This window comes from Callithrix jacchus, chromosome 4, assembly GCF_049354715.1.
Source record: "Callithrix jacchus isolate 240 chromosome 4, calJac240_pri, whole genome shotgun sequence".
NCBI classification, from domain to species: Eukaryota; Metazoa; Chordata; class Mammalia; order Primates; family Cebidae; genus Callithrix; species Callithrix jacchus.
Window position 1 is genome coordinate 153,215,528 of NC_133505.1, and position 1,153,433 is coordinate 154,368,960.

The 1,153,433-nt window shown below is 37.2% G+C and overlaps 5 protein-coding genes, 4 long non-coding RNA genes and 4 pseudogenes across 37 annotated transcripts; 10 read left to right on the forward strand and 3 right to left on the reverse strand.

Moving 5' to 3' along the window:
- Nucleotides 1-27,750: 27,750 nt before the first annotated feature.
- LOC118152713 (uncharacterized) lies at nucleotides 27,751-32,900 on the reverse strand. The gene is made up of 3 exons (XR_004741444.3): nucleotides 32,664-32,900; nucleotides 31,133-31,239; nucleotides 27,751-29,737 (listed from the first exon to the last, which is right to left on the reverse strand). It is a non-coding gene; the product is annotated as an uncharacterized LOC118152713 (long non-coding RNA).
- A 70,749-nt stretch (nucleotides 32,901-103,649) lies between these two features.
- On the forward strand, nucleotides 103,650-149,992 carry RAB32 (RAB32, member RAS oncogene family). 3 transcript variants are annotated; one of them, XM_078370262.1, is made up of 4 exons: nucleotides 103,650-103,965; nucleotides 114,017-114,294; nucleotides 118,703-118,871; nucleotides 146,192-149,992. In XM_078370262.1, the coding sequence occupies exons 1-3, from the start codon at nucleotides 103,716-103,718 to the stop codon at nucleotides 118,850-118,852; spliced, it is 678 nt and encodes a 225-aa protein (XP_078226388.1). In that variant the 5' UTR covers nucleotides 103,650-103,715; the 3' UTR covers nucleotides 118,853-118,871; nucleotides 146,192-149,992. The 3 variants fall into 3 exon arrangements, with proteins under 3 accessions (XP_078226388.1, XP_078226389.1, XP_002747112.1); XM_078370263.1 differs by having other exon boundaries at nucleotides 146,195-149,992; XM_002747066.7 differs by lacking the exon at nucleotides 146,192-149,992 and having other exon boundaries at nucleotides 118,703-119,204.
- Nucleotides 147,708-359,012, forward strand: ADGB (androglobin). Of its 8 annotated transcripts, XM_054254496.2 has the most exons (38): nucleotides 161,871-162,015; nucleotides 192,324-192,414; nucleotides 193,731-193,893; nucleotides 202,870-202,953; nucleotides 204,749-204,841; nucleotides 214,131-214,202; nucleotides 217,395-217,604; nucleotides 224,683-224,822; nucleotides 227,259-227,345; nucleotides 232,685-232,932; nucleotides 236,479-236,607; nucleotides 247,879-247,973; nucleotides 254,078-254,252; nucleotides 255,983-256,073; nucleotides 264,582-264,708; nucleotides 279,997-280,030; nucleotides 280,856-281,039; nucleotides 281,503-281,566; nucleotides 285,070-285,172; nucleotides 287,880-288,021; nucleotides 289,797-289,911; nucleotides 292,024-292,191; nucleotides 293,315-293,450; nucleotides 294,149-294,286; nucleotides 296,746-296,839; nucleotides 300,567-300,701; nucleotides 301,223-301,376; nucleotides 306,001-306,188; nucleotides 310,210-310,394; nucleotides 322,965-323,164; nucleotides 328,269-328,380; nucleotides 341,212-341,384; nucleotides 343,819-343,998; nucleotides 344,742-344,844; nucleotides 347,330-347,536; nucleotides 353,673-353,769; nucleotides 354,451-354,634; nucleotides 358,563-359,012. In XM_054254496.2, exons 7-38 carry the CDS (start codon nucleotides 217,398-217,400, stop codon nucleotides 358,746-358,748), a joined length of 4,581 nt encoding a protein of 1,526 aa, XP_054110471.2. In that variant the 5' UTR covers nucleotides 161,871-162,015; nucleotides 192,324-192,414; nucleotides 193,731-193,893; nucleotides 202,870-202,953; nucleotides 204,749-204,841; nucleotides 214,131-214,202; nucleotides 217,395-217,397; the 3' UTR covers nucleotides 358,749-359,012. The 8 variants fall into 8 exon arrangements, with proteins under 8 accessions (XP_054110469.2, XP_054110471.2, XP_003732799.4 ...); XM_054254494.2 differs by lacking the exons at nucleotides 161,871-162,015; nucleotides 192,324-192,414; nucleotides 202,870-202,953 and adding an exon at nucleotides 147,708-147,819; XM_003732751.7 differs by lacking the exons at nucleotides 192,324-192,414; nucleotides 202,870-202,953.
- Nucleotides 297,804-698,663, reverse strand: LOC118153009 (putative uncharacterized protein CCDC28A-AS1). 8 transcript variants are annotated; one of them, XR_004742138.3, is made up of 10 exons: nucleotides 698,555-698,663; nucleotides 410,179-410,265; nucleotides 402,673-402,797; nucleotides 392,560-393,062; nucleotides 358,537-358,671; nucleotides 309,801-309,866; nucleotides 308,091-308,196; nucleotides 306,050-306,128; nucleotides 305,561-305,632; nucleotides 297,804-303,994 (listed from the first exon to the last, which is right to left on the reverse strand). XR_004742138.3 is itself a non-coding variant. In XM_078370264.1 (9 exons), exons 6-9 carry the CDS (start codon nucleotides 309,834-309,836, stop codon nucleotides 303,888-303,890), a joined length of 321 nt encoding a protein of 106 aa, XP_078226390.1. In that variant the 5' UTR covers nucleotides 309,837-309,866; nucleotides 358,537-358,671; nucleotides 392,560-393,062; nucleotides 402,673-402,797; nucleotides 410,179-410,265; nucleotides 698,555-698,663; the 3' UTR covers nucleotides 297,804-303,887. The 8 variants fall into 8 exon arrangements, 3 of the variants coding, with proteins under 3 accessions (XP_078226390.1, XP_078226392.1, XP_078226391.1); XM_078370264.1 differs by lacking the exon at nucleotides 306,050-306,128; XM_078370266.1 differs by lacking the exons at nucleotides 306,050-306,128; nucleotides 410,179-410,265.
- Nucleotides 588,556-590,388, reverse strand: LOC144582362 (NADH dehydrogenase [ubiquinone] 1 alpha subcomplex subunit 1 pseudogene; annotated as a pseudogene).
- On the forward strand, nucleotides 604,215-625,138 carry LOC144582217 (uncharacterized). Its single transcript, XR_013534615.1, has 4 exons — nucleotides 604,215-604,329; nucleotides 612,230-612,362; nucleotides 621,839-622,006; nucleotides 622,571-625,138. It is a non-coding gene; the product is annotated as an uncharacterized LOC144582217 (long non-coding RNA).
- Nucleotides 698,664-698,748: 85 nt separating the features above from the next.
- On the forward strand, nucleotides 698,749-726,160 carry LOC118153010 (uncharacterized). The gene is made up of 3 exons (XR_004742139.3): nucleotides 698,749-698,821; nucleotides 704,254-704,318; nucleotides 722,301-726,160. It is a non-coding gene; the product is annotated as an uncharacterized LOC118153010 (long non-coding RNA).
- A 46,090-nt stretch (nucleotides 726,161-772,250) lies between these two features.
- STXBP5 (syntaxin binding protein 5) lies at nucleotides 772,251-951,862 on the forward strand. Of its 13 annotated transcripts, XR_013534617.1 has the most exons (31): nucleotides 772,251-773,260; nucleotides 774,536-774,633; nucleotides 803,324-803,405; nucleotides 807,854-807,954; nucleotides 826,467-826,601; nucleotides 828,119-828,182; nucleotides 832,408-832,491; nucleotides 844,577-844,700; nucleotides 856,434-856,512; nucleotides 875,068-875,222; nucleotides 876,354-876,426; nucleotides 878,818-878,965; nucleotides 879,184-879,251; nucleotides 879,520-879,560; nucleotides 880,729-880,949; nucleotides 881,742-881,920; nucleotides 890,906-891,031; nucleotides 893,106-893,257; nucleotides 894,668-894,751; nucleotides 900,515-900,580; nucleotides 905,329-905,388; nucleotides 905,488-905,535; nucleotides 919,482-919,532; nucleotides 924,267-924,506; nucleotides 927,559-927,928; nucleotides 928,227-928,392; nucleotides 935,038-935,149; nucleotides 944,183-944,403; nucleotides 946,140-946,955; nucleotides 949,308-949,454; nucleotides 950,481-951,862. XR_013534617.1 is itself a non-coding variant. In XM_078370267.1 (29 exons), the coding sequence occupies exons 1-29, from the start codon at nucleotides 773,105-773,107 to the stop codon at nucleotides 946,179-946,181; spliced, it is 3,546 nt and encodes a 1,181-aa protein (XP_078226393.1). In that variant the 5' UTR covers nucleotides 772,251-773,104; the 3' UTR covers nucleotides 946,182-947,150. The 13 variants fall into 13 exon arrangements, 8 of the variants coding, with proteins under 8 accessions (XP_078226393.1, XP_078226394.1, XP_002747113.1 ...); XR_013534616.1 differs by lacking the exon at nucleotides 949,308-949,454; XR_004742141.3 differs by lacking the exons at nucleotides 894,668-894,751; nucleotides 949,308-949,454.
- On the forward strand, nucleotides 838,145-839,118 carry LOC144582218 (eukaryotic translation initiation factor 3 subunit C pseudogene; annotated as a pseudogene).
- Nucleotides 951,863-974,299: 22,437 nt separating the features above from the next.
- On the forward strand, nucleotides 974,300-976,405 carry LOC100412696 (heat shock cognate 71 kDa protein pseudogene; annotated as a pseudogene).
- A 1,797-nt stretch (nucleotides 976,406-978,202) lies between these two features.
- LOC100413049 (transcriptional coactivator YAP1 pseudogene) lies at nucleotides 978,203-979,817 on the forward strand (annotated as a pseudogene).
- Nucleotides 979,818-1,003,518: 23,701 nt separating this feature from the next.
- Nucleotides 1,003,519-1,040,924, forward strand: LOC118152714 (uncharacterized). Its single transcript, XR_004741445.3, has 3 exons — nucleotides 1,003,519-1,003,813; nucleotides 1,038,789-1,038,968; nucleotides 1,039,970-1,040,924. It is a non-coding gene; the product is annotated as an uncharacterized LOC118152714 (long non-coding RNA).
- Nucleotides 1,040,925-1,082,419: 41,495 nt separating this feature from the next.
- SAMD5 (sterile alpha motif domain containing 5) lies at nucleotides 1,082,420-1,140,955 on the forward strand. Its single transcript, XM_054254500.2, has 2 exons — nucleotides 1,082,420-1,083,185; nucleotides 1,137,416-1,140,955. The coding sequence occupies exons 1-2, from the start codon at nucleotides 1,082,721-1,082,723 to the stop codon at nucleotides 1,137,476-1,137,478; spliced, it is 528 nt and encodes a 175-aa protein (XP_054110475.1). The 5' UTR covers nucleotides 1,082,420-1,082,720; the 3' UTR covers nucleotides 1,137,479-1,140,955.
- The last annotated feature ends 12,478 nt before the right edge of the window (nucleotides 1,140,956-1,153,433 follow it).

The window sequence follows — 1,153,433 nt, forward strand, 5'->3', positions numbered from 1 at the left end:
CACTTTGGGAGGCTGAAGCGGGAAAAGCATGAGGTCAGGAGTTCGAGACCAGCCTGGCCAGCATGGTGAAACCCCATCTCTACTAAGAAAATACAAAAATTAGCTGGGCATGGTGGTGTGCACCTGTAACCCAGCTACCTGGGAAGCTGAGGCAAGAGAATCGCTTAAACCTGGGAGGCAGAGGTTGCAGTGAGCCGAGATTGTGCCACTGCACTCTAGCCTAGGTAACAGAGTGAGACTCTGTCTCAAAAACAAAAGAGGATAAGTTATAGGAGAGGAGAGAATGAGAAACAAAAACAGGAAAGAAAAAGATGAAGAAAAGTAATAGAGAAGACAAAGAGAAATGTTTAAGATACGTAGCCGAAAGATATATCCAAGTATCAGGGTAGGTCACAAAGGTCTCCATTTGGAGAGAGTCCAGAAGCTTTATTTGGACCATAAGAAAGACATTTAGAGAGGCTAGGATTATGGTCCAGATGCCATAAATGATGTATGAGTAACTGCCCCATGATTTTTACAGAGAATGCCCTGGGAGGGAATCGAAGAGAAGGGAAGCAATACTTTTATAACCTGCTGTGTGCTGGGTTCTTTGAATACATTCTCATTTAATCTTTCCATTACTACTATCATATAGAATGGACACTTTTCATTTCTCAGCTAGGAAGTGGCCCAACAGAGCTTCGATCCTCATTTTCATCCAATATAGGGCCTATGAATTCATGTTCCTCTCCAGAGCCCAGGGAAGTATGAAGGAGGTGGTTCCTTTTTGCTTGGGGTTAATTTTTCTTTCTGATTTCTGAGTTGATGGCAAAGCACATACTCGATAGAGAAAATGAATGTTAGAACACCATATATTTTTCCCAGCTCAATTCCCTCAACATTTATTCCAAGATCCTTATGGGGTCCAGAGCTCTATATTTCCACCTACTAATTCTAACTCTGCCAGCTGGAACAACACATGCTTCCATCATGAAAAGCAAGCTCTCCTTTTGGCATCAGAAAGAGCTGGCCCATGGGCAGCAGGTCTCCCTTTCCTTCAGAGTCCACTGAGCCCAGCCAGAATGCAGTGCTGGCTGTGGAAAACAGCGTCCTCTGCAGAAGAACTGCAAGTAAGACATAAACTACTTAAGTGGGACATCAGTTTAAGTGAGGAAATCACCCATGAGAAAGCAGGGGCAAGTTTTCTTTCTTAAAGAAAATGCATGTCTTCAGGCATAGGCAAAGCAAAATTGGTTGCCAAAAGTTAGAAGAACGTGAGGAAGAGGAAAGGCTTAGGTAGGGAGTTGTACTAATAACACCGGAAACCAGAAACTGGCTTGATTTTCCCAGGGCAGCTTAGGAAGGAAGACTTATTAGTTAATAAATAAGAGAAACAAAACTTAAGAATGAAGATCACAAAAACTGAAGAGGAAAGTAATGACAGAGGCTTAGAGTTGGAAGTAAACTTAGAAGTCATTTAAAATAAACTTTTACCCTGTTTAGGATTCCATTCCCCTGTGTTCTGTTACTCTTCCTAGATGGCAAGAAACCACCACTGATGAGTTGGGCTGGGCACGGGGCCAACTACCTGCAGTTGCTGTGCCAAAGAAGGCAGAGAGCCTTAGATACTGGGAGAACGAGTCCAAAACCACATTGTTAAGCCACAATACTGGTTAGAGAAGATAACTCAGGGCCAAATCCAGAATGGAGGCATGACAGGAACCAGGGAATCTAAAAGGCAACAGGGTGGGAGGCTGGTGACAGAATGAGCCTTTAGTGAGAACTACAAAGGATTACATGTGTAACCAGAGTTTAAGGGTCAGAATAGATTGAGGTGACTTTTTTCCCCTCTGCTGAAGTATTTCCAGAGACTAGAGTCTTATATTTGATAAGGGAAAGCTCTACTTGTTAGAAAATTCTTTCCTGAGCTGAAAATTGCTTTTCTCTAATTTTTCATGAGTTCTGCCTTTTCGAAAAACACTGAACAAATTTAGTTCACTGTGCACATGACTTCCTTTCAGCTACTTGAAGACAGTGATTATGTCATTCTTTAGCGGTTTATTCTCCAAACCAAATAGCTTAACTTCCTTCCATTGTTATATTTATTATTATTTTCCTAACCCCGTAATGAGGCTATAATTATACTCCAATTTTTGAATATCCCTTAAAAACATATTGTATCCAGAACTGGACACAATACCACGCATATACTTTGACTCTCTTTAACCATTGTTCTAATATTTCTGCCTAAATTTCTGTTAACTTTGTTTGCGGTATTGCCTCATTCTGCACTCACACTTAGCTCAGAGCCAGCTCTAACCCTGAAGCCATTTTTATATGAATTGCAAGAAATGGATATGAATGTGAATCTTTTTTGAAGTTGAATTTCTCTAGAAAGAGACCCTGAGAGGAGGACTTGCCCACAAGTTGTGTATTGGGGAAGTGATCCCAGGAAGCTCTGGTAGAAGAGGGTGCAAGAGAGGCAGTAAGCAATACGCAAACAATAAAGGGACATTACCAGGCAGGGTTGCCACTGTGGGAAACAGGGGCTCAGTCCTGCTGAGAACTCTGGGAGACAGTGGAGAACATGCCTCACAAGTGTCCTCACTTCCTGTGAGGCAAGAAAATTGAGGTTAGCAATTGGAGCAATTCCTATCAATCATAGTTGAATGCCACTCGGGAGGGAGGTACATGTCAATTTCTAGTTACTCCCTGTGTGTCCCAAGTGCAAGAGAAAGCACTCAGACAAAGAGTTGAAGATGCTGGAGGATGGATATTTTAATATTGGTTTGTGTGAGGAAGGTAGGCACCAAGTGGATGTGGTCAGAACAACAGAGTACCAGCTACAGATGTGATTATGGTGAGAAAGAATGGTGGAGCGGGGGTGCAGAGAGAGAGAAATGGGAGGATATTTCCACCGACATAGATAACACCACAGATAAAGATGTGAAAACAAAGACCAGAAGAAGTCAAAGCAAAGGTATATCAAAACACTTGTAGTGGGAACAGGCACTTCTAGAATCACCATAGAGAATACTATTTCTTCATAGCAAGGAAAATCACAACGGAAGAAGTGAAAGTTTGCTTTAAATAAGTGTGTTGCTACATTCTGGATTACTTCCATGCAATGATTCCTTAAATTTGGTCATTATTCTACTACAAAAGTAATAATATGCATTGTAGAAAATGGGGAATTAAAGAGAAAACCTATAGTCACATGATCCAAACATTAACATTGTAGATTTTATTTTTTCTTCCAGTGACTTTCACGTAAGTTTTGTTTTAACTGAGTTAGAATCAGCTTTCATTTATATTAGGTTGTTGCAAAAGTAACTGCAGTTTTTGCTGTTACTATTAATGGTAAAACTCACAGTTACCTTGGCACCAACCTGATATTTGTGTTTCCTGCTTTTTTCATTTAGCCTTATGACTGACAGCAGTTTCCACTTGATCAGATCTAAGGAATCACCTTCTTACAGAGTTAGACAAGTCTTCCACTCCCAAATAATCCAGGAAACCTTTGGGAAATAATTTATACCTGGTCCCTAACTGAGGTTCAAATGTATGGCACCATAGCCAATAGGCAGTAGTGTTCTCGGAAAATCAGATTATGGAGAGGGGCAACAGATGGTGTGAAAGAAGGAGAAAAAAAGAGTCATGAGAAATAAGTGAAAGATCCAATTTCTACAAAAAAAAAAAAATTAGCCACGCATAGTGGCACACCTATAGTCCCAGCTACTCTGGAGGCTGATATGGGGGTACCCACTGAGCCCCAGGGGTATGAAGCTGCAGTGAGCTATGATGACACCACTGTACTGCAGCCTAAGTGAAGTGACAGGACAAGACCCTGGAGAGAGAGAGAGAGAGAGAGAGAGAGAGAGAGAGCAGAGAGAGGAAGAAGAAGGAGGAGGAGGAGGAACAATGGAGAGGAGGAAGAAGAGGAGGACTAAGGAGAAGAAGAAAGCATGACATTTGAGTGAAAATCAGCAACAAGGCTTGGGTAGTGGGTGGACAGGAGCAATGATTAAACCCATTAGATCCTGGATCAGGGATTAAACTCATCAGAATCTACTGCACTCAGCAACAGAGAAGGCTGCATAGCTCTACAGTAAGGATGTATCATGGGGCATCAATAACAGAGGTCAGAAGCAGAGGGTGCCTGAATACCTGAGCTCTTAATGACAGCAGGGAAGAGAACCTCATAGGACATAAGATGTCAAGGTGTGTAAGCACTACCACATGGGCAACTCAAGCCAGGAATAGATGGCTAGGGGGGTACGGATAGATGCATGGAACAGCCGTAAGAGCAGTAAAGTATCCACAGGCAACAGCCAAAACAGAGCCAAAACAGAGCATAAAATTAGCAGAAATTATGGATAGATGCATGGAAGGGAGGAAGGAAGGAAGGAGGGAAGGAAGGAAGGAAGGAAGGAAGGAAGGAAGGAAGGAAGGAAGGAAGGAGGGAGGGAGGGAGGGAGGGAGGGAGGGAGAGAGGGAGGGAAGGAAGAGAGGGAGGGAGGGAGGGAGGAAGAAAGGAAGTAAGGGAGGCAGGGAGGGAAAGAGGGAGGAAGGAAAGAAGGAAGGAAGGAAATGAAACCTCAGTGCCTTAATAAAATAACATTTATTTCATGGCTACATAAAGTTACATGAAGGTTGAGCCACTCTCTTTCATGCCAGTAGCAACCCTAGCTGGACTCTGCAGTTCCTAAGTCCACTACACAGGGGAATTTCACAAGCTGGAGGCTTGTGCAGGGTGCTTTTAAAGACCAGAACCAGCAGTGGATGGCTTCACTTCACTTCCACCCACACTCTCTTGAGTGGAGCTCAGTCATGTATCTCCTGAAACTTAATGGTAAGGGAGGCTAAGAAATATAGTCGTCCTAATGTCTAACACCATAAATGGTGAACACAGTTCACTACCTCTGCCATAGTTATTTGACCCAATGTATATATAAAAAGACTGGGGAAGGCCGGGTGCGGTGGCTCACGCCTGTAATCCCAGCACTTTGGGAGGCCGAGGCGGATGGATCACGAGGATCGAGACCATCCTGGTCAACATGGTGAAACCATGTCTCTACTAAAAATACAAAAAATTAGCTGGGCATGGTGGCGCGTGCCTGTAATCCCAGCTACTCAGGAGGCTGAGGCAGGAGAATTGCCTGAACCCGGGAGGCGGAAGTGCGATGAGCCGAGATTGCGCCATTGCAGTCCAGCCTGGGTAAGGAGAGCGAAACTCCGTCTCAAAAAAAAAAAAAGTTATACTAAGTAGTTTGCCTGGGGTTCACACAGCTAATAAGTGATGATTATGAAAGTCAAAGGATCAAAAAAATCCTTACCTTAACTAACCTCTAAATTATGCAAACCTCTAAGTCTCCTTCCATCAGCATTGTCACCACCATGAATGCACCCAGAAAACAGAGTAATTGATAGCAAAAATTCCCTTTTTTTTTTTTTGAGACAGAGTCTCGCTGTGTCACCCAGGCTGGAGTGCAGTGGTGTGATCTCAGCTCACTGCAACCTCTGCCTCCTGGGTTCAAGCGATTCTTGTGCCTTAGCCTCCCTAGTGCTGGGATTACAGGCATGTGCCACCATACCCAGCTTTTTTTTTTTTGTATTTTTAGTAGAGATGGGGTTTCACCAGTATGGTCTCCATCTCCTGGCCTTGTGATCCGCCCACCTCAGCCTTTGGGAAGTACTGGGATTATAGGCATGAGCCACCGTGCCCTGCCAATTCTTTTGATTTTTTTTCTTTTTTCAGTTCTTTGCTGCAATGCATAATCTGTTTCCGTGTAGCCATATAGATGAAACATGACAGACATTTTTAGTACAGACTTTTGTAACCAGTTCTATTTATCAAAATTCAGTCTGATAGTGAAGACTTTCATCAAGTCCACTCCAAGTAACAAGTAAACAGATGTATCTTAAAATAACTTTAATCCTCTCATACTAGAATATTGTATTTAATTTACTGTAAGTAGTGGTAATGGAGAGAAGTGTTTCTTCAATGATTAGTTGAGTTTTTAATTTTTAAAATAATTTAAAATAATTAATACAAATTAATTTTTTCCCAGATTTAAAAATAACTAGTTAAAAATATGGAGTAGTGATCAAATTATTCTCACATCTGCAGAGTTGTAGTAGAACCTTAGTAATAAAATGAAAATACCTTTCTAGGAGAGAGGACTTATAATTAATGAATGGTTTCTGTTCATTCAGGGTGATATTTGGCTTTATGAAATGCAATCTATTTCTCCTGTAGAAATATGTATAATTTACTACCTGATCAGATGCCTTCTATTTCTCCTGTAAAAAGTATACCCCTGTGAGAGAGTGGCTGCAATGCCTGGCAGCAGAGCGCCTCAGAGGTGAGAGGTCTGAGATCTGAGGAGATGTGAGTAATGAAGAAGTTCAGACCAATGACCCACATTAGCAATACCAAGTAACATGCAGACATGTTATTCCCAAGATATGAGCGGGGTGTGATTTATGCCATCATTTACACTTACATCTCTCATCAGATGCTGCAATGGTGTCAAGATATTTTCTACCCATTATAACAGGTTATAAAATACCTGTAGAGCTTCATCCTGTTTAACCTTCAGACAGACTGTTGATCACCATTTCTTCTTTTTTAAATCCCTATGTTTAAATCTCTAAATCTGAGGTCTGAAATCCTAGAGACTGTAAATATTATCCACCTTCTCTTTTCCTATTCAACTATTCTAAATTTACCTGAAATGTAAAGGCTAAGCTAAAAGGAAAATATGTACTCATGAATGATTTAGTTTTCCCTGATTACCATCTTTCTGTTTACCATTTCTGTTGGCATAGGCAGGTAAAATTGAATGACAAACATCATTTTACTCCGCCTCTTGTTTACGTTAGAGTAATGATATTGCAGAGCATTATGCATAATATATAAAGCAGATTCACTTATAAACAAATGTTATCTATATTCCACCTCCTTAAAACCAACACAAATATGTGACAGGTTTTTGTTTTATCTCAAAATGTTTATTCAAAGTTTAAGAAGCACCATCTCTGTATATTTAAATTTTAAAAATATTCTTTAAATTTTATTTTGAAACTGGTTCTTCTTAAGCTTTAGTCAAGAAAGAGTCCTGAATCACATCTGAATCTTAAAAAAACTTTGCCCCCATTGCTAATGTTAAAGGGAGGAGAGGAAAATTTATTTCACATTTTGGAAACCACACATTGCAGCATCACTCAGCATATTGAAAATAAAGCCTAAAATATTGGAGATTAAATTCCTAGCAAACACCATTGTCCCTTATATTCAAAAATAAAATTAGAAAATGATATTTCATCAACACCACTGCCCAATTTTACCATGTAACTGCTCAGGAAGTTATTAAAGTTCCTTCCAAAGATTTTAAATAAAAAGGCCAATAGCCATTTATTGTGTCACCAAATGTGTGTCACCTGGCCAAATGTACTAGAATTGTTTCATTTCCTGACCTTTAAGGCACAGAAATCCACGGTATTTGACACACACTTTATAATTTGTTGGTGAGAGTCACCAGTTAGGATAGGACCCTCATGATCTAATGGTTTGTGACTATGCTTTTTCTGGTAGAAGAAATTCTCATTGTTGGAGACAGCTAGCTAACCAGTATCATAGGAATCTTTTCAGCCCCCAACTTTTCGATAAATCAGCTGACAATAATGACCATTGAATCAGTTAATAACAGTGGAAAATTCAATGGAGTCCTTCTAAGGCCATGGTTCTTAACCTGGACTGTATGTTAGAGCACCTGGGTAGCATAAAAACAAAACTGATACCTGAGTCCAACCTCTCAGACAATTTGTAGCCTTTAGAAATACAGCTTATATATCCATATCCTTCAGAAAGTGTTCCCGGTGTTTCTACTGTGAAGCCAGGAGGAAGAATTATTGTCACAATGGCATGAGTAGAGACATTGAATTAAAAAAAAAAACTCCTTAAGAGTGGTAGAAAAGTCTACTTTTGAAAATGTTTACATTTCTACCTGTAATCATGGCTCACATTTTGTATAGCAAGTTGCTAGCTCACCCATGGCCCTAGAGTTTCCACAGACTCGGCCAAAGGAGAGAAGAAAAGCTACATTAAGCATTAAAAAGCAACTCCTAAGAAGATGAAGAGCTTTCTTTCCTCCTTCTCATTCTCTTCTTCTCCCAACCAGACCAGTATCCTCCAATAAGAGCTTGTTTTGTACTCACTACTAAATAGGGCAGGGTGTGAATGTGGAGGCAATATCTGAGATGAACTCTGTATGCCCCCCACATAAACAACCACAAAACCATTAGTTTTATTCCTTACATTTCTCTCTTCATGTAGACATGGACACACTTTTCTCTTAAATTAATCTCTATTCCATCAAAATCCCCTTTGTTCTTGATGACTCCTGTATTAGTCTGTTTTCACACTGCTGATAAAGACATTCCCAAGACTGGGCAATTTACAAAAGGAAGAGATTTATTGGGCTTACCATTCCACATGGCTGGGGAAGCCTTATAATCATGATGGAAGGCAAGGAGGAGCAAGTCACATCTTACATGGATGGCAACAGGCAAAGAGAGAACTTCTGCAGAGAAACCATCAGATTTCATGAGACCCATTCACTATCATGAGAACAACACAGGAAATATCTGCCCCCGTGATTCACCACACATGGGAATTATGGGAGCTAAAACATGAGATTTGGGTGGGGACACAAAGTCAAACCATATCATTTCACTCTCAGGCCCTCCCAAATCTCATATCTTCACATTTCAAAACCAGTCATGCCTCCCAAAAGTCCTCCAAAGTCTCAACTCATATCAGCATTAACTCAAAAGTCCACAGTGCAAAGTCTCATCTAAGGCAAGGCAAGTTTTTTCTGCCTATCAGCTGTAAAATCAACAGCAAGTTAGTTACTTCATAGATACAATGGAGATACAGGCATTGGATAAATACAGCCATTCAAAATGAGAAACAAAGGAGCTACAGCCCTCATGCAAGTGCAAAATTCAGAAGGGTAGTTAAATCTTAGAGTTCCAAAATGATCTCTTCTGACTCCATGTCTTGTATCCAGGTCACACTGATACAAGAGGTGGGTCCTCATGGTCTTGGGCAGCTCCACCCCTGTGGCTTTGCAGGGTGCAGCTTCTCTCCTGGCTGCTTTCATGGGCTGGTATTAAGTGCCTGCAGCTTTCAGGAGAATGGTGCAAGTTGTCCATGGATCTACCATTCTGGGGTCTGGAGGACAGCAGCCCTCTTCTCACATCTCCACTAGGCATGTCCCAGCAGGGACTCTGTTTTGGGGCTCTGGCCCCACATTTCCCTTCTGCACTGCCCTAGCAGAAGATCTGCATGAGCACCCTGCCCCTGCAGCAAACTTCTGCCTGGGTATCCAGGCATTTCCATAGACTTTCTGAAATCTAGGCAGAAGTTCCAAAACCCCAGTTCTTGACTTCTGTGCACTTTCAGGCTCAACACCACATGGAAGCTGCCAAGGCTTGGGGTTTGCACCCTCTTAAGCCATGGCCAAAGCTCTATGTTGGCCCCTTTCCCATGGCTGGAGCAGCTGGGACACGAGGCATCAAGTCCCTAGGCTGTACACAGCACAGGGCCCCTGGGCCCATCCCATGAAACCATTTCCTACTAGGTCTTGGGGCCTGTGATGGGAGGGACTGCTGTAAGAACCTCTGACATGCCCTGGAGACATTTTCCTCATTGTCTTGGGGATTAACACTTGACTCATTACTTATACAAATTTCTGCAGCCAGCTTGAATTTCTCCTCAGAAAATGGGTTTTTCTTTTCTATCACATAGGCTGCAAATTTTCAGAACTTTTATGCTCTGCTTTCCTTATAAAACTGAAGGCCCTTAAGTCACCTCTTGAATGCTTTGCTGCATAGAAATCTCTTCCATCAGATACCCTAAGTCATTTCTCACAAGTTCAAAGTTCTACAAATTTCTAAGGCAGGAGCAAAATGCTGCTAGTATCTTTGCTAAAACATAACAAGAATCAACTTTGCTCCACTTCCTAACAAGTTCTCATCTCCATCTAAGACCACCTCAACCTGGACCTTATTGTCCATATAACTATCAGGCTTTTGGTCAAAGCTATTAAGCAAGTCTCTAAAAAGTTCCAATCTTTTCCACATTTTCCTGTCTTCTTCTGAGCTGTTACCCATTGCAAAGTTGCTTCCATATTTTGGGATTTTTTTTTCAGCAACACCCCACTTCCAGTATCAATTGACTGTGTTAATCTGTTTTCACAATACTGGTAAAAACATACCTGAGACTGGGCAATTTAAAAAAGAAAGAAGTTTATTGGGCTTACCATTCCACATGGCTGAGGAGGCCTCAGAATCATGGTGGAAGGCAAGGAGGAGCAAATCACATCTTACATGGAAGGCACTGGGCAAAGAGAGACTTTGTGCAGAGAAACTTCCATTTTTAAAACCATCAGATCTTATGATACCCATTCACTATTATGAGAACAGCATGGGAGAGACCTGCCCTAAGATTCAATCATCTCCCACTGGGTCTCTCTCACAACATGTGGGAATTAGGGGAGCTGAAAGATGAGATTTGGGTGGGGACACAGAGCCAAATCACATCAAATCTCATATTTATTTCATTAGGTAGCCAGTTATTAAAGATATGCTAAGGGTCAGGCATTGTCCTCTGCTCTGAGTGCACAGTTGATTCAAAGAACAGACACATACAAAATGCCCAGGAACACAAAGGTGAGAGTGGCCAGCTCTGGTGCTCGTCAGAGCCTTCACTCTGCTCAGCCAGCAGGACAACTCCTGCCAGTGTCTGCTGCATCATGAGCCTCTCTGATAGCTTGGAAATAAGAGAGTTGTGCAACAAGAGGTACCACAGTAAGCACATAAGTAGACCACATCTTATCAATTTTTGTATATCCCAGAGTGCCTTGCACATATTATCAAGCAAATGTCCAATCAATAAATGAATAACCAATGCTCCTGACACCCACTTATGAAATATGGATTTTCTGTTTTGAATGAAAAAAATATTGCCAGTATTATGGTTGTGCATGTGTGTTTAACATAAGGTTTTTAATGAGGATGTTTGAGTCCACAAAGATGAAAAAAATAAAAACAACCCACCAACATTGGAAACTGTATATATGGAATATTATAAAATTATGTCACTTAATTTAAATCGCTAATTATGTTTATTATTTTAATCTCATTTAATTTAATCCTTAACAATACTCTTTAAAGTTTGGTACTATTATTGTTTTTTAATTGACACTAGTAATTATACAAATTTCTCATGTACATATGTTATTTTGTTACATGCATACAACATGTAATAATCAAATCAGGGCATTTGAAATGTTCATTGTTTTGAGCATTTATCATTTCTTTATGTTAGAAACACTCTAAATCTCATGTTCCAGCTATTTTGAAATATGTAATAAATTATTGTTAATTACAGTCACCTACTATGCTGTGGAAAAAAAAATAACTTATTCCTTCAAACTGTATGTCTATATCCAAAGCCAATTTCTCTTTATCTCCCCCATCTTCCTACCCTTCTCAGCCTCTGATAATTATCATTCTACCTTAAACCTCAATGAGATTAATTTTTTTTACTCCCACGTATGAGTAAAGAAATGTGATATTTGTCTTTCTGTACCTGACTTATTTCACATAACATAATAACATCCAGTTTCATCTGTGTTGCTGCAAATGACAGTATTTCATTCTTTTTAGGGCTGAGCAATATTTAATTGTGAATATGTATCATATTTTCATTTCTTTTGATGAAAATTTAGTTTAATTACATATCTTGGCTATTGTGAATTGTACTGCAATAAACATGGGAGTGCAGATATCTCTTCAATATATACTGATTTCCTTTCTTTCGAATACACACCCAAAAGTGGGATTGCTGAATCACACAATGGTTTTGTTTTTAGTTTTGTGAGGAATTTCCATACTATTTTCCATAATGGCTATAACACTTCACATTCCCACCAACAGTGTACAAGATTTTCCCCTTCTCCAAATCTCGGCAAACAATTATCTTTTGTCCTTTCACTAATAGCAACTCTAATTGGGGTTAGATGTGATGTCACATTGTAGTTTTGACTTGCATTTCCCTGATGATTTGTAATATTATGTATAACTGTTGGCCATTTATGTGTCTTCTTTTGAGAATGTCTATACAGATTCTTTGACTGTTTTTTAATTGATTGCTTTTTCCATTGAGTTGTTTGAGTCCCTTACACACTGTGGCTAGTTTCCAATATTTTTGCCGATTCTAGAAGTTATCTCTTCACTTTGTTAATTGTTTGCTGTTAATTGTTAATTATAGCTTGATATGTCTGTATTTGTCTATTTTTAATTTGTTACCTGCTTTAGGAGCCTACCCTAGAAGTAATTGCCCAGACCAATATCCTTAGCATTATTCCTATTTATTATTTGCTTTTATTCTCTTGCTGCTTTTAGGATCCTCTCTTTGTCCTTGACCTTTGGGAAGTTGGGAAAATTATGTGCTTTGGGGTAGTCTTATTTGGATTTAATCTATTTGGTGCTCTTTGACCTTCCTGTGCTTGTTTATATATTTCTCTAGGTCTGAAAACTTTTCAGCAAGTACTTCCTTTAATAAGCTTTCTAATTCTTGCATTTTCTCTTCTCGAAGGTCAATTACTCTTAAATTTGTTCCTGTGAGGTTATTTTCTAGATTTTCTAGGTATTCCTCATTCCTTTTTATTCTTTCCTTTTTTTTCACTGAGTATGTGTTTTCAAAAAGACTGTCTGTGAGCTCATCAATTCTTTCTTCTGCTTGAACAATTCTGCTGTTGAGACCCTTCAATGCATTTTTCAGTTCAGCTAATGTGTTTCTCAGTTTCAGGATTCCTATTTGTTTTTGTTTTTCAATTATTTTAACTTTTTTGCTAAGTTTCTGTGATAATATCTTATTTGATTTTTAGTGTTATCTTGGAGTTCACTGTTTCTTGAAGACTGCTATTTTGTATTCTTGAGGTGAGAGCTCACACACACTGACATCTTTTTTAGGTCTCTCTCTGGCTTCTTGATTTGTGGATTTGAGGAGGTTATGGTTTCCTGTTTGCTTTTGTTACTTGTGGATGTGCGTGTATGTCTTCTTCATGTGGAAGGATTAGTTGTTTATTCCTGTCTTCACTGTCTGGGTTAGTTTGGTCTCTCTAGTGGTTATGTGTTTAGATGTTCTCTGATAATCTCCTATTAATACCCTTAGTCCTAGATTGCTGCCTCCTTTTCAGCACTAGATGATGGCCTAAACCCTGGTTTGCCATGACTGCTTAAAAACTTCAAAGCCTTGCTCATCCACAATGGGGCCTGAGGGTGTCCTGAAGGGGATTTCCCAGTTGTGTGGGTAAGCTGAGTAGGAGTTTTTGCCCAAAGGGCCCGTGAAGCATACCTCCTACAGTGTGGTGCTACCGAATTACCTCTCTGATTTGGCACCTATTTTGTCTGAAATGGAGAGCAGCCCCTGACTTTCCTGTGCTGGGGCTGCTAGTTCCATCTCCACTGTCTCCAGCTGCCTTTCAGGGATCCCTCTCCCTACAGGCCCTCATGAGGAGTTTTTGTTCAAATATTTTTGGAAACCCTCAGTGAGACAAAATTAAAGATGTTTCCTTATTACAAAATACCTCAGAACTTTCAAATGCCATATTTGTTGGAATTCTCAAAGAGAGCAGTATTTACCCAACATTGCCTCAACTGATGTGACAGTGGAAACCTTTGGTGCTATGAGCTTTTCTTAGAACTCTGCCTAGCAACAAACCTTTTGTGTCGTACTGCTTTATACTATACTGCCCTATAGTCTCCAAAGTGACAGGCTACAAAGGGAGCTGAAGAAGACACAAATACCCATCTTAAAGGTGAAATGCAGTCAGTGTTTTCATAGAGGTAGAGATAGAAGGAAGAGCAGCTCAGACAAAGAAGAAAATGCCTCCAGATGACAGAATAAGCTGCTCAGAAAATGTGACATTTGACAACTTCTCATGAGTGGCATCAATTTCCTTCCAGGATTTCACATTTCAAACCCAGTTACTGGCAACCTTATCTGCAATTTTGAATCTCTGGGAAGCTTTAAAAATGCTACTGCCTGTGTCCTGTTCCAAGAAAGTCTGATTTATTTGGTTTGAGGTGTGACCTAAACACCAAGATTTAAAAAATTTCCCCAAGTTACATAATGAGCAGACAAGATTGAAACCATAGCTGTGAACCTTGGCAAAATTTGTGACTTGCCTTATCCAGAATAAAGAACTCATGCTTTCTCTGCAACAATTCTCATGCCACTCTTTTCTGCTCTATCCATGACCAAAAGCTGTAACCCAGGTGTAGATTTTAAACTTATTTACATCTGTGCCAATATTGCAGATGCTTCCAGACTTACTTCCTTCTTTCAGATATTCTCTCCTAGGTATATGCCTAATGTTTAAAATTCAGGCTCAAAATTATTTAAAAACCAGGAGAATAGAAATGTTAACAGCACAAGCTCAGTATCAGGTTGCAAGAATTCAAATACATAAACAGATTTCTAAACTTAAGTAAGATGCCCAGCTTTTCAAGCCTCCATTTTCTTATTTGTAAAGCAAGTTAATAATAATATAAACTTTTAAAAGGCTGTTCTGAGGACTTTAACAAGTTGACCCTGGAAGCCCTCAGCACAGTGCCTGGCACATATATGGGACTCATTAAATGTTAGTTATCATTGGCGTTAACATCATCATTATTTTGCCACTTTTTCAATTACCTTACATCCCTTTCCAGGAGTCACAAGTAAGCTTGTCAGGAGCCTGTTAGGAGTTGGGAGTTACTTATGGATGCAGAATGTCAGTCTCCAGTCCAGGCAGACAGTTTTTCAAGGCAAATTGTATGTATATTAAGCTTAGAGAGACATTAACCTATGGATTAAAAATCACTTGGGGAGATTTTTAAAAGTCTACCCCGAACCAGTTAAATCAGAATTTCTGGGTGTGGAATCCATGCATCAGTATGTTTACAGTTTCATGGGTGATTCCAAAGTGCAGCTAAGGTTGAGAAACTATGGTTTCAATCTAGGGACTACCAATGGCCTCCAAAGTCATTGGAGTCCCAGGCCTGTCTCCTTCTTTGTTTTCCCTATTTCCTTTTCTCTTCTTTCCTTCCCTTTCTCTCTCCCTCTCTCACTTCTCCCATCTCCTCCTCTGCTCTTCTCTCTCCTCTTTTACTGCAGCCAAATTTTATTTTCCTTTTCATCAAATGTATATATATGCTTATTCTTTTCTCAAACTTTCTTACAGATTCTAATCTCTAACTTGATAATTTATAACTCCTTTATTTCATAAAGGTTAAGCCAAGCTAAAGTTCAAAGCTCATTAACCCTTTGCCACTTCCTAGATGAGTCCCCACACCTGTGATCACTCTAATTCAGCATATAGCCTTATCAACACAACCTGCATTTATATCCTTTACATTAAAATCAGCTAAAAAGAAGAGTCTATATCCACTTTAATTTCTAGTAGGTGAATGTTTCTTAACACAAAAACAAACAATAAAATCTATATTAGAAAAAAAAGTTGTTCAAAACATATTACCAAGAAGTTGGATTTTGATTGTTTGCATAGCCTTCAGACTTGTTACTCTCATGATCACGTGGGATTCCCACAAAAGCCCTTACAGTATTTTAAATCCCATTTTGCATCCAATTAAAGTGAAGTTAAGAAAAGTTAAAACAAACAAACAAAAACTCACTGATGCTTGCATAGTTAGTAAGTGGCTTATCCACTTTCCTTCTGATATATTAAAGGCTGTTTCTGTCACACCATGCTCTAAGTCAGAAGGTACAATGTGCGACTGCTCAGATATAGTGTCAGGTAGTGCCAACTAATGAGAATAAAGTGGGGAACTGCACTGTGAACTGCCCTTGTCTCTACCTTTGCCTAATTATGTCAGGATGGCAAGGCAAGGGCTGCTTCTGAAGCCCAGAGTTCCGTGTTAACACAAAATTGAAATCTAGGACTTAAATCTTTCTATTTTTCTTCTTTCTGCACTTTCATTATTCATGAACGAGTTGTCCTTGGTCAGGCTTCTGTGAAAAACCACAACAATGTTTGTCTGGATAATGAGTTTCTGATGATGTCTTTGACTTAACTCGTACCCATTTCCCATAGGACCACTCAACTTGCTACCTCTCACTAAACACGGTTCAAGGATAAGATGTGGTTGAGAGGACGAAAATCTGCATATAATAAAAATGCAAAACAAACAAATATTAAATAGGAATGTGCATCACTCAGCTCTCAAGTGCCTTTTGCTGTGGATGATAAAACACAACTAAAAAAGCAACAATCCATTCCTAATCAAAAAACATGCTCATGAATTCATGATAAATTCTATTTGAATACAAACCAATTGTGACTTTTAAGACATATGAATAAAACACATATCAGTCCAGTTGTTTCTAGTATTATTTTGCCAGCACAATGAGGATTTTAATAACATGAAAATTTCAGAGCCTTTAGTTAGAAACGACCTTGGTCATTCCTTTATATCAATAGAATCTCATCTGTCTTTCAAGTGTAGCACAGCATGGTCCAGAAGGTTGTGGGTATATTTGTCCCAACCACTAAACTAAGATATCAAGAGGGCAGGTGATCTGTCCGACATGTCTTTGTATCACAATAAAGCCTTGTTCATGCTTTGTGTATTTATACACACATACTAAATGAGGAATACTTTTAACTGAATTGGAAAGCATTAAAATTATTATAGAGATTTTTAAAACTCTTTGTTCCAATTTCTAGAATACTGCTAGGCAAGTGGGGATTCACTGATTGTTAATAAATTAATAAATATCTGATTAAATCAATGGAAAATGGAATTTTTTACATTAGTGTACTTTCCAAAGAATCTAATTTATTAAGCAAACCATAGGGAGTGTAAAGCATTAGGACTTTCAAAGGAAAAAATCAGCCAGGCTACAAATAAATATAAAAGTGTTAAGCCTCGTTATTTCTGATAATTTCCTAAAGTTTAATAACTACATATTTAAGTTTAATATCTAATATTTTCTAGGAGTTTAATAACTACTCATGATATCTATCAGACGTAGGGTTTTCAGACCTTCAAAGTCCCCTTACATGTCAAAAACCATCTTTTTGTTGCTGTTAAAGACCAACTGGTAGTATTAAACTTTTTCAAATACTTACATTTATTTGCAAGCAATTTCCTGCAAGAAAAGGAAGTGTTATGGAGGATTTTGCAAATGCTAGGCATTTGTATGCATCTAACAGAACCAGGATCAGAGCGAGACCTTTAATACATCCGTAAGTCTGTTGATTAAATAATATGATTAAAATACCATTCAGTTTCAATGTTAGCAATGACTGTATCTGAATTTAATCAAGATTTAGTCTTTTTTTTCCAGGAATAATGGGGAGGGATAGGCAAACAAATTAAAAAAAACCTTGAAGTAGCCAACAAATATCTAGGTTGTAAGATATTCTTCGGGAAACTGACTTAGTTTTTTCAACAAGTTAATGGCATGAGAAGTAAAAAGATAGAAGGTATTACTCTAAATTAAAATGCCTTAATGATAAAAATGAGTTAATGTTATAGTCATTACAATGTAAAAAGTATTCAAACCCTTTAAAAGACTTTTTTTGATAGTTAAAGACATTGTAAAGTGGGCTGGCTACATCACAAAAATAGAAGTTACTGTTAATTGTTGTTTAGTTCAAACTGCTATAACAATGTACCATAGAATAGGTGGCTTGAACAACAAACATTTATTTCTCACAGTACTGGGAGGCTAAGTAGCTCAAGATCAAGGAGCTGGTATCCAGTGTTTGGTGGTGAAGGCCAACTTCCTGGTTTGCAGATATGCTGGTATCCTCACTTGTTATAAAAAGAGCTAGGTAGCTGGCTTCTTCTTATAAAGATACTAACTTATTCATGAGAACTCCACCTTTATGACCCAATCACCACTCAAAGGCACTACCTTCAAATATCATCACATTGGGTTTAAGATTTCAATATATGAATTTGATGGCAGTGGGTGAAACAAACATTTAGTTCATTGCAATTGTATCAGGGCTGATAATGGTATGGCAGTTATGCAAGCAAACATCTGTATATTTTTAGAGATGGACACTGAAGAAATGATGTCATCTTTAGGGCATGCATTTAAAATACCTCAAAAATAAAATTTAAATAAGAAACAAAACAAGGGGAGACGACTCAAGATGGCACTGTGAGAACAACCCAGGATTGAGGCTCTTGCTGGATGCGTGGAGAAGGTGAGTCAGGGACGCATTTCCAGACGGACCTTTGTTGCCCACAGAACGGGGAAATTCCCAGATATAAAACACATGTGGGACGCCAGCCAGAGATCTTGACTGGTGTAGCCAGCAGCCGGTGCGGCTGCGGCCCGCGCCGGAGTGCAGAGGCGCTCCACAGAGGTCCGCACAAAAGCACACTGTGCCAGGTGCCCTGTTGAACTGGCAACCTGAGACCTGAGAGGGCTGAACTTGAGACTGAATGGGACTTGAACAGTGAGCCAGCCCAGGACAAAGCGTTAGGGGTAGCGCAGTGCGACAAACAAAACGGGATTCCAAACGCTCGCTGCTAGGAGGTTACCTTAAGGCGCAGCTCTGTGCGGGAGGGGCGTCCGCCATTACCGAGGCAATCAGCCCCTACTGAGGTACACACCCATTGCTGACGCAGCCTTCCGTTGCCGAGGCAACCCGGTACAACAGAGAGACTCCGCCACAGGGCGGAGCCCGCGGCTGCAGGGCGGAGACCACAGAAACAGGGTGAACCTCACACCAGCAGGGCGGAGCCTCAGCAGGACAAGACTGCCTCCTAGCTGGGCAGGACAACCCGGCAGACACTAAAAAATAAAGCCCCAACCCCTTCAGAAAGAGCAGCTGAGAAAAAAAGGGCTTTTTTTTGAGTTCTGTTGCAGAAGAATTAAACATAGCAGCCTAACAGCCCTGAATGAACATCAGAGCTCACAGCTCAGCACTTGAGCTCCTATAAAGTACAGACTGTCTCCTCAAGCAGTTCCCTGACCCCTCTATATCCAAAAGACTGACATTTGGCAGGCATCATTCTGAGACAAAGATAGCAGAAAAAGAAACTGGTAGCATCCCTACTGTTCCGCAGCTGCTATAGGTGTACCCCAGACAAGCAGGGCCTAGAGTGGACATCTGCAGTCGTACAGCAAAGGGGCTAGACTGGTAGAAGGAAAACCAAGTAACAGAAATACTTCATCATCAGCAATCTGGGGGTCCACCCAGAGACCCAATAGAAAAGTCAGCAACTACACAGACGACAGGTGGATAAATCCACAAAGATGGGATGAAACCAGCACAAAAAGGAGGAAAACACCCAAAACCAGAACACCTCATCTCCTAGAAAGGACCAAAACTCCTCACCAGCAAAGGAACAAATCTGGACAGAGAATGACTGTGACGAAATGACGGAATTAGACTTCAGAAGGTGGATAATGAGAAACTTTTGTGAGCTAAAAGAACATGTTTCAAATCAATGCAAAGAAACTAAGAACCTTGAAAAAAGATTCGAGGAAATGATAACAAGAATGGATAACTTAGAGAGGAATATGAATGAATTAAAGGAGATGAAAAACACAATACGAGAACTTCGTGAGCATGCACAAGTTTCAATAGCCGAATTGACCAAGCAGAAGAAAGAATTTCAGAAGTCGAAGATCAACTCAATGAAATAAAACGAGAAACCAAGATCAGAGAAAAAAGCGCAAAAAGGAATGAACAAAGTCTCCAAGAAATGTGGGACTATGTGAAAAGACCTAACCTACGTTTGATAGGTGTACCGGAATGTGATGAAGAGAATGAATCCAAGTTAGAAAATACTCTTCAGTACATTATCCAGGAAAATTTCCCCCACCTAGCAAGACAGGCCAACACTCAATTGCAGGAAATACAGAGAACACCACAAAGATATTCCGCAAGAAGAGCAACCCCAAGGCACATAATCGTCAGATTCAACAAGGTTGAAATAAAGGAGAAAATACTAAGGGCAGCCAGAGAGAAAGGTCGGGTCACCCACAAAGGGAAGCCCATCAGACTCACAGCAGATCTCTTGGCAGAAACTCTGCAAGCCAGAAGAGAGTGGGGGCCAATATTCAACATCCTTAAAGAAAAGAACTTTCAACCCAGAATTTCATATCCAGCCAAACTGAGCTTCAGAAGTGAAGGAAAAATAAAATCCTTTGTGAACAAGCAAGTACTCAGAGATTTTGTCACCACCAGGCCTGCTTTACAAGAGCTCCTGAAAGAGGCACTACACATAGAAAGGAACAACCAGTACCATCCATTCCAAAATCACACTAATTGCTAAAGAGCATCAACATAATGAAGAATCTACAACAACTAACGGGCAAAACAGCCTGCTAGCATCAAAATGGCAGTATCAAATTCACACATAACAATACTAACCCTAAATGTAAATGGACTAAATGCACCAATTAAAAGACGCAGACTGACAAATTGGATAAAAATCCAAAACCCATCAGTGTGCTGTATCCAGGAAACCCATCTCACATGCAAGGATACACAAAGGCTCAAAATAAAGGGATGGAGGGAGATTTACCAAGCAAATGGAGAGCAAAAAAAAGCAGGAGTTGCAATTCTCATCTCTGATAAAATAGACTTTAAAGCAACAAAGATCAAAAGAGACAAAGAAGGCCATTACATAATGGTAAAAGGATTGATTCAACAAGAAGAGCTAATGATCCTAAACATATATGGACCCAATACAGGAGCACCCAGATACATAAGGCAAGTTCTTAAAGACTTACAAAGAGACTTAGACTCCCACACAATTATAGTGGGAGACTTTAACACCCCACTGTCAATATTAGACAGATCAACCAGACAGAAAATCAACAAGGATATCCAGGGCTTGAACTCAGACCTGGAGCAAGCAAATCTGAAAGACATCTACAGAACTCTCCTCCCCATATCCACAGAATACACATTCTTCTCAGCACCACATCACACCTACTCTAAAATTGACCACATAATTGGAAGTAAAGCACTGCTCAACAAATGCAAAACAACTGATATCATAACAAACAGCCTCTCAGATCATAGTGCAATCAAGTTAGAACTCAGAATTCAGAAACCAACCCAGAACTGCACAGCTTCATGGAAACTGAACAACTGGCTCTTGAATGTTGACTGGATAAGCAACGAAATGAAGGCAGAATTAAAGAATTTCTTCGAAACCAATGAGAACAAAGACACAACATGCCAGAATCTCTGGGACACATTTAAAGCAGTCTCTAGAGGAAAGTATATAGCAATAAGTGCCCATATGAGGAGAATGGAGAGATCCAAAATTGACACCCTATCGTCAAAATTGAAAGAGCTAGAGGAGCAAGATCAAAAAAACTCAAAACCCAGCAGAAGACAAGAAATAACTAAGATCAGAGCTGAACTGAAGGAGATTGAGACACGAAAAACCCTCCAAAGAATCAATAAATCCAAGAGCTGGTTTTTCGAAAAGATCAACAAAATAGACAGACCACTAGCCAGATTGATTAAAAAGAAAAGAGAGAACAACCAAATAGATGCAATAAAAAATGATAAAGGGGAAATCACCACAGATTCCACAGAAATTCAAACCATCATCAGAGAATATTACAAACAACTCTATGCACATAAACTAGTAAACCTGGAAGAAATGGATAAATTCCTGGACTCCTGCATCCTCCCAAGCCTAAACCAGGAGGAAGCTGAAACTATGAATAGACCAATAACAAGGGCAGAAGTCGAGGCAGCAATTAAGAGCCTACCACACAAAAAAAGCCCAGGTCCAGACGGGTTCACAGCCGAATTCTACCAGACACACAAAGAGGAGCTGGTACCATTCCTTCTAAAACTATTTCAAACAATCCAAAAAGAGGGAATACTTCCCAAATCATTTTATGAGACCAACATCATTCTGATACCAAAACCCGGCAGAGACCCAACTAGAAAAGAAAACTTCAGGCCAATATCCCTGATGAACATAGATGCAAAAATATTCAATAAAATATTGGCAAGCCGAATGCAACAGCAAATCAAAAAACTTATTCACCATGATCAAGTAGGATTCATCCCGGGGATGCAAGGCTGGTTCAACACACGCAAGTCTATAAACGTAATTCACCACATAAACAGAACCAAAAACAAAAACCACATGATTATCTCAATTGACGAAGAGAAGGCATTTGACAAAATTCAACAGCCCTTTATGCTAAAAACCCTCAATAAACTCGGTATCGATGGAACGTATCTCAAAGTAATAAAAGCTATTTATGACAAACCAACAGCCAATATCATACTGAATGGGCAAAAACTGGAAGCATTCCCTTTGAAATCCGGCACTAGACAAGGATGCCCTCTTTCACCACTCCTATTCAATATAGTTCTGGAATTTCTAGCCAGAGCAATCAGGCAAGAAAAAGAAATAAAATGTATTCAAATAGGAAAGGAGGAAGCCAAATTGTCTCTATTTGCAGACGACATGATAGTGTACCTAGAAGACTCCATCGCCTCAGCCCAAAAACTCCTGAAACTGATAAGCAACTTCAGCAAAGTCTCAGGATATAAAATCAATGTGCAAAAATCACAAGCCTTACTCTACACCAATAACAGACTTAAAGAAAGCCAAATCAAGAATGAACTGCCATTCACAATTGCTACAAAAAGAATAAAATACCTTGGAATACAACTCACAAGGAATGTAAGGGACCTCTTCAAGGAAAACTACAAACCACTGCTCAACGAAATCAGAGAGGACACAAACAGATGGAGAAACATTCCATGTTCATGGTTAGGAAGAATTAACATCGTGAAAATGGCTATACTGCCCAAAGTAATTTCCAGAATCAACGCTATCCCCATCAAGCCACCATTGACTTTCTTCACAGAACTGGAAAAAACCACCATGAACTTCATATGGAACCAAAAGAGAGCCCGCATAGCCAAGTCAATTCTAAGCAAAAAGAACACAGCGGGGGGCATCACACTACCGGATTTCAAACTATACTACAAGGCTACAGTAATCAAAACAGCATGGTACTGGTACCAAAACAGAGATATAGACCAATGGAACAAAACAGAGGCACCGGAGGCAACACAACATATCTACAACTATACAATCTTTGATAAACCTGACAAAAACAAGCAAGGGGGAAAGAATTCCCTGTTGACCAAATGGTGTTGGGAAAACTGGCTAGCCATGTGCAGAAAGCAGAAACTGGACCGCTTCCTGACACCTTACACTAAAATTAACTCCAGATGGATTAAAGACTTAAACATAAGACTTGGCACGATAAAAACCCTAGAAGGAAATCTAGGCAAAACTATCCAGGACATAGGAATAGGCAAGGACTTCATGAACAAAACACCAAAAGCATTGGCAACAAAAGCCAAAATAGACAAATAGGACCTAATGAAACTCCACAGCTTCTGCACGGCAAAAGAAACAGTCAGTAGAGTGGATCGACAACCAACAGAATGGGAAAAAATTTTTGCAGTTTGCCCATCTGACAAAGGGCATATCCAGAATTTACAAAGAACTCAAACAGATTTACAGGAAAAAAACAAACAAGCCCATTCAAAAGTGGGCAAAGGATTTGAACAGACACTTTACGAAAGAAGACATATATGAGGCCAACAATCATATGAAAAAATGCTCATCGTCACTGGTCATCAGAGAGATGCAAATCAAAACCACATTGAGATACCATCTCACGCCAGTTAGAATGGTGATCATTAAAAAATCTGTAGACAACAGATGCTAGAGAGGATGTGGAGAAAAAGGAACACTTTTACACTGTTGGTGGGAGTGTAAATTAGTTCAACCATTGTGTAAGACAGTGTGGCGATTCCTCAAGGCCTTAGAAATAGAAATTCCATTTGACCCAGCAATCCCATTACTGGGTATATATCCAAAAGACTATAAGTCGTTCTACTATAAGGACACATGTACACGAATGTTCATTGCAGCACTGTTTACAATAGCAAATACCTGGAATCAACCAAAATGCCCATTGATAATAGACTGGATTGGAAAAATGTGGCACATATACACCATGGAATATTATGCAGCAATCAGAAATGATGAGTTTGTGTCATTTGTAGGGACATGGATGAATCTGGAGAACGTCATCCTCAGCAAACTGACACAAGAACAGAAAATGAAACACCGCATATTCTCACTCATAGGTGGGTGATGAGAAATGAGAAAACATGGACACAGAAAGGGGAGTACTAAACATTGGGGTCTATTGGGGGGAAAGGGGAGGGCCAGTGGGAGGGAGAGGTGGGGAGGGATAGCCTGGGGAGAAATGCCAAATGTGGGTGAAGGGGAGAAGGAAAGAAAAGCACACTGCCATGTGTGTTCCTACACAACTGTCTTGCATGCTCTGCTAATGTACCCCAAAACCTAAAATCCAATAAAAAATTAAAAAAAAAAAGATTAAAATAACTCAAAACCCAGCAGAAGACAAGAAATAACTAAGATCAGAGCTGAACTGAAGGAGATTGAGACACGAAAAACCTCCAAAAAATCAATAAATCCAAGAGCTGGTTTTTCGAAAAGATCAACAAAATAGACAGACCACTAGCTAGATTGATTAAAAAGAAAAGAGAGAACAACCAAATGGATGCAATAAAAAATGATAAAGGGGAAATCACCACAGATTCCACAGAAATTCAAACCATCATCAGAGAATATTACAAACAACTCTACGCACATAAACTAGCAAATCTGGAAGAAATGGATAAATTCCTGGACTCCTGTGTCCTCCCAAGCCTAAACCAGGAGGAAGCTGAAACTATGAATAGACCAATAACAAGGGCAGAAGTCGAGGCAGCAATTAAGAGCCTACCACACAAAAAAAGCCCAGGTCCAGACGGGTTCACAGCCGAATTCTACCAGACACACAAAGAGGAGCTGGTACCATTCCTTCTGAAACTATTCCAAATAATCCAAAAAGAAGGAATCCTTCCCAAATCATTCTATGAGACCAATATCATTCTGATACCAAAACCCGGCAGAGACCCAACAAGAAAAGAAAACTTCAGGCCAATATCCATGATGAACATAGATGCAAAAATATTCAATAAAATATTGGCAAGCCGATTGCAACAGCAAATCAAGAAACTTATCCATCATGATCAAGTAGGATTCATCCCGGGGATGCAAGGCTGGTTCAGCATATGCACGTCTATAAACGTAATTCACCACATAAACAGAACCATAAACAAAAACTACATGATTATCTCAATTGACGAAGAGAAGGCATTTGACAAAATTCAACAGCCCTTTATGCTAAAAACCCTCAATAAACTCGGTATCGATGGAACGTATCTCAAAGTAATAAAAGCTATTTATGACAAACCAACAGCCAATATCATACTGAATGGGCAAAAACTGGAAGCATTCCCTTTGAAATCCGGCACTAGACAAGGATGCCCTCTTTCACCACTCCTATTCAATATAGTACTGGAAGTTCTAGCCATAGCAATCAGGCAAGAAAAAGAAATAAAGGGTATTCAAATAGGAAAGGTGGAAGCCAAATTGTCTCTATTTGCAGACGACATGATAGTGTACCTAGAAGACCCCATCGCCTCAGCCCCAAAACTCCTGAAACTGATAAGCAACTTCAGCAAAGTCTCAGGATATAAAATCAATGTGCAAAAATCACAAGCCTTACTCTACACCAATAACAGACTTAAAGAAAGCCAAATCAAGAATGAACTGCCATTCACAATTGCTACAAAAAGAATAAAATACCTTGGAATACAACTCACAAGGAATGTAAGGGACCTCTTCAAGGAAAACTACAAACCACTGCTCAACGAAATCAGAGAGGACACAAACAGATGGAGAAACATTCCATGTTCATGGTTAGGAAGAATTAATATCGTAAAAATGGCTATACTGCCCAAAGTAATTTACAGAATCAATGCTATACCCATCAAGCTACCATTGACTTTCTTCACAGAACTGGAGAAAACCACCACGAACTTCATATGGAACCAAAAGAGAGCCCGCATAGCCAAGTCAATTCTAAGCAAAAAGAACACAGCGGGGGGCATCACACTACCGGATTTCAACTATACTACAAGGCTACAGTAATCAAAACAGCATGGTACTGGTACCAAAACAGAGATATAGACCAATGGAACAGAACAGAGGCAACAGAGAAAACACAACATATCTACAACCACACAATCTTTGATAAACCTGTCAAAAACAAGCAATGGGGAAAGGATTCCCTGTTCAACAAATGGTGCTGGGAAAACTGGCTAGCCATGTGCAGAAAGCAGAAACTGGACCCCTTCCTGACACTTTACACTAAAATTAACTCCAGATGGATTAAAGACTTAAACATAAGACCTGGCACAATAAAAACCCAGAAGGAAACCTAGGCAAAACTATCCAGGACATAGGAGTAGGCAAGGACTTCATGAACAAAACACCAAAAGCATTGGCAACAAAAGCCAAAATAGACAAATGGGACCTAATGAAACTCCACAGCTTCTGCACGGCAAAAGAAACAGTCGCTAGAGTGGATTGGCAACCAACAGAATGGGAAAAATTTTTGCAGTTTACCCATCTGACAAAGGGCTGATATCCAGAATTTACAAAGAACTCAAACAGATTTACAGGAAAAAAACAAACAAGCCCATTCAAAAGTGGGCAAAGGATATGAACAGACACTTTACGAAAGAAGACATATATGAGGACAACAATCATATGAAAAAATGCTCATCGTCACTGGTCATCAGAGAGATGCAAATCAAAACCACATTGAGATACCATCTCACGCCAGTTAGAATGGCAATCATTAAAAAATCTGGAGACACCAAATGCTGGAGAGGATGTGGAGAAAAAGGAACACTTTTACACTGTTGGTGGGTGTGTAAATTAGTTCAACCACTGTGGAAGACAGTGTGGCGATTCCTCAAGGCCTTAGAAATAGAAATTCCATTTGACCCAGCAATCCCATTACTGGGTATATATCCAAAAGACTATAAGTCGTTCTACTATAAGGACACATGTACACGAATGTTCATTGCAGCACTGTTTACAATAGCAAAGACTTGGAATCAACCCAAATGCCCATTGACGGTAGACTGGATTGGAAAAATGTGGCACATATACACCATGGAATATTATGCAGCAATCAGAAATGATGAGTTTGTGTCATTTGTAGGGACATGGATGAATCTGGAGAACATCATCCTCAGCAAACTGACACAAGAACACAAAACGAAACACCGCATATTCTCACTCATAGGTGGGTGATCAAAAATGAGAACGCATGGACACAGAGAGAAGAGTACTAAACACTGGGGTCTATTGGGGGGAAAAGGGGAGGGCCAGTGGGAGGGAGAGGTGGGGAGGGATAGCCTGGGGAGAAATGCCAAATGTGGGTGAAGGGGAGAAAGGAAGCAAAACACACTGCCATGTTTGTACCTATGCAACTGTCTTGCATGTTCTGCACATGTACCCCCAAACCTAAAATGCAATAAAAAATTAAAAAAAAAAAGAAACAAAACAAGAAGCAAGTGTGGAAAATTCTGAGCACTGTTGAATATGGATGATGACTCTGTGGAGGATTATTATACTATCTCTCTACTTTCGTGTCAGGACATTTTAGCAACAAGAATAAAGGTACACAATAAAACCTAAGTTCAGAGTTACAGTTTTCTCGGAATGCAGTCAATTTTATTGGGGTCTTGTTATGTTTTAAGAGTTATTCTATGTTTAAATAATTTATACATTTTACTTCTGTTACTCTATAGTGTTTCCTTTTTGAACTTTGCTTTTTTTTTTTACTTATCTTGGTGACTTAGGTAATATTATATGCAGAGGTGCATCATACTTCTTAATGTTTAGATGGGATTCCATCTCTTAAATAGTTTGAATGAGCATTGTTTTTTCTGTTTTTTATCATATTCATGATAAAAAAATGGTCTCTGGGTTTAAAAAATGGTTGAACATTTTTTTTCTCTCTTTTCCAGTGATGCGTGAATGATGAAGGCAGCAGGAAAGAAGGCTTTTTAAAGCTATATGCCCAATCATTAATGAGAAAACTGTACACTTTAATACATTCCTGGTCTTCCCTGACCCACGAAGAACACTGAATACATGGGTGTGTCTGCGTATCCGACAAGATATTTCTTTCTTTTCAAAATGAATAAAATGATGTTACCCAGTGACAAGAGGGAAAATGTTTTCCGAGAAGAAAACGTATTTTTCTCAAGTTAAAAAGGATGCAATTCTATATTAAAGATCAATTTAAAAGGAAGGGTTTGTATTATCCAGAAAATTGTAAGTATAAAATTACTTTCCAGAATGAAATTTCAGAGGTCTGAAGCCAAAATAATAAAGATAAAGCTAATATTCTCATTTAACTTTTCTTTTCTTCTGTGTTCTTCTAAGGTAACAAGGACCATTGAATATTAAAAATGTAATTGTTAAGGTTATTTCCAAGAAAAAAGGCTAAAAGTTTAACTGTGATGAAAATTTGCACTGTCTAATTTGCACATATTTACATTCAATCAGGAAAATGATTAAGTGACACTTAGTCATGAAACCAGAAATAATACATATGGAGAAGTCTGTTTTACTATTGCCTAGCACATTGCTATGTGAAATGATAGAATAGAGCTTCATTATAAAGTAATAAAAGAAATTTTAGATTTTCTACCAAAGGCCACAGATGATTCTTTTTGTCATCTCACAGCTTCTCACACAAAAATCAGAAAGAAACATTACATACTTCTTGTATTTTTCTATTATTTGCTTAGCAGTTTAACAGGCACTGTGATGGGTAGAAAAGAAATACAAACACTCAGTGCTTCTCTACTTCCCTAATTATTTCCCCTTCCCAATATTCCCCACCCAAAATAAGAGATGCTTCTTACACTTTACAGTGAAATAATCGTGTTGGTATTTACAACAGAGTTTCATATTAGAATTGCCTTGTCATAACTTTAAGCATGACTTGACTTGCTCCTGGAAGCTTTTGCCATTCTAGGCACATGTCCTGAGTGTAACTGGATTAGATACAACCAGATTTTCTGGAACTCAGGTTCTTGGCTTCTCCAACCCAGACAAATGGGAACAGGGGCTTTGGTTTTGCAGTGAGTATTACAGCTCAAATAGAACTCATGGACCCAAAGAGTGTGTGGTAGTGTGGTTTATCAGGCAGAGCAAAAGGACAACTCCCACACCATGGAAGGGGACCCAGAAAGGGTGCTGCTGCAGGCTTCAGTGACTGGAGCTTACACCCCTGACTTATTCCCTCCGCATTCTTGTTCTCATCCAATAAGAGGGTTTCTACAAACTTTCTTTGAATCTTTTACCAGATTGGTTACTGTTTTAAAACCTGAGTCACTGAACTTCCACCTTCAGGAGTCAGAGGCAGGAAAATTTCTGCACTGGGAATAAAGCCCCTAGTCGACCCTGGAGGTTCCTCTAACACAGTCCCTCAGTATCTACTCTGAACAGGAAAGTCCAGTGCTGTTGGGATACAGGCGAAGACCGCTATAACTACTTCCTGTGTGTGTAGAAGGGGCCCTGCAGTTGAGGTTTCTTCCAGAGCAGAGTCTTCTGGGATTGCAGGTTGATCCAGTGGTTCATGATAGAAATGAGCCATGGACATTTGGATTCCATTTGCAGGATGATTTGTAGCTTCATGGCCTCAATTCTGGAAGAAATGAATTTGGCAAGAAAGTTAAAGATGCAAGGCCCAAAGGCAAGCAGTAATAGGATGGTTATTAAGGGGCTAGAAGAGGGGAGAGCCCAGGATAGCCAGTTCATAAGCAAGCTCCATGACCACAAGGGTCATGGCTTGTGCTGCTGCTTGTCCCGGGCACCCTCAGTCTTGCTGTTGGGTCCGCTGGTTAGCCACCTCAGGCCCTGAGAACCTTCATCCCTCTGGGACAGTGTACTTTCCAGTGATCCCCTTGGCACAGTGGGCAAAAACGAGGAGGTGGTCCATTCCTCTTGAGACAATCTTTCTTAAGGTGTCCCGGTAGGCCGCCGTGGTAGCAAGCTTTGCTAGACTCATGCTAATCCAAGCCTTTCCCTTTTCCGAGCCTCTTAGGTCTGCCTGCCTGAGGGCCATGACTAGGGCTACAGCCTTTTTCTCGTCCTTTCTGTCCCTTTCAGCCTGTTTCTCCTGATCTCTATTACAAAACACAGAGGTTGCTAGATTTAGTAATAATTCTAGACTTTGTTCTGGCCCTAGGACCAGCTTTTGGAGCTTTCCTCTAATGTCTGCTGCTGATTGCATAATAAATTTGTCTTTTGGTATTACCTGATCTTTGATGGAGTCTGTTGACAGGGGAGTATATTTTCTTAAGGCCTCCCATAACCTCTCAAGTAAGGCTGTTGGATTTTCTTCCTTTCCCTGGGTTATGGTGGATAACATTGCGTAGTTCATGGATTTCTTCCTGGTTTGTCTTAATCCCTCGAGTATGCAGGTCAATAGGTGCCTATGGTTCCAGTACCCGTGTTTGGAGTCAGGATTCCAGTGAGGGTCTGTACTAGGGACTGCTTGTTGACCTGTAGGGAATCTTTCCCTTTCCTCTGGCATCATTTTGTCATTCACTTGACTAAGGTACCAAGTGTCCCCAAACTCTTGAGCCACTGTTAGAGTGGCATCTCTCTCACTACTGGTTAAGGTCTAACTAAGCAGTGATATGATATCTTTCCAAGCTAGTTCAAAGGATTGACCCAGACCCTGCAGAATATCTATGTACTTGTCCAGGTCATCTGAAAATTTTCCTAAGTCCACCTTGATTTGCTTTAAGGGAGCATGTACTTTGGTTGGGCCAAATTTCCTTCCTACCATCTGTAGAGGGTAGGGTTGGGGCATCCTGTGGTGCCTTGGTTGTTTTGGTTTTCCCTGATTCCTCTTGTGTCCTAGGAGCTGGGGAGAGCCTGTTGGTATTGGTGGAGGGAGGAGCCATAGGGAATCTTGGGTATGGGGGTAATCCCAGGGAGGGGCCAGAAGGACATAAGTTATAAACTTTACATAATTGAGGATTATCACATAGAGAAAAGAAAGTTTGCACATAGGCGACTTCGCTCCATTTACCTTCCCTCATGCAGAAAAGGTCTAATTGTAGAAGGGTGTTATAATTTATACTTCCCTCAGGTGTCCAGGATTCTCCACTCTGAAGAAGGTATTGTGGCCAGGCCATGCTGCAAAATAAGATAAGCTGCTGCTGTTTCTTCAAAGATTGTGGGTCAAATTGGTCCCAGTTATGCAGGATACACTTAAAGGGTGACTTTGCCTTGGGAAGAGTAGCACCCATCTGAAATTGAACACAGGGATGCCTGCAACCCTGGCTATTTCTGGAAATTGTCAACCCTGGGGTGTCCCCAGTGGTAGAGCACTCTGTAATTTTCCTGCACCTTAGATGTGTGATCATCTCGTGGGCCTTCCCATTTGCTGGGTTTAAGCATGCTTACCAGTGTAATGGGCATATCCTCCCTGTCTAATGCCCTTTATGGCCACCTTAAAGGACATGCAGACTGCTGGATTTGGTGACCCTTTACTGATGTGTCCTTGAGGAACTAGGTCAGTGAGGTTTAGGTGACGGGTGCTATTTATATTCCCTAGCAAGGGTCCGATGAACATAGGCTTGATTATTAAACCACCCCAGGAGGATCAATTCCTTGAGAAGGGTCTCTAAACATAACAATCTTAAAGAAGGTAATTGTTGGCCATGGGGCCAAGCCTGGGACAATACTCTCCAGACCAAAGCCTTTTCTCCTCACTTTTTGTCATAGGAGTATGCCCTATCACTCTGGGCCCTGTAATTAACTATTTGAGTCTCAGACCAGGCTGACTATGGTGCTCTAGATGGAGAAGTTCTGCCATATGGAGGGCCGATCCTAAACATGACAAATCTTAGGCTGTAGGGTCCTGGCACCATTTGGTTGGGTTGGGAAATTGCAAGTAACATAAAATAAAACGTCCTAAGCCTCCAGTACCCACTGACAGACCCTGACTCTGTTAGAACATAGCCTAGAACAGCAGACAAAGGGAACCCATCCTGTGTATTTATACTGTATGTGGTGCTCATAGGTATAGGCCTGAGGGCACATGGACAAGGGTCCCTGGACCACCATGTCAAGATCTCCAAGGTCCTAGAAAGAAGGGTAATGGCATCAGATGTAGAAAACATTTTAGAGGAAAGAGCCAGGAAGAAGTTTTCCTCATGGATATTTGGATCCAGGAAGTTGGCATCTGAAAGGCTAGACAGTGCTCGCATGGGCAGCTGTCTCTTAGAGGATCTAAGCAAGGCCATAACCTCAACAGGATCAAACCAGGAGTTAAGGACTGTTGCTTGTCACCCCTAACCGACCCTCAGCTTGGCCTAGGGAAAGACAGAGTGAAAAGAGAGAGAGAAATGGTTTCAGGCAAATCAATGCTCCCAATTTCACAGAGCCAGGGGTGTCAGAGAGCCCTTTCCCAGAAAGCCTGACACCCATGTCTTTGGGCTGGCAGCTGCACTTGTCACTTTTAACTGGCCAACAGGTGCCTAGTAATTTGTCTCCTGAACAAATTTAGGAGAAGAAGGACAAATTAGTAAGAGTGAAAGTGGTCCAGAGTCACTCACCATACTGAAGTTTGAAGTACCTCCTGGCTGGCTCACCAACGGATGTAACCGAATTAGATACAATTGGATTTTCTGGAACTCAGGTTCTTGGCCTCTCCAAACACAACAAACGGGGAAGGGGCCTCGGTGTTGCAGTGTGTCTTACAGCTCAAATAGAACTCATGGACTCAAAGAGTGTGTGGTACTGCAGTTTATTAGGCAGAGCAAAAGGACAGTGAAGGGGATGCCCCTGCAGGCTTGGGTGGCTGGAGTTTATAACCCTAAGTTATTCCCTCCCCCTTCTTGTTCTCATCCAATGAGAGGGGTTTTCTCAAACTTTCTCTGGATCAGTTGATCTGTGAATCCTTTACCGGATTGGTTACTGTTTTAAAACCCTGAGTCACTGAGCCTCCGACTTCAGGATTTAGAGGTGGGAAAATTCCTGCACTGGGAACAAAGCCCCTAGCTGGCCAGAGGCGGGAAATTCCCGGCTCTGAGAATTCCCACCTCTGAGAACAAAGCCCCTAGCCGACCCTGGAAGTTTCTCTAACATAGTCTCTCAGTAGAATATGGGTTTGGTCTTAGTTTATTCCCTCACATATGAGTTCAGTCACCTAGAATTTGTCACTAAGTTAAAGATTTGTGTGCAAGTAATTTACTAATGATATGCCACAAAGGGAAACTGACTTAAAATAATAAAATGCTTCAGACGAAAGGAACCTTGAGATGATCAAACACAATTCTATCACTAATGTACTAATAACTATAATTTATTAAACAAGTATTGTGCATCAGACAATGTGCTGATAGCTCTTTCTATGTCATGTCATTTTAATCATTATCACAACTCTATACAATAAGGACTATATTTCCAATTGACAGTAAGGATAAATAATTATCTCATTCAAGCCCAATGTATGAGCTAGTTAATTTTGTCTGCTCAACATACATTTATCTTTCTTCTATTACCTTAGTTTTGCTTAAGGAACCTATCACTTCTTCCCCATACTCAGTTAATAAAGTTAAGTTGGGGATTATTCTACCCTGGCTCCAGGGAATGAAATCTGTCCCACCTGGCCAAGCAGAAACAATCATTGGTCCAAGAGCAGGCATGTTTCCTAAAAAGGATCAATCAGAATAAATCTCAGGACTGATTTTGGAGACTAGGTGCCCTCATTCTGTGGAGGTGGCTGAACTACAAACGTTAGGAATTGGAGCTCATGGTGCCCATCTTGCTGCAATGCAAGAAGTCAAAAGGAATGAAACAAATTTCCATTAACATCAATCATGCTGAAAGTCAGAGCTACTCCTGAATTTGGGGTTAGATAAATGAACAAACTTCTTTGTACTTTTTTTTAAGTATGACTGATTAGATTTTCAGTGTTTTGCTTTGGAATGAGTGAAGGATCCAATCACTAAGCTGATACATAGCAGAGCCAGGAATTAAAACCAGGTTTTTTGTTCTTTTCCATCACAGTATTTAGATTTGATTCAATCCTTGGTTTTCTCTAGGGAATGCAATCAAATTAGAAAAAGATTTAGCAATAGAAAGTGTCTTAGGTTGAGTCACCCAGAATTAGTTCCTGAGTCAAAGATTTATGTGCAAGTAATTTATTAAGGATATGTCACAAAGGGAAACTGACGTGGACCAGGGAAGCAGGGCAGGAAAGGAGAAGAAACTAAGCAAGGGTGAAATTTCCAGCAAAGTTCAAGCTTCATTCTGATTCCCAGAGGAATTTCCGAAAGAAATCACACTGCAGAACTTGTCTTCTTGATTATGCTCTAGTCAGCCATTGCCAACTGAGAAACCCTGGGTGGAGGGAACATGCACTCCCAGGTACTCTTACTATCTGTGAGCCCTAGAAAAAATGAGTCCAGTAACCCAAGGCCTGTCCTCTGAAGAAGCCCCATTAAATGCAAAACACTGACAGTTAATTCCGAATTATAGGAGCCTTTTCTGGATACATTATGGCATAATCAGCTTTTCTGGAGTGAGATCCTGGAAAACTAAAAAGTATAGGAAAGGTCTCACTACAATTACGTGAAATTGAAATCCAATCTGTTTCCTTGCTTCATAAAAGGCAAGGATTCATGGACCTGAGGAAAATCATAAACCTGAGGAAGCTTCTGTCCATGAATTGGATGAATCCTAATTCATGGACAGAAGCTTCCTCAGGTTTATGGTTTTCTCACATTTCTTTTGATACAATTTTCCCATTCACAAGACCTCAACTCCACCAACTTATCAACAGCAACCACCTTAACTTCACTTAGTATGAATTTTATCACATCTACAGCAGGGAAAATAATAGAACCTATTTTAATAACTTGCTTTAAAAATTAAAAGACAAAATGCGTTATCACTATACCTAGTACTGAGCTATTTGCATATGTTATGGGCTGAATTGCTTCACCCTCAGAACTCATAGATTTAAGTCCTGGTACCTCAGAATGTGACTGCAGATAGAGATGTGAGTCAGTTAAAATGAGGTCATCAGGGTGGGCCCTAACCCATACTAGCTCATGTTTTTTATGAGAGGAGATTTGAACACACAGAGACATCAGAGATGTGTGTGCACAGAGACCACGTGATGACATGGCCAGAAGACAGCCACCTGCAAGCTGCAAAAGGAACCAAACCTGCTGACATTTTGATCTTGAAATTGCAGTCTCCAGAACCGTGAGAAAATAAATTTCTTTGTTTAAGCCACCAAGTTTGTGGTGTTAGGGTTAGGGTTAGGGTTAGGGTTTAGGGTTAGGGTTAGGGTTAGGGTTAGGATTAGGGTTAGCATCCCTAGCAAGCTAATACACATGCATATGAAAACTCTCTTCCTTAATTTCTCATTCTAATATCCTATCATTCCTGGGTACTTATAAATGGATGGCTATTGTCAGGAAAGAAAATTCATCCTCTGCAGGATATTTCCAACCAGCTGAGTTGGACATTTCAGAAACAAATCTTAGAAGAGCATAAAACGGTTTTCCCAGAAGGAAATACTCAACAGATTCCTATTCCACCTTCTCTGACACTGAGTTCTCAGCAAGTGGGAAATTCTTCTCAAAGCTATGTCCCAGAGACTACAAACATGTTACTAGGAGGACCAGATGGAATAAAGCCAGGGTGCAAGTGCCTTTATTTTCAGAGCTTTAGAAAAGAATGGAATGGAGTGAAGGTTAGATTTTCCTTTTGTCTCTTGGGTCTAAGTTTGGCTCACCAGCTCTATAAAAGCTACCTTAGAAACACTAGGTACTTAGTAGAAGCTAAACAATCTCTCTGTTGTGTCTACGATTGTGAAAAATGAATCTAGAAAGTCAAAGTCATAAATCTCTTTATAACTGCTCTCCAAAGAAAACTATTTCCTAAATGAATTTTATTGAAATAGAAAGTTCAACAAATAAATCCAGAGAGGCAATAAAGCTTTTCAAAATGGAAAGAGAAAAATGAGTTAAAATATTAGAGCTGAGAAAACTGAATTGCTAGGTACTCAAGTCTTTGAATTTCCAGTTGATGTTCCCGGAGCAAAAAGAATGCCTCTCAGTGTGCACAAAGCATCTGCCTATTCCCTAGCCCTCCTGAACCTCACACTAACTCAGAAAATAAACAGGAAGGTGGCTGAAGGTCAGAGAAGTCACCAAGTGTTTTGCCTGAGATCAAAACAATTTAAGTGACTAGAATAGAAAAAAAAATCACATTTCATAGCAGTTCTTACATGTAGGCATCTAAGGCAAATATTCAGATAGACAAAGGTATGTTAGATTGAGGTTGATTAATGTCCTGTCAATCAAGAAGACTATTTAATGCACTGTTCTAGTAAAAATATATTCCTTTTGTTCAATAAAATTTTAAGATTTATTCTTCATAGTTTATGGGTAAAATCAAATACAAGAAGCCAAGGGCAAGAATAGAGGCAGGTTTCCTAAATACACATCACTCTTAAAAATGTCTAAGGACAAAGAGCTGGAGTCTGCACTTCAGATTTACAAGTGATCTAGTTTTGTAATGTCTTAGAGAAATTAGAGAGTTCCTCCCACTGATTCTTGTTTCCTGTTATTTTTTCAGCTAGAAAAAATCCAGCACTCTATATCCAAGTGATGATCTGTACAAGTCGGAGTACAGGAAAGAGACACAAACCACACCAACTGTGAAGATATTTGACTGTGTCAACTTGGCTAGGCTACAGTTCCCACTTATTCAAACACTAATCTAAGTGTTGCTGTGAAGGTATGTTGTAGATATGACTAAAGTCTGTCATCAGTTGATTTTACATACAGAAAATTTCCTAGATAATCTGGGTGGGCCTGATTCAATAAATGGAAAGACATAAAAGCAGAGCTGAGACTTCCCTGATAAAGACAAAATCCCAACTATGGACAGCAGGTTTAGCCCATGCCCAAGAGTTCCAGCCTCCCATTCTGGACAGCCTGCCCTATGGATTTCAGACACACCAAGCCTACCCCACAATCACATATATATAGAGAGAGCCTATTTTCATAACTTGCTTTATATCCATATATATGTGTGTGTGTGTGTGTGTGTGTATATACACACACACATATGGTATATATGTAGATACACATATGTTGGTATACATATACACATAGGCATGCATAGATTAGACAGATAAATAGGTAGAAAGATAGATGATAGATAGATATTCTACTGGTTCTGCTTCTTTGGTTGAATTATGACTCATATATCAGTTATTTGAATAACAAGAATTTAATATAAATAATTGTTAAATAGGTAAAATGTTATTAACTGAGAGTAAATTAGAACTCTGTGGTATATCACAGAGTTAGCAACTGGAGGAAGCAGGTACCACTCCTAATATTTAGGGTGCAAGGAACAGAAAGTGGAATTACTAAAACTTAGAAGTTTACAGGACAGAGCCTGTGGGCCTAGGACAGGCCTCTGAGCAGATAGGAATAGCCAACTGGTGCCGGTGTTTCTGAGTAGCCACTGTAACCCCAGCTCAGAGAAAATGTGGAAAACTGCAAATTGCCTCCTGCTGCTGCTCCTGGAAGGTACTGCTCCGCCAGAGTGAAGAAGCAAAGAAAGGAAGTGCTCACGGGAAGCACAAGCTACCAGGTAGGAAGCAAACAGGAAGGAGAGTGTCATTTCTTTCTCCTGCAGCCCTGCGTTTTCCTTCTAGTGCACCCTGTGGTTGGAAGCTAACAAGGATCCAGCTGGCAAGGCAAAAATAAGGCTTACAAAGCCTCAGTCCCAGCAAAACAAGACAGAGTGTGGAGTACAGAGGAGTGGGCACTTCCCTGAGAGATAATAGCTTGATCTCTAGATTAGGGTTTTGGTTTTGATGAGCATATATAATAATAAATATTCGGGGGAATATTTCCCCAAAGAGGAACCCAAAGAACATGTGATTAGTTATACCTGTAGCACACCAATTCTTAAGTATCCTATGGCTAAATGAAAATCACCTGCCACTAAATGTAATTCTTTTCTTAAAAGCAGCCACTTAACCCTTCTGCTTGTAAACTCACTTCACATTCAGGGCCTTGTAGAATGATTTTCACTTTGATCAATCCACATAAAAGTCAGTAATAACATATTGCCAAAGCAATTACTTCTTAATATATCCAAGCAAAGCAATTACATTCTCTAAACTTGGCTCAGGGGTGGGACGGAATAGAGCAAGTACTGGCTACTTAGCAGTTAGACAATATTTCAGCAGTGAGTCAAACGTGCTAGTGGGAATTGACACAGACATAATAAAGTGGTAGATATTCAAAACCAAAAAATACTAGGACTTGGAGGCCAACTAAGCATAAAGATGAAAATAAGATAAACCACATTGCCATATATGTACCTATGCAACAATCCTGCACGATCTGCCCATGTACCCCAGAACCTAAAGTACTATATATATATACAGACATATATATATAGTACTTTATATATATATATATATATATAATACTTTAAAACTTTGGTTCTCCCAAAACTTAAACTTAATTACTAATAGCCTATTGTTGATTGGAAGTCTAACTGATAACCTAGATTAACACATATTTTGTAGTTATATGTATTATATACTGCATTTCTACAATAAAGCTACAGAAAATAAAATTTTTAAAAATTGTATTACTTCAAGGTTTTTTGTTTGTTTTAAGCAAAACTAGGCAAAGGCCATAACAAAAACAGCAACAGGTAACTCAGCTTTTCTCACCGATGTTTATTGCACAAGTACGCCTATGTGTCTTCTACTCTTACCTTAGACCTTCTTAAATCTGTTTCTTAAGAAGGCCATGTTAATTTCATTGCCTATAACCTTTGGCAAAGTGTATCTTCTACCTGGAATACCCTTATTTCCTTGTCTTTCTATGAATGACTAATTTATACCTCTAGTATCAATTCAAATTTCTACTTGAGAGTAACTACTCCTGTCACCCAGAGCTGCAGCACTGTATGGCTCCAGGGGATGTAATTCAGATTGTGTTTTATGTGGATAAGATCTCTTGTAGTTATGCAGCATGACAGCCTTTCTCTGACGTCCCTGCAAGGCAAAGTCTGGGTAGACCATGTTGTCTGTCTATCTATCCATCCATTCATCCATCCATCCATCCATCCATCCATCCATCCATCCATCCATTTACATCTGTAAAAGGCTAAATACCTGAGACTGGGTGGTTTAAATGACTTCCCCCCCTCCCCACAGTTCTAGAGCCTAGACATCCAAGATCAAGGTGCTATTAGACCTGGTTTCTGGTGAAGCCTCACTTCCTGGCTTGTTACTGAGTTCTCACATGGTCCTTCTGTGCATACAATGGAGAGAGAGAGAGAAAGAGAGAGACAGAGAGAGAGATAGAGAGAGAGAGAGAGATCCTAGAGAGATCCTGTGTCTTTTCTTTTTCTTAGGAAGAACACCAGTTCTATCGGATTGGGACATCACCTTTTTTTAATCTTATTTAACATTAACTACATCCCTAAAGGTCCCATCACAAAATATAGTCACAGTGGGGGTTAGGAATTTAAATATAATTTTTTAGAATCACAATTTACTCCATCACTGTCTCTCTCTCTCACATATATATATATATATATATATATAGCTTTGGTTTCTACTTAGAAACCTGTGACGATTTTGTAGAAGTTCCCTTGTACATGATGAGTTGCTTTTCTCTTGCTGCTTGAACTACAGTTTCTGCTGAGAAACCTGTGATGATTTTATAGAAGTTTCCTTGTAGGTGACAAATTGCTTTTCTCTTGTTGCTTTCAAAATACTCTGTCTTGACTTGAAAATTTGGTTATAGGTCTCAGTGAAGATCTCTTTGTGTTTAATCTATTTGAGGTTCTTTGGGCTTCATACATCTGGACGTTCATTTCCTCCCACAAATTTCAAAAGTTTTCTGTCATTATTTCTTTAAATAAGCTCTCTATTTCTGTTTCTCTGCTCCTTCTGAGTATCCCAGAGTGCACATGTCGATTTGCTTCATGACGTCCTGTAAGTCCCACAGTCCTTCTTCAATCTTTTTAAATTGTTTTCTTTTCTTTTCTCTGACTAGGTAATTTCAAATGACCTGTCTTCCAGCTCATTGAGTTTTTTCTTCTACTTGAGTCTTTTATTAAAGCTTTTTATGAATTTTTTTAGTTCAATCATTTTTTAAAACTCTAGAGTTTTTGTTTGGTTCTTCATTAGGGTTGCTATCTTTTTGTTAAACTTTTAATTTTGTTCATGCATTGTTTTCCTGGTATTAATTGTCTATCTGCTTTGTCTTCACTGAACTTCTTTAAGCTTCCTTGGTTGAGAAGCTTTAGAATTATTTTGCAGGCAGTTCATAGATCTCCGTTTCTCTGGGATCAGTTACTAGTGCTTTATTTTTTCCCTTTGGGGATTTTATATTTTCCTGATTGTTTGTGATCCTTGTGGACTTGTGGTGGTGACTGCACGTTTGAAGCAGTAGATACCTCTTCCAGTCTTTTCAGACTAACCTCAGCAGGAAAAGCTCTTCTGGGCAGGCCAGCGTTTGGGGTCCTTAAGAAGGCTTGTTGCTGGAGTCCTCATGCTGGGCTGTCTTAGGTTTGGTGTCAGTGGGTAGATCGATCTGGTAGTGAGGTCCACTGGGTTGGGCCTGGTGACTATATCCATGGGATAAGCATGGAGGTGGGATGTGCAGAGGTATGTCTGGAGCCTGGGTCCATGAGGGCCAGCCTGGAACCTGGGTTGATCTTGAGCCTGAGTATGCAAGAACAGGCCAGGATCCTGGGTCTGTAGGAATTGTCTTGAAGTCTTGGTGCACGGGCAGCAGCCTGGTGTTGAAGTGAAAATGTAATGTATAAAGAAATTATGGATAAGCAAGGTACTGTGCAAGATAAAATGGATGTTAAAAACATACTCGATGTACAGTTTTGCAAGCTCTGAACTTCTGAACTGATAGGAAATAAGACACATAAGCCATTACAACATAGATTAAAAGATGTGAAATGACAATTGAACCAATAAATTGTATAATGCACTAGAAAGGAAAAACGGGATTGTTTGTGAAAAACAGAAAACTGGACTCAAATTAGTTCAAATAATATAGAAAATTTTTGACTAATATAAATGTAAAATCCAGAAAATGTAGGCCTCTGGTCAGTCATGGTCTAGTGGCTCAACAATGCCACTAAAGACCTAGTTTCTCGTCATTTCCTCTGTTTTCTGCATAAGCCTAAATTTGCTTTACTTGAAGTTACAGATGACAGTGGAGGCTTCAGAAAGATTATAGCCTTGCTTTCTGAAATCCCCCCTCAAAAAGAAACCAGTATCTCCACTGAAGAGTAATGATGCTACTTTTCAAGAAGCAACCAAAAACTCTCTGCTATCATCTCAGTCATGTCCCTAGATATATCAACCAATCTCTATGTCCAACAGATTGAATCTGCTTGTTGGTTTAAGTTAGTCAGGAATTACTCCTGGAAGAATGCTATGGGAATGGTCTGTTGAACTTTCATAAAATATGGACTACATAAGAAAGGGCTAAGTTTCTGATGAAAATAAATGTAATATTATCAGCATAAGGAGGATAATTCTGGATAGTCAAAATCCACCCCTCTCCCAAATGTAGAGATGTGAATATTTGAGATAGGCTTTGAAGAATGTATGTGTGTAGGAGAGTGGGTTTGCTGATGAATGAATCAGCAAAATCAGAGTTCAGGGTGAAGAAAATACAACAAATATGCAGAAAATATTAAATGGCCTAGTTTTACATGAAGAACAAAGGTTAACCTGGAAAATATAATATTTTGCACCAAACTAATACAACTCATAGAGGTTTATTTGTAAGTTGTGAAATATTCTTGAACCCCCTAAAACAGCATAAAGAATGTTGGGTTTATAGATATATGAGTATCTTCCTGTAGAAAAAAATCTATGGACTCTTAAAGGTAATTGTAACAAAAACAAAACAAAATAAACAAAAAAATAATAACAGAAAGTAGAACATAGTAACAGTAGAAAATTGCACTAAAGAAATAGGAATAGGTTAGGTTATAAATGTTGAGGTTCTTAAATGATAGGTTGCAATGTTTGGCTGACATAGATCCTTTAGAAAGTACATTGGGAAAACAAGTTGATCTACACGGAAGGTTAAAAAACTCAACATTAACACTTTGGGAGGCCAAGGCAGGTGGATCACTTGAGGTCAGGAGTTTGAGACCAGCCTGGCCAACATGGTGAAACCCCATGTCTACTAAAAATACAAAAATTAGCCAGGCATGGTGGTGTGTGCCTGTAATCCCAGCTACTTAGGAGGCTGAGACATGAGAATTGCTTGCTTAAACCTGGGAAGCAGAGGTTGCAGTGAGCTGAGATTGTACCACCACACTCCAGCCTGGGCGACAGAGTGAGACTCCATCTGAAAGAAAAAAATTCAACATTAGGTATATTGATTTTAAGATGATGGCAGGGCAATGTCTAAACAGGAAAGTGGAAAAAGGAATTGAAGCCCAGAAACACAACTAGGGTTGAAGACACATTTATGTTAGCTTAGAAGCAGAAGTCAACGCAGTTATTGGCATGTATATACTATCAAAACAACAGACTCTATCACGCTTTACAAATTGTAGCTCATTATGTTGTTTCATTGTTCAATGCTTGAGTTCTCAACTAAAGTAAAGTGCTTTCATCTAGGAAGGCAGTATGCAAATAAATGAAATTGGCTTAGTGGAATTAGTTTTGTATTAGCGGTGTTTTTTTAAATAAAAATTCAGGTTTAATTCCGTATTGCTTTTTGAAATAATACTGTGCAATGAGTCAATAGGCCTTTCCCACGGCATTCTTAACTCCCTAATCGGGCAAACTGTCTTATGTTAATGCCTATTAATTTTATGAGATAGTATGGTTTATTACTTTTTAAAAAAGTAGAATTCAGAATGATTTTATTGTATTGATTTTTTAAAGTTCTTTTACTGTGAAAATACTTCAAATTTTACATTCCATATTTTCTTGTTGATTAGTGGCTAATTAAGTTTTAGTTTAAATTTTTTCTTTTATTTAGTTTCAGGGGTACATGTACAGGTTTGTTATATAGGTAAACTGTGTGTCATGGGGTTTGAGGTACAGATTGTTTTGTCACCCAGGTAAAAAGCATAGTACCCGATAGGTATTTTTCTTGATCCTTTCCCTTCTCCCACTCTCCACTCTCAAGAAGGCCTCAGTGTCTGTTGTTCCCCTCTTTGTGTCCATGCATTCTCATTGTTTAGCTCTGAGTTATAAGTGATAACCTGTGGTATTTGGTTTTCTATACCTGCATTAGTTTGGCTAGCATAATGGCCTCCAGCTCCATCCATGTTGCAGCAAAGGACATGATCTTCTTTTTTTTTTTTTTTTTGAGACGGAGTTTCACTCTTGTTCTTTTATATGACTGCATAGCATTTCATGGTGTATATGTACCACTTTTTCTTTATCCAGTTACTGTTGATGGGCATTTAGGTTGATTCCATGTCTTTGCTATTATAAAAAGGGCTGCAATGAACATACATGTGCATGTATTTTTATGGTAGAATAACTTATATTCCTTTTGATATATATCCACTAGTGGGATTGCTGGGTCAAATGATATTTCTGTTTTAAGTTCTTTGAGGAATTGCCACTTCTTTCCACCATGGCTGAACTAATTTACACTCCTACCAGCAGTGTATCAACATTCCCTTTTCCCCACAACCTCACCAGCACCTGTTATTTTTTTATTCTTTAATGGTAGCCATTCTGACGGGTGTGAGATGGCATCTCATTGTGGTTTTGATTTGCATTTCTCTAATGATTAGTGATATTGATATTGACCATTTTTTTCATATGCTTGTTGGCTGTATGCATGTCTTCTAGTGAAAAGTGCTTGTTCATGTCCTTTGCCCACTTTTTAATGAGGTTATTTGTTTTTTGCTTGCAAATTTAAGTTCCTTTTAGATTCTGATTATTAGACTTTTGTCAGATGCATAGTTTGCAAGTATTTTCTCCTATTCTGTAGGTGGTCTGTTTACTCTGTTGATAGGTTCTTTTGCCTTGCAGAGGCTATTTAATTAGGTCCCATTTGTAAATTTTGGTTTTTGTTGCAATTGTTTTGGGCACCTTTGTCATGGAATCTTTGCCACATCATACATCCAGAATGGTATTTCCTAGGTTATCTTCTAGAGTTTTTATAGATTTATGTTTTATATTTAAATCTTTAATCCATCTTGAGTACATTTTTGTATACAGTGTAAGAACAGGGATCAAGTTTCAATCTTCTGCATATAGCTTGTCAGCTATCCCAGCACCATTTATTGAATAGGGAGTTGATATGGTTTGGCTGTGTCCCCACCCAAATCTCATACAAATCTCATCTTGAATTGTAACTCTCAAAATTTCCACATGTCATGGGAGGAACTCAGTGGGAGGTGATTGAATTATGGGTTGGGTCTTTTCTGCACTGTTCTTATGATAGTGAATGAGTCTCATGAGATCTGATGGTTTTAAAAATGGGAGTTTTCCTGCACAAGCTCTCTCTTTTTGCCTGCCACCATCCATGTAAGACATGACTTGCTCCTCCTTGCCTTTCACTTTCTGCCATGATTGTAAGGCCTCCCCAGCCATGTGGAACTGTAAGTCCAATAAGCCTTTTTCTTTTGTAAATTTCCCAGTCTCAGGTATGTCTTTATCAGCAGAATGAAAATGGACTAATATAGGAGTCTTTTCCCCATTGCTTGATTATGTTAGTTTTGTCCAAGATCAGATGGTTGTAGGTGTGTGGTAGTATTTCTGGCTCTTATTCTGTTCCATTGGTCTATGGGTTTGTTTTTGTACCAGTAACATACTGTTGTGGTTACCGTAGCCTTGTAGCTTGATGTCAGGGAATGTGATGCCTGAAACTTTGTTTCTCTTTGCTTAGGATTGCCTTGGGTATTTGGTATCTTTTTAGTTCTATATGGATTTTAAAGTTTTTTTTCTGATTCTGTGGAGAATAGCATTGGTAGTTTGATAGAAATAGCACTGAATCTGTAAATTGCTTTTAGCAATATGGCCATTTAAATGATATTGATTCTTCTACCCAAGAGCATGTAATGTTTTCTCATTTGTTTTTGTCATCTCTGATTTCTTTGAGCACCGTTTTGTAATTCTCTTTGTAGATGTCTTTTACCTCCTTGGTTATTTGTATTCCTAGGTATTTTATTATTTTTGTGGCAATGGTAAATGGTATGGTATTCTTGATTTGGTTCTTGGCTTAGATGTTGGTGTATAGGAATGCTACTGATTCTTGTACATTGATTTTGTATCCTGAAACTTTGCTAAAGTTGTTTATCAGATCCAGATAGGAAGAGAGAAAGTCAAACTATCCCTATATCTAAAAAACCCCATAGTCTCTGCTCAATAGTTTTAAATTATATTTAGTAATTCCTAAATATTTTTGTACAATAATAAACTCTTCAAATGAATAGGATGCAATGCAGATAAACCACTGACATAAGTTGAAGTAGGAGAAAAAATGAAAAGTATTACATGCTATTCAGTGATATTAAATTACAATCATTCATGTGAAACTGGACATGATTGGTAGGTAATAAATAGATTTGTTTTCTAATACAGCATTTAGGACTTGTCTTTTAAAAGTAATCAGCAGCAAGGCATTGTGTGTTATACTTATAATTCTAGCACTTTGGGAGGCAAAGGCAGGAGGATCACTTGGAGCCTAGAGTTCCATACCATCCTGGGCAACATAGTGAAACTCTATCTCTACAAAAAAATTTAAATGTTAACTGGACATAGTGGAGCACTCCTAAAATTCTTGCTGCTTGAGAGGCTGAGGTGGAAAAATGGCTTGAGCCCAGGAGGTTGAGATTGCAGTGAGATGTGATCATGCCATTGCACTCCAGCCTGGGTGACATAGTGAAATTCTGTTTCTAAAAAATAGAAAAAAAAGAGAAAGTAATTTGCATAAGTAAGAGTAATGAGCATAAGTAATTATCATAAGTAGGCATAATTTCAGAATGTTTACAAGGAAATAGTCATATATTGAGTGCTTACAAAAGGTATATAGTTTGAAGGAAAAAAAGAAAAACAGAGGGGTATTAAATAACTAAATTTTCAAAATTATTTGCATTAAGCACAATTCAACTAGGATCCCAATACCCGAATTTCATCAGTCCCATTTTAAATTTGTATTATATATATCTTTATGATATTACATCTTATCCTTACAATAAAAAAGAAATTTCAAAGCTGTGTTACATATAAAATGTTAAAGTTATCATAATCCTGATACACTTTGTCATCTGGGGATGCCTGTCAATCCCTATTTTAATTTTGGAGAATTTAGATTGGCTTTTATGTTATTGATATTCTATTATAGTAATTAAGATTCATCTGTTTCTTCACTTGGATCTATCTTCTAATGGAAATATTTTTATAGGTGGTTTATTTTGTAGTTCACTAAAAGTATTATTTATCAATTTTTTATCTCTTTTATTTTGTTTTTCATTTACACAGTCATAGCAAGGAATTAATGCTTTGAACCTAGCTTGCAGTATATATCCTTTACAGTAATCTGTTTTTTTTTTTTTGGAGACAGTCTCCCTACTTCATCTAAGCTGGAGCACAGTGGCGTGATCGTGGCTCACTGCAGCCTCGGCTTCTTGGGTTCAAGCAGCTCTCCTGCCTCAGCCTCTTGAGTAGCTGGGACTACAGGCGTGTACCACCATACCCGGATAATTTTTGTATTTTTAGTAAAGACAGATTTCCCCATGTTGGCCAGGACGGTCTCAGTCTCCTGACCTCATGATCCATGCTCCTAGGCCTCCCAAAATGCTGAGATTACAGGCATGAGCACCACTGTGCCCAGCCAGCAATCTTATAAGAAGACTATACTAAACAGAATGGCATCAAGGATACTAGCTACTCAACTTGTTTGTGGTATTTTTCATCTGAGCTTATTGAGACAGCCGCCCAGTTCGGTGTACTGGGAACTTTAGTATGTACTAAGAGGCTGTGGCCAGCTAGCCTTGTGAGAACTGACTGAGTTTTACTCAGCAGATTCTTTGTCTCTAAGAAAGTCACATTGTTTCAGAACACATTTGGTTTTAGTCAATATTAATTTATTTACATTTCTGGACACATCCACAAATATAGAAGCTGGCTCAAGTTGCATTTCTAATATCTCAGAAGACAAACCATACTGGTATTGGCCACGAATGGCATGCACTAACATCAGATAATAACAGAAGAAAGTTTTTATATGGAAAAGATAAATACAACTTAAAATTTATTTACAACCAAGTGTAAAAGCTACTGATAAGGATATCCATCACCAAGTGGCTTTGATTCAAAGGTATAGGTCTTTTAGAATAATGATATATAAAAGTCTATCTACAGACCCACTTGGCTTCACAGGGTTTATAATAGTACACAGTAAAATAAATCAGATAAAAGCAGGATAATACATTTATCATAGATTTATTTCATTCTTTAGTATTAAAATGGTCTTTATTTTATAAAATACCAATAAAACTGGTATGGGTATCATTTGTCTGGTTTTGTTTTTATTTTTGTTTTTCTCTTGGAGATGAAGTCTCACTATGTAGCCCAGGCTAGAGTGCACTGGCTATTTATTCACAAGCACAATCAGTGGACTATAGCCTCAAACTTCTGGTCTCAAGTGATCCTCCTGCCTCAGACTTCTGAGTAGTTGGAAGTATAGCTACACAGCACCATGCCAGGCTGTTTGTGTTTTTAAATTAAATTTTAACTGCTTAAAAATAGGCAATTTATTCTCCTCTACATTTATTCTTCTCTATTTTCTTTGAAATTTTACTTGTCTACGGAATTTTCAACTTTGGAAGCCACTTAGCTCTGGGATCCCTAACAAGTCTTTTGAGATCAGCTGATCCCTTTGCTCTGCGCTGGGGCAGCCCCCTTTCAGTGCATATTCACACATGCTCGCGCGCGCGCACACACACACACACACACACACACGCCCCATGATCTTACAGATCCTTGCAAACAATGGGCTGGAACAAGTTGCCTCTCTCCAACCATTACATCTGCAGTTCTAGCACTGACCATCAAAAGGGTAGCTTGTCATCTAGGGTAGCAGGCCAAAGTGGGAGATGATGACCTTGGTCAGAAAGAGAGAATCTGCCTCTGACTTTATGAAAGGACAGAATTATCTTAATTCTTATTACTTCACTTAATCCCTGCATCCCATAATAGGAATAAATATTTTATGTGGTTCATTTACTATCTCCTAGCTAGGGGTGAACCCAGAATTAATAAATAAAAAGTTTTAACTCTTCTGAGATCCAAGTGACCTCAACTTTTAAGGAAAGATTCTGTGTTAGGTGAGATTCAAGACTGTCGACTGTCATACAGATTACAAGAAATGCAAGTGAATTTGTGACAACATAAATATTATTTGTGAGACATGATCCAGATATAATATTTCATAAAATTAACCTTGGTTCACCCATGCCCTGAAATGTTTTGTGTCTTTTGCAACTTGTTATTCTGCTAAAGATAAACACATTCTAGACTCTCTATTTAGTTTCACATGGTTACACAGAACTTTCAGTTCATAGCTGTATTTTAATTAAAGTGAATGCATGATCTCCTCTTGCTATAATTTTCAACACTGAGAATTCGCCTAAATAAATCAGAGTAAAATTACCCCTCAAAACTAAGAGCTTTGTTATGGCATTTTTTTCCTAAGGATATTACGTTTGGCAGTTCTGTGGGGAATGGATCTGTGCTGGTTTTTCAAGAAAGAGAATGCAGATAGTTTGTAAGAATTCTTTCTGAGTGGAAAAAAACATGGAGAAACACAGACAAATAAGGTAGAATATCTTAATCTCCCTCCCTTAACCCTGTCTGATAATATTTGTACCATGCAAGAATATTATCTGAGTAATATCTGTCAAGAGAATTAAAACTGAAGGCTAATTTAGATAAAATTTTGTTCTATTTATTTTATTTTGCAATTTTTTTTTCTTTCAATTTTTGAGAAGGGGTCTTGTCATGTTGTCCAGGTTCACCTCAAACTCCTGGATTCAGGTGGTACTCCTGCCTCAGCCTCCCAAATAACTGGGATGATAAGCCTTTTAGAGATGAAGTCTCCCTATGTTGTCCAGGCTAGAGTGCAGTGACTATTCACAAGCACAGTCAGTGGACTATAGCCTCAAACTTCTTGTCTCAAGCAATCCTCCTGCCTCTGACTCCTGAGTAGTTGGAAGAAAATAGGTACATAGCACCATGCCTGTATGTTTGTGTTTTCTATTGTGCTTTAAATGTCCCCAAATAGGCAATTTATTCTCCTCTACATTTATTCTCCTCTATTTTCTTTGAAATTTTACTGCACCCAGCCTGCATGGCTTTCTTTCATACACTTAGTTTTCTTTTCTTTTGCAAGATATTCCAGGAATTATTAACTTGTGTTTTTATCACATTTTATCACACTATTGACTGTTACACTTCAAATCTAAATAGGTCTTTATAGAAATCATTTCAATTATCTGCAAAACTTATCTGTCCAGATTTTATCTTGCATCTTATTTCATTTTCTGTTGCTGTAACTGAATACCACCGACTAAGTAATCTATTTTTAAACAAATTTATTTAGCTCATGGTTCTGTAGGCTGGGAAGTCTCTGGGCATGATGCTGGCATCTTGTGAGGGACTTTATGATGCATGATACATGGAAGGGGGCATCACATGGTAGGAGGGCAAAAATAGGCCAGCTGAGTCTCTACCTCATCTTATAAAGCCACAGCTCCCATTGTGGGGATCCCACTCTGAGGACCTTATTTATTCCAAATTACCTCCCAAAGGTGCCCTCTCCATCTATCATCAACATATGAATTTGGGGATTAAGTTTCCAACATATGAAATTTGGGGGAACATTCAAACCATAGAATCTTGGTTACAAATATTTGAAAAATGAGCCTTAATAATAAGGTTTTTCATTTAGATTTGTACTTTTGCCTGCTGATGTGAGGTCTGCTGCAAATTTCTTTTAGTTAACGTGCACTAGTGGAATTCTCATGAGCAACAAGTACAGTATCCAAGCTGCTGAGCTCCAGTGACTTTGCCCTTCAGACACATTTTAGGTTTGTCATTTCTTTTTGTTTTGACTTTGGATCTAAAAGCTGGAAAGAAGGGAATAATGTAGATGTTGTGGAAAAGGTACATGGGAAGGAAGTGGCTGCCATAGAGGTTAATGCTGGCCTCAGGATTATCAGTCAGTTTGTCTCAATGGGAAAGCCCATTAAACAGGATGCATCTGCTTATGAATTGTGAAAAATGAGAATCTTAGAAAGCCCTGAATGCTGCCTTATCTATGAAAACTATTCTTTCTGGGGCAAAAGCAAAATTAGACATTTAGAAGAAAGTAGATGAATGCACTGTATAACAAAATAAGCAATATTTGTTTATAAATAAGCAAAATGCTCTAGGATTTTATTATGGTATCCCTTAGGTCCCAAGAGCAGAAAGGCCAAGAGGATATAGTTCTGTGTACCCAAGACAAATTAGGGGTCCCAGCTGCCCTCACTGGGGGAGTGGATTTTGTAATAAGATGACTGACTGTAAGTCATTTTGTGAGTTAGTCTCAGCTACACTAGTCTGTGCCTTATACAACAACTTGTAGCAAGTAAGCATCCAGATACAGCCTCAAAGCCTCCCAATCCCTGAGCCAATCTTAGAAGAGGGAAGGCATGCAGCAGGCACTTTCATCTTCCCTGTCCACTAGGATGTGTGATTGGGTCATGCCTGATGAGTTCTGTAGGTCCCAGCACAACTGTTGGGCTCCCATATCTTCATATGTCTACATTGCTATCCCCAGTCAGGATACAGATCTGGGTTCCATTTGGTATGGAGTCTGAGTCTTGGCTGTGGCCTTGGGGTCCAGTCAGTACTCTGCCCTGCCTTTCCTGTTTAGAGCTCTGGCCCCTTGGGAAAATGAGAGTTCCTCTTCCCTCTACCTTTGGTTTACCCAGAGGAAGAGGCTAAGAGTAGAGTTTTGTCCTATAAGTAGCCACCTTGTAGGAGGTAAACAATAGATCTCTCACAGTGGCTTCCATCCCTGACACTGTCCCTGCCTTTCAAGAGTTTGACCTTACCTATGAGAAGAGGCATACCAAAGTGGCTAACAGTGTAGGCTCTAGCATCAGACTGCCTGGGTTCAATTCTCTGCTCTATAATTTACTAAAACCCTCACTTAAACCTAGCTGAATTTAGTTTTCTCATTTGGAAAATGAGAATAATAATATTAACTCTTGGGGCTGGTACACAAATTAAATGAAAACACAGTAAATGCTTGAGAAGAATAAGATATTAGTATGTTGATCTATCCACACTTACCATGTCTCATCAAACATCCCATTTCCAATTTCTGTGATGATTTGAAGTGGCATACAACTAAGCAAGTATAGCAAGAATCATGTTACAATACTGCCCAGCTACCTTCTCAGGCACACAAGGAGCTAACCAGAGATAACAGCAATTTGGGTAAAAATGCTTTTTTTTTCACTTTTTAAATTGAGTTTTTTTAATAAGTGTGAAATAGTAGTGAAATATGAAAAGTAACAAGATTAATATACAGGAATACCAATATATCTTTTGCCCAGACATCCCTTTCAAGTTTTGCCAGTTGTTCTAATCATGTCCTTTATCATAAAAGCATCCGTATCGGTATTTCACATTGTACCCATTTGTTATGTCTCTCTAGTTTCCTTCAATCTGGAGCAACTTCTCAATCTCTCCTTGACCTTCACGATCTTGACATTTCCGGAGTTGCAGGACATTCCTTCTGTGGTCTTTCTCCTTGTACGTCTGTCTAATATTTCCTCCCCAAGGCACCCACATTACACATTTTTATCAAGAGTATCATAGCAGTGAGGTGGGGTTCTCCTCATCCCATTCTGTTAGGTGATACATAATGCCAATTTGGTCTATTATTGATGGTGTTTATTTGGTCACTTGATAAAAATGGTATTTATCAGTATTCTCTTCTGTAACATTGCTTTGTAATTAATAAGTAGATTGTGTGGAGAAAATTTCAGACCATTTGAATGTCCCATTCCTCATCCCATTTTCATTTACTAGATTTAGCACTTACTGAATTAATTACTACCATAATGAGTGGTAAGTGGTTATTTTTAAATTATGTCAGCATTTCTACATTTATTATTATATATCCAAGCATAAAAATAGTTTCTAGGATCCATTTATTTGTTTGCATTAGTTTAATGGTTTATATTTAACATAGATATAGTAATATAAGTATTTGTATGCTCAAATTTCCCCAGGTTTGAACAGTTGGCAACTCTTTGTACACTAGAAAAATATCCTTGACATATTTTCTTCATTTTTCCAGCAATTTCTTCCTTTGTGGCACAACAAGATATTTCAGGAATATTTTCTACCTTACTTACTCATCCCTGCATAAAGCATCTCTCTACGAAGCTTTGTTTTTTAAATGAAGAGTAGTATCTAAAAATCAAAGTCTAGGTGCTAGGTATGTTAATTGACACTGGGGTCTTGCTGCTTGACTTATACCTTTCATTTATATTTTCTATTAAGTCTCTTCTTGCAGTCTACACTGCAGAGTGTAAGTTCACTCAGATCTTCCTTTATGCCATACTTATATCCACTCATTCATTGGTGAGAAGCCTCACCCCAACATCTTCAACCTCTTTGCTTATTTTCTCAGTCTCCTATGTTGCCCTTGTCTCAGCTTATCAGACTTCCCTCATCTCCCATCTCTGACCCCCATCCTGGCACCACCCACCAGGTCGCTTTGTTTGTGTCTAGAAAGGAAGCCAGGGAGTTAGAGAGAGGAAAAAAAGGAAGAAAGGAACAACAAACATAAACAGAACAATCTTAACTTGGTCACGGTTTCAATTGCTGCTTATCTAACACTGTTACTATATTCCAAAAATTACTGTTAGGTCTTGCTTTTGTTGAACATGCTGCTTCTATAAAATTGTTGTGGTTTCATCTTTTATTATGTGGATTTTCTCAAATTCTTTGTTATGATTGAGTTCTAGTCCACTGAAACTTGGAGGGATAGGTAACAAAAATGGTCATGGGCTCAGAACTTGGACCCTTCGCTGGGCCAGGAAGACAGCGTACTGTGAGTGATGTTGGCCTGTGTGTATGTGTGTGTTTAGGGGAGGGAAGAAGGGAGAAATTTCAGAAAGGAATGGTGACATCATTTTGAAACAAAAAAGAAAAGAAATGTGTTTCCTCTTCTCAATGACCACATCTCTTCTGATTAATCCTGATGGTATCCTTACTGATATTTCTGCCTTTGATTTCTCTCAATTTAACATTTTCTTTTCTTTACTGGAGATCATGCATTCTCCTCCATCAAGCTGACAGCTCTTCTTTCTCCACTACTACTCTGGGTCCAGCTTAGCCTGCTGGACAACTGTATTTTACTACTAATGGTACTAATTTGAACTGTATCCTTATCAAGAAACTCTGAGGCTCTATAGAGCAGGAACCATTTAAATCCCAGGATTAGAAATAACTGCAATTTACTATGTACTTAATAGAAATTTGCTGAATAAGACCAGTCTAAAAAAGGTTGTGTTAGATATTGTCATCTCTTCCTTTGTAAGTTAGTTTCTGCCATTGAATTCTTTTATGGGGGAGGGGCAAGGCTCAGGAGTCTGCATTTTTAACACAACCCCCAAGGAATTCTATTCAGGTCATACTTCAATAAAACTAAGATTTGTTTCTAGTTTCTTAATTTAAAGTTCAAAGTGAGAATTTCATTCTCTAGAGCAACTAGTAGAGCGTTGAGAGTTAGAGGCAGTAAATGAATTACGTGATTTTATAAGGAGCTGAGATGCAACCTTAATTCCCTATTGATCTTTCTGGGATGAAAATTGGTGCAGCAATATTTTTCTTCTACCCTACCATGCATGCCACTTTAATACTTATTTACATTCTTCCAAAGTACTATTTATTATCTATGCACTTTACAGCTGAGTCTAAAAACAAAACTTCCTGTCTCTAAGAAATATGGAGATTCTGTTTATCTTGATTTACAAGAAGCAATAGGCAAAATTCTAGGATTGCAAGATTGTTAAAGCATGACCCAATGGGTTCTAACAAATTGAGACCCAGAGATTATTTACAGATAATCCAGTCTCCTATACTATATGCAAGACTAGGTAAATGGCAAACATGTTTTTGGTATCATGGCATATTTTTCTCACTCAGGGTGATATTAACAGCTTATGCCCTTTTCTGCACAGCTGGATTGTTTTATGTCTTTTCTGCAGATAAATTCATAAGGAAAATAATCGATTCTTCCTGTTTCACACCATTTATTGAATAAAAAACTGACAGAGTTGTAGTTGTCTTTCGAAAAACTAAGTTTAAAAAAATAGTTTGTGTTTGGCAGTAAAACAGAGCACTAAGGTGTGAGCACTTCCACTGTCGGAGAAAAATCTGCACTCTGTGTGGGAGCACTCACTCCATGAAGGGAGTGACCAGGTCTCACCAGAGGCCAGAGCAGCCAAGCATGTGGCTGGATGGAGTAGGTGAGTTCACAGGCTGGACCCACTATTTTAAAACCCCGTTTCTCTTATTTCCACCTGAATACCAGTAGTTGCCTGCTCCACTTCACCTGTTGGCATTTGTATTTTGTCAATATAGTTTCTACCCTCTAGTCTCTTCTTGAACCTCTTCCTTCTCCATGCCATGGCCTTTGCACATTCAAGTTTATATCAGAGCACCAGGGTCCTGAAAAAATCCAAAATACCCTCAAACTACAATACCCACTTAGGAAAAGGGACTTGGAGAACACTTATTCTCCTACACAGAGTTACAGAAATTAAAGAAAGAAATAATAGATGGAATCTGTGAATCCATCTCTCTCCCTCTGGCTATCTCTGTCTTTTCAGCCTTCTCTCTTTCCTTTCTTCTTTGAGGGGAAGAAAGGCAGGAAAAGGTTAGACCTATATAATTAAAGACCATTTTCTAAAATATATCACAATAGAAAAAGCAGAATCATATATACACCAGAACCAGTTACTCTAAACGTGTTTTATACAATGTAGCTAAATCATTTTCCAAACAATAACAAAAAATATTGACTACATCCACAGTATTGAAACTATTACTTAATGTTAAGTAACTCTAACATGAGAAGTTACTAATCAATAAATATAACTCTGGGTGACCCATTCTCTGAAAGGCTTCTCTGCATTAGTAGCTATGGTTTCAGAGTATAATTATTCCTAAAATTCTCTGCCAGGGTAAATGTGTGTTTATGCCCCGTCATCAATTTATAGAGATTATGGAGGTAAAGATTCTCCAGAGCTGGATATTAAAGGAGGCTTAAAGGTAGGTAAGTGGGGATTCTAGCATGGGAATTCATAGAGAAAGAAATGAGAGAGAGAGAGAGAGAGAGAATGATGTATGAAAGCCACCCTGTTTTCAAAGACCATGACATGTACCAGACAAAACTAGTCATTTGAAGTTACTGGAGACATTTACAATGAGACCACCAAGTGAAGGTATCCAAGTACGCATCCAGAAATAGGGTTGAAACTCAGAAGAAAGATGCAGATTGATTATCAACCTCTGAAGAACAGAGTTTTCTAAATGCAGAATTGGTGGGCTCAGAGTACTATAGGAGTGTACCACTTAAATGCTGAATCTATATCATTTTTTAGGTAATCAGAGGACAAATAGCCTGAACTTAAAAATATAGATTTGCTAGGAGCACCATTCGTCTGGCCAGGCTGATACTGAATGACGGTAAAAATCACTTCTATTATTAGCAATAATGAGTCTTGAAAATATAAAACTAAAATATTCTGGGGGAATTTAGAGGACTACCTCATCCACCTCTTTTATAATAAGAAAACATGAATATCATCTTATCTTAAATATGGCTTTCTTTAAATAAATCATCAATAAGTATATATAAATATACATAAATATTAATATGGCATGCATTTATATAAATTTCCAATAGCATGCACATTATTTAATACTCAAAACTATTTGAATTTTAAGTTCCAGATATAATTTTGAATTATCAAAAGTTCCTTTTATCAATGTGATACAAAAAATGTGTTAGCATTTTTTCCCAATATAGTTTTCCTTTTGGTACTTATAAGGATAGTTTTTGAGGCCAGGATTTGTGTAGAAAGAAAAGTATCTTGTAAATTTTAAGTCTCCTTCATATAATAGGAAGAAATAGTTTCATTGTCAATGGAGTTTTATAAATTATAGACAGAAAAAAAACACAAAATAGAGTGTACAAGAATTCATATCTATCTAGAAAGTAGAGAGTTGGGAATTTGTTTTGTGAAAGATGAAAATTTGGAAAAGGTGAGACTAGGGTTCAAATACCCATGAATCCCAGTTGCCCCCAACTGCCTCACCCTTTGTCAAAACAGAAATGGTGTTAGGACAAATGGGTTCGGTGATTTTAAAAAGGAAAAAGAAATACAGAAAAAGGAAAACCCAAAGCAGAGAAAGGGGGCTGATGTCTTACTCACCATCTGATATTCTGAGAGTACACAGTGAATATCACTGTGTACTGTGGGGTGGCCACAACAGAATAGAATGATACTGTGGTGTGTTTAGCAAGGGCACCTGCCACACATGTCGTGTCTTGCTTTCCCTTCACCTCCTGCCATGATTGTAAGTGTCCTGAGGCCTCCCTAGTCATGCAGAACTGTGAATCGGTTAAATCTCTTTCCTGTATATGTTATCCAGTCACAGGTAGTACTTTATAGCAGTGTGAAAACAGACTAATATTGTGGGAGACCTTTAGCTCTTGCTAGATGGAATGAGGCCTGGATAGAAGAGTGAGTAACAGTGGTCTTACTGGAGGTTCAAGGCACCAAGAGAGGATGGCATTATACAGATCAACTACTCTAACAGCATAAGATAGTATAATCCGTTTTTCCTCAACCCCTGGGGATTTTTGAGAAAAGTAAGAGAAGAAAGTAAGGGTAGGAAATTAGAATTTTTGACTGACTGACTTTTTATTAAAATATCTATTTTTTAAAATAAACTTTATTTTTAGAATGGTTTTAGATTTAGAGAAACGTTGGGAACACAGTACAGAGAATCCCATATATGTCACAGCCAGGTGCCCTTATCGCGAACATCTTGCATTAGTGTGGCACATTCATAACAATTAATAAACCAATACTGATACATTATTATTAACTAAAGATCCATGCTGTTTTTTTCAGATTTTCTTAGTTTTTAACCTAATGTCTTTTTCTGTCCTGGGACAGCATATTGCATTTAGTCATCATGTTTCTACTTAGCTTTTTGAACACAAAGAATGCATTTATAGGCATTGTTTTAATAACCTTGTCTGCCAATTCTATCTTATGCCAATTCTATCTATCAGTTCTTGGCAGATTTTATTAATTTAATCCTTACAATAACCTATGAAGTACGCTGCTAATATCATTCCCATTTCACATATAAAGAAACTGAGGCATATAGATATCAAGCAACCTATCTTATTTCATACAACAATAAGTGATGGAGTCAGGGCATGAACCCAGGCAGCCTTGCTGCATCAAAGTCAACGCCGAGGAAATGATTTTTAGTCAAATTATTTTACGTTTCTCAGTGAGCCTCTGAAATTTCAGGTTCGTATAGTTCAGGGATTCAGAATTTCTTGGACACTATAGGAAAATGGAGGATGAGATTCTTGGCCATTGAATCTGACATGTGAAGCAACCTGGGCTCTATCTTGAGCCTGGCATTCTGCTGTGTGCTCACTGTCTCCACACTTATCTGTCACATGAAGGAAATTAACTTGTGTCTCAAAAAAAGTCACAGCCAGCTACTACTTGTGTAAATCATTATTTCATAAAGGGCCCTATATGCAAAGCAGCCTCCAAAGGCCAAAGGAGCCGAGAAACCGAAGAACGAAGCAGACAAGTCCAGTTTGTCGGTAGAAGGTGATCTGCTGGAGGACCTTACAGACAGGAGCAAGGTCTCCAGTGGCAGCAAGACAGGTAGATCTTCGCCCTGCAACCACTGGACCCAGGGCTTATATTTTGGGATAAAAAGTACCCATGCTTTGAAAGGAAGGTGTAGGTATTTGAGAGAATGCTGCAGACATCACAACCTATGATTTCTGCAATAGCATAAAGGGTTGTTATGGAGGAAAGACAAAACTTATAGTGAATATAGTGTTTCTACATAAAGACTAATAAATCAACCAGATGTCTTGGAGGTATTTCTGGACCTAGGGTTCATCAAGGGTTACATAATGGATTAGCATTTAAAAATGAAGTCTCTCTAAAATAAAGTCACCCTTAAGAATGATAAGATTGGATGTTATTCTGTTGTTTTGGGCACTCTTGGGCATGACTGGCTCAGGCTATGGCAACTCAGACTTGTGTTAGTACCTTTGTTTCTAAAGAATCTTGAGCAAATTACCTAATTTCTCTAAGCTTAATGACTTCCTTTAAAAAATGAGGTGACCATAGGACCATTGATATGGTTGCTGTAAGAACTGAAGGAAGTATCATATTGAGCATCTAGCATATTAGTTTCCTTCTGCTGGTCATCATTATGAATGGAGTAGTGAGAAGACAGAAATGACTTCTACTACCTCTTCAGCCTGAGACTTCATCAAAAGAGAATCAGGAAATGATAGGGATTCCTCTTTTAACTTTGTCATAAAATGCAGTGCTGCATTCTCGAGAAAATGCATGCCTACAAGTGGTTTATTAATTTATATGTCAAGAACCTTATGTGGTATTTAGAGTCAAAAGAAAGTACCAGAGAAGAAACCTTAACTCAGAAACACCACCCTACTTGGGCTTTATTCTGTCTATTGGAAACCCTTTTTGTGGTCATGTTGGGACATAGATGGCCAGTGGATTTACAGTGAAAGTTCAGTTCCTTCCAAGGATGTTCTTGAATATAGCTTTTGATTATAGAAACTCCTCTTTAATGATGCAAAGAAACTTAACGCTGGTTAAATCTTTTACTTAGTGACATATTTGAATAACTGTGTTAATATTATAATAATTATATAATATTATTATAAAACCCAGAGAAGAGGTTTTGACACATGCAGGAAGTGAGGGAGAAAGAGAAATAAGTGGGCTCAAGGATAGTAGGAGGTCAGGCTTCTTCGTCTCCAGTGATTCCTGACTTCACATCCCAAGTGTTGTCCCTTCCTCTTTAATACAGGTGTTTGGAAACTTCTAGAAACTCTTTGCCAATGAATTCTGAAAGACACTAGGATTGGCAAATCTGTTTCATACTGAAAACAAGGATTATAACATAACTCAAGTGTTCTGATATTCATTGTTTGAAGTGAAACAACTTTTTGGTTTTAGTATCTGGATGATAGACAGAAAAAAATTATTTTTGGAGACAAGGTCTCTTTCTGTCAGCCAGGGTGGAGTGCAGTGGCACAATCTCAGCTTGCTGCAAACTCCCCCTCCTAGATTCTAGTGATTTGTGCCTCAGACCTCCTGAGTAGCTGGGACCGCAGGAATGTGCCACCACGACTGGCTAAGTTTTGTATTTTTAGTAGAGATGGGGTTTTACCATGTTGGCTAGGCTGGTCTTGAACTCCTGAACTCAAGTGATCTGCCTGCCTCAACCTTCCAAAGTGCTGGGATTACAGGCATGAACCACCATGCTCAGCCAAATATTTAATTTTCTTTTAAAGATTGGGAATGAAAGAATAGATCTTTCTGAGTATATCCTAATTCTGAGATGGCAGCCATACCCAATCATCTTTGAATACCAATTTCAGCAAATATGAATGATCTGGGTGAGCCTTATAGGAAGTTACACAGTTCTTGATAAATAGTTATTTCCTTCCGGGATGTCAGAAAGGAAAGAAGGAACTTCTAAAAGTGACTCAGCTATAAACAGAATTATTCGAAGAACTTGAGAGAAGAAAAATGTCGCTTTCTACTATCAAAAAAATGTTGATGTTATGTTAAGAGTGAAAGTGATCTTTCTATACAAAGGTTTGTGATTGAAATTTTGCACCATGGTTCATTTATTTCCGATTAATAATTGGGAATAGAAGAAGAGAGGAAGAAAAATATGAGGGACAAAGGGAAAACAGACAATGAAGTTGGTATTTGCTTTTATTCAGGAGAGATTTTCTTTTTTTTTTTTTTTTGAGACGGAGTTTCGCTCTTGTTACCCAGGCTGGAGTGCAATGGCGCGATCTTGGCTCACCACAACCTCTGCCTCCTGGGTTCAGGCAATTCTCCTGCCTCAGCCTCCTGAGTAGCTGGGATTACAGGCACGCACCACCATGCCCAGCTAATTTTTTGTATTTTTAGTAGAGACAGGGTTTCACCATGTTGACCAGGATGGTCTCGATCTCTTGACCTCGTGATTCACCGCCTCGGCCTCCCAAAGTGCTGGGATTACGGGCATGAGTCAGAGATTTTCTAACATGTAAAAAACATCTACTGGTTTAAATGACAAGTGATATGTAGAAGTGAAAGGACCAATCTAATGGCAGAATTTTGCACCGAGTTCATCAGCAGTCATCTTTTCCGAAGTCAAGGTAGTGAGAATTGTAGCACAGGAAGCCGGTAGCATGACATTATCATCCTAAACTCTTTTCACAGTTAGGATATGCATAGAAAAAGAAAAATCCCCAGGCAGAGCAGATGGCTTGTTGCACACTACCAGTGATTTGTGTACACACAGTTTACAATGACAGCCTTTATTGTTCCCTGAACATGGCTTCTGATGACAGAAGCAAAGTCAACAGGCTTAAAAATATGCAGACATGTTAATATAATTTTATAAATGGAGACTGCACTTCTATAAAAAAACTCAAGGTCATTCTTTACCATATGCCATAAAGTTCCTGGTTTTACTGATAAATGAAAAATACAATCTGGAAAGAGCTATGAGACAGCAGTCACTAATTTCCAAAACAGAGTCTTAAAAGAAGAGGATATGGAGGGACATTTATCTTTTAAAAATACTCTGATTACCATTAGAATAAATCAGCCCCAAAAAACTCATTTCAATTTGGAGTAAATAAACCAACAATATTTTTCAAATACATTTTTAAAAATTAGAAAACAAAAACATACTGCATATGTCATGGTTTGCAAAGTATTTGACTATTTTCAAAGCAAATCCCGTAGAAGATTTTGGAAGTATTGAGGAGAAAAGCCAGGTACAAAAATGAAGCAAGTATTTTTAAAAGTTTGTTTACATATTAAAATGACCTAAATTATTAGGGAATAAATAATGTTAGTTTATGTCTGCCTATAAGTTGAAAGCATTCTTTTTAGGGGTGGGTGGACTCAAAGTGAAAGATATAAACATGTCACTATTTAAAATCCCAAATAAGCAATATCAAGTGTATTCTTTAATGATAACAGAAAACCAAAATTACATATCTTTTTCGTATTGTGTTCAGTTAAAGAAAAGAAACACAGTCTTAGGGAAAAGGAGAAAAGAGGAAAAGTGGGAAAAGAAAGATGAGAGGAGAGAGAGAAAATGGAACAGGAAAAGCCAGTGGATTCCCACTGATGGATGAATAGTTGGCTGCTTCTGGTCACCCGAGAGGCTGAAGTCACATCCCAGATGATGCTGGAGTATAAAAAGGCAGTGTGTCCTTTGCCTGGTTACCAACTTTGGCGGCAGGAAAATAAAGGGCAGACACTTTTCATGCCTTGCCTCTTCTGACTCAATAGATGTCCATGGAGAACAAGAGTACCTACTTCTGTCTTAAATCTAAGAGCCCCTAGGGCTGTGCTATAGTCTGCATACCTGGAATAGATTAAAACATAGAACCCAAATCCCAAGAATTACCGAGGCATACACAATCTACATGTCCCCTTCCTTCAGATAATGCTGCAGAGATGAAGTCTCTTTGGAGAAGCCACAAGCTCCTTGAATGATATGCAATGGAAGAAAATCAGTTGCATCCTTTTATTTAATACGATTCCAATATAATTTACTCATAATAAGTTTATCCATTCTTGAATTTATGATGTGTCCATTGAATACAGAGCACTCTGTCAGGCACTGGGATTGTTTTGCATAGTTCATATCAATTTTTCTGGAAAAAGAGAGCACTTGCACAAGGTTTTCAAAAGAGCTCAACCAAAATAAAAAATGTTAAGAATTACTGCTGTGTAAAATAAACCAAACTTTATATATATAGCAGGTGTGAATGGCTATGCACAGACAATAAAGCTAAATACATTGAGTATCTACTGTACATCAGACACTGTGTTATTGCACAGAATCCTCACAAAAATCCTATATTGTATCCCTCAATTTATAAATGATAAAACCTGAGGTTGATGAATATGTGTCAAATGTCACAAAACTGACTAGCTCTCCAGACTCTCACTTTCCATTTTAATTGTTGATGCCCCCTAGAGCTTTGTCCTAAGGCCTGCCTCATTTGCCAATGACTTTGGGCATTCCCTCTCTTTGCTTTGGTTTCAATTCCCATCTACATCTGTCTTGCTTTCAATCCCCATGTTGCTAGGTACTGAGTACCTAGCTCTAGGTCAATGAATATAGATGCATATGAGACTTCTTTCCTTGTCATAGGACTTCAAAGTCTAGGTGCTTCTTATGCAAAATGAGATATTTTCCTCCAGTGTTCCCTTTCAATGCATCTGGCACTGTCATTATCAATGTCCTGGTTGCACAAGCCAGAAACCTGGGAACTATTTTTGATTCCTTATTGTCTTTTACCACACATCAAAACAATCGCTTATTCTGTTCATCCAACTTTCTAAATATTTCTAAAATGTATTGGCTTCTGTTCTTCCCTGCTACTTATATCTATTATGTCAATTTGATCACATGAACTTTTCTACACCTGGTACCTACTGAGTCTTCTGGAGATTCCCATTCCTTTTAGGGTAGCATCCAACTGTCCTGCTTCCAAGACCCTTCACAATCTAGTCATTGCTCCAGATTTATCTTTTGTAAATCCCAAACTGCAATTTAAACTGAAGTCTCAGTGAACTATTTGCATCTCTTTAGTGGTCTGTACTCAATCTCATCCACCTGCTGCTTCTTCTGCAAGTAATGCTCACCCTATTCCTACCTCTGACTAACTCCTATAAATGCTTCAGTTCTTAATAATTGGGAGATGACATTCAATGGTATAAAATTTCAATTATGCCAGATGGGTATGTTCTAGAGATATGGTGTACCACACAGTGCCTAGAATTAACAATAAGATATTGTAAAATTTAAAAATCTGTCAAGAGAATAGATCATGTCAAGTATCCTTACTACAAGAGGCAAAAACAATACCAAAGGGAAAGAAGGAAAGTTTGGGAAGTGCTGGCATATCTATTACCTTGATTGTGGTGATCATATCAGAAGTGTTTGCATATGTCCAAATTCATCAAATTGTACAGATCAAAATTGTACATTTTATATACATTTAACTCAACAAAGCTGTGTACAAAAAGAGCTACAGTCATATCTTCAAAGATTTCCTGATCCTTCTGAAAAGTGTTAGAGACCCTATTATGTGGTTGCATAAGACGCATGCTTCCTCCATTACAGCACCTACAGAATCATCTTTTCTTTCCACTAGAAGTAACATCATGGAACAGAAAGGTCATGGCTTCCTTGTTCACTCTTGTATTCCCAATGTTGAGCACAGCATCTAGCTCATATCAAGTACCTGTAAATACTGATGAATGATTTTAACTTGATCCTATGAATGGATCCCTTTTAAACATCCTGGCTGATGCTACTTTGGTTAAAGTGGCCAGATAAAATACGATTTTCCCGGTTAACTTTGAATTTCAAATGAGCAATAAAGAATATTAGTATATATATGCTCCATGCAATATGTAAAACATACTTATACCAAAAAAGTATTTGTTATTTATCTGAAATTAAAATTTAATGGACTGTTTTACATTTTCGTTTGCTAAATATGGCTACACTATTAATTCTGACATTTGCTTGGCCCTTTGTCAGGGACTTTGCAGGTCCCTTTAGTTCATACTAGGCAGGTATCTCCCACAGGCATAAAAGGTAGCCATGTTTGCCAACAGCCTTCACCATGCACTTCCTGATTCATGTCTGGCTTTATTGATCTGATTTTGCTTCTAGGTTTCCCCTTTATTCCCAGCAACCTTTTGCTACCCCATTACTGACCGTGGCCTGATGTCTACGTTCTGATGAAGCCTTTGGCAGTCATTCCAGTCTCCACTAAACCACTACTAAGTCCATTGCCTTGGGCTCTGACTCTCCTCTGCCGTATCCTGGAGTCACGTACAAACAAAGTGCTCACAAGACACTCTGTTATATTCCTGGAGAGTTCTAATTGTTAGAGCCTCTGTCTTTGTGTTGATCTTAAATTATCTTCCCTGAGGCTTTGACCTATTTGAGTTTCAACAGATAGTTTGCTTCTGGAGAATAGAGAAATGTCTATGCCCTGTGGTATCTCCAGGATTCATGTCAGTGATTGGCACATAGAAGAGTCTTGATAAATGTCTCCTGAATAAAAATGGACATTATTGCCTCTAGAGCTGCACTGTGTAAAATGAATCTCTTATCTACAGTCAGTTTTTCAAATACATGAACGATGTTACATAGCTCTGCATCGATCTGGTCTTTTATAGGCTAGGCATTCCCAATTCCTTAAATCAGTTTTCATTTGGGAAGGGAAGTACCTGGCACAGAAGAGGCACTTGGTAAATGTTTATCCATCAAGAACGTCCTCATGTCTGGTTAAAAATGACAAATATTCATGATAAAACAATGTGAGATATATCTTTAAAGGACATAGACATTATTAGTGAGTAAAAATAAAATTAATGGTGAAAGGATAATTGTATCCCATAGAAGTGTATAACAACAATATAGACTGCCTAGATCTTTTGAAAATGCATACATATATATAGATACTTAGATTTTGAAATATAGCATAATATTTGTGCCAGATTTTGAAAGAAACCTTCAACAAGTCTCCAATCTTATTATTTGCCTATTCCCATGCATACAGTAACTTGTCTAGATATTTTGGGCCTTAACATTGAACATGTGGCAAGAGAGAATTATAAATATCCTTTTTAATGAAATACATTGTTCTATTTTCTGTTGAAATAAGTAGCAAGACAAATGATTGTATTATCTCATTGTTACTGTGAAAAGAGATCTATAAAGAAAGAAATAAAGGAGGAAGAGAAACAAATGATTCAATCTATTAATTTAGAGAGAAAATCATGCTAATAATGGTAAGGTGTGCATCAAGATGTAGATACATCTTTAAAAGAGGGATAATTGTCAATATGTCTTCAAAATTGCATACTTTCCTTCAGGTCACCTACTAAACTGAATAGCTAGCTATGTTTGATCAATTATAACAATTATATGAAAACTAAGATTTTTGTTAGACTTCGTTTTTATAGACAGAAATATTTTATGTGTAATGAGCAACTCAACACTTTATCGCCTTTTATTTATAACCCTTGCTAGATTCTATGATGTTATAGTGACTGTATATTCTATATTCAAAACTAATCTGGGGTTGGATTATAGTCTGTCATTTCTGTGGTTCAATTAACATGAATGAGGTGGGAGAAGGATGAATCTTATTCTCTATTAAAAATTGTACATGGCCGCACAGCAAAATCATCACTAGATTGGTTGCTTCAAAAATTTCAGGCATAATTACATGGATGAAACATAGAGGGCATTCCTCTCAGCAAGATTCACAGTAGGAGGTGTGTCATAAACGGGGAGAAAACTGTTCAGCAAAGCTGGTTGCATCTTCCTTTAAGCAAAGAGTTCACCATTAAAGACAACATTTTCTGGTTAGAAAATCCTGTGGGGAGTGTGTGTGTGTGTGTGTGTGTGTTTTATAAAAGGGAGAGAGAATTTACACACTGCCATATTGGTATCAAGACATGTAACAGCTTCAGGAATAACACTGAGATGTCATAATCCATGAAATTTCTTATTTCCCACAAACTGCCTCATAGCCATTGAGTGTCAGAATGCAGACTGTGTTTATCTTTCTTAAAGAAGTAAGAGGTAGTCGCATTGCTCTTCCCCTCCATCCCCCCTCATCACCTATGCTCCACTTGCTATCCATTTTCTTAAATAGCAGATTCAGGGGGAAATCTCTGGAGTAGGTTATAATAGGTTTCCAGAGGAAATGATTCTATTTTAAAAGAAAAAGCAGTAAGAAAAAGAAGATTTCGTTAGCTGTATGATATTCCTTCTGACAAGCTGCTGTTTAGAAGGCAAATTTACTGCTCCTACCGCCTTCATGTGTTTCTAGGAGATAGTTGGGTGAGAAAACCCTCTCTACTAAAGATTTTTCTGTTCTGGAGACATTTCTCATGAGGAGTGGTCAACCCCCTGTATAGTAAATGAGACAAGGGGCCTGTACTCGAACACTTTTATGGGAAGTGACATTTAAGATCCAGTAAAATAGGAGATAATATAGGGGATATGGAAGCCTCCCTGGTCATGTGCCATACATGGTGATGAGATTTGAAGTGCCTGCATTCTCACCTGCCTCACAGCTGCGGTATTAGAAGCCCAGGATCCTAAGAGACTTAGGGTTTTCTCTATTTGAATTATAGCATATGTTCAAGCTGTATCCCTAAACTCCTGACTGAGCTACTAAAAATAATGACTCCTGAGACAAACAATGAGTAATATACTCTGAACAGTGCTATAGCAGAGGGAGTGGAATGTTTGCAGCTGAGATTTGAAACATAAGAATCAGTGAAGAAGAGAGCTAAAAAATGACTGCAAGAGTTGATATAAAAAACATGCTTCAGTCCAATTGTCTCCCATTTGTCTGTCAAAAAAAATAGACATCAGAAACAAAGATATTGAAAAGATTCTCTTGGAAAATTTAAAATTAAGAAAGCACAATCTAAAATGATTCTTCAAATTAAAAAACAGCATCCAGGGGAATTGCATAAGAGTATATCCTGATTAAATCACAATTTATTCTTGTAAATAGGAAAGACAGATCAATTGGGAAAGGTGTAGTTTCATTATGAACAGTTTGCTAATGAAGTACCATAAGAAGCAAACAAAAAGTTTGCCCTGTGACTTAGCTTCACACCTTCTGAGAAGCAGGAACAACCTAAATATACCCCAGCCGAGGTTAACAGTAAAGAATCATGAAACAAAGCCCTCAGCTTTTCATCACATTAAGGCAGTTGAGAAACTGCAGTATTCCCTTTATGTTTTTTGTGGATAATTCTAAATTAAGTGCTAAATAAAAGCACCATCCATTGTTCATCAGGCTTGGACCAAATCTACAAGATAGTTGAGATTATTTTGGCAAGTGGCATGAGACATTGAAGCCTAGAGTTGGAAGTACCTAGGTGCCAATTTCTGAATTCTCTCAAGGAAACTTATTCAGATGCTATTTATCAAGATAATTTTTAGAGTTAATGCAATTCAGATGATTTTCCAAGTTAAAATAATCTTCACAAAATTAATTTTCACAGTTCAGAAAAGTGCAGAAAAGAGTAGCCTTTTCCATCCAAGTGAACAACATTTGTCTTTAAGGAACAATTGTCTTAGGACTTTAAAAATTAGAAACATAAGCTCCCCCAAATTTGTACATCACTTGCAATCTGTGGTTTGAAACTTTCTAACCAAAAATATACTCTGAATATTGTGGCAGCTGTTCCAAAACTCTTTCAAGTATTTATTATTCATTTTATATTGTCTGAAGATTTAAATTTGATATATAGAAACTCTCCTTAGTATTATTATTATTTTGTACAGGAAGGAAGGGACCCACACTTTCCCAAACACTGAAGATGGATTTTTAAATCATTGACCTGATAGCAAAAAAATGAGTAAGGTGCTCTTTTCTCAAAGCATTGAATCAGAACTTCCAAGATGGTCAGAAAGCAGTAAGTCAATGTCAGAATCTGGTAACCTCGCTCACTAGTCATCCCAACAGTCAGGTTTCAATAGGACAATTATAAGTACAAATGAGTTCAGGAAGAACTATGTGAAGAATTAAGCTTTGGAGACACGGCCATTTTCCACAGAGCCCAAGATGACCTCCTCATGGATTTTGATGCATAGAGAGGGGCTAACTCATACTCAGTCTTGAGCACTTGTCCCAAGAAATGACATCAAATGCTGTTCAATGATGAATCCAGTAACAATTTTGACCATTTAAAATTAACCCAGCTCTTCCTAGAAGTATGGCCCATGAGATAAGAGTAATTTTATTTCACCCAATATCAAGACACTACTAAGGTTTGGAGTGTGGCTACAAGCACGGTTATATCTGCTGTGGAACACAAGGACAAAATCAAAAGGTCATAAGTTGATCAAAATGTTTTGGCAAGAGAATGTGGTTTTCCAGGGAAGAAATAGAATCCATGGCACACATCCTTGGCTTGCTGGGGAACTGGATCTGCAGGGGAAAGAATGAGTTACATTTTGCCTAGGGTATCAAGCAATCACAGTTAAGCTTGTATCTAATGCATTACACATGTTAAAAAAAAAAGATGCATAAAATGTACATGCCAGTAATTAATTTCAGAAGCTCTTCAGAAGATGTTAACTCAATTCTATTTGATAAATATCCTTAAGAACTTGAGCTATGTACTGTGGCAAGCTGAGAAGCAGAGAGAACAAGGGCATGCAAAGATTAATACTTCAATCAATATTCACCAAGTGCCATGTTAGGGGAATGCTGTGGGAAATCCCATACATGAGACCTGAGACCTCTCTTATGGGCCATGTACTAATGTCTCTTCTCACAGCAGCAGGAGGTTAACAGGCTATGCTCATGTGCCCCATTCTACAGCTGAATTGCCTACCTTCAGTGAGGGAAGGAAAAGGAATATTGGCAAAGCTTTTTAAAGACCTTTGTTGAGAAACCATGCTTGCCAGTATTCCACATTTCTATAAATATTGGGGAAAGGCGTATCCCTTTACATTCCAAATAAGGCAATATGAAATTATAACTGGATGCTACCACAGACACCCAGATTCTATCCAGAAGAACATAAATAGAAGTGAGGAGAACATTCTCTCCCTGCTGGAAATACATGTGGAGCCCCCATGGGGTTTGACTGTGGGCTCAGGGCAAAATGACTCTGCCTTTTCTAAGGCAGCTCCTGAGGTGCAGAAGCTTATGAATAGTGAAGAATCTCACCTGCGGCATCGGACTGGAAACATTACAAAGATGGAATATTCAACATTGTCTTTAACCCGCAATAAAGTGAGAGTATAAGCCTTTGGTTTCTCTTTTAATGCCCTGCAATTTCTATCTCATCAAGAACCAAAAGAATCTAAGGATGGCCTTGAGCACAGGTATTGCAAGGGTGAAGCACCTTCTAAGATCAGAGATTTACAAAAATGAATGACAGTCATCTTCCATGGGCAGAGTCAGTAAACATCTAACAATAAGGCCAGAAAGATACATAAGAGTTGATAATCTAGTAAAAGTTATAATAACACAAAGCACAATTTGATTGTTATTTAAGATTAAATAGAAGAAACAAGCCATGCAAGTGGGAAAAAAACAAGGGAGAGATTTCTTCTAAGATATTTGAGGAACAACTTGTGAAAAATCACTGAGTTTGGAATTAAATTTTTTTTCAAATACCTACATATTACCAAGAGTGGTACAAAAACTAGGAATGTAGGTCTAAAAGGGAAATAGAAGCAAAATGGAATAGATGTGTTATTTTCTAGCTATATCATAGTGGATAAGTGAGTAAGCCAGCCCACATTCTGTGCTTTAGTTCTCTCATCTATAAATTCAGCATAAGATGGAATAAAGAATCTTATGAGGATGACTAAATTGATGCCAATATGGTGTTTGGAGATCTTTAGCAGAAAGAGGGATGAAACACATTATTACTGATCTTTTCCTAAACAACTAGCTTAAAAGGAACACTAACATTTAAAAAAAAAGTTCTACTAGTCTGTGTATCTGGGACAGGAAAATGGGTTGCTCTGATGTATCCTGTTTCATTTTATATTTCTAACTTTTATTTTAGGTTCCGGGGTACACATGCGCATTTGTTACATGGGTAAATTGTGTGTCATGGGAGTTTGGGGTACAGATTACTTTGTTACTTAGGTAATAAGCATAGAACCTAATAGGCAATCTTTTAATCACCACTCTCCTCCTACCCTGTACTGTTTCATATGAACAAGTTTGTATTATTTGAGGTCCTAGGATCTTTGGAAGTTTCAGCTACACTTTAGAGAGGGTATAATACTTAAGGCTTTTGTTAATTTCAATAAGTTTTAAATATAAGTACAATTAGAAGAAGACACTTAAGAAGACTTTGGCTTAGGTGCTGGAGGTACAACAATAATTAAGAGATCCCTTCTTCTTAAGGAACCAGCAGAGATTAGGCGGAAAGTCACAAGCAAATCTATACAGTGAGACTCTATAGTATACACATGTACCAATGAATATAGCAGCAGAGGAGAAAAAGCAACTAAATAGATCAAAGAATTCAGGAAAGAATTTACCAAGAGGGTGATATTTGAACTGGACCTTATAGAAAGAATTTGCTATGTATAGGTTATGGGACAAGGACAAACCAAGCAGATAAATGTACACGCAGAACATCGGAGATATCGAAGAAGTCACAGAATGAATGACAAAACATTCCACATGGCTGGAGTTGGGATGGGGGGTGTCAGGCAACAGTAGCTAAATAAGACACCTGTGCTCTTCTTGCATAGATATTCTGTCTTTTATTTAAATTATTACTTTATGCGACACAAGCTATTTTTCTCTGAGAATATTTGTATGTAGACTCTTTTTAGCCATGATTTCTCAACTATTGTAGTTTTACATGATAGTTTGAAAGAGTGCCCTACATAGTTCACTATCTAAGGATTAAAGTACATGTAATTATTTCTCTTATTCATAGCTCACCTGACTTCATAGTGGATCTAAAATGCCTACTTATGAGATGGTTAATTTGACATAGCTGTAAGCCACTAAATGCTAATTATTTACACCACCTCCAAGGGGCTTTGTAACTGTATATTTGTAGCAGGGTTTCTGTGTAATAGTTTAGCAGACATTGAAAACTAGTCACAACAAAGAGATGGGATACTTAATTTTTAGACTTGAACATTCACACTCCTAATTTGGCTAGAATAGAAAGTTGATGAGGTCACAGGGAAGTGGAGTTTCCTTGCTTCAAAGCCATCAATACCACACTTAACTAGAATTAGTTGGCTCACAAATGCAGACCCTTAATCAAAAGGGACTTTGTGTCGACACGTTTATAAGTAACCAAATCATAAACCATAGGAATGAAAACAGTTCAATTAATTTTAATCGAGTGCATATTTTTCAGGCAGTGCTCTAAGAGAAATAGCAGTGAACAAAATGAAATCCTAGCTCTCGAAGGCGCAGATTTTAGATGCAGGAGGCCTCCAGGATTTGCACACACATACATACATGCATGTGTACATACATGCATATATACGTTACATATGTGCATACATTAAATGGGGTAAAGACAACAGAGTGATGAAGGTATGGGACTGGTTTATGTTCAAGATCAGGGAAGGCCTCCTCAGTAAGGTGACATTTTAGGGAAGACCTGAAGTGTAGGAATATATCAAATAGCAAGAGATAAGTTCATGTGCTGTGGACTGTTGCTGGGGAATAGCCAGGAAGCTGGAGTGACTGAAGCAGAATCAGGGAAGGGAAGGTGACAGAGGGGATATCATAGCAACATCAGGGCCCAGGTCATATAGAGCCCTGTGGGCTGTGGTAAGGATTTTGGGTTTGCTCTGAGTGAGACGAGAAGCCTGTGGAGGGTTATGAGCAAGAAAAGGCATGATCGGATTTATGTTTTAAAATGATCACTCTGGCTGGGATGGAGAGAAAAGACTATAGGCAATAAGGGTGGAAGCGAAGGTGCTACTGCAATAATTTAGGTGGTAGCAGTGGGGGTGTGGAGGTGATGAAAGATTGCTTGATTGTGGTTCTGTCTGAAAGTCACAAGAACCTAAGAGTAGGGATTTGATCAGCTTTATTCTCTTCTGTATCTGAAGCTTCCAGAACAGAACCGGGAACATAGTGGGCACTAATAATTATTTTTAAAATACTGAGGGAAGGTAATGGCTGGCAGATTAGATATAGGGAGTAAAAGAAAAAAAATGGAGTCAAGGAGACTTTCAAGATTTTTGGCCTACACAAACGAAAGTGGAGATAACACTTGTTGAGGTGACAAAAATTGAGAAGGAACACGTTTTGGGGTAGGAATGGAGAATTTGGCCTTGGCCATGATAAGCAGGTAGGTAGGGATAAAAGTCTAGAAGTCAGGATTAGAGATGAACATTTGGGAGTCTTCAAAATTCAAATACATCAATATAAAACTGTAAGACTGGATGATTTCACCTAGGGACTAATGTACATAAAGGAGAGAACCAGGATCCCTGAGGAACACCAATGTATCATGGTAGCATGGAAGATGGAGCCCCACACACAAAAAAATCTGAAACAAAAAACAATCAAAGAGGGAGGAGGGGAACCAGAGAAGCATGGCCCAGGAGGAAAAAAAAAGGAATGCTTTAGTCAGGAGGGCTCTCTAGGGGAGCCACGCAGTGAGAGGTGAGATCTCAGACTTGACCAAGAGAAAAGTATCATTACCTTTACAACAGAAAATGGGAGAAGAAAAAAATGGGAGAATTAAGCAGAGAACATATTTTGAAGATTTGTTCTTTGCTAATGGAGTAAAAAAGAAACAAGAGGGTAAATGAATAGGAGTGTGGGTCAAGAGAATCTGACAATAATGAGGGAAAACCTGACAATCTGAGAGATTCAGATAAGACAGCCACAGCTGACAGCACAGTAGTTCATACATAATACAAAACAAATATTGAAATGATAATCCTTCAAATCTCATTATTCTGTTTTACTTACTTATCACTGAAATGAAATTGACTTCAAATACATTTGAGGATTGGCTCCCTCCTGCCATACTTTAGAATCCCCTGATTATAATAATTAGAATCCCCTGATTCTAAAGTATGTTCTTGCCTGTGCAAGCTTAAAACTAACTGCATTATCTTGTCTTTCTCTTTCCTTCTCCTTCTCCTTTTGGACTTTCTCCTCCTCCTCCTTTATTATTACATAGGTCAGAAATGAATGACCCATCTGAGTTCATTTGATAAGGACATTGGCTGCCAGTCTTTCCCTCAGTTCCTCTTTCAGCATTTGTATATCTCTGGAGTAGCTGCCTCCTTCGCAGGGGCAATGGCTTCTTCTCCAGACCTCTGCCTCCAGGTCATTACACTCAAAGAGGCAGAGGAATCTTTCTTTATTACTACTCCTTGACAGAGAGAAACCTCATAATTTTTAGCCAGAATCAAAATCTTGGGAGGCGGTTAAATTCTCACATAGTTTTACTGAATCTAGTAAGATGAATGAATTATTTGAAGGCAACTAAATTACTACAATGACTTAAAAATTCACACTATCATTTCTGAAACTCTAGCAGAAGGACACCTGTCATGTTAATTGGGATGGCTCTATCAAATAAACTCATCATGCAAAGAAAGCAATAAACCTTAGGATATTTGGGAAATTTAAATCTAATGAGAAAGCATCTTCAATTTAATTCGTTTCACTCAAGCTTACCTTGTTCAAGGCACTATGAGGAGTAGTGTGAAATGTACAATTGGATGAGAACTAATTCCTATATGGAAAATCCCATAATGATAATCAAGTATACAATTATTTATAGCAATACTAATACCTAAGACGCCACACACACACACATACACACACACTTTTTTCTCTCTCTCTCTCACATACACACACGCACACACAAAATTATTCTCCAAATGCATTAAGCATTTTTATGTCTATTGTTTCTGCATAGCCATTCTAACTCTCAAAGCACCTTTCCTCCAATTCTCTGCTGTTGAAATGCTACTTATCCTTCAAGATTCAGTTTACTGGGAACTTGTGGGTTTCTCCAATGGGTGTTAATCCCTCCTTCCCTATTTTTACAACTAAACTATTTTACTACTGATATGTACCTGTCTGCTCACCCCATCAGATTGTGAACACTTTGAAGATAAGTATTGTATCTTACAACGCTTTAAATCCCCTCAGTGTCTAGCCAAGTGCCATACCCATAAGAATGTAATATAGGTTTGTAGAACTAAATTGTTTCATTGATCATCAGCCTGAGAAAGCTCAATCAAGGACAAAAAGCCTATATAATTGCTGGGGTCCCAGTAATGCTGGATAGAATTTATTAATCTATGCCAGGAACTAGGCTAAAAGCTACTTATAAAGTACATCTAATCATTACTTTAAACCTTATAACACCCCTTTTGAGATATATTTTACTAAGCCTCTTTTAAAAGTGAGAAAACTGAGGCTCATCAAGATTATCAAGCATTATCAAAACTCTACATTTTTAAAGAGCAGGTCTGAATCTAGTCAAGGTCCAAATCAAACCACAGCTGAGTCTAGTTTTATCTGACCTAAAAGATAAAAGTCTGTCCTTTAATCCACCATGCAAGTTTCCCTAGCACCACCCCACAGCCATCTCTCCCTGCCATTGTGAGAAACAGGAAGAGCTTGTCATTTATTGGGTGCTTACCCTGTGCCAAGCATTGTGCAATTGCTCACCATGTTTTATTTTATTAGATGCTTACAAAACTTCATGGCATAGACTTAATGAGGCTAAGCGTATAAGTTAATTATTCACAATAGCATAGCCAGTAGTGGCAGAGCTGAGCTTTCTGGCCTGGATTGTGCTCCTACCCAGAGTTATAATACACCTTTCAGATATTAAGGTCTGTTTGAGCCAGGTCCCTCAAAGCTCACTGAAGCTCTTTGCCTTCCCAAGTTATTTTTGCTGCTCCTGATGCCACCCCTTCATCTCTTTCCCCTGTTTCTTAGAGAAATGCAGTTTCCTGACCCTTATATCAGTAAAATGTAGCCTGTTCTTTCCACCTTCCTTCCCATAGCCCAAGGTTCCTCTTCTCTGCAACAGGGAAACCTGACTCCTGGGGACATCCCAGGCACCCAAGAGGGAACCTCTGGGGGATTCAACCCAGAGGATGCAGTCCCTCTTGAGCACACATTTCTTACTCCTCCCTTGTCTAAGTCACAAAGAAACTGAGACTTTCTCCCTGCCTCTCTTTCCCCAAATTCTCCACCCTCTGTTTATGTTATTCCTCCAGTTTATCAATTTCCTATATGTTGAGTTTTTAAAATTTGACTCCTGCAATATTTATCAGATCAAGTTGGCAGATGCTCCTCTCCCACTGCATGTTTTCCTTTACGAAGGCAAGTGGACAATAAGAATGTGAAGTGAAGGAAAGTGAGGAATCATTGTCCTTGACCAACACAAGGAGTGCAGTCACTGCCCATAACTGCCCACAGAGGATGGAGAATGTGAGGGCTAATTTTGATGTATCAGATCAGGAAATGTTGGATGAAGGGAAGGTTTGATCGGACAACAAAAGAAGAGGATTTCAGACTGGGTGATGGGGACCTTAGAGGGTATAGTGAGCCTGGAGTAATAAGATAACACAGGCACAGGTAAAGCGATGAGTCTCTCCTTGCTGCTTGTGAAGGCTGATGACATTGGGAATGGCACGATATGAATAAAGCTAAGAGAGAAGTGAAAACACCAATATTAAAGCGCACTGAAGGCCAACATGCTTGTGTTTGAGAGAGTGTTCTCTGCACCCTCTCTAGTGTCCAAACAAAGAATTTAAAATATGTTTTCCCAAAATGATTTACAGCATCACAAGAGGAAGTTCAAAGAGGAAAACACATCTAGAACAGTTTGTGTAGTCCCTAGTCATTTAATCGGTTACCTTATTAAATCATACACTGATAGAGAATCACACTTGCACTAATGAATCTCTATAAAAAATTTTTCTTGAACTGAAAAATAATTGAGGCATTTAAATATTAAGATAGAGTCCAATAAAAAGGCAAAAGGCAAAATAAGTTAGTTCCAAGTGACCCCATTTCAAAACTTGAACAAATGAGCAGCACATTGATCTTCCAGGCAGGCTACATGGTAAGAAGTTGTACTGGTTATCATTTATATGAAAGATGACCTTCTTTACTCCTATTCTTAATTATTTGCTTTGTTCCCGCTGTAGAGACATGCAGTTTGAGCTTTCAAAAAAAATGGTTTTCTTTAGTATGATATCTCCTTTCGGTTAGATGAGCTTCTTTGGAATCAACGTTGTAGAATGACTAGTAAGGGGTGTTTCAGTCACTGGCATCTTTTCAGATAGCACTTGCCTGTATGTTTAAGGCTTAGCGGTGTTTTTCACAATTTTTGCTTCTCGCAGCTCAAAATACAATTCTTCTCTTTCCACTTGATCCTGTAGTTCCCTATATTTCAGTTCCTTTTTTCCTGTGACGACTCAGCAATAAAATTCAGCAGTCTTTGTGCCGCAGCTGCTACCTGTCTTTCTCCCGTTGTATTGTGCTTCTTTTGTGTTGCTGAAAGTTCTATGGTGAAGTCCCTCTCTCTGAAGCATTGTAGGTTTTTCTATAAGAGCACTTAGTTTAATTATCTGCTATGTAATTTTATGTTAATTTGTGTCTTTTATCCACTAGACCAGGAGTCCCCTAAGAGCAGAAACCAGGTGTTTTAATCCTTGTATCCTCTATAACCAGAACAGTGCCTATCTCACAGGAGGTACTCAATAAACACAGAGTAAATGGAAGCATCTGGAGCAAGAGGACTCAGATTGGGTTGATTCTCTGCCATTTCCCCATATGTTGAATATAATAACTTTCCCTTGCCCCCTTGCAATAATTTTATTAATTGAGATGAAGCTGTGTAAAATGCTTTATGTATTATAAGGTATACATGCATACATATGTTACTGTGTTAACTCAAAGGTTTGCTATAGAAAATGATTTAAGGGATGGTTCTCAATCTAGAACAATTTTGCCTCCCGGGAGATACTTGGCAGTGTCAGGAGACATGTCTGGTTGGCACATCTGTTGGAGGAGGGGGTTGGATACCGGCATCTAGTGGGTAGGGACCAGCTATGCTCTATGCATACTATATATCAGGCAATGAACGGCAAAGCACCATACAACAAGGAATGATCCAGCTCAAATTGTCTGGTTCCAAGGTTGAGAAACCCTGGCTCAAACTTAATATGATCAGTAAAACATTTTCATTAGTATATTTGCTAGACAATTATCTAGTATATTTGCTAGTTCACTAGACAATTATCTGAGTTTTAGCTTTTTTGTATGTAAACAGGGGTCATCATATTAATTTACTTGTAATCATTAGAGTAACTCCTTGTCTTTCACAATATAAATGTATATTCTTACTCCCTGTTTAGCCAACAGTAATCCACATATGGAGACTCCTGGTTTCCTCTCCTTCCAGGCCCACAGTGAACTTATACATCCCTATACCCCATATATGCAGACAGATCTTCATGACTAGTTTTAGCTAATGTCTTGCATATAGAGGTCATGTGTATTACTTCTGGGCCAAAGCACTTAAAGGCTGGTGCAACCTGTCCAGTCCTCTTTTGTCCTGGTTTAGTGATTATACACACAGCAGTTGAGACAGTGATACTACAAGATAGAAGTAGCCTGGATTCCAAACTGTCGCATGGTACACAGCTGCCTAGAGATGTGCTCAAACCTATATTAGATTTCACAAGACCAAAAATAAACCTTTTCTAGGTTAAGCAACTGTAATTTGAGGGTTGTTTGTTAATGAAGTTTAATGTAGATTTATCTGATTACTGTATCAGCTTAAAGGGAGAACAATTTTGGTTGTATTGAGCACTTTATACTCTATTTGAACAATACCTGGGATAAAACACGTGTTTGGAAATATTTTAGTACCAAACTGGTAAGAGGAAAAAGGAATTATTAATTCAGTTTCTTTTTTCTCTTCAGAACATATCTGTCCAATGATGATTAGTATGCTAGGTCTGGCCTCCTGGTTTTAAAATTGGTCCGAGTGTCCCATGCAATTGATGTTTATGGTTTCTTTTCAATAAATATAAAAACTGACCCTCCCACTCGTAAAACTTCAGAAAGTTACATTTGTCTTACCTGAATTTCTTTCTCGGAAATCAACCATCAGGCCTCCCAGATAGCATCAAGGAACTGAAACTTACCAGATCACTGCATCTGGACAATGAAATGCCAGGTGCCTTACCCATCATGATTGTCTAACTACTTGTTTCCTGTTAACCAACTCCTATTCCTTACGCCACCCTAATTCCTGTTTTTCCACACACGCTTACATTTCTTCCCTGCAATGTAAACCCCTAATTTTAGTCAGTCAGGGAGATGGATTTGAGACTGATCTCCCATCTCCCTAACTACAGCACGTGATTAAAGCCTTCTTTCCTGGCAACACTTGTCTCAGTGACTGGCTTTCTGTGCAACAAGAAATAGGACCTAGGCCAAATTCCTGGCATGATGGTAACAGTTTTGTTTTCAAAACGTCAGTGTCTGGAAATTTTGACAATGGCATTTTGTGATTTATAATCCTTCAACACACATTTAAATAATGTGTATCAAATCTTGAAACCCCCTTGATCTTCTCACTGACCCAACATGCCATACCTCATACACTGGACAATACACCGTGGACACTTCATGTTCTTTTGCTGCAAGAACATTTGCTGTCACTGCTCAGCAGGGTTGCATTTGCAAAGCTTGCCCTCTTGAGGCCAAACAACTCCAATTTATAAATTGTTATACCTGGATAATAAAGATTAGTCTGATTATCTCTTTTAAGCTACTGACTGATGAGGGCCAGAATCTGCAGCATTGCACCCGGTGAAGAGCAAGGACTCTGGAACCGGATGTCTGGGTTTGTGTCTGGGATTTACCAGCTCTTGTCTGTGTCATCATGAACTTCCTTTCCTTTATCCATAAAATATGCATAATAAAATGCCCATGTCACAGGGCTATTCAATTAAGTGTATTAATACATGTATGGGCTTAAAATAATATTTACCACACAGTGTTTAAAAAATGAATTAATATTATCTACAGTGATACTAAATTAGTATCCAGACATGATTTACTCAGAGTGCTGTATTCATTAACTAGACAAGCAGCTGCTATTCTTAAAGCGGCTATATGCTTTATCAACTAACATTTCAAAACATATTTGAAACAGATAAAATTAAAAGTTTTGAAACATGATTATGCTCTATGTTGAAATGTGCCTTCCAAGTCATATAATTCTATACAAAACTCCATAAAAACCATGAAGACTTTCCAATGAATACATGACATTTAAAGATGTGTAAATATTCACATCTTAAATTATATACTTGAATGATTCAGAGAGAAAATAGGCATTTATTAAATATTCTTTCTCCCATCTTTTCTATTTCCTTTCAAAATTTCCAGACAATAAAAAATGACGAGTTTAGACATGAAAATCATATTGCAGATAAATAAATTTATTCAAAAAGGGCCTTTGGCAGATTCAAAAATTATATTCAATTCAATATAAGAATAAATGATAAAATTTACTTTTGTATATTCTCTGGAAGATTTGGTCAGCTAGCTCTGTGAATAGTCAAAAAATGCAAACTGCCTGCACACCACCCTGGGGCCTCCCCAAAGAGCACGCAATATAAAATATAATATCCTAAACTGAAAAGAGATTATAATTATATTTGGCTCTCTGTTATCATGAATGTAAGATCCTCCTGCACAATGTAGAAACAGAAGACACTAAAAAGAATTGTCCATATTGACTAGAATTTTATTTATATTTTTCCAAGCTTTTCTACATCAAATATTGCTGCAGATTATATAAAATGAAAAGAGAATTAAAATTAAAATAGTTAAATAAGAATACATAACCTATCAAAATTTATTATAAAATGTAACTGCCTGATATGTTTTAAATATTTAAGATATTTATAATAACTTAAAATCATGTTACTAATAGGGGTACTTTTCTGTTCTTGTTCTTAGTCACATTGTTATAGAAGCCTAAGAAAAATGAGAAGTTGAAAATTCAAACAGAAGGTATTGAGAAAACACACACATACACACCAATGAACTCTGCAGGGCACCCAGTAGTAAGTAGCTTCCCAAAGTAAGATTAATTTTAGTATATTTTACACATTTGTAAAACACACTACATGTTTATAAATATTATACATATATCACTTTGTGCTGAAATTAAGACATATATTTTAACTCCATTAAAACGTAGACTCTTTTTAGAAAAAAAAAGATAATGAAGAAAACCCTACCATTTGCAACAACATAGATGAATTTAGAGGACACCATGGTGGGTGACATAACACAGTCACAGAAGGACAAATACTGCATGATTCTACTTATATGAGGTATATGGAAAAATCAAATTAATGGATGCAGAGAGTGAAATGGTGGTTGCTAGGACCTGGGGTATAGAAAAATGAAGAGTCATTGCTCAGTGAGTATAAAGTCTCAGTTGCAGAAGATAAATATGTTTAGAGATCTTCTGCCACTGAGAATATTTAAACAGGGTTGTGGCATTATTTAATTTTAATTTTATAAATATTCTGATTTCCGTTAAACATGGCAAGTTGAACACTTATGTTTATCTTCGTTTGCTTCTAAAATTCCAGTAATATGACAAGAGATTAATTTAAAAAGTTGCAAACTCAAAAGATCAAATTAGATCGGGAGATGGAACAATAGGAAATGAGAAATAGCTACACACATTTTGAAGGTGAAAAGCATACAGATAGTGGTAACTGACATATAGATGACACTGCAGAAATGTAGGCGTTCATTAGGGGGACACTTATAAGAAATAAGGTAATTGGATTTGTCTGTTTTCACACTACTAATAAAGACAAACCCAAGAATGGGCAATTTATAAAGGAAAAAGGTTTAATTGACTCACAATTCCACATGGCTGGGGAGTCCTTGCAATCATGGTGGAAGGCAAAAGAGGAGCAAAGTTCACATCTTCATGGAAGCAGGCAAGAGAGCTTGTGCAGGGGAACTTCCATTTATAAAACCATGAGATCTTGTGAGACTTATCCACTATCAGGAGAACAGCATGGGAAAAACCTGCCCCTATGATTCAATTATCTCCACTTGGCCCCACCCTTGACATGTGTGGATTATTACAGTTCAAGGTGAGATTTGGCTAGGGACACAGCTAAACCATATTCAGAAATTTATAGTGTAAACTAGAAAAGCAAAAGAACTGAATCTACAGATTCTAATGAAGGCAAATGGAGACCATAAGGTGGACTCTCAACATTTTAAAGTCACTATAAGTTTAATTACTTGTCGAGATCTTTTCTGCATTCCTGCACAACAGACTGCTACCCATCTATACTCCTAAAAAGTACATGAGTTTATTATCAGGGGAAATTATACTGGAGAGGACATCAAACAGGGTAGAATGAAGGGCAAAGTGTCATACTGATAAAGGGTGAGTGGGTGAAAGTCTGTGTACTGAACATTGAGAATTCCATGCCCCTTAGCTAAACACCAGGATTATTTCTCTCCTATAAAAGATTGGAAGATTTTTTTCCTGCAGAAATTGAGCAGACAAAGAGAAAAGATCTATAGATAGGGACACAGAGTAGGGCAACAAAGTAGCTGGCTCTCCCTTCCAGTTATCCTACAGTGAAACTTACAGTCAATAATCCCTTGCCATGCTTACAGAACCTTCATTTAATGATAGGGCTTCAATCTTGAATCAATGTAGTATTAGGCATTTAAGGATAGCCTTCCATATCCAAGACAGAGACATAATAAAGAGAGAAAAACTCCAAGAAAGTTTAGAAAGCAGAACACAAAATGTTAAAAAGAGAAAGAAAAAGTGATCAATGGTTTAGTTAGATAGGAGAAAATATTTATTTATTTAAAAAGAAAACACACGATTTGAAAAAAGAACTGTCAAAGAACAAAGAATTCTTAGAAATGGAAAGTATGACTGTGAAAAAAAAAAAAACAACAGAAAATCATCTAGATAGAACCCAAAAATGGAAAAAAAGAAAAAAAGTAACACAGCTGAAATAAACTGCATAATTTTTCAGAAAATATTTATTCCTCTTCCCTGCAAGGTGTATAAAGCATGTTTTCTTGATTCTTTCTTTTTGAAACTTATATTACCTGGTTGTTTCAACTTTTGCGTGGATTCTTTTTCTTTGTTTAGGATTTTAATTTTTTGTCTGAAATCAGTTACTGCTAAATGATTCTGCATAACAAACCTCTTTGGAGCTCAGTGTCCTGCAATAACATGCATTTATTTTCTTGCTCACCAATCTGCACTTGGCTGCAGCTCTACAAAGATTGACTAGAGTCAGCTGAAGTTGGTTGATTGGAGACATGTCCCCCATTGTCTTTGTCATCCTTCTTGGACTACTGGCTTCTTGAATGGCAGATGGGCAGGTGTTCAATAAAGTGAACATAAACTTATGTGCCTCATTTTTTTTTTTTTTTTTTGACACAGAGTCTTACTGTGTCACCGGGCTAGAATACAGTGGTGCATTTTCAGCTCACTGCAACCTCTACCTCCCAGGTTCAAGCAATTCTCCTGCCTCAGCCTCCAGAATAGCTGGGATTACAGGCATGTGCCACCATGCCTGGCTAATATTTTGTATTTTTCTTAGAAATGTGGTGTGACCATGTAGCCAGGCTGGTCTCTTACTGCTAACCTCCGGTGATCCACCTTCCTCAGCCTCCCAAAGTTCTGTGATTACAGGTGTGAGCCACCATACCCGGCCACTCATATGCCTCTTATGACTTTGATTTGGTTTAGAACCAGTACGCTGCCCTTTCTACACCCAGGTAGGGCTTGGTGGCCCTTGCCCATCCTCAATCCAAAAGTTGAAACAACCAGGCAATATAAGTTTCAAAAAGAAAGAATCAAGAAAATTAAGGATGAGAAAATTGAAAATAAATTCTTGAATTTATAAAAGAAATAATACAAGAAAAACTTTCATAATTTAAGGACTCGAAAATCTTTACTTTCAAAGCACATTTTCTTAGGAAGTTATTAAAGAATATTCTCAGTAAGATTAGGTAGACTTGGGACCCAAGAAGTCAGAAATCCAGAAGAGAGGTGAAGAAAAATTTGGAGTGATGTGTAAGAAAAAATCCAGAACAACAGCTGTGTAAACCAGCCTAAGAACTTTCAGCCCCAATTACAGCAGGACACTGAAAGGCCCTAGGGGAGGAATATCTCCATGAAAAATGGTATTTCATTAATTTTCCCTCCTGTATATTATCTCACTATAAAAATAAATCACCGTTTCTTCATTCTTCATGATTGAGAAATGATCAAGTTTCTGCTTTTTCCCTATTACAATCAATAATGGGATATTTAAATACATGACTTCTGTAAACAATAGCAAGAGGTTAATTTTTGTTTCTAGTGTAGATATTGAATTACTGAGTGCGATGGTAATTTTGTGTTTCAACTTGGTTAGTCCAAGGTACTGGGATATTTGGTCAAACATTTTTGGACATTGCTGTCAAGGTATTTTAAGATGAGATTAATATTTGTCTTAGCCCATTTTGTGCTGCCATAATACAGTACTAAAACTGGGTAATTTCTAATGAACAGAAATTTCTCAGCTCACAGTTCTGCAGGCTGAGAAGTCCAATATCAAAGTGCCAGCATCTGGTGAGGGCCTTCTTGCTGCATTATCATTAAGACAAGAGGGGATAATACTTTTCATTCTATAATCACATCAATCCCATCAATGAAGGCAGAACCTTCAAGTCTTAATCACCTCTTAAAGTTCCCACTCCTTAATACTGTCAATGGCAATTAAATTTCAATATGAATTTTTGAGGGGACATTCAAACTATAGCAATATTTAAATCAGTAGACTTTGAGTAAATTACCCTTTATAATGTGGGTGGGCCTCATTTAATCAGTTGAAGGCCATAAGAAAAAGACCAACCTCCCCTGAAGAAGACAGAATTCTGCCAGCCAACTGCCTTCAGCCTTGAGCTATAACATCCATTCTTTTCCTGGTTTCCAACCTGCCAACCTACCTTACAGATTCTGGTCCTGCAGATTTTGGAGTTGCTAGCCTCTATAATTACATGAGCCAATTCCTTAAAATCTCTCTCTCCCTTCCAAAAGAATGTATATATAACCAAGAGGACACACACACACACACACACACACACACACACACACACACACACCTGTCTGTTTTTCCTCTGGATATGCTAATACATCAAATATGTGCACATACAATTTCACTAGATATTAGCAAAATGTATAAAGCATTCTAGGATTTTTATATGCCCATCAACAGTTATGAAAATGTTTATTTCTCCACATTATCACCAGCATGTAATTTTGTAACAGTATAATATTTTCAAGTTACGAGTGTACAACTTGATAAAGTATTACAAAATAAACACCTCCAATATAACTATCATCTAGCACCTAGATCTTACATCCAAAAATCTAACGTTGATGGAAACCTAGAACGTCCAAGCAGGTCCCCTTCTAAATACTACATCCTCTTTTTTTCCAAAAAGATAAACACTATCCTGAATGATAACACCATAGATTATTATTGCCACTTGAAGTAAGTGGAATCAAATTTTATTAAGTATATCATGTCTATTTTATTTTCTTCCATATGTTTGTGACAGTAGTCCATGTTGTAGCATATAGCTGTAGTAATTTTCACTGCTATGTAGTAGTTCATTGCATGACTGTGCAAGAATTTATGTACTTTGTGTTTATTAAAATATGATGCTGTTATAAACTTTTTAATGAATGTTTTTCAGTGTGCATAAGTATATGCCTAGGAGTGTAAATCTGTATCTTAAACTTTGGGGGATAATGACAGTTCTCCAGTTGGGTACGTGGATTTATATCACTATGTGTAGTGGATGTCAGTTCTAATGGCCCCACATCTTTGTCAACAATTGGTATTGTCAGCACTTTTTCATTTTAGCCAATCTAGAAAATGTGAAAAAACACTGATTTGTGGCTTAAATTAGCATTTCTTTGATGACTAATGAGGTCGATCATATTTACATGTTTGTGGGCAATGGGGATATCCTCTTTTGTAAAGCATCTTTCCACAACTTGTTTTCTCATTCCATTTTGTTGTATGTATATTCTTATTGAGTTTTACAAGTTTTTTATATATTCTAAATTTGAGCTTTTTGTTTTTGTATATGTTGAAAATATATTTCCCTAGTCTGTTAACTTGGCTTCTATTCTCTTGACAGCTTTTTTTGAGGGAGAAATGTTTAAGTTGTATTGTCTAATTTTGCATATTTCCTTTATAGCTTATGTTTTTGTGACTGTTTTAAATATTCTAACTTACCCTAAAATCATAAAGATATCCTATGTCATTCTATAACAGCACTCTCTGTTACTAATTTCTGCAATAATAGACATATTTTACGTCTCTGCTAACCTACATAATAGCCACTGGATACAAGTTGCTACTGAATACTTAAAGTATGGCTAGTGTGACTGAGGAAATACTTTAACATTTTTATTTGATTTTCATTAATTTAAATTTAAATTTCTATAGGTGGCAATTGCTAGTGAAAATTTAAATTAATTTAAATCGCTAGTGGCCAACATATTAGATAAAAATCATTCAATTATGTTCTCAAACCACAATATAATATAATTAAACTAGAAATCAGTAACAGAAAGATAGTTGGAAAATTCCAAAATATTTGGGATGCAGCACACTTCCAAATTATCCAGGGTCAAAAAATGTCAAGATAAATTTAAAATTTTTTGAACAAAATAGAAGGAAAAATAAAATGTATCAAAATTTGTGTGATGCAGTGATAGCAGTGCTTAGATGGAAATGTTTAGCATAAAATCCTTATGTTTGAAAAGAAGAAAAATCTAAAACTTCACCTCCATCTTAAGAAACTAGAGTAAGAAATGTCAATCAGGCCTGGCTGAAACAGGTCAGATCCTTAAAAGACAGAAACTGCTGAAACTCACACAAGGAGAAATAGATAAACTGACTATCCATATATTTATCATAGAAATTTGATCACTATCTAATAAACTTACAAAAAGTAAAGCACCAGACTCATATGGTTTCACTAGTAAAGTCACTAAACATTTGAGGAAACACTAATACCAAATCTCCACAATTTCTTCCAGAAAGTGGAAGCAGTGAAAACACGTGTACGTTCTTCTATAAGACCAGCATTACCTTAATATCAATTCCAGAGAAAGACCTTGCAAGAAACAAAAACTACATTCCAATACCTCTCATGAACATAGACACAGTAATCCTTAACAAAATACTAAAAAATTGAACACAACAAGTATAACAGGAATTATACACCATGGCCAAGTGTGATTTATTTCAGGTACTCAAGTCTCGTTCAAAATTTAAAAATCAATCAGTGTAATTCATCACATCAAAACACTAGATAAGAAAAATCATATGATACATAATTGATGCAGAAAAAGCATTTGACAAAATTTAGCGTTCATGCGTGATAAAAGCTCTCATTGAATTAGGAATAAAGGCAAACTCTCAACCTGCTAAATCTGCAGCTAACATAGCATTTAATTTTAAGAAACTGCTAACATAGCATTTAATTTTAATAAAATCTTTTATGAACAAGCAAGTACTCAGAGATTTTATTACCACCAGGCCTGCTTTGCAAGAGCTTCTGAAAGAAGCATTATACATAGAAAGGAACAACCAGTATCAGCCTTTCTAAAAATATACCAAAAAGTAAAGAGCACCAACATAAAGAAGAATTTATATCAACGAATGGATAAAATAGCCAGTTAACATCAAAGGGCAGTAACCCTAAATTTAAGTCAACTAAATCCCCCAAAAGATACAGCCAAAACCTAACAGTATGCTGCATCCAGACCCATTTCACATCCAAAGATACACAAAGACTCAAAACAAAGCGATGGAGAGAGACTTACCAACCAAATGGAGAGCAAAAATAAATAAATAAATAAAAAGCAGGAGTTGCAATTCTTGCCTCTGATAAAATAGATTTCAAAGCAACAAAGATATAGTGGTAAAAGGATCAATGCAACAATAAGAGCTAACAATCCTAACACCCAGATACATAAGACCCATAAAGAGACTTAGACTCAACGAGACAGAAAATTGATGAGGACAACCAGGACTTGAACTCAGATCAGGAACAAGTAAACTTAATAAATACTTATAGAGCTCTCCATTTTAAATACACAAAATATACATTCTCCACTTTAAATACACAAAATATTGATTGGCCATTATTAATACCCATTTTTAGAATAGAATAAAGCAACATTCTCATTCTCTCCCTCTTTTTCTTCCTCTTTCTTCCTCTCCTTCACTTCTTTTTTTCTCTTTCTTTTCTTCTTTCCTTAAAAACAAATCATTCTATTTATCCAATCTCTTGAATTCTTTAATTTTCGTGTAGTTTAATCACATAAAATAAAAAAACTGGAGATAAGGCAAGATTGTCCTCTTGTATTAAAAAGTTTGTTGAAAGTCCCAGATAGTACAATAAAACATAAAAAAGAAAAATTATGGAGACTGTTAAACAAAGAAAAGAATTATAGTCACAGATAACATAATTTTCTATGTAGAATGCTCCAAAATACCTATTTAAAAACTCCTAGAACTAATACACACACACACACACACAGTAATAAACTTACTATAAACTAATATATACTGTAACCTGCTCTCAATATGCAGGGTCAACATGCAAAAATCAATTGCTTTTCTATATCACGGCAATAAATAATGGGAATTTAAATTTTAAAAAGCAATATCATTTACAATAACACTAACAGATTTTAAAGGTGGGGTATACATCTAACAAAATATGTACAGAATCTTTATGTAGATACTGCAAAACACTGATGAAGAAATAAAGGAAGATCTAAACAAAAGGAATGATATTCTGGGTTTATCAATTAGAAGACATGATATTGTTAAACTATCAGTTCTTTCAAAACTAATATATAGACTCAATGCAATCCCAGTGAAAATTTCAGAAAGATATGTTTTTAGATATTGACAAACAGGTTCTACAATTTACAGGGAAAGGCAAAAGACTCAAAATAGCCAACACAATACGAAAGAAAGTCAGAGTGCTGACACTACATAACTTCAATATTTATTATAAAGCTACAGTAATCAAGGTAACATGGTATTAACATAAGAATAAGCATATGGATGAGAAAAGAGAATAGAGTCCATTAATAGACCCACATAAATATAAAAAATAATCTTTCATAAAGAATAAAGGCTATTCAACTGAGTAAAAACAACCTTTTACACAAATGGTACTGAAACAACTGGACATCCCTGCAAAAATGAACCTAAACACAAACATTTTACCTTTCACAAGAAACTCAAAATAAATCATAGACATAAATGAAAATTCAGAAATTATAAAACTTACTGAAGAAAACACAGGAGAAAATCTAGATGCTTTTGGATTTAGAAATGAGTATTTAGGGCCGGGCATGGTGGCTCACGCCTGTAATCCCAGCACTTTGGGAGGCTGAGGTGGGTGGATCACAAGGTCAAATGATCGAGACCATCCTGGTCAACATGGTGAAACCCCATCTCTACTAAAAATACAAAAAATTAGCTGGGCATGGTGGCATGTGCCTGTAATCCCAGCTACTCAAGAGGCTGAGGCAGGAGAATTGCCTGAGCCCAGGAGGTAGAGGTTGTGGTGAGCCAAGATCGCGCCATTGCACTCCAGCCTGGGTAACAAGAGCAAAACTCTGTCTCGAAAGAAAGAAGGAAAGAAAGAAAGAGAGAAAGAGAGAAAGAGAGAAAGAGAGAAAGAAAGAGAGAAAGAGAGAAAGAGAAAGAGAAAGAGAGAAAGAGAGAAAGAGAGAAAGAGAGAGAGAGAAAGGAAAGAAAGAAAGAAAGAAAGAAAGAAAGAAAGAAAGAAAGAAAGAAAGAGAAAGAAAGAAAGAAAGAAGGAAGTATTTAAATGCAACAAGAGAAGCAAAATACATAAAAAATGAATAGGTCGAACTTTACACACATTAAAATCTTTTCTACAAAAGACATTGTTGCAGACTGAAAAGGTAGGTCACAGATTGGAAAAAATATTTGCAAACAAATAGATAAAAAAAGAATTATATCAAAAATATACAAAAAATCCTTAAAAGCCAACAAGAAAACAAAACAAAAAAATAAAAATGAGCAGAAGTTCTGAATAGACACCTCACCAAAGAATATGTCACATAGTGACATCTATTGATATACAAGTGAATATATGTCATGGACGTGACAAAATAAGCATATGAAAAGCTGCTCATTTTTATTTTCTTGTAAGAGAAATATAAATTAAAACAATATTCCATAAAAAAGTCAAAACTATAAAGAGAGTAAACAGATCAGTGGTGGCTAGGGATTCTGGGTGGAGTAGTAAATAGATGAAGCACATGGAATTTTTTAGTGGTAGAACTGTTGGGTATGATACCATACTGGTAGATAAATGATTCTCTGCGTTTTTGAAAAACATAGAACTTTACAGCATAAAGAGTGGTGCTTAATGTTTGCAAATTAAACAAACATTTAGGAGGTAAGAGGATCCTAGGATGAGATGCAGGTTATGACTTTTTAAGAAACAACTGTATTACAAACATATGAAATAATCTTACTAAAGAGGATGGAGAAAAGGTACGTGGTTAGTATTTTTAGAAATAAGTGGAGTCTATAATACTGAAGACCAAAGGTACCTTACAAAAGCTCTGTATTCTAGCTGATAAACTCGTTTCCTACAGGGATATGGGCCAATAATTTTTAAATTACTATACCTGTATATTATAATTACACAATTAAGTAAACAGCTGGCTGATGGCAGAAGCCAGGTTTCTCACTGTTGGGGTGTGAGGTTACATATAAACAGGTGGGGAATGCCAGAAGTATCCATGTGTTCATTGATCAAAATGGGAGACAATGATCAAATAGTATGAACTCATGTTTAGCTTAAAATAAATACTCTTAGATACATATAGAAATATGTATAAATACTCATGGATACATGAATTAGTACACACATATACTTGCTCTTTCAGCTGAGAAGGTCTTGAGGAACAAGACAGTACCAGTGAGCACACCTGGCTCAAAGATATTATTTGATTCCATTCTCCAATGAAAGGATGCCAGACTCATTAGACAAATGACCGATTTGGATCTGTGGCAAGAAACAATGATATTGAAGCGTCTTGTAGTGCCAGAAAGTAAGAAAAAACTCAGATATAAAACCACAGTGATAGGGAAATACCAAAGAGACACTGGAGTCAACTGAAAGAGCTTCCAACGACCAAAGCTGGAACAATATGAGCAACAAAATAAAGCTACATTGGGGTGTAAGCTGAAGCATAAAAGAAGTATCAGTGAGTCCATCAATAAATGTTTGGATGTATAAATGAATAGGGGAGGGGAGATAAATCTACCATGCAGAATTCAAAACACCTTATCAGAGATTCTCTCATAGAGAGTAATTAACCCAATTCCTTGCACAGTGACTTCATTCTAAAGAAAACAATATGGAAGAGGGTAAAACAAGTAACTTTACAGTGCAGAAATCTGACAAATATTACCTTAGTTGAGCAATCAAGATTAACATCAACAATGGTAAGTCCTATTGACAGCACCCACCTATGATGTAATTTATGAGAATGGCACGTCAACTGTGTGGTCTTTCTCCCCAAACTTCAAAGTTCTAGTATAATTCAGAGGAAACCATCAGACAATCCCATCTGAGACACATTCTACAGAATACCTAGGCTGTACTCTGAGAAACTGTTGCAGCCAAAAAGAGCCTAAGGAGACATCCTGGCTAAGTGTAATGAGTGTCCTGAATGGGACCATGGAACAGAAGAAGGTCATTAGGTCAAAACTAAAGATATCTGAATAAAGCATAGACTTTAGTTAATGATATCAATATTAGGTCATTAATTATAACAAATGTCTTATACTAATTTAAGATATCAACAGGAGAATCTAGATGTAAGTACATAGAAACTCTCTGTACTATCTTTGCAACTTTTCTGTAAACCTAATACAATTTTAAAATGAGTTGATTAAAATAAATGAATGGTAATATGTTGAAAATTTTTACCACTAAAATTAGTGTCTTCAGTATCTCCATTTTTATTCAAAATTACATTAGAAGCCCTAGCCAGTGAAATAAGATATGAGAAAGGAATAAAACAAGAATAGAAAAGGTTTTTTAAAAATGTTTGTATGTATATAAAATGTAATTCTATAAATAAATTAACTTTTAGAATTATCAGGCTCATTGAATCAATTCATTACACACAAATTAATTCAATTTTAATTTTACATACCAGCTACAGAAATTTTAAGATCATTGAACTATATTGAGACCTGCATAAATGATGGCTATACCATGTCAATATTTTTGAAGACTCAGTGTATAACTTTCAGTTCTTCTCAAATTGATCTATAGATTCAATGTAATGCCAACAAAAGTGCCGGCAGGTATGTTTCTGAAAATTGAGATGCTGAGACTAAAACTATATGGAAACATAAAGGAACAAGAATGGTTAAGGCGATCTTGAAGAATTATAGAATGAGAAAGTTTTGATTTACCAGAAAACACTTATAACATAGTTACAGTCACTAAATAAGAATCAGTTCAAGTGAAGACCACAGACTAATGAAGGCAAGAGAGAAGAAACAGACCCATTCTTACAGGATCACTTGAATTATGACAAAGATGGCATGTTGAAGGAATAGAAAAAGGATAGTCTTTTCAGTGAACAGTCCTGAGTCAATCAGTTGTCCATCTGGGAAGCAAATGAAACCTGACATTTGCTTTTCATATTTATTTTGGGATAGGTCTGCTGGTTAGAGTAACTTTTATTCTTCATTCAATGATTATCATTAAATACCATTTTCCTATTTTATTTTTCATGAACTGTATAACTATCTCAAATTATCTCATTTATTTGATTGCTTTTTAATTATTTTTCCTGCTCCCACTAGAATATAAAGTCCCTGAGAACAAGAGTTTATCTATGCTGCTAATCATTGTTGCTAAAATATCTAAAATATTTCAAGGTATAATTATAAGCTTTTGAATAAATAAATGAATACATAAATCTGCCAGGAAAATTAGGAGTAAAAATAACATAATCCTTTGATTTAGCACAGGAAGGATGAGGAAGGTTACTTGAAAGCCTGGGATGGAGTGATGGTTTGGAACATTCTAGAAAAAAGGCATAGCAAATGCAGAAAGCATAATAAATGTGTAGGAGAATGTCACAGAGTGACTTTCTGAGTGGGCTATTTTTATATGTAGTAAATGAAAATGTTTGTTTAAAATAAAGGCAGTCTTATTTATTCAGTGACAAGTCTCAAATCACTTGTATTATGTTCTCTTTATTTTATACATGAAAAAAAACATTGTTTTCCATTAAAACACCAGCTCAGGATTCTGACACTTATCTGTTCTCCCCCAACCTTCTCCACTTCAATGCTGCACAAGCAGATACTGTCCAACACTTATAGTACTTGGTATTATGTAAGTCTGGTTTCTTAAGTGGGTACATTGTGCTTATCTAGGTTTTTTTTGTGTTTTAATACAGAGTCCTGGACAGCCCTTCTAGAACATTAAAACAGAAGGTCTGGGTTAATCAGCTAACTAGCTCTCCAGGTGAGTCAGATACACAGGAGATGTGGGAACTATTGAATTGTAATCTGAACCCCTGTGTATTAGTCAGGGACAGGACTAGTAGGATAGACGTGTATATATATATAATATATATATATATATATATATAATATATATATATATATTTATATATTATATAAATATAAAAATATTTATAAAATATATAAATATATTTATATATATATTATATATATATATATGGGGAGTTTATTAAGGAGTATTGATTCACTGAGTCAGTAGATCACAAGGTGAAGTCCCACACTAGGCCATCTGCAAGCTGAGGAGCAAGAAAGCCAGTCTGAGTCCCCAAACCACAAAAGTAGAAAAGCCAACAGTGCAGCCTTCGGTCTGTGGCAGAAGGCCCAAGAGCCCCTGGCAAAGCACTGATGTAAGTCCAATAGTACAAAAGATGAAGAACTTGGAGTCTGATGTTCGAGGGCAGGAAGCATTGCATGGGAGAAAGAAGAAGGCTATAGTCCTTCCACTTTCCTCTGCCTGCTTTAATTCTAGCTGTGCTGGAAGCTGATTAAATGGTGCCCACCAAGATTGAGGGTGGGTCTACCGCTCCCAGTACACTGACATAAATGTTAATCTCCTTTGGCAGCACCCTCACAGACACATTCAAGAACAATACTTTGCATCCTTAAATCCGATCCATTTGACATCCATTTGTAAAAAATTTATTATAAAAATTTATGAAAATAAAAAACACTTTTATCTTTAGATTTTACTTTGTTATATACTTTAAGTTCTGGGGTACATGTGCAGAATGTGCAGGTTTGTTACATAGGTATAAACATGCCATGGTGATTTGCTGTATCCATCAATCCATCATTTACATTAGGTATTTCTCCTAATTCTATCCGTCCCTAGCCCCCCAACCCCCAAATGGGTCCTGTTGTGTGATGTTCCCCTCCTTGTGTTCTCATTGTTCAACCCCGACTTGAGTGAGAACATGTAGTGTTTGGTTTTCTGTTCTTGCGTTAGTTTTCTGAGAAAGATGGTTTCCAGCTTCATCCATAACCCTGCAAAGGACATAAACTCATCCTTTTTTATGGCTGCATAGTTTTCCAGGGTGTATATGTACCACATTTTCTTGATCCAGTCTATCATTGATGGGCATTTTGTTTGGTTCCAAGTCTTTGCTATTGTGAACAGTGCTGAAATAAACATACATGTGCACATGTCTTTGCAGTAGAATGATTTATAATCCTTTGGGTATATACCCAGTAATGGGATTGCTGGGTAAAATGGTATTTCTGGTTCTAGATCCTTGAGGAATTTTCACACTGTCTTCCACAATGATTAAACTAATTTATACTCCACAGTGTAAAAGCATTCCTATTTCTCCACATCCTCTCCAGCATCCATTGTTTCCTCACTTTTTAATGATTGCCATTCTAACTGGCATGAGATGTTATCTCATTATGGTTTTAATTTGCATTTCTCTAATGACCAGCTTTTTTTCATATGTTTGTTGGCTACATAAATGTCTTCTTTTGAGAAATGACTGTTCATATCCTTTTCCCACTTTCTGATGGGGTTGTTTTTTTCTTATAAATTTGTTCTATCCTTTGTCAGATGGATAGATTGCAAAAATTGTCTCCCATTGTGTAGGTTTCCTGTTCACTCTGATGATGGTTTCTTTAGCTATACAGAAGCTCTTTAGTTTAATTAGATCCCATTTGTCTATTTTGTCCTTTGTTGCCATTGCTTCTGGTGTCATGAAGTCTGCCCATGCTGATATCCTGAATGGTATTGCCTAGGTTTTCTTCTAGAGTTTTTATGGTGTTAGAGCTAACATTTAAATCTTTAATCCATCTGGAGTTAATTTTTGTATAAGGTGTAAGGAAAGGGTCCAGTTTTAGTTTTCAGCATATGGCTGGCCAGTTTTCCCAACACCGTTTATTAAATAGGCAATCCTTTCCCCATTGCTTGTTTTGTTGGGTTAAAGATCAGATGGCTGTAGATGTGTGACATTACTTTTGAGGCCTCTGTTCTGTTCCACTGGACTATATATCTGTTTTGGTGCTAGTGCCATGCTGTTTTGGTAACTGTAGTCTTGTAGTATAGTTTGAAGTCAGGTAGTGTGATGGCTCCAGCTTTGTTCTTTTTGCTTAGAATTGTCTGGCCATACAGGCTCTTTTTTGCTTCCATATGAAATTTAAAGTAGTTTTTTCTAATTCCATGAAGGTTGTCAATGGTAGCTTGATGGGAATAACATTGAATCTATAAATTACTTTAGACAGTATGGCCATTTTCATGATTTTGATTCTTCTTAACCATGAGCATGGAATGTTTTTCCATTTGTTTGTGTCTTCTCTTATTTCCTTGAGCAGTGGTTTGTAGTTCTCCTTGAAGAGTTTCTTCATATCCCTTGTAAGTTGTATTCCTATTTTATTCTCTTTGTAGCAGTTGTGCATGGGAATTCACTCATGATTTGACTCTCTATTATTGGTGCACATTGATTTTGTATCCTGAGACTTTGCTGAAGTTGCTTATCAGCTTAAGGTAATTTAAGGCTGAGACAATAGGGTCTTCTAAATATACAATCATGTCATCTGCAAATAGAGACAATTTGACTTCCTATTTGAATACCCTTTGTTTCTTTCTCTTGCCTGATGGCCCTGGCCATAACTTCCAATACTATGTTGAATAGGAGTGGTGAGAGAGGGCTTCCTTGTCTTGTTCCAGTTTTCAAATGGAATGCTTCCAGTTTTTGCCCATTCAGTATAATATTGGTTATGAGCATGTCATAAATAGCTCTTATTATTTTGAGATTTGTTCCATCAATACCTAGTTTATTGAGAGTTTTTAGCATGAAGGGATGTTGCATTTTATCAAAGGCCTTTTCTGCATCTATTGAGATAATCATGTGGTTTCTGTCATTGGTTCTGTTTATGTGATGGGTTACGTTTATTAATTTGCATATGTTGAAACAGCCTTGCATCCCAGGAATGAAACTGACTTGATCGAGGTAGATAAGCTTTTTGATGTGCTGCTGGATTTGGTTTACCAATATTTTATTGAGGATTTTTGCATCAGTGTTGATCAGGGATATTGGCCTGAAGTGTTCCTTTTTTGTTGTGTCTCTGCTGCCAGGTTTTGGTATCAGGATAGTGCTGGCCTCATAAAATAAGTTAGAAAGGAGTCTTTCTCTTTCTACTGTTTAGAATAGTTTCAGAAGGAATGGTACCAGCTCCTCTTTGTACCTCTGGTAGAATTCGGCTGTGAATCTATCTGGTCTGGACTTTTTTGGTTGGTAGGCTATTACTGCCTCAATTTCAGAATTTGTTATTGGTCTATTCTAGGATTTGACTTCTTCGTGGTTTAGATTTGGGAGGGCATATGTGTCCAGGAATTTATCCATTTCTTCTAGATTTCTAGTTTATTTGCATAGAGATTTTTATAGTATTCTCTGACAGTAATTTGTATTTCTGTGGGATCAGTGGTGATGTCCCCTTTATCATTTTTTATTTTGTCTATTTGATTCCTCTCTCTTTTTTTTCTTTATTAATCTGGCTAGTGGTCTATATTGTTGATCTTTTCAAAAAACCAGCTTCTGGATTCATCGATTTTTTGAAGTGTTTTTCATTCTCTATCCCCTTCAGTTCAGCTCTGATCTTGGTTATTTCTGATCTTCTGCTAGCTTTTAAATTTGTTTGCTCTTGCTTCTCTAGTTCTTTTAATTGTGATGTTAAGGTGTCAATTTTAGATCTTTCCTATTTTTTCTTGTGGGAATTTTGTGCTATAAATTTCCCTTTAACCACTGCTTTAGCTGTGTCCCAGAGATACTTGTATGTTGTGTCTTTGTTCTCATTGGTTTCAAATAAGTTATTTATTTCTACCTTCATTTCATTACTTACCCAGTAGTCATTCAAGAGCAGGTTGTTCAGTTTCCATGTAGTTGTGTGGTTTTTGAGTAAATATCTTAATGCTGGTTTTAATTTGATTGCACTGTGGTCCAAGAGACTGTTTTTTATGAAATTCTGTTCTTTTGCATTTGCTAAGGAGTGTTTTATTTCCAGTCATGTGGTTAATTTTAGAACAAGTGCTATGTGGTGCTAAGAAGAATGCATATCTGTGGATTTGGGGTGGAGAGTTTTGTAGATGTCTATTAGATCTGCTTGGTCCAGAGCTGAGTTCAAGTTCTGAATATCTTTGTTAATTTTCTGTCTGATTGATTTGTCTAATATTGACAGTGAGGTGTTAAAGTCTACCACTAGTATTGTGTGTGAGGCTAAGTCTCGTTGTAGGTCTCTGAGAACTTGCTTTATGAATCTGGGTTCTCCTGCATTGCGTGCATATATATTTAGGATAGTTAGCTCTTCTTGTTGCATTGATCCCTTTACAATTATGCAATATCCTTCTTTGTCTCTTTTTATCTTTGTAGGTTTAAAGCCTTTTTTTAATCAGGGGATTGCAACACCTGCTTTTTTATTTTTACTTTTGCTTTCCATTTACTTGGTAAACATTCCTCCATCCCTTTATGTTGAGCCTATGTGTGTCTTTGCATGTGAATTGTGTCTTTGCATGTGAGATGGGTCTCTGAATACAGCACACCAATGGGTCTTGACTCTGTCCAATTTGCCAGTCTGTGTCTTCTAATTGTGAGATTTAGCCCATTTACATTTCAGGTTAATATTATTATGTGTGAATTTGATCCTGTCATTGTGATGCAACCTGGTTATTTTGTCCATTAGTTGATGCAGTTTCTTCATAGTGTCGATGGCCTTTACAATTTGCTATGTTTTTGCAGTGGCTGTTACTGGTTATTCCTTTCCATGTTTAGCACTTCCTTCAGGAGCTCTTGTAAAGCAGGCCTGTTGGTGACAAAATCAGAATTTGCTTGTCTGTAAAGGATTTTATTTCTCCTTTGCTTATGAAGCTTAGTTTGGCTGGATATGAAATTCTAGATTGAAAATTCTTTTTCTTAAGAATGTTGACTATTGGCCCCCACTCTCTTCTGGCTTGTAGGGTTTCTGCAGAAAGATCCACTGTTAGTCTGATGGGTTTCCCTTTGCAGATAACCCAACCTTACTCTCTGGCTGCCCTTAACATTTTTTTCCTTCATTTCAACCTTGGTACATCTTACAATTATGTGTCTTGGGGTTGTTCTTCTCGAGGAGTATATTTCTGGTGTTCTCTGTATTTCCTGAATTTGAGTGTTGGCCTGTCTTGTTAGGTTAGGGAAGTTCTCCTAATATATCATGAAGAGTGTTTTCCAACTTGGTTCCATTCTCCTTGTCACTTTCAGGTACACCAATCAAATGTAGGTTTGGTCTTTTCACATAGTCCCATATTTTTTGGAGGCTTTGTTCATTCCTTTTTATTCTTTTTTTCTCTAATCTTGTCTTCATGTTTTGTTTCATTAAGTTGATGTTCAATCTCTGATATCCTTTCTTCTGCTTGATCAGTCCCTCTATTGATACTTGCGTATGCTTCATAAAGTTCTCATGCTGTTTTTCAGCTCCATCAGGTCATTTACATTCTTCTCTAAACTGATTATTCTAGTTAGTAATTTGTCTAATCTTTTTCAAAGTTCTTAGCTTCCTTGCATTAGTTTAGAACATGCTCCTTTAGCTCAGAGGAGTTTGTTATTACCCACCTTCTGACGCCTACTTCTGTCAGTTTGTCAAACTCATTCTCCATCCAGTTATGTTCACTTACTGGCAAGGAGTTGTGATCCTTTGGAGTTGAAGAGGCATTCTGGTTTTTGAAGTTTTCAGCATTTTTGCACTAGTTTCTCCCTATCTTTGTCATTTATCTATTTTTGGTCTTTAATGTTGATGACTTCTGGATGGGATTTCTGAGTGGACATCTTTTTTGCTGATGTTGATGGTATTTTTCTCTGTTTGTTAATTCTCCTTCTAACAGTCAGGCCCCTCTGCTGCAGGTCTGCTGGAGTTCGCTGGAGTTCCACTTCAGACCCTGTTTGCCTTTGTATACCAGCAGAGGCTGCAGAACAGCAAATATTCCTGCCTGTTCCTTCCTCTGGAAGCTTTGTCCCAGAGGAGCACCCAACAGATGCTAGCTGAAGCTCTCCATTGTGAGGTGTCTGTTGGCCCCTGCTGGTAGGTGTCTCCCAGTCAGAAGGCACAGGGGTCAGTGACCAACTTGAGGAGGAGTGTGACCCTTAACAGAGCTTGAGCACTGTGCTGGGAGATCCCTGCACAGAACCGGTAGGCAGGAATGTTTAAGTCTGCTAAAGTTGTGCCCACAGCTGCCCCTTCCCACCGGTGCTCTTTCCCAGGGAGAAGGGAATTTTATCTATAAGCCCCTGACTCGGGCTGCTGCCCTTTTTTCAGAGATGCCCTGCCCAGACAGGAAGAATCTAGAGGGGCAGTCTGGCTACAGTGACTTTGCTGGGCTGCAGAGGGCTCCACTCAGTTGGAATTTCTCTGGGGCTTTGTTTACTCTGTGAGGGGAAAACCACTTCTCAAGCCTCAATAATGGCAGACGACCCTCCCCACCCACCAAACTCCAGTGTCCCAGGTTAACTTCAGACTGCTGTGCTGGGAGTGAGAATTTCGAGCTAGTTGATCTTAGCTTGCTGGAATCTGCTGAACTAGACCACTCGGTTCCCTGGCTTTAGCCCTCTTTCCAGGGGAATGAAGGGTTCTGTCTTGCTAGGGTTCCAGGTACCACTGGGGTATTGAAAAAGCACTCCTGCAGCTAGCTCGGTGCCTGCCCAAATGGCCACTCCATGTTGTGCTTGAAACCCAGGGCCCTGGTGGCGTAGGCACCCTAGGGAATCTCCTAGTCTGTGGGTTGCAAAGACTGTGGGAAAAGAGTAGTATCTGGGCTGGGGTGTACTGTTCCTCATGGCACAGTCCCACAGGGCTTCTTTCCTTTGGCTAGGGGAGGGAGCTCTCCAACTGCTTGTGCTTCCAGGGTCAGGCGGCACCCCCTCCCCACCCCCTACTCTGCTTTGGCTTGCTCTCCATGGGCTGCACCTACTAACCAGTCCCGATGAAATAAACCAGGTCCCTCAGTTGGAAATGCAGAAATCACCCGCCTTCTGCATTGATCTTGCTGGGAGCTGCAGACTGGAGCTATTCCTATTCGGCCATCTTGCCAAGAAGACACTCGATATTAACCATCACATCTTGATAACCGAAGTGTAGTCTACCAACAGCATTGACATCACCTAGGAACTTGTTAGAAATTTTGAATTTCAGGTCCCATCCCAGATATGCTGAATCAGAATCTAAACTTTTATAAGATCCTACGAAATGTATGTGAACTTTAATGATTATTTTGTTGTAGTAAGAACACAACATACAATTTACTTTCCTAAATGTTTAAGTGTGCAAGACAGTATTGTTAACTGTAGGAACAGTGTGGTACAGCAGATCTCTAGAACTTATTCATCTTGCATAACTGAAACTTGCATCCACTCATTAGCAATTTCCCATTTCTCCCTGACTCCAGACTCCGAAAACCACCATTCTACTTCCTGATTTTCTGAGTTTGGCTATTTTAGATACCTTATATAAGTAGAATTATGCAGTATTTGTCCTATTGTGACTGGCTTATTTCACTTGGCCTAACATCTTCAGGGTTCATCCATGTTGTTGTATATTGTAGGACTCTCTTATTTTTAAGGTGGAATAATATTTTATTGTATGAGGATGGCTATTATATTTTTAAAAAGAAAACAAATGTTGGTGGACATGTAGAAAAATTTGAACACTTGAATATTGGTGATGAGAATGCAAAATGGTGCAGCCACTATAGAAAATCGTATGAAGATTTCTCAAAAAATTAAAAATAGAACCACCATATGATCCAGCAATCCCACTTCCTGGTATTTCTCCAAAAGAATGAAAATCAGAATATTGAAGAGATATTAGCACCCAAATGTTCAATACAGCACAATTCACAATAGTCAAAAGTGTGGAAGCACTCTAAATATCTATGGAAAAAGAAATGGATAAAACAAATGTGGTATGTATTACTATATACATATGAGCCTTTAATCTTAAGAAGCAAATTCTGATCCAAACCGCTGAGCTCCTACAGCTTTAGCCCCAACATCCTGGGAACTTGTTAGAAATGCAAATTATTTGCTTCATCCTAGATGTGAATCAGAACCCCTCTGTTTTAACAAACCCTGAACACTCAAGTTTGAAAACCACTCATTGAAACCATTATTCTGTCTTTGAGAATCATTGATCCACACATTGATCCTGCCTTTAGCAGTGACCATTTCTAATTGTAAGCACCACCAGAATTCTACCTCTAAAGACAGTGGAAATTCAGAAGGGCTAGAGAAGGATGGATAAAAAAAATCCATGGTATTACAAATGCACAGAACAAAATGCTGCACTTTTGCCAAAAGTTGGAGGATTTCCTTTTTTTTTTTTTTTCTTCTTTCCCAAGCTGTAGATGGGTTTGGAAGGGCTCTCTAACTGGGTGGACATAAAAGCCATGTACTGGTTGACCATAATTCCTTAGAGGCACATTCTTGGTTTTCAATAGGTACTCTAGAAAAAAGGTTTTACTCCCACCTTGACTTGCAAATTTTAAAATGCCTCCACCTCTGAAAAACACTTTTAAATAATTGTCAATTAGAGTGAGGATAGCAGGGTAAGCAGCTGCTTTAGTTTATTTAAGGAAGCTGCCAGAGGATGTCAGCTCCAGGTGTTTCTAAATATGAAGGCAATGGGGTGCATCCCTCAACTTTATAAATAGAGAAAGCAAGGGGCTGTCCCTCATGTTTCTTCTATAAAATAAAAACCCACAAGGCTACTACTTTCTAATCAATTTCCTGGGATTCATCTTAGACCATTTACATCTAATCCAAATACTACCAGATGAAGGCTAAAAAGGATTGTTAGGTAAGTAAAATAAGATGGCTTTAGAGTCCCTGTGTCTTCTTTCTCTAACTCTTTCCCCAAATACTAAAGCATGATCAGCTTTTTAATAGACTATTTTGTTACATATATGTACATATATATCTAAAATATACAACATGATATTTTGATATACATAGTGAAATAGTGACTAGACTTAAGCAAATTAATATTTCCATCATTTCACATACATTTTTTCATTTTTCTTTCTTTTTTTTTTTTTCTTTTTCCTGAGATGGTCTCGCTCTGTGTCGCCCACGAGGAGCACAGTGGTGCAATTAAGCTCACTGAAGCCTGGACCTTCCAGGCTCAGGTAATCGTCCCACCTCAGCTTCCTGGGTAGCTGGGACTATAGGTGGATGCTACCACACCTGATCGCAAATATTTTTTAAATGGTAAGAGCACTTATAGTCTACTCTCTTAGCAAATTTCTAGTTTGCATTACAATATTTTTAACATTAGATATTTAGGACTTATTCATCCTATATAACTGCAACTATGTGCACTTTGACCCGCATCTTCTGTTTCTTCCCTGCCCCTGGTAACCACCACTGCTTCCATGAATTCTAATGTGTGTGATGTGTGTGTTTAAGATTCTACATATAAGTAATATTATGCAGATTTTTCTTTTTGTGTCTGACTTATTTCTCGTAGCATAAGGTCCTCCAGGTTTATCCATGTTGTTGCAAATGTCAGGATCTCCTTCTAAAGACTGAATGATGCCCCATTGTGTGTGTGTGTGTGTGTGTGTGTGTGTGTGTGTCCCCGTGTATATAAGCGCGTGCATGCACATGTATGTATCACAATTTCTTTATCCATTTATCGTTAACAGACACTTTGGTTGTTTCCAAATCTTTCCAACTGTGAATAATGCTGCAATGAACTTGAGAGCGATTTCTATGAGATCCTGATTTCATTTCCTTTGAGTATATACCCAGAAGAGGGATGGCTGGGTCCCTGGCTTTACCAATGATGTTTAGGATATCACACCAGAAACCCAGGCAAACCAAAGCAAAACTAGATAAATGGGACTTCATTCAACTAAAAAGCATCTGCACTGCATAGGAAATAATTAAGAAAATGAATATTAAAAAAAACAGCCTATAGATTGGGAGAAAATATTTGTGAGCTATGTATCTGATAAGGGGTTAATATCCAAAATATATAAGGAATTCACACAACGCAGCAAAAAATAAATAAATAAATAATCACCCAATTAACAAATGGGCAAAGGATCTGAATGGACATTTATTTTCAGAAAAAGTATAAATGGCCGGCAGGTATAAGAAAAGATGCTCAAAATCACTAACGAACAGGGAAATGCAAACCAGAGCCGCTAGTATCTCCACACACCTGCTAGGATGGCTATTACCAAAAAGATAAGAGATAACAAGCGTCGGTGATGAGCGGAGCAAAGGGAACCCTGTACACTGATGGTGGGAATGTGCATTGACACAGTAGTTATGAAAAACCCTACGGAGGTTCCTCAGAAAGTTAAAAACGGAACTACCAGTCCAGCGTTACCCGTTCTCTGTTAACTTCAGAGTCACGGTGCCACTTCCTTTCCTGTCTAAAGGGGGCTGCTGGAGACCCAAGGCAAGGCCCGCAGGTGTGGCTCTCCCTCCAGGCAGAGTGGGTCAGGAGGTGGATTTCCAGGCCAGCCCGGACCCCCGACCCCGGCCCTGGCGTCCTCAGCGCCTCCTCAGGCCCCCAGTGAACCTCCGGGGCCCACGAAGCCTCCAGGCCGGCTCCCCCAGGCCCACCAGGGGGCGGCCGGACCTCCCTCCGCGCCGCGCCCGCCGGGAGGCGCCGCCCGACAGAGGAAGTGCCAGCCAGCTGGGCCAGGCTTGGGGGCGCAGGGGGCGGCGGGAGCGGCCTAGCGCAGGGTCCTCCCCAGGCCGGCGCCAGGCCCTGCCCCGTCAGCCCCAACCGGGCCGCGATCGCCGGTGGGTTCCGGGTCCTGTGACCGGTCAGGCGGCGTCGGCGGGCGTGGCGGAGGGCGGGCCGGCCTCGGGGTAGTTTCCGCGGCCGCCGGGGGCGCGGCGAGGGAGCGCGCGGCCGGGCGGGGGCCAGTCCCGGAGCCCAGGCGCGCTCGACAGCTGCGGCGCTCATGGCGGGCGGGGGAACCGGGGACCCCGGCCTGGGGGCGGCTGCCGCCCGGGCGCCCGAGATCCGCGAGCACCTCTTCAAGGTGCTGGTGATCGGCGAGCTCGGCGTTGGCAAGACCAGCATCATCAAGCGCTACGTCCACCAGCTCTTCTCCCAGCACTACCGGGCCACCATCGGGGTAGACTTTGCCCTCAAGGTCCTCAACTGGGACAGCAGGACGCTGGTGCGCCTGCAGCTGTGGGATATCGCGGGTAAGCGCGGCGGCGACTTTCCCACTCCGGAGCCCGCCGGGCCTCCGGGCTCCTCTCTGCCTCTCTTCTTTTTCCTATCCGCCTGAACTCGTCTGCCTGGGTACCTTTAGGAGAAGAGAGAGGCCGAATCCAAGGGCGAGATGCTATGGACGCGGCCGGCTGGACTCGGTGGGGCCCGGAGGACAGGATGGGCAGTAGGAGTTGGAGCAGGTCCTGCACGTCAGGGCTCGCTCTCCTGACGGGAGGCGAGGAGGCCCGGGGGCCTTTTCCAGAAGTTTGAACTCTGAATAATGCACGCGTATCAAACACCAGGACGAGTTGGAAAGGCAGCTTTGGAGCGGGCCAGTGCCTCTCAGTCAGCCTGAGCTCAAATTCAGAGGGATTGGGGGACCTACCCGAAGCTGCACTTCTAGTTAGTGACACCACCAAGACCAAAAGTCAGGTTCCTTTTCAAATCATTTCCACCACCCGCCTTGGCTCTGAGACTGGCCTTTGTGAGGGAAACTCCATTCCTTAAATACTTGCTCTCTTCGGAAGCCCAGAACAGACACCCCGTGAAGATTTGGGAAAGCTTTTCTGAAACTTTACACTGGCTCACTCCTTCCTCTCTTCCTAAACCAACAGCTAGTCCCGTCCCTGGTGCCCTGCCCCTCTCCAACCCAACCCCCGCCCCCCTCGCCTCGCCCGACTCCCCAATGCACTGTTTCTCTGGCATTTGCTTTCACTGGTTCTGTTTGAGGGAGTACATTTCCTCCTGCTCTAATTTATGAACACTTGAACTCTGGCTGGTGTGGTGGTTGGGACTGGGCGTTTTAAGATGTTAACTGTTGGAAAGTTCATAGAAATGGTACAAAGCCAAGCGCCAGTGTCCCACACCTGTAATTCCAGCACTTTGGAGGTCCCAGGCTGGAGAATCGCTTGAGCACAGCAGTTCGAGACCAGCCTGGGCTGTTAGTTAGACCCTGTCTCTACAAATAATAATAATAATAAAACAAAAAATTAGCCAGGCGTGGTCATGCGTGGCTGTGGTCCCAGCTATTCAGGAAGGTGAGGCAGGAAAATCACTTGAGCCTAGGAGAGGTCTAGGTGAGCTGTGTTCTCACCACTGTACTCCAGCCTGGGCAACAGAGCGAGGCCCTATCTCAGGGGAAAAAAAAAGTGCCAAAAGTTACTCTGTTCAATTACTACAGGTGTTAAGAACTCGTCTGCAGTAGAGCATTAGGATGGGAGCGGGTTTGGGATTAGGTCCCAAAACCTGAGGCCACCCTTTAATCCAGAGTCCCTACACTGAAGCCCATAGAGCTGCCTGGCTGGTAGCAGAGTAGGGGGGCAGTGGGCAGAATCACAGGTCTACTGTCTGTCTGCCAGATAATGTTCTTCTCTTTTATAGCTTGTTACATATGAAACAGTATTAAATAACTGAAACCTATAACTCATTCATTTATGAGCAGATTTCTCTCCCTCAGACAGGAGAACAAACGTTGGCAACTCAGTCCCTCATAGAAAAGGAGGGTTCAGCTTTTTTTGTTGTTATTGCCAAAAACCAAAAGTTCGTTTGAAAAGTCATCTTTGAAGCCAGAGGCTTTTTCGAAATGCTTCCTGCTGTTGCACAGAACACTAATGAACAGTATTTCTGCTTCTTGACAAAGTTATGGATTCTAAAGGTTGCCTTACCATGTGACAGTCATTCCAGGGATCTGCAGCATAGCTGAGGATTTTCACAATGATGGTTTTAAAACCTTGCTTGCAAGGGTGCTTGACCTTGCCTTGCTCTTTATGTAAATTATGGTATTTTGTTATTAAATTACATTTGGGTCCTACTACCAATAAATGAATAGGAGTAACTAGATTTTTAAGTGTTTATAGTTAGAGACTTAAGAAAGCAAAAGGAAGAGTAAGATATAAATTTTCTTCTTTTTTTAAAAATCACAGATATCAATAGCCAGGAAGGGTTCATATCCAGTTTTTATCAGACTCTGATACACATTTGCCTAAATGAGATATCCTTGCACTTTTCACTAAATCCAAAGCTTGAGCTTTACCAGGAAGGAAAACAGAATTTTAAGATCTCCAAAAGGGATTTCTGGATGTTAGACATTGTTTCAACAGGGACTCTGTTGTACCATACAGCAAGTACAGGCTAGCAATTTATAAAAATTAGAGGCAAATTTATAGAAATGATTAGGCTTACTTTATAAGTAAGATTTTCAGAGATAGAATTTTAATATAAGGAAAATGACGGAGAAAAATAGCTTAGTGAGAGACCAAAAAACAACAACAATAACAAAAACCTTAGCCTAAAGTTTGGAGAGCCACATTGCTAACTGTTTGGTTTGAATGTTTGAGCTACTAGTAAATCTCAGTTCATACCATTTGAATTAAGTAATGATGATATAATGAAGGCAAACTGAAGGCTGCTCCACAACTTCCCCCATGGCTAAGCATACTTGCCTTATGTAGTAACAAAGTTGGATCATATTTAATTCTCAAATAATAGAAATAGTCTTTGACTGCAAAATAGTAGGCAGAGCCAGCTATTTGGCATAACTAAGTTAAGGTGTCGTGTTTTTATTAGTTAGGTGTTGAAAGCTTTGGCAAGTATCATAGGTTAGAATTATCGAGTGTTTTCTATACAGGTAGCCAAGCAGATTTAGCTAAACTCTTCAAGTTAAGAACCACTGTGATCCTCAGATACACAAATCTTTTCTTATAGCATTGAAGGAATCTGGCTTTAAAATACAGATGCAGTTTAGTGCCGTGTTTGTGTAAGATAATTGTGATCTCTTAACTCACATGTGCTTTGGGACTGCTGCTCAAAACATAACTGAAATATACTCAAATCTTTAAGCGTTTGGTAAGAGTTTACAAAGATCTTAATGCACACTCAAGATAGAGCAAGAGATGTCTCTGATCTTCCTTTTATTGCTCAACATAGGTAAAGTAATATTTGGTTTACTATTTATTGTGACCTTATTGCTTATTAGCAACAATAGAATTTTTCAGGCAAGTTGAACAACTGGTCTAGGTTAAATCTTAAAAAAAACATGTTTGTCCATTTAGATCTAGTCTACTTTAGTCTTCATGTATTGATTGGATGATTTGCTTTTTAGAAACAAAATTTTTTAATAAAAATCTGAATGAGTAACTCTCCTTTGGGCCAAAGGACAAATTAGGAACATTCTGCTCTGAGGTCCATATAAATGATATTTACCCAAGCATAAAATGCATGCTTGGAAGATATAAACTATATAATTTATGCTTGAACTTATTTTACATTGTTTTGGTTCCCATCCGAAATAGAATGTGGATCCTGATTTCCTTGCTCCATCTTACCCTTTGTCAATTAGTATACCTAGCAATCTCCCTCTGCCTTTTCTTCATGACTCTCCTATCATCCTTCATGAGCAGGAATCTGGAATATCTCCTCTGACACTTTCCTGATCTTAAAGGTATTCTTCAGTCAGATTTACACATATCCTAAGTATAAAGAAGCCATGCTTTGAGGAATTAGTCTATGTAGTTATTTGTAGCCTCCATCTTAAACACAGAATACTGCAGTCAAGTTTTCAGTGTTTATTGGTAGCTGATGACATACCAAGTCATTTACAAGGCTTTTTACAGTCTTTGTCACATATGAGTAATACGACTCTTGTACAATATTGCCATCCTCAGCCTTATTCAAGCTCAATTTCTGTGCTGAATTGTAAGCAGACCCTACTGTCTCATTTATATATTTAAATCTTTCACTGTTCCTGAGTCCTGAGACACCTTTGAGTGCCACAGTCTGGGCGATACATTCACAACTGTCCAGACAGGCAGCTGGTCAGCATAGTAATATATTTGTATTACTGCACATGGAATTTCCCTTGATAATGATAGTCCTGCTGCCTTTCCCTTTTGAATATGTTACCATTCTTCATTGCCTCAATTAGCCCTTGTAAGCTAAAAGACGCTCAGGTTAACAGTAGCCATAGTAGAGCACTGATAGGAAGTCCTACAACTTTCCTTTGCTCTCAGCCATTTGCCTCATCATTCTACCTTTTGAGTTGAATGAATTATAGATTTAGTGGCCCTATAATCTCAACATAGAGAGGTATAGTAACTTGACTAAGAAAACACAGATAATCAGTGGTACTGTATGGAGACAGATATGAAAACAATATGCTTTTTAAAAGTCAGCAGAATTTTGGTTTATTGGTATCAAAATAGCAGCACAAATACTTTTCAAATTTTCTTCTTCTTTTTTTTTTTTTTGAGATGGAGTTTTGCTGTTGTTACCCAGACTGGAGTGCAATGGCACAATCTTGGCTCGCCACAACCTCTGCCTTCTGGGTTCAAGCAATTCTCCTGCCTCAGCCTCCCTAGTAGCTGGGACTACAGGCGCACACCACCATGCCCAGCTTTTTTTTTTGTATTTTTAGTAGAGACAGGGTTTCACCTTGTTGACCAGGATGGTCTTGATCTTTTGACCTCATGATCCACCCGCCTCAGCCTCCCAAAGTGCTGGGATTATAGGCATGAGCCACTGCGCCCGGCCACTTTTCAAATTTTCGAATGTTTTGGTTATCATGAAATTAGTCATGTATATGTTATCTTGACCTTCCAATTTTCTTAAGCTTTTGATATGAAATTTTAAATAAGTCTCATTCTGTTTTAAAATGTACCTAGGATTTTATTTTTAGTCAGATATAATGGGGATATCAGATCAGATGATTGCCATTAGAAAGATAGTTATTACTCACAGTTACCAAGAGTGGAGGCACGTTGTGCCACACCACACCACGCCACAGGGAAAAGCAGCAGGGTTGGTCATGAGAAAGAAGGAGCAAGGAAAATGCATGGGCTGGATCTTTGATTGTGGCTTTTGTAGGAAGGAGCCTGTGAGGTAGGGTAGGCAAGCTGAGCAAGTTGAGGCCTGGATAGTTTGAATACTTTTGGTGTACTCTGGGCTATAGGAGTGGTCTGTAGTTGTCCAGTACTGGTCCCTGGGGTGATTTGGGGCTGGGGGATAGTGTCCCAGACTGCAGGAGCCTGGTGCAAGGAGACAGGTGGGAGGGTATAGATTTAGGATTGATTAGTTTGTTGATATGGTATGCATATAAAGGTGTGCTCCAAGATAGCTCCTTTGCTGTCTCTAAAAATTAGCTAACCGTGGGAGGGTTAGTCCCTCCCTGGGCCCACAGCACCCCAAGTTGTCAAAACATCATAAAATATAGAAAAAAAACACAATTAATACATATTTGTAGGCACTTACTAAAATAGAGAGATTAAAGTACTCTTCCAAAGAAAGGAAGATTTAAAGGTCTCACATTTACAGCCCAGGAATAGCATTTTCTTAAAATAATGAGGATTTCACACTAAATCAGCCCTTAAGTAATAGAGAGGGGGCTACATCCACAAGTTTAAGTTGTCTTACGTTTGTAAAGATCTTCTCTTGGATGGCGAAAAAAGTGCATAGATATAAATGTGGGGAGAGTTCTGGAGGGTATGACAAAAGAGCAAGGTAAAGTGTTTTAGAATTATATTATTCCTTTATGTTTTTGAAAGTTTTTTCTACTTCTTAATGGTCGAGTAGGCTACAAACATCTAGTGTCTTCACTGTTCTTTCACTGTCCTTGAGAAAGACCAACATGAAAATAAATGGATGGCAGGGGTTTGGCTTAAGGCTCTGATAGAGTCTTTCTAACAGATGGCTGTGTATTCTCTTTCCCATTATTTCCACTCTCTTCTATCCAGATAGTTTTCTGAAGCATCATCTGCAGTAATATTCCTATTTTTTTTTTCATTCAGTTTTGTTACTCTTTTATTTGACAGATTTATTTAATCTCCGTTTCAAAAGGTGGTAGATGAGCAAAAATGATGCTTTGTACATGATTTACGTTAGTTTTACAACTGGAGAAACTTAGTATATCTATCCATTATAAATCTTTGAAGCAACATAGTTAAATATAGGTTACATCTACTTAGGTTTTTGGAAAGCAACCCTTAATTTTATGTTACAATTATTATTTTAAATTCATCTTATCTTTTTTCACTCACTAATTAAACATAATGTGTTTTGGAAATTTTTACTTTTTACTTACTTTACCATTTGAGAATATCTCTGAAGCATTAATGGATTAAGAATGTCTTAAAAAGAGATTACAAATTCATTAAAATAGTACATTTTACTATTCTTTTAGAAAATAAACTATTTCCCTAAATACATGGTCTTGGCCTTTTGATGCTGGGTCATTTACATTTTATTCCCATTGCTGTCTAGATTCAGTGATTGTAGAATATATAGAAAATCAGTATAACATTCAAGTTATAATACAGGAACCTAAAATAAATGTTAGAGCCAGAAGGATTTAGATGATCCCTAAAGATCCCTGAGACCAACTGGCATAGCTAAGCCACAAAAGTTTCATGCCTAAAGTTGCTTGAGTGTTGGGTGCTGGGCATTTTGAATCCCTGGTATAGTTGAATTTTTATCCAGTTTGTTTTTCCCTGCAAACCATTTTTACCATTACAAGGTATAGCACATAATGAGCTAATATTTTAAAACTTTCACATGGTTAATTGGCACTATTTTTTTTTCTTTTTGAGACAGAATCACACTCTTTCACCCAGGCTGGAGTGCAGTGGCACAATCTTGCCTCACTGCAACCTCCACCTCCTGGGCTCAAGCAATTCTCCTTCCTCAACCTCCCAAGTGGCTGGGACTGCAGGCTCGCACCACCATGCCTGGATAGTTTTTGTGTTTGTAATAGAGATGGAGTTTCACCATATTGATCAGGCTTGTCCTGAACTCCTGACCCTGTGATCTACCTGCCTCGGCTTCCCAAAGTGCTGGGATTACAAGTGTGAGTCACCGAGCCTGGCCAATTGGCACTATTTTTAAAAAGCATACTCATTCTTTCATCATGCAATAAACTTGTTGAGCACTTAATAGCTGACATATATGCAGGGCTTATCTAGTATTTTACACTGTTTTGAATTTGAAATACAACTTAATGTGCACAGACCCTAAGTGGATACCTTCATGAATTTTTATATACCACCTCCAGTTCAAGATACAGAATATTCTTAGCATCCTGAAACAGAAATCACCTATGTTTTCTGTAAAGGGCCTGACAACAAGTATTTTAGGTTTTGTAGGCCATTTCATCCATGTGGCTACTACTCAACTGTGCCATGGTAACATAAAAACAGACATAGACAATATGTAAACAAATAAGGGTAACTGAATTCCAGTAAAACTTTATTTAGCTGGATTAGGCCATTGGCTATAGTTCCTCAAACTGCCCTGGAAGACTTGGGCAGGGACTTTAAGTTTAACCCTCCCAGTTGCCCTCAGAGGTAGGTATTATTTATACTTTATGGAGGTATAATTGGCATACAATAAGCAGTATAATTTGAAAAGTTTTTACATCACTATAGTCAATGCTGCAAATATTTTCATCATCTCAAGAGTGTTTTTCTCTTGCTCATTTGTAATATATACCCCTTCCTTTCCCAAGGCAACCATTTATCTGCTTTCTCTTACTGTATTGTCATAGTTTGCAGTTTTTACAATTTGATATAAATGAACTCGTGCAGTATTACCCACCTGCTCACTGATCTGGCTTCTCTTACAAAGCATGGTGACTTTGAGATACATCCACATTGTTGCTTGTATCCATGGTTTTGTTCTTTTCCTTTCTGTTGTTGAGCTGTATTTTGTTGTATAACCATACAATAGTTTATCCATTAATCTGTTGATTGACATTTGATTTGGCATCTGTGAACATAATGGATGTGACTTTGAGAGTTCCAGTTGTCCACATCCTCAACAACACTTGGTATAATAAGACTTGATATAGTAAGACTTCTTAGTTTTAGCCATTCTTGTGGGTGTGAAGTGTCATGTTGTGATTTAATTTGCATTTCCTCAATGACTAATGATGCTGAACGTCTTTTCCTGTGCTTATTTTTTCATCATATGTATTTCTTAGTAAACTATCTGTTCCGATGTTTTGCTTACATTATTAATTGAGTTTTTTATCTCCTTATTTTGGAGTCTTTGGAGTTTTTATATATTCTGGGTACAAGCCCTTTATACCCAGGTTGCATTTTTATCTAAGTCATTGTCTTTTGTTTTCATTTACTTAACCATCTAATTGACACTTTTGATTTGCCATATAGTGTAGTTGTTTAAAAAGTACACTCTGATGTCAGGACTGCCATGGAATTTTCCCATGAATCCTAATCTTGGGACCTAAAGAAAATTAATTAATATTTTTAAGCCACAGGGTCTTCTTTTAAAATTACTTGTCATAGACATTTCTGATTTTCTTGTGCTTTACCAGAAAGCTTATATGAGTGAATATTTGTATAAGACTCACTAGCAACAGGAAATACTTGAAATTTACAGATGATTCACTAAAAAAAAAAAAAAAAAAAAGCAACAGTCAGTAAAGTTTAACAACTCTTTGTTAACTTCTAGGTTTCTTAATTTTTCAATCTTTCCTAATCTGAGACTGTTGTATCTTGTTACTTAGTCCTTTCATATTAAATAACTAAAATATATAAAAATGGAAGTAGTTGGTAATGTGTGCCCTGCATTCGAAATTGGAGTCTGAATCATTTCAATGCATATAGAGCCTTTCTGTAGAACAGTAATTTGAACAGTTGGCATATCATATAAGTTTTTATACATGTCAGAATTATGAGCCAATTAACTATATAATTGGTCAGATTTGCATTACAATAAGATATGAACATACTAGTGGAGTTCATATGTGACCATTTGTTCCAGTAAAATTTAGATCTTTGGACTCTTAAAATATAGCTTCAGTTAAACCACAAGAGAAGTCATCACAAAACAAGGAAACTTTAAATTTATCCATTCATGTTTGACCATTGTTTTATTCTTCTTGTGTTATTCCCTAAAACAATATATAAAATTATATTGCATTGCAGAGTTCAGAAAAAAAAGAATTTTATATTTTGGGATATCTTTGCATCTCTGCAGATAAAATATATCAATAAAATGTAGATGAAGCCTGTTGCTCAAGTGTTTCAAGAGGAAAGTGTCTATCATAGAACAGAGTGATAAATCTTAGAGGTGCATTGATTGCCAATCATTTTTTTTTCATACTGTAGTCAGTAATTAAGTCAAGCAAACTGCAAGGTAGTTCAGAAAGGCTAACATCCTATTTCTATAGGTGTGTGGGAGTCAGAAGACCTGGATTCTAGTCCTGTCTTCTTTAGTCAGTGCCACTGTAATCTTGGCCAAGCATCCCTTTGCCTGTTGTTACATCTGTCAAATGTAAAGAAGGATCTTTCCTGTACTAAGGATTAGTACGATAGCAGACAGTAAGAGAATGCTTTGTAAAGTCCTATATAATGTACAAAGCAGATTTTTCCCAAGGTGTTCAACATAAGTTAAATTATTTTAAAAGTACAATGATATTTGAAGAACTCTGAAATTGATTCTTCTTATAATAATACAACCAGTTGTGCTTTTTGTTCCGAAATGGATTTTCATGTGTCTATTTCTTACAGGAGTGAAATGTTGCAATCAGAAGTGAGTATGGGCTAGAGATATGAAGGAGAGATTAGTTGAGAACATGAGCTCCTTTATCTTATGTCCAGCCCTAATCTATTTGACTAGCATGTTGCCCTCTGCACTTATCTCCTTCCTGCAGGACTCATTTCTATTCTTGTCTCTTTCTCCTCTACTTCCAGCTTCGTGTTTTCCTTTAGTACCTCTCTTCTCTTAGACTAAGGGGAGAGGAGTAGGAAAAAAATGACAGGCTTTGTAGCTTTAAATAGTCATATTTGTTTTTATGGAGAATATGTTGTACAGAACATGAAACTAGTTCATTATGTACTCAAACCAAATTATGAGACACGTCTGCTGTATGGGTCGTAGTCTATATGGATAGCCTTAATCACACCAGGTCATGTTGCTATGGAATGGGAGGTATTTGCTCATAGTATTGCTCTTCGGGTAAAGGGGGTTATACCTAAATATAGACTCTGTCTGAATTACAAGTTTTTAATGTTTTCCTATATTTACATCTAGGGCAGGAGCGATTTGGCAACATGACCCGAGTATACTACAAGGAAGCTGTTGGTGCTTTTGTAGTCTTTGATATATCAAGAAGTTCCACATTTGAGGCAGTTTTAAAATGGAAAAGTGATCTGGATAGTAAAGTTCATCTTCCAAATGGCAGCCCTATTCCTGCTGTCCTCTTGGCTAACAAATGTGACCAGAACAGGGACACTAGCCAGAGTCCTTCCCAGATGGACCAATTCTGCAAAGAACATGGCTTCACCGGATGGTTTGAAACCTCTGCAAAGGTGAGATCTGCTCTGCATACACACCTTTTGCTTTCTAGCTCATAAATCTGAGCTGTAACTTTAAAGTATTTAGATGTATTTATGTGAGTGGTTTTTGAAAGTCTGGAAAATGAGAAGTGTAGCATGGATGTGTTATAGCTTCTTTCAGTCCACAGCAGGGCTGCTTTCCAGATTGGCTAATGGGAAAGTGAATAGAAGGACAGATTTTCCATCAAAACAAAAAAGAGTTATTTAGAGTAAAAAGCAAGTGACATTTTCTGTGAGTTTGAGTTTTTGACTGAGGTACTTCTCATGCAACTAGAGTGGATGGGGGTATTTTCAAGCTCAAGAATTTTTGGTTTTCACAAAGGGCTGAATGAATATAGGAAGATGCTTCTGGTGAAGATGTGTGTCACATGCAGGACCATGTGAAAAGATCTGAGAGGAGATTCATTCAGATGATGTTTGAAGAGTTTTATATTAACTGTGTACAAAAGATTTTAAACAACAGGAAAGTATGAACAGTTGTGGTATGCTTCATAAATAATAGAATGAGTTTTTTTTTATTTTGTCTGTTATGGAAAGCTGGATAAAATATTTTCTGAAGGAAAAAATAAAACACTAACTTGGCTTTCAAAAATCTTAACAGTCTAGTGGCTGGGCACAGTAGCTCATGCCTGTAATCCTAGCACTTTGGGAGGCCGAGGCAGGCAGATCGCTCGAAGCCAGCCTGGGCAACATGGCAAAACCCCGTCTCTATCAAAAATACAAAAAGTAGCCGGGCATGGTGGCACATGCCTGTGGTCCTAGCTTCTTGGGAGGCTGAGGTGGGAGGATCACTTGAGTATGGGAGTCAGAGATTGCAGTGAGGCGAGATCAAGCCACTGCACTCCCACCTGGATGACAAAGTGAGACCCCCATCTCAAAAAAGAAAAAATCCTTAGTCTAGATATAGAAAAAAAGTGAAATTATACATACACAAAATTTTGAGGGGGAGTTATAAGCATTGGAAGTTTTATATAAGGGGGTTAGTGACAATCAGATTTATGTAAGAATGATGAAATGTTTGAAAAATTCCGTGATGACAGATAAACATTAGACCATAAATATGTTGAAATCTGAGCACAGTTCTAGCTTTTAGTTTGTGTTCTGTGGATTTTGTGTGTGTTTTTATATATGTATGTATGTATCATTGTTCCTCCAAATCACCTACCTCTTTCTGGATATTTACTATCAGATTAGGTTTAGCTCTACTAGAAACTCACCCTTAGCTTGAAAACCTACTTGATGCCAGTGATGATCTGCAGGATAAAAGCAAAGCAATGAGAGAGACTGCACAAAAGGGAGACTGCTCCAAAACTGGGCAATGGCGGAGTCACTAGGAAAAAAAGACTGTCTACTGGAAGCAGAAATGCACACTTGTAAGCTAGAAGCTAATTGTTTGAAAAAATATAGCATCTTAAAATTTCTTTTCATAAATAAAATGTGATATGGTAGAGGAAAGATTAAAGATGAAGCCCAGAGATGCTACGGGAGCACTTAACCTGACATGAAGGAGAAAGTCACAGAAGGACAGGCTTCTTAGAGAGAAGGACTTATTCTTGTCTGCCCTCTGTCTGCTCTGTATGCCTGTTGGGTGATTTGCTCTACTTAACAGCTTTGCTGTTAAAAAAATTAAAAAAAAAAGGCAGTAAATGTAAGTGCTTATGCGAGTATGCATTTTGGTGGAGGAGTTTTACAAGTCATAGACAAAATTCCCCTTTAGGCTTTATTTAATCTTTTTTGGCAATCCAGATTTGCCCTCAGATGTAAGATGTCATGTGACTTGTAGCTTGTGACTGTGTAAGTCATCAGTTTCATCATATGTATGGATAGGATTACATGCAGAGGTGAAAGGTGCAACACTGATTAAGAGTAAAAGTTTCAAGTTTGCCCTGTGCGTCCCTACAAATATAATAGAAGCAGCTGCTACAGAATTTCCTTAGCAGTAAACAAGGAGTGTTCTAAGAGAATAACAGTAATCTTAAAAATTTAGGTTAGAAATCTTAGCATTAAGGCTTAAAGTACTGCCTAAATGTCACTAATAGGTACACTTCTGAGCTGGCCAGCAGCTAACTTCAGATCTGACTTTTGCTTAAATTGAAGTCATCTGAATTTTACTAGAAACATAGGCAACTTTTACAAATAAATTTCCTCATTTCACCTTTATGGCAAATATGAAATATGAAACTTTATGACTAACTATATTAACGTATGGGAATTACACTAACATGTGACTAATTCCAGTAACATACTGGAATTTTAATCAACTGCTTCCAAATGCAGTTAGGGAATTTTATAATTATTTGATATGATGGGGATAGCTGGGACTGAATGTCACTTGGACATTCATGAGATCGATACTTGAATTAATGTTAACACTTACCTTGGGAGTGGAGGTAAAAATAAATAAATAAAAAACTTGTTTCAGTGCTATGAAAGATGCCTGTAAATAGCACAGCTCTTTTAGGTTTCTTGTTGTCTGAGAAATGCTTTACAAATAAGGAAAAAGGCTACGAAGAACCTTGCGGTGTTGGATTGGATTAGACATTAATATGAGCTTCAGGTTTCATGTATGAGTGTGTGTGTGTGTGTGTGAGTATGTGCATATATATGTGTGTGTGTATACATACATGTATGTACACACATGTGTAAACAAAGAGATAAAGAAGTCAATATAGGTGCATGTGTGTATAGACACATATATTTACTAGCCATACCTACTGAGAGGGCTTAAAAGCAATGACACCACAGAAGGAATGAACTTGCCTAGTGCTCAAAATACACAGTTTTAAAATATCATTCATTTAAAAAGAATGGGAATCCCTGGAGAAATGCCTGCTTTTAGGGCAGTTGGGATAAGAAAAGTAAAGATATGCCTGAGGTATTTCGTGGTGCTATAAACTAAGGAAGTGCTCACAAATTGATGGTGATACGTAACAAAGATACAGGATACTAACATACAAGCTCCAAACATGTAAGACAATTCTAGCAACAAACTAAATAATTATTGCAATAGACTAAAGTAATAATCCATGATAAAAATGAACAAATGAATAAATAAATGGGGAAGAAGAGAAGCTCTTTCTCACAATAGAATTCGAGCTAATAAATGTAGAAGGAATAGCAGAAATAAAAAGTCACCATTAAACACCACAGTGATGATTGTTGTAGGGAAGAATTAATTAGTGCTGAAATTAATGGGGAAAAGTGTGGTGAGAAACAGGATATTTACATTCTTGCACTAAGTACAAAGGGAAAAATAACTTTTCTGTGGAGAAACCTGACAGAAACAACTTTAAGCAGTGTGCTTCCTGATAAACTGTGCAGGGCACATCACTTGTGTTTTTTTCCTGCCAAAAAATGCGTAAGTTGAATTTAATGATAAGAAAACATCAAACGTCCCAGATGGAGGTATATTCACTGGCCAGTGCGCTCTGAGAGTGTCAAGGTCGTGAAAAGGAAGGAGACTGAGAAACTGTTCCAGAGTAAAAGAGACCAGGGAGACAACAGCGAAGTACAGCTTGTGATCCTGGGTCTGAAATAGGGTGTTGAGATAATTGATGTAATTTGAGTAAGCTTGTTAGACTAACACTGATACAACACTATTATATAATTTCCTGATTTTCATAGTTGTATTCTAGTTATCTAAGATGTTAACATGGAGAAATAACGTGTGAATGGTAGGAATGTTTACTATTTTTGCAATGTTTTTGTAAATCTGAAATTATTTTTAAAATGAACAGTTAAATATTTTTAAAAATAAGCACAATTTTTGCACCTTACCGCGTATTTAATGATAACTTATAATTCAATCACACAAATGCTGTGACAGCTAATAAATCCTTAGGGTGTCCTTAATGGACATTTGCACTTACAACATTGTTTCAAGCTAATTTATGCATGACAACTAAAATGAATAATTTGTACTTAGAAATTGAGAAGTGACATGATACATTTATCGTATTTTAATGTGGTTTGAGCCCTTTCAATTTTTTTTCACAATGTATCCTGAATACTTTAATTAGATATTCAAGGGCAGGATCTTTTTTTAATTCAGAATGCCTTCATTATATGAATTGCAGCCCATAGCAGAGTAAAGATTCATTTTCAACCATCGGGATAGCTCATTGGACCTCAGTGGCAAAGGTTTAAGATAGGAACATCAGAAAAGGCATCCTTCATAAAAATAAGGGAATTCTTCCCATTGCTGCATTATTCTGGAGCACTCAGCTCTTAATGGGCACATACTTCAGTGTTAGAGGAAAGTAGCTGTTGCACTTACAATGCTACCTCTAACTCATTTTCCTAGTTCCCATTCATACTCTTAATGCCTTATTCTAAGAATCAATCCTAAAAATTAATCCTGCTCTTCATTTCTGCATTACAGGATAACATAAACATAGATGAAGCTTCCCGGTTCCTAGTGGAGAATATTCTTGCAAACCACCAAAGCTTTCCTAATGAAGACAATGATGCTGGCAAAATTAAACTAGATCAAGAGACCTTGAGAGCAGAGAGCAAATCCCAGTGTTGCTGATGCGGCTTCTGCTTCTCTTGTGAGTGCCTCAGCTCTGAATAAGTTCCTGAGAATGGGTTACGGATGTCATGTTAGCTGTGAGTCTTCCCACAGGTGGCACTTCAAAAGGTAGCACCACTGGGCGCCTGCACTTATTTGAAAATGGAACTTATGGAGAATGATCCCTGCTCGTGGCTCTGTAACTTAACAGATGACAATTAGGCTTTTGTCATTGTTGCCATCATATGGATGATAATGTTTACAGCATCCTTTTAAACATCTTTTTATATGACAGTTCCTCAGGATTTCATAAGCCTTCCAAGTTGTAGCTTTTAGTGTAAGTGCTGAGGTGGTAATAAAATGTTACCTCCAATCTTCTGGTCATTTTTAGTCTATATTTTTGCCATCTTATTGCATTCTCACTGTTGAGGGATGATTTTAGATTCTGTTAGCCACAAAGACTTCAGGTTTCTCTTTAGCAATTTTCTATTCAAAACTTTGGAAAGGCCAGGTGTGGTGGCTTATGCCTATAATCCCACCACTTTAAGAGGGTGAGACAGGAGGATCACTTGAACCCAGGAGTTTGAGGTCGCAGTGAGCTGTGATTGCACCTTTGCACTCCAGACTGGGCAACACAGTGAGAACCTCTTTCTTAAAACAAAGCAAAACAAGACCAAAAAAAAAAAAACTTTGAAACTTTGCATAAAATCATTTTCCTTACATATAATTTAACCATTCATACCTGGTGTGGCATGTGGTCACTCCTCTTAAATACATTAAAATGACCTTCTTAATGACTGAAAAAGTACTCACAGCACATCTGTGTTATGGATATTTCCTTCTGGATACGGTTAATACTCTGTGGAAACTGTATAAATGAGCATTTCTTCTTCTTTCTCCCTAGTCCTTTTTCTCTTCTCTTCTTCCTGGGTGTTTATGTTCATAACTGAGGGCCTAAGTGATATGATGGTTGCAATTCTCTCTACTGGAGTTAATCTTCTCAAGTCTGCGATAGCAGTAGTCAGGGAGAGAGTATATTTCAAAGCATATACAATTAAATCTGAGCTTCTATAGTATGAATTGTGAAAGACACTAGGTTGTGTATGGTTTGATATAAGGGTTGGGATATTTAAAGTACAATATCTAGGAAACTTAAGGCAGACTCACAATATTTGCATTACCATTTAAGTCAATTAAGGAACATAATAAATATTTTGACTGAAGTTTTACTTTTGAATTCATATAGTTCTATAATAGAAAGATAATATGAGATGTACTTTTTTGCCTTAGAAAACTTTGTTCACTTCTGCCTTTTATTTTTTAGGGGCTTACTTATATCATGTCCAACTTACTGATTTAGAAAAGATCCAAAGTTATTTCTTTCAAAGAGATTTTAGGGGTTTTGTGACACAATCCAATGCTAATGCAAAATGAGGCATTGGTCAAATTTGTTTTATACTTTAAGTGAACTTGGATGGGAAAGATTCATTAATTTATTGAGAACAGAAAAAAAAAAAGCCAAGGCTTGGCAAAATGTAATTTCAACACTTTGGGAGGTCAAGGTGGGAGGATCTCTTGAGCACGGGAGTTTAAGACTAGCCCTAGCAACATAGAGAGACCCTGTCTCTACAGAAATCAAAAACAAAAGCAAAACACTGAAAACCACAGCAAGAAGTACATTTGCTTTGGCAGCTATGTTCTGGGAATAAATAATAGTTGTCATGATCATAAAATGTAGTTCTTTTTTCATTAAACATAAGTTTTGCCTAGACATAAATACATTTATATGTTACTTAAGTAAGAAAAAAACCCTTTTGACCTAGTACCAGATTTTCTGAGGTGACAAAGTAAAAGACCCTGATTTAAGTAATACCTATCATTTAATGACTATAACATCTGTTTTTTTTAAATGTTGAATTAAATCTTGCTTTCTTAAATACATTTCATACTCTAATTTTTTTTCTACTCTAGATACAAATTTTCAACCTTGTTTTGTATTTCAAAGTCCAATGGTGTTAAACATAAAGCTTATCCTAAGTAGTTCCTGAAAAATATTGCAGTCTGCTTGGAATTTTCTTTTTTACAAGAAATCAATTGTGTTTAAATTCCCTTAACAGTAGATTCGAAATCAGGAGGATCGCACTTTCGTTGCCCATCTTTTCAATTTCGTTAACTTCTCAGGGTTATTTTAAGCATCAGCAATACCTTAAGTAAATTGTTTTTGGTAAACACTTAGGATTCTTTTTCATGTGAGATAGTTCATTATATTTACCATTTCCTACAGTTTAGATATAAAACTATTTCACATTACTTTTAAAGTCTTGCCACAATTTGTTTTTATAACTTGAACATAAAATTTGAATTTAGGGTAAGCGGCATAAATAGCCAAAAGAAAGAAGAGAATACTCTGACGTACTTACTTTGAAAAATCAATTGCATATATATGTGTGTATATGTATATATACACACACAGACACATATAAAAACTCACACACTGGCTAAGACTGGCAAGAAGTACAGAATACCTTATTAATTAAAAGAATGTTTCTTTGCATGAGTCTCAGGCATCATGAAATTACCAATGTTCTACTAATATATATAATTTATATGCATATATGTAAATCGGGTCACATATATATTTTATATGCATATATACATATGTATGCATATATGTATTTTATTACATATTTGTAAATATATGTATGTATATTTATAAGTAATACATATAGGTATATATAAGTATGTATATGTATATATAATTATATACATATAAAATTTATATGTATACATATGTACATATGTGTGTGTGATATGTCTATATACACATGTGATGTTTATATATACATATGTGGTAAACATACACATGTATATGTATTTTTATGTGTATACATATACATACTATATATACATCCATTAAATATGTGTATATATTCTATGTATATATGTGTACACAAATATACACATATGTATGTAACTCAATAATGTTTCTAAAAAAATGTTATCATAAGCTGTGACTTTTCAAAGTGTTGTTTGGTTCCCTGAAATATGTACATAAAAGCACCCAATTTGCTTAATGAAAATTCCTGAGCCTCATTTCAGACTTACTGAGTTAGTTTTGTAGGGATGAGACTCAGAAATCTGCTTTTACAAAATATCTCATGTTCATTTTGGAAAACCTCATAGAGTAAATACCAGTAATTAAAGTGTTATTCAGTTTGAAACCTATCGTATTTTTCAAAACATGAACACTCTTAAATTATAGTACTTTCATTCCCACTTAAGAGCTGGTTTTTTGAAAAGATCAACAAAATAGACAGACCACTAGCCAGATTGATTAAAAATAAAAGAGAGAACAACCAAATAGATGCAATAAAAAATGATAAAGGGGAAATCACCACAGACTCCACAGAAATTCATACCGTCATCAGAGAATATTACAAACAACTCTATGCACATAAACTAGTAAACCTGGAAGAAATGGATAAATTCCTGGACTCCTGCATCCTCCCAAGCCTAAACCAGGAGGAAGCTGAAACTATGAATAGACCAATAACAAGGTCAGAAGTCGAGGCAGCAATTAAGAGCCTACCACACAAAAAAAGCCCAGGTCCAGACGGGTTCACAGCCGAATTCTACCAGACACACAAAGAGGAGCTGGTACCATTTCTTCTAAAACTATTCCAAATAATCCAAAAAGAGGGAATCCTTCCCAAATCATTTTATGAGAAAAAGCCTAAATATCTTAAACCATGGACAGACAGTATAAATTTGCTTCTATCCACTGAAGAAAAGAGAGACTGAAGGATTCTGATGGGCAGGACTAACCTACAAATATTGTTGCTAAAAGTGGCTAGCCATTTGGAATAAAATTCACATTTCATTCTCACTGCTTCCCAATATGGAAATTAGCCTAAATGTAAAAACAAGAAATAAAGCTACAAAATATTAGCATAGATGGGAAAAAAATTGATATTAGGCTAAGAAAATCCCAAATTCTCAAATGCTGAAAACGAAAGAGGAAAAAATAGATATTTGATTACACCAAAATATCTGGTATAGCAAGATCATGTAAAAAAATTGTAAAGAGCAATAGGCAAAATATTTGTAACCTATTTAATTAGGTGAGAGCTATTAAGGGGTATTTTAAAAACTAAGATAAAAGATACATAAAATGTAAAACAAATATTTTATAGAAGAAGCAAGTCTTAGTAAACAGGAAACATTTAAAAAAATCCAATAAACGTGTTATTAGATTCATAAAGTATACACAGTTGATTATATCTGATATTGGTGAACATCTATAGGAAAATGGGTATTCGTAATTTACTATTAGACTAAATTTATTTTAATAATTACTATCAGGATTTCTGCAAAACTGCTATTCAGTTTACACTTTTAATGCATCTCTTGCCTAGAAGAGAAACTGTTACTGTGGTAAGATAGAATTAAAAACAAAATCCCTTTCCGATAAATAAAACTTCCTCACAAAGATAGGATAGGAAGTGGTTTTATTATTGAATAAGTACTAAACCAGAATGTATATGCACTATAGGCGATACTCTAAGATACTGTAAAGACAGAAACCTTATTCTTTAATATGGCCCACAGATTCAATATATTACATACATGTTCTCAAGATAATACCCAGTGCTTAATCAGATAACAGTCATTTTCTATACAGAGTTCATCTTAAATTCACTTGGTAGTTGAGATGATGATCTGTGTTAGCCAACTGGCTTTATCTAAAGGAAAACTCATCTTCTTATCTCTTTATGCCAGGTGGTAGATTTGCAACTTGGTGCCAGATGCCCAGCAAAGTTAGTCTCCTACCCTCTTACAGAAACTGGGAGATAGGGCCACTGTCTTTCTACATTTCTAAGAGATGGTACTCCCAGGTCCCACAGAAAGCTGGAGAGGGGTAATTTAGTTTTTAAAAAGATGTGCACACATTGCAAGGAGACAAAGAACTTACAAGGGTTCTAATGTAGGTATTCTCAGAAAAGGGTAGGTGAGGGTTGGGATGGACTGTTGGGAGAATCTCCTTCCTTATTTTCACCAGAAAGAAATAAGCCTCTTATTTTTTATTTGTATTTGCCCTGGCTGTCAACCTTACATAAATGTTTGTGTGTACAAGAAAGAGGATAGAGAAGTCTGTTCATTGCAACATTGCTTGTATATAACTCATGCAAAATTAAAACCTGAAAAGAACTAAATGCTCATCTATAGCAAAGAAATAAAGTGGACCATTATATATCCATACTAGAGGATACTGTGTAGCAGTACAAACTCCCATTTCTTCTACATAGATTTCTGTTTTGGAAGATGAGCATATAACACCATGATTCTTCTCATTTTAATTCATCAAGTAATGTGTATATGTAGAAGGAGGAGAAGAAAGTAGGAACATGGATGACAGAGTTTAGACTTACATTTAAAGTATTGCTGATACTATTTATATATTAGTTATTCAATCTGCTGCATCTGAAAAATCACTTGAATACCACCTAGTATTATTCCACAAGTCCATCGGCATTTTCCAAACCAAATCCATTATCTTTCAATCTTTTCACTGCTAAATATGCCCTAGAGGATTAAGTGTTTATGTATTATAATTTAAATAAGTTATGATTATATTCACTCCAAGATAACACATAATGCTATATTTAGTGGTTTAAGTATTTTGCTGAATTTTTGAACCACAATAAATTTATAGCTGCCATTTCCCTCCCTTTATAAAAAATTTGCTTTTGAGTCTTTAGTATATCATTAGTCATGCAGTTAAATTGTGACTTGAGAGCCCATAAAACTTTAAAGGAATAAAGCAGGTGTTTTAGATAAAGTCTTATAATAATGTTGGTGGGCTCTTGCTTCAATTTTAATTCAACATACTGTTTCAGTTGTCATCTGGAGTTAAAGAACAATATCTTTGGATTTATTTATTTTATTGATTATAAACTTTTAGATAATCTCCAAAAACTTTTTTCTTATAGAAATTTTGTGCTGTAAGGTACTATAGTACTCTTGTGCTTGTGACACAAAATAATTTTAATAGCTTGGAGTAAAATATAATTTTTCATAGTATAACACCTTTAAGAATTGAATATATACTCTAGGCTGTTTTTGTGGTACCACCTGAGAGTATTTCTATCCAATCCTGTTTAACAGGATGATGATTTAATGATAAATTCATTTCACATTGCTAACAATATAGAATATGTACATTGTTACATATTTTACATATTCTACAATACAGAAAGCAGTTACAGTTAAAATAGAAATTTGATGACAGGATACGTATGTAGGCCACTCCTCAGGTATGGACAATGCTAAAGCATGTGATATTCTCAAGTAATGGTCACTGCTATCCCAAAATCAGCTTATGTTCAAACATTTAAAGAAACATTTCAATATAAAATTAAGGCTGATTGCTAAATCAATGCTGTTTAAAATATTCCAATATTTTTCATGCATTTATATATCAAAACAAGTTTTCCCACCATATTTTTAACTACAAAAGGAATATGAAATAAATACTTCACTCTGTAGCAGACTTTTCAGGTTTTCACAACCTAATGAAAGTCCCCAAAGAAGAATTTACGCTACATATGTTTTAGGATAGGGCTAGATGGAATAAGTTAAGCTGAATGTGGAGTACATGAAATCCACTGCTATACCCAGCTCCTTTAATTCATTGTTATTTATGACTGTCCTGACTTCTGAGTGCAGACAGAATCTGATATGGTAACTTCTATTCAAAGCTGTGGACGTTCATGAACAGAAACTACCACTGAAATATCAGCACCCAAATTCTGTACTTGTAATCAGAGAAGATAACTAAAGGTTTATTTTCTCCTTTAATTCACCATGCAATAAAAGAAGCCAATAGAGAAAGATGAGAAGTTAATACTTTCTTTTTCATTAATGGTTGGACAAGCTTCCAAATGACCACCTCTAGTAGTGATGTTTTTGGAACTGCATATAATGAGAGTCTATCTTTTAACCTTTACCAAATGACACATTTGTAAGTACATGTTTGAAGCCCTCTTTTCTTTTAAAATCAAGGTTAATGATGAACTTGAAGGTAAAAAGAAACATCGTCTGTCAAATGAAGTTGTCTATAAGTGTCACCCACTCAGATTGCTTATATTAGAGAAAAAATTTTAGTCAGCTCCCACTAAGTACTTAGATGCAACTTTTCATTCTCTTCCCAGCCCCCATGTTGTAAATGAAATATCTAATGTCATGACTGGTTAATTCTCTCACCTTTTGTTTTAGGCATCACTTTAAAATGTGGGAACTCATTATTTCTAAAACAGAATTGGTTTATTAGTCCATTTTCTTCTGGCTTATAATGAAATACTCCAAACTGGGTAATTTATAAGAAAAAAATATTTCTTACAATTCTGGAGGCTGGGAAGTCCAGTGTCAAGGGGCTGCATCTGGTTCGGGTCTTCTTGCTAGTGGGGGCTCACTGTGGGTTCCTATGGTAGTGAAGGACATCACATAGCAAGGGAGCTGAGCATGCTAGTCCAGGTCTCTCTTCCTCTTTTTATAAAGCCACCAGTCCCACTCTCGTGATAACTCATTAATACGTGAATCCATGAATCACCTCTTAAAGGCCCATCTCTCAAACTACCACCTTGGGGTTAAGTTTCAACGTGACTTTTGGAAGTGACAAACATTCAAGTTATAGTAATTATTATATACCTTCAATACTGGCCTGTTCAGGATACTTTTAAAAAACACACACAAAAAATACACAGGTTGAAAAGAAAACTGGTTTTTTGAAATAATAAAATTGATAGATCACTAGGCAGATTGAACAAAAAGAGAGAATATTTAAATGAGCAAAATTAGAAATCATAAAGGTGACATTGCAACTGATACTACAGAAATAGAAAAGATCATTAGGGATTACTATGAGTATATCTACACACAAACTAGAAAGCCTAGAGGAAATTGATACATTCCTGGAAACATACAACCTCTCAAGATTTCACAAAATCTTTTTAATGAAACAATTATTTAAAATGAGATTTGTCAGAATCAGGAGCATAAAGCAGATCTACCTTGTTATGGAGTGAACTGTGTTCCCCCAAAAGACATGTTGAAGTCTGATATGGTTTGGCTGTGCGCTCACCCAAATCTCATCTTGATTCGTAGTTCCCATAACTCCTAGGTGTTGTAGAAGGGACCCTGTGGGAGATAATTGAATCATGGGGGTGCTTTCCCCCATACTGTTGTCATGGTAGTGAATAAGTCTCAGGAGATCTGAAGGCTTTTGTAAGGAGAAACCCCTTCATCGATTTTCATTCTGTCTTGCTTGCTGCCATGTAAGAGGTGACTTTTGTCTTTTGCCATGATTGTGAGACCTCCCCAGCCACATGGAACTGAGTCCACTATTTTTTATAAGTCACCCAATCTTGGACATGTCTTTACCAGCAGCATGAAAACAGACAAATACAAGGTCCTAACCCCCAGTATCTCTGAATGTGATTTTATTTGAAAATAGAGTGGTTGCAGATGTAATTAGATAAGATGGGGTCATAGTCATGTAGATTGGTCTGCTAATACAATGTGACTGATGTCCTTATTAAAAGTTGGCTATTTAAAGACATAGGGAGAGCATGTGAAGGCAGAGGATTAGGGCAATTCAGTGACAAACTAACAAACACTGCAGATCACTGACAAACCGTCATAACCTAAAAAAAGCAGGGATAAATTTTTCTGCAGATTTTTGGGGAAGCCTGGTCTTTCTGATATCCTTTATCTTGGACTTCTAGCTTCCAGAGCTATGAGACAATACATTTCTGTTGTAATGCTTTATTGCAGTAGCCCTAGAGAATGAATTACACACCCAACACCAGTTCTGCTTCTTTTATAGATCAAGAAAAATGTTGAAGTGAGAAAATGTATCAGAAAAACTAAGGATAAATTAGAAGCAATAAAAAAGAGACTAGACTATTGAAAACATAGTAAGTGATATAGATAGAATGGTGTTATAGTTTGAATGTCTCCTCCAACATTTACGTAGAAATTTAATTTCCAATGTAACTGTATTGGGAGGTGAGGCCTTTAAGAAGTGATTAGGTCATGAGGGCTTGTCATCATCACAGGATGGGTTAGCTATTGCAACACTAAGTTTCTTATAAAAGAGCGTTTGGCCTGATATCTCTCTCCCTCTCACTCTCACTCTTGCTATCTCGCTTTCTCTCACTCTCTTACACGCACACACACACACACACACACACACTCACTTCTGCCTTCCACCCTTTGGCCATGGGATGATGCTTGCCCTGCTCATAGGCTTTCCAGCCTTTAAAACTCTGACCCAAATAAACATCTATTATTTATAAATTACACAGTCTGTGGTATTCTATTGTAGAGGCAGAAAACAAACTAAAACAAATGAACAAAGACGTAGTAGCACAATGCAAACAAACCAATAAAGGAGGATAGCAAAGACTTGGGACCAACCCAAATGCTCATCAATGATAGACTGGATACAGAAAATGTGGCACATATACACCATAGAATTCTATGCAGCCATAAAAAAGAATGAGTTTGTGACCTCTGCAGGGATGTGGATGAAGCTGAAAACCATCATTCTCAAACTAACGCAGGAACAGAAAACCAAACACTGCATGTTCTCACTTATAAATGGGAGTTGAATAAACATATGGGCACAGGGAGGAGAATGTCACACACTGGGCCTATCAGGGGTAGGGGTCTAGGGGAAGGGATAGCATTAGGAGAAATACCTAATGTAGATGATGGGTTGATGGGTGCAGCACACCACCATGGCACATATATACCTATGTAACAAACCTGCATATTCTGCACATGTATCCCAGAAATTATAGTAAAAAGCAAAAAAATTGAAAAAATTAAAAAAAAATCACGGATAAAAGAAATTTAAAAGAAGTTTAAGCCGGCATCAAAAAATCTCATGTTCATGTAATGAAACAATATTGTTAAGATGTTCATAGTACACAAAGCAATTGGCAGATTCAATGCAATCCCTATCAAAATTACAATGGCTTTTTTTAATAGAAGTAGAAATAATAATCCCAAAATTTACTGGAACTCTGAAATATCCCAAATAGCCAAAGAAACATTGAGAAATAAGAGCAAAGCTGGAGACAGCATCTTTTCTGATTTCAAAATTAAAACAGCATAGTACTGGCATAAAGACAGACACATACACCAATGGAACAGAATCAAGAGCCACTGTGAAGTCAGCAAGATGGCAACCCAGAGTTAGCCAGGACTCATCCTCCTCACATAAAGAAACTGAAATAACAAATAAACAACTATATTTTGATTAGACTGGCTGAAGAAGTATGCTGGAGAGAAACAGGGGAGTGTCAAAATCTCTGTGGAGCAGAGAAGCCCAGGATAGCACCAGAGAGAGGAGAGTGAGGCCTGCTGCTCCTGCCTCACTGTCTCTCCCACCAAAATCAACTTGGAGTCAGGAGGGACTTCTTACTGGGAAAAGTTGAGCTTTAGATATCCAACAGCCCCCATTTCCACCAAATGACAGCTATCCTTGTTAGAGGAAAATCCCCCAGTCTTCACAGGCGCCAAATCCAGTTTACAGAGTAACCAGGAGGTCATGCAGCTACATTATTTCAGAGTAGAAGCCTATATTGAGCACTCATTACCCTTGTGGCTTAAGCTTCTATAGCTTGGTGCCACCTTAGAACTGCACACATCACTGAAGTGCATCCTTTTCTAGGGACTGGTAGCAACTGAATTCCCTCTACCCCTGAGGCCCCACCATCATTCCACTGTGTTCACACAGATGCCTCCAGCACCATGACCGCAGCTGTCCAGAGCCCAGGCCATAAGGAATAATCAAGACCCCAGCATCCAAACCCATGTGATATACCCTGTCTCCAGGGAACAGACAAATCTTCACAGTATGGAAGCCATCAAACAGCAGGTCAGCTACTTTTGCCATACACACCCATGACCCACAGCCAGATGGCCTGCCAGGAATGTGTGCACCTGTACCTGGCCAAAAGCTGTTTCTAAGGTAGACCTGCCCCCCAATAGACTGCCACAGAGCCTCCCAGCACTGCCATGCCTATGCATGCCTAGCCTGACATCCAGTCTAGCTGCAGCCTTATCTCTTTGGAGAAAAAACCACACAGCATTCCAGTTGGCCACACCCAGGTGTCCCAAGCATAGCCCAATAGGCATCTGGCAGCAGCCACCAACTCTCCAGAGAGCCCAATGGAAAGCCAGTCAGTCTTCTGTGCCCACATACAACCAGTCGGCCAATGGGCCCAGAGCCTGTACCCCAGCAAAACCACTCTACTGCCATCAAAAATTCCTACAGCCTATGCCACTGAGGCATTTGCAGACATTCCTGACAGGGATTACAGCTGAAGAAAAATGCATGGAAAACACACCATCCACCCAAAAACAAAGCTATCACACCATATTAAACCAACACTCAAGGTCCCATCTACAGAAAAAAAGTCTCTCCCTACAAAAGCTACTCTATAAAATTAGTAAGAGAGACTGTTCCACTAGATATGAAGATATCTACATAGGGGCATAAGAAACATAAAAAAAAAAAACAAGGAACATGACACCCCCAAAGAAACACATAAGTCTCAAGTTGCAAACCCCAGAGAAAAGAATATTTACCAAATGCCTGAAAAATAATTCTAAATCATAATTTTAAGTAAGCTCAGTCAGCTACAAGAGAACACAAACATGCAATAAAATAAGAAAAAAAATTAGAATCTGAGTGAGAAATTCAACAGAGATAGATATAATAATAACCAGAAATCTTGAGATCAAAGAATTTAATGAATGAAATAAAAAAATGCAATTTAAAACTTCAACAGACTATGTTAAACAAAATAAAGAATTTCCGAACTTGAATACAGTCTTTTGAAACAACTCAGAGGAACAAAAAAAAGTAGAACTAAAAAGAGTAAAGAAAATCTGTGGGACTTATGAGACATCATTATGCAAGTAAATTTTGCATCATAGCATTTCCAGAGGGAGAAAAGATGGGAAAAGATACAGAAGACCTTTTTAATGAAATAATAGCTGAAAACTTTCCAAGTATTAAGAGAGATATGAACATTCATATTCAGAAATCTAAAGGGTCCTCAATTAAATTCAATTTCAAAAAAACCCTTCCAAGGCACATTATAATAAAATTGTCAAAAGTCAAAGACAGAATTTTAAAAGCTATAAAAGTGTCAAGTCACATTTAAGGGAATTTTCATTAGACTATGAGCAGATTTCTCAGCAGAAGAAAGAATAGGATGGTATATTTAAAGTGCTGAAAATTTTTTTTAAACTGTCAGCTAAGATGTTATAGTCAACAAAGTTATCCATCAAAAATGGAGGAAAAATAAACATTCCCAGACAAGCAAATCTGAGGGAATTCATCACCAATAGACTGGCCTTTCAAGAAATACTTAAGGAAGTGCTACAAATGGAAACAAAAGAATGATAATTCCTATTACTAAAGCATGTGAGAGTATGTTACAGGTTACAGAATACAATAAAAATAAAACATGTTACAGTATAAAATTCACCATGAGAGATAAATTAATAAATCAAACTGATAATACATCAGTGATATAATTGTGCTATGTAAATCTCTCGGTCCTCTAGTATGAAGATTACAAATGGTCAAAAATAACACTATCTACATTTAGAGGCTAAGGAATGCATAATAAACAAATTAAGATAACAAAAATATATATTATGGGGCTAGTAAAAACTCTAGAATATTTTTATGATACAAAAATTAAGTACCTACCAGCTTAAAATAGTCTATTATAACTACAGGAGTCTTTATATTAACTACATGGTAAATATAAAGAAAGAAACTGCAGCTACAAACCAGAGAGAAGAAAGAAAGCATAGCAGCACAGAAAACCACCAAACCTCAGAGCTAAACAAGAAAAGAAGGAACAATTGATGTACAAGAAAGCCATGAAGCAATTTTTAAAATGCCAGAAGTAAATCTTTACCTATCAAAAATTACTTTGGGTAAGTAAATTAAATTGTACAATCAAGGGGCATAGAGTGACTTAATGGATTAAAAACAAACAGGACCCAAGTGTATGCTAGCTACAGGAGACTACTTCACCATTAAAGGCAAAAATTAAAGACTTAAAGTAAAGGGATGGAAAAAGATATTCCATGCAAATGTAAACACAAAATGATCAAGGTAGCCATACCTTCACAAGAAAAAATAGACTCGAAGTCAAAAACTGTAAAAAGAGACAAAGTCATTATATAAGGATAGTGACTTTATATAAAGGGATCATTTCAATGAGGATATATCAATTGTAAAATCATATGCACTCAATACTGGAGGACCCAGGTATACAAAGCAAATATTATTAGATCTAAAAGCAGAGATACACTGCAATACAATAATAGCAGGGAACTTTGAGACCCTGCTTTAACAATGTACAGACAGATCACCTAAACAAAAAATCAACTATGAAACATCAGTTAAACTTCACTCTATATTAAATGGACCTAATGGACATTTCCATAAAATTTCCCCCAACAGCTGCAGAATACACATTTTTCTTAACTGCACATCAAATATTCTTCATGTTAGATCATGTGTTAGGCTACAAAGTAAATCTTAACAAGTTTAAGGAAATAGAGATTGTATCAAATATCTTTTATAACCACAATTACATAAAACTAGAAATCAACAACAAAAACAATTTTGGAAATTTTACAAACGTGGCAATTAAAAAACATGGCTACAAGACAACCAATGGATCAATGAAAAAAAAATAGAAATTTCAAATTTTCTGGAGATGAAAAACAATGGAAACGCATTATACCAAAACCTATGAGACACTACAAGAGCAGTTTTCAGAGGAGTTTACAGCAATAAATGCCTACATCTATCTGTCTGTCTATCTATCTATCTATCTATCTATCTGTAAACAACCTAACAATGCATGTCAAGAAACTAGAAAAAAAAGCAAACTAAATCTAACATTGGTAAAAGTAAAAAACAAAACAAGAAAACCTCAGAGAAAAAATAAAATGGAGACAAAAAACAATTCAAAAGATCAATGAAACGAATAGTTAGGTTTTTTTAAAAAGGTAAACCAAATCAACACACATTTACAGAGACTAAGGAAGAAAAAAAAAAGAGAAGACTCAAATAAATAAAATCAAAGATCAAAAGGAGACATTACAACTGATACCACAGAAATACAGAGGATCGTAAGAGACTTACATATGACTATACACCAATGAATTAGGCAACATAGAAGAAATGAATAAATTTCTGGATGCATACAGACTACCAAGATTAAATTATGAAGAAATAGAAAATCTGAACAAAATAATAACAAGTGAGGAAACTGAATCACTAATAAAAAGTCTTCCATCAAAGAAAAATTCAGGACATAATAGCTTCACAGCTGAATTCTATCAAATATTTTTTAAAAATGCTCATTATTCTCAAACTATACGTGATTATTGAAGAGGAGATAATATTTCCAAACTTATTTTATGAGGCCAGAATTACCTTGATTTCAAAACCAGACGAGGGCACAATGAAAAAGAAAAACTATAGGCCAATATCCCTGATGAACATAGATGCAAAAATTCTGGGTAAGACCTAGCAAATTGAATATAACAGTACATTAAAAAGATCATTTACTATGATCAAATGGGATTCATTCCAGAGATGCAAGGATGTTTGAACATATGCAAATCAATAAATGTGATATACCACATTAACAGAAATAAAGACCAAAACCATATGATCAATTCAATACATGAAAAAAGGCATTTGACAAAATTTAACATCTCTTCATTATAAAAACTCTTAACAAATTAGTTATAGGTGGCATGTAACTCAACACAATAAATGCCATATATAACAAACTTGTAACTAACATTACACTGAACAGGAAAAAGCTGAAAGCTTTTCCTTTTGGATCAAAAAAAAAGAATGCCCATTTTTACCACTTTCATTCAACATATTAATGGAAGTCCTAGCCAAAGCAATTAGGCAAGAGAAAGAAATAAAGGCATCCAATTTGAAAATGAGGAAGTCAAATTGTCCCTGTTTGCAGATTACATTATCTTAAATATAGAAAACCCTAAAGAATCCACCAAAAACTGTTAAAACTAATACATGAATTTAGTAAAGCTGTAGCAATACAAATCAGCATTCAAAAATAATTAGCTAGGTGCAGTGACTTATGCTTGTAATTCCAGCCCTTTGTGAGCCCAAGGTGGAAAGATCACTTGAGCCCAGAAAGACCAGCCTGGGCAACATAGCAATACCCCATCTCTACATAATTTTTTTTAATTAAAAAGAATTTTAAAAGTAGTGTTTCTACATGTGAATAGTGAACTATTTGAAAAAGAAATTTAAAAGATAATTACATTCATAAAACCTATGAAAAAGATACCTAGGAATAAACTCAATGAAGGAGGTGAAAACAATAACAATTTGGTGAAAGAAACTAACGAGGACACAAATAAATGGAAGGATATCTCAAATTAATGGATTGAAAGAATTAATATTGTTAATATGGCCATACTATTCAAATCTACATATTTAATGTAATCTTCATGAAAATACCAATGACATTCTTCACAAAAATAGAAAAAAGCAATCCTAGAATTCATATGGAATGATTAAACTCCAAATACCCAAGAAACACTGAGAAAAAAAAGAATAAAGCTGGAGGAATCACACTACCTGACTTCAAAATATATGTCAAAAATATAGTAAATAAAACAGTATGGTACTGGCATAAAAACAGAAAGATAGGCCAATGGTGCAGAATGGACACCCCAGAAATAAGCATATGCCTCTACAGCCAACTCATTTTTGACAAAGATGCCAAGTTCACACAGTGGGGAAAAGGCAGCCTCTTCAATAAATGGTGCTGGTAAAATAGGATATCCACATGCAGAAGAATGAGACTAGATCTCTATCTCTCACCATATACTAAAATCAACTCAAAACTATTTAAAGACTTAAATGAGAAACTTGAAAATATGAAATTACCAGAAGAAAACTAGGTGAAACACTTTATGATATTGGGTTGGTCAAAAAATTCATTTATTTTTGAGACAGGATCTTACTCTTGTTGCCTAGGTTGGAGTGTAGTGGAACAATTATTATTTGCTGCAGCCTCTACTCCTCAGCTCAGATGATCCTCCTGCCTCAGCCTCCCAAGTAGCTGGGACTACAGTTACATGCTACAACTCCTGGTTAATTTTTTGTATTTTTATTAGAGACATGGTTTTGCCATGTTGCTCAGCCTGGTCTGTAACTCCTGTGTTGAAGTAATCTACCTGCCTTGGCATCTCCAAAGTTCTGGGATTACAGGTATGAGCCACCATGCCTAGCCAAGAATTTTAAAGTAGCACATATTCCTGGGCTCTGTATTCTGTTCTACTGTTCTATGTGTCTGTTTTTATGCCAGTTCCATACTATTTTGATTACAAGAGCTTTATAGTGTATTTTGAAGTCAGGTAGTGTAATACCTCCAGCTTTGTTCTTTTTGCTCAGGTTTTTTTGCCATTTGAAGTTTTTAGGAGCTCTATATGAATTAAAATTATTTTTATTTCCATTTCTGTGAAGAATGTCATTGGTATGTTGATAGAGATTGCATTAAATTCTTAGATCCCTTTGTCTAGTATGCCTGTTTTAATAATACTAATTCTTCTAAACCATGTATATGAGGTATCTTTCCACTTATTTGTGCCCTCTTCAATTTCTTATGTCAAAGTTTTATAATGTTCAGAGTACACATCATTCACCTCTTTAGTTATGGTTATTTCTAGCTATCTTATTTTTTGTGCTTACAGGCATCGAAAGCAAAAATAGACAAATTGAATCACGTCAAACTAAAAAGATTTTTCATAGAAAATTAATCCATTAACCAAGTGAAGAGAACTTACAGAATGGGAAAAATATTTGCAAACTATATGTCTGGCAAGGGGTTACTATTCAGAATACATGAAGAACTTAACAACAACAACAACAAAATAAACTGATTTGAGAAATTAATGGACATTTTGAAGATGATATATAAATAGCCAACAGATACATGAAAAAATGTTCAACATCACTAATTATCAGTAAAATGTAAATCAAAATCATGAGGAGATACCATCTCAATCCAATTAGAATAGCTGTTTCAAAAAGACAAACCAAACAATGTTGGTGAAGATGCACAGAAAAAGGAACCATTACACATTGCTATTGAATTGTAAACTAGTACTACCATTATGGAAAACAGTATTGAGGTTTTTTTAAAAAATTAAACAACTTGAGCAGTGGTTTGTAGTTCTCCTTGAAGAAGTCCTTCACATTCTTTGTTAGTTGTATTCCTAAATATTTTATTCTCTTTGTGGCAATTGTGAATGGGTAGAGGACACAAACAGATGGAAAAACCTTCCATGCTCATGGTTAGGAAGAATCAGTATCATGAAAATGGCCATACTGTCCAAAGTAATTTATGGGTTCAATGCTATCCCTATCAAGCTACCATTGACCTTCTTCATAGACCTGGAAAAAAACACCTTAAACTTCATATAGAACCAAAAAAAAAAAAAAAAGCACGCATAGCCAAGACAGTCCTCTAAGCAAAAAGAACAAAGCTGGAGGGATCACCATACCTGACATTAAACTTTATTACAAGGCTACAGTAATCAAAACAGCATGATACTGGTACCAAAATAGATATACAGACCAAAGGAACAGAACAGAGGCCTTGGAAGTAATGCTACACATCTACAACCATTTGATCTTTGTTAAACCTGACAAAAACAAGGAATGGGGAAAGGATTCCCTGTTTAATAAATGCTGTTGGGAAAACTGCCTAGCCATATGCAGAAAGCAGAAACTGGGCCCCTTCCTTACACCTTATACAAAAATTAACTTCAGATGGATTAAAGATTTAAACATAAGACCTAACATCATAAAAACCCTAGAAGAAAACCTAGACATCACCATTCAGGACATAGGCATAGGCAAGGACTTCATGAATAAAACACCAAAAACACTGGCAACAAAAGCCAAAAGAAACAAATGGGATCTAGTTAAACTTAAGAGCTTCTGCACAGCAAAAGGGGAGTACTAAACACTGGGGTCTATTGGGGGGGAAAGGGGAGGGCCAGTGGGAGGGGGAGGTGGGGAGGGATAGCCTGGGGAGAAATGCCAAATGCGGGTGAAGGGGAGAAAGCAAACAAAACACACTGCCATGTGTGTATCTATGCAACTGTACTGCATGCTCTGCACATGTACCCCAAAACCTAAAATGCAATAAAAAATAAAAATAATTAAAAAAAATAAATAAATAAAAAATAAATAAAAGAAACAATCATTAGAGTGAAACACCAACCAACAGAATGGGAAAAAATCTTTGCCAGCTACCCATCCGTCAAAGGGCTAATACCTAGAATCTACAAATAACATAAACAAATTTATAAGAAAAAAATCAACCCCATCAAAAAGTGGGCAAAGGATGTGAACAGACACTTCTCAAAAGAAGACATTTATGCAGCCAACAAATAAATGAAAAAATGCTCATCATCACTGGTCATTAGAGAAATGCACATCAAAACCACATTGAGATACCATCTCATGCCAGTTAGAATGGTAATCATTAAAAAATCTGGAGATAGATGCTGGAGAGGACATGGAGAAATAGGAATGCCTTGACACTGTTAGTGGGAGAGCAAATTAGTTCAACCATTGTGGAAGACAGTGTGGTGATTCCTTAAGGATCTAGAAATAGAAATACCATTTAACCCAGCAATCCCATTACTGGGTATATACCCAAAGGATTATAAATCATTCTATTATAAAGACAAATGCACACATATGTTCATTGTGGTACTGTTTACAATAGCAAAGACTTGGAACCAACCCAAATGCCCATCAATGATAGACTGGATAAAGTAAATGTGGCACATATACACCATGAAATACTATGCAGCCATAAAAAAGGATAAGTTCATGTCCTTTGCAAGGACATGGATGAATCTGGAAACCATCACTCCCAGCAAACTTACACAAGAACAGAATACCAAACACCACATGTTCTCACACGCAGGTGGGTGTTGAACAATGAGAACACATTAACACAGGGAGGGGAACATCACAAACTGGTGTCTGTTGCGGTGTGGGGGGCTAGGAGATGGATAATGGGAGCTCGGGAGATTGGGGAGGGACCACATTGGTAGAAATACATAATGTAGATGATGGGGAGGGTGGAGCCAGCAAACCACCATGGCATGTGTATACCTATGTAACAATCCTGCAAGATCTTCACATGTACCCAAGAACTTAAAGTGTAATCATCATAATAATAACAATAATAATAAAAGACTGTATAATAGTGGAGAATTGCAAAAAAAAATGTAATTCTCTTTATATGGTCTTCATATTTTCTGGAATAAACGTTGAATTAATTATGGAATAAATCCTCACTAATAAATAATATAGCCATAAAATTAAAAAAAATAAAGTTCTACCATATGATCCAGCAATCCTACTGTGTATGTATTTAAAATTAATGAAATCAGTATATAGAAGAGATAACTGCACTCCCATGTTTATTGCAGCACTGTTTACGATAAGCAAGACATGGAATCAACCTGTGTCCAACAACAGATGAACGGTTACAGAAAATGTAGTATATATACACAACGTAATACTATTCAGCTATAAAATAACAAAAGCTCATCATTTGCAATAACATGGATGAACTTGTAGTACTATCACATAGTATCACTCACATGTGGAATTTAAAACATAATACATTGATATAATAGAAGCAGAGAGTAGAACAGTGGTTACTAGAGACTAAAGAGGGGAGGGAGGAGGAGAGAATTGGGAGTCCTGTCAGTTACAATAAGATAGAAATAAATTCTGGGGTTCTAGTGCTCAATAGGGTTACTATAGTTAACAGTAAAATGGTGTGTATTACAAAATATTTAGAAGAGAGGCTTTTGAATATTCTCACCTCAAAGAAATGATAAATGCAGGAGATGATGGCTATACCAACAATCCTGATGTGTTATTATACAGCATTAATATGTACAAAATCATCACATACCCCATAAATATGTGCAGTTACAATATGCCAATTAAAACAATAAATAAATTGATAACTTTTTAGCCCAGAAATCAACCTATGCATATACAGTCAACTGTATATGGTGTCAAAAACACACGATGGAGAAAAAGTAGTGTCTTCAATGCATGGTGTTGGTAAAACCATATATCCACATGTAAAACAATAAAATTGTACCCTTCTCTTACATGATACTAAAAATTTAACTCAAAATTAATTAATTAGAGACTTAAACAGAACTCCCAAAACTGTAAAACTACTCAAAAAATAGGAGAAAAGGTTGTTGACATTAGTGTTGGCAATAATTTCTTGAATTTGACACAAAAGCGCAGGCAACAAAACCCAAATAGACAAGTAGGACCTGTCAAGCTAAACAACATTTTCTGCAAACAACAATTGATTATTAATAAAACTTCCCTTATATAACAATTAAGAATATTTGTGTTTTTTAAATTCAGCTTCCCTTTTTAGTATATACTTGCTTCTATTTTATCTTTTTAAAAATATCTCTTAACTAATTATTGCGAAAACAATTTTATGTACAAAAACAGTTGTTAGTAAATATCTGTTAGTTAAATATAGAAATAGATTGACAGTTAATACAAATATTAGGAGACTAGATATATATAGTCCTTTTAAAAATAATAAGTATTTATAAAATGGCAGAATAATTATTCTGTTCATAAAGCAGAATAATTATTAATATAAAGTTTATCAAAATTAAATGTAAGACCAACCAGATTGTTGGAGGCAAAGGTACAGCTTCTTCCGTAGCCTGTTTTTCAGCCTTAGTGACACTTTATTTCATCCTTGGTCAAATACTCCTTACAACACTAACACAGGAAATTGTTGAGGAGGGCACCTATACCAGATCCAAGATAAGTCAGAATCAGGCTGAGGACTAATGCACTAAACCAAGCAACTATACTTCACTGTCCGTATTCTTCAGGGAATAAGGAACAACAAGCATTGATGTAGCAGCTTCATTCAAGCCTTGGCTAGAGCCTAGGTAAAGTACATAAGGGGGACCACATGACTTGGTGGGAATTAAAACTGAAAGGGCTGTCTGAGGCAAGACGGTGCTTACTCACTCAGCAACCTCTCTTAGGATCTGTGAATACTGAGTGACTATGGTATTGAGAACTGTACCTGGGAATTACAAGACCATTGCAATACTTTTGTAAACAGTCTGTGTTGTTGCTTGTCTTAAAGTTAGATAAGCTTGATGCCAAATAAAACCTATTTTGTCTCATGATTTGTCTATCTGAATCCAAGAACACAGTTAATAGTAGAGGTGATTTTGCAAATGCAAATTTCTAATGATTGCAGAATTATTTCATGAACTAGTTAGGGTTCATAACATTAACCAATTATTTTTGAAGAGCTGCATTGAAATTTTAGTTGTTTGATTCAATTTAGTACTAGCGTCTTTAAAACAAAAGTCTCATTTGGGAAATTGTCAAAATTTTTTTTTTTTTTAGACGGAGTTTCGCTCTTGTTACCCAGGCTGGAGTGCAATGGTGCGATCTGGGCTCACCGCAACCTCCGCCTCCTGGGTTCAGGCAATTCTCCTGCCTCAGCCTCCTGAGTAGCTGGGATTACAGGCACGCGCCACCATGCCCAGCTAATTTTTTGTATTTTTAGTAGAGACGGGGTTTCACCATGTTGACCAGGATGGTCTCGATATCTTGACCTCGTAATCCACCCGCCTCGGCCTCCCAAAGTGCTGGGATTACCGGCTTGAGTCACCGCGCCCAGTTGGAAATGGTCAAATCTTAAGTAAATTAAAATGATAACGCTAATTTTGTCCCTTAAGGGATCAACAAGACAAAAATTCTAACATCTTATAAAACAACATCTGTGATAGATAATCTTCAAACCAGATGTTATAATCTAAATAATAAGAAAAAATGTTTTAGAGAAAAATTAAGTATTCATAACACATTTTTATTAATTAAACTTCTCAACAAAAGACTTAGCTAGAATGCCTTGTTAACATTTCTAACAAGACACTTGGTCTAGTTTTGAGTCTATAGAAACAGCTCTTAAAGGATAATCTGAAGATTGCTATGGCATTCTACCATTTTCAGTAATTCAAGAAGATAAATTTTTAGAGTTTTCAAGCTATGAATTGCAGCAAAAAATTCCTTTTAGAAGACACTACTGAAAAATATTTCTTTTCCTGACTTACATTCTGCCTTGTAAAACTTTAAAAATATTACTGAATTAATAATAAATTTAGTAATCCTTCTGTTTCACTTACTAGCAGAGAGATTTCTGGGTCTCACCAAGTAATCAATATGGTGAAAGGACAGAAGATGTATTTAGAGAACAGAAAACTGTAAAGAAAAGTGTTATGAAATTATCGACAATCAAACAAGTATGTTGGAGGCTATGAAAGGTTCAGCATTTTGTTAACACTTTTCACATGCAGAAAGTAATTATAGCCCTGAGTAAAATAATATGTACTGACTAGAAGCAGAAAAATGGCAAGTAAAGATTTTATCACTTCTCTTTAGTGGAAAACAAACCATATAACTTTAAAGAGATTTTAGGACTGCCGGTTCTGAACAGATGAGAGATGTTTAAGCAAAGTAGGGAAGAAGATACTATGTGTGAAAAGGGAATGTGAATGAAGACAAAAAGTGTCTTAATTATTAAGTAACATGAGTTATGTTAATAATCAATGCTTGCAGATGATACAATTAGTTGGCTGGAAACTGCTGATGAGGTAACTGAGCCTGACAATGCATATATTTTTTACATGATATTTATTGTAACATTATTTGATCAACTCCAGAGAAAATGCTCATTTGGATGAAAAACCAATGTTAACTGAAATGTAGATGAAAATTAAGAGACAATTTTATCTTAAAACATATTACTCATTGCTCCATTTCCAGGTTCATAGTTTAAGGATAATCTTTTTTCAAATAATAATGTGAAATGGGAATGCAAGGAGCTATTAGCAATAAACATTGACTTAATGGCACCAATCAACATCTACTAAAATTCTACTAAAAATATTCTGGAATCATCTTCTCTGAGCAGGATGTGAAATGAACTTTCATAATATGTGAAAAATAAAGTTGGCTCCTCTAGGACTATACCTGCTCTGAGACTTTATCCACTTATATTTATGAAAAAAGCTTATTTTTTTCATAATTTGCAGAGTTCAGTATTAAACTGCAAATATTACATGTAGCTTCTTTCTGTTGCTATGAGTAAGTTTCTTGAATGACTTCAACAGATTCTTGAACTGAGCAGAAATTGCTTCCCACTCAGTTATAATTTTACCATGCAGAGGCTAGAAATTGGGAATAAATAATGGAAGAGGTCATTCTGGTTCACATTTAATGCTCTGTGTGGGATGCAGCTGATGATTGGAGAGGAAAACATGACCTGGTGGTAGAGAGGTGTTGCTTTATGATTTGAAAGAAATTCTGGCAGCTCTGCCTTTGATTTCACATAAGTAAATGGGAAAAAAAAATCCTGTCATGAAGGAACAAATATGGTTGATAAAGTTGTACTTTTAAGGTTGTACCCTACAGAAAGAAGTAAACAGTTACCATTAAAGAAAAGCATAGAAGGTGGATTTCTTACAGTCTAATCATACGTGTGGAATCCTTTGTAATTTGTTGTTGAGATAAACACTAAAGAAATGAAAGACACACAATATATTTTCCCCAAAGCAACTTGTATGAAATCCATAAGTTTATTGATAAAAAAATTTGGTGGGTATATTAGTTTGTTCAAGATATCAAAATACTATAACCTGAATGGCCTAGACATTTATTTCTCACATTTATGGCAGCTGGAAAGTCAAAGATGAGGGTGCCAGCATTATAGGACTCTGGTGAGAGTCCTCTTCTTGGCTTGCAGATGATCATTTTCTTGTTGTGTCCTCACTCTGTCCTCACATGGAGGAGAAAGAGAGAGCACACATTCTGGTGTTTCTTCTTATAAAGGCACTAATTCCACCCTGAGGGCCCCACCCTTAAGACTTCATCTAAACCTAATTACCTCCCAAAGGCACCATCTCCAAATCCCATAACATTAGGAGTTAGGATTTCATATGAATTTTGTGGGGACACGATTAAGTCCATAGCAGTGGATTAAAAATGGCCGCAATTTCTTTTAACTCCCTTTTTTGAGAAGTGACATTTATTTTCCCTCAGCTAGAATCTAATCTGGCCCTGTGAGTGCTTAAGCAATACATTGTAGCAAAAGTGGCAGTGTGCCAGTTCTAGGCTTAGCCTTTTAGAAGACTGACTGGCAGCCTTTGCTTCTGCCCTCTGGAAACTCTGCTGCCAAGCCATGACAGCATGTGTAGGTGTTGTGGACATAAGCCCCACAGACAGCCCCCTGCCTTAGTCCAGTATCAATAGACAGCCATGTGACTGAACCATCTGGGATGTTTCAGCCCCGTAGAGCCCCTAGATGCTCCCAGTTACTTACTGTGGTCCCAGGTGGCATCACAGAACTAAAACTTCCCAGGTGATTTCAGTCAACACACAGAACTGTGAGTAATAATAAAATAATTGTTTTAAGCTATTAACTTTTCGCTGCTTTGTGATAGAGCAACAGCTAATCAAAGTGCACATCTTGCCTAAAGATTATGTTAAGTTTTGTTAAAAGCCAAGTATTATAGATGACAGAATGAATAGAAAATTAGTAAATTTGATCTGTAGCAACGATTGTGCCTGCAATCTAATGGTCTCAGAACTTCCTTGAGGGAGTTTTAACAATTCAATAAACTTCCTTTGGACCCAACCTTCCTAAAATGAAATTTCTATTTCACTGGATCCGATACAAAAAGTATGTAAAAGATCTATAAATATCTTGATTTAAGAAATTGAAATCCTATCTCATTTCTAAACTTCAAACATGAAAACAATACTTTTACTTTTGACCTTTGGTATACATGGGAGATTGGTTAAAGGACCCCCAGTATGGCAAAATCTGCACATACTCAGGTTCTGCAGTGACCCTGTAACCACATCAGGCCAAGCTGCTTTACTTTTTATGTAACAAAGTTGTGAGTTGTTTTTCAGTTGCTGTGGACCCAAGACTGAAGGTCACATAACGTAAGCATGCGCATATGAACCAAGTATGCAACCATACAGGGAGCCTAAGTGCCGGAACTGAATGAATTAATAAGTGGACACCACGTGGCTGGATCCAGGATCCAATCAAATTGAGCTGTAGTGCCACCCCATGACAGGATCCAATCAGAAATCATGCCTCCCTGCATTACCTAATTGTAAGATCCAATCAGACCATGCTTCATTAGCCAAGGCTTATAAAACCTGCCCCAGCCTCTAGCTCAGGGAAATATATTTGAGCATTTTCTCCTGTCTCCTTGCTAGTCAACTTGCAACAAAGCTTCTGTTTTCTAAAAAGTCAGTGCCATTGTATTAGTCTTTATGGACATTGATTGCTCGGTAACAGTCCTGTGGAGCCCACCTATATGGAAACTCGTCCCTTCCTACATGCAGGTTTCACATCTCACAAATACTGGATTTTTGATAAGCAGTTGGTTGAAAACAGTCTGTGTTTAAGTAAGTAGACCTGTGTTCTGTGTTGTTGAAGGATCAACTACATTTAGAACTTTACCTTAGTAAAGATTGTCTATTTTTAATGAGAACAGAAGAATGCCAAGAATTTAAATATCTTGACATTGAACATTTATATTATATACTTTACAAAAATAGATTAAAATAAAAAAAAAGGAAAAAGAAAAACTCCAAAAGATAACAAGCCTAGTCTCCCTAACAAGGTATTTTAGCTTTAATAAAATGTAAACACGAGTCTCTATTTGTTGAATTGTTTTGGGATTTGGTGCCAGAAAATTTCTATCAATATTTGGTCAGAATGAGTCAGTGATATCAAATTGCATTGGTTTGTCACTGTTAGCTTGTTGGATTTTATCTCAGATCTTAGGGTTTAGTTACATGAAAACATGTGCTGCTGTGGATTGATTAAACAAGTTTTTCCATAAAATTCACTGAGAACAGAGTTAAGAAACGTGTCTTCTGAGGGATGCTTTTAGAAAAAAACTACTAGCTATATTATTTTGAGCAAGTTGTCAACACACTTGCCTCAACATATGACTCAAGAAAAAAAGCTATTCTTGTTCTGTTTACATGGAAGGATTGTTCTTCAAAGTAAAATGATCATATATGCAAGGCCTATTTATGGAGAAGGCTTTTAAAGCTAAAATAATTGTATTGTCATTCTTAATAATTTTGCTCTTACCAGTTTTGTGTTTTTTTCTGTCAATTTTTTAAATTATTTATTTATTTATTTTGAGACAGAGTCTCACTCTGTCACCCAGGCTGGAGTGCAGTGGGGCAGTCTCGGTTCACTGCAACCTCCACCTCCCAGGTTCCAGCGATTCTCCTGCCTCAGCCTCCCATATAGCTGGGATTACAGCAGTGTACCACCACGTCCAACTAATTTTTGTATTTTTAGTAGAGACGGAGTTTTACCCTATTGGCCAGGCTGGTCTCGAACTCCTGACCTCATGATCTGCCCGCCTTGGCCTCGCAGTGTGCTGGGATTACAGGCATGAGCCACTGCGCCAGAAAAAAAATTATTTGATTACACTTTTCTGAGGTCCAAAGTTGATCATTTGGTCAATTGTGGTGTCTGCTTGCTTTGTTCATAAGGCCTCCAAAGTTAACTGCTATTTAGTTGGAACATAAACCATGGCAGAACTATTGGGGAAAGACGATAAAAGAAAATTATACAGATGTTAAAATAGAGATCATAAGACTGACAGAAAAGATTCTTTGTGGCAGTAAGATACCAAACTATAAACAAGACCTAAGGTCATACAAGGCAAGGGTTAAGTTACACACCCCTACACTTAAAGAATAAAGTATGTTCTGGCCAGGCTCAGTGGCTCATGCTTGTAATCTCAGCACTTTGGGAAGCTGAGGAGGGTAGATCACAAGGTTAGGAGTTCGAGACCAGCATGGCCAACATGATGAAACTCTGTCTCTACTAAAAATACAAAAATAAGCCAGGTGGCAAGCACCTGTAATCCCAGCTACTCAGGGGGCTGAGACAGGAGAATTGCTTGAATCCAGGAGGTGGAGGTTGCAGCGACCCAAGATCACGCCACTGCACTCCAGCCTGGGTGGCAGAGCAAGACTGTCTCAAAAAGAAGAATGAAGTATGTTCTAACTGCAACACAGTTTTTGTTTGTTTTTCTTTTTTTCTTTTTCTCTAGCAGCTAAACAAGCACTGGCCTCGAGATGAGCAACATTCAAACAATTGCAGCTCACTGACCACCAGATGCTAACTGAGCCACCTGATCCACAAGCCGTAACTACAGCTTGGACTAAACAAGAGATTGATTTCAATAACTTTCTCCTGACAGAAGGCCTCTGACCATGGAGTGGTTCTAACCAGTTTTCAGAGGTTGAACTCAGTGCCTTTGGGTCTTTGGCTCCATCTTTGGACATATAGGGCCTAACTGTAGTGAATTTAATGCTAGGTGTCCACCCCAAGGTGAACATGGGACACGTGTAACATGCACATTTGCACATGTAACATGCACTGCATATTCATGTGTCCCTTCTCTTCGTGAATATTATTTCTCCTATAACTTGTTAAATATGTATACCTCATTAAGTCATAGGGCATACATCTCAGCCTCTTGCTTTTTTCTCTGAAGTGCCTGCTTTCTGTCTCTGCTTCAGGCTATTTCTTCTAAGCCTGTCAGGATGGCCACCCTGAAGGCTGCAACTCTTCATAAGAAACAAAGTTTTCCTCTCCAAATGTACAGATCTTGTGATGCTTCAGTTGATACAAAAAAAAATTGATGACAGTTTCAAGCACTGAAGCCTCTTTTTGTCCTAGCTCTATTTTAATCCATCCAGAACCTGTCATGTGTAGATCTTACCTTCAATTTACCATTCATCCGTTCCTCATGTCCTCAGTTTTTCTCCACATTCAACTTAGATTCCACAGCTTACCCTTTTAACCATACCCTTGCTTATATCATTTCTTCCTTGCTTCTCTTTCCTTACATATTTCCCCTGAGAAAAAGATGTTACTATGTGATGCTATGGTTCATTTTGTATGTCAACTTGACTGGGCTAAAGGATGCCCAGATAGCTGGTAAAACAGTATTTCTGGATGTGTTGTGAGGGAATTTCTGGAAGAGCTTAGTATTTGAATTGTTGGACTGACTGAGGTAGATGGCCATCCCCAATGTAGGTGGGCATCATCCACTCCATTAAGGGCTTGAATAGATAGAACAAAAAGTCAGAGGACACCCATCTTCTCCTAACCCCAGATATTTGAGCTTCTGTTTCTCAGGACTTCAGACTCTGAGGCTTACACAGCATATCCCTGTCTCAGGCCTTCAGACTGACTGAATCACATCACTAGCTTTCCTGGTTCCACAGTTTACAGATTACACATCGTGGGACTTCAAAGTCTCCATAACCCCATAGAAAATTTCCATAGTATATCCCTTCTTATATATCTATATGTGTCTTTTTTTTTTTTTTGAGACAGAGTCTCACTCTGTTGCCAGGCACCAGGCTGGAGTGCAGTGGTGCAATCTCAGCTCACTGCAACCTCCACCTCCCGGGTTCAAGCAATTCTCCTGCCTCAGCCTCCCAGGTAGCTGGGACTACAGGTGCGCACCACCATGCCCAGCTAATTTTTGTATTTTTTAGTAGAGACGGGGTTTCATCATGTTGGCCAGGATGGTCTCAATCTTCTGAACTTGTGATCCACCCACCTTGGCCTCCCGAAGTGCTGGGATTACAGGTGTGAGCCACTGCGCCTGGCCTATATGTGTCTTATTGATTCCGTTTCTTTGGAGAACCCTGACCAACACACAGAGTAAGTATTCTTGTCTTGCTTCATTCACTCCAGCTAATGTTTTTGTAATTTATCCATGTATGTATTCGTAGTTAATTTATTTTCTTCCTGAATGGTAGTACTGAATATGTCACAATTTGTTTATTCTACTGTTTGTTGGTTGACACTTGGGTTATTTCCAATTTTTGCTATAAAGCTGCTGTGAACTGACATACAGATCTTTGTATGAACATATGTTATCAGTTTTCTTAAGTAAATGCCTAAGGCTGGAATTGCTGGATCTTAGGGCAGGTGTGTGCTCAACTTTACAAGTTATTACTAAACACTTTTTCATCACCAGTAGGATAAGAGTTGCAGTTGTTTGGCATCTTCTCCAACATTGACACTTATACTGGTTAGTCTTTGCTTCATAACAAATCTTTTTCACAAAATAACTCTGATCTGAGCCAGTTCATTGGAGCTGGATGGCCAAGAATAGCCTCACTTGTATATTTGATGGTTACCTCATTGTTAACTGAAATGATGGTCAAGGCTTGGCCTTGTGTGTTTCAGAAGCTAGCAGGACTCATCTTCGTGCTAGCTGGGTTACAAAATTAGCAAGAAAAGGCAAGCTCCAGTACATTTTAATGTTTTATATCTCTACTTGGGTGATGTTTGCTAGTGTCTCAGTAGCCAAAGAAAGTCATGTGAGTAAGAACATATTTAGGAGGTAGAGAAACAGAATCCATCTTTAATAGGAGGAAATGTAAAGTCGAATTGGGCAGGGATAAAAAAAATCGCATTGCCACAGGGATAAGTATACGAGACCTTTTGGCAGTCTTCTCATTGACTACAAATTGCCTTTGTTATTCTCACATGAAAAATATGATCACTCTCATTCCAGGTACATAGTAATAATGGCATCAGACCCAAAGTCTAGGGTATAGTTATCTAAATCAGATTCAAGTGCAGACGAGGTGCCAGAAAGTATAGTAATCAAGGCTTGGTCAGGGAGGCAGAGCTTCAATGAGTGTTAATAGAATAACAGATTTATTACATGAATTAGATTTTATACACAAGTGAGAGTAGCTGGAGTAAATAGGAGGGTTGTTAGATCAGTGTCACTAATGAGTTTCCCTGAAATGGTGGTGCAGGTGGACAAGTAAGATACTTCAGGAGGATCTGAGAAACCAAGTACATCCAGCGACTGTAGTAGGACTAAGAAGAGGAGGTTTATGGAGAGGTCTGTGAGCCTCGGGTAGCCATCTGATGGTAGAACTGTGGCTGCTGTTGGTCATCAGGGCCATCAGCCCAGATGATGAGTGGGATGTGTGGCAAATAAGAACATGCTGTAATTCAATGGGCAGTTTGTACCTGTCTGACACTCTCTGACACTGACAAACATTCAAGAGTAGTGGCCACTGCTTCATTTAGGTGCTTTAAATCTTTAAAAAGTTTCTTTTTTTGTCCAAATTTAAGATAGAAAAGGCAATTCTGGGAAATTTAGTTCTCAGTTTAATCAGATTTACATAGAATAATCCATTGCTAGTTTTTAAAAATTTCAGCATTGTAGTACTTCTATAGTGAATTTCATTGGGTTTTAATTTATACTACCCTAATGGCTGTGTTTATTGTCATTCTTTTATCTTATTTTGTGAATGGCCAAGTTTTGTGTTGGTGTTCATTATGTTGTTGTCTTTTTATTATGAAATTTTACAAACTCTTTAAGTGTTCTAAATACAAATCTTTTGTAATATAAATATATTGCAATTATTTTATCCCATGGAGGCTGGCCTTGTCGTTTTCTTAATAATGACTATCTTCGAAAAGTAGTTTTTAAATTTAGTGAAGTTCAATTTATTAAATACCTTATTATGATTAGTGATTTTGTGTTCTAAGAAATATATAAATGTTGTAAGATTAAAAGATATTCTTCTACATTTTTTCTAATTTCTCCTACATTTCTTCCAAATTCTTTTTAGATTAAATTTTTATTTTCAGATTGACTTTCTAATGTATAAGTCTACAATCCATCTTGAGGTAATTTTTGTATATGAAGTGAGGTATTGGTCACAGTACATTTTTTTCCATGCAGATATCTGGTTGTCCTGGTAGGAAAACATGTAATCTGTCTACATTGAAAAACATATAATCTTTGTCTACATTAAATTTCATTGATGCCTTTATTGAAATAAACTTAGCTTATTTCATTATATATCTATTTCTGGACTTCTTATTTTGATGAAATTATCTATTTTTCTATTCAATACCAATAATGGAGGTGGCTTTAGAATATTTCTTGAAATAATGCAAATGTTCGAAATTTGTTCAATTTAAAAATTAAAAATATTCCAGGTCAGTGGCATTCTACATAAATATTAGTACCAGATTGTTAATTTCTACAAAAAAACTCCTTCAATTTTTATTGGAAATACATTGAATCTATAGAAGTTAGGGAAAATCAACTTTTTTATAATATTGATCTTTCTAACCTACGAATGTGACATATTCCATTTATTTAGATCCTCCTCGATTTTAGCAATAAAATTTTCAGGTAAAAGCCCTATACTCTTTTGTTAAATTTATTACTAAGGTTTTCTTGTTTTATTTTGTTTTGCTTTGCTGTTATTGAAAATGGAATTGTTTTTATTTCCCCATCCCACCCCAATCTATTGTCAACATGGCAGCCAGATTCAAACAAAAATTAAATGATGTCACTCCTTATTTTATAACCAAGAAATGACTTCTATTACTCATCACACACATCAAAATCATCTCAATAACCTAAAAACTCCCATGTTATTCTTCCTCACCTCTTACCATTTTCCTTGTTATTTCTCTAGCAACCACACTGACCTCCTTGCCATTTCTCCTAATGCCTCCATGCAGAGACTTGTCGTTGTCACCTCCTTTGCCTACCTTTGGGGTAAAGGTCTACCCCAAACATATACATGTCTCCTTTTATGACTGTTCTCAGGTCTCTCCACAAATGTCACCATAACTTCTTACTTCTGACTGGTTTATATGAAATAAACCTAAGTCATCTCGTCTGTACCCCATCCCACCATCCACTTGATCTGAGTGACCTTACATTTAAGTTTGTACAGGACGTCCCAGCTTATGCCTGCTGACCTGGCATCCCGTCTAGTTTTCAGTTCCTTTTGTTCTAAAAATATGCCCCTATTTGGACAATAAATTACCTATCACCCTACCTTTATCCTGATTCATTTTTCTTCATGACATTTATCAACTAACTGTCATATTGTACATTAGCATGGTTTTTGATTTCTAGTTTCCCCTCTTTTAAAGGGATTGTAAATTCCATGTGGCAGTCTTTATTGTTAACTGCTTTATTTCCAACATTTGGAACATGACCCAGCACACAGTACTCAGTAAATAACTGTTGTAATCAATAATTAATAAGTCCACTAGTTGTATGACTTTCGGCAAGTCACTTCACAGTTTGAACTTCTGCTTTCTTTTCCCCTTCTTTGTAATGAGGTCCTAGATGAAATGAGATTGTAATTCTAAAATCCAATAATTGCTTATGAAACCTTCCTCCTTTCTAGCACAAATTTCATTTAACAGTTGCTCTGTGTAGAGGGAGAATATTAGAGCAATGTTTTTAATAAGCTAGAGTAATCATCAAAAGCAATAAAAGACATTGTTCTGAAGCGTAATTTCATCTAAGCAGCATGGATTAATTTAAAAATAATAATCACAGTGACTTTACTTGCCTGAAAAAATTAAGCATAAATTGTTATTAATCATTTTCTGACTTGAATTTTCCCCCCAGGTTCTTGTGAAATTAACAATATATTTTATGGGGTGGGTAAAATGTATTTATTTAGGGAATTCAATTTAGGATGATAATCCCCCAATTTCCATCTCTAGCTCAGATCTATACCCTGAACTCTAGAGTCATGTATATAACTACTTCCATGAGATCTCTGCTTGGGTTACTAATAGGCATCTCAAAACTAACATGTTTAAATCTAAACTCCACATTTTCTGCTATAGCCTATGCTCTCAAAGTCTTTTTCATTTCAATGGATGGCAATTGCATTCTTTCAGTTGCTCTGGCCAAAATCCTTGCTCTCACTTCTTGACCCCTCTTTTATCTCCTTTTATCTCATGCCTCAGGTCCAATCTATCAGCAAAACCTAATAGTTATACCTTCAAAATACACCAAGAATCAGACCAGTCCTCATTCTTCTATACTTTTACCCTAGCATAGCCAACATTGCATTTCTCTGAATTACTGCAATAGCATTTAACTTGCTTTCTGTAGCTCCTTCCCTTCTCATCCTGAGCAGCCACCTATGTCTATTTTCAACAAATCATCCAGAAAGATCATTTCAAAGCCTAAGTCTGATCATGTCACTTCTTTGCCCCAAATTCTCTAATTGTTTTCATCTGATTAAGAATAAAGGTCATAATAAAGGTCATGTTTAGGGCTGAGTAAGATGGCTTATACCTGTAAAACTCAGAACTTTGGGAGGCCAAGGCGAGCAGATCACAAGGCCAGCAGATCGAGACCATCCTGGACAACATGGTAAAACCTCGTCTCTACTAAAATACAAGAAATTAGCTGGGCGTGGTGGCACATGCCTGTAGTGCCAGCTACTTGGAAGGCTGATGCACCGGAATCACTTAAATCTGGGAGTCAGAGGTAGTAGTGAGCTGAGATCACACCACTGCACTCCAGTCTGATGACACAGCAATACTCAGTCTCAAAAAAAAAAAAAAAAAAAAGTAAAGGCATAGGATCTGCCATCCTGCTGCCTCTTTAAATTCATCTTTTACTACTTTTATCCTTGATCTGTTTGTTCTTCTCATGGAGACATAGAACACACCATGTATCTCCTATCTCAAAATTTCACTCACTACTGATTTTGCCTGGAATGCTCTTACCTTCACAGGCATTGCTCTCTTACACACTTCAAGTTTCTCTTCAAATTTCCCATTATTGGAGTGGCCATTCCCATGCCCTTGATGTAATTAATAGCAATTTCCTCCTCAGTTTTTCCACTTCCTATTTTCTCTACCCTACTTCCCTTTCCTGTTTGTTACCCACTTTTGACATACTATAACAATGTATTTATTACATGTTTATTATCTTTCTCCCTGTACTAGAATGTAAGTTCACAAGGACTAGAGTTCCGTCTGTTTTGAAGCCTTCCAGACCCTGGGATTGGACTTTGAACATAGCAGATGTTCAATAAATATGTGTTAAATCAAAGAATGGATAAGTCTGTTTATTAGATGAAATTTCATTATCCAGTGCTCTTCGTCCTCTTATAGCCTTTAACTTTAGCTCCATTTTTAGACTCCTTGATAAAGCTTATCTTAAATGACAAACTTAAACAAGTTACCTTTAAATTAATGCATATTTTAAAACTGTTTTTTAAACTTGGTTATGAAGCTGAAAATATACTCAAATTAAACCAGTATAAAACACCTAATCATATTTGAAAGCATCATTCTCTGAGTGACCAACACATGCCTCGTGTCCAGAGGGATGACAAGGTTGGATATCAATCCTTTCTAGCCGTCCCCTTTTTAGAGGAGAAAGGATTGGCAATATCAGAGATCCTTTGATGCCTTTCCACTTTTTTTTCCAGGCTTCTGCCACTGCTCACTTCTTGCTTTTTAAATTCCACAAACAACCCACCATGCTTTACACTACTCTCTAATTGTTCAGTTTTCCATAGTGATGCCCTATTCAAGACATTCCTTGCCAAAGTGTTCCTCAATCCTGGAAGTGCTGGTGTCTGTATGCCAGCACTAATGAGGCTCTGGAACATCATCTAGTTCAGCTGACAATTCTCTCCTTTTTTTTAAATTTTTTGAGACAAGGCCTGGCTCTGTCACTCAGATTGGAGTGCCATGGGGCAACCAGAATTCACTGCAGCCTCCACCTCTTGGGCTGAAGTGATCCTCCTGCTTCAGCTCTCAAAGTGCTGGAATTATAGACATGAACCACCATACACAGCTTACCTGAAAATTTTCTGAGTAACGAAACTAGAACTTGGAAAGATAAAATGACTCATACAAAGCCAGTCCAGGCCTTCACTTCCCCATTCCTGTTCATCTGTCCTGTACTGTATTTCCATTCACCTTAGTTAAATATAGGAAATAACCTAAAAGTCCAGTAAGAGGGCAGTGGATAAGCACATTCATGTGATGGTTTACTACACAGCTATTAAAAATTGTATCATGTTGAAAACAATTAAGTGACCTTAGTAAATCTTAACAACAAAAAAAGTTAAGTAAAAAAAGTCAAATAGTATAATCTCAGTTTATAAAATAATTGTGTATATAATAGAAAGCCTCTATAAAATCAAAATATTATCAGTGATTATTTCTGGAAGTTAGGATGAGAGATTTTTTTTCTCTTGTCCTTACACTTGTATATTTCCAAAATCAACACTTGTATAATAAAAAAAATCTAACTTTTCCCCTGCATCATGCTCCTGATTAACGTTGTCTGCATTTTTAAACACTAGAATATATTTTTAATGTTACTTTTTTTGTATAAACAGCATGTGTAAGTTATGAGATATAAATATGTGGAAAATTGAATACACTTTTAAATGTAAAGAATTGCTAGCAATTAAGTCAAAAGACAGAATGACTTCTAACAACCTTCACAAGGTATATAAGGTGAAGATTCTTTGGGGATAATAGCATACCTTATGATAATCATGAAGCTCTATTTTTTCTTTTTAATTCTCATGTTTTAAAATTATACTTCAAATTAATTTTCTATCCTTTTAAAAGTTTTTGGATTTCTTTGAAACCTTTATAGATCATCTCAACACAAAATTATGTTAGTCTCTTCTTTGCAACTTCAGTTTATGCCCAGCAATTTTCAATCCTTCCTATAGACTAAGTAATGGTGTCTCATAGGAGAACGACTGTGCTAAGCTTTGTGTTGTTTCATTTTTGTTTAAAATATGCATCTCGATTGTCACAATAATCAGATGAGGAAGGAAGTTTATAACCATTTTTTAGATGAGCAAAACCAAAGTCAGAGAGCCTAAATAGCTTGCCTATTATCATACATCTTGCAAATGATGGAGCTAGGTTGAAGCCCAAGTCTAAATGCCAGTAAACTCACGGCTACAATTAGAATCTACCTGTATACTGCCTAAAGAGAATCTTGTAAATTAACTTGGTGACATTTTGCATAAGTGAGAAAATAGGGAAGTTTATCTAGTGTTCTTTCATCTGTTCTTGTTCTTGTGCTGAAGCCCTCAAAACATCACCTTTCACTATCTAGAATTTCTCGCTGCAGCAATTCACCCAGGGCTGCTTCATGATCCCGATCTGAAATGTCACTCCCACTCTTTCACCAAGTATCTGTCTTGTGCTTATGCCCACGTGTCTCCTCTCAGCTAGACAGTTCTTTCCAGTCATAATGTGCTATATGACTCCTTCAATGTCCTTCCTCAGGATTGATAGCTATCCTATAGAATTCACTGTGTCATTTTGTAAATATCAGTCCTAGTTTCTTGTAGTTTCACAACTCACAAGATTATGAGTTCTTCGGGGACAGAAACCAAATCTTAGTCATCTTTTTAGAAGTACACAAGACATAAAATTAATCTCCAGATAAACACAATTATGCTCAAGTAAAAAAATATATTAATAGCCATAACAGATGGCACAAGCGCCCAAAAGGTAAAATTCAATATGTCTTGTAGCTAATGAAAAATAGAGCAAATGAGGGAAATATGTCCCATTGGGAAGAAAAACAAATAAACTGAAACTGACCCATAAATGACAGAGATGTTAGTTAATAGATAAGAACAAAAAATCAGTTATTATAACTATGTATCATATCTTTATAGTGGCAACAGCTATCTACTTTCTTAGTCCTCATAATTACTATTTCCCCAAATCTCTCATAGGCTTGAGATATTGTACCTGTTGGTGCACTCTCTTCTGCTATTATTTTGTTGTAATCTGCCACAGGCTAAAGTTTAACAGTTGCACTGCAATCCTGCACCAACGAGGAACTCCTTATTATCTGTTGGTCAGCTCCAAAGCTGACCCATTTTATAATGTTTGCTTTAACTGTGGATTTAATCCATTTGATTGTGATGCCCCTGGTGTAGTTTTATCATGTTTATTCCACTTGAGGTTCATTAAGTTTCTTTGATCTATAGATTTATAGTTTTTATAAAATTTCATATAATTTTTTCTGCATTCGCTGTGACATCATCCCTCACCCCAGCTCTGACTGTTCAGGGACTCCAACTAATCTATGTTAGACAATTTGATTTTCGCAGTATCCAAATGCTCTATTCATTTGTTCCACAGTCTTTTTTCTCTGTATTTCATGCTGGACAATTTCTATTGATGTGTCTTGGAATTGGCTAATCTGGTTTTCTACAGCACCTAATCTACTGTTAATCCCATACAGTGTATTCTCAATGTCGACACTGTACTTTGAAGTTTTAGAAGTTCCTAAAATGAGCTTAGCATATTCTTTCTTCTGGCTCCTCGAACATAAGGAGTTCAGTAACAAAAAAAGTTTTAATGTCCTGTATAATAATTCTCTTATTTTTTTTCTGAGTTACTTTCAATTAGTTTTTCTTTTAATGAGATGTATTTTCTTATTCTTTTTGCAACTGTTAATTTTTACTGGATGGTAGTCATTGAGAATTTTGCCTTGTTGGTAAGTAAACAAAATAAAATTCTTGTTTACCTGAGTATTTTTGTATGCCTATAAATATTCTTTTTTTTTCTGTGATGCTGTCATTTGGAAATAGTTTGATACTTTCAGGTCCTGCTTTTCAAGTCTGTTGGTTGAGACTAGTGGAGCATTTCATCTAGAGTGACTTGTTCACTCTCAAGGGCAAAAAACTCTTCTTAGTATTCTAGTCTGTACCCTGTGAATCATTAGTATTTTGCAGTCGGGCAGGTGGTAAAAGGCACCATTCCCAGCCCTGCGTAAGCTCAAAGAAGATTGCTCCTTCTAAACTTTTTAGGTGTTTTTTTTTTTTTTATTTTTATGTTTTCCCCCCACCTGGCCTCCGAGAAATTTCCTCACGTGAAAGAGCAGATAAGCAGTCATGAATACGGAGGGCTCCTCTCTGAAGATCTCCCCTCTGTGCAGTTCTGTCCTCTCCATACTCTGCTCCGTGGAACTTCTTCTTTCTGGCACTCTGTTCTGTGAGTGCTGGCTGCCTGACCTCCCTAGACCTCAGCTCCGTCTCTCCCAATCAGGGACACCATCAGGCTCTGCCTGGGTTCCTCCTCTCTGTGCCACAACCCAGCAGTAAGATGGGACAGACAGTTAAATGGCTCACCTTTTTTGGTTTCCGTCTCCAGGGATCATTCTCTTTCATTGTCTGGCAGCCAAAATCTTCATATATTTTCTTTAGTTTATTAGTTATTTCATGTGAGAAGGTAAATTCCCTGTTACTTAATCTTGCTTGAAAGTGGAAGTCTTCCCAAATCCCATTTTAGACTCATAGAAAATGAGTCTATTTTAGACTAGGATCATCTCTATTACTAACTGTTCCAAGCTAGTTCCCAGGAAACAGACTCTGACACTCTGAGATTTGCATGTATGATGTTTATTAGTGAATATTCTCAATAACATCTGCAGGGGAAGCAGGATTGAGGAGGAGACGTTAAACTCCAATGCAGTTGTAACAGAGGCCTTCATGGGTCACAAGGGAAGTTCTGGAGAGAGAACCACCTTTTAGAGTTGCCCTAACTACATCCCCTTTCTCACATAAACTAGTGGGATGCAGGTAGCTCTTGTTGCAAGTATGCAGCACTGGATCTGGTGAGGCAGCTTCCTCGGGCAGGCAGGGTGAGTGACTCTGTCCAGAAGAGGAAACAGAACCATCCATCTTCTGCACAGATAATTGCAGCATTGTACAAAAGTAGCTTTGCTTCCATCGATGAAGTGCTTAGTTACAGCCAGTCATTGCTTCTTCTTGAAGCAGCTTATTAAAATGGACTTGTTTTTCAACTAATAACTTATTTCCATATCCCCCATTTTTTAAAGAATCCCTATTCAGAATTTCCTTTCACAGATTTTTAAAACTATAACTTAAATTTTTCCCAGAATAATGAGGCTTTCTAGGGCAGGGCAGCAGATTTCACATCTGCGGGATCCAAATTCCCTTTAATAAATGTAGAGGGTGAATATTACTGGACACAGCTGAATGTCAGTTGTGATTTTTAATACCATTTTCAATGATATGTAGTAAATATGTTTTGAACTCTGTTTGAAGTAGGTGGTGTGTAGCAGAGAGTTTAGGAGCCTGTACTCTGAAACCAAAGTGTTCACCTATATATTTTGACCCCACTCCCCCTGTGCTCTGGACTTTGGGCAAGTTGCTTTGCATTCCTAAAGCTCATTTTCCTTCTCTATGAAATGGTGATATTGTCATACTTCATAGGGTTGTGATCAATGGCGGTGTCAGAGGCAGAATAATGTGATTATAAAGAGCATGGGTCTAGAGCCAGAACTGCAGGAGTTTGAATCAAGCCTGAGCACTTACTAACTTAATTTAACCACTCTTTGCCTATTTTCCTATTTCTAAAAGAGAGATTGTAATAGCAAATTCCTAGGGTGTTTGTAAGGATTAAGTGAGTTAATACAGAAAAAGAGCTTAGAAGAGTGACAAGCACATAGTAAGTGCTCAACAAATGTGAGCTCTTATTATTAACGGTTTAGGGGCTTAAAAAGTTTGAATGAATTTGGTGGAAGAAAAGAAGAGTTTTTTTGCTTTGAGTGACCCGCCAGTCTAGTAAAACAGAGAAAACAGGGCATAAATAATAATAAAAACAAGGCAGAATATTACAGGAATTTTAAAAGACGAACAAATAAAGCTCTGTGGAAAATAAAGGAGAAAGATGTCAATTTCCATGGAAACGTGAAAAGAACAGAATTGAAGTGACAGTTAAATTCAACGTCGCAGGGATCATGTAGAATTCATACTTTCTCATTTGGCTGGTTACATCCAAGTAATTTTATAATTGACCTAATTGCAAAGAGGTAGCTGAGTAGCACCATCTATATAATTCCTATGGCTGTGGAATCAAGTGTCTGAAGATGCCTGGAGTTATGGGTTTAAGAAACAGAAATGCTGCCACTCTGCCTAGTCCTGCTACCTCCAACCCAGTTCCATTCATCTAGGATTCCCAGTGGTGGAGGGAGAAGTGGTTACCAATTCTCACTTCCCTATGTAGGCAGATCGTCAAGCAGAGAGACTCCTGCCTGTTTTGTTTTTGCTGATATGGGGAAGTGTGTACCTCTAACCACTTCTCTAGGGAGCAGGCGGTACCGCTGCCTGAAGCCAAATGTCTCTTCCCCAAAAAGGAAGTATACAGTAGAGAGAGGCCCAACTCTGGGTAGCTTGAATAAAATGTAAGCCCTATTTTTCAGTCTTTGAAAGTTGTTAGATAGCAAGAGTTTGGAAATCCTTAAACTCAGTCCCAGGACAAACATCTCCATGGACAATTAGTCCCAAGAATCGGACAGAGCACAGGCTATGGAGTGGCTAATCTTCCTCTGCCATCTACCACCTGCTCCATGTCAGGCAAGTTCCATTTCCTCTCTGCATTTCAGTTCTTTACCTGTGGAAGAATAACATTAGCTATAATTCTCTGACTGCTTGGGATGTGTCAAGCATATTTGAGGTATTATTCTTCCCTTTTCACAAATAAAGAAAATGGAAGTTAAATAACTTACCCATAATTACCCAATAAGAGTCAGTATTTAAATTCAAGTTTATCTCTAAAGAAGCTAGCACCCTTCCCTAAACCTTGCATGTAGTAGGTACTCAATAAATCTCAGCTATTATTATTCCAAAGTGACATTGACCACAGTTATAAGACCATAGTTATACGAAAAATAAAAACAGCAGTAGGACCAATTGTCCTTTTTGCACTGGCACAATAAATATTATGTCAAGCTTTGTAGCTAGAGCTATCTTACAGAGGAACAGATTTGCTCTTATAATTATAGCCTGACCAGAATCTTAGCTTGAGAAAGAAGAGAAATTCCATTTATGCATGCTGCATTCTTAATATAATAAAGGAGAAAGAACAGTGGACTGGGAATTAATAGGCAATTTATACTTGTCACATTTTTTATGACTATCTTATTCCATTCTGATGACAACCCCCTTACTTTACCCCAATTTAATAGATGTTTAGAAAGCAAGCTCTGAGTGGGTAGTAACACGTTTGGCTTAAACTGGCAATCCTGACTTTGATGTGTTTAGTCCAAATCCTATCAATAAATAATCCAGCAACCTTTGGCAAGACATTTTGCTTCTCTTGGCCTGGAGTTATTTGCCCGCAAAATATGAGTGGGATGTAGATCTTTTGATTTTTAAGGCTTGTCTTCCCTAATTGTTTTGGCCTCTTGCAGTCATTAACAACAGCTGAAGAGATAGCCCTTTTACAAGATGAAACTCACCTGTCTGTGGGGCTGGCTGCTTTAATTTGTGCTGTTTTTAGCCAAGAGTCTTCTTATGTGCTTATAGCTGTAAATTTGATTACTCTGATAAAATTTGGTAGTAAATAATTTTTCTAACCATTTAGTCCTCTACTTTCAGTCAGAGAGTTCTCTGGAAGTTTGAATTATGGTATAAACAAAGCAGAGCCTTCATGATGTGTTCATTGTCTTTACATACACAGGAGACGTTTGCAGGGCAGTCTTGCAGTCATAACGTTAACATAACTGCTGACTTTGAATTTATTTATTTTGCATATAGAAATACAACGAAGCTGCTGTCTGTCATCTAGGTAACCCCCAATAGTAATCCAATAGTAATAAGACTGGGATAGTCTGACAACCCATAGACTATGCTGAGTGGCGAAGGCTGGGCATTCATTTGTCAGAGAATTTGAAAGATTTTCTTTGCAGGAAGCTGCTTCTTGCCTGTAGAGGTGGAACTGTGAGCATGTGCCCAGTCCCATGAGTAGTGGGAATTTGTTTTATTTAAAGATACTTAATTATTTCTTAGCTCATGGAAGACATCAACCAGTAGTAGGGGTCCTAAGCCTAAGAGCTGTTTGTCAGATCTCTCTGAAGTGAGGTTATATTCAACCAACACAATATTCTCTTTTGTTCTGATGAATTTGCAAGCTCTTGCAGTCTAAGCATTTCTTAGTTAAGCATAGTATCCACTACTCTGTATTTAGCTGGCCGACTTTATTCATTCATGTTGTCTGCTGCTCCTTGAAAGCAGGTGATGTGTCATCTCTGAAAAATTGGCTCCTATTTTCTGCGTTTTCAAGGTGTGCTATACACTTTACATACCTTTTATCCTCAAAACAGAACTGTGAGTTAGGTATTAGCATCTCTTATTTATAAGTGGGTAAACCGAGGCCCAAAGGGAAGAACTAGCCCAAGGCAAGATACCTAACAAACACCACCACTGATGACTGAGCCTTAAGCCTGAGCCCTAATAGGTCTCATTTCTGTCTGTGTCATCTGGCCCCTGGATCTTTTCTAGGAAAGTCGATAAAGGACTACTAGAGTCCATGACTTGGACTCACTCTTTCATTAGAACAACAAGACACCCTACTGGTTTGATTATAGGTAGCATCATCATCTAACCTTCAGCGAGTAAGGGTGTCATCCTTTTACCTTCCTTATATCTACTGTGTTAACTTCTAGACCCCAGGTTTTCGAGCCATTGACAAATTCGGCATGTCTATAACGTCTCCTTAGCAATTACTGAAGGAACATGTTATGTTTAGCCAAGAGAATACCTGGAGTGGGACTAAGATAATATCCGCATTCCAACAGCTGAATATTCAGGAGAGAGTTGATATATGTCTACGGTTTCGAAGGGCAAAGCCAGGCAGAACAGACCCGACAGAAGGACGCCAATTAATAAGGGCCGCCCAGTAATCCTAATGTCTAACCCATGCTCCAGAATCTCGATTCCTCTCCAAGATCCTCCACCTGGACGTGGGATTTGAGTTCCGGGCGCTTGCGTCCGACGGCATCCAGGAGGCCCCCAGAGCCCGCCCCCAAGGACCCGCCCCCAAGGACCCGCCCCCGCTCTCCGGGACGCGGGACGCTGCACGCCGTCTCCTGGCAACGCAGACACTTAGCCTGAGCGCGCCCGGCAGGCTCTTTGCTGAGAGCTCAGCCCTACATAGGTCGGCTTCTGCCATGACCTCCAAACAAACCAAAAAGAAAGAGGTGCATCGTATCAACTCGGCGCACGGATCGGATAAATCGAAAGAGTAAGGGACCTCTGCCTGCTCGTCGCTCCCCTGGCCCAGCCCCTCGGCATCACCGCTAGTTGTGGAGCTGCCTCCCTCTAGCAGACTCTGCCAGGGCAGAAATTTAGTCACCTCCTCGCAGCTTCTCTTCCCTGGGAAACCAGATCCTGGAAGTGCTAGCTCTCATCCCTCTCTCTTGCCTGTTTGACTCACTTCCTTTCCCAGCACCTCTCCTTTTCTTGCTTTGGGTGTTCGGCCGCACTTCTGGTTCCTTTGGGTGAATGTCCCACCCCTCCTCTCCTTCACAGCCCTCTCAGGCAGTTAGAAAGCCCATACCTTTCCTAAGAAAGACGCATATCTCAAAGACTCTGAGTCATCTCAGGATTGTACCCACTGCAGGGCCTTTGCACTTGCTGTTTCCTGTATTGGAAAGCTTTTCTGCTCCAATATCCATATGGTTTTCTCTCTCACCTCCTTGAGAAGTTTACCTAAATTTCATTTTCTCCCGTTAGCTTCTTTGGCCACCTGATTTAAAATTACAACCTCTGCTTCTCTGCCCAAAGAAAACAAAACAAAACAAAGAGCTTCCCGTCTTCCTTCACTGCTTTATTTTCCTTCGTTGACTTTCTTTTTGTTTTTCCTCATTTAACATGCTATATATTTCACTTTCTAAAAACTACATTTTTTTTCATTTGTCTTCCATATAGGGAAGGCAGGGATGTTTCCTTTTCTATTTTATATACTGTTGAATTCTTAGTACTTAGAGTAGTTCCCAGGTCATACATACTAGGCACTCAAAATGTTTACTGAATGAACGAATGCCTCTCTTAATTAACAGATATTAAAGGATTGCAAAAGAATTTTGAATACACCCCACCTAGCCTCCCCCACCACGCACACAAATAACTAAGTCAATGTGGTTATAAGTAATGCACATTGAAGGCTCACAACTCTTTAGGAGCTTCAGGAAAACTTTGGACTATAATGATTTTATATCCTGAAAGAAAGGAGACTGTTAACTTCCATAAAAATTATCAAACTAGATACCATAAAACACATTACATGCCCTGATCCTGTGATGGTTGTATTACACAACAGAAACAAATGCCCACTGGTAAGATGCAAGATCTCTCCTAAGACTTCCTATTTCTCTTTGAGATGGTAATAAATGCCTAACATGTTTCTTTTCTAGAAAATATCTGAATTATACCCATTAAAATGTATGTATATATTTATGAAAATAGAAGAGGAAGGGCAAAGAGTTACTTTAAAAAGCTAGGATTTGTTAGAAACTATCTGCTGAATATCAAACACCAAATCATTAGATTTTTCTGTAGCATTAAATGATAGGATGTTAAGTTCGTTATAAATCAAGTCTGTCCTCTAAGTTTAACCGAAGAACTAATCACAGAACCTAAGCTAACCCACAGATGTGAGACAGACAAAGTGTCACTCGGTATGAGTCATAGGGATCAAAGTCTAGGAAGGCCCTAGTATGATTGTCACTTAAAATACACTGGGAGATTTACAGTAAGTTTTTATGTGATTTTGCCACACCTTGTGTTTACACATCCAATAAATGTGACCAACTCTAACATGGTCCTGGATATGGAAATTAAAAAAAAAAAAGTCTTCAGAGCCTTGAAAATGCCTATGCAATAGAATCTTATTCTCCTAGAGATGCCATCTCAGGCCTCTCTTTTTTTGCCCTAAAATTATATGTCAGGCTGGGAATAAGCAGCATGCGTGGCTTTTGCCTCGTGTGGCAACTAGTACATAAAAAGAATTCACCACGTGTTTATTAAATGAGTTCCTAGTTATGTTATCTACCTTGGTTTTCATTAGTTCTGAATTTGATTAAGTCCAACTCTCTGTCTCTTTCCTATTTGATCTGCTATTGGCAAAGTTCAAAAACTGAGATGTTACAACTGATTACAGTAGAATTATCTCTGTTTATATTCATAAGTAAATATAATTTTGAATCACCATGAAAAAGCTATTCCAGGCAACTAAGCTGTAAGTTTTTACATTAGATTAAACAATTGCTATTTTATGTATTTCCTAGTTCTCTGTATCAGTCAGTATGAAACCATTCTTCCAGGGTTCACTCTGGCATCCGTTTTTTTACGTTGGACAAGTCATTTTCTATTCTGACATTTGGTTTTCTCTTCTTTAAAGGGAGGGCCTTTTAATTAAAATTGCCCTGTCCCAAGATACCTTATTTTCCCTTCCCTGCTTTATATTTTCCTCCAGTTCTAAACTTCCATGATTATATCAGATTTTTTTTTTTTACTTCACTTGGTCCATTATAAGTGAGGGAATTTTGTTATAGTAAAATAATTAAAACCACGATTTAATTGATTGCTCTGTTACTATCTTTTAACATAACATTTCTATATGTTACCTACATCTGGCATTTCTCCCCATATTATCTCTCCCCAACCTCCCTACTGGCCGCTGTGCCTCCCCTAGTCCCCACCAACAGACCCCAATGTATGATTCTCCCCTCCCTGTGTCCATGTATTCTCATTGTTCAACACCCACCTATGAGTGAGAACATGCAGTGTTTGATTTTCTGTTCTTGTGTCAGTTTGCTGAGAATGATGGTTTCCAGATTCATCCATGTCCCTACAAAGGACATGAACTCATCGTTTTTTATGGCTGCATAGTATTCCATGGTGTATATATGTGCCACATTTTCTTGTCCAGTCTATCTTCGATGGGCATTTGGGTTGGTTCCAGGTCTTTGCTATTGTAAACAGTGACACAATGAACATACGTGTGCATGTGTCTTTATAGTAGAATGATTCATAATCCTTTGGATGTATATCAGTAATGGGATTGCTGGGTCAAATGGAATTTCTGTTTCTAGATCCTTGAGGAATTGTTACACTGTCTTCCACAATGGTTGAACTAATTTACACTCCCACCAACAGTGTAAAAGTGTTCCTCTTTCTCCACATCCTCTCCAGCATTTGTTATCTCCAGATTTTTTAATGATTACCATTCTAACTGGTGTGAGATGGTATCTCAATGTGGTTTGATTTGCATTTCTCTAGTGACCAGTGATGATGAGCATTTTTTCATATGTTTGTTGGCCTCATATATGTCTTCTTTTGAAAATTGTTTGTTCATGTCCTTCACCCACTTTTAAATGGGTTTGTTTGTTTTTTTCTTGTAAATCTGCTTTAGTTCTTTGTAGATTCTGGATACTAGCCCTTTGTCAGATGGGTAGATTGCAAACATTTTTTCCCATTCTGTCGGTTGCTGGTTCACTCTAATGATTGTTTCTTTTGCTGTACAGAAACTCTGGATCCCATTTGTCTATTTTGGCTTTTGTTGCCAATGCTTTTGGTGTTTTATTCATGAAGTCCTTGCCTATGCCTATGTCCTGAATGGTTTTGCCTAGGTTTTCTTCTAGGGTTTTTATGGTGTGAGGTCTTATGTTTAAGTCTTTAATCCATCTGGAGTTAATTTTAGTGTAAGGTGTCAGGAAGGGGTCCAGTTTCTGCTTTCTGCACATGGCTAGCCAGTTTTCCCAACACAATTTATTAAATAGGGAATCCTTTCCCCATTCCTTGTTTTTGTCAGGTTTCTTAAAGATCAGATGGTTGTAGATGTGTAGGGTTGCCTCCCAGGCCTCTGTTTTGTTCCATTGGTCTATATTTCAGTTTTGGTACCTGTACCATGCTGTTTTGATTACTGTAGCCGTGTAGTATTGTTTGAAGTCAGGTAGCATGATGCCTCCAGCTTTGTTCTTTTTGCTTAGAATTGTCTTGGCTATGTGGGCTCCCTTTGGTTCCATATGAAGTTTCAGGTACTTTTTTTCCAGTTCTGTGAAGAGGGTCATAGGTAGCTTGATGGGGATAGCATTGAATCTATAAATTACTTTGGGCAGTATGGCCATTTTCACAATATTGATTCCATGAGCATGGAATATTTTCCCTCCTGTTTGTGTCCTCCCTTATTTCCTTGAGCAGTGGTTTATAGTTCTCCTTGAAGAGGTCCTTTACATCCTTTGTTAGTTGTATTCCTAGGTTTTTTATTCTCTTTGTAGCAATTGTGAATGGCAGTTCGATCTTGATTTGGCTCTCTCAAAGTCTATTATTGCTGTATAAGAATGCTTTCTCTGCATCCATGGAGATAATCATGTGGTTTTGTCTTTGGTTCTGTTTATGTGGTGGATTACGTTTATAGACTTGTGTGTGTTGAACCAGCCTTGCATCCTTGGGATGAAGCCTACTTGCTTGTGATGGATAAGCTTTTTGATGTGCTGTTGCAATTGGTTTGCTAGTATTGTATTGAAGATTTTTGCATCTATGTTCATCATGGATATTGGCCTGAAGTTTTCTTTTTTTTGCTGAGTCTCTGCCAGGTTTCGGTATCAGGATGATGTTGGTCTCATAAAATGATTTGGGAAGCATTCCCTCTTTTGTATTGTTTGGAATAGTTTCAGAAGGAGTGGTACCAGCTCCTCTTTGTATGTCTGGTAGAATTCGGCTGTGAACTCATCTGGACCTGGGCTTTTTTTGGTTGGTAGGCTGTTAATTGCCGTTTCAACTTCAGCCCTTGTTATCGGTCTATTCAGGGTTTTGATTTCTTCCAGGTTTAAGCTTAGGAGGGTGCAAGTATCCAGGAATTTATCCATTTCTTTTTTTTTTTTTTTTTGAGACAGAGTCTCGCTCCGTCACCAGGTGCCAAGCTGGAGTGCAGTGGTGTGATCTTGGCTCACTACAACCCCCGCATTCCCAGGTTCAAACAATTCTCCTGCCTCAGCCTCCTGAGTAGCTGGGATTACAGGTGTGTGCCATCACGCCCAGCCAATTTTTGTATTTTTAGTAGAGACGGGATTTTACCATGATGGCCAGGATGGTCTCAATCTCTTGACCTCGTGATCCGCCCACCTCTGCCTCCCAAAGTGCTGGGATTACAGGTGTGAGCCACTGCGTCCAGCTGAATTTATCCATTTCTTCCAGGTTTACTTGTTTATGTGCATAGGTTGTCTGCAGTAATCTCTGATGGTGGTTTGTATTTCTGTGGAATTGGTGGTGATATCCCCTTTATCGTTCTTTATTGCATCTATTTGATTCTTCTCTCTTTTCTTTTTTATTAATCTGGCTAGTGGTCTGCCTGTTTTGTTGATCTTTTCAAAAACCCAGGTCCAGGATTTATTGATTTTTTGGGAGGGTTTTTTTTGTGTCTCTGTCTCTTTCAGTTCTGCTGTGATCTTAGTTATCTCTTGTTTTCTGCTAGCTTCTGAGTTTTTCTTATCTTGCTTCTCTAGCTCTTTCAATTTTGATGATAGGGAGTCGATTTTATATCTTTCCTTGCTTCTCATGTGGGCATCTATTGCTATAAATTTCTCTCTAGATACTGCTTTAAATGTGTCCCAGAGATTCTGGTCTGTTGTGTCTTAATTCTTGTTGGTTTTGAAGAGTATCTTTATTTCTGCCTTCATTTCATTGTTTATCCAATCAACATTCAAGAGCCAATTGTTCAGTTTCCATGAAGTTGTAAGGTTTTGAGTTAGTTTCATAATCCTGAGTTGTCATTTGATTGCCCTGTGGTCTGAGAGACTTTTGTTATGATTTCCATTATTTTGCATTAGCTGAGGAGTGATTTACTTCCAATTATGTGGTCAATTTTAGAGTAGGTGTGATGTGGTGCTGAGAAGAATGTATTTTCTGTGGATTTGGGGTGGAGATTTCTGTAGATGTCTATTAGGTCTGCTTGGTCCAGGTCTGAGTTCAGGTCCTAGATATCCTTGTTAATTTTCTGTCTCATTGATCTGTCTAATATTGACAGAGGAGTGTTAAAGTCTCCCACTATTATTGTGTGAGAGTGTAAGTCTTTTTGTAGCTCATTAAGAACTTGCTTTATGTATCTTGGTCTCCTGTATTGTGTGTGTATATATTTAGGATCGTTAGCTCTTCTTGTTGCATTGATCCTTTTACCTTTATGTAATGCCCTTCTTTGTCTCTTTTGATCTTTGTTGGTTTAAAGTCTATTTTATCAGAGACTAGGATTGTAACTCCTACTTTTTTTTTTTTTTTTTTTTTGCTCTCCATTTGCTTGGTAAATCTTCCTCCATTCCTCTATTTTGAGCCTATGTGTATCCTTGCATATGAGGTGAGTTTCCTGGATACAGCACACTGATGAGTTTTGACTTATTACCCAATATGCTGGTCTGTGTCTTTTGATTGGGACATTTAGCCCATTTACATTTAAGGTTAATATTGTTATGTGTGAATTTGATCCTGACATTTTGATGGTAGCTGGTTGTTTTGCCCATTAGCTGATGCAGTTTCTTCATTGTGTCAATGGTCTTTACCATTTGGTACGTTTTTGGAGTGGCTGGTACTGGTTGTTCCTTTCTATGTTTAGTGCTTCTTAAAGAAGCTCTCGTAAGGCATGCCTGGGGGTGATGAAATCTCTCAGCAATTGCTTGTTCGTAAAGGATTTCATTTCTCCTTTTCTTGTGAAGCTTAGTTTGGCTCGATATGAAATTTTAGGATGAAAATTCTTTTCTTTAAGGATGTTGAATATTGGCCCCTACTCTCTTCTGGATTTTAGGGTTTCTGCTGAGAGATCTGCTGTTAGTCTGATGGGCTTCCCTTTGTGGGTAACTCGACCTTTCTCTCTGACTGCCCTTAGCATTTTTTCCTTTATTTCAACCCTGGTGAATCTGAAGGTTATGTGCCTTGGGGTTGCTCTTCTTGAGGAATATCTTTGTGGTGTTCTCTGTATTTCCTGGACTTGAATATTGGCCTGCCTTGCTAGATTGGGGAAGTTCTCCTGGATAATATCCTGAAGAGTGTTTTTCAGCTTGGACTCATTCTCTCCATCACATTCTGGTACACCTATCAAATGTAGATTAGGTCTTTCACATAGTCCCGTATTTCTTTGAGGCTTTATTCATTTCTTTTCACTCTTTTTTCTCTAATCTTGCCTTCTCATTTTATTTCATTGAGTTGATCTTCAATCTCAATATCCTTTCTTCTGCTTGGTGGATTCGGCTATTGAAACTTGTGTATGCTTTGCAAAGTTCTCATGTTGTGATTTTCAGCTCTATCAAGTCATTTATATTCTTCTCTAAGCTGTTTATTCTCATTAGTATTTCGTCAATCCTTTTTTCAAGGTTCTTAGTTTCTTTGCATTGGGTTAGAACATGTTCTTTGAGCTCAGAGGAGTTTGTTATTACCCACCTTCTGAAGCCTGTTTCTGTCAAATAATCAGACTCATTCCCCATCCAGCTTTGTTCACTTGCTGATGAGGAGTTGTGATCCCTTGGAGGAGGAGAGGCATTCTGTTTTTGGGTGGTTTTCATCCTTTTTTTGCTGGTCTTCCCAACTTTGTGGATGTATCTACCTGTGGTCTTTGTAGTTGGTGACTTTTGGATGGGGTCTCTGAGTGGACATCCTTTTCGTTGATGATGAAGTTATTTCTTCCTGTTTTTTAGTTTTCCATCTAACAGTCAGGCCCCTCTGCTGCAGGACTGCTAGAGGTCCACACCAGACCCTGCTTGCCTGGGGATCACCTGTGTTGGCTGCAGAACAGTAAGGGTTGCTGCCAGTTTCTTCTTCTGTTATCTTCGTCCCAGAAGGATACCTGCCAGGTGTCAGCCTGAGCTCTCCTTTATTGGGTGTCTCTTTGGATATACAGGGATTGGGGAGCTGCTTGAGGAGATAGTCTGTCCCTTATAGGAGCTTAAGTGCTGAGCTGTGAGCTTCATAGTTCTGTTCAGAGCTGCTGGGCAGGTATGTTTAAGTCTGCTGCAGTGGAACTCATAACCGCCTTTTTCCCCAGGTGTTCTGTCCTGGCAAGGTAGGGCTTTATTTATAAGTTCCTGATGTGCTGCTATCTTTTTTCAGAGACGCCCTTCCCAGCAAGGAGGTAGCCTAGTCACAGTCTGCCAGCAGAGGCATTGCTGAGCTGCTGTGGGCTCTGCCCAGCTGCTGTGTGAACTTCCTTGTGGTTTGTTTTTAGAGGTATAGTTAGAACTGCCTCGGTAATGGTGGTCTGCTTCAGTAATTGCAGACTGCCTCTGTAATGGCAGACTGCCTCAGTAATGGTGGATTGCCTGGGTAATGGCGGACTGCCTTGATAATAGTGGACTGCCTCAGTTATGGCAGAAGCCCTTTCCCCAACCCAGCTGGACCATCCCGGATCTTACTGTGCTTGCTGTGAAACTCTCAATCCAGAACATTTCAGATTGTTGGTCTTTGTGGGGGTGGTAGCTGCCGAGCTAGATTACCTGGCTCCCTGTCTCAGCCCCCTTTTTTTCCAGTTGAATGGGCGGCTCTGTCTCCTAGGCATTCCAGGCTCCAGTTGAACTGGCCACCCAGATTTGTGTGTTTTTGTGCAGAGATCTGCTGTACCAGCCATCCTGGAAACTCGTGTGCTTTTCAGCCTGGGAATCTCCTGGTCTGTGGGCAGTAATAACTAGTTTGGAAATGCAGTAATCACTCACCCTCTGTGTTGATCTCGCTAGGAACAGTACTCCAGACTGTTCCTATTCGGCCATCTTGGATCCGCCCCTAACATAACAATTTTTAAGACAACATGACTTTAACATAACATCACAATTGTCACAGATTATATCTCGGATTATGTGTATCTTAGTTTGAGCTGCTGTAACAGAATACCATAGACTGTGTAGCTTAAACAACAAACATATGTTCCTCACAATTCTGGAGTGGAGGCTAGAAGTCAATAAGCAGGGTTCCAGCATGGTCAGTTTCGGGGAAGGTTCTCTACTTCAGGGGTCTCCGCTCCCTGGGACTGCACACCAGTACCTGTCCATGGCCTATGAGGAACTGGGCTGAACAGCAGGAGGTGAGAAGCAGGGGAGTCAGCATTACCGCCTGAGCTCCCCCTCCTGTCAGATCAGCAATGGCATTAAATTCTCATAGGTGTGAACCCTATTGTAAATTTGGATGCAAGGGATCTAGGTTGTGTGATCTATAGAAGGATCTAATGCATCCCCCTCTCCATATGTGTAAAAATTGTCTTCTGTGAAACTGGTCCATGTCCCTGGGGACTGCTTCCCTACTCAATTCACAATATCCATCTTTTTGTATCTTCACATGCTAGAGAGAGAAGGCTAGTTAGTTCTGTTACTTTTCTGCTCACTTATGGACCCAGTGAAGGTTAAAAAAAAATGTCTGATAGAATCATGAAAGTTTAGAGCTAGAAGAAAATGTAAAGCAGGGAAAGAAGAATAGGGTATGCTGGGGAAAGGACAATAATCCCATCATGAGATTCCCACCCTCATACCCTAATAACCTCCCAAAGGCCCCATGTCCTAGTACCATTCCATTGAGGATTAAAATTTTAAGATGTATATTTTGGGAGGGGGGGCACAGATATGCAATCTAACATAAACTAGTAACAATTAGCAATTAATAAATTTAAATTAATTGATAGATCTAATTGATTTGAAAACTAATAGGTGCTACAGAGATTCATTCACCAATTAGATGCCCTTGGAAGGATTTGTAGTGATATCAAGACAGAAATTTGATCTTCTTGGAAGTACTAAATGAAATTATTTGTGTATATCATAGATAAGACAACAGAGACAAAAGAAGTCATGCATTTTAAGTATTGACAGTATTAATGCCTACACTTTATACAATAAAATACCTGGGACCTTAATGGGAAGTTTAAGATAGGGACACAATTTGATGTTTATGGTCATAAAACTTTTTTAACTTCCAAAAGGACATTCAAACCAACATTGAAAAACAAGTAATCTGTTAAACTAACAAGAACCATATAGCCTTATAGATTTGTAATTATAAAATATTATTAGACCTCTTTTAAAAACAGAATGAAATGTATTTCATAATCTTCAAGTTAATCTATCTTATGACTAAAATACACATCCAAATTTTTACAGAATTTTCGAAAACAATAAACATCTGTTTATATGAAATTTGAAAATGGTACTATTACAAAAGCTGAATTCAAGGTTTCATACTATGAAAACAACATAAAATAGAGGAATAAATATCTTACTGTATATTAGATTAAGTGAATTCTTGGTTATCTGAGGCCCAAGAGAGAGATGATCCAACGAAACTGCAACAGAGGTTGGTGAGTAATATGTTCCTCTACCTGCAGTGTTCAGAAAAGAAACCTCCCCAAAGTCAGCAGGATGTATTAGGGAGGCGCTCTCTGTAACTCCAGGTCCAGTTCTTATAGTTCACACCAGACGGCAGAGGTAAGAGGTGAAACTATCAACAACCCAGGGGTCAACTGAGTCCTGTAATTTCCCCAGGTGACCTCTGTGGAGCTCAACAATTATAGTCAGTTGACACATTTAAAAAGTCAACTTCAGTGACAGAAACTTTCCCAGAGGATAGCTTATTTCTGATGCTTGTTTCCCAGTTATTTATTGAGCATTGCCCATGTCTAAGTCACTGGTAGGCGGTAGATAATAAGGAATTCTGAAACATGATGCCTTTTGTCAAGGGATTTATACTTTGGGGCCAGGGAAGGGAGGATTCATATAGAAGTAACTAGGAAATACAGATAACGTTACACTTGACAGGAGAAACTTGTTGGAAGTCGTAGAAGGAATCATGCCCTGGTGTGGGGGTAAAGTTAGAGACATCATGAGACTCCTAAATGAGGGCTGTATGAGTTGGAGGAGAGGAAGAACACTTCCAACTGGGGCTGGTTTTTCATTGCCTTCATCTCATAGCCACTCTTCAATTTTGAAAGGCACAGGTTAGTGGGGTGGTTAGTGCAGGCACAAGAATATTTGGGGCACAGGCCATCCAGGTTGGATCACAAAGCATCTGAGATGAGTATCCAGCAGAATGAGAGGGATAAATGAGGGAATTCAAACTTTGTGTAGTGGGGAACACAAATAGTTTCAAATATCATAATGGTGATTTATGATGTATAATTTAACAATTACATGGAATTTATGCTGGATTAAGAATCAAGGTAGTAGCAAGAAACAGTGATAGTTTGAGGTAATGGGGCATGCCTGATTCTTGGTCCTCCTCAGGATAGTGAGGAACATATTAAAAGGGATGTGGGTGTGCACTGTGCACAGCAGGTCTGTAGGGCGATTGTGGTTAAAGAATATACAAGCCAAGTTTCTAGTTTCCAGCTGCAATTTAATAAACGATGATGATATTCAGGCCATGAGGCAATCCTGTCTGAAAAGGAAAAGAAAAATATGTGTAAATAAGATTCAGTGACAGATTTCTGAATGCCCCACCTTACTTATTTTACATTCTCTTCAGGGCCTGATTATATATATTTTATATTACATATTATATATTTCATAAATGCATGTGTAATTTAATTGAGTTGAACTGGAAACTCAGTGCAGGAGCTAAACCATAAACCCCCCGACTCAGAACCGGAGAGGAACTGGGAGAGCCCAGAGGGAAAAGGCCCTGTCATAGTCATCTGCAGCACCCAGGGCAACACTTGGCACAGATTTGGACATTTTATAAATGTCAGTTGTATCTTTTTAAAGTATAAAATCCTCAGCAAAATCCCATGTTTAATGAGGATACCCATTTATTTTTAATAGGGCCTTTAGTTCTCCCTTTGAAATAGTCTCAATCTGAGCATTTGTTTAATAATTTACTAAAATTTGGCACAATTTAAGAATTATCTCTGGTAATGAAATCCTTTTTATAATCACCCAGTTGGTAGTTTGGATAGTTTTGAGGGAGAAACAGTTCTCTCTTAGTTTACTCTGTAGAATTATTATAGAAGTGGAAATTAGATTGAAAAGACATAAATGAACAAAATCATGGAATTAGTACTTCATTGTTCCCTAAAAACATAATCAATTTTATTCTTTGGAACTAATAACACTGTTGCTAATACTTCTAGATTAGTGGCCCCCAACATTTTTGACAACAGGGACCAGGACTGGTTTTATGGGAGACAGTTTTTCACCAACGGGGGTGGGCAGAGGGGAATGCAATAGGTTCTCATAAGGAGTACACAACCTAGACCCCTCACATGTGCAGTTCACGGTAAGGTTCGTGCTCCTATGAGAATCTAATCTGTTCACTGATCTGACAGGAGGCAGAGCTCAGGCTGTAGAGCATGCTTGCCCACTGCCCACTTCCTGCTGTGTGGCCCAGTTCTTAACAAGCCATGGACCTGTACTGCTACTGCAGCAACCTAGGGGTTGGGAAACCCTATTCTAGATGAGCAAAATAATAGTAGCTTAATCAAAAGTGGTTGTATAAATATTTTAATTGACTTTAGTATTACTTTGACATTTCTAGGTCACAAATTATTTAAATCAAGCAATTTGTATAATATAAAAGATTGGATAAAAACATTACTAATATTTTGTATTTTCAGCCTTGATAATGAATATATGCATATGTTGTCAAGACAGAGTACACACTTGTGGGCAAGAAGGTGATTTGAAATTTTGTTGTGAACATTCCTTCCCAGGGTGGCCACAAGTTAATTAAATACAGGTTCTAAGGCTATAGCCATGCTAATTTGCATGGCTGAATTAACACGTAGTAAATTTTTTAAGTAAACAAGCATATATTTTGTTTTTTCTTTTCTTATTTTTAGGGGTCTCTTTTTTAGTTGGTACTAGTGTCCAAATGAAGGCCATAATCAAAATATTTTTTATTTATTTTATTCCATCCTTCTGACCTGGTGAATATCAGAATTTAATATATAACTTCAGTTGGATTCTCAAAAGATTAATATGCCCATTCTACCTGTTTCCTTACCTCACCATCTCCAATCCAGCATACTCTTGGACTGATCTGCCCAGAATTGCTTGCTTTACAGAGATTCTCAGAGGCCAGCTCAGCTTATCTTCAAAGTTTCTGCAGCATTTGTTCCTGAGTGGTACTACTCAGAAACTACTATTTGTGTGTGTGTGTGTGTGTGTGTGTGTGTGTGTGTGTGTCCACTTTCAGGTGAGCTATCTACTAAATCCAAGGGGATGGTATGCATCCAGGTAAATTATTAATTAATAAAAAAGCTACAGGTCATTAAAACCTTACTGGCAAAAGGACAGAAAGTAGGAAGAAATGAGAACTATTTTGCCTGCTTTCATCCCAGGTATGAACCAGAAATACCTGGGAAAAAAACAGTTTAATCAAGTAAGGTTAAGGTCAAGGGTGAAGGCTGTCCTGCACAAACTGGCAATGGGGCCCTTCCAGCATACTGAAAAATGCAAATTAATTAATTAGAAATTTTAGACAAAGCCACATCCTTGCTCTACCCTGAATCAGGGTCTAGAATGAATTGGGACTACTTTGTACCACAAAGAGGTTACGAGGAAAATGGTTGGTACTTCCCTTTTTTCAATTTATTTACTCTTCCCTTTCAACTTTTATTTTAGTTTCAGGGATACATGTGCAGGATTCTTATATGGGTAAATAGCATGTTGTGGGAGTTTGGTGTACAAATCATTTCATCAACCAGGTAGTCAGTACAGCATCAGATAGTTTTTCCATCCTTGTCCTCCTCCAACTTCCATCCTCAAGTAGATGCTGGTATCTACTGTTCCCTTATTGATGTTCTACGTACTTGGTGTTTAGCTACTATTTGTAAGTGAGAACATGTGGTATTTAGTTTTCTGTTCCTGTTAATTCACTTAGGTCATGGCATACAGCTCCATCCATGTTATGGCAAAGGACATAATTTCATTTTGTATGGCTGCATAGTATTCCATGGTGTATATGTACCTCATTTCCTTTATCCATCCACCATTGATGGGAACCTTGGTTGATTCTATGCCTTTGGTATTGTGAACAATGCTACAATGAATATACACAAGCATGTGTCTTTATGGTAGAATGAATTTATATTCCTTTGGATGTATACCCAGGAAAGGGATTTCTGGGTCAAATGGTGGTTCTAAGTTCTTTGAGAAATCTCCAAATTGCTTTCTTGAAAATGGCTGAACCAATTTACACACTCATCAGCAATGTGTGAGCATCCTCTTTGCTCTATATCTCATCTGCATCTGTTACTTTTCCACTTTTTATAATATCCTTTATTACTGGTGTGCGATGGTATTTCACTATGGTTTTGCTTGGCAGTTTTCTGATGATTAGTGGTGTTGAGCATTTTTTCATATGCTTGTTGGCTGTCTGTTTATGTCCTTTGCCCATTTTTAAATGGGGTTGTATGTTTTTTGCTTGTTGATTTAAGTACCTTATAGATTCTGAATATTAAACTATTGTTATATGCATAGCTTGCCAATATTTTCTTCCATTTATAGGTTGCTTACTGTGTTGATAATTTCTTTTGCTGTGGAGAAGCTCTTTAGTTTAATTAAGTCCCACACCCAATTTTTGTTTTTGTTGCAATTGCTTTTGGAGCCTTCATTATAAAATATATACCAGGGACTATGTCCAGAATGGCATTCCCTAGGTTTTCTTCTAGGATGTTTTTTAAAAATAGTTTTTAGTTTTCAATTTAAGTCTTTAATCCATCTTCAGTTGCTTTATGTATATGGTGAAAGGAAGAGGTCCAGTTTCGATCTTCTATATATGGCTTGCCAGTTATCCCAGTACCATTTATTGAATAGAAAGTCCTTTCCCCATTGCTTTTGTTGACTTCGTTGAAAATCAGATGGTTATAGGTAGGTAGCTTGATTTCCATGTGCCATAACCCGTCCCATTGATCTATGTATTTTTGTGTCAGTATCATGCTGCTTTGGTCACTGTATCCTTGTAGTATAGTTTGAAGTTGGCAAACATGATGCCTCCAGCTTTGTTATTTTTGCATAGGATTGTCTTGGCTATTTGGGCTCTTTTTCGGTTCCATACAAATTTTTAGGATAGCTTTTTTTTTCCAATTCTGTGAAAAATGACATTGGTATATTGATACAAATAGCATTAAATTTGTAAATTGCTTTGAGGAGCACTGTCATTTTGACAATATTTGTTTTTCCTATCCATGAGCATGGAGGGTTTTTTTCACTTATTTGTGTCAACTCTGACACAAATTCTTTAAGCAATGTTTTGTAATCCTTGATGTAAAGTTCTTTCTGCTTCTTGGTTAGCTGTATACCTGGGTATTCTATTATTTTAGGGTATTGTGAATGGGATTGGGGATTGCATTTTTAATTTGGATCTCAGCTTGGATTTTTTGGTGTATGGAAATGCTACTGATTTTTGTACATTGGCATTGTATCCTGAAACTTTGATGAAGTTATCAGGTCTAAGAGCCTTTGGGAAGAGACTGTAGAGTTTACTATGTATAGAATTAGATAGTCTACAAAGAGAGATAGTTTAACTTCATTTATTCCTATTTGTATGACTTTCATTTATTTTTCTTGCCTGATTGCTCTGGCTAGGACTTCGAGAGCTATTTAGAATAGGAGTGGTAAGAGTAGGCATCCTTTTTCTATTCTGGTTCTCAAGGGGAATGCTTCCAGCTGTTGCCCATGTAGTAAAATGTTGACTTTTACTTTTATGAAAAATGTAGTTTTTCATAAAGGGTTCTTATTATTTTGATTTCTGTTCTTTCAGTGCCTAGTTGGTTCAGTTTTTAATGTGAAGGGGTAACAAATTTTATCAAAATTGTAGTATATTGAGATGATAATGTGGTTTTGTTTTCAGTTCTGCTTAAGTGATGAATAAAGTTTATTGATTTGCTTTTGTTGAACCTACTTTGCATCCCATGAATAATGCTACTTGATTGTGATGAATTAGCTTTTTAATGTGCTGCTGGATTTGGTTTGTCAATATTTTGTTCAGGATTTTTGCATCTGTGTCCATTGAGGACATTGTCCTCAAGGTTTTGTGTTGGGTTTTTTTTACATTTTGTCTCTACCAGGTTTTGTTATCAGAATGATGCTGTCCTTATAAGAATGAATTAGGGAGGGCCGGGTGCGGTGGCTCAAGCCTGTAATCCCAGCACTTTGGGAGGCCGAGGCAGGTGGATCATGAGGTCAAGAGATCGAGACCATCCTGGTCACCATAGTGAAACCCTGTCTCTACTAAAAATACAAAAAATTAGCTGGGCATGGTGGCGCGTGCCTGTAATCTCAGCTACTCAGGAGGCTGAGGCAGGAGAATTGCCTGAACCCAGGAGGCGGAGGTTGCGGTGAGCCGAGATCGCACCATTGCACTCCAGCCTGGGTAACAAGAGCAAAACTCCGTCTCAAAAAAAAAAAAAAAAGAATGAATTAGGGAGTAGTCTCTCCTCCTCGATTTGTTGGAATTGTTTCAGTAGGATTGGTACTAGCTCTTCTTTGTATGTCTGGTAGAATTCTGCAGTGAATCCATCTGGTCCAGAGCTTTTTCTGGTTGGTAAATTTTTTAAAAATTTATTTATTACTGATTCAATTTTGGAACATGTCTTTTTAGAATTTCAGTTTCTTCCTGGTTCAACTTGGTAGGTTGTATGTTTCCAGGAATTTATCCATTTCTTCTAGGTTTAGTTTCTTTGCATAGAGTTGTATGTAATAGTCTCTGAGGTTTTCTTTTTTTTTTTTTTTTTTCCTGTGGGACCAGTGGTAATGTTTCCTTTGTCATTTCTGATTGTGTTTATTTGGATTGTCTCTTTGTTTTTCATTAGTGTAGCTAATAGTCAATCAATCTTATTTATTTTTTCTAAAAACTAACATTTGGTTTTCTTAATCTTTTGTGTGGCTTTTGTGTTTCAGTTTCTTTCAGCACATCTCTACTTTGGTTATTTCTTCCCCCTGCTAGCTTTGTGGTTGGTTTCCTATTGTTTTTCTAGTTTCTCCTGTTGTGGTCTTAGATTGTTAATTTAAGAAATATCTAACTTTTTGATGTGGACATTCAGCAATATAAAATTCCCTTTTAACACTGCCTTAACAGGGTCCCAGAGAATCTTGTATGTTGTATCTTTGTTTTCACTGGTTTCAAAGAATTTCTTGGTTTCTACCTTAATTTCATTGTTTACCCAAAAGTCATTTCAGGAGCATGTGTTGTTTAATTTTCATTTAATTATATGATGTTTTATACATCTTGGTTTTGATTTCTACTTCTAATGCTATGGTCCAAGAGTGATTGGTATGATTTCAAAACTTTTTCAATGGCTTTGTTGTTGAAGACATGGTTGGTTTTACATTATGTGCCATGTGAAAACATGAAGAATGTGTATGCTGTTTTTATTGGGTGAAGTGTTCTGTAGATGTCTGTCAGGTCCATTTGGTCATTTGTCGAGTTTAGATCCTGAATATCTTTTTTAATTTTCTGCCTTGGTGATCTGTCTAATACTGTCAGTGGGGTGTTAAGTTCACCAGTATTATTGTGTGGCTATCTAAGTCTCTTCATCGTTCTCTAGGAACTTGTTTGATGCATCTGGGTGCTCCAGTTTGGGATGCATATATATATATTTAGGATAGTTAAGTCTGCTTGTTGAAGTGAACCCTTTATCATTATTTAATGGCCTTCTTTTTCCCTTTTGATCATTGTTGACTTAAATTCTGTTTTGTCTGAAATAAGAATAGCAACTTTTGCTCTTTTTATTTTCTATTTGTTTGATAGATCTTTTTTTCATCCTTCACTTTGAGCATATGGTTGTCATTGCATGTGAAATGCGTCTCCTGAAGATAGCATGAGGCTATCCTGAGTCTTGCTTCTTTAGACTTCAGAGTTTCTAAGAAAACCATTTTATCTTCTTTGCAAAGTTTGCAATTAAGTGCTTTTAAGTTTTAAATAATTTATTCCTGTTTTATTAACAGGATTATAAATAATATTTTAATACAATTATAGACTACTTTCATTATGTATAGAGACAGTTTTCACCTTTCCTATACCCAGACTATGTAGGATATTTAATATACCAAGAACAGATATATATAAAAAACAATATGTAGACTAAACAAATTTTATGGCATGACTAGGTAATCAACAATATAATAGAATGTCGATTTAAATTTATGTATTAAAAGTTTAGTAATAGATATTATTGGTATCATGAAGTGATGTTTGTAATTTCCTGAAGTTGCCTTTTAAAATCTTCAGACTTATTTTCTTTCCTTCCCTCTCTTTCTCCCTCCCTCCGTCCCTTTCTCCCTCCCTTCCTCCTTCCCTTCCTCCCTTCCTTCCTTCCTTCCTCCATCCCTCCCTCCCAATGAGGTTGAATTGGCTCACAGTTCTGCAGAATGTACAGGAAGCATGGTGCCAACATATGCTCAACTTCTGATGGGGCCTCGAGAAGCTTAAATCATGGCAGAATGTTTCATGTGCTGTTGAGGAAATGTGTATTCTGCAGCAGATGGATGAAATGTTATGTAAATGTCTGTTAGGTCCATTTCATCTGGAGTGCAGTGTAACTTCGGTGTTTCTTTGTTGCTAGATCATCTGTCCAATGCTGAGAGAGAGGTGTTGAAATTCTCTACTATTCTTGTATTGCAGTCCATTTCTCCCTCTATGTCTATTAATATTTGCTTTATATATCTGAGTTCTCTAGTATTAGGTGCATATATTTTTATAGTTTTTATATCTGCTTACTGTATTTACCCCATATATATGGTTATTTTCATTATGTAATAACCATATATATGTGTGTGTGTGTGTGTACATATATATATATGTGTGTGTGTGTGTGTGTGTGTATATATATATTTTTTTTTTAACCAATCTTGACTTAAAGTTTATTTTATCTGAATAAGTATAGCTATTCCTGCTCTCTTTTTTTGGTTTTTACTTGCGTGGAATATGTTTTTCCATCTCTACACTTTGAGTATGTGTGTATCCTTGTAGGCAAAGTAAGTTTGTTGTAGACAGAATATTTGGATCATTTAATACATTCAACCACCCTATCTTTTAGTAGGATAATTAAATCCATTTACATTTAAGGTTTTTATTGATAGGTAAGGGTTTACTACTGCCATTTTGATACTTGTTTTCTGGATTTTAAAATAGATGCTTTCTTCCTTTTCCCACCCTCTTACTGTCTTTCTTTGAAGCTAAATAAGTTTCACTATCAGTATGTTTTGATTCTCTGCTATTTATTTTTAGTGTATCTATTATAGTTTTTATTTTTATGGTTACCACAAGGCATACAAAAAATATCTTACAGTTACAACATGTTATTTCAAACTGCTAATGACAACAAAAAAACCTACACTTCAGTATCATCCACATCTCAACATTGTGACCTTTTGATATTTTATCTTTTTATATTGCCTATTTACTAATGAATTGTTGTTGTAATTGTTTTTAATACTCTTGTCTTTTAGACATTATATTAAAGATATAGAATATTCTAGATTTGTCTATTTTCTTATTTTACCAGTCAGTTTAATAACTGCGGATGTTTTTGTATTGTGTTAGCATCCAGTTTCTTCTGTATCAAAAAAAAAACCCTTTTAGTATTTCTTGTAAGACAAGTCTGGTGTTAGTGAATTCTCTCAGCCTTCATTTGTCTGAGAAAGTGTTTATCTCTTTTTTGAGTTTGAAAGATAGCCTTGCTAGGTTCAATATTACCGTTTGTCTGTATTTTTCCTTCAGCACTTTGAATATCACATTTTAGTCTCTCCTGACATATAGGATTGCTGCTGAGAAACCCACTGAAAATTATATTGGGGCTCCACTGAATATGGTATTTTTATTTTCTCTTGCTGCTTTGATTATTCTTTCTTTGTCTTTACTTTTTGCTAATTTAATTATGACATGCCTTGGGGAATTCCCCTTTGGGTTGAATTTGATTGGTTGTGTCTGAACTTCTTGTCTTTACCTAAATATTGTCATTTTTCTCCAGATTTGGGAAATTTTCAGACATTATTTCTTTAATTATACTTTCTAGGCAATTTTCTCTCTTGTTTCCTTCAGAAATTCCTATTATGCAGAAATTAGTTCATTTGATTCTTCTGTCCCATAATTCTTGTAGGTTTTCTTCACTCACTTTTATTCTTTTTTTTTTTTCCTTTTTGCTCCTCTGGTTGGATAATTTTATATGTTCCATCTTCAAGCTTGTTTCTGCTTAAGCATGTCTGCTGTTGAAGCTTTCTAATAAGTTGTTTTTTAGTGTAGTTATTTTATTCTTTATTTCTAAGACTTCTATTTTGTTTTTGAAAAATTGTTTCTTTCTTTGTCATTTTCTCATTTTGTTTTTGGATTGTTTTCCAAATTTTATTTAGTTTTCTGTCAGGTATTTTTGTGATTCTCTGAACCCCTTTAAGGTTCAGAGTATTCTAAATACTCTGACAGATGTCATATATCTTCAGTTCTTCTTGGTCAACTACTGGAGCTTTGTTGGTTTCTTTTGGTGCTGTCTTATTTTCCTGAGTTTTCACAACTCTTGCATCTTTATGTTGATTCCTGAGCATTTGATGAGACAGCCACTTCCAGTTTTCGCTGGTGTTGTTTGGTGGTTTTAGACCTTTACTCCTTAGTATCGACTCTTTAACACTGCTCTACTGTTGCTTTCCATCCTGGGGAGAACTTCCACTGAACAGCAGAAGTAAAATACTACACTGTAACTAACATGTTGCCCTGTTATTGTTTCCTGGTCTAGAAAAGACTTACAGTGAGCACCAGAACTTAAGTTTAGACCCATAAATATATTTCATCCCTGCCATTTTTTTTCTAATCTTGGGAAGACTTAAGTTTGCACTAGTATTAATCCTGACCTTTTAGTTTTTTCCAGGCCAAGAGAAGGCTCCACCTGTGTACTTCTGCTTTGTGGAAAATCCAGCTAGGGATTTAGCCATTTCCATGAATAGTGCCCTCTGTGGTACTATGGCATTGGCTAGTCTCTTTCATGTAGCACCACTACTGACTGGAGTACAAAGGAGCTGCCAAAATCCATACATCAGTCACTGTGATTAGTGCCCAGTTCATCACAAGTAGTTCAGCTTTTCTGCTACACCCAATTGTTCCCCTGGAAAGGAGGCAGTATTCCAATAGGTGAGGAGATCAATCATCCACCTCTCATTTCCTCTTCTCACCTTGGAAACCACAGGTCTAGAGAAGTTCTCTTTGAGTGGTTATGCCAGCTTGGGAGAGGGGCTGGCACAGTCTAAAATGACTATTTCTCTTTCTGGTCACAGCTTCCTGCTGCCCTGATGGGTTTGTCTACTTTCCTCCTTTTTTCCCCAGTGAATTCAGGGAGATATTCTTGTCTTCTAATAGTTTCAAGTTGAATTTCCATGGTGGAAGTGATGATGCTTGGGATCTTCTATTCTGTCATCTTGCTGTCACTCACAATTATTTTAATATTCACAGTACATCGAATGGATATTCCATGTTTTTTTAAATTTACCTGCTGATGGACATTTTGAGTTATTTCCAGTTTTTGGCTATTATAAACCAAGCTGCTGTGCATATTCATGTATGAGTTTTCTATGTACATGCACCTTCAGTTTTCTTGAATTATCTAGGAGTAGAATGACTATGTCATACAGTTTTATGTATGTTTAACCTTTTAAGAGGCTATTGGAGCATTTTGCAAAAATTTATATTTTACATGGCCATCAGCAGTATATGTAAGTTCCAGTTGCTCTGTATTCTTTTCAACACTTGACATGGCTTGTCTTTTTAATTTTAGCCATTGTATACAGTAGTAGCTAATTTTGGTTTATTTTTAATTTCCCTAATGATGTTGAGCACTTATTCATGTGTTTATTTGCCATTAGTATTAGTTTTTTATTGCTGTAAAATGTTACCAAGAACTTAGTTACATCAAACATGAGTCATTATCTTCTCTTAATTCCATAGCTCAGAAGTTCTGGTGGGCTTAGCTAGTTTCTCTTTTTAGGATTTTACAAAGCTATATATCAGTGTATCAGCTGGGCTGGGCTCTTACCTGGAGGTTTTGAAAAGAATCCACTTTCAAACTCATTTAAGTTTTTGGTAGGATCTAGTTTCTGCATATAGTTTTAGTTTTCTTGCCTCAAGCCTCATAGTTGAAACCACCAGTAAATATTAAATAATATATATTTAAGAACAAAATGTTTATCTCTGTATAATGAGCAAAGTAAACACGACTAGAAAACAAAGTTCAAACTCCTCAGCAAGGCCCTCAGTGAGGAACTGCTTGCACACCTTTTGTTTTTATTTAACCTTATTTCCTCTTTCCTGCATTATACTATAAGCCTGCACAGTACTGAACAGCTCATAGATCTCTACACCTGTTCTGCTGTTTCTTGCCTCTGCACTATCTCGGATGCTGTTCTTTATCCAATGATGCCCTTTCTTCTTTTTTTAAAACTTAGAAAATTTGTAGTTATCCTTCAAAGCATGTCAGATGCTATTTTCCATAAGAAGTTTCTCCTAATTGCCTCACACTGGGCACAATGTCCCCCCTTTATCACCTGGGAAATCATCCATCTCTCCACACATCATATTATGTTGAAATTACCTGGCTACCTGTTTGCATTCTTAAAAAATTCAAAAGCAGATGATGTATTTATGGGCTGGCAACCTCATCATCCTGCAGAATACTTGTCACAGAACAGGTATTTAGTAAGTGTTGTTACTAAGTAAAGGAACTGTTGGTTGAGTGAGATTTCTTTCTGAACCTGTGTTTTTCTAAAATGTTTTAGAAACATTACTTGGGTGATTTCTTTCTTCTGATATACTTACTGTCTTCCATAGTTTTATGTTTCTTCTTTTGCTTTGTAATTTTATGTTTTTAGGTGTTTTTTGTAGATATTTATAACTTCTGCATAGTATTCTCTGTCATGAGTTTGCATGGCCTTACAGGATAATCAGCTTTCTACCCATTGGTGAAATGCTGTTGGTATGCACTGCTGAAAAGGACAGGCTAGTTGTTAAAGTATTGAAATCCTTCTTTATCGTTTTACAAACAGTGGCTTTTTTAAGCTCTCTTAAAGAATAGTTCTATCCTGAATTCTGGCCTATCACCAGGACCTATACATCATTCAGCTACTAAATAATATTAACTATTTAATAATAGTTAATTATAATTAATAATTATAACGTGTAATATATAATAGGGGGCTTGTTGCACTCTGTCAAAATACAAGAGCAGAGTTCTTTCTCATAACTGCGTACATTTACCATAAAAACTTTAATTTTTTAAAATATTACTTTTGCCCGCACTTAAGTCTTAACATTGAGAGGTTGGACATTTTTCTGCTATGCCAGAAGTACTATCTCTGATGTCACACTTAATGGTGGTAGAGGGCTGCCCTCATCCTCAATCTTTTCTTTTGGCCAGCCTGCATCTTTTACTGGAAAGGGATACATACCATAAACTATAGGGGGAGTTATGCCACTCAGTCCAAAGCTAGGAATTTATGGGTAACTTTAGCCACTTGCTCCTTCATGAAGCCCATTTCTGGTCTCCTAATATTTACAGGGTCATGATAGCTTCTTTTCTAGGATAGACAGATATGTTTAAGCTTGGCCTGGCACTTCTTAAATTCATTTCCCAGTGCCTACTTGGGGATTGCCCTATTTCTGCCCCAACCTGCCCTATAGGCTCTTTCTTTAATTAGTCCATTAATATTTTTCAGTCCTGATTACTTCTTTTTTTGCTCTCTTTCCTCCAGGAGCACCTTTATATTTTATATTTCTACTCTAGAAAGTCATCCCCTTGCTAGCCGTTTGAAAATTTTCCTCCCTTCACACATCAGTTTGCTTTGGAATATCCATATCAATCATTTGGAATATACAGATTTTATGTAAATTACTCACTAACTTTTACTGTTTTGGAAAAAATATAGTAATGACCCACAAGTCTATATTATATACAGATGTGTAACCTCTCCTGAAAGGGTTAGTGAAATTCCTGCTGTCCCAATAACATATTTGAACTCACTGTATGTGGAAGGGCCTTTAACTGTATACTTTTATAATATATTGGTTTTGAACTTTTTAATGCAATTTGCAATTTAATTAATTAAATAATTTACTGGTGTCTGGGCACATTGCTATGGAAATATATTAACTTTGTGAATAACTCTGATTTTTCAGTATGGCAGGTTTTAATTTTTTTAATTTGGTAACATTTATTTCCCAGTATTGGCAATTCCTAAATACTCCTGAATTACTTTCATGTTGAAACATCATCTTATTTTCAGAATTAATGAGACCAGAATAATGCACTTTGAATATTTAAAAGATCCCAACTATTCTAGAGCAGTAGGTATATTCTGCCAGTGGACTTCAAAGGCAATGGTGCTGAGAGTTTCAAAAGCAAGAGTTTACATGGTCATTTGAAGCCTGCAGTATATTTCACCTTGAGCTGCATTTCAGCTATTTTTGTTGTTACTGTTGTTGTGTGTGTATAACTTTAATGAGAGTCTTTTTAAGTAATCTTCAACATAGATGGACACATATTTGATGTGTTACAAGGAAAGTAGGCCAATTAGAGATAAAGCTTAATAGCTTCAAGGAGGAAGCTGGAAGATTTACTGACACTTGACAGAAGAGAGAAGCAAAACATAATCTTAGTGAAGCCCTTATTTTTTAAGAAATTATATCTTCCTTTAAATAAATATTTTCAGATTTTGAGCTTTCTAAATGAAGTAATTTTATCCTGGTTTTGATGAACAAAATCATGAATTTCTTTTTGCTGTAGGCTTGTATCAATATTCTATAAGACAGAGATACTGTAATATGCTAATTAATGCCTTGATGTTTTCATTCATACCATGAAAAAGGCTTCATTTTCCCCTAAAATCTATTCTAGTCATTCTTACTTCTTTATAATATATTCTTACATACTACTTAGGAACTCTCTTTAACAATGTATAAATTTTCAGACTTTTTTTTCTAGGATGATAGTAGATTGATATTTTGAAAGAATAACAAGACATATAAATGTGTGTATAAAGTAAAAAAGCTGGCTGGGCGCAGTGGCTCATGCCTGTAATCCCAGCACTTTGGGAGGTCAAGGCAGGTGGATCACTTGAAGTTAGGAGTTCAAAACAAGCCTGGCCAACATGGTGAAACCCCGTCTCTACTAACAATGCAAAAAATTTGGGTATGGTGGCAGGTGCCTGTAGTCCCAGAGGAGGGGCTGAGGCAGGAGAATTGCTTGAACCCAGGAGGTGGAGATTGCAATGAGTCGAGATTGTGCCATTGCACTCCAACCTGAGGACAAGAGCAAAACTCCAAGAGAAAGAGAGAAAGAAAGAGAGGGAGGGAGAGAGGGAGCTGGGCAAGATGGCTCATGCCTGTAGTCCTAGATACTTGGGAGGCCAAGGTGGAAGGATCATTTGTGCCCAGAAGTTAGAGGCCAGCCTGACAAAATAGTAAGGCCATAAAAAAGAAAAGAATACAAATAATTGTAAATATGTATATACAGAATAAAAGCCAGGCATGTTGGAACTTCCTGCTACTTGGGAGGCCAAGGTAGTAGCATCATTTGTGCTCGGGAGTTAAAGGCCAGCCTGGGCAACACAGCAAGACCCTGCTTCTTGAAAAAATAAACAAACAAAAAGAATAAAGATCTTCAGGACCCCGAATTGAAGAGAAAATTTATGATAAGAGTGCCGTGGCTCTGAAGGAAGTCCTATCAGTCTTAAAAAATTGGAATATTTTGTTTCTATATATGTAGGACATGGTCTTGTACCCAAATGAGGAAAGAAGTTTTCCAACCTTAGATGAAAATATGACCAAGAGTTTAATTATCTTTAAAGAGATGAATGAGAAAAATCCACCCAAGCACAGGAAGATTGTAAGAAAGCTAACTTGTCACTAGACTTGCATAGGTTTGCGGCTTGATTTATATGATCTATCAGTTCCTGGATGGCTTATTCATTTGGAGTTTCTGACGGAAGAAAACTCAACAGAGGCCTCAGAAGTAATACCACACAACTACAACCATCTGATCTTTGACAGACCTGTTCAAAAACAAGTAACAGGGAAAGGATTCCCTATTTGAAAAATACTGTTGAGATACTGGCTAGCCATATACAGAAAGCGAAAACTGGATCCTTTCCTTACACCTTATACAAAAATTAACTCCAGATAGATTAAAGATGTAAGCATAAGATCTAACATCATAAAAACCTAGAAGAAAACCTAGGCAGTATATTCAGGACATAGGCATAGACAAGGACTTCATGACTAAAACACCAAAAGCAATGGCAACAAAAGCCAAAATAGACAAATGGGAACTAATTAAACTTAAGAGATTCTGCACAGCAAAAGAAACAACCATTAGAGTGAACTGGCAACCAACAGAATGGGAAAAAAAATTTTGTCATCTATTCATCTGACAAAGGGCTAATAACCAGAATCTATAAAGAACACAAACAAATTTACAAGAAATAACCCCATCAAAAAGTGGGCAAAGGATATGAACAGACACTTCTCAAAAGAAGACATTTATGCAGCTAACAAACATATGAAAAATAATTCATTATCCCTGATCATATAGAGAAATGCAAATCAAAACCACATTGAGATACTACGCCACACCAGTTAGAATGGCAATCATTAAAATATCAGTAGACAGGGCCGGGTGTGGTGGCTCACACCTGTAATCCCAGCACTTTGGGAGGCCGAGGCGGGTGGATCACGAGGTCAAGAGATCGAGACCATCCTAGTCAACATGGTGAAACCCCGTCTCTACTAAAAATACAAAAAATTGGCTGGGCATGGTGGCACATGCCTGTAATCCCAGCTACTCAGGAGGCTGAGGCAGGAGAATTGCCGGAACCCAGGAGGCGGAGGTTGCAGTGAGCCAAGATCGCCCCGTTGCACTCCAGCCTGGGTAACGAGCGAAACTCTGTCTCAAAAAAAAAAAAAAAAAAAATCAGGAGACAACAGATGCTGGAAAGGATGTGAAGAAATAGGAATGATTTTACACTGTTGGTGGGAGTATAAATTAGTTCAACTATTGTGGAAGACAGTGTGGTGATTCCTCAAGGATCTAGAACCAGAAATACCATTTGACCCAGGAATCTCATTACTGGGTATATACCCAAAAGATTATAAATCATTCTGTTATAAAGACACATGCACATGTATGTTTATTGCAGCACTGTTTACAATAGCAAAGACTTGGAACCAACCCAAATGCCTGTCAATGACAGATTAGATAAAGAAAATGTGGCACATATACACCATGGAGTACTATGCAGCCATAAAAAAGGATGAGTTCATGTCCTTTGCAGGGATATGGATGAAGCTGGAATCCATCATTCTTAGCAAACTGACACAAGAATAGAAGACCAAACACCATATGTTCTCACTCATAAGTGGATGTTGAACAATGAGAACACATGGACACAGTGGGGAGAACATCACAAACCAGGGCCTATTGTGGGGAGGGGGACTAGGTGAGGGATAGAAGGGGATGCGGGATTGGGAAGGGATAACATTAGGAGAAATACCTAATGTAGATGTTGGGGGGATGAATGCAGCAAACCACCATGGCATGTGTATACCTATGCAACAAATCTGCACAATCTACACATGTACCCCAGAAATTAAAGCCAAAAAAAAAAAAAGAAAACTCAATATGATTTTGAAAGAACATCTCAACACAGGATTGCCTTGGAGGAAGAGGATTGGAGGAGAAGAAAGGATGAGCTCATAACAGAGAATATACAAAATATAGGCAGATGTCACAACAAACAAGAGAATCGAATGTTGCAAATTTAAGATAATGGAAGAATAATCTAATATAACATACAAGTGCTTATAGTGATTAAAGATATGAAAGAGGAAATCTTAAGAGTATAATTTCACTCTTTATATGATCCAGTGCTATAGTATCAATAAACCAAATCTCAGTGACTTAACACTACAAAAGTATATTTCTCATTCATACCAGAGTGTGATCAGGTGTGTAGCTCTGGCTTTGTATGTGCTGAATAAGAGTTCTTGAATCCTTTCGAGTTATCACCATTTTGTAAGATGTCCTCATAGGACTCAGACAGACATTAAGCAGGAAGAGAGAGAGAATTATCTCATAGAATGTTTATGAACCCAAAGTTGGAATACAGCATAATGTAGTACTAGCCAAACTACAAAATAAATGGAAACAGGATTGGTAGCCCTCTGGCCAATCTCTACCTACATATAAAAATTTGACACAGTTTCTATTGGATATTATCAGCAATGTAAATTATAGGTATTCATTGTTTCATTTCATATTAATAGATGTTAGAGAGATAGATTTCTTACTTTGTCCAGATACTGTCCAAGTTACTGGAGACGGAGGAAGTGAACAAAAAATCCAGTGTTCATACCACAGTAGAGTTTAAAAATCCTACCTGCAGAAGCATATGATGAGCACATAAAGGATCAGTGACAGTATTGAGTGGTATAAAAATGAAGCAATATGAAAGGATGTAGAGAAGTGTGTCTTACTATAATGGGGTGTTCAGGAAAATCCTCCTCCAACCCCACCTCCAGGAGGTGATATTTGAGAGACGTTTTCTTGTTGCTAAATTCAACCTCTAGTTGTTTTCACTTTATCTTGCTTGATCTGTTAGCTGCATTTATGTCTCCTGCTCATGGCCTCGTTTTTGGAAAAAAGAAAAATGCTTCACTTGATTTCCAAGGTATTTCCTTTGACTATGTTTTCCCTACCTCGCTGTATTAGTTTCTTGTGGAACTTAGCTATACTAAAATATCACAAAATTAGTTGCTTCAAACCACACAAACTCATTGACAAATTTATTTGGAATTCTGGAGGTCACAAATCCAAAATGGTTCTCACTGAGCTATTAACGAGGTTTCAGCAGGGCTGCCTTCCTTTCTGTGGGCTCTAGGAAAATATCCATTTCTTGCCTTTCCAGCTTCTGGAGCCTGACCACATACCTTGGCTTGTGGCCACTTTTCTCTGTCTTCCAAATGCAGCAATTTTCCCTTTTTGCTTTCTTCAGTAGTCACTTTTCTCTTTAACTTCCTCCAACTCCTTCTTCCACTTTTAATCACTCTTTGGGTTACACTGGGACCCCCAGATAATCCAGGATAATCCCCCCATCTCAAGATACTTAATCATATCTAAAAACTTCCTTTTTCCATGGAGGGTAACATCCACAGGTTCCAGGGACTATGATGTGTATGTATTTGACGTAGGGGTTGGTAGTTATTCTGTTTACCACATTCAATGACTGCTTTCTTTTCTCAGTTTTCACAGTTATTTCCTCCTTATCTCTTTGACCCTTACATCTAGAGAACCAGGGCAGAAATACAGCTCTGTTGATTACTAAAGTGTTGAAATATTTTTATATTTCTCAGTAGGTATTCTTAACAATTACCAATAACTGTGAGTTTCAGACATTTCTGCCTTTTGACCTGGATCCCTGACTTGCCCTGAGGAATTTACATCTTTGCTCTTGCTACATAAAATACAAAATAAATGTCTTGCTTAGTTAGAGGCTTTAAAGACACTGACCCAGCATTGTGTTCAGGGTCCATTTAGAATTTGTTCTTGCTTAATCTACACCAGTTGTTATCATCTCTGGGTGTGTCTCTTTCTTAAGGAGTTATTTTCTTGATTATTTCATCCAGTCTTAAGACTTTAAATACCAGCTAGATGCTGATGCCTCTGAGTTTCACTTGTCCAGTTTTTCTCCCAAACTTCAGAATCTGACATCTAATTACCTACTCAGTATCCCCAAGGTTATATTTTTGGCATCTCAAGTACAATCTCATTTATCAGTGTGCTGCTGCTTTATGCCCCTGATTCAGTTTTTCCCCATACCGTGATCTTCTGTCTGTAAGGAAATATCAACTCTATCTGCTTTCTCTATCTTAAAGTATACACAGAATCTATATCTTGCCTTCTCTTCAGTTATGAAGCCAGTCCAAAACCCCATTCGCTCTCTCCTGTTAATTCAAAGCCTTCTATATTGTCTCCCTTGTTTCTTTGGGTTATTTTTCTCTACATAGCAGCAAGAGTGATCATCAAATTCTAATAATATCGTTTTGTGCCCCTGCTCAGAACCCTCCTTGGGCTTCCTATCTCACTCACAGTAACGACCCTTCCCCCTGGCTTAGATCACCTTGACAGTCTTCACATCTAGTACCTCTCTGCGATCATCTTCCTTTACTTTTCCTCCCACTCACACAGCTTAAGGCACACTGACCTCCACATTATTATTAAACTAAGCCAGGATGCTCCCTGCATCTGGAATATTCCTCCTTCCTGTATCCTGTATCTGGAGCATTCTTTGATGGATAGTCACAGTTTGATCCCTCCTTACTATAGACATTTTCCTTAACCACTGTTTTGGAAATTGAGTACCTTAACTCGTCGGTTCCCCTGTACTGTGTTTCATTTCCCCTTCGGAGTTACATGTTTGAATACAGTCACACATCTCATAACAACATTTTGGTCATATATGAGAGGGGTCATCTAGTAAGCTAAGGCTAATTTATTATTGAAGAAGGAAATTGTTTTTACGAATTTAATGTAGCCTAAGTGTACAATATTTATAACATCTGCAGTAGCATAACAGTAATGTCCCAGGCCTTCACAGTCACCGTCCAGTCACTTACTCACTAAAAGCAACTTCCAGTCCTGCAAGCTCCATACATGGTAAGTGTGCTATACAGGTTTACCATTCTGTTGTATCTTTTATAGCATGTTTTTACTGTATTTTTCTATGTTTAGATGTGTTTACATACACAGATGCTTACCATTGTGTTACGATTGTCTGCAGTATTCAGGACAGTAACAGCTGTACAGGTTTATAGCCTAGGAGATACACTGTCCCATAGAGCCTAGCTGTGCAGCACAAGATACCAGCTGTGTAGTGTGCTTACTAGGTTTGCACAGTGTGCTTACTAGGCAACAAAATTGCCTAACAATGGATTTCTTAGAATGTATCCTTGTTGTTAAGCAATGTGTTACTGTAAACTGTATATTTTACTTAATTTATGATATTTAATTTTTATCTAGAACCCACTAGAATATAGGCTGTCTAGAGATTTTAGTCTGGGTTTTATAACTGCCTATCCCATGGTCTATAGGCAGGGTTCTAGCATCACAAGTAGTTAAAAACTTGAAAATTAAATAATATTCCTATTTTAGAGTTTAAAAATCATGAAAATGAACAAAGTCGTATTCAAGGATTAGCAGCATGGTAACTATAACACATTTGCTTAAAGTAGAAAACAAGCTCACTTTTTAAAGTTGAGAATTAGTCGAAATCTATAACAAACCTTAAATATGCATACACTTTGGCATAGTAAGACTTCTCATTAACATCTATTCTAACAAAACAATTGCAAATGTACATAAAGGTTTTGCAGTAAGAACAACCACCATAGACTTGTTTATGAAAGTGAAAAATTTTAAAAATCAACCCCCCCAAATTTCCAAATATGGAAGCTTAGTTAAATGAAATGTGGCATATTCATACAAGGGGATCTTATACAATCCTTAAATTAGCATTTAGATAAATATTTAGAGCATGAGAAATATTAACAATATGCTGATAAGTGGTAAAAAGCAGTCTATACAAAGTATATGCAGAATGATTTAATTTTTGAAAAAATATATGTAGACTGACAGATATATACATGGTAGTCTATATATTAGTCTGAGAAGATAGCTATTTATCAACTGTGTTATTTATGTTTATGATATTTCATAACACATTATATCTTTTTTAAATTCTTGCATCAGTAAGTAGGAACTAAGGCTCCACATTAGCTTTTAAAATAATCTCTTTGGGATTATTTTAACATGTAGAAGCTGTCTAGCCACAAGTATGATTGTATTAAAAATGTAGTTAATATGACTCAGCTGAGAAGACAATTAAATTTATGTTATATAGTTAATTCAATATTTGATCTCAGGTATTTTAATTAAACCTAAACCACCCACTCTCTGTCTCTGTTTCTGTCTAGTGTCTATCCTTTTGGCAGTAACATACACTCTGGTTCTAGTGAACAAAAGAAGGGGAAATTCCCAATCTGGCCAGAGTGGAGTGAAGCTGACATCAATTCAGAAAAGTGGGATGCAGGCAAAGGTGCAAAAGAAAAGGACAAAACAGGAAAAAGCCCAGTATTTGTAAGTAGACGCAAACGTGACAAAGTTTCATTTAGATTTTTAATTTTATAATGGAATAAGATTTGTAAGCATAAGAGGGTATTCATTCTTCTCCACTATCTCTGTTCAAAAGGGAAGTTTTTAATTTGTCTTTCGGCCCCACCTCCCAACACTCTTACTTTGTCTTTCGAAGCCTTAGTCCTGAGCTTTGGTGAATCATATTTGGATAAATTGGAAGAAAGAGGCATGAACAAAGAATCATAATGAAATAAAGGAAAAACTAAGAGAGAGGGCAAGTTAGCCAATGGACTTTGGACAGAGTTTGGAAACAGGCATTTATAAAGAGTGGTTTAGAAAATGAGAATCCACAGTGGACTTGTAAGTTGTGACCTGGAGATAATAGGAAAGATAATTTTTAAAAGAAATGTTATTGTGAGATGAAAACTGGGTTCCTCCTACTATCTCCTCAAGATATGTGAATAAAGATCCTCATTGCTCTTCATTTACTTTTTGTCACATAAACATGGCATGTCCCTAAGATTGGCGCTATGTAGAATTTCTACATTTTCTAATTATATTACTTTAGGTTATTTGCCTATTAAAAATGTTTATTTCTAATGACTTTGAAGTTGAGGCTATGGGTCTGAATTGCATTTAAAATATCACCTGTTTATTTGGTGCAACAATTCATTAACAAATATTTATAGAACACAATATAATTTTCAAAACACAAACATAACTGCCAGAATGGTTTAGTTGAAATTTGCATAAAGCATTCCAAAATAGTAAATCTTATGTAAATTTGGTTCACAAAATATTGATTCATATTGGTCGATTTGTTCACAAAAGATACCTAATGAAGATATTGCTGACTCTTGTTAGTACATGAACAATTTCCAAATTAGTAACAGGTAAGGGAACAAATTATTTGTACCACATCGAATGGAACTTATAGATGCATAAGGCTTTGAATTCTATTGATTCTAATGAAAATTGGCATATTTTATGTTTTTTTTAATCAGTGATTCAAAACTTAAGGAGAGAGAAGTGGGGAGAAAGAGAGAGAGAAAGAGAGAAAAAGAGAGAGAGAGAGCGAGTGTGTCTTTAGTCTTTAGATTTTATATCAGAAGGATAAGGATAGAGTGTGCAAATTGTCAGTTGAGCAGTTGAGCTCTGGAAAAGTTCTAGAGATGAGTCACTCCAAAGTCTGGAGAAACTACACAGAGGGAAAGGGCAAAAGTGCTTGAAATTTTTGAAATATGATGTAAAAATAACTTTTTAGGGAGCTTGGAGTGCAAGGATGCCTTCATCAGATGACTGAAAAAAATGCAAATTTCTGGAAGGTCGGATGCTAAATTCTGGGATTTATCAGAGTTATTAAACCAAGGGCAAGCCAAGCACGGTGGCTCACGCCTGTAATACCAGCACTTTGGGAGGCAGAGGTATGCAGATCACGAGGTTAGGAGTTCAAACCAGCCTGGCCAACATGATGAAACCTCATCTCTACTAAAAATACAAAAGTTAGTTGTGTGTGGTAGCAGGCACCTGTAATCCCAGCTACTTAGGAGGCTGAGGAAGGAGAATCATTTGAACCTGGGAGATAGAGGTTGCAGTGAGCCGAGAATGCGCCATTACACTCCAGCCTGGGCAACAGGGTGAGACTCTGTTAAAAAAACAAACAACAACAACAACAACAAAAAGCAAGGTCAAGTGTATTGGATGATCATCATTTTTTAGAGGGAAATCAGCGACACTGGAGCAGTAGCAAGTGTACTGGTTACCTGATGTCCATTTCTTTTTGGGGCAACATATACAAATGAGACTACCTGACATTGGACTCCAAAGTAGATACTGTGGCCCTTGGACCAAGGAGCTTTATAAAACACAATGGTTAAAAAAAGCACAAGGCCAACTCTTGCTGCGAACAGGGCCTACCCATTGAAATGTGACAACTGAGAACCTTAGCCAACATTCTGCTCTGCCACTATAGCTTTCAAAAGTAGGAAAGCACCAAACCAAAATGTAAAGTGGTCAAATCTAGGATAGAACCTTACTTTCCACTTCCAGTTTTGTCACAATCTCATCCCTGGCTCATGAAGCAGCAGCTCTTCCACTGGAGTGAGTGGTGGACAGTGTCCAAGCCTTGTGATTGCATCTGCGTGACATGGTTGCACGGTAGCTCTTAGCCCTCATTTGCAGCATCCATATTTTACCAAGATCAATTTCCTTAAGCATCCAACTATATAGCAAGTGTCCTTGGAGGTTTGCAGAAGATCACTTCCCTATATGTAAGGCTAGTCATCAGGAAATCAGCCTCAGCTGACTTCACCCTTCCCTTTAAGTCCAGAGAAAGATCTCATTTCTTCAGCTAAGTGATGAGAACTAATGGATGTGATGGGTGAATCAAATTGTGAATGTATTATGCAGTACTGTAAGGTCATTATAAGGCACACAGCTAAAGAAAAATGATGTGGAAAGATTACCCTGAACTTCTTAATGTAGGAGGCCCAAATCTATCAAGGCATGAAGATTAGGAATCAAGAAGAAAGTAGTGTCCTAGGACTAGTGTCAGTTTCTTCAGCTGGAGAGACAGAGGATATTGTCTAGGGCTGCTAAAGCAATCCAAACTTGAACTAAATCCCCAGGGCTAATGGCAGAGAAGCAATTTTGCATATAATTTTAAGATATTTACTCAACTCCTAAACTATGTATGAAGGATAAGCTGTTGAGCAAATGAGTAAACAGCAGCAGCTTGAAGGGGAAATTTTAAAAGATTTCATGGTGCTTTGGAGAAAAATTAGAATTTAGGATACATCAAGGTGAAGGGACCCCAATAAATACTCCAACTTTTTTAGAGCGTGCACCAGACTGACTATAGCATTCTCTATGAAGTAAGGGCAAACCAAAGTTACACCAACCCTACCAAATTCTGAACCCCAGTGTTGACCGAGTTAAGTACATCTTGTACTCTGTCTGCCAAAAAGAAATAAAATTCTCCTCTCCAGAAGAAGACATCATTATCTAGAACCCATATTGATTTTTATACTCAATGTATATCATTCAATCAAAAATTATTAAGCATGTGAATTCTACCAGATGTACAAAGACAAGCTGGTATCATTACTACTGAGACTATTTCAAAAAATTGAGGAAGAGACACTTCTCCACAGCTCATTCCATGAAAACATCAGGAAGAGACACTCCTCCGAAGCTCATTCCATGAGAACATCATTATCTGGATAACAAAACATGGCAGTCACAACAACAACAAAAAACTTCAGGCCAATATCCTTGATGAACATTGATGCAAAAATCCTCAACAAAATACTTGCCAAGGAAATCCAGCAGCACATCAAAAGCTAATCCACCATAATCAAGTAGGCTTCACTCCCAGAAGGCAAGGGTGGTTCAGCAGTTGCCAATCAATAAACATCACTCATCAAATGAACAGAACTAAAGACAGAAACCACATAATTATCTCAATAGATTCAGAAACAACTTTTGATGAATTCAACACCCCTTCATGTTAACCCTTTTCCATTTACAAAAAAGTACAGCTTGTTGCCAATGTTCATTTAATTTTACATAAACATCCTCTTTGAGGTTGAAGCAAATCTGACTGATTTTCAACGTAAAAATAAAACTTAAAACTGTTCTTGGAGTTATTTCTAAACAGAACTTGTCTCAAATCTTAACATAACAGAAATGTATATGATAATCAGTATTTAATAATTTTTTATGTGATGAATTTCAAAGCACAGAACAACACAAATTGGAGCATCACATACTGAACAAAAAGAATGCATTTCTCTTCAGATCCTCTTGCCATTCCTTCTGTTGTGCAGGTAGCAAACTTAGATTTCATTTCCCTGACGTTAGTAGTAGGCTTTTGGGTGAAATGTTTTCCAGACAGGTGAAGAGGTATGGCATCATCAATGCGCATGGGTGACCTTAAAGATGTTCTGCCCTGGCTTGAGATGCTTTTCCAGCATTCTTTCAATCGATGGCAGTCTCAAGTTTACATGGCTAATCTTGTGCTCAGGATTGTCCTTCTTGAACGGGATATAATTCAATGATTTAATAGAGGTGGTGAAAGAATTTCTTTTACCAAACATTGTGTTTTATTTTGGGATATACACTGCATCTGCAACCACTGCTGGTGAATATTCTCAGGAGCAAATGGAAAATGGTTAAAAACTCTCAATAAACTAGATATTGAAGGAACAAACCTCTAAATAAAAAGAGCTGTCTAGGAAAAACCCACAGCCAACTTTATACTGAATAGCAAGAGCTGGAAGCATTCCTTTTGAAAACTGGTAGGTGACAAAGATGCCCTCTCTCACCACTCCTGTTCAATACAGTATTGAAAGTCCTTGCCAGAGAAATCAGGTAAGAAAAAGGAATAAAGGCACCCAAATAGGAAGAGAGGAAGTCAACTATCTCTGTTTGTAGATGGCATCCTATATCTAGAACACCCTATAGTTTCAGACCAAATGCTTCTTCAGATGATAAACAACTGCAGCAAAGTTTCAGGATGCAAAATCAGCATACAGTGCTCACGTCAGCAGCACATATACTAACATTGGAAGGATCCTGCACAGGCATGCCACACAAATCCGTGAAGAGTTCCATATTGTTAATTAATAACCTAACTTCACAATTGAAATAATTAGAGAATCAAGAACAAATTAATCCCAAAGCTAGCAGAAGATGAGAAATAATGAAAATTAGAGCTGAACAGAAGGAAATTGAGACATGAAAAACCATTTAAAAGATCATTTTAATGAAAAAAGATGATTTTTAATTAAATCATTTTAAATGAAAAAAGATTTTTCATTAAAAGATCAATGAATCCAGGAATTATTTTCTTGAAAATTAATAAATAGGCCACTAGCTAGACTAATAATGAAGAAAAGAAAGAAGATCCAAATAAACACAATTAGAAATGATGAAGGGAATGATACTACTGACTCCACAGAAATGAAAGCAACTATTAGAAACAACTGCAAACTCCTCTATGCACACAAACAAGGAAACCTAGAAGATATAGATAAATTCCTGGACACATACACCCTCTTGAGATTGAGCCAGGAGAGAAAACTCTGAAATGGAATCAGTAATAAAGGTCCTACCAACCAAACAAAAGCCCAGGACTTGTTAGATTAACAGCTGAATTCTACCAGATGCAGAAAGATGAGCTGGTACCATTTCTACTGAAACTATTCTAAAAAATTGAGGAGGGACTCCTCCCCAAGTGATTCTATGAGGCCAGCAACATCTTGATAACAAACCTGGCAGAGACGCACACAAAAAAGAAAACCTCAGCCCAATATTCTTGATGAACATCAATGCAAAATTCCTCAACAAAATACTTGCAAACCGAATCCACCAGCACATCAAAAAGCTAATCCACCGTGGTCAAATAGGCTTCATCCCCAGGATGCAAGTTTGGCTCAACATATACAAATCAATAAGTGTCATTCATCACATAAACAAAACTAAAGACAAAACCACATGAATATCTAAATAGATGCAGAAAAGACTTTGGATAAAATCTGACACTGCTTCATCTTAAAAACTGTCAATAAACTAGATATTGAAGGATCATACATCAAAATAATAAGAACCCTCTATGACAGACCAACAGCCAATATTATATTGAATGGGCAAAAGCCAGAAGCATTCCCCTTTGAAAACCACCACAACACAAGGATGTCCTCTCTCACCACTTATATTTAACATAGTATTGGAAGACCAAGCCAGAGCAATTAGGCAAGAGAAAGAAGTAAAGTGCATTAAAATAGGAAGAGAGGAAGTCAAACTATCTCTGTTTGAAGACGACATAATTCTGTATCTAGAAAACCCCATAGTCTTGTCCCAAAAGCTCCTGCAGCTGATAAACAACTTCAGCGAAGTTGCAAGATACAAATTCAATGTATAGAAACCACTAGTATTACTATACCCCAACAATAGCCAAAATGAGAGGCAAATCAGAAAGGCAATTTCATTCACAACTGACACAACAAGAATAAAATACCTAGGAATATAGCTAATGAGGAAGATAAATGATTTTTACAAGGAGAACTACAAAATTGCTCAAACAGAAACAAATGGGAAAACATTCTATGCTCATGGATAGGAAGAATCAATATCATTGAAAAGCTATACTGTCCAAAGCAATTTACAGATTCAATGCTATCCCTATGAAACTCCCAATGACATTCTTCACAAACTAGAAAAAACTATTCTAAAAAATTCATATGGAACCCAAAAAGAGTTTGAATAGAAAGTCAGTCCTAAGCAAAAAAAAAAAAAAAAAAAGAAAAAGAAAGAAAGAAAAAAGAAAAGAAATAAAAGAAAAAGGCATCATGCTACCTGACTTTATACTATTAAACAAGGCTATAGGAACCAAAACATCATGATACTGATACAAAAGCAGGCACATAGAGCAATGAGACACAGTAGAGAGCCATCAATAAGGCCATACATCTGTGCCCATCTGATCTTTCACAAAGCTGACAAAAACAAGCAATGGGGAAAAAACTCCCCATTCAATAAATGGTGCTGAGATAACTGGTTAGCCATATGCAGAAGATTGAAGCTGGACCCTGTTCTTACATCATACACAAAAATCAACTGAAAATGAAACAAAGACTTAAATGTAAAACTCAAAACTATAAAAACCCTGAAAGACAACCTAGGCAATACCATCCTGGACATAGAAATGGGCAAAGATTTCATGACAAAGCCACCAAAAGCAATTGCAACAAAAGCAAAAATTGACAAATGGATGTAATTAAACTTAAGAGCTTCTGCACAGCAAAAGGAACTATCAACAGAGTAAACAGACAAACTACAGAATGGGAGAAAATGTTTGCAAACTGTACATCTGACCCAGATCTAATATCCAGCATCTATAAGGAACTTAAACACATTTGCAAGAGGAAAACAAGCAGCCACATTTAAAAGTGGACAAATGACATGAACAAACATGCACTTCTCAAAAGAAGATATACATGCAGCCAGGAAGCATATGAAAAAAAAGCTCAATATTACTGATTATTAGAGAAATGCAAATGAAAGCCACAGTCACACACCATCTCACACCTGTCAGAATGACTATTATTAAAAATCCAATTGGCCAGGCGCGGTGGCTCAAGCCTGTAATCCCAGCACTTTGGGAGGCCGAGGGGGGTGAATCACGAGGTCAAGAGATCGAGACCATCCTAGTCAACATGGTGAAACCCTGTCTCTACTAAAAATCCAAAAAGCTTAGCTGGGCATGGTGGCGTGTGCCTGTAATCCCAGCTACTCAGGAGGCTGAGGCAGGAGAATTGCCTGAACCCAAGAGGTAGAGGTTGCAATGAGCCGAGATCGCACCATTGCACTCCAGCCTGGGTAACAAGAGCAAAACTCTGTCTCAAAAAAAAAAAAAAAAAAAAAAAAAAAAAAAAAAAATCCAAAAACTAACAGATGCTGGTGAGGTTGCAGAGAAAAGGGAATGCTTATACACCGTGGTGGGAAAGTTCAACCATTGTGGAAAGCACTGTGACGATTCCTTAAAGAGGTATAAGTAGAATTGCCATTAGATCCAACAATCCTATTACTGGCTGTATACCCAGAGGAACATAAATCATTTTGCCATAAAGAAACATGCCAGTGAATGTTCATTGCAGCACTAGTCACAATATCAAAGACATGAAAGCAACCTAAATACCCATCAATGACAGGTTGAATAAAGAAAATGTGGCACATATGCACCATGGATATATATACACCATGTATTACGTATATACTATGCAACCACATAAAAGAACTAGATCATGTTCTTTGCAGGAAAATGGATGGAGCTGGAGGCCATTATCCTTAGTAAACTAATGCAGGAACAATAAACCAAATACCACATGTTCTCATTTCTAAGTGGGAGCTAATCATAACAACTTATAAACACAAAGAAGGAAACAATAGACACTGGGGTCTACTTGATGAGGGAGGCTGGGAAGAAAGAGAGGAGCAGAAAATATAACTATTGGGTACTAGGCTTAATACCTGGGTGATGAAAATCTGTACAACAAACCCCTGTGGCATGAGTTTACCTATGTAACAAACCTTCTCATGTACCCCCACTTCTAAAATAAAAGGTTTTTTTTTTTTGATTACCCGATATGGAAAGAAACAGAACCAAGTGACTGAAAATCAAGATTAAATCAAATAATAGAAATTGATCCATGAACATCTTAGATTTTGGAATTGTTAGATAAGGGACTTTAAAACAACTAAATATTTGCAACAAAGGAGGGGGAAATGATGTGTGGAAACTCCAGAAGTGTAGCAACAGGTCCTGGAAATTCAGTCAATTTTTCGATGACTCACTTTTTGAGAATCTTGCTTGGATGTTAACATACCCTTTGTTTTCATTCAAATTATTCCAATATCTTAAAGCTGACAATAAACTATATCTTTCAGATAAACGTATATACTTAATAGTGTTCAAACTACACTTTACGAAAGAAGACATATATGAGGCCAACAATCATATGAAAAAATTCTCATCGTCACTGGTCATCAGAGAGATGCAAATCAAAACCACATTGAGATACCATCTCACGCCAGTTAGAATGGCGATCATTAAAAAATCTGGAGACAACAAATGCTGGAGAGGATGTGGAGAAAAAGGAACACTTTTATACTGTTGGTGGGAGTGTAAATTAGTTCAACCACTGTAGAAGACAGTGTGGCGATTCCTCAAGGCCTTAGAAATAGAAATTCCATTTGACCCAGCAATCCCATTACTGGGTATATATCCAAAAGACTATAAGTCGTTCTACTATAAGGACACATGTACACGAATGTTCATTGCAGCACTGTTTACAATAGCAAAGACTTGGAATCAACCCAAATGCCCATTGATGATAGACTGGATTGGAAAAATGTGGCACATATACACCATGGAATATTATGCAGCAATCAGAAATGATGAGTTTGTGTCATTTGTAGGGACATGGATGAATCTGGAGAACATCATCCTCAGCAAACTGACACAAGAACAGAAAACGAAACACCGCATATTCTCACTCATAGGTGGGTGATGAAAAATGAGAACACATGGACACAGAGAGAAGAGTACTAAACACTGGGGTCTATTGGGGGGAAATGGGGAGGGCCAGTGGGAGGGGGAGGTGGGGAGGAATAGCCTGGGGAGAAATGCCAAATGTGGTTGAAGGGGAGAAAGGAAGCAAAACACGCTGCCATGTGTGTACCTAATGCAACTGTCTTGCATGTTCTGCACATGTACCCCCAAACCTAAAATGCAATAAAAAATTAAAAATTAAAAAAAAATAGTGTTCAAACTGTGCACATGCCCTCAAATACCATCTGTTTCTCAGGCCACACCAGCCTTGGGGTAAAAACGTGATTACTATGAAAATCACAAAACCATATTTATTTCTTCCTGTCCTTATTAACTCAGGTGAAACTTAGCTGCTCTTTTACCTGTACAGTTAGTTTATATTTCTCAAGCATTTCATTTATAACCTGGCAATTTTAATGTTATTTTTTTGTAAGGATTTTTTTTTCCCAGTGTCCCATAAATTCTGAGAATCTTACATAGCATTCATCTGAAGCATTTCGAACTTCCTAGATTACTAGCATTTGGATATAATTTTTTTATATGCTAGAGTATGCATTTTTTAATGCTAGAGTATGCATTTGGATACAATTTTTTTCTCCAGAGCTCATTAATTGACCTGTAATGAGTTCAAGAATGAATGAATTAATTGCATTCTTGGGCATGTATCCCATATAAATGGAAACTTTGTTATGCAGATGTCCACAGCAGCTTTATTGGTAATAGCCCAACCCTGGAAACATCCCAGATGTTCTTCAATAAACAATTGGTGAACAAACAAATGTCTATATATGAAATATTACTTAGCAATAAACAAGAACAAACTATTGATATGTGAAACAACTTGGATGACTCCTGAGAATTACCCTGACAGAAGAAAAGCCAATCCAAGATATTTCATGCTTCCTTAGAATCATACCACAAATGCTATGATTTACATCTGTGTAACATTGCTGAATGTTGTATAGACATTCAGTATATAATGACAAAATTGTAGAAATAGCGTTGTGGCCAGGTGTTAGGGATTAAGTATAGCATGGGGAGTGGGAGCGTAGGTGTGGCTATGAAAAAGTATAGGAATAGTACTTGTGGTGATAAAACTATTCTGTATCTTGACTGTCAATGTCAATATTCTGGTTACGATACTGTATTACAGTTACACAAGATGTTACAATTGGAGAAATTGGGTAAAGGGAATACAAGAATCCATTGTATTATTTTATACAACTGTATATGGATCTATAATTATTTCAAAGGAAAGAGATTAATTTGAAAAAATTAAATGAAAATCAGGTCAAACATCCAAGTTTATTTAAATATGATCTTGTTTATGATTCTAACCATTGGAAATTAAGTAAATATTTTTAATCTTCTCCATTCAGGTAAAAAAAAAATTTAAATGGAGAATGTGGCCATATCTGGCCGATCGTAAATTGTTTTCCTGTCATAACTAGTTTACTTTCCAAAGTATCTTATGCTTCTTTGGGCTACCTCCCCTACAATCAAAATGCTACTCAACAATCCGTGAGCATATTACATGTAACCAATGAGTATATGTTAATTATATACAGTTTTGTTAAATTCAGTATTTTTTAAGTACTCCATGAATTAGGTCTTGCAACACAAATTGCTTTGTAAAGGCTTATTGATTGACCGAATCTATGTACTTAATTCTTCTTTTATTAAAATTCAGTTGTTTTTATTTTAACAAAAGAATATGAAGAAAAAGCTCAATTTATTTTTACATAGCATTTTTTTGAGGACCCTGAAGGAAAGATTGAGTTGCCACGATCCTTGAAAACGTATTCCTGGAAACGTCCACAGGATATTTTATTTAGTCGGGTAAGATCATTTTTTCTATTAAATAAAATACTTATTATGTGGTTATATTATCCTAGTATAAAAATTTGCATTTTTGTAATGATTTAGGGTAATTTTCTCTTGTGGTATTTAGTAAAAAAAAATTGCTTTTTGGCAACTAATCAAAAATAAGTGTATATCAATATAGTTTAATGTTTCTTGTACTGGTTTCTAAGAGATTGTTGAATTTTTGTTTAGAGCCTTGATTTTTCTTGTCTCCAAAATGTTAAATTAGAACTTAAAGTGCTGTGTGAAGTTATTCCTTAATTTCTGACTGGCACACTTCTTTCCACTTGTTTGCATGAACATTCATAGCATGGAGATCTGTTTTTTCCGGTCTTTATTAGCATTAATTTTCCAGCCCAAGGGTTTTGCACTTTGATATCTCTATTTCAGGGATTCTTGAAGCATTTTTCAGAGAACACTTTTATTTCTGAATGTCATGCCCAACCACCTGAATCATATTGACTGGAACATCACTCAATAAACTTTTATTTTTAAATAGCATTTATAGAGATTAAATCTTTAAACACACTGGTCTGTCTTCATAACAGCTATGTTAATTTGAATATATTTAGATTTCCCAAAGGTCTAATTGCCACTAATGCCTTTTTCCTTCCTTGAATCTGCTATTATTTTTACCTAGTGCATAGGAAACCAGTGGGCTAAATTATTTAGAAGTACTCAAATGGTTGTAATAAAGTTGGTTCTTCTGTACATTTGTGGAATCCATTAAAGCTATATATCTATATAAAGTTATTTTGTTCCTGAAAGTTTTAGCCTCATTTGAACTGAGGCTAAATTCAAGAAAATATAATATATACAACATATTTTTCAAGTACTCTTACTAGTTGAGAAAATCAGATGAATCTTGATTTAAAGATTCACTAAAATTCAAAAATAATATTCTGTCTACCAGAATATTTTTTGAATGCCTACTTATAAAATATTTGAAATAAATCAAATGTGTATGAACCATGGTTTAAGGTACTTATAGTATTAGATAACATTGATGTGAAGAATATAAGTTCTGTGATATTTATATAATGTACTTAATATTTAGGAGTTACTAACAATATTCAGTCTGATCAATATAAGTACATGGTTGGCATTTTATATAAATAAAGGGTATGAATTTCACACGATGGTGATGTTGTAAATTTGGATAAGTAGAAAATTTTTCTCCTGAGACTCCCTTGGTCAAGGAGGTGGATCTGCCCAGTAAGTTGGGGAGGCTTTAGGATTTTAATTTTTAATATATATTCCCTCAGTATCCCCCCATCTCTTTTTGAGTATGATATACCAGAGGCAGTATCAATGGTCAAGGTTTTATTTTGGCTCACGTCAATGTCAGGCTGGTGTGGCTACCTGTGCACCCCTATGGCCAAGAGACTTAGAGTCAAAAGACTCACAGCCAATTAACCATTTTAGGCAAGAAAGGAATGAAGGTGGGCAGGTGTTTGTTAACTATTAGAGCCCTTTTAAGTAATAGAAGAGCCCCACACTAAAAGTCAAAAAGCAAGGTTACAAAATTGACTTGCCTTTAAGTTTTATGTGTTGAGCCATCAGCCGCTAAGGCATTTGTGTGCCCAGGAGTCAAGACTCTGTAACTTTACAGCAGAAGGATTAGTTAATAGCACCTAATAAGAAACCTTTCAGGGGGGTGAAGGTAGTAATACTAGAGTCCATGACCTGACTGGAAATCGTAAAAATATTTCACAACCTTGTAGTTATTAATTTTTATACTTTTGATAAGTTTCAGCAACAAATCAGAGACTTAATTCGGAAGAATTTAACTTCTGATGACATTTGTCAAAGATGTTAAAAGGCTCAAAACATTTGATCATGACAGAATCACAGGCTAGGCACAGTGGCTCATGCTTATAATCCCAGCACTTTGAGTACATGCTTTGGAAGACTGAGGCAGGTGGATCATTTGAGGCCAAGAGTTCAAGACGGGCCTGGCCAACATGGCAAAATTCCATCTCTATTAAAAATACAAAAATTGTCTGGGCATGGTAATGCATATCTGTAATCCCAGCTACCTAAGAGGCTGAGGCATGAAAATCACTTGAACCTGGGAGGCAGAGTTTGCAGTGAGCTGAGATTGCACCACTGCACTCCGGCCTGGGCAACAGAGCTAGACCCTGTTTAAAAACAAAAAGCAAAAAATAAATAAACAAACAACCCCCCCCCCGCCCAGAATCAGGGGTCTGATAGTTAAAAGACTTTTAAGGCAATGAATAAGGTTACATGGATATAAAAACCTTAACTCTTTTTAATCTTAGGGTTTTAAGAAAACAAAAACCTAATAATAATATAGAAATCATTTTGATAAAATATAAAATCTTGTTTTTTCTAAAGTCAGTTGCCACAAAGGCAAAGAAAAATCTTTTTCAGTGTGACTGATTTTCCTTAATGAAAGCCCATTTAGATAACCTGGAAGTTAAACATCATGAAAAAAAGTACTTGAATTGAATCACACACAGGAAGTGTTTTCAAGGTTATGAGTATTGTAGGGGAATACATAATTTTTAGTAAGTGCATGAGAAGTTTTCTGATTTCATTGAAAAATTTAGACATATTAAGAAAAGCCAAGAGTACAGATTCAAGGTATAGTATTGGAAAACATTGCCTTTATTTTATACTTTATTTTATTTTTTTTATTTTATTTTTAAGATAAAACATTTTAGCATCAGGCCACACAATAACAATCAGAACCAGATTTTAAAGAAGCAGCAAAACACAACAAAATTGAATTTTTGAGATATGATTCTGATAAGGTTTTAAAAGAAACAAATAATAGAATTTAAATAAAATCTTACAGTAATTTTATTGAGAGCAAATAAATACCTTAAGAAAACCTTTCTTTCACATAGGATCTAATTTTACAAAGACTCTAGTGAACAATTAAAAAAATATATAATCAACTTTATCACAAAGTTTTTAAAAATAAATTTCTCTTTATGAACATTGCCACAACTTACACAGACAAAATATGATGTTTGGACTTTCTTGTTTTATGTATTTTTTTTTTAAATAACAAGTCATTTTGTTTTAGGCCAGAAATTTACCATCTAAGTTTTTTTAAATATAAAGTTATTATTTTTATAACTTTCTTTAACCAAAAATATATTTTTATATTTATATAAATCTCTCTTTTTATTAACCTTTTAAAACTTTATTTTATTTTACTTTTCTTTTTAGAGATAAGCTCTCACTATGTTCCTTAGGCTAGTATTAAACTCCGGCACTCAAGTGATCCTCCTGCCTTGGCCTCCCAAATTGTTAGAATTACAAACATCAGCCACTCTCTCCAGCCACTATGTTAGTCCCTTCTCACACTATTATAAATACATAGCTGAGACTGGGAGATTTATAGAGAAAAGAGGTTTAATTGACTCAGAGTTCCAGAGGCTGTACAGGAGGCATGGCTGGGAAGTCCTCAGGAAACTTACAATCACGGCAGAAGGTGAAGGGGAAGCAGGCCCTTCTTCACATGGTGACAAGAAAGAGAGAGAAATGCATACACTTTTAAAGCATCAAATATTGGAGAACTCACTCATTATCATGAGAACTACAAGGAAGATCTGCCTCCATGATCCAATCACCTTTCACCAGGCTCCTCTCACAACTTTTGGAATTACAATTCAACATTAGGTTTGGGTGGGGACACAGAGCAAAACCATATATGCCACTTTTTAAAATAAAAGACTTTTAAATAACCCCTAAATTATATAAAATTATTTTTAAATAAGAACACAATTTATAGAATTATATATTAGCTGAAATTTATATTTTTAGTAATGTTAAATTTTCATGAAAACCTAAGCAGCAAGAACTTCTGACCTGTTTATCAGATGTTAGTATTTTATAAATGAAACCATTTTACAAAGTTTAGAAATATGTATTTCTTATATTAAGCACTTTTTTAAGTTGGAAATGACCCAGATAGCCAATGAGCATCCAAAATAATTTTAAGATTTTAAATTACACAAAAAGTCTTCTACAAGCATTTATCTCATTTATATGTGCTCATTTTTTTCTTTTTAACAGTGTATAATAGTTTACTTTTGAAAACTGAGATATTAAACAAAGGTAGTCATTATTTAAAGTTATTTTATTGCTAACCCGTTTATCAAGTCTGTGAACATCAGGTATTCACCTAAGTAAGAATCCTAAAGTGAAATACATGGGCATTTTGCTGATAACTCAAAAGATTCAGCCATTTTTATTGAGACAACAATATTTAGTCTTCTTTGTTAAAAAAAAAGTCACACAATGATTATTTTGTTTTTGGCTGAGTTGATAGTCTCAACAATATTTGTGCCAAACTGACACCTTAAAATAACTAGCAGAGGCAAACATAAAACTTCTCTAGACAAAAATGTATGCTGATGATTCTGAAGACATTTTTACTTTTATTTTACTAATATACATATTTTTGAGAAAGAGTCTCACTCTTGCCCAGGCTGGAGTGCAGTGACATGATCACAGCTCATGGCAGCCTCAACACCTGGGCTCAGATGGTCCTTCTACCTTAGGCTCCCAAGTTGCAGGGACCATAGACACACACCACCATGCCCAGCTAATTTTTCTATTTTTTGTAGAGACAGAGTTTTGCCATGTTGTCCAGGCTGGTCTCTTAACTCCTAGGTTCAAGGGATCTGCCCACCTTGGCCTCCCATGGTGTTGGGATTACATGGTGTAAATTCACCATGCCTGGCTTTATTGTACTAATAAATTTAAAACAGGTTTTATTTACCAGGGATTCACATGAACTTGAAAAGCATTTGGACTTATTTTATGAATACTCATTTACTCATAAGCCAGTCTGGTAGTATGTTAGACAAAACAAATAGCATAATACTTGTGCATGTACATAAACATGTATATAACACATCTAAACATGTATACACACACACACACACACACACACAGACACACACAAAGATCCACTAGTTTTAATCTCAGAACTGTAGCCATGAGACAGCATCAAAAACTTACTATCTTTTATAAAAGATAGCTGGATCCAAGTTATTTTTGAGAAAATTGGAACCTGTCAAGTGGCTAAACTTTGTTTGCCCTGATAGGTAATCCTGTAACAGCTGTGGACCAAAATTTTGGGTAATGCAGTTTTCATTTTTAAAAACATGTTTTATCCTTTTGTCTTTGGTTTTAAATGAGTTTCAGTGTTTACATTTTAGCTGAAACTGGATGAACTGTATAAGAAAAATAAAATGTCCTATTAACTTTGAAATCATAAGTTTTATCTCAACACCAGTAACTTAATAACAGCAGATTCAAAACAGGCAGAAAAGAGAAGAGAGAAACACAGAGAGCTTTAGAAGACTCAACTCTTAATTTGCCCATCAGTTTTAAAATTTTCACACATGCCACAATGTATAACCAGCTGGAGTCCCAGATAGACTGAAAAGTAATTCACATGTTTTTTTCCTGCACAAAGTTTGACACAGATACAATAAATGCTCCTGAGTATCCCCAAAAAAATCAGGGGCCAGGATTTTGGAAACTGTTTCTCCCCTAGTGAGGACAGGAGTAGCCTGTGTTGCTGCATTCTGACAATCAGATGGACCTGGTCTTGGCTGGTGGGATTGAGACCATTCCAAAGCACCCTCACAGATAGGGGTAAGACTAAACAGACACACGCAAACAGGTCTGATGCAGATGGAGCACTCCAAACTGAGCTTTGAAAGGGGATATTGGAGAAATGTCCTGGGACCTTGTCTCAAATGCAGACAGCACTACAGTTTAAGTGACCTGCATTAAGTCCAGATGTCACACAGGCCAAGACAGCAGCGCAGATGACCTATACTAGGTCTAAACAGCTAGAGAACACAGATGGCAGAGACAGGATATCAGGTACTTTCCAGTTGACTTACCCAGTTCTTGAAGCCTGTTGACTTTCCAGATGTTCCTTTCCTCATACCAACAGAGAATGTTACCAAAAGCTGATGCCATGAAAGGAAGGGAAGGGAAATTCCCTGAGATAAAGGCAGTCTTGGTAACTGCTGGTCCCAGGTGTGGGGACAACTAGCCATGAGCAGCTGGCATATGCAAATGGCCCCTACCCTGCCTGGCAGCATTAATAATCCCTGGCACACTGCTGCAGGTAATTGTTCCACTCATTGGAAACCAGGCATACAGGCTGAGTCACTTGAAACACACAGTTTCTCAGAAAAGGCACCAAATTAGTAACTGATTAAAGTTTGACTGCTCACTGCCCAGAGGCCAGAACACCAGAAACAAGATGTGGTGAAAGGAAAGTTACTTTATGCAAATGCTAGAAGTTGGGGAATGGCCAGGCTTATGCCCTTAAAATGCAATTTTTACTTTGGGGGCTAATTAAGGGAGTTTAAGAGGGAAAACTTGGTAGGGAAAACATGCAACACTGGTCCAGGAGGATGCAGGTCTGCAAGTCCCTTCCAATTATCTTGAATATGTGCCCATCTGCAGGTCTGGTTGATATCATTGATGTCATCTTGACTTTGGCCTGATAATGGTAGACTAATTGTTCATAACTCCACTTAAGAGGGAGAATTCTGCACCTGGGTCTCTATGCCTGTTTTACTTCAAAAGTAGCCCCTTGGGATCGGGCGCGGTGGCTCACGCCTGTAATCTCAGCACTTTGGGAGACCGAGGCAGGTAGATCACCTGAGGTCAGGAGTTTCAGACCAGTGTGACCAGCATGGATAAACCCTGTCTCTACTAAAATTACAAAATTAGCTGGGCATGGTGGTGCATATCTGTAATCTCAGCTATTCAGGAGGCTGAGGCAGGAGAAGCACTTGAACCCGGGAGGTAGAGGTTGTGGTGAACTGAGATGGCACCAGTGCACTCCAGTGTAGGCAACAAGAGTGAAACTCCATCTCAAAAAAAAGAAAGAAAGAAAAAAAAAGTAGCCCCTGGGATTTTTATGCAACAACATAATTAGATAAGTGAGCACTGCATGGGGGGGGCTTGTGGGAAAGGAGGGAAACTTAGTTTTAAAGTATATTTTATGACTAACAGCAAGAAAGGCAAAAAAGTTTCAAAATCCATTTTGAAGCTAAGCTACTCAATTATACTATTATCAAATACCTTAAAATCCTGAATTTAGGATATCAGAATAAATATGAGCCCTTCCAAACAAGAAGGTTAACAAGTTCTGATCACAGAGTAACTTATTAGATCTGTTTATTTCTGAGAACCAGACCCTTGATCATTGAATATATTGACTAGATAAGGATATCTGTAGATTTATCCTGCCTCAGGTACAGGTATAGGAAGTAGAAGTGTGAAGATGTCACTGTAGAGACTTCTGCCTTAATATTTGTTGTCTTTTACAAGCTTAAGTTCTACTTTTCACCTGTCAGCAGGAGGTTATCGAGACTGATACTTTAGGTATTTAATACTTATTAATGTATCAACTTTGGTAATTGCTTATCAACTATGGTAACTGCTGAAGTATAGGGGCATTTTAGAAGCATTCCATCACAGTCAGTCGAACACGAAGTAACTATGTTTATAATTTATGATCTGCAGGGTCAATTCAAGCCTTTAAGATAGTTTTAGGTAAATTTTTCTTTAACTTTTTTTATTGACCTTTCAGGATGCTAGTTGTATAGATGATTGAAAGTAATCAATGGCGTTACCTTCCCTAAAACCTGATTCTTGAATTAAAACTGTTTTCATGTTAATTTGATATGTTAAATATGTATACTTGATATGAATTATAGCTCATTTTTTAAAAAGTTACAATTCATATTTCCCTATTAGTTTTATTTTATTATTATATTATTTATTGGTGCCTGATTTAGATGTGTACTAATTAAATAATGACCATTAAATTAATTTTTTGATGTAACAGGTTATTAACTTGAATATGATTTTAAAAAGCTATCACAGTCTCAAAAATTTAACACTAATAAAATAGACAATAATCATTAAATGAAAAAAGCTATCACGACTAATATTTGTCATCAAAGATGAAGATATTTTCCCTGATATCAGATGTTAACTAAGTTTTCAGGTTTAGCTTCAGTGGTTAATTTAAATTTTAAAGCTGTGGTCTCCAACCCTGGGCCATGGACCAGTACTACCCTGTGGCCTGTTAGGAACTAGACCACACAGCAGGAGGTGAGCATTGGTGAGCAAAGCAAGCTTCATCTTTACTCACAGCTGCTCCACATCACTTGCATTATCACCTGAGCTCCGCCTTCTGTCAGATCAGCAGCAGCATTAGATTCTTATAGCAGTGTGAAACCTACTGTAAACTATGCGTGCATTTGAAAAATCTAGGTTGTGCACTCCTTGTGAGAATCTAATGCCTGATGATCTGTCACTGTCTCCCAACACCCCCAGATGGGAGCATCTGGTTACAGGAAAACAAACTCAGGGCTCCCACTGATTCTACATTATGGTGAGTTGTATAATAATTTTATTACATACTACAGTAATAATAGTAGAAAAAAAGTGCACAATACATGTAATCTGCTTGAATCATGCCCAAACCATCCCCCATTCCTTGGTTTGTGGAAAAATTGTCCAAAAAAGTCGGCAGCCACTGTTTTAAAGTACTCTTCAATCTCCCAGTTTGTGTGTCTATTCATGCTGGAACAGAAAACCAAATGTCGCATGTTCTCACTTATAAGTGGGAGCTAAATGATGAGAACACATGGACACATAGAGAGGACCAACACACACTGGGGCCTATTGGAGGGTGGAGAGTGGGAGGAGGGAGAGGATCAAGAAAAATAATTCATGGATACTAGGCTAATTCCTGGGTGATGAAATAATCTGTGCAACAAACCCCCTGACCAAAGTTTACTTATGTAACAAACCTGCACATGTACCCCTGAACTTAAAAGTTAAAAATAAATACAAATTTATCTGTATATATAATATATATTATTCTTATAGTAAAATACTATATCTTATTGGCATTAAATTAAATTACTACCACCTATATAGCTCTAAGAATTATCTTAAGGAATAATGTGTTTATTTCTTATTTCTCTGGTTGTGAGAAATGAAATCAAGATGGCCTATTTCCAGCACCAACCTATTGGTGCCCAGTGTTCCATTATTGGAATGCTAAGCATGTGGGAGTTATTTATATCCTGCTGCTCAAGGTCATCGCTAAGGTCTGATTGCAAAATTTCAAAAAATTGCAACCTCAAGCATAAATGAATTAAACCTGTTTCATTAAATTACTTTTCCATTATTTTTCTTATGAAGTAATATATATGTATATATATATTATTTTCAGACTCCAGTGGTTGTGAAAAATGAAATCACATTTGACTTGTTTTCAGCAAATGAACATTTACTCTGCAGTGAGGTATGTACAGAAGTATGAGCTAAAGTCTCATCATGGAAGGCCTTCCAGGCCTGCTGAAACCGTTCCCAGAGAGTCCACTTCAGCCCTCCCTGGCTCACCTTTAAGTTTAGTATTCTATATTATATAATGGAGGCACTATATATAAAATAGATGTATTATATAATATATATGGAGGCAATGGGAAAAACTGATGAAGGAAGGGAAGTACACCCCTCCACCTCACCACATGGGCAAGGGGGAGCCTCGGCCCTGAGCAGACACAGCTACTGATATCTGGAAGCCAATTTTCATGTTCTCTGTTCTCCACTGGAAAGGTTGTTTATGGAAAACCTCCTTGTCAAAGTGTGGAAAAATAAAGTATTGCTCCATCCTAAAAAAAAATATATATATATTATAATATATATTTCATATATATGTAAAATATATATTATATATTTTACATATATAATATTTTACATATATAATATATAAAATACATTATATATTATATATGTAAAATATATATTATATATTATAAAATATATAGTATATTAGATCATATATAAAAATATAATATAATATATATAATACTATAATATATAATATATATTATTATACAATAATATATATACTATATAATATATATTTGACATATATTGTATAATATATATTATACATATATATTTGACATATATTGTATAATATATATTATACATATATATTTGACATATATTGTATAATATATATTATACATATATAATATATATGTATTATATAAAAATAATATATAATATATATATGAGGGGTGTGAGACAGAGTCTTGCTCTGTTGCTTAGGCTAGAGTGCAGTGGTATCAACACAGCTCAGTGCAGTCTCAACCTTCTGGGCTAAAAATGATCCTCCCATCTCAGACTCCTGAGGTGGTGGGACTATAGGCATGTGCCATCACTCCCAGCTAATTTTAAAATTTTTAATAGAGATGAGATCTCACCACATTGCTCACACTGGTCTTGAACTCCTGGGCTCAAGCAGTCCTCCCACACAGCCTCCCAAAGTGCTGGGATTACAAGCATGAGCCACTGTTCCTGGCCAAAAGTCATATATATTTGAGGTATACAACTTGATGATTTGACATATATTGTTAAATATTCATCACAATTAAGCTAATCAACATATCCATCAATTCAGTTATTATTATGTGTGTCTGTGTTTGGATATGTGTGTTAAGAGCACTAAAGATCTATTCTCTTAGCAAATTTCAGGTATGCAATACAATATTGTTAACTACAGCTGCGTTGTTGCGAGTAGATCTCCAGAACGTATCTTTCAGAACTAAAACTTTGTACTCCTTACCAACATCTCCCCATATCCCCCTTCTTCCAGACCCTGGTAACCACCATTTCTCTAGTTGTTACTAGGACTTTTGTATTTTTAGATTCCACATACACCTGAAATCATGCAGTTATTTGTCTGTCTTTCTTTGGCTTATTTCACTTAAGGTAGCAGTATTTTACACACCAATATTCAAAAGGGAAATGAAGTCTCTTTAACTGAGTTTAGTGAGCACATGGTAGGCATGTTTGCTCATTCCTCTGTTCTCCTGCCCCTGGTTTCAAAGTAGCTGTATTCTCTCCCTCTGGGCTTTTACCCTTGGGATCCACATGACCAGCAATGGACATGAAGTGACTTGCCGTTCTTGTCCTACGTCACGTCAAGAGGAGGGTACAGTGGTATTGTGTGACTTGATAGTGTGGGGGAAATTGGAGTGTACTTGGATTGCAGTACCTTTTCTGAACCAGCAAAGTTTTCAGCACAGCTGTTCTGCTCCCTGTGGGAACTCATCTCCCCACGTCCTACTCCCCACCACCCCTCCCTGTGCTCGGTTGAGTTTTATTCATCACAAACAGGCCTGTTCCACTCCCCTAAGTTAATTCAATCAGAAACAAGAACTTTTAAAAATTATTTTCTCCTAAGGCTTAGAGTAGTGGGGCATAGTTAATATTGATCAAAATACTTTTTCTCATCTTTGATATCTTGACCAATATTAAAATCAAAATATTTATTATATTTCTTCAACCAGATAATACACATTAGTATAAAATTGTCTCAAAATTGTTTTGTGTTTTAGTATAAAGTACACCTATTTTATGAATCCTAAACCCACTTAGATTTTAGCTTTTCATTTTTTAAGGGAAGGAAAATATAAAATATTCTGCAATAAAAGTTCCAGATATACAGGAAGATATCTGCTTTGTCTTTTTCTACTTTACCAAACATTAAGCATTTCCTAGATAACTCAAAGTAAAAGAAACATAAATCTTACAAGGTCAATACTAAATATTTAATTTTCTTATAAACCACACAGTTAAACATGAGGTGACTATTTCAGAAAATCAGATACAACTGAGGTAACAATGGCTTTATTGAACACCCACTATAACCTAGAGATTTCATACATATGATTTCTAGTCCTCCCAAAAAGAAATGCTGAAAAATAGCTACGATTATCTACATTCTACAGATAAGGAACTGCACCTTAGAGAGGTGGAAGCAACTTTTCCAACAGCAGAAGGCTGTGAAGATCTGAAAGAGGATGCAAATCTGGTCTGTTTCCACTCTGAAGCCCACCTTCCTACTGAGCCTTGCTGCCCGTTAAAAACCCTGCAAGGGGACGTTTTACTTGGAGCATTTCACCAGCTACAGATCAACCCATGAAATATGGGATTTGCAGTATATTTACGTGTCTACCCCATTTTAATTCTTTCACATCTCTTTCCTTCTCTAATTGGTCCTGTTGACATACAAGAGATAATAGCCTTCTCAAATGTCTCAACATTTATAAAAGAGTAGCTCACTCATTTGTCACAATTATCCGTGCTCTCAGAAGCTTTCTCTCACACACTACCACTGACATGAAGGTCAGTGTCAAATAGAAGTCAATGCCAGTCACCCACATTTTACTTCAGCAGACGGCTTTCTTAGCTAAAAGTATGTTTAGTATGAGACATTTTAGTTTGACTCATGACTGTATTTCCAGAAAATGAAAGCAAGACCTATAATTTTATTCCATACATCAGAAATCAAAATGTGGAATAAATTACATGTATAATTTAATATTATTCTTAGAAGTGGATTATTTTTTATTGTAGTTGTCCCTAAATTGCATTATCTACAATTGAAAAATAACCAATTAACACTGTTTTTTGTCTCTAGCTGATGAGATGGATTATCACTGAAATCCATGCAGTGTGGAAGATCTTCAATGGAGGAATTTTGAGCAATTATTTTAAGGGGACTTCAGGGGAACCTCCTCTTCTCCCATGGAAGCCCTGGGAACACATATACTCTCTATGCAAGGCTGTGAAGGGTCATATGCCTTTGTTCAATAGCTATGGAAAGTATGTTGTGAAACTTTACTGGATGGTAAGTTCATTTTCATGTGCATGACAACTCATGAGTCTTTTATATTGAAATATACTTGCCTTGGCCAGGCGAGGTAGCTCACAACTGTAATCCCAGCACTTTGGGAGACCAAGGTGAGTGGATCACCCACAGGAAGATGTTACCTCTGCTTAAAAGGAAAGCAAATGGATTAGTAGGAAGTACAAATAGAAGATCCGAAACCCTTATAAATATGGCAAAGGAGACTCACACTACATCAGGATTGCTAGATCATATCAAACTCCTTTGGGTTTTTCTTGGCCCTTGTCGCTGGAGAAGAATGTTCTCCTTGAACATTTAAAGAAATGGGAAAGTATTAAAAGTTAATAATTCCATTATATATTTATAAAAATGTGACTTTTCTTTCATAGACCTAAGCCATCTCTCTTTTTGGGTTGGAGAATGTTGGAGGGCCAATAATTAGAAATTATCAGAATAATTACAATGGGAAGGGAAAAGGAAAAAATGTAAAATAGCTTCTGATATCCAAAATTGGATTTTTGTTTTTTAAACATCCACAGCAAGACAATTGACCTTGAAATTTTGTTAGGAGAGAAAATGACTTTTTAAGTTACTGTATCTTATGTATTTACCAATCAAGAGGACTATTTGGCAGACTAGGTTTTACAGTTTCGAATCTGTGCAGAGGAGCGAGCAGAAGAGTGTGGTATTAAAAAGGTGTAAAACCTAGTGGATAGTGTTGAGGGAGAACAGAAAGAAGGCAGACAGAGGAAACATCAGCAGGTAAAGTGCCTGGGTTCCCGCCCCAAATTTGTCTAAACTTGAGGTGGGAAGAAGGTCAAAACCATTAAGTATTTTCAAACATGGAACCAACCCTGCTGATCTCTTTCTCATTCTCTCTCTCTTTCTGTTTCCTGACATCCCTCCTTGTTTTTCAAATTTCCTCTGTCATAGTGATAAACATTCATTAACATCACTTTCCATTTTGCCAAGAAAATGTGACTTATTTCTCCTTAATTGTACTGATTCTTCACAAACCCAAATCCACTTGATTCAGAAATTTCTCTAAATATGTATTGAGCCCGCTTTGGAAATCTCAGTCTGGTCCAGTGATTTAGCCCATCTCTAAATAATTTAGCCCTTTAGGGAACAGTGTGGTAGAGACTGGACCTCAGCTCCACTGGCTTCCTCTGTTTCCTTGGTGGTCTCATTGGAGGAATGCCTATAAACACTGACATACCTGTTTCCTGTTAATTATTTTGGTAGGCATGTGATAGAGAGGCGGCTGCCTGGTTTTCTGATTAGTAGAATCTATTCTTTCTGGGCTAGGGGCAGAAATTTCCATGTCTTTCTACCTGATCCCCAGCTGGTAGGGCTGAGTCAATACCTGTGTATATATTAACATCAGTAAGAAGTTAGAGTCAGTTCTTTCTTACATGAAAATCTTATGTTGTTGTTTTTTTTTTCATTGTCTTCCCTTTCCAGACACACACAACTTGATTTTGACTTTTTTCTCTTCCAATTCTAGTTCCGTATTTGTACATGTCTGTGATTTGCTTCTCTCTGTGAATATTTGGGAAACAGGTTTATAAAATATGTGTTATTACTTCTCCTCATTTATTCAGTGCAATACACTGCAGATTCATCTTATATCCTACATTTATTTTCCTTCCCATTTCCTATCTTGCGAGACATGATTAGTCTTCTTCTCACTGTTTTTCTTCTTCAGTTTCTTGAGGCTTTCCTGCCTTTCTCTTATTGGAAATTGATTTTTCTTCTCTGCCTTATCACAAATATTCTTCTCCCTCTTTCGCTTTGTTTCTTAAAGCATTTACCGTTATCACTTCTTTGAGCCAAACCAACTACTCAGAGCCTCTCTGCATGACATTTAAAATTCTGATTTTCACACCAGTTTTTCATTTGTTCCATAAAAGTATTTTCATTATTTCCAGTTTGGATGCTAAGTACATTGCATCTAGATTCTTTGACTTCAGCCAGATAGAAATTTATTGAGTAGCATGAAGAACAAGGTTATGACACAGAGCAACTCTCTCCCGTCCTTCACCTGGGAATGATAATACTAATACTGGGACACATATCATCATGTCAAGTGCCTTCCAATGGCAGCATTCCTTTGGCTCTCTAAAAGAAGCAGATTAGCTATTGCTCTCCACTTGAAATATGTATTGCGGTTGGCAGCTTTTCTCTGAGTGTCTCTGTGCTTTCATTTGTCTCTGATAAAAGAGAAAACACACACATTAGGACCAGTAATCTTTCTCAGTTGCCATCAATATATTTATATAAAGATGCATTTGCTTTTATTTCTGATTGAGCCTTCTACTGCTTAACCACAATGTTATTGTAGGATTCAGTTTCCTAACTATGGGGTACAGAAACCCCCCCAACATCAACACCAGCTGTCTTACTTCTTAAATACCTGTTGCCTGTGCCCCACTCCAGACCTCCTGAGTTTGAATTTCCAGGTTAGAGCCTGCAATCCTGCATTAAATTCTCTCATCCAGTGACATTTTTGTTCATTAAATTTAAGGAACAATGTTTTCAAGATACAAACTATGACAAATTATTTTTCTGTTATTCAGTTACTTTGTTCCGAAATGGAAATGATTTATTTTATTATTTGTAATATTATACATGCTTTTAATTAAGAAATTCAACTACTATCAAAATGTTCAAAGTAGCCAATGAAAGTTTCCTGTAATTTTACCCTATTTAATCACCACAAATGTCTTATGTATATCCTTCTAAGCTTTCTTCTATTCTTGTAAACACACATAAAACTATTGTATCTAATTTATAACAATAGGGTCATATAAACATTGTTCTATAAACTATTCCATACACATAGACATTTGCTATGCTAATATATATTGCTCTGCTTTGTACTCCTTGTATGAGATAGGTAAACACATGTACTTTGCTAATTTCATTTTGGTAGACATTTAAGTTAGGGCCAGTGTTTGAAATAATGCTGTAAAATTTCATCTTATGTATATAGTCTTTGCCCATTTGTATGGACTTCTTTTGCTAGGATTTCTACCTTATAGAATTATTCCATCAAAATATTGGCAAATTCTTAATTTTTCATAAGTATATTCAAGTTACCCTTATATTTTCATTTGCTTGTATAGAACATTTATATTTGATGTAATCAGAATTTGAGTCTGTAATTTTATTATTTGTTTATTCTTTGTTATCTTTCTTATTTTTATGTTACTCTGTATTCATTGAATTCTTTATCCCTTTTCCTATACTCCTGCATGTTTCTTGGACATTCCTTAGAATTTCATTTTGATTTCCCTATAGTGCTTTCAAGCAAATCTCTTTGCTCTATGAATTGAAATATACATGCATAGCTTATCATAGTCAACTAGTATCAGCGTTTCACCATTTAAACTGGAATATAAATATTTTACCACCAATTAGTCCCATTTATATTCCTCCTTTTCTAATATAGTTTTCTTTTCTTTCTTTCTTTTTTTTTTTTTTTTTAGAGATAGGGTCTGTCTCTGTTGCTGTCTTGAGTACAATGGCACAATCATAGTTCACTGAAGCCTCAAACTCCTGGGCTCAATTGATCCTCCTGCCTCAGGCTTCTGAGTGGCTAGAATTACAGGCATGCCATCATCATGTCTAATTGTATTTTTTTGTAGAGACAGGGTCTCACTATAGGCTTGTCTTGAACTCCTGGCATCAAGTGATCCTCTTGTCTTGTCCTCCCAAAGTGTTGGGATTACAGGGATGAGACCACATCTGACCACTGATATAGTTTTCTTAAACATTTCCTATGTACATATTGAAAACCTCATCATAATTTTGCTTTTACATTCAAATACAATATAAAAAATTTTGAAGAGAAGATTACCGTATTTAGTCATATGTTCACTTTTTATAAGTTTTTAAGTAAAAATTTTAACTGGCATGTAAAATTTTTCCTTTACTCTTTCTCATTCTTGATGTTTCATTTTTCCTTTTATTCTCCTTTCTCTCTTTTTCTGAAAGATTTTCTTTCACCATTACTTTTGAGTTGGTCTGATGATGACAAATTATCTTATCTTTCTTTTATCTGAGAATGTGTTTATTTTACTCTTATTCCTAAATAATATTTTCCCTCATAATATGATTCTTGGTTAGCAGTAATTTTCTTTCAGCATTTGATATTTAGTGTGCCATTAATTTTCCAGCCTTCTGGAATTATCCTGAAGGCTGGCCAGAATTCTCCTTCTGACCTCCCAGTCTCCTGGGGGGCAGTCTGCCCTTCCCTTCTGATGAGTCTTTTCTTGCTGCTGGCTTTCAAGCCCTTTTTCTTTTGTTTTAACTTTTAAGAAGTTTGAATTTGATATTTCTGGCTGTAGAATTCTTTGAGTTTATCCTATTTGGTTTAGTCTGAGCTCCTGGAATTTGTAGGTTTATGTCTTAAGACAATTTGGGAGAGTTTTCAGCCATTATTCCTTCAAATATATTTTTAGGCCCACACTCTTTTTTTTTTTTTCTTTTTTTCAGTGACTACAGTGACATGAATATCCACACAGGTCCCTGAGCCTTATGTGATTGCTGATACTATATTTTCCTGTTATTCATGATTTCTATTGATCTAATGTCCAGTTCATTAATTTGTATTATCTGCATTCTGCTATTGATCTCATCAACTGAGAGTTGCTTTTTAGTTTAATTTTGTTTAAAATTTCTATTTGTATGCCTTTATGTCTTCTATTTCTTTGCTGGGAGTTTCTATTCTTGAGTTTATTTCAAGAGTTTTCATAGTTGTTTGTTGGAACATTTTTGTTAGAATTGCTATAAATTGCTTATTTAATTATTCTAATCCCTCTGTCATTTCATTTTTGTGGTCTGTTGATTATATTTTCCCATTGAAATTGAGACTTCTGGCTTTTGGTACAACAGGTAATTTTATACAGTTTCCTAAATATTTTTAGTGTTATGTTTTACAACTCTGATTGCTAATTAGTTTTATATTTTAGCAATTAGTCAACTTTTTTAGATTCAGAAGGCACATCCTGGCTCACATTTATGGGCTGTGTCCCAGTTTAGTATAAAGTCTCTGATGTGCTATTCTAGTCTGCCACTTTTGTTTGCTACCCAGGTTGTAAGATTTCATTCCACAATCTTCTTATATGTAATATACATAAAAACTTAATAATATATATTACATATATAAATATGTCATAATGTATATAATATATATTTTAATCTTAATATATCTTGTTAATATTTACATCTTAATATAGAGCATAATAATCATAATATTATTAAGGTTATACATTATATTAAGGCTATATTATATATAATATATTATAAGTATATATAACCTTTTACACTAAATGTATATAAGTATATATAACCTTAATAATAGTCTTGTAACAACTCAGGCTGCTATACCAGAATACCATAGACTGGTGACTTATAAACAACAGAAATTTATTTTTTACACTTCTGGAGGCTGGGAAGTCCAAGATCAAGACATTGGTAGTGTTGGTGCCTAGCAAAGCCCTGCTCCTTGGTTGGTAAGTGGCTGGTCATTTTCTTGCCATAAACTTACATGGTGGAAGAGGAAAACATTTTTTTTTTCTTCAGCTTCTTTAAAGGGCACAAATCCCATTGATGAGGGCTTTACCTTCCTTTTTTATCTAATTCTATCACATTGGATATTAGGATTTCAACACATGAATTTTGAGAAGAAACATTCCGTATGTATCCACAGATATGCACACACACACAAATGTATTTTTTATATGTTTGGGATAGATATGTTCAATATAGATGTAAATGTACTCAGTAATCATACAGATTTATCCTTTTGCATATGGCTTATTTCTCTGTGTTTTCTTGATGATCATTTAACTTGAAATTAGAAGAGGTTATGGCTAAACACCACTGACTGTAACCCTGTCTTGCCCCACGTTATCTGTTATGGGAGAAAGAAAAAAATATATAACCACTAAATAAGGTGATGTGAAGCTTAGGGTTAAAGGTGTCATACAGAGAAAGCATTCTCACCCTATTGCTTCTATGTGCTTGAAAATATTATGCTGTTTCTTGACTCTTCAGTTCAAATGTCACTTTCTTATGAAGAGCTTCTCCAGCACATTTAGTCACACTTTCCTTTCTGGCTCTAGAGCACTTTAAACATATTGTATTTGAAGTTATTTGCGTATTTGCCTTCCCTCAGTAGACTGAGGGAAGTAATTCAATGAATAAGTAATTCAATGGTATAGTACATGTGTTATGCAGATACTTATGTTCACAATACTTGACACCACTGTTGAAAATATTTTTTGGCAAAGGAATGAATTCATAAAAAAACTCAGCATGTAAAACCAAAGTAAAAGAAAAGATGGTTATTTGAGTTCACAAACATTAAGATTATCATTTGCTTCATGCTTTTAATTATAAGTAATGTGCAGACAGAGAAATATATGATGATCTTATTAAACATCAATTCACTTTATGTTAAAAATTAGATCTATAAGTCAGATATGGTGGTGTGTGCCTGTAACCCCAGCTCTTCAGGAGGCAGAGGCAGAAGAATTGCTTGAGCCCAGAAGTTTGAGGCCAGCCCTTTCAACATAAGCAAGACCCTATTAAAAAAATATTTAATTAAGAGTAGGAATGATATGAGAATTGGAAGTGTAAGATCAGTGAGGATATGTCAAGATAAGCAATAATTGCTAAAGTTTTATTTTGAGAATTTGTATTTTGACTATATAAAGTTATTTGATTATGTCCAAGCTTATCCATCGTTGTATAATGTTTTGATTCTGCTACTTGAAACACCTTAATTTACTGCATTATGCAGTAAGGGACTCCCAAGAATTTCCTCACAAGACCTCATAAATAAGGACAATATTGACATAGCCGTTAAGTGTGCTATGATTATGTTAAATAAAGCAGTAAGCTAAAATATTCAACTGGGGTAATATTGAAATCTAGCATCTCAGTCTTTAAGTGTAAGATGCTAAAATAAAATTGGAAAACAGTAAATAATAATGTCAGCCGTGTACAATAATTTATGAGAAAAAAGACTGTAATTGATGGTATTACATTTCTTTCATCTTATTTTTAGGGTTGCTGGAGAAAGATAACAATTGATGACTTTCTGCCTTTTGATGAAGATAACAATCTATTGCTTCCAGCTTCAACTTACGAATTTGAACTGTGGCCAATGCTTTTGTCTAAGGCTATTATCAAGCTGGCAAATATTGAGTATGTAATGAGACATTATCACTCACATGTATAAAAAATGGCAAACAAAAATAGTAACTATATATTCATATTACATGGTTTATTTTTTAAAAATTAGTTAAAAGCTTTTTTCCCTAAACAACATAAATCCTCTTGTATCAAATCAAATGTGCCAAAGATACTGATTTGTCCTATTGGATTAATTAACAATAATACAGAATTTCTTCAAAAAAATACCCAATAATTAGTCTATATTCAACGCTGTCTTACTATGAATGGAAAGCTGATCATGAAAAATGATGTTTTTGTTTAATAGGGGAAAAATTGTTTTGTGGGAGAAAAATGTTGGTTCATCTAAATACTGAATATTATATCCTGAAATCTAATTAAAGTTTTAGGTTCTGTATATGCAGCAATATACTAATCTTGAAAAAGCTGAACTTTTCTGAAAGAAGTCAATGTGTACTTCATGATTTTGGTAACATTGATCACTTTTGATACATGCATGATGAAAACTACTCATATTTTCCGCAATATTCTTGAAAAATCCGCTTCTGTCTTATATTCCTGCATGAATTGTGCACCAGTGTATATGAAGCATGTCTGCTATTGTTCTATTCTCTCAGCTTCCACTTCCAGAGAAAAGGAGTCATACCATTCTGGCCTTAACAATGCTAAACAGCTCTGATGCTTCAGTTGGAAATGCATGGCAATTTTGCCTCATTGCTCACTGGGAGAATTTTCACATACATTGCACAGACTGGGATTGTATATGCTTCCACCTCCTGCAGTTTGTCAAAGATTCTAGATATTTAATAGAACACACCCACATGCTTTAACAGTACAAGTTAGACATTTGCTCACAGCTCAGTCCCCTCCCTTTCTATACACATTGCTATGTCAGTCAGAAGCTAGGTCTGCTTTGTGTGGATTTTCTTTAGGCACAGCTTTTACTCTCCCAAAGCTACAAAACAAAAACAACAACTCCTACTGCCGTCCTCTTCATTTCTGTTTTTTTCTTACCAGCCTGCAGTTTTCCTTTGGGAATTAGTTTCACCCGGCTTTTAGTACTTGATTGCAATGATTTTTAACAAAAACTCAGCCCAGATCTTTTAAGGTAGCTGAATAGCACTAAGTATTCATACTGGTGGCATGTCTGTTTATTTGGAAAAAAGAGTGTTCTGAATGTTTCTAGTTTTCAGATGTAACTTGAAGTTCTGAGAATCAGAGCTGCTAGAGCAGTAAGGCATTGAGTACGTGACCTGGATAATTGGAGTGGCATTTTATCTTTCTTAAAGCTAAAGTTCAGTAGAATTTTATAGCAATATAAGTAATAGGGTTATTATATTCTTTTTAAAATCCAGTTAGTAAATAAAGCAACAAGCTAAGTATAATACATGTCTTGGAATTTCTAGTGGAAAGTTGCTCTACATGGTACAATTTATATTTCTTAATCATTTTTTCTTAGATTTTTATAGTACATAGTGATTATTTTTATATGAGGTTTAGCTTACTACATTTTCAAAATTAACATAGTAATTTCAATGGCAATGTGAGGTATACAAAGAAAAGAGCATTATTTCTATTTGATTTGCAACATCACTTCATACATTTATTCAATGAGGAATTTAGTCTGGGATCTGTCTCAATAGATATTATCTTTGAAATAGGTAGACATATAGAAATTTGTATTCAATAAACAACAAAACAGTGCACATTTTAAAATAATGGCATATGTGACTAAGATAGTAAGATTTCTTTCTGAAGAAAAGAATGTCGATAATGCCATTAACACCACTGTTGACATGTGGTCAGCAGAAGCCTTGAGGGAGATAGGGCATTTTTGTGTGGAGATGTAAATAGATTAATAACCACACGGAAAAAAAATAAGAGGTCTAAATAAGAAGAGCGATATTTGGTTAATCACATCCTTGTTTTACTTTGTGCTATGCTGTCAGATCCTTTCTTCTATACAGGATAGAACAGATGTTTCTGGTTTCTCTATAGTTATCTAAGGATTTCTGATGCCCATCTTGACTTGCCATAGATGAGACTGATCTAATACACAGCTTAAAAGACATCTTAGAATAATGTTACTGAAATCAGAATAGAGACTATTCTATTTTTAAAGGAAGTATATAAAAATGGATTATATATTACTTATATATTTTATAACATATAATGTGAATGTATTTTATGTATATAGCATTAATATTACTTTAGATCTTAAAAATAAAGCATATAAACATGCTTTACAAATACACATAAAATTAATTATATTATAAATCCTATTTCAGTCTTTTAACAAATCATTTGGCTTCTGGGATAGTGTTTTTGAATACAGTCTGTAATGAATAATCAGGATATGTTGCTGTTTATTAATGATTTCTACTCTTTATATATCTTGATGTGTTTTCAAATTTTGATACCTATAACATTTTGCATTTTCTTTTTTAGCATCCATGTAGCAGACAGGAGAGAACTGGGAGAGTTCACAGTTATTCATGCGCTCACAGGGTGGTTACCAGAAGTCATTTCTCTTCAGTACGTTTGACTATTAAAATGCTCATGTCTATTTTTTTCTTTCATCACAAGATTTCTTTAAAATATTCTTAGTCTTTACGAAAATTTCAAGAAAGGTCATGTTTTACAAAATTTGGGGGGAAATACTGTTTTGTAGTATTATATAAAGTTCCTTGGGAATTTCAGTGTGAATTCTGTTTCCTTATGAAGGAGAAGAATGACCCCCATAGGTTCTTTGTTGGAACTGACTCCTGTAACACAAGACACATTAACAAGAGCAAAACATACAGAAGTCTGTTACCATGTAGATTTCCCTGGGAAATCTAAGCCAAGAACAGTCCATTTTTAAAGAAGTGACAGGACAAAAGAAAATGACTATGAGCCTCTACAGGTGGCACTTGTAAGAAGGCAAATAAATGATAGATGAAGGCTGGTTAAGAAAGCTTGTTCATGTACATTCCTCTGGTACCATTTCAGGCCAGTAAGAGTCCAAAGCTGTCTTTAGAGGTTAACATCTGTTCTCTCTGGTACAAGAGAGTAAGGGGGAGGATACTTCTTGGTTTTTGTAAATCTGTGTCTTGCTTTTAGGCACATAGAGGGAAAGCAGAGAGTTTCTGTGTATCTGCTTCTTCATAATTGCCTGTAGCTCAGCAATCCTTCATATTTTGGGGTGGCATGTGCTGGTCTCCCTCACTTATATATATATATATATATATATATATATATATATATACTATGAATTTAATCTGTAAATATCTGATGTCCAAATATGAAAACAATGGTAATTATGTACTATGGTAAAACATTTGCAAACTTCCCTTTACACATATAAACCTACCACACTTATTTCAATTTGGAACCATAAAAACAACTTTTAATTGGCTGCACATATATGGAAATAATCATAAGAAGACAGCTACTATGCATCCGATATCTTGATATATTACTTCTCATTTAAAAATCACAGTCCTGAAAGGATAGTCTCATTTAATCATCCATATCATCCCATCAGCTAGGCCTACATCATTTCAAATGAGTGAACTAAAAGCTTAGAGAGGTTAAATTCCAAACCAGAAATATGTAAGTCTTGCTGGTCCAAAGCCCACAGTCTTTCTTTATGATTCTAGATATATAGAAATTGCTTCTTTATGTCCAAAAATAGCTATTAGGTAAAGAATAGAAAGAGACATCTTTCAATTTAGTGCTGACTTATAATTTCACAATCATTTTATTTAATAAATAAGAAATACACACTACTTTCTCATTTTACCATTGACAGTTGGAAACACATCAAGATAAGATGCATAGAAAAGAATTATAACAGTAGAACTGAGTATACCATTAATTCAGATACTGACTTTTACAAGATGATTAAATCCACAGTGCAGTTATCAACCTGGACCATCTCCCATCTTTGGTGATAGGCAGCTGCAGTACCCCAGGGTCACTAGAGATTAAAGGAGCTTGAAGACAGACCCTAGTAACTTGGATTCTGCCATCTTACCCATATTTTTAGCAGGATAAACTAGGTGTTGTTTTGTTCAAATGAAAGTATTTTCAGGGAAAATAACTGGAGAGTAGGAGCTGGTCTTGTTTTTTCCTTTGGAAAGGCCGAGATAGCACTCTTTTATAAAATCTTCTTTTGGAAAACCTTTTCCTGATATCTCAATGACTTTCTGACTAATGTGGATGTAGAGAGAGAATGATATTTTAAAAGTATGCAGTTCTCTAAATTTTTATACTTAGTGTTGATAGAATGCTCTCAGTTTTTTTCTGTGCAATTTTCTCTGGGCAATAGTCAGTAGAGGTACCAGAGACATGAAATCATCAGAAGTCTGCCAGAGGATGGTAAAGAAACAAGAGATCAGAATAATTCACAACTAGAAAGTTCATAAAATTTTACCTTGGAAAATCAAAAAAGAATCTCTTCTAATTTTCCATGTAATAATGGAAGCAGAGTCAATGGTATGTCTGAGTGGGAATTAGAAACCCAACCACTTCAAAGGACTCTTTTGTTGGCACATGTCTCTGATGCATGGTCCATCTGTGAACATAGCATTCTGCCACCCTGTCTTTAAGCCTGGGGTCCGGGAAGTTATATGGTCTCATTCTGTGGTGTTTGAATAGGTATTTTTCATGGTGTAGCAAGATGGAAAATACAACCTAGGATTCAGAAAGATCTGTTCGAATCCCGACTCAAATATTTGCTGGTTGTGTGATGGCATACAACTTCTTAAACGTCATTTGAGACTGTATTAGCTATGTTGCAGAACTGTTGTGGGATCAAATGAAAATAAAATGTGCTAAAGGCCACTCTGTTGGGTACTGGGGATCCAATGATGAATAGGAGGCAGTTCAGGCAGTCAAGCAGGTCAGAGATGCACAGGGAAACCAATTATTATTTTCAACCATCAGTTCATTTCTCTTGTTTTAGCTCAGAAAAACATCTTAATAAATGAGTGGTTTGTACACATTGTCTTCAGCTCCTTAACTACCCATTTCTTCTCATCTGACTCTTTGACCTTTGCTCTCCACCACACCAGTGAAACGCCTCTTCTTAAGGTCAACAAAGACCTTAACAGTGTCAAATCCAGTGATCACGTCTCTTGCCTCATTTACCGGCATCCCAGTATTTGACCCTTTTAATCCATTATTTCCTTTTACAACACTTGCTTCACTTGGTTTCCACAGAAACACACTCTCTGGGTTTTTCTCCTATCTTATTTTCTGCTCTTTCCCAGCCTTCTTGGATCATTCTTCAACCACTGTACAGCCACTAAGTGCTGGTGTGTAGCAGGGCTCCTGTCCCATAACTTTAAATAACAAACTGACGATGACTTTCAAGATTATATCTGGTCACCATTACCTGAACTCTAGACTGTATTTATTTACAGCTGCCTAAGTTACATAGCTATGCAGGTCAAAAGTGTATCTTAAACTCAGAATCTCCAGAAGGGAACTCTTGATTCTTAACTTCCTAAACTGCACCTTTCCTAGAATGTGAATTTCACTACTATCCATCTGTCTACTCAAGCTAAAGAAAAAACTAGATGTCATCCTTCATTGCTTCTTTTCCTCACCTCACACATATAATCTCTCACTGAGGTCTGTCAACAGTATGTTCTCTACTTATTCTGAACCTACTTTTTCTCTCCGTCTCCATTATTACCTCGTTCAACTTTCAATCACTGCTCACATGTAATAGACTTATAACTGGTCTCCTTGCGTCAGTTTTACCCTCCTCTAGTTAAGTTGGTAATCAGAATAATTTTCTAAAGTATAAATCAGATTACATAGTTCTCCTTGCTTAAAACCTTTCAGTGATTCACCATTACACTTGAATGAAGTTTTACAGTCTTGACCACGGTCCTCAGAGATCTGCACTGTCTGATTCACACACCACATTAGGGTCTTGGCAACCATTTACTGGTCACCCAAGTCTTCTTTCTGTTTCTGAAGTATTTGAAACTTACTCTGCCTTATGGTCCTTACATGGGCTGCTTTTATTTTTGTTCTGCCTGGAATGATCTTCCATCATATTATTCACTTGCCTGGGTATATTACATTTAGGTCTCATGAAGCTTAAACATCAACTCCTTAGGCCTAGTTGAGCATCCAATCTAAGTTATTCCTTCCCCAAATTACACCACATCTCAGCTTCCCTTATTTTATTTTCATCATGGAAGTTATCACTGCTGCTATTCTCTCTCTCTCTCTCTCTCTCTCTCTCTCTCTCTCTCTCTCTCTCTCTCTTGCTCCTCTCGCTCTTTCTCTGTTGTATTTATCCACTGGAGGTTAAATTGTCCATAAGAACAGGGACCCTCTTTTGTATTGCTCAATTTTGTGCCTTTGTGTTTATAACAATGATATGGAATGACTGGGATATAGTATCAATGATATGGAATGACTGGGATATAGTATGTGCTCATGAATTGTGTAAAATGAGGATTTTTTTAAAAAAACGTTATACTAGAATACTAGAAGAGTGTAAAAGACTCTTTGGGAACTCAGAACAGAAACCTATAGCTTAATTCCTGCAGAAAGTAATACTTGAATTGATCTCAAACGATTAGTTGAAATGAATGAAGCTGGTTGAGGCGGGGAATCCAACTCAGAGAATAAAAAATATCAAGGAAGTAGAAGAAAGCGGAGTGCAGTCCCAGAAAACATGTGGATCTGCATGGCTGAATTGTGTGCTATAAAATTCTAGAGGAGGAATAGGGTGTGGTCATGGAAAGAAAAATAGGAGCTGGATAGACAGAGAGGTCTTTTATGCTTTGCTAAGACATTTTTACAACTTCCTTAAAATGATCAGATGTCATTAAGGGATTGTAGACAGCAGGATGACTTTATCAGACTCATGATTTTGAAAGAATGCTCAGAACCTTAGGAGAGCAAATGGCAGAAGTGAAGCAGCGAGACTGGCTTGTGCAGTTTTCTCGAAGGGTCTTCTGAGGGCTTCTGCTGAGGAAGTTGTGTTGAGAATGGAGGAAAGGTGATCCAATGCACAGAGAAAAGGTAGGATCCAAGTGACACCGTGTTTTATTTGAAGGGAATTTTAAAGAGAGTGTCTTAGTCATTCTCAGTTTCCCCCTTTGAGTACTAAGTAGAAGGTGAGGTAGGACATTTTTGTTTACTTACTTTTTTTTAATTATCTGTTTGGGACAGATATCTATTAGGTGGTTGTCTGTGTGAGTCTGGATATCAGGAGAGAGATTTAAGCTGGAGCTAATGATTTAGAGGTTACACGCATTTATGGATAAACCCAAAATATGAGGAAATACTATGAAAATGACAAGAACACCTAGAGGAGAGTTGTGGGAAAAGAAAGGGAGAAAGAAGGGGAGTCTTCAAAGGAGTCTGCAAGTAATTTCTACAGCAGAAATAAAACCAGGAAAGAAGGATGTTATGGAAGCCTCAGGGAAGAGTTACAAGAGGAGCAAGAAACAACACTGTCACATTCCGCAGCGATGCCTAGTAAGATAAGGATGCTCTGCATAAGAGATCATGCATGCAAAAGTGTCTGCCACTTAATAGATGCTCAAGTGCACGCTCTTTCCCTGGCATGGTTGTTAACATGTTTAGCTTCCCTGCTTGGGTGAGTGATCCCTGAGATAACACTATGGTTTTGGTCTCTTTGTATCAGCAAAGCCCAGCACACAGTAGCCACTCAATAAAAGCTTGTTGAATGTACAACATATAATGCTATTTTTTTTAACTAAAAATTTGGGTAACAATTGAAATCAGTTATGAAATAGCAAGTATAGCAAGTTAAATTTTCTCTCAGTAATTTCTTACGAAGTTCAAGGAAAAAATAAAAGCCATCATTTGGAAATTAATGTTGATGTCTTTCCTCTTAGCCCCAGATATATGGACAAAGTTTGGGAGCTCCTGAAAGAAGTACTGCCTGAGTTTAAGCTGTCAGATGAGGCCAGCTCTGAAAGCAAAATAGCAGTGTTAGATTCGAAATTAAAAGAACCAGGGAAAGAAGCGAAGGAGGGAAAAGAAGTAAAGGATGGAAAGGAAGTAAAAGATGCAAAGGAATTCAAACTTGAAAGTTCTTTGACAGCACTAAAGGCTCCTGAGAAAAGTGACAAAGTTCAAAAGGGTAAGATATTTTGTATCAAAATGTGATTCAATATGACATTGCATATAAATGCCTTACAACCATATTTGATCTAATGTATTGCTGGCAAAAAGTGGTCTTGGATCTCACACAGTAAGGAATTCAAGGCAAGTCACACCACGGAGTGCAGTAAGAAGAGATAGTTTATTGAAAACTCCTCAGTTACAGAGTAGGTCGTCCTCAGCAAGCAAAGGAACATGCTGTCTTTGTTTTCAGTTTTTCTTATAAAGGAATCTTATCTATGTAAAAGCCAACCTAAGCTAAGCTATGTCTATGTGCAGGTGTCCTGACGGTGTGACAAAATTTAGTATTTTGTTGATTTAAAAAAGTTTTCCTTGGCATTTTAGTGCATTAAGTACATCAAAGCATACTATAATTATCTTGAAAGTGTACATTGTTATGGGCATCAGATGGACATATTGCTATGGGTATTGGGACATCTGGACATTCTGCTGTTGTAGGAGTGTGTACTTGCAGGTATCTTTAGGCTGTATCTTTAGCTATAAACATGTAATGACTGTGGGGCATGACTGGCAAAAAATGTGCCTTGTTAGTCTTACAATGGAACTGAACTTATAATGAAGTTTCTCAGGGCCTCTGAGGATCCTGCTTCCCTAAGAAATGCAATATTGTTGTCACTATCCTTTCTTAAGTTTTTGTGACAACAGCCATGTAATTAAGATATTTCTTTTCTAGGACGTTAGGACTTATAACAGTGTTTACTGTATGCAAATTATTGTTCCACAGTTTGCTTTCTTTGAAAATCCAAAGCAAGTCTCTACTTTGATGCTATTAAATTAATCTAGTATTGATTTAAGAAGATACAGCTCTCAATTTCCATTAAACACATCTTTCTCCTATTTAAAAAGTATAAAGTGGCAGGACACGACAAAGATGGTTTGTAGAACTCTGAGTTGCAAAGCAGGGTAGATGGTGGTACCATTTTGGATAGATCACAAAATGATTTTGAGTATTTTGAATTTGAGGTGCCTTTAAGACAACCAAGTTGATATTTCATGTCAAGACTCCTAGGCTGGTGATATATGCTTGGGACTCATTAACAAATGCATGCAAAATTAAATCAGGAATGGTATTTCCCAAAGAGACAATATAGAGTGAGCAGATGAGGGAGGTCGAGACTGAGTCTTGGAGAAGCGGAATGTCAAAGAAGAGGTTGGTACAAAATGACGAGCTGCTGAATGAAGACTAAGGACTGGCCAGAGGAGCAAGGACAATATCAGCAGAACATTTGGGCATCAGGGTCAAAGGAAAAAGTGTTCCAAGAACCCAAGATTGTATTAAATATTGTGGGAAGATGAACTACAATGAAAATTTAAATTTCTATGTGTTTCAGTTGTGTTTTGTGATAGGGAGGTCATTGAGCACTTGCAAGTGATGGAAGTAGAAGATACACTGGAGGGGAGTAAGAAGGAAGCGGAAAGTAAAATAATGTATGAACAACCCTGTGAGAAGCTTGGCCTTGAAGAACAGGAAGCTGCAAAGTGAAAGCTGATAGGGAAGAATGTGGGATGCAAACAGGATATATATTTGTGAATCTAGTGAAGGAGAATTGAGTTTTTTAAAGTGATCACTGGGAAGATCCTGCTGAGATGACTGCAATAGTGTAAGTTTTCTGAGAAGAAGGAGCAAGCTCTACACCCCAGCTGGAAGGGAACTGGGCCAACCTGGGGAGACCAATGGCTCCTCCATTGTCATAGGTGGGCACAGGTCATGGGGGAGGATACAGGTATAGGTGGGTAAACGGGTTTGCTAGGAGAAGATGAGGACTTCCAACCAAAGACTTCTACTTTTTGTTTATACACAGCCTAGCTATGAGATGAAAGTGAGGTGGAGGTGGAAGATGTCGATTCTCACAGAGATTTAAAATAGATATGGCAAGGTTTGCAGAACTAGAGGAGGATTATCTCCAGTGGGCCTCAGCTGCCAAGTTAATTCAGAGTGGGGTTTTGCCAGATGGGTAGGATGAAATGACAGAGGAGCAATCTTATTTAGGGTATTGGCAAAAACACATTTTGGTGAGGACTGTTGTATACTATCCAAATTTCTATGTGAAACAGTTTGATTTTTTCTATTTATAATTTGTATTATGTATTATTTTTAAGTCAAAAATGCTGAATAGAAGTTTAAAAGCTTTTAAAGTCTCTTTGAAAATTATACAGGCATTCAAGTATTGCTACCTAAAATTAGTTTTATTGAATTAAGGTTGTATATATATAGAAAATGCACAAAATAAAATTCTGAAAACAAACTTTTTTAAAACCTAAATTTCCTAGTTAAATGTTTCATCCTATGATTAAAGTTATAGTTAAGATATATTTTAAGTTATATATAGTTAAGATAAATTAGTTATATGTTTATATCTAATTTAGTGTTAAGTCTACTGAAAAAGCTAAGATATGGGCTGGGCAGAGTTGCTCATGCCTGTATTCCCAGCACTTTGAGAGGTTGATGCTGGCAGATCACTTGAGCCCAGAGTAAGACCAGCCTGGACAACATGGTGAAACCCTATCTCTATAAAAAAGAAGAAAAATTAGAAGGATGTGGTGGTGGGCACCTGTAGTCCCAGCTACTCAGGAAGCTGAATTGGGAGAATCGCTTGAGTCTGGGAGGTCAAGACTGCAGTCATCTGAGACCTAGCCACTACACTTCAGCCTCAGGGAAAAAATGAAACCCTGTCAAAAAACAATAATAGTAAGCTAAGAAATGAATCATATCTACTTTGGAGACTCAGAAACATTATAAGTAGATGTCACAGTTTTTATTAATGAAAATTTTAAAAATGAGCAACCTGACCAATGATGATTACAAACATTGCAGATGATGCAGAGAATGAAATGGCAGAAATCTATTATTTCTGTCTCAGAATTGAGAGAGATCTGTTAGAAAATAAAAATAAATATTCAGGAAAAGTATTTTAAGTTGAAGAAAAACATGTTTTAGAGATTGAGTATGTGAATGAGAATTCAAATGGTGGGAATAATTCTGGACAGAAGAGTTTTGTTACCCAAGACATGTAGGCAATAAGAGGCTAGTTTGGAACCAATCGCAGTCTGGGTGCCACAGGAAAACATTTTGGAGTCAGAAAACTGTGTTTCCTCTAAGTGGAGGACACAAATAAGGAAAATCTTAGAGGGTTCCCCATTTAGGACTTAACTTTCAGAATGTGTTTTGTTTTGTTTTTAAAATGAGAAAATTACCTTGATACCATAATCTTATATAAATAAAATATATTCAAGTAATTAACTTCATGAAACAATATTATTTGCAGTAGATAATAAGTAATGCTGCATTTATTTCATAATATATCTCAATTTTCAAAGTTCTTCCTGGCTTTATTGTGGTGTTTCTAATTAGAGGGGATTGCATTTTAGAGAAATTATGGCTATCATTTTATATTTAAATAGTACTATTATTTTGGCCTTTTTTTCTTGAAGACAATGACTGAATAAGAAATATAATCTGAGGTTTTCTAGTTAAAATATTTATTGTTTATTTTTCATATGTTAGAGAAAGCAGATGTAAAAGACATTGGAAAGAAGAGAGGTAAAGATGGAGAAAGAGAAAAATTCAAATTCTCACTTCATGCTTCAAGACTTTCATCAGATGTGCAGTACTCTGTACAGTCCCTATCAGATTGTAAGCTCCTAATTTCTTACAATAGTAACTATTTTAGTTGTTTCTTAAAATGCTGGAAAGTGTTGGAACATAGAAATATATTTTCTCTTTTGAAATAACTAAACAAACTTATTCAAGGTTGCTGTAAATGCTGAGTTCTCAGATGGACGGGTGTGTGGGGCTGAAGTCCTACCAATGAGACAGAAGTCTGCTTGTCCAAGTTATGGTGCAGTTGTTACAGGAGAAGTGTCCACATATGGGAGATGCTTCTGCCAGTCACCTTCAGGTGTTTCTCTAAAAAATACTCAGATTAAATTTACCATCCAAATTAAGTAAATTCAACATTACTTGCTTGAGTGGTTAGATGCCAGCCACCAAATGGAACAAAAAGTCTACATCTGGCTCCTTACTCACAGTAAGGAGTGGGCCTCCATATTTTTTACTGTGTTTTAGAAAATAACTGAGGCTAGAGACTTTAAAAGTCATCACTGATATCATGATACTGACAAGCACACATATTGGGTATCGCATTATGACTGTGTGGATGTACAAGATCTATTTATAATAGCCTCATTGTATGAAGGTCAAGTGTTTTGTGAAAATGCTGGGGTTCCTCTGTCTATCACTTAAAATCACATTGGATAGCTTTCATTTTAATTAATATCTTTCCAATTTGGGCTTACAAATTATCTCTAAAGACCCCTGGGCCACTGGACTTTTGTCCTCTGTATCAGCTAAAACAGTCTAAGTATAGTAGCCTTTAAGCAAATTGTATCAGGTTGAAAGAAAACATGCTGTAAAAAAAATGACACCTCAACCTATTCAGGAGGAAGACTAGAATATCCCTTTTGAGGCTTTATAGTCTCAGCTTTGGCTCATCTGTCTTGATGCTTCCAAAGTGCAGGTTATCATTTTCAGCTCATCCTTTATTAACTAGTTAAAAATATGTGATTTTACATCCAGCACTGAGCTTCATTAATAAATGTTTATCTTTTTTCTTAATATATTATGATGATTTATATGAGGACATTTGAATAATTATGGATTTTTATTTTTACTGAAATATGTCTGGTGATGTGGATAGAAAAAGTTCACTATTGTATTTTTAATTATACATTAAAAATCATTTTCTTGAGTTTTTGGGCTAAGGTGATGGGGTCTTCTAGGTATACTATCATGTCGTCTGCAAATAGAGACAATTTGGCTTCCACCTTTCCTATTTGAAACTGATAAGCAACTTCAGCAAAGTCTCAGGATATAAAATCAACGTGCAAAAATCACAAACATTCCTATACACCAATAACAGACTTAAAGAGAGCCAAATCAAGAACGAACTGCCGTTCACAATTGCTACAAAAAGAATAAAATACCTAGGAATACAACTTACAAGGAACATAAGGGACCTCTTCAAGGAAAACTACAAACCACTGTTCAACGAAGTAAGAGAGGACACAAACAGATGGAGAAACATTCCATGTTCATGGTTAGGAAGAATCAATATCATGAAAATGGCTATACTGCCCAAAGTAATTTACAGAATCAACGCTATCCCCATCAAGCTACCATGGACTTTCTTCACAGAACTGGAAAAAACTACCATGAACTTCATATGGAACCAAAAGAGAGCCCACATAGCCAAGTCAATTCTAAGCAAAAAGAACACAACAGGAGGCATCACACTACCAGACTTCAAACTATACTACAAGGCTACAGTAATCAAAACAGCATGGTACTGGTAGCAAAACACAGATATAGACGAATGGAACAGAACAGAGGCATCGGAGGCAACACAACATATCTGCAACCATACAATCTTTGATAAACTTGACAAAAACAAGCAATGGGGAAAGGATTCCCTGTTTAATAAATGGTGTTAGGAAAACTGGCTAGCCATGTGCAGAAAGCAGAAACTGGACCCCTTCCTGACACCTTACACTAAAATTAACTCCAGATGGATTAAAGACTTAAACATAAGACCTGGCACCATAAAAACCCTAGAAGAAAATCTAGGCAAAACCATTCAGGACATAGGAGTAGGCAAGGACCTCATGACCAGAACACCAAAAGCATTGGCAACAAAAGCCAAAATAGACAAATGGGACCTAATGAAATTCCACAGCTTCTGCATGGCAAAAGAAACAGTCAGTAAAGTGAATCGGCAACCAACAGAATGGGAAAAAATTTTTGCAGTTTATCCATCTGACAAAGGGCTGATATCCAGAATTTACACTCAAACAGATTTACAGTAAAAAAAAAAAAAAAAAAAAAAAACATTCAAAAGTGGGCAGAGGATATGAACAGACACTTTACAAAAGAAGACATACATGAGGCCAACAAACATATGAAAAAATGCTCATCATCATTGGTCATAGAGAGAGGCAAATCAAAACCACATTGAGATACCATCTTATGTCAGTTAGAATGGCGATCATTAAAGAATCTGGAGACAACAGATGCTGGAGAGGTTGTGGAGAAATAGCACTTTTACACTGTTGGTGGGAGTGTAAATTAGTTCAACCATTGTGGAAGACAGTGTGGCAATTCCTCAAGGCCTTAGAAATAGAAATTCCATTTGACCCAGCAATGCCATTACTGGGTATATATCCAAAGGACTATAAATCGTTCTACTATAAGGACACATGCACACGAATGTTCATTGCAGCACTGTTTACAATAGCAAAGACCTGGAACCCACCCCAATGCCCATCGATGATAGACTGGACTGGGAAAATGTGGCACATATATACCATGGAATATTATGCAGCAATCAAAAACGATGAGTTCGTGTCGTTTGTAGGGACATGGATGAATCTGGAGAACATCATTCTCAGAAAACTGACACAAGAACAGAAAATGAAATACCACATATTCTCACTCATAGGCAGGTGAGGAAAAATGAGAACACATGGACACAGGGAAGGGGGTAATACACACTGGGGTCTATTGGGGGGAATAGGGGAGGGACAGCAGGGGGGAGCTGGGGAGGGATAGCCTGGAGAAATGCCAATTGTGGGTAAAGGGGAGGAAGGCAGCAAAACACACTGCCATGTGTGTACCTTTGCAACTATCTTGCACGTTCTGCACATGTACCTGAAAACTTAAAATGCAATTAAAAAAAAATTTAAAAATAAAATTAAATTAAAGAAATTTAAAAAATCATTTTCTTATATTGATGCCATAAGCAATCTTTTTTGATAGTGAGAAACATGACATTAACAGATTTACTGATGGTTCTTCATCTTTGTGAAAATGGCTAAAACTCTGAGCTCTTTCTTTGTGATAATAAAAGTAATGATGCCTACCTTCTCCTGCTGAGCTTATAGTTAAGGTTATTCCAACACATAGAATGTGGTTCAGTTTGGACTGTGGAGTCAAACTGCTTGAGTTCAATATCTGCTCCAACAATGAGTGTATGAGTATCAGGCATGTGATAAGAGCCTCTTTTAACTCAGATCTCTGTAAAGCAGCATCATGGTATCGGTGAGGATCCTTGTGAGAATTAGGTGTTGAATCCAGGTAAAGTGCTTAGCACTTGGTGGTAGAGCTACAGTTTACATACTTATTGCAAAAGTCTTTGTTAATTTTTAATTGTGCTAAAGATACCGTGTTAGAATGAATTCTGTAGGAGTACTTTATCTGGTATAAATAAGAGGTGAACTGCCTTCTCCCACAGAGTTAAATTGAAGTGTATTTCTGATGGTGTTGTTATAATTCATTTCCTTCAATCATCCACTTTGGTTTCACTTATAAAGGAGATAACAGATGGACAGTGAGCATTCAAGAGGTAATTTAGTTACAATCAAACTTATATGGAAAAAATAACATGACATTTACATTGTTTATGTTTTGTTTTCTTTTTGACACAGAGTCTTGCTGTGTTGCCCAGGCTGGAGTGCAGTGATGTAATATCTCACTGCAATCTCCACCTCCCAGGTTCAAGCTATTCTTGTGCCTCAGCCTCCCAAGTAGCTGGGACTACAGGCATGTGCCACCACACCCGGCCAATTCTTGTATTTTTAGTAGAGACGGAGCTTCACCATGTTGGCCAGCCTGGTCTTGAATTCCTAACCCTAAGTGATCTGCCCACCTTGACCTCCCAAAGTGCTGGGAGTATAGGCATATGCCACCACGCTTGGCCTGTATTGTTTATGCTTGATTTGATATTAGAAGTATGTGTTGTAGTTAATTCTGCTAACTGGAAATTTTAATGTAAAGAACCCCTATTTTATTATGTTTTCAAAGTAGCATATTTATCACAACAGTCATTAAAATAAAATGGCACTCATCGTTTTAAATGCCATAAAGAAGATAAAGTTTTATAATGGCAGAAGACAAGTAAATTTATATATATTTTTAGGTCATCTAATAATATCAACGTATACCCTAATAATGACTTGATATTTAAGATTTCATTTTGTTATTTTCAAAGTTAGTGTATTCATTTAGGTACACTAGCTGATGTGCCTAACAAATGGTTCCAATGTCATATATATTTATTTCTCAATTAAAATAAAAAGACTAGTGTTAATCACTGGCAGGAAGTTATTTTCTGAATGGTGTTGAAGAGACCCATGCTCCTTCCATTTTCTGCCTCTTATTCCTCTAGCATTCTAACGCTCTATACCAGTGGGAAGAAAAAGCTTGGAGGATTGCAGGTGCAAGGCATCTGAAGTCAAAACAAGCTGTATTGTATATCATTTCTGGTCTCATTCTATTGAAGACATTTCAGTCCAATGACCACACCTAACTTTAAGAGGAGTTAGAAAATATGGAATGTGGAATGCGGTAAAGACTGATCATTTCAGGAGAAAGAGAAACCATTTGGTGAACAATGACCAGTCCTTACCACATTTCACTTCCCTCATCGCCAGACACCCATGTCACTCTTCTTCTCACATATATGTTCAATATTTGCCAAGAGTTTCAATCCAAATTATTATCTTGTGATTGCATTTAGTTGAAATATCCAGGATCTCCATGTCATGTATATGCACAAACATGTTTGCAGATACAGCCATATGTATCCACTCCCGTCTCTCATGAGCTGTTGAAGAGGAACACAGTAACTGCAATATAAACTCCACTCATAAAACAAAGTCGCAGGGGACACATTGCAGTCACTGATCATTCACAATTCTAATATTTGACTGAAAAGGTCCTGTTAAGACCTTTTTCCTGCCATCAAGAGGGACTTCTTTGGCACTGATTCTGCTGTCTTGGAGGAACTCCAAGTGATAAACTGTAAAATGGGTTTGCGAGCCCACACAGTATTACTCCAGACTTCCCACAACTACGATGTTATCTTCCCTCTCAATATCCATGAATACTAGTATTTTAAACTTTAAAACTTATTGAAAAGTTTTATTCTCTAAATAATTTAAAATGTAATTTTAAAAAAAACATGGGTACAAATTATGAAATTAATTACAAATACCCAAGTTCTAGAAGAATGAATAAATTAGATCTTTTCAATATTTGAGAAAAAATGATTATCAAAAATATTAGGGATCTGAGTTTTGCCAGTAACTTGTTAACTACAGGATAACTTAGAATTTGTATAGTAATGTAGTATAGAGTTCAGTATCATAGTAACATTAAAAACCGTTTCAAAAAAGCAAAAATCAATAACAGAATATGACTCAGTGGAATAGTAAGTTGGATATTTTCTGACTGTGAGAACAACTGCTAGCTTTTCACAATTTCCTCCTCTTCCTAGGAACAGAGTTATGCTATATTTTCCCAGCATCTCTTAAGTGAGATGTGGCCTTGTGTCTAATTTCTAGCCCATAGGACATGAAGCAAAATGATACATACCAGGTATAGACTGGCCCATATCATGCTGTCAATTGCAGTTCCCCTTTTGGTAGCTCAGTGCTGTTGAGAGCACAGCATTAAAGACAGAAAAGCCACAAGGAGGGACAGAGCAGGAGTCTGTCAATCACTACCTGGAGAGTTGTCAAAAAGGTTCATTTTGTACTTTATATGAACAAAAAGAAACTATATCATATTTAAGGGATATTTTTGGTGTGTTCATTAGTAGCTAGAATTATCTCATGATAAATTAATTCCTGCCAGAAATAGAGTACTAATGACAAGGTGAAAATTTATGGTGTTTCTTTAATAGTAGAGTACAAGTCAGTGAAGAAATAGTATCTCAAGCTTGAGGAAACCTGGAGTTCTACCTCACACTACAGCAAAATATTTGGTAAAACTGGAACCTGTGACAGCTTAGAAGTGAGCCATGTACTCAGTGGGCCTGGGTCTCTAAAATAAGTAATTGAATGTCTACTATTCTAGGCAGTATTTGTTTGTTTGTAATATCTACTGTTAGCAAGATATTTCAAATAAGAAATGAGTCCAGGGAAGAATTGTCCATTTTTCCAAAATAAATGGGAAAAAATAGAGAAATTTCTAAGATCACAGAACATACAAAAGTGAGAAAGAAGGTGACTTCTTGACCACAATTACTTGGAGATAAGGCTGGTATTTAAGAACCCATGCTCCTTCCATTTTATGTCTCCTATACTCTAACATGTGGATTCTGAAGTTCTACACCAGTGGCAGGTAGAAGAGCTTGGAGGATTTCAGGTGCAAGGTGTTTGAAGTAAAAACAAACTGTATCGTACATCACTTCTTGTCTCATTCTAGTGAAGACAATGCAGTTCCATGGCCACACCTAAGTATTTAACAACAAAGGTCCATGATATATTTTAGATATTTGTCTTGCCCAAATCTCATGTTGAATTGTAACCCCCAGTGCTGGAGGTGGAGCCTGGTAGGAGTTGTTTGGGTCATGGCTTGGTCCTGTCTTCGTGACAGTGTGTTCTCACAAGATCTGGCCATTTAAAACTGTGCAGCATCTCGCCCTACTCTCTTACTTGCTACGATTCTCACCAGGTGAGACACCTGCTCCTCCTTTTGCCTTCTGCCCTGAGTAAAAAGCTCCCTGAGGCCTCTCCAGAAGCAGTTACAAGCACTATGCTTTCTGTACACCCTGCAGAACCGTGAACCAACTAAACCTCTTTTCTTGATAAATTAGCTAGGCTCCAGTATTTATAGCCACTTGCGTAGCTATAAAGAAAATTATTAGACTGTGTTATGGTCTAACACAGTCCAGTAAAACTTCAACAACACACCTTTTTGTGACAAAGACTGTTAAGACTGCAACCTCTTTGTTGCAGCTATCTTCAAAGTAGACTCTATGAAGCAAATAATTAAATTATCCTTGGGAATTATGCCCAAGAAAGAATATGGACATGTGGGACTGCTGAAACAAATAGATTAGAGGCCCATTAATATGTATTTGTAAAAACTTGTACTAAGAAATTATGAATCTGCTATAAAAAGTCTTTTACTTTTCAGCTTTGCATCAAATATTGGACCTGCAAACATTTTCTGGTAGGAAGTAGGCTAGAAAACATTCTAGTCATTGTCCTCTTTAGATATTGCCACACAGAATAATAGACAATAAATAATTGCCAGAAGGACCTTGAATTTTACACTTTACACTTCACACTTCTTAACTGTGCACTTGACATGTTACTTAATCTATAGCTCAGTTCACTTGTCTGAAAAATGTGTTAAAAATAGAATTTATTTCATAGGGTTTATGTGAACTGACTCAAATAAAATATTTAGGTCTTAGCACAGAGTAGGAATTCACTGAAGTTTAGCTATTCTAAATTAACTAATTAACTAAATACCACATCTGAAAAAATCAGATATAATCTTTAAAAAATGCTTGCTATGGATTTGTAGTATTTTGGGGTTTGTCTCACTGGGACTCAATATTTCAGGCTGAAATTTTTATAGGTTCATGCAGTAAATGTTTAACATAAAATTAAACCAATGATAGAAGTGGTATTTAAGTAATCATACATATAGCAGTCTTCTGAAATAGGCTTATAGAAAGTAAAAAGAGCTGTATTACATGTAAAAGAAAACATTTAAATTATACAAATGTAGCAAAAGCTTCTTTTAGACAATAAAATAAAATAATTAGTATGGCAGTTGTAAACCACATAAGACTCATAATTGCTGTACAAAATATTTTAAATCAATTTTAGAGACTGGGATATTAAATTTTATCTCATCATTCAAGAGTATACTTTTTTCTTAAATTTCTTCCTCAATTAGACTTTATTATATTATCCAGCTGTGCTAATTCAATGCAAAGTTACTCCAACTGGAAAGATAAAGAAAGTTCATGGTTTGTATCATTGATAGTTCACTGAAAGAAATTATAGAACCCCTGGATTTAAACATTTGCCTTTAAGATATTCTAAAAGCACTTTTATTCATGTATAATAAAACCAGAAAGCATTATGAGTATTCTAATATTGCAGAATCATACAACATATTTACAGAGAGATAATAGAAGAAATAGGCATTATCTAAGGACCTTTAAACCCTCTACAAATAATTCTTATATTTTCTTAGATAATAAACTGTTTTGAAAATCTTATGAAAATTATGAACCTTCTCTTTTTTCCCCAAATACTTTGTACTCTTGGTTGAACATGTATTCAAAATTCCACGTGCTAGAATTTTGATCCGCAGTGCAACCATGTTGGGAGGTGGGGCCAAATGAGAGATAATCAGGCTGTGAAGACAGAGTGAATGGATTAATGCCATTATCATGGGAGTGGTTAGGTATCCTGCGCATGGGTTTATCATAAAAGGGGAGTTTGGCTATAAGATGACATGCTTATTTGTCCATAGGATGACTCAGCAAATAGTTCTTCACCAGCTGCCAGCAACTTGATCTTGGACTTCCCAGCCTCCAGAACTATGGGGAAATAAACTCGATTCTTTATAAGTTACCCAATCTCAGGTGTTTTGTTTTAGCAATAAAAACAGACAAAAGCAGTTAGCATGCACACAAATCTGCAGTGTTTTACATGATTGTTCACTTAGCTCCTGGGACCCTGAATCTCATTTATAAGATATATAAAACTTAGTTTGAAAATCTCTATTTAATAGCACATTCCTATCCAGATTTTACAGATTGATATTTAGCTAATAGCCCCAGTGTAGTGATACCAGTAGTTATATCAGCTTCTTGTCTAATCAATCTGTGTTCATGCTAAACCATTTAGCCGATATTTAAAATTTCACTCTTGACTAAACACTGGTATTATTTTTAATATTTCAACATTAAATATTACAATCCCATGTAAAATGTGTGAACTGTCCTATAATTTGGAGCAATTTTTTTTGTCATCAACATCATTTCTATAATACGTCAAGACCACATACTTTACTCCAAGTTTCTAATGTTATTTTTTTCTAAGACCCCACCTGGAATGCCCAAGTTTCCATATATTTTATCACATAATGCTATAAAGTAAAGGATAACTTTTTTTCAAAATACTTGTGTCACAAACTTTATTTTTAATATTATAAGGAAAAGTTCAAAAGACTTATTAAAGATCAAGGACAAAGCATTAATGTGATAATATTAAATATTAAGCTTTAGAAAACTTTAGGAAAGACATCAACATTTTGAATGCATAATGTACAAATGTGGGATATAATTTGGACCAAAATACTTTTACACTTTGTGATTTTTAAATGAGTTAGTGAAATGGATCAACTTGAATGAGCCATAGGGTGCCCAGATATTTGATCAAACATTATGTACGGTGTATGTTTAACATCTGGAAACTCAGCTGACTTTTGTAAAGAAGCCCAATCCTGCTCAGTAGCCAGGCTCAGAGAGGAACCCACTCTGCTTTCCTCCATCTCTCATGCTTCATACTTTCCTAAGGTGTAGAGAGCCAGCTGCTTAATCTTGAACCTGGAAAGTACATTTGATCTCACCCTCTTTCTTCTGTAGAAAGTTTTGCAGATAGATAAAACACTGATTTTTAAGATTTTATCCATTTTAACATTTAGCAGTCATCACTGTCAGGAACATCTTCTCCATAACTAGCCTTCAATTCTCAGCTGACACCTAAAGACTTTTCTCAATCTTTCTTTTGATTAGAGGACTTATTGGAAGGCTTTGATTAGATTGATCAGAGAGAAGAGTAACTGGACTGTAAATTACTGGTCACTGCTGAGGACGATTATGATCAATGTGGGTATCTCAAATGGTTTTATCTGATGATAGAAGTGCATGCAAAGTATGTTCATTAACATTTATTTTAAGAAGAGTAATGATTTTGCTGCATCCTTAAACTTAAGATCATTAGGCATATTTAAAAACATACTATTTCATACAAGGTATCACACAATACACAGTACCTTGTATTCCACATGGAGTAAATTGAATTATTAACTCAGCCTCTACAGACAAACACCTTAAAAGTTAGTTGGGGAGACAGCATACGTGGACATTAGATGATAACTAACATCATCAAACAAATGTAGCATAGATAAATGAGTAATGTAGGGAAAAAGCAATCTATGTGTTGGCAAGGTGTATGAGAAATGTACAAATTTCAATTTTGAAATGTAAAAATCTCCTGTAAGTTTGGCAGATTTTCATATCTCCATTCTAGAGATATACTGGGTTGACAACTAATTTATATTTTGTGGTCTTAAAAATATTATTCTGTTGTAAACATAGTATCAAATATAGTTAAATGTCAGTACATAAGTTTGCAAAAATAAAAATAAAATTTTAATTAAAAATAAGAGGCAAAAATAAATGGACTTCTATTTATTTGTCCAAAATATTTGCAGGACCAAAAAATACTGAATAAAATAGTCAAAGTAATTTCAGGGATAAGAAAAACATAACAAACAAATAATCAGTGCTCAAATGCAAATTCTACCAGCATTAAACATTTCAAACTAAATTATTTATGTCTTACATCTTCATGGAAATATTTATTTTACTTATGTCTTCTTTCTTTTTGAAATGACAAAATGACATAGAAACTCCTGAACTTCCTTTAAGTTCAATACAGAATAAAGATTCTATCTATGAAAGCAAAGAAATGGTTCAATTTAAAAATAATTTCTTTTGAATATGCTCATTTGTGGACCAGTCTATGCTACACTAACCAATAACTAGAGTATCTTTATATAATAACTCTTGGTCATGAGGTATAATAAGGCCTTAAATTATTAAATAGTAATATTGTGAACTTAAAATGAATGAGACAGGCTATACAATAGATACATCTTTGAGATTTAACATGTCTTAAGTTCATTTTACATCCTTTATGTATTTTTCACCAGCCAAAGATAAGTTCATTAAGGCAATTGAACAATCTGGAATGAGCAACTGACAGACGGATTTTGACTAAAATTTTCATGACATAATATATGTTTGTTTTCCAGGTTCTTCTGCAGTACAGACCCCTCATATGGTTATATATGCGACATTTACTCCTCTCTATTTGTTTGAAAATAAGATATTTTCATTAGAGAAGATGGTAAGCATTCAAGATTAGGAAACAGTATGATTTTGTGTGTGTGTGTGTGTGTGTGTGTGTGTGTGTGTTTACTTGCTGTGGTAGACGCCACATGAAAATTTAAAATTCTATCCGTGGATGTCAGTTTCCTTATCTTCAAAATTAGATACTCGACCTAAGGGATCTGACACATCCAAAATTATCTTAGATGATTGCAATAGCTTTGGGTAATTATTTTAAAAAAGGAAAAGAAAATAATATATAGTCACATTTAATTTTATAGATCCTTCTATTATATACAAAATGATTATATAGAATTTATGTATTTCAGTGAAAATCATAGAAAACTGAAAACAAGCCAAGGATGCCATTCCTATTTAACATAGTATTGGAATTTCTGGCAAGGACAATCACGCAAGAAAATAAAATAAAGGGTATTCAATTAGGAAAACAGGAAGCCAAATTGTCTCTATTTGCAGATGACATGACTGTATATTGAAAAGACCCCCCACATTGTCTCAGCCCCAAATCCCCTTAAGCTGATAAGCAACTTCAGCAGTCTCAGGATGCAAAATCAATGTGCAAAAATCACAAGCATTCCTATACACCAGTAATAGACAAACAGAATCAAATCATGAGTGAACTCCTATTCACAATTGCTACAAAGAGAATAAAATACCTAGGAATAGAACTAACAAGGGATATGAAGGACCTTTTCAAGGAAAAACACAAACCACTGCTCAGGGAAGTAAGAGAGAACACAACAGATAGGAAAACATTCCATGCTCATGGATAGGAAGAATCAATATCGTGAAAATGGCCATACTGGCCAAAGTAATGAACAGATTCAATACTATCCCCATCAAGCTACCACTTTCTTCACAGAACTGGAAAAAACTACCTTAAATTTCATATCGAACCAAAAAAGAGCCCACATAACCAAGACAGTCCTAAGCTAATTGTTTTCTTATACATTTAATGAATTGTAGAAAATTTAGAAAATGTAGTGAAAGGAAAACAATTAAAATATTGATAGTGTAAACGGTAAGGCGTCGGCCCTGTTAACATTTTGGCATATATACTTTGATTTTTCTCCTATACTATATTCTGTGTTTGTATGTGTGTACTTTTTACTGGAATCATACTTTATGTTACATTTGGAAACCAGCTTTTCACTTAACAAGATCTTGTTAACATTTTTTCATGCTGCTAAATTTTAATCAGTATCTTTAGTGTTTGCCTAGTATTTATGAATTTTCATTATTTTTAAGCTATCTATTGTTCTTGGTCAGAGAAAACTTTTCTCCTTTTCTTGTAATAGTGAAGTCCATCAAGTTATCATACAATTTATTTAAACAAATGTGCTACTGCATTTGGGGTTTTTGAATTCCAGTCCTATCTGGGGACTCTAGACAGCTAACATTTTATTATTAGGATTTCATGATGTGAAGTCACTATATTAAAATATACGACTGCCTTGTGCAGCAATATGATTACATATGAATGTTCATTTAGTTGGTTAGAAAGAGCTAAGTTTTAAAACTTGAATGGAAATTAGCTTGAAATACAAATATTCCAGTTGAATGATTATTATGCTTTACTATGTGCATTACATTTGTCCTTTAGATTATGCCTGGGGGGCATGTTTCTAACATTTTTCCTCTTCTTTTTCTTCACCTTCTTTCTTCTCTACTTTTTTAGATAAAAATAATTCCTTCTAGCAAAATTTTACCATATAACAGTGTTCACATCATAAGAGGATAATGTGCCATCCTGAATATGGCAGTTTCACTATTTTTAATCCAAAGTTAGAAAACATTAGCCTTGGTTAAATAGCAGAAACAGCATTTGGACTGAATATTAATGCCAGCAACATTCAGTAATCTAAATGTACTTTTAAAGCCTCTCACAAGGCAAGTCTCTTGCTAATATTAGGGCTGGCCATCTCATGCCTGGCTTTCTTTTAACCTCTTTGCATGCTACTGGCCTAGGTGCTATCTAAGATATACTAGTGAGTAAATGCTCTAACTCACTGGACTACTACTGAAGCATACCAGCAATGCCCCGTCAATGATAGACTGGATAAAGAAAATGTGGTACATATACACTATGGAATACTATGCAGCCACAAAAAGGAATGAGATCATGTCCTTTGCAGGGACATGGATGAAGCCAGAAGCCGTTATCCTCAGCAAAGTAACACAGGAACAGAAAACCAAACACTGCATGTTCTCACTCATAAGTGAGTTGAACATTGAGGACACATAGACACAGAGAGGGGAACATCACACAGCAGGGCCTGTTGTAGGGTGGGGGTTGAGGGGAGGAAATGTAGAGTATGAGTCAATAGGTGCAACAAACCACTATGGCACACAGATACCTACTAACAAACTTGCACATTCTGCACATGTATCCTGTCTGCTTTTTTAGAAGAAATTAAAAAAGAAAAGAAAAAAGAATACCGGCAATGGTTTATGGCATGCCATAGTCCCATGCCTGAGAAGTACTCAAACCCCTTTTAAAACCACAAAATGTAAGCACAGGATAAAAGCATTATTTAAAAAATGGGACGTAAAATAATCCTTTTGAACTTTTGGTAGTGCTACCAAGAAACTAAAATTTAAGTACTGTTTGTTTTTAATTTAAAAGACTAACATTAAAGACTAAAAACTCATATCTGTTTATTCATTGGTAATTCAACAGATTTTTGAATCATCTATTATATGCTAAACAATATGCTATGTTCTGAAGATACAACGATAAGCAAGATTGACAAGGTTCTCCTCACAAAGCTGAGAGTCTAATAAGGAAGGCTGACAATTGAGTGAATTGCAATAATACAGTTAGAACAGAAGGCATACAAGGTGCTTGCCACATTGTAGGTGTACATGATTTAACATTTGTTGGAGGAGTAACCAAGTGAACATATGGTTAAATGAATGGAAAAAAAAATGAATGAAAGACACATAACAGAAACACATCATTTTTTCTAATGGGTAGGTAGCCAGGGAAGTCCTCCCAAAGGAAGAACTGTTTAAGCTGAGACTGAAGAAGTTAAGCAAACAAATGGGATAAGGTGTGTTCAAAGGAGAGAGAATCTTATGTTGGAAAGTGTGGAGATGAAGGAGATCACTGGGTTCAAGGAACTACTGGATACTGAGATTGTAAGGGGAGAAGACTTAAAGGCAGCTTGAGGTGTGAGTGATGGTCAAGACATAGATTTTTATAAATCCTCCTTTTGGGGAGATTTAAGGTTTAAGGTGCCCAGAGGAAATAGCCCATTGTCTATAACAGTAAATAAGTGACTTCCAAGACTGTAATGAACTGACGAGTGTGTTACCGTCTTCCTGTCTTGCCTGCTGATTATTTTAGATTAACATTCTGTGAGGGTGACCTGGTAAATATCAGAATATAATAGAGATTCAATGTCTTAACAATATACCTATTGGAAAAATTTCTGTCTTAATGAAATTTTGTTAAATGCAGTTCATTGCTAAAAGTTACAGCCTCAAAGACAGTGAGATCAGCTGATAAAATAAAGCCAAGAACTTACATTTATTTAAAGAAGTGGTAAAAAATACAAGAAAATCAAGAACAAAACTTGGGAAGGAGCAAGATGTTATAAATTACCCTACATTATCCAACTTCTTCCTCCTCTGGGGTATTCTAAATGGTTTTAGTTTTAATTAGATATGGGAGTTTTAATAAAGGCTTCTTCACCTACCCAAATCCAATCCTTGCATCTTTTAGAATGTTTGAAATAAGATGGAATGAAAAGAGTGAAAGGGTCTTAGGAAAGGAAACTTCTAATTCAAGTCTTACAATGAATTATGCAGCAAATGTATATTGAGTGTCTATGAAAAACTCAGTGTTTCAGGCACTATTGTAATCTCTCTCTTCCCCTAATTGTCACCCAAGGAACTTTGAAATCCTTTAACAAACTTTCTTAGCATCAAACTATAACTATAATTAATAGCATTACTTTACATGAATCGGAAGTATTGTGTAAATACATTGAAAATAATATGAAGTACAAAGAAGAATTGTTGTATTTAAATTTCTTGTGCTAAAATCATGTTACTACTTTGGCAGGTTATTCAAATTATAAATAGGTGCTAATACTGGAATTTATTATTTGGACCAGTCCTTTACATTTCCAAATGCCTTAAATCATTTTATTTTCTAATGCTCTACAGTTTAAAAGAAAAAGGCTTTCTTTTTTAGACTAAAATTGGTTGAAATGGCAGGGAGAAATTAACATATGCAGAACAAAAATTATGACTACTAAAATATCTGGAACTTATTCAACCTATAAATACCACTTTGAGTGTGACTTCTATTTTGGATATTATTCAACTGTAACTTTTACAGTAATTCACTTTTTATAACTACTATACTAAGGCATTGTCTTTCCATTGAAAGAATTATTTTCAAGTGTTGGCTTGACTCATGGAAACGTTTAAAACCTGACAAGGTTTAAGTTGTAGAAAAAGGTTTAGATTTTAGAACATCTATGGAAAAGTTTCTTTAAAGATCCTCTAAGACATAATTCCAGAGTTTTCTGAATTTTTTTAGTAAGTTGCTAGATATTCAAAAGGGATAAAGAGAAAATGACAGTTTCCTCCACTTCTTAATATGGTGACTTTTAAAACCCATCGCATCCCTTTTCTCTGTATTTTGAATATTTATAATACTTTAAACCACTTTGCTGGATTCACGAGTGCACTGATTAATGCCTTCTTAAAATTATTATCCTGGGCCGGGCGCGGTGGCTCAAGCCTGTAATCCCAGCACTTTGGGAGGCTGAGGCGAGTGGATCACGAGGTCAAGAGATCGAGACCATCCTGGTCACCATAGTGAAACCCCGTCTCTACTAAAAATGCAAAAAATTAGCTGGGCATGGTGGCACGTACCTGTAATCCCAGCTACTTTGGAGACTGAGGCAGGAGAATTGCCTGAACCCAGGAGGCAGAGGTTGCGGTGAGCCAAGATCGTGCCATTGCACTCCAGCCTGGGTAACAAGAGCAAAACTCCGTCTCAAAAAAAAAAATATATATATATATTATCCTGACCTTGGGAAGAACTTTTCTGTCTCATGGATCTCCCACCTCAGCGAAGATGAAGCTCTACAGCAGAGTCATGAGAACAAGGCAGTTTCCACTTGAAGTAATAATTTGAAATAGGCTGCTGAGTGTGTTTCTGTTTCTAATTTAAGTGTCTGTTTTGTAAATTTACATGCTGGATTGTGGCTGTTGCATGGAAATCGTTGAGACAACATAACGAGGAAGAAAAATAATTATTAGTAAAATCAATCAAAATTGATTTTAATGTAGTTACTATTTCATTTTATTTTACTTTAACTGTGAAAGTCAGAATTTCGCTATAGTATATATCACTTTAACATTTACATACTTTTTTATTTCTTTTGCATGGTTCAGGCATAAATCAGTAACATAAGTAGAACTTATTCTGAATTATTCCAAAGCAGATTGGCTTCATGAGACCTAACATTAGAATATGGGAAATATCTGCCTCGGCAACTCCTTTATTTGCAGGACCAAGAACAGCCTCTATTCCCGGTTGTTTTCTGAATTCTCCATTGCCACATGTCATCATGGAAATCTTCTTTGGAGAAACACATTGTTAGGGGAGGAGGGCATAAAGTGTAGACAAGACAGCTGCTTACCACTTTATTTACCTGAACACATTCAAGAAAGGAGCCTTAAAAAAATTAGGTAGCAATGGCTAGTTTATTTTTGTATTTACACATTAAGCACTAGTGTTAAAGCATTAACCTGTAAAAAATAATGGCTGATTAATTTTGGACTAAAACTGATGTGCTAAGATTTTGTATAATCTCATAGAATCTTGAGCTTTTAGAACTGAAAAGTGTCTTCTAGTTCCAGTCTCCCATTTTGTAAATAAAAAAACAGGGCTCCAGAAAATTTAAAAGATGGAAAGAAATAAAAATGATAGTAATGCTTGTATGGAGAGAAGTAGAGATATTGGGTGAGTTTTTTTCTTATTACTACCATATTGATTTGTTGCTGATGGTATTTTTATATTGGGAAAGGTATTACTTTCAGCGGAGGAGAATGCTTTTCAATCTACTTTCCATCTCTTAGGCAGATTCTGCTGAGAAACTTAGAGAATATGGGCTTTCGCACATCTATAGCCATCCTGTGCTGGTGACTAGAAGTAGGTCTTGTCCTCTGGTAGCACCACCAAAACCACCTCCTGTACCTCCCTGGAAACTCATTCGTCCAAAAAAGGCAACTGTTATAACAGATGAAGCTCAAGGTATGTATCATGTTGTCTTCAAATCCTTCTAATTAATGTGTGAAAGCCTAACAGTTTCATTTGTGATGAAAGATGTATGTCAGGGTAAACCACCCAATGTTGCTTCTGAAACCTACCTTTAATTTTATGCCAAAATTTTATGTCTTTAAAAGATTAATTCTTCACATCTCAGAAGATGAGAAGTTTGGTTAATGTCTAAGTTGACCACATATATCAAGCTCATTCTTTGAGTGATGGCATTGTTATTATTAGTGTGATAGAAAAGTAGTTTGTAGCAAAGTGCATCTGCTTTTATGCTTACAAACACTTCCTAATTTTCCTTCCTTCCTTCCCTCCTTCCCTCCTTTCCTCCTTCCTTCCCTCCCTCCCTCCCTCCCTCCCTCCCTCCTTCCTCCCTCATTCCCTCCCCTTCCTTCCTCCCTCATTCCCTCCCTTCTCCCTCCTTCCCTCCCCTTCTTTCCTTCCTTCCTTCCTTCTCTCCCTCCTCCCTCCTTCCCTCCCCTTCCTTCCTTCTTTCCTTCCTCCCTCCCTCCCTCCCTCCCTCCCTCCCTCCCTCCCTCTCTCCCTCCCTTACCTTCTTCTCTCCTTCTCCCTCCCTCCCTTTCCTTCCTTCCTTCCTTCCTCCCTCCCTCACTTCCTTCCTCCCTTCCTTCCTTCCTCTTCCCTCCCCCCTCCCTTCTTTCTTCTCTTCCTCCCTCCTTTCCTTCCAGCCTTTCCTGTATTGTTTCTTGAACCAAAGGCTAGCAACCATTTAATGCTTGAAAAGAAAACAAATCCTTTATTTTTAAATGATATATTTTGGTTAAATTCACAAAGCCTCTTAAAACAGTTATTCATTCAGGGCATCAAGGAATAGTTGAATGAAAAGAAGAATAGTGAACACATAGGTAACTTCTGATTTTGCTACTGATTGCTGTGTGATTCTACATGAGTAAACATTCTTTAATACACTGGGGTTAAAAATCTAACAATTGGTAGGATGCTGTAATATCAGTGTCCTACCTAAAGGCTCCTCATGAAAGTTTCTTTCTAAATTGAAAATTAACAGAAAATGGGCATAGAACAGTCAAAGAAAATTTATGTATTCCATGTCATAGTCTCCTTTTTTTCCTAATAATCACCCCTAATGTTTAATTTCATTGTTCACCATGGTAATGCATGTGCTGTGTCCCTTATTCATTGAGAATTTATTTCCTCTAGATCAGCCTCGGACTTCTTTAGGAATATCTGCAAAACCTCTCTTGACCTGCTGCTTTCTTTTTATCTCATGATCTTTTCTTTGCTATAGTTTTTGCTCTTCCACTGCCGTATTCATACGTTACTTCACATTTCCTCTTCATATCCTAAGCAATTGTGTTACAGAGGTTAACTAAGGGAATGCTTCTTTTAGTAAAAGACTTTTATAGAAACTCATTCCTGTACTTGAAATAGCAGCAAATGCCAAGTAATAATTCTATAAGACATTGCTAACTTTCTCCCTTGAGACTTAATTGTTTTACATACTCTGAAGAAATCGAAGAGTAGACAAAAGAAATTGAATACTCGAAAGATCTATAAATTCTTTGAATAATAACTTTATGTATGTTTGTATATTCCTATTTCACTCTATTGAAGTTGTCTGAGTAAATAGTTAATCTAACCAATACTGTATTAAATGTTAAATTCTGCATGTAATCCTGAAAGATTTTTAAAAATGTACACGATACTTTCTAATTGCTACTACTTTTCAGAGTTAATAGTAAAGAAGCCTGACCAGTTCCTTGAGATTTCAAGTCCGTTTTTTAATTATAGAATGACTCCATTTACAATTCCAACAGAAAAGTAAGTATATAACATTCTTCCTCACCAATGCGTCTTGTTAGTAAATATTTCGTGATGTATCTGGTTAAAAATAACACCAAATGCAAACATTTTGAAGAATATGAATTTAAAAATAAGCCCAAATATATGTAAAAACTTTAAAAGGCTATTATCTTGAATTTTTATAACTTGTAGTTACACTAATCCACTTAATTAACAAATAGTTTTTGCTAATTTTTTGGGTGTGTTATGAACTGAATGTTGTATGAATGTTGTATTCATAGGTTAAAGTTCTGACTCGCCAACGTGGCTACATTTGGAGATAAGGCCTTTAAGAAAGTAATTAAGGTGAAATGAGTGATAAGGCTGGGGTACTGGTCTGAGAGGATTAGTGACCTTGTGAGGAGAGACAACAGAGTTTCTCTCTCTCTCTCTCTCTCGGTACATACACAGTGGAAAGGCCATGTAAGCATGCAGAGAAGGCAGCTGTTTGCAGGCAGGAAAGAGTGTCTTCATAAGAAACACACCCTGTTGGCACCCACCCTGACTGATCTCAGACTTCCAGTCCCCAGAAATGTGAGAGAATAAATTTCTCCTATGGAAGCTGCCTAGCCTGTGGTATTTTGTTTTGGCAGCCTGAGCAAACAGATAGACACCTTGGTACTGAGAAGTAGGGTGCAGCTGTGATAAATAGCTGAAAGTGTGGAAGTGGCTTCCACATCATCCTTGGTTCTCTTTCAAATAGGCTTTCTCATTTTTCCCAACATGGATAGGCTGAGAATTGTCCAAATCTATTTCTCTTTTCTAGCATTTTACTACAAGGAGTCAAGAGAAGCCAAGCCACACTTTCAACACTGGGCTTGGAAATTTCCTCAATCCAATATTTAATTTCACTGCTCACAAGTTCTACCTTCTGCAAAACACTAGAACACAGACAACTCGGCCACATTCTTTGCCTAACAAGGGTGGCTTTTCCCAATAACATGTTCCTTGTTTCCATTTGAGACCTCATCAAAATGGCCTTTACCATCCATATTTCTACTAGAATTCAGTTCACAGACACTTATGTATTTTCTAAGAAGATTGAGGTTTTCTTTATAGCTCTCGTCTTTTCTTTGTGGGCTCTTTCCAGAATTGTCTTTAAAGGTCCGCTCACGGCAATGTAGGTTTTTTTTAGCATGTACCTCGAATCTCTTCCAGCCTTTATTACCCAGTTCCAAAGCTGCATACACTCTTCTAGGTGGTTCTATAGCAGCAATCCCACTTGTTAGTGTCAAGTTTTCATCTTAAACTATTTGAGCTGCTATAACAAAATACCATAGACCAGCGGCTTGTAAGCAACAAAAAATGTATCTCTCATACTTTGAGAGGCTGGGAAGTCCAAGATCTGCATGCCAGCAGAATCAATTTCTGGCAAAGATCTGCTTCCTCATGCACGGCATCTTCTCACTGTGTACTTACATCATGGAAGGGGTGAATGAGCTCTCCTGGGTGCCTTTTACAAGGACACTAATGTTATGCATGCAGGCTTAATTGAGTCACCTCCCAAAGGTCTCACCTTTTAATACCATTATTTCAGGGTTCAAACTTATATCTCAAAATATAAATTTGATGGGGGAGGCGTATGCACACTTTCAGACCATAGCACCTTCCTTACTCTTCCTCTAGCAAGTAGTGTGTTCTATCAATGTGTTTTGTAAATGAATCCAGTTCTTCCCCTAAAAGAAATAATATGTAAAGCTGCTAAAATAGTATGTTTCAGCTTTTTCTATTCCCTATCTACGTGAAAAATCTTCAAATATTTGACAACATTTATATATGCATCACGCGCTCTCTGATCGTTAGGTTTCTCGATGTGTAAAAGAATCCTGTGTAAGTTATTTTCCAGTCCCACTGGATATTTCAGTTTCAAAAGACAATGGAATTTCTATTCCTGGTAAAGCTACTATGAATTAGGCTTCTGTCATTTGGACATAAGCAGTCTTAACTGATACTGCAATATAATAGAAATGAAATGAAATGTTATCAACAGTGTCACTAATTTAGTCAAAATTTGTGCTATATTAACTACTTATAATACACACGTTATTAATATATTAAATAATGCCTTTCCTTCTTAAATAGAACATACTCAAAGATATGCTTGCCTCCCTGATGAATCATACTTAGTATTACTATTCTGTCTTCTTCTAATAGAGGGACCTCAAGGACTTTGAGGAACAATTACCCTAACATTCAATGACCTGAAACTACTGGCTTTTCCAGGGTTTTCTTTCAGTGATTGGCTTAGTTGAAGTTTTAATTTTGCTTTCATAGTACTCATTATTTCTTTTTAATTCTTAATATTGTTAGCTTTCAATAGCCTTCCCTTCTCCAAATTAGTCTCTAATTTTCTGGGTGTAATGAGCAACATCACCAAATTTTTAGAATTAGTTAACCTTGGCTTATATATACTTATAATGAAGACATTAACAGTTAATATATGGGCTTTGTATCCACATTATAACAACTGGATATTTAAAATACTACCTTGGAAGTAATAGGTGTTTAGTAAATATTAACTGAACTGAAAATATTTTGAAGTGCCTAAGTTATTCAGTATTTTAAATTATGTTCTTTCCTGTATGTTAGGCACTAGGCACTTGTGGCTATATACCTTTTTTTAAAGTTAATTAATATTGGCTGGGTGCAGTGACTCATGGTGTAATTTCAGCACTTTGGGAGTCTGAGGCAGGCAGATCATGAGGTCAGGATTTCGTGACAAGCCTAGCCAACATGGTGAAACCCCATCTCTACTAAAAATACAAAAATTAGCTGGGCATGGTGGCAGGCAACTGTAATCCTAGCTATTCTGGAGGCTGAGGCAGGAGAATCACTTGAACTCAGGAGGCAGAGGTATTATATAAAATTACAAATTAATTCCCTTAGTTGAATTAATCACATTTTAAGTTCTCAGTAGTCAAATGTTCTAAGTAAACATTTTCATCATTGCATAAGTTTCTTCTAAATATTAAAGGGAATGAACAAGATGATCTTCCCATAATTGTAGCATTTTTCTATAACAGGATTATATTATTTTTAGTCTTTATTATTTTAGCCTGTATTTCTATTCATAGATTAAAATGAGAAAAGATCATTCATTTATGTAATACAACATAACTAAATGGCATTTTCTTTGCCCTATTAATAAGAACAATTGAATATAATTGTCCTCAAATGATAGTTAAAACATTTCAACCTTTTAAATTAATTTATTTAATAAATAAAAATGTACGCTTTCATGGCCCATGTACTAAAATTTGTATCACTGCAGTGATTGTACAAAAGCAATATTTCTTAAGTTCCCTTTTATAGTAAATTGGTCAAAAGAAGGCCTACTTAAAATGTTCTTTAGCATCATAAAACTTAAAAAAATAAATTAAATGAGCCCTCTTATCCCAAAGATGATTAAATAAAAGATTGAGGGGACATAGAGGATTAACTAGCAAGGGCAGTATTGTTTTTGGGAGGGTAAAATGTATTCATTAATTAATCAATGAAAATTCTGACTTTAAAAATAAAGTGATATTTAAAACAAAGATACAATTGAAAAATGCCTTCACTTTCCTCTTTCATGTCGTCAGTTTTACTGCTGTGGTGAGATGTCACAGCTGCTCAGATTATGTTCCTAAAAGGAGTAGACAGCATAGGAGGGCAAGCTGGTGAGAGATTAATGGTGGTGATAAGAAATTGGGATATTGGACCAAGACAGAAGAGAGCCAGAAAGCCTTGGTGTATTTCATATTTAGAAGTACTCTAATGTTTTTCTTGTTTCTAGTAATTATGCTGATGGGAAAATCTGTCTGGCTTGATAGACGTGGCTACTATTTTAGAAAAACAACAACAAAAGCGTCTTATCTACCTCAATCATTAGTACTGATGAATATTTTTAATTATTACCAGCTAATTACATTACAAGATTAAATGATTGTCATAGAAAGGTGAAAAACCAGGTGTGTCATTCTTAGGGAAAAAAAGAGACTAAATACAACAGCAAAAACAATGAAGAACAATGAAGACAAAGAAGGAAGGAGAAGGAAGAGGAACCCATATTCACTAATATTTGAAAACATGACCATAGGGATAGAAAGAAAGACTGTGAAGTTGGGTCTGAAATTTTTATTGAATTGGAAGTCACCAAGAACTTTACAATAGCAATAACCATTGTATTGGATGATATGAGTGCAGGGTATGATGGCTGCCACTATAATTGTGGTAATTTTTAATGTAGCAATAGGTGGCTAATACTTGGTTATATATCAAAAACTAGAGAATTTACACTTTGAATTCGTGCAGTTAATTGTACTTCAATTATCCTTCAATAGAGTGAAAATACAAAAAAGAAAGTATATAAAGTGGTTTAAAAAATAAAATAGAAATTCTAGAAGCAAGAAGTATAATGACTGAGACCCAGAACTCAACAGATGTGTTAAGAACACATTAGATACAGACTAAAGGAGAATAAGCAAAATTGAAAATAGATTAGAAGATAATATCCAGACTAAAGCAGGGAGACAAAAAAATGGGAAAATAGTACAGTTAGGACGTATGGGACATGCTGAAAATGACCAATGTACGTGCCAGTGGTTCTCAGAAGTAGAAGATAGATTTGAAAATAATTAAAAGATCAAATCTTAATGGCCAAAAGAATCCCATAAGGAAACATTTAGGTCAAGATTCAGGAAGTCCTAAAAACGCTAAGTAATATAAATACAAAGGAAACTGCAGCTAGACACATCATGGTAAAATCAAAGACAAATATAATGCAATAATGTAATGCAATAAAAGTGAAATAGATACTGTTATACAAAGTAATATGGATGAATCTCACACACACACACACACACACACACACAATTTAGACTAAAGAAGTCTGGTACAAAAAGTACATGGTTAGTTTTCAGTTATCCTAATAATATACAGTAAGAAAAGAAAACATTTAAAAAGCAATATATGGTGTTAGAAGTAACCGATGTGGCTATCTGTGGTGAGGAGAGTAGGCTGTGATGAGGACGTGCCTCTGGCAGGGTTTGTGGATTGCTAGTAATAGGAAAAACCTTGATCTGAATGATGGTCATTGTTTAAGAACTTTTAAACATGTATTTTAAGTTTCAACAAAGCTTTACTAAAATTATTGAATGGTACCATTGGTCACATATATGATGCCCATTAGATATGGTTTTAGTCTTCTGTTGGATGTACTATAATCTATGATAGAAATATAAGCTGATGAGAGAAACGCAGTCAAAATTTAGATCTTATCTAGTTCATTGTAATTTCCTACTTTTACTCTTCATATCAAAGGTAGTTAATTTACACTTTATTTATTCTACTTAAGTTTACAGTGCTAGAGTTATTCCTCAAATATTTTACCTTTAAATCTTTGTCAGTTCTATGCATTGACAATTGAACATTGAAAAGTGGGTGGGGAGGGGGCGATATACATAGACAAATAGTGGCAGTTGTCAATGTCAAGCCATTTGGGACAGCATTATAACCAGAAAAGACAATTTTCTGCTACTTTAAAATTTTATTATTGTTAACAAATTAATAAATCTAAAGATGATTTCCTGCTACTTTGGTTTTAAAATTTTGTTATTGTTTCAAAATGATAAATAAATAATTTTATTTAATAAATAAATTTTTTCTCAAACTTTGGGTTTTTGCTTTGATTTGTTTTGTTTTTAGAGATGGGATCTTGTTACTTTACGTGGCTGGTCTTGAACTCCTGGGTTCAACTGGTGCCTCTTGCCTTAGCCTTCTGAGTAGTGGGGACTACAGGCATGTTCCACCAAGTCCAGCATATAATTTGTGTTATAATTTCTAATAAATCAATGTAGTAATCTCAATGAAAACTTAAACTAATTCATTAAATTTATTTAAATATTTTATGTTGCATTTACAACTTTACTGGTTTTTCTCTTCAAGCACTTTAAAAGCCAAAAATGATAGCAGAAAAAGTCTTCTCAAGTATTTAAACAACTACAAAAGTCAAGTAATCAAAATTATGTATTTGTAGAAATTTAAATTTTCCTATACATACTATAAATGTTTACAAACCAAATTTCTCCTATAGCTTTCAACTTAAGCATACAACTAAAATTAAACAGTAAGCTATACATTTAAAGGCCTAATTTGTATATTATGTAACATGCTAAATTCTTTCACATATTATAAAAACCCACACATCATATCTTAGTCTGTTTGAGTTGCTATAACAAAAATACCATAGACCGGGTGACTTATAAACAACAGAAATTCATTTCTCACAGTTCTGAAGTCTGGGAGTCCAAGATCAAGGTACTGGCAGATTTGGTGTCTGGTATGGGCTCACTTTGATAGATGGCTTCATTTTTCTCTATGGCCTCACAGGGTAGAAAGGGCAAAAGATCTCTCTGTGATCTCTTTTATAAGGGTTCTAATGCCAGTCATGAGAGCTCTACCCTCATGACCTAATCAAAGGCTCTACCTCCAAACACCATCACACTGGGGATTACGTTTCAACGTCTGAATTTTGGAGGAACACAAACATTTAGTCACACACAGAATTTTTCTAAACTTAACACAAAAATGTTAATACTTCATGATTTCTGATTAAAGTCATGCTTAAGGCTACTCATTGTTTTAGTCAGTTCTCCAGAGATACCAAATGAATGCGCAATATAGACATTGACATATAGATAAAGATATAAATAAAGACATATGACAGCAGGTGTCATTAGAGGAAGTGGCTCACTAGTTACGGAAGCTGAAAAGACTCAGGATAGGCTGTCTGCAAGCTGGAGGTCAGTAGTGCCTGGTTCAGTCCTAACCTAAGGGCCTTAGAACTAAGGAAGCTGGTAACTCTCAGTCTGAAGACAAAGGTCTGAGAATCCAGGGAGTTGTTGCTGCAAGTCCTAGAGTCCAAAGGTCAGAAGCTCTGGACTTTTGATGGCTAAGGGCAGGTGAAGAAGGGCATCCCAGCGCCAGGAGAGAAAGCCAGTTCACTTTTCCTCTGCATGTTTGTTCTACCCAGGCCCCCAGCTAATTTGATGGCACCCATCTCCATTGAGGGTGGATCTTCTCTCAATCCTCCAAGTCACACGCCAATCTCCTCTGGAAGCACTCTCACAGACACACCCAGAAATAATGTTTTACCAGCCACCTAGGCAGCCCTCAAGCTGGTCAAGATGGCACCTAAAATTAATCACCTAAGATGATGATTTTGCCATTCAAAATAATTATTATATCTCAGCTAATTTATTTGCATATAAATCAGGGATTTTGTGAGTTGTACAAAATAGAACTGCAGACCTCAAGGACTAATTATCTTACAATTTCAATAGTTATAGTCAGCCTTTTAGAATCTCTATGCCAATAGGGACCCCAAATGGGTTAGTTTCATAATGTGAATTCTCTGAGTTACTTACATTTTTCTTTTATCTTTTTTCAGCTGTATTAGTTGATTAAAGTACATGAAATTCTAATACCCAAATACAGGTGGCTTCATCACCTGATTGGATTTGACTAATGTATTCACCACTTGAATGTGTTATGAATTCATTTACATATTCATCTTTTCTGACAGAGACAAATCAGAAATATGTCAATGGCATTTCATCCTATGTGATAGACATGTCTCTTGTCATGCTTTGCTGTGCAGAGTTCTCAGGTCAACGTAAGAGCAAGCCTGTTTTTTAGTGAGCCTTTGCAAGTGACTGCTATCACCACGTTCTACCTTAAGAACCCTGTCATTGTAGCTACACTCCAGGTTTACCCATTCTTGACTCCTGGCCATGTCTGGTAGAATCGGAGACTCACAAGCAAGTTTGTGCTACCCTCTAGTGGCAGTTTTGTGTAAACCAGCAAAGTTTAATAAGAAGTGAATTTTGACAGAACCCTAACTGGAAAAAAAGTCCCAAGTTGATGAAGGGTATCTATGTACATGGAACTTAATTTCATCTTTGAAATACATGTACTTAAAAATGCATATACTATAAGAAATGTCTTTATCATACCTATAAAATTCTAGCTATGGCAAGAGCAATTTGGAGTCATATCAGCAATTACTTGAAAGACTATATGCTTGGGTAGCTGGTATGAATGTAACAGTTATAAACTTAAGTGCTCAGGACTCATAATTAAATTTCTAACTCTTAGTTCTGTTTTACTGATACATCCCCACTCTGATACTTAAATAAATCAATTGCAAATGTCAAATTTCTGTTTTGATCATCAAAATCCAAAGATGAGCACCAAAGCTTTAAAACACATAGTGTTCTAGAATTGTTTTACAACAATTTGTTGGCTGACATACAATATTTTAGTAGCACAGAAAGTTGTTCAATGTTTTAACAGGAAGTAAAAAAAATTACTGGTTGTAAAAGAATGAGAATAACAAATGAAACACAATCAGAACTTTCTATTGTTGACAAAAATGCAGTTATTTAGTAGTCACTTTAAACAAAAGATCAAAATAACGGAAGTTTGGGGGTCTTGTTTTCCTGTTAGGCATGATATGCGCTCCTTAATTAAGAAAGGAATAACCCCAGGATCTGGTTTACCTTCCGTCAGTGAAACTGATGAAACTGCAAATAGCCAGACAGATTTGAGTCAAATAACGAAAGCTACATCTCAGGTAACTATGTTATTCTTACTATTGACCCAACTCTTAATGATACAAGATTTTTTCCCTTAATTGTGAAACATACTATACACACAAAAGAATATACAATGTAGATCTGAACAGTATGAAGAATACTGTTAAAATAAATATCATATGTATCTATCACCTAGGTTAGAAAATGGAATAGTCATCAGCTATAGAAGTTTCCTATGTGTTTCTTCTTGGTTGCATTTTCTATCTGCCACTCAGATTATGGTATTAACTTCATGCTTTTCTCATTTTGCCAATTATAACTTAACTTCTTGCTTGTGAGATTCCTCTTTTGTTTCATGTCTCAGTTCATTTCAGTAACCAATGATATTTATTGTACGAAATTATGCTACAAATGGTTTTTAGTCTACCACAGTGTTAGTGGCTATATTTGTTGCTTCTTGTTTCCTACGATTGCAAGCAAAGGTACCATGATTTTTCTCAAATGTCCCTTGGTATGTCCTCTAGAAATATGTACAAGAGTTTCTTTAGTTTTAGGGTTCATACCCTTTATGTGCTATGGCTCCCCTTAACATTTTTTAAAACTTTAATACTTTGGAAACAACTCGTCTTTTTCTGTGTTTTAATCAACTGAGAATTGTTGATGAGGAACAGTGGAAAGTAATGTAATTAGCACTATGAGAGAACATACAACTTCACTATTTGGTGGTTGAATGACTACTAAGCATAGTTGCTATGGTTGTCATAGGAATATCAGGAATGTAGGACCACATGAAATACAGCAGGTCTAATACCTGCTGTAATTTCAAAGTAGGAATCAGCTTACATACTTTTGTAAGATAGTTAAAACAACTATAGTACAATGTAAAATACTGTGACATTTTGTGGAAAGGGTCACAAGTATTGCTGTCAACATGGTGACCACTTGCCTATATTGACAAATTGAAACTGGAAAAAAAAATGGCGAGTGTCAGTCAAACATGTAATGTCTTTCTAACTATCCACATTAGATATTTAACTATGAGCTTCATTGGATACCAGATTAGGAAGCCCTGTTCTAGGATATGAATCTAGGAGTCTTCGGCTGCTTGACCTTACAGTAAAATGCCAAACCATTTTACTAACGGGTGTAGTAATACCCACGCCTGTCAACACGGAGAGTTTTCATTATGACGGCATTTGGTACTGTATGAGGTTTGCTAATGTGGTGGATATAAAATGTTATTTTATTATAAATGCATAATTTAGGCAGTATAAAGTTGAATCTTTGTTTTTTAAATACATTCTGCCACTTTATGCCTTTTGATTGGAGAATCGAATCCCTTTACATTAAAGGAAAGTTTTGGTAAGTAAGCACTTACTACCGTTATTTCATTCATTTTTTTCTAGTTGTTTTATAAATCCTTTGTTCCTTTATTCTCTCCTGTTTTCCTTTGTGATTAGGTTATGTTTTTAGTGGTTTGCTTTAATTTGTGTGTCTATTATAGCTTGTCACTTTATGGATACCATGAGGCTTACATAAAACGTCTTATGGCTATAACAGCATATTCTAAGCTGAGAGCAACTTAACTTTGATCACATACAAAAACTCTACACTTTTACTCCATCTCTCCTATGATTTATGTTTTTGATATAACAATTTACAATCTCTTATACTGTATAACCCTTGACAAATTATTATAGTTATTATTTTAAATACAACTTTTCTGTTAACCTTCATACTAAAGATATGTGATTTAAACATCGCCACTACAATGTTAGAGTATTCTGAATTTGACTGTGTACTTACTTTTAACAGTGAGCTTTATAGTTTCATTTTTTAATATTACTAATTACCATTATTTTCTTTCAACTTAAAGAATTCCCTTTAGTATTTCTCATAAAACAGGTCCGATGGAGATGAACTCCCTCAGCTTTTGTTTGTTTGGGAAAGTTTTTATCTCCACTTCAGTTTTGAAGGATATCTTTTCTAAGTAGAGTATTCTTGCTTAATATTACTTTTCTTCAGTATTTTGAATATATTATCCCACTATCTCCAGGCCTGTGAGGTTTCTACAAAGAAATTTGCTGAGAAATTAGAACTCCTTATTTGCTTCATTTCTCTTGCTACTTTCATAATCCTCTCTTTGTCTTTGATTTTTAACAGTTTGATTACAGTGTGTCTTGGTGTAGTCTTATTTGGATTATATCTGATTTTGAAGACCTTTGACCTTCCTCTACTTGGATATATATCACTTTCCCTAAATTTGAGAAGTTTTCTGCTATTATTTCTTTATGTAAGTTCTACTCCTTTGTCCCTCTCTTCTCTTTTTTAAACTCCTATCACTTAAATATTTGCTCTTTCGATACTGCCCCACTAACCATATAGTCCTTTTTCCTTTTTTTTCACCTTTGACTGCATATTTTCCAATAGCCTGTCTTCAATTTCATAGTTTATTTTGTTTGTCTGCTTGATTGATTCTGCTGTTGACACTGTCATGCATTTTTAAAATTCTATTTCATTCATTGTAATTTTCATATTTCGAATTTTGGTTTAATTTATTAAGATAATTCCAATCTCTTTGTTAAATTTCTTGTCTTAGTTGTTCACTGTTTTTCAGATATCACTTAATTATTTTTTGGTATTTTTGAAGTTCACTGAGTTTCTTTAATAATCATTTCGCATTATGTGTCAGGCAGATTATAAATCTCTGTTTCATTAGAGATTTATTTTGTTCTTTAGGTGGGGTCATGTTTCTGTTATTGTTCTTGATCCTTGTAACCATGTGTTGGTGTCTGTAAATTTAAAAGAGTAGTAAATTATTCAAATCTTTGCAGACTGGCTTTGTCTGGGAAGTCCTTCACCAGTAAGATCATCTAGAGATTCTTAGTAGGTTGCCGACAGACAGGTTTGTTACTGTATTCCTTGAGCAGGCTAGCCTAGTACCTAGATCAGCAGGTGGGCAACCTGGGCACCTGGGTCTGCAGGATTGGGTCTAGAATGTGTGTCCTTGGAAACCAGCCTGAAGTCTGGGTCTATAGAAGCTATACTGATGCTGGCATAGACCTAGAGTACTAGGTTCTGCAAGGGTTGACCTGGGGACTCAGTTTATAGGGGCCAGACAGACACCAGGGTCTACAGGGGTGGCCTGGTTCCTAGGCTTGCTAGGGATCTACTTTACTGATTCACTAGTCCGGCCTGTGTTTGGGTCCAAGGCAAACTCCAGTGCTTACTTCTTTTTCCTTCTCCTAAGTAAAGGATATCTCTCTTTACCTGGATGGGGAGTGATATGTGTGATGCAAAACTGTCCTTCCTACCCTTTTCAATGTGTCTTATTTCTGTGCTATATCCAGTTGGTATAACCTTTCACCAAGTTTCTTTAGCTCTTATGAAGATATTTTCTTATGTGGATTATTGCTCAAATTGATGTTTCTGCAGAGGGCAAATACAGGAAAATCCTATTCTGCCATATGACGGATAAGAGCTTCTGAATGTTGCATCTTTGTATAAACAAGTCTTTTTTTATTTTTAATGTGGTTGAGTATAAATCTGGTTCCTTAAACCAGATATAGAAATCTCAATCATATATAATCATATACCAATAATCATATTATAATCATATATGATTGAGATTTCTATATCTGGTTTAAGAATTTTCCCTCTTCTTAGGTCATGGAGCTATTTTTCTAATCATCTTCTAAAATGTTATAGTTTTCCTTTCATAAAATCCAATTAATTGGGAGCTGACTTTTGTGTATGACATAAAATGAGGAGTCCAATTTTATTTTTTTCCATATGGATACACAATTAATCTTTTTGGATAAATTCTTATGCAACTTTCAAATTTTATAATAAAATTTCAAGCCATTATGATGTGATAATGTTTGTCAATATATAATTCTAAATTTTAACAATAGTTTCTTGGAGATAGAAGGTATCTACAAACTGATATTCTAAACCATAATGAAACTTTGAAAAACTCCTCTTTAATTGGTTTGGCTTTTATTTGTTGAATGCGATAGCTTATGTGATGGTGTAAGATACGCTGGAGGGCACATCATCATGTACACATCAACAAATCCATTAGTATTAATTGGAAAGCAAAGACTGAGAGGTGATTGAGGAGAATTAATATCTCTTAACAATTTTTAAAGATTTTTTTAAATTATTGATTGTAATAGTTTTAAACAGACAAAAATTATCCAGATCATCATAAAAAAATAGCCATCATGCCCTACACCTCCTCATTTTTCAATCTTGTCCAGAGTCACCCACTTTTATTTTATTTAACTGTTTCTTCTTGTGTGTATCTCCATAATTCTAAATAGTAGGCTTCATGAGAGCAGAGATATTGGTTTTATTGCATATTTTTTCTCTCTCAGCACCTGTGAAAATGCCTAGCATATCTCAAACACCGTGACATATTTCTTGAATGATCACATGCTTTAAATCTTGATTGGTTAATTTAGACGTTATCTCTTGATTTCCTATGATGGAAGATAAGGATTTAGCTCACCTGAACTCACTTACTATCCCATATCTACACTTTCCCCTATCTTCCAGATTTTGTCATTTCATAATTTTTGGTTGAATCAACACTCTTGTTTTGTAAGGATTATTACTTCTGAAGCAAACACATAACATTTCTTACACAAGGTTTTATATAAGCAAATTACTGCACTTTTTTCTTTGCTCACTTTACTATGTGAAGCATGAGTAAGCATTCCCAAACACTAAAAAATTAAAACCTCTCTATATAGCATTTTCTGCATAGACAAACACATCAAATATTTTATAAATGCCAGTTCTTTTTTTTTTTTATTTGGAGACATTACCCCATGGGCTCCTTTGTTCTCTGATTTTAGTGCCAACTGATACAATTTTGCTGCTGTTACCTTTAGACTTCCTTTTGTCTCCTCCTCTGATGGATTTCTTATTTTTAGACTTTCTTCTTTCGTGATTTAAATCCTAATTTTGGTGTAGCACATATTCCAATACTTCCTAAGAAAAGATGTACAGGAAGTAAAATTTATGAGCATTTGCATGCTTGAAGATGCCTACATTCCATTCTCCCACCTAATTTATATTTTGGCAGGATATAAAATTTTAATTTGGAAGTCATTTCTTCAAAATTTTAAAGGTCTTATTTAATCCCCTGTCTTCTAATTTTCAGGATTCCTCTTGATTTAAAGATGGTATTCTGGGTTGGGCATGGTGGCTCACACCTGTAATCCTAGCACTCTGGTAGGCCGAGCTGGGTGGATTGCTTTAGCTCAGGAGTTTGAGACAGCTTGTGCAAGATGGTGAAACCCATCTCTACAAAAACTAACAAAAAAATAACCACAACAAAAACTCCACCAACATTAGCCAGGCATGGTGTTGCCTGCCTGTTGTCCCAGCTATGCGAAAGGCTGAGGCAGCAGGATGGCTTGAGACCAGTGTTGGAGGCTTCAGCTTGGGTAACAGCCAGACTCTGACAGAAAAAAAAAAAAAAAAACATTTGGATATTCTGATTCTTCATCTTTTATATGTGACTTTTGTAGGTCCGTCTTTCCATTCTTGGCATAATGAAATTTCACTATCATTTGCCTTGGTGTGGTTTTTGTTGTTGTTTTTGTTTGTTTGGTTGGTTTTCTGGGACAGAGTTTCACTCTGTCGCCCAGGTGGGAGTGCAGTGGCACAATCTCAGCTCATGACAACCGCCCCTTCCCAGGCTCAAGCAATTCTCCTGCCTCAGCATCCCAAGAAGCTGGGAATACAGGAACGCACCACCATGCCTGGCTTTTTTTTTTTTTTTTTGTATTTTTACAAAAAGGAAAAATGGGGTTTCACCATGTTGGCCATGCAGGTCTTGAACTCCTGACCTCAGTTGATCCACCCACCTTGGCCTCCCAAAGTGTTCGGATGACAGGTGTGAGCCACTGCACCACCCCCAGGTCTTTTTTTTTTTTTTTTACATGAATTGTGCTGCGTACTCCATGAACCACTTTAGTTCTGGAGAATTTTCTTATACAACCGCCTCTAGAATTTTCTCTTCTCATTTTCTCTGCTTTGTGGATCTTCTATTACACTACCTTTCTCCCAGTTTATTCTCTAATGTACTAGATTTTTTTCTCATTTACTTTAATCTATCCTTATTTTAAATATTTTTAAAATGTTTAGTTGTAATAAAATACATACAACATGACATTTGCCATCTTAACTGTTTTTAAGGGTGCAGTTCAGTAGTGTTGAATACATTTTCACTGTCATATGACCAATCTCCAGAATACTTTTCATCTTATAAAAGTAAAACTATATGCATTTAAAAGCTTTTGTGGGCCTGGCATGGTGGCTTATGCCTGTAATCCCAGCACCTTGGGAGGCCAAGGCAGGCAGATCATGAGGTCAAGAGATCAAGATCATCCTGGCCAACATAGTGAAACCCGGTATCTATTAAAATACAAAAACTAGCTGGGCATGGTGGCATACACCTGTAATCCCAGCTACTCAGGAGGTGGAGGCAGGAGAAATGCTTGAACCCGGGAGAAGGAGGTTGCAGTGAATCGAGATCATGCCACTGCACTCCAGCCTGGTGCCTGGCAACAGAGAGAGACTCTGTCTCAAAAAAAAAAAAAAAAAAAAAAAGCGCTTTTAATTTTCCCCTTCCCCCAGCCTATGAAAACCATTGTTTCACTTTCTGTTCTGATAACTTTGACCATGCCAGGTACTTTATGTAAGCGGAATAATAAAGTATTTTGGGTTTTGCGATTGACTTATTTCATTTGGCATAATGTTAATTTTCTCAAGGTTCCCCCATGTTTGTAGCATGTGTAAAGATTTCTTCCCTGTTTATTACTGAATGATATTCCATGGTATATGTATATCACATTCTGTTTATCCAGTCATTCCTCAATAGATATTGGGTTGCAACAACCTTTTAGATATCATGAGTAATACTACTATGATTGTGGGTGTACACATATCTCCTTGAGACTGCTTTCAATGCTTTTGGGAATATACCTACAAGTGGAATTGCTGGCAATGGTGATCATTTGAGGAACCACCACGCTGTTTTCCATAATGACCACACCATTTTATATTCTCAGTAGTGCCTCTCCAATTTCTCTACCTCCTTACCAACATTTATTATTTTCTGTGTGTACTGTTTATGATAGCCACCCTAATGGTCATGAAATGTGCCTCATTGTAATTTGGGTTTGTATTTCTCTAATGATTCATGATATTGAGAATATTTTCATGTACCATTGGCCATTTGTATAACATCTTAGAAGTGTCTATTCAATTCTCTGTTAATTGCATTGTTTGGGTCATTTTGTTGTTTTTGTTCTTTTTAGAAATTCTATGTATATTCTTGTATTTTCCCCTTATAAGATACATAATTTGCAAATATTTTCTACCAATTTATAGGTTGCAGTCTTACTCCGTTGATTGTGTTCTTTGATGTATAGAATTTTTCTTTATTTTTATTGTGGTGCTCAATTTACCTATTTTAGTATTGTTTCCTGTGCTTTTGGAGTGATACCTAAGAAATAACTGCCCAGTCCAGTGTCATGAAGCTTACTTCTATGTTTTCTTCTAAGAGTTTTGTAATTTGTCTCTGTCTTGTATCAACTTCAGTGCTTAAAGCTTTATTGTTTATTACACTTACTCTATTTTTAGTTTCTAAGAGATCTCTCTTGTTCTTTATTATTTTTTGTAGAAGTTTCTTATGATAGATGAGCATTCTCTTATTTTTCCAATATTACTAATCTTTTTAAAATTGCTCCTCAGAATATTTTTTCTGTTTTCTATGAATCTGGTCACCCACAATTGTTAGCTTTTTTCTTTCATGTAAGAATAGCTCCTCAGTTGTTTGCCAATACTTTGTTGTACAAATATATTTAAGAAATTTAAGGTACCAAAGAGGCACTTATTAGAAGCTGCTCAATGACATGGGCAGAGTCTATCAACTGTTGGCTCTAACAGGATAATTGGGGATTGGATGAATTTTATTTGGAGGCGGGGCTGGCTTCCAATGTGCATCTTTCAGAGTTTTTTTCCCTGATCAGTTTCTCCAGTCCTGTAAGGTCGAGCACAGAGAATTGTATATAGTTGTCCATCCACTAAGGCCAAGCGGCACAGAGAAGCTGAGAGTCTCAGCACTTAGCCTGTAGACTTTCACTTAGTTCCTCTGCTGTCTGTATAGTAGACTCTTCTGCTTCCATAGTATCTGCGAATCGGATTAAAAGGCTGATCATTTAATTTCCATTTAAAGTGTCCTGTTTAGGGAGAAGAAGATTGGATGCCAAACCAGAAAGATTAGGGAGAAGAAGGGTAATTCCTTGTTTAGACATTCAACCCATTTACATGTTTTCAGTCTGTATCTCATTCTCTCCTTCTCAGATACCTGCTAATTGCTTCTAAGTTCCTAAGGCCTTGATAGGCTTTTCTTTGAACTTAGTATTTAACTGTCTCTACTTTTCTATCTCTTTGATCCACTTTGCATAATTAAAATAATATTGTTGACATTATCTGTAATTAGCCTGTATAAGTTTATGACATTTTGCTTTTTACATTTATTTTTAATTTTGTTCCAGAACACAATTATTTGATATTAAATAATTAAAAAAATGTATACACATGAATTCAATTTAAATTCCTTGTTAAAATTTTCAGGAGCCATTTTTATAATTGAAATCAGCCTTTTTAGGTTCTGTACATCACTAGCCAGTCATAATCTTATTAATTTCTCTATATTAATGGCCAATATGAGTATTACTGTTTTAACTCTTATTACAAGATTCAATAATTTAATACATTAACATATTATGTGTCTTAATGTGAGAAGCTTACTCAGTCAATTATTTTCTTTTATTTTTATTTTTATTATACTTTAGGTTCTGGTATACATGTGCAGATCATGCAGGATTGTTGCATAGGTACATACATGGCAATGTGGTTTGTTGCCTCCATTCCCCCATCACCTATATCTGGCATTTCTCCCAATGTTATCCCTCCCCAACCTCCCCACCCCTCCACTGTCTCTTCCCTGCCCCCGCCAACAGACCCCAGTGTGTGATGCTCCCCTCTCTGTGTCCATGTGCTCTCATTGTTCATCACCCACCTATAAGTGAGAACATGTGGTGTTTGATTTTCTGTTCTTGTGTCAGGTTGCTGAGAATAATGGTTTCCAGATTCATCCATGTCCCTACAAAGGACACAAACTCATTGTTTTTTATAGCTGCATAGTATTCCATGGTGTATATGTGCCACATTTTCCTTGTCCAGTCTATCATTGATAGGCATTTGGGTTGGTTCCAGGTCTTTGCTATTCTAAGAGTGCCACAGTGAACATACATGTGCATGTGTCTTTATAATAGAATGATTTATAATCCTTTGGGTGTATACCCAATAATGGGATTTCTGGGTCAAATGGAATTTCTATTTCTAGGTCTTTGAGGAAGCATCACACTGTCTTCCACAATGGTTGAACTAATTTACACTCCCACTAACAATGTAAAAGTGTTCCTATTTCTCCACATCCTCTCCAGCATCTGTTGTCTCCAGATTTTTTAATGATTGCCATTCTAACTGGTGTGAGATGTTATCTCAATGTGGTTTTGATTTGCATTTCTCTAATAACCAGTGATGATGAGCATTTTTTTTCATGTGTTTGTTGGCTTTGTATATGTCTTCTTTTGAAAAGTGTCTGTTCATATCCTTTGCCCACTTTTGGATGGTTTTTTTTTTCTTGTAAATGTGTTTAAGTTCTTTGTGGATTCTGGATATTAGCCCTTTGTCAGATGGGTAGATTGAAAACACTTTTTCCCATTCTGTTGGTTGCTGGTTGACTCTAATTATTGTTTCTTTTGCTGTACAGAAGCTCTGGAGTTTAATTAGGTCACATTTGTCTATTTTGGCTTTTGTTGCCAATGCTTCTGGTGTTTTAGTCATGAAGTCCTTGCCTATGCCTATGTCTTGAATGGTTTTGCCCAGGTTTTCTTCTAGGGTTTTTATGGTGTTAGGTCTTATGTTTAAGTCTTTAATCCATCTGGAGTTAATTTTAGTGTAAGGTGTCAGGAAGGGGTCCAGTTTCTGCTCTCTGCACATGACTAGCCAGTTTTCCCAACACCATTTATTAAACAGGGAACCCTTTCCCCATTGCTTGTTTTTGTGAGGTTTGTCAAAGATCAGATGGTTGTAGATGTGTGGCATTGCCTCTGAGGCCTCTGTTCTGTTCCATTGGTCTATATCTGTGTTTTTCTACCAGTACCATGCTGTTTTGATTACTGTAGCCTTGTAGTATTGTTTGAAGTCAGGTAGCATGATGCCTCTGACTTTGTTCTTTTGCTTAGGATTGTCTTGGCTATGTGGGTTCTCTTTTGGTTCCACATGAAGTTTAAAGCGGATTTTTCCAGTTCCATGAAGAAGGTAATTGGTAGCTTGATGGAGATGGCCTTTAATCTATAAATTACTTAGGGCTGTATGGCCATTTTCATGATATTGATTCTTCCTAATGATGAGCTTGGAATGTTTCTCCATTTGTTTGTATCCTCTCTTACTTCCTTTAGCACTGGTTCGTAGTTCTCCTTGAAGAGGTCCTTTAAATCCCTTGTTAGTTGTATTCCTCGGTATTTTATTCTCTTTTAGCAATTGTGAATGGGAGTTCACTCATGATTTGGCTCTCTGTTAGTCTGTTATTGGTGTATAGGAATGCTTGTGATTTTTGCACATTGATTTTGTATCCTGAGACTTTGCTGAAGTTGCTTATCAATTTAAGGAGATTTTGGGCTGAGATGGTAGGGTCTTCTAAATATACAATCATGTCATCTGCAAATAGAGACAATTTGACTTCCTCTTTTCCTAATTGTATACCCTTCTTTTTTTTTTTCTTGCCTAATTGCTCTGGCTAGCACTTCCAATACTATATTGAATAGGAGTGGTGATAGAGGGCATCCTTGTCTAGTGCCAAATTTCAAAGGGAGTGCTTTCAGTTTTTGCCCATTCAGTATGATATTAGCTGTGGGTTTGTCATAAATAGCTTTTATTATTTTGAGCAACGTTCTGTCAATAGCTAGTTTATTCAGAGTTTTTAGCAAAAAGGGCTGTTGAATTTTGTTGAAGGCCATCTCTGCATCTATTGAGATAATCATGTGGTTTTTGTCTTTGGTTCTTTTTATATGGTGGATTATGTTTATAGACTTGTTTATGTTGAACCAGTCTTGCATCCCCGGGATGAAACCTACTTGATCATGTTGGATAAGCTTTTTGATGTGCTGTTGCAATTGATTTGCCAGTATTTTATTGAAAATTTTTGCATCTAAGTTCATCATGGATATTGGCCTGAAGTTTTCTTTTTTTGTTGAGTCTCTGCCAGGTTTTGGTATCAGGATGATGTTGGTCTCATAAAATGATTTGGAAAGGATTCCCTCTTTTTGGATTGTTTGAAATAGTTTCAGAAGGAATGGTACCAGCTCTTCTTTGTACCTCTGTTAGAATTTGGCTGTGAACCCATTTGGACTGGGGCTTTTTTTGGTTGGTAGGCTATTCATCGCTGCCTCAACTTCAGCCCTTGTTATTGGTCTGTTTAAGGTTTCAACTTCTTCCTTATTTAGGCTTGAGAGGGTGCAAGTGTCCAGGAATTTATCCATTTCTTCCTGGTTTACTGATTTACATGCATAGAGCTGTTTGTAGTAGTCTCTGATGCTAGTTTGTATTTCTGTGGAATCGGTAGTGATATCCCCTTTATCGTTTTTAGCTGCATTGATTTGATTCTTCTCCCTTCTCTTTTTTATTAACTGGGCTGCAGTCTGTCTATTTTGTTGATCTTTTTAAAAAAATCAGCTCTTGGATTTATTGATTTTTTGAAGGGTTTTCTGTGTCTCTATCTCCTTCAGTTCTGCTCTGATCTTAGTTATTTCTTGTTTTCTGCTAGCTTTGGAGTTTTTTTTTTATCTTGCTCCTCTAGCTCTTTCTATTTTGATAATAGGGTGTCAATTTTATATCTTTTCTCGTTTCTCATGTGGGCTTTTATTGCTATAAATTTCCCTCTAGACACTGCTTTAAATGGGTCCCAGAGATTCTGGTACATTGTGTATTCGTTCTCATTGGTTTCAAAGAACATATTTATTTCTGTCGTTATTTCATTGTTTATCCAGTTGTCATTCAGGAGCCAGTTGTACAGTTTCCATGAAGTTGTGTGGTTCTGAGTTAGTTTCTTAATCCCAAGTTCTAACTTGATTGCCCTGCGGTCTGAGAAACTGTTTGTTATGATTCCTGTTCTTTTGCATTTGCTAAGGAGTGATTTACTTCCAATTATGTGGTGAGTTTTAGAGTAGGTGCAATGTGGTGCTGAAAAGAATGTGTATTCTGTGGATTTGGGGTAGAGATTTCTGTAGATGTCTATCAGATCCACTTGGTCCAGATCTGAGTTCAAGTCCTGGATATCCTTGTTACATATCTGTCTCATTGATCTGTCTAACATTGACAGTGGAGTTTTAAAGTCTCTCACTATTATTGTATGGGAGTCTAAGTCTCTTTGTAGATCATTAAGAACTTGCTTTATGTATCTGGGTGCTCCTGTATTTGGAGCTCTTCTTCTTGCATTGATCCTTTTACCATTATGTATATGGTTAGCTCTTCTTCTTGCATTGATCCTTTTACCATTATGTAATGCTCTTCTTTGTCTCTTTTGATCTTTGTTGGTTTAAAGTCCATTTTATCAGAGACTAGGATTGCAATTCCTGCTTTTTTTTCCTCTCTATTTGCTTGATAAATCTTCCTCCATACCTTTATTTTTACCCTAAGTGTGTTCTTGCTCGAGAGATGGGTTTCCTAAATACAGTACACTGATGGGCTTGACTTTTTATCCAATTTGCCAGTCTGTGTCTTTTGACTGGGGCTAAATGCCCCAATTTACATTTAGGGTTTATATTGTTATGTGTGAATTAGATCCTGCCATTTTGATGCTAGCTGGATGTTTTGCCCATTAGTTGATGTATTTTCTTCATTGTATTAATGGTCTTTACTATACGGTACATTTTTGGAGTGGCTGGTACTGGTTGTTTCTTTCTACATTTAGTGCTTCTTTCAAGAGCTCATGTAAGGCCGGACTGGTGGTGATGAAATCTCTCAGCAATTTTTTGTCTGTAAAGGATTTTATTTCTCCTTTGCTTATGAAGCTTAGTTTGGCTGGATATGAAATTCTAGGTTAAATGTTCTTTTCTTTAAGGATGTTGAATATTGGCCTCATTCTCTTCTAACTTGTAGGGTTTCTGCCGAGAGATCTGCTGTGAGTCTGATGGGCTTCCCTTTGTGGATAACCCAATCTTTCTCTCTGGCTGCCCTTAACATTTTTTCCTTCATTTCAACCCTGGTGAATCTGATGATTATGTGCCTTGGGGTTGCTCTTCCTGAGGAATATCTTTGTGGTGTTCTCTGTATTGCCTGGGCATGAATATTGGCCTGCCTTGCTAGGTTGGGGAAGTTCTCCTGGATAATATCCTGAAGAGTGTGTTCCAGCTTGGACTCATTCTCTCCACACATCCAGGTACACCTATCAAACATAGATTAGGTCTTTTCACATAATTCCATATTTCTCTGAGGCTTTGTTCTTTTCTTTTCACTCTTTTTTCTCTAATCTTGCCTTCTCGTTTTATTTCATTGAGTTGATCTTCAATCTCTGATAATCTTTCTTCTGCTTGGTCAATTTGGTTATTGAAACTTGTGTGTGCTTCATGATGTTCTTGTGCTGTGGTTTTCAGCTCCATCAAGTTGTTTATATTCTTCTCTAAGCTGTTTATTCCAGTTAGCATTTCATCTAACCTTTTTTCAAGGTTCTTAGTTTCTTTGCATTGGGTTAGCACATATTCTTTTAGCTCAAAAAAGTTTATTACCCACCTTCTGAAGCCTGTTTCTGTCAATTCATCAGATTCATTCTCCATCCAGCTTTGTTCCCTAGCTAGTGAGAAGTTGTGATGCCTTGGAGGATGAGAGGTGTTCCGGTTTTTGGTGTTTTCATCCTTTTTACACTGGTTTATTCCCATCTTCATGGCTTTATCTACCTGTAGTCTTTTTGGTTGGTGACTTTCAGATGGAGTTTCTGAGTGTACTTCCTTTTTGTTGATATTGAAGCTCTTTCTTTCTGTTTCTTAATTTTCCTTCTATTAGTCAAGCCCCTCTGCTGTGGGACAGCTGGAGGTCCACTCCAGACCCTGCTTGCCTGGGGAATCACCCACAGGGGCTGCGGAACAGTAGGGGTTACTGCCAGTTTCTTCTTGTTATCTTCTTCCCAGAAGGGTACCTGCCAGATGTTGGCCTGTCCTCTCCTTTATGAGGTGACTGTTTGGCTGTATGGGGGTCTGGGAGCTGCTTGAGGAGACAGTCTGTTCCTTATAGGAGCTCAAGTGCTGTGCTGGGAGCTCCATTGTTCTGTGCAAAGCTGCTGGGCAGGTACATTTAAATCTGCTGCAGTGGAACTCATAATCGCCTCTTTTCCCAGGTACTCTGTCCTGGGAAGGTCAGGCTTTATTTATAAGTTCCTGATGTGCTGCTGCCTTTTTTCATAGATGCCTTCCCCAGCATGGGGTTAGTCTTGTCATGGTCTTCCAGCAGAGGCATTGCTGAGCTGCTGCAGGCTCTGCCTAGCTGCTGTGTGCACTTCCTTGAGGTATTGTTTACAGAGGTAGTTAGAACTGCCTTGGTAGTGGTGGATGCCCTTCCCCACACTGAGCTGGACCATCCCAGGTTCAGCTGCACTTGCTGCAAAAGTCTCAATCTAGAGCATTTCAGATTGCTTGTTTTGTGGGGGTGCTACCCGCCGAGCCAGATCACCTGGCTCCGTCTCAGCCTCCTCCCTTTCAGTTGAATGGGTGGCTCTGTCTCCCAAGCATTCCAGGTGCCAGTCGAAATGACTGCCCAGATTTGTGTGAGTTTCTGTGTACCAACCCACAGCACAGCTAAAACCGCTGTGCTGGAAACTCATGGCACTTTTTGTCCTGGGAATCTCCTGGTCTGTGGGCCTTCATTTCCAAACAAGTGAAACCTTGTCTGGAAATGCAGTGATCACTCTGTGTTGTTCTTGCTGAAACCACACTCCAGAGCTGTTCCTATTCTGCCATTTTGGATCTTCAATCTCAGTCAATTATTTAATTCCATTCATGTCCTTTGATATTTAAGGTCAAAAACAAATTTTTTGTTAGTATGTTTTAGTAAGTTCTCTTAAAAACCTATTTCTTCAATGTTTAAAAAAACTATATTAGCTCTTTTAGTAACTTTGGTGCTTTGGATAGTTGCAATGTTTTGTTGAATTCAAAATGGTTTTAAAATGTTTTTCTTTTAATTCATAGGGAAATACTGCTTCGCAAGTTATACTTGGAAAAGGTAAATCAATAATCTTCCTGTGACTTTTTTTTCAATGGACATCAAGATACAGAGGGGCATCTCTGCTTCCTAACAACCTCCCTTCTGGCTCTCAGCAGCCTTTCTTTGATTTGCCGAGTCTAGTCTGCTTTGCGCTTTAAAAAAGGAGATATAAATTTCAGTTGTTAAATTGAAGGTAAAGGTAAAAATAAAATAGGTACTGATTAAGGACCCATGAATAAAGTTCATGTATTTTAATGCTGCACCCTGTAATCAAAACGCTGAAACCATTGCAGATTCCTTAGTTTCTAAATAAAATACTTGGCCAAGACTCGAATTCAACATTACATATATAATTTTGGATCTAGAAGTCTATATGAATGGCATCCCACATTACTTGGTAAATATAAATTAAGGCTATAGAATCACTGACTGTGGGGAGAAATTAAATGTCTTACTGAAACACGTTTATCCTACCAGATCTTTCAAGTTTTTATTTCTTTTTCTGTTGTCTGAGCCATCCCCTCCTATAAGATTATGTCCATCTATAGAAGATTTTAAGTAAAGAATCTAGCTAATTTCTGTTGTAACTTCACAATCTCTAAAGAATCTGTGAACAAATTTATCAAAGTAATTTAAAAATTTCTGGACACTAATATGCATAGAAATTATGATTATATTCTCCTATGTGTATGAAATGTGGCTTTGTGTGGATCTCCATAAATGTATTTATCTCAGTAAATATTTTCCCAAAAATAGACTTTGATATTTAAGCTCCCCTTTATCATATTACGTACTTCAATAACTTGTAACAATAACAAGTGTGCTGAAATGTGTGTCTTCTAGGCACAGATGAACAAATGGACTTTGGATTGGGTGATACCCATCAGAGTGATGGGTTAAACTTGGAAAGAGATGTAGTCAGCCAGACTACAGCAACACAGGAAAAGTCACAGGAAGAACTTACAACAAATAATCGTGTTTCTAAAGAAATATGGTTAGATTTTGAAGATTTCTGTATATGCTTTCAGTAAGTATCCCAATGGGATCAATCTGACTATGTCATAGTTAAACCCTGAGCTGCATTAGTACACAAATTCATATTAGCATTTATTTTGTGTATTTAGTATAGTGGTTATATAACCTATTAATTTTTAGCATCATTCAAAATAAGCCAATAACAGCCTAATGTTGGTATAATATCAAATAAAAGTTTTAAAAGGGAAAATAAGTATATTGATTATCCATATACTACAGTAATAGCCAAACCAATCTTAGGCCAGTTTCTGCTTCTCCTCAAAGGCTTGTTTCTTAATTAAAATGAAGAAATTTTATTCACTAGAATTATTCTATTCCCTTTGGCATGACTGACCCAATATTGTTATTATGTTTTTAACTTTCTTCCTACAATTATTTGATTATAAGAAAATGAACATGTAGTACTAGTCTTTGCATATAATGACAATAACCTGTTATAAATGTCTTTTTTTCAGAAATATATATATTTTCCACAAGCCAAGTTCATATTGCCTTAACTTTCAAAAATCAGAATTTAAGGTAAATATATTAGAATCTCTTCCATTCTCTTTAAATTTTTGGTAGAATCACACCAGTAGAAGCATCTTCAAATTTCTGAAATATTTCTAAACTTGTAACATAATTATATTTTTAAAAATTAATTTTTAGAGTCTCCCACTAATCCTTATCCAAGCAATAAGCAAAATTCCACTAGTTCATAATCACAAGTGTGATCCATCTGACTATGTTAAGTCCTGACCTGAATTATTATACAAATCCAGATTAAGAAAAAAAATGATAGATGCACAAATAAATTCACTAGATTTGTTTTCAATTAGTATTTACTGAAGAGTGTGTGATTCCTAAAACATAAGGACAGTCCACCATTATGTCTGGATTTTTTCTCCCATCTCATCCCTCTCCCTGGAGTTTCTTCCCTTTCATCCTCTTTATCCTCATTGCTGTTGTTCAGCCGATGCCTAGAAATCATTCAGAACATCATAAATGCCCTTGACACTGTGAGGCCTCCCTTCCCAGGCCATGGAGTCTGAGTTAAGCGGCTTGGCTTCATGCTCTCTGTTTGCCCAGCATTTGCCTCCCACCCTCCCAACTTTCTGATTGCTTCTCTGTGCCTGGCCTTCCCCCTACTTACTGTTGGCATCATTAGAAGGGCTGTATCCTTTTGTTTACCACTTATAAGAACATTCCTGGGGTGAGGTAGGAACTCAATTTAAAAATTGTCAATTAAGGTAATTAACAAATCACATATTGAGCAGAATTTTAAGAAAAGCTATGACATGTATTTTGGGAAACTGAACTGTGCTAACATTTGCATGTTTTCCTATCTTAGGACAAGGCCACTCAAGCCCCTAATGATAATCTCACACCTCCATGAGCAGTACACAGAGGTGGGGGAAGTAAAAAATCCTTGAAACTTTTCCACTGCCCTTGTAACAGATGAAAACAGCCAGAGGAAACCTTTCAAATAGACCTCAAGAGCTGCTCTGTTTCTGGCTGCCTACTCTGAAAATAAGAATAGTGACTCGGGGAAAGAAATCCTTCACCTAGTTCTGGAGTATGTGAAAACACCTAGAGGAATTCTTTGACTTTATAAGGATAACACAATTAATTGGGAATAGCTGAACCCAGAGTATGCTATCAGCCTAATGTACAGTTTACTGTTTACTTAGGGATATTTCCATATTTTAACCATTGCCAATGATGACAATGGTTTATAAACATTACAGGCCCTAGACTAGGTTCTTTACTGCATTCACTCACGCCTCATTGCAAACCCTGTGAAAGAGATATGATTATCATCATTTTACATCTAAGGAAGATGGAGCAGATCAAATGTGAAATAATGTATATAAAACACTTAGAAGAATGCCTATTAGTAAGTGGTAATAAATGTTGGCTGCCATTTACTAAAGATGTTGCATAAAAGCTTTTGGTAAACATAACTATCGTACTGTAAAAGTGTATGTGATAAATTGGTCAATTGTTCTTTATTCTGATCTTATTCTTACAAAGTGATGATAAGCACAGAATTTTTTTTTCTCTTAAAAGTCTCAGCTTGATGAAATAAAATTATGACATTTATTTCCCTGAATTTTTTTAACATTAACGGTGTGAGAAAATAACATTCTTGAAGGCACTGGAATATAATCTTAATAACATTTAGTATGGCTGGAAACTAAGGATCTGCTGTGTTCTGAGACCAGACACTCCTGATTTTAGTGGCCTGCTGAGCTGGGGCACAGAGCCCCAGGCCCGTCCTCAGCACAATCCACAGATGTTCCCTTGGTGCCCAGTGTGAAGTTGGAGCAGGGACATTTCAAAGGTGCCCTATGCTGGCACCAGGGCATAAGCCCCTGTGAGGCCTTCAGGAACACCCCACCCCTCAATTCTCAGACCCTTGACAATGAGAGCAAATGAGTTCCCTGCAGAAACTCCTCCTCAGGCATTCATGCCAAGCTCACAAGTCCAAAGGTCCTTCACATTTTCAGATAATGAATATTTGAAACAATTCTCTACATCATCAACATGTCACAGCTAATAGGAAACAAAGTGTCAAATGATAACAAATGGAAAATAGGGGGAGGAGTAATCATTTATGTCATGATTACATTGCATCAAACATTTCTAGCAATCTTTGTTATACTTGATTAAATAACAAGGCTTTCTTTTTCATAGCATTACTACATATTTTCCTTTCATATATTAACTTTTTTTATTGTGGTCAAATAATATGAAAAACTTTTGAAGTATAGTATAGTCCAATTAAATTAATTGAGCACATTTACCATGTGCCATCTGTCACAATTCTGTTGAAGCACTGAGAACTTGATAGGTAATAATAATGCATTAGTCAAGAGTACCAGCCTTAGAGCCAGGCTGATGGCTGTACCTACTTTTTCCTTCCATCTTTGCTGCTACAAACTCTGTGACCTTTGGCAAATAGCTTACCCTCTCTGTGTTTCAGTTTCTTCATGTATAATTAGATACATTAATAGTACTCATATAGGATGAACTGAAATTATATACATATAAGGTTTATGTAACTATCCTTTAAGGAAATTTGATTTTACTGAACGCTTTATTCCATCTCCAAAACAAAGACCCACAACCTGCTGTATCAGCAAGCAATGGGTATTAAGTTAGTCCATTCTCACACTGCTATAAAGAACTACCTGAGACTGGGTAATTTATGTAGAAAAGAGGTTTAATTGCCTCACAGTTCTGCAGGCTGTACAGGAAGCATGGCTGGGAGGCCTCAAGATATTGACAGTCATGGCAGAAGGTGATGGCGAAGCAAGCACGTCTTACCGTGACAGAACAGGAGAGAGAAAGAGAGAGAGCAAAGGGGGAAGTGCCACACACTTTCAAACAACCAGGTCTCCTGAGAACTCTATCACTAGAAAAGCAAGGACAAGTCTGCCCTCATGATTCAGTTACCTCCCACCAGGCCCCTCCTTCAACATGCGGGGATTACAATTCGACGTGAGATTTGAATGGAAACACAGAGCTAAACCACCTCAGGTATATATCTGAAGATCCCGTGGAAAGAAGGAAGAGAGAGGTTATTTCACCTACCACCCTGTAAAATAACTTAATACATCCAATTGGCCATTCCCGTTCTCTGCCAAAATTACTTACTTTGTGGCCTTCCTGTCCATCGAAGACCCATGCTTGAGTACTGTTCTGCCCTGGGCTCAGTCTCCTCTCTTTTTCATTGTTGGAACAAGCATATCCCTTTTCTTTGCTTATAGAGAGCTCTGCCTCTCTCTGATATGGTAGCTAGTCTGATACGGTTTCTGCAGACCCAGTTTTTATAGATGGTTGCCAACATTCACCCAGTATAATTTTCTTCATTTAATTAGATTCATCAAGTATTTATTGTGGTGCCTACAAGACAGTAAGTTTCCTGTAAATCTTAAATGTTATACTATAGTCCATTCTATGGGAGTTTTCACTAGAAGTGAAAATAATAGCATTGATCAACTGATATTAAGTATGATAATTGGTCAATTTTCTTGCAGTTCTCAGAAGAACGAGTGTCCTACTATCTATTTGTGGATAGTCTAAAACCTATTGAACTACTGGTTTGCTTTTCTGCATTGGTACGCTGGGGGGAGTATGGAGGTAAGAGGGCTCTGAGGAAATGATAGTCTTAAAGCCCAGATCATGTTCAGGTTGGGGAACTTGCAATAATAAGATTCTTAGAGGTCGGGTGTAGTCGCTCAGAACTGTAATCCTAGCACTTTGGGAGGCTGAGGCAGGTTGATCACCTGAGGTCAGAAGTTCTAGGCCAGCCTTGCCAACATGGTGACACCTGGTCTCTACTAAAAACACAAAAATTAGCCAGGTATGGTGGCAGGCACCTGTAATCCCAGCTTCTAGGGAGGCTGAGACAAGAGAATCACTTGAACCCAGAGGCAGAGGTTGCAGTGAGCTGAGATTACACCATTGCACTCCAGCCCGGGCAACAAAAGCGAAACTCCATCTCAAAAAAACAATTAAAATAAGATCTTTAGAAGACCATGGATGAAAGAACTCCTTCCCTTTCCATAGTTTCTCCAGAGTCCCACAGGACCACCTATATTACCCACTCTTATGCTCTTATTCCACAGACACCAGGGATTATGCTCACTCCTGCCACCTGCACCTCTTCTGGTTGTAGTAATCTGTCTGCCTTGTTTAGTCAATCTGTTGTTGTTGTAGTTGTTGACCTAGAAATGTCATCATTCTCAATTATTTCAACTTCTATTGAAAAACAAACTATTTTTCTTTGATTTGACAATGCCGACCATCTTTCCCTCTGTCCCACCTTGGTCCACCACTTCCATGGTTGTTCTATAGACCTTACGTTTACCAATTTGTGCATCATCTCAGGCATCTCAATTTCAAGCACCCCCCTCTCCAGTTCACTCTCTAGAATTCCCATGCCTACAAGTTTGGACACCACTGGATCTTTTCATTCTTCTCTATCCTCCCACTTTTTTATGTGTCCATCACCCTCCTCATGTCCTTTTACCTCCCATTCCCAAAATACGTTCTATGGTCGCTCACTGTGATTAAATATATCCTTGGATGTGCCCTCCACACATTTGCCCTTTTTACCCTCTCATTTTGCTTTCCTGGAAAAACACCACTATTGTTTAAACCTGATGCTATATCCAACCTGTAGTTTCAAGAGAGCAGCTGAATGTGATTGGAGGGAAGGAAAACAAACATGCTTAAATTTGAGGAGCACAAATCTCAACAAGCCCTTAAGCACTGCCAGCATTTCTCTAGTTCATTTATTCTTCCACTCTTATTTATTCCTATAGATGACTATTGCAAACCCTCAAACATGCTCTCTCTCTTCCAATCCTCAATGCCTAGTCTTACTCTCACTCATGTTCAGCTGATTTCTGCCTTCAGAATTTCTGCCAATCAGAAATTATTTCTGCCTTCAGAATTTCTACCTTCCTTTCCCACAATGAACTCTCTGAAGATCTAGGCCACCTTCCTTCTGTTCCAATGGATAGACTCTCTCTGCTCCTCTGCAAGGCCAAACCCTTGCATACACATGCACACACAGGCACACATTCACAAAATTTTATTCTTTTATTCTTTGGCCTGTTTTGTTAAAGAATTTTTCTTGCGCTTAAATTAACAGTACATGAAACTGTAAATTTACAGTAAGTATTCCCAAATACTTACAACTGAATGTTTTACCAACATGCAGGGCAGGGATTTTTTTTTTAAACTGAAGTATCATCCATGTTTTGAATGGTGTCTAACGTAGAGCAGGTGGCTAGAAAATACTTGTTGTATAATAAACTTTCCAGAATTTAGTGATCTAAGTTTAGTGCTTCTACCAAACCCTGAACATTGTCCTAGAACATTTAAATTCCATAGGCATGAAGGCATTTCAGGTAATGTTGTGAACTTATGTCCTCAACGCCAGTGTTTTCTGGAAGTACAGGGGAAAGTTTTTTGTCCTCAGTCATTGATGAAGAATTAGCCCATATTATGTATCCATTTTTAAAGAAAGACTTGATATTAAAATTAAACTTTGTTAATTGCTTGCTATTTCTACATAATGTCAAAGACTGTGAATCAAAGGTAAAATTTTTGATAAACAGGCTGGGCATGTTGGCTCACTCCTGTAATCCTAGCATTTTGGGAGGCCAAGGTGGGCAGATCACCTGAGGTCAGGAGTTCGAGATCAGCCTGGGCAACGTGGCAAAATTCTGTTTCTACTAAAAATACAAAAATTAGCCAGGGGTGGTGGCAGGCACCTATAATCCTAGCTACTCCAGCGATTGAGGCCGGAGAATTGCTTGAACCAACGAGGCAGAGGTTGCCGTGAACCAAGATCCCGCCACTGCATTCTGGCTTGGGTGATAGCGAGAGTCCATCTTAAAAAAATAAATAAATTTTTAATAAACATTGGGATATTTGGACTTATTTTGACACTATTTTAGAGGAATTTTATTTTCCTAGATGTAATACATTTTCTTCCTCTAAAATTGCAACTGCAAGGATATTGTGGTTACTACCATGGAGATAATAAAAGCAATGCTATACTACAATAAAAAATGTCCTCTTGATTCTAATTTTCCTCTTTCTGGTTTCTTCCCTTGAGAGGATTGTTATGAGGAAGAGCATTGAATAAGGAGGAAGGCATGAGTGCTATTTCTAGTAATTTACCTGGAGTAATTTCCAATGTTTTATGAAAATTTTAATAATATTTCTAATACTTGATTATTATTTAGGTTGTTATTTAATTAAAAAAAAGTATTAGTGAATGCCAACTACACTTTCACAATCAAATTTTAATACCTTTTTACTTATCTTAAAGCCTTAACAAAAGACAGCCCTCCCATAGAGCCTGGACTTCTCACAGCTGAAACGTTTTCTTGGAAATCCCTGAAACCCCTCAATCTCGTTCTGAAGATTCACACATATGCTACCAAGGCTACAATGGTTCGTCTGCCTGTTGGGTATGAAGTGACTTCATTTTTTCCATATTAAAAATGGTTTGAAGGCCTGCAAACTGTTGATTACTAAAGAAGTAAACAATGTGGACTCTAAGATACTATTTCTTAAAGCAATTTCTCAAGGCGCAGGTCTATCAGTACTGTTCTTGAGAAAAATATTTCCAAAAAAATACATTGAGAAATGCTGTACACTGGATACTCCTTTGGGAGATTTATAATTGTCAAAGATTCTGGGAATCTATTTAGTCGACAATATTGTTTAAGGCTGTTTAACCCAGCATTTTCTAAAATTAGTTTATAAATATTATATACATAACATTTATAATATTTTAAGTAGTATAAATTTTCTCATATTTGTTACGTTTTCTCATCAATATTATGATACTTAGCAAAAACCTTGATTTTATGTAAACAAAAATTGAGAAACATGCATTTTCCCCTACCAATCTAGATTTTCTTGTGGCTTATTTTTGTTAGATATTATTTTTATTTCAGATAAAGTCGATTGAACACATTAGCTTCCATTTTAAAGAAAATACATATAATGGAAAAGTTTTTTGATTTTGATGATTAAAATTCAAAATATTATCTCAAATTTCAGATGAAATAAATATATTCACTAGGCTTTGAAATAAACATTTTCACTACCTTTTACTTTTTTCCCCTGAGATCAATCATACTAATTTTATATGATCAATGAAAAGTTATGGCTCATGCAAAAGCAAAGCCTAAGCAACAAATACTAAAATAATTGTGTCAAGCATCTAATATTTCTAGAAAATAAAACATTTCGAAACTTTGACATTTCTCCCATCTCCCATATATACTCCAGCATGGAGAGATTCTCCCGGAAATCAAGTTACTCTGTCTGAGGGCTCATTCACTGAGACAACCAAAGATAGGGAATTTAATAAAGAATCTTCATATACCCACTTTTCCACCCACAGGACCTAAACCATCAGCATGTATGTTTGAACATGCTTTAAATCTGGGGTCCCAAACCCCAGGGCCAAGGACTGGTACTGGTCGGAGGCCTGTCAGGAACCAGGCCACACAGCAGGAGGTGAGCCATGCCTGAGCTCTGCCTCCTGTCAGATCAGCAGAAGCATTAGATTCTCATAGGAACAAGAATCCTATCATGAGCTGCACATACAAGGGATCTAGGTTGCATGCTCCATATAAGAATCTAATGCCTGATGATCTGAAGTGGAACAGTCTCATCCCAAAACCATCCCCAAACCCAGTCCGTGTAAAATTTGTCTTCTGTGAAACTGGTCCTCGGTGCCAAAAAGGTTGAGGACCGCTGCTCTAAATGCTCAATAACTGGATGAAAAGGAATATCCCTGCTCTCGTGATACTATAACCTGGAAGAGAGACACAATGAACATAATGTGAAATGACGCATTTGTGACAAAAAGCCTATGAAGTCTACACAGCCCTATACCCACATACATTTTTCTTGTTATTAGGGAGAAATCAAGACTAGTTTTCACAACGTGACTGCAGTGTGTGGGAGATCACTCCAGCACATACTGGAGAGAAGTTTGGCATTCAGTCTAATGATTTTTGTTCTACATAATTAATAAAATATAGATTTCATGATCCCATAGGGTTCTTATAGAGTTCAAATTCAAAGATCCTTATTTCATGTGTTAAAAATTGAACTCTTCACTAACCTCTGACTTAGTTTGAGTTTCCAAATGTTAACAAGCAACTAGTGGGTCAAATGCTACCACCCAGGGAGCACTCAGTTCTCACCCAGAATCCCTTCTGTTTAGGAGACACATGCTACTGTTCAACGCGTACTCCCCAGTAGGACACTCCATACACATCTGCAGCATGGTGCCGCTTGTCATTGGGGATGAACATGTTGTGTTGCCCAACTTTGAACCAGTAAGTATTTTTGCAACGGCAATTTTTATGTGCTTTATTTTCAAATATTTTGAACTAAACACTATTTTATTTTATATTCAATTTACTCATTTTTTTAACCTTTAAAACTATTAAGTATACTCTGCAGGAAATTCCTACATGCAACCCCAAAGTCTAGAATGAAGTCTGAACCCTGTAGGTAGACAAATGAAATATGTAGACATTCTCCAGCTGCTCTCACCTCTACTCTATTGACTCTCTTTTCATATCTGTTAATATTGGATCCTGTGACATCATTGGTTCTTTGGGGTACAAAGGATCAGTGCAGTCCTTTTCTATGCTGTTTAAAACTTTTATCTCTTTCTTTGCTTTCATCTTTTCCTTTGCCTAAGGAATTTGGAGCGTGTGTCTCTGGGGTTTAGCAGGGAAGGAGTAGCTCAGAAGGTTCTGTCTCTTCTCCTTCATCTCCTCTCGCTCTTCTTGGTCTCTTCTCCTTGGTTTCACTTGTTCCCCTGTTCTGACAACGTCTGAAAAAGAGATGAGGTCAATGGAACCAGTATGCCCCCTGAAATCTCTTGGTTTTAGATGTCCTTTGTGCACGGGCATTTGGGAGAATATTTGCAGACGGCCTTCCCACTGCATAATTCCTGATGCTTCCTCAGCTCTAACCCTTTCCCACCAAAATGCAAAGAAACAACCATTCCAAATAGCACAACCTTTTATTGATGGGGTTCTCTAAGACAGCCAGCAAATTTCATGGCAAGCCAATGGTTCCCACATATGCCACACTCATGTGTTCTTCCTTGCCTGAGCAGTGTCTGTGCAAGAGTTCCCAGGGCTGCCTCCTCTGTTTGCTGTGCCATCATCTCTCACCAGTTCTCTTTCTCTCTTGCTCATTAGGCTCAGCAAGATCACACAGATCAGCAAGTTCACTTTATACATGGATGTTGCTTATTTCCATAACTATGTTTATCTTATTTCAAATTCTTGTCTTTAAAAAAAAATAATTCTGCTTTATATGGCATACATTGTCCAGTTTGGTGTCTTCCTTTAGATAATTTATTTCCCCAGGTGATTATTTATTTTGGTCTGTGAGCTCACATTTCCCTAGAAATATCACTTCCCAATGTTGAAAAGATTGTTGGAGCTCAAGCCCACACCCCATTGTTCTTTGGTCCTAGTAAAGGAGCCAAAGAGAATAGACTGACCCAAGGGCAGAGAGACGATACTTAGAACCATAATTGATTCCTTCTAATATGTCCACTCGACCAGAGAATGTTTCTTTTCACGGTTTCACCTTAGGGAGAAACACCACAAGACGAAGCTTTCCCTAGGCTTTGTGAGGATTCTAAGTAAGTGTGTTCCGGGAGCGAGTCAGTCGCACCTGTTTCCATCAGTTTCTCACCCTCACAAGGCATCTGTGCTTCACACACACTTGTTGGGCCATTCCCCAAAATTTCAGGAGAAAATCAGGACTGATGGATGATTGTACCATGGTGCCCTCTAAGGGGAAAAAGGGTATTTTTTTTTTTTTTACAATTTTACCTTTTTCATGCTGCTGCCAGGCACCACACCAGCTACTCCAGGCAACTCTAGGACCACCCACTGTATACCAATCACAGCAGCTCCAAACACTTCACTGTTTTCTCTGATTTTTAAAAATTAGTTACTTCCTGAAATTCCTGTCTTTTTCTTGCTTTATTATTTCCTTAGAGTTGATAGCAGGGGAGAGCCTCCACCCCATGCTAGGTCACCTTCTGGTCTTTTTTATCTTTATGGCTTTCTCCTTGAAATCTTCTCTGCTCGTCAGTCCTCAAACTCCACAGTTTTTTGTCAGACTAATCCCAAACATCCTCAGAACTAGGTCTCGATATTAATATGGTGGGAAAATTTTCCCTGATCCCCAATATGAGGTGGATATTCCTCCTACACGTTCCCATTCAGATGGGAATTGCATTCCTTGTTTTTTATCTCTGAGACTGCAGCATTTAAACTGCCTTGATATCAAGCCTTCTATATAGAATTATTAAATCAGCCATATAGCAGAGGTTTGATATTATAACAAATTAATTTTTATAAACTAAATGACACTCAAGCATGAGTGAGGATGGCTGCCACGTTTTGTCTTCACAGGAAAGCTGCCGATTTACAGAGCAGTCTCTGTTGATTATGAAAGCGATTGGAAATGTGATTGCTAATTTCAAAGATAAGAGTAAACTCTCTGCAGCTTTGAAGGATCTGCAAACAGCTCACTACCCTGTCCCCTTCCATGATAAAGAGCTAACTGCACAGCACTTCAGGGTAAGCTTGTTTGGGATACGATATTTGGAAGAGGAAACTTTCTTTTTGAAATGGTGTATCTGCCACTAGGTGACCTCCCAAATCAGAGCCAGAGAAAATATTTTGGATGGAGACAATATATTAGGGAAGTGATTTCAGAAAGCAGAAATGAGGGAGTAATAAAAAGAATGAAATGAGAAAGAGAAAGAAATGGCCTAAAGGACACAATAATTGCTGCTGTGGTTTACTGGGAATCAGCTGTGCAGGGGTCCTGAGAAACTGTGTGGGACATCCCTTTAAAAGTTGCCACTCAAGGTTGGTGAGATGGTGGTGCTTTTCCACCAGCTCTTTTCCCCACTGTTAGATGGATTTCGCAGGAGACATTACCATGTCAAAGGACCAGAGTCAGTTTCTGCTGCTGATAGGTTAGATGACTGAGCCTGGATGAAAGAGAGCCCATGTGGGTGGTTCGCCATTTGTGCTACCAAGATTACTCTGCATGAGCCCACCTTAGCTGGCCCTGATTTAATATGTAAGGGGTCTTGGTGAATGAATCACTTATGCAAAAGGGAGATATTTTGGTAAGAAAAAAATATCCATTTTGTACTTTGATAATAACACAACTATGTGACATATGATGAAAAAGCATTGTCTAAATCTAAGAGTTTTTTTTAATATGAAGTTAGTACTTCTAAATGATTAAGAAAACTCTAAGGAACATATTTTCATTTTATGTAGCACATGAAATAATAGTGTGTCTTACAATGGATGGCATCTTAAAATCAATAAAATAAGCTACTTAACTTGCTTAAGCACAAGGATCATGTTTTTTTACCTTATTCTATCCCTCCTCTATTAGTTTAGTGCTGTATTTTAATTGAGTCTATATCATAAACATTGTTGTAGTGATAACATTGTATTAAATTAGGAATAATCAAATGATAATTTTGGTCTCTCACTGGGTGATTGAGACTTCAAAGAATCTTCTGGTAGATGGTGTGTATATCTGAGAAATGGTTTTTATTTTTATTTTTAGAGCATCTAAAAGCTTTTCAGAGCTTTTCTGGGCAGTTATTTTCTTGTTATAAATATACCATGTTATTTTCTTGGTATAAAAAACATTAATGTACTTTATCTGTTTCAGGTTTTTCATCTTTCCTTATGGCGTTTGATGAAAAAAGTTCAAATAACAAAACCTCCTCCGAACTTCAAATTTGCATTCCGGGCTATGGTTTTGGACTTGGATTTACTTGACTCCTCCTTGGAAGAGGTTTCTTTAGGTACTGATTAATTTTATGTATTTAATCAAGGAATTCCTAGTTTTAAGTAACGTAAATAATTTAAGAAAGGTGTTTGTGGAGTAAGTGGAATAGGTCTGCGTGGACTGTCATAGAGCTCAAGCGGTGCTCAAAGGGCTCCAAGGACCTGCTGGGGATCTCTAATCCTAATCTCCACCACACATACTTCAAGAGGAGCCCAGAATTTTCCTGGTTTATTTACTCCTAACCTTAAAAAAATATGGAAGTCTCTAATCTATATGGTGTGATTTGAAGAATTCTGGTAAGATCTTCTGACCCAAGTACCCCTACTTTCCTCTTCCTCCTGTGCTCTGCTCCCACAATTATATATATATAAATTTAATTGTACTTTAGGTTCTGGGGTACATGTGCAGAACATGCAGGATTCTTGCATAGGTACCTACAATTTTAACACATCTTTTATTTTTGAGAGAAACCTCTGGCTATATTCACACAGGAATCAATAGTAGTTCACTAGGATGTCCCTAGTTTGTGTGCTTTCCCTCCTGCAGAATGTTTACTTTCTAACAAGAACCACCTAGACCTGGCAATATTAACTATGATGCTAACTCTTGCAATGTAGTTTTATATGTTGAAGGGCTTTCGCAGCTAAAGGCATTGAAACGTGGGGGAGGGATTAAATATAACTTTCAGTCCAAAGTTGGTTTTTCTCTTTCCAGTGGAATGGCTGGACATTAAATACTGTATGCCCACAAGTGATCAAGAATATTCTCCTGAGGAAGTAGCAGCAGCAATTAAAATTCAAGCTATGTGGAGAGGGACTTACGTTAGATTACTTTTGAAAGCCAGAATACCAGGTATGATTGTTCAAACATTTATAAAATAAACTTGTTCATACAAGAATAAATATTTATGTGTGTTAATGAAAATATTTTAGAGTCACTTTATGGATCAGCTAATTAATTTCAGTCACTAAATAATGAAATTATTTGAAATCAGGAAGCATGTCAATACACTGAGTGTCTTGTTCCCAGGATTGGCACAGTGCCTGGCACATCCTAAGCACACAGTAAATACTTGCTGAAAGAATGAAAAAAATGAATGAATAAGTAAAAGATCAGCTGTGCTTTCCCAATCTATTGCAAGTTCTTTTAAAATAGAGAATTGGTTTTTTTTCGTATATATCCCAAGTGCCTAGTGCTGTGCTACCTCAGTCAGCTTCAGCTAAGTCATAGATAGTTTTACATTTCTAGATCAGTTTTCAAACAAATGAATTAATAATTAAGTGGATGAATAAATTAATGCATAATAAAAGAAGCCCCCATGTATGTCATTAGTGACATACATCTATAAGGCATAAAATGCATTTTAAGTGTATTCTTAAATTTATTAAATCAGATACATCTATGTATATTAACTAAAGTGTTTTTGCCAAAAGGTCTGTTTTATAAGCTTAAAATAAAACATGATAGATGCAAAACTTATATTCAAGCACTTTGGGAGGCTGAGGTGGGCAGGTCACTTGAGCTCTGGAGTTAAAGACCAGCCTGGGCAACATGAAGAAAATACAGCTCTACAAAAAAATATAAAAATTAGCCAGGCATGGTGGCATGTGCCTGTAGTCCCAGCTACTTGGAAGGCAGAGGTGAGAGGATTGCTTAAGCGCAGGAGGTGGTAGTTGCAGTGAACCGAGATCACACCACTACACTCTAGCCTGGGTGACAGGGTGAGATCTTATCTCAAAAAAAATAAAAAATAAAAAAGCCTTATATTCAATTATTTTCATTCTGTGGTTTTTGCTGACATTTTGATAGGAGAAACCTTACCTCCAATAGATTCTTTACATATATTGAAACATTTTTCTTTAAAAAAAAAAAAAGTCTATTTGAAACATTTAATGATAATAGTCAAAACGTTTAAGCAGTAAAACTTCAGAGACACAATGGTTAAAAAATCCTAAATTATACCGTTTAATGATAGTAAAATATCTTAGTTGCCTAATTTAATGGGTTTTTTTCCTATTACAAAACATATGCATTCATCAAACTCAATATAGGACATCTTGGCTTATTTTGTGCCCCTATGATGGAATACCAAAGACTAGGTTATTTATAAAGAACAGAGATTTATTTCTTATAGTTCTGAAGGCTGGAAAATATAAAATCAAGGGGTTTGCATCTGGACAGAGCCTTTATCCCATGTAGAAGATGGCGGGGTGAGAGAGCACACTCATGAAAGAGAGAGAGAGCTAAAGGAGGAATAGAGAGCCAAAACTCAGCCTTGTATTTGGAAGCCACTTCTGAGATAACTAACCTACTCTTGCAATAATCACGTTCATTCATAAGGGCATAGCCCTCATGACCTAATCAACTCTTAAAGGTTCCACCTCTCTCAATGCTGTTTGGGAATTAAATTTCGAACACATAAAATTTCGGAAATACATTCAAATTATGCATATGGTAAAATATGCTTTTATTGTTCATATATGTTGTAAAAATTTTCATACAGTGATTTTACTTCCCTCTTAAGAGAGTGAAAATATGGGCAGTTTTGTAATGTACTTAATAGTTTGTGTACAACTGTTCAAAATGTTTTTTTAAATAGTGTTTGCATTTTTTCACCCAACATATATTTATTGAATAACTTTCTTGATTACACAACACTGTTACATATTTTGGCCTTATAGCAGTCAATAACATAGCCAAGGTTTCTGCTCCGATGAATCCTATATTCTAATGAGAGTAAGCATATAATAGACAAGTAAATAGATTAAGATAGCGATTTCAGATGCTGGTAAACACTATGAAGAAATTAAGATAAGATAATTAGAGAAAGAATGTTAGTTTCTGATATGGTAAATTTGAGGTTCTTAATAAGGCTTCACATTTTCTTGCCAAATTATCTACTTTTAAACCATTTGCAGATAATGCAGTAGATTGAGCTCTAGTAAAAATCCTATTGACCATTGTCCTTTAGAAAAATTGAATGGATCACTTTTTCTGAGATATGACCTGTCATAAAAAAAGTTTTAGTGTAACAGAGATCTCCTCATGTAAACCTTTTGATGACTCTCTTAAATTCGGTCAAGCAATATTTTAAGATTTTAAATTAAAGATGAAGGGGAAAAGCATAATATGGTGACTAGGAGTTTATAGCTCATATCTTAAACCTGATTTTTCTACTAATAAATCCTATGACTTTGGATACCATCTTACTTGTGAGTTTCAACTTCATTTGTGAAAATGAAGGCTTTGGATAAGATGATCTTTCAGGCATCTTACAGCCTAACATTGTTATTATTTATTATTATTTTTAGACACAAAGGAAAATATCAGTGTTGCAGATACTCTTCAAAAAGTTTGGGCTATATTGGAAATGAATTTAGAACAGTATGCACTTTCTCTCCTAAGGTAAAGCAGTAAAATCATATTTTTATTGCAGTATATTGTCCTTTTGTCAAAATCCATTCTGAACACTATCAAATTTGTGGACTGCTCCCCAGTCACTGCAGCTAGAACTGCACCATTACTTCGGATCTTCCACAATCGTTTATCTGAAACATTTCTATGGTACTTGCTACTTTTTGTTTATGTTTTCATTGCACGGAACTAAAATTCTAAGCAGAAAACCTCTAGTAGCAGAACAGTTTCCTTAAATCTTTTATGATGCTGAGAAGACAAAAAGTAAAGTTTAGGACCTGGTAGGGGATGCGATCCCAGTCAGCAAAGTGGTCAGATGAAAGCCTTGAAGGGCAATACTTTCTAAACAGGGGCAAGGCTGAGGTATATCCAACCTGAGGAGAACTGCATTCTAGCCATAACTCATAACTCATGTCCAATAGTCCGGCTAACCTGAACAAAACAGAAAAACTTACACACCCGGCCGGGCGCGGTGGCTCACGCCTGTAATCCCAGCGCTTTGGGAGGCCGAGGCGGGTGGATCATGAGGTCAAGAGATTGAGACCATCCTGGTCAACATGGTGAAACTTCGTCTCTACTAAAAATACAAAAAATTAGCTGGGCATGGTGGTGCACACCTGTAGTCCCAGCTACTCGGGAGGCTGAGGCAGGAGAATTGCTTGAACCCAGGAGGTGGAGGTTGCGGTCAGCCGAGATCACGCCATTGCACTCCAGCCTGGGTAACAAGAAAAAAAAAAAAAATTACCTACCCACTTCTCCCCATATGTAAATATATACACATTGTATATTATGGAAAATATCTGGAACCACACTCTCTGGTGATTTAGATGTCAGAGGTGGCAGAAAAAAATCTAAACTTGAATGTATGAAAATGAGTAAGAAAATAAAGATTAAAAAAAGAGAAAATAGATTAAAAGTTTGAGAATTCAATGAATAAAACACAGCCAAATGGAAATTACATCAATAGACATTTTAATAATCAAAATTAAGAACTCATCAATGCATTTAACCACAGATTAGGCACAGTGGGAGAAGAGATTAGTGAGCTGGGTAATATGGCAATAAAAAGTATCCCAACTGAAGCTAAGAGAAAATGAGTGGAAAACAGTGTAAGGGACAAGTGGCACCTTCTCAGAAAGCGTAGTGTGTAATTGGAGTGACAGAAGGTACAAAGATAACAGGTGAGAACTTTCCAAAACTGATGAAAGACATCAATTTACATTTTCAAGAGACTCTGCAGACCCCACGCAGATTACTTGATTCACCTTTACTCCAGAACCCATTTTCTAAAAGGGTTACACTTTTGCCTAAAGTTTTAGTTCTATGAATGCACATAAGGAGCACAAACCCTCTTTTCCAACTTGCTTTTGTATTTTGGGGCCACATGAGGAGAGCTCTAGATCAGATCCTACACCTAATTTTCATAAAAATGATGTGCTAAAAAGTGGCTGCTCCTATTAGGAAATAGGATCAGTACACCAGGGAGGTGAATTTGAAACACTAGCATAATACCTTCAGTGGGCTTTTGTTCTTCTCCATGTGATCTTTCCACCCTAGCCAAGACCATTTCACAGAATCTCAGCTCATATCCGATACAGCAGCCATGCTCTTTCAATGCTTTGAGTTCTACACATACATTTCTTGGACAGATAAAACCAAAAAGCCTAACTATTATTTAAACTCTAATGTCAGGGGCATCCAAAGCTACCTTATCTTAGCAGGCATTATTCTATGGTTAAGAGCACATAATTTGACACAAGACCTAAAGCTAACCCCAGCTTTACTAATTTGTAGCACAGGGATAATAATATCTACTGTATAATACTGTTGTCTCATAAATCTGTAAAGATAAATGAAGGTAAATGGGAAAAGCACTTAACACAGTGCCACAGATTGAATCATCACAGAAAAGTAGCTATTGTAAATATTGGTATTGTCATTACTGTTACATGTAGCACTTTGAGGTTATGAAGCCCAGACTTTCATCTTTCTCAACTCTAAAGGGGGAGAACTTCCCCCAAGTCAACTTGGGGAAGACTGAGTTTACCAATTTACAGTTTTGTCTTAAGATTTAGTCCAATTTCATCTTAACTATTCAATCCAATTGTATGGACACACACACAAAGAACCCTCTTGTACAAGTTGGTTGTGCATTGTGGGGCCTATCCTAGGAAGATCTGTGGGTAAGATCTTGCACCCAATTTTCTTGCAAATGATGTCTAAAAATGAGCTCCCCTATGAGGAAATCATATCAAACAAAAATCTGACTAGATTGAAACTAATTCTTTATTAAGACTAAATCTTCCAACTCAGTCAGGTATCTCACTCTGGGTCATTCAAAGTATTCGACATAGTTCATCAGGATTTTGATGGCCCTACGTTCATTAGGACTTCCTGAGGTATATGAAAAAGGGTAGAATGTATAAGGGAACAGTGATAGTCTGGGAAGAATAGAAATCTCACCCTCATTTTAGAATGGTAGTGGGTCCTTTTACAGTGAATTCCCACTGCGACCAGCTTAATTCCCATGTTGGTTGAGCCCACATCCTTGTGTAGATTAGGCCAGCCCTGTGTAATTTACAGGGGTGCCTTGCATTGACAGACCTGTGCTGCATAGCTCCTAGTTAAAATTACCATGTCATTAATCATCCAAACTGGGACACTGACAAGAAAAGATGGAGAACTGTTAATAATTAGGCCAATACTGTCAGTATAAACCACAACTATCCCAGGCAAACCAGGATATATGGTCACCCTATTCTCTGTCCTTGCCACCATTTTTAAAAGACTTTTTAAACCTCTTCCAAATATCCTGTTAATTTCCTCCTACCAAAAATTTACGATCAACAAAAACCTAACAGAAATCAATAATGAAATAGAACATGTGACAATCAATAAAAACATCTGCCTTCCGGAAGACAAGAACACATCTAGCTCTATCTAGACCTCTAAAAGAGAACCAGTTGCTATGACCATAATGGCTTCCATCCCAGCTATTACCTGAGACATCCTGTAAATGGTCTTATATTACTGGTGCTACTAAGGGCAGACCCAGTTTCTGGCAAAATGGAAGTGATAAGACCCGGAAGATCTGTCACATCATCACTCCCATTATGTTCTGGAATATATCACAGACATCCAGGGGGAAAGCATGGGGAAATCTCAGCTCCATAATTATTTTAGCAGCGTATTCTCTACTGTCTTATACATCAGGAAATTATGTAGGAGGAAAGCCAGCACCCTCCACTTGCGCATAGCCTTAGATTTTTAAAACCTGTTTTTCCAAACTTATTTCTCACCTTAAACTCCATTTCAGGCTCCATTCTCTACTTTAATTCCAGACCCTTCAGAGTCTCTCACCCAGTTTTGTTGCTGGTTTGCTTGCTTCTAGTTTTTCTATTTGTATAGCTTCAACTTTGGTTCTGGTTTCCCACCTATAAACTTTACTCCTCAATCATGAATCATGTTCTCCTTTGAGAGCCTCAGACAGTCTTGGGCACAAGACAGACATTTTTTGTGACTGACCTAGAATGGGTCTCCTTACCTTGGTACCATGTATCAGGGACTACACAGACCCCCTTTGATCAAGATCTCAGTCTAGCAGACAATGCCTTGGAATAAATATCTTATACTATTTTTTGTCATTTCTTTTTATGAATAGATCTTATTTTTAAAGTGGCTTTTGCCATTGATACATAATTTATTTTTATATTTCTAGGCTAATGTTCAAAAGCAAGTGCAAGTCTATGGAATCTTACCCATGCTATCAAGATGAAGAAACCAAGATTGCTTTTGCGGATTATACTGTCACTTATCAAGAACAGCCACCAAATTCTTGGTTTATAGTATTCAGGTGAGGTTATTATATAATGACAAATAATGTCTTTAAATGGCTTGCAATATTCATATTTGTGAATATTTATTTGTAATAGTAGTAAAGGTATTAGCTTCTGGTTTGCTTTCATAAGTTAGTTAAAATTCTCCCACACTTGGCATCTTAAATGAGATATCATAGAAATTTTTATCTATGCTGTTTTCATCAAAAAATGAAGAATGTTAAGTAATTGTGAGCACCTTTTACATTCATGATAAAAATAATATAACAAATTAATATGCTTTTAGTATAGAAAAAAGATCCTTTAATTTCTAAGCAATAGCATATTTGGTAAAAGTCACAAACTACTTATAAAATGGAATTTTTAAAACAGAGTTTGCATTTATTTGACAAAATAGCACATTAATAGTAATTTTAAAAATAATATGTGTGCCTTGTTTGCAACTTTTGATTTTTAAAAAATTTCTTGGCATTAATGCAAATTTCAAACTTTCTTTAAGATTCATGTCAAGGGAAAGTTCATGCTTTTCTAATTACAGAGAAACATTTTTGGTTCCTCAAGATATGATTTTGGTTCCCAAAGTATACACTACACTTCCAATCTGTATACTTCACGTTGTTAATAATGACACAATGGAACAAGTGCCAAAGGTGTTCCAAAAAGTGGTGCCTTATCTTTATACGAAGAATAAGGTAGGTATAAAATGTATTCTTCCCATATGATAGAATGGCAATGAAAATCCACCAGCTTGTACAGGGTCCTGAAGGGAAGGCGGAGTTGTTTTTAATCTATTTAACAGGCAAATAAGGCCCTGCTATTTCACTATAGAAATCCCATGTATTTAACAGTAGGAGATACGTAATGTAAATGCTAAAGCATTCTTTACCCCTTAACCCTCTTTCTTCTCCCGAAAGAAAATATGGCAAAAGAAAGCATAATAAATTCTAATTATTGAAATTTAAAAAGCATATAAATGCTTAAAATAAAAATGAATCTGAAGAGCTCCTTTAGGCTTATCCCGAAACCAAATCAGATGATTATCTTTGTTTCCCACTGGGTTTTTATTTTACTCCTGTATGTTTCAGAAAGTTGTGGTCACATAGCCACCAATCATCACCACCGCACTTTAAGGGCTACATAAACTCCTTTAGCAGCCAGAGGTACCTGGGTACCTAACTCTGGCTGAGTGATAGACTCTGACCTCTGACCTTCACTCAAACCACATTGCTTCTCTGTTTATTTAAATCTCATATTTATCTTTTCAGTCATTTCCTTTAAGAGGGAATCACAACAAAGGATAGTGTATACCTAGCTGGATATGAAAAGGGTTGTTTTAGCTCTGATCTTCCATTCTCAGCTTTAGTCTTTGAACCTCTTCATTTTTCTTTTTGAGTCACATCTGTGCTTGACTTCTGAGATTCATTTCAGCCTATGATTCTATACATTGTTTTGTATAAATTAGGACATACTTATCTTGTGAATACTGCTTTTGTGTGAATGAAGGTTAAATTTAAGAATGTATTAACTCCATAAAAATCCTAGTAGATCTTTCATGCTGTGTTAGAGATTTTAGGAAACATTTTAAAAATAAGGGCAATTAAATTCTTGACGAAATTACTTAACCCCATTGATACGTGTGTGTGTGTGTGTGTGTGTGTATTATATACATATATAATCTGTTTTTTTGTTTTTTTATAATTTTATTATAGTTTTAAAAGTTGTATATGTTTCATTAAACCCTTAGCATGTTTTTTCTATAATTTTTAATAAGATAGATTTTTTGATTTTACAGTCAGAATTTATTAAATTTGAAGATATCAAATTGTAATGGGCTTAAATTACTTTTATTTTGTATTAAATTTGGCAAGTTTGGCATTTACATTTTATAAGAAAATATGATAAACAAATATATTTGTGTGCAATTATCTATGTTTGTAATTCTCCACCTAAACATAATTTTTAAAAACTCACTTAAAGTCAATGCATCCATATATTATTTTTACATATTATTCATGTTAATTACCTTGAAAGGGCATTTATATATCACTTAAAATCAGAATATTTTCCTAATAAAATTTAATTCCTGTACATCAAACATGTATTGACAAATTTATTTGACCCACACAATTTCCTTTAAACTATATTTATTCTTCCCCATGTACTAATAAATATCTCTAAACCAAGCTTGTCCAACCCACAACCCATAGGCTGCATGCTGTCCAGGATGACTTTAAATATGGCCCACCACAAATTCATAAGTTTTCTTAAAGCACTGTGAGGTTTTTTTTTCCTCATTCTTTATTTTCTTAGCTCACCAGCTGTCATTAGTGTTAGTGTATGTTATGCATGGCCCAAGACAATTATTCCATTGCCGCCCAGGAAAGCCAAAAGATTGGACACCCCTCCTCCAAACCTTACCTTTCTGCAGCAGAATGCCTTGGGTCAAATCAAACTATAGGGCTAGTTCTTCAGGAACAAACTTGTCCAAACGCCAGTGGATTATTTTTTGAATGTTTGTTTTTAATGTTTGAGCTAGACTTCCTTTTGAACAGAAACAGTTTATTTAATTTGTGATTAGAATTCAAAATCCGCAAACATTAAGAGGAGAAAGATGATTTAAAGGGAGACTCTATCAGGGTTATAGATATCATCAAAATCTAGCAGTGAATTCTGTATTACTAGATAGATATACTAATGTTAGTCATGAATACTTCATTTTAGAAGGAATCTATAAAGACTATTTGGTTGAACCAAATACGAATCTGATTGTTACTTGTATCTGGCATACTTCCTTGGGTTTGGTTTTTGTTTTAGAAATGCCATTGTAGACTTCCCTCTCTAGCTTAAGCTTGAATTTTTTGGATAGCTGTAAGTGATACATTTTGAGTCAATGTGCAGAAGAAGAACATTCTCTCTCCAATTAACTATTATTTTTACATTGTAAATTGAGATTGCAGCAAGCATACTTCCTGTCTCATATTTTATCTCTTTTACCCTCTCACTCTAGCCAGCTCTGTTTAGAAAAAAAGTTAAGCCTGGGCATGGTGGCTCACACCTATAATCCCAGCACTTTGAGAGGCCGAGATGGGGAGTCACAAGGTCAGGAGTTCAAGACCAGCCTGGCCAACGTGGCAAAACAGCGTCTCTGCTAATAACACAAAAATTAGCCAGCCATGGTGGTGTGCGTCTGTAGTCCCAGCTATTCAGGAGGCTGAGGCAGGAGAATCGCTTGAACCCGGGAAGTGAAAGTTGCAGTAAGCTGAGATCATGCCATTGCATGCCAGCATGGGTGACAAGAGCAAAACTCCATCTACAAAAAAAAAAAAAAAGTTAAAAGTGGAGAAACTGCAGAGGATAATGTAAAGCTGAGTGAAAAATAGAAAAATAGCTTCAGTGGTCCCTTTCGTGCTACAGTTTTTCTCTCTTCATAATTCTTGATCTTTGAACATTTAAGCAAACAACCTACATCCCTGCTGAAATGTGGTTCCCAGAACTGAATGCTGCCTCTAACAGTAATTCACAAAATGTAAAGAGGATCATTGCTCTATTGTTTCTTACCCTGTGATTGCATCAGTCTTTTGGTACCTACGAGGCATGTTGATAGGGTCGACTCAGGAGTCACCTCAAGAGAAAATATCTTTGGCTGGATACATAACGTCTAAAACTCTATTGAACAGTTACATAACTAGCAATCTTAGGTGGGAATTTTGTGGTTAATTCTGCCTAGCAGGCTCATCAAGAGGTATCCTGACCCATGTGAAATTCACTAGAGCCTTGACATATGCCTGCCTGAAATTAATAAACAACATGTCTGCAACTTTTACCTGATTTTGTGTCTTCTAATCTTATGAAAAAAGTAAATAAGTTTTTGTTCCCAATAAGCCCATGCTGGCTTTAGGAACAGGTTTTTTTCTTTGAGGTTCTCATGAGACATCCTTTTAATGAGCTACGGCAGAACCTTGATAAGCACCATTATTAAACTTACTAGTCTTTGTTTTGCAGAGCACATATTCTTCTTAAGTTTGAAAAATCAGAATTGTTTTCTCTATATTTTCATAAGTACTCAAGGCCATACAGTGTAATTCAGAATACTAGCCTATGGGATCCCTCAATACTCAGTATTCAATGATATAACTCTTACTACTGAATCCATTTAGGATCGCCAATTTCTGTCTTATAATCCTATCACTGATTTAGCTTTAGATTTTCACATTTAATATCTATCTCACCATTTAATAACCTTTTCCTTTTAAAATTATTCTGAATCTAAGTAAAAACAAAAGAATTTTGCTTTGCGTTTTTAATTCATTAGTACTATAATTAAGACTCAAATAATAATAATAAAAATATCAATGCATATGTGCATTATACTTTGCAAGTAAAAATGCTTTATTGTACTTTTTTTTTTTACTTGCCCCAAACAAAATATCAAAAAGTCCTTGTTGACGTTGCAATTCATCTCATTATGGGGATTGGAATTCCAGCTAATACTTCTAGATGTCTATGTGACCTTTAAAAAATTCATTCTGGCTTATATATATATCTAATTTTTACTTCTGGAAATCTAAACATACCAGAGAGCTTTCTGTGACAGAGTACAGCTGAAAGACAAACCTATTTTTTATTCTTTATTGGGACATCTGGAAATACAATCTCAGAATTACTTTGAATATTTGCATCTATTATGATATCATGCTTTTGATTCACTGACTTCTTAGCCAGATATCCAATTATGTTAAACCAAGCTGTTGCCCACCGTAAAGTATGCCATTCCCAGGCTCTTGAGCTTCCGCTTTTCTGCAACCTAAAGAGCTCATTTTAAATCACAAATCTGGGTTCTGTGGGATCAAATCAGCTATTAATTTTATAGCTTTACCTGTCATGTCAACAGAATACATTTCTTTGAACTCGTCTGCTTTTCTTACTTCAGTATTCCAGAAAGTTGGATCTGGGAGACAGGAAAATCAAGTAAGAAATTATTGGGCTACCCTGGGATGGTGCAGTGATAAAAATTTGCAGTGGGAGGCATTAGAAGAACTAGAAAGGACATAGTAATCATCTACTGTAGTTAAGCGCTTTATTGTATAGTTAAGGAACCACAGAAAGGAAAATATCAGAATCTGTTGTTTTCCTGAAAACTTGGTAGGATAGTGCTTTCTAAGAGAAATTCCAAACATAATCCTAGTCATTCTATGTTTATTAATAGATCTTGGGACCTATAAGTATATCATAATAAGACCTTGAGTACTATGAGATATAGTACATTTGGGAGAATAACAATGTAACTCATTTCTGTGTAATTTATCTTTCTTATAGAAGGGATACACTTTTGTGGCAGAAGCATTTACAGGTGACACATTCGTACCAGGCTCACGATGGAAACTGCGCCTCATTGGTTCTTATGCTCCACTGCCGTGTCTCTCTCGAGACCCTCCATGCAGTGCCTTTGCCATAAAGGAAATCCGAGATTACTACATACCCAATGATAAGAACATTTTATTCAGGTACAAGTATATGACAGAGGGGAAATGCATTTGTTTAAAAAGGTTAATATTTTAGGATCAAAATAAATTCTGCAGTAAAATGCCGACTCAGTTTTGATTTCAATTTCTGTATTCTTTTTAGAAACAATTAATTGAGTGTAATGTGATTATGTGTGTGTTATATAAGATTAAGCCTGTGTGGCTGCATATAATGGTGATGACATTTCCTTGGTTTTCATCCTACTCGACTTTGATTAAAGATTCATCATGACATGGCTTCCTCTTACTACTTTCTTCTTCTGCTGCTCCATCTCTGGCTAGTATTTTGTAGGAGTTTCTTTATCAATCAACTCAGCCTTATTTTCATGCTCATCTATATGCAGTGTTCTGCTTAAATAGCCTAATCACAGATTCCACTCTTTCATTAATCTGTCTTCAGTGTCGCTGCACTGCTTCCAGCCCTCATTATCTTCAGTCTATAGAATTGCGTTTCTGGAATCCATGGCTCTATTTAATTCCCTTTTCTGCACTTTATCAGTTTTTTCTCTCTCTCCATATCCATTTTCATACTCATCCTTTACAACCAGGGTAAATGCCTTTCAAGCACACGTATTTAAATATGTGGTTTTCCTGCTTTAAAACCTTTGGTAACTTTCCACTGGCTGCAGATAAACTCTGAACCACATAGCATGCTATTTAGCCTCACACAGTGCATGCTCCTGATGGAACTGACAACCACCTCCTGACATATATGCCCAGCAGTTTTATTTTGCTCATGTCTTCCTCTTTTCTCATGTGTCCTGTCCCCACCTCTCCACTTCAAAAAATCCATCACTTTTAATAATAATTTTCAATAGTAAAATTTTTTGTGCTTAAACCTTCAAATATAATTACTTGGCTCTGGTTATGTTCCTATAGTCCTTTGTTCTCTCTGCGACTGTGACATATCAAATTCTATCTGGTGCATTGCATGTTAGCCATTATGAGAATTAACATTGGTTGAAGGCAAGAATCATTTATTTTCAATACAGGACCTAACACAGTGGCTAATACATAATTGGCCTCTATTAACAATGTGTTTTCTACAAGTTGTTAGAATACTTATCTTCTCTTTTTAATGTACATTTCTCTGCACAGAAAATTTGGAAAATATGTGCATTCCCAAGAAGGAAAAAAAAACAAACCAATAACTAAAAATAGAAATTGTGATAAAATAGTTTAACTACTGTGATAGAAAACCATTGTATCACATGCCAGGGTCACTAATAGACTAAAAGGTGACATTTAACTGTGCCATAGTTAACCCGGAGTTAGAACCTAAACAACACCATCTTAAACCCTGTACGCTGCAAGCACCAAGAAAAACGTTTTTTCCAAAAATAAGTTGTAACTGCTGCCCCATTTCCTTTGTGATAACTGCTTGCTGCCCCGTTTTCCTTGCGATAACTGCTGACCTTGGCTTCTGTAAATAAAAACAGCTGGCTTGCTCTGAAAAATGCTGATTGAAAAGAAAGAGAAGAAAAAGTTTTCTATTGTAATGTTTGACTTGCAACTCTCCAATTCTAAGTGGCAGGGACCACTTAGAATTTCCCCAAATTCCAGGAAGCCCACTGTGTAAAGCTGCTTGCCTTTGCTTATCAGAAGCTGCCAGAAATAGCTTCTGTAAAGTTGCTTGCCCTGCATCCTCTCACCCTCTTGGTCCTAAAACCAGGATGTGGTTTTTCAGCTTAAAAACCCTGCTCCCCCTGAGCTTGGGGCCACGGGTTGGAGAGAGGTGAGTCCTCCATGGCCACAGGCAATAAAGACCCTGCAATTTGGCATACTTGATTGCTTGAGCCCAGGAGTTCAAGAACAGCCTGGGTAACATAGTGAAGTTCTGTCTCTACAAAAAATAAAAACTAAGCTAAGTATGGTGGTGCATACCTGTAGTCCCAGCTCCATTGGGGTCTGAGGCGGGAAGATCACTGGAGCCCAGGAGTTTGAGGTGAAATGAGCCATGATTGTACCACTGCACTCCAGCCTGGGTGACCTTTTCCATATATAGAGAGAAAAACAAGTGTTTTCTTTTAGCATTGTTATATATATATGAGAGACATGATACTCAGAAAAGCAAATTTCTAGAGAAATTAAAAGTTGATAGAGTCCTGAGCATTTGTGAGGAATCACCTAAAATAAGAGCAAAAAGCCAACTCTTTAATTGCATTAAAGGAGGAGTTGGAAATGATGAATTAGACTGCATGTTTCCCGTCTTTTTGCAAGAGATTTCCAAACTATTGGTGAGAGGTGAAGGTGAAGGCTATGGGTACTACTTTAATTTCTCTGTATTTTTGTGAATCACAGAAAATGCTATTATCAGTGTAGTGATTTTTGTGTAACAGAGAGGGTTGATGTGGCAGTGGTTTGCAGATCTATTAAGAGGTTTTTTTTTTTTAAAGATCTATTGGTGGGTTTTAGGGCTATCAAGTTTTATATTTGTTTATTTATTTTTATTAAGTTCTGGTGTACATGTGCAAGATGTGCAGGTTTGTTACATAGGTAAACATGTGCCATGGTGGATTGCTGAACCTATCAACCCATCACCTAGGTATTAAGCCCAGCAGGCATTAGCTCTTTTCCCTAATGCTCTGCCACCTGCATCCTCCCCCAACAGGCCCTAGTAAATGTTTTTCCCTCCCTGTGTCCACATGTTCTCATTGTTCAGCTCCCACTTAAAAGTGAGAACAAGCAGTGTTTGGTTTTCTGTTCCTGTGTTAGTTTGCTGAAGATAATGGCTTCCAGTTCCACCCATATCCCTGCAGGGAACATAATCTCATTCCTTTTTATGGCTGCATAGTATTCCATGGTGCATATGTACCACATTTTCTTTATCCAGTCTATCATTGATGGGCATTTGAGCTGATTCCATGCCTTTGCTATTGTGAATGGTGCTGCAATGAACATATGTGTGCATGTATCTTTATAATAGAATGATTTATATTCCTTTGGGTATAAAATGGGGTATATATGTAATGGGATTGCTGGGTCAAATGGTATTACTAGTTCTAAATCTTTGAGGAGTCACCACACTGCCTTCCACAATGATTGAACTAATTGACATCCCCACCAACAGTGTAAAAGAGTTTCCACTTCTCTGCAACCTCGCCAGCATCTATTGTTTCCTGACTTTTTAATAATCTCCATACTGACTGTGTGAGATGGTATCTTATTGCAGTTTTGATTTGCATTTCTCTAGTGATCAGTGATGTTGAGCTATTTTTTGTGTGTTTTTTTGCCACATGTGTGACATTTTTTGAGAAGTGTCTGTTCACATCCTTTGTAGGCCTATCAAGTTTTATAAGTGACTGCTTACTACATCTAAACAAAAGTTACATTTTTTTAATCTGGGATTTGATGATGATAAAAGTTCTATATTCCTTTTGTTTTGCAGTTACTATACTGGGATCCTTTGCCAAGGTCTATAATAACTCCAGAATTTTCAGGATGTTAGTGGACTTTACAAAGTAGTTTTACTTATAACTTATCATATCAGAAAATTAGACTATTTTCCTTACTGCATTAGTCTGTTCTTGCATTGCTATAAAGAAGTACCTGAGACTGGGTAATTTCTGAAGAAAAGAGGGTTAATTTACTCACAATTCTGCGGCTGTACAGAAAGCATGATGCTGGCATCTGCTCAGCTTCTAGGGAGGCCTCAGGAAGCTTCCAATCATGGAAAAAGGGGAAGGGTGAGCAGGCATATCACATGGCCAGAGCAGGAGTAAGAGAGAGAGAAAGGGAGAGGGAGGTACACATGTTTAAACAACCAGATCTCATGATAACTCACTCACTGTCATGTGAACAGCATCAAGTAGGTGGTGCTAAACCATTTGTGAGAAACCTGTCTCCAAGATCCAGTTACCTCCCACCAGGCCCCACCTCCAACAGTGAGGATCACAATTTGACAGGAGATTTGGTCAGGGACACATATCCAAACTATCTTGCTTACTGAATTGAGAGAAGGATCAACATAGTTGCTTATAATCTTAACTTTTTTTCTTTACAGATATTCTGTTAAAGTTGTAACACCACAACCTGCTACAATACAGGTACGCACATCCAAACTGGATACGTTCATCAAGCTGCAGGTCCTAGAAAATGAAGAAACTATGGTGAGCTCCACTGGAAAAGGCCAAGCTATAATCCCAGTGTTTAACTTCTTGAAGAGTGAGAAAGGTTTGAGCTCCCAGTGTAAGTGTGCCTTTATGAATAGGATATTTAGATTCATAAATGAATACTTATGTTTTCATCATACCTTAAAAATGAAAATAAAGTAGCAAGTAACCACTTAAATTATGAAACTTAATAGTACAGTAAAATATGAAAAGTATAGCATTTGAATGTCAAATTAGGCTCTGAAAATCAATATAGGTTTACTTTAAAGCCTTCTCACCTTTGAGAAAAATTTACTTTCCTGTCACATAAAGCTTCTTGATAAGAAGTCAAATGTTCATTATTTTGAAAGAATATTTTTACTTTTTAAAAATTCCTAATTCATTATTTTTAGAAATTACTCTATTTACTAAAATTAACAAAAATTAAAGTTATTACTTTCAATAGACTGTTCTCAATGATTACTTAAATAAAAAAATTTTGGAAATAATGATTAGCAGTGCTACTCTGAGGTGTATTACTTAATTATGTTAGTAACTTGATTCTGACTGTAAAAATCACACATTACCAATGTAGAACATTTAGAAAAATAGAAAATTACAAACAAGGGAACAAGAAATGTTTTATAATCATGCTGCCCAGAAAAAAACATAGTTTTGCCAAAACACACTGTAAATGTTTTGGCTTTTATGCCTTCATTCTCCATTTTTGCATTTAGATTTTAGCAAAACTGGGTTCTTACCTATTTTGCCCCTTGAGATTTCTTCTTTCTTAAAACCATGACTTTTCAAAATTTTTGTGGCCTTGGCTGGGACCTCCAAACCAAGGTTAAATAAGTGATGCTGATGTATTTCCTGTCCTTAAGTAGGAACACTTGTGGCACTTATCATTTATTATCTTTGTTGGTGGCTTCTAATAATTAGACTTTATGAAACTTGAGAAAACTCCTTCCATTGATAGCTCTGAATTTTAATATTGAATGGGTTTGGAATCTTATTATATTTTATAGTTGCTTATAGAATTCATCAAATTTTACCCCTTTAAGTTTAATAAATTGAGTTTTAATTTTGAATTAATCTTGCATTCTTAGAATAAAATCTATTTGGGCATGATGTTTTAATATACTGCTATGTTTAGAATGTACACTTTTACTAGTTTCTTTGATCATAGTCATAACTTTGTATCTCTATGAGAGTCTTTTTCCTCTCTCTATGTACATGGACATTATTCTTTTCTAGTTCTCAAGCTAAAATTATGGTGAATTCTTGAAATTAATTTGAGAACTTTTTAGTTTTTCTATTTTTGAGTCTTTTAAATTCTCCAGGATTCATTTCTTTTTTAAAAATTTATTAGATTTGTCCTCAAAACTTTCTAAATCTGATGTTTTCAGGAAATAGATTTTTTTTTTTACTATTTAAGAAAATAATTTTCAAGTTTACATTTAACTGTCTTTCATTTGTATAGAATATATTTTTGATGAAAAGTACAGATTCATTTAGTATTTCCAATTTATCTGCATAAATTTGCATATAGGATTAAAAATTTTTTTAATCTCTCAGTAGGTTTGTATAAAGTATTATATTTATTTATTTGTAATTTATTCTTTGTCAGACTTCTTTGAATTTACTCTGTATTATTGGTCTTTTCTTAGAAAGAACCGGATGTATTAATCAAACCCTAGTGGCTCTTTTAGATTTATAATCTACTTCATCACTATTTATATTTATCTTTAAAAATCCTTTCTGTACTTTTAAAATTTAGTCAAATGTTTTTCCTTCTAGCTTTGCCAGTTGCAATTTTAGTTCATGTTTTAAATCTTGTTTTTAAATCAATATATTTAATGCTATACATTTTGCTAACTCTGGCTACATATATATTTTATAACTCAGAATACTATAAAATTTTATATGTAGTGTTTTGTTAGCCATGGGCTATGATTTTTTTATTTTTTTTCTTTAACATTTATAATATTTTTTAGAATTTTTAATAACAAAATTATTTTATTTAGCTTATTGCTGTTAATTTCTAATTGAATTATTTGGAGGTAGAAAGTGCAGATGTATTTTCTACTTTGAGGATTTGATTGGTGTTTTTCCTGTTTCCTGATTCAAATAAAATTTGATTACTGTTCCACTGGGGTTTACAAAGAACTCTATTTTGGAGGTAGTTTGATGTCTAAGTGCACACACACACACTTTCATAAAAGTCAAACTTGCTAATTATGATATTTAAAATGTCAAGATTGTCAGTTATATTTTATCTCATTGGCATGTAAATTTTTTCGTGATGTGTATTAAGATGTTTTATTTTATTTTTAAATGTGTGAAAACATCTCTTACTCTAATATTTTTAGTTTTACATATTTCTCTGCTATGTTGTTAGTTATATAAAGTTTGATATTTGCCTTATACTTTTGATGTATTATATTTTCAAAATAAACATAAAGCAGCTTTCTGTTAACTTTAACAGGATTCCTTATCACTGATTCTTCCTTTTGTTATCATTTGCCTGTTGATGCTGTTCATCTGTTTATTTTTACATCCTCTACATGTTTTTGCTGTCAGTCTTTCTCCTATAAATAGATATTTTCTCTACACAGCGATATACGGTCTGGCTTTGTGCCCGGCCCAAATCCCATCTTGAAATATAATCTGAATTTTAATCTCCACATGTCAGGAGAGAGACCTCATAGAAGATTATTAGATCCTGGAGGATGTTTCCCCCTTGCTATTCTTGTGATAGTAAGGGATTCTCACAAAATCTGATGTTTTTGTAGGATTTTTCCCCCTTCTCTCTGCGCTTCTCTCTCCTATCATTATGTGAAGAATCATATGTTTACTTCCCCTTCCCTTTCTGCCATGATTGTAAGTTTCCTGAGGCCTCTTCAGTGTTTTAGCAGTGTGAAGACAGACTAATAAAAATGTAAGACTCTTGTCTCTAAAATGGGGGAATGCAGTCCATTTACATTTATTTTGATGCATATACATTTTTTGAATTATTCCATCATCACATTATATCTTTGAATGTATTACATCTTCTGGTTGACCTTCGCAAAGCTATTTTATAATCACCCTTTATAAGTTCTTATTTCCAATAATGTTTATTCTGATTGAATGTACAAGCAAATTGCTAGAAATAACTGTCATTTTTCTTTTAAAATTTTTTTATTATACTTTAAGCTCTGGGATACATGTGCAGAACGTGCATGTTACACATGTATACACGTGCCATGGTGGTTTTCTGCACCCATCAACCCATCATCTACATTAGGTATTTCTCCTAATGCTATCCCTCCCCTAGGCTCCTACCACCTGACAGGCCCTGGTGTGTGATGTTCCCTTCCCTGTGTCCATGTATTCTCATGGTTCAACTCCCCCTTATGAGTGAAAACATGTAGTGTTTGGTGCTCTGTTCCTGTGTTAGTTTGCTGAGAATGATGGTTTTCAGCTTCATCTATGTCCCTGCAAAGGACATTAATGCATTATTTTTTATGGCTGCATAGTATTCCATGGTGTATTTGTGCCACATTTTCTTTGTCTACTCTATCATTGATGGGCATTTGGGTTGGATCCAAGTCTTTTCTACTGTGAACAGTGCTGCAATAAACATACATGTGCATGTGTCTTTATAGTAGAATTATTTATAATCCTTTGGGTATATATCCAGTAATGGAATTGCTGTGTCAAATGGTATTTCTGGTTCTAGATCCTTGAGGAATTGCCACATTGTCTTCCACAGTGGTTGAACTATTTTACACTCCCACCAATGGTGTAAAATCATTCCTGTTTCTCCACATTCTCTCCAGCATCTGTTGTTTCCTGACTTTTTAATGATCACCATTCTGACTGGCATGAGATAGTATCTCATTGTGGTTTTGATTTGTATTTCTCTAATGACCCGTGATGATGAGCTTTATTCATAAGTTTCTTGGCCACATAAATGTCTTCTTTTGGGAAGTGTCTGTTTATATCCTTTGCCCACTATTTGATGGGGTTTTTTTTTCTTATAAATTTGTTGAAGTTCTTTGTAGGTTCTGGATATTAGCCCTTTGCCAGATGGATGGATTGCAAAATATTTCTCCCATTCTGTAGTTTGCCTGTTCACTCTGATGATGGTTTCTTTTGCTGTGCAGAAGCACTTTAGTTTAATTAGACCCCATTTGTCAATTTTGGCTTTTGTTGCCATTGCTTTTGGTGTTTTAGTCATGAAGTCTTTGCCCATGCCTTTGTCCTTAATGGTATTGCCTAGGTTTTCTTCTAGGATTTATTGTTTTAGGTCTTACATTTAAGTCTTTAATCTATCTTGAGTTAGTTTTTGTATAAGGTGTAAGGAAGGGGCCCGGTTTCAGTTTTCTGCATATGGCTAGCCAGTTTTCCCAACACCATTTATTAAATAGGAATCCTTTCCCTATTGTTTGTTTCTGTCAGGTTTGCCAAAGATCAGATGGTTGTAGATGTGTGGCATTATTTCTGAGGCCACTGTTCTGTTCCATTGGTCTATATATCTGTTTTGGTACCAGTATCATGCTGTTTTGGTTACTGTAGCCTTGTTGTATAGTTTGAAGTCAGGTAACATGATGCTCTAGCTTTGTTCTTTTTGCTTAGGATTGTCTTGGCTATACGGGCTCTCCATCAAGCTACCACTGAGATTCTTCACAGGATTAGAAAAAACTGCTTTAAATTTCTGATAGAACTATTATTTTTCTGTATGTAAAAATCTGTATACCTCTTTTCTACCTAATATTTATATATTTTTTTCCTTTTTAGTTATATAGGTGGGCATTCCAGAGCAATAAAGATGTTAGTGGTAACACTGACTTTTGACTCCTTGTCCCTTTCTTCTTAAAAACTACTGGCAAGTTAGCGTGTATGAGCTGAGCTACAGGTTACTGCAAATACTTTGATATCCAACCGTCTTACACAGGCTTCAGTAGCGTGATTCTCTATCTTTTCCCAGTCCAGTGTTCTATCCAGGAATTGCTCCTAGCTAGTGGGATGAAGGATACTACTGAAGGATTTATTATTTATACTAACTTGACTGGAGGTACTCAGTGTATAATACAAACCCTATCGATCTCCCCAGAGTTTTTTGCAAGCTAGACCTCGCCACTTGTAGCTCTACTTATCCATATTATTTCCTAAATTAGTTTTTGGTTTTGATCACTAACATTGGGTAAGAAGTCCATTGCCAGGGAGATAAGAAGTATCAGTTTGGTCTGTGGCCTTAATCAAAATTTTATCACTGCTTATTTAATATATCTCTGTGTTTTTTATTTATCTAATTATTCTGATTTATAGAATGTAAAATATTACATATACATAGCTCTGATTATTTTCTCCCTATTTCATTCTTTCCATATTTCTAGTCTGATTGATTTTTCAAGTTTCTTCTGATTTTATTGCATAACTCATTTTAATTGTGCTCATTAAACATAATTTCCATCCTCCCACTGTACCAATATATTTCCCTTCTAAATGGCTTAATAAATAATACTACCACTCAACATCAACATGTTCATCATTATTTATTTTGTTCCTAGAGAGGTTTTTGTTTGTTTGTTTGTTTGTTTGAGATGGCGTTTTACTCTGTCACTCAGGCTGGAGTGAAGTGGCCTGATCTCAGCTCACTGCAACCTCCACCTCCTGGATTCAATCAATTCTCACACCTCAGCCTCCCAAGTAGCTGGGATTACAGGCACATGCCATCACACCTGGCTAATTTTTGTATTTCAGTAGAGATGTGGTTTCACCATATTGGCCAGGCTGGTCTCAAACTCCTGACCTCAAGTGGTCCATCACCTCGGCTTCCCAATGTGCTGGGGTTCCAGGCATGAGCCACTGTTCTTAGATTTATTTTGAATGCCTGTGATGATTTACCCATAATTCATCAACAAATGTGATTGAGGGAATTTGTTAAAAACTCTTTGTATTCTATGTTGAATCATTTACAAAATTAAAGTTATAAAACATATTTAGTTTTATCAAGTGTTTTTTACAATTTTGATTTCCCTATTTGATTATCATTATAATAAATTATATAAATAATATTTTCAATATTCAATAATACTTGTCATTTTAGAATAATGCCTAGTTGATTTTGGTGTGCTATTCTTTTGTTTTTTTTTTTTTAAATAGTGAGTGGTAGATTCAGTTTACAATTATTTTATTGAGAATTTTTTACACATATTCTAATTAATATTTATAGTGAACAAATATGTTAGTAATATATTCATTAAATGCTTATATGGATTGAATTTATCTCTGTTTCTTAACTATTTAATTCTATGTGGATCTTTGAACATTCTTTTTTAAAAATTACATATTATATGCTATCCATTTGGAGAAAAGTCTTTTGTTCCTGTCATTCTTTTAATTACTAGTTACTGTACAATACCGTAAATGGTCCTAGCAGGGAGTTTAACTCCAGCCTTCCATGAATAGTAAATCAAAGCTTACTTGGACGGCAAGTTGCACAAAACAGTAAGGATCCTTCTGTTCTGATCCTTAGAATAATTTTAAATGATTTAAATTTAAAACTTTAAAAATTTATATTTATTTATACCTCAAATTTAAATTTTAATGTTTTAAATAATTTTAAGTGAATAAGAATCCTTGGAATGTTTTCTGTTTGGAAAGAAAAACAGATGCCCCTAAAGGAGGGCTGTCTTTATCCTGTCTTCGTAACCTTGGAAATAATGTGTGAGTTGTTGTCATAACCCAGGAATATGCCTTTCCTATGTGAGTAAGACTTGGAGGAGAATTGAAGAAATACCACGTTGGGATGATATAATTAGGGCATAAGTGTAGTGTTCAAATCACAGGAAAGTGGGAAATGCATGTATTATATTAGTAGGGTTGAGCTTAGATAAAGCTGTAGTACTCTTTCAGTTCTTTTGAGCATGTCTTCTTTTCTCCCATCACTTGTCCTTCACCCCTGAATATCTCCTGGGTTGTTTTCAACACTTAGGTTGCGTTACTCCTTTGTGGATTCTTGTTCAAACTTGCCCACACTCCATTTCTAGTTTTTTCTTTAGCTATGTTAAGACCACTAATCAGATATGTTTTGTTAGTCAGAATGCTGTTTTTGTTTTTAGCTCTTTAAAATGGCGGTTTTCTTTACTCTGATACATTTTACACCAGATTTATAGTTTAGTTGATAGAGGGAACTCAATTCTAAACCCTTAGTGGGCAATTATGTGCAGCTCTCTTATGCTATTTATGACCTCATGCTTTTTCCTTAATTAGCTAATTACCACTACCAATTTTCTCTGAAATATTTAAATCCTTGTAGGTAACACTGTTTATAGTTTGTCATCTAGTTTAGTCATTTTAGCTCAAAATTTACCATTTATAAGAGAAGTGTACATAAATGTTTAAAATCTATTTTTATAAGTTTACTTCTGGCCAAGAATGATACAGAAAAATTGAGCAAAAGAATAATTGGGTCAGAGATCAGAAATTGATTCAAAAGTAGAGCCAAGATCTATAATGGCTCTTATTTTACCTGATATTCCTATTTTTCCATTAGTATTTCCAGATGAACTTTAATACAATTTTCAAGTTTTCCTCAAAACACACAAAAAATCATCATTTTTCTTCTGACTGCCTTGAAAATATCAATACATTAATTTAAGGAGAACTGACATTGTTACAATATCAAATTTGCATGCAAGAAAAGACTATTTCCATTTATTCATTACCTCCTTTGTGTTTCATGGAAAAGATTAAAAAGTTTCTCCATACAGATTGATAGAACTACTATTGTGAATTAGATAATTTCTTCATTTAGACTTCAAACGGGATGTTGTTTTTAAATTGATGCTATTAATTTGTGTTTATATATAAGCAGACATTACATTTAAAAATTATTCTTTTCAGCAGCTTCTCTTGGAAATAAATCTATTTACAACTCCTTTATGTATTTCTGGAGTACCCTCACCAAAAATATTAATACATGCAAAAAATATGTGTGTCTGTCTGTGTTTACAGGATATGACACACTACCTTGAAATGTACTCTGTACACAAACAATCTTACCATGGGCTAAAAAAGAGATAAACTCCATTGCAAGGATGCAGAAGTTCAAAGTGAGCCAGTCACAAATCTTATATACAGATCTTTTTAGGTTTTGTATCATATCATAGGAATTTATGGAATATCTGTATCTCTTACAATTTTTCAAGAATAAAATCTTTTACTAATACTCATGCTAAAATGTTAATATAAATTTTGTGATGTTGAATGTTCTGTAAAATTTCTAATTTTAAAATTTTTACTTTTGGAAATTTATAATTTTCCTTAAAATTTACATTATAAGTAATTGAGTATTTGAGGAAGCCCTATAGACAAGGAATAATACATTATTTTACCTCATATGGCTATATGAGGCTCCTACAAAGAGTGATCTGTGATACACCCAATCTTTAAAATTCAAGGATGAATTTTTACAAATAACCTGCATATATAATTTTCTGAACTTGTACATGCACATATATTTAATAAATGTTTAGAAGTAGAACTATTGGGTCAGTGAATGGATATATGTGTTGTAATTTTCTCATATATTGTCCAGCTGCCCTCTACTGAGTTTGTGTAAATGTATTATCCATACTCCCCCGATTGTATTTCTTGACTTTTGTCACCTGAATGCTAAAAATATTAATTTATATTTAATTTGTCTTTAGTGAGATTTTAGCATGTTTTTATGTCTTAGATTCCCTTTTTGTATTACCTTCTTTGCAAATTTTTAAGTGCTTTAACCATTTTTTTTGAAGTTAGCTACTTTTTTCTAATTGATTTATATAATATCATATATTAGGGAAATTTGCCCTTTTTCCTATGTGTTTCTAATTTTTTTGTAAAAAAATGAGTTATAAATTAATGGCTAGTGGATGGAAGGAAGTAAAGGACAGGGCCTTTTTGTTACACATTTTTAATTTTTTATTAAAGTATAATTTATATACAGTAAAAAGTACAAATCAACGTTTTGATAAGTACATACTTTAGTGTGACCCACACTGCTAACAAGATATAAAACATTTCTGTTACCCAGAAGATACTGCAGGCCATTTCCATTCAATTTCCTCACCCCCAAAGAGGCAATCACTGTTCACATTTCCATCACAGTAGACTAGTTTTGCCTGTTCTAGAACTTCATAAAATTGGAACCATACAGTATTTATCTTTGACATAGGCTTCTTTTGCTCAGCATAATGTTTTCAACTTACAGCTATGTTATTGCATATAATGCTATTCTATTTCTATCCATATTTCTGAGTATTAATTCCATTGCATGGAGATACCACACTTCGTTTATCCATTCTCCTATTGGATATATGGGTTTATTGGAGTTTTAGGATATGGTGACTAAAGCTGATGAGGACATGTTTGTACAAATCCTTTTTTGGACTTTATGTTTTCATTTCACTTGGATCTATATTCAGGAGTTGAATTAATATGTCTGAGTTTGACATATGTATACATTTATTTATAAATGGAAAAAAGTTTATCAAATGGATTGTATCATTTTACATTCCCAACAAGGTATAAAAATTCTGGTATCTCACATTTTTGCTCATTTTACTGTCATCAATATTTTTAATCAATCATTCTAGTGTATATATCATACTATTTCTTTGTAGTCTAATTTGCGTTTCCCTTATTGACATAAAATGTTGAGCATTTTATGTGTGCTTACTGACCGTGTGTATAACTTATTGATCAAAGGATTTATTCACACATTACACCCATATTCTTATCTTATAGTTGTCTTTATTATTATTAACCTGTTCTTCATATATTCTGTATCTTCTGGATACAAGTTCTTCATCAAATATATGCTTTGCCAATATGATCTTTTATTCTAAGCTTTGTCTTCTCACTTCCTTAACAGCAACTTTAAAAGAACAAAAGCTTTTAATTTTTATAAAATTGAAGTTGTTAAAAAAGCGCTATTTGTATTTTATCTAAGAAATCTTTACCTACTCTAGGACCATGAATATTTTATTTCATGTTTTATCCTAGAAATTTTATAATCTTAGCATGAATGTTTAATAAAGCATCTTGAAATAATATTTATGTATGGTTTGAGGTAGGGGGTCAAGATTATTTTTATCCCATGTACATATCCAGTTGTTCTGGCACTGTGTATTGGAAAGATGATATTTTCTTCATTTAATTACCTTGATATTTTAGTCAAAATTTACTGAATCATGTGTGTATGGGTCTATGTTTGGACTCTGAATCAATTTATCTAAATAACTAATATTCCTCCAACACTGCATTTTCTTCAAAATTGTATCTTTTGATTTGGATTTGGATGGCACTGAACTTGAGGAGCACTAACTTCATAACAAAACTGAGCTGTCTAGTCCATGAATACAGTACATACCTCAATTTTAGTCTTCAATTTCTGTCAGCAACTTTTATATTGTAAATCAGCAGATTTTGCATATACAGTATTTTATTTTTAGTGGTGCTCTACCTAGGACTAAAAACACATGCTTTAGGCAATTTGATATCAGTATTCATTCTCCAGAACTGCCATGGCAAGTTAACATAAAGTGGATGACTTAACAAACGAACATTCATTCTTTTACAGTTCTGGAAGACAGAAGTCTGAAATCAAGATGTTGTGTAGGTCATACTGCCATTGAAAGCTCTAGGAGAGAACCTATTCTCCTTTCTTCTAGCTTTCCCCGGTATTCCTTGTATGGAGACAGCTTAACTCTGGCCTATCTCTGCCAACATCTTCACATGACCCTCTTATTTCTGTAGGTCTCTGTGTTTTACCTTTTTCTGGCTCCTTTAAGGACACCCATCATTGGATTTAGGGCTCATCCTAATCCAGGTTGATGTCTTCTTAGGATCTTTTCTTTAATTAGAACTGCAAACACCCTTATGTCAAACAAGATCACATTCTAAGGTATTGGGTGGACATATCTTTTTTTGGGGGGGGGGTCACTATGTCACCTCCCACAGTACCATACCATGAATCACTTATCCTCTGTTCAAGTTTTTTCACTCCATGCTTCTATTTCAATCATTTCTTTTGCTTGTATTCGAGTTTACTAATCTTTGCTTCTGAATTTGACAATCTGTTGTTTAAATCTATCCAGATATTTTTTATTTCATATATAGACAGATCTGAAATTTCATTTTGATTCTTCATATATTTCATTTTTCTGTGATATTCACCATTTGCTCACTCAGTATGTTCATCTTTTTTCATAAATCCTTAAGCACATTTTAAATAGCTATTTTGAAGTCCTTTTTTGGATGAGTTCAACATTTGTATCTATTTCTATTGACTATATTCTCAAGTTATCATTATCTCATTTATTATATATTCTTATATATGTAATATTATTCTCACATTTTCTGCTTCTTATATCAAATTGTGTGCTGTATATTGTGTGTGCTACACTGCTAAGAGTCTAGATTATGCTCTTTTAATTGAAAGAGTGTTGAATCTTGTTCTGGTGGGCAGTTAATTTATTGGCAGCTTAGCTGGTTCTTGGTCCTGAGCTTATTGAGTCAGTTCTAGAGTTACCATGACACTAGTGTTAGAGTAGTTCTACTCTTAAAGCTTGGCCTTTCTTGAATTTCAACTGGATGCTCAGTGTATTCATTGAATTCCCTTCATTTTGACAGGTCAGAATTTCAATGTCTCCCAACACTGTGAAACTACCAGACTCTTCATTAAGCTCACGAACCCCCAGTAGTTACTGTTTGCCTGGTATTGTTGAGTGTTTGTACAAATGAAGTTTGGAATTCAGCTAAAGACTCGAGTGGACCCCATGTCTATTCTAAGCTCCTTTACTGCTCATATGCTCGCTTCTGATATCCTACCTCAGATTTCAGTTGTTGCAGGAGCCCTGCTCACTCATCTCTGTTCCTAAACCTAGCAGCATTGCTGTCCACTACTTTGGTCTATACTTCCCTGTATAAAGTTGGGAAGGTGTTTGCAGGAAGAAGTCTCTGGAAATCAAGAGATCACCCTTGATTGTATGCTTCCCTTGTCTCAAGGATCACAATCCTGCACTGTATATTTTCCAGTGGCTAAAAATAGTTGCTTTATACACTTGGCACATTTTTATCATTTTTTGTGGTGGAAAAATAAGACCAATGTCATGGCTGAAATTAGAATATCCCTGAGTCAATCACTTATGTTCTTTCAATACACATTTCATGAATTAATAACATTCACTACATTTCCATTTTAAAACCTATCAGTGGTACTTATACTATCTGTTAATTATAAAATAATATAAAATTGAAAAGTAAAGAGAAAGTCTTTTAGAAGTATGGTAACATACATATGTGGCATTAAACACTGAGAAAATTAGAGTGTGTGGTGTTAGCTTAGAGTCATTCGAGTGGCACAAAATAAATGAAAAATTGTTGAATTGTTGTATACTCTTTCAGGATTAAGTGGTTACTCAGAATATACATTGCTCTGTGCATGTCACATGTTATTATTATAGATTTCTTTAAGATCAATAAACCAGTCATAATGTTTTTTTATCTCATTAAAGCAAAAAGAATTGACCTATTCCTTTGAGTGTTTTATAAAGATGTAACTAACTTACTCAGTAATAATTATGTATATCACATATTTTAACTTTAACTTAGTATTTCTCCTATTCAGCTAGCAAGCACGTTCTTTCATTTCATTCTGCATCCAAGAAAGAGCAAGAAGTGTATGTTAAGAAGAAATCTGCTCAGGGAAGTCAGAAATCCCCTAAGGGTAGACTCTTAAGTACAATACAAGACACTGGTCTACCTCTTTTGGAGGAGGAAAGTACCAGTACACCCACTGCAGAAGACAGTTCCACCATACCACCACAGGTATAGTAAACACAATTGTTCAGTTGGACTGTTCCTAAAAATCTAACATAAAACAATCTTTTCCCTAAAAATAGTTAACATATAATGTGCAGTGCTCCTAATGTATAGCCACAATTGGAAAATAAGAGAATCTCGAACAGTTTCCTTATGCCAAGATCTTTAAAAACATGGCAAATTTAATCTGTATGTGAACTCTATAATTTGCCTGTAATTACCTGATTTTATAGTTGGGTTATAAGAGGCTATATAACTTTGAAGGTCACATATTAATAAGGGTCACATATTAAAGGTCATATTTAATAAAAATTACTTTGCATGTGCTTAAAATTAAAGGGAAAAAGGACAATGCATATATTTATAAAACATCAGACAAAAGCATGACCTAGACATTGGAAACCAAAAAGTAAAGTGAAATTAAATTAAATTAAAATAATTGAAAAGAAAATAAAATGCCAGAAATAATTGTTAATACCACAGAAATAACAATAAATACAAATCAATCAATCAATTAAAATGCTAAAAATTTAAAGTTATATAAAAATAAGATCTAACTGTAAGTAGACCAAAAGTGACATTTTTAAACAAAATGCTATAAAAAGTTTAATGATAGAAAGATAGGAAAACATACCTGGAAAATATGAACCAAGACAGAGCTGTGATGATAGTTTGCTGTTGTTGTTGTTGGTGGTGGTGGTGGTGGTGGTGTTTTGAGATGGAGTCTTTCTCTGTCACCTGGGCTGGAGTGCAATGCTCTGATCTCAGCTCACTGCACCCTCCACCTCCCTGATTCAAGCGATTCTCCTGCCTCAGTCTCCTGAGTAGCTGGGATTACAGGCACCCGCCACCACACCTGGATAATTTTTTGTATTTTTAGTAGAGACGGGGTTTCACCATGTGGCCAGGCTGGTCTCAAACTCCTGTCCTCATGATCTGCTCATCTCAGCCTCCCAAAGGGCTGGTGAGCCACCATGCCCAGGCTGGTGATAGTTTTAATATCTCAATACATATAGGAACATTATATGAAAATAAAAAGTAGAATAAATCAAGTAGATATGACTATAACTAATACATAGGCACCTAATCATCCAGATACAAGAAATAAAAAGCAGTAACTATTAGAACTACAGAAATAAAAAGGCAAGTAAATTATGAATAATTAAAGATTTTAACCCATGTTTCTTGGAAACTGACAGATCAAGCTACAAAATAAGTAAATATAATTGTGAGAATTTGAAAAAAATCTAAATATAAACTTAATCATAGATATATATATGGAACACTTTACCCAGTAAACAGAGAAGATACTTTTTAAGCACACACAAGATATGTTTAAATATCCCAAAATAGACAATAAATGGAAGCCTCAATAAAATCCAGTTATTCCTGTTGTTTACATTCTTACCTGAACATAAGGCAATAAACTAGAAACTAGTAATTAACAGCAAGTTTTAAATCTTATAAATGTGAAAACTAAATAAAATATACTAAATAATCCTTTAAAAGAATATTAGAAAAGACATTATGAAATAGGATTCAATAATAATTAAAATTTATATGCAACATCTAAAATAGCATTTGTTTACCACTATTTTTAATAGTAAAATATACAATGCTGCTTTTAGACTAATTAGGAAGCAGGAATGATTAAAAATAAATGACCTAAGCTACTGAAATGAAAGGTCAGAAAAAGAACAAAGAAGTAACTCAAAGATAAAAGAAGAAAGGATTTTAATAACTATGAGAGCAGAAATCAATGAAATGTGGAATAAAAAATATTAATAAAGCCCAACCTGCTTTTAAAGATTAATAAAATATACATGTCTAGTAAGACCATTTAAGAAAAGAGAAAAAAAGAGAGAAGATATAAATTAATCAAATACAGAACAAAAATTAGGGTAGAAGTATAACAATGAGTTTTAAAAAAAGTATTAGAAACAGCTCTGTGCTAGCAAATTTAAAATCTAAGGGTTAGTGGGAGTGAGGGGGGGTGGCAAGTAAAGTGGCTCACACCTGTAATCCCAGCATTTTGGGAGGCCGAGGCGGGTGGATCACGAGGTCAAGAGATTGAGACCATCCTGGTCAACATGGTGCAACCCCATCTCTACTAAAAATACAAAAAATTAGCTGGGCATGGTGGTGCGTGCCTGTAATCCCAGCTACTCAGGAGGCTGAGGCAGGAGAATTGCCTGAACCCAGGGGGTGGAGGTTGCGGTGAGCCGAGATCGCGCCATTGCACTCCAGCCTGGGTAACAAGAGCGAAACTCCGTCTCAAAAAACAAAAACAAAAAATTAGCCAGGCGTGGTGGCACGTGCCTGTAATCCCTGCTAGTTGAGAGGCTGAAGCATGATAATTGCTTTAATTCGGGAGGTGGAGGTTACGGTGAGCTGAGATCTCAACACTATACTCCTGGCTGAGCAAGACTGTCTCAAATAAAATAAAATAAAATAAAATAAGCCTGGGGGTGAGGGGGAAGCACATAACTTCCTGAGGGTGGAGAAGAGGAGAAATGGCAAAGTTGACTCACAAGAAAATATAAAATCTGAATAAAACAGTAAAGAATAATAAAGTTGAAATGACAATTCAAAGTCCTCTAAGTCTTCCCTTTCCAAAAAACCATGGGCCCATTTGGCTTAGTAGGATAGACCTAAGAGACTTCTGAAAAGTAATTTGTATTTGAAAACAAAAAAGCAATATAACTTTCCAATCCTTTTTAAGAGGTTAATGTAATCCTGATTCCAAAACCAAATAAAAGTAACACAAAAATGAATAAACTTTATTTGTAAATATAGATGAAAAATTACAAATAACATAATTGGTATCCATTTCTAACAGTATATTAAGCAATCAGAATTCTTCTCAGAAATTCAGAAATCTTTTACCATTAGAAAATCTGTCAGTATTAGTCCCTACAGTAATAGACTAGATGAGAACAATCATAATCCTGAAACAGTTGATAAAGTTTAACACCTATTTATGGATTTCGAAAAAGTACTGTTAGCAAACTAGGCATAGGAGAGAACTTCTTAATCATAAGTGTTACATGCCCAAAATTTTACACTTAATGGACAAATCTCATACACAAAAACATTATAGTAATGTAGAAAGCTTAAGTGTGTTCCTATTTAAATTGGAATAAGAAAAGAATGTTTGCTATCATTGTTAGTATTTATTGATACTGAAATATTATGATAATGGAAAGCCAGACCAATGATACAAGGAACAAAATAACTAAAAGATTATTCTAAATAATCATTGAGTTATTCACAGATAATATGATCATATGCCCAAGAAAAAACAGCAGAATAAGCAATTTTCGGAACTAAGAGATTTTAGCAATTTTCGGAACTAAGAGAATTTAAGATTGTCAAAAATATTAATAGCAATAACTAATATACTGATGTACTTATCAATTACTATGCACCTGATACTATGTACTTCGCACATAGATCTTTACTTCTCCCCATCAACTCTTTTTTCTTTCTTGTTTTCTTTTTTTGGTTTTTGGTTTTTGTTTTTTTTCCGAGATGAAGTCTCACTCTATCTAGGCTGCAGTGCAATGGTGCAATCTCAGCTCACTGCAACCTCTGCCTCTCAGGTTCAAGTGATTCTCCTGCCTCAGCCTCCAGAGTAGCTGGGATTATAGGCACTTGCCCCCGACACTCTGTTAAATTTTTTGTGTTTTTAGTAGAGAAAGGGTTTCTCTACCATGTTGGCCAGGCTGATCTCGAACTCCTGACCTCAGGTGACTCACCCACCTCAGCCTCTTGAAGTAAGTATTCTTATTATCTCAATGTCACAGTCAAGGAACCTTGAGCACAGAAAGCATAAGTGACTTGTTCAAGGCCAAACAGTTGGTTTGTGCTACAGCAAGACATCAACCCAGACAGCTCTAGCTCATGATGTCATGCCCTTAATCACTATGCTGTGCTGCTTCTACAACTTACCGAAATCAGTAGCTTTCCTCTATACCAGTACTATGCATTAGATATCAGAATATGATGCCTTTCATAATAGAAACAAAATCGCAAAATACCCAGGAATTAACCAAAATTATATCACTTTTCCACATAGAAAAGCTTACCACTTGAATAAAGTCTATAGAAAGTGATCCAACCAACTGAAGAATATAGATGACTTGAATACATAGAGAAGCATTTTCATGCTTTTCAGTGAGATGACATAACAGTATAAAGACATGTCATCCTCAGTCTGCCATTAAATTCAATGCAATCCCAATCAAAATCCCCACCGTGTTTTTCCAAAATTTTCTAAAAATACAAAACTTTAGAATTCATAGGGATGAATAATAATTCACAAATAGCTAAGGAAACTTGGGGGGAAAAAAAGAAAAGTACATCTTAATATTTCCAAAGACAAAAAGTTATTGCAGTAAAAATAGTTTTAATTAATGCACACATAGGTAAATGGAGCAATAAGAGAAACTAAGATAGAAACAGATCCATATTTTAATGAAAATTTAATATAGAATAGAGGCAACACCATAAACCAATGAAGAGAAGATAGACTGTTGAGTAGGTTGCACTAGGAAATTTACATCTCCATGGAGAGAAATAAAACTAGATCGCTAGCTAACATCATACCTAAAGGTATTCCAGATATAGTGAAGATTTCATTGTAAAATTTCAATCCATAAAACTGATAATAGATAACATAGAAGACTATTTTTTTGTGCCATGATCACAAAGAAGAGAAACCCTAAAGGCCAACAGCTTTAAAAAATACTCAAACTCTATAGTAATCTTAAAAATGCCAAATACAATAGCAGTGAGATTTCACTTTCTACCCATACTCTATAGTAATCTTAAAAATGCCAAATACAATAGCAGTGAGATTTCACTTTCTACCCACAGCAGTAGCAAAAATTATAAAGATGGGTAGTGGAAAGCATTGTTAGGGATGTGAGGCTATTAAACTTTTAGAAACTCAAGTGTTAAAACAGAATTTTGGAAAATATCCAGCATTAATTAACTAAATTACGACTGATCTAGAAAATTATAAATTTATCATGTACCTAGAATAATGACATTAGGCAAACACCATGTATGTTCTTATCATTTTTAAACACTGCACTTTATTTCACAGAATTACAAGTATATTATACAGTGTTTGGTGTTGTACAACAGTTGGCCTCTCACTGAAAGTCAGCTGACATTTGTTCAAGCACTGAAAGACTTAAAGAAAAATGATGCCAAAGGTATGTCACCCTAAATGTTTATACATGCACTTTACATTTGAATAATAAATTGATATTTAAATATTTAATAATAAATTTAGTCATGAAAATATAATTTTATTGTTTTATTATACATTATAATTTGTACTCTATATCCTGTGACATTTCCTGTTGATTTTCTGTTAATTGATTATATGCTTCAAGGTTTTTACTGTATGTTCATAAGAAAAAAATATTAGTTAGATGTAATTTAAGCACATTTTGTCTAGTTAGTAAAAATTACTAATTGATTATATTTCTGAACATTTTAAAAAATATACGAAATTTTTCTACCTATAAAATTATATTTGTTGAGAATATATAGCATTAAATATAAGCTCTTAAAATAGTTTACAAATTCTTCAATTCTAGAAGAAGAGTTTTCTGGTGAAAGAGTATTCTGGTTTATTTTTTCAAAATATAAACTGCTCTCAATATACCTGACCAGGAAGCTTGTTGCTTTCAAAAAAGAGAATCAAGGGGAAATCTCCAACAGCCTCTATCTGTAAGCTTTATATCCCACTGGGCAATCTAGTAATTGAAATCTGAAAGAATGTGTATTTTCTATTTATATTCTTTGTCAAATTTAAGCTAGATTGCCTAATTGTAAAAATAATATATGCATGTAAAAAAACATGCAATTAAAAAAAAAAAACATGCAATACAAAAGGGCATACATAAAATGTAAAAGCCTCTATTTTTTTCCTGGGCCCCATTATCTGAATTCAAACACTTGATGGTAGCCCCCACCAAAGCAGGCCTTGTCATCATTCAGAATTTTTAGTGGACATACAACACACTTATGATAAGACACAAACTCTTAGGCCTTATCGTCCTCTAAGAAACAAAGTTTTACTTATTTATTGTTTATATTCCTCTATTAGACTGCAAGGCACAGAGTCACTGTCTCTTGCTATTCATGTGTGTTATGTGGGTAACTCCCAGAGGAGACACTGGAGTGTTCAAACATTGTTTTTTGAACAATTGGCTGTGCTACTGCTCCATAGCATAAAAACACTTTCACACATTCCCTGAATAGTCATGGAATATGAATTTTGCCCAAACACCTGTCCATTTTACTTCCACCTCCCCTCCTAAAGCCAACACCCCCACAGCCCAGCACACTGAGAATGTCTGAAATAGCAGACAAGGCTTCGATCTCCTATTTTTGACTACTAGAAGAGAACACAATTGTTCTGTGAGTAAATGTCATATGGAAGCTTTAAAGCTCCTGGCAGGCCACATCTCAAGCTGACTATGCCGTTGATTTTCATGTTGCGGTGGCACAGGTAGAAGAATGAGGAGTTTTGTCCATATTTGCCTGTTTCATCCCTTGCATTATCCCTAGTTAGATCCAATATGCACAATAAGCACCCCACAATGTTTGCTGAATGAGCAAATGAAAGGATATGTACAAGCTACTCCTGTTATTATTACCCTTATTTATTGATTGCCAACAACTCTGTTCAGGTATTTGCTTGCTTCTATTATCTGCCTGGACCTGATCAGGAGAGAGTTTATTGAGGTTTGTGTATACGGAAGTTAAGAGAAAACTGTTATTGCTAGGCTTACTTTATTAGAATGTATAGATTCTAGTATGTGTCTTAAAATTCAAAGAAAAACTATAAAAGTTTATGACACCGAGAGTTCCCATTTCAACCCAAATGTGTTGAGCGTGCTTCCAAAGCAACACATCACACTGCAGAAATTCCAAGGGCATCACACTGTGCAGCCTCTTCTGCTGTTTCTCGCTCATTGGGCAGGGTCAGTGTTCTTTCTCCGTCTCATGCACTAGCGGGAGATGCAATAAGTGTTTATTAAATGAATGCATGAACATGCCACACCAGCGACCTCAGGTATGTGTAAATCCTAATGGCATCCTGGCCTGCTGTGTTGGCAAGATTCTGAGGCTGTGTTCAGGCTCAATGAGAAAGTTTTGTGATCTTTTATCAATGTCCGACATAGGCACAGGAAGTGGTAGTACAGGAGCCACAGAGTTGCCTTCTCTTTGCTGTTTGTGTGTGTTAATGTGGATAACTCCCAGAACAGACACTGGGGTGTTCAAACATTGTTTTTTGAACAAGTGGCTGCACTACCACTCCATAGTGTTTTACATAAAAACACTTTCACACATTCCCTGGATAGTCATGTCAAAATTCAAACATCTGCCCATTATACTTCTGCCTCCCCTCCTAAATCCAACACCCCCACAGCCCAGCATATAGAGAATGTCTGAAATGGCAGACAAGGCTTCAATCTCCTATCCTTGCCTACGAGAAGAGAACACAATTATTCTGTGAGTAAATGTCATACGGAAGCTGAAAACTCCTTGCAGGCCACATCGAAAGCTGAATTCGCCCGTTGATTCCCTTGTGGTTGCACAGGCAGTTGGCTTTGGCAGCCACTTCCTTGCAGCTTGCTCTCTGAGACTGTGTTTCAGGCCCATTTTCCTTCTCTGGTCTTCAGCTGTGAAGGTTTCCTGGCCCCACCTAACATTCCCTAATCGTGTGTTATGGATTATCTACAGCTGAATTTGAGCCTTTTGATTATTTTTCAATTGATCACTCACACCCACCAAGTTCTAATGAAAATAATTGCCGGGCGCGGTGGCTCACGCCTGTAATCCCAGCACTGTGGGAGGCCAAGGCGTGTAGATAACTAGGTCAAGAGATCAAAAACATCCTGGCCAACTTGGTGAAACCCGTCTCGACTAAAAATGCAAAAATTAGCTGGGCGTTTAGCATGCTCCTGTAGTCCCAGCTACTCAGGAGGCCAAGGCAGAAGAATTGCTTGAACCCGGGAGGTGGAGGTTGCAGTGAGCCAAGACTGTGCCACTGCGCTCCAGCCTGGTGACAGAGCAAGACTCTGTCTCAAAAAAAAAAAAAAAAAAAAAAAAAACAAGGAAAAGAAAATAATCTATTAGTTGTTTTTCTTTGCATGTTACCATGTTCTCTTTCTTTCTCTATGTTTTTCCCAACAAGCTGCCACTTTTGTTAGACCTTAAAGTAACCACTACCCTATTCCTACTTCCTCTGTGGTTCAAACAAAAATCTCTTAGCTCATACTGTGCCCCCACTCCTGGCACCCACCAAATTCTCTCTCTCCTTTTTCTCTATCAATCAATAGAAAACTGCTTGAAAAAATGGGTGGTACAAACCATGTAGTAATTTTGTTTTCTCCTACTACAAAGAAGTAGGTAAGAGTATGTGCTTAATATCAGCGGAATTAAAATTTTGTGCTAAAGATTTAAGTGCAAAGAAAATATTCACAATTATTGAAATGAAAGAATAACTAAACAGCACAGTTTTGTATGTGCTTGTGTGTTAACCAAAGGTATTCTCATTTCCACTTTGTTCTTCAAGGATAATTTATAGGACGATTAGATTTTACATTACATTTCTGAGGATTAGGAATTTCAGTGGATCAGAGAATAACTGTTTTGATTTGTTTTTTGTTTTGGCTAATGGGCTTTTTCATGAGTTGCCTGTAACTCTTTATACTTCTGATTTCTCTATTATAGTAGTGTATTACACCTATCTCAACAAGCTCAAAATAGTCATGCTGCTGTTGTTTATAGCAATTATAAATTGTAAACCCAGATGCATTATGACAGGAAACAAATAATCCCATCATAAATAATAAAAGGAAAAATACAGAACCTTGCTGAATTCAATTGAAGATATTGTTCATAAGGAAAACCTACTTCTGAATAATGTTTAAACAAGATTCATAAAAATGTGCAAAAATAAGGAAGAGGTATTTATGAAAAAAGTTTAAGCTTTTCAGGGAAAAATAGCATCATATAGTACAATGCTATTGACTAGAATTGTTTTCTCCCAACTCTCTAAGGTAAACTAATATCTAATATGGTGCAAAAGAAAAATATCTCAAAATACTCTTAAATTTAATAAATATATTATATAAAAATATGAATTATATATATAGATAAATATAATATATAAATATTATATTACATATACACATATACTTATATAATATATATGTATATAAATGTATATATATAATATATGTTTTATACATAATATATATATTATATACATATATATACATAATATATATACATATATATATAACACATATATATATACATATATATAATATATATATATAAAACACAGCTGGTTGCTGGCACAGCTAGGAATTCTAATTGAAATTAAATTCCATCAAGGGCATTTGAATGGGGAAAATAACAAAATACCGTAGCACTGGTTTCACATCTTTACTGTTTCTCTGATAGATGTTTTTATATGACTTTAGCGAACACAGAAGTTTGTATATGGGCTGTATTATTTTTTCCCTATATTAATGTGTAATTATATATAATATATAATAAACATAATATACATCATTTATTATAAAATATATTGTTTATTATATGAAATATTATTTGACTAGATCATATATATAACATATATACATAATGTAAATATCTGTGTATATTTTCTGTGATAGCTAGAAATTTGGTTTCAGTACTTATATATTGGATGTGTTATGTAAAATTTTGTGAATTGGGGATATTTAGACAAAAAGAAATGACACCTTGAAATGTTGTGGAGGAAATGAGGGTAAAATAGCTTGTATCATACAAGGAAGTCTTGAAGGATACCAAGCATGGAAAATAAAGCTTTGCCTTGGATTTAGAAGTAGCAAGAAGGAGAATGTGTCTCAGGCTGTATCCAGGAGCCAGTGCTGGACTCACATCACTCACAGGACCACTTACTGGGCTTCAGAGATGCCTCAAGGGAGACTGAGTCCTGCCAGAGAAGATAGAGAACACGAGGGACAGAGAAACAAGGAGAGCTGTCTGCATGTCGCTCACTATTCAAGGCCATTCCCATTTCCTTCTAGATCAGGAATAGTGGGGAGGAAAGATCAGAAATGTTTTCTCTCACTTTAGTTCACAGATATGCATTATTATTAATATTAGAACTTCATAACATGAGACATTAGTGACCCTAAACTAACACTACTTTTCAAAAATACATTTATGGGTAGGAGAAGGAAAGGCATACACTCAGAAAAAAATAAAGATTGCCTACACCAATATGTTAAAGTAATTAGTTCTGGGTGTGGAAATTATCAGTAATTTTACTTTTTCATTTATATTTTAATATCTAAAAACAAATTTTAATAAAAAATATATAAATGAGAAGTTTTAAATGAGCACGTACAATTTTAATCAGGAAAAAAATGATACTTTTTAATTTTATAAACAAGAAAGAAACTCTGGAGAGATCTAGGAGTTTAATTATTCTAATTATAATTGTTTGAGCACTATTATGTGCATCTTATTCTACCTAGTAGTTTTCATTCATTCTTCTCAATTCTCACAAAAGCTCTGGGGAGTAGTCATTACCATCTCAATTTTACAGATGAAATGAGCCTTAGATGCTATGAATAATTTGCCTGAGTTTGCATAGCTAGGAAGGAGCAGAGTGAAGGTTCTAACATAAGTCTGATTTACCTAAAGCCCAGAATCTTCCACTGTATCATGTAAGCTCTTTAGATACTTTCTAACGATTTGTATTGTCGTAACAGTACTGGTGGTAGTGGTGATACTGTTGGTATACCAAACAGACCGAGAAGGGCTTTACATGTATGACCCAATTAATCCAAGAAGGGCTTTACATATATTGACCCAATTAATCCTCCCAATAAACTTATGAGGTAGGTGTTACTACTACAGTGCTGTCATTTTACAGATGAGGGCATTTGGATACCGACAGTTTAATAAACTTGCCCTCAGTCACACAGCTAGTGGCTAGTACAGTTAGGAATTCTAATGGAAATTAAATTCTGTCCAGGGCTTTTGAATGCGGAAAAATAATAATATACAGTAGTTCTGGTTTCATATCTTTACTGAGCCTCTGATAGATGTCTTTATCTATATTACTTTTGTGTTCACTAAAGTAATATAGATAAAGACATCTATCAGGTATATATGATGCATATTATGTTTTTCCCTATAGTAATGGGTAGCTATTAAGATTCTAGAGGAAAAATAAATAAAAACATTAATATCCAAAATGAACATGGCAGTATAATTCATGAAATAGAATAATGAAAATATGTAGAATGGAGTAATGGTACAAAATTAATAATATGAATGAACACTCAACAAAATGACATTATCATTATTATGTATTCCAAAGAAAAATAAGTCTTCAGAAGTAATTATGTTTTCTTTCCTGATACCACATTTGAAAATTTGATGTGAGAATAAGCAGCTGCTAAAATTAAATTACACCTTGCATTACATAATATGTTTGTTGCTGAAAAGCAGCAAAGAAACTCAGAATTAAATTGTATTTAAAATGAAGTAGGATAATTTTGTTTGAAAGAATATTTTGTTGGGCAATCTTCTTGAAAGTCAAGCAGCTTTCAAATTCAGAATAATAAGGTATTTAATGTCATGTTTATAAATGCTTAGTCAATTTGATTAAATTAAAGCATGTCTATATGTCAGCCGCTATTTATCAATTATATATACCACTCAAAATCTACCTGCTCTCATTTGAAGTGTATGATATATTTCACTTATCAGTTACTGCACACATGGAAAAATTACATACATAGAAAAATTCAGTTACTAATGTCTTTAAGTTATCCACTTAGCTTACTATTTTTTTTTTTTGGCAACTTCCTTCTCCTGGGCTGAAGGGATTCTTATACCTCAGCCTCCCAAGTAGCTGGGATTACAGGTGTGTGCCACCATGCCCAGCTAACGTGTATATTCTCAGTAGAGATGGGGTTTCACCATGTTGGCCAGGCTGTTCTTAAATTCCTGGCTTCAAGCAATCTGCCTGCCTCAGCCTCCCAAATTGCTGGGATTACAGGCATGAACCACCATGCTCAGCCAGCCTACTTTTCAAATATAAATCTTTATATCAAGAAGAAATTGGTCAAGGGTTTGTTTTTTTTCTTTAGTACACTACTGACCTAGGTCAAATTTGATATGCATCCTAAAGTCAGTGTTGCCCCACTTACTCATTTAAATTCAACAATTTATATGAAAAATACAATAAATATTTTTTTTCCAAAATTCATATCTTTGTAACCCATGACAAAAAAGAATAAGGCCTGAAATACAGCTAAGTACAACCTAGGATATTTCTATGATAAATTTTTAGAAAGCTTGGCCTCTGGTTAACATGAGACAACAGTGCCACCTTTAGTATATTTTAATACCTAAGTTTTGGTAAAAATTGCTTACTGAGATGGCTCGTGGTCACTTAAGAAAATAGAAGGCTGGAGAACCTTGAGCAGATAGTACTTAGTGATGTTACCTGCCTTCATGTGTAATTACTGGTGTCGTGATCTTAAATTCCTTTTGCCAGTATGTTACGTTTTTGTGTTGCTCGCCTGGGTTTTTGAAGTTCTAATCTATTTGCAAAAACAAATATAAACTTTGTCATTCTCAAAAATATTTGGTTTCCAGTCTCACTCAATTTTATTAGCAGGATTATAACACTATTCCTTTAACTCTAATTAATATTATACTGAAATTTCTTTTTTTGGCACAGTGAATGCATGGTGTAGCCAATTCAAGTTCTTTGAGGAAACCCAACGTTATTAATTACATGTTATATATATTATTTATATATATAAAGAGACTTTTCTGTTTATATTGACCAAGTATGACTGTAATTGATAAATGTATACTTTGTTCTAAACAAGTATTCTAGCTTGGAAATATGTAATTTTTCAAATCCTAACCTGAGTTTATTTCTGATATGTAAACCTAAGCACTGAATTTTAATTGTAAAAACGAAGCTGAATTTTTACAGTTTGTATGTTTTGTTGTCCACTGAAGTGGACACAGACTTCTTAAAGCAGATTTTCTCAAAGTATAACCTGCAGGCCATTTGTATCAGAATCACTTGAGGTAAATTTTAAACTGCAGATTTCTGTGCACCCCACCCAACTACTGAGCTGGAATCTCTGAGGGGTGGGCCTCAATATATGCATTTTACAGATTACCTGTATGATCTGTACATTCACCAAAATTGTGAATTGTTGTGTTATAATAAGCACAGCATTAGCAGCACTATTTTGTGACAACAAACACAGCATTATTAGTAACCGACTTGTCTGGCAGCCCAAATTGAAAATAATGAGTTATCCTAGCTCAGTTTTTATGAGATTGGCTTATCTAAAGTGGGCCACAAATGGAGCTCTAAAATACAGTGAATCCCATACTTGGTTGGCATTGAGGTCACTAAGACCTGGATTTTCTTGGGCCCCGAAGCTGAAGTGGTAGCTGTGGCCAGTGAGGGTGGTTGAAGCCTGGTTACCTTATCTTTGGGTTAAGATGAAGGGCAGCTTGGAGGCAGGGGAGGCCTGAGGAGACTGAAATGCAGCAGCACTGAGTTTGCATTTCTGTGAAGGCAGTGTTTCTGCCACCCCGAAGTTTATGGCTGACAAAAGATGTGAAAGAATGTACAGGAAAAGGTGTCCTCTGTGGTCTCTCCAACTTTCTATGTTGGGTTTCTGAGAAAAGTTGATTTTACTATGTGTTTTTTAAATAAAAATCATTGCTTTTATTTCTTTTTTTTTTCTTCTCTTGTGGTTGTTTCTAGATCTCTAATTTTAGGCCTTATCTTTCCTCTCATTTAGATAACTTTATTCTCTTGCTGTAAACTTTTTATTCACTTTTTAATCAGTCAATATTCATCTGTCCTACACATTACAAGCAAGAGCTCAGCTGCTTAGAATGTAATCTCACCTTCCTCCACAGAGTGCTCTGTAATTTCATGCACTTGTGACAAGGTCTCCAGGCTATATGAAGTTTTCCACTGTCCCAGGGTCCTATCCTAGAAAAACAGCATGCACAGATCCTCAGAAGGTTTGGACAGAAAATAAATCCTGGAGAATGTCAGTGAAAACGGCAGGGTAAAAACTACAAAAATTAGTAACACCATAAAAGCAATGAAAAACCTGGCAAAAAATTATGACAGTCAACTTTTTCAGAACTCTGGAAACTACAGCAACTGAGGATTGTTTATTCAAGAAAAACTGGATTTCTGTAAGAACAAGAAACTTTATGGCATTTTGACTTGTCCCTGTTCCTCTCAGCTCAGCAGTTTTAAAAAAAAAGAAAACACAGCCAATATTCCTGGCACATACTGGCAGATGCCAGAAGTAAAATGGAGTTGGATTTATTTCCAGGTTTTATTCCCAAACCCTTGTCATTATTTGATTTGTTTGGTAATTGTCAGGGTCACCTCCACTGGGTGCCACTGTCGGGGTCAACACCGGCAGGGCTCTGTCCTGCAGACCCTGACTCAGCTATGAATGAATAAAATACACTGACACACAGATATTATGCTTTGCCAGTTCAGCTGAGGTTCCATGGCTGCTTACAGTCTCCCTGGAGAGCACTGTAAACAGTTGCAACTGCCAGCCCCCACTAGCCAGTGTGATTTGCATTTATTTCATAAAGTTTAATTGACAAAGGCTTGAGTCGACACCACTAGAGGTTAAAGATCAAGGGACAGGTTCCGGATGCCTAAAGCAAACACCATTATTGGGTAATATCCCTGGTTGACCTTCCCACCTGCCAGAGGGCTATCTGGCTCAAAGGTTAGTGTTAAGACCACATGAGTAAACAAGTTAGTTAGGTAAACTCCCACATTCCTTTGTTTCTAATCTAATTTATTTAACTAAGGGGACAAGGCTGCCTTTAGCCAAGAACTATAGAAAAAAACCCTTAGGCCTTCCAAAAGCGTTTGAAACTACATTCTATAACTTTCTCTAATATTTTTCCCTTAATATTTTTGCTACCACCCTGTGTGAATTCCCACAGATAATTTCCTGGAAGACTCCACTTACAAAACTGACTCAAAACTACTGATTGTGCAGAGCTTTCTCCACAAAGTGGTAGATAGTCTGAGATTATGCAGTCTAAGGATAAAAGAATGAGGAAAAAGGAACAGATCTTCAGAGACTTATGGGAGACCATCATATACCAGCATATACATAATGGGAACTCCAGAAGGAGAATAAAAGAGAAAGTGGCAGAAAGGGTATTTGAAGAAATAATGGCTGAAAATGTTCTGATTTGATGAGAAACATTAATTGACACATTCAGGAAGTTAAAGAAATTACAAGTAGCACAAATCAGAGACCCAGAGCTAGACACCTCATAAAAAACTCTGTAAAGAGAAAGACAAGGAATCTTAAAAGCAGCAAGCAAGTGGCTCATCACATACAAAGAATACTCAATAATATTTTAACACCAAATTTTTACATCAAAATCTAGGGACACCAGAAGCCAGTGGGAAGACATATTCAATTAGCAACCAAGAATTTTATACCCAGAAAATCTATCATTCAAAAATAAAGGCGAAATTAAGATATTGCAGAAAAACAACAACTGAAAATACTTTTCAATTTATTTTGAAAACAAACCTGACCTAAAAAGTACTAGAGGAAGTTATTCCAGCTTAAAAAGAAGACACTAGACAGTAACTTGGATCTACATAAAGAAGTTAAGTGCATCAGTAAAACTACATAAATACTAAAGTCAGTATGAATGTATTTTTTGCTTATCACTCTTTGTATTCTCCTATGTGATTTAAGAGACAACAGCTTAAAGCAATGATCATAAGTCTGTGTTGATGGGCTCAATATGTATAAAGATGAAATTTGTGATAATAACAAGAGAAAGGGGACAGAAATATATGAACAAGGTTTTTATATACAATTGAAATTAAATTTGTTTTAATCTAAACTAGATGGTTATAAATTAAGGTTTTAATTATAATCCCCAAGTGACCACTAAGAAACTAACTCAAAAATGTATACAAACAAACAAAAAACAAGGCTATTAAAATGGCACAGCAGTGGAAGAATTGAGAAATAAAAAAGACAGGGTACAGTATATAAGAAATTGTTAAAAAGCAGACATAAATCTAATATTAATAATTATTTTAAATGTAAGTTAACTCTCCAGTTAAAAGGTAGAGAATGGCTAAAAGGCCAACAATCATATGACCTAATTATATGCTCTCTGTAAGCAACGCACTTCAGTTTCAAAAATACAAATAGTTTGAGAGCAAAAAAGTGGAAAAAACAGTACCATGAAAAGAGTAACCAAAAGAGATCTGAGTGGCTATATGAATACCAGACAAATGGGTCTAAGATTAAAAATGTTAATCTGACATTTCCAACCTTTTACCCACGTCAATGGCATATTCCGGAATCACCACCACCACAGAAAGAAGCTGAGGCTCTCCGTACCCTGTTCATTCCTTATGGGCCCTGCTTCCCTTAGTAAGTTGGTCTCCGGTCCTAAGTATGCAAATGAGAGCTGAAGGTTTCTAAGAGGTAGAAAGGAAAAGGGCAGGGGTTTCAACCCCTGCTTTAAAAATATTTACTTATTTATTCTCTGCTTATATATCTTGTGGAGAGAGTAAGGATAGAACCAACAAGGAGCCGAGTAACTGAGAAAGGGACCACCTAAGAGTGAAAATACTGTATACCAGAGGAGCAGGGGAGCCTAATGCAGCATGTTAGCATTTGTTATTTGAGTTTAATAATTTTGAGATTTTTTTCACTGGTACACAAAAAGAACTGGTTTTATTTACTGTTAATTCATCTTCCTGTGGATGAAATAACTGAAGCCTAAAGGAATGACCTAGTGCTACTGAATTCTTTTTGTGTTAATAGTACACTTTGAATATCTTTTTCCACATTAAAAAAAAATAGAGACAAAAAAAGGATATTTTATAATGGTAATTGGGTACTTCATCAAGCAATATACCAATTGTAAACATACATGAACCTAACAACATAATTCAAAATACATGAAGCAAAAACTGACAGAATTGAAAGAAGAAATAGACAATTCAACAATAATAGTTGGAAACTTTAATACCCCAAATTTTAATAATGAGTAGACCAACTAAACAAAAAATTAGTAAGGAAATAGAAGGTTTGAACAACTTAAACCAATTTGAGCTAACAGATACTTTTACAATCCTCTACTCAACAATAGCAGAATGCATACTCTTCTCAAGGGCATGTGGAACATTCTGCAATATAGACCATATATAAATAAATAAAACAAGTCTAAATAAAAGTAAAACTATGGAAATTAATCAAATATATTTTCTGGTTACAATTGAAAGGAAGTAGAAAGCAATAAGAAAAAAATTGGAGAATCTCACAAATATGTGAAAATTAGACAACATACTCTTAATCAATGGATCAAGGAAGAAATCACAAGAGAAACTAAGAAATTCTTGGGAATGAATTTTAGAAAACCAGAGGATTTGGTAAAAGTGGTGTTGAAAGAACTATATAACTACAAATGCTTGCATTACAATGACATAAGATCACAAATCAGTAACTTGTCTTCCATCTTAAAAAACTAGAAAAATAAGAGAAAACTATGTCCAAACCAAGCAGAATTAAGGTAATAATAAAGATTAAAGCACAGGTAAATGAGTTCAATATTGTATTACAAGTATTAGCCAACACAATTATGCAATGAATGAAATAAAAGGCATCCATATTGGAAATAAATTGTATAGTGGTGATGGTTACACAGTCTTATAAATATGCCAAAGCCTACTGATTTATCCATATCAATGGTGAGTGTATGGTACATTAATTATATGTAAATTTTATGAAAAGGAGTCAAACAGACCTTTATAAAAATCTGTTTTTTTAAAAAAATAAAAGTCTGATAGCTTAACCACATTTCCCTGAGTTGATTCCCTTGTCCTTTGTGAAACTATTTTATTGTTATATTATGACTTACCAGTTTTTATTTTTATGCCTTTCTAGTTCATGGTGAAAAACATGAGGAGTTAATTACCTTAGGAAGCCCAGATTCCCACACTATTAGTGAGGGACAAAAATCTTCAGTAACTTCCAAAATAACAAGGAAAGGCAAAGAAAAGTCTTCTGAGAAAGAAAAGGCAGCCAAAGAAAAACAAGCACCTCGCTTTGACCCTCAGGTGGGTGTAAAATTTTTTTATTGGAGTCACTTAATGATTTTACGTTCACCGGATGCCTACTTGCCTATCTCTTCTGAGGACAAAACTGTGTGACACATTCTTTCTCCCTGATTCCAGAAATCATCTAGATACCTTGCAGACATTCCTTGGACACCTTCCCCAAACTCCCTTTTCTAGTTCAGTATCAAAAACCATCAATTAAATATTTAGTATGTAGAACACTATTCATGGCACTTGGGTTTCTAAGATAAATATGTTTAGCACCAACCCTAAAAGAATTCGCAGTCCAATAATGGGGGAGACTGACGGTAAACTGAGAATTACAATGTTGAATGTTGTATGTACAGTGTAGAAAAGATAGGTTGTGATCTAGCCTCTTCCAGGAGGAACTGAGTTCTGAACTCAGTTAAGAAGCAAAGACATGATGAGATGAAAATCAACGCAAAATGGTTTTTTAAAGCATTCAAGTATTAGAGATGAGGCTCCAGGGGCCAGTAAGGGTCAGCTGGAAGAGGGCCTTAAAGCTTCACTGGAAGGCTGGGACTCTATACACAGTCCAGAGGTCATGAGTCTAAACTCCTTCAGGGCCCGTTAGAAAATTGTAGTAATGAAGAATAAGGAAGAGGATGTGGATGGCAAACTTGAGGAGTACAAGCACAGGCCTAAAGAATTCCAAGTTACTTAAAAACACTGCACTCTAAACAAAATGCCTGTGAGAACCAAATCTTCCCACCATTTATGCCTAGGTTAAGCAGGACTGGAACTTGGGGGATTTAAGAAGCACATTAACATGATCAGATTTACATTTCAGATACCCTCATGGCTTTTAAGGGTGTGGACTAAAGGAGGAAAGACTGGAGATGAAGAGAATTCAAGAAAGTACTTCAGTCGTCTAAGCAAAAGAGTCCAAAGTGTGTCAGGAACAGGAAAAAAGAAAGGAAGGGCAGGACAGACCAAGAGCTATCTAGGAAACAAAAGGCAGAGTGTAGTTATCAACCCAAAGTGGGTGTTAAGGAACAAGGAACAAAGTTTCTCTCTCAGGTTTGCAGCAGGAATAGCTAAGGAGGATGTCAGTACCATTAGAAAAACAGACAATAAAGGAAAATTAGCAAATAAGAAGACATGATGACTTGTTGTTTAGACTCCAGGAATGGTTCCTAGAGATTTCAAAGCTTTTATTTCTTACTGAAGTCTACCCTTGGAAGTAAAGTAAGATTAATCCAATCCGTAGATTTCTACAAGAAGACCTCCCTTGGTATCTTCACAGCGCTTCCTTTCCTGATCAAGATTTGATCCCAGAAAAGTTTCTGATAAACTCATTTATTAAGCAATTTTAAAAGTTATAAAAGCTAATGCACTCTGTGTTAAAAGGAGGAAATAAAATAATTTCCACTTGTGAAAGTTGAGTCTTACCAGAATATTAGGGAAATGCTGTAGAAAGCAAGGTCATTTTGGTAACACTGAAACCAAACTGCAGGTGGAAACTGTAGCCAGTGATTATACCAATCCCCTCTTCCCCAACTGCATTATTGATCAGTGATAATTGACAGTCTCAACCTTATGTAAAGTGCTGTGTAACCACATTAGTTTCAAGCCTCTCTTCCTACCCAGTTGCCACCTATGAACCTCACCTATGTAAACGTTGTCTCCCAGCCTATGGTCCATGCAGGTGACCCCATGAGACATTAAAATATTGTTAATGTTCATAATGAATATATAGCAAGTACATACAGACCTGGAAATGATCAACTATCCTGCTCTAATTTTGGTGAAGAGATGCTATGAGTGAACATAAATACAATTTAGAATTTAATGTAGACAGTTTTTAAGGAAAATTTGCATACAGTGAAATGCACAAATTGCAGCTGTAAAATTCAGTGAGTTTTTGACACATGTATTCACCATGTAATCCATGCCCCTATCAAGATATAAATTATAGATTATTTCCATAAGCTCAGGAATTATCTCAAACTTCCTCGCATTCAATTTTCTAATTCTTACATCTCATCTGGTAACAGCTGATCTTTCAGTCACCATAGATTAGTTTTGCCTAAATTGCTCTGGAATTTCATAAAAATGACATGCAAGATGAGGTACCCTTTTGTGCTCAACTTCTTTATCTAAGTATAATATCTTCCTGTGGTATATGTCAGTAGCTTATTACTTTTAAATATTAAGCAGTTCCCAATTATATGGCTATATTACAATTTTCTTATTCATTCCTCGATTGATAGACATGTGTGTTGGTTTCTTGTGTGCATTATTATGAATAAGACTACAATGAACATTTTTGTGCAAGTCTTTTGTGAATATATATTTTTTATTTATCTCTAATAAATACCTAATAGTTGAATTATATATCATAAGGTAAAATCTAGACCCTTTTGAAAGGAGGAAAGCATGCAACCCAAGAGTTTTTATTTTATTTTATCAGATATCATCCACTGTTCATACTCAACAAGAAGACCCAAATAAGCCCTATTGGATTCTGAGGCTGGTCACTGAACACAATGAATCAGAATTATTTGAAGTGAAAAAGGATACAGAACGGGCAGATGAAATCCGAGCCATGAAACAAGCCTGGGAGACAACTGAGCCAGGAAGAGCAATCAAGGTCACCTGACTTCGAAAAGCTGTCATCTTTTACTTTTCCTCCTTAAGTATGCTCCGAAAAAAAATTGTCATGTGGTGAAACCATAGAATCTGTTATTTAGTAATGGTATCTGAAATGTTATCAGACAGACATTGAATAACCATATGTTAAGACCACCTTTGGACACATTATAAAATGTTACCCTCCCACTTGTAGGCCCAAACTATGGATTACCTCATTCTTTCACATAGCCCTGGCTATCTGCACATCTGCCTTCAACAGTCCCAAATAAGAAAGCATCTAAATATTTAGTATTTGTTTTACTACACTTTCCACAGCATTAGATGAATTAATAACCATGTGCTGCCCCCTTGTGGAATACACACACCTAGTCTCTTTCTCCCCTTTCTATTTGCTCTGAGTGATTGCCATAGTGACACTATTACTGTGTAAGTGCTTCATGACACAGTTCAGGGTTATTGGGACAGATGAAAAAGATTCAGGAGCTTCTGCATCTAAGATAGTACACCCAGAAATGTATTCTTTCTACAGCTGCCTATTCATCCATTCTCAAAAATAACTGCCAAAATCATGGATGATTCAGAATTTATCTGATAATGAAGAGCTGGCCTGCTTCATTTAGACTGCCTATTTAATTCACATTTTCCTGTTTCATTTTTGATTGAATGCTATTTATATGTATTACCCGTACTGGTAGTTGCTTTTGAAGAGCTTTTAAAAAGCTGCGCCTGTTTGTTCTTTAGGCTTCTCAGGCTCGTTTGCATTACCTTAGCGGGTTCATTAAGAAAGCATCTGATGCTGAGAGTCCGCCTATATCTGCAAGCCAAACTAAACGGACAGAAGAAGGTCAGTGAATCCTGCCCCAGCCCCCTCAGGGCACAGAGCTGTGACTTGTGCTTCTTAACAAATAATCGGTGGGCTGTGCCTGGCAAAAAGGAGACATTTCAGAATCTCTTTTCTTGGGGATTATAAAAGGTCACACAGTATCAGACAACTATATGAACAGTGCTTCCATTTCAAATCACTTTCACACATTTCCCATTTAAGACCTACATCTCCCCACCCCATACACACTGTGCAAGTAGATATGATTTTCTCCATTTAAGAAATGATAAAACCAGAAAGAATGATGCAACCTAGTTAGAAAGTAGCAGTATAAAACTTGAAGGTAGGTCTACTACTATAAATCTTGTGCTTTCTAATAATAATCATAAATAATAACAAGAAGTCATACTCATATCAACCCATTTAAGTATATATTATATTACTCTAATTTATCAGTAAGGACACAGACACCAGAGACCCTCAGTAATATTCTAAGTTCAGAGCCAGAGACAGAATTAGCCTGCAGACAGCCCCTTCAGGATGCCAGTGTCTTCTCTCAGCTACTTGACTGACTGCATCTCTCAACACACTGGGGTGTCCTTGGAGGCAGAAGGCATTTACATCCTAAATCATGCTTTTACATTTTAATATATTCAGCAATGTAATTAAATAATTGTTATAAACATAATATCTCTTAACTGTTCATATGAACATGTGAATAGCAAATACCATCCTAAGTCTGTTATCCTGGGATAGGCAAAGCATTTTACATTTATTATCTCACTTTAACCTATAGCAACTATGAGACATGTATTACTTACTCTTCCTGTTTTGGAGATAAAGAGACCAGAGCTCAGAGAGCCACCTTATTCTTCCTAAGTCATACATCTCAAAACTGATGAAGTTGGGATTTGAAATATTTCCAACTCTTCAAGTACTCACTCCTCTAATTGATTCTAATGTAATACAAGGAAAACAAAAGTGAATAGGATTCAGTTCTTGTCCTTTAGGCTGTAGATGTATTATTATTTTTTATATTTTGTTTTAATGTATGTGTAAAAAATATTACACTGGATACATTAAAAATGTCCAAAAGACTTAATTCCAGACTATTGAAGTAGGGGAGAGAGATCGAATTCAACTGTAGATGCAACAGGAACATGTGAGGGTTTTAAACCAACAGTCCAGGTGAGGGAGTAGATGGTAAATTACTAAGAGGAACTTGGTTAGGTATCAAGGGTCAGGAAAGAGGAACTTGATTAGATTTCAAGGGTGGAAGGATTCTGGATAAACTGACCTAGCAGGATTTTTTTTTTTACTAAAACTGGGGTCAGCAGGCCAAGGACAAGGCCTAGCTGAGAACAGGGCTCAGAGAGCCTCACCCTATCATAGAACATACACACAATAAAAGGCACAAATTTTAACTGTACGGCTTGATTAATTTTTGCATGTGAATACACTCAGTAGCCAGTATATACATCAAGAGAGAAAACACCACATACTGAAAGTCCTCCTCATTTGTTTCCAAGTCATTTCCTCCCTCAAGGTAACAACTAGCTCGACCTCCATCACCATCAGATAATTTCGCCTATTCTTGAACTTCATTTTAGACTCATCTGTACCCTGTATGTCTCACTATTTAGTTGTTTTATTTCTTACTGTGTCTGGAATAGTAAACTGCATTTTTTAAGAACTGTGTTTATTTTATGTAAGTTCAATTTACCAGAATAAGTTTCCTTTTAACCTCTTTTTTTTTTTTCTCAATCAGTCTTGCTCTAGGGATGCATCAGCTTTAATAATACTTTTAAGGAATCGACTTTTTACTACTGAATGTCTGCCTTGTATTTCAACATTTCTTCACGCTCTTAAGTCCTTTCCTATTGCCACCTTTCATTCAGTGCAGAATATAACATGAATTTGGTCACCTGCAATTGATATATAGGAAAATAATGTCTACATGTAATGTAGAAATTGTGGTAGATTGTACACAGTTTTTCCTAGGCTAGGGATCTGGAGCACTGAATAGAATCAGAGTATCAAGAAAAGACTTGCCAGCTTTATGACTTCACAAGAAAGAGTTCCGTTCAGCTCTATTTTAAGACAATTTTAAGTAAATATTTGCATGCAGGGATCCTCGCGCAGAGAGGATCACCCCGTTTATTATGGACCATTCTCAGCGTAGAGCTGGTTGCAGCTCCTCCAGAGCCCACCTTCACAGCAGCCCCAATAATTTGAATATCCCATTTCCATTTATATCATCCCAACTTCTAAAAGCCTTGATTTTTCTGTGACATTTTGATATATGAGGCAGTTTCCAGACACACTTCCTGCTTGGGTCACCCTTCTAGGGTGACAGTTACTTTGACTGGTACTCTGGTTAGAAGTTACAGAGCTTTTGAGTCATCTGCTCTAAATCTGTGCTCCAATCATCAAGCCCTGTTTCTTCTTGCATGCGATTTCATGGAATGCAAGCTTTTTCAGTAATGCACATGTGATGTTGTAACAGAAATGCCTGCAAGTGGTGTAAAAGAGCCAGACTCAAAGAATTCTGCAGGTTCAGAGCCACAAATAGGATCAGGGAATGCAGTGTGGAAGAAGTGGCACTTGACCAAGGGCTTGAGGGATCTGGCAAAATCCACGAGCAGCGAAAGGGGAGCAGCGTCTTCACCAGGGAAGGAAGAGCGCGAGCAGACCACGCGAAAGGGAAACATTAGTAAGTAATGTTGTCATTCATAAGATAAACATGTATTTTCAAAAAAAAATTGTGGAAAAATTTTAACTTAAACGTGACAGCTAGGGCTATAAAAGTGGAAAAAGATGTCTTTTGGGTTTACAGATTTTCATTTTACTTAACATAGTTGGGAATTTGCTCAAGGACCTGATTACTAAATACTTTAACCAAAAGATAAAAGTGGGCAAAACTCTCCCCACAAATTTTACTTAACATAGTTGGGAATTTGCTCAAGGACCTGATTACTAAAAACTTTAACCAAAAGATAAAAGTGGGCAAAACTCTCCCCACAAATTTGCATTTATATTTTTTCCGTGTATTGGCTTTCTTTGTCTACAAATGCTGAAAAGTAAGAGGCCAGCATTCACACATACACTTGTTGTTAAACAGATTCTTCTGTGTTATCTGTAGCATGCTACATAACAGATTTTCATCTTATCTCTAATAACAAATTTTAATAGCAAATTTTAAACGTTGAAAAAGAGCAGTTTTCAGTGGTGCACAAGTAACCCTGACTTGATTCATTTCCATATGGATTCACATCTGTTCACTAAACTGAACCTAAATCCCTGATCAAAGGAAAATGCCTTTCCACACTCCTGGTTTTTGTGAGGAAGGATAATTCTTAAGTAACTCCTCAACTCCTTCTGTCTTAAAGAGGACTAAATGTGCTCTTAATGCATTTGGAGAGAATAAACTAGGGTACCCATGGAAGCACTGCTCCTCCCCCAGTTGAGAACACTACTAGACTGTTCTGAAGAGTCACTCAGCTCCGGGTGATCATAGCCCATTTGTCTCTCACATCAAGCTACATTCTCTGATTAAACCTGGATCAATAGTATAATCTTACTACTTATTTTTCTACTTATTTTGAACCCAGGGAGCAAAGAAGGATATCTTAGAAAGAAGCAAAATTAGTTCAACAATTTGATCTAACAATCCCATTGCTGGGCATACACCCAGAGGAATATAAATCATTCTACCATGAAGACACATGCATGTGAATGTTCATTGCAACACTACTCATAATAGCAAAGACATGGAAGCAATCTAAATGCCCATCAGTTGCAGACTAGATAAAGAAAATTTTGTATGTGTACCATGAAAGCCAAACTGTCACTGTTTGCCGTCACCCAGAAAACCCTTAAGACTCGTCCAAGAAGCTCACAGATCTGATAAATGAATTCAGTAAAGTTTCGGGATACAAATTAATGTATACAAATGAGTAGCACTTTTATATACCGGTAGCAACCAAGCTGAGAAGCAAATCAAGCACTCAATTCCTTTCACAAGAGCTGCCAGGAAAAGAAAAGAAAAACTTAGGAATATACCTAACCAAGGAGGTGACAGAGCTCTACAAGGAAAACTATAAAACGCTGCTGGAAGAAATCATAGATGTCAGAAAGAAATGGAAACACGTCCCATGCTCATGGATGGGTAGAATCAATATTGTCAAAATGACCATACTGCCTAAAGCGATCTACAAATTCAATGTGATTCCCATCAAAATTCTTCACAGAACTAGAAAAAACACTTCTAAAATTAATTTGGAACCAAAAAAGAGCCTGCATAGCCAAAGCATCACCAATCTGCTTAGCCAAAGCAAAGCTAAGCAGAAAGAACAAATCCGGAGGCATCACATTGCCCAACTTCAAACAATACTATAAGGCTACATTTACCAAAACAGCATGGTACTTGCATAAAAACAGGCATGTAGACAATGGAACACGAAAAGAACCTAGAAATAAAATCAATTACTTATAATCATCTGATCTTCAAAAAGCAAACAAAACAGTAAATGGGTAAAGGACACGCTATTCAACAAATGGTGCTGGGATAATTGGCAAGCCACCTGTAGAAGAAGGAAACTGGATCCTCATCTCTCATCTTATACGAAAATCAACTCAAGATGGATTGAAGACTTAAATCTAAGGCCAGACACCATAAAGATTCCAGAAGATAACATCAGAAAAACCCTTCTAGATATTGGCTTAGGCAAAGACTCATGACCAAGAACCCAAAAGCAAATGTAACAAAAACAAAGATAAATAGATGGGACTTGATTAAACTAAAAAGCTTCTGCACAGCAAAAGAAATAATCAACAGAGTAAACAGACCACCCACAAAGTGGGATAAATTCTTCCCAAACTATGCATTCGATAAAGGACTAATATCGACAATCTACAAGGAACTCAAACAAATCAGCAAGAAAAACAAAAAGAAATAACTCCGTCAAAAAGTGGGCTGAGATCATGAATGACAATTTTCAAAATAAGGTACACTAATGGCCAACAAACATATGAAAAAAATACTCAACATCATTAATTACTAGGTAAATGCAAATTAAAACCACAATGTGATACCACCTTATTCCTGTAAGAATGGCACAATAAAAAAACCAAAACATAATAGATGTGGGTATGGACATGGTGGAAAGGAAGCACTTTTACACTGCTGGTGGGAATGTAAGTTCGTACAACCACCATGGAAAACAGTGTGTGGGGATTTCTTAAAGAACTAAAAGTTGATCTACCATTTAATCCAGCAATCCCACTATTCTACCCAAAGGAAAATAAGTCACTATATGAAAAAGATACTAGCACATGCATGTTTATAGCAGTACAATTCGCAACTGCAAAATATGGAATCAGCCCAAATGCCCATCAACCAACCAACAAGAAGATAAAGAAAATGTGATATACATATATACACACACATATATATATATAGATGTGTGTGTGTATATATATATACATATAAATGTGGTATCTATACACATCGGGTACAGTGTACATAGCTGAGGTGCACCAAAATCTCAGAAATCACCACTAAAGAATTCATCCATGTAAATAAACATTACCTGTTCCCAAAAAACCTACTGAAAATAAATAAATAGCTAAATAGCTGGAGATTCAGCAGTGAAAATAAAAACCAAGTTGGGGAGAAAGTAATAAAGTAGGCCTAAAGAAATAAGGAGGAATAAAAAATTTTTAAAAGAGAAAACAAAGGAAATGAGGAAAATTCATACAAATTAAGGCAAATTTAAACACGTTCACCATAAACAAGCACTGGTTTGTGCTTGCTTGATAGTTTGTTTCCAGATGATCTGCCTTAAAACAAATACTAAAGGAAGTCGTTCCGGCTGAAAGAGAGACAGCCAAAGGCCGCTCACATCCACAAAGAAAAGTAATTATGTAGGTAAATTTTAGAAGACAGCATAAATAGATTTTCCATTTTTTACTTATTTAACAAATAATTATTATAAAACTATATTATTGGGCTTATAATGTCCAAATGTATATGACAATGCACACACAGTAGAAGGAAAAGAAGAAAGAAAACTCACAAACTGGTAATACGAGGGGATTTCCTCAGACTGATAAAGGATAGTTATGAAAAACCTGAAGTAAATATCATATTTGCTGGTGAACAACTGAATAATTTCAGCCTCAGGTCAAGAACAAGGCAGCATGTTTACTGTCACCACTTAACATTCAACATTTTAATGGAGGTTCTTGCTAGTTCAATCAAGAAAGAGAAATAAAACAAATCAATCTTAGAAATGAAGAAGTAAAACTGTATTCTCAGACAACACTATCCTGTATACTAAAATCCTAAGGAATCAGAAAAAAAAAAATGAGTGAGTGAGTTTGGCAGGGTCACATGATGTAAGGTTGGTAAACATAAATCATTTTTATTTCTACATATTACTAATGAACAACCAAAATTGAAACTGAGAAGACAGTTTTATTTACAACAGCATCAATAATAAATACATGGAAATAAATTTAACCAAGTACAGAATTTATGTACTGAAAACTACAAAACATCACTAAAGGACATTTTTAATTATCTAAATAAAGAGATTGTTTATACTTTGGACTAGAAGACCTAATATTGTTCAGATAGTAATACCGCTCAAATTGATCTATAAATTCAGTGTAATCTCTATCAAAATCACAGTAGACATTTTACAGAATTTGACATGCTAATCCCAAAACTTATATAGAAATGCAAAAAAACCAGGAATAGCCAAAATTATTTTGAAAAAGGATATCCAAGTAGGAGGGAAACTTATTCAACCTGATTCTCTACAAAACAAACAAACAAACTATGGCTAACATCTTATTAATGGTGAGGATCAGGGCCTAGCACGGTGGCTCACGCCTCTAATCCCAGCACTCGGGAGGCTGAGACAGGTAGATCAGGAGGTCAAGAGGTGGAGACTATCTTGGCCAACAAGGTGAAGCCCCATCTCTACTAAAAATACAAAAATTAGCTGGGCGTGGTGGCGCGTGCCTGTAGTCTCAGGGTACGGGGGCGGCTGAGGCAGGAGAATTGCTTAAACCCGGGAGGCAGAGGTTGCAGTGAGCCAAGACCACGCCACTGCACTCCAGCCTGGCAATAGAGCAATATTCTGTCTCAAAAATAAAGTGAGGATCTAGAAGCTTTCCCGCTAAGATCAGGAGCAAGCCAAAGATGTCCTCTCTTACTACTCTTTTTCAACATGTATGAGAACTCCTAGAAAGTACAATAAGACAAGAAAATGAACTAAAAAGATGTACTGATTGGGAAGAAAGAAAGAAAACTATTTGTTAGCAGATGGTGTGATTGTGTAATATATGTACCTATCTGGTTGGGGATGTTGATAATCGGGGAAGCTATGTGTGTGTACAAGGAAGGGGGATATGGGATATCTTTGTATGTACTTTCTTCTCAATTTTACTGTGAACCTTGAACCTAAAACTGCATTTTGCTTTTTTTTTTATTTTTATTTTTATATGCAGCCTCACTCTGTCACCCAGGCTGGAGTGCAGTGGCATGATCTCGGCTCACTGCAACCTCTGTCACCCGGGTTCAAGCAATTCTCTGGCCTCAGCCTCCTGAGTAGCTGGGATTACAGGTGTCTGCCATGACACCCAGCTAATTTTTGCATTTCTAGTAGAGATGTGGTTTCACCATCTTGGCCAGGCTGGTCTTGAACTTCTGACCATGTGATCCACCAGCCTCAACCTCCCAAAGTGCTGGGATTACAGGCATGAGCCAATGTGCCTGGCCCTAAAACTGCTTTTAAAAATAAATGTTTTTTAATGAACCAAGTGAAGAGATTTTTACTATGTAATTTCAGAACTGGTCAAAAACTTAAAAATAATGATCAAAACACCATGGTTTGACAGTTTCTCTAAGAGTCAAATAATTTTACCATATGACCCAGTAATTCACTCCTACTGACATGAAATGTCCAGGAAAGAGAAATCTATAGAGACATAAATAGATTAATGATTGCCCAGAGTTTGTGGTGGGAATACAAAGTGACTATTAAAGGACACAAGAGAGATCTTATTTGGATTCTAAAATGTTTTAAAACTCGATTTTGTTGATGGTCACACAACTTGGTAAATTTACAAAGAAGTATTGAATTAGAACCCTAAATGGCTGAATTTTATGTATGTAAATTATACTTCAGTGTGAGTTTAAAAAAAAATCAGTGGTCTAGAAATGCTGAAAAGTTAATAACCTAGACTCTGCAGTCTCTGAAATCTGTTCTTGTGGGCTCACTATTGGTCTGTGGATTAAAAACTGCTGCTAATTTGATTTTCAGTGTTTCTCTTTTATATATTGCCTCCTCTACTGAACTATAAGTTTATTGAAGGTAAAATACTGTTCTCAGTATTTCAGTATAAATATGTAAAAAAATCTGTTTATATCCTAACCCCAGTAGTACTTGGTGTAGCATTCAGGCATAACCCATTTTACTTGTAATGGGCCATTTAACTTGTAATGAAATTTTGTAACTTAACGTAAGAATTGTTCTTATTAATGGAGACGACTCCTCCTTCATCTAACTGTGAATAGAATAGCATTTTGTTAATTTTTTAATTTTGTTATCTCCTTCATTCAACTAAAAGCATAGGAACACCAGCTAGAGGATAAACATAAAATATAAATATATAATTATATATTATTAACATTATATTAAATAAGACAAGTCTAATCAATGGTTGTTTTTCAACAGAAAATATTATTTTCAATTAAAATGAGATATATTCATTTAGTTCATCATTATTGATTATTTTTCTAAGTTCTTTTTGTTGAGTATGTGTGGGTTTTTTTTAAGAAATGGGACCTCGTTCACGATCTCCAACAATTTTGGAAACATCTCCACGACTTATTCGGAAAGCACTAGAATTTACAGATTTAAGCCAATATGTACGGTAAGTTTTCATAAACATGATTGATGCAGACAACTGTGTTCATGGAATTTTGGAAACATTGACAATATGCAGTTGCTAAATGACTGAAAATTTGAAATTAAATGCTTAATATATCCTCAATGTGTCTAAACTTTTAGAAGTACATAATTTTAAATCTCAAATATGCCAATATTTTGTTAAGTCAATTATTAAAATATTTAAATGTTTTCTGTAAAGATTTAATTTGAGGGCTGATTAAGGTGAGATAAGCTACAAAAAAATCCCATCACACCTGCTGCCATTATTTAATCAGATTCAATTTTAATAATTAGATGATAGGATTAATAGAGATATTAGGCATATTTATAAGTCTGAAAACATTGTCAAAATTATTTAGCTACATAAATTCAAAAGGAAAACCTACAAGGTATTCTCATAGTTTTGAACACAAATTCCACAATCACTCCATCAAGCGGTGAATCCAAATTTACTGATATTCTCCAAAATATTTTCCTAAAATATCAGTGACTCAATACACGGAGGATAGCATATCTAGAAAGTAACTGTTTATTTTTTTCTATCCCTAATGTTTTATTTGACTCAGACCACCACACTGTTGATGTGATTTGAAATTATTTGCGGTCTAAGCTTATTCCAGAGTTCCCAAATGAAATTTGTATCTCTTGATAATTTTGTATCAAGGAAAACAGATGCAGATCCTCTGCTGCAAACGGATGAACTGAATCAGCAGCAGGCAATGCAGAAGGCAGAAGAAATTCATCAGTTTCGACAGCATAGGACTCGAGTCCTTAGCATTAGAAACATTGACCAAGAAGAGCGGTTGAAGTTAAAGGATGAAGTCCTGGATATGTATAAGGAAATGCGGGTGAGTCTAAGAGTACATACATAAATTATAGTTGGCAAATTCTTTCATGATATTAAAAAGAAATTATATAATTAAATCATACTTGTATAGAAATAAGTCCTGAAAACACAGGTTTCTGTGATTCACAACATCTAGGAAAACATCACAAATTGATTCTACACATCTCATCACACTCCCTCCCTAAAATTCCCCTAAAATGCAGTATTGCGAGTCTGTTCTCAGAGACGGGAAGCATAGGAGAGAAGACAACACAATTATTTGTTCAAGTTGGAAAATAACTGGATGAAGATCACATTAACCAACTTGAGACTCACAACTGCTAAACTGACAGTGGGAAAATTCTTAACAAGCCACTTGGCTCCATAGAATTCCTACAGAATCCCCAAAAGGCTCAGCAAATGGTGTCACTAGATAATGTTAGGAAGTAAAAGTGAAGTAGGAGGAAGATGAAAATAGTTGGGTTTGTTCACCTTAAGGCCATTTAGGGATCACAAATCAACACTTCAACTTTTTGCCTCCAGATTATTGTCATCCCTTCACCCCAGCAGAAGAATAGATGTCCTTTAGAGATGGCAACAAATAAAAAAGGATTTCTACATTGTGTAAGACACTTCGTTGAAAATGGGAGTATCATACTAGAAAATGGGAAATTCAATAAATGCATATGGAGAACATCCTGCTATGGATAATATGGATAATGAGAATTTTTTTTCTCCCTCTTCCCTTCAACACAAACACACACACACACCCCTACACATTCCAGAACACACTAAAGCCAATAGGACATCCTATTTTAGCTAAGGTGAGACTGTCATTTCTAGTAATGGCCCGTGTGAGGAATGTGCCCATCTGACATCTCTTCTTGTTTGTCCAGCAGGCACCACAAACAGAACCTCTCTAAATCCAAACTCAAGAATGCTTGCCCTCCTTCCCATCTCAGCACAAACATGTCAATCACCACACCAAGATATTCCATCTCAGTCAGTATCATTTGCATTCTTTCAGTTGCTCAAGCAGAGACTGTGGAGACATCCTCGACTTCTGTCTCCACACTGATGATCCTTTGTCAGAACCTCTCAACTTTACCTTGAAAATACATCCAAAATCTGATGATTTCTCACTATCTCTGTTCCCACCACCCTAGCCCAACCTGTCATTCTTATTCAGAGGATTGCTACAGCCCAGTTACTGATCTAACTGCTTCTGTCTTTGCCCCTCCACAAAGTAGTCTCCACTTTGCCACCAAAACAATTGTACCAATCAAGACAAACTAGGTTTATCCTATGCCAACAAAAACCCCAATGTTACAGTGGCCTAACATAGTGTTTGGCAAACTTATTTACTATAAAGGGCCAAACAGTAAGTATTTATGTTGCATTTACTCAACATTGCCATTTTTTACACAAAATCACAGATAATACCTAAATAAATAGGAGAATACTAAAATAAATGAAACTTCACTTAGAAAAACAAGAAATAAGTCAGATTTACTTTACAGGCCTTAGTTTGCCAACTCTGGCTAAAAACAGTAAAACAGTATATGTCATTCTAGCTCTGTGTCCAATGTGGTTCAATAGAGCATCCTTCTATTTATCAAGATAACCAGGCTGAAGGAGCTTTTATAGAGACACTTCTACCATGATTATTACAACACGGGAAGAGAACATTGGGAACTGCACATTGGCTGTGACTACGTCTACCCAGAAATTGCACATTCATTTGCACTCACATTTCACTGACCACGGCAAGTCACATGGTCACGTACAGCTTCAAAAAAGGAACCTTCCTTGCTGACACCTTGATATCAAACTTGTAGCACCAAGCACTGCAAGGCAATGCATTTCTATTTTTTAAACCCAGTTTGTGGTTCTCTGTTACAGCAGCCCCAGCAAACTAATAAAGAGGGAGGCCAGTGCTTCCAGGTATCTGGAAGATAACCAGAAATATTTTTTGGATTACACTAATGGTTATCATAATGCATATTTAAAATGAAGGTGAAATCATTTCACTTCCCTAATGGCTTTACGTTTCATTATGGAAAAAGCCAAAATCTTTTCCTCTCTGATGTTCTTATCGATCGTTCTTGCCTCCTTTGCTCCTTTGGCGTTTGCCAAGCCTTTGCCTTTCCACTAACAGCAAGGCATGTTCCCACCTCTGTGCCTTTGACCTCACTCCTCTCTCTTCCTGGAATATCCTTTCCCCAGAGGCTTTCCTTTTATGAGATCTCTCATCTAGTGTCACGTAGTAGAGAGATTTTCACTAGTGGCTCTTTCAAAATTAGTACCCTCAAAATTTGTGTGACCGCGCCTAGCCTTTTTTCTTTAAAGCACTTATCCTGCATGTGCATTTATGTATTGGTATATGAAAATGTAGATATAAATACTATGCTGTCATTTTTTATTGTTCTCTGCTAGAATATAGACTATATGTGGACAGATACTCTGGTTAGATTCACTATTGTGTCCCCAAAACTTCAGAGGAATGTCTGCTTCCTAAAAGTTTGTTTAACAAATGAATCAGTAAATCAATGAATAAATATTAAAACTGTGTAAGTTCAATTTATCATGTGGGAAATAATTTAAATTAAATTAGAAAACAAAAGGGAATTTCAGGATTGCTATTTGTGGTTTTCGTGTGTAATAGTCAAGTAAATGCAGCAGCTGGAGAGGAAATGGAGAAAAAATACTAACTCAGACAGCTTTGAGTTCTGACCCTTCATTTATGTGTGAGGTACAGAGATAGCCCTAGCTTTGATTGAAGCCATTTTAAGAGAAACATGATCATTAACATATTTCTTAACAGATAGGAGAATGAGTATGTTTTGTCCTCCTTCCTCAAGATGTATATTAAACTTTATAAGATTTATATTAAACTTATTTACACAAACTTCTTAAAATGTCTCTCTCCTGCTCATTCTTTTTCTCTGTCTCTTTCTCTCTCTCTTTAATGTGTTACTACTATCATCATGTACTTATGCATTTGGATTAGTCAATCCAGTTTTATTATGGTAGATACAGTACTGTTTGAGGTAAAAACTTCGGGAAGTCTGATTCTGACATTCAGCTTTTCCAGCATCTGAATAAAATTAAGCTGGTTGCAAAAATCATGGAAAATTTCTTGATTGATTCAAGGATTAAGACAAGGCAGTCATTTCTAGAAGGGTCTTTTTAGGCTAGCATCTGTGCTTTAATCCTTATTCTTTAATTATATTATTGAAACAGTAAACAATGTGGCCACTTCCACTTTATAAGATGAAGGAGAAAAGGAGAAAGCAGCAAAGATGACTGAATAGGAGCAGCTGGTGAGATAGAAGACAATCTAGTAGCTACATGAAGTCAGTTAATCCAGGAGAAGAGAGTGTGGTTAAACAAGAATAAGAACAATAAATGATCTTGGCTTTAGCTACATATAAGTCCTTGATGTCCTTGATGAACACAGTTTGCTGAAGCAGTGAGAATGAAAGTCAACCTGTCAAGAACGAAGTAACCAATGGATTAGGCCATATTCTTTGGAGCTTCCTCAAGTACAGTCCAGATATATTTTGTCAGTGATAGAATACATGTGGGGAACTAGTCATTTCTTGAACACAGTTACTTTGCAAATGAAATTGGGCTTCTTAATATTTTATATAGATTGCATTTGAACTAATTTAGACAGAGAATACCTTTGGCAAACTATGTATGCTTTTCTTTACCTTGGACTATTTTTCCTACAAATGCTTTATTTGCCATACAGTATTAAAATCCCTTTGTTGCTATGTTTTGTGTATTGATAAGCTTTTGAGATCATATACTAATTTTTATCTTCAATAATTTTGCATATGAATATATGGGCATAAGGACAGGGTAAAGGAATTTCATTTTTCCTTTTTGGGAGCATAAGCCTTTATCAGTGGAACTTACTTGTTTGGGGTTTTGCTTTGGAACAGGACTCCTTAGATGAAGCCCGACAGAAGATCTTCAACATCCGGGAAGAGTACAGAAACAAACTGCTGGAAGCTGAGCGTCTAAAGCTGGAAGCTCTGGCTGCTCAGGAAGCTGCCATGTGGGTGGAGACAGAGAAGAAGACCTTAGCTCCCGACAAACAGCAAAAAAAGAAAGGAAAGAAAAAGTAATCAGGAGATGTCCAATCCTACCCTTCTTCTGGATAATACAAAAAAAAATAGATTTTGCATTTCTCTGGAGAGGAAAAAAATATATTTGTAATGATCTCTAACTGCCTGCTGATAAAAGAAGATATTGGGCCAATTGAAAAGAGAAATTTTTCTTTCTTAGAAATGTTTTAATGGCAACTTGTCAGTTTTCCTCAGAAAGCTAGTATTTGAACCCATTCAAGTTTAAAATGGTCTAATTTCAATAAAATATATGTTTGACACTCTAAATTGACTGCATTTTGAATTAGAAGTGAAACAAGATCATAAATTAATCAATAGAATTATCTTTGAAAAATTCAACAATGAGAAAAGTAGCTTTTACTCTTTGAAGAAATTTTGTCTCAAACTTTAACAGTTTTAAAATATTAATAACTATGCTTCAGAATTATACCTTTTTTTTCTTTTCTTGAGACGGAGTCTTGCTCTATTGCCCAGGCTGGAGTACAGTGATGCGATCTCAGCTCACTGCAACCTCTGCCTCCAGGGTTCAAGTGATTCTCATGCCTCAGCCTCCTCAGTTGCTGGGATTACAGGTGCGTGCCTCCACATCTGGCTAGTTTTTTTATTTTTAGTAGAAATGGGGTTTCACCATGTTGGCCAGGCTGTTCACAAACTCCTGATCTCCAGCAATTCACCCGCCTCAGCCTCCCACAGTGCTGGGATTACAGGCATAAGCCACTGCGCCCAGCTGAATCATGCCATTTTTAAAAACTGAACTTGAAGAAACTTGCTTCACTGAGCAAGCACTACCCTGGCTCAACCAACCCAAAGTGTAAATTAGAGACACAGGATTGAGAGATGGATTCAGGTTGTGGGGGCTTCATAGGGGGCAGAATGAAGCTCAGAAAGACCTTGTGGCATCTTCAGTTCAGCATGTTAAGGTGCCATATTATGGGGCATCATTTTCTAAGCCCCAACAATGCAATTATTTCATTTCTGAAATATTCGATGAACATTAAAACTGTACAAAAAATGCTTTGATTTTATATATCTCACAGAATTAGATTGATTACTAACTTGCTTTACAACTATATGAATGGTGGGCCATTCAAGTAAAATAGAAGGTAAAACAATTCTCTGTTGCATGTAACTCACTCAAAAATGACAAGATGTCTAATATTCTTGGTCTTCAACCACTAAATAGCAGCTCTCTCTTAATATTGGGACAACCAAAAATGTCCCCATGTATTTCTTAAATATTCCCAAGAAGGGGCACTGTCTTCACAGAGAACATTATTTCCATGTAAGAGAAAAGTAGATAGCTAGCAAGCTGAGACAGTAATGTCTAAGATCACAGTTCATAAATGACTATTGGGATACATTTCCACTATACACATGTACAGTCATATTGATTGAGTTAACCAGGGTATATCCGTAAAGGATGTACAGTTTCTACAATCCATAGGCCATTGTCTCAGGCAAAATGGCCCAACATTTGGTTTCTTTCTCTTTAGTCTCCTACCATCTACCTCTTTTCAGCCCCTCATGTACGCCACGATCAAGCTGTCCTTCCTCTGGGCTGGTGTAACAGCAGAGAAAACAGTGTTCTTATTCTGCAGACATAGGCCTGCCTTTGAGATTATAGAAATAATCCCTGAGGCAAAATTCTGATGATAATGAAGTACCATTATATGGAGTAATTAACTCCTCATTGCCTCCAAAAACTCCACTAAAGAATAGATTGTAGTTTCCCCTATTCCACAATCAAAGTACCCACTAAAGTGTTTTGGTAATGTAACTGTCTTCATTTAAATGAATCTGAAAACTGCTTATAGCTTTATTAAACTTTTAGCTGGCTTCAAGACATCAAGTTTTCACACAAAATGTTGAATTTTAGTCCTAGTGCCCCGATTATATTTAGTGTGTTTGCACACAAAAAAATTGGTTGTAAACTCTTATCTATTAACTGATATTTATCTTGTGCTCCTGTCTCATTCAAAATAAACACTTGCATTTATTACCTCTTGAAAAACAGGGAAATAAAGGAAGAAGTGGCAAGAAAAAATGTATAATACTAGAACTTTTCTCAGAGAAAAAAAATCATGTGTTACAGATCAGGGAGGTTCTTCTTGCTCACTGCATGGAAAATACCAATACACTGAGACAGTAGGTGTTGTAGCAAAGAAATAATTCTAATAATTCAAAGCAGCTGAGTGGGGAGGATTGGCAATACCTCTCAAATCTGCCATCCCATGAATTTGGAGGTTAGGGTTTTTAAGGATGACTTGATGTTTGAAGGGCTAAAAAATGCAAACTGCTGATTGATTTGGTCAGGGATGAAATCACCAGAGTGTCAAAACTGTCTTCATGTTCTGAGTCACTTCATGGGTGGGGATCACAGAACCAATTGAATCAGTTCTTTGGTATGGGTTATTGGTCTGGATGGCATCAGTTGGTCTACCAGAATACAAAGTCTGAAAAATATTTCAAAGACCAGTCTCAAGTTTCAGAAGTTACATGTAAGAGTAATTGGTGAAGTTATAAAATTTGTGAGCATTGGGTACAGAATCTTGAGCAGTAAGCAATTATAAAAAGGCAAGCTAGAGAACAATGACCAGATATTGTTTACTACGCCTATATTTTAGCCAAGTTCAGACCTCCACCATAATTGTAACCTTGTGGCTGTTAAACACAGTGAGTTCTAAGTTTCTCTTCAAAGAATCAGTGTGTCAGTATGTTCAGTTTTCTTGTTCTTTGTTCTCCATTTTAAAGTTTAACTTTCTCATCTCCTTGCCCCTAGTTTCAGCAAACAACCTTCCCACAAGCTTTAATCAGTAGTTCACATCTGTTTCCCTGGTCACTAGCTCTGTCCTGAGTCACCCCTGGTCACTTGCTTTGTCCTGAGTCACCTCTGTTCACCTGCTCTGACCTGCATCACCTTTAGTCACCTGTTCCATAACCATCTTTCCTGCCAAAATTGTTCACCCCACCACTGGCTCATATCCCACTCTCTTTAAAATAGCCAATTGGAATTAACTTAGACTGTGTGATCCAACCCTAGCCAATTGGGGAATGACACAGGAGTAGGGGTTACCTGTGTCAGGGATAAGAACTCCTTCCCCTTCCTTGTTCAGGTATGCCCTTGCCATTGCTCCATCCAAGAGATACACCTTTCTATAGAAGTAAATTGCCTTGCTGAGAAAATTTATGTTTGAGTGCTATTTCTTTTGCAGCACCAAAAATTTACTTCTAATAAATTCGGGGGCTCATCTGGGATTCTCACTCTCCTCTGGGGAATGGGTCACTTCTTGTGGGGAGACATGTCCTACTGCCTCATTGTGATGGCTTCAGGGTGAGAGACTGAGACCCACCCTGTGCAATGAATAAACCCAGACTCTCAGCAACATGGGAAAAAACAGGTCGGCAGCTTGGGGAAAAGATTCTCACATATCATGGTGACTAGGTAACTCTGTGCCCAGAACAAGGTAAGAAACATCACAGACCAACAAAGTATTTCCTTGGTGGTCGAGATATTCTGGAGGTTGAATGTGTGTGTGAATGAACACAAGCACTACTGCTTGCAGTGCTGCTTGTGTAAATAGTACTAAGCACTACTGCTGTGTGGGATGAGTGGGTCCTATCTGTGGTTCCATGATCACCTCATACGACTTAGGGTGAATCCTAAGCCATGCCATGGGATTTACACTGGCACGCCAATGCCAAGAAGAACCTAAACCTCCTCTTGGGGAGTGACCAGAGTGGACAAAGCACAAGAAGAGTGCAAGGAGCCTCCAGCAGGTGGGGATAAAGGATAGGCGAAACATCTCTCACATGAGAGAGTGAGCCTAACCAGGACCCAACATGGGAAATGCCCCAAGCAAGACAGGGAGCAAGAATGATAAAGATGGTAACAAGGATATTCTCCTTAATAGCCCCCTAGGTCTCCAGTTAAAATACTGGAAGGATAATGAAAGGACTAAACATAAGAAAAAGCAACAAATGTAAAATATTGCTGTTTTATTTGGACTCAGGTACCCATCCTCAAACCCTCAATCTTGGGCCAGTTTCGGTTGAATGAGGATGTAATATGTCAGCTTCTAATTCAATATGTTAATGATAAAAGTTCAGTTTCTCAAGAAGAACTGAACTATGCTCTTTGTTGGAGGCAGGGACCTGTCCTCCTTTTTCCCTTATAAACAAGTAGGGATGAACCCAATCTGCTCACTCAAAATAACAAGTTAGAGGAGCCAGTTTTCATGCCTAAAGACTCCAGCCCCACAGGATCCCACAAGCCATCTCCCCCGCTCAGTGTCCCCAATCCTTCCCCTCAGACAGCCACTGCCACCTCAGATCCTGTTCCAAATCCCTCCTCTGCTCCTGTCATCCCTCCTCCTTACAACCCTGACTCTTGGGAATTACCATCCCAGGAGCCTGTTCCCTGCCAGCCTAAAAACGTCTCTCTAAAGGGACTCCAGCATGAGAATAACAATGTAAAAAAAAGATATTCAGAATTTCCCATTCCCCTCTGCAACTAAGGAGTAGGCTCCAGCTTTCTTTGCATTAAACAAAGTCACATACAGAGCGGAAGCCATCAGCTTTATAAATGCTCCCTTGACCAGTTCAGAAGTCTGGAGTTTTGAAAAGGAGATTAAGCTACTACTAGATGGCCCTTATGGAGTGGCAGATCAAATTGATCATTTTTAGGACCGCAGTTACACGCTTGAGTCGAGTTAATGTTCATCTTGGGCATCCTCTTTTCATGGGAAGAAAGGAGTATGATTCATAGGGCTGCTATGGTAGTTTGGGAAAGTGAGCATCCTCCCAGTCAAAATATTCCTACTGTGGACCAGAAATTCCCTGCCTAAGACCCTCAGTTGGACAGAAACAATGCAGATTGCCAGGAAAACATGCAGGACCTTAGGGAGATGATAATAAAAGGAATTCAGGAATCAGTACCCCAAACCCAAAATCTTTCTAGAGTATTTGATATACAACAGGAAAAGGAAGAAGGGTTTCTGAGATTTCTAGACAGAAGGAGCAAATGAGACAATATGCAGGCCTCAATTTGGATCATCCCCTTGGGCAAGGACTCTATTTTGTCACTAAAACTCTAATTTGTCACTAAAAGTTGGCCAGACATTTCAAAAAAATTACAAGAGATAGAAAATTGGGAAGACCATCTCCTAAGTGAACTTCTCAGGGAAACTCAAAAGGTACACATGAGGAGAGATGAAGAAAAGAAAAGCAGAGACAAAAGACAAAACTTATGCTATCCACTTTCCAACAGATGGCTCCAAACCCATGTACTTCTTAACAGAGCTTCCAGAGAGCCAGAAACTGTAAAGGGTCCAAACCCTCCTTTAAAGGACTCCAGCCTTTAAAGGGGTTTGGAGGACCAAGGCCCTCATTTACCAGGTCTCCTAAAGAGTATGGGGGAGCAAAGTCAAAGAATCCCAGAACTGAGAAGGAGGAAGGGCAAGATAGGTGCTATAGACGTGGAAAAACAGGCCACTTCAAGAGTGTCCTGAATTAAAATGGGAAAAAGAAGCCCTTCCACTCATGACTTTTGAGGGAGAATGGGGGGGTCAGAGGCTCTGTCTCTTTTACTTTGAGTTCCACCAGGAGCCCTTGATATATTTAGAGGTGGGACCTAAATGTGAGCTTCTCACCTTTTCAGTCAATTCAAGAGTGTCTTGCTCCTCTGTTTCCCTCCATCTGATCTTGCCTGCTCTTCAAAAGAACTCTGGTCTCCAAGATAAAAGGAGGAGGATTTAAAGCAAAAATTTTAGAGAACACAGAAGTTAGATTCCAGGATCGATCAATTCATATTCAGTTTGTATTAATCCCTGAAGCAGGTACTAATTTATTGGGGAGGGATTGAATGTTAAAATTAGGCATAGGTCTACAAGTGAGCCCACGAGGATTCCTCACTTCATCAAACCTACTCACCACAGTAGATGAAAAATACATTAATCCTAATGTCTGGTCCAAAGGGGGAACCTGAGTCCCTCCAATCCACATCAAGCTAAAAACCAGCTTTTTAGCTGGGGAAGTAGTAAGGAGGAAGCAACTCCCCCAAGAGGGCAGGAAAGAGTTGAAACCTAGACTTGAAAGTCTTATTAAAGATGGGCTTCTTGAGCCCTGTATGACCCCTTATAACACCCCAATACTGACAGTCAAGAAATCAGATGGGTCACTTGGCTGGTACAGGAACTTATAGCTATCAACAAAATGGTCCAAACTACCCACCCCATTGTTCCCAATTTTTACACCATTCCCAGCAAGATTCCATAGAATCATCAATAGTTTACTGTAATAGATTTGAAAGATGCTATTTGGGCATGTCCCCTGGCTGAAGGTAGTCAAGATATATATTCACTTTTGAGTGGGAAGATCCCCATTCAAGGTGGAAACAACAATATTGATTGCCCCAAGGGTTGACAGACACCACTAAACTTTTTAGTCAAATTTTAGAACAAGTATTAGAAAAAGTTGTGATTTCAAAAAAAAAAATGCCTGCTTCAATATGTTGATGATATTCTTATATCTGGTGAAGATACAGAGAAAGTAGCTGGCTTCTCTACACATATTCTTAACCATCTGCAGTTTGAGGGGTTACAAGTCTCAAAGGGAAATCTTCAGTATGTGGAGCCTGAAGTTAAATATTTAGGCCACTTAATAAGTGCAGGCAAGCAAAGAATAGAGCCTGAACAAATGGAGGGAATTGTGTCCCTACCCTTGCCTCAAATTAAACAAGAACTCAGGAAATTTTTAGGGTTAGTTGGATACTGCTGCTCATGGATTGACTCGTATGCACTAAATAGTAAACTTTCATATCAAAAACTTGCCCAGGGGAAACATGACCAGCTCCTGTGGAATCTGAGGAAATTGATAAAGTCGAAGAGCTAAAAAAAGTCTTATAACCACCCCTGTCTGGGTAATGCCCATTTTCTCTTCCACCGAAAAAGAAAAACTAATAAAACTAGACACTAAAGAGAATCCAGAAGGAAAATGGATATTGAGAGACCAGAGAGAAATGTTATCCAAACTCTTTATAAGGGAAATCTTGTCCCAACTACATCAAGGGACCCACTGGGGGCCCCGGGCCATGTGTGATGTAGTTCTCAGCATTTATGTGTATATAGGAATTTATACCCTGGCCAAACAGGTTACAGATAGTTACTTAGTATATAAGAAAACTAATAAACAAACTATGAAAACATTACCCCTCAGGGGAAGGAATCCTGGCTTAAGGCCATTCCAAAGTATCCAAGTTGATTACACAGAAATGCCTCCAATAGGTCATCTAAAATACTTACTAGTGATAGTAGATTACCTCACACACTGGGTCAAAGCTATCCCCTTTTCAAATGCAACAGCCAATAATACAGTCAAGGCCCTAATTGAAAATATAGTATCCAGGTTTGGATTAATAGAAAATATTGACTCAGGCAATGGAACTCATTTCACCGCATACATCATTAAAAAGCTATCCCAAACATTAGACATTAGATGGGAATACCATAATGGGAATTCCTGGCACCCACCTTCATCAGGGAAAGTAGAAGAATGAATCAGATTTTAAAGAACCACTTAACCAAATTGGTTCTGAAGATTCAGTTACCATGGACCAAGTGCCTCCTATTGCCCTGCTGAGAATCCAAACTGCCCCGTGAAAGATATTGGTCTTTCTCCTTATGAGATGCTCTACAGATTACCTTATTCACACGCCACTGCTGACATTCCTACCTTTGAAGCAAAAGATCAATTTCTTAAAAATTATATACTTGGTCTGTCTTCTACTTTCTCTTCTTTTAAACTAAAGATCTCTTAGCACAGGCACCACCCCCGGAGTTCCCAGTGCATCAACAGCAATCTGGGGATCACGTTCTCACCAAAAGCTGGAAAGAGGAGAAGCTCAAGCTGGCCTGGGAAGGACCTTACCTAGTGCTCCTAACTACTGAAACTGCAATCCGGACAAGAGAGAGAGGATGGACCCATCACACCTGAGTCAAGAAAGCACCGCCCCCTCCAGAGTCATGGGCCACAATCCCAGGGGAAATCCTACCAACCTAAGTGTAAGAAAAGTTTGATCCTCCTTCATTTATTGCATTACTTCTTCTTTCCTTGTTCTACTGCTGCTAACCTGGCTGTTAATGCAGCCAGGTCACCTTTTCCTCAGACAACCACATTTGACGCCTGTCGCATTTTACCTTGCAAGGATCTCCGAAACCAAAGGAAACTGGCCTCCTCAGAAAAATACCTCTGTCCTTCCAAAGTAACTTCTGACCTCTGTGACCCTTGCTTTATGTAAAGAAATCAGACTTTATAGAAACCAAGTCCCCCACACTTCTCAAATCTTGGGAAATGAGGACGAGCTTCCATGACAGCACTGACCCTCCTGGGACGGTGTCCTGTGGACTGCTGAGGAACGAGGGTGGACTTCCCTTAAAGGGCTGCACCTCTCTAAAACCATACCTCCATTTCCTTCTAATCATCAACAGTACCAATGCAACCCAATGCAGCTCTCTATTCTTACCCCTATCTCTACCAATCTTGACCCCACTTTAAGTTGCTTCTATGGCATAGAAGCCAACTTGGTCAGCACAGACCTCATAGGGTCTTTAAAAATGTGTTTTATTACACCCTCATCCTCTTTTCCTCTCTCCTGTCTTCTCCTTTTAAACCTTCTAATCAAACTGTCGTCTCTTCTATACCCAATGATAGGACCAAAGTAGATGTTATAGAAATAAATGATTTAAAACAAACTTTAGCAGCAGAGACAGGATATCAAGATGCAAATGTGTGGTTGGAATGGATCAAATATTCCATGCACATATTCAAGAAAAGCAATTGTTATGCTTGTGTGCACAGCCGGCCAGAGGCCCAGATTATCCCCTTTCTACTAGGATGGTCCTCCTGTCGACCAGGCATGGGCTGTGTGGTAGCTCTTTTCCAGGATCCCACAGCCTGGGATAACAAATCATGTCAAGCTCTCTCTCTGCTATATCCCAAAGTTCAACATCCTGTGGGTCAATCCCCGGGGGCCACCCAGCTTCCATCTTTCGACACTAAGTTCACTTCATGTCTCTCACTACAAGGAGGAAACTTAGCATTCCTTGGAGACCTGAAGGGATGCAGTGAGCTTAAGACTTTTCAAGAGCTTACCAATTAGTCTGCCCTGTTCATCTTGTCTGGTGGTATTGGGGTATTTACTGGACACTCTGCCAAGTAACGGAAGTGGCACTTGTGCTCTAGTCCAGTTGGCTATCCCTTTCACTCTGGCATTTCATCAACCAGAGAGAGAAAAAATACAACATCATAAGACAAGGGAAGCCCCTTATGGGTCTTTCAACTCTCACATTTATTTAGATGCAATTGGAGTCCCACAAGGAGTACCAGACAACTTTAAAGCCCGAGATCAAATAGCTGCAGGATTTGAGTCAATATTTCGGTGGGTGACAATAAAATTGTAGATTGGATAAATCATATTAATTACAACAAACAATGGTTTATTAACTACACTAGAGATGCTGTTAAAATCATAGCTGAATGATTAGGGGCTACTAGCCAGATGGCTTGGGAAAATAGAATAGCCTTGCAATGATATTTGCAGAAAGAGGAGGAGTTCGGATGATGGTTAAAACTCAATGTTATATCTTCATCCCAAACAATACTGCCCCTGATGGAAGTATAACAAAGGCACTGCAAGGTCTAACTGCTCTGTCCAATGAGTTAGCCAAAAACTTAGGGGTAAATGACTCCTTCACAGGGTGGCTAGAAAAATGGTTTGGTAAATGTAAATAAATCATAGCCTCAATTCTTACTTCTCTTGCAGCCGTAGGAGGTGTACTCATTCTTGTTGGGTGTTGTGTCATACCATGCCTCCACGGCTGGTGCAAAGACTCATAGAAACAGCACTTACTAAAACCTCCCTTAACTCTCTTCCACCTTATTCAGAGATGCTGCTGCTTTTAGAGAATCAAGTAGGACAACTAAGCCAAGACAAGTTAAGGAAGTTTGAAGAGAGAGTACTGTAAAATTCAAGAGAGGAAAGTTGCCAAATACAGTGAGTTCTAAGTTTCTCTTCAAACAATCAGTATGTCAGTATGTTCAGTTTTCTTGTTCTCTGTTCTCCATCTTAAGGTTTAACTTCCTTGTTTCCTTGCCCCTAGTTTCAGTAAACAACTTTCCATCAGCCCTAATCAGTAGTTGACATCTGTTCCCCTGGTCACCTGCTCTGTCCTGAGTCACCCTTGGTCACCTGCTCTGACCTGAGTCAGCTTTAGTCACCTGTCCCATAACTGTTGCTCCTGCCAAAACTGCTCACCCCACCACTTTGGCTTCTAGCCCTGCTGTCTTTAAAATAGCCAATTGGAATTAGCTTTGACTGTGTAATCCAACCCTAGCCAACAGGGGAATGACACAGCAGTCGGGGCTACCTGCATCAGGGATAAGAACCCCTTCCTCTCCCTTGTTCATGTGTCCCCTCACTATTGCTCCATCCATAAGACACACCCTTCTATAGAAGAAGTAAATTGCCTTGCTGAGAAAATTTATATTTGAGTGCTATTTCTTTTGCAGCACCAAAAAGTTATTTCTAACGTGGTCTTTCATTAGTTTGACATGGCCACTTTCAGTCCCCAAAGAGGGAGGTGGCTAGTTTTGGCAAGGAACTATTATCATTCTTGCTTTAAACTGTAACCTGAATTCCTCCCATAGCTGGCTTGGCCTATATACAGGAATGAGAAAAGGCAGTTAGCTTGAAGTTGGAAGCAAGGTAGAGTTCGTTATGCTAGATTTCTCTTCCCGTTAAAATTTTGCAAAGGCAGTTTCACATGCATCTTGCCACCTCCATCCCCTGGCTTGGGCCCTACCCTGGGTGGGTTTATTTATTACACCAGATGACTAAAAGCTTTCAGCAACCTTTACAGAATACTTCTGGAAGTAACATTATGGAGAAACTTTTTTTCAAAATGTTATAAAGTATTTTGTCTAATCCATTATAAAACAGATTTTAGTCATTTTAATTTAGATTAAATAGTTTCTAACCACAGATGTGCTTTTATGGAATAGCTTCATTACCTATTGACTGTGCTTAGAACTTTAAGCTAAAGATCCCTGTTTTTTACTTTTTTGGTCAGGCACAGATGGCAGCATTACCACATGTATGATTTATTTTTGAAGTGAACTTACGTAACAAACAACCCTACTATGCATATGTATATTTTCATAACTTTAAACAATTCTAAATTCAAATAAACCAAGCATTTTTAATTCACTTTGCTAATTGTGAAAATTCACTTATCTAATCTGTAAATACCTTTCCCATCTAATATATAACATAATAATACTCATTATTGTTACTGTTAATCAAGCTGTTGATTTCAAAATCATCAATTCAGATAGCATTTGGCCATCTTTCATTCCATTGTAGGTGACTGATAAATTCAGACAGATGCAAAGGAACCTCATAAAAAGCTGTTTGACTTTGTGGAAACACTCTAAATAAATATGTCACATAATAAAGACTCATCAGTTAATATTTAAGTGACTAAATAATGTAAGTCATTATTATGGCTCATTGGTGAAAATGGGCTAACTTTGTTAACAGCACTAAAGTATTTTAAAGAGCTTAGAAAAATGTGCTATTTTACCAAGAAGTTTAAACTTTTGCAGATGTCCAAAACCATATTAGATGCAAGCTGATCAATAACCATTACATTAATAATACAAAATGGTTGCTATGTATTTATTCTAAAGGAACGCTAAAGTATTTGTATATTTCTCCATTAAGTCAGCTAATTTTTAGCTCAGTTACTTCTGGTGTAGCATGTGCCCAAATTCTGCAGGTTTTATAATATAATGTGTGCAAAACAACCTTTGGAAAACAATATTAAAGCTTTTCTAAGAGCCATCATTTCTTCAGCAAATTATCTAAAGCCATTAACTTATTAATAAGAGATACCATGAAAATAGCTCTTAGAATAGTCAACTAGAATTTAAAGATTAATTTCCAATGTATGAATCAGACAGATTATTTATATTTATTTAATTTATCTTTTTTATTTACCAATTTTAAGTTACCTCATTAGTTATTTCTGGTTCCATAAAGACAGAGATGAAGAAAACATGCAAAAATTCAGATTTGAATTTGTAATCTGCAGATATGATACAAACTTTCCTGAAGGAAGTTCACATTCCTAATGAGCTGCTCCTAAGTCATTCGCAGATTTAGTAGCCTTTGGCCTCCAGTACTCTGAATGCTACAATATTGGCTAGTAAGTTTTATTTTTTCAATTTTGTCATTACGTTTAACTAGATTGTCACACTAAAGATCATTTTTATAATACTTCGTATAAGATTTCATTTTAATAGGTTATAATCTCTTTGAGTTTAATAAAGAACTAGATCATAATTGTTAGGTTATTTTTAATCACCCATAGAACCTAGCCCCAAACCTCACAGAATAAGCTTTTAATAGAATATATTTGAATATATTACGCATTTGCATTAACTATTAGGCTGTTGTTTAAAAAGGGCTATATCAAAACTTATCATTTTCAGAAATCCATCAGTCTTTAAGTGAAGATATTGAAAAATACAGTTAACAGGGCTTTAGAAAAAGATTCACATTCTTAAGAGACTGTGATGATACCAGATGGCAGGTTGTCAACAATGATATTTTGCAATGTTTACAGAAGTCATGGATCATATTCTAGTAGAAACAGCCTTATTTTCCAACTGGATTCTAAGGTATACACTACTAAGGCAAACAGGAATTCACTGATCTGGAAGTTCATAATCATGCCATTAAAGTAAGATTGTTCCAGATTTATGACACTTTATATTTTTTACCACTTCCTTTGACCACAATGGTGTCCCTTTGTTTTTTACCTGTTTCCCTCGCACATATCTAATATAGAATGGTGGAACTAAGAATAAACAATACCTTCATTCAGAAAGGGGAATAATGGGAGACACAATTTAGCAGTTCTGAAATCCTTCAGAGTAGACTTTGTGAAGGTCCCATCAAGAGGTGGGGACAGGTGCTTGATCAGGTCTGATCTGTGTTCTAATAACCCCCCTCCGTTCAGCTGCTCTCCATGGCTCCAGTAACACCTTCTGATAATTTCTTCTTGTCTCTTATATATACTCACTGGTTAGTGGCTCTTTGAAAATATGTCCTTGTAGGCTGGCCAGTGCTTGCAACCTGGTTTCTCGGAATTCATATAGGTCTGTTGTATGTAGATATAAAGTAGTAAGAGGTAGGAGAATAACTGTGGTCATAATACAAATAGCAAAGACAGTTAAAATAACAGAAAGCAATGGTTTCCATTCTTGTCTTCTCAGAAGCCTGTGACTATTTTACCAGACATTTTTTTTTTGTTATCCTCTACTTCACATCCCTTCCACTGTTTTCTTAGTAGTAGAATTGAGATGGAATAGAGAGCCCCATTTTAGGGGCCTGCAGGATACCCCAGCATAGTAAAGAAGGAAAATCTTGAGTTCCTTCAAGGGAAATTGCAGGTATCTACTTAGCCCTGAGAAGTAAATAAGTGGCCTGATGAGCAAAATGGCAATAATAGCCTAAAACAATAGCCAAGGAAGTTCGAGTCCACAGATGTTTGTTTCCAATAGAAACTAAATATGGCATTTAACATACATCCTGCAGTTGTCTTTCAGAAAACCAGACTCCCACCAAGGTCCCCGTGAGACCCTAGATGAGGAGGAATTGAAGACTAAACTCTGACCACCGTACTTTGTTCTAAATTTCTTCCTGAGGGGTTTGGAAGGAGCCACAGCCCCAGGCCAATGAATGCTTTTTTTTTCTGCTGACCCCAAATTTTTAAACAAAGCTTCTTTCTTCCTTAACAGTTATAAATCAGAAACTTTTTGAATCTACTTACCACCTATAAGCCCTCCTTCAACATATCCCACCCTTTTAGGCCAAAACCATTGTGTAACCTCCGTATATTGATTTATGATTTGGCCTATAGCTTCTGCTTTCCTGAAATTTTCCCTGCCTTTAAAAGAACCTTACTCCCAAGCCATGCAGGAAGTCAGGATTTGAGCATTAGCTATCTGGTCTTACTTGCTTGGCACCTGCAAATAATAATGCCTTCCTGTCTCTGCAAAAACCTCAGTGTGGATACCTGGTTTTACTATACCTGGCAAGTGGATCCCTGTTTGGTTCCAAAACAGCAACAAAAGAGCCAAAGCTGAGTCATGAGCAGCATTTCAAGGAGTCTGTCCATTGTATTATTGCTTCTAACCTTTCTAGTTTGGTTTTTTGTATTTTTTTTCAAAACTATGATTTACTCAGATATATTTCCAATGCCATTTTTTTTCTTAAACTCAACCAGAGTTTGTTCCTGTTAGATAAAACCAAAGAATCAAAATCGACACACTCAAATCCAACTTTGCATTCTACTTCCTGAAACAGTCCATACTGGAGATTCTGAAACTTAGAAGAGACACCTCAAGAGTTCTGAGAGAAGACATCTGTACTCCAGAGCAAGGGTTCTTAACCTAGGATCTTGGATGAGATTCGGGCAGCCCCTGAAATTCTAACAATTGTACATATTTTCTTTTTATAGAAATTCATAGCTTTCATTAGGTTCTTTTTTTATGAGGGGATGGGGGACAGGATCTCACTCTGTCACCCAGGCTGGAGTGCAGTGGTGCGATCTTGACTCACTGAAGCCTCAACTCCCCAGTCTCAAGTGATCCTCCCACCTTGGCTGCCTGAGTAGCTGGGACCACAGGTGTGCTCCACCACTCCTGGGTAATTTTTGTATTTTGTGTAGAGACAGGATTTCGCCATATTTCCTAGGCTGGTCTCAACTGGAGTCAAGTGGTCTGCACACCTCAGTCTCTCAAAGTGCTGGGATGACAGGTATGAGCCATAGTGCCCAGTCCTCATCAGGTTCTTAAAGAATATGTTACCATAAAATACTACTGTTCTAGAAAATTTTTTAGTTTTCAAATAGCATAAGGAAGTATAATAATAAAATATTTTCATCTAGCGAAATTTTTTTTTGAAGAATGGCTTAATTTGAGAAATTTACTTGGAAATAATTAAAGCTATTTGATATTAGAATCTATCTATAAACCAAAATAAAATTCTAAGCTCCCCAACCAATCGAATAGAACCCTCCTCTCAGCCAGGGGCACTCTTAAGTTAACTTGAAAGGCTAGTTCAGGCCACGAGGGGATGTGGAGGTCAGACATAATTCATGATACTCTCCTCCCATTGGAATTCAGGCACAGCTGGCCAGCACTAACATTAAAACAGAGATCTTAAGACTTACAAAGTCAACTCCTTGTAGCAATAAGGTACCAACATGACAGATAGCAGGCCCTAAAAGAAATCAAAATATTTTACCCCAAAATATATTTCTTTGGCATATTTTGAAATGGCCCTGCAAAGCTGCCTCTTGTGGGAAAAAAAAAATCTAAATTCTATAGTGAATCTTCTTTCCTTTCCAGGTCTTTTTCCAGAAAAGAATTAACTAGGAGTGTGGCACCTTTATAAGTCTGATAAGAAACATTTGCAATCCATTCTCTCTGAAGCCTGCTACCTGGAGATGTCATCTACATAATAAAAGCCTCAGTCTCCACATTTTCTTATCTTAACCCAGACACTCCTTTCTATTGATTACAGGTCTTTAGAGAAACCCTTTCAACCAATAGCCAGTCAGGAAATCTTTGAATTCACCTATGACCTGGAAGCCCGCCAACCAGCCCCTCTTTGAGTCATTCCACCTTTCCAGACTAAACCAACATACCTCTTACATGTATTGATGTCTTGTGTCTTCCTAAAACATAAAAACCAAGCTGTAGCCCAACCCTGGGCACATGTTCTCAGGACTTCCTGAGTCTGTGTCATAGGCACATCCATAACTTTGGCAAAATAAACTTCTAAATTAATTGAGACCTGTCTCAGATACTCTTTGGTTTTCAAATCTATGAAACATATTATGAAATTTATTTCTCTGAAAGTCCTAAAATATAATGTAAATTTATTGGTTTAAATTTGTTCTTTTTGAAAACACTGAGTTGGTTATCTTGGGAATTTTGAATACTTTCCAGTCCTATGCTTCAAGATTTTATATTTTGAACAAAAGTAGGATGACATTTAAATGCAAAATGATTTATGGTGTCAGAGCTCTGGCCCAGTGGGTTTTAAGAAGGGAATAAGAGCAAAGAGATGTTCTACAGTGAGCAGGTCTAGGAAAACCTATCTCCAAGTCTAAGGAAGCTGAGAAGCTGAAGAAAGAGACTGACGTATCCTGTTTCTCAGAAGAAAACATTTAATAAGGATTTACAAACAGAAACCATGTCTGTGTCTCAGACAGCAGCAAGACAGGCTAGTGGATCCCCACGCCATTACCCACAAGACCCAGAGTTTATTCATCATGGAGAAAGGCCATGGGATTCAGAAGGGCTACATAGGGCAACTGAAGTACAGTAAAATCAAGGTTGTTCTGAGGTAAGGACAGTATATTTAGGTAAGTACCACTGGAAATCTTAAAGGCCTTCCCAGAAATGTCATTGATCAGTAGGCAACATGACAGATTAGTATCCAAAATAGAATTGCTTTGGCCTCCACAGGTATTTAACTGGAAAGTTTCAATTGAGAAGTAAATGTGGGGACAATGTCTTTCTGCAGCAGAACTGTTAAGTGGGAGGTTAAAGGACTGAGGCTTGAATTAGTACCCATCCAAATGCTGCATTTATGAATGTCAACATGAGTTTTTGTTTGTTTAGCAAACAAACCTCTTCATGTTTACAAAAGTGTTAAAACAGATCAAAAACTATGGCAAGGAAAATAAGGGTGTTTTGATCAGGGAGAAAAACAGAGTGCTCACTCAAATACATAACTTTGCAGGCTTTGGTGTTCTTGTAAATCTGATGGAATAATTAATTAAAAGGTGTCTTCTCTCCAGGCAGCTTTTGGTAGAACTCAGCATCTATCTCTACGTACACAAATGTTCTGTTCCACAGTTAAAGACAGAACATGAAGAAAGCTGCATGCGATTTCCACTGCCAAGAAAATTTGGAAGATCAGTATACTTATTTTAAATTGGAATTTAGCCCAGACACTATTTTGATAAAGGGAAAAAAGAAAAAAAAATAAACATTTTAATAAAGTACAGGAACACTGGCTAATTGGGGATATAACACACATTTTCCAAGTAAAATTTCTGTTCAATCCTGCATAAAGGGTCAAGTGTGGTTCTCGATATGCCAGTTCATCTTTTATATTTAAATAACAAGTTTCTTATCTTGATGAAAAAAGCCAAAGTCTAAAATGTTTGAAAAGGTTTATTCTGAACATAAGAGTGACCCTGCGCCATAGCACAGCTTCAAGAGGTTTGGAGAACATGTGCCTCAACTGTAATTCATGGTTGAATTACAGAGGTGGTGGGTTTACAGTGATAGCAGAAGTTACACACAAAGACATAAGTCAATTCATGAAAGGTATATTATATTGGTTCAGCTTAGCAAATGAGTCACTGGGACATCTCAAGGGTGAAGGAGCTTACAAGTCATAGGTGGATTCAAAGATTATCTGATTGGCTTTGCCTAAGGAGTTGAAGTCAGTAGAAAGAATTGCCTGAGTTAAGACAAGGGAGTTGTGGAAGCCAGGGCTTTGTTATGTAGATGAAGCCACAGGTAGCAGGCTTCAGAGAAAATGCATGGTAAATGTCTTTTCTTGGACCATAAAAAGTGTTAGATTCTTAGTTAAATTTCTCCTGGATTAGGAAAAGACCTAGAAAGAGAAGAATCTCTACAGTTTTTCTTAAAAGAGATAGCTTTGCAGAGCCTTATCTCTATCTATCTATCTATCTATCTATCTATCTATCTATCTAATCTATCTATATGGGTGAAATATTTTGAATTGCTTCAGGATCTCCTATCTGTCCTGTGATGCCATACCAGAGTCAGGTGGGACTTGGGCATCTTATTGCTGCAGTCTGTTTTGTCAGTCTTATGATCTCTATTTTATTGTTGATGCTGGCCTGTTATGCCTCAACTCCAAATGGAGTTTGGACAGGTTTGTCCAATCACACCGTCTTTCTTGTCATGGCCTGAATTAGTTTTTTCAGGTGTCTGTGGAATCCCTATGGCCAAGGGAAGTCCATTCAATTTGCTGGAGGGGTTAGAATTTACTTTTGGTTTACACTGATTTATTTGCTTTTCCAAAAATGTATTTGATAAACTCTGACTTCCAATATGATTTTTTATCATTCCCCACAAATCGCAATTATAAATTCTGGAAATGACGCAGCAGAAAACCAAAGTCGAAATCTGGAAAGTGGTAAGAAGATGAGCTGATTTTAGACCTCATGACTGGAGGAACAGCACAGCAGCAGGGACACTTGCCTTCCCCCTGCCACCCACCCAACAGACAAATACTACCCAGACCCATTGTTTTCTGACCACCAAAATAGCAAAAGAAGGAAGCCAAGGTGTGTTTCCTCTTCTCCTGCTTAGAATGGGAGCCCTTCTGAGGCCATCAGATGAACAGACACCATTGGTAATGGTGATCAATTGAGAGCCTTGCATAAACAGGCAGCCAACAGAAACATTACCCTTCCCTCCCTATCCTGAGACTCCCTTTATCCACTGAGAGGTACTGAGCAGGTCAACAGAACTGGCAGAAGGAACCCAGCTACGGCTGGTGCCTGCCTGGTCAAGGAAGCCTCTTTGTCCCCATGAACCCAAGATTCTTCTCTCAACTAGAGACAAGGATACCAGGCAGGGAAACAAAGAACTCAGTTTATAGCAAGTGGTCCTATATAGGAAGTCATTTGTGCCTGCAGCAGGAAAGTCTTCTCTTCTGGGTAGAGATAATAGAGAAGTCAGAAGGCACTGGTAGGGAATCTCACCATGCCCCATTCCCATTCAGAGACAACCAGCAGCTGGCCTGAAGAAACCCTATTTGTCCCTTAGGCAGCACCAGTAGAAACCAGTGTGAATTCTGGAAGTACCAGATAAACCAAGTGGATGAAAACAATATCACAAAGGCTCTGAAAATCAGAATGCCATTATAACCACAACCTATGAAAATAAGCAAAGACCTGTACGCTAAAACTAAGCAGTGACACAACCTTCTAACATAAAAGATTCTAACATAATAAGACTCAGTGTTTCCTGACAAAATAGGAGGGAAAGTCCAGAATGAAATTTAAAATAACCTTTCATAACAAGAACCAGAAAATCACAACTTGAATGAGAAAAGGAGTTGATATCAACACTGAGATAAATCAGATGTTGGAATTATCTCACAAATGTTTTATCGTAGTTATCATAAAAATGCTGCAGATATCAATTATAAATTCTCTTAAAACAAATTATAAATAGAAAATATCAGAAAAAAGTTATTAAAAAGAAACAAATGGAAATCATAAAACTGAAAATAAACAATCCGAGGGAAGGGCTCACTGGTAGAGTGGAGATGACAAAGAATAGAATCAATGAATTTGAAGCAGAATAATCAAATTCACTCTTTCATAACAAGAACCATTATGAACAATATGAAGAAAACAGATTTTTTAAAAAGTGAAAGCCTCAAGGACCTGTAATATGATAACAAATCATCCATCGTTCATGTCAGCAGAGTCCCAGAAGAAAACGGGAAAAGGTGGGGCTGAAAGAGTGTTTGAGGAAATAATGGCTGACACAAGACACAAACCTATGGATCCAAGAAGTTGAGTGAACCCCAAACAGGACAAACTCAAAGAAATCTATGTCAAAATACATAAAGTTTTGAATAGTAAAAATATAGAAAATGTCTTTAAACCAACCAGAGAGAAATGATACATTACCTGCATGGGAACACTCACTTAAAGGATAATAGATTTCTCATCTGAAACCACACACAAAAAAATTGTCAACCCAGAGTTCTGGTGAAACTATATCCTTCATAAATGAGAGGAAAATAAAACATTATCACCTGAAGGAAAACTAAAAGCATTATCAGAGCCTGATGTACCCTTAAATAGTGAGTGGTTAAAGGAACTCTCAAAAAGAAAAAAGGGATAAAAGAAGTAATCTCGAAGCATGAGGAAGGAAGAAGGAATAACAGAGCACTTTTTCTCATAAGTTTTATAAACAGATTGAAATAAAAAATTATAACAGCATCTTGTATCCAAGATGATAACATTTAAAGTTGGGAAAGGTAAAGGAACTCAGATGGAAGTGAGGCTTCTGTACTTCACTCGAAGTGGTAAAATGTTAACACCAGTAGACTACTCAGTGGTACCTGTTGAGACCAGCAGTAGACTGCTCAGTGATACCTTGAGCAACCATAACAAATTATACAAATATATACACTCGAAAACTCTAAAACAAATCTAGATAACATCTTAAAAATAGCTCTTCAAATATCTCACAGGAAAGTAAGACAAAAAAACAGAGAAACAAAACCAGAAGAAACCAGTAGTAAGTAAATAACAAGATGGCAGATTTAAGTGCTTATGTATCAATAATTACCAAATGTAAATTATATAATAGACCAATCAAAAAACAGATATCTTGGCAAAGTGGATAGAAAAGCACAGTTCAACTACAGTGATTACAAGGAACTTATTTTAAATTTAGTAACATAGGTAGAAAGATGAAAGTGGACAAAATTGTACAAATATTAATATTTAAAAAGCATAAATGGCTATATTAATATAGCAAAGAAAATTACTAGAGACAAAGAGTGATATTACATAATAATAAAGAGACTAATTCTCCAGGAAGGCATAGCAAACCTAAATGTATATGTACCAACTAACAGAGTCTAAACACACATGAAACAACACTTGATAGAACTGAAAAGAGAAATAGATGCAAACACAGTAGATTTCAATAGCCTACCACCCCAAAATTGATAGAACAATTAAGAAGAAAATTAGCAAGAACATAGGATATCCTAACAACATTCTCAATCAATAGAAGCTAAGTGACACATACAGGTTGAGTACCCTTTATCCAAGATGCTTGGGATGAGATCTACTTTGGATTTTGAATTTTTCTGGATTTTTAAAATATCTGTATTATATTGAGCATCCCTAATCAAAAAACCTGACATTTAAAATGTTCCAATAAGTATCTATTTTGAGCATTATATTGGTGCTCAAAAAGTTTTGGATTGCAGAGCATTTTGGATTTTGGATTTTAGATTACAATTATATAACTTGTATAGAACACTTTTATAATTCTATATATAGAATTATATAACCTGTATAGAACACTCCACCAACCAACAGCAGAACACAAAACTTTTTAAAGTGTTCATTAAAATTCACCAAGATAAATTCTTGGTGAATTCTGGGTTATTAAATAAACCTTGACAAATTTTAAAAACTTGAAATCATGAGTTTTCTCTAACAATAATGGAGTCAAAGTATAAATCAATAACAGAAAGAAAACCAGAAAAGTAAATGGTGAAAATTAAACACACTTTGAAATAATTAAATAATATATAGGTCAAAGAGGACATCTCCACTGAAATCAAATAATATATAGAGCTTAATGAAAATAAAAGTACAATGCATCAAAATTTGTGGAGTGCAATTTAAGCTTTGCTGAGAGGAAAATGTATAGCACTAACATAAATCTCAAATCAATACCCTAAGTTCTTACATCAAGTAACTGGAAAAATAAGAAGAAAAAAAAACAGAGAAAATTAAATTAAAATAATAAATAGAGAAAAAATTAATAAAGTTAAAAATTAAAGAAAATCAATTAAATAACAAGGTTGATCTTCAAAAAATAAGTCAATAAACTTCTAGCAAGACTGACAAAAATAACAGAGAGTGACAAAAATCACCAATATCAGGAATAAAGTAGATCCTGGAAGTATCAAAGAAAAAAGAAAAAGGTAATATTATGAATACTTTATGCTCATATATTTTACAACTTAGAGGAAATGGACTAATCTCTCAACAACCACAACCCCCAAACCCAAAGAAAGCAAGAAAGAAAGCTATCATTATTTGAAGATGATATGATTACCAGTGTAGGAAATCTCAAGAAATCTACCAACCAAACCTTCTAGAAGGAATGCATAAATTGAGAAAAGTCACAAGATACAAAATTAACATGCAAAAATTAACTGCATTTTCATATACTAACAGTGTACCTATAGAAACCTAAATTGACAACACAATACTATTTATAACCATTCCACAGAAGATAAAATACTTAGATATATCTTTAGCAAATTATGCACAGGATCTATATGCTGAAATGTATGAATTGATGATAAAAGAAATTAAAGAAGCTCTAACAAAATGAAAAGACACACTGTTTATAGATTGGAAGACTCAGAAAAAAATGTCAATTCTCTCCAATCTAATTTAGAGTTTTAAAGTAATCACTATTAAAATTTCAACTACTTTTTAAAATAGATATACACAAGCTTATTCTAAAATTCATGTGGGAAGGCACAAACCCTAGAATACCTAAAACAATACTGCCAAAGGACAATAAAGTAGGAGAAAGTACTCTACCCAACATTAAGACTTATCATCTAGCTATTACAATCAAAACAGTGAGCTACTGGCAGAATGATAGACAATGGATCAACAGAGCAGAATAATAAATCCAAAAACAAACCCACACAAATATGCTGAATTAATTTTTGACAAAGATACAAAGCCATTTCAATGGAGGAAAAATAGCCTTTCAGCAAATGGTTCCACAAAAAGTGGACATTCATGGGAGAAAAGAAAAAGAGAAAATAACTTCAACCTAAACCTCACAATTTAGACAACAGTTAACTCAAAATGTAGACTGAACTTGTAAAACTACAAAACTTTTAGAGAAAAACCTTAAATAAAGAATTTGAGATTAGACATAATTCTTAGATTTGACGCCCAAAATCGCAATTCATAAAAGGAACAAAAAAATCAATGAATTGGGTATTATCATAATTAAAACTTTACTCTGTGAAACATGTGGAAAGGATAAAAAGTCAGGTTGCACTAGGAAAAATATTTGCAAACTGCATATCTGACAAAGGACTAGTATCTGGAATACACAAAGAATTCTCAACACTCAACAATAATCAATACAATTTGAAAATTGGCAAATGACATGAACAGACATTACTGAAGAAGATATGGGATGGCAAGTCCAAACAAGATAGTTACCATCATTAGTAATTAGGGAAATGCACATTTAAATCACAATGTTATCTGACTACATAACCTATCAGAAGGTCTAAAATAAAATCTAATGACAACACCAAATGGTGTGAGGACACAAAGAAGCTAAATCATTCATATATTGATGGTGGTAATATGAAAACCACTCTGGAAAATAGTTTGGCAGTTCCTTAAACACACTAAGCCTAAAACTACCATATGCCCCATTAACTGAACGTTTGGGTACTTATCCCAGAGAAATAAAAACCTATGCTCCCACAAAAACTTTTACAAGAATGTTCATAGTTGCTTTATTTGTAATTGCTCAAAATGTATTTCAATAGTTAAATGACTAAACACTATAGTGTATGTACGTGTGTGGATGGATAAATGGTTGGATGAATGGAGACAGATACAGAGACAGACAGACAGACACATAGACACACTACATGGAACAGCACTTAGCAATGAAAAGGGATGAACCATTGATACATACCACAAGTTGGATAAATCTTATAGGAATTATTTTGAGTGAAAAAAGCCAATCCCAAAGAGTTATAGACTGTATTACCCAATTTATACAACATTGTTGAAATGACAAAATTTTAGAAATGGAGGACAGATTAATGATTGCCAAGGTTTGGTGGAAGGAGTGTGGTTTAGTCATAAAGGTCCACACAAGGTATCCTCACGGTGTTGGAAGTGCACAGTATATTGACTGTGCTGGTGGATACTCAAACCTACATAGATGATACAAGTTGTATTGAGCTGAATAAGCTCACACAAATGAGAGCAAGGAAAACTATGGAAATTCCAATAACATTGATGGATTTTACCAATGTCAATATCCTGGTTGCGACATTATTCTATAGCAGAATGCCGACTGGCTCTATTCGTGAGGGGATTGGGCTCTATTGAGATTTGCCCTGACCAGCTATGTTTTGCTTGCTTTATCCCTTGGTATGAATTGAATTATAGCAAGCACAAGGTTGATGTCAGTAGTCTCTGCTGCTCTCACAATGAGAAGTTCAAGGCACAGACAAGAGCATAGGAGGGCGATGATAAACTGAGGATGGTAAAGAAACACTCGGACTGGTGAGATTTTCCTCAAAGCCTCAAAAGCAGCACTGAGTGCTGCTTGAATTCTCAACCCACATACCAAGCATTTGAAACACATTCTCAAGTATTTGAAATCAGTCTATTAGTCCTGGCTTTCAAAGAGAAATTAAAACTACTTAATTAGCGTTCCTTTCCAAGTGACTTTTTCCATCTGTTATACTTTAATTTGGCTGGAATTTTTTGTGTTAAGACACAGAGTGAAGAAAAGTTAATTATGAAAATGCTTGATGCTACATTTAAAGATCTGTTGAGGTGTGAAATGATTCCCAGGCCTCAGATGCAAGACTGAGTAATGGAGCACCCAGAATAATCATAATCTGTAAAGACTTAAAACCAAAGAAACCCAAGAACGAAAAAAGTTTGATGTGGCAAATTAATTTACTTCGATTCCCAGCAAAATTAAAGTTCATTACGTACATTTTTTCATTAACAACACAGAAAATAAAAGCTGTTTGTATAAATCTGCAGTGATTCAATGTCCTTCCCTTAGTTCTCCCATATTCTTCCTTTTAATTGTCACCTTCTATCCGTCTCCTCTTTGCAATTGCTAGAAGACATGCACCTGCTTACATCTCAATGAAGGAAGGTCTCTTGGCTCTGTGCTCTTTGAATACTTAATTAGACGGCACTCTACCAAAGAGTGCTGCCACTGGGTAGTTCATCTAAGTCTATCTTGGTGGGTTTTTTTTTTTTTGAGATGGAGTCTGGCTCTGTCACCCATGTTAGAGTGCAGTGACGCAATCTTGGATCACTGCAATCTCTGCCTCCCGGGTTCAAGCGATTCTTCTGCCTCAGCCTCCTGAGTAGCTGGGACTACAGGCACCCACCACTATGCCTGGCTAATTTTTGTATTTTTAGTAGAGATGGGGTTTCACCATATCGGCCAGGCCGATCTCAAACTCCTGACCTTGTGATCCACTTCCCTCAGCCTCCCAAAGTGGTGGGATTACAGGCGTGAGCCACTACACCTAGTCTCTTGGTGTTATTTTGCTTCCCCTTCACCCCCATTAATTTCCGGATGAGTACCTCCCTGTCTTGGTCGGGCAGTGAACAGAGGCTTGTTTCACATTTTCAGTAACTTCCTGCTTCCCTGCTCAGCCTCATTTACCAGTGTTCCCAGAAGGCAGACGTGTGGAATGAACTCAGGGTTTCCACATTAAAGCATTCCCATGACCCAGTCTCTTTTTGCCTTAAACAATGAAAACAAAAAGCAACATGAGAAGGAAACAAGAATTAATAAATGGTAGCTATCTACATCTTAGATGGAGAAAAGAATAGATTCCATTTGTCATTTTTAATTATGACGCACAAAATGAAAATGCTTACTTTACCTTGGAGTCCAAAACGAGAGAAACACCTCTGTCAGGCTGCAGCAGGAGTATAGAAACAGAGCCAGTGCTAGACCCCCAAATCTATGGTCCTATCAAATGAACATTTATTCAGATTTAATCAAATTTACACATTAATTCAAATTCTCCCACTGGCAGTCATATATAGTATAGGAAGATCTATTCCAAAAGCTCAGCACATCTTATAGTCTTAATTTTTTACAAAGTTAATACCTGTGTATTTTTATAACCAGAACAAGATAGATGATAGATAAAGATAGATGATATATATATATTAATAGATAGATGATAGACGATAAAGGATAGAGATAGAAATAATAGCTGCAAAGTGTAGGCTATCTACTGTACCTGGCACTATTGTCATTGATTACTACATTCAATTATGACAACCACCCTGTGAAGTAGAATATTCCTGATATTCAGATTTTTCTTTTTTAAAGCGAGGTTAAGGAGTAGAGATTACGTTGCTCAAAGTCTTAGAGTTAACAAGTTACAGAGCTGGAATGTGATCCTTTGCATTGTGTCTCAAGATGCGGGTAATGAATGACAACTATGCAATACAAGCCTGACATAATTACTAGTAATAGGGTCATTTCGGAGCAGTCCAGGCCTTTTTTTTTTTTTTTTTTTTTACAAAAATGGGATCATTCTTATACAATACTCAGCAACTTGCTCTTCCTCACTCGGCAGTCATGGATAACCTCACACATCATTCTGCATACATCTCCTTAAGACATTCATGCTCTGCTTAACAACTTTCCTGCTTAACAGCGTTCCTGAAACTGCCACTGTGTAAAATCATTCCATTGAAAACAATATTTACATCAATTTTAGCGGAAAAAAAATATGATTCATTTCAACCCAACCTAAGATACCAAAACTATTTTCATGGAGAAAAATAGATTGACAATAAAACCAAGCTTAAATAAACAATAAAATCAATTTGAAGGAAAATTAAGTAAGTTTTTCATAAATGTAATAATGCAACTAAGGCTTAGTGGACTCACTCAGAAGGAAGAGAGTGTGAGTTGTGTGGCGAAGGAAAGGCACAGGGAGTCACTCATAGAAGACAGAGGAAGTGCAGCAGTCGACTTCCAGCCAGGGGGCAGAATCTCATACCACGTGGAGCGTGCTGCCATGAAGGAGGACAGAACCTTTCATTCCTTTGCCCTCTTCAGTCCTCTTTTATCACACCCATGTTTTGTTTCATTCTTAAAGTTTTTCCTGCTTTTCTTTCTATAACGTTTACTTTTTCACTTTTTGAAACACTTAGGGGCTTGGGATTGTCTTTAATTCAATTCATACTTAAAGTTACAACACAAAGTTTAAGGCACAAAACACAAGAGTAGGTTAAAACATTTGGGGCCGGGTGCGGTGGCTCATTCCTGTAATCCTAGCACTTTGGAAGTACAAGGCAAGGCAAACAGATCGTGAGGTCAGGAGATCAAGACCATCCTGGCCAACATGGTGAAACCTTGCCTCTACTAAAAATACAAAAATTAGCCAGGCATGGTGGCAGGCACCTGTAGTCCCAGCTACTCAGTAGGCTGAGGCAGGAGAATCGCTTGAACCTGGGAGGCGGAGGCTGCAGTGAGCTGAGATTGCGCCACTGCACTCCAGTCTGGCAACAGAGGAAGACTCCATCTCAAAGAAAAAAAAAAAAAGAGAGCTTAGAAATAGTGCATGCACATAAAATGCCAGAGTCATAGAAATTGCTATGTCTTTATCCCTCTTGGTGTTAGAAAATGTCTTGGGTTCATACAAATATGACAGCAATTCAAATCTGTCCCACATCTCTTTGTATAGAAATTGTGTTGAGAAAATTGAGTGTGTGCTTGTCTAAAATAATAAAATAAAATTATTTTTAGAATAAATTTATTTTGTTTGTTTTCAGGTGAAAGCATAAACAAGAAGAGTCATCCAAAAAGTGGCATAAATTACCCAAAAAAGTTGTAATAAAAAGTTATTGACTGGACAATCATTTTAAGATATATCTATGATTTTGATAGCTTATAGAATTATATACAGTGAAGCAAGCATGTCCTTCTTCACATGATGGCAGGAAGGAAAACAATCAGTGCCCAGCAAAGAGGGAAGCCCTTTTAAAACCATCAGATCTTGTAAGAACCAGTTCACTATCACAATAACAGCACGGGGGAAACCATTCCCATGATTCAATTATCTCCACCAAGTCCACCCCATGACCCATGGGGATTATGGGAACTACAATTCAAGATGAGATTTGGGTGGTAGCACAGCCAAACCATAACATTCTGCCCCCAGCCCCTCCCAAATATCATGTTCTCACTATTCAAAACACAATCCCCTGAAGTCTTAACTCACTTCAGCATTAACTCAAAAGTCAAAGTCTAAAGTCTCATCAGAGACAAGGCAAGTCCCTTCTACCTAAGAGCCTGTAAAATCAAAAGCAAGATAGCTACTTCCTAGATACAGTGGAGTTACAGGCATTGGGTAAATACTGAAATTCCAAATGGAATAAATTGACCAAAACAAAGGGGTTATAGGCCCCATGCAAGTCTGAAATCCAATAGTGCAGTCATTAAACCTTGAAATTCTAAAATGATATCCTTTGACTCCAAGTCTTACATCCAAGGCATGCTGATACAAGAGGTGGGCTCCCATGGCCTTGGACAGCTCCATTCCTGTGATTTTGCAGGATATAGCCCCCATCCTGGCTTCTTTCTCAGGCTGGCATTGTCTATGGCTTTTCTACGTGCCTAGTGCAAGCTGTCAATGGATCGACCATTCTGGGGTCTGGAGGACAGTGGCCCTCTTCTCACAGCTCTACTAGGCAGTACTCCAGTGGGGACTCCAACCCCACATCTCTCTTCCATACTGCCCTCACAGAGGTTCTTTATGAGGCCTCTACCCCTGCAGCACACCTCTACCTGGACATCCAGGTGTTTCCATACATCCTCAGAAATCTAGGCCAAGGTTCCCAATCCTTAATTCTCAACTTCTGTGCAGCCACAGGCCCAACATTATGTGTAACCTGCCAAGGCTTGGGGCTTGCGCCCTATGAAGCCATTGCATGAGCTGTACCTTGGCCTCTTTTAGCCACAGCTGGAGCATCTGGGATGCAGGGCACCAAGTTCCCAGGCTGCAAATAGCGAGGGGCCCTGGAACTGGCCCAAGAAACTATTTTTCCCTCCTAGGTTTCTTGGCTTATGATGGAAGGGGCTGCCAGGATGGTCTCTGGCATGCCCTGGAGACATTTTCCCCATTATCCTGGCAATTAGCATTTGGCTTCTCATTACTTATGCAAATTGCTGCTGCTGGCTTGAATTTTCCCCCGAAAATGGATTTTTCTTTTCAACTGCATTGTCAGGCTGTAAATTTTTCAAACTTTTATACTCTGCTTCTTCTTGAATGCTTTGTTGCTTAGAAATTTCTTCTGCCAGATACCCTAAATCATTTCTCTAAAGTTCAAGTTCCATAGCTCTCTAGGGCAGGTGCAAAAAACAGCCAGTCTCTTTGCTAAAGCATAAAAAGCATCACCTTTACTCCAGTTTTCAACAAGTTTCTCATCTCCATCTGAGACCACTTCTACCTGGACTGTATTGTCCATATGACTATCAGCATTTTGGTCAAAGCCATTTACAAGTTTCTAAGAAGTGCCAAACTTTCTTACATTTTCCTATCTTCTTCTGAGCCCTCCAAATTAGTCCAGCCTCTGCCTCTTACATACTTCCCAAATCACTTCCACAATTTAGGGTATCTTTACAACAGCACCTCACTCTACTGGTGCCAATTTACTGTATTAGTCCATTCTCATGCTGCTAATACAGACATACCCAAATGTACATGGGTATATTTATAAAGGAATAAAAATACATGGGTAATTTATAAATGAAAGAGGGTTAAGCCTCTCACAGTTCAGCATAGCTGGGAAGCCTCAGGAAACTTACAATCATGGTGGAAGGGGAAGCAAACAGATTCTTCTTCATATGGCTGCAGGAAAGAGAAGAATAAGTACCCAGAGAACAGGGAAGCTCCTTATAAAACCATCAGATCTCATGAGAACTAACTCATTATCATGAGAACAGCATGGATGAAACTGTCTCCATGATTCAATTATCTCCACCGAGTCTCTCCCACAACATGGAGGGATTACAGGAACTACAATTTAAGATGAGATTTGGGTGGGGACACACTTCTCCATTGGCAGCAAATGTGAAGGCCACAGATTGAAATATCAGAACTATGAGATCCAAGCAGTGTGAATCTCCAAGTCACATTTGGAGGCCAATAGCTATGAAGACTCACGTGCCCTACAGGGATTTTGCATAAATGAAAAATAAACAATATGTGTTTATTCATTGAGCTCTTTCAGGTGTTTTATTAACCTTTTTAAATTAACATAGGCTTCATGTATCCTCGCTCATTTAATAAAATATGACTTTAAAAGAAACAGTTGATAGACAGACACAGAAAGACAGATAGCACTTTCTTCCAAAGATAGTTGAACCCAGACCAAAAACATTAATATCATGAATTTAATGTTGCACAAAATGAAGGCATCACAGAATGCATATTGGATTATTTCATTAATATAAAATTTGAGAACAAAACCACAGTGTTAAAAATTAGAATAGTGGTTACATTTAGGAATGAGAGGGTTTCTCAGGGCATGAACAAGAAATTAGGGATGATGGTATTGACATATTTTTGAGTTAAGTGATTACATGGGTTTTACCTATGTTTACCATGGCTTTAAAGCTAAATATATATGGTGTCATTATTACATAAGCTACAAAATCATTTTTTCACTTAGATGTATGCTGTAAGTATGCTGACACCCAGAGACTTCGTTAGATTAAGTTCATCCAAAATTTTAGTATGCCAAAATTTTAAACTATACTATGACTACTTTTTGACTTAGGCGTTATACAATAAGGCAAGTGAAATTTACTTTCCAAGTTATTTTCTTCATTAAGCTCTTTCACAGTCTAGGATAGATTGGCACTACTGTAGTATAAAACTATTCTCTTTTCCCTTAAAAAAGGTAGCATAAACACACTTGTATTTCTCTGTCACTATCACTCCCAATACAGTTTTTATTGTAAATTTTAACCAAAATAACTTTCATCTCTCAGAAAAACCTGCAGGGATGTATAATTGAAGACTGTTATGGATCAGCATTTTAACAGACTAGCAAAGCTCATTAATACACACAGCTCAGCTTTTCCTGATATGTTTAAACAATTTTCCTGCTTGCTGCATTGTTTGGAATTCTGCCCATTTCCTCTGGGATGAATTTTTCCTTATATTAGTATTTAATAAATACACCCTTCACTAATGATTTTAGTAAGTCCACAGTTGCAAACTTCCTCAAACCTTATATCACCCTTGAAGGAGAGTTCAACCACAAAGGGAGCTGAGGGGAGATGGCTGAATTCCTACGGCCTTTGGAGGATATTACTTCATTGACTCTTGGCATCCACTTTTGCTGATAAGACGCCTGACGTCGGTCTAATCTCGATTGTTTTGTATATAACACGATTTTTTTTTGCTCTCTCGCTGCTTTTAAGATATTATCTTTATCCTTGTTCTGCAATTTCATTCCAATATGTACAGGTGTGAGTACATTTCTGTTGATCCTGATCAGCGCTCAGTTTGTGCTTTTAATCTAAGAAATTAGATCTCTGTTTGCTTTTGGAAATTTCTCAACTGATGCCTCTTCAAATAGTGATTTCTTAGGCATTCTCTCAAGTGTCTAGTGCCTGAATTTCTATGAGATACAATTTGGAGCCTCTCTTTCTATTCACCATGACTGTTAACATACGCTTCATATATTTATCTTGCCACACCAAGGTTTACGTAAATTACCCATTATGACTTCAATAAATCATCCACCTATGTCTGGTTGAAGTTTATCCTCTCCTGAGAATATTTTCCTGACCACCGTTTCAAAAATGTATGTTATTTACAAGGAGTTCTTTTCTGTATGCACCTATTATTCTCCCCTTTAATTTCATACTTTCTTGTTTATAACTTCTTATTCTTGTTGCATATGTTATTTCTGCACTAGGACTCACAGTAACAAGTTGTGAGTCCTACAGTTGTTTCTTAACTACTCTGCCCTGTATCCTCATTTGTGAGATGAAGATACTGGTAACTACTTTATAGTGCTATTGCTTTTATCAAATGATATGATACATGTAAGTTCTTAAAACAGTGTCTAGATATTAAACAGAATTACTATTGTTGTTATTATTTGAGACAGACTCTTGCTCTGTCGCCCAGGCTGGAGTGCAGTGGCACAATCATGGCTCACTGCAACCTCTGCCTCCTGGGTTCAAGCGATTCTCCTGTCTCAGTCTCCTGAGTAGCTGGGATTACAGCCATGCCAAGCTAATTTTTGTATTTTTAGTAGAGATGGGGTTTTTCCATTTTGGCCAGGCTGATCTTGAATTCCTGACCTCAGGTGATTCGCCTCCCTCGGCCTCCCAAAGTTCTGGGATTACAGGCATGAGCCACCGCACCTGGCCCATGAGTATGTTTTAATATTATTCAGTGTGTTCTATTACTTGCATCTCATTGACAATAAATAGTTGGGATTCCATGTTGAATTTGTTGGATCCCTTTCTTAGCAATATTTTTCCTTGATAGCAGTAGAACTTTAGGTTGCAGGCTTAACATGAATGTAAATACTTACCCTCTCTCTCTGCCTTCAGCATTCCTCGTGTGGCATGGCAGTTTTGCAGTTTCCTTCTAACTGGTCCCAGGTCTTATCCTGTCAGCCTAGTGTTTCTACCAGAAACTGCACCAGAGAGATCAGAGGTCTGTGCTTGGAGGGAGCAAGTGGCTTGTCCCAGGTACTGGTTTACCACATTCTTGCTCCATTTCTTTCAAAGAAAATGTAAATTTTGAGTGGGCAACATTCTTTATATTTCAAAATAACTTTCATCTATTTATCTATCATTTCTAATTATTTGATCATAGGGAAGAAATAGTGGTGGGGATGGGTGGGAGCGCAGTAGATTTAGCTTAACGCAGCTAAAAAGTAAATGCTAAACACCATCTTGACTAAAAAATACTCAGAAGCTTGTGACCACGGACTTTGTGTGAAAAAAAAAAGAAATTCGCAGCAAGAAAAGAAATGTTTCATTTCATGAAGCTCAAAAGTCTGACATCATTCCAGAAAAATGAACCAGAGTTCTGCTAACAGCATTAGATGCACAGGTGCATGACTTACACACTTGTTTCCTGTCATGTTAACGACCTTCCCCTTTCAGTTTTTTATAGGACTTGGTTACCCGAGACAGTCAACATGATCTTTTACTAAGGATTACTGAGTTTTCCTTTTATAAACAAAAACTGCTCATTGGCATACATAATGTTCTACAATGAATTTTGTCGGTCATTTGAAATTGCTTCTAAATTAGACTTTTCATTCCTCCTCTGTTTTACATGTACTTGAAGATTTAGGTCACAAATTTAAAAAAGAAAATAAAATGCTGTTCCTTACCTTTCCTGAGTACTAAACCAACTTAAGAAATAGGTAACAATTAGACAAATGGTGCTCAAGACAGCAGTTTATTAGAGAGAGGACTGAATTGAAAAGCATGGATTGATCTATATCCACAGTCAAGTTACATAAAACATCCAACTCCCACTAAGCATGCCAACTGCAAATCTCAGGTCTTCCCCTTGCAAAGGCAGAGTGTACCTTCATAATCATGCTGTTGGATGAGCAGAGCGTAGGGCTTCCTGAAGACAAGGATACATATCAAATCTGAATGCACTTCACTCTGAAGAAAGAGAGCCCAACCTCAGCTGAGTCACATACTCCCAACACAAACTCCTTCACCCAAATTCACCAATCAACTCAATCCATCCTCACCCAGTGAAGCGAGTGTGAGGGGGGAAGAGGGATAATGACTCAGGTTGGGTTTCCTCAGAAACAGACTCAGACAGAATTTGGGAACAGATGATTGATGAGGGAGTTGATTCCAGGAAGCACTGGTGAAGGAGTGGGAAGTGAGGCACAGCAGGGAAGGAAGGCAATGCAGGCAACCATGGGCAAGTTACCACTGTACACAAGTGGTGCTTTATCTTGCTGGGAGCCCTGAGTTACTGTGTGGAGCCTATCTTAACACTGCTCCACATATTAGCAGAGGCAGCTGAAGTAAGTTTCGGCCAGCTCTTTCCTTCACTGGAAGAGAGATGCTCCTGGAAGCTATAACTCACCAGTACTTCTGGGGTGTCTAATTCAGGTAAGCAGGTTCCTGTGGCCAGAGGAAGCTCCCAGGTGGAGAATCACAGTTGTTTGCAGAAAGAAGCAGGATTACTGAGCAGAACGGGAAGTACTGTGTATCAGTGGGGCATGGGCAGCTTCTGCCAGGCATAGGCAGCTCTCCCTGGTGCTTCTCAAAAGATGAAGTTCCTATTTTATGGAATAAGATCTTAACATCAAGAGCTTAACTGTGACCTTTCCTGTATCTCAGTTTCTGTGAGTCAGGTATTTTGGAATAGCTTAACTGAGGGGTTGTAGCTTGGGGTCTCCTGAAGTTGAGTGAAGACATTGGGAAGGGCCACAGTCATCTAAAAGCTTGACTCGCCTGGAAAATCCATTCTCAAGGTGGCTCACTCAGAAGCTATTGCCAGGAGCCCTGGTTCCTTATCACAGGAATCTCTCCAGGGGGTTGACTGTCTGCAAGACATGGCAGCAGGCTTCCCCTGGAGCAAATGATCTAAGAGAGAAAAAAGAGAGCAAGCAGAAAGTCAAAAGCCTTTTACCAGCTAATTTTAGAAGGCTCATACATCATTTCCTTTTTATTCTGTTTGCTAGAAGCAATTTACCAAAACCAGTCTATAATCAAAGTTAAGGGAATTAGACTCCACTTCTTAAAGGGAAGAGTATAAAAAATTTATAGGGCCAGGCATGGTGGGTTATGCCTGCAATCCCAGCACCTTGGGTGGCCGAGGTGGGCAGATCATGAGGTCAGGAGATAGAGATGATCCTAGCCAACATGGTGGAACCACGTCTCTACTAAATATACAAAACTTACCTGGGTATGGTGGCATGCACCTGTAGTCCCAGCTACTTGAGAGGCTGAGGCAGGAGAATCGCTCAAACTCAGGAGGCAGAGGTTGCAGTGAGCCAAGATTGAGCTACTGTACTCTAGCCTGGGTGACAGAGCGAGACTCTGTCTCAAAAAAAAATTGTAGAAATATTTTTAAATTACAGCAGGTGCCAAGCACCCTTTATATTCTAAAGTGAGGTGCTAGACCTCACTCGCAACTTTTATGAGAAATTAAGTGAAAAGGTCCAGAGAACTTATCTGAAGTTAGTTTTTGTGTTGTCTGAATGCTCTCAACATAGGGAAAGCGATAAGTGCATTTGCCCCAGAAGCCCAAGTGAGAGAGGTTTTAAAGAAACTCTTGGAGAGTCTGGCCTGTGTGTTCTGTAATATGGAGAACATATGGACTAAATTCTGAGAGATATTTGAAAAGTCAAAAGGTGAGAGGTCACGTGCATAAGCCCCACATAACAGAACGAGAGGCGTTAAAGAGCTGGCTTCCTGTCACCTCAGCAAGGAAAAGGACTGAGATTTTCAGAAGTGTGAACATAGTGGGGAGTTGACTTGACATAGTCTGGAAAAAAGACTCACTCATGGGAAATGCCTGGAGCCACAATATGACCCTGTCTTAGTCAGCTTGGGCAGCTCTAACAATATACCACATAGACTGTGTGGCGTGAAGCACAGAAATTTATTTCTCCCAGTTCTATGCTGAGAAACCCAAGATGGAGGTGCCTGCAGATCAGATGTCTGGTGAGGACCTGCCTCTGGTTTTCAGATGGCCATCTTCTCATTGCATCCTTGTATGGTGGAGAGCAGAGAGGGAGAGCAAGGAGGCAAGCTCTCTTGTGTCTACCTCTTTTACCTTTCTATTCATTTTACTTCATTCACATTTTATTTTGTCCAGCTTTACTGAGTTATCATTGGAAACAAACATTGTTTATGTTTATGGTATATGACGTGATGTTTTGATATACATGTAAATTGCCAAGTATATTCGTCCATTCTCTCACTGCTATAAAGAAATAACTGAGACTAGGTAATTTATATTTTAAAAAGCTTAATTGGCTCACGGTTCTGCAGGCTGTATAGGAAGCATGGTGGCTTCTGCTGCTGGGGACGCCTCGGGCAATTTCCAGTCATGGTGGAAGGCAAAGGAGGAGCAAGGCACCTCACATAACAGGAGCAGCCGCAAGAAAGAGAGGGAGGCGGGAGGTGGTGCACACTTTTAAACAGCCAGATCTCATGAGAACTCACTCACCATCTTATATGGTTTGACTGTGTCCCCACCCAAATCTCACCTTGAACTGTAATAATCCCCATGTGTCAACGGTGTGACCAGGTGGAGGTAATTGACTCATGGAAGCGGTTTCCCCCATACTGTTCTCATGGTAGTGAATATATCTCATAAGATCTGATGGTTTTATGAAAGATCCCCTGCACAAGCTCTCTGGCCTGCCTCCATGTAAGAGATGACTTTGCTCTTCTGTCATCTTCTGCCATCATTGTGAGATCTCCCCAGCCATGTGGAACTGTGGGTCCATTAAAGTTATTTTCTTTTAATAAATTACCCAGTCTCTGGTATGTCTTTATTAGCATGAGAACGGACTAATACACCACCACAAGAACAGCACCAAGGGGGTAGTGCTAAACCATTCATGAGAATCTGCCCCATGATCCAATTACCCCCCACCAGGCTCCACCTCCAACTACAATTCAACATGAGATTTGGTGGGAACACATATACAAACCATGTCACCAAGAGATTGTCACAATGAAGTGAATTAACATATCCATCTCCTCACTTGGTTACCTTTTTTAAATTTGTGATGAGAATACTTAAGATCTACTCTCCTAGAAAATTTCAGTTATACGTTAACTATAGTCACCACAGTATACATTAGGCCTGTAGAACGTATTCATCTAATGAGTGAAAAAATTTATACCCTTTAAGAGATATCTCCCCATTGCCTCCAGACCCCCAGCATTCCTGGCAACCACCCTTCTGCCCTTCTGCTTTCTGTTTCTGAGTTTGACTTTTTAAGATTAAATGTATGAATGATAGCATACAGTTTTTGTCTTTCTGTATCTTTTACTTAGTATATTTTCCAGGTTCATTGATGACATCACAAATGTCAGGATTTTCTTCTTTTTAAAGGCTGAATAATAGTCTGCTGCATATATATATATATAATGCACTGTATATATATATGTGTGTGTGTGTATAAATATATATACGTACATACATATATATGTGTATGTATATATATGGGGGAGGGAGGAGGGGGGAAGAGAGGGGGGAGGGGGGAAGAGAGAGGGAGAGAGAGGGGGGAGAGAGACAGGGGAGAGAGAGGGAGAGAGGGGGGAGAGAGGGGGTAGAGAGAGAGGGAGGGGGGAGAGGTAGGGAGAGGGGGGGAGGGGGGAGAGAGAGGGGGAAGAGGGGGGAGAGAGGGGGAGAGAGAGGGTGGGAGAGAGAGAGGGAGGGGGGAGAGAGAGGGTGGGAGAGAGAGAGGGAGGGGGGAGAGAGAGGGGGGAGGGGGGGAGAAAGAGAGAGAGGGGGGGAGGGGGGGAGAGAGAGGGGAGGAGAGAGAGGGGAGAGAGAGAGGGGAGGAGAGAGAGGGGAGAGAGAGAGAGGGGAGAAGGGAGAGAGAGCATGCACATTTTCTTGATTCATTCATCCATCTCCTTTATAAGGACACTAATCACAGTCTTGAGGACTCTACCTGCATGACCTAATTACTTCCCAAAAGTGCCATCTGCAGATACCATCATTCTGGGGAGATTTAGGCTTCCATATATGAATTCTAGGGATCATAGACATGTAGCCCATAGCAGCTGCTAAGAGATGAGCGGAATACCGTGAGTTCAGTGGCTGAGCTGGACATCCTAGCTGACTGCCAGATGACGGGCAATGCACCTTTCCTACTCCCAGGGAGCTGTAGGTGAAGGACCACCAAACATTCACAACCAATATTCCACCAGAGAACTTTAACCATCTAGTTGGCCAGAGGGTACCAGCACTGGATGACAAGTGTACCGGCCTCTAACCCTTCATTCTTTTTCCAGATTCTATCACTCTATCACTCTGGACCTAACTCCAGAGAAAGTTTTTAAAGGTAAACAGCAAGTTAGGAAAGATGTGTAGCCAGGAAGTAGGGAGGAAGCCAGCTGTGCTTCCAACCTCCCCCCAGGTCTCTTGGGCCTGGTTAGGCCAATGCTAGGAAAAGGAAGAAGCTTCGCATCCTACGAGCATTCAGAATTTATGTTATAATAATACAGGAATTATGTAATTAGACTGGACCAAGCTAATAATGTATGGCAAATTAAAGGATATGTGTGAGCATCTAAGACCTCACCAAAAGTCCCCTGCCTCCCCCAGGGTAGAAACATCACTTTCTCCCAGAACTTTAGCTTTTATCTGACAACTCAAAAGCAGTCAGCAAATCAGCTGCATTTGAAATGTTAGCTAGGGAGAGGTTTCAATCTTTAGAATTATAAACCAAACCTTTGTGTAGTGGGCAATAAGATGCATTGCTTCATGCCAGCTTTGGAGAGAAACTCCATTATTAATTCTAGTTTGAATATGGAGACTCTAACAGTGAGAAAAGAAACCATATTAGTTGTTTGTGAAAATGGACAAGCTGAAACCCTGGAGACACAATCCCTTGAGAGCCAACCTAGTCCTACCCTGCAACTGATTTTCCTTCTGGGCATGACTCAATTACTTGGCTTCTTTCTGGCCATATCCTGGACCAGATGGTTGCCACCTTTCACTACATGAATCTTATACCGATTTGCAAACTCATGAATTTGCATTCTGTCTGTGATGATTAATACCGAGTGTCAACTTGACTGGATTTAAGGATGCAAAGTATTGTCCCTGGGTGTGTCTGTGAGGGTGTTGCCAAAGGAGATTAACACTGGAGTCAGTGGACTGGGAGAGGCCGACTCACCCTCAGCCTGGGTGTGCACCATCATCCAGTGAGTTGCCAGCACGTCTAGGACAAAAGCAGGCAGAGGAACATAGACGGTCTTGACTTGCTGAGTCTTCAGCCTCCATCTTTCTCCCATGCTGGATGCTTCCTGCCCTCGAACATTGGACTCAAGGTTCTTCAGCTTTTGGACTCTTGGACCTACACTAGGTTTGCCAGGGGCTCTTGGGCCTTCGGCCACAGACTGAAGGCTGCACTGTCGGCTTCCTTACTTTTGTGGTTTTGAGATGTGGACTGGCTTCCTTGCTCCTCTGCTTGCTGACAGCCTATTGTAGGACTTCACCTTGTGATTGTGTGAGTCAATACGCCTTAATAAACTCCTTTTTATATATGCATCTATCCTATTAGTCCCATCCCTCTAGAGAACCCTGATTAATGCACTGTCCTTAATTTTTCTACTGGTTCCCCTCTTGCTCACATTTATTTCAGAAGTCAGTCTCCTCCCATATACTTGGAGAAATAGAAACTTTTCAGAAAAGGTCTGAGGAAGGTATTATTTCCAGTCTCAAAGAGTTCACTTTCTAGTTAGGGTGAGATACTGGACTTGCCTTGACTTCTCACATAGGCATTCTTGTTCCTCAGCCTTTTTGGTGGGTTTTTGTCCTGCCTTCTCCAAGCACGTGGCAACTTGGTCCTCTGCCTCAGTCACCCCAGGGCACTGCAAGTTCTATATGCTCTGTGTGCACAGCAAGGGCCCCTGTGGGCCTGACTCCCTGAAACACAAGCAACTCTGCCATCCTCTTCTGCGACAGTTACATGAGTTCAACTACTTCCGCACTCTCTGCTTCCTCCCTGTCCTGCTGTCTTCCAACAAGAGAATTTTACCAGACCAGTTCCAACAATAAACCCAGGTTCCTTTGAGGCCTTTTCCCATCAATGTTAAATGCCTGGCTCTTCCCCTTCAGCCTGTCCACTGAGTGGTCCACCTCTAGTTTGGTGACTGCTTTTGTTGTATGGCTTTTAGTTAGTAATTCATTCATTAATCACATTTCCCTGCATATTTGTCATAACGGATTATTCATCTGTTTTTGCCCTTCCCAGGCTTCATTCATTCATCAATCCATTAATTCATATATTCACTCACTCATTCATTCATTCATCAAACATTACTTAGTAGTTCCTGCTTTGTTTAAGGTCGCACCCTACAAACTGGAGAGAGAGAGATGAAGGCAATGGTTCTCAATCTTGGCTGATGATTATAGTCATCTGAGATTCTAAAAAAATAAAATAACATAACATAAAAAACAGATGCCCTGGTCCCATCTTCAGAGATTCTGAATGAATGAGTCTGGGGCAGAGCCTGAGCATCAGTGATTTTTAAGAGCTCCCTGGGTGATTTGAAAGTGCAGCTAAGATTGAGAATCATGAGAAGAGGAGAGCATGAATAACATAGACTAAAATGAAAAGGTAAAGCTACTTTGAACACTTCAGAGGGACTGCTTTCAGGAAACCCTCCCAGCAGACCTGCGCCCTTGGCCTACACACGAATGACAGCTGTTCCTTCTCTGCTCAGGCCCACTGACCACAAATTTAGCCACTGCTCAGGTGAGACATGTGGCACATCTGACTCAAACTGAACAAAGGGAAGATGGTAGCATGCCTAATTTTCTCTCAGCTGAACAATAATGGTACCACCTTTCTCTAGGGAGTATGCATGGTGGAATGGGAAACTGCGGCTGCCGCCCACCCAAGCTCAGGAGTTCTAACGCTTGGGCAGAGAAGATTTTGAGGCAGGTCTGAATATCTATAAAATGTGTATGGCTAGGTGAGGCTAACAACTTACACTTCAAGGAGGCTGATGGAATTCTGGAGATGTGACAGGCAGTTTGCTGGATTGTTTAAAGGAGTAAATAGAAAAGAAGGAAATTTAGGACATCTCTGCCATCTCTGGGTCTTTCTGCTTCTATAACAGGATTAGAGTTAAAAGCAAGAGAAGGCTGCAAAGCTTGCCCTTTCACATTCCTCCACACACTGAGAAATCCTGGTCCCTTCTCTGCTTTGTCAGGCTGGGACCTGGCCTCTCTGTCATGCAGGTGCACGGGTATAAGGAAAAGACTGGAGCCCTGGTGAACAAACTGCTGAGATCAGCCCTTCCTCCCAAGGAAATCATGTATTGGCTAGGGCTCCAGGCTATGCTTTGTGCTACGGCGGTAAGGTTCATTTCTTTTCCTTCTCTGTAGAAAATTCCTCTTTGATGGTGGCACAGGGAGAAAATAATGTGGAGACCGCCTGGGGCAAGGAGATGGCCGCAAAGGTGCCATTTCCCTATGGTCCAGCAGGGGGCGCCGATGACAAGCGCGCGGGCTGCGAGGCCGCACAGGCTCTTATGCAATGATGAGGGCGCAGGCTCGGGGGCCAGGGATGCTGACGCAGGCCTGAGTCCGGAAAAGGCCCGCACATCTGGGGCCCAAGTGGCCCATTTCCCCGGAGGGGAGCACGGACTCTCAGGAATCGTCATCCTTCCCATGAAATCCTGGAAACTGCTTAGTTGAGTTTCTGGTTGACTTGCTGCTGCGTGCAGCTGGCAGCTGCCTGTGAACCCAGTGACACTGGTTCACTGCTCCTGTTTGTTTTCCAAAAGAGGCTGCCTGCTTTTTGGTTTAAGACTAAATAATAGTCATCATAGGCACGCTTTCCTGAACAGCCCCTCTGTGCCTTCCCGGTGCTGGAGTTTGATGCGCATTGTGTGTTTCCCTGCTGTGCGTGTTTCATCCTCTCATCCTGCAGCAAGGAGCCCCACCAGTGCCTCCCATCAGACCTCCCTGCTGTGTTCAAGGCAACTTGCTTTTAAAAGGGAGTCAGGGAGAAAGAGGGGGAAGGAGGGAGAAGAGGAGGACACCAGTCCCTTCCCAGATTCATTCTACCTACCAAAGTGAGAGAAAGCTTGTGTTTAGAAAATACCTAGGAAACGATGGTGATTGTCTTAAATCAGTTTCACCTTGCTGTAAATAGTAAAATAACTATTTAAGGTTTCTGTTTGGTTGTTTCGTTTTGTTTTCAGTTTCCCTCAAATGCATCAATGATCTCTAGAATATTTCTGTATTCTAGAAAAGATTTATGCTTAACAGGGAGAGAAAAGGGACAATGGGATTCTTTCTGGTAGGAAGGTAAGGCTGCTTTTTTAATTCTTTTGCTTTCTTAATTTTGTTATAAGGAAAATTATGAAATTATTTTAAAAAGAATTATAAGAATTCAAAACCAGGCTTCCTTCGCTGAAAACATGTTAACTTAAAAATTTGGAAAATACAGATCTAGAAAAAAAGCACAAACTGCACTTACAATCTCTTAACCAAGCTATAATTGTTATCATTTAATTTAGTATATCAAGTAACGGTCTTTTTCTAACATTATACATGCTATACTAGAAAGTGTTATAGAATTATATATAGATTAACAATCTATTGTTTCCTTCACTTAATATTTTGATAATTTTAAATATCTGCATAGTATTTCCATATCTTATGTCATACAAATGTAACAAAATATATTCAGTTAATTCAGTAAGGAAAGATACTAAAGCTACTTTCTATTTTTTCTATTTTAGTCTTGTAAACATCACTAGGTTAACTTTTGCATACATTTCTATTTCCTTGGGAAAAAATACCTAGAAGAAAAATTGAAGATCAACGGATATTTAAAGCTACGCGGCATGTGTTTGCAAATGTTCTTCCAGAAGCACTGTGCCAATTTGTATTTTCACCAATGGTTAGGAGTCAATACCAGTAGAGTTCCTTTTCGTGCGCTTTGACAATTTCATAGGTTACAAATAGTATTTTATTGTTGTTCTAATTTGCATCCCTGTCTTTTTCTCTTGATTTTTTTCAGGCTCGTTTAAGGATCTTTCCAAAGGTCTTCAATTTTGATGTAATCAACAAAGAACAAGAGTGAGTAGCAGTAAAGAAACCAGGGAGCTGTAGTGGTAGAGTGTGGCACTGAAGATATTTAAGACTTGCAACAATGTCCCTTGCATAGATGGACGCTTTTATGGGCACTCTGGACCTGCAGTGGACTGTGTGTTCTCCCAAAATCCATACGTTGAAATCTAAACCTCCATGTGATGGTATCAGGAGGTAAGGCTGTAGGTAATTAGGTCACAAGAGTGGAGCCCCCAAGAATAGGATCCGTGCCTTTCTAAAACAGGCCCCCATGTGCTCCCTTGCCAGCTACTGGCTGAGGACACAGTGAGAAGGCAGCTGTTTATGAACCAGCAAGTGAGCTCTCGCCTGACATCAATTCTGCCAGCACCTTCATTTTAAACTTCCCAACCTCCAGATCAGTGAGAGATAAATTTCTATTGTGTATAAGCCACCCGATGCATGGGTTTTTTGGTTTGTTTGTTTTGTTTTTACAGCAGCCTGAATAGATTTATAGCCAAGAAAATTAGAGAGAGGGGATCCAGGTTGGAATTAGTCTTAAATTTGATTACTCAATTATTATGACTTAAAGACCTACCATGCTCTGAAATTCTGAGCACCAGAATTCTGGTGATGTTTTTCCCAAGGTAGCCTAACATAAGGCAAGACTGTAGCGTGAAGGACGGGGATGAATTCTGAGAAGACTTTCTTCACCTTGTGACAGAAACCCAGGAAGTGGGTTGTGTGCAGATGTGCACATGTAACCTTGTGGGGTGCATATGTGCATGCCCTTGGGAAGGTCATCCCTCCTTATTTTAACTGCATGTGAAAGCAGCAGGAACTTGTGCTAGAAAACAGACACAATGAAAGGATAGCTGTGCTTTGGGAAGCAAGTCAATTTACTGAAAAACAGTTTGCCAAATGCCCAATTTGTGAAATTATAAGGATGTTTAGAAAGTTTTCTTTCCATCTTCACCCTATACTCTCTCTGTCTCTGTCTCTGAAGTTTACCCAGACAATTTTGTTACAGAGGCAGAGTCATGTTCAGAAGTAGGGGTAGGAACTAAACACAAACTTACAAGCAAAATTCCTCAATGAGTTAGTAAATTTGTCATTCATCAAGTTAAATTTTAATAAATTGGCTTTCAACAAATTGGCCTGGAGCCCTACTTTGGCACCTTCTTCTGGAACTGTCTTCTTTTTTTTTTTTTTTCAGTCCTTTCTTGTCCAACATGGTACTTTACCTAGACCTTGAGATTGTGCCATTCACGATTAGAATCTCAACATTCATCACTTGCCATGGGAGGTAGACTTAACTTTTGCCTGGCTAAACGTTTATGTGGAATCTTGGAGGACTTGCAACAATATTTAATAAAACACTGAAAACATTCAAAGTCTAAAGGGGAATGGTGATTTGGAAATAACATCTCTTACCTGTTCCAACCTTCCCTCTGGCTCCATTCATGGTCATAGGGCCTTAGTTTTTGGATGGAGAGCACCACCATTTTTTGCCATGCATTCTCTTTTTTCATAATCTTTTACGCCCATCTGATCACCACCTGCCAATGAAAAGTAAATAACAATCACTGGCCCCTCCACTGGCTTCTGCTCCTGGGGTGAATGGCCAGGAGTTTGAGCCACTGCTGGACAAGAGCTACTGATCACTTAAAGGTTGGCAAAGACAGCAGAGCCCTCATAGTGATCTGGCCTCTGCGGGAGAGACAAAGGGATAAGCAGATGTGTTGCACTGAGATTAGAGTCTGGCCAATTTCTCCTGAATTTTTGTAAAATAAAAATGCATTTCCTTCTCAGCCTGATTGCATTTCAAAAGCCCTCTTCTGCTAGCACAGCCTTGGTAGATGCTGGACTTCAGGGAGGATTAAAGGTGGCAGGAATGGTAAGGATGGTGAATCTAAGATTAAAGTTGCCCTGCCACACATTGCGTCAGAGCAAATATTTGTGAAGCTTGAGTTACTTGCAGTGCATCATTATGGTTTCTGCATCGGAAATGCCAAGTTCAATGTACTATAATGCACAGGGAGGTAAAGATGTATTTACGAAAACTTCAACACAGGGTGTTATGTGTTAAATGATAAGGTGCCAGAATGCTCATAAACTGACCAGTACAAGGATGTTGTCAGCGGTGGTGTGGGAAGCAAAATTGTGAACCAGGTGCTGAAATGATTAAAGAAGTTGGAGGAGTGAGCTGAAGACAGTATGCATTAGTTAATGGAAATATATGGCCTGAAATGTAAAAGAGGAGATGTCATTGAGTAACAAGTACAGTGCCCTTTCTTCCATCACACTGGAAATCCAGCAAAATCTGAGACCAGGTGCCTATTTAAAGTCAACTCTATAGAACTCCAGGGCTGGGGATGATTTATCTTCAGGAAGAAGCCAGATTTGCTCTGGGCCAAGAGTGGAAGCATATTAAATATGTAGCCTTTTGAAGAATCGTATTGCTATATAATCTATACATGTATATATATTTCATATACATTTAATGGATTAAAGCAGATCATAACATAATAAATAAATATCAAATTATTCATGTTTCTCTTTTGCTTGAGCCTCATTCTGCAGAAGGAACACTTTATGCTTTAAAAAAGGCAGCATCACCTCTGATCTATGAACCATTTTATGTCTAATTCATCTTCCTGTTACAATTTGGCCTGCTGCTTGGTGGGGAAAGGCCTTTCCATATTTCACTCACTGCAGAGCAATCCAGCTTTCCTGTAATATTCATCTGGTGTTTATATCCATCTTTTGAAATGTAGGGGCTATTAGATCAGAAATATTCCATGAAGAAGGGAGCAAAGATTCATGTCACTGACAACTGGAGAAGAAAGGGAGAAAGTGTAATAATATCATGGGACAGAATGGAGTCCCTTCCAGATCTTTGGAGGGCTAGCACCATATCCTTCCCAATCATGCATTGCAAGGCTAGCTAAGGTCCTGAAAAGTGGGCACCTTCAGTCTGAGGACATGAGGCCTTTGACCTACATTGGTTATACTGTGCCATTTCAGAATGCTCACCCCAGCCCTCAGATCCATTTGTTTGTTTACACAAGAATTCATTTCTTGAGAAAAATTAATATTTGTACTGCAGTTAGGAATAAAGCTTAAAGAAAAATCACTGGGATTGTTTGCATGTTGCTATAAGTTCAAAAATGACTCTGCAAGGTGGGCATCCAAATCTTTGCAGCTGTTCCATGCAGGAAGAACAACCTGAAGGAAGCATGTCATGAACAGCTCCCAGGAAAGGGAGGAGAGAGGCTGGAGACACCAAACCCATCCAAGCACTCAGCACTTGCACAGGCCCTGGCCTCCTTAGTATCCAAACACCTTACACTTTCTAGGGATTCAGTATATGTGGATTAAAGCCCAACTGACTAAAACTAGTTATTTAGCATTAATAATTTGAATCTTTAAGTTTCTTGTTGGTGAAGGACTATATAAGTTTTTATTTGAAAATCAAGTGTGTTTTTCTTTAAATCAGGTACTCATGATGTGTAAATGGCATGCCTCCTGTAAGAGTTATGAGTTATGTGCCTGAACAGGAAGGATCATCTCATTGCAGAATTAGAGCATCATGCAGTGGGAAGGGAGCTTCAAGGTCGTTTAGTCCAGGCTCCGAGCTGATACAGAAATTCTCTTTGCAGCATCCCTACCCGGTGGCCATCAAACTTCTACCAGTGTATTCATTCACACTTGGTCTGCCTAAAACCTTGAGAAAAGCCCCTTGTATAGCTCCATAGCCCCAATTGAATGGAAAGTTTTTGTTTTCAGTAAACATATACTGTTGTATAACTTTGGTTGACTGGTTCCCCTCTAGAGACCCAGAAAACACTGAGCTCCAATGACACCCCTGCCCTTTGAAAGTCAGCCACAAAACAGAGCTGACTTTCCCAGAGAGTTACCAGAGTAAGTTTCCCGAGTACCAGATTTGCTCCTTCACTCCACTGCAAATCATGTGTGACCTGTGCTTCAATTCAATTAGCCTTTTCCTAAGGGTTTCACTTTTTCTGTTCCTGTGTGTTTCTTTTTTAAAGATCTGCATTTGTATATTTCAAGTGGAACTTTTTTTTTTAGCAAATGACAACATTTTATTTTAAATTGAGAGATATGGTTTGATTTTGATTTCAAATATACAAGAGTAGATATAATACAGTAATGAATGCCTTAGTACTCATTATGCAGCTGTAAATATATCAAATTGTGGTCAGTCTTATTTCATCATTATCCTCACCTCGTCTGTCTCCTCCCTGGTTTGTTTTGAAGCCAATCCCATATACCACACAGCCATACCTTCTCATATGAACCTGGGAGCAAACTCTCCAAACTACAGAATCAATGTGAGACATTTGAGGGGGCCTCACCCTTATAGTTGGTATTGGAGTTACAAGGGTGAATAAACTTACATCACATTTTGGTCTTTTTGGAAAATACTACCCCTCATGTGTAGGTAGAAATGGACTCTTCTTTTTGTGCCGACACTTCCTTTTTTGGCCAAATTCTTTCTAAAAATAGACAGCCAGCCTTCTCCTGCTGCCCGTTTCTTAAACTGTCCTCCTATGAAGGTGATCTAGGATTGTACAATTAGAATGATTTGAGAATTTCGTTCCTTTTGAGCTGTCTTTACTTTTCAAAGCCTGTAGTCCTGCTATTGGACCTATCTTTTCCTCTGATTATTTAAAAAAATCTATATATTGTGTTATTCTCTGTCTTTTTATCAGGTTTATTATGATTATCATGGCTACCTTCTCCCAGGTTCTTCCCATTCATTTACCATTACCATTTCGTTTCACCTTGCATTTCTTTCCAGTTGCTAAGACTTAACCACACAATATTAATTTTATTTTTCTTTTTTCTATGTTTTGCAAGGTGAGTCTAATGACAAAGTCAATCAATAGTTGCTCAGAAGACCTGAATCATTCACCAGAAAGAGTCTTTCTGCCAATATTCAGAAGATAAATTTTGAACTCAGCATGAACCACGATCCAGTTACGCTGTCTGCACACACAAAAACAGAGAAAAACCACCATACTAGACATGAGGGAAAGATCAGACCACACAATCGTTATGTGATAATGATGTATTAATAATAGATGGTGTAATGAACCAAAAATGAGTTTGGCAACACTCCCAGGTACTTTTCATAAAATAATTTCCATAACCCACTTTGCCTATAAAGAAGGGAACACATCATCCCACAATTACTTGGGGGTGGAGCAGTCAGCACGGGTCCAGGACGCAGTTCAAGGATGCTGTGCTTGGCCCTTCACCTCTCCGGACAACACCCTTGGCCTCTCCCCTACCACAGCATGTGGATCTGTGGGATGGAGGCTAAGAACTGGGTACGTGCCACTAAATGAATTCTCATGTCCCTGAGCTCTTCCCAGGACACATGCAGGGAGTCTCTGGCAGCTGCAGAAGCTGAGCTCCTGAGAAGAGGGGATGGATTTCTATGGATTATTTCAATGGTATAGCATTAATGTGCAGAGCCAACAGCATGGGCACTGGTGGTCCTCATGTATCTCTTGGCTACATCATCCTGTGATATGGTCCTGAGGCTGACCAGGGGATGCACCTGACCTTCAGAGGCCCACATTTGACATGAGGCATAGTCAATACATGGGGCCAAGGTCACTATATATGTGGCCTTGGCCACAAAAGGTAACCTGGGACCTGCCTATCCCTGCAGATCCTGCACTCTACAACATAGCAGTGTTTAGTGCCTCCTTAGGTTGTAAGGGTCATCAGGTCTCCAGGTTTTCTAAGGAGTCATAGCATATATAGATAAAACTTCTGAATATGAATTTGTGTTAAACTAAACGACATGGAGAGCATAAAAGAACTGTTTGGAAATTCATAAGTATTCTGGTCTGGGCATTAGAAACTTGATGCAGTTTGCAACACAGCCAGGAGGAAGGATCATTCAGGCATTTGTATTAAGTTCCATTGCTGACATCCGTCTGAAACCCTGCTAACAGCCCTTGGCATGAAAAGCACAGTTAAAGTGAAACAGATCTATTCAATGAGAAGCTCAAAACTTTAGCTGGTTTGCAAAGTGTATTTGTCTAGCCACGTGCATCATCAGTTCAATATTTCAAGTTTATTTCCCTGAATGAGATTTCATTTACTTCCACACATTCACTTAACCTATTGAGTGATTCTAAGTTATGAACAGATACAGTCACCAAAAAAGTAATTACTGAAGAAAGGACAGAGAAAACCTATCAGTTACCCTATCAGTTACCTGTTTAGTTATCTTTCCTTTTCTTTTCTTTTTTTTTTTTTTTTTTTTTTTGGGACGGATTATTGCTCCGTTGCCCAGGCTGGGGTGCAGCTAGCTGCACAATCTCAGCTCACTGCATTCTCTGCCGCCCGGATTCAAGCTAGCCCCCTCCTCAGCCTCCTAGGTCTTTAGTTATCTTTTATGCAGCATCTCCAGAAAGTACCACACACAGGTTTAATATGAGAGTGAAGAAAACCAACTTGTTTGTCTACCTCTAAGTAGCAAAGGCTATTCTACACACAGCTATGAATTTCTGGGAATAGAAAAGCCACTTTGCAAGTTAGCAGGTGAGGTCAGAGTAGATGCATATTCTCTGAGCACATAAATTAGCCAAAGAAGAGACCATGACACCTTAAATCATCTTCATGGGGCCTACACCATAGAGTATAAAAAGCAAATGCATGTTTAGACATAACAAATTTGCCAAAATAATTGAACTTTTATTACATTTCCCCTGTGACCTTAATTACCTTGTATATATTTATCCTCTAACCAGACAACATGATATTTGTGGATACGTGTTACTCACACATAAGTTTCTATTAATATTCAACCTGAACCATCAAAAGAAGTGGCATTTGTGAGGTCCAGAGAAAATCATCATAGAGGCAGCTCTTAACTCCTAGGTCACAGGGAGGCTTATCTCCCCTAAAGAAATGCTCATGTTACAAAGGGGTCCTTTCTGTCATTTTTGTTTGAAAACAGTCTCCTCTAAAATAAGCCAGTATCTGTGGAAAAGGAGCAAGAAGAGTTTCCCTCTAGCGGCTGCTCCCTGGAGAGTCACAAAGCTCCTCGCATGCCCCACTTAGAATTCTTCCCAGGTCGCCCATTTCAGCACAGCATCAACCAACACGTTTCAACCCCATGTGCACCTGCAAATATTGAACTAGAGAATCTCAGAATGTATCCACAGATGAGTCCGACTAATGACATTCACAGGTAACTAAGATGGGTCACATTTTTTAGTGTGTAGTTTAAATAAAATCACGTCTGTTTCTCTGGTATGCCTTCTCCCTCAATTAATTTTTTCAGTTCCCACAATTTGTTTTTTAGAAAAACATCTGGTATAACCTTATTCAGGTTCCCTCTTATTGCCTGGTTTAAGAACAGTATGGACTTATTCGTTCCAAAGGGTTTATTCTATACAAGAACACTTGGAGAGGGAAAAAACTGGAAAGTCTGGTCAGTGCGCTAGTTAGTGATGCTGACACCAGGCTCTGCTGCCAGAAACTGGATCTGCAGAACCTGAACCAGCCCTCCCTGGCTAACACTCAAAGGCTTTTGGCTGCACCACAGTCACCAGGGCAATTGACCCCACTCCTTGTAGGTCTCTCCTTGGGAGACTCAGTTTGCATTCTTGCCAACAGATCTTTAAGTCATCCAGATACAAGTTATCCTCAATTCAAACACAAAGTTTAGTCCTCAGTTTCTTGCTTTCCTGCAGCCGCAAGGATTCCACATCATTTTTTTTTTCTTTTTTCTTTTTTAGGGCACAGAGAGTGAAACCTTCAAGTGGCAAAACATCTTGGTCTATTCTTTTCCCAGAACAGTTAAATGTCTCTTCAACCTACATAGGAATCACCAAGCTTTGGATCCCTCCCAAAGTGCTGGGATTACAGGCGTGAGCTGCCACACCCAGCCAGGTTTGTTATATAGGTAAACTTGTGTCACGGGGGTTTGTTGAACAGATATTTTGTCACCCAGGTACTAAATCCAGTACTCAACAGTTATTTTTTCTGATCCTCTCTCTGCCCATCCCCATTCTGAAGTGGCCCCAGCGTCTGCTGTTCCCCTTTGTGTCTGTGTAGTCTCATCATTTAGTTCCCACTTGTAAGTGAGAACATGCAGTATTGGGTTTTCTGTTCCTGTGTTAGTTTGCTAAGAGTGATGGCCTCCAGCTCCACCCATGTCCCTGTATAGAACATGATCTCATTCTTCCTAAAGCCAAATTTTAATGTATGACGCCGAACTCACACTTTTTCTTAGGTAGAGAACTTAATTCAATCAATCCCATTTAAATCTAATAAAATTTGTTGATGTTTCTATCATGCTGGGTTGAAAAATCAAGCATACTCAAGGCTACTTACCTTTGTCTACTTCTTCATTGAGAGAGAAATTTTGTAAAATTAGAGGCAGTATGTCAGAGAGGAGGTAGGATGCTCTATGATTTCACATTTATATCCCTATTCTAGCAGATGTTCCAGAGTTTGTTTCTAGGACCAGCTTCCCCTCTGCACACAGAGGGCTGCGCTTCACCCACCCTTCCAGTTCCCATCTCATTCATCTGTTGCCACTTTGAATGCTTCTTCTAGAAGACCAATTGCCTAGGCCTGTAGTCCCCATTGGCCCAAGAGTAAAGAGACGTGGGCCTGCTCCACTCACACTTTGTATGGCTTTGGCAATTCATCTGATCTCTTTGATCTTTGGTTTTCTCACTAAGATATGGTCTCAAAGCTCCTCCCACTTTTGGAATTATACGTCTGATGAATTATTAACACTCAGATTCTTGGATTCTTCCAAGTCCTTTAAAGCCAACCCTATCACTCCTTGCGAGTAAATATTACATAACCTCAACCACTATCATTTCTGCAATGTACATGCAGTTCAAGCAGCCCAAGCATACTGCGCTTGCTGCCACTTACCTGTTACGTGATCTTTGGACATCAAAGTTTGTCTGTTTCATTCTGAAATCAACAACATGAGGTACTGCAGAGCCACTGGGTAAGAACCTGGATATGAGAAGAGAACGGCACTGGAAGTCAGCCAAGTACGATGTGTATACCAATTCCAGCTCTGAAACGGACTAAACTCCTGTGCCGCATTCTAATCACCTGCAAAGTAGACGTAACAGTGCACTCACCACCTCCCTCAGAGAATGATTGTGAAATTCTTGATCCCAGATCTGCCACCAGGTGCCAGAGCCAGAAGGTCACCCATGTTTCAGAAAACTCTGTATTCCTGGTAGGGAGTTCTGACATTTCAGAAGACTTTGAAATCCACTTTTTTTTAAACCACAGGTTACTTTGCAGCTTAATCCCTTGCCTACTTTACAACACATTCTCTAACATCCATTTGATGTAAATTATATTTGCACATATATAATATGCATATATTTTACCTAGCACTTACCTATGCTGTGTCCATTTGACCTGATGTATACATATGTTACTTGGCACATCATATGAAATGTCAGTTATTTTTATTATTACTGAAATTATTTTTAGCATCTTTACAGTTTTATTTATGCCATCGGCTCCTCCTTAAAGTCTTTTTCTTCAATGCATAATTATCCAGCAAAATCCACACATCTTTTGTGGATTTTGTGAAAGTATTTGAGAGTGAAAGTATTTGAGCTCCTGTATTTAATTCTTGTAGCAGTTTTCACATTTACTTTTATTGTGGTTATTTTCTCATGTAATATTTTTCTTACTAACTGTATGCTCCTGGGGATCACCACACTGTGTCTTATACATGTTTATACAGTCCCAAAGCAGCCAGCATGTAACATTTCCCATACAGAACTCAATACATTATTGCTAAGGACTTAATGAAAACAGACTTGAGAGCCCGGAAATTATTTATTGGCTGTGTAGCTTGCTTGATTTGGGCTTGCCATGTAGTTTAGACAGGGCAGAGGGTATTTTCAGATCTGCCAAAGTGGGCTTCGTTATGTACCTGATGTTATTACATCCATAGCCCTATCTGTCCCAGAACCCATTCCATTTCTGAGTATATCTATTAGGCTGAAAGCAAAAGTCCTTATAATAGAATTAGACATTTTAATAGCCCCTAGGGAAATAAAAGCACTTCATGAAGGTTATTTTTTTTCTGAATAAAAGCAACCTACCCATATAACAGCGAGAAAATGTGTAGTAATTAGAAAGTATTCTGTTTCCCCGAAATCATAGTACTGATAAATAACATGAGTTTCTATTTTATGCCACATATCAGATGTGTCATCTTGTTTAAGCTTCACTACTGCATGGTAGGAATCATTATTATTCCCATTTTACAGATGAGAAACTGTAACTGAATGGTGGCAAGTTGCTCAAGGTTCACACCTAGCAAGTGATAAAATAATTTGGCCATCACCAGAGCTCTCTATCTAGACAGAAACATTTGGAAAATTTCAGATCAAATGGCGTCCCTATTCTGGGACTCTCCGCCTTTTCTTGCTAGGATTTCTGAATATGAATACAGAAATAGGAGTTTTCATGGTCACTGTGCAACCTCCGTTCAGTTTTGTTTTGTTTTGTTTTTGAGATGGGTCTGACTCTGTTGCCCAGGCTAGAGTGCAGTGGTATGATCATGGCTCACTGCAGTCTCAAACTCCTAGTTTCAAGTAATCCTTCCACCTCAACCTCCCCAGTAGCTGGCACCACAGGTGTGTGCCACCATGCTCAGCTAATTTTTATTTGTATAGATGTGGTCTCACTATGTTGCCCAGGCTGGTCTTAAACTCCTGGGCTCAAGTAATCCTCCTGCTTTGGCCTACCAAAGTGCTGGGATTACAGGTGTGAATCACCACACCCTCTGTTCAGTTCTTGAATCTAGATATCCATTTCTTTGAAAAACAAAACAAAAAAACTTGGCTTCCAACAATTGTCATCAGTGTTTGCTAGAGGGGATTTCCCAATACTCAGAAAAACACATCCCTGTGGTTTTTTCTGTCAGGGACTTTCTATGCATGACTCAGGCTTCATCAGCAGTAAAAGATCTAGCAGCAAGGGTGTCTCCTTCCAGGCTTCAATGTCCCAGGGAGGAGCAGGGGCCGGGCTTGCTGAACGGCCCTGTTCAGTGCTTGAGGTTTTGCTGTCTTTCATGACAACAAAATGTTGTCACTTTCACCTGCCAGTACTGACACCAAAAAACCTATTGGTACAGCCCCTGCCCAACAAGGGAAGCCAAGGGGCAGTGGCTAGTCAAGCCGGGTGCAGAGAGCAGAGAACGAAAGGGGGATGCCTTGGAGGGGGCAGCACCTGGGTGGGTATTGCAGAGAATGGGCCCCTTCTTCCAATCATGGGGTACTTTTTATGAAACGGAATTCAGAATAGGAATTCTTATCAATGACAAGCCCACATATGTGGCACAGAAATCATACTTAGTTGTTGAGCCACTTACATGGCCCAATATGTGACTGAGTGACTTTTTTTTTTTGAGACGGAGTCTCGCTCTGTCACCCAGGCTGGAGCACAGTGGTACAATGTAGGCTCACTGCAACCACCGCCTCCTGGGTTCAAGCGATTTTCCTGCATCAGCCTCCTGAGTAGCTGGGATTATAGGTTCCACTATACCTGGCTAATTTTTTGTATTTTTAGTAGAGACAGCGTTTCACCATGTTGGCCAGGCTGGTCTCAAACTCCTGACTTCAAATGACCCACCTACCTCGGCCACCCAAAGTGCTGGGATACAGGCGTGAGCCACCATACCCTGCTGACTGAATGAATCTTAAACTAGTACAGCATGAAAAGCTGCCCCTTCTCCTGCTATCACCTCCCCTAGCCCTGGGCAGCTGAGGGTTGAATGCAGTGTGTCTACTTTCCAAGTCACTCCAACGTATATCTCTTGGATTACACTTGATTACTTTTTACTATTACCTAACAGCTCCATCTGTTACTAATCCATAACAGATGCAAATTTTTGTACATTTTATGGACATTGGCAGCAAGGGGCATTTTCCGGTTTATGCCACTCTCCATCAGTTGTCATTTTCTGGGTTTTTTCTGCCTTACTCCAGTTCCCAAACAGTGACTCTTTTCTTCTGACCACACAGGCAAAGCACACAGTATTGATCTGATTGCAGCATAAAACCCTCCCGAAACCCTGAAAGCCAATTACCTCATACTGCACAGTACCGTAAATTCTAGGATGGCCTTAGAAAGGGAGTCAGTCAAGTGCTTTATAAGAAAAGAAGCTATAAAAAGAGTGTTCTTCAGATTCTTCCCCTGCTATAATCCAGTCAGGTCATATTTTATTGGTGCTCATTATCCAGGCAGACAGTGATAACTGTGGGAACCATGGAAACATATTATGGCCAAATTGATGCTGCTTTGAAACGCCAGTGACTCATACTGTGGAACACTAACCATGATCCATTAAGGCGCTTCTTGGACTTTTGTCAAGAGGGCCTTCCACTTGTGTGTTCCAGGTGCAAGTGCAGCCACAGCTCAGTTGGAGAGTGAGGAAGCTAAAAAGCAACTCATCAGACTTTTCCCAGGATGAATAAAAAGATATTACAAATTGCACATCATCCTGGATCAGTTTTATTCCAATGAATCCCTTAGGCTAGAAGGCATATTTGAATAACTCTAAGTCTTTAAGACACAGTGCACACTCCCTAACACAAACCCTTCCTCCTTTTCTTCTTTAAACCTAATTATTTACCTCTACTGTTTAAAACTTCAAATAAGAATGTGCATTGTCATTGTAATTATGCTCATGAAAATGTCAGATTTCCATATTCCACATCTGATAAAAATAAATACATCTCAGTGGATCATTACATTTTGTTAAATTCCCTATCAACACTTACATCCCACTTCAGAGAGTGCCACAAAGACAGCTGAGATCAAGGATGCCTCTTTTATTTACAATCTTGAAAACAAATCAATTGCTTTACTAACATATGAGACTAAAGTATAGCATTAAAGAGACAGAAATTTTCATAATATAAACATTAATGATAGTTTTAAATTTTTTATTTCATTTTTAGAATAAATTATGCAGTGTTCTGTAATGTAAGTAGAGTCAAAAGTTTTAAGATCATAATATATCAAAAATTATCAAATATTTATCAGCTGTGGACAAGGTATTTCTTATTCAGATGATGGCATCTCAGTTGATGGCAAGGTTAGACTTGTGAAGTCTTGGCTAAGGCACAAGTCCCTCTGAATCTTTTTTTCCTGTTTTATCCTGTCATCTTCTAAAATGTACCAGTCATTTATGACTGCAGCAAATCAATAATCAGAAGACTGAATTTTCTGACAATGTTAGCCCTGATATGCGGTTGGAATTTAAATCATGCTTGTTTAAGCATAGTTTAAACTTAATAAATTATAACTTTCTAAATTTTTTAGTATAACTCTTGTTGCCCAGCTTGGAGTGCAATGGCGTGATTTCAGCTCACTGCAAACTCTGCCTCCTGGGTTCAATAGATTCTCCTGCCCCAGCCCCCCGAGTAGCTGGGATCACAGGCATAAGCACCATGCCAGGCTAATTTTGTATTTTTAGTAGAGACAGGGTTCTCCATGTTGGTCAGGTTGGTCTTGAACTCCCAACCTCAGGTAATCCGCCCACCTTGGCCTCCCAAAGGGCTGGGATTACAGGCATGAGCCACCTGGCCTGGCCAACTTTTTTACTTTTATATGTTAATAACATCTCTTTAAAATGGTTACAAAAGGAATATATGTTCAGTGCAGGTAATTTTAAAAATAGAAAACTACAGAAGCAGCAAGGGTTACCTATAAGCCAGTACTGATACATAATCATCATTTAGATTTTACTATGTGCTCTTCTATTTTTGTTTGTTGACTTGCATGTTGTTTTAAAGAAAAAAGTATTATACCCTCACAACTTGCATTGTATTATTTGACTCTATATTGTGAATATTGTCTCTTACCAGTATGTGTTTCCTGTAACACTTTCAGTGACTAAATCTGATGCTGTAGAAGATATATAAGAACTTTTAAAAACACATTTAGATTCCTCAAACCTCCCCTCTTATAGATTATGCTGAAAGGAGCATCTTTTTATGTTGAACTCTGGCCCCATCTTTAATTATTTACTTAGGATACATCCCTACAACTGCTAGGTCATAGCATATAGGAATCATAATGGCCTAGGAAATCTGTTTTCAAATTTCCCTTTAGAAGTTTATTTTAATTTATTTAGCACTGTCTGAAAGTTTTCAACAGCCAGGCATGGTGGCTCAAGCCTGTAATCCCAGCACTTTGGGAGACCGAGGTGGGCAGGCCATGAGATCAGGAGTTTGAGACCAGCCTGGCCAACATGGAGAAACCCCATCTCTACTAAAAATGCAAAAATTAGCCAGGTGTAGTAGCACACACCTGTAGTCCTAGCTACTTGGAAGGCTGAGGCTGAAGAATCGCTTGGACATGGGAGGTGGAGGTTGCAGTGAGCAGAGATAGCATCACTGCATTCCCGCTTGGGCAACAGAGACTCTGTCTCACAATTAAAAAAAAAAAAGAAGAAGAAGAAGAAAGTTCTCAATGTCTCATACTCCAGTCAACCTGGGGAATTATGAATCATTTTATCTCTACCTACTTGATACATGATAAGAGAATCTCACTGTTTAAATTTGCCTGTATTTGTTATGAATGATCTTTAACATTTTTCATAAGATTGATAGCTTAAAAAAATCATCTGTGTTAATTGCCTGTTCATGGCCTTTCCCTTTTCAAAATTTGTAGGTATCTATCTTTTCCCTGTAGATTTGTAGAATCTTTCCATTCATTTGACACTTTGCCTGACATGTTTTCCCCATTTGTGACACTTTAGCTCACCAAATCTCTTTTGTTTTTCTTTATAATTTCTAGCTTTCATTTTATTTTTCCCAAGCCTTCCTAGACCCAAGATATTTGTTCTTGAAGTTTCCTTACTGTTTTATTTGTATTTAATTTTTAAATCAATTTCGAATTAATTTTGGTATATAGTAAAAGACAGTGCTCTCTAGCATATTTTGCATCACAGTGCATGTAGAAAAATACATGTTTTCATGGCACTCTGGGGTAAACAAATGAGGCTGCTCACAGCCAGAGATTATCAGCCACCCAGGCAACTGAAATGATCACATCTGAACTCACCTGTAACCCAATACCAGCAAGCCATTGTGCTGTGGCACTTCTGGTATGGGGCAAGTAAAGACATGACCTTTTAAAATGTAAGTAACCAGTCATCTAAGTTATTGAACAATTTCATTCCTTCCCCTACTTATTCGAAATGTCATTTTACTCATGTAATAACAACTTCTATGTATGGGTCTTTTCCTAGTATTTCTACCCTGTTTCATTGATCTGAATGTCCATCCTGACACAAATACCACACCGTTTCATGTTTTATAGCTTTCTTAATATGTTCTAATCTTTGATAATGCATCTTAATTTTTTTAAATGTTAATTCCTATCAGCTTATTCTTTTAGAAAATTTCTCAAAAATTCAAATGTTTGAAGATTTGAGATTGCAGTAAATGTAAACATCGGCTGGGTGCGGTGGCTCAAGCCTGTAATCCCAGCACTTTGGGAGGCCGAGGCAGGTGGATCACGAGGTCAAGAGATTGAGACCATCCTGGTAAACATGGTGAAACTCCGTCTCTACTAAAAATATAAAAAAAATTAGCTGGGCATGGTGGCGTGTGCCTGTAATCCCAGCTACTTTGGAGGCTGAGGCAGGAGAATTGCCTGAACCCAGGAGGCGGAGGTTGTGGTGAGCCGAGATCGCGCCATTGCACTCCAGCCTGGGTAACAAGAGCAAAACTCTGTCTTAAAAAAAAAAAAAAAAAAAGTGAACATTATTTTAAAGGGTATTGACATCAACAGAGTATTTTTGTTTTTCCACTTGGAATCCACTTATTCAATCATCCATGTTCCTCTCAATGAAGTTTAGTATTTTTCTCCATACAGGTAAATACTTCTTTTAAGGTAATTCCTAGGTATTTGTCATATTTGTTGCAATTTTTAATGCTATATTTGTTCTGTATTTTCTATATGATTATTATTTACAATTTTCTATATGATTGTTATTGGCATAAAGAAAAATATAAATATTTTATTTCCAGAAAGCTGTGAGACCATTAAATTTTTTTGTCATATTCTGTCTCTAAATACACTAACTCTGGAGGAAAATATTGCTCTCTTACTGTCTTGGAATATGCAGTATAAACAGAAAGAATAATTCCTAATTATTTGAGTGGCTCCTTATTTTTAGAAACATATTTGTAGAAGGGAATATTTTAGAGTAAGAATCACAGAATATTCTCTTAATTTTCTCAATTTGATTTTAGCTGTTAGATCTAAAAAGGTTACTAAGATGCATTTTTTAAAAACAAAGGTATATAGGCTGAAATATTCCGCATGCTTTTGATTTTATGGGCATTTTGGTTTTTAATACATCACTGTCAAATTTCCCCTAATTATTTCCACATTGAATTGTAATTTTACCGATGATGTTAGCAATGGCAATGAAAAGATATAATTAGAGTCAAATGAATGGCTTTTGTAAGCACATCTTTTCCTACAGTAGTATCAAAAGCTTAAAAAAAGAAATGCTTTAATAAAACATTTTAAAGCATAAAACCAAATCCTCAAATTAGAACACAAATGAGAAGAAATATTTTTTTTTCTCTCAAAAGTGTACCTAAAGAAAGAGGCAGGGATGAGAAGGTTGTGAAATGTTCCCACCATCTTGCAGAGCACTGAATACTTTCCAGGCCTGCAAACAGTATGTTTCAGAGAAGTGGGGATAAATCAGCAGATCTCTGATTTTTTCGGGGACTCAACTAAGCAGATGTCCAAACTCGTAACACTCAGCTGCTTCAGATGTATGCAAACTGTTCTTCAGGTTTACTGAATTGCTGGTTAATACACAGGAACTAAATTAGGTCTATAACTTCAGATGCTCTTTTTTAACGACTCATTTTTCTGTCAATAAAATTGACAACAGTGACCGGCACAGTTACTGTGTCCAACTCTAATCTGCCCTGTTGAGTCGTGAGACACAGTCGAGTGTTGCCAGATACAGGCTGCCACTCTCCCCTGGAGTTTTCATGGAAATAAGATTAGAGAAACGTGGCTAGTGTAAGCCCAGAGGGGTTTTCAACAGACATGAGAGATGGCATCAATCATTCCAGAAGGTCTCCCATAGGGCATTTTCATTGATAGTGCAGACTTTATTTGTGTATTCAAAGATAAAGTCCCTTTTTCCGGTAAAAGTCATCTCCTTCGGCATGAGGCTTGCTTTGCTGACCTCAGAGCCTCCTAAATGATTTAGATAGCTTATCTCACCCTCAATCCTGAAAATAGAGAAGAATTTCTAAGATGAAACAGGGAAGTTAAGTTTGACCGCAAATTTGAGTCACGGAAAGAATTTGCAAAATGCAGAATGTACTCATCACAAGGGAAAATTTTTAAATAATCCCTTTATAATGGTTTTCAAAGGAAAAAAATGAATAAGCCTCATCTTTATCCATTTTGCCTCACTGATGTCAATCTAGTCACTTATTGGCCTATGTGCCCAAACTGTACTCATGAATATTTGGACATTTAATGACATTAACAAGGACAGGTACATTAGCTTGCCAAAGGAATCATGTAAGTGATATGCTGAATAAAAGTCACCTTGATGATAAATCCCCTTCACACACACACACACATGCGTGCGCACACACACACACACACCCCTTCACTTTTAAATGAGAAAAATGAGGAGGCTCAAAGGAAACTATAGGTCAAGTGTGAATGTGTCAACTGGCACTGAGATAGAAATTATTAATGTATTTTACAGCATTGTTTACAATGTTTAATTTAATTACTCATTAAATTAAAATTAAAATTAGAATACTTTTGAAAACTGATTCTGGCTGTTCAATAAAATAAGTACTAGTGACCTTTCAACAGGATAAAATGTTTACTCTCATTCTAAGTAAGAGAGAGAAAAAGTAAAAGATTGCGATAACATTATGCATGGATAAAATTGGCAGTGACTTTTTTATAATGTTAACATGCTTATTGATCAGGGTTTGGAAAAACTGGAAGTCCTATTCGCTGTTGCAGGAATATAAGCTGGCAGAAGTTCTATAGAGAGTGATTGGTCATATCCGTCAAAATAACACATGCACCCTACAAATAACCAGCAAGTTTCACTTTTAGGAATTGATTCTATTATGTACTCACACTCACGCAAAATATATGTGGGCAAAGATATTAATTGAATTACTTCTGGTAATACCAAAAAAAGCCCTAATGTGTATCAGCAGAAGGTTGTTAAATCTATATCTTTAACTTATAAATATGTACAATAAAATACTCAGCATTTAAGAATGATAAGGCAGATAAATACGTGAAAGTTCATATGGTGCAAATTTAATTATAAAACTATATTCAGAATAACTTGCAAAATATAATTCTATTTGCATGTGTAAGTTTATCAGTGCATAGACTAACTCTAGAGGGATACATAAGAAACCAACAGAAATAGTTAATATAGGGATAAAAACAGAAAAACTTTTTAATTTATAACATTTACAGACGTTATTCAGACCAAAAAATAATTAATGAAATAATTCAAGAAAGTAAAAAACCAGAAAAAGAAGGAAAAAGCTTCAAACTATTTCCTGTGTAGTCAATTCGACATCATGAGTAAAGCACTTACCATATAAAAGACACTAGGCCTTTATTGGTCATTATTTTCCCCATCTTTATGGGATTTTAGAGTTTGAAAGCATTTTCCCTGAATCAGTGCCAAGGGATCTCAATTCCAAAACCTGGACCCATGCTGGCTTCTTGTCAACTATGGGAAAGTCACTGTATCTTTTCGAACATTTATATCTTTCTCTTTGTACAGTGACTGTAAGACTTCTATCTTCTTTACAAATCAAATGTAATGCTGAAAGATAAACCACAGAATTGCACTGTTTTTTTTTTAGCAAGCATGTTTCATAATCCTAAAAATTGTTTCCTGATTTGGGATCTTTAGAAACAGAGTTAGAATATCTTAAGGTCAATCATTTTAATTCAAAGAACTAATTTTGTAAATCATTTCTTTCTCTTGTATTTTCTCTAATTTAAGTCAATATACAATATTTTAGCTACTTCTCTTATTTGAGTTTTTGTTGACAAGCTGCACCAACAGCATTTATTTAGTTGTTAAGGCAGTGAGTTGTTTAACTTTGACCTTTACTGACCAAATCCATGTAACTACTGGGCATGCAATTGCCACTCCCTGGGTTACCCTGGGCCCTCTGTCCTCTTACGGTACTACTGTATTTTGCTTTAAGATTTCTACAAAACCAGGTTCTTACTCACACTATATTAGTTTCGCTGAGGCTAGGAGCTGCTGTCAGCTCTGATTAGATTCTATTTCTCACTACAAGCATATTGTGGAATGTGCTTCCATAATAAAATTTAGTCTAAAATAGACTGTGTGCTAAAGGTCAAACTATCACAGCCTTTGACTTCCCTCTAGATTCTGAATTAATGTTCCAGTTCATGAATCTTCTCTTCTATATTTGTTGGCAGGGTGGCATAACCTTCGTGGAAAGAAGTTCTGATCATCTACCCATCTGGTTCCATTGTGTCTTGGTGGTGTTACTTGGAATAGGTTGGATTCTGGGAATCTGAAATACTTGCTACTCGAAAATTAGGTCACTGTATCTCCTTGTCAGTGCCTCCTCTGAGACTTGTCTCTTTATTGGATGTGCTGTTTTCCTTCCCCTTAATACTTCCATAACACTAGTACCACAAGAGAATGGGGAAGCTCTTTAGAGCATTGATTTCCAAAAGATGATCAAGAACCCCATTGAGTTCCCCAAGATTTTAGAATTGACTCTCAATTAATAGGCCTTTATTAAGTACCTATTCTGTAGCCTCAAATCATATATAACGCATTTAAGGAGATGGGACATAGACGTGTGCAGAGGTAATAGAAAGCAGTAAAGAGTGGTACTAAATAAATGATACATGAATTAAAATGCCATGAGAGGGCCGGGCGCGGTGGCTCACGCCTATAATCCCAGCACTTTGGGAGGCCGAGACGGGTGGATCACTTGGTCAAGAGATTGAGACCATCCTTGTCAACATGGTGAAACCCCATCTCTACTAAAAATACAAAAATCAGCTGGGCATGGTGGCACAGCCTATAGTCCCAGCTACTGGGGAGGCTGAGGGAGGAGAATTGCTTGAACCCAGGAGGTGGAGGTTGTGGTGAGCCGAGATTGCACCATTGCACTCCAGCCTGGGTAACAAGAGTGAAACGTCATCTAAAAAAAAAAAAAAAACGCCACAGGAGAACACAATCAGATAGCATTCACCTCCCGTGAGATAAACATGAAAGGCTTCTTGGACAGTTTCAATTGGGTTTTTAGGGTAGGTAGGATTTGAGCAATTAAAGTCAAGGAAGAAACACTGCCAATGGTGGAAAAGGCATAAACCAGAGAATAAAAGCAGTGGCAAAGCACAAAAATGGATTTGGGGGTGCAGTGATTATGCATTGGCTGGGATGGAGGTGTTTGGGATACATAAGTCATAGGGTTGCCACACTTAGCGACAACTCTCTCAGCACTGATTGAGTGGGTGAGTTAAATATTAAAAACAGAAAGAGCCAGTTCCTTTTTACAAAGGCTGGAATGTAACAAAAGCCCACCAAGAGCTTTGCCTAGGCCTTTCCTGGGCCTTGAAGCATGACAAGATAATGAAGGAATTCTTAAAAGGACCAATTTAGGACAAACAATTTTATTGGGGGTCTGCAGGAACTCCGCAAACTTCCATGATTTAGCCCAAGACAAGATAAAAGTAATCATCCCAGCACCAGGACCCATTTAGATGAAGTAAACTTACTGAGACTCCAGAGGAAGGTCTCCAGAACTCAGATCTTAGTTATAGATTAGATGAAATTAATCAGTTATATCTATAGATGAATGAACACTTACACATAGTCATAAAGCGTACAAGGTATATAAGCTCTGGAAAACTTTGTAATTTTGAGTTGGTCTGGTGATAATTTCCAGTTCTTCTCCCTGCACCGATTGTAGAAATAAACTCCCTTCTTCCTCAAGTTCATCTTCTGCATCTTGTTATTAGGACATCAGAATAAGCAGCCTGGGTTTCAGTCTGCTCTGTGAATAGCCATGTGACAGCAAAGGGAAGCAGAGACAAGATGACAGATGGCCATACAAGACGTGGCCTCTTATCCACTGCCACTGCATCTTGAGTCTCTCTTCTTTGTAACCACAAGAAGCCAGTGGTCCCAGGGGTTCACATATGAGATTGGGAGGTTAAAGGTTTGGGGACAGAGCCCTTGACATCTTTTCTTTCCAGAGATTCCATATAAGCACAGTGAGTTCTGTATAATATACAGATTGTTCTTCTAGCCCTGGTCCTTACAGACTTCTATAAACAACTAACAGTCATTTTCATGATTGATATATGATATGGTAGCAAAAGAGTTATGTTCAAGCATCCTGCTCATTTGAGTATTAAAAAAAAGAGAGAACTAGAGTTTGATTTTCTTCCTAAGACACTGAGCAGCAGAGAGGGTAGACTATGGGATCTCGTGTGGGAAGTGGGAGCCCCATGGAGGGACAGAGGCCAGGCAGGTACAGCAACCCTGTTCTCCTTCTCTGTATAAAATTAATATGACTGTGCTACACAACACATTTGGGCTGAGGGAGAACATTGCAGGGGATGCAATTTTTTCTTTGTAAGAAAAGGGCAAGACTTAGCAATTTAGGGATTGCAATAATGATACATTTTTTAATTCACTTGTCATTTGAAATTCTCTAAAATAAAACAACAAAGAAACAACAACAGCAATACCTAAAGTACATGCCTCAGCAAGCTGACAATCACCACCAACACCCTGGCACCGACTCCCTTCCAACCCACAATGGCAGGCCACAAACGGTCACCCAGAGCCCCAGCAGCTCGGAGATGGAAAGAAGATGCTTCCACAGTCTGGGAAGAAGAAGAAAACCTGGAGAATAGACATCAATGATCAGCTGTTTTCCAAAGGTGACTAAAGGTGACAAGCGCTTGAAAGAACACCACTTTGGAATGCTAATCTGGTTTCCAGTCTCACCTAACACCCTTAAAGCTCTAACAGAACTATCTTTCCAGGTAGTGTTTCCTCCATCACATTCTTTCCCCATTGGGAATCTTCTCTGATTTTAGATCATTTTAGCCTTGTTTGGTTACCACGTGGCTAACACCTAGCGAAGCATTCCTTCTGAGACATGTAACCCAGGGATGCTCTCAAAACAGCCATCGTCTTTGTCTTAAACATCACAACCAAAGCAAGGTCTTTTTTCCCTGAATCTGCCCCTATCTTAAAAACCTCCTTCCTCTTCTCATTTCAATTGCTCACAGTCTATTCAAAACACTTGAAAGCATCACTTTGTCATGATATTTCCTTTCTTAGAATCATACAGTTACTCTTTATTACTTCTGAAATCCAACTAAAATCCAAGACCATGTTATTGCTTTCCAGCTAGTGAATTTTCCATCCTCCCGTATTTGTTTGGACCCAACTGCCATATCTCTTATTAATTTATGATTCTGATGCAACCAGGGAGTTTTATTTGTAATCCTTTCTCTCTTATCACACATAATATATTTTCCATCTTAAATCTCAAGATTTACCTACAATGAGTTTTTCCAAAGAGTAAGTCATTGTTCTTCCTTCTCAATCCCTTAGAACTCCACAGTTATAAACATAGAGAATGATGAGGAGGAGGATGATAACTAGGATGAATACAATAATAAGAACAGCTTATATTTGGGCAGAAGTTTATAGTTTGTGTGGCAATTTTACATACACACGAGCACACACACACACACACACACACACACATTATCTTATATTATTTTTACCATTTACTTAGAAGAAACTATGTCCTAAATGCTTTACTTTCCCACATCTTTCTATATGCCACATAATTCTTTGTATACATGGAATGAAAGATTGATTGATAAATTCAGCTTTTGTTACATGATTTTAGAGAATAATTTCCCAATTAGTTCTTCTGTTTTCTTGCCTTACAAGTTGTGAAGATAACTAATTTACCACTCACTGACCTCTACCAGCAGAGCTTTGAGGATTAATGATAAAATTATAAAAGCCTCATTTTGCAAGATCACAAAGAGCAGAAGTGGAGTTTAGGAGAATCATGGTACCCAGAGACATCCAAAGGGAGCATATTCCTTCATCTCTTCCCTATTTCCATTTCAGCTTTAAAGATGTGAAGCAGGCACAGCAAGAGAAAAAGTATCCCAGAACCCTGGAGTGTTTATCCTAAAAATCAAGATAGGTACTGGCCGCCAGTGAAACTGACCAGCAGCTTCAGCAGAAATATCTTTCCATGGTATATTATTAACTGTGGGCACAATTCAGACCCCTGAGGCAACTTCCAAATAAATGCTCGTCATTTCCACAGGCATTAAAACCTATTACCTTGGGGGCAAATGTTCTAAGAAAAGAAAATCGTGGTTTTTCATTACTAAATCAGCACTCTGAAATAAATGTCTGTTCTATGACCATATTTATTGAGAAATAATAATATTCTAGGCATTGTTTTCTCCAAGCTACTAATTTCTTCCTCTTAATTCTACAAAATATCTAATAAGCCACACTATGGGAAGCCCCTCTGTAGAACAGCACAACCTCGCACAGCTGCCATTATTGCGTCTCCTGGCATTTCTACAACACTCTGCCCTTTTGCCCTTTCTGTTTTTTCAGAGTCTACTATTATTGAGGGCAATGTAACTATACCCAAGGTATATTTAAATAACCATTAATGAGTGCTTATAATGACAGAGGAAAAGTGAAAAAATCTAGCACAGCAAAAAGGAAGGAAAAGGAAGAGGTAATGAACGTACAACTAGCACAGCCCTGCCACTAGCATAGCCTGATGTGATGCCAGGTATTCTACTTATCATTTGAAAGAATCATGCAATAAAAATGTACATGCTCTTCACCTATATTCACTGATTGTTACTCTGTTGTTTATTGGCTTTCCCTCTCTGTAGAAATACATAGCACATTTTAAAGTAAGTTGTAAACATCATGATATATCACCTATAAATACTTCAGCGTCTATCTCCTAGAAACAAGGATGCTCGTCCACAAAAACTGGTGTACCATAACCAGTCTCATTACTGATGTTCGGTTTGATCACTCACATTAGGTTGTATCTGCCTAATCTCTCAACTGGAAGAATATAGTTTCTCTTATAATTCGAAAGTAACATGGGGAGTGTTACTTCGAGATTATTCCTTTCCTCAACAATATTTTACCTATTTTGACATCCATTGGTGACCTTGAATCAATTATTACATTGGCAGTTACAGAAATATAATTCCTATCTTACTGATAAGGAAACTTAGGCTTCAGTTTGTAACTTCCCTATATTAATTAGCTAGAGTGTGGCTCAGTCTGGCTTCAAACCTGGTCAGGGTCTCAGAATGATCATCAGCTGCCATTTGGGATCATACTGGGACAGTCAAGTGGGAAGGGCTCCCTGGCAGAGCCTCCAACTGACCTCTGCACTGGGAGGGGTGCACACTGGGGTGGAGCCACAGAAGTTCCTGCCATTTGCAGTGGGGAGGAGCCTGGCCCTTCCTCTTCCTGGGTGGAACTTGAAATTCAAGCTGCAAGGTAGGAAGTCTATACTAGCAGTACTCTCACTCTGGAGAGAGTCCCTATTTCACCCATTTGTTCCCTTTTTACCAAATAATTTCCAGTATTCCCACCCTTCAAATTGTCTGCGAGCCTACATTTTGTGGCCATCTGACAAGGACCCCGTCTTCAGCTGAATTAAGGAGAGGAAGGAGAATACTGTCCTGCTAAGCTCATGGTAAGATGGGCCCTCATTCCTACATCAAGCCCAGAGAGCATCCATTGCCTTCCTTAAGATTTCTGCAACAGCTCCAGATGACATTCTCATAGATCCTCATGGTTCCACCTTCCTGGCCCTGAGAAGTGACTGTTTCCTGTTCTGCACTAATCCAGATGCTTAGCTCAGGCTTTTTCTTTGATTTCTCTATACATAAAAGAGCCTCTATACGGGCAGCAGACTTCACTGAAGGTATAGAGATGTTAAAGAAAGAAAAGCCTTATTGTGCCTCTTCACCAGAAATGTAGAATTGAGTGTTAGCCATTTCGGTTGTTAGTCATTTGTCTTGCCCCATGCTTCCAGCCTCACTCATCCCGGCTCATTCGTATTCATGCTCTTATGAACAAAAAGATGAACTTCCTCACGTATTTTTATAGAAATAAATTCAACACTCCCCATCCCATACATGTAACTCAGCTGTGCCTTCCTATGTGTCTTCCAGACTCGGCCAAAGTTCTAAAATTACACACAGTAAGGGTTTGGTTAGGCCTTCAGTTTCCAATTCCTTCCAAGCCCTTCTGAGGAGGACTGGGGAGGAAATTCTTATTACATAACATCTTAGAGCAGACCCAGAAGAATCAATGAGTTTATCTAAGGCCTTATAATAAGTTCACATCTAGGCTTACCTGTCTTTGAGTTTTCATGGGGGTAAAACATTAACTGGAATTGTTCATTGGGGTGGTGAGAGGCTGACAGTCTCAGTTGGGATGAGGGAAGTGTTGAATTTCAGACTTCAGTTGTTGGTTTGGGACTATATATGGAGTTCTTCCTTTTTATAGAAAAAGTGACCTTTGCATGTCTAAAGAGACTTAGAGAAAGGGCAACTTTTCATAGAGATATTTAGGAATAAATATAGATATTGGTGAAGCAGTATCAAACTAAATGAATTATTTTTTACATGGAAAGAATCAATACACATTCTTGTAAGAAGAGAGAGAACGAATACTCCAAAACCAGACCAAAACCTGATTTAACATAAGAGAAAATACAGCTGTTTAAAATAATAGAAGAATTTGTAATAGCTGCCTTGATATTATAAATGTTTTTAGAATGGTTTACAAGATCAGTTATTTTTTGAGCAGATTTTTTCTTTATCACAAAGACTATAATTCAGATAAAAATAGCAGAACTTTAGGCAACCTCTATGCATGTTTTAAAATTTATATGTTAATCTAAGGAAATGTTTGTGGGTGTTAAATATTAGATCTATTTTATTCAAGTGATATTGCCAAAATGTTCCCCCAAACAGGAGCTGTTCTCCAAACAACCAGCTTTCCCAAAGCAGCCACTTACTTCAGCTTTCTCTTCTATACTGTCCAGCCCTTGGGCATCAGACTATGGGACACCCAGCTCATTTCACACACAACCTTTTACTGCTTTGAAATTGAGAACAGCAATGCCAATCTCTGTATTGTTTCAAAATGGTAGAAAGCATGGGAGATTTTCCAATAGGCTACCCTTGTAGGAACTTCTCCTTTGTTCAGCTAAAACTGGGGTCCTTTCACACTACTCTGTCCCTTGTCACAAAAGAGCAAAACTTCAGAAAAGAAAGAAGGTCTCTAGTTTTGTTTCCACAAACCTGAAAGATGCTACACCAAGATGACCTCATCATTGGTACCTGGAGCCTGTCCATATCTCCTGCCCACTTTCCTCCCTGCTAATTCTCATGTCTGTTCTCTCCAACACTGACTGCTGCCTGGCTGTGAAAGAGTTCCCTGCCCTGTGAACAGGCTGGTGTCAGGGTTAATAAAAGTTTCTCTACTGCTGAGCCTCTCTGTTGACACTGTCTCAAGAGAAACAACTCTAGCAATGACTGCTCCTCAGAGGAAAAGAAGAGCCAAGGAGAAACAAAAGAAATGTGACGGGCTGTTCTTGTGAGGATCTTCTGTTTCTGCCAGGATCAAAATGATCTCTCTCTCTCCTCCATGCCCCTCTTCTTCTCTTCATCATGAGAATCTCTCGTGGATGGACATATTCCATTTTTGTCTATCTCTATATTACAGAAATTATGTTGCCGAAAAGGAAATGGGAGAAAGAAAGTGGTGACAAAGTGCCAGTTGAGCCAGAGGGATGACTGAAAAATTGGAGGAAATGCATAGAAAAATATTGGTAGTTTTTCAAAAGGGAATTTCAGAAAAAGCATAGGCAGATGTAGCACAAAGCTGGAGAGATCCTGTTTTGCTGTTAGTAACAAAACTCAAATGGTTCTAGGAAACCTTCGACAAGCTATTTTTTGTTCTTAGTAAAGGTTATATTCTCTTTACTTTTTTTGAAAAAGTAGAAACTAAAAGAAATTTTGAATATTTTTTCAAAAAAAATCTCAAAGGAATTCATTAGCCTGATGAAAAGATAAAACTTCTTTTAATGTACTTAATTATCAAACTGATTCCTATAAGATAATAAATAATAGTTTACAACCTTGTAATGCTTGTTATGAATGAGGCATTATTTAAGCATTTCACTGGGATCACCCCCATTTTGTAGATGAGAAAACTAAAAGAGACAAAACAATTTGCCCAAGTTTCCAAATTTATATAATAAGAAGTGGAACCAGGCAAGTTTGCACAGACTACAGAAAAATGCCAAACGAAATATTTAGGTCCGAAAGGGATCAAGAGTTACACAATCTTAATATCCTATCTAGGGCTCAATCAGATCCTCCAAAATTAATTTCTGGTTAATTTCATCAGTACTACTTTTAGGGGCACTGTTACCAGAAAGGGGTCCTGATCCAGACCCCAAGAGAGGGTTCTTGAATCTCATTTAAGAAAGAATTCAGGGTGAGTTCATACAGTAAAGTGAAAGCAAGCTTATTAAGAAGTAAAGGACTGTAATCCCAGCACTTTGGGAGGCTGAGGTGGGCAGATCACAAGGTCAAGAAATCGAGACCATCCTGGCCAACATGGTAAAACCCCGTCTCTACTAAAAATACAAAACTTAGTTGAGCGTGGTGGCATGTGCCTGTAGTCCCAGCTACTCGGGAAGCTAAGGCAGGAGAATTACTTGAACCCAGAAGGTGGAGGCTGCAGTGAGCCGAGATCACACCACTGCACTCCAGCCTGGCACCTGGCGATGGAGCGAGACTCTGTCTCAAAAAAATAAAAAAAAGAAAGAAAGTAAAGGAATAAAAGAATGGCTACTCCATGAGCAGAGCAGCCCTAAGGGCTGCTGGTGGCCTATTTTTGTGGTTATTTCTTGATTGCATGCTAAACATGGGGCAGATTATTAATAAGTTTTCCAGGAAAGGGGTGAACAGTAGCTAGAATTGAGGGTTCCTCCCTTTTTTAGACCATATAGGGTAACTTCCTGAGGTTGCCATGGCATTTGTAAGTTGTCATGGCACTGGTGGGAGTGTCTTTTAGCATGCAAATGCATTATATTAGTGCATAATGAGCCGTGAGGACAACCAGAGGTCCCTTTCACTTCCTTTGCCATTTTGGTTTTAGTGGATTTTGGCCAGTTTCTTTACTGTAGCCTGTTTTATCAGCAAGGTGTTTGTGACCTGTATTTTGTGCTGGCCTCGTACTCATCCTGTGACTTAGAATGCCTAACTTCCTGGGAATGCAGCCCAGTAGGTCTCAGCCTTGTTTTACCCAGCCCGTATTCAAAATGGAGTCACTCTGGTTCAAACGCCTCTGACAGAACCAAGTAGTAATTACAAAAAGATTGTGGAAAAAAATGGGCAGTGGAGTTTTCCTGGTCCTAGGACCTTAAGAAGCTAGCCAGCCATTCTCCCTAGCAATGAATACATTTGATCACCAGAAATTCATAAGGGTTGGAGAAAGAATGACTAAAAGTAATTTGCCTGGGAGAGACAGCATTGTAAACCTGCCTGATTGCGCAAATGCTCACTTTGAGAAGGTCCCATTATAACTGCTGCAGAAAGAGAGCACAGAACTCTAAGAAAAGCAAAGCTGCCTCCTTCTCCCTAGAAAGAACCCAAGGCACTCCTTGGCGCTATTGCAGGTAGCAAAAAGTCTGGCATTAAAATTGCAGCATTAAAGTGAAAATGTATATGGGGTTCTTAATTGCTTGCAAAACTCTGCTTCATTTAAGCCTTGCAGGGTAAGTGAATATCAACAACACTTTCCAATTAAACTGGCGAATATTTTATATTTCTGTTGCTTACAGTCAACAGAAAGTTGTCATTGATATTACAGTCTGTCTTCAATATTTCAGCTGCATCAGTGTTCAGAAATGAGACCTGGGAGAATCAAGGCCCTCCACCTTGTGCATTAATTCCTCTGCCTGCCCAAGAGCAGAAATAACACTGCATTCTCTAGGGCCTACTGCGTACATTAGCTCATGTCTAGAATGGATAATGAAGATTAAAATGGTGCATGTAGGATTGTCATGAAGAATGAACACATTAGACATACAGTACTTCCTTACTCCAAACATATGTATTAAAGCTTTTGACTATGAAATCTGTGACATTTTACTTCATGATGGTTCCATTTAAAAGGTCACCCTTTTGGAAAATGGTCTGTTAGCCTTAAATAGAATTTTAAGAGAATTTTAATATTTTAAACGCTGACCTATTGATTTAGGCTTTCTTTTTACATCGTCACTCATGGCCTACCAGGGTCATTCTGACTATTCTACAAAAGGGTTTCAAACAAGATCAGATTTTTTTTTTCAACCCAGCTGGTCATGATCCTTTCTTCTTGAATCAGATTTCAAAAAATTGGAAATATTAAAAAATAAATTTTACAATTGGATTTATGGAGCTCTAACCACTCATCAGACTTTTTACTTCCTCCTGCAGCGGCCATCAAGCCCAGCCAACAGTGTGGCCCACCTGGTATCCTCCTCTCAGCTCAGCCTCCTGGTCAGCTGGTCTCCACATCACTGCCCTAACACACCCCAACGTAAATACCTGTATCTATAATGAATCATTTAAATTGTGCTTTCTGATTTATGTGACTCATGGACTAATCTATACAACTGGATTCTAGAGTCCCTACACCTAGGTCACATCAGCACATTTTTACCATGGACCTCCTGACGGGATTATTGTCTGTGGACATAGATTTTGCAACTGTCTCCCTGGTCTCTCCAGACTGTGGCCCCCTCAGCAATCATCACCCCAGAGCCTACTTTATGCTCATCTCCAATCCCTCCCTTTGGGCTTCTTCAGTCCTTTATTTATTGTGCAAACTGTAAATCTGCTGTGATGCATTCCTTGGCACTGTCACTGGATGAGCTTCTTCACTTTGAGGCTGCTAGTTGGGAATTTTATCATTCTGAGAGACAGTCACAGAGGAGAAAGCAAGTGAGACAGCAAAGCTCCCGCGACTCACTTCTGAACAAAATCCTGAAATAAGCAAGCTTTCCAAATGTGCATAAAATTTCTGCTGCATCTGTATGACCAGCACGCAGCAGTGAGCTGTATGTTCTGCTTATCTCTGGTACAATGCAGCATATTAAAATTGGCTCTAGAAATTCCTTCCACCCTCCAACAAATTTGCAATGCCAGTGCAGTGTGGCAGAACAGGAGTCCTTGGGGAGAAGGACATAGAAGGCCTGTGGAGAGCAAACTAGAGGACCTACCCCTTGGGATCTACCCTTTGAACACCACTGCTGGGCATTTGCAAATTCAGGGCTAAACTGGGGGCAATGGAGGGGAGGGCGAGGAAAATGAAGCTTGACCATTACTTACATTTCATTTATGGAGGACGAAAAAACTTTCCCAAAGAAAGAAAATATCTAGCTGGAAAAGGATAATCTAAAAAAGATGATTCTTCCTCCTTATTGGTAAATGACTCTTCTTAAAGCAGAAATTATTAACCTCAACTCCATGGGACCTCTGAGGATTCATGGACAGAGTCCAAGGGGGATAATTGTGCAATTGGAAGCAGAATCACTATGGTGTGACACACACACATACCTGTATTAGATGAAAAGAATATTTCAGAAATAAGATTCTTAAATGTTATCAGAGTCTCAAAGTATAGTTTATAACCTCAATACATTTATAAACTTGGCTAAAAATTATAGTCTTAAAGAAATCCAAAGAGACACATTCTGAATTACTATCCAGAGGTAGTTTGCCTATGTATTGTCTTACAGAGATATGGCCAATGATGGCCAAGGTAAATGAAATAGATTCTGTATTTTTTCTTACTATTATCTATGCCTCCCTTTCTTATGCACAAACCCAGTGAGAGTGGGGTACCACATGGAAGGCAAGGTGTTGGGCTCCCAGGGAGTCCTGTCAACCTTTGAGTCTCTTTCAACTCTACAAACGAATTAGGTCTGATGATACTTCAGGTGACCTTTCAACTCTAAACTTCTGTGGCAGGATTTTTTTTTCCATATTATGACATAAATGTTTGTTCTCAAATATACATTCAATACAAGACAAGATTTAAAAAATAACAAAAAACAAAATAATTTTTTTGCATTCTAAAACCTCTCCAAAAATTAAGACCTTTGATGTCAAAAAACACTTTAGCATAACTACAGAATTTAGCACTAATTGCTTGTGATTTAGTGCAAGTTATTCTTCAGGTGGGAAAGCGCTATGTGGCCTGAAGGGTCTGTCACTTAAGTAGGACTTGAAGGATGGGTAGGACTCAGGAGGCAGAGGGGATGAAACAAAGGTATCTGAAAAATGTTGGCAATTGCAAAGAGACTGGAAGTTTTTAGAATTGCATGTTTTTTGACAACTAAATACTAGTAGTCATTCTTAAACTTTAGTCTGCACCAGGGTCACCTGGAGGGCTTGTTAAAATACAGGTTACCGGGCCTCACCACCCGAATTTCTGGCTTGGTGAGTTGGCATAGAGCCTGAGAACCTGCAATTCCAACAAGTTCCCAGGCGACACTGATGTTCCTAGTTAACACTGTACACTGCACTGCCTCTACACTAGAGGGTCGTCTGGGCTAAGGAATAATCCATTTGTCACAGAAAAGGCTTCAGTCTATTTGTTTGCTTATCTCTGAAAGCATAAAAATAGTGTTTAGATATTCACGAAAATCTCGCTTCCTATAGGTAGGTAGAGACTCATTCCCTGCTAACTCATCCATTCCATTGACTTAGTTCACCCTCTGAGTGGCAGCAGCTCTAATCTCTCCCATTTCCCCAAAGAGCAGAAAAGGGCCATGGAAATGTGAGAAAAAAAAAAAAAAAAAAAGTGGATCCCACAGAGCTCTAGGTCTTGACCAGACAAAAACAATCCATATCATGGCTTCGGAGGCATGAAATGAATGACACCTAGGGAATACCAAGTGACAGAACAGCACATGCTTTGTGTCATTAATTTGTACCTACTCATTACAACCCATTTAAAATAAATTGGGATTTTTGGGGGCTGGTGCCCTGGGCTTGAACGCTGGGATTTTCGCAGGCTATGTTATTTAGGTCACGAATGGCAGTAAATGGCACACTGAGTGTGGGGGACTGCAGACCCAGATGGAGCTCAGGCCCTTGCTCTGTGACTTCTCTGAGTTTCCATTTCCTTGTTGGTTAAGTGAGAACTACTTTGACTGACATGAGTCCTTGAGGAAAATTTGCAGTTTCCTTCCCTTCCAGTTCCCCATAGCCCCATCTTCATTCACCATGGGCCCTATGACCCCTTTCAAGGGTCCCAAACAGATCAGAACAGCTTGGACAATACTTAAGCATAAATTTGTCAACTTTCAGAGATTATGTAAATTCTAATTCCCCTCCTATTCTAAAATAAAAATCATATTTATGTTCTTCAACATACTGCTAAAAGTCTTAATAAAACACCCTCTAAATTTTCAATCAAAATGTCTGGCTCTTTCACCTACCCAATTACCCAGTATTTGTTGGGTCTTATGCTAGACCAGAGAGGGCAGGGGTTCTATCTGTTTAAGGCATTATGCTAGACCAGAGAGGGCAGGGGTTCTATCTGTTTAAGGCATTATGCTAGACCAGATAGGGCAGGGTTCTCTGAGCAGTAGCAGCAACAATACTTAGGAACTGCTAGAAATGTAAGTTCTTGGGACTCAGCCCCAGAACCACTAAATGAGAAACTCTGGAGTGAGGCTCACCAAATGGTGCTTTAACATGCCTCCTGGTCATTCTGTGCTTGCTAAAGTTTGAAAAACACTGCTGTAGGAGATTAAGAAGGTATCAAATAGCTACCCCACTTTGCAGTAAGTTGCAGCTGTGAGTATGACAGATCCTGGGCGTTCCCTGGAGGGACAGGGTATGTGGGGTTGGACACTTAGGGGATTCATGGAGGGAATGTGTTAGATCAAGGTTGAAAGGGTTGTAGCATACAGAGAGATGAGGAAAGGTGAACAAATTTCAGGAACAGCCTGAGCCAAGCTTTGTCAGAGAAGGTAAGTATCAATTCAGAGAAGCTCTGGTGATGAACCAGGAGAGTCAGAAAAGTGCTACATCATAGAGAATTTAGAACACTGTGCTAGAAATCTACTCCCAAGGAATGTGAAGCCATGTAGGTTTTTGAGGAGGAAAGTTACTCAAGCTGATCTGTCTTTTAAAAAATAACTCTAGCAACAAGATGAGTGATTTGACGTACAGAGTTTAGAGGCAGGTGATGATGTTACAGCCCCTTCCGTGAGTGACTGAGCGTTCTAATTTAAGATCCTCAATATTGTTCTAAAACTCCTGCATCAATATAAGGATTGCATGTTATGATTAAATGAGAAATGTTGGCACTCTCATTGAATTCTGATGCATACTATACATTGTTACATACTTCTAAACCCAAACCACTGGGTTAAATTCACACGTTTGTTGGAATTGGAGTTTTTATTCCTGTTACAAAACAAAATGAATTTTGATAGAATGGTATTTCTCTTCCTAAACTTTAAGCCAAAATATGCTCTGAAGACAGTGGTCTTATGCTTATGAGTCAGCCTAACATCCTCTTTTCTGGTAAGACAACCCAGCCTTCCTGTTTATCATCCCATCTGGCTTGTTGGTCAGCTTCGTCCACCCTTCTTGAGACAGGTCTGGTTTGGAGCTTCCCTAGTGTTTGCAGCAAGCATGCATCTCCAGGCAGCTCATTCCACATACCGCAGGCAGATCGCCCAAGCCCCTGCCTCTCCTTTGCTAAATATCAACCCATCTCAACCCCCCAAAATTATTCTTCAGGTAGGAAAGCTCTATGTGGCATGAAGGGTCTGTCACTTAAGTGGGACTTGAAGGATAAGTAGGACTCAGGAGGCAGAGGGGATGGAACATAGGTATCTGAAAAATGTTGGCAATTGCATTTGGAAGTTTTTAACCTATTTCCTGTGAGTAGAAAGGTTTAGTATTCAGCCCATTTTTAAATCTCAGCCCAACTACTTATTGTGTAATCTTTAGTTTCTTGTGTTCTCTCAGTTCAGTCATCAAAATGGGGGTAATGATGTCTACTCCTTGTGGAGAAACAAGACTAAGATGGTTAGGCCAGGAACTACTATTATCATTTCTGAATTGCTATGAACAAATTGAAGTCCATTAGCTTAAAAAGAAGTATCAATCTTACCATTAAGTCAGTTAATAATGGTGAAGATACTCATTTGTTTTTTTTTAATATTTCAGTGATATGAATTTTATTCCATCTGTTTAAAAGAATGGGATGTAGTTTGTTTAGCAAATGAGAAAAACTTCAACTCTAGTCATGGAGTACAAGAATTCTTAAATAGCACTCTTAATTTTTATTTTAAAATTATTTTATATTTTTATTTTATTTTTAAATTTATTTTATATTTAAATTATTCACTTTAATTTTTATTTTTCAAAAAGAAGGAATACATCAAATTACACAGAAAGTAGATTTTATTATTTATTCTTATAAAATGAATGAGAGTCATAATTTGGTTCTAACAATAAAATTTTTACATTGCTTTCTAGTTAAATTTTACTCTAGAATCAGAAGAACTTAACCAACACTTCTGACTGCAGTAATAACTATTCCACTTCACATTGAAGAGGTATCTAACTTTGAGACAAACTCAGAAAGAGAAGGAACTCACTTAAGTTCACACAGGCCATGAGGGGGATCTCAGTCAAGGATTAAAACTGAGTTTGTCCACAGGACAAAGGTGAAGCTGATTGAACCAAGTAGACCCACAAGCATGGAACAGGAACTTCAAGGAAACTCAAAGTAGACAAAGAAAGAGAGCAGAAAATTCTGTTGGAAGTCAAAGCCCATTGAAGTGACCAACATGGGATTGTAGCACTATTTGTTGATATGTAAGAATATGAATATTAACACCAATTAATAAGTTCCATCATAGTATATGCACGATGGCTCATGTAATTTCTGACACATGATAAAATAGGCAGATGAGAACTACAGAAAATAACTCATGACACTAAATATGAGAAATATGTAATTACAAATCAATCTAATGTATAAAACTATAAATCAATCCATATAAATTCTAGCGGATGTTTCGAAGTCACCTTAATGATCTAGAGTGATTCCCAGGCCCTGGACACTAAAAACAACTGAATCTGAATTCATACTAGACTTAAAGGTGAGACTCCAACCAAGATGGCTGAACAGCTCTGGAGCACAGTTACCAGAGAGAGTGTTGCAGAAGGTGGGTGATCTCCACATTTCTAACCAAGGTACCAGGTTCATCTCAATAAGACTGGTTGTACCATGGATGCAGCCCAAGGAGGGCAAACCAAGGCAAAGTGGGGCACTGCCTCACCTGGGAAGGGCAATGGGCCAGAATACCTCCCCTCCTACCCAACAGAGGTCACTGGGGACTTTTCTAGCCACTCCAGCACTCTGATTCAGATACTGTGCTTCTCCCATTGTCTTTCCTGCCTACAGACCAGGAGATTCCAGCCGGGCCAACAAGTGCCGTGGGTTTCTAGCACAAATCTGGGCAGCTGTTTTAACCGGCACCTGGAATGCCTGCAAGACAGAGCCGCCCATTCCCCTGAAAGAAAGGAGGCTGAAGGCAGGGAGCCAAGTGATCTGGCTTGGCAGTTCTCACCCCCACAAACACCAGGAATCTGCAAACCACTGGCTTGAGAGTTTTGCAGCCAGCACAGCAGTTTGAGTTCTGTGGGAGGAATGGTGTCTGCCATTACTGAGGCAGCCCGCCATTACCGAGGCAGTTCTAAACTTACCTGTATAAACCAAACAGCAAGAAAGTTTAAACAGCAGCTGCTGGGGACTACAGCAGCTCAGCAATGCCTCTGCAGGCAGACTGTGACTAGACTCCCTCCTTGCTGGGTAGGGCATACTGGAAAAAGGCAGCAGCATGTCAGGACTTATAAATAAAGCCCCAACTTCCTGGGGCAGAGCACCTGGGAAACAGGGTGGTTGTGAGTTCTGCTGCAGCAGACTTAAACGTCCCAGCCCAGCAGCTCTGAAGGGAGCAAAGGAGATCCCAGCACAGAACTTGAGCTCTGATAAGGGTCAGACTGCCTCCTCAAGTGGCTCCCTGACCCCTATATATATCCAAAGAGACACCTCATACAGGAAAGCTCTGGCTGACATCTGGTGGGTACCCTTCTGGGAAGCTACCAGAGGAAGAAACAGGCAGCAATATTTGCTGTTATGCAGCCCCGCAGGTGATTCCCAGGCAAGCAGGGTTTGGAGTGGACCTCCAGCAGTCCTGCAGCAGAGGGACCTGACTGTTAGAAGGAAAAGTAAAACACAGAAAGAAATAGCTTCAACATCAACAGAAAGGAGGTCTACTCAGAGACACCAACCGAAAGTCACCAACTTCAAAGACCAAAGGTAGATAAATCCACAAAGATGGTAAGAAACCAGCACAAAGAAAGATAAAATCATCAAAGACCAGAACACCTGTCCTCCTCCAGGGGATCACAACTCCTCACTAGCAAGGGAAGAAAACTGGATGGAGAATGAGTTTGACAAATTGACAGAAGCAGGCTTCAGAAGGTGGGTAATAACAAACTTCTCTGAGCTAAAGGAACATGTTCTAACCCAATGCAAAGAAACTAAGAACCTTGAAAAGAAGTTTAGAGGAATTGCTAACTAGAATAACCAGCTTAGTGAAGAACATAAATGACTTGATGGAGCTGAAAAGCACAGCACAAGAACTTTGCAAAGCATACACAAGTTACAATAGCTGAATTGAACAAGCAGAAGAAAGGATATCAGAGATTGAAGATCAACTCAATGAAATGAAATGAGAAGGCAAGATTAGAGGAAAAAGAGTGAAAAGAAATGAACAAATCCTCCAAGAAACATGAGATTATGTGAAAAGAACTAATCTACATTTGATCAGTGTACCTGAATGTGACAGGGGAATGAATACAAGCTGGAAAACACTCTTTAGGATATTATCCAGGAGAACTTCCCCAACCTAGCAAGGCAAGCCAACATTCAAATCCAGAAAATACGGAAAACACCACAAAGATATTCCTTAAGAAGAGCAACCCCAAGACACATAATTGTCAGATTCACCAGGGTTGAAATAAAGGAAAAACTGCTAAGCGCAGCCAGAGAGAAAGGTTGGGTTACCCACAAAGGGAAGCCCTGATGGGCAGATCTCTTGGCAGAAACCCTACAAGCCAGAAAAGAATGGGGGCCAATATTCAACATCCATAAAGAAAAGAACTTTCTTTTTATTTTATTTTTTATTGCATTTTAGGTTTTGGGGTACATGTGAAGAACATGCAAGATAGTTGCATAGGTACACACATTGCAGTGTGATTTGCTGCCTTCCTCCCCTTCACCTATATCTGGCATTTCTCCCCATGCTATCTTTCCACAACTCCCCACCCGCCACTGTCCCTCCCCTATTCCCCCCAATAGACCCCAGTGTGTAGTGCTCCCCTCCCTGTGTCCATGTGTTCTCATTGTTCAACACCTGCCTATGAGTGAGAACATGCAGTATTTCATGTTCTTTTCTTGTGTCAGTTTGCTGAGAATGATGTTCTCCAGGTTCATCCATGTCCCTACAAAGGACACAAACTCATCGTTTTTGATGGCTGCATAATATTCCATGGTGTATATGTGCCACATTTTCCCAGTCCATCTATCATCGATGGGCATTTGGGTTGATTCCAGGTCTTTGCTATTGTAAACAGTGCTGCAATGAACATTCGTGTGCATGTGTCCTTATAGTAGAATGATTTATAGTCCTTTGGATATATACCCAGTAATGGGATTGCTGGTTTAAATGGAATTTCTATTTCTAAGGCCTTGAGGAATTGCCACACTGTCTTCCACAATGGTTGAACTAATTTACACTCCCACCAGCAGTGTAAAAGTGTTCCTGTTTCTCCACATCCTCTCCAGCATCCGTTGTCTCCAGATTTTTTAATGATCACCATTCTAACTTGCGTGACATGATATCTCAATGTAGTTTTGATTTGCATTTCTCTAATGACCAGTGATGATGAGCATTTTTTCATATGTTTGTTGGCCTCATGTATGTCTTCTTTTTTAAAGTGTCTGTTCATATCCTTTGCCCACTTTTGAATGGGCTTGCTTGTTGTTTTTTTTTTTTTTTTTCTTTTCTAAATCTGTTTGAGTTCTTTGTAAATTCTGGATATCAGCCCTTTGTCAGATGGGTAAACTGCGAAAATTTTTTCCCATTCTGTTGTTTGCCAATTCACTTTAATGACTGTTTCTTTTGCCATGCAGAAGCTGCAGAGTTTGATTAGGTCCCATTTGTCTGTTTTGGCTTTTGTTCCCAATGCTTTTGGTATTTTGGTCATGAAGTCCTTGCCTACTCCTATGTCCTGAATACTTTTGCCTAGATTTTCTTCTAGGGTTTTTATGGTGCCAGGTCTTATGTTTAAGTCTTTAATCCATCTGGAGTTAATTTTAGTGTAAGGTGTCAGGAAGGGGTCCAGTTTCTTCTTTCTGCACATAGCTATACAGTTTTCCCAACACCATTTATTAAACATGGAATCCTTTCCCCATTGCTTGTTTTTGTCAGGGTTGTCAAAGATCAGATGGTTGTAGATATGTTGTGTTGCCTCCGATGCCTCTGTTCTGTTCCATTGGTCTATATTTCTGTTCTGGTACCAGTACCATGCTGTTTTGATTACCGTAGCCTTGTAGTATAGTTAGAAATCTGCTAGTGTGATGCCTCCTGCTGTGTTCTTTTTACTTAGAATTGACTTAGCTATGTGGGTTCTATTTTGGTTCCATATGAAGTATAAGGTGGTGTTTTCCAGTTCTGTGAAGAATGTCATTGGTATCTTGATGGGGATAGCATTGAATCTATAAATTACTTTGGGCAGTATGGCCATTTTCATGATATTGATTCTTCCTAACCATGAACATGGAATGTTGCTCCATCTGTTTGTGTCCTCTCTTATTTCCTTGAGCAGTGGTTTGTAGTTCTCCTTGAAAAGGTCCTTTACGTTCCTTGTTAGTTGTATTCCTAGGCATTTTATTCTCTTTGCAGCAATTGTGAATGGCAGTTCATTCTTTATTTGACTCTAAGTTTGTTATTGGTGTATAGGAATGCTTGTGATTTTTGCACATTGATTTTGTATCCTGAGACTTTGCTGAAGTTGCTTATCAGTTTCAGGAGATTTTGGGCTGAGACGATGGGATCTTCTAGATATACAATCATGTCATCTGCAAATGGAGACAATTTGGCTTCCTCCTTTACTATTTGAATAGAACTGTGAACCCTGAATTTCATATCCAGCCAAACTAAGCTACATAAATGAAGGAGAAATAAAATCCTTTATAGACAAGCAATTGCTGAGAGATTTTGTCACCACCAGGACTGCCTTACAAGAGCCTGTGAAGGAAGCACTAAATGTGAAAAGGAACAACCAGTACCAGCCATGCAAAAATGCACCAAATGGTAAAGACCATCAACACAATGAAGAAACTACAACAACTAATGGGCAAAACAACCAGCTAGCATCAAAATGGCAGGATCAAATTCACACATAACAATATTAACCTTAAATATAAACAGGCTAAATGCCCCAACCAAAAGACAAAGACTGGCGAATTGGATAAAAAGCCAAGACCCATTGGTATGCTGTACTCAGGAGACCCACCTCATGTGCAAACAAACACACAGAGTCAAAAAAAGGGATGGAGGAAGATTTACCAAGGAAATGGAGAGCAAAAAAAAGCAGGGGTTGCAATCCTAGTTGCTGATAGAATGGGCTTTAACCCAACAAAGATCAAAAGAGAAAGATAAGGGCATTACATAACAGTAAAAGGATCAATGCTAAAAGAAGAGCTAACTATCCTAAATATATATGCACCCAATACAGGAGCACCCAGATACATAAAGCAAGTTCTTAATGACCTACAGAGAGACTTAGGCTCCCACACAATAATAGTGGGAGACTTTAACACTCTACTCTCAATAATAGACAGATCAATGAGAGAGAAAATTAACAAGGATATCCAGGACTTGAACTCAGATCTGGACCAAGAAGACCTAAGAGACCTCCACAGAACTCTCCACCCCAAATCAACAGAATATACATTCATCTCAGCACCACATCACACTTACTCTTAAACTGACCACATAATTGGAAGTAAATCACTAGTCATCAAATGCAAAAGAACAGAAATTGTAACAACCAATCTCTCAGATCACAGTGCAATCAAATTAGAACTCAGGATTAAGAAACTCTCTCAAAACCACACAACTACATGGAAACTGAACAACCTGCTCCTGAATGACTACTGGATAAATAATAAAATGTAGGCAGAAATAAAGATGTTCTTTGAAACCAACAAGAAAGAAGACACAATGTACCAGAATCTCTAGGATTTAAAGCACTTAAGGCAGTGTCTAGAGGGAAATTTATAGCACTAAATGCCCACATGGGAAGTGAGGAAATATCTAAAATCAGCACCCTATCATCACAATTAAAAGAGCTAGAGGAGCAAGATCAAACAAATTCAAAAGCTAGCAGAAGACAAGAAGTAACTAAGATTGGAGCAGAACTGAAGGAAATAGAGACATCAAAAAGCCTTCAAAAAAATCAATTAATCCAGGAGCTGGTTTTTTGAGAAGATGAGCAGAATAGATAGACTTTTACCCAGACTCATAAAAAAGAAATGAGAAGAACTGAATAGATGCAATAAAAATGATAAAGGGGATATCATCACTGATTCCAGAGAAATACAAACTACCATCAAAAATTACTACAAAAATCTCTATGCACATATACCAGTAAATCTAGAAGAAATGGATAAATTCCTGGACATTTACACTGTCCCAAGCCTAAACCAGGAAGAAGTCGAATCCCTGAAGAGACCAATAACAAAGTATGAAGTTAGAGGCAGCAAAAACTCCAGGTGCAGAGGGTTCACAGCCAAATTCCACCAGATGTACAAAGAGGAGCTGGTACCATTCCTTCTGAAACTATTCCAAACAATACGAAAAAAGGGAATCATCCCTAACTCATTTTATGAGAACAAAATAATCCTGATACAAAAATCCAGCACAGACTCAACAAAAAAGAAAACTTCAGGCCCATATCCATGATAAAGATTGATGCAAAAACCCTCAATAAAATACTGGCAAACCAAATATAACAGCACATCCAAAAGCTTATCCATCATGATCAAGTAGGTTTCATCCTGGGGAAGCAAAGCTGGTTCAACATATGCAAATCTATAAATGTAATCCATCACATAAACAGAACCAAAGACAAAAACCACATGATTATCTCAATAGATGCAGAGAAGGCCTTCAATAAAATTCAACAGCCTTTATCCTAAAAATTCTTAACAAACTAGATATCAATGGAACATATCTCAAAATAATAAAAGCTATTTATGACAAACCCACAGCCAATATCACACTGAATTGGCAAAACCTGAAAGCAGTCCCTTTGAAAACTGGCACTAGACAAGGGTGCCCTCTCTCCTATTCAACATTCCTATTCAACACAGTTTTGGAAGTTCCAGCCAAAGAATTAAAGACAAGAAAAAAAAGTAAAGGGTATTCAATTAGAAAAAGAGAAGTCAAATTGTCTCTATTTGCAGATGACATGATTGTATATTTAAAAGACCCCATCATCTCAACCCAAAATCTCCTTAAGATGATAAGCAAATTCAGCAGAGTCTCAGGATACAAAATCAATGTGCAATAATCACAAGCATTCCTATACACCAAAACAGACAAACAGAGAGCCAAATCATGAGTGAACTCACATTCACAATTGCTACAAAGACAATAAAATACTTAGGAATACAACGAACAAAGGAGGTGAAGGACCTCTTCAAGGAGAACTACAAACCACTGCTCAATGAAATAAGAGAGGACACAAACTAATGGAAAAACATTCCATGCTCATCATTAGGAAGAAATATCATGAAAATGGCCATACTGCCCTAAGTAATTTATAGATTCAATGCTAGCCCCATCAAGCTACCATTGACCTTCTTCACAGAACTGGAAAAAAACACATTAAACTTCGTTTGGAACCAAAAAAGAGCTGGCATAGCCAAGACGATCCTAAGCAAGAAGAACAAACTGGAGGGATCACACTACCTGACTTCAAACTATTCTACAAGGCTACAGTAATCAAAACAGCATGGTACTTCTACCAAAACAGAGATGTAGACCAATGGAATAGAACAGAGGCCTCAGATATAACACCACACTGCTACAACCATCTGATCTTTGACAAACTTGACAAAAACAAGCAATGGGGGAAAATTTGCTATTAATAAATGGTGTTGGGAAAATTGGCTAGCCATGTGCAGAAAGTTGGAGCCCTTCCTTATACCTTATACAAAACTGGACCCCTTATTAAACCTTATACAAAAATTAACTCCAGATGAATTAAAGAATTAAACATAAGATCGAACACAATAAAAATCCTAGAAGAAAACCTAGGCAATACCATTCAGGACATAGGCATAGGCAAGGACTTCTTGACTAAAACACCAAAGCAATGGCAACAAAAGCCAAAATAGACAAATGGGACCTAATTAACCTTAAGAGCTTCTGCACAGCAAAAGAAACTATCAATATAGTGAACTGGCAATCAATAAAACGGGAAAAAATTTTGCAAGCTACACATTGAAAAATGGTTAATATCCAGAATCTACACAGAACTAAAACAAATATAGAAGAAAAAAACAATAGCTCCATTGAAAAGCAGGTGAAGGATATGAACAGACACTTTTCAAAAGAAGACATTTATATAGCCAAGAAACATATGAAAAAATGCTCATCATCACTGGTCATTTGAGAAATGCAAATCAAAACCATGTTGAGATACTATCTCATGCCAGTTAGAATGGCGATCATTAAAAAATCTGGAGACAATAGATGCTGGAGAGGATGTGGAGAAATAGGAATGCTTTTACACTGTTGGTGGGAGTGTAAATTAGTTCAACCATTGTGGAAGTCAATGTGATGTTTCCTCAAGGATCTAGAAATAAAAATACTATTTGACACAGGAATCCCATTACTGGGTATACACTCAAAGGATTATAAATTGTTCTATTATAAAGACATATGCACATGTATGTTCATTGTGGCACTGTTTACAATATCAAAGGTTTAGAACCAACCCAAATGCCCATCAATGATAGACAGGATAAAGAAAATGTGGCACATATACACCATGAAATACTATGCAGGCATAAAAAAGGATGAGTTCATGTCCTTTGCAGGGACATGGATGAAGCTGGAAACCCTCATTCTCAGCGAACTGACACAAGAACAGAAAACCAAACACCACATTTTCCCACTCATAAATGGGTATTGAACAATGAGAACACATGGACACAGGGAGGGGAACATCACACACTGTGGTGTGTTAGGGGGCCGGGGACTAACGGAAGGATAGCAGGGGGTGGGGAGATAGGGGAGGGGTAACATTAGGAGAAATAATGTAGGTGACAAGGGAGATGGAGGCAGCAAACCACTATGACGTGTATACCTATGTAACAACCTGCACGATCTGTACATGCACCCCAGAACTAAGTAAAAGAAAAAAGAAAAATAAAAGGCTCTATGAAAATCTGGAGTTTTCATAGAATCAGAGAGAAGGGAATTCACATTTAGGAAACACTGAAAAGACAAGAGTGGGTTTGGAGACCATAGAATCTGAATGGCATGAATACACTGGGTTGTCTAATATTCACCAGAATCATTAGTTGTGAGAGGTAGAAACAGATAAGCTCTAAATCTACATCGATCCAAGATCAGGGTTTAGCTGGACAAGTGAAATGAGAAGACAGGCAGGCAAGAACATTGAAAGAGAATGACTGAAGTGCCTGAGGTACCTACCATGGATGTCATGGGATCTAACTATGTAAGAAAGAAGTAAAGAAGGAAGAGTTTGATGAAAAGAAAAACGGAGAACTAGTGGAGGGTCTCAATCTCTTAACAAGGTGGATGAATGCAATCTGTGGACCTCATAGACTAAGAAAGCTAAGAATACAAGACACTGTGATCAGTAAAGGGCCTTGGTGAGGGTGGGACCATGAGAATGAGGAGCTGAAGCAGGGAAAAGTGAAGGTTATTGGAGCCAAGAAGATCATACATTCAATCAGCCAGGGTGGTACATGGGTGATTCATGTGAACAGAAAGGTAGACCCGGCTGGAAATGAGGTGTGGGGAGGAGAGTAAGGCTACAAGCTTACTGCTTCCAAAGCATGAGGAGATCTAGGAATCTGGTAAGGGATTGAGACCAGGAGAGATGTTGGTTTTGTGGGCTATCCCAAGCCTCGAAAGAAAGTGGATGTTTTCATCCATAAGGAGGACTCATGGCCTGGAAGTACCTTTGAAGATGAGAAGTGTGCTGAGCCAAGTTACTGGAGCTGAGGAATTGAGCCACCTCCATGGGGGGAAAACAATGTCCTCAGAGTGAAAGCACCATCAGCAAAAGCAAGAATGTGCAAGGAATGTTCAGTGAAGCAGCTGAGAGCATAGGAGAGTTATAGATACAGGATGAGAAAGGGCATAGAAGAAAAATGTTTTGAGTGAGGGAGTGAAAAGTTGGGCAATAGGAGAAAAAGCAAATAAGTGTTTGCAAGGAAAGGATGGGAGTGGACAGAGGAAGAGGAGTTTCTGTTTTGGACTACCACCAAAGTAGGAGGAGCAGGAGGCATTGGTTTCACGGTGAAGTGAATTAAAGTGAATGGGGAAGGGATATTGTCTGGGTGCAATGGATAAAGCTCCTATGAAAGGAATTACTTATGACCTGTATTGACAGTATGTGCAGGGAACTGGGGAGGTGGTGCTAGATTCACTGAGAAGAAGAGACATAAAAGCAAGAAAAGAAAGTTGAATTGGGACAAGAAACCTACCTTATGTGTGGTCTGACCACAAATAACCTTTAGCCAAAGGCATGCTGAGTTCCATGGTGAGAGAAAGTTTAGCTCCCCTCTTCCCTGAGGTTCACTCAACTCAGAAAATTTCCTCACATGAGTACTATAAGCAACTTAAGTATGAATGAAAATAGATCGAAGAGCCATACAAGAAGCAAAGGAAAGCAGGAAGCTCACAAGGTGTCCACTGTAGAAGGTTGGTCAGGGTGGTGGAAAAAATTATAGGAAAGGCACAAACCTTCTTGGAAAGCCGGGAGGTTTTGCAAAAGCTTGGGGAAAGGGTTATGGCTGAAGGAAGCTGAATCCTCTTACCTTGAGGTAGTGACAAAGGGCAAATAACAAGAGAGTGCAAAGAAATTTATCTAGATGTATGTTTACCTATTTCTCCAGAAACCAACCTTTGATCTTATGCACAGGACTGCCCCCTACTGGGGGGGTGGTCAACAATGCTAATTCCTCACAAATGGTGTTTGCTCCAGGCCTTTGTCAATTAAACCATGCTAGTACTAAATAAATGCGAGTATCTCTGGGTCGGGTTCCCTAGCCATGCTCACAGGCAAAATACCTATGTCTGCGAACTCCTTTCATCTGTTGCTCGGCCAGAGTCTGCAGGACTCGGCAGTCCGTAATGCTGTAAATATTTTAAAGTTCAGCTGCCAGAGTACTCATGTTTTGAATCTGGGGAAAAATACAGTGAGCTGTCATAGTGCCCCCTGGAAGTGCAAAGCAGCACCTCTCTGTAGATTCTGTTTCAGCATGCTTTCAAAAAGGTGGTAGTTCTTGCATATGCTACAGCTTGGTTGCCACTCTGCTTAAAACAATTACCTTGCAAACAGCAGAGTTTCTGAGAAAAGATAAGAGGATTTGAGATTTTCCAAATGCAACTTGTACAGACTCCGGTCTTATCTGTTCAGATTCTCCTTGGCTTCATTAACTATTCAATGCTAAACCTTCCTGTTTAACGAGAGGAGACTCTAATTTCCACAGTCTGATGGGAAAGATGTGGAGGTCTATCAAGGCCATGTCTTTCACCTTTCTGTCTTCTTCGAGGTACCAAAAAAATAAAAAGCTCATTAAACATTTCTGAGCACTGTCAGGACTATATTTGCCCTTCTCTCAACCTAAAGGTGGTTGGCTGAATTTGATGTTCTTTGGATCTGCAGCACCTGGGTCTGCAGTGCTTACGTGAAATGTTGGGAATAGCCTTTGTAAAAGCTCTGGTCACACAGGGCTGGTAAAGTCTTCCAAGGGATAGTTTGTCTTTGCGGGTGTCAGGGTGTTCATTGGCTGTGGCTCAGTCAACTGTCCTTGGTATTTCACTTATGTTTAGGTGTACATGTTTTCCTTTGAATAGTGAATGGTTAAGACAGTCTGAGCCTGGTTATGGAACAGTATAATTCTTGAGGCAAAAATGGGGCAAAATCATTTTAGAGTTAGATCTTTTGAGTGGAAGTATTTCTTTACTTTCCAATATTCTGGTTATAATTTTAATTCTTGCAAATTATGTCTTAAAACCTAGGGCTCACTCAAACAAGAGAACATGTTAATAATCTGTTGTCTCTTCAAACTAATGTTCTAAAAATATTTGCTCAGCATGCGTTAAGGAGAGACATTACACATTCTGCAGGGTGTGGCAGAAAAGAAGAGCTTCTCTTGGCTGTGCTGAACTGTTCTGAGCCATTTAGTCGGGATCTGAAATGTGCCTAACACTCTGCAAAATATGCCTGCCCTTTTCTGATCCACCATCCTCAGAATCAGGTAGGGCATTCCTCATAGTAACCTGAGCATGAGTCTGGGAAGTCTCTTCTCTTATTTGTAGGGTCTTATCAAACGAATTCTTCCAACCACTTTTCCCTAGGGGAATTCTGGTAAATATGATTTCTTCTACTACATATTCTTATTGATGTCTTTGAAAACAGTAACATTTAGTTCCCCTCACAGATTGATGCCAAAGGTTGTCTAACTTTGATTCAGTTCTGTCAGTCACTAAGGTCCCAAAATATATACAAATGGTCAATGTTGATACTACATCAGGGATTAAAATTACAAGGTAGTATTGTTGCAAGTAACAAAGGTACATCCAAGATTAGAAACAAAGCTAAGAGTTCCTGATAAAGTCAGAATGTTCTTATTCATTTCATTTGTTAATGCTTAATTTCAACCTGAGGAATTCTGACAAATTTACCAATTAACTGAGATGAATGTTTTTGAAATCATGTATTTTGATCTAAGGAAAACACAGGGTAAATTTCGTGCCAATTGTGAGATGAGATGGCTAAGGCTAAGTATATGCAAGAAGATAATGCTTAGGTAATTTTTTTGTTTTTACTTTTACTTTGGAAAATTTCAAGCACATACCAAAATAGACAGGACAGTAGAAAGCACCCCTATGGATCTGTCATGTAATTTCAAACGTTTTCACATGACTTGTTTTGTGTCAGCAGCACTGTCACCAACCCCCAATCCCATCAAGATTCAGAAACATCTAGAAAGGCCAGGAAGATAGATTGGTACTAACAAGATGACATGCCATCAGCACAAATAGAGAAGTCTCCTTTTGAGCATTTTTAAATGTATGCCTCTTACATTACATTCAGTTGATTTTAAGGACAGAGAATTGGCTTTAAAAGATTTTGTGAGTAAAAGACCTTGAGCGAACGAGCTCAATATAAAGCAGCCGTGGGAGAGAACTGAGAAGCAATTGGACCCCATCTAAGACAACATGAAAAGTGGTTTTCAGATAAAGGGAGGCCTCCTGAACCCCTGACTCACGAGCACTATCTGAGATAAAATCTTTAATCCTGGATACCACATGATAAGGAAAATGATGTTAGAGCAACCTATTCTGTGGGAGAAAGAGACAGAAAAGGTAAGGAACCTAAAAATCACCTCACCCACCCAAAGAGCAGATGAAGAAGTTCAGGATGTCTCACTAGGATTAAAAACAATTAAAAACTTGCCGGACAAGAAAATCGCCTTCAATAACTTGAATGAGTGTTCACGGAAAAGACACTCAGGTTGCAAACTAAAGATGTGATTTTTTCTGGTGACTTTTTGCAGGCTTCTCCTGGTGTAGTTTGGTAATAAACCTTAGACTCTTTCCAGTGTCATTTATTTTACAGGAAGTTACATATTAGGCATACTACAAGCCATCTCCCAAATGCTTCCTGTTTCCAACAGATAAACAGATAAAATCTAGATTCAAAAATTATAGCTGATAGTGGGTATGGATATGAAAATTGTAAACACTTCAGGTAACTGATGTCATATGATTTTAATGTAGGAAGAGAATTATCCTTAATGAAAAAGAGAGGAACTAGATCCTGGGCACATTGTTCCACAACTTGAACGTTCCAGAGGAGAGGATGGGTTATCAAGGGAAAGAGAAGAGAAGCTTTGCTTATAACAACCATGTTACTTCCAGAGCCAGGCTTCAAGCATGATGGATTTATGTGCTTCATAAATGCCGGCTGAACTGACAAGAGGCTGCCTCAGGGACTTGTCTCAGGGACAAACACTGGGAAGATTCCTAAAACCCAATACTGTTTTACTCCCATCTTCTTCAGCGTCTGGAAGTTTGACCTTGGAACCCATTCCTTTACCTTGTGAATGTTGCTCATGATTAAAATGCAAACAGTTCTAAGCCAGTTCATCTCTCAGGCACGAACTGCTCATGAGATGTATAAGAAAGATGGGTTCAGAATCCATCAGGTTTGGGTTTAATTTCCAGCTCTGCCATTTCGTAGTTGTGTATGCCACATTGGACAAACATCTTCATCTCTCTGCATCTCTTTCATGTGTGTTGAATGTAGGATTTTTATAAGCTCAAACAATAGGAGGCATTGAACTATCACACATACAGAAGTAATGACAACTATTATTGATATTATTTCTTATCTGAACGTTTTGAAAGGGGTGGAAAGGAAAGAATTTGAGGAAAGTAGATTTTAGGGAGTGGGCCAGGAAGGCAGGCCATCTAGGAGGAGAGAGAGAAAAAGCTTCTTCAACTTGGTGCTTGGACCAACAATAGCCTTTATGGATCTCCTAGCTCTGTAACAGCTCATCTTCCTTGTCCCTCACCCCTTCCTTATCATCCATCATTTTCCCTGTATAATCATGGGCCCCTCCCCCACCCCATCCCACTGCTGTCAAAACATCTTCCCTTTCATCACCACCTCTCCATAAAAACCATTTGGCTATAACTACACTCATGGCAGATCTTTCATGCTGAAATTCTGAATAGTCTTTTAAATGAGTAGTGATTCTTTAACGCATCATGGTTTAATTTATAAGAGATAGAAGGAGCCGGGCATGGTGGCTCATGCCTGGTATCCCAGCACTTTGGGAGGCCGAGGTGGGTGGATCACCTGAGGTCAGGAGCTTGAGACCAGCCTGGCCAATATGGCAAAACTCCATCTCTACTAAAAATGCAAAAATTAGCCAGGCATTGTGGTGGGTGCCTGTAATCCCAGCTACTCAGGAGGCTAAGGCAGGAGAATCACTTGAAACCAGGAGGCAGAGGTTGCAGTGAGCTGAGATCAAGCCACTGCACTCCAGCCTGGCAGCAAAAGTGAAACTCCATCTCAAAAAAAAAAAAGACACATTTAACATCTATCACTTTCTAAAACAGAAAGCATAAAATGTGATTTCTAGACCTTAACACGAGGTGTACCAACCTAATATTGGGTGAATGAGTAGATGTGTAATAGCTATGAGGTGAAATCAGATTCTTTAGCACAACTTAATGATTTTCAAGTAATTCATGCATTCACTTCAAAAACTGTAACTGTTCCTTAGCTTTTGAAAATAGAAGAAAAAAATTATAAGGCTGAATGTATTAAAATATGGAAAATCAAAAGAGATACACTGAAATTCTGTATCTGGACTTATGAAAAGAACATAGTCTGTAGGGAAAGTACCAACTGTTCTTTATAAAAAAAAATTTATAAAAATTCTAGGTACATCCAGATCTTCCCCTAACAACATCCTTTCCTTCTGAGCCCACTACACCTCCTCATTCTCCAACCTCTGAAAGATCCATTTGCTCAGCCCCTCAGCTACTAGGCTTAGTGTACAAAAACAGCAAGGCCAGGGCAAGGCCAGGGGCCAAGCTAACTTCACCACTGACCAGTCTGGGCACATTGTTCAGTCCCCTTGTGTGCTTGTTACATGTGCTTCTGGGCATTTGGTTAAAGCGATTTTCTTCTCTATAAAATGGGATTTTAATCAGATTCTCCCTCACTGTGTTGTGAAGAGGTTATAATGAGATTAAATGTGGAAAAGAACCTGAACCAGCGCCTGGTACGTGGAGAGCTGCTTCTTGACGTGCCAGGCACAGGCCTGACTCAGTCTCTGCTTTGCGGATCCTTCTGCCTGGAGTGCTTCTGATCAACAAATTTCCAAAGCTTGGTCTCTTACCTCCTCCAAGTCTTGACTGCAGTTTCACTCCCTCTGGGAGGCCTTCCCTTGCCACCTCATCTAAAATTACAACCTTCTCCCTATTCAAGGGGGGCCTCTCCCATTTCCTATTAATTTTTCTCCACAGTTCTTGTCATTCTACAACAAATATACTATTTACTTATATTTATAAATTATATTTTTATATATACTTATATTTACTTATTGTCTGTATTTCCCTACAAGAACATATGTTCTTCGAGAACAGGGAGTGTTGTCCATTCTTGCCTGTTTGACCTCTTGCATTATCCCTAGTGTGGGTACCATAAAAGCACTCCATAATATTAAGTTGGTGCAAAAGTGATCTTAGTTTCTGCCATTAAAAGTAACCAAGATTACTTTTGCCCCAACCTAATATCTGGTGAATGAATACATGCAAGGATACATGTAAGTATCCTTACATGTATAGTAATGCCCTTTCTTATTCAATTTCAGAAACTCAGACATTGTTAGCTTTTCCATTCCTGTTTGTGAAATAGCTATTAATACACTTCTTCCCCTGTGCTGACTAATGAGCTTCTATTAGTGAATTGTGTTCATGCAATATTTAGCAGAACCCTGTTTTCCCATGGACTCTCACCACCCCTGGAATATGAGCCTCTAACCTTGATGATGTTTGCATTAAGAAGTAAATTCTCCTTCTTGTGTATAGCTACACATAGAGTATGAGCAGGCATTTGTCCATGTGTGCACCTCAGGCAACTGATCCAATGGTGCATTACTACAGCTTCTAGGACAATATGTTTAGAGAGGCTAGTAGATTGGAATGCCAATTTATTGAGTGAAAGTAAAAACACATGCCTTAGGTTCAGCTGAGCTTTTGTGCATGGAGAGTCAGAGTGTGAACAACGTGATGGGATGACATTGTCGGGAGTGGCAGCTGTAACAGCATCAACTGGTCACAAGAAAGAGTGTCAGCACTATAGTGGTGAGTCATTGAGTCTGTTATCATATTTATTATAAATTATAACAAATGTTGAGAGTTTTGCCAGAGCTGGGGTCAGTAATGAATGCATTTTCTAAATCACCAAAACACCCACTCCCATGAACACATTTTATTTCTTAAAGCGTGTCCTGGCACAAAGGAACATGAGAGTGTTTATATAGAGGACACTTATTGTGATTTATGTGAACAATTGGAAAGGCAGAAAGAAAATATTTACTCCAAGGAATATTGGTTAGTCATTAAAAATATGTCTGAAATACAGATAATATGGAAAACTTACTGGTAGTTCTCCTCTCCACGAGATGGCACTCATTGTCTTCCTTCTCTTTTACTTAAAGTTTCAATATATTCATATTTAAGACTGTGTTTATACCCATATGGTGTATACATATGCACATATATGCATAGTATATATATGTAAATGTGTATACATACATACACATGCATATTCATATGTATATCTTAGGTTTTATAATTTACCTAGATCATTCATATTCTTTTAATCATTCAATCGCACTTTTGACAAAATTCTTATTTACTTGGAGCCCTCGGGGACATTGGGACAGACAGTATGTAGGTTGCTGTGTTGGTAGGTGTAGGGGGAGAGTCGCCATCTTCATCTTCTTCACTCCCACCCCATGCTCTGCTTTGCCAAAAGACAAAAATACAAAGTTGCCTTGGAGCCTGGGAATCTACCCACAATAGGCAAGAATAAAGCCAGTAACCACATAAACAGAGAATAAACCAGAATGTAATGGGGTGAGCTACTGATAGAAAGACTACCTGTCTGGGTTGTTAAGGGATTGAGCAGCCTACCAATTTGAAAAGCTGGTAACATTTTAGAAAAAACATTGAGGTTCACTCCCCTCAGGAGAAATCTTGCGCCTGTTAGCATCCAAGGTCTGAGAATAGCTCTTTTCTTTTGTTAGTAAGGTCTAATTTTAATTAAAACAAGATTTCCTTTTCTTGAGTTTCTCTCACCAACCATTCCAGTCTTGGGCTCTAGTTAGAATGCTCCACCAATAACAGGCTTCAGTGTGGATTTGGAGGTCAGAGGCACAATTACGGTAACTGGAGAATCAACTAGGGCTTTGGATCATTATGCAGCAATTCCATTTTTATTACATTAGCACTGAAGTGGGGAAAGATCAGGAACTCAGACTCTATAGAAAGGCATATCAACTAATCTGTAGGGGAAATGCAAGTTTCTCAGCAACAGCAATATCAACACACATTAGCAGACTGGAAATTCAACTCAAATTGACCATGTAAACATTCAAACCAAGTGGGCACTTGGAAGAGGAAGATGAAAACGGCCTTTAGAGAACTCATTCACCCAACATGCTTTACACAATAGCAGCCAGTCCCTCCCTGTTTTGCAGGAGTGCCTTCATCTTGAGGCCTCTTCCTCACCAGAAGGAAGCGCTGTACTTTCTACTTGCATGCACTAGTTTCCCTCTATGTAAATCCCCATAGCCGTATTTATAAAGCACTTTGTTAATTTCAAAATACATTGACATCTAAGATCTTCTTTGTTCTTCTCAACCACAGTGGGGAGGAGGTTGACATGTTCATCCTAATGTTACAGATAAGACTTCTCAATAGGGGAAATGATTTGTCCAAGGTCACCAACTATGTAGAATCAATGACTAAAACAGAGAACTGGTCCCCAGACCCATAGCCCACACTACGTTTTACCTGATGACATAGAAAGCCCAAGACTGATATACCACAGGAAATAAAGAGTTGGTTTTCTTCTCTAGTGTATACAGGAGTATTGTAAATCAAAGTTCTCTTCCCAGTGGATATTTTACACGTGACACTTTCTGCCCCTAAATATTGTTTGCTACAGCCTTTTTGAGAATGGAGTCATGACCTCAGAGAAAAGGCATAGTATATTCCATTTCTCCTAGTCCCCAAACTGGATTTTCATTAAAGCCAGTGCTGGATTCTTTTTTAGTACTGCCTCAGGCATATGAGAAAGAGCTTATTTTCATGACTAGCAAGGGCATCATTCAAAAGACAATTTGAATGTGGCCTTTTATGCATTTTTTCTGCAAAGCTACTATTTGGATAACCTTCAGGGAAATCTTTAAAACGCTGAAAATGAAAACCATTAACAATGTGGTAGACACAAATATGTAGAACAGCTGGTAATACTGAGTGCATGCGTATATTTGTGTATGCGTGTGTGTGTGTGTGTGTGTGTGTGTGTGTGTGTGTGTGTGTGTGTATTGAGGGAAATAGATTTGTCCTCCAGGAAACAGCTGATCCAGAAACCATCATTAATTCATAGGCCAAAAAGCCAACCCCTATTTTGCAGCCCTTTCCCCATGGACCTAAGGAGTCTAAGAATAAAAAGAAAAAAAAAAAAGAAGAGTCTAAGAATAAAAAGAAAAAAAAAAGAAGTATGAGCTATAAATACTATCATAAAGAAACATTTGCTTTCTTCAAAGATTTTGCTCAGCTACCCATGACTGCCTGAGACATGCCAGATCGTCCAGAAGTGGCTAGCTCTACTCTGAGAAGCTTTCTGTTTCTGCTCGCTACCCAGGCAACCAAAATGTCAGTGTGTACATGTGCACGTGTGCGTATAAATACATACACATCTCTCACCTTCTCATTCTTCACATGCTGCCTGTCTGTATACATGCATTTATATACATGTATGTATATAAATGTATGTGTATGTGTCACATGTACATTGAAAGGTATTTGTCTAATTTGAATTCTTGCTTCTCATTTTTGAAGACCAATAGAAAAGTGTTTGAAGACAGTAGATTGCATTAAAAAATCAGACTCATGGATTGGCTCTCAGATACTGTGTATGTGTAATTACATCATATGCATACACAAACCTCTTCTACCCCCTCTGATTAATAGCTGCTTCCTCTTAGGTCCTTTAAAAGAAGTATTCTTGGGCACATTTTTCTGCCAAAATGTAGTAGATTCTGTTTTGAAGCTGTGACCCTATTGATTTTGTTCCTTGCCAAATTTAACATCATGGAAAAAATAGCTTAATATTGGAGTGATTAACTTTCATGAAGAGCTGACAGAATGGAGTTCTTCAAAACCTAAACTCTGCCAATTTTGATGTCCCTAATTTATTCCAACAACCATTTAAGTCTAAATGCCTCCATTTTAATCACATTAACAGTATATTACAAAGAGCCCAAACACCCAGAGGACTCCAGTTGCAAAATGAGTTTGGCTCTTCTTTGTCCGCTTTATGTTTGGAATGATCAAATAGCTGCTGGCAAAAACATTCAGTTAGAGCCAGCCCTCTGGTGATTTCCCGTTGACTCCCTCTGCTGCCTTAGCCAGAGGCCTGGACCTTGGCACTTGCCCAGACATCACAGAGGAAATAAACATACCTACTATCCAAGCAACCACAGAGGTGCCGATCAGACCATTGCTGGTATTAGGTTTACCTGGACAGCTGCATTTGGAGCTAAAGAGAGGTAGCTTTGTGGAACCAATCCACATCAATTCCTACCAACCTGAAGGAATGATTGGCACCAGATCTAACCAGGGAGGCTGCAGCAATGGCCCTGCGGAAACTGGCTGCTCCTGGTACCCCTTCTGGTCCTCACCAGTTGATAATGTATCAGGCCTTCAATGGGGCCAATGCAGAGATTTATTTATACCAAGCCTGAGCCACTGCCAGTTTGCCCATTCCTCTGGTACTGTACTAACATAAAGCTGCAGGAAAGCTTAATATTTAATGCAGGTATTTTATTTGAAACGAAGTGCTTCTTTTCTCCAGTGTCTACTTTCTGCCACCAGCCTATATCTTAGGGAATGGAATAAACATGGTTATGCCCTGCACAAGCCAAGCTATTTTCATATTTAGTTTCTCAACAGCCATCAACTGCATATGTGCACAGACTTTGAAAACTCAAATACTTCCTTATTGTTTTGGCAGTATTGCATGGTGGTTATAAGCTGGGGCGTGCCTGTCAGAGAGACTGTGCTAACTTCTCAGCTCTGCCGCTCACAGTATAACTTGCAGCAAGTCATTTCTACCCTCTGAGATTGTTTTCTCAACTACTAAGATGGGTAAAAGAATTGTATCTACTTTACAGTGCTGCTGGGAGAAACCAGTGAGGTAATGCACAAAATTACTTAAGAATCTGGCCTAGAGTAAGTGCTGAATTATGTACTTCATATAAGTGCGTTATATATACATATATATATATATATATATATATATATATATATATGTTCTTAACCAGTGTTATTGAGATATGCATATTACAAATATTTTCACTTATTAAGTTCTTGAATTCAAGATTTATTGTTACTCAGTTACAACACAGGAAAAGAGATGAGGAAGCTACAAGTTATTTTAGCTTGGGATAGGACTTCTTTAGAGGTTTTTGTTATTACTATTGACATCTATTGGATTAGAAGATGCTAGATTCCAGAATTTCTATTACTGTGTGGGCTCAGGGGCCACAACATGCTGGAAGAAAAGTTGGGGATTGTCTTAAAGTTGCGTTTGTATCCTGAGTCCACTCATTTTCCTTAGATTACGTGATCATTCAAGGTAGCTTAGTGATTACAGGCATTGATGGAATTACAGGACGCCACCTCCTGGTACCTTCACACTCACATCCCTCCTATTTTACCCCTGGGTGTTCCATGTCATCCTTACTCTGGCAATTTCATCTCCTTTGGTCATGAACAATTAAGGATATTTTGAAAAACTTATTTTACAAAGTCCCATATTTCCATTTAAAAATCTTTGAAATAAATACATTATGAAAACAGAATTAAACACTTCAACACAGGTCACTTTTCTCCTCTTTGTTAAGCCAAGGCAGCATCTCCTAAAGCCAGAGCTCTGTTGACAACTTTGGTCCGTTTCATGACACCTTCTATGGTTAGAGTCCCATGTTGAAAGACGAACTGAATGAGACAGACATGAGGTAATTTAATTGTCTGACTCAATCAGACAATTAAAGTGATGGGAAAACAATATATTTTTTAAAGTTTAACTTTTATTATTCAAGACATACTTTTGAGTGATACAGAGATGGCTTTGGCATTGTGAAAGGTGAAATGAAACATTGTTGGTACCTCAAAATAGAGGAAGTATTCAGATTTCTATTCTAGCAGAAAATCTGTTTTCCCTGTAGAAATCAGTAATATTCCCTAATATCTTTGTTTGTATAAGGACTAACGTTCTAGTTCAATGACTGGAGCTAGAATGGGTTCCTTTCTCTCCTAGACAATGGGACCTCCACACAGAGACTCAGATTCAAAGAAAATGGATGAAACACAAGCAAATATTACAGCCAACCCTCAGCATCCCGAAAGGGAAGAATCTGTAACCAAAGAAGAGAGTAAAGCGTTCGAATTTCTTACCTCTCCAAGAAACATTTCAGTGTTAACATCTGAGAATGAAAAGTGGAATTTTTGGGACACTCATGAGTCTTTGAGAAAGCAAAGTTCATTTTCATCTGGCTGGAGAAGGGACAACGCTTTTGTCAGATCTCAGTAGTACTAAGAGTGGTAGCCAGTCATTGGATGTGAGACCTGTTGCCTTCTGCTGCACTGGAGTTACAGACACTGGACTTCCATTTTTGGGGTGACAGAGATGGATATCCTGAGTGTATTAGGTGTAACCAGGCAATCAGAGAACAATCAGCCCAGTCATTCGAAGGGTAACCAGATATCTGGGTCAGGTTGCTGAAAAACATCAACAGTGTTGGCGTATTTCACTGCTGGGGCTCCCTGGGGAAAATGTTACTCAATGGTCATCTTTGAAATATAGCTAAAAGCCAACCATACTTCTATCACAAATAGAGCACTGTCTGTATATTATTTTTAAAAGCAACTTCAGCCAGCTATACCTCTAAGGCCTATAGGAAATAGTTTGGTAACAGACAGAAAAAATGAATGCAGCATTTTCTTGGAGGATCTTGGGCCCAGGGACTGGAAGCCCTGGGGAAATAAAATGTGTCACATGAATAGTATAAAACTACAAACCTCATTATCAAATTTCAGATTCTGAGCACTAACTTTATAATTTTTTTATAGCAATCTCTTTTAGGAAGCTGAGGATATTTGGAGGATTCTATTTCCTGCAGAGTAGCTCAATGAAGCACAAGTAATTTCAGTCTGTGCACAGGAGGACGTGAGTAGTAACTAGTTACCATTTGGTGTTAGGGTATATAGTCCAGCTCCCTTGGGACAATCTATAATAAAAATGCACTAACACCAAAAACAAATAGAAGGGACTTTTCTCATTTACCTTTTATGACACCATTTCTGTCAAGATGGCATCTTCCTGGACATGTCCATGCTGAATTTTTAGTGTTTATTTCCTGACCAATGTTCTTCTACACCCAGACCTGGCTATACATTGCTTCTCTCAATTTTTACTTCCATCTGCTTGGCACCAACTCTCTGAGATATTGAATGATCGCTCGCCATCCTGTCATTCTCCTCGGCTTACGAAGCCTGAGCCATTTATGTGCATTTAGAGATATCTTTGGAGGCAGACCTGATAAATCACAAGGCAGTCTGATGATGAAGTACCTTACCATTTACACTTGTATAGAGGAATATCATCCAATTATCTGCAGTGTACCTTTGAAGTACAGCAAGTTGGGTACTGGTTCCTATGTCGGGTTTGTGTGCAATTCTCTTGTTACTCTTGATCATTCTGGCAGCAAGTGCATTTGACATTATGTGCACTGCATGCTGTGTCTCTGTGCATAGTGTCTCCAAGTATTTGGAAGAATCTCAAAGTCAATGCTAAAAAAATAAATGTTTTAACCAAGTTTTAACAGAACAAATCCAAAAGTAAGTTATTTAGAGGAAAGGATGCCCACTTATAATCTGCACATTATGTGCCATTGTATTTTTAAAATATTTATTTGTAGGAGACAGCATGGTGAGGAAGAAAGGTCACAGTCCTCAGAGTCAGTAGACATCAGTTTTCATTCTGCCTCTACACAGTTAATGTATGACCTTGAACCAGCAGCAACCACCCTGACCACAGTTCTTCCAACTGGAAAATCAAAGGTGCACCTTGATCATTTCTTTAGCGTCTCATAGAGTCATTAGACTGTTCTGAGGGAGCTAAACTATGCATCCTACCATCAAATGGTAATCAGTTACTCCTCATGTCCTCCTATACATAGGCTGAAAATGTTTGTGCTTAATTAAGCTCCTCTTCGGGAAACAGAGTTCTAAAGCTCTACATTCTGAAGATATTGTTAAGTATTTTCCTTTCATGGAATAACCAGAGATAGAAATTCAAAAGATGGGATTTCCAAGTAGTGGTAAGATCCTGTGTCATATCATGGGGTGATCTTGTGAAAGAAGTGGTTAGCTGTCAGTTCACCTCTTCGGATATGCCTGGATGACACACACACCTATTGAAGGCACAAGTGAATAGATTCTGAAGCCATCCAATAGAAGCAAGTTGTTAAGTAGTTATTTTTCAGGCTGGTTAAAATCTACTAAATGCCCATCAAACCACTATAATAAAGGTTTTTAGTATGAACTTGGAGATAAATATGTGCCAGGGCCATTGTCCAAGTAAAGCATTTAAATGGCCAAGTGTGATGGCCGATACAGAATCTAGAATATCAAGTCAGCAATGCCTGTCTACAGGAGAGAAACTAAATAGAGTGGTCTGAGGAGCAAACATAAATAAATGTACGGACTCTGAAGACCTTGGCACAGACAGTACAATAATGAGTTGTTTTGACAAGTCTAAAAATGTTTCTGTCTCTACTCTTTCCTATGATTTGGCGACTATTTTACCTCGTATCAATTTGTTCCTCATTTCCCTTGCAACAAAATTTACTCTCTTGCTTACTTTCAATATGATATTCTTTTCACAAAGACTATTTCTTTTCTTTCTTTCTTTCTTTTTTTTTTTTGAGATGGAGTTTCGCTCTTGTTACCCAGGCTGGAGTGCAATGGCGCGATCTCGGCTCACCACAACCTCCGCCTCCTGTGTTCAGGCAATTTTCCTGCCTCAGCCTCCCGAGTAGCTGGGATTACAGGCACGCGCCACCATGCCCAGCTAATTTTTTGTATTTTTAGTAGAGACGGGGTTTCACCATGTTGACCAGGATGGTCTCGATCTGTTGACCTCGTGATCCACCCGCCTCGGCCTCCCAAAGTGCAGGGATTATAGGCGTGAGCCACCGCGCAAAGACTATTTCTAGCACCAATACCTTCTTCCTAAATGAGCTACTGCATTTCTTTCCTGCCCTCTACTATACCTCCCTCCACTGAAAAGCCTAAACAAATGGGAAAAATTTCACCAGCTCAGAATAAAATCCTGTATTTTCTCATTATGCAAGGAATGAAGGCAAAATGGGGATGGAGTTCTGTGTGGACAGCTGCTTCCCTGTAAAAGGGGAATACTACCAGAGCTCCTTTAGACCTTAAGTCTTTGTGTTGAAGGCTTTGTCTCCAAGCCTGTCTTGTAACTGGAGTGTTAATAATGGCTCCTCCTGCACCTCCTTGTCACTGTGTGTCGATACACCTCTGACTACTGCTTCCCATCTCTGACTCTAGGTACCTGTTCAGCTACAGGAAACAAGAAGTACTTCCAAGGGAAGATGTTGAATTCAGGCCACAGAATGGTAAGGAAAAGGTCCATATCATTATTGATGCTTCATTCATAGCACACACTTTCATTTCTAATGTTTAAATTCTATGCAGTGTTTTCTGACTGGGGATTCTGTGCCTTTTCAAGAATTCTCAGGGATCCTTTTTTAAGTTGATCTTTAGGAAAAGAGCTCATTACCTTCACCAGATTCTTTACAGGTATAGTGTACTGTTTGAATAAAAACATGTGTCTTCTCAGACAAAATGTGTCCTCCCTGTGGCTTGCACAACAGGGTGCCATGTCCCTCTCTGCTTTTCCCTTTCCCCTGGAGGGTCATTTTTCTTATGTGGAAATCATGATTTTTGAGAAGTTGAAGTTGAATTGAACTGTTTTCCCCTGATTCTTATCAAGGCTTAAACTATACTAAAGGAGCCACCATTTGAAAAGGTCTACTCATTACATTTCTTTTAATGTCATAGTTTTACCACTTGTGATGTGTCCCAATCCAAATCCTATGTTTCATAAATAATAAAAATAAGGTCTAAAGGTATAGTGACTTATCCAAGTTTACAGAGCTAATTTGTGGAGTACAGTAGAGAATAGCTCAGGTTTTCTGATTTTACATTCACTACTATGCAAGTGGAAGAATTTCATTATACTTCCACAGATACATATGTGAAGATCACACATAGCCATTGAATCTGTTTCCAACAATCTTGATGTTGGGAATTCTTTCACGTTTGGACCAGGATGGCACTTCCATCAGAGCAGAGTAGTCCACCAAGCCAAGAGGACCTCTTTATCCTCTAGACAGAGAACACAGCAGACCTCAGCCTACAATCTACCTCATAAAAGATGCTCACAGTCATTATGTCATTCCATCCTTGCTAACCATAAGAGGTTGACATTATTCATAGTTGTACCTTATAGACAAGGACCCCAAGCTTCCTCAGTAGAAATCTAGCCATTGTTCAAGTCACATGAATGCATTCAGATAGACCTTTTTCTATCTTGGGATCCATCTGAAGTGCATTCTAAACTAGGGGAAGTATCTGTACTTTCTTAGCTGGAGTATCCTGAGGGAGAAGAGCTCTAAAGGATGAGAAGAGCAAAGACACAATCTGACATCATGTAGCTGCCCCATCCGTCACACCCAACCTCACATATGTGTTCTCAAATAAGTTTTGATGACAAGGTGCCTTCATAGTTAGTTGGTCCCCAAATCCCTAACATTTATGACAATGAATTTTGCATTGTGGTAGCATGATAGCTCACACCAGTAATCCCAGCACTTTAGGATGCTGAGGGGCAGATCATTTGAGGTCAGGAGTTTGAGACCAGCCTGGCCAACATGGCAAAACCCCATCTCAACTGAAAGTAAAAAAATTAGCTGGGCATGGTGGCGGGTGCCTGTAATCCCAGCCATTTCTGACATTTCAAATTGGACTTAAGTAAAAACATATTTCTTATTAAATTCTTTTTGACCAAAACATCTCATAAACAAATAAGCATATAAACAAATATTTCTAATTTCCTCTTGATGAATCACTTAAGGAATGCCCATAAATCATGGCAGTATTTTTTCCTTTGGATGACTTTTATTTATAATTTTCTGTCTTTAAGAAAATTTTCAATAATTTATAATCACATTTTATAAAGTTGCCTTGCACTGAGAGCTAAGATAAAGATACATATGATTTAGCTTCATAATATTTTATCTCTCTCTTCACCCATAAGAGGTCCGGTTTCCCAAGAGAGCTGTGCTCTGTATCAGAGGCTATTCCAATAATTTCATTGATGTATACAAACTATTTTTGTCTAAAATGAAAAAGGAATGTAGCAAAGGTAGTTTTTATTGTACAGATTCATAGTGGTGTACCTCCATGGTCTGTGCTCATCCTGAGAGGAGGCCTGACACATGGCCACCTGATTTGAATACAAATGAAAACTCCTACTGCTCCCTAGAACCTCACGCAGAAATATGTTACACTCAATGCATGAAGAAAATCAATAGTATATTATTAAAAGGAGCATTCTGACTTTGTGTGGAGCCATTAAAATTAATCCCATCAGCATTAAGTCATGGGCATTAGAGAATCACCTGGGAGAGCCATGGAATGATGGCGACCCACACAGACTAGGAAGAGAGGATGAAACAGGCAGAACAAAGAAAGAAGAGTGCTCTGGCCCAAGCATTGCCCATGTCCCTTCCTGGCTGCCCTTGTCAACACCTGAAGGTTCCGCACCTACACACTCCTGGTGCCCAATCCTGAACACCACCGTCTCTGCTCCAGCCCTCCCTGTCTCTTAAAAGTGCTGCTTCTGAAGGCAACTGCTCTCAACCTTCTGCTTCTTTAGAAAGCAGTCTAATAAAATGAAGCTTTCTGCAGGGTTCATGACTGATAATAGGGTCAAATGATCAATTGCCCCTGATCATAGGGGCCGTTTCTGCGAGATGCAACACTGTAGCCCAAAGCCTTCACCCAAAGTCACGATAACTAGGCGAGTTTTTGACTGATAGCCTTGTTCATTGCAGGAAAGGGTGAAAGCCCTGAAAAACCAGGAGATCTGTTTTAAAGACCTACCTCTACTGTCAAGTAACGCCCCTCGCTCTGGATAAGACACTTGACCTGCCTGTGCCTTAGTTTTCTCATCTGATAAATGAAGATGTAAAGAGTGTTTTGTGAGAGCTCAGTAAGATAACGAAAAGGTATTTGCAAAGCAACATGGTTCTTTAAAAATGTAGCCATGACTTCATTTATACATTTTGTGGAATGCACACACACAGAGATGTTGTAGCACAAGGATGTGGGGAAGACAAAAAGACAGCTTTCATTTATTAATCATTTCCTGAGTGTTTACTGCAAGGTGGGCATTGTTTTATGCACAGGAGGTATAGGAGCAAACAAGACAGATTGTGAATTACCTACATTACTGCTAGCATTACGGGAGTTTAAAATTATTTTTCATCTCTTGTATATTTATTGTGCATGGCATGATCAGCCATATTAGTATCTGCATAATACTATTGTTTTCAAATACCAATGATAAAAAATGTCAAAAGCAAATTCGACTATATTAATTTTCTTTTTTTTTGCATTAATTTCTGTTTCTTTCAAATACCAAGATTCATATATAACTTGCCTTTACAGTTGATCAACATTTGTTGAGAGGTCAGGAAAATTTAGATGTGCAAGAATTAGGGCCTCCTTTCATCCTGGGTCTCTCAGCCTTTTCCTTAGCCAGGAGTGGATGCTCTGTACTTGAGGAGGAGGCAAGGGGCAGTCAGGCAGCCTGGAGTTTTCCTGCCTGCTCTGCTGCCTCCCCAGCCTACTCAACCCCAGTCTTGCAAATTCCAAACTGCTGATTCATGCTCATGACGTGAGCCTAATGACCCTGAACACGCTCCTGTTTTTCTTCCCCAGGCACATTTTCTTGGTAACAAGGAGGATGATATGCTAATGCAGGCTGGCAGACTTGGTCTCAAGCTACAAAAATACACTCTGCCATGTGGAGGGGACAAAGGAGGAGAGAGACTTCAAGGCTACCCTTCTGACTCGCGTTTCCGTTTTTGTCGAGAAGGCACACAGTAGGTGCTCAACAAGGAGATTTGGTATTCAGAGGAGACCCATGGTGACCATTAGGATTTTAAACCCCTGTGAGCAATAATTCTTCTCATTTAAAATAAATGTTCTCTAAGCTTTTTTAGTAACACACTTTATGAGACTCTGCTAGTTTCTCGTGTTGTGTCAGATAGCTCCGGGTAAGCAGGAGATGCTGAATCCAGTGAGGCAGAAAAGTCAGAATTTGCCTTTTCTCAAAATCCATCTTGGCCACAACTTGTCTGCATGTTGCCTCTGAGTCATGTAACAAGGGTTCATTGGAGGTCACCGCAGTGCCCTGGACTAGTTTGGAGTTTTACTGTATTGCTGTTGAAATAATTTTTAATCTCTTCTTGTCAGCTGGCTAGATGATACAATAATATTACCCTGTGTTGCCTCACAAGTGATTAAAGAACAAGAGCACAGCAAGTCCTGCTTCCCAGCCTTCTCAGGAAAGCACAGAGGCTTCTGCAGGAAGAATGAGCCTTCTGCAACATACAGATATTCCCAGAAAGACAATTCAGAAAGCAGTTTATTAGTCCCTGTGTTTTCACGGCACTGCTGAGCAGAATGCCAGGGCCATTGGCTCCTGTTTTATAAAGGTTCTTTTCTATCTGACTCAGACTCACAAATTTTCTGGCCAGAGATTTGGAATTTACTGTAAAGTGAGTCATCCAGTATAAGCCAATGAAAATTCTCCAGGCAAATTCAGTTCAGATTCTGAGTTGTTATTTTTATTCCAACATGGTCTTCTTTTTAATTATCTGGGAACTCATCAGTTAGGTGAGTTTGAGTGAGTCAGTGTTAAGGTGTTAAAATTAATAAATCAGTCTGGGTAATTTCATGCCAAAAGCCACAACCTTCGGCTGATAAAAAGGAAGATGTTTTGTTTCAATTGGAAAGGTCACAGTCGGTCTGCTAAGCTGATTTTGAAAACGATATGCTGATAAGCATAGGAAAGGGTAAAGAAATTCCTTACGAAGCAGAATGAAAATGACAGTTTCTTTTTTCATCACACGAGAGTAAGATTCAAATTAAAGTCCTGAAAAAGAGGTCACTAAGATACAGAGACTCAAAGGTTGACTATCATAGACTTAGGTTTTTATAATCTGCTTATAACTAGTCACTTCCTTGATCACTTCAGCACCTAGAACCATCTTGAGACAGTTTTTACCACTTTAAAATAAAAATACTAGAAATGAACATTTTCTTTTATTTTCAGTATTACACAAAGTCAGATTTTATTTGAACCCAAACAACCAAATTCCGACTCCATCTTCTGAAGTGCTCCAGAGCCAACAATTTAAGCCATAGAGACTTACTGTTAAAATCATGGTCATCAGATTACCTGTGGAGCTCTTGATGAATAATGGAGCCAGGAGGGAGCAGCCACCAAAATCTCTTTAAGTGTGGAGGGCTGCCACTGAGCAGTACCACAGGAAGGGTCTAAAGGCCCATCTCCAAGCCTTTCAAATGTGCCAAGTATTCCAAACACCATCTATGAGAAGTCTCCAGAGCCGTGGCATCCCAGGGAGAACGGGTCTTGCATTCAGGCTCCAGTGAAAGTGTCCAGGCAGGAAGTTGAAATGGAGGAAGTTATGTTAGAATGACTACCCCCTTTATACAGATGAGAACAATGAGTCATACAGCAAGTCAAACTCCTTCACCTCCCAACCACCAAGGAAGGTACTAGAATCCATTTGTCTCTGCCCTTGTGTGTTAAGTTAGACATCCATTGGATTATGCCACTTTTAGGGAAGGGAAGAACATAAAATTGGATGATCCAGCATAACAAATGAATTCTGAGGGTGAAGAAGGATTCAACAAGAACAATTTTTCACTGCCCTGTTATTTGAAGGCTGAATAGTAGATATGGATTCCAATGAAGAACCAAGAAGCAGTTCCCCTGAAAAAGTAATACTTGACTCAAAGTAACTATTTTGAACAAAATTCTGAAAAGTCAACCTTAATGTATATTTCCTTCTAGTAAATGACTGAGATAGCAAAGGCATGAAATTGTCTGTTCTTCCCCTACAATAAACAGAGAGGGCTAATTCAGTTCATTGCAAGTATTTACCTGTATTTCAAGTGGGTGAGCAGCAATTGATGATTAGCACCAAAATGGTCAGAATAGCAGAACGTTTCTCACGTGCAAAAAAAAAAAAAGCCAAGAAAAATATCATGAATTGAGAGCATTTTTGTTGTCGGAACGTGCAAAAAGAAAAATAAAGGTGAAGATCGGAAAAATGTGGAAGAGACAGAATTAAGAGAGCACAGGATAGGCCCAGCTTTGTCCTGGAAGCATTGACCTCTCTGACTTTGCCCACCACAATGGTCACCTGTGACCATCTCTGTCCATCTTCAGTGAATATATTGTTCCCAAAAGGCTCTTGTTCCCATCAGAGTACCACACTGGAACTGTGGTCCAGCTCTGCTCATGAACACAGGACCCCAGTCCAGATTTCGAAAGGAAAACCAAATCCAGAAACGTAACAAATAAAATAGCCGGCTCAAAAGGAGTTACTCAAGTTTAACTGGACTACTGACTGAGATAAGGAAAAGAGCAAGTACTTTACTGAGCATTTTATTGAGCAAGTACTAAATGCCAGATAAAGTGCCAAGAACTCTTTATCTGTTTTCTCATGAATGTCCTTAAGAATCACATGAGATGTGGAACTATCCCCATTGTTCTGGACACTAAGAACCAAGGAAGTTCTGTTACTTCCTCTAGTTTGGGATTTCAGTTCCAGGCAGGCTTTAATCCTGTATGTTACTTGCATCATTTCCTATTAATAGAGATGCAAATATAATTTATGCACGTATTGTACTCAAGCATTTCAGGTAGATGCCAATTAATGTCTTTATTTGATATAAAATCATAACAGGTTATCACAGGCAAATTTTCCCATTAATGTATCTGTACTTTTGAATACAGTGAAATATAGACAAGTAATTCTCAATGGGAGGTGTCAGGGAAGAGAAGCACATCAGGATTATGTGGGCAACCTGTTCAAGCTCATCTCCTATTCCCATCTCTTCCCCAACCCACTTCACATGTGTTAGTCAACCTTATCAACAGAATGTGTCTGATTCATAAAAGTACTGGGTTGGGGAAAAACAACAACAATGTTGCGACCTCGTTTTGTGTATTTTCACACCAATAAATGGTTTGTTGTTGTTGTTGTTGTTGTTGTTTTGAGATGGAGTCTTGCTCTGCTGCCCAGGCTGGAGCACAGTGGCATGATCTTGGCTCACTGCAACCTCCAGGTTCAAACGATTCTCCTGCCTTAGCCTCCTGAGTAGCTGGGATTACAGGCGCACATCACCATGCCCAGCTATTTTTTTTGTTTGTTTGTTTTGCTTCTTCATTGTCCTATCTACTTTAAGTAAAAGAATTTCTAGATATTTTTTTCACATTATTTAGGTTGTTAGATGTTTTGATAGCTCCTATTCAACTTCTGCCTCCCACAATTTTACATGTAACCAATACTCTCACAAAAATATAAATGATTGACATCTTCCATTACTTAACATACTTTGTACATATGCATACACATAGCTTCATTAATGTACTGACTTCTGATCAGATTTAAAGTAGAGTAAATTTCTTCATCAGAAAATAAAAATCTCTAAGAACATTAGAGGGAGTGATTTCAATGGGTCAGAATGCTTTATCATCTATTCACTAATGCTGTCAACATCTAGTGACTGCTGAGTGCCTACAGTATTTCAAGCAGTTGCATTTTACCAGCTAAAGTAGAATCTACTCTTGTCGAGTTAGCCATATGCTTATGTTGGAGAAACATCCCTCGGAATAAGGATCCCTGAACTCTTCTGAGGGCATTCAGAAATACCGGAGTCATTGTTAGTTTGCCCTTGAATGACTCTATGTTTATTGGAGATAATGCACTCATGCCTTTCAGGTGACACTTTCTAGACATCAGCAATTAGTTATAATTACTAATTATTTTGGTCACTATAACTATTTTGTTATATAGGCTGAAATTTGGGCTTTGAAGAAAATTGGATTGGCTAAGCCTTCATGAAAATGTAAACACACTGAATGGGTCCTGTACACTATAAATACCTTCATATTATTTGAGAAAATTTATAGTAAAACTTAAACCTGCAAGTGAATCTGTGCTAGTAGCCACTGCTAGACTACTGTACCACCCAGGACACCAGAAAAATGGGAAGGCATGTGAGACTGAGAACCTTAAGGCCTGCATCCAAATCTCAGTTTGCAAGTTTCAGAACCACAGAAAAATCAACTGATGTCTCTGAGTTCCAGTTACTTCATCTGTAGAGCAGAGAAAATAATGGCTCTGCCCACCATCTCTCTAGAATATTACCACATGATCTAAGGTTTGTAAAAATGTTTCAGTAATTATGAAATGATATTTTAATATAAATTATTAGTTTTTTAAAAAGTTCCAGAAAGTGTGAAATACTATATTAATAAAGCATGAGTTTTGCTAGACCCCAGAATTTATACCTTTGATTTTATAATCATGTTGAAGTTTATTTAAGATAATTATTTATTGTAAATACTTGCTCACATAATTTGACCAATATCTGTTGTCTGAGTTGCTTCTCTGAACCTGTTACTTCACCTGTAAAGCCTAATAACAATATCTACCTCATTAAAGGCAATCATATATGCAAAGCACTTGGTCCAGTTGCTTACTAAATACATTCAATTCATAAGAATTTTTTTTGTTACAAAGTTATCATTGATTTTGTTCTCCCCACTAACCATAGTTGCAAATGTTTCTATGCCTCTAGGACTGTGTTAAATTCTGCTAATTCTCCTCTTCATTTTTCTTCTTTTCTCATTTCCTCCCAAAAGCAAAGGATTTACAATGACCATAATTATCGTGACAAATCACTGGCTGTATGATTAACAAGGTAATGTGACAGTTATTCTTTATGTTAAAGGCTCTGTCCCACTGAGACATCTGAACAGTGAGTCTGCTTTAAAAGATGAAGCCAGGGAGGGTTATGTGTGGTCAGACACAGGTTCTTGTCAAGGTGATTCTTGTTAAGGTTATAGTCTCACTTTCATATTTTTATATTTTATATTCTCTTTTTCTTAAAGTGAGTGTTTCAAAAATATTATCTGCAGGAACATGGTGATTGGTAACATGAAGACCTATCTGAGGAACAAAACACGGCTGCAAAGAATCTGAGCATCATGAATTTTATTCATTTTTAGCATAGAATTTCATTGCTCATCCAGGGGTAACCTAATCTGTCATACAGAGTTGTTTTTTTGTTCGTTTTAGAAAGTGCCCTGCTTTTATTATGTGTGTGCCTTTGAAAAAATTAATAGTTTAAAAGGAAGGGGTCTGATACTCTGTTCTCTTTCTCTGCCTTCTGTCCAAGTTCACTAGATTTGCCCTAAAAATTCCTCTCACAATTTTCCCAATTTCATCCTGCAGACTATATTAATGAGTGTCATATCTTAGCAACAATCATCATTTCATATTAAATTTAGAGTTAAGCTAATGTGGTGGAATGATCCCCATGCCAAAACCTCTTAATTTCCTTTCCAATCCTTCACACAACTGCAGACTAGAACCAAATGCTCAAATATTCTTCTTATATAACTAAAGGGAGGTGAGCATTTCCCTGTCTCTTTATCTTCCATCCTTGTTCTCTAACTCCCTTTTTATTTATAGAACCAGCTGGAATTATACTTTACCGGTGTGCTAAGAGCACATCAGTGATTCTCCAGATGGCTCAAACCAACCCATGAGAGTACATTGCTTTTCACATCTGATCTTAGAATAGCCAATATGTTCCTAGCAAGAACTGACTAAGCAGTTGACCCACGTATTGCAATTAGTTTACTTTTACCTGTTTTCTGATAATGAATACTCATATTCCTTGACATTATCTATCCCTGATGCATCTCTGTATATTTTCCTCTTTAGGCTTTTTCTTTAGGTTTAATCTGTGGATTAGTAGGAGGGAAGCATTTAGTTTAAAAAATTATTTGATATTTAAGCCAGCTTCTCCTCCTAGCATATGTTACAGCTTCTGAAATGCAGGTCTGAAATTCATGTTGAGGAATGCAGATATTTATTCTACAAGCATTTCTGAGAAAGTAAAGATATGCCTATAAATAAATGAAGACAAAAGGAAGATGGGGAAGAGAAAGTTGTTATGTTTAAAATGTTCTTCTAAAACCTCTGATCAAATCTCTGCCAGATTGTATAGAATGCAGTTATATAATGTCAGTTTGCTTACTGTTACCAAGTGTTCCCACCATTAGTGCAAATTTACCTTTTATTCAGTTTTAATCATCAGAGAAATGCAAATTAAAAACATAATGCAATACCAACTTACCTAAGCCAGAATATCCATTATTAGAAAGTCAAAAAACAATAGATGTTGGCACAGATGTGCTGAATAGGAAATCCTTATATGCTGCTGGTGGAAATCTAAATTAGTACCATTCCTATGGAAAACAGTTTGGAAATTTCTCTAGGAACTAAAAGTAGATCTATCATTCAATCCAGCAATCCCACTACCGGCTATCTACTCAAAAGAAAGGAAGTCATCATATCAAAAGGACACCTGAACATTTATATTTATCACAGCACAATTCACAATTGCCAATATATAAAATCAACCTAAGTGTCCATCAAAATATAAATATGAGTGAATAAGGAATATCTTGTGTATATGTAGCATGGAGTACTACTCAGTCATAACAATAATGAAATCATGTATTTTTCAGCAAGTTGGATGGAATTGGAGACCATTAACATAAGTGAAGTAACTCGAGAATGGAAAAACAAATACTGCCATGTTCTCACATAGAAGTGGAAGCCAAGCTATGGATATGTAAAGGCATACAGCGTGGCATAATGGACATTGGAAACTCAGAAGCGGGGAGGATAGGAGGGAATTAAGGGATGAAAAATCACCTGTTGGGTACAATGTACATTATTTGGGTAATGGGAACACTCAAAGCCCAAACTTTACCATGATATAATTCATCCAGGTAACCAAAAGCCACTTGTAACCCTAAAGCTATTGAAAAAGATAATTTAAGACATAGACACTTGAAGACACTAAGCCCACTAAATTCAGGCATTACTATGAAATTCACATAATGTAACTGACTAAATTCAAATGTACTTGTTATTCTGTTAAAAAAAGTCAAAAAAATAAATAAAATAATGAAAAGCAAGAGTTCTAAAATGATCCTAAGAACTGTAAATAAATTAGCAATGAAAAACATTCACTAGAAATGATTGTGTATATACATTATATATAATATGTGTGTATATATATGTGTTTTACATATTATATATGCATATAATATATAAAATGAAAAGCCAAAGCAGCAATATATGATAAATACATGATAAATGATTTTTATTCTGGTCTAAAACCAACTAGATGCAGCAAAATAATGTTTATAGTCAATGAAAATATTCTGTTTCAATTATCAAAATGTTTGTATTGGGCCAGCTTGAGAGTAAAGATATAGAACTATTATTAAAATATAAGCAGAATTTAAGAATATTAGGATGTTTATATTCATATAAAATGAATCATAAAAGCTTTTCACTATTCTCAATGTTCACAGTAATTCTACTACAGCATTTATTCACTCATTTGTTCACCTAACATACCCACTGTGTCTATAGTATGCATATTTGTTGAGAGTGAGAGTATAGCAAATACTCTCACATAGAAGTGGAAGCCAAGTTCAAAAACTTAAAGAAATGTTAAGGAAATTTTAGCAAGCTGCCATTCATGGTGATTCCCTTGGTTTCCCTGCGGATCAGGAAGAGGGTCACAGTTACACAGACAGGAGGCAGGATTCAGATGGCTTTCTTTGCTATACTCTGGAACATGGGGTTTACAAGATGGATTTTGTTCTTTATCCATAGGTAAGTGGGAAAACTGATCATTTTGAACAGATGAGAGTCACATATTATCAAACTTCCTCAGAAACTCACAATGGCAGCAATGTGAAGGGTGTCATGGGAGGGTGTAAAACTGTAGACCAATATACATTAGAAGAACATCAGCAGAACAAGATGAGCGATGAGGAAGCCCTGAATCAGGACTAGAGAGGTGGAGTTTAAGAACTCAATGATGTAATTTTCAGGACTTAGTGATGATTAGACAACAGGATTAAAAAAAAAAAGACTGAAGTCTAGTGTGGCTCCTGGAGTTTTGTCATGAACAGTTCGGTGAATTTCTAAAATGAGAACTGCAGAAGGAAAAGTAGGTTTGTGGAAGATGGTGTCAGCTCAGGGTATGGGAAGCATCTGAGATGCATTTCAGTGGTAGACAGTTGAGACAGATAAGTCTTGAGTTCAGGGGAGGCCTGAGCTAGGTAAAAATATTTGTCAGATTTACGAGTCATCTATATAGGTGACTGTTGAAACCCAGAGAGTAATAAGGTTGCCTAGAGACACCTTGCTAGAAGATGGCTTGTTAGGGAAAAAAAAATAATAGCAGACTCCTAGAAAGTGTAAACACCTAAGCTATCATTAGAAGAGAAATTAGCAAAGGAGAATTTTAAATAGGAAGGAGGACTACCAGAAGAGAGTCATGATTCAGAAGGGATGGGAAATGAAAACAATTTCAAAATTAAATAAGATGAGGACTGAATGATAACACTGTCTTTGGCCATAATTATGTCATTGGTAAACTTTGCCAGAGCAAATTAATATGGTAAATTGCAGAGGCTATGACCAGTAAAATTTAATATGCACCAACCTTATCAATGATTATGTCATCAATTCTAAAAATTCCATAGAAATAACTTATTCAATAGAATAAGTTTGTTTTAGAATGAGAAAGTATTAGCATATGCTACATAGAAAATTGATTTAGAAATTATATGTTCTAGAAAAAAATTCCTTCCAGTTAAAAGAAACTTCTGATTAAAGTAATTATATTTTGGGAATCTGAGCCCCCACTTTTGGCCTTCATGGAGCAACTGATACTGGACTAACCCTCCTGTCACATAGAGCTATAAAGCTAGACAAATTTGTAAAATGATGTTTTCAGACATTGAAAAAGGGTCAGCACAAGGCAGTGATCTCTGAAGAAGAATGACAAAGAAAGATGAGCCCTGTGATCACCTAGGCCTTCTGACAGAAGCAGAAGCAGAAGGAGGAACCTAGGAAAAGCATAAATATCTCACTCATTAGTGCTTGAAGAAGGTGAAGTGTTTGGAAGTGCAGAACAGAACATGGAGAGAAGGGAGTTCACGGAGTAAGAGCTCCAGAAACCTTTATAGGGCTAACCTTGAGTCTTTGGTGAAATAAAGCTGTCCATGACGAGGGACACTTAAGACTGAAATAACTGCTAATGAACTATAAATTCAACAATCAATGGAGCTTGCACAGAGCTGGACTGCATTCAAGCTCCAACCAACTGGAATGAAGAGAACTTGATGTACACTCTGAATATTCAGTAGAGATTAGAGAATAGCCATGACTTAGGAGAAGACCTAACCTAGCAAAACAATAAAAGATACTCTAGAACAGCCTTAACTAAACTTAAAAACAAACACTGAAAAGATCAAGCTGATTCCCAAGGAAGTTGCTTTCTGACCAAAATAAACTTAAAAGAAGACAGTAAAACCCAGTCAGCAATAAAACATCAAAAATTCCCAGCATCCAGTAAAAATTTATTAGACATGCAAAGAAGTAGGAAATCATGACCAATAGATACAAGAAAAATCAGTCAATAGAAATAAACCAAGGTAGGCCAGGTGCAGTGACTTACACCTGTAATCCCAGCACTTTAATAGGTTGAGGCAGGCAAATTACTTGAGGTCAGGAGCTTGAGACCAGTCTGGCCAACATGATGAAACTTTGTCTCTACTAAAAATATAAAAATTAGCTGGGTATGGTGGTATGCACCTGTAATTCCAGCTACTTGGGAAGCTGAGGCAGGGGAATTGCTTGAACCCGGGAGGCAAAGGTTGCAGAGAGCCAAGATTGTGCCATTGCAATCCAACCTGGGTGACAGAGTGAGACTCTGTCTCAAAAAAATTAAAAAGAAATTGACCCAGATATTATGAGCAGATGAATCAACAAGCAAGGTTTTTTTTAACAGCAATTAAAAATATGTTCAAGAATTTAAAGAAAATAATGAACAAAACAAGAAGAATATTAAACTTGTAGAAAAGAACCAGATTGAATATCTAGAGCTAATAAATGCAATATTTGAAATTAAAAATTCACTAGATGAGCTTAAAAGCAGATTAGATGCCTCAGAAAAAGAGATCAGTGAACTTAAAGGCATAAAATAGACTTTAAAGAGAAATACACTGATTTAGACTGATATGTTCATTACTTTAGATGAAGTGAGAAAATTCCTTGAAAAACACAAATTGCCAAAGCTGAAGAAAGAAAATAGAAAATCCAAATAGCCCTGTATCTATTAAAGAAATTTAACCTTAATTTAGAATCTTCCCCCTACACACATACTCAAAAATAGGTCTGGATAACTTCACAAGATTGTATCAAATGTTTAAAGATAAAATAATCCATTGTACATAATTTTTTCATAAAATAGAGACGTGAAATAATATTTTTATAAAATAGACACTGCTCAATAATCACAAAATAATAAAAATTATTCCAACAAAGACTCACAAGAGTTGTAGGAGGAAAGACGTTTTTTCTGAATATTATGGTCAATAATAAAGCTATGAAGAATCTGAGAGTTAACTTATAGGTAAAGCGTTTTACTAGGCTCATATATGGAGGAACGAGATGGAATGATATAAAGTAAAGAAGTGAATGTGCATGAAGAATTGGGTACAATTGGACCATCTCTTCAGATTCATTTCAGAAACTTTTAGGGATAGGTTTAGGCTTCAAAAATAGATAATGTCATAGCCATACAACACCTTGCATTCCAAGGAAGGGAGTTTGGATTTTTATTCCGGAAGCAATTAGGGTCAAGGAAAGTTTTTAAGCATGGGAGTGGCACAGTCAAATAGAAATTTTGGAATCTTGGCTGGGCGCGGTGGCTCACACCTATAATCCCAGCACTTTGGGAGGCCAAGGTGGGTGGATCACAAGGTCAGGAGATTGAGACCATCCTGGCCTACATGGTGAAACCCCATCTCTACTAAAAATACAAAAATTTGCTAGGCGTGGCAACCCATGCCTGTAATCCCACCTACTCAGGAAGCAGAGGCAGGAGAATTGCTTGAACCCAGGAGGCAGAGGTTGCAGTGAACCAAGATCATGCCACTACTGCACTCCAGCCTGGGCAGAATCTTCATCTGATAAAAGCTATTTGGCTTATAGAGAGGAAAGTTTAGGACAAACAAGACAGGAAAATCCTGCAGTAGCCTGCTGTTCTTTGGTAATGGAAAGGAAAATGCAGTACTCAGAGAAAGCCTCAGCGTAGATTCAAAGGATATCAGCCCCAAACCTAATCACATTCAAATTCTCTGAGTATCAAGATTTAAAAATGAATTGGCTACTGCAGGATGTCATTTCTAAACCCCAAATTAACCTCATATGGGGTGAAATTTTAGCAGTAACACCTTCCCAGTGAGAAAATAAATATTACTTCAATTTATGCTGTGTTCTTGATGTGTTAAGGCAAACTAAATATGGCCTGAGAACGACTCTGTATTTATGTAGTTGAGTCCTTGCGGATGAACTGTAACCTAACTTAATGGACAAAATTAAAAACCTAACTTAGCAGTATGCACCTGTAACAATAGCTGAGTGTTGGCCAATCCCAGCGGCCATGCTTCAACCACTCATAGACTGTGGAATGTTCAAACCATGTTCAAATAAGGCAAACACTGAGCCGTAACCAATGTCACTGTTTCTGTACCTCATTTCTGATTCCTGCATGTCACTTTTCATTTTTTGTCTATAAATTTGTTCTGACCATGAGACACCCCTGGAGTGTCTGTGAATCTGCTGTGATTCTGGGGGCTGCCCAATTAGTGAATCATTCATTGTTCAATTAAATTTAATTTGGCTGGAGTTTTTCTTACATCAGATGATGTCAGAAGTGAGATCCAAAGTGGAGCTTTTAGTCACTCCCAGGAGTGCTAAATGAACAAGCAAGGTACCAGCAGGATCCACTTGTGTCCATTGATCTCTCAGAGTGGCTGGGGATTGTGGGTGAGCTCCCTTTCAATTTTGGAGCTCGAGATTTGTGTTTTGAGCTCTCCAAGTTTCTTTAAGCAAATTTCTAATCCAAACTGAGTTTGAAGTCATGACTAGAAACTGGACTAGGTCCAGGAACAGATTTGATCTGGGAATTAACTGGCTTGGATCTGGTTAGAGAGGCCTCTGACATCTGACTGGGTTAGAAAGGAACTGGGAGGAAGCAGTAATATTGCATGAGTTATAAAATTTGGCTTTTGAAAATTCACAGGGATTTTTGTGTTATACCCCTTAATCATTGGTTAAGTTAATCAAGAGAACCTGAGAGTAAAGTCAGTGTTTTGGGTTAAAATGATATCCTTAATTTCTGAAAAACTGAGTTCTTTCTGGCTTACACAGTAAGCCAGAGGCAGCAAAGTCTTACAGAAACAGCAATATATTACTAAAGATAACTTACAGTGGAACATTCCAAATGAACAATGACAACACACTGAAGTACATTTAAAAATGAGGGTTCTCAGTAAAGTACCTTTTGGCTAAGAATGGGTTTGGCTCTGTGAGATGTCAAGTGCTATTCTCTTTGGAATAATCTGCCTTTCACTTTTTGCTGATAGCTGTGAGTGACAGGATTAGGCATGTATAGGATTGTAGAACATGGGGAGCTTTTTCCTCCTTCCCAAAAAAGGGAAACTTGAGAGCTGATGGGACTGCTGGAAAAGATCCCTTTGCTACTAATAAGCAGCCTCCTGAATGTTTCAGTGTTGTTGAAATGAATGGTTCTTGCTCTGGCCTCCCTGAGCACTTCACCTTCTGCACCCTGCCATAGGCAATACTTTCCTTTTTCTTCTTTTCCTTTCCTATGTTTTCTGTTACTCAGACAACCATCTTGCCCAGAGACTATGAGTTGAAATTCTTAGTTGGATGTTGGATTAAAGATGATGGGCATCTTCAGTTTGCCCATCTGAGGGCAAATTGAAGCCTTGCTAGTTTGATACTGTGTGCTAAGCAGAGTAGCTAATGTCTATGTTTTATCACACATATTTCACTCTGGCCAGAATGAAAAACGATGATTTTCCTTTTTGATGTGACTTGGCCCCCAGCATAATGGTGTGGCAAGCTGGGTCACTAGAGCTACTCAGGGAAAGGGAATCCAGAAGCCTGGCATGCTGGCAAAAGCATAAGAATTTCTTACCAATCAGATTCCTGGCTTCTCTCTCTCTCTCTCTGTGCAAACAGTTGAATAAATGGTAAAAATCACTGTTTATCTCCATCTTGTTTTATGTCCTTGAGAGCTTGACCCTATAACTATATGGCAGTACTTTCTCTTGGTCTCTGCCTTCCAGGGAATAGGAATTTTAGGGTTTATGTCATATAGTTAGCTCTAAAAATTATCTTGAGTAGTTAAAAGCCTTTGCAAGCTCAAAATTAACTACTCTAGACTCCTTTCGGGAAAGGTAATAGGTGGTGTCCTGTGCTGTTGCTCAATAGCTAAGGTTTTGACCCTTCACACTGGTGGTTCAGGTTTGATTCCCTGCTTAGCACCTAAGTCCTTTCTGGTTTAATATCTGTATGACCTTATCTAGTTTCTTATTCTTCATGGATTGTCTTAAATTTTTCTTTCTCTGAGTATCTGGGAGGTTACCTTTGGTAAAGTTCAAAATCCAGAAATGTCGACCATTTAACCTGGCTAAAATTGAGTAATAAAAAATTTTAAAAGGATTCTAATAAAGATTGACATAGTTAAAAGTCAGTTTAACTAAAAGTGGATATTCAAGCTCTAACAGCCTGGACTCCTTGGGAAAAAAAGGGAGGCACCAGAAATCCCTTTTCTGGCCCCATTCTTCCAAGGACTCCATCAAAAAGCCAATAACCAATTAAGAAACTTAAAAACTGGCAAATGAAAAATCTTACAAATACTGTAGTAATCTTTTGTCTATCTGTGTAATTATATATGTGCTGTACCTAATGTTATATAAAAGAGCTCTAATTAATTGGCTTTTAAAAAGCATTTAAATCCAGTATTTTGAAAGCAAAATAAAAACTAATGCTTTTTAGTTCATGTAACTTTAGTAATCTTTTGGGAAATAAAAACAGCTTTAAAGATCATTACTAAAATAAAGACACTTTGTCTGAATTATGCAGGCCAAATGTTAGCTTTGCTAAATGCTTTAAGGTCATAATCTGCTTTGACTTTTGAAAATAGTTCAATTTATTTTGGAGACAATAAATTCTAAATAAGGTCTGGGGATATATTGAATTAGCCATGCCTCCTATATATGAAAAGAACATTATAAAGAAAAGGGATTTTATGTAAGAAAGGATGTTGTATGGTAAATTCTTGTCCTAAAGTAAAATGACTGGTTGTTTAAAAAGAGGGATGTTTAGGGCAAGTCAGAAAGTCTAAACATGTTGCACATTGTCAGTGTAAGTTGTGAAATAATTCATAAAAAGGAATTTATGCCAGAAATATTATATAATTTAAAAGCAATTAGGTCTCCTAAATGCTTTGTAAAATGCCACTATGACTCTTAAGTGTACAGCTTGCTTGCTTCACAGCTAAATAAGGCTGGGACACATGGAGTTAGATGCTAGAAAGGGTCAGATGTTATCTGCATTTCTGTCTGGGTCCTAAGCTCCACACCTAGTATGAAATTAAAATCCCTTACTTACCAAGGTTTTCACCAAATGTAAAAGTCACTAAGAGTTAACATTGTAATATGTCATTGAGACTACTGAAAAAATAGGCTTACATGCAAGGTGTACAAGGAGAATGAAATGTGTTTTTTTTTTGTAAGAGACAATAAGAATATATGAGAATGTAAATTTTTGCCTAGGTTAGAGATCTAAAGGATTGTTTTAAATTAAATGAAACTAAGAGGTTGAACAAGTTGCGGAAGATTTATAAAAAATTAACTGTAAGAGATTCTATGTGCAAACATATTGGCTAAATAAAATGGCATTATTCAGTGTTTTCCACAAATTGAACATTGGAATAAAAACACAACAGAGTTTTCTTAGAAAGCTGTTCTGCTCTGAGAAAAAAAATCATAAAGGGTTATAGAAGGTTTATAAAAATCTTATCTTATGGTCAAACTCATTAAAACTGAATAGATTTATAAAATGTTATTTAAAACTAGCTTTAACACTAAAATATACTAATGGAAACATAAAACTTAGTTTTCTCTTTTAAAAAGGATTTTTATGTAATATTAAAAAATAAAGATAATGAAAGATTTTTGTTTACATTTTCAGTAAACTACAAAAGAAAAGGGGAAGGAAAGGAAAGAAAGGAGCCAGAGTCAGCGGGCCTCATGGTATCTTCATTGGATCGTACTTGGAAAGCTGAGTCACCATTCTATCAGAATAATGTTTTTTACTTTTAAAAATCCTTGAGTTATCATTTTGGCTAAATGAATAACTAATGGTAACCTAAGCTTCTATTTTGTAATATCCAATATTTTAAACCTTTGATATTTAATAAGCCTTTCAAAATCAGTCTCTAAATTATCATGCTAAATCAGCCAATACTAAAATTGTTTAAATATACAATTGGAATGAATTCCATGGTCTAAGTCAAATTACCTATTATAGCCAAATAGTTATCAGTGCTATGCACGTAAATTGGAGAAACAACTCTTATTCAAGAGGACATAAGTTCAATGCTAAGCATGAATTCATAAAGAACCAGGATGCCTATCTTGTCCTTTCTGAGTCCTTAAGCTTTTGTTATTAAAGGTTCTATATTCTTTAACTCGTCATGAAAAAAGAAAGATAAAATAATACAAATTGAATATATTGATGTGGTAACTAAAAAATTTTGGAAATAATTTAAAACCAATGTTTGGCTTCATATTACTGGAAAGACAATCAAAGCTTCAGGTAAATTTGGCTACCTGATAGTCCATTTAAACATTTTTCAAAGGATTTCACTCAATTGTCATTTTCAATGCATTTTTTTTTTCAGATGGAGTCTTGCTCTGTTTCTTAGGCAGGAGTGTAGTGGTATGATATCAGCTTATCAGGTTCAAGCAATTCTCCTGTCTCAGCCTCCTGAGTAGCTGGGATTAGAGGGATGTGTCATCCCCAGCTAATTTTTGGTATTTTTAGTAGAGATAAATTTCAGCATGTTGGCCAGGCTGGTCTTGAACTCCTGACCTCAAGTGATCCACCCACCACGACCTCCCAAAGTTCTAGGATTCTGGTTTTATAAAAGCTTTCTAATCCAAGAGGGATGATGTTATAACAGTAGATTATTATGTCACAGTGTATTTCTACCAGGTAAAGAAAGCTTTTCATATTCAATGAGAATAATCCCTTCACAATATAGAACCCAAAGATTGGATTTTCTGAGAATGTCAGAAAAAGACTGTCTTTACCATCCATGCTACAGCAAAATTTGAAGCCTTGAATCTTGAGTTCATAATCTCACAACTAAGAAGGGTCCCTCCATGCTCCTGGAACTGTATACTCATTGGAACCCCTAAGGTAAAACTAACCAGGAAACTTTCTCCCCAGAAGAAGATGGTATCCTTGATGTGAACAGCTTTACCCACAATCACAGATCAAAACTTCTACTATCATGAGATTGTTTTCTTTGAATATTTTTTCCTTGTTTATGCCTCTATGGGTAATAGAAATGAAAAGGGGATCTATTATGTGCACTTATAAGGTGTACTTTTATTTGTGAAGGATTTTTCAGCCAGCCTTATACATGAATAACCTTATACTTTAATAGATAAAAGATGAAGGCCCCACGTCGGTGAAAAACTTTACGACACTTATGCTGCCTCATACTCAGTCAAAACCCCTCCTAACCACATCACAGATTAAAGAGAACATTGCCAGGAGGCCTTCACTCTTCTACAAGGATATTATTTGTTAGGTCCTTTTCCCACATTTTACAATAGAAGAGGCAACAAATAGAAATGTCTCCCTCATAATAGGCTCTACAGCAAATCCTACTTTAAAGGCTATTGTTAAACAACAGACTTTAAATTCTCTTGTGAAAGTTTTGCTAAATAACAGAATTGGCTAAGTATAAAGTTACTGGTGCAGCTGCTTTCACTTGTGGCCTATGGAGAAATATATCAAATGTACATTATAAAAATTCAGTTGTAGGGGATTAATGAAAAGACACTTAGTCAAGTGAGTAGACTCTTCATCTAGCTCATTTTTTAATCAATTTAATTTTAGGTGGTTTGGTTGATGGGGACCCTGGGTATGGAGCACATTCCAAACTCTTGGTATTATCCTCCCAATAGTCATAATAATAGTCTCCCTAATGCGCTATATTTTCTCAAAGTTTTTAAATGTTTGTGTGCAGCAATCTCTACAATGTCATATGGTCTCTCTTCAACTAGAATGACAAAAGCTGAAAGCAATGTGTGACCATGAGGACACTGTAACCTATAAATGACATACTGAGAACAGAAACTCAAGATGATTGTAACTGAGAGTGGCGCTAAGGTCCTAAGTTTTGGTCATACTCTCACCTAAGTGAGAACCTGACCCAAAAGGGGGAATTTTTTAAAACAAAATTATGGGAGGCCATTATTTTGGACTGAGCTCATGCACTAGGCCTCAAAAAAACAAATTAAAATGTAGTCAATCATGCTAAATGTGACACAGTCAAGCTCAGCCTTTAAGAAAACACATAGATGCTAGAACAGATCAGGTTTTGTTTTTCTTCTGCAAACAGGATGTTCCAGCATAAGATGGTACCCTCTACTTAGTCCTTATCCCCTCCTTATAAAACTCACTGTGCTACTGTTTCACAGTGGGTTTTGAAACCATATAAGTACGTTTATGATCATTATAATAACATCAATGGCTAAAGTTTTGGTAAATCTCTCAAAATTGAGCAAATGACCAAAAGGGAAAAATTGTCAGAGAAAACTAAATATGGCCTTAGAAGGACTCTGTAATTCTATATTTGAGTCCTGTGGATGATCTGTAATCTAGCTTAATAGATAAAATTAAAAACCTAACTTATTAGCATGCACCTGTAACAATAGCTGAGTGTTGGCCAATCCCAGCGGCCATGCTTCAACCACTCATAGATTGTGGAATGTTCAAACCATGTTCAAATAAGGCAAACGCTGAGCTGTAACCAATGTCACTGTTTCTGTACCTCATTTCTGATTCCTTCATGTCACTTTACATTTTTTGTCTATAAATTTGTTCTGACCATGAGACACCCTTGGGGTGTCTGTAAATCTGCTGTGATTCTGGGTGCTGCCCAATTAGTGAATCATTCATTGTTCAATTAAATTTAATTTGGCTGAAGTTTCTCCTTTATCAGATCTAAAATGACACTTAAATTTAGTTCCAAATGTCTGTGCATGAAATCTATTTTAGGTAAGACCCATGAAGCTCTCTGCCACAATTTGTAAGCACAACACTAAGTTCATGTAAATTTATAATGAGAAGCAATTATCTATATACATTGTACATATATTAGATTTTCTATTGATTTTAGGAAGATGAACTTATCTACTGAATCTGAAAATGATTGATGCTGATTAAATCAGGTATCTTTTATGTCACTCATAGTTTTATTCTTTTGCTTTCAAAATGAAACTTGACTAATGCATTTTTTCTCTCCTCAATTTGTACTCAAAATGAAACTTGACAATTGCATTTTTTTCTCTCCTCAGTTAAACAAGGTCTATGTGCACATATCTCTGAGGTAGCGTCTAATCCTCTACATTTCTCTAGTGAACACTGCCAGGGGACTAAGGCAGACATGAATGTGATATGCTGTGATTTCACAGCAGTGAACAAACTACAGCAGTGAAATTAACATTGTGAATTTGTTAACAGGATAACTGATATAATTTTCATGACAACCACTGTAAAGAAAGACTTCCTCTTTCCATGCTAGTCTACTCCAAGCAAAAAATCAAAACAAACAAAAAACCCTTAGAATATGAATAGTTAGGGTCTCAGGAAAATTATGAATACTTTAAGTTTTGTTCTTTTGGGTGAATATAGAAAATATTCACACACCCATTCATTCATTTGTTCAACTAGCATGTGCTGAGTTTTGCACTCCCTTGGGCACTGGAGTGGTTTGAAGTGAGAGAGCCAGACCCCTCCTCTACAAAGGAAACAGGGACCAGCACTCATGTAACTCCAGGAAATTACTGAGACAATATTGTAAGCAAAAGCTCCTTATAAAACACTTCTCAGGCTTGAAAATAATTTTCAAAAATCATGGAAATCAAAGAATGTATCAAATTCCTCACATTTCTCAGTCATAGCTTCATAAGACTATGAAGTCATAAAATATTATTTTTATTTTACAATAAAATAGTTTTAAGCTTTTAAAATATTGTCCTAGCAATATCTAATGCAAAAATACTCTCCTTAAGAAGTCATTTGCACACAATAGGCACTTACTCTCTGACAGATGCTGTAACAAGAGGTGTTCCTTCACTGAAAAAGCTCACAGTCTAATGGTAGGACTCCTATTTGCATGCACCTTACAATTTACCGAGGGATTGTTTTTTAACCCATTTGATTCTAACAACGCTGTATGAATTAGGGAGGCAGGTAATGTGATATTTTTCTAGAGATCAGCTATAACACTAAGACCTTATGTTTGTACTGCTGGTGAGTGATGGAATAAAGACATGCACATGAAACATCTAACTCCTAATTTAGTGAGCTTTCAAACGCAACACACAAACACACAATGTGTGTATGCATGTATATGTATATATCATGAGAAATGAGATTCATGGAAATGTGTTCCCTTTCAAATTCTCTGTCTCACATGGTCATGAAATTGTGGGTTTACAGCACATGTGAAATCATTGGTTTACATTATCTTAAACAAAATCTCTCACTATATCAGGTTATGACTTCGTCATCAGGTGGCTGATGAACAAGGAAAACAATAGGTTTTATAATTATACAAGGTCAATTACATGGCAGGTCCCATCTTACCACATTACATGTATTAAATCAATTAATCATCAGGATAATCCTAGAAAGTAATCTTCTGTTATTATCCACTCTGTTATTATCCTCATAATAATGGATATCCTCATTATCCATTATCCTCATATCCATTATTATGAGGAAACTTGCTTTATAGAAGAAATGCAAAAGTTAAATAACTTGCCCAAGTTGATACAACTAGAAAGTGACAGGGATTTATTAGGTTGTTGTACAAGTAATAGTGGGTTTTTCCATTCCCCTCAATGGCAAGAACCACAATTATTTTTGCACCAGTGTAATATAATGAGGCAATCTGGCTCCAGAGCTAGCCCTATATCATGATATATAAGAGAGAAAGGATATTTTTCTGCCCCAAAAGACACACATTAGCCAGGTACAATGTCTGATATCTATTTTAGTAGTCACATTTTAAGGCAAATATCAGCATATATCAATATTACATACATTTCATAATAATGGATATCCTGATAACATACATTTCAAGCCATTTCCTGATAACATTTTAGTATGAATTGTTTCACTGGATTAACTAGTTACTAGTTACATAGCTTGGCTGTTAGGATTGGGTCACAGAATAGAAATACGTTGAAGGGAGTGAATGTAGAATGATCTAGAAAACCTTCTAGAAGGGTAGGGCTGGTATAAAGATGCCCTTGGAAGCAAAAGGGGTGCTATGAGGACACCAAATGCTTAATCTGGGGAGGAAGAGGGAATAACGAGCCCAAGGAAAAAAAGTCAATGGTCAACAGACATCCCACAGAGTTCTCACTCTGGGGATGTAGGTAGACATGTCATCTCATTATACTATAATAAAGCATGTGTTCTCATAAAGATGTGTGCACAGTTCAGAGAAGGTCTGGAAAAACCCTGATCGACTTCACCAGGGTAAGGAGAAAGGTCAGAGAGGAGACATATCTGAGGAGGTAGCTCCTAAGGAATGGACAAAAGATCGCCAGGCAGAAAAGAAGTTACAGTAGACAGCTGTTGTGGCGTTTTGATTTCTGGAGCACTCAAATGACAAAATGATTGAAGTATTTTAAATAAGAAACAAAACATTTTATCTCACTATTAAAGATAATATATTTCAAGATGAGGCAGTATAATGGAATAGTCAAAATAACCTATAACAGATTCTTTACTGTGACAAGTTTCAATAGAAAACAAACCAACCAGAAGGCACTAAATATCATGAGAAACACGAAAAGAACCTCACTACAGGAAGTGAAGGGAGGCGCAGCATTTAATGAGCTCCTTCTATGTGGTAGTGTCTTGCTTATATCTTTTCACTGAATTTTTAAAACAAATCTACCTGATGTTATGCCCACTTACAACTGAGAAAGCAGAAGTCGACAGAAGTACCTGCCACCAGTAAGTGGAAGACCTAGAATCTCAGTTCAGACATGTATGATTCTCAAGTTCATGCTCTTTCTAGAGTATCATTTTCTCCATTAACCCTGCCTTTGTCACTCTAACCACCTTAGGAAATACAGATAGGAGAGTTCTAATGAGGATCTAAAAAAGTCTCCTTCAGCAATGCCCCAGCAAACCCTTGTTTAGGGCTAGCTAGTAGAAACTTAGAGGAGGTAGAGTCAGGAGAATTAGCAAAGCTTTCTTCCTTCTTCTGCATGCTCTTTACCTCTGGAAAAGGTGTTCCTTTGCTGCCATTGGTCTTCAGTTCTGGAGATTTGACTGGACTCAGGAAGACCAGAGAAGACAAAGGAAAGAGGGATGCTTAAGACTTGTCTATACATAATAAGGCTTTAAAAGAAAGGAGAAAGGATCTTGAGGTTCCTACATTGCCCAGTGGAGTATTCCAGGACAGAAGAGCAGAAAAATTGTAAAGCAAAAACCCCATGTAGGAAAAAGAGTCCAAATGGATTCATATTAGCACCTAAGCACAAATGCAGGTGGCTGGATAAGGTACAAGTCTTAGAGAGATGAAGTTTCCCTAATGTACATGACCAAAGGAGAGAGCTGCAGCAACAAAGTTACAGGCAGCCAGTCTTCCCAGTTCTTTCTAGCATAATAAAAGGAAATAGAATGGTGTAGAATGTTCTCAGAAAGGTCCTACTCAGCTGTAACATCAGAGGGTAGGAGACAGGGTATGCATAGGAACCATACCAAGTAGAGATCCAAGAAGTTGAATGCCAAGGAAGTTCTCAAGAAGAATGGCAATCCCCAAGTCAAGGGTGAACTGTTGTTATCTCTTATCTAGGATCTTCTTACTGTCCTTTATTCAGCTGAACTCTCTTCCTTCTTCTCATACCAGGATCATGACACTGCTATGAAATCATCAGCACCTTCCTTTTGTTTAGGAAATGATCCACACTTCTCAGGCAGACATTCAAAATACTCTATAATGTGGCCCAACTTCCCTTTCCAACCTGGTCTTCTATTCCTACTGTGTGAATAGAATTCCTTCACCATGTTAAACTGATATATGCCCCATTCCTAAATAAATGCTGTTCTTTCCCACTTTCATGCCTTTTTTTTTCTCTATTACCTCTGCCTCAGTGCCCCTCTCCTTTATTTCCTACTCTTTTGCCCACTCTGAATCTTATAGTATAGAGTGCACAAAAGTGTTCCCATCGTGCCTACATCCAGGTTATATCTGTCTTACCTCCTTTCTATTTTTTAACTTTAGAAGGCCAATGAAACACCTATTTAAATCATTAATCTGGGGCAAAATTCCTTATATGCTACAGTCAACATATAACTGATAGGTGAAGATACTGAAAGGAATAATGACTATATTGACTAAGGAGACACGGAAGGATCATTTGCCAATATTTAGTCTAATGCCTTCATTTTAGAGATGAGGAAATTAAATCCCAAGGAAGTTGACAATGTTGATCTACATAATAACTAGTAGAGCCAGAGCAAGGACTAAGAGGAACAGCTAACATAATTTGACTACCTACCATATACCAGGGACAGTATAAGCCTTCTAGTTTCAACTTAATCTATCCTTTCAATACTTCTATGGGTAGTTCACTGAAAAGAAAAAGAAGGTCACACAGAAAGATTTAGTAATTCCCACCACATCATATTGCTTGTAAATAGCAGGATCAACATTTGAAATATCCTCAAACCAGTGGCAAAGTACCCCTGTTTAATGATGACTCCATTTAGTTAAGGCTTCTTGTAATCTAGCCATCATTTAACTATGCCATTATGTCTCCAGTTTGTTAACTCGGTAGTTTATTTCATCTGCACAAAGAAGGAGACATAAAAGTATGGGCTCACCACAGGTTCTTGCTATAAAATGAAAAGCTTAGAAAAAAATCACACATAGGTAGGCATTCACTGATAGCACTAATAAAGCTAATAAATCAAATGAGATTAGTTCAAGCCAGTAAGTGATTTACGTTAAGAAATGAAGTATAGACCCTACTTAAATCTGCTACTCACAGCAAATAATAAACAGATCCATCTTTTACCAAAACACAACCTTGGTTATTCTGACTCCACAATCTCTTCCATTTTTATTGTCATATATTTGAAAGAAAAAAATATATACCATATTGGTAGTGTTCATAGAGGTTTTGGAGTTTATGTTGTTGTAGATGATGATGGTGTGATGGTAACAGTATCTCCATTCCAAGTTTTTTCCATGTATGAGTAAGCTTATTTTCCAGAGCTTCAGAAACTAAAGCCTATCTCACACAAATGAATTTTGAATTGTTTTATGCTTATCTTTCCCTGCTAATTAAATTCCAGTTATAATTTATAATGGTGTTCCCCTTTATTGTTCATTTTATTTCTGTGTAAGCTACCTCTGGATTAGAATTTTGAGATTTTCTCAAGGAAATGTAAAGCTTTACTTTCCTGTTAATTATAAGAGGAACTGAAAAAGCAAGTGAACTGTACCTTGATTTGCTCCAAAGTTGCATATTTGTAGTTAAAATTACAGTTTTGAAGGTTACCCCAACCAGGCCCTCACCCACTGGGAGCATCCTCTTTACAACATCTTTGGATGGTAGACTCTGCTTTCCCAGGTCAGCCCAATAGATCCTCCCAAAATTCAAGTGTGTCCCTGCTGCTGTGCTACTCTCAGCCCTTCTGGTTTTTTGTTGTCCACCCAACTTAACATGGCTTATCCCTTCATGCCTTGGGCCCTTCCCACCCTCCAGCTTCTTCTCTGACCGCTCAGGTTCCAGCAATCTATTTACCGCCATGTTGAAATTTCCGTCATCGAAAATCTAAAGAACAAACCTAACACTTCTCCCTCATGACTATGTCTCAAATATTTAAGTATAGCTAATGTGTACAACCTAAGTTTTCTACTATTCAGTTTATCTCTTAATTGTTCCAGTTCTGGTCATTCATCAATAATTATGCTGCACTCTGTCCATGTCTTTGGTAAAACCTGATAAAACTGAATACGAGATTTCAATATGGTCTGCTCTGTTCAGAGAATAATGGGCTTTTTGCTTTCTTTGTTCTGGGCACTAAACTTCCATTTATGGAAAAGAAGATTTTTAGAAGCTTTTACATTATTCACATCCACTATGTTGGGCTGGCAAACTAAAACCTTATATTAATTTTCATTAAGTTAAAGTTTCCAAAATCCGTATTTGCATTTAATGTCTTAAACACAGATATGGTTATTTATATTCATTTCTGTTGAAGTGAATTTTGTTAATATTTTATCCACCATTTCACCCTGTTGAAAATATTCACCTTTCAGAATTCTATGTTTGTTATCATTCAGAAATTGGATAAATCAGCCATTATTGTCTTCATTCAAGTTATTGATAAAGTTGAAAAGATCAGGGCCACTTACTTCAGTTGACGGCTGCTGCCATATTATCATCATCAAAATAATATTTCTCCATTTAACTCTTGATGAGATTTAGAGTCTCAAGAGTATCTAAATAATATTACATGTTCTTGATAAATCCATGTTAGCTATATGTGATTTTAAAAATCCTCATATTTCTTTTTGGAAGTGTATTAAGCATTGAAATCACCTTTATAATCTCAGAATTGACCTTTTCTGCTTAGAAGACAGAAAAATATCTTATACACCTCCTCAACTTTTTATATTTTTAAGATAATTTATAACAGTTCTAAAATTGTATTAGCAACTTATTCATTATAAGAATATGCTAGAATCATCTCCTCACCTATATTGGTATTTGACTTTTTCCTTAACCACAGTGACCCTACTTTCCCTAATGTGAAAATCGTTTCTTTTGCTAGAGATGACAGAAAAAAAAAATGAGTTAGATTTCTAAAATGTAAGTTGGTTTTCACGTAATTTAACCCATACTTTTCAAGATCGCACTAAATAAGAGCTGAAGAATGCTCAAAGTTATTGTTTTAAGAAAAAAAACTGGCCAGACATGATGGCTTAAGCCTGTAATCCTAGCTCTTTGGGATGCTGAGGCAGGCGGATCACCTGCGGTCAGGAGTTTGAGACCAGTCTGGCCAACATGTGGTGAAACCCTGTCTCTACTAAAATTATAAAAATTAGCCAGGTATGGTGGTAGATGCCTGTAATCCTAGCTACTTGGGAGGCTAAGACAGGAAAATCACTTGAACCTGGGAGGCAAAAGTTGCAATGAGCCAAGATCACATTATTGCACTCCAGACTGGGCAACAAGAGTGAGACTCTGTTTCCTAAAAAAAAAAAAAAAAAGAAGGAAAAGTATTTTTCTGACTCAGTCACTATCAGTAGAATTTCAGAAAGCTATAACCTATCTTCCATCCACTCCAACTTTTCCCAGATTCATTGAGGAAGCCCTGATGGGCCTTACACTTGGGCTTCTGAATGTATGGGTAAAGGCGCTCCTTCACTTCCTGGTGGGCAATGCTGCTTCTTTGCTGTGGCCAGGGGCACTACTGTCGAAGCTCCTGGTCACAACAAAGGAACAGTATTGCTTGTTATTCTGCTGCTCCCATCTACGGTGCCACAGTCCCGGATTGGCAACCCAACCTCCATTCCCCTGTTGTGGGCACACCACCCAGGGTTCCATGTCAATCCAGGTTCTGCCCACTCTGATGTCACCTGCTGCTTCCCTGCCTGTGTCTCCTTGACATAGAACAGTCATGTTGCTGAAGCAGAGGAAACCCTTTCACCCATGACTAGCTGTGTGGGAGTGTTACTTTCTCCTCTTTTCCAAGTTCTAATACAAATTTCTGTGGTTGAGGGTTTTGATAATCTGAGTAATACACCCAGGCATATCCCAGACTCCCCATGCCTTCTGACAGAGACCCATTGTTTTCAGCATACTCCTGGATCTAATCTCTTTGCTACATTAGGATAAGTTCTTTCCTATAGGAAACTCCTGTTCCTCATGAAAGAAGCATTTCCCCTAAAGCCAAATAGCACCCCTCTGCCTTTTCTTGGATATATTTGACCCTAGAATGCTACAACACAATTAGAAGATTGTATAATATTTCAGATTTGTGATAACTTAACACTTTCACAACACACACACACACACACACACACACACACACACAGATACAGCTGAGTCTTATTTACAGTAGTTATGTTCTAGAAAGTTACCTTAATCACTGAATTAGCAAATACTGAATTATTGCTCCTAGGGGAAATACAGAGTTAGTTTCATGTGAGCCTCTAGTGACATTTTTATCAAGGGATCAATATACAACCTTGTTTTATGTGCATTTCTGTAAAGACACCTTATTTAGTATATATTACTGATTCATTAGCATTGATCTCATTGTCAACAGCACAATAACTCAAGCCTAAACTCATGTATTTCCTCTGGGAGACACACCACAGCTTTCTTGCACTGAGAAATGCTAGACAGCATTTCAGCACTATGCTTGGGGGCCATTTAACAGCAAAATCACCAACAAAAAATACAATCGTGCAAAAAGGTGGCAGTGAACATGCCATCAAGAGAACCCTTATTTACATTGTGAGAAATGAAGCAAGAAGGCAGAGGGCAGAGAGTCACCTTGTTCCACATAAGGTGGGAACATGCACGCAGTGTTTGATTCAGATTTTTCATCACCCTGCATATACCCAAAAATGACCACAAGAGTACCAGAGTATTGATCGAGAGGTTACAGAATTCAGTGAGTAAGCAATTTTGTGAATCCTGAAATAATGAGGCTCCAGTATATACGTACTGGCTATGTGTATATAACCTCCTTTTTTGAGGGTTTCAGTGTGTCGTGCCTGGGAGAAATAGCTTACCTACTGGCAACTTCATCCTCTCCCTTTCTCCCTCTCCCTCCTTTTCCTCTTGCCTTTGAAACTCTGTAACTGGTTTTCCACTTGGTTAAGAGTAACTCTCATCACCACTGGGGAGGGGCCCTCTTCTCTGTACTGTTTTCTTCCTTTCATCTTTCACGTAGCAACTTTCTCTCCAGTTCTGGAACTATTCTTTTACTCCCAAAGTTTTGATCTATTTTAGTTTTTTCAAGAATATTTTTATCTACCTTTTCTCCTCAGCAGGGGCAACCACTCCCACATTTATCTCTCCAGAGATACTCTATTCATATCTAAGTGTAATTGTTTTGTGTAAATAGTAGCCCTCTGCATAAATATAAATGCATGCTTCTTGCTTTTTTCACTTATTGATGAATCTTGGGGACAGTTCACACCAGTATACGTAATCTGCCAACCATTATGTAACCGTCATCCTAGTATTATATTGTGTGGGTAGTTAATATGTTGCACACCATTTATGGATGTCTTTCAACCTTTGATACTTATGCCATGAGGATAATCATCTCCTGCCCCATGTAAGACTGGAACAGAACACATGACTTGATTTATATGCCTATGATCACTTAAGTCTCAATACAGAAATTAGAATGTCCAGTCCAAGTATTATTCAAATGCTTGGATCTCCATTCAAAGGTTAGGCTCTCATGCCAAGGCATGATTTTGGTGGCTGCCTGCCTGCATTGAAGCAGAGGTTACAGTGGGAGTCTCTAGCTGCTCCTTTCCCACTGGGGCAGGGGTACTCTTCCTGCCTATCTGATACTTACAGAAGGATTAAAGCAGACTCTTTGTTTTGATGGATGCTTCCCTGAGTTTCCCAGAGAACCATTGGTAGAAAACTGTTTCTTGCATTTCCCTTGACGCAGGCAGATGTGAGTTCTGGGTACAGCTACTGGCAACAGCTTTTGACTCCTTCCTTGTCCACCTCCCATGCTATCATGTTTCCTAGTCCAGGGCCTGTTTAGAACTCCTGTATTAATTTCCTTGCTGCTATGACAATATGCCCCAAACTCAGTGGCTTGAAACAACATAAATAGATTAACTTACAGTTCTAGAAGTCAGAAGTCTAATATGGGTATCACTGAGCTAAAATCAAGGTGTCTGCAAGCCTGTGTTGCTTCTACAGGCTCTAGTAGAAAATCTATGACCTTGACTTTTCTAGCTTCCAGAGGCTCTCTGCATTCTTTGGCTCATGTCTCCTTCCATCTTTAAAACCAACAATGTCCAATCAAGTCTTTCTCATGCTGCATCGTTCTGACACTAACTCTCTTGCCTCCTTTCATTTACAAGGGCCCTTGTGATTACATGTGGCTGCCCAGGATAATCTCTCCACCTCAAAGTTGGCTGGTTACCAACTTTCATTCTGTCTGCAACTTTAATTCTCATTGCCATGAAACTTACATTCATAGGCTCCAGGACTCAGGATATGGATACTTTTGGGACCCTGTGGTCTTGCCTACTACACCCACTAACCAGCTGGTTATATCTGTGCATAGGAAGCCTACGCCTATCTGTACATAGGTTATTGTTACTTTGGCGATCTGTGCCAAAGTTACTCATAACCTATGTACAGATAGCCAAAAACCATGCCTTGCTTGCTCTCACAAATGTAGTGCCACTGATGTCAATGCAGATACCTTATGGACTGTCACGGGCACTTGAGATTTCTTGAGAATGACTCAGCACTAAGTTCTCAGAAACACTCAACTTTAAGGAACACATTTCTGAGTGAACCTCTCCAGCAACACCCAACCTCAAGTGCTATTATCTCTCTCCTTCTCCCTCTTAGAAATAACCATGACCTTTATAGATCCTCTCTCCAATCTCTCACCCTTCCTTATTATTCTTTATCTGGGCTGATGGATCCGAGAGTTATAAAACCATTTCCATAACAGTTCCCTGTATACCTGAACATGAAGATCTGTGTTACGGTTATTTAGTATCTAAGATCCAGCTTATTAACATCTTAGAAATTTTATTTGTAATAACCAGTTCATGGTATTTTGTTGTTTACCATTACAAATGATTTTGCTGTGAATGTGAATACATACACTATTTCATACATATTCTAGATGTTAGGTAAGATCAAGTAGAATTAATTAATGGCCAAAAGTCCCCATTTTAAAAACTTTTTTATTTTTATTTTATTTTTTGAGACGGAGTCTCACTCTTATTACCCAGGCTGGATTGCAATGGCGTGATCTTGGCTCACTGCAACCTCCACCTCTCAGGTTCAAGTGATTTTCCTGCCTTGGTGTGGTGGCTCATGCCCGTTATCCCAGCACTTTGGGAGGCTGAGGCAGGCAGATCACTTGAGGTCAGGAGTTCGAGACCAGCCTGACCAACATGGTGAAACCCCGTCTCTGCTAAAAATAAAAATAAAAATAAATCAGCCAGGCATGATGATACATGCCTGTAATCCCATTTTTATTTTGTATGGATATTGCCAAATCGATGTTTATACTAGTTTACACTCCTGTACACAAACATATATGACAAATTGTACTCCCAGAAGCAAACAACTGAGGGTGACTGTTTTCTCCCAAAACCATTAACAGGACATAATACCTACCTATTGACTTTGCCTAATTAATTAATGATATATACTTCATCACATTTCTCTTCCTCCAAGTAGAAACAAACACTTGATAAACGTGAACAATTTGCAATTACAGCTGTTTCCTGTGTGTTTTTACATGATTTCTACTAATGTTTAACTGACTTAAAAGTAGCACTAAGGCAAAGCATGGCTGAAACTAATTTTGAGAATCTTCCCAGGGAAAAGAAATCAGGAAAAGAGAATGTCAGGCAACGGGAGCCGTTAATCAGAGCCTTGAAGCCCAGGCCTTATTAACTGTTCTAATTCTTCTAAATTTTGTTTTGACCATATGCAGATTGAAGAATAATCATAAAGACCTTCTTATGATTCTAGTACTATCTAGTTCTCTCCTTCTTAAGGGAGGATACAGAAGCAGTGGCTCCATTCCAGTGAATGTAGCAGAAATAATTCTTTCATTAGAGATTTCTGGAATGAGTACTCTTTCCTCCTAATCTCTTCCCAAGTACTTATTCACAGTGTTATGTCAACAAGCCTGCAGTGAACAAATCAAGTACATTTTTAAAAATTATTAAAGCGGGAGCTTGGCTTTCTGAACTCTTAGACTTCTAGTGAGAAGTTTCATTTATGAAAGATGGTTTTATCTTTGCATAATATTCTCTTAAGGTAACTTTTATCTAGGACTTTACAGATAATTTTCAAAGGATTAAAATTCAGTCTTAGCTCAATTTTATCACAGCAGAGTTAATATCTTCTTTTCCCAAATGAGCAATCATTCCAATGTGAGGAAATTTCTTCTTACATGTTTTCAATTAAAATTTTTATTTAAATATTAGAAATGGATGAGAAACGGGACAAAACTATTTAGGTTTACTTTCAATGTCAAAACATTGAGTCTATAAATATCAAATTGATATTGATATTTACTTTGACATGCCTAAATTGTGTGTTCCTTCTGCTTTTTTTCTTAAAAAAAAACTTAAAGTTCTGGGATACATGAGCAGAACATGCAGGTTGTTACATAGGTACACAAATGCCATGGTGGTTTGCTGCACCCATCAACCCATCATCTACATTAGGTATTTCTGCTAATGCTATCCCTCAGCTTGCTCCCCAATCCCTAACAGTCCCCAGTGTGTGATGTTTCCCTCCCTGTGCCCCTGTGTTCTCATTGCTCAAATCCCACTTATGGCAAGAACATGCATCGTTTGGCTTTCTATTCCTGTGTTAATTTGCTGAGAATGATGGTTTCCAGCTTCATTCATGTCCCTGTAAACGACATGAACTTATTCTTTTTTATAGCTGCATAGTATTCCATGCTGTATATACCATTTTTTTTTTTGTCTAGTCTAATATTTGATGGACATTTGGGTTGGTTCCTGGTCTTTGCTATTGTGAATAGTGCCACAATAAACATATGTGTGCATGTGTCTTTATAGTAGAATGATTTATAATCCTTTGGTTATCTACCCAGTAATGGTATTCCTGGTTCAAATGATATTTCTAGTTCTAGATCCTTGAGGAATCACCACAATGGCTGAACTAATTTACATTCCGACCAAAAGCATAAAAGTGTTCCTATTTCTCCACATCCTCTCCAGCATCTGGTGTTTCCTGACTTTTTAATAATCACCAATCTAACTGGCATGAGATGGTATCTCATTGCAGTTTTGATTTGCATTTCTCTAATAACCAGTAATGATGAGTTTTTCTTTATCTTCACTGGCTGCATAAACATCTTCTTTTGAGAAGTGTCTGTTCATATCCTTCAGACACTTTCTGATGTGGTTTTTCTTGTAAATTTGTTTAAGTTGCTCGTAAATTCTGGATAGTAGCCCTTTGTCAGATGGACAGATTGCAAATATTTTCCCCCATTCTGTAGGTTTCCTGTTTATTCTGATGATGGTTTCTTTTCTGTGCAGAAGCTCTTTAGTTTAATTAGATCCAGTTTGTCAATTTTGGATTTTGTTGTCATTGCTTATAGTGTTTTAGTCATGAAGTCTTTGCCTATGCTTATGTTCTGAATGGTATTGCCTAGGTTTTCTTCTAGGGTTTTTATGGTTTTAGGTCTTACATTTAAATCATTAGTCCATCTTGAGTTAATTTTTGTGTAGGGTGTAAGGAAAGGATCCTGTTTCAGTCTTCTGCATATGGCTAGCCAGTTTTCCCAACACCATTTATTAAATAGGGAATCCTTTCCCCATTGCTTGCTTTTGTCAGGTTCATCAAGGATCAGATGGTTATAGGTGTGTGGTGTTATTTCTGAGTCCTGTTCCATTCTATTGGTCTATATATCTGTTTTGGTACCAGTGCCATGCTGTTTTGGTTACTGTGGCCTTATAGTATAGTTTGAACTCAGGTAGGATGATACTTTCAGCTTTGTTCTTTTTGCTTAGGATTGTCTTGGCTATACAGGCTCTTTTTTGGTTCCATATGAAATTTAAAGTAGTTTTTTCTAATTCTGTGAAGAAAGTCAATGGTAGTTTGATGGGAATAGCATTGAATCTATAAATTACTTTGGGCAGTATGGCCATTTTCTTGATACTGATTATTCCTATCCATGAGTGTGGAATGTTTTTCCATTTGTTTGTGTCCTCTCTTATTTCCTTGAGCAGTGGTTTGTAGTTCCCCTCGAAGAGGTCCTTCACATCCCTTGTAAGTTACATTCCTAGGTATTTTATTCCCTTTGTTGCAGTTGTAAATGGTAGTTCACTCATGATTTGGTTCTCTGTTTATTATTGGTGTATAGGAATGCTTGTGATTTTTGCACATTGATTTTGTAACCTGAGACTTTGCTGAAGTTGCTTATCAACTTAAGGAGTTTTGGGGCTGAGATGACAGGGTTTTCTAAATATACAATCATGTCATCTGGAAACAGAGATAATTTGACTTCCTCTCTTCCAATTTGAATACCATTTATTTCTTTATCTTGCATGATTACTCTGGCCAGAACTTCCAATACTATGTCGAATAGGAGTGGTGAGAGAGGGCATCCTTGTCTTGTGCTGGTTTTCATAGGGAATGCTTTCAGCTTTTGCCCATTCAGTATATTGGCTGTGGGGTTGTCATAAATAGCTCTTAAAATTTTGAGATACATTTTATCAATACCTAGTTTATTGAGTGTTTTTAGCATGAAAGGATGTTGAATTTTATCGATTGCCTTTTCTACATCAATTGAGATAATCATGTGTTTTTTGTCATTGGTTCTATTTATGTGATAAATTACCTTTACTGATTTGCATATGTTGAACCAGGTTTGCATCCTAGGGATGAAGTCAATTTGATCATGGTGGATAAGCTTTTTAATGTGCTGCTGGATTCAGTTTGCCAGTGTTTCATTGAGGATTTTTGCATCAATGTTTATCAGGAATATTGGCCTGAAATGTTATGTTTTTTGTTGTGTCTCTGCCTGTTTTTGGTATCAGGATGATGCTGACCTCATAAAATGAGTTAGGAAGGAGTCTGTATTTTTCTAATGTTTGGAATCGTTTCAAAAGAAATGATTCCAGTTCCTCTTTGTACCTCTGGTAGAATTTGGCTGTAAATACCACTGGTCCTAGACTTTTTTTAGTTGGTAGGCTATTAATTACTGCCTCAATTGCAGAACTTGCTATTGATCTATTCAGGGATTTGACTTCTTCCTGGTTTTGTTTTGGGAGGGTGTATGTGTTTGGGAATTTATCCATTTCTTCTAAGTTTTCTAAGTTTATGTGTATAGAGGTGTTTATAGTATTCTCTGATGGTGGTTTCTATTTCTGTGGGGTCAGTGGTGATATCACCTTTATCTTTTCTAATTGTGTCTATTTGATTCTTCTCTCTTTACTTCTTTATTAGTCTGGCTAGCAGTCTATTTTGTTAATCTTTTCAAAAAACCAGCTTCTGGATTCATTGATTTTTTTGAAAGGTTTTTTGTGTCTCTATCTCTTTCAATTCTGCTCTGATCTTACTTATTTCTTGTCTTCTGCTAGCTTTTGAATTTGTTTGATTTTGCCTTTCTAGTTCTTTTAATTGTGATATTAGGGTGTTGATTTTAGATCTTTCCTACTTTCTCCTGTGGGCATTCAGTGCTATAAATTTCCCTCTAAACACTGTTTTCACTGTGTCCCAGATTCTTTTACATTGTGTCTTTGTTCTCATTTGTTTCAAAGATCTTATTTATTTCTGCCTTAATTTCTTTATTCACCCAGTAGTCATCCAGAAGCAGGTTGTTCAGTTTCCATGTAGTTGTGCAGTTCTGAGTGCATTTCTTAATCCTGAGTTCTAATTTGATTGCACTGTGGTCTGAGAGACTGTTATGAATTCTTTTCTTTTGCATTTGCTGAGGAGTGTTTTACTCCCAATTATGTGGTCAATTTTAGAATAAGCGTGATGTGGCACTGAGAAGAATGTATATTCTGTTGATTTGGGGTGAAGAGTTCTGTAGATACAGAATACTTTAGGTACACTTGGTGCAGAGCTGAATTCAGGTCCTGAATAACCTTGTTAATTTTCTGTATCATTGATCTGTCTAATATTGACAGTGGGGTTTTAAATTCTCCCACTTGTATTGTGTGGGAGTCTTTGTTTTTTGTAGGTCTTTGTAGGTCTCTAAGAACTTGCTTTATGAATCTGGGGGCTCCTGTATTGGGTGCATATATATTTAGGATGGTTAGCTTTTCTTGTTGCATTGATCCCTTTACCATTATGTAATGCCCTTTATCAGAGACTAGAATTGCAACCCTGGCTTTTCTTTGCTTTCCATTTGCTTGGTAATTCTTCTGCCATCCCTTCATTTTGAGTCTATGTGTGTCTTTGCACATGATTTGAGTCCCTGATACAGCTCACTGATAGGTCTTGACTCTTCATCCAGTTTTCCAGTCTGTGCCTTTTAATTGGGGCATTTAGTCTATTTACATTTAAGGTTAATATTGTTATGTGTGAATTTGGTCCTGTATTATGATGCCAGCTGGTTATTTTTATTTCTCCTTCACTTATGAAGCTTAGTTTGGCTGGATATAAAATTCTGGGTTGAGAATTCTTTTCTGTAAGAATGTTGAATATTGGCCCCCACTCTCTTCTGGCTTGTAGAGTTTCTGCAGAGAGATCCACTATTAGTCTGATGGGCTTCCCTTTGTGGGTAACCTGACCATTCTCTCTGGCTGCCCTTAACATTTTTTCCTTCATTTCAACCTTGGTGAATCTGATGATTATGTGTCTTGGTGTTGCTCTTCTCGAGGAGTATCTTTGTGGTATTCTCTGAGTTTCCTGAATTTGAATGTTGGCCTGTCTTTGGGAAGTTCTCCTGGATAATATCCTGAAGTGTATTTTCCAACTTCTTTCCATTCTCCCTGTCACTTTCAGGTACACCAATCAAATGTAGGTTTGGTCTTTACACATAGTTCCGTATTTCTTGGAGGATTTGTTCATTCCTTTTCATTCTTTTTTCTCTAATCTTGGCTTCACACTTTATTTCATTAAATTGATCTTCAATCTGTCATATCCTTTCTTCCTCTTAATCAATTCTGCTATTGATACTTGTGTATGTTTAAAGAAGTTCTCGTGCTATGTCTTTCAGCTCCATCAGCTCATTTCTGTTCTTTAAACTGGTTATTTTACTTAGCAATTCATGTAAGCTTTTTTCAAGATTCTCAGCTTTCTCACATTGGGTTTCAACATGCTATTTTAGCTCAGAGGAGTTTATTATTGCCCACCTTCTGAAGCCTACTTCTGTCAATTTGTCAAACTCATTCTCCATCCAGTTTTGTTTCCTTGCTGGCAAGGAGTTATGATACTTTGAAGAAGAAAAGGCATTCTGGTTTTTGTAATTTTCAGCCTTTTTGCACTGTTTTTTCCTCATCTTTGTGGATTTATCTGCCTTCAGCCTTTGATGTTGGTGACCTTCAGATCGAGTTTTTGCATAGTCATCCTTTTTGTTGATGTTGATGCTATTTCTTTCTGTTTGTTAGTTTTCCTTCTAATAGTCAGGACCCTCTTCTGCAGGTCTGCTGGAGTTTGCTGCAGGTCCACTCCAGACCCTGTTTGCCTGGGTATCACCAGCAGGGGCTGCAGAACAGAAAAGATTGCTGTTTGCCACTTTCTCTGGAAGCTTTGTCCCAGAGGGTCACCACCAGATGCCAGACAGAGCTCTCCTGTGTGAGGTGTCTTCCCATCCATAGGCAGGGGTGTCAGGGACCCACTTGAGGAGGCAGTCTGTCCCTTAGCAGAGCTTAAGTGCTGTGCTGAGTTATCCCCTGCTCTCTTCAGAGCCAGCAGGCAGGAACATTTAAGTCTACTGAAGCTGCACCCATAGCCATCCCTTCCCCCAGGTCCTCCATCCTAGGGAGATGGAAATTTTTATCTCTAAGCTCCTGACTGGGGCTGCTGCCTTTCTTTCAGAGATACCCTTCCCAGAGAGGAGAAATCTAGAGAGGCAGTCTGGCTACAGGAACTTTGCCAAGCTGTGGTGGGCTCAGCCCACTTTGAACTTCCCTGTGGCTTTGTTTACGCTGTGATGGAAAAGCCACCTACTCAAGCCTCAGTAACAGCAGATGTCCCTTCCCCCACCAAGCTCCAGCAACCCAGGTCAACTTCAGACTGTTGTGCTGGCAGTGAGAATTTCAAGCCCGTGGAATTTATCTTCTTGGGCTCCTTGGGGGTGGGATCTGTTGAGCAAGACCACGTGGCTCCCTGGCTTCAGCCCCCTTTCCAGGAGAGTAAATGGTTCTGTCTCACTGGTGTCCCAGGTGCCACAGGCATATGAAAGAAAACCTCCTGCAGCTAGTTTCGAGTCTGTCCAAATGGCCAGTTTTGTGCTTAAAACCAGGGCCCTTGAGATATAAGCATCTGAGGGAATCTCCTTGGCTGTGAGTTGTGAAGACCATGGGAAAAGTGTAGTATCTGGGCCAGATAGCGCCATCCCTTACAGCACAGTCCCTTAAGGCTTCCCTTGGCTAGGTGAGGGATTTCCCCCACCCCTTGCACTTTCTGTGTAGGTGATACACCACCCTGCTTCTGCTCACCTTCCACGGCTACACCCACTGTCTAACCAGTCCCAATGAGACGAACTAGGCATCTCAGTTAGAAATGCAGAAATCACCTGCCTTCTGTGTTGATCTCACTGGGAGCTACAGACTAGAGTTGTTCCTATTTGGCCATCTTGCCTGGAAATCTGTATATTCCTTCTGGAGTTAGGTACAATGATGGTAATATTATCTGTGTTTGTTAAGAGGAAGATTGTCATTCAGTGCCCATTAGCATGGGATTTTACACAATTCAAGTTCTATATTGAGCATATAATTTATGTCTAATAATATGCTCTCTGGAACTGCTGAAGGAAAAAGAAAGACACTTTCTACTTCTTCCCATGAAAAATACAGGATCAGGAAATGAGAATGCTGATTGCAGGTATATTGATCTATGTGGACAATCTGATTTGGGGCAATCCAAATGAATGATGTTTTCTGACATTAGTGATTAAAACTGGCATCAAACTATGTCTCAAGACAGGAAAATTTACTATTTGCTCAAGCAAAACCTTTACTGTTTTCAAGGCAGCACAGCCTTGAACCAGCCAGCCACTTCCCCAACCAGCACAGCTATTTTTTCTCAGATGTCTTTTCCACTCCTCCCATTGGGTTAGCATCACCCATAAAATAGTACAAGTAGTCCTCACTTTTCATGGTTGTGCATGGACACTATAATGATCCTGCAGGCTGAAACCATACTAAGACATCTTAATAATCTATAGAAAAAGCTACAACTGTTCCATGACATTTAGAATTCCTCAAAAATTTAAAAACTCTTACCATAGTTTATAAATGTATGAAAAATGCAATAGTAAAACTAATATTTATTTAATACATCAAAAATATATTGACATTACATTTTAATATTACTTTGATAGATCATTTGATATTATTGACATATATTGATTTGGAAGTATTTTGATATTAATATATTAAAGCCACAGTGAATTGAAATTATTTCTTCATACTTTCATCAAAAGGCATTTAAACAGTGTTTTCCTTCTCTTTCTCATCGATGTGTTAGCTTAAGATACAGAGGGAGCATTGTTCCTGCTTTGGGGAATTACTCGGCTTTCTAAGTTTTGATCAGCTTCAAACATGTCATTCTTTGTGCTTTCAATGTCATGAAATACCTCTGAGAGTTTGTTTAATGTAAAGATGTCATGTCATCTAGAACACCTTTATTCTTTTTGCCACAGACTTTTTCTTCATTTACGAAGATAAATTCACCTTCATTAAGGCCCTCTGGCTGCAAATCTAGAATGTCTCAAATGGGGGTCAATATCAGCTATTTCTTCTCAACTCCATTTATGTCCATTCAATTCACTCCCAAATTTTGTTTTTTGTTGCAGTTTCACTTCTGTGAATTTACTCTGTTGATGACCCATTTGTGTAAAAAGCAAAGCAACACAACTACACATTTTGTTGTCTGTATGTGATCTGAAAATGGATTTTCAGTGATCAATTGCTGACAAAGTTTGAAAGAAGTGACATGATTGGTCAGTGATCATGATGCACATCTGACATTGTATAGTGGGTGTGGACAGAAGAGCTAACCGGAAGTTTGTGTTTTGCATATTTATCCAGTTAATATATCATGGTGACTGTCATTGGAGCCACATCATTGTAGAACTATCTTAACAAACTGTGGCAATGTAAATTCACGTATATGGGAAATGCGCAAAGCAAGGACTGATTTTCTATAAATAGGAATGATGTATGTATTTATTTATTCAGAAAGACTGCCTTTTTGGAAACATTTAAATCGCTCCTTTTTCTAGTTTAAGAAAATAGGAGAGAACAGCGGATAAAACATACTAGTATCTGCTGAGAGATCACTCCCATGTATATCTCTGTGGGTTATTTGATTTAGTAAATCATTTATTTAGTATTTATTATGCCATGCATTTTTCTAAGACCTTTACAGATATCATCTCATTTAATCATCTTAAAACAATAAGGTAGTTATTGTTACTTTCCTTTCTTAAAGATGAAGTCATAGGTACAGAGAAGATAAGTGACTTGCCTAAGGTCACAAGATTCCAACCCAAGCAGTTGGCTTTGAAGGCTGTACTTCCAACTACTGCACAGTGCTGCCATATGTAACGGGCCTGTGTTACTAATTCTATGAAGTTACACAGTGTCCACTTTTGCTCCTCCTGGTAGAGTTAGGTCTACCTTGTTTGTTACTGGCATTATGACCATAGATATATCAGTACACAAAGCTGGCATCATCTGTCACAGAGATTACTAAGGCTCCACAGAGCTTAGGACAGGGGCCATGCCTTTCTTTCAGAATAGCCCTGAATGCAAAGAGGATGTTTTGGAGAAAAGGAAATGCAATTGGTGACATCTATCAGGGTCTAAATCAATTAGTTCAGCGGTCAAAGGTATGAAGCTCTTTATGGAGGTAGACAAAAACACCGGTGATCATGGAATGAGTCAGTTGTTTCTTCAATATTACCTGTATTTCAAAGGTCTCTGGGGACATACTCAAGACAACCCTACTGAAATTTAAATGACATAAATTTGACTTTGTCTTGCAAACAACAGTCTAATCCTCTAACCACTAAACCTAAAAATTATAAATTTCAGTGACTCTGACAAACATATTAGGAGCAAAAAAACTGTACCAATGAATATAACAGACAGAACAGATAGTTCAAAAATAGCATCCCTTTTTTTTTTTTTTTTTTGTTAAAAGTCTGCTTGGGAAATACTGGTAATCAGATAACTTAGTCTGACTCATTGGAGTTGCAGTTAAAGATTAAAATGCTTGTTTATTTTTTAAATCTTCTTGGGTTTCATTTCCACTTCCTGAATGTCAGCTTGGTGCCTAGCAACAGCTAACCCTCCAATTTTCAGTGCTATCCTTTTCTTTGTCAAATCAAAAGAAAAAAAAATCAAAAGGTTATGCAGGTTGTTTCCAGAAATAGCTTATTTCATAAAACAATGTGAATGAACTACAGTGAGCCATTCATGAGTATAAGTTCACAAAGAGCACAGTAGAGATTCTATTTCTCATGGACTCGTTCTAATTCGAGTCCAGTTCAGTTCCAGTAGTTGCAATCTTCTTTAGTCCCTGTAAAGCAGATCTTGGTTCCCAAATGATTTTATTTAAAAAAGGGGGAAAAAAGAGAAAAGAATCAGTATTAAAGAAGAATTAGTGAAACCGAGCTCTTGTGATGAGCAGGCAGCATGATAAAAGCAGCAGCAATTAGAGATACAGATGAAAGAGATTTGTGCCCCACACAAGTCAGTCAACCAAGGTGGGCACCAGTTGCCGTTAAGAAAAAAAGAATGGAGCTAATGATACCTAAATTCGCTTCAAGTTCAAAATTCAAATAATACCATAAAAGCAATTTAAATTATTTAAAGGTCACCCAGTACAGCATAACATCCATTGCATCATGCCTGCATTGCCTTCCCATTTCTCTTAGAATATTTTTTAGTCTTTGTAGGTAAGATTCTTTAACATGGGCTGGAGTGATCTTTCACTAGTCTCTCTATGATTCACACTGCTCCCCTTTCACACTGACCTTCAGTTCTTCATGTTCCCTAAGCTCATGCCCATCTCTAGGCTTTTGCCTTTCCTTTCTTTCCATTAAACCTGGGACATTCCACATCTGAGCCTATTAGGGCTGCCTCCTTCTTGCCCTTCACTTTTTCTCATAGACGCTTTCCCTATGCCGCTGACCTAAGGGAGATTTTCTTCAAATAACCTCTATCTCCTAGCCTGTTGTAATTTTCTCTATGTCACTAAACACAACTTGTAATTATCTTATTCATTCACTTGCTTATTATTTCTTTTCTCCTATACAAGAGCATAAGCTATATAAGGGCAGGAATCTTATCTTTCTTATTTTATCCACATTTCTCCTGGAATAGTACCTTGCAAATGGTAGGCACTTAATAACTAAACTATTTTGAGAATAAAGAAATGTTTGTATGTCATTTGCAGATATATCACCAATGCAGGAGCACAACGCTTGATATGCAGTAATCATTTAGTAAAAAATTCCTTTATGTAACTGAATAACTCAAGCAGATTATCTTTTCATAGTGGTTGCTGTAGTTTGGATGTTTGCCTCCCAAACCTCAGGCTGAAATTAATTCTCAATGTTGGAAGTGGGACTCAAGCGGGGAAGTAGCTGGGTCACGGGAGCAGATCCCTCATGTATAGACTGATGCCCTTCCTCATTGGTAAGTTCTTACTCTGTTAGTTCCTAAAAGAGCTTGTTAGAGTCTGGTACCTCCCATCCAGAGGTGAAGGTGCTTCCTCTCATTATGTAATCTGTGCATACACTGGCCCCCTTCATCTTCTGCCATATGTGGAAGCCGTCTGAGACCCTCACCAGAAGCCAATGCCTCTTGTAAAGTGCCATGCTTCTCATACAGCCTGCAGAGCCATAAGCCAAATAAACCTCTCTTCTTTATAAATTATCCAGCCTCAGGTATTTCTTTATAGCAACACTAAACAAAGTAAGACAGAGGTGATGATAGGAGTTACTTATTATTTTCTGTATTAGTTACAATCCTGCTGTAAAAAAATACAAATTTGGTGGCTTAAAACAACACACTTTTATTATCTTACAGTTCTGATGGTCAGAAGTCTGACATGAGTCTCATTCAGCTAAAATCAAACTGTCAGGCAGGATACATTGTTATGGGCTGCCTACATTCCTTGGGTTGTAGCCTCCTTCCATCTTCAAAGCCAGCAACGGCCATTTGAGTCTCATGCTGCATCACTCTAACACTAACTGGCCTGCCTCCCTCTTCTATTTATAAAGACTCTTATAATTACCCTGGGCTCATGCAGATAATCCAGGATAATCTCTCCATCTCAAGATCCTGAACTTAATAACATCTGCAAAAATGTAACATAACATATTCACAGGTTCCAGGGATTAGGATATGAACATCTTTAGGGGGTCATTATTCTGCCTACCACGTTGTCATTTGGTATGATTCTAAAAAGAATTCACCTTTGTCTTATGAAACCCCATGATAAATCCCTCTCTTATCTTTCAAACATGTGCTATATAATCACATTCTAAAGAAAAATTCCCCATAAGTAATCTTATCTCTCATTTTCCCATATCAGGGATGTGGCCTAAATATGTTGGTCGATGCAATTTTGTATAAATTGAGGAACGGATTTAGACTACCATCTCCTATGCAGACAAACAGCCTGAAAATAAGCAGATGTTGACATAGTCAGACAAGCACAAAATCCACTTTGGTTGCTTGTAGCAGATAATTACAAGAAGAGAAAACGCATTCCATTCTCATCACCAAAATGGGAACAACAGAACTGTATCTTGTAAGAATATAGAATTCAGCAGTAGCCAAGCAAATCGCATCATTATTAGAAGGATCTATCTTAAGCCTGGGGGTAGGGAAGAGAAACAGGATTATGGACTCCCAAATATGCAGTTAGCTAAGGCAATTTTCTTCATTTGCCTATGGTAAATCATCCTATATAATGAAGCAAACCCAGGGGCCTAACACATTAACTTACCATCGATATATTCTATCTGCCTTGGCACCACTAGTGTTTCTGGCATTATTTATGAAGGCACTCTTTTATATCTGCACAGCACGCAGCATTGTCATAACAGGCCATGGATTATTGTCAATGAATAATGCCCTAGAAGCTCCTAACCCTTTGTGCTTATGTCTAATAACTAAATCAGCAATAGCTGTTTCTCTGTGTTCTGCTTAAGAAGATAGCACAGCCATAAATAAGCTACCAGCAGAAGGATTCATTTGGCATCAGTGGATCCCACTGCAAAGCTATAGGTTCACATTGTTCCCTGATAACCTATAAACGGGGTTCACCCCTAAGAGTCTTTTTAAAGGTGGTGAACCTCAAATAGGGACATCAGAATTTTCTGAAATCTCATTTTGCTTGAATTGTTCATCATCCAACATATACATCAGATCTTCTTTGGGAATTCACCTGTAAGAGATGGCAAGAATAATGCCAGAGAAAGGAGAATCCCTCTACAGCCACTCTTCCGTCTAAATTACTAAGAATTGCATGGAAAGTAATCTTTTAACATAGGAAGAGGGAGAGGTTTTTTTCCTCCTAGAAACCTCCACGCCTTGTCAGAGAGCTTCACAAGAGGCCAGTAAATGTCAGACTTGGATTTCACAGCCCAGTTTGGTTAAAAAAAAAAAAAAAAAAAAAAAAAAAATCAAAGGTTTCTGCTTTGCCTTTTCCCACAGGCCACATAAAAGCACTTTACCAACATTCACAGGAGAACTTGTGTTCCTTTTGCTAAAATGCCATGAGGTCACTGTCTGTGCCTAGTGCCTACTTAATGTCTCTAGTGAATATCTTTCAAATTCATTCAAGAAGTAAGCACTCAGAAACATGCATTAACCTCCTTTTCTTTAATGGAGGCACCACTTGATTTAAGACTCATGACTTATGAGGACGATATCCATCACCTGCCACTAGAGAGAAACTCAGAGCAGTGTCCTGGAGAGGGCTGTCCTGAATGTGACCATACTGATGAAGAACCTTGGCATTAAAAAGCACTGGGGAGCCCCTCTGTTTCCCGGACTTTACCCAGCCTTAATATCTCACCAGGCTGTATTAGTGTCTTGGGTGTGTCTAAACAAATTATCACAACATGGGTGACTTTAACAAAACAGAAAGTTATTCTCTCACAGTCTTCAGACTTCTAGAAGTCTGAAATCAAGGTGTTGGCAGGGCCATGTCTCCTCTGAAAGCTCTAGTGCGAATCCTGCCTTTCCTCTTCCAGCTTCGGGTGGCTCCAGGTGTCCCTTAGCTTGAGACAGCACCACTCCAACCTCTGCCACAATCTTCACGTGGCCTTCTATGCTGCATGGCTCTGTGTCCAAACCTTCTTCACTTTCCTCTTACAAAGACATCAGTCTGGTCATTTCAACCCTGCCATCCTTAAATCATCACATCTGCAAAATCCCTATTTCCAAATAAGGTCACATTCTGAGGTTCCAGTTGGACATCAGTTTTGGGGGGATACGGAGGGAGAACACTATTCAACTCCACAGAGAATTGTTCCTCTGCCTGGGCTGGGCTGCTATGTAAATTTGTACTCCCACGGCCCCCTGCATCTCCCTTCTCCTGCAGCTGCCTGCTCCACCTGGTCCTTACAGGAGGTGTAGGGAGCCTGGAGCCTGAATTAAAGCAGAACAGAGCACCACACCAGTAGGATGTCATTTCCAGCCTGCCACGCATGCACCACAGCGACCTGGCTTTCTCCCAGCAGGGCTCCAAGCATGCGGGCTCCATTCCGTCTCCACCTCCTCTGAGGAGACAAGTCTCTCCGTCTCTGCCACTCCTTTCTTCTTTCTGGAAGATTCTTCAGCCTTCCACTGAGCATTTAAACAACCCAGAGGAACTCAATTTTTAATCTGGCTTTCTCCCAGCAGGACTCCAAGCATGCGGGCTCCATTCCGTCTCCACCTCCTCTGGGGAGACAAGTCTCTCTGTCTCTGCCACTCCTTTCTTCTTTCTGGAAGATTCTTCAGCCTTCCACTGAGCATTTAAACAACCCAGAGGAACTCAATTTTTAATTGAAAATATGTTTTTTTCTGAATATAAAGGTAATTCAATCTCATTATAAGATGATTTTTAAAAAATACATCAGAAATTAAATAGATAAAAATTTCCATTGGTCCCCTTCATAAAGGTAACTGCTGTTACTGTGTAGATGTATTCCCAAACACTCTTTTCCTATGAAACATATTTTTAAAATGTACTTTTTAAAAACAGACAGGGCAAGTTTGTACATATAGCTTCTCTTGGATCTCAGATTCACAGAACTGAATTCACTCATAAATTCAATTTTATGATATAGTCAACACAGTGAAAACAACATTCAAGAATTAGAATTTATTTTTAACTTTTTATTTTTGCATTATCTTCCCTAATCATTTCCTCATATCACTAAATAATCTCAAAAACACAATGTTAATGACTGCTTATTTTATTATTCATGCATTGCAATTAATTTAAATAACCCTATAGTATGGACATATAGATCAAGTCCAATTTTCAATAAAATTATAATAAAGCAATGCATATCTTTACTCCCAAACCTTATTGAATAGCTCTAATAATTACATTAAAATACATTTCTTAATCAAAAGATATTTTACAGTTTTTGATATATATACTAAACCTCTTAAAAGCTTTTAATTTATAATTTTGCCATCTGTTTTATCATTCTCTTCAAACACTGAGCATTAACTGTATGAACATTTACTAATTTGAAAGGCAGGCAATGCTAGCTTATTGCATTTTAATTTGCATTTCTTTGATTACTAGTGAGGTTAGAGATTCTTATATTTATGAAGTATTATATTTCTTCCTTTGTAATTGCTCTTCAAACTCTTTTTTTCTAGTGGGATGGTTATCTTTTTCATTAATTCATTTGTTCATTCAACACATTTTTATTAAGTGTTTCTAATGTGCCAGACAGTGGGTTAGATTGAGGAAAAAGAATTCTGTGGGAGTGGGGGAGAACTGAGAGATACCTTATTGGATTCTGCCTTCATAGAAACTAATATTCATTTTCTCACTTTACAAAATCTCTATGTGTTAAAGAGATCTTTTTATTTTATGTATGACTGTTGTATGAAACTTTAGGGAGAAATCATCTATGTTTTTTGGAAGGGGGGAAGGGATTTATAATTTATCCCAAAAATATCTAGCTATTTTTTTTTTTTTTGCTTATATTTTTACTCTTTTTGAGTCAATTTTCCATTTGGATTTTATTTTGATATATGACATGCAGTTTTAGAATTAATTATTTTCCAAATGGTTATTAATTATCCCAATGCCATGTATTAATAATGTGTCATTTTGTCATTGTTTAGCTACTCATATTTATCACACAGTAATGTTTTATAAACATCAGGCTCTGGACTTTCTATTCTGTTCCATTGTTCTGTCTATTCGTGGGTCAATATCACAGTCTTCATTATTAAAATTTTATTATATGTTTTAACATATGGCAGTGCAAATCCTAGCAGTTAAAAAAATTTCTTGGCTGTTTCCACTATCTTCTTCTTCTTCTTCTTTTTTTTTTTTTTTCTTTTTTGATCCAGGATCACTTTAAGACCAAAGAAACCAAAAATTTCCCTTTGGCATTTCGATTGAAATTGTTCTAAGTTCCCTCTAGAATCTGTTAGATGAGATTTCACTCACTTCTATTCCCAGTTGCTAAGTAATTCCTCCTAATTATCCTAATTATATTTTACTCCACAGTCCCTTAACATACCTGACCCCAAATCCCCACCTTACAGGACCACATTAAGTAGACCTGCCATTCAGGTCACCTGTCTGAAACTCTGCCTCATAAACCAGGAGGGATGTGGGCCAAAGAGGGAGTTACTTAGATGTCAAAAAAGATAAAAATGAAGACTGAGTTTCAAGTCAAAATATAAGGTCCAAATTAGCAGTGTGAGTAGGCTAAAATATCAGGGTAAATAAAAATCCACTTAAATTCTTTCCTTTTTATTTGTTAAAATAATACAAAGCATTTTTATATATTTTATTGCAAATACAAAGTGTTTCAGATATTTTATAATTATTAACAGAATTGTTAGCTTGGTCTAATACAGCATTGTTCCAGAGAACAGAAAAAAGTATGTTTTCTAACTTTCTTATTTGAAATTAGTTATAAGAGATGCATTGGGCTCAGGTGGCTGTCTCCTGTGGCTTTTCACTACGAACATCTATATAACCTTTAATTCTTCCTGGATTCTCTGCTAGTCCACACTGCTCTTGTTCTAGCTTTCTCACCTGTAACATTTGCCACTTGCTTTAGTCATCTTCATATACCTGCTTACTAAAGATTAGGCTTAAGTACAAGATCACAAGCAAGTGTATCTACAGCTGCTTTGGAAAAATAAATAATAAAGTGGTTTGACTTTTCCAGAGAGTATCAGCAGATAGGGAATCATCTTCACTTTCTATGAATGTTGATAAAAATGAGAATATTAGATTGCTTATCCAGTTATAACCCATAACAGCTTGCTTAAAACTTTTTTTCAGTTTATTCCAAATAACACAATTCACAGAAAGCCATGGGATTCATTAAGTATTCATCTTTTTCTCTCTTGGCACTTAAAAAAAACAGGTCAAATTTCTCACTCAAAGGTCCAAAGGACCTTTAGTTTTGTTTTGTTTTCAAGAACTGGGTTGAAGCATATCAGGTATCACTTAGGTAAATAATTCAAATTAATTCCAATGAAAAATAAAGGGCTGGACAATCCCTCTGTGGAGTACAGGACAAAGGCCCTGAGACCTGAATGAGAGGCAAAAATCCTGTCTGGTCATGTGAAAAGGCAAACGTTCAATGAGCCCTTCTGTGTGCTGTTTCATCCGTTATATGTACTGATCTCAACTGTATCTCCTTTTAAATGGTTAGTTTCTCAATTCTAGCAATTCTGCCTCTTTGCTCATCAACAATGAGGCCAGCATTTGAAGGGTACTCTGCAAGAGTTGAAGGACTACCCCAGGGTCTCTCTGTATTTCCCTGAAAGCTCTTAGAGTAGCACCAGGAAACCTAGTCCCATCCCAGAAGAATCATCACTAGGGCTTCTCCCATGAGTGTCATGACTTGAATGTGCCCCCCCGCACCCCACCATGGCTCTGAGAGGTCCTTTGCAAACGTCATTGCTGAAAAGATCCAAGAACTGAAGTTTCCCTGGGAATAGTGTACCCACAGACTCACCAGAAGCCAAGTCCAGAAAAGCAGCATGAACCCTGCAGGCCTTGGACCAGGCCTACAGACGCAGCTGGCATTGGTCAAAGGGTTTTCAATTTGGAGTAGATCTTCAAAATTCTCTTTTCCAGAACTTCTGAAGTGTGTTATTTTTCCCCTAATTCCAAGTAGCAATTACTCTATACTGGGTATATTTTCATTTATATGTAAATGTATTCTATTTTCATTTATGTTTCAGTTGAAACTGAAAAAAATTACGTCTGACTGATGAAAAACTAGGAGATTGGTACAGTGAGTCTTCTTTCGTAGATCAAAGATGCAATTCTAAATTATATTTATACTTTACCATTTAACAGCATGATTATATTGAGACATTATTTAAAATGTCTGGAGTTTTCTTGCTTACCAAATTTTTGTCTGTTTTCCTCATTAAAAACTCTTGAACCCATTTTCTCATATTTCCTATTTTCTGATCTCATATTGATACAGTCGCCACATATTCTCTTTGTGATTTCTGGAGATTGCTCTTTTCAAAAGACTTAATTGATATAAACTTTACCTGGACTTCACGGAGGCATTCACCTTTGATATTGCTTTATTTTTGTTAAAAATAATTTTAAAAGTTTTTACTTTTCCCTGGATCTTTTCCATGGAATGTTCTCTTTCCTCTGGTGTGATATTACAGTAGAAACTGGCAAAACCTTAATGACATGGAGACTCCAGTGGTTCTGTGTAGAGTCATACAATTAAAATATATATAGGATGGTTTGATTAAACAGATACTCAGGAACATCTGATTAAGCTCTTTTTATACAATGAATTAATTTAAAATTGGCAACTTGAGTTTAATGTTACATATAAGCAGTCTAAATTTAACTTTTACAATAAGTAAAAATATATCTAGAAGTTGATCTGGATCTAATAAGCAAAAAAAGCTAATATTTATAATTTTTGTAATACTGCCAAGCACTTTATGTGTATTTGTCCATTAATCCTTACGACAACTTTAGGTTAGATACTATTATCCCCATTTCACAGATGAAGCAGCTGAGGTACAGGAAGGTTGAGTAATTGGCCTTAAGTTACATAACCAGCAGTGGCAAAGTCAGGTTTCAAACTCATATCACCTGACTACGAACTCACATTCTTAACATGTGGGCAGTAGTGCCCCTAAAGCTTTTTCCAGGCAGTGTACCATCCAAGTGCTGACTAAGAGCTGCCCTTGATAAACTTGTACTGCCAGATGAGTTATGACAAATTTACAGAGCGATGCAACATGGAATCCGCAGAAAGTCTCACAGTAACATCCTAAGCTTCTTCTTGCTTATAATGTAACTGACAGAAAGTTCTGATTTAAGATTGCCAGATTTAGCAGGATATGCAGGTAAATCTCAATTTCAGGTAATCACACATTGCAGCATAATTTTTAAAAATACATATGTCTGATGCAATATTTTAGACATACTTAGACTAAGAAATTATTTGTTGTTTACCTGAAGTTCATATTTCACTGAGAGTCTTGTATTTTATCTGGCAATGCTATCCCGGGTCAAGTTCATTCTCAAATGTTGTCCACTGAACCAGAAGAGAACACCATATGAAAATTTGGCTTACCCATCTTGAGCCAAATGCCAGGGTGACTCCAAGAATTATTCAGACTCCAAAGTCACCTGTGACTTGTGATGTGGTCACACCCCTAAATCCCTACTTCTCCCCAAGCCAACCTGCTCCTATGTGCTGGCAGCTCCTTAGGCCCAGTGCACTAAGCAGTGTGACTTAATGAGTTGAGTTACCAGAAACCTCTCTTTACAAAAGGTTTAATTAATCTCTTTATATGTCCACTGAAGCCTGACTCACAGAGGATAGAGTATTTGGATGACAAACTATCACCCAACAATGTCACAAACTCCCAATGGTCCTTCTTACTCCCACTGTATCCTGGTCCCTAATCCAGAATTTATTTACAAAAACATTCAAATTTCATGTTGAAAAAGAAATGTACTTCTCATTCTACTGCTTTCTGGGTGTTCAATCTCAGTTATAATATGTAAATACCAGATGCACATGATCTTGAACATCTGAGGACAGAATTTGGTCTTGGATGCTTGGTATCTGATAACCTTAAAGCTTACACTGGGGATGAAGCCAAAATACATGATTCCATGTGAAATTACTGGGTGAGCTTCCCATTACAGAGTTCACAGTGGCCTTGAAAAATATTGTCCTTTGAGGTATGCCAAGTCAAAATCATGCAAAGTGCTATTTAATTGATGCATTGAGTTTAAAAGCAGCCAACTCTATCATATTAGCCCTGTGTTGCTCACATCAGCAAGTGTTCAATAAATAACTTGTTGATTGATTGACTGAGGGGCTATAGGAAAAAAACGTATTGAATAATTCTCTTTGCTACATGACCAGATGTCCTCTGTAAGGGTGAACATAGCAGGGCACAGCAGGGCAAAAAAAAAGAAAAAAGGAATCGGAGGCACTGCTAAAAATTATTCAGTGAGAGAAAAAACAAGAGAAACACATTATCTGCATTCCATGCTTGATGTATAAGCATTTGAAATGGAGTTGTCACAGTAGTAAGAATAGAGGAAGCTGCCCAGGATTGGGAGGTGAGAGACTTGAATTTTGGTCCTTTGCCAATAACCATGTGTGAGGCCTTGGGATAATTTATATTATTTATGGAAGTTTGGCTAAATGTTTTCTAAGGTCACTTTCATTCTGTAATTTTCTAATTTTTCTTCTGACTCAGATTTTTAGGTATTTAAGCATCAGAAAATCTTAGCCTTCTGACTCTTCTCAAGTATTCATTTGTTGCTTTTATTCCTCAGCTTTTCTAAGCAGATTACATGCTTAAAAAATGTACTATCAATTCCTTATGAATATCCTAGCTCTAAGGGAGTTCAGTTAATTACATTGATCATCATAGCCTTAGTTCTGTCATACAATCAACCTTTCTTATATTAATTCATTCTTTTATTCAATTAATACTAAAATTTTAGCCAGTACATATTTAATATTTATTAAGAACCCACTACATACTATGTACGGAGGTAGGCATTTGTGAGAAGATTCCCTACTCTCAAAAAGTTTAGAGTCTAATTAGAAAAACAGGAATGTAATCAGATAATTTCAACCAGTTGTGTTAAGTGCCATAACAGAGAAGTTGGCAAAAAGTTGTGGCAGCCTAGAGGGAAGGCAGCCATGTCCTAATTGAACCAATCAGGGAACTCTTGACACATAAGGTTGCAAGAAGAAATATTCCAAGCAAAAACCATGAGCTTATTCTGCAATAATACGTACAACTGACATAGGCTTCATGGGAAAGGGAAGCTAAAGAAGCCAGGATTGATAGCTTAAAAATCCCAGAAAGCAGAGAGAGATGAGGAATAAAAATAGAAAACAATCATCAAAATTTATAAATATGTATGTTTGTGGGGCAAGTGTTGAGGGGGGTTAAGAACGGAGCACCTGCACTATGGAAAAGCATGGTAAACCTCATAAACAACACCATGCTCTTTCACAGGCAGGTCTCTGGAGCAACACATTTTATTGTAGCATCAACCAAAGGCAATGTATTGAGTTTCTCATTTTCCCTAGTACTAGTTCATCACAGGCTTACTTTTCACTGACTCCAAACTAAAGTGGCCATAGCTTCCCCATTAAGTACTCTACACTGTGTAATCCTGTTGATTACAACTTGAAAGCACCTTGTCTATCTGTTTATTGGCTTCAGATTTAGAAAAAAATATGGTTCCTTCCTGAGATTGTAACATTTCACTGTGTTTCCTACTTTGAGTAAGGGGTTAATTTCTTATGGGCTCCAAACTGTCAGTGCCTATGGACAGTGTCTGGCATATAGAAATCCAAAATCTCACATCAATGTCTTAGAGTAAGAACCATATTTTCTCCATATATGGCACTAACCTTCACAACTTCTTATATTTCCAGTGGCCTGCGACCTTGCAGTCAAAAATGGTAAAATTTATTTCAGATTTGTATTACTTTGTATTTAATACAGTTGTATTAAAAAGCACTAACATTGGCTCCTAAATCCTAAAGAAATGTATTTCTTTCTCTACTAGAATGAGTTAAGGTGCTAGAATAGAAACAGATGGAAAAAAGAGATATAATTAGGAATGAGCAGAAATCCTGGCTTTCTTATTTGTATGGCATGGTTCCTTTCACTGAGTATGAGCCTCGGTGTAATGTGGTCATCAATTTTAATTTTTCCAGCCTTTCATTTGATGGTTGCTGCCATTCCCATCCTAATCTTCAAAGGGCACTGCCAGGATAATTATCACAGCTACCAGATCTTTCTCCTGTAATATCACTGAATCTTATCAACCTGTTTTCCTTGAAAATTGGGATCACAGGTAGAGTTGCTCTGACAGTCACCTTTCCCCAAAAGCACTGATTTTGGAAGGATCAAAATTGCAATCACATAGTCTGTTATATAACTCATTTCAGACCAATATTCTATTCTAGTCCACATTTAAATGGTTACAGCCCATGGGATTGCGTGACCTTGCCTCTGCTTAGTCAAAGCGGGCTTTATATCTTCAATTGAGACATAAGAAGAGAAAACGTTTGCAAACTTGGCCATTGATTTAAAAATTCTCACTGATGCTTGCATGTTTCTCCTTTAAATAACTGTCTCATGTGCATATAAAAGCCAGAAATTTTCTTTTTTCCTTTAATATTGCACTTTTCACATTTTTACTGCAGACAAGTCAGGTTAATGAAGGAATTAGTAGTGATAACATTCATGAATAAATGTGATTCCAGCGGTTTTTTAGTTTAAGAAAGGTGTTTTGAACACAAATTTATATGGGCAGTTTTGCTAAATTACCAGGTTCAGCCAGCGGATGTTTACTGTTTCAGGGTCTACTTGACATTCCCCAAGAAATAAAAACAGGCTTTTCTTTTTAATTGGGCTGGTAGTAATTTCCTTTTCTCTAAAATTTGAAGAAATTTACATAGTGTCTAAATATAACTTTATCATCTGCAAAATGACTTCCCCTTGGGATGTCAAAAGACAAAAGTGACTCCAACAGTTATTCCAATGAAGCTGTGAGGTAAAATTTTGTACAAACTGAGTTCTTGGTTTCTACAACAAAGTTGAAGCTAACTGGACAACATTTCTGTTTTAGCACTCTTGCCGGCTAATTTTCACTTTACTCATCATTTACAAGCCACTGGTTTTCTCAACTAATTATGTCACTCATGTAATTCTTAATGGCTCTCATATATATAAACATACGCATTGCATCATTTACTTCTGAGGTGTACTTCTGAGATGAATTTATTAGCAATTAATAACAGTTCAAAATCCTCACCTAAATTTATACTCCTGTGAATGCAGTTGACAACACATGCCACATAGTTCAGTTCTTTTTAAACACACACAGATACATGCACGCATACACTAGAAGTTTATAAATAAGAATAATTATTACAAATGATGGCATTCGGCATGACAACCAATTTTTTCTGAATAATCAGCATCCATTAATATTCTCAGAGATTACTGTGTTTACAAATCACTGAAGACTAACATTGTCACAATATTCAGAACAATAAGTTCATGGCATGAGTCTCCTACTAAAATGTAAGCCTCACAAGTAAGGAATGGTTATTTCTACTCACCACTGCATCCCCCATAAATAGAACAGTGCCTAGCTTTAGAAGAGGTATCTAAAAAATATGCATTAATTGTTTAAAAAATGAATAAATTATCTATATGTGAAATTATTTTCCTCCTTTTTAAGTTAATAGCAAAGCAATATAAAGATGGATATATTTTGAATGAAGAGAAAACATCCATTAGGCCTACATAGTAGCTAGATGGGCAGGATTTAAAGAAAATATTTCTGAACTCTTTTATACCATTCGTGACAATGTAAATTAGTACAGCCTCTATGCAAAACAGTACAGAGATTTCTCGAATAACTAAAAATAGAAGTACCATTTGATCTAGCAGTTCCACTACTGGATATCTAACCAAAGGAAAAGAAATCAATATATCAAAAAGACACCTACAATTGTATGTGTATCACAGTGTTATTCACAATAGCAAAGATAGAGAATCAACCTAAGTGTTCATCAGTGGATGAATGAATAAACAGAATGTGGTGTATATAAACAATGGAATAGTATTCAGCTATAATTAAATGAAATCATGTCTTTTGCAGCAACATGGATGGAACTGGAGGTCATTATCTTAAATGAAACAAGCCAGGCATAGCAAGACAAACATTGTGTGTTCTCACTCATAAGTAGGAGCTAAAAAAGATTTGTTCATGTGGATGTAGAGAGTGGGATGATAAACATTGGAGACTCAGAAGGGTAAGGGGTTGGGGGAGAGATGAAGATAAGTTGTTAATGGAAACAATGTGTTTTACTCAGGTGAATACCCTAAATACTCTGACTTAACTACTATAAAATCCATGCATGTAATAAAATTGCACATGTACCTCTTTAAGTTGTATAACACAAAAAAATTAAGTGACCACTTCCCCTTTAGAGAAATATGTAATTACCTCAATGTTGAAAAATCCCAGTGATTTACAGTCACTGAAAAACCTTACATACAGCAAGTTGCAGTAACCAAGGAGACCATTGTGTATGAATTTACACAAGGGCAGAAATGAGTCCAGGAAGGACATAAAACTCTGCATCTGAGGACACTATGTTTATCTACTTAGATCTAATGATCGCAGACATCCCTTTAATTGGTAATGGAAAAAAACATGCAGTATGCCTGGTCTATGGGAAAATATATCCTCTAGGCAGTGTTAACATTTGGCCAGCTATGCACTGGATCCATCACCATGGTGACACCCCTTTTTCTCTATTACGCCGAAAACTTCTGAGTGTTACAGTCTGTTGTTGTTGGGTGTGATCAGTGGGGGATGGTCTAATAAGACTTTCTATCCAAGTAATTTATGACATAAAACAAAGAACTAGATGTTCCTGTTATCCTGGCTTACCTATATCCTGGCCTAAGTCAGAAGTTTGGGTAAGGTTGACTCCGGAGGTCTGAGCTCACTCTCTAATACATGGCCCTTGTCACTTTGTTGGCCCTGCTCTAAGACTCTGCTTTAACTTGCCACTAAGTTGTTGTTCTAGATGGGTAAGCTCCACCTTTCCAATTTTTTATTAGATCTGATAGTCTACTTTTGAACTCAAAAAATTATGATCTATCACTACTAAAGATTCCTACTACATCCTGGAACATTGAGGTAAATGGGTAGGAAAGGAAAGAAGAATAATAATAAGCAAAGCTAAATAAAATAGAAAAAAAAGTCAGAGATTTCAGGCCTTTGGGGTTTTTCCATCCTCCAAGCTATTTTTCCTTGCTAACTCTGCTGTCTATTCATGGATGTTGTGTTGCTCTCTGCCTGGGTGATTTACACAGTGCTGGTCACACTGCCAACTCCAGTGTCACCTTCCCTTTGAAGCACAGCCAGAAAGGTGTCACTGGAAATGCTGAATTACTATACATGAAAGACACAAAGGGAAGTATGAAGTGGAACATCCAGTCTAGAAGAAGGAAGGCTGAAGAGATAGCATGTAATCGTATTCAGACAGGTGCAAATGCCTACAAGGCTTGATGAACTTTGTGTTCAGTCAAGACTGAACTACACAGAAACCTGAAGAATTTATTGATGGACATGACTTTAGAATTTAATCTGGCCTAACATCCTTACATTCCAGTGAAGACATTGATGTTTGAGATACAGCCCTAGCGGGGCTAACCTGCAAAGGAAATCAATGCACCGAACAAACCTGATAATCCACAACTAACCTGCAAAGGAGATCGATGCACAGAGGATATGTCCAGACTGACACTCTAGGTATATTTTCCATTATGCAAGATGATTTTAGGTGGTACAAAAGCAGAAGTATATTTTAATAGTTACATATTTCTTTTCATGTATGTTCTTAAAAGTAACATGAGCACATAAATTTAGTGTTAAAAATTTCCTATAAGTAAAAATAAGCAAATGTGGCCTAATGCCTTTGATCTTTATTGCACCATCTCAGCCACCTCCTCAGAAGTACAGTGGGGGTGAGGCGGATGCAACTGGAGCTTTTATGAGAGATCAACAATGGGGAGCTTTTCCTAACATCAGGGATTCTATTTTCAAGAGAAATCAGGTTAGTCACTGAAGTTATGGGAATTTCTCTGGGTATGTCCCTGGAAAGGATTAAATCCAGCCCTCCTTGAAACTATGAGAAATAAGATGAACTCTTCACACAGTATCTATCCAAAAGCATCTGTGACTATTTAGAAAACTCATAATGCCCCCAAAACAATAGCAATATATTTAATACGTAAAATTTATGATGTGGCCAACAAGTCAGGCACAGGTTAAGGTCTCAGATTATCTCAAATTCTTATCATGCTTTGGGGTTGGGTAGCAATGAAACAGGAAAGGAATAAACTTTGAGATAATTCAGGTTGGCTTTAATCTGGTGGGTAATTTTTATTATTATTATTATTATTATTTTTTTTTTGAGATAGAGTTTTGCTCGTTACCCAGGCTGGAGTGCAATGGTATGATCTCAGCTCACCACACCCTCCGCCTCCTGGATTCAGGCAATTCTCCTGCCTCAGCCTCCTGAGTAGCTGGGATTACAGGCACGCACCACCATGCCCAGCTAATTTTTTGTATTTTTAGTAGAGACGGGGTTTCACCATGTTGACCAGGATGGTCTCGATCTCTTGACCTGGTGATCCACCCGCCTCGGCCTCCCAAAGTGCTGAGATTACAGGCTTGAGCCACCGCACCCGGCCATCATTATTATTTCTATAAACCCATGTGGGCCAACATTCTATCTAACCCAATGGAAGTTTTAAATTACTATGTTTCATTATTGAGTCCCCACTGTGTGGTTAGAATTAGGAGAACAACAACTGCATCAGAATTAGGTCTTGTTTCTTTTACCAAAGCTAAACTCAGTCTAGATAGAGGCAGTTGTGTCATATTTAGAGGCATGGCTCTATAAGAAAATCAACTAAATGGGCTGCTTCCTACCACTGAGGGTATAAAGAAACCTAGTAAGTTTGGACCATTCCATTTTATGGCAGCTGTGGTGTCTGTACTACATTCTTAAACCAATCTTCTTCTTCAGATGAAGAGCTGAAATTATGACATTCTGTTTAAGACTCTTCCCTGAGAATTCTTTAAACTTGATCATATTAAGTGGCTACTTCTTATAAAACATTATTTGATAACTGATTTTAATGAATGGATATAGGACTTTGATTTTTGCAAATGGGTCTCAGGAGATTTTTAGTTACTCTCAGAATAAGACTATTGATATGGTTTGGACCTGTTTCCCCACCCCAAACTCATGTCAGGTACTATCCTCACAATAGTGAGTGAGTTCTCCAGAGATCTTGTCATTTAAAAGTGCATAGCACCTCCCTTCTCTCTCTCCCTTGCTCCTACTCCATCCAGATAAGACATGTCTGCTTCCCCTTCACCTTCTGCCATGATTATGATTCCTGAGCTTCCCTTCACTTTCCACAATGATTATAAGTTTCCCAAAGCCTCTTCAGAAGCAGAATCCACTATACTTCCTGTACAGCCTACAGAACTGTGAGACAATTAAACCTCTTTTCTCTATACATTGCCCAGTCTCAGGTATTTCTTTATAGCAGTGTGATTATAGACTAATGCAGTAAATCCGTACCAACGAGTAGGGCATTGCTATAGAGATCCCTGAAAACATGGAAGCAGCTTTGGAATTGGGTAACTGGAAGAGGTTGGAAGAATTTGGAGGGCTGAGAAGAGAGGAAGGTGAGGGAAAGTTTGGAACTTCCTAGAGACTTGTTGAATGGTGATGACCAAAATGGTAATAGTGATATGGAAAATGAAGTCCAGGCTGAGGATGTCTCAGATGGAAATGAGAAACTAATTGGGAACTGGAGTAAAGTTACTCTTGCTATGCTTTAGCAAAAACCTGGCTGCATCATGCCTCTGCTCTAGGGATTTGTGGAACTTTGAACTTGAGAGTGATGATTTAGGGTATCTGGTGGAAAAACTTTCTAAGCAGCAAAGTGTTCAAGTATAGCCTGGCTGCTTCTAACAGTATATGCTCATATGTATGAGCAAAAAAAAAAAAAAAAAAAAAAAACCCAAATCTGAAACATATTTAAAAGGGAAGCAAAGCTTAAATGTTTGGAAAATTTGCAGCCTGGCCGTGTGGTAGGAAAAAAAAAAATAGAAATCCATTTACAGGGGAGGAATTTAAGCAGGCTGCAGAAGTTTGCATAATAAAAAAGAAGTCAAGTGCTAATATTCAAGGCAATGGGGAAAAGGCCTTAAAGACATTTCAGAGACATTTGCTGAAGCCCCTTCCATCACAGGCTGGGAGGCCTAGGAGGACAAAATAGTTTTGTGGGCCAGGCCTAGGCCTCCACTGTCCTCTGAATTCTTGGAACACTGCTTCTTGCATCCTGGATGCTGCAGCTCCAGCTGTGGCTCAAAGGGGCCCTCATATTCAGGCTTCTGCTTCAGAGGGTGCGAGCCATAAGCCTTGGCAGCTTCCATGTGGTGTTAAGCCTGTGGGTGCACAGGATGCAAGAGTTGATACTTGGGAGCCTCTGCCTATATTTCAGAGGAGAATGGAAAAGCTTGGATGTCCAGCCTGCTGCAGGAGCGGAAAGCTCAGAAAGAGCCTCTATTGGGGCAATTCAGAGGAAAATGTGAGGTTGGGGGTCTCACACAGTGTCCCCACTGGGGCACTCCCTAGCGGAGCTGGGTACAAAGGGTCACCATCCTCCAGACCTCAGAATGGTAGATTCACTGGCAGCTTTCACTGTGTCTGAAAAAGCCACAGGCATTCAACACCCCTTAAGAGCAGCTTCGGGTCTGAACCCTGCAAAGCCACAAAGGCCGAGATCCCTAGGCTCTGTGAGCCCACCCCTTTCACCAGTGTGCCCCGGATATGAGACATGGAATCAAAGGAGATTATTTTGAAGCTTTAAAATTCAATGACTGCCATCCTGGGGTTTCAGACTTGCATGGGGCCTGTAATCTCTTTCTTTTGGCTGATTTCTCCCTTTTGGAATGGGGGCATTTAGCAAATACCTGTACCCTCTTTGTATCTTGAAAGTAATTAACTTGCTTTTGATTTTACAGGCTCGTTAGCAGAAGGCACTTGCCTTGTCTCTTCGAACTTTGGAGTTAATGATGAAATGAGCTAAGACTTTGGGGAACTGTTGAGAAGGTATGATTGTATTTTGAAATATGAAAAAGACATGAGATTTGGAAGGGGCCAGAGGTTGAATTACATGGTTTGGGTCTGTGTCTGTGGTCGAATCTCATGTCGAACTGTAATCTTCAATGTTGGAGGTGGGACCTGGTGGAAGGTGATTGGATCATAGGGGCAGATTTCCCCCACAGTATTGTCCTCATGATAGTGAGTGAGTTTGCCTGAAATCTGGTCATTTAAAACTCTCAAACTCTCACACTCTCTTTCTTTCCTTCACTTCCCCCCCTCCCCTCCCCTCCCCTCCCCTCCTCTCCTGTTCTGGCCATGTAAGATGTACCTGCTTCCCCTTTGCCTTCCACCATGAGTGTTTATTTCCTGAGGCCTCCGCAGAGCAAATAGCACTAAGCTTCCTGCATAGCCTGTAGAACCATGAACCAATTACACCTCATTTCTTTATATATTACCCAGTCTCAGGTATTGCTTTATAGTGGTGTGAGAATAAAAACACAACTAGCAAAATCCAAAAGTTTCTATATGGTCAATTCTCAAGAAAAAACAGTTGTTTTTTAAGATTTATTCCAAGTCTCCTGACATAGGATATCCTGTCATATTATTTCTTTTTAATCCTCCCACCTTAGCCTCTCAAGTAGCTGGGATTAGAGGTGTACATCATACCACTATGCATACCTAATTTCTTAATTTTTGGTAGAGACAAGGTTGCAATATGATGCCCAGGCTGGTTGCAAACTCCTGGGCTCAAGCAGTTCTTCTCCCTCAGCCTCACAAAATGCTGGCATTACAGGAATGAGCCACTGTGCTGACCTTGTCTTTTATTTCTTTGCTACTTGACACTAGTTGACATAGTTATGCAAAAAGACTTCAATTCTGCATATGAATTTTATCTGTTGGGATCTTATCTCCACAACTTCTGAAAACTGGAATGCTCTAATTCTTAGTCCTTTGGTAATCTCTTTCCATCCTGTGACTTTAACTACCAAGTACATATTGTCATCTGGCAGTTATTTGCCCAGTCCGTCCTCTTTTTTGAAAAACAGTCCTGTATGCAGCTGCTCATGTCACATCTCTACATGTATGTCAGACATCGCAAATTAACATGGCCAAGAAAATGGCCAATATCCACCATGAAACCTGCTCTGCCTGAAGTCGTCTCGATCACAGTTAGTAGCAACTCCATCCTTCCAAATTCTTAGCCCCAAATCAGTGGTTTTATCTTTGAATCAGTTCTCTCATAGCGTGAATTCAATTTTTCAGCAAATCCTACAGGCTTTGTCTTCAAAATAGATCCCTGAGATCTGAAAACTCTTTATATCTGTTGCTGCTAGCCTAGTCTGTCTCTCTGTTATCCCTTGCCTGGATTCTTCCTATCGCCTCCCATTTAGATCTCTTGCTTTAATCCTTATGCCTTATGATCTCTTCTTACTCTACAGTACTCAGAATAATGCTTTTAGACAGACACTTAGATATACCATGCTCTTTGCCTCAATCTCTTTAATCATTTTCCATGTCATTCAAAGTAATATTCAAAAATCCTGACATGGCCTAGAGTGTTCTACATGATCTATTTACAAACCCTAACCCCAACAGTTCTTCTGTGTCCTATGACTCTAATCATTGCTGGGTTCCAGACATGAGGGAGTATAAGGAAGGGAGGAGAGAGAAAGGGATCAGAATCACAGATAAAGTGTTTAGATTCTGTGAGGTTTCTCCCTCAAGAAAAGGTTTTGGCATGGCTCATTTGTCTTGATGGGGTAAGCTTGGTTGTGAAGAAAGGAACACAGCTTTCAGCCATAGCAACCGTGCACACTTTGCCTCCTACCAGGACAAAGACTGGTCGCTTTCATCTGTTGCACTGCAGAACGCTAATGCAGTACCTAACACATAGTGAGATAATTTTTAAATGTTCATTATGTGCCAAATTGCTAGAGAACATATAGTTCTTTCAATATTATTGACAAATAGTCTTTGAAAAATATCACAAAAGGCATCTTTATCAATTAATAATATACCATACTCAATATTGGCTTCATTACACTCATGCTATATATGAATGCTTCACTAACACCTCAACATTCCCAGTGCTATTAGAAGTTCAAGGTTTCTCTGCAATGACCAATACATTCAAGGCCAAGATAGGTGAGTAGTTTAGTGACCCCATGTGTAGGCTTCAATCTTAGACTTTCTGAATAAGATACATTCTCAATATGGCCCTTATTTGTGTCATACATACACTTTATGTCATTGACTTTATAAGTAGCTTATTGGTAAAACTTTCTAAGCCTGGGCATCTATACCTTAATAGATTTCTAAGAATTTATGTTTCCCGTACTCTACTGACTCAAAAGAGAATTCTTTCCTGCATGTTAAAAATATTTGTGTGAATAGCTCCTCCTTTAATTTCTGTGACATGGAGTTATGCAGGCTTTTGACATGAAACTTCTCCTGAGGCAATTCAAATGTCAGATTGAGGAGCACATTAAGGAGTTTCAGCATGAAATGTCTTATCCAATGTGATCCAGCATCAGGTCATCTAAGAAGTAACAGTAATGAAATGGTATTTGAAAAGGTGGGGCAGTTGTGGAATAGCATAAACATCTATCAGTTATCAGAATATAAAAGTCTCTTTATACATTTTAATCTCCAATCATCTGTGAATGTTAATGGTCAGTAGTGCCTGCAATATGTCAACAGTTTCAGAAAAATAGCCACAGTCTGAGTATGGCCTGTATATGTAAAGACTTTATGATGATATATATTTAGGCCATCAAGACTAACAAGAACGTATGTTCTGTTTATTTTTCTTATTTTTCATGTGCTACTAATGTATTTTCTTTCAGGTAAAATAAATGAATGCTGGGAAGCTAAATGACTAATCTGACACTTTCAAAACGCCCTCAAATTGGCCATTTTCATCACAGCTTCCATCCATAGCATTCCTTGCATATATTATTTTCTCTGTTTCTAATGCTTTTGCATCTGGTCCAAAGAATTTCTATGTGTTCTTCAAGGATTAGTTCAGGTGCCAATCACTCTTACTTTCTCTGAGGAATCACTTATTGCAGCCAGCACTAGGCAATCAATCTGCCTTTTCCTTCTGAACTTAAAGAGCTTCTCATAATTTTTGGTAATATCCACCCATTTCTTTCCTATTTGACTGTGACCCTCTGGATGCCAGAGACTATATCTTACTTACTTCCAAATTCTAAATGCAAAGCAAATCAAATATTAAGCAATATTTGGGATTTGAAGGAGTGAAAGCAGCCAACATTGTAATGTCTTTAGATCAGTTACTTAGACAAAACTTCTCTTTCTACTATAGAATCTCTCCTCTGAATTCCTGAATCTCAAGTAAAATATCATTGCATCCTCAGCTGCAGCCAGAATGTCTCAGCCGATGAGCATATCATGCTCACTGTGTGTTTTCTGGCATTTGGGCTGATGCTGTTGTCCAGAATTCTCTAAGTGTGGATTGCGAAGAGCATTTATAGCAGAAGTTGTTTTATCAACGTTAGTATCCAAGTATCTTTCCTCAAAGATACTTGATAAGAACTAGATCTTTCCTTAAAGATCTAGGTAAGAACAGGTAGGATGATTCTGCTTTCAGAATCTCATCCTCAATGACACATGTTGGGACAGCAGAAAACATAAAAAAATCATTAACAGCCTCTTTCCCACATATTTTAAATGACAAAACTACCTTGAACCAACAGTATTCAAATCACTGCCATCCTCAAGCCAAGGCAATTCTTGAGGTGACTGAACGAGCTTGACCAACCACCATGCTCCCAGCACATACGGCCTCTAAAGCATTTCTTTTATAAGCATTGACCCCAAAGGGCTAAACTACTAAAAGAATGGCAGTGACTTGAAAAGGAGTGAAAATGAGTTTAACAGCTACAAATGCTAATTTCACTAACCTCCAATAAACATGCATAGCGACATGATTCCTTGATTTCGTATCCTCGCTCCAGCTGAATCAGTTGTAAGGGCCATGAAAACATGTATTTTGGCAGTAGAAACGGACAGTAGCAATGGCTTTAAAACTCCTACAGCAGGAAGCAGAGAGGGGATCTCTGGGTCAGGCTTCAAACTTCAGATTCGTTTTGTTGATGTGGCTGTGGTTGTGTTATGTTATGTTGTTGTGTTAGATACTATCAGATTTGCTGAGAAGGAGAATATTGAATTTGAAGGTGGGTCTTCACATGCAGATATTTATCACCATTGACACTTGAGTCATTTAAGACATTGGAAATCAAGTCTGTGTTTCAAACCCTCTACACTGTGGAACTAAGTATTCCCAGCTTGTTCCATTTTTGCCTTTGGACCATTTCATTTTGAAGACACACTTGAGGAAGATGACAACATAAATTTAGCTAACAATATTCATTTTGCTTTCATTAGTTGTTTTTGTAGTTTCATATGCTGATGCTTGATCTGATAAATGCATAATACCCAGAGGGTGCCTCTGTTTGTATTAATAACAGCAACTCATTCGCACCTCATCAGTGATAGAATAGTTGAGCTTCCCTGTCAAAGGAGAATGAATCAGAAACGTTCATGAGAAAAGGGATATTTATAATAAAGATAGAAACTACAGGGAGAGTGGAAATGAAGTGAGCAGGGAGGACAAGTAAATGCTGAAGTGCAAGGCACTGCTTAGGGTTAATAGTTGTGTATTCTCTAAACACCTCAGTGACTTGGGCAAGTTACTAAAGCCCTCTCAATCTCAGTATTATCTTGAACGTGAGTAAGGGTCAGTTTTATTATTTTAAAAAGTCATTATTCAATAATTATATACTTACACACATTGAGATTATAATTTTATAAGCTAATTTGTTGAGCACTGATGATCCTTGTGATTCCTTAACAGAAAGTTTTATAAGGAAGGATTATCTAATACAAGGAATTTTTGGAGTCATTAAGTAATAATAATTACCATTTATTGGATGATTGTGATGGGAATGATGTTTTTCAGATACATGTTATATTATTAAATTATCACCACCATGCTTTTAGCTGTGTGTTTCTCCCTGCTTTAAAAATTAAAACTTTTATTTTCAAATGGTTTCATTTAACCTGTCACATAACTAGTAAATGGAAGAAGCAAAATTCAAATCCAGGACTCTCAGACATTCAAACTAAGTATTTATCTACACCACTTCTAAGTTAAATTCCAAAGCAGCCATATTTATAAAGTTCCATCTTTCAAGTGCACACTGCCATCATATGTTTATCTCTATGCAACAAAAGTCACACACTATTTTGTTGTCAGCATGAGTGTTTATAATATAAAGATTCACCGCTGGCCAGGAACAGTGGCTCGAGCCTGTAATCCCAGTGCTTAGGGAGGCCAAGGTGGGTGGATCACAAGGTCAGGAGTTCAAGACCAGCCTGGCCAAGAGGGTAAAACCCTGTCTCTACTAAAAATACAAAAATTAGCCAGGTGTGGTGGCAGGTGCCTGTAATCACAGCTACTCGGGAGGCTGAGGCAGAGAACTGCTTGAACCCAGGAGGTGGAGGTTGCAGTGAGCCAAGATCATGCCACTGCATTCCAACCTGGGTGACAGAATGAGAAACTGTCTCAAAAGAAATATAAAAATAAAAACAAAGATTCACTGCTATCCTACTCTATACAAATGATAGAACAAGTCAAAAAACATGTAGCATTAGAAATATGCCTTTGTTTGGAAAACATTGTAAGAATAAAAGACTACATATCTGATTTTATTTTGCCAGTAGTTTATGAGTGGGCTCAGAATGCCTGTATCCAGAAAAAATTATTTATATATCTGTTATTATCTTTAGCATATTAAAGGAAATTATCTTTACCTGTTTGTTTTATTAGATTTGATATTTCTGAAAAGGGAGTAAGCCTTATTTATCTTTAAATTCCCAGTACATAGCATAATGTTATATACAGAATACACAAAAAAACATTGACTATATATAATTTAGTTAACAAACTTTATCCCAAATCTAATTTATTCTGAAATTTTGCCTCAGTATCCCTATTTTTATTGGTCTCTGAAATACAAAATTAAAAAGCAGATATTTAATTTTGTTCGAGTGGGAAGGAAAAAGCTGAGGCAGAAAAAAGAACTGAACATTGAAAATACAGTTAAGCATCCACATCAAGGAGGAAAGAGTGTGATCAGCATAAACTAGATTCTACCAATAAGGCAGGTAGCCTGAAAAATACTTCTAAAAACGTATATATTCTTTATCTGATATAATTTGTAGGGGAAAAATTCTAAGAGTGTTTTCTAACAGTGACTTATATTGGCTTCAAGTACTTTACCCAACTATACCAAAGGGGAACTTGAAAAGTTAATATTTTAGACATTGTTAAGATCCAGATGACCCATGGAGAACTGAACCAAGAAACTGCTAAAGGAGTTTGGCGTTAGAAGACAGAATCAAGCAATTTGGTCTTAAATTTTGGCATAAAATCATAAAGATGTGAAAAGACACTAGAACGAAGAATTCTGTGGCCTGAGTAGACTCTCTTTCCTTGGTGGTCCTCAGGGACAGGTACCATCTTGCTCTCATTCTCTCTATCCTCCTTACTTATCAGAAGCCTAGAGTAAATAATATCCCAATGTAGTTATTCATGTGGAAAAGAAATCTATAATTACCCCAGGATAGATGTCTCATATATTTAGAAAATGTTTCCACGTCAGTGGCCATGAGTCATACCAAATCAATGGCCATCACTTTGTAACCATGCTCTTAAAATGATGTACGAAAATAACCGCTTTACTTAAATCCCCATTGAGTCCTTTTGTTGTCTTTGAATGCTGATTCAGAAGGATTATTTAGGGTTTAAAATCTTCAATGCCTTATCTTCTAGTCTTTCTCTTATCGTTTTGGATGGGAGAATAAAGAAATCTAAGTAGTATTGCCAGGGACTCAAATTAACATAAACCATCTTCTTTTCTATGCAAATTAAATGTTTCTTTTATTCAAAAGGAGAATAAATTCAGTCTCTTCTCGGCACAATGGGAATTTTAGGTTGGTGCAAAAGTGATTGCTGTTTTTGCCAATGCTTTTAATGGAAAAATAATGCTTAATAGTGATTTTTGCCTATACTAATCTAATTTCAAGTGATAGTGAAACCTATAGCTAAAGTAACTATATTCCTTCTGCTTTCACTGTCTCGTGAGATAGGCTGTGTACTCTGATGGTGTCTGAGCCTGTGAAAATCAATGAACAGAACTCTTGTGGTTTTCCCTTCAGTTTCTTCCTGCCCCAGATCCTTCCTCTACCTTCTGATGCCTTTCTCTGTGCCTCGGACTGACCCATGTTTACAGAAGGTAAAACCCTGTCTCTACTAAAAATACAAAACTTAGCCAGGTTTGGTGGCAGGTGCCTGTAATCACAGCTACAGCCAGCCAGAGCCCCTTCCAGCTATTTCCTATGAATCCAGCCTTTGAAAGGCTCTGGCATGAGAGGGGATAAAGTAGGGCAGCAAGAGGTTGGGGAATTTTCCCCTTTCCCTTCTCTGCTTTGGGGAAGCACTGCTCCACAACCATAGCTTCTACTTCATAGCTCCTTTGCACCACTCAGCTCTCAGATTCTAGGACCACCGTTTTCCCCTGCGCCCCTTTGGGCTAACGGGTAGTATCAGCAACCTACTATTGCTCCTGAGTGTCCTAATATCCTTTCTGTTTCCTCACTCCATAAGTAATTCCTTCATTAAATTCTCTTCATTGGAGTGGATTCTGTTTCTTACTAGGACCCATGAATAAAATTATGAACTTGAAGAGTAACATAAACCTTTCCATTCCAATCCCTTAACTCTGCGGAAGTGTCTACAAAACATAACCTTTCCTTTTCTTGGTATAATTGAGGCTGAAATGAAACAGTTCAACAATAATGTTGGGTTTCTGTAGCCAGAAGAGATGTTTAACCCTAATAATCAGGAAGCATGGTAATGTTCATGAATTCTGTACATTGAAGAACTGCTTCCCTTGGGACCCACTCTGGAGCCACCCTTCTTGCCAAAAGGAATCCAGTATCATACCTCTTCTTATTGAGAGACAGCAGAGACTAAACAGAGCAGTACTCAGACAGCTCTTAGAGAGCTATATTGGCATTTCAGGCAAAATGAAAAATAAGTAACACTGATCCCATGTTGATTTAAATTTTTAATTTCTTTAAAACAGACTGAGGTTGTTTTGCATTAATTTTAATTGTAAGCATATTACGTTACAACTGATTTATCTTGATTACTGAGATTTGGATGCCCGTCCCCTTCCTTTTGTACCCAAGGTGTCTCATTATCCTCCCCCAGTCAAGTCCCTGTTAGAGGGAGACAGAGTATTTAAACCTTTCTCTAATTAAAAGGGAGCCACAGCTAGGTTATGGTGAGTGATTCAAGATGTGAGTTTGGAATTTAGACAGGCGTAACTTTGAATGTCAATCCCACCCCTTATTGGCTGTTGCCTTGGGCAAGGTTCTTAAGGTCTCTGAGCCTCTGCTTCCTCATTGGAAGATGAAGATGATAACATAGGTCAACAAACGTAATTTGCATTGCAACATCCAAACTGTTCTTAGAAACAAAAGGCTTTTGGCACAAAAGCATTTGGCACATTTGCCATACATTAGACACAAAAGCATCTGGTAGCCGATCCTGATTGAACTAAGGTAAGTCAATGCATAGCCTTTATTTATTTCTCTTATAAAATGATTGTTTACAGCGTGCTGCCTCATATCCCATTGGAGGTGGTACAAATTAAATATATCATATATGCCCTATGCAGCTTGACTGAAATACGAAAGTTCTGAATTGAAAAATTTATATGACCCGAGGGTTTTGGATAATTATTGTGAACCTGTAATAGCTCTTCCCAGGGATTCAGTCAGACAATGCATGAGAGTGAGGGCACCTGGTGAATGGAAAATTGAATCTTTCCCAGGACCCTGAAAATCTGAAAGCAGAGATTTGATTCTGAGACACCCATGCCTTGACACTGCTTATTCCTCTGCTGAAGATGAGAGCTTGCAAACACTGAATTGGGTTCGAGAGGCAAATAGGTTGTTATACAATTCCATCTAGAAAATGAGGGACACCCGAATATTAAAGGGCAGTGCCATGGCAAGAATGACCCTTTGTGTGCCTTGCATGGACAGAGCTTCTGGCAGTTGTAGGCTCCTGTTTGATTTTGGGGGCAGCCCACAAAGCTATGCTGAGATACGCAGCATCTCCTCCTCTTCTGTGTAGCCACCTTCCATCTGATTAGGTTTGCATCCTTGGCTAACCAGATCAGGAACCTAATCTAATCCTGCAGTGTGTGTTGGGGGTGGGTCTCTTCTTGTCAATCTGTAACCTGGCTGGAAGCACTGCAGTGCTCAATAAACACTGTCCATTGATGTCATTTTAATTATTCTGAGTTGCTAACTGGCATTTTTCAGAATTGAAGCTTTCTTAGAAATCAGTTGACTTACAGTATAATCTTTGAGCAATTGCAGATGCAGAGACTAAAAATTTCACAGTAATTATGAATAAAAGCTTGATTGAAGAAAGTGAAGCTGTCATCCTAGTCTGGGGCAAGATATGAACTGTATCAGCAGAACACGAATGATGAAGAGACATCTAGACTGGACCATAACAGGGACAATTCCCTTAATGACACATGACTAAAGACTTTACCAATTTTCAAGAAGAGTCGGAAGTCCATCTCAAAGCCTAATTTATATTCTCCAGAGTTCCTTGTTTTTAATTATGCCTAAATAAATTGAGAGAACAGTATAGAGTTACTCCATAGAATCCAGGTTTAGTCATCTCGTTTCTTTAATTGTCTGTTCATTGTCTTCAGAAATAGTTTTAGATAATTAATCTGATCACAGCCTCCCCCTGTAATTTCAATCAGAACCTGGTGCCTAGAATGGGCAACGCAGATTGGAGCCACTCTTGACTGTAGCTTTGAATCTGGGGAAGCTACCATGGAAGGGGAGCCAATGCCTGAATATACCCGGCATTGGGCTTGCTGATATTAGTGACGAGTGTGTGCACCCGCAGAATTCCCTGACAAGATGGGCAAAGAAGCAAATCACTTGACTTCCTGTGTCTCAGCTTTCTCATTTATAAAGTTAGTAAGTTGCACTGGAATATCTTTTTGCAAACTTTCCTTTTGCAAAAGTCTTCTCTTACATCACTTTTTAAACCAGAAATTCCAAAATATGACACAAAAATAGAGGTTTTCTGTGTGAAGTAAGAGTTGAGATGCAGAGGTCCTGTTTTATTCTGATGTTGTCTATCTTTAGAGAGCACTTAAGACTCTAAAGAATATTATGAAAATCAATGGGCCAGATGGTTTCCAAGAATCCTTTCTACCCTAGCACTCCCTTATTCCAAAAATCTATGATTCTAATGGCTGCAATTTACTACGTGTCTAATTTGTACAAGGCTTGAATTAAGCATTTTGCACATAATATCTTATTTAAGCTTTAGAAAAACTTTACAAGGTGGGGACTATTTATCCTCTTACACAGATTAAGGAACTGAAGCTCTAGAATTTAAATAACTTTCCTAAGGTCACACAACCAATAAATGTGATTCTAGGATTCAAGCTCAGTTCAGCTGACTTCAAAGTCCAGTGTGTCCATCAAAGAATCCAGAGAGAAACACTAGCTTGCTGAAATAAACAGTCTGGCCTGAAACTAAGATTGAAAAGACTTGGGCTTCACACTGGTGTCTTTTCCACACTATATAATAGCTTTCTCCTCTCTCCTATTCTCCCCACACTCTTCTTCTCTTCTCCGTCTCCTCCCTCCAAACCACCTCTCTGGGTCTCCAGACTATGCAGGAAACAAGGCCACTGACAGCTGCCAAGTTTCACAACTTACACCCTTGGAATCCATACAGAAAATCTGCAGAGCATTTCCTAGGACAGGTGCCCATTCTGGACCATTCCGCTGTGGTCCGATTCCAAGGGCAGAGTAAGGGTATAATACAGCTTTTTCCTGCTACAGCAGTGTGGAGAGAGCTGGAGAGGCACAGCCACCCTGAAGAAAATATATTAGAAGCTGGGTTTGTTTCACAGAAAGATGCAACTGACTAGTTAGAAAAAAAAAATCTCTCTTACTTTTATTTTTTCATTAAAGCACCGAATTATTGAGTCCTTGCGTTTATCACGCCACATGCAGATACAAAAATCTGGACGTCCAGGAATGAGTTTTTATCTAGGAGTTTCCACTTACTACATGTACAATGGTGGGAAAATTACTTCTCTCAGTAATTCAGTTTGTTTGTAGGTTGGTAGTGTTATTTGTTGGATTTGGGATTTTTGTTTTTTAGGTACAAAATAAAAGGATAATTTCAAAATGGTTCTCAATTACTAACATTTTCTAGGTCGGCAGATCTGTCCAGAAAATATTTCTAATGCCAAATATAAAATCAAGCATTGGGGAAATCAAAACAGAAACACTAACAACACTAATAACTTCCACGTGTAGTTGCTTGAGGGTTTACATTAAGTCCTCTTTCTATGACTCTGCAGGACAGTTGATGGTCCAGATGTCATTACATCATTATTCGTTTATGCAAGGAGGAAACACATCAAGAGGTTAAATAACTTGTTCATAATCACACGAATGACACCATGGGGACTTGAACTCGGGTCTCCATATTTCAAGTCAATATGCCCTAGACTTTGTAACAATTTCCCTGCTCATCAGAGAGTCTTGCTTTTAGTCATTGTCATTTTTCTGTCTGTTGCTGATTCCTAGTTCTAAGTAAATGAATAGACACTTGATGCTATGGAGGTGTGACAGCCACATTCTTTTAAGCAATTCACTCAGCATTTTCAGGTGCTGGGATCAGTGGCAGCACCTATAGAAGTGTAGCCTGCCTTATGTTAGAGCATCAGTGTACAGCTACAGAACTTCTAGGGCTGGTCTGCCTGGAGGTCTGTAAAGGGAAGCACCTTATCATATTAAGCTCATTGTGGCTCACTGTTTTATAGACTTCGGAGGAGGGAAAAATTAAAAAACCCATAGTAGGCATTGCATCTTATCTGTAATTTGCTGTTTTCTTTTCTTCTAGTCAACTCTTTTAAACTAAACCAACAATGTATTTCTTCTTCTAACCAAGGTTACTTGGTGAGCATACCCAGTGAGATTGCACCTTGTATAATAAATTCTCTGCTCAAAATGGTCCTAATAGTGCAGTCTTTTCAGCTTCCAGGAGAGAAAAATTAGCCTTAGTTAGAAAAGGCATGTTTAAAAATTCATTTTATATCATTTCAGTGTTAATAACTGCATATATATGTAAGTCAATTTTTGATCAGAATTTAGATTGGATTACTAAAAAGGAGCATCAGGACAGTTAAATCATAGAATAAACACAAGAGTAGTTCACATGGATATAGGCCTTTACTTCTCCCTTTTTAAAGCTTTTGTCCCTACCACTGAAAACTAAAATAGCATTATTCAAAGAAACTATTGATCTCTTAATCATTCAAACGAATGGCCCCTTAATCAGTTTTTGTCATCCTTGAACTCTACATAGCATCTGACTCTAGTCATCACCCCTTCTTAAAATGCTTTCTGCCCCTGACTTTGGAGAGTAAGACTGTTGCATTGCAGCTCTTTCACCTTTCAGAAACTGCTGGTATCACCTGCTGCCAATGTGCATTTCCTTTTATCTCTATTTACCTCCTACCTCAGAAAGCATATCCAGTTCACGGTTTCAAATATCATCAATATGAAAGACCTATATGCAAATAACTGCCGGTTTCTTAGCAGAAACAAATCAAATGGGGAAGAAGAGGCACAGGGGCTGACTAATCCACACACACAGATTGTTACTCACTGGAATGAGAGCTCCCGTTTCCTGGGAAAGTGTCAGACGGACTTAGAGTTTATGAACTGTTAAAATTTCTCTTCTTGTTTGTAAAGTTAATAAAAATCCCCTTGTGCTGCTGCATTTGGGAGAAGTTTCTTTAATCCTCTTTACATAAACCTTGCCTCTTTATTTCTCCTCTCCAAAAACTTAGGAATCTGTATCATCTGGATTTGATATCCATATTTATCACTACAGAAGTTACTGGATTTTAAATAATTTCTCTTCCTTTCATGCCATGCTACACAGAAACAGACTGTGCACAAAGCAAAACCTAAGCAAAAAAAAAGCTTGCAACAACTACCTTTTGTGAGAAATAATAAAGTGAACCAGCATGGTAATTCCATGGATATCTTCCTCAAAACCTAAAAACCTGTACTGGCAGAAAGATTCTCCTTTTTATATAAATTGAAATTTCTATGATTACTTTGAATGAAAGAATCCTGAGTCAAGTCTCAGGCTCAGACAGAGGTTCCATGACTTACTAGATAAACCACAATTTCTTTATTTGTGAAACAGAATTAGTATAGATGCCTGCTAGGGTTCTCGGGAGGATTAAAGGTAATAATGTAGAATGCCTAGAAACATAGTATTCTTTCAATAAATAGTACTGACTCTTAGAATAGAGTGGAGGAGAAGAACCCAGAGGCTAAAATATCCAAATGGTACAAAGGAAATCAGTCAGTGACTCTACAAAAACCAGGAACCCTAGTTCAAGACAGACCAAGATACCCTGCCTCATACTTTTATTGAGCAGTAGAATAATCTACATAATTACAATTATTATCTAAGTTTTTCTCATTTGTATGATAAGGGAAAGAGCTAAACAATATAGAACAATCCAGAAGGATGGTTGAGAGAGGAAAACTTCAGGACTCCAAGGACTACCTAGACAGTTTGTTGCTCCATGCAAGGCGATCAGACGGATGTTTGTTTACTTACTTGTTGTAATTTACTTGGATTATTTGGTCTTAGCCTTATGCGGTATATTAGCTTCTGGGATATTAGAAAGAATGTGAAGGTGGATATAGGCAGAGCATTGTCTAGAGGGCCTGATAAACAAGCTTTGCCAGCCTAGATGCGGGAAGTAGGATTAGTTGCTCTGGGTTTGCCATTCCTGGTAGTCTATGGTATTAATATTAAGCTTCATTTGTATTTCTGCCTGGGTAAGCTTTAAAATTTCCCATGTCTCTCTAAAAGAAGCTTTGAGATGAGTACATTGTGCTCCAGTCGTTCCCCGCAGCAGCCTTGCTAGACTCCGGTCTTCATGCAGTGAAAGGATGCCTCTCTGGCTACAAAAACCAATCACCAAAAATAGCAGAGGAAACTTGGGCTGCCTCATATTGGAGTCAAGCTAAAGACAAGAGAAAAGAAATCATCTTACTGTGTGGAGATGAACAATAACATCCTGGCAACTGACCTCTGACTGAGTTGTTATTGAAAAACGCTATTTGTTTCCCTCAGCCAATTGAATCATGACACTTCCTGTACCCTGGAAAAATATCAACTGCAGTTAGAAGGGGGAAAAAAGGAAGAACTGAAATGAATTTTTGAGTAATTAATGAATTCATTTTAATCATATCTTTAGCAGACACCTGAAAGAGTAGGCCAATCACAAAAGTTATAAAACAACTACCATGTTTTAGATTATTATTAGAAAGCCTCGGACAAATCTCCTAGAAAAAAAAAAAAGAAATCATAATACCATTTAATCAGTTTTCAATTATCTGGAGGTTGATTATTGCACTTGTAAATGGTTCATACCTCTATTCTCCTTTTGCTCTCTCAGGCTGAATGTCTTTTAGCTATTATAGTGTCCATGTGCATTTCCAAGAGAGAACTGGCAGAAAGAGACATCAGCAAGCATACAAATGGAAAGACTCATAAATTGAGGAGAGAGTACTTCGCCTAAGCAAGGCTTAGGTATTATCTGTAGATCTAAAAACATCAAGCTCTCTATGAAATCATATTATGATGTCCTGTCAGCTAAGGGCTTTGTATCACTGTCCTTCAATAAATATTGGTAGAAAGAAGGGATAGCATAGCGGTAAAGAGCCCAGGCAGTGGAGTTAGGTCACCTGTGTTCACATTACATCTCTAAACTTGGGGCTGATTGACTGACTTAACATCTCCATGCCTTAGTTTCCTTACCTGAAAAGAGTATTGTGGTACATTGGATTGCTATCAAAATATGTACTAAGGGGCAATGTTTAAAGATAAAGATGAAGCATGAGAGAGAGACTGAATTTCTGACATTCTCACAGCTCCTAATCAATAGCACCAAGGGAGTTATCTATGGTGGAGAAAACATATCCTCTTTCTGAGACAGAAAGTCCATGGACCATGGGACATTTTCCATAAGAGCAGTCAAACTAGTGTGACAAGTTGTCTCTGAAGAAGGTGACTCCACAATGAATGTCTACATCTCTGGGCAGTAAAGAATCATCTCTATCTTCTCAAAGTAGACTCCGTTACCATTTTTCAAACATCAAGAAATGTTTCAAAGAATTTACCTAATTACCCAGTTGTGGTTGACAAGGTACTCAACTTTCTATCATGTTCAGGCTGCTGAATAACTGAAATATGGAAAATCTAATGCATGATATAGCTAAATTGTCCAACATGTACTTTAAAGGAAGGATCTTAATAATTCCCTGGAAAATAGGTAGTGATCCCAAGAATGCAACCAAAGGGAGATTCAAACCTACATAAGCCCATGCTATTGAAATAAAATATAAAAGAAGAGAAGGTGGAAAAACTATGCAAGAAGAATATTTCAAAATGAGAACATAAATGTAGCATATTGAAACTAGATTAAGAAGTTTGACTCTAGAATATTTTTTAGGCAGAAAATGCTTTGTACTTGAGAAAGGTAAAGGAAACATAGACTTTGCAAAGCAACAGATAAGAGATGAGATAAGATTACAGGTTGAAATGAATAAATCGCAGAACCAAAGAAATAATATATAAAAAGATATTCTCTTGAAAATGATCTTTCTTTAAAACCACCAGAGCAGCAAAATAATATGAGAGAGAAAACTCCATGCCCAGTGAAACCAGGAGAGGGCTACAACCCAAACAGTAAGTTTTTAACAAAATTGAGATAGAGCACAGAGTGTCAATATATTGTAATACTTCTAACCCTGAGAGACGATCTAGAGATCAAAAAGGGGAAGGAGATAAAAAAGAAGTTAGTTGTATTGCTTCTAAACAAAGTCAGCTGAGCTGATTAAATAAGCACAAATTGTCAAACAAAAGATCTGAACGCACCGGGCTTCCCTCAGTTCAGCCATAATTAGGTAATATTCTGCGAAACATTTCTTGATGTCTGAAAAATGTAAGAGAGTCTGGTTGGAGAGGATAGAGGTGATCCTGTCTCCCACTCAGCAAAGACCATACTTACTGAAGTAGGGCTTCCCTTTGGATTTCAGATTCACGCAATCGGACTCTTTAGGAATGGGGCCCAGAATCTACTTTCACAGCATTACGGGGCTTTAGAAAAAGGGAATTCAAGGATTACACTGAGTAACATAATAAAGTAAAATACTAATATTTGTTTATATCTGTTAGATGGCAAAAGACAACACATATATGTTATTAGATACTTTGTATATTACCATAAAAACAAGGAATTAACCATAAAGCCCTGTGAATCATCAGATCATTTAGAAAATGTGATCGTATATTAACCCTCAAAGAAGATTAATATATGCCAAAAAGTACAAATAATTTATATCAATTTTCTTCATTTAAAATTCCATAAACTAGCAAGTAATAACAGAATTGAAATGTAACAAAAATAACCCAATCTCTTAAAAATGTAAAACTCCTTCACAGAAAATGTACTATTGAATGAATAAATCAAAAGAATAATTACAAAATAATAAAAATGAAACTATTTCATTTTCAAGAATTAAAACTTGAGAACTAAGACATATGGTCGAAGCTGTACAGAGAGGAAAACTGATAGCCTTAAACACTTACAGCGCTGAGCAATGATGTATTGAATAAAGTATTCATTTCAAGAACAATAGTGACAAGAAAATCCCTAAGAAAGGCAAAATGAAAGAATAAAGATGAACCGGAAATTAATGAATTAGAAAATAGAAATTGGAACAGGTAAATATATGTGAAAGTAAATTGTTTGCAAATGGGTAGAAAAATATCTTAAAAAGACAAACTACTTGTTAACCATTAATAGTTCTCTAGAAAAATATAAATTATCAAAACAAATCCCAGAAAATACAGAAAACCTAAACAGACCAAGAATAACAAATGGAATAAAGTTGCTCCTCAAAACTGCCAGTTTTCATAATATCTGCAAGCCTTTAAAAAATATTCTTATGTTATATAAACATTTCCAGATCATGTAAAGATAAAAATCTTCTTATTATCTTTTTCAAAGCCAAAATAAGACTCATACCATAACCTGACAAAGATGTGTATACACACACACACCACAGACTACTTTTACTAATAGTCATTGATTTGAAAGAAAATTGTTATATTTCTTCCCACATTATACGCACATAAAAATTTCAAATGGATTGGAGACTTAGATATATTTAAAACCATAAAAGTAACGGAAACAAAATTTAGAATTTTTTTGTAGTTTTAAGAAAGGGATATATAAGCATGGACAACATCCAAAAACATTATTTTTTAAAAGCTAGAAGGTTTTTCTGGACAAGAATGAACTTCTTGGAAAATATACAGTAATGAAGAAAAAGACAATAAACTAGGAGAAGATATTTACAACAGATAAAGCATATACAAAAAATCAGTCATCCTATTACAGTACCTAGAAAGCAAATACAACATAGCAAGAAAAAGGCAAACAAGTAGAAAAATAAGTAAAAGGTATAAGCAGACAATTCATTTAAAACCGCAATTAACAAATATGTGGAAAAGGGTCGACCTTACTAAAACTCAAACATTTATCAACTAAAACAAATGTGATATATATTTTTCAAATAGATTGGCAAAATCTTTAAAGATTGCCAAAACCCAAATTTGGAGCAGTTCTAGGACAAAAAGTATATTCATAAATTATTGGTAGGAGAGTCAATTTTATCAATTCTTTCGCAGGATTTTCTTGCCATATGTTTAACAATATAAAGTAAATATGTTTATTCTTCAAAATTTCTCTTACAGAAGTGTCCCCTACAAAGACACTTGGAGGAGTATGCAAAGACATATGTGCAAAGATGATCACTGAAGCATGATTTGTAATATTGAAAATATGGAAACTACCTAAATATCTTGAAGAGGAAGTTCATTAAATACGTTTTGGTAGAACCATGTATTAGAAGCCATTTTGGAAAATGACCTAGATTTATATGTACTGATAAGAAATACTATTAATATATTATTGACTAAAAAAATACTTGGCAATATTTAACAGAAACCTTATGCTAGGAGGTGATTAAGTAATGGTTCATTTTTCTCATGCAACAGACTCACTCCACAATTGCTCAGGAGGCTCAAACAGAATGTCAGGAATGCAGGAGCTATCTTTGTGCTCTACTATAATTAACAAATAGATCCACCCTCGTTTTTGTATATGTCACTTCAGAGGCATAGGATGATGACCACAGCCCCAGACTTCACATGTCTAGTTTGAGCAGAAGAAATATTTTCTCTTTTTGTTTGGGAAGAGATGCCCTGTTCATGCATTTTTACCTATGCTTATCTGGTAAATCAGTTGCATCTAGGGACCCAGTTTCGCATGCCTTTTGTGATTGTGAGTTTGGACATGTGCCTTGATTTGGCCACCAGGACAGCAGCAAACAATACAGCAAAGACTTGAAAATGAACTCGCACATTTCTGCTTTCTTTCTTGGGCTACTGGCACGAGCACGAGAACTCCCTCTTCCTGTCGGTAACCAGCTATACTGATACGAAGGTAACCAGCTATACTGATACGAAAGACGTGGGGAAGAGATGAATGATTCCACTGCAGCCCCCAAGTCCAGCCAATTCCTAGTTAGCCCACCAGATGCCCACAAACACATGAATAAGCCCAGCCATGATCAGCTGAGACATGTCCAGATCAGAAGTGCCCAGAAATTTTAAATATTTATTTAAGTTACTAAATTTGTATGCCCTATAGAAATCAGAAACTGAAGGAACCTCATTGTTCAGAATTATATACCAACAACACTTTTAATTGAAGAAAAGTATAGAAAATTAAGTATTTTTTTTACCTAGTCACATTCCCTCAAACAGCCAAGTTTCTCTAAATAAGAATTAAGGGGGAAAGTGGCATTAGGAAGGCCACTGACAATATTTCCTCCAGACAAGTAGAAAGATAGGTGCCAATATTTTGATATCAAAAATAAGCAGGCTGAGACAGAGAGACCAAAATGTTGTTAGTTTTTCCCAATTCAGGAATCAGAAGAAAAAAAAAATCCGTAAAGGGGCTAGATAGTAAATACTTGGGGCTTTGCAGGCCATCTGGTCCCTCACAACTACTCTGCTCTGACATGGGTAACACAAAAGCAGACATAGATAGTGTGTAAACAAATGGGCGTTGGCTACATTCCAATAAAACTTTTTTAACAAAAACATACAGTGAGCTGGATTTGGCCTGTGAAGTGTAGTTTACAGATCCCTGCTCTATTGCTAAGATTATGAGTGATACTTACTTTCTTATTCATGCCTTTCTGAATTCAGTGAACTTTATTAGTAAAAAAAATACATAAAATCATATTCAACTTTCAAAAAGCTGGTAAGACATAAAATCTTTATTCAGAAAAATTCAAAACCTTACATTTTCAATATTTTGAAAAAACATAAATGAATATTCAACTCAAGTAATTAGAAAAAGAATAACACACAGCATAAAGAAATTAATGGAAATAAATAAAACAGTGTATTAAAAATAAATAATAAATATTTAGGTGAATTTTCACCTCGGATTTTGTTTTCTTGATTTTTAAGTTTGAAGACATTACACCAGATGCTATTATATTTATTGTCCCTAGACCTCATAGAAAAATCCCTACCCTTACAATACCTCATCTAAGTAACTAAATTATGCCATTGCTTTTCATATTTGCACTAAAATATTTCCAGGCTGCATTTGTATATGTAGATTTTTTGGTTAAGCTTTGACACTGGAATGAGTTGGAAAAAAATGTGCCATTTTGCATTTTCATCCACTCATTTAAAGTATTTTATTCTTATTCAAAGAAATATCTGAGCTCTTTGCACTACCTGTTATCAGTAGAGCCTTTATTTCAGGATTGATGATACTTAGGTGTGATTATAAAGTCATGCAGCAGGTAAAGGGAGGAGAAACCCTAAACTGCTGTGGGGACATTTTATAATCTATATGCTGCACCCACTTACTTTACTATGGTGTTTGGTTTATTAGTTTTATGTAATTTCAGCTTCTATATATTATATGTATTTAAAAAAAATCTCTATTTTTGGAAAAAACATACACAATGTGCCTTTCTTTTTGGATATTTACCTTTATGAAAAAGAAAACACTCAAAATGATCATTAGGACATGACAGACCGGAAATAACATCATGTGGCTTTGCAACCATTTTGGTGTGTTTGTTTTCCTTTTATTTCTTTTATTTAAATAACTAAAGGAATTTTCTCCAATTTTTTTTCCTACTTTAGCAGGTATCCCCAGAAGTCAATTAACAATAAGCCACTATAAAATGCCTAAATTAACCAATCAACAATTTCCCTTTACAAGTTTTTTTTTACTGTTTTTCGATGACTATACGATGAGAAATTCAACATTAATAATTTGGGATTTTCTAATCACAGAAAAGAAAATGAAGAACCACAAAGCACCAGAACAGTTTATCAACCAGTTTGAATCTATTTATCTTCATTTGAATGTCTTCTAGAATATGTAAAAAGTAAGAAAATGCATCTTCCATGCTACACATATAATAAGAACTTCTATAATTGTATATATGCCTTTGATGTATTTTCCCCTCAAGATCATCAACTGTGTGCTTGACATTGAATATTAAATCTGTTTTCAGTTGAAATTATTTATTATAAATGCAAAACAAATAATTTCACAAACAGAGAACATGTAAAGCAGTATTAAAATTTGGCCAAGCAAGTGTTCTGTATCTACTTTAATAAATGCTTATTCTTTTTTTAAAAAAACAAATACACCATTTGACTTAACAAGTTAACATGTCAGTGATTTTCTTGAGAATGTAGTAAAAATGTTCATAACATGAAATATATCCCAAGGTCCTCTTGAAAAGACGCTGAAGGATTATTCTCCCTTTTCTTTCTTTCTTTTTTTTATTTCCAGCTTTTATTTTAAGTTCAGGGAGGCGTGCACAGGATGTGCAGGCTTGTTACATAGGTAAACATGTGCCACGGTGGTTTCCTGCACCAGAACATCCCATCACCGAGGTAAAATGCCAACACCCACTAGCTATTCTTTCTGATGCTCTACCTCTTCCTACCCACCACCCTCTGAGAGGCCCCAGTATGTTATTCCCTGCCATGTGGCCATGTTTTTTCATTTTTCAGCTTCCACTTGTAAGTGAGAACATGTGGCATTTGGTTTTTCTGTTCCTGTGTTAGTTTGCTAAGGATAATGGCCTTCAGCTCCATCCATGTCCCAGCAAAGGACATGATTTCATTCCTTTTGAAGGCTGCATAGTATCCCATGGTGTATATATGGCACATTTTCTCTATCCAGTCTATCATTGATGGGCATTTATGTTGAATTCGTGTCTTTGCTATTGTGAATAGTGCTGCAATGAACATACACGTGCATGTGCCTCTGATCATATGTCTAGAAAACTCCACTGTCTCAGGCCAAAAGCTTTCTTTTTTTTGTTTTGAGACGGAATTTTGCTCTGTTGCCAAGGCTAGAGTGCGATGGTGTGATCTCAGCTCACTGCAACCTCTGCTTCCTGGGTTCAAGCAATTCTCCTCACAAGTAGCCAGGATTACAGGTGCCTGCCACCATGCCCAGCTAATTTTTGTATTTTTAGTAGAGACAGGGTTTCACCATCTTGACCAGGCTGGTCTTGAACTCCTAACCTTGTGATCCTACCACCTCGGACTCCCAAAGTGCTGGGATTACAGGCATGAACCACCACTCCCAGCCAAGCTTCTTAAGCTGATAAGCAACTTCAGTAAAGTCTCAGGATAAAAAAAAAAAAAATCAATGTGCAAAACTCACTAGCATTCCTATACCAACAGGTAAGCTGAAAGCCATGTCATGAAATGCCACAAAAAGAATAAAATACCTTAAAAATACAGCTCACAAGGGAAGTGAAGGAACTCTTCAAAGAGAACTACAAACTCCTTAAAGAAATCAGAGATGACACAAACAAATGGAAAAACATTCCATGCTCATAGATAGGAAGAATAGATATTTTGAAAATGGCCATACTGCCCAATGTCATTCCCATTAAACTACCACTGACATTCTTCACAAAATTAGAAAAAAAATTAAATGTATATGGAACCAAAAGAGAGCTCAAAGAGCCAAGGCAATCCTAAATAAAAAGAACAAAACTGGAGGTATCACACTACCTGACTTCAAACTATACTACAGGACTACAGTAACCAAAACAGCATGGCACTGCTATAAGAACAGACATACAGACTAATGGAAAAAATAGAGAACCCAGAAATAAGACCACATGCCTAAAATCATCTGATCTGCAACAAACCTGACAAAAGCAAGCAATGGGGAAAGGATTCCCTATTTAATAAGTGATGCTGGGAGAACCGGCTAGCCATATGTAGAAAATTGAAACTGAATCTCTTTCTTACGCCATACACAAAAGTAAACTCCAGATGGGCTAAATACTTAAATGTAAAACCCAAAACTATAAAAGCCCTAGAAGAAACCTAGGCTATAGTATTTAGGACATAGGAATGGGCAAATATTTCATGACAAAGATGCCAAAAGCAATTGCAACAAAAGAAAAAATTGACAAATGAGATCTAATTAAATTAAAGAGCTCTGTACAGCAAAAGAAACAGTAGAGTAAATAGACAACCTACAGAATAGGGGGATATTTTTGCAATCTATTCATCTGACAAAGGTTTAATATTCAGCATCCATAAGGAACTTAAACAAATTTGCAAGAAAAGAAACCAAGCCTATTAAAAAGTAGGTGAAGGACATGAACAAAGACTTCTCAATAGAATACATACATGCAAGCCAACAATCATATGGATAAAAACTCAATATCACTGATTAGAGCAATTGAAATCAAAACCACAGTGAGATACAATCTCATACCAGTGAGAATAGCTATTATTAAAAAGCCAAAAAACAACAGAGTCCTGGCAAGGTTGTGGGAAGAAAGAAACACTTTTACACTACTGGAAGGAGTGTAAGTTAGTTCAACCATTGTGGAAGACAGTGTGGCAATTTCTGAAAGACCTAGAGGCAGAAATACCAATCCACCCAGCAATCCTGTTTCTGGGTATATATCCAAAGAAATATAAATCATTCTGTTATAAATACATATTTTTCCTTTTCAATCTTCAAGCTTTCTTCTTCCTTCCATTATCACAAAATAATAGATTTTGTTTAGAAATAATACAGCCTGCTCCTAGAATATATTCTTATCCTAAAATGGACAAAGTTTCATGTCAGCTCAGCCCTTTATTCAGGAGACACTTCTCATGTTCAAAGACACATACAGGCTCAAAATAAAGGGATGGAGGAAGATTTACCAAGCAAATGGAGAGCAAAAACGAAAGAAATAAAAAGAAGCAGGAATTAAAATCCCAGTCTCTAATAAAACAGACTTTAAACCAACAAAGATCAAAAGAGACAAAGAAGGGCATTACATAATGGAAAAGGGATCAATGCAACAAGAAAAGCTAACTATTCTACATATATGTGCACCCAATACCCAGATATATAAAGCAACTTCTTAATGACCTACAAAGAGACTTAGATTTCCATACAATAATAATGGGAGACTTTAACATTCCACTGTCAATATTAGACAGATCAATGAGACAGAAAATTAACAAGGATATTCAAGACCTGAACTCATATCTGGACCAAGCCAACCTAATAGATGTCTACAAAACTCTCTGCCCCAAATCCACAGATTATACATTCTTCTCAGCACCACATCACACTTACTCTAAAATTGACCACATAATTGGAAATAAATCACTCCTCAGCAAATGCAAAAGAATGAAAATCATAAGAAACAATGTCTCAGACCACAGTGCAATCAAATTAGAACTCAGGATTAAGAAACTCACTCAAAACCGCAAAACTACATGGAAACTGCACAACCGGCTCCTGAATGACTACTGGATAAATAATGAAATGAAGGCAGAAATAAAGATGTCCTTTGAAACCAATGAGAATGAAGACACAACATACCAGAATCTCTGGGACACAGCTAAAGCAGTGTTTAGAGGGAAAGTTACAGCACTAAATATCCACATAAGAAGTAAGGAAAGATCTAAAATTGACACCCTATCATCACAATTAAAAGAACTACAGGAGCAAGATCAAACAAATTCAAAAGCTAATAGAAGACAAAAAATAACTAAGATCAGAGCAGAACTGCAGGAGACAGAGACACAAAAACCCTTCAAAAAAATGAATAAATCACACCCTGGGGTCTGTTGGAGGGGACAAGGGGAGGGACAGTGGGAAGGTAGGGAGTTGGGGAGGGATAACATGGGGAGAAACGCCAGATGTAGGTGACGGGGACAGAGGCAGCAAACCACATTGCCATGTATTTACCTATGCAACAATCCTGCATGTTCTGCACATGTACCCAAGAACCTAAAGTGCAATAAAAAAATACATATTTTTTAAAAGAATTTGTTAAAGAAATCTAGAACTGACCAAAAATAAATACCCCTATGATTTACAGACTTTTTCATCAATGTCAGATAAATAACATCTAAATGTGTCCCTTGAAATAGAATTTTATGGAAGTTTATTTTAAAATATATTTTATTAAAAATAGAAAAAGTAAAAAAAAATCAATAAATTTACAGGCTGTTTTTTTTTTAAAAAAGATCAACAAAATAAATACACTGCTAGCTGGACTAATAAAAAAGAAAAGAGAAAAATCAAATAGATGCAATAAAAAATGATAAAGCGGATACCACCAATTCCACAGAAATACAAACTATCATCACAGATTACTACAAACACCTCTATGCACATAAACCAGTAAATCTAGAAGAAATAGATAAATTCCCAGATACTTACACCCTCCCAAGACTAAACTAGGAAGAAGCTGAATCCCTGAATAGACCAAGAACAAGGTCTGAAGTTGAGGCAGCAATTAATAGCATACCAATCAAAAAAAGTCCAAGACCAGACAGTTTCACAGCCAAATTCTACCAGAGGTACAAAGAGGAGCTAGTACAATTCCTTCTGAAACTATTCTAAACAATAGAAAAAGAGGGAATTCTTCCTGACCCGTTTTATGAAGCCAACATATCCTTATACCAAAACCTAGCAGAAACACAACTAAAAAAGAAAACTTCAGGTAAATATCCCTGAAGAACATCAATGTGAAAATCCTCAATAAAATACTGCCAAACTGAATCGAACAGCACATCAAGAAGCTTATCCATCATAAACAAGTCGGCTTCATCCCTGGGATGGATGCAAGGTTGGTTTAATAGATGAAAACCTATAAACATAATCCGTCACATAAACAGAACCAAAGATGAAAACCACATAATTATCTCAATAGATGTAGATAAGGCCTTCAACAAAATTCAACAGCCCTTTATGTTAAAAACTCTTAATAAACTAAGTATTAATGAAATGTATGTCAAAATAATAAAAGCTATTTATGACAAACCCACAGCCAATATCATACTGAATGGGCAAAAACGAGAAGCATTCCCTTTGAAATCAGGCACTGGACAATGATGCCCTCTCTCACCACTCCTATTCAACATAGTATTGGAAGTTCTGGCCAGAGCAATCCATCAAGAAAAAGAAACAAAGGGTATTCGATTAGGAAAAGAGGAAGTCAAATTGTCTCTATTTGCAGATGACATGATTGTATTTTTAGAAGACCTCATCATCTCATCCCAAAATCTCCTTAAGATGATAAGCAACTTCAGCAGAGTTTCAGGACACAAAATCAATGTGCAAAAATAACAGGCATTACTGTACACCAATAACAGAAAAACAGAAAGCCAAATCGTGAGTGAATTCCCATTCACAATTGCTACAAAGAGAATAAAATATCTAAGAATACAACTAACAAGGGATGTAAAGGACCTCTTCAAGGAGAACTATAAACCACTGCTCAAGGAAATAAGAGAGGACACAAACAGATGGAAAAACATTCCATGCTCATTGTTAGGAAGACTCAATATCGTGAAAATGGCCATACTGCCCAAAGTAACATAGATTCAATGCTAGCCCCATCAAGCTACCATTGACCTTCTTCACAGAACTGGAAAAAAAAAAACTTAAACTTCATATGGAACCAAAAAAGAGCCTGCATCACCAAGACAGTCTTAACCAAAAAAAAAAAAGCAAAGCTATAGGCATCACGCTACCTGGCTTCAAACTATACTACAAGGCAACAGTAATCAAAACAGCATGATACTACAACCATCTTACCTTTGACAAACCTGACCAAAACAAGCAATGGAAAAAGGATTCCCTATTTAATAAATGGTGTTGGGAAAACTGGCTAGTCATATGCAGAAAGCTGAAACTGGATTCCTTCCTTGCATCTTATACAAAAATTAACTCCAGATAGATTAAAGATTTAAACATAAGACCTAACATTATAAAAACCCTACAAGAAAACCTAGGCAATAACATTTAGGACATCAGCACAGACAAGGACTTCATGACTAAAACACCAAAAGCAGTGGCAACAAAAGCCAAAATAGACAAATGGGACCTAATTAAACTTAAGAGCTTCTGCACAGCAAAAGAAACAATTAATACAGTGAGCCGGCAACCAACAGAATGAGAAAAAATTTTTACAATCTACCCATCTGACAAAGGGCTAATATCCAGAATCTACAAAGAACTTAAACAAATTTACAAGAAAAAAAAAACCCCATCAAAAAGTGGGCAAAGGATATGAACAGACACTTCTCAAAAGAAGACATTATTGCAGCCAACAAACATATGAAAAAATGTTCATTATCCCTGGTCATTAGAGAAATGCAAATCAAAACCATTTTGTGATACCATCTCACACCAGTTAGAATGGTGATCATTAAAAAATCTGGAGACAACAGATGCTAGAGAGAATGTGGAGAAATAAGAAGGTTTTTCACTGTTGGTAGGAGTGTAAATTAGTTCAACCATTGTGAAAGATGGTGTGGCGATTCCTCTAGGATCTAGAAATAGAACCATTTGACCCAGCAACCCCATTACTGGGTATATACTCAAAGAATTATAAATCATTCTATTATAAAGACACATGCACACATATGTTCACTGCGGCACTGTTTACAATAGCAAAGACTTAGAACCAAAGCAAATGCTCATCATTGATAGTCTGGATAAAGAAAATGTGGCACATATACACCATGGAATACTATGCAGGCATAAAAAAGGATGAGTTCATGTCCTTTGCAGGGAAATGGATGAAGCTGGAAACCATTATTCTCAGCAAACCAACACAGGAACAGAAAACCAAACACCACATGTTCTCAGAAGTGGGTGTTGAACAATGAGAACACATGGACACAGGGATGGGAACATCACATACTGGGGCCTATTAGGGGGTGGGAGGGATAGCAGGGGGTGGGGAGTTTGGGAAGGGATAACATTAGGAGAAATACCTAATGTAGATGATGGGGGAATGAAAGCAGCAAACTACCATGGCACGTGTATACTTATGTAAAAATCCTGCAAGATCTGCACATATACCCCAGAACTTACAGAATAATTTTAAAAAATATATATATATATATATATTTAATTATTATAGTCTAGTGCAGGTCTGCTAGTGTGTGTGTGTATGTGTATGATCAGTAATTTCATAATATATATATATTATATATATATATACGTATATATGTATATATATGTATACATATATACGTATATATATACATAATATATATATGTATACATATATACATATATATACATAATATATATATGTATATATATGTATACTACATATATATATACATAATATATATATATATATACACACACATACACACACACACACACACACACACACACACACACACTAGCAGACCTGCACTAGACTATGAGGGCTGGAATTCAAAAAGGAGCTTATCTCTGTTTTCCTGCAGCTCAGTATAGTAGAAAAGACAAACCTGTACAGACATAAATGCACTTTTAGTGTAGTAAACATGAAGTAATGGACTTAAAGAAAAAAACTAATAGTAATTTATTACTTGCTTCCTACTGAACTTTCCAGCTCAAGATACTTTATTGTATGACAAGCTATGATAGGTAAATACAAAATGTAAAATAACATGTTTCGAGTTACAGTTATGTATTATTATTGTAAAACCTTAGACAAATCACTTAATTTCTTGGAGCCTCACTTTCCTCATCTTTGAAACTAGGGTAATGACGATACCTACAGTACTGAGTTCACAGGGGCAAAAGGCTCATGAGATAATGTTCCTGAAAACCCTTTAAATGTGCTATAATGAAAAAGTTATTTCCATTAATACCATTAGCATCAAAGTGTAAATGATTGTGAATTTCATAAGTCTATTTGAATTTTACACTTCTTCTATTTGTTCCAGAAACCATCTTCAGTCACCATTTTTAAAAGTCAACCTGATCTTAAATGAGTAGTATAACAAAGAATCTTGATTCACAAACATAATGGGCTGCTGTTCTTCATCTGAAAATCATAGTCTTACCCTAAAGTTAAGATCAGTATGTGATCATACCGATAGCCATATGCAGAGTGTCAAGTCCTCTGTAGCCTAAATATTGGAGGCTCTTCAGAATATGTTGTATTCAATCTTTTGGAACACATTATTTTATATTATTTGTCAATAATGTAATTATAACTATGAAGTAATAGAAGGTCTCCCAACTGACCTGTAGTAAACAGACTCCTCTTACCCATAGCTATTTATTAAAGAATGAAAGCACATAGCTAATATGCCTGGGATGTTGACACTCTGTTTCTACCACTGAGTTACATGCTTACTAAGAGTCACTCATGCTTGTTCCTACCCCTTGCATCCAGAAGTAATATAAACATCTTCATTTTGGCTCAGCATATATGGGCACTGCACTAAGGGTACCTAACTCAGTATTAAAAAAATATACAATAAGTCTGAGTCACTGATTATTTTTTTTAAACTACTTTTAGGTAACTTTTGAAAATGTAAGATGAAGACTTAAAATTGATATCAATTTTTTTGTGTGTCATTTTCAGGCACTTTCCTAGAGCTGGCTACATTTGCTATTTATCTTTTCTTCTTTCTTTATTTTGGACTCATCAGCCAATTTTCAAAGCAATCTGAGTTCACTTTTTGTACAAGAGTCTTCAGGATAACATTCTGTCAAGAGCCTTGGGACAATCCAGATAAATGATAGCCCCTACATTCCTCTCATACTAATCACCCGTTTATGAATCTGTCTCAAAGAACACATTCCTCTGTGCCAGGCTGCCCTTTGCACACCCCTGAAGCTGCTGCTATGCTTACCGTCCCTGCTCCATGAGTTATCATTTTATTTTGTCTTGTTCCCCTGTCAAGCTGACATTCCTCCTGAGATTCTGTTCTCAGAGCAATTTTGCTCAAAATTTGGGATATTCGGAAGAATGAAAGTACTGATTATTTTTGTTATCATGACTGTCATTCCCAGATATTCATGTTTCTATTTCCCCATTTATAATTTAGATCACCTGTAAAAATATATAAAATGGAGTTTTGACAAATTTCGGCTTACCCTCTGGATTACCTTCTGGTTGCTGCCAGTGTTTTCCAAAACTCACACATAATGTGAAAGGAAAGAAAAAAACTGAGCAGCAATGGTCCAGCCATGAAAGAATGGGTTTTATAGCTTTCTCTCAACTAAACTAGAATAAGAAAAAATCATAAATAAGATCAAAATTTGATGGATTGCTCTGTGCCAGTGATATGGTAGGAAAAAAATACCAAACAGGAAGCTAGAAGCTTTGGTTTTCCATTAGCTTTCTATATTTGCAGGAACATCAAATAATGACTGGTCTGTTGCAAAAATATATATGAGGAAAAAAAAAACGAAGAATCCTTACTAAACTTGTAACAGGCAATCTGGATATCAAAGGAGAGGAAAGATGATCGAGGGTCCAAAGTCATTTTACTAACAACATTAATTAACTTGTCACTCCTTAGATAGGTAATCTCTTGCCAGTATGATGACTCAGCTTCTCTCTGTGTCTCTACTGCTGGATATCCTTCAGTTTCTGCTTAGTCATAATATCCGTACTTTGAACTTGAATGTACTGGCAGCTTCTACATATTTATAGGCTCTCATGACTAATGCCATTAAAGTCTTTGTTACCTTTGTTACCTGTCTTCTGAGTCATTTTCAACATCAACCTTCACCTTTCACTATTAACTGGAACACCTTTATAAGATATCTAACTATATATAAATATACATATATTTATGTATACATATAAGACACACATATATGTATTTTATATATATAATACATATATGTATATGTGTGTGTGTGTGTGTGTGTGTGTGTGTGTGTGTGTGTGTATCTTGCTTGAAATTCCCCAAGGAAGAGAATTTGGTGTGTTAGTCACTATTGTTTAGCTTTGATGGAATTCTTATGCCAGACCGTCTTGGCCTCCTGCTAGCCAGGAGGTGGAGCATCATCAATTTCCCAACCTTAATTTGACCTAATCAGCTGCTGCTACTGGGGCAAATTCATGCAGTAATTGGTTAGTGACCATGAGTGCATTGATTTGTCCAATTTTCTTAAGTTCCTACTCTATTAGGCATTATTCTAGATGTGAGGAAACAGCAGTGAATAAAACAGACCAAGATGATAAAAAGATTCTGTCAGGAATAAAAGTTAATCCCAGATACTGTAATGTTGCTGGTTTTGATGAAAGAGATACTTATATGTGGTGGAAAACGTTTAAGAAATAAACAGGGGAAATGGAGAGACCCCAAGACCAGCAACAGTGAGAAGCTACTACCACATCCAACGTTGAAATGGCAAGGGATACACGTTACAGAACAATGAGACTTTCAGACTTGGAGCAAGAGCTGCCTGGAAGTCATGAGGGGTAGAGATACTGTCCAAAGACAAGAACACTGAGGGAAGACACATCCCAGTATCTCTCTCCTATCTCACTCCATTCTCCAACCAGAGCTTGCCAATGGCCAACTCAGCAAGAAATACGAGAGTAAGAGAACCAAGGTGATGTAGTCTTCAGCCTCTGAGAATATGAGGAGCTAGGAAGTGCAGAGAATGAATCGAATGGCATTTAAAATATCATTTCACATGGACCTTACCATCAAGTGGAGTAAACAGCTAAAAAAATGACACTAAAGTAACAATATAAAACAATACAATTTGGATAAATATAAGCACAATAATGAAAAATTATCTCAGAGTATTGGAAAAACAGGCCAGCCACGGTGGCTTACACCTATAATCACAACACTTTGGGAGGCTGAGGCAAGAGGATTGCTTGAGCCAGGAGTTTAAGACCAGCCTGGGCAATATAGACAAACATTGTCTCTCAAAAAAAAAAAAAAATTAATTAGCTGGCTGTGGTGGCAAGTGGCTGTGTTCCTAGCTACTCAGGAGGCTGAAGTGAGAGGAACACTCCAGACTGGGAGGTCAAGGCTGCAGTGAGCCATGATTGTGCCACTGCACTCCAGCCTGAGTGACAGAGAGTCTATCTTAAAAAAAAGAAAAAAAAAATTGAACATGTTGAAAAATTTGTGTCAATTTAATGAAGATAAAGGATCTGTGTTTCAGAATTTTACATTTTGGAGTATTTGATATGCAAAACGAATATACAAAATATATGCAAACTATGAACCTAAAAATAAAGCAGAGAACTAAATATTTATTATTAGGGCCATTCACCGTTCTTTCCTCCTTCCTCACGCTTTATCAGTAGGACCCATCAGCCTGAGTTTTAGTTTTTAATCACGTCTTCACTTCTCTTAGTTTTGCTTGTTTTTGAAATTTATAAAATTGATATCTTATATTCTTTTGTGTCTTGCTTTTTTCACTCAATATTACTTTTTAATATTCACCCACATTGATGCACATGATTGTAGTTCATCTTCACTGCTGAATAGATGTTCCATTATATGAATATTCTATATGCATTCATCAATTTTCCTAAAAACATTGTGTTGTTGTCAATTGGTTGCTAATATGATGCTGATACATCTATTCCTGTACCTATCTTTTAGATACAAGAGTAAGTATTTCTTTATGATATATAGCACATGCAGGAAGAGAATTGCTGAGTTTTGGGGTACATGCATTTTCAACCTTATAAAATGGTGCCAACTTATTTTTAAAATTAATATTATACCTTGTGTACATTCTCTGCAGCAACAGTTAAGAGTTTCCCTTGATTCCCATACTTGCTATCACTATGTATGGTAAGATTTTGTATATCAGTAGAGCAAATGTGTAATACTAACTGACTGCACCTTTAAGTTGGACTACCATAATGAGGTTTACTTTTGTTGTATATAATTAATGTCCATTGTGTTTCCCCTTCTATGAAGTGGCCATTCATATACTCTGCTCATTTTTCCATTGGATTGTTATTTGAATTTTCTTTTTACTTCATAAGACTTCTTTATATATTCTAAATACTAATTCTTAACTTATTTCTGAGTTGAAAATATCTTAGTTTGGGGCTCTGTATTTTTCTTGATGAAATCTTTTGATAAATAGAGATTCTTCTTTTTAATGATGCTGAATTCACGAATGCTTTATTTTTCAATTGTGAACTGTTTTCTTGCTTTCTCTATGCTGAGATTACAGATATTCTCTTGTATTGTCTTCTAAAATGGGAATAAGCAAACTGCAGCTCACATTTATAAATACATTTTATGGAAACAGAGGCACATTCATTATTTGACATAATATCTATGCCACCTTTACATTACAAGAACAGAGTTGATTGATGGTCGTGACCATATGGCCCACAAAGCCAAAAATTTTACTATCGGGTCAGTTAGGAATAAGTGTGCTGATCTGGTTCTAAAAGATTATTGTTCTCTCTCATTTATCTCAGTTTATTTGGAAACAATGGTACCATTTTCCTTTCTTCCAGATAGATTACAAATGACCACAGCAGCACTTATTGGATAGTCAATCTTCTCCTTGCTGATCTAGTGTGACAAGCACTATGTATCAAGTGTTGATATATGTGTCTCTCTATGGGCTCTCTTCTCTTCCATTGGTCTATTTGCCCATCTCCGTGTCATTTCAACACTGAGTTAATACAGCTTTATAGTAAATCTTGGCATCAGGTAAACCAAATTCTCACATTGTGCTCTTCTTCAATAGTATTTTCCCTTTACTTGGATATTCAAGCCTCTATACAATTTTTGCTTTAGTTCAGTTTCCTGGGAAATACAATAGGTGTTTTGATTAATATAAAGATCAGGTGTATCTGTGGATTAAGATGCTATATGTTTATGTGTTCATTTTTACACACACACATGACGTCTTTAATGTCTTTTAACAAGGTTCAAATTTTTTCAATAGGGTTTGCATATCTTTGATTTATGCTTATATATGTTAATTGTGTAGTACTGAATGTTAGCTCTTTGATTTTAAAACACTATTGCTCCTTTTAGATATTCATCTTACATCAAAGAACCTTGTTAAACTTGCATTATTTCTGATAATTTGCCTGTATATCCTTTTGGGTTTATTATGTACAAAAGTAATGATAGTTTTGTTTTTTCCATTCCAATCATTTTAGATTAGATTTCCTTCTTGAATGCACAACTACAAGAACAAGAATAAATAGAAGCAGTGATGGTGCTCAATTGCCTCATTCATTTTAGTATTTCACTATTGAATGTAAATGCTAACTGTAGATTTTTGATAGATCCATTTGTTTGGTTAGGAAGGATGCCTTCTATTCCAAAATTCCAGTATTTTTTTATTATAAATGAATTTTATCAAATGTTTTGCTGTAAATATTACTATCATTTCCCCCTTAATCTGTTAATATAGTAGTGTCTATTACCTGATGTTATATACATTTGAATGACTGGGATGCATATACAAATCAATAGTGATACCTCATCTTTTTAAATGCACTGTTGGGTTTTATGTGGTAATGCTGCATTTATGATTTTGAGCACGTTTTAATTAATGGAACTTGCCAATAATCACTTTCCTTGCATTGTCTTTATTTGGATTTGTTGCCACAATTAGTCTAGCCTTAGAAAATGTGTTGCAAGTGTGTCCTCCTTTTTACTGTGCACTGGAAGAATTCATATATTATTGCTGGCATTTTATCCTTATTTTCTTTATAGATTTCTCTCAGAAATCATCATGACCTTGCATTTTCTTTTTAGGAAGATTTTTAATTATTAATTCAATTTCTTTTATGATTATAAATCTATTCAATATTTCTATTTCTTCATGAATCAGTTTTACTTTGCATTTTCCTCCTAGATTTGTCTATTTCATCTACAGTTTTAATTTTTGGCATAAAATTTTTTAGCATTTTCACTTACCTTTTAACTCTGTTTTGTCTCTAGTGAGATCTCTTTTTTATTTTTCATATTATTTATTTGAGTCTTTCTTCTTCTTGCACATCAATTATGTCATGGTTGGATGATTTTATTTTTTTCTTTCCAAAGAAGCAGTTTTTACTTTTGTTAATTCTAAGATATGTTTCTTTTTTCATTGGCTTATACTCTTTGCTGTATGTATTATATGCTATCCTCTATTTTGAGTTTATTCAATTGTTCTTTTTCAAACTTCTAACATTGATGCTTAACATTGATTTGGGACCTTTATTCTTTTCTCATAAGTTAATTTAAGCCTATAAGTTTGCTTTTGAGTACTGCTCCACCTGTATTCGACAGATTGACAAGTAGTTTTTAAATTAATTATTCAAAACACACACTAAACTGTTTTATTACATTACCTTTGGCCCAAGTTACTCAATGATATTTTTAAAATTTCTAACAGTGTGAGATTTTTGTAAGTATTCTGCAATTATGGATTTCTTGAGTAATTATATTGTGGTCAGAAATATAGTTTGTATAATTCTGAATTATATATATATAATATATATATATATATATTATATTGAATTATATTATATATAATTCTATATATATATATTATATTGAATTATATTATATATAATTCTATATTTATTAAAATTTGTTGAGATTTACTTGCTCTATGGTGAAAAAACTCTGTATCTCTATCATTCAGATCCCCTGATACTTATTGACGCTTGATTTATGGTTTTAAATATGATTTATTTCCAAAAGTGTTCTTCGTGGTCTTGAAAAACGTGTCAACTTTCCAATACAAAAATATTTTGCATGTCTGCTAGATTATGCTTCTTTATTGTATTATTCAAATTTTTCATATATTTGCATTGTTCAATTATCAGTGACAGGGAATGGTGTTAAAAGCTCCCACTATGATCCTAAATATTTCTATTTGTCCCTGTAATTTTGTCAATTTTTTGCCTCTTATAATCTCTGCTATTATATTCTTAAGAAGTATTATATTCTCCTAGTGATTCAAACTTGCATCAATATATAATGATACGTTTCATCTCAAATGTTTCTGTCTTAAGGTCTATGTTGTCTGATACTGTTACATTAGAACAATATGAAATTGCTAGTTTTGTAGTCTAATAAGTGGAAAATTTATATAGTTCAATAGTCTTGTCAGTTTTCTCTTTGTTTTCTGTGTGCTTTTGTATTAGGTATGTCTTTTATAAACAGTATGTAGCTTGATCTTTTAAAAGCATCTCATAGGACAACCTATACCAGTTCATAGTGTTTCCTGATATATCTGGATTTCTTTCTATTACTTTATTTTGCACTTTCTCAAATTTTGTGATTTTTTTCTTATTAAATTCAAAAAAGCTTTAGACAAAATGAAAACACAGTATATTTGAGTAGAAAATGATTCATGCATGGGGCAACACTCAGAGGCAGAAGGGGTTCAGAGAGCTTGGCTGTGCTGGGCAGCAGGCTTTTACAGGCTGACATGGAAGGAAGGCAAAGAGAACCTATTTGATGGCTTGGAGTGGAAAATCCCCAGTTAGAGGTTAGTTGGTGGTTTCTGATTGGTAAAGTCTCTACTTTTGCAGTACTGCTTACATTGTGCATTGTTTTGATTGCGTAGAAATCTAAAATGCTGAGGCCATCTCAGTTTACTGGCCCTGCAATTAGAATTGTTTCACAAGTGCCTTGTTCTGCATTTTTCCCCCCATTTTCTTTTCTTTTTTTTTTTCTTTTATAATTTTGGAATATAAACATCCAGTTTTGCTTTCTTAATGATATCCTTGAAATTTTAATATGTATACTTAGCAAAGTCTAACAGTGATCAGTATATGTACCCTCACGCCAACAACAAAAGAACCTTCTAAAGCAATCCCAGTCATTCCCTACTGTCTGCTGCTGTTGTTTCCCAATTATTTAGCTCTTTGTTCTGTTGCTTCTACAAGTTAGGCATTATTATTGATTTACATAAACTTTATAAATTTTTTCTTCTAGAATATTGATTAGATACCTATTTGCCACTACTTCAATTTCTATGTTTATCAACCACTCTTATTTTCCAACGATTGGCCTTTGCCTTCTGCATTCCATAGAAATTTTCCAGATCTATATTACAATGCATGAATTCTCCATTTAGATGCTTCTGTTTCACTATGCAATGCTTTAGTTAAGTTTTACATTCATTTTTTATGGTTTTCAATTTTAAAATTTCTAGAGGCAAATGTTTTCTTAATCATTCAGCTTAACCCTTGCAGCCCCAAAATTGGAGTTCCTCCTCCCAGTCTAATAGTGATTTCTACTTAATTTTTATGCTCTGGCCCAGGATGCAATAGGCCTAACACTTTTTACTGCTTTCATTTCCATCTATTCCCCCACCAAAATATGGGTGTGTGGTCTAACAGACAGTCTGTGTTAATCTGATTAAAAGCAACCCTATTTCCAAATAATATTAACATGATAAGCAAAGGAGATAAAAACTTGGCCTAACAGCTACTATGAATAACTATAAGTTTATTGTGCTAAAAAATGGTATGATAGTGATGCAAAAAGCAACAAAACTGACCTACAGACCAGGATTTCTGTCAGGTAGATTTATATCTCAGGATTTCATACATAATAAAGATGGTACCATAAATCAGACAGTTCAGTAAATTATGATAGGAAAATTGCTCATTATGGAGAAAAATTCATACCTATTATAAGGATGGAATTCAGATATATTAAAGAAATAAATCAAGAAAACTGCAAAGATAGAAGGTGATGTGCCCTAGGATAAGGAAGAACTTCTTAAAACTCCAAAAGCATCAACTAATTGATTTAATCAGAGCAAAAAGAAGAATGTATGTGAAAAAAGTTAAGAGAATACTTTCACAGAGATATATTTTCTTTATCTCAAACCACAAGAAAAATAATATGCAGAATATACATATGAGAGTAAACTCGTATTTTTTTAAAAGAAGCATAGGAATCTCAAATTTTAAAAATAGGGAAAAGATGTTATAAATGAGGATTTCAACCAAAACTTTTCTCTCTTATTTTCTTGTATCCTTTTCTCCACTCATTCACTAGGCAGAATTCATTGCCTCAAGGAAGGAATAATGCAGCAGAAAGGCAGTGAAAATACTTGTTGGTGTCAAAACATAACTATGAAATACGTAACTTTTAGAGCATAAAACATTATATTTTGAAAACTCAATGAAAATCCAGGCCTCCGTGTCCTCAAACTACACAAAGATGGCAGGCCTGCAAGGAACAAGGAGAGTCATGGCAGACACAGAGCTTATGTGATGTCAAGCACCCGAGCTGGATGTTCTGTCGGAAAGTCTCACAGAGAATTGGGAACTCAAGACTAGACAAAACTGGGCCTCTATCCCCAGGGGATAGAGTCAGTAAGATCCCAGTGCTCCTGTCCCTCAGCCTGGCTCCCTAGAACAGCACTACAGACAGGCCTAAGGCCACACTGTGTACCTTGTAGCCCTACCAGGAACAGGAGGTTCCCTTGTGTCTGAGAGCAGAGCAGAGACAGCTGCTCCAAGAGCCCTTAGTCAGATCAAGGTAACTGCACCAGGGGCTCAGGGTCACAGTGGAAATGGGAATCTTTTGATGCGTTAGTGTGGAGGCAGAATGATTTCAAGGACCAGCTTCCCTCTTTCCTTAAGTCCCTGCCTTCAATTATAGACAAACCCAGAGAAAAGGAGAGAAACCCACTAGACTAGGTGTTCTCAACAGGGAACTATTTTGCCTCTCAACAGATGTTTGGGAATGTCTGAAGATGTGTCTGGTTGTTACAGCTGGGAGGTGCAGCTGGTATCTGGCAGACATGGGTCAGGGATGCTCCTAAATATTCTACAATACTCACCTTCCCAAAGAATTACCCAGCCTCAAATCTCAAGTGTCAAGGCTGAGAAACTCTGCCTAAACCAAGATTAGGTTTTAATCACATGGCAAAATAAAGATTGAAAATAAAAATTTTGTTCATTTGGTTAAAAATAAAGAAAATGCACCTAGTTCATGAAATAAAATGTGCAACCACTTTTTATGCAAAGGAATGTATTATTTCTCTAATATAAAATAATCAACAGTCATCACTTCTGGATTTAATGAAGTGGTTTTGGGCGCAAGAAAAGCTGAAGTAACTTTAAAGGAAGACAAAGTATTGTATCTGACACATGAGGAGGAAAGAGAAATGGAAGCAGAAAGGCAGGTGCCAGAAGCTTAAAATAATATTCTATGCCAAGGAGAGGAGGGTCGCAGGGGAGAGGGAAGTTTTGTGCAGCTAAGTCATTCATGGAGCATCATTCAGAGAAGCTGTTTCTAATCAATGACAAAGGGGCCATGAGCATTTTTCAGAGAGGTGAGATGGGTTCTCTTCCAAACTCTACACTTAAAGTTTATGAAGAATATGGTATGAGAACCCAAACCAACCAACTGGCTAGGTAGAGTATCAGCAAGGGAAAAAAATGGGAAATGTTTTCCAAGTAGCATGAATGAAAGCAAAGGTCAAAATCAATGAAGAGAACATGGAAAGGAAGAAGGAAAGGAGAAAAAGATCTAGAAACAATTACTATGGGTAATAAGCAAATCAGTCTTATGTTAATGACATGCCCAAGTGTTCCATTTGTATGCGAAAGGAAATAATTGTGAAGTATCACCAACATAAACCCTAATTAAAAAAGATTAAATGTCTTGGGATGAAATGTCGTAACATAACACACTGTCAGTTTGCAGTGTTCTCAAAATGTTAATGACCTCTATCTTCAGCTGTTTCCATTACCCAAGATCTCAAGGGAAAGAAACCTTAGCAGCAGGACTCCCGGGAGGAGCTCAGAGCTTCTCCTCATCTCTCTTTTAGTAGATAAGTTTCATTGAAAATGAGTCGATGACATTTGCCCATAATTCAGAAGGGACCATATTTTCTAAAAAGAATTTTTCTCTTCCCAAAAAGTACTTGAGTTTATCTTGATATTTCAATAATGTTCCACACCTGATTCAGTCAGTCTCAAATACTCTTTGGAATAATAGTCTTCTAGTCTCTAACACTGACATTTCCCCAGCAAAAGTGGCATCTGCAGAAAATTTAGAAAGTCAGAGTTCATCGTTTTATAAATTCATTCTGGGGGGGCGGGGGGAAGCATGAGTCAGGATGAATTTATAACTTTTACCAGGACAGATCCCGGAACTCTTCATGAACTGTTAGAGTATATTCCAAGTGGCCACACCTCCTCATTTACTTTAATAAAAATCATTTATACTTCTGATATCCACGATTATTTTTACCTCCAAGCCAAGTAAATTAGACGAACACCCTGTGGTCATTTCTCGAATTAGTCATCCTCTCCTATCTATTCTACTGACCCAGTTTCTCTCACACATCCACAGCATGTGCCATCCCATCTAACCAGCAACACTTTCGAACATATGAACATCTAGGTGTATGTATGTGTTGTCCAGTAATGAATGTATGTGTCTTTGTGCACCTGCAGTGCATAGTATACACTTTTATGCTTGGTGCAATTTTGCCTGCATTTATTTGACAAATTCTTATTGAGGTTTTATTACACACAAGCCAGCCCTCTATCCAGTTCCTGATTGCAGGAAATTTGTAATATTTGGGGATGCAATAATAGGAAAAGCAATATGGGGTAGTGTCGATAAGTGCCTCATCTATGGTCCAATTAGAGTCCTCAGTAATTAAAAAGGAGTCCTTCAGCTTGAAACATCAAGGAAATCTTCAGAGCAGTGATGTATATGCCATGGACCTTGAAAATTTTAACAGAATGTTGATTGAGAATAAGACATTCTACCCGTTATGCTGAAGTAACCACTAACCCCAGTTGACTATTTAACTTGAGCTGAAATAAAAGTAAAAATTCAGTCACACTATTGAGCATATTTGAAGTGTTCAGTAGCTGCATGTGGCTAATGGCTATCAAATTGCACAGCAAAGAACATTTTTATCATTGCAAAAAAATCTATTGGACTGCTCTGTTCTAACTTGAAAAAAATGTGATAATTACCCATAAGAAACTACAGGTGTTTTAAAGATGCTTGGGCACCAGCAAGCATCCCACATTTGCTAGAGCACAAGGTATGAATAAAACAGCAGTGGAATAAGATTGAAAAGGGAAGCTGAAATCAAATTCAGTGGGTCCTGAATACATTCATTTGAAGTCAGAGGTTTGTTTAGATGAGAGGACTGAGATTTAGAAAGATTAATCTTTGGTTATGTGTAAAGTAATAACTTGAAAAGCAACCAATGGGTGCTCAGTGATGGCTGCAGATGGAAGTCATCTGAAGAACTTTTAAAAAGCTAACTGCCCAGGCCATACCCCAGATGAATTAAATTAAAATCACTGGTGGTCAGATTTGTATATCAGCATTTTTTTCAATCTCCCCAGGTAATTCCAATATACAAAAGTATTTAGACTGGCAAAGCACAATGGCTTACACCTGTAATCCCAATACTTTGGGAGGCTGGGGCAGGTGGATCACCTGAGGTCAGGGGTTCAAGACCAGCCTGTCCAACATGGTGAAACCCCATCTCTACTAAAAGTGCAAAAATTAGCTGGGCATGGTGGTGCACACTTGTAATCCCAGCTACTCAGGAGGCTGAGGCAGGAGAATTGCCTCAACTTGTGAGGCAGAGGTTGCAGGGAGCCAAGATTGAGCCATTGCACTCCAGGCTGGGCAACAAAAGTGAAACTCCATCTCAAAAAAAAAAAGCATTTAGGGACATTTGCTGTTTTTATGTGGACAGCATCTGTTCTCCCACTTCTGTGAAGAATAACCTCTTTCCTTGATGAGTTTCCCCTTCCTCTCCCAATCCTGGTGAACTTTCCAATCATATTAAGCTGATGCCCTGGTCACAAGACACAGCCTTGGAACCAAATCCTGGCAAATCATAATATCCCAGTTATGCTGGCTAGGAGACCATATGCCAGGTTTAGACTATAATCCAAATCAGGCAAATAAGTGCGTGTTCTGAGATTTTGCATATTTCTGATTGGAAAGGCTGTTTCATCTAGGAGTTCACTAAACTAAGATAATGTTAGCCTTAATATTTCTGTGATACATTCTTCTCTATACCTCATTACCACCATCATGCCATTGAATGGTAGAAAGTCATCAACACAAGAAAGTTATAAAATTCATGGACACAAGCACAGCTGAAACATTTTGGGGTAGGAATGTCAGCAAAGAGACAGAAATAAGACCTCATGACATTCCTGGGGCTCTTGGCAAAGCCCCTGAGGGCAGCTCTGTCTCTTGATTTCCCAGTTACCTGAGCCAAAAAACTACCTACTACTATTCTCTGCAGTCTGCTGTTGTTTAAATTTGCTTGAGATAGGTTTTGGTTCTTTTAATAATAAAATATATAGAGAGAGAGATGTAGAATGTAGCTTTGCCAAGCATGCTTGACCATAGACCCCTCTTAGAATACCTATTAAGAATTTATAAAACACTCATCTTTTTTCAAAAGTGCCACAAAGAATTGCTGAAACCTTGAGAATGATGACCATGGCAAGACTGACTGTAAACCTAGTATAAAAGATAATTGACTTAAGCTAATAGAAGCAAAGAGCAACAAAAGGAATGTGTGGGAGCACTGGCATACCTGAAAGGTGGATTGGAAAGAGAAATGAGCCTGAAGGAAGAAACCAGGGAGGGATAGCACAAGGAGTTCCACCATCTCCATCATATTACCTTAGTCCCTTGTATATAAACAGAAACAATCTATGTTGGCTACACAGTTCAACCTTCAGGGTTATGCAAATAGCCTTATTCCTGTGGCATCCAGAAGGAGGAGGTCTGTCTTAAGACAAGACCTACAGTCACCTAGATCACTGTAGTGTAGGGTAAAAGTTTAAAGTGAAGAAAAATGGTCAAAGCTCACGTATACATGTAGTTCATTCTCTTGATTTTTGTTTCAGACTTTGGGTTGCTTTTTCCTTGGTAACCCCACGGAGCACATTTATTAAGATGAACTCAGGGCCATGTCTAATTGAAAAGGGCATTTTCCCACATGACAGGACTCATACAGCCTTGGCTAAGTCATTTGGGCCTGCTAACTAAACCAAAGTATGTATCTAAGGATAAGGAACCCTGAAGACCAACTCTTATGAAAAAATTATCAAGACAAAAAAAAAAATTCCGAAAGCAAATGCATGCTCCAGTAGAGTTCACTACAACTACTCCTATTGAATCTTTGAAGAGTTGATCAGGCTTGGGATTGCATCTAGTTCTTGATCTCTTCTCACCTTGAAAGCACAACCAATGACCTACTCAGCTCTTTTGCCCAGCCATCCCCAGATACGAATTAATGGGGCTTACAGTGTTTGGTGTTAATGATTCCACATAATGACTAGGGGTCAGTGAAGGAGATAAAATATTAGAAGTAGTAAGCATAATTGGCTGGTTGAGAAAACTGGGTGAGGATTAGGTCTACTCACAGGAGGGGAAATAAGGCTTTTTAACAGGAAGAAAATAGCTGGTAGTGTAGGCATTCCTTGCATCCGGCAATCCTTCCCCTGCTGATGCTTCCTGTCAGTTTCACTTGAGGATTCAACCTTTACCCCACACTACCTCAGGCATTGTATGTAACTTAACTCAAGCAAATTGCAGATGCCAGTCTCTATAGGATGTGTTCTGTATTTTAAAGAAATTTTACAATATATTCTTATTTATAGAATTTTAAAATGTAAGATACTATGACAAATGATGAAGAAAAATCTCTTCCCTGGTAGGAGGTTGCTTGAGATTGCCTTTGTAAGATGTCTTTCAGTTCTGATAGTGAATGACAATATTTAAATGTTCAAAGATATGCACATTGTATGAATGCAAAAAAAAAAAAAAAAAAAAAAAGCAGAGGATTGAGGAAATGTAAGGGATTTTGCTATTTTGTTCCTAAAATAAAAAAATAGTTTTATACAAACCCCCTTTGGGTTTGTGGTATAAACACATTTATAAATAGAAAATTTAAAAGACCTTTGACATTTGAGAAATTCAGCTGTTTCAACAGTCACTGTGTCAAGCACACAATGACACTTTGTTTTCACTGAGCCTCATAGGGTTCGATTGCCCAGCAATGATGAGGTGAAGGTGTGTATCGTAAATAGTTAACAGGCTACTTGATTATGAGGATCTTACATGTTATCCCAAATCAGGCAGGTTTAGTCAAAGAAAAGGGATTTGGATGCCCTACTCATAAAAAGTTTTTCCTACGTAGTCTGTCTGTCAATCCATTCATTAAAAAAAAAAAGCAGGGTTTGAAAAAGTGTGCTATCTTAACCCTGTGCATTTCAAACTCTCATTCTCAAGTAGATTTCCAATATAGAAACTGGATTTTCAAAGGCCTACAGGTGGTAGGGGAAAGGAGAAATGAAAGTCCCTTGAGTTTTCTCTCTAGCCCCTCCATAATCTCAGAGGTTCCAGTGAGCAAGGTGTGAAAACCATGATACCAAATTCTTTCTTCATGCATTGCCAAGCATGGCACCCCTTGAAGTTTTGCAATATATCAGCCCTGACTGAATGGTCTGGGAAAGCAATTGATTAATTAGAACTAGGAATTTTTTGTATTTTCCAGAGTCTCCTATAAAAATGTAAATGTTCTTGGAAAGAGAAACATCTTAAGCAATTACAAGAGGTTATTCTGTCAATTCATTTTGCAGCATGGAAGCTTGGCTGTCAGCAAAGCTTTGTAGACTGGGGTACAGAAAATGGAAGTTAAAGAAACTAAACTAGATGTAACCAAGTAAAAATTTCTTTACTTCTTCTGGTTACACAGGGTTCACCTAACAAGATATCAATAGCTTTTTTAAAATATAACAATAAAGATAATTGGTTTATTCTTTCCAACTTTTATTTTAGGTTCAAGGGTACATGTGCAGGTTTATTACATGGGTAAACTGCATCTTGTGAGGGTTTGGTATACAGACTCTTTTGTCACCCAGGTGACATAACACCCAAAAGTAGTACCCAATAAGTAGTTTTTCTATATTCACCCCCCTCTTACAGTCTGCCTTCAAGTAGTCCCCCGTGTCTATTGTTCCTTTGTGTCCGTGTGTACTCAATGTGTAGCTCCACTGATGACCAAGAACATATGTATGCCTGTCTTTATGGTAGAATAATTTATATTTCTTTGAGTATATACTCAGCAACAGGATTGCTGAGTCAAACGGTAGTTCTAAGTTATTTGCGAATCTCCAAACTGCTTTCCACAGTGGCTGAACTAATTTTCCTTTTCACCAGCAGTGTATAATACTACTTTTCTCCACAGCCTCGACAGCATCTGTTATTGTTTTCCTTTTTAATAACACCTAGAGGAATGAGAAAAGAGCAAATCAACCTCAAAGCTAGAAGAAAATAAATAAGCAATATCAAAGCTGAAGTGAATAAAATTGAGATGTGAAACAAAACAAAACAAAACAAAATACACAAAAGATTAATTAAACTAAAAGTTGGTTCTTGGAGAAAAGCAATAAGATTGATAGACTGCCAGCTAGATTAACAAAGAAAGTAAGAGAGAAGATCTGAAGAAACACACTCAGAAATGACAAAGGGGATATTACCACTGACCCCACAGAAATACAGAAAAACCCTCAGACACAATTACAAGCACCTCTCTGCACACATACTAGAAACCTAGAAGAAACTGATAAATTCCTGGAAATATACAACCTCCTAAGACTGAACCAGGAAGAAACTGAAACCCTGAAGAGACGAATAATGAGTTCCATAATTTAATCAGTAATAAAATGTCTACCAACCAGCAAAAGCCTTGGACCAGTTGGATTCATGGCCAAATTCTACCAGACTTATGAAGAAGAGTGGGTACAAATCCTACTGAAACTATTCCCCTCAAAAAAAATCTAGAAAGAGGGACTCTTCTCTAAGTCATTCTATGAGGTCAGCATTATTCCGATACTAAAACTTGGCAGAGATACACACACACACAAAAATCAATAGTTTTAAAATAATTATTAAATGCTGAACATTTGAAATATCCTGTGTACCAGATACTCTTCCAAGTCTTACTTTATGTATTAATTTAGTTTGTGTATTTCTTTAATTCCATTATGTATTAACTTACAAATGTATTCCTTATAACTATGCTATTAACGTTCTGTTTTATATTCATACTACAAATGAAGAAACTGAGGCATAGAGGAGTTAAGATCACATAGCTAAGAAGAGCTAGAGCCAAGATTCAAATCTAGCTCTAGTTCTAAGGCCTGTGATAACCTCATACAATGTTTCATCTTTCAGTGGGGTAGACAATTATTTTATATCTCCCCCAGCCCTCCCAAAGAGTAGCCCCTTCTGAACTTTAACTCTCTCACTTCAGTGATCCTCTTGAGGGTGGTTGATTGCTCCAAAGGAAATTAAAGTGTTGCATTTTAGAGAGCTATGTGCATATTGAGATGAGAGTTTTCCTCCAGTTTTACAGCCTAATCTCTAACCAGCTAAACATTTATTTTGCTTAATTGAAGCAGCATGGTGTTTCTAGGTCTGTCATGTACTACAGCCGGGGTGTGCCACAAAACTCCAGGAAAATGACACACACACAGATGTTGATGTGAATATCATTTTATGGGGCTGAATTATGACAAGTGGTGTCCCTGAGAGTTTGGCCTTTAATTAGATTATTAAAGCAAAAGACTTAATTTTGTGTCCTGCTCTATATATTTTATAGAGATGCCCAACATCAGCCATTATGCAACCTGTCCACTCACACTCTCAGGAGTGTCTTCTAGAGCCCTGTAGCCTTTGCATCCTAAGAATGGGGGCACTGCCTGGGAGAAGCTATAGAACCCCATAGAAGTGATCTAGAAAGGGTTGCACCCAACTCCTTCCTTACATAAAGAGAATACTAAGGTCTTCTTGGGTAAATAAAGAAAGGTGGATTTATTTACACAAGATCACAGATAGATTAGTGAAAAATTCAGAATTTGAATCTAAATACCATGACACTGCGGTTTAGGTTTGTTTGTTTGTTTATTGCTGTGAGTTAATATACTTAGAAAGTAAATATAAAAACTATGTGCTAGGAAATTCCATAGCTGGCCATGTTGAGGTAATAGGGACTAGGTTTACCATCTACATTAAATAACCAGGAAGTTGAAATAAGACAATACTTTTTAGACATCAGAAAAGAGTCAACAGAGGACCACAAAGTAAATACTCTGTAGTCTCACTTATAACCTCAGAAAAATTTCCAAGCCATGGAGGGAAACCCCCAAAAACCTGGCAGTCTTGTAGAATTGAAGTAGAATTTGGAGTTAAGGGAGGCCAGAGAAGCTAGCTTTCGTAGAGCAAAACACTAAAAAGAGGAAACTGCAAGGAGAACACTAGAGATATACAGAGGGGGCTGCCACATCTTTAGCTAAGTACTGATCAGCACACATACTGAGAAAAGGAACCAGAAAAAGAATCACTAGTATGGAACAGGGAAAACAATCCCTGAATCTCACGCAGGCCAAGGAACACTGTGAGATTCCACTAGCCAGAATGGAAAGATCTCCTGGTATAGGGGAGGAGAAGACCAGCGACTGCATTCTTCATATGGATATTGCCTCGGTAGTGGGATCAAATTAATCTGAGAGTAAAACCTGCTCTGAACCCACTACACCAAACCTTAAAGGCCGGCTTGAAATGATCTGATTGCAAGTAAATGTAACTGAATCCCAAAACAAAATCCAACATTATTTAAAGAGATAGAACAAAATTCAGCACCTAATAATGTAAATCACACAAGGGCTAGCATCTAATAAAAAATTGTCAGTCATGCAAAGAAGCGGAAAGATAGTACCCATAATAGGAGAAAATCAATCAATAAAAAGAGACTTCGAAACAAGACACATGATAGAATTAACAGATTAGAATATTAGAGCAACTATTAAAAATATAATCCATATGTTCAAGAATGTACAAGAAACTATACATATGAGGGAAGAAATGGAAGAGAACATTTTGAAAAGACTCAAATCAAATTTCTAAAGATATTTTTAAAAAACTCCTAAACTAAAAAAATACAGTGAATGAATTTGGCAACATATTAGAGACTGATGAAGAAAAGTTCAGTGAACTTGAAGATTTAGTAAGAGGAACTATATGAAATGTAATATAGATTTCTTTCAATGGAAAAATAAATGAGCTTTAGTGACTAGCAGTCTGACATATGTGAACTTAGATTTATTTATAAATAGAAAGTAGAGATAGGTAAGGGAGAAAACTATTTGAGGAAACAGTGACCAATCTTTCTCAAACTGGAGAAAAGTAAAACCTACAGATCCAAAAATTCAAGAAAAGTAAGCCTCAAGCAAAAGCATAAAAGGAACATAAAGAAAATCATATAAAGACACATTATAACTAACTTTTTAAAACTCTGAAAGTATTACAAGTTGCCAGGGGACAAAAAGACATATTAAAAAGAAAAACAAATACAGGAAACTTCTTATCAAAAACTATACATGCCAGAAGAGAATAGAGGACATAGTTACTGTAATAAAAAAATGCCCATACAGAATGTTACACTCAGCATATAAAAGGTTTCAAAGGTGAAACTGAAATAAGAACATTTTCAGATAAACTAAAGCAGAGAGCATTTATCTTTAACAGAATGACACTTTACAAAATGTTAAAGGAAATTCTTCAAACAACAGGAAATGATACCACATGAAAATTTAAATCTACCCAAAGGAATAAATAACAGGGAAAAGAGGTGAATGTAAAAAATCATTTTTTTTCTCAATTTTATTAACCTCTGTCAAGGATAACTGATGATTTAAAGCAAAGATAATTATTTTTGTGGGTTTTATTAGCTATATCTTAGTCAAATGTATAATACTAGCACAAAGTACTGTAGGAATAAAATGAAAGTGCAATATTTTATGTTTCTTATGCAATACAGAAATGTAATAATATTATTTGAAAGTAGACAGTGCTGAGTTGCATAGTAAATTCTAGAGCAACTACTACTTAAAAATGTGTAACTAATGAGAAAACAATGGGGGGAAAAAGATTCATTAGAAATAATCAGTAAGTCCATAAGTAGGTGGGAAAATGGAAAGGGTAGGAACACATGTACCAAATAGAAAATAAACAGCAATATGGTAGATTTAATCAACATTGTATGAACAATCACATTAACTCTAAATAGCCTAAACATTCTAACTGAAAGGCATAAATTTTTATATTTTATGAAAATTTTTAATCTAAGCAAAATTTAACTATGCACCCCTAAAAGAAACTTGTTTTAAATGTAAATTGCACAAAGTAAAATAGAAAAAGATATGTCATGTAAATGTTAATTTAAAAAAAGACAATAAATAACATCAGAGACGCAAACTGAAAAGAATATCACCAAGGTAAAGAGGGATGCTCTGTTACAAAACAAAATTCAATTAATCGAGATGACATAAGATTTCTAAATGTATATGACTTAGTAACAGAGCTACGAAATAAAGAGAAAAAAACAGAAGTGAGAAGTTTCTAATCTATATAGTTGAAGATTTCAAAATCTATATCTCAATACTAGGATGAAACATTAAATTGATAATTTTAAGGACACGAACAACAACATCAAACCACATAAACTGATAATAACAGGGCACTTCAACAAACAGCAGAATATGTATTCATTTCAAATGTACATGGAATAGTTACCAAAATATGCCATGTTATATGCCATAATACAATTCTAAATTCATTTTAAAAGATTGAAACTACATAAAGTATAGTTTCTAATCACAATGGAATTAAATTTTTAAAAATCCAGAAAGATATCTTTTTAAGTTCCCTAAATATTTGGAAGTTAAACAACATATTCATAAATACCTGTAGTCAAAGAACTAAAAGAAAATCTTGAAATGAATAAAAACTAAAATACACAATATCAAAATGTGCGGCATGCAACTAAAGCAGGATTAGAATAAATATTATAGTATTAAGCACTAATATTAAAAAGAAGGTATTAAATTAATAATCAGTTTTTTACATAAAGATGAAAAGCAAATGAAAACCAAAATAAGCCAAAAAAGAAAGAACTGAAAACCAATAGGCCCTCATGGACACAGACATAGAAATCCTTGATGAATTATAAGCCAATTGAATTCAATAATATATTCAAAGGATACTTACTATATCATGACCAAATAGAATTTATTCCAGAAATACAAGACATACTAAATATTCACAGATCACTCAATGTAATTTACTATGTCAAAAGTATAAAAAAGAAACATGCATATCTTAATGAATACTAAAGAATAATTTGATAAAATTTAAAACATATCATGATAAAAACACTTATCAAACTAGGAATTACAGAGAACTCCCTCAGCCTGGAAAGGGCATATGTAAACACTTAACTTTATAATTAATAGCGAAAACCTATAGCTATGGAATGGTTTCTTTTAACATTAAGAATGAGACAAGGATGTTCACTCACACTACACTCATGAAACATCTTACTGGAAGTCCTGGATATTGCAATAAGGTAAGGAGAAGACACAAAAGGAAGACAAATAGGAAAGGAAGAAAAAAATCTGTATTTCAGACAACATGATTGTCTATGTGTACAACCCCAAGTAACCTACAGAAATGCTAGTATATTTAATAAGTTCTACAATGTCTCAAGATTCAATATGAAGTCACGAATATCAGCTGTATGCCTATTAAACTAAGAAACATTGGAAAGCAAATGTTGCAAATATATTATTTACTAGCACACTTCATACCCAGATCTTATTTCTAATACTATTCTTTGATAAAAGGAATTAGGGCCTGGGAGAAAGAGCTTATTCCAAGACAGGTATAAGAAATACACAAGATGAGCTTTGAGTATCTTCGAGTGCCAGAAAGCAAGGAAATGCTCAAAACAAAACAAACAAAAAACCAAAAGACACAATGACAGGATTACGCAAAGGAACATGGAAGTCAAATGGCCGAAGTTAGAACAGCTGGACAACAAAATGAAGTAGTATTGGATTGTAACCCCAAGAACAAAATAAATACCCATGATCCATGCTGATATAAACAAATGACTTAATAAATAATTAAACCAGATAAAAGAGTCAAACCTGTGCAGAATTCCAAATAATTTATGTATATTCTCTGCCCTCAAAAATGTGGAATATAATTCCCTACTCTTTCAGTATGGCCTGTGCCTAGTGACTTCCTCCCAAAAGGAACATTATACAATAAAGGGGGAAAAAGGAACTAACTTTATTCTGGGAAATCTAACACTACCCTAGTCAAGTGATCAAGATAAACGTCAATAATGATAGGTGAAATTGATAGTATGCACCTTTGAAATGTTGTAATGAAAATGAACTTTACTTCTATGATCCTCCTCCCCCAAACCCATAACTCAAAGTTAATTATGGGAAAAACATCATACAAATCTCAAGTAAGGGATATTCTACAAAATATCTGACCAATACTCTTCAAAACTATCAAGGTCATCAAAAACAAAGTCTGAGAAACTATCACAGACAAATGGAGCCTAAGAAGACCTCATGATTAACTAGAATACAATATCCTGGATGGGATTCTGGAATATAAAAAAATTTGGTAAAAACAGGAAATCTGAATAAAGTGTGGGCTTTGGTTAATAATAATAATATATCATTATTGGCCTCGACTGTAATAAATACACCATGTTAATGTAAAATGTTAATACAAGGAAAAATTGGATGCAGATATATGGAAATTGGACTATCTTCATAATTTTTTGGTAGATCTAAAACTGTTTCAAAAATAATGTATTTTAAAATAACATTTACAATAGTATCAATAATATGAAATTTATCAATATATATATAAGAGTTATACACTAAAACAAGAAGGTATAGCATGTTCCTGGATCAGAAGATTCAATATTTTTTAATTTCCCTCAACTAATATAAATTTAATGCAATCCAAATTCTCATTGGACATTGACGATCTGATCACAAAATTTGTATAGACTAACCAAAATAATTTGGGAAAAGAACAAAGTTAGAGGACATACTAAACTGATTTCAAGATTTGCTGATAAAGCAATATTAGCAATTAAAAATAGCATCATATGGTGTGAAAAGAGCCATGCCAAGGAAACAAGTAGAGTTTAGAAATAAACATACACGAGGTGACCAGGTGATTTTCAACAACGGTGCCAAGGTAATTCAGCTGGGAAACAATCTTTTCAACAAATGTTACTTGAACAATTGGACATCCAGTGTAAAAAAAAAATTAACATTGACCTTTACCTCACACAATATACAAAATATAACTAAAAATGAATTACAGGCCTACAAATTTGGCACTAATAACTATAAAACTTCTAGGAGGAAACACAGAAGAAAATCTTTATCAACGTTTTTTTAAAGCCAAGTTTCCTAAACAGGACACAAAAAGCACCAAAAAAAGTGACAAATTGGACTTCATGAAAATGAAAACTTTTGCTTTTGAAAAATATTTTTTTAAAAATTAAAAGATGGCCAGGTGCAGTGGCTCATGCCTGTAATCCCAGCACTTCGTGAGGCAGAGGCAGGTGGATCACGAGGTCAAGAGATGGAGACCATCCTGGCCAACATGGTGAAACCCTGTCTCTACAAAAAATACAAAAAGTAAATTAGCCGGGCGTGGTGGCACGTGCCTGTGGTCCCAGCTACTTGGGGGGCTGAGGCGCTAGAATCGCTTGAACCCAGGAGGAGGAGGTTGCAGTGAGTCGAGATTGCATCACTACTGCACTCCAGCCTGGTAACAGAGCAAGACTCCATCTCAAAAAAAGAAAAAAAAAAAAAATTAAAAGACAATTCACAGACCCACAGAAAATATTTATAAAACATAGATCTATGAAATGACTGGTAACAAGAACATATAAAGAGTTCTTATAATTTAATAAGAAAACAACCCTCTTTTAAAAATGAATAAACTATTTTAATTGAGTACAACAGTAAAGATATAGAGATGGAAAATAAGCACATGTAAAGATATTGAACATAATTAACTATTAGGGAAATGCAAATTAAAACTACAATGAGATACTACACACTCACTAGAATGGATAAAACTTAAAAGGCAGAAATTGCCAGGTATTTGCAAGAATATGAGGCAACCAGAAACCTCATACATTGAACATGGGAATGCATTAATATATCACACTTTGGAAAACAGTGTGGCCACTTCATATAAGATAAATATACACTTACTCTATGACCCAGCAATATCTAAGTACACTTACCCAAGAGAAAAGAAAGTATATGTCTACACAAAGATTTGTGTGCAAATGTTCATAGTAGCTTCCTCCATAAGAGTCAAAAATGGAAAGAATCTAAACACCCATAATTTGATGCAAGGTTAAACAAAATTTGATTTTTCTCCTATAGTAGAAAACTACTCAGCAATAAAAGGAATAAGGTGCAGATACTTGCAACAATATGGATAGCTCTCTAAGTAAAAAAGCCAAACACAAAGACTATGTACTCTATTAATTCATTTTTAATTAAATTATAGAAAAGCAAAATTGTAATGATACTAAGCAAATCAGTTGTTGCCTAGGAACAGGAGGTTAGAAAAGAGAATTTACTGTAAACAAACGGTTGGCAATTTTGGTGTTACAGAAATGTTCTATATGATGTTGGTTGGTTGTGCTACTGTATAAAATTGTTAAAATGTGTTTAATTGGACACAAAATTGAATTTTATTGTATGAAAAGCAATAAGCCTGAAATAAAGATGAAAAAAGAGGAGTTACTTTTCTGCAATTCTTTATAAAAGAATTATATCCTTTCCAGAAATCAGAAGAAAATTAAAAGTTTTTAGTAGAAAAGCAGTGTTTATCAAAAATATTTTCTGTTTATATATGTTTTCATCAGGATTCTCCAGAGAAACAGAAACAACAGGGGAGAGAGATTTAAAAAAAAATAGAGGGTGAAGAAAGTTTAAGGAATTGGTTCATGATATTGTGGAGGCTTGGCAAGTCCAGAACCCACAGGACAGGTCAGCAGGCTGCAGCCCCAGGGAAGAACTGGTATTGCTGTTTGAGCCCCAGAATTCCCTTTTCTCCTGGAGAGATCAGTCTTTTTCCATTAAGGCCTTCAAAAGATTAAATGAGGCCCATCCACCTTATGAAGGGTAATATACTTTACCCAAAAATCTACTCATTTAAATGTGAATCTCACCTAAAATACTGTCCCCAAAGCATCTAGAATAATATTTGACCACATAACTGGATATTATGGTCTGGCCAGGTAGACACATTAAACTACCCATCACAGCATGCCATCTACAAAGTTCTACTATAAAGGTTATATCATTTGTTCCTCATAATAAGCCAACTGAATAGAAGTTACAACTGCAACTATTTGGGGCAAGAAACTGAAATTTCAAGAAGTTAAATTATTCTCAATTTCTCACAGCTGGCAGGAGGGGGCTCTGGAATTTGGGTCAATTATCCAGTTTCCAATTGTGTGCTTTTTTTGACCACAGTGCACTAGAGACAGAAGTAAGATAAGGAATTAACTATACCCTTTGTTTCCTTAGGACCTTTCCCTGGCATTTCTCCAAGCCTGAGACATTTAAGGGCTATGTCATTTTTCATGTTTACTTCTAGACGGAGGTAAAAACAATGATTACTTTACAGACTTACTTCACTTTTATCTCATGGCTAGATGAACTTAACAAACAAGCAAACCACTGATTGAATAAAGACTGAAAGAAAATAACAACTGAAAACAAAATTCCTATTTGCCTTCTTCTGCTATTTATTGCTAAAACAGAAATATAGGGATGTAAGAAAACCATTGACTTCCTAAAAACCTGCTAACATATATTTAAAAAGTAATGTAGAGCCAGGTATGGTGGCCCACACCTGTAATCCCAGCACTTTGGGAGATTGAGGACAGCAGATCACTTGAGGTCAGGAGTTCAAGACCAGCCTGGCCAACATGGTAAAACCCAGTCTCTACTAAAAATAAAAAAATTAGCTGGGCATCGTGGCATGAGCCTGTAATTCCAGCTACTTAGGAGCTGAGGCAGGGGAATCACTTGAACCTGGGAGGTGGAGATTGCAGTGAGCCAAGATTGTGCCACTGCACTCCAGCCTGGGTGACAGAGCAGGACTCTGTCTCAAAAAAAAAAAAAAAGTAAGAAGAGGAAAAATTTTCCAAAGAATAAACTATAGGTCATCCAAACTAATTAAACTGGCATTTCTCTTCATCAGTTAACAAACAGAAATACAAAACTTACATCATAACTCTTTGTCATTTTCTAATTTTCAATTTAAAGAGAGAGAAATTTCTAATTTTCAATTTAAAAAAACAGAAATTCAATTTAATGAGACAACATTTCATTCAAATAAAAGGTTATTCATATCTATGTAATTTTAAATTAATTTTGGAGCTACCTAGAAAGATTCACTTATTTAGGTACCATTAGCAAGGTGCCCTCACGGAGAAATATGAAAGATGCTTTTAAGGTATTATTTTCCCTGCAACTAGCTGCCTGTCTAGCCTTGGAGAGAGCAAGCTCATCACCTTGGGTTTCCATCTGTAAAATTGATACAATAGCCACTTGACAGAAGTTGGGGGCAGGTGACAGATGCATTAATAGGCATCTAAGTAATTGCAGATCTGGCATTAAAGCACTGCTACCCATGTCCTTGTGCTGCTACATGCCAAGGCCTCCTCTACCAGGCCTTCTCATGGCTGCAGCCTCAGTGTCCCTCATCCCAGGCTCAACCCCAGCCTGAGTCCTGATGGCCTGCCAGTGCCATCTCTGCACTCTCGCTTCAACAAGTTCTCCCAGCCAAGCTGGAGACAAAAGGAGCCGTGATACCTTCCACACTTCCAATGTGCCTTTTTCAAGGTGGAGGGAGCCTAAGAAACCTCAGAGAGCAAGAGCAAAATTGTTCACTTGTAGACAAAGATTTCTGTTTCCTGACGCACACATAATAGCAACATTTTTTTTAAAAAGCACCTATGCAAAAACCTGTTCTAGGCAGGATGTGGTGGCTCATGCCTATAATCCCAGCACTTTAGGAGGCTGAGGTGGGCAAATCACAAGGTCAGGAGTTCGAGACCAGCCTGACCAATATGGTAAAACCCCATCTCTACTAAAAATACAAAAATTAGCGGGCTGTGATGGCACACACCTGTAGTCCCAGGTACTCAGGAGGCTGAGGCAGGAGAATCGCTTGAACCTGGGAGGCAGAGGTTGCAGTGAACTGAGATCACACCGCCGCACTCCAGCCTGGGCAACAGAGCAAGACTCTGTCTCAAAAAACAAAAAAAAGCCTGTTCAAAAGCAGAACATTGACAGTCACCTGGAAATGTGCATGGAGCTAAAGTTTATTAACAATATTAATAATAAGCACGGTGAGTGTTCAAGGCCAAGAATGAACACTGTATCATTTACTTCTTCACCAACTTACCAAAGTAGGTGTTATAATTCCTACTTTACAGATACGAAACTGACTGGACTCAAAAAACCTTCATGACTGTGTTTACAGCTAACAGAGTCAGGATTCGAACCCATAACATTAAGGACTTTGTAAATTTATTCATCTCTTAGCACCACCTTGTGCATAGCACAAATGGCTAATATGAATGTCTCAAAAAGGATATTGGGAACAAGTAGTACCCAGAAAAGGACATGAGAAGTACGGAAGCTTGACTACCTTTTTCATTTGGAGGCCATGAGCCCACATCACAACGTTGGATAACAAAATAAAAGCAGAGGGCTGTGCCGTGGGACCTAAGGGGCACTTCCTTCTCAACACCCCACGCTCCTGGGAGACCAGTTGACATCCAGCTTTCTCTCCTGCGTATGTTTCCACCATCTACAATTCTTAATCTTTTTATGAACAGGCACATCCTCTGCACACAGCCTTCTGTTGGAAATTTATTGAGGGTAGGGAGGTGGGTTAGGTAGTAAGGAGAAATCACTGAGAAGAAAAGGTGGAAAGTGGGTGGGTGGATGGGGGTCACTGGAAAGAAATCAGAGATATATTTGTACTTGCTTGGAAGAAATGATGAAGTAAAATAAGCGCGACTGTCTCATTTGAGACAGTCATTCTGACCTTCATAAAACGTGCAGAATGATTCCTCTTTCCTCCCACTCCAAGCCATTTGAAAGCAATTGGAAAGGGTTCACTTCTACTGGAGAACAGTGAGGTAGCATAGAGTTGTTATCTACAAAAAGGGCTTCAGAAGTGTCAGTGTATACTTTTTTTTTTTAAGTATGGGGTGGTGGACTCTAAAGAAAATTGAGGTGCTTATTCTTATTTAACTCATCATATAGTAGAAGCAACTCTGCAGGCCAGGGAGAGATCTTTTTTTTTTAATTACATTTTAGGTTTTGGGGTACATGTTCAGAACATGCAAGATAGTTACATAGGTACACACATGGCAGTATGTTTTGCTGCCTTCCTCCCCTTCACCCACATTTGGCATTTCTCCCCAGGCTATCCCTCCCCAGCTTCCCCCCACCGCTGTCCCTCCCCTATTCCACCCAACAGATCCCAGTGTGTAGTACTCCCTTCCCTGTGTCCATGTGTTCTCATTGTTCATCACCCGCCTATGAGTGAGAATATGCGGTATTTCATTTTCTGTTCTTGTGTCAGTTTGCTGAGAATGATGTTCTCCAGATTCATCCATGTCCCTACAAAGGACACGAACTCATCACTTTTGATTGCTGCATAATATTCCATGGTGTATATGTGCCACATTTTCCCAGTCCAGTCTACCATTAATGGGCATTTGGGTTGGTTCCAGGTCTTTGCTATTGTAAACAGTGCTGCAACAAACATTCGTGTGCATGTGTCCTTATAGTAGAACGATTTATAGTCCTTTGGATATATACCCAGTAATGGGATTGCTGGGTCAAATGGAATTTCTATTTCTAAGGCCTTGAGGAATCGCTATACTGTCTTCCACAATGGTTGAACTAATTTACACTCCCACCAACAGTGTAAGAGTGTTATTTCTCCACATCCTCTCCAGCATCTGTTGTCTCCAGATTTTTTAATGATCACCATTCTAACTGGCATGAGATGGTATCTCAATGTGGTTTTGATTTGCATCTCTCTAATGACCAGTGATGATGAGCATTTTTTCATATGTTTGTTGGCCTTATGTATGTCTTCTTTTGTAACATGTCTCTTCATATCCTTTGTCCATTTTTGAATGGGCTTGTTTGGTTTTTTCTTGTAAATCTGTTTGAGTTCTTTGTAAATTCTGGATATCAGCCCTTTGTCAGATGGGTAAACTGCAAAAATTTTTTCCCATTCTGTTGGTTGCCGATTCACTCTAGTGACTGTTTCTCAAAAGGGAGAGATCTTAAAGCAAAATTCGAAAGGAATGAAATAGCAATCTGCTTCTACCTTTTTTTTTTTAACCATTTCAGCATTTTATTTCATGCTAACCTTTGGGGGTGGAAGGTAGAGTGAAATGGTGAGATAGTCAGGCAGCAGCCTAATGTATCTCCTCAGCAGTGACCCCTTCTGAGTGAAGAAAGCAGGTGTGACTGTCTCGCTTTTTCATGGAAGTAGAAGATTCTCATGTGGTATAATGCAAAGACGATCAGGTATGAGGGAAATGAAAAACAAAAGTGAAGGCTCACACTCATTCACCTTAAAAGGTTTTCATGTCTGAGGTCAGGATTTTGTGATTCTCCCCATATGCAAAGACTTAAAAGACTGCATAACTCATTTCTGAGAAAAACAAAGGCTCCCCCAGAAGGATCATGTATCTGTCTCCTAAGGCTACTCTAACAAATACCACCAACTGGGTGGGTTAAAGCAACAGAAAGGTGTTGTCTCACAGTTCTGGAGGCTACAAGTTCAAAATCAGGGTGGCAGTAGGGCCATGCTGCCTCTAAAGCCCGGAGGGGAGAATCTGTCCTTGCATCCCCCAAGATTCAGGAAAAAGCCATCAGTCCTTGGAGTTCCTTGGCTCACAGCCCTATCTCTCCCATCTCTGCCTCTGTCTTCATATGGCATGCTCCCTGTGTCCCTGTCTTAACATGGTGTCTTCTTGTCACAAAGACAAGCCATATTGGATTAGGTCCTACCCTAATGACCTGGTCTTACCTTGATTATACCTACAAAGACCCTATTTCCAAATAAGGTCACATTTATAGATACTTAGGGGGTTAAAACTTCAACATGCCTTTTGTAGGGAACATAATTCAATGCCGAAGAGAACCCCAGCTGCTCAAGCTCACATCTTCCATTCATTCATTCACTCTCCAAGGGGAAAACAGCTGTGTCTGCTGCTTCCTACAGAAGTAGGATCATATAGTGGGGAGCAGGGAGATGGGAGGCAGGTTGAGGTGTCAGGACAAAAAAGCTGGACAAAGAAAGAACAGCCAAAGTCAGATAGGTGAGAAATAAAGAATAAGATCAAGAAATATTATCAGCGGAGTGTTGCTAGAGAAGTAAAGAGGAAAGGGAGTAAGTAGCAGTGTCAAATTTCCAGTAAAGTCCAATGTGGCAAGATTGAAAAGCAGCAGCAGGATGATAACTTTATCTTCTCCCCCTTTCAGTTTCAAAGTATATATAGTTTTAACCCAAGTTTTACAGCACGTCCTATCAAGGTTCAAATTTTTCCCTTAAAATAAAGCTCTGTGTGTATTACTCTATAGACCTACTCCAAAAATGTTAAACTATATTATTTGTAGAGCAATTGGGTCTGGAAAGATAAACTAGCAAACCAAAAGCATTAAACTGTAAAATATTTGAAAGATCTATTTTTTTTAAGATACATACTAATTAAAGTTAGCCTGATATATACTGTCTCTTCTGGGAGTATGACTGCTTGAGTTGTTGCAGACTCTTCTTTCACTTCAAATATGTAGAAACCCCTGATAAATATAACATTTTTAAAATACAAAACTAATCTTAAATAACAGAATTACAAATAAAGAAGTAAATGTCAGATTTGATGCCTTTAGCTCTGAGAGGGAGAGAACCCATCAGGTTCCAATATAGATCTTGACAGTAAAAGGTTAGGCTTTCAATGGCTACCCGCAAACAGGAGACATGGAAATAAAACACTTAAATAGAGCCAGGACCCTAATAACAACCATATTTTCCATGAAAATTGGACTAGAAGTGGCAAGGAAGTCTGTAGTTGATTCAAAACACTTGGTAGAGAAAAATTAAATTTCCAAAGAAAAACTAAAACAGCACATCCAACTAGGTGTGAGATCTAAATGTGCAGTACCCAACTGGTGCGTGAGACTCAAATCTGGGAAATGAAGTTTGAAAAGAAAATTGATCCTAGATCAATGGAAACTAATATATGTGGCAGAAGTAAACAATAAAAGACACAACTACTTTATAAGAAACCAGATCACATAGGACTCTCACAGATAAATGCTTGTGAGGGTGAGCTAGCTCTGTGAAATTATAAATCATATAAGGAAATAGATCACTATGAGAAACGGTCAGTAGATACCACAGGGTAATTAACATGTTAATTAAAACTTTAGTATATGTTAAAAATATTCCAAATTTGGTATATTTTAGTGATTAAAATTATAAAACCATGAAATAAAGCACTAACAAAACTAATGTCACAATTTTAGATTATGAAAAAGATTAAACATTATTCTAGACTTTTTTTAAAAATTATCACTAAAATCTAAAATGCACAGAATGGGTAAAACAGTGCATTCACACAATTAAAAAGAAGACAGTTTTCTGGAAAATAGTTTGGAAAAACTTATCAAGAGTATAACACAGAGCCATCAAAATAGGAAATATGAATACAAGGTAAAGACACAAAAAATAGAGAAAATCCATCGTATTTCCAAATAAGAGTTTCCAAAAGAAATAATAGAGAAAATGGTGGCAATGAATAAATGGAAAGATAATCACTGATAACTTTTCACAACAGAATATCATTCCACAATTTAAACAAGTACAGCAGATGCTAAGTAGAATTAAAGCATAAATCCACACCAACGCACATCTAAATGAAACTTCAGAATACAAATCAAAAAGAAAATGTTAAAAGCATCTAAGAGAAACAAAGACCACCCATAAAGAAATGACAATTAGAGGGATAGCAGATTTCACAACAGTAAAAATAGGAGGAGAAGACAATGGAAAAATGTATGTTAGACTTTCATTTTATACAAGTGAAATAATTATTCAAAAGTAAGATTTCAAACAAAAACAAAAGTCCATGGTAAATAGAAGAGGTAAACTAAGAAGGCCAAAATTATTCCAAATCAGTAATCAAAAGAATTATATAGATTAAACTTAAGAACACAGAGATTCTAAAATATGATTAAAAAAAATCACAGCTCTTAGCTGTTTTATAAAACATAATACTCAAATTACAGAAGTATGACATTTAAGAAATAGGAAAGAATAAATCAAAATAATACTAAGGAAACAAAAGCTATTTGTGAAAGCTGTTGGCAACATTACTATCAGGCAATAGAGATTTTAAACAAAACCCATGTTAGAGATAAAGAAAACTTACTTTTAATAACATAAAGAACAATTCCCAAGGAGGAAGATCTTAAATGCACCTCATAGCATTACCCTCAAAATAAATAGACAGAAATGTAAAAAGAAATATCCCAGATAAAAGTGAATAAAATATTCTCTTAAAAGCGAGTTAAACTTTCAAAGATATGAGACCTAGTTATGGTTTAAGACCAATTATCTCTACTGTCATCTTATTTATACCACACATTAGCTTCCAACACCAGAGTGTAAAAAATCATTGCCTATCAAATTATAAATTTTCATTTTTATTTTATTTTACTAATTTTTTTGAGATGAAGTCTTGACCTGTTGCCCAGCCTGGAGGGCAGTGGTGCAATCTTCCGCTGGCTGCAACCTCTACCTCCCGGGTTCAAGCAATTCTCCTGCCTCAGCTTCCTGAGTAGTTGGGACTATAGAAACACACCACTATGCCCGGCTAATTGTTGTTGTTTTTTTTTTTTTTTTCACTAGACACAGGGTTTCAGCATGTTGGCCAGGCTGGTCTCCAACTCCTGACCTCAGGTGATCTGCCTACCTCAGCCTCCCAAAGTGCTATGATTACAGGCATGAGCCACTGTGCCTGGCCTAGATTTTTAAATAATGAAGCTTAAGTATAAATTGTTAAGCTCTAACTTCAAACAACTTTTAAAAAAACAATAATCCTCTTTTGTATGGTGACTTTATGTACAAAGAATTTTCATAAACATTGATGGAGTCACACAGAATACCTAATAACTAAAGCTAAGCTTATGCCTTCTAACAATAAAAATCAGTGGGATTTTATTGTCGTTTGTTTTGAGACAAGGTCTCACTCTGTTTCTCAGACTGTCATGCGGGGGAATGATCATAATTGAGTGTACCCTCACATTTCTGGGCTCAAAACATCCTCCTGCCTCAGCCTCCTGAGTAGCTAGGACTACAGGCATATCACTATGCCGGGTAAATTTTTTAAATATATATTTTTGGACACAGAGTCTCACTGTGTTGCTCAGACTGGCCTCAAACTCCTGGCTGCAAGAGATCCTCCTGCTTCTGCCTCCCTCATGGAAAATCAGTGTTCTTTATGGTACCAGACTGCTGTTCAAGCATCTTGGAGTTTGTTAGAAAATATAATCATTCATGTACCTGTTTCACTCAGTATGTATTATGTGTGTATACTGCCTACAAGGTGTATGTGGTGAGGAGTCAGATGCAGAGGCAGCATACACTCAGTGATTCCTTGTCTCTCCATTTGTGGTTTTCCTCTCATTTCCCATGCTTCTTCTTGGTCTCCATTGTGGGTGACTCATTCCCTGCTTGAACCTTACATCATCTCCAGGATTCCATTCTGCCCTGTTGCATTCTTGGTCGACACTGTCTTCCTGGACCATCTCATTTATTACATCTATTTCAGTTATCAAGTATTGGTCAAACCAATGACTATCAAACCATACTTCCAGCCCAGATCTGTGTTTGGAACTCAAGAACAGAAATCCATTGCACATCATAAACTTACTGGGATATTCTCTCTACTTCCTCAACTTCTGGTTACTACTAAAGTTGACTGTGTGGCTCTGCTTCTTGGATCTCTACAAATTTATTCCCCCCTATGGTTTATTTCCTATTCCTTCCCTATTGTCACCTAGTTGTTAATACCACTAAAGGCCTTGACCTTAAAAATTGAATTTTTTACTGTCAAAACAGGAGAATGACCTTAGCTACTACTTCATAGAGAACACAGGAGTGACTGCATAGGAACTTCCTCAGTTTCCCTCTTGTTCTCTCCCAAATTCCTCACTATTCCACCCATTTCCTTTCTTTTTTTCCTGACTCCTGTTTTAGAAATTGATTCTCTTTTCATACAGAGATATTCTAGGAAGGCAGACAGGGAGTGCCAGTGAGGTATTCCTTATAACTTCAAGTTTGCATGCTGAGAATGAAATTGAGAGAATTGTAATTAATGAGATTAGCCATCTGTACAAGTCATGTCTCTCAGTAATGAAAGGCTAAAGTGTTTCAGAATCATCCAGGCTCGGTGCCCTCAGTGTCCTCTTGGAGAATCATTAGCCTATTTAGGACTACGGTCAATCAACTGAATCATAAAGACATAAAATTTGGAGACAGACATTAGTTTTAATCCTAGTAAAACTACTGTTTGTTTAATTCTATTTAATTCATCTAGCTTTCATGCCTTAGTTTTCCCATTTGTAAAATAAGTTTAGTGGTATATATGTCACATAATTGTAAAGTTTAAATTAGAGAATTTACACATAACCTATACACAGTAAGTGTCAATAACAAACACTGATGGCTGTATCTGTAGTTGTAGAAATAGTACTGATTGTGGTCATTGTTGGATTCAACATGTAAATAAGAACGATTAGCATGAATTATAGAAAAATGATGTCAAAGGGGCAGCAGGTATGACTGTGTACTGTGTATGTCAGCTGTCTACTGACCAATGAATCTAAATTAGCTAGTCTCTTAGTAGGTAGATTCTCTTGGACTATCATAGCTCACTGCATTAAAATTATTCCATCAACTCTCATTATTCTGATTCTTTGCCCATCAACCAACCTACTTTTGGTAATCTGACTTCTTAGGTAACTTTTCTCTGGAGAGAGTGATAAACACTCTACTCCTGTTGCCAACTATACCTCTCATTTTAAAAATGGATATTCTGGGTTACAACTCTCTTGTGAGTTGAATTGGTAGAGTTCATCCCTGAGAGACAGGATCTGCAGACATATTGGCATAAAGTTCTGCCTCCAAAGAGCTGATAACCCAGCCACAGCTTAGCCTGGCCTTGCTGAAGTGATATCTGAGCATCTAGCCATCTTCACTGAATGTCAAATCTGTGTCATCATCTTTCAAGTGCAATTGAAGTCCCCTTAGAACTGAGATGCCATCTCCTTTCATCCTTCGGTGATTCTCTCTCTCCCTCTACTTTTGTCAAATTGTCCGTCTCTGGTTCCTTCACTCCTCCTTTCCACAAATAAATTTGTCTCTCTTTCTCTATAAATTCATTTATTTACTAGTTTTCTCCTCAAACTACTAGTCTACTATTCTTTGTTCATACATTCTTCTTCATTGCATATCTTCAAGTAATTTAAGTTAAATATGGCTGATCACACATGTATTGAAACAAGATACTCTCCTCAAAATATTTAAAATAATATAAAAAATAAAATGTGCCTAATTGAGTTCCAAAACCAAAACATAAACAAAGGCAAATTTTGCAGAGGTAGGCAAAAGATAAAATAAAAATCTCATAAAAACTGAGACCACACATGGGCTGTGATCTGGGGGCACAGACAAAAGCAAAAGGCCTGGGAGCTCAGTCTTGTACCCTACACATAGGAGGAGGCTGGAACCTGCATGCATAGTAAGTGCCAGAAGACAAAATTGGGCAAGATTTAGAAAATATAAAAGGCCGTCCAATGCTATCAATGATAATGGACAGATAAATAACTAAAAAAAAAAAAAAACTGTAACTGAAGAAATATAATTAGAGAATAATATAAAGAGAACTTTGACAGTAAAATGTTTAAAATTTTCAGAGGTCAAAGAGAGACCAGAAGCTATAAAAGAAAATCAGCCAATTGTGAAACAAAAGCATATTATTGTAAAATATGAAAATAAAAGTGTCCTTTAAAGTGAAAAATCTCAACAAATGGGGTAAATGATGGACTTAATACAGGTTAAGATAAATGTAATTTAGTTAAAAGATAAATTTGAGAATGTCTTTTGTAACACTGCAAAGATTAAGAAATAAAAAATGTAAAAAGATGTAAAAAACAAGGAGGATAAATAATCATTCATATTTTCCTGATAGATCTTTGTGAAGTAAAGAACAGAGGAAATAAAGAACTGATAATACTGAAATAGACAGTGACTGAGAATGTTACAGAGCTGAAAAAAAGACTTGATTTCTCAGATTTAAAAATCCACTGAATGCCAAGACTCGGTGAAGTTTGTTATACAATATAGCCATCAAAACAAGCTGTAGCAAAACCACAGATTACCATCAAGGAAGAAAAACTACCACAAGCAACCAAAGAGAAAGCAAACCTTAAAAGAAATAACAGTAACACTGAGAGCAGACTCCTACAAGCAACAGTGGATACCCGAAGAGACAATGTCTATACTCATCCAGTCTAGAATTTTAACCCAAATTACAAAGCAAGAATCCTCCTTTAAAAAATAAGTATCTAGAAAGCTTATTATCCACAGTTTCCCATAGATAATACCACTAAAGAGGTCCTTACCAAAAAACAATCAACACAATGGGAAGGAACAAGATGTCAGAAGCAGATGTGACCAAATTAACTGATAGATGATTCATGTGGTGATAAATCTACTATGTTGACAACAAACTATGAAATTAGTATTTTCAAATGTATTTTGAAATAACAAGTATTAAAGAAAAAATGGTGTTATGAGATAATTCTCTATGTCTCTTTCTGTTTCTGTAGGTCTTATAAGCAGAAACACTGACACCTTATACATAGAGTGTCTCTCTCTGGAGTAAAGGGTGGTTTTCCTTACAGCCTTGGAAGACTGAGAGAGCATCTTCTCCCTGGAAATGGGCATCCATGCTTACTGCCCTTTATAAAAGACTCATGCTTTCAAAGTTCAGGGCATTGATCCCTGTAACGAAACCTATTGTGTTTCCAATTATCACCTGGCCCTCCCCTTTGGTATCATTCTTTGGGAACTGGGGCTCCAGGAACTGGAAAAGACAATGCCAATACTCTGGCTATTGCTATTACTTTAAGTAATAAAAGTTCTTATCTCTGTCGCAGGTTGCGTATTCTTGCATCCGTAGAACTGTAGCAAGCTAACTTTTGCAAGTAGAGCAAAATCCCAGGCCCTTCACACGTCTTGATAGATGAGTGTAGCAAAGGGAATTTAGATAAAACTAAGAAGAATGTTTTGGGGGAAGAGGAAGAAGATATTAACTTTAGATTATCTTGGGAAAATATGGGCATTCTTGTGAAAGTAAGTTAAATTTCTAACTTGGAGTGGTATAGGAAATTAGCACAATTTAGTTTTCTAAATTTCTAATAATTTATTATTTCAAAGGCAAGAAATGCGGGATAAAAACAAAGAGAAGGTATAATAGAAATGTGTAAAACAGGTTAACAAAAATACATTCAAACATATAAACAAATAAATAAATGAGTATACCTAAAATAATTCGCTTTGTTCATTAGAAATTTTTTTCACTTGATTTTTATTAAGCCCTACATAACACATTGCTTGCTACATAATATCCTGTATAATCTTCTAGCAGGGGTAGATGACCATAACTGAGTTATTTTTTTCATCAATCAGGAAAATGCTTCTTTAATCAATGTTCTCTAAACCCTTTGACTTACAGTAAAGATCAACTCCAGAGATGTGCCTATTTCTTTCCATCAGATTCCATGGATACAAAACGTGAGCCACCCTTTTTCCTTGCCGACGTTAGTGAACTTGTGGATGTATGCAGTAGACAGTCCTGGAATAAGCAAGCATACGCCCATGGCAGCGCGTCCGGGGAGTATCTCGAACGACATCTCTGCCCGGTTACCTAGGCCAAAACCCTACTTCTGAGAAATTTTATTACAGTGAAGTATTGCTCACAAGTAGATGATGTCACTGTATACATCTAGCTAGCAAAAGACACTGAAGGAGGTAAAGCAAGGAAAAATCACACTCCAGAAGCTCTCAACTATCTTGGATGAGATGTTTGAAGAAAAAAGAAACTTAAAAGTCACGGATAAAAAGATACATATTCTTAGATTGTGTTTTGCATATCTGGTTACATGTTATTTGCAAGAGCTGGGACTGAAACAAAGTGACACAGAATGTTTAAAATTAAAGAGTCAGAAAGAATATGTACCAGGAAATTAGTAACCAAAGAAAGGTTGGGATAATGATATTTATGTTAATAAATACCACAACTGACTGAAAAATAAATAGAAAACCTAACTCTACCAATAACCAGATATATAAATTAAGGCAGTGGCCAAAATGTTCCCTTTCTTCCAGCACCCTACAACCCATATGCCCTCATCAAGGAATCTGGCTCAAAAAATTTTATGGACAAACCCTGAAAGAACAGAGAATCCCTTCAAGGAACAGAGAATTATACTAGCTGTTCCAGAGAAATAAAAATAGTAATAGCCACTCACCTGACTTTATTAAGCCAGTAAAACTCTGATATTGAAACTATCAGACCTCAAGAAAATAAATGCAACCATCAATTTTACTTGTGAAAGAAAATTCTATCAATAAAATTCACAGTATAAATAGATTAAGGGAGAAAAGTCATATTACCACCTAAATTTTTTTCACAAGAGGTCCTTAAGCAATGCCTAAATATATTTTTAAGCACAAACATTTGATAAGATTCAATAATCATTCATGATTTTTTAAAACTGTTAGCTTACAACTAGAAGGAAACAGTCTTACCCGGAGTAAGTATTCTTACAAATATCTTTATAGCAAGGATCACTATTAGGTAGGGAACTTTAGAAACATTCCCTTTAAAGACAGCTATAAAAGAACTAGTTTAATTGTGTTCTATTACTTCTCCCATGCATGTAAATTATTGGATAATCAAGGCAATATAATGATACAATAAAAGTAACAGTATGATAGTAATTGTTCTTCGGTTGTTATTTGCAGGCTGCATGATCACCTACCCAGAAACCTGTATGTATATGTGATTAGATTTTATAGAACTTAAAAGAACATTCAACAAGATTGCTGGATATATAAAACATTTCTGTAAATATATATATACACACACACACATACATATATGTATGAGAGGGAGGAAGAGGGGAGAGAGAAAGAGAGAGAGAGAGAGAGACTGCTTGGGTCCTGCATGCCTATGGATAAGGCCACCTTGAGAGGTAAAAGGTCATCTACCAATGTGCAACTCACTCATCTACTTCCTATTTCCCTCATAGGCTGCTGAGACGGGTCATCTTTCTCTTCTGCCTCCCTAACCAGTGTGCCTAAGTATTTTGGCATCATTTCAGCCCACTTTACAAAACAGCCGGCCTGACTGTAGTGACATTCCCAAATTTGGATTTGTGCTTAGAAAACAGGACAGATTATCACTGCCTTTGCTATAAGCTGCACATTCCAAACAAGTCTCATTAGAAGTCAGCGTAAAGCACAGTGGCAGTAACCCAGCTAATAAACAGTATCTGGCTTTTTATCTGTCCCTTTTGAGATTTCAAGGGAGAAGGTAAATAAATTGAGACAAATGTGGGCATTTCTTGTTATTTATTAATATAGCTTTGTAGTATCCAAATAAAACCTAATGCTCATGCACACTAACTTCCTCATGTGCATTTTCACATTCCAACAATTGTGTTCATACTGTTACCTCGATCGAAACTAACTTTTTCCTTCCTCCATCAAGTTTGCTCCTTCCAGAGATCCTGTTCAAATGTATTCTACTTTCTGAAACTTCCAGGTACTCCCTAGTTTGAGTCAGCTCTGTGTTCTTACGTATTCATGTTTATGTCTATGTCATGTTTACACATCTAGTTCCCCTACTGGACTGTCCGTTTCATGAGCTCGAGAACATGATCTGTTTCTGCATCAGTATGGGGCGTCAAGTGTTCTATATAGGAAGTATTCTAACTATATCTGCATAAAATTTTAAAGTTGATCCCAGTTCTAAGAGCGTTTTTTGTTTTTTTTCAATTAATGGAGGTGTTACATTCAGTGTTTTCTAAAACTATAGCCGCTCTCCACATTTGGCTAATAAGCACTTGTAATGTGGCTAGTGTGACTTAGGAATTTTACATTTTATTTGAACTAATTTAAGTGAAGATAGTGACGTTTGAAAGCTTTCTTGTGACAGAAAATGAAGATTATGTAACTAATGTGACATGCTATTTGCCTGAGCTGACAAATAACTGAAATCAAATTCAAACTGATTTCTAATTGGAGTTTTCATCTTGGGTGCTCAGTAGCATCCACTGACTGCTCTTTTCTGATTGTCTGTGTGGTTCAAGTGAACCTTATTGGACATGATAAACAATGAAGGTTCTGTATGTAAGACTTGTAACCCTTAAACAATGAGTGTTGGAAACATTCCAGGCATACTTTATACTTTAAAAAAATCAATTTATTGAGGGCATCTTTGGAAGATATAGGCAAAGACCTATACTTCCTCTTGAACTTTATACCCAATCTACCCCACCTCCAATAACATATTCAAGGATGTTTTCTAGTGTTTTATTCCTTTCTCTTCAGTATTATCAATTATTTCCTCTTTGTTTATTGATTCCCAGTACAATATAATGAAGCTATTATTTCTCTGATCATAAAAAGAAACAAATCTTCTGGCTCCTTTGCCACCTGCAGCATACATCTCATTTCTCTCATTTTTCAGTGATTGAACATTTGCTTGATGTTTCATCAATTAATGAGGAGCATTTGAGATAATTTTTATAGACCAGATATTAGCATCCTGGAAGTCAGGGTTCAATATTCAACAACCCTCAGGGAGTTCACAGTCCATAAGAAAGCCTTCTGAGACACCATCCCAAGCTCACTTCTTCCTACCCATCTGGCAACTCCTTCTTAGTCCCATTTATTAAATATGTGAGACAATCCACCCAAAGAGGTTAACAGCTTGTCAAAAGACTATCATTAAGAATTGGAAGATTTGGAAACCAAGCTCCAGTCTCCCTGACTTCCAAGCCAGTCATATATTAATAATATTAACTAATTTAATAGGACATTGGATAGGGACGGACCCAGAAACTATCTTCCGAGACTTATTTTCTATTTGATTGTGCTCCAAGGAAGGGAAAGTACAAGGAGATTAAAGATTGTTTCTTAGACAGAGTTGTCTCATCTAAAACATTCATTGGACATATATATTGTGTGAGATACCCTAGCTCAGCAAATGAATAGTATATGGTCCATCCTAGAACACAAAAACTTTATCACTGGGGTCATTTGCAACTGATGTGGTTCACAGCATCAGAAAACGAGGGGCAGGGGAGAGTCAACTTAACAGAAATGATACTTTCAGACAAATGCACAGTGGAACCACGGGATGATTAAGTGCTCATAACAGCAAATGGTTGTTTCTTCTCAGACATAAACAGAGTTGCAATTACCATATGAATTACCTACACAGGATATAAGCCTAATACCCGACATTTGTTCAGTACTGTTTGCTTTGAAAAATCTTGCAAAATCTTTATTCTTTCATTTAGTGTAAATGGCAGTGGAATAAATTTATATGGTAAATATTTACATCTTCCTTGAAATTTATTTTGAAAATTTCCTACTAGTGTATCAGCTTCACACCTGGCTCCTGTGGCCTGTAAAATGATTTTCCTCCAAGTGCACATCAAGATGTTTGTCCTTAATCTGTGTGGTCCTGCTAGGCCTGGAGTCTGCTGACTTTGCTGTTGTTTTTCCTCCTTTCCACTAATAGAAATTTCTAGAATTGGATGTAGTGAGTTATGAAACACAGAGTTTCTTCTGTAAGGGTAGTGGAGCTATGAGATCTTTTCTCTTCTGGTCCAAAGCACACAAATGAGCTGCCATTCCAGAGCATTAGGCAAAGTCCATCTGTTGAGTCAGGCATTTGTCCAAAAAAAGACAAAGATTTTCTTTTTCCTGCATGAATATTTTCTTAAATTGAAGTACTCCGAGTAGAAGAGTTTGAAGCTGAGCTGAAGAATAATGTCTTCTTTCAGTACTTTATTCCTGCATATTCCCATACCCAACCCCAACCACCACCAAGTCTTCTATGACCTTCCAAAGAGCTCAGCCCATTTTAAATCTTTAATCAGAGCTAATACAATTGGCCAGCAAGCTACACTACACATTAAAAAGGCTGGACCAGGCTGTGCCAGCCAAGAGCTCACATAGATGCCTAAGCTTACTCCTTTGTTAGTTGTAAATTAGATGCATATAACAGGTGTCTTAAGAATTACGTTTTAGTTTTTAAGTGTATCTTGGAGTTCACCAAAAAAAGCATGGAATTGGGAGAAGAACTGGGGTAGGCAGTGAAGACAGAAATGGGAGTAGGGAGTAAGTCTTTACAAATAATTTTTTTCCATCGTTCACTCTATAGTTTTCTTTTATTTTACTTTTTTTCCTGTTTTTAGGTTTTGCTGTTTTCAATGATGTAGGATTCCCTATTCAATAAATGGTCCTGCGATAACTGGCTAGACATATGCAGAAAATTGAAACTGGGCTCCTTCCTTACGCCATATACAAAAGTCAACTCAAGATAAATTAAAGATTTAAATGTAAAACCCAAAACTATTAAAAAAAAGGCCATACTATTCCAGACATAGGAATGGGCAAAGATTGCATGACAAAGATACCAAAAGCAATTGCAACAAAAGCAAAAATTGACAAATGGGATCTAATTGAATTAAAGAGTTTCTGCACAGCAAATGAAACTGTCAATAAACAGACAACCTACAGAATGGGAGAAAATGTTTGCAAACTATGCATGTGACAAAGGTCTGATATCCAGCATCTATAAGAAACTTAAATGTATAAGGAAAAAACAACCCTGTTAGAAAGTAAGCAAAGGACACAGACAGTTTTCAAAATTATACGAAAAACAATTATACAAAAAAAGGCTCAACATCACTGATTATTAGAAAAAGACAAATCAAAACTACGGTGAGATACCATCTCACACCAGTCAGAAAGGCTATTACTAAAAAGTAAAAAAAAAAAAAAAAATAGCAGAGGATGGCAAGGTTAAGGAGAAAAAGGACTGCTTTTCACTGTTGGTGTGAGTGTGAATTAGTTCAACCATTGTGGAGAGCAGTGTGGTGATACCTCAAAGATCTAAACACAGAACTATCATTCAACATAGCAATCCCATTACTGGGTACATACACAAAGGAATATAAATAGCTCTATCATAAAGACACATGCACGTGCATGGTCTTTGTAGCACTATTCACAATAGCAGGGACATGGAATCAACCTAAATGCTTACAAATGGTAGACTGGATAAAAAAGTTATGGCACATATACACCATGGAATACTATGCAGCCATAAAAAAGAACAAGATTATGTCTTTTGCAGGAACATGGATGGAGCTGGAGGCCATTATCCTTAGCAATCTATGCAAGAACAGAAAACACTTATAAGTGGGAGCTAAATGATGAGATCACATGGACACCTAGAGGGGAACAACAAATACTGGGGCTTACTGGATGAGGAAGAGTGGGAGGAGGGAGAAGAATCAGAAAAATAACTAATGGGTACTAGGCTCAATACTTGTCAACAAAATAATCTCTGCAACAATCCCCATGACACCAGTTTAGCTATATAACAAATATGCACATGTACCCCTGAACTTAAAAGCTAAATAAAACATAAAGTAAAAAAGGTTAGATTATTACAAAAAAGATACTTTTAGGAGAAGATTGTATTTTGAGTAAAAATAATTTATATTTCAAGGTTTTCTTTATTAAAATATTCTTCATGAAACTGAATGTTTATATTTGCCACTGGATTAATTTCTTACATTGTTTATCTCAAGATTTCACAGTAAGGGGAATAGTTTCCCTTATATCCTCCAACTCTGTGCTCACAAGGCATCCTGTACTTGTAGTTATCTGCTCAATGAATGTCTTTCCTACTGTACTCTAAGCTCCAGGAGTACCAGGGCTGATCTGTTCCCCACTGTATACCTACATCTGGAAAAGTACCTGACACATAGTTGACATTTAATATAGAAACAGTTTCTTTCTGTGCATGAACTTTGCTCATTATTCAATATTGAATGTTTAGTTAACTCAATTCTTCTGTCAAAAAAATTCTAAATTTGTATATAAATATTCACGAATGCCACAATTCTGACTCCTCAAATTTCCCATGCTGATTTTACAACAGAAATGAAGATTAGGTGTAATGTAGCACATCACAATACCAAACATCACAGCTTGAGAAGAGCCTGAAAGCATAATGTCCTGTGGGATTCTGACGATGACGGAAGATGAGGATGGATTCACCTCAACTGGAAAGCAGTATTTATCTACAATAACTAGCAAGGTATACGCAGTATTTTTGGGAGAAGTCGAGTTGTTACCGATTTGAAACACTAATGATACCAGTTACCACTAGATGTTATCCAAAAGTGAAGGGGCACAACAGTGATGCTGTATTTGCAAGTGAGGCAGATGAATTTTGACTTGTACTGAAAGCTCACTCCACTGACAAACAGGAAAACTGAGCTGATAGAGAGGGAGAAAGGGAGAAAAAGAAGGTGGAAGGAAGGGACAGAGGGAGGAAAGCAGAGGAGGAAAAAGGATTAAAGAAAAGGGGACGGGGGGGCGGGGCGCGGAAGGAGAAAGTTATTGCCAAGGCCACGTAATACAAATCTACTTTAGCTTCTTATTACATTAACTAGAACATAATGGCTACTGTATTTCATAAAGTTAGGCACTTTGAGCTAACATATATAGGGCTCAGAAATACTTAGCCAACAATAACCTGTAGAATTAGCTCAGATCTAACTTGGGAATGCATTAAGATTTAGTCATACCCTCAAGACAAAACTGGACTGCGGAACTCTTGTCCAGAGGTTAATTTGCATGACAAACCTAAATCTCTCTTGGGTATGAATCTGCCCTCAGGCTGAAGCAGAGGAAGCAATTTTAAGTATCTCATCCTCTTGTGAGTGCAGCCCAGCAAGAAAAACATATCCCCAGGAGGATAAGCAACTGTTCTGTTGGTCAAATGCTGCTTGAGCTCTATAAAATAATTTACTTAAAGGAAGCAGGTTCTACCTTTCCTCAAATACACAGATATGTCTTCAGCCTCAGAGCCCATGAACTTGGCTCCAAACTAGGATAAATGTCTGTGATAAAAAAGAAGTGTCTGACAGCCATCAGGAACACAAATGGCTCTGAACTGAATCTGGGAAGTATGTCCCCCAGAGAAAGGAGGAAGGCTTTCTGTTTAGTAGGACACCTGGCAGCAGTTGATCTGCCTTCAAAGACCCTGCAGCTGTGGCTTTGGCATCCACAAATATTGCAAAGTAGAGTTTTGGCAATGGCAAGGGGCACATTTGTAGAAGTTTTCCAGAATCATTCTCACCATCAGGGTACCATAACTCAACTGTTCCTCAGCATCCAGAGACACCATTAGAGATTCCTTCAAAGGAGGAAAGAGAGCTGTGTAATCCCAGGGATACGTTGTTGACCAAAAATAGTCAAACTTCATAAAACATTTGAAGCAATTTATTCTGAGTGAAGTGTGAGGACCACTTCCAGAGGTGTTTGAGCCAGAGCAACTCCATCTTGAATAGGGGCCAGGTATAAAATAAGGCTGAGACCTACTGGGCTGCATTTCCAGATGTTTAAGGCATTTTAGACACAGGATGAGATAGGAGGTTGGCACAAGATATAGGTCACGAAGACACTGTTAATAAAATCAGTTGCAGTAAAAAATCTAGCTAAAATCTACCAAAACCAAAATGATGACAATAGTGACCTCGGTTCATCCTCACTGCTATACTTCCGCCAGCGCCATGACACTTTACAAATGCCATGGCAAAATCAGGAAGTTACCCTATATGCTCTAAAAATGGAAGGCATGAATGATCCACTTCTTGTTTAGTGTATAATCAAGAAATAACCATATACGTGGGCAACCAGCAGCCCAGAGGCTGCTCCGACTATGGAGTAGCCATTCTTTTATTCCTTTACTTTCCTAATAAACTTGCTTTTACTCTACAGACTCTCCCCAAATTCTATGTTGCATGAGATCCAAGAACCCTCTCCTGGGGTCTGGATCGAGATCCCTTTCTAGTAACACCATGACCTACGACACAGCCTCAGGAGGTCCTGAGAACATGTACCCAAGGTGGTTGGGTTACAGCTTGGTTTTATGTTTAGGGAGACATAAGATGTCAATCAATACATGTGAGGTATACACGGGTTTGTCCTAGAAAGGCAGGGCATCTCGAAGTAAGGTGGCGGAGGGGGGATCTCTTTCAGATCAAAAGTGGGTTTAAAGGTTTTTTGACTGTCAATCTGTTGAAAGAGTTAATTTATTATCTAAAGACTTGGAATCAATAGACATGAGTGTCTGAGTTAAAATAAGGTGTTGTAGAGACCACGGATCTTATTATATAAAGTCTCATAGGTGGCTGCCCTTAGAGATAATAAATGGCAAATATTTTCTATTTAGCCTTTTAAGAAGTGCCAGACACTCCAGAAAATACCTAGTAAGGGAAAGAGGTGCTCTAGAGAATGCAGATTGCTACTGCAAGAGACAACTTTGCAGGGCCATTTCAAAATATGTCGAGGAAACATATTCTTGGGGAAAATATTTTTATTTTCTTCTTTACCTGTCATGTGATGTTATACTAGAGTCAGGTTGGAATTTGGGATCTTATTGCTGAAGCACTCTGTTCTGTCAGGCCTCAGATCTCTATTTTAACATTAATGCTGATCAGTCCCGTCTAAACTCCGAGAGAGATGGTGGGGGAGAGGGGCAGGGAGGGAGCAGTGGGGGGTGCAAAATGAGACTTGTGGAGACTCACCTGCTTCCTCATGGCCTGAACTAGTTTTTTTTTTTAATTAATTTATTTATTATACTTTAAGTTCTGGGGTACATGTGTAGATCATGCAGGCTTGTTACATAGGTATGTACATGCCATGGTAGTGGTTTGCTGCATCCATCATCCCATCATCTACATGAAGTATTTCTCCTAATGCTATCCCTCCCCAATCCCCCCACCCCCTGCTATTCCTCCCCTAGACCCCCACACCCAGGCCCCAGTGTGTGATGCTTCCCTCCCCGTGTCCGTGTGTTCTCATTGTTCTTCTGATTTCTTTGGAATCCTGTTGGCCTCGAGAAGGGTCTATTCAGTCAGTTGGGGGGCTTCGAATTTTATTTTTCGTTTACAATGTGAAGTCAGAGAACATTATTTCTATACTCCTATTAACTCTTAACCAGTGTTATCTGATGAGAAAAAAATAAACTGCTTATACTATTGAAACAGCTAACCAACTTTAACACTTCCAAAAGACCGGTACAAAACACTTCTTTATTTATATGTTCAATGTTTCTGGTTTTCATCTTCTGAGTCAGGGCCAAGAACAAATCATGCACACATCACATGGGACTATGAAATGAACCACAAATAACACTTGCCAGACAGCAACTGGTTCAACTACGGACCAGCTTCACACATTACATCTTCAACATACACAGCAGCTGCACCACGAAGAACATGTGCCTACAGAAATCCTAAATCAATGAAGAATGATAACAGTCTTACTAGGATTAACTCAGGGAGATAGCCTGAGTTCCACAGTTTCAGTCTGTAATGTACTTAAAAACTAGTAAATCATTTATATCATGAAATTATTTTTATCATTTTTTGAATGGACTTGTTATTTAAGATTGGAAAAGTCAAAAGTAAGGTGAATTCTACAATATTGCACATCCAGCTCACATGAATAGAAATATCTCAAGAACTCAAGCTTAACTGTCTACTGAAAGAATAGCAGGGTTTATGAGATGATTATCCTATACAAGATCTCTGAATTGCTCAAATTCACTTTCCAAGATTGTGTCGACTACATATTAGTACCTTGAAAAACTCAGGATACAATGAATCTGATAGAAGCACAGCATACAAGGCACCAACAAAATGTATGCAAAAGCCTATAGTTTATGTTTTAAAGTCTATAACAAATTTATTCCCACTGATTTCACTAAGTAATATTACTCTAAACTCTGGCTTTGAAATTAGACAGATTTGAGCCTGGTTTCCAGGTCTACAAATAAGATAATAAGTCTCCAGGCAACTTATTATCTTCTTTGAAGAAATTTCCTATCTTACAACAGTGAACAGAAAGAGTTCATAGGGTTCTATGAAGGTCAATGAAATCATCCATGCATCATAGCTAGCACACCGCTTGGATCACAAGCATAAATGGCAGATATTACTGCCTTTTCTACTGATACTCTTAACATCCGCTACTTGGACTATTACTATTATTTACTACTGCTGCTGCTAAGTGATCAAAGACGAGCATTGAAATCACTGGATGTGAGAACAGTAAGTAGAGTTCATTTTCAACTACAGAAATATGAGAATAAAAGTAATGACTATAAAATACTGGATGTTGAATCATTCCTACTAAAATTTTCTCTATAAAGCACGTTGTGGAATTAACATTAGCTCTGCATGCTTGCAGCATACTTTATTAAAATAAAGAGGGAACCCCTTCTTTCTTTAGCCATTATCCTTTGGGAAGCCTGCCCAAAAGATCCTAGAACATAAGGACCACAAAACAGCTGCAAACAACATTAAGTATCTTTTTGAAATTTAAAATATCTGGTGTTTGACAATTAGAAACAAGAGACTGAGTTGTGCCAACAGCATGTTTCTAAGCAGAGGGTATATTTATTAAGCCCACAGAACGTTGTACCTACTCAGACTTGCACCAAAGTGACTACCAGTGACATGGGAGGCCAGGTCTCTAACATCAATGAACTTATAACATATATGACATTATTATATATTATTACAGATGAAATAAAAGGAAACCATACAATTATTGATGAAATATTTCTATGTATTTCATCTATAATTATAAATTATAATTTATAATAATAAATATATTTCTATATATATTTCATCTATAGCTATGTATTATTATAGATGAAATAAAAGGAAACCATATAAAACAACACACCTTCTAAAAGCTGGAGATTAGCCAAGGATGAGCTCAGTGAAGACTGAAAGAGTCTCACCAAAAGTTTACTAAAGGAAACCAGGGGTGGTGATGTATGCCTGTAGTTCCAGCTACTCAGGAGTCTTAAGTCTAGGAGTTTGAAGCTGCATTGCACAATGATGGTGCCTGTGAATAGCCTCTGCACTCTAGCCTGGGTATGGTAGTGAGACCTCCTCACACCCCAAAAAAGAAATAGCTCACTAAGTGGTAAGAGATGTTATCGCTAAGCCCCGACAAGTGGCAGAATATAAAAGGCAAGACTTCCCAGGCAAGAGCTCCGTCATAAACCAAGTCCTGAGAAAAGGACAGAGCTTTACACATTTGCAGGAACAATGGATCCCTCGTTCGCAAAGCATTTTGCAAAATGGCACAACCTAAAATTGCATACAAGCCAGCAAGCTGGTAACTTGAGAAAATCTCTGTAGGGAAAATTTGTCTACATCAAAATGCCAGGTGATTTGTGGATGGCAAAAACTGCAGACAGGAGAAGCTTGTGGGAAGCTGTGATAATCTGCATATGAAGCAAAGAGGGTTTGGGCGGGGGTGATTGCAGAGGAGTTAAAAGGAAGAAGTAGTCATGAGAAAGAGTCTGAAGGAAGATGGGCAGGTCATATGAACTCACTGGATGTGGGAAAATGTACGCCTCTGCTGAGTTTAAAAAATAATAATAATAAAAATAAGGATTCCAAGGTTTTTAAGCCTGGATCCTTGGAAAGAAAAATGAAGCCCATCAAATCACACTGCCATGTGTGTACCTATGCAACTATCTTGCATGTTCTGCACATGTACCCCCAAACCTAAAATGCAATAAAAAAAAAAGAAAGAAAAATGAAACCCAATAGAAACATGGTCCAGGTATGCAGGGAATGGGACAAGAAGAGGAGAGTTGAATGAAAATTACACCAGACTGGTTGAGATATGGCATGTGTCTGTGGGGCACATTTAGGGATGGAGCTGTCGACTGGGCCCCACCAGCCTTGATGAGCATGGGAGCCATCAGAACAGAAGACATCTACACAAAGGAAAGGAACTTGATTTTGGAAATAGATGCTTATAACCAGGAGACATTAAGGTCACACAAGCCAATGGTGAGGCAGGGCAGATACTTTAAAATTAAGACTGTCTCAGAAAGTATCTCTTTGAAACAACAAGTTCTATATGTTTTCTGAACTATATATTTGATGAAAAGGGTAAATTATGATTTATGCAATACATTTCTATAACATGTCTCTGTGTACAAACATGGTCCAGGGAATGGGGACAGAGAGAAGGCCAGTGAATTGGAAATGAGGATATTGGTCTCTGCCTCCTACCTACTCCAGAGTCACTAATGCTGGACCCTGACAGCCCTCAGCCCCTCTCAGTTCCAAAAAGAATACAGATCAATGCAGTTAGTATCAGAATGATGGAACCCAGAATCTGTCTTGCAGTGGGAAAGCTAATACCTGATGTTTAGAAGTTGACACTGAGTTTTAGTCACAGTCAAAACTTTCCCCCGATTTTCTAAGTTTAACCCCATTCTATATTTTGATCATACCAAAAATATTACCTCTGAAGACACCACAATTTCAACTACTGCTGAACTTCTCTGAATTCAACCTTCCTCTAACTGATTTAATGCCAGTTAATCAGGCCCACCTTTTACTACTAGGTCCTTTAATGTCCCTACATAACACCATTCAGAGGCTTCTTTAATGACACTATTTTAAAGGAGATCTGAGGGTAGTGACGTTATTCATATATTTTCTTCTATTTCACATATATCTTAAGAAACATATTCACTAACAATCTCAGAAATAATCTTCACTCTTTCAATGGAAAGGGCATCCTCAGCTTTACCTTTCTTATTGACAGCTGAGCAGGAGAGGTCTTTCCACCTTCAGGGAGGTCCCCAGACACTGGAATCAGTGAACTGCGATCCAGATATCCCTCAAAGAACTACATCTTTCTTCGAACGTGGTTTGATTTCTGTGTATATTAGGACTTACGGTCTTCTGCTCTTAGTAGCAATTGCTCTTTTTAAAATTCCATTCACTCTTTTTCAAAAATAAAATTGGAGCAGAAGTACATAAAAAAAAGATTCAAAAGAGCAAAAAACTTAAATAGTCCCAGAGTATCAAAAACCACATAAGAAAGAAAAATTGCTTGCCCACATTTAGTCAGGATTTTGCCTTGCATTGCATTCCATGATATTCCCTCAAGCTGCAAATCAGATGGCAAAATTCAAATTCCATTTATTTCATCAGTTGCTTATAGTACTATAATAGTAATGAATCTAGTTTCAGAAGACCAAAGATGTAATATATAAAAGAAATTATTTATAGTTGTGGTTTTTGTCAGAAAAACATTAACTTATTCAGTAAATAGCTTTGTTTGATTTTCAGACTGGTTCGAAAGAAATCCAGTTCAATAAATACTTGTGCATTACCAGATACATCGAGATGAGTAAGGCTCCATGGCCCCAATTTTTAGGAGTCCTAATTATTAGGTCTGCATAGAATATTAACAAATCAGGGACCAGGTTTGGCAGGAATTGAGAATAGAGGCAGAGAGAAATGATGGTGCAGAGAGAATGAATTTTATCCTGTCTGGTTGAAGGAAGGGGTAGGCATTGGACTATTTTGAGCTGGAGCCTGATGCAATCCAATTTGCATTTTAGACAGATCACTATGGTGATGATGGGTTGGAAGGATGCTGTTTGGGAAGCAGGGAAAATAAGAAGCTGTCGCATCAGTGGCATAGCAAAGGAGAGGCTGCTTGGTGAGCAGAACACATGGTGAGTAGAACCTGACTGGACATGGGTCGAAAGAAGAGAGACGGAATCTATCATCTCTGTGATTCTTTTATGCTGCCCACAATATATTCTCAACACTGAAGGTCCTGCACACATGAGAGAGGAAAGCTGCTCTCTGTGCAAGGTACCTCCCGTTTGCCCTTGATATTCTAAGTCCTAACGGCAGCAAGTATTTGTCAATGTGAACTGGGATGACCCAAACTTATATTCACATGCATTCCTGTTGAATTTATATTCACTTTTCTTCACTAAGCCTGATGTAAAAAAAAAAAAAAAAAAAGATTAAAAATAACTAGAGAAGTCAGGCCATCTTCGGGTGTCAGTGCTGGCTTTTTTTCATAATGACAGGTGTGACCATGGGCAAATCATTTACCTTCTCTGGATCTGACTTGGTTGGTAAAATGTACGGATTATGCCAGCTATAAATAAAATTCCTTCCAGATATGTGTTACTATCTGGCCCAAATAATTCTGCTCATCTATAAACTAGTTATTGGTATATAAAGAAAATACTGATTAACCTCCAAAGCAGTTCAGGTTCATTATATACTAGATAGCTTCTTGAAAAAGAAATTCCCTGGACCACATAATAGGCAATGAAAAAAGAAAACCTCTTTAAATTAACACAGAGATATAAAGAAAGCAAAACAATTCAATAAGATTTGATTGCTGGAAAAGTACTAATCTTGAATTAGATATCTAAGTATATTGAGAAAATCATCCAATGAGTTTAACTGTCTGAGACTGAAAACAAACGAAAGGTGCATGCCGTTCCTGAATCAGTAAATCTATTCCCTAGTTGCCAAGTTAACCGCCAATTTTTTCAGGCCATCTCGCAAATGGGTTCTTTTAGTAAACACTTGCCGTTTTAAAAATTGTTTTGTTTTTGTTGAGTAGGGTTCTCTTCTGAGAGCAGCATCCTCCGCTCTCTTGGGGAACCACCCCTTTACTTATCTAGTCATGATCTGAGGGCTGCTCACTTCCTATGTAACCTTTGTTGTCTTGTTGCAATGATTTGGTGGCTGCTGGGCCTCTGTCCTAACATCAGCAATCAGTGTTCTTTTTTAGGATTTTTCCATTTGGAGCTGAGACATGGACTCCTTTCGTTTTTGATGCTAACACTGGAAAGATACAGCCTCAAAGCTGTCAGTGGAAGAAGGTGTCCTGCTAAGAGAGAAAAGAAAAAGATGAGAGATGGAGAATGGAAAGCAAAGGAAGATAGGCAGTGTTCAAACATCAGTGCCTGTTCCCGAGACTCCCGAAACCGCTCTGTTCCTTGCCTTGTAAAAATGTCTTTTACTCTTCCTTTGATCTTTATGCCTAGATTTTCTGCCAAAACTAGCTCACGTTGGGTTTCTATAATTTGCAACAATAAGTGTCCGCAGTGATACTGTGATTTTTATCATAAGAAGAAAAGTGCAAAGAAATATTTTAAAAGCTCCCTTCATCATCACTACTAGAAAGATAATTTAAGTGCCCCAATACTAGTGGCATGTCAATGATATCATCTTTAGGTATAGCAATTCTTAACCTCTGAGTTATAGTACTTGCAGAGCCACACAAACACAACAGTGGACCTTGCCCAAAAAAAAAAGAAGTATAATTTATAAGGTTTTGTTTTTGTTGTTGCCACTAAAATGCAACATGGTTTGACTTATTTGCAAGAACTTTATGAACTCCCTTTTTAAATGTTGATGTTCAGTAAAACATGTGAAAAAAAATCCATGTGGTATGCAAAGATCATGGATGTCTAGATAGACTGTAACCTCACAGGACACTTTGAGGGACAGGTAGGAGAGAGGCATGTATCTACCCATCACTGAAGGCCATCTGGACTATGTCAATGGAATGCAATCAGGCTAAACTGAGATGGCTATTGAGGCTAAACTGAGATGGCTATTGTCTCCTTTTAACTTGACTTTGAGAATGAAATAAATTAAAATTATTTTGACCTACAGTAAAAATTAGGCTTTCGCAGCTGGAAAGAAAGGGTAGGAAAAATAAAAATGAACATAACTACCAATCAGTTTTCATGAGAGTCATTTGCTGAACTTGAACAGCTGGGCTTTGAAAGCTCTGGGACATATTCAACAATCTAGTGCTAAATTCATTGTGTTCTCACTTCTGCTGTATGATAAACCAGCTTGACCCAAATCATCTTCACAAATTGTTTTATGTATCATCAGATCAAGTGTGTAGATTGGGAGAAAGTGAGTTACCAAGAAGACGGGAAGGATAAAAGAGAACTCTAAAGAAACATGGAAGAGGAGATTCATGGACAAAGGATTTTAAAGCAGGGTTCTTAACATTTTTGTTCCATAGACCCTTTGGCAGTTTTATGAATCTTATGGGACCCTTCCCCATCTCTGTAAAAGGCATCACAATTTTTTCAGTTTTACATGTCAGACATTCAGAATTCCTTATTTCCCTAAACCACAAGCTGAAGTGTAAGCTGTTAAATTCTGTTGGCTCTACCTCCCTCCCCAGTGGTTTCACCCTTGTCAAACCCACCTGACCTAGTTTACTGTAAAATCCTACTAACTATCCTGCATTTACTCTTCTCCCACTTGTCTATACTCTATACATAGCAGAAGAAAAAAAAACTAATCTGTGAAAATCTAAATCATTTTAGATCACTGCTTGCATAAAACACTTCAATGGCTTTACGGTTTAATTTAAATAAAACTGACACACTTGTTCTATGTGATCCAAGATCCTATGTGATCTGAACTCTGAAGCAGTGATTTAGTAATGATAGCTGACTCCAGAATACTGAGTACCTACAATACTCTTTTTTTTTAAATGTATTTATTATACTTTAAGTTCTGGGTACATGTGCAGATCGTCAGGTTACATAGATATCCACGTGCCATGGTGGTGGTTTGCTGCATTCAACACCCCATACCTACAATATTCTACAACCTGTTCTAATTGTTTATTTTCTTTGTCAATTTTTTTTTTTTTTGAGACTAAGTTTCGCTCTTGTTACCCAGGCTGGAGTGCAATGGCGCAATCCTCAGCTCACCACAACCTCCACCTCCTGGGTTCAGACAATTCTCCTGCCTCAGCCTCCTGAGTAGCTGGGATTACAGGCACACGCCACCCTGCCCAGCTAATTTTTTGTATTTTTAGTAGAGATGGGGTTTCACCATGTTGACCAGGATGGTCTGGATCTCTTGACCTCGTGATCCACCCGCCTGGGCCTCCCAAAGTGCTAGGATTACAGGCGTGAGCCACCATGCCCGGCCCTTTGTCTTTTTTACCTTTCAGCAATTTCATGAGTTTATATTATTATTTATATGTGTTTTAACGATGAAGAAACTGAGACACAGCTAACTTAATTTGTGAAATGACAAATAATAAACACAAGTCTGTTATTTGAACCCAGAAACTATAGCTCCTGAGCCCACATTCAAACACTATACAATTTCGCTTCTCATCTCTTCCTGTTTCCCTGCTTCCTGTGATCCCAGGTGACCACGTGACAAACTAGTTTCTACTCTCAAGGAATTGTACCTGTTTACTTCTCTGAAAATTCTTCCCCCAGATCCTCATATGGTGGACATCTTCTCATTTCTCAGGACGAGGCTCATTACAGGGACTACATTGCCTATCCCAATCTATTCCCTTTTTTGTACCTAATTTTTTAAGTATTTACTCTTCGGTTTGTGCTTGGACTTAGGAAAAGTGATACAAACCCAAGCTCCAGTGACTGACTCAATCAGTCTAACTAAAACTTAGACTCTGCACCAGCCATGGAAATGTCATTCCCCATGCAAGTGACACAATTTTGGCCAATATGGCATAATATGAAGTCTGCTGGGAACAAAGATTTCTGATATAATTTGGCTGTGTCCCCACCCAAATTTCGCCCTGAATTGTAGCTCCCATAATTCCACAGGGTGGGACCCTATGGGAGATAACTTAATCATGGGGGTGGTTTCTCCCTTACTGTTCTCTTGGTAGTGAATAAGTCTCGTGATATCTGATTGTTTTTTAAGGGGAAACCCCTTTTGCTTGAGTCTTATTCTCTCTCTGCCTGTTGCCATGTAAGTCATGCCTTTCACCTGCCACCATGATTGTGAGGTTTCCCCAGCCACGTGGAGCTGTGAATCCATTAAACCTCTTTTTCTTTATAAATTGCCCAGTCTCGGGTATGCTTTTATCAGCAGCATGAAAACAGACTAATACAGTTTCCTTGCTGACAAAAAATAACAGAGATCTGTGAGAATAAACTCTTTCTTTTTACCTATGAACTTTGCCTGAGCTAGATGAGGACAGAATGGCTAGAAGTGTCATTCCATCTTGTGAGCAAGGTGGTAGCCAGTCCACATGCAGAGACAGGCATGGAAGAAGAAGTATTTCCTTACATCCTTACCCTCTGAACTATTCCCAGATCCCAGAAATGGGGTATTTCTTTGTTGCCCAGACTGGCCTCAAACACCTAGGCTCAAACCATCCTCCCACCTCAGCCTCTAAAGTAGATGGAACTACAGGCATGTACCACCATGCCAGGCTTAAGGCATTTTTTATGTAAGATAACAAATTCTCTATTTAAACTATGATGTGTTCAGTTTTCTGTTACACGCTACTGAAAACATCTTGGAGGAAGCACAGTTAAACTGTTACCCCCCCCCAGAGAGCCCTTCCCTGGCCATCAGATAAAAGGTATTTTCTTCTCCAGTTTCCCTCTAGCAAACCCTCATGGTTTTCTTTTCATTGCACATATTCTGTCAAAGTATCTTTTTAAAATTTATTTACCATTTACTTTCCTTGCTGGAATGTAAACTGTCTAAGAAAAGGAATCTTGCCCATGTTATCTATTGCTCGATCACCAGCACCTAGAATACCGTCATATTCCTCCCCTTAAAATGTTAACCTCGGAAAATTATCTCAGCATCTCAGCATCTAAGTTGGATTGTAAAGGTCAAATTAGTTACTTCATATAAATTGCCTTAGAAAGTGCCCAACACATGGTTAATGTTCAATCACAATAGCTTTTCATGTTATTTTTATTCTTACACAGGCACTCAATAAATATTTGTTAAATGAATAAAAATATGAAACAATGAATATCTGAAATGTAATGTGATTGCCCTCTACGTTAGAACATGGTAAGGGAAGAATTTGTCTTATTTTAAAAAAAAGATTTTTAAGAGGAGAAGCAGATTAGTGTTAAAGGTTGAAAAGATTCATGCTGCATAGATATCTCTGTTTCCCAAAGGCAAAACACACTAGAAAACACTAAGTTATAACATCAGTGGCCATACGGCCCCATCATGATGCAGGAATTAGTGGTGAACAAGACAGGCAAGGTTTCTGTTCTTACCAGCAGTGAACCAAGATTTCAACCAGCCATGAATAGGCCAAACATTTTATTTAGCGAAAAGTCAACTATGTAAAAGGTTCTTGAATATCATTAATGACAATTAAATCTCTCAAAAGGCGAGGAAACAACCACTTTGGACCTAGCTGACAACAAGGGGAACTGATTGATGAAGTGGAAGTAATGGAAGTCTAAAAGAAAGTGACCATGCTATCTTGAATTTGTTTTTTTCCCAAGGAAAAGAAAACTGGACATCACGATTTGTACACCCTAGACTAATTTCTGCAAAATGTTTAGAGAAAAGATATGCATTATTCATGGCATGAGACTCCTAAGGAGATTATGACTCAAAAGTGTTATGATGTTCTCAAAAATACAATTTTGAGTGCAATTGCTAAATGATAAAATGAGGAGGAAAGGGGAAAGAACACTAAAAAATGTAGCTTCAGATGTTCTTCAAGAAAAATACAATTGAAAAGTATTCATGTATTTTGTATTCATCATCTTGGTAATACAGCACTAGGAACATAACAAACAGAAGGTATTATCGAATGAGTGCAGGATAAATGAATTGAGTATGAAAGTGCTATGGCCAGTCAGATTCACATCAGAGTCACTGGAGTCCCAAATGAGATGAGATTAGGAGGAGGAAGGATTAAAAATACCAAAGAAACTTAAGGAGCAAAAGGCCTGTGACTTTGAACTAATGACATAATGATGATATAAAAATTATGGTGTTCAACCTTGAAAAACCCAGCTGAACATCATTAGTGAGAAATTGAATCCCAATGAGGGTAAAGACTATTGGTCAGTACGTACATGTTCTAAATGAACTCATATCTCCTTATAACAATGAATTATAAACACAGTATAAAATACTTTGCCACTGAGATATCTGGGTACTAAGAGCAGTATTAGGAGACCAGAAATAGATGAAACTAAATTCAGAAAGCTTCAGGGAGGTATAGTTGTGATGGATTCCCAACAGCATTCTCAGTAGCTAATCACAAAGTAAATATAAACACATTTCTTCCTTTTATACTATTATTAATTTAGTAAGTCATCTGGGTTTATGCAAAAGAATTCACATTGTTGTTTAGCAAATATAAACACATTTCTTCCTTTTATACTATTATTAATTTAGTAAGTCATCTGGGTTTATGCAAAAGAATTCACATTGTTGTTTAGCAAATATAAACACATTTCTTCCTTTTATACTATTATTAATTTAGTAAGTCATCTGGGTTTATGCAAAAGAATTCACATTGTTGTTTATGACTGATATAGTTTGGGTATTTGTCCCCCAAAAATCTCACGTTAAACTGTAATTCCCAGTGTTGGAGGTGGGGCCTAGTGAGAGGTGTTTGCATCATATGGGCGGACCCCTCATGAATGGCTCAGCACTATCCCTTTGCTGATGAGTGAGTTCACGTGAGATCTGGTTGTTTAAAAATGTGTGACACCGGCCGGGCGCGGTGGTTCACGCCTGTAATCCCAGCACTTTGGGAGGCCGAGGCGGGTGGATCACGAGGTCAAGAGATCGAGACCATCCTGGTCAACATGGTGAAACCCCGTCTCTACTAAAAATACAAAAAATTAGCTGGGCATGGTGGCGCGTGCCTGTAATCCCAGCTACTCAGGAGGCTGAGGCAGGAGAATTGCCTGAACCCGGGAGGCGGAGGTTGCGGTGAGCCAAGATTGCGCCATCGCACTCCAGCCTGGGTAACAAGAGCGAAACTCCATCTCAAAAAAATAAATAAATAAATAAATATAAATAAATAAAAAATATGTGACACCTCCGTCCCCCTTGCTCCTGCTCTTGCCATGTGAGATACTGGCTTCCTGTCACCTTCCACCGTGAATAAGAGCTCCCCGAGTCTCCCCAATGCTTCTCTTTCTCCAGAGCCAGAAGCATTACTAGCACCATTCTTCCCATACAGCTTGCAGAATCGTGGGCCAATTAGAACGCTTTTCTTTTTGTTACCCAACCCCAAGCATTTCTTTATGGAAACACATGAACAGACTAATACAATGACCACCTTTGAGACAGTTTGGAATAATAAGGTTTGGATGCCAGTTTAATGTAGCAAATTAGTGATGGACTACATTCGAAGGGTGGCTAATGGATTATGCCTACCTGGAGGAAAGGGTTGAGTGGGTTGCTACAGTGCTTTCTTCTTAGCTTTGTAATATTCTGCATTTTTAATCAATTATTAACAATGTTGAAGTTATCATTATTACATTTTCCAATGATAAATGGCTTGGTAGAATTGCAAAAATACTCTTTCACAGAATCAGATCCAAGGAGATTTTAGTATCTTGGGTTAATGGGCTACATTTAACAAGAATGAGTTGAATAAGGATAAATGGATGATCCCTGAACTCAAGTCCATAATATTAATGACACAAAATCAGGATATAATAATGTATCTAACATCATCTTTTGATAGTTGACTACTGCCATATTTTAACCCTCACCCCTCATTCTTTCCCTTTTGCCCCACCTCTGGGAAAGCTTTTAAAATAGGCTGGGTGTTTCCTTCTTTGGCTCCTGCAGGAGATACAAACCATGCAAGCCCTTCTCCTCACGTGGGTACCTTGATCCAGCTCCAACCTCCTTCCGTGATGTAAATATGGAGTGAGTATCCTTTCCTTGAGAAGCCCATCTTGATCTCTGAGACTTCTATTCTGTAAGTAATAAACCTTTTTATACCTTTGGTGTTAGAGTTTAGCATTATCAATCTTGACATCCAAAGTAAATTTTGGTGGGGGTCCATCAGCCTGTGCACAGTGGATGCAATGCAGAGGTGGTGGGTGGAGGAGGATGCAGATTAGGAGTAGCTCATAGGAGAAAGACTCAGAGGATAGGCTGGGAAAATCAGAAGCAGAAAGCTCCATACAAGTCCACAGTATGGTGGAGCATCCCAGAAGACTGTGATTCCAAGGGGCTTTAGTCCAAGTGGACATATAGGAAGAGAGGAAGCAGTCTGCCCAATTCTGTGTAGGTCAACCACCCAGGAACCCTCACGACTATCTTTTCTTCTTTTATATCTCTCTCTCCCTTTTGGTCATAACCCTCAAACCCTATTTAAATCCCATCTCTATGCAGATGATTCTCACATGTTTATCTCCAACCCAGACCTCCAATCATGGGGTCATGGGCAGCTTGAACTTGATAGATCCAAAGCTGAACTCTATAACCTCCACCAACCTGCTCCTCACTCCCTATCCCCACTTCTCAGCTCAGCGTATGGTGACTCAGGCTGAAAGTCTTGCAGTTATCCTTGACACCACTTTTTTCTTTCACCACCTACTTCTGATTCACTAGCAAATCCTATCAGCTCTGGCTTCAAACTATATCCAGGATTCAACTGTTTCTCGTGGATGTCACTGCTACGCCAGTCCAAATGCCACCATTATGTCTTGCCTGCAATGTTACAGTAGTCTCCTAGCTGGTCCTCCTGATTCACTTTCTATCTAATCAACACCAGCACTAGCAACCAGAGCATTTCTGCTAAAAGTAATATCAAGCCACTCTCTGCTACAAATGTTCCACAGCTCCCCATGGCCCTCAGGTTCAGAGCCAAAGTCCTTAATGATCTAACATCATTGTGACTTCATCTCCTAATTCTGCTCTAGCTTTTCCTTTCCACCACACTGGCCTCCGTGCTGTCTGGTTTTCACTGTCTTAACATACCAGCCTTGCCCCACCTCAAGGCCTCTGAACTTGCTCTTTCACCTGTGTGGGACTCTCTTTCTTCAAATATCTGCAAACTCATCCCTTCATGTTCATAAGTCTTAAGACTTATCTTCTCAGTGAGGGCTTTCTAGGTCACCTTAACCAATGACCCTAACAACTCTCTACCCAATTATGTCTTATATCTCTGTACTGCTTATTTTCATCCTAAATTCTCTTATATATTATATTACATTATAATTATATATCTAATATATTTTCTGTCTCCCTCACTTAAGTTCCACGGGAATGACAATTCTATTCCACTGTGTTCACTGCTTTACCATTCAGCATTGTACTATGACTTAGTGAGTACTCAGTGAATATTTTCTTGAATTAATGAATGAACTTTAAGATACTGTGTCATCGGCCGGGCATGGTGGCTCACGCCTGTAATCCCAGCACTTTGGGAGGCCGAGGTGGGTGGATGGCAAGCTCAAACTTCGAGACCAGCCTGGCCAACATGGTGAAACCCTGTCTCTACTAAAAATACAAAAAGTAGCCAGGCATGGTGGCACATGCCTGTAGTCCCTGCTACTTGGGAGGCTGAGGCAGGAGAATCACTTGAACCCAGGAGGCAGAGTTTTCCAGTGAGCTGAGATCATGTCACTGCACTCCAGCCTGGTGACAGAGCAGGACTCTATCTCAAAAAAAAAAAGATACTGTGTCATCTCTATGATCACCAACAAGAATATGGGCATATTGGATATTTTTAGTTAATGACAGAACTTCAAGTCATACACCACAAAGAAAGGAAGAATGAAATGAGTATGCTCAGCCTGCAGAAGAGGAGATGTGCAGAAGAGGTCCACGGAGATTGGTTTGATACAGTAGGAAGCTTCAAACCTTTCAAAGCTATGTTATGAATAGGGTTATCCTATTTTGTTTGTGTTTCTAAGTTATCAATTGGCATAAATAAATGGAAGCTCCAGGAAGACAAATTTCAGGATCTTTTACATAGTCCAAGCTTTTCAATGATATCCTGGGATCCACTGAAGGAGATCCACTAAAGAGGAAATTTCTCCTTCTTGAAGGTTCAAAATGAGTGAAAAAGTCATAGAGATGATGGTCACACTAGATAACAATCTTATGCCAGTTTATGATACTTTCCTTCTGTGAATGAAGTCATGCAGCTGACCTGTAGTGAATTATCATTTGGGCAAATGGACATTGAGAAAAAAAAATACACAAACACACATACACACACACGTATATATATATATACATATATATAGTTATATATATGCATATATTTATGTGTATAAACACACATACATATGTATATATACATATATAGTTATATATATACATATATTTATGTGTACACACACACACACACACATATATATTTGAGATGGAGTTTCACTCTGTTTGCCCAGGCTGGGGTGCAATCGTGCAATCTTGGCTCATTGCATCCTCCACTTCCCCGGTTCAAATGATTCTCCTGCCTCAGCCTCCCGAGTAGCTCAGATTACAGATGCACACACCCAGTTATTTTCTGTATTTTTAGGAGAGACAGTGTTTTATCACGTTGGCCATGCTGGTCTCAAACTCCTGACCTCAGGTGATCCACCTGCCTTGGTGTCCCAAAGTGCTGGTATTACAGGCATAAGCCACCCCCCCAGCCTAGAATATGTTTTAAAATGAAGTATAGACCAAAACTCAATAGCTTGCAAACCTAAATCTGGTTTAGTAATTTTTCCAGTTTTCTAAATCAGTTTAAAATGTTTTAAGACCTATAAATATTTCATATTTGAAAATCCCAATTGTCACCTCTAAGTTTTCTATACTAATTTTTTATCCCTCCTTCCTCTCTTTCTCCCCTACACACACACACACACACACACACACACACACACACATGTATACATATACATATACATATAGTTATCTATATATACATATATTTATGTATACACACACACACACTCTCTCTCTCTCTCTCTCAAGTTCTAATCACTACAAACACTACTAGCTCTGATTTTTCTAGAATTTCCTCAACCTTTGTTGAGATTCAAGTTAGAAACAGAGGATAAAGGATGCTGTTGGAATATCTCTTGTTTTATTAAAAGAAAGCGTCAGAGACTTGGAAAGAGTGGTGGTATAGTAATTAATTTCCTTTCAAAATCTAAGATTCCAAGTTAATACTTTCTCTGTCAATAGAAAAGGATCACCATGTGTGAAGCAAACACTGGATTTCAAGGGCAGAGACACGATTCTTTTGTGTGTAATGCCTGAATTCTAACTGGTACTCAATAAATGTCAACTGCCAAATATATACTTTCCTCAAAACCTGGCAGAATGTGCATCAGGAAAACTTGAGCTAATCCTAGCTTCTTCACTTTTTAAAGTTTCAAAGGATTTGTTTAAAGGGATATAAAAGATTATTTAAATAAACCAATTTATTAATAATCATGCTATAAATGGATCTCATAGAATTAGAACTGTTCTTCATTTAGATTGCTTTTAATAGATATGACTTTGCTCTCTACTTTTCTTGATTACAGTTCCATAACTAACACATTCATCAGCTGAGATCTTTCTTCTTTTCCTTCCCATTCCACATCCTACTGAAAGTCTAATGCAAACGTTAAGAAGAGCAGGGGTGAGATGGGAGTGTGTGTCTGGGTTGGGAAGGGTAGGTTCTCATGCTCCCACTAGCTGAAAACCCCAGCTAAATTAACTCAGTGTCTCCACAAACTGTTCCTATTCTGCACGATATATATCTACCATAGGAGTAATATAGTCCCTTTCCTTGATTTCCACCAAAAACAAAAATAAAACAAACAAAAAGGAACATTCCCATATCCTTTGTATGTAGAGCAGACTTTACAGAAGATTTGGAAAGACAGAAACAACACGTACACACACATCCTTTCTAAAGAAGAAGATAAAATATTCCCATTCTTCACATGTCCTTTTCCACTAGCAAGTTTCAGCTCCCAGAAAGTTCTATGTATCTTCATGCTTTTTCTTCACCCACAAATCCTTCCTTATATCTTACACAGAGCAGTATGGCAATATTAACATTTCTTAGAAATCCAGTGAAAAAATCTTGAGTCATCTTTGACATTTCCTTTTCTTGCATCCCCTATAACTAAATTGTCCCTAAATCTACTTTTGTCCTTTAGTTGTCACTTGGAATGAACTCCTTGCATTCCCACCATCTCATTCCTAGACCAGCCCTATATCTTCCCAAGTTAATTTCCTAACTCAGACCTCCACAAATCACAGAAAGCCCAACCACTACCTTCACCAGATACGACTTCTGTCTCACCTTTTCCCTTGTTATGTTCTCTCCTGTAAATCCCTTGTTTATTCAAATCCTACCCATATTTGAAGACCAACCTCCCCATCTCATGCCCATGTTGAAGAATCCAAGCCCAAATGTATCTCTTCCTTTGCCAAATTACTGTTTATATAGCAGTCAAAAATCTAATCACTTCAAGTATTTATTTTGTATGTTTGTTTCCTTATGTTTCCCAAATCTGACTTGAACACACCGGAATGCAGAAAACTGTCTTATGTTTAATTGCATCCCCCACAGCCAAGCTCAGGTCTGGGCACACAAGGACTATTTTAGTTTATTGAACAGGATCACACAATGGTTATGAATGCAGTCTGGGGATGACTGCTACTTACTTGCTGTAAGGATCTCAGGGCAGATTTCTTAACTTCTCTAGCCTTTGGTTTCCATGTCTGCAAAATGAGGATAATGTGAGTGACAAGTGTTATGAGGAAATTAAGTGTGCTAATGCACATAAAGCATCATGTCTGTGACATTTCAGTCCGGCTGCTTTTAAGGATCAACCAGGAAGAGCATTTGAGGTCATCTACTCTAACACCTTCGTTTTGAAAATGAAAATATCAAGTCCCAGGGAGATTAATTAAACTGGAAGACTAGAGACTGCTTCTAGGGGAATCTGTTGGTGACTTTCTCAAGGTCCTTCCTGGCTTGGGGCAGATAGAGGACTAGAATCCCTCCAATTCCTCTGGTCTTCCTCGGCCTGATGTCCTTTCTGCAGCATTCTGATGCCACCACAATCAATTTAGAGGTTAGAAAACCTTCAAGTGATTGAAAAAACTCTAAGTCAGCGGTTGTACTTGAGGTATTATTAGACATTCTAGAGGACAGCTTTTAAGATACCTTTAGATTGTTATGATAACAAATTAATTTTAAAATCAATAAAGAATTAAAAGATGTTATCTGTGATTCTAAACAGTAAGAGGATGCTGCTGAATCATTTCTTTCCCTTAGCAGAAAACAAAGTCGATTGTAATATTTATACCTTCAATGCTCTTACACCTAAAAAAACTCTATCATAAATTTTTTAAAGTATACATATGTTTGTGTGTGTGTGAATAAGTTCACACAAGTGTGTGCACATGAGCATATGTATCTGTTGATTGAGTTGGGAAAAGAAATCTACAGGACCTTGGAATTGAAGAGGTAGACTGAAAATCTAGGCAGAATCTCTAGTAGAAGAACCTCCTATAGCTCACCTTTCACCTGAAAGAATTTCAGAGAATGGGTGACTTCAAGAGACCATTGGGGAACAAATTCTCCTATGGTACAACCGGTAATGACTGAGTCCCACCAGTCAGTGCACAATGAATGGGGCTTTTTAGTCTCTGCTTACATTCAGCTCTTGTCCCTGCCATCTGTGACCTCCCTTCCTTCTCCCTACCTGAACACATGCCTTTTCATATACACAAGTACATGCATACACAGTGCTCAGAAACCTTGGGGATATACAATCTCCTTGTAGAAACTGTACAGTGTTTGCTAAAGCATAGTCCCACTGGGAGTTGACTCAATTCCTGGAAAATCCAGGGGATTCTAAACAAAATCAAACCTATTTCTACTAGGCCTGAACTAAGCAAAAAATTTTGGAAGCTAGCATTTGCTGAATCCTTCACATGCTCGTACTCTTGGAAGGATTTTCATGAACAGCATTGTTACTTCTGCCATATTTACAACTTTATGGCCAACTCCTCAAATAAGACCCAGTAGATACTCAAAAAAATTTGGTGAATGAATTCACCCAAGGTCACATAGTTAGTGGCAAAACAAGAAATCAAACTAGGATATAACTGACTCCAAAGACCATACTCTTTAGCCGCTAAATCACATCATCTTCAACCCTACACTACTTCCCCTGAGAAGTGTACTTCTCGTTATGAACTGAATGGTTGTATCACACACACACACACACACACACACACACACACACACACACATATATATAATATATATATAATATATATATATAAGCCTTAACCCTAAGCATGGTTGTATTTGAAGATAGGGCTTCTAAGGAAGTGAGGTTAAATGAGGCCATAAGGGAATCCTTATAAGAAGAGACACCACAGTGTGCCCTCTCTCTCCCAACAAGCATGCACTGAGAAAAGCCATGTGCAGACATATGTAGAGGTGGTTGTATGTAAGCCAGGAAGAGAGCCCTCATCAGAAATGTAATTGGCTAGAACCCTGATCTTGGACTTTCAGCCTCTAGAACTGTGAGAAAACAAATTTCTGTTATTTAAGCCACTTAGTTTATGTATTTCACTGTGGCAGTCTGAGTAGACGAACACACTTTTAAGACCAAAATTTCCCCAGCTCTGGGTTGTATATGATTCTTGCGATTTGAGTTGTTCTTGTGCACACCAGGGTGTGTGCCACAAAAAATAAATATGTATCAAATGATACCCATTTTAATACATAATTGTATGCAGAACCCCAGCATACTTAGGAAAAAAAAACATGTTTTTCTATCCAGTTCTACCCATATCTTCCAAGCTGAAACCTTAAATAGAAAAGAAAGGTGGGGAGATCACAAAGTATGAAGTTATTGTATATTCAAAATAGTTATTAGAACATACTGACGAAGGAATGACTCATAATTCAGATATGTGAAAGCTCAATATCAAAACAGCAGTATTCTTTTTATCTCAAGCATTCTTCTTTATTTCTGCTTTTCTTCATAGTAGATGACAAAATCTACAAAGAAACATTTATAGCCACACAGCAGAGCGTGAAGTTGAGTGAGAGCCCGGAGTCCTATAAAAACGCTGCAGACTTTTCCCTGGAGCCTGGGAATCTTGGGCTGCTCCAGAACCTGCCCAGGGCTCCTGAGCAGTGCTCTCACAGCCGCTCTGATGGTCTCAGTAGGAAATAAGAAGGGGCCAAACCCCTCTGAAACTTTTCAGAATGGCCTCCACCTCAGCAAAAATGTTTGAAGGGCATGTAGCCATAATCTGGCACTCTAGTGGAAAGATTGCCTGTAGTCTGCTGGGGTGAGCCACTGCACAGCCTGCTGTATGGCTATTAGGCTCAAAATTGTTTACCACTATGTCCCTGAAACCTAAGTTACAGTAAAAACCCAGTAAATCCTCCTTTCCTGCATCAGCAACACCAGACTAATTGTATACATCACAAGTAACCTGCACCTGCCTTGAAACTCTTCTCCACATTGAAGAACATGACAGTCTGAAATTAGGACCTCGCTGAAATGTTTCATCAGTCAGACCTAGTTTTGCTATAAAGAAGCTACCACCCACACTTATCTGAAATTTATTTATTCCTCCCCCAAATTGCTGGCTGGCCATATGTAATATAGTCATCACTTGCATGTAGAAGGTTTTCAGCACAATGGAGCTCACTTTTTTTTTTTTTTTGAGACAGAGCTTTGCTCTTATTACCCAGGCTGGGGTGTAACGGCGCGATCTCAGCTCACTGCAACCTCCACCTCCTGGGTTCAAGCAATTCTCCTGCCTCAGCCTCCCGAGTAGCTGGGACTACAGGCACGCACCACCACACCCAGCTAATTTATTTTGCATTTTTAGTAGAGACAGAGTTTCACCATGTTGACCAGGATGGTCTCCATCTCTTGATCTCGTGATCTACCCTCCTCGGCCTCCCAAAGTTCTGGGATTATAGGTGTGAACCACTGCGCCAGGCCTGGAGCTCACTTCTATGCATCATCTAAAGCAATATAAGCTAAATAGCCACAAGATTGCAGAATGTTAGAGGTGAGAAGCAATTCAGTTCAACTCCTTCATTTTAGAGATGAGGCAACTGAAGTCCAGAGAGTCAAAATAACTTAATAAAGTTCACACAGGTGAGTGAATGAATTCCATTTCTCCAGTAATTTTCTTTTTTGTACAAACTGCATTCCTGCCTACCTCCTTTCTCTTCTGTTTCTAGCCGTTGTCTCACTGTAACCGCAGTAGACTACAAAGGAGGTGACTTAACCTAGGCAGCTGGCTTTCTGCAAGCGGATTCTCACCGGAAAACTGGCACTTAGTGCTTTGGCAGAGAATGTGATAAAGCAGGAGCAGAAAAGAGTGCACCATCTGGACAGAAGGACTCTTAGTGCCAAGTGGGCCCCAGCCACATGGAAGGAGAAGGAAAAAGGAAGGGTGTCACCCAACTGCACACATTTATTTTCCCTTTGAGGGGATTTGTTAGTAACCATGCTATTCTGAGTGGAAGCTATTGTAGGTGGTTCTGATGGCTGACGAATGTGTAGGCAAGGAAGAAACAAGGTGAGTAGTAGCCAGGCAATTTGCAAACGATTATGAGCCAGAAATAGCCGGTGGTGTCTGATTACTACATATGAATGAAGGGATATGTCTTTGAAGGGTAAAAGTATGTGTGTGTTTTCCCCCACTTACTCTCCTCTCTCTTTTTAGGAAAGTAGTAAGCACAAGATTTTCCCTGACAGTACTTAGAAAAAAATCTTCTATTTAACACCACCCACTGACATTTCTCTGCTCTTGCTACATTTTAATCATACTAATATTTTCCTATGCTATGGTCACGTGTCCCACCTATGAATACCATACTTGTGTACACAGGGGTTTTCAACAATCAATTGGAGGCATCATGTTGCTTCAGAGGTTCTCCTCTTAATGATTCTAGCTTTCTTTGTACAAATTGCTATTGGCAATAATTTTCAAGTAAAATGCATCTTAATTATGATTTTCTGTTTTTGTTATGAAGATGGTTCTACTGAACTATACCACATTGGAGGAGTGAGTATTTTAAGTTATCTTCCCCAGTTTAACACCAGCCTGACCAACTTGTGAAACTCTACTAAAAATACAAAAAAAAAAAAAAAATTAGCGAGGCTTGGTGGTACCTGTAATCCCAGCTACTTGGGGCGGGGCTGAGGCAGGACAATCACTTGAACCCGGGAGGCAGAGGTTACAGTGAGCTGAGATCCCACCACTACACTTCAGCCTGGGCCACAGAGTGAGACTTTATCTCAAAAAAAAAAAGAATCATGCTAAATTTTCAATAATACATCCGCAATACAGCATCTCCATTGCTTGGCATTTTAGAGTTTAACAAAGCACAACACATATATTGTGATATACAGTTTTAACAATAGCAATCTGATGTTGGTATATTTTCCTACTTTACAGAGGTGCTCACAGGCTCACTCAACAGAACTCAGCCCCTGATGTGCTGTGGCATGTGGAACGAGCACTGACTCTAGATGCTGATTGAGGTGGATGTGGATCCTGACACCTACTATGGCCCAGAGCAAATCAGGGAATACCTCTAAGCTTCAGCGGTAGCAACTCCTGCCCGTAAGACTCACATGCTTTCAAATAAGATAAATGATGGGAAGATGCTTGGCACAGCGTGGGGGCACCTGTCCATTTCTCTTTCCTCTCTCAACTAAATCCAAGTCTCATGCTTTTCTATTACCCTAGGATGCCTTCTTATTCCTCTTTTTGGTCCTCCTATGACCAGTGAGACACACTCTAAGACAGCTGTAAGAGAATAGGATAAAAACTATGGTCAGAACACAGCCATGTGCATAGTAAATAAAAGGGGAAAATCTGTTCTTCAAAATTGAGCTAACTGACCTGATCAACACTGTCATGGATGTAAAAAATGGAGAGTACATATCAATCTTCAATGTATTGCAGTTGTTATCTCCCTAACTACATATGTACACTTTCCTTTAAAAAAATAACAGAGGGAGAGTAGAGGGCTTTTAGTCTTGTACGATAAGTCACCAGAATATTCCTTCTTCATGTTTTACAATGATTTAAATTCATATTTAGTAAAAAGTAGGCTACTCATAACAAAAATGCCAGTCTAATAAGCTTCTTCTGAAATGATTTTTATTTTATTTGTCTCTGCAGTAATATAAAATCTAATGACCAAGCGAAAAACAAATGCATCTGGTACAGCTGATCCATTCAAAGTCTGTTGAAGCTGGAATGACGACCTCCAGGCAAAATTCTCAGTACTCGGAGTATCATATCTGTTCACAGGGATCCAACCTCTGTGAAATAAAATTTGATGTCTTCCATAGGTAATTCTTTTGCAAGGAGAAGTCACTGCATCCTGCTGTTAGGAATCCATTTGTTATGTTGTATCTTTCTTTGAATACCACCAAGGTTTGCATGACCTCATAATTTCATTACTCTTCAGCACAGCCCAAGTATAATTCATAAACTGTAGGCAGAAAGAGTTCCTCCTCTTTCTGGGAGGTGGGAGAGGTTGCTTCTGCCCACCCCTAGTGTTTCCTTCCATACAGAGGGTGCTCTCCTAATGGGACACACCTGGCCTCTCCTCCTCTTCACTCCTTCCCTTCAAGGGAGAAAAATATCAATCCCATGGTTTTCATGGAGAAATTCTAAAAACATAGTCCAGCCCCACTACTCCCATTTTCTCCTCAAGAACTGCCATCTCACTCTGTAGCCTAGACTTTGGCAGCTCTAGACTACAGAGGCACAAGAGCTGGCATTAACCAGGTAACTGCAACATTTATCCAAAGGTTACCAAGAGCTTTAGAGCTGTAGTATTAGCAGTATCTAATTTTTGAAGGGGAAAAACGTACTCATTATTTAATTTATTTCCTTACATGTTTATTTCATTGAATAATGCCTACTATTTCAACATCAAAATATAAAGTCCTGGTAGGGAAAAGGCCACCAATTAGAACAATTTTTAAAACACATTCACAATATAGTTGCCCATATTAAATATAATTATATTTCACTCATCATTATATAGAGATAGATGGAAATTTTGTCTATTGGATTTCAATTTCTACAAATCATGAAGTGAGATTTTTTTATCTTCAATTCTAACTGCCCAGCTGATGTTAATTAAGTATAGAGTGAGAGCATTTAAAAATCAACTATAAGAAATATGGTAGCCGGGTGCAGTGGCTCACACCTGTAATCCCAGTACTTTGGGAGGACGAGGTGGGCAGATGATGAGCTCAGGAGTTTGAGACCAGCCTGGCCAACATGGTGAAACCCCGTCTCTACTAAAAATACAAAAATTAGCTGGGCATGGTGGTGCGTGCCTGCAATCCCAGCTACTCAGGAGGCTGAGGAAAGACAATGGCTTGAATCTGGGAGGCAGAGCTTACAGTGAGCCAAGATTGCACCACTGCACTCCAGCCTGGGCAACAGAGTGACACTCCATCTCAAAAAAAAAGTAAATAAATACATGGTTTATCAATAATCATTTATAAATTTTTGAATAAATATTAAGGATAAGCTTCCAAAGAAGTATTTACAAATGAAAGGAAGTGAGTCACTTTAGAAACTATTTTATCCCCTTCATGCCTAATAATACCCAAAATATCCCAGGCACATGGATATTATGAAATACATTACTTTAAGCCCAGCACATTAGGCAATGAAGAAATAGGCCAGAAGTGTTCTCGTATGTTTAGGCACTAGCTGTTTTTCTTGGGTGTCTGGTGGACATCTCCCTTCCTAGCCCTGGAAAATCACCCTCAATACAGATCATTTGATCAGCTTCTGCCAAGCCCCCTGCAGGACCTTGGAGGCTTTTCCCCACAAGGTCACTCTCCTTAACCTTTAACTGTCTTTTAGACACTATAAGAAACTTCATTTACCTTTCCAAATCTCCACGAATTTCACTTTAGGGTCTCATCTAATTTCCTCCATTTATGCAGAAAATGTGGAACTTTACTATAGTTTAAAGAAAGGGAAAACAATGCCTCCCTTATTCTTTTGGAGTATGTAGTTATGAAGTGTTGTACAGGTGTAAAGAACATAAATGGTTGACTAGCATACATCTCAACACTCTGCAAAGAAATCGATTAAGGAAAATGGCATTAATTCAGACCTTGCTTTGTCAGAAATGTAACAGGGTTTATATCCTAACTTTACTTTATGCTACCTTTTTACACACATACTTTCCATATATTGACAGCAGAACACAGTGGCTCAAGCCTATAATCCCTACACTTTGAGAGGCTGAAGCAGCAGGATCATTGCCAGGAGTTCAAAACTGACCTAGTCAACATAGTGAGACCATGTCTCTACCCCCCAAAAAAAAAAAAAATATCCAGGAGTAATAGTGCTGCCATAGTCCCAGCTACTCAGGAAGCTGAAGTGGAGGGGAGGTTGAGGCTGCAGTGGGCTGTGATGACACCACTGCACTCCAGCCTGGGCAACAGAGTGAGACTCTGTCTCAAAATAAACAAATTAAACAAAATATATTGAAAGGTTAGATAAGACTATTTTCCTAAAGCAACTGGAAAAGCAAGTGCTTTAAGTTTCATTAAGAGACCACATAATTTTGTCTACTTTTACTTGGTGCGTGTTTTAAGCTATTGTATTCTATGTGTTATATTATGCCTCTAATCTTGTCTTCCTGTCTACTTATATAGATAGGTTATATCTTCTATTTTATTTCAGAATAAAAACGTGATTATTACAAAACTTTTGCTATGAAATGGGGCATGGAGACTGAGAAAGTTGAGACTCACTACCCTATAGGAGTGGACCCATGATCCCTCCCTCTGCTTTCATCTCCCCCAACTCTCCTCACTCACTCCAGCCCCCAACCTGACCTTCTTCCTCCTCTGATACACATACCTGCACATACACATTTGCCTGAAATATCCCTCCCCAGTTATCCATCTGGTCCACTTCCTTTGTCTGTGTTTCAGATTGTCTTAGTCTATTTTCATACCGCTATGAAGAAATGCCTGAGATTGGGTAATTTATAAACAAAAAGTGATTTAATGAACTCACAGTTCCACATGGCTGGGGAGGCCTCACAATCATGGCAGAAGGCAAAGGAGTAAAAAAAAGCACACCTTACACGGTGGCAGGCAAGACAGTGTGCAGCAGAACTGCCCTTTATAAAACCGTCAGATTTCATGAGACTTATTCACTATCCCGAGAACAGCATGTGATAGGGAAAAACCTGGCCCCATGATTCAATTATCTCCCACCAGGTCCCTCCCATGACACCTGGGGATGATGGGAGCTACAATTCAGGATTAGATTTGGATGGGGACACAGCCAAACTATATCTCTGCTCAAAGGTCACCTTATCGGAAAAGCACTAGCTGATCATTTTTAGAAAAGAGTTCTCCCCACAGACCAGCATGACATTGACTATCCTCACACTTTAATCTCTTACTCTACCTGTTATGAACTGAATATACTAATATGCGTTTCCCCAAAATTCATATGCTGAAACCCTAACCTCCAGTGTGCCCATATTTGAATAAATGACCTTATAAGCAGAAACACTAGAGAGTTTTCTCTCTCTCTGTCTCTCTGGAAGCACACAAAGAAATGTTTCTCCGAAAATGCAGAGAAAAAGAAGCCACCTGCAAGCCAAAAGAATAAACCTTAGAATAAAACCTACCACGAGAGCACCCTGATCTTGGAACTCTTAGCCTCCAGAACAGGGATAAATAAATTTGTTGTTTAAGCCACTCTATTTATGATATTTTGTTATAGCAGTTCAAGAAGACTAATATGCTACCCTACCTTCATAATTGCAATAAAGAAAAATATACCTGAAAATATTTTAATAAAATATACCTTAATTGCTCATCATGACCCTACGCAGACTGCCTCCAACTTACTATGGCTTAAGATATATTTGACATTACAGTGGGGTAAAAGCCACACACATTCAGTAGAAACTGTATGTCAAGTACTGAGCCAGCCATTGTTTTTCACTTTCAGTAGAGTATTCAATAAATCACATGAGATATTCAATATTTTATAATAACATAGTTTTTGTGTTAGATGATTTTGCCCAACTGTAGGTCAAGGTAAGTGTGAAATGCATTTGTTACTTACGTTTCAACTTACAATGGGTTTACCGGGACACTGTCCCATCTTAAGTTGAGGGGCATCTGGTACATTTCTGCTCTTGGTGTCTTTCCCAACTAGAAAGGAGGGCAAGTGAGAGCAAGGACTTTGTCCTGTGCATCACTGAATCCACAGCATACAGACCAGTGCCTGACACAACGTAAGTACTAAACCGACATTTGCTAAACAAATAAATGTTAGGTAAATGAATTTTAAAGTCATATTAAGCCTGATGTTTTCTGTTATTTGGGTATCTTGTCTGAAATGGCAAGATTTCTCTGAAGCAAGATCAGAGAAAACATATTTTGTGCACTTCCTAGTTTGTAGTCATGAGACACAGCAAAAACACAAAACCTACGTCTCTAGTGTCCAAAATAGAGCATACCATCACCACCTGTGATATTGAAGTGAGAAATAAACAAAGAAAAAAGAAAAGAGCAAAAGGGAAGCATGAAGGCTTCATAAGCAAACAGAGATGCCATTCTACTCTAAAATTATTTTGATAATGTATATAATGTACAGGTTGGCAGGAGAAATTAGAACACAAAAATGCACCATTGCTTGTTATTTTGGAGGGAAGGACAGTTGCATCTGCTCTTATAATTATCAAATGTGTTCTTCTTGTACTGCAAGGATCCAGCTAGAGACTGGGGGCTGGCAGTTCTATTGATAGACTTGAGCACACACTGCAGTCTGTCAAGTCTCACATTTACATCTTAGGATCTAATCTGTTTTTCTTTCCTTCATGAAATCAATTCTGTAGCAATTAAATAACCAGCCCACAAGGCATTTTAATATCCCAAGCATTTATCTATACATAGCCCAGAAAGGAAAAGGTAATTAGAAGTGACCTACTATCACCGGTGCTGGGGGAGACATTAGAAAAATCGGTGTTTCATCATTACATCAAGGAGGTACCTCTAAATCTACTTCATTTATGATTCAATCCTCCTCTTTGACATGCTACTGAGTCTTTTTATTTGATTCCTAGAGGATACAGACTTTTAAATGGTTGTCATTATGTGGGATTTTGTTTCATTTTCTGTGAATTTCAGGAACCACTGAAATAGATGCTGTTTTTAGCTGTGGGACGGTATCATCACATCCACACAGCACTGGTTCAAGTAGGTTTTTAAAGATGTGAAAGAAAATGACTTTCCATGTCCTCATCCATTTGAGTGTTTTAGGCTGAGTCCTTAGTAGGTTAGAATCTCTTGAGGAGTGATTTATGAAAAAAAACACAAGGAATTTCCATAAGATCCAAGCAAATTTTATTGATCTTTTTGAAAACTGAGTTTCCAATTTCAGATCAATAGCCTGAACATATAAGTAAGTTATGGCAGAGTCTAATGAGCATAGAATTCACCTTTGAAAGACCAACTCCAATTCCTGGTACTGCCTCTTCTAGCTACAAGTAAAACCCCTGCACCTAGATTTCCTCATTTACATAATGGTAATAAAATACCCTTGGCGGTTATTAGATGCACATTTCTTTCCACATTAGCAACTGAAATTGAGGTGCATTTCACCATGCATGGTTGCTTTTAATCCCCACATCAGTATTTGGGATCAAGCTGCTGCTTAGGGCTGTCCTGCTATTCCAGAAGTATAAAGTAAGGAACTGCTAAGGTGAGAACCTGGTAATGTCTCTGTCACCACCACCACAATTCTTCCTAGCTATATTCACAGTCTCTCTGCTTCAAGCCATCTCTCTGCTGAACCTGGGTGTGGAAGCCTCCAGACCGAGAACTCAGGAATTTAATGTGGTATATAGCAACAGGGTAAATTTCCTTGATCTACTACCTAGTTCTTTTAGCTATTTGCTATAATAATGCACCTATTACAGGCACTTCAAGTCATAAGTCATGCAGAGAATAATTAGGGAACTCAGCTGTGGCTGAGGGGAAGATTCAAAGCACATTTATGAGAGACATAAAATAAATTTTATAAGTGACTCAGAGTATTTTGTCATGGTTAAGTAGAATTTATTTTTTGCTTTCATAGTGGTACATTTTAAAAGGTACATTTATAAGCTATGGCATGTACGATTCATGAAAGAGTACCTGCGGCAAGGTCAGATGAGACCATGTGGGTAAAATGGTTCATAAATGACCAAAGTCAATACAAATGAAAAATATGATAATAATACTCTGAATCAGTTGAAGATAAGGAAAACCAATCCATACATGCATTTTATTGTTTGTAAATTATGCCTCAATAAAAAATAATAATAAGCCAGGCATGGTAGCACATGCTGATAGTCTCAACTACTTAGGAGCCTGAGGCAGGAGGATCGCCTGAGGCCAAGAGTTTGAGACCAGCCTGGACAACACAGCAAAACTCTAACTCTAAAAATATTCAATAAATAAAAAATAATAGAGATAATCCAGCATATTCAGAACACCCCAAAATGGAATTGTACTTTGCATCCCCTAAGGAAATACACAAAAAAAATTAGAGAAATTCTGTGTAGAATTTAAAGTTCATCTTTCTATAATAGTATATAAATAAGAGTACTAGAGCATGTTTATGAGTTTCCATATATAATAACCTATGTATATTAGAAACATTCACTATGGTAACCATAAAAAGTGGTAGAGGACTACACTGGATATGAGTTTGGTAAACATGGTCACCTGGTGCCATGTGGTCCAGGGCATCACAAGAGGTTTCAAACTCACTAGAATCAACTTAGAGACAAATAAATCCATATAGCCTAGCAACAAACTGCCAAGGCACTCTGAACACCAAGCTTCACCACAGGCATCCACTCCAGAATTTAAATGTGTTATTCACTCAACAGACATCTACTGAGACCCTATTCAATGAAAGCAGAATGTGAGAACCTCTGCTTTCATTCATTGTTACAGCTCAAGGTATTCACTGTTATAGTTCAAGGACATTACTTTGCCTTTTACAATACCAAGATTGAGAGTTCCACACTCTAGGAAAAAGCAAGTGCTTTCCAATGAAGTGTGTAATAACGTGTTCACCCAAAGATAGTGTGGACTGATTCCTTAATGATCTCTCTTAGTACCAACAGAAAAATATCCCAATATGGTGCATTCTATTAAATAACTCCTTAGGTGTTTCAAGTAGCTAAGTGACAAGTCATGGTCATTAGTGCCTGTGTACCTTTACAACTACCATTACTTTTATCTTTTGTATAACTTCTTAACTCTTGTTCTTGTAAGTTTCTACTAAATGACCCATTGCCACTGGGAAGCATTCCGTGAACTTCCTAGAGTTAACAACTTCTCCGTCTATACTAATACAGTGTCCAGTTCCCTTTCCTTGTGGGTTACGTTGGTTGGAGAAAGTGCTGGGGACTGAAGATGCCAGAGAGGTCACCACCCCATGGCTTCCACTGCCACCACTTTAAAATATTCAAAATAGAGCAGGGCCTTGTGTCACTCTGCCTCATATGAAAGTTCAGTTCTCTTCTGATTGGTGCACTCTCTGCAAAAACCCTTCATTGCCTACTAACCATCATACACAATATCCAAACTCTAGAGCACGAGTTAGTAAACTAAGGCCCATTGGCCAAATCTAGCCCATGACCTGTTTGTGTAAGGTGTGCAGCTAGGATGTTCTTCCCATTTTAAAGGATGGAGAAAATAAGATGAATCAGATGGAACAGAAATTATATATGGCCCACAAAGCCACACTTAAAAGAAGATATCTACTGGCAGGGCTTGGTGGCTCATGTCTGTAATCTCAGCACTTTGGGGGGCCAAGGCAGGTGGATCATGAGGTCATGAGGTCGAGATGGAGACCATCCTGGCTAATATGGTAAAAACCTGCCTTTATTAAAAATACAGAAATTAGCTAGGCATGGTGGTGCGTACCTATAGTCCCAGCTACTTGGGAGGCTGAGGCAGGAGAATCACTTGAACCTGGGAGGCGAAGGTTGTAATGAGCCAAGATCATGCCACTGATAGACTGTCTCAAAAAAAGTTTTAAAAAAAAAAAAAACAACCAGGAAACATTTGCTGACCCCCTAATTTAGAGAGTGGCATCAGAGACTTCTTGATTCATTTCCCCAGTGCCTTTCTGGCCTCATTTGCAGAATCCAGTGTCTAGCCATAGACAACTCCCTGAGGTTACCCAAAAACGTGTCTTGATTTTAATACAGCCATAGCTTTTCACCTGCTGTTCTTTTGCCTACCATAATATAATCAAATTCTTATTTTAGAAGATTAATTCTAGTAACCGTTTCAAAGGTGAATTTTTGATGGTAGTAGAGGTAAGGGATGCAGGATTCTGGAAGAAGGCCACAGCAATGGATCAGAAGAAAGATGACAAAAGTCTGAAAAAGTACAGGGGAGGATGTAAAATTAGTAGATATAAAACATATAGTAAGGAAATGGATATAGAAAAAATAGTAAAGATATGGAACATATTTGTTAGTTAAAGAGACCAAGAAGGAGTCTAGGAAGCCAACAGAGCTCGAAATGTAGTAAGAGGAGGATGCTATTTCCATTCTCACACACACACACACACACACACACACACACACACACACACACAAAAGCAGTTCTGGGAAGAAGATAATGGGTTCAATCTCCTAGCTGTTGCATTTTCGGTTTCTGTGTGAAATGTCCATGAGTAAGAATCTCGCAGGCAGCTAGAAAGAATATGATGAAATTGAGGTGAGTGGTCTAAGTGGGTGCCACAGTTCTGCATGTTGGAGTTGGCCCTGTGAGAGCTTATGATATCCTCGTCAAAGCCGGGACCCACGGAACGCTATCATGCATGGAGCAGGAGAAGTAAAACTTGCCAGCAAAGAAGACAGAAGAACTGGTCAAAGAAACAAATAACCAGGACACAACGGTGTTGTGGAAGCCATGAGAAAACAGTGCTTCAGGATGCAAGTGCTACAGAATCATCAAGACCAATAGAGACTGAAGAGTATCCATGGTACTGGCGACTGGATGATGTCACTCTCCTCCCGGGTTCCGGAAAATAGGGGAGTGCAAAGAACAAACATAGGCTTGTCGGAAAGCTATAGTACTGTTGTTTGAAAGGCTTTAGATTCAGACAAATCCGGCTTTAAATCCTGGTTCAGTTATTTTTCTGTGAGATGTAATTAACCTTTCTAGATGACAGCTTCTCCATGTGTAAAATAGAAACTACGCTAATTACAAACTACAACTATTACAACAAATAACTATCAAATAAAATGACAGATGTTAAAATGCAAGCAGTTTACAATTGATTATTACGTAGCCAATACGTAATAATCAACGTAAATTATTTGCATTACCAAAAGCCAGTATGTAATAATCAATGCAAATTATTTGTATTACTAAAGCTGTGGCTTTGCAAGAAGATAGATTAGATTATGGCCATGGGGGCACAAGCTCAAAAGAATAACACTGGTTTTCATTTTGACAAACGAGCTTGTTTACAGATTCTAAACATGGTTTGTATAAATAGAGGTTATAATTGATCACTCATAGTTTGGGAGTGTCTAGAAAAGGATGAAATCAAGAGCAGAGGTGGCAGAATCGACCTTTAAAGAATTCAGTTTCTCAATGTGTATGAGAGAGAGAAAGAGAGATGAGTTGGAAGCAGAGTTGAAAACAAAAAAGAAACAATGGAAGGTGAGGGAGTTCTCTCCTGGTTATTAAAATTATATAGAAAGCCAGCTTCTATGTAAAGCTTCTCAGAGGACCAATCTATATGAGGTATTAGCATGTTACTAGAGAAAATTAGTTTTCTCACAGAGAAACTGCAGTATTCTACATGGTAGGGAGGCAAATACAATTGTTTCTTGAGGTGGAGAAAAGTGAGACACTCTTCTCTCTGCCAAGAAGGCCCATAGTTCCCCCAGTGCATTTCTGACCTCATCTGCAGAACCCAATACCCAGCTGTAGACAACTACTTGGAAGTTACCCAAAACGTGTTTTGATTTTAATACACCCACAGCTTCAAACACGCCATTTCTTTTGCCTACCATAATATGATCAAATTCTTATTTTAGAAAATTAACTCAGGTAACTACTTCAAAGATGAGTTTTTCATGGTTGGTACAGGTAAGAGTCATTAGTAGAGTAATAACAAAAAAAGATTGCTAAACTTCTTTGTACAAGGGGAGGGGAGGCTCTGCTGATTTGCAGAACTGCTCCTTTGCAGAATGTAGTGTGCAAGTGTGGGGCCATAGCTGGATTTCTTAAAATAATGGAGGCAAGGTTCAACAGTACCTCCTTCCCCTTTAATAATTATCTAAGCCAGCAGTCCCCAAACTTTTTGGCACCAGGGACCTGTTTCATGGAAGACAACTTCTCATGGACTGGGTAGGGGAATAGTTTTGGGATGAAACTGTTCCACCTGAGATCATTAGGTATTAGATTCTCATCAGAATTGTGTAACCTCAATCCCTCCTATGTGCAGTTCACAATAGGGTTCATGATGCTTTGGGAATCTAATGCCACAGCTGATCTGACAGGAGGTGGAGCTCAGGCAGTTATGTTTACTCATCCCCCACTTACCACCCGTTGTGTGGCCTGGTTCCTAACAGGCCACAGACCAGTACCACTCTATGGTTTAGGGGCTGGGGACTCCCGATCTAAACACACTGATCTGAAAGGATCCGAGCTACCAGACTGCCTGGGGTCCTCAAACCTTGGCCACCATTAGAAATGAAAATGATCTGGTGAGGATGCTGGTGATGGGGAGTGGGTCAGGATATTTCAAGAGAGTGGAGGGGATGATGACGGATTCTGTGAGAAATCTGAAACTAACAGGTATTGAAGATAGAAACTGTGTAAGGGGCTTATAAATGAGAAAAGAGGAAAAACAATCAAGTGACTAGAACACTCTGCAAGGTCATTTATACTTCCCTCGCTTTTCCCTTAATTTATTCCCTTTTGCCAATTCCTTCTGCTGATTACTTTGAAACTCTGACATTTTCAATTCCTTCTTTATTTCTCCTCTCCCCAGCCCCACATCACCCTTGAACTTTATTTTACCGATTCTATATTCTTTGGGTATCACTGCTTTGCCAAGCTCCACAGGTAAATAGGACTTACTAGATCTTATTTCTAGGGTATTACACTTCTCAAAGTGGTGGGGAAGAAAAGAGAGGATACATAAATTCCAGTTTACATGAAAATAAAATGGAATCTGAAGTACTCAACTATGCTTCCCTTTTTACACATACATAATTTTTTCATATTTTGCTTTACAGAACTATAGTCAGTGCCTCGAATAGACTTTCCCTTATCATAACCTCTTTAGTCCATGCAGTATAAGAAGAATCAAACTGTTTTAAATACGTATATTCAAGCCAGAGAATTAACTTCAAAATAAAGTATTTCCCAGGAATAATTACTGCTGTAGTTAATGACCTGTAGCATAGTTTCATCCATCAACTCCTCCCAGCTGGTTAATACTCCCTTTTAGGAAATGCCCCAGTGTCTCAAGCATTACTGACAAATTAATTGAGCTTTCCTGCACAGGTATGTATTTTTGTGGCATCACATCTCAAGCAGGTATATTTAGTGGTCCACTGACCAAATGCTGTTGTCCAGTTTCAGATTCTTCTAGACTGATATTCTATGATTGTCTAGTTTACATTCAGGAAAGTACCAAAATAAAAATGAAATCAGAATATATACTAATGTGAAACTTCCCATATAATATATGCTTTTTTATTCCCTAAGAGGACTACCTGCTAGCTCTGTGATACTAAGCAAGTTACTTAACCTTTTTTAAGCTTCATCTCCTCATCTCTAAAATGGGAATAATAATAGCAGCTGCTACCATAGGAATCTTGTAAGAATCAAGAGATAATGCAGTGTAAACATATAGGATAATGCATGATATCAGTATTTATGAGATGGTCATTTTTATTTGCTACATTCAGTGCTACAAAAGCAGGGGGTAGATAGAATGAGCATAGAATATTTTGCACCACTTACAAGCTCACCTCAATCTCAATATTTTTGGCTCTTTTTCCTAAAACAAATCCTAAAGAGAAGTATACAGTACTCATGGTTTCTCTAAACTAAGTGGGAATACAAAAAAGGAAGAAAAGAAAATCATGATAGATTTCTTTTCTCGGTCACTCTTTGAATGTGAAAACACTTAGCCACCAAACTCTTGCTCTTTTTTTATTGATACCTCCACCAAACTCTGGATCTTTTTTTCATCAATAGCCATCAAGTATAAGTAGTGACAGGAGGGAGACAAATGCCTACACAGATAGGGGCAGGTTCCTAGAGAAACCCCACCTCCAAGCTGAAGACAGTTTAAAGCCTGAAAGCCAAGCTACAAGTCAAATCCATGGACCAGATTAAAAAATTGTCTTCCTGTCTGGTACACTTTCCTCTGATTGATCTTCACCCTTCACCTATTTTACATATATCTACCCTTTCCTCACTGGTTTTCTACACTGCTATACCCACCTTTGACTGATGCCTTTGCTTTAGCCTTTCTTTGCAAACTCACAAGCCAATCAGCACACACTCTCCATTCTGAGTCCATAAAAAGCCCTGGACCCAGGCGTACAGAGAGAAAAACCACCTCTGCATCCCCTCTTTGCTGAGAGGTATTCTATTGCTCAATAAAATTCTTCTCCACTCATTCTCACACATCTAATTGTCAGCATAACCTCAGTCTTCTTGGATGTGGGACAAGAGCTCAGGAACTACCAAACATGGATACACTATAACACAGGTGGGCCAAGTGGGTGGGGTGCCTCCAGTGGCAGGTCCAGGGCCAAGTGAGGCCCAAGCAGGCACACATTGCCAGCCAGGAAGGTCCAATGGCTGAGAAATACCTTGCATCATTTCAGCCATTGAAAATCATGAGTTACCCAAATAAGAAGGCAAGAGGTCAAGGTTCTGAAGTGCTTTCAAACACCAATTTGTGCACTTGAACCAAAGCATGAAAATTGCCTGGTAAATTTGGGCTTCAGGGCTAACAGGAGGCATAGCAGCTGCTGACTGAGAGCCTCTATGCCAGCTGAGGGCAGGCTTTTACCCATGGATGCCACAAAAGCAATCATTGCCCCATAGGGACTGCAGCCTTGGGAATGGCAGTGACCTTCAGAGGAGGGGCATTATCATCTCTGCAGAAGCTCCCTGTGTCCCTTTCCTTCCTGTCTTCTCACTTACTTTGCCTCCTGAAATCTGGTAGAACAAATAATAGCCTAGAGACTGAAAAGTAAGATTCAAGCATCCTTCATCTAATGTGATCTGTTGTGCAAACCATTATACGTCAATGGCTTGAGCTTTTTTTTCTTTAATTTTCAAAAACTTATTACATCCTCTAATAGGGTTCTTTTGTGGATAAAATGATTCAGTGCTTTAAAGTACAAGATCTTTGCTGCTAATAAATGCCCGCAGGAGTCACATAAGTATGGTAATTTATAAATGTGAAAATGTAAAAGTAACAGACTTCTGATTGAACCACAAGGTTGTTCTACACCATAAGAACAAAAATATATAGCTTTCAATTGTTATAAGTAAAATCACAATAATTTACCTGTATTAGTCCATTTCCACATTGCTAATGAAGGCATACCTGACACTCAGTAATTTACAAAAAAGAGGTTCAATTGATTCACAGTTCTGCAGGGATGAGGAGGCCTCAGAAAACTTACAATCATGGCACAAGGAGAAGCAAACATGTTCTTCTTCACATGGAAGAAGTGCCAAGCAAAGGGGGAAAAGTCTCTCATAAAACCATCAGGTCTCCGGAGAATTCTCTCACTATAATGAGAACAGCATAGGGGAAACCGCCTCCATGACTCAATTATCTCCCACAGAGTCCCTCCCATGACATGAGGGGATTATAGGAACTACAATTCAAGATGAGATCTGAGTGGAGACATAGCCAAAACATATCATTACCCTTAGGTTGTAATTTCAGTATTTTAAGCCAATTCATTAAAGGAAGACATAAGATGAACTTTTTATGCATTAATAATTTAAAAAGTGGCATTATTGTTTTCATTGAAATGTTTGAATATAGTTCTTCATTTAAAATTTACTCCATATCTATATATCAGATAGGGTCTTAGAAGAATTAATCTAATAGCAAGAGCCTTGATTCCCATTTAAATTTCTATGTGGAACTCCTGATGATTTGAAAGAAAGTGAGATCCAAAATAAGGTTTGGTCCTTCTAATGGTAGCAGAGTTATGCAGCATAAAATTTCAAAAAGGGAAACACATGTAATTTACTATTACAAATAATTGGAAAATCAGCATCTAACTTACTTGCTTTAAAAAGAAAGAAGACCTTGGGAAGTTGCGCTTTTATGAAGTTTCCTGCATTGCTTATCAAAATGATTTCATAGTTAGCCTTGCCATGCTAAACATGGCCTTCACTGAGAAATACCAGCCCAGAAACAAACTCATTTCCGATAAAGCTGATGCAGCTGTTTGATGCACAGAATAACTCACAAGGATCCCAGAAGCAGGAGTATTGTTTGTGCACTATGCTGGCAGAAAGGAACTTTTCATTTAGAAGCTCAGAGCACATAATGAGATTTGCCAGAAAGCAATGGTGGCCACAGTAACCGTCAAGATAAATGCAAGGGGTTATGGATTACGATTTGTATTTAGCCGGGCCAACAACCCATGCAAGAGGCCCACAAAACCACACTGGTTGTATATAAGCATTTCCATAATGAATCCATTGAACTCAGCCTTCCCCATCATTAGATATAATGGGAAATAATGGACCAAAAATTTTTGCATGTGAGCAAGTGGTTTGCTTCTCTATCATTAAGGGGGAAAAAAAAAATCTCACGCCTGTAAACCCAGCACTTTGGGAGGCCGAGGTGGGTAAATCACATGAGGTCAGGAGTTCAAGACCAGCCTGACCAACATGGAGAAACCCCATCTCTACTAAAAATACCAAATTAGCCAGGCATGGTGGCACATGCCTGTAATCCCAGCAACTCAGGAGGCTGAAGCAGGAGAATCCCTTGAACCCAGGAGGCATAGGTTGCAGTGAGCCAAGATCGCACTATTGCACTTCAGCCTGGGGAACATGAGAGAAACTCCATCTCAAAAAAAAAAAAAAAGAGGAAAAAAAAAGAAAAAAAAATTGTATTTATTATTCCAACAGTGGTTTTATTCAACTGGCAAAAGTCTTCTTTTTTGCTTCTTTTCTTAAACAAACATATGCACATGAATGGTATTAGAGGGATATGTGGTCTGATTTCCAACAGAGTCCTGGAAATATGTCATGATTGTTCCTGATTTTAGTCACACTGACCAACCTGCTTGGATGACCACACTGTGTCCTCAGGGCCTGGAATTTGGTATCTTTAACCAAATTTCAAACAAATTATTGGGCTCTATTTCCCTAGATAGTGGCATGTTTTGTGGAGAATTTATATTCAAGACTTAGATGAAGAAACAGGAATCTCTCTAAAAAAGTGACTCTTTTCTCTTTATATCAGGATGGCACAATTAAAAGGAGGTCACCAGAGCTCCCTTTCTCGGCCTGTACACAGAACTGTACAGAACCTTTGTGGACAACACTGCTTACTCCTAACCTGTGCCAGGAAGGCCCTGAAACAAAGAGCTGGAAGCTTTCTCAAAGGAAGACTTCTGACTGGCAGAAAGCATGCTGGCAGAGTTGAAGGGCAGAAGCTGCATCTCATCTGCCCTCAAAAGAAATGATTTATTTAAGGGAGACACCCACTAACTCCCTCCCCAGCAAAGTAAGAAGTGAACCAGAACTGCAAAAATGTAAAAAGAGACACAAAGCACATTGTTTGGAAGACATTTGAAGACATTAACCTTTACAAGAAGGAAAAAAAAAAAAAGAAAGAAAGAAAAGAAACGGGAAGAAAGAAAAAGCTTCCTTTACAGGGCTAGAAAATTGTTATAGAAGTGTACCTTGGACAATCAGTCACTGTGAGAAGAAAGTCTCCTTTCTCAAATCAGCTTAAAAATCACCTCTCTGGAGCCAATTTATACTCCATCTTTACCATGACAGAGACCACAATTTTGATTCTGGCTGTGAAAATTTTTCTTAAACCTAATGCAGAGGATGGAAATGGGCACAACAGTAAGAGTTTTATACTAATTAAGACTTTAGACAAAAATTCCTGGCCCATGCAAGGGAAGAAAGTTCTAATTGGCCAATTATTTTGAGAACTCTTCTAAAGTAAAAAGAGAGGAAGAGGGAAAAAAGGGAGAGAGGGCGTGCAATCAACTCAAAAGCAATATTCTGAAATCCTTGGAATAAATATTAGGAAGAAAAAAATATAAAAAGAAATAAAAACAAAAGTAAAAGTAATTTTAATTCAAAAACTTTACACCAAAGAGTCATATTCAACCATCACCTTCATTCATCTTAGTACCTTTCTCACCTGGAGTTCCTCAGTGAATTAAGCCCTCATATTCTAGGGCATCCATTGCATGCTAATTAAGTTATCTGCTTGGCATCTAGAATACTCAGGTATGCAGCACCCTTGGAAGAACCAAGAAAGAGTGACTTAATATTCTACTTTTGTAAAATGAGAAACTCAATCTAAATCTTCAATATAAATAAATTCTTAGAACGAATTCCTCAAAACATATTCTTTCTCCCTCTCCCTCTCCTCTACCACCCGTGTGTGCGTGCGCACGCGCATGCGTGTCTGTCCGACACACACGTACACACACGCACACACGCACACACGCACACACACACACACACACACACCTGGAGCCTAAATAAAGTACACTCTTTCAGTTCAAGGTGTTGGAATTCTGTCTCCACCTATTCTTACTCTTCTTTATAGGCTCAGAAACCTCTCCTGACCTCTCTAGGCCGTTTTATGTGCTCTCAGGGCTCCCCATCTCCAATGGCACCGTTTGCTCACTATTTTTTTGACTCATCATTGCAGTTTAACTAACTTGGACTGTTCCTTTTCCCCTTTCACTGAGTTCAAGAAAAGCACCTTAGTATTTTCAAATTCCCAATGCCTAATTTAGTTTCTAAAATAAGAGGCGTTCTATAAGTGCCGACTGATAGATTTAAAACAATTTTATTTGTATTTTATTTGTATTTTATAGGTAAATATCTTTATTATCTATCAAAATGGCTATCAAACTCTATTCCACACAATGTTGAGATCCCTTAAAGAATCTATTGTCATCTTCTACACATATTTGTTCAATAAATATTGAATGAACAGATGAATGAATGAAGGAGGAGATATGAAAAATAGCTTAATTGATCCTAGGTGTTTAAAATCTTTTTCTGAAAGAATCTGAGAATATAATAAACAAAGAAGCAGTTTTGCTTCATTTTTCACAGTTTAATTCCTTTGTGGTTTTTCATTACAAACTTGCAATTTATAATTCCCTATAATATTTTTGTCTAATAAGACTGTAAGCTTATTCAGAGCTTGGAGCATGTCATAGATCTAATATCCTCAGAGTTCCAAACATAACCCTTACAACAGAGCAGGTGCTTAAGAAATTAAGGCAGAATTACATTGAAATAAATATTAATTCACTTTTAAAATGACATTGAATAGGTTTTGCATATAAAGAGTATTTTGCATAAATTATGCCTTCAAATCATACTTGCCATTTTGGCCATTACAAATCATGCCACATCTAGAAAGTACAGGTACCAGAATTATGAAATTTTTTTATTGTTTCCAATGCATCATATTGTTTAAAATTCTTTCGTTAAACTTTTTAAATAAAGGAGACAAAACTGACTGGAAAAGTAATAAAACTGTAAGGAAGGTAAAATGGCTTTTAATGAGCAACACTTCAAATGTCAGGTTAGGAAATTTTGTTTTAATTGGAAGCAGGGGAGAAATTTTTAAAAGGCTTTTAAATAAGGTTTTGCACAAAATATGTGCTTACATTCAGAAGAACCAGGAAAGTTCATTTGGCACCAGCATTTTACCTAAAATCCATAAAAACGTAGGTTGCCTCTACAGAAATCATAGCACATTTTACTTGTGGGGAACACAGATCCAGCGACACCAAACCGTTGACTAGCCAGCCAACCTTGGGGAGGTACTTCATCTCTGGTGCCTCTATAGTTTCCTTATTTCTAAAATGGGGGACAATAAAGCCTGCCTGCTAGAATTATTGTGAAAATTAACTGGGATAATAGGTTTTAACACACTGAGAAATGATTAGCACATAATATGTGCATGTAGATGTTAGTAATCAATATCATCAAAGGGACATGATATCTAAACATTACTTTTATATCTAACAGAGGATTAATACAGAGGAAAAGAGGATTTTATCATAGGAGTTTCACTGTTATTTTCCCCCAAATGTTGATTTCTCACTTCCTGTCCTTTGAAAGGCTGTGTTATCTATGAACCTTGAAAACTTGAGATTAAACATTGGAATGAAAGATTTTATTTCATAAACCCCACCAAAAAATTATTCATAAGCATTTATAAAGAAGAAAATTATAGGAAAGCAAAACACAACCAAAATCAAAATAGAAGATCTGCTTAGGGTAGAACCAGAAAAAACATCCATGAAGGTCCACCTCTCCTCCCCAGAGCCCTCCCTGCTGCACTCTGATGCTGACCTCAGCATCCAGGCACAGAGCATCCATCTGGAAGCCCACACTTCACAGCCCAGCACTGAGACCAGATGGCACAGCACGAAGGCTCCATTCCTGAGTGCAAAGAATTTTGTAAGTCAGACAATGAAATCTTCTGAGGAAGGACAGCTCCCTACAGAATTCCACACACCCAAGTCTCTGACCCACAGGTCAAAGAAAGTCTCTACAAAACTGCTCTCTTGGTACATGTACTGCACATTTGGTCTCATTCCCAGAACACCCTGGAGAAGCACTGGGCATACAGTTTCTGTAGTAAGAGAAGTTAGCCAAGAAATGGGGAGTAAATATAGAAAGGTTACAGCATGATATCTTACCAGATACTGGAAAGCTCTAGACAAAGGGATTCTTTCATTAAGAAACTATTTTCTGAGAGTTTATGTTTGATGCACAGCATATCCTAGGTAGCATGCAGAGGTGGACAGGCAACCTCTGCCATTGTGGCCCTTAGATTCCAGATGAGGGAAGAAACTAGGCTAATAAGTAAACGCATAATATAGCATCTTAGCACATGGCGGTTGGTTGTGTCATTCTGAAGATTAAGGGAAGACATAATGTGAGAATAATCAGTGTAGCCCCAGCAGTCAGGGTTTACAGCTGAGACCACCTAGTAAGTTGATACAAACACAGCAAAGAAAGGGTGCCAGTGAGCAAGGAGGGAAATCAGCAGAGTATGTGTCTCAAAGGCGAGCAAGTAGCTTTTTGACTAGGGAGAGTCCTATTGATATGGTTTGGCTGTGTCCCCACCCAAAAATCTCATCTTGAATTATAATCCCCATGATCCCCACGTGTCAAAGGCAGGACCAGAGGGAGGTAATCTGATCATGGGGTTGGGTTCCCCCATGCTATTCTTGTGATAGTGAGTCTCACAAGATCTGATGATTTTATCAGCATCAGGCATCTCCCCTGATTGCACTCATGCTCTCTCCTGCCACCCTGTGAAGAGGTGACTTCTGCCATTATTGTAAGTTTTCTGAGGCCTTCCCAGCCAGGTGGAACTGTGAGTTAATTAAACTTCTTTTCTTTATAAATTACCCAATCTCGGGTACTTCTTCATAGCAGCGTGAGAATGGTGTTATACACCTATACTCTTCATGTCTGAGCCAAAGTGCCTGGCCAGCCACGAAGCAGCCCTCAACCCAGGCTTATTGGATGAATCCATTTCATAAACCCAATACAAATCATAAGCTTCTTCAAGATCTTCCTGCCCTCCAAACTCTTAAAAGCACTGAATACAATTTTAATGAATGGCAGCTGGAACACCATTTGGGCATCTCAAATTAGAGTCAAAAAAATGTGCAAAAGTTTTGACTTTTAAAAGTCTAGATACCTCACTGGTATATTCACTGCATTCTGTGTCTTAGGTTTCTGTAGTAAGAAATGAACTGAGATTTCAACCAGGAAGTCAGATATCAAAAGCACGACTGAAAAACATTAGTCAGTAGTAAAATAAGGTATCTGAAGGAATCTCGTGCCTAAAAAAATAATTTTTTTTTTTGAGATGGAGTTTCGCTCTTGTTACCCAGGCTGGAGTGCAATGGCGCGATCTCGGCTCACCGCAACCTCCGCCTCCTGGGCTCAGGAAAAAAATAAATATTTAGCTCCAATAAATCAATCAACTCCTTGAAATGCTATGCCCTTGAACATAATGGTTTTGCAGCAGTAAGTAAACTACAGGTATATTTAATAATTACCTGTAAATATTCTCTACACCTTTAATTAAATGATACTGTGTAGCCATTAGAAGCTTGCTTTGCTAAGAAGAAAAAATAACTTTGAAAGTTAACAACTTTCAAAGTTAGGTTTAAAAGTTAACAGGGCCCGCAGCAGAATCAAAGACAGCATTAATATTTGAGATGCCGCTGGCATGACGGGTAAACACTGGCAACAAACCAAGTCAAAGTAGGTCAAGTGCTCGTGGGGCTGGCCTCGTGCCCCATTGTGAGAGCCTCCAACATGCCCAGCACACACCTGGTAAAGGAACACTGTGTCACTAACAGGCAGGTATAAATCCAAAAGGAGAGAAACAGGGCATCCACACTGCACAGACTCTAGTTACCTCCAAACTTCAGAGGAGAATGGCCGGAAATGAGAATTGAACAAGAGTGTTCAGGAAATCAGATTGATGGGAGTATCTTTACCATCTGTGGTAGGAAAAGCTGGTATAGGCAATGCTTTCTTAGCCTATACCAGTCAGCCTGCCCCAGGGAGACATCTCAAGCAAATGTTCTATTTGAACTAGTATGTTCTGTCCTAATTAAAAGATATTTCCAGAAAATCCCTTTGTGTTTCTTCTCATGTAAATCATAAAACCCAGGGGAACTGCCTGGCTTCCTCTCGTAAGCAAAGGCTGCTTATAAACACTAAGCCTGCCTCCTTTGGACTGTGAAGTAAGTTTCATTCAACATGTTATAGTATACACAGCACTTTCATATACGTTAGGATGTTTCATCTTTCTGATAAGCCGAGAAGTTATTTCTAGTTCCACTTTGTAGATAAAGAAACTGAGGCCCCAAAATGATCTAACGTGGACCAGAACTCAGATCAGATCAACCCTTCCTCTTGACAAAGATAATCCTCATGGCCATGTTGATTAAAAATTATAATACTTTAAACATTCAAACCAGTTTTACTGTCACTATAAATCAGCTGATTACTTTTTCTATCCACAAGTCAGGCTAGAGTGCGCAGGAACCTCAGAGAAGCAATCATGAAGGAGAGAAGAGAAAGACTGGAGATAAAGCTTGACAACCCTACAAAGAACCAGAGCAGAAAACAGAGACAAATTGTGAGCCACGAGAAACTGGAACAAACCTCCCCAACGTGAATTTGATTTGGCATGGGGCCTCTGACCCTCTCAGATTCAATCTCTGAAGATCCTCTTTGTATTATTCCATTTTACTCCCCGCTCACCACTTTTCCATCCAAATGAGTCCCTGGTGTTTGACTTTAGAGATTTACCTCAAACTGGCAATAAAAGGTGTTTATGTGCCATGTCATTTAGTATATAAGAAACAGTCGGTTATTAGAATTACTAAGGGAGTCCTGATTTCTAGAGCAGTGAGGTGTGAATTCTCTGTAGGGAGCTGGGATTACAACTACCCAGGACAATGAAGCGTGATTGGAGGAGGGGAGTGAATATTGCCTCAATAAAGCCATTCACAATTGGAATAAAACTACACAAAGTCAAAGCTGCATCCATGAAACGGAATCAGAGCATATTGCATTTACTTGCTCAGAGAGAACTAATGAATACACAACTGGACTTTCATGGTGTGAAGTTTCATCAGTGCTTTTAAAACAGTAGCAAAACATCTAGTGTATCTCAGAGAAACATCTGGCACAGGATGGGGTGAGAGGGCTGCCACAGCTCATTCTGGAATTCTACCCGAGGTCATGCTGAGCTACAAACAATGAAGTCATGTTCACAGAAAAACTTGGTAAAAGTTAGCAGTGGGCAGATGAAATTGGAGACTTTTTGAAAAGCTGGATAGGTATCTCACTATTGTCATCAATTAGAGGGTCAATGCTAGTATCAATAAGATTTGAATATTGCAACGCAATACTTAACGTCAACCCTAAAATTCAGCAAGGACCCAAGATTTCTACTGTAACAAAAAAAAAGGATCTAATGTGAAAACAAGCCATGGCAACAAAAATAACAGAAATGTTAATAGAAATACAATATAGTTCTCTTCTCAAAAGGTAAGATTCCTAATACTTTTCAATTTTTTTTTTTTTTGAGATGGAGTCTTGCTCTGTGGCCCAGGCTGGAGTACAATGGCACGATCTTGGCTCACTGCAACCTCTGCCTTCTGGGCTCAAGCAAATCTCCTGCCTCAGCCTCCCAAGTAACTGGGACTAAGGTGCACACCACCATGCCCGCTAATTTTTGTATTTTTTGTAGAGATGGGGATTCACCATTTTGGCTAGGCTGGTCTTGATCTCCTGACCTCGTGATCTCACCCACTTGGCTTCCCAAAGTGCTGGGATTACAGGCATCAGCCACTGCGCCCGGCTCTACTTTTAAAAATTTTTCATCAGAAAATAACTAGTATAAAAATGCCACAGTATGCCCTTGTTCAACCCTCTACATGCCCAGCTCCTTAAACTTAGCTCAAACCTTACCTATGCTGCTCCTCCCTGAATTACCTCCTCTAACCCTTATCTCCTCATTCAGCTGGTTGAGTCACTCTTCAAAAAAAAAAAATAATAATAATAATGTCTTACTTAGGACACTCCCAGTCTCTAATGAGCCGAAGCCATGTTTTCTAAGGGCCTGGCAAAATAACCTACATGTGGTTTAGTGTTTGAAATGTATGGACTGTAGATCAAATTGCTTTTATTTTTAACCACAAGGAAATGAAATAAAGATTACAGAGGAAACAGAAGCTTTTTGGGTTTAGGTTCAAACATTGTTAAGTCAAAAAGATGCTTTTTATCCCAAGTCTGCATGTCAGAATGACATTCTCATCTATGATCTATAATTAGAGATGTTTGGAGAAACCAAAGTATGTTATGATTCCTTTTGCCGTTCTTGTTCTTTGCCCTGAAATACATTGAACCAATTTTCAAATGTAGTTTGATGATTATTGAGATCGACATGATTTTTAATGGTTTCAAAAACTTCAGGTGTGTTAGGATCACATTCCATTCACTTTTTGTGTTTGTGACAGGGTCTCACTCTGTCACCCCAACTGGAGTGCAATAGTAGGATCACAGCTCACTCCAGCCTTGAACTTCTGAGTTCAAGGGATGCTCCCATCACAGCCTCCTAAGTGGCAGTGCCCAGCTAATTTTCTTATTTTTATTTTTGTAGAGTCGGGGGGTCTCACTTTTTTACCCCAGCTGGTTTCAAACCCCTAGGGTCAAGCAATCCTTCCACCTCGGCCTCCCAAAGTGCTGGGATTACAGGCATGAGCCACACATCTGACCCATTGACATCACAAGTATTTATTGAGCCTCCACACCTTGTGCAGAAGGCTGGATAGAATGGCTATTATTTGCGCAGCACTGCAGACTGTACAAAGCTCTTCCCCAGACACCCTTTTCTGTGACCCTCATGGCCACTTTGAAAGGTAGGTAAAGCAGGTGTCATCAGTGACATTTTACAGAGTAGGAAAATTAAAAGAGATTCAATAACTTGGCCATTGTCACAGGATCTATTAACAATAGAAAGAGAATCCCAGCCAGGTTGTGGTGGCTCACACTTATAATCCTAGCACTGTGGGAGGCCAAGGTGGGTGGATCACTTAAGCTCAGGAGTTCTAGACCAGCCTGGCCTACATGGCGAAACACTGTCTCTACTAAAAATACAAAAATAAGCCGAGCACCATGGTGCACACCTGTAATCCTAGCTACTCAGGAGGCTGAGGCAGGAGAATCGCTTGAACCTGAGAAGTGGAGGTTGCAGTGAGCCGAGATCATGCCATTGCAGTCTGGCCTGGGCAACAAGAGTGAAACTCCATCTCAAAAAATGAAAAGAAAGAGAATCTAAATCTCCGTCAATAGTGCACTTTCCATTTTGTTGCTGGAGTGTCAAAATTTTCAGGATTTTAAGTGACCGATTTCTAAGAATTCCAGGAATTCATGACTTTATTGTTTTCACCTTGAAGATGTCTTGAGTTGATAATTTATAGTGATGTTACCACTTATTGACGGTTCACTTAGTGCTTCTGAGGCCTGTTGTGCAGCTGTTTGACAACACCGCTTCATCACTTTCCCTGAGCTGTCAAACACCCTGCAAACCTATTTCTTGCCATGCACGTGCATGAATGGTTGACTAGAGTTTATGTACAAAAGAAGCTAAATAATGAAACATGGCATACAAAGAAGGTCAAATATAGCCAAATCAAATTACACCGAATTATTTGCACACTGTTGACTCTGTTCATTTTAATTGTTTTCCAATATTAATGTACAGCATAAAGGTCATTATGGACAGGAGTCATACTTAGCAATCTCTGAAAACTGGTTTGCCTGCATTCCTCGAAAATGATAGCTACATGAAAGTTGTCAGTCTATGGGTGGAGACGGCTTCTGAAAGAACAAGGAGAGAAAGAATGACATGAAGGAGCAGATGATGTTGGAGTGGATATTAACTCCTCATTTTCCAGTTTTCTCTTACAGTTCTGTAACTTAAGGAGCATGGTTGCTGCTTCATCCCAAATAGACAGTAGGTAATTTTTTTGCTTGTATGATCCTCTCCAAAGCTCAAGAATTCTGAATTCCTTCAGTGGGCTTTGGCTTTCAGTTTCTGGATCCAATAATAAACTGTTATAGGTTTAAAGAACTATTTTTAAATTATGTGTTACAAGATTTCTACTGAAAATGGTAATTATCCAATTCTCCTAGCAAGGGATCACTGTTTGATATTAATTAGTACTCTATACATACTAAGGAAAACATTTTTATTTTGAGATAGCTACAAAGTAACTGATTTCCCTCTGATTTGACTTCTTCCAATTAGAAGAGTTTGACTCTATAAGATACATAACATTAAAAACAGTGTATTTAACCATTAATAGCAGGCACTTACCACAGTACCAGAGTATTTTTCTTTGTTTTATACCCTTTGACTTATGCTTAGAAAGGATAATTTATTGTCCATGCAGCAAGTCAATGCCTGGCTCTACTGTAAATAACATCAACATGACACTTACTAAGACAACGAATCATTACAATGTTCTGCCATGGGCTGGGCATAGTGGCTCATGCCTATAATCATAGCACTTTGGGAGGCCAGATCACATGAAGTCAGGAGTTCAAGACAAGGCTGGCCAACATGGCAAAACCCCGTCTCTACTAACAATATAAAAATTAGCTGGGCATGGTGGCAGACACCTATAATCCCAGCTACTTGGGAGGCTAAGGCAAGAGTATCACTTGAACCCAAGAGGCGGAGGTTGCAGTGAGCTGAGATCACACCACTTCTCTCCAGCCTGGGCAAAAGAGTGAAACTCTGTCTCAAAAAAAAAAAAAAAAAGTTCTGCCATGCCATAAAGACAAACTCAAAAGGGCTCATGTTAAATAAATAGCCAAATCATATAGGAGACTTATAAATACCTAAAAACATGAGTTCAGTTCCTCTTACAAGGCCCAGAAGGTGAGTGCATACTCTAGCTACTCATGCAGCTAAGCAGAGACACTGAGCAGAAGAGGAGTTGCCCCATAACCACACATGTGCAGACTTGATGGAGTAAAGCCAGCTAGCAAACCAGAAGAACTGGCTGGCACCTGTGTGTACTGACAGTCCTCCCTCTGAACTCTGGAAACAGTTCTATCCTATGGCACTTTGGCTTTCCACCTCCTACTGAAGTGATTAGCAAGGACATCTTAGATCTTGTGCCAGATTTTAAGAGCCTTGGAGGCAGGATCCACGTCTAATTCATGCCCATGTCCCCAGCACCAAGCCCAATATCTTGCCCCAATTTGTGATGAGCGAATATTTGCTGACCAACTGAACCCTCAAGGGCCTGGTGCTCCTCTTCCAGAGCCTCTCCCTGGTTCTCACTTTTTGGAAGTGAGAAGACTAGAGAATCCCTGTAGTGCTACACAAATTGCGAGCATCTTTCTAAATGAAGCATGCAGTTAGATAAAGGTAAGCTGTGTCTCCGTTTGTTCACTCTTGTCTTCTCTCTTTTCCTTATGAAGAGAAAGTGGAGGGTAAAAGCCCTCTTCTCAAGATCTGGGTTCCTATGGACATCAAGGAAGCCAGAAGTACTGAGTGAACAAAGAAGGATGTTTTTGTGGTTCCCAGGTCTCTAAATGATTATCAGAGTGACTGAGGCAATATCAAGTATAGGGCTCATTTCATTTCTATTATGAATCCTCCTGTCTACTTGTTTCAGAGTTTCATAATTTATCCATGTTGTTTTCTCAAAACTGTAGACATAAATGGCCAAATTCTGGTCTTTAATGCGTACTCACAATTGCTATTACATTAATCAAGAGCTGTGTTCATGCATTTAACTACTGAATTTACTACCATGGAATATTTCTTAACCCGATGCTACACTTGTACCTGACTTTTATTGTTGAAGCAGAACAAATGGTTCCAGTACAGAAAATATCAAGAAAGAAAAACAACTCAAAACCTAAAGCCATGCTCCATTATTTTAAAAACAAATTTACAATTCATCCACAGGCTAAGCTGAAATATCCCTTTTGTATTGTACTTTCCTTAGATCCTAGGAATTAAGAACAAAGATAATTGCTGAGTGTTCTGGAAACACTCACTTTAAGGACAGCAAACACTTGACAGATACTTCTTATCAACCTTTTCAGCTGAACCTCAAAACCATTCTCAACACAGCGCTCCAAGAATCCACTATTTAAAAATTTGCTTTGATGATTAAGATAAAATATCTCTGCTGTCTTTGCTCTAGACTTGATCTCAATTTTTGTTTTTTTTGAATCAGGAACACTTGTGAAGTCTATGATCCTTGTATCCAGAAAACTTCACATATGTGAAAAACCATTCTCATACTAGAAATTTTTACAGTATTTTAGATAGTTTTGGCAATTCTGAAGTTTGTCAATTAATCATCTTTAGATGTGTTAACTCATGAAAAAACCTCTGCACTATACCATGTGTTTTTTTTGTTTGTTTTTCTTTGAAACAGAGGCTCACTCTGTTGCCCATGCTGGAGTGCCGTGGTGCAATCTTGGCTCACTGCAACCTCTGCCTCCTGGGTTCAAGCAATTCTTCTGCCTCGGCCTCCCAAGTAGTTGGGACTACAGGTGCATGCCACCATGCCTGGCTAATTTTTGTATTTTCAGTAGAGATGGGGTTTCACCATATTGGCCAGGCTGTAGACCATGTGTTTTTCTAAGAAAAACCACAAAATTCTGGAAAGTCTAAATCAAGACAACTATTTGATTTCTCACTTTCTTCCCCAGATTTCCCCTCTCATTCCCTTCCCCCTCAAATATACCTGTTTATATATCCAAGAGATCTAAGCATAAACGTCTAAGAGTTATAGTAATTTCTTTCTCAGTGGTGACCAGCCAAAGAACAAGTCAAACTCTCCAAAAGTAGGTGAGAGTTGCTTACCATTGATATTCTCTGAGGGGCCTCCCACCGTCTCATCAGAGATGGAGGGAATCATGTGGGTGGACAACACGTTTGTGATGTTACAACGGCAATTGTGAATGAGCTGGTAAACATTATTCATGTATAAAAAAGATCTTTTTTGTTGTTGTTTAAATGTTATCTTAAAATATTTTTTAAATGCAAAGCAAGTGTTACCCTGGGTCCAGATTTATCATTTAAATGTATCACAAGTGTACCAAGAAAATTCAACTGTTTTCATCTTGAGACTTTCATATGACCTTGGACCATGTCCTTGATTCGGAGGTGCTAATTAACCCATTGATAATTTATAGGCTAACAAGAAGCTGGGGCTCTATAGACAAGCAGATGTCATAATTGTCGTATTGTTAGAATGTAAACTCTGCCAAAAAGGATCAAGCAAATATGGGTGCTCTTCCTCATTACTAGTTTTTTGATCATAGTGTTCTATTAAGTTTCATCCCTATTAAATTTCACATAGAATGCAATACTAAGGTATAGGTTCATGTTAAAAATCTTGACACTGTTATTCATGGATGTCCTAGATAATATTCTATTTTTCTCATTTTTCTTTCCCTTCTAACTGGTGTCCCTTCTCCCTCCTCATTCCCATTCTTTTTTCTAAATTCTTCTTCTGTTCTGAGCAGATGATCTTTTTGTCATGTTACCTTTCAGTCAGGCAATACAAATAATAGTGTGGCAGTACAAAACTCACTATCACTACCAGACATCCCCTGTCAGTCAGTTACTTATGGCCTCTTCTTCCCCTTGAAACTGTCTCTATTGCCCTACAGGGCATTCTTACCTCAAAGAAGAATAGATAAAAGACAACCCAGGAATTTTTAATGCAGAGATGTTTTAAAAATTAAATGAGATTCTAGATAGATTTTGAAACAATCCGTAGTAGAGAGCATAGTTTTGAAAGCCAAGAGGTTTATCATTTGAAAGAGCCAGATATTTTTGAGAAAGAGAGAAGAGAGCTTATTGAATTTATATTTATTTCTATGTTTGGCTTTGACAATTCAGGAACAAAATTGTAATTAGCAGGCAAAGGTTTATACATAAACAATAGAGTTGAAAACAAAGCAGAAAGATTAAAGGGCAATTTGCCTGTCCAAAATGAAGCAAAATTGGGAGGATATGGCATAAGAATAGACATATAGATCAGTGGAACAGAATGGAGTGTACAGAAATAAACATACATTCATGTCCAACTGATGCTTGATAAGAGTGCCAAGTTCATTCAATGGGAAAAAATAATTTCTTCCACAAATGATGCTGGGGCAACTGACTTTCTACATGCAAAGGAATGAAGTTGGACTTCTACCTCACACAATACTCAAAAATTTCTCACACAAGTACTCAAAATGGATCAACAACTCAATATAAAAGCTAAAATCACAAAACTTTTAGAAGAAAACATAGGGATAAATATTCATGACCTGGGTTTGCCAAAACATTCTTCAACATTACATCAAAAGCATAAGCAAAAATAATAGAAATAAGTAAATTGGACTCCCTCAAAATTAAAATACTTTTGTGCAACAAAGAACATTATCAAGAAAATGTACACAAACTACAGAATGGGAGAAAATATTTTCAAATCTTATATCTGATGAGTTTAATATCCAGAATATTTTTTAAATGCCTAAAACACAAAAAAAGAAAGAAAGAAAGAAAGAAAGAAAGAGAGAGAGAAAGGAAAACAACCCAATTTAAAAATGGGGAAAGGATCTGAGTAGATATTTCTCCAAAGATATACAAATGGTTAATAAATGTATCAGAAGATGTTCAACATCCTCTCTCAGTAGGAAAAGGAAAATTGAAACCACAATAAGATACTATTTCACATCTACTACCATGGCAATAGTTTAAAAAACAGAAAACAAGTGTTAGTGAGGATATGGAAGAATTAAAACTCTCATGCATTGCTGGTGGAAATGTAAAATAGTGCAGCTGCTATGGAAAGTAGTTTGGCAGTTTCTCAAAAAGTTAAACTTAGAGTTACCACAAGACTCAGCAATTCAGCTTTAGGTACAATCCCCCCAAAAATTGAAAACAGAAATTCAAACAGATATTTATATGTTGAATTCATTGCAGTATTATTTACAATAGCCCAAAGGTAGAAACAACCCAAATGGCCATCAATAGATGGATGTGAATATATATTGGGTGCGTGTGTGTGTGTGTGTGTGTGTGTGTGTGTGTGTGTGTATTCTCTGAGGCATATATCCACATATATATGAGGTATATATACACATACACACACACATAGATATCCCATATGGGGTACATATGAAATATTTTTCAGGCATAAGAAAGAAGTTCTGATACATGCTACAACATAAATAAACCTTGAGAACATTAAGCTAGGTGAAAGAAGCCAGATAAAAAAGGACAAATATTATTTGATTCCATTCATATGAAATATCTAGAACAGGCAAATTTATAGATACAGAAAGGATATCAGATGCTGCTGGGTCCTAGGGTAGTAAATAATGGGGAGTTGTTGTTTGAGGGCAACAGCGTTTTTCTTCAGAGTGATGACGAGGTTTAAGATGCAGATCGTGGTGATGGTTCCACAATGGTGTGAATATAATTAATGCCACTGGATTAGAAAATCGCTAAAATGGCAAATATAATGTTATATAACAGTATACATAGCAGTGTGGTTGTGACATAGAAGACACCCAGTCTGATTACTTATCCATCATCTCTCAGATGCCAGCTTGGATGGATATCAAAGACCAAAGGCCAGTGGAGACTGCAACTCTCCCTGGAAGCCAAAGTACACGAATGTCTGCATAATGGACCAGACTCCTCTCCCTGACACCAAGTCCTTCTCCCCTGATGTTCTGACAATACATAATCCTTTCTCCTCTACTTTAGGAGAGGATAGAAAGGAGTGGGTGAGGCAAAACCTAAATTTAACTGAGCATCAAAAATACTCTGAAATGCTAAAAATGCAAAAAGAAAAAATCTAAATCTCCTCCCTGGAAAGTACTGAACCATTCCAGCATCCCTAGTTTATGCAGTAAGCATTGAGCAAAGCCTAGTCTGGCAGAAAAATGTTGTAAAAGAGCTGCTAAGAGTTTTTAAAAGGCAAGTTCCTCACTTTTTGCTTTGTATATAGGAATATTATGAAAAATAATATACAACTTAGTAGGCTCGTGAGGTTTTAAGAACCCAGAAAAGGACAGGTAGGGGGTCATATTGTTCTTTCAAGAGCCAAGACTTGACTATGTCTCATTTATTGCCAGCTTGACCTTGACAAACTGGGGCTCAAAGCTGGGGCCATGACTCTGCAGAAAGGAAGGTTTTCGGGAGAGGACCAAGAGAGTCATGTGCTACCTTTCTGTAAAAGCTGCTGTTCCTCTTTTCTTTTTCCCTTTTAAGAAAGCTGTTCTTACCTTCATGTCTGAGTCACCTAGGAAACCTTGAATCAAAGGAGACCCTTCAGGAAAATAGTGTTCCTAGCTGAGAAAAGAGAGAACTTTACCTAATAACTATGTTTCCTACCTAACACTTTAATGCCAGGAGCAGAAGATGAGATGATCCCATATTCATGTACTGCTGAAACTGCCTTTGTAAAAATTATGGTGGTGAGAAAAGTATGATGGTGAAAGAGGTTTGTTCCAACCAACCTCCATCTTGCCTTTAACTCCTAAACTGCGCTCAGTCATTCCCGGTCATGGGCCAAGTTAACTTTGGGAGAAAATGTTTATCATTTAAATAATAGCCCTTCTCAAAAACTAAACCTTTGTAAAGCTATTGACAGACCACCAGGTTAGGAAGATGATTCTTGTATTCTAATGTGTCAACTTAAATAATTACCAGTCATTATTGCAAAAGTCCTAAGACTTACAACTTCCCCAATTACTCCTGCAGGTAACATCACTATTGTAGAACCTAAGATTGGCCTCTTGAGATGTCTTTGCAGATTTTTGCATTTCTCACTATCAATGGCTCCACCTGGACCTGCCGGTTGTTTCTGTGGGCCCACCCGGAGGTAGACTCAGCACATACAAGGACCATTTTCAACATCCCTATGATTGCACCACCAACCAATCAGCAGCACCCACTCCCTAGCAACATCCCCTCTCCTAAGCTATCCTTGATAGCCTTGGGAATTTTCAGGGAAGCTGATTTGAGTAATAATAAAACTCTCACCTCTGGTTCAGTGGGCTCTAAGTGAATTAAACTGTTTCTCTATTGAAATTCTCCTTTCTTCATAAATCAGCTCTTTCTGGGCAGTGGGCAAAATGAACCCACTGGACAGTGACCCTCTCTCATACGTGGGGTACACATCTGGAGAAAAGAGATTCTGGACAGATACTTCAGTTCCATTTTCTCGAGTGAACACCTGGATTGGGTGGGAGGGCATATTCACTGTGTTTTTCACAGGGAGACAGACATGTAACATGGAGTTAAGTGTGCAGAAATAAAACTGTGAAAACCAAGCATTTTCTTTTCAGCATTTTGCTCATTGTCCTACAGCCTTTGACCTACTGAATCACATGGCATTTGTCTCTCCAGTGGAAAGACAGGTGTATCTGAGAATATGAGCCCAGTTACTCTATAAATAGATCTTGAAACTTAGAACACAAACAATAGTTTTGAAAGCTAAGGTGGTTTTGATTTGCAAGAATCAAGCTTTTTAAAAATAGAATAAAGGTTTTTAAGTGCCAGAAGTTTGGCTTTAAACATAAAGAGCCAAAACTCTGACGGACTCTTAAGCAGAGTTGGAAAGACGATTGTCTCTTCAGTGCTTCCAACCCATCAGAGAGAAAAGATTTTTGGTACTGAAGAAAAACGTTTGGACATGGAAAAAAGAAATTAAGTTAGTTAGCTCCCTCTGAGGTTCTCCAAGAAAGAGGGTCCTGCACTGTCCCCCTAAAAAGGGCTGAGCCTAGAGTATGGAAACATAGAAAAGCCAGGTAAGCTTGTGAATATCTTAGAACAGAGATGTGTGCCTCCCTTCCCAAAATGTAGCCCAGAGAGGCTTCAGAATTCATGAAGGAGGCCCTTCATCCAGCATGGTGAGGACTAAACTCTGGCCTTTTTATTATTTTTTTTCTCTTGCCCATATTCTTATCTAAGGGATCTGGGGAGTCATGTCCTACAAACCATAAAATCTCATTAAATGGATTTTTAGGAACCCTATATAATGTGGCTTACTTTCCAACCAGACTGCAGTATAGCATCACATGACGATAGCAGACCCTGAGGGAAATAAATTTTACCCCGAAATGTATTTCTTTTTTTACCTATTTTGAAATGGTTGTTGCAAGGCCAGGAGATTAAGGTAGGGAAACTTGCATCTGTAAAGAATCTTCATTCATGCAGCCGTGCTTCTCTCTGTTCTATCACTTTCCTGGGTTTAGGAGAAATTGAGAGTCTGAGGCCTTCAAAAGTTTGCAAAGAAACATTTACCATCTATTCTCCAAGGGTTGCCTCTTATGAAGCTTTATCTACACAATAAGAACCTTGGTCTCCACAACCCCATTATCTTAAATCAGGTATTCTTTTCTACTGATTTCAAGACTTCAGACAATAGCTTAACTCTCTCAACCGTCAACTGAGTTATCCCTAAAACCAGCTTGTGACTTACAAGCACCCCCCACCCACTTTTGAGATGTTCTGCATTTTTGGACTGAACCAAATATGTCTTCCGTGTATTCATTAATGATACTACCTGCAATTCCTACCTCCCTGAAATGTATAAAACCAAACAGTAATCTGATCACCTCAAGCACACTTTCTCAGGATCTCTTGAGATTTGTATCCCTGGCCCATGGTCACTCATATTGGCTCAGAATCAACCTCTTTAAATATATTTTGGCAGAATTTGGAATTTCCATCATCAATGGCTTAGGTGGCAATTCAGCAAGCTAGACAATGAGCCTACAAGCCGACTAGCAAAGTCATGGGCACCCCTAGAGCATTTTAAGAAAAGCAGTTCCCTAGACCTCTAAAAGGAAGTCTGTCAGGTTGAGAGAGGCCTTGCATTTCAAGGGACGAAACTTCAGAGTGCTTGCACCTGGCAACCAGGAACATGGGAAATCAGAAGCAAGCCAACCAGCCGCGAGGACCGGAGGACATACAAAGACCAGAGAACGCTCACAGAGCAGACCTTCACACTTCACTAATGCAGTGGTCCTGATATAAGCCTCCTGGAACTCAAACACAACCCAACAAAAGCCAATACGACCCAATAAGGGGAAGCCAAACAAACCCTAAACTGACAAAGTATATCAACAGACACTGGGTCATGACTTTGACCAAGTTCACCCGGATAAGAGCAAATTTAGTTTTCTGCTATCTGATGAAAATGTCAACTCGTGAAAAAAAAAAACCAAACCCTCAGATTTCATGAAAAAATTAATATTAACTATGGGCTTTACAAATTCAAGTTTTTCCATTTGAAATTTCCACCAATTACATGTCCATTTTTTCTTTTATTTACTTATTTATTATTTTTTTAAGAGACAGGGTCTCCCTATGTCTCTATGCCCAGGCTGTTTTCGAACTCCTGGGCTCAAGTGATCCTCCCACCTCAGCCTCCCAAGTGCTGGGATTGCAAGTGTGAGCCACTATGCCCAACCTACATGTACTCTCTAATCCTAATTATATTTCAGCCCTGGGATTAAAATTCAGATTATTTTGGTCTGCCTTTTGTAATTATACTTGCAATCTCTTGGTTTACTTCCCCTAACAGTTAATCATATCTATTACATGATGATTTCACTAATTCAGTTTTATAAAGTGTTACCCAAACTATAAAAGTTACCCAGAATTTGCAATTTTGATTTAGGATTTTTTGAGTAAATATGCTGGAAAATAGCTGAACAAAGATGCTTTGTGGATAAGCAAAAACCAGGGGACAGAGAGCTCGTCCCTGGTTTTCTGCAGTCATGACTAGCCTTAAGCTTGGGAGAAGCCGCCATACTTGTTTTTTTTTTTTATTTTTAACCTTGCAGTAGTGCCTATGACAATAAATTACATATTATAGGTGCTCAGTTAATAGTCATATATAGGCTGGGTGTGGTGGCTCACACCTGTAATCCCAGCACTTTGGGAGGCCGAGGCAGATGGATCTCTTGAGGTCAGGAGTTCAAGACCATCCTGGCCAACATGGCAGAACCTGTTTCTACCAAAAATAAAAAAATTGGCTGTGCACGGTGATGAGTTCCTATAGTCCCAGCTACTGAGGAGGCTGAAATAGGAGAATCACTGGAACCCAGGAGGTGGAGGTTACAGTAAGCCAAGATTGTGCCACTGCACTCCAGCCTGGGTGGCAGAACAAGACTACATCTCAAAAAAAAAAAAAAAAAAAAAAAAAGTTAAATGTATAATTTGTGTGAAAGAAATTGAATTTAAATAAATTGGGACAAGTATGACTTGTTTTCACTGTTTTTTGTATTCTGTCACTCAAATAGTATGTGTGAATGATTTACCTTCTCCAACCTCACCCAAATGGGTAAATGGCTAGGTACAGATATGCAGGGCATGAAGCTTAAATATTCAATATAGATACAATGTTTTCAGTGACTTCGCTTTACTCTTAACAATCTGCAAGTGGCCTCTATATTCTAACTGTAGAATTGATTCCTTGAAGTTCTTTTAGTCCTTGATCCCTTAAATCTTGCTGAGCCTCCTGTGATGTTGTGGATGCTGTTGTAGGTAAAAAGAGCAGACACAGCCTTTAGGGCACCTGCGTTCAAGGCCTGCTTTCCTAAGAGTCTGACCTTGAGAAAGTTACTCAGTCTCTTTGAGCTTTAAGTTTCTTATCTATAAAATGAAAATAATATTACTACTTCATTAGGTTGCTGTCTACATTAGATTAAATTTTAAAATTTTTAAGTGCTTAGCACGTTAATCTGTAAAGTATATGGCAGGGCAGGCATTCAAGAGCTGGTAGCTAAAGATGGTATTATTATGCAAAAAGAAAATGATTAGTTGCTATTTAAGTGTCTCAGAGACGAAGATTCTGCTTCTCTACCTTTCCTGGGTAGATGTGAAACAAAGGCATTTCCCCCCAGTTGCATCTACACATATCTTATAACTAAAATTGATGGATTTTATATTCCAGATAATTAAGCTATTTAGTGTCCCTAAAGCTATTCACATATCATTATGCACCATATTGTCATCAGGCAGGGCCATTAATTCAGCACACTTTTGTCCATCTCTCTGTGGATATCACACTTTTGTTTGTCTCTCTGCTGTGTGTCATGGGTAAGCAGACAGAAGCCCTGTCGTCTAGTGGCTTCAAATAAAATAATATACTAGTAAACAAAGAAAGATTTCAATAAACACTAAGTGAACAAGCAAATTTAAAAACTAAACAAGTAGAAAGCATATTAGCATGTATAAGCATAGGGCTCAGCAAAGGGAGGTTATCTTCTAAATAGGTCAGCCCGCAGGAAATAAAAACATCTTAACATTTCCCCAGCTGGCATAGAAAATATGCAAGGAGCAAAACACATGTGATTTGACTTTACTGAACTCCCTTTAATCCCTATATTTCAGTTCCAAATACACTATGGACATTCAAGAAACACAAAGAATTATTAAAGAGTCAGACATGCTGCTATAATACTAATTATCTGGGAATACATGTGCATATTGGCTTGTATTTTTTTTCTGGGAAAGTACTGAAACCATGTTAAGCATTACACCAATATGAAGTATCATTATTTTTCTTATTTCATGAAATTCAGCAATCTATATGCGCATGCCAGGGGCTAAGAATGTTTCTACAGTACAGAGACAGACACAGATGCTATGATTGCCTGCTTCTCCGCATACGTATCTCTGAGGTTGGCCTCATTTCTTAAATGTGGCCGTACATAATGGCAGAGAAACTAGACTAAAAGTGAAATTCATTGCTTCTTCCAGATGTTCTCATTAGGTGACACCAAACAATGAAGTGATTGATTAACTGAATCTTTCCTTTCTACTTGAATTTTTGGCATTGTGTAACACACTTAAATTTGATCCAACGTTTTGTAACATCAGCCTTGTATTCTTTCCATGACTTTGAGGTTATCCATACATACTAAAATAGTACTACCAATGTCTCCATTTGGTTACCTATTGGGGGCATAAAGACCATGATATATTGAAAAGTTTGTATATACCGGTAAATCGGTGTGTCTCTTTGGGTTAATATCTTCACCATATCCTGGCAACCCAAACAAGAAAACTGATTCATCTTTGTCACTTCTTTCCCCCACACTCCCAGTAGTGGTTTTGGGCTCCATCCCCATTTTACCATTCTTGTATATAATTTCCTAGTTTAAGAATCTCATAATCTCTATCTTGGACTTTTGCCTTGGTTTTAGAATTTTAAGATGCAGTTCACTGTAGCATTTAGGAGTACATAGTCTGCAATCAGACAGGATGAAATCAAACCTGAGTCCACCACTTATTTGCTATGGAACCAGTATAACTCTCCCATCTAAAAAACGGGATTAATAGGATCTACCTTGGATAAAGTAAAGGTGATACATTTATAGCATGGAATACTATGCAGCCATAGTATTCCATCTCAAACAGCATGAGATCATGTCCTTTGCAGGAACATGGATGGAGCAGGAGGCCATTATCCTTAGCAAACTAACGCAGGAACAGAAAACCCAATAGCGCATGTTCTCACTTATAAGTGGAAGCTAAATGATGAGAATTCATGAACGCAAAGTGGGGAACAACAGACACTGGGACCTACTTCAGAGTAGAGGGTAAAAGGAGGGAGAGGAGCAGAAAAAATACCTACTGGGTACTCGGCTTAGTACCTGGAGGCCAAAATAATCTGTACAACAAACCTCCGTGGCATGAGTTTACCCATATAACAAACCTGCACGCATATCCCTGAATGTAAAATAAAAGTTAAAAAACTTAAGATCTACCTCTTACCATTGCTGTGAGCAGTTAATATGTGTCAAATACTCAGAATGTTTACTTAGCAAGTAAATACAGGGAAATGGTAGCCATTAAATTATCTTCTTTTGCTGCCATCATCCCCAGTCATCTTTCCAAAATGAATTCAACTGCGCTTTCCAACTAAGAAACTTGCAATGACTCCTTGCTACCTATAAATAATGCCGTTCAAACTTTTCAGCTCCTTCTCTTCTCCTAACGTGCTCCCTATGCTTCAGCCACATGGGACTTGACCATATTTTACATACCCACATGCTTCAAGTCTCCTAGATTTGCTCACATGATTCCTTTTGATTAAAATATCCTTTCTTTTTCTCTAACTAGTCATGGTCCATGCATCTCACAAAGCCCAGTTCACATATCAAGTTCTTAGTGAAATCTTCCCTAAAATAACCCACGCAGAAAGCATTATGCCTGCGTGTAATCTTTCATGGATTTTTGCTCATGTATTGCTATAAGACTCTTTCTATTGTAAGATAGTATCATTACTTGCTTATGAAATTGCTTTTGCCCTTAGGTTTTGTGTTCCTTGGGGACAAAGATTATGTCTTAATGATCTTTATATCTGGACAGTCTAGCATGCTGCTTGACATAATCTAGAAGCCAAATATTTATGAGAAAATCAAAAGAGGGTTAACATAATAGATAATATTATGAATAACAATCCCTTATCAGAAATCTTTTCTTTCACAAGATTCACATTGAGTCCTAATTCCTTCAAGAAACCTTACCATCTGCCTCAGCTCAAATGGCTTCCCCGACTTTGAACTTCTCTGCTATTTATTCTATCTGTCATTTATCTGCCATTTATAATATATTACACTATAATTTCAATTTCTTCTTTTCATGTATCTGTAACTCAGATGTCAGCTAGATCCTGTCTACCCATTAAGATCTAAGTATGTCTCAAACCTTACTCCTTGACATACCACAAGATTCCAATGAATTCCTGGGGGAGTATTGTGCTCTGGCTCTGAAACCCTTCTTCCATGGGCTTAATTCAGATGTGGGTCATCTTTCTCTCCTATGCATGCTGTTTCTATTATGCTGCTGTGCCAGTTCTGCCTATGGTCAATCCAGAAGTGGAACTCAGTCCCTGTCCTGAAGTCTACAAAACAAAACCAACCAAATAAGCAAATAAACCCCACTCACATGAGATGTTGTGTAAACGACAAACTTAACCAAAAGTTTCAAAAACAGAAGAGACTTACATCACAGTTATAAAAATGCCTAGTCAGTTGCTATTTGGTACCATACTGATTCAGAAATATGTACATATATCCTATATCAAATGAATGTGTACACCTTGTAGTCACAGATCTGGATTGAACAGTCATTACTAAATAATGGAGAAGACACAGCAAGGGTCTACTTCATAGCACTTCAAAGGGTAACACAATATTGAAATCTGGGGATTTCTATTGAGGGTCTCACAGGCCATTTCACACTTTGCAGCACCCATCTTCACTTCATTAGTCTCTCTCTGTCTCCTCTCGCCCACCCCTGTCTGTCATCCTCAATTCCTCCCCCTTCGCTTCTGGAGCACCTACTAGAAACTCCCATTGTTTTTCATTCTGTTTGATGGAACATTCAATTCCTTCCAGGTTTTAATCTCAAAATCAGCATCAGCCTTATATGTGCATATGCAAATACATCAATGTGCTCACCAAATTAAAATGGTGCCTCATCTAGTAGGATTTATTCTTCTTAGAAAACTGATGTTTTAACCCAAGATTTGTTTTTCCTCTGAACATAAGTATGCTTAATTCTGCTCATTAATTTTAAATCCCCTAAGGCTCAAGCTAACCTTTTATTTCTCAAAATGCAGTTTTTATATTTTTGGGGGGTTTTTTGGTTTGTTTGTTGAGAAGGAGTCTCACTGTGTCACCCAGGCTGGAGTGCAGTGGCATGAATTTTACTCACTGCAACTTCTGCCTCCAGGACTCAAGTGATTCTCCTGCCTCAGCCTCCCGAGTAGCTGGGACTACAGGCACATGCCACCATGCCTGGCTGCTTTTTGTAATTTTGGTAGAGATCGAGTTTCACTATGTTGGACAGGATGGTGTTGAATGCCTGACCTCAGGGGATCTGCCTGCCTCAGCATCCCAAAGTGCTGGGATTACAGGCGTGAGCCACCACACCAGACCAAAATGTAGTATCTTCAAAATTATTCATTCATCTACTTGATAAATATTTGTTGAGCAAATATATTGACCATGTTGTACACGGTATTACAAAGTGAGAAATCGCCATTCTGTCTGCAAGATGTTCCCAGTAGGAGGGTCTACACATTCTGAACAAAGAATTACACTGTCTTGTGGCAAGTGCCTTAGGACTGAAGATCAGACCAGATTTTGTAGAACGAAAGAGAAGGAAGTCTCACTGTAGTTTTCAACGTTGTGTTCGTGCCAACATTTGTGAGGCCTGTCACATTCTCCAAACAAGAACAGTCATTTCTTACAGAGATTCTTACCCTCAATGGAAACCAGAGGGCTGAAAGGAGAAGACCCATTCTTCCTCAAAGGATGTAACAGAAATGGGCTGGAGTGCAACACAGAATTTTCACAAAGACCAGTGATTCTGATAAACTTGCTCGAGGAGTGTGCCCTGTGAGAATCGGTGGTGTAAAACCTTTGAGACACAATTAAATTTGAACACAATTTTTCAAAAATATCTGTATTCCATAAAGTGAGGTACATGGGATGTATTTGTACATGTGAACATATATACCAGCAACTAGTGAGTATATCTGCATGGCAATTGCTGTACTGCTTGTTTAACTCACTTGAATAAAGGAATAAACAGCTTGGAACAGATCTGTTTCAGATGGCAATATAATGAGGTCTCCAGGGTCTAGAGCTAGAAATGACTAGAGATTTTGCTTTTGAGAATATACTACGTTACTGTGAATTGGTTTTGCTTTATGTAATGCTCAGAATGATATTAAAAAAAAGTCATTTGATAGCGATTTTTTTCCCAAATGGGAGTACAGTCCCTCAGCTATTTTTAGGTCATTGTTTAAAATTCCAAATACTGTTTTACTGATGTCTTTTTCAAGAAGAACCAGACATACATTGAAAGTTATTTATTAAATCCTTTCTCAGAAAAAGCAACATGTATATTTGTCAGAGAATAACTTACTTTCAAATTGAAATAAACTGGCAAAACCATTTAAATGCCTGGAGAAAAAGTTTCTGTTTTTTTTTTTTAGATTATCTTTCTCTGCTTTCTAAAGTAGACCTATGCAAAGGCTAGAGAAGAAATCACAATGCAAATATGGACCATCACTTGGTCATTCAAAGAGGGAACAAGATACAAACAGAAAAGACCCAGATATTTTGCTTGAAATAAAAAAAAAAAAAAAAAAAAAAGAAAGAAAGAATCTGGCAGCTGTTTGCAAGCTCATGGAGCACGTCTCTGCATAGGACCACTCCGCTCCTCTGCTTGGGCTTCAAACCAACCACCTGCAGGTGGTAACTCAAAGAAAAATAAGCACCCGGTGAAATCTATCAGAACATGTATTGACAGTTACTGATTTATGCATATTCATTCTTATATAGCCAAAAGGCATACTAAAATTTTTATTATAAATACTAATAATTGCTCTAAAGTATGCAGCCCCTTCAGGCTATGTAATACATGGATAGTAAAGTGAAGAATTGGAACAATTTTCTGAGCAGCTCAGATCATTGCAGTGATTTTTTTTTGCTATATCCAGAAGAAAGGAGGAAAAAGAAAATGTAACCTTGTTATTCTGTCTGCCTGGAATGTTCTTCTCCACAGAAATATGCATGATTTACTTCCTTCTATCTCTCAAATCTTCTCAACTATCAGCTTCTCAGTAAGGATTTTCCCAAATAGGGGAAATTGCAACCTCCCCATCTGTGGCACTCTCCACCTTCCCCAATTTCTTTCTTTCCATAGCTCTTACATTTTCTAATACGCTACATGATATACATATTTGTTTATGCTGGTTTCTTTTTTCCAATAGAAATAAAATTAGGAATTTATGTTTCTTTCATCGTTCTGCTCTATCTCCAGATCCCCAGCTCATAGTAGGTGCTCAAGGAACATGAATGCTATAAATAAATGCATGGAAGGAATGACTGGTGCGTCTTGGTTGAGTAAAGTCGCTGTGCCACTTGGTAGGGCTCAAATCTGTGGGCTTCTTTCATCTTCATTCTGCACAAAATAGTTAACTACCTGTGTCTAATTACCCTTATCTATGAATTCCTATGAACGGCCTCTAGGGCAACATACCTTCTTACTGTAACAGATAATTCAGTAGATGAGATTTTTCAGACTAAGCTGGCACAGTGAAACCATCACAGATTTTCTCCCAGCACAGCTAAAGAAACTTACGAATTTTAGGTAAAACGACATAAAAAATAAATCAGTAGTCATCAAACCAAGGAAGAAATACAGCTTCTGCTCACTTTATGAGAAGCATGATCTCTATCCAGAATGTGACTCTTATAAGGACAGCTACCCCCTCCATAATGGTAAGAAACCAACCTATTCAATTTACCACTAGGTGTCTGGCTCATTCTCCTGAAGAATGGAGCCATACTGGGAGCTCAGTATTGGCCTCTGCCGTAGGTGGGTTTGACACTAATCAACACTGGAAGCCAGATTAGCCTTGTGAAGGGAAATGCTGTTGACCCTATGCATAACATACATATGTGTAATACTTCCAAAGCAGGAAGAAGACTAAAGGCATCCAAGCCCAAAGAAAAGAAACATAAAAACCCACCAGTATCTCTCCAGAATCAATTAAAAAAAAATCTTCAGAGCTCACTATTTGTGTCTTTTGTTGTTGTTTTTTCTAGCTGAAAACGAAGCTGCAGACAGAACGTGGTCTATTCACAATCACCTAGAGCTAATTATAGCCAACAAAATAGATGTATCTAACAAAACAGAGATCAAAACCAAAAACATATATGAACAGAAAAGGAATAAAATAAGTTCCCCTCATGGTGTGAGAGCCCAAGGCGAGAAGCCACAAAGGACCCAAATTGCAGTGCTACTCTCTTCCAGCAAATGATGATGTTGTGGGTTCAGCCCACAAGTTTCACCTGTTTCTTTGGAAGAAAGAAGAGCTTTTGAGGAGACACAGGTGAAGAGGAAGAAGTGCACCTTGTCTCTATGCAAACCCCAGTTTCCAGGCCTCACCCCAAGCTGGGTATCTCCCTCAGCCTCGGACAAGACCTCAAGATAGGTAAACTGGTAAACTCTGGACAGGGCTTTAGACCAACTTGGAATAGTGAAAGCAAACATCACATTCACAAACCAAGTCCTGATCAGCACTTTTCTTCCCTGTCCCTGTAGCAACAGAAAACAGGCACAACACACTGGACCCAGCCTCCACAGCAAGGTCTCAGCGACACAAGCAGTCTCAAATGAGACGGTAAAGGAGTTAAACAGTTCTCACTCCCACAATATCAGCGGGGGAAAGACTTTATAATGCTAAGGAAAGTGAGCATTTATTATTTACTGCATGCCTGTCATTAGAGCCTTACCTGTATTGAGTCCACACAACCACCCAACAAGCTAGGTACTATTAGTGGTATACTATCCCATATTCAAAAACCTTGGAGCCAAATGTTTCTTGAAATTTAAATCCTTTTTAGCTTTTAGAGAGTGAATGAGATAGATGTGCTATATAACACATAAAATTCACAAGTCCCGAAGAAGCCCCCTGTGTTCAAACAAGTTAATTTTTGCAGTGAAGTCTATGAATATTCACACTATGTTAGAAAAATTAATTCTATTCTATAGCTCATATCAATTCAGATCAGGCCAGTTTTTGCCACCAAATGAGCTTGTGCCAAATTTAGTAAGATGGTAAGGTTTTTGGAGCCTTCTGCACTGGAGACTTATGGATATGAAATGTGGACCTTCAGTCACCCAGGCCCAAGTCAGGAGGCTAAAGCAGAGAAAGATTCAGGATACGATTCTCCCAGGTCAAATAGGTAGAAAGTAATGGGACCTGGAGGTGAACCCAGACTCAGTATACAATTTTCTCTCTCAGTTCATAGTCATCAGTGAGCATTCACCTGCTCTGCAAATATTAAGCAACTACTGTACACAATTGTGTCTGCACAAATGTCTCTATCTTAAGTCTCAGAATCTCATTTGTTCTCATCCTGGGTTCTAACCTTAACACAAGAGATTTACAGAGATCGTACATTTAACTAGAGTTGTAATTCTGCAACCATGGAAGTCAGCGTTAGGCCTAATCCTTATTCGTTTCTGTGCTGCAGCTATAGGTCTGTTAAGACCTCCACAGAACCTTCCTGGTTCTCCACTTTTGTCTTGAATTAAAGATAAAGCAATATATTAATATTATCTTTATACAAGTTCTCTGGCACAGTCAGAGTAACTTACACCACTGAAACATGTGTCGTCATCATTGTGACAATATCAGGGGGTACAACGGCCTGGTAATTTTCCAAAGTCTTGTCCTCTGCTGGCTCTCCATCTCACACCGCTATGATGATCATTCAAGAGATGATGATACCACATCACATACCTACTGCTAGTGTTGTGAGTTCTCAAGAATGGAGGTCATCTGTGAATTTGCCTAAGATATTAAGCAACCTTGAGCAATTAGGGTTTCTCAGAATTCTATTTTTAAAGTCATTCCTGGTCCTGAGTACTGTGTCAATAAGAATTCTGACAGGTAACGCAGTTCTCCCCAAATACTTCAAATGAAGAAACTTTAATAAGGGCAGTGCTTAGAAAGTTAATCATCATTAAAGAAACAACAAGACCTGGTGAGGTGCCCAGGGAAGAAGAGCAGTGGAATACCATTAATGTGTTATCAGCGTCCAAGGAGCACTGGATCATTGATGAAGTGGTCACCTGCAAGAACCATACTCACAAGGGATATAGTTACTCCCCAAGATAGACACCTGAGGTGGGGAGAAATCAGGGAAATAATGCTCACTTCTCTCATCCTACCGTATGATTCCCTCCAAGTGCTTCCCATTGGCCAAACCCAGTTGAAGCCAGTGGGTCAACCAGGCCAAATGATGCCAAGAGCAGAAGTCAGCCCTCTGGGGTACAGAATGACGTAGGGCAGGGCTGAGGGTTCATCTGGGGCTGAAATAGAGTGGGTCAACAAACAAGAGCACATATAGATAGTCCTCTATTAAGAATAAAGAAATTTAAGCAAAGTTCCTTGTTCGAGGTCACATAGTGAGTGGCAAAGCTAGATTCAAACAAAGCAGCCTTTCTACATACCTTACACTCTCAACAACTATACTATCCTTAGCCAGAGACTCTCAAACACTTGACAACTTAAGAGGAGAGAAGACCTAGAAGTGCTTCTTGAAAAAAAAGGATGCTTCTGTAACCCCAGCATTGTGGGAGGCCAAGGTGGGTGGATAACCTGAGGTCAGGAGTTCAAGACCAGCCTCACACACATGGAGAAACCCCATCTTTACGAAAAACAGAAAAAATTAGATGAGCGTGGTGGTGCATGCCTGTAATCCCAGCTACTCAGGAGGCTGAGGCAAGAGAATCACTTGAACCTGGGAGCCAGAGGTTGCAGTGAGCCGAGATTGCACCACTGCACTCCAGCCTGGGCAAAAAGAGTGAAACTCTGTCTCAAAAAAAAAAAAAAAGAAATGCTGCTTGATAACCTGGTAAGAGATGACTAGAGAATCCACGCAAAGGGATTAGTGATGAGCCGTAAACAGATGTGTGCAAAATTGAGTTATAAGGGAAATGCCAAATTTAGATAATTTAGCAATATTTAACTTCCTGCTAAAATTTAACAGTAGCAATACAAATAACTCGAAATGTGGAGTCACTGAGAGAAGGCAGTTGACATCCACCAATATCTTCATCTTTCTCATGGGCAATCAACAGTGACAAAGTTGATAAATACCTAAAGTATATTTTTCTAATATAGCTATAATGATATGTTTCCAGTGTTAGGCATCTTTATTTATTTTTATCTCCCTAATTTGTCTTGGGTCAAAAAAGGTGATTTCATATTGCATCATCATTCTGTTTTTGTCCATTTCTCCTTATGTTATCTACTTTTCCTGCTTTATATACTTTGATGTTACAATAAAGAAAAATTGGTCTGAGTGTGGTGGTTCATGCCTGTAATCCCAGCACTTTGGGAGGCCTAGGCAGGAGGACTGCTTGAGGCCAAAAGTTCGAGACCAACCTGGACAACATAGTAGGACACCACCTCTACAAGAAAGAATTTTAAAAAATTAGTAGGGCACAGTGGTGTGCATTTGTGGTCCCCAACTACTAGGGAGGCTGAGGAAGAAGGATTGAGACCAAGAGGTCAGGGCTGCAGTTAGCCATGATCCTGCAACTATATTCCAGCCTGGATAATAGAGCAAGACCCTATTTCTTAGAAAAAAGTGAAATTCAAAGAAAAATTTGAATTATTAAGAACAACATTTTTATTTGTAATGTTTGCAGGTGCCAGCCTTCAGAAAAACTGAGTTTCCTGAATAGAGGAAGGAGCCAATATTCAAAGCAATAAAAAATACTCATGAAGTTATAGTGTGTTCATTTTTCTTGTTGGTGGTGAAAAGGATGTTTTCCCTGACATGATTTTCATATCTGCAGGAATTACTGTGCCTCTTTAGAGGTCAGAGATAAAGTTGGTCTCCCATGGGGTTAGAAACACAGGAGAGAGCCTCACAGCTTTGTTTCTTGAGGAAACTTGGTGTTCTTATATTTTGCGGTTTCTCTAAGACAGAGTTCGTGGTGTGGTTTTATTTCCTCTGATCATGGTATAGGATACACACACCTCACAAAGATGGTAGAGCCTGATGCCAGCTTTGGCTTCTCATTTTTGGTATTTATTGCATAAATTTTAAAACAGTCACATCCATTTGTGGATTTTTCCCTTCATTATTCTTAAAATACACTTCTGTGTCTCATTAATACTTTCGCCTTGAGGGTGTGATGTTAATATCCCAACTCCATCTTTTATTGCTTAGCATTTACTTTCTATTTTCTTGTCTGCCTTTTTAATCTCTTTGAATTACTGTTTTGAATATGCCTTTTCTATTAATTATTTAGTTAGTATTTTGATTCAACCTGAAAATTAAGTTTATCAGGTGAATTTACAGTATTTACCTGTATGGATATAACAGATAATTTAGTCTTCATTAGTCAAAATTCTATTGTCTGATTTTTTTAATGCTGCCTTAGTCTGTTTGTTATCGATTAACTGGGAAGGAGAGTGTTTAGTAGCACTCTCACTATAATAAGGAGCAAAAGAAAGATTCTACCACCACCACTACTATCTGACTTCTTTAATCGTTGTTTTCTGGAGGTAATGAGTCAATGCAGTGAGGAAAGAGCAAGAAATAGGAGTTAAGGCAAGAATATCTAAGAAAACAAACTCAAAGAGATTACAAACAATTAGAGAATGCAATAATGTACCTAGTTAAGAACAACAGACATTAGATCCATTGTTTGACCAAGTGCAAAAAAAAAAAAAAAAAACTGGAGAAAAATATCATAAAAGGGAAGATGCTAGTAATAACAGCAACTAAAAAATTAAAATATCTAAAAATCAGTTAACAAGAAATACACAAGACCTATAGAAGAAAACCATCTCGTTTCACTATTAATGTCCTTGCCTTAAATTTCTATTTTTGACTGATACTAATATTGCTATATCAGCTTTTATTAGATTGGTATATTTATAATGCATCTCTTTTGATCCTTGAATTTTTCTCTTTTTAATATAGTCTGTATTAGGTTTATCTCATAAATTATAGCTAAATGTTTTAAACCCACTTTGATAAACTCTATATTTTAATAGAAGACTGATCTATTTGCATCTATTAAAAATACTAATGTATTTGAACTTATGCATACTATTTTGTTTTCTGTTCATAAGTTTCTTAATTTTTCCATTCTTTTTCATCTTCCATTGCATATATAATTTGTTTTCTTCATTTTTCTTTGATTAGCTTAGAAGTTATAGAGTTTGTCTTTTTGGTTGCTTGCTTTTACCTATCTATATTTTTTGAATGAAATCAACAATTACTCTGTGTCCTAAGAACAGATGAATAGAAGTTTGCCACACTACAAAATGATGTGAAGTTCCAGGCACAAAAGCAGTGGGTCATAAACCGGCCCACAAAGTGGTTTTAAAATACACATCAATATTTTAAAACAAAGAGATGTAAGAAATCAGCATTTCTAGCTGCTGATAAAAAAAGAAAAGTTTAGACAAAATTGGACTTGCACAGTCAAAGGGCTGGAGTGGAGTAGTTCTGTCCCTTTCAATAGAGTACAGGTCTTCTCACCCTTGGGTCACCTGCATGTCCTCTGCAGGCCTTCGTATGACCACTTGCAGAAAGTCCTGCAGATTTCTCTTTTTTGTTGATGTTGTTGTTGTTTTTGTTGTTGAGATGGAGTTTCATTCTTGTTGCCCACACTGAAGTGTAATGGTGAGATCTCGGCTCATCGCAAACTCCACCTCCCATATTCAAGGGATTCTCCTAACTTGGCCTCCCAAGTAGCTGGGATCACAGGCATGCACCATGACACTCAGCTAATTTTGTATATTTAGTAGAGACAGGGTTTCACCATGTTGCCTAGGCTAGTCTTGAACTCCTGACCTCAGATGATCTGCCTGCCTCAGCCTCCCAAAGCACTGGGATTACATGCCTGAGCCACCGTGCCCAGACCGTCCTGCAGATTTCAAAGATGCACAGAAGACATTTAGAAACGGTTTTAGAGCAGAAGAGCAATAGAGGATGATCTTTGTTTTCATGAAGCAACTCTGGTAGGGCAGTGGGTGGGTGATAGGAAAGGGAACAGTTTGAAAGCAGAGGAACCAGTTGGGAGGCTGTCGGAATAGTCCAGGAGAAAAATAGTCAAGTGCAAAACCAGTCAGTAACAGAACTGAAAGAGGGGATACAGAATCAGATAATTTTTAGAAGCAAGTTAGAAAGAATTGGAAATGGGTTGAAAGCAAAGTAAGTCAAAGATGATTCAAATGTTTCTCACTTTGGGGATTGTGTGCTGCCATCAATTAAGACATGAAGCTCAAAAGAAAGTGAAAGTTTTGGTGGAAAACCAATGTGTTTTGTGATCTCTCCAGATGAGAGGCTAGATCTTAGTTATCTCTGTGTCCTCAGCTCCTAACACATCCCCTGTAAGGGGTTCAATAAATAAATGTGGAATTGAACTCAATTAAGTGTATTGATTTTTCATTGTTTGTGGGAAGGTCATCCAGGTGGAAATGTCCAAAAGTCAATTTGTCATTTTAGAGCACAAGAGAAAGGTTAAATCTGGAATACATGTAGGTGTTGTCAGCATATTTACTTTCTTGCCCGATTGCCACAATTTATATTTTATTAAGGCATACTTATTGATGTATTTTTTTTTTTTTTTTTTTTTTTTTGAGACGGAGTTTCACTCTTGTTACCCAGGCTGGAGTGCAATGGCGCGATCTCGGCTCACCGCAACCTCCGCCTCCTGGGTTCAGGCAATTCTCCTGCCTCAGCCTCCCGAGTAGCTGGGATTACAGGCACGTGCCACCATGCCCAGCTAATTTTTTGTATCTTTAGTAGAGACGGGGTTTCACCATGTTAACCAGGATGGTCTCGATCTCATGACCTCGTGATCCACCCGCCTCAGCCTTCCAAAGTGCTGGGATTATAGGCTTGAGCCACCGCTGATGTAGATACTAATAAGTTTATGATTTTGTTTATTCTTATGATAGTCACTTGTGCTTAATATTTTGTAACAATAAGTAGATACTGATATTTCCGCTACCTCTTCTCCTGTGCCTACAGCAGCGTATGTAACTCATAATAAAATCTTTTTCACCAGAAGATATTTCTGACAGACTCTGCGATGATTATAAATTTAATTTCTTATAGAGTCATCAAACAATGTAGAAAGCACTTAATTTAAAAACAAATATTCAACTCTTATTTGACTCCAGTTTCAAGTAGCAATTAATTTCAAGAAAAAAAGGAATATTCACAATGATATTGGTATTGTGATAAGCAAACATTGATTGTTCACTCAAAGATAGTATGTACACAATGACTTTTTTAAAACATCAAGTAACTATTGTTTAAACTGTTGACTTATTTTTTAGCCTAATTATTTTTATGTCCAGGAAAAAAAATTTGGTATCCATTTTCATATGCACCATATACTTTCTCTCCCAGGATTTCTCTATTCCTTTTCTTTTAAGAAGCATATAAGTGAAAAAATAAAAAAAAAAGAACAAAAAAAAATAAAACATCAAAGGTAGACAGCTTTCTTCACAGTTTCCTGTGGCCTTCATCTTCTTTCACAGTTTCCTACGGTACTTGATAATTCAACTCTTAAAAGACCTCAAGGGAGGCCAACCTCATAACTCTGCATGTTTCCTGCCTGGAGACACAACAGAATAGTGTGTTGCCTTGGTGCCCAACCTACAGGAAGTCAGCATTATCCAGAGGCAAGTGCCATCAATAGCTATGACGACATGAAGGAGAAGCAGGAATTCACCAGAGAGGGCTCTCTTCTATTTTCTAATTGATGTTTTTTAATTTCTCTCTTCTCTTACTTTTCATTGACAAAGGAGAAGATACGAAAAAAAAAAAAAAAGAGTAAAGTATGATGTCTCCATGCACCTGTCACCCAGCTACAAAACCCAGCTCTTGGCTCCTGCTTGTTTCATCTTTTCTCCCATCTGCTTCTTCTCTTATCCACAAGTGGGATATTTTGAGGCAAATCTCCACTAGTATACGATTTCATTCATAAATATCTCAGTATGCATTGCAAAAAGATAATAACTCTTTTTTTAAACATAGTCAATGTATCAGGCCAGGCACAGTGGCTCACCCTTGTAATGCCAACAGTGTGGGAAGATTACGTGAGCCCAGGAGTCTAAGACCAGCTTGGGCAACAAAGTGAGATGTCTCTACAAAGAATAAAAAATTAAAAGAAAAAAAAAAAAAGCTGGGCATAGTGGTGTCCATCTGTTGTCACAGCTACCTGGAAGTCTGAAGTGGGAGATTGCTTGAGCCTGGGAGGTCAAGGCTGCAATGAGCTGTGATCACACCAGTGTACTCCAGCCTGGGAGACAGAGCAACACCCTGTCTCAAATTTAAAAAATAAATAACATAAAATAAAATAAACATAGTTAAAATATCATCATCCTTACTTCTCCAAGAGAAAGCAATACTTTCTAACATCATCAACTATTCATACTGTGTCCAAATTTCCCTTACTGTCTAATATGTTTGTTTGAGCTGGTTTGAATATGAATCCAAACAAACCACATATTGTATGTGTATTGTATTTTCATCCCTTTCCATTAGAAGGCCCATAGTGAGGGCCTTCTAATAGAAAAGGATAAAAAAACTATCAAACAAATACAATATGTGGTTTATTTTCTGGCAATTCACTTGTTAAGGAAACCAGATCATTGATTCCTGCATGGTTTATAATATTCTAAGATTTTGCTGCTGCCTCTCTGTGTCATTTAATGTGTTCCTGTAAATTGATAGTTAGCCTTAAGAAGCATGACTTAATTCAGATTCAAATTTGGGGCAGAATGTTTTGTATAGGCACATTATATCCAGTTGTCTTTCTTTCAGTGATATTACTAGCCATCAGTGATTAGTGCCTAGATCTATTATTTCATGAGGGGTTTAAAATACGGTAATATTTTGTCATTCCTTCATAATATATTAGCTCACATACACATATGTGTAGAAATCTTTCTTCACCAGCTCTGGTCATTCTGAAGGCATTACTCAGGAAAAGCAAGTTAAATGCTTAATTCCTTCACAAATAATACATTTTTAGAATAATAAGTGGGTTTCCTATCATCCTCTAAAGTTTGAATATCATTTTGTAGTGATGAATTTTAACATGTGATGTGTTTCTATGTGGTTTTCATGATTTCCTGTTGTTGCTCAGATTGTCTCATCTTTGGCCACTAGAAGCCTCTTCAAGTTGGCTTCTGAGACTTTTTGATACAAACCCAGTAGTCTTTGTTGATTTCCTTACTCTTTTCTGTGACAAGATAAATATCTAGTCTACTTATTACTCCAAACTGGGAATCAGACCTTTCACCAAAATACCTCGGCTTCTTTTAGTGGTAAATGGCATTTGAAGATCAGAGTTTGGATGTCATCTGATTATTAATACTATGAACTGTGAGAAATACCAATCAATTAATAAACTCAGTACTCTTGCTATCATAATTATTTGATGTATACTTAATTTCCTTGCTAGACTGCAATATCCACGAGGACAGGAACCACATTGATTTTTGCTCACCACTGCATCCAGAGTGCTACACAAGAGCCTAAACGCAGACCAATATTTTGTAGAGGGTTGATTAGTGTATCCCAAATCTCACGTCTGCCTGGAGCCCCAGAATGTACTTAGTTAAAATGAGATCAGACTGGATTAAAATGGGCACAAAATCCAATGATGACATGCTCATAAAAAAAGGAGAGGACACACACCGGGAAAGGGGAATAAGGCTGTGTGGAGATACAGGCAGAGATTGGAGTTGTGCAGCTCTGATCAAGGAATGCCAAGGACTGCCGGAAACCACAAGAAGGTGTAAAGGCAAGGAAGGGTTTGTTTCTAGAGCCTTCAGAGAGGGCAGGGCCTTGCCAATACATTGATCCCAAACTTCCAGTCTTCCAGAGCTGTGAGACAATACATTTGTGTTGTTTTAAGTCATCCAATTTCTGGTTTAAGGGAGCCCTAGGAATCGAATACAGTGACAACTAGATTACATTTATACTGCATGGGAAAGTGTGAAGTTTAAAAATCAGTGTGTGCCAGGCATGTTGGCTCATGGTAATCCTAGCACTTTGGAAAGCTGAGGCTGGCAGATCACCTGAGGTCAGAGGTTCTAGCCTGGCTGACATGCTGAAACCCCATCTCTACTAAAAATACAAAGATTAGCCAGGTGTGGTGGTGCACACCTGTAGTCCCATCTACTCAGGAGGCTGAGGCAGTTGAATCACTTGAACCAAGGAGGCGGAGGTTGCAGTGAGCTAAGATCATGCCACTGCACTCCAGCCTGGGCAACAAAGTGAGACACTGTCTCAAAGAAAAAAAAAAAAAAAAAAAAACAAAACAGGCCAGGCACGGTGGCTCAAGCCTGTAATCCCAGCACTTTGGGAGGCGGAGGCGGGTGGATCACGAGGTCATGAGATCCAGACCATCTTGGTCAACATGGTGAAACCCCGTCTCTACTAAAAATACAAAAAATTAGCTGGGCATGGTGGCACATGCCTGTAATCCCAGCTACTCAGGAGGCTGAGGCAGGATAATTGCCTGAACCCAGGAGGCAGAGGTTGCGGTGAGCCGAGATCGCGCCATTGCACTCCAGCCTGGGTAACAAGAGCGAAACTCCGACTCAAAAGAAAAAAAAGAGAGAGAGAGAGAAAAAAAACAATTTGTCACAGAAGATAATTAATCTAAATAATCATTTTAAGTCTGGTGTTCTGGATGCAGAGTTAGTGCCCCCTTTCCTGTTTTCCCATAAAGAGAGTCCCCTCTGATATCAGGAGCTTAACCCACCCCTCATGCCTAAGAGCTCTCAAGGCTCAGTGATGGCAGCTGGAGAAGATCCATTAATACAGAATACAGGATAGTATACAGATTCCTGCGGGGGAAATATTGCGGTGGACATGAGTGAGGTCCATGTAAGCTGCTAGGGAAGTGACAGTGAATAACTGAGGGCAAAGGAAAGAAACTGCAAAGAAAAGAAATATGGAACTTTAAGACAAGTATGTAAAACCCTGGTGACTTGGAGTTGCTATCAGTCTCCCAGTTTGAGGTGTTATTTTAGTGAGACCCACCCAAGATCTCTTTGGTCATCAATTTGCTTCTGTGATAATAACTATATCCTCTCTATTGCTATTCTCATCTAGTGTCTCAGTCAAGAAAATTATATTCCCTTCCATAAATTCTTTCTTCCTTTCATTGTGTGGTATGAGGAGGCCCTTGTCTCCAGAGACAGGGTTTGGACACCAGACCAGATTGAGGACTAGCTAAACCAGGGCACAAGTAAAAGCATCTTTCAGACAGGTATGCCATGTCAATTTACTGTTGCCATGGCCACACCCAAGTTATCTCCCCATTCAATGGCAATGACTCAAAAGTTACTACTTCTTCCCTAGAAATCTCTGCCTAAACCACCCCCTAATCTGCATGCAATTAAAAGTAGGTACAAATATGACTCCAACACTGCCTGGAGATGCTCCTCTCTGCCTGCTGGATAGCCCGGCTCTGCAGGAGTGGTCTTGCTGCTGTAACTCTGCCTCTTCGGTAACTCTTGTTCTTCTACCTCTAGCTTGCCCTTGAATTCTGTCCTGGGGAAAGCCAAGAACCCAGCAGGCTAAGCTGCACTTTGGGGCTTGCCTGCCCTGCAACAACTGTATCATTACACAAGAAAATTCCTTCTCCTCATTCATTACTGGAAATACAATACCCTAAAGAGCTAAACTTTAACATTGAGTCAATCAGTTTCTGAATGCTAAAAACAAAATATCCTCACTTAAATTGTTCCAAATTATAGAATGGATAATATTTAACTTAGAAATTCTGCATGGCAACTATAAAGTTCAGTTATGACTTTACATTAATGCCTTGTTCAGTAAGTGCAAAATTGAGAACTATATGCTTCCCTTTGTTTTAAAGGTAGCCCAAAAGTCTTTTGAGTGGGATTATCATCGAAGATCCCACCTCTAACTTTCTCCATGCTTTATATCATACTTGGCTTGATTGAGAGATTAGCTTCCTGTGGTAGAAACACTACTCAACTTTAAATCATAAGATCTGGATCTGAGCCCTGGCTCTGCTAGTCTTAAGCTGTGTAAAATTGGACAGGTCACTTAAGCATGATTAAAAGAGGAAGAAAAGGTATATAAGTATCTGAGGTCAGTGCCTGGTACACAGCGGGCATTTAATAAAAATAGGCAAGGTGTGCAATTAGATCAACAATGTAACAATCAGGAATGAAGGGCTGTGGAGGGAAAAGCTCAGATTCTGAATCTGCCACTCTCTGGTTTGATAGTTGAACCAATTGCTTGGACTCTCCAAGCTTCAGGTTCCTTCTCTGTGGAAAGGAGGAATTAATTTCCTCAACCTATGGTTCTCTGCAAATATTAAAAACCATAATCCCTAAGAATAATTTAGCATAGTGTTTGGTACACTGTCCATATTAATATTTTTGTTGTTATTATTCATATTATTTAACGTTTCAGAATAGATGCTTTAGCCATCCAAGTGGTTGGATGCTTTAAATGCAAAAATATTGAAACAAAATATTGTTTGGGTTACTTTTAATTAAATTCAGATTAATCCTAAATTATTATAAGCTAAACCCTGAACTTTAAAATGAGGATAATGGTATTATAAAAAATAAAATGTGAGAAAAGACAATTTTATCACCAGGATGTAATACATAGACAATGCATTCAACTCATATGCTTTCTCTCAAAGTGTGTTTCATTGAAATACCAAGATAGGTATTCATTTGATCACTTCTGAGGCATTGGGAAATGACCTTTTCCCAGATTATCTTCTGTTTCCTTATAATCAATAGTCAACCATTAGAGATTTAATCTTTTGACTTAAAAATACATTCTCTGGAAAGAAAACAACAAACTATCAGATGTGAACATCTAAGTAGAAATGAGGTTATCAGAAGCGTTCCAAAAGAGAGCATGGGTGCATAAATATTCCAGAAACAGAAATAGCAACTTACAAAAGGGAAAAGAAAGGTGAACAGATGCTGTGAAGATAAACTTCACTTTCCTCCCAGCTAAAACTGTCTCCAAACATTGGCAGAGACGACTAGGAATTTTTATAGATAACAACTGCTTTCTTTAAAAAAAAAATCATATGTGTTCCTGCATTTCTGTAATCATGAGAAACAAATTTGATTAAAAGATTCCCAAGCCTTTAGCCAATTTTTTTTCTTTTATATTCTGCCAGTGATCCAGATATTTCTGATATTTGAATTAAAAGAACATGATAGTGCTAATAGAAAACCACCCTATCAAAATGTTTTTATAGTATCTGCTCTGGAGCTATAATTTTACTAAGGGTGACACAATAAAATGACAAACTTTTTAAAAAATCACCTATTTTTAGTCTTGTCTTACACATAAAATTATGTGTTAGATTGGCAGTTCTGACTTTTGGCAACAAAAAACACAGCATCAGGAAAGTATAATTATAAAATCACTCTAAAACTATTTTGTCATGTAGTATGGCAGGTAAATAATGGTTGCTTTAGTGAGCAAGAGAAAAAGAACGAGAGACTGTTCCTGATTAAATGGGTCTAAGAGAAATGACAACTAAAGCAAGTAAGTGATCTTTGACTGAAACTATAGAGCTATAAAGGACACTTTAAAAATGGTTGCTTTAATATGAAAATTATTTTAGTAACTGGTTATGCAAATGTGGGCATTTGTTCAAGTGAAGGTTAAGACTGTGAGAAGGAATGGCTGATGCCTCCAGAGAATTTTGTTTTTTATTCTCAACAAAGAACAAAGGAAGCCTACGTTTTTTTCTTTTGAGTAATCTAAAACAATTTAGCGTCGCTCTGTTGTCCAGGCTGGAGTGCAGTGGCATGAGCTCAGCTCACTTCAACCTCCACCTCCTAAGTTCAAGTAATTCTCCTGCCTCAGCCTCCAGAGTAGCTGGGATTACAGGCATCTGCCACCACCCTAATTTTTGTATTTTTAGTAGAGATGGGTTTTCGTCATGTTGGCCAGTCTGGTCTTGAACTCCTGACCTCAAGTGATCTGTCTGTCTCGGCCTCCCAGAATACTGGGATGAGAGGTGTGAGCCACTGTGCCTGGCAACTTACTTCTTTATTTAAAAGTACATTTAAAATTTCAAAAGCAAAATGTATGTTTTTCAAAAATTCCAATACTTTCATGTATCCTCAGCTTAGCTCCTCTCTGTCAATTGTTTGTCTAGTACTCTTTGCATCTGTGCAGACAGTTTGCATTTATGGAGACAATGCAGCCAGAAGAAATGTTCTTCAAACTTCATGGTCAAGATTATCAAATACTGACACAGGGGTTTAATAACAGCTAAAGATGGGTCTTTGCAGACAAGGGAGTCTTCATAATTGGGGCCTTTTCACCATTTCGCATAGGGTTTAACTGAACCGTTTGTTTTATGATGAAATCTTTAACTATTCAAATATGAATCATGGATATTTATAGCCCAGTGTTGTCCAATTTAACATTTCACGCTTCTAGCTGCTGAAGCCAGAAAAGGGCATCAGGAGGCAAACCTTTAAATATTTCTGAAGTTCAGTTTAAGTACTCACCTCAAATTCTAGCTGGGTTTCTAAAGCTTGATCATTTTCTACAAGTCTATAACATCTACTAGATGGCAAGAAGTCCAATGAGCCTCTGGACCTGGGTGAGACAAAGAGCCACTTCCTATCTGTCTGTGGAGAGGGAAACACTCTGAGAATAAACACTTCTGCAATTTGGCACATTGTTTTCAGCCCTAACTGAAACTAGAAAATGCAGGGAAGTGTGGTCATGAAAATAACAGGATCAGAAGAGTGTAGAAATTAGCTGGCTATTTTTCCCCCTACAAAATTCATAAAAATAGACTAGCTTGAGTGTCAGGTATGATTTCTGGGTTTTATGTAAGAAGAGATGTCTTATGGCTGAAACCATGAAACCAACAAGAAAATATCCTTCACCTCCCTGTGACTCAGGCGCATTGCAAAGGCACAAATGCAGGGGTGGGGCTGGAGATGGTGATTCTTTCGAATTAAAGTCCTGGCTCAGGTAGTTGTGGGTATTCCGTGAGACTACTTCTGAGTATTTAGGACAGTGCCTACTTTGTGGAATTACTCAATACATGGTCATTGGTGCTGTGGTTGTTACAGCTTCATTCTAACTTTGAAAGCATCCTTGAGATACTTCATTCATGGAGAGCAGTGCTTCTATGTTAACATAAATCCACATAAATTATGGGCAGTTGGGGTAATTTTTTCCTTACCATCAGAAACTTTAAAAATGACTTCTCAAGATAGGAAGGAGATAGATTTTTATATATGTACATTAGACTGTAAATCTCTTGAAGAAGTTTTATCTCCCCACTCAAACAGTGTCCAGCATAATGCATGTCATGACATATCATATGTCCTTAATAAATGTTGCCATCTAGGATAATAGGTAGGAGCATAAACTCTGGACCCAGGCTATTCTATTCTTGGCTCTTCCGCATAATTGTGTAACCATGGGCAGGTTACCCAACCTCTTCAAGTTCAGTATCCTCACCTGTAAATAGGGATATGAATCTACCTTGGGTTGCCGTGAGGATTAAATGAATTAGAACACGTCAATTGTTCATAATAGTGCCTACCATCTTCATATGCTGTCTGTTTGCCATTATTGTTATGATGATGAAGAAGGTAATGCCCACTCCCCACCCAAAGCACTAACTTTAGAAATACCTTATAGCTTAAGGACATGCCCTCTGCCTCCTCTCCTGGTACTTAGTAATCTTCTAAGAAATAGATACGGTTGTTTGTTTTATATCTGTTACTAGATCATGACAACAGCTACTAAGTGAAACACTTTCTACCTGATTGCAATTTTTTTTTCCAGAAAAAAATTTTTTACAACAATTTTTTTTCAAGATGCCAAAGAAGTTGTCAAGCACCTCTGCTATTGTTCTCAACATGCAAACTTGAGTTTTTTTCTTGCTATTTTGTAAGCATCACTTGAAAAATGATTGAACTCTGATATTTAGGCTGTATTTCAGAAAACAGAACACTCACCAAATTATTGATATAACTATATATACTAGTGGCATTGTCTAACCCTATTGGGGTTTTGGCAGCTATCAAATTAGCCTGTTCAAGAATAAATAAGACACAGTAAACCTATTCTCTCTAAAAATCAATATATAATGCTTTTATTTCACCTTGGCTACTGGATTTGTCAGAATAATAATTTTGCTGTGAAATTGACACAACAAAAAATCATTATTCTGATACAAACAAGTAAGAATAAGCCAACAACCGAGCTGCAGAAAGAAAAAATGTGTCAGGAAGTAGTTTCCGCCATGAAATGAGAATCCAAGCCTCAGCATGAGCAAGAACAATTCTCTCTTGCAAGAGCAATTCTCTCTTGCAAATTGCCCTTGTTGCAGCTGAATGATCATATCTCCACCTGTGCAGCAATTCTTTTACCCAATGGCCATAAGCATTGTGAAAACTGCATCTCATCTCTCCTTAGTCAACTGTGCTAGTAGATGAGACAACAATAACATCAAACAGAGTGTGTACTAGATTCATTTATCATGCAGAAAGGACCATCAACTAATGTCTGGATTATATCTGACCTTATATTCTAAAATGCTGAAGGTGCAGCAGCTCTCTCCTCCGAAAGGCAGTAATTGGTTCTAATTTCAGTTGACAAGTCTTATATAAAGCATTTCTGTTTTTCCTTTGTTTCCTGGCATCTAAACAGTTTGAAAGGAATGAGAATTAAAAGCCAGAGAGAGAAGACTAGGAAGAGATAGAGGCAAAGAGGGGAAGGAGGAGGTGCTGTGGAAAGGGGGAGACATATTAAGACTACAAGCATTGCATGCCACAGATGGAATTATGATAGGCAAATTCCCTTCCCCTCCCCAGCCTCCATTTCCTTAGCAAAAAGGATAAAATCTTTCTAGAGGTGTTCTCAGAATTTAATGAAATATTAAGCACCTAGCACAATGAATAACAGTATTATTAAAATTATCTTTCAAAATGAATCTTCTTCTTGGCCTTTGAGGTGGAACAGAGACCTCACTGCTCCCTTGTGTAAGAGAATTGAAGTCAAGCTGGAGTAGACCTTGGAAGGTGAAATGAAGTCATTTGGAGTCCATAGATGACCAGGACACTGGAACCCTGAGTTTACAGGGAGGTATGATACCTGGACCACTGAGTCTCTATGTTGGCAGGGAGATCATCATATGAAATGCAGTCAGGTGAGCCTAGAAGACCTTCCTTATGTTCTCCTGTCTTCATCTCCTCCACTCCATGATCAGCATCACAACTCTCCCTTCTTACCAAAGCCATTGTAAGAAGAGGAAACTATTACATCAAATATTGTGGCTATGGAGGCTTAGCAGGAGGCTTACAAAAGAGCTCTTCACATTGCAAACTTCCTGACAGCTTGGAAGCCATCACCATGACATTTGCAAACCCCTTTTATGATTACCTTGAATGTAGAGAATGTTAAGAGCCTAGAGAAAGCATAGCCTACAACATGAGTACTTGAGGCTTTCTCCTATACTCACATGGGAAGGATGATTTCTTTTTATTATTTACCTTACCAATTGTTATTGTTGCACAGCATCTGTGCCTAACCTTTGAGTCTGAGGCATGAAATTAATAATTCACAAACAGCATAGGGGGAAAAAAAACAGTTTAACTTCCATGTATCCCAAGTTCAAAAGTTAAAAAAAAAAAGACCCAGAGAGCTAAGTTATACAGCAGAGGGAAAACATAAGTTGGGGTATGTAGTTAGAAACAAAGAACCCTGAAGTCACATAACACCTTCAGAAGGAGGAGCACAATCTGGACTCAGTTCTCTGTCCAGTCCCTCTGCCCCAATAATACCCAGGGGACAGAGTTTAGTGCTGTCTTAGGCAGAGAAGAAAAGGCAAGAGAAAGGATTATTTTTTTTTCTTTCACTTTCTGTCTTGGTTAAGCTCCAAGGAAAAGTGAGCTTCCAGTGGCAGTGAATAAATGAAACTGCAGAGAGGTTTTGTTTTACCTCTTTAAATTCAGTTTAATAAAATTTCTACCAGAAAACACCCTGATGATGTATCTTCAACTAAGAGATGGGCAGCTCTACCTATTCAACACCAGACAACACACCCCTTCTCCAACCCTTTCATCCTCTATTAAATGCCCAAGACATACATGAGAAAGAACAGGAGATGCCATACATTCCTTCAACTTTTTTTTCTTTTTGGTTCTTATGGAAAAGCAAACTCTCTCACCAAGAAACATTCACTAAACATATCTATAACATACTAGGTTGCATTGCTTTCTTCATTGTGTTCCTTGACAACACAGCCCCTCCTTCTCACTTCAGCATCAGGAGATCTGGTTGGTACCAAATCATTTCGCACATTACGATCTTGTTGTATGCTTCGGTGTAGTGGCTAACAGCATAGAGTTTGAATATAAGCAAGAAAATAAAAAAAATAGATAAATTGAACTTTATCAAAATTAAAAATTTTGCATCAAAGAACACTATCAACAGAATGAAGACACAACCCATGGGACGGGAGAAGATATTTATAAAGCATGTATCTGATAAGGGATTAATAACCACAATATATAAATAATTCTTACAACTCAACAACAACAAAACAACTCCATAAAAAAAAAGCAAAGGACTTAAACAGACCTTTCTGTAAAGAAGATTTACAAATAGTCAATAATCCTTAATAAAATACAAATCAAATGGCAGTAATCCTAAATTTAAATCAACTAAATCCCTTAATCAAAAGATACAGCCAAAACCCAACGGTATGCTGCCTCCAGACTCATTTTACATGCAAGGATACGCAAAGACTCAAAACAAAGGGATGGAGAAAGATTTACCAACCAAATGGAGAGCAACAATAAATAAATAAATAAAAAGCAGGAGTTGCAATTCTCGCCTCTGATAAAATAGATGTTAAAGCAACAAAGATATAATGGTAAAAGGATCAATGCAACAAGAAGAGCTAATGATCCTAAATATATATGCACCCAATACAGGAACACCCAGATACATAAGACCTATAAAGACACTTAGACTCCCTGGACTCCCACACAATAATAGGGGGAGACTTCAACATCAATATTAGATAGATCAATGAGACAGAAAATTAATAAGGATATCCAAGACTTGAACTCAGATTCGGAACAAGTAAACTTAATAAACATTCACAGACCTCTCCACTTTAAATACACATATATACATTCTTATCCGTATCACATCACACCTACTCATAGGTTTAAATGAAATATTGATCGGCCATTATTAAGCACAATTATTGGCATAAAAGAGGTTTCCAATACCCATTTTTAGAATAAAACAACATTCCTGTTCTCTCTCCCTCTTTTTCTTCCTCTGTCTTCCCCTCCTTCATTCTTTTATTTTCTTTCCTTCTTTCTTTAAAAAAAAGAGCCATATAAACACTTATACCTTTTACTTAATTACATTTGTAATAATATATCAAAAAAAAGAAGATGATTTGCTCTACATACCATCTTCTTTTCTACTCCCTGACCTTGAAAATGTATTTGTCTTCTTGCCTGTTCTCCTTCCAGACCTACCACTTTACTACCTATATTCTAATGATTTTCATATTTGTTTCATTTTTTTAAAACATGTATGTGGCAAAAAAATACAAATCAAAACCACAATGAGATAAAATTAGGGTGACAATTATAAAAAAAAATTCTTGACGAGAATGTGGAGAAATTACTGGGAATCCTTGTATATTGCTAGCGGGAATATAAATGCTCCAGCCACTGTAAAACACAGTATGGCAGTTCCTCAAAAAATTAAACAGAATTACCATAGGAAATAGCAATTCCACTTCTGGGTATACATCCTGCTGTGGTTTGGATGTGGTTCATTTCTGCCAAAACTCACATTGCAATTTAATTGCCAGTGTAACAGTGTTGGGGGGGATGAGGCCTTTAAGAGGTAATCAGGTCTTTAAGGTAGATTAATGTTTTTCTTGAAAGACTTGTTTAGTTTTTTAGGAAATGGATTAGTCATCACAGAGTGCACTGTTACAAAAGCAAGCTGGGCTTCTTCAGCTTTCTCAGCTTTCTCCTTTCTTGGATCCTCTCTAGTCCTTTTGCCCCTACAGTGTTGCCTCTCTTGGCACCAGAGGTCAAGCAGATGTTGATGCCAGGCCCTTGGACTTCCCAGCCTCCATAATCAGAATAAATAAGTTTCTTTTCTTTATAAATTACCCATTGTCTATAGTATTCTTTTACAGAAACAGACAACAAACACATCTAAGAGAATTGAAAGGAAGGACTCAAATAGACATTGAAACACCTATGTTTATTTGCCTTTATCTATGGAGGCACTATTTACAATAGCCAAAAGGTGGAAGCCACCTAAGGGTCCACTGATGGACAAACAAATGTAGTATATCCATGCTTTAAAAATAAATGAAGTTCTGATAAACGCTATAACATGGATGAACTTTGAAGACATGCTAAGTGAAATAAGACAGATACAAAAGGACAAATAGTATATGATTCATATACTGAGGTACTTCATGCAGTCAAATCTGAGGTACTTCATGCAGTCAAATCTGTAAAGACAGAAAGTAGAATGGTGGCTGCCAGGGACTGGAGGGAAGAGAGACATGAGGAGTTATTGCATAATAGACACAGTGTTTCAGTTTGGAAAGATGAGCAAGATGGAGATAGATGGTGATGATGTTTGCAAAACAGTGTGAATGTACTTAATACCAGTGAAATTCACACTAAAAAAATAGTTAAAATGGTATGAAATGCATACTTTATCATAAAAAAAGTAATAATTGAATTTTATAAAGAACATAAGCTATGGAGTCAAAGTGTCAAGGTTGGTACCCCAGCTACTCTATATACTAATTGTGAGGCAAGTAATTTAACCTCTCTGTGCCTGTTTTATCATCTGTAAAATGGGATAATCAGAGTACCTATATCATAAGGTTGCTTTGAAGTTTATACGAAATAATGAAAGAAAAATTCTGGCTCATAATTAATGCACAATACATGTGAATTATTATGTTGGTTTTTTTTTTGTATGGATGTTAAACACTCCTTGATGCTACAAAAACATGTCTATTCCTTTTCTCCTTCTCCCACAGAATATTTTCTATATATTGCTAAATATTTATTGACAGATTTATGTGTTCATACAATAATACATAAACTGACAATATCCATTTATGTATTCATACAATAATACATAAACTGATGTTGTCCCCCATAAACTGATATTGTCTTGGATTTTCAAACATCACTAGGAAGGATAGTGAACCTATTGATTCACTATCAGTGATTTTTTTTCAACACATAATGTAAATTAATATTGATCAATTCATATTTGTAACTAAGTCTCCTTAAACCAAAGATATGCATTTATAGACAGCTGGCTAAGGCTGAGGTATTATCTTAAAAATGACATAATTCACAGTACTATGTTCCAAGGCCAAGGGAATCATAAGATCTTCCCCTTGTTATTAGGTTATTCTAACTGACCTATAGAACCAGCCACAGAGTATAAAGCTACATAATTGTTTCAGACACAACTATCTAAAGAAAGATTCAAAGTAAGTTGAATAAATGACAAAAATCCTTGAGCCCCATAAACTGATATTGTCTTGGATTTTCAAACATCACTAGGAAGCATTAAGGTGTGAAGGACGTAGAAAGCAGCCCTGATGAGGTGTGGGTCCCTTATTACATTTAAGGGTAAACGTATTGAGGATGCCGTTAGTTTCAAGTTTTGACAGCATGAAATATTGGGCATTAGCTAATTCTCTTCATTTTAAACCAAACTATTTTAAAATCAAAGCCTCTACTCAAAATTGCTGTAATAAAATATTAATATCCATTCTCAAATAAAACCAATTATTTCTTAAATGAACCACACTTTCACAAGCTTTTCTTAAGATAAAATTTTTTTAAAATCTTACGATGATGCTAGCTTCTAAAATCTTCTATTGGAATGAGAGAAAATTCACTTAAGGGATTATTTCTCCGACAGTTTGAGTGACTATTTCCCCCAGACATCTTTCTCAGAGCCCACACCCTAAAGCGTCATAATTCCATTAAATCTGTGCACAGCTGGGCAATTCTTTCTTTGCTCACATTATAGTGATCCCCAGGGAATTTATGTAAATCTATGGAAATTCATTTTAAAGGCAGTGCTTTGAAAGGAAGGATGCATCCTCATTAAGTAAACAATTATATCTACAGACAGGCTACAAACAACATAGTGGAGAGCTAAATTAAACTTTCCATCAGGAAAACGAAACCATTCTCTTTCACATTTATGCTTTACCTAAATGCCACCAAAATTATAAGACAAAGGGTTCTGAAGTCAAAACAGATATCAAGGAAAGTGCAGCTGAGCCATGGTTACAGGGCATGGTCTCTAGCCTCCTTTCTGGTCCCACCACCTAATTCCACTTCTGGCAATGTCATAAAGGATGGCAGCTTTATAATTTAGGGACTCTTAGGAAAAACTTCTCATATAAGGGGGGAAAGAAATGACCTCTCCTACTTCCTACAGAGGGCATTCCAAGCCAACCTCAAGAAACTCTGATAAGACTAGAGAGTCTACAAAATAAAGGATGGGGTCTTTTGTTCTAAAAGAGGACAAGCTTTATTGTTAGACTTGCCTACATTTTAACTCTAGTTTCTTTACTTATTAACTGAGTAAATCACCTAGATTTTGGAGTCTCCGTTTCCTCATTTGTAAATTAGGGAAAATGATACTTCTTGACAGTGTTACATATTTTTAATAAGAAAAACTACATAAAGTACTTAGTTTGTGCCTGGAACATGGCTGGCATTCAAATGCCTTTACCTGGACTACAGGTGAGGAAGTCTGAACAAGATGTGGGCTATAGAAATGAGGAGCTAAGTGGGAGGGAAAGAAATTTCTCCACTTAAAAATATGGGGTCCTCAAGCAACTTTGTGTCTTCCATCTTAGTAGCTCTGATTTCTTTCCTAATGCTAGAAAAGTCGGGCTAAGGCAATCCACAATAACGCTGACTTCAATATCATATCCCTTTTGTCTTAAGTCATTCCAACATTTACTCTTTCGGGCAGAGATCTCCTCACATCCCAAAACTCTATACTTTCTAGAGGTAACTTCTTGGTTCTAAAGTCATAATGAAAAGTAAAATTCCGTATCAAATTTACCCTTCAAACCGCCTTAGAAAGATAGAACACTGGGACAGTCTCACAGTAAGGCTGCTGTAGCCATTTCCCATCCATTCCTGGAACAGATTGCAGATTCTTTAGTTGAGTCCTGGGTGAAACAGCTGGCTTGAGTTTAAGATCCGTATTGTCCAAAAAATCATATTGTATCATATATACATGTATGTAAAATCTCACTGTATATAATAGATTCACATTCAATTTTGCTAGATGCTCATAATCCACGAGTTAAGTGGAACAGAGACCAACTAAAGAAGCAGATTCCCACCTCCCTGTACACATTGAGTAAAATAATTAGCTTAGTTGGTGAATTGTGTGTCAGCCTTTGTGTTAGATGTCCATCCCTATTCAATCCTCTTCTGAAAAATATGAAGAAATAGCCATGTCCCCTCAGTACAGGCTGAGATACGGGCAGGTGTTTTAGCCTCAGCACCTCAGCAAGCATAGCATAATGCAAAGATTTATGTGCTCACAAGATCAGGAGTTCAAGACCAGCCTAACCAACATGGTGAAACCCTCAACTCTACTAAAATACAAAAAAATAGCTGGGTGTGGTGGCATGCACCTGTAATCCCAGCTACTCAGGAGGCTGAGAGAGGAGAATTGCTTGAACCCGGGAGGCAGAGACTGCAGTGAGTCAAGATCTCACCATTGCACTCCAGCCTGAGTGACAGAGCAAGACTCTGTCTCAAAAAAAAAAAAAAAAAAAAAAGAAAGAAAGCAAAGAAAAGATTTATGTGCTACTATTTTTTATTAAGGAGTAAAAGAAAACAACATAGGGAAGGAGAATCCGATTGGAGAGTGTGCTGCTAAACTAGTTAGCACTAATTCAGCCTGGTTCATGTCATAGAACTCTTCTATGGAAAGCCACATCAACTGCACCTCAAGGCCATAGGTCGCTTAGAAGAAAGGGAAAGTATTTATCATTTATCTTCTTAGCCATTAGTCAAAAGTTTGTTCACTGGGACTTAATTCCCCTGAAATTCCAGACTGTGCATTTGTGGTACTAGGTAAGATTACTCAACTTCCTTTTCAACAGGGAAGTCCTGGATTGAGAGGTAAGAAGCACACGGCATGACCTTAAGGTAAGTCACGGTCAAGTTCTAAGTGAAGTCCTGAACCCAAGCACCACTGGTTACTGCAGCAGCAGTTGAAACAGAAGACACATGAAGTTGAGAGATTGTGAACTGGTATAGATGAGGTGTTGGGTACAGAAAGCAATGATAGACATAGTTTGTTTAGGCTATAAAGTTTAGCAACTTCACATTTATTCTCAGTGTATCAAAAGAATACTAAATAAAATATTCCTATGTAATATATCATAAAATAATATTAGTTTTAGGTATTACATTCTTGGACTCCCGGTAGTAGAAATAAAATCATCAGCATTATGATTACCACCACATTGATTCCTTCTCTCACCTTTAACTTCTTAAAGGTTACCAAAACTTAAGTCCCTTAGAAAGTATCTTCCCTTTCCAGAACAATTCAGCCCTTTTGCCTTACCTAGTTAATTGAAAAAGAGCTTATAACCTGATTTCTCTAATCTTAGTCTCTTCCTAACTGCATTCAGATCATTCATAATGTCCATTCTTCTCTAATAGTTTTCATCAAATCTCTTTGTTTTCTATGAAAAAGTGATAATTTTTACTTTTTGGATAAATGTAACATTAAATGTTTTCCCTCCCCATCAAGCCATGAATATCAAACTCATTTAATATTTTTTCAGTAGAAATTCACCCTTAATTCTTTTTCAGAACACAATTTATGGACTTCCAGTCTAAAAAGTAATTTTGTTTTCATGTGTTTAACAAATCTGTATTCCTAAAATAATATTGAAATGACCTTAAAAGGTCATTTGGACCTAATGAAAGAACCTAATGAAAAATATAATGAAAACAGATGTAATAAAATGTTCTATATGAAGTAACTAGCAGTTTAGGTATAACTCAAGACAAAAGTAGGAAATTAGCAGATTTCTCTGAAGAAATTACAGAAATCGACAGAAAAAAGAAAATGCAGAATGTGAAAGATAGATAAGTGTACATGAATACTCTAATGAGAAGATCTCAAGAAGGAATATTATGAAGGATGAATGAGAAGAATATTCAAAACCATTAGACTGGAAATTTTTTTAGAATTGATGAAAGTTTCTGGAGAGGTACAGGAAGGATATCTGTGCCTACACATATTGTAAAAAAAATACAGAATCCCACAACTTAAAGTCTTAATACTAATGAAACAGAGCAGACCACTTATAAAGGAATGATAGAGTAAAAGCAGACTTCTCAATAGAAACCATGGAAGCTAGAGGAGGAGTAATTTCTTCAGGAAATTATTTTTTAAGTGATTCTTAATCTACTATTTTGTATCTAAAAAATTTCTTCAAGATTGAGAGTAAAATGAAGACATTTCAAGTATTTTCAGATAAAATCTGAGAGACTTAGGAAAAGGAAAAGGGCAAGTGAAACTTAGAAAAAAAAATAACAAGCAGAGGACAAACAGAAAGATCATAGAAATAAAGAAAAATATGTCACTATTATATGTACAGACCAAGCTTGTCACTTAAAAAAAATTAAAGCTAACTAAATAAATTCAAATATATGCTCTATTTAAGGGACACACATAAAATAAGACAAAAAATGATTTAAATATATGTCTACTTTCACCACAGTTATTCAACGTAGTACTGGAATCTAGAGAGTCTAAGAAAGGAGAAAGAAATAAAGGGCATCCAAACTAGAAAGGAAGAAGTCAAAATATCGTTAATTGCAGATGATATAATCTTATATTAGGGAAAACCTAAAAACTCCACCAAAAACCTATGAGAACTGATATACAGGTTCAGTAAAGTTGAAGGATACAAAATCAACATACAAAATTAGTAGCATTTCTGTACCCTAATACTGAACAGTAGAAAAAGAAATAAAAAAGGAATCCCAGTTACAATAGCCACACAAAAAATTAAATGCCAAGAAATTAAAGAATTGAAAGATAGCTACGATAATAATCACAATAATAAAAACTACAAAACACTAATATAAGAAATTGAAGAAGACCTCACAAAATGGAAAGATATTGTTAAATGTCCACACTACCCAAAGCAATCTACAGATTCAACATAGTCCCTATCAAAATACCAATGCCATTTTCACGGAAATTGAAAAATAAATCCTAAAATTTATATGGAACTGTAAAATAACCTCAATTATACTACAGAGCTATAGTAACCAAAACAGCATAGTGCCAACCTAAAAAGAGACACATAGAACAGCGGAACAGAACAGAGCTATCTCTGTAGTATAATTTAAAGTTAGGTAATATAATTCTTCCAGTTTTGTTCTTTTTGCTCAGATTAGCTTTTGCTATTCTGGGTATTTTGTGGTTCCATATACATTTTAGGATTTTCATTTGTTTTTGTGAAGAATATCATCCATATTTTGACAGAGATTGCATTGAATCTGTAGGTTGCTTTCAGTAGTATGGACATTTTGATGGAACGATACCGATTCTTCCAATTTATAAATAGGGAGTATTTTTCCTTTTTTTTTTTTTGGTATATTCTTCAATTTCTTTCATCAGTGTTTTATCAGTAGCATTTCTATATTCTAATAGAAAGAAGTTTTTTTATAGAAATCTCTCCATTTTTTAAAATTCTTAGGTATTTAATTTATGTATGGCTATTGTAAATGTGATTTTGACTTTTTTTCAGATTATTCACTATTGGCATATAGAAATGCTACTGGTTTTTGTATGTTGACTTTAACAGAGGGACTATAGTCATTAATAATTTAATTATACACTTTAAGAAAATTCAAAGAGTATAATTGGAATGCTTGTAACACAAAGAATGCTTAAGGGGACTAATACTCCATTCTCCATTATGTGACTGTTACACATTGCATGTCATATCAAAACATCTGGTGTACCCCCTAAATACATATGCCTACTTGCACCCAAAAAAACTAAATTTAAAAAAAAATCTTACAAATTAGAAAAAAGAGACAGTAGGTAAATAATAACTCAACAAAAGCTGCGAAAACTATAGCAATATTCTAAATATAGTCTCTGATGTAAAATAGATTATTAGCAAGAAGTGATACTATTTAAAATTTTAAATCTCAATAAAATATAACAACTCGATATGTAATATGAAGCTAAAGATAACCTCAAATTACACACAATGTAAAACATTTATGGAACTACAGAGAGAAATCAACACATCATTATAAAAGTATGAAAACTAAATACTCCTTTTTCAATTATTAATAGCAGAAAAATTCTATAAAAATGAAAATTTAGGACTATCAAAGCTGATTTAATGTATAGAGAGATTCCATAGTTTTCTCAAATACATATGGTACATTGATCAAAATTGAATAATTGAATATATTAAGGTACAAGGGAGAAAGTGTTATTTAATTTATATGTATGTATGTAAGTATGTGCATGTGTATATTTGTGGGAGTGAGAAAGTATGCATTCTACTTTTTCTGACTACAATGAAATTAAATTAGAAATCATTATCAATAAGATAAATATTTAACTTTTCCTTATGAAAATTTCTAACACCTATAGTAGATGAAATAATACATGGAATGCAATGTACATTTCAGCTAGCTTAAACAATTATTCAATTCATAGCCAATCTATATACTCATTCCCATTAATATTTTTCTGAAGCAAATTCATCCATAACTATTTGTCTGTAACTTTATAGAAGAAAGGCCTTTTTGTTTTCAATATCCCTGATTATCTTATATTTTTGTTTGTTTGGTCAAGTCAGGATCCAAATTAGAATCACATATTGCAATTGATGGATATGTCTCTTAGGTCCCAAGGAGACATATTGTTAAGAATACACAATTAAAATTTTAAAACCATGTTTCTAAATAACTCATAGAACATGGGATCAATGTGATGGAGTAAAGATGGCCCCAGTTCTTCTTTACTAATCCCAATAAGAAGAGACAGGATTTTCCTTCCCTTGAATCTTTGTTCTATGACTACACTGACCAAAAATATGGCAGAAGCGATGCTTTGCCAATTTTATGTCTAGCCTTTAAGAGAACTTGCAACTTGTATTTTCTGTCTCTCAGAACATTCCTGGGGCACTGGCTGCAACATAAGAAGTCGTCCTACTCGGTTGGAGAGGACGTGTGGAGTGTCCCTGTGCTGCCTGGGTAGAAGGAAAAACCGAGGTGAGCTCAGCCCTCCAGCTGTTCCAAGGCACTAGGCATGTGAGTAGAGCTATTTTAGGCTCTCCAGATCAGACTAGCCACCAGCAAACACCACGAGATGAACCCAGTTAATATCACATGGAGCAAAAGAATGACCCAACCAAACTCTGAATTTCTGACCCACAAAATCATGAACTGTAATAAAATTATAACTATTTTAAGCCACTCAGTTTTAGCACACGTTATTAGACAGCAAAGGATTAGAAGAGACATAAAGAAAGCTAAAATTTTACTTTTTGAAAAGGCTGAGAAAATTTTTCTCTAGTGTTACTGATAAAAAAGAGAAAAGACACAAATAAAATATTTAAAAGGTCTATATATCAGACATTCAAAAGATAAAAGTAATAAATACTTGAAAATAAAGAAAACAAACTTCTAGAAAAATTACAATTTACCAAACAAAACTAAGTAGAAAATTACCAAATAAAATCATATATACCTAGATTTATATAACCACTGAGGAACTGAAACCAGTAAATTACATATTCTTCCATCCCTCCCCAAAACAAACAAGAATAAGAACAACGAAAGTTCAGATAACTTTACAGGCAATTTCACTGTAATTGAAGGAGTCACACCTCCCCAAAACAAGCAATAAAAACAAGAACAACTGCGAAATCCAACACAGTTTTACAAGAAATTCTACCATAGATAGAAGAACAGACAAAATTTCCTTTCCACACACACACACACACACACACACACACACACACACAAAGAAGAAAGAAAGAAGGAATGCTCCAATCTCATCTTTTAAGGCAAGTATGATTCTCATATCAAAACTAGGAATAATATGAGAAAGGAAAATCTCCTTGGAGACCACAGATGTGAAAATCCTAAATAAAAATACTATTAAGGTAAACCTCCCATAATCTATAAAACCTCCCCTAATCTATACTGTCATGAGAGTTGATGCCAATAATGCAGTCGTTTATCATTAAAAAAAAAATTACCAGTGTAATTCACTTCATTAACAGCTTAAAGATAAAAACTACAAAATCATCTTACTAGGACAGGCGCAGTGGCTCATAGCTGTAATCCCAGCACATTGGAAGGCTGAAGCAGGTGGATCACAAGGTCAGGAGTTTGAGACCAGCCTGATCAACACGGTAAAACTTCGTCTCTACTAAAAATACAAAAATTAGCTGGGTGTGGTGGCACGTGCCTATATTCCCAGCTTTTTGGGAGGTTGAGGCAGGAGAATCACTTGAACCTGGGGGGCGGAGGCTGTGGTGAACCAAGATGCCTGGCCACTGCACTCCAGCCTGAGCAACAAGAGTGAAACTCCATCTCAAAAGTAAAAAATCATCTTACTAGATTCGTGTAAAGCACCGAATAAACATAAACTAGCCAAAGGCCTCATGAAAAGATAAGGCAACATATTATTATATAGTCAATGAAAAAATATAGCAGTTAAAATTAATTTCACCTAGATACAACGAAGATAAAATTGTGAGTCTTGGATTTAAAAAGCAAATAAAAAGAAACAATTTAGTGCAATATCCCCTTTTTGTATACCCAGTGAAGACGGCATACATTTTATAATTCTTTTTACAACATTATTATAAGTATGATATCAAAAGCTTTAAACAATAAGACAATTGTTTATTTAAGCAAGTAATTATTTAATTATTAAACAATAATAAAATAAAACTGTGATACTGACACTAGATCACACAACAGAATTTTTTTAATTACATAAAAATTTTGAATTTGAGAAAAGTAGGGAAAAAACATTTGGAAAAATATTCAAATAAATATTGGAATATATCTTACATCAAAAAAATTCTGGAAGAAATAATTAAATGAAAAGAAAATCAATACTGTGAAAAAATAGTCAAATATTTATATGATCTTTTGGAGGCTCATGCCAAAAGAAGAAACCATAAAAGAGAACACTAACGGATTACATACTTAAAAAGTACGAAAGAGCAGGAAACGAATGAAAGCCGTGGTTAAAAGACAAATGGCCAACTAGAACACTAATTAGCATTATATGAGGCAATTATAACCTTAATATCAAAGCAACCCTTCTAAATTAATAAAAAAAGACCAATACCCAATAGGTATCTAACGAAAGGATATACATTGTCAATTATAAAAAGACATTGAATTTTAATTGAATTAAATTCAAATATGAAAAGCTGTTTAACATCAGAAGGTCTCACAAAAACAACACACATTTTATTAAAGTACTATTTTTTCTCTAGCACTTTGCTATGATTTAAAATTATGCTAATATCTAGTAGTAGCATGGGTACAGGGAAATACATCTCATTCTTATGACATTATCAATTATGTATTTCTAGCAATCTGTTTTTCAACATGTATTAACATTCTTAAAACCCCTTATACTCTTTAACTCAGCTATTCCACTTCTAGAGACTTACAATCAGAAAACATCTGAGTGTATGTCAATTATATCTCAAAGAATTTGAACAAATTTGTTTTCAGTTAAATAAAAAAATGAACAAGTATTCAAGGTTTTATAAAGGCATTTTTTTGTTTTGTTTTGAAACAGAATCTTGCTCTGTCACCCAGGATGGAATGCAGTGGCGTGATCTCGGCTCACTGCAACATCCACCTCCCAAGTTTAAGTGATTCTCCTGCCTCAGCCTCCAGAGTAACTGAGAATACAGGTGCATGTCATCATATCCAGCTAATTTTTTGTATTTTTAGTAGAGATGGGGTTTTGCCATGCTGGCCAGGCTGGTCTCAAACTGCTGCCTCAAGTGATCCCCCTCGGCCTCCCAAAGTTCTGGGATTACAGCCACTGCAACTGGCCACATGTAGATTTTAATTTATACATAAATTATGTCAGCAAGAAACTGGGAATGAGCACAGTCTAAAAATAGCAAAATGATTAAATGAATTATGGCACAGCCATATATAGAACTTCATGTAACTGAAATTTAGATAAATCTCTATAATCACAAAAACATCATCACACAATATTATTATATAAGAAGAAAAGATTACAAAGTAATATGCAGAATATGCTCCCATTTTAAAAAATAACATTTGGGCCTACAGGTGAGCTTAAAACATTTTGAGAAGGGATACACAGAAGATGCTGCAGAAAATCTCTTGATCATAGAATTACCCTTTCATTTTTGTTCAACTCTTCTACCCACTATTTCAACAATAAACATGGACTACTTGTATGTTGAAAAAAGACAGTGAGGGTGGGGGGGGGGAGCAAGAGAGACACAGAACAGAAGGAGGTTTCAGAGGTAAGAAATATTATAGCACTAAAAATGTTCTTTGGCTAAGGCCATGGACTCACTGCCTCCAATAATTCCCTTTCCTGGATTCCCTTAGCTTATGCACATACGATTTTGACAGCATTACTGTGCACCCAAGTTTCTTGCCTGGTTGTTTTACTTTTCAAAGCAACATCACCCCACCAGAGTTTTATAAATACTCATGCTGTTTTTATATACTACAAAACTCTGAACATACAGACATTTCAAAATGTTGAATAAATTTAACTGAATAACCAAATCAATAGCCTAATTTAGTTTATAGTCACAAGCTTAGCTAAATGAACAGATCTCCAGAAATGGACAGTACGGAATTTTCAAGATTAGTCAAGGAGGTGATTCTGGATAGAAGTGCTCCAGCAGGATCCAGAGAGCCTAATATGATAGAGCAAGTACTTGGCTGAGGTATGGATTCTTCTACCAATTAACTTTGCGAAAGTTATATAAATCTATCAGATCCCAGTTTGGTTAATAAACTAAAGCTTCTTTTACACGTATGATTCCTTGATATACATGATGTTGCAATGGATGCTTAGTCTCTGCTATTCGCAGAAGTTCTGTTTAGGAGACGGTAGAATTTAGCACATGGACTACATAGAGTCCAGAAAGTTACCAATATTGTTCTCTTAAGATGAAAAAAAAAAATGGGGACCAACCTGTTCTTTTACAAAACTTTACTATGTACGTTTAGGACATTTTCATGTCAATAAAGTGAATAAAAATCTATTGAATTAAGTTCACACAAACACACAAGTTTTTGTTACTGTAAAAGAAATGCTACCTTAGCTAATTTGGTAGGCATGATGCCTATGATGAAAGAATGGATTTGTATTTATATATATTCTATAAAACACTGTACTCTAAATTTTGGCTTTTAAGAGATGGTTTTGCATCTCATACAAATGCTTGTGTTCCATTATAATGTGGAGCTTAATTGCATGTACATGCTTATTCAAAAATATGCCCCCAACTTCTACCTCACTCAACGATTTTCAATTGTAACTTAAGAATTTCCTAAAACATAACAAATTGTGTCTTCATGGGGGTTATTCAACATGGAATTGTGCTAATGAAGCTTATAGATGTTATATTTTTGCTGATAGTTTGGAATGATTGAAGCATATGAATAGAAAGGTTATTAAGAGTCATAGTTCTCCTTATCAAAATGCCCAGCCTTTTTACCTTAGAGAAAATCAAAATAAAAAGACATATAATGTTTTCACCTCAGTTTCTGGTGTGGAAGTTGATTTGTTTAAGTGCCTTTTCAAATCCCAAAATATTCATATCTCAATTCTAAAATTAATGTTTAAACAAGAAGCCAGACCAATGGAAATAATGAATAGGCTACAGGCTCCAATGGAAAGCTTAGGTCTTTTTAAGAAATGTATCATTAGGATTTGTTTAAGATGTCATCTTAAATTAGCAAGGCCATTTCACTTATTCAGTTGTTTTCTAATAAGAATCAATATTTATATGATACAATTAAAAAACATTTATTTTTAATTTATACAGTATAAACATGAGAAGCATCATACCCATTAAATATATCTTTATGTTAATATAGTTATATAGCTATAGTGACATTTATGTACAGGTTCTCTATATTCTTATTAAAATTAAGATTAGGACATTAATCTTGTCCTTTACTCATTACTATTTCAAAAAGTAAAAATAAAAAACCCAGCCAGTTGCTTTTTAATTTCAAAGTGTCCTTTTTATCTTTGTGAGCTAGCTAGTTACATACTACAAAGCATTAGTAGTTCCTTTCCTGCCAAGTTATTTTTAGGGTGTTTTAGCTTTACTGAGCTTTCTACCAAATGCAAAACATTAGACATCCTGAAATTTTCTCTGCTCTGTCCATCCTAGAGATGGAAGATTTCTTGCTTCAAACCTCAGTGCACACATGTAAACACAATTACTCAAAACAAGGCAACAAGTGAGAGGCAGGGTTAAAATAAGAACTCAGGCAATCTGACTCACAATCCAGGATTCAACCCCCTAAAACTTGCTGTTTTCTTTGTCCTCTTTGCTGTGAACCAAGACACTTGTTCTGTAGCAGACTGCTTCTGCTGCAAATCCAGTTGCTACTGCATTATGCAATGAAGTCAGAAGCCTGAGCTTGTGACATCAATACAGGTTGCCATGGAAACTCTTTCCATATGTATTACAGGTTCAGTGTAGGCTCAAAAAAGGGGACTTCAGCAGAGTAACAAAATGACTGGCATTATTTCAGCCTAAATTACAACAGTAAGTGGTGCAAAAATGTTTTATAATTCCATTAATAAAGAAAATGTTGTATATGTTATGTCATTATTAAAAGTCATTTTTATAATATATTTAAAAATGAGAGTTCTCCAGTAGAAATATTAATGCTACTGGCCTTCTAAGGCATTCATGTAATCCACAAAGAAGAGAATCTCACTATAACGCAGCAAATTATTCCACATATTTAGTCATTCCATAAGTCAAGGAATGTTATTATATATTATGATAAATTCCTAATAACATGATGTCATTCAAGTTTTCCATTACAAGAATTATAAAAAGATCTCACAAAGTTGCCTATATAAAAGCAGTTTTAGATGAGAAGACTATTTCTAACAAAGCAATAAAGATCACCTTGGATTGCACAGGTTCATTATAACTTTCCTAGAACATGTTTGCCAGTAACCCCATTTAAATAGTTAAATCTACCTGCCTGTGTAAGACATGTTTAAAAAGATTATTTGGCCTTCAAATTTTTTTATCCTGAATTTGAAGCACATAGCTGAATAATTACAAACACTGAACTTCTTTATTACCCAGCTCCTTTGTTTTAATCATCTACCATTCTCAAGAAGAGGATCTTAGTTCTAGTCTGCAAACATGCTTAAGCTAGGTGTTGGGGTTGCAACATGTCGGATATTAGGTATAAGATGCATAAGACATAATCCCTTCTATGAAAAACTCACACATGTAGAGTCAGTAATTATAGCAATACAGTGCAAACAACAATTTAAGAATATTTACTGAGTATCTGCCATGTGCCAGACACCACGCTAAAGACTTCATATAGATATTATCCGATGTAATCCTCACAACAATACAAGCAGGTATATGGGTACTATTATTCCCATTTTACAGATAAGAAAACTGAAGCTCAGAGGGATAAAGTGACTTGGCTGAAGTCACACAGCTAGTTCAGAACACAGCTGGCATTTTAAGTCCAAATGATTATGATGTTTAAACAGAAATTAAAGATAATTCCCTGTTGCTCATTGTGACCAAATTGAAAATTGCATCATCATTCTACTGAGCAAGAATTCCTTTATGTAGAATTCATGAAGCAGAAAGCAGATGATAATCTTGTGGCTGACTTCATGAACACTTCTGATGACTAACTTTGCTGTTAGTGTAACATTTAGCAATTCAGAAAATATTTACCTGGAAACATTTCCTTCTTTATTGGTTACAAATGACAATACACAATGGGGAAAGGATAGACCTTCAATAAATGATTTTTACCTCACTGGATATCCACATACAAAATAATGAAATTAAACCCATTATTTTTATATCACACACAAAAATCAACTAAAAATAATTTAAAGGCCTAGCCATAAGATGTGAAACTGCAAAATTCCTAGAAGATAAACATAAGGGAAAGTCTCCTTGACATTGGTCTCAGCAATGATTATTTGGATTGAACACCAAAAGCACAGGCTATAAAAGCAAAAATAAACAAGTTTCTTCACAGCAAACAATCAAAAGAATAAAATGGTAACCTACGGAATGGGAGAAAATATCTGCAAACCATACAGCTCACATGAGATTAATATCCAAAACATATAAGGAACTCATACAATTTAACAGCCAAAATCAAATAACCCAATTAAAAAATGGGCAAAGTAACTGAATTGACATTACTCCAAAAACATACAAATGACTGACAAGTATATGAAAAGATGCTTGGCATCACTCATCATCAGGGAAATGCAAATCACAATGAGATGTTATCCCACACTTGTTATGGTGGCTGTTATCAAAAGTCAAAAGAAAAAAAGTGTTAGCAAGGATGTAGAGAAATGGGAACACTTGGGCAATGTCTGTGGAGATGGTAAATCGGTATGAACATTATGGAAAACAACCATTATAGAAAACAGTATGGGAGTTTCCCTTAAAAATTAAAAATAGAACTACCCTACGATCCAGCAATTCTACTTCTGAGTATATCTCCAAAGGAAATGAAATCAACATCTTAGCAATATCTGCATCCCCATTTTCATTGCAGCATGATTTGCAACAGTGAATAAATGAAAACAACATTAGTATCTGTCAAGATTTGAATCGATCAAAAATGTGGTACATTCCTACAATGGAATATTATTTAGCCTAAAAAAGCATCATTTTATAGACTGTCATTTGCAACAACAGGGATGAACCTGGAGGGCGTTATGCTAGGTCAAATAAGCTAGACACAGAAGGACAAATACTGCATGTTCTCATTTACATCTGGAATCTTAAAAGTCAAACTCATAGTAACAAAAAGTAGAATAATGGTTACCAGAGAGTTTGGGGGTGGCAGAAAATAGAAGATATTGGTCAAAGGATGCCAACTTTTAGCTATAAGTGAATAAGTACAAGGGTCTACTGTACAACACAATTAGCATGGTTAATAATGGACTGTAAACTTGAAATTTGCTCAGAGAGTAGACTCAAAAGTTCTCGCCACAAAAAGAAAATGGTAACAATGTGCAGTAATGGATATGTTATGTGGATTGATTGTAACAATCATTTTTAAACATATGCATATACCAAAACATCACAATATATACCCTAATAAATGCAATTTTTGTCAATCATATCTCAATAAAACTGGGGAAAATATTGGTTCTATAACTTTTCTTATGGAGGTGCTTTAACATTTTGATTTTATTCAAGCTACTATATCAGTTTCTGCTTAAATATAATAATTTAATATTTATAGTGAATTGCTGTTGACATATAAAACTAAACGTTCATTCATTCAGCAAATATTTATTAAGCCACTATTGTTTCATGTACCGTGCTAAATGTTGGATATAAAAACTATAGCAAATAGTGGAAATCATCCTCAAATTATAGGAGCACATAGTCTATAATGAGAGAAAAACATTAATCAAATGATGGCATAAATAACTATAAAATTACAGCAGTATCTAAACAGTAAAATTTCTGAAGTTTCTAATTCTGCTCTACACAATTCAACGTTTCATCCAGCTCAAAATCCACTGTCTCATCTTCCTCCTCCAGTCTAGACCTGGCTTCTGTCCATTCTTCCAAATTTGCTTCCTCTCCCATGTGTCTTCTCCCTGTCCTTCTCTTTGGCCCAAACCACATTTGAGCTCTCATTGCTTCATTCAATGAGGTGTTTCAATAGCTCCCCGCATGACTCCCTGCTTTGGCTTCTGCCTTAAAAATTCCCATGGCAGATTACTATAACACTACATCCTGAATCACCTAAGACAAGAGCTTGATCACATTGCAGGTCCCACTCCACCCCAATAAGTGTAGCCACTCTCCTTCCTTTAAACTTGAAATCTAACTCTTTAGCCTGACATTCCAAGCTTTTAAAAATCTGACCAGTGTTAACTGTTCAGTCTTGTGATCTATCACTCCTCTGCAGGTATCCCTTCCCAAGCCAAATGGATGGATCACTGGCCTCTAAGTAAGCATTTTGCTTTTCCATCTCTGCTTTTGTTTATTCCATGTCACCACTGAAGCTCCTCATCCCTTTTCCACACCTCTCCTTCCCTTCCCTTCCCTTTTAGAATTCTAAACAGCCTTCTAAGTCCAGCATGAATTATTGATTGGAGAGTTGTTCTGTTCTATTTTTTGTTTGTTTGTGTGCATATGCTTTAACTCCTCTGCTAGACTGTGAACTCCTTAAGGGAACAGATTGTCTTCTGAATCTGCTGCAGTACTACACATACATGGTATTTAATAATACCTATTGATGTCCTATCCCAGGACAATGAAAGCTTATTTAGATCGTTATAAAAAAAAAGATTTGAATCACTAATTGTGTGATTATGGCTTCCTTTGGAAATTACAGATTCAGATCCTTCTGTTTGTTTCACTAAATATCCATGTAACAAGAAAACATAGAATAAGATTTTGCTACTCATCTACATAGAGAAAATAATTAATTTTATGTTTGCATGACTTTCAATGAAAACTTTCAAGCAAAGATAGCTTGAAATTATTTATTTGTATTAACTATTTGTATTAGTTGCAACTCTTCCTGTTGCAAATGAGAGCAATCTAACTTACAATCGGCTTAGGCAAAAATGAAAGGCAATTCATTGGCTCCGGTAATTGGGACGTCCATGGGTAGACTGGATTCAGTCACAGCTGGATCCAGAGGATTCAATGGAAGTCTCACTCTCCCTTTTTCTGAGAGTTCACCTTATTCTCTATAGCTGCAGACAAGTCATTTGTGTATGAGAAAGACAAAGCCAGTAATAATTTCAATTTCTCTCTCTCTCTCTCTTGTTTTCTCTCTCCTTATCTGCACATTGAGAAATCTCAGGGAAGACAGTTGAATCCTAAATGGATCATACACCTATCTGAGAAAAAGTCACTGTGCCAGAAATAAGGGCATCTGTGAATAACTCAGCCTGGGCATGAACCCATGCCTATGGCCAGGGTGGTAACCAGATACCTTACTTGGCTGTGCCTCTAAATCCACATGAAATTGAGAAAAGATAAAGACCAGTTGTTTTTTCAAAACAAAACAAAACAAAAGAAATGACCAAAAAAAAAAAAAATATTTCTTCCTTTAAGTCTGTAAAACTCTTTGGGTCCTGAATCTTCTAGATTGACTTTAAATTCTGAAATATTAGCTCATACATTTATCCCCAAATATTTGTTTTGCACCTACTATGTGTCAGGCACTCTGTTAGGCATTGTGAGTGATACAAAGATTATTTGATTTGACTCCTAATAATTTGAAATGCACAAAGATAGAGAGTTTTGGTCCAAAGTAGGATATGAAATGTGTCATAAAAGTGTTTGGAGCCAAAGATAAGGATTTAGGAATAAAACATAAAGAGGTGAAAATGTGAAGTGGTAGAAATAGATGAAACTGAAATTTTCAAGGTAGAGAAAATAAAGAGAAAAGAGAAATAAAGACTGAGAATAGAAAAGAGAATTGAGAAAGACTCATATCCATATTCAAATTGTAGTTCATAAAATACAAGTTCCTTAAGAGGAGAACTTACATCTTCTTTTAGGTAATAAAAATAGTAAGACTAGAGAAATAAAATAACAGTAATAACACTGAATAACGTTTATTGAGTGCTAAGTATGTGATAGGCATTGTACTAAGCTCTTTCAACAGATTATCCCATTTAATCCTCAAACAGTCCTATGAAATGGATATTAATATTAATATTCCCATTTTAAAATTAGAGCGCTGAGACTAAGAAATGGTAAATAATCTGCCAAAGGAAATGGTGGACTTGGGTTATTACCAAGCTAGTCCAAATCCGGAGTGTGACCTCTTTATCAACATGCTATAGTGAACATTTTCAGAGGTTCCATGTTTTCATGAGAGTCAAGGAGCAGATTCAGGGTAAGTTGCCCAGAATCATGTGTTTTTTGAGTTCTTAGTTCACTCACACCATCCTAACCTCATTCTCCCCCAATTCATTTTACAGGCCAAATTCATCCAGGAAATTTGCTGTCTGAGCAGAGAGTAAATGGAAGGGGTAGGAAAAGGAACGTAAGTAAGGCATGGTACAGGCTATTGGCTCTGTATTAGAAGAATAAACCTCAGTGGTATAGTTATGGGTTAAATTGTGTCCCCCAAAAGAGATCTATTGAAATTCTAAGCTCTAATAATACCCCAGAATATGACCTTACTTAGAAATAGGATCTTTATAGAGATAATCAAGTAAAAAAAGTTCATGAGGATGGATCCTAATCCAGTACGAATGATGTCCTTATAATAAGGGAAAATTTGGATGCAGACACAGACATGCCCAGAGTAAAGATCATGAAGGAGGCACAAAGAGAAGGCCAGGCAAATATGAAGGCAGAAATCAGGGTGATGGATCTTCAAGGCAAAAGCACCAAACATTGCTATCAAAGCACCAGAAGCTAGGTGAGATGCCTGGAACAGATTTCTCCCTTCCCGCCCTCAGAAGGAAGCAACCCTACCCACACCTTGATCTCAACCTTCTGTTTTCCAGAACTGTGAGACAACAAATTACTGTTGTTTATGCCATCTTGCTTGTGGTACTTTATTGCAGCACCCCCAGCGAACCAGTCGACGTACCTTTAAGAAATATGATGACCAATCTAAGCCTCTTGCTAATGAACAAAGTGATTCCCTCTTTCACGATGCCACGTCTATAAAACCAGGGTCATGCCAGTTCACTGCAGAGCATCCAGATGACTGAATTTCCAGATGTGATTTTATGGCCTCACAGGGAACTCTTGCAAATGATTGTACATAGATATTACATTTGGTATTTCCTAATATGTTGCCATCGTTTGCCAAAAGAAAGCTAATGTTTTTTTCTGGAGAGAATGATTTTCTTTCTATCAGAAATCTGACACCAGATTCATAAGTGATTATTTAAATTTTTTATTCTGGGCTTCCAAGACACATCAATATACTCAGAATGAATTGTTTACCCATTGGTTCTTAAGTTAAATTCACATTAAAACATTCTCAAATATCAAGAAAGTATTTTGTTTTAACAACAATCAATAATTCATCTATGGCTAGCTTTTAAGGGTTTGATGGGAAGCATGGTGGAAAAGCCTTTGAGGTTTTGTGAAAAGATAAAAACATGGCATGAATCGAAGCCGCGATCTCTACTAACAGCCACATTACCAAACAATGTACAGAACTAGAACTTTCAAAATTTACTATGTTCTTGAGTCAATTGGCAATGTGAATAAATATATTATGTTGGACACCATGGCCTCTTTAGGACAAATGTTATGAAATGTGCCCCTATGGAATTACATTTTCCAGAGCTGGTAGAACTCAAGGGCTGCTCTGAGTCAGTGAACGTTTACTACTGTGCACCCTCCTGAGATAACGCATGACCTAAAGCAGAACCTAACAGAGCCACTAAACCTGTTCCAGGACCTGACATGCTGTCTCCTTCCTTACTCCCTTTTCTTCCTCCTTCCTTCCTTTTTAGCATTAACATGTTTTTCCTATGAAAGTAATACATGTTTGGAGTTGTAAAGAGTCCCATTGTTTTGTGAACAGAACTATCAAAATATAACACAGTGAAGGAGCATTGTGAAGCAGGCAATATTTCTAAATTTCTCTATTCTGAATATGAAGTTTGCAGTATCATAGACTAGGAGGACACAAGTTTTAAAGCCAAACAGCCCTTGCTTTAAACTGACAAGTCCTTTTTTAAGCTGCATGCAATTTTAGGAGTGATACATAGCCATTCTATGTTTCCTCTTCTGTAAATTAAGGATGATAATTGTACCTTCTGTAAACAGTTGGTCAGAAAATTAAGGTAGTACCCGAAGAACACATAGCATAGAAAAAGCCAAATGGTAAATACTTAATAAATGCAGGGTAGTAACTATGCTTATAAAGAAGAAGACACCAATTATCTGACATTTTAGAAAAGTCAAAGCTATAGCAATATAAAACTATCAGTGGTCTCTAGACATTTGGGAGGTGTGAGGTGACAGTTATATTCATGAAGCATGGGGATTTATGTGAGTGGTGAAACCATTCTGTATGATACTATAATGATAAATACACGACATTATGCATTTGTCAAAACTCATAGAACTTTTCAGCATAAAGAGCGAACCTTACAGTATGTACATTTAAAAAAATCAAAACCATTTTGGATACTTGAGTACACCAGGATGGAATGCAGAATGTGACAAGGCTGACTATATTGCCAATGTATAAAATAAATCTAATGGTATTAAAAATGTATGAAACAGGGCCAGGCGTGGTGGCTCACACCTGTAATCCCAGCACTTTGGGAGGCTGAGGCAGATGGGTTGCCTGAGGTCAGGAGTTCAAGACCAGCCTGGGCAACATGATGAAATGCTGTCTCTACTAAAAATACCAAAACTAGCTAGGCGTTGTGGTGTGTGCCTGTAATCCCAGCTACTTGGGAGGCTGAGGCATGAAAATCGCTTGGACCCGGGAGGCAGAGGTTGCACTAAGCTGAGATCACACCACTGCACTCCAGTCTGGGTGATAGAGCAAGACCCAATCTAACAAAAAAAAAAAGGTATGAAATCAACTCACTAAATGGGGTGGGAGGGGAAGGTGACATATGGAAATGAGATAAATGTGTAAGGCTAAAGGAGAAATAAATTATACATAAGCACTGTACTCTAGTAAATAATATTGTTCCTCATAGGAATATGAATGATTATTATACTGATGTATATATATACTAAAATTGAACAATTAAGTAAATGACAACTGGGTAATACAGCCAGGTCTCTTACTGCTGGAGGAAGCTCTGCAGATAAGCAAGGGAAAGAACCTACTAATGATCCATGTGGTCATAGATTAGAGTTGACGACATCAGTATAAACTCTTATTTAGCTTAACGCAGATACTGATGGTTATACATGGGAACAATTATAGACGTGCATGTGTACATGAGTTAGTATGCACAAATATATTTCCTTCCTGTGTCAGTGGAGAGGGCCTAGAAGCAACCACCTTCCATCGCCACCAAGCACACACCTAACACCCAGATCTTGTTTCCTAATACCATTCTCCAACAGAAAGAATCAGGACTTTTTGGAGAAAAGGCTGACTCTAGGACTGGTGCGGAAAATATTTAACATGAGCCCATAGCATCCTGTAGTGCTGGGAAGTAAGGAAGTGCTTAAAAAAAGGAAAGAAAGGGATAGCCTGGGGAGAAATGCCAAATGTGGGTGAAGGGGAGAAGAAAAGAAAGCACACTGCCATGTGTGTTCCTACGCAACTGTCTTGCATGCTCTGCTCATGTACCCCAAAACCTATAATCCAATAAAAAATTAAAAAAAAAAAAAGTAATCATAATTCAAATATGAGAAAAAAAAAAGGAAAGAAAGAAACAACAACTGTGGGTTATGGAAAGAAACATAGTAGCCAACTAACAGACAGCCAACGGTCAAAGCTGGGAAATTTGAGCAAGGAAATAAAGGAAGTAATACTGGCTTATAATCCAGGGTAAAAAATAAATTTATGAGTCCATAATGACATAAATAATTGAACAAATAAACAAGTAGAAGAGAACAGAGAAGTCTCCCACACAGAAGAATTCCATGTAATTTGTGTAAATACTTGGCCTTCAAAGGGGTGGAGCATAAATCCCTATTCTAATTGCGGGCTGCATGTCATGACTCTTCCAAAGAGCACGGTGTGGAAAGAGAATAAACAGTGACTTTACAGTGGTGGCACCTGACAAACACCAGCTCAGCCAGATGTCATTCTGGAAAGAGAAAAAACAGTAACTTTACAGTGGTGGCATCCAACAAACACCAGCTCAGCTAGGTGTCGTTCTTTGTCTTTTGAAGATAAAATTTACACATTTTACTTTTTTCCCAAGTAAATCTTCTAGTAAACTTTATCATACATAGGAGATTTTATATGGTACTATTTACTTTTAAAAGTGTGAAGGTATAAATCTAAGCTAGAACAGAGAAAACTGAAAGACATGTGAATCCATGCAGGTTTTTAAAAAGCTATGTAAGAGTTTCTGATATGCTTCCACAAAGTTAGCCTTCCCTAAACACTGTAAGATAAATGCACCTTGCTGAGTTGAAGGCTTTTGTGAAGGTTATGCTTTAGGAGCAAGAAGGTAAAGATGAAGCAGGAAGATTTGAAGAAACAATAGTGCCAGGTGGCTGAACTCTCTCTGTAACGTGGCACTTGAAGGAGCTGTTTGCACATGAGTGTCTCATCCATCCATCTTTCCTCTGCACGCTCTGGGTCACACACCATAAATCTGCCCCTCGGTGTTCTCGGGCCTTGCATATCTAGCATCTGATATGAATATACCAGAACTTAGAAATTTTATGCTTCTTCACTGTGCCCTAAAACACATAGTGACATAATGCTTGATGTAAATGGGGCAGATGGAAATACAGATGAAAGGAGAGAGACAGAAATGTTACCACTTCTCAAGAGCTCAAAGCCATTAAGTTGCAGAACTAAGGTTCAAGGCCAACTCCTCTATCCCAAAGCCCAGTGGGCCCTCCCCAGTACCAAATGCCTCTGCATACATACCACCCTGAGCCAGCTTTAACCTATATTTGCAGGTTATGTGGAATTATTGTATTCAGTGCGAGTATCCCTTTTTCCTTCTTAGTAAAATATAAAATGTTGTAATGTGGTGATGGGCTTGGCGCTCCTGCCCTGTTCACTGGTAGGAAAAGGCTTCCTTTGGTGACTGGTAAGATGTGCTAGCTTTGTGTTCAGACTGAAACACTGATTAGAAAATTCCTCCCAGCCAAAATTCTACCCTGCCAAACTTCCTAGTATGTGTATTTTGAGAGTAAAAGAAGAAGCAAGTGGACCCAATTTATGTGCCTTATAGCTCTTTAATATATTTGATAGTTCACACATCATACGAAAGTTTGTGTACCTGAAAGTTTGGGATCTATGGTTGGTTTTGTTTTGGATTGGGTTGGGTTGCCTTTTTATAGGTCTAAAAGTTACTTGCAGAAGGTAGATAAATATTTTTGTGGCACTCAGAGTCCTTGAACCATAGCACTTGTGTCAGTTGCTATTACAGGTTCTATCAAATGATGTATGGACTTGATAAGCTGAGGTTACATACTGTTAAGCTGCTGCGTCTGAGTCCATAAATGTAATAAAAGTTACATGTAAAAACAATATTATATATATTAGGGATGCTAGGTCACCATGGAATGAGGTGACAACATGACACAGAAGACAACATAAGTTTATACTTTCATAGTACTTGTTTATACATGACCTCACCTCCAGTTCTGGAAGCTGGCTTGATTCCATAGCCAAGCCAGAGACTAGATTGAGTCTGACCTAAGGCATTTTATTCTATGCCTCAGAAGCCCTCAAAATCTGACTTGACCCTGGTTCCCTTCATCCTGAGTGCCCAAGGGAGAGGCCAGACTGTTTTACATTCTAACCTCAGAAATGTGTCTGCCCTGGGATAAACCAAGCAGTCCATTTAACACCTTCATTTTCACGACCGTACCAGACCTATCCTAATAGGAACCCTTACACACAAAGTGATCAACATCGGCTGTCTGAATACAGATCCTTTAAAAGGCTTTTCCTAGGAAAGTTTATAGGAAATTCAAGAACTGGACTACTCTGGAATCCTCCTTTCCTCTACATTCCCAATCCTTGGTCTAGATTCTACTCCATGATGGTTCTTGATGGGCCTACTGAGTGCAAGATACAAAATAGAGGCTCAACAACATTTTCCAAAAAAAATTGTTGCAAATTTAGGTTAAAATAATACTATTGGTCAGGCACAGTAGCACATGCCTGTAATCCCAGCACTTTGGGAGGCTGAGGCAGGCAGATCATGTAAGGTCAGGAGTTCAAGATCAGCCTGGCCATACGGTGAAACCGCATCTCTCCTAAAAAATATAAAACGTAGCCAGGCATGGTGGTGGTTTTCTGTAATCCCAGTTACTCAGGAGGCTGAGGCAGGAGAATCACTTGAACCTGCGAGACAGAGGTTGCAGTGAGCTGAGATCACACCACTGCATTCCAGCCCAAGTGACAGACAGAGACTCCATCTCAAAATAAAAAACAAAAATAAACACTATTAATTGTGGTATTTTGTTTGGTTCCCAATGTAACTGAATTCAGTTTCCACAAGTATGCCTTCATAGATCTAACTGAACTCCTTTACTTTCATTTTTAAATACTACAACCAAAAAACTCTATACAGCTGCTAGATTTCACTCTTCAGACGGCTGCATTTTTGGTAGGTGAAGCGATCCTCTACTTACTCCCTCTCCATGTCACAGATTTGATTCGAATACAGTCACTAATACAAGTAAACGACTTGACTCTCGAGGATTCACAAAATCCCCAGTGTCTTTCTGTTTAAACCCCTTAAACATTTAAAATTCTTATCTTCCTAACACGTTGTATTTTATGTCGTGTTATTGTTTAGCAAAGTGATGCTAGGAATGAAAAAGTGATTATAGAAATGAGCACGCCTCTCCAAAAAGGGGAAAAGTAAAGGTGATATTGAGGAGTGGGATATTTTCCTTAAGCCCCAATATCATGCAGATGTATGCAGAAAAATACTCATTCTGCTGTGGAGGAATGCTAAGCACACTGAGGTTTCTAGTTTTGTTTTTTTTTTTTTTAATTACCTCATTTGTAATAAGTTTAAAGAGAAACAGCTGCTGTTTTTATTCAGCCCGAGAGTGAGTCCCTGTTGTGTTATGAAAAGAAACCTGCAGACTGTCAAGTCCAGGACTGCTGTGAGGCTGGAAGGTAGCATGATGGACAATGGGCAAGGGGTGTCTGGCTTGGGGGAATAGTAGGAATAAACAACCCTTTTTAAGATTTAGTAGTGACCTTGGGAGGCTAAGGAAGGAGAATCGCTTGAGGCCAGGATTTCAAAGCTACCCTGGGCAACAGGTGAGAGCCTATCTCCACAAAACATAAAATTAAAATATTAGCCAGGTGTGTTGGTGCCCAGCTATTTGGGAGGCTGAGGTGGAAGGATCACTGGAGCCCAGTAATTTGAGGTTATAGTGAGCTATGATTGTGCCACCGCACAGCAGCTAAGCTAACAGAGCCAAGACTCTATCTCTAAAAAAAGAAAACATTTCATAGTGAATAATGTTCTATTATTTCCCTAAAATGACACCTTGCTACTTTTCCTAATCCCTTCATATTCCCCTATATAAATCCTAGTTACTATAATTTTACTTATTATAAATATCCTGGCTCTTTGGGGAACTAATCATCTCTCTATTCCTTTGTGTCTAAATTTTAGACTTGTAAAATTTTAGTAGAATAGGCAAAGAAAGAATCATTTTTCCAGATATTGACCATGTAATTGTTTTAAAGTATATGGTCTCAAGCTTGTGAAAAAAGTATATATAGAGATTTCTCCTACTCGACAGTCATCAAATGTTTATTGAGCACCTATTATATGGTGGAAACTTTTCTAGGCATAGCATAGGTGCTCAACAAACATTTGATTTTCCAGGCATTGGAAATGCACTGGAAAACCGGGAATGGCCCTGACCTCAATATAAGTTCTTATGTTATGGAGAAAAGAGATATGGGGTAAACATGTAGATGGGTAAATGAGATCACTTAGGTAAAAATGAGGGCTAAGAAGAAGATAAATAAGTTTGACTCCCAGACCAGCTTTAATTGGGTGGTCTGGAAAGGTCTCTAAGGAAATGGTATTTGACTTGAGACACTAAAATTGAGAAAGAAACTTTTTATCTGAGGAATGTGAGCCCATTTCAACTGTCAGGTCCAGACAGACATTAAAATGTGATGGCAGTTATATATCTCTGTCCTCAAACAAAATAACGTTATCTTCGTCATTTCCTAGATGAACTCTGGACTGATGCCAATTAGCCATAGAATGCCATATACTGGACACCATAATGCATACCTTATGGTTCAACAATGTACAGCCAATCACTAATCAGTGTTACTTCTGTAAACCAATGAGAATTTCTAACACCTTTATATCAGCACATTCCTTGTCCCATTTTGCCTTTAAAAACCTGTCTGTAACAAAGGCTGAATAGCACACCGCCTGGTGTTTCCCAGGCTGTGGTCCTCAACCTTGGCCCAAATAAACCTTAATAATTTACCTCAGTTGCTTTTTTAGGTTGTTTTTGACCATTCATAAAATCATATACACATTTGATCATTCATAAAAAATAACTTGAGATTAGCTTTCCCACAGGGCAAAGTTGCCATGTTCGTTTCTGGATCTGGGCCTTACTGCCGTATATCTATCAAATATCATTTATTCATTTTTCATTTTTCTTCCTCTGCCTTTCAGTCTGGTCTTTCTCCCTCTCTACCTCTCTCTGTTTATGGATCTCTCTTCTAGTTTCTTCTCCTTTTTCATTTCATATTTTCCATTTTCCTCACATTCTACCTCTTCCTCTCAGACCTAGTACATTCCTCTCCGCAATGTTTTCTCTGACTTCTTAGAAAAAGTGTTGGCTGGCACCTGTGCCACCTGAGTCTCTGTCACTTTCCCTCTTTCTTGTCCTCCCCTAAATCAAACTGAAGCAGAACTTTTTGCATCACTTGTGGAATTTAACAAACATAGCTGCATATTTGATTTTATATCATAATTATATCTCTCTTTACTTACTCTGGCCTTTGAGTTATCTTACCAGGGAAAAAGAAATTCAGGTATGCAGTGTGATGCTGAATAAATTATATGTAAATATTTTAAATGTTGTAATTATTTTAATGCTCCTGATTTCATGTGAACTTCATAACATAATGCTATATTTTATATTTGGAAGAAGCATGAGCTCTATTTATAGATGAATCTTGGCTTTAATCTTTTCAGAAGCAGTGTTTCAGAATTGATAGGAAACAGAAATGAACTTTCTCCATTTTATGCTTTTAACTGCAATCTCATTGATGTATTTCAATTATTTTCTCTACAGTAATATTATGTAATTATCTATGCTTTTTATTAAAGTCTTCTTAATAGAACTTTTGTTAAAACTGGAAGGCATAAGGCATAATATATCCCTAATAATAATATTAAAATATTTATTTTCAACTGCAAGTTTTTTTAATTATTTTTTCTAGAAAGGAACTCTATGAAATTGTATTAATTCCATTCTAATACAATGGAAGTACATTTTGCAAATTAATGCATAAAGTAACATAGAGGGTTATTTCTAAATTTAGCTTTATTTTCTTCAATAAAAACCCTAAATTTGAAATCATTCACAAATTCAAGAAATGAGGTGAATAAAACTGAAAATGATAAAGACCAATATTCCTTTCCTAACAGCATAAACATCTAAACAATGACAAATAGGTCTCAATGTGGTTACTTCACTCCATTATATTCTCATTTCAGAAATACGCAAATTCTTATGTTTATCTGATGAAACAGTAATTAACACAACACCACATAAGAAGATTCTACTACTCCTGACATTATTTGGGCCATGAATTTTCCTTTGTATGTTCATGTAGAGTGTCCCATCTTACTGAAAGCTTTGGCCTGGTGGAAGTTTTTTGCCAGTCTCACAGCTTGAAAATGATTTCTTTTTTCTCAAAATGGATTTCACCTTTGCCTTCTGAATTTAAGAAAAGGCAGGTATTTTTTCTAAAAAGCACAATCTTGTTAAGACCAAGCTCTAGGTGCAAGAGGACCACAGATGAGACAAGAGAAGCAGCTGAGTCCAGGGATGGTGCAGAAATCTGAGGGCATCATCCAGTGGCTATTTATTTCACTCAGCCTCAAAGCTCCATGGGATGATTTTAGGACAGACTATACTAAGCAAAAAAGGTTATTTTTACAATGTCTTGAAGAAAAACGCTACCAAGTCCTTTCCACTTCACACTTCTGGTATAACTTCTCTTTGTCTCCATTTCCTCAGCTAAAAAATGGAAGTAAGACAAATCTAACAGAGTTTTTTGTGGATTGATCCATTCAAACACCTAGAATAGTACCTGAAACATAGCAATAATTTAATTGGTGATAACTGTTGCTGCTGCTACTAACATTGTTATTGTTATGGTACAATTTGTGCAGTTGTGGTACCTAATGTAGCTCACAACCTAAATCTGAAACCTATAAGCAACCTAGATGCTAGAAACATCCAGGTTTGCCATCTTGATAACTCAGATTATTGTCAGACACATTTCATAAGCACCTCTTCATCCATTTCTAATTACCCAGAGAAAAAGCTTTATAAGTCTGGTATCTAATATGTTTGGGGCAAGCATGCTTTAAAATGATGTAAGGAATATAGAAGATAAACTCAAGGTATGCGCTTAGTTTTCAGGGAAACACCCAACATAAGAGACTACTACCATCCATGGACAGTTGCTCAGAAACTTTGGGATTTACCATGTAGAATACATAAGGAGAAGTTTGCCCAGTTTAGTAAATTTTTGCAAAATGAATGTCTTAATATCCTTAACATGCACTCATGAAGAGTCCCTTCCTATGATGACTCTGGTCCTGACTGTGTACCTTGCTTTGGCCAGTGGGATAAGAGAAAATGTGATGCAAGCAGAGGAATGAAAGGGCCTTGTATTAGTCAGGGTTCTCCAGAGAAAAAGAATCTATATCTACACATTTCTGAGACAGGCAGAAAGAGAGAGAGTAAGCGATATTTATTTATTAAAACAAGACCTTCATGTGATTACAGAGGCTGAGGAAGTTCCATGATCTTTTTTCAAGCTGGAGACCTAGGTCAGCCAGTGGTATAGCTCTAGACCTAGTACAAAGATGTGAGAACCAAGAAAGCAAATGGTATACGTTCCTGTTCAGATGCAAGAGAATCCAAAGTCCCAGCCAAAAATAGGTAGAGAGAGTAAATTCTCCCTTAAACCATCTTTTGTTCTATTCACAGTTCCAATTGATTGGATGATGCCCATCCACGCCAGGGATGGCAATATGCTTTACTCAGTCTACCTATTCAAATGTTAATCTCATCTAGAAACACCCTTATATATCTAGAATAATGTTTAATGAAAATCTGGGCACCCTGAGATCCAGTCAAGTTGATACATAAAATTAACCATCACAGTGCATTATTGTCTTGTTCTTGGTCTTAGAGGGAATTTGTTTAGTCTTTTACCTTGACTATGATATTAGATGTAGGTTTTTGGTAGATGCCCTTAACTAGATTGAGAAAGTTTTCTCCAATTCCTAGATTGTTGAGTATTTTATCCTGAAATTAATGTTGTCATGTTTATTTTTCTGTGGTTTGTTTTTTGTCTACTAAGATAATCATATTATTGTTTTTTCTTGGTTTTCTTAACATAGTGTATTACATTGATTGATTTTCATATGTTCAAACACTTGCATTTTTATTTCTGGAATAAAATTCTCTCTTGGTTGAGGTGTATACTCCTATGTCTTGGATTCAGTTTTCTAGTATATTTTTGAGGATGTTGGTACCAACATTATAAAAGATATTGGTCTACAGTTTGCTTTTATTTATTTATTTGTTTTGCCTGGTTTTGGTATCTGAGTAAGAACAGTCTCATAATGAGTTCAGAAGTGTTTTCTCCTCTTTTCTGGGGGTTGAGGGTAGAGATGTTTACGGAGGATTTGTGTTGATAATTCTTCAAATATTTGGTGAAATTTACCAGTTATTGTTGTTATTTGTTTACTGATATTTCTAGACTAACTCAGTAAAGTCTTTATTCTTCGTCACATGTAGCCATTGCAATCTCTACTCAGCTTAGTGATCAGCTAATGATTAGACGGTAATTTCTTAAATACCTGGAACCAATAAATCCCCCAGTCTTTACAGAGAGGAGCTCTGTATGCATTTTGGGGGATGTCTCCTACATTTAGTTTACACATTGGCCTTATCTTCTACTTCCTGCTTGTGCGGAGCTTCAAGGTAAGCCAGAGTTGAGAGCTTAGGGCCTTCTCAGATCTTTCCTGGGTATGCACTCAGCCTTAAACATGTGTATAAAACTTTTTAGATCCTCAGGAATATGTCAGAGATTTTCAAAGCTCCTATGGATACCCCATTCCTGAGTCTCACTCTATCACCACACTGGAGTGCAATGGCATGATCTCGGCTCACTGCAACCCCTGCCTCCTGGGTTCAAGTAATTCTCCTGCCTCTGCCTCCTGAGTAGCTGGGATCACAAGTGTTGGCCACCACACTCAGCTAATTTTTGTATTTTTCATAGAGATGGGGTTTCACTATGTTGGCCAGGATGGTATCAATCTCCTGATCTCATGATCCGCCCACCTCAACATCCCAAAGTGCTGGGATTACAGGCCTGAGCCACGGCTCCCGGCCAAGCCTTTTTGTTAATCTATTGTTTGCTCCACCTATTAGCTATCACCTTTGGCATCATGATGTCAAAACACTTGCCTATACATGTTTTCAACAAATGATCTCTCTGGGGAAGATGATTTTAGCACTAACCAAGCTTGAATCAGGTCAATTAAGGACAAGCCTTTCCATTTGGGTCTTCTAGGGAATGAGCAGACAGATCAAAAGATTGAATAATGTTAATTCTTTGGGAATGAAGTTTTGAAAGAGCTCCAGCTCTAGTTTGCTCCTTTTGGTACTGGGAATGCAGGCTTTTTTTTTTAAGGGTGTTTTTAAGTTAAGAAGTGGTAAATGAGACTAAGGTAAGTTTAAACACTACAAAGCTTGCTGATCTGACCAACATTCATCAGCTTTTCTTACATAAATGTTTCCTGGTTTGCTACAAGCCTTTGGCTAATTTCCAAAGTTCTGAAAAAGTTTATTCTATTTGCCAGGTTTTGTGTTGTTGTTTTTATGGAGGGATACATTTTTTTATGCCATTTCACTACACATCACTACTAGTAGCAAATTAATCTTACCAAAATTAATAAAGTACAGTCGGTTCACCAATATTGACACTAATTTTATGACAACTCAATTTTGTATGCTGAGGAAAAAAATAATAAAGCAAATTGGGCATTTCAACAATGAAACACGACTGTGCGTAATGTTATAGAAAAATCTTCTGCAAATATGAAGAACGATTGAATATGAACATACATGTACTTAGGTGACTATTTGAGAGAAACACTATTAAATGGTAGCTCCAAGATCTAAATTTTAAAAAAATCCAAATTTTTTAAGTTAGGAGAACAAATTGTAAGATACAGCTAATAAATTAATATTAAATTTTACTTGTAAAATTGATGTATCAAAATGAAAGCCAAGGCTCTTTATTAGAATCAGGCTGCATAAGAGTATTAAACTCACTTTGTACTTAAATTCACATCAAGGATGATTGATGATAGAAGAAATATGTTTTGTGACTGTACTTTTATTTGCTGACACTACAAAAAATAATTCTCTACAGAGAATGAATTCATAATGGAAAAATACAGAAGCATCTAAATTGAGGGTACACTATACCGAGAGCAAAACAAACTCAGAAAATGTTAGAGTGAAAAGCAAGCTCATTTGCTAATTATTGTATTGTGATCTTTGCATTTATTTCATCTATCAAGAAGTTTTATTTTTAATTTCTGTCTTCTGTGGCTGAAATGAGGTTTTAAAAAAATCTTATTTTTCACATTTGTCTTCACAGCAATTGATGATTTAGATTACTTAACTGGAACTATTCTGGGAAAAAAACATTCTGCATTAAGTGATACAATGTGTCATAAAATGACATGGACTCAGTGTTCCTTCAGTTGGATCATTCAGTACTTAAAGGCTACTTTCGTTTGGTAACTTGGGGGCACAGACAACAAGGACATTTAGTTAATGATTGTGCATCATTATAGAGGGCAATTTAGAAGTATCTACAGAGCCAAGCCCTCCTACAAAGTTGTCATAGTAAAATCTAGTCATCCCTAGATTATACTTAGAGGACTACCATAGTCCTCTAAACTATACCACATGGTTTTTCACAGTTGTCTATTAAGATAGTGGATTAATCATTAATCTCACCAACTTCCAACTGTAATTACGGTAATTTCTACACAAATAAACATATTATTTTCTGTTAGTATTATATGTTTTAATAATATGCTCCTAGAGTTCTTAAATTTCTATATCGCCCTCTCCTCTACTCTTCACTTATTTTCTTTTATTCATGGAGTACTCCTTGCCTCATTCCATTTCATTCTAGCTCTCTCTCAGGGAGCAAATGCCTCAACTCTTCTCCCTCTTCATCTAAATGATGTTGCAACCATAAAACCTTCCTAATTAATTGAAAGTTTAACTTTACACGGGTTTTGAACTGTCTAAATATAATTTCAAGACTTCTTCCTATCTCAATTCTCATTTTTAAAATCTCATTGTCCATTTGGTTGGTTGTCAGTAAAGAGTTGCCTGTATCGGTGTCTCCATTTGTCATTATCTAGTCACTGAAATACCACAAATTCCACTGAAGCAATTCACACTTTTCAGTCCTTGTCCTACTAGAAATTTTTGTAGCATCTGAAATAATTGACCACTCTTGGCTTATGAAATATTCTTTCTTCGGTTTCTTTAATACTGCTCACTCAGTTTTTCTTCTGCTTCTCCGGACTGTGTTTTGAACCCCCTCGTCAAACTCACCTCATAATTCTTCCTTCAAATGCCGATTTTCCTCACTAGGTCTCTTGGTGACTCTCCGTTTTTTATTATATATATACTTTTCATAGGTGAATTCATTTAATGCCTCGGCTGCAATTACCATCTCTAAATTTATGATTCTCAAATAGCCTTCGGCTATTTCCTCCAGAGTTTCAGATCCCTATAATCAACTGCCTTCTGAACATCTTCCCTTGTATGTCTGATAGAGTCCAAATGTAATACATCTAAAATTGAAGTCATTATTTCCATAATTTCTTCTTCTATATCCCAGTGACTGGTGCCACTGCAGTGGCAAATGTTGTTGGATACCTATCCAAAATCCATCCTTGACATTTTCTCCTTCCCCCACCACACCCAAAAGAAAACCCAATTTGTTACAGATTTCTACCCTCCTGATGTATCCTGCTTGGTTGAAAGTACTTTAAACCAGTGATGTCAGAATCATTTCTCTTGCCAGTAAGCAGGTTTGCACGTGCATGTGATACAATTCTGGCGAAGGAGACATGAGCAGAAGTTGGCTGGAAGGCTATGGTGAAAGGTCTTGCCCTAAATAAAAGATACAGGAAGAATTTGTTCCGTGGTTGCCCTTCAATGTTGTTGGGCTTGGATTGACACCTGAAACTGCTGTTGGCTTCATGTGTTTTCAGGAGTTTACCTAACAAAAAAGAACATGATACGATGTACACTGGAATCCGAAGAATGGTGGAGAAGCAGAACTAGAGTCCCGTTCCTCAAGCCACTCTTCTTTTGAATGATGTTTGAAATCAGTAGCTCTCAAACTAAGCATGCATCTGACTCACTCACTCTAAAAGGCCTCTTAGCATGTTCTCAGTTCTACCCCTACAGGTTTTCATTCAGTGGCTCTAGAGTAGGGCCAAAAAACTTACTCCCAGGTGATGTTGTGCTGCTCAGCTATGGGACACACTTTGAGAACCACTGGTGTAAATAATTGACCTACGATTTCCTTACTACTTGCAGCCAAAAGCATTTTAATGGATGTCATTGTCAAAACCAGAATCTCATCCTAAGCTCTCTCTTCTTTGCCCCACACACAAATCTATTGTGAAGTGTCATTCATTCTACCTTCTAAATATATTTCTCATTTGTAGGCCTTTTCTATAGTGAATATCAGATTCTAGTTCAAGCCACCATCATCCCTCCCTTGGATTACTGCAACAATTCAAGTTGATGTCTACTCTCAGGCTCATTTCCTCAGGCTGTTCTCCACATTGCCATCACATGAAGCTTTCAAAAATGTGAATTTGGCCATTTGTTATTTGCTTAAAACTTCGCCAGGGCTTTTCAAGCCTGCAAGAATATAGTACCAAGTCTGTACCTTCCTCCAGATGCTTCAGGCCCACTCCTGGTGACCACCTATCTCACACTTGCCTACTCCAGCCCTCCAGCTGTCCTCTACTTCCTTGATACTTGAGATCACTTTGTTCTCCACTCCTCTACCTCTTCTCATACGCTCTTTTGTGCTTCCCTAACCTACACTTTTATCTTTTGTTTGGATTACACTTACTTGTCTGGAATTGAAATTTTGGCCAGAGGCAGTGGCACACGCCTGTCATTCCAGCACTCTGGGAGTCCGAGGCAGGAGAATCACAAGGTCAAGATATCAAGACCATCCTGGTCAACATGGTGAAACCTCATCTGTACTAAAAATACAAAAATTAGCTGGGCGTGGTGGCACCTGTACTCCCAGCTACTCGGGAGGCTGAGGCAGGAGAATTACTTGAACCCGGAAGGTGGAGGTTGCAGTGAGCCGAGATCATGCCACTGCACTCTAGCCTGGTGACAGAGTAAGACTCTGCCTCAAAAAAAAAATTATTTGGATATCTATTCCTCAAGGAACTTTTCTCTGATCTCCCAAGTGTTGACTTGAGAACCCTCCTATGGGCTCTCCAAGAACATTTTTATTTCTCCTGCAGTAGTATTTATCTTACTGTACTGTAATTACCTCTCTGCTTGTCCATACATCTTGGGAGAATAGAGACCATATCTAGCTCAACCACCATGAGAATCTCACATCACATTTTTGTCATTATCGTCATCTTTTTTATCATCATCCCTCTCATCCTCCTCCTTCTCCTTTAGTAAGCAACCACTGAGGAGCTTACATGATTATTTTATTTGGCATTCTAACTACCATATTTTACATCTAAGTAAACTGAGGTTCAGAGGGACCAAGTAGTTTGTCCAGGGAGGTCGGCCCAAGGAGAAAGCAGGATTTGAACCAAGCATGTCTAATTCCGGAGTTCACTGTCCATTCCCCCTTCTTCTAACAACAGTGTAACAGCACCCGATTTTCCTCTATAAAACTACTACCTCCTCCGCCCAATCTCACTTTCCCTTTCCTGTTTTCACACCTCCTATCACCCCAGCCCAAATAGCCTCACGTCCATGCACTCAGAGGCCTGTGGGCAGAGGCTTAATTTCAGTTTGCTAGAGAGGTACAAAGCCTGTCGTTGATCCGAGTCTCAGCTCAGCCAGGCATCACTCTCACCATGCTCTGGATAATCCCTGTGCCATGATCCTGCTTTCTCACCACACAGGTAAGAACACACACATCAGAAAGAGAAGTTTCCTTCCAAGTATTAATAGGTATGCCACCAACCAAATTTAGACAACACTAGGTTCTAAGAATAAAAATAATGGTAAGTGTCCTTCTTAAGATCTATAAACTAACCAAGCTAGCAGAAAAAAGAAAAATTATTCTGAAATGTAAAACTAAAAATGCCACTGTTGGTAAATTATAAGTCGCACCTCCAGGCCACCCCGGACACATGCACATGCCTTTACTGCTGCATGAGTTACTTCCTTGTCTCCTGCTACATGACGAGGTCTTTGAACTCTTGAGCACAAGGACTGTTTTCACCCTTGCCTGTCAAGCATGGAGCACAATCCTGACATAACCAAGGTGCTTAACAAAAAAAAAAAAAAAAGAAAGAAAGAAAAAGAAATGAGGGCAGTTGTACATATTATCCAATGAAGAAACAACATACATTTCCATCAGAAGTTTTTCTCTTTTAGGAAGACAGTTTTAAAAGATATCTGGTGGAATAATTTTAAAACTAGACTTGAAACCACCTGACTAGATGCTATTGTTAGTATTTCAGAACTGAAAGGGAAAGGTTAGTTGTACCCTATTCTGTCATTTCTAGTGTTCTAAGGCAGAGAGCGTCACATAAACTGTCTCCTTGCCCCATATTCCAGCCAGATTTTCACCCTGCTACCATGCCTGGCCCTTCTTAGCCGGCAGTGGCACTCCACTATAATTCCATCAACTTCATTACTCTGGGGCAGCCAGTGTTCCGCCTCTCATTTTACATTCACAGGCATCTTAGCATGATTCAGTGTTTTCTAGGGACAAGGACACAAACCCCCACATATCATGTAGCAGAGGGGAGGGGCAAGGTAAAGAACAGACCCCAGTGCTGCCTGCCATCACTCACTCTTATTCTCCCTCCAGGCAGGGGCTGCCCTGGATAATCGGTGTGCGGTTGCCTGACAGCCCGCTGGAGCCATCTCTTCTTGAGCCTGATGAATTTTCTCCAGTCAGCACTGTGAAACTGTCAATGAGTAGACACAGAGCCTCAGAATTGAAGCTTCCTGAGAAGAGAACATCCTGAAGATTGTTTGAACTGGATTACTATTTTTTTTAATGCATGATGACTCAACCCTGTGTGTTCATTGCAAACACAAACAGGGTTGAATTTTAAGGGTGTGCCTGGTTAAACATCTTGTGCACAGCCTCTGTATTAAGACTAACACCTGGCTAGAAGCTGCAGTTTATTTTGTGTGGAGTGTTTAGTTTTCACATAGAATAGAATTGAGGGAAAAAAAGCAGTTAAATAAGGTAAACGGGTATTACATCAGGCATATCCTTATGTGTCATACATTTTTAACATACAGGACATTATGGAGACAATTAGCAAAACTTAAATGGGGTGTGAAGATTAGAGGGCAGTAATGTATCATTGTTAATATCTTGATTTTGACGGTTGTATTGTCGTTATTTTGGGCACATACCATATACAAAGGTCTATGGAGTACGGAAAAACAGTACCAGAATGACCCCAAGTTGCTTACCATGTAACAGAAAAGCTATCAGGTGCATGTAAAACATGAAGAAAAATATAATGCACACTGTCATAAGGGCCAAACACAAAACAAAAACTGTAGTTCTCAGCATTTTCCCCATCAATGACCACATTAATACTTACTCTTAAATACCTGGACTCAAGGGTGAGGCTCAAGTCACTGTGAGCCAGGTGTAATTTTGCTCCTTTCTCCTCTATTGAATGGACACTGAAAGGAGCAGGAGTAACATTTTCTAATATTAGTTTTGAGTTCATCATAATTTTATGTAAAAAGATAAATGTCTCACCATCTTGGGACGTCATCTCTACCTAATTCATCTCTAAGACAGTTTATTAAGTCTCAGTGTAACCCAACTTAATAAATTTCTAGTAGGGCTAATTTTTTAAATTGCATTTTAGGTTTTGGGGTACATGTGAAGGACATGCAAGATTGTTGCACAGGTACACACATGGCAGTGTGATTTGCTGCCTTCCTCCCCATGACCTATATCTCGCATTTCCACCCATGCTATCTCTCCCCAACTCTCCACCCCCACTGTCCCACCCCTATTTCCCCCCTGACAGCCCCTAGTGTGTGATGCTCCCCTCCCTGGGTCCCTGTGTTCTCATTGTCAACACCCACCTATGAGTGAGAACATGCGGTATTTGATTTTCTGTTCTTGTGTCAGTTTGCTGAGAATGATGGTTTCCAGGGCTAATTTTTAAATGGGGTAACAAGTACTGTCACTGCTGTCCTCCCACCCCCTCTGTTAAGAAGTATTTCCCGCCCACTGTATTCCAAAAAGCAACAGCTACAAACTGCCAGGGCAGCAATTTGGGAATCCTAATGTCTGCTAATTTCTCTGAGACTCATTCCATTTGTACCAATAGCACTGGGATAATAAATTCATGGAAAGTTCTCAAGTTCAATAATTATTCTTGTATCACTACAGAGGGTATAATTCTAGAAGGTGAAAGAAATATAGTTCCTCGAGATGCTACTAGGCTAATGGATGGAGATAATAAACACAGGTAAACTCCCAAATACATACATGTAAAACATTCATAAAGCAATTTATCTATGGCTAATGACAAGAACAAACTTTCCTCTCACCCACTACAATATTTGGAATTTCCCATCTCTTTCCTTCCTTCTCTACCGGCTTGGACCAGAATCTCTTCTCGTTCTCCCCCAACCTCACTCCTCTGCACAGCAAATCAATATCTTAGGGATCCAGTGTCTCTACTTTGTGGCGAGTGCAGGTTTCCTTGCATCCCTGAATCTATTTCCACACATATAAATCTGGAAAAACCAACCACCAAGGTTGGAGATGAACTTAATGTGATAATGCGTTTGAGGCACCCACGCTCAAAGACTGGTCCCAGCTCTCTTCTCTGCTTCTCTCAGCTCACGTCAGGTCTGAGAATGCAGTGGGAATGTATGAAAAATGGCACAGGAAATGGAAGAGAAGAAGAATGATAAAGGCCTTTCTCTTTCACCATGGTTTTGGCACTCCTAAACCCAGCTGATGTCTCCATCTTTTGCTCTCAGAGAGCAGAAAAAAGCCTCTACTTACCGTTCTCTGCTGAGTAGATGGGCATCAGGCTACCCATTCAAGCCCTTTTCAGTTCCTGCAATGCCAGAAAAATCAGGCTAACTCAACTTGGGCTGATATTGATCTTCTGGCTGAGGATCTACAGATCTCTGCATTAGAATCTTCTTAACATCCTCTGCATTTGATTCCTTACCTCTGCATTCTCCAGCACTGGCTTCCAAGCTGTGGTCCAGTGCAAAGAGGAAACTATTTTGCATTTCCTGTCCAGCCAACCGCAGAGCCTGGAACCCCTGACACCCATCCACCTGTCCACCTGCCCCATCCTCAGCTGCAGCTCAGCCCAGGTATATAGGCTTTGTACTGGGACTAAGAAGCGGTAAGATGGGATGATCAGGGATCCTTACAAACTCATCTGCAATCTCCCAGTAACTTTTAATTTTGAATCTCCTTTTCTTCATCCATCCACATTCACCAAACCCAAGCACTATTCATATGGCTTTCCAAAACTACTGAACCTTCCAAGTCCTTCTCACTCTTCACCTTTCCCATCACAAAAGATAAAAGAACCCTCTCTAGATGAAGGCAAGGAGAAAGACAGAGACAGAGAGGAGGTCGGAAAGAGGGCGAAAACTGAACGCTTGTGTGATACCAAACTGTGATGAGTCACAAATGTAACTCTCTCTCTCTCTCTCTCTCTCAGGTTCCACTAGCATCATCCTCAGATCTCCACATGAGCACATACCAGTGCAAGAATGTCCTGTTCCCAGAGGGCAGCAGCAAGGACTGAGTGCATAAATATCTGGAGTCATTTCCAAAGAAACAGGCTAAGAAGGGACTGATTAAGTAATCATTTTTGCATTCTTCAGAACTTTCCGATGTCACTTCAGGTACTCTTGAGTGAGGCTTATATACAGTTTTTTGAGACAGAAGATTCCTATAATCCAGTGGAATTTCTATTCAGCTATTTTAAAGACCTTAACTCAGATGTTTTGCACTATTTTAAGGCACTTCAAGGGTTGGGCTTGTTAGGTTAGAAAAGAAAATCCTCTGTAGGACTGTGTTTTGCTGGTACATCCCACAAAGCTTATCAATTCTTTCTTTTATTTGTCTTGTCCCTCTAGAAGAAATTTACAGCATTAATACAAAGTAGAGGATCCACCTGTATAACGCTATTTAAGGCACCTAACTTAAAGCCCATGTCCATGAACTCTGCTACTAACTCCGCTACTCACCAGGCAAATTTTAGGAAACATTGGTTTCATGAGGAGCATATTAGATGATACATAAAAGTTGGAAAAAATATGATAGGCAATATAAAGATAGGATGTTATATTTCAAGAACTTACTAAAAGAAAACCCTGTGAAAAGGAACACAAGACTGCTTTGTGCTTAGAGTTACCTATTTTCTCTAAAGACTATAAAAGATCTTTGCAGTGGGAAAGTCTCTGAATCTTAAATGTTTCTTTTAAAAGCAGGAAAGTTTCTTCTCCCGTCTGACGTCTGGATTATATCTGTAAATCATTCTAGCCCAGTAGGTGCTAGATTGTATGTTTGATTAATTGGCATAAATGTCCAACCTACAAATCGAAGTTTAAACTATTTTCTGAATAAATTGATCATTTAAAAAAACTATTTATTATTTAGATCTTATAAGATTTAATGTAACCAAAAGACTAACTGATTGGCTGACTGAAGGACCAACATCATGAATGTCGAGAGCCTAACTATATAATTTCAGCTAAAGGTAAATATGAAGAGGTGAACTCCATTTATTTTCTATTTTTTGTGCATAATTTCATACAGCTCAGTCTTTCAAGCCAATAAACTAATTCACAAGAGAATAAAGTTCTTACCCAAGAATACAGGACTTTGTGCATGTAAGCACACCATAACCACCTAAGCCTTACATTTAATGCAGTGTTTTTATACAATAATCCTAAAAGACATTATTAGAAAATCACCATATATTATCTTTTGCTCTACACCATCATTATTTCTTATGTGGTGCTGATTTTCTCAGCACTACCTACTGTAACTAATTTTCACAAAAAGAAAAGGTCAAATACCTTGGACTTTGTTTTGTTTTGTTTTGTTATTTTTGTTTGTTTGGCATTTGTCTAAGCATGGAAGACCAGTTTGTTCTAGTGGTACAAGGTAAATGAGTTGCCTAAAATGAAATTTATCTTCTTTCACGTTATCTTTGCAGACTGGCTAAGAAATTTTACAAATAATCTGCCAAGTCATAAGTCATTTGATTAGTGAAAGCCGGCATGGAAAGTAATGAAAATGCAGTATAAAAAAATTAAAGGCTGAGCTGATAGCACCAAGATGCTAAGCAAATATACATGAATACAAATCCCATGATCTTACCCTAAGGAATCTATTTGTCTTATTTTCTTCGAGCATCTAGCACAGTGTCTGAGCGTCGTAGTCGCTCAAAAAATATTTGTTTAATATATTCTGGTAAAGTAAATAGAAACATTCAGAGAAAATAACTAGGCCTGAGTGTGGATAAGGCAAATTTCTTGTTTATTGAGATCAAGTCTCACTCTGTCACCCAGGCTTGAGTTCAGTGTCGCAATCTCGGCTCACTGCAACCTCTGCCTCCTGGGTTCTAGTAATTCTCCTGCCTCAGTCCCTTGGGTAGCTGGGATTACAGGTGCATACCACCACTCCCAGCTAATTTTTGTATTTTTAGTAAAGACCAGGTTTTACTATGTTGGTCAGGCTGGTCTCAGACTCCTGACCTCACGATCCATCTGCCTTAGCCTCCCAAAGTGCTGGGCTTACAGGCGTGAGCCACCGCTCCCAGTCTTGTCTTTTCTTGAAGCCAGAAATGGTTTCTGTTCAGCAAATTCTCCACACCAGCAATTCTCTTACAGCAGATTTCCAAGTAACAAAGTTTTCTTAAGATGTTGTGTGGAGAAATTTGCTGTTCACAGTCGTTAGAAAGCATTTTGAGGAGGCAGACCACAGCTTCTTGAAAGGGATATGAAGTAACCTCGGTCCTGCACAACAGGCTCTTAACTGTACATAATTGCTACTTGCAAAAGGGTTTTTGGTGAAGAACAATTCTCCAAGGAAGAATAAAGTAAACGTGCAACCATTTTTGAATAACGAGTTCTTCTTCTATTCTGACAGTATTTATATAATGGACACTTCATAATACCTCTTTAATGCTTCACCATAAACACTAAAAAAATGAAACCTTAACTGCTTCTTTTTCTAGACAAAATGTAAAATTGAGAGTGGGAATTCAAACTAAACTGTAGGACTAATTCATCTAGTGACACTTTCTAAATTCTATAACTTTCTTCCCTTCTCCCCTAAAATGTGATAAACCATGAATAATTTTCAACCTGAACATAATGATAAGTTAACGGGGTGTGGTAGAGACGAATGATAAATTTGAATCAAGATTAAAATACAAACACAAGGTCTGGAAAGCATTGCTGTTGTCTTTCAATTTGTTGAAATGGATGGGTTGCGTATTGTGAAGCCAGGAAGGAACACAGCAAGCAATGTGATCACGATCCAGTTACAATCAGAACCTGGAAAAGCCAGGAGCCTTTGCCAGATAGGTAGAGGCAGTAACCACCAACAGGAAGGCTTTTCCACACAGAGAAAATGCTGGTGCAAGAAGAAAAAAAAGGGGCTCAAAAAATTACTGAGATAGAAAGATCACAGATGATAGATCTCAGAGATGGGAATGTGAGGAGAGTGTGAAAGAGATAGCTTACTGCAGGAAAAGTAGAGGAAAGTTAAACATAACTATGTCCATTCCAAAGAGAAATCCATGGGTCTCAACACAAGGAACTTAACTACAACATGGCTGTTAGTGGACCAAAGCCCTCCCACCATATTTTCTCATTCCTGAGGGCTTATCCTTTCAAAACCTTTGATCCCTTGCCCAAGCATCTACTTACACAGACTTTATTTCACTCCATGCTGACCTTAACAGGAACCCTTGGCATCAAGCATCACCAGTTTTCATAGAAATCACATTTCATAGAACATCTCTGAGTTTAGTAGAAATCTACTAATCATCAGAGCTGACTGACAGAAGAAGAGATGAAAAGATAGAAATCCACACCACACTGCATGTTGCCATTTGGCTTCCTCTTACCTGCTATCTTTTCTTTCCTTTAAGGAGCAAAACAACAAAACACACTTTCTTGTCTCACTCAGAACAACTTAACACCACTGAAACCTTTATACCATCAACATTTTAGCTGCTGAATTTTGAAGCTTAAGTGTTGACAGTATAAAGGTTTCAGTGGAATTGATAAGTTGAGGGAAGGAGAGGATAGTTTTAGAAGCAGCTTTTTACCAGTAATTGCCAATGCTTTCTTCCAAAGTAAAAGATGTGAATATCATGTTTTTACTTCATTACAAATATCAAATTTCATAGGTATCTTATGCAGTCAACAAATTCTTAGTTTCAAAGAATATTAATATAAAATTGCTATATGATAACATATAAGCTGATAGATGCAATATGTCAATTTTTTCAGGTTTTTATAAGAAGAAATACTTTAAGTTCTGGAGTACATGGGCAGAACGTGCAGGTTTGTTACACAGGTATACACGTGCCACGGTGGTTCACTTTATCCATCCCCCCATCATCTACATTAGGTATTTCTCCTAATGTTAGACCTCCCGAAACCCCCATCCCAAGCTATCCCTCCCCTGTGTCCATGTGTTCTCATTGTTCAATACCCACTTATGAGAGAGAACACATTGTGTTTGGTTTTCTGTTCTTGTGTCAGTTTGCTGAGAATGATGCTTTCCAGCTTCATCCATGTCCCTGTAAAGGACATGAATTCATCCTTTTTTATGGCTGCATAGTATTCCATGGTATATATGTGCCACATTTTCTTTATCCAGTCTATCTTTGATGGGCATTTGGGTTGGTTCCAAATCTTTGCTATTGTGAACAGTACCACCATAAACATGTGTGCATGTGTCTTTACAGCTGAATGTTTTATAACCCTTTGTGTATATACCCAGTAATGGGATTGCTGGGTCAAATGGTATTTCTATTTCTAGATCCTTGAGGAATTGCTACACTGTCTTCCATGATGGTTGAACTAATTTATACTCCCACAAACAGTGTAAACGTGTTCCTATTTCTCCACATCCTCTCCAGGACCTGTTGCTTCCTGATTTTTACTGATCGCCATTCTAACTGGCGTGAGATGGTATCTCAATGTGGTTTTGATTTGCATTTCTCTAATGACCAGTGATAATGAGCTTTTTTTCATGTGTGTTGGCTACATAAATGTCTTCTTTTGAGAAGAGTCTGTTCATATCCTTCGCCCCCTTTTTGACAGGGTTGTTTTATTCTTGTAAATTTGTTTAAGTTCTTTGTAGATTCTGGTTATTAGCCCTTTGTCAGTTGGGTAGATTGCAAACATTTTTGCCCATTCTGTTGGTTGCCACTTTACTGATAGTTTCTTTTGCTGTACACAAGCTCTTAAGTTTAATTAGATCCCATTTGTCTATTTTGGCTTTTGTTGCCATTGCTTTTGGTGTTTTAGTCACAACAAGAAACAAGGGTAAAAGGATTCCTTATTTAACAAATGATGTTGGGAAAACTGGCTAGCCATATACAGAAAGCTGAAACTGGACCCCTTCCTTACACCTTATGCAATATGACCATTTTTATAAAATTAATATAGTTTTATATTCTTTAAAAATGATTTCATAAAAATACACTAAAATATTAAAGTATCTCTGAACGATGAGATTGTGGGTAATTATTATTTCTTTCTTTAGAATCTTCTGCAAATGTTTTACCCTGCAGAAGAGTTGTTTTTTATATGAGAAAGATAAAAGTGTTATTTTTAAAGATGTCTTAGGGTCACACTCAGCAAAATTGTTTTGATAATAAAGTGATATCTGGTTAGTTCGACAGAAAGCAGATGAGGGCATTCCAAGTCTTCCTCTAAATGTGAAATACATACTTCACTTGTTCTTGAAATCCAGGCAATTTGATTCTTTGAGACACAAAGTTTAATAGGAATTTGATTTCTCCTGAAGGAACTCAATCCTTTTCAGAATTGAAGCACAGACCTTACAAAATTAATACATTAGATTCAATGGAAAAAAGTGAGAAAGAAAGAAATAATATATGAACTAGAGACATAGCTGCATTTTTTAAAAGTCTTTCTTTTAATTAAAATGTTATTATGACAGATTTAATCTAATTATCTAGTTATGGGACTTGGCTAAAAATCTGTTAAAATTAGGTAAAATGATGACATTCTACCTGAGAACCACCTTTTTAAAAGCTTGTTTTCTAAAAGCATGCAGTACTGTGATGGTCTCAGTTTTATACTTGCTAGTATGTTTCCATGAATTTCACAAATATTGATGATTAAGGTATCAATCATAACTTCTCTTCCTATCGCTGAAATTGATATCCTCCTCACTCTGCCTAAATCCCTTGCTAATATGGAAATAACTAGCTGGGTATCCTTAACCGCTAAAATAAGTGTATTTAGGATATCATACTTCCATTGATTCACTTATTCACATGTTCAACAAATATGTATGTTTAGTATATACCAGACAATGTGCTAGGCTCTGATAGTAATGAGATGGACAAGCAGAGTCCCTGCCCTTAAATACTCCACATTCCACGGAAGACACTCAACACATTGGTAGGAAACCAAAGCTACACAGTTCCTGTTTGCCTTCAGCCCTTAATTCTACAATTATTGCATACTTTTCACTTAAATATTGCTGCTCTCTTGAAAGAATCGATCCTAATTTCTTCCCTCCTTTTATTTTTTTCTTTCTTTTTCTTTCTTTCTTTATTAAATAAACTCTATACCTGCACTGTGCAGTATGTTAGCCACAGCAATTTGTGGTTACTGAGCACATGCAATGTGGGTAACCCAAACTGAGATATATGGTGAGCATAAAAAAACACATCTGATTTCAAAGATTTTATATTAAAAGAGAATATAAAATATCAATATTTTTTTACATTCATTACATGTCAAAATAATATTTTATACATAGTGGGTTGAAAAAATTATTGTTAAAATGAACTTCACCTATTTATTTTTACATATTTTAGTGCAGCTACTAAACAATTCAGAATTATTTATGTGTCCCACATTATAATTCACTAGTGCATTGCTCTAAATGCACTGTGTTACTCAGGGGTGAAAATAGAGAATCCTACCTCTTCTCAAACATATTTGTTTAAAGCATGATGACATATGTTTTACTGTTAATCATAAGTTATGAGGTCAGTTCATGTGAACAAACACACAGTTTTACAGGAAAATAATTGTATATGAGTCACTAATAGTCGTTGTGTATATTATGATGATCATAAAATATAGCAGAAAGTAATGACTCACCTCCATCTATTTTATATCTTTAGGAATAGGGTGGGAAAAAATTTATTTACTGCTTTGGTAACTCATATCAGATTATTGAAAATAAATACTTTATAAAACTCATAAACAGTTCTACTCTTGTGCGTTTTATAATTTATACTTCTTAATTGGGTTACTTGGTATTTTAAGTCAAAATTTTATATACATCCATCTATATCCTTATACCAAGAATAACCTCTTATTATACATACAATGACAATGAAAATAAGAATGAAACAGCAATTCTATCTTTTCCTTATGAGTAGAATAAATCAAACTCTCCTCCTATTTGCTGTGATTCAGAGTTAGTATTTGCAGTTTTTCTAAGTTAAATGGATAGAGCTTAATGAAATGTCAAAATCTTTAAAAACTCATAGCACATGAAAAAGGATATTTTCAGCAAGATAATTATTTGAGTAATATATTTTCATTAAATGTATTCTTCAATTTTTATTTAAAAACAGTAAAATTTTTAAACTTTCGTTTAAAAAACATAGTGTTCATATTTTCTCAATAATAGTTTATAGTGTTTATTTATAATTTCTGCCACATTATAAAATATCCTCTCTAATTTATACAATGATCATTTCTACACTGGCATGTCTCTAAGATAACAAAGGTGCTTCTCAAATAATTTTGCATATAACAAAAAAGACCAAAGCACTCCTCAGTGTCTTCTTACCAGAATCTATACTCATTATGAGTCTCACCTTAAATTACTTTGAAATAAACCATAATAGTTTGCAATATAAAATACAGCCACACCTCCAATGTATGAAAGGCACATTTAAAAGGAAACATATACACATACTCTGTTGTCTGATGGAATCATTTTCTTTAATATTAGATCACAAGTAAGTCTGTTTGTGGGTTTTTTTTTTGACATAATCTCTCTGTATCTTTCTCCCTTGATAAATCCAAAATGTGATTCAGTCATTGCAAGCCTGATCAAAATATTACTTTTATTTGCATAATACTGAACAGAAAATGAGTTTGTTTATTTTTATATATTCATTCATTTCAAAAATTTTTACTGTGCATCTATATGCTAGACAGCATGTTAGACCCTTCAAATATGATAATGAGCAAAATATTATGATCCTTTTTCTCAAAGAACTTAGAAAGAGAATAAGAACTAGACATTTCACTAATAACCTCACAAATAAAAACATAGCTCCACATCATGAAGAGTGCAATGACAGAGAGATGCAGGTTTTATAAGAACATGGAAGAGAGGGAAAGGGGATTACTTTAGGTTAGGGAAGTTAAGGAAGCCTTTTCTGAGGGCATGACTAGTTTGACTGGAAGAAGAGAAAGATTTAGTGGAAGTGTCGGCATCTAGGCAGAGAAAACAGTACATGCAAAGGCCTCCAATGCAAAACAACCAAATATATTTGAGGTATTGAAAGACTATGGGTAGCAGATGCCTCCAGAGCCAGGAGGATGATGGAAATAAGGCTGGTGAGATGGACAGAGGCCAGATCAATCTTATGTGCTATTTAATGAGACAATTGGCACAACCTGAATGGGATCTGAAGATTGGATGACAGTAATATTAATTTAGTATTGTCTTGATCCATTTTGTGTTGCTAAAACAGAATACCTGAGACTTAGTAATTTATAAAAAAAAGAGGCTTATTTCACTCCTGGTTCTGCAGACTGGCATGTATAAGAGACATGGAGCCACATCTGCCTAGCTTCTGGTGAGGGCATGTGCTAGGTCAAAATATGGCAGGAAGGTCAAAGGGGAAGTGGACATAAGTGAGAAGGGAGCAAACATGTTATTTGAAGGAAACTTACATTATAACAACCCACTCTAGTGGGAACTGATCCAGTCTCACAAGAATGAAAACACACATGGCCATAGCACCAAGCCATTCATGCAGGATCTTCCCCATGACCAAAACACCTCCCACTAGGCCCGGCCCTGTCACATTGCAGATAAAATTTTTTGTGGGGAACAAACATACCACATAGCAACTGTTTTTGACGGTTGCATTTTGTACATGTAGAAGGATGTCCTTGTTTGTAGGATATGTATTTATACACTGAAATATTTAGAGTTGATGAGACTTCATATGGGTAACTTTCAAATGGTTCAGTGATGAAAAAAATTTGTATTGTACTTTCAACTTTTCAGTAAGCCTATTTCCAATTTAAAAAAAAGAAACAAAGTTAGATAATGAAAGTCCCGTTCTCCTAGTCATCTAAGAGTTTTCCACTCCATTTAGCATTAAAACAAAAACAAATTCTGAACAGAATAACTTTAAAATATTTAAGAAAATTTAATATGTGGGACTTTTCCCTCCTTATTAGAAACAGATATGTATTTTTCTCTTCTAGCCAGAAATAAGGTATTTGGAAGGAGTTTTTAATCCAGCCATCTAACTGGACTTTCCACAGACAGACTTCACTATGTGAATAGATGGCATGAGACAGGGAGAAGGAAAAACAGATTCTGACTGGGTGACCAACTGGAACAGCGGAGGTTTGCTCAGCGTACCCATAATATTTGTAGAACAGTGAGGGCCACTTATCAAATGTCAGAATATTTTAAGACTGTAAAGTGAGCTAATAAACTGTTTGATTAAAATACAGCATATCCTATCTTGACAATATACCATCATAGTCATCTAGAGGGTTAAGAATTTATAAATAAAAATTTAGAATTCCAACTCCTTAGAATTCGTCTCTGGAATATGTATTTCAAGGGAGTGTGGTTCACTCCCCCTGGCTTGCCATGTCAGGTTCCTGCTCATGTGTAAAGTCTATTTCTCACCATAGTGAATTAATGTAATTCTATGTTGCCTCTGCAGTCATTTTGAATATAAGTTGGACTTTCTCACCCAGTGTCCAGATCTACACCTCCTCCCAGTTTCTCAAGGTAGTTGATCCAGATATCCGCCCTATAAAACTTCCTCCTGGTGACCACATACCTATGGAACCACTACATGTAGCCTCCTTGGCAGGCCCTGCTGATGCAAACACACCCTGCATGGACCATGCAGATATGCGATAATGACCACCTCTCAGTCACAGAGTGATCTCCTGGAATTTGACCCTACTTGCTTTAAACTCACCAGTTAAACTTTCCACAGGAAACATGGTTGGATAATAGTGCTGGACCTAAAAAAGGTTTTGACCCACAAGTGCCTCCTCCTGCTGCCCGAGCTCTCTGACCAGCGTGTGTGTGGCCTCTAGGTGTGCTGTCTACCCACCAGGACCTGTAAGTAGGAAACATTTTTTATTTCCTTCTTGTATCATTCTTAATCATCAAAGAGGTGGCTCTTCATCTTAGAAATCCTAAACTAAAACACACACATACGTGGACGCCACTACAAAAAAAAAAAAAAAAAAAAAAAAAGCTGCTCCCTTTGCATCGCATTTGGGTGCAGGAATAAACTGCATGTATTCATTCATTATCCCAGTGATTCTCTTGGGCTTTTCATCATGCCATTTTTCTGCATAACATTTTAGAACTTTTGATAAACATATGCATTTCTATTTAATGGTGTCAAACATAATATTTGATGTTGGCTAAACATCTATAGTACTGTTTCGATAGGATTTTTTTCTTTTGTTTTCTTTGGACATAAATGTCTATTTTCAACTTTTTGTTGTTCTAAAGTTTTGAAGTTCTAGCCAACTTTATAATTTTCCTTTAGAAATCATATATGTTATGTATGAAAGACTGAATATACAAATATACAATGGCTAGACCATTGTATATTTCTGTATGAAAACAGAACTCTGGCTCACAATCTGCAGCGACCAGCTCAGGAAACCACCCTGTTATCTACAGTAACCATCCCAGGAAGCCAGTCTACCATCTGTAAGTCAGACTCGTCAGAAGTCAGACAACTGTATCTAGCAGCCAGCCAGGAGGTCAAACAATAACCCCTTTAACAATCAGCCCAAAACAACCGGGGGTGGATTAATAACTGACAGCTTCTCTACTTTTTGTCCTGATTTCCATCTTAGGACCAACCCAAGAAAGCTCCATTCACCAATCACAGGGTTGCCAGCTTCTAGTTAGCCCTCTAAGAGCTTCCTTATGCCAGCCTCCTCCAATCAGAGACTAAGCAAAGACCTCTTTCTTCCACTACAACATTTTCTCACTCCTCTGCCTCCCTTTGAGTCTCTGCTAAAATACAAGAGATGGTTACATTTTTTTTTTTTTTTTTTTGAGATGGAGTTTCGCTGTTGTTACCCAGACTGGAGTGCAATGGTACAATCTCGGCTCACCACAACCTCCATCTTCTGGGTTCAAGCAATTCTCCTGCCTCAGCCTCCCGAGTAGCTGGGACTACAGGCACGCACCACCATGCCCAGCTAATTTTTGTATTTTTAGTAGAGACGGGGTTTCACCTTGTTGACCAGGATGGTCTCGATCTCTTGACCTCGTGATCCACCCGCCTCGGCCTCCCAAAGTGCTGAGATTATAGGAGTGAGCCACTGCGCCCAGCCAGTTGCATTTTTTTCCCCCCGCTATAACAAGCCCTGAATAAATCACCTCTCCTTATTCTCATTCGGTTGGTCTTCATTTATTTCCACATGTAGCAAGCAGGCAATGATAGTTTTCATGCTTAATATCACTTATTGCAATGAAGGAATTGGCCAACTTAATAGTAACATATGTTTGGTTAATGTGTACTTATAATTCACTGAATTAATAAATATCATTTTATCATAAAAATTTCAGTTGGGCTTGTTTCCTTTGTAGAACTCGCTATGGCTACAGTAAAACTGGAATTTAGGCTGCTAAAGGAAAATATTCACAAGGCTTCATTCCTTTCCAGAGTTAGCAATGAAAGTAAACTTTTCAATAGTAATTCATGCAGTCAACTTTAGATTCTTTGGTTTTGCACATAAAGATGAGTCATCACCAAAGAAATTTTTATGTAGTTAAAAAAAATAAAGCCTTTTTACATAATTTTCTTAACAAAAGGGCATTAAATCTGAAATTGTAATTTATTCTATTACTGCAAAAGCATTTGGTAAGTGGAAGAAAACAGCATGATACTTGGAACCATAGGATTCTCACAGTAGAAATTGAAAAGTGATATGAGTTCCCAGATATCTTCTCAGCCTTATGGTAAGCTGTTTATGATATCTGTGACACGAGGACATTTTAAAATTCAAGCCATAAATTAGAAGAAGTCATTCTGAAGACAAATAAAATAACTGGTGAATGCTAATTCCAGTGTTTTCCATTTTCTGCAGATAGTAGCAAAGCCATTTCCAAATTGCAGGAGTCTATCCCTCTCTCCTAAGTATACATCTTCTCCCAGCCTTCCTAATTTCGCCAAGTTCATTTTTCAACCCGTTTCTTCTCCCACTGTGCCAGTATTCCTCAAATAATTGATTTGGGCTGTGAACATCAGAATCATCAAAAGGTGCCTGTGAAAAATGCAGTCATGGGCTCCATTTCAGTCCTTCTGAATCAGAATCTTGGTGGGTGGAGCTTAAGGAATTTCTTTTTTACAAGTGCTCCAGATGATTCTATATACATTTGAAGTTGAGAATTACTGTTTAATGTAATGATCCACTTCAGAAATCTCACAGAATATCTTGGATTCATAGATAGTCTAATATACTAATGGAAGCATAATTTGTATTCTTTTCCTCGGTTTCTTTTTGAAATTCAATTGGTTTCTCTAACTTCTGATAAGAAATATTAATTAGAGAGCTCACCATCAATCCATAGCTGGGGAAGAACAAAACCAAAGCTTTCATATGTGCCACCACAGAGGCTCCTCCCCTTCCCTATCAATCAGTGGCACTGTCTCCTAGTTAGCAGCTACTCAAAAAAATTTAAATGAGTAATTTTTGACTTGGGCCCTCATGTTTTAAACCCAGTTAGTCACTAATTATATAACTTCTTCCTTCATTAAAAGGCTGACTGTAGCCAAATCCATCTTTAGGTTGAAAACTATTACCTGAGCACCTACTGTGTGCTTAGGAAATGGTGATATAAAGATTCATCAGACATGATCCCTGCTTTGAGCTCCTCACGGTCTAACCAGCATGAGGCATTGTAAGTAATCCTCCATGCTAAGCGTACCCACCTGAAAGTGCTGAGAGTGCACTGAGAATGAACCAATTAATGATTCCTATGGGGTCTGTCGAAGGAGCAAAGTGGAGGCAATATTTGAGCTGATGTTTTTTAAAGACTAAGTAGTTCACCAAAAAGATAGTGAGAAAAGAACAGTCAAGAGAGAAAGCAACAGGAATAAAAACACAAGGATTTAAAAGAAAAATAGGATTGGACAGAAGAGAAGAGCCCTGCCTGTGTGTGCTGCGGAGTGACTGCAGTGGAGCCAAAAAGGTGGTCTGAGCCCATGTTACAGAGGGTTTTGTGTGACATACCAAATTGTTTGAACTTAACTCTGTAGGCAAAGGGAGCCACCAGAAGTTTTCGTTTTCCTTTTTTTCTAATTCAATTCTTATGTTTATGAAATATATATATATATATATGATTTTAAAATTCAAATACTATTACAATCCTTAAAATAAAATCAGCATTTCTCTGTTTCACTTCTTTTCAACCTCAAGACCTTTCTCCCTCAGGCATCCATATTCCATACTTAAAGCTGTTTCTTTTAGTATTTACCTTCACATTTCAAAATGAAATGGAGCATTGAAGAATTTTCATTATAAAATCAACAAATGCTACTATCAGGTTTTTCCTTTTGGCCCATTTCTTCTGCAAAGAGAAATGATCTGGTCTCCCACTAAAGGGCCTAAGCCTAGTTGCCAAGAGACAGTAGACTCAGATTTCCTACTGGGTATATGGACTCTGCCTCTATCATCCTATATTCTAGCTACTTGACTTTTCCCTGGACAGCAGTCCCTGATGCTTAACTTATCCAGGAGACTTCTTTTGACCTGAAGTTATATTAAATCATATACTATCAAATAAGTTGAGACAGTAATTATGGCTTTATTCTTTGAAGATTCCAAGTTACCTAAATTTTATATAGCACCTAGACCTGGTTTCTATTGGTTGGATGAGGAAATTGAATAGGATTGGAGTGAGGGTAAGGGTTGGTAAATACTGGAAGTCTTCCAACACCAGGGTCGGTAATCTATAGCTTATGAACCAAATCCTATCCACCACCTAATTTTGTACAGCTCACAAGCTAAGGGTGGTTTTTATATTTTTTAGGGGCTGGAAAAATCAAATAAAGATCATATTTCATGATGCATTAAAATTATATGAAATCCTTATTTCAGTGTCCATAAAGTTTCATTGGTATATGACCATCTTTAGTTTTTACATATTGTCTATGACTGATTATGTGCTACACTTGTGTAATTGAGCAGCTATGACAAAAGAAAGCCACATGTTTTGAAAAGCCTAAAATATTTACTATCTGGCTCTCTATAGAAGTTTAGCAACCCTTATTCTAGAGCAATCAGTTGGAGACTATGTGAAGAGTCACAGGTGAGCAGCTTTAGGCCAGATAGTTTGGCCACCGAAAATAGATCCCTAGCAGAGAAATGGAAGGCAAAAAAATCAAATGTGTTTTCTGTCCACTGGATTTTCTTCCATTCTTTCTGAATAGTCATTTTTTTTCTGGTTGATATTAAGCCTTAGAGCATCCAGCCTCAGGAAATGTCAAATGCAAATTATTCTCCATGGAACTTGTCATTTCGGCTTTTGATCTCACCCTGGTCTACATGGCTGTTGTCTACAGCACTTACCATATTTTCAATTATCTGTATATGTATACGATCTGTTTCCTCACATAAATTGTAAGCTCCTGGGTGGTTGAAAACCAAAACAAAATCAAATGATGCATTACACTCACATGTATTCATATATCTCCAAGGCCTAGAACAATATCCTTATGCAAATATGCTCACAACTGTTGAAGAAGATGATAGTATGCTGTGAATTACCTGCACTTTTCTTTCTCAGGGAAAAGAAAATAAATCCCTACAAACGGTATGTTTCCACAGTGTAAGAATTCCAGCTATACAGATTTTGACAGGACTGAATCTATCAGATAGATACCACAGTCCAGGAGTTTGTTAAATATCCGATAAAACAAGTGTTTCAATGGTTGGAACCTGCTGAAAAAAGAGACATTGGGAGCTATTTTGATTTCCTTCTCTTTGGGATTCCAGTCCCACCTCCTCCAGCCTCCACATACATACAGGGACATCTTACTCACTCCATCCAAGTACATTCAAATCAGAGAAGAAACTTTTTGACAGTGAAATAAAAGCAGAGAATAATTTTCAAATGAATTTGTGCTGAGCCATAAAGTGAAAAAAAATGCAAAAATGCTTCTAGTCAACATAGCTTATTTTTCTAATTTTCACCCAGGACTCTGGAGGCAAGAGTAAACTGTAGTTTTCATTTAATTCACTAAGACACCCATTTGGCAGTGTTAACCTTTTCCCTCTTGTGTCTTCATTGTTAGTTAGTTGATACAAATTGTTCTCATTAGGCCTGGCAACGTGGCTCACATCTGTAATCCCAGCACTTTGGGAGGCCGAGGCAGGTGGATCACCTGAGGTCAGGAGTTTCAGACCAGCCTGACCAACATGGAGAAACCCCGTCTCTCCTAAAAATAAACATTAGCTGTGTGTGTTGGACACCTATAATCCCAGCTACTCGGAAGGCTGAGGCAGGAGAATCACTTGAACCTGGGAAATGGAGGTTGCAGTGAGCAGAGATTGTGCCATTGTCCTTCAGCCTAAGCTACGGTGAAACTCCATCTCAAAAACAACAGCTACAACAAACAAACAAACAAAATGCTCTCATTAGGCCATTAACGGACTTCTGGCTGGTGATCTCAATTGGAGCCAGCTGTAGCCATTCCGTGCACAAGCGGCCAAGGTGCTGTTTACTGTGGTTTTACATTTAGAAGGAAAGAAAGCAGGCTTATAAATAATTGTTTAAAGGTTCTGTCTGAATTGTAATTCTGAAAATTTAAGAGCTCTAAATAGGATCACAGATTTCCCTTTTTAGTCTAAGATGAAAGAATTGAAGACATTCTGCAACCTTCACCCCTGATATCATCTGCATATTGCATGAAGGAAGCCTTGGTATACTGGACTTTAAAACACTTGTCTAATATGACATAGTAAAAATCAGGTTGCAAGGAAGGGAAAGCAGCTAAACCAAGGTGACATGCCCCAGTTGGCCAAGCAGAATGGAACAGAGCTTCAAAGGCTCTGAGACAGACTTTGAGGAATACCAGAAAGGAGAAAAACAAATTGGTAATTTTTCATGAAGAAAATAATCATTTCATTAAAATCCTGTTATCACTTCCCCTGTGGTGCCAGCAGACTCTTACGAAACTGCTATGGAGACATAGAATGGGTCACAAGCAACACTGAAGGCAACATAAATTTAGGATGCTTGCTACTTTGCTAATCATTTTGGAACTCCAAGGTGATGAAATATTCCTTCATTAGTATCAAGAACCCCATTCAAACTTCTAAATTTAACAATGAGCACATAGAGGATTCTCCATAGTAACTGAAAATCTCATTGTTCCAGTCATATCCCCAGGCAGGTTATAAGTTGCAATAATGAGCTGAGAACCTGGCGTGGGTAAATAGCTTGATAATGAATATATGAATGAACCAACAACTGAATACCCGGAGCTTTGGGTGTGTGACTCCACAGATCCTAACAGGGCAAATTTTTTAAAACATAAAGTAGTCTGTATCATGGGCAAAAGCAAACATTTTAAAGTTACAGTCCAAAGCATATTTAATTATGGAATTCTGTATGGGACAGTTCTTAGTGAACAAATTTCTCTTTATTTTTTGAGACAGGGTCTCAATCTGTTGTCCAGGCTGGAGTGCAGTGGCACTATCTTGGCTCAGTGCAATGTCAGCCTCCCGGGCTCAAGTGATCCTCCCACCTCAGCCTCCCAATTAGCTGGGACTACAGGAGCACACCACCGCATGCAGTTAATTGTGGCATTTTTTGCAGAGATGGGTTTTCGCCATTTTGGACAGGCTGATCTCAAATTTGTGAGCTCAAACAATCCACCTGCCTTAGCCTACCAGAGTTCTGGGATTACAAGCATAAGCCACCGTGCCCAGCCACCGACATTTCCAATTATGATAAAAAATATCAGCACCACATTAGAGAAACAAATTTGTTCATTTCTTATACAGCTGACATTATGAAATTAGTGTCTCTTCTCGTTATTACTGTTTGATGGATACTATTTTTTTTTTTTTGGAGAACCAGTAACTTTTCATTTTTGGAGAAAGAGGAATTTGTTGTATTGGGATCTTTTTTCTCTTCATTCTGCTAACATTTTGATCTTCCCTGGAAGAGTACGCAGATGAAAATATTTCTTTTTATTATTATATAGTGTGAATAATAGAAATTACACTGTTCTCCATGAAGCTGAGGCACTTCCTTGAGGGCACACAGAAAATTAGAAAAGGGCCAGAATTAACTTTTATGTTTTCATAAAAGTTTTAATGTTTTAAGTTTTAATCTCTTAGTTCTTTTTAGCTCTTGATAATGCTCAGCATTCATCCCTTCATCCCTCTTGGATATGCAGCCTTTCTAATGTAAAAGCCACCCTTCTGAAATTCTTTTACAAGTTGCAATAATTGTTTTTGTTTCCACTTACCCCTTGTACAATGTTTTTGTCCAAGTACCACAAAATCAAATGCTGAAGTGACCAGGCAGGTAAAATACACAAATGAAGTGGAACACACATAGATGTGACAGGAGTGACCCTCAACCCGTTTCTGGGAGACAAGATGGTGAGGACTGTGGGAAGCTGGTGACACAAGCCCCATGTAAAGGCTCTAATTTTCTGAGAGAGCAGAAATTCAGATTTATATATAAGGCTTTTAAATTTTACTATGTTTATTTTGGTAACTAATTAAAATATTAGATACTGTAAAGGCCAAACCTAAAGACCAAACCAAGCTTGTCTGTGAGCTATCTCTAGGACAGCTCAGTTCCTTTCTATATTGCCAGATTCAGCTTCTGGAGGGTATTTCACTCTGTGTTTGAATTGGCTTCTAATGTATGAGCAATAAATCACATTAAAGTAAATCCAAGAATGTTCTCAGTAATGCCAACATAGATGGATTAACTGTACAGCCTCCCCGGATGTCCGCTCATCAGGACAACTAATTTTACATTGAAAGGTAGTGTTATATACTAGTTGAGAACATACCCTGTGGAGTCACATTACATGGGTTTGAATCCAGGCTCTGTCACTTACCAGCTCTGTAACCTTGGACAAGGGATTTAATTTCTTTGGGTCCACAGTTTCGCATCTATAAAATAAAGATCATGACAATTATCATGACAATTATATGGATATATATACACACATATGCATATATAGCACTCAATATCTAAATTACCAATATCTAATTATTTGCGATTATTCACAAGTCATAGCAATGGTGAAAAATAACAAAATTTTACATGTTTATGTCACACCATATGTGGCCCCAGATAACTTTCTCCTTCAGACAGAACATGTGGGAAAATAAGATCCCTGTAGCAAAATCCCTTTCTTTGTCCTTAGCACCAGATGCCATCACTTCTTGGAAATGTCATAATTGCATATTTATCTGAGAAGAGATATACAGTGAATTTTTAAAATACTAAAAATACTAGGAGTTAATAGTATGTCAAGTTATCTTTTTGCTTTTCTCTTTTTGGAGATCATCCATTTTAAAGTCAGGGACATTCTGTTTCAGAGTTGCAAGGCAGAAAAATCAAAGGACTTTTATCTTCCTCTTTTATGGGTTAGTGAAGCATGAAACTTATTGACAGATGCTTCGGCTAGATATAAGCTGCCATGCTATTTTTCCCAAGTTCATTTTCACATTAAATTATTCTGGCAGTTTTAAATTGTTTAAGGTACCAAAAACCTTTTTAAATGCCTAGAAATTGAGAAAACAGAAGGTCATATGACATCTAAATATATTTACTTAAATAATCATATGTTTGTAAATAGTAAATGACACACAATTAACTTTTTGTGGCATAAATATATTTGCCCACTGATAAAGCTCAAGATGGGGTCTGCCCTTTAATGATTATGTAACTTTATTTCCTGTAATTTTACAAACACACAAAAGTATAGGACCTATGCTTTCGTTCTAGCAAATTCTCTCTTTCCAAGTCAGAAGACCATCATAGGCTCTCAAAAATAATTCCGGTTGATTTTATGAAGATTGGGAAGAACACTTATTTCCATTCTGCTCTCACAAAGTGCTGTTAGGAAGTGGTCTTACGCTCATGCAAAATCCAACCCAGAAGCCAAGAAAGCAGACATACAGAAGCACAGTATCTCCTAAGATGGGAAGGCACATTCGAAATAAAAAAGTCTATGTGTATGCTTGTGCACACACACATTTAACAACAAAGAATCAAAGCTCAAAGAAATGCCATACAAAATCTACCACTGGGTGCACAGCGGCTCACACCTAATATTGTTAACTGATTAAAATAATTTTTCTATCCTGTACTATGTGTTTAGGAGCTGCTAGGCATATATTAACATTAGAGATGTATAACTTAGAACATAAAGTGTTTTTTTCTCATATCTATTTCAGAGTTTCTCAAATATGATGGGTAAACCACTTGTATAAAAATCACCTGGGGCCTTGTTAAAACTGTAGATCCCTGGGCCCCGCCCTGCAGACTGGAGAGGAGATTTAGACTTCGGAAGTATGTTGTTTTAATACAGAACTCAGGGAATTGGTATAAATATTAAAGTTTGAGAACCACTGACAATCAGGATCTGTCATGTACATTAACACAAGTGGGATTACTGCAATAGGGAAAAACACTTCTCCTTAATATACTCGAAAATTGATATACGTTAAAACTCTCAAACCTGACTACTTAGATGCTTCAAAGAATGGTTTCGCTATACATTCCAAATGGGCTTTCACATATTTGCCTTCAGTGATTTCTCATGTGGCTTTGAATACTGCAGAACTACCCAATAGTTAGTCTTAGAAACCAGTGATCGCAGCTGGGCGTGGTGGCTCACACCTGTAATCCCAGCACTTTGGGAGGCCAAGGCAGGCAAATCACCTGAGGTCAGGAGTTCAAGACTAGCCTAGCCAACATGGGGAAACCCTGTCTCCACTAAAAATACAATAATTATCTGGGCATTGTAGCAGGTGCCTGTAATCCCAGCTACTCGGGAGGCTGAGGCAGGAGAATCGCTTGTACCCAGGAGGCAGAGGTTGCAGTGAGCCGATGTCACGCCACTGCACTCCATCACGAGCAACAGAGCGAGACTCCATCTCAAAAAAAAAAAAGGAATGAAACCAGTGAAATCATTTAGTTTATATTAGGTATAAGGAGTTATCTTTTGGTGTGGTAAAAACAGTACAACATTAAATGCTTATTTAATCTTGTAGTATTTCTTAAGAGAGACTTTAAATGCTAGAGCATTTCAAACCAAAAGAATAGCATAGAAATTGTCATCTAAAGGTAATGTTTTGTATCACATCATTTTTCTTTTATTTACTCTAAAAGAAAAACCATAATTAAGATTAAACACTAATATAGGTTAGACTTTAAATTGTATATCATATTTAGAAATATAACAGCTTTTAAAATGCATTGAACCAGGACATGGTGTTTCAAATATAGAAGTTCCACAGATAATCTTGAAGAATTCTAGCTTAAGTTTGGTACTCTTCTTCGTCCTGGGGCCACCATTTCCCATCAGTATAGTTTGGCACAAACCTGGTACTCTATGCACTCTAGAGGTGAATTGGGGGTTCTTTGAGGTTTGATTTTAACACACACACACCCACACACAACCGATATGTTTTAATTCAAAACAATAACGATTGGTAAATTCTCAAGGATGTATGCCTAGTTTTTCATTACAAAGGAGCTATTCCTCCTTGTTTTCTGAAAATGCATATAATATTACATTGTTCTTGTATTACTATGGGGTATTATTTCTGCATATTACATTTCTAGTATTCATAGTTAATGATTCTGAATATTGCCACATTGGAGTTGTTTTCTCAATGACAGCTACTCCATTTAGTCAACCAGATGTCCTGCCCTCTACTATACTCATGTCTTATAGGCAATTGTGAATTTATTTGGAACAATAGCCAAAATTAACTTAATAGCCCAAATAGCTGAAGAAGTTAAATTTATTCTTCTGAATTAATGTCACTAGTCCACTTAAGATACTTTGTATCTGTAGTGTTCATCATACATGTTTTCTTTACTTATCCATGTATTCCTTGGACATTGTTATATAATGTCCATATCTAAAGTCATCTTACATTCTGTTTGCCATTATATTAGGACAGAAGTGGTATTTCAACAATAGCTTTCTGTAAATATTTGTGGAAAGAACTTAAATAAACTTGGCAGGGCTGGCTAAATGTGTCCTAAATCTATACTTGATTGGTTCTCCAAGGTTTCATCGAAACATTGGTTCAAAAGCCCTGTATCAAAACTTTTGTTGGAAAATGAAGGCTAGGAAAATGCTATCTGATTCACTGACATTTAGCAGGAATTAATGACCAATAACAACCAATCTCCAAGGAGACTAATGCAAGGAACCAGATTCTTTCATACCTGGGGTGTTTTGCAAACAGATGACTTACTGTGAAACTCGACACCTGGGACCACATTTTTACACCTGGTAAGATTCACACTTCTTATCAGTAATTCCCTTCACCAAAGCCCTTTCTGGGTCAAAGAGTAGGGTTAACATTTACTTCTACACCTAATTTTCTTTGAACTCTTATTTTGTGGCAGGAGTTGGGCTAAGCTCTTTACAATACCATTTGCTTGTATAATTATTGAATCCAATTTTACAGTTGAGAAAACTAAGATCCTATGCTTTTAAGGACTGTGGCATATAACTGGAAGCATCCTTTCTTGTGTAGATAAAACCAACCACCACCAGTATAATATCTTTGGAATGACAACTCACCACTCTAGTCAACCCTTGCCAATATTCTACCATCGGATATTGATAAAGGTCTCTTCATATAAATCCTTAGCATTTTTAAAGTGCACATTTGGTTGTTACAACTCCAAGATAGGCATGAATGAGATGATGATCCTTACTTCAGGAATGAGATAACTGAAGGGAGAACTCCAGCCAACTGACTTACCCAAGATTATATAGTTAAATAATAGCAGAAGTGAGTCTAGAACCTTGGCCTTCTGATGACTCATCTAATGTTTTTCTAGAAGAATTCTCTTCAAATAATACTTAAATTTTTAGACATTCAGTTCCTATGTCTTAGATCTTTTATGAACTTGATTTTTCTCAAAATATACAATTCTATGTGGAATACAAAACTGGGTTGAAAGAAAATGGTAAAAGAAAGCAAAAATATAGCTTTGAACCACATTACAAGCAAACAAAAGAAAACATATTTTCTGAAATACTAGGCTTGAGTTCTCAAAAAATTGTAAGGCTGACCTTCAGAAGGCTAGGTTCTTCCTCTTCTTTTTTTAATTTAGTTAGAGTCTCATTCTATCACTCAGGCCGGAGTGCAGTGATTCAATCTCAGCTCACTGTAACTTCTACCTTGCAGGCTCAAGTGATTCTCGTGCCTCAGCCTCCCAAGTAGCTGGGATTACAGGTATGCCACCACAGCCGGCTAGTTTTTGTATTTTCAGTGAAGATGGTGTTTCACCACGTTGGCTATATTGGTCTTGAACTCCTGACCTCAGGTGATCTCCCTGCCTCAGCCTCCTAAAATACTGGAATTACGAGCATGAGCCACAATGCCTAGCCCCTAGTTCATTTATAATTTGTCTAGTAACATTATCTGAAACACAGAACACGTATTCAGCTTATTTTTGTCATTCTATGCTGACTGCAGAAAGAATTGATTTGTGTATGATCATTAGTTATCAGTCATTGTATTCTGGACTGTATAAGAAAATTCTCACCTCAGTCAAAAAAAGAAACTCAATTTCAACTTTTTTTTTTTTTTTTTTTTTTTTTTTGAGACGGAGTTTCACTCTTGTTACCCAGACTGGAGTGCAATGGCGCAATCTCGGCTCACTGCAACCTCCAACTCCTGGGTTCAAGCAATTCTCCTGCCTCAGCCTCCTGAGTAGCTGGGACTACAGGCGCGCGCCACCATGCCCAGCTAATTTTTGTATTTTTAGAGACGGGGTTTCACCATGTTGACCAGGATGGTCTCGATCTCTTGACCTCGTGATCCACCCGCCTCGGCCTCCCAAAGTGCTGGGATTATAGGCGTGAGCCACCACGCCCAGCCCATTTCAACTATTTTTAAAGATAAAAATGTGCAAAAGTCCAGCATCACAATTCTAATGGTTACTTTATTAATCAGTGTCATTTGGTTATTATTATAATAGTTAAAAAGAAAGTTAAAGTGTGATAGAAACTTTCCTTTCTCTCACATCTACAAAGATACCCCTACTGAAGTGAATAAATCCAAGTGCAAATTCATGAGATAGCTGCTTCTTGCTCAGTTACATTGAGTGGTTTCTCCTTTATTTCTCTCCAAGCATCCATTCTACTATGCTCTTTAAAGATCCACTTTTATTATTCCTATTTTTTTCTATGTTCTGTCTAATTTTGTATGTGTAAACTTTTTTTTCCTTTTTCCTTCCTAAGGCATGGACTCTGGCCCCAAATTTCCATGCTTTACAAGTCTAGCATCCATATTTTCCAGCAATAATTTTGTCTCTTGACTGAAATTTTCAAGACATACAAACTAGTCTCAGCCTAGTCTCTGGGCATGTTCTAATCAGATGTGATAATCATGGTGAAAGATTTATAGAAATAATGCCACTAAAGGTCACCAAGTCAGGATAATACCCAAAGAAAACAATATGAGCCAGGCAAACACCAAAAACATGTCTACTGTTAACATTGATCAAACATTATCCTAGTTACCATGATAAAGAAAACACAGGATTTTCTGGAAATACACAGAACATACATTTAGAACACACCAGAGACCATCTTGTAAAGTTTCTAAAGGAGGTAACATAGGAACTGAGATTTAAAAGATGAATGGATAAAAAGGAAAAGAATTAAACAAGGAGTTTTACACAAAGGAATTAACATACACAAAGATGTATGAAACAGTTTAGCATCTTGAAAAATCTACAGGTATTTCAATATACCTATACATGGCTCTCTAGTGTCTCTGCTTGAAGAAAAGCATAAAAGTTTGAGGCCAAAGATTTCCTCTTAAGTGAGGGGGAAGTTGAACACAGTTGTCATCACATACTATATGTGAGAACCACCACGTGTCTATGTCAACTGCCATGGGATCAGGAAATGCAATCTCTAGCTTGCTTGACACAAATAGGCTAAAATTCTATTATGGAAGAAGGAATTTCTAGCAATCCTTGCTATAGGACAGTAGCTGGAGAGGTTAAAGCCAGGGAAGTGTGAATTAAGTCACCTAGGAAGAATGAGTAAGCTGAGAAGAAACGAACAAGTATAGAACTATATCTTATTAGTCCTTTTCAGGCTGCATGAGAGCCTTCAGAGTTGGATTCTAGATTCCCTCACCTCTTTAAAACATATGAAGACATATTTCTTACCTTGCTTTTTCCTTGAGCACTTAGTGACCTGACTCCCTCCCAATTGTCTACTTCGTAATAGATAATACTGTGGTAAGAAATGACCCCAATTCCAGTTACATTTCCAGGATTACCACCTCCACCACTAACAGTAAGCTGCAACTTTGCCTTCCTGACCTTCTGCTTTATCTGCTAAGGAGATCAGCTGAAGCACATAGAAAGCATATTATAAAACCTTTGTATAACAGATGATTTGTAGGGACAACTAGTAGATTGGCTAAACCAGGATTATAGGGGCTTGAAAAAGATGAATGATGATTTAATATTAACAAGGTAATACTTCATAGGCATACATGCTGTATAGTTTTCAAAAACTAAATTCATTAAAAGAGAGGTAGAAGATCTTGCTCAACAACAGTTAATATGAAAAGACCTTGAGTTTTATTTGACCACAAGATCAATATGCAGGAACACTATGATATAATTGCTAAGAAAGTAATGCTTCCGTAGGCTTTATTAACTTGTTGGCACATACGACAAAAAACAATGGTACACAAAACATTGTATACTCAACTCTTAGGCATGCCATTCTCATATTTACAAGTTACAATCATCTTCGACTTCTTCCTTCCCACCACATTCAATTAATGCCAAGTCCCATCTACTAACTTTTTAAAATGTTATGATCCTTCTGGTATTGAACTGGAATTTGAGGTATCAGTATGAATTCATTACATATAATTACATATTACATACTACAAATATGTATTCGATAGAGTTATAAACATGTGTAAGTGTGTATGTATGTACATTTCTTAGCAAAAAGACTACAATAGCAATGAGCACATCAAACAGTAAGATCTATTTCTACAAACCATTTTTCACTAGAAGGGACCAGGAATCCTTAAAGAAATGGCCATGTTCAGGGCTGGGGCTTGGAAACTATAAAAAGAGCCTGGAACATTTTATTGTGCAGAAAGTATTAAAAAATAATGGGACTTTTTTTTTTAAAGAAAAGATGCAGAATCCAGTTTAATGGATATTAAAACTGAATGAAATCATATTCGATAAGCAAGATCTTTACATAGTTTCAGAGTAATGTCCCACAAATTATTAATTACAAAGAGAAAAATAGTAACTTTACAGTAGATTTAGCAAACACATTTATTTAAGTAATCAAAGTTAATATCACTAATTATGAAACAAATTGACATTTTATGTTTCCTAACATGATATCCTGAGAAGGAAACTATAACTTCTATGGTATTTTTACAATAAAAAATACATGAGACAAAGTAGCAAATGTAAAAAGTCATATTTGCTCATTTCTGCTTGCCAAGATAATTTCACAAAGCCCCTGACTCTGTGAGGAAGTGCAGCTCTCAGGAAAGACGCTTTGAAGACAAAAAAAAAAAAAAAAAAAAACCGACAGATCACAAGCTTCTACTCATGTCTCTTGGCTGAGTCACTGTATTCCTTAAATGATAAATGACCCTAGTCTTTGCCTCTTCCTACACAGGAGATAATGTCTGATAGGGTTAGTGATTGTCCCTCTGTAATCTACAGCCCTTACACACAGACCTTCATGCGTCTGAGCAAGTTTGATGCAATTTTGCATGTACTGAACCCCAGCCACCTGTGCCTAAATAGCGGACAGAAACGCTATGTGGAGTAGTCTGATAAAACCTCTCTAAAGTGCTGCTCTCCAACTATAGGCCTCAGTAAGACATCCGACTGAAACTAACTTTAATTCTTTAAAAGCTTGTTGTTTTTCTTTAGTCAACCAATACAAACCTGAAGATAATTGTAAGGATACATCAAAGAAATCCAAACAAAAGGACATCCTACAAAGTTACTGGCTTTACTCTTCAAAAACACAATCATGAAAGAAAAGGAAAGGCTGAAGAACCATTTCAAGTTCAAGGAAACTAAAGAGACATGACGATTGACACAGTCTGTTATTCTAATTGTATTCAGAACCAGAAAAAGATGTAAGAATTTGTGAAATTTGGATAAAAACGATGAGTCACATAACAATATTGTATCAATGTTAGCTGTCCTGGTTTTGAAGGAGGTACTTTGGTTATGTAAGAGCCAGTATTTAGGAAATATATACTGAAGTATTTGTACAAAAGAGAAGACACAGAAAGAAACAAATGCTTAAGTAAATGGGGCAAAATATTAAAAATTGTTGAGTCTGGGAAGAGGATATAATAGAGGTCTTTATAATATTTTTTTGCAATCTTTTTGTAAGTAACAAATTATTTTAAAATTAGAAACTAAAAAGTTTTGAATCTGACCCAAGTATCTAGCAATAGCTTGTTTCCTGAGTCTGGTAAATACTTCCAATGAAAGATAATAAATCCATAATCCACTAATCTAGCAACTTCCATCTGCTATGTACAAATTTAAAAAATGGAAAAGATTATAAACTCCTGTTGACTTTAGCCTGGTTCTGTTGTTTGACATAATTTATATTGTAACTTATACCAAACAGGGAGATCTTACCATCATCCAGCAATCACCTACATAGTCAGCTTTCAATAATGGAATGTCAAAGAGAAAGAAAAGTAGAAGTCTAGATCTTAAAAGTAAATTTTAGGATACTCAGTGTGATCCCAAATAAGCTAAAATGTGCTACAGTCATGATAGTATCTTGGTGAGTTTCGTCCTCAGGACACAACTGCCATAGTGAACACGGAATGCAAAAATTCTTAAAGGAGTACTCTGACCTGAAAGTTAGAATTTGACTACACGAGTCACTAAATGAATTTTAAAAGACATCACACAAATTTGGTAGATTTATATTCCTACCAAGAACCCTACAAAGAAATCACTTTTACCCCAATTGTACAAAGAAAGAAACTAAAGCAGAAAAATGTGAATAACTCGTCCACACACCTTATAAGGATTCCAACTGGGACTTGAACCCAGTAGTGCCTATTCACAAAAATATGCCTATTTGTCTTTGTACTTCTTACATGTGAATGACCAAGACTTTCAAGACTGCAAATACTTTATGAAAAAGTAGAGGTAATACAACAGAGTTAATGTGGCTAGCCTCTTACCCAAAAGTGCTCTCCTAGACCTCTATCCTAACAAACAGTTATCACTGCATATCAAAATTTATCCACAAAAATGTTATTAATTCTGGCAAAAATATACTTAAAACAACCTAAATGTCAAATTGAGGTTATTGATTAAGTAAACCACGGTACATACAATAGAATATAACATTTCAGAGATTTATGATCATATGAAAATACCTATTATATAATGTTGACAGCATGACTCAAATATACATATCTATAGACATGTGCACCTGTGCAGGTATACACAGGAAAAATAGAAGGAAATAAATCAAAATGTTAATATGTTCATTGTTGGGTATCCCAGGTGACTTTGGCTTACATTTGTGTATCATGTCTTTACTTTCCAAACTTCCCCATGTTAGTAGCAATTGCTTTTATATTTTTTAAACAGCCAATAAGAACCATTAACAAGAAAATTAGATGTAGCTTTTGAAAAGGTAAGAAGAAAAATAGATAAGCCAACCTAAGAAAGATACTTGGGAGACTGGTGTCTCCTTTGCCTGCAGTCAACAAATGAGGCAGGCAGTGGAGAGAGTTTCCACCTTGAGGGTTCTGTAAAGAAGGGATTTGGGGCTTTGGGAGGAATTGTTCATTTCACAGCTACATTCACACAGGTTTTCAAGAACACCACTGGTGCCATCTTCTACAAAACAGAATAAAAAAACTTTAGGGAAAGTGGAGTATATCACCATTTATAAATATATCCAGGAAAAAAAATCAAAAGTAATGTATTCGAATGCAGAAATTTAAAATAAATAAAAACAGGGCAGTGAAACGATTCAGCATACTACAATGGTAGATACATGTCATTATACATTTGCCAAAATCCATAAACCATACAACATTAAGACTGGCCCTCATGTAAACCATGGACTCTAGGGGATAAGAATGCGTCGAGGTAGTCTCAGTGATTGTAACAAATGAACCACTCTAGCCACATGCACTAGTAGGGAAGGTATTTGAATGGTGGTGGGGTGGGGAGAAGAGGGTACATCAGAACTCCGTACTTTCTGCTCAATTTGTCTGTGAACCTAAAAGTACTTTCAAAAATAAAGTCCATTAATTTAAATTTTTTAAAGAAATGAAAATGAAATTTTCCTGTAAACTCTAACATAATTCTCTACTTTAAGCTATAAAACTTAAAGCTATAAATCATTGAAGAGATTTAATTGGATTAACTTAATTTGAATTGGATTTGATCCAGTTGGATTGAAGTGAATTAGAATTTTAATATCTGTCTCTATATTGTATGCTTACATTTTTTAAGAGGAAGGAATTTCTAGCAATCCTTGCTATAGGACAGTAGCTGGAGAGGTTAAAGCCAGGGAAGTGTGAATTTTAGGGGAATGTTTGTGTGTGTATGCATATGCATGGATAGGTGATTGGCAGATAAGAGATACATAGATACATATGTGTGTGCATATATATATATAGACATACATATATGTATATAAATATATACACACATACATATATATGTCTCTCTCTCTCTCTATATATATATATATATATGTACATATACACTATACATTTAACAGAACACCTGGTCAGACACTGGTCCTCGCTACTAAAGATAAAAACAACTAAAGGTAAACTCATACTTTAAGAGACTGCAGTCGATCAGAGACACAGGCATGCAAACAGTCAGGACCCACCGTCTACCGACAGATGCTGTGTGCTGTATTAACTTTGGTGGTTGGGGGTGGGGAGGCATCCACTTTGTAGACTAGGGAATGAATACTAGTACATGGAGTTGCTCAGAAGTCCTATAGGAAGTTACAAAACAAAAAGAAGAGTGGGCTGTAGGGACATTGATGACTAGGCACCCAGTCTTTTCAAGAAAATGGGCAGAGGCATCACATATCAGATGACACGGGACTTGAGATTAATAGAATGTTAAGAAAGAAGAGGTGTTCCAAGCACTAGCAAAATTGGGGCTGGGGAAAAGAAGAAAGATTTCTATATTTCTGGAAAGCAATATGCAAGGTGAGTAGTGACCTGAGATAAACTAGAGAAGCATTCAGGGACCAGATAATGAGGATAGAAAGAGTAAAAGTTGTATCCCAGAGGCAGGGAGAGAAGAAACATGAAGAGCTTTGAATAAATACATGATCTGATTCGATTTTGGATACTTTTTTTTTTTCTTTTTCCCTTTTTTTTTTTGAGACAGAGTCTCTGTTGCCCAGGCTGAAGTGCAGTGGTGCAATCTCAGCTCACTGCAACCTCTGCCTACTGGGTTCAAGTCATTCTCCTGCCTCAGCCTCCCGAGTATCTGGGATTACAGGTACCCGCCACCACACCCAGCTAATTTTTGTTTTAGTAGAGACAGGGTTTCCCTATGTTGGCCAAGCTAGTCTAGAACTCCTGACCTCAGGTGATCCGCCAGCCTTGGCCTCCCAAAGTGCTGGTAGTACAGGCGTGAGCCACTGCAGCTGGCCATGATTTGATTTTTACGTTGGCTAAATAATTCTTGAGTAGCAAGGAGAGGTTCCATACTAGAGACAGGAAGATAACAAAGTCAATATTGCAATAATCTAAGAGAAAATAATGAATGCTCAAACTAGGACAAGTGGTGCAGTGGGGAGAAGAGGAGGTAACGGACTCTGAGCTATTGAGGGGTAAGAGTCCTGAGGCTTGGTGACTAATGAATGTGATGGTGAGAGACAAAGATCGGTAGTCTTCTCTGAAGGAGAGAACGTAAGAAAAGGGGCATGTTCAAGGGAAGAGATGAGCAGCCTAGTTTTAGACATGTTGAATTAGGAGTGCCTAGACAGCATTAATGTAAAAATGTCTACATGACAACTGGCTATTTAAATCTTACTTCCCTTTCACTGACACTAAAGAACTGGTGACTCTTCAGGATCTATATTTGTATGTGACATATGTCAGGGGACCATGCAACTTACAGAGGGAAGTGGCCTGGCAGTTCAGAGCCAACTTTCACCAAGGAGGTGGGGAAGACTGTTGCTAGCCCTGACCAAGGTGAGCACTGATCTTACTTACTCTCTTCTAAGGCTTTTGCTGTCAGGCTGCTTTTCTGGAAAATGCTCGCAGGACAGAGCATGCATCTTCTCTCTGATCAGGAGGATGTTTAGCTTGTGTCCTCATATCTGCAAATAATATGAATGAAGCCAGGTATGTGTACAGTTACCATTTAAAAACATCTAATTAGAAGAAATAATTACCACCTAGCTTGCTAGATCAGTATCAAAAGCACATTTATTAAGAATGCATTTAGATGAAACTCTCTGAATGCATTCCATAAAAATCATTTAACTCTGTCCATCATCCAACAGAATTTAGAAAACAGTACTTCAACTATAAAATGATAAACCAACATGAACAACCACCCTCAGGCTAAAGTGATTGAACATGAACAAACACATAAATATCAAAGTATGTAGTCTGAGGAATGGCCAGTTCACAGAGGCTATATATACATATAGAAATAGTCATTTCCCTGTAAACCTACGAAGAACATCATCATTAAGGACACAACATTTTAGCTATTTGTAGAATGATGAGCTTGGATTTCCAGGAACAGAACTTTCCACATTAAGAAAAAGGTAGCTTGGTAATGGCTTGTAAGGAGGTATGAGATAATCTGGTAAAAGGAGAACTGTGTTAATTTGCTTAGGGAGAGGGACTATGTTGGATATTCGAGGTAGAGAGTGGGGATCATAGTTGCAAACTCTCAGTGGGAAGACATCTTGATAACTGCTACTGCTGATCTATTGTCTGCACTCAATATTAAAAATTGCAATCCAACTCTGTAAGTTAGCAGCACATGTGAAACCACCCTATATTATGCCTTATTAAACAGAAGTAAATTTTAAATTACATCACAGTTTTATTATGCAATCTTCTCAGGCTTCATTGGAGTGTTGTGACTTCTACTGCAAGCTTCCAATTTTCAAGTATAATGACAATATACTTAAGCTTGCAAATTTTAGGAAATAAAAATACAGTTCTATTTCAGGTGAGAGAAATAAGCTGCATGATGAACTCCTGAACAAGAAGGAAATTATATTCATTTTCTTTATCCTTACAGTATTTATGCTACAAAATGTCAGTACAATGAGTGTGTTTGTAACTGCAACCAAACAAATTTCACCACATGTAATTCTAGGGTTAGAACAGTTTTCACAAAATGGAGTGAAACAGGACAAAGGAACTGAGCTAATGAGGTTAGGGTCTGACAGCTGGTAGGAAACCAGCCTAATGTAAAGTTTTGGTTTGCTATGTTGGTGCTCAGGGTAGATTTATTAAAAGAGGCATATTTAGGGATGTCAGCCTCAGTTACTGTCACAGCAACATTACTATTACCACCAGAAGATGCTGAGTCTTAGAATTGTTAGAGTCAGTTGACTTTTTTGGTTGTCTGGATTATAAGCAATGGGAGTCTACACAACATTTTCAAAATTATTGATTTAGAAAAGTCACTGATTGAAAACAGGTAAAAACTGAGTGCCAACACACACACACACACACACACACACACACACACACACACACAAAGAATCACAAATATTGAGTATTTGTGAATATTGGGTAGAAAATCATCTATAATCTTGAAGTGAATTAAAATGAAATACAATGAAAACTGGAAGAAAATAAAACTAACCTCTGGTGAGTGGTTAATTAAGCCTAGTAGAAAAGACAAAGTCAAACTGAATTAATAGAATATTTGCTATTGATGCTATTTATAACCTTGATTCAGAATCTTGACATTTTCATTGATAGGGTATATCCTTAAATTCTAACCATTTTCACAAAGCTACAAACTAACAAAAATTTTACAAAATGCTTTAAAACGATACTTCAAATAATTTTTTAAAAGTGGAAGATTGAAATTGAAAAGTAGATAAAAATAAATGCTTACTTGCCATAAATTCTGAGATTCATCGCTACCCACCCCTTATTCTCAGCAAAATGAGAGGGGAATAGTAAGGCCCTGGAGAGGTGAGTGACTTCAGTTTTTTGGAGGATCATGGCTGTGCGGAGGAGCCGGGGGCTCATACAAAAGTTACTACACTGTCGATTCAAAAGGTATGTGTTTGGTCATTTATGTCGGACGGGCTCAGTCTGATAATGTTAAGAAGTGAGATGTTAGGCCAGGCATGGTGGCTCACACCTGTAATCTTAGCACTTTGGGAGGCTGAGGCAGGCAGATCACGAGGTCAGGAGTTAGAGACCAGCCTGGCCAACATAGTAAAACCAGGTCTCTACTTAAAATACAAAAACTAGCCAGGCATGGTGGCGTGTGCCTGTAGTCCCAACTACTTGGGAGGCTGAGGCAGGAGAATCACTTGAACCTGGGAGGCAGAGGTTGTGGAGAGCCAAGATCACACCACTGCACTCCAGCCTGGTCAACAGAGCAAGACTCAGTCTCAAAAAAAAAAAGTGAGATGTTATGCTGCCGAGAGCATCCCTTGCCTTATGTCAATTCATGACTTCGGATTATCTGCATGACATTTTTTTCCCTTTAAAAACAGTAAAAAAGTGTGGTACTTTTGGAAGTATGAAGGAGAGAACAAAGCTGAATGTAGATAACTAAATTAGGATCTTTATAATATTTTAAACTAAAATCATTGAGTTCGTTCTTTTTAGAGTTTTATAAATTTATGTCCAAGTAAAATAAGAATGAAAATATTACAAGGATGTTGAATCTAATGTAATATGGTAGGATAAGGAAATAGATAGTAATGAACATGATTTTTCTCTCACTGATTCATCGTCCATCCCTCCAACCACCCTCCTTGCTTTTGGGCTTAGAGAGGTAGGTTTTGACCCACTGCGAGATCATAAAGACTTTGCTGGCAAACAAAAGGAACAAAGTCTTAATTTTCAATCCTTAATTTAAAATGGAAAGATTTAGGAAGCAGACAAAAGTGAGAAAAAAAAATAATTCTGTCTTCTCTTTCTGCCCTCTCCAGGCAAATATGAGCAGGGAAGAAAGGAAGAGAAAAGTTGAAGTGTTAGGTGCAAGTGTGGGGAGCTGTACACCTCAAGCCTCCTTCCACAGGTGGATGCAGGAAGGGCACCTGACAAACATACCTTTCTTAGCTCTGGCTACTATAACAAAGTACTATAGATAGAGTGGCCTATAGACAACAGATTTGTTTCTCACAGTTCTGGAGTCCGGAAGTCAAGATCAGGATTCCAGCATGGTTGTGTTCTGGCAAAGGCCCTCTTCCAGACTGCAGACTGGTAGAAAGAGATAGAAGTCTTGGGGTCCTTTTTATAAGGACACTAATCCCATTCATGGGAGCTTCACCCTCAAGACCTCATTTCCTTCCAAGTTTCCACTTAATGACATTAGGGGTTAGGATTTCAACATATGAATTTTCGAGGAACACAAACATTCAGTCCATAAAGATGTCTATATCTCCAAGTGTCTTCTCTCTTTGCCCAATTTCACTTTAGGGATCTAAGAGTAATGAACCTGTGTCTTCTGTTCTAGGAAGCTACCAGCTTCCCAGAGAAGAAATCACCCACCCCATTCAGTTGGCATGGCCAATAAAGTCAGAACATAGCACTACAGTAAAGAGAAGAGGATTGGAGAAAGACTCCTTGTCCTTGGTGTGGGTCATACAACTTTGTCACATTTGATGGCTATGGGATGGGTGTTCCCCACTAGAAATCTGAGTCCATGGCTTCATCTCGGCCAACTCTCAGCTGCAGTTGAATAAGCTTCCTGAGACCATCTCTGCCCTTGAAAGGTGGAGGTTCATAACCTGTGCTGAGAACCTGGCAGGATGAACCAAGGGTAAGAAATTGACGCCATTTCTATTCACCACCATGGCAGCATTGTGAGAGGGCAAGAAGCAAACATCTTGAAATGACTGAGTTTAAAACTGGAAATGGCTAAAAAAAAAATCCCTGAGCTTACCTGATATGAAAGACTAATTTTCTACATCAGGTTAAAAACAAAATGAAGAGTGGCTTCAAGTAAGAAATTAATTTTAGCATTTGAAAATGAAGGAAGTTTCAACTGCATGCTGTGAACTTTGCACCTGCTGCTGTAATAATAATGTTTCCAACAGGCTGCTTGGGGGAGCTCTGTTCTTATTCCTAATTTGCTCCTGGATAATGATTTGGCTGCCAGTAAAGCAGCAATCTGAGTTGTGTGGCAGCCAAGAAAATCTTAGATCCTATGTTTGCTAATTGGACATAGCAATTCATGCTCAGGGGCAACCAGTAAAATGGGCTTTACTCTGCCAGAATTGTTTTGGCTTGCATTTTTGAGTTAGTCACAGTCCCTCACTCCGAGTTCTGTGACACCTGAACTATCTTCCTGACCAATAAAGCATCCTGATTCTGCACCCAGGCATAGGGAATGTTCATTGCACTGTATCCGGGGATGGCCAAGGCTTTCTGTGGAAGATGAGGGTTTGCAGTTGAACAGAGCTTTTATTTTTCTGAAACTTGTTCACTTTAGAATAAGAGTTAATATGACAATTCACAAGAAACTAGAAGTCATAAATATTGGACAGTAATATACTGGCATATGATCTTTCTATTTTAGAGATAATATAAATCATAACTTGCAAATCAAATTAGTGAAAGAAACAGGTGGGTCAATGATAAAACTTTAGGTTTAATTAACTAAAATTAAATAACCTTCAGTTATTAAATTGTAAAAATGGACATCCAGATGATCATCTGTGCCTGACCTGTGCAGTGGATGCTTAGATTATTCAAGGATGTTTGGGGAGATAAGAACACAATATCATTGGATCTCCAAATTACTCCTGAAGATTTACATTTTTTCTCTATGTATGAAGTTGGAAGAAGAGAACATTTTCATAAAGAGAAAATCACTGCTTATTTAGAACTTTAAGTCAATTCTTCAAATCAAAGATTTATTCAAAGTTCTTTGATTTGAAGGGTATTTATAGTTTTCCTAATTAGGATATAACAACTAGCAAAGTTTCCATTTCGATTACTTTTCAACAGGCCTTTTTTGGCATTTACTATTTGATTTGATTTCTACAGCATGTCTTACTTTTTCCCATGTCACAGAGATGTTTGTAAACTAAGGGGTTAAATTATGTGGTAAGGGCTATGTTGGCTACACTGGAGCTAAAAGGAACTCCTGTCTTCTGGTCTAGAGACTATTGATTTATTCTTTCTCGATCAACTGTCCTCTGCCTCAAGGATGCCACAGAGAAGGAAACCAAGTTCCTTATACATAAATCTATAGTGCCTCACATAGTGGTTAGTGCTAAGAGGAAAAACAAGCCCAAGTAGGAGGACTGGGGTGAATATGGGAAGTGCCTGTGTATATGATGGGGGAAGGGAAATTGTATTAGTCTGCTCTCATGCTGCTAATAAAGACATACCCAAGACTGGGTGATTTATAAAGAAAAGAGGTTTAATGGACTCACAGTTCCACAAGACTTGGGAGGCCTCATAATCATGGTGGAGGGCAAAGGAGAAGCAAAGGCACATCTTACAGGACGGCAGGCAAGAGCGCTTGTGCGAGAGAACTCCCGTTTATAAAACCACGAGATCTCGTGGGACTTATTTACTGTAACAAGAATAGTGTGGGGAAACCCCAGCCCCATGATTTTATTATCTCTACCTGGCTCCAGCCTTGACATGTGGGGATTATTATAATTCAAGTGAGATTTGGGTGGGGCCACAGCCAAAGTGTATCAGAAATTACTCTGATTTTATGATAAACAGTCAAGGAGTGCTACATTGATGAGATGACATCAATGTCAGCTTGTCATATCATCAATTTGTCACAAATGGTCAAGGACAAGAAGAAAATGTAGAAATGGATCATGCAAATATCTGGGGGAAGAGAAGTACAGACCAGGGATTATCCAGATAATCCAGCCCACTGCCTGTTTTTGTAAATAAAGTTTCACTGGAACACAGCCAAGCACATTGTTTACATATTATCTATGGCTATATTTGCACAATTAGTGCAACACTGGTACTGTTGCAATGTGGTTGCAACTGGGCTGTACGTGGCCCATAAAACTGAAAATATTTACTATCTAGCCCCCTGAAGAAAAGGTTGCTGACCTCTGGTTTGCACAGAGGCAACAACAAATGCAAAGCCCTAAGGCTGCTTGTTATTGTCTAGGAACAGCAAGAAAGCAAGTGTGGCTATGTTGGGATGGGCAGAGGGAGAAGGAGTGGAGATAAGGACAGACAGAGAGTGGGGACTGGATCCTATAGCATCCTATAGGCCATTGTAAGGAACTTTGACATTTACTTACAGGGAGACAAGAAGGCACTGGGGGATGCTGAGTGCAGGATTGACATAATATGACATATTTTAAATTCATCACTCTGTTTAGAATAGATGCTCGGGGTCTGGGGATGGTGGCTCCAGACTGTAATCTCAGCCCTTTGGGAGGCTAAAGCATGAGCCTGCACAACATAGACTTCATCTCTACAGAAAATATAAAAATTAGCTGTGGTGGTGCCTGCTGGTAGTCCCAGCTACACAGGAGGCTGAGGCAGTGGGTTGCTTCAATCCAGGAGTTCAAAGTTGCAATGAGATATAATCACACCACTGCACTCTACAGCAAGACCCTGTCTCAAGTTTAGGAAACAAAAACCTGACTAGGTGAGAGGGTGTTTGATTAACGTATACTGCAGTCACCCAGATGAAAATTATTCTGGCTTGAACCAAAGCACCAAAGTGGAGATTGTGAGAACTTGTTGAATTCTGAATATATTGTAGAGATACTGCTAATAGGATTTGCCAATGGACTTAAAATAGAGGTGTATGTGATGGCCAGGGGGTGAGAGGTGAGGCGAGCAGGTGATCAAAGGTTCCTGATGAGGGCCTGAACATCTGAGAGGGTAGAATCACCATTAACAGACATAAGGAATATTTGGAGAGGTGTAAGGTATAGTTTGCAGTTGAAAGTGAAGAATTGAGTTTGGACATTAAATTTTACATGCCTTTTGTGGATATAAGCTTCTTATACAAATCCAAAGTATACACAAATCAAATCTGGAGTTCAGGGAAGGGGTCTGAGGTAAACACACAAATTTGGGAGTTTAAGTCATAAGAACAGGACAAATCACCTAGAGATTGGTTATAGACATTAAAGTGAATGATTTTATTAGTTACCACTTAATTTCAATACATGTGACAGGTTTTGAGCTGGGAACTTTATACTGTGTCTGTAATCTCACAACATTCTACTTAGGTAGGTATTTGTATGCTCATTTTACACATGAGGAAATGAAAAGTGTATAGTGACTTGTCTGATTCTATTAGCTGGTGAAATGTTAGAGGAGGTAGTTAGGCAGACATGAGCACAGCAGAGGAGGGGGCCCCCACCTTCCCCTCAGGAATGTCAGGTGATGCTCAGGCAGTTGTTAAACTGTCGCGCTAAAATAATAATTGATTGCAGCTGATGCCAAGGAACAGCAGCGTCTCAATAGATAGAAAACACCTGAAGATGGTGATCAGCAGCTTCCCATTGACATCTCAAGAGTTGGTTGAGTGGGTTCAAACATGCACAATAAGAGGCAAAAGGCAGTGTTTAAGTGGTATATGGTATATGACCTTCCTTTAGGAACACTCGACTGGTAATAAGGGAAAAATGTCTCAAATGAGCATGTGCACAACTTCAGAGAACACATTGAGCATACTCACCTCCCAAGTGCTGGCTGGCCACTGTGCACACGGACAGCCTGTCTGAAGGAAAAATCAAGAAAGAGAAGATGCGAAAGCCAGGAACCATGTCAACGTATAAAAGCTCAAGTCAAAGGTCAAACTGGGCACTTGGATCTCTCAAGTTGCCTGTTTGGCCCTCTTCCAGGTATACTTTACTTTCTTTTATTCCTGCTCTAAAATTTCACTCCTGCTCAAAAACTTGCTCTCTCTCTCTCTCTCTCTCTCTCTCTCTCTCTCTCTCTCTCTCTCTCTCTCTCTCTCTCTCTCTCTCTCTCTCGGTACGTCTGCCTTAGCAGTCTCAGCCCTGTTATGTCATGACATGAGAAACAGAAATACAAAAGAGCAAGCATCAGTAGCAAATATTTGAATAGTTAAACAATCAAAAACACAGTAGAAATAGTGAAGTAGGTAGCACATTGACACCAATATTATCACTGGGTGGGTGATAATATTGTCCTCTATGTCCCAACTGCAGTGAGACACCTCTTTAAGGAAACCACTAGACTAGTAAACTATGATGATGTTCTCATGGAACTTCCTCCTCAATTTCCTGAATTTAACAAACTCTCTCATCATGAATAAGCAGGACATTTCTAGCTTAAGAGGCAGCCACTGCCTAGGAATTTATGTATTGATGGTATGCACATTTTGGGCAAACTACAGATTACTAAATTTGGATGCTCTTATAGGTCACTGGTCACATCCTATACTGAGTTAGAAAAAAAAAACACTTCATGACTGAAAAGTAAATATGAATCATTTGAAATAATACAGGGACAGAGAATGTGACTCATTGATAGACGTAACCCACAGTGTCACTAAAACTTTATGGTGTTGCCATTACCCTCACAAATCTACCGGCCCTAATCAAATATGTTTTTGGCTGACTGCCAGTCTCAAACTATTTTGTTTTCACTCTCTTCTCAAAAGTGCAGTCCTATCCAGCTGCTAAAAAATAATGTGAAGCAAAGAAAAGCCTGGTATCCCTTTTCTTTTTCTTCCTGTAGGCTTGGAATGAAAGGATCATTGCTTATATTATCACAACAAAAATCTAAAGCGGCATGGCACTCCATGCTGAAGGGTGAATAGCGACTATCTTGTGTGCAAATGTGAAAACCTCCATTTACTTCAATTATGAAGCCACACCTTGAGGTTACACTGTCATTACAGTTATGAAGAAACCAAAGAAGGGAAGTTGTATTGGGGGCCTGCTGAACAAGATTAAGTCTTGGTAGAAATATTTGGGACATACCGATCTGGATGACATTTAGTGCGAGTATTCAGAGGTTTTGAATGAGTAACAAGGGATTGAAGGATTCCAGGGCCCTGCCTCCTCCACCCTCCACATTTTCCAGCCCTAAGTGTTTTATCCTTGGAGGCTCATGCTCTGGGACCAAGTACCATGGTGATGAGTATGTGCCCAGTCGGACAGTGTTGCTACAGAGAGTGAAATGAGACACAGTAATTATCCTCAGGAGAATAAAAACATGCCTTTAACATCGTGTTTGTCTTTTCTTTTGGGGATTCAGCTTCCTTACCACTAAATTGCCATCTTATTGGTTGCCAAAACCAAGTTGAATCATGTTTGTATTCCCCACAACACCCAGTTAAATACCTGTCACCTAGTAAGCCTACAACTAATGTTTGTGCAATGAAATACTAATGCTCACCCTGCTGGCAGATAAACATTAAGATTCAGACTTTTGATCCCCTATCTTGGAAACTGCACTAACACTGTACCTTCTGTCCTTCCCTTGCTCTATAGACTTTAGTCATTTTGTGTCCCTAAGATTGTGGTTATTTTTCTTTGGATATATTTATGGGCCAGGAAGAGATTGGAACTAAAATACCAAAATGTAACTAATTTCACTGCTTGTCCTTCCTTTGTGAAGAATATTCTTTCTTTGTGCTTCTGACTTACTTATTCACCTTTTTTTCCCTTTCCTGATTAGCTAAGGGTATTAGCTGAGAGTCAGAGAGAAGGGAGTAGATAGAGCCACATAAGAAAATATATGGAAAAGAATAGTCTAGGAAGTGAGATGAGGGGGTATTTGGAGAGAGCAAGGAAGCCATCCAGCAAAGGCTGGGCTTTCTGAGGAGGGAGGGACTGGATTATTTGAAAAACTGCCTTGAGCTGGGGTAGAATGGGGTGGGTGGGGAGGCTGATAGAAGGATGAAGAGAATTCAGAGGATGTTTTTCTATGCTAAGTGTTTTATTTTCCTTCAAAAGTGGCCTTAAATTAAATATATAGATATATAAATGGTTCTCCAAGGCTTTGGAGCTAGGTGTGTGTGTGCAAAGGAGGGAGGGAGGGAGGGAGGGAGAGAGAGAGAGAGAGATTATGCTGAGAATTAAAAGGCCCAGATTTATTCGTGGTGTAGTCTATACCTTTTATATTCATTTTCCTAACATTTTGGTTCACTGGCGTGTTACTCGGTAATTTAATGGAGATTTTGCATTAAAACATTGCATGCCTAAAAGAACTTAGTTTGTGCCATTGGTCATAGAATCAGGAACAGTGTGATAGCTACTGGAGGTGGAAGTGGGACTAGGGAAGTGTGAAAATAAGAGAATACCATAAAAAAGAGCAGCTGACCCAGAGTCCTAAGGGTAGTTAGGAGGCCAGAAATTTACCCCAAAATGGTAGCTGTTTGGCCTGGGATAGGAGAAGCAGGTACTCCAGTTTTAGATCTGTACGCACATTGTCTTTGGACAAAGTGTGCAGTGTTTTCTAAAAACACATTAAAAAAAAATCCATTCTGAGTTTAGAACTAGATACCTAGTCCTTTTTTGAGGAATTCCATCCCATGGATTGAGACTATGCTTTCCTACCTTCTACATAAAACCTCTAAGAGTTAATTAGCATCCTTTTCATGTTTTCATTGTTAGTGTTAATATGATTCTCTTGGCTCTGATTCTCTCTCTAAAGACAGAGAGAGTGTTCACACTCTCCTTATGTTAAGGTTTTTGTTTTGGTCCTTTTTGATATCTTATGTAGTCATCTTTAGGGTTGACCAGAAAGAAAAAAGTCTGCATCTAAATGTTCCACAGTTTGGTAACAAGAGGAGTGACACAGCCCCAGAGCCTACAATGGCAGTTACTGGTAACATCAGTCTCAATTAACACTGTCGCACTGGGCTGTACTGTCCAGGCAACTCTCTCTGAGGGGAAGAAGTTGACAGTTTTCTGTTAGTATGTTAGCATTTAGTTACTGATCAAAGTAGTAGATAAAAAGTACTACTTTGTATACTGCATAGTTTTTAAAAAAAAGATGGCCGGGCACTATGGCTCATGCCTGTAATCCTAGCACCTTCGGAGGATCCAGGAGAGCAGCCTGGCCAATGTGGTGAAACCCTGTCTCTACTAAAAATACAAAAATTAGCTGGGCGTATTGACGCATCCCAGTAATCCCAGCTTCTTGGGAGGCTGAGACAGGAGACTCTCTTGAACCCAGGAGGTGGATGTTGCAGTTAACTGAGATCACACCACTGAACTCCAGCCTGGGTGACAGGGTGAGATTCAGCCTCAAAAAAGCAAAAACAAAAACAAACAAAACGATTAGCCTGGCATGGTGGCATATGCCTGTAATCCCAGCTACTCAGGAGTTCGAGGCAGGAGAATCACTTGAGGCGGAGGTTGCAATGAGCTGAGATTGGGCCACTTCTTTCCAGCCTGGGCGACAGAGTCCTCAGAATCACACTTCATATGCTTGGCCTGCCCTAAGAGAATACTTTTTAGAAGTAATATGATATACAATTAGTTGCTAGTTGCTGTCATATATATATATATATATATATTTTATATTTATATATATAAAATTATATATATAATTATAAATTTATATATAATATATAACTATATATAATTATATATATATATATATGTATATAGTGTGTGTGTGTGTGTGAGAGAGAGAGAGAGAGAGAGAGAGAGAGAGAAGCCAGTGGTGGAATGCAAGATGCAGTGGAAGGAGGCAGTGAGTGAAGGTGAGGATGGAACAAAATATAACATAGTGCTGTTTCAAGCTCATTCCATTACCATGGTATATTAGCTGTGAGTAATTGCATAAGGACAAGCTTTATTGCAAGCTTTTCAGTCCACAAATCACATTTTAACGAGTTATTTGAAAAGAAAAATGAACCCTTTGGGAAATGTTTAGCAAAATGTTCAATGTGTTTACAACAATATTCAAATCCTAAAATATTAAAATTAGAAACAGTGGGAACATTATTTCTTACTTCAAATACTGTTCCCATTTTAGAAATACTGTTCCCATTGTAGAAATAGCACTTTAAATATATGAGGATGTATCAGGCAATTCCTAATTGCCTGATCATATTCCAGGTTTTTAGAATTTGATGGTATTTTTCACTCCTGTTATATATTAATGCCTAATAATTTACATTTAATCATACATTTGGTTTTATTAGTTTTGTTTTGCACTTCTGGAATTTTCTCTTCACTCAGACTTACTGACCTTTGTCTAGACACTTTTGCCTATAGTTGAATTATAACCTTGTATTTAATTGTAACTATGCTGTCAGAATATTTGATTGCAAAAACAAGAAATATAATCAAACTAATTAATACAAAGAAGGAAAGAAAGTCTCCAGTTTCCATAAGGAATAAGAATCTGGTTTGGGAGGCCGAGGCGGGTGGATCACAAGGTCAACAGATCGAGACCATCTTGGTCAACATGGTGAAACCCCGTCTCTACTAAAATTACAAAAAATTAGCTGGGCACGGTGGTGCGTGCCTGTAATCCCAGCTGCTCGGGAGGCTGAGGAAGGAGAATTGCCTGAACCCAGGAGGTGGAGATTGCGGTGAGCCGAGATTGCGCCATTGCACTCCAGCCTGGGTAACAAGAGCGAAACTCCGTCTCAAAAAAAAAAAAAAAAAAAAAAAAAAAAAGAATCTGGAACCGAAAAGTCAGAAATCGAGATTCTACTCTCCACTTCCTCGGGTCACCGGTGGTCACTACTCTGTCATTTCTGTGTCTGTTCCGTCCTCCCACACTTTCTAAGAATGAGTACTCTCAGAATGTGTAGGAAATAAAACACAATACCCAGCCCTAGGACAACATGGCTTCCGCCTTGTTCAGACTAACTTGCAATTTTGTAATCCAATTCCGAATTCCCAGAAGATGATCCCTTGGCTTGAGTTATTTCTGGTTTCTGCCTCAGATCCTATCGGTAGGAAACGGGGCACCTGATTAAAACAGAGTTGCCCAGGCCTATCATTTAGCAGGAGCTAGGGAACCCATTCAGAAAAGGTGGCTTGAACTAGGCAAACCAACTAATTAACATCTCTGCTGCAATTTACAAATAATCTAAATTCAATATTCTGTTAAACGATGTAGTGAACTAATTATTGTCATGCACACATCCTTCGGGACTCAATAAACTGAAATTAAGTCGGTAAAAATGAACGCTAGCAAGTGAAGTAGACCTTCCAGAAAGCTTTTGCTAAAAAATAATTTCTCATTAAAACGTTTAGTTTCAGTTTCTACCCTCTCCATCTCAGTCAGCACACAGCTTGCCTTTGCAATAAAGTACCAGGACCTGCATTAGTCTGCTAACTTTTAAACTGGATAATGAGAACAGACAGATTCAGAAATGTTATGAATTCTTGGCTTTTAGTCCTCTGCTCCTGTCAATTTCATAGGCTACTGTTCTTTTTGTATATGTGTGGTTTCATTTTTTAAAAACATTTTTTATCATTGCATTGGCAGAATATTGTTTAGTGCCACCTTGACTCAGCTAAATGTAATATATTTATAATTTGTCAGTGGTCCACTATGACATCATCACATCATGGTCCATTTTCTTTTTTTTGGATTGGAGGTTTCAGTGGGACGGGAGAATCACAAGGAATCAGGTGTTCAGAGGAATGTATTGAGTAGAGGTGAGGAACTAGTATGTTGAAAAGTAAAAAATGGAGAGGAAGAAAGAGGAAGAAAAAGAGGGAGAGAGAACAGGAATATTGCTTCATTCTAAAAATGGGTATTAATAATGGCCGATCAATATTTTGTGTATTTAAAATGGAGAACTCTATAAATATTTATTGAGTTTACTTGTTCCGGATCTGAGTTGAAGTCCTGGATATCCTTATTAATTTTGTGTCTCGTTGAGTCTAAATCTCGTTATGGGTCTTATGTATCTGGGTATTAAGATCTCTTTTGTTGCATTGATCCTTTTACCACTGTATCTTTGTTGCTTTGAAATCTATTTTATCACATGTGAGAATTGTAACTCCTGCTTTTTGTTTATTTATTTATTTTTGCTCTCCATTTGGTTGGTAAATTTTTCTCCAACCCTTTGAGTCTTTGTGTATCTTTGGATATACCGTTAGGTTTTGACTGTATTTTTTGATTGGGTCCATTTTCCAATAAACAGGTAAGAAATAATTTCATTCAGGAGAATGTCACCTAGAGGCAGAAGCTATTGAATTGCTTAAAATCAACCTACTTACTCATTCATTAAAATAAACAAATAAACACAACTTTGCTGAGAAATTATCATGGGTAAATTTCTCTGTTTTGCACTTAATTTAAAAATGAATAATATAGATTATTTATTTTTAATTTATTTAATTCTAAACTTAAAATGTTTAATTAATTTCTAATAAAATTCTTAAGTTTTCAGTTCTAATTTGTAAAATGAATTGATTAGTTGAAACTGACTTGTAAAATTTACCGTGAGTTTGAGGATCCATTATTTTATCTTTGCTGTGATTAAGATTGTTATTTTGGGCCATTGTTGGTTTTGGTCATATGGATTTCTGGACAAGTCCCAGTTCTGAGCATGGAGAGGATGGACTGCAAGTTCACAAAGTAACCTATGTTCATCTTAAATTCCAGGTCTCCTCTAAGACCTGAAATTTTGAGAATGTCAGAATGAAATCATAACCTGATAGAAAAGATAGAGTATAGAAATAAAAACAAAAATTCGACAGTCAGAAATAGAAAACTGGCTTAAACTGGTGACTTTTCGAAGTCCCCTTTACCTCAAGAACCCTAATAGTAGAACAGGAAACTAATATTTTTGAGTATCTACAGAGTACTAAGCAATGTAGTACAAATTTTTCATATTCTTTCTTTTCCTCCTCCAGTTCATTCTCATAAACTTCTAAGAAGAAGGTGGTATTCATCTCATTTTACACCTGAGGAATCTGACCCCTAGAAATATTTAAAAAATTGTTCAAGATTACACATATTACCATGGCCCAGACTGAAGTTCATGGTTGGCTGAAAACAAAGCCTATATTTTCCCACTGCACCACAAGGTCTCTCAACAAGAAGTGGTCTTTTTTTCCAGAAAGTTTATAATCCAATGGTGAAAAATTATCCAATAGATTTATTTTAGACCTAGGTAAGTAAAAAGGCAGATCATACAATTCTATGGGGTTGTGATCTGTCTGATTTGCAATTTCCCCCTGTGGAGTCACATGCATTTTTAAAAAGCCTCAGAGTAATTCTGAGTCTCCCCTCCCCGTTGTCTTCCAAAGGTCTGCTCCTCCTTATCTGGCATGATCTATGGTGGGCGTCACCATGTCCAAGGCTTCCTGGCCAGTTATGCGGCCCTCTGCCGTCTTCTTGTATTATTCCATCATTGGACTCATCACATAGTTTTACAATTACTAGTTATGTTAAAAGTCATCTCCGTTAGACAGTAGTGAGCTTGCTGAAAGAATTGCATTATTCGTGTCTTTAGTACCTAGCACACCTTCTCACACTCAACAAAATGCTAGATAACTAAATAAATAAAAAATTCAGAGCCACTTGGAAATAGTTTAAGAATGTCCTCAAATTTGTTATATTGCACGTTGCACCCAGTAAATTAATTAATTCAATAAAATTAAAAGACAAATCAAAATGTGTGGGTTCCAAACGTTAAGACATTGTCAGGGGATGCGGAAGCTGCACAGTGAACTACATTTCCCGAAATCCCTGGGCCCATTCATAGTTGGTTCGCTGACTGCTCTTGGAGGCTGGTCACATCAACCAATAGAGTGACGAGGATTTCTCTAGGGGAGGAGAATAACCAATCACAAATAGGAGGGCGGATGCTTCTGACAGGTTCCGAACTAAAAAAACCCTTGGTAGGGCTTCCGTGGCTTTTCCGCAGACCCGAGAGCTCTGGGAGTCCGTCGCGCCTGGAGCTTGTCCCTTTCTCCCCGAATTAGGATCAGTCTTCCTGTACTTGCCTCCTTCTTTACTACTTTCCTATTTCCACATTCTTCCTAATCAAGTACCTGTGCTTTCGTCCACCTGTCTGGTTCCTGTCCGGGAGGTTTCCCCGGCAGGAATACGTCTTTTTCAACTTGAGCCAGGTATTTGTCTCCAAGCATCCACGCGAGATGGGCAGTGCGGCAGCGGAAAGATCTGAGCAAAAAATTCATTCTGCCCCCTTTCCCCGTTGGAGTGAAGCTCCCGGGGGATTACTGAGTGGCTAATCAGCATCAGGGCAGATTGAAGGTTCTGAAAGAGTGGCAGCCCGGCGTTTCCTGCCACCCGCGCTCCTCCCAGACGAGCGGCTGGGTGCGGGGCGGTGTCATCGGCCCGGGCAGACATCGGCCCTGGAGCCGCTCCCCGCTGGCAGCCTCTTCCATCCCAGCCCCTACCTGCTAAGGCCAGACGCGTTCCACCAACAGTGACAGCTGCAGTAAAGAACCCATTATTTTTCCCGTCTAGGTTTCTCTCCTTTTCTATTATCCAAGTCCATCATCCTCCTGCCACTGACATAATCGTTGTCTAGACGCTCTTTTTCAAAACTCAAATCCAATCAAACAAAAACAAAGCCTGTCAATAAAGTAAGAACAATAATACTGCAGCCAGCGGCCGGGAGCGTGCACCCCGTTAACTGGGGGAAAGCATCAACCCCCGGCTGTAATGACCGAATTGGAAAGAAATGTTTCCTGCTGCTTGTTAGTCGTCGTTTTTACTATGCCAGCTGCAAGAGAAGCAGCTGCATACTCTGGCAACGCGACTAGGGTGGGAGAAATTTAGCCAGCGTCTGGGATTTTCGCAGGAGATAATTTAAGTCCCAGCTTCGCTCCGGCTGGGGGGCTGGGGGCCTGCGGGGCCAGGGTGGGAGAACGGGGCTGCGGCGCGCATGCGCAGGTCCCGCAGCCCGGCTCCGCGGAGGCCCAGCTGCCGCTGCCGCCACCGCCGCGGCCCGCGCTGTAACCGCGGCTGCCGCCGCTGCTCGGGGCGGGCGTTGGTGCCGTGTGCCGAGGCGCCCTGTCAGGCTAGGGGGAGCGGCTGGGCGGGGAGAGCCGGCGGCCGCGGGGGTGCCTGAGGAAGGCAGCCGGGCTCGGGAGCGGCGAGGGCGGGCCCGTCCAGCGGCGGAGGAGCGAGACGGAGCGAGGCGGGCAGCGCGGGGACCCACCCCAGGCGCCCTGCGTGCGAGGCCGGGAGGGGAGGTCGAGCGGCGGCTGCGAACCGAGACCCGGCGACCCCCGGGAGGAGGAGAAGGAGCCGGAGGACGCCGCCGAGGGACTCTGGGGCCGGGGCGGGCGAGCAGCGGCGGGGCCGCTGGCCATGGACGCGGCGGCGACGGTGGCGGCGGCGGGGGCGAGCCGGGGTGGCGGCGCGGCGCAGAGTCCGCCCGCGGCCAGGTGAGGCTGGGCTGAGCGGTCTCGGGCGCCGCCGCCACTGCTGCTGCTGCTACCGGGCCGCGGAGCGAGGAGGCGGCGGCGGCTGAAGCGGCGCCACAGCAGCCGCGCGGAGCAGCGGCGGCCTCGGAGGAAGAGGGGTGGCCGCCCGGGGTTCTTGCGGCCGCCGCTCCTGCCGTCGCAGTATTTCCTGTTCGGATTATCTTTTGCTTTCCCCCAGCTACCTCCTTGCGCTCACACTCCCACTCCTCCGTTTCCGCGGTCGAAGCTGTCCTCGGCCCCGGCTAGTCTCCCCCGCCCGGGGACCCCCTCTGCCTTGCCTCGCGGGCTGCGGGGGAGCCCCGCCGAGACCATGAGGAAATTCAACATCAGGAAGGTGTTGGACGGCCTGACCGCCGGCTCGTCCTCGGCGTCACAGCAGCAGCAGCAACAGCAGCAGCATCCGCCTGGGAACCGGGAGCCGGAGATCCAGGAAACGCTCCAGTCCGAGCACTTTCAGCTTTGCAAGGTGAACGGAGCGCTTAGCCCCGCGACGCCGTCATTGAAAAATTGGGGTTCTTTTAAGGGGGCTACTCGGGCTTTACATGGGAATGCAAGGGAAGAGAACGCCAATAGTAATAACTAATGAAAGGCTCATTCCTCCCCTAGCAAACGTTTCTTCGGTGGATTATTTTGGAAATTCGTACATCACTCATTTTCGTTGTTTTTGCTTTCGCCCCTTTGCACATGCAGCAGTCAGTTTAAGGTTGCTTCAGACTATGATCTGACCATTAATTCTGACACTCAGTACTAACCTGGAATCTTTTATATTCAAACGTTTTAATATGATTCGTCAACTTCGAAGTTTCCTTTGGAAACGGTGTCTAATGAATGTTGTTTATCAAAAAGCCAAACCCGTTCTACCAAACCTTTGCTCACTTTTCCCTTAAAATGTGATGTGAGTGGCTTGCGATAGGAAATCGCAGTTGTTTTTTTTTTTTATCATTATGTTTGTTAAAAAGTTAGTACTGAGATTTTTGCCTGTTAATGGCAGGATAATTGCCATAGCGTTCTGTAATTCAGAAAGAATGATGCAGCGAATTAATTCACCAGCTGCTTAATGAGAAACATAAACTTGTCTCGGTACTAATACCTGCCTTTTTCATAAATAGCCATGTATTTGTATGTCAGAGTTTTTAGAAAGTTGGTACATAAATATATATTTTGGTCTAATGCCCTAAAATAATTATGGCCTTAATAGTAAATTTCAAAAATATATGTTGTACTCATCTTTGTTCTGTTACAAGTGTAAAATGTTGGGATAGAGGTTTGATTATTGTTTTTCTGAATGCTTGACTAAAGTAATTATATGACAGTTTTTCCTTAGAAGTACTTGCGTTAGCATCCAAATAAAGTAATGATGAAATGAATACTGCCAAAATAAAGCATGAATTGCATTTGATGGGTTTACAAAATTTTGGACTGTTGCAAACTTCAGTCATTCGGTGTCGGATGTAATAGTGTAGAATATTAATAAAAGATTTTCTTCTTCAATGGAATACCAGTATTATGGAAAAGTAGAAATTAAAGTCTATCACCCGACTAGATTTTTGTTAGTTTCAGGTTCTATGTGAATAACTTTGTTAATATAGCTTTCACTTATTTCGTTAAAAGCAGTAAGTGCATGTGTATTTCTTTTGCATCAGTGGTAGTTGGTTCTAAATCCTAACGCCTCTGTTGACTTTTCTATTTTTAAATTTCGCTTGCTGCCTTTGTTGCTGTGATGTCACTTGCCCATCCCTAGACTGTTCGCCATGGATTTCCCTATCAACCCTCAGCCCTGGCCTTTGATCCTGTACAGAAGATCTTGGCAGTGGGAACTCAGACTGGTGCTTTAAGGCTGTATCCTTTCTTTAATTTTATTTTTTAACTTCTACTTTGTTCTCCCAAGTCCTTGTGTGTTGCTGATTAGTTCCAAAGGAAAATTTTATTTTCCTGTTTAATTCCAAAGAAATGGTGTGATCAGATGTATACTATGAGAAATCATGTGTTGGTTTTCCCCTTGATTATAATTCAGCTTATATGCTGCAGGGATGTTTCTTAGCTCTTAGTTTATAGTAGCAAAACATATCCAAATAGAGGTCTAAAGTTTTATTATAATTTTCTTTGTAAGGTGATAGAAGTTTCTAAGGGAAAATATATCTGCTTATACTATTGGTCTCATGAATGTTAAGGGTGAGGTTTAAAGACAATGACTTTTTAAAATATTATGCATAGTAGACATTGAACTTATGACCTATTATTCTAATGAATTAGAGGTTATGTTTGAATCTGAATTTGGCTGTTTTTGGCATGGCCATGTAGAAAAACCATTAGCAGAAGATAAATGCAGCAAATGAATCTTCTATAAATAGTTGTAAAGGGTTAATATTTCTAGCACTTTGTAGAGCTTTTTCTTGAAAAGTGCATAGGGATAAATTTATTCTCGATATATTTTTTCTCTTTTATGGTCTGCATTTGCTATGAATTTGTAAAAACTGTTAGGTTACTATACATGAAACTACTAGTGCAGAAAGAGTGACTCCCTGGTTATATATGAACTATACTAGTTTTATCGGGCATTTTTTTCAGATACTTCAAAAGATTTTTTTCAAGATAAGTTTTTTAGAACAAGACAGACTACTCACTTTCTATTTTTATATTGAAATAAAATGTGTTTTCTTTTACTGTGACTTTTAAGCATACTTAACCTAAATGTATTATTTTTAAACTTAAGCATAAGATTTTGTATCCAGCCATCTGTAGGATATCTACCTCCTACATATTAATGAGTAATGTGTTGGTGATAAATAGAAAAAAAATCAGTAGATGATCTCAATAAACATTACTATTGTCAAAAAAAAAAAAAAACGGGATAGGGGAGGAGCTTTACCCCTTCACATTTAAAATTTTTCTGGCTCCTGAGAAGGAGTGAGGGAAATTATATTTGAGTTAAACGTGTGCCAGGCATTTTACATCTATTTTAAAGTTACTCTTTGAAAGAAGTACTATGTGGTATAAAAATATGTCTCAAGTTTTATTAGTCATTTAGTGTGCTATCTTCAAAATGCTAATAAAAGTTTTCAGATGGATTATTGAACTATGTTACTAAGTGAAGTCTGCTATACATAGTAAATACTATGCAGTCATAACTGTATAAATGGCAAAATCTGACCAGGCTAGATCTGAATCTGTTAATTTCTGAGACAATACATCTGAAATGCTCTTGCCCAAATATCTAGATAGTTATGACCAGAATATTTTTTGGCTTCAATTGTTTAGATATTTTTATTCTTGAACCCAGTGATCAAGACCATCTAGTTTAGGGTTGTGTGAAGATGGGAATTAATTTATTTTGTCAGTACTGAGTGTTCAGCAAAACTCTGTAGTGATGAGACTAGTACAGCGTTGGATCTGGATGCATTCTTTGGAACTGAAAGCAGATTTTTTTTAATCCCAACAAAAGAATTTGATAAATGGACTAGAAGAAAGAAAGTAAAGTTGAATTAAATCAGCTATTTTTCCATTATTTTGCTTTTTTTAAAAATGAGTTTAGGTTGTACGGTTTTCCCAGTGTGATCTTGACATTCTTTTGGTAAATAACCTTTTTTCTTTTTAACAGCCAATCTAGCCCTTTTATAATTTAGTATAATTATAAGTGAATACCACCAGCAAGGCTGATTTTATAAAACCAGATTTTTAGACAACACCTTTACCCTAATGCATTTGAGTAATTAGCAAGTTGGCACAAAAAGTGTAAAGTGTTAGGCCTAGTGCTAATTGCCAATTAAAATCAAGGCTCGGTGGCCAAAATGATCACTTGTATATGACTTTTGGTATATATGCTTTTTATAGTTAAATATTATGTGAATAAAAGTGAACATGTAAGTATGGTTTGCAATTATACTCTAATTTAGTTGTTTTAGAGCCTACTTACTAAGAATGAAGTCTGGGAAACTATTTATCAAATTACTTTCTACTTTGCCTTTTTATGAGATTTCTATGAACATTCCAGAGTGATGAATTGGCTTACTTGCTAGTAATACCACCTGGTCATTCCTTCTGTTAGGTTTCAGTAGCAGATGAGCTTTTGATCTTTATTTATTATGGTTCTGATTTATAGAAAATGACTAAGCCCTTTTTATATTTTTATCTCAGTTTTTACATATGTGCTTTAAGATATATGTTAGTGTCTCCTTCTTTGTAATTTTTGAAACTAGACACCTAAATTTCAAATCTCTGCATTGGTTTAACATGCAAATTTATTACAAGTGTGTATATATTGACTGTGATCTTTTGTATATTTTCGTTTGCAATTGGTTTCTTTTGATCCTTTATTCTCTTCTTATATTAGACTCTTGTAATCTGTAATGCAGTTGTCCTAAAAGGTGTCATTAGAACAGAAAATAGACTTCTAGATAAAGTATTTTCCTTGCAGTTTTAAAAGTAGGAGGTATTTTCAGAAGTAATATTAGGCTATTACAATTCCAAGTGTAATTTGACTGATAGAATATCTTCCTAAATGTTAGAATACTATACTAAGTTGATTTATCTACCCTGGATTAAAACAGAAAAACCAGACAAGAAAGTTATATCTGATAGCTAATATTTGTAGACAAGAATTAGTGAAAATCTGAATCCTTTAATAATAATTAATAAATAATGCAAAATAAATTTAATGTATTTATACATTAATGCATAGCAAATGACGGATGATATAAATATGCTGAATGCTAAAGCTTCTTGGCTTCTGGAGAGAATATGAGATTGAAGAGTGAAGGTATTTTTAATAATGCTATTGTTGTATTTATCTAGACTTCTGATTTACTACCAAAATTTCAAATTATTTATACTGTAATGTAATTATGGGTTATCCTGATCTTATTTTTCAAATACATTTTTTCTAAACACAGTGAGGTCATTTTATATATCAATATTTCAAGGACTGAGCAGAAAAATGGAATTTCAAGTTTACTGAACTTGTATAAAAATTTGAGGTTGTTTAAAAAGAGTTGTCACATTATTCTCAAAGAACCTCATTCATTGTCTTCTTGACTGGTGGAAAATACAGTGAAACAGGCAATCTCTATTAAGATATTGTCTTTTTGATTGCAGAGTAATGTTGCTGGAGACAGGCTTACAGAATGATTTTTTTACCTTAGAGTTAACAAGTACCTGTCAGACAACATTAGATGATAAATTGTGACCTGAATTCTGATTTTTCTCTTTTCACTAAATAATTACATGTCCTTGAATTAGTTTTTTCTTTTTAACTATAGAAATGCAGGCGCAGTATTAAATGATTTCTTCAAGGAACAATTTTGTGATTTCAAGTAGCTATATATTCTTCTAGGGGAATAATACAAAATAAATGAAAATGTGGTCCTTTCTCTTTAAAAAGTTTCCAGTCCTAACCAAAAGACTGGAACTAAATAGCAGTTGAAATTAGAATTATTTAGGGCTCTACTGACATTACACAAAGTCAAGTTACATGTAAATTTGTTGCATTTGATGAATATTTCTACACATTGGTAGATAAGGATTCAGAATGACAGGGAGGAAGGAGTGGGAAAATTATTCTAGGTAAGGAAAACAGAATGCGCAAAAGTATGAAAAGAGTATTATCATGCCAGTTTGGAGGCGTGCTGAAGGGGCTGGTTGGAATAATTGAGTTAGCAGGAGAAATAAGAAGATGGTTGAGGGTCTTGAATGTTAACCTGAATATCTGCATGATGTTCAGTTAAGAATCATAGTTATGTAATAGGAGATGCTGACATGCTGACAGGAAAAAAGTGTGATTTTTAGCATGATGAATGGGGTAGTGGTGTCATAGATGAAAAGAATGGACCAAGCGAACCTTACAGATATAGGCAGTAAAGTGGATCCAAAACAGGGATGGCAGAATAGAAATTGGAGAAGGGCTTGACTTGTTTGTGTAAAATCTTAGGGAGTAACTAAGGATGATAAGGTTTTGCAAGTAAAGCAATGAGGCAATTACAAGCGAAGTGGAAAACTTGGCAAAGAAGTGGCAGAGAAATGTTGAGTTTGAAATTGTGTTATCTTTTACTTTTATCATTTTACCATTTTGAAAGTGTAGCCTGAACTACTTATTTTAGTGTGAGAAATTGATATACTTTCACTGTTTTGTGTTTTTTTGGCTGTTCCTTGGTGATTTCCACAATTTTGTTATTTAATTTATATTTAAAGTCTTTATTAACTGTTAGGCATTGTCCATTTATTTTCTGTCAGTGTTTCTCAAAGTGGTAGCATTTGGGGGAGGCTAATTCTCTGGGTTTGTCCAGCACATTGCAGGATATTTAATATCCCCATCTCCCACCTACTAAATGCCCATGTTGCGTTTCCTGCCAATGTGGTCATCCAAACCCTCCATCATACTTCCAGGTGCCTATGGTTGAAAACCACTGCATTTAGCCCAAGTTTTTCACCAGTTAAATAAGAATAATAACCCTACCTAGTTTGCGAGGTTATTGTCACATTTAAATCTAATAAAATGTGTGTATAGCTTTTAAGATCATGAAGGGATGTTTTGGTATACATTATTATTATTATTATGAGAATTTTCCTGTGGCTTTAATTTTCAAATCCTTCATTTCTATCAGCAAATACTGAGTGGCAACTGTAGGAAGGCCTTCATTTATTTTTGTAGCTAATACAAACTTTGACAAAAAGATATTGAAAAGCACTATTTTTCTCTTTGAGTGTGTCTTTAAAATGGCTGTGTCTTTCTCAACAAGTTTGCAAAATTGCTACTTAGACATGATAGTAATGTATGTGAAAGTTTCTCACACATAGTAAATGCTAAATAAATTATTGTTTAATGACTTTCTGTACTGTACTTACAAGATAGCATTGGAATATTTTGACTTGCTACTTACTAATTTTATAAAACATAATCACACCATGGGAAAAAAACTGGACATGATTTTTGTTTGAAATAGTTAAAGGTAATAGTTTAGCTAGAATTTAGCCAGGTATTCCCCCTACCCGCAACAGAGATGAGGGTCTCACTCTGTTACCCTGGCTGGAGTGCAGTGGCAGAATTATAGTTCACTTGAGCCTTCACCTTCTGGGTTCAAGCAGTCCTCCCACCTTGGCCTCCCAAGTATTTGGGACCAGAGGTGTGTGCCACCACTAATTATTTTTATTTTTGATAGAGACAGAGTTTCACCATGTTGTCCAGGCTGTTCTTGAACTCCTGAGCTCAGCCTCCCAAAGTGCTGGGATTACAGGCAGGAGCCACCACTCCAGATTGTTATCCACTCTTCTCCCCTTCCGTTGTTTTTGTTCATAGCCACTTTCCTCCTTCTCCATCCTTTTTGTTTGTGGAAGAGTTCTGGTCATTTGGAATTGTAATTGTACAGGAGAAACAAGGAGCTTGAAATACCTCAATTCATATCTCAACTCTTAGCTGGTCATTTAAGAAGACATTGCATAAAGGGAAGAATGAGTGCTGTATCAGCTGTAAGTTGTGATTCTTAGCATGGACTACTGCAGCAGGAGGAATAGGCACATTTATTTCAGAACAACCAGAAATGGAATCTGCTTGGAGACAGTTTATTTTGCAGTGGATTTCTTGTGGAGGAAAACAAATGTGATAGAAACCAAGGAACTGAAAAGAATATGTTAACTATTGGAGAATCAAGTCTGTGCCTTGTAAGCCTTTTTACCTTAAGTGAGTTTTTATCTCTTTTGTTTTGTTTTGTTTTCTGTTTGGTTTTTAGTATGATTCATTTGAAATCACGACTTAACTTTGTCATCCTGAAGGATGGCAAAGTAAAGACATTTTGGAATAATTACCTTATTATTAGGTGATTGTTGTTCTAATAATCTTCAGACTCATTTTGTATAAATGAACTAAAATCTCTGTGCTTCAATTTCCTTTGTGTAAAATGAGGAAATTGTGTTATTTCGAAGCGTTCTTCCAACTCTTGGATCTTAGAATTTCTTTTCTGTGGGGGATTTAGGAATTCTTTGGACTGTGTTCCTGTAGGGGGTTCTTCTGTTTGACTACTCTGAGTTTCTGTTAATGAGGATGAGGTATTAGACTCCATGCCATTGTGGCTCCCTCAGCTTTGTATCCATTGACTACATCCATAATGCAAGTCAGTAGAAGCACAAGTGTCAATTTTTGTTTACAGAAGGGACCAGGAAAGAGCATGTGAATGAACTAACACAGATGTCTTTCCTTGAAACAGTAGCTCACATTGAATACTAAGATGGTGGATTGTAGCATTTTCTGTGTATAACAGAAAGGTCTCATTATGACATCGGAAACCAGGACATTTTTTAATGCCATTAACAAAATTTACCTTCTTTTCTTGGTTGTTAAATGTCAGGATGTAAAATTAAAGTAAGTTAACAATATTGAGTTCGTAATCACATGATCATAATAGTCTTTAGAGATTTATTATAGAGACTATCTTCCTTGAATTGCTTGTATGTAATTTGAGTACTAAATTTGGTAATTGTGTAGTATAATTTGGAGTAATAATCAATGGGCATGTATATGTAAATAACTGGACTATAGGGGTTGAGTATCACTAAATTAAAGATAACCTTTAGTTGTTGGATCAATTTGGCTTTATGCACTGGAAGAAGCATGTTATTTACAAGAATATTTTTTTTCTTTTGAGATAGGGTTTCGCTCCGGAATACAGTGGCACAATCACAGCTCACAGCAGCCTAGACCTCCCAGGCTCAAGCGATCTTCCTGCCTCAGCTTCCCAAGTAGTTGAGACCACAGATACGAGCCACATCACTTGGCTAATTATATATATAATATATATAATATCTCTGTGTATGTGTGTGTGTGTGTGTGTGTGTGTGTGTATACACACAGAGAAAGAGCGTGGCGCACGTGTGCAAAGATTGGGTCTTAGTGTGTTGCTGAGGCTGATCTGGATTCAAGCTGGGATTATGGGTTATGAGCTACTATGCCCAGCCTACAAGAAGAAAATTAATAATTAGGATATCAGTATTGTGCAGTAATAGTAATAATCAGAATGTGTATTTGTTTTCGATGTTTAAATGAGAGTTTCCTGATGAGAAGGTATTCTTGGTATTGGGCTGGCAGATTAAGGAAATAGTTTTTTGGTTTGACGTAAACAGATGTTTATCTGTTTAAGAATATAATAGATTGATGTAACGAAAAGGGCATTTCACTATAAATACCTTTTAGATTTGGACTTGAATTTATGAAGATAGATTTTAAGCATGGTTAGTTCTATAAAAGTTCTTGGGAAGCAAGATAGTGATTACTTACTGATTTTTAAGACATAAACTAAGTTCATAAAACTGTAATCCTAAAGACTGCCAAAAAGGTACTTGATACATCTCGTTCCCTTAGCCACATACAGCACAAATTATTCTAAGGAGAAGTTATGGTGCTTTCTGGTTTAATTACTCAGACTTCCTGTAGAGACAGTCAGGTTTCTGTACAATTATTTTGTACTTTAATTTGAATGCATTTCTGATTGTTACTAGCAGCAATAACAATAAGGACTTTTTAGTGATATGTATATCTGTATTACCATTTTTAATATTTTTGAATAAATATGTTGCCATCTTTCAGATTTAGCAATTCCAGTTGGTTGGTTTAATCTCTTATTTTCCTCATATTTCCTTTTAAATATATTTTGCACACCAGCTTGTTTACCATGTAACTTTTTTCTTTTGGCCATGAGTGGAAGGTAAACTGAGGCAAAGGAGGTAGGGGTAAGAATTGTTGACACAGTTTATTGCTGACTAGTCAGTGTTCTACAATGGCTGTGTGTTTATTGATTCCTTAAGTCTAGAATATGCTTTTCTCTGTTTAAATAGATCTTATGCTTAAAACCCAGTGCCTTTGTCTTTGTGATACATGTTTTCGTTTGATTCCATTCCTGCTTCCAACCTATTTAGCCATCTTTTTCTTAGTTGAGCATCTAAAATATTAATTTCTGTATTACCATTTTTTATAAGTAATATGTGACATTGAATGTCTAAAAGTAGATCTTTTAGAAATTATAACTGTAATATAGAGTGGCATTTTCTTTTAAAATAAATTGAAGATTGTTACAGGGTATGAAAAGATACAATGCAGTCCAAAGTAATGCAAATCAGCAATATCGACCAGTATCCTCTCTTTTATCAAGATTCCAGAAATTAGACAGTAGTAGTGTATAAATTACGACGTCAAGACAAGGGAACATACAGATTCCTAAATGATCAACTTTATGTTCTTCAGTAAGGATTACAGGGTGGATAAGTATGTGTGTGTGTGCAGACATTTAAAGAAGATCTAAGTCTTTAGGGGTCAGCGAACATTTTCTATGAAAAGCTTAGATAGTAAATTATAGGCTCTATAGTTTCTGTGACAACTACTCAACTCTGCTTCTATATTAGCACAAATGCAACCATAAACAATATCTAAAAACATAAGTAAAAGTGATCTTCAACAAAACTTTATTTATAAAATCTAACAGTTGGCTGGATTTGGCCCAGAGGCCAGTTTGCCAATCTCTGCCTTAGTTTATCAGCCTGGCTTGTTTTTAAAGGATATGCAGAGATAAATGTTCAGTAAGGAATACATTTTAATATTTAAATTTTATTAAGTGCACTTGTTACTAGTTGAAATTTAACCTTTAGTTAAAAATAAAAGATTCTTAAAAAAAATTTTTTTTGAGACAAGTTCTGGCGTTCTTACACAGGCAGAGTATAGTGGTGCTATCTCGGCTCACTACAGCCTCTGACTCCAGGTGCATGCTACCACGCCTGGCTAATTTTTGTATTTTTCTTTTTTTCTAGAGAAGGGGTTTTGTCATGTTGCCCAGGCTGGTCTCAAACTCGTGAGTTCAAGCTATCCACTGACCTCAGCCTCCTAGAGTACTTGGGTTATAGGCATGAGCCACTGTACCCAGCCAAGTATCAGTAATTTTTAATAATACATAGTAACTCTATATATCAAGGTAAAATTTTTTTACAGGTTTTTTTTTTAATCTTGTGAGGGGATTTTATCTCTGTTGAATTATGATTAGTATAATGATAAAGGTAGCTTAAGTAGGCATCCTTTGGGGGTAGTTCAATGATTAGCTTGATTATTGAAATATTTAGCTTGACTTCCTAATTTTAATTAAAAATATAATATCTTTTGTAACTTTTTCTTAATATCTTTCTTCATATATAGATATGTGTAGGTACATTTAGATAGATGCCTTTTATTAAAATACTCTGACTTATTTGATGTATACAAACGGTCAAAAATAACTGGGGAAGAAAAAAACCTGAAAAATGAATAATGTATTTTTAAAAAATTCATAAAGCTCCTAGAAGAAAGTTCAGATTCTTGGTCACTTTCTTTAGAGTCGGATATATTACATGCCTCTTCTTGGAAAGAACATATATGGTAATTTAATTGGAAACTGAAATTATATCTACTTTTTGAAAAATTTTTATAGTTGCCCACTGACCACTATTTGTATTTCTTCCAGTAGCAGTAAATATAGATATAATTTTATTTAGTAAATAAGGCTAATTTTTACTTGATTCCATTTCTCCAACTGGTATTAATTCTTTTGGAGGTATATCTAAAAATATATACATGACAAATAAATGAAGTGATAACTTGCTGAGCATATTTCTTTATATTTATTGGAGCTATGATTTTAGCGTGAACATTTACCTAGAAAGGTGTTTAAATAAACAGCTGATAATTTTTGTTTTATGTTAATCTTCATTTGAAAAATAAGTTTTACTTTATACAGCTTGTTATTTGCAAAATATGAGTCCTAGAACTTACATGGTAGTTATTATAAAATAGCAAGTTTTAAACAATTGAAAGTGTTTTAATAATAGTCTTTGGTCTTTTTCTTCTTCAAATAAGTGCAGTCTAGAACTTTTGAAGCTTTTCCTGGTGAAGTTGTTTGTTGGTGTGCTTAATCCCGCTTTTTCTTGAAAGTACATAAGCTTTTCTTGTAATAGCAATACCTCTGCTTTTACACAGCAGCACTCTGTCAAAGGTAACTATAAATCTGGCGGCATCAGCTGTTGCAGTAGTTTCTACTGAATGGTTTTTCTTCTGTGTATTTGCTTCTTTTTGTCTTCTGAAAAGGTGAAAAACTGTTGAAACAGATTTTTCTTTGTACTGTTTTTTTTTTTCATAATTTGTTGTATTTTTCTTTTAAAATCAGTCTTCGTGCTGTTTTTTTTTTTCATAATGCGTTGTATTTTTCTTTTAAAATCCACGTGACTTACTTGAGAAAAGAACTTAGCCATTTAGGCATCTGGGAATAGATGCTGGGATAAAAAACTGTTTTTACTCGTGAGAATTTACATTCTTTCTTGTTCATTTAACCCAGACCACTATTATTTATGTCTACATAATAAATGGAAGTTTAAGCAAGTGGTTCCTTTAAAAATATATTTATCTATCAAAAGCCATTCAAAAGAATTGCCTGTGATAATAAACATAACACATTTTGGCCTCTTCAGAGACAGTTCTAACTCCAAAACAGTGAATATTAAGAATCATTATTTTCAACCACTCTAATTTGTTTATAAATAATAAAACATTTCTTACTAAAAATAATAGTGGAGGGAGGTACTTAGAGGCCTGTTCCAACGCAGTGAATACTATAATTACACATTAGTCTGAATGCTGCAATTAATTTTTTGTTTTGGTGCTTGTTTTCACATTAAAAGAAAGGAGGTGACTGACCTAAATTTTCAAATACTGTTGGACATTTGTAAAATGTTAGAATTGTCTTGACTTAAGAAAGTTTTAAATGTTGATATACATATTTTTCATGGTTATTCTTAGCATTTTGTTAAATATTTACTGCAGAAATAGTTCATTTTGTAGTTTTTATTTAAATGAGATTAGCAGAATTTTAGAATTGGGTCAGAAGTAAAAATTAATTTTGCTTACCCTTATTATCATCAGGATGTGGCTATCTTCATTTTTAAATATATTTTCTAAATAGACTCTTTTTTTTTTTTTTAGAACATTTTTAGGTTCACAGCAAAAATAAATGAAAGGTACAGTGATATCCTATATACTCCCTGTCCCAAAACATTCATAGCCTCCTCCATTGTCAGCACAGTGGCATATTGAATCTACATTGACACATTGTTTTCATCTAAAGTTCATGATACATTCTTTGTACATTCTATGAGTTTAAACCAATGTATAATTACATGTCTTTCATCATTATAAAATCATACAGAATATTCTCTGAGTTTTGTGCTGTTCCTCATGTAGATCTTACACATATTTGTTAGACTTATATAGCACTGTGTTTTTAATTTCAAATGCCACTGGTTCTTTTCTGGTATATAAGAAAGCGAATAACTATTTTTTTTTCTTTGTTAGAGACAGGGTCTTGCTCTGTTTCCCAGGCTGGAGTGCAGTGGCACAAGCACAGTTCGCTGCAGTCTCGACCTCCTGGGCTCAAGCACCTCAGCCTTCTGAGTAACTGGGACCACAGGCGCAGACCACCACACCCAACTAAGTTTTAAATTTGTTGTAGAGAAAGGGTCTTGCCATGTTGGCAAGGGTTGTCTAGAACTCATGGGCTCCAGTGATCCCCTCTCCTCAACCTCCCAAAGTGCTGGGATTTACAGGCATGAGCCACTGCTCCCGGGTATGAATGAGTTTTGTATGTTAACCTTGCATCCTGGCCACCTTGCTATAATCACATGTTGGTTGCAGGAGTTTTTCTGTTGATTCTTTCTGATATCTGCATGGTTGATCATGTTATTTTTTTTTTATTTATTTTTTTGAGACAGAGTTTCGCTCTTATTACCCAGGCTGGAGTGCAATGGCGTGATCTCGGCTCGCTGCAACCTCTGCCTCCTGGGTTCAGGCAATTCTCCTGCCTCAGCTTCCTGAGTAGCTGGGATTACAGGCACGCACCACCATGCCCAGCTAATTTTTTGTATTTTTAGTAGAGACGGGGTTTCACCATGTTGACCAGGATGGTCTCGATCTCTCGACCTCGTGATCCACCCGTCTCGGCCTCCCAAAGTGCTGGGATTACAGGCTTGAGCCACCGCGCCTGGCAGTTGATCATGTTATTAATGAACAAAGACAGTTTTATTTCTTTCTTCCCAATCTACCTGTATACCGTTTATTTCCTTTGCTCATTGCATTAGCTGGTGTTCCCATTACAATGCTGAAGGGAGTGAAGAGATGGATATCCTTGTCTTGTTTCTGATTGTAGTAGGGAAGCTTTGAGTGTCTTGCTATTAGTGTGTTAGCTGTAGGTTTTATGTAGATATTCTTTATCAAGTTGAGGACCTTCCCCTGTATTCCTAGTTTACTGACAATATTTATCTGGAATGAGTGTTGGATTTTCTACATCGATTGATACAATCATGTGATTTTTCATTTTTAGCCTGTTAATGTGATGGATTATATTAATTGGTTTTCACATGTTGAGCTAGCCTTGTGTACCTGGGATAAAATTCCGTTTGGTCATGCTGTGTGATTCCTTTTATACATTATTGAATTCATTTTGGTAAAATTTTGTTGAGGATATTTGCATCCATCTTCATGAGAGAGATTGATCTTCTTTTTCTTTTCTCATAGTGCCTTTGTCTAGTATTCATATTAGTGTAATGCTGGGCTCATAAAGTGAGTTAGGATGTATTTCCTCTGTTTGCATCTTCTGAAAGAGACTAGAAACGTGGCATAATTCTCCAGTCAGCCCTCTAGTTTGAAAATCTATTACTTGATTGTTTCTTTAATATATACAGGCCTGTTCAGATTGTCTATTTCTTCTTGTGTGAGTTTTGGTAGATTGTATCTTTCAAGAGCTTGGTCCGTTTTATCCATGTCATCAAAATTGTAGGCATAGAGTTATTTTTAGTATTCCTTTATTATCCTTTAATTGTTCATGGAAGTTAAAGTGATGTCCCTCTTTCATTTCTGATGTTAGTAATTTGTGTCCCTTCTCCTTTTTCCTTAGCCTGGCTAAAGCTTATTGATTTTTTTTTGAAGGAACCAGCTTTTAGTTTTGTTGATTTTTCTCTTTTGATCTGTATTCAGTTTCACTGATTTCTTCCTTAACTGTTGTTATTTATTTTCTTGTGTTTACTTAGGACTCAGTTTCCTCTTCGTTTTGTAGTTTCTTAAAGTGGAAGTGATTGATTTTAGATGTTTCTTCTTTAATATATGAATTCAATGCTGTAAGTTCCCTTTACTATTTTCTGTGTTGCCCATAAATTTTGATAAGTTGCTTTTATTTAGTTCAAAACATTTAAAAAAATTCTCTTGTGATGTCTTTTCTTGACCCAAGTGTTAGTAGAATTGTTTTGTTTAATCTACACATATTTTGGGATTTTCCAGCTGTCTTTTAGTGATTTCTAGTTTACTTGCATTGTGTTCCAACAACTGACCTTGTATAATTTCTACTCTTTTAAATTTTTTTAGGTGTATTGTATGATTCAGAATATGGTCTGTCTTGGTTAATGTTTCATGGGAGTTGAGAAGAATGTGTGAAGAATGTGTGTTTTGCTGTTACCGGATAAAGTAGACTGTAGTCTAGTTGGTAGATGATGTTGTTGAGGTCTGCTATGTTGGTACTATTTTTCTGCCTGCTAGATCTGTCCATTTCTGATAGAGGGAATAGAGGGATGTTAAAGTTTACAACTGTAATAATGAATTCATATATTTCTCCTTGCAGTTTTACCAGTTTTTGTCTTATATTTTTGACACTATTTTCTTACATGCATACACCTTAAAGACTGTGGTGCCTTCTTGGAGAATTTTTTTTTTTCATTTTATAATGCCCCTCTTTATCTCTGATAACTTTCCTTGGTCTGAAGTCTGTGTCTAAAATTAATATAGCCACTTTGCTTTGTTTGGATTAGTGATAGCATGGCATATCTTTCTTCATCTATTTACTTTTATTCTTTATGCATCTTTATATTTAAAGTAGATTTCTTGCAGACAACATATTAGCTGGGTCTTAATTTTAGATCCACTTTGACAATTTGTCTTTTAATTGGTGCATTTGGACCATCCAAGTTTAAAGTGAATATTGATATACTTTCAGTAATACCTACCATATTTGTTACTGTTCTGTATTTGTTGCCTTTTTGTTTCTATTTTTGTTTTCCATTCTTTTTATGCCTCTTGTGGTTTTAATTGAACATTATTTATGGTTCTACATTTTCTCTCCTTTCTCAGTATATCAGTTTCTAAGCATATAAGTTATACTTTTTTAAAATTTTTAAATAGTTGCTCTAGAATATGCAGTATACATTACAACTAATCTGAGTCTGCTTTGAAAGAACACTATACTGCCTCACAGGTGGTATGAATACCTTATAATAACAAAAAGAAATTGTAATTCTTTACAGTCATCATTTATGGCTTTGCTGTCATTCATTTCGCCTATATGTAAGCATACATAAGTGTTTATATATATAAACATACATAACTGGATACATTGCTGCTGTTATTATTTTTAACAAACTGTTACTACTAGATTAATTAAGAAATAGAAAAGTTTTTATTTTTGCCTCTATTTTTTTTCTCTAATGCTCTTCCTTTATGTAGAGCTGAGTTTCTGATCTGTGGACTTTTCTTTAAGAAAAAAAAAAAACTTTTGACATTTTTGCAGTACAGGTCATCTGGCAATAAATTTTATTAGTTTTTGTTTGAGCAAGTTTTTATTCATCAGTCTTCAAGGCTAATTTTGCAGTATACAGAATTAGTTTTTTTTTTTTAACTTTCTAGACTTTAAATATTTTATTTGTCTCTCTTTTTGCCTGCATGGTTTCTTGTGAGAAGTCAGAAATAATTTTTATCTGTGCACCTCTGTTGGTAAGGTATTTTTTGCCAATGTCTTTCTTCAAGATTTTCAAAAAAAATCTTTGGATTTCTGCAATTTTAAGGTATAATATGTCTAGGTGTAGCTTTTTTTTAAAGCATTTATTCTCCTTGGTATTTTCCTCTTGATTTTATGGTTGATATATGACATTAGTGTAGGAGAAATTCACAGTCATTATTGCTTTAAATATTTCTTTCTGTTCTCCCTTCTCCAGGTTTTCCTGTTACGTGTACACCTTTTGTAGTTGTCCCACTGTTCTCGGATATTCTGTTCTGCTTTTTTCCCAGTCTTTTTCTCTTTGCTTTTCAATTTTGGACATTTCCTTTGAGTATCCTCAGGTTAAGAGACTGTTTCCTTAGCTTTGACAGACTACTATTGAGTCTATCAAAAGCATTCTTTACTTCTGTTACAGTAAAGAATGCTTTTTTACTTCTTTACTTCTCTAGCTTTTCTTTTTAACTGGTTCTTAGAATTTCCATCTTTCTGCTGATACTGCCCATCGGTTGTTTGGTATTGTCTACTTTATCCATTAGAATGCTTAGCATAAGAACCATGGTTGTTTTAAATTCCCAGTCTGATAATTCCAACATTACTGCCATTTCTAAGTCTGATTCTGATGCCTGCTTCATCTCTTCTAACTGTATTTTTTGCCTTTTAATTTTTTTCCTGATATCTTGACATGATGTACTGAGTAAAAGGTAAAAGCTGCTATGATAGGCCTTTGGTAACATAGGGGGAAGGGAAGTGTGCTGTAGTCCTGTCATTAGGTGTCGATTTTTAGAGAATCTGTGCTCTTGGACTGTGAACTTTAGGAGTGCTTCTTAATCCCTCCTTCCCATACTTCCACTTCCTTTTAGGTAGGATAGGATGGCTAAAGTGGGCTGAAGTTGGTTACTTCTCTTCCTCTACTTGGAAGGCTTGTGCCCACTGGATTGAATGATTTCTCTTCTTTCAGGTTAGTTAAAGCCTGATAAAACCTCAGCAGGTTAGGCTCTGGTAAACTGTTATTTCTGAAGGCAGACCTTGTTGTTAAGAACAGAATATGCTCTTGTATATTTTTAATGGTTGCTTTTTCTCTTCCCTCTGGTGGTAGCAGGAGGGGATTTTCTCCAGTATTCACTGTGAGAACTTGGTCAAGCTTTGGAGGTAAAATATACAAAGATGTGGGGACATCTCTATGACTGGGTTCCCCTGGAGTTTTTGACTTCCTGACTTGTCTGTTTTGAGCCTCCAGCTATTCCCCAATTACAGTGCTTGCTTCCTTACCCTGGCACTGCTTCTCACAGAGGTTTGTGCTTACGGGTTTCTGCTTTAGCAGGTTGTGATTCTCTACATCTATGTGTCTCTCTTTCCAGTTTGGGGCAGTGGTTTTTCTTGTAATCTCACTACTTTTACAGATCTTTAAGATGAGTTGTTGATTTTCCAGTTTATTCAGCTTTTTACTTCTTATTAAGGTAAAGTGTGATTTCCATGCTCCTTACACACTACACTGGAAAACAGAAGTTGATATTAATTTTTATTGGTGAAAACACACATGGGCTCCAAAAAGAGGTTTTAAAACTGACGTTTATCAAGTAGTTGCAACTGTAGAATAGGGGTGCTCCAAAACTGTAATTAATCAGTTGGCCAAGACTTTGGATTGCAAGTACATTCATAGCCTATAATATACAAAATGAAGTGCTCTTCATTATGTTAATTTTTGGTAAACACTTATAAATCTGTTGTTTTGACTGTATTTCTATTGAGTCAGTCAGAAGCTAATTCAGATGACAGTGGGAAATTATTACATAAACATTTGGAAAGTAAGAACTGGGAGGAGATAGGGAATTCATGATTATTCAATTAGAAGAAAAGGAAATCTGGTAAGTTATTTAATGGATTATATGTATATAAATAATTTATTTAGGAAAGTAACAATTATGCCCACAAGGTTTCCCAGCGTTCTTCAACTGTGGCTATATATTAGAATAATTTGTGGAGCTGAAAAAAACAAAATGTACATACAATGCCCAAACACGCTTGGATTTCTTCTCTAGAGATTCCAAATCAGTGAGTCTGACATGGGGCATGACATCTGTAATTTTTTTGTTTTTAAATCTTTGTGGATGCTTGTCATATAGAGCCAAAATTGAGACTATTAGTTTAAGGGTTTGACAGGCTGGGTAGCAATATTCTTTAACAGATGGTAGATAAGAAACATGTTAATTACCATATATAGAGAGGATGTCGTTTTAAAGCAATTATAACATCTTGAGATCTGTGGTGTAACCATGAGGAAATACGCTGCCTTTTTGCTCTGCCACTGCGTTTGGAGACAGAGCTGTGAAACCGTATTATGTGAAATATTTGGAAAGGAGCTGGAGTTCCAGGTCTTGAGTTATGATGTTTTCCCTTCCTAGTAATTTATCACTGGTCATGAGAATGAGCAAGATAAAAGGCCATGGAGTCTAATTATGGTTGAAAAGTCTCTTCTAAAACATGCAGGGCTTGGCTGGGTGATGTGGCTCTCGCCTGTAGTCTCAGCACTGGGAGGCCGAGGTAGGCAGATCATTTGAGGCCAGGAGTTCAAGACCAGCCTGGCCAGTATGGTGAAACCCCGTCTCTACTAAGAATACAAAATTAGCTGGGCCTGGTAGTACATGTCTGTAATCCCAGCTGGGAGGCTGAGCCACGAGAATCACTTTCACACCTGGGAGACAGGGATTGCAGTGAGCTGTGACTGCAACACTGAACCAGCCTGGGAGACAGAGTGAGACTGTGTCTCCAGATAAATAAAATAAAATAAAATAAATTAACTTGCAGGTGATCCTCATAATGATCAGGTTAAGAAGGCAGGTGATGTTTCACAGATGAGTAAACTAGAGCAGAGGTAGATTGTTTTGGTATCTAAGGTATTTTCATTTTTTACTCGTAACCTGCTACTTACAGAAAGTTTATTATTTTTTTAGCAGGCTATATTATCATTAGTAGGATAAATATATCATGTACTGCCGCTTTTAATTGTAGACTTTCATTTGTCCCCCATAACAGTGTTGATGAAGAAGTCAAAGATTTCCGATGACGCTCCATGTTTTTTTTTAATTGTTTTTTATGTTCATACAAAATATAGTATTGGTCCTAATCTGAAGCTTATCCTCTTTTCACTTCACAAATGCTTCCATCAATATTATTTGATCCTGTTACAGTGGTATGTAGATTTTAACTTTGTTATTGAAAAATAATCACATTATGGTTTAATCTCTCCATGACTTAGGCCATTAAAAGTAAAAATCATCTGACTTTTTATTCAGAGTAGTGAGGCAATTCAGAGTAGCAACATCTTGAAGGCATATCAAAATACTTAAAAAGGTTTAAATTACCCTGTTTGCTGAAGTTATAAGAATGTACTGAAAGAAATGGTAAGAGAGGTTAACCTTCAGTGTTTCTGATGAATAAAAATTGTGCTCTTGGGTTTACCTTTTTTACTGTGGTAGGAAGGAACAGTTTTCCCTTAAAATTTTTTCTTGGTTTAGTACGAGACTATCTCCCCAAAGAAAATTACTTTCACAGAATATTATATACTTAAACATATACTATTGTAGGATATTTTATTGTCTTTTATATAGTTCATAGAAAGTATGATCCTTATTCTCATCTTTAAGCTTTGCAAGATGTAAATGTATTTTCAGAAATCTTACAGGATACCAAAGTTCTCCAGTTGCTTTCTAGTTTATATGTACTCTAGTCTTCCATTCCTAGGTTGGAAAACTGAGTATGTCCCTTCTGTAGAGATTAGAATAGTATCATAACTTTTCTTTGCCTTTTTCCTCACTGAAAATAATGGATGAACAGATTCTCTGAAAAGATATATAATCTTAAAAATATTAATAATTTACAACATATATATCAGTTTTGTTACTGTCTCATTCTTCATAAAAGAAGAGGTTGTCAGAATACGTATGTCAGACATTTTCATAGTGCACACTGAGAGTGATGGTAGTGAAAACTTGCCAGGAGCTATACTCTCAGACTTTATCATTGACTGGGGGCCCATGGCCTGTTTCTTTTACTATTTTTGTTTCCACTTTGCTGACAGTACAAATAAGTAGTAAGAGGAAATCTTGTGATTGTAATAATAACCTTAAAAAAATCATGAAGGTAAAACAAATGGGCTAGAAATGTAATTTATGGGATTTTAAGGGCTTTAATGGATCCTAGAGGAAATTGAGTCCGATTTCCTGAAAGTGACAGGATTAGAACATTTTTCCTTTGTTGTGTACTTTTTATTGGTTTTCTGAAAAGTGAACTAATCTTACCTAAGAAGTTATGACTGGATCACACATGGTGGCTCATGCCTGTAATCCCAGCATTTTGGGAGGCTTAAGTCCAGAAGTTCAAGACCAGTCAAGGAAGCAGCAAGACCCAAGCTCTACAAAAAAGAAAAAAGAAAAATTTAACCAGGTATAGTGGCAAGTACTTGTAGTCCCAGCTACCCTGGAGGCTGAGGCAGGAGGAACCCTTCAGCCCAGAAGTCTGAAGCTGGAGTGAGCCATGATCCTGCCACTGCAGTCTAGCCTGGGTGACAGAATGAGACCCTTAAAAAAAAAAAAAAAGGTATTTCTGGACATAAAACATGTTTCTTAGGTTGTAAGAAAACTCATTCATTCATAAATATTTATAGAGTGTCTACTATGTGTCATATAGTTTACCAGGAAAGTAAAGGGAGTAAAGAGAGCAGATGACTATGTTCATATTACCTGTGACTGTTTGAAAGCCTTCCACACTCTAGGATGGAAGTATAGTATAGGCTCTCAAATATAGTTGTATAATTCAGCCAAAGATTGTCCCAACTGAAGGAAAAGGAGGTAGGTGCAGAATTCAGTATGACTGTATAATAAACAAGGAGGGAAATAAATGGCATGGACATAAAAGAATAGTGTGAGACATGCTAAAGTTTCAAATTAACTGATGTTTGTAAGAATAATTGAAAAGGTTTTTTTTCAAGTAATATTTTTATCTACAAAATTCTTATCTACTTGGAGTTAGTGAGGACCTAACTATTATATTGCTTTTATATTTCTGTTGCTAAACTTTTGAGATCCTTGAGGATGAGGACTATGAGGGTACACCCTCAGTGCCTATTGAAGTTCTCAAATAAGAAAAATTGAATGGGTTAAGCAAACATGGTTAAGGACTATTCTATAGCTTCCCATCTTTACTTTTTAGGAGCTACAAAATGGGAGAAGATGGAGGCTAATTAGGATCGTTAGTATAAGAAGCTCTGCTTTGTTTCACTTTAATTTGCCCGTTTTTCTTGCCACACATCTGTATAGTAGTGAATGAAAGTAGGTAGGGTTGGAAAGAAACCAGTGGTTATGGAGAAGAGAGAGAGACTAGGTACGTGGTTTATTATTCCAGAATGTGAGGTATGAAAACAAGGTTGTATTCTGTGGCTCTAGAGAGAGGTCTTGATGCAGGTTTTCTAGTATTAATGGTATAAGTCAGATGGATACAATAACCTAATGAAATAAACCCAGTAATGGTATGTCTGATTCTGTACTGCTACTTTTCTCCACTCTAGAAACACACTAAAAGAAACCATCTTTCCACAGGTATATACTTGGTTTAAAGATTAAGTAGTATAGTGGAAACTGTGGTGAAAAGTACATAGCCTACCTTTCCCATGCCTACCCATGCTTCCCAGAAGGATCCATTTAACTGTTTCTGGTCATGTTGCTAACTCTAAATAAAATCTCTTGCCAATGTTCGTTGTTTCAACTTTAGAAATTATTGGTTGATTTCCTGCTTTAATAAATGAACATTTGCCTCATATCTCCCCTACTCTGTAGTCTTGTCCCTATTTTTATTTTGTTTCCTTGTTACCTTTGTAAATTTCAATAAATATCTTATAGTTAGTTCTGTATTTCCTGCTCTGTCAATTATGCATACTAGCTCTTGGCTCCCCACTCTTTAAAATGAGAATGTTAACTCATCACTTTTCCTGTGTTTGTTTCCCTTTTCTTCCTCCTTTCCTTTGCCAACTCTAGTCATGTGTGATTAATACAAACTTTTAGTTTGATTCTAAAAGTTGGAAATGAGTGAACAGTAAGTATTATTACTTTTTATTCCACAACCAAGTGATATCCTGTTAGTACATTTCCTTTCTTGTACAGCTACTTTTCTTCCTTCTCCCCAACTTCCCTTATGCATTGGCTGCTGTCATCTCATGCTTAAATGCCTGAGGCGTCTCAAGGATAGAGTCACATCTCTGGAGCCCTCTTGTTCTCATGAACCTGCCTCCAGTGAATACCTCCTTGTTCTTCTCTAAGTTGGACCAGTGTTGTTTATGTCAACTGTACTGTTTTCCTCCTGGGCTTTTTCATTTTTTTTTCTGGGTTGAATTCAGTGTTTATTACAATTCCTGTCATTGCTGTGTGTGTGTGTGGCGGCGGGGGCGGGGCGGTGGTGGTGGTGTTAATCTTTCAGTCTTTTGGAGCATAGTCTTAAATGGCTTCCAAAAAGAACGATAAGATTTTTGAGGCCCATGAATAGTCCTTGTTCTGTACTCAGATCTTGTCAGGGGTTTTCTTGAATGTCTTTGCCTTGTAACTCTGAGGGCTTTACTTCACTGTTTTCTAGCAACTAGCAAACATTTCTAGCAAACTAGTAATTTGATCATTTCTTTGCAGGTGGTCACTTGTTTGTTTTTTGTTTCTTCTTACCTGGAAGTCTGTATGGTCTTCTTTTTAAACCTTAAAGAACATTTTAGGGTGGTGTATTTAGGTTGGAACTAATTTCATTATCATTCTGGGTACTTACATTTAAGGACCCATGCTCATTAGAAGCTGAATAAAATCTGTTTTCTTATTTTCTTCTATTATTTCTTTGACACCTTTCTCTTCTTTTTCTCTTGTTAGATGTTATGTGTTCTAAAGTGATCTTTTATATTGCTTACTTTTTCTTTTATATTTTCTGGTCCTTTATTTTTTGGCTTTACTTTTTTTAAGGGGATCTTGGAATGCAATGACAGCAAACATATTTGTTCAGCTTAGTATCTTGTACCAAAGACCTCTTTTCTTTACTTTTCAGTCATAATATCCAAAGTTGGGATTTTCTGAACAATTTTCATCAGCATATTTTAGGAATTAATGTATATTTTAAGTTATTAGAAATACAAATGATAATGATTTACAAGAGAAAAGTATTTTTCTTGGGACTTTTACTTACATATATTTCTATACTAATTCTTTATATGATCAACATTCTTGTTTATGAGAATATTAAATTTTTGTTGTTTCATCTGTTAAATACTTCTTGTTTTTAAATCTTGGATGAAATAAATTTAAAAAGTCAAATGCAGGACAGAAGAAAATAAGTAGCTTACTTGTAAAAATGTTAAACTAGCCTTTTTTTCTCCTATTGTGCTGCATTTCATTTAGCTTGCTAAATAGTTAAGTTTATTCACTGCTTATGAAAAATACTTAAACATTTCAGACCAAAGGAAATATATTTAAGACTAGCATGTTTTAATTTGTTTTTATTAATAATTGTAGAGTTTGCTTGCCTTAAATTCATTGCTTTTTATTACCTATTCATATGTGGTGTATTTATCCTTCATATAAGCTAATTTTTTTTAACAGCTTTAGTGAGATATAATATTTAAGTATTACCTTGTCAGTTTCTGCAAACAGCTGGAATTCTGATAGAGTTTGTTTAGTTTTTTTTAATTCAACTTGGTGATGATTTTCATCTTAATCATACTCTTTGTTCCATTAATACAGGATATCTTTTCATTTATGTAGGTTTTCTTTCAATAGTACTTTGTAGTTTCAATGTTACGGTTTTACATTTCTTTGGATAAATTTATTTCTAAATATTCTATTCCTTATGATGTTATTATAAGTGAAATTATTTTCTTAATTGCATTTACAGATCATTCATTGCCAGCGTATGATTTTTCTGTATATTGGTCTTGTATTTGGCAACCTTGCTGAACTTTTTTATTCATTCTAGTGTTTTATAGTGGGTTTCTTAGAATTTTCTATATATAGGATTATGTCACCTATGAATACAGATAGTCCTACCTTTTTCTTTCCGACCTGAACACTTTCTCTCCTTTTGTTTTTCCTTGCATATTTCCATGGCTAGAATATTAGATTCCATGTTGAATAGATAAGTGGTCAGAATGGATATGCTTTTTCCCCATCTTACTGGGAAAGCATTCAGTCCTTCACCACTGAGAAGGATGTTGGCTGTGAGTTTTTCATAGATGCCATTTGTCATGTTGAGGGAATTCCCTTCTATTTCTAGTTTTTTGGAGTTGAGAGTTTAATTGTAAAAGGGTGTTGATTTTTGTCTGAGCTTTTTTTTCTGCACCCCTTGAGATATGTGGTTTTGCCCTGTATTCTAACGTCATGTATTCCATTGATCATGTATACTTTTAAAAGATAAAATTGTTTCTTTGTTTCTATTTCTTATTTAATTTTGCCAAGTATTGTTCCTCTCAACAGCTATAGGCTCTAAAATGTTTTTTTTGGATGATCATTTTACACATGGAGATATTCATAAGGAGGTTGTCTCAAAATCACAACTGGAATTAGAATACAGAATTTTAGCTTTTTGCTTATCTTGCTGGGCCATATTTCTTCATTATTAAAATTAATTTTTATATATGATATCCTAAGCTAACATGAAAAATTACTCTAATATATTATTTATTAAATTAGCATATTGTTTACTATCTTAATTGGTGTTTGATGTTCACTTATTACAGGTTACATTTGGTCTAGTTTTATATCATTAGACCAGTCTGGCTTTGCTCCATTGTGAAATGTTGATTGTACATATGTTTTTTCTGCGTACTTTTTCCAGTTTTAAGATAACTTACAATAAAGCAGGAAATAACATTTACATGTGAAAATTGGCTGTTAGTATACTTTGTGTGTGTGTGTGTGTGTGTGTGTTTGTGTGTGTGCTATGAGGGTTGGTAATTTATAGTGTGGGTTCTGGAATTAGACTGCCTTGGTTCATATCTCAGCTTCTTTACTAACTAGGTGAGCGGCCTTGGGCAAGTTGCTTAAACTTGTGCCTGAGTTTCCTTATTTGTGAAAATATTGTACTTGACACATCTTAAGTATTCAGTAAATCTCAGCTTTAGTGATGCTGCTGCTGCTGCTGATGATGATGTACTTAAAGGCCTCCCAATTCCCATTTATTTCTCCCATCTCAACCATTCTACTAGAAAATGCCATTTCAGAAGTTAGATTAATGCTTGTTTTGAATTTGATATATGCTACTGTAAATAAAAGGTTTTGCTGGTTCTGGCATTTGTTTCCGCTCATGTATCCTGTATACCTATTCCTGCTTATTCTTCATTAATTGCTAGTTTTATCATGTTATTTTTTTCTGTAATTATTTCTTTTTTTCCTATTGCTTGCAGAGAGTCATGTCAAAGACTATGCTCCCGATCTCTTTTAACTTTGCCTCTACATCTTCTCTTCATAAATACACCAGTGACAATGGTGCTTCTCTGGACCTGGACCATGAGTCTAGCTGTGCAGGAATTATCTGACATGTATCATGGGTCAGATAAATTAACTGGTTTCCTTTAAAAACAGGACTTACTAATGGGATTAGGGTAGATATCATAGCTCTTGTTAGGCAAGCAGTAGAAAAATTGAGAGCAGAAAGGTATCTGAGATAGAAAATTGTATCATCTTCAGACAAATACATTGAAGTTTAGAGTTACAAGCTATGATATCATGACAGAAGAAGAAATTTACCTTTCCCTTATAATTGATTCATACATATATAAAAGAACAAATATTAGAATAGTAAATATTTCCTTAATAAATTTGCATGAATGTTCAGTGCATAATCTTCCTTTGGTTTTTCTTTATTTTAGTTTCAAATGTTTAATTTTATCATTTAATTGTGAACATAGCCATAGTAAATGGAAATCACTTACCAAGCAGATCTTCATTTACAGTGTTTGACTATTTTCTAATAAAAATGTTAAGTCAGATCTTCATTTACAATGTTTAACTATTTTCTAATAAAAATGTTAACTTACTAATGTCAGTATTAGGAGGAACCATGTGTGCAAGGAATAATATATATTCCTTGTGAAAGGATGTGAAAGGATATAAATGTTTTGTGATCTAATAAATTCAGTTTTGACATTTTGTTGTATTATGATGGTAATGTCCAGTGTCAGGGAACATTTAGTTCTAGCCAACATAGTGAATAATACATTGTCTTAAATAATTATAATGGATACCCTTTGGTAAGTATACTCTATGTAGTTTCATCTTCATTGCAGTGCTGCAAGCTAGTCTAGATAGGTCTTATATGCATTTATAGATTCAATAGTTAATACCTGTAATAATTCTCTTCAGATCACAGCATCTAATGGCAGAACAGAACTGACATATGAACTAACTTGAGAGTAGAGGTCGTCAAGTTTCATTGTACCGCAGGTGGTTCCTGTGGCACAATAAGTAAATAAATAATAAATGAACAAACAATCTACCCAGGCATATCCTCTGGAAAATTGGGTGTAGCAAGTTTGCATTAGAGCCAGAATTCTGATACACTACCAGGATAGAGAACTACTTGCTGTGAAATTTGTGCTCTGTCTATGTTATTATCTCAGGATTACATGTACGCAATATCTGTTTTTGAAACTTAATTAAAAATTTTTTGTTATGATGAAGTAATAACATTAATTTTTCTTCCAATCCATAGGGCAGTTTGGTGGTAGGACACTTTGGGACTAGCTGCAGCAGTATACTACTGCTTTATTTACAGGAAAAGAGAATGAAATAAGTAACTTTGAGAAAAAACCATTTATCTGAGCCTTAGAAATGTTGCCTGTAAAATATGAATAATAACTGTCTTTCAGAGTTACTGTGATGATTAAGTGCAATTATATATTTAAGGCACAGTGCCTAACCACTTAATAGTAACTCAGTAAGTGGTTCTTACTCTTTATTACGAAGTTGTTTTTATCATGTTAGCTAGAAGTTAAGGAACTATATTATATCAGTTTAAAAGTACACTTTTGTTTAGAGTAGTTTCATACATAGCCTAAGAGTAAAACCTCTGTTGACCTCTGTGTAACTGACTTCCTGAATTTATAGACATTTTTTATTCTCTTTGGATAAAACATTGATGCCCGTGGCAATTCGAAATTTCAAGACCAGTAAGCTATTTCTTAGAAGGCTCAAATTAACCTGTTGCTTAATCTTACCGAGAATCAGTTTTTCTCTATTCCCAATCTGTTTGTGTCTATTAGATATTCTAATCAAGTAAATCACCTTAATATTCTGTAAAATAATGAAATACAAATGCCAAAAGATACATTTTAAAATGAATAAGATGAATGTTTTCAAAAGACTTCATTAAGGTCAGTCATTTAAAATTTCCCTCCCGATTTTGTGTGTATACCTATAAATGACTGGAAAAGAAATAATAAGGCTATATATGAATGCTACACTCATATTGGTTGATAATATCTTTAAAGTTCCATTTAAGAAGTTAGGCCAGACGTGGTGGCTCACACCTGTAATCCCAGCACTTTGAGAGGCCAAGGTGGGCAGATCACGAGGTCAGGAGATCGAGACCATCCTGGTCAACATGGTGAAACCCTTTCTCTACTAAAATACAGAAAATTAGCTGGACTTGGTGGTGTGCATCTGTACTCCCAGCTACCCGGGAGGCTGAGGCAGGGGAATGCTTGAACCCAGGAGGCGGAGATTGCAGTGAGCCGAGATGATGCCACTACTCTCAGCCTGCTGACAGAGCGAGACTCCGTCTCAAAAAAAAAAAAAAAAGTTTAACTGGAAATCTTATACCTGGATAGTTATGGTTATGTTTTATTCAAGAAAAACAGCCCTGATTTTTAGTTAATAGATTCATACTCAAAGAAAATGTCTGTGGTTAATATCAAAAGATTGACAATATTATATATGTTTTGTGATAAAATGATATGTAAAGTAAGTATAATTTTTATGATTTTCTACAGTAACTCATTTTAAAAATGAATTTACTCATTGATCCTGATCTAGTCTCAAAAGAGAGGTTTTACATTCATGTAAAATGGGAATTATAAAATACGCTAATTGGTGCCAGAAAGAATAATTTAGCTGAAGAGATTAGGATCAGACTCACTCTACTGGGTAGAAGGGCAGGGTCTATGCTGTCATCTGAAAAAGGAAATGGGCTAACAGAGATACAGATTTTTCTTTTTTATGGCCTGTCAGAGTGTGATTTGCATATTGAAAATACTATTAATTTAAATCTAGTTTCCTGCAGTTGTATTTGAGAAACTGGAATAGCAAAAATACTACTACTGCTGCTACAAGTACTACTGCTGCTGATGCTACGACTACTACTAGTGCCACCAGTGATTTTGGGTGTTTAAAGAATAGGGTACTATGAGCTAAATATGCTCAGCCTGTTAGTTTATAAAATAATATATAATTAATTGATAGTAATAAATAGAAAAAAAACTCTTGCAAATGAGTACCATCTAGAAAATTTCTAGAAATCCAAAGGAAAAGATCATGGCAAATAGGAATTAAACCTATGGCACAATTTTTTCATTAGTAACTTTGTGGCATGTATTAATAGAGTATAGAAACAGTCTATACCTGAATATGAATTTATGTGCCGGCAAGTGTTTTACTGAATCACACCAAATTTTATTTTTACATTTTGCTTTTTACTTTAGGATAATATTTAACAGCTGGTAAAATGAGATTAGTTTAGCAGTAGGTTAAAATTGCTACCTTCTTATTTCAAGTTTATGAAGGTAAAATGTGTTTAACGATGCCTGGCACATAGTGAGTTCTACAAATGTAGTTTTTTTTTTTTTTTCTGTTTTGATGTTTTTACTCAGCATACTTTTTAAATTTAGGGTGTGGACTCTGGAGCCAGAAGGCTTACTCATATTCTGTTTTCACTACTTCTGGTTGTGTGACTTGGGACAGGTTACTTGATTTCTTCAGCTTCCTTATCTGTTTAAATGGTGGAAAATAACATATTCTTCATGAGTTATGAGGATTAAATGAATTGACATAAATAATATTTTAATAATAATGCTTAACACATAGAAAATATATGAGTATTTACTGTTATTATTGTATGCCAATTCATTTTAATCGGTATGCATGCCTATTTAAAAGATCTGTAGATTCATTGGTGATACAATATTATGTTTCAATTAGAAACATAGTTATGTGGTTTTTCATTGTATTTTTAGTCTTATTTAAAAATTACACTGCAGAAATGAAAAACTGACAGTGAAAAGATTACTGTTTGTAAAAGCAACATTCCAAAATGACACTTGCCTGCTTTTCAGATAAGTTTGCTGACTTCAGCAAAATTGGGCATTCTATAGATCCAAACACCTTTTTTCTTCTTTTTGTTATTTCGATGAAGAAAATAATTTGGGCCAGCATAAAGTGTATTACCTCTATGTTATCTTGTTTTGATACGTGCTGATTTTAATAATTCATTTTTTCTAATTACTTTGTTTAAACCTGTAATCTTTGAGACTTCTCAACAGAAACTGATTTGATTGATATGTAACAAAACTAACTCTATATCTCAACTTCAGTAAATAGCCTGCATTGAATATGAGTTTATTGGAATATTGATCAGCCTGTTACATAACTTATCAGATGTTTCAAAAAATCCGACAAATACCTTAAACTCCTTAATGGAACTAATTCCAGCTTTGGTCGTCCAGGAGTAGAATGTTACTGCCAGCATGACAGTGGAGCTGCAGTAATCCAGCTCCAGTTCCTGATTAATGAGGTGAGTTAATTGCTTTAATCATTTCTACTTATATCTAAAATAGGGCCACATCTAGTCTTTCATATTTCTTTTATACAGTCACATTTTATTTAAATATTTGAACAAAAATTAATTTCTTATGGGTCAGAAATAGTAACTCATTTTAAGTTAACATCTTGGACAGTTAGATAAATGATGTAAAATGTTTTCTCAACACAGTGCTGTAAAGTGAATGGCCTAAGGTAAATGTTTTTGGTAAAAGTTGCTGCATTTAAATGTTAAGGGATATTGAACACTGTGTAATATAGAAATCTATATTAAAATGTTGTTTAAAGATTGAGCTTATGATAAATCAAAGAATGTGCTACTTTAACGAATTGCTTTGGAATACCACCAAGAAACCAATATTCATTCATTAGAAAGTGGTTACTGGCGAGAGTTCTTAAATAACACCCAATTATGTCACTTAATTGGTCTAAGTAATTGATGTCGCCTTTCTCTTTGAAAGTATAGAAGGAGCTAGAGAAAACACCATTTTATCAGCATAGGAAACATTGTTCTTACATATTCTGAGAATATAGGAGCAGCTCTGAGAATAGATGTTTACTGCAAGTAGTGATAGAGTGGGAAAGCTGGTCATAAAAGGAAGAAAGAGAAATTGCTTCAGAAAAGGCTCTGATCTCCTTAGATATGAGGACAGATTGTGGACATTATTTTAGTCCCTAAACCTTTAGGCTCTGTGGAATAATTTCTTAAATGTATATGAGAGAAAATAAATTCCTGAATACCTCTGGCTTTTGATAAATGTTCTGTTCATACCAGAGGATTTAAGAAAGGCATCATGGGTATAAAAAGATAATTATGACAATGTAAAAACCTCCATAAAGCTGTAATCAAAATAATTTGCAATTGTCTAGATTTTTCAAGGTCAGAAGATATGTTTTTAAAAACTTCAGTATTCTGTATAATAACTGTATATTAGGCATTTTAAAGTGTAAAAAATTTTTTTGATATTTTTATTTTTCACTTTCTAGATTCTACATAACCAATGTTTCTAAACTGTTGAATCAAAACAAAGGTTTAACTCTCTTAGATGAATGCACATACCGTGGAGCAGTTCCACAGATAGCTTGCTTTTATGCTTTATAGCCTGATAATTCTGTTTTTCACTATAGGTCACAGTGGACTCTGAAAGATCCTTTTCTAGATTCTACACAAAGTGTTTCTAAACTACTGCATCAAAACATAGGTTCAACTCTGAGATGAATGCACACATTGCAAAGCGGTTTCACAGATAGCTTCCTTTAGGTTTTATCGCCGGTTAGTTTTTCACCTTGGGCCTCAGTGCACTCTGAAATGTCACTTTCTAGATTCTACACAAAGAGTGTTTCTAAACTGCTGAATCAAAACATAGGTTCAACTCTCTGAGATGAATGTACATCTCACAAAGCAGTTTCACAGATAGCTTGCTTCTAGGTTTTATACCCGAATATTCAGTTTTTTATTTTAGAATGTGCAGATTTGTTACATAGGTATATGCATGCCATGGTGATTTGCTGCATCCATCCCCCCATCATCTACATTAGGTATTTCTCCTAATGTTAGAATTTTTAAAAAATTACAATGTGGAAAGTTGTTGAACCCATATATGAGGACTCAGATTATTCTTCCTCTTTTAAAGAATGTTTCATTATGGAATAATTATACTCACAGTTAATTTTAAAAATAGTTTCAGAAAGTGCTTGTTTACCCTTCTTTTAGCTTATCCCAGTAGTAACATTTTATATAACAATACTAAAATAGCAAACCAGAAAAATGACAACAAAACAATACTACTAACTATAGACCTATATTTAGATTTTTTCCATTCTTATATGCACTTATTTGTGTGTTTGTGTGTGTAGTTCAATTTTATCACATGTGCAGGTTCATGTAACACTACCACATCAAGATACGGGTCAGTTCCCTCAACACTAAGGGAAGGACTTCCCTCAGAAATAAAGTACCCTCAGCACTAAGGGAATCCGTTTGTAATTGAACTCCTGCTCACCCTCAGTCCCTGGCATTTAGTAACCTGTTATTCTTTATTTATTGTTATTATTATTTTTTGTGATGGAGTCTCCCTGTCACCCAGGCTGGAGTGCAATGGCATGGTCTCGACTTACTGCAACCTCCGCCTCCCGGGTTCTAGTGATTTTTCCCACCTCAGTCTCCTGAGTAGCTTGGTCTACAGGCACATGCTACTACACCCAGCTAATTTTTGTATTTTTAGTAGAGACGGTGTTTCACTATCTTGGCCATGCTGATCTCAAACTCCTGACTTCATGATCTGTCAGCCTTGGCCTCCCAAAGTGCTAGGATTATATAGGCGTTAGCCACCATGCCTGGCCTGTTCTTCATTTTTATACTTGCGTTAAGATCGTTTTTTAAAGCAACACTTGAACCAGTTAATAAAATACAGCAAATCAATTGCTGTACACCTAAATATTAGAAATATTAAATTTATGCTGTTTACATTTGTATTAAGTATTCTTTTTCTCTTCAATAAGATTGATCATAGACTTTTTTGGGATGGCCATTTTTTTTTTACCTGTTTGAATGTTAAATTATAAATACATAAAGATAGTTTTATTGTGTTAAAAAGTGGAAATCTGACAGGTTTACCTGTTTGCTTTCAGATTTAGAAAACTATATAGTGTGTAGGTGAAGGAGCCACCATAAGAGGAGGTTAGCTGTTACTGCCATTTTGGCTTTTTGTCTTCTCTTCTTCCCTGAGATTGTAAGATGCGGCAAACATATTAAGAAAGAAGATGGTATGGCCTGATATATGATGTAAATAAGAAATAACAGTACAAATCTTTGATACACTAAATCCTTTGAGTTTCTCTACTTCAAAGTGATGTAGGTAAGAGGATGCTTTCTAGTGAAATGGAGAGAGTGTGGACTTTATGTGTTTCTGCATTCCAGTTGTCATGTCCTGGCAACAGAAGTTACACACTAGGGTAGCCGTTGTAGAATTTTGAAGGTGAAAAAGAGTTGGAGAGATAATTTGATATAAATCTTGTTCTGACAGCTGTTTTAATTATTTTGAGTAGATGAGAAACTCTTATTTTGAAAGGTTGAGACTTTATGATTTCTTACAATAACCTAAAAGATTGGTCTTGCTAATCTTTTTGAAATTAATGTAAATTCTGCATGTTACATCTCTTGTCTTAGTATTCTCTCAGTGTTGATGATAGATTTCTAGCTCCTTTGAGGAAAAACATTTAGACGTTGTAATAGATTAACTCTAGAGAGTCGTAATTTTATTCACAATCATCACATCACATTCATAATTTTACATCAGAGTCATCTCTGGAGGTTTTTCAAAATATGCTTGCATAGGTCTTTGCTCTGTGTCTTAGGCCATTTTCTCTCGCTACAACTGAATACCTGAATCTGGGTAATTTATAAAGAAAGTTTATTTAACTTTTGATTCTGGAGGCTGGCAAGTCCAAGATTGAGCAGCTGCATCTGGCTGACTTCTGGTGAGGGCCTCATGCTGCATCATAACATGGTAGAGAAGCAGAAAGGGAAGCTGGTGCAAGCCAAGAGAGCAAAGAGGTCAGCCTCACTTTATAACAACCACTAGCATATGAATTAATCCAGTCCTGTGAGGAAAAAAACGCCCTCCCTTCCCAGAGACTGCATTAAACCCTTCATGGAGGCAGATCCCTTATGAACCAAGTGAGGGATCATTTACCACCTTTCAACACCACTTCATTGGTAATTAAATTTCAACATGGTGAGTTTTGGCGTTGCAAACCACATCTAAACTATAGCACTCTGGATATTCTGATTTGTTTGGTTTGGGTGAGAATGAGCCACTTAAATGATTCTCAAATACTGCCAGGCCTTTTCTTCCCTATAAATAATAATATTTAGTGGTATCAGACATTTTAACATTCTAAATTAGTCAGATTTTGAAACCTTCAGACATGGAAGTTACAGTGTGCCAAATGCTATCTTTATTTTTCATACCATTCTAGTAGTAGAATTATGATCTGGGTATAGTACTTTCGTAAGGATTGGTCTTAAGCCAGATGAAATTAGGGGGTTACTTCATATCATATTTTGTTCTGTTAATCAAGGAAGTATGTATAATAGTTACCAAGTAATTTACAGTCTGACCTCTAAGTTTAAATAACTAGATCTTAACCATACTATTCCACTAGATCCTAGTATACTTTTGGCTTATGAGATACTAAATTATACTTTACTTTATTGAAGAAGCTAACGTATTTACATACATGTAATACACATACACTTTTTACATCTGCTGTTTTGAATCTAAGTGAGGCAAGTGTTTCTTAGATCTATATCTATTGGCAGAAAGTTTTGAAATTTGGGAAGGAGATATTTCTGGCAACTATTGAGTAGACTTAATGTTTGTATATTGTATATGAAATATGTTATACTTGATTTTTAAGGGAGCTCTTGTGAGTGCCTTGGCTGATGACACCTTACACTTATGGAATTTACGTCAAAAGAGGCCTGCCATACTACATTCGCTTAAATTTTGCAGAGAAAGGTAAGAATTCTCTCAGTAATCCTATGTATAGGATATTTAATATTATGATATTTGCTTTGAATTTTAGTCTTTGATTTTTTGTTTGTAATGGTCTTTATGCACAGTCTAAAAGCTAATTCAAAAACTTCAAAGGATATACAGTAAAAGCAAGATTCCTATTTTTAGACCCATCTTTCTTTCCACAGGCAACCACATAAATTTCCTTTGTGTCCTTCTAGAAGTATTTAAAGTATGTGTATAAAAAAAAAATCTCTGCATAGCTCCCCTGCTTTTTTTTAACATGAAAGGGAAGCTATTACATATTCTTCCTGTAACTTGTTTTTGCTTAACAATGTATATCCCACAGATTGTGTCATATCAACACATTTAAATCTTCCTGAATTATTTTCGTAACTGTATAATATTCTATTCTATATACATGCTGTAATTTATTTAGCCAGTCCTCATCAGTGGACACATAATCATTTTCAGTCTGCTGTTCATTTTACTCTGTTATGATGTTATGTTACATGTATGTCTTTGTCTATATATGCAAGTATATCCATAAGATAAATTTGTAGAAGTAGATTAGCTTGGTCATAGAAATCTCTTCTAATACGACTTGTGAATTTGGGGCTTTCATTGGAAAAACTTTTTCACCCAACTTGTATTAACCATCATCCCCCATACATTCTTGTGAGTACTCTTTTTTTTTTTTTTTTTTTTTGAGACATAGTTTCCCTCTGTTGCCCAAGCTGGAATCCAGTGGTGCAATCTGGGCACACTGCAACCTGTGCCCCCGAGGTTCAAGTGATTCTTGTGCCTTAGCCTCCCGAGTAGCTGGGACTACAGGCATGCACCACTACGCCTGGCTAATTTTTGCGTTTTCAGTAAAGATGGGGTTTTGCCATATTGGCCAGGCTGGTCTCGAACTCCTGACCTCAAGTGATCCACCAGCCCCAGCCTCCCAAATAGTTCGGATTACAGATGTGAGCCACCACACCTGGCTTTTGTAATACTCTTAAAGTTTTATTTTTTATACCTAACCTTTGGATTTATGTGGAACTTTTTTTGGCATGAAATATGAGTAAGGATATTGTCCCTTCCCTCAATAATTTGAGAGATGTATATTGTTTGTTTTATATACATGTGTGGTTGTATTTATGTATGTATATCATATATATGTAATTAGCATTAAAAGCACAATCCCTTTTTTCATATTTTGAGGAAAGTTCTAAAATTTCGAATCTTATAGGAATACCAAAAGGGAAATGTTTGATTCTTTTTTTTTAATTTCTGAGGAAAAGTTGATTTGTTTTCTTTTTTCTTTTCTTTTTTTTTTTTTTTTGAGACGGAGTTTCGCTCTTGTTACCCAGGCTGGAGTGCAATGGTGCGATCTCGGCTCACCGCAACCTCCGCCTCCTGGGTTCAGGCAATTCTCCTGCCTCAGCCTCCTGAGTAGCTGGGATTACAGGCACGTATCACCATGCCAAGCTAATTTTTTGTATTTTTAGTAGAGACGATGTTTCACCATGTTGACCAGGATGGTCTCGATCTCTTGACCTCATGATCCACCCACCTCGGCCTCCCAAAGTGCTGGGATTACAGGCATGAGCCACCACGCCCGGCCCATTTGTTTTCTTAAGTAGCTACTTTTTTCCAGTTAAGTTTTAGTTTTTAATGTTTAAAATTATGATTGAAACCTCTTGACAATAAAGGAGGAAGAAGATAATATGAGAACTTTTACAGTAGAGGAAGGAAACCTATGAGCTCTAAGGTTTTACCTTAGACTATTGTATTTGATTATCATGACATTTCATGGAATTAGTGAGAAACATTGTTTGGGAGAAACGATACTTGGAATAAGGCAAAGGGTAGAAAACAGCATAGAGACAAGAGAGTTGGGAGATCTAAGGAAAAATAGGTATAATCACAGCTCAGTCATGATGAGGTAACTGGTGACGTTTTTGACATAGGATGTGCTTAGTAAGTATTTGATTGTCGAAAATGGGATATCTTGAAGTTTGTAGTTATAGTTTAGGTCTGCCTCTATTTCTAACTCTTACTGTAATATGATTCCCAAAACAGAACTATATCACATTTCTTTGATTTTAAAATGCCCAGGTTTTAAATTAATAGACTTTTAGAACAGTTTTAAATTTATAGAATAATTGAGCAGATGCTACAGAGAATTTCCATGTACTTCATATACTACCCTCATTCTCCCAACTCAACTCCTTCCCCATGGTTTTCTCTGATATTAACAGGCATGGTAAGTTTGTTACAATTAGTGAAACAATATTGATACATTGTTATTGACTAGTGTTCATACATGTTAAGGTTTACTATTTGTGTTGAACAATTCTATGTGTTTTGACAAATGCATATTGTCATGTGTCTACCATTACAGTAGCACATGGAATAGTTTCACTGACCTAAAAATCAATGCGTGTCACCTATTTATCCATACTCTTTCTCTAATCCTCAGCCACTGACAACCACTGACCTGTTTTGTGTCTCTGTAGTTTTCCTTTTTCCAGAATGTCATATATAGCCATGTGCTGCATAATGATGTTACGCTCAGTGACAATTGCATATATGATGGTGGTCCCAGAAGATTACAATGGAGCTGAAATACTACTATAGCTTAGTGATGCGGTATCTGTCATAACATCGTAGCATCTTAGTGCAATGCATTATTCACGTGTTTGTAGTAATACTAGGGTAAACTAACCTATTGTGCTACCAATTGTCTAAAAGTATAGCACATATAATTGTGTACAGTACATATTTGATAATGTGACTATGTTACTGGCTATGTATTTATTAGGATATACCTTCTATTATTATTTTAGAGTTAGTTTATTCCTTCTACATATTTACGAAAAGCAGTTTCAGACAGGTCCTTCAGGAAACATTCTAGAAGAAAGTGTTGTTATCATAGGAGATGATAGCTCCGTGTGTGTTAATGCCCCTGAAGACCTTCCATGAGACAAGATACAGACGTGGAAGAAAATGATATTGATGATTCTGATCCTGGGTAGGCCTAGGCTAATGTGTGTGTTTGTGTCTTAGTTTTTTTTTTTTAACGTTGCAAAGTAAAAATAAAAGTAAAAAAAAGATTAAAAATAGGAGAAAGCTTATAGATTAAGGCTACAAAGAAAAATATTTTTTGTATAGTTGTATAGTGTGTTTCTGTTTGAAGTATTATTACAAAAGAGTCAAAAAGTTAAAACATTTAAAATCTTTATGATAAAGTAAAAAAGTTTACAGTAAGCTAAGGTTAATTTATTATTGAAGAAAGAAATTTTTAAAAATAAATTTAGTCTGGCCTAAGTGTCCAGTCTTTCTAAAGTCTACAGTAAGGTACAGTAATGTCCTAGGCCTTCACAGTTGCTCATCACTCATGGACTCACCCAGAGCAACTTCTGTTCCTGCGAGCTCCATTCATGATAACTACCCTCTATATGTGTACTATTTTTTATCTTTTATACTATATTAGTATACTCTATAGTTGTACTATTTTTTATCTTTTATACTATATTTTTACTGTACCTTTATACACAAATACTTACCTTTGTGTTACAGTTATCTGCAGTATTCAATATATAATACATAGTACCATGCTTTACAGGTTTGTAGCTTAGGAGCAATAGGCTGTACCATCTAGGTTTGTGTAAATACACTACATGATCATGCATTGTTGGACTCACCTGCTGATGCGTTTCTTAGAACATAGCTATCTGTAAATGACACATGACTGTAGTTGGAATCATACAGCATATAGCTTTTTCAGACTGTCTTCTCTCACTAAGCAATAAGCATTTAACGTTCCTAGTCTTGTGGCTTGCTAATTCAGATCTTTTTATCAGTAAATTTCTTTTGCAGGTGTACCAGTTTGTTTTTTCATTCACCTAGTGAAGGATATCTTGGTTTTTGTGTTTTTTGGCCATTACGAATAAAGCTGTTATAAATATTCACATGCGGTTTTTTCGTGGATGTACATTTTCAACTCAGTTGGATACCTGGGCGTGCTATTGCTGGATCATATGCTAGACTATCTTTGGCTTTGTGAAAAACTGCCAAGCTGTCTTCCTTAATGGCTATGCTGTTTTGCATTCCCACTAGCATTGAATAAGAGATCCTTTTGCTCCATATCCTTACTAACATTTGTTGTTGTCAGTTTATGGACTTCAGCTATTTTAATACGTGTGTAGTGTGACCTCATTGTTACTTTAATTTGCAGTTCCCTAGTGACACATGATGCGGGTTATCTTTTCATATGCTTCTTTGTTTCATATGCTGCTTTGGTGAGTTGTCCAGATTTTTCTGCCCATTTTTAAGTTGGGCTGTTTGTTTCTGATTGATAATTTAAGAATTCTTTGTATGTTTTGAGTACCTTTATCAGATATGTATTTTACAAATATTTTCTCCTAGTCTGTGACTTTTTATTCTCTGCACAGTGTCTTTGCAGAGCAAATATTTCATATTTAATAAAGTTTAGCTTAATTTTTCGCTCAGAGATCACACTTTCGCTGTTTTTAATCTAAAAAGTTCATCACCAAACTCAGTATCACTACCTAGATTTCCACCTGTGTTATGTTGTAGAAGTTTTAGAGTTTTACATTTAGATCTATGATCCATGTTGATTTAAATTTTTTGAAATATGTAAGTTCTGTGTCTAGAGTTGTTTTTTCCTTTTTTCTTTTTCTTTTTCCTATGATTATCCAGTTGTTCCAGCACCATTTGTTGAAAAGATTATCTGTTTCCCATTGAAATGTATTTGCTCCTTTATCAGAGAGCAGTTCACTGTATTTAAGTGTATCTATTTCTGGTTCTCTGGTTCTGTTCAAGATAGATCAACTAATCTATTTGGCTGTTATTTTCCTAATTCAATCAACTTTTCATATTTGTGGAATCCACATCTGGTTTCAGCCATCAACAGACTGAAAATATTTGGGGGAAAAATAAAAAGATAATAAAAATAAACAATACAAGATAACAGTGATTTGCTTAGCATTTAAATTGTATTAGGTGTTAGAAGTAATCAAGAGATTATTTAGTGTGCATAGGTTATATGCAAATACTGTACCATTCTATATAAGGGACTTGAGCATTATTGGATGTTGGTATCCGAGGGGGTTCTATAACTAAGCCCCCACAGATATGGAGGGATGGGCAGTGTCAGCCCTCTGACTTTGGTCTTCTTGTTCAGTATTATGTTGGCTATTGTGAGTTTTATGCCTTTTCATATAAGCTTTAGAATCAGTTTGTCAATATCCACAAAATAGCTTGCTGGGATTTTGATTTGGCTTTTTAAAAGAGGACTGTTGACTTTAGCATTTACTTATTTTATATTTTTAATGTTTTTACATCTCTGAAATTACAATGTTTTTGTTAATGAACGGTGTCATATATAATTAATTGGAAATGTTTTGTGAATTTTATTAATACTAAATAAAAATAATGGCATGCCCTAGAGTCAGTATCATATTAGATTCAGTGCAATATAGTATTTGATTATTTTGAAATTATATGAAATGACAATTTGTAATTAATTTGAAGAATTTCTAGTGGGCTTTCTAATTATGAATTTTATGACCTTCCAGTGGTTTTCCTTCAACACTTTGAAGTTGTTATTTCACTATTTTCGGCCCTCTTTTTTGTTTCTATGAGAAATCAGTGGTTATTTAAATGTTTACTCCCCTGTATGAAATGCATCCTATTTCTTTGCTTTCAAAATTATCACTTTATCTTTGGTTTTTAGCACTTTAACAGTGATATGTGTAGCCATTATTTTCTCCTTTCCCTTCCCTCCTTTTCCCCTCCCAGGTTCAAGTGATTCTCCTGCCTCAGCTTCCTGAGTAGCTGGGATTACCAGCATGCACTACCACACCGAGCTAATATTTGTATTTTTGGTTTATACTGCTTGACGTTTGCTGAGCTTTTTTTTTTTTTTTTTACCTTGAGAGGGAGTCTTGCTGTGTCACCTAGGCTGAATGCAGTGGTGTGATCTTGGCTCACTGCAACCTCTGCCTCCTAGGTTCAAGTGATTCTCCTGCCTCACCTTCCTGAGTAGTGAAGATTACAGGTACCCATCACCAGGCCCTACTAATTTTGTATTTTAGTAGAGATGGGATTTTACTATGTGGGTCAAGCTGGTCTGGAACTCCTGAGTTCAAATGATCCACCTGCCTTGGCCTCCCAAAGTGCTGGCATCACAGGCATAAGCCACTGTGCCTGGCCTGAGCTTCTTAAATCTGTAAATCTTTATAAAATTTAGGACATTTTCAGCTGATATGTTTTTCAGATAGTTGTTGTGCTCCATTCCCTCTTCTCTTTCTAGAGTGTTAATTACAGATGTTAAACCTTTCAGTATTTTCCGTTGGTTCTTGAGACTCTGTTTATTTTCTTTCATGTTTTTCTTGTTTTTCAGATTGGATAATTTCTATTGATATTTCTTTAGATTTACTTGTTCCCTTCTTTGTCATCTTCATTCTTCTGTTAAGCCCATCCAGTTAAATTTTTTATTTCACATACTGTGTTCTTTAGTTCCAGAACTTTTTTTGTTATTGTTTCTCTCCAAGATTTCTTATCTTTTCATTTGTTAGCAATTTTTTTTTGCATTATTGAGCACAGTTATAATAGCTACTTTGGAAGTCTCATTTGCTAACAGTTCTAACACCTGGGTCATCTCTAATTCAGTCTCTATTGACTGTCTCTTCTCTTGAGAATGGGTCACAGTCCCCTATTTTGTGCAGATTGAGTAATGTTGGATTGTAATCTACATGTTGTGTATTTTATTTTATTTTTTATATGGAGTTTTGCTCTTGTTACCCAGGCTGGAGTGCAATGGCCCGATCTTGGCTCACCACAACCCCCGCCTCCTAGGTTCAGGCAATTCACCTGCCTCAGCCTCCTGAGTAGCTGGGATTACAGGCATGTGCCACCATGCCCAGCTAATTTTTTTTTTTTTTTTGTATTTTTAGTAGAGATGGGGTTTCATCATGTTGACCAGGATAGTCTCGATATCTTGACCTCGTGATCCACCTGCCTTGGCCTCCCAAAGTGCTGGGATTACAGGCGTGAGCCACCGCACCCGGCCCACGTTGTGTATTTTATCTTATCGACAGCTTGGATTCTGTTACATTCTTTTGAAGAGCACCGTTGGTTATTGTAGGGTGTGTGTGTGTGTGTATGTGTGTGTGTGATTTTGGCTTTTTTTGCTCTTTTTAAAAGCTGAAAATTAACTAGATTTTACTCAAACTGTAACTGTCTCAGGAAGCCGTTCAAATTTCAATCTGGTTTTTTTTATTTCTAGCTGGGCAAGTTGGAGTCTGCCCTGAGTATGCATGCTCCAGCGACAGGTGTTTATGGGATTTATACACAGAACGTGGAGCTTTCCTTTCTGGTTCTTGTCTTTCTTCTCTCCACCTCATTTTCCAGTGGCTATGGTTGTTCCAGTCAGTGACCTCTGGTTCAGTGGCTTTTCTATTGGAAATTTTGCTCTCATCATGGTACAGACTGGCACCTGTCTTTTTTTTTGGAAGCCCGGAAACCATACTTAATGCCATTTTCTTTTCTCAGAGATGACTCTGTGTCAGAATTGGCTAACTTTTGGTTATTCTCTACTTTCTTTAGGTTGTTATTGCTGCTAATTTTGTCAAGAGTTTATGGTTATTATCTGAGGGACAGGTGATCTGATAGGAGCTTTTTTTGGTCATTACTGGAAGTGGACCCTATACATGGTTCTTAAAGAAAATGAATAATTCACACTCTGTGCAGACATATACACATACCTATACCCATACCCCACACCCATCCCTGTATATAGTTTTAAAAAGGGGTATGAATAGTACTCTAAAATTAGCCTATGTATTTAAAGATATTTTATTGTAATTTGTTTTATTATTTAACATTTCATGTTTTTCATTATATATTATTTTAGTAGATCCATGCAAAAGACAGGTAGGATAGTTATCATTCTGTTTGCATTTGGGAATCTAAAGAAAAAGATTAAACAATTTATCTAAGCACATCAGTGGCTTTAGAATGAAATCTGAAATCTTTGATTTCCAATTTGTAGTTGAGAGCTCTTTTCACTGTATTACCCTGCCTTCTAACTTGATAGATACTACTACAATCTGTTCCTTTTCTGTCTCAAACCTTCTTCTTTAAATATCTTACACTCCCATAGATGAGCCAGTCTGTTAAGGTGAGTCCTGAACGTGTATCAACATTCATATATATATATATTTTTGTAAGAGACGGATTTCACTTTGTCATCCAGGCTGGAATGTAGTGGTGCAATCATAGTTCATCGCAATCTCCAACTCCTCCTGTGCTTAAGCAGTTTTCTCACCTTAGCCTTCTGACTGGTTGGGACTACAGTTGCACACCACCACATTTGGCTAACTTTTAAATTTTTTGTAGAGATGGTATCTCACTTTGTCACCCAGAATAATCTTGAAACCCTGGGCTCACATGATCTTCCTGCCTTGGCCTCCCAAGTACTGGGATTATAAGCATGAGCTATCATTGCTGGCCATATATCAGCATTCAGAGTTGTCATGACTTGCCTTGCTCGACGTCGACCCTCATTCCTCACAGCAAATAATTACTGTGGTTCAAAATATCAATAGCATCAAATTTAAGAAACTCTGGACTCTAGTACATCAAAATGATGTTAGTCAGTATAGTGTTTTGGAAATTTTCTTAAGTCTCTGCTCACTGGAGAGATTCTGCCAAGAGCTGGAATTTTAGCAGAAGAATACCTCTGATACCACATTTGCCAGTAGCATGTACATATTCCCCACTGGGCACAGGACTGCAGTAGTATGTGGTTCAGGTCACTCTACAGGGTATTGCAGTAAGTCTTCGTGGAGAAAGGATCAAGCCTCAGGGAGTCCCAGAGTCAGAAGTTAATGGTCAGGTATGGAGTGCATCTCCTCTAGAGTACCTCTAAGGAAGTCTCCATGAAATTCTGGTAAACAGAGGTGGGAACTGTAAGCTATCTGTAAGGTGTCTGTAGGCATATGTCTTGGCAAACAGAAGGCGTCTTTGTGTGAAATGGGGAAAGGTGGCATTTCTCAGTGGATGGAGTTTTACATTGTCTGCTCCTCCCTGCCTTGGTTGGGTGCTGTTATGCAGGGCACAGCCTGCACAGTTGTATGCAGTGGTCCTAAAAGTTACAAATGAAATGAACTGGTGGATTTTCCAGTTTTGATTCATGTAATGTGATTTACTCATCTGATCACCAAAAACTAGTTGGTCTTATTCAAAGTTCAGCTCCTCTTTGGCCTTCATTAGGGCAACAGTAAACAAGGAATTGCAGTTAGAATATCTGCTCTTGGACTAACTCCTGGATGAAATCTTCTAGGATGGCTGCAAACTTGTATGGCAGCTGTTGAACTTAAAGTGCCAAGGAATGGGCCTCAGTGCCTCATGGATGCACCTTACTGTATTCTTTCAAGACTGAGGATTTCCTCAAATGGCTGAAAGGTTAGAGGTGGCATTTGGGAGGAGCCTAGTTTTCTTTAGCACCTACCCATAGATGGGGAGGGGAAGACGTAATGGAGGCTGTGTTGCAGCTCTAGGAATCTGCCCCCAGCAGCAATACTTCTGCTGCCCCTTATCTTGAGCTCTGTGGCATTTACCTCTTTTCAGAATGCCCTGCAGTGTGTACCATGGTAGAAGCCTGTCAGAGTCGCTTCCCAGACAGGTGAATGCTCACATTCCCTGCCCATTCTTCGTCTGTAGGAATCCAGTCTTATTTTCTTTATGCAACTGCTTTACATTCAGTGTTATATTTTGTGTTGGTCAGGATAGTCTGAGCTATGCTGTGGTAACAAAAACTTTCAAAGTTTCAATGACATAATACAAGAGTGATTTATTTTACACAGTGCCTTTGTGGGTATACTGGGAACACGGTTTCTTCTCATTGTCATCTTTACCTCAGAATCCTGGCTAAGGAATAGCCAGTCTTTAAAATGTTTCCAGTCACTGTGGAAGAGGTAGAAGAGAATGGCGACGCACATGTTAGCTCTTAACACTTCTCCCTGGAAGTCATACAGGTCTCTTCCACTCTCATTTCAAGAGCCAGAGCAGGTCACATGACCATCTCTAATTTCAGTAGTATAGCTGGGGGAAGAAAAGGAAACTGGAATATTTGTAAATTGTTGTAATGGCTGCCACACTGTATTTTTATTGTCAACATTCAAATATAGGAACAATAGCCTAATTAGTTTCTCCTCATTGTAAATTGATTTGAGGTAACTTAAGAGGTCAGTTATTATGTTTCAATTTTATGCTATTTAAAGTGACTAGCTGATATTTGTATCTGTAAAATCTGTATGTTTTTATTTAGGAAATTAGCAGAAGTAGGAAAAATATGAAAAGTTCATAAAACCTGTGTTACTAGATTTGGTGAACAATTGTTAAGTGTTTTTACCATTGTCTTAATTTTATTATAAGTAGTTAGATTTTATTATTTTAGTAGAAAATTATATAATATAAATTGTATGGAATGATTTAAATTGTACTTTTTCATAATGTGGACTTTTTATCTATTTTTTTAATTGTGGTAAAATACACGTAAACTCACCACCTTAAACATTTTTGAGTGAAATCATCCTTCGGTATCAGTGGGGGATTGGTTCTAGGAACCTCCCCTCCTGTGAATACCAAATTCCATGGATGTTCAAGTCCTTCATATGAAATGTTGTAGTATTTGCATATAACCTAGGCACATCCTCCTGTATGTTTTAAATAACTCTAGATTATTTATAATACTTATATATGGTTTAAATGCCTTGTAAATAGTTGTTATACTGTATTGTTAGGGAATAATGACAAGAATAAATCTGCACATAGTACAGACACAAGATCCATGTTTGTTTTTTTTTTCTCCAAATGTTTTCCATCTGCAGTTGGTAGAATCCATGATGCAGAACCCATGGATACAGAGGGTTTACTGTATACAGTTCAGCAATGTTGGGTACATTCATGTTATGCAACCCTATGATATGGATATATCTTGATGTGATTTCACTTTTATGATGTTTAAGAAAAAATACAGGAATTGGAGTCTCAAGTCTTGGTTTAACTCTGTGAACTTGAGCAAATTACTGCTTTGTGTGTGTTTTCTGATTTGCAAAAAAATTTTTTCTAAGATTTCAGGTAATCTTTACTATTTCATTTCTCTTACATCTTAAAGCAACCTTACCCACCCACTTCTTATTTGATCTATACATAATTGTACAACAACTATTATACAGCAACTATTACATACAGCTTGGTGCTGGCTACTGAGCCTGTATTGGTAAACAACACAGACTTTGGCCTTGTCATTAGGATATTAGTCAAAGCTAAAACAAGTTTAGCTTCCCAGATGTTCAGTAGAATGACATTTGTTTAACAAGTAGATATTTCAATTTCCATAGAATAATCTTGATTTTAGAGATAATAACAAACTTATAAATATTATTCTTGGTTAACAGCCTACTAATTTTATAGACTGGGTTGTTTAAACAACAGAAATTTATTTCCTCACAATTCAGGAGTCTAGAAGTCTGAGATCAAGGTGTCAGCAGGTTGATTTCTTCTGAGGGCCTCTCATCTTGTAGATAGATGGCTTTCTTCTCCCTGCCTCTTCATGTGGTTTTGGTGTGTGTCGTATCCCAATCTCCTTTGATAAAGACACCAATTGTATTGAACTGGGGACTTCCATAGGACTTTATTTTACCTTAATAATCTCTTTATAGGCACTATCTTCAAATACTGTCACATTCTTCTATACTGGGGGTTAGGACTTCACCATATAATTGAGGAGGGCAGCACACAATTCAGCTATAAAAAAAAAAGTAGAGTAAAACCAACCAGGATACAAGATGGAATTTTTTAAAATCAGCAAACAAAAGAAAAAGTAAATATACTTTGAAAGTTGGGGAAAAACCATACAATTGTAAATATCCTCCTTAATCAGCATGTAGCTTATTGTGTCAATTGCCAGATTCAACTCAGGAATTTGTCTGCCATATAATTTTTATCACAGGGATTAATTTGACAATAGTAGTAGCTACAGCATCTCAATCTTCCGTGGCCTGAAAGGAATTGGTAGCTGCAGTATGTCATAGTAGAATGCTGGGGTTATGGGCTTAACTTACCCATCAGACTGAATTATTTTCTCCAAAAAGATAATCTTGAAGTCCTAACCCCTGGTGCCTATGAATGTAACCTTAGTTAGAAACAGGGTCTTTGCAGATGTAGTCAGGTTTATATGAGATTGTTAAGGTGGAGACTAATCTGACTACTGTCCATATGAGAAGAGGTTAAGAGACATAGACACAGAAACTCAGAGAATACTACGTGATGATGGAGGTAGAAACTGAATGATGTAGCTATGAGCCAAGGAATGCAAAGGATAGCTGGCAATAGCAGCAACTACGGGAGAGGCATGTAACAGATTTTCCCCTATAACCTTCAGAGAGGGCAGCGCCCTACTGACCCCTTAATTTCAGACTCTCAGCCTCCAGAACTGTGAGAGAATAAATTTCTGTTGTTTTAAGCCACCCATGCTGTGGTAGTTTGTTTTGTCAGCTCTAGGAAACATGTATCACCTTTGTTCCTCCTCCTTGATACTGGTGAGCCTCGTTATTATGTGCCATTGGGTTTATACATGTAAAGGAGAGGTTCTTTGCTTCAACAGACTAGAATTTAATAAGTAAAATAGGTAAGTTGCAGTATCAGAATATATTCAATTTAGCTTATACCTTGTTTTGTTTTTTTTCCTTTAAAGAAGTTTAAATAGGAGCAAGTCATGGGTTGATAGGCAGCTACAACCATCTTCTAGTCTTTTTTTTTTAGTTACCATGAGTTAGTATGACCAGTATTCTCAACCATGTTAAGTTTTTGCATAAGTTTATAACTAACAATACATGAAGCATTTTAAGCTTGAAGACTAAGTTATATGTGGACTTTCCTATGTAGGACGTAATATTATTGTCTAGTATTTATACCTCTTGATTTGTATAATGCTTTTATTGTTTGTGAAACCTTTTCACCTAAATAGTTATTTATTCTCAGGGGTTAAGAAAACTTGCCTTACTGAAATTTTATAGAATATTTTCCCCTGTAAATATGTTAAACACCTGAAAAGCTGAGTCTTGATAATAAAGTTAATATATTTCTAAAGTCATATGGTTTTTCTTTATTCCAATACTCTTATTTACAGTTTCTATATGACTTTTATATTTAATGATAGTTGTGTCTGTTGTTTAGTGAATAAAATAAGTATACTTTCATTCTAAAGTAATGGAAGGGAAGGAAAATTATTATATGAAACTCATTAGTAATCAAGATTTCTATAACCTAAATATCAATGAAACATTCCTGTTTAAAGTCCTCTCAAGGAAAAAATAACTATATGACAAATGAAGTTAATCTGTTCAGATTCCAGCATAGCAAGGGGAGATTTGGTGCCTATAATGTACTGTAGCATTAAGTTGCCACCCTAGCATCAAATTTTCCCAGTATCATAAATAAATGTATATAGAAACAAAAACTAATTTATCACATTATACTCATTACTTTATTACAGTATCGTGCTATACATATTTATAAAGCTTGCAGTTTACTCAGTAGCCACATAAATAGGGCATAATCTTAGATAGTTATAAAAGACTGTTGGGCTGAGTACCAGCCCCCAGAATATCTATACAGGTCTTACAAAGATTTTGAATTAACTAATTGCACATGTTAAACAAGGAAAAAATTAATCACAATGGTGAAACAAAGACCCAGAATTGAGTTTCTCTGGTAATCACATAATATTATCAAAATACTTTTCTTTGAAAGCAGCTTAATGAATAATGTACAAGCATTAGAAATCAGAGTGATTTGATGGGGTGAAATTAAGGACTAGAACAGAAGCATGAATGGTGTCCAGTCCTCTTGAGAAGATGGGGGATCTACTATTCTGGACCTAATTATGATCTACAAAGAGAATTGGTTGATGATATGGAAATGATGAGACATCTAAGAAATTCTGGGTATAGAGTATTATGTTTTCAAGCAAAATTTTTTAAAAAATTATCTTAGTATTAAGAGGAAAGGCAGTTATGATTTGATGACCTTGAAACTGTTAAAGGAAAGATATTTAGGAAATATTGGATCTTTTTAGAATAAAATTATCCATAAGGGGTCTCTTTGAATACCTTCCCCCTTTTCCTTGTCAGAATTTCTTCTGCCATTCTGCATCTTTTAATTTGTTTTACTATTGTGATTAATTTTATCCTTATTTAACATGTGCAATTAGTTAATTTAAAATCTTTGTTAGACTTACACAGACTTTTAGGGGCTGGTACTCAGTGAAATCCTCTTTTACAACTACCTGACAAGGAATTTCTTCTGTCAAGGAAAAGGAGAAAAATATTTAAAGAGACTGTTCTAGTTCCAAAAGGACCTTACAGTGTGCTAAACGTATAAAAAGATTACATAAAAAGACATTAAAAGATTACATGGAAGGAGGCAGTATATAACCAAAGGCGAATATAAGAGTACTTAGCTCTGCCAGTGAACAGGATGAGCTATTTATTAATGCATGAATAGCTTACATTAAAGCAGAGGTGAAAATTTGTATTATAATATGAGTGAGTTTCATTTTAGAGGTTTATATGAAAACATATGATAAATAATTGAATCTTTTTTTAAAGAAGACAAAAATCAGTTATCAGAAAAATGCAAACTGAAACAACTACTCATCAGAATGGCAAACTGTTAGCTAGATTATGATGCAACCGGAGCTTCTCCTAACTTACTGATGTGAGTTTTTTTTGTTTTTTGTTTTTTGTTTTTGAGATGGAGTTTCGCTCTTGTTACCCAGGCTGGAGTGCAATGGCATGATCTCGGCTCACCGCAACCTCCGCCTCCTGGGTTCAGGCAATTCTCCTGCCTCAGCCTCCCGAGTAGCTGGGATTACAGGCACGCACCACCACGCCCAGCTAATTTTTTGTATTTTTAATAGAGACGGGGTTTCACCATGTTGACCAGGATGGTCTCGATCTCTTGACCTCATGATCCACCTGCCTCAGCCTCCCAAAGTGCTGGGATTACAGGCGTGAGCCACTGCACCCGGCCTGATGTGGGTTTAAAGTGTTACAGTCATTTTGGAAAGTTTCTTGGGCAGTATTCACATCCTCCATGACCCAACAATTTTACTCCTAAACATATACCTATGGTAGGCAGAATTCTAAGATGGGCTCCAAGGTATCTACCCCTTGACGTACACATACCTACTCCTTGTTAATTAATTAAACACTTATAATTGGTGAAGACATTTTGCAGATATATTTCAGTTCCCAAATTAGTTGACCTTCAAATACGAAGATGATCCTCAGTAGGCCTAACGATCAGGTGAGCATTTAAAAGAGACTGGATTTTTCCTGTCAAAAGGCTCACAGTATGAGAAGGATCCAATGGACAGGAGATTCTTTCTTGCTGGCTTGAAAATGGAGGGGGCCAGTAGTCTCTAGGAGTACCAGTGGCCTCTAGGACTATACCTTCTTGACAGGCAGCAGGAAGACAGAGATTCAGTCCTACAGCCACAGATGCTGAATTCAACTAGCAACCTGAATGAGCTTGGGAGCAGATTCTTTCCCAGCACTTCCAGAAAGGGATGCAGGAAGGCAGCATAATTGAAATGTGGATTTTAGCCTTGTAAGTCCCTGAGCAGAGAACCTATTAAGGGCCTGGTCCTCTAACCTACAGAAATAATAAATGAGTATCCTTTTAAGTCATTAAATTTGTGATACTTCATTACAAATCACTAAAAAACTAATACCTGGTATTAGTTTGGTACCTGGAAGTGGAATACCACTGTAACAAATATCTAATAATATGAAAGTCACTTTGGAACTTGACGGTGATTACAGACTGGAATAATTTTGAGGAGTGTGATATAAAGCATATATTGCCCAGAACAAGGTGTTTGTAGGACTCACTACTTGAGTCTCTTGCTAGGGAGAGGCTGGAGAAAGTGGTTCCTTATTGTATAGTGGGAGAACAGCATGCTTAACAGAATTGTCCCTAACATAATGGGTAAATGATTAACTTGTATAGTTAGCTGAAGAGATTTCCAAGGAAAGTGTTGAGGGTGCGAGCTGATTCTTTTTTTTCTTGCTGCTTTATAGTAAAGTGCAAGAGGAGACAGGTAAATTGAGTGAAGAATTATTAAAGGAACCAGGACTTGACAGTTTGGGAAATTCCTACTGTGATGTGGCTGGCAAAAGAGAGATTGTTTCCAAAAGTGTGGTGTAGTGAAAAATGTGAGAATGTGGCTCTATAATTTTTACTAAAAACCCCTTAAAAATCAAAAGATTAGAGCGATCAGTCACACAAAGAGCTCTTTAAGAGATTAAGGGTGTACCTCACAGATCTTTTCAAGAGAAATGATCTCTTGTCAATAAACCAGAGAATTTAGAAAGTTTGAAAGTATCATCCCACAGGCATTTCAGCAAGAGCAAAGGTAGGGAAAGGGTTTTCTGAAAAAAGATTTGTGAGTGTGACTTTTGTCTAATGGAGTAAAACCCAATAAAATTTATTTAAGACCTGGAAGTGTCTTGAGAAAATTGCATCAATAGAAACATTGCCAGCTTGGACTGAAAGGGACAAAATAAAAGGAGGCTGTAGCCAGAAGCAGGCTGATAAAAGAACTCAGCTGCAAATAAGTGGTAACTTGCATGAGAAAGGAACAGTGATTAAGAGAGTAGAGCTTAGACCCACAGAGAATTATTCCCAGGCCTTGCAATCTAACTAAGAAAAATACATGATTTGCCAAAACTAATTTCAGTACCGTTATGGATGAATAAACTTTTTACCTTCCACTTTCTCTCAGTTTGAATGAGAATTTCTATACAGTCAGCCTTTCATATCTGTAGGTTGTGCATCCCTGGACTCAACCAACTATGGCTTGAAAATATTTGGGACAAAAATAAAATGAGAAAACATAGCATATTTGCATTGCATTTACATTGTATTGGCATTATGAGTAATCTAGAGACGAATTAAAGTGTATGGGAAGATTTGTATAGATTATATGCAAGTATTATACCATTTTATATGAAGGACTTGAGTATCTTTGGATTTTGTTCTCACTTCTGGAAAACATTAAGATGCTTAAAATATCTCAGTAATATATGTTAATTTTATAGCTGACTGAGGAAAAAAAAATCTTAGGATGGTAGCTAATATTGAAAAAGTGAGCCTTGTGAAGTAACAGAGTACTATCAAATGATTTTGTTTATTCAGTAGAGAAGTCTATACTTTGTTAAATTTACATAAATTCTTTAGAAAGTGAACATTGTCGTATAAAACACTCAGCAGAAATTACAAATAAATGAAGCTTAAGTAATTATCTAACTGGACATTACCTCTAAGAAAGAATGAAAATGAGTTACATGTATATTTATTTGATAAGTGTTTTCATCTTGAAAATTCTCTGTAATGAAATTGTGTGTTAATGGAAACAGAAAATATTCTGTATGCTTTGCTGAGTGCCTAGTGTTAGTGTTGACAGTCTGGCAGTGATTATTATCATTGTGTGGTGTTTTAAGTGCTATTCCTTTAAATTGTAAAGTCTATTCTGAGAGACAAAATGGGAGGGATCTCTAGTGAAAAAAAAGCATTATAGATATTCACAAGATACCTTTTTTTTAACTAAAAATAAGTGCTACAAAAGGACAAGAGAAAAAAGGACAAGATAATATTCATTCTTTACCTTGAAATTAAATGAGCCAGTATATAACTGTCTACAGTTGTCAGAATGATACATTTTAACACATGCATGCAAATTATTATAATTTGTTAATGAAGGCCTGCCATATCATCAGGGCATAGGAAGAAATAGTTCAAACATATTTCAGAAACGTTGTCTAAGGCTGAGTACAGGGGACCTCTGTCCTTCAAGAGGCTTACAAATTAGTGAGAAAGATGAACCTTTACTATCATATAAGGCAGGCCTGATAGAGATAGAAAAGTATCTCATCCGTTTGAATGTGAGTGGTATTTGAATTGAATCTTGAAAAGAAGATAGTTATCAGGGAGGTGCATTTTGGCTGGAGGGAGTAGTAAGCACAGGTACTGAGATGGATTAGTGTGCTTAGTAGCTTAGTAACTCCTGAGAAACATAGTGTAGTACTCTGGGGTCATGTGGATATTGAAATCATAGATATGGTTTAAAGTTAAATTTGTGATATGACCAGGGATACACAGTTAGTGGATGACAGCCAGATTTGAAACACATTCTAGCTTCAAAACTCATCATCTATCATGCCATGCTATCTATTTACTATGAGGTCTTATGTTTGATGTAAAACTGAATTAGCATAATTAAATATTAATCATAATGAATAGATAAATCTGATGATTATATATCAGTTTTGCTGTTCCTGAATTGTATGTCATAATCAACCCTCTAATGTAATCAGTAAAATTTAGCATTTTTAAATTTCTTTTTTGAATATATTTTTCTCTTGCAGGGTTACATTTTGCCATCTGCCTTTCCAGAGTAAGTGGCTCTATGTGGGCACTGAACGAGGTAATATACATATTGTCAATGTGGAGTCCTTCACACTCTCAGGCTACGTCGTTATGTGGAATAAAGCCATTGAACTGTGAGTTTGAACAAGTATTTCATATTTGAAAGCATCAATTCTATGTATGATAATACCATTATATCATAGCCAATCAGTAAATCTGCATGGAATTAAATATGTGACAGATGTTCTTAATATTAAGTACAGATTTATTAGGTTTTTTTTGTGAGTATTCTATTGATGTGGCAATTTGTACATTTAAATACTTTATATACATGTATATAGAGATATGTGCACAGCATGCATATATTTACATGTGTGTAAACTGGAATACAAGTTTAATGAAACAGTCATTCCTACTAATGAAAACCACTCAGTTTTTTCTGTTCTTTTATCTTCTAATTATTTTTCTTTCAAATGATGGTCATGACCCAAAAATGGGTTGCCACCAGTGTTTGGAGAAAACTGGATTTAAACTACTACTTGATATGTTTTAATAATCATCAAATACAATGTGTGCTAAAGTTAATATATTATCAAATTAATTTTGTTTGATATTACTTAATTTTGATAAATTCATGATTGTTTTCATTTACTAATATTAGCAACAAAACTGGATTGTACTATAGGGCCCTAAGGATCTTTAGTGCTAACTCTTCACCCTGTCTTAAATTTTTTCTATCTTATCTCTTTTTATAAGTTTTTTCATGTATTGCAGGGACATAAAAATCAAAGTTTAAGGGTATTGGCAAGACCTTTTTTAACGTTGCTATTTGTTTTTAAGCAAATAGTCTTATATTGCATGCCACAGTATTTATATCTTTTTGTGAAAAGGATAATTTTGTGACATATCTCTTAGGTCATGTGTTAGTATAGCTGTAATAATGTATTAATCCTGGTTTTTCTTCCTGTAGCAAGAACGTTATTATCATATATCAGCCCTTCCATAGGGTTTTCATGGTCTGCTCTTTGAATTGATCATGACATCTAGTGAGTAGACTTAGTGCAGGTGTCTGTATAGTTTCATGGATGGCTCCCATGAAGTGAAGTGAGCTGTCAAACTTTGGAGTTTTTGAATTAGGAGTATGCTTATTTTTACTCTATAAGCACCAGTTCAACCATATTCTTATCTGTAGAGTTTCTTTTTCTCTGAGCAGATAAAGGTGGCGTTACTTTGTTGCTTTTTTAATAGAATTTTTTTTCTATTTCTATTGCAACTAAATGGGATGCCTAAATTGGAGGCTAGAATTTAGTAAAATAAGATAGGTGCTGCGTTATTCAAAAATAGTAACTTTGAGAAGTCTACCTTGACAATAGATTTCCTATGCTCAAATCTTTGACTAAAGATTCTTTCCTCTGCAGAAAATGTACTTAATCGTGAATTCTGTTTATTTATATGAGTCATCACTTTTTCCCTGATCCCTATTTTGATCCATATTAAGAACTATACATTTATTATTTATCACTTGCTGAAATGCTTTCTTTCCTTATAAATATAACTTACTTTCTGTTCACTTGCTTTTTTTGGAAAGAAATATGTAGCCATATTAAAATTTTTAGTTGAATGCAAAATCTTACTAATTTTTCTTTTTTAGGTCATCTAAGTCTCACCCAGGACCTGTGGTCCATATAAGTGATAATCCAATGGACGAGGGAAAGGTAGAATTTTTTGTAAAAATTATGTATCTAAATGCATGAATTTTTGTACTTTTCTTTGAACATACTATTTCAGGATCACACTTATTCTTTCAAGTTGAGATTGCCATTGAGGGTTGTGTATCATATACACTTAAGGCTTATTAATTATGAAGAACAAATAAAAGAATCAGAATCATTTACAATTTTAAAGGACAAGAAAATACCCTAAAACATAAGTAAAACGTAATACATATAATTACAGGTTATTAATTTATATTTGGCTCATTCAGACTATTTTTCCTGATTTTCTGTTAATCCTGATAAAAGTTTTCTTTTGTTTTTGATTCTTTCGAACACTTTGGTTATACAATTTGTAGCACTTATCACAGAATGCCTTATGTTACAGTTGTCTTGATTCTTTTGAACACTTCCATTATACAGTTTTTGTTGCGCTTAACACAGATTGCCTTATGTTACAGTTGTCTTGGTAGCTTATCTGCCCTAAAATTTTTTGTCATACATAGCTCCAATTAATAATGTAAAGTTTTTAAAATGTTATTTAATTTTTAATACTCTGAAACCAGTTTCATATAATCAGTATCTAGCTATTGTTAAATTAGGTTATTTAAATCATTTAAAACTAATAAATATTTTTGAATGAATATTTTCTATTTCAAACCAGTCCTTCAGGTAATTCTATTTAATAATGATATTTTTCTACCTATATAATTTAATGATGCTAAGCTAAGTAAATACCAAGCAGTTTATTGCTATCAGAAATCAATAAAGTGAAACCTCTGGATTTTATGCAGAAGTTTAACCAGGTTTTTCGTTTCCTCAGCTGTGGGAGAGGTTGAGCTGACGTATTGTTTAACACTGTTCTTAGTTTGCCATTGAGAAAACAAAAGGATAACTAGACCATTTGGAGTTAGGTCATAATTATAGCATTGTATGCTGTGAGAGAAACTTTGCATAAAGCAAGTATAAAGTAACCTAGATCTTTATTTAATTTTTATACAAGATGTTTATTTAAAAACCAAGCCTTTGGATGGGTGGCATGGTAGAAGAATTGAAAACTTCCTTTCCACCTTGAATTGATCATCAAGTCATTTTAATTCTTCCTGTGCTTCTTTTCTTTTCTTTCTTTCTTTTTTTTAATTTCCTAAAAGTCCCACTATGTTGCCCAATCCAGTCTTGAACACCTGGGCTCAAGTGATCCTCCTACCTTGACTTCCCAGACTGCTGAGATTACAAGTGCAAGCCACTGTGTCTGGCCTAGAGTGCCATTTTAATTTTAAGGTTCTCTTGTTTCAAAGCTTTCAGTGGGTCTATAGTATCTAACAAATAAAATCAGCTTTTCTTAAAATATAGCCCTAGATTTCCTTATTATTCAGGATATCTTTACCTCAGTGCTGTGCTGAAGCAAATAGTTATATTTTCAGTTATGAACTGCTCTTTGATGTTTCCATACCTTTGTTTATGTGAGTCCTTCTGTATGGAATTCTCTCCCACCTCTCTGTTGAAATCCTACCCACCCTTTAAGACCTAGATTAAATATTTTTCTTTTGTGATGTCTTCTATGATAATCCAGACAGAAAATGCTTTTTCTTTCTTTCACATTTGTTAGTACTTTAGTTATGAAATTTTATGGTATTTATCACATAATGCTTTGGATTAGAAATGTGTGCATATCTCAGCTCCCCTGAATTTCAAAGACTCCTTGAGCACAAAGGTAATACTTATACAGGTTTCTAGTTTCCATAGCATCTAACTTATGATAAAAAAAAAAAACTACTCAATATACATTTATATGAATTATATATATAATTCATTCCATAATGAGGATGATGTAAATAAGTTATATATATATAATTTTTAAAAATTAGGATGCTAAATGAACTATATTTTATAAACTTTGATTTCTTGTAGACTCCTGTTTGCAAAGATCTAGACATTCTGTCATTGAAAAATGATGTAAGGTGATAGGGCAAGTTCCTTCAGTACTAACCTTACAAATGGATACTGCCACATTTAGTGACGGTCTTGGCCAAGGATGGTTAGACATTAATTACTTTATGATAGGAGTGGTTACCATTTATTTAATTCTATGTGTCAGGCACTTATGTACACAACTTTACTGGTCACATTATGTACACAACTTCATTGGATCCTTTCAACAAATTGTAAATTCCAAACTTCCCTTACTTTACAGATGATAAAGCCAAGACGTAGTGACATTATGTGCTCTATAGATACACAGCTAGATTGTGGTGGATCTGGGAGTTGAAGACTGATTTCTTTAATTTCAACCCGGGAGTACTCTCTATTACAGTACACTTTCTTTCCATTTATATGTTGTAGAGAGATGTAGTCATATTCCATTTACCCACTAATGCTTTTTGTAAGGAAAATTTAGAGGGGAATTAGTCATTAGTATATAAACTAATTAACATCTCTGTAGGTTATAAAAGATTCTAGTGGGAATAAGCATTGAAGAATTTTCCAAGTTTAATTAAGTACTCTATCTTTAGTTTTCTATTTTTAAATATTTATTATTCTTTTGATTTTACAGAGAAAGGCATTGAAAAGCTAGAAGATTATGGGCATAAAAGTCTAACCTGTTGTCACATATTTCTAAAATCCTTAAAATACTAGAGCTGGCTAGAGAGGTTAAAGTTTAACTCTCTTAAGCTGTTATGGTCTGGATAGATAAAATTATTTCCTTAAAGTTATATGGCTATTAAGTGGCAGATTTAATACTAGAATTCAGGTTACTTGGGTCCTAAGCAGTGTCGTTTGCAGTGTACATCAACTCTTAAATTTTATTCTTTTCTTCTCTTTCCTTATTCCTGAAGTTCCTCTTTTCTCCAATGCTATATCACATGTCCAAGATACTTGAAAAGCCTGGGAAAAGAGAGGAAACAAATACCATTTTTTTTCCAAAAGGTGTATGTATCTCAGATTGCCTAGGAAATAAGAGATAAGTTTAGAAAACTTGACTGTATTCTGTACTAAAGTAGGAAAACTTATTTTGTTAGTTTCAATAGCTAGCCCCTCCAGCTGCCCCTGTACTCTGAAATCTTCTAAATTTGTCTTATTAAAATTACTGGTTCTGCTAAGATTTGGTTCATATCCCCAGATTACCCAAACAGATATAGACTAATCATTTTTGTAATTATTAAACAAATATTTATTGTGTGTGTTGTATGTATTAGGAAGTATATATGAAAATACATGGTTCTAGCTTAAGAAAGGGAGCATCTTAATTTGTCTAGAGAAACTGGGTAGACTTAACTAGGAAGTGACACTGAATTTAGGCTTAAAATATTAATAGAAGATTGTTTATTGAATGAAAGGGGAGGAGGTTTTAAGCAGAGAAAATCTCAAACTAAGATTTGGAAAATACTGAGGGTAGGGGCTGGGGGCAACAGAGGTTCTGTGGGTAGTGTACATAGTTTGTGAGGCAGGAAGATACATTCCATTTTGAAATGGATGCATTCATAATACTTAAGTATTTATAATACATCTGGCCCTGTGTGTTATGTCAGAGGTGTTGTGGTAAGCAAGATAAAACTAATTCTTGCCCAGATATGCCAGTTTTACAGACTGCACAATAATTCAAATAAGGAAAAGTTCATTATTATATTTTGTGGTGATCCTTCAGATTAAAAAAAAAAAGTACAGAGTGTTATTGGAGCACATAGGAAGGGTATTAACTTACATTTGGTAGGTTGGGGAAGGCTTCTCAGAGGAAGTGATCACTAAAATGACATCTGAGAGATGAGTAGGAGTAGTCAGACAAAAAGGATGACATTCAAATGGAGTGGCTCAGGTAGGGAGGCAGCATGTACAAAGGCTCAAAGGTAAGAGAGAGTATGAACTTAAGAATATACTGTAATTTATTAAGTGGCCATGGCGAGATAAGGGATGGAGCTGGAGAGGTAAACAAAGGTCAAACCATGATGGATCTTGTAGGTTATATTACTGAGTTTGCAACTTATCCTAAAAATAATGGTGTGGCATTTAAAAGTTTTAAATAGAAGCATACATCAAAAACATATAAATATACCATGCAATGTTCTCATTTATCATCTGTGTGATTACTAATTACCAATGCAGATGTTTGTTTACATTGTACATTTCTACTCAAAGCATTTGAATGGCAGTAGTTACTTTCATTGTCAGCAGATAAATGTTTTATAATTGATATTATTCCTAGGTAATGTGACTTTTTCTTTTATCACAGCTTTTGATTGGCTTTGAATCTGGAACAGTAGTTTTATGGGACCTCAAATCAAAGAAGGCAGACTACAGATACACATATGATGAGGTAATATTTGTGCTAGTAAAAGCTATTGTCATTTCTCTAATATAAAGCAGTTTCTCTAAACATTTAATTGGTAATTTTAGTTTAGGCAAGCTTTCTATTGCAGTAACAGTTTATTTTTTACAATAGAGAATATATTCACACAATTCAAAACATACAGAAATCTTCTTCCTACCTGCCATTTGGTGATCTAGTTTCCTTACAGTTACAATGTTGCTAGTTGTTCTCATGTTCTTCCAGAGGGATTCTGTGCATTTCCAAGCAAATTCATAAATATATTCTGTTTTTTCTTTTGTACAAATGATAGTATACTACAGACGTTTATAATCTGTTTGCTTTAAGATCCAGTAAGGATTAATTGTGATTGATAGATAAGTCTTTTCTCTCCTTTTGCTCCTTACTTCCCTTCTTTACCTTACCTCTCCTTTTTTGGCGTTTATTTGTTGAGGACAGAATCTTCTAGATGCTGGCGTTTTCTGGCTGCATCCCCATTGTCTTTAACCTTTGGTTTTTCTTGCCCTCAGATTTCCTATAAATTGGATAATTTACTGAGGCTTGATCAAATGCAGGTTTATTTTTCATTTTTAGCGAGACTACTTCATAGATGACAGTGATACTCATTTAGCTGGTGGAACTTAAATGTCTGTTTCAGATATTGAAAGCCAGTGGTGGTTAAGGCCGAGATCTGTTACTACATAGTAGTTGCAAAATAGGAGACATTTTAACTCTGTCTTTCCTTCTCTACTTATTATGTAGGTCAGGTCAGTAAAGAGAAACTTCCTCTTATCTGCTATTTGTTTATACAATAGGAAAGTTTATATAGCAAAGGCAGGATAAATAAATATGTCATTCTTTCCCTTTATTTTAGTATTCATTTTAAGGGGTTGTTCTCTAATAGCTTCCATGGTGACCAGTTTATTTTTTTATTTTCACTGTGTGCTCAACAACTTAAACGTATTTGATATACTTCATTCCACTGAAGTTATTATTATTAATGTGAAGTTATTTTCACATTATCCTATCTTTGGTCAGTGCACCTCCTCCCTACTAATCTTGTGTATTTCTGAATCAAATTTAGAATAAGGTATTTTTCTGTGGAACTGTGACTTCTTTCAGTGCAGTATCTGGTGGCCATAATTTAGGTACCAGGAGTGTTCGTGGTTTCCAATTCAGTGAATAGAGCTATATCTAGGAAATGTGTAAGTGGTTAAGATAAAATGCATCATAATCTTAATCATATTGATGTGTTCAGTTACTCAAGCATCAGAGCACATTGAGTAATTATAGCAACATTTGAATGCTTTGCATATGTTTGTATATTATCTTTCTAGGCATTACTGAAAGGGAATTCCTGTTGTTTTTATGACTGTGTATACTTTTTGCTGCTCACTAGTCAGGATCTTCAAATTAAAACAAACAAGCATGTTTTGAATAAAGAGTTCCTATCATTTCTGTGTAGTTGTGATCTGCAGTTGTGATCTATAGATTAAAGCAGAATTTTAAAAATTGTCTTGTTTGGTTTTGCTTATTATAATTTTAAATAGTGACCTTGGCTTGAGCCATTATGGAGTCACAGGGACTAGTTTACCTTCTTGCTTTAAACAAAGTATTTTGAACTGAAAAAAAAAAAAGATATATTAAGTTCTGTGGGATGCAGCTAAATGATCCATTATAGCATTAAATGCTTTGTATTAGGAAAACAGGAGAGGTTCCAAGCAAGTGGCCTTAGCTTTCACCACAAGAAACTAGAAAAAGAAAAGAGCAGATTAAATCTATAGTAAGCTGAAAAACTGAAATAATAAAGAGCTGAAATCAGTGAAACAGATAACAGAAAAACAGAAAACTGATAAAATTAAAAGCTGGATTTTTGTGAAGATCAATAAAATTTATAAACATATAGTCAGAGTGGTGTTAAAAAAAGACAAAAAGACACAGATTACCTATTGTAGAGGTGAAAAAGTGGATATCATTCCAGTTTCTATAGAAATACAGAGGGACTGATAAGGAAAATGTACTTAATGCCAGTAAATCTAGCAATTTAGATGAAATGGAGAATTTCCTTGAAATGTCCCAAATTTCTAAGAAGTACCAAAGCTTCTTGTGAAAGAAATACTTAAGTAGCTCTGTAATTATTAAAGAATCAAAGTTGTAATGAAAATGTTTCCCGCAATGAAAACACCAGGCTCAGAAAGCTTACTGATTAATTTTACCAAATAATACCGGTTATACTTAGACTCTTCTTAAAAATAGAAGAGAAGGGCACACTTTGAAACTCACTTTATGAGACAAGCATTGTCCCTTCAACAAAACTAGAAACTAAATTGTAAGGAGACTACAGACCAAGATCCTTCATGAACACAGATGCCTAAATCATAAAAGTTATGCTTAACACATATTAATATACAGAATCAAAATCGTATGTTTAAATAACAGTGGCGTTGTTAGGTGTATATTCTAACTTCTAAGCTAACTTGTTTTATTGTAAACTGAGTGAAAATTTCTGGCTTTGTTTCCATGAATTGATGCTATTCCATCAGTGAATTTGATTCTCAGGGTTGTTTTTGCCAGGTGTACAATTTTGGACATTCAAGAAATTATTATAGCTATAATTCTTCTTCACTAGTGAGAGTAACAAATTAAGATTTTGACAAAGTACTACCTTTCCCCTCCACCAATATTTATGTTCTATTCAGTGATATATTACTGTAGTCAAATTTATCTTTATTATACAAGCACAAATGTATTAAATGACGTGATATCAATTTAGAACATTCTAATATAATTAAAGTTCTACTCAGTACAGTTTTAATTGTTCATTTGGTCTCTTGGGGGTGATTAAGATGGGTGGGAGTCATGGGAAGAGAAATATATCTTTGCGCCCTTGTGCTTTTGTTGCTTTGTAACCATAGTTATTATTTCTCTAACTGACAAACTCTACTCTCCTCTGGTTGTGTCTCAGTGACAGATTTTGAGTATACTTGGATAGTATTCTTAATATTTTGCAGATATTTCTACAGATGATATTTCATCTATATAAAATTTTATCTTTTTAATGGACATTTCACTTTTTTTAGGCTAAAATGTATTAAAATATCAAGTATTGGCCAGGTGCAGTGGCACATGTCTGTAATCTCAGTGCTTTGAGAGGCAGAGGCAGGAGGATCACTTGAGGCCAGGAGATTGAGATTGGCATGGGCAACATAGCAAGACCTTGTCTCTACAAAAAGTTAAAAAAAAATTTAGTTGGGCCTGGTGGCAGGCACCTGTAGTCCTAGCTACTTAAGAGGCTGAAGTGGGAGGATAGGTTAAGCCCCCAGAGTTCAAGGCTGCAGTGAGCTATGATCCCAATAGTGCATTCCAGCCCTGGTGACAGAGCAGGACTCTGTTTCTAAAAATAAAGTAGCAAATCAATATTCCTTTAATAGTAATTGGTGTGGCAGGAAAGAAATCCAGTATTACTGATATTTTAAGACAATAAATGAATACTTATGAACTTCTTTATTTTATGATTATTCTTTGTCATATGTCTAGGTTCATCTGTCAGTGGCTTTTGTGTTTTGGTTTCATGTTGGTTTTTCCTGGTAGATTGAGAAGCATGAGAAATACTGGTAGTAAAATATGACAAAAAAATAGTTTGTGCTTTGCTAGCTCTGTGGGTACATTTAAGTCTCAAAACCATAAGAAGCCTTTTTCAAAATAATGTTGAAATAATATGTTTGCAACTCACAGCACTAGAATCATAACAGCTTTAAATGAATTATTGTTTTGTACTACATATATTAATGTAAGCATTTATTCTCTTAAGGGTTGTTTTTCCTCCCCTTTTTAGACTGGTATTTTTAAGGCAGCTTATTTTTACAACCAAACACATGTGCGCGCACACACTCTTTCCCAAAGGTAAAACCATACTTAAAAGAATGAATAATTTGATCACATTTTCAAAATAATTGAAGAAAGTTCCACTTGGATTATGTATGTGTTTGTTTATTCATTCATTCTTTAGAGGCAGTCTCACTCTGTTGCCCAGGCTGGAGTGCACTGGGGTTGGGGGAGGTTATTTTTAGTGGAAAGGGCAGTGCTTTCAGTTTATAACTGTTTATAATCTTTAGAGAGAGAGGAAAAAAAGCTATAAATCATTTATTGTCCAATGTGTTATAATTTTATCAACTATCTTACAAAATGTATGATTCAATAATTATCTTATTATATAGTATTATGGTTGTCTCCCTTCTGTGGTGGCACTAATATTGAAAAGTTTACAAGTTTAAAATACTAGGACAAAAACTGTTCAATTTAATGTATTACTTATATATGTAAGAAATTATTTGTGCTGTAAGCATGTACTTTATTTGATTATATGAGAATAATAAAACTACAGAGTATTTTCAGTATTTTCATGTATTTGCAAATGTTGTAATTTAAAATGAAAGTCTATGTTACACATTTCCTTTTGCCTTTTTTTGGCATTTTTCTAAGGGCTTCGACAATAATAGTTACATTGGGAATTAATGCAGCTTTTGAATAGAATGTTAATATCTTCTATGAGAAAAGAAATTATTTTTGGTATGAGTCTGTTAAAAATATTAATGTATGTGTAATGTAAGAGCAGCTGGATTAGGATTTATTAATATATACATTTACTGTGAAATGATTCTAATAATACTGATTAGTTTGCAAAAGAGAATTTATTCAGTTTCCATACTATTTTGAGTTAGTGAATGTAAAATTTGATAAGTAAGCTGTTAGCCTGTTTTGTCTTCCTAGAAAATTATTCTACAAGTTGCCCTCTTTTCTGATAAGAATAGCAGAAGCATCATAGGTGCTACTTTTGCCAAACTTAATAATTAAATATTACTCCTTTTGAAAAATGTGTCACAGTAGGTGGTGCTTTTGTTTTTCCTTGAATTTTATCAAAAAATGAAAATACCAATGTCAAACTCTTAGTTACTTCTTCATTAGCCTTGTTATAATTATGATTTTTTCATATACTACATCTTTTAAAGAGCTTTTAGAATTGCATGCACTGTTGCTTTGTGGCTTACATGAACGACTGTATCATTTGTGTTCATTCTGTCTTCACTTTTTTTCTCTGCACTGAATTCATCTTGTTCCTCCATGACTTTTGTATGTCTTTTATTTATTGTGTTCTATTTTCCATTTATCTGTTCTTTATTTCTCTTTTTAAGATAGTCCTCTTATTCATATGTATCTATAATTTTCAGAGTTTTTTTAAATAAATGAATATTCTTAATCACCTGGAAATTTTATATCTTCTCCTTTGAAAAACAGATAAGCCAATTTACACACAAAATGTATTAATCCCCAGTTTATGTTTCCTACATGATATCTCATATATTTTCCCATGAATTACTCAGATTTTCTCCTAACCCACCTTGCTTCTGATTTTGAGCATGTGTCAGATTTGCTGGTGAGATTTGATCTTCCCACTTTGTTTATTGAAATTTGTGTGTTAGTTTCTCAAGACTAAAAAAGTATAAATTGCACATTTTGTACATGTATAATTTATATGTGAAATATGTTATATAATATAAATTATATATGTATAATTTATATATGGTAGACACTGTATACATATTTTTAAACACTTGTAATACTCCATATGTTCTACATATATATTTAGTATTAGAGTATTAGAAAATACGTCTTGTATCAAGTTGGATTTGCATATAGAAAATTGTATAAAGAAATAGTGTGTGTGGGCATTTCCACTGTCCTGGCTCTGTGGTGTGACTCGAGACCTCAGGTGGTCTGGCTGAGCTGGCCGTATCACCTCTGCACCATCACCATGTCACGGTTTTTCACTGCTGGTTCGGACAGCGAGTCCAAGTCATCCCTGTCTGGGGTGAAGCTCGTCACCAAACCTGTGGGAAGCAATTGCCATTGTTGCTGAGTGAGGATGAAGAAGATACCAAGAGAGTTGTCCGAAGTGCCAAGGACAAGAGGTTTGAGTAGCTTACCAACCTTATCCAGATTATCCATAATGCCATGAAGATTCATGATGTCACCAAGTGCCTGAAAGAGGTTGAGCTCTTGGGAAAAGCATATGAGAAGGCCAAGAGCATTGTGGACAAAGGTATGCCCATTCTATAGCCGCATCCTGGTTGACCTCTAGGACTATCTTAATGAGCTCTGGGAAGATTAGGAAGGGAAGATGAACAAGAACAATGCCAAGGCTCTGAGCACCTTGTGCCAGAAAATCTGAAAATACAACCGTGATTTCAAGTCCCATATCACAAGTTCTAAGCAGAACCCTGAGTAGTCTGGGGATGAAGATGCTGAGAAGAATGACGAGGATTCAGAAGGTTCTACAGATGAGGATGAGGGTGAGGATGGAGTCAATGCTGCAGCTTTCTTAAGAATAAATCAGACCTTCCTTCTGGGGAGAGTCACAAGTTTCTCAAAAAAGATGGATGATGAAGATGAGGACTCAGAAGATTCCAAAGATGATGAAGACTGGGACACATATTCCACATAGACTCACAGCGGATCTTTGAGTAGAAACCCTACAGGCCAGAAGAGAGTGGGGGCCAACATTCAACATCCTTAAAGAAAAGAGCTTTCAACCCAGAATTTCATATCCAGCCAAACTAAGTTTCATAAGTGAAGAAGAAATAAAATCCTTTATGGACAAGCAATTGACTGAGATATTTCATCACTACCAGGCCTGCCTTACAAGAACTCCTGAAGGAAGCACTAAACAAGGAAAGGAACAGCCAGTACCAGCCACTGCAAAAATGTACCAAATGGTAAAGACCGCCAACACAGTGAAGAAACTGCATCAACTAATGGGCAAAACTTCAAAATGGCAGGATAAAATTCACACAGAACAATATTAACCTTAAATGTAAATGAGCTTAATGCCCCAATAAAAAGACACAGACTGGCAAATTGGATAAAAAGTCAAATTCGATTAGTGTGTTGTACTCCGGAGACCCATCTCACATGTAAAGACACATCATAACAACCAGTCTCCCAGACCACTGTGCAATCAAATTAGAACAAAGGACTAAGAAACTCACTCAAAACCGCACAACTACAACAACCTGCTCCCGAATGACTACTGGATAAATAATGAAATGAAGGCGGAAATAAAGATGTTCTTCAAAACCAATGAGAACGAAGTTACAACATACCAGAATCTATGGGACACATTTAAAGCAGTGTCTAGAGGGAAAGGGAAATTTATAGCAATGAACACCCACGTGAGAAGCGAGGAAAGATCTAAAATCAACACCCTATTGTCACCATTAAAAGAGCTAGAGTAGCAAGATCAAACAAATTCAAAAGCTATCGGAAGACAGGAAATAACTAAGACCAGAGCAGAACTGAAGGAGATAGAGGCACAAAAAGCCCTTCAAAAAATCAGTAAATCCAGGAGCTGGGTTTTTGAAAAGATCAACAAAATAGACTGCTAGCCAGATTAATGAAAAAGAAAAGAGAGAAGAATCAAATATATACAATAAAAAACGATAAAGGGAATATCACCACTGATTCCACAGAAATACAAACTACCATCAGAGATTACTACAAACAACTCTATGCACATAAACCAGTAAACCTAGAAGAAATGGGTAAATTCCTGGACACTTGCACCCTCCCAAGACTAAACCAGGAAGAAGTTGAATCCCTGAATAGACCAGGAATAAGGACTCTAATTGAGGCAGCAATTATTAGCCTACCAACCAAAAAAAGTCCAGGTCCAGACAGATTCACAGCCAAATTTTACTAGACATACAAATAGAGCTGGTACCATTCCGTCTGAAACTATTCCAACAATACAAAAAGAGGGAATCCTCCCTAACTCATTTTATGAAACCAATATAATCCTGATACCAAAACCTGACAGAGACAGAACTAAAAAAGAAAATTTCGGGCTGATATCCATGATGAACATCAATGCAAAAATCTTCAATAAAATACTGGCAAGCCGAATGCAACAGCACATCAAAAAGCTTATCCATCACAATCAAGTAGGCTTCATCCCAGGGATGCAAAGCTGTTCAACATACACAAGTCTATAAACATAATTCATTACATAAACAAAACCAAAGACAAAAACCACATGGTTATCTCAGTAGATACAGAGAAGGCCTTTGACAAAATTCAACAGCCCTTCATGCTAAAAAAAACTCTTAAACTGGGTATCAATGGGACGTATCTCAAAATAATAAAATCCACCAATATACTGAATGGGCAAAAACTGGAAGCATTCCCTTTGAAAACTGGCATTAGACAAGAGTGCCCTCTCTCACCATTCCTATTCAACATAGTATTGGAAGTTCTGTCCAGAACAATCAGGCAAGAAAAAGAAATAAAGGATATTCAATTAAGAAAATAGGAAGTCAAGTTGTCTCTACTTGCAAATGACATGATTGTATATTTAAAAGACCCCATCGTCTCAGCCCAAAATCTCCTTGAGATGATAAGCAACTTCAGCAAAGTCTCAGGATACAAAATCAATGTACAAAAATCACAAGCATTCCTATATACCAATAATAGACAAACAGCCAAATCATGAGTGTACTCCCATTCCCAATTGCTACAAAGAGAATAAAATATCTAGGTATACAACTAACAAATGATGTGAAGGACCTCTTCAAGGAGAACTACAAACCACTGTGCAAGGGAATAAGAGAGGACACAAACAGATGGAAAAACATTCCATGCTTTTATGGTTAGGAAGAATCAGTATCATGAAAATGGCCATACTGCCCAAGATTCAACACTATCCCCATCAAGCTATTATTGACTTTCTTCACAGAACTGGAAAAACCACCTTAAATGGAACCAAAAAAGAGCCCACATAGGCAAGACAATCATAAGCAAAAAGAGCAAAGCTGTAGGTATCACACTACCTGACTTCAAACTATACTACAAGCCTACAGTCATCAAAACAGAGATTTAGACCAAAGGAACAGAACAGAGGCCTTGGAAGTAATGCCACACATCTACAACCATCTGATCTTTGACAAACCTGACAAAAACAAGCAATGAGGAAAGGATTCCCTATTTAATAAATGGTGTTGGGAAAACTGGCTAGCCATGTACAAAAAGCTGAAACTAGACACCTTTGTTCCATCTTATACAAAAATTAATTCCAGGTGGATTAAAGATTTAAACATAAGACCTAACACCATAAAAACTCTAGAAGAAACCTTGGCAGTACCAATCAGGACACAAGCATATGCAAGGACTTCACAACTAAAACACCAAAAGCAATGGCAACAAAAGCCAAAATAGACAAATGGGACCTAATTAAACCTAGGAGCTTTTGCACAGCAAAAGAAACAATCATTAGAGTGACCCTGCAACCAGCAGAATGGGAAAGTTTTTTTGGCAATCTACCCATCTGACAAAGGGCTAATATCCAGAATCTACACAAGAAAAAAAAACCCCATCAAAAAGTGGGCAAAGGATATGAACAGACACTTTGCAAAAGAAGACGTTTATGTAGCCGGCCAACAAACATGAAAAAGTGTTCATCATCACTGGTCATTAGAGAAATGCAAATCAAAACCATATTGAAATACCATCTCATGCCAGTTAGAATGGTGATCATTAAAAAATCTGGAGATAACAGATGCTGTAGAGGATGTGGAGAAATGGAAACACTTTTATGCCGTTGGTGGGAGTGTAAATCAGTTCAACCATTGTGGAAGACAGTGTGGCGATTCCTCAAGGATCTAGAACTAGAAATACCATTTCACCCAGCAATCCCATTACTGGGTATATACCGAAAGGATTATAAATCATTCTATTATAAACACACATGCACACATACATTTATTGTGGCACTATTTACAATAGCAAAGACTTGGAACCAACCCAAATGCACCTCAGCGATAGACTGCATAAAGAAAATGTGGCACATATACACCATGCAATACTATGCAGCCATAAAAAGGATGAGTTCATGTCCTTTGCAGGGACTTTGATGAATCTGGAAACCGTCATTCTCAGAAACTGACACAAGAACAGAAAACAAAACACAAGAACAGAAGACAAAACACCACAAGTTCTCACTCATAAGTGGGTGTCGAACAATGAGAACACATGGACACAAGGAGGGGAACATCACACACTGGGGTCTGTTGGTGGGTAGGGGACTAGGGGAGGGATCGCAGGGGGTGGGGAGATTGGGGAGGGATAACATTAGGAGAAATACCTAACGTATGTGATGGGGCGGATGGAGGCAGCAAACCACCATGGCATGTGTATACCTATGTAACAATCCTGCAAGATCTCCACGTGTACCCCGTAAATTAAAGTAAAATATAAATAATAAATAAATAAATAAATGAAATAGTGTGTGTTTGTTGCATGTCCCTATTTGGTTGTTTCTTTGCTTTTTCGTGGGGTATTTTCTGTTTGTTTCTGTTGTCCAAAATAATTGTGAACCACTAGTTCCAGTAATTAGATAGTATTTGTTTTTGGAATGCCTAATTATTAATGATATTTTACAAATAGAAAGTACTTTTCAACAAAGATATATGTTGTTTTCTTTAGCAAAGTAGAAATAATTCTCTACATATGATACATATTTATGTATGATATATATTTATACATGATACTATTAAGAAGTTTTTATCTGTATGTTCTAGATAGCACTGTAGACCTCTTGTATTTTCCCTTATCAATTCAAAAAAAAAGACATTTAAATAGGCTTTTAGCATTACACATGTGCTATAAAGGCTACTAAGGGATTTCTTATTTTAAAATTGAGTTTTTGAAATGTCATATGCATGTATCAGTTTATTGTTATTTTAAGATTTTATTTCAAATTTTGTAAGAGATGCAGATGGTTCCTGACTTACAATATTTTGACTTATGATTTTTTTACTTTACATTTGATTTATCAAGACATAACCCCTTCCTAAGTCAAGGAGCTCCTTAGGAATTAGAGAGAGATTATGGTTTCTACTGAATGTATGTTGCTTGTATACCATCTTAAAACTAAAAAGTATTACACTGAACCGTTGTAAGTAAGGAATCATCTGCTGTGTTGGTTGCATTAAATGTATTTTTGACTTATAATATTTTTGACTTATGGTTTTATTAGGGTATAACTTCATCATAAATTGAAGAGCATCTGTACTTTGAATAAAAAACATTGTGTTAAATATTGGCATTTAGAAGTATAGCTGATTATCTGTATCTGTCTGATTTATAACAAGATATTTGATAATAGTTAGCTTAAATTTGTAAGTATAGAAAGAAACCAAAAAAAGAATGACATGATAGAAAATGTTGGCTTTATATGTAACAGAAGTTTTGAGTTTCAGTTACATGGTTTTTGTGCTACACTCTGCAATTATTGCATTCCAGTAGGGTAGTTAAGTTAGTTGATGGTTAAGAACTAAAATTGTATCAACTTGAGTTGAAAAGAAATAATTCAAAGGACACATGGGAGAGTGATTTATAAAACTTTTTTTATATATCAAAATTTAAATATTAGGGCAAAAAAATGAGGGATATCATACTTTGGTGACATAAAAATATTTTCCAGATAGTTTTTAGGTGAGACAGAAGTATAAAATAAATTCTGATCAAAAGAGGTTTCCCTCAGATTAAAAATGGCCTCAGTAATTACTGTGAGAGATGGGAAACATGTCCTGTAGCTCAACCTGAAACATTTTTATTTATCTGAAATCCAAATTTACATTTTGCCTCTTAGGATTGTGGCTAATTAACATATTTTATTCTAATCTTGTCAATGCAACTACTTTTTCCATTGGGACATTGGTTGTAATAACTTGGTAATTTATATTTAGGTATTGTTTTTTCTAAAAAGTAAGAAAACGTTTTGTTTTACTGAACTTGTCAGTAGATGTCACTATCATGCCTTCTTTATGCTGGTTTAAGGAGCAAAGTAAGTACAGAGAATTAAAACAGTGTTAATATGAAGAAATAAAATATCATTTGTATTTCCAGAGGGCCAAATTATTATGGAAATGTAAAGTTCATATATTAACCTTAGGAAAATGAAAATTAATAGATTATGAGATCATTTGCAAATAGTTTGCTATTTAAATAGATTTTTTAAATGGTATTTTTCATCCTTCTATAGGCGATCCACTCTGTTGCTTGGCATCATGAAGGAAAACAATTTATTTGCAGTCATTCAGATGGCACCTTGACTATATGGAATGTAAGGTCCCCTACTAAACCTGTACAGACAATCACTCCACATGGTAAGAATGCATCAGTTTTAAATACCACGTAATTGTAATGCACAGTAAACTGTTTTGTTTGAGTTTGCATTGGATTTGTTTGGTTTTGAGGATAAGGATGGATTTCCTTTCATTTTTAGGGAATTAAAAATATTTATACTTACAGAAATAGTATCTAACAACCAGGTAATAAAATTTCAAATTGGGTATATTTGCAGTTGAAATTGTAAATTTGAAATTTGAGAAAATGTTACATTATTTTCTCAATATCATTTCTCAATTGTCCAAAAAACAGTTTGGTGAATGAGAATGATACAGGATTTACGTTAAGCTTTTCCATCTCAAAGCTATACAGATTGTTAACATAAAAATAACCATTGTACTTTAAATACTTGGAACTCTGTAGAAGGTAATTTTATATATTAAAATATTGTGTCAGGAGTTCTCAGAATCACCCCAGGTTTAATGATTTACTAGGAAGACTCACAGGACTCAGCATATAGTCATATTCACTGCTGTGATTTATTACAGCAAAAAGGCATAAAGCAGAGTCTGCAAAGGGAAAAGACACATGAAGTCTGGCGGAAACCAGGCTCAGGCTTCTTAGAGTTATTTCCTTATGGAGTCACACAGGATATGCTTAATTCCACTAGCAAGGTGTTGTTACCACATGTGTGAAATATTATCTACCAGAGAAGTTCACCTAAGCCTTGGAGACCAGGGTTTTTATTGGTGTCAGTCATGTAGGCATCCTCTGCTTTAGCAAGTACTAAAATTCTAGACTCCCAGAAAGAAGGGGGGGTTCAGCATAAACTATATTCTTTGTACAAACCAATTAGGTGGAGTGAATCACCCTTCTCAGGGAATAATGAGAGTTTTCTTGAAAGCCAAGTTCCTAGACATCAGCCGAGGGCCAACCTTGTAAGCAGATCTTTGTAGGAATAGTAGTTACAAGCCTGCTGTGTTAACTATTTTCTGCATAAGTAGTACTTACAAAGCGTATAAGAAGTTGTTATTAGAATATTTATCAAAAACAGATTATGAAGGCCACCTTTTTGTTTTAGAATTTATATTTCTTTATTAATCTGCATTCTCCACCCTCACCGCAAGAGAATCCTTCCTGGCGAGTTTAGGTAATTCATATTAAAGAAACTGTTCTATAAATTGATAGTATATTCAAGAGTGTCCCTGTAGCTATTGCTAATATTTCATTGCTTGCTTAAAATTTGAATACCTACTCTTTTAAAAAGTTGACATATTTTGACTTATTGCAATATAGAAATGAAAGAAACAGTAAAATTAAAAACAAGTTTTATCTATCTGTGGCATATGGGATTTTAGGCTTGTTTGTTTGCTGGGAAAAATAACAGTTCTTGAAACTACATATTGTGAAATACTTTACCACTGCTTTCTGACAGCAGTCATCTTCCGGGAAAGCACTTACTTAAATTCCCTGCACATCTGTTAATGAGTGCATCTAGAGGATCTTTCTTATGATAGTAGGTGCCAGTTTTTCTTAATGTATTTTATTCCTTCCTTCCATTAGTGTCTGGGTTCCTCATCTTGATGACACTCTTAAAAATTTTTGTGAATCTTAGAATCTTCCAACCCCACTGGAACCTACAAATCCAGAAAAACAAAAAGTACCAAAAAGGCGTGGTTAGTTCAGAAATCTTTCAAACCCAAAAGAAAGTGAAACTCATGACAAAGATGATAGAAATATATAATGCTAGTTTTGCAGCTTGAAGTTTATCTGTTTTTATTTTGTTTTATAAGAATTGTACAAAGGATCTTTTTATCCTTTTGATTTGAGAATAAGTTGTCAATACGGTGCTGATTCGCTCCCAAATATTCCATGGTCTTTTTTTTCTTTACAAATAAAGACATTTTTCTATATAACCAAGGTTTGCCTTTATGCAAAAGAGTTTTATGTGGATTAGATTTGGTCGTCATGTTTCTTCTTGATAGTGGAACAGTTCCTGAACCTTTTGACTTTCGTATCTGATAAATTACAAAACTATAGGTCAGTTATTTTATTGAACATGCCTCAGTTTGGTTTTGTCTCATGTTTCTTCATGATGAGATTTAGGTGGCGTGTTTTTGGCAGGAGTATCCCAAAAGGATTGAGGTGTTCTTTTGGCATTCTCTCAAGTGAAACTTGTTTTCAATTTGTCCCATATTGTTAATATCTCATATCTTGATCCTTTGATTAAAGGTCTATCCTCTGCTAGCTCTGTCATTATTAAAAAGTTTTTCCTTTTACCTTTGAAATTAATAAATACATTTAATTTGTATTTATGGTTGTTAAATATTTTGATTTGAAAGAGGTTCTCTGATACTCTCTGAACATATTATACTTCATCAAACTTTTCCCCTCTAGTTTCAGCATCTGTTGATGTTTCTTAGCTGATTAACTATTATTGTGATGGTTGCCAAATAATGATTGTGTATATGGTCTTAATCTTTTTTTATATTAAAAACTTAGGTCATTGAGAGCAGACTTTAGGAAGTGGTATAAATCAGTTTCTGCAGTGTTTATATTGTCTTAGTGAAAAAGGGTCACTAGCTAAAATTATTTCTAAGCAAGTAGGACAATATGTGACTTAGTGTTTTTCTCAAAATTGGAATTCAAATGAAATATAAATAAAGTGGATTTTTTTCTGGTGTTAAAAATTAGGATGGTATTTGTGTACAGTGTAGCAGTCTAATAGGAGATGGTTAGAATTTTATTTTGTATAAATTTAGGCATATTTCTTTTATATTTAGAAAATATGAATTCCATTCAAGTATAATAAGATTTCCAGATTTCTTTTTGGCAGTAAAAACTAGCAGGTGACAGGTAACCTACCAAAGCTAAATTCATGTTGACTACCACTGAACTCATGGCAAAGCTAAGTACTTTTTTTTTTTGTTTTTTTGAGATGAGGTCTCATTCTTGTCATCCAGGCTGGAGTGCAGTGGCATGATCTTGGCTCACTGCAACCTCTGCCTCCCGGGTTCAGGTGATTCTTCTGCCCCAGCCTCCCAAGTAGCTGGGATTACAGGTGCCCGCCACTACACCTGGCTAATTTTTTGTATATTTAGTAGAGATGGGGGTTCACCATGTTAGTCAGACTGGTCTCGAACTCCTGACCTCAGGTGATCCTCCCACCTCGGCCTCCCAGAGTGCTGGGATTACAGGTGTGAACCACTGCGCCCGGCCAGCTAAGTACATTTTTATACATTAAAGTACAGAACTACATTTTGCTTACCTTAACAAGGTATTGTTTATTCCATAGAGATCATATATGTGGTATGTCATTTTCATTATTAACTGTTTTGATAATTTTGTTCCATTTTCTCATTACTATTGTCTGTTGTGGTTTCTTGCTCTTAATTTCTAACCAAACAGTTATGGTAAATTAGTTTAAATATACTAGCCTTTTACAATTGAGTGCTTTTTCATTTTTTTTTATTTAGGTTCATCTCATGGTTGTTCAAGTATCTTAGTCTTAAAAAACATTTACAGTATTACCTTGATTGCTGGGAACAGATTATAGTTTAAGTCTCCTACCAGCACTTTACTATGGTTTTTAGTATTAGTGTGTTTAGTGTTAAAAATAGGCTAAGATATCCTTGAAGAATCTGTTCAGAAGATGTAATGTTTCATTTATATAACATAAGATTTTGAAGCCAGGAGAGTTGTAGTTAAGCACAAATTCCATAGTTTCTGTCTCTGTGACCTTTAGGAAGTCATTTAACATTTCTGAGCCTTAATATTCTCATCTATAAATAAAAATAACAATGAAACTTAACCTAGTCTCATGCAGCTGTTGTGAGGATTATATTTACTCATTCTACAAATATTTATTGGTTCTATTATGTGATAGGCACTTTTCTTAGCTGTGGATCAGACAATCAAAATGTAACTGTAATTACACTGAAGGAAAAATAAAATTCAAGTTCACCTAGGTACATCAGTTTAATATGTTAAGGACAAGACATGCAAAGAATTCTATTAATCTGCTTTTAAGATTCACCTGAAGCATAAAACATACAATAAATAATAAAACCATACCTCAGTTCCTTATATAATTCATCACAAAGCTTTCCCCAGTTTACATATTTGAAAAGACTTACTAGACTCCACAGAGCATACTCAAATAAGACCTTCATTTAAAGGCAATGCATAATGATACCACAGAAAAAAGAGAATGCAGGCAGGCGCTCTGAAACATCCATGTGAGCTCCCAGTGAGCACTTACTTACACAGGAGGATTGTGCTGAGTCAGCCTCCATTCACTGCGATTTGGCTTCTGAGGAGCTCCAGAGGAACTCTCAGGGAGGGCTTTGTAATTATCAAGCCAGTCTTGCTAATAATCAGCAAGGCCAGTTGACAACCATCAGTAAAACTATACCCTGGTGGTTACCAGGGAAGTTTTGGGCTTTAAACAACACATCATAAATCCCATTGTCTTTTTCTTGGCCCAAAGTAAAAAAACAAACAAAAAATATTCAGGGATCCAAGTCCAGCTGTAAATCAACTCTGTATACTCATTAAGGAGGGAACAACCCCCCATTTCAGACTAGCATTATTAATATTAGCAGTGCGATTCTTCAGTTTGTCTTTATTTTTTAGAACATCACTGTCCAGTAGAAAGGTTAATGTAAACTCCATGTGTAATTCTAAATTTACTGGTAACCATATTAAAAACAGTAATAAGAAAGAGGTAAAACTAATTTTAATAACATTTTATTTAACCCCAGATATGCAAAATATTAGTTCATCATGGAATCAAATTATAATCATGTATAAAATTGACATATTTTATTCTTTTTTCATACTAAATCTTTGAAATCTAGTGTATACTTAGCACGTCTTAACTTGGACTAGTCACATTTTAAGTTCTCCTTAGTCCATGCATTTTAAGTGCATGGTAGACTCAATGCTACTCTACTGGATAGCTACGCTAGACTGAGAGCATAACTGTGGTGTATCAAGTGTAGCACTTACAAAATACATTCTGCATTCTAACTGGCAAAATTAAAACTTTAGAAAGCAACTGTTTTGTCAGTGATATTCATTCATTTTTAATAAATCTTGATTCATTGAATAAACTTTCATTGAGCACCTCCTATGTAGCAGAGATTAAATACTAAAAATATACTACCCTGAAGAGCTCATCAGGTCAATGAAAATGATCTATAAACTGATAAATATAACACATTGTGATAAGTGCTGATAAAGATGTGTATACCATGTTGTAGAAACAAATAAGTGGTGACTGGGTTTGGGTAAAAGGTGTTGGAATATTTATCAAATTCAGGGTTTATGATCTTGGTCTTAAAAGGATAATAGTGGTGGATAAGATTGTGAAGAGCAGGGCAAAGTTATCTCAGAAGGCACAAAGATATAATCAAAAGGGGAGTGTTCTTGGAAAACTGCTAATAGTTTAATATGAACAGAGTTTAAAATGCCTTTGGGCAAGTAACAGGAAATGAAAACAGAACCATGTACAGAGGCAAGATTATATATCAAAGTATAATAAAAAGTTTTAACTTCATAATGGAGACCTAGTATAATTGAGTTTATAGTGCAAAGCATTAAGTTTACCTCTTAAAAATAACACTTTAATGATAGTACATCAGGTGGGCTGGAGCCAGAAGAGGGTGGCTGATTAGGAAGCTATTGCATTAATAAACAAATAATGCACATATCATTAGAGGAAATGGGAAGAAATGGACATGTAAGAATGAAATTCTGGAATTAGAATCAATAGGACTAAACCATTATTTGTGGCTTGGTGGTTTGAGGGGTCAGGAAATAGGTCATAGTAAGAAACAAGAAGAAATCGGATGTGGGATTGAAGTTTATGTGAGTTATTAAGCCAGGTTTTATAATTAATCAGATCTGTTAACTGACTGGACAAGGTAGTTCATGGATAGTTAAAAGAACAAGCACTTATATTTGTTCCTCTGGTGGCACAGCATTTAAGAAATAGAATGACACCTAGTGGTGAAATCCTATAAATGTCTTTCCATTTGTATGTGCCTTATTAAATCATGGACAGTGCCTTATTATTCTATTTGATTTAGGAAATGATTAGCCTAGAATTATAGATGAATAAATAAACCTGTCTAGACCATAAGCAGTAATCAGAGACATTATTTAAAACGTCTTAGTTGCAAATATATCAAAATATGCAGATCAAGGATTTGTTGTTTTTTACCAGCAAAATTAATACAGGATGATCACTCTAAACATTGCAACATTTTTCATCTACAGAGATAATGCAACTACTCTATTACCATCCTCTCAGAGGAACAGAAATAAAAGTTAACTTATAAAGGAATAAAAATCAGACCGACTTAGACTTATAAATCTGAATGTTAGAACACAGTAGAGCAGTATCAGACGATTACTGAGCAAGAAAAAAGTTAAGAATTTTTTATCTAGCCAGGTTTTTTGCAAGATACAGAAGCTCAGACTTGGAATGGTTTAGCAAATACCATCTAATGCCTTTTAAAATTTGTTCCAGCCTCTGAAAGATTGGTGTTGAATATTGAAATAAGTTAAAGGAGTTATTTCTGAATAATTGTTTCACATCATAAAACAAAATCATGTTTGAAGCTAAATGTAAAATTTGAGTCTGTAATCCCAAATTCTATCAGCCTGACTCTTCCCACTAGAACTCTGCATGGCAGAAAGATAAACGCCAGCTGACCTTCTTCAGAGCAAACATTTACATTTTTTACTGAAAGGTCATATACATCTCTATGTAGATTGGAATAGAGGTTTAAGTTCTTAATTTATTCTGTTTTGACACAAGGGACTACTTTTCAGATTTAAGCCTCCTTTTTTTCCATACATTTTCCTTTCAATTCTCTTTTCCACTTCAGCAGTCCTTTCCTTTCCCCTGGCAGTTCTTTCCGTTTTTTGGTCACTTCTGTCACTTCTTGGTTCTTGTAAACTGGGCTGTCAGAGATTCAAGATTCCATGTACTATCATTTCTTCACAAGGAGGGGAAAGGGATGATTCTCTAGGTTCTTAAATTAAGATAGGATTAAGTGTTCCATTATCAGTGTACAGATATATATTTACAAAAATGTAATATGGGTGATATTTTATACTAGTGAGGAGAGACTGATGGTTCAATAGAAAGAGTTGGCAAGTAAATATTTCTGTCAAAACTCATCTGATTGTACACTTTAAATATGTGCACTTTGTGGTCTAGCAGTTACAGCTCATAGAGCTCTTAAACTTGCACTCAGATGATTGATAGCTTATTAACAATTAAAAGGAAAATGTCTTTCCTGTAGCAAATTACACATTAGAAAAATGATTAATACAGTAAATGAACCTAAAAATTATAAGAAAAAACAGATTTATGTGATTTTGGTATGGGTAAGAACTTCCCAAGCATAAAACCAAAGAGGGGGGTGACCAGAAAGACTGATAGTTTTTTTTCATACACATACATATGCTATTATACATAAATGGGAGCCTGTCATATCAGTTTCTTCTCCCTCAGCCTTTTCCTGTGTTACCAGCCCAATCTCCTTTCTTATCCCACCAGGTAAGCTATGTCTAAAATCTTAGATGTTCTTCCAAAAATATAGATATTTCTAAAATCATATCTATTAACACATAGCCACACAAATGAACATGAGATTATTTTTCTGATCATTGTTTTACAAAAATTAGGATTATATTAGTCTTTTTGTGTCTTTAATTTTATTTTTGAGTACATAATAGGTACATGAGATACATTATGAGGTACATGAGATACTTTGATCCAGGCAAGCATACAATGTGAAATAAAACATCACAGAGAATGGGGTTTCAATACCCTCAAACATTTATCCTTTGACTTAAAATAGAGTGACTGTACAATAATAATTGTACATTTTAAAATAACTTTTAAAGAGTGGAACTGGATTGTTTGTAACTCTTTTTTGCATCTTAATCACTGTACTTTAGGAAAATTCCTCTAAATTCATTTATCTTAATGGCCTTGTAAGAGTCATTTTTTTTTTGTATCTTTTTTTTTTTTGTATCATGGCTTATTCAGCTATTCCAAATTAATGGGCATTCCCTTTGTTTTCATAAACATTGCAAGTTATGCTGCAGTTACCATCTTTGTACATATGCTATAGGAATTGGTCCTTTTGTTTCTATGAAATAAATGCTTCACAGTACAGTTTCTACCCTTAAATATTGAAGTTTTATTAGTTCTAATAAATGTTCTCAAACCATTTTTCAAAAAAGCTATATCCTTCAGATTTCTATCAGCCATGTACGAGTATCCCTTTTCCAATACTCTTGCCAGTAATAGGTGTTATAACTCATTTTACTTTTTTTTTTAACTTTCTGATTGCTCAGGATCTCAAAGTTGGCCAGAAATGAGTGAGTAGGGCCTTCTTTCCTCACTCTTCCCGGAGATGCACAGCCTTTTAGACCCCCATGAATGTGTCTAGTTCTCTGAGCTTTTCTTTTAAATTTCTGCCTGAGTTCTATTTGCCTCAACTGAAACTACAGCCTTAGGTAGGAGTAATACTTCCAGCAGATTGCTGTTATTCTGGAATGCCCTGAGGGTAGGGATTTTTGTCCCCCGTATTTGAGGTCTGTGTCAAGTGAAATCGTCACAGCACTTTGGGAATAGAGTTTTCTAAGGAGTTGCAAGTTTGCCCAAAATGTTGATTGTGCTGTAGCAAAAGTGGTTTGAACAGAGCTCCAAGAAAACTTCAGTCTTCTCTGTTGCCTGATACTACCACATTTTCATGCTAGCCTACTGCTGAGCTGGGTAGCCAGCTAGGTAGCCAGAGGATAGAAGTCGATCTTCCTTAAAAACATCACAGTTCTGGCCGGGCGCGGTGGCTCAAGCCTGTAATCCCAGCACTTTGGGAGGCCGAGGCGGGTGGATCACAAGGTCGACAGATTGAGACCATCCTGGTCAACATGGTGAAACCCCGTCTCTACTAAAAATACAAAAAATTAGCTGGGCATGGTGGCGCGTGCCTGTAATCCCAGCTACTCAGGAGGCTGAGGCAGGAGAATTACCTGAACCCAGGAGGCGGAGGTTGCGGTGAGCCGAGATCGCGCCATTGCACTCCAGCCTGGGTAACAAGAGCGAAAACTGCATCTCAAAAATAAATAAATAAATAAATAAATCACAGTCTCTGTCCCCCGACCCCTCGTGTTACTGAAGTTCAGTAGTTCCTAATGGGTAGATGATTTTTCATCTTGTTAGTGGCTTGGTCGTTTCCAGAGCTAATATGGTTAACTTTAGTTGTTTTATTAGTATTTTCATTTTTGTTGGAAAGCAAATTCACCAGGGTCCTCCTGTTACTGGTGGCATATATCTGAGTTACCAGCAGTGTATCTGTATGGATCTACAATAACCTTAATTCTTGCCTCCTCCGAAGAAAGAATTTGACTGAGGGGCATAAAGCAGAAAAAGATACCAAGGCAAGTTTCAGAGCAGGAGCAGAAGTTTATTAAAAAGGCTTTGCAACGCGGAAGAAACACTTGGAAGAGATCCAGCTGGGTAACTTGGAGAACAAGTGCAATGTGTAACTCTGATTCTAGGACTTCAGAAGCTTGTCCCTTTCCCATGATTATTCCTTGGAAGGGGGCTGCCCATATGTGCAATACCCTCCTTAGTCTTGGGAGGTGAACATGTGCAGTGTGTTTAGGAATTTGTACACACATCCATCTGAGGCTTTCCTCCCTTTTCCAGTGGAGTGCCTCCCGAAAGTCATACTCCGCCATTTTGTCATACTGCACAGCCCTGGGAAGTTGCATCTCCCTGGCACTTGCATTCAGTTAACACTTCAGTGCAACAGGTTGGACCATCAGGAAATGGGTTCTCTCTGGTGCTGGCTGCCAATTTATCACTTTTAGTGAGGCAGTGTGATAATTGTTGAACCATCACCTGACATTTCTAGAACCTTCTCCTGCCCCACTCCTACCTATCTCCTACCTATAATGTTTACTCCACCATCTTGGAAGGCGATCTTTTTGGTAGTTTCCTTAGCTGTTCATAGGTATTTAGGCTACCATGTGAACTTTAAGGTCACTTTGTCCAAATTTAAGAAAAGCTGTTGAGATTCTAATTACATTAAATTTATGAATTAATTTTGAAAGACTTGATGTTTTAGGATTTTATATCTTTTTAACTTGGGACATATTAAGGCTGATAGACTTGATTATTTAGATGTGAGTTCTGTACAATTTTTTAATTTGTAAGAATTCAGTAGGGAAGATATTTGCAACATACATGATTGATAAAATACTAATAATGTTGGAATATAAAATTTATTTTCTAAAACAAGGAAAATTACATAGAAGCATTGATAAAGGACAGCAAGCTATTTTTTTAAAAGAAGAAGGATAGGTGACCATTAGGGATCAAAACAGATCAGTTTAAAATAAGTTACCCTTTTTATTTAACAGTCAGTGAAAGAAAAAAAAATATTGCTAGGGAAAGGGTATGGTAAAATACTGTCTTATGCTGCTGATGGAACTATAAATTGGAACAACCTCTCTGGAATAAAACTTTACCCAGATATACTATATGCCAAACAACATTTGTCACCAGGGATACCACAACGGAAAACAAATATGCTAAAATGTTCACTTTCCTGGCTGGGTATGGTGGCTCACGCCTGTAATCCCAGCACTTCAGGAGACTAAGGTGAGCAGCTCCCTTGAGCCCAGGAGTAACATGGTAAAGCCCCATCTCTAAATAAACTTTAAAAGTATGTATCCAGACATGGTGGTATGTAACTGTGGTCCAGTTAATTACTTGAGAGGCTGAGATGGGAGGCTCACTTAAGCCCGGGCGGTTGAGGCTGCACTGAGCCATGATCATGCCACTGTACTCCAACCTGGGCTACAGGAGTGAGACCTTGTCTCAAAAAAGAAAAAAAAAATTTGCCTTCCTAGAATTTACATACCTGCCAGTTAGGCAAATAATAAAGAAGTTAAATATAAAGGATGCTAGAATGTGACGAGTACTATGGAGAAAAAATAAAGCTGTGAAAGAGGATAAGAGATGTGGGTTAGGGATGTGTGTCAGGGATCCCTCAGACCATTCCCAAGTTAGGTGATTTGCCAGGAGAAATACAATGTGGACAGTGATTAATCTCTAAAATATGGGGTATAAATGCTTTGTTTTCTTTATTTTTTTAGTTTTTTGTAGTTCCTGCAGTAAACATGTAGAAATAGATAACTGAAATCAGCATTTTAAAAAATAATTAAATTTCTTTGACGTAAAGACTCACTGCCACATTTTATAGAAGTTGGTGTATTTTAGCAGTCTTTTTGGTATTACAGTGGATGGATTTACTTAAGGAGAATAAATATAGGGTTTAACATTGCAGCTTATCACACTGGGGTGAAAATGTGATTTAGATTTATTTTTCTTAAATCTTGCTGTTTTAAAATGAATTTATTTAGCAAATTGAAATTCTGTTTTGTTTATCTGCAGTTAAGAACAATGGAAAAACTGTCTGTTTCTCCTGCTAGAATTTTGTCACATAAATGTACATACTAAGTTATTCAATTATATTTGCTTTTGAGCACCGAATTTCAAATGGTAACTTTGCCTGATTATTTAAAAAAATATTGTGTATTAAATGCTTCTTTTAAAGTCACTTTAAAATGTTTCATGGTAGATTTCATTATATTTCACTTTAATTTTGTAAACTATCAATGTAAGAATGTAGAGTAACTTAGAATTTTAGAATTTAATGCAGGAAAATATATTTTAGGAAAACAGTTAAAGGATGGGAAGAAGCCAGAACCATGCAAACCTATCCTCAAGGTGGAATTCAAAACGACTAGATCTGGGTAAGATTTTACTTCATTGCCAATATTTATTGTATATAATTCCTCAAATAGCATGGAAGGCTATTTTATCATTAATTTTGAAGGCCTACTTTACATGGTCTACCCCATTCTTAAATTTTATGTATTCTTTATTTAACAAAAGAAGTAAAATTGGTAAATTTAGGATAAAATACTTTTTTGTGTTCTTGTCTTTGGTACTTTTGCTACATATCTTGGAAAGTTTGAATTATTTTTCCTGTTAAACCTCATACGTTCTCTAGATCAGTCTTCAATAACAATAGTGTTGGTTCACTAGTGATTATTGTAGAATAAAATGAAGAAAAAAAGTTTTAAAGTTTAACTTATACTATATATGTTATGAAAATTATATGTATTTGTCAGAATTAAATCTCGTAAGAGTGGCATTTATGAAAATAAATATAGTTTAATATTAAAGACAGTTTGTTGGCTGCATTTGAAGGCATTGATTGTTACTATATGAATTAGGTGTGAAAATTAGATAGCTTAAACATTTGTATATTTTACATATATTTTTGTATGTGTTAAAAGTTAAATTAAAAGTACAATAAAGAAACTAAAATGTCTGTGAAAATTCCACATCTCTTTAACTTCCAAAAGAAACCCTCTTATTTATGTTCTAGTTCCCCAGGAGAAGTATGTGGTTTTATTTACTATAGCTATGTAGACAGTGAATTTATGTAGTATAATGCAGAGGTTCTCAAATTGTGGTCTCTTGGCCAACAGCATTAGCTGTGAACCCGTTTGAAATGCAAATTATCAGATTCCACCCTAGACCTACAGAATCAGAAACTCTGGAGTCAGGACCTACCAATCTGTGTTTTAACTAGACCTACAGGAAATTCTGCTGTACTCTAACATTTAAAAACACTGGTGTATTTTTTGTATACCAGTTTATAACCACAGGTATTACAACTTGCTCATTTGCTTTAATCTCATCTCCCATTTCAATTCAACTTATTTGAGTTAGGGTAGCAGGCTAAAAATATATGTAAGAATGTTGTTTTCTTTTCCTTCATTCTTTTTAGCCTTTGTTGAGATCCAACAGATACGCTATATTCCAACAATAGATTAAATGAACTCTAAGAGGTATAGCATCTGTTGAATTGACTATGGCATCCTTTATTGTGTGACTTGTAGCACAGTTATCTGACTTCTTTGTGCTCCAGTGTCTTTACTTATGACATAGATGGATAAAATGTCAGACATTAGTTGTGATTAATTGAGATGATAATATATGTAAAACATTTCAAGCAATGCCTGGTACATAGTAAACTCTATAAATAATTGAGAAACCATTTTTTTTAAAGGAAATCCCCTGCTACTGACTGATTTTTATTTTTTACATTTGTCCTATGGCAAAGGAATTAAAATAGGAAAATCATGATACAAATAAAAACAGGAAGGAAACCAGAAAAAAAATCTATGATTATAATATAAAATGAATTGAGTTGGCTAAATATTCAAATTAATAGTGACTAATTATATTCTGTTCTTATCTAGTCATTTTAACAAATATTGATTGGCAACAAAGGCAACAGTTCAGCGAAGTTTTTTTTCCTCTGTGTTTCACCTCTTCCAGTTTTTACTCCTAAATAATGTAAATATTTATGAGTTCAGATTTCTTCAAGATGGCAGTAATACTTTTCCTTTCATAAAATTAGAAATGAAAATTTATAATTACAGTTATCCACTGCCTAACAGTGTCATGATCAGTGGTGGACTATATATACTCTAACGGTCCCAATAAATTATACCTTATTTTACTGTACCTCTTCTGTTTATATACACAAATGCTAGCATTATATTACAGTTGCTTACAATACTTAGTACAGTGGTATGCTACACAGGTTTATAACTTAGGAGTAATAGTCTATACAATATAGCCTAGATATGTAATATATCATCTAGATTTGTGTAAGTCACACTCTGATGTCCATACAATGACAAAATTGTCCATGATGCATTCCTCAGAATGTATCCTTTTTCATTAAATGACATAGGTATACTGTTAAGTAGATCAATAGGATCACTGTTTTCTTAGAGTGTTCTCTAGTTTCTCAATTTCTTTGTCGCCTAACATGGGAAATTCCGTAAATTAAACATATTCTTTTTTTTTTTTTCTCTCAGTTACTGGTCTCTTTCCTTGAAAAAGCTTTCCACATTCTAATGTTCAGCCAAAATAGAGAACTGTGCTACCCACTTCCACCTAGAGCAGAATTAGCCTCTATTCATTAAGCTGGGCAGTGTTCATCTTTTTCCTGTTCCTATCAGGTATCATAAGCAGATGCCAACAGAATGTGTTGTACAGTTCCTGTTGGCAAGTTACCAAATTTTATAAAAAGCCATCCTTTTATTCTCAGGGTCTTCTACATTTTCTTCTCTTTGCCTAGAAATAATTTGAGTTGGATTCCCTATTATCCTTTGTGGCTCAGCAAAATTATGCAACCTTAAATATATTCTAGCCTCATTGGCCAGATTAGGTCCTCCAATAATATATTGTCAAAGCATGCAGTACTTTTTCTTTCTGCAACCTATACATGTCATTAGTAATGAGATTATTTATTGAATGTATGTCACCCCCATTAAACATCCACCTCAGTGAAAGCCTGAGAGGTATCTGTCTCCCTTGTAATTGTTCAGCTCCTAGCATAGTGGTGCTGAATGTGAAGAAGATCGGCATGTGTGCTGAAAAGATAGTGATAAAGGGTTAACTGTTAAAAATGCTTAGTTTAACTCTGAGGCAAAGGCAAATTCTGACAAAAAATGGAATTGAGGTATTACATAGCTTTATTTTTTGATAAATAAAACAAATAAAACCTGGATCTGGAGAAACCAGATTTTTCTCTTGCATAGGGTAATAAACATTTTGACAGCAGTTTTATTAAGGACATGGAGCCAGTTCTTCCTTAATAAGTCAGAAGTTAAATGTTGAGTCAATTTCATTGAAGTTGTTTCTTTGAGAAACTAATGTGAATCAGATGCAAAGTTCTGTGGTGAATGGCAGTTAGCACAGTACTGTGTGAACTCTGGAGTCAGACTACCCGGGTCTGAATCCCACCTCAGGTGTTCACTCATTGTGTAATCTTTGGCAAACCAAAAAAGCCTTCTCTGCCTGGTGTTTTATCTGTAAAATGCAAATAATAATATTGTCTACTTCACTGAGTTGTTAAAAAAACTAGATAAATATATAAAGCACTTGTAACATGTTTGTTGTAGTGGTCTCACATGCACCACTGGTATATGTCTCACACTTACTGGTTGTCTCAGATGTTTGATTACCTCCGACAAATGCCTACAGTGTTTGTTCACTTACCGAGCTTCCACAAAGCAAGTGTACAAGGGGCAAGGTTAACTGACTTTTATAACTGAAGAATGTAATACTCCTTCCTAAATTGAGAATCATATTTGAGAAAGAAAGGCTGTGATTTAGTGCAGTGATTTTAAAAAATATCTTTTAGCCCTTTTTGATGTCAGAAAAAATCACATATGATGTATCATTAGTCGGTTGAGAAAATAATTTTGCAGTTGTGACTATCAGTTTCTGACTTATAAACTAGAATAGGAAATAGAAAACACTGCATGTTTTAAGGGTAAGTATTGATTCATGAAACTTTTATTGAATAGTATATATTTGTCTGTATACTGGATCATGAAGTAAAATGCACTTCTTCCTGTGGGTCATGATTAAAATATTTGAAAGTCCCTGATTTAGTAGAAATAATTGACGATTTGGATTATTAGACTGGGGTCCAAATCCAAGTTCTGCCACTTACTAACTCTGTTATCTTTGGTAAGTTTCTTAACCTCACTGATCTTTTCTCCTTACCTTAGTAAACAGAGACAATAATTCCTACTTTATTAAATTTTTCATGAAGGACTAAATGAAATAATATATGTCTGGCACATTATAGGTGTTTGATAAACTCTAGTTCCTTTCACCCTACTTCTACGGTTTTCTTTTCATTTGTAGACTGTATAAGAAGGTGTCATGGGGCCAGATTTTCAACAAGAAACAGCTTTGGATGGGTTCAAATAGGTTCTCAGATGAACACTAAGGTTTTGAGCTACAGAACATCAGAAAAGTTTGTTTTCCTTAAAAATGATCACCATTCAAATAATTGTCAGCTTTGGGAAAAGCATCTCTTTATTATGCAAGCTAAAAGGGAAGATTGGGTCCTTGAGCAAGATGGCTGACTAGAGGTGCCTGTTGCTAATCACCATCCCTCTCCCACACTCACACACAAAAAGACCAAAAAGAACAAGCAACTAAAATTTGACTAGAGCCTCTGAAGGAAAGTGTTGAAGTGCAGAAAGGGAGTGGCCAGTTCCCTGTGGAGTAGGGCAACCCAGGATGACAGCACACATGGAGAGCAAAACTCCCTAATTCTGCTGCCCTGTCTCCCCTATGGAGATCAACTTTGAGCCAGGAAGCGCTTTTCCTTGTTGGAAAAATGTAAGCCATAGGCCCCCAACAGTTTCCATTACCACTGCAGGCACATGTGGTCCTTCTCTGGTTGAATTCTACAGTCCTCATAGGCCCTGATCCCAGTTTGTAGAGCTTCAAGAAATTTTCATGAAGCTGCATTGCACCAGAGAATGAGCAATATGCGTACCCTCACCATCCTATGACCCAAGCTGCTATGGTATGGTGCCATTTTGAAACTACAGCTAGTGCTTGAGTGCTGTCTGCTCAGGGGACCAATAGCCACTTCATTTCTACACTCTTGAGGCTGTACTATCATTCCACCATGCTCACATGGGCAACTACAATGCCATGATCCCAGTTGCTCAGAGCCTGTGGCCAGAAACAGTTGTGGCTCTGGTGCCCACATCTATGTAGCATGCTGCCTCCAAAAAAAAACAGGTGATCCTGTAAAATGGGAGAGGCAACCTGGGGCTGGCTGCAGCACTGCATGTCCTTACTCCTTCCTGGAAAAACAGTCCGGTAGACCCTCACCTGGCAGATCAGCACCTGAGCCAGTTGAACTGCCATGAGCCTGTGCCTTCGGTAGGAATAAAAAGCTCAGCAAACCTGCCTTCATTAAGTTCACCCCCAAGGCAACCTGAAAATCAGCCCATCAAGCCCAAACCTGGTTAAAGTGTACCACTGTTGCCACAGATGTGTACAGCCTAAGCCACTGAGGCACTCACAGACATTGCTGACATGGATTGCAGCTGAAGAAATTACATGGAGACTACACAGTGCCTCCACCCAGAACCAAAGCCAACACACCTTGCCCAACTAACATTACAGCCAGTACAATAGAAACAATCACCAGCGACTATTATGAACAATTACATATCAACAAATTGAGTAATCTAAAAAAAAGAGTATATAAATTTCTGGGCACATACAGCCTACCAAGATTGACTTAGGAACAAAATGGAAAATGTGAACAGACCAATAACAAGTGAGGGAATTGAATCAGTAATAAAGCCCAGATCTGGACAGACTCAGTGCTGAGTTTTACCAGACATACAAAGAATAATATCAGTCCACCTCAAACTGTTTCAAAAAATTGATTGAAGAGGAGAGAATTCTCCTTAACTCATTCTGTGAGGCCAGCATCACAATGATACTGAAGCTCAGTAACAGACAACAAAAAAAGAAAACTACCAACAACAGTACCTCTGATGAACATAGATGCAAAAATTTCTAACAAAATACTAGCAAACTGAATTAAACAGTACATTTAAAAGATCACACACTACAATCAAGTGGGAGTCATCCTAGGGAATTACTTGTGCACTTACACCAGTTCTAGCCAACATAGTACTGGAAGTCCTAGCCAGAGCAATTAGGCAAGACAAACTCATCCAGAATGTAAAGGAGAGAGTCAAATTATCCCTCTTTGCAAACAGAATAACATTGTATATATAGACAATCTTGAAGACACTACTGAAAAACTGTTAAAACTTATAAGTGAATATAGTAAAGTTGCAGGATAGAAAAATCAATGTTCAATAATCAGTAACATTTCTGTATGCTAATAGTGAACTATCTGAAAAAGAAGTCAAGATAATAATTCCATTTACAATAGCTACTGAAAAAAGATAGGATTAAATTTAACAAAGGAAGTAAAAGATCTCTACTGAAAACTATAAAACATTGAGGAAAGAAATTTAAGTGCACAAATGAGAGTGTATCTCTTTTTCATGGACTGGAAGAATTTATATTGTTAAAATGTCCAAACTACCTAAAGTAAGCTATAGATTCCATGTAATTCCTATGTAAAACCAATGACATTGTTCACAAAAATAGAAAAAAGGATTCTAAAATTTATATGAAACCATAAAAGATTTTAAATAGTGAAAGTAATATTTATCCAAACAAGTAAATACAAAACACAGAGCAGAAGACATTACACTACCAACTTCAAAATATAGTACAAAGCCATAGTAATCAAAACAGCATGGTATTAGCATAAAAAGAGATACATAGACCAATGGAGTAGAATAGAGAGCCCAGAAATTAATCTCTGTATCTGTAGCCAGCTGATTTCCAACAAAGATACGAATAACAAAAATTAGGGGAAGGACATTCTTTTCAATAAATGGTGCTGGGAAAATAGGATATCCACATGTGTAAGACTGAAACTACACCCCTGTCTTTCATCATACACAAAAATCTGCTAAAAAATTTGTTAAAAACTTAAATGTAAGACCTGAAACTATGAAACTATTGGAAGAGTACATGGGAAATACTTCATGACATGGGCATGGATTTTTTTGGATAGGACCTCAAAAGTGCAGGCAACAAAAGCCAAAATAGACAAATGAATTACATCAAATTAAAAAGATTCTTCAGCACAAAGGAAACAATCAACAAAGTAAAAATACAGTCTACAGAATGGGAGAAAATATTTGTGAACTATACATCTAGCTAAAGATTAATTACAGAATATATAAGGAACACAGTTCAATAGCCAAAATAAAATCTGATTAAAAAATGGACAGAAAACCTTTAATATACATTCCTCAAAAGAAACACAAATGACCAACCAGGCATATGAAAAAATGTTCAACATCTCTAATCATCAGAGAAATACAAATAATACCATGATAAGATATAACCTCCCTTCAGTTAGAATGCCAGCTGTCAAAGAAGACAAACAATAAGTGTTAGCATGTGCAAAAACGGGAACTCACACATATAGTTGGTGGAATGTAAATTAGTACAGCCATTATGGAAAATCATATGGAGGTTCCTCAAAAAGTTATAAATAAAACTACCATATGATCCAGCAATCTCGTTACTTGATAGATATCTGAGGGAAATGAAATCAGTATGTTGAAGCAATAGCTGTACTCCCATAATCCTTTTGTGATCATGCCACTTGGTCTTCCATCTGTTAAGAAAAAGTTGACAGATATTTGTATGTAATTTCATCTAATGGGTTTTGAGTCTATGCACTTTTACAGTTTGAAGTGCCTCATCAGTTAACCTTACTCTTTTTCATGTTACTTTTAGTATGTCAGTCAAAAAGTTTTAAGCTTAGTTGATTTTTATTTTGTTACTATCTTCAGAAATAGTCATTCTACAACTCACCCCAGATTTATCTATAGTATCTTTATTCTCTCAAAACTAGAATATTTTCTCCCAGTCTTAATCCCCAGAACTGACACCTACGATAAACTACCATTTGCTGTATTGTTTTTAAGATAACATTTTGACCTGTATTTGCTTAGCACAATTCTGATGTCTTCTCCCTACACTGTATAATAAATTAGTGAATAATTCTACCTGCAATATAGTGGTCAAATACAGGGAACAATCAAGCCAGCTCACATAGTGAGATTACCACACTACTTTGTATTCTCAAGAAAGGTGACTATTATAGCTTTGTGTTACAATCTCATATTGCCAGAAAATTATGTCTACTAGATTGATAACTCTGTCTTTTGACATTAGAACACCTCTTTTAGTAGCTGTGTAAGTATATGCCCAAGATTGTGCTCATCCATGACGTCTATCAATTTCAAGTGCTAAAATCCTTGCCCCTCTATTTTTAGGCTATTCCCTATATTTGTTTTTTAATTCATCACTGTTGAATTTAAACTGATATTACATATATAATGAAACCTACTGTTATACAAATCCATTTTTATATCATTGACAGGGTTTTCTTAACTTTGAAAGTTGACATTTCATTAAGTTGGTCTTCGACCTCTGATATCCTTTCTTCTGCTTGAAGACCAACTTAATGAAATAAAACGACAAGACAAGAATAGAGAAAAAAGGATGAAAAGGAATGAGCAAAGTCTCTAAGAAATATGGGACTATGTGAAAAGACCCAATCTACGTTTGATTGGTGTACCTGAATGTGATGGAGAGAATGAATCCAAGCTGGAAAATACTTTTCAGGATATTATCCAGGAAAATTTTCCCAATCTAGCAAAGCAGGACACTATTCAACCCCAGGTAATACAGAGAACACCACAAAGATATTCCTCAAGAAGAGCAACCCCAAGGCACATAATCATTAGATTCACCAGGATCGAAACGAAGGAGAAAATACTAAGGGCAGCCAGAGAGAAAGGCCAGGTAACCCATAAAGGGAAGCCTATTAGACTTACAGCAGATCTCTCAGCGGAAACCCTACAAGCCAGAAGAGAATGGGGGCCAATTTTCAACATACTTGAAGAACAGAACTTTCAGCCTAGAATCTCATATCCTGCCAAACTAAGCTTCACAACTGAAGGAAAAATAAAATCTTTTATGAACAAGCAAGTACTCAGAGATTTTATTACCACCAGGCCTGCTTTACAAGAACTTCTGAAAGAAGCATTATACATAGAAAGGAACAACCAGTATGAGCCTTTCTAAAAATATACCAAAAAAGAGCATCAACATAAAGAAGAATTTACATCAATGAATGGATAAAATAGCCAGCTAACATCAAATGGCAGTAACCCTAAATTTAAATCGACTAAATCCCCCAATCACAAGATACAGCCAAAACCTAACGGTATATCCAAAGATACACAAAGACTCAAAACAAAGGGTTGGAGAAAAATTTACCAACCAAATGGAGAGCAAAAATAAATAAATAAAAAGCAAGAGTTGCAATTCTCACATGTGATAAAATAGATTTCAAAGCAACAAAGATACAGTGGTAAAAGGATCAATGCAACAAAAGAGATCTTAATACCCAGATACATAAGACCCATAACGAGATTTAGACTCAATGAGACAGAAAATTAATGAGGATATCTAGGACTTCAACTTAGATCCGTAACAAGTAAACTCAATAAATATTTATAGAGTTCTCCATTTTAAATACACAAAATATTGCTTGGCCATTATTAATACCCATTTTTAGAATGAAGCAATATTCCTGTTCTCTCTCCCTCTTTTTCTTCCTCTTTCTTCCTCTCCTTTTTTTACTTTTCAACATCCTAGTTCCTCACCTCTACTCAATACATTCCTCTGAACACCTGATTCCTTGTGATTCTCCCGTCCCCCTGAAAAAAAAAAAAAGACGTTTTTAATACCTATTTCTAGATTGCACTCCAGCCCGGGCAATAGAGCAAGACTCCTGTTCTCTCTCCCCCTTTCTCGTTTTTTCTTTCTTTCTTTCAAAAAAAATTAAAGAAGAAGAAGGTATTATCCTTGTTTTTGATGCCTAGAATCATTATGTGTCAATTAGACCTAAAAAAAAAGAAAGTTGACATATAATAAGCCCTTGAAATAGGGCTTATTACTTACTACTGTGACCAGTAGTAATTACTAAATGGATGTGATATTGCTTGAATATAAGAAAAAGGAAAAAGGAGCACCTACAATATAGTTTTCTGCCAACTGAGAACCCTTAAGAGTCAAAACTCCCAACACTGGTATTTTATCTTGAAAGACACCTAAATAAAAAGTGGGCCTAGGAACAGGTACACACATACAAAAAGAAAGCCAGCATAATATGAGATCATTTGGTTTGATAGTTTGGGGCTACAGAAAGATTGATGAGAATGATAATAGAAGGAAGGCAAGGAGATATATTGTAGGAAGGATTAATTTGTGAGAGTACCTTATTAGCATCATTTCAAACATGAGCCAGGATGTAGGGACGTTAAAAGAAAGAAAAACAAGACCAAGCAAGGTGGCTTGTGCCCGTAATCCCAGCACTTTGAGAGGTCAAGGTCAGTGAATCACGAGGTCAGGAGTTTGAGAGCAGCCTGGCCGGGAGGATGAAACCCAGTCTCAAGTAAAAATACAGAAATTAGCCAAGCATGGGATTACATGCACCTGTAATCCCAGTTACTCAGGAGGCTGAGGCAGGAGAATTGCTCTAACCCAGAAGGCAGAAGTTGCAGTGAGCCGAGATAGCTCCATAGCACCATTGCACTTTGCACTTTTTTTTTTTTTGAGACTTGCAGCAACAGAGCAAGTCTCAAAAAGAAGGAAGAAAGGAAGGAATGAGGGAGGGAGGGAGGGAAGGGAGGAAAAGATTGGTGGATTTACAAAGGAAAATGCATACTGGTGTATAACATGTATCTGGTGAGATACAGGTATCAATTATGTGTCATTAAGAGGAATAAGGTAGAGGTTTTCATTTTTAATTAAGGTAGGGAAGATCAGCATATGATAATATCAGAGAAGGAAAATGTGGCTTGAATCAGAGACTGAAAAGAAATAGGCAATAATTTTGAATAATATCAGAGTGAATCCAAAGTACAGATAGGAAAAGAAGATAGATTTCATAAATATTAAAGGGGTTGTCATATGATTATAAGTTCTTTCACAAAAATTTTTTCACCAGAAGCAAAGATCTTCAGATAAGGTTTTGGATCTTGAAGTGGAACATTGAAGTTGAGGAAGTAGATGACAAGTTTAAAAAGTGCAATAGGGCCAGGTACGGTGGCTCACCCTAGTAATTCCAGCACTCTGGGAGACCGAAATGGGTGAATCACGAGGTCAGGACATCTAAACCATCCTGGCCAACAGGGTGAAACCTCGTCTCTATTAAAAATACAAAAACTTAGCTGGGTGTGGTGGTATGCCTTGTAATCCCAGCTACTCAAGAGGCTGAGGCAGGATAATTGCTCAAACCAGGGAGGTGGAGTATGCAGTGAGCCGAGAGCATGCCACTACACTTCAGCCTGGCAATAGAGTCAGACTCTGTCTCCAATTAAAAAAAAAAAAAAAAAAAAAAGTGCAGTACAGGTTGAGTGTGCTGGCTTAGGATGGAGTGAAGCAGGAGCAAGAATTTTTTTATCTGTTCATTTCTCTGAGACTTTTATTCCAATACATATAAATTTTTACTATGTATATTCTTAGAAAATGTCTGTTTGGTATGTTTTCTTCTGTTATGTCTAAAGCATTACTAGTTTTTAATCAGCTTATGATTTAATAGTTTAAGAGCTGTGTAGTTTACTCAAGCATTTATTCTTTTGTTGAACATTTTTCTTTATTGATTTTATAATGTTTTTTGCATATTAAATAAAAATATAGGAGCGAGTATGCTTTCCTTTTTGATGTCATAGATAGTAGTAAAAATATTTTGTTGAGTTATTTTATTACAATGAATTTCCCGTGGTGAAATTTTGAAGGAAAGAGGTTTTCTATGGCTCTTGACAGATTGCCATATTGCTTTTTGAAAGTATATGTGTATACCTTAAAGAAGTGAGTATCAAATACACCAGTTTCATAGTTTTATCAGTATAGGATAATTTTTCTTTTATTTTGTCAGTTTAATACTGATAAGGTTTTGCTGTGTCTTTACTCAATCTCATCTTGAGTTGTAATTTCCATATTCCCCATGTGTAGAGGGAGGTATCCAGTGGAGGTAATTGAATCATGGGGGCAGTTTCTCGCATACTGTTCTCATGATAGTAAGTTCTCATGAGATCTGATGGTTTTATAAGAGGCTTCCCCCTTCGCTAGACTCTCTGCCATGCGAAGAAGGACATGTTTTCTTCTCCCTCCACCATGATGGTAAGTTTTCTGAGGCTTCCCCAGTCATGCTGAACTGTGAGTCAATTAAACCTCTTTTCGTTATAAGTTACTCAGCTTCAGATATGTCTTTATTAGCAGCACAAGAACTAATGAGTAAATTGGTACCAGGAGTGGGGCACTGCTGTAAAGCTATCCAAAAATGTGGAAGTGACTACGGAACTGGGTAACACACAGAGTCTAGAACAGTTTGAAGGGCTCAGAGGAAGACAGAAAGATGTGGTAAAGTTTGCAACTTCCTGGAGACTTGAAGGGTTCAGAAGAGAGAAGAATGTGGGAAAGTTTTGAACTTCCCAGAGATTTGTTGAATGGCTTTGACCAAAATGCTGAGAGTGATATGGACAATGATGTCCAGGCTGAGGTGGTCTCAGATGGAGCTGAGGGACTTGTTGGGTACTGGAGCAAAGGTGAGTCTTACTGTGCTTTAGCAAAGAGACTGGTGGCTTTTTACCCCTGTCCAAGAGATCTGTGGAACTTTAAACTTGAGAGAGATGATTTGGTATATCTGGTGGAAAAAATTTCTAAGCGGGAAAGTGTTCAAGAGGAAGCAGAGCATAAAGTTTGAAAATTTTGCAGTCTGATGACGCACTAGAAAAAAAAAACATTTTCTAGGAAGAAATTTAAGCCTACTACAGAAATTTGCATAAGTAACAAGGTGCTGAATGTTAATCACCAAGACCAAGGGATAAATCCTTCCAGGGCCAGTCCCTTCTATCACAGGCTGGATGCCTAGGAGGAAAAAAATAGTTTTGAGGGCCAGGCCCAAAGCCTTACTGCTTTGTGCAGTCCTAGAACTTGATGCCCTGTGTCCCAGTCATGGCTAAAAGGGGTCAACATAGAGCTCAGGCCATTGCTTCAGAGGGTGCACACCCCAGGCCTTGGTGGCTTACATGTGGTGGGTCTGCAAGTACACAAAAGTCAAGAATTGAGGTTTGGGAACCTCCACCTAGATTTCAGAGGGTATATAGAAATGCCTGTATTTCCAGGCAGAAGTTTGCTTCAAGGGTAGAGGCCTCATGGAGAACCTCTTCTAGAGTAGTGTGAAAGGTAAATGTGGAGTCAGAGCCCTGACACAGAGTCCCCACTGGGCCACTGCCTAGTAGAGTTGTTAGAAGAGGGCCACCATCCTCCAGACCCCAGAATGGTAGATCCACTGACAGCTTGCACCATACGCCTGGAAAAGCTGCAGACTCTCAACACTGACCCATAGCAGCCAAGAATGGTCTGTACCCTGCAGAGCCAGAGGGATGGAGCTGCTCAAGACCACAGGAACCCACCTCTTGCATCAGCATGACCTGGATATGAGACTTAAAGTCAAAGGAGATCATTTTAGAAATTTAAGGTTCAATGATTGCCCATTTGAATTTCGGACTTGTATGGGGCCTGTAGCCCCTTAATTTTGGCCAATTTCTCCCATTTGGAATGGGGCGTATTTACCCAATGCCTGTACTCCCATTGTATCTAGTTGAAGTTACGTGGTTTCATATTGAATCCAGAATGTGAGGGGGTATGAGGTTTGCATTGAGATCCTCAGTAACATTCTCACATTCCCCCCACAAAGCCGCAGTGACAGAATAGGCCGAGTAATAGTATGAGAAGTCTCAACTTGTGTGCTAGGCTTAGTGTTGCTCAAATTATGGCTTTAAAGAGTTCCTTTGTGCTAAATGATCTGAGACAAGATAAGTACAGAAATCAAGAGTGAACGTAGAAACTGGAATGCCACTTGACATTGTTGCAACATTTACGTGCACATTCATAGTTTGTGTTTGTTTGTTCGTTTTACAAAAGCATAGCTTTTCAACAAATTAAAAAAATATTGAATAGTTTTGACCACAGTTCGTAAAGCGGTGTTCAAGACAACAAGTATTTAGGCAAGTGCTTCAAAGTCATCTTCTGATATTTTCAATTTTATTTCTGTTTTCTTCTCAGCCCTTATTTTAAAGAGATAGATTTTTGAAAATGTTGTTTTGGATTATTTCATTTCAATTTGATAATTTAAAAAACTTAGTAGGAAAAAATGCATTAATAGTTTTGAGTGTCCTTTACAAGTTTATTACTCTAACAATTTATGCACATGCACCTATTTTAATTGACATGTAATCTGTAAAACTAAACTTTTAATTTTTATTTTCTATGAAAAATAATACGTAATAGGAAAGTATGAAATTAGACTATTCAAATTAGTTTATAATTTGAGTTAAGACTTTTAGGAATATGATATGGGGTCTTGTTAAATCAGTAATTATTTATTCATTCCGTAAATATGTATGTCTTTGAACTTTCTGCCAAGCACTAGGAATAGAGTGGTAAAGTTTAGGTATTAGTTAGCAGGTAGCTCTCAAGAGCTAAGGTATAATGCTGTTTACCAAATATATAGTTACTAGGTGTTCCCTCTAAAATGGAATTGTACATTTTCATTTTAAAAAAAAATTGTTGAGCATTTGGTAAAATCAGTAATGAGGACAATTAGTAATGTAGACAGTGTGATATGAGATTGACTATTTAGAGCTTAAATCCTAATTTTTAAAATACATGGAGATAGTGAATAATACAGGTAATAATTATGCAAACAGTTATCACAATAGCACAACAATTAAACTTCACCCTGCTGTAGGTATGTTCCCCAAATCTTGGCATGTGTGGGAAGCATCTGAAATGCTGGACCCCATGCTACAGCATTTCCAAACCATTAAGTCTGGTGAGGCCGTGATCAGCTCAGCTGTAGGATTAGAGATATTTTAAATATTTCTCTGACAAACACCTTGCGGTAACTAGCTAAGGTTTGGGGGCTGCAGAGGTAAAACATGCAGAGGGAAAGCAGATAAACAATGACAGTGAAGTGTGGTAATGCTGAGTAGAGGTATGCAGAAGGTATCTAGGAACATGGAGGGGGCTTCCAACTGTCAGGGTGGGCAGGCTGGGAAAGGTTTCTCTGAGGAGATGATGATGATTAGAATGAGTTTTGAAGGAGGAACAGGAACTGACTAAACGGAAAATGAGGGAAAGAACATCTCTCAGTGGACAACTCATCTGAATGCTATTGTACAAAAGTAGTTGTGGAAATGAAAAGGAGGAGACGGATTCTAGAGATCCTAATGGAGTAAACAGGATGCATCTGCAGGATTTGGAGTCTTTTCTCCCATTACCATGTTCTGCCTTACTCACTGTGCTGCCGCCTCACTGGCCTTTTAGTTCTCAGATACACCCAGCTCCTTTCTGACTTCAGTTCTTTGCAGTGGCTGTTCCTGCTGGCTAGAGTGGACCTCATTCTTCCACAAACCTAGTTCTTTGAATGGCTGGCTCCTTTTTGTTCAGGTCCCAGCCCATCTGCCATCCCTTCTGGGGCCTGTCCTCACCATGCGATCTCATGTTGCTCCTGTGGCCCTGCCTGCCACATAGCCTTGTGTTGATCTTCATAGTATTATTACCTGTCATAGTGTATTGTCTGGCTAGACTAGACATAGGAGCATTGTTTTATTCCCTGAAACACAGGTGCTCAAAAATATTTCAGCAAAGGAAAAGGTAGTATTATGGATCTGAGTTTAGCAAATCAGTTATACAAGTGACTTTTTGGATAGAAGTGGCACATTGAAATGAAGACAACATCATACGGAAACACAGCTTCAGCTGAACCTATTGTTAAGGCAGGCCTGGGAAGGTGATCATTGGCAGAAAGCATGTGTACTCCATCAAGGGTCTAGTTTGTTAAAAAATCTAATCAAACGATAAGGCTTCCAGACTGACAACTTTCTAACCTGGCTATCTTCCAAAATGAGAAGGGTCTGGGTTAACACTCAATATAATTAAAAGGGGTACTACTAAGATTCTAATTAAAGTAATAGAATAAAAACTATTATCTCTAGACCTTCTTATAACATCAAACAGCTTACCTTTTATTTTTTAAAAGAAAAATATTCTTCACCTCTGTAATTCATGTTACCTAGAAAAAATTTAGATCCCTAGAACTTTTCATAAAATTTCAAATGCCTACAAAAACTGAAAATTCATAATTTTTGCTGTGTAGTGCTAAAATATTGAACTTTATTTTATCATTGTATTCATGATGGATTTTTTTAAAACGATCATTAATATTTATGCTTCAAGGTGGGGACATTATAAGGAAAAAGATATGATCTGTGAAGTATCACAGGTTGAATGGTTCTTGTCTGGCAGTCAGGTAGTTTTAAAGAGACAGCACATAAAATAGCACAAGTAAAGTAGATTTGGCAAACATTTATTATTATGGAAAAAATTACCTTGGTGACAGGTCAGTTGGCATTTCTTTCGGACTCTTTCTCTTTTGTAAATATATGTATATATTTTTTTTCTCTTAAGTTTAGAAAATAAGTACAGGCAGCTTACTACTTGCTTTCTGAGGATAAACCTAGGTAGCTACCATAGTGTCAAGATTGTATAAACTGGTCACCTACACAGTTTGATCTTCTTGGGTGCTTTTTGGACATTTTATTCTGTAACGTACAGCTATAATCTCTCTTCATTGTTCTGACGTTAATACAGTTTTTAAAAAAATTGGTTATATTTAAAAGAATACTTATCAGCTGTTCTAGAAATATTACATATAGAATACTTGGCTCAAGTCTCCAAATCTGTAAATTTAACAAGGATTAGTTACCCATAGGTCCCTTCATCCCTGTCCTTGGATTATTTTAATTCAGTTGCATATTGTATCTCAAGATACAGAAGAGAGGAGATATATTATTATGTTTATTCATTGTATGTGATAAAAAGTGGAAGAAAATTAAATATACTTTCCTGAGCACAGTCATAATAATCACAGTATGCTGAGAGGTTGAAACACTGAATATATGGGTATGATTCTACTTAGAATAACATTTTAAGCTCCCTAACTGCAATTTAGCTAGATAAACGTTACCCAAATCAATCAGTGGTAAAAAAATAAATGACAGTAGTGAATGATTAGTGCAATACACATTTCTATTCATTCATTCCTTTGAAAAAATATTAGTTCCTACCTACTATGTGGCAGGTACTGTTCCAGGCACTGTTGTGGATACAGCAATGAACAAAACACACAAAACCACTGCCCTCATAAAGCGTACATTTTAATGAGAAAAACGGTAAGCAAAATAAATCTGTGTAGTGATTACTACTGTGGAAAAAATAAAGCACAGAAGGATACATAAGGGTGTAGTTTTATAAAAGTATTATATACACAAGTACATACATGTATTGCATTGATATTTATATTTACTTACGAATTACATACCAGTATGATTACCAGTCCAATTAAATTTACATGAAGTTGATGTACTCTTGTTTTAGATAAAAATAAGTATAATTTAGTGGTTTTAATGGGTTTTGTTTCTCACACACCCTGAAGGGAAATTTTCATAATGGATGAAAATTACAATTTGATGATATCATAGTAATAGGTAACTCTTACTATGAGCCAGGCACTGTCCAGTTTAAAAATTGCCTGAGATTAGATACTTATCACTGTATATTCATTTTATACACATAGAAGCTAGGGACTTAGAGGGAAGCAACTTGCCAAAAATTATACAGAAATTAAGCCAGAGCTAAGATTTAAATGCAGGTGGTTTAGTTCCAGAACTGGCACTTTAACCATTAGATATTATTACATATGGCTTGTAGAAGATGTGAAGACTAAAAATTCAATAAATGGAAAAGAAGGAAGTAACATTATGAATAATGAGTGAGGAGGAAGATAGATACACTGGCCTTAGATTAAGCATTTAAAAACTAAGAAATCATAAATGGAGATATTTAAGAAATAATATACATAAAATTTAAATCATCTGTATAATTTATCATAAATAACTTCACTACCAGTAAATGGAAAGAAAAGTCAAATGCATGGAAATATACCCAGACTATAATATATGAAAAAAAGCATATATTAATAGTTTAAAAAATGGGTCTAGTTAAATAATTTAGATTTAATAATGACTAATAGGGAGAGTGGGAAAATTAGATATAACAGAATTATAAGGCTAATTAGAATTATCGGGCTGGCAACTGATATATGTATGTATGGGAGCTATGGTTTGAGAGTGTGTCAGCCAAGGTTCTAGAAGAAATTAAGGCATACAGGAAATGATTTGAGGGTCTCTTACAGTTCTTTCCACAGTGATTTGTATTGAGTACAATTCTTGATGCACCCTTGAGAACTTAATTCGTTATATACAATGCCCTCAAGGCATTAAGATTCTCTGTGGGAACTTCTGTTGAGAAGGCCTGGTTAGGATTGGAAGTCAAAGCAATACATTCAAGAGACTTTATTCAGCAGAAACCCAGAGAGAATTTTATGAAAATTCTATTTAAGAGATAAAAAGTTTTAGGGATCAAAGGGTGGTATGAAAGTCAAATGTAGGCAGTGTTTATTTTTATTGTAGATGAATTTTCAATAATTCACTTGGGTCTTACCTAATCCAAGTAAAAATTCCACATGAGAATTAAATTATATGATGTGTAAAAATGTTAGAATTTAAGATTATGTTATTTCACTAAATTAAAAAATTACAATGTAGCAAAAAAATTTACTATGCTATTAATAATCTCAACATGTATTTTATTTCCAGGGAGCCTTTTATTATTTTATCAGGAGGTTTGTCATATGATACTGTAGGAAGAAGACCTTGCTTAACAGTGATGCATGGGAAAAGCACTGCTGTGCTAGAAATGGACTATTCAATTGTTGATTTTCTAACGCTATGTGAAACACCATACCCAAATGGTAAGCTTTGCAACCTTAGAGCTCATTCTCTATGGATAGCTGATAGTTAAAAAAAAAAAAAAAAGAAAGACCTATGTTGTTTAAGTAAAACTACTTATCCTGTTATGCTAACTATTCTGCAGAAGAGATGCTGCACATTTTAAAATTCTGTTAAGATAGTAATGCGTTAGTGACTATTCTCCATAGAAGCAGAACTTACAGAAGAGTGAGACTGGTTGATTGATTTTAAGGAATTGGCTTACAGTACTGCAGGACTGGAAGTCTGAAACCTATAGGGCAGGACAGCGACAGCAGGATGGAAATTCAGGAAAGCATTTGTGTTGCAGTCTTGAGTCTGAAATCTATAGATTGAAATTTCAGACATGGCTTCTGTGTTGCAATCTTGAGGCAAAATTGTCTTTTTTTAGGAAACCTCAGTTTGTGTTTTTAAGACGTTAATCTGATTGGATGAGGCCCATTTATTCAGAGGGTAATCTGCTTGCCTCAGAATCTACTGATTTAAATGTTAATCACATCTAATGCATACATACATACATATATATTTTTTTATTTTCACAGCAAATGTCTAGACTGGTATTTGACCAAACAGCTGGGGCCACTTATATCATAGACAAGTTGACACATAAAATTAACCACCACAGCTAGCTTATATAATTCAAGAAGAATTTGAATCTGAACCTTTTTTTTACTTCAATTGAAATTCATTGAAGTGTAATGATATAGCGTATTTTATAGTTCACAGTCACATATGAAACATCCAAGAAATTATTGTGTTATAGTAGAACTGGAACTCTTTTTGGTTCCTATGAGATTAAATAATTATAATTGTTGTTATGTGTATTATTCAGATTTAAATTTTAGTTTTGTTATGTCCAGCTTTGAAATTTGCAATACCATAGAAATTTCTGTCTTACTCATTTTTACGATAGTAAAATAATTTTGAGAGGATTATTAAATATATTTCATATAACTTACTGTCCTTAACATGCATGAAGTATCATAGGATCAGAATGTTAAATATGGAAGAGAATGAAATAAAATAAAATCAAGCAAAAAACATTTATCTAATTTGCTGCCCACTTGTATTTGCAACTTTAGAGCAATCATTCATGCATTGTTGTCAAATTCCAGATTTTCAAGAACCATATGCTGTGGTTGTTCTTCTAGAAAAGGATTTAGTACTTATAGACCTTGCACAAAATGGGTAAGAAATAAAATTTGGTGAGTGATTCAATGAGTATGTGGTTGATTAAAGATCCCTTTTATCATAGCATTAGCTATTTCATTTCTATGAAAACTCTACATTTATTTTTATAACCTTGACCTCTTTTGAGAGCTCCAGACTCACATATCTACTTACTTGTCAAATTTCTCTATTATGTTGAATCTCATAACATTTTCATTTTTAGGTAAAAATTTGTTTTATTTCTGAAATTTCATGTGATTCAGGCTGACACTTAGATATCCTGGGTCCACACAAAATCAGCATGTCAAAAATTAATCCCATCGCTATTTACCTCCAAAATAAGCTATTTTAGTCTTTCTGCCTCCACTCACTCTCTGTTGCAATGTTTATGCATTCCACTGCCAGATTCATTTTACACACAGCTCCAATCTTGTACTGTCCTCTTTATACCGTGGTTCAATATTGTTTTTTGATTTAAAAACAGCTGCCACTCCAAACAGTAGGAATTCAGGGTTTCTTTCCAACCTGTTCTCTCACTGTCTTCTCACAAGTGTCTTATTCCCTAGGAAGACAGAACTATGTGTTCAACAGACATTTTACTTCCATTTCTTCTCCTATGTAATTCCCAATACCTGAAACACTCTAGTTGTTTCACAGCTGTTAAAAATCTACATAACTTTCAAAGTCAAGCTTCTTATCTTTTTTATGTCTTTTGCTATCCTCTGTTTACCAGATATATTATATCTGATCTGTAACTTGCCACTATAGCTTCTTTATAACTTTTCATGGTATTTGCCATATTCTGCTTTTTGGATCGTAGATGATAATGTTTACTTATAAATTATTTGAATGGAATCACATTGCATTACTTATTTTTATCTTCGGAGAAATATCATTAAGTATGTTTTTTAATTGAGTTTACCCATTCAGTATTTCAGTGTTTCTCAATCAAGGGTGATTTTTGCATCCCCCGCCCCCGCCCCTGCGCTCCTCCTGTCCAGGGAATATATGGTGATGTCCGAGGAAACCTTTTCAGTGTGTTTGAGGGTGTTGCTACTGGCATGTAGTGGGTAGAAGACAGATGATGATGTAAAACATCCACAATGCATTGGACAGTGCTCCACAGTAAAACATTATCTGGTGCAAAATGTGAATAGTACTGAGGTTGGGAGACCCTGAAGTAGATGAACAGTATTACGACATACCTGATGTTTAGCAAATCTTGCATTTACTTCAGCTTAGCACTTGCTACTTGTACTAATCAATTGTGAGGGTTTTTTTTTTCCTTTGTAAAATAACAAGATCTCTTGAAAATATTATTTCTATATAATAGTCCTAGAATAAGTTATTCTTAATATGATTTTCTTTTATTTTTTTCCCCTTAGGCAAGTTTTTCAAATAATTGAGACTTTTCGCATGTGGTCTGTACTGAGATACATTTAAGTCAAAGAAAATACTATGCAAGTAACCTGTGACTAGGCATTTTATTTAGCAAAAGTATCAGTTAAATGTATGGTAATAACAGACTCACTGAGCTAAGGAAATGCTCTATAATGTAAAGAGAAGAATGTTGCTTGCCATTTCCTCATTTTATTAATGCATGTTGTTTGTGTTTTGTCCTGGAGGTGGGAGTGGTGATAGTTGGGTTCATTTTGCAGTTTATAAAGGACTTTTTGGCAAATTCTCTCTTCTGTTTTAAAAAAATTGTGAGTAGTAGACTGATTTTTGCAAATTAGCCACTTTGCACTATTTAAATTTTTTAGCCAGTTTCTGGTTTTCTAGACTATTTTCATTCTAAGGACTTTAAATGAAAAAAGAAATATCATTCAGTATTTAAATAGGATTCTACTTTAATTTCATGATTTTTAAAAGCATTTTGTCGCTTTATTTAATAAAATAACTTCATATGTGAAAAAAATTTAAGGTATAACGTTATTATAGATTATTACCAAAACAAGAGAATATTCTGAATTAAATATTGGACTAGGTATCATATTTATGGAGAGGAAAAGAAATGAAAGTTTATTAGCTCTGCTGATGTAAGGATGAGGTACCTGTTATTCCATCTGCCAGCAGGCATGCCTTTGACAAGTTGTTCTCTGTAAACCTTTGTTCTTCAGTGAAATGCCTACATCCTGAGTCTGGTGTAAGAAGTAAATGAGATCGATATACTTAAAGCACTTAGTGTATTGTATGGTATATGGTATGGAGTTGAAACTAGAGCCTTTGTGTTTACTATTCTAATTGAGCATCTTTTATTATAGAAGACTTCAATTATTAAATATATTTACAAACATTAATTTAATCTCTATGATAGAATGTAAGTTTTTTAAAGCTTTTATTTTTGTATTAATCTTATGGAATAATTCATTAAATTAATAAATACTTTTCTTCTTCCTGTTGTTAAAGATATCCTATATTTGAAAATCCCTACCCTTTGAGTATACATGAGTCCCCTGTTACATGTTGCGAATATTTTGCTGATTGTCCTGTGGACCTTATTCCCGCACTTTATTCTGTTGGAGCTAGACAGAAACGTCAAGGTTACAGCAAAAAGGTATTGAACATGAGTTTCAATATTTAATGTTACATTTTTTTATTTATTCTATATCACCTTGGAGTATTTGATAACATTGATACCATTTCTATAGAAAATATATTAATAATTATTTTTGCAAGCAAAATATGTTTTTCACTGGCTTATTTATACACACACATATGAAGGTACGTAGTACACTTGCAAGCTGCTTTATGCAATGATCTTTTTTTTTATAGGAATGGCCCATCAACGGAGGTAATTGGGGCTTGGGTGCTCAAAGTTACCCAGAAATAATTATTACAGGGTAAGTAAAAGCTTGTCTTCACCAATTAATTTATAATAGCTAAATATAATTAAGTAAGACTGTATACATGTTAACTTATTAGGCAGATAGAGCTTTCCCTTATGTCGTAATATAATAAGAAATAAATTATTCTTAAGAACCTGCCAGTTTACTCTGATTTTTTTTTTTACCTTTTTACTCATTTTGGTGACTTTTTAATAGCCATATCCATTTAAAGGAGAAAAAACTGTAATTTGGTTCATCACACTCTCAACCTTGCTTTTCATAGGCATGCTGATGGGTCACTTAAGTTTTGGGATGCTTCTGCAAGTAAGTATTTTTAATATTCATTATCTGTTATGTGTTACCCAATCACTGCTTTTATATATCCTGTTTATAATTGCTTTACCAGTATTTAATTTGAAATTTAGAGGTTATAAATTTAATGTTTGATTTATTAAGTACATGAATTTAGAATTTTTAATAAAGAGAGCATTAATATTAGTAAATCAAGAATAATTGGTGGACCGGGTGCAGTGGCTCATGCCTGTAATCCCAGCACTTTGGGAGGCCAAGGTGGGTGGATCATGAGGTCAGGAGTTCAAGACCATCCTGGCCAATATGGTGAAACCCCATCTCTAATAAAAATACAAAAATTAGCGAGGCGTGCTGGTGCATGCCTGTAATCCCAACTACTCCAGACGCTGAGGCAGAAGAATTGCTTGAACCTGGGCAGTGAAGATTGCAAGGAGCCAAAATCGTGCCACTGAATTCCAGCCTGGGTGACAAACTGAGACTTTGATGCCCCCCCAAAAAAAGAATAATTGGCAACACGAGTTTTCAAATTTTTTTTTTCAAAATTTCTTTAAACCTTCTCTTCCTAAGTCAGAGTTAGACGTGGGAAGGCGTTCCAAATCAACAAAAATTTGTAGAATAATTTTAATACCTGAGTCTAAACTTGTATCACCAAGGTTCACGTTGTCTTTGTGAAATAAATCTGGTGGTTACATAGTGGCAAAAAAGGAAATAATGCCTTTAATGATGAATGTTTGCAAAATACATATGGCAGGCATTCAGTGGGAATCCAGTTAACTCAGGATCTGTTGTGTTTCCTCATGTAGGGATGTTCAATTACATTGGTACTGTATCTTTTCCAGAGAACATAGGTAGAAAATCATTTTAGGAAGCAAACTGTGTTGTTTATTATTTTCATGTATTTACACATCGTTTTTCCAAAATGTTTGTATTACCCTTTTTTTTTAAGGTTATCCAAAATTCATTGTGATAATGGGTCTTTCTTCATGAATACAATGAGCACACCCTTGTTTGGTCAATGAGTACAAAGAATATATTATCTAAATGTATAATAGACTAATGTAGATTGAGAAATGAAAATATGGTATAAATATGGACCATTTTCCATATGTAATATGAGTGATTAAACGTTACCTTATATTTTGATCTTTTTATATTAGAACATATGTTATCTTTTTTCTAGTAACCCTGCAAGTATTATATAAACTAAAGACATCTAAAGTATTTGAAAAGTCAAGAAACAAAGATGAAAGGCCAAACACAGACATTGTAGATGAAGATCCATATGCCATTCAGATCATCTCCTGGTGTCCAGAAAGTAGAATGCTGTGCATAGCTGGAGTTTCAGCTCATGTCATTATTTATAGATTCAGCAAGCAGGAAGTAGTCACAGAAGTCATTCCGGTAATAAAATCTTAGCTATTTTCATGGTCAAATGTCTGACACTTTTCAATTTGTGGGTGATTTAGAAGAGCTTTTGCAGTCAGTTTTTTACAGAATTTTTGAAAATACCTTAGTATTTACATTATTATCTCTCTTTTGTAAAAAATAGCATTTTTTTGCAAATATTTTTACTGATTATTTAAATCCTTAAGTATAGTGTGTATTTCCTTTAAGGAAAGCTGATATGAATGTGAGTATACTCTAATTTGACATTAACATGAGTACCCTAAGTTCTAAAATCATAATGCACATTTGTGTGTGTATTCCCTGAGTCAAGAATATTTTCTTGGGCCGGACGTGGTGGCTCATGCCTCTAATTCCAGCACTTTGGGAGGCCGAGGCAGGTGGATCACGAGGTCAAGAGATTGAGACCATCCTGGTCAACATGGTGAAACCCCGTCTCTACTAAAAACACAAAAAAAATTAGCTGGGCGCAGTGGCGCGTGCCTGTAATCCCAGCTACTCAGGAGGCTGAGGCAGGAGAATTGCCTGAACCCAGGAGGCTGAGGTTGCGGTGAGCCAAGATTGTGCCATTGCACTCCAGCCTGGGTAACAAGAGCGAAACTCCATCTCAAAAAAAAAAAAAAAAGAATATTTTCTTGCTAAATTCTTACTTTATGAAATCTTGCTAAATTTTTACTTTTAAAAATCTTCTTGCCACTGAAGTTTCTGTGTTTGTATATGTGTGTATAAATTGTAATAAAATGATCAGTAATTATTAGGAATAAGTACACTACCTTACTTTTACAACAGATGCTGGAAGTTCGATTATTATATGAAATAAATGATGTGGAGACTCCAGAGGGTGAACAGGCACCACCTTTGCCAACACCCGGGGGAGGGTCCAACCCGCAGCCCATTCCTCCTCAGTCTCATCCGTCTACCAGTAGCAGTTCATCTGATGGGCTTCGTGATAATGTACCTTGTTTAAAGTAAGTTATAAAAGACACAGAGGAGTTTTGGATGTTATCTTTTAATTTATATAAATTGTAAGCATTAGTATAGCTACAGTAACATTTTCTTTTGATGGAGCAAAATGGTTTAAGAATGGTTCTTCCTGTATTTTGCTATGGTTAGTCCAACTCATTTTTCTGTGACATCAAGAGGAATATGATTGCATTTCATGATTTTATTCTTAAAATATTAAGGTGTAATAATCTCTATTCTCATAAAGCAGCAAGGATCTCACCCCTGTGTGTCACTCAGTCTTCTAAATCCATCAGAAGACTTTTAGTCTTGATTTACATGTAGCTTGTATTTATGTTCAGGCTGCTTTCTACCACTCTGAAAATTCTGGATTTTTTTCAGTGTTTCAAGATTCACTTGTTTTCTAACCTTTTTCTGAATCTTTACTAGCACCACAGTATCTTTATTTATTTATTTATTTATTTTGAGACGGAGTTTCGCTCTTGTGACCCAGGCTGGAGTGCAATGGCACAATCTCGGCTCACCGCAACCTCCGCCTCCTGGTTCAGGCAATTCTCCTGCCTCAGCCTCCCGAGCAGCTAGGATTACAGGCACACGCCACTGCGCCCAGCTAATTTTTTGTATTTTTAGTAGAGACGGCGTCTCACCATGTTGACCAAGATGGTCTCGAGCTCTTGACCTCATGATCCACCCGCCTCGGCCTCCCAAAGTGCTGGGATTACAGGCTTGAGCCACTGTGCCCGGCCCACAGTATCTTTATTTAAAATCTTTCCTTGTTACATCCTACATTTAAAGACATCTTGCTTTTATATAGAGATAAATTAGATAAAATTTTATTTTTTTCTATCCAATTTTTATTATTGAGTGGTTAAAATGTTTAAATGATATGGGAAGAGAAATAAAACAATAAGTTAAAATCATTGAAAAATTATATGAAGACTATATGATTAGTAATGTATTTACAAAGAAGGATGGTGACTGAAAAGTAGTTCTGGTAGCACTCAGAGAGGTTCAGTAGATTGGTAGAGGATAAAAGCCAGAGTGTACTAGGTTCCAGGTAGGGACGGTGGTAAGAGAAATAATTTGGGTTTGTTAAAAGGACCAGGCTTTGCACTATTTTACTTTAATCTGCTTAAGTCTCTTCTACTGGTAGATAGTTAAACAATTTCTGGGAAGAATGTTTGTGTAAAGAATAATGCACTCGTGCCAAAGATAAAATGGATAGATTTTATATATTACAATTGTTTTAAAAGTACGGATTTTTAGAAAATTATATGTTTACAGAAATTTAAGGTTGTGTATTGTAAGCCAGTGGCTCTCATTTGCATACGATTTTGGTACCTAGGGGATGTTTGGAGACATTTTTACCAGACACAACAGGAGGAAGGGGGTTGCTATTGACATTTAGTGGGTAGAGACCAGGGATGGTGTTAAATATCCTACCATGGACAAGACAGAATTACCCAGCTCAAAACACAACAAAGAATTACCCAGCTCAAAACATTAATAGTGCCAAGGATGATAACCTCTGATCTGAACAGTATGTACACGTTGAAGTTAAGCAGCTACATTTCTCAGAAAGGTACCAAGTTTTTCTTTCTCTCCTCTCTCTCTCTCTCTCTCTCTCTCTCTTTCTCGCATGTACTAAAATATACTCACTTATAACTGTATTTCTAACATATGTTTAACTAGAACGAGACTTGGGAATACAGAATTCTACATTTTTTCTCCTTTATTACTTCAGTACTGCTTTACACTTAAAATTGTAAATGTTCCGTTAATACCCTTGTTTCTGATTTTAATGTGTTTTTTTCCAAGCCCTTTGTTAAATTTAATCTTTATAACATATATGGTACAATTCGTCTTTAAGGCATTTTTTATAACGTATTTCTGAAGCGGTGTTTTCAACTACTGAAGTGACATTTTAACAAAATAATAATTCCATATAAATATACATTACTTCAACAGAATTAGAATAATTTATTTAATTTGTACTTTACAATTTCTTATGCCTCCAAGTGTTCTTAGGCTTGTGGCCAGAGATCCAGCAGTATAAAACATTAAATTCTTTTCCTACCTGAAGAGGAAACACCATCAATGCACTGCTTTTCATGACAAGATAGGTCAGAGGAAATAGTACTGACAGGAGAAGCAATACTGTTTGGACCAGAGTGACAAGACCTCTTACCTTGGCTTTCTAGGTTAAAGTTAAAGGCAGGCCTAATAGGTGAGTCTTTGTCCTCTGTTCTTAGAAAGGTCTTTTTTCCAGTTTTTTTACTGACTGAAAGAGCAAGGATAGTAGTCAAGGCAGCAACCAGGAGCAACTGCTAAAACCAGAAAATCAAAATGCAGAGTTCAACATTACCGAAATCCATTTTAAAGGTAATAACTGACTTAGTTTTGCACTTAAGGTTTTTTTTATTTTTCATGGACCTAAGATTATGGTATGGCCATCTTTCTTATTTAGGAGGACTTTTTATACTTGTGATGGAATGTCATGGCAAACTATTCATCTTTTGTAATTATTTAATAGAATGTTGTGTAATACAGGAATTTTTTTTAAGCTGGTGGTTTAAGGAGAGCCCCAAAAGCCAGAGAGTCTCATTAGCCAATTCATTAATGATTTGTGTGAGGAGAATACTTTTTGTTGTTGGCATTAATCTTTTGTGTATGGATACATTTGCCAGTCTTGGGGATACACACACAGTAACATCTTAACAGTTTTTTTCTGAATCCCCCCAAAAATAATGACTATGATTTGTTGATTATTTTTCCTTTTGAATATCATTGTGGAACTCTAGGTATTTTTTTATAGGCAATTTGTTTTAACTCATTGAATCTGATCAACCTAACATGATTTTGTCAGTTTTCTAGAAGGAGCTTCTTCTAAGTTGGTATTTGTGTCTTCTTAACACCACCTTAGAACTTCTGTGACCATCCTTGATTTCTGTCAGGATGTTCTAGACTTGCTTTGAATACATCCTGCCCTCACAGGATAACAGACCAAAATATGATCTGTTTGTAACATTATTTTTAATAAGCACTATATTGTTATTGTAGACCACCTAGTGGTGAGAACTTAAAGGGGGTTGTTTTAAAAAGTCATTAAAATCCTTATACTTTTCATTGAGTTGTCATATTACTATATAATGTAAATAATTTTAAATCTCTTACTCAAGCCACTCTTCTCCTGTAATTTGATTAGCCTGGAATTACTCTGTTTAGTATTGTTTATCTGTTAACAAAGTAAGTCCAAAATTGCAGTATTAAATGACCACTAATAGTAAAACACTAGATGAATAGTAAAATATAACGTGGCAACTGTCCTTTAGACCTTTGAATATCACATGTGATGTGTAAGGCAATTACGTTATTTTGAGTTACTTTAATAATTTTTCTTCTGTTTTCGTTTTTTGTACACTGACCTCGTGTATAATAAAACTTTATAAATTCATTCTATTTTGAGACTGTTAATGTTTTAAGGGACAGTTCTTTTTGGAAGTGACATTTTGTGTCAGAGGTAAACTGCCCTATCAATATGTTTTATGAAATGGATGGAACTCTGAAGTAGTTCAAACTTTAAAGACACTCATAAGAGATTCAGTCAGTCTTGTCACCTGCAATTGCTTACTAGAGTCTGCGAAGGAGCCCAGAAATTATACGTGTCTTTACCTACCTGGATTTTTTTTTTTTTAAGAGATAGAGTCTCATTCTGTTGCTCAGGCTGGAGTACAGTGGTGTGGTCACAGCTCACTGCAGCCTCCACCTCCTGGGCTCAATCAGTCCTCCCAACTCAGTCTCCCAAGTAGCTGGGACTACAAATGCATACCACCACGCCCAGCTAATTTTGTATTTTTTATAGAGATGGGGTTTTGGCTTATTACCAAGGGTGGTCTCAGACCTGGGGGCTAAAGCAGTCTGCCTACCTCAGCCTCCCAAAGTGCTGGGATTACAGATGTTAGCCACTGTGCCTGGCCCCCATCTGTATTCTTAACACATTAAGAAATAATTTCAAAGAGTGACTAAAAATATCACCTTAATTATTGATAAAGGTAAAACATGCCAACTAGCACAAGTGCCAGGTAGGTTTCCTGATTCAAACTGACCTGCATACAGAGGCAGCCTTATCCTCCCAATCGTGGCAGTGTTAAGAACACTGCCTTTGCAGGAGCGGGAAAAAAATGCACTCCCTGGGCAGACTTGCTTCCAAATGAACACAGAGTGATGGGGAAATAAGAGGGCTTCATTCATTATTTCCATATTTACCAGCTACATAGGCACTCTGCTATTCTTGGGACTGATGTAGAGAGAAGCCCAGGAGTTCTGCTGACACTCAAGAAGATACACCAGATGTAGAGAAGCAATCATGCTAATTTGAGTGTGTGTTTATGTGTGTGTGTGTGTGTGTGTGTGTGTGCGCGCGCGCGCGTGTGCCTGATTTTTGCTTTTGGGGGGTTTTTTGGCTAGTCACATAATTAGAAATTCTTACCAACTTTAATAGATAATGCTATATATTGTTATATCAAGTTATACATTTACTTAAAATTTTAAATAATGATTTTTAAAAATAGAAACATAAATCATAGTAAGAAATATAAAGTAATGACTCTATTGATACAATTATAGTTATGTTGATCCTTTTTCTGGATTTTGGAGAAAACTCAAGAATAAGAACGTATGGGAAGATTGTAAACATAGAGATTGCTTGATAACTATTTCATTTTCTCCAGCTGTTATCTTAAAATTAATTTGTCAATAATAATAACTCTTTAGTATTGCCTTACTGAACGACCAATTTTTGGAGACAGAGTCAGGAGAGGGATAACTAGTCTTTTAGTAGAATATTGTATAAACCAGTGAAATATGTAAAATATAAGTTTTGGACATTTTTATCTAAAATCTTTATATTCATTAGTGATTTTTTTTTTAAATCACAAGCAGGTTATACCTCATTTTTTCCTTTTAATAGTCTTCAGATAAATGCAGGTATTTATTAACTTCACATTGTTTTAGTACACAGTCCTAAAGGCCAGTTTCTTAAAGTAAGAAATATAAGAAAAATTGATGTTAAACTATAATTAATATTTAGACTTTTTTCATACAAAATGCCTTTGTACACTATTGGTTTATTTGAAGAAACATTTTTAAATCAATGTTTTTGATTTAAAACATTTTTAAATCAATCCCCCTCCTTGGTCTTAAACCTTAAACCCTCTCCTGACTCTGTCTCCAAAAATTGGTCATTCAGTAAGGCAATACTAAAGAGTTATTATTATTGACAAATTAATTTTAAGATAACAGCTGGAGAAAATGAAATAGTTATCAAGCAATCTCTATGTTTACAACCAAGGTCTTAAACCAAGGAGGGGGATTGATTGAGACCAGAAGTTCAAGACCAGGCTGGGTAACATAGTAAGACACCGTTTCTACAATAAAGTTTTGGTTTTTTTTGTTTGTTTTTTTTTTGAGACAGAGTTTTGCTCTTGTTACCCAGGCTGGAGTGCAATGGTGCGATCTCGGCTCACTGCAACCTCCGCCTCCTGGGTTCAGGCAATTCTCCTGCCTCAGCCTCCCGAGTAGCTGGGATTACAGGCACGCGCCACCATGCCCAGCTAATTTTTTGTATTATTAGTAGAGACGGGGTTTCACCATGTTGACCAGGATGGTCTCAATCTGTTGACCTCGTGATCCACCCACCTCGGCCTCCCAAAGTGCTGGGATTACAGGCTTGAGCCACCGCACCCGGCCTACAATAAAGTTTTTAAAGAATTAGCCAGGCATGGCGACATCACCTGTAGGCTGGGGTGAGAGGATTGCCAGAGCCCAGGAGTTCAAGGTCACAGTGAGCTATAATCATGCCACTGCACTCAAGCATGGGTGACAGAGTGAGATTCTGTCTCATAAAAAAAAAGGTAAAAAAAGAAAAGGCAGCTGTTTGACTTATTTCTTTTACCAATTAAATTTTATGTTTTTGAAGTATTTTTATTTTCCCTTTGCAAGGCACTTGCTCAAACAATCATTTGAAACTGTGAGGCTCTAAACATCACTTTAACATTTAATATACATTTGTACAAATTATGGGGCTTTTTTATAAAGATCTAAAACTTTTTCCTTAAAAAGTAAACAAATTAACTTGAATATATTTAAAACATTAAAATGATAAAACCATTAGAATAAAATACAACACCCTCTTCCCATTTCATATTTTTAAAATACAACTTACTTGCTTTCATTTCTTGCATAGGTTTCTCATCCTTTACCATTTTGCATCATGTTTGGCTGCCTTTTTATTTCTACTTAAGAACATTCTTTTTTGTTTCCTTGTATTAAGGATTCTATGAGTTCTGTGTATCCTGGTCACTTAAATCTTAAACGTGCCCATGTATGCACTTCTAAAATTATCCCTGGAATGCCTGGTCCTGCTCTTGAGAATCTGTTATGCACATTTAATATGCCAGAGGGAGAGGACACTTCCTTGACCCTTACCTTCTATACCTAATTCATGCAAAGAGAAGATAGACCACTCAGACCCTTCAGTCTGCTCCTGTGTCACGGCAGACTCTAGAAAGAAATGAAATGCCTCAGTTGTTATTTTATTGCTTGAGATGGAGAGTTACAGCTGATTAGTGGGTATTTTCCTGAGAATAATTCAGAAATATTGCCTCAGCCAGTGTACAGTTCTGAATGTATTGCTTTGCAAACCTTGCCCCGCCAGAAGTGCACTATAGCTCAATTCTTGTAAGCAGTGTCCTTGGTTAATCACATTTATCCTGAAGTCTGAGCAACCTGCTGTTTCCTAGCATATATGTCATCAAAACATCAGGTGCCATGATCTTTCCCACTGGAAATACCCACTGAATGATTCAGAAGGGTTCTTTCCTCTGAGTTTGGTGGCAGTAATTCAATATTGAGTCGTCTTCCTGCTGTTCATTCATACACTGTCATTTCAAGGCAGAAGCCTTAAGAATTGTTGAAATAGCAAGGCTTTGCATATGTTTAATTAATGTAAGTTCAGCGTGGACTTAACTGTTCATGAGGTTTGGGAATAGATTTGACTACTAGCTGATTAGTTTCACTTGTAGTTCTCTTCCCATCATCTCAAACTTAACCCCATAGTCCCCTAAAACTACCTCTTTATCCTTCCCTCCCTTCCTTTTATCAGATTGTAGATTCACTCTGTCTTCTTTTCTTCCTCTACCCTACCTCTAATCAACCTCCTTTATGCCAGTGTTAAAGTATTAATAGCTGCAAGGTTTCTGCCTTCCTGGAATGTAAAGCCTTGTCTATTATTACTCCATTAATGTGTTTCAATCTACCTTTTTCTTATTTCACATCAGAAACACAGGAGCTTCCCAATTGGTGTCCCTATTCTACTTCATCTTACTTGCGTTCACCAAGTTAATCTTCCCCAAATATTTCTTAATCAACCTTCATTGGCTTATAATTAGTGTTTCTTGTTGTTGCTGTTTGAGATGGAGTCTCACTCTGTCACTCAGGGAGTGCAGTGCCACAGTCTTGGCTCACTGCAACCTCTGCCTAGCAGGTTCAAGTGATTCTCCTGCCTCAGCCTCCTGAGTAGATGGGACTACAGGCGCATGCCACCATACCTGGCTAATTTTTATATCTTTCTTAGAAATAGAAGTTCGCCATGTTGTCCAGGCTGGTCTCAAACTCTTGACCTCAAGTGATCTGCCTGCCTTGGCCTCCCAAAGTGCTCTGATGACAGGCGTGAGCCACTGCACTTGGCCTGGCTTTTAATTCTTTAATAATGAAAATATATTTTTGTCCGATTTGACCATCTACAAAGCACTTTACATAGGCATTCACAGTTTCTGCATATTGTGACTAGGTAGTAATAGTCCCACATTTTAGGTGAGAAGACAGCTGGTGAGTAAGAGTCAGGACTCAAGGTCCAGCTTGCTGAGAATTCTTTCTATCATCATCAAACTTTTGGACAGGACTTGGTTACCCTCTAAAGCCTGGCCCTGGCCTGTCTTGCTATCTTCTCACTTTTACTACACACCCCTACCAATGTGACCAAACTTAACACTTATCAATACTTGAACATGGGTTTTTTGTCTGCATATGTTCTGGAAGAGCATTTTTTGTAGCCTTATTCAGCAGTTATTAAAAAAGAGTCTCTGCAGTCAAAAATACTGTCACCTCAAAGTCAAGGCAGATTTGTTTTATAGTAAAAGTAGGGACACACAAAAACAAATTGCTCATATTTGTTGTAACTCATTTTTTAACTTGTTTTTGGATAGTTTTCATTTTATTACATCATGTTGTTTTAAGTTTTTTTCTTTCTTCCTTTGAGATGGTGTTACGCTGTTGTCGCCCAGGCTGGAGTGCAGTGGTGTGATCTCAGCTCACTGCAATCTCTGCCTCCCGGTTTCAAACTATTCCCCTGCCTCAGCCTCCTGAGTAGCTGGGATTACAGGCACCTGCCACCACGCCCAGCTAAGTTTTTTGTATTTTTAGTAGAAACAGTGTTTCACCATATTGGCCAAGCTGGTCTTGAATCCCTGACCTTAGGATCCACCTGTTTCAGTCTCCCGAAGTGCTGGGATTACAGGTGTGAGCCACTGGACCCAGCCGTTTTTAAGTTTTAAACCTGCTTTTCTAACTTACATTTTTAACTTGACTTTTTTTTCCTCTTCTTAATTATTGGGCTGCCACTTCTCTTCATCATTCTCCCCAGCCCTCCCTTCCTTCTTTTCTTTTTCCCTCTTCTTCCTCTTTCTTATTTTCTCTTTTCCTTTACCCCAGCTATCCTCTCCCACTTTATATGTAGAGTTTGCATATTATTTATTTTTGTTAATTACATACTTGTTTAGTCCCTCCAACTAGATTAAATACTTATAGATAACAGGATTCTGACTTTTATATATTTAAATATCTAGTATAGTTTTATATAAAAAGTTATTTATAATCATATAGGCCAATAGTTGACAATGGGTTAAAAGCTAACATGTTTTCTTTTATTTTAGAGTTAAAAACTCACCACTTAAACAGTCTCCAGGTTATCAGACAGAACTAGTTATTCAGTTGGTTTGGGTGGGTGGAGAACCACCACAACAGATAACCAGCCTGGCAGTCAATTCTTCCTATGGACTGTAAGTATAAGTTTATGTTTTTTCCTAAGTCTCTTCATAGTATTCCATACCTCATTTTGTTTTTAAAAATAGAAAAGATGATCTTTGTTATATTGTTACCTAAAATGGCATTCTATAACTTTAATTTCAGGCCAAATCCAGTGTTTATTTGGAACATAATTTCATTCCAAGTAACTTACTTTGGGTATGCGTGCATTATTTTCTGATGTAAAGTTAAATGCCTCATGGACCAACAGATTATTTGTGATGAAGTTTTAAAGTCAGTATATCCTCTCCTAGATGTAAACTCCCAGAAACAAGTTTCTTATTAATAGTTACTGTAATAGAAATCTAACAACATAAACCCAGAAGACTTTGTTATATACTGATTTTTGTAAATGTTGAACTGTAGCTATGTAATTTTTCTTTCTACTTCCAATTACCTTGTATAAGTTGTAAAGGCATGACAATAATTAGTATTTATCTATACTGCAGTATATTTATTTTATTTATCAATTCATGCCTTCAGCCATGTAGTTAATTTTATACACTTTTATTACAATATGATAGACTTATAAAGCATTTGTTATTTTCTTGTTTCAAAAATCAACACTGCAGTGTAAGAAACTGCTTCCTAACTGTTCAGTCCCGGAGCTATTTATCACGTGTAGTTCATTGTCTCCTTGCTTGATGCTGGCCCTAGGGACTCATTCATTTTTTTTTTTCTTGCTGGTATCTCCCACCACCTACTCTGTCTCTTGCAGGTATATAGTTAGCCCTCTGTATCCACCTATTCCATCCATGGATTGAAGCAGCTGCAGATCAAAATATTCAGAAAATGTAACAAAAAGCAATACAACAATTTTTTAAAATAATGTTAAAAATACAGTATAAAATCTGTATAACATTTCTATTGTATTAGATGTATGTTAATAATCTCAAGATAATTTAAAGTGTATGGAAGACTGTATGTTGGTTGCATGCAAATTTTATGCCATTTCATATTGAGGACTTGAGCGTCCACAGATTTTAGTATATCTGTGGGGGTCCTAGAACCAAACTCCTAAACACAAGGGACAACTGTACATCAAAATAACAGTTGCTACAGTCTGAGATAGTCTTCTCTCATATCTTTTATTTGCTGCCACACAATGTAAGAGCAGAAATAGATGTTTTATTGTCCACAACCATAAAGAAAACAAATAGGAAATGAGAAAAAGAACCAATAGGAAGTTTCAAAGGAAATTGCAAATCAGTCAATTACAGGCCTCACTGAGCTTACAGTTGTATTTCGTTTGGCCCTTTCTGTCTATTTTTAGAATTTTTATTGGTTACCAAGACTATATAAATTCATATTTTAAGCTTTAACTTAAAAATCTAATTATGTGGCCATGTCCACTTTTCTGCATGGCAGCTTCAGCTGGAACTGAGTTGAAGCTTTTCCTTGTTAGATGTGCCATACACTCTTAAGTCACAATGGTGTTCAGGTGTCCTCTTTTACTTACTTATATAGCCCCCTATACATGTCAGTTTTCCATTTCTGGCTTAAAAGATTTTAAAATAATAAATTCCCTTTATTCATAATTGATTGGTTTATAGTTCCTGACTCATAATTCAGAAGGTACTTAGAACAGCCCGAAGGGAACCTCCAAGATGTATGCTTTCTACTTTTTATTCTTGACTTGAATGATTACTAAAACTTGGCCCAGTGTATAATCTCCTATTTACCTAGTGGAAGGGAATGTCTCCTACCCATGAGGAGCTCGAAATGCCCCCAAGGTAGAAAAATAGATGTTGCATTGTGAGGTGTGAGAGATTTATATCTCTGATCAAGTTTCAACTCCTATGTCAAATATTATTTATAAATAATACAGTTGATTGATTTAGTGATAGTAAATAATTAATGTCTGCAGAAGAGCTAAACAGTTCTGTGAGAAGGCATACGTAGCCTGTATTTCAGTTCCTATAGCTGTCTTTTGTTTCAAGGAAGTTTCTGAAAGACCTACCATGCTGCTTTCTTCAGCCTTTTAGACCCAGTACATTTTCTTGAAATTATTTGTTTGTGCTAAAATGTTGGTTATTTTCCTATTCCCAGGGTGGTTTTTGGCAATTGCAATGGCATTGCTATGGTTGACTACCTCCAGAAAGCAGTGCTGCTCAACCTGGGCACTATTGAACTGTATGGCTCCAATGATCCTCATCGGAGAGAACCCCGATCTCCTCGTAAATCTCGGCAACCTTCAGGAGGTAAAAAGAAAAGGAAAGAAAATCCTGAGCTTTAGGATTTCTATAAATGCTGACTTACTTCTGTGAATATAAGTATTTCAGTTAGGTAAATAGCTTACCTGATTTAGTCTGTATATGTAAACTGCCAAAAACTAGCAAAAGGTGTGAGTCTTACTTTAGTTTTCTGTAGTTGTAGTTTTGGCTGTTTTGTTTGAGACAGTTTCACTCTGTTGCCCAGACTGGAGTGTAGTAGTGCCTTCACTGCACCCTTGACCTCCTGGGTTCAGGTGATCCTCCCACCTCAGCCTCCTGACTAGCTAAGACTATAGGCACATGCTGCCACATCCAGCTGATTTTTTGTATTTTTTGTAGAGATGGGGTTTTTGTCATGTTGCCCAGGCTGGTGTCAAGGTCCTAGCCTCAAGTGATCCACCTGCCTCAGCCTCCCAAAGTGCTGGGATTATAGGTGTGAGACACCACGCCTGGCCTGCGTTTCTTTTTAATATTCTAGGATTTTATTCCACATTGAGAAAGAACCACAGGATCAAACTTTTCAGCTAAAATATAATGACAGGAATATTTGTATCATTATTGTAGAAAAACAGTTACTTTCAAAGTTTTTACTCCTTTTCCTAAGAGCAATGATTTATTGTTTCAACCATTTCATTCAAAGGAATCATTCCCACATGGAAAGAAAGGGAAGATGCAAAAGTAAATTTTAGTTCTGTGAAAATACAACATTCTCAGATAGCTTTGATTAAACGTAAGCCCACACTCATTGAGAATTCCCTTTATAGAGTTCTTTTATGTTTTCGAGGTAATTAGTCGTAATTTTAAATGTTCTAACACTAATACCTCAAGGTATACATGTATACTTAGCTATATATACCATTACTTCTTGCCCTTTTTTAATTTCATGGCACACACAAAAAATGGCATTTGATGTATGGCACAAACGGTACACTAATGAGGCTTCCAGTAGTAACTGGCCTGCTGGATCCGGTTTCCCCAGGGCCTGCCCAGTTGGACCAGAGATTGAGGGCAACCCTATTTGGGGCATACTTAACTCATTTGCAGAATATCAGTGTGCATTGAAATACCGTTTGGGAAGCTCTGGTCTGTACTTCCTAACTCATATCCTCTGAATTAAAGTCCATTCTGCAATTCGTTTTTCAGTTGTGTTTGGTACACTATTAACTAATACTGCAAATTTTACAGTTTGTGGGGGAAAAAAATGAGGGGATATAGATCTTTCTATTATTTTGGCTTGATAATTGAGTTTTTCTTTTCAAAGTTTTGTTTTTCCATGTTTGTTTGAGTGTTGATCATTTTGTCATGTAATATCTTTAGCAGAGATTGTTGTCCCAATCATACCATTCTAGTATTTTTGTCTCCTTTTTTTTTCCTTCCACTTTTCATTGCTTCACTAAGGTGTGCTGTTTGTGACTTCTTGCATGTGCGGCCTTTCTAGCTTATATTCTGAATCTATGAAAAAACTTCGTTCTTCTTTTTTAAGTAAGTCATTTATGCCTTGGCATGTTTGTTCTTTGTAAAATCACTGGGTTTTTTGTTGTTCATTTTTAAAAGAGCTTATTAAAACATTCTATGTGTAAAACACTATACTCATTACTTAGATTCATCTCATAACACGTGTTTGAAAACAGCTATTTAAATACTTGTGACCCAATTCTATTTCTTTATAAAGCCAAGATACTAATATTTAGTGCTAGAATGTTAGAAAATTATCATGGTAGAGAAGAGATATTTTTTGAAGATACAACCTTTAAACAGTTTATTTTACAAATGTGGTAAAAATGTCACTATCTATAAAATTAATCAGTTTTCTCCTTTATACCTTATAACTAGCTTATGTAAAATTGCTGGAAATTAAATGCCCAAATTTATCTAAGAATAGAGACTAATTTTACCATGTAATTTAAAAAATACTAAAAAAATGCTTTTTAAAATTTCACTGCATTCTACATTGTTCTTCAGTAAATCCTACAATACATACTATTTATATTATTATTTACTTTATTTTATTATTGAAGAATTAGCTATTTAGGCACAGGAGACTTAATTTTTTCTTTATTACTTTAAGATATTTACCCATTATTATGCCTTGCTTTGTCAATATTTAGGGTTATGTTTTAAGTAAAAATTAAAATTATGTTAAAGTATGTTTTAAAATAATATCAAGAATCTTTCTGCCTTTAATCCCCCTAAATTTATAAATATTTGAAATAAAATTAGAATGATTGGCATAAAAATTCTTTGTTGTGATCTTGAAAATGATATTCTTTCTAACATACATATTTTATAACATGTTCTTAGGTGTAGACCAAATAACATCAAATTGTTCTTCAGCCTTTTTTAAAAGAACAGTTCGGAGAAATTTTTTGTTTTGCTACTAATAGAAGCTGATATGTTTTTATAAAGAATGTAGTTCACATGAATTTTAAGACAAAACTGTTTAGGGTAAGTTTAAATGTGTCATAGCTGTATTACAATACAGTTGTATTACTGAGTAAAACATGGGCTGTGTTTTCATAATAAAGATTCTAAAACTGTCACAAACAGTAATAAAGTATTTCACCTACCCATATCTCTGCTAAAAATCTGATTTTACTAAAAATAAGATAATATATATCTTGTTTTACTGGTCGTTTTATCATTCAGAAAGTGAAGGACACAACAAGAGAAATTTCTAATCTGAATATAATTCAAAAGATCTAATTAGTAATGCGGAAGTGACAGACACATGGGGGAGAGTGCTTGCTCTAGGAAGTTATAAAGAAGGAAATTATGGGCAAAAGTTTGTATCTAGACTTTAAGAAAGATTTTTTTTTTTCCAAAAGCTATGGATTGGAAGCTTTAAGTATGAACCTTTTTACTACAATTTCAATTACTTTTAAGTCTTCAATATTTTCAGTAAGATGGAAAAGGATAGTTATGGAGCCCAATAGTACTGGTTGAGAATTTCTGTGCGTATATATTAGAAGAAGTAAACAATATGTATAAGAAATCAGGCATAATAAAAAATGGATCAATAAGTACTGTGTTGCTGTAGGCTGATTTCATAATAGGAAATAAGACACTGATTTAGGAAGGATTAGAGCCTCAATTTAGGGATGATTTTAAATAATAGTTGAAAAAACAAAGTAGAACTAAGTAACTTTGATTCTGAGTGCTACATTAAGAAGAATCATTTTTCTCTCTGCAGAGTATGAAAGCTATAATAATAAAGAGAAATTAAAGCCCAAGGTCCTTTATGTAAATAAGCCAAACCAAGTAATAATAAAGAGATTATCAAGATAATTGGTGAATTTAAAAGGTATCCCCAGTTGGTGAAGGTCAAACATTTTACATATCACTTGATTTGAAGCACAAATTAGTCAGAATTCTAGAATGAGTTGCTGTGTAACTGATGCCTTATGTGCATATAGAAAATAGAAATGATTAGTAGAAGTCAGCAGAAGTTCATTAAAAGTAAGTTGTAGCAAACTCAATTTTACTTCTTAAATCTTGTAGCTACATTGATGACTTATGGTAGCCTGTTGACATAATGTTCCCTGAAATTAATGAGGTATTTGATCATTAATTTTCGAATATTTTTGTGAACCAGATGGGTAGAAGTGACCTAAATACCTAGTTCAGTTTAATGATGGTAAAATTGGTTAAACCAAGAGTCAGCAAACTATTGTCTGCAGGCCAAAACCAGCCTAGTGCCTGATTTTGTAAATACAGTTTTATTGGAGAAATATCATGTTTATTTGTTATGTGTGTCTATAGTTGCTTTTGTGCTGCAACGTAACAGCTATTTGGTGACAAAGATTTTGGCTCAAAAAGCCTGAACTATTTATGACTTGGATCTTTACAGAAAACATTTGCCCACCCTCTCAATTAGACCATGGTACTGGATTAATGTGTGGTCTAATATTTACCTGGATGTAGTATGCCTCCGTTAATGGATGTATTGTTTTGAATAGCATAGGATTATGTTTTATTGAATATTTTAAATAGTAAATGTAGCTCCTATCTGAACTTTTGCAAGAGAAGATACACTTATCAGAATGGTCACTAAAAATTTAAAGGGGAGGTATTACATTCAGTGACAGTGTAACAACTCAAAAAGATAATTTATAGGTAGAAAGAGTCAATTTAAACCAAAGAAATAAGATTTATCAGCAGTACTTTTGAGTCCTGAGTATAGATTATAAAGATGATTATTTATCAGCAGTACTTTTGAGTCCTGAGTATAGATTATAAAGATGATTTACATATAGAACAAAAAACACTGACTCAAGAGTAGTTCATGTGAAACATAATTGGAGATTTTTGTTTAGGCATATCTAAATTTAAATCTCCACTCTTTTTATAACTTCATGATACTAGAAAGGATATTTTTCTGAGACTCAGTGCCCTCATTTATGAAATGAAGATGGATACTCCGTCAAAATATTGGTTTGACTATTAAGTGAGAGGACACATGTGGCTGCCTAATCTTGTGAGTGAACGTTGTTGGCATTCAGGTGGTTGTTTTTTGTTTTTTGTTTTTTTGAGACGGAGTTTTCCGCTCTTGTTACCCAGGCTGGAGTGCAATGGCGCGATCTTGGCTCACCACAACCTCCGCCTCCTGGGTTCAGGCAATTCTCCTGCCTCAGCCTCCTGAGTGGCTAGGATTACAGGCACACGCACCATGCCCAGCTAATTTTTTGTATTTTTAGTAGAGACGGGGTTTCACCATGTTGACCAGGATGGTCTCTATCTCTTGACCTCGTGATCTACCCGCCTCAGCCTCCCAAAGTGCTGGGATTACTGGCTTGAGCCACTGCGCCCAGCCCAGGTGGTTGTTTTGTTACTGTTGACACAACTTCATGTGTGCCAGTAATGTGGCAAAACTGCTGACTATACTCACGTGAGAAGCTTAGAACAGTTAAAACTATAGTTCTATGTTTATGTTATATTTTCTCCTCATTTTTAAAGCAGGGCATTATAAAAAGCAGATTTTGTCCTAAAACATGCAGAGCTTTTCCACCAGTTAAAAAAAAGAAAATCTCTAAGAGTGGCAATGAAGTAGACCGTTTCTAGAAGTAATTAGGTTTTTGTTCCTGTATCAAATGCCTAAAACACTGGGTGCCTCAGTTTCTTCTTCTGTAAAATGGGAATAATACTGTCTACTTCATTTGCTGCTGTGAGAGTTAAAGGAATTAAGCACTTAGAACCATATCTGGCACATAGTGAGCACTCAGTAAATGTCACCTAAGACCACTTAGCTAATTGGGTTGAACTATGTTTGAGCAAAGCCTAGATAGCCATATTGCTAGCAATATTTGTGGAAGGGATTCTGGCAGTAGTAACGGGGTGGACTTGGTTACATGCTATGAAATTCTTTCACGTCTTTATTCAACCATTCAACAAATATTGAGGCTTCTGTGTGCTATGCAAAACAAAGTTCTCTACCCCATGGAACTCGTATTCTACTAGAAGAGACACACACTTAAGAAGATAAGTAATATACAGTAGATTACATTAATAGTGCCAAGGGGAAAAATAATTGAAAGAGGATTTGAAATATTGGAGATGGAGTGTTAAATTTAAAATAAAATAGAGTGTTCAGATGACTTCAGGTTTAAAGAAAGTGAGAGCTATTATCCATGAGGATGTCTGGGAAAACAATCAATCAATCAAAAAACATTTCATGCAAGAGAACAAGCACCATTTGCTCTGAAGCAGTACACCTGGTGAGTTAAAGGAACAGTGAGGAGTCAATGTGGCTGGAGAAGAGACAAACCAGTGCTGAGCAAGTCAGCGAAAGCAGGAAATAGTCTGAGAGGTAACAGGATACAGTATACCATAGGATCATATGCATCACCCAGCCAAGTAGCTTATTTAACAGTCGTTTAATACCTACATCAAATCCTCTCTATGTACATTCTTTAATTCAACTCCTAACTGTTTATTCCTGGGCCATTGCAAGAATGATAACTGTATCATATAAGTTTAATAACCTTTTTAGTGAGTAAGTTTAGTAATTGTTATGAGGACCCTCAACTCAAACCTCGAAGTGGTTTTCCCTAAGTATAATCTTTAGTCGCAGTTGACAAAAATACCAAGGGGGTAAAATTTCAAATTTGATCATTTTTATTCAGTACTAGGCACATCATAAAACTGGAGTATATTATCACTTCTACTTACAGATCCTCTATCTTAGTGTTCTATCAAGAAAGACTACATGTATATAAACAAATATTTTATCAAAGATTAATGCATACCTATAATTACATCTATTATCTTAGAACTGTAAAAACCAGGTTTTCTTCCAGGACCATTAGTTTGATGAAGATTTTTTTTTAAACTGCTAATTCTCAGGCTGGGCACAGTGGCTCACGCCTGTTATTCCAGCACTTTGGGAGGCCAAGGTGGGCGGATCACTTGAAGTCAAGAATTCAAGACCAGCCTGGCTAACATGGTGAAACCCTCTCCCTACTAAAAACAAAAAATTAGCCGGGCATGTTGGTGTGCACCTGTAGTCCCAGCTACTCAGGAGGCCAAGACAGGAGAATCGCTTGAACCCAGGAGGCAGAGGTTGTAGTGAGCCAAGATTGTGCTACTGCACTCCAGCCTGGGCAACAGAGGGAAACTTAAAAAACAACAACAACAAAAATGACTAATTCACATTCAAGAACTTCCTATCTAATAAAGAAAACTAATATTTATCTCAAAATAGAAAACTTTTCTTAAAAGCCCGGTTCAGTACTCATGTTCTCAGAAAATCTTACTGTAAAAGTTTTCTCGGTGACTGTTGGAAATGGGACATCATGTCTTTTACCAAAGTAATAGAAAAGCAGATACTGGTGATAAATACACCTTCTATTCGCCAATGTGACACCTGACTTCTGAGGGTCAGCCATGTGACTCCTTGCTCAGCTAGTCCAAACTCTTGATGTGCTTTTATTTATAATGTTTAGACAATTTGCATGGGTTTTCATACCTTCAGTCACCAAGCAAATTTATAATCATATTAATTGTTTACTTGTATTTTATCATAGATTATATTTTTATTTGTTTTAACTGATGAGTGCTGTAGTAGTTTGAGGTGTTTTAGTATAAAATGTTTCTATCTCAAACCCAATGATCATGGTATAAATACCAACAGCCTGTTAATTTACTGGGTTCTTTTAAATGCACAGTAGTTAAATGTGTACTATAAATAAAAGACAAAACTGCACTTACATAAATTTATGGTGTGATTTGTTTTTTGTTTTTATTTTTTAGCTGGTCTATGTGATATTAGTGAAGGGACTGTTGTTCCAGAGGATCGCTGCAAATCTCCAACTTCTGGTAATTTGTTTTTTTATTTCATTAATAATTATGATTCTGCAAAATCAAGATAGCATACCAGTGTACATTTTTATATAGATATGCATTTAAAGTACATCTACAAAAACTTTTGTGTCATACATTTATTCTTAAAATCTTAACTGTATTCTTTGAATTCTGATTAAGTGGAAAGAAATCTATCCTGTGCTAAATAGAAATCCAAAACTTTACCTGCTGAGAATGATGTCATTGTTTACTTAATTTTCTTATATTTACACCTTTTTTAAAGAAAATATATTTTACTCCTTATCATTGGCTCAAATGTCTTAGTTCTCTACAATATTTAAATGTTATGAAAAATGTTTTTTAACACTTATAATCTGAGTGAAGATATTAGAATAATTGTAGACTAGTTACATGTATTTTTATTTATGATGAAACAATTTCTGATATACTTATGGCTGTATTAAAGCAGTTCTCATTTCTTATCTGTAGGTGGGTCTTTATGTGACCTATGCATATATTAATATTTCAAAAGAATATTATTTTTATTATCTTTGGACAATCTTAAGAAGATCCTGAATTTATTTTATTTTGGTTGATTGAAGCCTTGTTAATCCTTCATAAAGTTAACAGTATTCACCAGCTTTCTAGTGAAAAGATCATTCTTAGCCTAAGTAACACCATTGTTAAGACGAGTTTTGATCTTTCCATAACTGGTATACTACATCAGAAACAATTGTAAGAATGGGAAATACTGAGAAGAGTATTTTGTTTTACTCCCTCGGATTTTAGTCTAATGTTTTATTATATCTAGACTGCAAAAGCTTTTATGATGTTTTCTTTTTACAGTTGCATTTTCCTCATGTTAAACAAGTTGATTATTTCTTAAGGTTAAAATGTATCTATGCATTTTCTGACTTTCTTGTGCTTAAAACTTCATATTTAAATTTATTCATTAATAAAACATATGGAAGAGGTTCTCACATAATTAGTACCTAATATTAAATTTTAACATTGATAAAATTAAGTTCTCGTAAATAATATGGAGCAGAACTGTCTCCTGCCTCCTAGGACTGTTTATTTCTGAATTTAGAATTTAGAATTTTAATATATTTTAGTTCTTACTCTTCTTCTAACTACATAAAATAATGTTCTGACCTTCTCATCTTTCCCAAAATCCACATAAATGCATGTCAGTATGTTAAGGATATAAGTCAGGGTGGACAATTTGGATATGTAACATGTAATATATTAAATACCATCCTATGGTAATATATTTAGTATATTAAATACCATAGGATGTGTTTTAATAAGATTCAGCCCAAATAAATTAATACTCCTTTGATCCTAAGCCAGACTTTCAAAAAGTGGCTACATCTAGCTCTTTGAAATAACCAAACAACTGGTATTTGTAGATAAGAGTATATTTAAATCTAAGTATATAAATATAAAACGTAAAAGTTAAAAACCCTATATTTTCTCTTCCTCAAAACAGAGAAACTCAAACATGTTTAGGCATTTTCAAATATGTTTTGCTCTTTGGTCCATGTGAAAAGACAGTAATGGTTTTAACATGCAGAAATTGATATGACCCTAGATATTTCATTGTTTCTATCTCAGTATGTTTGAAATGCAAAGTAAAAATTAGGACTTCAAAAAATCATTGGTAAATCATATATTCTTATCATTAGATATAGAAACCTTCATTTAGTTTAGTCTTTGGTTATACTCGGAAAAATATAAGAATTCTCTGAGACATTATGTCAGTTTCTACATATCAGGAAATACTGTTTCTTTATAAAAAGTCAAACATTCGTAGGAAATAGTTGTTTCAGATAGCAGGAGACACCAGTTAAGCACAACTAGTAAGAACATTACAGTAAGGAATTAGAATGAGATTCTGGAAAACTATTTTAATATAAATGCTTTTGACACTGCATTCTTAATAGCTTGTGTGTGCCTTTCTTAACTTGTCCCTGTAAAAATTGTTAATAGTAATTTTTAGCATCTATTATGGGTTGTCTTACTCTGTATATTTGTAATTTTTTTTTAACCTTCATTCCTGTTAACATTCTAACAGGGAAATAATGAAATAATTTATTATTACCCCTCTGGCCAACACATGCAAATTCTGATTCACAATGGTCAGAAAATAATAACATTTGGAATGAGTTTTAAGAGAATCAAAAGGGCCACATGGGATCATGGTTTTAAAAACATAAAAATTAGTAATTAAATTACTAGCCTCAAATACTTTCTACAATGAGAATGATATAAAAAGGTAAAATAGTTAAGTGATGCATTATAGATTATGAAAAACGTATATAGATAATATAAAATAAGTTGGTATTTATGGGAAAAGCAGAAATGTATAAAAGTGGATTGGGAGTTAAAATGAGTCTCTCATAAATACTAACAGGAAGACCAATTTAGAAATGTAAAGTAGCCATATGCCTTTATCAAAACCAGTAGTTCATTTTAAATAATTCTTATATGAAGGGAAACTTTTTTGAAAAGCTTTTAAATATCATAATCAAGATTTGTGATCTCAGCTGTTTAGTTAATTAAAATCAAAGCTATCTTCAGAAATAGTCATGAGAAAATACATATAATGCATATAGATTGCCTTTTTCATTTATTTTTAAATAAACCAGTGGTCCCCCAATAGAGAAAGTTAATTCTGCCTACTGAACATACGCATCCTGAACAAATGAAGGGAGAGACTTTCACGTGATCTTTATGTCAAAGAACTCACTTAATTCACTGTGCACATTAGTATTGAAAATTTTTTAGTCCTGCATACAACTATATGTGTGCGTGTGTACGCACGCACACACACACACACATCATGTTCAAATAGTTTTTTAAACTGTTAGGTTATTTCAAACTGAAGAAAACCCAGGGCCGCACACACCATGATATAAATGGTGCCTTCAGGTACATTCATGATGTAAATACTGTGTGCACTAGAAAAACAATAAGCTGTGGATTCATTGTAGAAATTTAGTAAATATATTCAAATACGATAAAGTGAAAACTATTTTGGAGCTTTTGCATGAGCTGTCATAGAAGTTGTAACAATCAGTAGTAAGTATTTTTAGTTAGAAGAAAAATAAACCTCCTATTTTACTTACATTACAGCCTATGTTGCCTACTTATATTTGAAAATAGCAAATATTTTTCTAATTTTATTATCATATATAGATATGTTATCCTATTGCTTTAATATGAAATATATCAAAACTAGTATCAGTAATACATTTTTGTACATAAATGTGACTATTTTGTAGAGATGATAGTGATATTTTAAAATATGTATAGCATATAAACATTATGTTATTTAAATCAGAATTATATTTATATTAAAAGCAATTATACCTATTTCTTTTCCTGGAAATGTTACTGAGCTTATCATTATCTGTGTGATATTTTTTGAAGTGGGATTTATGAGGTTCTGTAAATGACCTTTAACAAAAATAACATGAACTTATAAAACTACTGTAAAAGTAATGGTTCTGCCAATGCTCGGAGGTTTTACTTGGTCAGAGAAAAGCTGTCAGGGACATTCACCACTTGACCAAGGGAAGGAAGTAGAATTTTAGTGGGGAGTGTTATATGTGGTGTCAGATTTTGACCTGATTCATTAAGATTCAGTGCCTTTACTGGGATATTTTTAAAGCAGAGAAAGAAAACCTTTTTATCTACTTCAGTTACATTCTAAGTATTTGCCTCTGGCAGAAAAGCTGTATGAATTAAGCAAATACTTAGAGAATCCTATATGTAACACACTCCACTAGTCAAAGGGAATACAAAAATGAATCAAATGTGGGCACTGCCTTTTGGAAGTTCATTCCAGTGAGGAGAAGGTCATATGCATGTAAATGTAAAATAAAAAGGTGTTAAGTGATGGTCATCATATGAGAAATATATAGATAAAACATTAAGGGCCCTCAAAGGAGGAGAAATGATTTATAGCTGAGAAGACTGTGAAAAATGGAATGGATGAGGTATTATTTGAGATGTGCTTTCAAAGAATAGATGTCCAAAAGTGATCAACCAATATACTACTTAGGATTACATTTATAATAAAAATATATATTATAAATTAAATACTATGAGAGATTAGAAATATTTTTAAGGAAAAAATTACCCCCAAAATTTTAAAGAAATATTAGATAAGATTATATAATATTGGGGGGTCACAGCCAAAATAAAGTTAAATATTTCTTACCTCCAAAAATTTAAGTAGACATTTGAACATATCTATAAATATAAGTATTTTCTTCAATATTTTAAAGATTCCTATGATATATATAGAATGAATATGTAGTTCTAAACTGTCAGTCTAACTCTAAAATAAGTTTTACCAGCAAAATTATAGTACAAGATCTTGGTTCTGCTAGAAAAGCCTTATTCAGTTAGTAATATCAAGAATTCCACATTTTTTCAAAGAAACAATTAAACACTATTTAGAGTTTTTAAAATATATTTTCTAACATACAATATATCAAGATTTGCCAAATTGTTATAGAGTTTAATATTTATATATACCAGGGACTATCATGAAAGATATTATACTACTTATTACTGTACTGTAATATTACAAGAACTGCTATTTACTATAGACATTGCCTCTGCTGTGGTCACTGACTTGAGAACTTGTTTTAAAAAGTGTCAGATTTTTTTATTTGTATATTTTTCTTGTTACAACTCAGTGTTTATGACTGACCATGTACCTGTTCCTTCCATTGTCTTCATTTGTGTAGGTTCTTCATCACCACACAATTCAGATGATGAACAAAAAATGAATAATTTTATAGAAAAGGGTATAGTATCTTGATTTTAAAGTATTTTCTTTTATGTTTAATTTATTTAGTTTACTTTGAATAGATTTTGACATTTTTATATCAAAATATTATTTTCAGTGAAGACCAAAAGCAGAAAGTTTTCCAAGATGGTAGCCAGTGATATAGGTAGGAAATAGAAATTTCTATTTTGTTTCTAATCCTTGCTATATGCAGTGCTAACCCAACACCAGAAAATTATTCATTGCATTGTATTTTCATGTAAATTTGTTGTTCCTGTGCTAAAAAAAATAATCTCTTGGGCTGTGTCTCTTCTAAACTCATGGGGCAATAATTATTAAAAATCAGTTCAATTGGGTTGCAGTTCTTTCTCTGACTTACAGTGTGAATTTCTCTGTTAATTTTATTTTTGCTCTACTTTAAAATAAAGCAGGGTTCAATTTATGCCATAAATAACACAATTTTATACTCTCAAGTTTTGAAGCAATTGTTTGTTTATAGTTTTATTTTTCTACCTTTATTCCATTTCTCTCATATTTTCAAGTCCCCATATTTCTAGGAAACAGTTTTCTGTAAGATTGACTCTTTTAGTCAGTAAGCTGTACAGCCTTTAGCAAGCTTAAGTAGGAATTTTCTAGGACTGCCCCCACTTCTGCAAGTAAAAAATGCATTGCTTCTTGTGATTGTTTTTGTGAATATATGTTGAGATAATTACTCAATCCAAAGTTCTCAAAGTTTAAAATTAGGGAACAAAATATATAATCAAACTTTGAGGACATAATCAAATTAGGATTTTAAGGTCATGGAAGTTCAAATGTTCTCCAAAGATTTTTAAAGGCTTGAAAAACACTTTTAGAGAAAGAGGGTAAGTTTGATCTTTGCTTTAACTTCAAAATTTTTATTATACAGTTACTGTATTTTTCCTCCCAAAACCTCTAGCGTATATTCCTTGAATCCAGTCAAATCAGATGAATTTCTAGGCAGGTGGAATAGTTCTGCTTTTTCTCAACTGATGATGTTTTAGATATGGTTAAGTTTTCAAAAATTCTTAGAAGTAACATCCATATTGTCTGTATTTTGTAAATTGAACCCTGTTTAGTCATGTTAATGATGGCTGACTGTTAGCCCCTGGTTATTTTTTAAATAAGGTGGTTTATTCTTGGGCAAAGGGCTCTTCATTTATGGAAAATCAATTGTTTGTCCTTGTATTTGTGGGTTTTTAGTGACTCTTTGGATAATAGTTGAATCACTGTAATTATGTACTAGCTGTATGGCATAATAGTCTTTAACCAATTTTGTTTATCTTAATAGTACATTAGAGGTTCTTTTGTTGTCATATTATGCAAAAAGTTAGAGAAGATTTTCTTACATACATTTTACTAAACAACTTTTAAAATTAAATTGCCTAGGGATTTTACTTTGCATGAAAGGGACTTCGTACATAAATTTTAAAAAATAATTTTTCTGTCTTATATTTTGTGCTGGAGTTTTATTTGTTTATTGACTACCTTCCTATTTTTTTTCTGTGTTTTAAATAGAATATGTAACATGAAATCCTTGAGCTTGACTATTTGAAAGACTACATTAGCAAATTTATCAGTGTTGATAATGTTATTGGAAGGATAGTTCTTTGATGGCATTCTTGCTTTATTTTTATCTTATCGGTGAGTTTTACTTTTTGTCATGCCAGTTCCTGTGGTTACATATTTTGAGGGAAGCGTGTTAACTTTATTCAACTTTTCAAAACTGTGTTAGTACACGGTTATGCATAGTTATTTTTAAACCTCAGGAACCACTGTTATACCCCCAATTTTTTCTGTAATTTTCTTTGGCTTTGATTGAAACCTTACAGTGTGTGCTTTTTTTTAATCACAAGATTTGGGTATATAGAAGGAAAGTTAGTGTCACAACTTTTTTATTCCTTCAAAGGGAGACTGCCCCATTGTAGACTGTAAAGTTTTTGCCATTGAAAAAGTGACACATTAGTTACTCTCTACATTAGTATCTAGTTTTGTTCTAAGAATTAGCATAACATATGCTATTGAAAAACATAAAATGTCAATGAAACATTGGAAAATAACTCATAGATCTTCTGAGGATCTCTCTGTCAAGACTGGTATTTTGTGTGTGAAGCTGTGGTGTCAAAAGTATTAGGATTTCTTGAGCATTTTGAGCTCACCTTATCATCCGATCGAGTACCTGCTATGAAGTATCCTGAACCTCATGAACTTACCACCTCTTGCTTCCTCAACATACAAGCATTTATAGCTTCAACTTTAGGTAGTTACGCAGTTGCCTTTTAAGGGAAAATATAAGAACTGGAACCTTCAGGGTTGCACTAGTCAAAGGGCTACCTTGAGTGGAAGGTGAGTAAATAGCTTGACCCTGAAAGTTTGCACTGAATTTTACCTGTTCTTTGAGAGTTAACTGCTGCTGGTGTCAGAGTTTTTGTGTCTGGGTGTGCTGTGGGTGGGTGTTACAGGATGTCAGTCACAATTTAATGGTTAACCGACGCATGGGAAATCAACCACCCTACCTTTTTTTTTTTTTAAAACTGCCTGACAGTACAGCTGAGATAGCTGAGACTATAATGATAAGCTTTTTTTGAATGTGTTTAGCCTTTATCTTGTAATGTTTCTGCTGTGTTCCAGCATTTTACAGATAATTTTTCTCAATCCACTCAGTAATCCCAGTGGGTTGATTACTACTGTTTCCCTGTTTTACAGATAAGGAAACTGAATATAAGTAACGTATCTGTTGGTACACAGCTAATAAATGAGAGCAGGAATTACCCCCAGGTAGCCCCACTCCACTGTCTGCCCTCTTAAACATTGTGCTATATTATCTCTTAATATAATTTACCAAAAACTATAAGGATTCAAAAGCAAATTCATGGTGTGGTTAATAACTAGGTAATTTCGTTATGGCCCTGTTCTATCTACATAGTAATCTGGACAAAAAGATTGGCTCATATTAAGTTCTTTGTTAGAGCCAGATCATGGATGCCATCCATCTTGGTACCAATCATCCAAGCATAATATAGTATCTAGAAGTCTACCTTCCTCAAATACTAGACTCAAGGGAAAGGAACCCTGGAGTCCCCTAGCCCATCTACCCAAAGCCCATCTTCATAGTTGATTTCTTGATTGAAAACTAAATCAGATGAATGATCCTGACAGTGACCTTGTTCTTGCATAAAAGCAGCCTATAAAGAAATAGCTTTAGTCTCATGAGTTTGACAGTAAAAACATAATAGAATAGAATATAATTGCAGCATCCACAGGAAAGCTTCATTCATGTAATATGTATGCATATGGTAATTTGTTTTGACTGTGTATACCTTTTAACTATTTCTTATTAGTAAAATCTTAATTATCAGCATTTTCAAAATCCATAGTTTTTCCTGTACTGTTGTAAATCACTTATTTACTCATTTGTTTTATAAAAATTTGAAAGTATAGAATTTTGCAAAGCTTTTTATTTTTAATTCTTATAAAAATTAGTCCTACAGTGCATATCTTTGTTAACAATGTATTAATCAAATTTTTCATGATATCCTTATGAATAAAATACAGTCTACATGCTAGCATTGTTTGATAAATTTGAAACTAATGATTAACCTTTTCTGAATATTATTCTATTTCATTATGGTTTGGTTTCATGCTGAAAGTAGATTTCTTGCTGGAACCCTTAGTCTGTGACCTGGCCTATATGCAGTTTTATTACTAATTTTCTTATAGGAGGAATGATTGCCAAATTCCTTCTGATTACCTCAACTTGTGAGGGGAAAATAATACTAAGGGTAAAAAATAAAAACTCAAAATTATGGTGACTTATGAGTGCTTTGCCAAAACAGGTAGAAATATTAGCTTCATTTATTGGGTACCTCATAAATTCGAGACACTATACCAGGTATTTTTTTCATGTAGTATTTATTAATAGAGGGAAAATTATACTTCCAAGGTCACTTTTATCACACCAATTCTGAGTTAGCATAATTATTTAGGTAAGGATTAACTTAGCAAAAACTGGAATAATTTTTGAATTCTGTTTAAATGACAATGTTTGTTCAAGTCCTGTTTTTATTAGTTCTCTTACACATGAATCTCTGATTGCTTTTTTAAAATGTTCCAGCATAACCAAACCTGCTCTCTGTTGTTTTATTCTACATCACTAACTCATTAACTCACAATATTTTAAAGCAGTTCTAACACCTTTGTTTTTCACAAAAAGATACTGACTCTCAGAGAAGTTAAGTGACACATCCAAAGTAATACCCCATGGTAATGACTTAGGATTAGAATTCAGGCTTCTTGACTCGTTTTACTATGTATACCATGTTTCACACTTCATATTCAAGTTTCCACTTTTTCTTTCTTATGTGATTGCTTTTTCTTGTATGTCTTCTCAATTCTTTTGTATTTACAAGTTGAAAAATAAATTCATCAAGGTTCATTTAAATTTGTTGCCATATGAATGAAAAAGTTTATATTAAATTAATTAAGTAGTATTTTAAGTTATAAAATTATTTAATTCATTGTAAAACTCAAAATAGTGCTATTTCTACTTTACTTTTCTCAGTATTCAACCTAAAATGTGTCTATTGAATTTGTAGAATTTAGCCTTTATATTCAGCCCACAAGATGGCTGTTGAAAGAAGAAATGCTCACTTTGAAAGGGATGATTAGTAGTGTACAACGATACCATTTTTACAGGTGGTTTTAATATTTTGTATTTTGAAAGAAAAGTATTACTTACCCTTAATTGGTCGAGAACTAAATTTTATAGGCAGATACTTCAAAATTATTATGAGTCTGAGTTCTAACAAATTTTTTTAAAATGAATAAAATCTGAAAAGTATTGACATGTTGTATATTTAAATTTAAATTTTGAATTTATTTTCTGTCAAATTTCTTAATAAAATATGCATCCTGGAAAGTCTGTCTTTCATATTCCTGTACTTACTATATGTGTACTTATCTCTTTTGAACTGTCTGTTTTTTATATTAAAAGGATTTGTGACGATCTTTCTAGAAATAACTTGTAGTTTGCTTCCTAGAATATAGAAAATTAGTCTGAGATAAAGTTATATTACTGAAATAAATATTTGTCAGCTCTTACTTGAGCAAAACTATAAATGTGGCAGTTTATGTTCTGTCATTACTTATTGTATTAGTTTGTTAGGACAGCCACTACAAAATACCACAGACTGGGAGGCTTAAACGATTCTGGAGGTTAGAAGTCCAAGATCAAGGTATCAGTGGGTTTGATTTCTTCTGATGCCCCTCTCCTTGGCTTGTAGACAGCTGTATTCTCATTGTATCCGCAGGTGGCCTTCTGTGCAGGGCAGGACCCTGTTGTCTGTGTATCCACATTTCTTCTTTTTATAGATCCAATTGGATTAGGGCCCAGCCTAAGGGCATCATTGTGACTTAATCACTTCTTTAAAGACCCTGTCTCCAAATATAGTAGAGGACTGGGGCTTAGGGCTTCTATATATGAATTTTGCAAGGACACAGTTCATTCCATAACACTTACTGTGTGAGGTTTATGTAATACCTTTTATTCTGTACAAAATTCTCTTTGAGATGTTGCAGAGTTTAATCATGGTGTTGTATTAGACATTAAGTTTTACAAATGTTTGGAAAGCAGATGGGGCAGGAAAAAAAATTGAAGAGAAAAGCTCTGGGAGTTCAAGAATGAAAAGAACTTGGTGTAGTCCTATCTTTACTGGACAAGTACTGATACCTCTTTAAAGATTTACCTCTATTTCAGGTAATAGATACAGATTCTGTGAGTATTTCCGAGAGTCATCTTTTTGATTAACAGGCCCGTATTTAATTTGCTCTCTTTTTCATTTTATTTCTTTTCATTCTATAGAAGTGTAACTTCGGTTACACTTTTAGTTCATTCATTTATTCATTGTGGTGTTTATTAAGCACACATTAAGTGCTGGACACATACATATACAGTGTTTTAAAAGATAAATTCTGTTTCTGAACTCCTGGAATATTTTAGCAAGGGAGATAGCCATTGATATTATTATTTCTAATGGCTATTAAATATGTGTGATAAGTGACAAGAGAGTTTCTACTTCCTGGTTCCACTTTTCCTCTTGAATTTCTTGCTATATCCTGCAAACTGAATTTTAATTTACTATCTCAGTTTTATTTAACACAAATACAGTCCAACATTAGCCCTTTCAAGAGAGTAGTGATGGCTCTCACAAAAGTAATATTGTTATTTTTTCTAATTGTTGAAACTCAGTATAAACAAAAATCAGTTTGCTTCATTGGCAGCTTCATTGTACAGTCATAATTTTTTTTTTTTACTTTTTACTGTTATGCCATTTTTTACTATAAATTTCAAATTCTAAAAAGTGAAATTATACTTCTGTTTTTTTTTTCTTTCAAGAATGTTTGTTTAGAAAAAAGATATGGACACAGTGGTTAGAAAAACTAAAGGAAACGTACAAAACATCTGTTTAATTTCAAAGAAGTAATAGCAGTCTGCACAATTGAGAACACTTAGGAAAATTTCTCCAGTTGCAGAGGACTAAAAAGCATCACATTATAAAACTTAGCTATTATATAATCATCCAAGTAGTACCCTTGCCTGGATATTTGCTTCTCTTGGACATCATACATCTTTCCTTAGTATTGAAATTTGCATTGCAGAGATAATTATTGTGATCAGGTATAACTTCATTATTCCTACTAAGCAAATGCAGCTCTTCACTGTTTCTGCAACCAGAAAGTTTGATGTCCTTATTCAGGCTTATAAAAAGAGAGCAAGGACTGACCTTGACAACTTGCCTAGACTCTCTGAAACTGGTTTTCCTCAGATTGAAGAAACCTTCTGTCAGGGGCAAGGGTTGAAGAATACACAGGGGAAGAAGGAAATAGAAACTATGTGTCTTTCAAGAACTCATCCAGATTGCATGCTTTCAGTTTGAAGGTCACAATAGAAGATGAGTAACTTCAAGACATGAACAAGTTTCTTGATAAATACAATGAAACCAGCTAGCTGGGTAAATGAGTTTTATAAATGATTCTGAGACTCCTGGGACTTAGAAATATAAACATCATAAAATTATTGGACAGAGTCTACAACCCCATCATCACAAAGTTATATCAAAGTACAGGGTACAAGCCAGGAGGACCAACTGACTAGAGGTTCTCCAGGAGTGGATCTGCCTCTTCTGGTCTTGCCATCGAGGAGGTTAAATAAACAGACCTGAAGCAAGTATATTCCCCAGAAGTCACAAAAATTGAAAGATACAAGGCCAGGTGCAGTGGCTTATGCCTGTAATTCCTGCACTTTAGGAGGCTGAGGTGGGTGGATCACTTGAGGTCAGGAGTTCGAGACCAGCCTGGCCAACATGGTGAGACCCCATCCCTACTAAAAATACAAAAAAAAACTAGCTGGGCATGATGGCATGTGCTTGTAATTCCAACTACTTGGGAGGCTGAGGCAGGAGAATCATGTGAACCCAGGAGGTAGAGGTTGCATTGCAGTAAGCTAAGATTGCACCACTTCCAGCATTGGTGACAGGGTAAGTCCTCTCAGGAAAAAAAAAAAAAAAATAGATACAGAATTTTAGCTGGAAGTTCAACTTTAGGCCTTAGGGTTGGGACTTAGCCTCCCACTAAAAACAACTATAAAATTGGTCAAAAGATGAGCTCAGTATTTCCAGGCATTGAACAACAGTCATTCCAAGACTGTCATCCTTGAGAAAATGGAGATGCATGAGGTGAGCCTCACATTTCTCCCACCTTTCTGCTCAGCTTTTTTCCACAGACCACGTTCCTGTTGCAGCACAAGTGGAGCTGCAGTATCAGAAGCTGAGGAGGCAGAGCATGGAAGTTCTGGTTGCCGGCATGACTGGAATATTTGCTAGACAGGAGGAACTGCTCCAAGAAATTCTAGAAGTCTCTGAGGAGAGTCAAGCTAGATCCTGAGAACTGTCTACTTTAAATGCTTATATTAGAACTATGTTAAACCAATGATCTTAAGTCTTTGTCTTAAGTTAGGAAAAGAAGGGCAAATTAAACGCCAAGTTAGTAGAAGGAATGAAATAGCAAAAAAGTCGATATCAGTGAAAGAAAACATACATAATAGAGGTAAACAGTTTTCAAGTATGAAGGTCAACCGTTTTCAAGAATGAAGACAATAGGCAGACATTTCTGACCATGTAAGAAGCCAAGGAATATAGCAGTAGTTTTTAGAAACTACCTCATGATGAAAGTTCCACAATTAAGTACTATAGCAAAATAACCCAAGAGATGGAAAGCCATGGTAGGAAGATTGATATTGATTTTTAAATCCATTTAAACTCAAAACCTACACTAAACCTGTGTGTAAATTGTGTTTATGATATGTAGTATAAGTCTTAAAACTTGTAAATGTGAAAATAACATAACTATTAAAAATCAGGAAGAAGGAATGTTTGTTCATAAAAGGAAAAGAGGGCTATTTTCCTGATCTTTGATAGCTGAGAGCCAATCTTTACTGTCTAATAGTTATAGATATATTTCAGCCTCTGAATATTTTTCACAATGTGTTTTCCTGAGAGCTTTTAAGAAATGATACATCTTATAGTAGGAAAAAAAAAAGGTTTGAAATATAGTAGTTACTTTAGTTTCACTTTAGTTAGATTTTGGGAAAAGTAAATGTTTAAGCATATAGCATCACATTTTTTCTGCATATATTTATTAGTGGCTATCTGTATTTATACAAAGAAAGATAACAGATGGATGTCCAACTAATTTTAATGGTTATTTCTGGTTAGTAGGATGCTGGGTGATTATTTTTAAGGTGTAATTTTTGCATTATTTGAATTATTTACAAGAATGAATTATTTTTACAAAAACAGTTTAAAATTTTAGTTGAAATATTCATAATGACATTGTATGTGGTTAACAACAACTGCCTGAGGTTTTCCCAGGTTTACACTAAAGTACCTATGAAAATCAAAGAAAAATAGGAACATTCAGTTTCAATACAAATTAGGTAAGGATACGTGATCACAACCCAAGTCAGTATTGCAACTCAAGACAAAGCTTTGGTAGATACTGCACATTTGTTCTGCCTGGCACTTACAAGCATTTAGATAGAAGCCTCTTCATGCAAGGGAAAGAAACCCGTTACAGACATCCTAAGATTTAAATCCTTCCCCTCCTTTCCTCCCTCTCCCTCAACTCCTTCCTCCTACTCCCAGCCTCCACTCTGCGAAAGGCATGCATGCAAAATAGACAAGCTAACATTCCGAAGGAAGTAGGCGATAACTAGTTAACATTCAGATTTCTCAGTGCACTCTGCAGTAACAAAATGGACCAGCTTCTTGAGTTTTGACGGGATATAGTTGTGAGCAAAACTTTGACATTTTACCAAAGTTAGACATATTTCTGTTTGTTTTCATCTAAACTGAAGTTTTTGTGGTATTATACCTTTGAAAAAATACTAAAGGCATGCTTTAGAGCTCCTTGGGAGTTGGGGGAGTAGTACTGGCATTAACTTTCCCTTATAAAACTCTATCCTAAGGAAATAAGCGAAAATGTGTGAAAATATTTATGTAAAACATTTTTATTTCTGTGTGTACTGAAAAACTGGAAAATGCCTAACTGACTTATAAGTGTTCATACAAATATGCAGCCATTAAAATATACTGACAGCCAGAGACATGTAAAAAGATGCTTATTTTAATAGTGAAAAATGGCAGGATACAGATTTCTTTATAAAGTTGATCTTACCTATGTAAAGTGGATTTTTAAAAGTAACTGGCAGGAAATATGCAAAAGTGTTGCATATGGGCATTAATAGTGACCTTTTTTTCTGTATATTTATTTTCCAAATATGCTATGAAAACGTGAAATTCACAATAACTCAAAGATAAAAATGCATGTAGTATAAGATGAAGTAAGATAATATAATTCAATATAGGCCTCTAAATCTGTTAAGAGGATATGTATTTACATTAATTCTGTGCATTGAAAAAAAAATACAAGCTTTAAAATGTTTTCAGGAAGATGCTAAAAAACATTATCCTGCATGTAAGACACCTTACACAAAAGTTGATACTGTGATTTCATCAGTATAATGTTGTAGAACAGGCAAAACTGGTCTGTGCGTAAGCATCAGAGCAGTGATTATTCCTGGAAATTGGATGGGGATTGATGAAAAAGAAGCATGCGTGTCCTTTTTGGGGTGACTGGTAATGTTCTTTATCGTGCTTGTTGTAACAGTTTGAGTTACAGAGATGTATATATTGTCAGAACTCAGTGAATGTACCTTTAAAATTTGTGCATTTTGATGTAAGTTTTACATCAAAAGAAAATATACTCTTAACCAAAAAAGAAATGTTTGGGGAACATCTTGTTTTGTAAAAATGTACAAATTCTCTTGCTGGCTTTGTCTGCACATCCTACAGTCTTAGATAGGTGTTACAGACTGAGATAGGTATAAATCCCTTGTATTCCAGTTGATGCCTCATGCCTACCTCTGTGAGTATTACGTACTGCATTGCATTGGAGTTGTTTCATCTAATGTGAGCTACTGGGAGGACAGAAATATATTGCTGCCCTCTGGCACATGATGGGAATATTGCCCAGTAGATATTTAATAAATGAATATTCACACCTCCACATGTAACACAAGTTTTTCTCTACTCATGGAAGCTCTTAGTGCTATATTTTAAAATATTTCTTGATAGCTTGAATTAACACAAAATAACAAAAGTTAATCATCTAATATTGTCATTTCAAGTTCTGAATTCAAGGAGATTGCTTAAAATTATATCTAAGTATAATAGCAGTCTGGCTTAAATATCTGTCATTTGAACATAAAGTTGGTGTCCAGGTTGTGGCAATCCAATTGCAAAGTGTTTCAGGAGAAAATAATAAATTGACTGATTAAAATTTATATGCCATGCAAAAAGTCTTCCCAGTCATTTTGTGTGTGATTTTAACCTCTCAATAAAATGTTGAAATTAGACTGGGGATTATTTGGAAAGCTGGTTATACTTAGTATTTTTTACATAATAAAAATAGTACAAAAAAACTTTTATTGTATGGGAGAGGTTAACTTAAAATTTTAAGATTTGATGTTATATAAAGGGATTTATAGTAGAAATCCTAAGGAGGATCAAAAGCATACACCTGCAAAATTCAGAAGGAAATTTTGTGCTGGTATATTTTTTTGATGGCAGTGTATGTATAGGTACTGAATGAAAGCATAAATACGTTAAATATTTCAAATTGATTAAAATATGTATTTAACATTTTATTTAGAGATGAATTTGTTACTTATAAATCACTCAAGTCATTTCTTTGTGTAGCCATTATGAGTTAGTTTTTGAAATGAACTTAAAAGGTTGAGCTTACTATAGTGGTACATTGCATTCTATGCTTTTGTCCTAAAGTTTTTCTATGGTTTTATTTTAGTTACTTAAAATTTTACCATAAAATTAGAATGAAGGGACATTAGATTATTTGCTTACCTTATTAATAAACAATAACATATATTAAATCATACTGTGTGCCAGGTATTATGCTCAGTTCTTTGCTTATGTCATTTTATTATAATCCTCACAACTATCTATCCTCATATTACAAATGAGGAAACTTGAATTTTAGAGAGGCAAAGTGATTAGCCTAAGGTTATACATGAAGTACTTGAAGTGAATGTGAACCTAGGTTTGAGCTGATTCCAAACCCAGTCCTAACCACTATACTTTACTCTTCCACGTTTTACAAGCTAGTTATTGAGACTTGTTCACAATGTTTTCGATGGGATTAATTATATATGCATACTGGGATTCATGGATTTGTCTTGGCTACTGCCATAAGTTCCCTAGTGTCTAAGGACCTTGCCACTCAAAAGTGTGGTCCACAGACCAGCAGCAGCTCCTGGGGCTCCTTGGAAATGTCTCTTAAGCCCTAGTCACAGAGTACAGCATCAGAGTGTGCATTTTAACAAAATCTCCATGTGACTAGTGTGCGCATTCCAGTTTGAGAAGCACGGGATTTAAAATAATTTGATCAAATCAGAGTAGTGATATCTAAAGAGGCGGTATATGTATCATATGATTCTAAAAGAGTTATCTTTAGACTGTGCCAAATTGATTTTCTACATCTGTTTACATGCACATTGTATAGATATTACTGACCAGTCTAGGTATATTTTACCTATGATATTTGATGAAAATCTCTGGATTTTTTTTCTGATTTATTAAAATCTCTGTTTAATATTGCCTTTTGGAGGACTGTTTTAGGGATATAATATTTTCTAATTTTGAGGGTATTAGGTTTCAAGCACAAGAGCAACCTTGTATGTGACATCAACTAACTACAGATTTTATTTGGCCATTTTACTTTCTGTATTGTATTTTCTCTTTTAACTGAAATTTTTTTACATCGGTGAAAATGGGGTGACTTTTATAAATGTGACCCATTGTTGTTTGTTAAAGGATACTAATTAAGTTAATGAAGCTGAGAGGTGAAAACTTGATGTCCCTTCCAACCCCCACCCCTTCCCAGTTTGCCTAATGCCTCTTTCCTAACACTGGATTTGTCATTTTTTTAGATGTGGAAGTCATGTACTATGACTGGATTTCTCTTTGTTTACATGGCGCCCTTATGGACTAGCAGGGTCTGTGCTTTAAATATCTCCTAACAGTCCAAAATTTAACCTAATATATGTATTCCTGTATTAACAAACAAATGCTTTTTGACAGTTTCACATAGGAAGCACTTTTCTTTTACGCATGCACTACCCACTAACGTAATAGCTATAGTTAAACAACCCCTAACTTTAAATCACTTTCTAGCTTAAGACAGTAACTGATTTTGAGGATGGAAAGTGGATTCCAGTAAGTTTATACATTCACTCTTTTTCCACTACAGAACAATACCTGTGGTTGCATCTTATGTAAATACCATAGTTTTCGCTTTTACATGATTTTACTTAGTTTTTGCTTTAAACTAAAACGTAAATAGAAGAGTTAACTTTTATCAAGGAGTGGTTGAGTCAGATATTGTATAAAGTAATCAAATATTTAAATTTGATTAGATATAGGTTTGGCCTATAGGCTAGATATTAACTTAAAAAGTAATGAACCCAGCCAGGCATGGTGGCTCGCGCCTGTAATCCCAGCACTTTGAAAGGCCAAGACGGGAGGATCACTTCAGGTCGGAGTTCGAGGCCAGCCTGGCCAACATGGTGAAACCCTGTCTCTACTAAAAATACAAAAATTAGCTGGGCGTGGTTGTTCACACCTGTAATCCCAACTAGCTGGAAAGCTGAGGCAAGAGAATCACTTGAACCTGGGAAGTGGAGGTGACAGTGAGCTATCATACCATTGCACTTCAGCCTGGGCAACAGAGTGATACTTCGCCTCAGTTGAAAAAAAAGGAACGAACCCAGTAGCTATGAAGACGATAAGCTGGAAAGATTTTATATCACTTACCCAAACTTAGTCTTATGCCTCTATTCTCCTTATCTGCAACACCTTTCTTCTGAGAAGTTACTTTGTATCACTCAGAAAGCCTAACCCTTTCCTGTGAGCCTAAGAAATAATTAAAAGTTAGAATTTGAAAGGCTTCCTTAAAGTAAAAAAATTTTAAGTACAAAAGCTTAATACATCAAGTAAGTACAAACTTTTAAAAAGTTGGCCAGGCATGGTGGTCCATGCCTGTAATCCCAGCACTATGGGAGGCTATGGCAGGAGTTTGAAACCAGCCTGGGTAACACAGTGAGACCCCATCTCTACAAAAAAAATCTAAAATAGCCAGGCACAGTGATTACATACCTGTAGTTCCAGCTGCTTGGGAGGCTGAGGTGGGAGGATCGCTTGAGCCCAAATAATTGAGGCTGCAGTTAGCTGTGATCACACCACTGCACTCAGCCTGGGTAACAGAGTGAGACTTTGTCTCAAAAAATTAGGTAATAAAAAGTTGAAACTAAGATTTACTTTCCACTCCTAATATTACTCATTTTTTCATTATCTCAGCATCTAGATTTAGTAATAAAAGTATTCACTTCTATCTTGAAAATCAGTAGACATTAGTATGAATCAAATATTCTTCAGAATTTTAAAAGTGTCTTTTATTTTTCAGCAAAGATGTCAAGGAAGTTAAGCTTACCTACTGACCTAAAGCCTGATTTAGGTAAGTAAAATAAATAAATATTCAAAATAATTTAACTCCCTATAATGGGAAGACAAGGAAATCTGAAGATTTATAATTACTATAAGATAGTCATTGGAAAGCAAGTTTAAAATGACTAAGATGCTTAAGGTTTAAACATTCTTTAGCCTTTAGAATGCTGTCTGTAAATTTAAAAAGATAATTGTAATACAAATTCAAGCAAACCAAAAGAATATATTTTCTTAACTCTCATACTCTAAACAGAATTTAGCATAAGATGGAATTTGTGTGATTTTAGATTAATTTTTATTAAAAATGGTTATATCCCATTTAACCACCTGAAAACCTATTTTGAACTCTATAATTTATAAAATTATTTTTATACTAATGAAATATTTAATATTTTTAAAAGATTAATTTTTTTTCTATATTACAGTGGATCATAGCAAGAATCATTACTTTTTGATTGTAATAAATTGGGAAATATTTCTTTTATAGTACTTTCTGTGTAACTCATTTATTATGAAAACAGGATGAATATATTCACATATTTATTTTGCTTTATATCCAACCCAGAAACAGCTCCTTGATAGCATATAGGGACAAAAGGCATTTCAACAAAGAAAAAAAAAAGTAGTATTTCCTATAATACCTGTAAACATGGTATCTTTTTAAACTCATTTTTTATTTCTGTTGCATTTTACTAAATAAGTATGACTGCTTAAGGATGATTCCCACCTCTATCTTAGAGATAACTAGGTTTTCTCCCGTGCATTAGCCCGCACCCCTCACCACTATTTATTCTCCAGATTCCTTGACTATGTTTCTTACGCATCATGCCAACTTAGGGGTTGGTCCATTTAAACCTACTAATTTTAGCATTTCCAAATCATTATCTTACCTCAGTTAAGATTTTAACCTGAGCAGTTTCATCTCTTGGCATTATGTTTTGATTTGGGAATATAAAAGTTTGTTGAATAAGGCTTTGTGTGGGGAGGAGAAAGGGATACATACAAGCAGCATGTTGTAAGTATGTAGAGAGTAGCATAAAAACAGTGATTTTATGGCATGATTGTATCATGTAGAGCTGGATGGAGGCATTAATGACAAATTTTGTTTGAGTTTAGATCAGCCAATAAGATCACATATTCAGGCACTTTTCTGACATCTAAAAACTAGAACTTTAATTCTTAATAATAACCGTAACATTTCAGCTGTATGATAGTGGTTATGGGCTATCATATCACATAAAACTTACAGAAAGTTTTAGACTTGAACATAGACACAAATTCTGACACTACCATATGCTAGCATGGTCATTCTGGGCAAGTCACTTAACCTCTCTGAGCCTCTATTTAATCATTTGTTAAATCGCGATGATAATACTTTTTAAGGTGGTTATGTAGACTCAATAAAATGATAATTGTAAAGTATTATTGCCTGGCACATGGTAGGCCTTGCTTAGTGGTAGTTATTTTCACTTCTGCTCTTACTACTAGAGCTACTAAAATTAAACTTTTATTCTGTTTATTTAGTTTGCCAAACTTGTATAAATGAGCTCACAGAGACCCATAATGCCTAACTTAAAAGGAGTAAGTGGAAGTTGTAATTAATGAATTGCTGAAAATTCTTTTTTTTTTAAAAAGTTGAGGCAGATAATAAAATAAGCAACCTGTCTCTTTCAGTTTCAAACTTGACTTTTGTTCAATCAGTTTTTCCATTTTGATCTAGCTTTAGAAGTTGCTTTGGTAATCTAATTTTTATAGATAAGTCATGTAATAAAAATAGAATTTTAGGTTGTGAATTGTATATAGTTAAATTAGTCTATTAAATTCAAACATTGCTCATTTGACCTATGAGTTAACATTTAAAGTATAGGTTGTTGTGAATCACCTGTTGTAATTTTAATAGTTATCATTAAGAGTTTTTCCACAGGTTAATTTACAAAGAAATCTGTATTATCAACTTTTCTCGTATCATTGTTTTCTCTTACTGTCAGTACATCATAACTGAAAATGTTCATTTGCCTTGTATATGTATGCCTTACAAGTAACAAATTAAATGTATTTATTGTAATTTTTAAAATGTATTTTACTAAAATAACTTTGAAAACTATAAAGAAAAAATAAATATTTGTAATCAAAATTATATTATAAACTCTCTGTATTGAGGCATTGATTATGGGAAGTTGTTTGATTTATAGTAAGTAGTTCTTTTCTACCATATCATAATTTGTAAATTATGGAAATGCAATCTCAATCAAAAGAAAGATGTTTTTAAAAACTGCAGTTTAAAAAAATGATCCATAGTATTATCATAACTAATATTACTGTTTTCAGAGGCTACATATAATCAGAATTATGTTGCATATAGTTATTGGGAAATATTTTAAATCTATGAATCTAAATTTGATTGAAAAAACTTTTTGTAGGGTATAACTAGGATTTGGCTATACCTCTTTTATTTAATAAAGAAAGTACAACTTAGAAGACTTTAACATGCTTTATCTTTTTCACATTTTGGAGAGTCCTTTCTTTTACAAGAGCATTGAAAGCATGTGATTTAAGGAGTTATTAGATGTAAGTAGTAGAAGCTACTGGGAATTTTAATAAATCCTAATGGTACAGCAGAAGCATTGGTTTAGATATTCTCAACTATAAATCTGCCTTCGGCAAGTGTTCCTTGAATTCCTTTCACATGCAAGGCACTGTGCTAAATTCCACAGGGTATCAAAACGACACAATCTTTGCTTTCAACATACTTGCAGTAACTTTAGAGTGAGGCATGAGAAAAGTCAGAAATAACTACAGAACAAATGTACTCTAAGTTTCATGGGAGAGATACATGGCTATAGGTATTCAAGAGGGAGAGAAACTATGTAGGTTGTAAGAATCAGGAGAAACTTCAGGAAGATGACAGTAACTGAGATGGAAAATAAGCAGAATCTTGACAGGTGAGAGAAAGGCTAATGCAAGGGCACCAATCAGAATACCACAAGCAAAAGCCTACAAGTAGGTAAGTACAGGTTATGTTTGGAGAAAACTGAGTGGCTCTATTGATTTCCCACAGTGAACTGAAACAGGGTAGCACTGGGAGACAGGGCCAGGAGGGTAGGTTAAAGATATTTTGTGAAGAGTGTTAAAAACTTGAGTAAGATTATGAGCATGATTAAATAAAGATGAGCTACTAAGGATTTTTTAGATTGAGGCCATAGAATTATAACTATGCCTTATAAAATTTAATTGGGTTTTGTTAGTGGTGAGATGCTGTGGGTGAGAAGATCAGTTAGGAATTGTCTAAGTAAATGGTGATGAGAACCTGAACTTAGGGTAATGGAAGTAGATTTACCAATGGAAAGAAGGAAACAAAAATGTGCAATAAAATACCTTAGGGCTTGGCATCCCATCAGATGCAGAGGTCAAATGAAAGGGAGGAACCCAAACTGTGGCTCATCTTAAGTGTTTCTCCCATTGAGAACAGAAGTGTCAATAATATAAATAGTGCCATTTGAAGAATTTACTGGTTTGGGGGAAATTATGTGCTTTGGTTTTGCATAGTGAGACATAACAGGGAAAAAGTCCAAGAAGTGTTTGGAAGTGATGTTCCAAGAGAAACCAAAAGGCCAGGGCTTGAGACAAGCTTGGGATTAGCAACAGGGAAGGTAGCTAAAGATGAGAGAAGTTTTATTGGTATAATTTTTTAAATGTCCCTGTTATTACAGACAGAGCTGGGTAAAGCAGTTTGCCTGGTATCAAGTATGAGCCAGATGGCAGTTATACATTTTGGTGAACATGCCTTAAGTGAATGTGGATTACGGTTAAAATGACATTGAAGAAAAATGGGAAAAAAGCTAAACTTTTGTTGATAGGTTTTTATATGGACTGTTCTGAAAAATAAATGATCCATCATACAGTAAATTAAAGGGTAGAATCAGAGTACTTCTAAATGCATTTTAAGGTAGAAAATGGAAAAGATCCACAAGCTTTACCAGTTAGGGATTATATTACCAAAGAAAGACACAGTACCATGAGAAGGAAGGTGCTGAGGGCTAAGCAGCCAGGATCCCAAGGACTGCACATTTAGATACTCATCGACATGCACCCAGTTCAGTTCTGAGCAGTGTGAATTTGTTTATATATTTAAGAAAAGGGGAAAATTTATTAGCATAAAAGTAAATTGTTTTTGTTTTCAGTTACATTTGACCCTTAAACAATGTGGGTGTTAAGGGAACCAACTCCTCACTCCGACCAAGTCAAAAATCTGCATATAACTTTTGAGTCCCCCAAAACTTAACATCTAAAAGCCTATTATTGACCAGAAGCCTTCCCAGTAACATAAACAGTAAATTAAGACATATTTTGTATGTTAGAAGTGTTATATTCTGAATTCCTATAATAAAGTAAGCCAGAGAAAAGAATGTTATTAAGAAAATCATAAGGAAGAGAAAATGTATTTACTATTCCTTAAGTGGAAGTGGTTGTTTTCCCATTGAATAGACTGAAGAGAAAGAGAAAGAGGAGGGAGGGGTTGGTCTTGCTGTCTCGGGTGGCAGAGGTAAAGGAAAATCCATGTATAAGTGAACTTGTGCAGTTCAAACCCATGTTGTTCAAGGATCAACTAAAGTGAAGTTAAAATTAAATATACTGTAGATGTTGTCTTCTTGCAGATCAACTGCTTGGCCAAATTTATACCAAAAACCCACAAATAACTTATTTTATAACTTGAGCAATCTCACAACATTTTTAACCATTTCAGATGTAAAGGATAACTCCTTCAGCAGATCACGGAGTTCAAGTGTAACAAGCATTGACAAAGAATCCCGAGAAGCAATCTCTGCTCTTCATTTCTGTGAAACGTTTACTCGAAAGACAGACTCGTCCCCTTCCCCTTGTCTGTGGGTTGGAACAACACTAGGAACAGTGCTTGTCATTGCACTGAACCTTCCCCCAGGGGGAGAACAAAGACTTCTTCAGCCCGTAATAGTGTCTCCAAGTGGTATGTATGCTTTGCTGCTGCACTTAGAGTTATATTACAGGTTTGATTTACTATGATGGAAGCCTTTGTTTTTCATTCTTGAACTGATCTAAGAATTCTAAAATGTAAATGGGGACAGCAACAGCCTTATGTTTTAATGAAAGAATACATAGAACAAGATTTCAGAATGTTGTTTATTTATACAGCTATTCAAGTTTTGCCATTTTTTTAAAACTCTAGATCATGTGTAAAATAATGACTATGTAAGAAAATATTTTTTTTAAAAAAGATTACAGTAATGCATTCATAATACGTCAAGTAAATACCACAAGCAAAAGAATGGTGTCCATTTAGGAGAAAAATAGAAAAATACATTTTAAAATATTCTATACATGGTTATTTTTAATCTCCAAGAGTGAAATTTGAGATTATTTTTCTACTTTGAAGTGTTAGGAAAAGGTGACTTGAGAGCAAATTTTAAACAATAGTAATAGACTTTATATATTGAAAATGAGTTTGGATTTTGTTGAATGTTTGTGGAGTCTGTTAGGTCAGGAGATACCTGAGAATCTTTATTTCTGTTACTACTTACTGATTTACAACCATGATTTTGCCTGTAAATCTATCTCTTGTTTGTGTACTGACAGATTTTGGAACTTAGAAGTTAAACTGCAATTATGATTATATTTCTGAGCCATCATTACATTAAATAGTTTGATTTATTCATTTTGCTGTATAAATGCTTGAGTATATACTACACATCAAGTTGTTAAATTAAAGAAAACAGGTTACGTAGTGATATTCTTAGCAATCTCAGTTTTTATTAGTAAACAAATATGTGTATTGGAATAAAATAAACTGAAAAGTTGAAAATCAAATGTTAACAGGAGTTGTCATTGGTAAGTAGGATTTTTTTTACTGATTTGGAGTTTCTAAATCTTCTATAGCAAACATATACCAATTTGTAATAAGAAAAAAATGTTTTCAATAAATGAAAATGAGTGAGCAGGATTAAATATAGATAATTTGCTGTTAACTACAGAAAAAAAAGTGTTTAATATACTTTCCAACTTGCAATAAATCGAATTAGCTGTAAAGTGAGTACAAAAATAACTTTCATATTAAGAAAGAAACTTAGTTTCCTCTCAATGATGGAATCTTTGACGTTTGTTTTTAATAAGATGCTTATTAAAAAATATGTCAATGACACATGTCATCTCTATTGACACATGTCATCTCTATTGGCACTGTGAGAAGAGAGAGAGGTTTTCAAGCTGATGGGTTTCTGTAGTTAAAAACCTAAACTGATCTACTTTGTCTGCTGTTATTTTTTTCTTTTCTTCAAGAGGAAAATTCAACAGTTAACCACTACTCTACTGGGAAACATGCTGAAGTCCCCTCAACTATAGGACAAGCAAACATTTAAAAGTTATTTTAGGGCAGTTTTTTTAAAAATCCACATGCTAGAACAATGTATGTGCTATAAACAGTTCCCAAATTAGCGTGAATAATTCAGCTGACCTCATCAAAACTTTAAAGGCAGAAGGACTCTTTGGGTGTACCAGAATAAAAAATAAGAGACCTTGAAAGAAAAGTTAGCTTTATAATAGGTTTTAAGGTAAATAGTAATTAAAACTATAAGATTATTACTGTCATGTGTTTCTGAGTTTTCTACCAAGCTGCTTAAAATAGTTAAATTATCTGCTCACCGAACCTGGATGTAGAGTAGGGTTACTAGATTTAGTTAATAAAAATATAGGATGCCCAATCAAATTTTAATTTATATAACAGATACTTTAAGTGTGTCCCATTTAGGCTTGGACACATATGTAGCATTTGGGACATACTTATACTAAAAAGCATTCATTGTTTATCTGAAATTCAAATTGAAGTACGTGCTCTATTTTATACTGCAGCCTTACTACAGATAAAACATAAATGCCAAGCGGAAAGGAAAGAATATTTTTTTCTTTTAAGAAAAGTTTTGAGAGAACATCAGGAACTCGTTTTCTTAGAAATAAAAGAAAATAATATACGGACAAAATACTGCAAGCTATAAAACCTTATATAAGTTCAAAATGAAACATGAAGTCTTTAAGAACTGAATGCTAACTCAGTTATCTACCCTCCCTTCCATTCTATTGATGTTATCAGTTTACTCAGAAGTGAGCATAAAGCATATTTGTACATTATCAATGATACAGGGGAAAGGGTATCATTAATTGAAATAAGTCTAGAAATGTAGCCTCTAGATTAAGATGATAAACTGACCGAAATAATGCCTTAAGTATATCTGACATTTGTTGTAAATCATTTAAAAGGAATTATGATTTTAGAGGTAATGATTACAAATATGTGGATTTTTTTTCTCATTGGCCATCTAGATCAGTACTGTCTATTAGAAATGCAATGCAGAGCCACATAAATAATTTTAAATATTCTAATAGTCACATTAAAAAAGTAAAAAAAACAGGTGAAATTAATTTTAATAACATTTAGCCCACTGTATCCTAAATACTGTCATTTTAGCATGTAATTATTAAAAATTACTAAGGTGTTTTACATTTAGCTTTTTGGAGTTCTAAAATCTTCAGATGTGGCATGTGCTTTACTCTCGCCACACGCTGCAGTTGTTCATCACACTTTGGACAAGGCGCATTCCCAGTGCTCTGCAGCCACATGTGGCCTCATACTGACTGTTCCAGGTGCTGTCCACTTGCTCTCCTGCTGACTGGTAGTGCACTTGCTGGGTGTAAGAGAAAACAGTTCCAGATATTCTAGCATGTCATTTGTTTATTCATTTAAAGACCAGATACATGTTTGCAAAATGTATTATATGTAATTAAATTGTGAGTGATCATTAGTGGCATTTATCTATTTGGAGCATGTTAAGTTGATATCTTTTTCCAGACTCGTAAGTATCATGCTTAAGATCTGAATCCTGTCAATGAGCCAGTTTTCAATTCAATATGCATTCAACATATTTTTGAGTATCTGCTATCTGTCAAAGTTAGAATAAACATGTTTACTCTGTTAAGATATTTAAGTTATTTACTAGACTTCTATATTTTAGGTACTATATTGAGGTTAAAAGGTGCAATCTTGAGAATGGCGTTTCTGGATACCACAGGCTGTTTAATACCACCTGCATATGAACCCTGGAGAGAACACAATGTTCCGGAAGAAAAAGATGAAAAGGAGAAACTGAAAAAACGGCGGCCTGTATCAGTATCCCCCTCCTCTTCTCAGGAAATTAGTGAAAACCAGTATGCAGTGATATGTTCTGAAAAGCAAGCAAAAGTAATCTCACTGCCAACCCAGAACTGTGCTTATAAGCAAAATATTACAGAGACCTCATTTGTGCTTCGTGGAGATATTGTAGCATTGAGTAACAGTATCTGCCTTGCTTGTTTCTGTGCCAATGGACATATAATGACTTTTAGGTAAGAGTTAGATATTTTTTAAACACAGTTATAGCATTTCCTCCCTCAGGTTATACTACAGAATTGTTTAAAAGAAATGCTTTTTTTTTTTGTTTATAGCCTTAGACTCTGAGAATTTACTTTGATTCAGTAAATAGTGAACAAGTATATGAGGAGTATAAACCATTTTTTTATCTCCCACTCAAGTATACAAACTAAATCATAAGATTTGTAAGGACTCTGCCATTTTTAACAGTGATAGTATGTTCAAGACTAAAACCTACCTTATTATTAACAAGTTTTTAATTTTTTTCTCAAGTTTGCCAAGTTTAAGGCCTCTATTGGATGTATATTACTTGCCCCTTACCAATATGCGGATAGCCAGAACGTTCTGCTTTACCAACAATGGACAAGCATTATACCTTGTTTCACCTACAGAAATCCAGAGACTTACTTATAGTCAAGAGACCTGCGAAAATCTTCAGGTAATTAATAGAAATATTACTATAATTTCTCCAGAGGTAAAGTATTATCTGAGGGCTCTTATACTATCTGTCCCTTACTCTCGTGGAAGTATACAAGTGAGCCTACATGGGAAAATCCGAACCATTGAATTAGACTTTAAGAGCACATGCTTTGAGACTTCCATGATGAAAAGTATTATCTTCAGACATCTGCTATAAGAGCAATTTCGTCTTACTAATCTATATCTGTCTTGCCAGTGGTGGCAGAGAAATATGAACTGTTACCTGCATTTTATACCTACTCTCCACATAGAATAAATATCTATTACACACACACACACACACACACTCCTTTTTAAAGAAGTGGGTTAATGTGAAAATAAATGAGTCTATTTTAGGGCAAATTTTGTAATCCCATCTCCTATTCTGTTTATTCACAGGATATTTACACATAGAAGAAAAAATATTATTTGATAGTTTTCCTCTGAATATTTTGGTTGATCTTTTTTGAGAGACTATATGCAAATTCTTTACTTATGGAACTGTGCCCTTTTTTAAGTATTTGAGTGTTGTATGTGCTTCTGTGTGTATTTGCAATGATCAGTTTAGCTTTACTTTCCAAAGTAGAAGTGCTCTGGAAATCTTGAGCTAAAATATTGATTGATATTTGATATTTAGAGGAAGTCACTATCTAGAAGAACGTTATAATGAAAGTTTTTTCAATTAATTAGTCCTGTTTTACACATTGATGAATTTGAATTTGTGGCTTATTATTTTTAGAACATGAGCTTCAGAGTCAAGAAGGCTGAATTCAGGTCCTTCCTGTTAACTATGTAATTATGTGGTCATAGACAAGTTACTTAATGTCTCTTAGTGTCATCTTTAAAATTAGCATGGGAATAGTATCTCAGAGGATATGGTATGGATTAAAGGAGACAGTGCTTAGCATAGTGCCCCTGGTACAGAGAGTGCTTAATAAATGTCATATGTTGTTGTCCTCATTGTGTTATTATTTCAGTAAACTATACTGTACTGGAAACTTAGTCCTGAGTAATATTGTAAACTTTGAGAGTAAAACAAAGTTACATATCTGACATTTTCGATTTAAATTTCCATTTACATTTGGATGAAAGTAATTGTTCAAAGATTCCTAAGAATCTGAAGTGAAGGATAAACCTTAAAATTTTCCTTTTAGCATTTCTTTTCACTAGCAAAATGTTATGTTAAGAAATAATATGGACAAGTGAATATTTTCTTAATTCATTTCCATCTGAAATGTGGTCTTAACTCAACTGCTCAAAAACCTAAACTTCATTTTTGGGGGATTAATTTATTCTATGTTTTATTCTATAATTTATTCTATGTCAATGTTTTCTTCAGTTATTCTTAATAGCAGCATAGTTTTCTTACTTATGTTTAAATGATGTAATCTTTTATTAGTAAACTATATTTGAAACTATCTGCTATGTGCCTTCATGATACAGAGATAAACAAAAAAAAAACAAATAGACTCTCTTGAAGGAATTTGTGATAAAATGTTTACTTTGGGCAATATTGACATGTTATTTACCTCCGTATTTTTAGTACCCAGAAATAATGCCTTGGTAAAAATCTGTTGAAGAATACTATGAACTTGATAAATACTATATACCTTGGTTCCCTGAGTATCCTTTTACATTGTGCATTCATTTAGCTTTAGCCAAAAATAAAAAATAAAGAAGATGCCTACAAACATTTGTGAAGTTTCCAGCCAAGATGGAATAGGGACCTCCTGCCTGAAACAACCTAAAAAAAGGCAGACAGAACTCATGAAACAATGGTTTTCAAATTACTGGACATCAGGCAATGAAGGAAAGTAATCTCTTACAGATAGGAAACAAAGAAGGTATCCCAGCTTTAATGCCTTAATACAGTTTTCAGGACATAGCACAGGGCAAAGGTACAGAGGTAAAGCCTGGCAGAGTTTCCAAGTTGAAGAGGCAGGAACAAGAGTCTCGGGGAACCAGGTAAATTCAAGAGAAAAGAGCTACAAAGAGAAGGAACCCTGGAGATGTGCAGAGTTTCCTGAATATACAGTACGTGCTATTCACCATGTACATGTGACTAAGCTTTCTGAGCAGAAAAAGAACCATTTGAAAGGAATAGAGGATTTGTAGAAACCATGCCAGGAACAGTGCGTGTTCCCAACAACCAGATCGGAGAAACCCATAATTTGTGTGGATATTAGTTTCTTGAGGCCACAAACTTGGTGGCCAAAACCAGTGGAAACTTACTTGCTCATACTTGTAGAAGCCAGAGGCAAAATCAAGGTGCTAATAGGGTCTTGCTTGCTCTGGAGGCTCTAGAAGATCATTATTTATTGCCCCTTCTAGTGGGAGCTGCTGGTGTTCTTTGACATTGGGCTACATCACCAAAATCTCTGCCTTTATGGCCACATTACCTACTCATCTTCTGTGTGTCAAAATTTTCTCTGCCTCTCTCTCTTGAAAAGACACTTGTAATTGGATTATAACCCATTAGATAGTCCAGAATAATTTCCCCAGAGCAAGATATTTAATCACATCTGCACAGACTCCTTTTTTTTGCCAAGTCACATTTGTTGGTCCCTGAGATTAGGACCTGATATCCTTGGATGATCGTTATCAGCCACTGCTCCAGCTATGCCTAACAAATTGCAAAAGCAAGATTCAAAAGGATTCAAATGTTTTCTGTCAGAAATTCAAGAAAACTTAAAGGAAATAAAAAATATTTAGCACCCAATGGGGTAAAAATTGCAATGTCTGGTATCCAGTCAGTTACCAGGCATGCAAAGAGACAGAAAAACATGACCCATCATGAGGATAATAATCAATAGAAACCAAACCAGAACTGATATGCATACCAGAATTAGTACACCGAAGGATATTAAAACAATTATAACTGAGTTCCATATGTTCAAACAGTTAGAAACATGGACTATCCAAAAATAAAATCAAACTTCTAAAGATGAGAAACTATAGTGTTTGAGGTGAAAAATATGCTAAATGTCATTAACGGCAGATTCAGCATTACAGAAGAAAAGGCAGTAAACTTGAAAGTGCAGTAACAGAAAAAAAATAACAGTGTTTGAACATGACAAACTTAGAGTACTAAACCACCTGTATTAGAAAAGAAGGAAGTCTGAATGCAGTATCAACTTTCACTTTAAGAAATTGAGAAAAGAAAATTAAACTGAAACACAAGAAAAAAATAAATTTCCAAGTGGAAAGCAAGGAAACAATAGAAGAACATCAATGAAACCAAAACCAATAAAATTGATTTCAAGCCATACAAAGAAAGAAGTTACAAATTATTATCAGTAATAAGAGAAGTCTTATTACTATATATTCTATAGATATGAAATGGATAAAAAGGGAATATTATGAACAACTTTATGCCAGAAATATTTGAAAACTTAGACAAAATGGACAAAGTTCACGAAAGACAAATAACCAAGGTTCACTGAAGAAAAAACAGATAACCTAAATAGTCCTGAATCTATTAAAGAAATTGAAGTTGAGTTTAGGAAACTTGGACCAAGAAACTTCCAGGCCTAGATGGCTTCAGTGATGAACTCTGTCAACATTTCAGGAAGAAATAACACCAGGTCACAAACTTCTTCAAAAACTGAATCAGGAATGCTTCCCAGCTTGTCCTATGAAGGAAGCATTAACCTGACACCAAAATTAGACCAAGTCATTATAAGAAAAGAAAACTACAATATAAACTAGTATCTCTCACAAAGCAAAATTTATAAACAAATTTTTTGCAGATTGAATTTAGCAACGTATCAAAGGGATAATAAATACATTATGACAAAATGAGTTTGAAACAACTAAGTAACTTTGGTAAGCACCTCAGGATTATAATTTATAAACAAAACCCCAAATAATGGCTATATACAACTAATGATAGTTGAACTGTTTAGCTTCTCATCTATACCATGTATTCAGTTTGAAGTTTATTGCTGTGCTTGTCCTGGAGATACTTCTTTTTTCAGATTCAATAATCTTACAATATAAAGTTTTCTTAAAATGATTAAAATCAGTGATTATTTGATACACTATAAAGGACTTTATAGTAATAACGAAAGCCTATACATTGACTCATTCATGAAATTAGTCCTAAATTTTACCACCAAACTTTTTAGGTCACATGCAAGACAAACGATATGCAAGAGTCGAAAATCAGACAAGTATATTTATTTCTGAATATTCATATTTTAGATGATTTAAGTCCAAGGTCTTGTTTCAGAAATACTGTCTACTATGAACAGATTGAGCAAGATCACAGAAATTACAAATTATTAGATTTCACCAACATTTACTAGTCATTATTATTAATCATTCTAAATACTATATTTACTTATAATCAAATCCTTATTTAAATACAAGTGAAAAAATGCCAATACGTATTATTTTATGTATTTCTCCAAAACTTTAATATTAAGACTGCAGATAATCTAGACTCTAAGAAACATTTGAATTTTCAACTTCCTTTAAAGATGTCTGTTCATAATATTAACCCATGGATAAATGACTTGTACTTTTATATTTGGATTCATCTCTATGTGATAGATTTTTGTATCTGCACATATACTATTGATGTCTACTCCTGGCACTTTATATGCTCATTATCTTTCATCCTAGTAATGTTCCCAAGAGGCAGTTTTTATTATCTCCCCTTTTTAAAGTTGAAGAGACCATTCCTTTGACATACTAATTTGACTAAGAGTCTTCTGTTAGTAAAAGTCAGAAAATGAGAATCAAATCCAGGTCCATCTGGTTTCAAAGTTTATACTCATTCTGCTACATAGAATATAATGAATATAAAATGGTGTTTTTATATTTCTTACTTTACCTTTGTCAAATTGTAAGCTAATTGAACACTAAATAATTAGAAATGTAAACCATAATTCTAAAATAAGGTAAAAATTTTTAAAAAGCATACCTTTAAACTGTCACTATTTACATGTTATATTATTATTTTGGTTTAGCATGAGACACCCAAATGATAGCTGTGTTGCCATTTTTTTTTTTACTGTTATAACAATTTAATACATACAGTTTAAATTGGGATCTGTGAAATACAGTTTTAAAAAGATTTAAAATATGCCTAAATTGCTTCTGTTATTAGTTTAACATAAATTTCAATATGATAATAGATATCGGTATATTCTATGGTGGGTTTTAACAAGTTTAATTTATTGAATTCAGAAAGTGTTTTATTCCAGGTTTATTACATTTTATAAAAATCCAGAGGAAAGAAACTAAAAACATAAGTGCTTCAGTCCACTTTACTCTTATAAATAAAACTGTTGTGTAGTGTTAATAATTATCTCCTTCTATTTGTAATCTAAGTGAAGGGATAACACTAATATGGATATGCCTAAAAGAAAACCTGAACATCCCTTACCAACCTTCTTAGCCCAGCGCTAAGGAAGCAACCCTGAAAAATACTTGTAGTCCAACTATAATGATATAATAATACCATGGTATAGCAGAACTCCTACCTGGGGTCAATAGTGTACTTGCCCTTATATCATAATTATTTCTCTTTCAAGAGCGAAATGCAATCCCAGGGCCTTAGTGTATTTTAAATTCACTACTATATCCTCCCAAAGTTGTCTTGTAAATAAATGTTGCTACCATTCTTTTCTTAAAAAAAACTCTTCTTTTCTCTTTATGTGTTATCAACAAAATCAGTAACACATCAGCAATCTTACTTCTCTCTTGACTGACTTTTATCATTTCTGTACTCTGAAAAATATTGACAGTAATTTCAGAAAAAGTACAAGGAAGACTTCCATCTCTCTGCCAGATTTCTGAAAGTCCAGGTGTATGTTGGCATAATTCTCTTTCTAGCATGTGTTTATGAGAAAAGAAGTAGGTATCTAAATTACAAATTTCTGACTCAGCTAAAGGTTATAATTACAAAACTATATATCATCATTATTACACTGGACTTTTATACTTGCTGTTAAAAAGTTTTCTTCTTTCTAGCCAGGCATGGTGGCTCACGCCTATAATTCTAGTACTTTGGGAGGCTGAGGTAGGTGGATCACTTGAGGCCGGGAGTTTGAGACCAGCCTGGCCAACATGGCAAAAACCTGTCCCTACAAAATACAATAATTACAGACGCATGGTGGCATATGCCTGTAATCCCACACTATCACAGCTACTCAGTGGCTGAAGCACAAGAATCACTTGAATCCAGAGGCAGAAGCTGCAAGTGAGCCAAGCTCATGCCACTACACTCTAGTCTGGGTGAGGAGGTAAGCCTCAGTCTCAAAAAAAAACAAGTCTTCTTTCTAATGTAATTATTAATCTTATCAATTCATGAGTTATAAGAAAATTTCATCTTAAAGATTAGAATCTCCTGAGTCTTAAGCAAAAGTACTGTCTGCCTAAAATGCAAATAAAGAAAGTAATCTAGTGAAAGGAGCAAGCAGCAAATAAGTCTTAGTTTTAGAAACTTACTGTTTGAATAAGTTGGTATGTTCTGTATCTGATCATGGAACATGTGCTCATTAATTGTGAATCTCAACAGGTAATGTTATAAACTTAAAGAGTTTACATTGATAATTCTGTTGATTATAGTTTAGTTTCCCTGAAATTTTAACAGTTACGATTTGTTTTGATTTTAAAGGAAATGTTGGGTGAACTCTTCACTCCTGTAGAAACACCTGAAGCACCAAACAGGGGATTCTTTAAAGGCTTATTTGGAGGTGGTGCACAATCTCTTGACAGAGAAGAACTATGTAAGTTGATTTATTTGATTTGGATAATACATCTATAAAACAGAAATAAGCCATAGAAATTTTTCTTACACCTATAAATTATGTTCACTTTTTTTCTCTTTGTCACAATAATTACTATTTCCTTGTTTTAACAAATACATAAAATTATTTTCTGTTATTCTATCCCAAATTAGGAAAATCTTTTACTCGAGGAACCAAAATAACTTTAGATGGCTAAAAAGTAGTATTCACTACTTTAAGTAAATAATTTAGAAAGTACTTTCTTTATTTTCAGTAAATGCGATGTTATTTTACTGCTATGATTTTCTTTAACTGATAACCTTAACTTCGAAAACGGTTTTACTTTAACATTTAATCTATCTTTCAAAACCACTAAGACTATTCTAGTTCATTTAAACTTCATCATAAAATAAACCTTCTGGTTTGTTTACTACCTTCCACATAGTTGATACAAGTTAATAGTTTGTCTTTGAATGAACTAATGAAATCAGTGAATGCTTGACCTTTCTTATAAATGGAAGCTACTGTCTATACTTAGAATTTTTTTTGTTTTTCGCTAAAATATTTAGAATTGTTGTTTCATGTTCATTTGACTAATTAGAAAAACTGTAACATTAAATAGCAGTAAGTAGCAGTGCAGTGAATTTTTTTAAAAAAACTTACCTGAAAGATTGGTCTATAGTTTTTAGGTTAAAAAATGAAGACTGTTAAAGTCAGTGGGGACTGATACTTTGGAATAAAATTCTCACTGAGGAAAACGTGTAAAGTTATATGAAACTCAGAAAACCTATTTCTAAAATTTCTTTAAAACATCAAAGAAGTAATACTATAGTAAGGATTTTTCAAGAACACTATCCATGAGGAAAGACAGAAGCCCTGCGTGGAGAGTCTGGGAACTTGGGACTCTGACTCTGCAGTACTTTGCTAACTAGGCTAAGGTACCAAGCTGTGCGAGGGCTAGCAAGATGGGCTCCCCTCGCTGGCAAGAGTGGGGACCCTGAAGTAATTCCTGCTATTTGCAAAGACTCAGAGTATGGGTGAATTGGGAATAAACTACCCACCTCCCCTCCACACACCCACAGGACTTTTAGCTCGGCTTCAAATATCTCTAAAGTCTTCAATGTTAATTACAGGGTTTTTTTAGACTGCTAGAGTCCATAGATCCTGGCAGAAGCAAATGGAAAAAAAAAAAAAGATCTCAGAAAGAATATAGCATATTCCAAGTGCTCAAACTATCTCTACAAATAATTTTTCAAATATGTAGTCATAGATAACCAGGAACACTAGGAATCAACAGCATGATTAATGAAACAGAAAAGGCAAAAGGATAGGTACTTCAAATATTGGAATTATCAGACACAGACTATAAAATAATTATAAATAATTATTGTGTTCAAGATGATAAATATCATGCCTGAACATTGTATCAGGTAACTGAGAACTGTAAAAGTCAATAGCAGTAGATGTGTAAAAAACCAGAATGAAATTCTAGACCTGAAATATTAAATTAACCCATTGGATAGGCTTAACTACAAATTAGACAAAAGTGAAGAGAGAATCATGTAACTTAAAGATAAGTTAGGATAAATCATCCAAAATGTAGCACAAACAAACACAAAACATGTCAGAAAAGATTAAAAAAAGAAGTTGCTGTGAGAAGATTTAACATGTTTAGACCTATATGTGTCCTCTATAAACAACGTACATTTCTCTCTATTTAATTAATTAATGTATTTTTAAAGGCAAGGCCTCAAATTCCTAGACTCAAGCGATCCTCCTGCCTCAGCTTCATGAGTAGTAGGTGGGTCTAGAGGTGCATACCACCACTAAGTTTTTAAATTTTTTGTAGAGATAAGGTCTTGTTATGTTGCCCAGGCTGGTCTCAAACTTCTGGTCTCAAGCAACCCTCCCAGCTAAACTTTCCAAAGTGCTGGGATTATAGGCATGTAATCCCATACATATATATGTAGTATATAAATTGTGTGTGTGTGTGTGTGTGTGTGTGTGTGTGTATGTATAAATGTGAGAAAACTTTTTAGAATTGATAGATGATAGTGATCCACAGATTTCAGAAGCTTAATTCCAATGACTTTAAAATTTTTCAGTTAGCTAATCTCATTAATATATAGTACACCAGAGACAGAGAAAATCTTTAATGTGGCTAGAGAAAAATTACAGATTTTTTTAACAAATAGAGACTGATACATGACTTCTCAACAGCCACAGATGGTAAGATGATCTTCTGTATATTGACAGAAAGTGATAGCTATATTTAATCCATAATTCTATACACACAAATTCTTTAAGAATGAGACATTTTTAGACAAATAAGTAAACCTTACACCACTAAAGGGGATTCTGAAGGGTACACATCAGATGGAAGGAAAATAATCTTGGATGGGATGTCAGAGACACAGAAACAGTGATTTGGAAAGAAAGTAATATATGGATAATATAATTAATCTTTAGAAACTGCAAAACAAAGATGTATGTATAGTATGTGTATACACACATACACAAACAATAATATGGCCCAAAGTATGTCATAACATTAAGGAGTTTAGAAAGAGTAAATGAATTTAAGGTGATCTGAGATTCTTGAATTTTGTGGGAAATTAGTAAAAAGTATTCATTAGCATTGATAAGTTAAGGACATATGTAATTTATAGGATAACCTGTAAAACTTAGAAAAATAAAACATAACTTCCATATGAATAGCAGGTAAAACAGTCTTACCAAGACAAAGCAAAAAAAGAGAGAATACAAAACAGGTGGGATAAACAGATAGTATATAAAGCATGGTAGATTTAACTCAAATATAAATAATGGTAGTAAATGTAGCAGAATAAACATTTCAGCTAAAAGACAAAAATTGTTAGACTGAATTTGTAAAGAAAAGAAGGCCGGGTGCTGAGGCTCATGCCTGTAATTCCAGAACTTTGGAAAGCTTAGCCAGGAGGGTGCTTGAGACCAGGAGTTCAAGACCAGCCTGGGCAACATAACAAGACCCTGTCTCTACAAAAAATTTAAAAACAGTGGTGGTATGCACCTGTAGACCCACCTACTCATGAAGCTGAGGCAGGAGGATCACTTGAGCCCAGGAGTTTGACCAGAGCAAGACCGTCTCTAAAAATACATTAATGAATTAAATAGAAAGAAATGTACATTGTTTATAGGGGGTGCATATAAAACCTAAGGACACGCAAAGGTTGACATTTTAAAAAATGGAAAAGCATAAACACAAATGAAGAATCAGCTGTCAAAGAATTTATGAGCATTGGTATGCCAGTAAAGCAGTACTTAAGAGTGAAAATTGTAATCTTAAATACGTCTTAGTGTTTGGAAAAAAAAAAAAGCATGAAAGTGAGTGAACCCAGCATTCATCTCAAAAAGTTAGAAGAACAGCAAAATAAACCAAATAAAGAAGATGAAGATATTTAAGAAATAGTAAAATGCAATAGAAAAATTAACAAAGCTGTCTTAGTTCAGGCTGCTATATCAAAATACCATAAACTGGGTGGCTTGTAAACAACAGAAACTTATTTCTTACAGTTCTGGAGGTTGTTAAGTTTGAGATCAAGGTGCCAGCAGGATTCAGTTGTTTGGGGACCCTATTCCTGGTTTTCAGACAGCCTTCTGGCTGCATTCTCACATGAGGGAAAGAGAGCAAGCTACCTCTCTGGCCTATTTTTAGGGGCTCTAATCCCATTGATGAGGACAATACCCTTATTACCTCACAAAGGCCCCACTTCTGACATTAAATTAGGGAGGGATTATATTTTAACATATGAATGGGTGGGGGGTAGGGGGGAACAACTATTCAGTGCATAACAAAAGCCAGTTGATTATCTAAGAGTCTAATAAAAATGATACCCTCTAGTGAAACCAAGCACAAAAAAGGAAATGCACAAGTAAATGCTATTAGGAATGAAAAAACAAGGAATAACACTGAAGTTCAAAATAAGAATGTAATATGTAACTTAATTTTTCTAGGAATTTGTTTATTTTACCAATTATAACAGTGAAAATGGACAATAAGATAAATTTAAAAATGCTAATAGTACTATAACTATCAGACATGGAAGCCATCATTTTAAACTTCTCTATAAGTAAACTTCTGGTACAGATTGTGCTTTCTTAATATTTCTCCCAAATATTTAGGGAAAAATAATTCAACTCCCACACAAACTCTAAGACAGGAAAAAATAGGAACACTCATCAACTCATTTTGTGAGGCTAACACAACCTTGATACCAAAAACCAAAGTAGTATTAGGAAAAAAACAAAGGCAAATATTATTTAAAGAGAGAAAGTCTGAAATGAAATATTAATATAGCAAATAATATATAATAAATATAATATACCGAGACCAAGTTTGGTTTGTATCATGAATTCAAAGTTGATTTATCATTTTAAAAAATTCAGTATCCATTCCTGATAGAGATTTCTAGAAAGTAAATTGCAAATATCACTCTTAATGCAGGAACATTAAATGAAATTCAAAACTTTTACTTTAAAATTAGGAATGACACATAACCCCCACTATTACCACATACATTCAGCATTCTTTTCAAGTCCCTAAAGGATGTGGAAAGGGAAGAAAAAATAAACAAGTACTATAATAGGAAACAGAAAACAAAACAGTCATACAAATGATTTGATGACATATTTAGAAAAACCAAAAGAATCTATAGGTAAATTGTTAGAAATAACAGGTTACCAAACTTACTAGATGTAATCATATACAAAAATGATGTTTAATTTGTATTAATCAGAAAAAATGAAGTGTTTAAAATTACTATTTGTGTCAGTTGCTGCTATAACAAATTACCACAAAATTACTAGCTTAAATGAACCCAATGTATTACCTTATAATTCCATAGGTTAGAAATCAACACAGGTTCCCTGGGCTGTGTTTCTTGTTGGAGGTTTCAGGGGAGAATCCATTTTCTTCCCTTTTTTAGCTTCTAGAGGCCATCTACATTCCTTGGCTTCTAGTCCCATTGTTAGTATTCAAAGCCAGCAACCTTGCATATATTATTTTTCTTAAGCCACATCTCTCTCCACCCACAGCTGGGAAAAAAATAAAAAATAAAAATGAATTTAAAAAAAAAAGTCTTTGCTTTTAAGGACCCATGTGATTAGGTTAGGCTCACCTAGATAATGCAGGATGAACTCTGTGTCTGAGTCCTTAGTTACATCTGCAAAGATCCTTTTCCTATGTAAGGTTTCCTATGTAAGGTTCCAGGTATTAGAATGTAGCCATCTGTGGGGGAAGGGGTCCTCCTATAGTACTTTTTTACTATTCTGCCTACCTGCCATAGTACTTTTTTTAAATTCGGTACCTAGAAATAAATCATAACATGGTTAGAATCTCCATGGAGAAAGTAGAAAATTAGAAAACTTTGTTGAGAGAAGTTAAAAAAGATTCAAACAAACAAATGAGTGTGCCATGTTCATGGAATGGAAGACTCAATAAAAGATACCTGTTCTCTCAAAACTGATGTGTGTATGTACATATATACACATACACACTTAATGCATTTCTAATCAAAATCCTTCCAAAAATGTATAGCTAATTCTAAATTTTTTATGCATATTCAAAGAGCTCTTACCACTTCTATTTTACATAGTAATGGAGGCTTTAGTCAGGGAAATTAGGCAAGAAAAGCAAGTAAAAGGCATGCAAATTGGAATGGAAGAAGTAAAAGTACCTCTATTTGTAGATCATGTAATCTTTTATATGGACAATCCGAAGGAATCTACACAAAAATAATTATAGCTAATAAACAGTTTCAGCAAGGCTGCCGAATACAAGATCAGTATAGAAAATGAATTGCATTTCTATACACAAGCAATGAATAATTCAAAAATAAAATTAATAAAATAGTTTTATTTATAGTAGTATCAAAAAGATAAACCCACATAGAAATAATTTAACCAAAGAAGTATAAAACATATACAATAAAAACTTCAAAATATTATTTTAAGAAACTAAGACCTAAATCAGTGGACCAACATCTCATGTTTATGGAGGAGACTTAACATTGTTAAGAGAGCAGTATCCACAAATTGAGCTACACATTTAACACAGTCCCTGTCAAAATCACAACTTTTTTTTTCAGGAAGCAACAAGCTGTTCTTAAAATTCATATGAAAATGCAAAGAATTCAAAATAGCCTCACACACACACAAAATATTGAAAAAGCTGGAGGGACTCAAACATTCCAGTTTCAAAACTTATTATAAAGCTATAGTCATTAAGACAGTGTGGTACTGACATAAAGATAAATAAATAGAGTCCAGAAATAAGCTCGTACATTTATGGTCAATTGATTTTTTTTTACAAGGATGCCAAGAAAATTATATGGCCAAAGAATTATCTTTTCAACAAGTGATATTGGAATAACTTGATATTCACCTGCAAAAAAAAAAAAAAAATGATGTTGGGCCCCAACTTTACACTACACACAAAAAATAACTCAAAATGGTTCAAATATCTCAATATAAGAGGTAAAACTCTTAGAAGAAAACAGGTATAAATTTGTGTAACCTTGGATTACGCAGTGGTTTCTAAGATGTGACACCTACATCTCAAGCAACCAAAGGGGAAAAAGAAAAGGTTGATTGGCATTTATCAAAATTTAAAACTTTATGCTTGAAACATACTATCAAGAAAGTGTAAAGATGATCCAAAGAATGGGATAAAATGTTTGCAAATTACGTTATCTGGTATCAGATTAGGTCTAGTGTCCAGAATATATTAAGAACTCTTGGCCGGGTGCAGTGACTCACGCCTATAATCCCAGCACTTTGGGAGGCCGAGGAAGGTGGATCACAAGGTCAAGAGATCAAGACCATCCTGGTCAACAAGGTGAAAGCCCATCTCTACTAAAAATACAAAAATTAGCTGGGCATGGTGGTGCGTGCCTGTAGTCCCAGCTACTTGGGAGGCTGAGGCAGGAGAATTGCTTGAACCCAGAAGGCAGAGGTTGTGGTGAGCCGAGATTGTGCCATTGCACTCCAGTCTGGGTAACAACAACGAAACCCCGTCTCAAAAAGAAAACAAAAGAACTCTTAAAACTCAATAATGAGAAGACAAATAGACCAATGTTTTTAGGTGGAGCTGTGTATTAGTCTATTCTCATGCTGCTAATTAAAGACATACCCAAGACTGGGTAATTTATAAAGATAAAGACATTTAATGAACTTACAGTCCCACATGGCTGGCGGGGCCTCACAATCATGGCAGAAGGCCAAGGAGGAGCAAAGGCGTATCTTACATGGCAGCAGGCAAGAGAGCATGTGCAGGGTAACTGCCCTTTTATAAAAGCATTAAATCCGATCTTGTGAGATTTACTCAATATCATGAGAACAGCATGGGAAAAGCTGCCCCCATGATTCAGTTACCTCCCACTGGGTGTCTCCCATGACACATGGGGATTATGGGAGCCACAATTCAAGATGAGATTTGGGTGGGGACATAGCCAAACCATATTAAGCTCAATAGATATTTATCCAAAGAAAATATACCAACGACAAATAAGTGCCTGAAAAGGTCTTCAACATCACTTGTCATTAGGGAAATGCAAGTCAAATCTACAATATGATACCACTTTAACACTTACTAGGATGAATGTCATCAAAAAGATTCACAATAACAAATATTGGCAAGGATGTGGAGATATTGGAGCCCCCATACATTATTGGTCGAAATGTAAAATGGTGCATCGTCTTTGAGAAACTGACTGATGGTTCCTCAAAAAATTAAACATGTAGTTATCACATCCAGCTATTCTGTGCCTACACATATACCCAAGAAAATTGAAAACATGCATTTATCCAAAACCTTGTATAAATGTTTATAGTAGCTTTATTCACATAGCCAAAAAGTGGAAACAATGCAGATGTCCATCAACTGATGAATGAATAAGCAAAATATACTTTATCCATAAAATATGTTATTCAGCCATAATAAAGGATGCATGCTACAACATCAGTAACCTTTGACATTACTCTCAGTGAAAGACCCAGCTACAAAAAGCCACCTATTACAGGAATCCATAATAAAATGCTCAGAATAGGCAAATTTATAGAGGCAGAGAGTAGATTAGTGATTGACAAGAACTGCAAAGAGTGGGGGAATGGAAAGTGACTGCTAACAGGCATGGAGCTGCTTTTGCAGTGATGAGATGCTCAGGAATTGGTGATGGTGATTCACAGCCTTGTGAATTAAGTAAAAATCACCAGTGTATTCACTTTAAAGAAGCAAATGTTGTGGTATATGGGTCACACTTAAAGAAAAAGGAAGGAAAGAAATGTAAGCTGAGGAACCAGGAAAACTGGGATTGGCCTTTAAAGAATTTAAGCCGTTTGCAGTGATCTAAGTGGTAGATAAAAAGCATCTGGATACCAAAGGGAAAGAAAACAGTCCATCCCAAGATCTTTTGAAGGAAAAATGTCATCTATTTTGTAAGTGACAAGAAAAATGGAAAAAAAGGAAACAATATAGCATACCTACAATTTTTGGAGACTAAAATAGACTACTGAATAAATTCTTCATTTCTCTTTACTTCTGAGCCCAAGCATAGTATATTTTAAGTAAGAGGAAGTGTGGAGTAAATAATCAAATCTGTATATTTAAATTTAAATCTGTATATTTGAAGCTAAATCTCTTTCATTTTTTCTCACACAAGAGCAGTTTTTGCCATTATATAAGTTGGTATCAATATACCCATTATTTGTTTCATTAAATATTTACTATCTCCCTTTTTATATAAGTCTTGCTGTATGAACTAGTATAGAATGTTTAATGTACATTATGTTTTCTGATGTTTAAAAAAGTATCTAAAATTATTAAACCAATCATAACAAAAGAAAGCATGTATTAAGCATATTTCACTTTACAATTTTATTTCAATTATATTACCACTCAATCCAAAAATTGTATTTTAATGCTATCTTGTAGTAGGATTTTATATTAGTAAAATGTTTGTGTTTTGAGTTAGTCTCTTGTTCATCAAATTTTTTCAGTTGGAGAGTCATCCTCAGGAAAGGCTTCAAGGAGCCTTGCACAGCATATTCCTGGCCCTGGTGGCATTGAAGGTGTGAAAGGGGCAGCATCTGGAGTTGTCGGTGAATTAGCACGAGCCAGGTTGGCACTAGATGAAAGAGGGCAGAAACTCGGTGATCTGGAAGAAAGAACTGCGGCCATGTTATCAAGTGCAGACGCATTTTCCAAACATGCTCATGAGGTAAGACCCTCAAGCAGATACTTGAACAAAAAGCCCTAGGTAAAGCAAGTGTGAATGTTGTTTTATTTTTATAGCTATTGTATTTCTACACCCATGAATTTGCATATATTCATTGGACAAGTGCAAGTTCCTGATTTTTGCTACCAAAGGGAACCATTACAGGAATGTATCTTCAATAGCCTTTGGTTTCATATTATAAGGTTATAAATTTTGAAAGAACCTGCTCACTTTCAGGCTTTTGGTAAGCAAAGCTAGCAGCTTTGCAACTATTTCTTAAGGAATGCAATACCAATGTTAATTTTTCTTAATGCCTCAGTGTCTGCTGCTACCTTGTCCTACAGAAATAAATAATTTGCCTCTTTGAATCTTCCAGGTAGATATAAATAACCAAAATTGACAAACCTTTTTATTTAAATAAACAATACTACGTCCACCTTGCGGACCAATTCATACAGACGAGTAGAGATGCATTTTGCAATGAAGTTCCTCTTGATGGACCTAGGAAGTCATGGTAGAGCTCAGAAACGCATGGTGTAAAGTAGGGGTCCCTGACTGGTCCCCTTACACCACATCATGCTCTTAAAAAGCTGAATTTAAAAGCCTTTAGGGGAAATAACACATTTTTCATTTTGACACACAGGCCTGCTTCTCCTTGATGCTTTATACTAGGTTACTTCACACACCTAGTTCCTAGGCTGGCCCTTGAGGACACATTGAATTTGTCTGAAAAAACAATTTTAAGGTTGTTTTCTAACTTGAGCACCCAATCTGTAGTGATAGCTCTTTTTTAAATTTTTAAATCAAAAGTCATTTCTTCCTTGGGCAAAAATGTGGAAACCTAGAATGCATGAAGAGGTAACTTGACCTGGAAGATACTTGTCTAGGGCTTCAGAGAGATTCAGACATCCTTTATGATACTTGTACTATACCCACAGGCACCTCAGTTACAGGCTAGTGGTGGTCAATCTAGGTCAGGATTGTTATTGTCATAACCCTACACCCGATTGTATGATCTCTATGGCAGGTAGCACTTCAGTCAATCTCAGAATATATTCATATTCTGAATATTTAGCAAAGAGTTTAATCTCACACTGGTAGCCTTCCTTTCTACCAAACGTTGTTCTTGAGTCATATTTCAGAGTCTAAGGATGACGGCACATTGAGGTAGTTACAGTCACAGGATCTTGAATTAGACTGCCTGGGCTCAAATTCCAGTTTCACCACTATATTACCTTGAGTAACCTGTAGAAGCTTCAGTTTCATTTATTAAATGGGGAGAAAAACAATGCCTAGCCCAAGAATTGTTGTGACGAGCAAATGAAATCAAGTAGGGAGAGTGTGTCATGCGGTGTCTAGCTCAAGAGTAGATGCTCAGTAAATTTGAGATGGCAGTAGAAGTAGCATTTGCAACCTTTCATTTTCCAGTTCTTCAAGCATTATTTTTAATTTGTAGTACAAAATAAAAATTATCTTTTATGTTACTAGCTTACATCACCAAATTATGTCACATTTCTAAGAAATCTGAGGAACTTCTAGGCTAGTTCTTAATGGATATCATATTTTTTCCTCTAAATAGAATAGTTCTTACTGCTTTCAATAAGTTGATTTGAAGTAAGCAATGTAGTAGCACTACAGAATGTTGCAGAGTGGCATAATGTTTTGGAAAAATGTAGAAATCACTTATAAATATTGTTGTTCTGGCATTTTAAAAACATGTTTTATTTCTTCCCCTTTAGATGATGTTAAAATACAAAGATAAGAAGTGGTACCAGTTCTGACAACCAGAATCCAATAAGTCCAACTTCAGCCGGAAGGAAATATGTTATCCATTTTTATTACATTATTTAGAAAAGTTCACAGTAAAGGGATGTTCATCACTGGATACTGTTCTTTCCTAGCACAATCATGCACTGTTTTACCTCAGTCATATGGCTTTAACTGAGGAGTGTTCACACGGACTCGAAATGGAGTATATAGTGTGTGCCAGTTATGAGTTGACAATTCGGGAACTAAACAGGTCACATGTGACAGATGAAGAAACCAAGGGGGATGCTGAGGAGACATGATGCAGGGACTAATCCTGGATCCATCCTGTATTAAACTTTCATATGCCAAAAGGTTTTATGCCATTTTATCTGCCATCAGTGTTTGACCTGTTTGGGGCGGAGGCAATAAGTCAGAAGTCTTGAAGCTGAAATAGTCATTGGACTGGATTATAAACAGCTGTCTTGGACTTTCCCTCTCTTAAAGCTGACTGGTCATCAGTACCATTAGTGAAAAAGAAACAAACTGTTATCATATGTTTAGACAGATAAGCTGAATGGTGGGCTTTAAATAAAAAAACATACACATATTTGACTTGTGTATGAGCTACTCTTGGATTCTTGTTATTATAGACTTGTATTTAGTTCATATTTTGTCAAAAGCAAAACAAGAAGACACATCACTTTTCATTGAAAAGAAAAGTGTAGAGCATGACTGAATTGCTCATCATTCTGGGAGTTTCCATGTAGTGGCCATGCAGTGTGGAAAGTGAGAAAACCTCCATTGTGGTGAGGAGAATACTTCAGTGTCCTTTGTCCTTGTTCTCATTAATTCAGCTAAAAGTGGATTTGACCAAAATAATACTGGTTAAATTTGTAGAAATGTCGAAATTCGCTATGTTTTTAATTTTGCTTGAATTTTTATAAAATGTTTAACCAAATGTACCTTTGCATTCTTTAATTAAAATTGCTTAAAAAAAAAAACTTTCATCATTTCAGTAAAATGCTCAGCTCCCTTTTTAAAATGCCCTTTATTTGCTAACAGTTCCAATACACTCAGGTGATGAGCCACTTAAATCTTAGTGCACATGCTATCGCATGGAAAATTACAAGCATCTGTTGTCAATAATTATCTGTGTAAGAGTTTAGTCTGATGACCTACAAAATACTTTCTGTAGAAATATACTATAAATCTGTACACATATCCTTTCAGGGTTTTAAAAAGCCAAAAAGAAAGGAAAATATGTACACTGTGATAACTAAATTATTTCTGTATTGGAATATAATACAGTTCAAGACCAGCAATGGACAATGAATGATTGTTTCATAGAATAGCATTACAGACAGGAAAGAACCACCTAACAGATCTAGAAGTGAGCAATCTCAGAATACAGACTAATTTGAGATTATTATTGATTGTTTTTAAAGCAACCAAGCAGAAGCAAAATGGAAGCATTAAAATTAATGTTAATGAAATTTAAATATTGTCTTCTATAAAAAATTGCTTTAAATAATTTTGTTTTTTCATTAAGAGAGAATCAGAACACAAATTGATAGTAAACAAGATGGTTGTTTTTCTATTCCATGTGATCACTAAAGAATATGTAGGCCATCTTAACTTTTTCATACAGTCTGTTATGCATATTTTCCTCTACTCTTCCTTAATAAAGCTTTTATGTTTACATGTTATAACGTGCACTACCAGATACAAAAGTTTACATCAAAGTTTACTTCAAATATCATTTGGTAGGGACTAAATATAATGTGATAGAGATAATTGATCAGGCCAAAAGAAATATTTTTAAAATAAGTCCTTTTCAAAAGTTTTTGAGTTTATAGAAAGTACCAATGAATAACATATTTCTGTTTAGTTAATGTCAGCTGTCTGAACATTCAGCAGTTTATAAATTGCTTAATTTGTGTTATCTATTATCCAATAAACCCATCATTCCATGATATGTCACAAGAAGTGTTAGGTCCTATTTTAAGGTACAGTTTTGTGAATGTCATCAATAAAATCAATAGTTATGGATTTGAAGAAGTTGAGAAGCATTATGTAGATTAATATACTGGTTGGTTCTGAATCTATGTGGAAGGTCATATTAGCTGCAATTATTTAATTTGCTGTGTTGTGTTACATACACAAATATATTTGTATATTAACTTCATTTTTACTGTTATTTTTTCTGTTGTATACAAAATGAACTAATCTTGTCATTATTTTCAAATATAGAAATACATACATTTACCTTAAATGGATTTCCAAGATTTTATAAGAAAATCTTAAATCAGTGTTTTGAGTTATTTTAATTTTTAAATTAAACTGCAAATCATGCACAACAAACTAGAGACTCAGTTAAGATTAGAAAGCTTACATTATGTTGAGTGTAGGAAATAAGCTTCTTAGCATTATGCTTGATTCAGTCTGTAGATAAGACAATCTGCAGTAATAACTAACCCAGGGAATTTGTGGCAATTTGAGAGGTAACATCTCTGTTTTTTTTTTTCTTGTTAAATACAGAAAGTAATAGTCACCAGCAAGCCACAATTTCAGGAAAACTGACCAAAAAAAAAAAAAGTCAAAATAGAAAATATCAGAAAAATGAAACGTTTTTGTGTGCCCTCTCCATATCCTCAACATTGTTTTGTTGCATTAGTCCTTGACTCTAAAATCATTGAAGTATTCATGATTAGTAGTTTGTAAGCAGGAAGTGGTTTTTCTGTATGTAACATATATCCAGTTCATTTCAGTTTTCAAGCTAAAATCCATATATATTTGCTGAGAAAGTTATTTGAAATCTTATATTCTAACAAATTCTATACATTACATCCATTTGAAGTTTTGCATCATCTTAACACTTTCGCTTTGCATTTTAATTGTACAAAGTGTTTCCAAAAAATGGTTATAGATTGGACTGAGCTATTACTAACTTCTCAATTTGACTTTTTATGGATGTGAAAAATGCTGCTACTTGTCTATGTTATTATGTGTAAGTATATTACAATTTAATTAAGTACAGTAGTTTAAAGTAAGAAGTTTTTTTTTTTTCTTAGAACTTCTTAACTGTAGGTTCCTCTGAAGCTATTTCATGTAGATATGTGAGTGTTTTAAACAAGTCTGAAAGTGTTACATACTTTTAGGTTATAGGAGTGCTGGGGAGACAGCTGAGGAAAGGAAGAATACGTGGAAGACGCCACGGAGTTCAGAGTTTTACCCTGAGTTCTATATTCCATATATGTTTTGCTTAAGGCATTTCTCATGTGACATTAGAAAAGCTATATCCAAAGGTAAATTTTTTTGTGGCAAAGATTTATTTTACACTTTAACTTTTGGGATTTTATTTGTTTCTGCAAAATAAGGAGCACTGAATTTTAAACTTGAATTTTTTCTGCACTTTTTTAGGTAATGAAACTTTTTATTATCATTTAATTCACATTGCTCAGTTTAAACCAAGTAATACATGTGTATAAAACATACCAAAATCATGAATATGCTGCTAGCTGTACCTTAAACAAACTGATCAGTTTTAAAACCTTTAATAGGGTTTTATATAGGTTAAAAAATAGTAAAATAATCTGCTGTATGTTTCAGTGTTCTTGGTCTTAAATTATTGCAACACTTTCAGATTTGTTTTAAGATCATACAGTAACATATTTATACATACTGCTAGAAAATATACTTTTAGTTTTAAAATGGAATTTTTATAAATGTACTTTAATTTTAAAAATGGTGAACTTGTTAAGTTTAAGTCAAAGTACTTAAAAAGTATGTATATTATCCATACAAAAAGTTATGTTTTACACTTATAATAAGAAATATTGGTATCTCATATCGAGATACAATTAATTTTAAAAAATCATACATCATTTAAAAATCTTCACACATGAACCGGAAAGATATCACTTCTGTGGTTTAAAAAAACCCTCTATTGAGCATTTTCAAATATTAATTTTATTTTGGGGGAAAATGCCCACAACAATAATTGCAAGATCTTTCTCAATAGCTTCAGCTTGCTGTTGGATGCCTACCTTAACTATTGTTTAAAAATATAGATATATATAGATTATATATATATATTTAAAATAGTTTTCCAGGTATTTTCTTCTACCTTTTTTAAAAATAAATTTCCAAAAATCAAAACAGAGTTTATGTATTTTTGTCAATGAAGGTTTTTATTTTATAGTTTATAGAATTTGTTCCTTATCAGTTTGATACTTGATCAATATTCTTACACTTTTTAATCTGTATTTATTTTGGGGAAAAAAAAAACTCCTATATCTTAAATGTCCTTTTTTTTTTCTTTTCCCTTTTAGGGTATTTGTTCTCTTGGATTGAAATTTATGCCCACAGATTTTTCTTTTCATTTGAAAATGAATGTGAAGATACTGTTTACAGCTTTTGTTAATTGCACTTTTCGTCACTCTGATCAATTTCTTGTAAAGTGCTATGGCAATTATTTTTCCTGTGAATATTAATGATTTCACTACGGCCTCAGAAGTTTTAAAAAAGGTCTGTAGACAGAAAACAGTTGTTGCAACCAAAACATCCAAAAAAAAGTGGGGGGAGGGGAACTGGCTCACCTTTCTCAGCTCAATTAAATGATTTTAGTAACTTCCCAATTACCAGGGTTATAACATTGCTTTCTTTAGTTACTAATACAGTCAAATTAATTTTTAAAATACAGGCACAATTCATTTACAAATTGAGTACAGTAGTCCAGGGCTACATGTAAGTGCTCTCTTTCTTCTTTACATCAGAAAAATCATGAATGTCAGTTTTGCCAGTATTTTACAATGAGGATCATAGTTTAAAATTTTCTAGTCTATGACATGTAAATAAACCAGTATTAATTTATTGTAGGTTGTTTGACTCAGGCATTTTAAATGGATATAGGTTAATGGCAATGGACTTCTATTTATTTGGTAGTTTGTTTTTTTATACTTTTGCTGTTTGTGTTGTCTACACTTTGCTTCAACTGAAGACAGTGTATGGAGTTGAAAATAGAATCAACATAGCAATGGAAAGCAATGCAAAGAGGGTAAATCATGTTTTAATTTTTTTAACTTTTTTTTTTTTGTAAATAAATAGTACTGTGATACTTTAGGTGTGACCTCTGTTCCACATGATAGAACCAGAAAAACACTTTGCTTTCTAGTTATACTATTGGTTCATTGTAAATGCACTACCAAAAGACAATATGAAAAAGAGCAAGATTAAGTTTTCATAACATTGTCCACTTCAGGGGCAAGCATGCTTGATGCAGAGCTCTAGCTTGTGTATACCTTAAACTGTAACTTGCAGGTGTTTTTTGGTTGCTGCACTTTTTATTTAATCTTGTTCCGTCCCAGTAACTATCTCCAAGGTAATTGCTGGAATATGCATTTTGAAATACGGTTAAAAAAAATATGTGTATTGTTTCATCTAAAAAGAAAAGCACTCTTGCAAACACTAAAAACATGTTTAACTTTGTAGTTATTTTGCATTCCTGTACTTTACAAACTGTCATCACAGCAAAAAGTTTAAAATTAGGTAATGAAATATTTTTGTAAATAAATACCGTTAAGCTGGTATTTTAAAAATGTATTATAAATTAATGTTTCTGGAAAATGTTCATATAAATGTATATGAATGTCTCTTTATGCTGAAGGGCTCTGATTGGGCAAAATAAAATACTCTAATCTCTCCTGAAACTAAACAAGCCCCTTATTCCTGGAAAATTTGTTTTAACTTTTTTCTGAATCATGTAATTAATATATTAATAACCTAAGAAAATAATTGTTAAAACACAGATTTTCACATTTACTGAAAATGAAGCTAATCGTGTAACTCAAGTAACACCAACTATATTTTTCTTGACTATATGTGATGTTTGGTTAAAAACACCTACCCCTGTGTTGGGGTGGATGGAGGGGAGTAAAGGAGACCAGGTGAGTTGAGGAATGAGATCTAAGTGCATGCTTCCTGGCCTTTAGTGTGTACACGAATCACCTGGGGATCATATTGAACGACAGATTCTGATTCAGTGCACTTGAGGTGGGGCCTGATTTTGCATCTCTAACAAGCTTTAAGCTAATGTAGATGCTGCTGGTCTTGGAACATGCTTTGAGTAGCAACGATATGGATAGTTTCCCCGGAGTGTCAGCGTCCAACTACTTGTACCACAAATGTGTATCACATTAGTGAATCTAGAAAAATGTAACTCAAAGAAGACCAAACAGTACTTACCACTGTTTCTATTGTGTTTTAGAATAAAGATGTGGTAGTTCTCTTATTTCATTGAAGGAGTACTAGATTTTGGAACATCTATATTTTTTTATTGTGATGCATGCTTATTCCACGTGGTGGCGGTCTCGTCTCACTGTGTGATCCTTTAGCAAGAAGTGCTTGCGGTACAGTTTTACAGGGAAAAAAACCATAGGCTTTCCAAAGGCTAATTCTCATACTTTTTATCAAGAAAGTTATTAAACATTCTTAGATACGGAAAAGATAATATGTTCCTAAGTTATTATAAAGTTCTGTAGATCATTTGGTACAGTGATCTGGTTTATTATCAGAACAGTTTTCAGTGTTTTTTTAGGAAATAGAGGCATAAAGTGATAAAATTTTAAAAACTGAAGATTTTCTTCATGTCTCTGGTCATGCCTTTTTAAAGTGCATTATATTGGGTATGTCCTGTGTGAACAGTACAGTGCTATCCACTGCTTTAGAAAAATATATACCTGTCATTGTAACCCGTTATAGGAGTTTACAGGAAGATTCTGGTTTTCTTCCATTACTTTAAAAATTGTATGTTTGCCTTTATACTTTTTTCAATTTTTGTTTAAAAGTGTTTTGTCCTGAGTATCCTAAGGAAAGCTTTCAAAATGCTTATTTTTCAGACTAAAACATCTTTTAAAGAAGAAAATACTCATCTGTCATTTTTTTTTCAATTTAATTTGTCTTAATAAGTATATTCTGTTTACTTTAAACTTATGTAAATATTCCAACATTTAGTTTTAGTCATTTTATATGATTTTATACTGTTCTAAACAAGTAAAACCCCATTGATTTTTTTTACTGCTTTCAAAAACAGCACAAAAGAAAGATACACATTTAATAAAAACAAGGTTCCAATATAATAGAATATTCTGTTAGTAGCAAAGGAAAGAAGTCTGAGGACTTCATTTAAAGTTTTTAAGGAGTTTGTGTGTGTGTGTCTGTATGTGTCTGTGTGTGCCCCACGAAACAAGAGATCTCTTTGTGCATCTCTCCCTGGCTGAGTTCAACTCTGAATCTTTCCACTTCTCTCTGCTGCTTCCATTTCAGTTCTGTTCCTGCCCCCCATGTCTCACCTCAATTCTCTTTACCCTTTAGTATGTTTTATTTTAGCTTAGTACTTTTCTTTGCCCATTTAGCAGAGAAATAATACAATCCCTTGGTTTTCCAGGACCCCTTGTAAATACTGGGTAGATTTGTGAATCGTTTTCATAGATACAATAATACCATCCTACTCTTGGTTACCTCCAGATACTCAAAATATCAGCAGATAAAGCAAAACACTTTACTACATGGAAGAAATACTGCGCTGAGGCCAGAAACTGAAACTCCTAAGAGCACTGGAGGAGTACATTGGGCTAGAACACACTGCTGCTTCACTAGGGTGTTTATCCAGCTTGCTTTTTCATTTTTTGAGACACAGCCTCACTCTCACTGAGGCAGGAGTGCAGTGGCACAATCATGGATCACTGCAGCCTTGAACTTCTGGGTTCAAGTGATCCTCCTGCCTCAACCACCCAAATAGTTTGGACTACAAGTATGCCTCACCATGTCCAGTTAAGTTTTTTATCTTTATTGTTTGTAGTGTTGTCTAGTCTGGTCTTGAACTCCTGAGCTCAAGCGATCCCCCTGCCTTGACTTCCCAGAATACTGGAATCACGGGTCTGGGCCACCACACCCAGCCTGGTGTTTTAGCTTTCAAGATCGAAGATGCCCAGAAATTACAGCACTGCATGAGTACAAAAGTTAGAAGACCACATTTCAGAAAGTGTAAACCTCCATGTTCCTTTAATAATAATGTGACTGGAGATACCATTAGTCTAAGCAGTGGTTCTCCAACTTGAGCATCAGAATCTCCTGGATACACAACTTTTATGAAAACGCTTTTCTGGGTCACACCCCCAGAGTTTCTGAATCAGCAAGCCTAGAGTGGAGCTGAAGGATTGGGATCTTACGTTCCCAGACGATGCGGAAAGTGCCAGTCTACAGATCACACTTACTGAGAACCCTGATGTAGAGCGATGCCCTAGAAGCAGTGTCTTCTCTGTATCACAGATAATTTAAATGTCTCCTTTACTATCTTGTAATGAAATTATAGATAATATGCTTGCCCATACATTCAATTTTTAAAAATCAGTCTGTGAACTAACATGCCAGAGATATAAAATGAAAGCAATTTATAATTTTAAAATATGTATTTCAGTATGCAAATGCTGAGGTTATGCACGAGAACAAAGACAAGTCCCACAGATTTCTAAAACACTCCCAAGGGGGTTCTAACCGCACTTTCCTTGTAGCCTCATTTTTGCCCCTCATGCCCTCTGACATTTGAACCCTTGGGCCAGAGAGTAGTACCTGCAATAGGATCTATCCTTTTTCAAATTTGTTCCCTTGCAGTGGGACTGTCACAAATTTGTTTATAAATGTTATGCCATAACATGTACATCAAAGTGTAGAAGTCTAGACTACTTAAATGCTAGTCTGGAATTTTAGTGCAGTTTGCATTAAGCCTTTTTTTTTTTTTTCTTTTTGAGATGGTGTCTCACTCTGTCGCCCAGGCTGGAGTACAGTGATTGGTGTCATTTCGGTTCACTACAACCTCCACCTCCTGGGTTCAAGCGATTCTCCTGCCTCAGCCTCCTGAGTAGCTGGGACTATGGGCACATGCCACCACGCCCAGCTAATTTTTGTATTTTTTAGTAGAGATGGCATTTCGCCATGTTGAACGGGCTGGTCTTGAATTCCTGACCTCATGATCCTCCCGCATCGGCCTCCCAAAGTGCTGGGATTGCGGGCATGAGCATACCTGGCCTCACTTTCTTATTTAAGCTGTTTTTGAACTAGTCAGAGTGGATTAAAGAGCCAGGACTTATCTTTATAATTTTGTGCTTAAAACACACAAATCATTATAATGGCATGCTTCTCCTAACAAAAACTCATCTTGACAAATCATTCTATAAAGATCCTATAGATTCTTATAGATTGTAAACATCTCTGACATAACCTTAGTATTGGAAGCTTTCACTTTTTCTGATAACCAAACTCAATCTGATTATTGGTTTATTATTAAACAAGTCCATTTGCCTAGTATTTCATTTAAGTTCATTAAAAGTGGGCATTTATATAGAGCTCATTTCAAATATCAAGCACATCTGTCTGAGTATGAAGACCAGAATTCTGTCCCTATGTTTACCAGCAATACCAATGGCCTTTTCCAGGTTAATCACTATTTGCCCGAGTTTTGTTATTTATAAAACTGAGATCTCAATATTAGCCTTACCTGTCTCACCTGCCACTGTAGGGAATATAGTAACCTCTGAAAATTATTAGAAAAACAGAATTAGCATACACAAAGCTAATTAGCATACACAACTAGTCTTATATCGAGATCAGCAAATCAGTATTACTGCTATCAGGATAAAAATTGATACATTATCTTTAATAAAATAATGAAGATGAAAATATGTCTGATTTTAATAGGCACCTTTGGTTTCAACTGAATTTTTTCTTTGTTGTGTGTTTACTCCAGGGAATCAACTCAGGATGTATTTACTGCCAGCTATCATCAGGATACGAGATCTTACTGAAATTAGTTACCTTTCAAAATGGAACTATAACCAAATCCCAGGACCTGGAAATTTGATTTTAAAAACAAATATATTAGTCTGTTTTCATACTACTATAAAGAACTGCCCGAGACTAGGTAATTTAGAAATGAAAAAAACTTAATTGACCCAAGTTCAGCATGGCCGGGAAAGCCTCAGGAAACTTAACAATCATGGTGGAAAGCGAAGAGGAAGCAAGGCACCTTCTTTACAAGGTGGCAGGAAGGAGAAGTGCTGAGCAGAAGGTGGGGGAAGAGCCCCTTATAAAACCATGAAATCTCGTGACAACTCACTATCAGGAGAACAGCATAGATTCAATTATCTCTACCTGATCTCTCCCTTGGCACCTGGGGATTATGGGGATTAGGGGGATTACAATTCAAAATGAGATTTGGGTGGGGAAAAGCCTAACCATATCAATATTTAAATTCATAAACGCTCATTTTTTTTCTATCTTGTACAGACAGTCCATACTTTTGGGGGTTTAGTCATACCATAGTTAATGCATTTTTCAGAGATCTTTATGAAATACCTCTAAATATAAAAATTAACTTAAAATGTTGCCTTACCATTCTTTTATAGAGCAGATTGCCTCTCAAAGACTTTTTATTAAGTAAAAGAGAGACTTTGGAGTCAGGCCAATGCTGCTTACCAATAGTGTGACCTTAAGTTACTTAACTTTTTTCAAAAAAACAAAAACACTTATTTCTCTCAAATATTAAGTAACAGACCACCAACCTTGAGATTGTTTGAAGGACTCCATGTGAGAATGTGGGTCACGTAACTCAGCAGAGCAGCCTCCCTGTGAGGGCACACTGAGCTCTCCAGCCTGAGACTGCAGAGTACAGGAACTTGAGTGTGGGCTCTGAAGCAAGACTTCATTAACTGCCTACTCCAGTATATGCCTGGCCTTGAGCAGGCTATAAAACTTCTCCATGCCTCAGTTTCCTATTTGTAAGATGGTAGCGATTATGAAGTTAACACAGCCAATGTCAAATGCTCAGGATCGTATCTGATGCATACAGCATCTCATTACACTAAGGCCACTGAGTAATATGTGCCATTGTTGGTACTACTAACAAAGAAAAACACTCATAATTTATGTTTAAAAGACATATCCTGATTTTTAAGATTTTAAACTATGAAGATGGCTATCTAGGATGGTGATCTGGTAGTAAGCACTCAATGAATGTTTACCGTTATGAGGAGTACTAGAAAATTAGACTCCCTCCGTCTACTTGTAATCACATGCAATCCAAGAGTAACCACCATGAAGAGGAGGAAAGAACTTCGAATTCTAAAAGTTCCTCTCAGCTGCTTCCCTAGGCACAGGTCTTTTGAATGCTACTGAAGCGAGGATTCACATGGCTCCATCTTAGAAGTGTTTGCAGGTCCTACTGTTAGGTCCTGTTGTTTCAGGGAGCACGATACAAAAGATAAAAAGTACTTATAAAGGAATTCCATTCTTTCTATACTCTCAAAAAGATTCTAAAAGGAACCCAACTCAAAGCCCCCAAAATAGTTCTCATAGTTCTCGTTCTGTTGTTTTGAATTTTTAATTGCCCAATACTCCCTGAAGACTTTCAAATGCCAAATGTTTCATCCTTCTTTCCCCTTAGACTCTGGCTCCCAGATATGTATTAAGAAAAGTGATTGTAGCTCTCTCTTGCATCTCAGTAAGATGCTCTTCTGTGTCCCTCTGGGTCACTAGACATTTGGGGAGCCCTGTCTAGCCCTCAGCTGAACCATGCCATCCAGGTATCTTTACTCTCATGTGGGCACCGCCTCCGCATTCCGAATGGAAGAAGAGCTTCAGTCCTCCCACTCATCCTCAAACTTTCAGAGTTCCATTATTCCTCTCCCCTCTTAGAGTTAAACCCTGGTGTCAGGCTTAGAACCCTGTCCGAACTCTCCCCCAGACTGTGAGATAATTGTCATCTGCATAGCAGGATAAAATCATCTGTATGCCTCTGATTTAAGCCAGAACCTCAGCTCTTGATGTTTCAACCAGGCTGCCATTTACTCAAAAACTCCTTTTGCCTGAAAGCTACTGTCTATACCATAATCTCCAAAACTCCATTTTGAAATTCAATTCCCCGCTATTTTTTTATTCAAAAAATATTTATTGGACATCAGGATGTGTCAGGCTCTATTTTAAACATTGGAAATATAAAAGTGACCGAGACCCTGTTCTAGAACTTCTATCAGTGACAGTGACATTTTTCTTTCTGTCTGGTTCTTCATCAATAGTTCTAACTTCAGGACAAAGGGAAAATGCGGCATTTTGTATGTGGGATGAGGAAATAAATCATTTAAAACATAAAATATCCCATCATAAATATGTACTAAGTACATGTTCTCCCTTCCTCCACACCCACATCTGGTCAGTCGCAGTGGGTCCTTTTTACCTCAGTGTGGCTCTAAACTTTCTCTTCTTTCTTACCCTGAGGCTCAGGGCCTGCCTCTCCTACTGTATCTTCAGCCTGAATTACTGATCACACTCCTGAGGGACCTCCCTGTTCATTCTCCTCCTCCTCCAATGTGTTCTACCCCAGCTCCAATTAAGATGTTTCCTATCTAAACGTTTCAAAGCCTCCTCAGTAACCCTAGTGAACGTCAGTGCTTTAATTTGGCGAGATGGCTCCTTAACATTCTGCCTTCCATATTCCATTATTTGGGTATCATACCCCATTCTAAGCTAATTTCCCACAATTTGCCCTTCCCCTAAACAATATGTGCTATAAATTCTCTGTGCTCTTGTTCATGCCTGAAATACCCTTCATTTCCTTCTTAGCCTGGAAAAATTCCAGTAACTTCTTATGATCAAGCTGCAATGTCATGTTTTTCTCTTGAAGGCCTCCCCTGACCCAGGATTAAATGCTCTCTCCTCTCAGCTATACATCTTCTTCATACCATTAGATAAGTCCTTAGCACTGTGTGGTCTAGCTTGTTGTTCATGCATACATCTCTCTAGATTATGAGTTCTTTGAGAAAAGAGACTATTTTGTCCATCTTTGCAGCTCCAGTATGTGGCATAATACCTGTTAATTAGAAGGTGTTCCTTAATATTGGTTGACAATATTTTTTTCATATTTACACACATGCATAAGCTGCCACATGTACCTATATACACATATATTTTTAGATATTTCATAATTTAATATCTCTGTATTTCTGTTCTAAATGTTCAATAGCTGCTGACATTTCTTTTAGAATCCATCCATAAATACAAAATTGTCTTTTATTTTAAATGGACTCATTCTATTTGAAGGCTTTCATAGTTCTGACAGTTTTGACAACTTGACTGTATCTGAAAGTTTATTATTAATCTGTAACACTTTATATTCTGTATTCTGTATCTATATTTAATATGCTGTTCAAATAAGATTCCACAGATAGTTAAGAAGACACAGTCAAAAACATGAATCAAAGGCAAGAATTCAGGCATTGTCAAATCAAGGAATATGATGGTTTGAAATAAGCCATCAGGTTTTCATTCCATTTCATGATCATGATTTAATTTCTCAGAGAGGAATAAATTCAGCTTTAAGGTGAGAAGCAACAATAGTAAAATCCAAAAGAGAATAATCTTAGTCTTTTTTTCTCTCATTGTCTTTTTTTCCTCATTAGTCCATGAACTAATATCACCAGGAAAAACCTGAGATCCTGGTTTGAAACTATGATGGAAAGAAAAGTAGAAACTAATACAGTAATACAGTAAACAAATAAGAAACAGGTACTGTGTGTTGGGTTAAAGACATATAATAAATAGCTCTATCTTGTCTTTAACATGCCAAAAATTTCCAAGGGGCTAAACTTACTCATGTTTGTTGGGTTGGGGTGAGGATGGGGCTCATAATATAAGGTAACTCTGGCTGAGTGGGAGAATTTTTCATAATCTTAAGTGTCTAAAAATCCAGTTAGTTTCCTAACAAAGTTATGCCTTGTCTGTACATGTAAGACCGAGCTCTTTATTTATTATTATAATTGGTATTAAACTAAAATCTTAAAATATAGGTCTTGTATCATTAAAACAGAGGGAAGAGGAACAAAATCACTCTACAATCATGTAAGCATAGAATTCCAAGTTTCAAATTTGAAAAAGAAAAAAATGGCATCAAAGAAGCCAGAGAGCAATGTGCCCAGATTCACAGAGGCACAGTGGCAGAGGTAAGATTAGAATTGTTTAGAGTAAAATCCTAAAATTCTCATGGCCTACAAGATTCTACACACCTGGCCTCTACTTATCCCAGTATCCCTCACTCCTCAATCATGCTGACCCCATTGCCCTGTCACTAATTTTGCATTTGCTGTCTTCTTTTCACCAGGAACACTTTTCCTGGCTTTTCACATGGCTGCCTCTTTTGCATCTTTCAGGTCTCAGTTTAAATGTCGCCTCCTCAAAGAGACCTTTTCTGAATTCTGTATCTAAACTTAAGATTCTAAAATAACCTTACCCTTCTCCCACCCATATCAGGCCATCTGCTTTTAGAGCATCTTATTCAATTTCTTCAAACACTTATCATAATCAAAATTATCTTTTTTATGCTTCTGTTTTTTTTTAATCTGTCCCTTTCAATACAACATAAGTCCCATGACAGCAGGTGTTTTGCCTATGTTGTGCTCTGCTGTGCTCCGAAACTCAAAAGATGGCCATGCACACAGGGGATCACCAGTTATTGAATGAACTCAGATCTCAAGAGACTCAGTTTGCTTTAACAGGGTTAGGGGAAAACAGCATAAGACTTAGAAGCTTTGAGTTTTAGGCAAGTCACAAATGATATATGATCCTCAATTTTCTCATTTTTGGAATAGGAAACACAATGCCTCATACAGGGCTGTTGAGATAAAAAGTAAATAATATATGTAAAAGTGCTTTATAAATAGAAGCTTATCCCTAGGAAAATAAATGACCCAGAGCAAACTGGCCTCTGTGTTTTGATTTCCTTATCTATAAAATTTAACACATTAATAGCTCTTATTGGTCTTCTAGTTATAAATATTTAATTCTCTCTTTTGATTGAAAAAAAAACCCTTAAAAATTATCTGTATCAGTCCATTTTCACACTTATAAAGATAATACCTGGGGTGGAACATGGCAGCTTATGGCTGTAATCCCAGCACTTTGGGAGGCTGAGGCAGGTGAATCACTCAAGTTAGGAGTTCAAAACCAGCCTGACCATCATGGTGAAATCTTGTCTCTACTAAAAATACAAAAATTAGGCTTGGTGGTGGGTGCCTATAATCCCAGTTTTTTGGGAGGCTGAGACAGGAGAATTCCTTGAACCCCAGGAGGTGGAGGTTGCTGTGACCCAAGATCTTGCCATTGCACTCCAGCCTGGGCACAGAGTGAGACTCTGTCTCCAAAAAAAAAAGAAAAAAGAAAAACCAACCTGAGACTGAGTAATTTATAAACAAAAGAGGTTTAATTGACTCACAGTTCTACATGGCTAGAGAGGCCTCAGGAAACTTAGAATCATGATGGATGGCAAAGGAGAAGCAAGGCATGTCTTATATGGCAGCAGGAGAGTGCAAGCAATGAAGGAAGTGCCAATTTTAAGCCATCAGATCTCATGAAAATTCACTCTCATGAGAACTGCATGCGGGAAACTGTTGTGTGATCCAGTCACCTTACGCCAGGTCCCTTCCTCAACACACAGGGATTACAGTTCAAGATGAGATTTGGGTGGGGACACAGAGCCAAACCATATCATCCCACCCCTGCCCCTTCCCAAATCTTGTGTCCTTTTCATATTTTAAAACTAATTATTTCTTCTCAACAGTCCTTCAAAGTCTTAACAGCATTAATTCAAAAGTCCAAGTCCAAAGTCTTATCTGAGACAAGGCAAGTCCCTTCCACCTATGAGTCTTTAAAATCAAAAGCAAGTTAGTTACTTTCAAGACACAATGGGGTAAATGCTCCCATTCCAAATGAAAGAAATTGGCCAAAACAAAGGGGCCACAGGCCCCATGCAAGTCCAAACCCAGACAGAGCACTGATTGTATCTTAAATCTCTAAAATAATCTCCTTTGACTCTATATCTCACATGCAAGTCACACTGATGCAAAAGGTGGACTCCCATGGTCTTGGGAAGCTCTGCCTGTGTGGCTTTGCAGGATACAGCCTCCTTCCCAGCTGCTTTCACAGGCTGGCACTGAGTACCTGCAATTTTTCCACGCACACAGTGCAAGTTGTCTGTGGATCTAACATTCCAGGTTGTGGAGGATGGTGGCCCTCTTCTCACAGCTCCACTAGGCAGTGCCCCAGTGGGGACTCTGTGTGGGGACTCCCACTTCACATTTCCCTTCTGCCCTAGCAGAGATTCTCTGTGAGGGCTCTGCCCCTGCAGCAGACTTCTGCCTGGACACCCAGACATTACCAAACATCCTCTGAAATCTAGGCAGAGGTTCCCAAACCTCAATTCTTGACCCTGTGCACCTGCAGGCTCAACACCACATGTAAACTGCCAAGGCTTGGGGCTTGCACCCACTGAAGCAATGGCCTGAGCTGTATGTTGTCTCCTTTTGGCCACAGCTGAATAGCACAGCACCAAGTTCTGAGACTGCACAAAGCGGCAAGGCCCTGGGCTCAGCCCAGGAAACCATTTTTTCCTCCTAGGCCTCTGGGCCAGTGATGAGAGAGGCTGCTGTGAAGACCTCTGAGATGCCCTGGAGACATTTATCCCATTTTCTTGGTGACTAACATTTGGCTCCTCATTACTTATGCAAATTTCTTTAGCTGGCTTGAATTTCTTCCCCGAAAATGGGTTTTACTTTTCTATCACATCATCAGGCTGAAATTTTTCAAACTTTCATGCTTTGCTTCCCTTTTAAACACAAATTCCAATTCCAAAGTATCCCTGTGTGAAAGCATAAAATGGAACACTTTTATGAGTGCCCAGTTCACCTCTTGAAGGCTGCTTCTTAGAAATGTCTTCTGCCAGATACCCTAAATCATCTCTCTCAAGTTCAAAGTTCCATAGATATCTAGTGCAGGGGAGAAATGCCACCAGTCTCTTTGCTAAAGCACAGCAAGAGTGAAATTTGTTCCAGTTCCCAAGAAGTTTCTCATCTTCATCTGAGACCTCCTCAGCCTGGACTTCACTGTCCATATCACTATCAGCATTTTGGTCAAAACCATTCAGCAAGTCTCTAGGAAGTTCTAAACTTTTCCACATCTTCCAGTCTTCTTCTTCTGAGTGTTGACATAATACAGTGTCAACCTCTGCCTGTTACCCAGTTCCAAAGTCACTTCCACATTTTGAATATCCAGTGTCCCACTACCTTAGTACCAATTTACTATATTAGTTCTCACCCTGAGACTGGATAATTTATAAAGGGAGGAAGTTTAATTGACCTACAGTTTGGCATGCTTTGGGAGGCCTCATAAAGCTTATAATCATGGCAGAAGGCAAAGGGGAAGCAAAACAGCTTCTTCACTAGGTGGCAGGAAGGAGAATGAATGTAGGAGAAACTACCAAACACTTATAAAACCATCAGATCTCATGGGAACTCACTACCATGAGAACAGCATGGGGGAAACTGCCCCCATGATCCAATTACCTTCACCTATTCACTACTGTATTATATGGAGATTATGGGCATTACAATTTAGATGACATATTTGGGTGGGAACACAGCCAAACCAGATTACCTCTTTTGCTTATAAATAACCCAGTTTTAACTTGTCTCTTTATAGCAGTATGAGAATGGACTAATGCACCTTCCCAATCGTCGAAAAGCATCATTCAGCTATCTGTCTCCATGAGTTCAATTGTTTTAAAATTCAGCCCCCATAAATTGTGAAAACAGGCAAAATTTGGTTTGCTGTCATCAGCTTATTTCACTTAACATAATGTTCTCCAGTTTCATCCATTTTTGTTACATGTGACAAGATCCCATTCTTTTTTATGGCTGAATAGCACTCCATTGTATGTATCTACCACATTTACTTTATCCATTCATCTGTTGATGAACTATTCACAATAATAAATATTAGGTTTCTCTCAAATCCTGGTTATTGTGAATAATCCTGCAATAAATATGGAAGTGCAGCTATCTCTTTCATATGCTGATTTTTTTCTTTTAATTATTTATCTGGCAGTGAAATTAATGGATCATATAGTAGCTCTTTTTTTTATTTTTATTTTTTTAAGGAACTTTCAGAGTTGCTTCAATAATTTATGTTCCCAGCAGCAGGGTATGAGGGTCCCTTTTCCTACATCTCGCAGCATTTGTTATTGCCTGTCTTTTGGATAAAAGCCATTTTAAACTGGGTTGTGATGATATCTTATTGTAGTTTTTTATTTGTATTTATCTGATTATCAGTGACATTGAGCATGTTTTCATATACCTATTAGCCATTTGTATGTCTTTTCTTTTGAAAAATGTCTATTCAGATATTTTGCCCATGCTTTAATTGAATTAGATATTTTTTGCTATAGAATTATTTGAGCTCTTCATATATTCTGGTTATTAATCTCTTGTCAGAAGAGTGGTTTGCGAATATTTTCTCCCATTCTGTCTCTTCACTTTGTTGTTTGTTTCCTTTGCTGTATAGAAGCTTTTTAACTTGATGAGATCCTATTTGTTCATTATTGCTTTGGCTGCCTGTGCCTTTTTGGGGAGAAAATCACAAGAACTAAGACAAAAACAAAAATTAAATACTTTCCTCAATGTTTCCTTTTGGTAGTTTCATAGTTTCTGGACACATACTTAAGTCTTTAATCCATTTTGATTTTTATTTACAGCAATCATTAGGGGTCTAGTTTCACTCTTCTCCATATAGATATACAGCTTTTCCAGCACCATTTATCGAAGAGGCTGTTCTATATATATATTTTTTCCTGGCACCTTTGCTGAAAATGAGTTTAGTGTAGATTTATCTTTAGTTTCTGAGTTCTCTATTCTGTTCCATTCTTCTATGTGTCTGCTTTCATGCCAGTACCTTGCTCTTTTGGTGACTACAGCTCTGTAGTATAATTTGGAGTCAGGTAATATGATTCCTCCAGTTTTGTTCTTTTTGCTTAGGATAGCTTTGTCTATTCTGGGTCTTTGGTGGTTCCATATAAATTTTAGGACTGTATTTTTCTATTTCTGTGAAGAATATAATAGGTATTTTGATAGGGGCTGCATTGAGTAGAGATTGCGTTGGGTAGTATGGACAGTTTAACAATATTGATTCTTCAAATCCATGAACATGGAATATCTTTCCATTTTTGCTGTCCTCATCAATTTCTTTCATCAATGTTTTATCGTTTTCATTGTAGAGATCTTTAACTTCTTCAGTTAATTCCTAGATATTTACTATTATTTGTTACAATTGTAAATGGAATTACTTTCTTGATTTTTCAAATTGCTTAATCTTGGCATGTACAAATGCTACTAATTTTTGTACATTGATCTTGTATTCTGCAACTTTACTGAACTTATCAGTTATGATAGATAGTATTTTGGTGGAGTTTTTAGGTTTTTCCCGATATCACCTGCAACCAAGGATAATTTGACTTCTTCCTTTCCAATATAAATACTTTTCATTTGTCTGATTGCCCTGACTAGGACTTCCAGTATTATGTTGAAAAACAGTGTTGAAAGTGGGCATCCTTGTTTTTTTTTTCATTTTTCCAGATCTCACAAAAAAGGCTTTCAGTTTTTCCCCATTCAGTTTGATACTAGCTGTGGGTCTGTCATATAGGGCTTTTATTATATTGAGTTATGTTCCTTCTATCTTCAGTTTTTTTTTTATCATGAAGGGATGTTGAATTTTATCAAATATTTTTTCAGCATCAATTAAAATGATCATATTGTTTTCATCCTTTATTCTGTTGATATGTTGTATCATGTTGACTGATTTGTACATTTTGAACTGCCCTTGCATACCAGAGGTAAATCTCACTTTGTCATGATAAATGATTTGTCTAATGTATTGTTGAATTGGATTTGCTAGTATTTCATTGAGAATTTTTACTTCAGTATTCATCAGAGATATTGGCCTGTAGTTTTGTTTATTTATTTATTTTGGATGTGTTTTTGTCTGGTTATGGCATAAGGGCAATACTAGCCTTGTAGAATGAGTTTGGAAGTATTCTCTCCTCCTCTATTTTTCAGAATACCTTAAATAGGTATTCTTACTTCTTTAAATGCTTGGTAAAATTCAGCAGTGAAGCCATTGGGTCCAGGGCTTTTCTTTGATGGGAGTCTTTTTACTATGGCTTTGATCTTGTTGCTTATTATAGGTATATTCAATTTTTTAATTTCTTCATGGTTCAATCTTTGTAGGTTGCATGTATCTAGAAATGTATGCATGTCTTCTAGGTTTTCCAATTTATTAGCATATACTTGCTCATAGTAGACTCTAATGACCCTTTGAATTTCTGCATTATCCTTTGTAATGTCTCTTTTTTCATCTCTAGTTTTGTTTATTTAGGTCTCCTCTCTTTTGTTTTTTGTTAGTCTGGCTAAATATTTGTCCATTTTGTTATCTTTTCAAAAAATGACATTTTGTTTTGTTGATCTTTTGTATTTTTTTGTTCCAATTTCATCCATTTCTGACCTGATCTCTGTTACTTTTGCACTTCTACTAACTTTAGGTTTTATTTGCTCTTGCTTTTTCAGTTCTTTAAGATTTATCATTAGGTAATTTATTTGAAATTTTTCTTCTTTTTTGATTTACAGACTTATAAACTACCCTCTTCATACTGCTTTTGCTGAATCCCATAGGTTTTGGCATGTTGTATTTCCATTATCATTTATTTCATGAAATTTTTCAATTTTCTTCTTAATCTCTTCATTGACCCAGTAGTCATTCAGAAGAATATTGTTTAATTTCCATGTGTTTTTATAGTTTCCAAAATTCCTTTTGTTATTAATTTCTAGGCTTATTCCATTGTGGTCAGAGAAGATGCCAGATATTATTTCAATTTTTTCAAAGTTTTAAGGCTTTTTTTTTGTGGCCTAATATATGAACTCTCCTTGAGAATAATCCACATGCTCAGAAGAATGTATATTCTGCAGCCATTGTATGAAATGTTCTGTAAATATTCATTAGATTCATTTGGTCTCTAGTACAGATTAAGTCTGATGTTTCTTTGTTGATGTTCTGTCTGTATCATCTGTCCAATGCTAAAAATGGGATGCTGAAGTTCCCAGCTATTATTGTATTAGGGTTCATCTCTCTCTTTAGCTCTAATAATATTTGCTTTATTTATCTGGGTGATCCACTGTTGGGTTGATATATGTTTATAATTGTTAAATTTGCTTGCTTAAAAAGCCCTTTTGCAAGAAAAAATGTGTCAGTAGAACCAGATTATAATAGGATCCACATGTTCAAACTATCAGACAAAAAATTTAAAATACTATTACTGATATTGTAAAAGCTTTAGGGAAAAAAAACCAGAAGGTGAGAGGGGACTCAAGATGGCGCTGTGAGAACAACCCAGGATTGGAGCCCGCGTTGAATTCGCAAACGGTGAGTCAGTGCTGCATTTCCAGACTGATCTTTGTTGCCCACAGAACGGGGAAACTCCCAAGTATAAAAAGACACGGGACACCAGGCAGTAGGTCTGCCTGGCGAAGCCGGCAGCCGGGGCGGCGGCGGCCGGCCCTCCCCAGCAATCCCCACAGGGCGCGCTTGTCCGGGTGCCTTGTTGAACCGGCAACCTGAGACTTGAGAGGGCTGGACTTGAGACTGAACGAGACTTCCACAGTAGCCCAGCCCAGGGGATTGCAGGGACAGATCGCTTGGGATACCCAGTGGGACGAACAAAACCGCGATTTCAAACTATCCCGGGCAGACGGTCCGAGACGCTCTGTGGGGGAGGGGCGTCCACCACTATGGAGGCAACCTACCCCAACTGATATACACGCCCACTGCTGAGGCAGCCAGCCGTTGCCGAGGCAACCCGCCCCAACTGAGATACACGCCCACTGCTGACGCAGCCAGCCGTTGCCGAGGCAACCCGTCCCTACTGAGATACACGCCCACTGCTGACGCAGCCTGCCGTTGCTGAGGCAACACGCTACAACGAAGAGACTCCGCCGCAGGGCATGGTGGAGACCACAGCAAAGCCGGCAGGAACAGCGCGAATCACACAACAGCAGGGCGGAGCCTCGGCAGCCAAACAGTGGCTAGTCTGCCTTTGAGCTGGGCAGGACACCTGATCGGACATCCAAAAATAAAGCCCAAACCCCTCAACACAGAGCATTTGAGAAAAAAAAAAAGGGTTGTTTAATGAGCTGTGTTGCAGCAGAATCAAACATAGCAGCCTAACAGCCCTGAATGAACAACAGAGTGCACAGCTCAGCAATTAAACCCCTATAAAGTACAAACTGTCTCCTCAAGCAGCTCCCTGACCCCTCTATATCCAAAAGACTGTCATTAGGCAGGCATCATCCTGGGACAAAGAGAGCAGAAAAAGAAACTGGTAGCATCCCTCGCTGTGCCACGGCTACTAGAGGTGCACCCCAGACAAGCAGGGTCTGGAGCGGACCTCAACAGTCATACAGCGAAGGGGCTAGACTGGTAGAAGGAAAACCAAGTAACAGAAATACTTCATCATCAACATTCTGGGTATCCACTCAGAGACCCAAACGAAAAGTCAGCAACTACGCAGACGACCAGCGGACAAATCCACAAAGATGGGAAGAAACCAGCGCAAAAAGGAGGAAAACACCCGAAACCAGAACACATCGCCTCCTAGAAAGGACCAAAACTCCTCACCAGCAAGGGAACAAAGCTGGACGGAGAATGACTGTGACGAAATGACGGAATTAGACTTCAGAAGATGGATAATGAGAAACTTTTGTGAGCTAAAAGATCATGTATTAAATCAATGCAAAGAAACTAAGAACCTTGAAAAAAGATTTGAAAAAAGATTCGAGGAAATGATAACAAGAATGGATACCTTAGAGAGGAATATGAATGAATTAAAGGAGCTGAAAAACACAATACGAGAACTTCGCGAAGCAAACGCAAGTTTCAATAGCCGAATTGACCAAGCAGAAGAAAGAATATCTGAAGTCGAAGACCAACTCAATGAAATAAAACGAGAAACCAAGATCAGAGAAAAAAGCGCAAAAAGGAATGAACAAAGTCTCCAAGAAATGTGGGACTATGTGAAAAGACCTAACCTACGTTTGATAGGTGTACCAGAAGGGGACGAAGAGAATGAATCCCAGCGGGAAAATACTCTTCAGGACATCATCCAGGAAAATTTCCCCCACCTAGCAAGACAAGCCAACACTCAATTGCAGGAAATACAGAGAACACCACAAAGATATTCCGCAAGAAGAGCAACCCCAAGGCACATAATCGTCAGATTCAACAGGGTTGAAATAAAGGAGAGAATACTAAGGGCAGCCAGAGAGAAAGGTCGGGTCACCCACAAAGGGAAGCCCATCAGACTCACAGCAGATCTCTCGGCAGAAACATTACAAGCCAGAAGAGAGTGGGGGCCAATATTCAACATTCTTAAAGAAAAGAACTTTCAACCCAGAATTTCATATCCAGCCAAACTGAGCTTCAGAAGTGAAGGAAGAATAAAATCCTTTGCGAACAAGCAAGTACTCAGAGATTTTGTCACCACCAGGCCTGCTTTACAAGAGCTCCTAAAAGAGGCACTACACATAGAAAGGATCAATCAGTACCAGCCATTCCAAAATCACACTGAATGCTAAAGAGCTTCAACATAATGAAGAATCTACAACAACTAACAGGCAAAACAGCCACTTAGAATCAAAATGGCAGTATCAAATTCACACATAACAATATTAACCCTAAATGTAAATGGACTAAATGCACCAATCAAAAGACACAGACTGGCAAATTGGATAAAAATCCAAAACCCATCAGTGTGCTGTATCCAGGAAACCCATCTCACATGCAAGGATACACAAAGGCTCAAAATAAAGGGATGGAGGAAGATTTACCAAGCTAATGGAAAGCAAAAAAAAGCAGGAGTTGCAATTCTCATCTCTGATAAAATAGACTTTAAAGCAACAAAGATCAAAAGAGACAAAGAAGGCCATTACATAATGGTAAAAGGATCGATACAACAAGAAGAGCTAACGATCCTAAACATATATGGACCCAACACAGGAGCACCCAGATACATAAGGCAAGTTCTTAATGACTTACAGAAGGACTTAGACTCCCACACAATAATAGTGGGAGACTTTAACACTCCACTGTCAATACTAGACAGATCAACCAGACAGAAAATCAACAAGGATACCCAGGGCTTGAACTCAGACCTGGAGCAAGCAAACCTGGTGGACATTTACAGAACTCTCCACCCCAAATCCACAGAATACACATTCTTCTCAGCACCACATCACACCTACTCTAAAATTGACCACATAATTGGAAGTAAAGCACTGCTCAACAAATGCAAAACAACTGAAATCATAACAAACAGCCTCTCAGACCATAGTTCAATCAAGTTAGAACTCAGAATTCAGAAACAGACCCAGAACCGCACAGCTTCATGGAAACTGAACAACTGGCTCTTGAATGTTGACTGGGTAAACAACGAAATGAAGGCAGAAATAAAGAAGTTCTTCGAAACCAATGAGAATGAAGACACAACGTGCCAGAACCTCTGGGACACATTTAAAGCAGTCTCTAGAAGAAAGTATATAGCAATAAGTGCCCATATGAGGAGAATGGAGAGATCCAAAATTGACACCCTATCATCAAAATTGAAAGAGCTAGAGGAGCAAGATCAAAAAAACTCAAAACCCAGCAGAAGACAAGAAATTACTAAGATCAGAGCTGAGCTGAAGGAGATTGAGACACGAAAAACCCTTCAAAAAATCAATAAATCCAAGAGCTGGTTTTTTGAAAAGATCAACAAAATAGACAGACCACTAGCCAGATTGATTAAAAATAAAAGAGAGAACAACCAAATAGATGCAATAAAAAATGATAAAGGGGAAATCACCACAGATTCCACAGAAATTCAAACCATCATCAGAGAATATTACAAACAACTCTATGCACATAAACTAGTAAACCTGGAAGAAATGGATAAATTCCTGGACTCCTGTGTCCTCCCAAGCCTAAACCAGGAGGAAGCTGGAACTATGAATAGACCAATAACAAGGTCTGAAGTTGAGGCAGCAATTAAGAGCCTACCTCACAAAAAAAGCCCAGGTCCAGATGGGTTCACAGCCGAATTCTACCAGACACACAAGGAGGAGCTGGTACCATTCCTTCTAAAACTATTTCAAACAATCCAAAAAGAGGGAATCCTTCCCAAATCATTTTATGAGACCAACATCATCCTGATACCAAAACCCGGCAGAGACCCAACGAGAAAAGAAAACTTCAGGCCAATATCCATGATGAACATAGATGCAAAAATCTTCAATAAAATATTGGCAAACCGATTGCAACAGCAAATCAAAAAACTTATTCATCATGATCAAGTAGGATTCATCCCAGGGATGCAAGGCTGGTTCAACATACGCAAGTCTATCAACGTAATTCACCACATAAACAGAACCAAAAATAAAAACCACATGATTATCTCAATTGACACAGAGAAGGCATTTGACAAAATTCAACAGCCCTTTATGCTAAAAACCCTCAATAAACTAGGTATCGATGGAACGTATCTCAAAGTAATAAAAGCTATTTATCACAAACCAACAGCCAATATCATACTGAATGGGCAAAAACTGGAAGCATTCCCTTTGAAATCTGGCACTAGACAAGGATGCCCTCTCTCACCACTCCTATTCAATATAGTACTGGAAGTTCTAGCCAGAGCAATCAGGCAAGAAAAAGAAATAAAGGGTATTCAAATAGGAAAGGTGGAAGCCAAATTGTCTCTATTTGCAGACGACATGATAGTATACCTAGAAGACCCCATCGCCTCAGCCCAAAAACTCCTGAACCTGATAAACAACTTCAGCAAAGTCTCAGGATATAAAATCAATGTGCAAAAATCACAAGCATTCGTCTACACCAATAAAGAAAGCCAAATCAAGAGCGAACTGCCATTCGCAATTGCTACAAAAAGAATAAAATACCTTGGAATACAACTCACAAGGAACGTAAGGGACCTCTTCAAGGAGAACTACAAACCACTGCTCAACGAAATCAGAGAGGACACAAACAGATGGAGAAACATTCCATGTTCATGGTTAGGAAGAATTAATATCGTGAAAATGGCTATACTGCCCAAAGTAATTTACAGAATCAACGCTATCCCCATCAAGCTACCATTGACTTTCTTCACAGAACTGGAAAAAACCACCATGAACTTCATATGGAACCAAAAGAGAGCCCACATAGCCAAGTCAATTCTAAGCAAAAAGAACACAGCGGGGGGCATCACACTACCGGATTTCAAACTATACTACAAGGCTACAGTAATCAAAACAGCATGGTACTGGTACCAAAACAGAGATATAGACCAATGGAACAAAACAGAGGCACCGGAGGCAACACAACATACATACAACTATACAATCTTTGATAAACCTGACAAAAATAAGCAATGGGGCAAGGATTCCATGTTTAACAAATGGTGTTGGGAAAACTGGCTAGCCATGTGCAGAAAGCAGAAACTGGACCCCTTCCTGACACCTTACACTAAAATTAACTCCAGATGGATTAAAGACTTAAACATAAGACCTGGCACCATAAAAACCCTAGAAGGAAATCTAGGCAAAACTATCCAGGACATAGGAGTAGGCAAGGACTTCATGAACAAAACACCAAAAGCATTGGCAACAAAAGCCAAAATAGACAAATGGGACCTAATGAAACTCCACAGCTTCTGCACGGCAAAAGAAACAGTCACTAGAGTGGATCGGCAACCAACAGAATGGGAAAAAATTTTCGCAGTCTACCCATCTGACAAAGGGCTGATATCCAGAATTTACAAACAACTCAAGCAGATTTACAGGAAAAAAACAAACAAGCCCATTCAAAAGTGGGCAAAGGATATGAACAGATACTTTACGAAAGAAGACATATATGAGGCCAACAATCATATGAAAAAATGCTCATCGTCACTGGTCATCAGAGAGATGCAAATCAAAACCACATTGAGATACCATCTCACGCCAGTTAGAATGGCGATCATTAAAAAATCTGGAGACAACAGATGCTGGAGAGGATGTGGAGAAAAAGGAACACTTTTACACTGTTGGTGGGAGTGTAAATTAGTTCAACCATTGTGGAAGACAGTGTGGCGATTCCTCAAGGCCTTAGAAATAGAAATTCCATTTGACCCAGCAATCCCATTACTGGGTATATATCCAAAAGACTATAAATCGTTCTACTATAAGGACACATGTACACGAATGTTCATTGCAGCACTGTTTACAATAGCAAAGACCTGGAATCAACCCAAATGCCCACTGATAATAGACTGGATTGGAAAAATGTGGCACATATACACCATGGAATATTATGCAGCAATCAGAAATGATGAGTTCGTGTCGTTTGTAGGGACATGGATGAATCTGGAAAACATCATCCTCAGCAAACTGACACAAGAACAGAAAATGAAACACCGCATATTCTCACTCATAGGTGGGTGATGAAAAATGAGAACACATGGACACAGAAAGGGGAGTACTAAACACTGGGGTCTATTGGGGGGAAAAGGGGAGGGCCAGTGGGAGGGGGAGGTGGGGAGGGATAGCCTGGGGAGAAATGCCAAATGTGGGTGAAGGGGAGAAGAAAAGCAAAGCACACTGCCATGTGTGTACCTACGCAACTGTTTTGCATGCTCTGCTCATGTACCCCAAAACCTATAATCCAATAAAAAATTTAAAAAAAAAAAAAAAAAAAAAAACCAGAAGGTATGCATGAACAAATATAGAATTTCAATTAATTATCAGTAATTATGTGAATGAAAATAAACTAAACACTGCATTCAAAAGGCAGAAATCAAGAGAATCATTTAAAAAATAAATATAGGCCATGAGTGGTAGTTCATGCCTATAATCTCAGCAATTTGGGAGGGCAAGGTGGCAGATCACTTGAGTCCAGGAATTCAAGACAAGCCTGGGAAACATGGTGAAACCCTGTCTCTACTATAAAATATAAAAAATTACCAGGCATGGTGGCACATGCCTGTGGTCCCAGCTACTCAGGAGGCTGAGGCAGGAGATTCACTTAAACCCAGAGATGGAAGTTGCAATGAGCCAAGAATGCACGACTGCACTCCAGTATGGGTGACAGGCAACAGAGGGAGACCCTGTCTCAATAAATAAATAAATAAATAAAAATTTGGATTTACTGAACTCACCTGAAGCTCTCAGGGTTTCTGTGTCTTTCTTTGTAGTCAGAGGCAGGCCTACATGCCAGCAACCATGTTGAAAGGACCTGCATTTGGTACTGATCTTTGCACCAGCTGCTCTGGTGTGGGTATTTTCCAGCATGCAAAAGTAGAGATAATTGCCAATGATCAGGGAAACCAGAGCACTACAAGCTATGTCACCTTTAAAGACACCGAACAATTGATTGGTGATGCCACAAAGAATCAAATTGCAATAGACCCCACCAACACTATTTTTAATCCCAAACATCTGATTAAACACATATTTGATGATGCTGTTGTCCAGTCTGCGACGAAGCATTGGCCCTTCATGGTGGTGAATGATGGTGGCAGGCCCAAGGTTCAAGTAGAATACAAGGGAGAGAACAAAAGCTTCTATCCAGAGGAGATATCCTCTGTGGTTCTGACAAAGGAAAGGAAACTGCAGAAGCCTACCTTGGGAAGATTGTTACGAATGCTGTAGTCACAATGCCACCATACTGTAATGACTCTCAGTGTCAGGCTAGCAAAGATACTGGAACTATTGCTCGTCCTAATATACTTAGAATTATCAATGAGCCAACTGCTGCTGCTATTGCTTATGGCTTAGACAAAAAGGTTGAAGCTGAAAGAAACATGCTGATCTTTGACCTGGGAGGTGGCACTATTGATGTGTCAATCCTCACTATTGAGGATGGAATCCTTGAGGTCAAATCTACAGAAATACCCACTTGGGTGGAAAAGATTTTTGACAACTGAATGGGCAACCATTTTATTGCTGAGTTCAAGCACAAGCATAAGAAAGTCATCAGTGAGAACAAGAGAGCTGTAAGACGCCTCCATACTGCTTGTGAACCTGCTAAGTGTTCTCTCTCTTCCAGTAGTCGGGCCAGTATTGAGATTGAGTCTCTCTACGAAGGAATCGACTTCTACACCTCCATTATTTGTGCCCAATTTGAAGAACTGAATACTGACCTGTTCCATAGCACCCCGGACTCCATAGAGAAAGCCCTTCGAGATGCCAAACTAGACAAGTTGGTGGTTCTACTCATATCTTGGGAATTCAGAAGCTTCCCCAAGACTTTTTCAATGGAAAAGAACTAAACAAGAGCATCAACCTTGATGAAGCTGTTGCTTATGGTGCAGCTGTCCAGTCAGCCATCCTATCTACAAATAAGTCTGAAAATGTTCAAGATTTGCTGCTCTCGGATGGCACTCCTCTTTCCCTTGGTATTGAAACTGCTAGTGGAGTCATGACTGTCCTCATCAGCCATAACACTACCATTTCTACCAAGCAGACACAGCCGTTCACTACCTATTCTGACAACCAGCCTGGCGTGCTTATTCAGGTTTATGAAGGTGAGCGTGCCATGAGCAAGGATAACCTGTTGGCAAGTTTGAACTCACAGGCACACCTCCTGCACCCCGTGGTGTTCCTCAGACTGAAGTCACTTTTGCTATGGACCCCAATGGCATCCTCAATGTCTCTGCTGTGGACAAGTGTACAGGAAAAGAGAACAAGATCAATATCACTAACGACAAGGGCCATTCGAGCAAGGAAAACATTGAACGTATGGTACAGGAAGATGAGAAGTACAAAGCTGAGGATGAGAAGCAGAGGGACAAAGTGTCATCCAAGAATTCACATGAGTCCTATGCATTCAACACGAAAGCAACTGTCAAAGATGAGAAAGAAACTTCAAGGCAAGATTAACAATGAGGGCAAACAGAAGATTCTGGACGAAGTGTAATGAAATTATCAACTGGCTCGATAAGAATCAGACTGCTGAGAAGGAAGAATCTGAACATCAGCAGAAAGAGCTGGAGACAGTCTGCCACCCCATCATTACCAAGCTGTACCAGAGGCATGCCAGGAGGAATGCCTGGGGGATTCCCTGGTGGGAGAGCTCCTCCCTCTGGTGGTGCTTCCTCAGGGCCCACCGTTGAAGAGGTTGATTAAGCCAACCTAAATATATATGTAGCATTGTTCCACACATGTAAAACATTGAAGGATCTAAATTTGTAGCAAACTCTGTGGCAGTTTTTAGAAGTTCAGCTGCTATATTAAGTTACTGGGCATTGTCAATACTTGACTATGGAATATGTGTTCAGAGGAAGGAAGTAATATTGCACTTTATAAGCACTGTATTATAAGTGTAAATGCAATGTCTTAAATAAAACTAAAATTGGCACCAAAAATAATTTTTAAAATTAAAATTAAAAATATAATCCAACTGTATGCCGTGTATAAAAGACATACTTTAAATTCAAAAATGCAAATGGGTTAAAGGTAAAAACATAAAAAAGGTATACCAGGCCGGGCACGGTGGCTCCTGTCTGTAATCCCAGCACCTTGAGAGGCTGAGGCGGGTGGATCATAAGGTCAGGGTTAAAGACCAGCCTGACCAACATGGTGAAACGCTGTCTCTACTAAAAGTACAAATATTAGCTGGGTGTGCTAGTGCATGCCTGTAATCCCAGCTACTCAGGAGGCGGAGGCAGGAGAATCACTTGAACCTGGGAGGTGGAGGTTGCAGTGAGCCAAGAGCATGCCACTGCTCTCCAGCCTGGGTGACAGAGCAGGACTCTTTCTCAAAAAATAAAAAAAAATGGTATACCTTAGAAAGAATACCCAAAAGATAGGTGATATTCCAATATCAGAAAATAAACTTTAATGTAAAAATTGTTACTAGAGAAAAGAAGAATATTTTGCATGAAATTTGAAGAATTGAAAGGGAAACAGGCAATTCAAGAATAATCATTGGACACTTCAGTAGCCACTTTCAATAATAAGTAGAACAGCTAGATCAATAATCAACAATGAAATAAAAGAATTCAAAAATGCTATAAATCAGCTGAATCTACCAAACATCTACAAAATATTCTATGCAACATTAGCAGAAGACACTCTTCTCAAATTCTCATGAACCATCTTCTAGGATAGGCCCTCCATTAGATGATAAACCAAGCCTCAACAAATTTTCAAAGATTGGAATCAATAAAGCATGTTCTTTGTTCTTCAAATACAATGGAATAAAACTAGAAATTAATAACAGGAGGAAATTTGGAAATTCACAAATGTGGGAATTAAAACACTCCTAAGTAAAAAATGGGTCAAACAAAAATCAAAATGGAGAGTAGAAAACACTTTGAGACAGATAAAAATGAAAATACTATATACAAAAATGTATTGCATGCAATTAAGGCAGTGGTCAATGCCCTAACATTCCACATTATAAACAGAAAACTAAAGTCAATTTTCTGGAAGGATTATAATAAAAAAGATGGCAATGATATGTTAGCAAGGATGTGAAGAAATTGAAAACCTCATATTTTGTTAGTGGGAATGTACAATGGTAGTGTTACACTGGAAAACTGTTATAAAGTGTTCCAAAGTATTGAACACAAAGTTCACATATCACCTAGTGATTCCACTTCTATGTACACACCAGAGTAATCAAAACATACGTTCACACAAAAATTTGTACAAATGTTTATAGCATCCTAGCAGAACTATTTGTGACAGCCAAAAAGTAGAAAATCCTAAATCCCATCAACTGGCGATTGAATAAACAAAATGTGACACGTCCATACAATAGAATATTAGTTGCCAATGAAAAATTAAGTAATGACAAATGCTACAATATGGATGAACTTTGAAAACGTTACCTTAAGTAAAAGAAGTCAGACACAAAAGGTCACCTATTATTCCTTTATATCAAATGTTCAGAAAAAGGAAATCCTTAGAGACAGTAATTATTGTTTGCCAGTGGCTGAGTAAAGGGAGAAATAAGAAGTGATTGCTTTTTATTCTTATTCTCATGCGCCATCCGGCCGGCAGCTCTCTCTGCTTCCCCACCTCACCAGGTGGAGTTGGGGAGTCTGGGCGGAGCCCTAGCTCTTCCGGTCAGGGCGTGCACATGGGGGGAGGCAGAAGACATGGATCCCGGGCAGCAGCCGCCACCTCAGCCAGCCCCACGAGGACAATGGCAGCCGCCCGCGCACACCCCCGCTAGGGGCAGGGCCCGCAATCAGGACCCTGGGGCAGCTGGCACTCGCGACAGGCTCCTCCTGCCGAGCATCAGGTCATGCACATCCACTGGGACTAGGAGACCGACCTGGAGGCGCTCTTCAATGCCACCATGAACCCCAAGACAGCCAACATGCTCCAGACCGTGCCCATGAGGCTCTGGATGCTGCCCAACTCCTTCTTCAAGCCCAAGTCCCACTCCCCACTGGCCAGTACTGATGCAGGCACTGCAGGAGCCCTGACTCCACAGCACGTTCCAGCGCATCCCCCTCCAGCTTTCTGCAGTTGGGAGCTGGAGACACTGACCCCCACTGGAGCAGTCTCTGGCCCAGCAGCTATACCCACAGCTCAGCATCTTCCACACACTTCTTTTGAGATACCTGATGAGGCACCTCTGCCAGCAGCTTGAGAGATGGCGAAGACATCTTCTGGTCCGAGATACTTCTTAAATCACGTCGATCAGACAACATGGCAGGACCCCAGGAAGGCCATGCTGTCTCAGATGAACGTTACAGCCCCCACCAGTCCACCAGTGCAGCAGAATATGATGAACTCGGCCTCAGGTCCTTTTCCTGATGGATGGGAACGAACCATGACTTAAGATGGTGAAATTTACTATATAAACCATAAGAACAAGACCACCTCTTGGCTAGACCCAAGGCTCGAGCCTCGTTTTGACATGAACCAGAAAATCATAGCACTCCATTGAAACAGCCACCACCCCTGGCTCCCCAGAGCCCACAGGGAGGCATCATGGGTGGCAGCAACTCCAACCAGCAGCAACTGCAGAAGGAGAGGTTACAGCTGAAACAGCAAGAACTGCTTTGGCAGCAGTTAGCACTGCATAGTCAGTTACAAACACTGGAGCAGGATGGTGGGACTCAAAATCCAGTGTCTTCTCCTGGGATGTCTCAGGAATTGAGAACGGTGAAGACCAATAGCCCAGATCCTTTCCTTAACAGTGGCACCTATCACTTTCAAGATGAGAGTACAGACAGTGGACGAAGCATGAGCAGCTAGTGTCCTTCACACCCCAGATGACTTCCAGAACAACGTTGATGAGATGAATACAGGTGACACTAGCAACCAAAACCCTGCCCTCACAGACTACCTTGAAACCATTTCTGGACAAATGTGGACCTTGGGACACTGGAAGGAAATGGAATGAACATAGTAGAGGAATTGATGCCCAGTATGCAGGAAGCTTTGAGTTCCGACATTCTTCATGACATGGAGTCTGTTTAGGCTGCCACCAAGCTACATAAAGAAAGCTTTCTTACATGGTTATAGAGCCCTCGGGTAGACTGAATTCTAAATCTGTGAAGGATCTAAGGAGACATATGCACCTGAAATTTCCACAAGCCAGTTGTGGTTTTCTGCCTAATACAGAAAAAGATGAGCAAACATCTATCGAGATGTATTATTCCTCTATTTTGCTCTTCCTTGTCCAGTGCTGCTGTTAATGTATTGCTGACCTCTTTCACAGTTGCCTCTAAAGACTCAAAAACAAACAAACAAAAAACCAAAAACAAAGAAAAAACTTTTGTTTCTTTTGCTATTATAACTACTGTTCATTTTGGGGGCCGGGGGAAGTGAGCCTGTTTGGATGATGGATGCTATTCCTTTCGCCCAGTTAAACCAATCATTTTAACTAAATACTCAGAATTCAGATACTTTATGTCACAACATTTAGTTTGTTCAACAATTATTTCTTCAGCTGCCTTTGGCCAATGGAAAAACATGATTTACTGGTCTGACAAGCCAAAAATGTTGTATCTGATATTTAGTACTTAATGCTGATTTGAAGAGATAGCTGAAACCAAGGCTGAACGCCATTTTCCTTTCAGTATTTCTTTGCCTCCCAGTGCCATCATTAGTCACACAGTGACCTTGATTTTATTTTAGGAGTTTATAAGGCATGAGAAAATTTCCATAGAAATGTATTAACTGTTGCCACACACCCTAGTGCAGGTTTTGGTGAATGATTTTGCGGGTGTGCACTTGCTTTGGTTTTTTTTCTTAGGGGGTTGGTTGGTTGATTTTGTCGGAACCTACGCAAATGGCCCTATTAGTGAATCTGTTCATAGTTGTAGTTTGGGATTTTAGTTGTTTTGGTAATATCGTCTTCATTTCCTGTTTTTGTTTTTAACCGCCTTATTTATATGTTGATTATCTGCTCTCTCTTTTATATACATACACACACACAAACATAACATTTATGATAGTGTGGTAGTAGAATGTACCTTTTTTTTAGGTTTTCCTACTTTCCAGTTAATTTTTAAAATGGTAGCACTTTTTATACATTTAGAATACATGACTGGTAGTTTATATTTCACTGATTGATTAAACATATATAATTATACCTCAATACAGCCAAAAACTATATATATATATATATATATAGTTTATATATATATATATTTCTATATATATATAGTTTATATATATATATTTCTATATATATAGAAATTTCTATCTACATATATCTATTTATATATATATATTATATCTATTTATATATATATATATACCAGAAATAAAACACAGTAACACAGATGCAGACTACTTTCAATGAGCTCATTGGTAGATTCAACACAGCTGATAAAAACAATCAATGAACTTAAATATAGGTAAATAGAAATTAAACTGAAAAAACAAAGAAAAAGAATAAAAATATATTTCAAAAATGCAGAGGAAATAATTTTTTAGACTAACAAAAACTGAAAATCATTTCCTATAGAATTATACTAAATCAAATGTTAAAGTTATGCAGAAGAAACATATTATCTGACATAAACTTGTGCCTACATAATAATTAAAGAGCACTTGAAATCACAGTGGCTCATGCCTGTAATCCCAGCACTTTGGGAGGCTGAGGTCAGGAGTTCAAGACTAGCCTGGTCAACATGGCAAAACCCCATCTCTACTAAAAATATAAAAATTAGTCAGTGTGGTGGCTTACACCTGTAGTCCCAGCTACTTGAGAGACTGAGGCCAGAGAATTGCTTGAACCTAGGAGGTGGAAGTTGCAGTGAGCCGAGATCATGCCACTGTACTTCAGCCTGGGCATCAGAGCAAGACTCCATCTCAAAAAAAAAAAATGTAAATGTAAAATTTAGTTTTTAACTTACTTTTAATTTCTCTAAGAGATAACTGTGTGCCCTGGTGCTGGGTAAAATAGAGTATGCCTGCTCTACCTTGTCTGTCTAACTAAATGCAAATATAAAAGATGGACAGAATGCAAGAAATGTTTGACAATGCAGGCATGTTCAGAATGGAAATCATCAAGTTGGAATAATTATATGAGAACTCTGAAAAGTTAACAAGAGCAGTCAGATCGTGGAAGAAGCATTGAATTGAAACTGCTATCAATCTGGTACCATTTCCCCCTGATCTGAATATAAAAATGTAGCATGAAACCTGGAAGTGGGCACTTAGCTAAAGAAAGAAAGAAGCCTAGGAGTGGCCCTCTAACACTAGCACACAGAGTAGAAAAAAGAAACTTGTAATGCCCAGGGAATGTAGATATCAACTAGCTTTTATTCTGCCATATGATCTCTTATACCATAGCCCCAATGCAATCCTGCGGCGACAGTGGCAAAAGCCACAGCAGAAAATGGTTTGAACCAAATCTCTAAGAAAGGAAATTTTCCATTCCAGTCAGAGAACTCCAGTGCTTTTTCTCCCCTCTGTCTCTGTCCTTTCACCACTTGGCCTGAGATGTGGATGCAATTACAAAAGTTTGTGAGAGTGTAGGTTAAATAAAACCCCAGCTTTCTGGCTGGAGGACCAAAAGAGGAGCCCTAGAAAATAAAAAAGTATAGACATGGAGAAGCTCACCAAAGCAATCCTAGAAATTTGCTTATAAACACCTGGGTTCACCCCTAAGTTGTATATACATGAATCTGTTCATAATCAGTATACAGAAAACTTTAAAAGTGGAGTAAACCTGGGGTCCCAGAGAGAACAATGATTGGTGTACACATAGAATGCATGGAAATAACCACAAAGTCTAGCTGACTTTGGAATTCCAGGTCATAGAAGGCAGGTTAGAACTCTCAGCCTGAACTCAGACCTGGTCAACTGCCTCCTAAAACAAAAATATCAACATACTCATAATATTTTTAAAAGGCCTCCAAATATCATAATATTCAAAATGCCTAAAACACGAACCAAAATTACATGGCATCTAAAGATCTAGAAAAATATTAAAAGGAAAAATCAATATATATCAATATTAAGGTAACAAAGATTTAGAATTATCTAATAAAGACTTACAGGTATAAGGTACTATAGATGTGGTAGCTTATACCTGTAATCCCACCAGTTTCGGAGGCCAAGGCAGGAGGATCACTCGAGCCCAGAAGTTTGAGGCCTGGGCAACGTGACAAGACCCCATCTCTACAGAAATTTTAAAAATTAGCTGAGTGTGGTGTTGCACATCTGTAATCTCAGCTGCTCAGGAGGCTGAGGTGGGAGGATCACTTGAGCCCAGGAGTTTGAGGTTGCAGCAGCCTACGATTGCACCACTGTATTACAGCCTGGACAACAGAATGAGACCCATCTTTAAAAAAAATAAGGGCTTGAAAGCAATTACTTATTGTTATTGTTACAAATACTTCAACAATCATGAACACAATTTAAATGAATAGAAAGCTAGAAACAACTCAACAACAAATATGCTTATGTTACAAAGAATTACAAAATGACAATTTAATGACAATGTAATTTAAATTTTAAAAGGACATAAAAATATGACAGCAGAAAACTCATTGAATAGAATGAACAGGAGAACATGAACAAAAAGGAAACCAGAGTGGAGATGTTAATATCAGGCAAAACAAATTTCAGAGCAAAGAAAGTCAAGAAGGATCGAGAGAGACATTTCATAATCACAAAAAGTTCAATATTGCAAGAAGACATTATAATCCTAAACAGGTATACACCTAACAACAGAGCTTCAAAATACAAAAAGCAAAACTTGAAGAAGCATTAGACAAATCTACAATTATCATTGTATATTTGACACGCAGATCTCAGTAAGAAATAGAACTAATGGAAGAATCAGCAATAATACAGAAAAACCGAACACCATCATCAAAATCCTGGACATAATTGACACTTACAGAGCACTTCACTGCATAACAGCAAGATGCACATTATTCTCAAGAGCACAAGGAACATTCACCAAGATAGACCCTATCCTGACTTTAAAGTGAACCTCAACAAATTTAAAAGAATTGAACTCATGCAAAGGGTGCTCTCAGATTCTTATATAATTAGACTAGAAAACAATAACAGCAAGACAACAGAAAGTTTTCCAAAACTTTGGAAATTAAACAGCACAATTCTAAATTATCCATGATCCAAAGAGGAAACTTCTGGGAAAATTACCAACTATTTTAAACTGAACATAAATTAAATATAGCATATCAAAAATTGTGGGATGTCAGTAAGGCAGTATCTACAGAAACACTCCGCCATGTATTTAATGTGGTCAGCATCATTCTGATTCCAAAGGGAGACGAAGACATTCAAAGAAAAGAATTCTATAGACCAATACGTCTTGTAAACATAGATGAAAGTTAGGGGAGTAAGAAAAAACAAGCCGATGTCCCTACAGTTCCCTGAAGGAACGGGACCCCACCAAAAAACAGGAGATTTCTTTGAGCAGTCTGCTGTTGCCACTTACAGAAGCAGAAGAACTGGACCAGATCTCCACATTTTCATATACATTATCTCCCTCTATCTCAATCAGGGGAATTTCTGAGGGGACCACTAAACCCTAAACACTGACACTAAACCCAAAAACCAGAGTAGATGGACAGGGAGGAGACTATTTTTAAGAACTGCAGGCGTATTTAGCAGGGAAATCACCAACTTGAGGAGTAATAAATGAACTGACTATATGTTTGATCACTACCGGCCAAAGAGTTCATCCATTTCTTCACAGCTTTAATCAAAACAGTTCCAAAGGCTTTGGAATTACGCCACAACAGTTCACACTTAGGCAGCACTTACTTGTGTCAAGCCCCGGGTCAGCACTTTAAATATACAATTTCACTTAATTGTTCACAATATCTCTATAGGGCTGAGTAATATTACTATTCACATTTCACAGACAAGGAAACCGAGGCTCAGAATATTTATTTATTTATTTTTTTTTTAAATTTTTTATTGGATTATAGGTTTTGGGGTACATGAGCAGAGCATGCAAGACAGTTGCATAGGTACACACATGGCAGTGTGCTTTGCTTTTCTTCTCCCCTTCACCCACATTTGGCATTTCTTCCCAGGCTATCCCTCCCCACCTCCCCCTCCCACTGGCCCTCCCCTTTTCCCCCCAATAGACCCCAGTGTTTAGTACTCCCCTTTCTGTGTCCATGTGTTATCATTTTTCATCACCCACCTATGAGTGAGAATATGCGGTGTTTCATTTTCTGTTTCAGAATATTTAAGTAGGAAATCTTTTGACTCTAAAACCTCCAGAGGCTCAAACCTAACAACCACTGATACTGTTCTCCACTTACCTCATACCACCCACAATTATATCTTTCACAATTTTTTTAATGAGGTGAAATTCTGACTGTCCTTACAAATCTTGATTAACAAAAGCAATACTCCTTCTGTTCTAAAACAGCTTAGATCTATTGTCTAGGCAAAGAGTAAAATGGAAATTTGTTTCTGCAGTTCTTCCATCAGAAGGGTGTACATGTCTGTTCATTAGCAGCGAGCAAAGCCCTAAGTACTTCACATGAGGAGTAAAGTTTCTTTTGAATAAGAATTTTATCAGTAAATAACATTTCAAGCGTTGTGATGTCATTGGTGTCATATGCACTGGGGTTTAAAAAGAAAATATAGCTTAAAAGCAAAACAGAAAGGGCAAATTTTTTTAAATGCTCAAAATTGTTCATTGAAACTTGCCTCTGATTATTATTTTGGGACTTCAAGACCTCTGCAAAATCCACTCTTCGTCTCCCCAATAATTTTTGAGGCACTCAGTGGTATCTCAAAATCAAGTCACACAACCACCGTAAAGCACCCACCATTTTTTTCTTTCCAACTTAAATCAAGTTGATGGCAAATGAAAGTGTCAAATATATGCCCCTCCAGGCCTCTTCCTTAGGCTAGAGCTAAGCAGGGACTTCGGGGGTCTCCTGGATGCTGGTTGATGCCACCCTGGGATCTGGGCCGAGCTTGGGTCTGCTTCTCTTGCTGCCTCTGTTTCTCAGCCTGCTGAGAGGGGGGCCAAGCACTGCCTGTGCCCCAAAGCCTCGTGGAATATTAGGTACCATTGGCTCCCTTCCTTTTATTTGTAGTTCTAAAGTGCAGGTTCGGGCACAGATCTTAGGGCTTGGATGAGGTCATTGTTTGAATTAGACATCTCGTTAGCCTTTCTCACCTTCTCCTATTAGCACATATTTGCCTGCTTTCACTGAAACCTTAATGTTTTTCTTTCCTGTTATCCACCTTCCCCGGGGTTTCATAACCCGCCCTTTCACATGAGACCTGTGCTCCATTTGGAAGTTATCACTGTATAAGTGCAAAAGTTCTGATGTCTTCATTGGGTTCTGAAACCCAGAATGGACAGAGGGGATTCTAGACGCCTCTACTGTGTGCAAGTGATATACTATTTGTGCAGGCCAGCTTTCTTCTAAGAGGGTCTTCTATTAAAAGCAGGATTAGAACGTGCATCATCCCACCATGAATTCCTAATGGAACACTCTCTTCCTTCCAGGTGGCTGCTGCTACTGCCCATTCTGCGCACCCTCTAGCGTGCAGAGCCTGTGAGCCATGGCGCTTTTTAGATCTGCTCTACTTCAGACTTTATGACTGTAGGATGAAAGTAAATGTTCAGCAAGGTTTGCACTCCCCCTTTGCACTCCAAAACTATGACGACAGCCTATCATGGGGTTCTGATTAGGTAAAATGCAGAGCAATCGTGATGAGGTTATATCTCATTTTTTAGAAGACACACTAGAAGCCATGCTGTCTGTAATCCTCATATTCAGAGCAATTATGAATATGTTTACTTAGGATTATCCAACATCATAAATCCAATTCATTTCAGCAGCTCTCCGGAAGCCCACCTGACGGCCCCTTGCATTTCTGTCATCTGACTGCCAAGCCTGGTATCTTCAGGCCTGTTGTGAAGTTTTGCTCTCAGCTCGCTCCCAATTCTCCCTGTTTACAGAGGTCACTCTGACTTTGAACTCAAGTGTTTATCCTGATCAGACCTCCCTTTCTCACATGGGTCACTCCAGCCTTAATGTTTTGTATAGACCCTGCTTCAATTTCACTTTCCCGAGTGAATTGCCATGGTTTGAAATATGTGTATGTTCAGCTTCCTCTGCACAATTGCCTCTTCAATGCCTCTTCCTTCATGCTTCCCTGGGCCTATTACTTATCCTCCTACCTCTGTTCTGGCAGCCGCCCTCATAGCTCCACTTTCACCCCTTTCAAACTCATTTGAGAATATCCTATCACCTTTCTTTCTAGTTATTCCTTCTATGACTTGCTCTTTATTTCCATCCTGTTTTTAACAAATGTCTCTTTAGATTTTCATGTTCAAAACAGAAGCAGCAAGCAAATTCACCTTCATTATGTGCCGGAGGCTTTCCAAAGTTCTCATTTAATATTCTTAACTATTTTATAAGAGAGAAGTGATGGAGTGAATGAGGAGGCTTAAGGTTTATGGAAAGACATTTAACAAACATGTCCAGGGTTGCACAGCTGGTAAGGGGTGGAATTTAGATCTAATTGGATGTGTATGATTCCAAACTTCCATTGTCTTTTCTTCACATAGCTGCCTTCAAAACATTATTTATATTAACAAAATTGAATTTTAACCGAAAGTAGCCAGAGACATTGATATGTTTCAGTTCTATTTGTAGTCCAGTATAGTATTTCAAACTGCACAAAGGTGATCTCTTAGCAAACAACTTCTTAAAATCCAGGGTCTTAGGAGTGGAGAGGACCTAAGAAACCATTCCGTGTCATAGCTGAGGAACTTAGAAACCCAGGGAGATTGCATTGCTTGCAAGGCTGAACTCCAAAAAGTCAGATGTCCTTAGAAAGTGTATCACAGCTTTTACCATCTTATGCCAGTAAGAATAGCGATCACTAAAAAGTCAGGAAACAACAGATTCTGGCAAGGGGCTGCAAAGAAATAGGAATGCTTTTACACTGTTGGTGGGAGTGTAAATTATTTCAACCATGTGGAAAACAGTGTGGCGATTTACAGGATCTAGAACCAGAAATACCATTTGACCCAGCAATCCCATTACTGGGTATATACGCAAAGGATTATAAAACATTCTACTATAAAGCCACATGCACATGTATATTTATTGCAGCACTATTTACAACAGCAAAGACTTGGAACCAACCCAAATGCCCATCAATGATAGACTGGGTAAAGAAAATGTGGCACATATATACCATGGAATACTATGCAGCCATAAAAAGGAATGAGTTCATGTTCTTTGCAGGGATTGCGCCATTGCCCTCCAGCCTGGGCAACAAGAACAAAACTCTGTCTCAAAAAAAAAAAAAAAAAGAGGGGTCCAAAGTGGCTCCCGCCGGAGGTCATGGTGCTTGCGAAGGCGAGGTCATGAGTTCAAGGCTAACCTGAGCAACTTTATAAGCTCAAACTGATTGGCAAAAAAAAAAAATTAAAAAAAGGAAGAAAAGAAAAGGTAATTCAGGTGGGAAATAACTTAGAAAGATGTTCATCTTTCCCTGCACTCATGGAAGTATAAAAGTAACAATGAATGGCCTGTTTTGTTTTTACCTGTCAAATGAACAACACTTTCAAAAGTTTTAAGAGTGATCCATGCTGGGAAAGATTCAGGAAACAAGCTCTCTCTGTGTTCGTTGCTAATGGGATTTGGGGTATACATGCTCTCCATCTCTCGAATCTGTGCCAGCCTTAAGTGACTTGCTTGACAAACAGAAAATGGAGAAAGTGACTGTATGCGGCTTTCAAGGCAAGGTTCCATAAAGCCTGGCTGCTTCCACTTGAGCTCTGGGACTGCCACATTAGAGAGGCCTCTATTGTGGAGGTGACGTGGAGGTCCTGAGAATACATGGACAGAGAAAGCTGTCTGGCCTGCCCTCAGCTGTTTTACCCCCAGCCATCCATGCCATCACCTGTGGGCCCAGACACTATGTAGAGCCAAAAACAAACCATTCCCCACTGAATTCTGCTCCAATTGCTGATTCATTAGTAAAGTCGATTGTTGTTTTTAGCCACTGTTTTAGGGTAGTTTCTTATGTGGCGACGAGTAATCAAGACCAGATGGACTTGCCACACCATTATGTAAATTGACTTGGTAACACTGTTAAAATTAAAAGCATAACATCCTTCATATGAGAAATACTCCTCCTTGAAATCTACCCCAAGGCAATAAAAGTATCAGTACATAGGATGTTTATTGCAGCATTTTTGTTCCAGGGAAAAGCATAATCGAGGAAAAAGAGGTAGTCCATCATTAAAGGAATATTGAATATATTACAATCATGTTTTTACGAAGGAACAGAGTGAGGTCAGTTGTGTTGGAGAGATTTCCACAAAGTGAAAGAGAAAGCAAAGTGCAGAAAATTATGGGAAACGAAATCTTGTTTTTGTGAAACAAATAATAAAGGAATAAGCCCCCAAACATACATATGCCTAACCTATTTCATTAAGTCTCAGATTGTAAGAGACTGCAGTTTCAGAGGTGTTAAAATGCAAAATAAAACGACATCTCAGATGCAAAATAAAATGACATCTCAGATTTGATGTAATACAGTCTGTATACATGTATAGTACATGGACACAATAAAAGCAGAAGGAGATACAGCCATTTCTTAACATAGCTTGAGAAGGCTTGTGTTTATAGTAAAGGATGGGAAAGTCCATAGGGAGACTAACAAAAAAGGGAAAAAAAATGCTGAACATAAAAAGCAAACACAGACAAACAATATTTCATTTCTGTGAAATATGTTTGTTTACAAGAAACTAGACTGAAAAAGAGATCTATGTCTAAGATTAACTTGTAGGACTCTCCATAAGAAATTCTCCAAAAAAAACAAATTATATGGTGACGAACATAGTATGATTCTATTTGGATAAAAACAAACAAAACACCTGCATATGTTCATATCTTTATGAGCATGAAGAAGGTTGTGGACGATTATACTCTAGAACGGGCATGATTCTTCTTTATAGAGTCCCACTATTGATAAGCATTATGGCTTTGTGATTTTATGAAACTAAATAAAATTAAAAATGGACAAAAATGAAGGGGAAACAGATACATCATGCCATATAGCTAAAATACATTTGATGTTTTCATTTGTATTACAATTGTCTCTGCCAATAACCATTATTATCATCTCAAGACCATCATAAAGGAGCAAGAGAGCTGCTCATTCCTCAGGGATCAATGCCAAAATAACTAGGCAGTCCTCGTGGTTTATATATCTTAATGTATTGCCAACATTCTTGCCACCCTAATTACTCAGTTCAAACATTTTTTAAAACTGCCATTGATCATGCAAAAAGGAAAGGCTTTAGTCAGATCTTATTTAAAAAAATATATCTCCGTGTTACTATAAAGAAAAGACTAACATGGAAATAAATCTGCCCCAAGTACAACTTCATACTTTGTTTTCTGCATTGGGAGATCACTCAAAGACCACCAGAACTAGAGTCTAGTCAAGAGTTGGGGCTGGTTCTCGGTTGTCTATCTTTCCAGCTGTGTGTGCCACGGACAAATCATTGCTCTCTGAGAAGCTCAGTGGGTCGCTTCATAATAGGACAATGCAAATCCTAGCCACAGTGATTGAAGGGTTCGTTATGAAGACTAAATGTGGAAATGTGGGTGAAAACATCCTTAGTATGTCTGGCGCCTGAGAATACTTGCTAGATTCCAAGAGTCTTATTAAGCATACAGTGGGAAGAGAACAGGAATGAGAATCAGAGATGAAAGTGTTTTCTCAGCCACTGTCTCACTGGGTGACTGTGACCATCTCAGGTCACCTTTTATGGACTTGATTTTTTCAGCTATAAAATAAGGGGTTCTGATGATATTTTCTAGTACCTTACTTCTCATTTTATATTAGGTTGGTGCCATTAAAAGTAACGGCAAAGGAGGACTCAAGATAGCACTGTGAGAACAACCCAGGATTGGAGCTCTCGTTGAATCCGCAAAGAGGTGAGTCGGAGTTGCATTTCCAGATTGATCTTTGTTGCCCACAGAACGGGGAAACTCCCAAATATAAAAAAGACACGGGACGCCAGGCAGTAAGTCTGCCTGGCGAAGCCAGCAGCCGAGGCAGCAGCGGCCGGCCCTACCCAGCAATCCCCACAGCGCACGCTTGTCCAGGTGCCCTGTTGAACGAGCAACCTGAGACTTGAGAGGGCTGGACTTGAGACTGAACGAGACTTGGACGGTAGGCCATCCCAGGGGATTGCAGGGACAGAGAGTTCAGGGTACCCAGTGGGATGAACAAAACCGCGATTTCAGTCTATCCCGAGCAGACGGTCCAAGATGCTCTGTGGGGGAGGGGCGTCCACCACTACCGAGGCAATCCACCCCAACTGAAATACACGCCAACTGCTGATGCAGCCAGCCGTTGCCGAGGCAACCCGTCCCTACTGAGATACACGCCCACTGCTGACGCAGCCTGCCATTGCCGAGGCAACACGCTACAACGAAGAGACTCTGCCACAGGGCGTGGCGGAGACCACAGCAGAGCCTGCAGGAACAGGGCGAATCACACAACAGCAGGGCGGAGACTCGGCAGGCAAACAGTGGCTAGTCTGCCTCCTAGCTGGGCAGGGCACCTCAACGGATGTCGAAAAATAAAGCCCGAACCCCCCAACACAGAGCATTTGAGAAAAAAAGGGTTTTTTTAATGAGCTCCGTTGCAGCAGAATCAAACATAGCAGCCTAACAGCCCTGAATGAACAACAGAGCTCACAGCTCAGAAATTGAGCTCCTAAAAAGAACAGACTGTCTCCTCAAGCAGCTCCCTGACCCCTCTATATCCAAAAGACTGACATTTGGCAGGCATCATCCTGGGACAAAGATAGCAGAAAAAGAAACGGGTAGCATCCCTCACTGTGCCACAGCTGCTAGAGGTGCACCCCAGACAAGCAGGGCCTGGAGTGGACCTCAGCAGTCGTACAGCGAAGGGGCTAGGCTGGTAGAAGGAAAACCAAGTAACAGAAATACTTCATCATCAACAATCTGGGTGTCCACTCAGAGACCCCATCGAAAAGTCAGCAACTACGCAGAAAACAAGCGGATAAACCCACAAAGATGGGAAGAAACCAGCGAAAAAAGGAGGAAAACACCCGAAACCAGAACACCTCACCTCCTAGAAAGGACCAAAGCTCCTCACCAGCAAGGGAACAAAGCTGGACGGAGAATGACTGTGACGAAATGACGGAATTAGACTTCAGAAGGTGGATAATGAGAAACTTTTGTGAGCTAAAAGAACATGTATTAAATCAATGCAAAGAAACTAAGGAACTTAAAAAAAGGTATGAGGAAATGATAACAAGAATGGATAACTTAGAGAGGAATATGAATGAATTAAAGGAGCTGAAAAACACAATACGAGAACTTCGCGAAGCATGCACAAGTTTCAATAGCTGAATTGACCAAGCAGAAGAAAGAATATCTGAAGTCGAAGACCAACTCAATGAAATTAAATGAGAAACCAAGATTAGAGAAAAAAGCGCAAAAAGGAATGAACAAAGTCTCCAAGAAATGTGGGACTATGTGAAAAGACCTAACCTACGTTTGATAGGTGTACCAGAAGGGGACGAAGAGAATGAATCCAAGCTAGAAAATACTCTTCAGGACATCATCCAGGAAATCTTCCCTCACCTAGCAAGACAGGCCAACACTCAAATTCAGGAAATACAGAGAACACCACAAAGATATTCTGCAAGAAGAGCAACCCCAAGGCACATAATCATCAGATTCAACAAGGTTGAAATAAAGGAGAAAATACTAAGGGCAGCCAGAGAGAAAGGTCGAGTTACCCACAAAGGGAAGCCCATCAGACTCACAGCAGATCTTTCGGCAGAAACACTACAAGCCAGAAGAGAGTGGGGGCCAATATTCAACATTCTTAAAGAAAAGAACTTTCAACCCAGAATTTCACATCCAGCAAAACTGAGCTTCAGAAGTGAAGGAACAATAAAATCCTTTGCGAACAAGCAAGTACTCAGAGATTTTGTCACCACCAGGCCTGCTTTACAAGAGCTCCTAAAAGAGGCACTACACATAGAAAGGAACAACCAGTACCAGCCATTCCAAAATCACACTAAATGCTAAAGAGCATCAACATAATGAAGAATCTACAACAACTAACAGGCAAAACAGCCACTTAGCATCAAAATGGCAGTATCAAATTCACACATAACAATATTAACCCTAAATGTAAATGGACTAAATGCACCAATCAAAAGACACAGACTGGCAAATTGGATAAAAATCCAAAACCCATCAGTGTGCTGTATCCAGGAAACCCATCTCACATGCAAGGATACACAAAGGCTCAAAATAAAGGGATGGAGGAAGATTTACCAAGCAAATGGAGAGCAAAAAAAAGCAGGAGTTGCAATTCTCATCTCTGATAAAATAGACTTTAAAGCAACAAAGATCAAAAGAGACAAAGAAGGCCATTACATAATGGTAAAAGGATCGATAAAACAAGAAGAGCTAACGATCCTAAACATATATGGACCCAATGCAGGAGCACCCAGATACATAAGGCAAGTTCTTAATGACTTACAAAGAGACTTAGACTCCCACACAATAATAGTGGGAGACTTTAACACTCCACTGTCAATATCAGACAGATAAACCAGACAGAAAATCAACAAGGAAATCCAGGGCTTGAACTCAGACCTGGAGCAAGCAAACCTGATAGACATTTACAGTACTCTCCACCCCAAATCCACAGAATATACATTCTTCTCAGCACCACATCACACCTACTCAAAAATTGACCACATAATTGGAAGTAAAGCACTGCTCAACAAATGCAAAACAACTGAAATCATAACAAACAGCCTCTCAGACCATAGTGTAATCAAGTTAGAACTCAGAATACAGAAACCAACCCAGAACCGCACAGCTTCATGGAAACTGAACAACTGGCTCTTGAATGTTGACTGGATAAACAATGAAAAAAAGGCAGAAATAAAGAAGTTCTTCGAACCCAACGAGAACAAAGACACAACATACCAGAATCTCTGGGACACATTTAAAGCGGTCTCTAGAGGAAAGTATATAGCAATAAGTGCCCATATGAGGAGAATGGAGAGATCCAAAATTGACACCCTATCGTCAAAATTGAAAGAGCTAGAGGAACAAGATCAAAAAAACTCAAAACCCAGCAGAAGACAAGAAATAACTAAGATCAGAGCTGAACTGAAGGAGATTGAGACACGAAAAACCCTTCAAAAAATCAATAAATCCAAGAGCTGGTTTTTTGAAAAGATCAACAAAATAGACAGACCACTAGCCAGATTGATTAAAAAGAAAAGAGAGAACAACCAAATAGATGCAATAAAAAATGATAAAGGGGAAATCACCACAGATTCCACAGAAATTCAAACCATCATCAGAGAATATTACAAACAACTCTATGCACATAAACTAGTAAACCTGGAAGAAATGGATAAATTCCTGGACTCCTGCATCCTCCCAAGCCTAAACCAGGAGGAAGCTGAAACTATGAATAGACCAATAACAAGGTCAGAAGTCGAGGCAGCAATTAAGAGCCTACCACACAAAAAAAGCCCAGGTCCAGACGGGTTCACAGCCGAATTCTACCAGACACACAAAGAGGAGCTGGTACCATTTCTTCTAAAACTATTTCAAACAATCCAAAAAGAGGGAATACTTCCCAAATCATTTTACGAGACAAACATCATTCTGATACCAAAACCCGGCAGAGACCCAACAAGAAAAGAAAACTTCAGGCCAATATCCATGATGAACTTAGATGCAAAAATCCTCAATAAAATATTGGCAAGCCGAATGCAACAGCAAATCAAAAAACTTATTCACCATGATCAAGTAGGATTCATCCCGGGGATGCAAGGCTGGTTCAACATATGCAAGTCTATCAACGTAATTCACCACATAAACAGAACCAAAAACAAAAACCACATGATTATCTCAATTGACGCAGAGAAGGATTTGACAAAATTCAACAGCCCTTTATGCTAAAAACCCTCAATAAACTCGGTATCGATGGAACGTATCTCAAAGTAATAAAAGCTATTTATGACAAACCAACAGCCAATATCATACTGAATGGGCAAAAACTGGAAGCATTCCCTTTGAAATCTGGCACTAGACAAGGATGCCCTCTTTCACCACTCCTATTCAATATAGTTCTGGAAGTTCTAGCCAGAGCAATCAGGCAAGAAAAAGAAATAAAGGGTATTCAAATAGGAAAGGAGGAAGCCAAATTGTCTCTATTTGCAGACGACATGATAGTATACCTAGAAGACCCCATCACCTCAGCCCAAAAACTCCTGAACCTGATAAACAACTTCAGCAAAGTCTCAGGATATAAAATCAATGTGCAAAAATCACAAGCATTCGTCTACACCAATAACAGACTTAAAGAAAGCCAAATCAAGAACGAACTGCCATTCACAATTGCTACAAAAAGAATAAAATACCTTGGAATACAACTCACAAGGAACGTAGGGACCTCTTCAAGGAGAACTACAAACCACTGCTCAATGAAATCAGAGAGGACACAAACAGATGGAGAAACAGTCCATGTTCATGGTTAGGAAGAATTAACATTGTGAAAATGGCTATACTGCCCAAAGTAATTTACCGAATCAACGCTATCCCCATCAAGCTACCATTGACTTTCTTCACAGAACTGGAAAAAACCACCATGAACTTCATATGGAACCAAAAGAGAGCCCACATAGCCAAGTCAATTCTAAGCAAAAAGAACACAGCGGGGGGCATCACACTACCGGATTTCAAACTATACTACAAGGCTACAGTAATCAAAACAGCATGGTACTGGTACCAAAACAGAGATATAGACCAATGGAACAAAACAGAGGCACCGGAGGCAACACAACATATCTACAACTATACAATCTTTGATAAACCTGACAAAAACAAGCAAGGGGGAAAGGGTTCCCTGTTGAACAAATGGTGTTGGGAAAACTGGCTAGCCATGTGCAGAAAGCAGAAACTGGACCCCTTCCTGACACCTTACACTAAAATTAACTCCAGATGGATTAAAGACTTAAACATAAGACCTGGCACCATAAAAACCCTAGAAGGAAATCTAGGCAAAACTATCCAGGACATAGGAGTAGGCAAGGACTTCATGAACAAAACACCAAAAGCATTGGCAACAAAAGCCAAAATAGACAAATGGGACCTAATGAAACTCCACAGCTTCTGCACGGCAAAAGAAACAGTCACTAGAGTGGATCGGCAACCAACAGATGGGAAAAAATTTTTGCAGTTTACCCATCTGACAAAGGGCTGATATCCAGAATTTACAAAGAACTCAAACGGATTTACAGGAAAAAAACAAACAAGCCCATTCAAAAGTGGGCAAAGGATATGAACAGACACTTTACGAAAGAAGACATATATGAGGCCAACAATCATATGAAAAAATGCTCATCGTCACTGGTCATCAGAGAGATGCAAATCAAAACCACATTGAGATACCATCTCACGCTAGTTAGAATGGCGATCATTAAAATATCTGGAGACAACAGATGCTGGAGAGGATGTGGAGAAAAAGGAACACTTTTACACTGTTGGTGAGAGTGTAAATTAGTTCAACCATTGTGGAAGACAGTGTGGTGATTCCTCAAGGCCTTAGAAATAGAAATTCCATTTGACCCAGCAATCCCATTACTGGGTATATATCCAAAAGACTATAAATCGTTCTACTATAAGGACACATGTACACGAATGTTCATTGCAGCACTGTTTACAATAGCAAAGACCTGGAATCAACCCAAATGCCCATTGATAATAGACTGGATTGGAAAAATGTGGCACATAGACACCATGGAATATTATGCAGCAATCAGAAATGATGAGTTTTTGTCGTTTGTAGGGACATGGATGAATCTGGAGAACGTCATCCTCAGCAAACTGACACAAGAACAGAAAATGAAACACCGCATATTCTCACTCATAGGGGGGTGATGAAAAATGAGAACACATGGACACAGAAAGGGGAGTACTAAACACTGGGGTCTATTGGGGGGAAAAGGGGAGGGCCAGTGGGAGGGGGAGGTGGGGAGGGATAGCCTGGGGAGAAATGCCAAATGTGGGTGAAGGGGAGAAGGAAAGAAAAGCACACTGCCATGTGTGTTCCTACGCAACTGTCTTGCATGCTCTGCTCATGTACCCCAAAACCTAAAATCCAATAAAAAATTAAAAAAACAAAAAACAAACAAACAAAAGTAACGGCAAAAACCACAATTATTTTGCAACAATTTAAGAGAAAAAATTCAATTCTCAAATCTGTAAGTTTAGAAAATTATGATTTATACATTTGTATTTCCTTTGGGAAGAAAAGAATTCTCAAATTCTCTAACCATTCCATAAACCTAAATATTACTTTAGTTGAATGTACTTTATGCACCTAAAGGCACCCAAACTATTTCTTGATTACTAAATGATAATGAAAAGTATTTCACTAAGTCCAGATAACAAATGAAGACAAATGTTTCTATAATCCTCTTTTCTTGAAAGTACACAACCTTCATTTATCTTCAGGGATGACATCTATTCCTTTAAAAATATTTCCTTTATTAGATGCATCTTAGTGTCTGTCTGTGCCTCTTCGTGATTCTTACATCTATTATAAACTGTTGAGCCCTCAAATCTCTCAGCTGAGACGCGGTTCTGCTGACTTCCTGCATTCCGGTTGCTGATTGATGGGCTTCTTCCTAATGGAGCTGCCGAAAGAGCAAAATGCACAAATTGTACTTTGCCCCTATTAGGACTGTGCTCCAACAGAACTCTTGTCAAATACTTTAATTCACATCTGCCTCTGCCCACTGAAATGCATATTTTATTTTATAATAAATAACGTGTTTTTATATGAATATGGAATATTGTTGCACTCGTGCTAACTTCCGAGATTTTTCATGTTGTTTTGTTTGTAACTAATTCAGTATCTTTCTTGACACAGTCTTCTCTGTGTCAATCATCTCCTGGAAACATCCAGTGGCTCAGGCCAGGTACCTCTGTGATGGTTAGTTTTGTGTGTCAATTTCACTGGGTGACAGAGTGCCCCGATATTTGGCCAAACATAATTCTAGGTGTGTCTGTGAAGGTGTTTCTGGATAAGATATGTACTTGAATTGGTAGACTGAGTGAAGCAGATTGGGTCTCATCTCATTGATTGAAGACCTGAATAGAACAAAAAGGCTGAGAAAGAGAGAACTTCAAGACTCACCGATTGAGTTGAGACATTGGTCTTCTGCCTTGGAACTGGAACTCACCCCATTGGCTCCTCTGGTTCCCAGACCTTCGGATTCAGACTGGAACTATAATGCCAGCTTTCCTGGGAATTCAGTTTATTGACTGCAGATCCTTGGTCTTTCTAGCCTTCATATTTCTGTGGTCAATCCTTATAACACATTATATAATCTCCCATTATTTCTGTTTTTATGGAGAACCCTAAGACAACCCCACCCAGTTTTCAAGATCTTCCTTAATTCAACCCCCCCCTAATATCCAGTTTCATTTCAAAAGATTACTGTATTAGCATATTAACGTTTACAGCATGCCAAGCACTGCGCTAAGGGCTTTATATGCATTATCTCAATGAATCTGTATAACAATACCCTGAGGTAGGCCTATATTTATTTCCCTTAAGAGATAGACTCTGAATAATTCTGGGAATTTAGCCTAAGTCTGCCTGACTCCTAAATCTGTATTCTTTGTCTGAGTCTATGCTATCTCTGCAATTTAACAGATGAGCCCTTCTAGAATCAGGCTAAAACTTACAGTTCATTTTGGTCTCCATGTCTCAGAAAGGTAATTATTTCTAAACTTTGACACATAACAGAATGACCAGGGGGATTTTTCCCTAATATCGAAGGTGCTCAGCTCTAACACAGTTGTTCTGTGGTGTGGTTCAGGAATCAGCCTTTTAGAGTTCCCAGGTGATTCTAGTAGGTCAGACTGCAAGTCAATTTTGGAAATAAGGACCTTCGGATAGGCCAATGGTTCTCAAACTTTAACCTGTATCAGAATCACCTGGAGGGCCTGTTAAAACACAGGCTGCTGGGTACTGCCTCTCAAAGTTTCTAATTCAGTAGATTTGGGATACGGTCCGATAATTTGCATTTCTGATAAATTTCCCTGTGATCCTGCTGCTGCTGGTTTAGGGACCACACTTTGAGAACCACTGGGTAAAGCTCCTCTCCTTGCTTTAAATATATTCTTTGTACCTTCCTCGAATCCAAATTTCTGTTCATTCTGAAAGTCAGCTTCTCTGTAAGGCCAGCCCCTTCAGAACTTCCTGTCCTTCCTTTTCTGCTTCCTGCAGCCGCTATTTACCCCGTGTCATCCCAGCTGGCAGGTTCTGGCAGCTCAGGTGAACACCAAGATGAGAAAATCCATTCCAGCTGTTTTAATTCCTTTCTGTGATTACAGGACATCTAACTTCACAGTTAAAAAGCCCAATATATCTGTTTAGGAGCTGCCTAGTATGTCCATGTGTGCACATGCTCTTGGCCACAGCTGAACCCCTCCTCCCTCTTCTCCCGTGTGTCTGCCCCAGTCTCTCTGAGTATGCTATGAAGGGTGTCTGGACATGGCTCAGGAAGCCATTGTGAAGACCGCGGGAGCCACAGGACTGCCGAGGCCCCAGCGCTGCCTGTGCCAGGCCTGCCCCACCTGTTGCTGGCACTACAGACTCAGCACTCTTCGGAAGCTTGGGTAAGACAGCCCTCAGTTGACATCCCCACTGGCTAATTTCCACACTCTGAACCAGGCCGGTCTCCCTGGGAGCAAGGGGTGAACCCCAGGTATGCTCCATGTCACAGAATATTTTGTGTCCTGACCCTCAACCCTGAAACTTTGAGGCTGTGACTATACTTCACTTAGGTTGTGTTCTTTCTTACAAGCCACGCTGGTCCCTCTTGCTAATAGAAATCCTGAAAGGGCCACCCCTCTCATCCTCCAAACCCAGCTACAGGTGTCTGAATCAGAGGACAAACGCAGCTTAGGCTCTTGACGGGACTCAAACCACACATAACATTTCAGAGTGACTCTTTAAAAGGAAAGGAAAACTCCTTGAAGTTGAGGATTGTTCTTTATAGTGTAAACTTTTCGCTACTTATATTTGGCCTACAGTGCCAAGAATAGCATTAAAAGGTGTGTGGTCATCTCATAATCTGTCCCCAACTTACACCCCAGCCCTCCAGCACCTTCCATCTCTTTCCCTCCTCCACTCCCCAAATCACTGCACTTTTCCAGTCCTTCTCTTCCAAGCCCAGCTCAAATGCCTTTACTTTTATGAAACTGGCTCCCCATCCCACCCCCAGTAGATTTCCTTGCTCCTTGGTCATCAGTTTGGGGGCTTCCTCTATCATCTGGAGCCCACCCTGTTTCTGCCCTTCCTCTCCCAACCCACCCCCAAACCCTGCAGACCACACCTACCCCACAAAGGAGGCTATAGAGGCCTGTCTCTGACTCTCAGGACAGGCTCCATCCTCCTCCTTTCTGGCGTCCTAGCAATGAGCCTGTAGCTCAGAGCCTTCAGGGTACATGCAGGGGATTGTTCCAAGCCACAGAGAATCTCCACTCTCCTACTTTGCCATTGCCTCAAGAGAACTCTCGGGCTCCCTTCACGAGTTGCTAGCCCCTAGAGTAAGAGCCTTCATTCTGGATCAGACATTTTGTTCTCCACTGCCTTTCATACCCTTCTTGGATCCTGTGACTGGGACTCCAATTCTCTTTGTTCAGAACCCCAAACCTTCAGATCCCCAAACCTAAGGTCATATGTGCCCCTCACCACTGACTTCAATTTAGTTTCATAATTAGACATTTTAAATTAGTTTTGCATGGATTTTACTGTTGCCAAAAAGATGGTTGCTGGGTCCAAGGACAGCCCTGAGAAGGGCCTTTCTCTGAGCCCACCTTGGGCTCCAGGCTCGGGTTCTTGGCTTCCCTTGCTCGAAGAATCAAGCAGAGAGCCTTAACCCCACGGTGAGTGTTCCAGCTCCAAACAAGAGTTTGCAGACTGAGAGAGTGAGCAGCAATGCGGTTTATTGAGCAAGTGAAGATAAAGCACCACAGCACAGATGGGGACCCCAGAGGGCTGCCGTTGTTGGTCAGGGCTGCCTGGGCTTAGATCCCCAAGTAATTTTGAGTTGCTGAGTGTTTGCCCCCTAGTTCTGTGTGGGGAGAGGGCTTGTGACAATGAGTCACCTAATTTTCTCTTTCTGTTGGTTGCTTCCTACTTTCTATTGAACTCGCACGCAGTACTGGAATGCGGTTGAACAGCTGATACTTTGAACACAGCCTCCTGATATGGTTGAAGTACCCGTGTTGACCTTTTCCCATGTTAGGTTCCCAAAAAGTTTCCCACTGACCCAAAAGGGTTTATTCTGTCATTACCAACAAAGTGCAATCCAAATTCTTTCTGCTTATGTAAACATACAACATACATGTGTATGGCTATGTCAATGTATGTTCAACAGCCAAGAGTTTAGTGTTCTGGTTATTCACATAATCAGTAGATAGAATGTGGTAAGTCTTTCTTTTAAAATGAATTGGGTTTGCAAAACTTGTGAACGCTCCTTGTTTACATCATTCTTCTTGACACAATTACTGCCCTTTTGTTCCCGGGCTAGTAACTGTGTCCAGTCTTCAGATTCACGCTGTGTGCTTTTCTGTTGTCTTTCTTCCTCTATCACCAAGCTTTGAAGTCTCTTCAGATTTTAGGTCTCTATTTGTTCTGCAATTATTATTATTATTATTATTATTTGAGATGAGTCTCACTCTGTCACCCAGGCTGGAGTGCAGTGGTGTGATCTTGGTTCAAGGCAACTTCCGCCTCCTGGGCTCAAGTGATTCTCTCACCTCAGACTCCAGTGCAATTACTTTTAATTCACAATTTCGTTACTTTAACTATGACTCCATATTTAAAAATCCCTCTCATCATGCCCAGGACTCTGACCCTGTATCCTAAAACTTACCAAAGAAAGCTTTAAAATACGCACATCTCAGAAGCTCTTTTTTTTTTTACCCTCATTCCACTTGACTATATTAGGATGGGCTGAAGAATGACAGCAGATCTCACTCAGAACATAGGCTAGCAATTCAGAGACTGTGAATCTGGTTGTGGCTTTGATGTTTGCATATTTATAACCCCAGGGAAATTATTTAAGCTTTTTTCTCTGGTCCATGACATACTTGTCAAATAGTGTAGGATTTATGATAAATGTCATGTGTGATGTATGACAGATGCTAAAAACTAAACATGGGCTTATCTTCTTAGGATAAAATAATTAGCACATTCATCTGTTAGAGCAGTAGTTTCCCCCCAAAAATGCAGATACCTGAATCCTAACCAAACCTGCTGCATTTGACTTTTTAGTAGGTTTCCTGATGCACAGCCAAATTTGAGGAAGCTTGAAATTGCAGAACAGGCTTGAAAACTGCTTCTGCACTAGACACTGACCATCCATCTTTCAAAGAAATTAGTTCACTCTTTCGTCATTCTGCCTAATTTGTCAGTAACTACCGAAAGAGGGCCATGTTTGAACCATCGCAGACATGCAAAGCTCTGAGCCCTTGGGGCTCACAGCAGGTTCTAGGCTGTCAGCTGCTCATGCACATTCTTGTGGAACCAGACATGAGGGTTTGACTTAAACCAGTTCACGAGTACGCTTTGTTTAAAACAGAACTGTAAGTGAATGGAAGGAGGAAGAGAGAATCGGTATTTTCTATTGGATCACTTTCTGTTGTGTATTCCAATGCCTCAAAAGTGCTGGATGTAGCAGTGCAACTTAGCACATTTGTTCTACCACCAGAAAGGAGACTCTCTCAAAAGAAAAAGGACTGCAGACGTGGATGTATGCCTTTGCCACCAGGTTATAATGATGTTTCTCAGCAAATTCACCACTTCTTAGATACTTTCTGCCAGAAAAAATTAAAAATTATCAATGGAAGTGAACTTCCCCAAAAGGATGTATTTTTAAAATGTTTTTCCAGATGTGCCCACTCCCACCCTCCATCTTGCCCTTTTGTGTACTTTTTTTTTCTGATTCCTCAAAATAATACTTTGAGCTAATGGCTTAAAGGGCACCAGGATTTTAATCTCTTCTAATGCAACAGAATTGTGAGTTCTGAAGAATATTTGTAATCGCCAAATTTAGCTGGGTCAAGTCACTCAGTCCTTGAAATCCCCCTTCTTAAATCAAGAGTTGATCTTGAAATCCGTGTTCCTCTAACACCTCTGTCGGTTCAGACTGAGATTACAATTTATCTCTTGACTTAGGAGCAAAACATTTTCTTAGAGTCATAGGAATCTTAATTGTAGAGTTGAGTTCCCTGATTTCTATCTTACAGTCTATTTCCTAAATATCACTAACATTTGCCTCCTCGCCTCCTTTCCCAAAGCTTCTGCTTTGCTTCAGACACCCCAGCTGGCTCTTTACAACAGCTTTCCAATTTCTCACTTTTCTTTCCAGGTCAGCCTGTATGCTATAGCCAAACTGATCTAGTCTCTTATATACACATCTGACTGGGCTAGTCTTTCCTTAAAATCTTCTCAAAAACTCCCCGGCCTCCATGGCAAAGACTTTCAACATATTTTATATTCCATCACGTATAAGGAAATTCATGAAAGAACACATGTAAGGAAAAGCATTATTGCCAATAATGGTGGCTCCGTGGTCATCTGAGTATAGTCTGCAAGTGGTTCATGGGCTTGTGCTCATCCTCATACTCTGGTTTGAATGATTGTCCCCTCCAAAACTTACTTTGAAATTAATTGCCATTATGATGGTGTTGGGGGTTAGGAGCTTTAAGAATTATTTAGGTCATAAGGGTTCCTCCCTAATGAATAAGCTAACGTCATGATAGCAGGATTAGGTTCCGTACTGAGGGAGTTGGGTTCACCCACTCTTGCTCATGCTCTCTCCCCTTCTCTTTGTCCTTCCGCCAAGTGATGTCCTCTATTATGTGATGATGCAGCGATGCCCTAGACAGATGCTTCCACCTTGACATTGGAATTCTCAGCCTCCAGAACCATGAGACAATCCATTTCTATCTGTTCTAAAGTTCCAGGTCTCTGGTCTTCTGTCACAGCAGTACGAATGATACTATGCATATTCCTCCTTTTCAGTCCTCCATGAGACTAATTTAGCCACTCATTTCTAACAGCTTTCAGGTTCTAAGGGATGTGCTTGCTGCTATGTTGGGGTTTTCCAGGAAACAGTGAGTTGTAATTGAGACTGGGAATCTTTCCCATGGGGAATTCTTTAAGGTTAACAGAATAATTCAGGATGAAATTGGAAGATTTATTTTGAGACCAGGACAAGGTCTCGGTGGGGCTAACTGTGGACTGTGGAAGACTGGGAAGAAGGACATGTGGACTTTATTTGGAGATTGCTTTCTTTACACCAACTTTCCATTAAAATAAAATATTTAAAAATAAGATAAAATATGAAAATGAAAAATTAAAATAAAGCAAATATAGCAAAAGAGAAAAAGGATAAAATAATAAATTAAATATAATAAGAGATTATGTCAAGCAACATTTTTGAGCTGATTTAAATAGCATAAAGTGGCCGAGCTCAGTGGCTCATGCCTGTAATCCCAGCACTTTGGGAGGCTGAGGTGGGTCACTTGAGGTTAGGAGTTTGAGACCAGCCTGGCCAACATGGTGAAGCCTCAACTCTGCTAAAAATACAAAAATTAGCTGGTCATGGTGGTGCACACCTGTAGTCCCAGTTATTTGGGAGGCTGAGGCAGGGGCATCACTTGAGTCTGGAAGATGGAGGTTGTAGTGAGCCAAGAGCACACCACTGCACTCCAGCCCAGGTGACAGGAAAGAAAACCTGTCTCTAAATAAATAAATAAATATATAAATAGCTTAAAGTTACCAACAACTTCTCAGAGGAATGGAGGTTACCAAGTTGCTTGGATATTTTTAGGGGAGCAGTTGTTTAGTCTGGAAAGTGGGTACTTCTTACTTGTTTTGGTTTCTTTAGTATCTCTGTCACGTACCTGTATTTGAATAGTACCAGAAACTAGCGGCTAGTCCTGTGTTCGAGCTACTCGAACTACCATGCTAGAGTAGACTCAGGTTCTCCCTTTGTCCAGGCCACTCAGACACAATATCTGGAAATGATTGCAAGTTTTTTTAAAGAATGCAAAGCAGGTCAGCAGCAAGCACTGAAGAGCCATTTAAATTTATTCTGGAAGAGTAATCAACTCCAAACTGTAGCCTAAAGCTGTGAGCTACGGGCGCATTGAAAGTTGATGCCACACTGTCTTCCACAATTGTTGAACTCATTTACACTCCCACCAACAGTGTAAAAGCATTCTTATTTCTCCACATCCTCTCCAGCATCTGTTGTCTCATTTTTTAATGATGGCCATCCTAACTGGTGTAAGATGGTATCTCAGTGTGGTTTTGATTTGTCTTTCTTTAATGACCAGTGATGATGAGTGTTTTTACATGTTTGTTGGCTGCATACATGTCTTCTTTTGAGAAGTGTCTGTTCATATACTTTGCTCATTTTTTGATGGGGTTGTGTATGTTTTTCTTGTAAATTCGTTTAAGTTCTTTGTAGATTCTGGATATTAGCCCTTTGTCAAATGGGTAGAGAGCAATAATTTTCTCCCGTTCTGTGGTTTGCCTGTTCACTCTGATGATAGTTTCTTTTGCTGTGCTGAAGCTCTTTACTTTAATTAGATCCCATTTGTCTATTTTGGCTTTTGTTGCCATTGTTTTTGGTGTTTTAGTCATGAAGTTCTTGTCCTTGCCTATGTCCTGAATGGTTGCCTAGGTGTTCTTCTAGGCTTTTCATTATTCTATTACAAAGACACACACACATGTATGTATATTGCGGCACTGTTCCCAATAGCAAAAACTTGGAACCAACACAAATGCCCATCAATGATAGATTGAATAAAGAAAATGTGGCACAGAAGCACCATGAAATACTATGCAGCCATAAAAAAGAATGAATTCATGTCCTTTCCAGGGACATGGATGAATCGGGAAACCATCATTCTCAGCAAACTAACACAGGAACAGAAAACCAAACACCACATGTTCTCACTCATAAGTGGGAAACGAACAATGAGAACACAAGGACACAGGGAGGGGAACATCACACACTGGGGCCTGTGGCGTGGGGGTGGCTAGGGGAGGGATTGCATTAGGAGAAGTACCTAATGTAGATGATGGGGTGATGACACCACAAACCACCGTGGCACATGTGTAACTATGTGACAAACCTGCAGTTTCTGCACATGTACCCCAGAACTTAAAGTATAATTTTTAAAAATTTTTAAAAAAAGAAAGTTGATATTATCTTCTCTTTCCTTTGCATCTATGAACTCAGAGTCTTTCCTTCTGTCTTAAAGGGAAAAACAAGACATGGGACCCTAAATAGATTTCTGCTGATCCAGATGGCTGCATGTCGTAGTACATGTTCTCATCTGTACTAAAGCACATAATGAAATTATTTCACAAAAATACTCCCACTCATTGTGATCAGATTAGAGTCTCACAAATGGTAAGATACAGCAAGAGCATTTCTGCTTCCATCTTCAAACCTATGCCAACCATTTTAACACTGTAAACTTGGGTCTCTTTACTGACAGAAAGATAATAGTGTCATCCTGTATGCGGAGCCCATGCCAACACACTCCAATGACACATCTTTTGGGGAAACCAAATGTAACATCTTTCTCAGTCAAAATGATGCTATCCATTGAGACTTCCTTACTTAAAAATCTTAAAAATCATAGCCCTATATTAAATGTAAACACTTTCTCACAACTCTCATGCCAAAATCACTCACCAATGGGTCAGCAGAACCATCAAAAGGTGCATGGATGCGAACTTTCAGAAAAATTTCCCTGTAGAACTGACCAACCCATCTCATTACATTTATTTTATTTTATTTTTTTGACACTAAGTCTTGCTCTCCAGCCAGGCTGAAGTGCAGTGGCACGATCTTGATTCACTTCAGCCTCTGCCTCCCAGGTTTAAGCAGTTCTCCTGCCTTAGCCATTTGAGTAGCTGAGATTAGAGGCACATGCCACCATGCCTGGCTAATTTTTGTATTTTTAGTACAGTATTTTCACCATGTTGACCAGGCTGGCCTTGAACTCCTGGCCTCAAGTGATCTACCCGCCTCAGCCTCCCAAAGTGCAGGGATTACAGGCATGAGCCACTGCTCTTGGCCTAGCAAACCTTTTTTTAAAGGACTACTGTTTTACTAGTTACTTCAGTGTAGTACAGTTTGTGGTGTGGGGCTGCTCTCAGTGAGAATAAGTAGGCACCTAGCTAGTTTCATAAAAGGAAGGGCCCTGTGGCTCACTCGCTATCCGCAGGCAGCCTGGGAAACAGGATACGCAGCAGTCCACCCTGTGGCTGCTACTAGGAACCAGTGGAGGGTTTGCTGGGCCTTTCTGGACCAAACTGGAAAAAAACTTAATTAATCTTTAATCAGACGAAATGTACATATGCAAAGTCTTATGTTATAAAGGTTTATTAAGCCAATCACAGGGAGGTCACATTTTCCTATGGAATTGTTTGAACTAAACCAAAAGTGAAAACAAAACAAAACAAAAACCATGAATCTTCTTGAAATGACAACACTTCTTAAAGGCTAAGTGGCTTGCATGGCACGTTTTGCATAATGACTTGCTTTTTGTTCCTTTGTTTGTTCTCTACTAATGGCTTTAGAATACCTCTTTTATTCTGCTCTTTGTCATCTTGATAGAGCCGGTCCTTTGGTATGGGCAATGGACAATTAAAGGCACAGGGGAGAAAAGGAGGCCTGGCCTGTCCTGCGGAGGGTGGGAGAACCAGAGCCTGGAGAATATCCCTGGTGGATCCCTGGAGTTTCTTTCCCTTTAAACCTTTCTGGTTAACATCAAGAGAAAAGGACTTAGAGAATTTGGAGGGAACTTAGACCTGAATACTTTTCTCTCTGGACATTAAGGTCCTCCAACTATGAGTGAATAAAATCTCTGAAATTGCCAGAAACCAATTGGTCCCTGTCTCTACCAAGTCCCCTGGACATCTATGAGTCTAAGACTATAAGTTAGGAGGGTTCTAGGACTAGCAGTAACTTCCCAGAAATTCCAAATGCAACTGCGCTGAGCTCACACAGGCTGGGCCCAAAACATCAAATGATGTTTGCTGAAGTAAGAACTCTTCGTAACTGATAGTCTTTTGTCCCAAATTCTGGACTAAACCTTGTTATTTTGATCATTTGATGTATCAGTCCATTCCCACACTACTCTAAGGACATACCCGAGACTAATTTATAAAGGAAAGGAAAGAGGTTTAATTGACTGACTCATAATTATGCAGGGCTGGGGAGGCTTTAGAAAACTTACGAAATTTATGGTAGAAGGGGAAGTAAACACATTCTACTTCACGTGGCAGCAGGAGATAGAAGTGCAGAATGAAGGGGAGGCAAAAGCCCCTTATAAAACCATAGATCTCTTGAGAACTTACTATCACAAGAACAGCATGGAGGTTCATTTTACCATATTCGGGTGGGGACACAGTCAAACCATGTCATTTGGATTCCTTTCCATTGGTCTTGGCACACCCAGCAAAATCCCTTCTGGCCCTACCTCTCTTGGTTGTATAACTGTCAGGATTGGAGATTAGGCTTGCCTCATCCTTGCTACCACAAGCTGTTTTGAAGATAAAAAACAATGGCTCTCATCTTGTCTTTGTCCATTATTCCTGTTTTTCTAAGTTCACAAGAAGCAGTCACCCTGTATCACAATATAAGTCTGTACATCCTTTTAACCAAATCGTGACCCACACAAAGGATACGAATCATATGACAACCAGGACATTCTATGTAGATGTACTTATTCACTGTCTTAGTCTGTTCTGGCTGCTATAACAAAAGACCATAGACTGGGTGGCTTATAAACAACAGAAATGTATTTCTCACAGTTATGGAGGCAGGGAAGTTCAAGATTATAAAGCAGGAAAGGCCAGGAAACAAACCTCTTGAACACTGAACTGGGAAGGAAGTGGTGATTTATTTGGCTGGGAACAGGTGGCATAGTTGCCTACCAGCCAAGCTCTGTTCACAAAGAAAGTCCCTGCCCTTTTAAACGTTTACAACTCTAGAAACTACACGTGAAAGGGTCTTGGGCTTACAACTCTAGAAATTACATGTGAAAGGGTCTTGGGTTTACAACTCTAGAATTTATGTTTGAAAGGGTCTTGGGCCATGGAGTAGGGTGGCGTACAGTGACTTACGTGGGGGTTTAATCATGTTTAAGTAAAAACAATGCCTTCCAGAAATATTCCTCCATTCATGCCTGCGATCTGTAGAAGGGTGACTAAAGGTGGTGCCCAGTCTGCCAGCCTTTACTTCTCCTACTGAAATGCAATGTGGAAATCAAGGGGGAGGTAGCCTTAGATGCTTAAGGATGACTAAAGGTCTACTTTCTCAATTAAAACCAGCAGATTTGATGTCTGGGATGTTTTCTCACTCTAATCTCATGGTGGAAGGGCAAGGTATCTCTCTCAGGCCTCTTTTATATGGCCATTAATGCCATTCATGAGGTCTCTGTGTCCATGGTCTAATTATTTCCCAAAGGTTCTACCTCCCAATACTATCATCTTGAGGATAAATATTTCAACATATGAATTTCAGTAGAAGATGAATATTCAGACCATAGCACATACATACATACCATGTACACATACACACCTACACTATGCACATGTAGGTGTACCACACAGACCCAAAACCACACAGCACACCATTCACATATGACAACACCCCAACACATCCTATACACCATATACACATCAGACATAACATGTCTACAAGTGCATACCACATGCACACATATACTTGAAACAAAAAATTCATAAAATTGGACTTTACTATCTATAATGTACTCATATTGTTTATGTAATCCGGTTTTATTTTTTAAAACTAATCATAATGTGCTAAGTTGATTTCATGAAATGCTAATATGGGGTAACTTGCAGTTGGAAAACCATTGTCCAGATACAACCTCATCTCCCATGATGAAAGAAGCCCCTCATCAGCAAGAACACACCTGTGCCAATGGCTTCCCTTTACTCTCATCATGCCTGAGCCTGGCTTTTCTTTGAAGACATCATGCTTCTGCCAATGCTCTCGAGTGGAGACCGCTTCCTCTTTTACCACCTTTCTTCCACTGCTTCCTGAAGTGTTCCTCCTGTTTCTCTTTGCTGTTTCCAGATTATCCTTGTTCTGTCTTCCTTAAAAGCCCCCACTTGAATCCTCACATTATAGACAATACCACCCAATAATTTTCCGTCTTCTTTTTGTCATTGTCTCTCCCTTAAAGTTTTCAGCCCTTGATGATTTTAGCACAGCCATACATGCAATCTAGGACCTCTTCCGTATAATTCTTTGTGATGTCCATAAATATCTATTCAATGACTGAGTGAACTGACTTTTTCTTGGTTTGATTTGGATGATCTCAGCTCTGTCGGGTATACCATAAATAAGTCTAGCTTTCTTCTCTGGATTTCCTACTCTAAGACAGGCTTTCTGAGGCTAAAGGAGTATTTCCCAAAGAAGGCTATGGTAGAGCTTTTTTAGTTTATAAAATATACTCTCTGTGTCACGAGAACTCACTCAGGCACAATAGATGCTGGGGCAGCAGCAAGTCTAATACCAGATGGCACAAGTCAGCATGTAGGACCCTGTGAGCCTTTAACTGCATTTCATTCTTCATGAGGATTAGGTGAGGAACTCTGCCAGGCAAGTTTGCAAGTGCCAGTCCTCCAGCTGAACACGATCTGCAAAAGAGCAAGCTTAGTTTTTCATGAATCAAGATGGATTTTTCTCTTGGGTTTTTTTGGCATTTTAGGATTATTATAATAAAGGTCAATAATAAGAGCAACTGTCTGTCAGTTACCTGGCACCATGCATGGCATTTTTCATATATTATTTAATATAACTCTCTCAATAATCACAGAAAGTAGGAAATGATTATTCTTGATTTAGAAATGGCCAAAGTCAGTCACTCAAGTGACAGACTGATTACAGATGTTCTTAGCTTGAACAAAATGGGCAAACAAGGGTCAGAAGGAAGCCCTGAAGGTGAAGGACACACTCTGCCAGGTGGGACTTGACAAATGCTAGTGGAAAGAAAGTCAGGAGAACATTTCTTGAAAGTCTTCAAATCCCTGAAGTTCTCAAGTTTCCCTTCTCTAAGTGGGGGACACCTGCTCTCAGCTGTGTACCATGGGGCGGAAGCAAAGCTGGGAAGGTCATGCCTCTGTCTTCCTCCGATAAGGCACTCAGGGAGGAGGCCCAGGGTTGGCATTCTGGAAGCCTCATTGATCATCACCCAGATGTGTCTGTACCCTCTCCCAGTGAAACATGGTTACCCCAATATTTAGATATTCATTAAAAATGCACCTATAATTTTAAGTCTGTAGGCTTTTTTTTTTTTTTTTTCCTAAGATAGAGTCTTGCTCTGTTGCCCAGGCTGGAGTACAGTGGTGCCATCTCGGCTCACTGCAACCTCCACCTTCCAGGTTCAAGCAATTCTCCTGTCTCAGCTTCCTGAGCAGCTGGGATCATAGGCACATACCTCCATGCCTGGCTAATTTTTGTGTTTTTAGTAGAGACAGGGTTTCGCCATGTTGGCCAGGCTGGTCTTAAACTCCTGATGTCAGGTGATCCACCTGCCTCGGCCTCACAAAGTGCTGGGATTTCAGATGTTAGCCACCACCCTGGGTCATATCTACAGGCTTTTACTAAGTAGTTTGGTGACACTTGAGGGGGATTCCTTATATGATCCCTTGAGCCCAAGAATTTGTCATGAACTGCATGCTTGTACCTAGTATTCATATGTTGAAACTTTAACACCTAAAATGATATTTACAAAGATGATGTCCTTGGGAGGAATTAGGTTTAGATGAGGTCATGAGGGTGATGCCCTATGATGATATTAATTCTCTTATAAGAAGAGAAAAAGAGATCAGAGCTTTGTCTCTCTCCACCATGTGAGGATACAAGATGATGCTGTCTGTAAACCAAGAAGGGAGCCCTTACCAGGCACCAGATTTGTAGGCTCCTTGGGATTCCAAGGATTGTGAAACATCAATGTGTATTGTTTAAGTCTCTCAGTCCACGGTATTCTGTCACGGCAGCCTGAACTTACTCAGAGAGTATCTCAGGCCCACAAGGAGACTCCTGGCATTTTTATCTAACTGGATTCCTCATCAGTTATAATGATGGAATTAAAGATCAGAACAGTGAACAAGGTTTTTCATGGTGTTGCCAGTATAAATAGCAGTGGGAAATGTAAATCCATGTACTTTTTGCTATTACCAGCACAGACCAGCTAGAGAAGGTGATTGCTGAAGATTTCTTGTGTAATCAGATCTTCAAGATTGTTTCATAGTTCTCCCTAAAGTAAACTTCCAGGTGGGCTCACTGGCTCACACCTGTAATCCCAGCACTTTGGGAGGTCAAGGTGGGTGGATCACCTGAGGACAGGAGTTCAAGACCAGCCTGATCAACTTGGTGAAACCCCACCTCTACTAAAATTAGTCCAGCATGGTGGTGCGACTGTAATCCCAGCTACTCAGGAGGCTGAGGCAGAAGAATCAGTTGAACTTGGGAAGTGGAGGTTGCAGTGAGCTGAGATCATGCCATTGTATTCCAGCCTGGGCAATAAAAGTGAAACTCAGTGTAAAAGAAAATTAAAAAAAAAAAAGTAAACTTTCATTCCTGGTGTCAATTAAATGGGTACAGTTACTGACTCCATCTGAAATGTGGATTCTTAAAGAATCCCTGTGGGAAATCTTGAGACTTGTTTCAGAAATTAGGCTTTAGAATATTTCTCTTCAGCCATACAGTTCAGCAGTACAGACAAATCCTTTCCTGGAAGGTTTCTGCACAGTGACATGATCATGTTAAAGAAAGCAACTCATGGGGGAACATCTTACATATTCATAAGTAGCTTCTAGCAACATCAGATAGGCTGTTGCAATCATGTCGGTCTTATCAAGCTTGTTAACAGGCCTATAGAAAACAACTGTAGCAGTTATTGTGATCAATTATGGATATACCACATCCAGGGTCTTTTCATCTTCCCCTCCTGGCTGTTAGCGAGTGCTTTTATAAATACTGTAGTAAGCAGAGACAGCTGTCTCTACCTACTGTTGTGTGAGTAATTGGCATTACCAGATACCAGGTGATTTGAACTGTCATGATAATGACTGTGCACCCTTTGAATGAAATGAAATAGTACATTTACTCAAGGGCAATTTTTTTTCTTACCAAATCTTCAAAAAGAACGTGGATAGAACCCTCCATAGCCCAAGCAGGTAGTAGAATGTGTCTAACATTTAAAAGGATGATTGAGGGGAAGCTCAGAAGAGTAAGGCAATAAAAGTAGAGAAACTAGATGGTTTAATGGAGGAGTTCCTGCTCACGATGGTGGTGTAGAATAGAGCTGAGGGTATCTTCTTCCCTGTGGGTGTCTGTACAGAGCATCCAGGCTCTGTGCTGAACTTTCAGCCTGTGTGAAGTGTCAGGTGTATCCTTCACACTACTGGATATATGATTCCTGCCTGCCCATCTGCTCCTATACTCCTGGGAGCTTATTGTACAACAATTGAATTAATCCCTCAAGTCTTGGTTCTGGCAATTTCTAGACTCTCTATAAGCCCATACCTTTAATAACCCAGTGTACCTCATGATTTAGTCTATAGTCAAGAAGAAATACAAAGACCTGGAGCTTCTTACCTTAAAACCAAAAGAAAAAAAAAGAAGAAAAAAAAGAAGAAAGGAGAGGGAGGAGGAAATCCCGGCATAACTAGAAGACATAAAACTCTACAAATGCCAAATTACACACAAGTAGAAAATTGTGCACTGAATTCTCAGCAGTGCCTTCTCTGAAGCTCTTGCCACAAACCCCTCTAGAAAGCAAGAGGAGGGGGAAGGTCTGGAAAAACTAGATAGAAGAGTGAAGAGAGAGTTGTGCTGAGACCATTCCCAGGAAAAGAAAGTCTAAGTAGTAAAATAGTGGAAAAAGAAAGAGAGTTACAAATATAGGAAGAAGGAAGAGTAGAATGAACGCTGTGTTGTAGGATTGGAATTATCAGTATCCAAATAAACTTATGGCTTTTAATGGATAGGGTGATAGCTACATGGTTAGACAGATACAGAAATACATGTATTAGGTTGGTGCAAACGTAATTGTAGTTTTTCCCATTACTTTTAATTGCAAATACAGAAATTATTTTGTACTAACCTTATATATATGTATATATGTACGTATAGTGTGTATGCATGATATATACATACATGTATTTCCTATTTATGTCCTTTTAGAGGCCCCAGAAGCAGTAATACTCTGACAGTAATTAGAAGACCAAATGCCCAGATCTTGGTTTAAAAAACCCTTTTCCACTAATGGGGCCAGGCTTCTCAGCAAAATGACTGAATCCAGGGCAGTGACTGGGAAAGTATAAGATGAATCTGGACTATCTTGTGACACTGATAACTAAGAGTGTGCTCAGAGGATGACTGGGGACCAGTCAAAAAGACACAGAAGATAAAGTGAAGGCCACATCTGCACATCATGACACCATCGACAAATGGACACAGGAATGCCAAAATAAATAATGATAGTAACAGATAATAAACCATTGAATAAAGTAAGAACTCATGCGTTCATACTGATGTAAATAAACAAATAAATATATAAGAGGGCGAGAAAGAAAGCCCCGTGTCACTGAAGCTCTCAGATGCCAACTAGTGAGTATAGAAGTAATGATGAATTAGAAGGTTGCTATTTGACACCCATCATAGTAACCATGACTTAGGTTAAGAAGTATCAAAGAATGTTAAAACCAGTAGGTGAAAGTTTGATGAGAAAGAGAAGATTTACATAGTATCAAAGCATCTTCTATAAATTACTTAATAGTTAAAAAGTAAAAATAATAACTTTATAGTGGGGAAACCTGGCTGGCAGACACCACCTTAGCAACGTGATCCAATCATTCTTCCTGAGGTATCCCTGCCAAAAATGCAAAATCCAAAGGAAACAGAACCCAAACCCCAGATGAGGAACATTCTACAAAGTAACTAGTCTTTACCTTTCAAAAACATCAAGGTCATAAAAGACAAAACCACATCTTTTTAAAGATAAGTAGCTGTTTCTGATTATAAAAGATGATAGAGACATGACAACTAAATGTAATATATCATTTCAGTTGGATCCTGGGCCGGGAAAAGAAAATTATTTTCATTTCTTTCTTTCTTTTCCTTTTTCTATAAAGAGCATTATTAGGACTACTGGCAAAATTTGAAGATGGTATCTTGTTTAGATGATTATATCAATATTCTTTCTAGAATTTTGATAATTATACTGTCACAGAAGAAAATGTCCTTGTTCTTAAGAAATACGTAATGACATTTTTAGGGTAAAAAGAATGAGAACGCAGGTGAGGCAAAATGTGAACAATTGGAAAGGATGTATCTTCTGGCAACTTTTCTGTAAGTTTGAAATTTCTTGAAATTTCAAATTGATAAAAGTGAACAAAAGCTTAAAGATTCTACTACATGTAAAGTGCCTACTGACAAGGCTGACCAAGAGCTGTCAATCTTTGACAAAATAAGTAAATAAAATAACTCAATTTCTAGTGAATTAAATAACTAGACACAGTCATGGAACTAAGGGAATGGCTTTATTTTTTTTTTCATTTTGTTTCCAATTTGATATGTTAGAGCACATAAAATTCACTTCCCTAGAATACCGAGGAATAAAGATATTAAGCATCTTTGATGTGGAGTATTTCACCCAGGTTCCCTAGGATGTTATCAGAGCAGGCCATCACAATAACCAAAGTGGAAAGATAATCTCCATGCAGGATCTCAGATAAAGGTGACAGAAGAAATAGATCACAGCATCTCCCATGCTGAACACCTATAAAAGTGAACAGAGAAGGGCTCCTCTCTCTTGCCCCTGCCCCCAATTATCAGCAGAGCCTTCCTAAGAAAAAAAGGAGAGACTTACCCTTTAAATTTCAAATATGACAAGCAGAGAAAGAGAAATGTTCTGGCACAGCGGGGAATTCTTAGAACTCTGAAGTGGCAATGAGAGATTCCTTTATAAACTCTTAAAGAATTCTACCTGTTTCCCTAGCATGCCCCATTTCCACACACTGCCTGCAGTATGCTAATTTATAGTGAAGTAATCTAAAGGGCTAAGTAAGCATACTGGGGAAAAGTCAATTAAAAAACTTCTAGAATCTCTACAAAGGTAAATACTACTCATTATTCCCAGTTCCCGAGGTTCTTTCTCAACTGAAGAGTGTTAAACCTCCTGCCTGGTTGGGGAGGCACTGGCCCAGGATATCTAACAGCATAGCCCAAGGCATCCAGCCCTAAAGAACCTTCCCCACCACCTCTTACACCCTCAGCCCAGAAACAAGCACATACAAGTCAGTTTTTCATACGTAGCTCAGGCTATAGGTAAGATGGGGTGGGGAGAGATGAAGGTTCCAAAAAAGGTGGAAAGGAAATCAGGGAGAATTCACCCATATTATACAAGACCAAAGCAAAGATCTGAATACAGCTGCTCAGGTTAAGCAGGAGCAAACTGACAAGAAATGGCATGGCAGCTATGAAAATGAAACCACCCTTGCCAAGTTGTATCAGTGAGAAACTTAAAACAGTAGGTGAAACGAACCAAACCCCCGTCTTGCCTTTACCTTAATTATTCCTGGGCTACTGGGCCAAGCTAACTTTGGAAGACATTTAGGGTAGAGTTTAAATGATAATGTTGTAGGAGTTATTAAGAAGTTATTTTAGGTAGATAGAGAGGAAAAGGGGGAAGTTTTCCTTTTTAAAGCTGCTCCAGAAATCTTTCTTGTAAAGCCCTGGATTTTAGAGCTGGGCAGCCAACCTTAAATATGCATAAGACCTAACACCATAGAAACCCTAGAAGAAAATCTAGGCAAAACCATTCAGGACCTAGGAGTAGGCAAGGACTTCATGACCAAAACACCTAAAGCATTGGCAACAAAAGCCAAAATAGACAAATGGGATGTAATCAAACTCCGCAGCTTCTGCACAGCAAAAGAAACCATCATTACAGTGAATCGGCAACCAACAGAATGGGAAAACATTTTTGCAGCTTACCCATCTAACAAAGGGCTGATACCCAGAATCCACAAAGAACTAAAACAGATTTACAAGAGAAAAACAAACACGCCCATTCAAAAGTGGGCAAAGGATATGAACAGACACTTTACAAAAGCAGACATACATGAGGCCAACAAACATGAAAAAATGCTCATCATCACTGGTCATTAGAGAAATGCAAATCAAAACCACATTGAGATACCATCTCACACCAGTTAGAATGGCGATCATTAAAAAATCTGGAGACAACAGATGCTGGAGAGGATGTGGAGAAAAGGGAACACTTTTACACTGTTGGTGGGAGTGTAAATTAGTTTAACCATTGTGGAAGACAGTGTGGCAATTCCTCAAGGCCTTAGAAATAGAAATTCCATTTGACCCAGCAATCCCATTACTGGGTATATATCCAAGGGATTATAAATCATTCCACTATAAGGACACATGCACATGAATGTTTATTGCAGCACTGTTTACAATAGCAAAGACCTGGAACCAACCCAAATGCCCATCGATGATAGATTGGACAGGGAAAATGTGGCACATATACACCATGGAATATTATGCAGCAATCAAAAACGATGAGTTTGTGTCCTTTGTAGGGACATGGATGAACCTGGAGACCATCATTCTCAGCAAACTGACACAAGAACAGAAAGTGAAATACCGCATGTTCTCACTCATAGGTGGGTGTTGAAAAATGAGAACACATGGACACAGGGAGGGGAGTACTACACACTGGGGTCTATTAGGGGAATAGGGGAGGGACAGCGGTGGGTGGGGAGTTGGGGAGAGATAGCATGGGGAGAAATGCCAGATATAGGTGATGAGGAGGAAGGCAGCAAATCACACTGCCACGTGTGTACCTATGCAACTATTTTGCATGTTCTTCACATGTACCCCAAAACCTAAAATGCAATAAAAAAATATGCAAATGCAGGCCATTAGAAACTGGGTCCACCCAAATGTGATTGTTACTACAACCTTCTTGCTCTTGCCCCTCATGTTCCTGGCAACATGGCCACCCTAACTTAAGCCCAGGTGTGTGGAACATCCACATTTGCATATTAAAAGCTAGGGTAGGAGGGACAGCTCTTTCCACAAACTCCATGAATGACATGTCTAGTCAAACCAATCCCCTGAGTCCTATGCAAATCAGACACCACATTCTCCAGCCTCTTTATATATACCTGGCTGGTATCTATGTCAGGTGAGGTTCCTTCTCTTGGCTTCAGAGACTCCCCTCCCCCTCCGTCTCTGCACAGGAGAGCTTCTTTCTTCCCCCTTCTTTCTTGCCTGTTCATTTCCCTGTTCCTTAAAACTACTCTATGTGTGTCCCTGTCCTTGTTTTCTAATTCGACTCCAGACAGAGAACCTGGTGTTCTCCACTCATCAGAGCTGTTTCAGTAATAGGCGGGGAGGCTGAGGCAGGAGAATTGATTGAACCCGGGAGGTGGAGGTTGCAGTGAGCACCACTGCACTTCAGCCTGCGCAAAAAGAGCAAAACTCCAACTCAAAAAATATATAATAATAATAATAGGTCTTGCCCAAAAGTCAATCACTTTTGTAAAGCTAATAAGAGGCCATCAGCAGGCTGAGAGGAGAGGAGAGGAGCGCCTTCTGCTAAAGTGCAGACATTGTTCTGGGGGTTATAAGATATGCATCTTCCCCAGTTACTCCTGCAAATAACACCACTAGTGTAGATTGGCCTTTGGAGATATCTTTCAGGTTTTCCACATGTCTGACACCCATGGCTCCACCTGGAACTGATGGCTCCACCTGGAGAGACAACCCCACTCCTGTAGCCCCACCCTGAAGACATTCAGCTGGCATGAGGAGAGCATCAACCCCCTATGATTTTATCTCTACCCCAACACATCAGCAGCAAGTACCTGTTACCTGGTCACCCCCACCACTTTCCCCAAACTGTCTTTGAAATACCTTTACCCTACGAGCTTTGAATGAGATGCTTTGAGCAGGAATTCCATCTCCCATGTAGTGTGGCTCGCTTAATGTCTATTAAACTCTTTCTCTACTACAACTGGAAAGGGGTCCGGATCCAGACCCCAACAGAGGGTTCTTGGACTTCACACAAGAAAGAATTCAAGGTGAGTCAGTACAATAAAGTGAAAGCAAGTTTATTAAGAAAGTGAAGAAATAAAGAATGCCTATTCATAGGCAGAGCAGCCCCAACGGCTGCTAGTTGCCCATTTTTATAGTTCTTTCTTGATTATATGCTAAACCAAAGGCGGATTACTCATGCCTTACCTTTTTAGGCAACATAGGGTAAAAATAACCTCCTTATGTTGCCATGGCATGTGTTAACTGTCACGGCACTGGTGGGAGTGTAGCAGTGAGGACGACCAGAGGTCACTCTGCCATCTTGGTTTTGGTGGGTTTTAACAAGCTTCTTTACTGCAACCTGTTTTATCAGCAAGGTCTTTATGACTTCTATCTTGAGCTGACCTCCCATCTCATCCTGTGACTTAGAATGCCTAACCTCCTGGGAATGCAGCCCAGTAGGTCTCAGCCACATTTTACCCAGCCCGCATTCAAGATGTAGGCACTCTGGTTCAAATGCCTCTGACACTGTGCTCTTTATGCAGTGGGCAGGAAGAACCTCTTCAGCAGTACAAAAATATGCCACAGAAATCAATAAGGAGAAAGGAAACAGCCTAATAGTAACATTACAAATATTAGATACGTTTATAATATTTTCTATACAGCTTAAAACACAGCATTTATAAAACTAAAGCTGAAAGATAAGATGATAATATAATTGAGCAGAAAAACTTTCCAGATCATTGAAAACAGTTTTACAGAATTAATAAATATATGAAAAACATAGAAGAACAGATAGACACAACAAAAAATTGAATTCCTAGTGTGAACAAAAAGCATGAGTGAAACATATGCTTATAATCACGATTATAATCAAAGTCAAGGAAAATTATGAAAATGATTAGTGAAAAATGATAGTTCTGGGACTGGAGAGTCAACATAAAGACAACAGTTATATCTGAAGCAGAGAAACAAACAGAACAAAGAAGAGATTTTTGAAAGAGTAATATGGGGAAATTTTCCTGAAATCAGAACAGACACACACCTCTCTGAATATACAGATTGAAAAAAATACCATATACTGTATTTTGGGGAAAAAATAGGTAGATTAAATTATTAAAAATCAAGGATGAAGTAAACATTCTTTAGACATACAGGAAGAAAAAATAATTTACTAACATGAGTAGAAACATGAGGCTGGCCTTAGACTTCACAGCAATATTTGATGGAAATTTTAAAGTCCTAAGAGAAAGGAAGAGTGATCCAAGATTATTATACACAGTCAACTTTTCATAAACCAAAAGACAACAGAATTCCTCAGACATGAAAGAGTTCTGGAAATATGATACCTATGAGTTCTTTGTAAAAACAAAAATAAGACAAACAATTGAAAACATAATAAAACCCTCAAAACCCATTGCCTTACATTATAACGGCATCACCCAGAACATTTCACTCAGAAGAGAGGGGTAAGCAATGGTCAGTACGTGGAGATGTGACAATACAGGAATGATCAGACAACTGGGGTAGCTTTGGGTGACAATGAAGAAGAGATATTGTAAACAACAAGGCCAATCACCCTGAACATCCAGCTAGGGGAGGTATTTCTGGGAGCCAGTTCCTAATTCTCTACCTCTGGCAGCAGTGGGAAGGGAGCACCAGAAAAAAGGAACCTACCAGAGGGCAACATGATGAAAAGTACTCATCATGAGGTATAAGAAATACTAATTATCTTAAAACTACAGCTCTATGGCCTACTTAGCTCTTTGGCAAAAGAAAACATCTGTAGTTTACAGTAGAACATCCAGACAAGTAAAATGACTAGGCCAGGCATGGTGGCTTATGCCGGTAGTTCCAGTACTTTGGGAGGCTGAGACAGGTGGATCCCCTGAGGTCAGGAGTTTGAGACCAGCTTGACCAACATGGTGAAACTCCGACTCTACTAAAAATACAAAAATTAGCCAGGTATGCTTGCGCACACCTGTAATCCAAGCTACTTAGGAGGCAGAGGCAGGAAAATCACTTAAACCTGGGATGCAGAGGTTGAAGTGAGCTGAGAGATTTCACCACTGCACTCAAGCCTGGGCAACAGAGTGAGACTCTGTCTTGAAAAATAAAATATATATAAAAAAGCATAATGACTACAAAGCAAATAAATGCAAAGAATATATAATCCACTCTTTTACATATATGACATTCTATGTATAACAAATATGTGCAGTCGATCCTTGAACAATGCAAGGGTAGAGTTGCTAATCCTGAACACACCTGAAGATTTATATATAACTTTTGACTCCCCAAAAACTTAACTACAAATAGCCTACTGTTGTGTGGAACCCTTAGCAACAACGTAAACAGTCAATTAACATGATTTGTATGTTATATGTACTATATGCTGTATTCTTACAACAACATAAGGTACAGAAAAGAAAATGTTATTAAGAAAATCATAAAGGAAACAAAATATATCGACTATTCATTGAGTTGGGAGTGGATCATCATAAAGATCTTCATCCTTTTTGTCTTCACATTGAGTAGCATGAGGAGGAGTAAGAGGAGGAGTTGACCTTGTCATCTCAGGAGTAGCACAGGTGAAAATAAATATACATATAAGTGGACCTGCCCAGTTCAATCCATATTGTTCAAGGGTCAACTATATATGTATGCCTATGCACGCAAATACATATTGCCATGAATGTGTACAGGTTCTATGACTTGTCTTCAAATTATTAAAATCCATAGGGCCAAAGAGAAGGCCAACTACTTCCTCTACTGATAAGAAAAAAACACAAGGTAAATTATTAAGGAGAGGCTATTTATCTGCTTGGTTGGTCAACATGCAGCTTCTGATAAGAATTAACCTGGTTCTGTAAACCTGGAGTGAGCAGCAGAGCCAGCAGCCCCTCTGTTGATGTCTGTTTTCTTGGCCTCAGAGCAAACATAAGATTCCAATGGGATATTTTCCCAAGTTGGAAGGACCATAAAAAAATCATGCCTCCTCCCTTGCAGACTTTGGAAAAAGCTCTTTCCAAGCCCATCCATGTGGGAGGCTGCACAGTGGTAGTCTTAAAAGAAATGGCAGGTGCAGCAGGTTTTGCAGGAGGCAACAGCCGGGAAATAGACCCACACAGTTTTGGGAGGTGGCTCTTTATCACATCAGGATCACCACCTGTCAGGGTCTGACCTGCAGACCAAGGCTTGCATGATGGATGAATAACGTACACTGAAACAGATCTTTTGCCTGTCAGTCCAACTAAGGGACTCTGCTGCCTCGGTCTGCAGCATCACCTCAATTAGTCCGCCAAGTTTGCTTTTATTTAGTGTAGATTCAATGACAATGGTTGTGAGTAAACACCACTAGAACATAATTAACATTGTCAACCCCCTGAGTAGATAGCAATCATGCGCCCGCACCTGTGGGTGGTTAAAGGTTAGTCTTAGGACCACATGAGTAAACAAGCTATTTAGACAAACTCTCCCACATTCTCTTGTTATTTGCTTTTCTGCTATTAGCTCAAGGTAAAGAGAATTAGGCTGCCTTCAGCCAAATCTTTTACTAAAACTATGCAACTCCCCCCTGCCCCGGGCCTCCAAGAAGGTTAGTGACTATTTTCTATAACTTTATGATTTCTCCCACCATCCTGACTAATCCCCTACATCTTCCCTTTTTCTGTTTTCTGCATCAGGCTCTCTTGTTGACTGGAGGGTGCATATGTGTGCAGCAACAGGTCTGTCAGGTGAGGCGGTCATTGCTCTTTTTTTTTTGAGACGGAGTTTCACTCTTCTTACCCAGGCTGGAGTGCAATGGCACAATCTCGGCTTACCGCAACCTCCGCCTCCTGGTTTCAGGCAATTCTCCTGCCTCAGCCTCCTGAGTAGCTGGGATTACAGGCACACGCCACCATGCCCAGCTAATTTTTTGTATTTTTAGTAGAGACAGAGTTTCACCATGTTGACCAGGATGGTCTCGATCTGTTGACCTCGTGATTCACCCGCCTCGGCCTCCCAAAGTGCTGGGATTACAGGCGTGAGCCACCGCGCCCGGCCCTGCTCTTATTCTGGCATTGTATCCTAAAATTAGCAAATAACATAAGATAGACATGAGTATAATTGGCAACATTCTTTTCCAGTCAAGGAGTGACCTGTAGTGTTACTTGGCACCTCAGTTCACTGTATGCCATTACTAACATACCCCCATGTTAATTCCTCCTAGCCAAGAAATCTCATTGTTAGAGGCTAGAGAAGGAATGTCTGCCTAAATAACAGGTGGAGAAAAGGCATATTAGAAGATGGGCTTGATAGAGTGTAGTAGGTACAGAAGGCAGAATGAGAGAATAAAAAAGAAACAAATGATGTGGAGTAAATGGTGTCTGCGTCCAGAGTAAGATTCGCTCCACCTCCTGAGTTGTCTTCTTCAGCATGTTTGGGGCTTGTGTTGTCTGCAGAAGGGCTATGATCTGGGGCTACTGGTCCTGCAGGGTTTTTCCTAGGCTGGCTCAAGTTTTTCTTTCTTTCAATCCTTTGAGGAAGACATAGTCTCCAGGCTGGTGCTGGTGTACTGGAAATTCTAGGGGTGGTGCCTGTGCTAAGAGATTTTTTATAACCTTTGTAAAAGAGCAGTTCTGTGCTTTAAGAAAAACCGGTTGTGCTTTATTTTAATGTCTAGTTTACAGAAAAACTGGGTGATACTTCTTTAACTTTAGACAATATAGTTACACACAGAATTTCTTTTACAATTAACATTTTAAAACTTGCTTAGACCTTCAAAACAAAAATTATACGACCTTTCTTGCATAAATTCCTTTTTATATTTTTCATGACTTTCACAACCTTCAATGAGCCTTAACTTTCTGACTTTGTTTTATAACCTTCCTTACTAATTGGGAATTCTTATATCCATAACTTTCTTCATACCTCTTTCCCTTCTTCCTACTTTATTTCTTTCCTTTTTCTTACTTTTTGTGTCTCTCTCTGGTCGCTGTCTCTTCTAGTCTCTCTCTTACTCATTTTTTTCCCTCATTTATCTTTCCAATCTTTTGGTTTTTGTCTGATCTTGGAAGCCAGGCAGAGTTGGGCCTAGTCAACACTTGAATGGGAGACAACACCAGGTGCCACAGGGTCAGTTTCTTCATTTCTGGTACTGGGTTGGGTTCTAGCCACAACATGGTAAGGTTTGATGTGTCATGCTGGAATTCAAAGTGGATCTGAAGGGGTGTGAACACAAGCATATCCTCTTCCCCATGTTAGCAAATCATTTGGACCACACCATACATTCCTTTTTATAACTTTCCGTAAAACTGCACATTTTTATATCTTGAGAGGTTTTAGCAAAGTGCTTTCCTATAGCTGATTGAAATCTGTCATCTAAATTTAAAAAATTAAGGGTAAATAAGTCTTGTGCTAGTAGTGTTGCAGGGTCCTTACTCATACTCTTCATTTTTCGTTTTCAGAGTATATTTTTAAGGGTGGAGTGGGCACATTCTACTATGGCCTGTCCTTGGGGGTTATATGGGATGCCTGTGGAATGTTGAATGGTCCACATGTGACAAAGTTGTTGAAATTGTGAGCTGGCATAAGCTGGACCATTATCAGTTTTAATTTTTGTGGGCTGCCTCATATGCAAAAGTTAAGATGTTTAATGACATATCAAGTAGACTCTCCAGGAAGAGCATGGGCACTAATTAGATGAGTGTTGGTATCAATGGTTACATGTACATATCTTAATTTTCCAAACTCAGGGATGCATGTTAACATCTGTTTGCCATAACTGATTAGGTTCTAGTCCTCTAAGATTAATACCTGTTGAAGGAGGGGACATGTCTGTGAGCTGGCAATCTGGGCATTGCAGGATAATTTGTTTAGCCAGTCTTTGGGTAAGTTGAAATTGTTTAAATAAGTTTCTCCAATTTTGGTGGAATTATTGATGTGATTCAGTGGCTTAGTCAAGCAGTGATGTCATAACTTGCAGGGCTGCTTGATCATTGCCATAAGCCAATGGGCCAGTCAGTGAGCTGTGGGCTCGAATATATGTGATAAAAATAGGATGTATGCATTGATCCAGCAATTGCTGAGTCAAAGCCCACAGGCTGGGCTCAAGAGTAGACTTTATGAGGGCTGTTCCAAAGTTCTGCAATAAATAAACATAGTAAGCAGAGTCACTAACAATGTTGATGGGCTGAGTGGAAATAGTTCCCAAAGCCCATATCAGAGCCCCAGTCTCAGCTCTCTGAGTGCTAGTAAATCCAGATAAAATGAGAAAATCATGTGGTCTCCACCACACTGCCGCTTTTCCATGTGTACTTGAACCATCAGTAAATAGTGTTGAAGCATTCGATATCAGGGAGTGAACTATTTTTGTAGGTAAGATCACAGAAGTACGAGATAAGAACTGAAGTAGTTTATCAGCAGGAAGCTCATTCTCTATTTGACCCGTGTAATCAGAGTGTGCTATTTGCAGATCTAATGATAGGGGCAAAACTGCTTCAAATTGCTTTTTATTTAAAGGAATCCTGATGATATCAGGATCATAACCTAGCAACTGATTGCATCATCTGTGGCCTGAAGACATGACTTCACTGATTAACTGGCTATAGGGAGATCATGTTTTAGTCCTGCCACGTGAGCAAAAATCCCATTCTAGAAAACACAGTCCTGGGGTCATCTGTCCTATTAACCCTGTGCGGAAGTGTTTGCAGCAAAGAGGGAAACTGAGGAAATAGGACAACCTATCTCCCAAAGGCAACTAGATCGCATTGATCCACAGTATTCAATTTAATTGTTTATTTTTCCCACCAAAAGTATTGAAACAGCAGCTTAAAGCTAGTGGAGCCTCAGTTTTTCAGGCTCAATTAAGAGACCTAATGCAAACTCTTGTAACCCATAATCCATCTTCCAGTTCCCAGAAGGCATGCTAGACATAGAGCTAGGAACAAGTGGGGAGAAATCTTAAACAGCATCATGCACAAGGGTAATGGGTCTCAGTAACATCATCACCAGACCAAAATAACAAAGAGGAAATGGAGATTTTGCTTGAGCCCCCTCCTCCAATAAATAGGAAAAAGGACAAGGAATATGCTATAGCTATGGGACTCTGTCTTAAGCAAGCAGCATTAGAAGAGGAGCTCTTAGCCTGCCCGGTAATGCAAGATCAACAAGGCAATCAGGTGTATATTTTATATAAAGACAAGAAAAAAGGCATTAGAGGCCGAAACTGTGAGGCCAAGTAGGTGGTAGGTGGAAGAAAAGGCTTAGTGGCAAGGAAGCTCGTGGGACCCAGGCCAATAGAAACCACCCAGGCCAGCAGCATCTGCCCGGCAGTGGGAGGAGAGAGTGGAGCAAACAAAAAGTAGCATAGACAAAAGGCAATGCCTAGGTGAATGCAACGCAGCTGCCACCCCAGTACCCACACTGCTGCCCTCTGGCTCCACAGGCAGCCCACAGCAAAATTTCATATGTTCCACAGGTGCTTGCAAATATCAAAAGGCATCAGAGTCAATGGTCTCCAAAATGGGGCTTCAACTCCCAAGGAAATGTGCATGACAGAACAAAGAGGGGCAGCAAGAAAATAATAGATTAACTACATGCAATTGTTTTTTAAATGTCCTATTTCTGTGACATTTATAAATGTATAAATAATTTTTTTTGCATGGGGTCAGGCACTTTAGAACTATTTATCAAAGGCGAGTGATAGAAAGAATAAGCATTACTGACTCTAAAGCCATTCAGATTCATAAGTTGCATTTGCAGCTTCAAAAACCTGGATACATTCAACTTATTTTTCCTGTGAGATTCCTGCACTTTGGTGTTCCCAGGCCTTCCATGTGAACCCCCCCACCAGCACACCACCCAGATGCATCCTGTGTACAGTGGATGAGGCTCTGAGGAGCAGAGGCAGCTTGAAAGCATTGGCACAGCCTCATGGTCCCAGGACTATTAAATTATTAGCGAGGAGGGATTGTGGATTTAAATTAGAATGACATGGATGCCCTAAAAATTGTTAATTAAAATGATATCTCATTTTTCCCTAGTGTGATCTCTATTTGCCACTTAGTTTTAATAAAATCAAAACATAGAATTTGTCAACCCATAGCAAAAGTTTTAAAAGGTAGAAAAAAAAACGAAGAGCCTCACTTCCTGAAGGCTATTGATTGTTGACAAATGACTTCACTCAGAGATTAGGCTTAAATTAGATTTTCATGTGCTTTGTTTTAAAAATTTGTAAAAACTTTCCTTGCTTCCAATTGTTATATCCTGAATTTTATTCCCCTCAAAATACATAGGTTGAAGTCCTAACTTCCATTTTCTCAGAATGTGACTGTACTTGTAGATATGCTCTTTAAAGAGGAAATTAAAGTTAAATAAGATCATTGGAGTGGGCCCTGATCTAATATGACTCGTGTCCTTATAAGAAAAGGATGTTATGATATAGACAAGTGAAAAGGGAAGGCCATGTGAAGATACCCAGAGAAGACAACCATCTGCAAACCAAGGAGAGAGGTCTCAGGAAAACCAAACCTACTGACACTTTGGTCTCAAACTTCCATTCTCCTGAACTTGAGACATACAATATATTTCTTTTATGTAAGCCACCCATTCAGTGGTACTTTGTTATGGCAGCCCTAGGAAACTAATACATCAATCAAGAACCAAGTACATTTTAGGGACACTATTTCAACTATTACTTCATTAATTTTCATCACTGTCAGAACTCAGTGGTCCATAGATTCCATCCATAAAAGGTTTCTTTCCATCAGCATTTAACATATGACTTAAAAGAGATGATTCAGCATGTTAATAAATATGGAACATGTTATTTGTTGAAAACTTTTATTCATCATAATTTCTTATTCCAATAACTCAAACCTTACCATGAATATCATCTTCCTCTTAAAATAATTTGGAACAGATTCTTTTTGCTACAGTGAAAATGTTCAAACGTGAATTAATCATTGAAAGAAAATATCTCACTATACAGTGAGGTATAAAACAGCCAGGGATTGACTTGGTGTCATGTTGAAGAAGGAAATTTATTGATGCACATAATTAGACATTCAGGATTAAGGTACTCAACAGGGTGGATGGAACCCAGTGGCTCTCTTTCTCTATAGTTTCTCTGACTTTGTCCAACTCCATGTACAGATTTCCTTCTGGAATGACAAGCCAGATGACTGTAGCATTTCCAGGGTTCACATCTACTCACAGCCACATGGGGCTTCAATAGGCTCTCTGCAGAAGAGTGAGAAAGAACTAAATGTCCATCGTGGTAGACTGAATAAAGAAAATGTGGTACATATACACTCGGGAATACTATGCAGCCATAAAAAAGAATGACATTATGTCCTTTGCAGGAACATGAATGGGGCTGGAGGCCGTTATCCTTAGCAAACTAATGCAGAGACAGAAAACCAAATACCACATGTTCTCACTTATAAGTGGGAGCTAAGTGATGAGAATACATGGACACATAGAAAGGAACAACACACACTGGGGCCTATTGGAGGGCGGAGGATGGGAGGAGGGAGAGGATCAGGAAAAATAATTAATGGGGACTAGGCTGAATTCCTGGGTGATGAAATAATCTGTACAACAAAGCCCCATGATGTAAGTTTACCTATGTCACAAACCTGAACTTAAAAGTTAAAAAAGCGGGGTAAATGTTAACAATAGGCACAGTTAAGTAAAGAATATATGAGTGTACTGTTTTATTTTTACAACTTTTCATAGGATTGATATTTAAAAACAAGGTTTCTAGTCATGACAAATATCATGTCACATCTCAATGTGTAAGGCACATGCCCGATCTGAACACTATAATGGGTGATGGATTACTCTTAGATGAGGTTCTTTCCGGAGGATGAGGTGAGCCTTCTCTAAGGAGACTTAAGATAGAGTGAAAGTCGAAGCCAATCGAGGCTCTGTTACAGAGGAAGAAGGAGGGGAATGCGATAGCATTGGCAAATTTCTTCACACCACACCACCTGATCATTTCACTATAGCGGTGGCACAGGACAGCAGTGAGAACTCAGGCCTTGGAGCTATACTGGCTGGATTTAAATCTCAGCTCTTCCCCGAACTAGCATTGTGACCTCTGGCAAGCTACTTAAACTCTGTATAGCTCCTTTTCTGATTTGTAGAGGGAAAAAAGTAAAATTTACAATACTGCCTACCTAATAAGATAGTTGGAGGACTGAATCAGTTATTATATGTAAAGTATTGAGAACAGGAATTAACACATAATAAGCAATTGTCTCCTAGGATATAAAGTTCAAATGTAATCATGTTCCATTAAAAAAAAAAAAGAACACCTGAAATTTGTATGTTCTCCAATGATCACCAAAAGAATTTTCATTTAATTTCTTGAAGAAATATTTAAGTCCAAGTAAACTCATTTCCCCGTTCAGTCATTTTATGAGTTTTTCGATTAGAAAGGGCTAATCACATGAGCAAAACCCGAAAGGCACCACTACAAAACTGATATGATTACCAGGAATCTTATTATTACAGTCTCGTAAACAGGGAACCACCAGGGAAACGACCTCATTGTTAGTCAGTGATGCCTTTACTTGGGAACTGCGTCCGTGTCTAGCTGCATTCTTATCATGGTTGGTAGTAAGGAAGTAGGAGTGGTCAGTAGAATACTGAGTATCAATTCCATCTAATAGAGGCACCTTTCAATTGCACAGTGGCAACTTTTTTAAAGCAGTGAAACACTTTATTTCCAATATAAAATCCTACATACAATGCCCCACACAAGAAACAAATATGAACGAGGTTTCTCTGGTAAAGTGGGGAGTGGAAGATCCCAGCATTCTTCTAACTCCCACTAAACCTGCACAGAGCTGAAGAAGTGCCTCTAATCTTCTTAAACACAAGCAAGCAAACAAACAAATAAAACAGAGAGAATTCTAATCCAGAGGAACAGATTCTTTTAAGGTTTGGAGCTGTATCTTGTGGGTGGCAGTGAGTACTCCGTTGTGTTTTTGCTACACTGGCCCTGCTGATTCTTGCTGTGTGCTTGGAATCTGAATGCTACCAAGAGTTGGCAGTAGGTTCTTATGAAGGTCTAAACCATTATCAGCTTACCTGGGGGAAGTGTTGAAGGCTGATGTTTCAGGAACGAGAGATCTTTGTGAAATAGTCATAAAGGGAGTATAGAGACCAGAGGTAAAAAGACCACAGTTGGGGTAAGGACAATTCATCACCTGAATGATCACATCAGGCAGAGTAAAATCACAATTCCAATTTGGCCTATCACTAAAGTGGCCTATAATTTATTGCACAGTTGAGGATGCTTTAGAGATTGAAAGTAGTTTAATTACTAATTATGCCAGGACACCGTGTAGCTATAGATTCCTGTCCATTTTCACCCCCTGCCCAAAGTACACCCTCTTGCATACCCACATCTCCCATTCATGACTCCTATGATCTTTTCACTTGGTCTGAACAACATTGCATCCTCTCATATCAATATTGAAATTGGGCTCTGTACTGCTAACATGTTCAGATATTCTTATAGCTAACACTATGGTGAGTTGTCAAGACTTTCTAAATGAATCACAGACCAAAAGGCTTTCTCTTAGCAACAAAAATGTTGATCAGACAATGCATTCGATGATAGCTATAATATGCTTCATAGAATGAAGATGCTCGGAGGTCAAATGGAAATTTTGTTCTGCAGAATAAACCCTTGGAAATCTCTGCACTGAGAGTCAGACGTTTTGAGAAAGGTGACTGAGAGGTTGGTCCATCTATTAAACTCATGCAATTATACCCAAGCTTCTTTGGCTCAGTGGTCTCTGAAATGCATGGCTTTGATTGCTTTTCAGAAACGTTTGGCACTTATTTAGTTATATAATAAGTGTGATTTCTTTTTTAACTGTTTTTGATATTGCTTCCAAGAAAAATTTTCAATTCTTTTTCTCAATTAGCAACAAAAGCCCATTTCTTGAGAGCTCTCATCTTACAGACTCTCTTATTGGCTGTCTAAAATTTCAGATTTAGGTAGAGCAAAATAGCCATCGGTTTGTAGGATTTATAATTTTAAGTTTTGGTGCTGTTTTTGCTGTAGTTATAAGAAAACACAATTTATTTTACCTAGAGTAAATCAAAAATTATTTCATGCAAGTAATTATTCCCTCATTTTAATAAACTTTACATTTCACAATGGATTTTTGCATGTGTCCATTTACTTAATTTTTACAACAAAGCCATGATGTGGGTTACTGTTATGCCATCTTAAGGCTGGAAAAAACAAAGGTCTGACAGTTTGAGCAGCTTTCCCCAGGTCCCACAGTCTGGAAATGTCAAAGCTGAACTTGTACACGATGGACTTTGATCATTCCAGTTCTCAAGACACCACTGTTCACTCCTCACCCTTCATCTCATGATAAATTACACCTGAATTCGGAATGAGTGGATGTACTATGACTCGCACATGGGAATCTTCTCTAACTTCTGAATTGGACTCAAACTACAACCCATTATCTTTTCCCTAATTCCTTCTGTCTTTTCTTTCCTTTGAATTATATAGTTTTCTCTTGCATCCTCATGGCTGTTCCCGCTTTCTATCCCATCTTCACAGTAATAAAAGGGAGTTGCCTCTGGATCTCATCAAGTGCAGCAGTGGACTTATTTTAGGAAGTTTCAGCCTAGAATGCACATTTCCTAGTTTTGGGGTGTACTTACAGAAAATTAAACTCAGAAAATCTGTTCAAAGAGAAAACTCTTTGGTCTTTCTCCTGTCTAACTTCTTCCTCTAAATTCCCTTCCTGAAGAAATCTTACAGACTCAAAACGCCTTGCGTAAAGGTTTGCTCTGATTATTTTTCTCCAAAATAAAGGGCACAGTATACTGATACAGTGATCTACCATCTACATTAATGCAGCCAATTTATAGTACTATTAACCTTGATGTCTTAGTGTTATCAAACCTTAACCTACATTAATGTAGCCAATTTGTATTATTAACCTACATTAATGCAACCAATTTATGGTATTATTAACCTTGGTATCTTAATGATTTCAAACAGATGACCTGCATCAGAATTACCTGGAGTGTTTGCTTAAAGTGCAATTCTTGGACTCAATTCAAGATTTACCAAATTCAAATATCTAAGAGAGGAGCTATAAAATCTGCATTTTAAAGAAAGGTGATTCTCAGGTCAAGGTCTGAGAAACGCTGTCTAGGAAGCCAGGGCTACCAGGGTACACAGTGCCACCACCACAGCGTTCTCACAGAGCTTAGAATTCATGGCATTTTAATGAGTTTAATGGAAAATCCAAACATCCCAGTTGCCTTCCCAGGGTGCCTGGGATGTTGGACAGGAGGAATCTCAGTAGGATTATAGTTCAAATCCAATATGCAGATGAGAAAACTGAAGCTCAGGGAACATAAGAAATTAGGGAAATATTATTTTTAATATTATTCACAGTACCAAACAAAACAATTTCTGTGTGGCATAGGCAGTTCTCCAAGGAGGACTGACCCCACATCTCTTATTATTAATCGCGTGTGTCTTTACAAGTGCTGAGTTTACATGCAGGTGATTAATTGACATCATTTTATTATAGATACTTATTCAAACATTTGTTAACATTGATCAATTGGATTTAGCAGTTGTCCTTCCATATATGAAGTCTGTCTTATGTGTCCCATGGATTACAGATTCCTGGCATCTAACATGACCTTGGAGAACAGTGGTTTAGTACAGAATCACTAGTTGTCAGGCTGTGTCTTATAGGTCTCAAATCTCAATTTTGAGTTTCAGAAATGGCTTAATTCATTGACCCAAAAGTCATCAGGCAAGCACATTGACAAAGACAGAGTGGTAAACTGGAAATGTAGTGGATAATTTGAAATGAGAAATGCAATTGTCAATAATTCCCAATATTCATGTCATCATTGTAGCATATAATCATCTCTAGAGAGAAAATGACTTAATTAAATTAAGTTGGGAAGTCAGCCTAGTGATTAGACATCTGAGAATGAACCAGATTTCCTCTTTGGTTGTTTTCTTGCCAGGGATTGTCAGGCTGTTTTGGTTGGATATTTGTATTCGTAATCTAGAACAGTGCTTTCTAATATTTGATGAGATCGTTGGGTTGTATAACAGTATTTCAATTTTGTAAAAACCTGTTGCTATGGACTGAATTTTTTTTTTGATGGTTAATTTATGTGTCAACTTGACTGTCGTCTCTGTCTCTGGAGAATCCTGACTAATAAGGTTTGCATCTCCCCAAAATTCATAAGTTGAAGTCTGATCCCCCATGCGATGGTATTTGGAGGTGGGGCCTTTGGGAGGTGATTAGGTCATGAGGGTAAAGCTTTTGCAAATAAAATTAATACTGTTATAAGAAGAGATGCAAGAGAGCTTGCTTCCTTCCTTTCTCTCTCTGTTCTGCATCACATGAGGATAAAAGAGAAGACAGCTATCTGCAAATCAGGAAACAGGACCTAAGGAGACATTGTATCTGCCAGGACCTTGATTGTGGACCTCTCTCACCACTCCTCTCTCGCCACTCCTATTCAACATAGTATTGGAAGTTCTGACAGGACAATCAGACAAGAGAAATAATAAAGGGTGTTCAAATAGGAAGCGAGGAAGTCAAATTGTCTCTGTTTGCAGATGACATGGTTGTATATTTAGAAAACCCCATTGTCTTAGCTCAAAATCTTCTTAAGCTGATAAGCAACTTCAGCAAAGTCTCAGGATAAAAAAATCAATGTGCAAAAATCACAAGCATTTCTATTTACCAATAATAGACAGAAATCCTATTTAACAATAATAGACAGAGATCTATTACCAATAATAGAGATACAAATTATGAGTAAACTCCCATTCACAATTGCTACAAAGAGAATAAAATACCTAGGAATACAACTTACCAAACCTAAATGTGAAACACAAAATGTGAAGGACCTCTTCAAGAACTACAAACCACTGCCTAAGGAAATAAGAGAGAACACAAACAAATGGAAAACATTCCATGCTCATGGATAGGAAGAATCAATATCATGAAAATGGCCATACTGCCTAAAGTAATTTATAGATTCAATGCTATTCTCATCAAGCTACCATTGACTTTCTTCACAGAATTAGAAAAAAACTACTTTAAATTTCATAAGGAACCAAAAAAGAGCCTGTATAGCCAAGACAATCCTAAGCAAAAAGAACAAAGCTGGAAGCATCATGCTACCTGACTTCAAACTATACTACAAAGCTACAGTAACCAAAACAGCATACTACTATTACCATAACAGATATACGATTAATGGGAGGCCTCAGAAATAACCCCACACATCTGATCTTTGACAAAACTGATAAAAACAAACAGTGGGAAAAGAATTTCCTACTTAATAAATGATGTTGGGAAAACTGGCTAGCCATATGCAGAAAACTGAAACTGGACCCCTTCCTTACACCTTATATGAAAATTATGTCAAGATGGATTAAAGATTTAAATGTAAGACCGAAAACCATAAAAACCCTAGAAGAAAACCTAAGCAATATCATTCAGATACCATTCAGGATATAGGCATGGGCAAAGACTTCATGACTAAAACACCAAAAGCAAGGGCAACAAAAGGCTAAATTGACAATTGGGATCTAATTAAACTAAACAGCTCTGCACAACAAAAGAAACTGTCATCAGAATGAACAGGCAACCTACAGAATGGGAGAAAATTTTTGCAATCTATCCATCTGACAAAGGGTTAATATCCAAAATCTACAAGAAACTTAAACAAATTTACAAGAAAAAAAATCAGAAAGGGGTTGAAGGATATGAACAGACACTTCTCAAAAGAAGATATTGTGTGGCCAAGAAACATATGAAAAAAAGCTTACCATCACTGGTCATTAGAGAAATGCAAAACAAAACCACAATGAGATACCATCTCATGGCAGTTAGAAAGGTGATCATTTAAAAGTCAGGAGACAACAGATGTGGAGAGGATGTGGAAAAATAGGAACGCTTTTACACCATTGGTAGCCGTGTAAATTAGTTCAACCATTGTGGAAGACAGTATGGTGATTCCTCAAGGTTCTAGAACCATAAATACCATTTGACCCAGCAAATGGTATATACCCAAAGGATTATAAATTATTCTACTCCAAAGACACGTGAACACATTTATTTATTATAGCACTATTCACACTAGCAAAGACTTAGAACCAACCCAATGTCCATCAGTAATAGAATAGATAAAGAAAATGTGGCACATAGACATCATGGAATACTATGCAGCCACAAAAAGGATGAGTTCATGTTTTTTGCAGGGACATGGATGAAGCTGGAAGCCATCATTCTCAGCAAAATAACACAGGAACAGAAATCCAAGCAGTCATGTTCTCACTCATAAGTGGGAGTTCAACAATGAGAACACATGGAAACAAGGAGGTGAAGATCACACATTGGGGCTTGCTGGGGATTGGGGGGGCTAGCGGAGGGATAGCATTAGTAGAAATACCTAATGTTGATGATGGGTTGATGGATGCAGCAAACCACCATGGCAGGTATATACCTATGTAACAAACCTACACTTTCTGCACATGTATTAAAATATAATAATAAAAAATAAGTGTTTCATGTATATTTCTTGGGATAATTTGTGTTGATAATCATATCTTCTGCAAATTGGGACACTCTTATTTCTCCTTTCTATTAGTATTTTTTCTGTCTATCTATCTATCTCCATCCATCCATCCATCCATCCATCCATCCATCCATCCATCCATCTATATCATTTAGCCTTATTGTACTGGCTAAGACTTTCTGTGCAATGGTCAATAGGAATGATAAGGGTGAACATCCTTGCCTTGTTCCTGATCTTGGTTATTTTCTTTTTTAATTTAAAATTTTTAACTTGGTTCTTTTTTTATATTTTTTATTTCTTTGCTAAGGATTTCTATATTTTCATTCATTTCCAGAATGTTCACAATTGCTGGTTGAAGAAAGTGGCACGTATATTCATATATCTTGTTTGGAGAACAGTCTATTCAAATATCTTGCCTTTTTAAAAACTGGGTTATTTTTCCTTCAATTATTGAATTTTAAGTGTACTTTACATATTGTAGATAGTGGTCTCTTATCAGAAAATGATTCACAATTTTTTCCATTCTGTTATCTTTTTTATTTTTTGCGATCTGTCTTTTGAAGCATACATTTTTTAATTTTGAAGAAATCTAACTTATTTATTTTTTATTCGGTTGTTTATATGCTTAGTGTCATATTTAAGAAACTGTTATCCAAACCAAGGTAATGAAAAGTTTGTGTCTATAGTTTTACTTCTTCTTCTCCAAGGTCTTTGATTTTGAGTTAACTTTTGTGTATAGTGTCAAGTAGGGGTTAAATTTTATTCATTCAAATGTGCATATGCAGTTGTTCCAGTACCATTTGTTGAAGACTATTCTCCCCCCCATTGAATGGTCTTGGCATCCTTGTCAAAAATCAATAAACCATAAATATAAGGAGTTTCTTTTTACATGCTTAATTCTAGACCATAAATCTCCATGTCTATCTTTATGCCACACTGTCATTGTAACTTTGTAGTAACTTTTGAAATCAAAAAGGAGAATCTTTCAACATTGTTCTTTTTCTTCGCTGTCTCTTTTTATCTCCTTTCCTTCCTCTCTTCCTTCTTCTCCCTATTCTTTGAATTCACATATGAATTTTATAATCATCTTACCAATTTCTGCAAGAAGTCAGCTGGAATTCTGATAAGGACTGTGGAATCTGGATATCAATTTGGTGAATATTATCATCGTAACAACGCTAAGTCTTCTGATTAAAAGCATGTGATATCTTTCCAGTTAATTAGGTCTTCCTTAATTTCCTTATGCAATGTTTTAAAATTTTCAGAATATAATTTTTTGTTGAGAAACATTAAGTTTACCCTGTCCCCATGGTTCCCTTGTAAAAGATACTTTTAGTTTGTAATAGTGTTAGGTTTGCAACAGTTGCCTACCTGGTATATTCTTGAGTCATGTGTGTATGTAGAACACCTGTGTATTAATAAGACTCGCCTGTCAAAGAGTAAATAAATATGTGGATGAAAATCTGCTCGGGGCCTTCAGTCTGGAGAGCTGTCAGCCCGGCAGGATCTCAGGCTGTATGTTCCCACAGGGTAGATCCACTCTGTTGTGATAGCTGGGTGTCTGCCTCTCAGATACCTTCAGTGCCTCCTGGGTGGGGGTCTCCCAGCCGATCTGGTTCTTGGCAACTTTTTGTACTTTTATTACATTTATTTCAAATAATTTTGTTATATTTATGCTATCACAAATAGGATTTTTTTATAATTTCATTTTTGCACTGCTCATTCCATCAATTGCATTTTAACTTCAATTACTGTATTTTTTCATTTCTTAAAGTCCTGTTAGTATATTTTTCTGTACTGGCTTAATTGTTCATGCTTTAATACTTTTTCTTAATATGAAATATGATCAGATCACAAACCTAAATGTGAAACACAAAACTATAAAGTCCTAGAAGTAGCATAGTGTAGATGACCTTGGATCTGGCAATGATTCTTTAGATACAGCACCAGAGGCACAATGTATAAAAAAGAGATTAATAAGCCAGACTTCATTGAAATTAAATTTTCTGCTCTGCAAGACACACTGTTAAGAGAATAAAAAGACAAGTAATAGACAGGGAGAAAATATATTTATAACACATATCTGATAAGACTATTATCCAAAATATACAAAGAACATTTAAAAATCAACAATAAGAAAGCAGACAACTAAAAAATTGGCCAAAGACTTTAACAGATACCTTACCAAAGAATATATACAGCTGACAAATAAGCACATGAAAAAATGATCCACATCATATATCATCAGGGAAATGCAAATTAAAACAACAAAAGATACTATTACACATCTATTGAAATGGCCACAGTCCAGAACACTGAAGATACTAAATACTTACTAGAACATGGAACAACATTGCTGGTGAGAATGCAAAATGGTACAGCCACTTTAGAAAACAACTTGGAAGTTTCTTACAAAACCGAATATACTCTTACCATACAATCTAACCATTGTACTCCTTGGTGTTTACCCAAAAGAACTAAAAACGTATGCCCACACAAAATTTACAGCAGTTTTACTCACAATTGCCCAAACTTGGAAGCAACCAAGATGCCCTTTAGTAGGTAAATGATAAATAAACCATAGCACTTCTAGACAATGGGATATTATTCAGTTCTAAAAAGAAATGAGCTATCAAACTATGAAAAGACATTGAGAAAACCTAAATGCAAATCATCTACTGAAAGAAGCCAGTAAGAAAAGGCTACATACTATATTATTCCACCATATGATCTTCTGGAAAAGGCAAAACAATGAAGACAGTAAAAAGATCAGTGGTTGCTAAGAGTCAGTGAGGAGGGAGAGAGAAAAAGGAGGAGTAAAGAAGATCTTTGGAGGCTGTGAAAATACTCTGTATGTTATTATAATGGTAGATACATGTAGTTATACATATGCTTAAACCCACAGAATGTACAACACAAGGATGAATCCTAATGTAAACTATAGACTTTAGGTGGTAGTGATGTGTAAATGTAGGTTCATTAATTGTAATGAATGTACCATTCTGGTGGTAGTTGGGTGTTTGTAGTGAGGGAGGCTGTGCACATGTGGGTGCAAGGATATTCAGCAAATCTCTGTATCTTCTGCTCAGTTTTGCTGTGAACCTAAACTGCTCTAAAAATATATTCTATTATTTTTAAAGACAGCAGACTGAGACTCATAGACACAGAACTTATTCAGTTTCTGATTATTTTAATATCTGAAGCCTTCACAGGCATATTTTTCTTGTGTTTTCTCTTTTTACATATCATAGAGGCATAACCTCAAAAGGCTGAGGCTCAGCCTTTGTTTGGTTTCTTAGAGCTTTACTTGCAAGTCTGATGTGAAGGTTATTTGAAAGTGTTCAGAGAGTATGTGGGTTTGCTTCTGCCAGATCCTTGGAAATGCTGCCAAACTACAGTCGCTTGGAGCTACATTGTTAGGTGAAGATTTGCCACAGTGAAAGTGCATGCATTCCTGTTCCAAACACCACCAAGTGCCAGTTTCCTGAAAGGAATCTTCTAGGAAAACCTGTGTTTCCCCCGCTGACATCCAGAGCCAAATTTGACAAAAGGTAAATTTCTTAACTTGCTCCCTTCATGAGGTGATATTTTTCTACTTTACCCTATAGCTAAGCTTATCATCTTTAAAGTTGCTACTTTACATGGCAGTCAGTTGCCCCAAACCCCAACCAGCTCAAGCTCCAGATTTTGCATGTGGCTTCTTAAATTCTAGGACTGTGGATCCCAGGGATTGGCAAATACCATGAACAAATTCAACTCCAGCATTTATATGCAACTCTAAATTTGTACTTTCTTATCATGTGTGCCATTTTTATTATTTGTACTTTTCTGCCAGCTCAACCATGCACTGTAAGATACTTTAACACTTTTTAGAGCAATTTTTCTTTCTTTTGAACATTTAATCTACAAGGTTGCCTGGATGCAATGGAACCTAATTAATGTCTCTTTAATATCGCTCCAATTGAAGTTTAAAAGTATTGAATTTGGTCTTGGTTCTAGCAGTATGACCTTTGTTAAGTCTTTAGTTGTCTCTGTGTCTTAGTAACTTCATCTGTGAGAAATGAAGAGGTTAGACCCAATGACCTCTATGGGCCTTTCTGGCAATAAATGTCCATGACTCTTAGGTGCAATAAGTTCTAATTGCGTGGGATCTTTGATTGTTTTTAATCGCATTCAGAGAGTTATGTCAGTAAGGATGAGATAGTTCTACTCAACTGTATAGCTTTTCTCTGACCTGAGTGGCTCATTCATTTTCTCTTAGATAGTGGGAGTTCTTACGCTGGGCCTGTACATCTGATTAACGACTACCGTAACTCCATTTAAAAACATCGTAAAAGTAAAGCAAAATATACCAAAGTAAAAAGCCTTTTTTCTTCTTGTGGATTTTAATAGTACCCAGAAGAGGTAAAATAACAATGTGTGTCCTTGAAAATTTTTCATAACTATTACTTTTTTTTCTTTTAAATATACAGTTTAGAATTCCTTAAAATAGTTGTTAGTTATAAAAATTCTAAAACTTTTTGATAACATTCCAACATAACTATATTTTCAGCAGATTCAACACTTTCAAAGCCTTTCAAAAAACAACCCATAAATTGGTAGCAGGCATTGAAAAGGAAAAATCCTCTGGAAGCAAACACTCTGTTTACTGCTGAGAATCCATGAATCATAAAGAACAATATAACCCAAGTGTTTTCCTCTGCCGTTTGAAGCTGCAGGAGCGACTCGGTGGCCGTGAAGTAATGAAATGCACTGAGACGGTACAAAAATACATTATTCAGTTGCTTGCTATATAATGTGATTTAAATTGTTTTTCATTCCATTATCCTCGGCTCTTGGGCACTTAAGTTGAGGCAGATTTATGAGTATTTCATAATTAACAAGTGTTCCTCTCTGACAAAGAAAGTAGCCTAATTTGGGAGGAGGATGGGGGTCTTTCTGCTCTCTCTCCCTGCTGAGTTTCTCCTTCAACACCTTTACTTCCCACCAGTCCATGACTCCATTAACTTTAAAAACAAATTAGAATCTAGCCTCTCTAACTGTTCTCGCTTCACTCAAATCAAAAGCCACTTAATTAGTTTGCTTCTAGGATATATTACAGCAATAACAGGATCTAATATAAACAGTATATAATGATAGGGTCTAAGACTATGTGGATTCAACAAATGATTTTGAACCTGAATTATGGTCAATGTTCAAAGGACATTCTGGACAAAGTCTATGACTGTATCCAACTCTTGCAAGATTGTCATCTGTCTGTAAAGCCTTAAAGACTTATTTTGCCATATTTGGTTAATGAGGCTTTTGACAAAAGTAGAAATTTGATAGTTTATTTTTCCAAGGTAGTCTTAGTGGAACTATTTATTTTCAACAAATATGAGGAGCTCTGGGAGGAAAGCGGCTTATCTACTTTCTAACCTGCCTCCAACATGCCTGGCACTGCTGATGGAGACACGGGAGTGAGACTGAAGTTCTCTAGTCCTACACCAGTAGTCACTTGGGGGAAAGCCCAGGCCTTAAATTCCTTAAATTACATCCCTCAGGGGAACATCACACATCAGGGCCTGTGGCAGGTGGCAGGGTGGGGATCTAGGGGAGGGATAGCAGGCGGTTGGGGGACGGGAGGAATAGCATTAGGAGAAATACCTAATGTAGATGATGGAGTGATGGATGCAGCAAACAACCATGGCACATGTATACCTATGTAACAAACCTACATGTTCTGCACATGTAGCCCAGAACCTAAAGTATAATTAAAAAAAAAAAAAAAAGATGGGGGGAAATCCCCCCTCTTTGCCCAGATTTAGAAAGCATGATATACAACCTGCTGTGTGTTTTCTGGGATGTTTTAGTGATAATGAAACTGAGAAAACACCTATTTCCAGAGGAAGGAGTGGTTAACTTTGTTCTGCTGAGAGAACAGAGAGGAGCCCTTTGGATTGGAAAACACGGAAATCGTTGGTAACCTTTCAAGAGAGTGAAGAGAAAAGGTGTTTTGGCCTGGGAGAAGTTAAGGAGAGAGGAGAAAATGGAGACTAGACAAAAGACTTTGATAATTCTACTAAAAGAATAATAGGAAATAGTGCTGTACCCAGAGCAGGCCATAGAGTCCAGAAGTATTAAAAAAAGGAAATGTTAGAAAAGTTTGTATGCAGATGAGAATAATTCAATTGAGATAGAGAAACTGACATAGGAAAGAGAAGGTAAAATTGCAGAAGCAAATTCTTGTAGACAGTGGAGGAATGGACTGCCATCACTCTGGTGGAGAAGTTGGTGGAGGTTGGGACATGAATGCTTCTCCCACTAAAATAGAAGGGGAGGCAGGTAGGTTGGCAAATTTTGGTAGATGTGAGGGTCTCAGCTAATCGTACCTATTTTTGCAAGGAATTAAGGGAGGCAAGGTGGATACTTACATTAGTTCTGAGCCCTAGTACTTGAGGCTTATAAGAGAAAAAAGCAAATTCTACTAAAGATGAGTGCAGTAAAACCACAGTATGAACTAGAAGGATTTTAATTCCTAAATAATATGTTCCTAAAATGGAAAGAAACTTATTTACATATGCAAATGATTAGGATAATTAAAGCAATGAAGGAATTTGCATTAAAAATAGTAAGATAAATAGGGTTTTGGGTTTAATACTTCAGGGAGGTCAATTTTGCTGACAACAGAAAAAGACTTCAAGAGGGTAAGGTAAACTCATTCCACAAAGTTTGGGAAACCATTTGAAGAAAAATACAAAACTGTTACTGAAAGTGACTAAAAGAAAAAGTAAGATAGACTCTTATGCTGTATTCCTGAATTAGAAGACTGATTTAAGGCTATTGTATTAAAAAAAATTACATTTTAAAAGGAACTTAACAAAACGATTGTAAAATGTACTGGGAAGAATATATAGGCTTGGTTAAAATTTTTTATTTAAGACAAATTCTAAACAAATTAAAAGATTATAAAAATTAAGCTTGTGTAGTATTGGCACAAGAACAGATAAGCTAATGAATAGAGCAGAAAACTGTGTAAAAGCAGACATCAAATTAGAAAATATTGGCATCACAAGCTAGTAAAGAAAGAAAGATCGTCAAATAGATAAGCTAAGAAAATTGCTAGTTATTATTTTTTAAATTATATTCTCACTTAACAATATACTATAACCAAATTTAAGATGAATTAAAGAGTTAAGCATAGGAAATGAAATCATATAAGAGAGTCTATCTAGTTAGCTTATCTTTGGGAAGCAAAGAGAGAATAAATAATTTGACTACATAAAGTGTTAAATTTTTATTTCAAAAAATCTATAGGTAAAATGAAAAGACAAACTGGGTAAAATATCATAAATAAATAAAGTACTCTGTAACATCAGTTTTGAAAGTACCAGTAGGTAAAAATACATCAAGTATATGAACAGATAGTTTACCAAGAACAAATGCAAATTATTACTAAATATTTTGAAGAATGTAACTTCTCTAGTAATCAAAGAGATAAAAATATAAACAATATTAGTATGTTAATTTTAGTTGTCAAAAATTTTTTTTAAATTATTTATGTTGCCTAGAACTGAGTAAGACATATGCACCTTTGGTGGAGGGGAAATTGGCAGAATCTCCAGTGAAAGTAATTTTAGCAATATGTATCAGCCACTTTAGCAGCGTAATTCCTTTTTTAGGAATTTAACCTAAGAAAATAATCAAAATGTAAACAAAGAGGAATGCATAAAGATATTAATGATATGTCTATACTAGTGGAAAAAACTTTACATGTTATTTATGCATATAAAAGTGGGAAGAAAATTTACCAAAATATTAACAGTGTTGATCCATGGTTGATGAGATTATAAATAAATTCTATTTTCTTCTTTGTCATCTATTATCTAGATTTTCAACAAAAGTATATGTTTCTTTTAATGTAAGTTAAACTTTTTTCTTAACACCACTTTTTCTGTATTTGAGAAGTTTTGATAAGTTGTGTCACTATTATTATTCATTTCAAAGAATTTTTAAATTTCTATCTTGATTTCATTGTTGACCCCAAAATCATTCAAGAGGAGATTAGTTAATTTCCATGTATTTGTATAGTTTTGAGGATTCCTTTTGGAATTGACTTCCAGTTTTATTTCATTGTGATCTGAGAACACACTTGATATGATTTTGAGTTTTTAAGTTTATTAAGACTTGTTTTGTGGCCCATCATATAGTCTATCTTGGAGAATGCTTTATGTGTCGATGAGAAGAATGTCTATTCTGCAGTTGTTAGGAAAAAATGTTCTGTTAATGTCTGTTAAGTTCCTTTGTTCTAGTATACTTCAAGTCCATTGCTTCTTTGTTGATGTTCTGTCTTGATGATCTGTCTCGATGATCTGTCTCGTGCTGTCAGTGGAGTGCTGAAGTCCCTTACTATTATTGTGTTGCTGCCTATCTTGTTTCTTACGTCTAGAAGTAACTGCTTTATAAGTTTGGGAGCTCCAGGGTTAGGTGCATATAAATTTAGCATTGTAATATCTTCCTGTTGGACTAATCCTTTTATCATTGTATAATGGCCCTCTTCGTCTTTTTTTTTTTTTAACTGCTGTTGCTTTAAAATCTGTTTTGTCTGATTTAAGAACAAATACTCCTGCTTGCCGTTGGTTTTCATTTGTGTGGAGTTTTTTTTCTTTTTGAGATGGAATTTTGCTCTTGTCTCTCAGTCTCAAGTGCAATGGTGTAATCTCGGCTCACTGAAGCCTCTGCCTCCTGGGTTTAAGCGATTCTCCTGCCTCAGCCTCCTGAGTAGCTGGAATTACAGGCACCTGCCACCATGCCTAGCTAATTTTAGTATTTTTAATAGAGATAGGGTTTCACCATGTTGTCCAGTCTGGTCTCAAACGCCTGACCTCAGCCGTAATCTGCCCTCTTCGGCCTCCCAAAGTACTGGGATTATAGGTGTGAGCCCTCATACCCAACCCTGAGTGGAATATATTTTTCCAACCCTTTACCTGAAGTTTATGTGAGTTCTTATATGTTAGGTGAGTCTCTTGAAAGCAGAAGATATTTGGTTGGTGTTTTTTTTGTCCATTCTGCCATTCTGTATTTTTTAAGTGGAGCATTTATGTCATTTACAGTCAACGTTAATATTGAGATGTGAGGTACTGTTCTATTCATCATGTTAGTTGTTGTCTAGTTACTTTGCTTTTTTTCATTTTGTTATTGTTTTATAGGCCCTATGAAATGTATGCTTTAAGGAGGTTCTATTTTGGTGTGTATCAAGCTTTTCCTTCAAACTTTAGAATTCCTTTTAGCATTTCTTGTAGTGCTGGTTTGGTAGTGACAAGTTTCTCTAGCATTTGTTTGTCTGAAAAAGATCTCTCCTTCATTTATGAAACTTAGTTTTGATTGATAAAAAATATTGGCTGACAATTATTTTGTTTAAGGAGGCTAAAGATAGGGCCCCAATTCCTTCTGGCTTGTAAGGTTTCTGCTGAGAAATGTGCTGTACACCAATAATGACCAAGCCGAGAAGCAAATAAAAGACTCAACCCCTTTTAAACAGCTTCAAAAAACAAAAACAAAATAAAATACTAAGTAATATACTTAACCAAGGAGGTGAAAGATCTCTACAAGGAAAACTACCAAACACTGCTGAAATATATCATAGATGACACAAACAAATGGAAATACACCTTATGCTCATGGATGGATAGAATCAATACTGCAAAAATGTCCATACTACCTAAACAAATCTACAGATTCAATGCAATTCCCATCAAAATACCATTATCATTCTTCACAGAAATAGAAAAAGCAATCCTAAAATGTATATGGAACCAAAAGGAGCCTTTATAGCCAAAGCAATACTAAGCAAAATAATTAAGCAAAAATAACAAATGAAGGCTTCACATTACCTGACTTCAAATTGTACTACAAGGCTATTATTATCAAAACAGCACAGTACTGGTATAAAGATAGGCATGTAGACCAATGGATCAGAATAGAGAACCAAGAAGTAAAGCCAAATACTTATAGCCAACTGATCTTTGACAAAGCATACAAAAATATAAAGTGGAGAAAAGACACCTTATTCAATAAATGGTGCTGAAAAACTGGCAAGCTATGTGTAGAAGAATGAAATTGGATGTTTATTTCTCACCTTATACAAAAATTAACTCAAGATGAATCAAAAACTTAAATCTAAAACCTGAAGCCACAAAAATTCTAGAAGATAACATCAGAAAAACTCTTTTAGACATTGGCTTAGGCAAAGAATTCATGACTAAAACCCTAAAAGCAAATGCAACAAAACCAAAAATAAATAAATGGGACCTAATTAAACTAAAAAGCTTCTGCACAGCAAAAGAGATAATCAGCAGAATAAACAGACAATCCACAGAGTAGGAGAAAATATTCACAAACTATGCATCCCACAAAGGACTAGTATACAGGAACTACAGGGAACTCAAACAAATCAGTGAGAGATAAAAATCCTATTACAAAGTGGAAAAAGACCATGAATAGATAATTCGCAAAAGAGAATTTACAAACAGCCGACAAACATATGAAAACATGCTCAACGTCACTAGTTATCAGGGAACTGCAAATTAAAACCACAATGAGATACCATCTTACTCCGGCAAAATGGTCGTAATCAACAAGTCAAAAAATAATAGATGTTGGTGTGAATGGGATGAAAAGGGAACACTTTTCCTCTGCTGGTGGGAATGTAAACTAGTACAACCACTGTGGGCAATGGTGTGGAGATTCCTTAAAGAACAAAAAGCAGAATTACCATGTGATCCAGTAATCCCACTGCTGGGTATCTACCCAAAGGAAAAGAAATATGAAAAAGACACATGCACATTCATGTTTATAGTAGCAAAAATATTAAACCAACCTAAATGCTCACCAATCAATGAGTAAATACAGCAAATGTGGCATATATACCATAGAATACTACTCTCCCATAAAAAGGAATGAAATAATGTCTTTTGCAAGTTGAATGGAGCTGAAGACCATTATTCTAAGGGAAGTAATTCAGGAATGAAAAATCAAATATCATATGTTCTCACTTACAAGTGAAAGCTAAGCTAAGAGGATCCAAAGGCATAAGAATGCTATAATGGACTTTGGAAATTCAAGTGGGGAAGGTGGGTGAGGGAATGAGAAATAAAAGACCACCTGTTGGGTACAGTGTACACTGCTTGGATGATGAGGGCACGAAAATCTCAGAAATCACTGCTAAAGAACTTCTCAGTGTAACCAAAACCACTGTACCCCCAAAACTATTGAAATTTTAAAAATGTAAGTTTAAGAAAAGCATTTTCTTTTTAAATAGGTGAATGTATTAAAAGCTTCATCAAACATGTGCTAATATCATTCCTCATGATAATTATCTCCTAAATATAGTTTGAAGAGGAAAAAGAGAATTCTCATTCATGGATGAAGGTGCAGTATAGCCAGAAAAGTCGTATGTCTATAAGAGTTTTGACTTTCTATATTCACCATTTTTAAGACAAGAAAGTTTATTCCAAAACCTAGTTTATAATTTTGAAGATTGAAAAAATGAAATTATAGGCCATGTTTTTTTTAAGGGGAATAGCTTGCCTTATTTCTGAACCTGCAAGTATTGCATATGAATATACAACTCAATCAACTGATTTATGCATATTCACAAAAAGTACATTAGATATATAAATTATGATAATGTAATGCCTTGTGGTAAACTAAAAGTGTGTGAGCCAAATGTTTGAGAAATATTAAGTGTAATAATTCTATGCTCTTGCAGCTTGTCCAGCTTAAAACTTATAACTAGAATCTATCAAGTTGGTGACAAAATAAATGCATCGAATACAAAAATGTAATTTATCTTTGTAGATAATCAATTTGTTATACACTCTGCTTTGAAAAATTTGAAATAAGCTCAGTCTTTCTTTCATATATATCTCATAAACTCATTTGTGTTATAAATGGTCTTGCAAACAACACAATGGTTTTATATTTAATTTAATTTTTATTATTATCCTCGAGAACAACTGTTTTTTTCTCCCTGAAATATTAAAGAAGAGAGATATTATATTGATTGTATAACTTACTTCAGCTGTAGGATCTGCTGCTTTATATTTTATAAGTTATTTATTTTCTTGTATTTAAAAAAATTCACAAAACATTGAATTCGCTAATGAAATACTCTCCACATCATCAAAGAACTGGCTTTGTTTCTGACATTTTGATTATATCCAAATCTATAACATGTGTCTACTATTTTTTTAAGCATTGACCTCCAGTGTGATAGCAGAAAACCAGGCAAAAATCTTTATAATGTAAAAAAATACATTAGGAAATATTTTATGAGATCACTATAAAAAAATATCATAGTAGATTGTGGCATTATTAAGACTGCTTAACGATCAACCACACAGAGGGGCTCATTTACCTTTATCCTTCCTGCCTTTAATAATAATGACAATCATTTTCCCAGTGCTCAGGAAGTTCTTCAGCTCAATAGAACCCTCTTTTCATAGTGGCTCCACAGAAATGCAGACAGCACATGAGATGCCATTTATCTTCGCTGTTACTATTATTGTTTCCATTTTACCTCTGGTTTTTACTTTATTTTGACATTTCTTTTAATCTTGACACTGACCACTGGTTTCCTTACTGTATTTCAACTTCTTCCCTTTACTTAAAATTATTATAGAAGACCTCCTCTGTCAGGTTTTGTGCTATCTCTTTTACTACTGTTGAGAAATCAGTTTATTTCAGACACTTTAATAATTTTTGATCAAGGATCAATTAGTACGTGAACCTAATGCAGTGAAAAGAGCGTGTAATTTAGAGCTGTTGGACGTGGAGTTGGTGATCCTTTGTTACTTAATAGTAATGTGGCTGTTAAGGACTCACATGAGCTTTAGTTCCCACATCTTTAAAAGGATAAAAATGCTTATTTCAAATAGTGAATGGGGTTCACAAAAGATAAAGTTTTCAACAGTGCTTTGTACAGTGAAATAACTATTGTTATTTTAAGATGAATGTTTCTTTGTCTTCCCTTCCTCCTAGTGTCTCTGAGGCTTTCCACATCTATAATTGAATCTGCTATTTTGTCTTTGTTAATATTCTGAGTTTATGCTAAAACCCAAATTCAGCCATGCTCTGGAGCCCACGTTAGTACCTTATTCTCTTCCACTTTATCTGTGGGGTACAGGTGCGGTTCTAGGCAGAGGAGCATGCAGCGTGGCACACTAAACTCAGCAATGAAGTGACGGAGATAAATTAGAAAAGCGTTACAAAGAGCTAGTAAGAAAGAGACCGAGTTTCATTGTATTACAAAGTTCTTTGAAGCTGCTATAATCATTCTGCTGTAAATCCATAAACATAATAGGTACCACATGTACAAATTAATTTAGAGGAATAGATCAAGAGAGCCAGATAATGTAAATAGAGGCCTTTTATATCATAATAAATAAGTGTCTTCGACTTCTGCTATGTTTGGGTTTTCAAATAATTGGAGTATTGTTGCTCATTCTGCACTTATGAAAGCGTTTCTTTAACAAGAATTTGCAGAAATTGTAAAAACTCTTTCACACTAGCTTGTTAGGTGTAGACATATGCGTTGTGGATTTCAACACCAAACATGTCTCTCCTGATCTATTTAAGAACATCTATTTGAGGGCTTATCACCCCTCATTCACTCAAAAAATATCCATAGAACACTTACTATGTGCTAGTGTTCTAGGCCGTGAGTACATAGCAGTTCATGAAACAGTCACGTTCTTCCCCACCCCAAAGAAATCTGTCATTGAACCTACATTAAGTATTATGTTAGATGATAGTGAGTTCCAGTAAGAAAAATAAAAGCCAAGAAGGGGCAAAGTGTGTGAGGTGGTGGGGCTAGGGTTTTTATTTATTTGTTTGTTTGGTTATTAGGGTGGTGGGGGCAATCCCATTTAAGAAAAGATTCCAAGAAGGAAGTGAAGGAATGGGCCCTGCAGATACCTGGGGGAAGAAAATTCCAGGCAGTGGAGGCAGCAAGAGTAAAGGTTCGGAGGGGGCAGCATGTATGCCAGTTGCCTTTGAGAATCAGCAGTGACACAAGCATCTCTGCATGGAGTAAGGGCTTGAGAAGGCTGGTGGAGCTAGGTGGGGTAGCATCTTTTACGGCTGTGTAGAACTTTGTGAGACCATTGGCTTGTACTCTGAGAGAAAAGCAAAAATGGTGGGCACTGAGCAGAGGCTAGACATGGCCTGACTTACATCTTAAGATTGCCGTGCCTGCTGGAGAGGAACAGAAGTAGGGTAGCTAGGGCAGAAGCAAGGAGACCAGCTAGGAGCTACTGTCATCATCTTGGCAGGAGATGACGAAAGTTTGGGCCAGAATAGTGATTCTGAGGTCACCTAAAAGTGTTAAAAAACTATGCATAAGGTACTATCATGACAATCATCCAAAGGAGTGGTGGTGGGAATGCAATTCAGGAAGTCTTCTTTTTTCTTTTTCTTTTTTTTTTTTTTGAAATGGAGTCTCACTCTGTCACCCAGGCTTGAGTGTAATGACTGCAACCTCCACCTCCCAGGTTCAAGCGATTCTTCTGCCCCAGTCTTCCACAAAGCTGGGATTACAGGAGCCCACCACCATGCCCAGCTAACTTGTATTTTTAGTAGAGATGGTGTTGCATAATGTTGGCCAGGCTGGTCTCGAACGCCTGACCTCAAGTGATCCACCTGCCTCTGCTTCCCTAAGTGCTGGGATTGCAGGCATGAGCCACCACACCCAGCCTGAAGCCTTTTTTTTAAAATAAGGTAGGAGGAGGAAGAGGAATCCTCAGAGCAAACCAAGCCTAGTTTTGAAGTTGTAGGAGACCTAGGCCTCTGCTGGAATTCTAAAGCAGAAAGAGAAACCAAGAAGCTGTTCTCTTCTCCTGAGGCAGCAAGGCAAGGATGTTTGCTTTCTCCCCTTATGATCAACCTTGTACTACATGTCCTACCCAGAGCAATAAAACCGGAAACAAAGACATAATTTGCCTAAGAAGTAAAGTTTCAACTTTTTATCAGATAACATAATTGTCTATGTAAAAATTCTAGGAAACCTGCAAACAAACAAACAAAATCCCTATTCAAATTAAGAAGTAAATTTAGCAAGGTGAAAGGATACCAAGTCAAGGTGAAAAAATCAATTTTATTTCTTTATAAGACCAATAAATGATCAGAAGTTGATTTTTCTTTTTTAAGACGAAGTTTCGCTCTTGTTACCCAGGCTGGAGTGCAATGGCGCGATCTCGGCTCACCACAACCTCCGCCTCCTGGGTTCAGGCAATTCTCTGCCTCAGCCTCCTGAGTAGCTGGGATTACAGGCACGCGCCACCATGCCCAGCGAATTTTTTGTATTTTTAGTAGAGACGGGGTTTCACCATGTTGACCAGGATGGTCTCAATCTGCCGACCTCGTGATCCACCCGCCTCAGCCTCCCAAAGTGCTGGGATTACAGGCACAGAAGCTGAAATTTTTAAAGCAATGTTTACAATAGCTAGATAAATATGAAATACTTAGGAATAAACTTATACTAAAGCTTACAGGAACTGTACATTAAAGACTACATTTATTAAAAATATGATTCTTTCTCCATTAAAATGTCATGATATTCTTGTTGAAAATCAATTGGTCATATATATGTGGCTTCATTTCTGAACTGGGCTATCTATTCTGTCCCATTGATCTGCATGTCTCTATCTAGGCCAATACTAAACTTTTTTTTTTATTACTGTTGCTATATGGAAAGTCTTAAAATCAGATGGAATTCTGGCTTATTCTCCCTTCCTAAGTTGTCATGGAGATTATAATTTTTTTGCGATTTTTATGTACATGTTAGAATGAACTTGTCAGTCTCTACAAATAATAACAATAGTAATGAGGCCTGAATCTAGCAATCAAATTGGGAAAAGTGGAATTTTTAACATATTGAGTTTTTCAATGTGTGAGAACCAAAACTAAATGATGCGTAAAGGCTCACATAGAGTATGTTATATTTAGGCCCTCAATAGATTGAATCATGTCCACCTGCCCACATTAGTGAGGTGTTTAATTTTTACTCAGTTTATTGATTTAAATGCTAATCTCTCCCAGAAACACCCTCACAAACACGCCAGAATTAATGTTTTACCAGCTATCTGGGCATCCTTTAGCCCAATCAAGTTGATGCATAAAATTAACAATCACAGCTGGTGGCTCACACTCTCGTAATCCCAGCACTTCAGGAGGCCAAGGTGGGTGGATCACCTGAGGTCAGGAGTTCAAGACCAGCCTGGGCAACATGGTGAAACCCTGTCTCTACTAAAAATACAAAAATTAGCCAGGTGTGATGGTGCACACCTGAATCTCAGCTACTTGGGAGGCTGAAGCACGGGAATCACTTAAATGCTGGAGACGGAGGTTGCAGTGAGCTGAGATCCTGACATTGCACTCCAGCCTAGGTAAAAGAGTGAGACTCCATCTCAAAAAAGAAAAAAAAAATTAACCATCACAAAACACAAAAAGCATGAACCCCAAGGGAAAAAATAGATAAATTAGATGAAATTTAAGAATTTTTTCCTAAAAAAAGCTGTGTAAAGAAAATAAAAAGATAAGCCACATAGTGAGAAAAATTATTTGTGAAGTATATATATCTGATAAAAATCATGTATTCAGATATTATAAGAACTCTTGTTACTTCATATTAAAACAACTTGACAAAATAAAATGGGCAAAAATTTGGCACTTCACCAAAAAAGATATAAGGGCAGGAAAATATGGTCAATATCATAATTCATGACAGAAATGCAACTACATATCCAGTTGAAATTAAATACATTCAGCTAAAGTTAAAAGGGTTGGCAAGAATGGGTGCTGTGGACGATGTGTAGCCAATCAAACTCTCCCACATCACTGCTCGGAATGCAAAGTCATTCAGTCACTTTGGAAAACATTTTGAAAGTTTCTTATTCTTATCATATGACTCAGCAATTTCACTTCTAGGTGTTTACAGAAGGTAAATGAAAGTATAGCATCAATTCACACAAAGATGAGTGCTCAAATGTTTATAGCAGCAGTATTCATAAAAGCCAAGAACTAGAAAGAACATCAGTTTTTTCCTTTCGGGGTTCACACAAATGTCCATCAGCTGTTATGTGAATAAATGGTGGCCTATTCTTACAACAAAGTACTACTCAATCTAAGGGTAGTAATTACAAATTCACACAACAAAAAGAATGAGTCTTACATACATTTTGCTACACACAAAAAAGCCAGACACTAAAGACCACATATTTTGTGATTCCATTTATATGAAATTCTAGAATTGGCAGAATCTTGAAAAGAGAGTGCAGCAGTGGTTGCCTGGGGCTAGGGTAGGAGTGGGAATTGGCAGCAAAGGGGAAAGATGAACTTTGTGGGGTGATGGGAATGTTAATTCTTACTTGTGGTACTAGTTACAGGATTATGTATGTATGACGAAATTCTTAGATAAATGCAAATGAGTGTCATTGGATATAAATTATTCCTAAATATACCCTTTAAAAATTTAAACATAAAAGAAATCCTATAAATGTATTTTTTTTTTTTTTTGAGACAGAGTTAGCTCTGTCGCCCAGGTTGGAATGCAGTGCCATGATCTTGGCTCACTGCTACCTCCCCCTCCCGGGTTCAAGAAATTCTCCTGCCTCTGCCTCCCAAGTAGCTGGGATTATAGGTTCCTGCCACCACACCCAGATAATTTTTGTATTTTTAGTAGATATAGGGTTTCACTGTGTTGGCCAGGCTGATCTCGAACTCCTGACTTTGTGATCCACCCACCTTGGCCTCCCAAAGTGTTGGGATTAGAGGCATGAGCCACCACGCCCAGGCTGTAAATGTATTTTTAAAAGATGGCAACGACTGCATAAAAAGATGCCTCCTACCACAATAACTGATCCTATTTTCCCTTTCTACCACGCCAAAAAGAAGAAATTTAGATTGGATTGAACATTGAAGTAATTAATTTTTCTTTTATTCATTAAACAATTATTTGTAACAGACTTTATTGAAAATTAATTTCTGATCAAGAAGGCAAGCCAGGACTTTAAGTCTGGGGCTTTTTTTCTCAGGTGACCACAACAAAATATCCTACACGGGGTGACTTCCACAATAAAAATTTATTTTTCACAGTTCTGGAAGCTGGGAAGTCCAAGACCGAGATACAGGTAATTTGGAATTCATTGTGAGGCCTCTCTTGATTTGTGGATGGCTGCCATCTTGTCGTGTGCTCATGTGGCCTTTCCTCCATGGCCAAGGAAGGAGTGAGTGGGGTCTCTGGTGTCTCTCCCGAAGCCTTTAGTCCTTCTTTGATCTTTCTCCAATTTCCTGTTGTACAGAAACCTCTGGGTTCTTCTAAGATGACAAAGTTGTGGAGGTGGGGTGGGGGTGTGGTAGGCAACCTTAAAATTGGTTTTTTGTTTTTTGGTTTTTTTTTTTTTTTGAGACAGAGTCTCTCTCTGTCACCAGGCGCCAGGCTGGAGTGCAGTGGCACAATCTCGGCTCACTGCCACCTCCGCCTCCCGGGTTCAAGCAATTCTCCTGCCTCAGCCTCCCGAGAAGCTGGGACTACAGGCACACGCCACCAAGCCCAGCTAATTTTTGTATTTTTAGTAGAGACAGGGTTTCACCATGTTGGCCAGGATGATCTCGATCTCTTGACCTCGTGATCCACCCACAGGGCCCTGCCATCATGACTTCACTTAACCTTAACTGTATCCTTAAAAGCCTGATGTCAAATACAGCCACACTGGGGGTTTGGGCTTCAACATATAAATTTTGGGAAGGAAATGAGCATTCGATCCTTAACAGATGGGATATAGCAAAGGAAATGGGGGGTAGAGGAGAGATGGGAAGATGACTGTCTAATGGCAGATTCTACCAGTGGAGAAGATTTGCAAACCTTTGGAATGAAATGAAGAGGTGGAGAACCCCACTGAGAGGACTTTTTGTATTTAGCTGGGGCCTATGTACACTGAGACTGAGCTTGGCATTAGAGATGTCACTAGCAGAGACCCCACAAGGGACTGGACAAAGAAACACAGCCAGGGAAGGCCAGGTGCAGTGGTTAATGCCTGCAATCCCAGCACTTTGGGAGGCTGAGGTGGGCGGATCACTTGAGGTCAGAAGTTCGAGACCAGCCTGGCCAACATGGTGAAACCCTGTCTCTACTAAAAATATAAAAATTAGCCAGGTACAATGGTGAGTGCCTGTAATCCCAGCTACTCGGGAGGCTGAAGTGGGAGAATCACTTGAACCCAGGAAGCGGAGGTTGCACTCCAGCAGCCTGGGCAACAAAGCAAAACTGGAAAGAAAAAGAAAGAGAGAGAGAGAGATGGGGGCGGGGGAGGGAGGGAAGGAGGGAAGGAAGGAAGGGAGGAAGGAAAGAAAGAAAGAGAAATGCAGTCAGGGTGAACCGAAGCCTTTAGTCCTTCTTTGGTCTTTCTCCAATTTCCTGTTGTACAGTAACCTCTGGGTTCTTCTAAGATGACAAAGTTGTGGAGGTGGGGTGGGGGTGTGGTAGGCAACCTTAAAATTGTTTTTTTTTGTTTTTTTTTTTTTGAGACAGAGTCTCACTCTGTCACCAGGCGCCAGGCTGGAGTGCAGTGGCACAATCTCAGCTCACTGCAACCTCCGCCTCCCGGGTTCAAGCAATTCTCCTGCCTCAGCCTCCCAAGAAGCTGGGACTACAGGCACATGCCACCACACCCAGCTAATTTTTGTATTTTTAGTAGAGACAGGGTTTCACCATGTTGGCCAGGATGGTCTTGATCTCTTGACCTTGTAATCCGCCTGCCTCGGCCTCCCAAAGTGCTGGGATTACATCAAATAGGTTTTATCCTTCTTGCCACCTCCAGCTCATAAGGGTGGCCCAATTTGATTTGATTTAAGTTAGAAAAACAAAGGAATAAATGTTTCACTCTTTTGAAATTTGTGGAGCGATTCCTAACTGTTGTACATTTACAAATACCTACTATAACCCTGGGACTGCTAGATAAAGAATGATAAAGAGCCCCTGTTCACAGTAGCAGGGCATACAGACGCATAAATAGGTAATATACAAATTAGTAAGTGCAATGATAGACGTGAGCACATGGTATTATGGGAATACAGGATAAAGGGGCTTTCTCTGTTCTGGCTAGTCTGAAAGAGTAGGAGGAACCCCCCTCAAACCAGCCAAATTTTGGATAAGATGTCAAGAATGATGATAGCACACACACCAAGTGGGAATGGGAAGCTTTATCACTCGCATGACACAGGTCTCTGGTGAGAACAAGGCAGCCCCTAAAGCAGTCCCAAAATAGTTTGATGAGGCAAAGGAAAGGAGGCTGGCTCTGGGTTTTTATCGTGGTTAGGGGCTGAGTTTGAATCTCCCACTGGATCCAAAGGAAGGGGACTAGTTCATATCAGCCTGGCTAGTTGTGACTCACAAGGGGAAAAGGAGTGGGTGAGGTGTCAAAACTGTCAGCAGTCAATCATCAGCACTGGAGCCAGACTCTCTCTTACAGTCTCTAATCCCTTTCAGAAGCATTGAGTGTGATTAAGAAGCTTTCCTGGAGAAAATTATGCCAGAAGTAATATGAATCTTAAGAAAGGCATATTTCTTTATTATTGTTTATATTTACTTACAAACCCATGGTAATTGTATAAAATTAAAAATACAGCTAAGTATAACACAGAAATTAAAATTCACTCATGGCCTCACCAATCTAAGGCAATCACTGTTAATATTCTTTCTTCCTGTTTGGATAATTAGAAAAAAACATTATGGCCGGGCACAGAGGCTCCTGCCTGAAATCCCAGCACTTTGGGAGGCTGAGGCAGGTGGATCACATGAGGTCAGGAGTTTGAGACCCTGGCCAACATGGCGAAACCCCGTCTCTACTAAAAACACAAAAATTAGTCAGGTGTGGTGGCGGGCACCTGTAATCTCAGCTACTCAGAAGGCTGAGGCAGAATCACTTGAATTTGGGAATTGGTAGTTGCAGTAATCTGAGATCACGCCACTGCGTTCCACTCCAGCCTGGGCAACAGAGTGAGACTCTGTCTCAAGAAAAAAGAAAAAGGAAAAAAAATTGAGGCCTGGTACAGTGGCTCACACCTATAATCCCAGCACTTTGGGAGGCTGATGTGGGCAGATCACAAGGTCAAGAGTTCAAGACCAGCCTGGCCAACATGGTGAAACCCCATCTCTACTAAGAATACAAAAATGAGCCGGGTGTGGTGGCATGTGCCTTTAATTCCAGCTACTCGGGAGGCTGAGGCAGGAGAATCATTTGAACCCGGGAGGCAGAGGTTGCAGTGAGCCAAGATTGTGCCACTGTATTCCAGCCTGGGTGACAGAGCAAGACTGTCTCAGGGGAAAAAAAATGGTATTTAAAAAATGATAAATTTTTTTCTGGTGTACATTTTAGTAACTTCAGTTATGTTACATGTACCTTTTTGTCCATGAAATCTTGGTACAATCATTCTTTTTAAACTTTTTATATAGGAAAGTTAACATTCCTATTCAATTTTCCCTACCATCTCTGCTGTTGCTTTAAGCCTATTCTATTTTTAAAAACAAAAACAAAACTGAAACTCCTATGTTTTATAAAAGCTTGCAAATCTATATTTCTTTGTTAAAGAAGTGTTATTTTTACCACATCTATTTTCATTTTGCTGTCAAGAAACTGCTGGAATTTTAACTTGACCTGGTTCAGTGCGTCTGCTGAGCTGAGAATCACCAAAGGAGCAATGGTTCTACCTCACTCTGCAAAAAATGCAATGCACATTTAGAAATTCACATTCTTTTACCACGTCTATGTTTCAGGTGCTTGAAGAACTTGTTAAATTCAAACAGAGTCACAAAGTTTCCTGTTTAAAAATTTTCAACAAGGTTTGACAATGATGCTTTAAAGACTCACAGAGTGGGGTCTATTTATCCCTACAACTCTTGCCTTTTCAAAACTCCTTACTGTTGTATCTCAAATTACTTTTTATTGTTACCATTCAGGAGAAAAGAAGAAAAGGAATTATCTGTCCTGTCTTGCTTGTTTCCTAGTCTTCCTTGCTTATATCTGTTTTATCGTACTCACTACAGTAAATATCAGCTCACATAGTTCCACTATGAAATGAATGGAGTCAGCTCTACCATAAAGCAAAGGTAGTCACTGCCATGGGTGTTGCAAAGAAAGCCCCCAGTGTGCAAAGACCTTGAAAAACCTTGGTTCTCAAGGTGGTCCCCAGTAAATCCCCTCCTGGCACATCAAAAGAAGGCTGACTTTGGATCATGGACTCAGGTGAGCATATTTTCACCACATTTGCATCAGAGATACTTGTATGAAAGATATAATGCAAATGTATGCAGATTGACACTTCTTTTTAAAGGGGGAAATGTATTTTGGACACTTTACTTTGTGGAATCATCAGCTTGAGTATGTTCAGATACTTGTGCAGGACACAAAGCCTGAAACATTTACTATCTGGTCTTTTATAGAAAAAGGTTGACAATCCCTGCCCCAGTTGCTCATGTTTGCAGTGATAATTGTTTATTTATGCCACAACTTATTAAAAGTTGATAGTGGATATGGCACCATAAGCACTTGAATTAATTAAAAAGTAAATTGTTGCTAGTTACTGATATAAAGTAATGAGGTTATACACATTATCTATTACAAAAATGTCTGGGAATTGGGGATATCACGCAGGGATGGGACATTGGAATCATGCACACACACACAAAAAAAAACCCAGAGCAAATGATTCTGAAAGAAGGCATGTGGACCGGGCATGGTGGCTCATGCCTGTACTCCCAGCACTTTGGGAGACTGAGGCTGGTGAATCACCTGAGTTCAGGAGTTCGAGACTAGCCTGGCCAACATGATGAAATACCATCTGTACTGAAAATACAAAAAATTAGCCAGGCATCATGGTAGGTGCCTGTAATCCTAGTTTCTCTGGAAGCTGAGGCAGGAGAATTGCTTGAACCCAGGAGGCAGAGATTGCAGTGAGTCGAGATCACACCACTGCACTCCAGCCTGGGCAACAAGAGCAAAACTCTATCTCAAAAAAAAGGAGAAAGAAAAAAGGAAGGAAGGCATGTAGTCTGTTGTACAACGTTTTCTTAAGACCTCATTTGTTCCTATAACTTAACTATATTGTGAAAAATATAGGTACAAAACTCATATACCATTGAGTAAATACACAAATAAGTTTCCTCTTTATCAACAGATGTTAAGTGAACTTGGGTTGCTGCTGTGTATACAAAGCTATAAAAGCCTAGTTTGTGTCTTAAGTAAGCTTAATAATAATTATGATAATCATTAACATTTATGGAGCTTTTACTATGGGCCAGACTCCATTCCGAGTACTTTCCCTGGATTATCTAATTTGTTCTGTGGGCAGCCCTGTGAAGTGGGTACCATAAGCAGCATTTGAAAGAGGAAATCCTGTGGCTCAGAGAAGTTCAATAACTTGCCCAAGACAGCACAACTGTAAGTATTTAGTTGGTACACTAAACCAGATAGTGTCACTAAAAGTTCAGATACCTCACCATTCTGCCTGCCATCTCCCCAAAGATTCCAGCCCTGTGTGGTGGGTGCTCCAACAGGGTGGATCCATCATAAAACTCTAGGGAGGGTGGGATTATTGGAGAGACCTTCCCAGAGTCTAGAATGATAAACAGGGCTTCAGGGTAGTGGTGGGAGGACACACTTTACCCTTTTAAATTCTCAGCCACAGCCTAAGACACAGGCTTAGCTTGACCTAGTCTCTTAACAAATCCTCTTCAAGTTGGAAAATAAATTAAGAGCATCACAGCCTCCATCCCTCCGTTTCTTCTGTATTCGCTCATAGATGCTAAGTTTAAGTTTTCCTTTCTCTACCCCCAGCTCCTTATCAGTGCCTTCCATTCTGAGTGACAACAGAATGTGTTACTTCCATCATATAGTCTAACTACTGGATGTTACCCCATGCTGTGCAAACCCCACGTCTTTACCTTTCCACCCGCCCCAGGATGAACAGCAAGTTGCCTCTGAGGCTCCATCATCACAAGTAATATTGCAATGAATATCCTCATAAACCTCTGCAAGAACATATTTGGGATACACACACACGCACACACACACACGCATGCACACACACACACACACACACACATGCTGGAGTGGAATTGTTGAATCTTTAAATGGGTCTTTACTCCACCTCCCAGCAATACATGAAGTCTTCTATCTAGCTCTCTGTCTGTCTGTCTGTTGGTCTGTCTATCTATCACCTATCTATCTAGGTATCATCTATCTATACAATATACTTGGCATTTTATTATACTTAGCAAGGTAATATCTGGCATTTTCCAGGATATTCTTCACATAGCCGTGGCAGCATCTAAAACCAACCACAAGTCAGATAGTTCATCTCTACATACAGGATGAAGACCAAGCTTCTTGGCATGCAACAGGCTAGGAGCCTACAGTCCTTCATCTCACAACCAGCCAAGCACGTATTCATTGTGTCATCATCAGGGTCCAGGTATCTGTGCTTCCCATTTTACAGCAAGTCCTCAAGGGCAGTGAGTGAGTGTTACTCCCCTTTCATATCAAGAGTGCCTCTCACAGTGCACTCACTGCATGGCTGTTTACTAAAGAGAGAATAGGCCTGATGTGGTGGTTTATGTACGTAATCTCAGCACTTTCAGAGGCCAAGGTGGGGCAAGGGGGTGAAACCCCGTCTCTACAAAATATACAAAAATTAGCCAGGTGTAGTGGCACATGCCTGTGGTCCCCGCTACTCAGGAGGTTGAGGTGGGAGAATCACCTGAGCCTGGGGAGGTTGAGGCTACAGCGAGCTGAGATCATGACGCCACTGCTCTCCAGCCTGGGCAACATAATAAGATCCTGTCTCAAAAAAAAAAAAAGAGAGAGAGAGACAGAACAAAGGGTTGAAGAATCAGTTTGGGAAGAAAGATAATTATAATTTGGGCAAATGGAAATGAATTATCAATTTAATTGATAGCGAGAGAGTCATGTATAATTTTTCTTCCAGAAACCTAAAACCTTGGATTTAAAAGCAAAAGAGATAGTTTAGGGACTAAGTTGCAGTTAGTTGTAGCTTTTGAGATGTTACTAGCAAATCAGTGAATTGCATGGGGAGGAAATTAATTGAGAGCACTACAGAAAAGAAGTTGATTTAGCAGTAAGTGAAGCAGGGTCCTCTTCTCACGAGGGGCTGCAGGAGGAGGCTCAGAAAAGAGTAGCTGCACAAGGGAAATCAGCAGAGGGTCACCAAGGCCAAGTGCAGGAGATAACAGAAAGGACTGGTGTCCTAGGCTGCAGGGTGTTAGGGTCAGACAAAACCAAGCAGAGGCTGCCAGGTCTGAAAGTTTGTATTTTATCAGTATCTTCAACAGAGGCTATTAGTTTTTATGGGTAGTAGGAAATGTACAACCTTTGCTTTTCTTTTGTCTGTAGAGAATATTTCATTCATCCTTTTTGTGTTAACTTGATTGTAGGACATGTGACATGCCTATATGAAAGAAATTCTGAATGTAATATATTGAGCACAAATGGAATCCTCCTGAAATACAGTCAGATTAAAATATTTTGCTTACAGATTGCTCTGTACTGTGCAAGGCTTTTACAAAAAAAAATTAGCTAACTTCCTTAGTTCATCATATCACATAAGAGTTCCCTTGAAAGCTTAGGAGCTCTGTGCATTTTTCTTTTTAAGGAGCTAGGTGTAATATTAAAGAAAGGCACAACCCTGTATCTTTCTACCACACATTACATTGACACCATTTGCTTCAAAGAAACCTGCTCTTACCTAGCGATTCCATAAGGAACTGGAAGATATGTGAACGTTAAGTTCTTTCAAGGTTATGTAATTTATCTTATTTATCCTCTCATACCTTCCTCAGCAAATTTCCATTTTTCATGTGGACCTTAAGTTTTTTGTCAAAAGAATTTAAACCTTTTCTGTATTAATCTTGTAGAACTTCTTGGAGTTCTACATAGCTTTTTTCAAAGATCTTAAATTTCTACCCTTCAGAAAAAAGTCTACTTTATAGCTTTTATATTTTATAAATCTTTCATGGTGATTTTTATAAGTTATTCCCACTTTCCTTTTACCAATCAAAAGCATAATCTTTCAGAATTTTCTGGAAAGAAAAAAATCGCCTTAAGTCATTTTCCATTACTTCCAGGATTAGAATTAAATTAATGCAATAAAACTTAAAGAAGAAATTCATCCTTTCATACAGCTTTTGTGCTCATTTCTTTCATTTCTTTTGTGCCTGAAATTTATGTCTTTCTGTGCCTACAGTCAGTGACTTGTAAATCGTCTTTGCCCATCTACACCATTGATCTCAAGCCCTGGAAAAAGATTTCTTGAGGCCTGTGATTTCCTTTCCTAGAGCGTTTCAAGGTGGTAGGTTATATCAAGGTGATTTTGATTAGAATGTATGTTGGGTTCTCTAGACTTCCATTAAGTATAGTCAAGCTTTCTTCATCTCCAATATCAGGACAGGTACTTCTTTCACTAGTGCATGAATTGGTGCTTATAACCCCACGGCACCAGTGGTCTTCAGAATCATCAAGAAGGTTGCCAGAATGCTTTTAGTAGGTACTCTAACATGCTAAATCATTGAAAAGTTATGATCCTCGGCCAGACCTGGTGGTTCAGCCCTATAATCCCAGCACTTTGGGAAACTGGGATGGGTGGATCGCTTAAGGTCAGGAGTTCCAGACCAGCCTGGACAACATGGTGAAACTCCATCTCTACTAAAAATACAAAAATTAGCAGGGGATGGTGGTGCACACCTGTACTCAGGAGGCTGAGGCAGGAGAATCACTTGAACCTGGGAGGCGGCAGTTGTAGTGAGCTGAGATCATGCCACTGCACTCCAGTCTGGGCGACAGAGTGAGACCCTATCTCAAGGGGAAAAAATGTTATGATCCTGTATTATGAAGATTTTATTCGTCAGATTATTTGGCGAACTAGGTAACTCTTCCTTTGCTCTCCACTGAGCAACAGAAAGACTGTTCTAAGCTGGTTTGTGTGACTGTTCCAGTTTTTCATTTCCTATGTGAAAATCCTCTCTTGCATTGTACTCTGTGTTTTCTTCTGAATCAAGGTTTGGTTAGAGTAAACCCTCCACTAGGTAGGCACCTGCACCTGAGCACGTTGATGTGACTGAAGGAGACACACAATCCTGCTGGCTGGTCTCAATGGAGCTGATGATCACCAGCCTCAAGTGTGACCCCGGGGTTCCTGGCACCCCTGTTCCATTTATCTAGCCCTTCACTCTCCCTGGGATGACTGTTTCTACACCATCTCCAGTTCCCTTGTCCTCCTGCTCTCTCAGCAGATGACCTTCCTGGTCACCAGTCAAAACAGAACTTCCACATCCTCCCATCAACAAATCTATAAACTCACTTTGCATCTGTACTCACAGACTAGACTCTACCTTCCCAGCCATTACAAATGCATGGACCACCTGGGCTCCTACCCAAGGCCAGGTCCTCCACTCATGCCTTGGATTCCATCCCCTCTCAGCCACCCCAAGACTTTGTTCCTCCACCACCAGCTCTTCCTCTTCCTTATTCCTTTCTATAGATCCACATGGGGTAATTTCTCCCACCAGTAGAAGAGAGTCTTCCTTTGCTGCTCATCCTTCTCCAGCCCTTGCCTCATTTCTCATATCCCTCATAGCGTGACTCCTTAGAACAATTGCTCATATTGCCACCTCCACTTCCTCCTCTGAGTCTCTCTTGAGCGTGCTGCAGCTGAAACTACTCCCGACAAAGCCAGAAACTGATTTAAAGTCAAATTCTGTTCTCACCTCTCAGGCACCCTCAGCAGCACTGGACAAACTGCTGCTGGCCCATTCCCTTCTTGAAACAGCTTTATTCACAGATTCTAGATCTCTACCTCACTGGCTGCTCTTTTTCCTTTCCACCCCTACTCCTCAGAATCCCTTTTAGGTTCTGCATGTTGAAGTGCCCAAAGTTTTAGTCTCAGCTTTGTTCAATCTAGTCATTTTGTCCTGTGACTTTAAACACCAACTATATGCTGAAATGGCCCATTTCTATCTGCAACCTGTCTACCCCAGCTACAGACTCATCTGGATAACTCCATTTGAGAGTCTGTGTTGGAAAGAAAATGCTTGTTCCTCTCCACCCTGACCCCCAAACTCACTCATCTTCTGTCTTCTCTATCGTAGGATGTGGCAATCAATTTACTCACTTGCTTGTGCCAAAAATGTAGAAGTCAATGCTCTTCTTTTTCATTTTTTTCTCAGTCTGCTTCCAGCACATATCACAGTGTATCATAAATTCTGTTTGCTTCTTACTAACTGTACCACTATCATCATACCGGAGTCCTGGGCACTCCCATCTCTTTCCTGGCCTATGAAGCAGCTTCCTAAGTGGCTTCACTGGTTCTGCTCTCCATATTCCATGGGGCAGCCAGAGCAGTCTTGTTTTGTTTTTTTTTTTTTTTTGAGACGGAGTTTCGCTCTTGTTACCCAGGCTGGAGTGCAATGGTGCGATCTCGGCTCACTGCAACCTCCACCTCCTGGGTTCAGGCAGTTCTCCTGCCTCAGCCTCCCGAGTAGTTGGGATTACAGGCATGCGCCACCATGCCCAGCTAATTTTTTTGTATCTTTAGTAGAGACGGGGTCTCACCATGTTGACCAAGATGGTCTCGATCTCTTGACCTCATGATCCACCCGCCTCGGCCTCCCAAAGTGCTGGGATTACAGGCGTGAGCCACCGCGCCCAGCCAGCAGTCTTGTTAAATTATGAATCAGCTCATATTGCTCCCCTGCTCAAAACCCTCCAGTGACTCTCAACACATTTGGAGCAAGCGCCAACGCCCTTATAGTGATTTGGCCTTGTCTCCCCTACGCTGACTGCTACACTCTCACTTTGCCCCTGCACATAGGCCTTCTTACTGCTCTTCAAACACACCATTCTGGGTGCTGCCTCAGTACCCTGTGGTATGCTGTTCCTTCTACCCAGAACACTCCTTCCTCCGGTATTTCATGACATGTTTTGTTCCTTTCTCCACTTTATTTTTTTTTCCATCTTTCACCACCTGAAATGATATATTTATTTGAGCTCCTTGAGGACAGAAACGTTGTCTCTCTTGGGCACCTCTGTATCTCTACGCTGAGAGGTGCTTGAAATAATGATAGATGCTCAGTAGATATTAAGTGACAAGACAGTCAATAGCATAAGTGATACTCATTTCTGGTTCCACCCTTCTGGTGCACTGGATATCAGCCATATTCTTTTTTTTTTTTTTTTTGAGATGGAGTTTTGCTCTTGTTTCCCAGGCTGGAGTGCAATGGCACGATCTCGGCTCACCACAACCTCCGCCCCCTGGGTTCAGGCAATTCTCCTGCCTCAGCCTCCTGAGTAGCTGGGATTACAGGCACGCGCCACCGTGCCCAGCTAATTTTTTGTATTTTTAGTAGAGACGGGGTTTCACCATGCTGACCAGGATGGTCTCAATCTGCCGACCTCGTGATCCACCCGCCTCGGCCTCCCAAAGTGCTAGGATTACAGGCCTGAGCCACCGCGCCCGGCCAGCCATATTCTTTTATATAGCGCTCCCATATTTGTCTGCTTGGGCTGTGTAGCAGACCATTCTCATGCTGCTAGTAAAGGCATACCCGAGACTGGGTGATTTATAAAGGAAAGAGGTTTAATTGACTCAGAGTTTTGCAAGGCTGGGGAGGCCTCAGGAAACTTGCAATGATTGCAGAAAGGGAAGCAAACACATCCTCATTCACATGGTTGCAGGAGAGAGAAGAATGAAAACTGAGTGAAGAGAGAAGCCCCTTATAACCCATCAGGTCTTGTGAGAACTCACTCGCTATCATGAGAGCGAGGGGGAAACCTCCCCTGATTATTCAATTACCTCCCATTGGGTCCCTCCCATAACATGTGGGGACTGTGGGAACTACAATTCAAGATGAGATTTTGCGTGGAGACATAGTCAACCCAAGTCAGGCTGATATTACAAAAAACTGTGGTTTTTTGTGGCAGTGACTGTGTGGCTTAAACAACAGAAATACATTTTTCACAGTTCTGGAGGCTGGATAGTCAATAATCAAGGTGCCAGCAAGAGCCTGGGTAAAGTGTTCTTCCTGGTTTGCAGATGGTTGACTTCTTGCTGTGTCCTCATGTGGTGGGAGTCAGGGGGATAGATGGAGAGAGAGAGAAGTCAAACAAGTGCACTCTCTGGTCTCCTTGTAGTAGTACTAATCCCATGGTACGGGCTCCATGCCCTCACCTAAACCTAATGACCTCCCAAAGGCCCTACCTCATAATGTATCACATAGGGAGTTAGGGCTTCAACATATAAATTTTGGGCGGCACACACACATTTAGCCCATAACAGCTCCTTTCATAGTTCTCATTCTAGGTCTCCTCAAGGCTGACCTATACATGACATGTCTGATCTTTGTTATCATCAATGTCACTCCCTGAGAGGGTAAGTTTTCTGTTTTAGCTATAATAGGCTATCTTGTGCCTGTGTATAGGGTTGCAGGTCATCCCATAGGGCAATGTGGAGTTTTCGTCACATATAGATCTGTTTAACATATTATGGAACTTTGCAAACACATAAACTAGTAAACAGAATGGTATAATGAACCCAATGTATCACTCAGCTTCAACAATGAACCATGGCTAATCTTACTTCATGTATTATCACTTACTTCCTTCTGGGATTATTTTGCAACAAACCCTAAGCATTATATGACTTAACCTGTAAACGTTTTATCTGTAATGTATAAGGATTCTCTACATTTATCAAAAAAGGAAAATGTGCATAACTATAAAACAATGATCACAGTTAAACATTAATGATTATTTCTTAAATATCAACAAATTTCTGGTCAGTGTACACATTATTTTGTTTTTATAACAATTTTAAAAAATGGTTGTTTGAATCAGGTTCCAGAAAACCTCCACATTTTAAAAATTGACTGTTCTGTCTTTAATGTCTTTTGTGGAATTTACTTTCTCTCTCAGTTCCTCTTTCTCTAATGCTCCCATTTTTTTGAAGAAACCAGGTCATTTTTTCTTTACCGTCTCCTTCAGTCTGGATTTTGCTGATTGCATTTCCCACATGTTCATTTGTTGTATTTCCTATAAATTGGTAGTTACATTCACAGCTTTGATCAGATTCAGGCCTCAATATAACTTCTGACAAGACTACTTCATAGTGGTGTTACCTACTTTCAGTAGAAAGCAATAATAATGTCTGAATTTCTCTCTTTTGTTCATGTTGTCAGCCATTGATGATATTACTTAGATCAGCAGTTATCAAACTTTTTCTTATGAGTGTATTACATGTTTAAAAATTACTCAGTGTCCTACAGAGCCTTTTAAAAAATATGGCTTTTATCTATTGATATTTATTATATTAGGAATTAAAGAGGAAGGAACTTTAAAATATTTATTAATTTAAACTAACAACAAGCCCTTATAAGATGACATAAATAATTTTATTAAGAATAACTATTTTCCAAAATAAAAAATGTTTAAGAAGAGGGACATGGTTTTAGATTTTTTACAAGTCTCTTTACTTTCTATTTAATAGTAGACATTTGTATTCTTTCTTCTGCTTCTGCATTCAATCTGTTACTTTAGTTGAAGTAATATAAAGAATTTCAACCTCATAAGGATGTACAATTGAAAGTTTCAAAATTATTTTAACACCTTTTTCAGTTAATTGTACATATTCTTCTCTACCAAACTTGACAAACGGTAATTTATTAAAGATTAGTTGTAGGGTATAACCTGAAACCATGTCAACAGAGTTTTTTATTTTGTTACATTAAAATCCCTTGGTTTATCTTGCTAATTTAATAGGTATCTTAATCTTGCCTTATTTTGTGACATTATGTGGAAAATATTGAGTCACTCCTATATGTGATCTTACAAATGTGGAACTATTTCATTATTCAATGTCAAAGAAACCCCTCATGAATTAGTAACCATCAATGTTATTAGATAGAAAAACCTGTCAATATTGGGAAGCTATCCAAAAATGGGTACAAATGGTAGTTTTCCAAAATTCAAATTTTTATCTGAAAGCTTGAATCTTATCATGAGTGATAAGTACTGTCAGTTGTTCATTTAAAGTGTCAGATTTATTCTACTCATTTTCAAAAATATATCTGCCAGGTCCAAATCTGTATAACCATAATTTTACAGTCACTTCTTACAGTGAAAATGGTGTACCATGAAAAAGTGGCTGGTTTAGCTGGGAATTCAATCACACAAGTGGATTTTAAGGAGATGACCAGTATTTGTCAGAATGCAGCACAAGTGCTTCATGTGTATTTACCATTTTATTACATGGATTGTTTTTATATATACTCAAATTTCAAGATTCAATACAACTTATTATTTTTACTGCTTCATGAAGGAAATTCTTACATTAAACTGGCCTTTCCTCCTGCAGCATGTGGTAGTAGAGAATATAACTGCCAGTAGCACAGTTGATGCCACTGTCTTGATTTGTGCTAAGGCACCAGCCTTTTTGTCCACCATTGCTTTTATAACACCAATATAAATGTGAACAAAGGGGAAAAGGCCAATAATGTCTTAGAATTGGCATGAAAATAATATTGAACTTGTGATCTCCCTAAAAGAATGCTAGGGACATTCAGCATCCCATACCTAGAAATCTGCCAGCTCAGATTCTTTATGTTATTAGACATTACATCAGTGATACTGTAATTTATTTACCTGGAACATGTCTATTTAAAAAAAAAACCCTCCTCCTGAATGATTTTGTTTCCTGAGGTACAGATTATATAGAAAAACATAAAAAGTATTTGATACAGTTTTTTTATGTACCAGTTTTCAGAATAAGGAAGTGGTTCTCTAATATTCTTTAAAGGTTGCCAATTAAGGTTTTATTACAATATTAGATGAGCTTATGAGTTTACATATATGTGATAGGTTTCAACTCAATTCAATTATCATCCTTATTGGTGAAACTCAAATTATTCCATTTTTGCCCAGTGAGAACTCATTCAGGTTGGCCACTGAGATTTTTTGGCATGATCTTAGCCATCTTTGATAAATTCCTTGCTTTCTCACATGAAAAAATGTTCCAGGTCCATTTTGTTCATTTACTGCTGTTGTTGACAAACAGGATTTTATAACTAGAATTAGGCATTTTTTCAATGAGCCCTAGTTCCTTTTAGTGGGAAATGGTATTAGAGAACAAATTTGGGTGCTAGAGATCTCCCTGCATTCAGGTCAATTATTGCTCTAAATCTTTTCATAGAGCTAAAAATTATGAGTCTTTTAAAAAGATAAAAATACATTTTGAGCTCATACTGATATTTTAAATTAAAATTTAGGATTATAGAGTATTTATTTAAACTCATTTATCTTACAACTATATCTCCTCTCAATTATGCCAAAAATCTTGGCTCTCCACTAACAATGATTCATTTTATTTATACTGTATTATACACATAACAGTCTCAGTATCATTCCCATACTACTGCCAACAGTCACATTACTGAAAACAGTTTACAATTTGTTGCTGTTCTTTTTTCCACTATTCTTCCACAGTTTTCACACTTCTATGAAGATACTACCCGAGACTGAATCATTAACAAACAAAGGAGGTTTAATTGACTCACAGTTCTGTGTGTCTGGGGAGGCCTCAGGAAACTTACAATCATGGCAGAACGGGAAGCAGGCACCTTCTTCACTGCAGGAGAGTGAGTGAGAGTAGGGACACATAGACACTTATCAAACAACCAAATCTTGTGAGAACTCACTATCAGGAGAACAGCATGGAAGAAACTGCCCCTATAATCCCATCACCTGCCACCACATCCCTCCCGCAACACCTAGGGATTACAATTTGGATTACAATTCAAGATGAAATTTAGATGGGGATAAAGAGCCAATCCATATCAGTAACTCCATCAGGCAGGTAAAATAAATTATTATTTTTAAAAGTTTCTTAGAATAGCTCCTCTGAGTTTGTTCAGGCCACTCTAAGACCGAAGTTCATTTGTTTTATTTTACTTCTAATTTTGGGAGGGTGCTTTTTAAAATTTTATTTTGTTGTGTGATTATGTAAAATGTTTCCGATGCTGGGAATCAATAAATTGGATGTCCATTCAGAAACCTAATTAGAAAGGTGGTGATTACAAACACGACAGTTGGATAAATTTATAATGAAGGGAAGAAACCAGTCTAAAAAGGCTGAGAATACCCAAAATCAGAATGCCTCTCCCTCTACAGGGGATTACAGTTCCTCATCAGCAATGGAACAAGGCCTGATGGAGAAGGACTGTGTTCCATTAACAGAAGTAGGCTTCAGAAGGTGGATGATAAGAAACTTCTGGGAGTTAAAAGAACTTGTTCTAACCCAATGCAAAGAAACTAAGAACTTTGAAAAAAGGTTTGATGAAATGCTAACAAGAATCGATAATATAGAAAGGAATATAAATGAATTAACAGAGTTGAAAAACAACATGAGAACCTTGTGAAATATGCACAAGTTTTAATAGTTGAATTGATCAAGCAGAAGAAAGGATATCAGAGCTTGAAGATCAACTTAATGAAATAAAATGAGAAGACAAGAATAGAGAAAAAAGGATAAAAAGGAATGAGCAAAGTCTCCAAGAAATATAGGACTATGTGAAAAGACCTAATTTACGTTTGATAGGTGTACCTGAATACAACGAAGAGAATGAATCCAAGCTGGAAAATATTCTTCAGGATATTATTCAGGAAATTTTTCCCAACCTAGCAAGGCAGGACAATACTCAACTCCAGGTAATACAGAGAACACCACAAAGATATTCCTCAAGAAGAGCAACTCCAAGACACATAATTGTTAGATTCACCAGGGTTGAAATGAAGGAGAAAATACCAAGGGCAGCCAGAGAGAAATGTCAGGTTACCCACAAAGGGAAGCCTATCAGACTTACAGCAGATCTCTCAGCAGAAACCCTACAAGCCAGAAGAGAGTGGGGGCCAATATTTAACATCCTTAAAGAAAAGAACTTTCAGCCCAGAAATTCATATTCAGCCAAACTAAGCTTCACAACTGAAGGAAAAATAAAATCTTTTATGAACAAGCAAGTACTCAGAGATTTTATTACCACCAGGCCTGCTTTACAAGAGCTTCTGAAAGAAGTGTTACCCATAGAAAGGAACAACCAGTATTAGCCTTTCTAAAAACATGGGCTTCCCATGTCCTCTGTGGCTCATTCTGTGTGGTTTCAGGAGAGGGCAGAACACATCCACTCAGAAGGATGACCTTGGAGAAGTGGATTCACAGTGAAAAAGTTGGTAGACACTGTCTTCTTCACAGCTGCCAGACCCACAAAGAGCTTCTTTTGGGAGAGAAGGGATTAAAAAAAGAGGAGAAAGATCCAAGATGGCTGATCGTTAGCAGCTCGAGATTGTGCCTCCCAGTGAAAGCGCAGAAAACGAGAGGACACCACAGTTTTAGGCAAATTTTTGTTGCTCACAGACCAGGAGATTCCCAGCAGAGGAGCCCCACGGGTCGCCACTGCAACTCTTGTGGCAGGCGTGGCAGTTTTTGGTGCAGAGTCAGAAAAGCACCATCAATCTTAACACCACTGTTTTAGCCGGCTCAGTGGGTTGCTCAGACTCTGGCACTGGGAATCAATAAATTGGACGTCCACTCAGAAATCTAATTAGAAAGGTAGTAATTACAAACACGACAGTTGGATAAATTTATAATGAAGGGAAGAAACCAGCCTAAAAAGGCTGAGAATACCCAAAATCAGAATGCCTCTCCCTCTACAGGGGATTACAGTTCCTCATCAGCAACGGAACAAGGCCTGATGGAGAAAGACTGTGTTCCATTAACAGAAGCAGGCTTCAGAAGGTGGATGATAAGAAACTTCTGGAAGTTGAAGGAACTTGTTCTAACCCAATGCAAAGAAACTAAGAACTTTGAAAAAAGGTTTGATGAAATGCTAACAAGAATAGATAATATAGAGAGGAATATAAGTGAATTAATGGAGTTGAAAAATGCAACACGAGAACTTCACAAAGTATGCACAAGTTTTAACAGCCGACTTGATCAAGCAGAAGAAAGGATATCAGAGGTCGAAGACCAACTTAATGAAATAAAATGAGAAGACAAGAATAGAGTAAAAAGGATAAAAAGGAATGAGTAAAGTCTCCAAGAAATATGGGACTATGTAAAAAGACCTAATCGACATTTGATAGGTGTATCTGAATGCGAAGAAGAGAATGAATCCAAGTTGGAAAATACTCTTCATGATATTATTCAGGAAAACTTTCCCAACCTAGCAAGGCAGGACAATATTCAACTCCAGGTAATACAGAGAACACCACAAAGATATTCCTCAAGAAGAGCAACCCCAAGGCACATAATCGTTAGATTCACCAGGGTTGAAATGAAGGAGAAAATACCAAGGGCAGCCAGAGAGAAAGGTCAGGTTATCCACAAAGGGAAGCCCATCAGACTTACAGCAGATCTCTCAGCAGAAACCCTACAAGCCAGAATAGAGTGGGGGCCAATATTTAACATCCTTAAAGAAAAGAACTTTCAACCCAGAATTTCACATGCAGCCAAACTAAGCTTTACAATGGAAGGAAAAATAAAATCTTTTGTGAATAAGCAAGTACTCAGAGATTTCACTACCACCAGGCCTGCTTTACAAGAGCTTCTGAAAGAAGCATTACACATAGAAAGGAACAACCAGTATTACCCTTTCTAAAAATATACCAAAAAGTAGAGAGTATCAACATAATGAAGAATTTATATCAACTAATGGGCAAAATAGCCAGCTAACATCAAATGGCAATAATTTTAAATTTAAATTGACTAAATCCCCCAATCAAAAGTTACAGCCAAAACCCATCGATATGCTGCATCCAGACCCATCTTACATGCAAGGATACATAAAGAGTCAAAACAAAGGGATGGAGAAAGATTTACCAACCAAATGGAGAGCAAAAATAAATACGTAAATAAAAAAAAGAGGTTGCAATTTTTGCCTCTGATGGAATGGATTTTAAAGCAACAAAGATCAAAAGAGGACATAATGGTAAAAGGATCAATGCAACAAAAAGAGCTGATGATCCTGAATGTGTATGCACCCAATACAGGTTACATAAGACTTGTAAAGAGACTTGGACTCCCACACAGTAGTAGTGGGAGATTTCAACATCAATATTAGATAGATCGATGAGACAGAAAATTAATAAGGATATCCTGAACTTGAACTCAGATCCAGAACAAGTAAACTTAATAAACATTTATAGAACCCTTCACTTAAAACACACAAGATATGCACTCTTATCAGTACCACATCACACCTACTCACAGGTTTAAATGAAATATTGTTTGGCCATTATTAAGCATGATTGATGGTATAAGGGAGGTTTTCAATACCCATTTTTAAACTGCATTCTAGCCTGGGCAACTAAACAACACTCCCATTCTCTCTCCCTCCTCCTCTTCCTCTTTTTTCCCCCTTCTTCATTCCTTTTTTTCCTCTTTCTTTCTCTCTTTCAAAAAACAAAAATGTTTTCATGGTTCCACAGTCAAATCCACAAAATATACATTTAAAGAAGTCTCCGTCCTGCCATGATTGTAAGTTTCCTGAGGCCTCCCCAGACACACAGAACTGTGAGTCAATTAAACCTCCTTTGTTTGTTAATGATCCAGTCTCGGGTAGTATCTTCATAGAAATGTGAAAACTGTGGAACAATAGTGGAAAAAAGAACAGCAACAAATCGTAAGTACCCAACCCCTCTACTCTATTCTGCCCATCCCTTTTAGGTAATCATTTCTTAAATGCTTATCCTTTCATTGTTTTATTTTAATTACATATTCCTACCTCCTCCTTAAATGAAGAGTAGCATCCTATACATACTTTTCTCCATCTTGCTTTTTTTTCCCTCCAAACCTTGAAGGATGCAGGGGCTATGAGTGCCAACCTTCATGCAGTCAAAAATCTAAGTAAAATTTTGAGTCTGCAGAAAGGTAACTACTAATAGCCTACTATTGACTGGAAGCCTTACCGACAACATAAATAGTAGATTAACACATATTTTGTAGGTTATATGTATTATATACTATATTCTTATAATAAAGCAAGCTGGAGAAAAGAAACTGTTATTAAGAAAATCATAAGAGAAAATGCATTTACTATTTCTTAAAGAAGTGAATTGTCATCAAGATCTTCACCTTTGTCGTCTTCATGTTGAGGAGTCTAAAAAAAGAGGGTTGGTCTTGCTGTTTCAGGGGTGCCAGAGGTGGATGAAAGTCCTTGTATAAGCAGACTGGTGCAGTACAAACTGGTGTTGTTCAAGAGTTACCTGTAGTGATATATCCTGGAGATCACTGCATTCTAGTGTAGGGAAATAGTCTTCAATTCTTTCAACAGTTGCCAAGTACTTTATTATGTTGAGGTACCATGGTGTATTCCATCAGTCCTTTATTGATGGATAGTTGGGTTGGATCCAATATTTAGTCATTACAGAGTGCTGTGATGAATAGTCTTATGCATATTATTACTTTATTTCTAAAATTTTTGCTACCGTGTATCTTTCGGATAGAGTCCCAAAAGTGGAATTGCTAAATCCAAGGGAAAATTCATATGAAATTTGGTGAATATTGACAAATCCCACACTATAGGCATTGTCTGGGTATTCAGTTCTTTTTTTTTTTCTCATTTCCATACTTTCCATTTTATCCTTTGCTCTGTGAAAGGGCCATATCTGCAAAATGACCTCCAAATGCTGAAGGAGTTGAGCAAGCAAAGAACAAGGCAAATATAATAAATCCAGTTTATCAGTCTAGGGAAGCTTACAGACCAAAGCATGGTCTTGGTCAGCTGCAAGACAGGTAGACCTCTACAGTGTTGCTCCCCAGACCTGGGGCTTCTATACCATAGGGGAAGGACACATGTACCCCAGCAAGACAATGAAAGGCACCTTCCAGAACAGGCAAGAATACTACCTGCATCAGAGCTATAATTTATGCGATGATATTAAGGTTGCTTTGTTCTTTCACTAGGGACAGTACATAAAGTGGAAACAAGGAGACATTCATGGGACTGGGATTAATCAGAAGTGATCATGGTGGATCAGCATCAAAGATGGAGTTACTTTTGTTTCCACACCCTCCACTTTGAGAAGCTGGGGCTAGGACTCTGCACACATTTCTGCCTTACTAGTTGGCACCCTGTAGAGTTTTGCCAAAAGCATGTAAGAGGTAGACGGAACAGCAGGAAAAAGAATGACCAGGAGACTGGCTGCCTTCTGCTTTGTTTCCTCCTCCTGCCAGTGTCACCCTAGCCACAAGTTTTCACCCAGTAGGGGTAGGTTACAGTTTCCAATTTTCTACCTTCCTAGAACCCACTCTCAGTATCCACACCAGCCAGTCAGCAGCCCAACTTCTTGAGCCTCTGCTCTGCAGGGCCTCCTGGGGCTCCTGTACGTCCGGATGGTGTCCTTTCCTTGGAGGTCTGGGCCCAGTCTCATGGGGCATTTTTCTCCTAACCAAGCAGAAAGAATTCCCTTCTCAGAATTCTGGGTCCCAGCTCAGTAGGGCACCTCCTCCAAGTTTCTATATGCTGATAATCTCAACCTTCTTCCTTTGTTTCTGAAACCTTTAAGGATAATTAATAATCCATTGCTTTCAAGGGCAAAGACCACAATGACTTTTGCACGAACATAATGCTTCCTAAAGTTAACATACTTCCTAAGGTTACTACATCTGGGATACTTCAGAGTTTACTCTGTCTTTCAGACTCTTCAATACCTGATTAACAATTCTGTTTCTATTAAATTAAATCATATGAGTGCTATTTGACTAAAAGAGGGATTGTCTCTCTCTTTTTTTTTTTTTTTTTTGAGACAGAGTTTCACTCTTGTTACCCAGGCTGGAGTGCAATGGCACAATCTTGGCTCACTGCAATCTCCGCCTCCTAGGTTCAGGCAATTCTCCTGCCTCAGCCTCCTGAGTAGCTGGGATTACAGGCACGCGCCACTATGCCCAGCTAATTTTTTGTATATTTAGTAGAGACGGGGTTTCACCATGTTGACCAAGATGGTCTCGATCTCTTGACCTCGTGATCCACCTGCCTTGGCCTCCCAAAGTGCTGGGATTACAGGCTTGAGCCACTGGCGCCCGGCCAGGGATTGTTTCTTACTTTTACACTCTATTTATGAGAATGCTTAACCATTTTCTCTTTACTTTTACCCTTAATTTAAACCTTATGATTTGGGCTAATCTGATAAGTAAGAAATAGTCTCTCAGTGGAGTTTGAATGTGTATTTTTCTTTTCATTTTTCTGTTTCTTTTTTGAGATAGGGTCTTGCTCTATCACCCAGGCTAGAGTACGGTGGCATGATCATAGCTCACTGCAATCTCAAATTCCTGGACTCAAGGGATCTCCTGCCTCAGACTCCCCAGTAGTTGGGACTGCAGGCCTGCACCACCATGCCCACCATTTTTTTTTTTTTTCAGTATAAATGGGATCTTGCTATGTTGCTCAAGTTGACCTTGAACTCCTGGCTTCCAGCGATCCTCCCACTTTGGCCTCCTAACCTGCATTTTTCTTACTTTGAAGCTACTTGAGAATTGTTTCAAATGAGGATCTGTTTGTTTGTTTTTTTCTGAGAACTCTGTGACCCATCTTTCCATAGCCCTGCTGGCCTTTAATTTTCTCTATTTTTAAATGCTTTTTCTGTATTAGCTATTACCAATCTATGATTACCATATAAATTCTAAATACCTTCCCACAAGGACAAGCTGTTGTCTATTTACTTTGCTAATAGAGATTTTTGTTCCCATGCAAAGGTTTATCATATTTATATAATCAAAAGTATGAAGCTTTTTCCCCACTGCTTCAGGAAGTTGAATCAAAGTTAGGAAAGTTTTCTTCACTCCTAGATTATAGTGGAATAAACCCATGTTACCTTTTAATTAAGTATATTGTTTCATCTTAATTTTTATATTTCTGAAACATGTGGCATTTATCCTATTATAAAGCATAAAGAAAATGCCATCTCTGTTACTTTTCTGGGCAGGTCTCTGAAGACTTTCTCTCCTTGCTCATGACCCCAGCAAGTCCTCTAGGGCCACAGCATGCTGGCTGAGAACATACTGCTCCAAGCCACGGCCCTGGTCCAAGCTGTGGACAGAGGGCTCACTCAGACAAGACAGCTGAATAGCTCAAAGAAAGGGTCTGAAATTGGGCTTTCATGAAACTGTTAAGCTCAAAAGTTTTGAGGAAATATTCAAAACATCTCCTATTTTCAGGTTGTCAGCCTTATTTCTAGGAACTGGGCTTTTCTGATATGGGTATCTGATGCCTCACCTAGTTCTTGTATTTGCACATTTATGAGTAGGGTCTAAGAGGCTGTGTGTGTGTGTGTGTGTGTGTGTGTATTGCCTTCAAGGTTAGAGATAGTTTCAAAACTGGGATGCACTCCACACTGCCTTGCTCCAAAGCTGCAAAGAGGCAAGATCTCAGACTTTACTAAGAGCCCTAATTATGCAGGTTCTTATAAATGAAGGATTCAAGAGTTATAAAGTATGTATTCCAATATCAAGTTTAAACTAGACAAGAAGCACTAAAGATTTTAAAACAAATACATAAAATTATGTTGCCTAAAGAGAGAAAATGAACCACCTCTCCATCATCAGTAGCCATGCAGGTCTCAGGAAGTAGGCTCTATGGGATCGCTCGTCCGAACTCCAGAATGGGGAGAAACTGTCAGATGGAAAAACTGTTGTTTAGTCAATTTGCACTGGTCATAACTTCAGTGATTTCATCATTATGATTATATACATGACTTGTACTGGTCTGAAACAGCACTGACCAACATAATTTTACTTGTATGGGGTTATTTAACCTAACATTTAGGTGTTAAATAATAATAGCTTTGTGATGTAGAATGAAAAAATAAAAGGTAATCCTAAAAGCTGCCCATTGTTATCTAGCAAAATACTGCACCTATCATTTTTACCTCAGGAGACTCTAGATTAACCCTTTCCTCCTCTTCTGGAGAGCATTTTAAAATATAGAACTTTTGGGGATTACCAAAGATGAGAGAATACAGTTTTTGAAAAATGAATCGTATTTTATTTTCTATCGCAAACCTAGTCTGTAGCTTGGCTCTCTTTCTGTCAGTGACCTCTAAGTGGATGACTTCCTGAACATGCACTTCCTCCCCTTTGTTCCTTCTTGAAAGAAAGAAAGGCCTGTTATAACAGCAATGAATAATCTAATGAATCCTGCTGGCACTCCCCACTGCTCCTTGTCTTTTCTTCTTTCATATGTGTGTTGTCACACACAAGTCTAATGTATACAGCTCAGACATGTTAACAGACACCCCACCCTGCCTGCCCCCAATTAAGTTGCCAACCCAGCACCTCACCCCCAGCCACGGGGGAAGAGATTGCCTGTTACATCACTCAAGCCCATTATTCTCATTTCTCCCTATGGCATCTACTCCTTCTGGATGCTTTTTAGTTCATGGATTAAGCAGAGGCAAGACATATTTTGCATTTTAAGATTAATATTATATATCTTTGACTTTTACAAGGCTAGACACCCTAGGGACTGACATTTAATAGATGTTAATGGAATTTAATTTTTACATGCACTAGGTGTGAACATTTATCTTCTAAAATAGTCTGAAACCTTAAGTGGCACCAAGAAAATTCCATAACAAATTATTTTTCACTCTATATCCTTAAATCGAGTTACTGAGTGAAGTAGAAAAGCTGTTTTCTGATAGTTAGAATGTAAAACCTGAATATAATTATCATGAATTAATTACATGGAGAGGATCAACAGGCATTTTGCCATAGTGATTACCATTGCAAAACGGTTCTAAAATGGTGCCTAAAAAGAAACTTTCTCCATAACCAATTATTCCATTGATTTTCATTAGGCAAGTCATCCTCCTGCAAAATTAAGTGTGGCCCCAAACGTAATAAATAATAATCAACATGATAACTATTTTGAAAAATTTTGTATAAAGAAAAAACTCGAACAAAGCAATACTACTCAAAAGTAACACAAAATGAGAGGTAGTTGACAAGGTGACAATGTATTCTGAGTAAATTGCGTGTTCTAAGCCTGCAACCAGAAGCAGAGTAGCCACTTGTGTTTTTAAAGTACATTTTTGTCTGGATTTCAAATATAATTTAAGTTGAAATTCTGGCTAATATTATCACAGAATTTGGATAATATTACAGATAGAAGAAACATTGCTTTGTATCTTTGTAATCTTTATAATTCATGAACTAATGTATAAAAAAAAGTGATCAGTTTATTCTCTACCTATTTCAAATGCTGAAGTCTCTCCAGTTCCAATTAATGAAGAAAAACTCTTCTTTTTTTACTTCACTGCCTGGCACTGAAGTGCTTACTTAATAAACATTTGATGAGTAAATGAATGATTTTGACAGTAGCCAAGGACTTGCAGCAAAAATTGGGTAATGCAGTACATTGCAAAGAGCACTGTGAGGGAGCGGATCTGGGTTCTTGACCCAGTTCTGTCACAAACTAGCTGTGTCGCTTTTGGTAAGGAACTTGACCTCTCTGAGCCTCGGCTTCCTCCTTGTAAATCTGGATGCCGGGGATGATCTCAGTGGTCTTCTAGTTCTGAAAGGCTACAGCCAATTGTTCTTGCCAGAGTCACTTTGAACTTTAGCCATTAGTCTCCACAGGAGATAGACACATTGAGCATAGTAGCTTCTAGAATGAAATCTATTAAGAGGTTTAGGTATGATAAGGCAAGCAGTGGAACACAAACCTCAATGGTTCACCCAAGCAGGACGTGAGTAAGTGTAGAAGTATACATGAGAAATAGAAGGGAAACCTGGAAAAAAAAGTCTCTATAGCTCAGACTAGTGAAATCTCCAGATAGCTGGTTTCCTCTAGAGGTCAAAAGTAAGTATGTTTTATTTATAACTGATTAACAAGTGATTACTTTATAAAAGGCTTCCCTTCCAAAGAGAGCACCAGGATGCTTTATTTCCTAATTGGAGAGTGCTTTGCACATAAATAAAGGAGAATCTCCACTGCCTGTCAGGGAAGCACTTTGACAGGGCAAGCTTGTTCTTGTCTGTGTCCTGATTTACTGTATGACCTTGGGCAAGTCGTTCATCTTCCCCCAATCAGTATCCCTAATGGTAAAATGGAAATAAAAATACTCTGAGGATTCTGCTTCACTGAGGACTAATAAGACAAGATGAATGTTCTTAAGTCCCCCAGAGGGGAAAAGGCCATATACAATAAGGCAAAAAACTACAGAATAGTGCTGTTGGACTTTTCATACAACTTGGGAAAGAAAGAAACACAATAAAACTCTTTAGCTTTGGGCCAGGCCATGATGCGCTCATGCCTGTCATCCCAGCACTTCGGGAGGCTGAGGTGGGGAGATCACCTGAGGTCAAGAGTTCCAGACCAGCCTGGCTAACATGACGAAACCCTGTCTCTACTAAAAATACAAAAATTAGCCAGGCGTGGTGGCGGGCGCCAGTAGTCCCAGCTACTGGGGAGGCTGAGGCAGGAAAATCGCTTGAACCCAGTAGGCAGAGGCTGCAGTGAGCCAAGATCACCCCACTACACTCCAGCCTGGGTGACAGAGTGAGACTGTTAAAAAAAAAAAAAAATTCCTGAGCTTTAAGTTTTTCAGTCCAAAAACCAAAAACTTCAAAACAAACAAACAAAAAAACCTCATCTCCTACAATCTGCCTATTTTTCCCCCCTACATGTTGCACAGTAGTTGAAAGGCTGAAGGCTGATGCTAAATGTATGCCCCCTCCCAGAATTCTAAACCCTTGCTACATTGGGAATAGTGAGATCGTGGGCAAATTAGTTTTGATGTGTCAATTTCTTCTTCTGTAAGATATGAGATAATACTGCTAATTAGCATATGTATACAGATGTGTGAATAGATGCCTGACATATAGTAATTTCCCAGTAAATATTTGCTGATAATTTCTGTTTCTTAGCAGCATCATTCAAACTGCTGGAATATTTTCTTTTAAAAAACTCAAAGGTCCTTGTGAGATAATACTGGGATATAAAGATAAACGTGATAAAACATTTGTACTTAAAAGGGGAACTAGTATAAAACCGTAAAGCCCACTGCTTTCTGCTGAATAGAATGAGTTTGGAGGACAGGGACAATGCCTTAAAATGGGGCCGCGCGGACGCGAGGGGGCACTGTGATTCCGCTTTGACGAGGGAGAGGCGGCAACTCGTGCGGGGCGGGGAGGGCTGTCCGCTTCCAGCATCCCAGTACCCAGGAGCTTTGCCACCTACCACGGCAGCTTGGGTGACCCCAGGCTGGGGCTACTCACAGCTCCACGGCTTTTCACATTGGTCTCTCCCCTCCCCCTGAGCAGACGGTTCTTACTGACAGCTGTTCTTAATTTGAGATTAGTGAGTCCCGGGGTTTGGAAACCAGACCCTCCCCCCGTCAACTGTAGGGAACGTTTTGGGTGCGCTTATGTTGGGTATTTTCCTGGGCAAAAGGACTGAAGCTGTCATCTGATTCTTTAAGAGGTTCGTGTCCCAAGAGGGGGTTAAATTCTCTTGGTTTAGAGAAAGAGGGCCCACCCAAAGGCCAAACACACAGCAGGTCGGGAAACGACTCTGAAGTCACTCCTTGTCCACCTCCCAAGGTCGGGCGAGACACTGGCACGCCCCAAGAGGAATCTTCAGAAAAAGGGTCAGATCGGGTCCTTAAACAGCTCAGGTGCGAAGCTGAATCGCCCTTCTGCGGAAAGAGGGGAGACAGTACTTGTTCCTATGGTCCCTCCCTTACCTTAGTCCCAAGAAGAGGTCAGACACCGGGAAATGGGGCGGAGGCGCTTAGTCTCATCCACCTGCCACTCGGATCCCCACTCCCAAGCGGTTGCTCAGACATTGGCATGATGGGGAAACTCGATTGATTTTGTTACCTCCTAGAGGGAAAATGCCGCGAGCGGAGGTGTCTGAACGTCCCTTCCAACGCGAGCTGGGTGGTGCTCTATTGATTTTTACGCGATCCCGGGGCGGGAGCGAGAGGATGGGCTCGGATTCCCGGGCTCCAGGACTGAAGGCCTGGCAGTGTCCCCGGGGGCAGAGCCACCCAGGGAGCCCGTGCAGTATACAAGGTGGCGGGGCCCGGAGAGGAAGCACAGCGCAGACGAGGGTGAGGGGCCGGTAGAAAGCAGGGTGGGGGACCGGGTGGAACACAGCCACCTAGGACAAAGTACCACCCACCCCAAACTTTCGCAGACCCGGGAGCTTAGGAGGGGAGAGCCCAGCAGCACAGCAGCCTCTCCCGCCGCTCAACGTGCCCAGTTGCAGCGAGGAGGGGCGGCGCGCACGCCTGCTGGACTCGGGCGGCCCCCACGTCGCGCCCACCCGCCGGGCCAACGCGCCGCAGCTCGGGTCACTGAGTGGCGGCCCACGGAAGAAGCCAGATCACCGGGCTCTGGGCTCCGAGGAAGGGGGATTCAGACGCGGAACGGGAAGGAAGGGACACATAACCCCGCAGCGTCCCCAGCGCGGTGGGGCGGCGGAACGTGTCCTTGGGCTGCCAGCAGGCGCGCAAGCGGGAGTCCAGCAGGTTCGAGAAGAAGTGAGCGCGGAGACTTCCACCGGGTAAAGTCGGATTAAAGAGAAATGTGAAAAGCAACCCAGGGCAGCCAGCGGAGCCCGACAGCCTGGAAGCCACCGGCTTCCCGCTGGGAGGACCACAGTGACTGACACGCGGAGACGCGGGGCTCCCAGCGGCCGCGGGTCTGCGCGGAGGAGTCGCCTCACAGCGCGGGGCGCGCTAGCGGCGGCCAGAGCGCGAGATGCAGCGCACAGTCCTGGGACCGTCCCGGGTGGGAAACCTCGCGGGCGGCGCTGAGCGGCGCTGACCCGGCACGGGTCCGAGGGGTGTGCCCCGGCCCCTCCCGCCTCCGCCCCCTCCCGCGCCGGTCGCGCGCCCCTCCCCGCGGCAGAGGCGGCGGCGGCGCATCCAGGGGCGGCGCGGAGCGGAGCGGCTCGCCCAGCCCAGCAGCCAGTGCCTGCGAGCTCCGCGGCTGCTTGGGGAATTCACTTTGCTGCTTTTCGCTTCTCCCTTCCTCAGGCTTCTTCTGATGGCTTTCTGCCTCCGGCCCGAGTCTTTCCTTTAAAAGGAAAACTTTACCGCGATACCCTTTTCCCCTTGGAGGAGAGGATTAAAAGTTCCCAGAACTGGTGCCGCCGGTGCCGTTGGGGCGCTGGGAAGGTGCTCGGCGGCGGGGTTCCGGGTCCTACCATGTGCACCAACATAGTTTACGAGTGGCTTAAGGCGTTGCAGCTTCCTCAGTACGCGGAGTCCTTCGTGGATAACGGCTACGATGACCTGGAGGTGTGCAAGCAGATTGGGGACCCGGACCTGGACGCCATCGGGGTGCTGGCGCCCGCGCACCGCCGCCGCATCCTGGAGGCCGTGCGCCGGCTGCGGGAGCAGGACGCCAACGCCGCCGGCCTCTACTTCACGCTCGAGCCGCAGCCGCAGCCGGCGCCCCTCGGGCCGTCCGCCGACGCCGTTCCCACCAGCCGCCGGGGGGAGCCGTGCGTCGGCCAGGCCCAGGGCACCCGCGGGGACTTCCGCGGCCACACGACCGTCCCCCGCAGCAGGGAGCTGGTGAGCTACCCCAAACTGAAGCTGAAGATCATGATCAGGGATAAGCTCGTCCGTGACGGCATCCACCTGAGCAAGCCCCCGTACTCCCGCAAGGTAAGGAGGTGCCGTCCGGGCGGCCCGGGGCTCGCGGCGGGAGGGGAAGCGGCCCAGCCGCCAGTGCGCAGGCTTTGCAGCTCATTCATTCCAGGTGACGACAGACGGAGAGGCCTGGAGGTTTTGGGTATCTGGGACCCTAATGTATGCTCTTTCTGTATTAGCCCATTATTCCTTCCTTTCTGGTGCCTCCAATGGTTGGGAAGACAAGCCCCCGCATCCAGATCTTCACGCTAAACTAGCGACCAAAACTCCACCTCGTCTCTTGGTGCTCACCTGTCAGGAATCGGACTCGCGGTGCTTCTCCTGGTAGCCAAGGGGAATCCCTAATGCCCTCTGTAATAGTTTTGGGTTTGAGGAGTACCAGAAAAATGGTTAATACCTACGTTGCTTTCTACCTTCCTTTTTTTTTCTTTTCCTTTTTTGAGTCTTGAGAAACTCCCAAGGGAAATTGGTGAACTCTCTTTAAAGAGTGGGAAGTCAGGACCTGTCTCTCGCAATTCCATAAAAAATCCCAGCACTGCTGCGAATTTGAGAAGCGTACCATTAACACGAACATTTTAAGGGGAAAAGTGAAGAAAGCACGTGTCAGTCCACTTGACTTCCTGAACTCGTGTATACTGAAGGCAATAAGGTGCTAAGGACATCGGAGGTAATAGGGCCACAGGACATGCTTCAGAGGTCTGTGCTGTCACCAGTTTGGTGTATTCTTAAGCCAGATGAGGTGAAGTAGGTGCAACTGTGACTCCCAGAAAGTGTGAGTGGACCTGCATTTGGGAGAGGAGGACCGAGCACCAGGAAGTGGACTAGAGGAATCCTCTGCACAAGGGGCCTCAGGGAAGGAGCCTCGAAGTTTGGAAATGTGGACTGGGAGCCGGGTAATTAACACAAAGTGGGACTTCACATCAGCTCTGCGTCTAGCTTGGAGTCTGTTCCGTTTAGGTTTTAGTTTAGGCTGGCTGTCAGAGTAGAAGGTCCTGAATTGATAGACAAGTAGACAGCACAGGTAACGCTCAGGGTTGCAGAAAGTGCACAGGAATATGAGCACCTCAGCTTAAAACAATCAACTTAGAAGAGCCCTGGGAGAAAATGACGGCAAAGATACTCAGCTGGTGGGGAACACAAACCCAACTCCCTAGTAGGAAATGTGGATAAACTCAGCGTTGTGTGTGCATCTTGGGCCCTGATAGTATTGCTTTGGAAAATCTTAAGATAAGGCTGTATTGCCTGGACTTAAGGAAGTTCAAGGGAAAGCTCTGTAAAAAGTAGATAGCGATACCTAAGGTAGGTGGGGATGAGGGGTTTGATATTAGCTACTACCTTGCAGGTAATATAGGCAATTCAGATAACCTGATTGACCGTGTTAATGGGTTTTCTAGGGAGGAGATAAAGAAGGCAGGTTAGGAGGACAGAGTGCTTCAAATTAAACATGTGTTGTGGTTACCCACTCGACTGTGCCACTGATGTGTGTGCTAAACAGGAAAGGAGAGAACACTTTTTCCCAGGCAGTTGTATGGATGTAGGAGGTCCATGTATGTCTGGTGTGGCTAGAGAGATCTGGACACAGCAGGTCAAAGGAGATCAAAGCCAGTGGATGTTTGTTTTTAGCATCCCAGGAAGTAAGTTGGACTTAGTCTGAGAGAACGTCAGTACCTGGGCACTTCGTGAGGGCATAGTTCTAGTTCTGGCCAGAAAGGAATGCAGAAAGCAAAGTGCGTCACTAGAGCTTGCTTGTTCTTCAGGAAAAATGCTGTGTAATGGGGCGGGGAGAGCAGGGGCACTGTGGGCTGCAGGTGAGAAGGGTACGCCTGAAGTGACACATTTTAGTTCTGATTCTTAAAGAGCAAAAGCAAACTTAGAGACCAGAAAGGATGTGAAGGGGATGAAACATCAGCGCATGTACTTTGCACTGTGGACTCCTGCCTAGATCAGTGGGTGATATGGTGGTGCATTTGCATAAGTGTAGTTCATATGGGAAATGCCTAGTTGCATTACAATACTATGTACTTTCTAAGTAAATAATTACTTCAGTCAACCTTGCTTTAAGGGAAATCCCATAACGATAATGCTTGATGACCAAGATGTGCTCCTGTTCACCCTATACATATTTAATTTTCCTCAAATTGATGGAAGAATAAAATGGAAACAGAAGTGTTTTTATCTTCTTCGTTGATGCTCCAGTTGAGGACCAAAAAAAAAAAAAAAAAAAAAACTGGCGCTGACAAACTTTACTGTAAGAAAGAATAAGACACACTGAATAGGAATTAAAATATAATTAGTATACACCATATAACGTACATACATAACTAGCATACATGTAGAGCAAACTGAGCATGCACATGTTTGCTACCAGAACACGTTAATCATTCTGGATATGCTGCTTATATGTGCATTGCCTCTTAAGTTTTGGATTTTAAATTATTGAAGAATTTGTTTTCTGATGTTGCTAGTTTCTTCATGAGCAGTGCTAGGACTTTTTCTTTTCTTATGTGATCCACATTCTAATGTCTCCACTTTCCTTGGCTTAGTCATGATCAGAATGTGTAGTATTTTTTGTTTGTTTGGGATGGAGTCTTGCTCTGTTGCCCAGGCTGGAGTGCAGTGGCCAGATCTCGGCTCACTGCAACCTCCACCTCCTGGGTTCAAGCAGTTCTCCTGCCTCAGCCTCCCAAGTGCCTGGGATTACAGGCACCTGGCTAACTTTTGTGTTCTTAGTAGAGACGGGGTTTCGCCTTGTTGGCCAGAGGCTCTTGAACTCCTGGCCTCAGGGAATACGCCTGCCTCGTTCTCCCAAAGTGCTGGGATTGCAGGAGCAAGCCACTGCATCTGGCCAGAATGTATAGCATTTTTGATGTGCATTTGAAATTCTGCTTGGTAGAGTGGGCTTCAGTCTCCTTTGCAGTAATTTGCATCGCTAATGCCTGTGATTTTGTATTTTGCTGAGAATTTTAGATGGCTTGAAAGTGAATTATGCCAAAGATGATCCAGATATGGAGAGTGAGTCTCTTGCAGAGGAAAGTAAGTTGAGGCATCTTCCTAAGAATCACCTGAAAGGATTATAGGATTTGATCCAGCAATGGTCAGGGTTATACGGTTTAGGGATTAGTGAGTTGAAACATAAATAAAAAGTAAATTTCCTTTTGTTTTCCAAAGGGAAGTCTCTAGCTTTGAAAAAACAGGAGCTTAGAGAGAGCACCAGGCTTGAAATCAAACATGGTTGGAAGAGTTCCTCTTCTGCCTTGTATGTACTTCTTTGACTTCTGTGATTTCTACCTTTGTGAAATGGGGATAAAATAATTTTTTACCGAGCTTCTCTAGGCCAGGCCTTCTGCTGGACTCTAGGTTACTGGGGTTGGCAGGTTGTGAAAGCTCTGCCTCCAGGAACTTAGCATCTAGTAGAGAAGACTTAAAACAGAATGAACAACAATGATAATGTGCGATGATTGCTTTGATGGGAAGTACATGATACTATGAACAGGTGCATCCAACCTAGTCTTTCCAGAACGGGCCTAGGACCTGAGTACTGATGACTGAGCAGATTTAGCTTGAAGGGGAGCAGGGTCTTAAAGGGAAGAGTGTTCTCAGCAGAGAACAGGGTGTGCAAAGGCCAGGAAGGGGAGGAAGTTTAGCATCAACAGGAGTGCCAAGGAATTCTGTCTGGTTAAAGCACTGAATGCCTGGAGAAAGTGGCAGGAGATGGAGAGATGGGTGGCAGCTGGTCCTCGGTGGCCTTGAAGTCATGTTAAAAAATTTGGAGTGTATCTTGTGAGCAGAAGGGAGCTACTGACACATCCTGACCAGAGGCAGGCTGAACATGTAGGAGATCATTGCAGTGTCAGGAGAGACGCTGGTGGACACTTAATGACAGTAGGGCGGGACCAATGGAAGTAGAGTTGACAGAACTTAATGATTGTTTGGATGACAGGGTGGGAGGGGAGAGAGGTTGGGATGACCTGCAGATTTCTGGTTTAGAATTGTGATGTGATGAAGGAGACCCAGGAAAACAACGAGTTTGTGGGAGACAGACATTGCCTTCTGGCTGCAACATATGGAGTGTGAGATGCCTGTGGAATGTCCCTACATCACACAGAGCACACTGCAGCTGTGACTACGACTGAGCAATAGAGGGAGGAGGAAGAAGATGGAACCCTGGAGAACAGCAGGATTTCAGAGGTGGGCAGAGGAAGAGGAAGCTCTAAGAGAGGCTCTAGGGTAAATAATGTCGAGAGGCTGAAAAGGGTAAGCAGAGGGTAGGTGGAAAGCAAGAAGAAGTGGTGTTCTGGAAGCAATTGGAAGCAGTGAGGTTTCAAGGAGGAAGGACAGGTCAGGAAGTCAGAAAATGGCCAGGTAGGACAAGAACAGAATCACTTCATGGGAAATGGTAACCATGCCATCGAGTACCTTTGCCACAGCAGATTTGGATGCTGGGACCAGTGAGAGTGCAGATGGTGAGCACCCACAACTTTGAAACCAAGCTTGATGAGAAGACAGAACTAAGGTTATAGCTGAGGGAAGAAGGGAGACTTTGCGCCAAGGGTAGGGTTTTGTAGATTTGTTTGTGTTGAGGATGAGAGAATCTGGAGTATGTCTGAGTGCTAATGGTAAGTAGCCAGAGAGAGGGAGATGTTGGGGGCAACCCAAGAGACCAGGGTCCTGGAGGAAGTGTGAGCAAATTGTGCCCAGGGCACCTAAGTGAAGGGTGCATTCACTTCTGCTTCCAGTGGACAGGGACCTCCTCCTCCAGGTCAAGGGAAGGGAAGAAGGGGCCAGGAGACTAGGAGCTTTAGAGGTGCTATACCAAAGATTTCTCATGTCTCCTTCTGACTGAGTGGTGCCAGTGAGGGAGGAGATGGAAGGATTAGAGGTTTAAGAAGAACATTGTATTAATATAGAAATGTTAGATGTTAAATGTAATGTTGAGGCATGGTCATGATCATGACATGATGGAGTGTACAGGATTCTAAGTAACGACCCACATACGGAAGGTGCGGTCACAATTCACATACTTGTGCTGCAGGTTACGGGTTGGATATGATGTTCTGTTGAATCCCATCATGCCTAGCAATGCTTCTGGGGTTGTGGGAGGTGTGAAGGGCATGGGGCTGTAATTATGTTTTATTTTCTAGCAGACTTGTCAAAGCAAAAGGCAGGCTCTAGGGTAAATAGGGGGAGGCATCTAGATTTTTTCACTGAAAAATTGCTCCTTGCTACATCTACCAATTAAAATTGTTTGAGTTAGTATAACATTATTTAATTTTGTAGGAGTGTTCATCTTCATTCATACCCTTAGTGTAACTTTTACAAAGTAACAAGAATCTCATACTAATAAGTGTATTTATGCATATTCCTGAGAGATAGCCTGGAATGAAGGAATTTGGAAAGACAGAGGTAGTAGGAAGGTTTCTGGTGACTGGGGCCAGGGTGAAATATTTAAAAAGGAAAGAGAGATTGGCAAAGATGTGCTTGTGTCTGGAGTTTTGCCGTGCGTGTTGGCAGAAGCTGGAATGACAATAAATATTCCTCCTCCCAAGAATTTCTTCTGCCTTTGTGACATTACTAGGGGAAGATTGGAAGCTGGAAAACTTCAGCTTTCTCCAACTCCATCAGTGTCCTCAAATATCCTCAACCTATATCCTTCTAGGTTTTTTTGTTTCCAGTGCCTGATTGGAATGCTGTGGAAAATAATGGGGGCGGGAAGGAGACAAGAGCTTTGGTGGTGTGGGGACTTCTGCCTATGTGTGCTCCTCACAGTTTACTGCTTGTGGAGTTTCCATATAAGTGGACCATCAGCCAACAGCCTGTCCACCCATCCATTCATCGATTTATTAATCTATCCATCTATTCATTCTTCCATTTATCCATCCATCTTCTATTTATCCATCCATCTATCCATTCATTTATTCATCTATCCATTCATCCTTTCATTTATCTATCCACCCATCCTTTCATTTACCCATCCATCCATTCATCCATTTATCCATCTATCCACTTATCCATCCATCCTTCCACTTAACAAATTCTGAGCACATGCCATGTGCAAGCTTTAAGATCAGGATTGCAGGGAACTAGACAAACATGGTCTCTGCTTGTATTTGGAGACCTAACCCAATGCCTGACGTGTAGTAGTTGTACCATATCAAAGTTGAACGTTATTTCTAGAAACATGAAGGATTTGAGAATGTTACACTTGTGTTTATTTCAAATGTTAAAAAAAATCAACTCTTGATTAAAACTCAAGTAAAGATAATGAATCATCAAATTTCAAATCAAAATGTTTATTCCTTAAGCGTTAATGAATAAGAACTGGGATTGAAAATGCTACTCCTGTAGGACATTTTAAAAGAAGACCTGTCTCTGCGGCAGGGCCAGGACTAGGGTGAAGCAAGTGAGATGACACCCAGGACCCACAATTGAAGGAGGTTCTGATTCTCATGCATCCAGGCCGGGCTAGATGGCTGATCACCATTAACAAAATAAATTAGTTACTGTGAAATAGTAGGTATTAAGGGGAACTGTAGGTGTTCCTCATATCATACACCAAGTCACGGATTCCTCTATGCTTAATACTTGCCCTCAAGAGCAATGTGCTGAGAACTGTATCAGTGCCCATCTCCCAGACTAAGAAAACATGGCTTCTTGGAGTTATGGCAGCCCATGAAATTCATTTAAGTGAGACTGGTACCGCTTTCTGCTGACACTGTAGTGTAGTGGTTAAGCACAATAGGCTCAGAACCAGACAGCAGAGTTCAAGTCCCAGCTCTGCTCCATCCTAGGTCACTGTTGGCTCCTCTGTGAAATATGGGCAAGACTAGTGACTGCCACGTAGGGTTATAGAGATGAGATGAGCTAACACTCATAGTCTTACTAGATTGAAATTTCTATGTTTCCTACAGTTGCCATAAAAAAATTCCACAAAGTAGGTGTTTAAAACAATAGAAATTTATTCTTTCACAGTTCTTGAGGCTTTAATTCCAAGGTTAAGGTGTGGTCAGAGCCATGCACAAAACCCTATAAGGTTAAGGTGTTCTCACAGCCATGCACTGTGAGTCAGCCATAAGGGCCCAGCAAAGGCTTGAAACAGCATCCACATCTGTCACTGTTACTCCAAGTAACATTGGATCTGCTGGGTCACATGGCCCAAGTGGTAGAGCAGCTTGCACAGCAGCCAGGACCTGCTGCAGAGCCTTTTTTTTTTTCTGGCTCCAGTCAAAATTAGCAGCTTTGGGGTCACTAAGTAAATGGGTTTTTGTAGCACACCCAAATGAGGAATATGTTGCCTTCAAAGTTCAAAGAGGTTCACTGGATGCTAGATGTCTTTCTTGGTTGTAGGAAAAACCATATGCAACAACCTATTCTTCATCTTAGAAGGGATGTCTTGACTTGCCCCACACCCTGGACCTCTGCAATTTTCACTGAGATAGAAAGTCCCTGATTTTTTATCAGATTTATTTTCCACCTTCTGACATGCAAATGCCTTACCAGGAAGACCGGAGTAATTGCTTCACTTCAATCACTAGATCCAAACAGCATAATGCCATCAGTGTAATGGACAACTATGATGTCTTATGGAAGAGAAGAGCAATCAGGGGCCCTGCTAGTTGAATTGTGACATAGGGCTGGAGAGGTGAGAAACCTGAGGTAGGACAGTGAAGGTGTATTGCTGGCCTTCCAATGGAAAGCAACCTGATTCTGGTGTTCCTTACTAACAGGTGTTGAGGGAAAAAAAACTGCCAGATGAAGAGCCTGGCTCATGTAAATACTCACCTGTGGTAGCTCCTCTGTTCCTGGGTTTGCTTGGACAGCTCAGCCTCCAGGACGTGCTCATGTGTTAACTGCGTACAGAAGGGTCTGCTGATCCAGATCTTATTCCTAATGATAGTGGCATTGATGATAAATCAGTGGTAGATTTTTAATGCAAATGATGCCCAGTCATTTCTGTGTACTGGAGGATACAATATCAAAAATGATTTTTAAAAAAGAAGCATTTCAAAATTTATATATTCAAAATTAGTCACTTGGAGGATTACATACAGTGTTGCTGTTACTTAGAACATTTCTAGAGCTCTGATAGCCTTTCTTCTTATCAGGTGGATCTGGTTTGGGGTAATCAGGCGGTTAAGAGTAATGACATTAGGTAAAGTGTGAAATGGAAAATGTAATCTTGGCAACAAAATAATGAGGGTTTTTTTATGGTATGACTTATAGAATGGTTTTCAGATTTTATGGTACTTATACTTTGTTTTCCTAGTTTTAAACCCTTAAAAAATGCAGCCGGGTGTGTGGCTTGTGCCTGTAATCCCAGCACTTTCAGGGGTCGAGGCAGGTGGACGACAAGGCCAGGAGATCGAGATCATCCTGGCAAACATGGTGAAACCCCATCTCGACTAAAAAAAAAATACAAAAAATTAGCTGGGTGTGGTGTTGCATGCCTGTAGTTCCAGCTACTCGGGAGGCTGAGGCAGGAGAATTGCTTGAACCTGGGAGGTGGAGGTTGCAGTGAGCGGAGATTGCACCACTGCATTCCAATCTGGGTGGCAGAGTGAGACTCCATCTCAAAAAAAAAAGAAAGCTCTTAAAGGGTATCCATGTTTGCAAATATGCAAATTCTTCCAAAAGGCTTTTCAAAACACGAAAGTCAATTCCCATGTATTTGCAAAGAGCAAGGCACCTATTATGGTCTCTCCGGAAAGAATTTTAGTGTAAAGGTGTCTGTGGCCCCAAAGGGGAGGAATTAGGTAAGTCGAGCACGGATATCAGTAAACTGTGCAGCACTCAATGGATTAATCAGGATATGGACGGTGTGGTGGTGTTCTTAGGGCTCTTCATTTGCTGACCCTTCTGTTCTTGGAAAGCCCTTTACTCTACCACCTTATCATCATGGCTGTACTCATTCCTTACTTTCCACTCTTGAGTGAAATAGAAGGTGCCAAAGACAGGGGTAGCATTTTAAGGCTGCCCTCATGAACTTTGTCTGCTCTTCAGTAGTTATCTAAGGCATCCCATGAAAAGTAAGATAGAAATAAGAACTACATATATTGATAAAAATGTAATTCTTTGCAGATTCTGTTTAAGTGCTCAGATTCTAGTTCACCAGAAATACGTTCTGAAACTAATTTTCCTGAAGTAAGGTGCATCAGATGACATGGACTTGATCAGGGCTGGTCCCAGAAATAAAGAAGGGCTATCCTGAGGTGAAGACACCCTGATAATGAACGAATGCTGTCCAGGTTTGAATAGAGTACACTGGGAACCATAGTTGATGGCACACAGCTTCTTAAGGTTACAGCGTGTGCAGAGCTAGAAGCGACATTGCATTTCTGGCTATGGGAAAGGCTTGTTTTTTTATTAATACTACCAGTATTGAGTTGAGAGATTTTTTTATCAGTGATTTTCTAAGTTTTATGAAAAAAAGCTGCTTCAGGTCAGCCACTGATTTGGACTTGGGGGAGGCGTGAGAGGAGCAGTGAGGGGAGTCTTCATTTTCAGTCAATATAAAAACTATTAAGGGCCAATAACTGTGGATCATGCCAAAAGGCATTAAACATATAATCTGTCTTACCTAAAGACTAAGTGACATCTAATAGTTTAAAGAGATTTCATTACTGCTTCTAACTGAAATAAATGGTCTGATGCTCTCTAAAATCTTACTGTTACATTTCCATAAAGTTATAAATGCAAACAAAATAAGACCTCCTTGATCTGTAACATGGCAGAAAGATAAGGAAAACAACTGCCATGTATTCTTTATTTAGCAAAGTTGTAATGCACAGATTTGACAAATTTAAACATTTTTCCCCTAGAATAACCTTATAATATGACTAGAGATGTACCTAATGCATCTGATAACCAAAATGTATCATTTTTAACACCTTCACTTTTATATGAAAATTTTCTTTAAGTAATCGTCATGTAATAATACACAGTAATTATTATTGTTCTGATTCCTTCTTTAGTTTTAAAGTAATTAATAATTAAACAAAGGAATACATTTTAATTTTAAAGTATTAAAATTTAGTGAAATTCTTTTATCTGCAAAATAGAATTTGCACTTACCAAACTCAAGTATTATACCTTGCAATTTGTATTGTTTCACTGTTTTAGTTTTTCAACACAAATAAAAACTTCAAGTGGTCACATAAGAATAAGAGAATTAAAGTATCTCAAATTTTGTTTGCTCAGTTTTACAGGTCATGGTGTTATTATCTATTTCAAATTGACTGTTTAACTCAAGAATATGTATTTTCATGGGGGAGGCAGGGCAGCTTTACACACTTACTCTTGAAAAGGACTCTTTATCCAAGTCTGTGGCTTGGGGGCCTCTGAATTAACTTCCGTGTAGAATACAATGCTTATTAAAGGACAAGTAAGATACTGATTTGAGGCTTGTACAGAGCATGAAATCTTAACATGCAGCAATTAGAATTTAGGCCAACAAAAGATTTTTCAAGGTGAAGTGTTTTATCACTGACATTGTTTAAAATCGTCAGCAGCACATGTTCATAATAAAAAGGTTTTTTAAAAAAGTACTCCTTTATTCTTTTTTCTTTTTGAGTCAGAGTTTTGTTCTTGTTACCCAGGCTGGAGTGCAATGGTGCGATCTTGGCTCACCACAACCTCCGCCTCCTGAGTTCAGGCAATTCTCCTGCATCAGCCTCCTGAGTAGCTGGGGTTTCGCACATGTGCCACCATGCCCAGCTAATTTTTTGTATTTTTTTTTTTTTTTAGTAGAGACGGGGTTTCACCATGTTGACCAGGATGGTCTCGATCTCTTGTCCTCGTGATCCACCTGCCTCGGCCTCCCAAAGTGCTGGGATTACAGGCTTGAGCCACCGCGCCCGGCCTCCTTTATTCTTATAACTGGAGTGACTCTTCCCTCTCACTGATCCTTGCAAGATGTAAAGAAACGTGATCACTTTAAGATAAGTTTATAACATGTATAGTGATGCCAATATCTATCTTACAGAGCTGTAGCATGAATTAAATGAGATCATACTTATGAAGTTGCTTTGTAAAATTCTAAGAGAACTTTATGGATTTTTTTTTTTCTGAGATTGAGTCTTGCTCTGTGCTCGGGCTGGAGTGCAATAGCATGATCTTGGCTCACTGCAACCTCTGCCTTCAAGGTTCAAGCAATTCTGCCTCACCTCCTGAGTAGCTGAGACTACAGGTACTGCTACCATGCCCAGCTAATTTTTGTATTTTTAGTAGAGATGGTTTCACCATGTTGGCCAGGCTGGTCTCAAGTTCCTAACCTCAGGTGATCCACCTGCCTTGGCCTCCCAAAGTGCTGGGATTACAGGTGTGAGCCACTGTGCCCAGCTGAGAACTTATAGATTTTAAGTGCTCTTACTCATAGTGGGTAAACCATTATGTTTATAACAAAATTTGAAAACTATTTCTGTTAAAAAGCAAACACATTGTATTGATAAAATTTGGAGAACAGTGAAACAGACTGGTAATTTTAAATGGCCTATATTATAATTTATAACATTATACTGTATTTCTTCAAAAATCATGTATGTATCAGAATATATTTTATACAGATGCACAAAACTAGTATCACAGTCTAAATGGATAAGGTCTGGCTATTTTTTTGTGAGCAGATGTCATTTGATAAATGATTTTCTCCTAGCTTTATTAAGATATAATTGAGAAATAAAAAGTGTATATATTTTTGGTGTGCAGTGTGATGTTTTGACATACGCATACGGTGTGAAATGATGAAATCAAGCTAGCTTATCCATTACCTCACATACTTATGTTTTAATGATGAGAACATTTGAGATATGATCTCTTGGCAATTTTCAAGTATACAACACATTATTATTAACCGTAGTTCCCATGGTGTATAATAGATCCCAGAACGTATTCATCCTGTCTAGTTGAAATTTTATACCCTTTAACCAACATATTCCCATTCTCCTTTCTTCCCGAAAAGTGATCTTAATACTAACATATATTCAGCCTCAAGTTAATAACATAGTCAATTTAAGCATATCCTTATTGGCCTGAAATCTTACCCATGTTACGAATAATTATCATAATTTTTTTTATTATTTGAAAATGTCATGTTTGAGAAGTGGTATTTTACCATTCTTTGAATTTCATTTCTTAGATTACCAGTTTACATAGTTTTATGTTTGTGGCTTTTTATGTGTAATTATGTACTGCCTGTTCATGGTACTTGCTTATGTTTTCTACTGGCCTTAGACCACTTCTTTTGCTTTCCAAGAGCTCTTTATGCATTAAAGATAACAATGATTATTTCACAGAGTTTGCAAATATTTTTCACGAACATGAGAATGTGACTTACCGAAGAATTTTATGAGTTATTTTAGATCTCCAGAGTTTAAAATTCTTATATTTTCGACCTTTTCAGTAATTTTTTCAGCTATTTCTTTCAAACTGGAGAAACATAGAGGGTGCAGTCTCAGACAGAATTGTGAATTCTTTCTTTACTGTTTACTTGAATAAGTTACTTAATCTTTGTAAACCTTAATTGCCTCATCTATCAAATGGGTGTAATATTACTTATTAAAACTATTCTGAGGAATCCATGAAGCAGTATGTAAAGGACCTCATATAATGCCTGCCACACAGTAATCACACAGAACATCTGACTGATATTTACAATGTTATACAAACTTTACGATTGTGAAGTGATCCTCAATGTGAAAACCTTATCTTAAACTATTAGGTCATATCCTTGCCATTCTACAGAGACTGAGTGTTCTTGTCATAATTTTAAAAAATTCTTTAACGAGAATGATAACTTTCTTATGGTTGCAATGTTTAATAATTAATTTGCTCAATTTGTCATTTGCCTTTTAGTTTTCTTTGTTTAATTAGAGAAAACAAATCTTCTTTTGTGATTGCTTTTATCTTTACAAGTCTTTTCTTGAGTCTAAAATCCATTAGTTTTCACCTATATCTCTCATTAATATTTTGGTTTCATTTTTACATGTAACTTTCTAATCTCTCTAACTTTATTTTGGTATGTGATATAAGGTAAAGCCCTATTGTTATAAAGTTATACACACAATATTCTTATCTCCTACTTTACAGGAATTGTAGCTCTTGTTTCTTTCTTCTAGTGTTATTACATTGGCTAGAATTTATATAGCTGTGTTAAATAATGACAACTAGGTATTCTTGTAATTTTCCTAATTTTAATGGAAATACTGGAAGTATTTTGCTATTATCCTACCATTGGTTATCAGTTTAATATAGTTTTCATGACTATATTAAGGAAAAGCATTAAGGAAAACATCCTTCTTCTTCCTAATGTTGTAGGAATTTTTATTGGGAGTGAATACTTAATCCTATGAACCATCTTTTAGGCAACTTAAAAATAATCAAGAGCTTTTTTAACTGGGCCCAATGTTGTGATGTATTCACATTACATTCACATATTTCCTAGTCTTAAACTATTTTTACATAACTGAGAAGAAGTAAAAAATGAAACAATAGCTTTTAAAGAAGCCTGGGTATGAGATGAGGAATTTATAATAATGTCACTCTAAGACCATTATGCATTCTTTGGCACTATGTATCTTTTCTTTCATGAATAATTTTCGACAGTTACCTTCAATTGTGTAACCACTTCGACAGTTGTTGTCATGATATCATTCCAGTTGATTTCCTGCCAATAACTGTTTGGAAGTTTCAGTCTGTCTAGACAGGTACATGAGGCATTGATAGCAGTGGGGTGTGGGGACCAGCACCCTCGTTGCTCAAAATGCAACAGCCACATAGTTGTGGGTAAAGGTTTCATTTTCTGACTTTTGCAGACATTCTGTTTTTGAACCAGGGGACAGAGACTGTGAGGGGGCAAGGAGTTAACTTGAATCTCTACTTATTTTACTGTTTGCACAGTAAAGAGGGGCCTTTTTTTTTTCAGTGTATTTCAGGAAATTCCTCCCAGGTTCTGGAATTCTATTCTTCATCCTCCACTCTTCTACTTGCCTCCCCCTCAATTCCCCCGTAGTCGGCTCCCTTCCTGCTCCCACCCTACCCCAGACCTTTTAGTGAAATATACACTCAGGAGCTGCTTGCCAGATGCCATGTCAAATGGAAAACTCTTATAAAATAAATTGAAGTGGGATTCATTCCAATTTGAATCTTTGGCTTTGCATAGAAACAACAACTCAATGTGTAACAAAGAAAAAATTGAAAATTTTACAAGAAATATTATTATAGCAAATCCTTAATTTACATTTAAACATTCCCTGAAACATCAAATAGGTGAATTTTTTTAAAGGTCATTGAAACAAGGATTAACAGGGTACAGGAATAGTATTTTCTGGAGAAAATACCTCAATCAGGTGCTCAACTCTGCTGAGTTTGCAGAAATGGATGCACTCAATCAAGGTAGCCACCAATCATGCCATAAAGATATAGCACTTTAAACAACGATGTATCAATACAGAATGAAACACTGCTATATTATGAAGCACTCCTCTGGGAAGCTCTTGATTGACAAAAATAGTAGTGTGTTAAGTAACAGCAGTATTTTCATGGCCAGAAAGTAATAAAACTAAAGATGAGCTTTAGGAAGAGAAAATATTTTACATGAAAAACCATGGAGCAATTGTTAGGACTTGCTTCCTTCAGGATCAGGTTAAGGGGCAAAATGTGAAATGTGAAAGGAGAAACTGATCATTTGCTAATTTGTCAGTCACCTGCACGGCTGCTGCTGTGGTCAGCCATTTATTTATAGGCATCTGAAGAAAGGGTGGGATAGTTGCTCTCTGGGATCACACAAACTCATTGTATCTCTGGCTTGCTTAGGCTTGTACAGTAAGGAAAAAAATCAGGATATGCATATTGAATCCATTATAGATTAGAGTTGAGCCAGAGGGTATGCAAGGAATTTACTCCTTGAGACCTACTTCATTACAGAAAGGTGGTAGAGTCAGAGTTAGGTTGGCGACATTAACTTTTCAGTTTTATTGCAGCTTCATTTTAAGTCAGGGATTTTACTACCACTTTTTGGCATAGCAGTTTGGGCTGGTGTATTTCTCTCTCTGTTAATATGATCCTTCATGATGATATACTTACCTTGAAAATGGTGGGGAATTGAATCTTCTGCTGTTCTGATCACTTCTCCAAACCCTATGTCATGACCCACATTATCTGTTCTCTGTGGCCTGAAACCCTTGACCTGGTCTCTGACAGCAAGTGTGATGTTCTTGATCATCCTCAACATAGCTGGTTTGGGATGCTCGAGATAAATTATAGTAACAGTGATTTGAGGGGAAGAGTGATGATGTGTTTTGAAAGCAGGCAGATTGTGAAAGCAAGAGCTCCTGGAATAGTGAACTGAAGACTTACTCTGAAAACCTTTTTGTCGTGCTTTGATTTCAGTGATCGTAATAATCAGACTTCTACTTCATTCAGCTATACATTCATTAGTCACGGATATGTCTGCCATTCCTTTTCACATCTGGAGGGGACTTTGCTGCTTGCTTGAACCACCTCCCTCATTCTTCCTGTGGAATTTAGAAAAGTAAAATATTATTTTCCATTCCCACATGGATTAACTTTTTAAATAAAACTGGCACAAGTTGGGAGAAGCTTCATGCTGTTGGTGGTCTCTTCAGATACATGAATAACATAAGGAAAAAGCCTTGAAGTATGTCAAATCATAAAAACAATAGTAAGTTTATATTTATTGTCATTTGTGAAGAGTGTGCATTACCACATTATTTCATTCACTCTTCACAGCAACCCCTTACGGTAGAGATTGTTTTTCCCATTCCTGTTTTATAGACAAGGAAAACGTGGCTTATAGAGCTTAAATAACTTACGAAAAGTCAAATCATTAGAAAATTTCATTTGAAAGCCACATATAGTGACCCGAGAGCCATGGCTCTCATCACCGTGCAGTTTCTCCAAAAATCATTGCTTTATAAGATTTGACAACGGTCTGTCTCTCTGTTGGCGAAATATAGGTTTGGTATAGGGAGTGGGTATGTCTTAGAGATTTTTATTTTTTAAAAAAGAGTAAGACTTAGCAGTCTGTGCCCTCAAGAACTTATTGTGGCAATAATTGCTCAATCAGTAGAGTTTACATTGACTGTGGTAAGTACAATGAGTAGCTGTGGGACGTGTCTGTGGTTGATGGAATGGGCATCTAGGATGGCAGGAAGGAAGATTTTCATGGAAGAGGAGATGGTATGGCTGACCCCTGAAGATGTGTGTTGGAGGCAAGTGTGTCATCAATTTGGCCAGACTGGAGTGGGAGTACATTTTTAAAAGTCCATAGGACACTAATACATGGGGAAATAAGAATAGACTGGAATCTGTGGAAATAGTATTTAATCTTTTAGTAAATTCTATTAATTGATATCCAAAGTGTTAGTAGCTAGAGATTATAAAGGTAATAACTCTAACTTTTCTCACTTGTGACTTGGCATTGTTGTTACTGGCAAAGGAAAGGCCGAATTTAATCTAGAGAGTAGTTCAGAACTGAATCTGGGTGTGAGGTATGGAGGTGGGGTACTGTATGAGTAAAATCAGCACCAATGCCACAGAGTCTGATGAAGATAGAAGCCTTTGCCAGTCAGTATTAGGGAGGCACTTGTTACTGCCAATGGCCCTGAATGTGCTTGACCAATTCTGCTTCTTTAGCAAGATCAGTCTTGATATGTTCACATACGAAAAGAAAAAAACGCAGCCAAGAAAGCCAGTGTGCCTTCTGGAAAGCTAGATGGTTTTGTGGTGGTGATCTCAATCTCCAAACTAATCTTCAATTTCAACGAGCAGCAGGTATAGGCCCAACCTTCTAGCTATTATCTTTGGACATACCATAGAGACCATACCTGGCTGCCTTTTGACACTTCATCAATGTCACCTACAACCACACTCTTCAAATGGCCTGCTAGAAATGAATTCCTAGGGCAGAGCTCAGATCTAATGAATGGGGCTTCTTGCAATTCAACTAAAAAGCATGAATATGTGCAGAGGGAATGGGAGCAGTGTTTTGCAGGGAACACACTTTAAAACTAGAGTTTTATAGGCTTAGATTTGGTAAGTCTCATATTTGTGTTTAATAGTTCATTTTAGCATATAATACGATTACTATTACTTACAATCGGTAATATTAATTGAGCACTTCTTTTGGATTGAGCTAAGGGAACTCAGAATCTAAGAATGTGCAAAACACTGGTAGGTGTGATGAGGGGAATTCAAAGGTGATAATAGTATGAATTGTGCCCTAATGGAAATTATCATTTGGAGAAAGATACACACACACACACACACACACACATCCACAGATCCATCCATTCATAGATATATGTGTAAATAAGCATAACATTTCAGTGTGATATAAATGTCAAAATGAAATACAAACTCTGGGAATGCCAAGGAAAGAACTATTCATTTTGACTGAGGTTTTAGAATATCTTTCAGCAATAACTGAATGTGAAGGGTAGGTAGGATTTTACTAGGCAGAGCCACAGTGTGGACTGTGTGTACCAGAAGCTAAGGGAACTGGACGGTGAACTCCACAAGGATAGTGTCCATTTATAAGCTTGTGTATATTCAGCACCTTGCTATAAATATTTATTGAATGAATGCATACATGAAACAGCCTAAGCAAAATCTCAGAGTGACAAAAGTGTAAGATATGCATTGGTGAGTGGTCCACTTTGGATGGCGATGGGATGGGGACAGTAGTTATGTGGTATATATGAAGCATAGGGTTGGGGTGGGCTGGGGAGGAACTTCCCTGTGGTACTAATGAGTTTAGAATTTATTCCAGGAATGTGGATCTGTCAGATATACTTGACCTGGAGAGTTACCTAACCATGTTTATTTAATGAAGCTCCTTCATATTTTTACCATTTTTGGATTTCTTTCCCATTCTCTTTTCAGGAGTTCCTAAGCATTTTATCCATAGACACCCCTTTTTCTGTATCCCACCTTATCCTTCAGCTTTGAAGCTTTGGCTTGAAAGACTTTGCTACATTGCTCCAGTGATAATCAGTTCATTTTCCTATTTTCATTGATCAAAGGCACATAATTCAGTGCACTACTCTGTTCTCACATTGTTATAAGAAATACTGGAGACTACGCAGTTTATAAAGAAAAGAGGTTTAACAGGCTCACGGTTCTGCAGGCTGTACAAGAAGCATGGCAACATCTGCTTCCGGGGAGGCCTCAGCGAGCTTTTACTCATGGTGGAAGGCAAAGTGGTGATCCGGCACTGAAGAGCAGGAGGAAGAGGGAGCAAGGGCGGAGGTGCCACACACTTTTAAACAACTAAATTTTGTGAGAACTCACTCGCTATACATTTCCAAGGGGGCATGGTGCCAAATCATTCATGAGAACTCCACTGCCATGATCCAGTCACGTCCTACCAGGCCCCACCTCCAGCACTGAGCATTACAAGTCAACATGAGATTTGGGTGGGGACACATATCTAAACCATATCATTTGGCCCCTGGCCTCTCCCAAATCTCATGTCCTTCTCACATTTCAAAATACAATCATGTCTTCCCAACAGTCCCCCAAAATCTTAGCTCATTAACTCAAAAGTCGAAAGTCTCATCTGAGACAAGGCTAGTTCCTTTCACCTGTGAGCCTGTAAAATAAAAAACAAGTTAGTTACTTCCAAGAAACTGGGTAATTTATAATGAAAAGAGGTTTAATTGGCTCACGGTTCTGCAGGCTGTATAGGAAGCATGGCAGTGTCTGCTTCCGGGGAGGCCTCAGGGAGCTTTTACTCATGGTGAAAGGCAAAGCAGGAGCCGGCATCTTATGTGGCAGGAAGGGGAGCAAGAGGGCGCGTGGCAGGGTGGGTGCCACACACTTTTATACAACCAGATCTTGTGAGAACTCACTCACTATACAGGGGGGAGGCTGCTAAATCATTCATGATGACTCTGACCCCAGGACCCAATTACCTCCCACCAGGCTCCACCTCCAACACTGGGGATTACAATTTGGCATGAGATTCGCTGGGGACACAGAGCCAAACCATATCACTCAGGAACTGGATAAACCAGCAAGGGTTAAGGATGGATTTAACTGTATTAGTTTGCTATGAATGCTGTAACAAAATACCACAGAGTAGCTTTAACAACAGAATTTTATTTTCTCACAGTTTTGGAGACTAAGTCCAAGATCAAGGTGTTGACAGGTGTGGTTTCTTCTAAGGCCACGTGTCTCAGCTTGCAAATGGCCGCCTTCTTACTGTGTCCTCGCGTGGTCACTCCTCCGTCCGTATCTTGCCTGTGTTCTAATCTCTTCTTATAAGGACACCAGTAATATTGTATTGGGACCCATCCTTGTGACCTTACTTTACTGTAATCACCTCTTTAAAGGCCCTAACTCCAAATACAGTCACATTCTGAGGTACTGGGATTAAGACTTCATCATATTAACTTGATGGGGTCGCAGTTCACCCCATAAGACTGACCTAAGGAGTTACATCCGTGCTGCACCACCTGCCTTAGAAAATTATGTTGTCAGTGGTTAAGTCAATCCCAGTCACATGTGGTTAGAATTAAAGCTTGAACCTAAGACTTCATGTGGTTAATTGCTCAACAGCTGATGAAACTAGATCGTTGTCTAGTGAAAGTGACCTTCCTCAAATAGTTCAGTTTCTACTACATGCAGGAGCAGTCAATACTACAATAGCTTTAAGTCGACTTAGAAAAGATGAACATAAATCCACTGCATATTTGCATGGCATTTATTAGAGAATAACCCCCTAAACAAGGGTCGAACAGTCCCATCGATGAAATAAATCTCAGGCTCCCAATTCACATGGTCCTGACTCCATCACTTTTGATCTCTGTGACCTCACAGATTGCTGCAACTTCCCCTGCCGCTGTTTCCTTATTGCTAAATCTAACATAACCATGTTTCCTCCTGCCTAGAACTGTTCTGAGGACTAAGTGAGGAAATATATGTAAAGCACTTAGCTTAGTGCTTGGTACATAGTAAGCACTTAATAAAATGTTATGTATTCAATGTTAGCTCTTATTTAAGATGAAAATGGCAGATCTATCCATAGGCATGTTAGCGATAAAACTACTAGTGAAATAGTGGTATTAGTTATATTTACGTAAATCAAATAATTTTTCATAGGTTAGTAATCATAATTTTAAAATTATAAATATTGTTCTTCTAACCTTATCTAATGAGATATAGATTTTATTCTTATCTATACCCCAATATTATCCAAGAATAACTTGAGTTGGTCTTAATCCAACAATTTGATAAATACCAATTTAAATGTAAGTTAGGTGTATTTATCTTCTAGAATTGAACATTCTTTCCTGCTAATAGTATACATTTTAATTGTCTTATGAAGTATACATGGAGATGAGCTATTTATTTGCGTTGCTAAGATATACGGGATGATTGGACACTGTTATTGATTCGACACTGTTATTGATTCATTATAGACGACCTCATAGGAAGCCTTCTGGAAGATTTGCATAAAGGAATATAGCACTCATAGAAAATGCTGAATAAACTTATCAGTAATGATTTCCTTGGATCATTTTTGCTTTCTGCCTACTTCATCTCCACCTTTAAGTAAAGCATTTCATTTACTATTTATTAATGCTTTTCATACTACTTGTTTTGCTAGTGTTGTTCTCATTTTAGAACATTAATAAAAATATCCAATAAAAATGAATTGGGCACTTACAAATATTTTGTACTAAGACTGTTTTTGAATATTGTCATTAAAACAGTTCTTTCAGGGTTTCTGGTTTATACAACGCGTGTGGGAACTGAGATCTTTAATAAAGTTAATGAAAAAGATTTCTTAGTTCTGAAAGTTGGTTGAGAAGACATTTAAAAGTATCATATGCAGTTGGGATTCTTCAGCACTTTTTCTTATGATGGGTTTATTTATCTTTTTCTTAAAGTATTTATTTATTTTTTTTATTATACTTTAAGTTCTGAAGATTATTTTCTCCCTGATATTAAGTCTCTGCTTAAACTCCAAACAGAACTATCAAACAAATGTATTAGAGGTTTTGCTCCAGAAAGGGCAATATTTATTTTTTGTATTTGAGATTTCTGTTCAGTAATAATTAGCGTTCGATTTTGAACTATCATTGGAGGTGATGTGGATGGAAACTCACTGATACTGAAGGAGAATTGATTTTTGGCAATACGGTAACTTATCACCGTGTGCACAGAGGCACTGCCCATGTGCAGGGACATTATACTTCTCAGTATCTACCTTGGAAAGCATGGTCTGTGTTCAGCACAAAGCAGGTAGCTGCGGATGGCTTTTTTTCCTCAATAATAGGGCATGTCAGTTCTCATTTCCCATATTCGGACGAGCACAAAGCAAAGCAGCCGGCATTGCCCTCTGGCGCCAACCAGCTCTTCCTTTCCCCTAGCATCTTGGAGATATACCATCCTGCCCCAGTCCCTGCCTCCTCAGCCACAACTGGCTTGTGGTTTTGCTTTTTGTCTTTGCGGTCCTTGTTGAGGTTTGTGTAATTAATAAGTAGAACCACCAGTGAGAGGCAAACCTTGCAGACAGGGAATTCCTTCCTAAGCTCAGAATCACCAACTGAAAAGAAGAGAGCAAAGGTGCAAATGGTTTGGGGTGGAGTTGAGGAAATTAGTGAGATGCAGGACCAGGTCTCGGTTCTCAAACACGGAGAGAAAAAGCACATTCTGGGTTCTGAGCCCCAGGTGTTTTGCATAATCAGCCTCCTTTGCAGTTTCTACTATTTGATGTCTTAATCTGTTATTCTGGGAACTATAAAATTGTGGAACACAGATTCAAGTTAATCCAAGTTAACCTCTGAACTTGACCTACTTTCATTTAGCATTAGCTTTATTTAAAGTTGTGAACTACAATCTTGACTGAAGCACACTAAATAGTGTTCTGTTTATAAAACATACACCTTTCCCCCTTTACTGTAGATACCTTCTGGCCTAAGAGGTCTCTATAAGAAAACCAGGATATATTTTTCAGTTATCCCAGGACATTTAAACTTTTGAGGATTTAAAAATGTGTTTTTTTTTTCTTTCCATTTTAGAGATGATAGAGGTTCTTTAGGCTCTAAAACACTTGATGTTTTAGAAAAATACTTTAATCTTGTTTATGTGAATAAAGTCCAGTCCACATGTGAAATTACACTGAAGTCATAATAATCAGTTATGACTATATAAATGGTAGAACTGATTTTGGCTAAGCATTTCAAAATCCTGCCCCAAATTGCAGTATTTAATTGTAATCTTAGATTATTACCAGGATAATTGCTGTTTTAAATCATCTTATTTTCATATAATGTGAAGGCAGGCCCATGCCTTGCCCATCTCATCTGCCCCAGGCCCGGCATAATGCCTGGTAGCTGGCAGACAGCCAGTGAGTGTTGCGCAGACTGGAATGCTCAGTAGGACACATTCCTCCATTTTCATTTTGCTCATCAGTGCAAACAAACACATCAACCAACATTCATGTCAGAACTTATTACTCATTATTGCAACTGGAGGATGGCTTCCCATATAGGAGTTTGGCCAAAATCAACAAAAAGCATTCTGTGAGGATCAATTGGACACATGAAGTTTAAAAGCAGGGATATTATAGAGTTTATTTATTTTGTAAACTGTGTGCTCCATAGCCTTTTATTTTTGGTCTAGAAAAAATTAATTTTATTTAAAGATGAGCAATAAAATGACCCCTAATAGAAATTTGTATGAGATTGCATCATCAAAAAGTTTTAAAAAGGAGGAAATAGCAGAATTATATTCAATATAATCATTTGTCATGGACAAAATAAAAATACTGAAAAATTCTGTAGAAATTCAGTGGAGTAATCATTTCTGTAGAACAGGATCACAAAAAAGATACTAAAACCAACTATGATGTAGACATTACCAGAAAACAAATGTTTGTCTCCTTTTTCATTGCTCTATTATCTCCTAGAACAGTGTCTGGCACATAGTGTTTCATCATGTGTTTATATATTTAAAATAATTAATTTTTATTTTTATTTCAGTTTTGGAGGCACAAGTGGTTTTTGGTTACATAGATGAGTTCTTAAGTGGTGAATTCTGGTATTCTGGAGTACCTGTCACCCGAGCAACGTACACTGTACCCAATGGATAGTCTTTTATTCCTCACTCCCTCCCCCTTCCCCCACCTCCCTAAGTCACTAAAGTTCATTATATCATTCTTATGCTTTTGTATCCTCATAGCTTAGCCCCCCACTTATGATATATGGTTTTCCATTCCTGAGTTACTGCACTTAGAATAATGGTCTCCAGCTCCATCCAAGTTGCTGCCAAAGACATTATTTCATTCCTTTTTATGGCTTAGTAGTATTCCATGGTGTATATATACCACATTTTATTTACCTACTCATTGGTTGATGAGCACTTAGGTTGGTTCCATATCTTTGCAATTGCAATTTGTGCTGCTATAAACATGCGTGTGCAAGTGTCTTTTTCATATTAAGACTTCTTTTCCTTTGGGTAGATATCCGGCAATGGGATTACTGGATCAAATGGTAGTTCCACTCTTAGTTCTTTAAGGAATCGCTATACTGTTTTTCGTAGTGGTTGTATGAGTTTACCTTTCTACCAACAGTATAAAAGTGTTCCCTTTCCCCTCATGCACAGCAACATCTCAAACACTTAAACACAGCCCACACCATTTAGAGGGCATTTTTATTATGGTTACTTCTAGTTCACATTTTGGCTAATAAATTTTTGTTTGTTTGTTTTTGTTTTTATTTTTTTTAGAGATGGATTCTTGCTCTGTCATCCAGGCTGGAGTGCAGTGGCATGATCTTGGCTTACTGCAACCTCCGCCTCCCAGGTTCAAGCAATTCTCCTGCCTCAGCCTCCCAAGTAGCTGGGACTACAGGCACCCACCATCATGCCCCGCTAATTTTTGTATTTTTAGTAGAGATAGGGTTTCACCATTTTGGCCAGGCTGGTCTTGAACTCCTGATCTTGTGTTCTGTCTGGCTTGGCCTCCCAACGTTCTGGGATTATAGGTGTGAGTGAGCCACCACGCCCGGCCTTGTAAATGTTAACTAAAGTTCTTCTGAACTGAGATTTGGAGGAGCAGTTGTGTTTTACTTCCTGTGGTGTTCTCCCTATACAGCAGAATGAAAGCAGTACAGCCATGGGTCAGGTCTTGGGTGGGAAGGGGTATGGTGATGCCAGCAGACTCCAGCACATGCAGAGCCCAGACCCAACATAGAGGCCCAGACCAATCCACCAAGCTGCAGGGCATGTCCAGGGCTTGTGGGACATGAAGTTTATAAAATGTAAAGGTCTTCTTTAAAAGAAAAAATACAAAATTAGGTAAAGGGCCTGGGAAAACCAGGGCAAGAGGGCCTGAGGCCTCAACTTCATGGTAGATCTACTGATCAAGCAGAGAGAGGATTTAAGAAGCCAAGAAGCAGTCAGGCACAGTGGCTCATGACTGTAATCCCAGCTGTTTGGGAGGCCAAGGTGTGCAGATTACCTGAGGTCAGGAGTTTGAAACCAACCTGGCCAACATGGCGAAACCTCGTCTCTACGAAAAATATACAAAATTTAGCTGGGCATGGTGGTGGGCATCTGTAATTCCAGCTACTTGGGAGGCTGAGGCAGGAGAATCACTTGAAGCTGGAAGGTTGTAGTGAGCCAAGATCGCCCCATTGCACTCCTGACAAAAAATAAAAATAAAAATAAAAAACAAGAAGCTTCTAGCCTGACATCAGGAAGGCAGAGGACAGGATTTGCAAGAGCGTCACTGGTGGCAGAAGACAGCAAGAAGAGAACCACCAGGAGTCCAGCAGAATGAGGAGCCCTATATTAGAGAAATAAAGCCAAGAGGATGTGTATCGAACCTCTCCCCTTTCCTCTCCCCCACCCCCCGCCAACTCTTATTTTAAGGAATTGGTGACACCATTATGGGCAGACTGGCAGCTGCAGCTCCAGGGATCCAAGAAAGCTGATGTAGCAGTCTTGAGGCTGAGGGCAGTCTGGAAGCAGAATTCCTTTTTTCTTGTGGGACGTTAGTCTTTTTCTCTTAAGGCCATCAACTGATTGGATGACGCCTACCCACATTATGTAGGCTAATCTGCTTTATTCAGAATCTTCTGATTTAAATGTCAATCAACATCTAAAAACTACTTCACAACAGCATCTAGACTGATGTCTTACAAAAATAAACTGGGCACCACAGTCAAGCCGAGTCGACACTTAAAATTAACCATCACGAGCCCCAGTGTAGATTCTCAGCCTAGCCCATGTCATGAGAGGGGCCAGGAGGGCAGATCATCTCCTGCCACAGTGTGGACGTGACCTGAGGTACCTAGAATAGAGATGAAGGATGGCAAGAGGAAAGTGGAGTTCAGATCACTGTGATGCCACTAGCTCGTTTTTGTTTTGGTCCTGAGGGTGGTGAGCCGTTTAACCTTTCCAGCCTGAGTTTTCTGCTGAGTGAAGTGAGAGCACTTGTAGAGACATGCCGAGTCACAGGCAAAAGGACTGGGTCCTTTTTTCTTGTGGCACCCTGTTTGAAGCAAAATCTCATGTGAAATCCAAACCTCCCCAAACAGAGTTAAAAGTAAGCTTGTCTAAATGAATGGTTCGGGCAAGGATTGTAACCACCCAAGGGGTTCCTTCATCACTACCTGGACAGAGCCAATTCATCAAGACAGGGGAACTGCAATAGAGACAGTAATTCATGCAGAGCCGGCTGTGCGGGAGAACAGAGTTTTATTATTACTCAAATCAGTCTCCCAGAGCATTCAGGGATCAGAGTTTTTAAGGATAACTTGGTGGGGGAGCCAGTGAGCCAGGAGTGCTGATTGGTCAGGGATGAACTCAGAGAGAGTTGAAGCTGTCTTTTTGCACTGAATCAGTTCCTGGGTGGGGGCTACAAGATAAGATGAGTGAGTTTATTGATCTGGGTGGTGCCAGCTGATCCATCAACTGCAGGGTCTGCAAAATATCTCAAGGACTGATCTTAGGAACAGTTTAGGGAGGGTTAAAATCTTGTAGCCTCCAGCTGCATGACTCCTAAACCATACTTTTTAATTTTGTGGTGACTGTTAGTCCTACAAAAGCAATCTAGTTGCCAGGCAAGGAGTTCTGCTTTGGGAAAGGGCTGTTACCATCTTTGTTTAAACTATGAACTAAAAAGTAAGCTTCTTCCAAAGTTAGTTCAGCCTTTGCCCAGGAATGAACAAGGACAGCTTGGAGGTTAGAAGATGTAGTCAGTAAAGTTAGATCTCTTTCACTGTCTCATTTATAATTTTGCAAAGGCAGTTTCAACCCTCCCTTTGGGTTTTATAACATCTTAATTTTGAAGTATAGGCTTTGAAGATGGCAAAAGGCCATTGATCACTCTGGCTTCTTCTTGCTGACAGGCGATATAGTGGGAATGGGAATGAACCCCAAGGTGAGAAGAGTGGAACCACTTTGTAATTGTCTGAGTGTACTTATGCAGGCCTGGTTGAGCTTCCAAGGCTTGTGTGGCAAAATCATTAGTATTTTTATTTATAGTGTTACTACAGTGTTTAAGTGAACAGCCTACTATAAGGTAAATAACAAGTCCTAAGATGAGGGTTACAATTTTCAATTTTAAAAGCAAAGATTTGAAAACATTCGTTTGGGGACTTTTAACCCACAAAGAATTTAGAATTTAATTTAAAGTGCAGAAAAAACTTTAAGAACAGCTAACAACAGCGTACTATGGTTTTTCCTTTTGAAGCATAATTTTATTTCCTTTAGTCCCCATTTTTATTAAAAACAAATCATGATAGAACTGATTCGTTTACTAAACAAACTTTAGTCTTACTATACTTGGCCTGATTATTTGCATAAAGTGTACCAAGAATAATTAACTTTTACTTAGGCTTTTTAAATTGGCTTTTATAGAACTTTATGAAGAATTTTAGATAAGACTTAAAAAGCTGAGCTTAGCCATGGCTTTGTATCATTACATACCTGTGAGTTGGGCAATTCCTTTTCTCTGGAGGTTCTAAGATAATTTGGGGTTCCTGGGCCTGTTAGAAAGTGACATTTTTAATTTACCATAGGTCAGGAACCTTGTACAGGGACTCTGTGTGGATGAGATATAAGACCAGATACCCTAACATTCTTTAATTGGCTCTATAAGTCAACTTTGATTCTTTAAATGAACCATGCCATTTCAGTCAAAGCCTTGGTAAAATAACCAAGTTTTTCAATTATGTCCTGTTACAGAAGAAAACAGATTTTATTGTAATATGCAATTAACTATACTGCCATAAATTGAGAATACTTATAAATAGTTTTTAAATTCTGGAGAAATAAGGTAGAGAGGAACAAATATGCTTTAAATTTTGTTTATAGGAGTATATTTTACTTGTTAAAAGTTGCAAGTAACTTTAAAGAAGTAAGCTCTTTTGACTTTGAAAACAAAAAGTTAGCGATGTTTAATGCATTTGTTTTTTATGAGATTACTAGAAGTTTTTTTTAATTCCAATAGCACAATTTTTAAAGTTATTTGAAACCTGCACTTAGAGCCTTATATTTGATTATAAACTGTCTTTTGAAAAGGACCAGAGCAACACAGAATGTCAGTGGATGACAAAAATCTGTAGCCATTATTAAAGCTATAATTGCCTAGGAATTTTGCTTACTTCTGTGGCGTCCAACAATTTTACATAATAATTACAATTATTGATATAATGTATACTAAATTATATTAACATTATAGAAGTTTTCCATAATTTTGGAATACATATTAATAACATATTTATGCAAATACAGTCCAAAGAAAACCAAACACCATTTAGTCTTCTATTTGAAAGGTTTTTTTATTCCATTGTTATAATATTCCAGAGTTATTAATCAGAAATGCACATTTAAGAGTACTTGTTAAATTTTATAGCTAATTATAAAATAATTTTTTAAAGAGGACCATAGTGAAAAAATAACTGTCTGTGGGTGATAGAAATATTTGAGGGCAGCCACAGTTAAAGGCACAGTTGACCAGGAAATGTTCCTCTGTGGCAAACAGTCACTTAACATAATAATTGTAATTATTACTGATAACATACACTAACTCATATTAGAATTATAGTAGTTTTACATAATTTTGGAATATATACCAATGACACTTTTACACAAATATAGACCAAAGAATGCTAAATACCATTTTATATTTGACAATGCCTTCTGTACGATTTTTGTACCAAATAAGCCAAATGCCATTTTTGGACTTCAGAGGACCTAATATCTAAAATATGAGGTTAGAGAGAAACATAATTTGTAATTTAATTTTGGAAAGTTTGTTAAATTTTAAAGTTTTAAAACACTGTATATCACAAAATAGAATTCCAGTTCACTGTAAGTTATTCATTTGGCCAAAAGGATAACTCCAAATAATTTTCTTTAAAGAAAATCTTAATTCTAATAGAGGAGACTCAGCTTTCCAAACAAGACCCAATAAAGATAGCATGAGGCTAAATTGTCTCTTTTCTTTTCTCTTTTTTTTCCCCTTGCCATTTACCCAAAGTAGAAAATAAAACCCTTTTATTATTTTTCAACATTACATAAAAATCATCTTTGAAAGAGAAAACTAAGTTTCATGTTTACATGAGGGCATTTTTTAATGTTAAGACTAGCTTTTTAAATAAAATTTTATATCTCTATTTAGTTTTAATTAGTTTGACCATAAGGTAAGATTTTAATACACCTTTTAGAACCCTTTATAATTGTCCATCAAATAGCAGATTAATTTTTCAAGAAAACTCTGTTATTTGGACACATGGACCCATATTCTGGCCCCACAGCAGTATAATTTTAATGTTTTAACCTATGGAAAAAAGCTGAATAATTTTTTTTAAATCTTAGCCAACTTGTTTATACCTACAGAATTTTTAAAAATAAAATTACATTCCCTTCAACAAAAGCCATATTCCCATGCCTTTTTACATTTTAACAAAAACATATTTTTTGTACACCTTGCCTGTAAAACTGTTTCTCCGGTTGTCTTAATTATATGTGACAATGTTAACTTTTAGCAACTTTTATTTTTAGTGAAAAACTTGATAAGTAAGCGATTTTACTTATGTACCAGGGGTGGATACTAGGACTTCAGACAGAAATAAGAATAAGGTTGGACTGTTTTTAACACAGTTAGTGAGCATGGCTCTCTATATGTCACCAGGCTTTATTTATAAGCTAATGCTCCAAAGTAGGTAAGTCAAACAATTTTCAAAAGTTAAAGAAACACTTTGATCTTAAAGCATTTAGCAAATTGGATATTTGACCTTAATTTAGACCAAATGTTTATATTTTCAGGACATTTTATTTTACTAATAATTTTTAAAACTGTCTTTATTTCCAAAATATTACTAAGATCACCTTAACAAAAAGGCCTTACAGTTTTTATTTTTCTGACAAATGATTTGACTTAAGCGCTTTTTTAAAAAGCCAATTAATCAGAGCTTTTAAAATATATAAACATCACACACACACACACACACACACACACAGAGAGAGAGGGGCAGAAGATGTAGTGCTTATAAGATTTTTCATTTACTAGTTTCATAATTGTATTACTGGCTTCAGGGTGGAGCGCTTGGAGGAATAGGGCAGGAAAGCTTGCATTTCTGGGGCCAAATAAGCAGCTGAAGGCAAAGACAGATCCCCCAAATTAAGAGTGCCATTTTATACTGGATCCTGGATCTGCAGAAGGAGGGAAGTAACTCCAGGAGGAGACAGTGCAGCGCATCTACTCTGCATTTCATTGCAAGGCAACCCAAAGCCAATTGGCCCATTTTGTAATCAGCTTGTCCTTCATGGGAGTCTGGTCTCCCAGTGGAGCGTGGGGATGTTTCCTTATCTTAGAGGTGGTCAACACTGTGCTTCTCTGATCCAAGTGTCCAAAGAGTCAAGTATCCCTCCCTAACTATTATTAGCCACCCCTTAAAGTGTATTTCCACCCTAGTTATTACACACCAAAATTCTCTTATAATGCCAAGTAATTTCTGATACCCCCAAAACTCAAACCGTCAGGTAACGCAATGCAGAACAGAACAGAGCCTTTGATTTTGAGAGGGATTTTTCCACTTTGAATTCCCAGAGTTTCAGGAGGAAAACAGAGGTTTTTGTTTGTTTTTCCCAAAATGGGGTCTGTGGTACCTTCTCTGGTTTCCTAGTGATTTCCAGGATACCAGAACTTATCTTAGAGCCTCTTAGCTGATTAAGAGTGGCAAGATGAAAAAAAAGAAATGGAGAAAAATAATTAAGTTGACTGAGCAAAAAGAACTTTTTTCAAGAAAAACAAGTTCCAGGAAGAGAAAAACATAAAGGCCTTTAAAACATATCTATAGCTTGTTTATCCACTTTTAATTAAGCTGGCTTTTAATCATAGCATTTTGAAAAAAAAAGTCCTTTAAATTTTTTTATTACCCGACTTTAGCCATGCCAAGCAGCCAGTAGATTTGTGTTTTGAATTTTACCACAGATAATGTCCCACATAAATTAATCAGTTTTAACTAAGGTTATAACTTAACCATGAACCTATAGGTGTCTTAAAGAGATGGTAAGCAGTTTCTTTTTTAAACAAGATTTAGAATCACCCCTAGTGTAGTTTAGAAAAAGGAAAATTTAAGACTGGAAATCAGAAGCTATCCATGGGAGGGAAAAAAAACTCAATTAATGGCAAAGTTATGTAAATAAAAAACCAGAAAAAAATCATTCCAGCAGCCATCGTCAAATGTCAAAGCAATCATTTCAGGCTGCCATTGTCAAAAAGCAAAGCCTTAGCTACTGAGTTAGAGCAGTGAGGAATTTGCATTGCTCTTCCCAGAAGGAACCTAGAGAAGCCAGTTTCAAGCTTGCAAAGGCTTTTAACTGTTTATGATAATTTTTAGGGCTATGACATGAACCTCAAAGCTACTGTCCTCTGGATGGCAGAAACCAAGGAAAGTATCGCCACATGGTCATAAGGTTTAGCTCTTAAGGACAAAAAAACAAGACGGAGAAATTTCACACAGTATTGGTTTCAGAGACCTGTAGCAAAGGTTGTACTGATCAGCCTGCTGCAAGCTTATAGGAGTCTTAAACCCACCTCCTAACCTGTGATACTCCTTTCTCCATTACACAGAAAAACAAATTATTAGCATGAAGTACACCAGATTTGCTACTGCCTAAGACTAGTCTCACAAATTCTTTTTTTAATTAATCAAATAGAGACAAATAATGACATTTACCATTTACCCAGACAGAGAAAGAGAGAGACCAGAAACTTGGCTGTTAAGAATTTCTTACCTGTTTTTGCCAGCGTACCAGGTTTCCGTGTTCCCTTTCTCTGCATCTTCCTGAAGAATGAAGCAGCTTCTATGACCCTGATCATTGTGCCATAGATGTGGGGTTCAAGCTACTTTTTTTCTTTTTTCTTTTGAGACAAAAGTCTCACTCTGTCGCCCAGGCTGGAGTGTAATGATGTGATCTTGGCTCACTACAGCCTCTGCCTCCTGTGTTCAAGCGATTCTCCTGCCTCAGCCTCCTGAGTAGCTGAAATTACAGGTGTCTGCCAGCATGGCTGGATAGTTTTTGTATTTTTAGTAGAGATGGGGTTTCACCATGTTGGCCAGGCTGGTCTTGAACTACTGACCTCTAGCGATCTGCCCACATCAGCCTCCTAAAGAGCTGGGATTACAGGTGTGAATCACCACGCCCAGTCCTTCAAGCCACTTTACAAGAGAAAATCACCCTTTCCTGTTTTATGGAACCATAGGCAAGATTCTTAATTTGCAGGTTGCTGTGCAATGGGCTGCATGGGAAATAAAATTAACATTTTCCATCCCAGCTAAACACACATAACAAAACAAACATTAGTCACCGTGCTCAGCACCCAGTGTTAACCTAGCAAAGCTCAAACTTTTTCCCATTGGTCCCTGTTGTCTTTGATTCATTCTAGGTAGTAAAGGATGACTTCTGAACAGTAATTCACAATGGGGTCTCTGGGCAAGGAAAAAGCAGATAGTCACCTCGAGAGACAAGCCTCTTGAGCCTTCTTTAGGACACATTGAATGTGACCATACAAATAAGGAGGGTTCTCTGAGTTAGGCCTGCTGGACTTCCATCAGCAACCCCCTTTGATATCCCTTCCACATATACACACACACACAGACAAACTGGCAGAAGGCCTTCTAAATCAGATACCTAACCAGGAACTCTAAGAGTATCCCTTCTAAACTATAGTCCTATTCTCCATCTGAGAAACCTCCTCGAAATCTTCCTAATTGAGAAGTTTCCCAAAGCAAAACTTTTCCTACTAGTTAGAAAGAGCTAACGGAAATCCCCACCGGAGCCCAACAGACATCCCGCAATGGGGCTATAGACACAGACACCTCATGGTGGAGCTGCAAACAGACACCTTGCAATGGGTGTACAGACACCTCACCATAGGGCTACAGAACCAGTTCAGAGAAGAAAGGAGGTGTTGGCAGTGCCTAGGATACTCACCAATCCAGATACCCCACAATGGGGCTACAGATAGATACCCCACCATGGGGCTAGAGACAGACACCCTGTCATAGGGCTGCAGTTAGGGGACATTGAGTCAGCAGCACCCCAACAGTAGAGTGAGTACCAAAGTCAGTCCCCAGTCTAAGAGAACTAGGTGGCCACTTGGGCTGGCTTCTGTGTCCATCCCTAGAGGGGGCCACTGAACCAGGGGCAGGTAGCCACAAGGACAATCCTGGACGAGCCCCCAGATTTGTAACCACCCACGGGGTTCACCTTGCCCACTGCCTAAATAGAGCCAATTCATCAAGATAGGGGAATTGCAATGGAGAAAGAGTAATTCATGCAGAGCCAGCTGTGTGGGAGACCAGAGTTTTATGATTCCTCAAATCAGTCTCCCTGAGTTTGTAGTCTCCAACTGCATGACTCCTAAACCATAATTTTTGATTTTGTGGATAATGTTAGTCCTACAAAAGCAATCTAGTGCCCAGGCAAAAAGGAGGTCTGCTTTTGGAAAGGGTTGTTACTGTCTTTGTTTAAACTACGAACTGTAAACTAAGTTTCTCTTAAAGTTAGTTCAACCTATGCCCAGGAATAAACAAGGACAGCTTAAAGGTTAAAATTAACATGAAGTCAGTTAAATCTCTTTCATTGTCTCAGTTATAATTTTGCAAAGGCTCCCCTGGGCTGGCCGGGCAACTCTGAGGAACGTGATTTGAAAACCACTGATTGGCATCATTCTAACCCCACTTCCCCATCCTAGTTCTTTTTTATTTTTATTTTTTTTTAAACCACTGAACCTGTGTCTGTCCCATGATCACAGAATGACAAAATGAAGAGTTGAAGTCATGTTCCTTCTAATTGCAGAATTCTTTTTCATGATTGAAAAATATTTAGTTGTATCCCTGTTTACATTAATTTGCCTAAATACACACATTCTGATACCTAGAAACAACTTTACAATTTAAAATTAAAGCATCTTGGTAGATTTCTCATTTCTCCATTGCTAGAGAAAGTTCTAATGAGAATAAGGGCAGACTTATAGAACTTAGTTGAACTTACATAAAAGTGAGAACATTTTAATTAAAAAAATTTACTATCAGAGTCTTCACATGGCGTTTGTGAGTTTGATTTATTTGCTTGACACCTACCCATATTATGCAGGATATACCAAATGGGTTATAATTACCACAATTTGTAATATTTAGGTATATGTGCTTGAAAAAGGACACCTTGTTTTGAAATTAGGCATGGGCTAGGTATTGATAATTATGAACAATTTCCTTTACTACTGCAGCTTTAAGACATGGTCTCCAAGAATAAGCTTATAGTGGACAAAGACAAATTTGTGAAATATTAAATGTATAAGTTAAGTGACAGCTTAAGACAGCAAATATAGGAAATCGGGATGGTTGTTAAATGAACTAAGAGTTCAGAATAAGGAGAATGAATTCTTCAGGATGAGGTGATCTGGACATGTAGTGAGGTCTAGATATGAGTTGGGAGGTTTGCAGGCATTGCAGGAGAGTGTAAATACAAGCAGACATGTGGCATGGGAAAGGAATGTTTAAGGGAGAGCTAGCTCCTCTATTTTAAAGGTAATAAGAAAAGTATCTTTGAAATTAAGATACTCACAGGAGATTAAGGCCCTTAACAGTATACTGTGAATAGAAAATTATAATGCACATAATTTATAAAATACTTCCTAAGGTGGCACAATATTTCTATAAGAAAATTGTTGGGTTTTCAGGGCGGTAACCCCAGTGTGGACAACAGACAAGTTAATGTCAAAATATAGATTTGATATGAATGAGCTAACTTGTGTTGCATGATCAGCTGTATGATGTTAATAGTAAATAGTATATTAAGATATATTCATGTGACTTTTAGCATTTATGGAATATTTATCTGAAATTCTGAAAGATACACTGTTTCAGATTTTCCCGCATAACCAGCCATTCTTCCCAGAGTAACATTTATATAAATTCACATGTATAGCAAAATAATTTGACTTATAGTTATCTAAAGTATGTATCAGAGGAGTATTAAGGGTTTTTAAGAAATGGTTATTAAGTTATAAGCACTTACACTTATATAGAAAGTTATATTCCGAGTATAGCCATCTCTCAAGTGGCTCAGTGGATTATTGTGTATTCATTTCTTATATTTACACAAATAAAACTGTTGTCATAGTGTCTTTGTTACCCTTTTGCAAATTTAGTGGCATACCTTTGCCATTTTCAGTAAGGAGATCGATTTGTGCAGATGTTGCCAGGTCTGTCGTCGTCAGCTCTGATGGGTGAAGGTTTTGCAGTGGGATGGGAAGGGATGTACTACTTTATATCCTTTTGTGGATGGTATATTCTATTTGACCTTTTACTCTAGTTTTTGCATATCATTATTTGCCGTAGAAATGTAAACTCCTGAGTGAATAAGAAACAATTCACATAATTTGGTTCCAGAATGGACCACCAAATTTGGCAGTGTAAAATGCTGTTACTTATTGCTGTAGACAAAATGAACACTTTCAAAGTTAATACTGCATAGCTGAAATTCTTTAGCAACAAAATAAATTCTGGAAACTAATAGAAAATTTATGGGTTTCAGTTAGGGTTTGTAGTGTGTCATAATTCCAGTTTTACATTCAATGCAGTTCAGAGTTTTGGGTGTTTAATGGGGCCAATGCAGTAATAATGAAAATGATTCAGAATGCACCCAGTAATTACAGAGATTTGCTGTTGCCTTTGCATTAAAAATGATGATGATTTATGCTCAGTGAAATTGTGGTCTGTAGCTCTATTTAGGGCATTCTTGCTATTAAGCTGCTTATTAGTAATGGTCAGTGATTTAAAGCTTAAGACCTACATTAGAGGGCTGTAAAATTATTTATTCTTTAATAGATAATAGTAAATTTGAAGCAGACGTTGGGTTAATTATAATCTTGTACAGTCAGGAATACGGATTAGTCCTTTGTCTCTTTTTAGGTCTTTTGAAATTCAAGTAAATGGAAAAATGGGCGATTGGGTTAGAGAGTTCAGTGAATTTACTTTTGCCTCTTGGTTTGTAAATAGTTAACACCTTTTCTGAATGTCCTTGAAGATAATTTTAACTTCTCATTGTGGGTCCTTTTCCTTGCTAAACAAACTCGAGTTCTCCCAATAACTTGTCTTTGTTCCATGTTGACATTCCCTAAATTAGCTGAAAAGATCCGAGAGGGAGGCTTTTTGTCTGATTTGGGGGTAGGGGCAGTGGGGCATGGAACTGTAGTTAAGGATAAGCTACTTTAATTTGGCATTGCAGAAGGGAGTTTGTCATTATTCCTGTTACTAGTGATTATGTATAAATTTACATATATGTGTGTATGTATTTATACTCAGGCACACACAAGTACAAATGTGTGTGTGCATGTGTGTGTGTATATATATATTATATATATAAAACATGGACACACATATATCCATACATAAATCAGGATTTATATACTCTTCTTTGTATTTTATATAAGACAGAAATCATCTGGTATAAACATTAAAATGTGTTAGGTTAGGAATTTCTTGTAACATTAATTAAATTTGATATTCAAATTCCTGTGTAATGCTTGGATGTTATGATAAAACAAGAAAAATATCTAAGAGAAAGAAACTGCATATAAAGCTGCTAAATAAGAAAATATGTGTGTTTTATTCAGGATCACGTAGGGCATGCTTTAATAAGAAAATATCTGCTCCTCCCCTAAACTCCCAAATTCAAAACCTTAATGTAATAAATACTTACTTCTGGCTCCCGCGAAGACCTTAGGGTCTGTGGAGGCTTTCTTCCATTAAGTGACTCAGGGGCCCAAGCTCCCTCCATCTAGTCTCCTATCATCTTAAAACATGACCTCTTCAGGGACAAGCGAAGATTGGCTTTGGATGATTAAGAGTGAGGCCTGGAAGTGACTTCTGTTATTTCTGCTAACAGCCCATTGATCAGAGCTCCATCAGGTAGCCCCCACCTATCTGCAAGAAAGCCTGGAAACTAAAGCCTTTTTTTTCTGTGCTAAGAAAAAGGGGAAAAAAATGGCATTAGATGAACAACACAGTGTTTTGTCTGCTGCAGTATGTAAATGCTTCTGAACTCTCTGCATATAATCAATCAGAAAAATGTCATAAATGCTTGGCATCTTTTAAAAAATTTCATGATCTCCCCATTCCTTTCTGCCCTTTGTGCTAAGAATTGAAAAGAAAATTGGTTATGTCTAGATTCCTGTCACTAGTGGTTTGGTACACTGGAGTTCACCCTAGTTATTCTCCCTCTTTCTTTCTTAAGAGTAGTTGATGGCCTTACCTGAGAATAATGCCATACAGCTGGGTAGGGTTGGTGTTTCCCATTAGTCTGTCCCACTTTGGGTCCTGCCTTCCCATCACTGACCTCCTCCCTCTGTCCCTCGTTGAATCCTTTTCCTTTTGTGAGAATTAATGGTGCATATTCTGAAGGTGGGAAAGAGTCATGATTTAGCTGTTTTACAGAACACCTCGGTTGATAAATCTAGTTACATGTTGCATTAGTTTTCTATTGCTGAATAACAAATGGCCACCAACTTAGTTGCTAGAAATAACAGCCATTTATTACCTCGTATTTCTGGGTCAGAATTCTGGGCAAGTCCCAAGCTTGACTGGATTCTCTGCTGAGTCTCGGAAAGCCAAAATTAAGGTATCAGCCAGCCGGGGCTCGTATTTGGAGGTTCTGGTGAGGGGAGAATCCACTTCCAAGCTCATTTAGTTTGTTGGGAAAATTCCTTTGAGCTGCAGTTAGGAGGTTCCCATTGAGGCTGCCCTCAGTCCTTTTCACATGGCACCCTCCATCTTCAAACCAGCAATGGTGGGTTGAGTTCTTCTCAAGCTTTGAATTTCTCTGACTTCTTATTTTCCAGACAGAGAAACACTAAGTCTTTAAAGGGCTCAAGGTATTAGATTAGGCCAACCCAAGAGAATAATCTCCCTTTTGTCACATACTGTAACCTCATCATGGGAGTGACATTTATCATATTATCACAGGTTCTACCCACACTTGAAAGGCAGGGATTATGAAGGAACAAGAATCACTGGGGCCATTCTTAGAAATCTGTTGACTGCATATATTTCTGTCCAAGATAGCTTAGGGAGGAAGTTTTTAATGGAACCTGTAGTTTTGCCCAAATGCAGAATTGAAAAGTAAGAAATCTTTCTTCAACAAGAATTAGATCCTGGTAGGGGAAGAGGAGGTGGGTGAAGCTGGTGGGGAGAGAAGATAAATTTTCTTTTAAAGGCTTCTTGATATACAGAAAATACTTAAAAAGCAACTTAAGTTAGGTAATGGGCATATAAAATAGTTTACTTGCTTGATTTTCAAATTAAGAACAGCACTCATAAAATCTCATTTAATAAGTTCAGCTAGAAAAAAATATAATAATGACCAATTAAGAGAGAGAGAGATTTAGTGGGGAGTGGGAAGTAGAGAGACAGCACAGAGGGTGAAATCCATTCAGAGGTCTTAATAGATGAACAGTGTCCCTTAGAGGATAATGTTGCTAACTATTATTAAAAATCAGGTTGTGATTTTACATAAGTGTTTTAATGATATTTTGTACATGTTGCCTCCTCAGAGAGACCATCATTTCAGTATGCCGCCACTCATTATCATATCACTCTCTTACTGTCTTTCTAGAACGTGGCAGAATTTGAAATTATCTGTGTTACATGTCTAATTGTTTAGTCTCTGCTTCCCAATTTGAATATAGAATTATGACCATAATGTTCCCTGTTAATTTTACCCCAGAATGGGAAATACAGAGAACCAAGTCCTAGTCCCAGGCCTGTCGTTAACTTGCTTTGAAGTCAATTCATTTGTGATTATGAGAACTGAACTCATCTCAACGTCTATAAAATGAAGAAATGTACAGTATAGGAATTACAAAGGCTTTCAAATGCTTCTCCCAAAGATATCCTCTATGCCTTTTGTTTCCCCTTTGGAAAATGATCTACTTAAAATGATCTACTTTCTTGATTAGGACTTAATATTTCTAAAATATTGGGTGGCCATGTGCTGAAAGAGAAGATGGTGCTATGAAGGAATTTGCACAGGGTCTCCCAGAGTGAATTGTTGTTCTTACCCTTCCTTGGCTTTCTCCCCATGAAAGTGAAGGCACTGTATGACTGATTATGTTTCTCCTCTTGAAATCACCTTTCTTGCATTTCCCCTCCCTGCAGGAGTATTAAGTGTCTTACCCCTTTGAACTCTGACATGCCTTGGTAAATGAAAGGTGAGCAGAAGTGATGTGGCTCTCTTCCAGACAGAAGCTTTACAAAACTGCATGGTTCACAAATTAAATCTTTTTCATTAGTCACAGTGACTGGCAGTGATCCTGATAGAGAATGTTTTGTCAGCTTTGGTCCTGGAATGAAGAAAATGACACAGAACCATAGCTGACCCACATTGGATTTATAGCATGAGTGAAAAATAAACCTTTGTTGTAAGCCATTGAAATTGTGAGGTCATTTGTTACTGCAGCAGAACTGGCCCATCCTAACTGATACACATAGCCTGATACTCACGTGCACCAATTCAAATCATCTGGGCCTGAATTCGTATTGCAGCCACCGCTGAGCAAACAGTTCTGCACAAGTTTCAACCAGCATCATATACGTGCACCCTAGCAGCTCATTAGTTTAGGCATGGGCTTCTTGCTTTCTCTCCAGAGGCTCCTCTAACTTTGTCATGTACTCCTGTGGGAGCTGACTAGGCACTTATACATGTATAAGCAGGAAGTGCAAGGATATTAACACCCATAAGACAAATCTTGACAAGCAGATAATGGAAGGTGATGGATAAATGTTTCTCTCTTGATACTTTTTCATGCGCAGCTCTGAGATGCATTTCCTAAGGCTCCTGGAAAGGTTTCACATAAGAGAGCAGCACATCACCAAGCAGCCAACCCCTTCAGCATCACATGGGTGTTGGGCTTTCTTTCCTTTGTTTCCCTCTCTCCTTCCTTTAACTCTCTGGGATCACATTCCCAAGCAAACTATCTACCTATAAGCCTTTGTCTCATGCTTTGTTTACTGGGAGAACGTGACTCATCACCAGTTAGACTCTCTTTGAATTGAACCAACTTGAATATTATCCACAATATTCAAAAATAGCAAATTATTTACTTCTATAGCATGGAGGATTATACTGTCCATTTATAATAACTTATAAAACACAAACAGTTTGCTACTTAGACTGGAAGTTATTATTAGATTTGCTGATCTAAAAATAAGTTCCTCTCTCCACCATTGATCTTCCATTACCTGGCTATTATTAAACATTCAAAAATAGGCCATATGTGATGCCTCATACCTGTAATCCCCACACTGGGAGAGGCTAAGGCGGGAGGATCACTTGAGCCCAAGAGTTTGAGACTAGCCTGGGCAACATAGCAAGACGCTTGTCTCAAAAAATAACAATTAGACGGGCATGGTGGTCTACTGCTTGTAGTTTGAACTACTTGGGAGGCTGAGGAAAAAGGATTGCTTGAGCTCAGGGATTTGATGTTACAGTGTGCTGTGATCACTGCACTCTAGCCTGGGCAACAGAATGAGACCCTGTCTTAAAAAAAAAAAACGTCAAAAAAATAGCATGTTGAAGGGAAAGAAATTATACCCTGTTGGTGGGAATGTAAATTAATATAATCTCTATGGAAAACAGTATGGAGATTTCTTAAATAATTAAAAATAGAACCACCAGTTGATCCAGCAATCCCACTACTGGATATTTACCCAAAGGAAAAGAAATTATTATATTGAATGATACCTGAAGTTGTATGTTTATCACAGCACTATTCACAATGGCAAAGATATGGAATCAACCTAAGTATCCACGAATGGATGACTAGATTTTAAATGTGGTATATATACATAGTGGAATATTATTCAGCCATATAAAAGGATAAAATCATTTCTTTTACAGCAATGTAGATGGAATTGGAGGCCATTATGTTAAACTATTTAGAAACAGAAAGTGAAAAGCAGCATGTTCTCACTTTTAAGGTGGGGGCTGAGCAATGTGTACAAATAGACACAGAATGTGGAGTAACAGACATTGGAGTCTTCGAAGGGTGTGAGGTGGGCAGGGGTGAGGGATGAGAAATTTCTTAATGGGAACAGTGTACATTATTGGGGTGACAGATGAAGAAAAGCCCAAACTTGACCACTACTCAATATGTCCATGTAACAAAACTGCACTTGTACCTCTTATATATATATATATATATATATAGATAGATTATATATATATATATATATAATATATATATAATATATATATAACCACGCCCATTATTAGTTCTCGGTCCATCCTGGTGCCATAACACATAGATTTTGGTTGGAGGAATCCATGTTTTTTGACATTCAGTGATTTGTTGAGTAGCATGTTGTTAGACGCATGTTTCAATGTGAAACCACAAAAGAGGGTATGGCAGAGCTGTCATTCTGTAATACCTTGCTGCCCTTCTGCTCCAGGTTCTCAGACCACTGACAGTGCCCTGGGGCACACTTTAGTTGTTAGGTGCCAAGGGAAGTATTTTTTTTTTGTTTAGGAATTGAATTGGCCGAATTCTCATAGCGAGGAGGCTCTGTTCCCTTTTGGCCTCTTTGTCAGTCTATTCCCTAGAATCATAAATCACAGCATGACAGAACCAAATCTTAAAATCATCTAGCTAACTTTCTTATTTCATAGGTCAAAAAACAAGAGGTTAAGGAAAATGATCTACTTTGTGGGGTGAAGGAGAGAAATTAAGGGGGAATGTAATTTTGTCTGTTAAGAAGATACCATTCTCTTTTAACATAATTAAGTTCTTGATTGTGGTGCTCTTAAATGAACCATGAAATTCTAAGCACTTACCATGCAAGCATGATTTTTAACTAAGGCTTTTTTTTCTATCCCCAATCTGAATGTTAAGGTGGCAGATGCATAACTAATCTTAGCTGAATCTATATTAAGAAACCAGCAAGGTGTCTTTATTTAACTTGCATGATGTGTGAATATAATGTAGTGTTAAATAGCATGATTTTGCACATTGTGTCCTAAAATACAAAAAACTCCTTTGAAGTCATAGTAAAATGTGGTAATGTGAAAGGTTATATTTTTATTTGATCTCAAAGGAAATGAAAAGCATAGAAGAAAAGAATTGAGGACCTTATTTTCAAATACAATTTCAGCAGGTGTATATATACATCTATATGTATTTTATATGTATATATGTATTTTAACATTTTAATTCATATATATATTTAATACTTTTAAATCTGAAAAACAGAAGTCAGTGTTTGGGTTTGTGATCTATGTCACACAGAGGAAGCTCCTATCAGCAGAAGAAAGTTTCTAAAATCGTTGTTATCCTAGTTTATGTTTTCTGGAAAGCACCCAACCCATTGAGCTTCTGTGTTCTTGCACTGGGATGTTTCCATGGTTTCCTATTAGTTCTAGGAGATTTGGGTCCTTTCTGTTTTATCTCTGGAATTGAGGTTCCTGTAGAAACTACAGGGATTATCTTTGCTGTTTAATGTCTTTGCTGCGGTGAGTCAGATTCCTGAAGTAGTAACAATGAAATGTTTTAAGGCCAACTGCGGGAGATTATGTGAGAGGAAATCCAGCTATTCTGAGAGAAGACAGATAAAATGTTGGCCTTTTGCTTCTTGACATAACACTGTAAAGACCCCTTGCCTGCTGTACATTAACCAATGCAAGCATGTGGAGACCACTCCATGTTATATTTGAAGTTGGGATTCTGGGGTTTAACTTTTACTCAGTTAAGGAATTTTTATTTTAATGGAATTGAATTTCTTTAAGAATCCAATTCCAATTCAGAACATACCATTCTCCTGGGAAAGTGGCTCCCAATCCATAGAACACAGACCCTTGAGGAATTAATAGAAGATTCCTAGAACCTATTTGGGGACCAACTTTTGTCAGTGCACATTTGCATACGTAATGTTTTATATAAATACATTTGAAGGTGTTCTTAAATTTTTGGTCACTTTCAAAGCAGTACTTTTTCTCAATCAAAAAGTAGCAGGAAAATAAGAAAAGCCTAGCAGTAAGGTGACTCTGTGTGTGTTTGTGCACATGCACACATATGCCTGTGTGAGGCGGGGGTGTGGAGGGGCAGTCTATGTTTTTAGAAACAATTAAAGAGGTCTTTATGCTTCAACAAGTTGAGAGCTACTATGATAGTTATGTTCTATAGGGCATGCTTCACAAAGCTAAATGAAAAATTTTAAAGTTAATGACTAAACAGTGCTTAAAGCATACACATTATTCATGATTTATTCTAATAACATTTGTGGATGACTAACTTAATAATGCTGCTGAACATCCATTATGTTTTTGTTCTAAAGATGTGCGTATCTATGGCTCCTTAGGGGCGGGTTTACATCACTCAGTGATTGAACTAGAATATATAATTCCAGGTCTTTGTATAGGACAGGCACTGGAAAAATCATCCATACAGTTACATAGGCTTCCACAGTGCCAGATACTGTTCTAAACAGTCTTGCAGACATTAGCCCATTTAGTCCTCATAATAACCCTCTGGAATGTAGATACTACTCTGGTTCCCATTTTGTAGATGGTGAACTGAAGCAGAGAATGGTTAGGTTGGGTAACATGCCCAAGGCCATCCATCCAGGAAATGGCAGAGCTGGGCTTTGAATCCAGAGTCTGAGCAGATCCCTTGCCCTGTTCTGCTTCCCCCAGGGGACTTCATTTCTGTTCTGGCAGGAAGGGATGGGATGACTGCTGGGGAATATCTGGAGGCTGTCTGGTTTGGTTTAAGGTAGTATGCTTCATGTATTCTCCACTCCCTACCCCAACTCCCAAATTGTTTTCTCTGTTTCTGTATATCTCTCTCTCATATACAAACCCAAATACCCTATAACCACTGTGAACCCACTCTGAACACAGTGTCATCTGGACACAATGGCATAAGCTTATCTTGGACAATAGCTGAGAGGTCCCTTGATCTGGACTTTGCTCCTAAACCTTCCCCTAGGAATTGGTACTGCATAGCAGCCAGCCTGTATGGGTAAGGCCTACAAGGCATGATAGAACTCAGTCCTATTTACGTGTTTTCTTGCTTTAGGTAGCCCATTTACGTTTCTTCCAAGTTCTTTTGGACAAGGTCAACGTCTTAAGTGTTATTCAGATGACTTTACAAGCACTGCTCTTTTATAGCAGTTAGCTGTAGTCTAACTTGAAACCGACATCACAGCATGTTGTTTTTCTGAGAAGTCTGAAAGTGTCCTTTCTCAGCCCTGCCAAAATTGGACACGTGGTAATAAGACAGAAAACATCACGGGTACCCTGGACTTCCTTCATTCTGGCTGCCACTAAACATATGTATTAGTCCGTTCTTACACTGCTTTAAAGAACTGCTTGAGACTGGGTGATTCAAAAGGGTAAAAGGTTTAATTGACTGACAGATCTATAGGGCTTGGGAGGCCTCAGGAAACTTACAATTATGGCAGAAGGCAAAGCAAACATGTCCTTTTCCACATGATGGCAGGAAGGAAAAGTACTGAGCAAAAGAGGGAAAAGTCCCTTATAAAACCATCAGATCTCATGAGAACTCACTATCATGAGAACAGCAGCATGGGGGTAACCACCTCCATGATTCAATTACCTTCCACCAGGTCCCTCCCATGACACATGAGAATTATGGGAACTAAAATTTAAGATAAGTTTTGGGTAGGGACACAGTCAAACCATATCAACATGCAAATGTGCCTGGGAAAGAATTGCGAAAGACGATTGGCTGTTGTCTTGCTTCCTTGCCTATTCTAATTCATCAGCTGAGGTCATGTCCAGTGGAGACCAGGTCTCAGTGTTTGGGGAACTGAGCTTTGTGGCCAGGAGGCCACAGGCTATTTTGATGTGGCAGGCTAGCTGCACTCAGAATTGCTGGGTCACTTCAAAAGCTCTTGTTATTGGCATGGCTGACAAGCACAGTGCATCAGAGAAGCATGTTTTTTCCAGGCACAGCAGCCATCTTTGCAACCACCTCAACAGACAGGAGAGAAAAATCATCTCACCTAATGGCAGGAAGGTTCCAGACTTCCTAGTTCTTGGGCTGAGCCAGATGAGAGCCAGAAGAGTGAATGTGGAGCCATTGCTAGGATAGAGCTATCATTTGAACGGGCAGAATTCTATTTCAGACTGACAAGTTAGTTTGATGCTTGATGCTGATTTTGTGATACCCTACCTTGACTTCTCATATCCGGAAGTGGTATAGAGCAATGGTTCTCAAAGTGTCATTCCCAGGGCCCTTTCAGGGGGTCTGCAAGCTAATAATTATGTCATAATAACACTATAATGTGATGTTATTTGCCTTTTTCATTGGGAGGACATTTGTACTGGCAGCACAAAAGGAACAGTGGATAAAAATGTTAGCATCACACTGTCTTAGTACTTACTGTATTCTTCACCCATACGTACACCCAAATACACGTGCCAAAAGAAGCCATTTTTCCCTAAAATAGCCTTGATGAAGCAGTAGAAATTAATGTTTATTAAATCTCAACCTCTGTCTACATGATTTTTGAATATTCCATGTGACAAAATGAGAACTGCTCATAGAGCACTTCTGCTGCAAATAGACTTGGGTTGTAGCTCTTGTCTCCATGCCAACCGCTTGTGCTCTTGTGTGAGTTCCTGGCTGAACTGGCTGTTCTTTACATGTAAAACCATTTCACTTGAAAGAACAACTGAGAGACAAGCCATCTTATTTAGGCTTGGGTATTTGGCAGATTTCTTAAAAATAACTAAAGTGGCTGGGCGCGGTGGCTCATGCCTGTAATCCCAGCACTTTGGGAGGCTGAGGCGGGTGGATCACGAGGTCAAGAGATCGAGACCATCCTGGTCAACATGGTGAAACCCTGTCTCTACTAAAAATACAAAAAATTAGCTGGGCATGGTGGTGCGTGCCTGTAATCCCAGCTACTCAGGAGGCTGAGGCAGGAGAATTGCCTGAACCCAGGAGGCGGAGGTTGCGGTGAGCTGAAATCACGCCATTGCACTCCAGCCTGGGTAACAAGAGCAAAACTCCGTCTCAAATAAATAAATAAAGTGAACCTGATACTTCAAGAAAGATAATTGACAGTGTCTATTGTTAATGATAAAATTTGAATGTTCAAGTAAAAACAAGAGTTTCAGAAAACTTACATTTGCCCCAGTGAGCTTGATTGTTTCATACTGCCTAAAGATTTTTTTGATAAGACTACTTTGGGTGGTGATATTAACATGTGATTTTTAAAATATATTGAATAATGATATGTGTCAACATTTGGAAGACCTGCATAACTCAGAAACTGAATATTTCCAAATGACTAATACATGATATCATAAAATGATGTATGGGGAAAAATCAATTAAAAGTAGATTGACCAATGATTTTAATGTAAAACAGTAAGAAAAGTTCACTGCTATGGCAAATTTCACATGGCAAGTGACTTTTCAATATCTACAATTATTTATCAGAAAAGTCTGTTCAGATACTCTCTACTTTCTCAGTGACACATCTGTGTTAGGCCAGATTTGCTTCACATACTTCAACTAAAAACATATTGCCACAGATTAAATGTAAAGAGACATTTAGAGATATGTACAAATGTAAAGCAATGCCATATTTCTTAATTTTGGGGAGAATATATATTTATTTTTTATAAAAAATATTTAAGATAACATGTAATGCATTTACTCATGTTTTAAATGAATTAAATACATATTTTAAATATTTTACAGTTATAATTTAAAATCCAGTACACATCAAGAGTTTTAACCCATAAAACAAAATCTCTTTGGGATCCTCAATAATTTTTAATAATTCAAATCTCTCCTAGAACCAAAACTAGAGAATGGCTGGGATACGACATTGCAGTGTTTCTCAAGTGGAGGTTTCTGAGCTGTTAGCAAATTACAGAAAATTTTCCAGGTTGGGAATAGTGACTGTTTCATTCAATAAATAAAGTGAACCTGATACTTCAAGTTTCTTAAATTACTTAAATATTTTTATCTTACTTAAATTACTTAATTACTTAAATATTTTTATCTTTAAAATGAAAACTTTGTAGATCTCAAATATGCTTACATCACACATTAAACTCTCATTCTTCAATAACTAATATAAAAACAAAAATATTGGCAATTATTTTCAATTTTATTTTATCAGAAATAAATTATATCTACAACGATTGTATGTTATTTATAGAGCAACACTTGGAAGCGGCCACAAAAACCTTCTCTCTTGTCTTGAATTTAAAATAAATCACAAAGGCGGGGCGCAGTGGCTCACGCCTATAATCCCAGCACTTTGGGAGGACGAGGCGGGTGGATCACAAGGTCAAGAGATCGAGACCATCCTGCTCAACAAGGTGAAACCCTGTCTCTACCAGAAATATAAAAATTAGCTGGGCATGGTGGTACGCACCTGTAGTCCCAGCTACTCGGGAGGCTGAGGCAGGAGAATTGCTTGAACCCAGGAGGCGGAGGTTGCGGTGAGCCGAGATCAAGCCATTGCACTCCAGTCTGGGTAACAACAGCGAAACTCCGTCTCAAAAAAATAAAATAAATCACAAATATTCAAGTAAATAATAAACCAGTGGATATTTTAAGCAAAAGAAAAACAATAGTTCTGAACTTTGATTCTTTTCTATTTTTGATCTGTAACCAATAGTTAAATCTCAGTCTGCATATTAATGTACATGGAGTCCACATATAAACATATAGTTTTTAATGTATTTTAACAAATCATATTTTTCGTTCATAATTTAAACAGTTTGTATGTATCACTTATTGAATAGGAAGAAGTCAAACTTTTTAATTATGACATTAAATATAAGTAAATAGGCATTATACATAACATTTTATATTCTGAATAAAAATAAAATACCTTTTGCTAAAATCACCTTTGAATCTATCGCCAAAAACAATGAAGGGATTAAAAATATTTCCAACAGCATTTAAAAGCCTATCTTTCCTGCTAAGGAGTCTGTGTTTTCTAGGGCTTCTGTAACAAAATAACACCAGCTGTGTATTGAAACAACAGAAGTTTGTTTTCTCACAGTTCACAGCCAGAAATCTGAAATCAAGGTGTCAGCAAGGCCATGCTGCCTCCAGAGCCTCTCAGGGAGACTCTCTCCTTGTCTTTTCCAGCTTCCGGTGGCTCCTGGCATTCCTTGGCTCGTGGCCGCACCACTCCACTCTCTGCTTCCGTTTTCACCTGGCCTCTTGTCGGTGTGTCCCTGTGGCCTCTCCTGTCCTTTTCTTATGAGGACACCAGGGATTGGGTTCAGGGCCCACTCTAAATCTGGGATAATTTCATCTCAAAATCCTTAACTAAGAACATCTGCAAAGACTCTCTTTCCAAATAAGGCCACATTCTGAGGTTCTAGGTGGATGTGAATTTGGGGTTGGGGGGGATACTTTTCAACCATTATAGCTTACCAATAGAAAATGATTGCAGAGCACGAAAGCAGTTTCGATAAAGTGGGCTTTGCCATTGGACAGAACCACCCTGCCACTGATTAGCAGTTTGTCTACACTTTAAAGCCTCCAATTCTTTATTTACAAAGTTGGGTCTAGGATCACTATCACTTTGGCTTGTGGTAAGAAGTAAAGGTGATTACTTAAAAGTGGACATTTTCATCACAGTCCCTGGGAGGTAGGCACAGAATGAGTTCACTGGGTAAATACTAGTAGACGTTTGCTGCTGTTGCTAGAGCAGGCAGGTAATAATAATCATAGCATGTTCTATAAGCATACTGTTATGGCAATTATGTTGGTGATAATTGAAGTACGAGTTAGCAGATTAATGTTAACGGTGATTTCAGAGACCATTAGTATATAATAATAGATGATTTTCCTGTGGAGTAGGTTGATGAGAGAGAGAGAGACAGGAGAGAGAGAATGAGAACCTTAAGTGAGCACCAGGAGCCCAGGAGCCTGGTGAGAGCCAAGCCACAGCAGTGCTGCATCCAAAGACCCACCATATTTTAAAGCACTGCAGTAGAGGACAGACACTGGCATTCAGCACACTCCAGCATTGATGGCTATTTGTGTTCTGGGCTTGTGTTGTATAATTACAGGCCTGTGTCTTGAAGAGATTTTGGATGATATTTGGAGAACTTGAATCACAAGACAGAGGAAAAATCTAAAGGCCCCTATCACTGCGATTCCAAACAATCCAATCTCCTGCAGCTGTCCAATTGAATTCCTGTCACAGTTCTCTTGGGGGCTACTTTAGAATCTCCCCTACTTCTCCTTGAAACTCTGCCCTTGCCCCTCTCATGGCCAGTTCTGCAGGTAGCCTTGGCCCATCAGAACTGAGAAGTGGTCCACTACACACTTCCTCCCTCCCTCTCCCATTCACCTCCAAATGTGTGGGCCCACTGACCCATCTGGTCTTCATTCCCTCTGCTTTTGATGAGGAATTACCCGTCTCCCCTCTAAGACTAACTCCCCACTTTATCTACTCCGACCCAAGAGATAACTATGGTTCAGAATTAAACCTTTGTTTTTTGCATTTAGTCTGTCTCCATGGAATCCTTCCACTTCGTCTGTAAATACGCCTGAGCTCCCTCTTTGTTCTTAAAATCACTGTCCTTTCCAACTACCAAATACCTCCTTAATCGTTCCGTTAAACTTCTTGAAAGAATGGTGACCTAGCCCCCATTTCTTATTGTGATCAGTTGTTAATTATTAAATAATGACTGAATGTACTGTACAAAATTCCCAACAGTTAAATTCCCAGTCATTTCTTCCTGATCGAGATAAGGCATGGCCCTGACTCCAGGCAGTAAGGCGGTGCTGGCCTCAGAAGCGGCTGTCCCTGGGAGCACTGGCTGCCGCTTGCAGACCACAGTCCTGGGGCTTGGTCTCTTGTGTGGGAAGTTAGTATTCTCAGAAGCGTCAGTGATGAGTACAGCAAAGTACTTTAAGAAAGTAGGGAATTTGCATAGCTCTGCAGTTGGAAAAATTATAAAATCAGTTAGTGCCCCAGGATAGCATAAACAAAGAGGCTTTTGTTTTTCAAACTCTGAATTTGTTCCTGATCGGTTTTTTTTCTGAAGGAAAAGCAGTAGGAAAATGTCAAGCCAACCTCTCCTCTGTATTTTTCCTTTGCTGAAAGCTGCAGAAAAGTCCTGAATAAAGTTCATAACTCGTGTGGCTCTGAAAGAGGCAGTGAAAAGCCTGGAGTTTATTATAATTTACTTTAGTTTTTCCAGGAAGTAGAATAGTACATCTTCACTTGCCAAGGACACACCTCGGATGAAGGCAGGAGTTTATAATTAGGGTGGCATTGGGGTGTTTGTTTCTAAAGTCAAAAAAAGAAAATATGTGTAGAGTATAATGTGGATCATTCTGGAGTAGGCCAAACGTTTTTCTTTTCCACAGAATCTTAGAAAATGTACCCTAGAAGACTCTTTTCAGTAGGAAAAGAACCTATCAGGACATGTGTATATTGCCAGCTATTTGTGTAATCTAATGTTGTGTCCTTCAGCCCACTGGGGTTCAGGAGCCAGCCTGAGCCTTCCCTCGTGTGGGAGCCAAAGAGGAGATGCTTAGAGGAAAGATGACCATTAAGACACATATGGGCTCAGTGAACATATGTTGATCATGTTTTCTTTATTGTGTAGGCAGTAAAGACTATCTGACTTTCTAGACTAAATTTTTCCAATAGGAACTTAGGTTAGTGAGAAATGTTTGCAAAAATTATAGTAGGGACAATTTTATCGATCACTGGTAGTAATGGCTGACATTATATATAATGTTCCTGTAGGAGATATGAACACATGTAAAATGTAGGGATTTTGCTCTTGGAGAAATTGACAGTCACAGTGAGGATGTATTTAAGTGCCCTCTCTTCACACAGATTCCCACCTTTCTCGGTTCTATAGTAATAGCCAGTGTGACATGGCTGAATGTTGGAAAACTGAAGTTGAGTATGTCATAAGGTCAAAAAATCTTGTGTCTTATCACCAACCACCCAAAGACTCAGCTTTGTTCCCCTGTGTTATCCAAAAGAATAGAAAGCAACACTCCTACCATCATCAATTTTTTTGTTACACAGTTTCCCCCCCAAATTGTGTGTAAATTTTACATACTGTTAACATACAGTCACTGGTTATATTTCTTTAGCAACCAAATATGGAAAATGTGTGTCAACTGGTTCTACAGCTGCAATTGAGCTACATCCTTTAGAATAATGTCACAATAGAGAAATGACTTCTGAATGGTGTTTAGCCTGCCTCTCTCTCTGATTGCCTTTAATTAGGGGGAAAATCACAAGCTAAAAAGAGTAACAGACTTGAAGTCAGTTAAAAATCAGAGTAATCAACTGAGAAAAAAATGCAATCTCATGAACCTTAATTTTTAACCATAAGTTAATAGTTTCTTTATTCATTGAATAACATTTACTGCCTCGCCCTGCTTCTCAGATTAGAATTCTAACATTGATAGGGGATTTGGCATGGGAGAACTGACAAACCTTGATAACGAGAGACCCCTCAAACCCCGTAAAAGCCTAGAACAAATGAAACTGAGAAAGTCACAGCCCAAGAATTAGGTTTGGGTGGCTTAAATGTAAGAAGTCTCTGATTGAGAGTGGTCTCAAAGTCAGATAGGGAAGACTGGACCAACTGGGATATAAACCTTTTAGCAACATTTTCCTAGAAATAGGGGGATAATAATTTGGCACACTTCAAGGAAAATTCTGGCAATCACTTTAAAAAACAACAACAAAAACCTTGTCTTTAAAAATGCAAAACATTAGGGGTGTTAAGACCCAAAATATAACTAGGTACTTATTACTGCAGAGGTTGGTTTTCATGAATTTTGAGAAAGGATCAATGCCTTTCATAATTTTTTTTTTTTTTTTTGAGATGGAATCTTGCTCTGTCACCCAGGCTGGAGTGGAATGGCGTGGTCTCAGCTCACTGCAACCTTTGCCTCCAGGGTTCAAGTGATTCTCCTGCCTCAGCCTCCCGAGTAGCTGGGATTACAGGCACTTGCCACCACCACAACCCGCTAATTTTTGTATTTTTAGTAGAGACAGGGTTTCACCATGTTGGTCAGACTGATCTCAAACTCCTGACCTCAGGCGATCCTCCCGCCTCAGCCTCCCAAAGTGCCTCCCATGAGCCACCGTGCCTGGCCATGATTTTTAAGTCAACCTAGTTTGATAACCAAGGAAGGAGACTGTGAATATATGTGAACACATGATTGTTTTTCTTGGTAGAGTGAAGAAAGTGCTTTCTTTTTGCTTCGTAAGAGTGTGTCTGATAATTTAGGGGGAAAATGAAATATGAGAAATGTGTGATACATTCTGTGAAATGCACGTTTGCCCATAAGAGTTATCTTCAGCAGTTATCTCCTTCAAGCTTGTCAGAATTTTAGAGCTGTCCATTTCTGTTCCACTTGAAGAGTGGGACCTATCAAGAGCAGCCACAGTGTACCACAATATGATCAGCCAGAAAAGAATAAAGAGCATTCGGGATGGGGAAATCACCAACATTTCCTATGGTCATGAAGCAGCATGGGCTCCACTAATTATTGTTCTCTGCGACTCCTCTCACATCTTGAAACTCTCCATGACCCATTGCAGAAATCCTGTTCATCTTCCCTCCACCCTCTCCCCCAAAGAATGAAAAATAGCAGATTGCAAGGCTGGACTTGTTTAATGAATATGATTTGTTTTCGTGGAATCAAAGGCATGAGAGGTTTTGGAGGCTGATAGTTTGATGTTAGATTTCTGAAATAAGCTCATTGTCCACTCCGTTAGATGAGTTTAATATTCAGGGTGCCTTTGCTTGCTAGCTGATAATCTGTCCAAAGGCATTTTCTTTATTTTTATGTTTCTAGAGCAAAGTGACCTTTGAAGGCAGGCAAGACCATGTTTCTGACTTCAGGCAGAAGTCTATTGAACATGGGACAGATGTGGAATCTTGCGTTATAATGAGAATGTCCTCAAGATACATCTGACTCCCTTTGTGGTCTTTTCTTTTCCTGGAAGTAGTCTTGCTGCCATCTGAGTGACCCCTGACACTATAACCTAAGGCTTTTCCTGGATTTTTTCTGACACAAGTAGCTAGTTTTCTTGTACTCTATAGTAAATGTAATGTTTGGTGTTAACACCTTTTCATGTATTCATTTATTAGGGCATTAAAAACCAAACAGTGTTACCTTCTTTATATTCAGGGAACTTCCCTTCTCTACAGAATTTCCCCTTACTCCTCCTCTCTCTCCCAAAAAGCCCAACAACTTGGTTTGTTCAGATAGGTTGAAGGTTGCTTTTTTGCAATTTATAACAAGAGCTGATGATTAATAGAGGCATTGGTTTGGATATAGGTTTATTTTGGTGACTATTTGTATTAATTAGTAGTAAGATATCATTACTTAGTATTACAGCAAACTAGTCTGATTCTCTGGAGAAAGAAACTTCATGAACCTGGATAAATGCTTTCCATCTATTTAGATGTGATTGCCTGATGGTGTCACCCAAACTAATTAATAATGACATATGAGCTAACATATTGCCATCAGCAGGTGGCTGTTTGAGCAGGGGTGAAAATGGCAGGTAGTAAAACAAATTGCTGTACCCTAGAGAAATGTGCGGAATTCTTCTTTTAAAGAGTCTTGATGATGTCTGCAATAGGATTTTTATTTTGGGGGCACTTTCAAAGCTTGGAGAGGTTGGAAAGACAGAGACTAGAAAAACAAAACAAAGGAGAACAGAATGGATTTACCTTTTTCCAAAAGTTTTCCAATTAAATAAGCAAACAGTCGAATCCAAGCAGCACTAAATTCTCAGGAAAGACTCAGGCATTCTTCTTCTTCCTTCCAACTTTCCTTTACTTCCTTTTCTTTGTCCATCTGGATCTGTCAAGGGATTGTGGGCATGCAGCAGAGCCACGGCAGATGGCCAGTGCCCTGCAATGCATTGCTGCCTTTCAATTTCAGAAGGATCATTGCGACAATGAAGGGGTTAAAACTGTCAACATCTATCAGAGCTTGCAGATAATTAGTATAATATAAACCCAAGTATAATATAATATGAATCTGGATGGCAAAGACCACACAGCGAATGAATTCGACGAGGTTACTGCTTTGTAAGAAATTCTTATTAACCTCTTTCCAGCTCATGTATAACTATGGTTTTTAAAAGCCTATGTGAAAAAGTTACTGTTTATGCATACAAATGATCGTGATGAAATATGATTGTGAATCATTTTTACTTTGGAAGACGCATTTCGAATTAGTACTTGCAACTACAAGTTGGATAGATATGTGCTCTTCCAGCATGAGACAGGTCACCTTTGGAACATCTCACAGTGTAATGTAATGAGAGTACTGTTGCTCTAGTACTAACGTTGCTAACGCATAGTACTGAGTAATGTGACTCAGGTATGCAAACCATTACAAGGTATACTTTTATCTAATCTTTTTTTAAGTTTCCTTCTCTTGGAAGGAGCATAAAAAGAAAACAAAGTCGACCTTTTTAAACAAAATATAGGCTTACCAAGGATAAAATACCTTCTTCGTTAATTAGCTTGAAAGAGAAAATCGATAGATAACAAACAAAAACTCTTAGGGATGTTTTTCAAAAGTCCATGTGGTAAGGGACACGTATGACTTAAAAACAGGAGCAGAAATCCATGATGGACTAGGGGAAGAATGGGTAAAGGAGAACTTCAATAACCCAGATATGTTCAAATCCACAGGTCCCGATGGCCGGCATCCTAGAGTACTTAATGAATTGGCCGAAGTCCTCACAGAACCGCTAGATATCATTTTTGAGACCTCGTGGAGGACTGATGAGGTGCCTGAAGACTGGAAAAGGGCATATTTAGAACCTTCTTTCAAAAAGGGAAATGGATGATGACCCTGGAAATACTCATCAGCTTAACTTTTTGCTTGGACAAATTCTGGAATAATCAACTTAGTAAACTGGGTAACTGGCTTATAATAGCTAGAAATAAGGCAGTGAACGATCACACATAAAAAGTACTGAGTTCATTTTTAAAGAAGCTATCATTACGAGATACAGTCTCATGCATTTCCTGGATTCTCCCTTCCATTCATAATGAAAACAGATGAGGCTGCCTAACACATTTGGATCATAACTTATTTTAAGAACAATGTAACAGAGAGGTAGATTTCTGATATTAAGTAGTAAGTATATTATTTCCAAATTTGCTTTTAACTTGAGAACAGTAGCTTTACTTTTATATTCTAGTATACATTTTACTTCATTTCATCTAGGACCATGTTTTCATAAGATAAGATATTTTATATAATTCTATGTAGAATTGTTTGGTGAAGGAATTCTTATTTTAAGGTGCTTTTTATATAGTTTTGTATATTGGTACAATGATAAAGCTGATGAATTAGGGAACATCACCAAGGGAAGACAATTTCTTCTAACTTCTCTTAAATTTCATCTCACGGAGGTTTAGTATTAGGACTAATAAAAGTATCTTGTTCTGACATGGATCAAACAAGAGCCAGGTGTTTTATTTCATAGCTGGTTTCCCGTGCTCTGTGGAGACTGCCAGGGCCAGAGCCCACAGCCCGTTCTGAGCTGCTGTGCTTATCCACCTTGCTCTCTGGGCTTCTGACTTCAGGCCTGTGGTGGCCGGGAGGTGGGCAGTGGCAGTGGCTGGGGGAGCCCTGTAGAATTACAGCCTAAAAAGAGAGTAGATTGAGGTAGGGGGAGGAAATTAAGATGAATCTGGAATTTTTCTAATTCTTACTATTCTTGTGTTTGGGTGCTGGTAGTTTTTTTTTTGCTTGTTTGTTTTGTTTTGAGACAGAATCTCACTCTGTCACCCAGGCTGGAGTGCAGTGGCACAACCTCTGCTCACCGCAACCTCCACTTCCCAGGTTCAAGGAATTCTCGTGCCTCAGCCTCCCAAGTAGCTGGGATGACAGGCACAGAACACCACACCTAGCTAATTCCTTTGTAGTTTTAGTAGAGACAGGGGTTTCACCATGTTGGCCAGGTTGGTCTCAAACTCCTGGTCTTAAGTAATCCAGCCGCCTTGGCCTCCAAAAGTACTAGGATTACAGGTGTGAGCCACCGCAAATGGTCTGGATGCTAGTAGTATTATTTTCTGCTTAGAAAATGCAACCATGTTGATGGGACCAAAAATTTTGTTGAAAGGAAGCCATGGCAAAAGATGTAGACATACGACAGGTTCCTGAGGCTGTCAGGTTTTGAGAGCTCCCAAGTAGTACTGCATTACGGAATCTACTACTTAGAAGTATGTAAGAGATGTAAGTTCCCATCAGTATTGTCATGGTAAGAAGAATAAGAAACACTCAAAGGAAAATAAACTGATCTTCATTGTTCCCTATTGGTTCCTAAGAATAGATAGGTAGTTACTAGGGGCATTAGGTTTCTAAGGGCAATTGTAACACAATACTGCTTTAAAAATCTGAAGTTTAAATAGTTTAGCTATTAATGTAGGTTAATTCAGACACTGAGTAAAATCAGTCTCATTATTATACACAAATGTAAGGAAATTAAAATTTAAAAGCATGTATAGTTTGTCCTTAAACTATACAAAGCTTGTACTTTCATAAGGATTATATTCCAGTCAACCTTTCATCATTTTTTTTTTCAAATGAACCAGGGTCTTTAAAATTCCTAAGCTAGATTCATTGAAATGATGGGGGAGCCTGTATAGATTGCAGATATAATTGATTGTGATAACAAATGGCTTCCCGTTTGACCTCATTTCCAGGTGTTGCATCTGCAGCCGATTTATTTCACAGATGTCCATTTGCATGCACTTGTTGAACTTTGCTAGAAAGGACCCAGTTTTTGAAAAATCTATTACTTTTACTGTGGGCATTATAAGGCTATCTACTGCAATAAAAAAAAAACTTCCTTGGTTATTTCAAGTTCTTTTTTTCCTATTTGTGTAGTATCTAACTTCAATTCTTTTGCCAAGTTTAAATCTTCTCCTTGTGTCTGCTGTTAGAATTGGAAAATAACAATGCTCTACTTAAAGTAAGAGTCATAATCAGTGAAAAAGCCAATGGATTTTTAAAAGACATCTTAGAGCTAGGGGAAGAAAACTTTCAAATAAGCAGAGAAGTATTGAAGGATGCCCATGAATTCCTTTGCATTAAAATCACAATGAGGTAAGAGGTAGAATATAAGAGAAAGGAATTATTCCTACCATGAATTATATCTAGACACAATTAGTCTTAGGAAGAGTAATTTTTTCAGTGTTTTTTCTTTTTATCTAAACACCAATAATATGCTTAATTTTTGAATATAAAAGAAGTAGCAACTGACTAAGAACAAATAAATTATAAAAACTAGAGAATTATCTTGATTTGTATTTCCTAGAGAATTGAAAGAGATTAATTACAGACTTTCATTTGACAATATTGAGGAGTTTGGAGGGTCATAGCAAAATTGTCTTTAGTTCATCTTAAAATTTCAGGAGGTAAAAAAAAGATTTCATTCACATAAAAGATTTCATGGCATAGGGAAGGCATAATATTAAGGGCTCCTTCCTTACCCAGGTGGGAACTGAACCCACAATTCTGGGAAAAACTGAATTTATAGCAACAAAGGATAGTAGTTTCTCAACTTGGAGCATTCAAGCAGTTTCTCAGTTCAGAGATATTTACAGCATCTTGGTGTTATGCAATAACAGTGACAACAACAAGCATTGGGTTTTCACTTTGGATCTTAGTTTAAATTCTGAAGTTATTCAAGTAGTATTTTCCTGTGGTGAATCTGTTAAGGATATAAGCTATAATGTAGCTGGGAGAATCATCTTGAACAGTTATGAAACTGATTAAAGCTTCTTTTCCCTTGTCTGTAAAATGGGAAAAATAAATACCTCTCTAGTTCTTAAGAGGCTTAAGAGTTCTACAGCTTATACCCACATACAGTCCTTGGCCCAGTGCTAGGCAGGTAGCAGGTGCTGACTGCCTCTCTCCCTTCCCTTCTTTACTCATAGTTATCTTATTTCTTCTTATGTAGAAGAGATTATCTTAAAACTGACTGGAAAACTCAGATAGAAATTGACATTCCCTTATCACTGCCTTAAACCCACTGAATAAGTCCCCTTTGATTTTTCTTAGGAAGGATTAAAAAGGCTATAGCACTTTGCTTATTATAGGAGTTCAGTAAATGCTTGTTGATTGAATGAAAAGAATTTGATTTAAGAAAACAGTAACATTCCATCCTGGGCAACAGAGTAAGACCCCATCTCAAAACAAAACAAAACAAAACAAAATAGCAAATTCATAAAGGCCAGCAGTTTTCAAGTCTGAGGAAATAGGGACATAAGCAGATGTGAATATATTTCATTAGCTTTCTTCTTTTTATGGCAGTTTCAGATTGATAAATTTGGTGTGAAAATAAGTGAATGGCACATGTATATTTTCCTCTGATTTGATGACTGTGATTTATAAATTAGGAGTGCAAATGGGCTGTTCCCTGATACCATCTTCTGGAAAGAGTCCAACCAAGATACAAGCAGATGATGGTGGACTGGCAAACTCTTTTCTATATAAAGGAAAACCAGATGTGCCAGGGACTGGGAAGCACCTGCTTGAAAATTGAGATGAGCGTGTCTGAATTCTTCTCTTATTGAGTATTGTAACAGGTCCCTTGCATGGCGGTTGAAAAATAACAAAAAGAGAAGTTAACATAATTAAAATCTTTAGATAAAACATTTGCTTTATATAGATTCTTACAGGTAATATTTGATTAGGTATCAAAATATGTTCAGGCAGATGGAAGATTTCTGAATTTCTAAGCAAATAAGGGATAAAAAGTGGAATATTGCATCCAGGGATAAATAAAAGAAATAAGTGAAAGTCTGACCCTAGATTCCCAATTCTCAGGCCAATACAAAGTATTAGGAATTTCTTTTTTTTTTGAGATGGAGTTTCGCTCTTGTTTCCCAGGCTGGAGTGCAATGGCGCAATCTCGGCTCACCGCCACCTCCGCCCCCTGGGTTCAGGCAATTCTCCTGCCTCAGCCTCCTGAGTAGCTGGGATTACAGGCACGCGCCACCGTGCCCAGCTAATTTTTTGTAATTTTTAGTAGAGACGGGGTTTCACCATGTTGACCAGGATGGTCTCGATCTGCCGACCTCATGATCCACCCACCTTGGCCTCCCAAAGTGCTGGGATTAGAGGCTTGAGCCACCGCGCTCGGCCAGAATTTCTTATCTCAGCTGACATCTTGTGCTTAAAGCCATATAGATGCATACATGATTGCTTTATTAAATGTAACAATTTGTGTAGAGCAGAGCAAATCCATTAGGCTTTCTCTTTTAGAGTTTTCTAATTTTTCTCTTATTAGCTCTCTCAGTTGTCATCAATTACATATTCCTACATCAGATATTTTACACAATCAGATCCTTTGATTAAAAAATCATCTTCAACTTTACATTATTAATCTCTGAGGAGATAAAATCAAATAACTTTCTAGGCCATGATCATTAATCACTACTATTTTAGTTATTTCCGTAAAAGGCTTAAAGGGAAAAAAAATGGTAGGTAGGTAGTTCAGAAAAAAATCACCAGACATGGTGCCTCACACCTGTATTCCCAGCACTGGGAGGCCAAGGTGGGCAGATCATTTGAGGTCAGGAGTTTGAGCCAGCCTGGCCTACATGGTGAAACTCTATCTCTACTAAAAATATAAAAACTTAGCTGGGTGTGGTGGTGTGTGCCTGTAATTCCAGCTACTAAGGCAGGAGAATGGCTTGACCCTGGGAGGTGGAGGTTGCGGTGAGCTAAGATCGCTCCACTGCACTCCAGCCTGGGTGACAGAGTGCGACTATGTCTAAAAATAAAAAAAAGAAGAAAAAAGTGAAGAATGTATAAGTGTTATTTTTTATTGCTGTAGTTGAGAGATACCTTTTCAGAGGAAAACAAGAGGCCTAATTCCATGTTAAGAGCTAAGCAGTATTTTTTTGAATATTTTTGCCAAAATTTCTTCCACTGGACCAAAAGGAAATAAATCTACTTTCTAAATATTAATTAAGATGGGAAATGTCTTTTATAAGTATATTCTGTATGATACCCTTAATTAGATGAATTTTCCCTTATCATTCCAAACATGAAATGCTGTGTTAAATATCTCCTGGGCAAAGTGGTGCATTGACTGGGACAAATGTTAGAAATTGTATTGTTCATTGCAGTTGTTGCCCTGTTTCCCAAGCTTGTCAATGGTTAGAGATACTATTTGGGTTCTAAAGCCATTATTCATAGAACATTTCTGCCCCTACGGAAGTGTATGCATGGGCCTTGGAAAATCTACTGGTGTATATCTGAGTAGCCAAGCACAGATTCACTCTAATTGAAAGCAGCGGTTTGGTTTTATGAATGTAATTGCAATTGACACTTTCTTTTTCCTTTCAGTTATTTTTTAAAAAAAGAACGTTATGAGAAGGCGCTATGAAAAGCCTAATTGAAACAGCATTATGAACCATGTAATGTATGCCCATGCACACTGTGATTTGCAAACATATGTCCGCTCTTCAATAAATGTTACGGCTTTCACAGCGGTTCCGCCTTGGCCTCTTTTGTAATCTTTCACATTTTGATGAATATGATGGAGTTTGCGCATTGTTTAAATTGACAATATGTAAATGTTTATGGCACTAGAGCGTTATGGTCAGCATGGGAATTCAGAGTTCTAACTGCAAGGAAAGGAAAAAGTGGATCTTCCCACACTGCACACCAAAGTCAAATAAATCAGTCTTATGTGCTGGGATCCTTCGGTATGGTTGTCACATATGAGTAAGTCGTGGCCTTCTCTTGTGTGATTCTGTGCCAGTCATGGTGGCTCACCACAGTGGGAGGTAGGATGGTGGAAGCCGTCGGGTGGTAAGAGGGGCCGTGTGTGGAGTTTCTGTACAGTGTTTCTGCTGTGGTTCCTGCAGCCCCTGAATCTCCATCACCTGAAATGTGTTGTGATTCAACTACAAGTAAGCAGTATTTCAGTGGTCCTTAGATGCAGAGTCCCGGATTTGAATCCCAGCCTTACTACTTTCTGGCTTCAGGACCCGTGGCAAATGGACTAACTACTGTGCATTGTTTAAATTGACAAGATGCAAATGCCTATGGTACTAGAGCATTATGGTCAGCATGGGAAACCAGTCCCTTCAATGTGAAGAAGTTTTATCACAGTGTTTTGGGTTTTATATAAATGTCATCATGTGCAGTGATTTGATGATGATGAATTTTTTTTTTTATTACCACTGGATACAAGATGAGAGGAAAGCAAATTTAAAGCAAAAAAAAATGTATGGTAAATATTAGGAGGAATATGTATGAATTTGAATTTTAGAAATGAAGAGGACCGTAAAGATAACCTAGTCTGCTTCATAAATTGTGTGGTTAAGAGACTACGGTGCAAGGAGTTTGTGGCACGCCCATGATAACACCCCAGGTTGGTGGCAGATGATGGACGTTCTTCCGTATCCTCTAATCCTGGCTTTTGTCTGATGTCAAATCCTGGAAAGCATACCTGAAGCGTTCTGTGACTTCTTCAAAAAAGACTCATTTTTCTAGAATGGACTTAGTTTGAACTTAGATTCCCGATTTTCAAGACGTAGACCTAGCCCTTGCGTTCATAAACAAAAGCTCCAAGCTGCCCCAGGGCTCTGCAGGTGCCAGCATTGTGGTTTAATAACCCGATCTTTCAGCTTTAAAACCTTATGCTTCAAGTCCTCCTTGATCTGATAAGCATATTTAGAAAAGTTCATAATAGTGGTGGGCAGCCCTGCAATGTACTTTTTTAAAATAGGGAAATGTATGCCTGCAGTAAAGTTCACAAACAAGCATTTGTTGAAGAATAGGATTTTTTTACATCATTAATGAGATCACATCATATAAGGCAGCTTTTAAAACATCTTTCATCTGAACTAGGTAATGAATATCTTCTAGTGTCATTCCAGGCCACTCGCTGTCCCACTGAGGATTTTTTTAATTTGAAAGAGGAATCTTGAATCATTTTAAGTGAAAAACTTACTCCACCCCCGCCCCCTGCCTGCCCACCTCCTAGAGATGCCCTGAGGACAGAGTACATTCATGTAATTATGGACACTTTTTTGGCTGACTCCTCTACTTAAAAGTACATTCATGTACCAATAGCAGGATGTCTGTGGAATCTCATTTGTTTCTTGGTTGAATAATGAGCGCCAATTGTGAACAGTGCCTATTCAATGTACATTGTTTTAGGTCCCTTTAGCTCAATCAATTCAACTTCATGTTGGAAGTTAATTAAACTACATAATAGCATTTAGAAAAATAGCCATTTTAAGTGATGAATATACATTTAATTAAAAAAATTTGCCTATAAATCAGAAGTCCTTAAATCTAGTCTCTTGGTTTTCCTGGTGAGCAGAGCTAAGACACATCCTTTCTCCCATCTGCAAAAGTGCTCAGTGGACAGCACTACTAAACACACCCTGTGAAAGGTTTGAGACACAGATGGGATCTGTGAATAACCTCAAGTTTTTTTTTTTGTTTTTTTTAATGACCTCCACCAAGTCATGAGTACATCTGGTTTTTCCCTCATTCCTAGTGTATTATCTGGCACGGTGCAGGTGCTCAGTAATGTTGTGGAATGAATGAAGGACTAAGTGAACTTTCTCATAGGCCTAAAGTAACTGAATGCTGAGGTCATGTGAGATGGTTAGACAGGGCATTTCCTCTTTTCAGGACACTTGAAGGAACATCGTGGCTTTGTGTTGGAAGGATAGTGGCTTTCTCCCCCATATCTGAGAAACCAAGCTTCCCTTTATTGGATGTTCACTTTATAGTGTGATTCAGATTTCCTGACTTTCCTGTTTACTTTTGCATAAGACCATAAATGCAAATATGATTTATAAAATAAAATTTTATAAACACAATTAGGTTTTCTGTTCAGAAATGTACTAAATATTGTAATTTGTGAAAGCACATGAAAAAATACTACAATGACACAGTGAGACAGGAACTCACCCTGTCACCTAGAGTGCAGTGGTGCGATCTGGCTCGCTGAAACTTCAAACTTCTGGGCTCAAGGGATCCTCTCACCTCAGCCTCCTGCTGATGCACTATTTGAATTAAAAGTGTCTTTAGGTCATATTTTCCTACCGTGAATTATGAGAGGGATATATATCTGCAATTAAAACTAATAGGAATCTAGTGATTCCTGTCATTATAGCTATCAAACTATAGTTAATATATTTAATCACATTCACGTTGGTATACGGTATGCTGCGAGACAAAATACCGAGACATTTTGATGTGTTCTGCGCAAACTCTAATTTCCTTCTTAGATTGCATTTTGGACACATCCCAGTTTAGATATATTTGATATAAATTTGTGACCCGTAACTTTGTCTTGGGAGAGAATTATTTCTTCCCTAGAGGGTACTTCTACCCTCTACCAAAATAAAGGCAAAAAAGAGTGAAGTAGTTAAGAACAGTCCAGGGTTGTACAGACCTGAGTTTGAATCCCTCAAAGCTGCTAAGAACCACAATTGGTTGCCTTAAGAAGGAGCTTGCAACTCTGCAGTCATTATGTGTCTTGTTTTCCTTCTCTTCCTCTGATATATATGGGAGCCAGAAATGGACATGAGAGCTTTGAAGTCAGAAGAACCTGGATACAAATCCTAGCTCCCCACACCTGGCTGTGTGTATTAGTTCATTCTCACACTGCTATAAAGATATTACCCAAGACTGGGTAATTTATGAAGGACAGAGGTTTAATTGACTCACAGTTCAGCATGGCTGGGAGACCTCAGGAAACTTACAATCATGGCATAATGTGAAGGGGAAGCAAGAACTTCTTCACATGGTGGCAGGAGAGAGAGGTGCAAGCAGAAGAAATGCCAGATGCTTATAGAATCATGAGATCTGTGAGAACTAACTCACTATAATGAGAACAGCATGGGGGAAACAAACCACCTCCCATGGGGTCCCTCCCTTGACACATGGGGATTATGGGGATTACAATTCGAAAATAGATTTGAGTGGAGATAGAGAGCCAAACCATATTACTATGTGACCTTACATAAATCACTAAATCTTTTCCAGTCTGTTCTATTATATGAAAAGTGAAGTTAATAATACCTCATCAGGGGATTTCTGGGAAAACTTAACACAATGCCATGTAACATAATGATAGAGGATTTTGTATTAGAGAAACACAAGTCTTTACTACATATCAGCTGGGCAGTAGAAGGTGGAGGATAGGAACAGAAAAGAAGTCTGGGGCTCATTAATGAAAATGTTTTCAAGATATGCTACAAACAGTACTCAATTACAAAACAAAAACATCAAAAAATATGGTTGCCAACACTATCAAGGCCATTTAATATGTGCCCAGGATAATTCAAAGCACTTTCCATGTATCATCCCATTTAATCTTGCCAACAACCCTATAAGATTATTCCCATTCTACAGATGAGGAATCTGAGGTAAAGATGGGTTTTTCATAATTTACCCAGAGTCATACAGCCAGTAACTGAGAAAGTTAGAATTGAAATCTCAGCAGTGTGACTTTAGGCCTGTCCTCTTAACCTTTATCTATCTTCTGTGAGGACTAAACTTAACACAGAATCAAATGGAAGGACCACATATTAAGAAGTAGGACAGAAGAAGAAGATTGAAAAAGTTCTCAAAAAGAGAGGGTGCTTGAGGAATGAGGAGACCAGGTGAAAATGGTGTCTTAGTCTGATTTGTGCTCCTATAAGAGAATGACTGAGACTGGGTAAAGAATAAATATTTATTTTCTCACACTTCTGGAGGCTGGGAAGTTTTAGATTAAGGTGCCAGCAGGTTAGGCTGTCTGGTGAGGGTTGCATTCTCCGGATAATATTGGCTGTGTCATCACATAGCAGAAGGCAGAAGGGTAAAAGACTGAATGATTCAAGAAACCTCTTTTATAGGGATCTTAATCCCATTACCGAGGGAGGACCTATCGTGGTCTAATCACATTTTAAAGGACTCACCTCGTATCACATTGGCAACACCTGAATTTTGAAGGGAACATATTCAGACTGTAGCATTATGTATCAAATATATTGCATTTTCATCAAACCTAAGATTGACAACACCACCAGTAAGTACAATTAAGAAGGGAGAATGGGCTGGGCACAGTGGCTCAGTCCTGTAATCCCAGCATTTTGGGAGGCCAAGTCGGGTGGATCACCTCAGGTCAGGAGTTTGAGACCAGCGGGGCCAACATGGTGAAACCCCGTCTCTATTAAAAATACAAAAAAAATTAGCCAGACGTGGTGGCGTGCGCCTGTAATCTCATATGCTCAGAAGGCTAAGGCTAGAGAACCTTGTGAACCTGAGAGGTGGAGGTTGCAGTGAACCTAGAACGCACTATTGCACTCCAGCCTGGGCAGCTGAGCAAGACTCCATCTTAAAAAAAAAAAAAAAAAGAATGCTGTCAATTTAACTGTATTAAAATTAATTTTACAGTATTTTTTTCCATTTAGATTTTTATTTTCAACTTATTGATGGGGCTATCTTAGGCTTATGTCTACATAGGTATTTATGATATATTACTTGAACATACATAGCAATCAAAGCAAAGCTAAGTAAATGTAAGGTGATGCTATCGCTCTTTTGTAGGCAGTCTCTTCTGAATCTTTTCATTTCCTGTCCATCTGTGGCCCTGCTGTCCTCGCAGGTCCTCTGGCCTACAGAGGTATTGCTGAAGCAGCTCTTCTGAGAGCCCCTCTGTCATATCTAAATTTCATGCAAACCTTTCTATGCATTTATATGCTGAGACTTGCTTGATCTTTTCAGAATTTGTCTGCAGAAAGTTTTCAGGCAGCAAGTCATTCTTTTCTCAAATGACCATCAACTGGTTTCTTGGCTCAAATGTGGGCTTGCAGCTCTGCAGTTGTGCCACCAGGAGTGGCAGCCATGTTTCTCTGTGTGCACATTGTGGCAACCCTATCAATAGCTGCCAGTCAAAATTGACTGTAATTTTCCATCACCTGTTTTCAACTCTGTTTTATACATGTTAAATGTGAAAATATGTTCATTCAAATCAATGAAATTACAAGGAAATTTGGATCATCCATTTCATTTTACCAACTATTCTTTGACATTGATAATGATGTATTATCATTTTGCATGTAACTTCCTAGGACTCAGAATACAAATATCCTTTGATGTTTTTTGTAGTTGACTGTCTGCTAATATTATTCTCCAGTGGGCCTCTGTCATGATTTGCCCCATGGATGCACAATACATGCTGGTTATGTTTGGGTTACTGCCATTATTCTGTATTTCATGGAGCTCCCTGGCTCATAGAAAGTCTTTAAATAATTATTTAAATATTATTTTATAGAATTTAGCACTTGCCCCCATGGAACAATATCCACTTTTAATTTAATTATTTTAATTTTGAATAATGATGCCTGATTATAGGGTTACCCCTTGCACTGCCAGTACACACGCCCAGTGTTGGAAGCAGAGCAGGAATTTGTTCTTACTGCTGGTTCAGGGCAAGACATACTATATGTTTTCATTAGAATTCTAAGTGGCAGCTCAAAATGGACTATTTTGCCTGTAAATATTAGAATGCTGTTAAAATATTTTAAGGTCTTAAAAGGTCTTCAGGAGCTTTTAAGCTTCCATTATTTATGCTCAGTCTGTGTGGTATAGTGAAAAGGGGCGGGGCCTTGAGATGGGGAGGAAGTGGCTTTACCCTCTTCACTACTAGGTGGCCTTCATTTAAAAATGCCAAGTGCTTTCACTAGTCAGGGCAAGTTATGTACAAATTTCATTGAATCATTCTAGCAACCTAATAAACAACAATGGTTGTTACTGATTCATTTTACAGGTGAAGAAGCTAAGGCACAGAGAGATTAAGTACCTTAGAAAACTCACTTCATTTCTGTTATCTGTGGTGTCCTTAGATTTGTAAAACACAGACTTGCTGTGTTAGCCATAACATGCATGAAGCACACTGCACATATTTGGTGACTTAAGTGGAAATTCATTTTATTACACTGGTTTTTAATTGCTTTTCTCCTCCATTCCCCAAGAAGTATTAAATTGTCCTTTGAAATAGCCTTACAGACTCTAAAAGGAAAATAAACGTTTCAGAGTTTTAAAACTGGAATAAGAATAACTCTCCTTTGCACAATTTGATTTTCCTCGTTTTGTCTTAAGTGATTGATAATCCTCATTTTTTTAAATTAGGGAAACCAGTAGGCAGCTTCATACCAATGTCCAAATTGCCTCATGTCTGCAAATCTCCTTGATGCCTAAATTGAAGGAACGTGTACTTCACAGGGATCAAATATTTTTTTTTTCAGTGGACCTTAGGGCGAAGCAAGCCAACATCATTTGTACTTTTGTGAGTCGCTAATCATCCAACTGGATACATAACTTCTAGTGTTCTTATCTTTATAAAACCTCAATATCTGCATTAGAAGTATTTCTTTTAGAAAGCATTTTTTATTGCCCCTACCAAAGACAAAGCAGAGTAATATTTATACACATGTGTAAAACAATTTAATTCAATAATTTGGTAGGTATAATTAATTAAGGCATGGTTTTGGAGAAGCATTACAATAATTGCCTCAAATTTTTGAACCTGTCTTTCTTCCTTTCTCCTTTCCCTCATTTCTTGCTTTCTTTTTTTCTCTCTTTCCTTCTTGAAACCGACAACTAAATGAATTGCATATATCTCTTCTGGCCCACAAATCCTATTCATGTGCTTTTATTTTTTTATGCTTTAATCTCCTTCCAAGTACATTTGAAGAATAAGTAAATATATTTTCTAAAACTCTTGGCATATTTCCTGGTTTTGAAGGTGTGAGGAGAGGGTTGGCAAAAAAGTGATTTTTGAATCAAAATAAGTCTATACTTACACTTCAGATCCCCAGAGACATCATTAATATAAACCAAAATACCCATTTTCATAAGGAAAATAGCCAGGTTTTATGTGATTTTGATGATAGAGTGTTTTTAAAAAGCACGTAGCAACTGAATATATATGTAAATCTGGTGTATAGAATTCCCACATCACAAACCATAACATAACCTAAACCAATAATTGGAAAACAATAAATCAATGACAGCTGTATTCTAGAATCAAGTATGCTATTATAAAAGTCCAGTCTATCAAAATAACAGATCTATTAAATGCAATTTTAGGAACAAGGCAAAGCTTACTGTGTCATACAATGGAGAGAGGTTGAAATGCATTTACAAAGCCCACTTACAAAGTTATATATAGTAGAGAGAAGCAAGAAGGATAAGAAAGAGCCATACATTTCATTTACTGTCCATCAGGAAAGTTTTCTCTCTACTTTATAGATTTTTTAAATCTTGCCTTTGAATTTTTTGACTCTAATTATTAGTTGCTTAAGGTTTATTTTGATACCATGCCATTTAGTTGTATTGTTAGTAGAATGTTTTGTTTTTCTCTCTCATATAATTTACCTGGCTTCATAAACAGGAAATAATGTTGAGCAACTAATGTGTCATATCCATTTCCATTCCCACCTGCTTGAAGAAGAGTAATCCAAAGTTACAGTAAAAACATGCTCTGACTAATGCTTCTCTCTGGTCACCTTTGTAGATAGTGAGGGAGCTTTAAAATTCACATTAGTTATTAAAACTTCCATGAGAATATGTCTTTATAATAAAGGATGAATTTATTCTTTGTGTTATTCAAAAAGAATTCTGAAGGATTATCTAATTGCAGGAAAAAATTAATTTTCTCTTTAATGGTAAAGTTGACTATAATAGACATGGAGAATGATAAATGACAGTAGCTTGTAGCTCATATTAGGTACTAAAATGCCTCCAAAACAATTTGGTGTCCATAATCATAGGAAAATATGTGGCAGATGTTAAAAGTTGTTTGTGGGTAACAATCATTTGTATTTTATACAGGGCATCAAAAGTAATATCTGAGAAGTAGAAAAAAAAATCAATCCACATTTGTCAAAGACGATGAAACACACTGCATCAAAGGAAAGAAGAATTAGGCATGGGTTTGAATTTCTTTCTGCCACCGAGGTCCACCTGGTCTTAGGCAAGTTATGTTGCCTGTCTCAGGATCGTATAATAATTTACCTAGTCTGTGCATAATAAGTGCTCAGTAAGTGTTAGCTATCATCATCATAATTCATTTACATATTTGACAACTATTAAGACTGTGTGATGAAACAACCCTGACAAATTCCTAAACAATGCAGTTTGAAAAGAATTGACTGAGCAGTGTGGCCTGAGGTACTACACTGATCTCTGAAGGAACACAAGAGGAATGAACAAAGGATTTACCATAGTAGGAGGTGTCGCCATGCAGAGAACTTAATCTCTATCAAAACAGAGTGGCACTAGTGCAGATAAATTCCTGACACGTGCTTACATGCTGGGGAAGTAAAGAGAAGATGTGTATGACTGAGATGAACAGTCTTAAAAGATCGGTAGGATTTTAATGAGCATAAAGAGATAAGAGTGCAAGGCGTTCTGTGGAAGAAAGGAGATTGGCCAGGGGCTCTGGAGTCTAGGCTGATGGGGAGAATAAAAGGGAAGATATGTCTGGCATAGTTTGGAAGCAGGCCTTGAATTCTTTTTTTTTTTTTTTTTTTGAGATGGAGTCCTACTCTGTTGCCCAGGCTAGAATGCAGTGGTGTGATCTCGGCTCACTGCAACCTCTGCCTCCTGGGTTCAAGTGATTCTCCTGCTTCAGCTTCCCGAGTAACTGGGACTACAGGCATGCACCTGGCTAATTTTTATATTTTTAGTAGAGACGGGTTTTCACCATGTTGGATAGGCTGGTCTTAAATTCCTGAACTCAAGTGATCCGCCTTGCTTGGCTTCCCAAAGTGCTGGGATTACAGGAGTGAGCCATTGTGCCCGGCCCTGAATTCTTAAATGTTATACTTGGAAGACATATTTTATTTTATAGGCTGGGTATTTTCAAACTTTCTCAACGCTTGTTAATGATGCCCAACATATTTTCATGCAACAAATATGTGTGGAATCTTTACTCTGTGCCAGGCACTGTTGTAAATGTTAGAACAAACTAGATTTAACTCCTACAATCATGGAGATTCTCTTTCTAGAGAAATACAGTGTGGGCAATTGAATGCTGCCTACTTTGTTGTCCTTCACTCAAGAAGGAATATCAGAAAATGCAAGTCCATCATAATCTGGTTATGACAGGAAGAGCCTAACTCATCACAGTGGACACAAGGCACAAACTGGTGCTTTAAATGTACTTGTTAGCAGATGGTTCATGCACTCAAAATCAATGCCAACTCTTCCGAGTGTCTGGACCCCAGCACTGACAACTGCTGCTCAGGTCTTCCAGGAGGGCAGTAGTGTAACCTGAGGAAGAACCAGAGGGTGTTCATATCAAGTGTCAAGATCCTCTGAACACTACCATCCCACCAGATCAGGGACGGCCTTTCCCTGGACATCCTCTGAGACTTCCTACTTATTTATCAGCCCTCCTCTTACGTTATGAAGGCCAAAGACATAGTTCTTTCTGTTGTGAATTCACCACTGGGCTTTTCCTCTCTCATTACAGCCTACTCCTCTTTGTTTTATTTGCCATTCTCATTTCTGTAATTGTATTTGTTTAGAACAGCACCGTCAAATAGGACTTTCTGTAATGATGGAATGTTCTATTCTGCACTGGTCACTGGGGTAGCCACTAGCTAGCCATGTGTGGGTGCTGAGCACATGCAGTGTAGTTAGTGTGACTGAGGACTGTAC

Bases quoted from the DNA above. Each gene is read 5' to 3' on its own strand.
- SAMD5 (XM_054254500.2), top strand. From the start codon at position 1,082,721: ATGTGCACCAACATAGTTTACGAGTGGCTTAAGGCGTTGCAGCTTCCT. The intron at 1,083,186-1,137,415 runs GTAAGGAGGTGC...TCAAATCCACAG, and splicing joins AGCCCCCGTACTCCCGCAAG to GTCCCGATGGCCGGCATCCT.
- RAB32 (XM_078370262.1), top strand. From the start codon at position 103,716: ATGGCGGGCGGGGGAACCGGGGACCCCGGCCTGGGGGCGGCTGCCGCC. The intron at 103,966-114,016 runs GTAAGCGCGGCG...ATTTACATCTAG, and splicing joins GCAGCTGTGGGATATCGCGG to GGCAGGAGCGATTTGGCAAC. The intron at 114,295-118,702 runs GTGAGATCTGCT...TCTGCATTACAG, and splicing joins GGTTTGAAACCTCTGCAAAG to GATAACATAAACATAGATGA.
- ADGB (XM_003732751.7), top strand. From the start codon at position 161,942: ATGACCTCCAAACAAACCAAAAAGAAAGAGGTGCATCGTATCAACTCG. The intron at 281,567-285,069 runs GTAAATATATTA...ATTTTCTTGCAG, and splicing joins TTCAAAAATCAGAATTTAAG to TTCTCAGAAGAACGAGTGTC. The intron at 344,845-347,329 runs GTCAGTGAATCC...ATGTTGTAACAG, and splicing joins AACTAAACGGACAGAAGAAG to AAATGCCTGCAAGTGGTGTA.
- LOC118153009 (XM_078370266.1), bottom strand. From the start codon at position 309,836: ATGCCAGCATCATGCTTTCTGTACAGCCGCAGAATT. The intron at 308,197-309,800 runs GTGAGTAAATTA...TATATGGAAAAG, and splicing joins TTCTGTACAGCCGCAGAATT to GTCACCCAGGCTGGAGTGCA. The intron at 305,633-308,090 runs GTATGCACCACC...CCTGTCTCCCAG, and splicing joins CAATGGAGCTGGGACTACAG to ATCCAACTTTCTGGAATACT.
- STXBP5 (XM_078370267.1), top strand. From the start codon at position 773,105: ATGAGGAAATTCAACATCAGGAAGGTGTTGGACGGCCTGACCGCCGGC. The intron at 881,921-890,905 runs GTAAGTTATAAA...CTTTTATTTTAG, and splicing joins GATAATGTACCTTGTTTAAA to AGTTAAAAACTCACCACTTA. The intron at 944,404-946,139 runs GTAAGACCCTCA...CTTCCCCTTTAG, and splicing joins TTTCCAAACATGCTCATGAG to ATGATGTTAAAATACAAAGA.